The sequence below is a fragment of the Triturus cristatus genome, chromosome 12, assembly GCF_964204655.1.
Source record: "Triturus cristatus chromosome 12, aTriCri1.1, whole genome shotgun sequence".
In the NCBI taxonomy this organism is placed as follows: domain Eukaryota; kingdom Metazoa; phylum Chordata; class Amphibia; order Caudata; family Salamandridae; genus Triturus; species Triturus cristatus.
In genome coordinates, this window is record NC_140595.1 from 837,485,887 (window position 1) to 838,610,184 (window position 1,124,298).

At 49.7% G+C, this 1,124,298-nt stretch overlaps 3 protein-coding genes across 4 annotated transcripts; 1 reads left to right on the top strand and 2 right to left on the bottom strand.

The window, feature by feature from the left end:
• Positions 1–24,037: 24,037 nt before the first annotated feature.
• Positions 24,038–514,905, bottom strand: RNF167 (ring finger protein 167). The gene is made up of 10 exons (XM_085636818.1): positions 514,769–514,905; positions 425,654–425,786; positions 419,469–419,549; positions 394,627–394,749; positions 387,800–387,887; positions 376,505–376,595; positions 373,035–373,140; positions 335,550–335,643; positions 86,182–86,262; positions 24,038–28,828 (listed from the first exon to the last, which is right to left on the bottom strand). Exons 2-10 carry the CDS (start codon positions 425,750–425,752, stop codon positions 28,452–28,454), a joined length of 1,140 nt encoding a protein of 379 aa, XP_085492944.1. The 5' UTR covers positions 425,753–425,786; positions 514,769–514,905; the 3' UTR covers positions 24,038–28,451.
• A 47,142-nt stretch (positions 514,906–562,047) lies between these two features.
• NFAM1 (NFAT activating protein with ITAM motif 1) lies at positions 562,048–712,319 on the bottom strand. 2 transcript variants are annotated; one of them, XM_085637367.1, is made up of 8 exons: positions 712,087–712,319; positions 707,003–707,356; positions 654,490–654,608; positions 629,958–630,065; positions 626,832–626,918; positions 597,237–597,323; positions 595,090–595,176; positions 562,048–564,655 (listed from the first exon to the last, which is right to left on the bottom strand). In XM_085637367.1, exons 1-8 carry the CDS (start codon positions 712,139–712,141, stop codon positions 564,596–564,598), a joined length of 957 nt encoding a protein of 318 aa, XP_085493493.1. In that variant the 5' UTR covers positions 712,142–712,319; the 3' UTR covers positions 562,048–564,595. The 2 variants fall into 2 exon arrangements, with proteins under 2 accessions (XP_085493493.1, XP_085493494.1); XM_085637368.1 differs by lacking the exon at positions 707,003–707,356 and having other exon boundaries at positions 712,087–712,244.
• Positions 712,320–873,336: 161,017 nt separating this feature from the next.
• SLC25A11 (solute carrier family 25 member 11) lies at positions 873,337–956,955 on the top strand. Its single transcript, XM_085638736.1, has 8 exons — positions 873,337–873,490; positions 911,495–911,647; positions 912,693–912,899; positions 940,700–940,790; positions 942,628–942,718; positions 946,475–946,574; positions 949,818–949,869; positions 954,648–956,955. Exons 1-8 carry the CDS (start codon positions 873,414–873,416, stop codon positions 954,801–954,803), a joined length of 927 nt encoding a protein of 308 aa, XP_085494862.1. The 5' UTR covers positions 873,337–873,413; the 3' UTR covers positions 954,804–956,955.
• Positions 956,956–1,124,298: the final 167,343 nt, after the last annotated feature.

Genomic DNA, 1,124,298 nt, shown 5'->3' on the forward strand with positions numbered 1-1,124,298 from the left:
ACGTGAAGGTTGAAAAGTGAGCCTAGGCGTGGTTAGTAAACGTGAAGGCTGAAAAGTGAGCCTAGGCGTGGTTAGTAAAAGTGAAGGCTGAAAAGCGAGCCTAGGCGTGGTTAGTAAACATGAAGGCTGAAAAGCGAGCCTAGGCGTGGTTAGTAAACGTGAAGGCTGAAAAGTGAGCCTAGGCGTGGTTAGTAAACATGAAGGCTGAAAAGTGAGCCTAGGCGTGGTTAGTAAACGTGAAGGCTGAAAAGTGAGCCTAGGCGTGGTTAGTAAACGAATTAGCACAAACCCTTGAATCAAATCAGCTTAAATTGGAAAACACTGAGGACAAGGGCACAGTTCTGTAGTGGTGAATTTGTTAAGAGCTCCTGAGACCAAATCTGCCATGAGTGACTAGCTTACAACCTCAATATGGTATCAATGTGTATATCTGACAAAGTGCTGGAGTAATACCTCAAAGATGTGCTTCAGAGACTGATGCACGCGGACCAGACTGGTTTCGTTCTTACCAGACATTGTGCTGCCAAAGAGAGAAAGCAAAGTGTTGGCATCTCCCAGAGGTCTGCAAAGAGTAGTGTCCCTTGACACAGAAAAGGATTTAGGCCAGGTCAGCAGTGGCTTCCTGCTCGACACCGAGTTCCTTCAGGGTGAAGCAGAGCTGGCGCTGGCCCCATCACGCCTTGGAAATGTTTAACACTAGGTTGTTGTCGCCTTCTTTCTTTAGTTTGGTACCAGACTTTGCTACACCCCTTAGTATGTGATTACTAAGCGTTTCGAGTGCAAATGCAGGCAGGTGATCGAATTATCTGGAGTCCATTCTGAAGAAACAACACAAACCATCCCTTCGTACGAAAGATGTTTTGCTTCATCGTGGACCCCATCAGTTCGAGATCTCCTGGCGGTGATTGCAGGGTCTTGGCAGACTCTTGGGCTGCTCTTTAGAAGGGGGAGCCAGTGTGGATATCTGAACCAAGTCTTGGTGCCTGACATCAGAAAAGTACCCTTCTGTGCCAGGAGCATCAATCCAAACATCTAGGTGACAAATACTTTAACCTCACTATACAAGGTGAACTGTCTGCAGGTTGCGGCTCCAAGGAACGGTGGCCTCTTCAGATTAGGTGTTCTTTGGCTCCCCTGGTCAGGAAGAAATAACGTTAAAATGAACATCATACCAAAACAAAGTTGTTTAAATGGGCACGGGGGACACACCCGTTTCCAGCAAGTTGGTGACGTAAAAGAGTGCGGCTTTCTGTTTGGGCACCAACAGTGGTGGAATCGCTTGGTGGACTTGAGCTCACAGCTGTCACGTGCTTTCATTCAGCTGCCCAACCAACGCACGTCGTGGGATGGACGGTCCATTGTGCAGGCGGCGTGTAGAGGTGGCACTGCTTAATAAGATATTATAGCATCAACCATTTTACTGCCGCCTTCATCGACTGTGTACAAGGTGGACCCCAACTCAACGGCAGGTGACACCCTTAAACACCAATTTAGGGTTCAGTGTAGATGGAGAGTTCATCCTGATCTGCTGACCTAGTTCGTCTTTGTCCTCAGTTGTTGACTCACCTCTTCAAGACGCACGGCCATGGCAGCCTGTGGGATCCGTACAGATGCGCCTCTGGTAGCACACGGTAGATGTAAACCAGTCCAATGGCTCAGCCTGCACCGCAGACGGCCTCTGTTACAAAGTAGTTTGCGTACGATGGAAAGTACAGATAAGAAGGCACATTTAGCATCCAGGAGTTGTTTGGGGTAAATATTTTGACTGCTCATGATGTTTCCAGCACACACTTCAGAACACTTCTCACAGACGGACCACAGCGCTCCCTGTGCCTAGCGAAGCCCCACGCTGCGGTGTTGACTCGGTCATAGGGCCCAATGGATGCCACCTCGCTCCATGCTGGGAAGAATAAAAACATACAATATCCAATTCTACACAAGACTCATCTCACCCTCTTTACATACTATGCAATGGGTGTGGCCCGGGGTGTTGGAGAATTTCCAGTTCTGTCAGAACAGCAGCTCACACCGTAAGGACTGCTCTTTGGGGATTGTATTCAGTGACTGACGTTCTAAGAGACTGGTACAGTTTCCAAATAGTTCAGAATTTTCTCTCTTCATCTTTCCTCCTGGTGGTACTTTCCATTGGTTTTTAATATTTGAAACGCTCCATGCGCATCACGTTAGATCGGTCAGCAGTTTGCCATGATGGGCCAGTCCGTATTTCTAGAGGAGCTGCAAATGGTGGTGGTGGAGGGGGGTGGTTCTGCTCTAACCCCAATTGGTTACTCCCCTCCTTTGAGAATTGCTCCCAATTTGTGAAACTGGGATCTTTTCAGTTACACCCACAAACTATTGATTGCAGCATACCCCAAGAGTCCTCACTTTCATCCCCTTATTCGATATCCATTTTAGGCCCCAATTTCCCGATTAGAACAAGGCCCATAAATTCCATGCGTATGCAGATGACACCCAGTTCTATTTCGAGGTTTTGGCCCCATCCACTTCCTTCACCCCTCTGATTAAAGCTTGATAAAGGCAGCTCTTGGGATGGGAACCCGCGTGCTCAGGCCGAATGAGGGGACATATATGGCTCACAAGATTTCACGCTGTCCCCAGTGCACTAGCCACTCCGGGCATGTCTCCCTGTTGATGGCCACCAGAAGCAACTGTAAGTCCGGAGGAGATCGGAGATGCTCCGTGGTTGCACCAAAATTACGGAAACCACCCATCTTATTTAAGAGCACTCCCCTTGCGATGCTGGCTTGTCTGCTAACTACTGTTAGCCTGTGCACGTGCTGAGAGTTCCCAAATGAGATACTGTTTTCCCTTCATCTCGATACAGAATGTATTATAATTATTAAACTCCAAATCTCTAATCTTCTTACAACACTGAGAACTACTGATCCCATCAACCTTTTCGCCCCTCCAGCCGATCAATCATTCTTTTCCTTTTCCAGAGTTTTATTTACTGCAAACTTGACCCGAAGGTATCAGAGCGGTTTACATGAGCACCAGTTGTGTTACAAATGGGCACATTCATTTTTTGTTGGGCACGGGGAGATTAAGTGATTTGCCCAGAATCACAGGATGTTAAGCGTCCCTGCCGAGACTCAAACCTGGTTCCCCAGCGTCGAGGTCGACCGCTCTAGCCGTAAGGTCAAATCCTCTCCCCCAAGTCGTTCTATCAATCTCCCTGGCAAGCGGTGTTGGTTTCAGCCAACTTTTATCATTTCCTGAAACCAGAGGACCTATCATCAACTCCTTTATAACATAGGGATTGATGAGTCTATCAGCCTTCTCGCTCCGGAGAAGGAGCAAACACATCAATTATGGGATTTGGGAAGTTTATTATCCTATAAAGTGCACCTCACTCTGTAACTGATATAATTTCTGTGAATTTATCATTCTTTCAGCCATATTGCATCACATGGGACTCAGTGAATCTCTTTCGTTTTGACTCTCTCGAGCATCAAGTGACCTATGAGACCGGCACTAGATCACGTGCCGCCCCATGCTGCCCCGGCGTCTACAGGCAGTCCAGAGGAGGGTAGGGTGAGTGGCAATTTGCCGTGTCAGCCTAAGATGGTGTGCACCAACTTGTCTAATTGGTATTCTTGAGCTGCAAATTTGAGCACCAAGGTTTTTTCACAAATCCTTGAATACACTACTGTGTTTGGTCATTTACAAATCCTCGAATACACAGCCGCGTTTGCTTCTTTCTCTCTCTCCCGTAGTTTCACCGGAACCCTCCGCCTTGCCTAAGGGGTTATTTCCTGCTCACCTCTGGGTACGTTAATAAGGCAGATGCGCCTGTTTATGCAACTGTAGATTGTGACGCCGTGCACCGCTATTGATGAGTCCCCTTGCTAATGAGCAAATTAATTTGTACCACTGCATTTTGCAAGAAGGTTTCCATCCTAAGAATACTGCATGGCTATTCCCACCTTGTGTTTCCTTTCCCTTCTCCCTTAGGTGGAATCATTTTGCTGCAACCATTCCGGTGCAGTATTGTACTTACTGAGTGGCCCCCCCTTTACTAGAAAGGGGCTCCGCTGCCCCAAAGGGGGGTATGAATTGACTGGTATTTTTGGTCCTGATGGAATACCGAATGACCCTTAGGGCCATTTAGGCATGAAACGTGTCGACCTCACTTTATAGCTGTCAAGGTACATTGTTCCTGAAGGACAGCACCGCAGTTTTTACTTCGTCCTGGTACCCCTACTGTATACATTTTTTTAAGGGTACCCGAGTCTATTTTAGACACACTTCACTCTTCACCAGACACACTTCTGCCCAGGCCCCTTTCCTGCATTCATCTAAACGACCTATTAGGATCAAACGATCCCCGATAAAGAGCCCCCAGGCCCGTCAGGCATTGCAGCGCCGGCCAGACGAGGAGCACCCAATGATGAAGCATGACACCCCAACAGGTGTGTGAGGGCTTTAAGATCTGACCTTTTGGTCCCCCTGTGACCACATTGGCCAGCTTTGTGATTTCACCACCTTGCGTTCACTAAGCTTACGAAGAACTATTCCTACCTTGATGCCTCCTCAGTGAATCTCTGCATCTTTTAACAATATGTGCAATTGAGAATTTTCGACGTCTTGTTGTATCTGTATCAATTGATTGATGGAATTCCTAAAGCCGGCAAACCCCTCTGGCCCAGAGAATGAACATGAAAGCTGCTGCAGTGGCATGGCGGGGTAGAGAATCCAGGCCTGAGAATAGAATTGGATAAGAGTTGGAGCATGACCTTAGTGGTAACCTATCTATGAAAGCCTTTAAGAAACGGGCAACAGGCTTATTGTCCTGCGTCCATGCCTTGGCAGATGGTTTCTATGGGTGCACTGCTGTCTGTGTTTTACAAATCCTTTTAGAATCCTTCTCTGTGTGGACGTTTCAGATGTGAATTGTGATACGGTATGTTATGTTATGTTATTTGCACTTATAGAGCGCGCGATTACCCTTGGGTGTCCTGGCGCTAAGCACTGATTACCTGGGGAAGTCGAGGAGGACTATTGCAGGAAAAGCCATGTCTTCAGGCCCCTCCGAAAAGACAAAAGGTCTGGGGCCGTTTTAAGGGAAAAAGGAAGCTCATTCCAGGCCTTAGAAGCACAAAGAGTAAAGCTCCTACCGCCCCAGTTAAGTTTTCTGACTTTAGGGATATGCACTAGTTTGTGCATATCCCTAAAGTATGGTGCTGTAAGTGACCAGTGGCATGAAACACTCTTTGGCTTGGTTTCAGTTACATTTCTGTCGTTCTAAATTTCGATAGGTATCATTTTTCTGGTGTCAGCAGTGACTTTTTTCTGTGTCCATCCTACAGAAATGTGCACATCCACATTGCACTTGTATTGTGAGCTTGCTTGATCTAGAATTGTCCTATTGTGCTGCTTTTTCTTGGTCACCTCTGAAGCATTACTTTTGCATTAGCTTCAAGTTCCCTTCCATTGAGTTGGTGCCTGGAAGAGTCATTCGCTGGCTGTCAGCCAGTCCGGTGGTGATTTGCGGTGGTTAAAGTGACACGTGAGTTATCTATTCTCTTTGCTGTTGTGGTTCACGCTTCTACTGTTCTGCTGATTTGCAACCCCATACTGGGGACGGTCCCTGGGGACCAAGGTTGTCCCCCTAGATTTTCCTGGGTATGTTGGGTGTTCTACTTCCTCAGGAGTCGCCATGATGAAGAACGTGACCCCGCTTGCAGACTATACCTCTACTGTTCTGCTCCATCAGAAATAGCGGAATGTGGAACACCGAGTTTCTTTTCAGCACTTATTCTGCATCATATTTTGTGCCAGTGTTTATTGGGGATTTGGGGTCATGTTGCCCACTTTTTGCGTTTCTCATGTGACGTGATCTCAGTCAGTATGACTTCAGTGTCGCTGGCTGGCTCTTCGACAACATGTGGTACAGGACGGCAGACCCGGCCATAACTGAAAAGTTTCAACTACTGGTCCTTGGCCGTAGTTGAAGAAAATAAGTTACTTACCTGTAACTGTGGTTCTCCAGTATTGGTAAGTTTCATAGGTTCACATGCTTGAATCTTTCCCCGTCATTGAAACGGGAGTCGCATGGTAACATTAGAAAGCAGTACAATGTTGAACTTAGCCTAGACATGCTATAAAACCTTCACTTTAGTAACATATCCCTTTCTTTTAAAAGAACATAAGCCCAACCAATCACCCTCTAGGACACTCCCCTCAGAGGATTCCTTACTTCACATTCTTGAGCATTAGTGTGAACATGAAATGGCAACAATGAAAAGACAGCCACTCAGGGGAGTAGGGTGGATCGCTTGTGAATCTATGAAAGATACCAATACTGGAGAACCACAGTTACAGGTAAGTAACTTATTTTCTTCTCCGGTATTTGATCTTTCATAGATTCACATGCTTGATTCTAAATCAATAGCAGACAAACAAAATATACCTCTCAACGTATGTAATTATAAACATGCACCAAAGAACATTGAATGGTGGGCTAGAAATTAGAATGAGAGCTCACCTTTACTGGAATAGATGCTGTAATACAGCTTGTCCCACTGCCATCACCGAGCACTGTGGGATCCAAGCAGTACGCTGCATAAATGTGTCTACTTTTCCATGTTGCTGCTCTTCAAGTGTCCTGTATAGACACCAGCGAACACAGCTGTGGAAGCCGTCAAGCTTCTCGTAGAATGTGCCCTTACTTTACTATGCCGGGGTCCTCCTGCTTTTTGATGACGGAAATGTATGAATGCAGATATCCAATGTGCTATAATTTGCTTGGAAGCAGAAGCCTTCCCTACGAGCACTGTATGCCACTAGTAGTGGGTCTGACTTACAAAACTGCCTTCTTCTGTGCAGGTAAAACTTCAAACATCTTTTAAACGTAATTTCCTTTCTGCTACATCTTTTGGATTGGGAAAGAATGTTTTTAAAACAATTTCAGCCCTCTGAATGGTTCGAATGGTCTTTTCATTAACTGTGAGCGTATTGTATTCAATTGCCAGAGAGCGGGAGAATGCTTTATTGGAGGATAACCATTGAAACACTATTTGATGAGTCTTAGACCACAGTGAGTGTGTCGTAGAATATCTTCTGAAATGGGACATGGCTTCCAAATGTACTTAAATAGAAGCATGAGCGAGACCGGTCTGTGCCAGATGGAACAGGTAAGAGAGTATCTCATCTGGTGGTGTAGACGTTATGGGATGTATTTTTGACTTTTGAACCACAGACACAAACGCTTCCATTTGAAACTATAAGTTCTGTTTGTACTATCTGCTCTGGCTAAAGTTTCTTTACATTCCTTCAGGATGTTCAAATGTACAAATTACTTGTGTTCAGCTGACAAGTGTTAGGATTTCTGATCTGGATTAAGAACGTGGCCTTGGTTCATCATTAGTAGATAAGGAAGTGGTTGCAATTGGATGTAACGTTTCTCTGATAGGGGAAGTAGCTCTGTGAACCAATGTTGTTGTGGCCATCTTGGAGCTGTAAGCTTTGCCCTGCAGGGTTCCCTCTTCATTTTGCTGAGAACCCTCAGCAGTAGAGGTCTAAGGGGGGAAAGCATTGGCAAAGATTCCTGGTTATGCTATTGAAAAAGCATTCCCCCATGACCCTGGTTGGGGATAGCAGCATGCGGAGAACTGGCGTTTCCGATTTTGAGGCGACACAAAAAGGTCTACATTTGATTTTATAGAAACATTTCTTCGAGGATCTCGACTGATTTCCCCTTTTGTGGCAGCGGTTTCTCATTCTGCTTAGTGTTTCTGCTAGAACACTGCGTCTTACAGGCACATGTCCTGCTCTCGGCATTGTCCAAAGCTGTATTGACCATTCCCATCGTTTATGGGCCCCTTGAGACAGAGCTGGAGATTTGGTGCCACTTTTTTTGTTGTATAATGCATAGCGGTGGTGGTCTCTGTGTGGCTGAGCACCGCCGATCCTTTTATCCTCGGGAGGAATGCCTGTAAACTTACCGCTACTGCTTTGAGCTCCAGAAGGCTGATATGCAGACTTAGCTGATACGACTCCCTTTTGTCGCTGATTTCCAAATCTTGAAGAGGAGTTCTCCAACCTCCAGGGGAAGCATCTGTTGTAATTACAAAATGTGGGACCGGAGGTATGAACGTGAAGCCTGTGGAGAGATTTGTGTCTTGGATCCGCCATGAGGGCTGTCCGTGTCTTTGGAGTGATGTGACTTGTATTGTCAAAACATCCTTGAGTCTGGATTCATTGCTTGTCTAGTGCCTCTTGAAATTGTCTCATTCAAAGGCGGCAAAATAGCACTAAAGGAATGCACGAGGACATAAGTCCCAATAGGGATTTGAATATGCAAACTGCAACAGACTTTTTTTTCTTTGTAATGTACTTGCCAAATGTATTAACCTGACTCGTCTTTCGCTCATTGGGTATGCCTCGTTTCCTTCCGTCTCTAGGGTAGCACCCAAGAAGATTAATTTTCTGGATGGTCAAAAGACTGATTTTTGTGTGTTCAGCGGAAGCCCCAATTTGTTGAAAGGACTGAGACATGCCTTGGATGACTTCCTAGCAGCCCAGTGAGAAGGTGCTTTTACTAACTAATCATCTAGGTACGGAAAGATTTGGTGTTCTTTCTATCTCAGGAATGCAGCTACTGGAGCATTTAATGAAAATACAGGGAGCTGATTTTAGTCCAAATGGGAGAACTTTGAACTGATAATGGCTGCCGGATGCTACAAACCTTAGGAAATTGCAATGCTTTGGGTAGATTGGAATATGGACGTAGGCATCTTGGAGATCAAATTTTGTCTTATAGTCTCCACGGTTTAGAGGTTGAAGGAGGTCTTGAATGGTAACCATGTGAAATGTCGCTTTTCTTGAATATTTGTTTGGGTTTTGTAGCTCTAGAATGGGCCTCCATTCCACTGTCTTTTTAATTCTCAAGGAGAAACAGGAGAAGAAACCCCTTCCTTTCTGGTTGTAAGGGACTCATTCTATAGCTCCTTTGCTGAGCATGGTTAGGATTTCCAATTTCAAAAGATAGAGATGATTTTGAGATGATTTGAGGTGGAGTCGGGGTTGTTTTTGAATGAATTCCAGTGTATGACTGTAGGTAATTAGGTCTAGAAACCAACTATATAAAATAACTGCCCTCTGTCTCTTGCTCCACGAAATGTATTGTCGAGTACCCAAAGATTTCGTTGTATCAGTAACCGATTTTATTAACTGTAAAGCATTATCAACATGCTCCCCGAAAAGAGTTTCACTGTCGTATGGTAGATCTAAAATCTTACTTTACACCTGAGGTCTGAAGGACGTGGACTTCAGCCAATCTTGCCTCCGTAGAGCGGCCGCTCCTGCTAGCTGCCTGAAACCGGTGGATGCAATGTCCATAGCACAATTGATTATTTCTGATGAAGCTCATTCTCTTTCTTGAAGAATCTTCTTTCCCTCTGATCTACTGTTGTCTGGCAAATGGTCAATTTATGGTCCTGTATCTAACCACATCTGTCGGTCATAGCGACCAAGTATTGCTAACGAATTAGCAGCTCTCATTGTGATCGCTGACAGAGGAAAAACGTTTTCCAATATTATCTAGGCGTCTGTCTTCTCTATCATGCGGCGTAGAAATTGGTGCTGGTGGGTTCTTTGAACGGCACGGAGCTGCCGGTGTAACCACTGAATCGGGCTTCGGGTGTCCAATTACACTGATTGGACAAAAAATGTAAAGCTCTGTAGGATTCCCTAATCGTGGCAAGCCTCCCATGACTGTTGCCGATTCTTCACTGTCTAAGGCCTTCCTCTCATATATAATCCACAAATGGAATAGCTCGAACTGTTTTGCGAGAGGCCTCTTTTGAAATCATGAGCAGCAGTCTGACTGCTCCGTGATCATTGGCAGTTCAAACCTTTTTGCCGCTCTTTCTAAAAGGTTATGTAACCCTCCTATATCCTCTGGTGAAGAATCAACAGGTTGTGGCACTGGTGGTGACGGAACAGGAATCAAATAATCACTCCCTTCAGTAGCAAACTCTTGCCCTCCCTTACTCCTGCTTGCTTTATCTTCTTCTGTAGATATACTATCATCTTCTGAAAAGCTTTAGATTGTGGTGTGTGCCTTGACGAAGTAGCTGGCGGTAAATTAGGAGGCGTTTGAGGAGTTGATGGTTGTACTTGTGGAGATTAAGCAGCTACTAAAACTTGTCTTGATGAAGTTGGGAGTTCACTACTATATACACCGAGTACTCCCCGGGCCCCACCACCATCCGGGACGACGGGAGACCCAAATAGGTGCAAGGCGGGTGACGCTCTGAAACCAAGTAAGGTTGCGCGACATAACTCACAGGGGCCGTCTGTGAATTACCTCGACCCTACTTCTCCTATGCCTCTTACTCATATCCTTTCTATTTCCCCAGAGTTTGATAGAGGAACGCACACCTCCCGAGCCCCGATCAGCGGAAAAAAAAGCCCAGCCATAGTGTAAATATACCCTTTCATCCAAGCGCTGCTTATTGGGGGCGACGCCGCCCCACTTGTTTTTAACACTGTCCTTCCCGAGATAGCCACGTGCTCCGCATGACGGCTTTTGCCGGCTTTCTCACGTCTGCGTTCACGAACATGACGCACCACAACGTCTCCACCGTGGCAAGGCTCCACTATTCTGCGTTTCCACACTGTAAATCACGGTGTACAAATACTACTACATGACAACCCTCGGTTGCCATTAGATTAGCATGTGTAATTCGCACAGCCTTAGACCAGATATTTTTAAACCAGCTGCTGCACCACTCCAGCATGCTCACCGTATTTCTTGTTTGCATCCATAGGTACCATCACTTAGCAGATACATCTGGATAACCGCAGCACATAAGATTGCATTTTATAATTGCTGAATATCTCTGCATTTATGTTATCTATTTGGCATATGTATATATATGTTGTGTGCTGTCTCCTTCTTCCAAACAGGTCTTTTTTCGCTTTGGTGTCCGTAAGTACGCAGACACCCAGTCCACACACCTTAGCGAGTGTGTAGGTACAAATATTTTTTCACTTTTCACGTGGCACTACTCACTTTGCCACTCACCACTTTCACTGGTCCTGAAGAAAGCCCCACGTAGATTCCTTTGCAGGCTGAAACATGTAGACCCACCACATAGACTAACTACAAGATAATTATTTCTTTTTTTAGTTGCATCACGTATAATGTTTTAATCATATCCTGAGCCGCCATCAATAAAATTAGAAAGGCAAGGATTCTCAGAGGTATTTTTAATCCACATCACACCTTTGCACCACACCAGCTCCGCTGTAATCGGGCGTCGTAACACAACCGGGGGGCATTAGGCCACCCGGTTGGGACCCCAATGATGAAGCATGACACCAACTAGGTTGGTGTGTGAGGGGTCTTTTAACAAACCCAGTGGGTTCCCAAACACTGCCTAGCAGTGATCGTACCACACATACTTGGGTTCGTCCATCATTGTTTAAACATTGATGAAGTTGTTGCCAAGGAAGTTGGAAATATTTCATAAAAATCTGTAAGCCGTAGTCTTAGGCCGGTGACTAATGCTTTTGGCACACATAACATGGCCTCTTGGTATTGATTTTATGAATAAGACGGATACGCATCCATATACTGCACTCCTTGTACCTCTTTTTGAGGCAAGAAATATTCCTATCCATAGTTATCACCATCACCATCTTGCTGGTATTTGACGTATAGCTCTGATAGACTATGTGCTACACCAAATGGACCATCATTGTCAGAATAATCTTCATCTATAATCTAGAAGATGACTAAGGCTTAGTGGCGATACCTTACTTGGAGATGTAGGTTTCTGGAACTAATGAAATAGTGTTTCTCCATTTCTACCCCTCTTTCTTCCCTTGTCCACGTGTGTCGTCAACGATGTCCTCATAGGTTGCATCAGACGGTGCTGTTGAATGCATCGTCGTTGACGATGTTACACAACGCTATAGTTATTACTTTTATTGTTGAAGGCATTGTCACCGTCAACTGTCGTCAATTATGTGGCTGTAGTCTTTGACGAACTGACTATAATTACCATTGTCACTGGCGTAATAATCAATAATATCGAGAGTATCGATTTAAAGGCACTGACAAAGGTTTTTGACTTTTAACAGTACCCAAGTAGATGGTGTGGTAGGTTCAGATTTTGACAATCCTGATTTGTCTGAGGAGAATTTGTGTTTTTTATGCTAATGAGAGTGTTTTTCAGATGGATACCAAGCTTTTGAAGACCCAAGCCTTTTTTGGAGGTTCTTGTAGTTGACTTTCTGACCCCTCTCTCTCTTCCGAACTTTAAAAAAAAAATTGGTGGACATGGCCCTTAGGGGAATTTGCCCCAAAACCTTTTGATTTTTCCTCCTATCCTTTGCAGACTCTCTCTTCATGTCCTTAGGAATCTGGGCACCTTCCCCCTGTACTGCAGAGGGAAGGTGCGTGCGCCCGCCTCGCCTGCATTGGGCAGGGGGTGCGTATGCGAATTGTTTAGGTGCCCTACCTCCATGCGCCCTGTAAACAGGTACACCACCACATACCCAGGGCGGGTACAGTACCGGCTAATAGTGGGACGTAGCACTAAGTGGGCCACCCACCGGATAGCCGCTCAACCAATTTATTGGGCCAGTAAGTGCAGGCTGGTGGGGCGCCATTGCGCCTCTGCCTAGGTTGGCATCACTTGCGCCACAGCTGACCAGAGTGGGTTGTCCTATGCCATGGGAGCACCCCCCCCTCCCTGGGAAGCCCTGAAGGATGCAGGGGGGGGGGTGGTAGGCTGAAGGACGAGTTGGTATACATGGCTGTTGCCTGACCAGGTAGTGAGGAACCCCCCACGTGGGGCTTCCCATACCTTGGAGTTTGGCTCTTCCCATGGGATACTCCTATGGTGTTGCCGGGTCTCTCTAACAAGGCTTCATGGCCCCAAGTACATCCTCACTGTCAAGGCAGTGGGGAAGTGAAAGCGCCTTCCTACACAGGATAGAAAGAGGCGCTGACATGGTGTTCTGAAACATGGGCCAGTCTGCCAACGCAGACCGGGGAGTGCGCACTTACACCTGTGGGTGTGCGCAGCAACCCTCATGCTGTTTGGAATAGGTGTCCTGCCTGCTGTTGCAGGCTCCAGGATACACCCCGGCACCTATAGCAATTAGTATAGCTGCCTGGACTACTATCGCGGGTCGGTGAGGGCATACCTGCCTACTTGCTGTCTTACACCAGGTTCAGGCCTAGTGTAGCAGGCTGGGGGGAGGGGGGGTGCAATCACACCCACTCATGTCTGACAGGGTGGTGTGCGCGCACCTAAGGTGCTCAGGCCTGTGTAAGTCCAGGTGCCCGGCCTGTCCTTGCCAACCGGGCACAGGCATCTATCGTGAGTAAACTCATGAGCAGCCTGCCATAGGTGCGCACTGGCACCAATGGTGCCCGTGATTGCGTGTGCAGCCTGCCATCTCAGGCTGCTGCGTGCGCACTGACACCCATTCAGTTAAACCTGTGTCCAGTCTGCAGTTGCAGACTCGGGCGGGCGCACTTGCTGGGGACTACATGTCCAACCTTCCAAGGCAGGTCTATTTGCGCACTAGCGCACGTGCCCTCAGGTACTAAGCATTACTTATGAGGCTTGCTCTTCCCATAGGTTAACATGGGTGTAGGAGGCTGGCTTAGTATATGGTGCTGCACTAATCCAGACAACCCTTCTGGTGGTTTTAGTGGTCTTGGAGAACCTTAGAGAGCTCTCTAGGTGGGAGCTGTGGGGAGCAGCCTTCAGGCTTATTCCAGGAGTGTAAAGCAGCTTGTTTTACCAGTACTTAATCATATAGTGTAGGTTAAGTGAAAAAGAATCACACAGTGTAGTTATCAAAATATGTATTTTATTACACTCACCAAGACATTGTATTATCTCCTACCCGGAGATACAAACACAATAATTCAACAATAGAACAGGTAAGTAGCACACATACACAGTGGTCTCCAGGGTGAGACCAAACTATATACTAATAAAGTGGAATGCGACCCACAACCTAAGTCGAGACTGGACGTAGAAGAGCTGGGGAACCAAGGAACCACCCAAGGTAAGTACCCAGGAAGCCCACGTAGGCTGTGTGCAGAGTGGGAACATGACTGCTTGCTCAATACAAGTCAATGGGTAAGTCGCGGTTGCAGTTTTTATGGAGAAGGATGCTTCCCGGAGGACCCTGAAGAAAACCCGTGGAAGATGGAAGGTTGTAGAGTCACCCACCCGTGGATACCCCAGGAACCAGGAAAGCCAGGTGCATAGGTGCGAAGGGACGTCGGAAATGGCCGTAGACCATAATGGAGGACTTTAGTGATGATGCCTTTGGCAAAGAAGGTGAAAGAGTTGAGTCCAGTGGAACCCAAAAGTGGATTCAAGATGAGGGGTACCAGCAAGCAGAGGGGGCAGAGTCTATGCCACTCAGGAGTGACCAGGGGTCCAGAAGAAGAATGCCCACAGATGTCAGAGATGGAGGAGAGTTGACGGTGCCCTTGAAGCTGTAGTTGTGTGGATCAGGCAACACTGTGGAAGACCAGGAGCCATTCACGAGCTGTTCCATGTCGGATGTGAAGAGCCAGGGGGTCGGTATCCATCTGGAGCACCAACAAGCCTTATAACGGCAACAAACATAGTAGACGAAAAAGGTGCAGTGTCGGGACCAGCAAGGTCCTAGCGTCTCATCACAAGCAGGTAATTCAGAGCAAGCCCGAGCAAGCAGGGGAGCCCACTGGAGCCAAAGAGGAAACACGAGCCGAAGAGACAGGAGTCGCAAGAGGACCTCGAGCAGCTCACCAAAGGATGAAGGCCCATGCTGCAGAGGATTGCGGTGCAGGTGAAGATCTTGGTTGCAGGAGATGAATGAGGCTGGAGCTTCTTGGAGCCCGAAGATCTCTAGTGAAGAGAGTCAACAAGCCTTGCCAACGGCAACTCGACGCAGGGCACAGGGGTACTGCTCCAGTGGTCCCGACTAGGGATACTGGCTTCAAACTTGCTGGGAAGACAGTGCAGGCCTCGAGGGAGTTGCAGAACCCCAACCTGTATTGCTGAAACATTCGGAGTCCATAGGAGCTCAGGAACAGCAGACCAGTCAGCTTTGTTGCGGTGCCAGCAGATTCAGGGAAGTGACTCTTTTACTTCAAAGGAGATTCTTTCCGGTCTCTTGGATGTCCACAGGCCTGTAGAAGGACCTGCACAGGCACAGAAGACTGATAAAACGACGAGACCAGGAGCAGCAGGAGTCTTCCCAGTTGCAGTATTAGTTCCCAAAGCAAAGTCCAGCAAAGTCCAAAGTGCCCAGATGGTTGAAGTTGAAGTGGTTTCAGATCTGAATCTTGTCCTACGACAAATCTAAGGAACCACCCACAGGTAAGCCCTTAAGTACCCTAAGGTAAGGGTTGAGATGATCCAGGGGTCCCTCCCACAGGAGTGGCTGGACAGTGGAGAGGATACTCCCATGTCCTTTGACCAGTTTCGCGCCAGAGCGGGAGCCAGCGGCCCCCTGAACTGATTCCAACTACAGTATGCAAGGAGGGCTCCAAATGTGCCCTTCAAAGCAGTCCAGTGGCGTTGGCAAGCGCCCCCACCCCAGCCCAATACACAAAGTCCTGTCTGGGGGGGTGGTCACACCTCCCTGTGACAGGATGCCTATTGTCCTGCCTTCCCCTGCTAGAGTTTGGCTCAACAGCAGGAGGGCAGAATCGTTTCTCTGGTCGGCAGCAACCATAGTTTGCTGTCTGAGTCTAGAAGACGGGTAAAGGGAGCACTGAGAGCCTCCCGGACGAGCTTTACAGTGCATGGAATCATGCAGGTATGATTCCAACATGTTTGATACCAAACACTACAGGGATCGTTACAGCCAATTTAGAGTTATTCATCTCGTAATGATGCATGGCCTCTCTATGTATTGTAATGGCTGATGCACTTACAACGCCTGGAGAATGGATTCAAGGGATTGTAGGGGTGTCTTGCTCATCCAGGGGCACCCTCACACATATAACAATCACCCTGTTTTCAGGATTGAAAGGCCTGCCTTAGGGATGACATAGTTTTTAAGTGCAGTGATCCCAGATATAAGGAAACATATCTGTCGTAAGTGGTGCTAGCACCAGCTTACATAGGCTGCAATGGCAGGCCTGGAGACCCCTGGTGTACCTATGAACTGGGTTCCTTAGTACCATATGGGAGGGATTTACAAGGGTACACCAGTAGCCAATCTGGGGTGTGCCCAAGTACTCACCATGTCCAATTTAGGGAAGAAGCACAGAGACTGGGGTCCTGATTAGCAGGATACCAGGCAGAATAGTCAGTAAACCATAATGACACCAGCAAAACGTGGGGGTGACTATGAAAGCAGATCCTACTTTCCTACAATGGGGAAGTAGTTGTTATTACTTTGGGCTGCAATAGTGCAGTCTTATGTTTCCTATAAATGGATTTGCCATGCCAAACCCTATCTAATGGTAAAGGGGGTTTTGGCATAACTCGCTTAGAAATGCCACTTATAGAGTAAGGACATTTCTATGCTCTAAGAGTCTTGTTTACCGTGGTGCCTGGCTCCAGTGAACACCAGGGGTTGGGGGAGCACATCTGTGCATTCCCCAGTGACCGTCAAACCATGGCCTTTGGACCGGAACGACAGGGTAGCCACCATTGGAGGGCTGGATGGGATAGCTTGGAGATAGAGGTTTCAACATTTAGCCTCTCGGGGACAGATCATGGCCCCACTAAATATTAAGATCTGCATTCCATGGCAGACAGGCCTACAATTTAGAGGAGACAGCTGTGGTTCAAAGGGAAACCCCTACACTGCCCCTAACTTCAAAGACACATGATAGTATTAACTATGGGTGCCTTCTTTCAGCAAAGGGTGAGATATGCTTGCGGGGACGCAAGACGGGAGAACCTGGACTGCGAGGTGCGTATTGCCAGAGGACTCTGTTGAACACATGGACGATAACTGCCCATGAAAAGACTGCATGCCCTTTCTGAATAGTGGCTGGCCTGGGCCGAAGACTTGCTCAAGGGTGGCACTCTGAAGTGTGCTCTCCAAGGGTCCGTCGGCGGACCTCCTGTTCTCCTGGAGATCTCAGGGACATGAAGGATCTCACACGAGTGAGCTATACCATCTACCTGTGACATCTGGAGAGCGGTGCCCTCTCATTTGCCTACACCACCTATTAAATCCAACTGGGTAGCACGGTGTGAGTGAGAAATTAAGACTTGTGTATGAAGACTGGAATGTCTTGTGTGTAGCCCCAGAAATCATGCCCGTCTCGAAGGCGTGTGGTGCCTGTACCGCAGGGACCATGACACTCATAAGCATCTAGTTGGTGGTGAGCAGATTCATCAGTTGCGGGTCCCCGCATGAGCCTGTTTCGATCATGCTCTTGTGTGACACACAGACAGCATGCTCACTGCGTGCGGTGTCTGATTTACAGGGTACAACCCTCGGAGCTGAAGGTGTACTCGTAGTAGTGACTCATCCTACCTCGTGTGGCTCTGCTGAACTTGCGCCTGTGTGTGTGTGTGTGTGACCAGACTGGTCTACTGCAACAGAATTTGCAACTCTTCATTCTGGAGACCTAAGTGTCTGGTGCGACCCATCTCAACACACACCAGAAGCTGCGCCCGGACTGCCTGGGCACGACCCTGATCATCGTGTATCGCTCGGGGTACCTCCTCCTACTGAAAGGCTCCCCTGTGTAACTCCCTATTCATTAGTTCTTCTCTTTTTACAAAAATCACGGCGGACCAACTACCCTCGACACACCTCACCCCTTCCGAAGACACCTTGGAGCCAGGTAGTAGTGAAAGCGATTGACTGGGTTGAAGGAATGCTTCTGAGACAGTTCAGGAGCGAGTCAAGAGACTGTGTGAGCACTGTGTTGTGAGACCTGTGGGTGATCTTCCTGAGTGGCTGGTAAACTCCCCTTGTTTACGTTGATCTCCTAATTAAAACTTGCTACATATCCCAACCTTCTTTGCCACAACCCAGATTGAGTGATTTCAGCTGCGTGCTGCCTAGTATCCAGGCAGCAGAGCTGGTTATCTTCCATCCGGGGGTATAGGACAATCGGGGTGAACCATTGGGTGGAGGGAGGCTGGGACCACAGAGTCTGGAGGGTGTGATCCATTGACCTGCTGGGTACCAGTAGCACCGCATTAGGGTGCTGTGTGCATATGTGTGTAAGAGCATTCCGCACGGATTGGGCTGGTACCTGTTGCACCGTGTAGCAGTGCAGAGTGAGTATGTGGGGGTGTTAGTCTGTGGACCGCTGGGGGGCGGGGGTCCGGGGAGGGGTTAGATTAGAAACTGTCCACAGTGTGTACGCGAGTGATGTCATAACAATACGAGTGGGCCTAGTGCTGCTATTAATGTTTGCAAATGTTGCATGCCCTACAGTATATGATCTTCATGTTATGATTACGTATGTGAGTTCAATATAAACGCTATTTACATACGTCCTGTGTGAAGTCTCGCTTGCGACGCTCCGTGGATTTATCGCGAGTGACTGCCGTGCCTCTGCTTTACACCTTGCTTCCGAAGAAAAGCCTGACTGCTCAGTGCCAAGCTACCCAAGGATGAGCATAGGTGATACAGCGAGTGTAATCACCCGCCCTTGACGGGAGCAGTAGGTTCTGCCAGGCTGGGAGCATCCCTTCAACCAACCAGAAACTGCTGGCTGCAACAGTAGTTGTAGAAGAATATGCACCATCTTATTCTGAAACTGGTGTGTCTTTGGCTTTTGAAGCCATAAAAACAATCTCCCGTCTCTGTCATTTAAGGATTTGGAGGAAAATGTATTCCATGTTTTACAATCCTTCACCTTGTGAGATGGGAGGAGCCAGTAGATACGGTCCTTATGCTGGTCTTCAGAGTGTAGTCTCATCATCCCACAGGTTCCACATGGGCTGAAAAGTCCTTTTTTAATCAAATCTGACATTGTAGACAGTCAGATACTTCTAGCAGACGGTAGGATGTTTATAGTACAAACTGTATGAATGGTTCAACTGAGCAGTGCTCGGAGGAGACTCCCTCCAAACGACACGCGGTAGAAAATCTGAGGAAAGAAAGCCTCAGAGGGGGAAGTTCTAGGGGCTGCTGCAGCCTGATTGGTTGGGGCTTGGTTATTTTAGAAGAGAGAGATATGTTACTAAAGTGAAGTTTTTATACCATTTCTAGGCTTTGTTTAACATTGTCCTGCTTTCTAGATTTACTGTGGGACTCCCATTTCTAAGACCGGGATTGATTCAAGCCTGTGAATCTATGAAAGATCCAATACTGGAGAATCAATGTTGCTCCCAGGAGTTGGACGACTAAATGTCTGCGGGTGTAGGCGTGCTCTTTAGTTGCTGGTTTTAGACGTATCATCCCTTGGTACATTATGGCTCATTGGTAACACTTCTGCCTCTCTACTGCCCTCCAATGGTGGATGGTTTCACAATCCCAAATTATCGGCTGACCACAAGAGCCTTCTGTGGATTTTCATTTCAAAAACCTCATGCCTTCCTATGTGGTTCTCTGCAAATCGTAGACACAAAAAGCACATGATTGGGCACGACTTATGCGGGACAGTCAAGCGCTACGAATCAACACCACTCAGTATATCCTCACAGTGTAAGAACTGTGACTAGTGCACGACTGGGGGGTGACAGTCAATCGCTAAGCCTCAACACCACTCAGTATATCCTCACAGTGTAAGGACTGTGACTAGTGCACGACTGGGGGGTGACAGTCAAGCGCTACGAATCAACACCACTCAGTATATCCTCACAGTGTAAGAACTGTGACTAGTGCACGACTGGGGGGTGACAGTCAATCGCTAAGCCTCAACACCACTCAGTATATCCTCACAATGTAAGGACTGTGACTAGTGCACGACTGGGGGGTGACAGTCAAGCGCTACGAATCAACACCACTCAGTATATCCTCACAGTGTAAGAACTGTGACTAGTGCACGACTGGGGGGTGACAGTCAATCGCTAAGCCTCAACACCACTCAGTATATCCTCACAATGTAAGGACTGTGACTAGAAATAAGGATGAAATGGTAATGCTCGTATTACCTACCTGTAACCTCCATTACATGGAGTCCTGGCTCTTCCTTCTTACAGAAGAGCGTCCCTGCTCTCACTTTAGTGTATTGTCTTTGACTGTTGTGTTCCAGCTTGGGGATTTCTTCTGGGTGAGATGGCAGGAGCTTATATCCTCATATCAATCAATCAGTGGTTTATAGAGCGTGCTACTCACCCGTGAGGGGCTCAAGGCACTAGGGGGGAGAGGAGGAAATCAGCTCCGGGTCAGTCGAAGAGCCAGGTCTTGAGGTCCTCCCTGAACGAGTGGAGGGTTTGGGAGCGCCCGATGTTGATTGGGAGCTCGTTCCAGGTTTTGGCTGCGATGTAGGAGAAAGCTCTCCCGCCGGCTCTGCTTCTGCGGATGACCTCTGCCAGGGTGAGGTCGGCGGAGCGGAGGTTTCTCTTGGGTACGTGGAAACATAATCGGTCGTTAAGGTATTTGGGTCTGATGTTGTTGAGGGATTTGTAGGCGCGGGTGAGGAGTTTGAAGGTGGCCCTCTTCTCGACGGGGAGCCAGTGGAGGCTTCGTAGGTGTTGGGTCATATGTTCGTGGCGTGGTGTCCCTAGGACAAGCCTGGCTGCGGCGTTCTGGATGGTTTGGAGTTTGCATAGAAGAGTTTTGTTGCTTCTGGCGTAGAGGGCATTGGTATAGTCCAGTCTGCTGGTAATGAGTGCATGGGTGACGGTCTTTCTGCAGTTGGGGGGGATCCATTTGAAGGTTTTACGAAGGATGCGGAGGCAGTTGAAACTGGTGGAGTCGACGGCGTTGATCTGGCGGTTCATTCATAGTAAGGGGGAAAGCCATAACATTTAACATTCATTTAAAGAGCCAGCCTGCTTCCGGACCACAACTCACTTTCATTATGTAAAGACTGTGGCAAGAAGTCAATGATTTAAGTGTGGTTAAAATTAAGGTAAGGAGCAGAGCATTTCTAGTATGATACCCGCCTTCCACATATATAGCAAGCAACTACCCAAAGAGTTGTGCAAACAATCTAATCTAAATTATAAGTTTCAGGAAAGTAACCTAGAATTTAAATGTACACCCCATAACTCTGTCAAAAAACATAACAACAGTCATCTGTATCCATCACAACATGCTTCTAGGCTTAGGAAAATATGGACTTAACTTTCAACACACAAAACAGGACATCCATGTTCTGCAAAATCCCAGAAACTAAACACTTTAAGGAATCCCCTGCTTACCAGGCAATGGGTTTGCTGAGAAGTGTTAGCAGTAGATCTATTCCGATACATATAACAACATGGCTGCGGGAAGGTTTGTTATTAGAGAAATGATTTATAAAAGTTACACATCAGAATATACCAATACAACACACTGTGTACAAGATGAAATGACAGCAGACGAGTTAAAAGGGTACAAATTATTTTGCAAAACATCCTACAGAGTGGAAGTAAATTTGTGAGGGCTGCCTTAACAGTCACAAGTACAAAGTGCATAACGCGATTGCCTTCACTTCCAGTTATGGCAGAAAAAAGTCCTGGGTTTGCCCCCTTGAGACTTGCATACTAGAGGAAGAAAACCCCTTATTTGAGACTAGTACAATTTATACAGAGAAATTACAAACTAACCATCTAAACTACCAAACCGGAATAATACAACTGCCACATTATAGGCTTCTTGCTCACTTTTCTCTGCAACTCCCAGCAAGTGGATGGAAGCAGATCACAATTTCATAGTAAACATCTGCTCCACTCTTTGCTAAACTCACCTACTTAAGATAGCCATGGCTCAGAGGCAATGGCTTTTGTATGTCTGGGGCCAGTTACTAGTCATGAGTGATGGAGGCAGACACTAGGTCTGTCCTGGATCTGAGCTAAGACCAGACACTAGGCAGGCGAGTGTAGGGTGATTGAGGGAATGCAAGGGCCTTCTGGATACAAGTTAAGACCAGGCACTGGGAAGGTGAGTGAGGAATGATGGAGACAAAGACGAGGGCTGCCCTGGATGCAAGTTAAGACCGGACACTAGGAAGGTGAGTGAGGGATGATGGAGACAGAGACGAGGGCTGTCCTGGATCCAAGTTAAGACCGGACACTAGGAAGGTGAGTGAGGGATGATGGAGACAGAGACGAGGGCTGCCCTGGAAGCAAGTTAAGACCGGACAGTAGGAAGGTGAGTGAGGGATGATGGAGACAGAGACGAGGGCTGGCCTGGATCCAAGTTAAGACCGGACACTAGGAAGGTGAGTGAGGGATGATGGAGACAGAGACGAGGGCTGTCCTGGATCCAAGTTAAGACCGGACACTAGGAAGGTGAGTGAGGGATGATGGAGACAGAGACGAGGGCTGCCCTGGAAGCAAGTTAAGACCGGACAGTAGGAAGGTGAGTGAGGGATGATGGAGACAGAGACGAGGGCTGTCCTGGATCCAAGTTAAGACCGGACACTAGGAAGTTGAGTGAGGGGTGATGTAGGCAGACACCAGATCTGTCCTGGATCTGAGCTAAGACCAGACATTAGGAAGGTGAGTGAAGGGTGATGGCGGAAGAGACCAGGGCTGTCCTAGATCTCAGCTAAGATCAGCCAAGGAAGGTGAGCAAAGGGTGATGAAGGCAGATTTAATGAGCAAGATATGGTCAAACAAACATTTCAGAGGAACAAGTCTCAGTGGGACAGCCAGGAAATTATAGGAACCATTCCATCACCCTGCAATGTTTAAGGACAGAACTCCTTTTGGAAAAAGGTTCCATACCATCACATTGTAGGTCTTCCTAAATCATTAGACTCAAGCTCCAGGTGGGTGGGACATTCAACATGTCAAACACATCAACACGGGCGAACTGTGGTGATTCAGTGCCACGTCAAAGCTTCATGGGCACATTGGTGGACCAGTACCCTAAGTTGTGCCATCTGGAGGGTACCTCTGCATCTTAGATCAAACCGTGGCCAGCACAAGACTGAGCACAAAGCTAATTTAACACTGTTATTCTCGTATGACGAGGGAGCTATGGGCCTGACTGTAATGATGTGCGTGAACATGCTTTGTCACAGGGGGCTTTGACGAACTCTATGGCACACTGTGCTGAACTCTTCTCCAAGAGGTGGCGGGGAAGAGTTGTGTACTAAGAACGGTGGATATATTTTCACAGTTCATTAAAGCCAAGTCTATAAACTGTCTTGTGTTACAGCTTGACTGTAGAGGACTCATGGTAAACTCTTTAATATACTATTAACACTGTCACCAGATCGGACTACGCTTTGGAAACGGCTGTTCTACTCCATTCCACTTCTTTGGTGATTGGTTCACTGTTTCCGAAAGGATCACATTTGGTTTTAAGTACACAGCGTTTGATCATTTCAGACCTAACCCCAAACAGTAGTGTGGTTTGAGTTTTCAACAAGAGACAATCCCTACTCTGAAACCATTCCCCGCCGAGACCAGTCCCCGCCCGAGCTACGCTCTCTGAAATGTAACCCCAGTGGGAGGTTCTTTGAATTTCTCCCCCTCATGTGCAAGCTTCACTTCTGCTGAAATCAGATCATCTCAGCGGATCTCCATTGTGTGACAATGAAGGGGAGCTGGTCGGGTCACAAGTAAATATCTGTTTCATCGCTTTTCATGCATCTACCTGTAACCAAAACCCCGATCAGAAGTCTGAGGAGATTCACAAACTGTGATTACAGCTGTTCAACAGCGAAACGCTGGGGATTCCAGGAGGTCCTGGCTCGAGTCTAGAAAGGCACCTCACCCTTTGATCATCAGCCCTTGAACAAGACTTAGACTGATGACTCACTGCCCACTCTGCTCAAAATGCTACATTTGTTCCACATGGCATGGCAGAGCAATCTACACTTCACCACCCAACATCAATACATACAATGCAAACCATACAACCAGGTGGTCTTCAGCCGCGCGCTCAGCTTCGTGAGCATGATCAAATATTCACTTGGAAAAAGTCAGTCACAGGGCAGGTGCAAGAACAGGCTGCAAATGAATTGAGTTGGAAAAATATATTTGGCATGTTTATTGGCATTTCCGTGAAACCCACGACAAATTAGTAAACATCCAAAAAATACAAAAAGTAGACTAGTCTGATTCCAGGACAAGTGACAATACATGATTTCCATGCATTGCATACAATGGAGCGCTGGACAGAGTACGGGCGCTCTGATCAGAAGGTTGAAGCGCTCAATGGACGAGCTACAGTGGGAGGAGACTACGGTGGGAGGATCCTAGGAACGCTACCAGGTGCTCTCAGGAAAAAACATTTGAAGGAGGGCGTTGCTGTCAATGAACTGTTCCTGTGGTGATAGTGATGGCCTCACTACCCCAAGTGAGGGGCATAAGAGGGAGATAAAAGGGAGCGAGGAGTGACACAAAGTCCGCAAATGTGAAGGTAAAGAGTCTGATTTTCAGTCTTGGAGGATTTAATATCTGCCCATTTCCATCTTTCCACCCAAGACATCAATGCTAAAATCTACCTGTCTAGCCATCATACAACAATTATACGAGCGTGCAAGAGTGAATATACATCCCCTAAAAAGCATCATGGTACACCGTTTAGGTTTTATATTGCCAACAATTGTTTTTTGTTAAGTATAAAAGATTTTGATTTCAAGGGATGAAAGTAGTGTGCAGGAGTAAGTAATAAAATATAATTGTTTAAAAGGCTTTAAACACGCATGGGCTACATTAAAGAAAAAGTCCGAGAGACAGGACGTCTTAGTAATAATGTTAGTGATCACTCTTTGGGGGCTTCATGTGGAAACAGGGTGTCTAGAATTACTGAACACAATCAGAAATGATTTCCACTAGCTTTAGGATGCGTGTAATACTTGTGCAGCCTCCATGCCAATCCTGTTTTTTCTTTTACCTCCTCCAGCTTTCTGAGGCACCAATATATTGTAGAAGTCTGATGTGTACAGAGGTCACATACAGCTCCTACAGAGGACAGTGTAAACCCCATTTACTAGAGGCCAACAATACAAAGCAGATGCTTTGTGCTACGGGATGCCCATCCCAGGGTGAGGGCCTGCTTTGCACTTGGGCGAGGAGCAGCTGAACAGCCATTTAAAAACTACCACTTGGGTGGACGCCTTGGAGGAGGCTGTGATAAAATACTGAAAACACAATTTTCATTTAGTCCGCCATTTCCCTACCCACCACAGCCACCTTCCCTTCAGCCACTCACCGGAAGAAAGACAAAGCATTATTTACGATGAACAAAGGTATGGGTGCCCCTGAATGTGACACCGAGAGGTGTACCATAAACTCACTGGTGCTGCGATGCGTATCCACCAGAGGGGCGTGCTTACCAACCACCAATCTCATGGAATCAATGTGCTTCCTGAATGCTCCTTCAGAAGTACCCTGCAGCTCTGTGGTTACTTGGGTGAACATTAGGAACCACTTCTACCAGTCAATTCCGCAGCCTTACTGTGGCACGTTCATCTTTAAGAGTACGGATTAAAATCTCTAAGCCGACAATCCGCACACAAGCGTGGCGCTGAAGGACGCGCCTGGTCCTTATGGAGAGCTTCAACCAACGCCGCTCGTATGATGGACTGCCAGTCGATGGTGGCCAATGATTCAAAGTTATACAGATGTTAATGCGTATACGCCGTTGGCCAAGCTCTAGCATGCCCCAACGTCACGAAAAGGCAGTCCACTGGAGAGAGCGAAAGGAGTTGACATTAGAGTTCACTCATCCCCAATAATGGTAATGGACTAACCAGAATTTCACCATAATGTTTGCACCACTTCCCCCATCCTCGGATTGCTATTCTGCAGTCTTAAGATGTAATCTGCATTACTACCAAATGTCAAAGACCCCTGTGCACAGAAATACAGGCCCCGGAGGAAGCTGAAGAGCCGAGTGAAAGAGTGTCCAATGGGATGTAGGCGGACACAGGAGTTACAGCACGTGGTATGCTCAGATGGCCACCAAGCAAACATGGAATGGAAAAAAGGCTTCTAAATCAAGTTTGACCCTCACAACGGAGGCAAAGTGTAGCCCCCGTGTGAAAACCCATGTTCACATTTTTGACTGATACACAGGAGCGTTATAATGGCCAGCGCTACACGACTACTCTTGCCTTGGAACCAAACATCTCAACAAGATGAGCCCAGTGGCTTGAACATTCTCCGCGAAGAGATTCTGCCTTTTCACCTGTACCTCTGCACAAGTAGTCTCTTGGTGGTCACCTGTACCTTGCACGAGCAGCCGCCACCGGAATATTTCAGCATGGCTGCTCATACACTTCTTGAAAAGTGACCCCAGCGGTTACCTGTAACTAATCTCCTGATCAGTCCAAATGGTCCCATCATTTCTGGCCCCACTGTGGCTCCCTTCTAGGGATGGAACCAGTTTCCATGTCTCAGAGTGGACAGAGGTGGTTAATAGAACACAGGTACTGACTGCCCTCTGTACACATGAGGAACCAAAGAATTCTTCATTCCTGAAGAAGGAAGCGAGAGGGGTCCAGTCACACGATGCCTCTACAAACGCGCCTAGGCTAGATGAAGGGTGCGGCTCTGCAGACTAACTACATCACCACTACAAACTGAGTGACCATTGTGTGGTGCAAAGCAAAACACACAGTACAAGGGAAATGTTCTCCAAAGCAACTATGGCATCAACTCAACTGCACTGAACCATAGGGTCTTCCTGAAGATTTTCAACCAGAAGCAACACGATGTGAAAATACCCAGGAAGACACAGGAAGCAACATTTATGTCCCGTTTCAGAACAATTGAAGAATTTCAGGTAAACACTGGGCCTAACCCCAGGGGGTTTCCCCAGGAGGGTTCTTACACCGTCCCTCAGGTGAAACCTTTCCCGCTACTCCTAGGAATGACAGGTTCCTGGCACTCTTTATAGTGCCAGAGCTCTAGGAGTCTCCCCCATATAAAGAGAGCCTTCTACTGGGCCCCGCTGAGCACACACACAAGTACCACTCAACGTACTGCATCTCAAGACCCCAGGAGGAGGAGTCCTTTCACCGAAGGCTACTCATGGAATACAGGTCTTCATGCGGTACTTGCGACAGGGGTCGTGCTTCATAAAAGACGATAACTGCTCAATACTGGTCTGGCCGGAGAAGGATCTGGCACTTCTAGAAAAACAACGTAACCCAGAGGAAAATGAATGCGACAACCCAAGGAAAGGAGTCCTCTGCCCCGAAAAGTGCAGGCTAATAACCCAATACTTCACCGCACGTGAGAAGGGATCTGAGGCATTCCTTTTCTTGTGCTCACTCAACCACTGTGGCACACGCAGGCGAAAGATACTGAATACCACCAGATACCCCGTGGTCATACCCCAAGGCAATGCCAGTGACACCATAAGAAGCATGCTTCGCTAGAACCAACGGCAGCCAACACATGCAGGAGCATGCTTGGCTGTGTCCAGTGGAATTTCGCCTCTGGACCATGATTGGCCAACATCTCAAAACATCTGTTGTCTTCAGAGCGTGTTTGGCTGTAGCCTGAAAAACCTGCCCCCCTTTAAAGTAAGTTGACCAAGAGCCAAGGACTATGACCTCTCCAAAGTGTGTTTGGCCAGGAGCCAAGGAATCTGCCCACTCCAGAGCATGCAATGTCAAAACCCCCCAAAAATACATTATTTCACAGCATGTCTTCCCAAGACCCAATGACTATGTACTTTGAGGAGAATGATTGGCCAAGAGTCAAAGAACATCTTCCCACGAGAATATGCTTGGCAAAGATCCAAGAATCTGTCCACTCCAGAGCCTTCATGGCAAAACTGCAAGGGATACGATCCCTCCAGAGCACGGTTGGTCATGACCCGAAGGACCTTTCCCCTGCGACATGGTTGCCCACTAGCCAAGGAACCTGCCCCTTCCACAGAATGCTGTCATAAATCAAGCTGTGTCCTTCAGAGCAAATATTCGGTGCCCTTCTGGGGCAGGAGGAGCCCTGACCCCAGCACCAGGTCTCCTGCAAAGCAAGCTTGGTCAAGACCCAACCAACACTTGGCCAAGATGCCCGGTAGTCGTCTCTCCCTGAAGACACTTGGCCCTGAAGGCAGATGATCATTTGCCAAGACTCGGTTTAGCGAAAGTAATACTGGATTATTGACAGGGTCCCTCCACCATGGAGGCAAACCGCTGGAATTCTACTTACCCTTTCTATTCCCCCAATAAAGTAGCAGTCCACTCCCTGCATTAAAAAGTAATGTGCTGCAGCAGGAACCCATAAGGGCGCCCTGCCTTCTCTAACACAATCACATTATGGCAGATGCTCAGGTCACTTCCTGGTGCAGTTCCGTGGCTAAAGGCTACCCCAGCAATCCGTTTAGTGGTCACACAATCTGCATTTAACACAAGTAATAAAGCCAGATGTGTCATTAGTGAGGAGCCCTAGGTAAAGGTGGGGTTCTGAGGTGGGTTAAACATTGATCGAGCCATGGACAGGCAGCGGCTCGGATAGCAGAGTCTCGTCTTGATTATCCGCTCCCCTGAAATGGCTGCTTGAGTGATTCTCTTCCTCCTCTTCATCATCAGATGAATCCACCTCCTCGTCATCAGGATGAGCCATAGACTCGGCCATGCTGCCGAAGGACTGCGTCCCAGTGGACGAGGAAGGCCGCAGCAGAGGAGTGCGCTCGGAGTCCCTTTCGTCCTCACCTTCCTCCTCATCAGCCCCTCGTTGGACCTCTTCGTCAGACTCAGAGTCCTCGGCAGCGTGCACCACCCTCTGCTTGCACACGGGGCAGGTCTTTTTGGTCTGGGTCAGCCAGGGGTCCACACACTTGCTGTGATAAGCTGGAAAAGGGTACAAAAACAGAGCCATCCCATCAGCATTTTTATCAACATTTATCAGCATTTGTATTAGCATACATACAGCTGGAATACTAACATTACACCAGCAGAATGAACCAATGCCACAGCCACAACAAAAACAGAAGCGGGGATTCCCAGATCAGCGTTCTTGCCAACAACGTTTCAAGGAAACCACTTGAATGCCACAAAATGGCAATCAAAAGCCAAGCGTGGTGTAAACAGAACACTAGTGACTTCAAGTTTTTAAGAATTGGAGCAGGGAATCGTCCCGGCGGGAGTGGGATGATCCCATCCCACCATTGGGTTGATTTTCTTGTTATGTATGTAAACTGTAAGTACGCTGCATTGAGATGCATGTTGGTTTTGTGGGAAGAGGGAATGTAATTGTTGGATTCTTTTTTTTTTAAATAATTTTGAGTGAGGTCGGTTTCAATGACGCTAATGTGTCAAGTGATTATTAATGCCTTTGGTCTTGTGGCATGGGGTCTATCCGGGTATATTATTATAATGCTTAAGACGCTAACTTGGAATGATGAGACAGCCTACGATTATAGACTGATGTACCTACATTCATGCATATTTCTTTTGTATTGATGAAAACGCGAAATAAAGTTAGAGAAAAAAAGTTTTTAAGAGTGAAAGCAGAAAGACGGCCCAGAGGAGGGGACAGAGCTGGCCAGGAGGGGGCAATAGTTAATTATGTGGACGTTAAGACGAAGGAGCCTCGGTGGAGCTACGTACGAGTACATCTCACTTCAAACCCTGGAGGTCTCTGCCTCACTGGATCATGTTTCTGGAGGGCGAGGCTGGGACACGCCATCCCCTGGCACAAAGACCACGTGTTTCTGCATATCAGGTGCCCGGTTACTAGTCGAGGGTGGGTCTTCTCAGCAATATGTGAGACATGCACATTTTGCGCACTGGTACCCATCATTTTTCATGACAAATTATCAACGCGGCCGCAGACCTTTTGCAGGCTTCCTTTGCAGTGTGCCTTTATTGGAAGGGGGGCTTTTAGTCCACAAAGCAGCGTCAATAGAACAAGGATCGCCGCTCTATTTATCACCCTCCTGCTGTGATTTGAAGTCCTTGAGAATCTCAGCTCTGTTTATAGACCCGGATGACTTTGCTGAAAAGTCCAGCAGGTGCTTCAGAGAACGGTCCCCTGCAACCAGTTCAACACAACTATTGCACGTTTTAAGAACAAACGTGGAATCTTTCGCCGTGAAGGTTGCGCTACAGAAGCTCTTTAAAAAGCCCCATCGCTTTTATGAGGATTCTGTGACATCCCTTCCTGTGCAGACTTTGAGACAGACACTCGAACCTCTCCCACTGCAGCACTTTCGCTCTGCTTCTCCAGCTGGAACCCCACCTTACTATGGCAATGTTTGCGGGGAGTCTGCCGTAGCATCGGCCCCCAGGTGCAGGACATACTCCCCAATACTGTGAGAAGGTTCAATCTGCGAGGCGGAGACAAGCTCACTGCCAATAAACCAATCGGAGCTGGCATTGCAAGTCTGGAGAGGGGATAAACCACTCAACTTTAGTCAAGGTGGGGACATGGGGTGCTGTGTCCACATAGTGCGCCTCGTAGTAGTGTACTCACCTTAGCACGGTTCTGAGCCCAGAACATGCCAACACAATGCTGGGTGCTCGCCTCAGCACGTCTGTGAGCACTCTCCGTGCACTCAGTGACACACCTGAGGGCACGCCCGTGTGCACACAGCTTTACAGACTAAATGCAAACTATTGTTATGTTCCATATATGTACCCCAATACAGGCTCAGGTACCTAACCTTTCACCTATATTCTCCCCTACATAACGGTTCTTGGGACTGACCTTTTACCCAGTTACGGTACTGCTTACAGGACGCAGGGTTTTCCCTGAAAACTAGCCTCATCCATTATGCATAAGGATTCTTGGAAACTCAGCAGGACTACCATCTCCTGCATAATAACTATGTACAAGGGTCATTCCTTCCGACATGACACAGCAAGGTAGAACCCCTGAGGGTACCACTTTGGGTACAGAAACACCATATCTTGCGGAGGTACTCAGAGGGAGGACAAAAGGACTTCCATGCTGACACACTAATGTGAGACATTGAGGCTCCTGCACGCACACACTCCAGCTCGCAGTGGTTTGACATCCCTTGCGGGGTGTTCATCTCGAGACCAAGACAGGTTCCCACAGTCTCTCACTTCAGGTAATGGGGTTGACTTTATCCTAGAGGCATTCTTGGCTTCTACACCTACATACATGCTAGGTACACTTCGATACATCTAGTTGGGGTCGCATTGTAGCAGTACGCATTTATTACTGTCATGTATTGTATATACTTGAGGGTATTCATTGTTTTAGCACGATGGTAGAAATCTACCATTCCTTTCCTCTGAGAGTGCTTATAATCATTCATATCTGTTACTGTCTAATGGTTGTTTCAGCACACCTAATTTACATTAGAATGACGCTGGTTCAATAAATGCTTATTGAAAAACGTCCCCGTTTATTCTGTGCATCTCTCTGAGAGAACGTGAGCACGAGTGACTGAGCGAAAAGTATCGCACTGTTTCCACGGTCCTGAGGGGTCAGGGTTGTCATGTTCGATAGTTGCCAAGAACTATTCTCTCCTCGGTAAGAGGGAATTCTAGTGGCACTGTGAGCGAGCTGGTATACAGGCCAACATACCCGTTGGGGGTGTCTAGAACCAGTCTGGACACCAATCCTACAGTGTATTTTGTCTAAACGAGCAGACCCTTTATAGGTTTGTAGGAACTACACGACATGGCGCCGTCAACGGTAAGTTTGGTACTTGTTTAACGGTCGAATCTGAGTAGTTCAGTCGTGCTTTTCTCAGAGACCCCTACTCACACCCTGAGACGTCTGGAGTGGGAAGGAAACTATTCCACCACAGCTGAGTAGGCATATCCTATGTATGTGCTGTAGGTTTAACAATATGGTAGGACAAACCGTTCCTATTGTGCATTAAACCTCTCTCAGTTCATTTGAAACTTTTTCAACAATGAAGAAGGCAACGCTGTCCCAGCACTATGTGCGGGTGCAGGAGTTGAGGGAGAACTAGAAGGGGAAATCAAGATGTCAGAAAATGTTAGAACTGCCCTTACTCTAAAACTAGCAGAATATTGAGTCTCAGCTAGGGGCAAGACAGTAACATTCGTGATTGAGGCTCACAAATCATATAGAACAGAGGAGTTCTATTCATGGGTTAAATTCCCACCAGCAAATGCACAATCAAAGACATTTCATTCTTACACTGAAGATGAAACACCAGATGAGTACTATCCGTATGAGGACATTTAAGTTCCGCTCACCTACCAGGAGCAAACAAACTGGTTTAAAGGCGCCCTCCCCACACAAAAGATAAAGTAAGACCAGGTCCGCTCGGAAGAGACAGGGCCACTTGGCCAGTCCTTGTGACTTACCAACCACATCCAGATATTGACTCAATGCCAGTAGCAGACTTACTTCCACTTCATAATGAAATAATAAAACTCTACAGAAACCTGAAACAGTTTGTGATGAGAACACTCATACTTCAGTCAACAAGGGCTACACCAACAGGACAAATTCAGGGATCTACAACTGAAATTACACCACAAACGCTACACGCAGCTATGGGTAAAATGCCCACTAAACGCGAGCAAATGCCATTCTAGATAGCTCAAAAAATAACACAGCTAGAGGCAGTATTTCCACACACAAGCCCTATAAAAAAACACAGAATGTTAACAATCTGCTTGCCAATAGGTATAGCTCCAGAGATAGAGGATTGTACCACTTGGGGTACAGTCAGTTCTCGCTGCCATATATACGAGAACTCATGGTATCCCGTCATTAGCGTTAATACCAGACGTATTAAGACAAATACAGACTGAGTATGGAGCAGAACCTGCTCTGAACTTAGGGATGAAATTATTAGGTAATTTTGTCCAGGTATCAGTGATGATATTAGCAAATATAAAAGGGGAGGCAGTAGCAGTGGCAATACGCCAACTTCTGAGGGATTTCACTCCTTAACAACAGGAACGTAAATTACCTAAACTTTTCAAAGACATCTATGCTGAATGGGTGGTCCTGAAAAGGATAACACCAAGCAAGCACCTGATTCTTCCAAGAAGAAATAGGATAACAACAACAACAAAAAAAGAATAGATCTCAGTCCAGGGGTAGGTCTCCTCAACAAGAGCCCTCCGAAAGGAGGTACAACTTTAGGAATAGGGATAACATTAAAAAACCAGACAGGTTTCAGGATACTGATACACATTCCTCTTGTTCCTTTCAGGGTTCACCAAGAAACTCCGAGAGGGAAGGATGGTAAGAACACAGACAAGAGCGTACAAAGTCCAGAGACACGCCACACACTTCAGATTATACTTCCAAGAAAGAAGAGAAGCAAAAATCTAAACACCAATTTAAAAAGAAGAAAGTAGCAGGTCTTAAAGTTAAATGTGCCCAGAATTCTGAGGACTCAACTTCTGAACAGGGAATGGGCTCTGATGATGCTAGACAGTGCAGCAGAAGTAACAATAGCTCGTCAGAACCTGATGGAATTTCTGGTGACAGCGGAGCTGAATGAGCATATCACGGTGGAAACACCGGATACAAGGGTAAGTGTCCCACATAGGTTACATGAGATAACTCCAAATAGAGGGGAACAAACCTACAAAAGTTAAAGGTCTCTTTTGGGAGAACCTGACTTTTGAATAGGACATCCTTTTAGCTGAAAGATTGGCCGCCTGAAATTGTTATGGATTGCCCAAAGAGAGAAACGGTAATTTCACCAGCTTTTTCCGACCTCGTTTCAATATACTTAAAACACATACATACAGGGGTGGGTGGTAGCCCTTGCTCCAGCACTTTATCGCAACCGAGTTGGGTGGGATACTGAGCCACCTCACCATATAATCCCAGTAAAAACTACTCCAGCTCCACAGAGACAGTACCCAATAAAACAAGAAGCAAAAAAACAGGTCAGGGAGCTCTTAGATCAACTTGAATACCAGGGTGTAATAGTAACTTGCACCTCTTCAATGAACAATCCTTTGTTTCCCGTAATGAAACCCGATAATTCATACCATCTAGTTTTAGAATATCGACAACTGAACATTTGCACTGAAACATTTGCAGTACAGAATGAACACATTGAGGCATTAATGGATAACATTATGTGGAGGAAAAAAAACAACACTGGATATTTCAAATCGATTCTTCTGCCAAAATATAGCGCCTGAAACTACCACATTGTCAGCGTTAGGTTCCCAGGGTCAATTGTGTCGACTCCCCCAAGGGTATACTTCAGAATTTGGATGAAGAGGCATTGTCCTATGTAGAGGATATTTATCTGACGGATGACTATTTAAAGGATCACTTGGACAGGGTGAGCAACATAATTTTGGGGTTCGCCTCGGAGGGCTATAAATTTAATTTAAAAAAATCAAAAATAGCCCACCTCAATGTCCTATTTTTGGGATATGAACTATAAAGTGAAGGGAAAAGTCTAGTAGTTAACTTTTTGGAAAAGTGTGCACTGCTCCAACCTCCTAAATCTTTGAAGAACTTACAATCCATATTGGGATTTATAAAGTTTGGCAAAACATACATTTTAGATTACGCAGAAAAAGTGAAACCTTTCTACTACTTAATCAGTCAGGCATTAGACACGGAACACACAGATATCCTTTGTTCCCTACAAGCTGACATGATAGCTTCAAAACAGTTGCAGACACTCGTGAATTTCCTCAAATTAGTGATCTACGTTATAGCGGGTCAATTGGGGTACACTTACCTAACCTTCAATGAAGGAGAAACAGTACCCATAGCATACAAATCACACCTGTACACAAATGCTGAAATGCACTTGGCTTCTACAGAGAAAATCCTGACAGCAGTACAGACCGCTGTAGTAAGAGAAAGAGCACTGGCTCAGGGGAAATAAATAATTGTCGTAATTCCAGTACCAGCCTTAGAGGCTGCTACAAAGGCGAGCGTTCCTAATGCTAAAGCCTTACATCCAAGATGGACACAATGGGCTAATTCTCTCACTGCAACATGTAGAATACAGATAGGACCCTACTCTAAAAACACAAGCATTTCTGCAATCTGAACAAGAATATCCTCTACCAAATGAAATAATGCCTCATGATCAGTATGAATATATTATTTACACTGACAGATCTTCTCAGCCAGCCGTAGGGAGTAAACAACAAGATAATGGTAGCTGTCATTGCTTCAAGCAAAAACAGCACCGCCTTACCGAAAGGTTTTCCACTCAAATACTCCTATAAGTTAGATGCAAATATTATTCCGTATGCTTAAATTCCAGGAGTGGGTGATAGAGTAATACCAAACCTGGATCACAGATTGGATTTAATTCTGGCTGCACACGGGGGTCTGGGTTCTGCACATGCAGGGATTACAGAGAGGGTTTCATTATTGAAACAGCCCTATTGGTGGCCTGGTTTAACTAAACAGACAAAGAATTTTGTCCTAAATTGCGACATCTGCCAGCAGATGAAGGGTTCCACCGTAGCACTTCCAGCGCAGACACCCTTACTAATATCAGACAGACCACTTGCTTGTTTCTATTTGGACCACTGCGGCCCTCTACAATTGGATGGGGCTTCCAATGAGAGATAAATTACTTTTATTTGATTTAGTTCAAATCATAAAAGGGTGGCACATCCACCAATATACACAGAGTACAAGGACGATTATATCAATGCATTAATTAACATGAATCTCATAAAATTTACTAGAACGATTATATCAATGCATTAATTAACATGAGTCTCATTAAAATTTATAATAAAACAAGTTTAAAAGGATAGACGTGGGTTGGTGATCTAAAAGGAGACTAGTACCGTAGATTGAATCGAGTGAGTCCAGGATAAAGTGCTTGGTGCTGTAAACTAATAGTCTGCAATAGAAAAAAATGTTCATTTATACTTTCTCTAGGCTAGAGACTACTACCGTTGTTAATTTCCTATTATTTCGCCAGGGTGAAGTATATGGGGCTGTAATAAATGGACTTCAAATTCTTAATTGCAATTTATCACCTTGTAGCCCCAGTTAGTTCTAAGTGGCAGTCCCTCTTTTCCAGTTCCTTTGCTGCAATAGTCAGAAACGTTATTGCCTTACAAGCCAGTTTTACTGTTGAGCCTCCTAGGCATTTGATTACAGCAGTTCTGCAAGTCCTCATTTGTTCTTTTTTCAATAGTGGCCGTAGAAGGGTTGGGTTTTCAAATACATAGTAGGTGAAGTACTGACTCTTCTCCTTGGCCACACAGGCGGCAATCCATTGTGGGCCACGCCCGCTTCCATTTTGGAGTGAGATCTTTTGATGAATACACACCCAGTCTCAATAAAATCAATTTCAGCTTTTTTTGATTTGCGAAATGTTCTGTCAGGTATGATTGAGGTTTTAGCTTTTTGTATGTTGGTATTACCATCCAGGCGTTGGTTTTTTAAATCAAGGCGGCTTTGTCTATTGCCTGAGATTGTAGCTTGATGGTTTTGTTGACTACTTGTTTAAATTCCTCCAGCCAGCAATTATGTGTTAAAGAATCTTCCTCCGCTGCCCTCAGTCTCCAATAATATTTGACAAGTGCCCCCTTGTCTTGTTGGAATCTGATTTTTTAACCCGAATTCCAGTCTGATCAAGGCTTGTGGAATATGGCGCAGAATTTAAAATAGATTCTTAAAGAGTCGAGTTTGAGCAGTATTTAAAATTATTGCATCCTTTGTGTTTAGAAGTTCAGAACCATACGTAATTGATGGCAAAAATGTTGCCGCCACAACTGTCAATAAGTGTGTTGTTGAAATGTCGCTTAGTTTTTTTTTGTGCAAAATTTTAAATGCGAATGGCAGCTGTTTTGCTTTGACTTTCCCTAGTTCTAGATGTTGCTTGAAACTAAGGTGTTGGTCTAACAGTACCCCCAGATATTTATATGTTCCCACCTGATCCAGGGGGTCACTGTTTATTGTCCAGGTACATTTTGGTTGTTTTTTATGCGAGTTTGAAAAAAACATAACTTTTGTTTTCTGAAAATTTATGATTAGTTGAACTGAAGCTGTGTATAGTGCTAATTGATTTATCAAGCACTGTAGACCTCTGGGCGTTTGAGATAGCAGCACTATGTCGTCCGCATATTGTAAACTTGTTGTTCGAACATTGCCCAGTTTTGGGGGGTCCCCTTGTGCTAGGCGAAGGTTATTGTCTAGGTTAGCTGTGTAGATGTTGAATAAACAGGGAGCCAAAACACATCCCTGTTTTAAGCCATTTACGGTCGAGATTTTATTAGTTAAACTTTGACCATCCCCCATTTTGATTTGGACCCATGTTTTTGAGTATAGGTTAATGATTTCATCTAACAATTTTGTGGGGGCTCCCCAAGACTTCATTTTAGCCCAAAGTAAAGATCTAGGGACCTTATCAAAGGCTGCTTTGAGATCTACAAAGCAGGTATACAAAACCTTTGAATTAACTATTGCCTGGTTGGCCAGGAGCGTGACAGCTGATAAGTTTGTTAGGGTGCCCATCCCTGCTCGAAAACCTGTTTGCGCATTAGGGATCAGTTTTGTATGGTTGACCCAATCCTCTAGATCTTTCAGCAGATTCGTTGCGAAACTTTTTGGCCTCAACATCGATAAGTGCAATTAATCTGTAGTTGGAAGGATCGGAACAAGCCCTTGATTTATGGATTGGTTGCAGGAGGCTTCCTCGCTATGAATCTGGAATGGTGCCGGTCTCTAGTGTATATGCGAACAGCGAGGTTAAGCGAACAGAACAGAATGCTGGATCTTTTTTTTAATAAAGCGTTGGGTAGACCATTTGGTCCCGGAGCTTCATCAGATCTTTGCTTCTTTATTGCATACAAAACCTGTTTTTGTGTGAGCTGTAGATGGTAGTCTTGGGGGTCGGACCTTGAGGTTTCAAGCAAGCATAGAAGCGAATTACCTTCTGGCTGGTTGATTTGAGGGTGGGGGAGGGATTTCGATCTTGATGTATAGATCGTAGGCTCTAGTATTTGATTGCTTCTTGATGTTAGCTCCTGGGAGTTCGATCCCTGATTGATGGTTGTCCAGTTCCCTTTGTTTAAAGTGGTCTTATTGATCCTGGTCTCCTTTGATGTTTTGTTTTTGACGCCGGCCCCTGAGGGGGTCAGAGTGTTGAATGTGGCCTCTATATGCACTCTCCACGTATGTTCCGTTATTTCTGAATTGAAGTACCTATTCTTCCCATTTGTTAGGAGATTAATGAGTGCCCAAAACTGTTTTGAATTTTGTTTCTTGCTGACAAAGCATTTTCGTCCAGAATTGCTCCTGGTAGGAGTCTCTCAGGCATGTTGGGTGCCCTGAGTTCTCAAAAGTCTGTGAAATTTATTTAGTTGTCTTTTTTTGTCCTTAAGGTGTGTGTATACCAAGCTGCCCCGGTTGGCATGAACAAATTTTTGCTTTTAGATTTGTTTGAAAATATTGTATTTAATCTTTTGACATAAGTCTCCCAGGCTTCTTTACCTAAGGATTTTGTCTCATAGGGAGTCAATAGCTCAAAACACGACTCCATAATTGCATCTACGTTGTTGTTGTTTTAGGTTATATGGTTGGGTTGCTAGTGTGAGGGCACTTGCTGGCTGTGTTCTTTCTTGCTTGATGGTTAATCTAAAAGATTGAGGATAATGATCACTATCTGCTCTTTCCTTTATTTGGAAATTTGAAATAAGAGGAAATAGATCGGGATCCACTAGCGTGAAGTCAATAGTTACTCTCGGTTTACCGGTTACTCTTGTGAAGGCTGCCGGACTATCCTGTGGGCTTCTTCCATTCAAGGTGAACAGTGAAAGATTGCCCATTAATGCGGCGCATCTCTTGCCTGATGTATCGCATCTAGAAGAATTGCCCTGCCTGGCTTGCATGTATGATGGTAGGTTTTCTGCTTGGGCTTGCATTAGATTCATATTGAAGTCCCTGGATAATATGATGTTGGCATGTGAGTAGGCGTGTTTTAAAACTCTGAGTGCTGTAGCCAGTTGTTGGACATTTCTCCCCTTCTGCTTATAAGCGGGATGGATGTAGATGTTCAAAATTAACGAAGTGCAAGATGACGGGGCCTCTAGTTTTGTGCATTGCATCCAGGGAGAATCCAAATCAATGTCCTCAACTTTCCATAAAATGTCTGTTGAAATGTAGGTCGATAGACCACCTTTTGGTCTACTGTGATTTGCCTCCTTTATTGCTGGGTTAAGGTGTTCTTTATAACCTACTATAGGGGTATTTATTGTTTGCCATGTTTCTTGGAATAACAGTATATCATACTGTAGGATGAAATTTACGAAGTTTATTTCATCTAGTTTGGAAGATAAACCGTTCACGTTCCAGGAACAAAAGTTGCAGCCTTGAGCTATTTTGGAGTTGTTGTATAAATATGTTCATGGTGCGTCATATTTTATGTTTGTAGAGTTCGATTGTAAATTGTCCTCAAAGGTAGATGTTTCAAGGGGTAAGAGTGTGATTGTGATATGCCTGATTGATTGGCCAGCACCTGTTGCTTGATCCGAATTGTTGGGACCTCTGGATCCTTTTAATATGCCCCCTGTGCCTTGCAGTTGTTGTAGTGGGCTTGGATAGCACAGTGATTCCACCTTTTTTTATTCTATGCCCCATGCTGCGATGGCCTTCTTATACCTCAGGATCTGGTCTGGGATGAGTTCATCTATCCAAGTTGCTATTGTTATTTCAGACCCCATTTGATTCGAATTGGGTTTGAATTCAATTCTTTCCAGATCCCTTGATTTAATGTGATTCAGGGCTGGAAGGGTCTCTAATAGCCTTATTATTGCACTCCTATTTAATATTTTGTGGGATCCTCTTGAGGTGTAGTGTGGGACCAGCTCTATCTGGTTGCTGCCTTTTGTATGAGGAACATTCGGTTCTGTTTTCTTTCCATTGATCATGGGCCTTTTTGATACTTCAGTTATACATTGACTAAGAAACGCCCATTGGTGATTTACTCCAACTTGATTTTGTTGGATTTGTTCAATGGACTCGCTGCCTTCCCGGCAATGAGAGCTTTTGTTCATTTCTTTGATGACCCTACAGCCCTCTGGGACTTCCGATTGCCTGGCGGAGTCATCCTGAGTGGGAATTTCTTTTGATGTTATCCTAAATTCCTGAGAAGGTTGTGTACTGGTTTTTTGAGTATTGTTGGTTAGCGTGTTGTTGGGTTCCCTCTTAACCGAAGGTTTGAATGTGTCATATATTTTGGTTGCTAGTGAAGTTTTGGTGCTTTCTGTTTTAGGATTTCTTGAGACAGTGGCTTCTTTCCCTATTGAACGGTTAGGCTTCGGTGTCTTGTCCCTTACCATGTTGATTTCTGCTCCTTTTTCGTGATCATTCTCTGTAAGTGCTGCTGCTATTTGTGGGCAAGTCTTGTTTAATTTCCTTTTCCTTGCTTTGCTCAAGCATTTTCGTTCCCTCTTTGTAAGTGAGGTTCTCAGACTTGTATGTTTCTTGGTTCCCACTGCATCCTTCTGTAGGTGATCTTGATTGGGAATTGTGGCAAGTCCTTCTAGTTGTTCTGTCTCGTTCTTGGTGTCGAGTGCGTTTCTACATTCGTGGTCCTGGAGCTTGTTTATCACTGTCGCTCTTAGGCCGTTGCCACTTGGGCTCTCTCCGCCAACTCTTTCTATTTCCCTAGGTATTCTTTCCTCGGATGGTAATGTACGGTTTATTTGTGTTTCCCTGACTGCCCCCAGCAACTCTGACATTATTGTTGGAACCCTTGCGAGTTTGTCAATTATTTGGGGGTAGTAATAGGTATGATATGTAATGTCCTTTTCATGTTGAACCTTCGTTATCATGGTGTTTAAATCTTGCAACTTCTGTTCGATCCCCAGAACGTATGTTGCTAAGACATTTAATAGCTCAACTTGGGTGTCGAACTTGTCGGCGTAGTACGTCATAGCAGATCTGATAGTTTCCATTGTGTTTAGTAATAATGGCCAAACAGAGCTGGTTAGTGGATGTATTTGTGCATCCATCATGGACTTATCTCCTTGTTCTTCAGCAATTATTTGATGCTCGTTTCCACGGAAACCCTGTGGTTCTAAGGGAGGGGCCAACGTATCCTCAAGGGGCCCCCGTTCCGTTTGGTGGGCGGGCTGGGATGCTTTGGGGGGTGCATTAGGGGGTGTCTCAAACATGCCGGGAAGCAGTTTTTGTGCAAGATCTGTTTGCACCCCAGGTTGGTCTAATGATTGTGTTTGTAGAACTGCTGGTGAGCTAGCTGAGACACCAGGGCTTGAAAGACTGAAATTCCAGATCACAAGATCTTCATTGTGGCGCTGTATTACTTTTTGTTGTTGGGATTGTTGATATTGACTTAGTTAACCTAATTGTACTGTGCTCACCACAGTTTGTGCCGGACTGTATGAACTAATGCCTCGGCAACCTGAAGATGATGATGGTTTGCTGTTGGATTCAAACAATTGTGAATGAGGCTATCATAGCTTTTATCGTCTCTTAAGAATGGCATATGATCCCCTTGTTCCATTCTTTGTTCTTTTGCTATTTTATTATTGCGGTCTCGGAATGTCTGATCGAAGTCGTCGATTTCATTATTGTCGATGTCATTGGTGACATTGCTTGTGGTTATGTTAATTTTCCTGGCACCCTTAGCTTCTTTATTTGTCTCTTGTTTCTTCGGGGGTTGTCTGTGGCATACTTTTAAAAAGTCTGTAATGAGTGCCCGCTTACTGGATTTAGCATTAGTTCTGGGGATTGAACGGACAGTGATAGTGGGGGCTCAGTGCGCTTTCCTTGACGATGTCAATGTCAATGTTCGTGTCAGTGTTCATATCCTTATGTGGATTAGTTTCTACTCCCAGTTCCTGGATTCCACTGGGACTGGGGCTGTCTGCCACTTGTTGGTCTCCTTTCTCCTTTTCAGGTTTCCCTTGTGATTTTCCAGCCATGCCTCTGATCTTACCAGATCTCATTGCGCAAGGACTATTTCACTTTGAGGTGGTCAGTCAAGAAGTTGTTCAATCCACGTCCCAAAAAGAAGAGGGTAAGTAGAGGGTAAGACCGAAGGAAAAGTAGCAATGGAGTAGTAACGGAGTAGCGACAGAGAACAGCACTCCAGCACTGCGCTCTATATGCTGACCTCCTTTAACCTTTTGGACCCTTGGCTCTTTTGGACTGCGAGACTCCCAGCACAGTCCTTGTTTTTGGGAAACAGCCTGTTAAGGGCTAAGGGGGAGGGTGGGGGCATCGATATACTTGCTTGTATTCCCCGATTGCCCCTCACTCCCCCGCTCCTCTCACCACCACAGTCACAGCTCCCGACTCTGCCTCACCTCAAGCTCTGGCACTGACTGCCTCTCAGCTCTGTTCTGCTCCAGCCGTCTGTCCATCTCGCCTCGCCTCAGGCAACCATGCAATCAGGCAGCTCAAGAACTGGGCCTGGGACCGTGTCCAGCCCAGCAGACCCCTGCAGCCGGCGGCAGCAACCAGCAGAAACCGGAACGAGCAGACAGCAACCGGCGGTAGTCACGACAACTTGCGGTAACCACTACTCGTGACCCCCCTCCCCCACAGTGGCACACAGCGTGGTAGTTCCTTGCGGCTCACAACTCGGCGATCCCCTGCAGCTCCTCGCTGCTCCGTCTCCTCAGGTGTGAGAGCTTAGCAGTATATCTTGGTGGCAGTGGATTCATGCTCTAGATTCCTATGGGTATGGCCTCAGCAATTGGCTGATGCTCGAACTGTTATAAAAGATTTGCGAGTCTTTATAGGGACATAAGCAGTTGGCACATTACATTCTGACCACGGCCCGAGTTTAGCTCTAGGGCTTACAATGAAGCCATGAAAGGTTTGGGTGTAGCATTGCGGTACTCCTCTCTGTACTAACCCGAGGGGAATTCGGTCGTAGAGAGGAAAAACCGGGACTTAAAGCAATCTTTAACAGCAAGGGTATTAGGTTTGGGCGGTAGTTGGGTCGATCACTTCTCAGGGATCCCCACGAGCACTTAATAACATGCCAAGACGTCCTCTAGGGGGTGTCGCTCCTTACGAAGTCCTATTTGGGACAAGAATGTGGGTACCTGATCTCGTTTATGAAAGCACAGTGGCAGATGAAAAACCATTTGATATCAATAAACGTTTGGCTGTTTCACAGGATCTGAATGAATCCGGGCACTACTAAGCAATGTGCAAGTAAAACGCACCACCACTGGGGAAGTCAAATCAGTCACGGCACGACCTGTCTGGATCCCTTAAGTCGGGGATCTGGTCAGAGAAAAGATCAAGGACAAGAAAGAATTTGGGCAATCATACAGAAAACCTGTACCTCTCCTGGCTGTCGAAGGAACAAGAACAGTAATTCTTCCACCTCTTGCCAGCAAAAAAAGAAAAGAGATTCATCTCCATTGATCTGATCAAATCACACTATGTGGCCGTGTTAGACGGACCGGGAGGGTCGGCCGAGGACAAGGGGAGAGGTCTCCGGGGAGAGCCGTCTCCAACGATCGTACAGACGAGTAACTTCCCCCCCCACAGATGTACACCACACAAAGATAAGGTTTAACGTTCTTTATAAGCAATCTTTAGGTACGATAGAATGGTACAAGGAGGTCAGGACTCAGGGGTCCCCTCGATTCTAGTCTCTTGGTTGGGAAAGGGGGTAGCGGGACAGTCTTGTTACCAATCTGGTAGATGCGATGATATGATGGATAGCTCACAATCCTCGAGCTCGGTGTTCTAGCTGGACGGTCCGCGGCAGCAGGTCCCGATGAAGGTGGTGGTTACAACGGTCCGCGGCAGCGCCAGCAGGTCCCAATGAAGGTGGTAGTTACAACGGTCCGCGGCAGCGCCAGCAGGTCCCGACGAGGATGGAGGATGCAGAAGGCCGCGGCAGCGCCAGCAGGCAGGATGATAGTTCACAAGGCAGGGCTACGGCAGCGCCGGTAGTCCGTCAAGGATGAGTTCTTCTCGGTGTCTCTCGACTCCAGGATACAACTGCCTTCCTGCTCTGGAGCTGCCCCAGTTATAGGTCTCCATTACAAAAATGGGGTAACCCAAGGAAGAGGGACCTGGGCGAATTAGTGATACCAAAAACAATGGTCCTTATCCAATGATTGATAAATGTGAGATATGTTTTACTTAGTCAGTTAGTTAACTAGTCATGAGCCTAAACACAATTATACTTAAACAGAGGCTCGTAATATTGAATAAGTCATTCAAATCAGCGAAGGACAACAACCAAAACACTGAAAGCCGTTATATATACATTTATTTTATAGTTTTGGCAATTTTCTACAATATTCATAGAACAGAACAAGGTTGCTCCAAGAGGAAACGTGCATCAGAGGAAAGTGATTGAAAAGTGCGTGGATAGAACAAGGAATGAAAGAAGCATAGTAGTAGGGGTGATCAATTAGTTACAATTACAGGCAATGTGAATCGGTTGTAATTCACCGTCCACAAGCCAAAAGACCTGGTCACATTTATTGAGTACACAATTAGTATAGTTCAGAAAAAGACCCCATTGGTGGTCTTGCACGAAGCCTCGAACGAGCTCACACCGCGCCGGGCTTTCAACGGAGACAGACGCTCCGGTTTCCCGAACACATTTGATGTGAACTCCATGCCCTGATTGAATCTCTGCGCTGGGTATCCATGAACGGACATTGGATACATCGCTATCAGTTTTGACTGATCCTCTGAAGCGACACGGAATTAAAGACCCTTCAAAACCAAGCCCTCTTACCCGGCATTTCTCCCAGTGGAACCATACCACTAGGTGGTTCAATTAAAGTACCCTCCAGTCGGGTTGCCCCTTATTGGTCCTGATGAAGACCCGCAAGGCCAAGGTTTAAATCCCCATAGGCCATCAAGACGGGTCGAAACGTCGACGCCCACCCTTTGCTACCTGGGACACAATTCCAGTCCTTCGTGCAAGACCACCAATGGGGTCTTTTTCTGAACTATACTAATTGTGTACTCAATAAATGTGACCAGGTCTTTTGGCTTGTGGACGGTGAATTACAACCGATTCACATTGCCTGTAATTGTAACTAATTGATCACCCCTACTACTATGCATCTTTCATTCCTTGTTCTATCCACGCACTTTTCAATCACTTTCCTCTGATGCACGTTTCCTCTTGGAGCAACCTTGTTCTGTTCTATGAATATTGTAGAAAATTGCCAAAACTATAAAATAAATGTATATATAACGGCTTTCAGTGTTTTGGTTGTTGTCCTTCGCTGATTTGAATGACTTATTCAATATTACGAGCCAGTTATAGGTCTGGCGCCCTTTGATGTCCGGACCCTCGCACTTGGAGGGCGGGAGGTCCGGGATGAGGGAGTCCAGACACCCAGCAGGGGGGTGGAGCCAGCGCCCGGGGGAGCTGGGGGGCGATCGGCACCTGGCGGGGGAGAGCCATCGACACTTCTTTCTCCCATCGACCTGCCAAGTGGTCCGTTCACCTCCTGGGTGGATGGTGGTGCCGGGATGTCGGGGCCTGGCCAGGCCCAGGGTTAGGGTCGAGCTGAGGCCACGCGGCCTCGTGGTGCAGTGTCCAAGATGGCGGCCGGGCCGGGCGAGGGAGCCGGTAGTGGTTCGGCCCCATGATACAGAGATGTCCGGGGGCAGGAGTCCCGTCTGGAGACGGGGTGTGGGTTGTTTCTGTGGGTAACACCTGGAGGGCCGGGGCTCGGGCCCTGTCATGCGGGGAGGGAGCAAGCCCTTCATGTGGCCTGTCCAACATGCGTCCCCCCCAGCTGAAGGCGGGGAGAGTCACCCATCCTCTTGGGGACTCTCCTCGTCGAGGCGGAAAAAGCGTGACAGGCCATCTGCGTTGGCGTGGTCTTGGCCCGGTCGATGTTCCACAGTGAAGTCCATCCCCTGCAGGGAGATGGACCAACGCAATAGTTTGGGGTTTTCCCCCCGCATCTGCATTAGCCACTGCAGGGGTCGATGATCTGTTTGCACCCGGAAGTGGGTACCGAAGAGATAGGGCCGGAGCTTTTTGAGGGCCCACACCACTGCGAAGGCCTCCCTCTCGATGGTGCTCCAGCGCTGTTCTCGGGCCAGGAGGCGTCTGCTGATGAAGGCCACCGGTTGGTCAAGTCCCTCGGAGTTCAGCTGGGAGAGAACCGCCCCGATGCCGTGGTCGGAGGCATCTGTTTGTACGATGAACTCCCGACTGTAGTCGGGGGCCTGGAGCACAGGGGCAGTGCACATGGCGGCTTTCAGCTTCTCGAAGGCCGCTTGACAGTCTGGGGTCCAGTTGACCTTCTTCGGGTGGTTTTTGGATGTGAGTCCCGTGAGGGGCCCCACAATGCTGCCATAGTCCCTCACGAACTGCCGGTAGTAGCCGGTGAGCCCCAAGAAGGCTCGGACCTCGGTCTGCGTGACTGGAGGCTGCCAGGACTGGATGGCAGCGATTTTGAGTTGCAGAGGGGTCACCAGACCGCTTCCCACCTGGTGTCCGAGATAGGTCACGGACCCCTGACCAATTTGGCACTTGCTGGCCTTGATTGTGAGGCCGGCCCGTTGGAGGGCCTGCAGGACCTCTCGGAGGTGGTGGAGGTGGTCGGACCAGTGGCGGCTGTACACAGCGATATCGTCCAGGTAGGCGGCGCTGAACTCCTCGAGCCACGCCAAGACCTGGTTCACCAGTCGCTGAAAGGTAGCTGGGGCATTCTTCATGCAGAAGGGCATGACTTTGAAGTGGTAGTGGCCATCGGGGGTAGAAAAGGCGGATCGTTCTTGGGCCCGGGGTGTGAGACCGATCTGCCAGTAGCCCGCTGTCAGGTCGAAGATGCTGAGGTAGCGGGCCGCCCCCATGCGGTCGATCAGTTCATCCGCTCGGGGGATGGGATGAGCGTCTGTTCTGGTGACAGCATTCAAGCCCCGATAGTCGACGCAGAATCGGAGCTCAGGAATGGTGCCGGGGGCAGCAGCTTTGGGGACCAGCACGACCGGGCTGGCCCAGGGGCTGTCCGAGGGCTCGATGACCCCGAGCGTGAGCATCTTTGATACCTCCTCTTGGATGCAGGCCCGTACCCGATCTGGTACGCGGTACGCCCGGTGTCTGATAGGGGGACTGTCCCCAGTGTCCACGTCGTGCAAGCACCAGGGGGTGACCCCTGGGGTGAGGGAAAACAAGGTAGCAAACTGCAGCAGGAGGTCCCGGCAGCCTTGGCGCTGTTCCGGGGTGAGGGCATCGGAGAGCCGGACCCCGTCCACGGAACCATCTTTCTCACGAGTCTTCAGGAGATCAGGGAGAGGCTCGGAGTCTTCTTCCGCTCCACTGTCTGTAGCCATCAGGAGGCTGAGCTCCGAGCGCACCAAGTGGGGTTTGAGTCTGTTGGTGTGGAGGACCCGGAGGGGGTTCCGGGGAGATTCCATATCGATGGAAGGGCCCCGTCCACTTGTCCTGCAAGGCACATGGTTCGGTGGGGGACATCACCCACACTTGTTGGCCAGGTTCGAATTCGATGGAGGAGGCATTTTGATCGTACCATTTTTTCATGTCCTCCTGACTGGCCTCAAGGTTCGCTTTCGCCATTTCTCTGAATCGCCTGGTCTGATTGCGTAGGGTCAGGAGGTACTTGAAGACGTCTGGAGGGGTCTTTAGGGGGGCCATCTCCCAACCTTCTTTGACTAGGCTGAGGGGCCCTCGCACAGGGTGCCCGTACAAGAGTTCGAAAGGGCTAAAGCCGAGGGACTTCTGGGGAACTTCTCGATAGGCGAAGAGGAGGCACGGAAGTAGTACATCCCACTGGCGACGGAGGGGCTCTTCCAATCCCCCAATCATTCCCTTGAGCGTGCGGTTGAACCGCTCGACTAGTCCGTTTCCTTGAGGGTGATAGGGGGTCGTGAACCGGTAGGTGACCCCGCACTGTTGCCAGAGGGACTTCATATACTTCGAAATAAAGTTTGTGCCTCGGTCGCTGACGACTTCTCGGGGGAAGCCCACCCGGGAGAAGATCCCCATTAAGGCCCGGCCGACCACCGGGGCTGTTACAGTTCGCAGGGGCACAGCCTCGGGGTAGCGGGTGGCGTGGTCCACCAGTACCAGGATGAACCGATGTCCTTGTGCTGTACGGGGGTCCAGGGGCCCCACAATGTCTATTCCCACTCTCTCGAACGGGGTGGTGACAACTGGGAAGGGTTGCAGAGGTGCTTTGAGTTTGCGGCCGCTCTTGCAGGACCGGCAGTGGTTGAGGACGTCGTTTCTCATCTTCGGCCAGAAAAAGTGGGTCACCAGGCGACTGTAGGTTTTGTCCTGGCCCAGGTGTCCAGCCAGAGGGACATCGTGGGCCAAATTTAACAGGAAGTCTCTAAAACGGAGGGGCACCACCAGCACTCGACTGGCCCCTAACTCCGCGATTCTCTGCTCACTGTACAATAGGTAGTTGTCCCAATAGATCCAATGGGCTCCGGTGGTGTCCCCTGCGCTCTGGGCGAGGGCTTGCTGGCGGAGTCCCTCGAGGGAGGGACAGGTCTTCTGTTCTTGACGGAACTGTTCCTGGGCGGGCCCCCCTTCTTGATGCCACTGAGCCAGGTTGGGAAGGTCCTGGGGCTGAGCGAGCCCTTCGGGGGTTTGCTCTGGGGGGTCGGTATGGTCGGTGTCCTCTACTGGAGCGATTGGGGGAGGAGGTGCTGGCCATTCTGGTTCTTCTGGTCGGGGGATGGCACGGGCGGCCATGGACCGGGTGGTTACGCACGCCCAGTCCGGGAGGCCCAACATCCCCAGGTGCTCTTTTCTTTCTACAGCCGCCCACGGGGAACTCTCAAGATCATTCCCCAGGAGACAGTCCACGGGGGCATCACCTCGGACCGTCACCTTCAACATGCCGGAGACTCCTCCCCATTCGAAGGGGACGCAGGCCATCCGACATAGACTCTCCGAATTGTCGGCTGAACGGACGGGGCAGAGAATGTTCGGCAGGATCTGCTCTGGTTTTACCAGGTGACAGCGGACGGCCGTCACACTGGCCCCCGTGTCACGTAGGGCTTCGGCCCGGCGTCCATTAATGTTCACCCACTGACTATATTTTCTGGTGTTGGCGGGTAGGGGAGCCCGCGGGACCATGTCTCTTCCCCCTAGGCACGCTAGAACCATGGCGGCCGGTTCCCACTCTTGTTGTCCCTGCTCGTATTCTTCCTGTTCTTCGGAGATTTGTTCTCCCCCCAGGGCGGCGGCAGCTACCTGGCGGGGTCTCGGAGTTTGGTTCTGTGGACAGTTTGGGTCATTGGCGTAGTGGCCGACTCGCTGGCATCGGTGACACGTGACATTGGCTCGGAACCCCGGCCGCATCGGGGGGTTGCCCCGGCTGGCCGGGGGCGGGGTGCTGGCAGCGGGAGCGGCCGGGACGGTGTCTCTTCCTCGTCCCTGTCCTCCTCCTCCTCCTCGGGGACGGTGCTGACCTTGGTTGTTCCGGTTCTGTTCGTGCGGCCCTCTCCGGCCCACTCGGGTGCTTTCCCACCGGTCAGCTTCGGCGGCGAGTTGCCGTGGGTCAGTCAATTTACTGTCGAGGCGGTGCTGCCTGAGCTCGACGAAGCAGTTGTTAGAGAGGTGCTCCCACACCATGAGATTAAAAAGTTGCTCGTAGGTCGTTACGTGGCTTCCCTTGATCCAACCCTCGAAGGCTCGGCTGAAATAGTTGACATATTCCACCCAAGTTGTACCCGGGATCCGGGTGCAGTCTCGGAACCTCTGGCGGTACATTTCGGGTGTGAGCCCATATCGGGTGAGGAGGACAGCCTTCATGTGGTCATAGGATGACATCAGATGGTCTGGGAGCTGTAACAGGGCATCGCGGCCTTCATTGACGAACCTCCCCCATAGACCGGCTCACCAGTCACTTCGATCGATCCGGTGGGAGGTCATGGCGATCTCGTAGGCCTTGAACCACTGTTGTATGTCGTCCTCTCGGACATACTCTCGAACGACATCCTTGGGGATGTGGACTTTCTTTTCTGTCGCTCCCGGGGTGCGCGGTCGCTCGGGCACCTCCAGTTCTTTGTTCTGCTTCCGTAGGTCTATTTCTGCCAGTTTGCGCTCGTGTTTGTACGCTAATCTCTTTTCTTCGAGCTCTCTCTGCCTCTGTTTTTCTTCCCGTTCTTCTCGGAGCCGCAGATGTTCTAGGTTCAGTTTTTGTTCGGCTAATTTTAGTTCACCGTCCATTTTGAGCCGTGCCATTTCTAGCTCATGTAGTCTGCTTTTTTCTCTCTCTTGGATCTCTTCCTGCGAGAGACCCGTTCTTCGCTCCTCGGGAGCCGTGGTGTTCCTCTCTGATGCTGCAATGTTTGGGTCCGGGGATCTCGCGGCCCCGGTTTCTGCCCACGACTCAATGGCGTGCTTGAAATCGTCTTTGGTACTCAGGCCGGTGGTAGCAATGCCTAGTTCAATGCAGAATTGTTTCAATTCACGATGGCTGTACTCTTCCAATTTCTCCATCTGGAATTTCTCGGTGGATCCGCTCTCTTTGGTTGACATTGTGGTTTCGTCGTGGGGTGAGTTACTCTCTGTACGATTACGCGTTGATTCGGATCGCGCCGCTGGCCACCAATGTTAGACGGACCGGGAGGGTCGGCCGAGGACAAGGGGAGAGGTCTCCGGGGAGAGCCGTCTCCAACGATCGTACAGACGAGTAACTTCCCCCCCACAGATGTACACCACACAAAGATAAGGTTTAACGTTCTTTATAAGCAATCTTTAGGTACGATAGAATGGTACAAGGAGGTCAGGACTCAGGGGTCCCCTCGATTCTAGTCTCTTGGTTGGGAAAGGGGGTAGCGGGACAGTCTTGTTACCAATCTGGTAGATGCGATGATATGATGGATAGCTCACAATCCTCGAGCTCGGTGTTCTAGCTGGACGGGCCGCGGCAGCGCCAGCAGGTCCCGGTGGAGGTGGTCGTTACACGGTCCGCGGCAGCGCCAGCAGGTCCCGATGAAGGTGGTGGTTACAACGGTCCGCGGCAGCGCCAGCGGGTCCCAATGAAGGTGGTAGTTACAACGGTCCGCGGCAGCGCCAGCAGGTCCCGACGAGGATGGAGGATGCAGAAGGCCGCGGCAGCGCCAGCAGGCAGGATGATAGTTCACAAGGCAGGGCTACGGCAGCGCCGGTAGTCCGTCAAGGATGAGTTCTTCTCGGTGTCTCTCGACTCCAGGATACAACTGCCTTCCTGCTCTGGAGCTGCCCCAGTTATAGGTCTGGCGCCCTTTGATGTCCGGACCCTCGCACTTGGAGGGCGGGAGGTCCGGGATGAGGGAGTCCAGACACCCAGCAGGGGGGTGGAGCCAGCGCCCGGGGGAGCTGGGGGGGGCGATCGGCACCTGGCGGGGGAGAGCCATCGACACTTCTTTCTCCCATCGACCTGCCAAGTGGTCCGTTCACCTCCTGGGTGGATGGTGGTGCCGGGATGTCGGGGCCTGGCCAGGCCCAGGGTTAGGGTCGAGCTGAGGCCACGCGGCCTCGTGGTGCAGTGTCCAAGATGGCGGCCGGGCCGGGCGAGGGAGCCGGTAGTGGTTCGGCCCCATGATACAGAGATGTCCGGGGGCAGGAGTCCCGTCTGGAGACGGGGTGTGGGTTGTTTCTGTGGGTAACACCTGGAGGGCCGGGGCTCGGGCCCTGTCATGCGGGGAGGGAGCAAGCCCTTCATGTGGCCTGTCCAACAGGCCGATACTGAATAGTAGGCCTCGTGGGCTCCTGAGTAGCTGACGCTCTCGTCTCGCTACCATACAGGAGGTTCAGACAGAAAGACTCATAATATTCGAAGAGTCACCAATACAAAATGATGGAATTTCCAACAATGAAATGGAACTCGTTCCTCCGGAAGCAGAACTTCACAACACGAATGAAAGAAGAATTTCAATTCGACCTAACACCGACGTCTACATCAATATGCCTCGACAAGAGACACCTGCCAGTTCAACAAAACCTGCTGCGCTACCAAAGATAGATCGGACTGCATCGGGCTACTTCATCGATTTCGATACCTTCTCTCTTGATCCCAGTGAACCTGAGACAACACCAGCTCCAGTTTCCCGTAAGCAACACATTTCTGAATTCTACAATTTTCTGAAAAAGACTTACTTAGTATCACCTTGGCTTCAGCTCTGGATTATAACTGGAATACTGTTTTTTCTGTTCTGGATTGGGCTAGTGACTGTCTTTTTCTTACTCATAAATGGAAAATATCTTCGAGAACGCTCTGCAGTATCCAATGTGAACTTGGCCCTGAAACCTCATACATCATCTCACTGTGAACAAAGAGACCGTGAACATTACAGCTGTCCCAATTCCTGATGGTATCGTTTGGGACAAGGTTGATTATGATGTATTTGGCCCTAATGAACTTTTGAAAATATCACATTTATTTAAAATCTCTCCAAGTGATATCATTACCTCCAGTACATTTTCTGATGATTGGCATTTTGAAACTGCAAATAATATGCTGTCAGATTTAGAACAGTCCGCTGCATTTTCAAGCATTGAAATGTTTGAATACACATCAGACTTTAACACTATGTACTGTTACCATCAGTACGGTCATCACTTTTTACACAAATCCAGTATCCCACGAAATGTTTTCACATGCCACCAATGGGAACATTGCCCAACACCACCAAAAGGTAGTTTGAAAACGTCAGCACAGAAATGTTCTTATTTGCCAAGGTTTAACATTTCTGACCCGGCTGCATATTTACATCTGCACAGAAAAATATGCTAACACTAAATAGATTTATTCTGCATCCTTTATTTCCCAACTGTCTGAACATGGTTTCGACTTATGGTGGGACACAGACACAAAATCAGTCTGGGGTTCTAAAGAACGGCAAGTTCAGGGAGCGGAAGCACTTTTTAGAGCGTGCCTCATTCCACAGCAAATAATATTTCTGAATGACACTGTGCAACAAACTTCCTGTCTTGGACTGGCCAAGAATAAGGATTTGAACACACCGCAGATTCCCAAACCTTCACACATCAATTTTACATCACGTGGAGGGGATACAATAGATGACATCATATAGTACAATACTTCAGACCCCAATTGGAAGGGATGGTTAGTTTGGTCCACAGACACAAACAGATGTCAATCAAGATTCAAGGGTTTAGTATCCGTAGGCCAGACCAACGCTAATGTACAAAGAGAACATCCAGGGGTAGTAACATACAGTGTTGAGAAGTTGTGCCTCGATTGGATAAAAACATCGACACTGTCTCAGGTGAAACAGCACTTATTACTCTCAGATGAAGTGGATCTAAGGGATTTTTTATTAGGTCCCCGAAAGCCACGTCAGAAACATTTCTATTACGCTGCCTATAATGAAATTTCTGCATACATTCTAACTAAGAAGCAGATAAAGATGGCACAGAAGGAAGCAAAATAGACATTGCTGTGTACTGAAAAACTGGACAAGTTACCTTTTACTGTGGCAGAGTCACCATCCACAGAATGGTTAATCCATGGCCATATAACATTACCGGTCACAACTTTCCAGTTTCAGTTTTGCCTAGAACAGGCGGGCAGATATGAGGCGATGGGCAGGGAATTCACCAAAGATTCTTGGGAATTGCCTACAGATTTCGATGCAGGAGCGGGAACATGAAAGTGACCCTTAGTGGTACCAACTGCGAGAATTCTTTAAGTTGATCTCTCATATGCCAGGATATCATGCTTCACAGGCCTGTAATGGTTTGGTTGCTAACTTATCCTGTCACTTGAAAGGGTCCCCAGTTGCCGTGATTAATCCGGTGTTCAACTTGCTTTCAAATGGGAGTTACTTGATGCTGAATGCTCAAGGGTGTTGTGGGATGCTCCCAGGCATCGCATATCTTGTCACTGTAAGCTCCAGGGTTACTTGCTGTATGCAAGTATTGTTTCCACCGACCCATACAGTCAGGGAGGTGCCGTTATGGCCTTCATTGAATGTTTCCATTATACGGTTTGATTCTCCGAGCCGAATGAAAGCCATGCTTTTTCAGTAAACCGTGCCTTAACATGCGCCCGAGAAACTTATGATCGCCAGGTTGCAAGGTCCTTGGCTGAGATACAAGCATTAGTACGAACGAACAAACTGTCTTTTCCATTTCATAGAAATGGTACGACGTATCTTTAACATGTTTGATACGACGAGTATAGTACAGCTATTTAAGACCATAGGTTCAGGACTGTTAAGCACCTTTCAGACAATCCTCTGAGTTATTCCCACCTCCATACACTCCGTATCCAGAAGCGTTTGAGGGCTTCCGCTGATCCTGTTCCTAGTAGCAGGTATCCTGATTGTCATTTTTATGCTACGCAATGGACGTCCCAGTCACCAAGGAGATGGAAAAAACGTGATACCGTGATTGCATGGTAATCCATCTGGGCACACCTAGTCTTCGAGAACTGAGTGAGTCTTATTGTCATTTCGACCAGTCTGGATCAACTGTATTCTGCCTGTCCTCCGATGCCTGTTCTGCAGACACGAATGCGTGTTGGACCTCTGTCTAACACGTCCATCAATTGCCCCACCGGACGTTGATGCTTTACTGTACCTGGTAACAGCCCCTGTTCAGTGTCGTCAGCTTATTCCAGTGTTGATGTCTGCATTCTTAGAGCCACCACAGGATGCTTCAGCTCCTGTCGGAAAGGATACCGGCTCCTCAATAAATACTCAGGCATTGGTTGTCACACAGGCATACCCAGCAGCGGCTGTGGAGAATACGGAGGAACATTTGTGCTCGATTGACCTGATCTGCGACGTGTTTCAGGGACTTTCATCTGCGATTGCAGGCAACAGTGATGTTGCGTCTCCTAGCCAGGACCCAAACAGTTGGCTCATCGTGTGCTGGGAAAATTAGGCTTTTTCAAAAACAACCAAGTTTGGAATTTTAAACAATAGACACTTTTTCTAAACTGCATGGCTTTCCGTCACTCATTGTTCAAGCTATATATATACGAACATACTTTAGTACAGACTTCCATCGCCTGCAATATATGGTTGTTTTTTTTAGCATTTTTTAGACTTGTACATGTTTTAAGTACTATTTTTATGGATTTAAGTTACTTGCGTACAACACCTAGCTGTACGTTATAATTTTTTGTATGTTGTCCAGTCGGATGAGGAGTGAGTGTTTCATATAGGTACCCCAATACAGGCTCAGGTAGTCACCTAACCTTTCACCTATATTCTCCCCTACCATTACACTACATAACGGTTCTTGGGACTGACCTTTTACCCAGTTACGGTACTGAAAACTAGCCTCATCCATTACGCATGAGGATTCTTGGAAACTCATCAGGACTACCATCTCCTGCATAATAACTATGTACAAGGGTCATTCCTTCCGTCATCCTAGGTCTGACATGACACAGCAAGGTAGAACCCCTGAGGGTATATATACACCATATCTTGCGGAGGTCGTCGAAGGAGAAAAGGACTTCCATGCCGACACACTGACGCCAGACGCTGAGGCTCCTGCACGCAGACAATCAAGCTCGCAGTGGTCTGACCCGTTGCGGGGTGCCCATCTCGAGACCAAGACTGGGTCCCACAGTCTCTCACTTCAGGTAATGGGGTTGACTTTATCCTAGAGGGATTCTTGGCTCTACACCTACATACATGCTAGGTACACTTAGGTACATCTAGGTAGGGTCCTATCGTCTGAGTACGCATTTTTACTGTCATGTATTTTATATACCTGCCTGTTTTCATTGTTTTAGCACGATGGCAGAAATCTATCATCCTTTTACTCTGTTGGTGCTTATAATCATTTATATCTGTTTCTGTCTTATGCTTGTTTCAGCACACCTATTTTACACTAGAATGACGCTGGTTCCATAAATGCTTATTGAAAATGTCCCCATCGTTTTTTCTGTGTATCTCTCGGAGACAAAGTGAGCACAAGTGACTGAGCGAAAAGTACTGTACTGTTTCCACGATCCCTGAAGGGACAGAGTTGTCATGTTCGATTGTTGCCAAGAACTATTCTTTCCTTGGTGAGAGGGGTTTCTAGTGGCACTGTGAGCTAGCTGGTAAACAGGCTAACATACTTGGTAGGGGTGTCCAGAATCAGTCCGACACCAATCCCACAGTGTATGTGGTTTAAACACGCAGATCCTATATAGGTTTGTAGGAACTACACCACACTGTAGCTGTTTTAACATGTCCATCATAGTTAAACATTCAAATTATAAATGAACGATAAAGAACAGAAACACATACACGACTCAGAGACCTGCAAAGTTCTGCAGAGGCTAGGAATTCTCACATCAAAAAGTCAAAATATAAGAAAAAAGCGAGTCCGGTTTGTTGAAAGAGGAGTCCAAAGGAAAGCCCCGAACAAGCCTCGAGATGAAGAATACACGGAGAAGAGGCAAGCAAAGCCTCGGGCCTCCTCTGTGGAACGATCAACAGTCAACAAGGAAGTGTTTGGAGCAGCTGTGTCCATTGTATAGAGTTCTGAGTCCGCAATGTTGAAAATGTGCGGAGAGGGCACGTTGAGAAGTTTAATTAGTCAACTCCAGGGCCACTAAAATGTGGCAGCTGAGATGAGCCCCTCTAAGAGAGGCTGTGACGCCTCTAGAGGACCCAAAAGGGTCCCTAAAACTGATGTCACTTACAAGAACCATGGTCCCAGCCGTCTCCCCAGTGAAGCGGCCCGGCTGCGGTGTCCACGTCGCCTCCATTTTGTGGCTCTTCACGGTAGTCACCTCTGCAGCCAACATGTAACGCTTGAGCATTATATGGCCCAAAAGAGTTTCTTTCTGACAACTTGTGACCTGGGGCGGGGGTTAATAAAGCTGTTGACAACAGCAGCTTGATTTGCACAGGAGCTAACCTTCTTTGTCTCGTTCTAATGAGTGGTCAAGTGACAAAAGGCAGAAGACGTACGACTGCATTATGCGAGGTCGCATTTGGCAGCGTACGCTTTCATGCAGCAGCTCTCTCCATTCAGCGTCATGGTCGCTTTTTGCTTTTACTAATGCGTGCCACCTATGTGCCCTACACCATCTTTGACACTTGGTTTTTCGAGGCTGGTGGGTATCTCTTACCCAGTGGTGCTGGAAATATTTTCAGAGTGTGGGTGCTGCCGCCAATGTTACTCCCCTGAAGTCGCAGGGACTGAAAAATCCCCGCGTTACCCACGGAACAGGAGTTGCAAATGAGCCACGAGCACTCAGCCGGAGAGAGATAAGGATGGAGTGTGTCGTGGTGGTGCATTTTGGAGCCCATTGTCACAAATATCACCAGAGCACGGCGTGGGAGCTTTACACACAGACCGGTTCCACTGGAATAGACACTGAATTTGTACAGACAGTTTTACAAGTAAAACTATGCAGTGCACACACGATAATGCACGACAACTGGTTTTAAAGAGTAGTTAACATTCGCACATCCCTCACTTCCATCACACTTCAGAATTAACAAGCATTGGCATAGCCAATACGCCTCACCTTTGGGACCTTATAAGTGTTTAGCCATGCAACAGTTGCATAACTAAATACTTGTAAGGTCCCAAAAGCAAGACCTATTGGCTATGCCAAGCGGCCGTGAAAGTGATCGCGATCAAACGCGAAAGTGAAACTAATCGCGGTAAAGCAAAGCGCAGCGCGCGCGCCCATGCACTGTAGCTCTAGGCTGGCCTGGGAGCACTTTTTGGAGCCCTCTCAATAAGTCTCGCCAGACCAGCGCATGCGCTGGGGCAGGCGAGACCTGAAAAGTGCCTCGTTTGTCCACCCTCACTGCTGATGTATTTGGAAGTATTTGTATGGTTCATTTAATGTATTTAAATGCTGTTGAATGTTAGGAACAAAGACATCCGGCAGCCTTTCCTTTCACGCCCCCTGTACCCCAGTACGGCTGTCACAGCCCACTTAACCAAATCCGGTCTTTGCTGTCAACGAAAGGTGAACCCCAAACTCCAGCTTAAAAAAAGCAATTTGTCAGAAGACAGAACCTGACACTTGACGTCGGCCTTTGAGCGCACAGCTAATGTTACAAAAAAAACAAAATGTACATCTATCTTCATTGCTCTTGAACCTTATGAATTCCACCACTGTTATTTGGGGGGTACTGCCGCACCCCCCTACTTCCAGCGCCAAGACTTCTGATCATAGGAGCAAGTCTGAACCCGGCCAGGATGCCTTCTGCTGCCGGCTCTTACGTGCGGCCTCCTGCGCGGGGCTCCGACCGTACTTTCGGCTGTCTTGCTGAATCTACAACCTGGAGAAAAAACGTAAAAATCTTGATTTTAGCCCCTCCCCCAATTACCGTAAGAAATTAGCTGCCCTTTCGTTCTTCTTTATTTATGGTCATGTATTTTTATTGACACTTCATGTACCTCGGGTGCTGGTACTACTGTGTTTGCATATCCCACCGCAGCTCATTCACTCTTTTTCCCCGTTACTTTATATTTGTATGTTCTCCCCGTGCACCTCCTGTTACTGTAAAGTGCGAAATTGTCTTGCGCGTGAGTGTAGGCTGCCATGTCCGTTCCCCACCTCGGGAGAGCTATGCACCTACTCTCCCCACCCAGGAAACCCCCTTACCTACCTCAGCTCTTTAAGTCTATACATGCTTTGTATTTTAATTACGCTTTATGGACCTTGGTATCTGATGCTATTTGCTCACATGTCCCACTGTGCACCGTTCTTTTTTTTTTACAGGAGTTAATCTATTCTACAGGCACCGCGTCTGGAGCCTCTGCTTCCTCTGTAAAGCCCCGGATACCTTCGGGTCATGTTCGTGCTATATAAAACTCAGAAATAAATAAATAAGTGAGGGTGTCTCTGTGGGGTACACCTGCATGTGGGCGCCCCTACAGGCCAGCACGCTGAACACACCTTCTCCAACAGAAAGTCTCACAGGTATTTCATCGGCCAGGTAAGTTAGACGCGCTCGTTTCCACGGGGTGACGTAAAACACATGGTCTGTTGGTGCCGGTTTCCAGCGTCTCTTCTGGTGACAGGCACAGGCAGGGTTCGCCGCCCTCCCTGCTGTCAGGTGCAGGGCTTCTAGGATGTGATACCGTTTTATCTCAATTTTACTTGTGGAGCGCAAGACAGTCAGTGCTCGGTGTCTGTAATCAGTGTAGGAGGAGACCTCAGTCACACCGGGTGAGATGTGACCCGGTCTGTGAGCCGTTGTCCGCCTTTCGATCTCGGGTGTCAGTGGGGTCTATAAAAGTGAACGGCGTTTCCTCGGTGTTAGTTTGTTGAGCGGTCTCAGGGGTGTGTAGCGCTCCCATGCTCTGTGGCCTCTTCTAAGCGCACGAGACCTCGGGTGTCACCGGAGTTTATAAAAGTGGACAGCGTTTCCTCCGTGTTAGTTTGTTGAGCGGTCTCAGGGGTGTGTAGCGCTCCCATGCTCTGTGGCCTCTTCTAAGCGCACGAGACCTCGGGTGTCACCGGAGTTTATAAAAGTGGACAGCGTTTCCTCCGTGTTAGTTTGTTGAGCGGTCTCAGGGGTGTGTAGCGCTCCCATGCTCTGTGGCCTCTTCTAAGCGCACGAGACCTCGGGTGTCACCGGAGTTTATAAAAGTGGACAGCGTTTCCTCCGTGTTAGTTTGTTGAGCGGTCTCAGGGGTGTGTAGCGCTCCCATGGTCTGCGGCCTCTTCTAAGCGCACGAGACCTCGGGTGTCAGTGGGGTCTATAAAAGTGGACCGTCTCTCCTCGTTATTCCTTTGTTGCGCTGTCTCGGGGGTGTGTAGCGCTCCCATGCTCTGCGGCCTCTTCTAAGCGCACGAGACCTCGTTGAGCTGCCTCGGGGGGGTGCGCACCGCGTGGCGCTTCCTTGCCGCAGATAGAATCCATTGACTGGACGTCCCCTCCGTAATTCAAGGCCGCAGTGTCCCGCACCGTCCCTACAGCTCATGCCTGAAATGAACGGGGCCCTTCTGCTGGGTTAACAGGCTCAAGGGCACGGGGCTGAAAGGGGCGGGTTCTCCACGCGTTGCACGTTTCCCCATGGCATCGGAGCCCCCCTTGCCCACCCCAAGCTGTGAAGTGTCCGTCTCATCAGGGGCTTACCATTGCCAATCCCGGGTATCACATGTCAGTGCGGCCCCACTCACTTTCCGTATGGGTCCCTTCCGCCACAAATCGAACCTAAGTAGCTGGATACGGTTTGAAAACGTGGGGTGAGCCCAAGCCTGCCTCTCCGGGGTGAGGTACCCCCATTTACTCTCAGGAATGCACAGGGATCGAGGTACCACATAAGACTCCGTCTTTAAACTTTGGACAGAAGCCACATTTTTCGGGGGTGTGCCCCAGAAACTGTCAGTTTTCCAGATCCAATGCTTTTTCAGCATCTAACAATAATTTGATCGCATGTTCTGGATTCTGTGGACATGGTCTATGATATCCCTACATTTATTTCGGGCTATTTCCAACAATGTCGTCCCGCTAGGAAGCCAGATTGGTCAGGGTGTATTAAGGCCGCATGACTGGCCAGTCTGGCTGGAAAGATACCCATGAATGGATTCCCAGACGGGCGGGGACGAGCTGCGAGGGTGGGGTCTTTGCCTGGTTTGGGGGGCCCCATCACCATTGCGCCCAGCACGGTTTTAGAGAACATTCTGTGCTCCACGAAAGCCTTCAAGACCCCGGTGGGAATCCGGGCGAGGGTCCCGCGGTCCCAGCAGACAGTGTAAGAAAGAATGAGGCGAAGCCAGTGGGCCCTGGGGATGGGCTCGCTTGCAATGTATCCAGGCCGGAGGTGACCCCCACCGTGCCACGGGAGGCTCTAGCGTGACGCCTGTGGATTGGGGGTCTCTAGCAGGTACATCTTCCAGCTCAGGGGGCTCGGCTCATGTAAAAAGGCCCCAGGGAGATCTGCCTCCGAGCGCTCCCTCTCTGCAGCGGCGCAGCGGACGCCGGCCCTATCCCGGGCCAGGTTTATGCTAAGCTCGGAGGCCAATAGAGGGCCCGCTGGTGCCGCCACTAATGAACTTTATTGTGTGCTGTGTAGTGTATTCCACGGAACTCTAGCGCTTAAGTTGTGCTCTAAGCACTCATTTTACCATGTATGTTTGCACCTGCTCTCGCAAACATGCTTTCAATTTCTGTTGATTGTGCTTCAAGTTCAGCGCAAGTTCTCACTGTCTTTATAGAGTACTAACGAGAGGCCATCAGTTGTCCTGTTTGTATATTTAGAGTTAGTTAATGCGGTCTATCCAAAGGAAAAAAACCTAATCTGACGTCACTTGGTTAAAGGGCACCTCTGCAGTGACCATCAGGACAGCTTAGCAAAGTGTTCCTCACTCCGCCAGGGACAGCACTGCAAGTCAAAAGCGCAAAGAGAAAGACAAACGCTGGTTAAAAAACAAATGTCTCTTGTATTTTAACACCAGACTCCCCCAAAAATGGAACAATTTAGGAAAATATATTTAAGGTAAAGGGAGCAAACAGTTTATAGTTTTAAAAGGAGGCGTATCAGAGTTCACCTCAACAAGCTTCAAACCAGGCGATGTTTGACTCAAACCCTAAAACCTGAATCTGCAAAAGCAGCAGAGTCTGGACTGCTCTCAACTGAGAATCATTCAGCGGTTATTACCGGTGTCTGGACTGCTCTCAACTGAGAATCATTCAGCGGTTATTACCGGTGTCTGGACTGCTCTCAACTGAGAATCATTCAGCGGTTATTACCGGTGTCTGGACTGCTCTCAACTGAGAATCATTCAGCGGTTATTACCGATGTCTGGACTGCTCTCAACTGAGAATCATTCAGTGGTTATTACCGGTGTCTGGACTGCTCTCAACTGAGAATCATTCAGTGGTTATTACCGGTGTCTGGACTGCTCTCAACTGAGAATCATTCAGTGGTTATTACGAGTGTCTGGACTGCTCTCAACTGAGAATCATTCAGTGGTTATTACCGGTGTCTGGACTGCTCTCAACTGAGAATCATTCAGTGGTTATTACCGATGTCTGGACTGCTCTCAACTGAGAATCATTCAGCGGTTATTACCAGTGTCTGGACTGGTCTCAACTGAGAATCATTCAGCGGTTATTACCAGTGTCTGGACTGGTCTCAACTGAGAATCATTCAGCGGTTATTACCGGTGTCTGGACTGCTCTCAACTGAGAATCATTCAGCGGTTATTACCGATGTCTGGACTGCTCTCAACTGAGAATCATTCAGCGGTTATTACCGATGTCTGGACTGCTCTCAACTGAGAATCATTCAGCGGTTATTACCGGTGTCTGGACTGCTCTCAACTGAGAATCATTCAGTGGTTATTACCGGTGTCTGGACTGCTCTCAACTGAGAATCATTCAGCGGTTATTACCGGTGTCTGGACTGCTCTCAACTGAGAATCATTCAGCGGTTATTACCAGTGTCTGGACTGGTCTCAACTGAGAATCATTCAGCGGTTATTACCAGTGTCTGGACTGGTCTCAACTGAGAATCATTCAGCGGTTATTACCAGTGTCTGGACTGGTCTCAACTGAGAATCATTCAGCGGTTATTACCAGTGTCTGGACTGGTCTCAACTGAGAATCATTCAGCGGTTATTACCAGTGTCTGGACTGGTCTCAACTGAGAATCATTCAGCGGTTATTACCAGTGTCTGGACTGCTCTCAACTGAGAATCATTCAGCGGTTATTACCAGTGTCTGGACTGCTCTCAACTGAGAATCATTCAGCGGTTATTACCGGTGTCTGGACTGCTCTCAACTGAGAATCATTCAGCGGTTATTACCGGTGTCTGGACTGCTCTCAACTGAGAATCATTCAGTGGTTATTACCGGTGTCTGGACTACTCTCAACTGAGAATCATTCAGCGGTTATTACCGATGTCTGGACTGCTCTCAACTGAGAATCATTCAGCGGTTATTACCAGTGTCTGGACTGGTCTCAACTGAGAATCATTCAGCGGTTATTACCAGTGTCTGGACTGGTCTCAACTGAGAATCATTCAGCGGTTATTACCAGTGTCTGGACTGCTCTCAACTGAGAATCATTCAGCGGTTATTACCAGTGTCTGGACTGCTCTCAACTGAGAATCATTCAGCGGTTATTACCGGTGTCTGGACTGCTCTCAACTGAGAATCATTCAGCGGTTATTACCGGTGTCTGGACTGGTCTCAACTGAGAATCATTCAGCGGTTATTACCAGTGTCTGGACTGGTCTCAACTGAGAATCATTCAGCGGTTATTACCGGTTTCTGGACTGCTCTCAACTGAGAATCATTCAGCGGTTATTACCAGTGTCTGGACTGGTCTCAACTGAGAATCATTCAGCGGTTATTACCGGTGTCTGGACTGCTCTCAACTGAGAATCATTCAGCGGTTATTACCGGTGTCTGGACTGGTCTCAACTGAGAATCATTCAGCGGTTATTACCGGTGTCTGGACTGCTCTCAACTGAGAATCATCCAGCGGTTATTACCGGTTTCTGGACTGTTCTCAGCTGAGAATCAGCCAGCGGTTATTACCGGTTTCTGGACTGTTCTCAGCTGAGAATCAGCCAGCGGTTATTACCGGTGTCTGGACTGCTCTCAACTGAGAATCATTCAGCGGTTATTACCGGTGTCTGGACTGCTCTCAACTGAGAATCATCCAGCGGTTATTACCGGTTTCTGGACTGTTCTCAGCTGAGAATCAGCCAGCGGTTATTACCGGTGTCTGGACTGCTCTCAACTGAGAATCATCCAGCGGTTATTACCAGTTTCTGGACTGTTCTCAGCTGAGAATCAGCCAGCGGTTATTACCGGTGTCTGAACTGCTCTCAACAGAGAATCATTCAGCGGTTATTACCGGTGTCTGGACTGCTCTCAACTGAGAATCATCCAGCGGTTATTACCGGTTTCTGGACTGTTCTCAACTGAGAATCATTCAGTGGTTATTACCAGTGTCTGGACTGGTCTCAACTGAGAATCATTCAGTGGTTATTACCGGTTTCTGGGCTGTTCTCAGCTGAGAATCAGTCAGCGGTTATTACCGGTGTCTGGACTGCTCTCAACTGAGAATCATTCAGCGGTTATTACCGGTTTCTGGGCTGTTCTCAGCTGAGAATCATTCAGCGGTTATTACCGGTTTCTGGACTTTTCTCAGCTGAGAATCATTCAGTGGTTATTACCGGTTTCCGGACTGCTCTCAACTGAGAATCAATCAGCGGTTATTACCGGTTTCTGGACTGTTCTCAGCTGAGAATCATTCAGCGGTTATTACCGGTTTCTGGACTGTCCTCAGCTGAGAATCAGCCAGCGGTTATTACCGGTTTCTGGACTGTTCTCAGCTGAGAATCATTCAGCGGTTATTACCGGTTTCTGGACTTTTCTCAGCTGAGAATCATTCAGTGGTTATTACCGGTTTCCGGACTGCTCTCAACTGAGAATCAATCAGCGGTTATTACCGGTTTCTGGACTGTTCTCAGCTGAGAATCAGTCAGCGGTTATTACCGGTTTCTGGACTGTTCTCAGCTGAGAATCATTCAGCGGTTATTACCGGTTTCTGGACTTTTCTCAGCTGAGAATCATTCAGTGGTTATTACCGGTTTCTGGTTTGCTCTCAACTGAGAATCATCCAGCGGTTATTACCGGTGTCTGGACTGTTCTCAGCTGAGAATCATTCAGCGGTTATTACCAGTTTCTGGACTGTTCTCAGCTGAGAATCATTCAGCGGTTATTACCGGTTTCTGGTTTGTTCTCAATTGAGAATCATCCAGCGGTTATTACCGGTGTCTGGACTGTTCTCAGCTAAGAATCATCCAGCAGTTATTACCGGTTTCTGGACTGTTCTCAACTGAGAACCATTCAGTGGCTATTACCAGTGTCTGGACTGCTCTCAACTGAGAATCATCCAGCGGTTATTACCGGTTTCTAGACTGTTCTCAGCTGAGAATCATTCAGCGGTTATTACCGGTTTCTCGTTTGTTCTCAGCTGAGAATCATTCAGCGGTTATTACCGGTTTCTGGTTTGTTCTCAATTGAGAATCATTCAGCGATTATTACCGGTTTCTGGTTTGTTCTCAGCTGTTCATCCTTCAGTGGTTATGAAAGGTATTTGTGCGTCTTTGCCGGATCACCATGTAATAAACGCTTGCTCTTCGGATCCTGCAAATGGCTGGACATTTCACTCATCTTTTCTATTGTATTGTAATTCATAAAGCTGTCTCGATACCCCACGCGAGACCCGAGGGGCTTTTCTCTCCAGTATCTGCCCGCCTCATGAAATTGGGATAAAAACTAGTATTAACTTTTTGATCCCCCCCAACTAATGTTACTCTTTCTGGGCTTTATTTGCATATATACTTTACTACGTACACCAGTTCAAGATGCTGACACGCACCTACAAGGATCTACACAAACGGGGACCAGCATATATCAGCCACCGCCTTAATTTCTACCAACCCCCCAGACACCTGCGCTCCGCCTCCCTAGCCCTCGCACACCGCCAAGTCACAGTGGAGGTCGCTCCTTCTCTCACCTCGCCGCCAAGGCCTGGAACGGCCCCGTCCTCCACCTGCGAATGTCGCCCTCACTGCTGGAATTCAGGAGGGGACTCAAGATCTGGCTTTTCGACTGCAGGGCCTTCGTCCCCAGATACCCTCTGTGGTGATGAGTCACGCTTTATAAACACAGATTGATTGATGAAAATAACAATCTATAAAGTGATCAAACGCAGCATGAGATGTTTGAGTGAAGCTCACTTCTTTCAAATGGTATAAACTGGCATGTAATGGAATCGGTGTGGACAACCTCAAAGGACCTTCAGCTTTAAAACCTCCCAGAGTCGTTGTTCTTAAATCTTTAAAGATTGCCCTTGATTGGAGATTTTCGGAGACTGCACCAGAGCCGTTGAAGATGCATGGAACACTAGACCCGACCCCAGGAATTGAGTTCCCATCAGCAGAGTGGTTTGTCCCACAGCACACCCCCAGCTAGGTCTGGGAGTTGGGCTCAAAGAGACCTATTAGACGTGTGGTGCAAGGGCCCTTCGCCCAGTGAAGGAGCCGGTCGGCCAGGTTTCACTGCAGCTACCTGTCCCAGTGGGAGGTAGGCCTTGTTGATGGAGAGTTGATCAAACCTTAAAGGATCACCCCCCAGGCTACTGAGTGACCAAGCAGGGTGAGGGCAGGAGCTTGGTGAAGCCCCTCTATTCTAAGGGGGTAAGCCAAGCTTTGTTGCGTGGGCAACCAGCACAAACTCTATGGGAAGCAGCGGGCATGGAGGGGGGATGAAACCGATCCTTAGGCAGGGGAGGGCTCCAGATGAGGGGGAGTGGACAGATATGCCACGTGAAGAGAAATACTTAAAGCTCCTTTCATCTTAGACTAATGTAGGGAGCTGGCTCTGTATATACTATACCAAAGTGAGGTATAGAGTGCACAGAGTCCAGTGGAACCCCAAAGGTAGGCAGAGGTAAAGTTAGATAGCACCTTACTCTCTATTTGTGGTAGTGTGGTCGAGCAGTAAGGCAGTATCAGAGGACAGTGTTAAGCATTTGTTGTACCCACTCAATCTGCAAATCATTTCACACACTCAAAGAATAAACTTCACACCAATTGTTTTTGCATAAAAATATTATTTTAGTTCTTTCATTTCCTAGAACCAAGCAAGCCTGGCACAGGTAAGCAATAACTACTTTACAGTAGTAATGCAGTTTGTAAACGTTTGAATTGTATATGAACTTTGTTTTGACTTACAGGATGGTTGCAGAGAAATGCAATACTTTTGTAAATACAGCACATAGACTTGAATGGGCTTTTCAGTAAAATACTAGGTAAGTTACTCTTTAGATTTCCTTCCTTACTCAGAGTAGTATACCTTGATACTACTCTGGGACATTTCCTGTAAACAGGTAAGTAAAATCGTTTTTGTTAATTAGCACAATTTTAATGAATTTCTTTAGGTTTTCAAACTCCACACTTGAAAACCTTTCCAAGAAAAACAGTCAATGTTATCCTATGGAGGAAAATAGTGTTATCGGTTTTCGGGTAAGTATTCGGTAGAGGAAGTGGAGGTTCTGGGGGTAGACTCCGGGGTTCCCCAGTGTCAAGGATGCACTCTTGTTACACCCTCAGCCGCACTAGTACGGCCGGGTGTAGAGTGCTGAAGCCCAATGCTATCCAATGGGGGATAGGGGGCCTCCGGTTGGTGGCTGCTGACGAGCAGGCCGCAAGGTTGTGGGAGCCAAGCTCCTGGTGTTAGGCTCAGGGCCAAAGGGGATCCTGTTTAGCACACAAAGTGCACCCGTAGCGGCGCAGAGGCGGCAGGGTGCTGTTTTGGAGTTGGGTGCCCTGCTGTTTTCAATAGGGATTTTCGGTTTTGGTTTTCAGTTGCAGGCTCGGACCAGGAAGACTTCCGGGAGGAACCAACAGCTGGACAGGTAAGTTGGAGGGCTCGGGGACGTAGGTGCACCTCAGGTTCTCTCCTCCAGGGCGCAGGGCGGCTGGATGCAGGGGTGTCTTTTGAGGTCGGATTTCACCTTACCGGGTCACTCGTGGTTGGGGGGTTCCCCATGCGGAGGCTGCAGGTGACGTCGGGAAGTCCTGGAGGGGTCAACTTACAGTGGAATCGGACTCTGGAGCGCTGGGGGACCTCGCTGGGACCGGTGGGCAACACAAGCTCGGGCCGTAGGCGACCGGTGCAGTGGTGGTTCTAGGCATGTGGTTTCTTTTTCCTGAGCAGGCTCGGAGTCTTTCTTTGATGTTTATTCTGAACAGAGCTGCTGTTCACAGGAGATCTGGTCTTTGTAGAAGGCAGTCAGTCCTCCCAGGGGTTCTGGGGGGTCGCTGGCAGCAGGACAAGACTATTTTTGGTGCAGGATCTCGGGAAACTGCAGACGGGCCGGCAGGGCTAGGGCCAAGTCAGTTGTTCTCTGCAGTCTCCTCAGCTGGGGGTCTTCTTTTGTCCTTTTTCTTCTTAGGTTGTGGGAATCTGCTTTCTTGGTTCAGGGCAGTCCCCTAAATACTGTATTTAGGGGCGTTTTAGGGGTCTCGAGGTCAGCAGCCAATGGGTTACTGACCTTAGGGTGACTATACCCTTGGTGTGCTCACCCCACGTGGGGGAGTGAGCACAATCCCTAATCCTGATTGGGGAGTGCCTGCCATCTGCAAGATGGCGGACACTGAAGAGTGTGCTTCACTTCGCCTCCCCCACCTGAGGGGTGGAGTTGGCAGAGGTGGGTACACCTTCTGGGCTGGCTAGTTTCTCCCGCCCGTCTTCCAGCAGAAAGGGGGGGGGGGGGAGACAGGAAGGGGGCCTGCTCCTGATAGCAGGAGAGGCTGGGGGTCGCATTACAAAGGGTGCCTGGCCTTTGAAGCTCTCCGCCACAGATGGCTCTTCCTGGCCTGGGGGAGGTGGGAACACCTCAGCCCAGGGAAGGCTTTGTTTATCGGCACAGGGAGCGTAGGCTCTCACCCTAGGGGTCCAGAAACATGTTTCGTGGTGGCAGGCTGGTGTGTACCAGTCAGGAAACCCACCAGAAGCTGGTCGTTTTTCAGGGGGCATCTTTGAGATGCCCTCTGTGTGCATTTTTCATGAAATCCCACAGTGGCATCAGTGTGGGTTTAATGTGCTGAGAAGTTTGATATCAAACTTCTCAGTCTTCAGTGTAGCCATTATGGTGCTGTGGAGTTCTTAATGACAAACTCCCAGCACCATATACTCTAATGGCAGCACTGCACTTACAATGTCTAAGAATGGGCTTAGACACTGTAGGGGTACAGGGCTCATGCACCTGTACCCTCCCCACTGGTATAGGGCACCCAGCTAGAGGGGTGACTGATCTATGCCAGGGCAGGGGGTTGTAGGCATGGCACACAGGGATGTGTGCATGTTGATTCTTTACTTTGTTCTGCACCAAAACACGCAGCCTGCAAAGGCAGTGTGTGAGTGTAAAGGTACAGGGCCTCTAAGGGTGGCACAATAAGTGCTGCAGCCCTTAGAAGTCTTCCCAGGTCACAGTGCCCTGGGTACCTGTGGTACCATTTACCAGGGGCTTACCTGTGGCCAGAGATGCCACACGTCAACCTCCCAGCCACTCACATCATGTGCTGTGGGACGGTCATTGCACTGTAGTCGCTATGCCTAGCACAAGGGACGGTCATTGCACTGTAGTCGCTATGCCTAGCACAAGGGACGGTCATTGCACTTTAGTCGCTATGCCTAGCACAAGGGACGGCCATTGCACTTTAGTCGCTATGCCTAGCACAAGGGACGGTAATTGCACTTTAGTCGCTATGCCTAGCACAAGGGACGGTCATTGCACTTTAGTCGCTATGCCTAGCACAAGGGACGGTCATTGCACTTTAGTCGCTATGCCTGGCACAAGGGACGGTAATTGCACTTTAGTCGCTATGCCTGTCTTTTGTCGGATTTCTCGTCCTGCTCCAACATCCCTGTGGTGTCTGCTGTGGTACTGCGTCCTTTGTAGAACCACCGCAGCCACAAAGAGCCAGACTCGACCCCCTTCAACAAGCGTTAGCAGACAGCCTCCTACACTGACTCAGACAGGCGTCTGGGGTGGGGTGAGACAGGATGTGGGGGGCTAGCTGCATATCTACGCAGACTGAGTCAAAAGTCAAACTTTTTCATGCTAGGAGACACGTTTTAATCTCAACTCCTCCAGCAAAACCTGAAGCACAAATCCAACAAGAGGCTGAATTTAGGAAATGGTCCGTGGTCAGCTTGAAGTGTCTACAATTCGTCTTTTTGGGCTGCACAAATGGAACCGAAGCCTCATTTTCACCTCTCGTTTCTATTCTAATTTTTCATGTGATCCAAACCAGCGCAAAAAGAGTTGGCGACTCGTAGTGAACAGAACATGGGTTGAGTATAGATTATCAAACTGGAGCCTGGTCTTACGATATATGTTTGAGAAACACCTTTTTAGGTCTGGCGTTAGCCAAGACCTTTCGGTTTTACAAAATTTGTACATATAACATTCTTTTAGGGACTTTCAGCCAGCCCTCTTCATCTATTGGTCTGCTGGTGTGTCTTACACGTCTTCCAGCCACTGCGGCATCCAGCATGGGGAGATGCATCAGCGCTCTTCATCCATTGGTCTGTTGGTGTGTCATTCACGTCTTCCACCCACTGCATCGTCCAGCATGGGTAGATGCATCAGCGCTCTTCATCCATTGGTCTGTTGACGTGTCGTTCACATGTCTTCCACCCACTGCAGCATACAGCACGGGGAGATGTGTCAGCGCTCTTCATCCATTGGTCTGTTGACGTGTCGTTCACATGTCTTCCACCCACTGCAGCATACAGCACGGGGATAGGTGTCAGCGCTCTTCATCCATTGGTCTGTTGGTGTGTCATTCACGTCTTCCACCCATGGCAATATACAGCATGGGTAAATGTGTCGGAGCTCTTCATCCATTGGTCTGTTGACATGTCGTTCACATGTCTTCCACCCACTGCAGCATACAGCATGGGGAGATATGTCAGCGCTCTTCATCCATTGGTCTGTTGGTGTGTCATTCACGTCTTCCACCCACTGCAGCATACAGCATTAGGACATGTGTCAGCACTCTTCATCCATTGGTCTGTTGGTGTGTCATTCACGTCTTCCACCCACTGCAGCATACAGCATTAGGAGATGTGTCAGCGCTCTTCATCCATTGGTCTGTTGGTGTGTCATTCACGTCTTCCACCCACTGCAGCATACAGCATTAGGAGATGTGTCAGCGCTCTTCATCCATTGGTCTGTTGGTGTGTCATTAACGTCTTCCACCCACTGCAGCATACAGCACGGGGAGATGTGTCAGCGCTCTTCATCCATTGGTCTGTTGGTGTGTCATTAACGTCTTCCACCCACTGCAGCATACAGCATTAGGAGATGTGTCAGCGCTCTTCATCCATTGGTCTGTTGGTGTGTCATTAACGTCTTCCACCCACTGCAGCATACAGCATTAGGAGATGTGTCAGCGCTCTTCATCCATTGGTCTGTTGGTGTGTCATTCACGTCTTCCACCCACTGCAGCATACAGCACGGGGAGATGTGTCAGCGCTCTTCATCCATTGGTCTGTTGGTGTGTCATTCACGTCTTCCACCCACTGCAGCATACAGCACGGGGATAGGTGTCAGTGTTCTTCATCCATTGGTCTGTTGACGTGTCGTTCACGTCTTCCACCCACTGCAGCATACAGCACGGGGAGATGTGTCAGTGTTCTTCATCCATTGGTCTGTTGGTGTGTCATTCACGTCTTCCACCCACTGCAGCATACAGCATTAGGACATGTGTCAGCGCTCTTCATCCATTGGTCTGTTGGTGTGTCATTCACGTCTTCCACCCACTGCAGCATACAGCATTAGGAGATGTGTCAGCGCTCTTCATCCATTGGTCTGTTGGTGTGTCATTCACGTCTTCCACCCACTGCAGCATACAGCATTAGGACATGTGTCAGCGCTCTTCATCCATTGGTCTGTTGGTGTGTCATTCACGTCTTCCACCCACTGCAGCATACAGCATTAGGAGATGTGTCAGCGCTCTTCATCCATTGGTCTGTTGGTGTGTCATTAACGTCTTCCACCCACTGCAGCATACAGCATTAGGAGATGTGTCAGCGCTCTTCATCCATTGGTCTGTTGGTGTGTCATTAACGTCTTCCACCCACTGCAGCATACAGCATTAGGAGATGTGTCAGCGCTCTTCATCCATTGGTCTGTTGGTGTGTCATTAACGTCTTCCACCCACTGCAGCATACAGCATTAGGAGATGTGTCAGCGCTCTTCATCCATTGGTCTGTTGGTGTGTCATTAACGTCTTCCACCCACTGCAGCATACAGCATTAGGAGATGTGTCAGCGCTCTTCATCCATTGGTCTGTTGGTGTGTCATTCACGTCTTCCACCCATGGCAATATACAGCATGGGTAAATGTGTCGGAGTTCTTCATCCATTGGTCTGTTGTTGTGTCGTTCACATGTCTTCCACCCACTGCAGCATATAGCATGGGGAGATATGTCAGCGCTCTTCAACAATTGGATAACTTCACTGAATGTTGGTATTTCACTCATTCACGTGGAGACCATCCACACACAAGATAGTTCCCCTCAATATCAGACTAAAACAGCAATGTATGCTTTGTAACACCAAAAATATTCTTGCTTTAGCTAAAGTTCATTTTTTGTATTGCATAAAGCCCAACAGCTCCTCAAAAATAAACGAACAAAAAAAATAACTAAACCGGCATTGACAAAGCAAAAAGCCTGGCAACCAACAACAGACCTATTGGCTTCCCAAATGTTTGTCCTAATATGTAAACTAGAATTACAATTTGGCATTCTAAATAGTGATGACAAGTCAGCAGGTGGTAGCAGGCTGTGGGAATAAATCTGCAGCAGTGGGCACCTACAGCCCACCATTACTGGTCTCCCACAGCCCACCATTACTGGTCTCCCAGCCAAGGGTCTCCGAAAGCAGTTTGCCTGATGGTCAGAGTTTGAGTGGGGTGTAGTTTGCTAAACACTTAAATTGTGGCTCTTGTGCAGCAGGGACAGAGCAATTCCGGAAGTGACAACAGAAGGTGGACGGTTGTCTGCAGGACATGTCCGATGACAGATGCTCAACAGCAGCTGTAGATGCTGATGTGGGACACCAGTTCCTTGTGCCAGATCCCAACCCAATGGGTAACCTCGAGCCTGAGCTGTCTTCGGTGGCCATGCACCCTAAAACCAAAGTTCCAATGAGTGGCCTCGCGTCTGAGATGTCTCAGTCGGCCATGCACCCTAAACCCAAAGCTCCAATGGGTGACCTCGAGTCTGAGCGGTCGACATCAGCCGACACTCTAAACCCAAAGCTCCAATGGGTGACCTCGAGTCTGAGCCGTCTACGTCAGCCTACACCCTAAACCCAAAGCTCCAATGAGTGACCTCGAGTCTGAGCCGTCTACGTCAGCTTACACCCTAAACCCATAGCCCAATGGATGGCCTCGAGTCTGAGCTGCTCACGTCAGCCCTGCTCCCTAAACCTCCAATGGGTGGCCTCGAATCTGAGCTGTCTACGTCAGCCTACACCCTAAACCCAAAGCTCCAATGAGTGACCTCGAGTCTGAGCCGTCTACGTCAGCCTACACCCTAAACCCATAGCCCAATGGATGGCCTCGAGTCTGAGCTGCTCACGTCAGCCCTGCTCCCTAAACCTCCAATGGGTGGCCTCGAATCTGAGCTGTCTACGTCAGCCTACACCCTAAACCCAAAGCTCCAATGAGTGACCTCGAGTCTGAGCCGTCTACGTCAGCCTACACCCTAAACCCATAGCCCAATGGATGGTCTCGAGTCTGAGCTGCCCACGTCAGCCCTGCTCCCTAAACCCAAATCTCCAATGGGTGACCTTAAATCCGACCAGCCTACGTCAGCCCTGCACCCTAAACCAATAGCCCTAATGGGTGGCCTTTAATCGGACCTGCCTACGTCAGCCCTACACCCTAAACCCAAAGCTCCAATGGGTGACCTCGAGTAGAAGCTGCCTACGTCAGCCCTCCTCTCTAAACCCATAGCCCAATGGGTGGCCTAGAGTCTGAGCTGCCGACGTCAGCCCTGCTCCCTAAACCTCCAATGGGTGGCCTCGAGTCAGGGCTGTCTACGTCAGCCCTGCTCCCTAAACCCATAGCCCCAATGGGTAACCTCGAGTCTGAGCTGTCTACGTCAGCCCTGCTCCCTAAACCCATAAGCCCAATGGGTGGCCTCGATTCTGAGGTGCCTACGTCACCCTGCTCCCTAAACCTAAAGCTCCAATGGGTGACATCGAGTCCGAGCCATCTACGTCAGCCTACACCCTAAATCCAAAGCTCCAATGGGTGGCATCGAGTCTGAGCCGTCTACGTCAGCCTACACCCTAAACCCAAAGCTCCAATGGATGACCACGAGTCTGAGCCGTCTACCTGAGCCTACATTCTAAACCCAAAGCTCCAATGGGTTACCTCGAGTCTGAGCCGTCTACCTGAGCCTACATTCTAAACCCAAAGCTCCAATGGGTTACCTCGAGTCTGAGCCGTCTACGTCAGCCTACACCCTAAACCAGAAGCTCCAATGGGCGACCTTGAGTCTGAGCCATATACGTCACCCTGCACCCTAAACCCAAAGCTCCAATGGGTGACCTTGAGTCTGAGCCATCTACGTCACCCTGCACCCTAAACCCAAAGCTCCAATGGGTGGCCTCGAGTCTGAGCAGTCTACGTCAACCTAAACCCAACGTTCCAATGGGTGACCTCGTGTCTGAGCTGCCAATGTCAGCCCTCCTCTCTAAACCCAAAGTTCCAATGGGTGGCCTCGAGTCTGAGCTGCCTACGTCACCCTGTTTCCTAAACCAAAAAGCTCCAATGGGTGACCTCGAGTCTGAGCCGTCAATGTGAGCCTACACCCTAAAGCAAAAGCTCCAATGGGTGACCTCGAGTCTGAGCAGTCTACGTAAGCCCACACCCTAAACCCAAAGCTCCAATGGGTGGCCTAGAGTCTGAGCCGTCTACGTGAGCCTACACCCTAAACACAAAGCTGCAATGGGTGACCTTGATTCTCAGTCGTCTACATCAGCCGTGCTACCTAAACCCAAAGCTCCAATGGGTGACCTTGAGTCTGAGCTGTCTACGTCAGTCCTGCTACCTAAACCCAAAGCTCCAATGGCTGACCTCGAGTCTGAGCTGCCTACGTTGCGCTGCTCCCTAAACCCAAAGCTCTAATGGGTGACCTCCAGTCTGAGCCGTCTACGTCACCCTACACCCTAAACCCAAAGCTCCAATGGGTGAACTCGAGACCGAGCCCTCTACGTCAGCCTACACCCTAAACCCAAAGCTCCAATGGGTGGCCTCGAGTCTGAGCTGCCTACGTCAGCCCAGCTCCCTAAAACTCCAATGGGTGGCCTAGAGTCTGAGCTGCCTAAGTCACCCTGCTTCGTAAACCCAAAGCTCCAATGGGTGACCACGAGTCTGAGCCGTCTCCGTAAGCCCTGCCCCCTAAACCTCCAATGGGTGGCCTCGAGTCTGAGCTGTCTACGTCAGCCTACACCCTAAACCCAAAGCTCCAATGGATGACCACGAGTCTGAGCCGTCTACCTGAGCCTACATTCTAAACCCAAAGCTCCAATGGGTGGCCTCGAGTCTGAGCTGCCTACGTCACCCTGCTCCCTAAACCAAAAAGCTCCAATGGGTGGCCTCGAGTCTGAGCTGCCTACGTCAGACTTGCTCCCGAAACTCATAGCCCAATGGGTGGCCTCGATTTGGAGCTGCCTACGTCAGCCCTCCTCTCTAAACCCAAAGCTCCAATGGGTAACCTCGAGTCTGAGCCGTCTACGTGAGCCTACTCCCTAAACCCAAAGCTCCAATGGGTGATCTAGAGTCTGAGCCGTCTACGTCAGCCTGCTCCCTAAACCCAAAGCTCAAATGGGTGGCCTCGAGTCTGAGCTGTCTACGTCACCCTGCTCCTTAAATCTCCAATGGGTGGCCTCGAGTTTGAGTGGTCTACGTCAGCCTGCACCCTAAACCCAAAGCTCCAATCGATGACCTCGAGTCAGAGCTGCCTACATCAGCCTGCACCCTAAACCCAAAGCTCCAATGGGTGGCCTCGAGTCTGAGCTGCCTACGTCAGCCCTGCACCCTAAACACAAAGCCTCATGTTTCTGACACGGTTTCTACCATGCATGTCTGCGCCGGTGCAGCCTTCCAGGACGGTTCATGCTCTGGGTTTCCATGCACTGCTGCGAGGCTTTGGGGTGGCTTGGGGGGGGGGAGGGGCATGGAATGGGAGCGTAAGGGTGGGTGTAAAACAGTGTCAGTGTATGCGTGTGTTTGTGTCTCTGTGTGTGTGAGAGGACGCCTGTGGAGGAGTGGGTGTGTATGTAAGGCGTGTGCTTCTCATATCACCGGGTGCACCTGTGAGCGCGTGAGTATAAGAAACGGTTCGGTGCGTGAGATGGAGAGAGTATAGGAAACAGTTCGGTGCCTGAGAACTGTGTGAGTGTATAAGAAACGGTTCGGTGCCTGAGAACGGTGTGAGTGTATGAGTAACGGTTCAGTGCATGAGAACTGCGTGAGTGTATGAGTAACGGTTCAGTGCATGAGAACTGCGAGAGTGTATGAGTAACGGTTTGGTGCCTGAGAACTGTGTGAGTGTATAAGAAACGGTTCGGTGCATGAGAACTGTGTGAGTGTATAAGAAACGGTCCGGTGCGTGAGAATGAGAAACGGTTCGGTGCGTGAGAATGAGAAACGGTTCGGTGCGTGACAAACTAAGTATAACAAGCATTGGCATGGCCAATAGGTCTGGCTTTTGGGATCTTATAAGTGTTTAGTTATCCAGCAGAATATCCTTGGTGCAATAACATCAACTGTTGCGTGGCTAAAAACTTCTAAGGTCCTAAAGGCGAGACCTATTGGCTATGCCAATGCTTGTTCTGTTTTTTCTTGTCACACATAATGAAATATAGTTCACTGTTAACTATTGGTACAGTAAAAATAAATATCGTCCCTCGCAGCAATCGAGCATAGAGCAGTTTTGAGTCCGTCAGGGAGCCTGTCTGTCTGGCGTTTAAAGACGCGTGTGGCAGCCACCATAAATTGTTCAGTGCTGGCAAAGTCCCTGCTCTGGGTTTAGTAGCACCTTCTTTGGGGTGCACTGCAGTATCACCCATGCAGTTAACTCCGGACAATTTATGTTGAATGCATGCAGTGCCCAGGGCTGTCAGTCAATCATCATGTTACTTCACACGCTCCCATCTCTTCACTTGTTGGGGTGAGATCAGGAGTCTTACTGACCGCACAACACCCAGGTACACAAGCATTTGCATTGCAATAGGTCTCGCATTTTGAAAAACTTTTTTTTAGAGTTGGAGCTACTGGCTTGGTCATGGAAATGTTTGTAACGTATGAAGATGTTAGCTTTTTTAACACCTTTAAGTGCTCATAAGTAATGTCTTAGGGGCATGGCAGAAAGCGAGACCTTGATCTTACTGCATAGAAAACTAGGAGTAGAAACACTGCTGTGTAACTTGCTTCGGGGAGACGGGAGGGCGGGGGTGCTGGTGGTAGGGGGGGTCTTTGCAAATGTATTCCTGCCAACATCTGAAGACCCTGCTGTTTCCTCCTGAACGCTGGTATTTACTAAAGCGGTTTTCTGTTTTTATGGGATATTTTTATTTTAAAGCAACAGAAAATTTGGGCAAGCGCAGATCATAAATGAAATGGTAACCTGGTGCATTTTCTTAGAAATATACACATTGGCATTGGATTACTGCACACACAATTTTGCTTATTTAGTATTTTTCACCTTGAACGAATTTTTTAAACTGTAAAAAAAAAAGTACTTAGGGAATAGCTCCAGGCCTCTTCTGCTCCCCGATATGATAGTTTCTAGTATTTTCCACTCTTTTAATCTTGGTAGGAGATGATAAGCCACAGCCATAGGGGGGCTGTGGAGGGGCTGCTAGGAAACAGCGCCTGGTGCATATGTGGAGACCGAGCAGGGGAAAGCGCTTGATCATTCGCCACTGCCTCCTGAAAGTTTTGCGCTGCCAGATCTTCGGTGCCATCCTAGACCGTCGTCTGTGGTGTGTAAGGAAGGCTCGCGAGTAGCTTTAGCCATTCTCAAGTATACTTGGAGACCACGAGACAAAGAATTGCCTTTTATAAAAATAAAAACTTCACCTATGTGACGTCTGGTCTCTGATTTTGTCACACAACATAAAATACCAGAGGCCGCTGCTACGATAGATATCTCCACAGACCTTCCACTGATTGAAACCCTGCATTCGGGTGCACAGTATGGAGCAGAGGCCTCTTGTAGACTGTGAAACAGCCTGTCCCCCGTGGGCCCCTCGCAGCTCCGCAGAGTTCAAATGCTTGTTCCCCGCAGAACGAAGCGTCGACCGCTTCCACGGATGACTGAGGTTTCATGTCCATTCACACGGTGACGCCATCAGCCTTTGATATGTATTATTGTCGGTGGCCCGGTGCACGAGGCGCTTGAATCCCAAGCAGTAGCGCTGCTGGGAACAGGGGGCTCAGTCCCAGGACCCCAGAGCAGCAGGACATGTACAGATGTCTGGAGCTGTAAAAGTCGCGATGGCAGTGCAACGCACCAGTCACACCTCAACATGCCTCTCAATGCGAGCGAGATATAAACCTGGCCTCCTGTCCGCCATCCCTTGACCCCGCAGACAGCGCTACGAGGAGAGATGGCATGGAATCTATCTGCTTTAAAATGATTAACGGTCCCAAGGGCCCCCCAACGAGGCACCCCCAGACCACACCTCCTTTACCGCGGCCGAAAGAGCGCTGCTGACTCCACTGTATCAGAATGACTTCTTGGAGGAGGAAGAGTGATGACGTAGTATCGGCTCGATCTCCTGTTAAGACCCTTCAGGGCATAAGCCCGCCCTTCCTGGGATATCCCAACACCCACCCCTGAGGACTGCTGGGGTACAGTGTGATTGGCTAGAGCTGAAGCCCTGTTAGAATGGGAGAAAAAAAAAGAAAATACGTTTTGTTTGCTGTCGAGATTGCGTATTGCTGACAGACTCTGGACATTTAGTAAAGACAGCATTGAGGAAGAGCAAGACTCATTGTAATAATGACGAGCGAGTCACCGAGGCAGTACGCACTGCGCGAGACAAGAGAGCAGGAGTCTGAGGCTCCGATGGGGCACATGGGGGCGAGTTGTCCATAAGAGGCCAGGAAAGCTGATCTGAGACATTTAAAAAATAAGCAGGTCTAGCACATAAGCTTCTGCTAAATTAATAGGCAGTAAAATGTAAACAAATAATGGCGAATGAAATGGAAATATATTTTCATTCAAGTGTTGAGTTGTACGTTTTATAAAACAGCAGCGCCTGACTTCGAAACTGATTGTATTCAGTGCTTTAAATGGAAATATAGAAGTGCAGGTGCTCACTATTTACAGTACCCGTTTGCTGGTGAGAAGTGCAGGTACTCTCGCATTAAATGTATTGCAGCAGTGCTGAGAAGTGCCGGTACTCTCCCCATCAAATTAAAGAAGTGCGGGTCCACAGTACCGGTTAGTACCTGTCCATTTAAAGCACTGATATTTGATTAAATATTTATGATTTACTCAACACTTCTCATGATTCTGGTATGCGTTCAAGCATGATTTATGCTATGTACTGAAAAGGAATATGCTACTTACCAGTATGCATCTGTTCTTGGCATGTAGAGCTGCAGAGCCACACACTGAGGATAATGTCGCCATCTGGTGTTGGGCTCGGATGATTGCAGGTTGTTGTTGTCTTCGGAAGAAGCCTTTGGTCACGAGATTGGTGACTCCTCCCCTGGACAACAGTGCGCATGGGCATCCACTCCATCCTCAGATTGTTTTTCGCCATGATGGGAAATGATGGAGTGTTTAAGAAGTAAAGAGAAAGGATGTCCATGTGTAATGTCTAATTAAGACAATGCTGGAACGGATACAGGTCCCGGGGAGGCGGGTGGGCGAGTGTGGCTCTGCACCTCTACATGCCAACAACAGATGCATACTGGTAAGTAGCATATTCCGTTCGAGGCATATGAGCTGCAGATCACACACTAAGGATAGACTATATAGCAGTGTCTCCCTTAGCGGTGGTCACCTGTATCAGTTGCAGCAGTTTGGAATAGAGTTTTTAGGACAGCTTGGCCTACTGAAGCTTGTTGTTTGGATTGCACATCGACACAGTAGTGCTTAGTGAAGGTGTGTGTAGTAGACCATGTGGCTGCTTTGCAAATGTCTTCTAAGGGGATATTCCCTAAGAATGCCATAGAAGCCCCTATTTTACGCGTGGAGTGTGCCCTAGGGGGAACGGTAAGAGTACGTTTAGCTTTTTGGTAACATATTTGGATACATTTGACTATCCATCTGGCGATACCCGATTTTGAGATAGGGTTGCCTTTATGTGGTGGCGCGAAAGCAACAAACAGTTGCTTGGTTTTCCGAAAAGGTTTGGTTCTGTCGATGTAATACAGTAAGGCTCTTTTAACATCTAAGGTGTGAAGTGCCCTCTCAGCTACTGAGTCTGGATTAGGGAAGAAGACTGGCAGTTCGACTGACTGGTTTAGATGGAAAGGGGGAATGACTTTAGGGAGGAATTTTGGATTCGTCCTAAGAACCACTTTGTTCCGATGTAGTTGGAGGAAGGGTTCTTCGAGAGTTAAGGCTTGTATTTCACTTACTCTTCGTAGGGATGTGATTGCGATGAGGAAAGCCACTTTCCATGTTAGGAACTGCAGTTCGCATTTGTGCATTGGTTCAAATGGGGGACCCATGAGCCTTGTTAGAACAATATTAAGGTTCCACACCGGGGAAGGTGGTAACCTTGGAGGAATGATTCTTTTAAGACCCTCCATAAATGCTTTAATGGCAGGTACCTTAAAGAGGGACAGGTGTGGTCTATTTTGCAAATAGGCTGCTAATGCCGCTAGATGTAGACGTATAGAGGAATACGCTAAATTGCATCTTTGCAGGTGTAATAAATAGCAAATGATGTTTTGGATGGAAGCATCCAGTGGTTGTATGTCATTGTTAGTGCAGTAAATGGCAAATATTTTCCATTTTGCAGCATAGCATGCCCTAGTAGTAGGTCTCCTGGCTTCTTTAATGATATGCATACAGTCTGGAGGCAGGTTGAGGTACCCAAACTCGAAGACTTCAGGAGCCAGATTGCCAAGTTCAGTGTTTGAGGATCTGAGTGTCTGATTTCTCCATGGTTCTGGGTTAGAAGTTCTGGGGAGAGATGCAGTTTTTGATGTGGAACTAGCAATAGTTCCAAAAGTGTGGTGAACCAGGGTTGACGTGCCCAAGTGGGAGCCACTAGGATGAGTGTTAGCAACTGTTGTTTCAGTTTGCGTACCACAAATGGAATGAGTGGGAGAGGCGGAAAAGCGTACGCAAATCTGCCTGACCAGTTCATCCATATTGCATTGCCCTTTGACCGTGGGTGTGGGAACCTGGCGGCGAAGGTTGGGCATTTTGCGTTTTCTTGTGTGGCGAACAGGTCTATGTCTGGTTGTCCCCACTTTTGGAAGAATGGGAGTAAGACTTTGGGGTGTAGTTCCCATTCGTGTATCTGCTGTGTGTGGCGACTTAAGAGGTCGGCCACCTGGTTCTGAACCCCTGGGAGGTGTTCTGCTAGCAGGTAGATGTTTTGGGGAATCGCTCATCTCCAAATTTGCTGCGCCAGTTGGGACAGTTGTAGAGAATGTGTCCCTCCTTGTTTCTGTATGTAATACATTGTGGTCATGTTGTCCGTGCGTATGAGGACAGTCTTGTTTTGTAGATGCACTTGGAAGGATTTTAGTGCTAGGAACACCGCTAGAAGTTCTAGGTGATGGATGTGGAGCCGTTTTTGTTGAGTGGTCCACCTTCCCTGAGTGGTGTGTCGAAGGAGGTGGGCTCCCCACCCCGTGAGAGATGCGTCGGTGGTCAGAACAACTTGTGGAAGAGGGTCCAAGAACGGCCACCCTTTGGACAGGTTGATGGTGTTCCACCACTTCAGGGAGCGAAGTGAGCGGCTGTCCACCAACACCAGATCGGTAAGTTGTCCGTGGGCCATGGTTCCCCTGTCGTGCTAGACATTCCTGTAAGGGACGCATTTGAAGGCGTGCGTAGGGTACTATGGCGATGCATGACGCCATCATGCCTAAGAGTTGCATGAACACTCTTGCAGGGAGAGAGTGTTGTGTTTGAAATGTTTTGACGAGACTGTATGTTGGCTATCCTGGCTATGCTGGGATAAGCTACGGCTTTGGCTGTGTCTATGGTGGCTCCCAGGTATTGTTGTACTTGGGAGGGTTGTAGTTGAGATTTGGGATAGTTGATGGTAAATCCCAAGTTGTGGAGGGTGGAGGGTGTGAATAGTGCGGTGAGTGTGGAGAACGCATTGGTCTAGAGTGTTGGCTTTTATGAGCCAATCGTCCAGATAGGGGAAGACATGGATTTCTTGTCTCCGGAGGTATGCTGCCACAACTGCCAAGCATTTGGTGAACACCCTGGGTGCAGTTGTTACTCCGAATGGGAGAACTGTAAACTGATAGTGTTGACCGTCTACCACGAATCGTAGATACTTCCTGTGAGCGGCATGCATAGGGATGTGAAAATATGCATCCTTGAGGTCTAATGTGGCAAGGAAGTCTCCTTGTTGAAGTAATGGAAGGACCTGTTGGAGAGTGATCATGTGGAAATGATCCGATTGTATGTACTGGTTTAGGAGTCTGAGGTCCAGTATGGGTCTTAAGGTTTTGTCCTTTTTGGGAATGAGGAAGTATAGGGAATATACTCCTGTGCCTTGATGTTGTAGCGGAACAGGTTCTATTGCGTGTTTTTGAAGCAAAGACTATTTCTTGTTTGAGGAGCATGAGGTGGTGAGACGTCATGGGACGGTGCCTGGGTGGTATGTTTGGGGGTGGGTTTATGAGTTCGAGGCAGTAGCCAGATTGGATAATTTGTCTTACCCATCTGTCTGTAGTGGTGGTATTACAGACAGGTAGGAACTGTTGAAGTCTTCCCCCGACCGGAGCGGAATGGTCTGGGGGGGGAGTAGTGGCGAGTCACTGTTTGGTGGCTGTAGAGGTGCGGGTGTTGTTGTTGTTGCCCCGTCCTCGGCCTTTAGTATTGTTTCCCCGATAACCTCCTCTAAAATATCCTCTGTTAGGGGATGTTTGACCTGATGCTTTGAAGCTGGAAGAGTTGTCTGTTCCCACATTTTTGGAAGCTCCTCTATAAAAGGAGCGACGAAAGGAGCCTCTGGGTTGAGTAGACTGCAATGCTACCATAGATTTGGCAGTCTCATTATCCTTCTTCATTTTTTTCTAGGGCAGTGTCTACTGCAGGGCCGAATAGTTGCTCCTGATTAAGGGGTTGAGCAAGAATGGTGGTTTGGACTTCCGGCTTGAAGCCGGAAATGCGCAGCCATGCGTGGCGTCTAAGCAAAACGCTTGTGTTGACTGCTCTAGAGGCGGTGTCCGCTGCGTCTAAGGCACATTTAATGGAGGCATTGGATATTAGTTTGCCCTCTTGGATGAGGTCAGTAGCCTGCGTTCTGAACGGTTCAGGTAGGTGTTGCAAGAGATCCTCTAATTGATCATAATGGGCTCTATCATAACGAGCCAATAGGGCTTGTGTATTTGCAGTACGCCAGTGGTTAGCAGCTTGAGCGGCAACCCTTTTGCCGGAAGCCTCCAGGAGTTTAGACTCTGTCTGGGGGTGGCGTGTCTCCGGTTGTTTGGGAGTTTGCCCGTTTTCTGGCATTTGATACGACTAGTGAGTCTAGGGGGAGTTGCGCCTTGATGTACGCAGGATCTTGGGGCGCGGGTCTATATTTTTTTTCTATTTTGGGGTTGAGAACCCTGGCTCTGACAGGGTCTTTAAAGACCTCATTGGCATGCTTTATCACTCCCTTAATCATGGGTAGAATGTGAACTGTTTTCTGCGACTGCTCAAAGGTGTCGAGTAGAAAATCCTCCTCAGGAGTGTCGGTGTGCATGGTGACACCATGAAACGATGCTGCTCTGTTTATAAGCTGACCGAACCCTAAATGGTCATCAGGAGGGGATGGTTTAGAGGGGTATGGAGTGGGGTTAGGCATATCAGGCATAGGGTAAGTCCAGTCATCTACTGGTGCTGTGTCCGGGAGTGTAAAGGGATCAGTCAGATCAGTGGGATAAGTAAAGAAATCTGGGTCTCCCCCTCCCCCTAAATCATCATCATCCTGTGGAGGTGGTGTGTGAGAAGGAGATGGTAGAGGCGGTGGGGGTGGGGGGGATGGAATAGGAGGTAATGTAGGAGAGGAAGGACGTATGGGTGAAGTGGCACAGTCCTTCCTCTTTGGAGGTGCTGGAGGAGGTGTTGTGTCCAGCTTCCTTTTCTTGTAGGGCACCGCTGTGACATGTCCAGTTTTGGGATTTATGTAAATCCTTTTTTTGCCTTGGATCAGGCCGAAAGAGTTCCTCACTGTCCGAAGGCGGCTTTGGCGCCGACTTTTTTGGTTCTGATTTCGATTTGTGTTCCTTATGGACTTGTTTTGGCACCGAGGATGTTTTTGGTGCCGAAGAACTTTTCGGTTCCGGTGGAATTTTCGGTGCCGACAAACCCTTCGGTGCCGAAGAACCCTTCGGTGCCGAAGAACCCTTCGGTGCCGACGAGCCTTTTGGTGTCGGTGGAGACCTCGGTGCCGAAGAACGTTTCGGTGCCGGTGGAGATGTTGGCGTCGAGTGACGTTTCGGGGCAGATGGAGATTTGGGTCTCGGAGCCTGCTTCGGTGCCGAAGGTATTATAGGCACAATGACATGAGGTTTGCTCGAGCCCGAGCCACCTGCAGGCTTACTTTTCTTCGGAGCCGGGCCCGAGGGCGGGGCTTCTGAAGATGTTTTTGGATCGCGACTGGGCCCAGGTGGCAGAGTCTTGACCAATGTCTTTTTGGGTGGTGTTGGGGTAGGGGGGGCTGGTACTCACAGGCTGCCCCGGAAAAGAATCGTCGGCCTCTGACACGATCTGGAGATCTTCGGAGTCATCGTCAGGGACATCCTGTGCAAAGATTTCTTCTGGTTCCGGAATCGGCTTGGCCATGATATGGCGTCGAGCTCTTCGGTCCCGGATAGTTTTCTTCGAACGGAATGCGGCGCAGGCTGGACAGCTGGATTCGTTGTGGTCTGGTGAAAGGCACAAATTACAGACCTCGTGGTGATCGCTATGAGGGAACTTTGCTCCACATTGGGGGCATTTTTTTAAAAGGTGTCCTTTCCATCAGCCGCGTCCGGAGTCGGTCCGATATCGATTTCGACGTCGAGTTTTCAAATTTTGAGAGTTGTAGTGATTGCTATAAGTTTTCTGCTGGAGAGGAAAAAAGTTCATCCGAACCCAATGGCGGAAAAAAACAATCTGAGGATGGAGTGGATGCCCATGCGCACTGTTGTCCAGGGGAGGAGTCACCAATCTCGTGACCAAAGACTTCTTCCGAAGACAACAACAACCTGCAATCATCCGAGCCCAACACCAGATGGCGATCTTATCCTCAGTGTGTGATCTGCAGCTCATATGCCTCGAACATTAGTCTCAGCACGCAATGAAAAAAGAATATCGAATGTAAATATACCCACTCTCGACTTCTTGGCAATGAGGATGCCAATGCTGAAATCGGTGGCGGTGACAGACATTCTCTTGAACTGCATTGATAGATGCTACATTAATATTTTAAGGGCGCAAATGATGAATATGTGGGAGCCTAATGTTAGAGGCCGTAAAAGCAGCGCGGCGTTTGCATGGCTTGTCCCGCGAAGGTACAGCTGTGACGCGTGACATTTCTGCCTACAGGAGCAGTGAAGCAGCCTCAGTGAAAGCTGCCATCAGACTGGGAGGGCAGGGGGGCGGGAGGAGGCGGAGCCGCAGCGAGCGGAAGTGACTCCGCTGTCAGCAGTGGGAAGCAGAGCGTCGCTCTCCCAGCCCGCTTTGTGCGTGCGTGTATGTGTGTGCGCGTATGTTCGGTCTGACTGAAGAGCCGCACACCCCCTGCACCTCCGCCGGAGGATAAAACAAGAAGAAATGGGTAAGGTGCTTCCATTGCACCCCGGTGCTAAAAGGGACCCTACGCTTCTGTCCATGCACTGTTGTGGTTGCGAACTCTTAGTAGATGAGTTTTCAAAGTGCTGCTGGCAGTTGGCGCGTGCACGATTGCGTGAACGCAAGCTTGTCGCCAGCCAGCAGCACTTTGAAAACTCACCTACTAAAGTCTCTCCGAGCAGCGCATGCGCGCTGACTCAGCGAGACCTAATAAACGGTTTGGTGTGTACGAACGGTGCAAGGGAATGAATCTATTATATATGTAACCAAAGTCCTGATCCTCCAAATATAAGGAGGGGATAAGCCACAGGTCGGGACCACAGACAGGCACACTTTCCAACAGAATCCAAGTAAGCGGGCTCACGGTTGCATAGCAGACTTTATTGTTCCATGGTAAATGCAGACAAGTGTCCGCCCCAGACGCGTTTCGATCGCCTCCGCGATCTTCATTATATATATAACAAATACAATTTCCTTCTGCTGAAGTGATCGGAGGGACAGAGCGGGGATACCAGGAGGATTACTTTACTAGAAGCAATGGCATGAAGTGTTTCGGCGTGTATGCCTTTTTCAAATGCCATGAAACAAACATGTCTCTCACCAGTTTGCCTTTAAATGTTCAGCGCTCTCACGTCAGTTGCAACACTTCAATGTATATATATGCATACACATACACACACACAAACACTGCTAAGGTGATGCCAAGTGTTTACAAATCACAAACACAGCACTAGATTAGTTTATTAGTTTGGAGAGGATTCAACAATGTACACTTGACAGACATGTCTGCTAGCATCGCCAAAGCAGCTTACCATGGGAGCAGGGCAGGACTCGCAGCTTGTCGCCTTCTTCGTACTCATCCAAGCAGATGGCGCAGACATCATACTCATCACCTGGAGAGACACAAGACAAACACCCTGGTTTAGCATCAGTGAACCTGAACGTCCCACGGCAATGAGAGCAGGGGCATCAGAGAGCTCACATCCTACGTGTAGTACATCAGGGGTGGACTGTACGCCGGCTACAAGAGGGCATGAGCCGCTTCCCTTGCAGACCACAGACTAAACCGAGAGGAACAGGAATATTGGCCTCATCACAGACGTTTATAGCAGTCCCTGCAAAGCACAATCTATAGTAATGTTGCAGATGAAACCCCCCTTTCGCTCTGTATCTGTAACTGGCCATGTGTCGCCCCATCCGTAGCCACACGCCCCTCCCTTCGGTTTGTAAACCTTTCCATCATATGCAGTCATGCAGTACCTGGCATGCACCGCTGTCCCCATTCACAGACTCATTTCTAACACTGATAGTGAGTCCAGCCCTCTTACACTTCCTCTGCCTGCAGTCAATGCCTCGTTCTCTCATCTGGTTTGCAAAAAGCCAATACAAATTAGAGAACGAATGTGAGGGAGTTGTATCGATGCCCTGACAAAGGTGATCACTTCTTGCCGGCAGCAAGGCGCTCAGTCTGTCTTGCTACCTCCAGGGGCGGAGACGAAGGGCTTTGGGGCTCCCCTCTGCTGCTGGTGCAGCAGACGCTTGGAAGAACCCAGCAGCAAATGGCACCTCTGAAAGCTGTCAGGTCAGTGAGGGCTTGTGGCATCTTCTCGAGAAGGCCTTTTTGGAGTGGTCGGGCAAAGCTGTGCCTTACAACCCTCATAGGTGAGGCGTAAAGCCCTCTGAATCCAGAAAACCCCAGCAATCCCTCCGATCACAGGCGCATGACAGGGCGCTGCAACTTCTCGCCTGGAGGCCTTCCTACCGGCTCTGTCCACCAAGATCTACTCACACACCGCAGGCATCACTGTTCTGAGCAGGATTGAACCATGAATGCACTGATCCAGCACTTTCAAACCTTCATATATGCCCACACACTGCCACTGGACGTGCTTCCAGCACTTTTATATGACTCCACTTTGAGCCTTCCTCCATCTGACGTGCAAAAACCCGACCCTCCCCCCGCCAACCCCAGCAGCAAACCTGGGAGGATGCAAACACTGCTTGCATGCCTTGCATCACGACACGCAATCTGCTATGACCACACGATGGAAATGGACTTGCAAAAGTGTGGCTAAGGCACGCCAGGGCCGCAGGCTTTCATCAAACATCCCAAGCATTCACAATCAGGAATAGGGCACAAGGACACAAGGCCGTCAGGAGGGGAGCCGGGATCCAGCGGCCAGACAAACATCTTTAGTGCAATGCGTCTTTCTGCGGACCAGCAACACTCAAATCACAACTCAAGAAGCTAAGGCGGTAGGAGGGTAAACCGGGATCATTCCCGAAAGCTAACGCATTCACCAAGCACCGACTCCTGCGTTAGTAATCCAAGATTACCGAAATCATTCCTGAAAACTGAAGCATGCACCCAGCACTGACTCCGGAGTTAGTTCTAAACCCCAGCACTGACTCCGGCGTTAGTAATCCGAGATTACCAGGATCATTCCTGAAAACTAATGCATGCACCCAGCACTGACTCCGGCGTTAGTAATCCAAGATTGCCGGGATCGTTCCTGAAAACGGAAGCATGCACCCAGCATTTACTCCGGCGTTAGTAATCTAAGATTACTGGGATCATTCCTGAAAACTAAAGTGACCTTCTGTACTTTACAGGCCCTCTCCAAGGCAGTTATCCATTTGTGGATGTCATCCCCACTCTGGTAGGGAGGGACAATCTTACTTAGGTTTCTATGGTCATAAGATCTCTCCCTATCTCTAGGGAAATTGCTGCCACCAAAGGACTCTAGTCCCTCCTTTTTACTAGCTCTGTAGAGCTCGAGGGCTTCCCTATCTAAGGCCATCTGCTGCTTTCTGAGGTTGAACTTGTCTTGCTCATACTTCAGCAGTCTCTCTCTCCTCTCCTGTGAGGCTTCCCTCCTTCTGTGAGAAGAAAAAGAGGTTCCTATAGAGGAGTTACACTGGATAGATCCCCTTGACAGCGATCTATCCCTTCTAGCCCTGTTGTCAGGCCTACCAGGAGGAATACAGGAAGTGGCATTATTGTCATCCTCCTCATCCTGATGGTCTGTGTTCACCAGAGTCTGGTCATTGTCACCAGTCTGGTCAGCATTAGAGTTAGGGTCAGGGGAGTTTCCACCCCTGGACCCACCCTCAGGCGCTGCCACACCCACACTGTCTAAATCATCAGGCCCACTAGGCCCTGTCATATCATCCAGTTTCAGTATCTTTATGAGATGCTGGGTGGATGGACTTTTGCCTGTCCTCAGCTTCCTAATGGAACATAAGGCCCTAAGCTGAGCAAAGGAGAGATCCTAATATTTATAGGGAAGGAGCTCACTGGTTCCAGGTAGGGACCCAGTGGTTCCTGGCTGGTTAGACATTACTAATGTGGTGTGGTGTATTGCACTACCTACACTAGTGTGGCCTACTAAACTCTCTTGAGTTGTAGAAAGGGTGTGCTATCCCTTAACACACAACTCTAAGTTCAGTAGAACTTACTGTAGCTAAACTTGATATTATATGTACCTCAGGTACCTTTAGTGGTTTTCAGTTGATCAATTCAATTGAGATTATCTGGTAAAACAATAGCAAGCTGGAATCCCACACGCTGCACACCAATGTGAGAAGGTGGCCTGATATATGCTGTCCACTAGTTCTAGTGGGCACCTTGTATCAGTCCAAACAACCCCTTATGGTAAATGGTTAAAGACAACCTTATATGAAAGCTATCCTAGTGGTAGCTATGGAGAGCAGCCTTCAGGCTAAGTCTTGAAGGAATGTAAAGCAGCTTGTTTTACCAGTCTATAATCTCTTGAATGATCAAATTAAAAGACAACCACACCAGGTATATATTCAAAATATATGTATTTAAGATAAATCACACCCCTCTAGTCTCTTTATGAGACTGGAGTTCGAAGTACTTAGTTTACAAGTGAGCAAGCATCAGTAAAAACACAAATACACGTTTGGGCCCTAGGGGCGTACCAAACCATATACCAAAAAAGTGGTATAAGAACCACGACTGGAATAGGCACTAGGCCTATTGCCTCTAGAATCGCTGGGACCCCAAGGAACCACCCAAGGTTGTGACACAGGGGACCCACGGGAGCTGTGTGCAGTGTGTAAACACAACCGCGAGTTCCTATTATCTTCTATGGGCAATGTCGCGGTTGGAATTTTAAAGATTAGGGACACTTCTAATCGAGTCAGGACCAAACCCTTTTAGACTTAAGAAGTTCTAGGGCTAGCACCCACGAGAGCACCGGAGTACTCGAGTTACCTCACCCAGGGAAACCTGGTGCATAGGTGTCTTTTGGTGTCGGGTCGCGTCGTCAATTCCAATGGAAGCCTGCAAAGAACTGCTGCTGCCGTGAAGAGGAGAAGTGTCCGAAGAGATCCAAGCCTGGATCTGGGATGTAAGGAACCTGAAAGCAGAGGGGACAGAGTCTGGGTCACTTGCCAGTGACCTAGGGCAGGATGGACCAATGCCCACAGATATCGGGTGCTTCAGGTGAGTTGATGGGTGTCTTGACTCTTCGTCGACGCCTCCTGGACCTCGTGGCTGAAGTCCACGAGCCAGATTCGAGCTGTCCCACAAAGTCTGTCGAGTGCTGCGGTGTCGGCGACCAGAATGGACCCAACAAGCCTTGGCAATGGCAAGTCACAGGAATGCAGAGAAAGGACTGCGGTGCAGACCGGCAAGGTCTGAGGGACTCACCCAGCGAGGGTAAGTCAGGGCACGTCTGGAGCAATCAGGAACGCCCAATCAGAAAAGGAGTTGCCTTCGTGGGGACCTGCGATCGCGAAGGAGCCTCAAGCGATCGCATTTGAAGCTGGCCCACAGGTCACTCGTGGAGTGGAGGCCAACAATCTTCGGTGCAGGAGGTGCTCAAGGCTGGGGCTACTCGGAGCCCAAAGCACAACTTCGAGGAGGACCAGGAAGATAGTGTTGCTGCAAAAGTTCACGGTGTCCAGGGGTCACGGATCCACGTCACCCACGATAGCCACGGGCCTCAGGGTAGCCTCGGGGAAGTCTGGAAATCCACCTCTGGGGATGCAGAGACTTCGGCGTCCGGCGAGAGCTTCAGAATTGCAGACCGGTCAGTTGCTTCTTTGGTGCCTGCCAAGCAGGGGAGTCACTCCTTGACCCCAAGGGAGATCTCTTCAGTCTTCTAGTCAGGATAGAACGTTGAAGGTCCAGGATGTACGTTACAGAGTTTCGTCCAGGGTAATCTAAAGTTCTAGGGACTGGATTCCTACACTTAAACCAAGTTTAGGGGATGGACTAACTCTAAGGCCCCACCTATGGGTGGGCCAGGAAAGAGGGGTGGTTACACCCATTTCCTTTGTCCAGTTTCGCGCCAGAGCAGGGGCAGGTAGTGCCAGAGCAGGGGCAGGTAACCCCTGCAACCGGTTTGAACTGGAGTATGCACAGGGACACCGAGTGTGCCTCCAGTGCAGGACTTCAAAGCACCAGAGAGTGCTCCCGCCCAGCCCTAATACACATCAGCCTGTCTGGGAAGGTGGGGACACCTCCCCTCGACAGGAAACCTATTGTCCAGGCCTCCCCTGCCGGAGTTTCGGTCAGCAGCAGGAGGCCAGATCTGTGTCTGTGGCAGAGGCATCCATTTTGTGATGCTAGGGCTCAGGAAAGTCCTACCGGGTTTAGCCAGTGTGAACATGTCTCTCCCTTTAGAAGGGTGGAATGATACCCCCACTGCCAGAATTGGCGGGGGGGGTAGTATTCCAAAACATTTGACACCAAACACGACATGTTTTGATGCAGCCATTCCAAAGTTAGCATTTACCGCGAGGTTCTAATGCACTCAAGAGTATATGGTATGGCTGTATCACAGAACAGCCATAAGGAAGTATTTCCAAAAGCTGCAGAGGGACTCAGCTCATGCTTGGGCACCCTCTCACATAAAACCAATCATTCTGCCTTCAGGATTGTCAAGGCCTGCCATAGGAGTGGCTTGTATGTGTCTGTATAGGGTAGTGATATAGGTAGCCTATACCACAGTAAGGGGTGCAAGCACACCCATACCCAGGCTGCAGTAGCAGACCTGTGGTGTTATTTTGGAGTGCTTCCCATGGGTGGCATAATATATGCTTCTTCCCCTGGTAGGCCTCTGAGGTACCTAGGTACATAGTATACCATATACTAGGGGCTTATAAGGCACTCCAGAATCCAATTGGATATGTACCTAATGTACATGGAAACCATTTTAGAGAGGAAGCAGCTAGGCTGCGGGCCTGATTAGCAGGGCCACAGCCAGACTAAGGGCGAAAAACAGTGAAACACCAGCAAAAAGTGGGGGCACCCATGTGAAGCAGATCCTACTCTCCTACATAAAGCATGCACCCAGCACTGACCCCAGCGTTAGTTATCCCAGATTATCAGGTGTGCATGAACTCTTGAGTAAGGTTCCCAGCAAGAACACCTGTTCCCCATGTTCTATCACCTCCACCAAATGCCTGGAAAAATGGGGCGAAAAATGATTCTTAATACACATTTCTTTAAATATACTTAACTGCAATTCCTAGGTTATAGGAACAGTTTTGGATAAAACAGAGGTCTACAACCTGCTGTGTAGTAAGAGCTCTGGACGTGCAATGAAAATCTCCTCAAGGTACTAATGTTATTAGTGACCACATTAGACAAGATTATTTTAGTGGCCACTATATGCAAGATTAGCAGCAGTGATCGCCTCAGTGCATCAGACAGGGTAACCAGACGAAATGTAAAACAAGCATTGACAAAGCCAATAGGTCTCGCCTTTGGGACCTTATAAGTGTTTAGCCATCCCACACTAAGTACTGGCTAACTTTTGAAATTCGGGCGTAAGCCTGGAATACTATAAGACTAAGACACAGCGGTATCTTTGTTAGGTTATGTTATAGCAATTTATATAGCGCGCTACTACCCATAGGTGTCCAGGCACATTGCGGACCACATACTGCAGAGAGAGACTAGTTTTTAAAAAGCCAGGTTTTAAGATTTTTCCTGAATTCAAGCAAGGATGTGATCTTCCTGAGAGCAAGAGGGAGAGTGTTCCATAACCTGATGATACTTTGTCTAAAGCTCCTTCCCCCCAGTTCATTGTTTTAACTCTGGGTGTAATCATTAAGAAGGCCGTAGCTGAACGTAATGACGTACTATGGGCATACCAATTAGGAGCGTGATGAGGAAACTGTGGGCCCTCTCCAGGAAGAGCCTTATGAGCAATGCAGAGTGCCTTGAACTTCACACGTTGTCCAACCGGAAGCCAACGCAGATCTTGAATTCCCGCTCTAATGGATTGGCATTTAGGTACATCCAAAACCAATCTAGCGGCGGCATTCTGAACTGACTGTAGTCTTCTAAGTTGACTGGACTGCACATTGATATACAAGGCATTACAATAGTCCAACTTAGTTAAGACCAATGAAGTTAGAACAATTTTCCTAGCCTTTCTAGGGATGTAGGGAAGGATTTTACGCACCGTTCTGATCGTATTAAATGCCGAGGACACCACCTTAGAGATCTGAGATTTAAAATGTAGTTTTTCATCTATTATGACCCCCAAATGTTTTGCTTTCGTCACTGGTGTAGGAGGGGGGCCCAAAGAATCAGGCCACCAAGTCGGTGACCAACTAGGAGAAAGCTTTCCGAAAAGCACCACCTCGGTTTTACTTGAGTTTATCTTAAGGCAGTGCCTACTCATCCACTCACTCAAGGAGACCATACAGTCGTTGAGTTTGGTAGAGTAGTTGACATCTTTGTCAATGGTAGAGATCACCAACTGGGTGTCATCAGCATACGAGGTCGGATTAAATCAAAACTTCTGATCAGCGGGGCTAAATCCTGCCCTAATCCTGCATTGAATATATGACTGCATGCGCGAGTGTGCCCGTACGTTAACATACGGTACATGGCAATGTAACTCCCCTCAAGATGCATACTCAATCAAAATAATAATAGCGTCACAGGTTTTAACCAGCTCAGAGTTTTCTGGAAGTGGTACACTTCTAGCTTTCTTGATCTTCGCCACTTCCTGTACACCGAGGGGAGCACCGAGGGCGAGGAGAGGTTGGGAGTGCCATAGGTGCCGCACAGCGCAACAAATTAGAGCAGGATGCAGTTCCATAACAATAATCAAAATAATCATATTATTGTGCATTTTGCTCAAAAACAGATGTAATCCAGGTGGTGACCATGTTGGTGCGTATTTAGTCAGTATCAAGGGGATACATGTTGTTCAATTGTGTTAGGTCAGAGATTGCTGCCTGTCATTTTATGTGCTGTGTATAATTAATGGAGGAGGTGGGTGTGTGTGAGACAGTTGTTGTGTGACAGTGTGGTAAATGTGTGTGTGCAATTGCATGCATAATTGTACAAGATTGGTTATTATGATTTTGTGTATGTTTACTTTCCGTAAGTTCTATTTTGTAGATTTGTGCGACTGGTATGTGTGGACAGAACTGTATATACATATGACAATGTAGAATGCGCCTGTATATACAAACGTGAAAACGGATTGTGGTACATCCCAAAGTAGAGTATGGTGCACGACTCTTCCATACAGGTGCTAATAGTGCACACTATTCACAAGCAATACATCGCAGAAAGGTTAGACTGGTCCTCAGTCTAAGCAGGCACAGTGTGCTGAGAGCGCCATGTCCCTCCACCCTGCGCTCTGGATCCACAACTTGTGCATTGTGTTTTTTCTCCCTTACTTAGTGGATGGTGTGTAAAGGGGGTCATTTTTGCACACGGCGGGGGGTGGGTGCGTTGTTGCAGGTACAGCACCTGTTCACTCTAGAGTGCAGGCTGATTCAGGCTGTGCCGACGACTGCCTGTGCACAATCCCAGGCTGCGGCAGCTTTAAACACCATTAAGAGTGGTCAGGCCCCCTGCAGCCAAAAGACTGGCCAGGCTCCCTCCACATCAAGACACAAAAAGCAGGTGCCTGAGAGAGGCCTCCGGAACACAGACTGAAGGGCACTGTGAGAGACGGCACCCACTCAAATATGTCTGTGCTTCCCTGCTTCAAAGACTGAGGGCGTTTAAAGAACCTTGCTACAGATGTCTAAAAGTGCTAGTACAAGGAGTGTAGAAGACCGCTTTTGTTTCTGTTGCCGTGTGGGAGTAAGGATAAATGGTGCTCCCACAACTTGCAAAGAGAATCCAAAGGTAACAAGGAGACCCGAAAAGACTAGCTCACAATGACGATATTGACTGTCATTTATTTGCAGCATCTGCGCTGGCGTTCATCACTGCAGTCATTGTGCTACCCATTCTAAAGGAAGATAAGTGGCATGAAGATAAAGGATGGACAACTTCCTTACTTCGTTTCTGAGTAAACAGTTAAAGTAATGTGATTTATTAATGTGTAGATATGATTCATTTGCATTCATATACATTTGGATACATTTGGCAGGAGAGAGGCTGTAGCGTAACGTCTAAAGCAGACAACTTCGGACGTTTGGAGTCAAATTCGAGTCTCGGCGTTGGTAAAACTGGCCTTCCAAAAACTAAGGAACCGTGGTCGACTTATGGAGGATCTGATAATGAGGAAGATGTGCGATGCTGTTCCGAGAGCAGCCACCAAAAGAAGAGCTTGATTGGGGCGGTGGTAGGGCACAACTGAGGCGGATGGGCCGGCCTAAAGAAACAAGAAGCGCGAGCAAAAAAAAAATAAAAAATGGAATTCCTTTCCGAGCACGAAGCTGAACAAGCCCGTGCGCGCGAGAGCGAGCACCAGGCCATATGTTTTGAATTATCGCGCCCGTGTCTGGGCACGATAATTCAAAACATATGGCGCCCGTGCATTGACCGCAAGCAATAGGCCACACACTCACGAGCTTGTGGTGAGTTTTTTACGCCTCCTTACAATAAGTCTCGAAAAGCAGTGCATGCGCGCTGCTAGGCGAGACCTAAAGATGCGTTTTAAAACTGGGATGGCTCTAGAAGGAAATAAAGAACTGCCAACGCGGCAGTGTCTCTGGTTAACAATATTAGGAATAAGTCTCCACAAAGCAGAGTTATTTATCATTCAAATATCAGCTTTGAATAGATTCTGAAATCAACCACTGGATACAGCATTCTATGGAAACGCAGCATGGAAGGGGTGCGGGTGGTCCATCACTTGGAACATGCCCATCATGATGGCAGATGTTATGCCCTCAGGAGTCTTGTGTGCATCATGATGAGGTGTTCTAGCTTCAGTGGCCGTCTCACGTACTTCACAAGGGCTGGCATTGGCCTCATATGGGGTCTTGTGTAAATGAGGGTGGTGTTGTCTCAGATGTCTTCTTGCGTACGACACGGGTGTAGTATCCTCAGATGGAGGCTGGTGTACATCAACGGACTGGGCGTTGTAGCTTCAGGTGGGGTCTTGTGTACATGAGGATGGGTGTTATATCCTCAGATGGAAGCTAGTGTACATCGCCGGAGTGGGCGCTGTATCTTCACTTGGAGTCTTGTGTACATGTGGGTGGGTGGTGATGTCTCAGATGTCTTCAGGCATACAACGCAAGGATGGGTGTTGCACCCTTAGAGGGAGGCTAGTGTACATCATCGGAGGAGGAGTTGTAGTTTCAGGTTGAGTCTTGTGTACATGTGGGTGGGTGGTGTTGTCTCAGATGTCTTCCAGCATACAACGCAAGGATGAGTGTTGTACCCTCAGAAGGAGGCTAGTGTACATCATTGGAGTGGGCGTTGTAGCTTCAGGTGGGGTCTTGTGTACACAAGGATGGGTGTTGTATCCTCGGATGGAGGCTGTTGTATATCATTGGAGTGGGCACTGTATCCTCAGGTGGAGTCTCGTGTATATAAGAGTGGGTGGTGGTGTCTCATATGTCTTCCAGCGTACACGAGGATGGGTGTTGCAACCTCAGATGGAGGCTGGTGTACATCACCGGAGTGGGCATTGTAGCTTTAGGTGGGGTATTGTGTACATGAGGCTGGGTGGTGTTGTCTCAGATGTCTTTCCACGTACAACGCAAGGATGGGTGTTGCACCCTCAGATGGAGGCTTGTGTACATCATCGAAGTGGGCGTTGTAGCTTCAGGTGAGGTCTCGTCTACATGAGGATGGGTGTTGCACCCTCATATGGAGGCTGGTGCACATCATTGGAGTGGGCGCTGTATCTTCAGGTGGAGTCTCATGTACATGAGGGTGGGTAGAGGTGTCTCAGTGTCTTCCAGCATACAACAAGAGGATGGGTGTTGCACCCTCAGATGGAGGCTAGTGTAGATAATTGGAGTGGACGCTGTAGCTTCAGGTGGGGTCTTGTGTACATGAGGGTGGGTGGTGTTGTCTCCGGTGTCTTCCCTAGTGTGAGAAGTTGGCCTGGTATATACTGTCCACTAGTTATAGTGGGCACCTTGCACCAGTCCAAACAACCCTTATTGATGATTAGGTTTAAGACAACTTTTATTGAAACCTGAGTAAGAGGTGCATACACCACCTTACACAGGCTGCTGTAGCAGACCTGTGGTGTCATTTTAAATGGTCTCCCAGGGGTGGCATAATACATGCCGCAGTCCCCGAGAAGCCTATGGGGTCCCTATGCACATAGTATACCATATACTAGGGACTCATAAGGGTACCCCAGAATCCAATCTGAAGGGTACCTAAAGTACATGCAAACAATTTAGAGAGGTAGCAGCTAGGCTGGGGCCCTGGATAGCAGGGTCCCAGCCAGACTAAAGTCGAAAAACAGTGAAACATTGCAAAAAGTGGGGGTAATCATAAGAAGCAGATCCTACTCTCCTACACAACCCCCCCCCCCCAATGTAAGGACATTAAACTAACCTTGATCAGTTGAGTCTTAATGTTCTAAGTGGAAATATCTGGAGAGTCCATCTGCATTGGCATGGTTACTCCCAGGTCTATTTTCCACTGTAAAGTCCATCCCCTGTAGGGAAATGGACTACCTCAAAAGTTTGGGGTTTTCACCCTTCATCTGTTTTAGCCATAAGAGGTGCTTATGGTCTGTCTGAACAACAAACAAGTATGGCCTCAACTTCTTCAGAGCCCAAACCACAGCAAAGGCCTCTCAATGGCTGACCAACGTTTCTCTCTGGGGGTCAGCCTTCTGCTAATAAAAGCTACTGGCTGATCCTAACACTCATCCTTCAATTGTGATAACACAGCTCCTACCCCCAACTCAGATGCATCTGTCTGAACAATGAATTCTTTGGAGTAGTTAGGACTTTCCAGAATGGGAGCAGTGCACATGGCCTGCTTCAGGTCATCAAATGCCTTTTGACAGCTGACTGTCCACTAAACTTTCTTTGGCATTTTCTTAGAAGTTAAGTCATTCAAAGGGGTCACTATGGATCCATAACCTTTGACAAATCTTCTATAGTACCCAGTCAGGCCCAAGAAAGCTCTGACCTGAGTCTGGGTGGTTGGAGCAATCCAGTCCATGATGGTCCGGATTTTGCTCTGCAATGGTTGAACCTGGCCTCCACCCACAAGGTGGCCCAGGTACACAACTGGACTCTGCCCTATCTGGCACTTAGTGGCCTTGATAGTTAGGCCTGCTTTTTGCAGGGCCTCCAAAACATTTCTTAGGTGGACCAGGTGATCCTCTCAGGTGGAGCTAAAGACAGCAACATCATCTAGATATGCTGCACTATAGGCTTCCAGGACTGTAAGGACTTTATTCACCAACCTTTGAAAAGTGGCAGGTGCATTTTTCAAACCAATGGGCATCACCACAAATTGGTAAAGCCCACTAAGGGTAGAAAATGCTGTCTTTGGCTTTGCATCATCAGCCAATCTGATCTGCCAGTAGCTAGCTGTCAGGTCAAATGTGCTAAGAAACTTGGCTGAGGCCAAAGTGTCTATAAGCTCATCTGCCCTAGGGATTGGATGGGCATCAATCCTAGTGACTGCATTGAGACCCCTGTAGTCCACACAAAACCTCATCTCTCTCTTGCGACCTTTGGTGTGAGGTTTGGGCACTAAGACTACTGGGCTAGCCCAAGGGCTATCTGAGGGTTTAATAACTTCCAATTCCAACGTCTTCTGGACTTCAGCCCCGATACAGTCCCTGACATGGTCAGGTTGCCTGTAAATCTTATTTTTAACAGGCAGACTGTCCCCAGTGTCCACTTCATGAGTGCACCAGGTAGTCTGACTTGGAGTCAGTGAGAACATATGTCTAAACTGGATGAGAAATATTTTGCAGTCAGTTTGCTGCTGGTCAGTGAGGCTGCCTGCCAAGGCTACACCATCAACTGACCCATCATCAGGGTTCTGAGAGAGCGGGTCAGGGAGTGGGTCACTCTCTTCCTCCTGTCCCTCATCAGTAGCCATGAGCAAGCCCATGTCAGCCCTGTCAATATATGGTTTGAGCCTATTGACACGGAGCACCCAGTGGGGGCTCCTGGGAGTTCCAAGGTCCACCAAGTAGGTAACCTCTCCCTCTTGCTCAATTATGGTATGGGGCCCACTGCACTTATCTTGGAGTGGTGCTTGGCCCACAGGCTCCAACACCCATACTTTCTACCCTGGCTGGTAAACAGTCAGCACAGCCTTTTGGTCATGCCAGGACTTTTGTAATTCCTGGCTCGGCTCAAGGTTTTTACTTGCCTTCTTCATGTATTCAGCCATCCTAGAGCTTGACTCCACTGCCACGGAGACCAGGAGGCGTCAACGACGACCACAGTCCACAGGACCTTGCTGGTCCACACCGAAGCAGTTTTACTATCACCGCATGGGTTGCTGTTGCCAAGGCTTGTTGGTCTCCAATCCGGACACCGACACCCCCCCCCCCCCACCTTCGTGGGACAGCTTGCCTGCAGACCGTGGTCGTCGTCACCTCCTGGTCTCTGTGGCAGTGGAGTCAAGCTTCACCTCATCGCACCTGAAACACCAGACATCGGTGGGCATTCGTCTATCGTGCCCCTGGTCACTGGCAAGTGACCCAGACTCTGCCCCTCTGCTTTCAGGTTCTTCACATCTTCGATCCAGGCTTGGATCACACCAGACACTTTTCCTTTCCACGGCAGCTGCACTTTGCAGCAACTCTCCATTGACGACATCGAAGATTCACGACACCATTTGACACCTATGCACCCGGCTTCCCTGGGTTAGGTAACACGAGTACTCCGGTGCTCATGTGGGTGCTGGCCTTAGAACCTTCTAAGTCTGAAAGGGTTTGCTCCAAGTCCTCTCCTAAGTGTCCTTAAACTCTAAAATTCCAACTGCGACTTTCCCATAGGATTATACGGAGCTCACGGCTGTGTTCTCACACTGCACGTGTCCCCCGTGGGTCCCCTGTGTCACTACCTAGGGCGGTTCCGTGGGGTCCCAGCGATTCTATGTGCTCTAGGCACTGTGTCTAGTCAAGTTGTTGTTCTTATACCACTTTCTTAATATATGGTTTGGTCTCCCCCTAGTGCCCATTGTATATTGTGCTATTTACTGTCGTTTTAGAATTGTATTATTGTGTGCCTTGCTCTCTAATCTTATAAAGAGGTTAGTAGAGAGTATTTAGAAATAAATACATATATTTTATATAAATACCTTGTGTGGTTCTACTTTCATTTGGTCATTCAAGAGGTTATAATCTGGTGAACCAAGCAGCTTTACACTCCTTCAAGACTTAGCCCGAAGGCTGCTCTCCACAGCTACCACTAGGATAGCTTTCAATAAAGGTTGTCTTTAACCTAATCATCAATAAGGGTCGTTTGGACAGGTGCAAGGTGCCCACTATAACTAGTGGACAGCATATACCAGGCCGTCTCACACCTCGTACAACACGAGGATGGGTGTTGTATCCTCAGATGGAGGCTGGTGTACATCATCGGAGTGGGCGTTGTAGCTTCAGGTGGAGTCTCGTGTACATGGGGGTGGGTGGTGGTGTCCGATGTCTTCCCGCGTACAACACGAGGATGGGTGTTGTACCCTCAGATGGAGGCTATGTACATCATGGGAGTGGGCGCTGTAGCTTCAGGTGGAGTCTTGTGTACAGTGAAAAGAAGTTTTAAGAAGAAATTGGATAAAGATAGAACTTCTTAAAATCGAATTTGCTGAGTGATGACGTACTCCTGAATTGTGGTTCACTTGACCATGATTACAGATATCACATGATATTTTTCGTCATATATGGTAGTAAAGCGGTGCTGAATCACACTTCCCATTATTGCATCTGTGGACCGTGTCCCGTATGGGAGTATATGGGGGCTGCACTCCCAGATTCGTGCACCAAGTACTGTTTAGTTTTCTGACCATGTATCCACTAATCAGTGGCGGCCGCTGTCTAATTAAAGTGGTAGGACGGCCGTGGGAGAAGGGCAGCAAGTTGGGGTTGGGGGGAAGAAATAATATAAAAGGAAAGTAATAAAAGACTTACCTGCTGCTCCGCTCCGTCTGACGGCCGCCTCGCTGCGCCTCTCATCGGGCTGGAGGGGGATGGGCCCTCAGGGCACAGGCTCCACACCCAATCCAGACGCTGCTCTCATAGCATGAGAGCAGCGCCAGGATTGGTCTGAGCGGCCTCGTTTGCCACTCAGACAGTGAATTGGAGCCTGTGGCTTTTCTCCAACCAGGCTGTGTAACACAGCCGAGTTGGAGAAACATAAGTGCATGTGTGGTTGGCTGGCCTAGTTGGCGGGCCAAACATACATGCGCACTTATAAGTGCACACTACTCCTCCTCCCTGACATGCCTGGCCAGACCTATACTTATTGCGGGGCTCAGACAGCATAAATAAAATGATAACATTGTGTTATTATCATTTTATCATCTGTTGGCATGGGCTGTGGGGCGGCGCTCCTCCGCCATTACAGAGGAGCCGCCCTGCCACTAACAGTACAAATAATTGTGCCTCAGCCATTACTTCTGTAAATCAACAGTTTAGCCCCACGTCTCCATAGATGGCACCACCTCTACTTGCCGCTCTCCATGCAGCTAGCAGGCTCCCGGCGGCTCTCCCTGCAGCAGGCTCCCGGCGGCTCTCCCTGCAGCAGGCTCCCGGCGGCTCTCCCTGCAGCCAGGTCCTGCCGCTCTCCCTGCAGCCAGGTCCTGCCGCTCTCCCTGCAGCCAGGTCCTGCCGCTCTCCCTGCAGCCGGCTCCTTGCAGCTCTCCCTGCAGCCGGCTCCTTGCAGCTCTCCCTGCAGCCGGCTCCTTGCAGCTCTCCCTGCAGCCGGCTCCTTGCAGCTCTCCCTGCAGCCGGCTCCTTGCACCTCTCCCTGCAGCCAGGTCCTGCCGCTCTCCCTGCAGCAGGCTCCTGCCGCTCTCCCTGCAGCAGGCTCCTGCCGCTCTCCCTGCAGCAGGCTCTTGCTGCTCTCCCTGCCGCGGGCTCCTTGCACCTCTCCCTACAGCGGGCTCCTTGCACCTCTCCCTGCAGCGGGCTCCTTGCAGCTCTCCCTGCAGCGGGCTCCTTGCAGCTCTCCCTGCAGCGGGCTCCTTGCAGCTCTCCCTGCAGCGGGATCCTTGCAGCTCTCCCTGCAGCGGGATATTGCCGCTCTCCCTGCAGCGGGCTTCAGCCACTCTCGCTGCAGCGCTCCCTACAGCAGGCTCCTGCAACTCTCCCTGCAGCAGGTTCTTGCAGTGCCCCAGCTCTCCCTGCAGCAGGCTCCTTGCAGCTCTCCCTGAAGCGGGCTCCTTGCAGCTCTCCCTGCAGCGGGCTCCTTGCGGCTCTCCCTGCAGCGGGCTCCTTGCGGCTCTCCCTGCAGCGGGCTCCTTGCGGCTCTCCCTGCAGCGGGCTCCTTGCGTCTCTCCCTGCAGCGGGCTCCTTGCGGCTCTCCCTGCAGCGGGCTCCTTGCGGCTCTCCCTGCAGCGGGCTCCTTGCAGCTCTCCCTGCAGCGGGCTCCTTGCAGCTCTCCCTGCAGCGGGCTCCTTGCACCTCTCCCTGCAGCGGGCTCCTTGCAGCTCTCCCTGCAGCGGGCTCCTTGCACCTCTCCCTGCAGCGGGCTCCTTGCCGCTCTCCCTGCAGCCGGCTCCTGCCGCTCTCCCTGCAGCCGGCTCCTGCCGCTCTCCCTGCAGCCGGCTCCTGCCGCTCTCCCTGCAGCCGGCTCCTGCCGCTCTCCCTGCAGCCAGGTCCTGCCGCTCTCCCTGCAGCAGGCTCCTGCCGCTCTCCCTGCAGCAGGCTCCTGCCGCTCTCCCTGCAGCAGGCTCCTGCCGCTCTCCCTGCAGCAGGCTCCTGCCGCTCTCCCTGCAGCAGGCTCCTGCCGCTCTCCCTGCAGCAGGCTCCTGCCGCTCTCCCTGCAGCAGGCTCCTGCCGCTCTCCCTGCAGCAGGCTCCTGCCGCTCTCCCTGCAGCGGGCTCCTTGCAGCTCTCCCTGCTGCAGGCTCCTAGCACCTCTCCTTACAGCAGCAGGCTCCTGCAGCTCTCCCTGCAGCTCTCCCGGCAGCTCTCCCTGCAGCAGGCTCCTTGCACCTCTCCCTGCAGCGGGCTCCTTGCGGCTCTCCCTGCAGCGGGCTCCTTGCACCTCTCCCTGAAGCGGGCTCCTTGCACCTCTCCCTGAAGCGGGCTCCTTGCACCTCTCCCTGAAGCGGGCTCCTTGCATCTCTCCCTGCAGCCAGGTCCTGCCGCTCTCCCTGCAGCCAGGTCCTGCCGCTCTCCCTGCAGCCGGCTCCTGCCGCTCTCCCTGCAGCCGGCTCCTGCCGCTCTCCCTGCAGCGGGCTCCTTGCAGCTCTCCCTGCAGCGGGCTCCTTGCAGCTCTCCCTGCAGCGGGCTCCTTGCAACTCTCCCTGCAGCGGGCTCCTTGCAGCTCTCCCTGCAGCGGGCTCCTTGCAGCTCTCCCTGCAGCGGGCTCCTTGCAGCTCTCCCTGCAGCGGGCTCCTTGCAGCTCTCCCTGCAGCGGGCTCCTTGCAGCTCTCCCTGCAGTGGGCTCCAGCCACTCTCCCTGCAGCGCTCCCTACAGCAGGCTCCTGCAACTCTCCCTGCAGCAGGTTCTTGCCGCTCTCCCTGCAGCGGGCCCCAGCCACTCTCCCTGCAGCGCTCCCTACAGCAGGCTCCTGCAACTCTCCCTGCAGCAGGTTCTTGCAGTGCCCCAGCTCTCCCTGCAGCAGGTTCTTGCAGTGCCCCAGCTCTCCCTGCAGCAGGTTCTTGCAGTGCCCCAGCTCTCCCTGCAGCAGGTTCTTGCAGTGCCCCAGCTCTCCCTGCAGCAGGCTCTTGCCGCTCTCCCTGCAGCAGGCTCTTGCCGCTCTCCCTGCAGCGGGCTCCAGCCACTCTCCCTGCAGCGCTCCCTACAGCAGGCTCCTGCAACTCTCCCTGCAGCAGGTTCTTGCAGTGCCCCAGCTCTCCCTGCAGCAGGCTCTTGCCGCTCTCCCTGCAGCGGGCTCCTTGCAGCTCTCCATGCAGCAGGCTCCTTGCAGCTCTCCCTGCAGCGGGCTCCTTGCAGCTCTCCCTGCAGCGGGCTCCTTGCAGCTCTCCCTGCAGCTGGCTCCTTGCAGCTCTCCCTGCAGCTGGCTCCTTGCAGCTCTCCCTGCAGCTGGCTCCTTGCAGCTCTCCCTGCAGCGGGCTCCTTGCAGCTCTCCCCGCAGCGGGCTCCTTGCAGCTCTCCCCGCAGCGGGCTCCTTACGGCTCTCCCTGCAGCGGGCTCCTTGCAGCGGGCTCCTTGCACCTCTCCCTGCAGCGGGCTCCTTGCACCTCTCCCGGCAGCGCTCCCTACAGCAGGCTCCTGCAACTTTCCCTGCAGCAGGTTCTTGCAGTGCCCCAGCTCTCCCTCCAGAAGGCTCTTGCAGCCATCCTTACAGCTCTCCCTGCAGTGGGCTCCCGCAGCTCTCCCTGCAGCAGGCTCCTTACAGCTCTCCCTGCAGCAGGTTCCTTGCACCTCTCCCTGCAGCGGGCTCCTTGCACCTCTCCCTGCAGCGGGCTCCTTGCACCTCTCCCTGCAGCGGGCTCCTTGCACCTCTCCCTGCAGCGGGCTCCTTGCGGCTCTCCCTGCAGCGGGCTCCTTGCGGCTCTCCCTGCAGCAGGCTCCTTGCAGCTCTCCCTGCAGTGGGCTCCTTGCGGCTCTCCCTGCAGCAGGCTCCTTGAGGCTCTCCCTGCAGCGGGCTCCTTGCAGCTCTCCCTGCAGCAGGCTCCTTGAGGCTCTCCCTGCAGCAGGCTCCTTGCAGCTCTCCCTGCTGCAGGCTCCTAGCACCTCTCCTTACAACAGCAGGCCCCTGCCGCTCTCCCTGCAGCCGGCTCCTGCCGCTCTCCCTGCAGCGGGCTCCTGCCGCTCTCCCTGCAGCGGGCTCCTTGCAGCTCTCCCTGCAGCAGGCTCCTTGCAGCTCTCCCTGCAGCAGGCTCCTTGCAGCTCTCCTTACAGCAGCAGGCTCCTGCAGCTCTCCCTGCAGCTCTCCCGGCAGCAGGCTCCTTGCAGCTCTACCTGCAGCAGGCTCCTGCAGCTCCCCCGGCAGCGCCACAGCTCTACGTGCAGCAAGCTCTTGCAGTCCACGCCTCGCTCCCGGGAGCAGCAAGGCCAGCCCCACATCCCCTCTCAGGTAGGACAGTTTCCGGCCGGGCCACATTCCTCGCACTCAGGGAGGGTGGGAAGCCTGGAGGGGATGTGCACAACCCCGCAGCATTCCTCTCACACCTTGCTCCCATCATTTCCAGGGGAGGGTGAGTGGGTGGGGGCTGCGGGGATTCCAACGCAGGGCCTGAACCGCAAACCAAAAGAGGTCTTCCTAGCGCCTTACACACGTCAGCAGGGGAACGGATTCAAAAGGCAGAGGTAAGGAATCCACTCCCTGCATTTAGAGGTAAGGAACCCACTCCCTGCATTGAGAGGCAAGGAACCCGCTCCATGCATTGAGAGGCAAGGAACCCGCTCCAGGCACTGAGAGGTAAGGAACCCACTCCAGGCATTGAGAGGCAAGGAACCCGCTCCAGGCACTGAGAGGTAAGGAACCCACTCCAGGCACTGAGAGGTAAGGAACCCGCTCCAGGCACTGAGAGGTAAGGAACCCACTCCAGGCACTGAGAGGTAAGGAACCCGCTCCAGGCATTGAGAGGCAAGGAACCCGCTCCATGCACTGAGAGGCAAGGAACCCACTCCCTGCATTGAGAGGCAAGGAACCCGCTCCATGCATTGAGAGGCAAGGAACCCGCTCCAGGCACTGAGAGGTAAGGAACCCACTCCAGGCATTGAGAGGCAAGGAACCCGCTCCAGGCACTGAGAGGTAAGGAACCCACTCCAGGCACTGAGAGGTAAGGAACCCGCTCCAGGCACTGAGAGGTAAGGAACCCACTCCAGGCACTGAGAGGTAAGGAACCCGCTCCAGGCATTGAGAGGCAAGGAACCCGCTCCATGCACTGAGAGGCAAGGAACCCACTCCCTGCATTGAGAGGCAAGGAACCCACTCCACGCATTGAGAGGTAAGGAACCCACTCCAGGCATTGAGAGGTAAGGAACCCGCTCCAGGCATTGAGAGGCAAGGAACCCGCTCCATGCACTGAGAGGTAAGGAACCCACTCCATGCATTGAGAGGCAAGGAACCCGCTCCATGCATTGAGAGGTAAGGAACCCACTCCCTGCATTGAGAGGCAAGGAACCCGCTCCGGGCATTGAGAGGCAAGGAACCCACTCCATGCATTGAGAGGCAAGGAACCCACTCCCTGCATTGAGAGGCAAGGAACCCACTCCATGCATTGAGAGGTAAGGAACCCACTCCCTGCATTGAGAGGTAAGGAACCCACTCCCTGCATTGAGAGGCAAGGAGTCCACTCCATGCATTGAGAGGCAAGGAAGCCACTCCCTGCATTGAGAGGCAGGGAACCCACTCCCTGCATTGAGAGGCAAGGAACCCACTCCCTCCATTGAGAGGCAAGGAGTCCACTCCATGCACTGAGAGGCAAGAAACCCGCTCCATGCATTGAGAGGCAAGGAACCCACTCCCTGCATTGAGAGGTAAGGAACCCACTCCGTGCATTGAGAGGCAAGGAACCCACTCCGTGCATTGAGAGGCAAGGAACCCGCTCCGTGCACTGAGAGGTAAGGAACCCACTCCATGCATTTAGAGGCAAGGAACCCACTCGATGCATTGAGAGGCAAGGAGTCCACTCGATGTATTGAGAGGCAAGGAGCCAACTCCCTGCATTGAGAGGTAAGGAACCCACTCCGTGCATTGAGAGGCAAGGAACCCACTCCATGCATTTAGAGGCAAGGAACCCACTCGATGCATTGAGAGGCAAGGAGTCCACTCGATGCATTGAGAGGCAAGGAGCCAACTCCCTGCATTGAGAGGTAAGGAATCCACTCCATGCATTGAGAGGCAAGGAACCCACTCCCTGCACTGAGCGGCAAGGAACCCACTCCCTGCATTGAGAGGCAAGGAACCCACTCCCTGCATTGAGAGGCAAGGAACCCACTCCCTGCATTGAGAGGCAAGGAGTCCACTCCCTGCATTGAGAGACAAGGAGTCCACTCCCTGCATTGAGAGACAAGGAGTCCACTCCATGCATTGAGAGGCAAGGAACTCGCTCCATGCACTGAGAGGCAAGAAACCCGCTCCCTGCATTGAGAGGCAAGGAACCCACTCCCTGCATTGAGAGGCAAGGAACCCACTCCCTGCATTGAGAGGCAAGGAACCCACTCCCTGCATTGAGAGGCAAGGAACCCACTCCCTGCATTGAGAGGCAAGGAACCCACTCCCTGCATTGAGAGGCAAGGAACCCACTCCCTGCATTGAGAGGCAAGGAACCCACTCCCTGCATTGAGAGGCAAGGAACCCACTCCCTGCATTGAGAGGCAAGGAACCCACTCCCTGCATTGAGAGGCAAGGAACCCACTCCCTGCATTGAGAGGCAAGGAACCCACTCCCTGCATTGAGAGGCAAGGAACCCACTCCCTGCATTGAGAGGCAAGGAACCCACTCCCTGCATTGAGAGGCAAGGAACCCGCTCCCTGCATTGAGAGGCAAGGAACGCGCTCCGTGCATTGAGAGGCAAGGAACCCACTCCCTGCATTGAGAGGCAAGGAACCCACTCCCTGCATTGAGAGGCAAGGAACCCACTCCCTGCATTGAGAGGCAAGGAACCCACTCCCTGCATTGAGAGGCAAGGAACCCACTCCCTGCATTGAGAGGCAAGGAACCCACTCCCTGCATTGAGAGGCAAGGAACCCACTCCCTGCATTGAGAGGCAAGGAACCCACTCCGTGCATTGAGAGGCAAGGAACCCACTCCGTGCATTGAGAGGCAAGGAACCCACTCCGTGCATTGAGAAGTAAGGAACCCACTCCGTGCATTGAGAGGTAAGGAACCCACTCCGTGCATTGAGAGGTAAGGAACCCACTCCGTGCATTGAGAGGCAAGGAACCCACTCCGTGCATTGAGAGGCAAGGAACCCACTCCATGCATTGAGAGGTAAGGAATCCACTCCGGGCACTTAGAGGTAAGGAACCCACTTGATACATTTAGAGGTAAGGAACCCACTCCCTGCATTGAGAGGTAAGGAACCCACTCCATGCATTGAGAGGTAAGGAATCCACTCCCTGCATTGGCAGGTAAGGAACCCACTCCATGCATTGAGCGGTAAGGAATCCACTCCATGCATTGGCAGGTAAGGAACCCACTCCATGCATTTAGAGGCAAGGAACCCGCTCCGTGCATTTAGAGGCAAGGAACCCGCTCCGTGCATTTAGAGGTAAGGAACCCAGGAACCCACTCCACGCATTTAGAGGTAAGGAACCCAGGAACCCGCTCTATGCATTTAGAGGCAAGGAACCCACTCCATTCATTTAGAGGCAAGGAACCCACTCCATGTATTTAGAGGCAAGGAACCCACTCCATGCATTTAGAGGCAATGAACCCACTCCATGCATTTAGAGGTAAGAAACCCACTCCATGCATTTAGAGGTAAGGAACCCGCTCCATGCATTTAGAGGTAAGGAACCCGCTCCATGCATTTAGAGGTAAGGAACCCGCTCCAGGCATTGAGAGGTAAGAAACCCACTCCAGGCATTGAGAGGTAAGGAACCCGCTCCAGGCATTGAGAGGCAAGGAACCCACTCCAGGCATTGAGAGGTGTAACGCCCTGAACGTCTCAGGATCGTTTAACAGACACGACAATGAGGACGCAACCACTAGTGAAGGGTTAGTTGTTTTAATGAAGGCAAATATAATACAAAGAATAAACAAAAGTTATAGTCACTGAAATCCTCCAGGCTAAGTACGTTACCAGCCCACAGCACGGATGGTCCTAACCGTCCTCTGCATATACGCCGGTCCCGGCGTATGCCAACAGAGGGCAGAAATGAAATGGCCGACAATGCCAATCGGTAGGCTGTGAGGGGCACGAAGAGTGTTGGGGAGAATCGAGGAGTCAGGGAAACACCCAGCCGGGGTCTCTACCTGAAGGGAGCAGCCGCTCAACCTCTTCCTCAGACTGCACCGGGACGCGGAGTCACCTCCTGGTGATGCGTCACCGATACCCCAATCACAAGCAAGAAGACTGAACCGAGAGCAGCCGCTCGATCGATCCTGTGGACTTCCGAGTCTGTAACGCGGCAAACACCTCCTGGTGTGCGTTACAGCTGGCAGTCCCTGTGTCTCTGGTCGGGCTGGGAGTTACGACTCAAACCAGCAAAAGCGCCACTGCGCTTGGACTCAGCCGAGTCAAAAAGCGAAGCTCAATGGTTGACCGGTAGAGCTTCCGGGTCCTTCACAGGTGACGATGGGGCAAGACACGGCCCAGGGAGTAACGACTCGACCTACCTCCGTTCTTGCCTTACTGGAGCACCACTCCGGAACACTGCTCTTCACGAAGCAGGTACGTCGGTGTGAACACAATATCCGACAGCGTTGTACCTCCCGGTTCCTCCCTTTATAGGGCGTGTTTTCCTTGAGTTATGTAACAGCTCTCCTGTTTACATAAGGGCGTGTTTCCTTGAGTTATGTAACAGCTCTCCTGTTTACATAAGGGCGTGTTTCCCTTGAGTTATGTAACAGCTCTCCTGTTTACATAAGGGCGTGTTTCCCTTGAGTTATGTAACAGCTCTCCTGTTTACATAAGGGCGTGTTTTCCTTGAGTTATGCAACAGCTCTCCTGTTTACATAAGGGCGTGTTTCCCTTGTATGACAGGAATTCTTGACAGTACATCCTCCCTCTCAGCGGCTCCCCACGGGTCCAGCGCTGGCAGGAAAACGCCGATGGAACAAGGAGACCAAGCGCGGAGCATGAACCCCTTCAGCCGGTTCCCATGAATGCTCCTCCGGGCCATAGCCTTTCCACGCAACCAGGTACCACAGCTTCCCCCTGCGCCATTTGGACGCCCGTATGCCCGACACTTCATACTCCACCTCCGACTCCACGCATACCGGCCGAGGTGTCCCAGACGGCTTGGAGGGTGCTGGTTTGAGCAATGATACATGAAAGACAGGGTGTATCCGCAATGACTGGGGCAAGCACACCTTCACGTTCACGGGACCCATACACTTGGTAATTCGATAGGGGCCCATGTACTTGGGATGGAACACACTGTTCTTTCGAAACCTCATGTTTCTTGTGGATATCCAGACGTAGTCTCCAGTGCGGTACAGTGGCCCGGGCCTTCTCTTCCTATCTGCCGCAGCCTTGTATCTTCTCTTGGCCTCTATTAGGACAGCCCTTGAGCGCATCAATGTGTCTTTTATGTGTGCCACCCTGTCCGCTGTGGCGGGAATCCTGTCCTCTCTGAACGGATGTAGAAATGGCAAGAACCTGGGATGTTGGCCATAGTTGCTATAGAACGGAGATGACTGTGTGGAGCTGTGAGTGGCGTTGTTATAGGCTATCTCTGCAACCCATAGCAAGTCGACCCATTCTTCCCTGCCCTGGTCCACAAAACATCGCAGATACTGTTTGAGCGTTTGGTTCAGGCGCTCGGTTTGGCCGTCCGTTTGAGGGTGGTAGCTGGTGGACAGGGCGGTCTTAACATGCAGCGCAGTGCACCAAGTCTTCCAGAATTGCGCAGTAAACTGCGACCCCCGGTCCGACACGATCACCCCAGGTAATCCATGCAGTCGTACCACATTCTTTAGGAGTAGTGACGCCAATTCCCCGGCCGTAGGGACTCTCTTGCAGGGGATGAAGTGCCCCATTTTCGTCAAGTAATCCACCACCACCAGTATTGCCGTCATCCCCTGGTCTACCGGTAGGCCCACCACGAAGTCCAGTGATATGCTATCCCATGGTCTATCCGGGGTTGGAAGTGGATGTAAGAGCCCTTGGGTTCGGCCATGGTCGGCCTTCATGGTAGCACACGTAGGACACTCCTGTCCCCACCTCCTGACATCCACTCTCATGGTTGGCCACCAGAAATGCCGTCCCATGCTAGCCACCGTTTTTTCAAAGCCCAAATGACCTGCGCATGGAGAGTCATGGCACCAGATGAATGCTTGTTTCCTTAGCCTAGGCGTGGGTATCAATAGGCACCTGCCCTTCAGGGGTATCCCGTCCTTCAGCTGCCATTCTCTGTGACTGAGGAGCCACCTCCGCCATGCGAATGACCTGATCCCTCTCTTTATTCCCCTCAGGAAAGTATCCGGTTGGATAACCCCCAATACCATCCTCGGGGAAATGATGGAACGCTCGGTCGCAGGCAATGGTTCCTTAACTGCAGATTGACGGGACAGGGCGTCCGCCTTTCGGTTTTCCGTCCCCGGCCGATATGTGATGCGGAAGTTGAACCCCGCAAAGAAGATCATCCACCGCAGCTGCCTGGGAGAAAGGTGTCTAGTGGCCGTCATGAACTGTAGGTTCCGATGGTCCGTGTACACCGATACCACATGTCTTGCCCCCATCAACCAATGCCTCCATTCGGTGAAGGCGTCCTTGATTGCGAGAAGCTCCTTCTCCGCAATATGGTAGTTGCGTTCGGCGTCGTTGAGTTTGCGGGACATGTACGCAACGGGATGAAGCACCCCTGTTTCGTGGTTGCGTTGGGACAAGATAGCCCCCAGCGCCACATCCGACGCGTCCGCTTCCACCACGTAGGGGAGATCCGGATCGGGGTGAGCCAACACCGGCGCCTTACCAAAGGCTCTTTTCAGGGCCTCAAAGGCTTTGTTCGCTTCAGAGGACCAGACAAACTCCTTGGACTTCCTCAGTAGCTGTGTGATTGGGGCCACCACTCCTGAAAATCCATCTATGAACCGCCTGTAATAGTTGGCGAAGCCAATGAAACTTTGGACGTCCTTCACGCTTTGGGGCACCGGCCATTCTTTCACCGCCTTGATCTTTCGTTCTGCCATCTCCTGTCCCTCTGGACTCAGCATCACTCCGAGGAATTCCACGGATGTGACGTGGAAGTCACACTTGCTGAGTTTACAAAACAGCATGTTTTCCCTCAGCTTTTGGAGCACAGCTTTGACGTGGTGTACGTGCTCCTCCACACTGGACGAATAGATGAGGATGTCGTCGATATATACGACCACGTAGATATCCAACTCCTCTCTGAATACCTCATTCAAAAAGTACTGAAAGGCTGCCGGGGCGTTGCACAGACCGAACGGCATGACGAGGTACTCAAAAAGGCCGAACCTGGTCTTAAAGGCGGTCTTCCACTCGTCTCCGTCCCTCATGCGCACCAGATGGTATGCCCCTTTCAAATCCAACTTGGTGTAGATACGAGCTTTCTTGACCTGTTCCAGAAGTACACTGATGAGAGGCAAGGGGTACCGATTTTTTATGGTTATCGCATTCAATGCCCTAAAGTCCACACAGGCTCTCAGCTCCCCATTAGCCTTCGGGATGAAGAAGAGTGGCGAGGCGGCCGGAGACTTGGACGGGCGGATGAATCCTAGCTTGAGGAGTTTATCCAGGTACCCCCGGAGATGCACGTTTTCAGGCTCCGTCAGGGCATACAGCCTGCCGCTGGGAACGCTGGCCCCTGGCACCAGGTCGATCTGGCAGTCAAACTGTCTATGTGGTGGTAGCACTTCCGCCTTCACCTCATCAAATACATCCTCAAAACTGTGATAAGCCTGGGGGAGAGCCACATCTTTTTCTGCCGCTGTAGCCACCGTCTGACTCCCGCTCTCATCTGCGTCAAGGGATTCCGTTCTTATTCCACAATGCAGGATGCAATACGGTGACGTCATTTCGATGCGATGTGTTGGCCAATCCACAAAGGGGTTGTGTTTCTGTAGCCACGGCAATCCCAATATGACGCCATATTGGGGCGCTCGGATGATGTTAAAATCGATTTGTTCCAAATGGTTCCACCCATATCTCATCGGAAGGACCCCCGTGTGCTGCCCGATGGGCCCCGTCACCAATCGCCTTCCGTCTACAGCATAGACGTCTTCGGGTACAGCTTTGGGAAGAAGCACTAGCCCTAGCCTGCATGCCTCGTTGTGGTCCATAAACATGCCAGTGGCCCCTGAATCCACCATGGCCACAACGGGTATCCACTGGTCATGCACTCCCACGTGCACCGTGATAAACAGGTGTCGTTGTCCCTTAGTGACCGAGTTGGAAAGTGAAGGGATGGATGAGTGACTCCGAGATGCCCCTTCTCTGGTCTTGGAGTCCTCCAGTTTTCCGCCGGTATGTCCACCACGGCTGTTACCGACCGGTTGGCCCGATAACGTGACGTCTTCGGTTTGGCAGGGCATTCACGTACGTAGTGGCCTTTTTTGCCACAATATAGGCACAATCCTTGTTTACGGCGTGACTCTTTCTCCGTGGCTGTGAGGCTCGCTCGTATTGCGCCGATGTCCATGGGTTCTCCCTTGGAAGCGGTGGAAGTTTCAGGACTTCCCACCGTCACATAGGATGGAAGGGATTTTCCTTTTCTCCCATGATCCCCCTTTCTTTCACTTAGCCTATGTTCCAGCCGTAATACCAGGTTGATAAGGCCCTCACATGTCTTGGGTTGAGGGTCAATATGAGCCACGGCGTCCTTGAGCTCATCGCACAGCCCTTGATGGAAGAGCGCCGTCTGTTTAGCAACAGGCCACTTGGTTTCCGCACCCAGCCTTCGGAACGCGTTGAGATACTGCACCAGGTCGTTGGATCCCTGTCTCAACTCAAGCATTTCACGGTCCGCCGTGTACGAGTCAGCCCTTCTGTCGAATACCTTCAGGAATTCCTCGCGAAAAGCACCCCAATCACATAAGATGGGGTCGTCCCTGCTCACCAGAGGTACGGCCCATTGTGCCGCGTTTCCAGCCAAATAGGATATAAGGAAAGCCACACGAGCCTGACTCGTGGGGAACGCCTTTGGTTTGCACGATAAATGTAGCGCCACTTGTGTGAGGAATACCTGCACTGTGTTAGGATCCCCACTGTACCTCTCTGGTGTCGCCAAGGGGATGGCTACCGGCATTTCCACTACTACCGCAGGGGTCTGATTCGTGAGGGAGGTGCTGGGCGTGAGCGGGTCCAATTGGATAGCATCCAGTCTGGCTTTTACATCGGCTGTTTCTTGCCTAGAGGCAGCCACTTCACCTTGCATGGCCGCTAAAGCAGCCAGCACATCATCAAGTGTTGCCATGTCTGTTATCGACCGGGAGACAGTTAGTGTTATTAAGGTCGGATATTTTGTAACGCCCTGAACGTCTCAGGATCGTTTAACAGACACGACAATGAGGACGCAACCACTAGTGAAGGGTTAGTTGTTTTAATGAAGGCAAATATAATACAAAGAATAAACAAAAGTTATAGTCACTGGAATCCTCCAGGCTAAGTACGTTACCAGCCCACAGCACGGATGGTCCTAACCGTCCTCTGCATATACGCCGGTCCCGGCGTATGCCAACAGAGGGCAGAAATGAAATGGCCGACAATGCCAATCGGTAGGCTGTGAGGGGCACGAAGAGTGTTGGGGAGAATCGAGGAGTCAGGGAAACACCCAGCCGGGGTCTCTACCTGAAGGGAGCAGCCGCTCAACCTCTTCCTCAGACTGCACCGGGACGCGGAGTCACCTCCTGGTGATGCGTCACCGATACCCCAATCACAAGCAAGAAGACTGAACCGAGAGCAGCCGCTCGATCGATCCTGTGGACTTCCGAGTCTGTAACGCGGCAAACACCTCCTGGTGTGCGTTACAGCTGGCAGTCCCTGTGTCTCTGGTCGGGCTGGGAGTTACGACTCAAACCAGCAAAAGCGCCACTGCGCTTGGACTCAGCCGAGTCAAAAAGCGAAGCTCAATGGTTGACCGGTAGAGCTTCCGGGTCCTTCACAGGTGACGATGGGGCAAGACACGGCCCAGGGAGTAACGACTCGACCTACCTCCGTTCTTGCCTTACTGGAGCACCACTCCGGAACACTGCTCTTCACGAAGCAGGTACGTCGGTGTGAACACAATATCCGACAGCGTTGTACCTCCCGGTTCCTCCCTTTATAGGGCGTGTTTTCCTTGAGTTATGTAACAGCTCTCCTGTTTACATAAGGGCGTGTTTCCTTGAGTTATGTAACAGCTCTCCTGTTTACATAAGGGCGTGTTTCCCTTGAGTTATGTAACAGCTCTCCTGTTTACATAAGGGCGTGTTTCCCTTGAGTTATGTAACAGCTCTCCTGTTTACATAAGGGCGTGTTTTCCTTGAGTTATGTAACAGCTCTCCTGTTTACATAAGGGCGTGTTTCCCTTGTATGACAGGAATTCTTGACAAGAGGCAAGGAACCCACTCCAGGCATTGAGAGGCAAGGAACCCACTCCAGGCATTGAGAGGCAAGGAACCCACTCCAGGCATTGAGAGGCAAGGAACCCACTCCAGGCATTGAGAGGCAAGGAACCCACTCCCTGCATTGAGAGGCAAGGAACCCACTCCCTGCATTGAGAGGTAAGGAACCCACTCCAGGCACTGAGAGGTAAGGAACACACTCCAGGCACTGAGAGGTAAGGAACCCACTCCCTGCATTGAGAGGCAAGGAACCCACTCCCTGCATTGAGAGGTAAGGAACCCACTCCCTGCATTGAGAGGCAAGGAACCCGCTCCAGGCATTGAGAGGCAAGGAACCCGCTCCAGGCATTGAGAGGCAAAGAACCCGCTCCATGCATTGAGAGGCAAGGAGTCCACTCCATGCATTGAGAGGTAAGGAACCCACTCCATGCATTTAGAGGTAAGGAACCCGCTCCATGCATTGAGAGGTAAGGAACCCGCTCCAGGCATTGAGAGGTAAGGAACCCGCTCCAGGCATTGAGAGGCAAGGAACCCACTCCAGGCATTGAGAGGCAAGGAACCCACTCCAGGCATTGAGAGGCAAGGAACCCACTCCAGGCATTGAGAGGCAAGGAACCCACTCCAGGCATTGAGAGGCAAGGAACCCACTCCAGGCATTGAGAGGCAAGGAACCCACTCCAGGCATTGAGAGGCAAGGAACCCACTCCAGGCATTTAGAGGTAAGGAACCCACTCCGTGCATTGAGAGGCAAGGAGTCCACTCCATGCATTGAGAGGTAAGGAACCCACTCGCTGCATTTAGAGGTAAGGAACCCACTCCCTGCATTGAGAGGTAAGGAACCCACTCCCTGCATTGAGAGGTAAGGAACCCACTCCCTGCATTGAGAGGTAAGGAATCCACTCCCTGCATTGAGAGGTAAGGAATCCACTCCCTGCATTGGCAGGTAAGGAACCCACTCGATACATTTAGAGGTAAGGAACCCACTCCCTGCATTGAGAGGTAAGGAACCCACTCCAGGCACTTAGAGGTAAGGAACCCACTCCAGGCACTTGGAGCTAAGGAACCCACTCCATGCATTGAGAGGTAAGGAACCCACTCCATGCATTGAGAGGTAAGGAACCCACACCCTGCATTGAGAGGCAAGGAGTCCACTCCATGCATTGAGAGGTAAGGAACCCACTCCCTGCATTGAGAGGTAAGGAACCCACTCCCTGCATTGAGAGGTAAGGAACCCACTCCCTGCATTGAGAGGTAAGGAACCCACTCCCTGCATTGAGAGGTAAGGAACCCACTCCCTGCATTGAGGGGTAAGGAACCCACTCCACGCATTTAGAGGTAAGGAACCCACTCCCTGCATTGAGAGGTAAGGAACCCACTCCCTGCATTGAGAGGTAAGGAACCCACTCCATGCATTGAGAGGTAAGGAACCCACTCGATGCATTTAGAGGTAAGGAACCCACTCCGTGCATTTAGAGGTAAGGAGTCCACTCGGTGCATTTAGAGGTAAGGAACCCACTCCGGGCACTTAGAGGTAAGGAACCCACTCCCTGCATTGAGAGGCAAGGAACCCACTCCCTGTATTGAGAGGCAAGGAACCCACTCCCTGCATTGAGAGGCAAGGAACCCACTCCCTGCATTGAGAGGCAAGGAACCCACTCCCTGCATTGAGAGGTAAGGAACCCACTCCAGGCACTGAGAGGCAAGGAACCCACTCCAGGCACTGAGAGGCAAGGAACCCACTCCAGGCACTGAGAGGCAAGGAACCCACTCCAGGCACTGAGAGGCAAGGAACCCACTCCAGGCACTGAGAGGCAAGGAACCCACTCCATGCATTGAGAGGCAAGGAACCCGCTCCATGCATTGAGAGGCAAGGAACCCACTCCATGCATTGAGAGGCAAGGAACCCACACCCTGCATTTAGAGGTAAGGAACCCACACCCTGCATTTAGAGGAAAGGAGTCCACTCCATGCATTTAGAGGTAAGGAACCCACTCCATGCATTTAGAGGTAAGGAACCCACTCCATGCATTTAGAGGTAAGGAACCCACTCCATGCATTTAGAGGTAAGGAACCCACTCCATGCATTTAGAGGTAAGGAACCCACTCCATGCATTTAGAGGTAAGGAACCCACTCCATGCATTTAGAGGTAAGGAACCCACTCCATGCATTTAGAGGTAAGGAACCCACTCCATGCATTTAGAGGTAAGGAACCCACTCCATGCATTTAGAGGTAAGGAACCCACTCCATGCATTTAGAGGTAAGGAACCCACTCCATGCATTTAGAGGTAAGGAACCCACTCCATGCATTTAGAGGCAAGGAACCCACTCCATGCATTGAGAGGCAAGGAACCCACTCCATGCATTGAGAGGCAAGGAACCCACTCCATGCATTGAGAGGCAAGGAACCCACACCCTGCATTGAGAGGCAAGGAACCCACTCCATGCATTTAGAGGTAAGGAACCCACTCCATGCATTTAGAGGTAAGGAACCCACTCCATGCATTTAGAGGCAAGGAACCTGCTCCAAGCATTTAGAGGTAAGGAGTCCACTCGATGCATTTAGAGGCAAGGAACCCGCTCCATGCATTGAGAGGCAAGGAACCCACTCCATGCATTGAGAGGCAAGGAACCCACTCCATGCATTGAGAGGCAAGGAACCCACTCCATGCATTGAGAGGCAAGGAACCCACTCCATGCATTGAGAGGCAAGGAACCCACACCCTGCCTTTAGAGGTAAGGAACCCACACCCTGCATTTAGAGGTAAGGAACCCACTCCATGCATTTAGAGGTAAGGAACCCACTCCATGCATTTAGAGGTAAGGAACCCACTCCATGCATTGAGAGGTAAGGAACCCACTCCATGCATTTAGAGGTAAGGAACCCACTCCATGCATTTAGAGGTAAGGAACCCACTCCGGGCACTTAGAGGTAAGGAACCCACTCCATACATTGAGAGGCAAGGAACCCACTCCATGCATTTAGAGGTAAGGAGTCCACTTGATGCATTTAGCGGTAAGGAGTCCACTTGATGCATTCTAAATGCAAACCTCCTTCTGATCAAGTCAAAATGACGACTGATGTTTGGACGGACAAACAACCTCAGTAATGAACCAACAGACCAGGTGGGACACTCCAGTACTCTCTCGTGGCTCTGCTAGTACCCCATCCTACAACACAGGTGTGTTGGGTCTGACCCGCCGGGACCAGTACTTTCGAAAGACTCTGGTAATACCCTCTCCTCCTACAGAGAGGTGTGTTTGATCTGCCCCGCTGGGACCAGTACTCTGAAGGCTTTGCTAGTAACCCTTTCCTACAACAGCGGAGTGTGCTGGGTCTACCCCGCTGGGACAAGTACTCTCTGAAGGCTTTGCTAGTATACCCCATCCTCCGACAGAGATGTGTGTTGGAGCCGACTCTCTCAGACATGCACACTTTGAAGGTAGTGCTAGTACCGCATACTCCACTGAGAGGTGTGTAGGATCTGCCCCGCTGGGACCAGTACTCTCTGAAGGCTCTGTTAGTACCCCATCTTCCGACCGAGAGGTGTGTTGGATCTGCCCCGCTGGGACCAGTACTCTCTGAAGACTCTGCTAGTACCCCATCTTCCGACAGAGAGGTGTGTTGGATCTGCCCCGCTGGGACCAGTACTCTCTGAAGACTCTGCTAGTACCCCATCCACCGACTGAGGTGTTGGATTTGCCCCGCCTGCACCCATACTGTTTGAAGACTCTGGTCCATCCCCTTCTCTGACAGAGAGGTGTGTTGGATCTGCCCAGCTGGGACCCATACTCTCGTAAGACTCTGCTAGTATATCCCATCCTCCAACAGAGTGGTGTGTTGGATCTGCCCGCTGGGACCCGTACCCTTGGAAGACTCTGCTAGTACCCCGTCCTCTGAGAGAGAGGTGTGTTGTATCTTCCCTGCTGGGACCCTTACTCGCTGTAGACTCTGCTCTACCCCATTCTCTGACAGAGGTGTGTTGGATCTGCCCTTCTGGGACCAGTACTCTTGGAAGACTCTGCTCTACCCCATCCTCCGACAGAGAGGTGTGTTGGATCTGCCCTGCTGGGACCAGTACTCTCTGAAGACTCTGCTAGTATACTTCATCCTCCAACAGAGAGGTGTGTTGGATCTGCCCCGCTGGGACCAGTACTCCCGAAAGACTCTGCTAGTATACCCCATCCTCCGACAGAGAGGTGTGTTGGATCTGCCCCGCTGGGACCAGTACTCTCTGAAGACTCTGCTAGTATACCCCATCCTCCGACTGAGAGGTGTGTTGGATCTACCCCGCTGGGACCCGTACTCTCAGAAGACTCTGCTAGTATTCTCCATCCTCCGACACAGGGGTGTGTTGGATCTGCCCCGCTGGGACACTTACTCTCTGAACACTCTGCTAGTACCCCTTGCTCCGACAGGGGTGTGTTGGATCTGCCCCGCTGGGGCCAGTACTTTCTGAAGACTCTGCTAGTACCCCATCCTCCGGCAGAGAGGTGTGTATGATCTGCCCAGCTGGGCTCCATACTCTCATAAGACTCTGCTAGTATACCCCATCCTCCGAAAGAGAGGTGTGTTGGATCTGCCCTGCTGAGACCAGTACTCTCTCAAGCCTCTGCTAGTATACCCCATCCTCCGACAGAGAGGTGTGTATGATCTGCCCAGCTGGGCTCCATACTCTCATAAGACTGCTAGTATACCCCATCCTCCGAAAGAGAGGTGTGTTGGATCTGCCCCGCTGGGACCAGTACTCCCGAAAGACTCTGCTAGTATACCCCATCCTCTGACAGAGAGGTGTGTATGATCTGCCCAGCTGGGCTCCATACTCTCATAAGACTGCTAGTATACCCCATCCTCCGAAAGAGAGGTGTGTTGGATCTGCTCTGCTGAGACCAGTACTCTCACAAGCCTCTGCTAGTATACCCCATCCTCCGACAGAGAGGTGTGCATGATCTGCCCAGCTGGGCTCCATACTCTCATAAGACTCTGCTAGTATACCCCATCCTCCGAAAGAGAGGTGTGTTGGATCTGCCCCGCTGGGACCAGTACTCCCGAAAGACTCTGCTAGTATACCCCATCCTCCGACAGAGAGGTGTGTATGATCTGCCCAGCTGGGCTCCATACTCTCATAAGACTGCTAGTATACCCCATCCTCCGAAAGAGAGGTGTGTTGGATCTGCCCCGCTGGGACCAGTACTCCCGAAAGACTCTGCTAGTATACCCCATCCTCCGAAAGAGAGGTGTGTTGGATCTGCCCAGCTGGGACCAGTACTCTCTCAAGCCTCTGCTAGTATACCCCATCCTCCGAAAGAGAGGTGTGTTGGATCTGCCCTGCTGAGACCAGTACTCTCTCAAGCCTCTGCTAGTATACCCCATCCTCCGACAGAGAGGTGTGTTGGATCTGCCCTGCTGAGACATGGTACTATCAGATTTCTTTGGAAATCATGCTTTCCCAACGCTAAACTGTACTGACCCTTAGGACAGGAGCTAAGGCGCATGCATGTAAAGCCCTAGGAATGTGCAAGGAAGTGACGCCTGGTTCCATTATCTGAAGGTCGAACTGCAATCCCCCTTGACCTCTACAATCGGCCGGTGCCCTTTTAGAAGTATGCCTTGAGCGTTTCCTGCTTCTACAGCTGGTTCTCAGTGCCTGTTATCAATTACTGATTATCAACACGTGGCAGCAAAGAGTCCTCAATAAACAATAACTCATTTTGGGGGCAAGAGGCATGTCACTTCCTGTGATGTCACTTCCTGCCAACCCTACGACAGCAGTGAAATAACCCCACTACTACACTCACATGCAGATACCTGGAATCCCAAGTTCAGCTCTCTCGCACCTCGACCTACCCCGTCGCCCTCTTTTCAACTCCCTGCATCAGATACGAAGGGGAACCTCGGAGGAGACCTTCGGGGGGGGGGGGGGGGGGTGTATTGATAAGGCTATATTTGATTATATACCATCAGCTAGGAGTGAAGTAATGCTCCGCTCAGGGACTTCCCCCTCAGACTCACTCACAGTCTCTCTGCAGCCTCGATCAGAACCACACTAGGAAACTCCAAGCAGTTTCCTGTGGCTGACATCACTTCCTGCCGAACGAAGGAGCCTGCAGACCAGGAACAGCTGGCAAGAAGGTGCATCTGGAGCATTTTAGGCTAATCCTAGCTTGTGCCCAACAGCATCTGGCGTGCTGGGAATTTAGACCTCACACTTACAATGTCCAATGTGAAACGAAGAGTCCTAGAATGTACTTACTGTGTGGTTGGCTAAAAAGATCAGAGTGGCAGAAGGTGTCACAGTAGGAAAGAAGTGCCTCCTGCGGGTACTTGTATTTTGAAGCTAGCTCTGGTAGGAAAGAAGTGCCCCCTGTGGGTACTTGTATTTTGAAGCTAGCTCTGGTAGGAAAGAAGTGCCCTCTGCGGGTACTTGTATTTTGCAGCTAGCTCTGGGAGGTCACAGTAGAAAAGAAGTGCCTCCTGCGGGTACTTGTATTTTGAAGCTAGCTCTGGTAGGAAAGAAGTGCCTCCTGCGGGTACTTGTATTTTGAAGCTAGCTCTGGTAGGAAAGAAGTGCCCTCTGCGGGTACTTGTATTTTGCAGCTAGCTCTGGGAGGTCACAGTAGGAAAGAAGTGCCCCCTGCGGGTACTTGCATTGTGTACCTAGCTCTAGGAAGTCACAGTAGGAAAGAAGTGCCCCCTGCGGGTACTTGTATTGTGTACCTAGCTCTGGGAGGTCACAGTAGGAAAGAAGTGCCCCCTGCGGGTACTTGTATTTTGAAGCTAGCTCTGGTAGGAAAGAAGTGCCCCCTGCGGGTACTTGTATTGTGTACCTAGCTCTGGGAGGTCACAGTAGGAAAGAAGTGCCCCCTGCGGGTACTTGTATTTTGAAGCTAGCTCTGGGAGGAAAGAAGTGCCCCCTGCGGGCACTTGCATTGTGTACCTAGCTCTGGGAAGTCACAGTAGGAAAGAAGTGCCCCCTGCGGGTACTTGTATTTTGAAGCTAGCTCTGGTAGGAAAGAAGTGCCCCCTGCGGGTACTTGTATTTTGAAGCTAGCTCTGGTAGGAAAGAAGTGCCCCCTGCGGGTACTTGTATTGTGTAGCTAGCTCTGGGAGGTCACAGTAGGAAAGTAGTGCCCCCTGCAGGTACTTGCATTGTAGGAAAGAAGTGCCCCCAGCGGGTACTTGTATTTTGAAGCTAGCTCTGGTAGGAAAGAAGTGCCCCCTGCGGGTACTTGTATTGAGTACCTAGCTCTGGGAGGTCACAGTAGGAAAGTAGTGCCCCCTGCAGGTACTTGTATTGTGTAGCTAGCTCTGGGAGGTCACAGTAGGAGAGAAGTGCCCCCTGCGGGTACTTGTGTTTTGTAGCTAGCTCTGGGAGGTCACAGTAGAAAAGAAGTGCCCCCTGCGGGTACTTGTATTTTGAAGCTAGCTCTGGGAGGCAAGAAGTGCCCCCTGCGGGTACTTGTATTGTGTACCTAGCTCTGGGAGGTCAGAGTAGGAAAGAAGTGCCCCCTGCGGGTACTTGTATTTTGTAGCTAGCTCTGGGAGGTCACAGTAGGAAAGAAGTGCCCACTGCGGGTACTTGTATTGTGTACCTAGCTCTGGGAGGTCACAGTAGGAAAGAAGTGCCCCCTGCGGGTACTTGTATTTTGTACCTAGCTCTGGGAGGTCACAGTAGGAAAGAAGTGCCCCCTGCGGGTACTTGTATTTTGTACCTAGCTCTGGGAGGTCACAGTAGGAAAAAAGTGCCCCCTGTGGGTACTTGCATTGTAGGAAAGAAGTGCCCTCTGCGGGTACTTGTATTGTGTACCTAGCTCTGGGAGGTCACAGTAGGAAAGAAGTGCCCCCTGCGGGTACTTGTATTGTGTACCTAGCTCTGGGAGGTCACAGTAGGAAAGAAGTGCCCCCTGCGGGTACTTGTATTGTGTACCTAGCTCTGGGAGGTCACAGTAGGAAAGAAGTGCCCCCTGCGGGTACTTGCATTGTAGGAAAAAAGTGCCCCCAGCGGGTACTTGTATTGTGTACCTAGCTCTGGGAGGTCAGAGTAGGAAAGAAGTGCCCCCTGCGGGTACTTCTATTGTGTAGCTCGCTCTGGGAGGTGACAGTAGGAAAGAAGTAACCCCTGCGGGTACTTGTATTTTGAAGCTAGCTCTGGTAGGAAAGAAGTGCCCCCTGCAGGTACTTGTATTGTGTACCTAGCTCTGGGAGGTCACAGTAGGAAAGAAATGCCCCCTGCGGGTACTTGCATTGTAGGAAAGAAGTGCCCCCAGCGGGTACTTGTATTTTGTAGCTAGCTCTGGGAGGTCACAGTAGGAAAGAAGTGCCCCCTGCGGGTACTTGTATTGTGTACATAGCTCTGGGAGGTCAGAGTAGGAAAGAAGTGCCCCCTGCGGGTACTTGTATTTTGTAGCTAGCTCTGGGTGGTCACAGTAGGAAAGAAGTGCCCCCTGCGGGTACTTGTATTGTGTAGCTAGCTCTGGGAGGTCACAGTAGGAAAGAAGTGCCCCCTGCGGGTACTTGCATTGTAGGAAAGAAGTGCCCCCAGCGGGTACTTGTATTGAGTACCTAGCTCTGGGAGGTCACAGTAGGAAAGTAGTGCCCCCTGCAGGTACTTGTGTTTTGTAGCTAGCTCTGGGAGGTCACAGTAGGAAAGAAGTGCCCCCTGCGGGTACTTGTATTTTGTAGCTAGCTCTGGGAATTCACAGTAGGAAAGAAGTGCCCCCTGCGGGTACTTGTATTTTGTAGCTAGCTCTGGGAGGTCACAGTAGGAAAGAAGTGCCCACTGCGGGTACTTGTATTGTGTACCTAGCTCTGGGAGGTCACAGTCGGAAAGAAGTGCCCCCTGCGGGTACTTATATTTTGTACCTAGCTCTGGGAGGTCACAGTAGGAAAGAAGTGCCCCCTGCGGGTACTTGTATTTTGTACCTAGCTCTGGGAGGTCACAGTAGGAAAAAAGTGCCCCCTGTGGGTACTTGCATTGTAGGAAAGAAGTGCCCGCTGCGGGTACTTGTATTGTGTACCTAGCTCTGGGAGGTCACAGTAGGAAAGAAGTGCCCACTGCGGGTACTTGTATTGTGTACCTAGCTCTGGGAGGTCACAGTAGGAAAGAAGTGCCCCCTGCGGGTACTTGTATTTTGTAGCTAGCTCTGGGAGGTCACAGTATGAAAGAAGTGCCCCCTGCGGGTACTTGTATTGAGTACCTAGCTCTGGGAGGTCACAGTAGGAAAGAAGTGCCCCCAGCAGGTACTTGTATTGTGTAGCTAGCTCTGGGAGGTCACAGTAGGAAAGAAGTGCCCCCTGCGGGTACTTGCATTGTAGGAAAGAAGTGCCCCCAGCGGGTACTTGTATTTTGTAGCTAGCTCTGGGAGGTCACAGTAGGAAAGAAGTGCCCCCTGCGGGTACTTGTATTGTGTACGTGGCTCTGGGAGGTCAGAGTAGGAAAGAAGTGCCCCCTGCTGGTACTTGTATTTTGTAGCAAGCTCTGGGAGGTCACAGTAGGAAAGAAGTGCCCCCTGCGGGTACTTGTATTGTGTACCTAGCTCTGGGAGGTCAGAGTAGGAAAGAAGTGTCCCCTGTGGGTACTTGCATTGTGTAGCTAACTCTGGGAGGTCAGAGTAGGAAAGAAGTGCCCTCTGCGGGTACTTGTATTTTGCAGCTAGCTCTGGGAGGTCACAGTAGGAAAGAAGTGCCCCCTGCGGGTACTTGCATTGTTTACCTAGCTCTGGGAAGTCACAGTAGGAATGAAGTGCCCCCTGCGGGTACTTGTATTGTGTACCTAGCTCTGGGAGGTCACAGTAGGAAAGAAGTGCCCCCTGCGGGTACTTGTATTTTGAAGCTAGCTCTGGTAGGAAAGAAGTGCCCCCTGCGGGTACTTGTATTGTGTACCTAGCTCTGGGAGGTCACAGTAGAAAAGAAGTGCCCCCTGCGGGTACTTGTATTTTGAAGCTAGCTCTGGTAGGAAAGAAGTGCCCCCTGCGGGTACTTGCATTGGGTAGCTAGCTCTGGGAGGTGACAGTAGGAAAGAAGTGCCCCCTGTGGGTACTTGTATTTTGTAGCTAGCTCTGGGAGGTCACAGTAGGAAAGAAGTGCCCCCTGCGGGTACTTGTATTTTGAAGCTAGCTCTGGGAGGAAAGAAGTGCCCCCTGCGGGCACTTGCATTGTGTACCTAGCTCTGGGAAGTCACAGTAGGAAAGAAGTGCCCCCTGCGGGTACTTGTATTTTGAAGCTAGCTCTGGTAGGAAAGAAGTGGCCCCTGCGGGTACTTGTATTTTGAAGCTAGCTCTGGTAGGAAAGAAGTGCCCCCTGCGGGTACTTGTATTGTGTAGCTAGCTCTGGGAGGTCACAGTAGGAAAGTAGTGCCCCCTGCAGGTACTTGCATTGTAGGAAAGAAGTGCCCCCAGCGGGTACTTGTATTTTGAAGCTAGATCTGGTAGGAAAGAAGTGCCCCCTGCGGGTACTTGTATTGAGTACCTAGCTCTGGGAGGTCACAGTAGGAAAGTAGTGCCCCCTGCAGGTACTTGTATTGTGTAGCTAGCTCTGGGAGGTCACAGTAGGAGAGAAGTGCCCCCTGCGGGTACTTGTGTTTTGTAGCTAGCTCTGGGAGGTCACAGTAGGAAAGAAGTGCCCCCTGCGGGTACTTGTATTTTGAAGCTAGCTCTGGGAGGAAAGAAGTGCCCCCTGCGGCCACTTGCATTGTGTACCTAGCTCTGGGAAGTCACAGTAGGAAAGAAGTGCCCCCTGCGGGTACTTGTATTTTGAAGCTAGCTCTGGTAGGAAAGAAGTGCCCCCTGCGGGTACTTGTATTTTGTAGCTAGCTCTGGGAATTCACAGTAGGAAAGAAGTGCCCCCTGCGGGTACTTGTATTGTGTACCTAGCTCTGGGAGGTCACAGTAGAAAAGAAGTGCCCCCTGCGGGTACTTGTATTTTGAAGCTAGCTCTGGGAGGAAAGAAGTGCCCCCTGCGGGTACTTGTATTGTGTACCTAGCTCTGGGAGGTCAGAGTAGGAAAGAAGTGCCCCCTGCGGGTACTTGTATTTTGTAGCTAGCTCTGGGAGGTCACAGTAGGAAAGAAGTGCCCACTGCGGGTACTTGTATTGTGTACCTAGCTCTGGGAGGTCACAGTAGGAAAGAAGTGCCCCCTGCGGGTACTTGTATTTTGTACCTAGCTCTGGGAGGTCACAGTAGGAAAGTAGTGCCCCCTGCAGGTACTTGTATTGTGTAGCTAGCTCTGGGAGGTCACAGTAGGAGAGAAGTGCCCCCTGTGGGTACTTGCATTGTAGGAAAGAAGTGCCCTCTGCGGGTACTTGTATTGTGTACCTAGCTCTGGGAGGTCACAGTAGGAAAGAAGTGCCCCCTGCGGGTACTTGTATTGTGTACCTAGCTCTGGGAGGTCACAGTAGGAAAAGTGCCCCCTGCGGGTACTTGTATTGTGTACCTAGCTCTGGGAGGTCACAGTAGGAAAGAAGTGCCCCCTGCGGGTACTTGCATTGTAGGAAAAAAGTGCCCCCAGCGGGTACTTGTATTGTGTACCTAGCTCTGGGAGGTCAGAGTAGGAAAGAAGTGCCCCCTGCGGGTACTTCTATTGTGTAGCTCGCTCTGGGAGGTGACAGTAGGAAAGAAGTAACCCCTGCGGGTACTTGTATTTTGAAGCTAGCTCTGGTAGGAAAGAAGTGCCCCCTGCAGGTACTTGTATTGTGTACCTAGCTCTGGGAGGTCACAGTAGGAAAGAAGTGCCCCCTGCGGGTACTTGCATTGTAGGAAAGAAGTGCCCCCAGCGGGTACTTGTATTTTGTAGCTAGCTCTGGGAGGTCACAGCAGGAAATAAGTGCCCCCTGCGGGTACTTGTATTGTGTACGTAGCTCTGGGAGGTCAGAGTAGGAAAGAAGTGCCCCCTGCGGGTACTTGTATTTTGTAGCTAGCTCTGGGTGGTCACAGTAGGAAAGAAGTGCCCCCTGCGGGTACTTGTATTGTGTAGCTAGCTCTGGGAGGTCACAGTAGGAAAGAAGTGCCCCCTGCGGGTACTTGCATTGTAGGAAAGAAGTGCCCCCAGCGGGTACTTGTATTGAGTACCTAGCTCTGGGAGGTCACAGTAGGAAAGTAGTGCCCCCTGCAGGTACTTGTATTGTGTAGCTAGCTCTGGGAGGTCACAGTAAGAGAGAAGTGCCCCCTGCGGGTACTTGTATTTTGAAGCTAGCTCTGGGAGGAAAGAAGTGCCCCCTGCGGGTACTTGTATTGTGTACCTAGCTCTGGGAGGTCAGAGTAGGAAAGAAGTGCCCCCTGCGGGTACTTGTATTTTGTAGCTAGCTCTGGGAGGTCACAGTAGGAAAGAAGTGCCCACTGCGGGTACTTGTATTGTGTACCTAGCTCTGGGAGGTCACAGTCGGAAAGAAGTGCCCCCTGCGGGTACTTGTATTTTGTACCTAGCTCTGGGAGGTCACAGTAGGAAAGAAGTGCCCCCTGCGGGTACTTGTATTTTGTACCTAGCTCTGGGAGGTCACAGTAGGAAAAAAGTGCCCCCTGTGGGTACTTGCATTGTAGGAAAGAAGTGCCCGCTGCGGGTACTTGTATTGTGTACCTAGCTCTGGGAGGTCACAGTAGGAAAGAAGTGCCCCCTGCGGGTACTTGTATTGTGTACCTAGCTCTGGGAGGTCACAGTAGGAAAGAAGTGCCCCCTGCGGGTACTTGTATTGTGTACCTAGCTCTGGGAGGTCACAGTAGGAAAGAAGTGCCCCCTGCGGGTACTTGTATTTTGTAGCTAGCTCTGGGAGGTCACAGTATGAAAGAAGTGCCCCCTGCGGGTACTTGTATTGAGTACCTAGCTCTGGGAGGTCACAGTAGGAAAGAAGTGCCCCCAGCAGGTACTTGTATTGTGTAGCTAGCTCTGGGAGGTCACAGTAGGAAAGAAGTGCCCCCTGCGGGTACTTGCATTGTAGGAAAGAAGTGCCCCCAGCGGGTACTTGTATTTTGTAGCTAGCTCTGGGAGGTCACAGTAGGAAAGAAGTGCCCCCTGCGGGTACTTGTATTGTGTACGTAGCTCTGGGAGGTCAGAGTAGGAAAGAAGTGCCCCCTGCGGGTACTTGTATTTTGTAGCTAGCTCTGGGAGGTCACAGTAGGAAAGAAGTGCCCCCTGCGGGTACTTGTATTGTGTACCTAGCTCTGGGAGGTCAGAGTAGGAAAGAAGTGTCCCCTGTGGGTACTTGCATTGTGTAGCTAACTCTGGGAGGTCAGAGTAGGAAAGAAGTGCCCCCTGCGGGTACTTGTATTTTGTAGCTAGCTCTGGGAGGTCACAGTAGGAAAGAAGTGCCCCCTGCAGGTACTTGTATTGTGTAGCTAGCTCTGGGAGGTCACAGTAGGAAAGAAGTGCCCCCTGCGGGTACTTGCATTGTAGGAAAGAAGTGCCCCCAGCGGGTACTTGTATTTTGAAGCTAGCTCTGGTAGGAAAGAAGTGCCCCCTGCAGGTACTTGCATTGTAAACCTAGCTCTGGGAAGTCGCAGTAGGAAAGAAGTGCCCCCTGCGGGTACTTGTATTGTGTACCTAGCTCTGGGAGGTCACAGTAGGAAAGAAGTGCCCCCTGCGGGTACTTGTATTTTGAAGCTAGCTCTGGTAGGAAAGAAGTGCCCCCTGCGGGTACTTGTATTGTGTACCTAGCTCTGGGAGGTCACAGTAGAAAAGAAGTGCCCCCTGCGGGTACTTGTATTGAGTACCTAGCTCTGGGAGGTCACAGTAGGAAAGAAGTGCCCCCTGCGGGTACTTGTATTTTGAAGCTAGCTCTGGGAGGAAAGAAGTGCCCCCTGCGGGTACTTGCATTGTGTACCTAGCTCTGGGAAGTCACAGTAGGAAAGAAGTGCCCCCTGTGGGTACTTGTATTGTGTAACTAGCTCTGGGAGGTCTAAGTAGGAAAGAAGTGCCCCCTGCGGGTACTTGTATTGTGTACCTAGCTCTGGGAGGTCTAAGTAGGAAAGAAGTGCCCCCTGCGGGTACTTGTATTTTGAAGCTAGCTCTGGTAGGAAAGAAGTGCCCCCTGCGGGTACTTGTATTTTGAAGCTAGCTCTGGTAGGAAAGAAGTGCCCCCTGCGGGTACTTGCATTGTGTAGCTAGCTCTGGGAGGTCACAGTAGGAAAGTAGTGCCCCCTGCAGGTACTTGCATTGTAGGAAAGAAGTGCCCCCAGCGGGTACTTGTATTTTGAAGCTAGCTCTGGTAGGAAAGAAGTGCCCCTGCGGGTACTTGTATTGAGTACCTAGCTCTGGGAGGTCACAGTAGGAAAGTAGTGCCCCCTGCAGGTACTTGTATTGTGTAGCTAGCTCTGGGAGGTCACAGTAGGAGAAAAGTGCCCCCTGCGGGTACTTGTGTTTTGTAGCTAGCTCTGGGAGGTCACAGTAGGAAAGAAGTGCCCCCTGCGGGTACTTGTATTTTGTAGCTAGCTCTGGGAATTCACAGTAGGAAAGAAGTGCCCCCTGCGGGTACTTGTATTGTGTACCTAGCTCTGGGAGGTCACAGTAGAAAAGAAGTGCCCCCTGCGGGTACTTGTATTTTGAAGCTAGCTCTGGGAGGAAAGAAGTGCCCCCTGCGGGTACTTGTATTGTGTACCTAGCTCTGGGAGGTCAGAGTAGGAAAGAAGTGCCCCCTGCGGGTACTTGTATTTTGTAGCTAGCTCTGGGAGGTCACAGTAGGAAAGAAGTGCCCACTGCGGGTACTTGTATTGTGTACCTAGCTCTGGGAGGTCACAGTAGGAAAGAAGTGCCCCCTGCGGGTACTTTTATTTTGTACCTAGCTCTGGGAGGTCACAGTAGGAAAGAAGTGCCCCCTGCGGGTACTTGTATTTTGTAGCTAGCTCTGGGAGGTCACAGTAGGAAAAAAGTGCCCCCTGTGGGTACTTGCATTGTAGGAAAGAAGTGCCCTCTGCGGGTACTTGTATTGTGTACCTAGCTCTGGGAGGTCACAGTAGGAAAGAAGTGCCCCCTGCGGGTACTTGTATTGTGTACCTAGCTCTGGGAGGTCACAGTAGGAAAGAAGTGCCCCCTGCGGGTACTTGTATTGTGTACCTAGCTCTGGGAGGTCACAGTAGGAAAGAAGTGCCCCCTGCGGGTACTTGCATTGTAGGAAAGAAGTGCCCCCAGCGGGTACTTTTATTGTGTACCTAGCTCTGGGAGGTCACAGTAGGAAAGAAGTGCCCCCTGCGGGTACTTGTATTGTGTACCTAGCTCTGGGAGGTCACAGTAGGAAAGAGGTGCCCCCTGTGGGTACTTGTATTTTGTAGCTAGCTCTGGGAGGTCACAGTATGAAAGAAGTGCCCCCTGCGGGTACTTGTATTGTGTAGCTAGCTCTGGGAGGTCACAGTAGGAAAGAAGTGCCCCCTGCAGGTACTTGTATTGTGTACCTAGCTCTGGGAGGTCACAGTAGGAGAGAAGTGACCCTTGTGGGTACTTGCATTGTAGGAAAGTAGTGCCGCCTGCGGGTACCTGTATTTTGTAGCTAGCTCTGGGAGGTCACAGTAGGAGAGAAGTGACCCTTGCGGGTACTTGCATTGTAGGAAAGTAGTGCCGCCTGCAGGTACTTGCATTTTGTAGCTAGCTCTGGGAGGTCACAGTAGGAGAGAAGTGATCCCTGTGGGTACTTGTATTTTGCATCTAGCTCTGGGAGGTCACAGTAGGAAAGAAGTGCCCCCTGTGGGTACTTGTAGTTTGCAGCTAGCTCTGGGAGGTCAGAGTAGGAAAGAAGTGCCCCCTGCCTGCGGGTATTTGTATTTTGTAGCTAGCTCTGGGAGGTGACAGTAGGAAAGAAGTGCCCCCTGTGGGTACTTGCATTGTAGGGAAGAAGTGCCCCCTGCGGGTACTTGCATTGTAGGGAAGAAGTGCCCCCTGCGGGTACTTGCATTGTAGGAAAGAAGTGCCCCCTGCGGGTACTTGCATTGTAGGAAAGAAGTGCCCCCTGTGGGTACTTGCATTGTAGGGAAGAAGTGACCCCTGCGGGTACTTGCATTGTAGGAAAGAAGTGCCCCCTGTGGGTACTTGCATTGTGTAGCTAGGTCTGGGAGGTCACAGTAGGAAATAAGTGCCGCCTGCGGGTACTTGTATTTTGTAGCTAGCTCTGGGAGGTCACAGTAGGAAAGAAGTGCCCCCTGCGGGTACTTGTATTGTGTAGCTAGCCCTGGGAGGTCAGAGTAGGAAAGAAGTGCCCCCTGCGGGTACTTGTATTGTGTAGCTAGCCCTGGGAGGTCACAGTAGGAAAGAAGTGCCCCCTGCGGGTACTTGTATTTTGTAGCTAGCTCTGGGAGGTCACAGTATGAAAGAAGTGCCCCCCTGTCGGTACTTGTATTTTGTAGCTAGCTCTGGGAGGTCACAGTAGGAATGAAGTGCCCCCTGCAGGTACTTGCATTGTGTAGCTAGCTCTGGGAGGTCACAGTAGGAGAGAAGTGACCCCTGCGGGCACTTGCATTGGGTAGCTAGCTCTGGGAGGTCACAGTAGGAGAGAAGTGACCCCTGTGGGTACTTGCATTGTAGGAAAGAAGTGCCCCCTGTGGGTACTTGTATTTTGCAGCTAGCTCTGGAATGGAATGGAATGGAAAGAGAATTTATATAGCGCGATGGCTACCCAGGGGCGTCCCAGCGCTGCAGAGGAGAGTAGGTTGAGCCGGAAGCGCTGGATTTAGTGGAGCTGAGGGCAGATTTAGGTAGAAGTTTTATTAAAGAGCCAGGTCTTAAGAAGTTTTCGGAAAGTGAGTAGATTGGATTCTGATCTGATTGGGAGGGGGAGAGAGTTCCAGATCTAGGCCAGATTGTAGGAGAGCTACCGGCCTCCACATCTGGCTCTTCTGATGCGTGGTACAGAGGTGAGGTGGGAGGTCGCGGATCTGAGGGGGCGATTGGGATGATAGGCTTTTACCAAGAGGTGATTGATGGAAGGGCCTGTTCCCCAATAGGAGCGATGTGCAATGCACATGCTCTTGAATTCGATTCTAGCTCTCACAGGGAGCCAGTGGAGATCCTTCAATCTGGCTTTGACTGAGAGTCGGCGAGGGATGTCGAGAAGGATTCTTGCCGCGTAGTTTTGAATGATTTGAAGTTTGTTGAGTGTGGACTGTGGGGCCCCAAGGTATAGGGCGTTACCGCAGTCGGGACGGGATAGAATTAGTCCTTGGACCATGATCCGTCTTGAGTGAAACGGAAGGAGAGGGAGGATTTTTCGAAGTAGTCTCATTAGCCCGAAGCAGGTGGCGGCAAGCTTGGTTGCTTGGTGGTTGAATGTAAGAGTTTGGTCCAGCCAGATGCCTAGACTCTTGATTTGTTCCTTGGGTTGTGGGGGGCTGCCTAAACAGAGGGGCCAGATGGAATCAATGGATTTCATGATGTTATTTCCAAGGAGCATCACCTCTTTTATCCCCGTTTAGTTTTAAACAGGAGCCTGACATCCAGGCGGCAACTGCTTCCAAGCAATTGTGTAGGCTGTGGTGGGAGTTGAGAGGTGGGTCCAGCGCAACCACTAGCTGTGTGTCATCCGCATAGGTGACAATTTTCACACCGAAGGGGCGGACGACATCAGCTAGAGGGCTAAGATAAACATTAAAAAGGGTGGGACTCAGGGAGGAGCCCTGAGGCACTCCGCAATTAAGAGGTTTACTGGAGGAGGTGAAATCCTTCTCAAATACTTGGAAGGATCTGTCTGTGAGATAGGATCTCATCCAGGTGAGTGCTGTTCCTGAGATTCCTATCATGCCAAGGCGGTGGAGTAGAATGTCGTGATTTACAGTGTCGAAGGCGGCACTTAGGTCGAGTAGGACGATGGCCGCAGACCCGCCACCGTCCAGGATCCTTCTTGCCTCCTCCGTCACTGCTATCAGGGCAGTCTCCGTTCCATGACGAGGCCTAAAACCCGTCTGGGTGGGGTCCAGTATGTTGTTAGATTCCAGGAAGTTGGTCAAAACAGAATTGACGTGCTTCTCAAGAAGTTTGCTCAGCCAGGGTAGAAGGAAGATAGATCGGTAGTAGAAGGATTGGTTTGATCAAGGCTGGGTTTCTTTAATAGAGCTTTGACCATAGCTCTTTTCCATAGAGGCGGGACAATGCCAGTATGGAGGGAGGAGTTGAGCAGGTCTTGGATGGTAGGTGAAATCTGACTGGTTATCGGGATGAGAACCCTAGGGGGGGCTGGATCGGTGGGTGATCCGGATTTGACCTGTCCCATAATCTTTTCTAGGTTGATTAGGTCTAGTGACGGAATGCTATTGAGAACATTGAGTGGGACTGTCGTGGGGCCTATGTTGGCGGTATCGCTGGGCGAGGTGGCGGAGTGAGAGAAAGAGGAGTTGATGACTTCTATTTTATGGTGAAAGAACTCCGCTATCTCCTCACAATGGGTTGGGTATTGTTGTGATCCTTTGGGGTCTCGGGAGGTTGCAGGAGGGATTTAGCTATCCGGTAGATCTCCTTGGGTTTAGAAGCTGCCTTGTCGATCTTTTGTTCGTAGTATTTGGCCTGAGCTAGTTTGATATTTGCTTTGTAGTTTTTGATAGCTGCTCTATAGTTCGCTTTGTCTACTGGGAGATAATCGAGGCGCCATTTCCTCTCGATTCGTTTGCAGGCGCGTTAAGCCTCCCGTAGATCCGTCGTGTACCATGGGGCTGTAGGGTTGCCCCACTTGGGATGGGTACTTTTTAGTGGGAGTACTCGGTCTAAGGAGCTGGTAATCCATCTGTTGTAATTCTCGTTGCCCTGGATGGGATTAGAAGTGTTGACAGGTTTGGTGCGCTGTAAATTGTCCTGCCCATTCAGGTAGGGGGATTTTGGACCAGTTGCGTGACTGTTGAATCGTCGGGGGTTTAGGAAGGGGGTGATTGGGGAGGGTCCAGGTGAAAGGAATGAGGAAGTGATCGGACCAGGGAAGGGGGGAAGGGTTTCCAACGTGAAGGTTGGGGCAGTTGCTGAAGATGGGGTCTAAGAGATGGCCTTTTAGATGAGTGGGCCCAAGGACACATTGCTGTAGTTCGAGGGTATTTAGGCTGGAGGATAGTTCTCTGGTGTTTGGGTCGTTCGGGTCGTCCAGATGGATGTTGAGGTCGCCCAAGATTGTAAAGTTAGCAGAGCTAAGTGCAAGGTTTGCAGCTATCGGAGCAAGATTGGAAAGAAACTGACCTTGTGACCTTGGCGGGCGGTATATGAGCATACCAGAGAAGGTATGTGTGGGGCTGAATTTTATATAGAAAGGAAGACATTCACTGTCTGGAAAATACACGGGAGTGCTAGTGACTTCGTATCCTGTTTTATGGATTACTGCTAGCCCACCGCCAATTCCTTTTTTGCGGTCAAGGCGGAGTATTTGGTATCCAGGTGGAAGGGCTTGTACCAAATCGGGTTCCGAGTGTTCCTGCAGCCACGTCTCTGTGACGAAAAGGATGTCTGGGCCTATTTCCTCTAGCATTAGGGAAATTTCCATGGAGTGTTTGGGGAGTGATCGGCAATTGAGCAGGAGCATAGAGTATATTGTGGGTTTCATTTTGGGATGGGGTGAGAAATGAAAACCGCACTGGTTGCAGGCGGGGTGTTTTATAGATGGGTCCCATGCGTGTAGGCATGGTGACCCTGCGGCCTGATGTAGTTGACGAAGGGAGTGAGATCTATAGGTGATGATCTGGCATGGTGGATGAGCAGGGGGGGTGGCCCCTGGCCCCGGTCGGTCACGGACGGGCTCAGACAGGCTTACCTTTGGCGCGCCCACAGCGCGCGTCCGGGGATTACACATTTATATATGAGGGGGGCGTGGCCTCTGGGCCGTGGGCGTGGCCTGTGGGCTGAGGGAAGCAAATGGCGGCGACTACCACTGTGCCGTGTCAGCGTTCAATCGGCTGCGCGGCGAAGCAGTGATAAGGAAGTTTGAGGTAAGCACTAGGAGAGTGCAGTGCAGGTTAAAAGCAAAGTATTTGTGACAGTTTTACAATTTTTTTAAAAATCGAGCGTCTCCCGGCTTCCGCCTCAGGAGAGTTGTGCCTCTGAAATGCGTGCCCTTGATCAGCGCGCTTTAAATAGCCGGGGCGAGAGGGGCGTGGCCTCTGGGCCGTGGGCGTGGCCTGTGGGCTGAGGGAAGCAAATGGCGGCGACTACCACTGTGCCGTGTCAGAGTAGGAAAGAAGTGCCCCCTGCCTGTGGGTACTTGTATTTTGTAGCTAGCTCTGGGAGGTCACAGTAGGAAACAAGTGCCCCCTGCGGGTACTTGTATTTTGAAGCTAGCTCTGGTAGGAAAGAAGTGCCCCCTGCAGGTACTTGTATTGTGTACCTAGCTCTGGGAGGTCACAGTAGGAAAGAAGTGCCCCCTGCGGGTACTTGTATTGTGTACCTAGCTCTGGGAGGTCACAGTAGGAAGGAAGTGCCCCCTGCCTGCGGGTACTTGTATTTTGAAGCTAGCTCTGGTAGGAAAGAAGTGCCCCCTGCGGGTACTTGTATTGTGTACCTAGCTCTGGGAGGTCACAGTAGGAAAGAAGTGCCCCCTGTGGGTACTTGTATTTTGCAGCTAGCTCTGGGAGGTCACAGTAGGAAAGAAGTGCCCCCTGTGGGTACTTGTATTTTGCAGCTAGCTCTGGGAGGTCACAGTAGGAAAGAAGTGCCCCCTGTGGGTACTTGTATTTTGCAGCTAGCTCTGGGAGGTCAGAGTAGGAAAGAAGTGCCCCCTGCCTGCGGGTACTTGTATTTTGTAGCTAGCTCTGGGAGGTCAGAGTAGGAAAGAAGTTCACGGACCCTCTCACCCCTGGGAGTCCTACTTTACTGACCCGCACCCTCAGTGTTCCAGCATCAAGGAGTCGTACCAGTTTTGAATCCTGCTTCACACACCCTCTCACCTCAGGGTGTCCTAGGTCACTGACATACACCCTAGGAGTCCTAGTTCACACACCCTCTCACCTCAGGGTGCTCTAGCTCACTGACATGCACCCTGGGAGTCCTAGTTTCTGGACCCTCTCACCTCAGGGTGCTCTAGGTCACTGACATACACCATGGGAGTCCTAGTTCACACACCCTCTGACCTCAGGGTGTCCTAGTTAACTGACATGAACACTGGGAGTCCTACTTTAAGGACCCTCTCACCCCCAGGTGCTCTAGTTCCCTGCATGCACCCTGGGAGACCTAGTTCACACACCTCACCTCAGGGTGCACTAGTTCACTGACATGTACCCTTTCACGTCACTCTAGTTCCCTGCATGCACCCTGAGTGTCTTAGTTCATGGACCCTCCCACTTCAGGCTGTCCTAGCTCACTGACATGCACCCCGATAGTCCTAGTTCACACACCTCATCTCAGGGTGCTCTAGTTCACTGACATGTACCCTGGGAGTCCTAGTTTATGGACCCTCTCACCTCATGGTGCTCTAGTTCACTGACATGCACCCTGGGTGTCCTAGGTCACCGACCCTCTCATCTTGGGGTGTCCTAGTTCAGTGACACTCACCTTGGGGTGTCTTACTCGACTCACCCTCTCTCTGAGATGTTCTACTTCACAGAGCGCACCCTCGTCTGTCCTACGTCACTGACCCTCACCTTTGTGTGTCTTACTTCACCGACCCTCACCTTGGGGTGTCTTACTTCACTGACCTTCACCTTGGGGTGTCTTACTTCAATCACCCCACTCTGGGGTGTCTAACTTAACTGACCCCCATCCTGTAGTGTCTTAAGTCACTGACCCTCACCCTGGGGTGTCCTACATCACTGGCCCACACCCTGGGGTGTCCTACGTCACTGGCCCACACCCTGGGGTGTCCTACGTCACTGGCCCACACCCTGGGGTGTCCTACGTCACTGGCCCACACCCTGACTGTCTTACTTCACTGACCTCCACCCTGGGGGTGTACTACTTCACGGATCCGGATCCTCACCCTGGGGTGCACTACTTCACGGATCGTCACCCTGGGGTGTACTACTTCACGGATCCTCACCACGGGGTGTACTACACGGATCCTCATCCTGGGGTATCCTATTATACTTATGCTCACCCTGGGGTGCCCCAGCACAGAGGAGGGGCAGTATTTACCCTCTCACCCCAGGGTGCCCTAGTTCACTGAACCCCAGCCTGGGGTGTACTACTTGACTGACCCTTTGCCTGAGGTGTACTACTTTACTGACGCCCACTCTGGGGTGCTCTACGTCACAGACCCTCTCTGTGGGGTGTACTACTTTACTGAACCCCATCTCGGGGTGCCCTACATCACTGACCCTCACCTTGGGGTGCCCTAATTTACTGACCCTCACCTTGGGGTGCCCTACTTCACTGATCTTCACCTTTAAGTATTCCAGTCCCGAGGATATGCAGCAGTTTGGAATCCTGCTTCACTGACCCCCTTGCCCCAGCACCATTGAGGGGCAGTATTTAGCCTCTCACCCCAGGGTGCCCCAGTTCACTGACCCTCCCTCACCCTGGGCACTTTGTAATCCTACTATTGGCCCCGTGTACCTTAACCACCATATAACCTGCCACAAACCTACCAGACACCTCCTCTCAGCCGGACTCCTACTCGCAGCCCCCTTCCCCTCTTCCAATGCGCAGAACCAGATCCGGCAGTCAAGCCTTCTACCTCGCTCCTAAAGTCTGGAATGACCTCTCCCTGCACATCAGAGCCACCGCCTCAGCTCTTTAATTCCATGTAACACTGAAGACCTGGCCCCTCACCCAGCCCTGGCTTCGGCTCGGCCGATCCAGCTCCAGCACCAGGACACCCTCCCGGGTGAGTCGAGTACTATACAAATACACATGACATGACATACTACATGTTTTCATACAATCAAGTGCAACCTGCGGGTTGTAGTCATCTCTACACATGGTCGGACGCCCTCTTTAATCACCTCATCATTTCAGCCCCAAGTCACTGCAGGAGATATGGCAGAGTAAAGCGATCATGGGAGCTTGCAGTAGATATGGCCGCACTATCAGGTACGAGTGGTCAGATGGCTCAACACAAGGCGGCAATGGTAGCCCACGGTAGATATGGCTGTCAGACGGCTCGACGAAAGGCAATCATGGGAGCCTGCGGTAGATATGGCCAAACTATCAGATGCGAGTGGTCACATGGCTCGACACAAGGCGATCATGGGAGCTTGTGGTAGATATGGCTGCACTATCAGAAACGAGTGGTCAGATGGCTCGACACAAGGCGACCATGGGAGCCGGTGGTAGATATGCCTCAATATCAGATGCAAGTGGTCAGATGGCTCAATGTAGGAAGGTGGAATCTGACTATATGGTTGCCCCCACTTTTTTCCTGGGGTTTGAATGGTTTTTGACTAGTCTGGCTGGGATCCTGCTATCCAGGACCCCAGCCTATCTGCTTACTCCCTTAAATGATTGGTGTGCATATTAGATGCACTAGTGATTGGATACTGTGGTGCCTTGTGAGCCCCTAGTATATGGTACCTTAGGTACCTAGGGCATTGGTACTTCACAGGCCTACCAGGGGCTGCAGCATGTATTATGCCACCCCTGGGAAGCATTCACAATCTGACACCACAGGCCTGCTACTGCAGCCTGTGTGAGGTAGTGTTAGCACTCCTCACTGAGGTATAGGTTCCTATATCTCACCATACACACACATATAAACCTATCAGTCACCCCTATGGTAGGCCCTATCAATCCCAAGGGCAGGGTGCTTGGTTTACTATGTGAGGGGGTGCTTCTGCCTGAGCAGGACCCCTCTGCAGCTGGCAGAGTCTATTCTCTGCTGCTGTTTGTGGATGCGGTTAAACCATATACTCTTAAGTGCATTATAACCTCGCAGTAAATGCTAACTTTGGAATGACTGCATCAAAACATGTCGTGTTTGGTGTCAAACAACTTGGAATCCTACCCCCACACCAGTAACTGGTGTGGGAGTAGGATCCCACCCTTCTAGAGGGGACGACATGTACCCACTGTACTACACGGTAGAAATCTTTCAGAGCCCTGGCATCACAAAATGGATGCCACCAGCACAGACACCGGGCTGCCCTCCTGCTGCTGACCGAAACTCGCAGTGGAGGGAGCCCAACAAAGGGTTTCCTGTCACAGGGAGGTGTCACCACCTCCCAGACAGGATTTAGTGTATTGGAGCTGGGTGGGTGCACTCTTAGAGTGCTTTGAAGTCCTGCACTGGGGGAGCAGTAGGCTCCTCTGTGCATATGCCAGCTCAAACCGGTTCAGGGGCTACCTGCCCCTGCTCTGGCACGAAACTGGACAAAGGGAAGTGGGTGTAACCACCCACTACCCTGACCCTCCTAGAGGAGTGGTCATAGAGCTAGTCCCTCCCATCTTTTCACTATAAGATACCACACATTGCCAATGCAATTTAGATTACACCTGGACGACGCTCTACAAAGAAGAATCCTGGCCCTTCGACGTTCCACTATCTCTGGAAGACTGAAGAATCTCCCTTGGAGTCAAGGAGTGACTCCCCTGCTTGGCAGGCACCAAAACTCTCTACTACGGTTGCAAACTTTACCGCTCCCGCCGGAGCCCGAAGTCCCTGCGTCCCCTGAAGCGGATTTCCTGACCTCTCGACGGCCATTTTGAGTCCCCAGCGAAGCTGTGGCATCTGGACCCCACGAGTGACGAGGAACAGCAATACCAGGAAACCGTGCACTGATTTAGAGTGCAAGCCCTAATCTACGTCCAATGAAGATGTGCTTTGGACCACTTGTTGTCCAAGTCCCAAGCAGGTCTAGTACCGAAATCAGCGGCCTACCCCGTCGCGAGTGACCGTGGGCTGTTGGTAAACTTTTCCAGCAAAGGCGTCTTCGCGGTTGCTTGCCCGTTGGCTAGTAACTCACCTGAAGACTTCCACATCGACTTCAAGGGCTCGCCTGGTTGCTCTGGGCCTGCCCTCACTTACCTTTGCTGGGTAAGTCCATCAGACCTTGCTGGTCTGCACCATTGCCAATCTTCACTCTACACGAGACTTGCGGCTGCCAAGGCTTGTTGGCTCCAATCCGGGTGCCGACACCGTCGACAGCTGCAGACGTCGTGGGACCTCCCGAATCCAGCTGTTGGTCATCGTCGAGCCTTCCTGGACCTCGTGAGCGAAGAGAAAACACCATCATCGACCTGAAGAGACGCGACAGCTGTGGTCATCCATCTGGCTGGCCACCGGTCACTGGCAAGTGACTCTGAACTCTGTCCCCTCAATTTCTAGGTCTTCTGCAACTCCAATCCATCGTCGGATTCGAACGGACACCTCTCCAGTCGTCACAAGCAGCAAGTCTTCAAGAAACTCCATTGAAAACAGCATCGCGACCCGACACCAAAGGACACCTATGCACCCGGCTTCCCTGGGTGAGGTAACTCGTGCATTCCGGTGCCCAAGTGTGTGTTGGCTCTCGAAATACTTACCCTGTAAGTTTCTTGCTTGTTGACTTTTGCGAAGTGCCCTAGAACTGTAAAATACAAACCGCGACATTTGCCATTGAAACGCATTGAAAACCCGCGTGTGTGTTTAGACACTGCACGCGTCTCATGTGGGCTGATTACTTATCTACTAACACTGCAGAAGTGAAGCCCCAGCGATTCCCAAGGCCCTAGGCCTCTTACTTTTGCAAGTCGAGTTTGTTAAACCACTATTTTAGTATATGGTCTGGTACGCCCCTAGGGCTACAGCCATATTTGTGCTTAATTTATTGAGAACTGTTGATCTTTTGAATGTTTACCTGGCTCTAATCTCATGAAGAGATTAGTAGAGTATATTTAGAAATAAATACATATATATTTGATATATAAACCTGTGTGGTGTCTTTTCATTTGGTAATTCAAGAGATTATAAGGTAAAACAAGCTGCTTTACATTCCTCAGAGACTTAGCCTGAAGGCTGCTCTCCACAGCTACCACTAGGATAGCTTTCTTTAAAAGGTTGTCTTTAATCCTATCTACCAAGAGTCGAATTGGACCGGTGCAAGGTGGCCACTATAACTAGTAACCAGCATATGCCAGGCCAACTTCTCACACTCAACACAAGGCGATCATGGGCGGTGTGGTAGACATGGCTGCACTATGAGATATGAGTGGTCAGAAGAATCAACACAAGGCAGCAATGGGAGCCAGCGGTAGATATGGCCACACTATCAGATGCGGGTGGTCAGGTGGCTCGACATAGGGTGACCAAGGGAGGGTGCGGCAGATATGGCCGCCCTATCAGATGCGAGTAGTTGTATGGCTCGACACAAGGTGATAATGGGAGCCTGCGGTAGATATGGCCGCCCTATCCGATGCGAGTGGTCGGGTGGCTTGACACAATACGATAATGGGGGCCTGCGGTAGATAGGGCCGCACTATCAAATGACAATGGTTAGATGGCTCGATACAAGGCGACCATAGGTGCCTGCAGTAGATATGCCCACCCTATCAGATGCGAGTGGTCGTATGGCTCGACACAAGGTGATAATGGGAGCCTGTGGTAGATAGGGCCACATTATCAAACGACAGTGGTCAGATGGCTCGACACAAGGCGACCATGGGAGCCTGCGGTAGATATGGCCGCAATATCAAATGACAGTGGTCAGATGGCTCGACAAGGCGACCATGGGAGCCTGTGGTCGATATGGCCGCCCTATCAGATGCGAGTGGTCAGATTGATTGACACAAGGCGACTATGGAAGCCTGCGGTAGATAGGGCTGCACTCAATCAGATGAAATGGTCAGACAGAGCACTACAAGCGACCATACAAACGTTTAGAGCATTGTGGTGACCGCACAACTGATGCACTGGTCCATATGAGGCCTCTTGAACAGGACATGATACGGCTGATGACAGACACATTGCTAATGAGATGGCATCCAGAATAGGACACAATACTTAAGGGACGCTGTAGTCCCAAAGGCCTCCTGAACCGAACAAGCTATGGATGATGTATACACACACACACACCATACTACTGAGCTGGCCTTCAGAACAGGACAAAATACTCAAGGGGCACCCTTCAGTATGAGACCCCCTGAACAGGACACGCTACGGCTGATGTTACACACTGAGCTGGGCTTCAGGACAGGGCACAATATTCAAGGGGCACCCTTCAGTATGAGACCCCTGAACAGGACACGCTACAGCTGATGTTACAGACTGAGCTGGGCTTCAGGACAGGGCACAATACTCAAGAGGCACCCTTCAGTATGAGACCCCCTTAACAGGACACGCTACCCCTGATGTTACAGACTGAGCTGGGCTTCAGAACATGACAATACTCAAGGGGCACCCTTCAGTATGAGACCCCCTGAACAGGACACGCTACAGCTGATGTTACAGAATGAGCTGGGCTTCAGGACAGGGCACAATCCTCAAGGGGCACCCTTCAGTATGAGACCCCCTGAACAGGACATGCTATGGCTGTTACAGACTGAGCTGGGCTTCCGGACAGGGCACAATGCTCAAGGGGCAACCTTCAGTATGAGACCCCCTGAACAGAACTCGCTACGGCTGATCTTACAGACTGAGCTGGGCTTCAGGACAAGGCACAATACGAAAGGGGCACCCTTCAGTATGAGATCCCCTGAACAGGACACGTTACGGCTGATGTTACAGACTGAGCTGGGCTTCAGAACATGACAATACTCAAGGGGCACCCTTCAGTATGAGACCCCTTGAACAGGACACGCTACGGTGGATGTTACAGACTGAGCTGGGCTTCGGGACAGGGCACGATACTCTGAATGTGGCCAGTGAAGCTGGACACATGACAACTAGGGTGGCCTTGAAGAGTAGTCTACACCATTAATGTATCCTCAGAACTGAACAAGCGGATTCAGGTGACGCCTCCAGAATTGGACTAACTAGCTGATGTCACCACACACTTCAGACCGGATCCATAGAGCTGGGAAAGCACCCAAGCTGTTAAAAGCAGCAGGGCCTCAGTCCAGATAAAAATCAACTTATCAAATACTGCATCCAACGAGACATGCGTGCAGTGCTGAGGCCCCCTCCGCTCGTCTGCTCGCTGTACCCCTATGTCTGTACCCAAAGAGTCCTCTTCCTCTCCCTGTGCTTGATCCCACAGTGATAATCCAAGACAATAACCCCAAGAGCCCCTCGCCTCTTGGATGGCCATTCAGAGCACAGCTCCCCATGGCCCTGCTGTACCCTAATTATGTGAAACAGCCATCAGTGGCACTGAGGACCAGGTGACGTCAACGAGGGCAAACTACAGCAGGTGCCCAGGGCTCTTAAAGCCCCGCCCACTCTGCTTTAATGATCCCTGCAGCACATGGCATGGTAGGAACTGATACCCCGCCAACCCCTAAGTGACGTAAATGAGGGCAAACTACAGAAGGTCCCAATCCTGCCCACTGGCCCCGAGTCTGCTGTAATGACCCTGGTGGCACAGGACATGCCAGGGGTAGTAGCTGAGCAGCCGATACCCCGCCCACCTGTATATGACATCAATGAGGGCAAATTACAAAAGGTGCAAGCCATGCCCACTGGTCCTGACTTTGCTGTAATGATCCAGGTGGCACAGGGCATGGTAGGAATCGAGCAGCCGATATCCTCCCAACCCCTAAGTGACGTAAATGAGGGCAAACTACAGAAGGTGCCAGTCCTGCCCACTAGTGACCTGGTGGCACAGGGCATGCCAGGGGTAGTATCTGAGCAGCTGATACCCCTGCACACCTCTAGGTGAGGGCAATGGGTGCAAGCTACAGAAGGTGCATAGGGCTCTCAGAGACCTACCCCCTGTTCCTGCCCTAGAGACCAAGCGTAGCACAAGGCTTGGCAAGGGCAGTAGCCAAGCACCGATACCCTGGCCACCCCAATGTGACGTCGCATGAGGGCAAGCTAAGGAGGGGGATGGGAGGGCAAGTAGAAGAGGCAAAAAGAAAAGGAGCAAACATATACTTTGCATATGATACCTACAGAGCCCTGGTGAGGGTTTTTGTAGCTGTTCAAGCAGTGCTTTTCATAGAAGCGAAGTGCACAGCTCCAATAAACGTAAACTCAATGTCAGGGCATATATTAATAGTTAGGTCAGTTGGTGAGCCCACGGCAGGTCTTTAACACAGTAACAGCACCTAGAAGCTCTAGGGTATAATGTGCTATTTTAGAAGTAGGAGCAGTAGTAAACGTAGAACATAAAGCTCAAAAAACAGACTCCTCGAAACCAGGGTACTAGGTTCAACAGCGCTGCGAGGTCATACTACTTGCAAAAGCACTATATAAATCTCGGTGCCAAACCGAATATGTAAAGAGTGTCCGGTGAGGATGATCCTGGTTGAGCAGCAGAGAGTGCAAGAATAACAAGTTACTTACCTTCGGTAACGATATATCTGTAAGAAACATTAGTTAGTTAGATTCCTCACCATAGTATATCCCCAGGCGTCAGGCTGGATCCGGAAAGATTTTTCGTCAGCAATACCCTTGCGCGTCGCTAGGCGTCGTCTGCGGCTCTGCATCCGTCGTCGTGATCGCCGGAGTACTTAAATGCCTCCCTCGCTCTGACGTCAGTTCTTGTACATAGCTTTCCGCGCCAGGAACGCAGAGCCACGCAAGAGACCGACACTGGTGCCATAAAACTAGGGCCCTGAAGGGGATGACCATAACCCTAGATATTGGTTCGCAGAACGGGGAGGATGGGTGGGGCGGTGAGGAATCTAACTAACTAATGTTTCTTACAGATATATCGTTACCGAAGGTAAGTAACTTGTTCATCTGAAAGAAATAGATACCCCAACAATACCAACCCCGGTGGTGGGTCTGCAAACCAAGATCACACTAGGAAATCCTGGGGAACGGAACGGCCAAAGAAGCCGTCTCTCCGGACTTGGCTGTCTAGGCAAAAATGTTTGGCAAACGTGTGCAGCGAGGCCCACGTTGCTGCCTGACAAATGTCCTGCAAAGGGACTCCCCGTCCCAGGGCAGTAGTCGCTGCTGTGTCCCGAGTGGAATGGGCCCTCAGCCCCACAGGAGGTTCTTTCTTAGCTGAGGAATAACAGGCCTTAATGCACAAAACGACCCACCGAGAGATGGTTCACTTGTGCACTGCCCACCCCTTCTTAGCGCCCACGTAGCCAACAAAGAGTTGGTCGTCCACCCAGAACTGTTTCGTGCGGTCCAGATAGAAGGACAGCGCCCGTTTTGGGTCCAGATGGTGGAGCCTCTCTTCCTCTTTCGAGGGATGCGGAGGCGGAAAGAAGGTGGGCAATGTAACAGACTGGCCGATGTGAAAGGCAGTTACCACCTTAGGGAGAAAGGAAGGACGCGTCCTGAGAACAACCTTGTCCGGATGGACAGAAAGAAAAGGAGGCTCAGAAGAGAGAGCCTGGAACTCACTCACCCTTCTAGCAGAGGTGATGGCAACCAGGAAAGCAATCTTAAGAGTCAGAAGACGAAGGGGACAATTATGAAGTGGCTCAAAGGGAGCGCACATCAGATAGGTCAACACTAGGTTCAAATCCCACTGAGGCATTTCGAAAGGGACAGGAGGGAACATGCGAGTAATGCCCTTAAAGAATCGAGAGACAGGGGATTTAAAAAGAGAAGGCTGATCAGGAAGCCGTAAGAAAGCAGAAATAGCCGAAAGGTATCCCTTGAGGGTGCCAAGAGCAGAGCCCTACTGGGCCAGGGAAAGAAGAAAGAGGAGAACCTCAGAAAGAGGGGCGGAAAGGGGATCCACAGCCTTTGCTGTGTACCATGCCACAAATTTGTTCCACCTGCAGGCATATACCGATTTTGTGGAGGGACGCCTGGCTGCCAGAATGACATTACAGACTTCAGGAGGCAAGTCAAATGGCATCAACTGTTGCCGCTCAATCTCCATGCTTGGAGGTGGAGGCTGGACAGGTTCGGGTGGAAGACCGTCCCCTGCTGCTGTGACAGAAGGTCCTCCTGAAGAGGCAGTCGAATCGGGGGATCAATCGATAGACTGAGTAGCTCGGGATACCAGTATCTTCGTGCCCAATCCGGAGCCACAAGGATGACTTGGGCCCGGTCGCGCCTGATCTTCTTCAGCACTCTGGGCAGAAGTGGTATAGGCGGAAAAGCGTACAACAGACCGCAACTCCACTCGCGACGAAAAGCGTCTCCGAGCGAGTGCCGCCTTGGAAATTCCAACGCGCAGAACTGATGACATTGCGCGTTTTCTTCGGTGGCGAATAAATCTAACCTAGGCTCTCGCCACTGCCGAAAGAGTCCTTGCGCCACGTCCGAGTTCAGACGCCATTCGTGATCCATCATGCACCGGCGGCTGAGTTCGTCCGCTCTGGCGTTCAGAGAGCCCGCCAGGAGTTGAACAACCAGGGTGATGCCCTGATGTTCCAGCCATTGTCCAGAGGCGCAGAGCCTCCTGACAAAGGGTCCACGACCTCTCCCCGCCCTGTTTGTTACAATACCACATGACGGTGGTGTTGTCCATGAACACCTGTACTACACTCCCCCGAACAGAGGGAAGGAATGCCTTCAGTGCAAGTTGGATCGCCCGCAGCTCCAATAGGTTGATATGGAGCCGGGACTCCGCCGGAGGCCTCTGATCTCCGCCTCTCCAATGTGGCCCCCCCATCCCAGGAGGGACGCATCCGTCACCACTACATGCCCTGGTTGGGGTAGGGAGAGGGATCTGCCACTGACCCAATCGCGGTCCGTGAGCCACCACTGCAACTGTCTTGCAGTGCCCTCTGAGATCAAGACATGATTAGACAGGTTGCCCCGATGCTGGGCCCACTGAAACTTCAGGTCCCACTGCAGAGCCCGCATCCGCCACCTGGCGTGATGTACCAGCAGGATGCAGGAGGCCATCAGACCCAGGAGCCGCAGCACTAACCTGACCGAAACCCAGGATAAAGGCCGAAAGATCGCAATCAGAGCCTGAATATCCAGAACCCGCTGTTCCGGAGGATAGACCCGGAACTGCGCCGAGTCCAGAACCGCTCTGATGAAAAGGAGCTTCTGGGAGGGACTCAGATGCAACTTCAGCACATTGATGGAAAACCCCAGCAAATGCAGGAGGTCAGCCGTAGTCTGGAGGTGGGAGACGACTGCCTGGGGCGAGCCCGCCTTCAACAACCAGTCGTCGAGATAGGGGAAGACTGGAACCCCTAATCTGCGCAGATGTGCTGCGACCACCGCCATCACTTTCGTGAACACCCAAGGGGCACTGGTGAGGCCGAAGGGGAGCACGGTAAACTGAAAGTGCTCATGGTCTGCCATGAACAGCAGGTAACGCCGGTGGGCCGGCAGGACTGGGAGGTGGAAATAAGCGTCCTGCAAGTCCAACGCTACTATCCAGTCTCCAGGGTCTAGGGCAGCCAGAACCTGAGCTAAGGTGAGCATCTTGAACTTCTCCTTCCAGAGGAAGGCGTTGACGCTCCTGAGGTCCAAGATAGGGAGTAGGCCCCCTTTGCCCTTCTTGGGAACCAGAAAGTAGTGGGAATAACAACCCCGACCTACTTCTGGGCCAGGAACGCGCTCGATGGCCCCCTTGGCCAAGAGGGCCGTAACTTCCTCCTGCAGAAGTTGCAAGTGATCCCCCGACATGCGGTGGCACTGTGGTGGTACTGCGGTGGTATGGCTGGAGGGGTCGCCTCGAGGGGGAGGGAGTAGCCCCTTCGGACGATTTGCAGCACCCACCTGTCCGATGTGATGGTACGCCAGTGGAGCAGGTGATGGCGAACTCTGCCTCCCACTGGTGTGGAATGGGCCTGAAAGCTTGGACTAGGAGGGCTTTGAGGCGGATGCTGCTGGGGAAGATGTTGGCAGACCGGCTCTCTGTCCCCCTGCTCCGCCTCGTCGGAATTCACGTCCGCAACCGTGTTAGGCTGGTTCTGTGGCCTGTGGCTAGTCTGACGTGAGGGGGTGCCCCTTCCTTGGCCACGAAAGGGGCGAAAAGCGGAAGTCTGCGGGCGCGGGGCCGAGAGGCCCAAGGACTTGGCCGTAGCCCTGGAGTCCTTAAAGCGCTCCAGCGCACTAACCGCTTTGTCGCCAAAAAGGTGACGGCCATCGAAGGGCATGTCCATGAGGGTGCTCTGGACATCCCCGGAGAAATTCGTGGATCTCAGCCAGGCGTGGCGACGAATCGCCACCGTGGTCGCAATTGCCCTGCCCAGCGAGTCCGTTGTGTCCAGCCCACATCGTATCGAATATCCCACCCCTCGGCAAGAGCCTGGGCGAGCCGTGTCTGGGCCTCCTCCGGACACTGGGGCAGCACGTCCGCCACCGTATCCTACAGGGACTGGGTGTAACGGTCCGAAAGGCACGCGGTGTTGATAGTCCGCAACCCCAAACTAAGGGAGGAGAACAGTTTCTTCAAAACTGTTCCAACCTTTTGGATTCCCGATCCGGGGGAGCGGACGGGAAGGCGGTCTGGGAGGTTGAGGCCTGGATAACCAGGCTCTCGGGCGTGGGGTGCAAAAGCTGGGGGTCGCCCGGTGCAGGGCAGTGGCGCCGGGCTACGTTCTGGTCCACAGGAGGGACTGTGGAGGGCTTGGACCAGGTGCCCATCAGAACGTCCGTCAGTGCTTCATTGAACTGCAGAAGAGGCTCCGAGGAGCTTACTGGCGGTTGAAGCACTTCAGTGAGGAGATTAGTCCTCACGGCCACTACAGGGAGCTCCAGCCGAAGGGCTTCGGCAGCCCTGCGCAGCACCACAGAATAGGTAGCACCCTCCTCCATAGCCACGGAGGGAGGAGAGATGAAGCCAGTGTCAGGGGAGGTGTCAAGACCACTGGCATCCCCCAGCTCTTCTGCCCATTCCTGAGATAACTGGCAAAGCTGTGCCAGAGGGTCCTCAGACCCCTCCCAGTCGTCCCCGTCATCCGACTCCTGGTAGACAGGTGGACTGGTCGGAGCCGGGCGGAAGATGAACCGTCATCCATTGGGGACGACGTCGTCCGAAGACTACGCCAGGGGCGGCACCGAAGGGGTCGACGCCAGCGGAGGGGTCGTAAGGTCGACCGGCGTCGACCGGGATCCAGGCCTGGATCCCACGGGGGCCTGCGGCGTCGGGACCGAAGTCGGCGACGGGGCCGGAGCCGCTGGCTCACTAGGCCTCCCAGTCGAGCCTGCGGTGCCCGAAGGCGCGCCGGCATGCGTCGACGGCGGAGCCAGACTCCTCATGGCCACGAGGAAGTCTCTGATCTCCGCCAGAGTTGCGTCACACCCAGGGACGGAGGGTATGGGGTCGGACGTGACTCTTGCAGCTCCGATGGAGCCGCGCGGGTGGTGCCACCCGAACCCTCAGCCGAGTCGCATGACCGGCGAGGGGAGTCAGAAGAGCGATGTCGCCTCTCCGACTTCTTGCTGCGCCTCGACTTACCGGAATGCGAGGACTTTGACCCTGACGAACGGTGATGGCTGCGGCTCCGCGACCGGTCCCTCGACCTCCTCCTCGACCGGGACCTCGAGCGGCACGGAGCCGACTGCCGGATCTCGAGCAGCTTGCGGGACTGCTCCCGCCTAGCCTTCGAGGTCAAGGCCCGGCAGTCGAGGCACGACTCGGCATCATGGTCGGCCCCAAGGCAGTAGAGACACCGGTGGTGGTGATCCGTGACCGACATCAGGCGGTGACAGGCGTCACACGGTTTGAAACCAGGCATCCCTACCGGCACCAGAGTCGAGGTCGACTGAAAATGGGAACCAAAAGAGTTCAAAACGTTTAGTCAAAAAGTGACTAAAAGGATATGCTCTTCCCGGATCGGCGCTTACTGGCGCGGAAAAAAAGAAGAACTTACGTCAGCGCGCGAGGGCGGCGTCTAAGTACTCTGACGACGTCATCCAGGCGATCACGACGCTGACGACGGTCGCGGAGCCGCAGACGACGCCTAGCGACGCGAAAGGGTATTGCTGATGAAAAATAATTCCGGATCCAGCCTGACGCCTGGGGATATTCTAAGGTAAGGAATCTAACTAACATGTTTCTTTCAGATACCACAGGCAGCGAGCTGCTGACACCTCTTCGAGTTCTTGAGGTTCATAGCAGCCAGTCTGTGGCTGTGCCACTGGCAGCAAATAGGGGTCAAAGGCAGGGCCACTGAAATTATACGATTGTGCGACTGCGGTGTTTCTCACATATCTATAGATCTGCCGAATCTGCCACATAATAAATCACCTGCTGCGTAATATGCAGATTTTAATACAAAAAAAATGTTTCTAGCTTAAACGGTCAAAAGTTACTTAAAAGACGTAACGTGTGTTGCCACACAGTGGCAGCCGCTTTGTTAAGGTCGACTGGTCACCCTTCTGTTGCATATTGCTATATTTGAGAGTTAAACGGGTACTAATAAGGTGCAACTAGTGCCCAGACAGTACTAATAAGTGTAAAAATGACAAAATAGTGAAGTACTATCATCACAAAATGTTCCGCCCAACTCGCTTTTTCTTTGTACTTTAGTCATCCTGCTGCATAATCTGGGCATACCCTGCCGCATAATTCCAGTAGCCCTGGTCTAAGGGAACAGAACTGCTAGAGCCCTGAGACACAGCTGGTGCCATCTAAGAGAATGTGTCATTCACAACAGTTTCAGCCAGTCTGACTGCTCTGATCAGAGGGTTAAAAGGGCGCACAAACGAGAGCCCTGGGACAGAGGACGTGCCATCACAGAGAGCTCTGGTGAAAGGACACATGCCTGCGAGAGCCCTGGGACAGAGCTGGTGCCACCTCAGAGAGCTCCTGGTGAAAGGGCACATGACTGCTAGAGCCCAGGCACAGAGCTGGTGCAATCTACGAGCTCTGGTGAAAACGCACAGAACTGCGAGAGCCCTGGGACAGAGCTTGCGCAACCTCGGAGAGCTCTGATGAAAGGGCACAGACCTGCAAGAACAGAACCATGGGACAGAGCTGGTGCTTTCTCAAAGAGCTTTGGTGAAAGGGCACAGACCTGCAAGAGCCCTGGGACAGAGCTGGTGCCACCTCAGAGAGCTCTGGTGAATAAGGCTCGCAACTGCTAGAGCCCTGGGACAGAGCTAGTGCCACCTCAGAGATCTCTGGTGAAAGGGCACATGACTGCGAGAGCCCTGGAGCAGAGTTGGTGCAATCTAAGGGCTCTGGTGAAAAGACAGAACTGCGAGAGCCGTGGGACAGAGCTTGTGCAAACTCAAGAGAGCTCTGGTGAAAGGGCACAGACCTGCAAGAACCGAACCCTGGGACAGAGCTGGTGCAACCTCAAGAGAGCTCTGGTGAAAGGGCACAGACCTGCAAGAACCGAACGCTGGGACAGAGCTGGTGCTATCTCAGAGAACTCTGGTGAAAAGGCACAGAACTGCGAGAGCTGTGGGACAGAGCTTGTGCAAACTCAAGAGAGCTCTGGTGAAAGGGCACAGACCTGCAAGAACCAAACCCTGGGACAGAGCTGGTGCCATCTCAGAGAACTCTGGTGAAAAGGCACAGATCTGTGAGAGCCCTGGCACAGAGCTGGTGCAATCTAAGAGCTCTGGTGAAAGGGCACATGACTGCGAGAGCCCTGGGACACAGCTGGTACGACCTCCGAGAGCTCTGGTGAAAAGGCACCGAACTGCGAGAGCCCTGGCACAGAGATGGTGCAATCTAAGAGCTCTGGTGAAAGGGCACATGACTGTAAGAACCCTGGGACAGAGCTGGTGCCATCTAAGAGCTCTAGTGAAAATGCACGAAACTGCAAGAGCACTGTGACAGAGCTGGTTCCACCTCAGAGCTCTGGTGAAAGGGCAAAGGACTGCATGAGCCCTGGCACAAAGCTGGTGCAATGTAAGAGCTCTGGTGAAAAGGCACAGAACTGCAAGAACCAAACCCTGGCACAGAGCTGGTGCCATCTCAGAGAGGTCTGGTGAAAAGGCACAGATCTGTGAGAGCCCTGGCACAAAGCTGGTGTGACCTCAGAGCGCTCTGATGAAAGGGCACAGAAATGCGAGAGCCCTGGGCCAGAGCTGATGCCACCTCAGAGAACTCGGATGAAAAGGGCACGAAACTGTGAGGGCCCTGGGACAGAGGTGGTGCCACTTCAGAGAGCTCTGGTGAAAGGACACATAACTGCCAGAGCCCAGGCACAAAGCTGGTGCGACCTCAGAGAGCTCTGATGAAAGGGCACAGAACTGCGAGAGCCCTGGGACAGAGCTGGTGCCATCTAAGAGTGCTGGTGAAAAGGCACAGAACTGCAAGAGCCCGGGCACAGGGCTGGTGCCACCTCAGAGAGCTCTGGTAAAAGGGCACATGACTGCATGAGTCCTGGGACAGAGCTGGTGCCATCTAAGAGCTCTGGTGAAAAGGCACAGAACTGCAAGAGCCCTGGCACAGAGCTGCTGCCACCTCAGAGCTCTGGTGAAAGGGCACATGACTGTGAGAGCCCTGGCACAGAGCTTGAGCCACCCCAGAGAGCACTGGTGAAAGGGCACAGGAGAACCAGAGCCCTTGGACAGAGCTGGTTCCATCTCAGACTTGCACGGGGTGACAGGACGCAGACAGAGAGGAAAGATTCATGTGAACTCCACTGTAAAGTGGGTGAATGAGTTGGCCCGCTCGTGTCACACTGGCACAGAAACAGGAAACCCACAACCCCACATGCCGTCACATTCTCTGCACACCCCGAGAGGGCGGGTGGTGGGTGGGGGGGGGGGGGCGTTTGTTTTACAAACTTCACACCGCAAGCGATTTATTTCAACTAAGCACGACTTTCTAGGCGGTTCCAGCGATAAGAAACAAGGCAACTGCAGGCAAAGCAGTTTAGGGTGCGCGTGCAGCACAGATGTGTGGAGAAGCTGGCACGAAGGGTGGCATGAGCCGCTGGCACCGTGCCACCAGGGGAGAGCAGCGGTTTCACTTGCAGCAATGTGATGAGAATCAGCGAGAAGCCAAGACCTCGAGTTCCTCTTATTCAAGAGGCTTCGAATAAAGAAAACAGGAAGAGCCATTACTGCCACTTCCTGCCCTGCGAGAGGCTGAAGGGGGAGGGCAGGAAGTGGCCAGGCAGGGGCTGCGAGAGAGCCTGGGAGGTCAGTGCACCAGGCCTTATATGGTAACTGCCTGCACGATCACTCACCGCGCACTCCCTGCCGCAGCGCCTAGAGGCCCTCCTGTCAATAAACCATGAGACACCCTGCTATCAAGAACACAGAGACACTCTGCAGCCAAGCACACACGGAGGGACACCCAGCTGCCAAGCACACACGGAGGGACACCCGGCTGCCAAGCACACAGAGGGACACCCGGCTGCCAAGCACACAGAGGGACACCCGGCTGCCAAGCACACACGGAGGGACACCCGGCTGCCAAGCACACAGAGGGACACCTGGCTGCCAAGCACACAGAGGGACACCCGGCTGCCAAGCACACAGAGGGACACCCGGCTGCCAAGCACACCCAGAGACACCCGGCTGCCAAGCACACACAGAGACACCCGGCTGCCAAGCACACAGACACACCCGGCAGCTAAGCACACAGACACACCCGGCAGCTAAGCACACACAGAGACACCCGGCTGCCAAGCACACACAGAGACACCCGGCTGCCAAGCACACACAGAGACACCCGGCTGCCAAGCACACACAGAGACACCCGGCTGCCAAGCACACAGACACCCCCGGCAGCTAAGCACACACAGAGACACCCGGCTGCCAAACACACACAGAGACACCCGGCTGCCAAGCACACACAGAGACACCCGGCTGCCAAGCACACACAGAGACACCCGGCTGCCAAGCACACAGACACCCGGCTGCCAAGCACACAGACACCCGGCAGCTAAGCACACAGACACCCAGCAGTTAAGCACACAGAGACACCCGGCTGCCAAGCACACACACAGGGACACCCGGCTGCCAACCACCCACACAGAGAGAACCTGCTGCCAACCACACACAGAGACACTCGGCTACCAAGCACACAGAGACACCCGGCAGCCAAGCACACCCAGAGACACCCGGCAGCCAAGCACACCCAGAGACACCCGGCAGCCAAGCACACCCAGAGACACCCGGCAGCCAAGCACACCCAGAGACACCCGGCAGCCAAGCACACCCAGAGACACCCGGCAGCCAAGCACCCAGAGACACCCGGCAGCCAAGCACCCAGAGACACCCGGCAGCCAAGCACCCAGAGACACCCGGCAGCCAAGCACCCAGAGACACCCGGCAGCCAAGCACACAGGGGGACACCCGGCAGCCAAGCACACACAGACACCCGGCAGCCAAGCACACACAGACACCCGGCAGCCAAGCACACACAGACACCCGGCAGCCAAGCACACACAGACACCCGGCAGCCAAGCACACACAGACATCCGGCAGCCAAGCACACACAGACACCCGGCAGCCAAGCACACACAGACACCCGGCAGCCAAGCACACACAGACACTCCCGGCAGCCAAGCACACACAGACACTCCCGGCAGCCAAGCACACACAGACACTCCCGGCAGCCAAGCACACACAGACACTCCCGGCAGCCAAGCACACCCAGAGACACCCGGCAGCCAAGCACACACAGAGACACCCGGCTGTCAACCACACAGACACCCGGCTGTCAACCACACAGAGACACCCGGCTGCCAAGCACACAGACACCCGGCAGCCAAGCACACACAGACACCCGGCAGCCAAGCACACAGACACCCGGCAGCCAAGCACACAGACACCCGGCAGCCAAGCACACACACACACACACACACACTCCCGGCAGCCAAGCACACACAGTGTTGGAAGGCGTTCACCGGGGAGGCTGCGGAATGCGTTCCTGACCACCCGGAGACCCACCTTTCCCAGAGTTAGGCCGAGCAAGAGCGGGGAGGCCCTTCCTGGAAGGGTCTCATACCTAGGATCGCACACGCTGCGCTTACTCTCTTCTGATAGAGGGACACCACACAGTAGTTCTTCGTACTACAATATACTTTATCGGTAGTTGTAAGGGATCTTTATGATCCGGCAGGCAGATATAGAATTAGTGCCACAAGCGGCGGCGATCTAGTGATGAGGGTATGGGGGTAGCGGGACAGTCTTTGAATCAGTGTCTCTGCGGAGTATCCGGCGCACAGCTCTCAATCCTCGAGCTGAGGGGATGTTGTTTCTCTAGGCAATCTCTGCTGATTCTCTTGGAGTAGGGTGCCGCGAGTCACTCAGCAGGCACAGGTGGTTTCGGAGTCGGGGAGCCGCGACAGCGTCAGCAGGGCTCAGATGGTTCAGAGTTCGGGGAGCCGCGACAGCGTCAGCAGGGCTCAGATAGTTCAGAGTTCGGGGAGCCGCGACAGCGTCAGCAGGGCTCAGATAGTTCAGAGTTCGGGGAGCCGCGACAGCGTCAGCAGGGCTCAGATAGTTCAGAGTTCGGGGAGCCGCGACAGCGTCAGCAGGACTCAGATGGTTCAGCGTTCGGGTAGCGTTCTTCGGTTCGGGGAGCGATCGAGCCGCGACCAGGTCAGCAGGCTCTCGTCAGTCCAGGTCTTCTCTCTCCTCCGTCCCTTCCGCACCCCTTGTTATACTCCCCCTCCTCTTTGAAGTCCGGAGTCCTCGCCGAGAGGGGTCTTGGTGCTTGGGGGCGGTGTGTCGGGGCTTCCTGTCGCTCGGCCCTTTGATCTGTTCAGGTGGGTCCGGGAGGGACTCCAGACACCCAGCAGGCGAGGCGGCCGCTCACCGGGGGCCTGGTGGTCGATCGAAACCTCCCTTGGGGAAGAGACCAGAGGTGTGACAGGGTCGGCGCCTCTCGGTCTGGCTTGGGGGGTTTCTCTCTCCCTCATGCGTGTTGGGGGTCTGGCCGGCCATCGGGATGTTGGGCCATGGTGGCCGGAAGTCTGTGACCTCGAGGATCGGTGCGGTTGCAGGGTGGCTTGCTGGTCGGGAGGGCCCACGCCACGAGGCCGGTCTCACACGTGCCCCCCAGCTGAAGGGTGGGGAGAACTACCCATCCACTTGGGGGTTCTCCTCGCTGAAGCGGAAGAATCGGGACAGGCCGTCCGCGTTGGCGTGGTCCGTCCCGGGGCGATGCTCCACAGTGAAATCCATCCCCTGGAGGGAGATGGACCAGCGTAGCAGCTTGGGGTTTTCCCCTCGCATCTGCATCAACCACCGCAAGGGTCGGTGATCTGTTTGAACTCGGAAGTGGGTTCCGAACAGGTAGGGCCGTAGCTTTTTGAGGGCCCAGACTACTGCGAAGGTCTCCCTTTCAATTGTGCTCCACTGCTGTTCTCGGGGCAGCAACCTTCGGCTGATGATGGCTATGGGCTGATCTATGCCTTTGTCGTCGAACTGTGAGAGGACTGCCCCGATGCCGTGTTCCGAGGCGTCCGTCTGGACCACAAACTCCTGGGCGTAGTCGGGGGCTTTAAGCACCGGAGCAGTGCATATAGCGGCTTTCAAGGCGTCCAACGCTTTCTGGCATGGGGGAGTCCATTGTACTTTCTTGGGGCGTTGTTTGGAGGTTAGTTCGGTGAGGGGGCCTGCGAGGCTGCCATAGTTCTTAATAAACCTCCGGTAGTAACCTGTGAGGCCCAGGAAGGCCCGGACTTCCGTTTGGGTCGTTGGGGGTTCCCAGGACAAGATGGCGTCGATCTTTGGCTGGAGGGGGGCGACCTGCCCGCTTCCCACCTGGTGCCCCTGATAGGTTACGGAGCCTTGCCCAATTTGACATTTGCTGGCTTTGATGGTGAGGCCGGCGCAGAGCCAGCAGGACTTGTCGGAGGTGCTGGAGGTGCTCGGTCCATTGAGAGCTGAATACCGCTATATCGTCGAGGTATGCTGTGCTAAACCCCTCTAGGCCGGACAGGACCCTGTTCACCAGCCGCTGGAAGGTGGCCGGGGCATTCTTCATTCCAAACGGCATCACCCTAAAGCGGTAGTGCCCATCCGGGGTGGAGAAGGCGGAGCGCTCCTTGGCTCCCTCGGTGAGGGCAATCTGCCAGTACCCGCAAGTCAGGTCGAAGGTGCTGAGGTAGCGAGCGGCCCCGAGGCGGTCGATGAGCTCGTCTGCGCGGGGGATAGGGTGAGCGTCCGCTCGGGTGACCGCATTGAGTCCTCGGTAGTCCACACAAAACCTCAGCTCGGGGGCGACACCAGGGGCAGCCGCTTTCGGAACCAGGACTACTGGGCTGGCCCAGGGGCTGTCTGAGGGTGCAATCACCCCGAGGGCCAACATCTTCGCTACCTCGGTCTGGATGCAGGTTCGGACCCGATCAGGGACCCGGTAGGCCCGGTGTCTCACTGGCGGGCTGTCGCCGGTGTTCACGTCGGGGAAACACCAGTCGGTGACCCCAGGGGTTAGGGAGAAGAGGTCCGCGAACTGCCTTAGTAGCTGGCGGCAGTCGTCGGACTGTCGGACTGTGAGGGCGGTTGACAGTCTCACCCCCTCCACGGAACCATCGGTCTCTTTAGCCCCCAGGGGGTCTGGAAGGGGCTCGGTGTCTTCTTCAGCCCCATCGTCGGTGGCCAGGAGTAAGCTCAACTCCGTCCTCACAAAGTGGGGTTTGAGGCGGTTCACGTGGAGGACCCGGAGGGGGTTCCGCGGGGACTGCACATCGACGAGATAGGTGACTTGGCTCTTCCGCTCGACCACCCTGAAGGGTCCAGTCCATTTGTCTTGGAGGGCGCAGGGTTTCACCGGGGCCATGACCCAGACTTGTTGGCCCGGCTGAAACTCGACCAGCGTAGCATTCTGGTCATACCAGCGCTTCATCTCTTCCTGGCTAGCCTCGAGGTTCGCCTCCGCGAGTTCTCGGAATCTCCGGGTCTGGTGGCGGAGCGCCAAGATGTATCGGAACACATCCGGAGGGGTCCCCGGGAGAGTCGTTTCCCAACCCTCCTTGACCAGGCTCAGGGGTCCCCGGACGGGGTGTCCGTATAGTAGTTCGAACGGGCTGAACCCCAGAGATTTTTGTGGAACCTCTCGGTAGGCGAATAGGAGGCAAGGGAGGAGGACGTCCCATCTCCGGCGTAGAGGTTCTTCGAGGCCCATGATCATTCCTTTCAGTCCTGTTAAATCGCTCAACTAGGCCATACCCTTGAGGGTGGTATGGGGTGGTGAATTTGTACGATACTCCGCACTGCTGCTATAGGGACCTCATGTATTTGGAGATAAAGTTCGTGCCCCGATCACTCACGACTTCGCGGGGGAACCCCACGCGGGAGAAGATCCCCATCAAGGCCCGGCCTACCACGGGGGCCGTCACGGTGCGGAGGGGAATGGCTTCGGGGTAGCGGGTGGCATGATCCACCAGGACGAGGATGAACCGGTGGCCCTGGGCGGTCTTGGGGTCCAGCGGTCCCTCAATGTCGATTCCTACCCGCTCAAAAGGGGTACGGACGACGGGGAAGGGTTGTAGCGGAGCCTTGCGCTTCCCCCCACTCTTTCCGCTGGCCTGGCACGTGAGGCAGGACTTGCAGTGGGCCTCCACATTCGCTCGCATCTTGGGCCAATAGAAGTGGGTGACGAGTCGCTGGTAGGTCTTATCTTGGCCTAAGTGTCCGGCCAGGGGTACATCATGGGCCAGGCCCAGGAGGAGACTTCGGAAGCGCAGGGGTACCACCAGTACTCGGGCCGATCCCAACTCGGCCGACTTCTGTTCGCTGTACAGGAGGCCGTTTTCCCAGTATACCCAGTGGGTTCCGGTCCGGTCGCCTGCGGCTTGGGCCTCGGCCTGCTGTCGGGGTCCGATGAGAGAAGGGCAGGTGGATTGTTCTTGGCAGAATTCTTCTCGGGAGGGGCCTCCCTCGCAGTGCCACTGGGCCATTTCTGGCAGGTCCCCGAGCTCGGTCAGGGGTTCGGGATCTGGAGGCATGGACCCCTTGTCGGGAACGGCCGGAAGGGGGTCGTCGGGCTCGGGTAGTGCATCCCAGTCCTCGGGGATGGTGGCGGTGTTCAGCGGCATGGCCTCCCCTCCCTCGGAGGAAGGCAATCTGAGAGTTATCGAGCGCGTGGTGGCGCATACCCATTCGGGTAGGCCCATCATCTCGAGATGGGCTCTTCGTTCCACTTGTCCCCACGTGGAATTCTCAAGGTCGTTGCCCAGGAGGCAGTCTACGGGCTGGGAGGTTCGGACTGCCACCCTCAACTTGCCGGTGACTCCCCCCCCATTCGAAGGGGACCAGGGCCATCCGGCATAGGCTCTCGGAATTGTCCGAAGATATGACTGGACAAAAGGCGTCGGGCAGGATCTGGTCTTCGGAGACCACTTGGCAGTGGACCGCTGTGACACTCGCCCCGGTGTCGCGGAGGCCCTCGACGCGGTGACCGTTGACCGTCACCTGCTGTCGGTACTTCATGTTGGCGGGCAGGGGTGTTCCGGGGACCATCTCTCGGTCCCCTAGGGAGACAAAGGCCATGGCGGCTGGTTCCCATTCTTCGGAGTCTTCCATCTCTTCCCCCAGGGCTACGGAGGCCATTTGTCGAGCCGGCGGGGTTTTCGTGGCGGGTCGTTGGTACATGGGACATTGAGGGTCGCTGGCATAGTGTCCCGTCTGTTGGCAGCGAAAACAGGTGATCCTCACTCGGGGCCCCGACCTCCCCGGTGGCCCGGTGCTGGCCGGAGGTGGGGCTGGAAAGGGCGGAGGTTGTCCTCTGGGGGGGCTGTGCTGGGATCCCCCTGGGAGTTCTCTTGGCCGGCCTTGATTCCCTCCGCCCCTCAGGGGGGTCCCTGACTGTGGCGCCCGTAGTCTCCCACGGGACCCCGGGAGGCCCGGGTGTTCACCCATCGGTCAGCCTCGACGGGCAGTTTTCGAGGGTCCGTGAGTTTGCTGTCCAGGAGGTGCTGGCGCAACTCCACAAAGCAATTGGCGGACAAGTGTTCCCATGCGATTAGGTCGAACAGCTCCTCAAAGGTGGTGACCTTGCTGCCCTTGATCCACCCGTCCAAGGCCCGGCTGTAAAAGTTCACATACTCCACCCATGTGGTAGCGGGTATCTTCTTGCAGTCTCTAAATCGTTGCCGGTACATTTCAGGGGTGAGTCCATATCTGGCTACTAGGGCCTCTTTCATGTGGCTGTAGGAGTTCAGCACCGAGGAGGGTAGATCTAGCAGGGTATCTCTCCCCTCGCTCAGGAACCGGCCCCACAAACCAGCCCCCCAGTCTTTATGCGGGACTCGGTGGGAGGTCATGGCGACTTCGTAGGCCTTGAACCATTGCTGGATGTCGTCGTTCTTATAGTACTCCTTCACCACATCCTTGGGGATGTGGACCTTTGGTTCCACGACGGAGGAGAGGGGCTGAGCTTCCGAGGGTCTGGCCTCCGCATTCTTAGCCTTGAGCTCGATCTCTTTCAGGCTGCGTTTGTGTTCTAGTTGGAGTTTTCTTTCTTCGTGCTCTCTCTGTCGTTTCTTTTCCTCGAGTTCTCCTTGTAGGCGTAACTGTTTTACCGCCAGCTTCTTTTCGGCCAGTTTTAGCTCTCCCTCGATTTTTAATTTTGCTAGTTGTAGTTCGTGGTTGTGACCTCTTTCTCGGTCCGCTAGCTCCTCTGGGGATAGGCCCCCTTCGGGGGCGCCGTTCCTCACCGGGGTGCTTCGTGGTTCGTTAGGCGGCTCTCCTTCTGTTTTCGTCCGGGGAGCTCCTGCCTCGACCCAGGTTTTTAATGCCCCCTGAAGTCCTCTTTCGTGCTTAGTCCGGTGGTAGCGATTCCCAGGTCTTTGCAAAATTGTTTCAGTTCTCGGTGCGTATAAGATTCCAACTGGTCCTCTCGGAATGTCGTGCTCGTGTTGGTGCCTGCGGCACCTAGGGAGGTTTCTCCTTCCATTTCTTCCTGGTAGTGCGTCAGCCGTTTACTGCACGATCTCTAGGTGTTGGCTCGGATCCCGTCGTCTGCCACCAAATGTTGGAAGGCGTTCACCGGGGAGGCTGTGGAATGCGTTCCTGACCACCCGGAGACCCACCTTTCCCAGAGTTAGGCCGAGCAAGAGCGGGGAGGCCCTTCCTGGAAGGGTCTCGTACCTAGGATCGCACACGCTGCGCTTACTCTCTTCTGATAGAGGGACACCACACAGTAGTTCTTCGTACTACAATATATTTTATCGGTAGTTGTAAGGGATCTTTATGATCCGGCAGGCAGATATAGAATTAGTGCCACAAGCGGCGGCGATCTCGTGATGGGGGTATGGGGGTAGCGGGACAGTCTTTGAATCAGTGTCTCTGCGGAGTATCCGGCGCACAGCTCTCAAACCTCGAGCTGAGGGGATGTTGTTTCTCTCGGCAATCTCTGCCGATTCTCTTGGAGGAGGGTGCCGCGAGTCACTCAGCAGGCACAGGTGGTTTCAGAGTCGGGGAGCCGCGACAGCAGGGCTCAGATGGTTCAGAGTTCGGGGAGCCGCGACAGCGTCAGCAGGGCTCAGATAGTTCAGAGTTTGGGGAGCCGCGACAGCGTCAGCAGGGCTCAGATGGTTCAGCGTTCGGGTAGCGTTCTTCGGTTCGGGGAGCGATCGAGCCGCGACCAGGTCAGCAGGCTCTCGTCAGTCCAGGTCTTCTCTCTCCTCCGTCCCTTCCGCACCCCTTGTTATACTCCCCCTCCTCTTTGAAGTCCGGAGTCCTCGCCGAGAGGGGTCTTGGTGCTTGGGGGCGGTGTGTCGGGGCTTCCTGTCGCTCGGCCCTTTGATCTGTTCAGGTGGGTCCGGGAGGGACTCCAGACACCCAGCAGGCGAGGCGGCCGCTCACCGGGGGCCTGGTGGTCGATCGAAACCTCCCTTGGGGAAGAGACCAGAGGTGTGACAGGGTCGGCGCCTCTCGGTCTGGCTTGGGGGGTTTCTCTCTCCCTCGGCCGGTCATGCGTGTTGGGGGTCTGGCCGGCCATCGGGATGTTGGGCCATGGTGGCCGGAAGTCTGTGACCTCGAGGATCGGTGCGGTTGCAGGGTGGCTTGCTGGTCGGGAGGGCCCACGCCACGAGGCCGGTCTCACACACAGACACACCCGGCAGTCAAGCACACAGGAGACACCCGGCAGCCAAGCACACATACGAACACCCGGCAGTCAAGCACACAGAGATAGCAGCCAAGCACACACAGAGATAGCAGCCAAGCACACACAGAGACACCCGGCAGCCGTGTCTGCCAAGCACACACAGAGACACCCGGCAGCCAAGCACACAGGGGGACACCCGGCAGCCAAGCACACAGGGGGACAGCCGGCAGCCAAGCACTCACAGGGACACCCGGCTGCCAAGCACAAGGAGCAGTCAGCGCTGAGACACCCTTCTGTGAAGCAAATCAAAGCCCACACAGACACCCGGAAACCAAGCACACACACAGACACCCGGCAGTCAAGCACACAGAGGGACACCCTGCTGCCAAGCACACACAAGACACCCAGCAGCCAAGCACTCACAGAAACACTCGGCTGCCAAGCACACACAGAGACACCCGGCTGCCAAGCACACACAGAGACACCCGGCTGCCAAGCACACAGAGGGACACCCGGCTGCCAAGCACACAGAGGGACAGCCGGCTGCCAAGCACACAGAGGGACACCCGGCAGCCAAGCACACACAGGGACACCCGGCAGCCAAGCACACACAGGGACACCCGGCAGCCAAGCACACACAGGGACACCCGGCAGCCAAGCACACATACGGACACCGGGCTGCCAAGCACACAGAGGGACACCCTGCTGCCAAGCACACAGAGGGACATCCGGCTGCCAAGCACAAAGAGCTGTCAGCGCTGAGACACCTTTCTGTGAAGCAAATCAAAGCCCACACAGAGACACCCTGCTGCCAAGCACACACGGACACACCCGGCCGCCAAGCACACAGAGGGGCAGCCGGCTGCCAAGCACACAGAGGGGCAGCCGGCTGCCAAGCACACAGAGGGGCAGCCGGCTGCCAAGCACACACAGGGGCAGCCGGCTGCCAAGCACACACAGGGGCAGCCGGCTGCCAAGCACACACAGGGGCAGCCGGCTGCCAAGCACACACAGGGGCAGCCGGCTGCCATACCCGGCTGCCACGCGCACAGAGGGACACCCGGTTGCCAAGCGCACAGAGGGACACCCTGCTGCCAAGCACACAGAGGGACACCCTGCTGCCAAGCACACACAGGGACACCCTGCTGCCAAGCACACAGAGGGACACCCTGCTGCCAAGCACACAGAGGGACACCCTGCTGTCAAGCCCAAGAGGGACACCCTGCTGCCAAGCACACAGAGGGATACCCGGTTGCCAAGCACAAAGAGCAGTCAGCGCTGAGACACCCTTCTGTGAAGCACATCAAAGCCCAGCAATGAGACACCCTGGTGTCATTCATATCGAGAGATCAGCACTGAAATACCTTAAGTCAAGAACACACCAGAGTCAGCACTGCTTGGACCCTTCCTCAGCCCTGACACACCACAGACCCCTATGCCAAGTATACACCTGTGTTCAGCCCTTCCTCTGCCACACAGCAGCCCTTAGATACCACAGACCACACCCTGCTGACAAGTGCACACCAGAGCTCAGCATTTCCTCAGCCCTGACACACCACAGACCCTGCACCCTGCTGCCAAGGACACACCTGAACTCAAATCTGGCTCAGTCACACATCAGCCCTGAGATACCACAGACCCTGCACTCTCCTGCCAAGCACATACCAGAGCTCAGCATTCCCTCTACTCCAAAGCACCACAGAACCTGCAGCCAACGACACCCCTGAAATCAGACTTGGCTCAGTCACACATCAGCCCTGAGATACCACAGACACTGCTGCCAAGTACACACCAGAGCTCTGCATTCCCTCTACTCCAAAGCACCACAGAACCTGCAGCCAACGACACCCCTGAAATCAGACTTGGCTCAGTCACACATCAGCCCTGAGATACCACAGACACTGCTGCCAAGTACACACCAGAGCTCAGCATTCCCTCTACTCCACAGCACCACAGAACCTGCACCCCTTCAGCCAACGACACCCCTGAAATCAGACTTGGCTCAGTCACACATCAGCCCTGAGATACCACAGACACTGCTGCCAAGTACACACCAGAGCTCAGCATTCCCTCTACTCCAAAGCACCACAGAACCTGCACCCCTTCAGCCAACGACACCCCTGAAATCAGACTTGGCTCAGTCACACATCAGCCCTGAGATACCACAGACACTGCTGCCAAGTACACACCAGAGCTCAGCATTCCCTCTACTCCACAGCACCACAGAACCTGCACCCCTTCAGCCAACGACACCCCTGAAATCAGACTTGGCTCAGTCACACATCAGCCCTGAGATACCACAGACTCTGCTGCCAAGTACACACCAGAGCTCTGCCTTTCCTCTGCACAGAGACACCAGACCTCCTACCATGTACACACCAAAACTCCGCATTCTCTACCCTAAGACACCACAGACCATGCACTCTGCTGCCAAGCACATACCGGAGCTCAGCCCTGCCTCTGCAACACATCAGACGTGAGATACAAAGACCCTGCTCCCAAGAGCACACCAGAGCTCTGCATTTACTCTACCCAGAGGAACCACAGAGCCTGTACCCTGCAGCCAAGTACACACCAGAGCCTTTCCTCTGCCACAAGACACCACAGACCCTGCACCCAAGTGCACACCGGAGCTCAGCCCTGCTTCTGCAACACATCAGACGTGAGAGACCACAGACCCTGCTCCCAAGAGCACACCAGAGCTCTGCATTTACTCTACCCAGAGGTACCACAGAGCCTGTACCCTGCAGCCAAGTACACACCAGAGCCTTTCCTCTGCCACAAGACACCACAGACCCTGCACCCAAGTGCACACCACAGCTCTGCATTTCCTGTGCCCCGAGACCCCACATAGACTACACACTGCTGCCACGTACACACCAGAGCTCTGCCTTTCCTCTGAACAGAGACACCAGACCTCCTACCAAGTACACACCAAAACTCTGCATTCTCTACCTTAAGACACCTCAGAGCCTTCACCCTGCTGTCAAGTGCACACCGGAGCTCAGCCCTGCCTCTGCAACACATCAGCCCTGAGATACCACAGACCCTGCACCCAAGTGCTCCCCAGAGCTCTGCATTTCATCTACCCTAAGACACCACAGAGCCTGCGAAGAAATGGACATCGCAATGTTCTGATTTCACAGCAATGAACCCCCTGACATGCGCCACAGCGGACATATGTGAAGTATGGCGTGTACAGGTGTGTGAGGGCTGGTGAGATTCTCTTTCACATATAGATGCCGCTCCTCAGAGAAGCCCCACTTCACACAGGAGGCGTCTGAGCGACAAGCGTGGTTGGCTGGGCTGATGGCGAAGCACAGATGTGCATAAGATGATCCCACCACTGCGCCATGGCTTTCAGGAGGCAGGAAGTGATGCAGAACGGTTATGAGGCTTGTGGCTTCCATACCAGGATCCACTTCTGCAGACTGGCCTCTGGCGGTGCTAATGTGCACTACAGCACAACCGAACAAGCATTTGCAATGCAATAGGTCTCGCAATTGTGAGATTTGAGCTATTGGCATTGTAAATGACAATGCCTTTTATTTATGTGTTTAAAAAAACCTGCAATAATAAAAGGTATTGTCATTTACAATGAATGAATGAATGAATGAATGATAGTTTTATAGAGCGTGCATTACCCGAGGGTGTCTTAGCGCTGAGCAGATCAAAAGCCGAAAGAGGTGCAGGTGCAGCGGGAGCAGGGTAGCCTAGGTGACTCCACTAATTAAAGTGGAAACAACCAGGTCTTTAACTGCCTTCTGAATAACTGCAGGGTCGGTTGTGAACGGAGTGCAAGGGAAAAAAAGTTCCATAACTTTCCCCCCAGATAAGCAAGCGTTCTACGGCCCCAGTTTACTCTTGGGACCATGACCATATACGCAGCGCTAGATCGAAGATTTCTGCTTGCCGTGTACCACGAGAACCGTTCTTGGAAAAAAGACGGGCCTGTCTTGTGAAGAGTTTTATACATTAGGCACCAAGCCTGAAAAGAGATCCTCCTTCCACCTGCAGGCAGTGAAGGCCATGCAATAGATGAGACTGGCTTGAACTTGGGAATCTTCAAAAGAGTTCTTGCTACAGCATTCTGTAGGAACTGCAATTTTTTTATCAAGTATTTAGAGGTGCCTAGATAAAGAGCATTACAGTAATCCATTTTGGAAGCGATGAGGGCCATCATTACAGTCTTCTGTAAGTCAAACGGAATGAACGGGAGGATTTTTTGTGGGACCCGCAGCATGAAGAAGCCACCTGAGGTCATCGCATTAATTTGAGCAAAGAAACACAATTTGGTGTCAAAGTGACTTTCAGTGTGCCTTCTCCACTGGCTTCGGAAGGTTGCCCAGCTCAGACAGCCACCAGGATGCATCCCAAAAGGAGGTCTCTTTCCCAAAGAGCAATACCCCAGGTTTGTCAGAGTATAGCTTGAAGTAATTACTCCGCATCCAACTCGCGGCTGCTGCCATGCATCTGCAGAAATTGTTTGCATCTTTCTCAGCCTGTGATGAGATGGATACTACGATCTGTGTATCGTCCGCGTAGGACAGTACGGTCAGACCAAAACTATGGATGAGCTTTACCAGGAGGGTGAAATACACGTTAAAAAGAGTGGGATTAAGTGCAGAGTCCTGCAGCACCCCACAAGTAAGCGAGAAAGGGCTGCACTTTGCATCTCCCATCTCTACCCACTGCAATCGGTCTGCCAGAAATGAGCTCAGCAGAGTTGGTGCAGAGTCCCTAAAGCCTAAGGCGTGCAGACGCTAATGAGTAGTGCATGGTGGATCGTATCAAAGGTGGTGGAGATATACAGTAGAATTAATGCTGCTCTGCCCCTTTTATCCACCCTGACTCTTACTTCCCCAGCTGCGGCCACCAGAGCGGACTCCATACAATGGTTTGCACTGAAACCGTATTGAGCAGAATCCAGCAACTGATGAGTGTCCAGAAAAGTTAGAATTTCCTCATTCATGGCCTTCTCTAGCAGATTGACAGGAAGTCGGGACATTAGCTATAGCTTTCCACAAGCTTAGAGTCCAGGGAGGGTTCCTTCACCAGGGGACAAATGGAAGCTTTTTCTCAGGTATTTGGGTAATGTCCGGAGCCGAGTACCTCATTTAATAGATTTCTGAGAGGCCCCCCACCATGCTGGCCACCTTGTTGATAATTAGAGGGGGACAAGTATCCGAGATGGCGCCTGCTCAGATGGAGCTCATGAGGCAGATTGTTTTATCCCACGAGAGAGGAGAGAACTTCTCAAAGACAGGAGGCACACCGGACCCTGTGGATACGCCAAGGATCATAGCCCCAACCTGATGAAGAGAGAGGTCGTGCTAAGTGCATTCAGAGAAAATGCTTGAAAAATAGAGTTGGGCTTAAATTGGTCAATGCCTACAGTACCAATAGGTCAAAGTTTCTAAAATGCGAGACTTATTACATTGAAAATGATGAAGGTGAAAGTGCGGTATGGGCCGCTTTTACCCCCAAAAAAGCATTGGTTTGTTAAGTTGACAAACAAATACTTTTTTTGTGTAAAAGCGCCCTGTAAAAGCGCGCATGGCGTGCTGAATAACCAGAAAAGCATGTTGTGCCTGCAGTATGAGAAACTCATTAAAGAAAATAGTGCTTACAGACTAAATAAAACATACTGTGTAACAACCGAAGTAAAAGAGCCAGTCTTCAAGGGAGGTCACAAATTAAGACAAGGCGGTACTAAGGAGGGACTAACAATCCTATTAACAAATCGGAAGCCAGAATTTACAAAAGGACAATGACACAAGCCAATGACAAATATTGGCGGAGTGGGCGGAGCTTCAAGTCCATACTCCAATACAGAATGGCTCGCAAAGCAGCGCATGCGCTGCCCAGGCTCAAGTCATGTAGCTGTGGGGGCTCATAGCTGCGATATGCTCTCATGTTATGGGCGACCACTTCGCATGTCCTCAATTTTTAGGAAGCAACAGTTTGCAAGCTGGGAGGTAGGAGTCCCTAATAAAATTTTAAAAATGAAGCTATAGGTCCTAGATCACCACACGTGGTAGGCTAAAAGAAGACGTCACACATTATGGCAACACGATAGTGGTGGTCTAGACAGTAGCACATCAATCCGCCAATAGTATGGTTTTTAAATTGGGTATTGCATAAGTTACGGTGCCCCTCAAGGTAACAAAAGACAAGAACACCCCACTACCACGGATGTTTAGTTAACAAGTATTCAGAAGAAACTTGTTATAGTATTCTTTTTTCAAAACATTGCACCTCGGCACTCTAATAGTTTGTATATGCAGTTTCTAAAATTATTTACAAAGATATGGCCACATCGGAAAACACAATGTTTCATATATCGGTGTATAAATGCTCACAAGAATAAAATGTCTGTTAAGCCTAAGTCATATGAGTCTATATGTTTTTAATCCAAAAGTCGTCATAACATCACGTTGAGCACAGATATATTTTCTATTCATAATATTATAATTATTATACAAAAAGGAGAATGTACAATCGTCGAATGAAGGTTCTATTTCTAGAACCTTTCCAGTGATGGCGGTTTGGAGGAGTCGACACGTGTTTCGTTACTTTCGGTGACATTTTCAAGGCTTATTTGTTGGCAAGTTAATTCTCTCTTTTAGGAAACCCAACATAGGCAACGATTAGTGGATTTTGTCAGTAGGGGTATTCTGTAACGACCCGCTGTATCCTAGTATAGGTGGGATATTTCTCCTTGTCTGTATATCCTTTATAAGTCGGTCTTCTTCCAGTTTTAAGTTAAACTCGTATGCCCCTTGATTGTTCAGCAGCCCATTGGAAGTATTTGCACCTTCTCCATATAATGACAACAAAGGCTAGTCATGTGCCTGAATATGTTTATTCGATGTAGCCTGGGCTATGGTATGCCCTTAATTTGGAGCAGAACGTTGTCTGAGATAGGTGCTGCCCTGCAGAAGTGCCAGAGATGCTGCATATCTCTGATGACTGTAGGAGCCTGCCCTGCAGAAATGCCACCAGCCATGCTACATGTCTCTGATGACGGTAGGTGCCACCCTGCAGATGTACCACCAGCCATGCTACATGTCTCTGATGACGGTAGGTGCCACCCTGCAGATGTACCACCAGCGATGATGCATTTCTCTGATGACTGTAGGTGCCCGCCCTGCAGACGTGCCAGCAGCCATGCTGCAGGTCTCTGATGGCTGTAGGTGGTGTTCTTGTAGGTAGAGGTCCCAACAGACGACTGGATCACATACAGAATAGATATGTGCTCCAAGATCGGTGCAGCCTCGAACAGGCTACTCTCCTCCCGACAGACTCTGACTGGCAGTGTTTACCACGCACCAGCTGAAGTCCTACAGGGCAATGAGGCAGTGCACTAGGGTGACGTTTGGGCAATGCGGCTTAGTTCAATCTGGGCCTCTTATGGGCACTACAGCTAAGTACAGGCTGAACTTTTTCTGGGCACTGCGTCTTAGCACAGGCCACACTGGACTTGGATAACAGCCCAGACTGGGTTTCTGTAATCTTCTAGTTGAGTTGTTACAGTTTCCGCCAAGAACTACTGCTGGAGAGACCGTAACCTGCCGACACCAGGGTACACAGCTCCTCTGCAGTCCTCCTCTGACACCAGGGTACACCGCTCCTCCTCTGCAGTCCTCCTTTCTGGAAGGTCAACCAGCTCTGGGGTCATGCAGCACATAGCTTCTCCTGGACAGTCACTTCTTCTGTACAGTCACTTCTCCTGCAGGGTTGGTAGGTTCTATCCCGCTCTCAGCAAGCAAGCTGGCTTAGAAACCCCAGATCAGGAATACAGCCCTTCAAGCAAGTGGTACACTCAGGTGATGTCCCCTCACCTCTGGGAAGCTGGCTGTCAGGCAGACCCAGCTCTGGACCAACAGCAGTACTTGGAGTATTCTGTAGAGCACCCCCATGCTTGGTCAAAGAGACCCTGGAACTGGAATAAGAAGTGGAGTCAATGGGTACCACTTTTATACAGTGACAGCACACAGAATTTTTTTTGTCTCTTTCTGCACTTTCAGAACTGGTCTGGGGTGGATCATCTTTCAAGTGTCCTCTCGAGGCTGCTCTTCAAACAAAAGTTTGTATGTGAAGTGATACTCCTCACAGCAGGGCTGTCTACAGCTTTGAGCACCCACAACAGAGGCGTCCGCTTTCTGCATCTGGCTGTGATCAGCCAAACTGAGTGGTCAGGGAAAGAAAAAAGGCGGGGTGTTTGGTTCCCCTCCACCTTGCACAAGTGTCTGTAGTGCCACCCTTCAACCCTACTGTCTACAAAATGGCAGTGCTTCAGGAAGAGTAACCAGCAGCCCGTGGCTCGGCAAAAGATCTGACTGAATTCCTAAAGGAGCCTGGTCTCCTCTTCGCTCGCTTCAGTCTCTAGGTCTCCTTCCTCCAGCTTCAGGAATGTCAGCAATAGTCTTCACTGTTTGGGAAAATAATCTCATCTCCTTATGTGCAAGAAGCAAGGGGTATACAAAATGGATCCCATAGGTCTGCAATACTCTGGTACTCTCACGCACACAATGCATGTAACATGGAGGCTACAATCGCTAACATGCACAGCATAAAGTGAAGATGTTAGCGCTAGGAGTGCATAGATGTAGAACTTTACATAAGTAAGTCACAGGCCTCAAAAAAGAGACACAGATATAAAGCCTGCACACAACTATGGACTGACAACACGGTAAGCTGACAGCACCACCATGTGCTAATAGTCGACTGTCAGTCAATAAGGGTGCGCTTGATGCACCCCTCTAGGTCCAGGACATTACTCTAGTAAAGAGGCCGGCCTAGGACTTTGCGCCTACACAAGATTAGCGCAATAACAGAGTCAAAATACAATACCAGGAAACCAGATTAATGCAGCTGGGCACTCTGGGAAGGAGAATACTCTACACCACCAAGGGGATATTCCCCGTCCCAACACCAGCCTTGTAGGATGAAGCATGGAGTTCTACCCTCTGTTACGGGCCAATGGGCTTTACACCAAAAGGAGTTCTTGAGTGGACACAGCCTTGGACTATCTTTGAAGACCAATAGGCCCCAATCAAAGAGTAGGAAATGTGTTCCTCAACCACCCCACAACAGAGAATGAGTGATTCATGCCCCCTTCCCACAGTAGAGACACCCTCATTGAATGTGACCAGACAAGTGTTGTTAGTCGATCACCCTTTGTATTCTCCTTCAATTAATTTTACTTTACTTAATTGCACTATGTTTATACTCAATCACATCATTCCTCAAAGAAAACCTCACGAGTAGGTTACCAAACAGATAAATGCAGGCTGGTTACTTTCGGTAACACGCTCTCTGGCGACTACTCTATCTAAGCACAGGTTCCTCATATTGAATTCCCCCAGGCATCAGACTGGGTCAATAACCTTTCAACGTAACTGCTCCTGCTCCACTGGCTCTGCGTCAAGCTTGCTCTGTCTCAAAGTAACAACACAGAGCCGTATAAAGGGGCCAAACCTAAATGCGGACATCAGCTTCCGTGGAACACTTGCCTGTCCTTGGACCCAGATCGATCATGACAGATGAAAGCAAGACAGTCCTTGGCTGGCACCAGAATCCAACCTGAACAAGAGCTCCAGACACCAACAGTACTGGAACTGGGAAGAGACTGGGGTTCATCCAAAGTTAGAGGCTGCTCACTGATGATCACATAACGAGATAACTCTGGTGCAGACGGACGTCGGCTTCAGTCTGGAGATAGGTGTCCGATCTGGTAGAGACGCCACTGCAGTTGGGGCCAGAGCATCAGAACCAACAAGGTCTCCTATGTAGGAGTGGAAGTATGGTCTGCAGCCAGTAGAGGACGCAAAGGTCAGTCAGCGCTGTGGCAAGCCTTACCAGCGAAAGTCCGACTAGGTGCCGATATGGCTCTTTAGGCCAATAAAGTGTTCCAGAGGGAGACAGCATTGTCCTAAAACCCTACAGCATGGCCTCCTTAAAGGCCGCCATCTGCTGCAGAGATGACAGGCAGATGCACTCTGGGCACGTTGGAACCAGCTTCTCGAAGAGTTCGGAGTCAGATGATGGTAGGAGAATCTGGCACTGTGAGTGCTGACTGAACATCAACCCCCCAGCGCGGGAGTGACACGATAGTGACCAGTCCCTCCTCGTTTGTGGAGAGATTTGTCTGCAGAGTTAACCTTCGACTTACATGAAGATGGAGAATTTGAGCGGAACCTGGACCAAGAGCAGATTCGCTGCTTGGAGTGCAAGCTGCCTAGTTTTTTGCGAGGTACACGGCTTGTAAGGGGGTGGGGGAGTGGGATGATGACTTGAATGTTTCTCCCATAGCCTTGGCAAAAGTTTCACTAGCAACGCCACAACCACTGTTGAAGAGGTGACTCCTCCCTACAATGAATAGAACAGGGGGCTAAAGAGGCAAGCTGGGGTGAGGACTAAGATCAGGCAAAAAAATCCACCTCTGAACTATCTCCTTGGTGGTGACTCAGACTTAAAATGAAAATATTCCTGTGGTCAATGAGAAAGAGTCTAAATGTCTAAGGTCACTCCCTGCATGGGAGGAGCAGGGAGCACCATCTGTTGCTACAACCTCGACACTAATCTAGAACCAGAGGTACAGAGCTGTAACTGGGAGTGACAGGCGACTGGACCTGCTCCAGGACCACTTGGAGTGTACGTTCTACCAAAGAACAGTCATCTGTACCCTTCATATTGTAAACTATTTCTATAAAAGGATTTATCCAGTGAGCATTGGCTCAAGGCTGAGATGCTAATCGATGGAGAGAGGGCGATGATGTGTCCGTCCGCTGCTGCAAATTCAACTAGACCCTGGGATGCTTGTTTCCAGTCCAGGGAGGACCTGGCCTGGCAGTTTGGGCTGCACTGTTCCCATTGGGCACAGGGAGATTGGCAGACGTTTCAATAAGAAAGGAGGTGAAAAGGAGTATTAATTGATTCGATCAGGAGGTACAACTGTATGGCAACCAGTTCTCTTATAGGGTATCAAGATGAACGCTGGCTTAAAGGTAAGTACCTGTTAAAGAGGTGCTTCCAAAACCAGCCTGTCTGGGCAAACCCTGAAAAGATGTCAGAGCAACTCTACCGCCAGGCAAATGAAATTTGGGGGATGAATGGGCCAGGTAATAGGCTGGAGGGTTCTGGGAAACCAATGCTAAATGGGCAGATTGAAGAAAGTGACCCTCTGAGGATCTTTAAGGTCTTACTCTAGTGCCCTCCCTGCAATGGAAAGGGACTTTAGGATCTCACTGTGCCACATATACACCTAGAAAGATCAGGCTGACTGCACCTCAGGGATCACTCTGCATGATTCACCAGTCCCACAAGAAGAAAGGCGCCTTTCAGCTTCAAAAGACGGCCCACTTCCTTACCCCCACCAGGGCCCGTCTGTCTCAATGCACCAGAAGCCCCAAAGCCTCATCAAATGAAACCGGCAGGCAAGTCACTGGGAAATCAAGGACCTAAACAATGGAACGCTTGGACCCCCACATTAGAGCAGAGACAAACTACTTTTAATTCCGGTAAGTCAACAGTTTTTTCACCTTAATTCTGCTTCCTTGGCCTCTGATCTCAATGTTAGATTGAATCCTTCTTGGTCCTGCTGAACAGTAAAGGCGGCTATGTATTTTTATTGTGTGTGTTCCGAAAGATACCTAGTCTATACTGTGTATACGCAAGTGCTTCCAAATTACGGCAGCATGACCCGCCTCCAGTCGTCGGGGTGCTCATACTGATGCCAGGTGCCTGCTCCATTGACTGGCATCAAGAGTGAATGAATGAGGCTTCTCTGCATCGCACACAGCTACATGCAGAGTGGTAGAGCACAATCATTCATTGTGTTTAATTGGGGTTTGACTCACACTGCACTTTTGTGAGATATGGCTGTGCTTTTAGATGCATCAAATTTAAATATAATCAATTTGTAGAAAACCTACAAAGTTGATCTTCTGCATTACTGGATGGTCTGCAACAGAAACCAAGGAGTGAGGCTGCGGTATCAGTGGGTCATGCACACATTAAGACCGGGTTCAAGATGAAAGTCTTGCCTTTGTGCAACAATTTACTTCTCTCTCAGAACAAACTCACAAAGCAATCACTCCATTAGAGAGCAGCAACAATACTCCTCTGAATCTCCCGCCCCACACAAGAGAAGATTAAAGACTATAGCAAGGCTTGGGGTGGGTTTGATGTGTGTCCAGTAAATCATCCTCGGGCTTGAGATGGGAAGAGACAAGCTCCACTCACCATGGAGTCCAAGGGTTTCCAAGGTTCCACCACAGCTCAGGGTCAAAGCCCTGTCAGCCTGATGTGATCTCCCCCACACCCTATCCAGTGGACCCTGCACCTCTGACCTGTGCATGGGAGCTGTTCATCACTCAAACATTTCAGATCTGGATGAAGAGATGTGACCTGTGAATGAGGTCTTTTTTATCAACGGAGACAGATGTCAGACTACGATTCTGCACAAAGAATGGATGGGTAAATAAACACTTTTAGCATTCACTAGTTTTCTTTGACACCCCCATAAACCTTTTAGTGCTGTTCGAAGGTCATGATGAGAGAGGAGGTCCTGCCTCCATATCTTGGTCCGGTCTCCCTCCGCTCAGATGTTACCACCTGAACACAGCCTTAAATGTAACTTTTCATACCATCTGGGATCGAGACCACTGCACTTTTCAAGTGCTTTAGCCAGAGTTTACTTAAGTGAAGCCTCCTTCACAACAGGCCCTGAAGAACAACAATTGTGAGCTTTCAGCAGCCACTTCCTCAAAATATTCTACAAGAGTGAAGATATGATTGCCAACCACTCGGAGCTGCTAAGAGGAAGAGGTCAGGAGGAACCATAACTGAGGATGGGGAACCAGTCAGTGGCAGGGACTGAAATGAGTCAGGTTGGGCCAAAAACTGCTCTGAATACCTCCAGAAGGGAGCTTTCAGACCCTGCTGGAAGAAATAAAACAACATGGTCAAATAAATTGTGCGACCCTACTGCTGAGGACTGACTTAATTACCACACCACAGATCTAAAACATCCAATTGGAATATCTTCCTCAGGCACCAAAGCCTTCTCGCATCCTTTATGGGCAAATAAAGATATGCCAAAATTGTGTGGAGAAACCAGAGGTCGTATAATCCGCTGATTTTCATAGTCTCCATCTTAAATTCATGTATAAAGGAGTCATACCCTCTCTGTTGCTGCATCCACTGGCAAGGTAGGCTCATGCAGTACAAGCAGAGTGTGAGGGAGAACAGAGAAAGAGTGTGTACTTGTGTGCTCACATGCCGGACAGTGACATTGTGGTTTCAGTAGATCCAGTCAGCGGATTTTAGTAGATCCAGTTAGCGGATGATGTGAATAGACAGCTGTGAACACTGTGGTTCGTTCCCACACTGGAACTGCTGAACGCCTCAACCACAACATTGGCGATGAGGATGGAAGAACCAGGGTTTGGTTTGTGTTTCACTGTGCGAGTAAGGATGTGTCAATAAATTGAAAATTAACAACAGAAATGCAGCATTTCAGGATCATTACTAGAAATGACTTGTTCAGTGGGATCAAATGAGGAGGAAAAGAATGAAAAGGGCTGAGACAACACCTGCACCTTAAAAATGACTAGGTTTGTGGCAAAGCCACTTTGTAGGTGTGGGTTGCAAAGAGTGGTCATAGGACTTGGTGACAAATGGCAAAAAATCTCAGCAATCTAAGACTTATCTATTGGCAATGAAAAGGGTACACAGCTAAGATGGCATTCTGCATCCGAGCGCACGTGATCAGAGAGCGTGCACCAGCGAGGAGGGCATGTGAGCAGCGAGGAGGGTATGCGATCAGTAAGGAGTTTGTGCACCAGTGGACGAAGCAGCTAGATAAAGTGCGTCATTTGATATTCAGAAAGTAGAGAGATGCTGGATTAAAATAAAAATCACAGCAACATTAAGGGACGGCTATCCTACGTTACAGGCGGCAGCGCTATCTGAAAGAGGCATATTTGGCAGCGATCACTGGAGCTAAACAAGATAACTGCAACATGGAGATTCTGGAACGTGTAAAAAGTTATTAAAATGACTACAAAAGATACAAAATCATGTGACTGGCATGATCATCAACCCCAGCGGTTGGCTCACGATCCCCGATACAGAACCAAGAGAGCAGGACCACGCCTTTTCTCAGACAGCACATCCAAGAGAGGGAACAAACTCCTTAACTTCCAGAAAAGCTAAAGTGGCATTCCAGCAGATCACAGGCCATAATTGCCGGTGGTATTTCCAAATAGACAAAGGTATGCAGAGATTAGGTCGCGACTCTCTATAGCTATTTCTCTTTTTTTTTTACCCAAACTAACATGGCTGCCATATTACGGACTTTAGAGGGAAATGGGGCAGGTTTGCGGTTCCAACAGCCCAGGATGACGTTGAGCCACACAGTAAGGATGCAAACCAAACAAGAGACATGTCAGCAACAAGGGGGCAAGAAGGGTCCAAACACCATGGGTGGGCTCCTATACCCCCAGTATAAGATCTCAAGAAGCAGGGGCTGGGAAGGGCTGTGTAGAAGAAAGCAGGAACATGCAAACAGTGCAGCCGATAAACATGTTGGCATGTCGTGCTTTTTCCGATGGTGCCGCTACATACACCTGTAACAGGTTCCTGGCACTGCCCTGAAGGGATCGACGGCGAGGTGTGCACCTGGTGCCTATGGAGCACTGCAGGCACATGTGATTCAGTAGCCTGCAGTTCAGGCGCTCTCTGGTACTCAACCAGACCTTCTTCACAAAGACTCTGCTCTGGGTCAGACTGGACACCTGGGGCCCAAGCTGTCCTTGGCTCCTGTGCTGGACTCACCTATGGACACGGGGCAAGACCTAGTTATAAAATGAGTCTCTGCAGCACTTGTGTGCAGGGCAACACAGGGCCTTATGGATCCAGCCTTTACAGCTGTATGCAAAGAAGACCAAACGAGGTCCGGCTCTACCTCCCTCACAGCTTTTAGCCCTACCTCCAACCCTTCCGTCCTTGATCTTCTAAACCAAGGATATTTGGGATGCAAGAGATCCCCTATGTATGGAAGCCACACAAAAAGCAGACTGTAGCCAATATCGCTGACCGAGGCACTGTAGGTATCTACTGAGCCGGGGGGCCTGGGGACTCCAGCTCTGGCCGGATTAGTCAGGTTGGACAAGATGGCATCCCTGTGGGTAGCCAGAGAAACCCCTCTGAGCGGGACATTAGTGTTCACCAGGAGCGGTGCGAGAGAAGAGGCCGGGCATAATCCTTACAAAAGGACGATGCCATGAGAATGAGCATGGTGTAGAAATGTAACACTTGCATACAACGTGTGCCACAGTACCCCTCAGAGTTAACCCAAGAAGTCCAACTTATACTGGGAATGATGGCTGATCCTCTATAGTGAGATAAGGCAATGGACATAGGCTTTGGCCTCCAAGGAGTTGAAGGAGGGGGAAAAAGAGTCAATCTAAGTAATCCACTGGACCTCTTGGATTGCCCCACTGGTAGCCCACTGGGCGAGATGCTAGAACTCCATGGAATATTTCTACTGCACAGGAGTCAAAGACGTTTGTGGTGTATTCTACTGAGAGACGTGAATGAACTTCCACTGCATATTCTTAGCCAGGAACAAGCAAGGACTTCTATACATGAGGCTTGGACTTCTACGACAGCTGCTCAGCAAGAAGCTAGTACTCCCATGGCATACCATGCTGAGCGTGTAGCTTGGAATACTCCAGCAAATCCCTTCGAGTAAGAAGCTTGGACTCCCATGACGTATCCTACGGCATGAGAAGCTATTGGACTCTTGCAGAATCCTATTTCATAAGAAGCTATGCTTCCCTGGTGTTTCCTACCGAGCTAGAAGCTAGGCGTTCCAAGCGGTCTCCTACTGAGCAAGATTCTCATGGAGGATCCTTTGCACAAGAATCATGGTGTATTCTGCTGAGTGTGAAGCTGAAGCTCCCACGGTGTCTCTTATTGAACAAAAAGCAATGCCTGTCATCACACAATCTACTAAGCATGAAGCCTAGACCCCTTCGGCATATCTTCCAGAGCGAAAAGCAAGGACTCCCATGACATACTCTACTGCGAAAAGCAAAGACTGCCATGGTGTATGCTGCTGCACAAGAAGCTCAGATGCCCAAGGTATACCCCTCTGAGAGAAGACTGGAGTCCCTTATCATGTTCCCACTTGGGGATGAACTTGGCTTCTCATGGTTTCTAGGCCATAAATACCAGGAAACTGCACATGTTTATTTGTGGACCTTGACCACCCATCAAGGCCTATAAGACCACAGCTGATCCATCAGCTCATTGCGTCTTCCTCAGCGTTGCATCAAAGGCAGTGAATGTTAAATGCACGTCCCAAGGTTGCTCACTTTTATTAGATGTCAACAGAAACCGCGATAAGAAATGGTGTTTTGCAAAAAACACAGGAGAGTAAAGTAAACACTTCTCATTGCAGGTCACTGCAGAGAGCTCCCCTTCACATGGCGGGCTGTCACCACTAGAAGAACAAAGGGGCCACCTCCCTCTGCGCTTACAGGGAAGACCTACTACTCTGCATCAGAGCATCTTCACCTTTAGTCATGGTGATTTCAAGCTTGTCTGCGCAGAATGAGCAGGTGGTCCAAGTGCCTGATCGAAGAACACGGCATATAGAAGAGACGCTACGATTTAGGCTATGAAGCCAATAATACAGGGTTGTATCTGACTTAAGCTGGGGATTCAGGGCCTGGCCAAAGCTGCCGCGGAGGAGAGTTCTGAGCGTCGGCATCATCATAAACTAAATCGCAATGGAGACTCCGCTGCAGTGCGACATTGACTCAGACCAAAAGAGGTAACCTCTGTAATGCACTACTTCATCCCTCTTGGATTACCACTGAACTTCTGCCCCATCAGTGGAGAGCGTTTCAACCTCCTGATGAAGAATCGTGCACCAACTCCAATGTAATGCCAGAATGAAGTGTGGCTTTGCCGCAGGCCTAGATTGCACTGATGCGTCCACGGACGTCTTAACAATGCTGCTCCCGTTGTCAACGGGGTTAAATCATGAGGAAAACAAATGAGCCAGTTACCATCTTCACAGTGCCTTTGCATGCACCACAACAGCATCAAAGTGAAAGCTAATCACCGTCAAGTAACCACAGATCAGGGAAACAGTGTTCCGTCATCACAGCGCTTGAAGGGCTGGCAATGGGAATTTCATTGGTGCATACTTTCCCTGATCGGCAGCCTGGTTCCTACTGCTGGTTCCTACCGCGGAAACTGTTCACAACTTGTACAAGCTTCACATTTTACTTAGTTTTCGTCTGCCTCACCCTCAGTGCGCCCAGCACAGCGGGTTTGCTGCCAACATGTGAGTGAAGCCCACTGCAGGTATTCCTTTGGTATAGAAGGTTTCTGAATCAGTGGGCCTGCTCATATCTGGTCCCAAAGCTCCTCCACTCGCATAGGTTAGAATGAGTCTGCCCGCACAAACATCTGGGTGTTACAAGGAACACTTTCAGGCTTCTGTCCAGTGGGGCATCTTGCTCAACACCAGCTACCTGGTCTCTATAAAACATGGTGCTTTGAAAGCCCCCAGAGAGCCGTACAGGATCACATGTGATCCAGTGACCAAGCTGTTGATTATCCAGAGGGCCAGGGCTCCAATTCCAGGTTCTGTACATGCGCAATGTGTGGTCTGTGTAAATTCTTTACTTCCCTGTGAGTCAGAACTCTTAAAAGAAAAAATTAAGAGCACTAAGAAAGGCATTATATTCTGTAACTCAACACGGTTTAAATAAGAAAAAATGTAACTGAGTACGCTCCAAAACCAAATAAATCAATGCGAACTGAATGAGGAGTCCTATCAAATAATACGCCAGTTCTTTTTCCCAAATACTTTGGGCGGGAGAACCCATATCCGAGCAGGAGCAAATGATCTTTGAGGTGAATGTTTTACACCCCCTTCTCAATCAGATTTTTTAGGGAATGGGGGACTGTACAGTAGGCCTTGAGGGGTGAGGCTGGGGTCACGTTGCTTTCAATAGAGGAACCTCTTTCACGGTGGAAGGGTCACTACAGGCCCTCCAAAGGAGCCACAAGAAACCGTTGCGTACCTTCCGTAACAATATTTCAGATGGATAATACAACTTGCCGCAGACTCCTCACAGTATGAATCCTCGTTCCAGGCTTCAAGATGGTCCAGGTAACGTTTCCCAACCAAAGTCCCGTGAGCACCACCCTGACTCCAGACACGATGTGACCAAAGTATAATAGAAATCAACTAACGCTTTTGCGTCAGTTCCTGATATTCATTCAGAGTCCCGTGAGCACCACCCTGACTCCGGACACGATGTGACCAAAGTATAATAGAAATCAGCCAACGCTTTTGCGTCAGTTCCTGATATTCATTCAGAGTCCCGTGAGCACCATACTGACTCCGGACACGATGTGACCAAAGTATAATAGAAATCAACCGACGCTTTTGCATCAGTTCCTGATATTCATTCGGAGTCCCGTGAGCACCACCCTGACTCCGGACACGATGTGACCAAAGTATAATAGAAATCAACCAACGCTTTTGCGTCAGTTCCGGATATTCATTCGGAGTCCCGTGAGCACCACCCTGACTCCGGACACGATCTGACCAAAGTATAATAGAAATCAACCAACGCTTTTGCGTCAGTTCCTGATATTCATTCAGAGTCCCGTGAGCACCACCCTGACTCCGGACACGATGTGACCAAAGTATAATAGAAATCAGCCAACGCTTTTGCGTCAGTTCCTGATATTCATTCAGAGTCCCGTGAGCACCACCCTGACTCCGGACACGATGTGACCAAAGTATAATAGAAATCAGCCAACGCTTTTGCGTCAGTTCCTGATATTCATTCAGAGTCCCGTGAGCACCACCCTGACTCCGGACACGATGTGACCAAAGTATAATAGAAATCAACCAACGCTTTTGCGTCAGTTCCTGATATTCATTCAGAACCACATAGTGGCATGTAGAGAGTAACTGGGAAAACCACAACACTGAAAAATAACACAACTAACATGTTTGCATAGCTTGGGATCCGGGATCTTAATAGTTATGGCACTAACTCAAAGGAGAAGAAGGGCAGTGTTTCTGCGGTAAGAGTATGAATCCACCAGAAATATCGTTACCTAGGGAAAGTAACAGTTTCTTCCAATTGACACATCTTTCCACTGATTCCACATCATATGAATGAGTCCCAAAGGAGTACCTACCTGGGAGGTGAGAATAAGTGGTGCCGGTTAACCAATGACATCATGCATCACAGGTTGGGCCAATGACACATCACTGTGTACTGGGCACATGAGGTAGTAGCGCTTTGCAAAACAATCCAAGGAAAACCACATAGGTGCCTTATAGATGTCGGCAACTGGTACTCATCTGGAAACAGCCATGTCAGCAGCCACTGCCCTGATGGAGTGAGCATCAATCTCCTCTTAAGGATCTTTCCTGCCCAGAGGACAGCAGAGCTGAGAGAATGACCAAGTGTAAGGTGGTGCACTTGGTCACGACTTTGCCTTTTTAGCTTAGGCGAAGCTCACACACAGCTGATCATCCACATGGCCCTGACAAGGGTATCTTATGTAATAAGATTGCTCTTCTTGCATCCAGTGCATACAGTAACTTCTCCTTCTAGATCAGACGTGGAGAAGGGAGGAAAAAGAGAATCATAACAGACTGCGTTATATGGAAAGCAGAGACCATTATAGGTGAAAAGGACAAGCAGTCGCAAATCGCTATCTTAACTGGGTAGAACCCTGTGAAGGGTGGTTGAACCCAAAGAGCATGAAGCCCTGCAAACAGCAGTTATCGCCACTAGCGGAACGGGTTTTAGAGTAAAGAAGCTGAACAGGGCAACTGTGCATTGGCTCAAAAGTAGATGTCATGAAGAAAGTCAAAACAAGATTCAAATAGAAAAACTTTGAAAGGCAAGATTTAGAGGGGTTGACGCCTTCCGCCGCACACCGTTGAATAAACTTAGTCCAGTGACCTGCATAGATAGATTTAGCAGCAGACTTAGTGGACGCCACAATGGCGTCTGCGACCTCACCAAGAAGACAAAAGGACTGACTGGCATTGCTCCATCTACATGTGTGCAGCCACAGCGCTGGAGGCTTGGGATGAGGACCTGACCATCCTACCCTGAGAGCAGGCCCACACTGCAGGAGAGAAGACGGGGTGGCTGGATGCGGAGTGCCAGCAGATTGGCACACCAGATCCTGGTCACCCAGTCTAGGACAATCAGAACCAGCTGTGCACGATGCTCCCACACTTTACGGTACAGAAGCGGGATCAGCAGAAATGCCTACAGCAGGACCAGAGATCGGCTGGAGTTGTCCTGCAGGGAGCAATTCCTGGAGATGTATTTGCAATCAGATCAGACAGGATTTGTAGAGCGCGACTAATCACCCGTGAGGGTCTCCAGGCGCTGTGAACCCTGCAGTGGTGGGGGTTCAGTTGAACAGCCAGCAAAACTGCAATACAATTGGAAGCACCTACTGTTCTGGGCCGCGGCACAGAGATCCACAAATGTAAAATCAGATCAACTCAGTCCCTTGAGGGTGTAGCTCCCCCTCACTCCTGCAGAGAGGTGATTGAGCATCTGCCCTCACGCTGAGGGGATCACATGAAGAACAAAAGGGATTCCCTCAGAACCTGGATTTTTTTGACTCACAAGAACTTATTTTCCACTGAAATGAAGCATGTCGTGCCGCTCCTCACTTACATGACCATTTACTGCACCATGATCGGGAGTGGCGTTGTTCAATATTAGAATTTCTGTTTTTGGCATCAATTGCCTGTTAAGTTTTTAGCTGATTTCCCCCCGATTTCTTTGAATTTTTTGTGCAGCACGACGGTGAGAAGACGCCTGGGTACCATTACACATACTCCAGGTAAGCTCTACCTGTAGCCGCCAAATTTGGATGCTTACCCAAGGCAACTTGCTATTTATTTAGGATTCTTAGTTGGTCCCTTTACCGGTCTATTAGATATGGAGGCAGGTGGTTGCGGACCTATTGGACATATCTTTTTTCAACCTTGATGGATTAGGCAATAGGTAAGCGCGAGTACTTTTGATCATTATTTGGGTTTGACATTATATTTGGTAATGAGACCGATGTCTGTCCCATGCCAACCTTTACAGATGGAGGTGCATCTGTCATCACCGTCCTGAGGAAGACCCCAATCAAGTCACATACTTAGGAGTCAAAACGTTCACTTTTCCCATATAACTGGATTGCCAAGAGCAACTAAAGCCCAATCAGGGACATTCATATTGAAATCCCTCCACCACGGTTTTGAGACACAGGCAGCTAGTTCTTGTATGCGTTCATATTGGAGTTGTTTTGTCTAGGTTTCTCACTTGTACACAACTTACCAGCGCTGCACCTTCACGGTTACGTTCACTTGCTGAGCACCTCGTCAAACATATATTATTACGCTGTTTTACATTAGCATAACAGCGTCTCCACTGTAATCTGCAATGAATATTTGATCATATAAAACATTTTGGACTCACTGCAATGTATGCCTAACAGTAAAAGTATAGAGAGGATTTGTGTCTTACACTCTGAGGTATTCACGTGTATTAAAATATTTTCCATAGGAACCACTGTACATACACATTGCTCACATTGAGGGGACCAAAAACGAAGGAAGCAGGGAGCCCATATAACCCTCTAGAGCCTAGGCTGCACCATACAAATTTGAAGAAAAAAAACCAAGAAACAGCTCTAGCGGGAACACTTGAAAGTTTTTTTTAAGAGTAACGACTTACTATTTGTCGCCTCTGCCTGTAGAAGAATCAGCCGTGCTTAGTGTACACAATTAATTGTTATTGAAGCTAAGGAGGATTTGCATCTCTTAGCTGAAAGAGGGCATTACTGTACCGCAAGTCACAGCACAACTATTTCTTTATTCTCTTTTATGTAGTTTATTTTAATGATCAAAATCTATTCACAAAATGTAACTTCAAAGATACCATCATGTATATACACAACCTTAACAGTACAAAAAAGACATCACATTAGCATTAAAACAAAGTGAACATAAGTTGCCACATTGGCGGATTATCAACCCTTATTATAACAATAACAATAGGAGAATACCGCCACCAGGTTTCAACATCTAATCGATTGATGACCATTTAGTTTATGGCTGGGAAGATCGCCTTAAATAACATCTCTGTGGTCACAAACTCAATAAATGTCATAAATGTTTCTTGAAAGATTGGTGTTGATGCTGGAAAGTAGGGGGGGGCGTGGTTTGGACGCCGATCGGGATGGCGGCGTGAGCCTGCAGCTCCGTGCCTAATCCCCGATATTTCTCCTGAAATCCGGCCAAACGCGCCGCAGCTGGCGCGAGCCTGCTGCGTTGAGCACCGGGACGACGGGGGACGCCGCGCACGAGACGGCGGGGGCCCGAGCGAGGCACTGGAGCCGGGACACAGAGCGAGGCGACCGGCGTAGGCTGAACAAGATGGCGGCGGCCCCGGACCGAGCAGAGTAAACAGGCTCAGACGGAGGCTGGGGACCAAGGAGCAGCCGGCCGAGGGTGCAGCTGAGCGGAGCCGATAGCCTGTTGCCCGGGGCTCCGGGACCACGGTGCTGGGGTGCGGCGCTATCCGCCTTAGCGGCGACGACGGATCCTGCTGGCCCCTCCCCCCTCGAGGCGCTTAACACGAACTATTGAGGGGACAGTGGAGCCGGCGCTGGACACCGGAGCGGGGCGCCTGCCCGCCGGCGAATGCGGCCGCTGGACTGCGGAGGGGGCGAGAGAGCGAGAGTGGCGGAGGGGCTGCCGGACGACTAGCGCCCATTGATGGAGGCGGACGGTGCTGACGGCCGGACGAGATAGTGGCGCTGGGCCGCGGACGCGCTGCGGAGCGGTGGGCCCGAGGACCGCGTGGAGGCGCCCTCCTCCCGGAGGTGAGGCTGACCCGTTGGGGTGAACTAAGTGGGAGCGATCCCGGCGCTGGAACAGGAAGGTGGTGAGCCCGCGCTGTGCGCTGTCGCTGGGTGAAGCTGCGGGGGACCCGTGCACTGGTGGCGGGTGGCCTTGGCGCAAGGACGACTGACTGGCGGCGAGCCGGAGGGCCCTGAGCTGGACAGCCGGGCCCTGGGGAGCGGACTGCCCTGAGGAGAGCACTGAGAACGGGGAGCGGGTGCCGGACCCTGCCTCTTCGCTCCCGGAGTGGACAGACGGCGACGTAGATCTGCCTGCTAGTGGGGCACGGCACTGGAGCTGGTGCAGGGAGGGATGCCCACGAAGGGGGTCGCGCTGCATGTGCCCCCTAGGCACGACCGGGCGGCGGAAGCGGCCGCAGATGGAGGACCCCAAGATGACCCGGGGGACACAGCGCAGGAACGGCGCTTAAACAAACGGCTGGATGGGATCCTGGAGGCCATCACGGCGACCAAGGAGGCCCTGCATCAGGACATAGCGCAGGTCGCTACTGGGCTGGGACTCTTGCGGGCCGATCATGCCAAACTGGCGGACAGAGTCAAAGACAACGAGGTGACGATCCGGGAGCTCAAGCCGGCGGCGGCAACCGCAGAACGCAATATCGCTGAGATCCTGGGCCGTCTGGCGACGCTGGAGAGGCGAGCGGAAGACGCCGAAGGACGCAATCGGAGAAATAACGTGAGGGTGGTGGGACTGCCGGATAAAGTTGAAGGGGATGACGCCGTGGCGTACATGGAGGACTGGTTCAGAAAGACCGTGGCCCCGGAGGGCCTCTCCACCTTCTTCTCCCTGGAGCGGGCGCATAGGGTCCCGGCTCGCCCGCCGGCGCAGGGCCGCCCTCCCCGACCCATGTTGGTTAGACTCTTGCACTATAGAGACAGGGACCTGCTGATCCAGAAGGCGCGTGCAAATGGCCCCTTCCAGGTGGCCAACAGCTCGGTCACGGTGTTCCCAGATTACACGCAGGAGGTGCAGAAGGCCAGGACCTCCTTTCTGGCCGTCAAAAAGGAACTACGGGTCGAGGGCCTACAGTACTCCCTGCTGTTCCCAGCGAAACTGCGGGTAATCCTGAGCGGGACGACCCACTTCTTTCAGACCCCTGAGGAAGCATGGACATGGCTGGAGTCGTATCGGGCGGGCACAGCCCGGGGAAGGACGGAGGAAAAAGGGAGGCAGAAACCGACCCAGGTGCGGAAATCGCAACGGATCCGCAGGCGCAACAAACTTCAGGGAGCGGAGCGGGATGGACAGATGGCGGACGACAGGCGGAGGGCGCTGGCGGCGACGGCGATCATAACGGGCTCTCAAGGGGAGCGGACCCCAGTGGCATCGGAGTCTGGCGAGGAGGCCGGGCAGTCCGGCGGAGAGACATCGGAGGTGGAAAGTTCCGGGGGGCCGGTGGTCACCCCACAGACGGCGGATGGACTATTCGACGGGTAATGCGGATGGGGGGGCCACATTGGTGACTCCGGGTTCGGACTGGGGGTCCCGGTGCTCGATGGACTTGCAGGTATGGTGATGAGACATTCGGGGGATGCTGGGTGCGGGGCGGGGGGCTCGGCCTGCCCTAGGTCGGTTCTGACCACCCTCGAACGGCCCCTAAGGCCTTCTGTGGAGACGACCACAGAGTAAGGAAGGTTTGGGGGGTTACAGGTTTGGATGGGGGCTGATAGTGTGTTATTAGGTCCTGTTCTGGGGAGTGGGTGGGGGGGAGTTTGGGGGGTTGTTCTGGTTGCGGGGTTTTATTGCGCTGCTGTGGGGGGCCCGGGAATGTTGGTGTGCGGGGGGGGTACTGGTTACGATGGGGACATTACCTAATTTGAAATGCCTCACGTGGAATGTTCGTGGCCTCCGCACTATGTCGAGGCGCCACAAGGTCCATGCCCATCTGGTGAGGCGAGGCGTACAAATTGCACTCCTGCAGGAAACTCATTTAACCCAACAGGAACTCACTGCGCTGCAGAGGAGGTGGCGTGGCCAGGTGTTTGGGACTACGTGCTCAGCGTTTGCCAGGGGAGTGTTGATATGGATACGGGCAGGGGTCCCATTTCAGGCTGAGACCCAATTGGTGGACCCGGGGGGTAGGTTTGTGGTGGTGAGAGGGAAGCTCTATGGTCAGGATGTGGCCTTATGCAGTATATATGCCCCCAACACGGATCAGGCCCGCTTTTTTGTTAGCTTGACGGGTTCCCTGGCGCACTTCCTAGCGGGCCCCATCCTGATAGGAGGGGACTTTAACTCGATCACTGATGTAGCACTAGACCGGTCGCATCCGCCACTGGCTGACTCGCCGGTGCGCCGATTAGCGGCGCACAGGGCGGACTGGCAGGAGAGGTGGGGGCTGATAGATGAGTGGAGGGAGCAGCATCCGGGACACAGGGACTACTCCTTCTCCGCGCTACACGCGCTCCACGTTAGGATAGATGCTATGTTGTGTAGCAAGGACTTGGCGCCCGTGATGGCCCACACGGAGTACCTCGCCAGAACGATATCGGACCACAACCCGCTGCTGCTGACGTTGCAGTGGCGGCGGCCGAGGTCGGCGGTCCCGACATGGCGCTTGAGGCCAGAAGCATTGGAAGACCCGGTGTTTGGGGATGCGATCAAGCGGGGCATAGAGCAGTATTTTACGGAGAATGAGGGTTCAACGGCCACGAGGGCAATGGAATGGGACGCCATGAAGGTGGTGACCAGAGGCATTTGCATGGGAACCTTTGCGAATGTGAGAACCACTATCCTGACGGCCCTGGAGAAGGCGGAAGGGGTGTTGCGGGAGCTGGAGCAGCGTAGGCCTGAGCGGCCAGAGTTGCAAGACAGGCTGCTTGAGGCGAAGGAGGTGGTAGTGACAGAAACTGAACGGCTGCGGGGCTTTGACTACAAGCGGTATCTCGTCAGAGTGCATGCGGAACGGGACAAGGTAGGCACGCTCCTGGCTAGACTAGCAAACCCGGAACCCCGGGGCTGTCCGGTTCTCAGTATTAGAACGGAGATGGGGGAGATGGTTTATTCGCAGGGGGCGGTGCTCCAGCGGTTCGGGTCCTACTATTCGGTCCTCTATGAGAGCCAGCTGGGGGTGGAGACCTCCGCGATCACTGATTATCTGGCGACTCTTTGCCTTCCCCGGGTAGATGCGGAGACTGCGATGGAGCTGGGAGGCCCCATTACGCTGCAGGAGATTCGGGTGGCTATTAAGCAGATGGCCAGAAACAAAACGCCGGGGGTGGATGGCCTGCCGATCGAATTCTACTCGCAGTTCGTGGATGCCTTGGCGCCCAGGCTCTTGCTGGTCTACGCTGAGGCCATGGAGCTGGGGAGACTCCCACAGTCGATGAGGGAGGCCTTGGTAGTGCCGTTGTTGAAGCCCGGCAGGGATGCCTTGGAGGTGACGTCCTATAGACCCTTGTCTATGCTGACGGTCGACTACAAAATATTGAGTCGCATATTAGCCACTAGACTATTACCGTACATGACCACACTGGTTCACGGGGACCAAGCCGGCTTTATCCCCACTAGGAGCACAGCATGGAATATTCGCCGCCTGGTCCGTATCATGGACAACGTCTGGGACCCAGCACAGCGGCCGGCAGTGCTCGCCGTGGACATCGAAAAGGCTTTCGATAGCCTCGAATGGGGATACCTCGACGCGGTGCTCGAGAAGTCCGGCCTGGGGGAGGGGTTCGGACGTTGGACGCGGGTCCTATACTCCTCCGCTACGGCCAGGGTGCGGCTGGGAGCGGTCGTGTCCGAGGCCTATCCAGTGCGCAGGGGCACACGGCAGGGTTGCTCGTTATCTCCCCTGCTGTTCGCCTTGGCGATGGAGCCTTTGGCGGCGCAAGCGCGGACAGGAGCGGTGTACGGCGGGGTTCGCTGTGGGGAGGAGGAACATTATATATCCCTGTACGCGGATGACCTCCTGCTGTACCTGGAGGACTCCGGGGACGCTCTGGACGGGGCTGTGGAGATGCTCTCGCGCTTTGGCGAGCTCTCGGGCCTCAAGGTCAACTGGACCAAAACCTGCGTTTTCCCGCTGCGGGCAGAGGTCCCGTATTGCCCTCCCACTCGGGACGTGGTATGGGAGGCCAAATGCTTTACCTACCTGGGCGTCCGGATATACCACGATGTCGAAAATCTATTAGACGGTAATGTAGGGCGTTGCATACGGGCTCTGAAGGGATGCATGGCCTTCTGGGCTGCCTTCCCGCTCTCGGTCCTGGGCCGGGTCGCGTTGCTGAAGATGGTGGCCCTGCCCCGACTGCTCTATTACTTCCGCACATTGCCGATATGGATCCCGCAGAGGATCTTTAAAGAATTGAGGTCGCAGATCATCAGCTTCCTATGGGGGACGGGACGGAGACGAGTAGCCCTGACGGTACTGATGCGGCCTAAACTAGAGGGAGGACTGGCGGTCCCCGATTTTGAGTTGTACTACCTGGCGGCGCAGCTACAAGTGCTGACACAGAATGTGGCCAGGGTATTCCGGGGCCCGGAGCCGGGACGGGGGACGGGCATCCAGAGACATGTCCTGTCTTACATAGTCATGCAACAGAAGTTAGACCTGAGAGATTTGTCCATCGAGGAGAGGACTCTCCGGCTATGCTGGCAGAGGGGCATGCGGAGAGCAAAGACGATGAGACCTTATGCACCGGAGATCCCGCTGGGGATGCTGACGGCGCTGCCGCATGGAGGCGATTGGTCCCCGCTGGCGGAGTGGGAGGAGCTGGGGTTGCAGATGGTGGGGGACCTCTATATAGATGGGGCGCTGGCCCCCTTCGGGGCTCTGCAGGAGCAGTTTGGCCTCCCAGATGGGAGTTATCTCCTGCACGCGGCGGTGAGCGCGGCAATACAGAAACACTGGAGGAAGGGGCTCGAGGAGCCCACTGTGGCGCTAACCTGCCAGTACGTGGCAATGGCGGCGGGCACGATCAAGGCGGTGACATGCCTACAGGCTAGATTGCTGCAGGAGGGGTTGGAGCCGCTTGCGGCACTGAAGGAGCGGTGGGAGGAAAGCATAGGTAAACCAATTCCGGACACGATCTGGAGCCACATCATGCGGAGGACATGGAAGGGTAGCGGGAATGCCCGCTTTCAGCAGGTGCACTTCTTCATCGTTCACAGGGCGTATTTGACCCCGGGAAAGATTAGCCGGCACTTTAAGGTGCAGGAGGCTGCTTGCCCGCGCTGCTTCACACTGGGAGCTGAACTAGAGCATATGCTGTGGGGGTGCCCGAAGCTCGGGTCGTATTGGGCTGAGGTGGGAGAGATATTGAATGCTGCGACGGATAGGGAGGTCGAGTTTGATATGGGGGCGTGCCTGCTGCTCTGGTTCCCTCACACAGCAAAGACAAAAGTGACGAGTAAATTTATAGACTTGGGGCTTATGTTGGTCCAGAGAGAGATTACGTGGCACTGGAAGTCCCGGGAGGGCCCATCGATCGGGCGGTGGATCTCCGAGTTATTAAAATGGTCTGGATGTGAGAGTGAAGTCAGAAGGCGCCAAGCGATTAGGACGGACAATGAAGCGGGGCTGGAGTGGGTAAGGGCATGGGAGCAGATCGAGCAGGCCCTGCAGGATTGCCGGCTCGAGCGGGCGGAACGGGAGCGTGAGGAGAACGGAGTTCCTTGAGGCTGAGGACAATAGATGTACCCCGGATAGCTGGCACGAATTAGAGTTAGGGACCACTGGAGGGGCCCGCAACAGCAGCAGTTGGGGGGGGCGGGATGGGAGGGGGGGGAGTTCCTGAGGTGGGAGGGTAATGCTACACTGAGTTGGGTGAAGAATGTAGCTGGTGGGACAGAAAAGCAGAGGCTCCCATGGGGCATGCACCAAGCACCGCTGTGAGGCGATAGTTGTGTTCCATTGCTTAACTATCCATCTATGCCGCCCGGCCCCCGGGATGTGGGCTGAATGGCTGTGTGCGTTGCTAAACCGAAGAATATAACCGGAGATTGTAGGGGGTGCCGGTTGCCCCGATGGTTATGTTGCTGAAAATGTTGCAATAAAAAACATGTTTTAAAAAAAAAAAATTGATGCTGGAAAGTAGGGGTCGACGAGTTTCGACCTACCATTTAAGGCCTCCTCAGGACAAAGCGGGACATGGCTCACCGAAACTCAAAATAATTTGTGTTGTACAGGGACACGGGCTATAAACATGTAGTTTTGGGTTTCGAGGTCTACTGAAATCGGTGAACACTCAAGGACACCCCCGAAATGCAGTAATTTATTTCTAAACAAAAATGCTCTGGTAAACGGAGTGACCGGGACAAACCAGTCCTCAGTTTTCCAGAATCGGTGGCGTCCCCGATCCGAAAATTCAGCTGAATGGTGTGAAAACGAAGTCCCTGACTTCATGTGTAGCCAGAAATAATTGTAAGGGGATCAGCAAGGTGATCCGCTATTGAGAAAATGTCCTGATGCTTTGACCAATTCCACAAGAGAATTGCTTCCCAACATAGGGTCTACAACAGCACACCGCCCAGTCTATTATTATAACGGATGGTGGTTTTGTTATCAGACAGGATTTGTATGTCACTCTCGGACACTGAAGGATGAAATGCCTTTGCAGTAAGGAGAACTGTCCGCAGCTCTCAAACATTTATGTGCGGACACTGCTCTGATGTGGACCAAAGAGCCTATGCCGTCATGCCGCCCAGATGGGCACCCCAAATCCAGCGACGAGGAATCCATTACTGTGGTAGCTTCAGGGGAGCTGCATTGACAGCCATTCAGAAGGTTAAAGGGGTCAATCACCAGTGGAGATAATGATACACCAACAAGACATTCCTGCTCCGAAGTCCATCAACTTCCTTGGAATTGCAGCCACTTCCTCAGACACTATAGAAAGGTTCTTGTCCACCACCTGGCAGGAGGAGCTAAAAGGAGGCACGAGGCCTTGAGGCCTAACTAGCACATGACCTACAGGACAGGATACGAGCCTGAAGTCAGACACCACAGACTAGTTAGCCAAATCTCCACAAACCTCTGAGGAGGAGGCAAGGCCTCCATAAGTACTGCGTCGAGCACCATTTCAATAATCTCTGTGTTGGAGTGAGCAAAACTTTCAGATACTGACCAGGTCATTGTACATCGTCCACTGGAGGTAGATGCTCCTGGACCAGCATCAGGGACTTCTCCTTCCCTAAACATTTGTAGAAGTACAGAAACATAGGTACTGCCGATCCCTGCAGCAAAGCTGCTACAACCGCCAGCACCTTCATAAAGACGCATGGGCTTGGGGCCAGTCCAAACGGGAGGCCCACAAAGTGAAATGTGGGGGACCCACTGTGACCTTCGATTAGGGGGTTTGGGCGTGGAGAATCGGAAGGTGAAGGTAGACATCCTGAATTTCCAGGGACATCAACCAATCTACGGAGTAAGACAGAGGACCAGGCTCACGGACATCATTAGGTCTCGCCTGACCCAGCGCATGCGCTGGTCTGGCAAGACATTTTGTGAGGGCTCCAAAAAGTGCTACCAGGCCAGCCTAGAGCTACAGTGCATGTGCGTGGGCGCGCGCGTCACACTTTACCGCGATTACTTTCACGGCCGCTTTGATGTCTGATCGCGATCACTTTTGCGGCCGCACGGCCACTTTGATGTTCTCCGTGAGGCTTCAATAGATTGCAGCAGTTAAAACAAGCATTGGCATAGCCAATAGGTCTCGCTTTTGGGACCTTATAAGTGTTTAGTTATGCAACTGTTGCATGGCTAAACACTTATAAGGTCCCAAAGGCGAGACCTATTGGCTATGCCAATGCTTGTTTTGAACTTGTCCTACTGAATAAACAAGTAGAGAAAGTGAAGTTCCAGGATAGGGCTTAGAACTTCATCTTGTTGAGGGTTTGCTCAAAGTCAAGGAAGAGTCTGGCATTGAGAAAAGGAATGCTTCCTTGAAGAAAATACTTCTCCTACATACTGCATTTTTTGTGGGAGGATACCTTAAGAGAAAGTTCTCGAAAAGTAACTTACAATTGGGATAGGGAGTCTCTGCCTGCTGTTCTTAGCCAAAGTAACTTGTCCTCCCTGTCACCAATGGCATTCTGGTGCATGGAGGTACAAGAGTTCCGGGTCACAATGGCATGATTCCTTCCACCACATACAGTCATCCTTGGGGTTCAAAAGGTACATCGCCTTAAGACACTGCCTTCAATGCTTCAAGTCTGAAGAACTTCGAGGAGGCATTTGACTTAGTCATTGCTGAAAGCAGAGGTGTTTGTAGGTGAGGCACATGACAACACTCCAGACCACGTTGATGAGGCATAGAAAAATAGAATGGTTGGTGCCTAATATAGGCCAGTGACATGTGCAGAGCCTGAGTCATGGTTGAATCTGCGGGGTGCCACCTGGCAGAATGAAGGGCTATTGCTGTGGGGAAAGTTTGGCAGACCAGTCTGAAGCCTGGAAGGAGTGTTCATAAGGTGCCAAATCTGGCTGAAGACTTATCCATCAGAAGCTGGCTTACAGAACACAGAGGAATGGACCACACCCACTTTTCCACAACCAACTTTCTGCCAAACCTTTTGTTCTTTACACTGAGTATGTAACCCACACATGCTGGCAAAGGGCACAATTTAAGAGGCAATTCCTGACTGTTTGCCAGCTTGTGGTTTTCCCTGCTGGCAAGATGTGAAATTGCTAAACATTGGCAGTGTATGCTGTGCCCTTGCAACAGGCTGCTCAGTGACACACTATGTCACGTCCATGTGATTATATTGTTGAGGAGCTGGCTGTTCAGGACTTGTTTTAATTTTTTTCCATTCGCTGTCAAAGTCCGAGAAGTGCTAACTACCACGGAACAGACTGAAAGCAAATTGTTATAAAAAATCTCTTTAACCTGAAAAAGGTTATTGGTAACTTTCATTTTTCAGTCTTGAAAGGAGATCTGTCTTATGAAATCAGATGTTATCTAACTTCTGCCATTTCTAACACACAAGTGTAGAAATCAGTATAGAGCCCCATTTCATGAGTGGAACCGTATTCCTTCACCGGTTGACTTAGAGCTATCAGTAAACGTAAGATCCTTTTATAAGCCAAGACCTGCTCCCTCTGTCCTGGATACTTTTCTCTATGTTTGGTAGGGGTTTGTAACTAATACCTTCAAAGTTGAGATCGGAATCCTTTTTAGTTTGTGCCACCAACCTCACACACCCACAACTGACTGGTTTGCTTCCTTCTTGGGCAATAGTTTCCAGTGATTAAGAGGAGACTGATTCCATGGCGCTCTCTCTCTGGCCGGCCACCTTTCTTCATGGCCACATTCCATGAACTAGGCCTCTGGATTGATTCTTACATCGATGACACACAACCCTACAAAGAAGTCTGTGGCCCAGACTACAATGAATTCAGCATCGAAAGACTGATGAACAATGCTGGCATTAAAGAGAGGTCCCACTCAACTTCTGATACCGGCTATATTCTGTCTGCAATCAATCCAATTACAAAAAACAATCTTTTTCTTTCATGCTAAAAACAGCAGGAATGACCTGAACTTCACCCAGAGCAAGCGAGCACCAAACTGAAATACTAAGAGTTTTCAACAACCCTGCTAACTTTGAAGAATGCCACCTACCCCTGCCATCACTGCTATTGCACAAGATACCCACACCAAGGCAGTGAATGCTCAGCAGTGGAGCGGCTGGTGCGACTTCAGAAAGCAGAGAATGCCACGGTCACACCAGCCTGACCAACTGTGACCCCATCTCCAGCACCTTACAAAGCTACAATGGCTCACGCTGGACTTCAAAATCCTACCCCACACACTGTACAGAAAACAATCCCTCCATCCGGCGAGACAACAACCAGCAGCAAGGTACAGCCATGCTCAGCCATAGGCAGGCAGCTCACCACTCATAAGTACACGTGCACAGGGAGGAGATCTGGCCAAATCCTAGTGCAAGTTCCGAAAGACTGGAGCCAACTCCCTGCAATGATCTACGGCACCCTAACTTGGACGTCCTTCAGGAATACTGTAATTACCTTTCTTATGCATAACCCGAAAGGGAAACGACAACAGCCTGGAACACTCCTGCCCCGGACATCCGAGTACAGAAGAAAGCCCTCTCCCTTTACTCGGGCGGCACATGATAAAAGCCTGGAACCACTGTTGCGGTGATGGTGCTCCAAACTGCTGCTAATTTAACCGTTCTTCTGCTGAACTCAGTCGTTTGCTGTATTCTTATTCAAGCTTACACTTCTGGAGACGGGTGGCAAAGTTCCACCCTGCCCGTGAACTGCGCACCTACCACCACCACCACCACCTCCACAGGACCTGCCTCCTCCACCCCGAGTCATGCATGCGCAGCACCTTGAGGTGATGAAGTCTGTAACGCAGGGTCTACGAAGGGTGGAAATCAGCACAATAAACAGCCGTAGCTCCTCGCACACCAGCAGTTCCTAATAGTGCATGATCTCTTTTCAATGTACATTTAAGAGCACTTTACAGATCAATTTCCCGGGGTTTGGAATATGTCTCAGAGCCTTTCCCATATCCTGTGAGTGAGTCCTCATAAAAAAAGCCCTTTCTCAGTCCAAACTGAGGATTTCCTTCTGCATGAGCGACATCCCAGAGCTCACCAATCACTCAGCGCTTACCACCAGCACTAGATCCCTTCTCGGGCAGGGGCCCAGTAATGTGCAGCACTAGTTAATATTAACCGCTCTGATTTGTGCATTCCCTTGACATGAAGTCACATTTTCAGAAGACTGGAACACAAGGTGCTTTCTTTGTTGTCAAATTGTTGACAGAGGAAAGGCAAGCACATCGACAAAGGACTGGCACTGACTCCGCAGAACAGCACAAGCATTTCCAATCAATTAAAGCAGAGTCGAAACAGTGGACGGGGAGGGCACTGTTCCAGAAGATCCGGTGTATGGCAAAGTCTGCGACAGGAGTTACATGGGCAATGATGCTGCCCGCTACAAACAAGCCTTCACCATACCTGCAGGAGCACCGGGTATATACCCGTTCTCTGGCTGCTAAGAGAGGAAGACTGCGGTTTGTGAAGGCAGGTCTAAAGAAGCTGAGCTCTTTGAGAAATACATGAAACAACTGCTGGGTCATGACTCTGGTGGCCAGGAGTGCAGAGGCGCCCTGTGCGCTTAGCTTTAAGTGACTGGGAGTAGGTGAGGCTGACCAACTTTACTTAACATGTTCTGCATAAAAGGGGGTTCTACAATGACGAGCCACGAGGCTTTAGCTGGAGTTGGTGTCACCTGGTGGATCCATGAATGGGAAGGAGCAGACGCAACCACGTGGCAAGCAAAGCCTGGCCCGCTGCAGGGCCCAGGAGCCCCCGAATAGCCAGCCTGTTCTGCCATCAATAGCATCATGAGCTGCAGGTGCATGGTTTGATGAGCTGGAGGGGGCAATACCACCTCATCACCAGATTCAACTCTAAATATCCGTTTCACAAGCGTGAGCTTTATATCAAACAAATATACTGCAGAGAAAAGGCGCCCACTGCCTCCCTGAATAATACATGGTCTGAGGCAGAGAGGCGGTGCCTCTAGGAGCGCCTGCTGCTTGATGCCTCCTGCATGGGATGAGCTCTAGGGGAGAAGGGCTCGCGTGGGAAGAACTACAGGAACAACACATGAAGGTACGAGCTCACATAATTACCAACCAACCACAGGCACTCACCCAACACACACAAGTAGAGGGGGTCAGCAAGAAATGTGCCCGAGGGTCATCTTTGGGATATTGCAAATTTCAGGAGGCTAAGGGCACTGCATATGGCACACGACAGCAAACGCACCTGCAGCCACCACACCGATGGTACACCCCCACACATCCCTCACGTTAGTAAACCACCACCTACAACACAAATAAAAGCAGAGGTGCTACCACCGACTTGAAATTAATGCTCCAGACCAGATCTGTGGTCTACACATACCAAATTTACTACTTAAAAGTTTCCCTTCGTTGTCTTCCATCCCACATAAAACAGCTGTTAAGTGTGAACAACAGTCTGTAGCAACCATGCCATCTCCCTCCACATGCGTCCTCCCTTCGATCCCACTACTTAGTAAGAGTAGGAACACCACCAAATCCCTTCTTGACAACACCAACTCTCCCTGCCCCCGCCTTTCCTTCGATCTCACTGCTTAAAGTGGGGAGAACAACAAATCCCCCTCCACCTTGCCAGCTCCCCCCGCCTTTGTCCTCCTTACAATCCTTCTTTTCAGTTATGATGGGAACACCCATTAACTCACGCCTGGAGTATGCCAACGCCATGTACCTCCACCAATGCCCTCCCTTTGATCCCACGTTTAGTAACATCCTCTCTCAAAGACACCAACTCTCTCCAACTTCCCAGCAGTCTCTTCTCAAACCCCCTTTATAGTAATAATGTGATCATTAACTCCTGTCTAGACCACACCAACTCCCTGCACCCCAACCAACGCCCGCCCTTCGAACGCCTGTTAGCCAGCTCCCTGCACCTCCACACACATTGACGATCATTCCTTTGATCCTTCAGAAGACCATCAGCACTTGGTATCAGTATCTACGCCCGACTTTCAAGAGTACGAGAGACCTCTTCCTCTAGTACTACTGGACACCAGTGTCACAGTTTACCACACTGACCGCAAGCTCGCACACTGCCGTGGCTCTGACAAGGACGCATCAGGCCTACGGACACACATCTGACCAGGACGCACCAGGCCTACGAACACACATCTGACCAGGACGCACCAGGCCTACGAACACACATCTGACCAGGACGCACCAGGCCTACAAACACACATCTGACCAGGACACACCAGGCCTACAAACACACATCTGACCAGGACACACCAGGCCTACGAACACACATCTGACCAGGACACACCAGGCCTACGAACACACACCTAAGTCAGTTCAGTGGAGTAGAAGAGGAGCTTCTTAGACTGGTCCTGGTCACTGTATCCGTATCCAGGCCGGAGAAATCAAATAGTCTGTGATGGGAGAACATCAGCAAGTAAGTCCCTCAATGAGCCAAACATGACAGTGTTTTCAGCATCTGGACCTCAACTTGCCCCACATGACCTTAATTGCCTCCTTTTCTACAGTCCACTATTTTTATCTTCAAAGGTTTAATTATTTGATTCGGGCACTCTTTGTATAAAAAAATAATTAAACTACCGTAATGCACGGTGGCCAGAAGTGTGTTTTGAGATTTTAAATCCAGTGTTCTTAATCCGAATAATTTTTTTTTTAAAAAGACCTGGGCAGTGCTCAAAGGTCTGGCTTATTTATAACTGAAGGTGCCTCCCCTATCACTGATGAGTTTAGGCCCTCATCAAGTCATCATGCAGGCACTCGTACATCATTCATCCACCCAGGGACTGATTCTTTCATTCTCCGTATTATCCATTTGCAATAAAAGACACAAACTCCTACAAGGATATGCATGATAAACTAAAAAAGAAAACATTCCACCCCAAAACATGGTAGGCATATGTGTGCAATATAAAATTAAACATAGCATTCTTGCAATGATATTGTACAGAGTGCATCAGTGCTTCAAAGAAGCAACGAGCGGACTGTGGAGTGTCGCACTGCAAATATTCTACATCCAGGGCTTGTCCAATAAGTAATTGACACCAAAATACCTTTTTACTACAGTAACCTGTGAAATTCCATGCAACACAATGCCTGTCTACAGACAGTTACACAATAACTACACGCCCTCAAAGGCCTGCTGGCTTTAACGTATGGTTTTCACACCAGTTGAGTCAGGCCTGCCGGCTCCGTTGCCATTTTTCATAATAAATGGATTGGACATATATAATCGTATACAACTCTTCCTACTGACTCTGAACCAATCAGGCCTGCAGCTTTTATCATTGGCTCATTAGCATAACCAACTCAGGCCCACCGAGTACAAGGTTTGCCACAAAGCACCCAACGGTGATAAGTGATAACATTACATACATTAACAAAGTACACATTGAATAGTAATATACAACCGCTTCTTGAAACGGCATAGCCAAGCTTCTCAAATCTACCGTCAGGGTTTGTCAGGTGAGGCAACCAACTCCAAAGGCCAGCTTACCATGGCCACCTCTAAAATTTCATACAACAAAATATCTATAGTCTTTAAGTCAGTAGAATGACAAAGCACTCTTAAATGCCTATTGGCTTTAACATAAGCTTTTTACAATAAGTAAACCGGAACTAGTTTGTCATAACTTTTCATAATAAACAGATCAGTTCTGTGCATCTGACAACACTTGTACAAATGTCCCAAGCAGGCCGTTCCCCTTTCCGTTGGCTTGTCACCAAAGCCAACTCTGGCGCACTGAATTTAAATACACAGAAAAGGACAGCCAGCAAAACAATATTCAAGCCCCCCTGAAATGGTAAAGTAGGATAGTCAAAAGCACAATCAATCCTTCTACCCGCAGGGTTTGTCAAAGGGGGTTTGTCAAAGGGGAGCCAACACCAGAAGCCGTGCCTACTACAGGAATCTGGGAGAATCCATGGAGCGCAAGACCAATCTACCAGCCTTAATACAGTGTAATACCAACCCACTCGTGAAGGCCTACTGGCTTTAATACAGATTAGTAACAACCCACCTGTGAAGGCCTACTGGCTTTAATACAGTGTAATCCCAACCCACCCGTGAAGGCCTACCGGCTTTAATACAGAGTAATACCAACACACCCATAAAGGCCTTCTGACTTTAACATGTGGTTTTCACAAGAGATCATTTAAGCCTACAGCCTTTGTTGGAATTTTTCATAATAAAGAGATTATATTTACAGCCTCTAACATTACTATTTCCAATGAACCAATCAGTGCACCTTTATCACCAGCTTCTCACCATACTCTACTCATGCCTACTTTATGCCGTATACGCTTTTCCACAAGGCAAGTTCAATTTTATAAAAATGTACACGATTACAGCAGGTATAACAATATGCAACCCTTCCTGGAACAGCAGATTTAACAATATGCAACCCTTCCTGGAACAGCAGGTATAACAATATGCAACCCTTCCTAGAACTAAAAACAGTGGAACCTTCTGATAACCAGCACCTAACCTAATGTCACTCTCTCAATATTCTCCCTTTGAATTTTTAATAGGGATTCGCGTGCACACTGAATAGCACCCACTGTCACAGTGCCTATTCCCCTGGGAATCCAATAGTCTAACAACAAAGCACAGGTGCACCACAGAAGGAGATTAAAGTTCACATTCAAAACATTTGTCTCCAACAATGCAGATTCTTCAAAGTTTTTTCATTTATTCCGTTTTCATAGAGCTGTATAACAAGTATTCTCAAAAGACAGATCCTCTGCCCTGTCGGGTTGTCACGGGCGGTAATCAACCCCAATACGCCTGCCTACTGAGGTAATCTGTGGTGTTCCCTGCCACAAAATACCTTTGTACAATCTTGAACACAGTGTGATGATAGTCCACACGGACAGAGTACTGGACTCTACATTGCTTTTGTAAATAAGTAAGACAGGCCTTCTGCCTGTGTTGTCACTCTTTGGAATACAATAACCAGATCAGGCTTACAGCCTTGGCAGATGGCTGGTCACCATAACCAGCTCAGTGCTGCTCTATTGAGCAGATCCTTTCCTATGAGGCGCCCAATGCAATAGGAGCACTGAAGCACACAACCTCTGCCCAATCAAATGTTGTACTCGGGTAGGAGCACTCTTTTTTAGCTGAAGCACACAACCTCTGCCCAATTAAATGTTGTACTCGGGTAGGAGCACTCTTTTTTAGCTGAAGCACACAACCTCTGCCCAATCAAATGTTGTACTCGGGTAGGAGCACTCTTTTTTTTAGCTGAAGCACACAACCTTTGCCCAATCAAATGTTGTACTCAAGGCAACCAATATTTGGGGCAGAGCCAAAGCCCTTTTTTCAGTAGTTCTTATGAAAGTTTTTTTCCCCGTTTATCACATAAAGCAGAGCGCTATCAAGTGGCTCTTTCAAGCAAGGCCCAATAAACAGTCATTAAAGCATTCATATCGCTTGTGCGCAGACACCAAATGTATATTTGTTGATATAGCGTTGGTGTACTGGAAGAGTGTCTTTAATGCACTGTGAGAACACAGCAGTGGTCCTTTTGGGAAGAAAATAATGGGAAGCTTGGAGGGAGAAAAGACTGGTGTCATACATGGAGAAAATATAGTTCCCAGCATCCGAGAGACTGAGTTTGTGATCAGAAGACTGAAGTTCTAAAGTGTGGCCTAAGTGTGAGGTATAGCAGCATCACAGAGAGAACAAAAGCTACACCAGGGCACAAGGAACTGTAAGCAACCATAGTGAAGTGGCAGAATATCTTAATATATATGAGCAGTGGATGCGCAATCCTCAGCAACCCATTTCTCACTGTAATTCAAGACTCTTTTCTGAGACAATTTCAGGTAGTTCTAAAGAGTCACCCCAGTAGTTGGCGCCAAGTATGTATCAAAGTGCTCGCCATAAAGAATTAAGGAACATACTGGCACCCTGGTCCCACACGCCATGGAACTGATAAATGCTAGACATCTGATTATATGCTTTTTGGACAATGGCTTGATTTCTGTTGTGTGTTTTTGTATTGTATGAGGTTTTATGTATTTTTTGTATTGAATGGTCTTCTTTCTTCTCAATAAAATTTGAAGAAAAAAAAAAAGTATCACCAGCTCCAACTTCACCGGGAACGAACAATACTGCTAGGATGGGACTGTCCCCCAAAAGGTAATCTAGCAGGCTCCCCTGCCATAAATGCCCACCTGCTGGTGTCACTGCTATCCTGATGGAGAAGTAACTTACCTTTGGTAACGCCTTATCTGGTAGAAACATGATCTAGACGCAGATTCCTTACCTTAGAACTTCCAGGCGTCAAGCCGGATCCGGAAGATTTTTGATAGCAGTACCCCTGCGAGACAATAGGTGGAGTTGGTCGACTCTGCATGACATCGTAGGCATCTGGTTCGTCGTCATAACGTCGTCTATATAGGCACCACCCCGGTGTGCTGACAACAGTACTTTTGGCGACTTCCCACACCAGGAGCACGGAGCCTTGAAGTGAACTAACCATGGTGTGCTAAACAACTAGGGCCCTGAAGGGAAACAACCCTGGCACTAAAAACTGATCCGCAATGTGTGTGTGTGTGTGTGTGTGGGGGGGGGGGGTTAGGGGGTGAGTCAGTAAGGAATCTGCGGCCAGATCATGTCTCTACCAGATAAGGCTTTACCGAAGGTCAGTAACTTGTCCATCTGATACAGACATCTAGCTGCAGAATCCTTACCTTAGAACAGATACCCAAGCAATATCATCCCCGGAGGAGGAACTGTGGAAAAGTGTTAGACCAGAAAGTCCTGTAGGACTTGCCGAAGAGGCCTGCTCTATGAACCGGATAATCCAGGCAATAATGTTTGGCAGTTTACCACAAATAGCCGCTCCTAGTGTGATAACCCAAACGAGTTACAAGAACGTCGTAAGTGTGGGCATCTCACAAAAAGTAACTGACTGGTCTCACACACCACCTGGTGTCATGCTTTATCATTGACCAGTCCTCGCCCTCTAAAACCTTCGTTTGATAGAGGGCGGGCATACACTTGACGACAAGGATGCACTTTCTAAATGACTGAGTGGGGGCCCGTGAAATTGTGAGTGAGGTTAAAAATCCTTCAGGCAGGCATGGGCGCGCCCTATGACCGGGCTCCTTTCCCCTCAACCACTCCGCCTCCCGATCACGGGGCTCCTCCTCCCAGTGCCTCCTCCAATTGCAGAAGGACGTTTGACACACCCTCGGCCTCACCACGAATGGGGCCCTTTCTTTCATACACGCCTTCAACCGACATCTTTAACACAGGCTCGGCGCTCTTCTGACACCGGGAACCCCGCACCTGAATTTGTTTTGCGGTCAATTTACCCATTAACTCAATCGAACTTCATATATAAGACGGCGCCCGCTCCCTCCATTTCTCACAATCGGGAGGATCGAGCGGACGCATAGGACACAGGAGCATTCTACCTCGTGTCACAGTAAGAGTATGAGTGTTTCGAGTGACTAATGAACGTGCGTGCATATAAATGTGTATTTCCACCCAAACGACTAAACCAACAATACCAACTGTGTGTTTTCTATGTCTTCCATTGAATTTTGCTCAATAAGAGTTCTTTTGTATAGACTTAATACTCTGTGCAGCAATTCTTCTGTACGTTTTGATGGAGACCTAGGTTCTATGTTTCTCTCCTACAGAAGTGACAAACAGTGGATTACTCCCGTCACCCTTCCCCCCCTTGGGACAAGTTGTCTATCTGATTAGGGTAAGATTGGCGGCAGCATTGTCTGCCTCCAGCCTCAAAAGTTTCACAAATGTGTACATAAATAGAGTGTCACAAAGTCACATACACTTTTCTCACTCCTAGATATCAATGCATGCATTGTATTTCTTTTTTCTTTACAGGTACATTCGACCCAACGAGTTCTAACTAACCTTTGTTTCTCACATATATTTTTTTCATAGGCTTCACCCTTGGAAGCATTCTAGGAAGTGAAGTGTGGCCTTCGCTACACTCACACAGTGGTAGCGTCTTACCAGCACCTGGTAAGAACGGAGCCCCCATTTATAATTAGGTCCTGATGAATGCCATGGACCCAACAGGGCCACTCTGGCAGAAACATGTTGACCACCCACAAGACGGTTAGGGGACACTAATTACCCCATTCACCGTCACATACTTTTTAATATCATATAGTTTTCAATCACATTACAATCACTTCTGACTACTATAATGATTTTTAACCTCACTCACAATTTCACGGGCCTCCACTCAGTCATTTAGAAAGTGCATCCTTGTCGTCAAGTGTATGCCCGCCCTCTATCAAACTAAGGTTTTAGAGGGCGAGGACTGGTCAATGATGAAGCATGACACCAGGTGGTGTGTGAGACCAGTCCGTTACTTTTTGTGAGATGCCCACACTTACGACGTTCTTGTAACTCGTTTGGGTTATCACACTAGGAGCGGCTCTTTGTGGTAAACGGTTATAGTGGAGGCTGCCAGCTCCTAGAACCCCATGCCTCTCGTTTCCCCTCCACAGATCCAGTGGAGTCTTTTTGTGTGTTAATTCACGTACAGCTGATGGCTGTGGGAACAAACTAAGGGGTTACCTCCCTAGTATAAGGGATTTGTTCTGTTATACGGATTCCTGTAAAAAGTAAAGAACTACTACAGTCATCCTTTTTGACACTGTCCTTAAGAATAATAAGGATAGACTTAGGATTAAATTAAGCATTACCCTAATTTCCAGTATGGACACCGAACTCTCATTCGGGGAAGAAGTTCTAGCAGAGATCCTAAATACACCATCCCTACTAGCAGAAACCATAGTGACGCAAACAGTACAAAATTCAGATGAGTGGGAAGCACTATCCTCAAAGAAAAAAGAACAAATTCGTACTGCCCTTCATGGAGCGTTTATGACGGAATATCTCCGTAAAAACACGGCACCCAGGGGATTGATTGCTACCAACGAACCCAGATTATTCCTTAACAACAAGGAGTTTAGAATCAATTGGTCCAGCATTGCGTGGAAATGCACTAAAGACTGGCTCATCCTTATTATCAACACTGCAAGACAACTAGCAGATGCTCTCCTAGTGGAGATCCAGCAGAGCGAATGCAAACTGAAAACTACAGTACAACTTTCAGTCTTCAAAAAGAAATTGGACGAAATTAACAAAGACCACTCAGAATATAAAGAATACCTGACACAATCCAAGTTGACAAAATTGAAAAAAGATGTACAGAAGTTCAGTAAAGAAACAGTCTACCCATATGTAATGGATGAGCATTACAATAAACCAATTCCACAACAACCAGGGAGAAAACAACGCTTCCGACCCACCCCCCAGAACTGGACGTTCAGCTCAGGAGAAGAGAGGAGTGATTCCAGCAGTGATGAAAGCTCAGGACCACACTATGGAAGACCGTTTGGGTATCAACCTCTGATGCAAGCACCTCAACCACAACCACAACCTCCTCCCTTTGGTTATTGGCAACAGCCCTACTTTCCACCGGGCTTTGGATATCATACAGGCCCCCGCCTTTTTTATTCCAGGGCAGAGGGAGGGGCAGACAAAAACAGAAGAAACGCGAGGGTCCAGTGGGAGGACCAACAACCACCGCAAGGGGTAACAACCAGGAGCAGAGGGAGAACGGAGATGCCCTCAACAAGCAGGGACTAACTAACATCGTCAATATCAGCACACATAGACTCGCATGTGATGAAGAAACCGTTCTCAACAAAGGCTTGGGCTTCGTCCCCACCCCGAGAAATGACCCCTTCGCTCTCAACGTGGAATTGGACCAGTTCTTTCGGAAACTCAAGCTTCGTGACTTCTTTGGAGACACGACAGAAATCGATGATGACAAGAAAAAAATCAACCGGGATGCGCAAGAAGTCCACCTTCCAACCTCCAAATCAGAACATCTCATGCCAAATACTTGCATTTGAACAGGCTGTACTTAGGGATATAGAAAATATTGACTTCCATAATACCAAAGGGTTCAACAACCTCACAGGGAAGGAACGGACAGCCCTACAAGCACTCATAAATAACCATGATGTCGTTATCAAACCAGCGGATAAAGAGGGCGCAATTGTCCTTATGGACCTTACGATGTACCGAGATGAGTGTACAAGACTGCTAGCGGATACGAACAGCTACGCTATACATCAAACGGATCCCACGGGCGCGATCACAATTAAAATTAACAACATAGTGAAGGAAGCCCTCAGTAACGATTGGATTACGAAGCAAGAAGCTGACTTCCTGATTAACGAAGAACCAAGGATGCCGCGCTTTTACATTCTACCAAAGATCCACAAGGGGCGTATGCCACCGCCAGGTAGACCAATCGTATCCGGCATTGGATCTGTGCTAGAACCTCTGTCGCAATTTTGCGACTGGTTCTTGCGGCCCATTGTAAAAGAAACACAATCTTACCTGAAAGACACAAAAGACGTCCTCTGCCTCCTAAGAGATCTGGAGGTTGATACCACCAACGACTGGCTTATAACGATGGACATCGAAGCCTTGTACACGAGTATACCACAACGACGAACATTGGAAGTCGTAGAAAGTATCATCCTACGAAGAGAGTGGGATTTTGTCACTCCCCAACATTTTGTCATGGAATGTGCTGAGTTGGCCCTCACAGAGAATTTCTTCGAATTCGAACAAGTTATCTATCACCAAATAACAGGTACTTCAATGGGGAGTACGTTTGCTCCCAGTATGGCATGTCTATACGTCCAGCAATTTGAGGAGGACTTCATCAACAACGCTGTGAACCCTTTTCGAAGCCACATAAAGATTTGGAAACGTTACTTAGACGACATACTCATTGTATGGAATGGAACAGAAGAGAACGCAACAGCCTTCGTACACTGGGTGAATTTGCAAGACAGTCATCTCAAATTCACTCACACCATCAATAAAAATCACGCAATCTTTTTGGACCTGGATATCACACTCACAAATGAGGGGATAACAACCAAGGTCCATAACAAACCCACGGACAGGAACAGCCTACTCTTGTACGAGAGTTATCACCCTAAGGCCCTCAAACAGAACTTACCTGTTGGCCAGTTCCTCCGAATAAGGAGAAACTGCTCAGAGAAAGACACTTACAAAGAACAGGCAGAACATCTTGAGAAGAAATTAATTGAACGCCATTATCCAAGAAAAATGGTGAGAAAGGCAAACAAAAGAGCAAAAAACAACCCAAGGGAGGCACTTCTTGAGAACGTGGAGAAAGAAAAAACCAACAGACCGGTCTGCGTTACTACATTCACACCAGTATCGAACTCAGTTCAAAAACTTATCAGGAAAAGATGGCACATACTTAACAGTGCTGGGAAACATTGAGAACCCCCTTTGTTTGCCTTCAAACGCAATAAAAATCTTCGGGAAGAGCTGGTCCACGCCCAGATGACCACTAATGAGAACACAGAACAACTCAGACTCTGGGACCAACCACCCGTAGTAGGCCATTTCTCCTGCGGTGGATGTCAGTCATGTAATCTCACAAGAAACACCAAAGAAGTGGACATTGGCACAAACAAACCATGGCAGCTCAAATCATTCAGCAACTGCAACACAGAAAATGTGGTATACTTATTAACATGTCCTTGCAAACTCCAATACGTGGGGATGACCACAAGGAGAATAAAAATCCGCATTAATGAGCACCGTAGTACAATCAGGTGCAAAAAAACTAACACAAAGCTAACACGACATTTCTCTGAAAAAAATCATACAGACTCAGATCTGCGCTGGACTATTCTTGAGGTCATGAAGAAAAGGAAATTTGACCTCACCAAAGCCCTCCACTTGAGAGAGCAACGTTGGGTGTACCGCCTACGCTCTCACGAAAAAGGCCTCAATGATGACATCCCATGGCTGCAGCTGACACAATAAAGAAAGGGGATATGAATTGGGTATAAGCCCTTTAGATAATATAACTATAAAGCCATATCATATGCCTTTATTCATTGGCCCAAGCTAACCCCCTTGACATACAACACAACAGTTCAGTTGGATATATATGAACATACTGCAACATCACAGCCGCTTATCTTTGCGACATTTCTCCTCACATATGTTTAAGGCGTTTTGCGCAGGGCCAACCACATGTAACACGGGTGATATATCCCCTAAATATCTGGAGAAGTGTCTGCTTTGTTTCATTGCAATACTTACAGGTGCACTGCGCCGTGTAACAACAAAAACAAAAACACGAAAAGGTAGTAGGATAAATATTCACCCCGGGAGCGAGGTATGTGAACTAACTAACTATATTTGAGTCAAACTCTCATCTGCTGCCCCTACGCTCGGCGCCTCTTTCACAACATTGTATAGCGTTTCCGTGCTACCTTATGACAACAGACGCTCGGGCACAGATCGACAGCTCTTCCCCACTGTGCGGGCGGAAAACATGCTATACCCGGCCCGATGTCGTGCCAATCATGATCCTGGTTAGGCCAACCTCACCACCTTTAGCACATATTGGTTTACGCAGTTCTACACAGCGTCTCCCTGCCAACAACAGACGCTCGGGCACATAACGAGAGCTCTTCACTATTGCGTGGCGAAAACGTGCAGAATTCCACCCAATAGCGAGCCAGCCTATCACACACTTTGTTTGGCTAGCCTCACCGCCTATAGGATTTCTCATCACACGGAATCCTTCAGGCAGGCATGGGCGCACCCTATGACCGGGCTCCTTTCCCCTCAACCACTCCGCCTCCCGATCACGGGCCTCCTCCTCCCAGTGCCTCCTCCAATTGCAGAAGGACGTTTGACACACCCTCGGCCTCACCACGAATGGGGCCCTTTCTTTCATTCACGCCTTGAACCGACATCTTTAACACAGGCTCGGCGCTCTTCTGACACCGGGAACCCCGCACCTGAATTTGTTTTGCGGTCAATTTACCCATTAACTCAATCGAACTTCATATATAAGTCGGCGCCCGCTCCCTCCATTTCTCACAATCAGGAGGATCGAGCAGACGCATAGGACACAGGAGCATTCTAACTCGTGTCACAGTAAGTATGAGTGTTTCGAGTGACTAATGAGCGTGCGTGCGTATAAATGTGCATTTCCACCCAAACGACTAAACCAACAATACCAACTGTGTGTTTTCTATGTCTTCCATTGAATTTTGCTCAATAAGAGTTCTTTTGTATAGACTTAATACTCTGTGCAGCAATTCTTCTGTACGTTTTGATGGAGACCTAGGTTCTATGTTTCTCTCCTACAGAAGTGACAAACAGTGGATTACTCCCGTCACCCTTCCCCCCCTTGGGACAAGTTGTCTATCTGATTAGGGTAAGATTGGCGGCAGCATTGTCTGCCTCCAGCCTCAAAAGTTTCACAAATGTGTACACAAATAGAGTGTCACAAAGTCACATACACTTTTCTCACTCCTAGATATCAATGCATGCATTGTATTTCTTTTTTCTTTACAGGTACGTTCGACCCAACGAGTTCTAACTAACCTTTGTTTCTCACATATATTTTTTTCATAGGCTTCACCCTTGGAAGCATTCTAGGAAGTGAAGTGTGGCCTTTGCTACACTCACACAGTGGTAGCGTCTTACCAGCACCTGGTAAGAACGGAGCCCCCATTTATAATTAGGTCCTGATGAATGCCATGGACCCAACAGGGCCACTCCGGCAGAAACATGTTGACCACCCACAAGACGGTTAGGGGACACTAATTACCCCATTCACCGTCACATACTTTTTAATATCATATAGTTTTCAATCACATTAAAATCACTTCTGACTACTATAATGATTTTTAACCTCACTCACAATTTCACGGGCCCCCACTCAGTCATTTAGAAAGTGCATCCTTGTCGTCAAGTGTATGCCCGCCCTCTATCAAACGAAGGTTTTAGAGAGCGAGGACTGGTCAATGATGAAGCATGACACCAGGTGGTGTGTGAGACCAGTCCGTTACTTTTTGTGAGATGCCCACACTTACGACGTTCTTGTAACTCGTTTGGGTTATCACACTAGGAGCGGCTCTTTGTGGTAAACAGTTATAGTGGAGGCTGCCAGCTCCTAGAACCCCATGCCTCTCGTTCCCCCTCCACGGATCCAGTGAAGTCTTTTTGTGTGTTCATAATGTTTGGCAAACATGTGCAGTAATGCCCATGTAGCTGCCTAGGAGATGTCGAGGACTGGAATACCACGCTGAAGAGCTGTGGTGGCTGCCTTAGCTCTGGTTGAAGAGCTCTAAAGCTTTCAGGTGGCTGTTTCTTTGCCAAAGCATACCAGATTTTCATGCTGAGGATAACCCAACGAGAGATGGTCCTCTTCTGCACAGCTCTTCTTTGCTCCAATGTTCACAACAAAGAGATGGTCATCCACCCGGAACTCTTTAGTGCGGTCAAAGTAGAACGATAATGCTCTTTTTGGGTCCGGCAGTGGAGACGCTCTTCTTCCTTAGAAGAATGCGGAGGAGCATAGAAGGTGGGCAAGGTGACAGATTGCCCCCTGATGGAAAGGTGTCACCACCTTAGGAAAAACAGAAGCCCTAGTGAGTCCCACTAATGTGTCCAGAAAGACGGTCAGGTAAGGAGGCTGGGAGCCTAGAGCCTGCAATTCGCTCACCCGACTGGCAGAAGTTACTGCCACTAAGAAAGCGGTTTTGATAGTAAGCAGCTGGAGGGGGCAATTGTGCAGTGACTCAAAAGGTGCTTACATCAAATAAGTTAGAACCAGATTAAGGTCTCACTGGGGCATGACAAATGGTGAGATGGGAAACAATTGTGTAAGCCCCTTCAAGAATCTATGTAAAATAGGAGATTTTAAAAGTGATGGTTGATCTAGCAAACGTAGAAAAGTAGAAAGGGACAAAAGGTAACCCTTCAAAGTGTCCAGAACATAGCCCTGCTGGGCCAAATAAAGAATAAAAACAAAGTATGTCATAGAGGGAGGCAGACCGGAGGTCAACAGACCATTCTGTACAATATTTACTAAAATTTCGGCACACGTATACTGACTTGGTGGAGGGACGTCTGGCTGCCAGAATAACTGCAGATTTCAGGAGGAAGGTCAAAAGCGGTCGACTGTCGCCACTTAATCTCCACGCAAGGAGGCAGAGGGTACACAGGTTCGGGTGAAAGACACTCCCCTGCTGCTGTGATAGAAGAACCTCCAGAAGGGGCAGCCTGATCGGAGGATCGATGCTCATCTGCAGAAGCTCAGGATACCAAACTCAGTGCCCAGACCAGAGCCACAAGGATGACTTCGGCCCGGGCGCTCTTGATCTTCTTGAGCACTCTGGACAGGAGTGGTATGGGTGGAATGGCGTACAATCAGCTTGTGCTCCACTCGAGACAAAAAGCGTAGCCAAGCGAGAGCCGCAGTGGAAACTCCAATGCGCAAAACTGCTGACATAGTGCTTTCTCTTTGGAGGCAAACAGATCTAACCAAGGCTCTCCCCACTGCTGAAAGAGACCTTGCGCCACCTTTGGATGAAGACACCATTCGTGATATCTAGGCACCAATGGCTAAGTTTGTCTGCCCTGGCGTTCAGGGAACCAGCCAGATGTTGAACCACCAAGCATAAGCACTGTTCTTCCAGCCAAGTTTAGAGGCGTAGAGCCTCCTGACAAAGGGTCCATGACCCCACCCCACCTTGTTTGTTGCAGTACCACATGGCAGTGGTGTTGTCTGTGAACACCTGAACTAGCCTTTCCTAGAGAGATGGTAAGAAGGCTTTTAGTAACAAATGAATCGCTCGAAGCTCCAGCAAGTTGATGTGGAACCACGTTTTCGCCGGAGACCTGAGTCCACCACTCCCTGTTGACCACCCATCCCAGAAGTGATGCATCTGTAACCACAGTGAGATCTGGATGGGGAAAGGAGAGGGGTCTGCCTCTGAACCAATTGCAGTTTGTCAACCACCACTGCAGATCTTTCGCGGTGCCCTCCGAGATCTGGACTAGGTCGGTGAGATTCTCCTGATGCTGCGCCCACTGGAACTTCAGGTCCCACTGCAGAGCCTGCATGTGCCACCTGGCATGAACTACCTGCAGGATGCAGGAGGTCATGAGGCCCAGCAGCCTCAGAGTCACTCTCACTGAGATACAGGATAGAGGCTGAAACATCAGTATCATAGCCTGAATATCCTGAACTCGCTGCTCTGGAGGATAGGCCCGAAACGGCATTGTGTCCAGAAGGGCTCCAATGAAGGGAAGCGTCTGAGAGGGAGTAAGGTGCGACATTGCCATGTTGTTCGTGAACCCCAGTGAATACAAGAGGTTTGCCGTAGTCTGGAGGTGGGAGACGATGGCTTGGGGCGAGCCTGCCTCTAACAACCAGTTGTCGATATAGGGGAAGACTGGAACCCCTGCTCTCCGTAGATGGGCTCAACCACCGCCATCACCTTGGTGAACACCCGAGGGGCACTAGTGAGGCCGAAAGAGAGAACGGTAAACAAAGTGCTCATGGCCCACAGTAAACCACAGGTAGTGCCGATGGGCAGGCAGGACGGGCATATGGAAATAGGCGTCCTGCAAGTCAAATGATACCATCCAGTTTCCAGAGTCCATGGCAGACAAGACCGGAGCAAGAGTAAGCATCTTGAACTTTTCTTTTCTGAGGAAGTAGTTGAGGGCTCGGAGGTCATGGACAGGACAAAGGCCTCCGTCCTTTGGAACCAGAAAATAGCTGGAATAGCAAACATTTCCTACTTTTGGCCCGGGAACCCTCTCTATAGCTTCCTTGGAGTTTTGACTTCCTCATGAAGTAGGACAAGGTGATCCTCCGTCAGCTGATCATAAGTTGGAGGCATGGAAGGAGGTGTGGTCTCGAAGGGGAGGGAGCAGCCCTTTCAGACTATTTACAAAACCCACCTCTCCGAGGTGATGTCCCGCCAGTGGTGGAGGTGATGGCGTATCCTGCCACCAACTGGACACCTATGAACTTGAAGGATTGGACTAGGAAGGTTTGGAGGGGGAGGGGTTTGTGGCCTGTCCTGACTTCTGGCCTCCCGACCCGCGGACCATGCTGAACTTGCGCGGTCCTCTGGCTTGGGGAGAGTTGGCACGGTTCGAAGTCCCTTCCGTAGCCGCGAAAGGCAGACGCAGGCCAGGATGACACAAAGGCCCAAGGACTTGGCCGTAGCCCGCGACTCCTTAAAGCACTCTAGTGCTGCATCCGCCCTGTCCCGGAAGAGACGAGAGCCATCAAAGGGCATGTCCATAAGATTGTCTTGGACATCCCCCGAAAAAGCCAGATGTTCTCAGCCATGCGTGGTGCCTTACCGCCCATCGAGGAAATCGCTTTGCCCAGCGAGTCTGTTGTCTCTAGGTCACAGTGTATATCAAACTTTGCTGCATCTCTACTGTCTGCAACAGCTTGGGAGAGGACAGCCCGGGCATCCTCCAGGACTTGTGGCAGCATGTGCACAACAGTTTCCGATAGTGAATGGGAGCAACGGCCCAGAAGATACGCAGTGTTAACCGACCGCAATGCAAGGCTGGTGGAAGAGAAGATCCAGCTGTCCAGCCTTTTGGATTCCCTATCCAAGGGGTGCGTAAGGGACTGCTCCACAGAAAGTAGAGGCTTGGACCACCAAGATCTCGGGGGTCGGGTTAGAGGAGAAGAAAGATGGGTCGCCCAGTGCAAGGCGATGGCAGCAGGTAATAGTTCTGTTCACAGGAGTCCCTGCGCCTGGCTTGGACCAGGTGCCCAGTAGAACATCTGTCAAGGCCTCGTTAAATGGCAGCAAGGGTTCTGAGGAGGAGACTCCAGGCTGAAGGACCTATATCAAGACATTGGTCTTGTCCGCCACCATAGGGAGCTGCAGGTCCAAAACCTTTGCAGCCCTACACGCCGCCATTGCGAATGAAGCCACCTCCTCTGTAGCCAGGTGAGGGGGACAGAGCATGCCAGGCTCTGGGGAGGTGTCCAAATCGCTGGCATTACCCAGGTCCTCGTACCAGTCAATTTCTTCATTGGAAAACACGATTTTTAAAGGATCCTGCTGCACCTTCCAAACCTCATACAACTCTAGCCCCTCAGAATAGGGCACAGGATATGGCATGGAGCCCAATGGCTCTGTTGGCGCCTGACTCAGCGTCTGTGGAGGCCCAACCGGTTCGATGTCATCTGGAATAAGAATAGGGGAGGCGTCGTTGGTGGGCGACGTCGAGGATCTCGGCATCGGAGACAGCGTTGTGGAAGGGCGAGGCAGTACGACAGGCGCCGATTCGGATTCAGGAACGGGTCCAAGGGGAGTCCTGGGCACCAGAACAGACTGTGTGGAACCCAGTGGAGCTCCTTCCCGTGAGCCTGCGTGTCCCGATAGCGCCCCGGCTGGGTCAGGCCACCAAAATATGGCACCCATGGCATCGTAAATTGTTTTCAATGGGCGGGGGTCCCTCCCGGCCCTGGAAGGGAGGGAAACGCAGAGCCGACCCAGGCACCCGTTCCGCAGAGCGGGGCCTCCGAACACCGAGACGCTTCTGTTTCGTCAGGTGATGGACAGGCAGAAGTCGAAGCGTGCTTCGACTTCTTATGCTTCTTGTGATGCTTATGTACCTGACCCTCAAAGACTGAGTGAGTGGAGGAAGACTTGGATCCCCCAGAGCAGTGGTCGGACATTCCTCTCGACTGAGATTGAGATCTCCAAAGCGTCCGATGCCGGGCTGCAAGCAGCTCCAGGGACCGCTACCTCAAAGCTTTCGCCTCAATGGCCCGGCAGTAGGAGCACAACTTTGGGTCGTGGTTGTGCTCCAGGCACCAATGACATATCAAATGGAAGTCCATAAGCGACATGACACAGTGACAGGCGCTGCACGATTTGAACCCCGAGGTCTTTATTACTGGACATTCCTACACACCAAAAACATCGACAAAATGTTTGTCAAAAAGTGACAGGGGGTAGCTCTATTCAACGGATCTGCGCTGACTGAAATGGAAAGAAAAGAACGGACGTCAGCGCACCAAGATGGCGCCTATATTGACCCCGCGGATGTAACGATAATGAACCAGACACACATTCCATCACACGGAGACGACCGACGCCACCTATCAGCGCCCTGGGGTACTGTTATCAAAAATCTTCGGGATCCAGCCCATTGCTTGGAAGTTCTAAGGTAAGGAATCTGCGACTAGATGTCTCTATCAGATTTCTATTTTGGCCCTGGCTCCACGCTAATCTAGCAAGGCTGCAGAGGCAAAGACCTGCCCGGACAATGGGAGGTCCAGGACTTGTCCTGTGGCATGCAGTGATGCACCAAGCGCGCCCTTATAGTAGACAGAGGACTACTGTCCCAGTCCTGGTTTAAAACAAAGTCATACTGGTAGCGTACAGTGTTTTGTGATATAGTTGTCCAGTCCTTTTCATCTGGGTTAGTAGAACTGTGGCCTGCTGACCCATCCTGTAAGTTTGGCTGTTACGTAATGCCCAGAACCTTGTGCTTACATCTGGATTATATGCAGAGTCATCCGTGTAGAGTATGCATGATAGTAGGACTCTGAGTAAATGAGTACTGAAGCTAGTGAGAACCATTTTGGGTGCTCCTGGTTTAGCAAGGCACAAAATGGAGTATGAAATCAACTTCCCCAGACAGTAGAAGTTTATCGACTGCCCTCCTGTGGCTGAAGGGTGGAGATCCAGACAATGAAGGAGGAAGATGGAGATTTGTACCATTCCAAATTCCATGAAGTATTTGTTAGCAAGAGAATGCTGACTTTTTTTCCTGAATACTGCAACTCGGTCGATAGTAGTGGTGAGTGGTGGACTGAAGTTTCTGTTGTGCAAGGTGAGAGTTTCTAGGTCCGACCAGTCATTGCGTCAGTTCCCGATTATTGCTTCAGGAAGGCTGATGGCAGCCTGCAGAGAAATCTCAAACTTCATTACGTCCATGTTGTGGGTAAATCAGCTTGGAGAGATCCTCAGTGCTACTTGCTGTGAGAAGGTTCACTTTATACAAAGACTGTCTGGAGAGCAGCCTGACAAGGACACATTAAAGAAAACCACCCCAAACCGGTTCTGAAGATTGAGACAATGGATCTACATTCCATGCCTAAAAAATGTGTTTAAAAGTAGGACTTCAACCAACCCACTTGGTTCCAGTTCCACGTTCTTCATGACCAAAGATGTAATTGCACCGCATACTTCTTGAAGGACTAATGTGTGACCAGGGCTGGTATGTGCATAAGTCAGGCTCACAGAGGTGGGAGGCATCACCTGTAGTCCACGCTTTCTGTTGGAAGGGCTGATCATTCACCTAGTGCTCAGAAGCCAGCCTGTCTTCTGAGAGAGAGGAGGGGAGTCTGCCTGGCCCTGCAGGAGAAGAGGATAGACCCATCATTTTTCTAGTCTGAGGAACACCAGGATAAAGCAGAGTGCCTAAGAATGCAAAGCGACTCGAGTTGCAGTTGGTCACCCAGTCTCTCTTTGCAGTTCCCATTGTGAATCTCACAGCATGACTTTCAGCATCATTCCTGCAATGGCCTTATATGATTTATGCACCAACACAAAGTGGACTACAATTGCATTGCTGCACGACTCATGAATCGACTGGAGCTGGGCTACAACAGCCTTGCAGCGTGATTGGAGTAGAAGCCTGGGACGCACTGCAACTGCCTTACTATGCCCTCAGACTGTGCCAGCCAGAAGTGCTACGACTGCGAAGTACCCAGGATCCCCAACCCAAAATCTGCCAAGCAGCATCAGTTTATTTCTAAGCAGCATCAGTTTATTTCTGAGCAGCCTGAAGACATGGGCTGTGTCCAGCATCACCTACAATTGCTGCAAGGACAGCATGGTGGGACAAAGCTGCAGCAACACACTGAACTGAGTGAGAACTTGAGACAGTTTTCTACCCACTACAACATCAGGAATAAGCAAATAAACTGATTGTGCATTAGAATTCTGTGTCCTCTTAGACATGCTGGCAGAATACAATACGGTGAGTGATGAGACTAGTTTGCCTTATCACACAGACTGGGACCTCCAGTTCAACCCTCAACCAACTCCAGTGTTTTCTTTCTGATTAGTGTCAAAAGACAAATTGGTTAACAACACGTCATCAGTCCAACCTCTATCCTTCGTGTACCCAAGCAGTCAACACAATTAGCACAAGTTTTCGGTATTTATGCGTGCCCGCCGGCAGAGCCGATCTCAAGCATTAACGTCAATTTCAAAGGCAGGTGGAGGCTCCACAGACCCACCGAGGAGTGGAAAATGTGAGGAGTATCAGGACCAATGGCATTCTGCCTTTGCCAGATTTACTGCTGTATGGAGGAGACAGGCGAACCTGGGGACCGAGGCCTCACTCTCATGATCTATCAACCTACAGCACTGGGGCAAATCTATGTCCTACTCAGAGTGAATATGTCTTGGCTTCCAGAACAGTTCAAAGATCTCCTCCTCAGAGCAAATGTCAATCTACAAAACGCAGCACCAATTTCCACAGCATGATGTGGAGAGGAGTCCCCTAGGTTCATCGAATGAAGCAATCCAACAAGATGACCATGGACATGGCTCTCTCCCAGTAGCTCTATTACAACCACCTGTGTCAGTGCATCAAAAGAGGAGATCGGGAACCTGCAGAGGACCTGAACGTAACCTGCCAGGGCGCCTTGGTGCAGAGAATCTTCAGCACGTTCTAAACCCAACCCGCCCGGGCACCTCAGCACAGAGAATCTTCAGCACTTTCTGAACCCAACCTGCCTGGGTGCTTCGGTGCAGAGAAGCTTCAGCACATTCTGAACCCAACCCATAGGGGCGCCTTGGAGCAGAGAAGCTTCAGCACGTTCTGAACCCAACCCGCCTGGGCCCCTCGGTGCAGAGAAGCTTCAGCATATTCTGAACCCAACCCGCAGGGGCGCCTTGGAGCAGAGAAGCTTCAGCATGTTCGGAACTCAACCCGCCCGGGCGCCTCGGCCCAGAGAAGCTTCAGCATGTTCGGAACTCAACCCGCCCGGGCGCCTCGGCCCAGAGAAGCTTCAGCACGTTCGGAACCCAACTCGCCTGGGCGCCTCGGCCCAGAGAAGCGTCAGCACGTCCGGAACCCAATCCGCCCGGGCACCTCGGCGCAGAGAAGCTTCAGCACGTTAGGAACCTAACCCACCCGGGTGCCTCGGCACAGATAAGCATCAGTACGTTCGGAACCCCAACCCGCCCGGGCGCCTCAGCCCAGAGAAGCTTCAGCACGTTTGGAACCCAACCCACATGGGCGCCTCGGCGCAGAGAAGCTTCAGCATGTTCTGAACCCAACCCGCCCGGGGCGCCTCGGCGCAGATAAGCTTCATCACGTTCTGAACTCGACCCACCCGGAAGCCTCGGCACAGAGAAGCTTCAGTATGTTCTGAACCCAACCTGCCCCGGCGCATAGAAGTTTCAGCATGTTCGGAACCCAACCCGCCTCGGTGCAGAGAAGCTTCAGCACGTTCTGAATCCAACCCGCCTGGGCGCCTCGGTGCAGAGAAGCTTCAGCATATTCTGAACCCAACCCGCAGGGGCACCTTGGAGCAGAGAAGCTTCAGCATGTTCGGAACCCAACCCGCCCGGGCGCCTCGGCCCAGAGAAGCTTCAGCACGTTCGGAACCCAACCCGCCCGGGCGCCTCGGCGCAGAGAAGCTTCAGCACGTTCTGAACCCAACCCGCCCGGAACGCCTCGGCGCAGATAAGCTTCATCACGTTCTGAACCCAACCCGCCCGGGCGCCTCAGCCCAGAAAAGCTTCAGCACGTTCGGAACCCAACCCGCCCGGGCGCCTCAGCCCAGAGAAGCTTCAGCACGTTCAGAACCCAACCCGCACGGGCGCCTCGGCGCAGAGAAGCTTCAGCACGTTCGGAACCCAACCCGCCCGGGCACCTCGGCGCAGAGAAGCTGCAGCACGTTCGGAACCTAACCCACCCGGGTGCCTCGGCACAGATAAGCTTCAGTATGTTCGGAACCCCAACCCGCCCGGGCGCCTCAGCCCAGAGAAGCTTCAGCACGTTCGGAACCCAACCCACCCGGGCGCCTCGGCACAGAGAAGCTTCAGCACGTTCGGAACCCAACCCGCCCGGGCGCCTCGGCGCAGAGAAGCTTCAGCACGTTCTGAACCCAACCCGCCCAGTGCGCCTCGGCGCTGATAAGCTTCATCACGTTCTGAACTCAACCCACCCGGGAGCCTCGGCGCAGAGAAGCTCCAGCATGTTCTGAACCCAACCTGCCCCGGCGCATAGAAGTTTCAGCACGTTTGGAACCCAACCCGCCCGGGGCACCTCAGCGCAGATAAGCTTCAGCATGTTCGGAACCCAACCCGCCTCGGTGCAGAGAAGCTTCAGCACGTTCGGAACCCAACCCGCCCGGGTGCCTCGGCGCAGAGAAACTTCAGCACGTTCGGAACCCAACCCGCCCGGGCGCCTCGGCTCAGAGAAGCTTCAGCACGTTCGGAACCTAACCCACCCGGGTGCCTCGGCACAGATAAGCTTCAGCACGTTCGGAACCCAAACCGCCCGGGCGCCTCGGCACAGAGAAGCTTCAGCACGTTCGGAACCCAACCCGCCCGGGGCACCTCGGCGTAGATAAGCTTCATCACGTTCTGAACTCAACCCACCCAGGAGCCTCGGCGCAGAGAAGCTTCAGCATGTTCTGAACCCAACCCGCCCAGGGCGCCTCGGCGCAGATAAGCTTCATCACGTTCTGAACTCAACCCAACCGGGAGCCTCGGCGCAGAGAAGCTCCAGCATGTTCTGAACCCAACCTGCCCCGGCGCATAGAAGTTTCAGCACGTTTGGATCCCAACCCGCCCGGGGCACCTCAGCGCAGATGAGCTTCAGCACGTTTGGAACCCAACCCGCCTCTGCGCAGAGAAGCTTCAGCACGTTCGGAACCCAACCCGCCCGGGAGCCTCGGCCCAGAGAAGCTTCAGCACGTTCGGAACCTAACCTGCCTGGGTGCCTCGGCACAGATAAGCTTCAGCACGTTCGGAACCCAACCCGCCCGGGTGCCTCGGCGCTGAGAAACTTCAGCACGTTCGGAACCCAACCCGCCCGGGTGCCTCGGCGCAGAGAAGCTTCAGCACGTTCGGAACCTAACCCACCAGGGTGCCTCGGCACAGATAAGCTTCAGCACGTTCGGAACCTAACCTGCCTGGGTGCCTCGGCACAGATAAGCTTCAGCACGTTCGGAACCCAACCCTCCCGGGTGCCTCGGCACAGAGAAGCTTCAGCACGTTCGGAACCCAACCCGCCCGGGCGCCTCAGCCCAGAGAAGCTTCAGCACGTTCAGAACCCAACCCGCACGGGCGCCTCGGCGCAGAGAAGCTTCAGCACGTTCGGAACCCAACCCGCCCGGGCACCTCGGCGCAGAGAAGCTGCAGCACGTTCGGAACCTAACCCACCCGGGTGCCTCGGCACAGATAAGCTTCAGTATGTTCGGAACCCCAACCCGCCCGGGCGCCTCAGCCCAGAGAAGCTTCAGCACGTTCGGAACCCAACCCACCCGGGCGCCTCGGCACAGAGAAGCTTCAGCACGTTCGGAACCCAACCCGCCCGGGCGCCTCGGCGCAGAGAAGCTTCAGCACGTTCTGAACCCAACCCGCCCAGTGCGCCTCGGCGCTGATAAGCTTCATCACATTCTGAACTCAACCCACCCGGGAGCCTCGGCGCAGAGAAGCTCCAGCATGTTCTGAACCCAACCTGCCCCGGCGCATAGAAGTTTCAGCACGTTTGGAACCCAACCCGCCCGGGGCACCTCAGCGCAGATAAGCTTCAGCATGTTCGGAACCCAACCCGCCTCGGTGCAGAGAAGCTTCAGCACGTTCGGAACCCAACCCGCCTCGGTGCAGAGAAGCTTCAGCACGTTCGGAACCCAACCCGCCCGGGTGCCTCGGCGCAGAGAAACTTCAGCACGTTCGGAACCCAACCCGCCCGGGCGCCTCGGCGCAGAGAAGCTTCAGCACGTTCGGAACCTAACCCACCCGGGTGCCTCGGCACAGATAAGCTTCAGCACGTTCGGAACCCAAACCGCCCGAGCGCCTCGGCACAGAGAAGCTTCAGCACGTTCGGAACCCAACCCGCCTGGGCCCCTCGGTGCAGAGAAGCTTCAGCATATTCTGAACCCAACCCGCAGGGGCGCCTTGGAGCAGAGAAGCTTCAGCATGTTCGGAACTCAACCCGCCCGGGCGCCTCGGCCCAGAGAAGCTTCAGCATGTTCGGAACTCAACCCGCCCGGGCGCCTCGGCCCAGAGAAGCTTCAGCACGTTCGGAACCCAACTCGCCTGGGCGCCTCGGCCCAGAGAAGCGTCAGCACGTCCGGAACCCAATCCGCCCGGGCACCTCGGCGCAGAGAAGCTTCAGCACGTTAGGAACCTAACCCACCCGGGTGCCTCGGCACAGATAAGCATCAGTACGTTCGGAACCCCAACCCGCCCGGGCGCCTCAGCCCAGAGAAGCTTCAGCACGTTTGGAACCCAACCCACCTGGGCGCCTCGGCGCAGAGAAGCTTCAGCATGTTCTGAACCCAACCCGCCCGGGGCGCCTCGGCGCAGATAAGCTTCATCACGTTCTGAACTCAACCCACCCGGAAGCCTCGGCACAGAGAAGCTTCAGTATGTTCTGAACCCAACCTGCCCCGGCGCATAGAAGTTTCAGCATGTTCGGAACCCAACCCGCCTCGGTGCAGAGAAGCTTCAGCACGTTCTGAATCCAACCCGCCTGGGCGCCTCGGTGCAGAGAAGCTTCAGCATATTCTGAACCCAACCCGCAGGGGCACCTTGGAGCAGAGAAGCTTCAGCATGTTCGGAACCCAACCCGCCCGGGCGCCTCGGCCCAGAGAGGCTTCGGCACGTTCGGAACCCAACCCGCCCGGGCGCCTCGGCGCAGAGAAGCTTCAGCACGTTCTGAACCCAACCCGCCCGGAACGCCTCGGCGCAGATAAGCTTCATCACGTTCTGAACCCAACCCGCCCGGGCGCCTCAGCCCAGAAAAGCTTCAGCACGTTCGGAACCCAACCCGCCCGGGCGCCTCAGCCCAGAGAAGCTTCAGCACGTTCAGAACCCAACCCGCACGGGCGCCTCGGCGCAGAGAAGCTTCAGCACGTTCGGAACCCAACCCGCCCGGGCACCTCGGCGCAGAGAAGCTGCAGCACGTTCGGAACCTAACCCACCCGGGTGCCTCGGCACAGATAAGCTTCAGTATGTTCGGAACCCCAACCCGCCCGGGCGCCTCGGCCCAGAGAAGCTTCAGCACGTTCGGAACCCAACCCGCCCGGGCGCCTCGGCGCAGAGAAGCTTCAGCACGTTCTGAACCCAACCCGCCCGGAACGCCTCGGCGCAGATAAGCTTCATCACGTTCTGAACCCAACCCGCCCGGGCGCCTCAGCCCAGAAAAGCTTCAGCACGTTCGGAACCCAACCCGCCCGGGCGCCTCAGCCCAGAGAAGCTTCAGCACGTTCAGAACCCAACCCGCACGGGCGCCTCGGCGCAGAGAAGCTTCAGCACGTTCGGAACCCAACCCGCCCGGGCACCTCGGCGCAGAGAAGCTGCAGCACGTTCGGAACCTAACCCACCCGGGTGCCTCGGCACAGATAAGCTTCAGTATGTTCGGAACCCCAACCCGCCCGGGCGCCTCAGCCCAGAGAAGCTTCAGCACGTTCGGAACCCAACCCACCCGGGCGCCTCGGCACAGAGAAGCTTCAGCACGTTCTGAACTCAACCCACCCGGGAGCCTCGGCGCAGAGAAGCTCCAGCATGTTCTGAACCCAACCTGCCCCGGCGCATAGAAGTTTCAGCACGTTTGGAACCCAACCCGCCCGGGGCACCTCAGCGCAGATAAGCTTCAGCATGTTCGGAACCCAAACCGCCCGGGCGCCTCGGCACAGAGAAGCTTCAGCACGTTCGGAACCCAACCCGCCCGGGGCACCTCGGCGCAGATGAGCTTCATCACGTTCTGAACTCAACCCACCCAGGAGCCTCGGCGCAGAGAAGCTTCAGCATGTTCTGAACCCAACCCGCCCAGGGCGCCTCGGCGCAGATAAGCTTCATCACGTTCTGAACTCAACCCAACCGGGAGCCTCGGCGCAGAGAAGCTCCAGCATGTTCTGAACCCAACCTGCCCCGGCGCATAGAAGTTTCAGCACGTTTGGATCCCAACCCGCCCGGGGCACCTCAGCGCAGATGAGCTTCAGCACGTTTGGAACCCAACCCGCCTCTGCGCAGAGAAGCTTCAGCACGTTCGGAACCCAACCCGCCCGGGAGCCTCGGCCCAGAGAAGCTTCAGCACGTTCGGAACCTAACCTGCCTGGGTGCCTCGGCACAGATAAGCTTCAGCACGTTCGGAACCCAACCCGCCCGGGTGCCTCGGCGCTGAGAAACTTCAGCACGTTCGGAACCCAACCCGCCCGGGTGCCTCGGCGCAGAGAAGCTTCAGCACGTTCGGAACCTAACCCACCAGGGTGCCTCGGCACAGATAAGCTTCAGCACGTTCGGAACCTAACCTGCCTGGGTGCCTCGGCACAGATAAGCTTCAGCACGTTCGGAACCCAACCCGCCCGGGTGCCTCGGCACAGAGAAGCTTCAGCACGTTCGGAACCCAACCCGCCCGGGCGCCTCGGCGCAGAGAAGCTTCAGCACGTTCTGAACCCAACCCGCCCGGGGCGCCTCGGCGCAGATAAGCTTCATCACGTTCTGAACTCAACCCGCCTCGGCGCAGAGAAGCTTCAGCATGTTCTGAACCCAACCCGCCCAGGGCATAGAAGTTTCAGCACATTTGGAACCCAACCCGCCCGGGGCACCTCGGTGCAGATAAGCTTCAGCATGTTCTGAACCCAACTCGCCCAGGTGCCTCGGTGCAGAGAAGCTTAATCACGTTATGAACTCAACCCACCCAGGCGCCTCGGTGCAGAGAAGCTTCATCACGTTCTGAACTCAACCCGCCCGGGCGCCTCGGCGCAGAGAAGCTTCAGCACATTCTCCCAGCTCTGCCAGAGCGTCACCGGCCCCAGCAGAAGCCATGCAGTAGGACCGGTCTACCCTGCACCATCTTATGGCCTCGGAAGGGGAAGCCAGGAGTCCCTCTGGGTCCATAGGTCGGGGGCTCTCCGCTGGCCGCCCTGTGCAACCTCACAGGGAGTCATTACACAGTCAAGAGAATGAAACTGAGGGAGCATGGCAAGAGCCGACTGGCCTGCAGGCACTCTCAGTGCCAAGAAGCAGCTCTTCAAGGATGGCGCTCAAACTCCAGTGATCCAATGAAAGGATCGCCCAGCCTGTTTATCTGCCCTCCGGCTTCACAGTAAACCATGTGGGTAAAAACAAATGCTTCAGATCCATGGTACATGCCACAATGACCTTCCAAGCCAGAGGGGACTCCTCCTTTTAACTATGGGCGTATTGCTGTAATACTATTCTATGAGTAAACCCTGCTTTTAGCTATGGGCTTATCGCTGTAATACTATTCTATGAGTAAATCCTGCTTTTAATTATGGGTCTATCGCTGTAATGCTATACGAGTAAACCCTCCTTTTAACTATGGGCGTATCGCTGTAATTCTATGAGTAAATCCTTCTTTTAGCTATGGGCGTACTCCTGTAATGCTATTCTATAAGTATATCAGCTTTTAGCTATGGGTGTATCGCTATAATACTATTCTATGAGTAAACCCTGCTGTTAACTATGGGCGTACCACTGTAATACTATTCTATGAGTAAACCCTGCGTTTAACTATGGGCGTATCGCTGTAATACAATTCTATTAGTAAACCCTGCTTTTAACTATGGGGTTATCGCTGTAATACTATTCTATGAGTAAATCCTGCTTTTAACTATGGGCGTATCGCTGTAATACTATCCGAGTAAACCCTCCTTTTAACTATGGGCGTATCGCTGTAATTCTATGAGTAAACCCTGCTTTTAGCTATGGGCATATTGCTGTAATACTATTCTGTGAGTAAACCCTGCTTTTAGCTATGGGCGTATCGCTGTAATACTATTCTATGAGCAAATCCTGTTAACTATGGGCTCATCATTGTAATACTATTCTACAAGTATATTCTGCTTTTAGCTGTGGGGGTATCGCTGTAATACTGTTCTATGAGTAAATCCTGCTTTTAACTTTGGGCGTATCCCTGTAATACTATTTTAGGAGTAAATCTGCTTTTAACTATGGGTGTATCACTGTAATACGATTCTATGAGTATATTTTACTTTTAACTATGGGCATATCGCTGTAATACTGTTCTATGAGTAAATCCTGCTTTTAACTATGGGCACATCGCTGTAATACGATACTATGAGTAAATCTTGCTTTTAACTAGGGGCGTATCGCCTTCATGCTGATGACACCCAACTTTACTATAAGATTAGATCCCACTCCAATGTACTTCATCTAAACAATACCCTGAGTAAGATCCAATCCTGGTTCTTTTTCAATCATGTCAAACTTAACCCTAAAAAAACTGAAATCATTCTCTTCTCTCCAAAAAACAACCGGCTCCCCATCCAAACCTGGATTTCTGACCTTAATGCTCTCAATTGTTTGCTCTCCCTTTCCAACTCGGTGACATCATTGGTATTACCACTGACAAAAACGTAACTCTTAACGACCACATAAACTCGGCTAAAAGAGCGGTTTTCACTCTCCGTCATCTCAAGAAAATTAAACCCTTCATTCCACTGGACGACTTCAAATATGTTGTCCAATCACTAGTCCTCTCGAAAATTGACTATAGTAACGATATCCTCACCGGAACCCCCAAAGTACACCTAACCCCCCTCAGATCTGTGCTCAACCTAGCGGCCGGACTAATCATTGACTGTTACGTTTTGACCTCATCTCCCCAGCCCTCAAAGCCCTCAATTGGCTACCCGTTGAAGGAAGACCCTCCTACAAGACTGCATTCATTACGCACAAAGCTCTTCACCAACAAACACGTTGAACCTTACAAACAAACTCAAGAAAGCGGGCTGCTCCCAAACGACGAGAAGCACTAATGCACTCCTCCTCGCCCCCCGCTGCTAAAAAAGAAAACCACATAATCTCTCTCCTTCACCGGGAACGCCCCGAACATCTGGAATGCTCACCCTAAGGACCTGCGATGTAACCCCTCCTACCTCAGCTTTAAAAAAGACTTCAAGCATCACCGTCTCAGCAAATATTGGAGTCCATAATCTCACCTTTGACTCTACACTCTGCCTCCCCCAATCTGGTTCTCCTTTACTCCCTTCTTGGCTCTCACCCCTCTCCCCCTCTTTTTAAATATCACCTTGTTTACTCTCTCCCTCCTCCCTCCCCATCTCCTACCCTTGACCATCTCCTCCTAAAATCTCCCTCCGTCAATATTTCCTTCTCTCCCTCAATTTGTTCGCACCCACCTACTTAAATCTAACTATTCATCACCCGCTGACCCGCCCAGAAATTTTGTTCCCCCTTATTCTATATGGAGGTCTACCCTCTTTCCTTGTTTTTACCGTGTAAACTTACCTTCCTTGATTGCCTCTATTCATGTATATAGCTCTTTAACCGTTTGTTAATTAATATGTTTTAGTCATGCCTATCTGAGTTTTATGCCATTGAACAACGTTTTTTTTTCCTGTACTGTTTCTGCTCATGTAAAGCGCCCCAATACCCCCGGGTCTAGCCAGCGCTATATAAATCCTTTCAAACATAAATAAATAAATAATACTGTTCTATGAGTAAATCCTGCTTTTAACTATGGGCGTATCGCTGTAATACCGTTCTATGAGTAAATCCTGCTGTTAACTATGGGCGTATCGCTGTAATACAGTTCTATGAGTAAACCCTGCTTTTAGCTATGGGCGTATCGCTGTAATACTATTCTATGGCGTATCGCTGTAATACGGTTCTATTAGTAAAACCTGCTTTTAACTGTGGGCGTATCACTGTAATACGATTCTATGAGTATATTTTACTTTTAACTGTGGGCGTATCGCTGTAATACTATTCTATGGTGTATCGCTGTAATACGATTCTATTAGTAAACCCTGCTTTTAACTGTGGATGTATCGCTGTAATACTATTCTAGGAGTAAATCCTGCTTTTAACGGTGGGCGTATCGCTGTATACTATTCTAGGACAGGGCTTGAAAAATTGTACTAGTCCTGCAGGTCTAGTACCTTGAAAAATCTCCTTGACCTAACTGCAACCTACTTGACCTCCGTCTCTGAAAGCGAGCAAATGTGACAAGATAACAAGATTTAAAGGCATCTTTATTGCTCATTCGCTTTGTGAGCAATAAAAATGCCTTTAAATCTAGTTATCTTGTCACATTTGCTCCGTTTTCAAAGACTGAGGACAAAAGTTACTTTGTTTTCCTACTCGCCAGAAAGGGCGAGTAGGACCTAAAAATAGCTCGTACTCATGAATTCTACCTCGCAAATGCGAGCGGGCGAGTTGATTTGTCGAGCCCTGTAGGAGTAAATCCTGCTTTTAACGGTGGGCGTATCGCTGTAATACTATTCTATGGCGTATCGCTGTAATACGATTCTATTAGTAAATCCTGCTTTTAACTGCGGGCGTATTGCTGTAATACGGTTCTATGACTAAATCCTGTTTTTAACTGTGGGTGTATCGCTGTAATACGGTTCTATGAGTAAATCCTGCTTTTAACTGTGGGCGTATCGCTGTAATACGGTTCTATGAGTAAATCCTGCTTTTAACTGTGGGCGTATTGCTGTAATACTATTCTGTGGCGTATCGCTGTAATACGGTTCTATTAGTAAATCCTGCTTTTAACTGTGGGCATATTGCTGTAATACTATTCTATGGCGTATCGCTGTAATACGATTCTATTAGTAAACCCTGCTTTTAACTGTGGGCGTATCACTGTAATACGATTCGATGAGTATATTTTACTTTTAACTATAGGCATATCGCTGTAATACCATTCTATGAGTAAAACCTGCTTTTAACTATGGAAATATCACCTTAAAAGAGAAGTCCCTTATTTTTATTTTTTTTTAAAGCGTTTTTGAAGAGCGTCACTGTGCATCTTGCTCCCCCTTTCAGCTGAACGTTCAGACTCCAGATAACACGCCCACTTTGCTGACGAAAAACAGTGGATGGTCGGAGACCACGAGTAATGTTTTTCATTTTCACAGAGCGCTCGCACATTTGTGATCATTCACAAGACTGTTTGTGAACACGGCTCAGGTATCACATCCACTAGAAGCCTGTGGGCGCTGCGGGAAGCGCTTGCTTCCACTGATGGCGGGAATGCCCTGGCGGTCTCTGCGCATTCACTGCGCCCTCCCTAAAGCAGGGGAAACTGCTGCTCTCACTAACCAGTGAGAAGCGCTCGATAGCGTCTAGAGCGGAGGGGCTCTCCCTAAAAGAAACCGCACCAAGCATGCGCATGTGTTAGCCTCCAGCAGGACCTGCGCCTAGAACATAAAGGCGCTATATGGCGAGTGTGGCAGCCTGCCTCTGGGCGACGTGCGGGGCTCACAAACCCCCACCCTCACTTCATTCTCGTGGTCCTTTTCTTTAAATCGTGCGCCCCGAATCAGTGGCGTTTCGTTGGGCACGGTAGACTTGCTTTGTGTAGCACCAGACACGTCACCTTTCAAAACCCTTGAGGCGCTAGGAGACCTACTGTCAGGGCATGAGTCAGGGGTACACGCGAGTGGATGGCGTCCACCCACTTTTTTCACAGGGTGGACGCCGTCCACCCTGCCAAGAAGTTGGGCCCCACTAAAAAAGATGCTGAATTCGTCCTGGTGTGATTTGCAAACACCGGGACACTGAGCAGGGCCGGCACGTTGCGGTCTGCTTTGGTCCTCAACAACGTGAGGACGGGAAGGGGTCTCTCTTCCTTTAGACTCCTGCTTGGCCCACAACAAAGGCCTCCTTTTGCTTGAGTCTCCTGGCTGGCAGCAGTCAGGAGCCTCACACCTAGATGCAAATGCAGCAGAGGGGAAACAAAGGCTCACACCTTGTTAGCACTTCACACATACCGAGAGGCAGCTTTTCACTTTGTTCAGTCCCTGTTTAGGAGATATGCTTGCACTGTAAGAATATCCGATATGATGATCTTTCCCAGTATTTGCACAAAATAAATAGCATTTATATAGCGCGTACTACCCCGGAGGAGGCGTTGTAATAATTTAAATATCACAATTTTTTCTTTTAAAGCACTATGGGTAGAGGAAGCTTCACGCTGACAAAAGGCAACATTGGTGTATGAGAAGCTTACAAAAGTGAATCTTCTGCCTAAATCATGAGGATTTGCAGGTATACTCGAAATGTGCTCAAATGTACTCATGATAGACCTGCTAAACATATATGCGAGGGCTCAAGATCTGATGTTACTTCTTGTGATGCCACTTCCTGTGATGTCATGCGCCGTGATGCCACTTGCATACTGATTAATTAGGTTAGTCGCCCCACTTATTTTTTTAGGTCTCGCCTGAGCCAGCGCATGCGCTGCTCTGGTGAGACATTTAGTGAGTGGGCTTTAAAAAGCCGACCACAGCTTTTTGGGTGGCACAGAGCATGCGGTTACACGCACATTGACGAGCAGAGGCGCCATCGGGCTTTCCTCTCTCGTCATGGTGCCCGCACATCGCACACCACTCGCCAGCAGATGTGCTTTTTTTTAACTTGCAGCGCGAGGCACGCACACTTGTTTCTTTTGATCTGTGGGACTTGTAGTCCTGTTTTAATAATACAATAAACAAGGCTACAAATCTCAGAAATCACAGAGGAAAAAAACCCGGACTACAGTACCACATTACGCATCTGGAACTGGGAAAATTGGCAGGGCTGCTTTTACTCCGGTAACATCGGGCAATGTTATGCTGCAACTGCTGTGAACGTACTCCTCCACTGGTGGGCCAATGTGTGATTTTGCACGTACTGAAACCTGCTCAGATACCGTGCTCTACCCTCGCTGTTGCTGTTCTCGCTCTAAAACGGCAGTAAACGTTTTTTTGTTTTTTTAAATCAAAGTTCTATTTTCCTTCAAACATCTTCAAGACCGCTCTCTCAGTGCCTTCCATTTTAACATGCCTCAGCCTATCACATCTTTGGGATTTGAGTCGACCAGGACGCTTATAGTTGGACGTAGTTTATTAAACACTAGACCGCATGCAATAGTTGGACTTAGATTATAGATACATCAGTGGCAGGAGCCTAGAACGGTGTTTAATTTCACCTAATATGGCTTCCCCCGCCTCGCACTAGCCCTAAAAACACACACATTGTCTAGTTTCTGAAATGTTTTGCTAAACCGATCCTATCATTTACATCTACGATAGATGAAGCAAGAACAGGAACATTAAAATAGAAATCAACCTCATTTGATGTCTTTGAAACGCGGATGCATGACGCGTGTGGCTATTGACTGTGCCCTCCTCGAATTACAAACGTTTTTTTTTTTTTAAATGTGCTTTTGTGCTGTGCGGATTTTTTCTTTATATTAAAATCTTTCTGCTCTTTACAGTGGATTGTAAACTAAAATTTAGTCTCCTATTGTAGAGCGCTCTGACACTGCGTAAAGTACACGCTATACACCCTAAAACATGGAGCACTCGAGATACCGTCGGGGTGACGTTTGTGTAAGCGACTGGCATGGCCTATCGCAAGAGTCACGCTTTTATCATATCCTTTCCTTCCAAAATGGCATCCACTGCACCGACATCTGGTTCCACAGCCTCCCCGGCGCCAGTTCCAACAGCAACTGCACCCGGCGTACTGAACGGACCAGTGGTGCGGGTACACCCTGTGGTGTTGGCTTCAATCGTTGACAGCTACGAGAGACGGAATGAGGGAGCCACCCGCGTGATCGGGACTTTGTTAGGTGAGGAGGCTGGAAAAGTGATGTCTGCCGCACTCATGGAGCCACTGGGAGTATGGGTCCGTAACAATTTACCGATGTGGCCATGTTTAAGTCAGGCACGTGAAACACGCTTCATCAAGGACAATGGGAGGATATTTCATAGCCGTATTAGGTTCAGGGAGCGATAGGAGGCCTTTTAAGAAAAGAAATAAAGGGCCTAAGGAAACCGAAAAGCCCAGCGCACATGGTTGACCTCAGGTGCCAAGTTTTTAGAATGCGTATGTGTTGCATTTCATTGATTTTAACTTGCCTGTCATGTGACTGACACTTTTTGCCGACCGTGTGACATTTTAAAACGTCTGTGGAATGGGTGCTGTTGCTAACGTTCTCCTGGTCACCACTTTTCTTTGCAGTCTCTCACTGTTTGGCACCTACGTCCATCTGCATATCTAACACACATCTCCTCCTTCTCTTTTTCAATCTCTCCTTATGCATTTATTGTATTGTCCCAATTCACCACACACCCTACCACCCTCTTCCTATCTTCTTACTTGCACACTATTTTCCTTTCAGTTGGCACTGTCAATATTTCAGCAGCAGTGTGCCGCCTTTACACACTTTAAATGCAATTGGCACGTGTGGTCAAGTATTGGTTGAGCATGTAGTTTGAACAGCTCTATGACCCCACCCCCCCTCCACCCCCCGCCCAAGACCAGCTCTCTCATTGCCTTCAGCCTGAACTCCAGAGCTCTCAGTTCTTGCACACCCACAAAGAGCCTGAAGATATCCAGGCACCTAGAGACGACTGATTTCATAGTATAAGCTATAATAGCATCACATTTTGATTAGAGAAAAAAATACTAAAACTCAAAATCTAAAAGTGAAATGTAAACAGGGTCCTAGACTGCATCACTAACATGGATTACCGTAAGGCAGCGGTTCCCAAACTGGGGGTTACCGCAAGCTGATTTTTGGCGTGTCTTGAAATTCCATGCAATAAATAAAGATGCCTTGAAATTCTGTATTTTTCTTGTCTTGTTTGCTTCTGTTCAAAGACAGAGGTCAACTATGTCTTCTGAAGAATTGCTGCTTATTTTTTCACCTTGGATTTGTTTTGCAGCGAAAGAAAGAAAAGCAACGTGAAATAAGTGACAGTCTTGCCCCATGGGATAAAGGCAGTGTCAAAGGATGTCATTATTACTTTTGTAATGTACAGCGAAACGTAAATACCTGTACAAATGAAGAGCACACGTAGCAACAAGCATTTGCAATGCAATAGGTCTCGCATTTACGCGAGTTTGAGCTATTGACATTGCAAATGACAATGCCTTTTATCTATGTTTTAAAAACGAAAACAAAAATAAAAGGCATTGTCATTTGCAATGTCAATAGCTCAAACTCGCGTAAATGCGAGACCTATTGCATTGCAAATGCTTTTTTAGGACTTGTGCCCTGCCTACTGTGCACATAGTTACATTGCCACAAGGCGAGAGCTGCATTATCTAGGGTCGGAGGTGAAGCCAAGTGACCCAGGAGGAGGGCGGGGCACTGCGTCTGAACATGTGAGGCAAGCCTCGCAGCAGGCGCATGCACACGCCGAGCGAGGCTCTGGGACACTGACCTGGAAGAACTGAGGCTGAACTTGAAGCAGAGCCCCGGGCGATCCTTGCAGGTTTATAAGGTACACCCCATTATTCATAAGATCTGGTACTCATCTTCTGGACGGTGAAACACCGGGTCCTACCCAAAGGGGTGACCTCTTGAGGCGTTGTTCCAGCTGAAGACAGACAGACAGACAGACACACAGACAGATGCCCTCAGGTGCCGGGAAGGGGACGCCCTCAGGTGCCGGGAAGGGGACGCCCTCAGGTGCCGGGAAGGGGACGCCCTCAGGTGCCGGGAAGGGGACGCCCTCAGGTGCCGGGAAGGGGACGCCCTCAGGTGCCGGGAAGGGGACGCCCTCAGGTGCCGAGAAGGGGACGCCCTCAGGTGCCGGGAAGGGGACGCCCTCAGGTGCCGAGAAGGGGACGCCCTCAGGTGCCGAGAAGGGGACGCCCTCAGGTGCCGAGAAGGGGACGCCCTCAGGTGCCGAGAAGGGGACGCCCTCAGGTGCCGAGAAGGGGACGCCCTCAGGTGCCGAGAAGGGGACGCCCTCAGGTGCCGAGAAGGGGACGCCCTCAGGTGCCGAGAAGGGGACGCCCTCAGGTGCCGAGAAGCCGAAGCAGTCAGAGGCTGGCGCAATCAGGCGCCGGGAGGCTGGCGCAATCAGGCGCCGGGAGGCTGGCGCAATCAGGCGCCGGGAGGCTGGCGCAATCAGGCGCCGGGAGGCTGGCGCAATCAGGCGCCGGGAGGCTGGCGCAATCAGGCGCCGGGAGGCTGGCGCAATCAGGCGCCGGGAGGCTGGCGCAATCAGGCGCCGGGAGGCTGGCGCAATCAGGCGCCGGGAGGCTGGCGCAATCAGGCGCCGGGAGGCTGATGCCTTCAGGCGCCGGGAGGCTGATGCCTTCAGGCGCCGGGAGGCTGATGCCTTCAGGCGCCGGGAGGCTGATGCCTTCAGGCGCCGGGAGGCTGATGCCTTCAGGCGCCGGGAGGCTGATGCCTTCAGGCGCCGGGAGGCTGATGCCTTCAGGCGCCGGGAGGCTGATGCCTTCAGGCGCCGGGAGGCTGATGCCTTCAGGCGCCGGGAGGCTGATGCCTTCAGGCGCCGGGAGGCTGATGCCTTCAGGCGCCGGGAGGCTGATGCCTTCAGGCGCCGGGAGGCTGATGCCTTCAGGCGCCGGGAGGCTGATGCCTTCAGGCGCCGGGAGGCTGATGCCTTCAGGCGCCGGGAGGCTGATGCCTTCAGGCGCCGGGAGGCTGATGCCTTCAGGCGCCGGGAGGCTGATGCCTGCAGGCGCCGGGAGGCTGATGCCTGCAGGCGCCGGGAGGCTGATGCCTGCAGGCGCCGGGAGGCTGATGCCTGCAGGCGCCGGGAGGCTGATGCCTGCAGGCGCCGGGAGGCTGATGCCTGCAGGTGCCGGGAGGCTGATGCCTGCAGGTGCCGGGAGGCTGATGCCTGCAGGTGCCGGGAGGCTGATGCCTGCAGGTGCCGGGAGGCTGATGCCTGCAGGTGCCGGGAGGCTGATGCCTGCAGGTGCCGGGAGGCTGATGCCTGCAGGTGCCGGGAGGCTGATGCCTGCAGGTGCCGGGAGGCTGATGCCTGCAGGTGCCGGGAGGCTGATGCCTGCAGGTGCCGGGAGGCTGATGCCTTCAGGTGCCGGGAGGCTGATGCCTTCAGGTGCCGGGAAGCTGATGCCTTCAGGTGCCGGGAAGCTGATGCCTTCAGGTGCCGGGAAGCTGATGCCTTCAGGTGCCGGGAAGCTGATGCCTTCAGGTGCCGGGAAGCTGATGCCTTCAGGTGCCGGGAAGCTGATGCCTTCAGGTGCCGAGAAGGGGACGCCATCAGGTACCGGGAAGCTGGCGCCATCAGGTACCGGGAAGCTGGCGCCATCAGGTGCCGGGAAGCTGGCGCCATCAGGCGCCAAGACGCTGGTGTCATCAGGCGCCGAGACCCTGATGCCTTCAGGCGCCGGGAGGCTGATGCCTTCAGGCGCCGGGAGGCTGATGCCTTCAGGTGCCGGGAGGCTGATGCCTGCAGGTGCCGGGAGGCTGATGCCTGCAGGTGCCGGGAGGCTGATGCCTGCAGGTGCCGGGAGGCTGATGCCTGCAGGTGCCGGGAGGCTGATGCCTGCAGGTGCCGGGAGGCTGATGCCTGCAGGTGCCGGGAGGCTGATGCCTGCAGGTGCCGGGAGGCTGATGCCTGCAGGTGCCGGGAGGCTGATGCCTGCAGGTGCCGGGAGGCTGATGCCTGCAGGTGCCGGGAGGCTGATGCCTTCAGGTGCCGGGAGGCTGATGCCTGCAGGTGCCGGGAGGCTGATGCCTTCAGGTGCCGGGAGGCTGATGCCTTCAGGTGCCGGGAAGCTGATGCCTTCAGGTGCCGGGAAGCTGATGCCTTCAGGTGCCGGGAAGCTGATGCCTTCAGGTGCCGGGAAGCTGATGCCTTCAGGTGCCGGGAAGCTGATGCCTTCAGGTGCCGGGAAGCTGATGCCTTCAGGTGCCGGGAAGCTGATGCCTTCAGGTGCCGGGAAGCTGATGCCTTCAGGTGCCGGGAAGCTGATGCCTTCAGGTGCCGGGAAGCTGATGCCTTCAGGTGCCGAGAAGGGGACGCCATCAGGTACCGGGAAGCTGGCGCCATCAGGTACCGGGAAGCTGGCGCCATCAGGTGCCGGGAAGCTGGCGCCATCAGGTGCCGGGAAGCTGATGCCATCAGGCGCCAAGACGCTGGTGTCATCAGGCGCCGAGACCCTGGTGTCATCAGGCGCCGAGACCCTGGTGTCATCAGGCGCCGAGACCCTGGTGTCATCAGGCGCCGAGACCCTGGTGTCATCAGGCGCCGAGACCCTGGTGTCATCAGGCGCAGAGACGCTGGTGTCATCAGGCGCAGAGACGCTGGTGTCATCAGGCGCCGAGACGCTGGTGTCATCAGGCGCCGAGAAGCTGGTGTCATCAAGCGCCGAGAAGCTGGTGTCATCAGGCGCCGAGAAGCTGGTGTCATCAGGCGCCGAGAAGCTGGTGTCATCAGGCGCCGAGAAGCTAGTGTCATCAGGCGCCGAGAAGCTAGTGTCATCAGGCGCCGAGAAGCTGGTGTCATCAGGCGCCGAGAAGCTGAAGCTATCAGGTGCCGAGAAGCTGAAGCTATCAGGTGCCGAGAAGCTGAAGCTATCAGGTGCCGAGAAGCTGAAGCTATCAGGTGCTGATGGGATATATATATATATTCAGCTAGTAAAGGCGACCTGACCTGGCGCAGCTAGCTTTTGCCAGTTATTCACCCAAAATTTGTAACACTCTTTCAAATTCAGTAAAAAAAAAGTTAAGTCTGCTGAGATTTAGAATAAGTTCTCAGAAACGGTGTCCACGGCGTGCTTCTACGCTGCAGCCTTCTTTTCTCTCCTTCATCTGCAGCAATTCGGATTTATTTGTATCAGACACTGACATGTTGTTTCTAAAGTTTGCACTGTTTCATGTTTATAACTACTGCTGTAAAAGACTCAGACGCCGGTTTATAAGGGTGCCAACACTTACAATATCATTCATTCAATAAAGCTGCGAGTTCCAGCCTTTTGAAATCGTACCGAGAAGTGGCTGAGAGGGGAGTCCTGGCTCCCAGTGGCCCCAAGAGGAGGAGCCTGGCTCCCAGCGGGGGGCCCTGCACACTGGTCCGGATCACAGCGCCCCCTTGGGACGCGTGTCCTCACACTCAGTGGAAACCACAGGTCTGGCCATGCCCGGCGGCACTGCTGACTCACCGGCTGACTCACGGCCTGACTTAGGTCAGAGGACGGAAGGTGGCGGGGCAGACACGCGGAAGTCAGAGGAGAGCAGGGCGTTGGCAGGAAGAGCCCTGTACATGTGGCTGCGGGACAGGAACGGGGCTGTGTGGGCAGGGCGCGCCCTCTCCTGGGACCACATGGTACATGCGTCTCATGGGTAGGGACAGGACAGTGTGGGAAGGGAGCGCCCTCTGCTGGGACCACAGTTTACATGCGTCTCGTGTTTATGGAATGGACAGGCCTGCGTGGGGTGGGAGCGCCCTCTGCTGGGACACACGTTACATGCGTCTCAGGATAGGACGGGCCACTGCAGGAAGGGAGCACAATTTGGTTTAACTATAAACTACCCAGTGGCACCCACCACTGGGATTCACACACCCCAGGGAAGGAGGCGTGCAAAAGCAAACGTTATCACGCCACACTTTAAATAGTTTTCGGTGCTCCCACTTCCCCATGTTTCTCAGGGCTGCTTCTGTGAAACTCCAACACTCTTGAGGCCTAAAATAAAAATAAAACTCACACACACAATTCAGTATAAGATAATATAGACCGTCCAGTGACCACAACTAGACAGACAAATACTTAATCTATTTTAATTTGGTAATACTTGTCTTCAATTGCGATGCCACTAAAGTATTTTGTATTGTGGTGTAGAAAATTGTACAAGGGACTCCCCGGCATAGTTGGGCCAGTGTGGGGACAGAGCACCCTCTGCTGTCAGCACACTGTGCATGTGGCTCCTAGAGAGACTTGTGCCAGCGTGGGGACAGAGCACCCTCTGCTGGCAGCACACTGTGCATGTGGCTCCTAGAGAGACTTGTGCCAGTGCGGGGACAGAGCGGCCTCTGCTGGCAGCACACTGTGCATGTGGCTCCTAGAGAGACTTGTGCCAATGCGGGGACAGAGCGCCATCTGCTGGCAGCACACTGTGCATGTGGCTCCTAGAGAGACTTGTGCCAGTGCGGGAAAGAGCGCCCTCTGGTGGCAGCACACTGTGCATGTGGCTCCTAGAGAGACTTGTGCCAGTGCGGGAAAGAGCGCCCTCTGGTGGCAGCACACTGTGAATGTGACTCCTGGCCAGACTTGGGCCAGTGTGGGGACAGAGCGCCCTCCGGCGGCAGCACACTGTGAATGTGACTCCTGGAGAAACTTGGGCCAGTGTGGGGACAGAGCGCCCTCTTGTGGCAGCATTACTGCATGTGGCTCCTGGACAGACTTGGGCCAGTGTGGGGACAGAGCGCCCTCTGGTGGCAGCACACTGTGCACGTGGCTCCTGCAGAGACTTGGGCAACTGTGGGGACAGAGCGCCTTCTGGTGGCAGCACACTGCATGTGGCACCAAGAGCGACTTGGGACAGTGAGCCATCTGGTGGTAGCACACAGCATGTGGCTCCTACAGAGACTTGGGACAGAGCGTCCTCTGGTGGCAGGACACTGTTATGTTAGGTTATGTTAAATTTAGCTTATAAAGCGCACGTACGCCCGTAGGCTTCATGGCGCTGTAGGAGGTTTTCAGAGCATAACACAACAACAGGAGGACAACTTAGAACGTCTAAGGATAAGCTTCTCTAAAAAGCCAGGTCTTAAAGGCCGATCTAAAGGCTAGAATATCCTCGTGTGACCTTAAAGAAGCTGGTAAGGAGTTCCAGAGGGAGGCAGCAAGAAAATGAAAAGAGCTGCCGCCCTGACGTTGTTTCCTAACAACCGGCACCATGAGCAAGTTTTTGTGACCCGAGCGGAGGTTGCGGGAGGGGGTGTATCTGGCAAGCAGATTGATGATAAATTTGGGGCCTTTACTTTGTAATGCCCTAAAGATAATGCAGCCGGTTTTAAAAGCCGCCCTCTGGGCTACCGGCAGCCAGTGCAGGTCTGCCAGGCCTGGCCCGATGGACTGCCATTTAGGAAGCCCACAGATCAGCCTGGCCGCCTGATTTTGAACCAGCTGCAGCCTCTTGAGCTGCCCGGCTGGAAGGCCCAAATATAAACTATTTGAGTAGTCCAGCCTAGACAGCACAAGGGCGATGGTCACCTGTATCAGGGCAGAATGGGTTAGGAAATGGGCAATCTTTCTAATCTTGCGCAGCTGAAAGAAGCAAGCGGAAACAACTGACCCTACCTGACTTTTCAGGGAGAGGTCTTCACTAAAGGTGACTCCAAGGCTCTTAACTGTGCGGGAATTGGAGGGGGGGTTTCCCATCTCCAGAGGCCAAAATTGAGGTCCCCAGCTGAGTTCGCTCTTCCCAGGCAAGATCAATTCAGTCTTGCCTGGGTTAAGTTTTAGGTGGTTAAGGCCCATCCAACTCTGGATATGAGCCATGACCTCCCTAAACTCAGTGACAGCATCCGGCGACCCCAGGGGGAAAACCAATTGCAGATCATCTGCGTAATTAAAGATCCACACTTTGAATTTCCTCAAGGAGTACAAAAGGGGACGCAAGTATAAATTAAATAAAAGGGGGGACAGGGATGAGCCTTGAGGGACCCCGCAATCGTTCTTAATTCTAGGGGCTGTGAAAGTGCCCAGTCTCACTGCTTGAGTCCGGTCGGACAAGAATGATTCCACCCAGCTCAGGGCAGCACCTCTGAGGCCTGCCTGCTCGACACGGCCGACCAAAATAGTATGGTCGACCGTGTCGAATGCAGCAGACAGGTCAAGAAGCACCAGTGCCTGGTGGACATCCCTGTCTGCGTTACACCGAAGTGTATTCTGGACTGCCAGGGTTACCGTCTCGGTCGAATGGCCTGGACGGAACCCAGCTTGATTTGGCTCCAGAAATCCAGTGGTTTCCACAAAGTTGGAAAAGCAATTGGAGACGTGAGCCTCCAATATCTTGGATAGGAACGGCAGCAGGGATATAGGACGATAATTTGATGAGTCCTGAGGGTCCAGGCCTGGTTTTTTAATTAGAGGGATTAGCAGAGCGTGTTTAAAGCCAATAGGTACCCTGCCCTGGGTCAGTGATTTATTTAGTAGGGGTAGAATCCCCTGAGGGATAGTCTGACCGATTTCCGAGAAGATGTGGGGGAGCAGATGTCGTTAGGGGATCCGGACTTTACCCTCGTCAAAAGTGAAGAAAAAGTTTTACCATCAATGACCGGGAAGGTATCTAATACAGAGGGATTGTAAAAGACGTCATCCAAAGGAAGTGACGTTGGGGAACTAGCAATGCTCGATTTGATAGTGACAATTTTTTCTCTGAAAAAATTATTCAGGGAATCACATAGCTTCTGCGTAGGAGCTATTGAAGGGGCTGTCCTGTCGTTGTCACAGAGTTCATTAACTATATTAAAAATATCTTTGGACTTGTTGGATGACGATAAAATTTTTGAGGAGAAGAAATTAAGTTTGTGTTGTTTTAAAATTTTTTGATAATTTTTCCTAGTGACGCAGAAGGTTTCCCTATCCTGTGAAGAGTAGGTGGCTCTCCACTGTCTTTCTTTCTGTCGTACCCCTAATTTAAGTGCTCCAAGTTCTTGAGTGAACCATTTGTGGGCATCATTACCTCTAATGTTAGGTAGGTATACAGAGGGGGCGAACAGATCTGCTGCCTGGAGAAGCCAGGAGGACAGTGCCCTCTCGTCAACCTCCAGATCTTCGTCTAATGGGGGAAGGGTGTTGTTCAACGTGTCCATGAACCCAGAGCGGTCCATGGATTTCCATTTGCGGAACTCTTTACCCATGGGAGGTTTGGCCTTGTGCTGCCCTTGAATTTCTAGCGGGAACTGGATAAGATAATGGTCTGACCAGATGCAAGGGCTTATAATAGGAGAGAATGATGGTACGTTGTATGTCCAGATTTGGTCCAAGCTGTGACCCTTCTGGTGAGTGGGAGAGTGAATGTGTTGGACCAGGTTTAGATCTGTAAGCAGATCCCTCAGTTCTCCAGCTTGGGTGTCTGTGTCTGTTCTATCGAACCAATAATTTAAATCCCCCACTAGGACAGTTTTAGAGTGCTTTATCACATGGGAGGCCAGTTGTTCTGCCAAAAGTACTGGATAATTGGCCATGTATTGGGGAGGACGGTATAACAGAATTACAGTAAGAGCCCCGCTCTCTGAGTCTAGTGTGATTACCAAATTCTCTGTGTTGGGGAGAGTGAGAGAAGGTAATTCCCGGAAATGAAAGGATTTCGAAATAATTGCTGCTACCCCACCTCCAGCCTTCCCTTGTGCACGGTTGGCAGTCAGAATATAGTAGTCTGAGGGAAGTGATGCCAGAATGTCCGGCAAGGAATGTGCATGTTATTCCTGGGCAGACTTGGGCCAGTGTGGGGGCAGAGCGTCCTCTGGTGGCAGCACACAGTGCATGCGACTCCTAGAGAGACTTGGGCCAGTGTGGGAACAGAGCGTCCATTGCTGGCAGCACACTGTGCATGCAACTCCTAGAGAGACTTGGGCCACAGTGGGGACGGAGCGCCCTCTGCTGGCAGCACACTGTGCACGTGACTCAGAGACTTGAGCCAGTGCAGGGACAGAGCACCCTCTGGTGGCAGCACACTGTGCATGTGGGTCCTAGAGAGACTTGAGCCAGTGTGGGGACAGAGCGCCATCTGGTGGCAGCACACTGCATGTGGCTCCTGGACAGAATTGGGCCAGTGTGGGGACAGAGCGTCCTACGGTGGCAGCCCACTATGCATGAGGCTTAGGGAGAGACATGGGCCAGTGTGGGGACAGAGCGTCTTCTGTTGGCAGCACACTGTGCATCTGGCTCCTGGAGAGACTTGGGCCAGTGTGGGGACAGAGTGCCATCTGGCGGCAGCACATTGCACGTGGCTCCTAGAGAGACTTGGCCAGTGTGGGGACAGAGCCTCTTCTGGTGGCAGCACACTGTGCATGTGATTCCTGGACAGTCTTGGGCCAGTGTGGGGACAGAGCGTCCTCTGGTGGCAGCACACTGTGCATGTGATTCCTGGACAGACTTGGGCCAGTGTGGGGACAGAGCGCCTTCTGCTGGCAGAACAATGTACATGTGGTTCCTAGAGAGACTTGGGTCAGTGTGGGGACAGTGCGCCATCTGGTGGCAGCACACTGCATGTGGCTCCTAGAGAGACTTGGGAAAGTGCGCCATCTGGTGGCAGCACACTGCATGTGGCTCCTACAGAGACTTTGGACAGAGCGTCCTCTGGTGGCATCACACTGTGCATGCGACTCCTAGAGAGACTTGGGCCAGTGTGGGAACAGAGCGTCCTCTGCTGGCAGCACACAGTGCATGCAGCTCCTAGAGAGACTTGGGCCACAGTGGCAACAGAGCGCCCTCTGCTGGCAGCACACTGCATGTGGATCCTGGACAGAATTGGGCCAGTGTGGGGACAGCGCTTCCTCTGGTGGCAGCACACTGTGCATGTGGCTCCTACAGAGACTTGGGACAGAGCGTCCTCTGGTGGCAGCACACTGTGCACGTGATTCCTGGACAGACTTGGGTCAGTGTGGGGACAGAGCGTCCTCTGGTGGCAGCACACTGTGCACGTGACTCCTAGAGAGACTTGGGCCAGGGTGGGGACCGAGCGCCTTCTGGTGGCAGCACATTGTGCATGCGACTCATAGAGAGACTTGGGCCAGTGTGGGAACAGAGCGTCCTCTGCTGGCAGCACACTGTGCATGCGGCTCCTAGAGAGACTTAGGCTACAGTGGGGACAGAGTGCCCTCTGCTGGCAGCACACTGTGCACGTGACACAGAGAGACTTGGGCCAGTGTGGGGACAGAGCGCCCTCGGGTGACAGCACACTGTACATGTGGGCCCTAGAGAAACTTGGGCCAGTGTGGGGACAGATCGCCCTCTGGTGGCAGCACACTGTGCATGTGGCTCCTAGAGAGACTTGGGCCAGTGTGGGGACAGAGTGTCCTCTTGTGGCAGCACACTGCATGTGGCTCCTGGACAGACTTGGGCCAGTGTGGGAACACAGCACCCTCTGCTGGCAGCACACTGTGCATGTGAGTCCTAGAGAGACTTGGGCCAGTGTGGGGACAGAGCAGACACTGGTGGCAGCACACTGTGCAAGCGACTCCTAGTGAGACTTGGGCCAGTGTGAGGACAGAGCGCCCTCTGGTGGCAGCACACTGTGCTTGTGGCTCCTAGAGAGATTTGGGGCAGTGGGGGGGGGGGGGGGGACAGAGGGTCCTCTGCTGGCAGCACACTGTGCAAGTGGCTCATAAAGAGACTTGACCCAGTGTGGGGACAGAGCACCCTCTGCTGGCAGCACACTGTGCATGTGGCTCCTGGACAGACTTGCGCCAGTGTGGGAACAGAGCGTCCTCTGGTGGCAGCAAACTGCATGTGGGCAAACCTGGGACCAAAAGGTTCCAAACCTGCCATGTCCCTCCAGTATTCCACCCAAAGAGACCCAACTCCCAGCTGTAGGCAGCCAGAGGTTGACCCTTAGAGCAAAGTGCAACTCAGTCATGGAAAGAAAGGCCTCCATGGTGACCAGTGATCTGAGGAAGCTGAGACCAACTTTATTAGGGCCTCACTTCCCTACTCAGACACCACACCAGCCTTTTACTTTACCAAAACACACCACAGGTAGTGATTCCCCATGGTGGAGACCCTCTAATACCATTAGGGTGAGGGATAACTTAGTGGACCATAAGACAGGAGGTAACCATGCTAGTGTATGTACTTCCTTATATGGCCACTTGGTCAATAAAGGATCAACTGGGCAAGGTTAGCCTCATCTCCTTTTGTTGGGGGGGGGGGGGGGGGGGGGGGGTTATGTAGGAAGGTGGAATCTGACTAAATGGTTGCCTCCACTCTTTTTCTGGTGTTTTGATGGTTTTTGACTTAATTTGGCTGGGAACCTACTATTCAGGTCCCCAGCCTATCTGCTTTCCCTTATAAATTGATTCCATGTACCTTAGGTACACTCCAGATTGGATTCTGGGGGACACTTATAAGTCCCTAATATATGGTATACTATGTACCCAGGGCATAGCTACCCCAGAGGCCTACCAGGGGCTGCAGCATGTATTATGCCACCCGTGGGAAGCCCTCCAAAAGGACACTACAGGTCTGCTACTGCAGCCTGAGTGAGGTGGTGCATGCACCCCTTACTGAGATATAGGTTCACTATATCTCACCTATCACTGCACATATAAACCCATCAGTCACCCCTAAGGCAGGCCTTAACAAACCAAGCACCCTGCCTGCAGGATTGATGAGAGAGGGTGCCCATGCATGAGCAGAGCCCCTCTGCAGCCTTCGGAATTTATTCTCCGGGGTTGTCTGTGATGCAGCCTGACCATATACTCTTAAGTGCATTATAACCTCGCGATAAATGCAAACTTTGGGATGGCTGCACGGAAACATTACGTGTTTGGTGTCAAACACCTTGGAATCATACCCCCACACCAGTAACTGGTGTGGGAGTATGATCCCACCCTTCTAGAGGGAGAGACATGACAGCACCGGTATACCCGGTACCAGCTAACAGAGCCCTGGCATCACAAAATGGATGTTGCCAGCCACAGACATGAGTCTGGCCTCCTGCTGCTGACTGAAACCCCGGCAGGGGAGGCCTGGACAATAGGTTTCCTGTCACAGGGAGGTGTTACCACCTCCCAGACAGGCCTTCGTGGATTAGGGCTGAGTGGGTGCACTCCAGGAGTGCTTTGAAGTTCAGCACTGGGGGCACCTTTGGTGTTGCTGTGCATAGTCCAGTTCAAACCGGTTGCAGGGGCTACCAGCCCCTGCTCTGGCGCGAAACTGGACAAAGGAAATGGGTGTAGCCACCCCCCTTTCCTGACCCTCCATAGGTGGGTCCCCAGAGGATGTCAAACCCCTTCCTGGTTTATAAGAAAGGAACCCCTGGCTACAGGACTTTAGATTACACTTGGACGAAACTCTGATACAGAAATCCCGGAATTTCGACGATCTACACGACTAGATGGCTGAAGAATCTCCCTTGGAGTAAAGGAGTTACTCCCCTGCTTGGCAGGCACCAAAGACAGATCTGCCCGGTTTGCATCTCCAAAGCTCCCGCTGGACTCCGAAGTATTTACAACACGGGAGGTGGGTTTCCACACTTCCCAGAGGCTGACCCGAGTCCCCAGCAAAGCTGAGACCCGTAGCCCTCATGGGTACCGTGGAACCGGAACCCCTGGAAACCGTGCACATTTGCAAGTGCATTAGCTTCTTGACATCCCTTGAGGCTGTGCATTGGGTTACTTGTAGCCCAGACCCCGAGCACCTTTTCCACTGAAGATTGCTGGCCTACACTCAACGAGTGTTCCGTGAGCCGGCCATTTGTGTTTTCGCTCGAGGTACCTTCGCGATCCCTGGTCCGTCGACTGGTGGGTCCCTGTGAAGGAAACTTTAACGTTAATTGGGCTTCCCTGGTTGCTCCAGACATGGCCGGACTCTCCATCACTTGGGGAGTCCCCAGGACCTTGCTGGTCTGCACCGAAGCATCTTTCCTCTTCCTGCGTGGGTTACTGTTGCCAAGGCTTGTTGTGTCCAATTCGGGCACCGACGCTGCAGCACACAACATCCTTCGTGGACAGTTCGAATCCAGCTCCTGGTCGTCCTCGACACCTCCTGGTCCTCGTGGCTGAAGAGTCAAGCTTCCTCTCTTCGCACCTGAAGCACCCGACATCGGTGGGTGTTGGAAGGGTGTTCTCTGGGCGGCTTCGGAATACGTTCCTGACCACCCTTTGACCCACCTCTCCTAGAGTTAGGCCAAGCGCTGGTGAAGAGGCCCTTCCAGGAAGGGTCTCATCCCTAGGATCGTACCCGCTGAGCTCACACTATTCGACAGAGGGACACCACACAGTAGTTCTTAGTGAGATAGTATACTTTATCGATAGATTCCGGGGATCTTTATGATCCGTGATACAGCTGTTGAATCAATGCCACCAGCGGTGGTGGTTTCGTGATGGGGGTAGTGGGGTAGCGGGACAGTCTGTAGGTCAGTGTCTCTTGTGGAGTATCCGTCGCACAGCTTTCAATCCTCGAGCTGGGGGATTCGGGTTCACTCGGCAATCTCCGCCGATCCTTCTGGATAGAGGCGCCGCGAGTCTCTCAGCAGGCACAGGTGGTATCCGATTCTCGGGAGCCGCGACGGCGTCAGCAGGGCTCAGCTGGTTCAGAGTTCGGGGAGCCGCGACAGCGTCAGCAGGGCTCAGATGGTTCAGAGTTCGGGGAGCCGCGACAGCGTCAGCTGGGCTCGGATGGTTCAGAGTGCGGGGAGCCGCGACAGCGTCAGCAGGGCTCAGATGGTTTCAGGGTGCGAGGAGCCGCGACAGCGTCAGCAGGGCTCAGATGGTTTCAGGGTTCGAGGAGCCGCGATGGCGTCAGCAGGGCTCCGGTAGCGTCCTTGGGTTCAGATGTTGGTCGAGCCGTGACCAGGTCCGCAGGGCTCTCGTAGGTCCAGGTCTTCTCTCCCGCCTGTCCCTTCAGCACCCCTTGTTATACTCCCCCCTCCTCTTTGAAGTCCGGAGTCCTCGCAGAGAGGGGTCTTGATGCCTGGGGGCGGTGTGTCGGGATTTCCTGCCGCTCGGCCTTTTGATCTGTTCAGGTTGGTCTGGGAGGGACTCCAGACGCCCAGCATGCGAGGCGCCCGCTCACCGGGGGCCTGGTGGCCGATCGAAACCCTCCTTGGGGAGGAGATCAGAGGTGTGACAGAGACGGCGCCTCTCGGTCTTGCTTGGGGGGGGTTTCTCTCTCCCTCGGCCGGCATGCGTGGTAGTGTCTTGGGTTTTGCTGGGGTCTGGGCCGGTCATCGGGTTTATTGGGCCATGGAGGCCGGAAGTCTGTGATACCGGGGTGGATCCGGTGTGGGTGCAGGGTTGCTTACTGGTCGGGAGGGTCCACGCCACGAGGCCGTCTCACACGTGCCCCCCCCAGCTGAAAGGCGGGGAGAACTACCCATCCACTTGGGGGTTCTCCTCGCTGAAGCGGAAGAATCGGGACAGGCCGTTGGCGTGGTCAGCCCCGGGGCGATGCTCCACAGTGAAGTCCATCCCCTGGAGGGAGATTGACCATTGTAGCAGTTTGGGGTTTTCTCCTCTCATTTGCATCAGCCACCGTAAGGGTCGATGATCCGTTTGAACTCGGAAGTGGGTTCCGAACAAGTAGGGCCGTAGCTTCTTGAGGGCCCAGACTACTGCGAAGGTCTCTCTTTCAATGGTGCTCCACCGTTGTTCCCGAAGGTAGTAATCTTCAGCTGATGAGGGCTATGGGCTGATCTATGCCTTTGTCGTTGAACTGTGAGAGGACTGCCCCGATGCCGTGCTCCGAAGCGTCCGTCTGAACCACAAATTCCTGAGTAATCGGGGGCTTTCAGTACCGGAGCGGTACATATAGCGGCTTTCAAGGCGTCGAACGCTTCTTGGCATGGGGGAGTCCACTGCACTTTCTTCGGGTGTTTTTTGGAGGTTAACTCTGTGAGGGGGCCGGCGATGCTGCCATAGTTTTTAATAAACCTCCGGTAGTAACCGGTGAGGCCTAGGAAGGCCCGGACTTCTGTTTGGGTCGTGGGGGGTTCCCAGGACAAGATGGCGTCGATCTTCGGCTGGAGGGGGGCGACCTGCCCGCTTCCCACCTGGTGTCCCAGATAGATCACTGAGCCCTGTCCAATTTGGCACTTGCTGGCTTTGATGGTTAGGCCCGCTTGGCGCAGGGTCGTCAGTACTTGTCGGAGGTGCTGGAGGTGTTCGGTCCATTGGGAGTTGAATACTGCGATGTCGTCTAGGTACGCCGCGCTGAACCCCTCCAGACCAGCCAGGACCCGGTTCACCAGCCGCTGGAAGGTGGCCGGGGCATTTTTCATCCCAAAAGGCATGACTCTGAAGCGGTAGTGCCCATCCGGTGTGGAGAAGGCAGACCGCTTCTTGGCTCCCTTGGTGAGCGCAATTTGCCAGTATCCGCAGGTCAGGTCGAAGGTGCTGAGGTAGCGAGCAGCCCCAAGGCGGTCAATGAGTTCGTCTGCGCGGGGGATAGGGTGAGCGTCAACTCGGGTGACCGCATTGAGTCCTCGGTAGTCTACACAGAATCTCAGCTCGGGGGCGACACCAGGGGCTGCTGCCTTCGGGACCAGTACTACCGGGCTGGCCCATGGGCTGTCGGAGGGTTCAATCACCCCTAGGGCTAACATCTTGGCTACTTCTTTCTGGATGCAGGTCCGGACCCGGTCAGGGACTCGGTAGGCTTGGTGTCTGACCGGCGAGCTGTCTCCGGTGTCCACGTCGTGGACGCACCAGTCGGTGACCCTAGGGGTGAGGGAGAAGAGGTCTGTGAATTGTCTCAGTAGCTGGAAGCAGTCGTCGGACTGTTGGGGGGTGAGGGTGGACGAAAGCATCACCCCCTCCATGGAGCCATCTTTCTCCTTGGCACACAGGGGGTCCGGAAGGGGCTCTGTGTCTTCTTCAGTCCCATCGTCGGTGGCCAGGAGCAAACTCAACTCCGTCCTCACGAAGTGGGGTTTGAGGCGGTTCACGTGGAGGACCCGGAGGGGGTTTCGAGGAGACTGAACGTCCACTAGATACGTGACTTGGCTCTTCCGCTCGACCACTTTGAAGGGTCCAGTCCATCTGTCTTGGAGGGCGCAGGGTTTCACCGGAGCCATTACCCAGACCTGTTGGCCCGGCTGAAACTCGACCAGCGTGGCATTCTGGTCATACCAGCGCTTCATCTCATCTTGGCTAGCCTCGAGGTTTGCCTCGGCGAGCTCCCTGAACTTCCGGGTCTGGTTGCGGAGCGCCAGGATATAGCGGAATACATCGGGAGGGGTTCCACGGGGAGCCGTTTCCCAGCCTTCTTTGACCAGGCTCAGGGGTCCCCGGACGGGGTGTCCGTAGAGTAATTCAAATGGGCTGAACCCCAGGGATTTTTGGGGAACTTCTCGGTAGGCAAACAGGAGGCAAGGGAGGAGGACGTCCCATTTCCGGCAAAGGGGTTCTTCGAGGCCCATGATCATTCCTTTGAGGGTCCGGTTAAATCGTTCGACTAGGCCATTGCCTTGGGGGTGGTATGGGGTGGTGAATTTGTATGACACCCCGCATTGTTGCCACAAGGACCTCATGTACCTGGAGATAAAGTTCGTGCCACGATCACTCACAACTTCGCGAGGGAACCCCACGCGGGAGAAGATCCCCATCAAGGCCCGGCCTACCACGGGGTCCGTCACGGTGCGGAGGGGAATGGCCTCTGGGTAGCGGGTGGCATGGTCCACCAGGACGAGGATGAAACGGTGGCCTGGGGCGGTTCTGGGATCCAGGGGTCCCACGATGTCGATCCCCACCCGCTCGAAGGAGGTACTAACCACGGGGAAGGGTTGTAGCGGAGCCTTGCGCTTCCCACCACTTTTTCCGCTGGCTTGACACGTGAGACATGACTTGCAGTGGGCCTCTACATCCGCTCGCATTTTGGGCCAATAAAAGTGGGTAACCAGGAGATGATAGGTTTTGTCTTGGCCTAAGTGTCCTGCCAGGGGTACATCATGGGCTAGGCCTAGGAGGAAACTTCGGAAGCGTAGGGGTACCACCAGTACCTGGGCCGATCCCAGCTCGGCCGACTTCTGTTCGCTGTACAGGAGGCCGCCTTCCCAATATACCCAGTGGGTTCCGGTCTGGTCGCCTGCGGCCTGGGCTTCGGCCTGCTGTCGGGGTCCAATGAGGGAAGGGCAGGTGGCTTGTTCCCGGCAGAATTCCTCTCGGGAGGGACATCCCTCGCAGTGCCAATGGGCAATCTCGGGTAGGTCCACGAGCTCGGTCAGTGGCTCGGGGTCTGGATACGCTGACCCGTCATTGGGAACGGGTTCTTCTTCCGGGAGAGGGTCGTCTGGCTCGGGTAGCGCGTCCCGGTCCTCGGGGACGGCGACTGGGTTCAGGGGTAAGACCTCAACTCCCTCGGGGGAAGGCGATCGGGCAGACATGGAGCGCGTGGTGGCGCATACCCATCTCCAGATGGGCTCTTCGTTCCACTTGCCCCCACAGGGAGTTCTCGAGGTCGTTGCCCAGGAGGCAGTCTACTGGTTGGGAGGTTCGGACTGCCACTCTCAATTTACCGGTGACTCCCCCCCCCCCATTCGAAGGGAACCAGGGCCATCTGGCAGAGGCTCTCGGAATTGTCCGAAGATATGACTGGACAGAAGGCGTCGGGCAGGATCTGGTCTTCGGAGACCAGGTGGCAGTGCACCGCTGTGACACTCGACCCGGTGTCGCGGAGGGCCTCAACTCGGTGACCGTTGACCGTCACTTGTTGTCGGTATTTTTCCGTGTTGGCGGGTAGGGGCGTTCCGGGAACCATCTCTCGGTCTCCTAGGGAGACCAGGGCCATGGCGGCCGGTTCCCACTCCTCGGAGTCGTTCATCTCTTCCCCTAGGGCTACGGAGGCCATTTGTCGGGCTGGGGGGGGCTGTCGCCGCGGGTCGGTGGTACATGTGACACTGGGGGTCACTGGCATAATGTCCGGTCTGTTGGCAGCGGAAACAGGTGATCTTGACTCGGGGTCCTGGCCTCCCCGGGGGCCCTGTGCTGGCTGGAGGCGGGGCTGGAAAGTGCGGGGGTTGGCCTCTGGGGGGACTATGCTGGGGGGCCACCTGGAATTCTCTCGGTCTGCCTTGGTTCCCTCCGCCCCTTTGGCGGGGGGGCCCCTGACTGTGGCGACCGTAGTCTCCCACGGGGCTCCGGGAGGCCCGTGTGTTCACCCATCGGTCAGCTTCGACCGCCAGTTTCCGAGGGTCCGTGAGCTAGCTGTACAAGAGGTGCTGGCGTAACTCCACAAAGCAATTTGCGGCCAAGTGTTCCCATGCTATTAGGTCAAATAGTTTCTCAAAGGTGGAGACCTTGCTGCCCTTGATCCACCCGTCCAAGGCCCTGCTGTAAAAGTTCGAGTATTCCACCCACGTAGTACAGGGTATCTTTTTACAGTCTCGAAACCGTTGCCGGTACATCTCGGGGGTGAGTCCATACCTCGCTAATAGGGCCTCCTTCATGTGGCTGTAGGAATTTAGCACGGTGGAGGGCAGGTCCAGCAGGGTGTCTCTCCCCTCGCTCAGGAACCGGCCCCACAGGCCAGCCCCTCAATCCTTCTGTGGAACTCGGTGGGAGGTCATGGCGACTTCGTAGGCCTTGAACCACTGCTGGATGTCGTCGTTCTTGTAGAACAAGTTACTTACCTTCGGTAACGATGTATCTGTAAGAAACATTAGTTAGTTAGATTCCTCACCTTAGAATATCCCCAGGCTTCAGACTGGATCCGGAAGATTTTTCGTCAGCAATACCCCTTGCGCGTCCGTCGGCGTCGTGCGCCGGAATGACGTCGTCGGAGTACTTAGACGCCGCCCTCGCGCGCTGACGTCAGTTCTTGTACATAGCTTTCCGCGCCAGGAACGCAGAGCCATGCAACGACCGACACTGGTGCCAAAAATAAAATCTAGGGGCCTGAAAAGGATAACCTTAACCCTAGATGTCAATTCGCAGAACGGGGAGGATGGGTGGGTCGGTGAGGAATCTAACTAACTAATGTTTCTTACAGATACATCGTTACCGAAGGTAAGTAACTTGTTCATCTGAAAGAAACACGTTAGTTAGATTCCTCACCTTAGAATAGATACCCAAGCAATACCATCCCCGGTGGTGGGTCTGCGAAACAAGATCACACCAGAAAGTCCTGGAGGACAGAACGGCCAAAGAAGCCATCCCTCCGGACTTGGCTGTCAAGGCAATAATGCCTGGCAAACGTGTGTAGCAAAGCCCACGTCGCCGCCTGACAGATGTCCTGCAAAGGGACACCTCGTCCCAAAGCAGTAGTAGCCGCCGTGGCCCGAGTAGAATGGGCGCGCAGCCCAACAGGAGGGTCCTTTTTTGCCAAGGAATAACAAATTTTGATGCACAAAACGACCCACCGAGAGATGGTCCGTTTGTGCACAGCTTTCCCCTTCTTAGCACCCACGTATCCAACGAAAAGTTGGTCGTCCACCCGGAACTGCTTTGTGCGGTCCAGATAAAAGGAGAGCGCACGTTTTGGGTCCAGACGGTGGAGCCTCTCTTCCTCTTTGGAAGGATGCAGAGGCGGAAAGAAGGTGGGCAAGGTGACAGACCGCCCAAGATGAAAGGGGGTCACCACTTTCGGAAGAAAGGAGGGACGAGGCCGAAGGACAACCTTGTCCGGATGAACAGAGAGAAAAGGAGGCTTTGAAGATAAAGCCTGGAGCTCACTCACTAGCCGAGGTGATGGCTACCAGAAAAGCAGTCTTAAGCGTCAGCAGACGAAGAGGACAATCATGAAGAGGCTCAAAGGGAGCGCACATTAGAAATGTGAGAACAAGATTCAAGTCCCACTGAGGCATTACAAAAGGGACAGGAGGGAACGTGTGAGTAATGCCTTTTAGAAAGCGTGTAACTACAGGGGACTTGAAAAGAGAAGGCTGATCAGGAAGCCGCAAGAAGGCAGAGATGGCAGCAAGATAACCTTTCAAGGTGCCCAGGGCAGAGCCCTGCCAGGCCAAAGAAAGAAGAAAGAGGAGAACCTCAGAAAGAGGGGCGGAAAGGGGATCCACAGCCTTTGCTCTGCACCATGCCACAAATTTGTTCCACCGGCAGGCGTATACCGTCTTTGTGGAGGGACGCATGGCTGCCAGAATGATATCACAGACTTCAGGAGGCAAGTCAAATGGCATCAACTGCCGCCGCTCAATCTCCACGCATGGAGGTGGAGGCTGGACAGGTTCGGGTGGAGGACCGTCCCCTGCTGCTGCGACAGAAGATCCTCCCGAAGGGGCAGACGTATCGGAGGATCGGTCAACATACTGAGTAGCTCGGGATACCAGTACCTTCGTGCCCAATCCGGAGCCACCAAGATGACTTGGGCCCGGTCGTGCCTGATCTTCTTCAGCACTCTGGGCAGAAGTGGTATAGGCGGAAAGGCGTACAACAGACCGCAACTCCACTCGTGACGAAATGCGTCGCCAAGCGAGTGCCGCCTTGGAAATTCCAACGCGCAGAACTGCTGACATTGCGCGTTCTCTTCGGTGGCGAATAGATCTAACCAAGGCTCTCCCCACTGCTGAAAGAGACCATACGCCATTTCGGGGTTCAGACGCCATTCGTGATCCATCATGCACCGGCGGCTGAGTTTGTCTGCTCTGGCGTTCAGAGAGCCCGCCAGATGTTGAACCACTAGGGTGACGCCCTGGTGTTCCAGCCACGTCCAGAGGCGCAGAGCCGCCTGACAAAGGGTCCACGACCCCACCCCGCCCTGTTTGTTGCAATACCACATGGCGGTGGTGTTGTCTGTGAACACCTGCACGACACTTCCCCTGACAGAGGGAAGGAAGGCTTTCAGTGCAAGTCGGATCGCTCTCAACTCCAACAGGTTGATGAGGAGACGACACTCCGCCGGAGACCAGAGGCCTCTGATCTCCGCCTCTCCCATATGGCCACCCCATCCCAGGGGGGACGCATCCGTCACTACGACATGCTCCAGTTGGGGAAGGGAGAGGCTCTTGCCCTTGACCCAATCGCGGTCCGTGAGCCACCACTGCAACTGCCGTGTAGTGCCCTCCGAGATCAAGACATGGTCGGACAGGTTGACGTGATGCTGGGCCCACTGAAACTCCAGGTCCCACTGCAGAGCCTGCATGCGCCGCCTGGCGTGATGCACTAGTAGGATGCAGGAGGCCATCAGCCCCAGAAGCCGCAACACTAGCCTGACCGAAACCCAGGATAGAGGCCGAAAGATGGGAATCAGGGCCTGAATATCCCGGACCCGCTGTTCCGGCGGATAGACCCCGGAACTGCACCGAATCGAGAACCGCTCCGATGAAGAGGAGCTTCTGAGAGGGACTCAAGTGTGACTTCGGCACGTTGATGGAAAATCCCAGCAAATGCAGGAGATCCGCCGTAGTCTGGAGGTGGGAGACGACTGTCTGGGGCGAGCCCGCCTTCAACAACCAGTCGTCGAGATAGGGGAAGACTGGAACCCCTGATCTGCGCAGATGAGCTGCGACCACCGCCATCACTTTCGTGAACACCCGAGGGGCACTGGTGAGGCCGAAGGGGAGCACGGTAAACTGGAAGTGCTCTTGGCCCACCGTGAACCGCAGGTAACGCTGGTGGGCCAGCAGGACGGGGATGTGTAAATATGCGTCCTGCAAGTCCAACACTACCATCCAGTCTCCAGGGTCTAGGGCAGCTAGAACCTGAGCCAAAGTTAACATCTTGAACCTTTCCTTCCGGAGGAAGGCATTGACGTTCCGGAGGTCCAAGATAGGGCGTAGGCCCCCTTTGCCCTTCTTGGGAACCAGAAAGTAGTGGGAATAACAACCACGACCTACTTCTGGGCTCGGAACGCGCTCGACGGCCCCCTTGGCCAAGAGGGCCGAAACTTCCTCGTGGAGAAGATTCAAATGATCCCCCAAGATACGGTGGTGCTGCGGTGGCATGGCTGGAGGGGTCGTCTCGAAGGGGAGGGAGTAGCCCCTTCGGACGATTTGCAGCACCCACCTGTCCGATGTGATGGACCGCCAGTGGAGCAGGTGATGGCGAACTCTGCCGCCCACTGGCGTGGAATGGGCCTGAAAGCTCGGACTAGGAAGGCTTTGAGGCGGATGCTGCCGGGGTGGATGTGGGCTGACCGCGTCGTCCTCCAGAACCGCCTCGGCGGAAACCACGTCCGCGACCGCGCGCAGGTTGGTTCTGCGGCTGGTGGCTAGGCGCACGTGAGGAGGCACCCCTTCCTTGGCCACGAAAGGGGCGAATGGCGGAAGTTTGCGACCGCGGGGCCGAGAGGCCCAAGGACTTGGCCGTAGCCCGGGAGTCCTTAAAGCGATTCAGCGCACTGTCCGCTTTCTCGCCGAAAAGGCGAGTGCCATCAAAGGGCATGTCCATGAGGGTGCTCTGGACATCGCCCGAAAAGGACGTGGACCGCAGCCAGGCGTGACGTCTAAGCGCCACTGAGGTAGAAATCGCCCTACCCAGCGAGTCCGTAGTGTCAAGCCCACATCGGATAGCATGTCGTGCTGCATCCCTCCCATCGGCCAGAGCCTGGGTAAGTCGTGTCTGGACCTCCTCCGGACACAGGGGCAGCACGTCCTCCACCGTATCCCACAGAGAGTGGGAATAACGGTCCAAGAGGCAGGCGGTGTTCAAAGACCGCAGACCCAAGCTAAGGGAGGAGAACAGCTTCTTGCCGAACTGTTCCAGCCTCTTGGAATCCCGGTCCGGCGGAGCGGTCGGGAAGGAGGATTGGGAGGTAGAGGCCTGGATAACCAGGCTCTCGGGGGTAGGGTGTTGGGACAGGAAACTGGGGTCGCCCGGAGCAGGGCGGTGGCACCTGGCGACGTTCCTATCCACAGGAGGAACTGTGGAGGGCTTGGACCAGGTGCCCTGCAGAACGTCAGTGAGGGCCTCATTGAATGGCAGCAGAGGCTCAGTGGAGCTTGCTGCAGACTGAAGCACCTCAGTGAGGACGTTAGTCCTCACAGCCACGGCAGGTAGCTCGAGCCCAAGGGCTGCGGCTGCCTTGCGCAGCACCACAGAGAAAGCAGCACCCTCCTCCGAAGCCACAGTCGGAGGAGAGATGAATCCAGTGTCCGGAGAGGTATCCAGGCCACTGGCCTCCCCCAGTTCATCTGCCCAGTCCTGTGACAGTTGAGCCTGAGCGGCCATAGGATCCTCGGATCCCTCCCAGTTGTCCCCATCCGATTCCTGGTATGCAGGAGGAAGGATCGGAGCCGGGCGATAGACAAAATGTGTCTCACGCGGTGCCGAACGCGGCGTCCATCGACGCCGTAACAGCGCCGGGCCCGGACCGGGGCTGAACCGGGGCTCGACGTCGAGCGGAGTCGGCGTCGGAGGTGGTACCGGTGTCGACGCCGGAGGAGGCGTGACGAGGTCGACCGGCGTCGGCGGGGACTCGGGAACGGATCCCTCGGGCGCTTGCGGCGTCGAGGCCGGAGCCGTCGAGGGCGCCGGGGCCGGAGCCGCCGGCAGGCAAGGTTGCCCAGTCGGGTCCGCGGGGCCCGAAGGCACGCCAGCGGGCGTCGACGGCGGAGCCAGGCTCCTCATGGCCGAGAGGAAGGCACTGACTTCCGCCGGCGTCGCGTCAGTCCCAGGGACCGGTGGGTATGGGGACGTGCGCGGCGCCTGCGGCTCCGCCGGAGCCGCGGTGGTGGAACCACCCTGACCCTCGGCCGAGTCGCGCGACCGGCAAGGGGAGTCCGAAGAGCGGTGTCGCTTCTTGGAGTGCTTCGACTTACCCGAAGACTTGGATCCCGACGACCGATGATGACGTCGGCTGCGGCTCCGCGACCGATCCTTGGACCTCCTCCTGGACCGGGATCGAGAGGCGAATCTCGAGAAGCTTACGGGACCGCTCCCGTCTAGCCTTCGAGGTCAGGGCCTTGCAGTCCGAACACGACTCCGCGTCGTGGTCGAGGCCCAAGCAGTAAAGGCACCGGCAGTGATGGTCGTAACCGACATCAAACGGCTACAGTCAGCACAGGCTTTAAAACCAGGCACCAGTCGAGACAAGATCAAAAAGGATCGAAAAAGTTAGTCAAAAAATGACTAAAGGGGTAGCTCTCCCGGATCTGCGCTTACTGGCGCGGAAAAAAGAAGAACTGACGTCAGCGCACGAGGGCGGCGTCTAAGTACTCCGACGACGTCATTCCGGCGCACGACGCCGACGACGGACGCGGAGCCGCAGACGCCTAGCGACGCGCAAGGGGTATTGCTGACGAAAAATCTTCCGGATCCAGTCTGACGCCTGGGGATATTCTAAGGTGAGGAATCCAACTAACGTGTTTCTTTCAGATGTATTCCTTCACCACATCCTTGGGGATGTGGACTTTTGGTTCCCCAGCGGGGGAGGTCGGTTGGTTTCCCGTGGTTCTGGACTCCTCACTCTTAGCCTTGAGTTCGATCTCCTTTAGGCTGCGTTCGTGTTCTAGTTGAAGTTTTCTTTCTTCGTGTTCTCGCTGGCGTTTCTTTTCCCCGAGTTCCCCTTGTAGGCGTAATTGTTCTACAGCTAACTTTTTTTCGGCCAACCTTAGCTCTCCCTCTATTTTTAGTTTGGCTAGTTCTAGTTCATGGTTGCGGCCCCTCTCTCGGTCCGCTAGCTCTTCCGGGGATAGGCCCCCTTCTGTGGCGTTGCTCCTTACCGGAACGCTTTGTGGTTCGTTTGGCGGTCCTCTTTCTTGGGCGTCTCCTTCGGTTTGGGGCAGGGAAGCCCCTGCCTCGATCCAGGTCTTCAACGCCTCCTGGAAATCTTCTTTAGTGCTTAATCCGGTGGTAGCGATTCCAAGGTCTTTGCAGAACTGTTTTAGTTCTCGATGCGTATAATATTCCAACCGGTCCTCTCGGAACGTCGGGCTTGTGTTGGTTCCTGCGGTACTCATGGCGGTTTCTCCTTCCATCTCCGTTCTGTAGTGCGTCAGCCGTTTACTGTACGATCTCTAGGTGAAGGCTCGGGTCCCGTCGTCTGCCACCAAATGTTGGAAGGGTGTTCTCCGGGCGGCTTCGGAATACGTTCCTGACCACCCTTTGACCCACCTCTCCTAGAGTTAGGCCAAGCGCTGGTGAAGAGGCCCTTCCGGGAAGGGTCTCGTCCCTAGGATCGTACCCGCTGAGCTCACACTATTCGACAGAGGGACACCACACAGTAGTTCTTAGTGAGATAGTATACTTTATCGATAGTTTCCGGGGATCTTTATGATCCGTGATACAGCCGTTGAATCAATGCCACCAGCGGCGGTGGTTTCGTGATGGGGGTAGTGGGGTAGCGGGACAGTCTGTAGGTCAGTGTCTCTTGTGGAGTATCCGTCGCACAGCTCTCAATCCTCGAGCTGGGGGATTCGGGTTCACTCGGCAATCTCCGCCGATCCTTCTTGATAGAGGCGCCGCGAGTCTCAGCAGGCACAGGTGGTATCCGATTCTCGGGAGCCGCGACGGCGTCAGCAGGGCTCAGCTGGTTCAGAGTTCGGGGAGCCGCGACAGCGTCAGCAGGGCTCAGATGGTTTCAGAGTGCGGGGAGCCGCGACAGCGTCAGCAGGGCTCAGATGGTTTCAGGGTTCGAAGAGCCGCGACAGCGTCAGCAGGGCTCAGATGGTTTCAGGGTTCGAGGAGCCGCGATGGCGTCAGCAGGGCTCCGGTAGCGTCCTTGGGTTCAGATGTTGGTCGAGCCGCAGGTCCGCAGGGCTCTCGTAGGTCCAGGTCTTCTCTCCCGCCTGTCCATTCAGCACCCCTTGTTATACTCCCCCCTCCTCTTTGAAGTCCGGAGTCCTCGCAGAGAGGGGTCTTGATGCCTGGGGGCGGTGTGTCGGGATTTCCTGCCGCTCGGCCTTTTGATCTGTTCAGGTTGGTCTGGGCGGGACTCCAGACGCCCAGCATGCGAGGCGCCCGCTCACTGGGGGCCTGGTGGCCGATCGAAACCCTCCTTGGGAGGAGATCAGAGGTGTGACAGAGCCGGCGCCTCTCGGTCTTCCTTGGGGAGGTTTCTCTCTCCCTCGGCCGGCATGCGTGGTAGTGTCTTGGGTTTTGCTGGGGCCTGGGCCGGTCATCGGGTTTATTGGGCCATGGAGGCCGGAAGTCTGTGATACCGGGGTGGATCCGGTGTGGGTGCAGGGTTGCTTACTGGTCGGGAGGGTCCACGCCACGAGGCCGGTCTCACAGTGGGCATTCGTCTAACGTGCCCCTGGTCACTGGCAAGTGACCCAGACTCTTCCCTCTGCTTTCAGGTTCTTCACATCTTTGATCCAGGCTTGGATCTTTTCGGACACTTCTCTACTTCCCGGCAGCAGCACTTTTTAGTATCCTGCCATTGAAAACAACGACATGACCCAACACCATTTGACACCTATGCACCCGGCTTCCCTGTGTGAGGTAACAAGTACTCCGGTGCTCCCGTGGGTGTTGGCCCTAGAACCATCTAAGCCTAAAAGGGTTTGGTCCTAGACCACCTCTAAGTGTCCTTAAACTTTAAAATTCCAACCGCGACTTTCCCCATAGAAGCTAACGGAGCTCGCGGTTGTGTTATCACACTGCACACGTCTTCCGTGGGTCCCCTGCGTCACTACCTTGGGTGGTTCCTTGAGGTCCCAGCGATTCTACAGGCTCTAGGCGTTGTGTCTAGAATAGTCGTGGTTCTTATACCACTTTCTTAGTATATGGTTTGGTTCGCCCCTAGGGCTTATCGTATATTGTGCTAATTTACTGTGATATATTAGGTATAACATATGTGCTTTGACCTCTAGCCTCATAAAGAGACTAGTAGGGTGTGTTTAGAAATAAATACATATATTTTATATATATACCGGGTGTGGTTCTCCTTTCATTTGGTCATTCAGGAGATTATAGACTGGTAAAACAAGCTGCTTTACATTCCTTCAAGACTTAGCATGAAGGCTGCTCTCCATAGCTATCTCCATAGCTACCACAAGGATAGTTTTCAAATAAGGTTGTCTTTAACCTATCATCTCTAAGGGGTTGTTTGGACTGGTGCAAGGTGCCCACTATAACTAGTGGACAGCATATACCAGTCCAACTTCTCACAGGTTTTATGTGAGAGGGTGCCCCTGCATGAGCAGAGCCCCTCCGCAGCCTTCGGAACCTATTTTCCGGGGTGGTCAGTGATGCAGCCAACCATATATATTTAAGTGCATTATAACCTCGCGGTAAATGCCAATTTTAAAACGGCTTCTTGGAAACATGTTTGGTGTCAAACACCTTGGAATCATACCTCCCCGCCAGTACCTGGCAGGGGAGGTATGATTCCACCCTCCTAGAGGGACTTATGTGAAACACCAGTACACCCGGTACCAGCTTTCTCCACCTGGGCATCACAAAATGGATGCTGCCAGCAACAGACATGAGTCTGCCCTCCTGCTGCTGAGCAGAGCTTGAGCAGGGGAAGGCCTGACAATAGGTTTCCTGTCACAGGGAGGTGTGACCACCACCCAAACAGGCTTTAGTGTATTGGGGCTGGCTGTGTGCAGTGTGGGAACAGAGCACCCTCTGATGGCTGCACACTGTGCTTGTGGCTCCTGGAGAGACTTGATCCAGTGTGGGGACAGAGCGCCCTCTGGTGGCAGCACACTGTGCTTGTGGCTCCTGGAGAGACTTGATCCAGTGTGGGGACAGAGCGCCATCTGGTGGCAGCACACTGTGCATGCGACTCCTAGTGAGACTTGGGCCAGTGTGGGGACAGAGCGCCCTCTGCTGGCAGCACAGTGTGCACGTGGCTCCTAGAGACACTTGGGCCAGTGTGGGGACAGAGGGTTCTCTTGTGGCAGCACACTGTGCATGTGGCTGGTAGAGACTTGACCCAGTGTGGAGACAGAGCGCCCTCTGGTGGCAGCATACTGTGCATGTGGCTCGTAGAGAGACTTGGGCCACTGTGGGAAAGAGCGTCCTCTGGAGGCAGCACACTGCATGTGGCTCCTAAAGAGACTTAGGCCAGTGTAGGGACAGATCACCCTCTGCATATGGCTCCTAGAGACTTTGGCCACTGTGCGGACAGAGCGCCCTTTGGTGGCAGCACACTGTGCATGTGGCTCCTAGAGACTTGGGCCACTGTGGGGACAGAGCGCCCTTTGGTGGCAGCACACTGTGCATGTGACTCCTGAACAGACTTGGGCCAGTGTGGGGACAGAGCGCCCTCTGCTGGCAGCCCGGCTCCGGGAGACACTTGGGCCAGTGTGGGGACAGAGCGCCCTCCGGTGGCAGCACACTGTACATGGGGGCTCCTAGAGAGACTTGGGCCAGTGTGGGGACAGAGGGTTCTTGTGGCAGCACACTGTGCACGTGGCTCATAGAGAGACTTGACCCAGTGTGGGGACAGAGCGCCCTCTGGTGGCAGCACACTGTACATGCGACTCCTAGAGAGACTTGGGACAGAGTGCACTCTGGTGGCAGCACACTGTACATGTGGCTCCTAGAGAGACTTGGGCCATTGTGGGGACAGAGGGTCCTTTTGTGGCAGCACACTGTGCACATGGCTTGTAGAGAGACTTGACCGAAAGTAGGGACAGAGCGCCCTCTGGTGGCAGCACATTGTACATGCAACTCCTAGAGAGACTTGGGCTGATATGGGGACAGAGCAACCTCTGCTGGCAGCACACTGTGCATTTGACTCCTGGACAGACTTGGACCAGTTTGGGGACAGAGACCCCTCTGGTGGCAGCACACTGTGCATGTGGCTCCTAGAGACACTTGGGCCAGTGTGGGGACAGAGTGCCCTCTGGTGGCAGCACACTGTGCACGTGACAGGTGGACAGACATGGGCCAGTGTGGGGACAGAGTGCCCTCTGGTGGCAGCACACTGTGCTTGCAACTCCTACAGAGACTTGGGTCACTGCTCGCAGCACACAATGTGATTCCTGCACAGACTTCGGCCAGTGTGGGGACAGATAGCACTCTGGTGGCAGCACACTGTGCATGTGGCTCCTAGAGAGACTAGGGCCACTGTGGGGACAGAACGTCCTCTTGTGGCAGCATACTGCATGTGGCTCCTGGACAGACTTGGGCCAGTGTGGGAACAGAGCGCCATGTGGTGGCAGCACACTGTACACGTGGTTCCTAGAGACTTGGGCCAGTGTGGGGACAGAGCTCCCTCTGGTGGCAGCACACTGTACACGTGGTTCCTAGAGAGACTTGGGCCAGTGTGGGGACAGAGGGTCCTCTTGTGGCAGCACACTGCGTGTGGCTCCTAGAGAGACTAGGGCCACTGTGGGGACACAGCGCCCTCTGGTGGCAGCACACTGTGCATGTGACTCCTGGACAGACTTGGGCCAGTGTAGGGAAAGAGCGCCCTCTGCTGGCAGCACGGCTCCAGGAGACACTTGGGCCAGTGTGGGGACAGAGCGCCCTCTGGTGGCAGCACACTGTGCAAGCGGCTCCTAGAGAGACTTGGGCCAGAGTGGGGACAGATCGCCCTATGGTGGCAGCACACTGTGCATGTGGATCCTAGAGAGACTTGGGCCACTGTGGGGACAGAGTGCCCTCTGGTGGCAGCACACTGTGCATGTGATTCCTGGACATTCTTGGGCCAGTGTGAGGACAGAGCGCCCTCTGGTGACAGCACATTGTACATGTGGTCCCTAGAGAAACTTGGGCCAGTGTGGGGTCAGATGGCCCTCTGGTGGCAGCACACTGTGCATGTGGCTCCTGGACAGACTTGAGCCAGTGTGGGAACACAGCACCCTCTGCTGGCAGCACACTGTGCATGTGAGTCCTAGAGAGACTTGGGCAAGTGTGGGGACAGAGCAGACACTGGTGACAGCACACTGTGCATGTGATGCCTGGACATACTTGGGCCAGTGTGGGGACTGAGCGTCCTCTGGTGGCAGCACACTGCGCATGTGACTCCTGGACAGACTTGGTCCAGTGTGGGGACAGAGCACCCTCTGGTGGCAGCACACTGTGCAAGCGACTCCTAGTGAGACTTGGGCCAGTGCGAGGACAGAGCGCCCTCTGGTGGCAGCACACTGTGCTTGTGGCTCCTAGAGAGATTTGGGCCAGTGGGGGGGACAGAGGGTCCTCTTGTGGCAGGACACTGTGCAAGTGGCTCATAGAGAGACTTGACCCAGTGTGGGGACAGAGCGCCCTCTGGTGGCAGCACACTGTGCATGTGGCTCCTGGACTGACTTGGGCCAGTGTGGGGACAGAGCACCCTCTGCTGGCAGCACACTGTGCATCTGACTCCTAGAGAGACTTGGGACAGAGCGCCATGTGGTGGCAGCACACTGTGCATGTGACTCCTAGAGAGAATTGGGCCAGTATGGGGACAGAGGGTCCTTTTGTGGCAGCACACTGTGCACGTGGCTTGTAGAGAGACTTGACCGAGTGTGGGGAAAGAGCAACCTCTGCTGGCAGCACACTGTGCATTTGACTCCTGGACAGACTTGGACCAGTTTGGGGACAGAGCCCCCTCTGGTGGCAGCACACTGTGCATGTGGCTCTTAGAGACACTTGGGCCAGTGTGGGGTCAGAGCGCCCTCTGGTGGCAGCACACTGTGCATGTGACAGGTGGACAGACTTGGGCCAGTGGGGGACAGAGTGTCCTCTGCTGGCAGCACACTGTGCATGTGACTCCTAGAGAGACTAGGGTCACTGTGGGGACAGAGCGCCCTCTGGTGGCAGCACACTGTGCTTGCAACTCCTACAGAGACTTGGGTCAGTGTGGGGACAGAGCGCCGTCTGCTCACAGCACACTGAATGTGATTCCTGCACAGACTTCGGCCAGTGTGGGGACAGATAGCACTCTAGTGGCAGCACACTGTGCATGTGGCTCCTAGAGAGACTAGGGCCACTGTGGGGACAGAACGTCCTCTTGTGGCAGCATACTGCATGTGGCTCCTGGACAGACGTGGGCCAGTGTGGGAACAGAGCGCCATGATGTGGCAGCACACTGTACACGTGGTTCCTAGAGAGACTTGGGCCAGTGTGGGGACAGAGCTCCCTCTGGTGGCAGCACACTGTACACGTGGTTCCTAGAGAGACTTGGGCCAGTGTGGGGACAGAGGGTCCTCTTGTGGCAGCACACTGTGCACGTGGCTGGTAGAGAGACTTGACCGAGTGTGGGGACAGAGCAACCTCTGCTGGCAGCACACTATGCATTTGACTCCTGGACAGACTTGGACCAGTTTGGGGACAGAGCCCCCTCTGGTGGCAGCACACTGTGCATGTGACAGGTGGACAGACTTGGGCCAGTGTGGGGACAGAGTGTCCTCTGCTGGCAGCACACTGTGCATGTGACTACTAGAGAGACTAGGGTCACTATGGGGACAGAGCACCCTCTGGTGGCAGCACACTGTGCTTGCAACTCCTACAGAGACTTGGGTCAGTGTGGGAACAGAGCGCCATGAGGTGGCAGCACACTGTACACGTGGTTCCTAGAGAGACTTGGGCCAGTGTGGGGACAGAGCCCCCTCTGGTGGCAGCACACTGTGCATGTGGCTCCTAGAGAGACTAGGGCCACTGTGGGGACAGAACGTCCTCTTGTGGCAGCATACTGCATGCGGCTCCTGGACAGACTTGGGCCAGTGTGGGAACAGAGCGCCATGAGGTGGCAGCACACTGTACACGTGGTTCCTAGAGAGACTTGGGCCAGTGTGGGGACAGAACTCCCTCTGGTGGCAGCACACTGTACACGTGGTTCCTAGAGAGACTTGGGCCAGTGTGGGGACAGAGGGTCCTCTTGTGGCAGCACACTGTGCATGTGGCTGGTAGAGAGACTTGACCCAGTGTGGGGACAGAGCGCCCTCTGGTGGCAGCACACTGCGTGTTGCTCCTAGAGAGACTAGGGCCACTGTGGGGACAGAGCGCCCTCTGGTGGCAGCACACTGTGCATGCGACAGGTGGACAGACTTGGGCCAGTGTGGGGACAGAGTGTCCTCTGCTGGCAGCACACTGTGCATGTGGCTCCTAGAGAGACTACGGCCACTGTGGGGACAGAACGTCCTCTTGTGGCAGCATACTGCATGCGGCTCCTGGACAGACTTGGGCAAGTGTGGGAACAGAGCGCCATGAGGTGGCAGCACACTGTACACGTGGTTCCTAGAGAGACTTGGGCCAGTGTGGGGACAGAACTCCCTCTGGTGGCAGCACACTGTACACGTGGTTCCTAGAGAGACTTGGGCCAGTGTGGGGACAGAGGGTCCTCTGGTGGCAGCACACTGTGCATGTGGCTGGTAGAGAGACTTGACCCAGTGTGGGGACAGAGCGCCCTCTGGTGGCAGCACACTGCGTGTTGCTCCTAGAGAGACTAGGGCCACTGTGGGGACAGAGCGCCCTCTGGTGGCAGCACACTGTGCATGTGACTCCTGGACAGACTTGGGCCAGTGTGGGGAAAGAGCGCCCTCTGCTGGCAGCACGGCTCCAGGAGACACTTGGGCCAGTGTGGGGACAGAGCGCCCTCTGGTGGCAGCACACTGTGCACGCGGCTCCTAGAGAGACTTGGGCCAGAGTGGGGACAGATCGCCCTCTGGTGGCAGCACACTGTGCATGTGACAGGTGGACAGACTTGGGACAGAGTGTCCTCTGCTGGCAGCACACTGTGCATGCGACTCCTAGAGAGCCTAGGGTCACTGTGGGGACAGAGCGCCCTCTGGTGGCAGCACACTGTGCTTGCAACTCCTACAGAGACTTGGGTCAGTGTGGGGACAGAGTGCCGTCTGCTCACAGCACACTGAATGTAATTCCTGCACAGACTTCGGCCAGTGTGGGGACAGATAGCACTCTGGTGGCAGCACACTGTGCATGTGGCTCCTAGAGAGACTTGAGCCAGTGCGGGGTCAGAGAGCCTTCTGGTGGCAGCACACTGTGCATTTGGCTCCTAGAGAGACTAGGGCAACTGTGGGGACAGAACGTCCTCTTGTGGCAGCATACTGCATGTGGCTCCTGGACAGACTTGGGCTAGTGTGGGAACAGAGCACCATGTGGTGGCAGTACACTGTGCATGCGAGTCCTAGTGAGACTTGGGCCAGTGTGTGGACAGAGCGCCCTCTGGTGGCAGCACACTGCATGGGGCTCCTAGAGAGACTAGGGCCACTGTGGGGACAGAGCGCCCTCTGGTGGCAGCACACTGTGCATGTGTCTCCTGGACAGACTTGGGCCAGTGTGGGGAAAGAGCACCCTCTGCTGGCAGCACGGCTCCGGGAGACACTTGGGCCAGAGTGGGGACAGATCGCCCTATGGTGGCAGCACACTGTGCATGTGGATCCTAGAGAGACTTAGGCCACTGTGGGGACCGAGCGCCCTCTGGTGGCAGCACACTGTGCATGTGATTCCTGGAAATACTTGGGCCAGTGTGGGGACAGAGCGCCCTCTGGTGACAGCACACTGTACATGTGGGCCCTAGAGAAACTTGGGCCAGTGTGGGGACAGATCGCCCTCTGGTGGCAGCACACTGTGCATGTGGCTCCTAGAGAGACTTGGGCCAGTGTGGGGACAGAGCACCCTCTGGTGGCAGCACACTGTGCATGTGATTCCTGGACATACTTGGGCCAGTGTGGGGACAGAGCGCCCTCTGGTGACAGCACACTGTACATGTGGCTCCTAGAGAGACTTGGGCCAGTGTGGGAACACAGCACCCTCTGCTGGCAGCACACTGTACACGTGGTTCCTAGAGAGACTTGGGCCAGTGTGGGGACAGAGCTCCCTCTGGTGGCAGCACACTGTACACGTGGTTCCTAGAGAGACTTGGGCCAGTGTGGGGACAGAGGGTCCTCTTGTGGCAGCACACTGTGCACGTGGCTGGTAGAGAGACTTGACCGAGTGTGGGGACAGAGCAACCTCTGCTGGCAGCACACTATGCATTTGACTCCTGGACAGACTTGGACCAGTTTGGGGACAGAGCCCCCTCTGGTGGCAGCACACTGTGCATGTGACAGGTGGACAGACTTGGGCCAGTGTGGGGACAGAGTGTCCTCTGCTGGCAGCACACTGTGCATGTGACTACTAGAGAGACTAGGGTCACTATGGGGACAGAGCACCCTCTGGTGGCAGCACACTGTGCTTGCAACTCCTACAGAGACTTGGGTCAGTGTGGGAACAGAGCGCCATGAGGTGGCAGCACACTGTACACGTGGTTCCTAGAGAGACTTGGGCCAGTGTGGGGACAGAGCCCCCTCTGGTGGCAGCACACTGTGCATGTGGCTCCTAGAGAGACTAGGGCCACTGTGGGGACAGAACGTCCTCTTGTGGCAGCATACTGCATGCGGCTCCTGGACAGACTTGGGCCAGTGTGGGAACAGAGCGCCATGAGGTGGCAGCACACTGTACACGTGGTTCCTAGAGAGACTTGGGCCAGTGTGGGGACAGAACTCCCTCTGGTGGCAGCACACTGTACACGTGGTTCCTAGAGAGACTTGGGCCAGTGTGGGGACAGAGGGTCCTCTTGTGGCAGCACACTGTGCATGTGGCTGGTAGAGAGACTTGACCCAGTGTGGGGACAGAGCGCCCTCTGGTGGCAGCACACTGCGTGTTGCTCCTAGAGAGACTAGGGCCACTGTGGGGACAGAGCGCCCTCTGGTGGCAGCACACTGTGCATGCGACAGGTGGACAGACTTGGGCCAGTGTGGGGACAGAGTGTCCTCTGCTGGCAGCACACTGTGCATGTGGCTCCTAGAGAGACTACGGCCACTGTGGGGACAGAACGTCCTCTTGTGGCAGCATACTGCATGCGGCTCCTGGACAGACTTGGGCAAGTGTGGGAACAGAGCGCCATGAGGTGGCAGCACACTGTACACGTGGTTCCTAGAGAGACTTGGGCCAGTGTGGGGACAGAACTCCCTCTGGTGGCAGCACACTGTACACGTGGTTCCTAGAGAGACTTGGGCCAGTGTGGGGACAGAGGGTCCTCTGGTGGCAGCACACTGTGCATGTGGCTGGTAGAGAGACTTGACCCAGTGTGGGGACAGAGCGCCCTCTGGTGGCAGCACACTGCGTGTTGCTCCTAGAGAGACTAGGGCCACTGTGGGGACAGAGCGCCCTCTGGTGGCAGCACACTGTGCATGTGACTCCTGGACAGACTTGGGCCAGTGTGGGGAAAGAGCGCCCTCTGCTGGCAGCACGGCTCCAGGAGACACTTGGGCCAGTGTGGGGACAGAGCGCCCTCTGGTGGCAGCACACTGTGCACGCGGCTCCTAGAGAGACTTGGGCCAGAGTGGGGACAGATCGCCCTCTGGTGGCAGCACACTGTGCATGTGACAGGTGGACAGACTTGGGACAGAGTGTCCTCTGCTGGCAGCACACTGTGCATGCGACTCCTAGAGAGCCTAGGGTCACTGTGGGGACAGAGCGCCCTCTGGTGGCAGCACACTGTGCTTGCAACTCCTACAGAGACTTGGGTCAGTGTGGGGACAGAGTGCCGTCTGCTCACAGCACACTGAATGTAATTCCTGCACAGACTTCGGCCAGTGTGGGGACAGATAGCACTCTGGTGGCAGCACACTGTGCATGTGGCTCCTAGAGAGACTTGAGCCAGTGCGGGGTCAGAGAGCCTTCTGGTGGCAGCACACTGTGCATTTGGCTCCTAGAGAGACTAGGGCCACTGTGGGGACAGAACGTCCTCTTGTGGCAGCATACTGCATGTGGCTCCTGGACAGACTTGGGCTAGTGTGGGAACAGAGCGCCATGTGGTGGCAGTACACTGTGCATGCGAGTCCTAGTGAGACTTGGGCCAGTGTGTGGACAGAGCGCCCTCTGGTGGCAGCACACTGCATGGGGCTCCTAGAGAGACTAGGGCCACTGTGGGGACAGAGCGCCCTCTGGTGGCAGCACACTGTGCATGTGTCTCCTGGACAGACTTGGGCCAGTGTGGGGAAAGAGCACCCTCTGCTGGCAGCACGGCTCCGGGAGACACTTGGGCCAGAGTGGGGACAGATCGCCCTATGGTGGCAGCACACTGTGCATGTGGATCCTAGAGAGACTTAGGCCACTGTGGGGACCGAGCGCCCTCTGGTGGCAGCACACTGTGCATGTGATTCCTGGAAATACTTGGGCCAGTGTGGGGACAGAGCGCCCTCTGGTGACAGCACACTGTACATGTGGGCCCTAGAGAAACTTGGGCCAGTGTGGGGACAGATCGCCCTCTGGTGGCAGCACACTGTGCATGTGGCTCCTAGAGAGACTTGGGCCAGTGTGGGGACAGAGCACCCTCTGGTGGCAGCACACTGTGCATGTGATTCCTGGACATACTTGGGCCAGTGTGGGGACAGAGCGCCCTCTGGTGACAGCACACTGTACATGTGGCTCCTAGAGAGACTTGGGCCAGTGTGGGGACAGAGTGTCCTCTTGTGGCAGCACACTGCATGTGGCTCCTGGACAGACTTGGGCCAGTGTGGGAACACAGCACCCTCTGCTGGCAGCACACTGTGCATGTGAGTCCTAGAGAGACTTGGGCAAGTGTGGGGACAGAGCAGACACTGGTGACAGCACACTGCAAGCGACTCCTAGTGAGACTTGGGCCAGTGTGAGGACAGAGCGCCCTCTGGTGGCAGCACACTGTGCTTGTGACTCCTGGACAGACTTGGGCCAGTGTGGGGACAGAGCACTCTCTGGTGGCAGCACACTGTGCAAGCGACTCCTAGTGAGACTTGGGCCAGTGTGAGGACAGAGCGCCCTCTGGTGGCAGCACACTGTGCTTGTGGCTCCTAGAGAGATTTGGGCCAGTGGGGGCGACAGAGGGTCCTTTTGTGGCAGCACACTGTGCAAGTGGCTCATAGAGAGACTTGACCCTAGTGTGGGGACAGAGCGCCCTCTGGTGGCAGCACACTGTGCATGTGGCTACTGGACTGACTTGGGCCAGTGTGGGGACAGAGCACCATCTGCTGGCAACACACTGTGCATGTGACTCCTAGAGAGACTTGGGACAGAGCACCATGTGGTGGCAGCACACTGTGCATGTGGCTCCTAGAGAGAATTGGGCCAGTGTGGGGACAGAGCACCCTCTGGTGGCAGCACAATGTGATGTGACTCCTGGACAGACTGGGGCAAGTGTGGGGACAGAGCGCCCTCTGGTGGCAGCACACTGTGTATGTGACTCCTGGACAGACTTGGGCAAGTGTGGGGACAGAGCACACACTGGTGACAGCTGTAGGAGAGTAGGATCTCCTTCACATGGGTACCCCCATTTTTTGCTGGTGTTTCACTGTTTTTCGCCCTTAGTCTGGCTGTGGCCCTGCTAATCAGGACCACAGCCTAGCTGCTTCCTCTCTAAAATGGTTTCCATGTACATTAGGTACATATCTAATTGGATTCTGGAGTGCCTTATACGCCCCTAGTGTATGGTATACTATGTACCTAGGGCACGGGTACCTCAGAGACATACCAGGGGTTGCAGCATGTATTATGCCACCCCTGGGATGCACTCCAAAATGGCACCACAGGTCTGCTACTGCAGCCTAGGTAAGGGTGTGCTTGCACCCCTTACAGTGGTATTGGCTACCTATATCCACATATATATACAGACACATATAAACCTATAAGTCACTCCTATGGCAGGCCTTGACAATCCTGAAGGCAGAGGGCTTGGTTTTATGTGAGAGGGTGCCCAAGCATGAGCTGAGCCCCTCTGCAGCTTTCGGAAATACTTCCTTATGGCTGTTCCGTGATACAGCCACACTATATTATTATTATTATTATTAGTCCGATTTGTAACGCGCATGGCTGCCCCAGCAACGGGGCGTCCCAGCGCGACCCCAACCAAGACCAACGTCCCGGACACAAAAGCAAAGAATACGCTAAACAGATGTTGATTTAACCGAGCCACAAAAGAGCCAGGTTTTTATGGCTTTGCGAAAGGCCAAGTGCTTCTGAATTACTCTGATAGAAACAGGCAGTGAGTTCCAGAGTTTGGCGGCTAAGTTCCGAAATGAACGGCCGCCTGCTCTAGCTCTAAAGACACGGGGGGGTACAGACCGGGAAACAGCCAGCCGATCTCAATAGGCGTTGTGGAGCATACAACTTGAGTAAGTTGGACAAGCCCACAGGGGCCTGACAGGACAGGATATTGTGCGCCGCACATAGTTCCTTAAACTGAATGCGTTTTTCTACAGGCAATCAGTGCAGCTTAGGGAGCAGAAAGGCCACTGAGCTGGACTTTGGGAGTGCTACCAGCAGCCGCGCAGCAGCATTCTGGACCCTCTGCAGGCGCTTAATACTGGCCTTATTAGCGCCCAAGTAAAGGACGTTTCCATAGTCCAGCCTGGACAGGATTAAGGCCTGGACTATGGTATGTCGCACTTTAGGGGGAAAGAAACCTAACACGGGTCTTAAACCACGTAGGAGCCCAAAACACACCCCTGCCACTGTTTTAGATTGAGCTTCAAACGTCAGACCCTGATCAAACCACATCCCTAAGTTCTTCACAACCTTCTTGGGGAAGGGTGCGGGTTTAAGACGCTCAGGCCAGCACTGTTCGGACCATAGATCACTGTCCTCCCCGAACAGTAAGATCTCTGATTTGCTGGCGTTAAGCTGGAAATAGTTGGCTGCCATCCAGTCAGCCACTGCTAAAAGATCCTCCTTGAATTTCTCCAGATTGTCATCACAATTCTTAGAGAAGGAGATTAGCAATTGGGTGTCATCAGCGTATGACACCAGCGCAAGCCCTCTACTTTTTGCTACCGCATCCAGGGGGCGAACATAGATGTTAAACAAAAGCAGGCTCAAAACTGAGCCCTGCGGTACCCCCTGATGCAGAGCAAACTCCTGAGAGTGGAACGGAGGCACAGACACTTGGAAGGACCTTCCCTCTAAGAAGGAGCGGAACCAGCCCAGAGCCTCACCCTTAACACCAATTTCCTGCAAACGGGTTAGTAAAATTGCATGTGAAATGGTGTCGAAGGCGGCACTTGGATCTAAAAGGACCAAAGCCACTGAGTCACCCCTGTCCAAACTATCCCTAATAGCTTCCGTTACTGCCAGCAGTGCAGACTCTGTCCCATGACACGCTCGGAAGCCATGTAGAGAGGGATCCAGAATGGAGTTCTGTTCGATGTACTCAGAAAGGACAGAGTTAATATGAGATTCAGCCACCTTTGCCAGGAAAGGCAAGTGCATTATAACCTTGCGGTAAATGCTAACTTTGGAATGGCTAGGGTCACTGTGGGGACAGAGCGCCCTCTGGTGGCAGCACACTGTGCTTGCAACTCCTACAGAGACTTGGGTCAGTGTGGGAACAGAGCGCCATGAGGTGGCAGCACACTGTACACGTGGTTCCTAGAGAGACTTGGGCCAGTGTGGGGACAGAACCCCCTCTGGTGGCAGCACACTGTACACGTGGTTCCTAGAGAGCCTTGAGCCAGTGCGGGGTCAGAGCGCCTTCTGGTGGCAGCACACTGTGCATTTGGCTCCTAGAGAGACTAGGGCCACTGTGGGGACAGAGCGCCCTCTGGTGGCAGCACACTGTGCTTGCAACTCCTACAGAGACTTGGGTCAGTGTGGGGACAGAGCGCCGTCTGCTCGCAGCACACCGAATGTGATTCCTGCACAGACTTTGGCCAGTGTGGGGACAGATAGCACTCTGGTGGCAGTACACTGTGCATGTAGCTCCTAGAGAGCCTTGAGCCAGTGCGGGGTCAGAGCGCCTTCTGGTGGCAGCACACTGTGCATGTGGCTCCTAGAGAGCCTTGAGCCAGTGCGGGGTCAGAGCGCCTTCTGGAGGCAGCACACTGTGCATTTGGCTCCTAGAGAGACTAGGGCCACTGTGGGGACAGAGCGCCCTCTGGTGGCAGCACACTGTGCATGTGACTCCTGGACAGACTTGGGCCAGTGTGGGGAAAGAGTGCCCTCTGCTGGCAGCACGGCTCCGGGAGACACTTGGGCCAGTGTGAGGCCAGAGCGCCCTTTGGTGGCAGCACACTGTGCATGCGGCTCCTAGAGAGACTTGGGCCAGAGTGGGGACAGATCGCCCTATGGTGGCAGCACACTATGCATGTGGATCCTAGAGAGACTTGGGCCACTGTGGGGACAGAGCGCCCTCTGGTGGCAGCACACTGTGCATGTGATTCCTGGACATACTTGGGCCAGTGTGGGGACAGAGCGCCCTCTGGTGACAGCACACTGTACATGTGGGCCCTAGAGAAACTTGGGCCAATGTGGGGACAGATCGCCCTCTGGTGGCAGCACACTGTACATGTGGCTCCTGGAGAGACTTGGGCCAGTTTTGGGACAGAGTGTCCTCTTGTGGCAGCACACTGCATGTGGCTCCTGGACAGACTTGGGCCAGTGTGGGGACAGAGCGCACTCTGGTGGCAGCACACTGAACATGTGGCTCCTGGACAGACTTGGGCCAGTGTGGGGACAGAGCGCACTCTGGTGGCAGCACACTGAACATGTGGCTCCTAGAGAGACTTGGGCCAGTGTGGGGACAGAGGGTCCTCAGGTGGCAGCACACTGTACAAGCGATTCCTAGGGAGACTTGGGCCACTGTGCGAACAGATCGCCCTATGGTGGCAGCACACTGTGAATGTGACTCCTAGAGAGACTTGAGCCAGTGTGGGGACAGAGCGCCCTCTGGTGACAGCACACTGTGCAAGTGGGTCCTAGAGAGACGGGCCAGTGTGTCAACCGCCAGGCTTCCTGTATCTCATCCCTATCTGTTCCCAACACTCACAGAACTACCTCTCCCATAATGCATTGTGAGGGTTATCATCCTGTATGCTTTCCCATGCTGCACTGAATACCTGTCAGCTGACTTCTGGTATAAAGGCAGTGTGGAAAGGACGCTACAAGTACCCCGTTACCACGATGTCCGGGCGCGGGGATCCTGTCCCCCGCGCCCGGTCGATTAACGTCCCGGTCACACAGGACACCCTCTCTTTCTCGTTCCCTGCAGGTACCGCCTCCTGGACTGGGTGAACCGGAAACACTCGCCAGTCATCCCGGACGCAGAAACTGGACGACCTCGATCGACCCGGAAGTACCCGACCCTGACCCCGGAAGGGACCCGCCAGACAACAACCCGGAAGGTAGAAAAGGCCCCGAGAACGATGGAGAGGCGTTCGGAGCAACCGACTCATGGCAGGAGACAACGGAGAGCGACGAACCCCCGACTGAGAGCGGCATAGCCCGGCTGGTCCGAAGCAAGGAAGAGGACGAGGACGTCTGGACGGAAGACTGGTGGCATCCTCAGGAGGAGGCTGGAGAGCGGCCGCAACTCGGATGAGAGTTGCGGCGGGGCACGTGAGTACACGTCACCTTTCTCCGTGGCCCTCTTGTAAATATAGAACTGTACATAGCATAGGAGACACGCGCACTAAGACACTGTATACTTATCCCCCTTTTCACGAGCACTGTATAAATTCCGATCACTACCCAACACCTTGCACCTCTATCCCCTCCCCTCTCTTACTTACCTCTTCCCTCGCCCCTGTCCGTCCCGCCCTCACTACCCTCCTTCGTAAACCCTCACTCTCGGGTGTCGGTGGAAGTATTCTGACGGTGTCGCTCGGATTAAAAGCCCTTACGCTTCTCTCCCTTTTCAAGCCTCCGTGGAGCTCCAGTACCATTCCGAGGAGACCGTAGGAGAAAAAGGAGAAGCAAGAATCAACCTCGGCTCCACCACGCCGACCCGGGTCACCAGCCAAGTCAACCGTCCCTTCCTCCATTCTGACGTTGAATATCTGTTCAGCTGTTGATTAAAGCAGAGACATTGCTCACTATATTCGGCCTCCCTGCCTGTTATTCCGGTCCGCCCTACCCACAAGTCCACAAGTGGTGTCAGAAGTGGGATCGTCCGGAGGCATGGAGGCCGCAGTCAAACAATTGGCAGAATGCCAGGAGCAACTAGGGAAGATGATGGAGAGATTCCTCAAAACAGCGGAAGACGATAGGGGGCAGCTGCATGACGTGCTGAAAGGCCAGGGTACCGCGCAGGACCAAGCCCTCGAGAAACTCACCACTGTCATGGGGCAACAAAGACCCGTCACCTCCCTGCCCTCAGTCGTGGTACAGAAGTATGTACCTGGAGAGGACCCCGACTACTTCTTCACGAACTTTGAGCGCCTAGCCCAGGCAGCTGCCTGGCCCGAAAACCGGTGGGGCCACTAATTAGGTCCCCTATTGACCGGAGAACTACAGGCCGCCTACCAGCAGGCTAATATCCAGGGACAAACACCATACGCCGACATCAAGACCTGCATCCTGGAACGATTAGGGATAGACGACGAGACATATAGGGTCCGACTCCGTCAAGCAAAGGAAGGACCCCAAGAAACTCCTAGGGCTCTGGCTTTCCGTATTCAAGATCTGGCCAATCGGTGGTTGAAGTCGGCTACAGCCACTAAGGAAGACATTCTAGCCAAAATATACTTGGAGCAATTCCTGGCTTCCTTATATCCTGCCACCCAGAAGTGGGTACGCCAACATTCACGGCTAACGCTCGACAGTGCGGTGGAAATAGCAAGCGCCTACAGCAGAGCCCAGGACTCCCAGCGACCCAAGGAGGAACACCATTCCCGCAACCCTCCGGGGAACCAACCCCGGATCACACGACCCCCTCAGGTGGTCAGGAAACCCGAGCCTGTTGCCCTCATGCCTTATCCTGTCTTGCCTCGCCCCCATCCACCTGGACCCCAATGCTTTCATTGTGGTGGGTACGGACATATTGCTCGCGTCTGTCCTCAAAAGGAGGAGCCCATGGACATAGGGATGGCGAAAAACTATGTATGTCTCACCGCTGACACCACCCCTCCTCCATTCCGATGCCCAGTGCGGATTGAAGGACACAGAATGATGGCCCTGGCCGACACCGGCTGCAGACAAAGCGTTCTAAGACCCCAAGAACTACCTCACCCGGTCGGTCCAGTGACCGGTACCGTGGCTATTAAATGTGTTCATGGCGACACCAAGCACTATCCGACCACACAGGTCCATGTCCAAAACCCCACAGACATGGGTAGTCTGTTGACGGTGGGCCTTATACCTAACCTCCCTGAACAAGCGATATTGGGAAGTGATTATAGTGGTCTACCCCCTCTCCTTCAAGACACCACCGAATCTCTGAGGAAATGGTGGGCAGAAGCTCCGTTTTCCCGTGAATCCCCTCCGGGGCGTCCAGCGGTCAAACTATCCAAGACCAAAAGACAGAAGAGGAACGAAAGGAAGGACTTCGCTATGGCCTTTCCTGCCCAAGTTGATATCCACCCATGGGAAACCGACAGGGAATTCCGCGCCACGCAACAAGAAGACCCGGTGTTGCAGGAAGCATGGGTGCGTGCGCTGGATGCTGAAGATCCCCTACATGTAGGTCCTTATTTCTTCCGGAAAAACGGACTCCTCTACAGAAAGGGAGGACCCCAACAGCCTCCCCAGCTGGTTATCCCTGGGTTGTTTCGTGAGAAAGTACTGTTCCTAGCACACAGCCATTTGCTGGGAGGGCATTTCAGTGATGAAAAAACCGGTCATACCATCCTAGACAAGTTTTACTGGCCAGGGGTACACGGACAGATCAAACAGTATTGCCGGGAGTGCCCGGTCTGCCAACGGAATAGTCGGTATCGGCCCCCCAAGGTCCCTCTCCAACCCCTCCCCATCATTGATGTCCCTTTCACAAGAGTGGGCATGGACATTATAGGCCCCTTGCTTCCCTCGAGGTCCGGATGTAGATATGCTCTCGTACTGGTGGACTATGCCACCCGGTTCCCGGAAGCGGTACCCTTACGCCACCCCACCACTCAAAACATTGCCAAAGCTCTCCTATCCATTTTTTCGAGGGTTGGTTTCCCACGCGAGATATTGACTGACCAGGGGACCCCCTTTGTGTCTTCCCTGATGCGCCAAGTCTGCTCCCAGCTAGGCATCAAACAAATACGAACAGCTGCCTACCACCCCCAGACTGATGGGCTAGTAGAGCGATACAATGCCACCCTTAAGACAACCCTTAAAAAGCTTTTGGGCCTCGAAAGTAAAAGGTGGGAGGAGATGCTTCCCCTGGCACTGTTTGCCATTAGGTGTAAGCCTCAAAGCAGCACAGGATACTCCCTCTACGAATTATTGTATGGAAGAGCCCCACGGACACTCTTAGATATGGCTAAGGAAGCGTGGGAAGCCGAGCCCGACAGAACCCGACCCTTACCTGAGTACGTGGACAACCTAAAGACACACTTAGAACAGATAAGGGTCATTGTGAGGCAAAACCTGGTAGCCGCTCAAAACACCCAAAAACACCAGTACGACAAAGGAACCAAAGTCCGGAAGTTTAGCCCTGGCGATCTAGTACTGTTACTATTGCCTTCTTCCGACCACAAGTTACTAGGACAGTGGCAGGGCCCCTTTTCTGTACTAAGAGCCGTGACTCCTGTTACTTATGAAGTGGAAATGGAACCCACCCGAGGTGTCACGCAGATATATCACGTGAACCTCTTGAAGAAGTGGGAGGGACCCCGTCCTGTCCTGTCTAATACCATACCCCCTCCCTTTGAAGTGTGCATTGACCCTGACCTCCCCGAATCTAACAAACAGGATCTCAGGCGGACCCTGTCCTCGGTGCAAACGGTCTTTTCCTCCCTCCCAGGACACTCCACCGTGGTCGAACATGCCATCCACACGGAACCAGGAAAAACAGTGAGACAACGGCCCTACCGCATCCCGGAAGCTCGAAGAGCCATCATCAAAGAAGAGACAAATCAAATGCTGAAAATGGGCATCATAGAGCCCTCCAATAGCAGCTGGAATTCCCCCATAGTGCTAGTACCCAAGCCGGATGGCTCCACCAGATTCTGTATAGATTTTAGAGAAGTGAACAAAATATCGGCCTTCGACACCTATCCCTTACCCCGCGTAGACGAAATGGTGGAACGCATAGGTAAAGCCAAGTACATAAGCACCCTGGACCTTTGCAAGGGTTACTGGCAAATCCCCCTCAAAGACACGGATAAACCCAAGACCGCCTTTTCCACCCCTGAGGGGTTGTTTCAGTTTAGGGTGATGCCTTTTGGGCTTCACGGTGCCCCGGCTACCTTTCAAAGAGCCATGAACTTGGTACTACAACCCCACTTAAGGTATGCCGGGGCGTACCTAGATGACATCGTCATTTATAGCGACAGTTGGGAGCAGCACTTACACCACTTACGTTCTGTGGTAGCCTCTCTGGGCAACAGTGGTTTTACCATCAACCCCTCCAAGACCACCCTAGCTGCCCAGAGCGTGAAATACCTTGGATACCTGTTGGGGGAAGGGCTCATCCGGCCCCAGAACAATAAGATCAAAGCCATTCAGGCCATCCCCTTTCCCCAAACCCGGAAGGACCTTTGTGCCTTTCTGGGTTTATTAGGGTACTATAGGAGGTTTATCCCGAATTTCTCCCAAACCGCGGCCCCTTTAACGGACTTGTTGAAGAAATCCACGAAAACTGAAGACCTACTTAGACATCCCTCAAACCTGGTGGTCCACGCCTTTGAACGACTGAAACAGTCCCTACTCTCGGAACCGGTGTTGGTCAGCCCGGACTATACCCAGACTTTCATCCTGCAGACTGATGCCTCAGACCAGGGTTTAGGGGCTGTTCTTTCCCAAAAGGACTCGACAGGGATCGAACGACCAATACTATACCTTAGCAGGAAACTTTTTCCCCGAGAAGTCAATTATGCAGTGATAGAGAAAGAGGCCCTAGCCATTAAATGGGCAGTGGAAAGCCTTAGGTACTATCTGGAGGGGCGTGAATTTATATTATATACCGACCATGCCCCTCTAGAATGGATGGCCCGTAATAGGGGTCACAATGACCGAGTCCTTCGGTGGTTTCTCTCCCTACAGCCCTTTAGGTTTAAAACCGTACACAGGAAAGGACTACAACAGGGCAACGCCGATTATCTGTCCCGGTATCCATACCCCAGCCCCCCTACTAGAAAGACAGCTAGGGAAAGGGGATGTGGAAAGGACGCTACAAGTACCCCGTTACCACGATGTCCGGGCGCGGGGATCCTGTCCCCCGCGCCCGGTCGATTAACGTCCCGGTCACACAGGACACCCTCTCTTTCTCGTTCCCTGCAGGTACCGCCTCCTGGACTGGGTGAACCGGAAACACTCGCCAGTCATCCCGGACGCAGAAACTGGACGACCTCGATCGACCCGGAAGCACCCGACCCTGACCCCGGAAGGGACCCGCCAGACAACAACCCGGAAGGTAGAAAAGGCTCCGAGAACGATGGAGAGGCGTTCGGAGCAACCGACTCGTGGCAGGAGACAACGGAGAGCGACGAACCCCCGACTGAGAGCGGCATAGCCCGGCTGGTCCGAAGCAAGGAAGAGGACGAGGACGTCTGGACGGAAGACTGGTGGCATCCTCAGGAGGAGGCTGGAGAGCGGCCGCAACTCGGATGAGAGTTGCGGCGGGGCACGTGAGTACACGTCACCTTTCTCCGTGGCCCTCTTGTAAATATAGAACTGTACATAGCATAGGAGACACGCGCACTAAGACACTGTATACTTATCCCCCTTTTCACGAGCACTGTATAAATTCCGATCACTACCCAACACCTTGCACCTCTATCCCCTCCCCTCTCTTACTTACCTCTTCCCTCGCCCCTGTCCGTCCCGCCCTCACTACCCTCCTTCGTAAACCCTCACTCTCGGGTGTCGGTGGAAGTATTCTGACGGTGTCGCTCGGATTAAAAGCCCTTACGCTTCTCTCCCTTTTCAAGCCTCCGTGGAGCTCCAGTACCATTCCGAGGAGACCGTAGGAGAAAAAGGAGAAGCAAGAATCAACCTCGGCTCCACCACGCCGACCCGGGTCACCAGCCAAGTCAACCGTCCCTTCCTCCATTCTGACGTTGAATATCTGTTCAGCTGTTGATTAAAGCAGAGACATTGCTCACTATATTCGGCCTCCCTGCCTGTTATTCCGGTCCGCCCTACCCACAAGTCCACAGGCAGTCAACGCCGTTAGCAGGTGCTTGGCTTACTTCAACTGGTAGAACCACACCCCTTTTGTGACCTGTTCGAACTTAAAGAGTGAAGTTCCCTACCTGGACTATTCATACTAGAGTCTCCTACTCTCTCGAAGAAATCTCCTATTATTGCCGTCTCTTCCAGGAACTGGCGAATTCTTCAGCAGTGCGAGGACGCGCTGCAATCTTCCTCTCGTTTTTCCCTCACCGCCCAACTCCCAGCAACGCGAGGACACGCTGCAATCTGCCTCCCCGTTCCATCCCCGCCCAACTCCCTGCAACGCGAGGACGCGCTGTAGTCTGGCTACCCGCTCCACACCCACTCTCCTACAGACGGCAAAGAAAAAGCGCGAAGTAGCGCGGACATTTGATTTTGTGTTATTTAGGGCGACTCGCACTGATTAAGCTGACATTTCTGTAAGGAGCTAGCCCCGCTCATTATCATCGAGCGAGAAATTGCTTGTTAGCTGCAAGGTGGCTCTTCAGTTGGACGCGCTAGTACGTACTCGGTACTTGTGGAAACGCGGAGTCGCGTCACCTTTTTTGTTCTCAGAAACGAACTCCAATTAAATACACACATGCTCTAAAATCAAAAATCCTCTGGGCCACGGAAACATTTTAATTTGATTGCAAGAGGAAAGCAGTGTTAGACAAGCTGCTGATTGTGCGAGAACATTCCTTTTTTTTTGTATGTTTAAGGACTTTGATCACTCATAATGGGGAAAACCCCTTAGATCAACGGAAAGATCGCTTGTTTCATTTTGGTGGATTCTCTGGTGGGCTTTCTTCTTTCCTCCGAGGACTGAGGATATTGTGAGGAGGACTTATTCTACATGTCTTGTTGAGGAGCACGACTTCCCCAAGAATCCTCAGTATTACCTTCACGTTCCCCTATGATTTACAGAGCCCTGCTTAATGCCTCTCTGCTGAAGGTACCGTGGTGAGTTTGGGAAAGAATATGCCTTAACACTTGTATATCTATTACTTAAATGCTTATCTGTTTCCTTCATTTTCCTGAGATTTATATTTCCTCTGTTTATTTCATACAGATTCACCCTGCCTGTGGTCCTTCTTGCTTCCCGAATCCCTGGTGGTTCTTTGTGGTCTCTCCACTCCCGGAGGATATAATTCCTCCCTTTGTGAGTGTGGATACTAGAGGTGGATATACCCTTCGGGAGTGGTTAGACATTCTCTTCGCTCCCGTGGATATTGGTCTGACTGGTCTGGAACACTGAATCCCGACACAGTGTGGGGACAGATCGTCCTCTTGTGGCAGCACACTGCATGTGGCTCCTGGACAGACTTGGGCCAGTGTTGGAACAGAGTGCCCTCTGCTGGCAGCACACTGTGCATGTGGCTCCTGGACTGACTTGGGCCAGTGTGGGGTGGGCCAGTGTTGGAACAGAGCGCCCTCTGCTGGCAGCACACTGTGCATGTGACTCCTAGAGACACTTGGGACAGTGTGGGACAGAGCGCCATGTGGTGGCAGCACACTGTGCATGTGACTCCTAGAGAGACTTGGGACAGTGTGGGACAGAGTGCCATGTGGTGGTAGCAGACTGTGCATGTGGCTCCTAGAGAGACTTGGGCCAGTGTGGGGACAGAGCGCCCTCCGCTGGCAGCACACTGTGCACATGACTCCTACAGAGACTTGGGTCAGTGTGGGGACAGAACGCAGTCTGCTCGCAGCACACTATGCATGTGATTCCTGCACAGACTTCGGCCAGTGTGGGGACAGAAAGCACTCTAGTGGCAGCACACTGTGCATGTGGCTCCTGGATAGACTTGGGCCAGTGTGGGAACAGAGCACCCTCTGTTGGCAGCACAATGTGCATGTGATTCCTGCACAGACTTCGGCCAGTGTGAGGTCAGAAAGCACTCTAGTGGCAGCACACTGTGCATGTGGCTCCTAGAGGGACTAGAGCCAGTACGGGGACAGAGCGCCTTCTGGTGGCAGCACACTGTGCATGTGGCTCCTGGACAGACTTGGGCCAGTGTGGGAACAGAGCACCCTCTGTTGGCAGCACACTGCGCATGTGGCTCCTGGACAGACTTGGGCCAGTGCGCGGACAGAGCGCCCTCTGCTGGCAGCACACTGTGCATGTGGCTCCGGGAGATACTTGGGCCAGTGTGGGACAGAGCGCCATGAGGTGGCAGTACACTGTGCATGCTACTCCTAGTGAGACTTGGGCCAGAGTGGAGACAGAGCTCCCTCTGGTGGCAGCACACTGTGCATGTGACTCCTAGAGACACTTGGGACAGTGTGGGACAGAGCGCCATGTGGTGGCAGCACACTGTGCATGTGGCTCCTAGAGAGACTTGGGCACTGTGGGAAAGAGCGTCCTCTGGTGGCAGCACACTGCATGTGGCTCCTAGAGAGACTTGGGTCAGTGTGGGGACAGATCACCCTCTGCATGTGGCTCCTAGAGAGACTTGGGCCACTGTGCGGACAGAGCGCCCTCTGGTGGCAACACTGGCATGTGGCTCCTAGAGAGACTTGGGCCACTGCGGACAGAGCGCCCTCTGCTGGCAGCACACTGTGCACGTGACTCCTACAGAGACTTAGGTCAGTGTGGAGACAGAGCGCCGTCTGCTGGCAGCAATACTGTGCATGTGATTCCTGCACAGACTTCCTCCAGTGTGGGGACAGATAGCACTCTGGTGGCAGCACACTGTGGATGTGGCTCTTAGAGAGACTTGAGCCAGTCCTGGGACAGAGCGCCCTCTGGTGGCAGCAATCTGTGCATGAGGCTCCTAGAGAGACTTGGGTCAGTGCGGGGACAGAGCGCCCTCTGGTGGCAGCACACTGCGCATGTGGGTCCTAGAGAGACTTGGGCCACTATGGGGACAGATCGCCCTCTGGTGGCAGTACACTGTGCATGTGGTTCCTAGAGAGACTTGGGCCAGTGTGGGGGACAGAGTATCCTCTTGTGGCAGCACACTGCATGTGGCTCCTGGACAGACTTGGGCCAGTGTGGGAACAGAGCGCCCTCTGCTGGCAGCACATTGTGCATGTGGCTCCTGGTCAGACTTGGGCCAGGGTGGGGACAGAGCGCCCTCTGGTGGCAGCACACTGTATGTATAGCACTTACTCTGGCCTGGGCCAGCGTGGTGAATGAGTGCCCTCTTCTGGATGTATACAGTGGATGTGACTCAGACAGGCCTCAGTCAATGTGAGGAGGGAGCGCCCTCTGCTGGGAGCACAGGGGTCAAGGAAAGTAAAACAGTTTCTGTTCTCAGGAAGCCTTGGATCACAGATTGAGAACCCTATTAGAATATTGCCTCCCGAAAAGAACAAGCATTTTCAATGCAATAGGTCTCGCATTATTAAAGTTTGAGCTGTTGGCATTGCTAATAATAATGCAACAGCAATAGCAGCTCAAAGATTCAGTAATGTGAGACCTATTGCATTGCAATTGTTTTTTTTTATATAGCACAAACTTGAGTGAAAGGTGTGTATTCATGTTGCATTGAGTACAGTGTAATTATGTGTTGTGTTATTATGTGGCACAGAGTGGTATTGTGTGGAGTGTATTTATCTTGCATTAAGTAGAGAGTAATTATGTGACGTGCAATTATGTAGTACTGAGTGGTATGTGGAGTGTATTTATGTTGTATTGAATACAGTGTAATTATGTGATGTGTAATCACACAACCACACACCCACAACCACACAACCCCCACACACACAACCCCACACACACACCACACCAACCACACCACACACACACACACACACACACACACACAACCACACACACAACCACACACACAACCACACACACACACAACCAACCACACACACACACACAAACAACCACACACAACTTAAGGGAATCGGGTAACGGAAAGAGAAAGAACTCTATCCAAAATCCCACGTTTTCAGTCCAGTCAGAAAGTATGACTTCGCCCCAACGAGTCCTTGTTTTGTAGCTAAACAGATACAGTCAATTATTTCAGTAAGCCTGACGCGACATTAGAAAAAGAGAAGTATAGTGCAATTATTAGGCACACATTGTTTACCTTGTAACTGCATAAATATTTGCCGCGCATTTTCATTTACTTTGCCTTGTAACCGCTATTTTACCTTGTAACCTCGTAAAGATTAGCCACGCATTCCTCCCAATTAAGCAACGAACTGTATTGCAGCCGCAAAGCCACAAGTAAAGTGATCGCAAAACTGAAAGCAAAGCCACAAGATGTATTTGTTTTACTGTCTGTTTCTTCTCTCATAGTGTACTCATCTTTCTCTTAGTTTGTGCGTTTCTATCTCTCTCTCAGTCTGTGTGTCTGTCTTTGTATATGCTCCTCTGTGCGCGTCATGCTCCGCTATATGTGTCTACCTATGTGTACACTGTATTTGCGTGTATGTATCAAACTCTATATGTGCCTTTTAGTGTTTATAAGTTTCTGTCTTTATCTCTGCCTCTGTTCCTCTTTGTCTATCTGTCTCAGTTTCTAGTTTTGTATATGTGCCTCGGTTTCTGTATATCTCTTTGCTTGTTAATCTCCTTTTCTATATGTGTCTACGTCTGTTTTCCTGTACCTAGGTCTAGCTCGATTTGTAAGCAAGCGCCATTTTAGATGAAGGGAATCGGGTAACGGAAAGAGAAAGAACTCAATCCAAAATCACACGTTTTCAGTCCAATCAGAAAGTATGACTTAGCCCCGAGTCCTTGTTTTGTAGCTAAGCAGATACAGTCAATTATTTCAGTAAGGGGGGAGGAGCCTAGCGCGCAACCAAGATGGCCGCGTAGGTGCGAGGGTCCCGAGGACCTCCGCAACCTCCTACGTTTATCCTGTCTTCATCCTGCCTCGGTTGAGGGGACTGTGCCAGTGAGCCTGAGCCGAGGTGATACCCGTTCTCCGTTCTCGAATCGGACTTCGGGTACCGGAGTGAGCACCGATTGAAGTTTGCGGCCTACTTCTCGCCGGACCCCGGATTTGCGCTGGGGGGAGACCCAGTGGCAAAGTGAACAACAACGGCGGGCTGGGCCTGGCGAGTCGCGTACCCCGCACTTTCGCTTTCACTTTCGCACCCCCTTGCCGTCTCTGCAAGTGAGATCGCGGAGCTCTTTGTGTTGGTGTGGCCTCGCGGGGAGACCCTGCCTGCCTGCCGGCTGTGACCCACCCCGCCGACCTGGGGTGGCCCCCCGGAGCTCGTGGCCTTGATTGCCTGCCCTCTACGGCGTAGCTGGTGCGGGTGTGTGACCCATGGCGATGGCCACGAAACAAGACGGAGATCGGTCGAAGACCAAGTCGGCGTGGCGCCGTACATCAGGCCAACATCATGGACCGCTATACCCTCCAGAAGGGTTCTCCCGGCGGACCGCACAAGTCCTCTGAGGGCCCCCCTGATGCCCCGGATTTGCCCACGGATCTGACTCTGCAAGACGTCATGGGCGCCATTGCTGAGATGAAGGCCTCGGTGGGCCAGCGGTTCGACACCTTGGCGCATAAGATCGACGCGGTCCTAGTGGATGTCGGCCTGGTGAGGGCTGATCTCTCCAAGACCAACGACCGGGTTGATTCTTTGGCCCGAACCACGTCGGGCCTCACGACTGAGGTGGCGGCCCTCCAAACGGAGGTGCACCGACTTCGTCAGGCAAGTGCGCTTATGGATCGGCGCCTGGAGGATTCCGAGAGTCGGGCCCGGAGGAATAATATCCGCATCATCGGAGTACCCGAGGGACGGGAGGAGGCGGCGGCGGATCTTTTTGTAGAGGACCTGATCGCACCCATCTCCAGCCTCGGGGACTGAGTAAATTCTTTGCCGTGGAGAGGGCCCACAGAGTTCCCGGGGGAAGGCCGAGGGTCGGAGCCCCTCCGCGGCCTCTCATTGCCCGGATTTTTAACTTTCGGGACAGGGACGTGATCTTGCAAGCCTCCAGACTGCAAGGGCCGATTAAGCTGGAAAATATGGAGGTGAACTTTTATCCCGATTTTACCCAAGCGGTCCAGAAGCAGAGACTGAGTTTCCTGGGTGTCAAGCGCCGTCTCCGGGACATGAACTTAAAATACGCCATGCTCTTCCCTGGCCAAGCTGCGGGTAGAGGTGGATGGTCGCACGCACTTTTTTGATAGTCCCAAAGCGGCCGGGGACTGGCTGGACACTCTGCCTGGGGGTAGTGATCGAGATGGTGGGGGGGGGGGGCGGCGGGAGGAGACGGCCCACAGGATCGGGACTGAGGGGTTGATATTGGGCCTCACTCTGGACGACTATGATGCCACTTTCGACCAAGCTTCTGTCTTTGTTCTTTCCCCTCCCTTGGAGGTTGTGTGGGGTCTAGAAGGGGTACTCTTTCCTTCTCTAGGGGGTTTAGCTAGTTTCATTATATAGGGGCGACAGGCACACTGCAAGTTGGGGGGGCTGTCTGGGCTCATGCAGGGGTGCAGGGAGGGGGGAGTTTTGTTGGGGTGGGTGGGTTGGGGTGGGGTGTTGTTCGTTTATACCACAAGGCAAAAGTATCGTTGTGTTATTTCTAAAGTGCTCTCTGGGGGACGAGTGATGGCTTCTGTTTATGATGGGGGGGTAGGGGACTGAGTCTGTTGTCCTGGAATGTTAATGGATTGGGGGACAGGATAAAACAAGGTGTGGTCCTGCAGTTCTTGAAGCGAATTTCGCCCGATATAGTTTTTTTGCAGGAGACACACCTCATTGGCAACTCCTTTTGTGCTATGAATCGACGGGGCTACCGCCTTGTGGCCCATTCGGGCTTCACGTCTGGTTCAAGGGGTGTGGGCATTATGGTTAAGAACTCGCTCCCGTTGGAGATTGATGAAGTGCTCCATGACGACAGGGGACGTTACACGGTTTTGGTGGGTAGAATGGAGGGCAGAGTGGTCGTTTTTGTGTCTGTTTATGTCCCGCCGGGGCTGCAGACGACCACCTTTGCGGATCTGGGGCGCCTCCTCCTTGGCCTTCCGGAGGGGATTCTAGTGGTGGGGGGGGATTTTAATGCTGTGGTTTCCGGAACTGTGGATCGTCACCCCCCTAGGGATCTCCCCCGTGCCCAGGCGTGGTTGTCTGGCCTCTTGGATACCCTGGGGCTGGTGGATTGTTGGCGTTTGAAACATCCCACGCAGCTACAGTACACCTTCCATTCAGGGGCTCATGGTAGTCTCTCACGGCTAGATTATGTCCTGGTTCCGGCGGCGCATGTGGGGAGGATAGGGGAGGTGTGCCATTTGGCACGGGGTATTTCAGACCACTCCCCGCTCTTGTTGCACTTTGATATTCTTCCGAGGGGAGAGGGTAGGGTGGTCCCGATTAATCCCTGGTACCTGCGGGACCCCACCATTCGCGCAGAGCTGGTTAAATCCCTTAAGCGCTACTTTGACGAGAATGTGGGGTCTGTGTCATCGGCGGTCTCACTGTGGGAGGCGTTCAAGACGGTACTCTGGGGAGAGGCCTTGTCCCTTATTTCCCATTCCCGGAGGCGCGAGCGGGAGGAGGTGACCCGTGTTGAGGCTGAGATAACCGAGTTGGAGGGTGCTCTAGACTGTGGGGTGACGGATGACAAATTACATGTTCTCCGACTCAAGCAAGCGGCCTATAAGGCCCTCGTCACGGAGGCGGCCAGGGGCCTCAGTAGAGAGCAACAGGGGAGACTGTATGATGTGGGTGATAAGGCTGGTAAATTGATTGCGTGGCTGGACAAAAAGGAGAGAGCGAGTCGAGTTGTCCCAACGATTGAGAAACAGGATGGTGTGTGTGTTACTGAGCCGGAAGAAATTGTTGACTGCTTTGCAGAATATTTCCGTGGGGTGTATTCCCCGGTGTCCTCCCGCTCGGAAGAGGATTCCCATGCCCTGCTCAGGGATATCGCGCTGCCTTCCCTTTCGGAGGAGGACAGAGTGTCGTTGGACGCCGCTCCAACTTCCGAAGAAATTGCCCTCGCCATACGTTCGGTCGCTTCCGGAAAGGCCATGGGTCCTAATGGTCTTCCCATCGAGTTGTATAAACTGCGACCGGATACGCTGACGCCGCATCTCCGTGCTATGTTCCTCGCGGCCCACTCGGCGGGTTCCCTCCCGCTAGACCAGCGTCTAGCTACTATCGTGGTTATCCATAAGGAGGGGAGGCCACGGGACCGGGTCACATCCTATCGGCCTATTTCGCTATTGAATGCGGAGCCCAAAATCCTCGCCAAGGTGTTGGCCAATCGGCTGGTCGGCGTAGTGTGTGACTTGATTCACCAGGATCAGTCCGGTTTTATCCCTCACCGCAATACAGCGCTTAACCTGCGGCGTTTGCATGGGGTGCTCGCACGTGTCCCGTTCATACGAGAGCCGGCCATTTTGGCGTCCTTGGACGCCACTATGGCGTTTGACACGCTTGAATGGCCTTATATTTGGGCGACGCTCGCGAAGTTTGGGTTTGGCCCAGGATTCATCAGTTGGGTAAAATTGTTGTACTCTGGCCCAGGTGGTTGTGAACGGTAGAGTGTCGGCTCCGTTCGAGCTGGGCAGGGGCACGCGGCAGGGCTGCCCGTTATCGCCGCTCCTTTTCGCGCTCGCCTTGGAGCCCCTGGCGGAGTGGCTGCGGTGGGAACCTTCTATTCGTGGTCTCCGCTGGACCCCCGAGTATGAGGACCGCGTATCTCTATACGCTGACGATATTCTCCTGTACCTGGCTTCCCCACGTAAATCACTGATAGTACTGGTTGATGTATTGCATTCATTTGGTCTTAACTCCGGCCTTGTCATCAACTGGGCTAAATCGTGCGTCTATGTTCTCTCTGGGGAGGATCCTATCCTTCCGCGGGGCTGTCCTATCCAGATCGCCCCGCGGGGATTTCGGTACCTGGGTGTCTTCATTACCCTGGACGCGGAGGCCCGATATAGTCAGAACTTGCTTCCCCCCCTCCAGCGCCTGAAGGAGGATGTCGCGCGTTGGAGGCGCTTGCCGCTCTCGCCGCTCGGCCAGGCGGCATTGTTTAAGATGATGTCGCTGCCGCGTTTCCTGTACGCTCTGCAGAACACAATGGACGTCGTCCCGGCGCGCTACTTTCGCGAGGTGGAGAGTTTGCAGCGCCGACTGTTCTGGGAAGGTAGACTGCGTATCGCCCTGGCGAAGCTGACGCTCCCGTGGTATGACGGGGGGATTGCCCTCCCGGATATCAAACGGTATTATTGGGCCTCCCAGCTGGCTGCGATTAATCACGGCCTGTACGGGCCCGCTCTAAACCCGGCCTTTGAAATGGATAAGATGTTACTGCCGGGTGGTGATTATAACCGAGCGCTTTACTCCAGCTCGCTTGACGCACGTCTGACGGGCCCCACGCGTGTCATGGTACGAGTGTGGCACACGGCTAATGTGGCGATGGGGTGGAAAGATCGTTTGACCCGGGCGGCGCCACTATACGCATCTGAGCAGTTGGGCTCCCTGTGGACCTCGAAGGGCTTTGAGAAGTGGGACATGATAGGCATCAGCAGGGTGGGTGATCTCTGGACGAGGGGGGGATTCAAAACGTTCGAGATGCTACAGACAGAATTCCAGTTGCAGGACAGGGAGTACTTTCGGTATATGCAGATCCGTCATGCGCTATGCTCCGTATTCCCGGACGTTGCCTCCATCCCGGAGTATTCCCCTCTGGAGGATAGAGTGCTAGATGGACATGTACCGGACAGCACGATTTCATTAATCTATAAAAAACTTATCAATGACCGCTCGGGACTGCTGACTAACCTTCGTGAGGCATGGGTGGCCGATGGATTGGAGCTGGATGACGAGGACTGGGTATCCGCGGTGGCCTCCCCGAAAGAGGTGGCCATACCGGCCCGCCTTCGCTTCGTCCAGCTCAAGATACTCCAAAGGGTCTATGTTACGGGGCCAAGGCTACTGCGTATGGGCTATGCTGTGGACGGGTTGTGTAAGCGTGGGTGTGGTTCGTTGGGGACCTTTCTCCATATTTTGTGGGAATGCCCGAAGGTGGAGCGATTCTGGCGTGGTGTGCATGAGGTCCTGCGGGTGGTTACGCGTGTGTCGCTGCTGCCCGAAGCGAGGAGATGCCTTCTGAATGTGTGGGAGCCAACCGACTACTCGGTGCCGCAGACGCGGTGGGTGACTCTGGGATATATGGTGGCCAAACGCGACATTGCTCAACTGTGGGGTTCCCAGAGGTCGCCGACTGTCTCGGCATGGAAGGATAACATGGATTGGTGCATGTTTCGGGAAAAGGTGGTGTATGTTGCGAGAGGTAAGCCTGGGACATGGGTGAACGTATGGGGCCCCTGGAACGCCTACCGCGGGGGAATCTGTACCCCGCCGTTATTGCCCGATCCGTCACCGGCCACGTCCCCTTAGCCAGCTTATCTCCCCGGTTCCGGGCACTGAGTCCACCTAATCCCCGTCTTGACCTTTTCCCCCCCTTGATACTCCTATGGATTGGTAGGGTCCCCCCTCTAGGGGAGTGCATGCTGCTGTTTCCGATTGTGGGTTGCCTTGTGGATTTGTTTTTTGTTGTTATTTATATTAAAATGAAACCGTTATGTGGGGTCCGGATGGCGTGGCTACCACCGCTTCTAACTCCTGTGCATTTCCCTTTGCCGCGGCATGCGCGCTATTGTTTGTATCACATGCTCCTTTTGCTTGCTAGCGGCCGGCCTGAAGGTTGTAGGCCCATCTTTGTATATTTTTTTAATTTTGTAATAAACGGTTTCAAAAAAAAAAATTATTTCAGTAAGCCTGATGCGACATTAGAAAAAGAGAAGTATAGTGCAATTATTAGGCACACATTGTTTACCTTGTAACCGCGTAAATATTTGCCGCGCATTTCATTTTTTTAATCTTGTAACCGCCTTCATTTATTTTACCTTCTAACAAAGTAAATATTTGCTGCGCATTTTCATTTACTTTGCCTTGTAACCGCCTTCATTTATTTTACCTTGTAACCGCGTAAAGATTAGCCACGCATTCCTCCCAATTAAGCAACAAACTGTATTGCAGCCACAAAGACAGAAGTAAAGTGATCGCAAAACTGAAAGAATAGCCGCAAGTAAAGCGATTTCAAATCCGAAAGCAATCGTTTTTGGAAGCAGAGACAGCCGCCAATGGTGCGTGCGCGCCACAGCCAGCGATATGCTTTTAATTATCGCGCCCGTGTCTGGGCACGATAATTGAAACCAGATAGGCTTTAGTGCTCATAACAGACACCAATAGGCCGTGGGCGGAGCGATGTGCCCGCCTTTGGCCTATTGCGTGCTCTGTCTAAAAAAATACAGCCACTAAAAGCCCAATAATAGAAGACAAAACAAAAAACACACGCACGAGCGTGTACGATTCCAGGGTCCATTTCTGAGCCCCGGACAAAAGGACTCTCGCTGCACGAGCACTTCTGCGCAACGCTACGCGCGAGCCCTAAAAAAACAGAGAAATATACAAAAGCCATTTCTAAAGAGCCTAACAGCTGCCTGCTTCAAAGTGCTTCCGATGGTAGCAGATACGAAAACCCAGGTTAGGGAGATTCGCAGGATTAAACAATCTTGGAAAGCGGGTAAACCAGGATTGAATTAGAACGGTTAACGGTTGCGACAAAAGAAGCCGAACAAACCTCGGCTCAGACTCACAAAGGTAAGGTAGACACAGTGAGGACCCTTGTCCCGCAGGTTTGGAGCAGAAGTCCTCATTTTGGGATGTTCACTTTTAGTATCTGGAGTACTCCTGGGCAATGTAGAAGCGTAGATCTGCAGCAGTAGTCTTCAAGGGAAACGTTTAAAGGACGGAGGTTACAAGTGGAAATTATATATCTACACAGGTGAATTTGTTTTCTGTACATGGAGCATATTTTCCCTGAAGAACAATAATATCTGACAGTGACCTGTGACCTTGATAATCATGCTCGGATCTGTGGTCTCCCAAAACTTTCATGGTGACCAGAGGAATTCAAAACTCAGCATTGGTAAATCGGAGCGTCGCCCACGAGCCTCAAAACAAGTACTCCGATTCCCCCGCTGCTCTGTGGTACCGGACAGGGCTTTTTTAGCGAATCCATTGATCGGAACAATCACGAGGCTGCGCCACTGCAATCCGATACTGGGGCCCCTTCCCCACAGCTAACTTAAGGGAAGAGCCAGCCTCCTCGGTAGGGGATCTCTCGTGAGTAGTGAACACCCGTGTGTGCCTGCCAGGCCATTCAACTTCCACCTGAGTGGAGGTGCAAGGCCTCATCTCCGGATGGACCGTGTATATTACTGGCCAGCTGGAGTACGCATGCGAGGGTGCTCTCAAAGACCTGCTGTGGAAGGTCGGACACATGTTTAAATGCACAGTCTATGGAAATGTACAGTAGAAGGTAGGACCCGTAGGTGAACCACACCAGCGGTGTAAGTGCGCACCCAGGCCGCAATGGCAAGCATGAGCCACACTACAAACATTGTGTCTGCACCACTTCTGAACAGGTGTAGGAAGGGTGCATGCACTTTCACACTGCAACACACTGGGCAAGGGTCAGACACGCGAGGCTCCGCACGAGAACCAGCACACACACCGGCTGAGAAAGGCAGGCGGTGGTCTGGGTCTCTAGGACACCTGTGGTGTCAGTGCGCTATCCAGCCGTTAATGGGGGTCCGAACTCATGCTAAGCACCTCCTCGGTGGTAGCCGCACACCAGACTTTTGGGGCAGGCTGGTGGCAGGGACCTAAAAATGTCACTGGCACAAGTGCCCAGGACGACGTGTCCTAGTAATATGGACACTGGCTCAGCACAACATTGATGTTGGGGTGCACTCCGATTGTCATGGAAGGCGGATGATCCATTTCACCCCCACAGCTAAGCACCCCCTCCTAACATGAGGTAAGGAGGGTACAAGACCTTCCATACTGCACCAACAGCGGGGAAGGGCTCAGGACCCAAAGCTGAAAAGGGCCTCAGCAAATTCAGGAGGTGTCCAATGAAAGGGATCTAACCACAGAGGTTGGGGGACCCCACCTAAGAGTTCTCTCAAGTTCTGGGAACAGCCCGCTTGGGCCACACCCGGCTACTCACCTACCCAGATCTTCTCCGTCGGGACGTACCCTAGGGCCACTCTGGCGACAGGGGAGAGCCCCTTCAGGTTGGCTTACCCGTGGAGACGCCAACCTGAGTAAGACATAATGGGCAGGCGAGTCCTGCAGAGCATGATCAGAGCCACATCCCCCTACTCGCCAATGCAGTACCCAACCTGGGTCCCTGGTGTACCTTTTCATAGTGTTGGAATAGAAATGTTTTAGCCGAATACTTTATGCATTGTATGTCTTAAGTTAGCATTTGCGGCACCATTTGTATTCAGCCATTTTGAGCCATGATCGAAACTAACTTCTGTCTCCCTCTGTCCGCCTCAGCAGAAGCAAGCTGCGATATTTTTTAGTATTACTCCAAGGTTGAGTTTCGCTGTACTAATGAATAGACTGTTTTTTCATCACATACCTTTCTCACTAGATAGGCCTGCTCCCATCCTTAGAGAGGCGGGCACAGGCCGAGTGCCCTCGACGCTGAGATATCATGTACCCAGTCTCGGGATTGCAACTCATCTTTCTGTATCTCCTTTGTTCACTAGCTACCAACTGGAAATTTCCAGTCTGGGCGCGTCTTTAGTGGTTCTGAAGATGTACATTAAGTGTTACCACGTTGGCAGAGGTCAGTCCCTCTACAGCAATCTAAGGAGGCTGGTCTGACCGGACTCCACTCGAGTGTATCTCTAATAAATACCTTTGGTTTGTATTCTCTACTGTCTGACCGACTCTTCATTTGTTAGGAAGGCTAAGAGGTGGTCACGAGTGATCCTAGTGGCCCTAATCGGGTCACTTCCTTCATTTGGTGCCCGAACAGGGACTCCATCAGGTGACCCATCCTTGCCTGTGGACAGGTGAGGTTGTCGGGCCACGTCGGGTCGGACGGGTGGATCAGGGATCCCTGCACGAGAGAGTCTTGAACTCGCAAGGTGCCCAGTCTGTCTGACCGGGCGGTGCCTCGGCAAGTGATCATCCCAACTGGGGTCATGAACGGCGAAAACCTTGGATCTGACCGTTTGGTTCGAAGAGTCGACAGTGGAGAATACATTTGTTTGACCTGTGTGCACCAGGTGAGTTTGCTTGGGTTCTTTGTGGATATGGCACCATTTTGGTTTGTATTTTTCAAGGTCTGAGGACTGTCTTTGGACAAGCGCTTGAATTTGTTTGAGTTCCTTATGAACATGGTACCATTTTTTTTTTTTAATTTGTATTTGATGAGATTTGTGAACGGACTGTTGGGAAGATATTTGCAAATATCTGCTAGATATACATAGTAAGCTTGTTTTCTTTTGAAAATGCTGTGTCTTAGTAAATTGTTTTATTTGGGCTGTCGTCGTCCTGCAGATGCTCGATTGGAAGAAAGTCAGCCAGTGCCTCCACAAGGCACTCCAAATTTTGACATGCATTATGTTTAGTACGTTATGGCACAAATATACAAGGGACAATGCAGAGTTGCAGTGGCCGTTGACGGGCACTTTTGATTAACAGAAAATTAATTTTGTGCAGGAAAAATTGTTTGCGAAAAGGAGTAGGCAATCGATGTTTGACTCCCTCAGAACATGGCAAAAGGAAGCTAAACAGAGACGAATGAAAGCAGAGAAAGAGGCCCGGAAGGGGAGAATGCAGACAGTGACTCAGAAAGCTGTAGTGTATGATAGAGAGAAAATAGAACAAGCATTTGCAATGCAATCGGTCTCGCCTTTGGGACCTTATATGTATTTGGGTATGCAGCACATTAGCCTGGGTGCTGAAACATCTACTGTTCTTTAACATGGAGGGAAAGTAAGCACCAAACTGCGCGAGACGCTAGGTATGGGAATACATGACGAGAAATATTGCCATTCAGCGGGAAATGGTATAGTCCAAAGCTCTGTTTTTAATATAAAATCAGGGCCTTCGGTGTTCATATCACGGAAAATACAAGAATTAAAACAAATATTATTGTCTACGGGTGCTCGTGGAAAACAATTTCTATGGACTGGAATCTAGAGACTGCTAAAGTGATTCTGGTATTTTACTGACCCTGCTGGTCGTTTTCTATCAAGAAAGTTAAATAGAGGAAGTTGCCAAAAAAACAAAGTCTCTCAGCAGAAAGCAATTCTGGTATTTTACTGACCTCTGCTGGTCGTTTTCTATCAAGATAGTTAAATAGAGGCAGTTGAACAGGAAAAAAAGTCCCTAAGTGGAAGCAGACAAGTCCTAGGGCTGATCTCCATTGTCCATATAGTATATACACATATAAGTATATAATAATAAGCATATACTAAAGTATATTCAAGAGGTCTCGAATGCTCGACCTAAAAGCAGAACTTCAGTTGAGTAGAATCCAGAGCCCTACAGAAATGTAGAGGTGAAATGAGTAGGCCATTTATACATGAACACTTTGAAAGATGTAAGTGATGCTAATAGATAACATTCCCAATTACATACACACAAAGCATACGGACACCATAAAACATATTGTTTCTCTTCCTGAGCTAAAAATTTAAGACTGGTACTTTTCTGCGTCGCTTTAACAATACCTCCGGCTAGACATAAGCCACGGTTGGATGCTATGCTCTATAGTAATTACTGCTCTGTCCAACAACTCTACTCTGGAAATCTGAATAGCTATAAGTTAGTTCTTGAAAAGATTAAAACTTTGGTGGTGATTTCAGGTGAACATTTTTATTGCTGGGTGCTCATACGAGTTCTGTGTAGCTCTCTTAAAGGTAATATGTTAAAATTTGTCAATGCTTATCTGTCCGCTCTTTCTGACCTTATCAAGTCCTTTAAGCTCACCTGCTACCGCTGTGCTAATGACACCCAGATTTAATAAAGATGGTAAGACCACAGGGTTACAGGACCTCCAGGCTCAGTGAAAGCCTCACCAAAGAGGGACAGTGGATGTTAAAGAATCGTCTTAACGCCTCCAAAGTAGAATGATGTGGATCATGCCAATATGATTACCCTATATTCTCCTGGCCTCACGAGATAGGATGACCAACAACCATATAGATCAAGTTGAAAAACCTTGGCACCCTTATGGATTCCATAATCACATTTCAAATCAAAGTCAACAACTTGAATGGAGAGACATTCCGCATGCCGAGAACACAGCACCATATCTTAGGTCTGTCTCACAAGATAAAGGCACCTCTAGCCCAGTGACTCACACATGGGTGGCTCCAATTGGCTGCTGTAAATCAGACTCTCTAGAAATTTACTAGAGAAGCTACCACAAATTCAGAATGTTGCAGCCAGAAAAGTACAAAACCTGAACACATGGAATCACTGTAGCCCTGCACTGTGGGCTCTATGTTGGCTGTGAGTCACAAGAAGAACCCCATTAAAAGCTTTCTGCCTTGCACAATGGGTGGTCCATGGGATAGGAATGAACTCTGAACTTTGCCTACACAGACAAACGAGAAACCGCATATTGAGAATGGTTCCACCACTGATAATTTCTCTTTTAAAAAAGCTCTCTCTCTGTACAGACATTCAAGCTGTGGGATAAGTACCAAGAGAACAAAATATCATGAACTGCCATCTACCATTCAGAACAAGCATTGGCATAGCCAATAGGTCTCGCCTTTGGGACCTTATGAGTGTATAGCCACGCAACAGTTGATGTGGTTGCACCAAGGATATTGTGCTGCACAATTAAATACTTATAAGGACCCAAAAGCGAGACCTATTGGCTATGCTAATGCTTGTTTTATACTGAAGCGACTTTATCATATTGTACGTGATGTTTGATGTATGGTTTACAGGGCAAACATTCTCAGGGCTCGGCTCGTACATGACTTTAAGAGCCAAGCCAGACCCTTGGCTCGGATCGCCGTGTTAATTTGTTGGCTCGCCCACCTCTACTTCCGGGAGGGCTAAGGCAGTTCCATCATCAGTGATTCCACTGTGATCGGGCAGAGAAGGCTCTTACAAGCCAAAGATTTCTTTGTTCTTTTACCATTAGCATAATGTCGCCCAAGAACCAGCTCTTTCAATTCAAACTTTTCCGGGTCTAACCCTTAACAAACAAAATTGCCCGCCTTCCACCAAGCGTGTGTGAGGCAGATAAGCGAATAAATATTTCCACGCATTATTTGTATTTTGACCTTTCTTCATATGTCCGTGAGCATGGTTGCATTTAGAGCTGCTGAAATTAAAGTAGCGTCTGCGCGACAGGCAGCATACCAATCTGTGCTTGCTGAATTTAAAAGGCGACGCAGATGCTAAAGCTTTTGGGGAGGGGGCTGTACTTATATTTGCCTTTAAAAAGGACTCCGACACGTTTCGTCTGCAGGGGGAAAGAAGGGCGAGTAAACATCGATTCACAAAACTGTCCCAGGTCCGCATTGCATTCTACTGGGACGGACTGACACACACACACAGACACACAGACACATAATCCATAAAAACGCATTATTTCTCAATGTCATGCTACCAAAAAACGCCGCTATAGTGTGTCAGCGAAAAAAATAAGGGAGATTTAGGGGAAAAGTAGTACAAGCCAGGGAAACTCTCTCTGCATCCAACACTGGCATGCATGTTCACACAAAATTCTTGTGCCAACATCAAGCAACGAGACCGACAAATGAACACTGCCAAGAGAGCGCGAGGTGGGCACTGCATACCAACAGCATTATTCTCCTGCAATTGCATGGTGGGGGCGGATGGGCAAACAGAGCACACAATACTTTAGCTGCAGCGTCAAGGTCAAAGTCACATGTCAAAGAAAAAGTTCTGAAGATATCGTGCATTTCTAGACACCTCAGGGTTTACTTGGCACCTGCACAAGATTGGCCCTTCTGAGCCATTGCAGTTTTACCCCAGGATAAAAGCTGAAGATATACACTTAAGAGCAACAGCCAGGCCTTGGTTTTGCAGAACGTTTCACAAAAATAAAAGAAGATCAGTCATTAACTGTGTTTTCGCTGGAATTACTTATAAGTAGAGTACATGGGAAAAGGGGACACAGGAGAATTTGTTGGGTCAGAGCTCTCAGCTGCAATAAGCAAACATGTTTATTACAGGTTTACCTGAATAAAGACGACTTAATCACTAACCACTTAATCACTTCACCTCAATCACAGTCACGAGGTTTGGCGGTTTGTATAGTGCATGCAGACCCAAATCTTGCTCAGAGTTTGGGCGAGCCCCTGCCTCTGGCTGCTGCATAATTACAGTGCCAATTATCGAGAGGGGGCGCATGATTGGTGGCCATAAATAAACATTCAGAAGTCACCGGCTACAATGGGTGGTTAAGAGTCAGAGCAATAATTAGGGAGTCGTCCCCCCCCCACCACCCCCCCACCCCCTTCGGCGAAGGACAGTTGGCAGTTCTGGGGTGGACCCCCTAAAGTGCCCCTCCTTAAGAAACCGATGTCTCTGAAAGACAAAGAAACGCCCTCACTGTATGCTCCTTCCTGGTGCCCAACGATGGTTAGCTCGCGCATGCTTCTAGTTGGGGTCAGAGTTCAGGGGAAAAAAAAGGCTATTTCGGGGGAAAGAAAGACGTCAAATAAGTCCAACCAACGGAGGTCCTTCCGAGAACATTAGAGGCCATTGTGGTGGACTGGTACAGGTATAAACCTAAAAGTACAGGGTCGACACCTTTTAGAATTCAGAGCAGGTGCTCTTAGTGGTAACTGGATGATGAACGGGGGAGGGGTGAAAATAAGGTCACCGAGGTCAATTAAATGTTGTATAGGTATGCAAATGTAGCTAAAGAACAAGATGATGCCGACGTAGGGATAATAGACAACGGGGTGGGGGGAGGTAGGAGCCTGTTGCCGTTTGTGAATGTGGCCTTGGGGTATTTGCCAAAGTTTACTAGGTGCTCTTTGATTGTGTTGCCCATCTGTGTGTATAAGGTGCAGGTTTTATGAAGGTATGGGTTGTGCGGTATTGTGGGTGTCGGGGTACAAGTGTGCTCCAGGAAGATTTGTGTATGAAACAGTCCCCTTACATAGAAGAGCACACAAAAAGCATGGTAGGTTTGACCAAGCAGTTGTAAAGTCCCATTCCTTAGATGCACCAACTCTGCAAAACGGGCTACTTTGTTAAATACACTTACACCAAGTACAATTTTAATAGACGATCTTGGTGCGTAGATGAGCAGTTGTCTTAACAGCGCATTGAAGTACCACCCTTAAAGAACCGGTTAATGGAAGCCGTGACCATGCTTTATGCGCGCACAGGAAGAGCGAGAGGAAAGCCAGATGGCACCCCTGCGCTGCGAAAGTGAAAGTGATCGCGATCAAGATGCACTTAATGACCCGTGAAAGACAGATGGCGGCTGCGCGCATGAACGCAAGCGCTAGGCAAGCCAAAGCATGGGGTAGCACTTTGAAAACCCACCTACTAAATGTCTCGCATGAGCTGGCTCAGGCGAGACCTATATAGAACACATGGCTGTTCCCAAAATAATGACTCATGTAACTCGGAGATAACAAAAACTATCTCTCACATTCCCTTTGCTTGACAGTCCATGCATACGACGGATCTTCATATCTCTGCAGCAAGACTGAAGCACACACCCCAAGCTTCACACAACTAACAGATGAAACTTATTCCAGTACCTTCAACCCTGCACCAGTGGCGACTCCTCTGCCAGGGTAGCAAAGACCATGTTTTGATTTATCTACTCAAGGTATTGTGTCCAGTCAACAAATGAATGCTCCATAGAGAAATAAACACTATATAAAGATTATCCTGGTGAGAATAATGACAGACAGATCCTTATTTTGAACTTTGCAAATATATTGAATGTTGCACGTTTTAACAAGGCCTTGATACATTTTCTAGATCATAGGATTTGACCTGGGGTGGGAGAATTGTGATTTTTTTCATTGTGTGCAAAAATGACATAAAAAGTGCAAACAAGAGGGCAAAAGTTAAACAAAACCCATTTGCAAAACAACTGGTAATAATATGAGGGTCATTAAAAAAATTAAAAAAAAAAAGGAAGCCATTGCCAGGAACTAATTTAGATACAAGTCTTTTGTGGACCACACATGAATTAATTTGAATAACCCACATTTTAAGGAGACTAGAGGTTCTTTGAACATTTTTTTATGGTTTGAGTTCTACCTGTACATCCGTTTTCCCAAAGATGCGTCCAACCCAAAAACGTTTGTATTACATGAACTGATGCGAAGACAGATTTTGGAGACTGAGTTAGCTAGCCCCCCACCCCTCAAATTTTATCAGAAATAATTTTTAAATACAGTTTAATTCATGTAATTCACATCTAAGTTACATGCTCGCGAGGCCCATGAACTCTCTCTCCTGTAGGAGTTTAACAGTTTCCGCAAACAAACATGATTTAACCCAGGCCAGACAAAAATAAACCAAGATATACCACCATTTGCCTGTGTACGTTTATGAGGGTTCTTATATGGTTCCAATACTACCAAGAACCTGATTTCACAGGGCAAGTGATCCATTCCCCCGTGATTTTTTGAACTAACCATTGGAAGCCGAATGGATCACAGCTTCTTATTCCCTTCCTCTTTGATTATTATAAACAGACAAAAATAAAGCCACATAACATTTTAAAATTGTGGCCTTTAGAGAAAGCCACATTTGCAAAATGATCAAATAGGACAGCGACGAATGGCAGAACTTCACAGCAAAAAAAGTAATTACCTTTTGTAAATTTGTTTCTAAATGAACATAAAACAGATGCAGCTGCATTTCCACACTGGTGCGCTCCCGAATGATTCGTAGTTATTTTTATGTAAATGTACTTTTCTGCAAGCCCGCCACTGTATGAAGCACTTGTCTGTCCTAGAGCAGAAAGCTATTTTTATGAATTTTTTTTTTTAGGTAACCAAAATAAATAGAAGACTTAAATCTTTTTGAAACTTTGTAAGTGAAGCTGCGGCAAGCTGTTATTTCGAAGTTATCACCGGTATAATTCTTATTTTGCAGGAAAAAAGGCCAATTTACAAAAATCACTGCATCAACTGCAATTAGGACTGCCATATCCCATTAGGGGATAATGGAATATAAGTGGCCGGTAGGGCAGCACGCAGCCACACTGGGGCGGCCCTGATAATCCGCAGGTTGAATATTTAATAGATGCGCTGAGGATGTGTGTGCAGCTGAACAGACATGTCCTGAAGCACAAAGCAAAGGCAGATTCTGTGTGCTATAAACGCAGATGTCTAAACTCTTTGTGCCGTAGCCGGGGGAGGACGGGTGGGGGGATTTGGCAGGAAGATGTATACTGCGCCTTTGTTACTTGTTTGACCATGTGGGTCTAGAGTAGACTTTACTTAACAAGCATTGGCTTACCCAACCTCTCCAAACCTCAGCATTAGGCAAAGACTGATCTATCCCGAGTTTTGCAGGCGGAGCGAGTGAGTGGGCGACGAGAAAGGCGCGCGCATGTGTTTGCTGGCCCGGGAGTGGTGCGTGCGTGCACGCGCAGTCTGCTCTTTTTCGAAGCACATACTCGTGCTTGTAGCACGCCCCTGTGCGCTCCCGCAAGGTGTATGCCGCCACAAGCACGAGTATGTGCTTCGAAAAAGAGTTGAACGACGGCTAAAGGTCTCCTATGCAGGACATGTGCGCAGCGTAGGCGAGACCTAAAAAGGAATAGTGTGTGCCAATAGGAAATTTCGATTACAATGTGAAAAGTCTTATGTTGCCAGAGAAGAAAATGATACATCTGTTGAGGAATTGTTAGATACTCGACCTCCACCCCCATACGCCCGCAGAAAATATATCCAGCTATCCCACAGCCTGTCATCTGTTTTTTCCGTCTCTGCTGCCTCTGTTCCTTCTACCATGATCAACCTGTTTTGGCCACAGTGCCTCCTGCCCTTTCTTTGACTTTGCCTTCTGCAGCTACTACGACAATTTTTTTTATTTTTTCTCATTTCCAAATTGACCTTGGTGTTTAATAAGTTACATCCTTGTTGGCACATTCTGCACAGCATACGGGCAGACGAGGTGGTATTACTATTAACAATTTAAAGAACTAAATGAACTAAAAACTTCTTGCTGTATTGTTAAGTATTATTAAAAGTCAGAACCTGAGAAAGTACCCAAGGTTTATGCTCGTATTGATTGTTTGAGTTTAATAGTATAAGCTTGGTAATATGGGGAAGAGAAAAGCACCTAGGGCCCAGAGCAAAACGTAAACTAAATCGGGGGGACGGGGGGGGCCTCGTCTGACTTTGTTAAACTATTTAACGGGGGCAATGGGTGCTATTGAACAGCAGATTATATCTGTTGAAGAGGTCATGAACCCGGAAAAAATAGGTCCGGCTGTGGGTTCCCCATTAGATAAGTCTGAACAAGGGACATCCACCCCTTCCAAAGAGGTGCCCAGGAGCGTGAAAAGTACATATGGCTGCATCCTGAACACGTCTGAACACATTTCAGTGAGCGATCAGGAGTGTGACACTCAACCACCTACCAAGCGCTCAAGAAATCCTGATACCATCCCCGGCAATATAGGGGAACCTGTGTTAGAGGCCAGGGCGACCCCTCTGAAATTACGAAAATAGGCAGCCAAGAAGGATAAGTCCCTGCCCACACACAAGCTAGGCAATAGAAATAAAACTATATTTTGCGGTAATTCGCGTACACAGAGTGACGTCGCAAAGTTAAAAACTAAACTAGACGCACTAGACACCTATTTTAGAGAAACTGTAAATAGCCTAACTAGCAGATTAGGAGTAATGGAAGAATCGCTATCTAAATGTCTGAAAAATTGTCAGCCAAACATACCAGAATTAGCGAATAATCCTAACAGCGGCCCGGACCATCCAGGTGGCAGTAAGCGGCAACATATTCAAACCGAAGACCCCGCACCTATCAATCAAACAAATTCGATGGTGGCTCCCCATTATAGGGACCAACACACACCGACCATCAAACCAGTGACTCTTTATCCTGCAATTTCACCAGCTTCGGCCGGCCTCATACATACCTCAGATACTAACAGTACCAACATATTTATACCCCGAGTAACCATGAGTCAGAGCCTTTGATAACATATCTGGATTTACCTCCAGCCGTGACTCTGTATACGGTTGTGTTAGGAAATGTTCCGAGATTACGCCCTGGGGTGGCTGAGTCATGGGACACTCTGAGAAATAAGTCTCTATTCTGGCTGGGTTCTAAAATGGGACTAACCGAGAGGGTTTTTGCCGAGTTCAAGATGGTCAGAAGAGTGAGCTGGATAGGGAGAGGGCGTAAGAACTTGTTTGGAGATTGTGTGGTACTAACTTTTAAATCCCCGAAGCTCACACAAATGATTTTGAGCAGGGCAGGAAATTATACTATTTCAGTGTAAATCATTAACTTAGTCCCTTTGGGATACTTTTACCAACCTACTTACAATAATCACATTATTGCAAGTAAGGAGCCCCAAACAGTGAATGGTAGGCCTTGGTTTAGTATACCAGTCTATAATCGATTTGATTTACTCTGAAACCTCGAAGAGGTTGACTGACTACTCTCAGTAGCCACCAGTCCGGCTGAGTCTTGGGGTAGGTTATGTATCTCTTTACCAGACAAACAACCAGAATCTCAGTCAAGTGAAACAATAAATGTTTTAAGCAGCGATCAACTCTCTCCTGCGAAATCACCATTAAAGATTTGTGGGGCCCATGATCCCCACTTTACACCAGTAGTGACTAAGGTTGAGAACGCCAATTCTACATCTCCTAACATACATATTGCCCCCATGCCATCCTCCACCCCATATGTTTACTTCATAGTATCTACTGTCGGAGACAAGATTGTAGTAAACGAAGGATGTAAGAGGAAAGAAAGTGCAAGATTATGTTTTGGAATGTAGCAGGTCTAAAAACTAAGGTGACCAATCAGATTTGGGTTGACTTTGTGAGGAAATTTGATATGGTCAGTCTCCAGGAAACCTGGGTGGAGGAGCCCATTCACATCAACGGCTAAAAAAAACTTTCACACACCAGCAGTTACATCGTCCCATGGAAGAGCAAAGGGGCGTCTATGTACACACTTTTCAAACTATTTGAACATAAGAAAAATAGTAATGAATGCTGCTGATATGTACTTTCAAATTTTTGTCCTCGATGTTGACAAATCATTTTGCATGGTTTTAGTGAATTTGTACAATAATGTTTCACATGATCTGATTGAGGGGAGGGGATACTGAGGTCATTAAGCCGTTATCTACAAAACTTACAGGCCTCTACAACTAAAGATCTACTTACTATTTTCGGGAAGGGGGGGGGGGGGGAGGATTGGGGGGCTATTTCCGCTTTATGCCAACATGCGGATAAAGGGGTCTGTGGTATCTCGTATGATACAGATACTAGCATTTCCCACTTCCCACACACAATGTATGGAGGTCTCCCAAATGATATCATGTTTATAGTTGACTTAGGATTTGCTACTAATTTATGTTCCCCGCTGGTCTCCTTTAGCCCGACTTGTAATGGCTGCGGCACATTTTCAACCATAGACTTTACCCTAACATCGTGTAGACATTCTTCCAGAGTTAAGGACTTTTTAACCCATGAGTGATCATTTTGCTTCAAGTGTGGGTGTATTGGTTCATAGTCATGAGGTAATCATGAGAGATAACAACCCACATTGCTGATAACATCACTCTGAGTAGGCACAATGGGTATGCGCTTCGCTGGGCTAAATTGGATCCGGATGAGTTCACGAGTAAGGTTGTGTTAAACTGTAAAGATGTTTTTTTAGCCTGCTTGGATGAAATGACCCCTCATAAAGATATTATAGAATGTTTCGCTATTATATCGGATTATATTTGAAAAGCTAGATTTGTGAAAACAAACAAAAAACACCCCAAAACTCAGGTGGTTTGATTCTAAAAGCACTAAGGCCTATTCTAAACTTAAACACACCTTACATAATGCAGTGAAAAATAAGGAGTGTGACACTCAACCACCTACCAAGCGCAAGAGGCAAGAAAGGAGTACAAGTGTGTATTAAAAGAAAGGAGTAATGCATTAAAAGAAGAAGCCTGGCGCGCCCTACATGTAGCCTCTGAAATCAGAGACTCTAATGCCTTTTGGAAGGCAGTTCATGCGCCCTTCCTGGTCGATAGAGATATGGCAACAATAGAGATAGCTATTAGTGAGGCAGACTGGGTATCCCATTACTCCAAGCTGTACGATAAACCACTGTCCGAGGCTCAAGGAGATGCGACCATAGATAATGATACCGAACACCTGCTAACAAGCCAACAAACTGATTTACATTTTGACCTTAGCGAGGTTAATAACCTCAAGTATGGGAGGTAAGGCCCCTGGGCCTGATGGTATACCCGTGGACCTTTTTAAATCTAATATTTCATTATGGGGCCCGCTCTTAACACAAGTAATCAATGCATGTAGTTCGACCGGATTCTTACCAACTTGGTTCAAATCGATACTGGTCCCCATTTTTAAACAAGCATTTGCAATGCAATAGGTCTCGCATTAGTAAAAGTTTGAGCTTTTGGTGTTGCAAATCATAATACAACACCAATAGCTCTAATTTTCAGTAATGCGAGACCTATTGCATTGCAAATGCTTGTTTAGCATGAGGCGGATTTGCACAGTTACTGCTGACCTCGACTAGTCCGTCTGCATCAAAGTTCTGCAGCTAATGTGAGCCACGATTCCCAGACAAATTAGAACACAAGCCCTTGTTCTGGTCAGACATGTTTTATCCACTTCCTTTGCATTGGATAAAGGAAGAATAATGCGTCAGACAGAAAAACAACAGAAAAAAAATGTATGTCGAAATCCAGAAATGCTCATTTTGTAATTTTTACTAATGCCTTTCAAATTTTAACATAGCCCATTGAGGAACAAAAAATGGCCTAAACCGTGTTTGTATACCAAACATCATAACGCAAAAACCATGGGCTCTGGGAAGAAAGAAAAACATTGTATTGGATTCCAATAGTGATGAAAAACAAAAACAAAAATATTACAAAGGGAAACCATATTACAATTTGACCTTTGTTGGGCGCAGTTGCTAGCATCCCCAAACATCTTGTCATATGTAGTGAAGACAACAGCACGGTGACCAAACAAACGCGCTGTGGAAGTAGTGCAAAACTTAAGATGCAGCAAAGTACAAATGTGGGAACCGCTGTCCCATAACACACAACCAATGATTGAAGGCAGTGGTGAAAATGGAGCTAGGGACTGTCTTTTCAATTGTTGTAATTTGATTATAGTGGCCTCCTATGGAGCCTGTCATTTAAGGACCATAACAGTTTCAATTGCTTAGACAGGTTACGGGTGTCGCATCACCCTCAGACACCCGAGGGTAAGAAAGGGACAGATGTCCTGCTTAAATGTGGCTGACACCGACGGGTGATGCAAAACCAAGGGACAGATGTCCTGCCTAAACGTGGCTGACACCGACGGGTGATGCAAAACCAAGGGACAGATGTCCTGCTTAAATGTGGCTGACACCGACGGGTGATGCAAAACCAAGGGACAGATGTCCTGCCTAAACGTGGCTGACACTGACGGGTGATGCAAAACCAAGGGACAGATGTCCTGCTTAAATGTGGCTGACACCGATGGGTGATGCAAAACCAAGGGACAGATGTCCTGCTTAAATGTGGCTGACACCGACGGGTGATGAAAAACCAAGAGACAGATGTCCTGCTTAAATGTGGCTGACACCGACGGGTGATGCAAAACCAAGGGACAGATGTTCTGCTTAAATGTGGCTGACACCGACGGGTGATGCAAAACCAAGGGACAGATGTCCTGCTTAAATGTGGCTGACACCGATGGGTGATGCAAAACCAAGGGACAGATGTCCTGCTTAAATGTGGCTGACACCGACGGGTGATGCAAAACCAAGGGACAGATGTCCTGCTTAAATGTGGCTGACACCGATGGGTGATGCAAAACCAAGGGACAGATGTCCTGCTTAAATGTGGCTGACACCGACGGGTGATGCAAAACCAAGGGACAGATGTCCTGCTTAAATGTGGCGGACACCGATGGGTGATGCAAAACCAAGGGACAGATGTCCTGCTTAAATGTGGCGGACACCGACAGGTGATGCAAAACCAAGGGACAGATGTCCTGCTTAAATGTGGCTGACACCGACGGGTGATGCAAAACCAAGCGACAGATATCCTGCTTAAATGTGGCTGACACCGTTGGGTGATGCAAAACCAAGGGACAGATGCCCTGCTTAAATGTGGCTGACACCGACGGGTGATGCAAAACCAAGCGACAGATGTCCTGTTTAAATGTGGCTGACACCGACGGGTGATGCAAAACCAAGGGACAGATGTCCTGCTTAAATGTGGCTGACACCGACGGGTGATGCAAAACCAAGGGACAGATGTCCTGTTTAAATGTGGCTGACACCGATGGGTGATGAAAAACAAAGGGACAGATGTCCTGCTTAAATGTGGCTGACACCGACGGGTGATGCAAAACCAAGGGACAGATGTCCTGTTTAAATGTGGCTGACACCGATGGGTGATGAAAAACCAAGAGACAGATGTCCTGCTTAAATGTGGCTGACACCGACGGGTGATGCAAAACCAAGGGACAGATGTCCTGCTTAAATGTGGCGGACACCGATGGGTGATGCAAAACCAAGGGACAGATGTCCTGCTTAAATGTGGCTGACACCGACGGGTGATGCAAAACCAAGGGACAGATGTTCTGCTTAAATGTGGCTGACACCGACGGGTGATGCAAAACCAAGGGACAGATGTCCTTCTTAAATGTGGCGGACACCGACGGGTGATGCAAAACCAAGGGACAGATGTCCTGCTTAAATGTGGCTGACACCGACGGGTGATGCAAAACCAAGGGACAGATGTTCTGCTTAAATGTGGCTGACACCGACGGGTGATGCAAAACCAAGGGACAGATGTCCTGCTTAAATGTGGCTGACACCGATGGGTGATGCAAAACCAAGGGACAGATGTCCTGCTTAAATGTGGCGGACACCGATGGGTGATGCAAAACCAAGGGACAGATGTCCTGCTTAAATGTGGCTGACACCGATGGGTGATGCAAAACCAAGGGACAGATGTCCTGCTTAAATGTGGCTGACACCGACGGGTGATGCAAAACCAAGGGACAGATGTCCTGCTTAAATGTGGCGGACACCGACGGGTGATGCAAAACCAAGGGACAGATGTCCTGCTTAAATGTGGCTGACACCGACGGGTGATGCAAAACCAAGGGACAGATGTCCTGCTTAAATGTGGCTGACACCGACGGGTGATGCAAAACCAAGGGACAGATGTCCTGCTTAAATGTGGCGGACACCGACGGGTGATGCAAAACCAAGGGACAGATGTCCTGCTTAAATGTGGCTGACACCGACGGGTGATGCAAAACCAAGGGACAGATGTCCTGCTTAAATGTGGCTGACACCGACGGGTGATGCAAAACCAAGGGACAGATGTCCTGCTTAAATGTGGCGGACACCGACGGGTGATGCAAAACCAAGGGACAGATGTCCTTCTTAAATGTGGCTGACACCGACGGGTGATGCAAAACCAAGGGACAGATGTCCTGCTTAAATGTGGCTGACACCGACGGGTGATGCAAAACCAAGGGACAGATGTCCTGCTTAAATGTGGCGGACACCGACGGGTGATGCAAAACCAAGGGACAGATGTCCTTCTTAAATGTGGCTGACACCGACGGGTGATGCAAAACCAAGGGACAGATGTCCTGCCTAAACGTGGCTGACACTGACGGGTGATGCAAAACCAAGGGACAGATGTCCTTCTTAAATGTGGCTGACACCGACGGGTGATGCAAAACCAAGGGACAGATGTCCTGCCTAAACGTGGCTGACACTGACGGGTGATGCAAAACCAAGGGACAGATGTCCTGCTTAAATGTGGCTGACACCGATGGGTGATGCAAAACCAAGGGACAGATGTCCTGCTTAAATGTGGCTGACACCGACGGGTGATGAAAAACCAAGAGACAGATGTCCTGCTTAAATGTGGCTGACACCGACGGGTGATGCAAAACCAAGGGACAGATGTTCTGCTTAAATGTGGCTGACACCGACGGGTGATGCAAAACCAAGGGACAGATGTCCTGCTTAAATGTGGCTGACACCGATGGGTGATGCAAAACCAAGGGACAGATGTCCTGCTTAAATGTGGCTGACACCGACGGGTGATGCAAAACCAAGGGACAGATGTCCTGCTTAAATGTGGCTGACACCGATGGGTGATGCAAAACCAAGGGACAGATGTCCTGCTTAAATGTGGCTGACACCGACGGGTGATGCAAAACCAAGGGACAGATGTCCTGCTTAAATGTGGCGGACACCGATGGGTGATGCAAAACCAAGGGACAGATGTCCTGCTTAAATGTGGCGGACACCGACAGGTGATGCAAAACCAAGGGACAGATGTCCTGCTTAAATGTGGCTGACACCGACGGGTGATGCAAAACCAAGCGACAGATATCCTGCTTAAATGTGGCTGACACCGTTGGGTGATGCAAAACCAAGGGACAGATGCCCTGCTTAAATGTGGCTGACACCGACGGGTGATGCAAAACCAAGCGACAGATGTCCTGTTTAAATGTGGCTGACACCGACGGGTGATGCAAAACCAAGGGACAGATGTCCTGCTTAAATGTGGCTGACACCGACGGGTGATGCAAAACCAAGGGACAGATGTCCTGTTTAAATGTGGCTGACACCGATGGGTGATGAAAAACAAAGGGACAGATGTCCTGCTTAAATGTGGCTGACACCGACGGGTGATGCAAAACCAAGGGACAGATGTCCTGTTTAAATGTGGCTGACACCGATGGGTGATGAAAAACCAAGAGACAGATGTCCTGCTTAAATGTGGCTGACACCGACGGGTGATGCAAAACCAAGGGACAGATGTCCTGCTTAAATGTGGCGGACACCGATGGGTGATGCAAAACCAAGGGACAGATGTCCTGCTTAAATGTGGCTGACACCGACGGGTGATGCAAAACCAAGGGACAGATGTTCTGCTTAAATGTGGCTGACACCGACGGGTGATGCAAAACCAAGGGACAGATGTCCTTCTTAAATGTGGCGGACACCGACGGGTGATGCAAAACCAAGGGACAGATGTCCTGCTTAAATGTGGCTGACACCGACGGGTGATGCAAAACCAAGGGACAGATGTTCTGCTTAAATGTGGCTGACACCGACGGGTGATGCAAAACCAAGGGACAGATGTCCTGCTTAAATGTGGCTGACACCGATGGGTGATGCAAAACCAAGGGACAGATGTCCTGCTTAAATGTGGCGGACACCGATGGGTGATGCAAAACCAAGGGACAGATGTCCTGCTTAAATGTGGCTGACACCGATGGGTGATGCAAAACCAAGGGACAGATGTCCTGCTTAAATGTGGCTGACACCGACGGGTGATGCAAAACCAAGGGACAGATGTCCTGCTTAAATGTGGCGGACACCGACGGGTGATGCAAAACCAAGGGACAGATGTCCTGCTTAAATGTGGCTGACACCGACGGGTGATGCAAAACCAAGGGACAGATGTCCTGCTTAAATGTGGCTGACACCGACGGGTGATGCAAAACCAAGGGACAGATGTCCTGCTTAAATGTGGCGGACACCGACGGGTGATGCAAAACCAAGGGACAGATGTCCTGCTTAAATGTGGCTGACACCGACGGGTGATGCAAAACCAAGGGACAGATGTCCTGCTTAAATGTGGCTGACACCGACGGGTGATGCAAAACCAAGGGACAGATGTCCTGCTTAAATGTGGCGGACACCGACGGGTGATGCAAAACCAAGGGACAGATGTCCTTCTTAAATGTGGCTGACACCGACGGGTGATGCAAAACCAAGGGACAGATGTCCTGCTTAAATGTGGCTGACACCGACGGGTGATGCAAAACCAAGGGACAGATGTCCTGCTTAAATGTGGCGGACACCGACGGGTGATGCAAAACCAAGGGACAGATGTCCTTCTTAAATGTGGCTGACACCGACGGGTGATGCAAAACCAAGGGACAGATGTCCTGCCTAAACGTGGCTGACACTGACGGGTGATGCAAAACCAAGGGACAGATGTCCTTCTTAAATGTGGCGGACACCGACGGGTGATGCAAAACCTTTGCAACACTCTCTCAAACATCATTCACTAGATTTCCGGAACATGTTTTTCAGTTTTCGGGCATATAGAGCCAATTATCCATAACTTTACGCAAATGTTCTTGATTCAGCGCATTTATTGATACTTTCGGTAAAGCGGTCTGTAATAATGATGTTGCTCCTCCCACTGCCCTCTCTCATCTTGATATACAAGGCCATTTCTTCAAGTCTCTCCAGCAAGGAATATATATACACCGAAAACGGGCCTTTTGTTATCTCCATTTTTCAAAAAAATTGCTCAAAAGAGGTAAATTCCCTAAATACAGTCACCCTCCTGCATCTCATATTGTGATCACCAGTCAGTGTAGGTGTGAAATATACGATAGGAAATGTAGTAATCCCACATTTTCTAGACGGATTTCCCACTCCTCCATAGTTGACCCCATCTTCACCATGGTTTTAACCGATGGGGTGGTATCACACACCATTCTGTATTCCTGGAATGCAGAATGGTGTGTCCAAATTGAAAATGCAAGAAGGCTCCAAGGATTACAATTTTCCCTACCATGTGGTATAATAGTAAGACCTGGAGACAACTGAATTGTGCTGTGCTGAGGCGATTTCACAATAAGCCTGTTATGTTTCAATAAAAAATACATGGTTTGGAACTCTGTTGAGTCCATCAAAACAAATATACAAGTCCAACAGATATTTTTACATGAAACAAAAACAAAACTACTATAAACACATAATCCTTTATATGATTTTTCTCTTTTCTTTAGGATCTCACCGTGGTCCTTAAATTCAGAAATCAATGAGGAATTAATAATCTATTCAAATCTATGCTTAGTTTTACAATATGTGAAAAGTCTAGAAAGTTTTTTTTCTCCATAACTATGATACATGTATCGGTGTCATCAATACAAATATGGAATACAGAATGGTGTCTCCAAATAAAAACCTTAAGAAGGCTCCAATGATTACAATTTCACTTACAAGGTGGTATAGAAAGCCCTAGAGGCAACTGGATTGTGCTTTGTTCAGGAGGCCGCATAATGAGCTGTGGGGCAACTATTCTCGGAGGAGTTGCCATAGCATGCCTTGGTGATTGCGACAGGGATGAGCTGGACATGACATGTGCTGCATGCCACCTGCAGCAGGACATGGAACACCCAACCCAAGGGGTGATGGTGTAATACTGGTGCGCAGGGTGTCGTTGGACACTACAGAGGCAGAAAACGGAGTATTGTGTGTTATGCTTGTGGGAAGCATCATCGTTGGAAAAGACGTTGAGGGTTTGCAAGGCGAAGTTCCTGCAGCATGGTAACGTTGCACTACTGATGTTTTAGGCTACATTTGCGAGTCCAGTTTACAGTGAGTTATAGATGGATTCTGGTGGTTGTCAACGTGTGTTACTGACGTTGGTGCGTAAGTGCGCCCTGCACAGTCCACATTCTGCATAAATACAGGGTCAACTGAGCTACAATGCCCATTTTGTGTAATGGCTGCTATGTGAGCTTGAGGTCTTTGAAAATGGACAGAGGACTGGTTGGCGCCATACATCAAGTTGGCTTGAAGCAGACTTTGATGAGCGGCAGGAGATGCACTTTGGGGACTGCATAGAATAGTCATGTTTGAACTACTGCTGCTTGCACTGCTGCCTGTCCCTGCAGGATACATATGCGACGCGGAGCTGTGCTGAGTAGGCTGGTGGAAGTGACTGTTAGCAGCAGGCAGCATCGAGCTCCTGATAGGTGTAGATAAAGAAGATAGGGGCGCGGAGTTTGTCTTTATTGCAGGGGCAGAAGGGCTCACCGGTGGCAAAGTGGCTGCTGGTGATTTGGAACTTCTTAGCGCTGTGGTTGGGACAGACGGGCTCATTAGTGATATACTGGCATGTGGAGCCATCAATGTTGTGACATGGGGTGCCCCATGTGACGGCTGCTGCTGCCTGCCCTAACTGTTTACATGCGCACCTGCAACAGGCTGAGCACTGACAGTAGAGAGAAGCTGGCTCTTGCCGCTGCTCACAGTCGCTCCTCTACTGAGCACTGAGCCACCAGTTCTGTGCTGCTGCTGATCATTGCTCAGCCCCCGAGAAGCTCAAGTTACACCCCCCGCTGCACCAGGCCCGTGTCCGGTCAGCTGCAATTCGAGAGAACCCACTAAGTTGCTGATGGCTTTTTCATACACCTCGGAGAAGAGAGTCTCCTCCAGGGGATCAGAAGAGCCTGCCATCTTGCTTGTCTGCACTCGCCAAAGCCTTTGGAGTTTTGTCTCAGTGCGCCTGTGATACAGCCCGTGGCATGATGGGAATCTGGTGACTACATAGGACCCCCATCCCAGCTAATGAGTTTGCTGTAAAGGCGTGTGTTTCTAGTCACGGGTGTTGCAGTTGTAAACACGGCGGAGGTCGGGCAGCTGGAAGCAGTGTGTGGCGTGGCATAGTAACTGCTCTACCCCCCTCCCAAGCCCAAAGGAAAAAGCAAACAGCAACAGAAGCTTTAACAAGTGCCGACACGCCCACCGCCTCGTGAGAAGGGAGAAGTGTGACGGGTCACAGCGACCAGTCCAGGTGGGCGGGGTCTAAGGGAGACAGGGCGGTCACCAACCCCACTTCCAAAAGCAACCCAACGACAATAGATCTCACAGAACAAGCAGCGCATGCGCGGCAACGCTAGGCAAGACCTTAAAAGGGGACAGGGCTAATCCAGCATGCTACAGGCCAATCTTGCTGCTGGATTCCACGGTCAAAGTCCTAGGGCGAGTTTTGTTAACTAGACTACAGGATTGGGTGGAGGATCATTCGATCATTAGCGACGTACAATATGGCTTTCGCAAGGGCCTGTGCACAGTAGAACAGGGCCTTAATTTAACTATCTTGCTAGGCAAATATACTAAGGCAAAAAGGGGCAGGTTATTCCTGCCACTTGTTGATTTAACTGCGGCGTTTGACTGCGTTATTCACGATAAGCTGTGGAAGATTTTTGAGGGGATGGGGGTGGGTGTTTTAATAATATCCTTCCTGAGGCAGCTTTATTCAGGGGCAAAGGCGACGGTCCGTTACGGGGTTGGGGGGCGGGGGAGTGCACAAACTATTTTAGAGTAATGAGAGGAGTGAGACAAGGTTGTGTCCTGGCACCTTTCCTCTTTACGTTATATATAAATGATTTAGGAAACATACTGGTCCAAGAGTGCCAGGACCTTCCGTTAATAGATAAACGTCCCATACACGCACTCATGTACCCGGAAGACGCAGTCCTTCTGGCCCGCACACCGTTGGGCCTTCAAAGGGTAGTCTACAGTTTTGCTAATTTTATGTCTAATCTGGGTTTTACCAATAATACTTCAAAGACATTTGTAATGAAGTGTGGGGCAGGTAGTAATAAGAGTAGAGATTTCTCCATTGATGCGAATCTGATTGAATGCTCAGGAACTTTTTCTTATCTTGGGATTTTGTTCCACCGAACAGGGACTTGGATCCAGGCAGTCAAGGCCAGGAGATTGCTGTTCATTAAGGCATTGACTGCTTTATCAAATTTTAGTAGAAAATTGGGTAGGCGGCCTCCGGTAGAATTGCTACAAATATATAAGGCAAAATGTGAGGCAATTGACTCTTATGGTGCGGGTATTTGGGGTTATGCTGACGTGAATTCCTTACGGATTACAGGAAATGTGTTTTAGGTTCTTGCTGGCTGTTCCAGACAGCACCTCTACTTATTTCTGCCATACGGAACTGTGTATGCCATATCTCGCGGACACTATAAAAATTCAGCCGGTTCTTCTGTGGTACAGGATCCAGGACCTCCGACGAGACTGTACTTAACCCCCATATACTGAATGATATCCTAGGGCTAGATGGGGCTATGCATATTAGGTGGCTAGAGTATGTCAAAACTTTTCTATCTAATTTAGGCCACCCAGAATAATAGAACTACTCCAATACCATGCGCACTGTGACCAGAAACAATCTTAAAGGTAGTTGCCGGCGTGTTTTGGGTGAAATTAGAACTACTACCGAAATGACAAAATCAACTGTTCGAGCCCACCATCTCACCCGACTACTTTTAAAATACAGCCATATATAAGGATGATTATAGGAGACTACGACAGATTCTTGTTAATGCGTTTCAGACTGGGCATTTTACATAGATCAATAAGCTTCCCAGAATTAAATGACTGGTCGAGAGTGTTGAGTAATGTCTGTGTGATGACGTATCTGTACAGTCTACCCTGCATACATTATTCTTCTGTAAATTGTATTGTGCCCAGAGAAGGAGGTGGATCATCCCGGTATTAAGATCATACGGGCTGAGACAATGCTGCCCGGCACTCCGGGTCTTACAATCCCTTGCTTCTGTGACTGTTTTCTTTAAAAAAAAAAAAAAAAAAAAATTAATGTAGAAAATCTATTATGATGCAAGTTCATTCTTAGTAGGACTAATTGATCAGGTTTTATTCTTTTTGTAATCATGTTACGACTGTATTTTAATAATTTTTTATGGATTGATTAACCATGCAAACATTTTATTGTGCTTTTATGATTATCTTAAACAAGTAATCAAATAAAGCTGGATTGAATTGAATACTACGACTGCCAGTCTCCCTGAATCGCCTATTGTTTCGGCATCTCTCTCGCCAGCCCTCACACCTACGACACAGTCGTTGATGCCTGTTCCTTCTGTTGCTACTCCTTCCCTGTTCCTCCATCCCTCGACATTACTGAGTAGCGGAACGCCCGTACGTGGACTAGGGGACGGAGACTGGGCTACTGCTAGGGAGCGACTGGGGCTGATATTGATACGAACTGATGTGGAAGCCAATGAGGCCGCACAGTGTGGAAGATGTGTGGAGTGTGATGAAAGATTATGAGCCGTTATGGGGGGACATTGCCAACAAACCTACCTGGTGGAAGGACGCTCCGCTGCGCACTCTGCATTGCCCGGGGGTCGGAGGGTGTGAGACCGCGCTGAGACCGCGCTGGACGCCGCGAAAGGGACTACAGCCCCCAGAGTCCCTAGCGGTATCTTCCGCTTCCGCTTCCCTGCGCGCCCTGAGGCGCTTATAACTGCGAGGCTCCCTCGGTGGAGCGGGGGACATTGCCAACAAACCTACCTGGTGGAAGGACGCTCCGCTGCGCACTCTGCATTGCCCGGGGGTCGGAGGTTGTGAGACCCCGCTGAGACCGCGCTGGACGCCGCAAAAGGGACTACAGCCCCCAGAGTCCCTAGCGGTATCTTCCGCTTCCGCTTCCCTGCGCGCCCTGAGGCGCTTATAACTGCGAGGCTCCCTCGGTGGAGCGGGGGACATTGCCAAAAAACCTACCTGGTGGAAGGACGCTCCGCTGCGCACTCTGCATTGCCCGGGGGTCGGAGGTTGTGAGACCGCGCTGAGACCGCGCTGGACGCCGCGAAAGGGACTACAGCCCCCAGAGTCCCTAGCGGTATCTTCCGCTTCCGCTTCCCTGCGCGCCCTGAGGCGCTTATAACTGCGAGGCTCCCTCGGTGGAGCGGGGGACATTGCCAACAAACCTACCTGGTGGAAGGACGCTCCGCTGCGCACTCTGCATTGCCCGGGGGTCGGAGGTTGTGAGACCGCGCTGAGACCGCGCTGGACGCCGCGAAAGGGACTACAGCCCCCAGAGTCCCTAGCGGTATCTTCCGCTTCCGCTTCCCTGCGCGCCCTGAGGCGCTTATAACTGCGAGGCTCCCTCCGCGTCGCGGGACGCGCGCGGGCGGCGCCGGGCTAAGCCCGGGCAAAGGGCGGGCCCTCTGTGGCCCTCAGAGGCCTGAGGAGACTGGACTGGGCCAGAGACGCTGGTCCTGGTCACAAGATCTGTAATAAGCAGCAGGGGTGATATTGAGTATTTGCTAATATTTGTCAGTGTTTTAAAATTGTTATTTAAGTAATTATTAACGGACATAACGTTCTATCAATTCAGCAGGCTTGTGACGAGGGTGTGACTGTTTACAATATGTCTAGATCTAAAGCCTCTTCGGGGCCACGTACAATGGATAACTATTTGGTTCAGAGGGTTAGTAAGATTAATTCTGAAAGACGACAGTCATTGGGGAAAGCTAGTACCCCACCCCGAGAGAGCCCTTTCGGAGGTTTATCAACCTCCGGCATGGAGGATGCAAACAATCACTTTGATTCTACTACCCCGGAGGTGGTTGAGTTAATTGAGCTGGGGCAACCTGATTCTGTACACATTAGCCCCAAGGAGTTAATAATAGATGACTGCCATGACAGGGTGGAACAATGTTCGCCTCCCCCAAAAAAACGATCAGTAAGAACATGCAGGAAATTCCAGTCTAAAAAGGGGCCATTATGTAATGGAAAGAAATCTGCAGACCAATCAGATAAAGACATCGGGAATATTGCCTTGAGCTTAGTTAAGAAGGTGGGAATAGAGGATAGTATTGTTAGTAACATTGAGGAGATTATTGGTACCAAGATCAAGGATATAATAGATCCGCTGGTTTTAAAAATAGAGGAGTTAACGGAAGAAGTTGTCAGATTGGGCGGCTTGCTAAACAAGGCCTTAGGCAAATTGGGAGAAATGTCTGCTGCTACTCCTGTTATAGAGGTGGTAACCGACACTACTAACACCCAAAGTAAGATTCAAGGACAGGGAGACCCTGCTAAGAAAGCCACAGGGAACAAAGGGAACGATAGTGCTACTCTGGCAATACCACAAATAAGCACCGATCCATCAGGCAGTAATTTGCCTGTTATAGATAATATAAACAGTTGGGAGGGAAGCAAAATGAAGGGTGCTGTTAACCTACCACCTGAGTGTGCTCCCTATGTGGTGGTTCTCACAAATGTGCCACCGTTAGACAACAAGGTTCCCCAAGAAACTCATGATTCCTTAAAAAACAAATGTTTGTCGTGGTTAAACAGACAATGTGGTTTCCCATTGAATTTTTCTGACAATATCTTGACAACCAGAAGAGCCAACTGGATTGGGAGTGATAGGAAAAGACTAAAAGGGGACTGTGTAATTATTAACTTCAGATACCCGCAGCATGTTTCTACCGTCCTCCTAAGAGCGGCATCTCTCCCAATCTTAGATGGTAATGTATGTGCTCGAGCACTGGGATACTTTTATAACCACCTTAATGACAAAGGGAGGGTTAACAATAGAAATTCTACTTATCCACCTATTTGCAAACCTCATTTTGATATCCCTACTCAGAACAGATTTCTTGCACTTAGTACTCTGGACTCTAATGATTGACGTATAAAGGAGACGGAGATATGTGCGGGAAGGGAAGAGGAACTGAATTTGGAGGATCATAGAGATGATTGTATATCCGTAATTTCTGGTATAACAACTTTGACCCCCAGATTGGTGCCTGAACAGGATGAGTCTGAGACCATACCAGATGGTCGTATGAATTCTGGTGATTTGGGCAAAATTACTGAGGTTGGCATTACGGAGGGAGATACCCGAGGTACTCCTAGTGGAAGTACGATCAGAGCAGGTATATGTTCCAGGTTGGTGTGCTGGAACGTAGCTGGTCTGAAATCTAAAAGTAGGGACCCGGGTTGGAACTCCTTTATTAACAGGTATGATATCCTATGCTTTCAGGAAACCTGGTGCAAAGATAATATTGATTATGAGGGGTTCGTTTCATATAACCTTCCAGCATATGGAGAGGGACCGGGTAGAGCTAAGGGGGGTTTACTCACCCTTGTATCGGTCCACCGACAGATGACGGTGATAAAATATGTGCCGGTAGGTGACCTAATACAGATGATTTGGATCCAAGAAGGCAAAAGTCGTAATATCCTTCTGATCAATTATTATAATAACATTTTTGATAGTACCAGGGGCAGAATTGTCACCGATTTGACCAATGCTATTGAGGACCTAAGTTCGATTTCTCATGAAGTATTTGATATCATTTGGTGTGGGGATTTCAATGTCTCATTATGCGAATTACTATCCACTAAAGCTTGTGGGGTTACAAATAATGCTGGATGGGAGATCCCACATTTTGGGCATGATATGTATGGGGAAAAAGTGAATGCATTAATGGGGTGCCTTGACCTGGAAATTTTGGACTGTTGCAGGGATAGTAATGGTTCACCTATCCCCACATTTAGGAATTGGCGTGCCAATTCTGTAATTGACCATGTGTTGGTATCCTCCAGTATTGCCGATTGTTTTGGCCCACTTGAAATTGAAATAATGGATACCAGCGATCACAATTGTATTATTGTGCCCATGACTTTGTGGGAGGAGAATGATGAAGAGGTAGGGGCTACGGTTGAAAACATTGAAGCACACAGGGTTAATGGGGTAAGGCTGAGGTGGATAGGTGCTAAAGCATCTGAATTAACCAAGTCTATTATCATGAAGAATTTAGCAGACATTGTCTTTATTTTAGAAAATAGATTAGATCATGAGCGGGTCTTATCTAGTTTTAAAGGTATCAACAATGCCATTAACGACAAGTTCACAAGCAGTAGTAGGGGCAGTAAGAAGTCTGGCTTTGTTTGGTTTGATAAAATTTGTTCGGCTGCCCTGACCGACCTTAAGCAAGCCCTAGCAATAAGACCTAGGGATAAAAAACTAATAACTACTCTGAGGCTAGAATACAAAAAGGCTATTAAAGAAAGGAAGAAGGTTTTGCAGCTACAAGCGTGGGAATCTCTTAACCAGGCGGCAGAACTTTCGAATTCTGTATTATTTTGGACAACAGTTAATTCTCCGTTCCTTAAGGAAACAAATATGCCTGAGTTAACAGCAAATGTTTCCTGTGAAGGATGGATTACCCATTTCTCTAGTATTTTTGACTCTAATAAAAATAGTAATGTTGGGTCAGAAAGCTGGCCTATTATACCACTTGATATCACTGTGGAAGAAGTGGAAAGAGGGATAAGGGCAAGTAAGGGAGGAAAGGCCCAAGGCCCAGATGGGGTACCAAGTGATGTATACAAGGAGACGCCAGAAGTATGGGGTCCGTTGTTGGCTGTTGTTTTTAATGCCGCGGTCTGTATAGGCCCCCCGCAAACTTGGGAGGAGTCTATAATTGTACCTATATACAAGAAGGGATCTAGGTCCGATGCAAAAAATTACCGACCAGTCTCATTATTGGATGCCTCAGTAAAAGTCATGAGTAGGATTATGCTGGTTAGACTGGAAGAATGGGTAGAACAGGACCATATTCTGACAGATAGCCAATATGGTTTTAGGAAAGGTAGGGGTACACTCGATCAATGCATTAATTTAGAATTATTGATCGGGAAATACAGTGAAGCCAAATCTGGCCATATTTATATGTGCTTTGCTGATTTAAGTAGCGCCTTCGACATGGTCGACCACTCTATTTTGTGGTCGACCCTGTTGGAATTAGGGGCGCCAAAGGGCATAATTTATTTTCTTGCCAGAATGTACGAGAGACTAAAAACATGTGTACGTTTTGGCAGGAAGGGTGAATGCACCAGGAACTTTAGCGTTAAACGCGGTATAAGGCAGGGTTGTGTTTTAGCTCCTCTTTTATTCATTTTATTTATAAATAATGTTGATGCAATTTTAAAGGGAGTACCCGCAGATGCTCCAATGATTAACGGCACCCCCGTTCCGGTGTTATTATACGCCGATGATGCTGTATTGCTGTCAAGAACTCCGATAGGGTTACAACGATTAATGGACAGTTTTGCATCTTTTATTGAAGCTAAAAAACTAGTCATTAATAAAAGCAAAACTTATACAATGATCTGTGGCCCAAAGAAAATCAAACATGCAGCAAAAGGGTTTTTTTATAGACAAGCTAAAAGTGCAGCAGGTGGACAAATTCTGTTATTTAGGTATAACCTTTGCTGAGGATAAAAATTGGACACATGAATTTAATAATATACGCAATAAAATGGCTAGAAATGCACATGGAATTTTTAGATTTGCACAGAAAATTGGGGATCGTAGGACCAGAGACATGGTAAAAATTTATCAGGCTAGATGTGTTTCGATTGCATTATATGGGGCTGGAATTTGGGGTTACAGTGGCGTACATGAGTTGCAACTGGAACAGAATTCTTTCCTAAAAAAAGTATTGTGTTTACCCACCTCGGCCTCTAATGCATTATGTCATCATGAACTAAATGTTAACTATTTATCCGATCTTTTGTCACTTAGACCTCTGATGTTGTGGAGATCAATTTGGTTGAATGAAGAAAAATCTTTCACTAGGTCTATAATCCAGGACTGTATGCGATTAGATAAAGTAAAAGCAATACCCTGGATTAAATACATTATTATGTGCTTTTCGGATATTTTCAACCTGAATATCTTAACTGATCCAAATGCTGTTTTATCAATCCCCAAGACTGAGCTGAAAAGGGTTTTTCTAGCCTTTGTCGAGAGGAAAAGAATAGTAATTGCAGGTTCTTTGTCCACTGTTATGTTTTACAACAGATATCTGTCCATGGATGGATTTCCCGTCTATCTAACTCTTGTCACCAGACCAACACATAAATTTGTACTAACCAGATTGAGATTTGGAATAGTGCATCATCTGGTGGCACATCCTGTAATGAGAAAATACCCTATAGGCCCTTGTAGATGTGACGGTTTCTCCAAGCAGAGTACAATGCACTTTATATTATTTTGTAAACTGTACTCTAACTTCCGTGTTATTCTGCTAAAGCCCATGTTTGTTAAATATGGTACACGGACGGTTGAGCAGGCTATGAAATTGATTTTTAACTTACAATCTGCTGATATTTGTTTTTATACCGCTTCCTTTTTAAACAAATGCATCAACCTGAGGAAAAGTATGTGTTTTTTAGATGTAGATATGTAATTTTAAGGTGTATTATGTTTTTTAATGATTAATACTGTATATGAAATGTGATTATGTCTGCTATAAGTGTTCATGTTTTGTATTTGTGAATGTGACTGTGATTGCTTTTATGGACATTAACTTGCTCCGAATAAAGCTGAATTGAATTGAATTGAGCCGTTTATGCCGAAGCATGCCCTTAAACACATGTCAGCTAGTTTGATTGGACTGTGGGAACAGTGTTTCAATGATGTAACACCCCAGGTTATTTATGATATTAGGAACCATGTATATTCTGCTGATATGGCACCTAGTGAGGTTTTTAATAATGTTGCGACGCTGGTCGCTTATCGAGGTAGGCTGCTTGAGAAGAGCCCGAAGACAGTATCCCAATTTCCGATGAGGGAAGTCCACCCCATATATCACCCTGAAATACCAGAGCTACGGGATCAATATAACATTGCTACTAGACCAAAGGTAGAGGCCCATTTCCCTGAACAATGGGTTTACACTGCATGGAAAAGAAGTGAGGTTTTGTCCCTTAAGACTCAGCTGCCTGACCCTAGGAAAAATCCTACTGCATATTATAAGTAATTGGCGGAGGCCGCTTTATCGACAGTGATGACGCTTGAGGATATTGAAATGTTCTTCGGTGCTCGTTGATATTTGGAGGCAAGTGCACTCACAGGACCACGTTGTGGAATTGGGTGGAACCTGGGATCAGATTAAAGCATGGGACCAGGAGAGGAAGACTGGTGAGAAGCCAAAGGCCGAGATACTAGCTTGGCCTGGGCGAATTATTACCTATATGCACTCTCTTATTCCACCGAGAAGTGTAGATTGGGACAAGTTAACAGCAGGTCGTCAGAAGAAAGATGAAAGTGTGTACGATTTTTTCACTCGATTTGAAGGTGTGTTTTTGTATTTTTGCGGGCAGGATTTGTCGGTGGAGGGAGGTGTCCGACTGTTCGTTAGTAGATTTGTTATGAACTTGCTTCCTGAGATCGCGACTCGGTTGCAGGCATCGGAGAGCACTTGGACCACCTCCTTCCCTTCTGTAATACTGAGTATAGCACAGTATTAAGAGCAAAGGGAAAATAAAGAGAAGGTGGAGAAAGAGCACAAAGAATTGAAGACCAAAGTGTTGTTGCAGCAGGCTTCTCGAGGGAATGGTAGAGGATGTTGTGGTACAGCCCAACAGCTACCTCGCACTAGTCGGAATACTACGCCTGTAGGGCCTAACCAGTGTGCGTACTGTAAGGAGGAGGGATATTGGCGTAGCGAGTGTCCGGTGTTGTTGCAGAAAGTCACCGCCCCGAGAGGACGAGGCTCTTGTGGACGGGGTCGTGGAGCTGGTGGACAGGACAGAGCTCAGCATGGTGCAGCCTCACAGGACCGTCCCGATAGTACTACTTTGACGACCATAGGGGCGGACAGTGTTATCATGAGGACTAGGATATAGATGAGGTGATCAGCGCGGTCCTGATGTTACTGCAGATTTGCATGGCTCAGCTATGAATTGTTTGGTAGATACAGGTGCAATGAATAGCTCTATTTTTCGTTCACTGGTCCCCAGGGCAGCGCTGTCTGGCCATAATAATGTTTCGATAGGATTTTCTGGTGTACTGGTTGTGAGCCTCATTTCCAAGCCTCTTACATTGAGGATAGTTCCTTTTAATGTGAATTGACCATTTTTGTTGATGTCTAATTGCGGAGAAAATTTGCTGGGTTTAGACTTATGAAAGAAGTTGCATGCGAGCATTTATTGTTCCCCGGAAGGTGTTTATATGACAATGGCTCCGAATGTTGTCAGCACTAACAGTGTCTGTCCAAAGATGCACCCCTCCCGCTGAATTCAAGGCCATGCCACCCACGTTGTGGGCAACGGGTGACACGGACGGAGGACTATTGCAGATACCTTCAGTTCCCATTAAACTTAAAGATGATGCCATTTTGCCTCCTATTCCTCAGTACAAGATACCACAGGCAAGGGAGAGAGCTATGTTGCAAATTATACAAGACTTGATTAAGTCAGGGGTTGTCGAAGAGACAACTGCTAATGTGTGTAATAACCCTGTCCTTCCCATTCTTAAGAGGGCACCTGTGGGTTCCTCTGATGATCATCCAGATGTTTATCGTATTGAGTGACCCGCGCAAAATTAATAACATAGTGGTTCCTCAGTTCCCAGTGGTCCCTGACATTACTGCCGTTCGGACGATGATTCCTTCCTCTGCTAAATTCTTTTCTGTCATTGATCTGAAAAATGCATTCTTCAGTATTCCGATCCATCCAGGCAGCAGGCACTTGTTCGGTTTTACACTAGCTGGCAGAAGCTTTAGATTCTGTTGAGCTCCTCAGGGCTATACCGAGAGCCCTAGTATATATAGTCAAGCCTTGAAAGCCCAATTGCACTCCCTCACGCTTTCCTCAGGTAATGTTTTACTTCAATATGTAGAGGACCTTCTCATCGCTTCTGACGCTGAAAAGGGTTGAAAAGACAGTACGGTTAAATTGTTGCTGCATTTGACACACCACGGACATAAAGTGTCCCTTTCCAAATTTCAATATTGTCGACAGAAGGTCACCTATTTAGGTCACCTACTGTCGAGGGAGGGTATGAGATTGACCCCTGAGCGCCTCAGTTCCATTGTTAAAATGCCTATCCCTAAAACTCAGAGGGAGGTGTGTGCTTTCATTAGCATTACTTCCAATTATCGCCAATGGATCCCTAACTACTCGTTACTAACAAGGCCTTTGCTGTCATTAACCACTAAAGATGTGCATGAACCCTTGCCTTCGACGCCTGAATGTCAGCAGTCTTTTGAGCAATTAAAAGTTGCGCTTGGCTCGGAGTCTTTGCTTGGTACGCCTGACCACACAAAGCCGTTCGTGCTGTACGTAAACGAGGCGGAATTGTTGTGCGCTTTCTGGCTTAACACCGGCTTTTGGAGGTACGCAACGGCCGTGTGCTTATTTTTCTGCTCTTCTTGACCCTGTCGCAAGAGCCCTTCCGAGCTGTCTAAGAGCGGTCGCGGCTGTGGCCGTCTCTATAAGGCAATCGGCTGGGCTCGTACTGGATACTGACCTCACAGTTATGGTGCCCCATGCTGTGGATACCCTTTTGAATAAAACCAAGACGCAGGACCTCACCAGTGCACGCCTGACCGGCTAGGAGTCGACTCTCTCTGCACCACATGTCATGATTAAAAGATGTGCCACTCTAAACCAAGCCACGTTACTACCCCTCCCTTCTGAGTGAGGAAATTGACATACACGATTGTATCTTTCGGACGGAGGAAGAGACGAAAGGACGGGAAGACCTGACTGATGTTCCCTTATCTGACCCCCAAGGGGAACTATATGTCGATGGCTCTTGTTTTAAGCTACCAGATGGCACTACCACTGCTGCATATGCAATCACAACACTGTACACAGTAGTTCAGACGTCACAAGTTCCTTATCAGTCGGCACAAGCTGTAGAGCTCGTTGCCCTTATTCGAGCCTGTGAGTTGAGTGAGGGACTGGCTGTCAATATCTATACTGACAGTCAGTATGCTTTTGAAGTCGCTCGTTATTTTGGGCGGCTCTGGGCAGAGAGGGGGTGCTCACTTCCCATGGAATGACAATCCAACATGGCCCTCTTATACATAGGCTTTTGTCGGCATGGACACTCCCCAAGAAATAATGAATAGACTGTTTTGTCATCACATACCTTTCTCACTAAATAGGCCTGCTCCCACCCTTAGAGCGACGGGCAGAGTAACCTTGACGCTGAGATAGCCTGTACCCAGTCTCGGGATTGCAACTCATCTTTCTGTATCGCCTTTGTTCACTAGCTACCAACTGGAAATTTCCAGTCTGGGCGTGTCTTTAGTGGTTCTGAAGATGTACATTATGTGTTACCACGTTGACAGAGGTGAGTCCCTCTCCAGCAATCTAAGGAGGCTGGTCAGACAGGACTCCACTCGAGTGTATCTCTATTAAATACATTTGGTTTGTATTCTCTACTGTCTGACCGACTCTTCATTTGTTAGGAAGGCTGAGAGGTGGTTGCGAGTGACCCGGTGGCCCTAATCGGGTCACTTCCTTCAATAGGGCACGCCGGGGATGGTACTTAACCCAATGGTGCAAGCACCTCACTCCTATCTGGCGTAGAGAGGGCGCTCGTGCCTTCCCACTGCAGTACAGGGGGAATTTGCCCCAAGTTCTAGGGTTACAAGAGTGGGCAAAGACTAGGAGGACAAAGAAAAAAAAGAAAAAAGTTTTGGGGCTAGTCCCCTAAGAATGCCATGTCCAACATGAGATGTGAGAGAGGATAATGAGATTTGAGTGCATGAGAGTTCAATACATTGATGGAATGCTTCAAATGGTGTAACAAGTCCACAGGACATATTGCCAATGGGAAGACACAATATAGCCTGCATTAATTCATCTTTAAAAATATAACAATCACTGTGAAAAACAACATGTTTTGTTAACACTGGAAAAACATAGCTTTTGTCTATTTTGGGGGGTTAGGAAGCTGAATTTACACCGAGAAGCACTGATTTCAAAAGGTCTGGAAACCACTGAGAAAACACAACTGAAATCTACAAAAAAAACACCGAGGACAGGACAACTTACACATACTGTACAATCTGCACAGTGGCCTGAAATATTGAAACCCATTCTCTCAGCAACACAAACAGGGCATAACGAGCTGACATGGACATTCTGTGCGACATGCACAGGGTGCTGGAGAGCGAACACAAATGTTCTACAACACGCACAAGAAGAAAGGGCTGACAAACAAATTCTGTACAACATGTAAAGGAGGCGGATGTGCTAAACCCTGTTCTCTCAACAACACACACAGGACATAAAGGGCAGAAATGCAGGCTCTATGGAATGCACACAACGTTAGAAGAGCTGAAAATATTCTCTTTATAACATAAACCTACACGAATGGTTCAGGTTCAAGTGGATGAGTGGTGGCTGTTATATGTCCAAATTGTGCAAAGTACAACCACATCTCCTTGGATGAATATAGCTCCTTTACAACAAGGACACAGATTAGATCACAGACTCCCAGTAGACTTGCTCAAGGAGGCAGGGGTGACGTGTCAAATACAGTAAAATTCCCACCAAATTTCTTACATGCTACGCTGGTTTGTCATACCTGGTTCCAACTGTTGCTCTGCCAGCAACTAGAGCCACTCTGTCCACCCCACTGCTGGTATGTTCACCCCCTGCTCCCCTTGCGCCTGCAGCACAATTCCTCGTACCCCGGAAGTAGGTCACATAATGCCTTTATTTTAATGTGCAAACATGGCAGTCCTACAAAAACTAACTGGCTACTTAGCTGTAGTAGTAGTTTTGTCGTTTGAAGAATTTTCTGGATTCATGTGCTGTGGATTCAATGGATGAGTCCTTTCTCTCGCTCTGCTTTTGTGGGCTTTGTCGAGCAATGGGGGAAATTGGCCACTTCGCTGTTAAGGGAGCCAAATTTCAAGCTGCAAGCAAGATGCCCCTCGCTCCTCTTCAAGTTTGACACCATAGGTTTCTGCCACCCGTTTCACCATTAGATTGTACTGCAGTGTATGTCATCCAGTGACGGGGGGCACAAGGTGTATGTGTCCACACCTTCATCCGGTGAGTCGGTGTCGATATCCTGCCAGTCCTCAGAGGTGTTGGCCTAAAAAAAAAAACTCTCCTTGAAGGAGCGGTCGTCAAACTCCTCTTCAAATACCAAGGCTTTCTCCTGCTCCTAAGCCCATGTTGACAGGAGCTGTAACTCCAGTTCTTAGACTTCGACCTAGACTGGTATTTCCTTTTAGGGCTAGAGCAGCATTTAATATCCCTTTAAGGAGTCAAACTCCTTCAAACTCCTCCTTTCTTTTGAATAAGGCCTCCATTTTGGCCTCAAGGCGCCTCTTCTTCCTTTCAATGTCGAGCACTGTTTTCTCTATGTCGACTGCATGTGCCTTCTTTTTCGGTGCTTTAGTAATGTAGGGGAGTGCAGGGTACAGTACAGAGCATAAATGAATGAGCTGCACTACAATGTTTGTGGTCCACGGCTAATCACTGCAGCAGGCTCTCTGTGGCCTCTGCTCAGCGTTTCAAGTTTTCTACAACATATCCACCCAAGAATCCTAGCAGCTTGGAATGCAAGGTGAGGCAACTCAGTGGATTTGAGCAAGCATGACAGGTTCCTCGTAAACAGAATACAATATATTGAATATGCTACTTACCAGTATGCATCTGTTCTTGGCATGTAGGGCTGCTGACATTCATATCTGTGCATAGATCGCCGCCTAGTGTTGGGTCCGGATGTTTGCACGTTGTTGTCCTGGAAGAGTCTTCGAAGTATCCTGGGATAGGTGACTCCTCCCCTGGACTACAGTGCGCATGGGCATCCTCTCCATCCTCAGATTGTTTTTCGCCAGTGGCAGTGATGGAGTAGATACAGAAAGTGATGACCATGCTTACAGTAATTCTGAGAGCTGCAGCTGCTACAGGCGCCGGGGAGGAGGGAGGGCGATATGAATGTCAGCAGCCCTACATGCCAAGAACAGATGCATACTGGTAAGTAGCATATTCAGTTCGAGGCATGTGGGCTGCTGAATTCATATCTGTGCATAGAATACATAGCAGTACCTCCTATTAGCGGCGGCTACCAGTGCCAGCTGCAGCGGTCTGAAAAAGAGTTTTGAGAACAGCCTGTCCTACAGCTGCCTGCTGTTTTGATTGCACATCTACACAATAGTGTTTGGTAAATGTGTGTGTAGTGGACCAGGTGGCTGCTCTACATATATCATGCAAAGGGATGTTTCCCAGGAAAGCATGGAGGCCCCCAACTTGTGTGTTGAGTGGGCTCGTGGGGGAATCGTTAATGTGCGTTTAGCCTTTTGATAGCAAATTTGAATACATTTAACGATCCATCTGGCTATACCTGCTTTGGAGATAGCGTTACCTTTGTGGTGTGGGGCAAAGGCAACGAAAAGTTGTTTAGTCTTCCTAAAGATCTTAGTCCTGTCGATATAGTACATGAGGGCTCTCTTCACATCTAGTGTATGGAGTGCTCTTTCTGCGACAGTTTGTGGGTTTTGAAAGAAAACGGGCAGTTCAATAGTTTGATTCATGTGGAACTGCGATATCACCTTGGGCATGAATTTGGGGTTGGTACGTAGTACGACCCTGTTGGCGTGAACCTGTATAAATGGCTCTTGAACGGTTAGTGCCTGGAGTTCACTAACTCTTCTTAAAGAGGTGATCGCTACTAGGAAAGCTACTTTCCAGGTAAGGAATTGAATCTCGCATGAGTGTAGAGGTTCAAAGGGTGGACCCATCAGGCGTGTGAGGACCAAGTTGAGGTTCCACATTGGAGCCAGTGGGTGGCTTGGAGGAATTACTCGTTTGAGTCCTTCCAAGAATGCTTTGATGGCAGGCACTCTGAATAAAGAGAGGTGCTGCCTGTTCTGGAGATAGGCTGATATTGCGGTCAAATGGACACGTATCGAGGTGTACGCCAGATTGCATCGGTATAGGTGTAAGAGGTAACAGATTATATTTTGAATGGATGCGTCTAGCGGGTTAATGTCATTGTTATTACAATAAACGACAAACCTCTTCCATTTAGCTGCATAGCAAGCTCTGGTAGTGGGTCTCCTGGCCTCCTTAATGATCTCCATACAGTCAGGTGGCAGGTTTAGGTAGCCAAACTCTAGGACTTCAGGAGCCAGATCGCCAGGTTCAGCTGTTGCGGATCTGGGTGCTGAATCTCTCCATGGTTCTGCGTCAAATGCGCGGGTTTGATCCGCAGCCTTTGATGCGGCACCACGGAAAGTTCGAGAAAAGTGGTGTACCATGGCTGGCGTGCCCACGTTGGAGCAACCAGGACGAGTGTCAGTGAGTGTTGTCTGAGTTTGCGAGCCACCAGCTGTATCAACGGTGCTGGGGGAAAAGCGTACGCAAATCTGCCGGACCAGTTCATCCATATCGCATTGCCCTGCGGCTGTGGATGTGGGAACCTGGCGGCAAAGCTTTGGCATTTTGCGTTTTCGCTTGTGGCGAATAGGTCTATCTCTGGATGACCCCATTGCTGGAAGTACGGTTGGAGTACTGATGGGTGTAACTCCCACTCGTGCATCTGGTGGCTGTGTCTGCTGAGCAGATCCGCCATCTGGTTGTCCTTGCCGGGGAGGTGTTCCGCCATGAGGAACATGTTCCTTTGAATGACCCACTTCCACATGCTCTGAGCCAGATGAGACAACTGTGGAGAGTGTGTTCCTCCCTGCTTCTGTATGTAGTACATGGCGGTCATGTTGTCCGTCCGGATCAACACGACTTTGTTGCACAAGTGTACTTTGAATGCTTTCATAGCCAGGAAGATTGCCATCAGTTCTAGGAGGTTGATGTGCATCTTCTTTTGTTGTGTTGTCCATAGTCCCTGCACTGTGTAGTTGAGTACATGAGCTCCCCATCCCTGGAGAGACGCGTCCGCTGTCCGTATTATCTGTGGAACAGGCTCTTGGAACGGTCGGCCCTTGCAAAGGTTTTGTGGATTCCACCAATGCAGAGAGTTGTATGCCCGACCGCTCACCAACACTAGGTCTTTTAGTTGTCCGTGAGCCTGGTTCCAGTGACGTGCTAAGCACTCCTGAAGCGGGCGCATATGTAGTCTCGCGTGTGGGACTATGAAAATGCAGGAGGCCATCATGCCTATCAACTGCATGAACACTCGCGCGGGAAGGGAGTGTTGTGGTTTGAACTTGGAAATCAGCATTTGCATGCTGTTGATTCTCACTAAATTTGGCTGAGCTGTGGCCGCCAGAGTGTCTATGGTCGCACCTAGGTACTGTTGTACGTGTGCGGGTTGGAGATGTGATTTTGGGTAATTTAGTGAGAACCCCAGACTGTGAAGGAGGTGAATGGTGCGGGACATGTGGCTGGAACATTGCTGGGCTGACTTTGCTTGAACAAGCCAGTCGTCCAGGTAAGGGTAGACGTGTATGTGCTGCCTCCGTAGATGTGCCGCCACAGTAGCTAGGCACTTTGTGAAAACTCTGGGTGCTGTTGTGACGCCGAAGGGAAGAACCTTGAATTGGTAGTGCTGCCCTTGAATAGTGAACCTGAGATATTTCCTGTGTGATGGGTGAATGGGTATGTGGAAATACGCATCTTTGAGGTCTAGTGTGGCCAGGAAGTCTCCCTGTTTGAGCAGTGGGAGGACTTGTTGCAGGGTGAGCATGTGGAAATGCTCTGAAAGAATATAGCGGTTGAGGGGTCTCAGGTCTAGTATAGGTCTGAGTGACCCGTCCTTTTTTGGTATTAAAAAGTACAGGGAGTACACCCCTGTACTTTGCTCGTGGACGGGTACGACCTCTATTGCGCCTTTTTGCATCATGTTTAGCACTTCCTGCTGTAATAGCGCTAAGTGCTCGGAGGACATAGGACGGTGTTTTGGGGGTATTGTGGGTGGAGTAGAGGTTAATTCTAGGCAGTAACCGTGTTTGATAATATCTTTGACCCACCTGTCCGTGGTGATGGAGTTCCACGTGTCCAGGAACTTTTGCAACCTTCCCCCGACAGGTGTTGTGTGGTCGGGAGGAAGGGAGAGGGCGTCACTGTTTGTTCTTGGGAGAGGATCTGGTATTGCCGTATCCGCGTCCTCTGCCCTTTGTGCTTGAACCACGATATCCACCCCTGGTGTTTTTATCGTAGGTACTTTGGGTGTTGCCCTTGTTGTAGGTTTGCTGTGACCCCTGTCCTCTACCTGCTCCTCTATTACCGGGGCGACGAAAGGAGCCACTCCGAAAGGTCTGCGTTTGGAGAGCCCCCATGGACTTTGCAGTGTCTGTGTCCTTTTTTATTTTTTCTAGTGTGGTGTCAACCTCTGGCCCGAATAAGTAGTCTGGGTTGACCGGCTGGTTGAGGATGTTATTTTGCACCTCAGGTTTGAATCCGGAGATTCGTAACCAGGCGTGTCGTCGTAACATGACGCTAGTGTTTATGGCTCTGGCAGCTGTATCTGCGGCATCCAGTGCACACTTGATGGATGCGTTTGTGAGGAGTTGTCCCTCTCTGATGAGGATCTCTGCTCCCTCTTTGTATTGGTCAGGGAGATGTTGTAGTAATGTTTCTAGTGTGTCATAATGCGCTCGGTCGTAGCGAGCCAGGAGCGCTTGAGTATTGACAATACGCCATATGTTAGCTGCTTGGGCCGCAACCCGTTTGCCGGAGGTCTCTAACACCTTGGACTCTTTGTCCGGGGGAGGGGCATCCCCAGTCGTCTGCGAGTGCGCCCGTTTACGAGCATTCGCGACTACTATGGAATCTAGAGGCAACTGTCCTCTAATATAGGTAGGATCCCCAGGCACTGACCTATATTTTTTGTCGATTCTGGGGTTTATTACTCTGGCCCTGGTGGGTTCTTTGAAAATGTCCTTTGCTGGTTTGAGGACACCTTTCAACATGGGTAGAGTTTTAACATGTTTTTCTGAGGATGCGAAAGTGTCCATGAGAAAATCGTCCTCGATGGTGTCAGAGTGGAGTTGAACACCATGATTGGCCGCAGCACGTTCAATGCTACCACTTCGAGAAACGCCAGAAGAGTGACAGCGGCCGGAAAGGAGAGAGGAGACCCCGGAGCACCGTAGAAGCGGACCAAAACACGCACAATTAAAAAGAAAGAAACCATCGAGATACACAGGAGGCAAGTCATTTCCCACCAGCTGGCATTACACGGAACAAGGCATCACATAGAAGACAAGCCACCTTGTCTCGGAGTGAGCGAACAGAAGTCCGATTCCATCCTTACATCTGCCCTGAAGACGACCTTATAAACATCACACAGGTCCCCAGCTACACAGGTCGAAACGCGTTGGCGTACAAGCAGAGATCGTGAACACCTTTGTAGAAGACAAAGCGAGAATCAGTTCCTCTACACAAGCAAATGCACAGAAAGACCACAACTCGCATTCTTGTTTAAACTATTTATAGCCACAAGTACCCGACTCTGCTCAGGACCGCAACAATAGCTAGAACTATAGGAGCCAATCGGCTCAAGTTCCACAAATCAAAAAGTTTCGGACAAATGACTATGGTTATGTAAAATAGATCTATTTGATAGCTTTTATGGTATTTTTGACACATGTTGAAGTCACTGTACAAATGTAAATATATATGTCACTGTCTTTTGTATATAATAAGTGTATGTCTAACGAGTAGTGTTCATCGAACCGAAAAGTTGATAAGTAAAAGAAAAAATTGCTTTGCAGATCGCAGTCATTAAACAGACTAGCTGATAAAACAAATGTTGTGATCAATGGTGTCAGAGGCAAAATGTATGTTGTAAAAAGCACGTTCAATGAGGGCGTTGAATGCGGCAGTGTCCTCTGTGGGAGACGTTTTTGCTCCATAGAGTTGCGGGTCCTGTGTATCCATAGGTGCACCAGAGTCTACAGGGTCATCCCAAGCTTGGTCAGGGTCCTGTTGGCCTTGAGGGTCCATCTCTCCGGGGTAGGGGACTTGGTCACCCATGTAGTCCTCCAAAACGTCTGTGTCGGAGTGTGTCGGAGAGAAGGACTGTGGATCTTGGTAAGAGGCATGGAGAGGCTCGTAAAGAAGTGGTTCCGAATCCACTGGCAGCTTTTTCTTTAGTGGGATCCGGTAGGAGTCCAAAGCTGGCTCAGAAGTTATCCTCCTTTTGTGAAGCATCATTCTGCCTGTTGCGGCATCGATGATGTGTGAAAGCGACGTCTCCGTAGGAGAGTGTTCTGCAGGTGTGATCCTGGTGTGGGTGACACGTGTTCTGATTTCGAACAGTTTTGGCGCCGTGGATGGTGGCAGGCCAAAAGTGATGTTGGCCGGTGCCGGGGAAGCTTTTTGAGCCTTTTTCGGCTCGGAGCTTGATGTGTCCTGGAGGGCCGCCTTATCTTTGATGCGTTGCAAGGATGCTGAAACTTGCCGCACCTGGAACGCCGACGGTTCTTTGGCGCCGACCGGTTCCGTTGAGGCAGGCGTGGACGTCTTCGGTGCCACGGGCTCATCGAGTCGAGGAGAGGTAGTAGCTGTCGACGGCGTCGATGATTGTGCCTTTGGTGCTGTTTTGGAAGTGGTGTGAGATCCAGCAGCCATTTTGACCTTTGTGGTTGGAGCCGATTGTTTCGGTGCCGGGAGCCGAGGCGGCTTGGCGGTACCGATGGTCTTTTTCCGTGCGTCGGCGCTGACGTCGGCTGCTGCAAGCTCGGCACCGAAGTCCCGTTTGGTGCGGTCGGTGCCGACGGGTTTGGCTGGCGTCGAAGGCGCGGTGGGCTTCGATCCGACCAGTGTGACTTTCAGTTTCGGTTTCTGCTGAACCGAGACGGCTTTCAGTTTCAGTTTCGGTTTCGATGAAGGGAAACCAGCCGTTTTGGGTAGTATAGGCTGCCGCTTAATGTCCGAGGCCGGGCCAGAGGGCGGGGCCGAATGGATGCGGGATAGGTCTTGGGTAAGGCCCGAAGGCGATCCCTCGACCGGAGCCACAGACTGACGCACTGGGATATCCAAAGTCTGTTCGGGTAGGCCTTGCTCGTCACCGGAGCTACTCTCTTCGGCCCCTAAGGCCTCATTGTAGTCTCCTACCTCGGTGTCGGCTTCGTCTCTGTGGAAGAGTTGTTCTTCGACGTCTTCCGATCCGGAGTCGTGGGGATATTTCGCATTGCATACAGGGCACCGCTTGAAGGGCGTCCTCGATTCCATCGTCGATGTCGGGTCGATGGGCGGGTATGATGCGAAAAAGTTGGTTTCTGGAAGTTAGTAAACTAACAAATAACTATCGATACCGATCGGGAACAGTACCGACGCGAACTAAAGGCCTTTTGGCCTGTAAAAAGTTTTTCCTAACTTGAGTCAAGATAAGCACATCCGAACCCAATGGCGGAAAAAAACAATCTGAGGATGGAGAGGATGCCCATGCGCACTGTAGTCCAGGGGAGGAGTCACCTATCCCAGGATACTTCGAAGACTCTTCCAGGACAACAACGTGCAAACATCCGGACCTAACACTAGGCGGTGATCTATGCACAGATATGAATTCAGCAGCCCACATGCCTCGAACATATATTCTATGTAACCTCCCAATCAGGTTTAAGTCCTAGATCACATTTGTTTCCGGTCTCTTTTTGTAGTGCTGCTGATAGAATAAATGAGCATTCAGGGTCGTAGTATGGTGGACAGACAACATTTGAGGACGCGGTACTAAGAGGAGAAGGCACCAAGGCAAAGTCTCTGGATCTTTCCAAACTTCAGAAGCCTTGTATCTGAAAACAAACTAATTTGGATCTGGATTTTAGGGTGTTTGGAGTTTCCACAGGGCCAGGAGCATCCTCGGGGGACACAGGGTTGAAAAGCCAAAAGTGAGATTTGGGACCGGGTCAATGGCAAATTTAAAATCAGATGTCACTAATAAATAGTTCTAGATTCAGGATGAACGGCTGAGCACTACTCCCAAACCCCCACCAGAGGGTATAGGAAAATCCTGTGCACATTGGGGCGGAATGTGAGAAGACGAGACTGACCCTGCTTTTGGCAATTGTAAGGGGTAGGTCGGAGGTGATGCAAGCTCACCAGCCTCGCAGTCCTCAGTTCCTCAACCTCAAGGAAAACCACATCAGCTAGATCCGGTTACAGGTAAAGTATCTCCTGCACAGTAAGTTTTCAGAGAGCCAGACTGATGTTAGTAACTGGCTCATTGATACTTGACAGCCATACTACTAGGACCGGACGCAGGATACAAGGATTACACTGTACGTCCTTTATATTTTCCGCCATTTGCAAGTCATCTCACCATTAGGATCATATGAGGGTCCTTGGTTTGGATATTAATTTACATATGAGATGACGATACATAAGGAACATAATATTTTTCTTATGGTTTATTGATTCTACTTGAGACGATACGAGTCTAAAAGGAGCATACATACCGTCCTTTGGAGTACTTTATATGTATTCCACTCGCCTTGAAGAGCCCTGATGAAGTTCCTGAACGGAACGAAACGCGTTGGCTGTGCATTGTTCGTGTGTATAACACCAGAATAGAAAGAATTACAAGAATAAAAGGAAAAGAAATACCATACTATTTGGACTATTTGGTTGAATGTGTCCGAACTCAATGAGTGCACCTTCCACCTTTGGATTTATGCTCTGATTCGTTTCACATCTTTGAATGACAGATGTAGGAAGTGTCTTTTGCACCTATTTGCTAGATTGTTAACGAATACCTGTGTATTGGTTGAGCTGGACCTTGGTCGGTCATTCTGGTTGCTTCTGTTCCCCAATCAAAGTACAAGTAGACATTAAAATTCAAGCATTCCTCAAATCAGACAGGAGTCAATTATCAGACGTTTTTCATCTCTTTCCCGGACTTTGGGAGAGTTGGATTCAACTGGTGGAGGTGTTTTGTAGACTGGGACCAGAACTCCTTGGCAAACATCCCATTTTAGCTATGCAACTCCTAGGGAGGATTTTCAGGTACAGTGGATGGAAAACTGGTTTGGGAGTGAAACAGATATGTTAAACACCCCGGCTCACCAGACAACTACATTTTCTGAACCGGAGTCTGATCGTCTAGTACATGCAAGTTGCCATGCCATCAGGAGACAACAGCGTCAAAGGACATGGTTTTGTGCAGGACTGCACACTGTGTCCAAGAGGCACACCATTAAATTCTCACTACATACAACAGCCTGAGCACACATTCATACAGACCCCTACAAGTCACACCACACAGACGAGAACTCCTGTTTTGAGGGAGTATAAGGGGAGACTAGAACACTATCTCCCCGGCTGCGGGCTCATTTAAAAAACATGTGCTTTTAGGAATTTAATCAGCGGACCCAACAATCAGTCTTCACAATGCTGTGTATGAAAGGGCAACCACAAACCTCTACTATGAGCGAGGGTGAAAACCTAGCCAACGAAGCCGGTGCTCTATTGCTGAACAACATAAACAAGAGCACGGAGCACATCCCCTGAACTTGCAGACTGTCAAGCCTACGAGGAAGAAAATATAAGGTAGGTCACAAAAGTCATACCGGGAAAAAAGCCGTAGATTTCAAGATCCATGCAAGCATCTCAGTGACTACACCACATCTCTGGCTCCAGCCCGACATCCCCCGCTACCTCCTCATGTGTCAGTGTCTACGATTCTCCTCAGACCGTCTAGCTGATCCCAGCTCCTGCTCCTTCTATCCCAGGTACCCCACATGTTGCATTCTCCCCTTCAACCGGTCTCGCATTCTCACCGCTGTGTTTTATTTTGAATCCACCCCCTTTTTGTGTCCTGGCCCACTACCTTCGATCCATTTCCTGGTTTCTCTCTCACCCTCAGTGTCTTCTCTAGAGCTACCTAGTGCCCTCCTCATCACAGCTTTCCACCCCCTTTTAACTCCGAGTTGTGCACACATTAGCCACAGCAAGTTCCCGGTTACAGTCCCATCCTGCAGAAGTAATTGTTTGTAAGGTAAATCTTGGAGAAAATACATCAAACCCAACACGAAGACACAATTTACACACTTAGTAACCTATTAGCTAAAGGAGAAATACTCCAGTAGTTCTGTAAAGCTTTAAACTCCTACCCCATCCCAACCACGCAGAACTGACAACCTCAAACTCAGAAGAGGACAGACACTTTCTGCAATGAATGATACGGCCAATATTACACACCATCCAAACTGCCCACAACACAAAGGAAGCCCACCCGGTCATAGTGTACAGTGCATCTGGATTCCAATACTTGCTTCCTACGTATTACTTACAAAGTGACAATATTAATTCTGTTCTGACACCAAACAAATTGAATGTACATAAAATCTTCTGTCCATATACTACAACCTCTACCAACACCACTGGCTCCAAACTGGAATCTCTACACCAAGACGGACCAAAGCAAGACTGGAATTCATGCCATGCTGCCAGACTCCAACAAGAAGAGCACACTGTGTGATTTAATACAAAGAGGTCACCTGACAAACCACAAACTGGTCTATTCCTGCCGATATTGATTACGACAAGCAATTCAAAATGATTATCGAACCGCAGAGTAATAGACATCACACTCTGTTCCCTTCAAGATCCATCATTGGCATTCAGTTTGAACACTGGGAAAGACAGGGGACTGACCTTTGTTGAATTTATGGACTGGTAATTTCTTCAGCTGGTCCTTGGAGAGACGGTTTCTTCTAATCCGCTTCCTGTGCTGCAAACATCGTGCAATCTGTCGCGAGAGCATGCAAGAGAATATTAGTCAGATTCAATGGTCTCTCTTCAGCTTCATTTACAGACGTGATTGTCATGAAGGACAGCCCCATGTTCTCACTCTACCTGGGATCACTGGACCTATTACAGCCGACACAGGAGCACACTTTTCAAAGCATAACCGAGCTTGAATGAAATAGTATCGACATAGACCTCTAATGAAAGAGTATTTATATGGTGCAACTGCTATCCAATGGGTGTCAAGGCGCTGAGAGTTCTCGGTCGAGCATGAGACTCACAGCGCCTGAATGCCCACTTGCTGGCAGTTGTGCCATATAAATACTGTTCCATTCATTCATTCAGCTTGATATGCGCCACTAGTGAATAATCCCAGTGGCTGAAAGGCCACAGAAACATTAGCAATATCACTTTTCAGAATTATAATTTAATACCATGTATGTGCATTTGTGAGTAGGCCTGCACTCTGCTGTGTGCGACCCCTCCACTGATGTCAATGTACACAACGGATCTGGATGTCCTTAAACATTCAGAGCACGCACGCAACCCTCGGCTGCACCTAGAGGTGAAAATTACTGAAATGAAAACTCCCCAATTTGCCTGCCCTACCACACATTGTTTCTTAATTTGAGGCATCCAGAGGAGATGAAAGTTACCTAGATGTGATTTTTTTTGCATCATAGGTATCTTCATTAAAGTCAAACACTTGAATAGTCCCACCTGTGTGCACAATACCAGAACACTTTTTCAGTAGATCCATTTTACATGAGATTAAGTGGAAAACTAACATTTTAAATGTAGATAAAAAGCCTGGTGCGTAATTAACATAATATAAACAATGGTTCCAAAGGGAAACAAATAATTTCAATTGCAATAAATCAAACAGCAAAGATCAAAGAACAAAGATCAAAAAGCACAGCATTGATAAATCAATCAAATAATCAATAATAAACAATGAATTAAAATTCGAAAAACAACAATTTATTTTTTTGTATTGTCAGTTGGATATCAGCTTATTTGAATATAAACAAAAATGAAAAAGGCTGTATATACAATATTTTAGAAAAACGACGCAGTGACAAAGTGAATAAAGTGACTAAGTGCAATAGTGAAAGTGTAGGTATTTACAGTATATGCACGTGATTATCAATAAAATCAAAGTATACACAAAATACAAATTTTACAACAAACTTTTTGTTGTAAAAGTCCTCAACTTCGTTATGAATATAGGATAGACCTTGTCAGACACATGTCCTATCTTTTTATGTTATACACAAGGAGTTCCAATTGGTAAGGGACTGTGGAATCGTCAACGTTTCGACCCTATATTGACCAGTCGTTGTAAATAGTCATATCGGGTCTTCTTCAGGACACAGAAGGTGTATAACAGCCTAGATTGCAGGTGATGGGACAGACTTTCACCAAAATGTCGCAGTTGCTACTCGTTACCAATCGGAAGGGACAGCCAGGATCGGAGAGAATCTGGATTGTAAGGGAGAATCGTCTTAGTCTAATCGATAACTCTTTATTTTCTATCTTTTTACGCTTCGAATAGCAGGACCTGCTAGGGACTACTGACTTCAAGGTAGAGACTTAACGTGTACCACAGCAATCAGGACACGAGTTCAACTGATGCTTTTAATTATTTCACGCACTCAAGGGGGATCCGTTCGCTCGAAGCTGCCAATTAAGGCGCACCATAAAGAGCTCTGTTTGTTTCTCTGGAAAACGTAAATATATCCCAAATTAACCTCAAAATGTGAACCTGATCAACACTGCAGTATACCGCCCTGAACACATTGTCTTAATGGTGATGAAGAACATTTAAGAAACAAAGGGAAATTCAGAGAAACAAGCAACGGCGCCTGAAACGCGGACACTGAACTCTGCTCCTTTGAGGAGCAGCAGCTCCCCTCTCCCTTCATGCCTCGCTCCGATTCTCCCCTTCAGTGTCTCCAGCAGGGAAACAAGGGATCCGGCCAGGGTGGCTGGAGGGACGCGTGTGACTTCCCTGAAGATTTCCACCATGCATCACAGCATCTCCACTATTCATTGAATAGAAGAGCAAGAGCCCAACACTGGGGCTGTGGTGAATATTCCTAAAATGGATGACATTCATAAGCAGCTGCCTGGCTGCGAGGGCTCCTAGAGCCGCCCTGCCCACTGCGGTCTGAGTCGAGACTGTAATCTTAAGTGAAAGTGGGGGCAGCTTCCCATGCAAAGACCTGGTAAATATCCAAACTGGCAGATTTCGCAACACAGCAGCAGCGCCCGTTTCACATCTTGTCAAATAAGCGTTGGCTTGCCAGTTAACAACTTATTTGCTGCCTTATACCAGAATTCAGATTTTAAATAGATATTTAGAAAGCATCCCTCGTGTTCTAGTCTTCTTGAGTGTGTTTGGGGCTCCATTAACTATCCCTGTAGCGTCTCATGGGATTGATCATAACCTGGCAAACATCTTGCTCGATATTGCTCAATGGGTTGTGTAATGGTTGCAGTATAACTTGTTTTCTGATTAGCATTATCACGTTGACTGAGTCCTTGGTGCCAGGGGGGGGGGGGGGTCTATAAAATCGAACTTTGTTTCTTTAAACAAAAAAGAAACTAGAAAACATATAAAGGTTATAGCTACTAGAAAGGGCAATTCCCAGGACAAATGCTGCAATAAGGCTTTATCAATAGGCTTGAACGGAGGCAAAGTAGAAGTGATTCCCTCTAAGAAACCTTTATTATCAGAACTGTAATAAAAGAAATGTCAGGTTCACTTTTGCTTTCGGTCGCAGTAGCTTCAAGGCGCACCCAACTGGAAGAGAACTGCAGACTTGACTTTGTCAAATTAACCAAGTATGGAAACGCCGTCTCCTCTTGGTGTGTGATCAGTTTGCTGCTCTTGCTCACACCACATGCCGAATCTCATCCATTTGAAGGCATCGATAGATCTGTGGGACTGTCTTTGGCCTCCTTCCAGTAGTTCACAGATTCTTCAGGAAGACCCATACAGCCATATTGTGTGTATTCACGAGCCTGTGTTATGGTGCTAAGTTGAGATGGTAGATGCTCGTTTGAATCCTGGAAAGTTTCATCTGCATGGCAAGCTCGTGTGGCCTTTGACATGTAATAGGTCGATTTACCACCACCGTCTCATCCACTCCAGAGCAACCAAAAGCATTCTGGATTTAAAACACTTTATTTGTATCACTCTTGTTGGTAGCCAGGTATTGGTGAAAAACGATAAAGAAACATTTGTTTCCAATTCATCATAAAAGGCACTGCCTTTAAAATAATTAAAGGCGCCTGCCTGAACGTGGATTTCTCACAATTGCTTCCGTGTGCCAGCGGGTGTGGCCACTGGACTCCACAACGTCAACAGCCATGCAGTGTCCGGAAGCGACGAAACAGAGCCACACAAAGGTGCCACCCCTGTGTGCGGATCGCACTTTTGCATGAAAACATCCAAGCCGTGAGAAGCTGATCAGTCATGACAAATTGGATGAAAGTGTGTCAAAACGAACTCAGGCTTTTTAAAAAAAAAAATTATTTCAAAGTATGTTTATTAATTTTATAAACAAGTACATTAGCATTTCCGTTACGAGGTACCAGCCAAACGTGTTTGGTGTTGCAGTAGTTACAGGTACTTGGTATACGTGTTTAGCTGCACCCCTTTACATTGACTTGCTGGGAAATTAAGGATGGGATGATAGAAAGAGAGGGGATAGAAAAGAAAGGGTGGAGATAGGATACAAGAAGTGTTCTATAGCAATGAGCCTAGTCTGGGTTGTAGCCTTGTGTGAAAACCGACACCCCCAAGTGGCCTCATGGGGGTGATTTTCCAGAGAAACAAACCGAGCTCACTGAACTTAGGCTCTTTTTAACAGATTCAGGAGTTTGTACCACAGAAAGGGAGGAAGTGAGAAATTTGTGGTTAGAAAGAGCATCGATCAGAAAAAGCATTCATGAAAGTAAGTAACTTATTCTCCTGATGAATACTTGCAACCAGAGTTTCCTCATCTTTACAATAAGTACCCAAGCAGTACCTCCCATAGGTAGAGGGTCCAAGGAGTGGATTTATATCAAACAGTTCTGCAGAACCCATAGCGCAAACTGGTTCTCTGCAGACTCGACTGTAATGTAATGTAAATTGCACTTATATAGCGCAAAAACTGTCACCCTACGGGTAGCCTGGCGCTGCGACTTACCAAGTTGTCACTGAGCAAAAAAGATGACCTATTCGCCGGTGTAGGGGAGCTCATTTTACTCCTCCCTAGGGAAGAGCCAAGTCTTTAAGCATTTCCTAAATGGAAGCAGAGATTTAATTTGTCTGATGTTCAGGGGAAGATCATTCCAGAGTCGTGAGGCTGCTACACCGAACGCTCTGCCACCCGTCCTGGTCTTCTTGAATCTAGTGGTGGTTACCAAATTGGCACTAGAAGAACAGAGATTTCTCCCAGGAGTGTACCAGGTAAATTTCTCCTGCATGGACACTGGACCCAAACCATGTACTGCTCTAAACACAATACAGAGGGATTTGAATTGAATTCTTCCGTTGATGGATAACCAGTGAAGGTCCTTTAAAGCTAAAGCCGTTGAGGACATGCGCTGCCTGTTTAACGCCAGTGTGGCTGCTCTGGACTGGCTCCTCTGCAGCTTCAGCAGCACGGATTGTGGTGCTCCCAGGTACAAAGAGTTGCAGTTGTCCAGCCTACTTAATATTATACTCCTCACTACTAGAGATCTAGTAGCACTGGGCAGTAGAGGGCGAATCTGGCGTAGTGCTCTTATCAGGGAGAAACATATGCCACTGTTTTGTTGACTTGTGACTCCATTTGAAGGTTGTCATCCATTAAAACCCCCAGGTTTCGTAGTGTTCTAGCTGGAGTCAGTGGTTTATCCATAGAGATGCGTCTGAACTCGGACGGCAAAGGCCGCGTCATTTTGGCCGTGGAACAGTATACTATCTCCGTTTTATCTCCATTGAATTGTAAGGAGTTTTTCCTGAGACAATTGGAGGTGTTATACAAGCACTCCTGGAACTTATCTAGGGATACTGCTGGATTGTCTAGGTAGGAGTGCTAGGTGACTTTATTCACAAATGCCTGGCAGACGTCTCGGGCAGGAATACCCTTGCCAATGTCATTGAGGAGGCTTTGACAAGGGTAGGATGAGCTCACAGGCACTCAGGGGTTCCTTCTTGGATATGGCATAACACAGTTTTATGGACAGAACAATCCACTTGGACAGGGTCAGTTTCTGCACCACCTTCCCCTTCTTGATGCCAACAAAGCCCATGAAGACTGGTCGTCTACTTGGTATTCTTTAGTGCGCTCAAAATAAAAACGGAGGAATCTCCTCGGTTCAAGCCGGTGGAGCATCCCTCTTCCTCTTTTGACGTTAACCCCAGTGAAAATGGTTACTTCACTGCAGGTTTTGCATGTGTCAGTCAGCTCAATGAACCAGAAGAATGCATGAGGACAGCAGGACAAGCCAAAGAACCAATGCCCATGACTAAGCCCAAAACACCAGGATCATATCCAGAATGTCTGAGCTCATTGCAAGGATGAGAAGGCTTTAAGATAAAGCCGAAAGGAAAAACTGAATTGTTAAAGCTCCAACCCCACCACGATGTGGGATCGCAAGACAGGCACCTGAAAGTATGCGTCCTGAGAGTCCAAGAACACCATCCAATCCTCAGGGTTCAAGGCAGAAAAAAACCTTGGCCAGCATGAACATTTTGAACTTGTCCATTTGTAGAAAAGCATTCTGGCGATTAAAATCGGTCTGTGCCCTCCATCCTTTTTGCACCAGAAAATAACACGATTAACACCCCTTACCCTTTTTCCATTTATGGCACCTTCTCTTGGCCAATAAGGACTTGACTTAATGTAAAAAAAATAGCGACATTTTCTGCTGACACGAGTAGGAGCGGATGACATACTGGAAGGGGGGGAGGGGAGGACAAATGAATGGCAGAGCATATCCCCCTTGAAAGGTTTGTGGCACCCACTGATCTGAATAGATGGATTTCCAACTGGGTAGGAAAAACAGACCCCTGCCCCCTACCGGCTGTGTATGGGCTTAAAAGGGGAAAACAAAGTGGTAAGGAAGCTGTTGTGGCAGAAGAGAAGGAGATGGAAGGTTGTTGCCCTTGGTGTGGTCTACGACTCGGGCATCATCACATCCCCTGGAGTCGCGAAACGTCTGGGCCAGGTGTTTAACTGGTTGGGTGGGTTGCAGCTGTGCATAGGCAATACCACAGGATTAACCTCTGAATTTTATCTGTACTGCTGATGAACCTGGCAGGTCAGCGAGAGACTAGTGAACTGGATTTAAGATGGCTGTCTTTGAAGCGTACTAGTACGGAGATGGCATTTTCTGCAAAAGAGTCTGGATCCAGCAATGGCTATGTCCATTAAGGATGCCCAGATATACTAGAAAATCCAAGTCAATCACATCCAGGCATGACACCTGATCACAACACCGGTGCCCATAATAGAGCCCACGAAACATGTGTCAAGATCGGCCAATAGCACATGTGACAGCGTCTTGCTTGTCCGAAATTGTTTGGACAAAGGCTATTCTGAATTCATTACGGACAGCCAGCAAGATAGAACTGGACATGTCTCAGAGGGCTCGTGTATATTGGAAAATAAAAAATAAAAAGACTACTTTGAGCTATCAGAGGTCCAGAACTGGTGGAGGTAAATACACCCTTGTCGAACGGGATGATGCGATTCAACTCCTTATCTATGGTACTGGTGTTGATCTTACTCCTGGACGCTGGTATCACAAAGCCTCCAGGTGTCGGGGGCTGAGTGAGAAACGCTGGGTCACCCATGGTTACTCTATGTCACTGGACGACTGAATGGGGGAGGGGAGAACAGCTTTGTCCAAGTAGCCATTAAGGTGTCAGTCAGGGCCTCTCTAAAAGAAATCTAGGGCTCAAATGTGGCAGGCCCTGGTAGTAAAATTTCAGTTAACAAATTTGCCTTTATTTCACCCACAGATTGCAGTAAATCAAGAACGTTGGCTGCTCTGTGGCCAACCACCACAGAGGCACTGCCCTCAGTGGTGGGACCTGGTGGAGATTCCAATTCAGTCTCAGGAGAAGTGTCCAACTCACTAATATTTTATAGCTCCTGACACAATCCAGCATCAGTGTGGCGAGGCGGGAGAAAGGTGTCTGCCACCTTAGCTTCAATCTTCATAATGTGGCATAATCTGAACACCCTAAACTGTATCCAACCTCCTGCATTATTGGTGAGGAGGGAGAAGCTGGGAAGTATCCAAATTCGGGGGCCTGCTCTTTAGTGATTTCAGAGCAAGACATTGGTCTTGAGTGAGCAGATGTCCGCTCCAGTCAGAGATTGGCATCTGGACTGGATCCGGAAGGGGCACCCAGACTCCCTTTCAGTGCTGGTGCAGTCAGAACTGGCACGGGGAGGGGGCTAGAGTGGAACTGTGGGCCTGCGCTAGCAAAAAGCCAGGTGGAGGCCTATTGAAGCCACTCGGTGATGGGAGGGCATCACCCATGGAAGTGCAACCGTTTGCCCCTACGGCTCTAAAGGGCTCACAAGCGATTCAGATGGTACAGGCATCGTCTTAAAGATCTGCAGGGTGGCCTCCCTGAAGGTCTCCATTTCCTTCAGGGTCGACGATGACAGGGTTAACTCCAAGTATGTTGTGGCCAGGCTCAGAGTCAAAAGACACCTGTGGAGTGACGACTGCGCAGCTTCTCGCCTGTTCCAGGTTGACGGGAGGGGGATGGACCCCGCTTGGCATTGTTGCAAGACATGGCTTTGGACTTGCCCTAAGGCTCTGAATAAGATTGCCATTTGGCATGGGAGACCCCCCAAAGCTGGAGCAGGAATGGATCCTCCAACTTGGAGTGAGAAAGGCACCTGCAACAAGGTGAAGAGGCAGAGCCATCAATTTGAGATTGACATCTTGTGTTCTGCGATATAGTGTTTCGCTTCCCATACCCTGACCGTCTGCGAGCACATGAAAGAGCATTTGTAGCACAACTTCAAGTTGGAACCAAAACCCAAGCACCCCAAAAAAATGTTGTGCGGACCAGTCATCTACTTTCTGTAGATGTGGCATAATTTTAAACCTGGTGTCTTGGTGAGAGACATTTTCCATGGCACACTGCCTATGGAATAGATGCAAAAGCAGGACTGAGAAAGTTGGGAGCAGAGCTCTGGATATATGTAGACAGGCACAGAATGAAAGGAACTAATGTCAACAGGCAAGGGTGGGGCCTACATGCGAATCCTCATCGTCAATTCTGGGTGGAGAGAGATCCCTGCAGAGTTCAATGATGTCATCAGCTGGTGCGCAGGAGCAATTACTGTTGAAAATCCTGATCAATCTGGGATCATTCTAAAGGTGAGGAATCTGCAGTCAGACGTGTGCACGAGCGGGGCTGTATACGGTCCACGGAGGCCCATTTGAACTGTATCTAAAATAGTCCTCCCATACAACCTAAAAGATGAGGGATTCATACAAGACAAAAAGGATTCCTGATCCTGGAGTTGATTCTCGCCGAACAAGAAATCTCTACAGGAGAAGCCTGGTGACCCAGAGTGTGGCTAGGTGTAAATCAAGTCTAGAGACGTGTTGTATCCTAGAACTTCCAATATATGAAAATGGAGGCTGTTCCCAGAAACAATGGAAACATATGGGAGAAATGGTCGTACTATTGGGACAGAATAGGGCTTTTAAATTATTAATCCATAAACTACTAAATCCATGCATGGCTACGATATATCGAAGTACCTAAGAATCTGTCTACTTTAAAGGAATATGCTACTTACCAGTATGCATCTGTTCTTGGTTATGTAGAGCTGCAGATCTACACACTTTTGCATAGATCGCCATCTGGTGTTGGGCCCGGATGTTTGCAGTTTGTTTTTCCTCTTGGAAAGTCTTTGGAAGTCACGAGGTCGGGGACTCCTCCCTTGGTTCGTATTGCGCATGGGCTTCGGCTCCATCCTCAGATTGTTTTTCGCCAACAGGGAAAGATGGAGCGTAGTAATAACAGTGAAGAAACCCATGTGTGTTGTATCTAAATAAGATAGACTGGAACAGATACAGGTAGCCGGGGAGGCGGGTGGGCGTGTGTAGATCTGCAGCTCTACATGCCAAGAACAGATGCATACTGGTAAGTAGCGTATTCCGTTCGAGGCATAGGAGCTGCAGATTACACACTTTTGCATAGATTATATAGCACTTCCCAACCTTCGCGGCGACCACCGGTATCTGTTGCAGTGGTTTGAAATAGTGTTCTTAGTACAGCCTGGCCCACACTAGCTTGTTGCTTGGTTTGCACATCTACACAGCAATGTTTAGTGAAAGTGTGCGGTGTTGACCATGGAGCTGCTTTGCAGATGTCATCTAGTGGTATGTTCCCTAGGAAAGCCATAGAAGCCCCTATCTTTCTTGTAGAGTGGGCTTTAGGGGGAACAGATAGCGTGCGTTTTGCTTTGTGGTAGCAAATCTGTATGCATTTTACAATCCACCTAGCTATCCCCGATTTAGAGATGGGGTTGCCTTTATGAGGTGGAGAGAAAGAGACAAACAGTTGCTTTGTCGTTCTGAAAGGTTGTGTTCTCTGGATAAGGTAAAGCAAGGCCCTTTTTAACATCCAGTGTGTGTAGAGCCCTTTCTGCAACAGTTTGAGGTTGCGAGAAGAAAACCGGTAATTCTACTGATTGGTTTAGATGAAAGGGTGAGATGACTTTGGGTAGGAATTTTGGGTTGGTACGGAGGACAACCTTGTTCGGGTGCATTTGGAGAAAAGGTTCTTGTACAGTAAGTGCTTGTATCTCACTGACCCTACTAAGGAAGGTGATGGCTACAAGGAAAGCTGTTTTCCATGTGAGGAATTGCAGGTCGCATTTATGCAAAGGTTCGAAAGGCGGTCCCATTAGCCTTGTGAGAACTATATTTAAGTTCCACAAAGGTGAGGGTGGCACTCTGGGGGGAATTATTCGTTTTAGGCCTTCCATGAAGGCTTTAATGGCAGGCACTCTGAAAAGTGATAGGTGCTGTCTGTTTTGTAGGTAAGCGGCAATTGCTGCGAGGTGTAGCCGAATGGATGTATATGCTAGATTACATCTTTGTAGATGGAGTAAGTAGCATATGATATGCTGTATGGATGCGACTAGAGGGTTGATTGTGTTATGGCAATAAACAACAAATCTTTTCCACTTGGCAGCGTAGCAGGCTCTAGTGGTAGGGCGTCTAGCTTCTCTGATAACGTTCCTACAGTCGGGGGGAAGGTTAAGGTATCCGAATTCTGGGATCTCAGGAGCCAGATCGCAAGGTTGAGCTGAGCTGGGTCCGGGTGTCTGATCTCTCCATGGTTCTGGGTTAGGAGGCATGGTGAGAGGTGCAACTTTTGGTGTGGCACTACCGAGAGTTCCAGCAGCGTGGTGTACCACGGTTGTCTGGCCCATGTTGGAGCTACTAGAATCAGTGTGAGGGAGTGCTGTTGTAGCTTTCGCACCACTAATGGAATTAGTGGGAGAGGTGGAAAGGCGTACGCAAATTTGCCTGACCAGTTCATCCATATCGCATCACCTTTGGACAATGGGTGTGGGTATCTGGCGGCGAAGCTTGGGCATTTTTTGTTTTCGTGGGTGGCGAATAGGTCTATCTGTGGATGCCCCCACATCCGAAAGAACGGGTGAAGAACCTGCGGGTGAAGTTCCCACTCGTGGATCTGCTGCGTCTGTCTGCTGAGCAGATCTGCCACTGTGTTTTGGACTCCTGGGACATGTTGGGCTAGGAGAAAGATTTTGTGTGGAATTGCCCATCTCCATATGCTCTGTGCTAGTTGAGAGAGCTGTGGAGAGTGTGTGCCGCCTTGTTTTTGAATGTAGTACATGGCGGTCATGTTGTCTGTGCGAATAAGGACTGCCTTGCCTAAAATCTGTGTGTGAAAGGATTTTAGTGCTAGAAAGATTGCCAGTAACTCCAGATGGTTGATGTGGAGTAACTTTTGTTGCGGTGTCCATGTGCCCTGCACTGTGAGGTGTAGTAGATGAGCTCCCCAGCCGGAGAGTGATACGTCTGTTGTCAGGATTATTTGTGGAACCGGGTCCAGGAACGGTCGACCTCTGGAAAGGTTTGTGGTGTTCCACCACTGCAGAGAGCGATGGGTGCGACCGTCTACCAACACCAGATCTGTCAGTTGCTCCTGGGCCTGGTTCCATTGGCGCGCTAAGCACTCTTGGAGTGGACGCATCTGGAGTCTTGCATGAGGCACTATGAAGATGCAAGAGGCCATCATCCCTATCAGTTGCATAAACACTCTTGCTGGGAGGGAGTGTTGAGGTATGAATCTTTGACGCAAAGCCTGAATGCTTGCAATCCTAGCCGGATTGGGGTAGGCTATGGCTTTTGAGGTGTCTATGGTGGCACCGAGGTATTGCTTTAGGTGGGATGGTGTTAGCTGGGACTTTTGGTGGTTCACCGTGAAGCCTAGTTGGTGAAGTAGTTGGATTGTAGTGGCGGTGTGGTGTACACATTGGTTGTAGGACGCGGCTTTTATCAGCCAGTTGTCCAAATATGGGAAGACGTGAATGTGCTGTCTTCTGAGATGTGCCGCCACTACCGCTAGGCACTTGGTGAATACCCTTGGTGCTGTTGTGACCCCGAATGGGAGCACCTTGAACTGGTAGTGTTGCCCGTCCACTACAAATCTGAGATACTTTCTGTGGGCATGGTGTACCAGAATGTGAAAGTATGCGTCTTTCAAGTCCAGTGTGGTGAGAAAGTCGTTCTGGGAGAGGAGCGGAAGTACCTGCTGAAGTGTTACCATGTGAAAATGGTCCGAATGTATGTATGTGTTTAGAGGCCGGAGATCTAAGATAGGTCGTAGAGTCTCGTCTCTTTTTGGTATTAGAAAATATAGGGCGTCTAGCCCCTACATTTTGCTGATCGGCGGGGACCTGTTCTATCGCCTCTTTTTGTAGGAGGGAGATTAACTCCTGTTTTAGTAACGTGGAATGTTCTTGTGACATTGGGCGTTGCCTGGGTGGAATGTTGGGGGGGTAGATGTCAGGTCTAGGCAGTACCCTGAACGAATAATTTGTAGTCTGCCCCCGACCGGAGTGGGATGGTCTGGAGGGAGCAGGGGAAAGTCATTGGGTAGGCGGTGTGGCAGAGCGGGCGGTATTTGTTTTGCCTCTGCCTTTGTTATTGCCTCTATAGCCGCCTCTTTGATAACCCCTTGTGAAGGTGGATTGAGCAGGGGATTTGTAGGACGTGGACGCACTATCTGAGGAGTAGCCTCTGCCCGTGCCCCGAAAGGAAGAGTGGCGAAAGGAGCGCCTAGGAGGGTGTGACTGTAGGGCTCCCATAGATTTCGCCGTATCTGTGTCTTTCTTCATCTTCCCGAGGGCCTCATCTACCTTTGGACCGAATAGATGTTCTTGATCAATATGGAGGCTTGTACCTCAGATTTAAAGCCTGAAACTCTCAGCCAAGCGTGGCGACGGAGGAGGACACCAGTGTTAATGGCCCTGGAGGCTGTGTCTGCTGCGTCTAAGGCACAGGGTATAGAGGTGCTAGTTATGGTCTTACCCTCTTGAATTAATTCATTGGCCCTATTTTTGTATTTTTCTGGGAGATGGTGCATGATGGTTTCTAGTTCATCATAATGCGCTCTGTCGTATCTGGCCAATAGCGCTTGAGTGTTGGCGATACGCCATATATTGGCTGCCTGTGACGCAGTGCGTTTTCATGACGCGTCCAGGAGCTTTGACTCTTTGTCAGGCGGTGGTGCTTCGCCTGACGCCTGGGAATTTGATCTCTTCCTTGCAGTGGATACCACTAGGGAATCCAGTGGCGCTGGCCCTTTGATGTAGGCAGGATCTGTGGGGGCAGCTTTATACTTCTTCTCTATGCGTGGGTTGAGGACCCTAGCCCTGACTGGGTCTTTAAAAACCTCTGGCGCATGTTTTATTACCCCTTTGAGCATAGGTAGTATAGAAGTAGACCTATGTGCAGTATCAAAGGTGTCTAGGAAGAAATCTTCTTCTACTGGGTCAGTGTGTAGCTCTACCCCGTGATAATGTGCCGCCCTCTTAAGTAGGTGGTGAAAACCTAATGAGTCTTCTGGTGGAGATGGCCTGGATGGATAAAGGTCATCTTGTGGGACATCTGGAATGTTATAATCATCCCATGGGACCTGCGATCCTGTAGGGGTGGGGTCTTGTGGCACATCTGCTGGGTCGTAGTATGGGTCCCCTTGATCATCATGGTCTGGAGACGGGGTCGGAGAGCGATGAGGCAGGGGTGGAGAAGGTGGAGGGGGTGGAGGTGGAGAGAGTGGAGGAGGTGGGGAAGGCACTCTGAAAGGGGAGGTAGCACAGTCTTTCTCTTTGGAGTTGGAGGTGGAGCTGGTTTGTCCAAATGTCTCTTTTTAGAAGACAGTGCCAAATGTCCAGTTTTTGGATCCTTGGTAAGTGTCTTTTGCAAAGGATCCGGTGTAAATAGTTCTTGCGACACTGGCTGTTCGGTCGGCGCCGAAGTTTTCGGGGCCGATGGCTTTTTAGGCTGGTCTGTGCCGTGCTTTTTTGGAACCTCCGATTTTTTGGTCGGTGCCGAGACAGGCTTCGGCACCGAGAGGCTGGGTTTCGACACCGAGGGCTTTGGTGCGGAGCTCGGTGTGGAGGTAGAGGCCGATCTCTTCTTCGGTGCCGAAGTGTGTTTATCGGCACCGCTGGCAGGCTGGCTCGAGCCCGAGCCGCCGGAAGGCTTATTAGGCTTCTTCACCGGGCCCGAAGGTGGGGTGTTCGAAGCAGTGTCTTTGGTCTTGCCTAGGCCCGGAGGCGAAGGCGTGACCGAAGCCTTTTTGGGTGTCAGCGCGGGTGTGAGAGGGGGTATTTTACTCACGACCCTCTGCGTGATGTCCTCCACATCCGAGTCGTCGGCTTCGGAAGCACTGACTAGGTCCTCTTCGGTGTGCTGCTGTCCCGGAGCTTCGACATCGTCCCCGAAGATGTCGACTGGAACGGAAGTCGAGGAGTGCGCCATTTTTCGTCTGGCCCTTCAATCTCGAATAGTCTTTTTGGATCTAAAAGACTTGCAGGCGGGACAGTCTCGAGCCTCGTGTTCAGGGGAGAGGCAGAGGTTGCACACCTCATGAAGATCGGTGTGGGGGAATTTGAACCCACATCGAGGGCACTTCTTGAATGGAGTCCTTTCCATCAGCCGGGACCGGAGCCTGGATAGGCCCGAAGGCCGCCGTCGATGACTGGAATCAAAGGTGTGTCGAAGAAGAAGGTGATTGAAGAGATCAGGATCTGAACAATACCGCGAAGAGCGAGGATTCCGCTTCGATCGTCGAACTGGAATGTTCGGAACCGGAGCGCGAAGTATTACATCCGAGCCCGATGCCGAAAAAAACAATCTGAGGATGGAGCCGAAGCCCATGCGCAATGCGAACCAAGGGAGGAGTCACCGACCTTGTGACTTCCAAAGACTTTCCAAGAGGAAAAACAAACTGCAAACATCCGGGCCCAACACCAGATGGCGATCTATGCAAAAGTGTGTAATCTGCAGCTCATATGCCTCGAACATAATGTTTTTAAAGTCAGATTATGAACTTCTGTAGAGAACGGCACCTACTTCTGCCAACTGATGGCGTATGTTGCACGTACAGCTTGTTCTGTTATGTAATATAACTATACAAATGCCATAAAAAGATTTCTTACCAAAAAAGAAGTATCCATTAGAACATGGTCTTTTAGACCCACCCGTGCTTCTCCAATAACTGACTGCTCAGGGCACCTGCTTGAACGTTTTTATCTGACACCAGGCATACTGCCTTTATCGATAGGTTACTAGCAATCAGCCACTTCAACATTTGTGCGAGCCTAGAGTGTGTCCCTGATCTGCTGTCCTCTTACTTTCTGAAGCATTACTCTGTCAATACTTTCAGGACTAGATGCACAGGACTATCTATGGAATGTCAATCACTGACAAAATTCCTTGTACCGTTAAGGCCGCCAGGTGAGCTCTCCAGCCTGTCAGGGATGCATCTGTCATTTGGTTGGGGAAACTGATGATAATACTCTCCTCAGCAAATTTGGACGACATCACCATGGTACCAAATGAATGGCTGTAGAGAAAAGAACAATTCATTCTCCACTGGTCGTCCATGCAGAGCAGTAATGTTTCCCGTTCAGCCTGGCGTTTGTGGCCATTGAGATGCATGATGTTACAGATCCAGGAAGAGGGGAGACCTAGCATGCTGACCGATGTGCTCTTTTGGAACAAAAGGCATATTTCTGACTCAAAAAACTCAGTTGTGTGGAAGAAACTGTTCCTTGAAGTGTTTACACGAAAGCTCCTCAGAATTTTGAGAAGCACACCTGGAGTCCAACATAGCAGTGACAATGTGGTTTTGAAGTCTTGAGATGTTTTTTGTGGTGAATTTGCATTGATGAAACAATCGTCCAAGTCCGGGAGGATGAAGAGCGTCTGTTTCTGCAGGTGACGGTATGCCACAGTTCTGCACCTGGAGAAAATGTGAAGTGCTGATCTGAGGCGGAAAAGGGCACTTCCCATCACAAACCGCAGATATTTCCTCGGCTTCTTTGATAGAAGGTTGTGGAACTACGCATCCTGTGGGCTGACTGCATACACGCCATCGCTCAAAAGCACCCGTGGAGATTCTGGACGCAATGACAGCATTAGAAATGTCTCCTTTCTGACCCTGCTGCTCAGAAGTTTGAGATCCAGTACTGAGTTGAATAATTTTATGGCCCTTTTTAGTAAAGAGTATATATCTTGACTATATTAAATTTCCTCATGGAGAATGAGGAACTAGCCAAGTGGCCAGGTTCCCCCGGTGGTCTTATAACAAAGAGTGCTATTCTGGAAAATATTCAGCACCCATTTGTATTTGCCATGCCTCAAGCAGTGGCATAACACAAAATGAAGCGCCCCCCTGTAGAATGTGACTAGGGGTACCCAAGTCTCCTATAGCTCACAGATGTTCATTTGCCTTGCCCTTAGTGGCAGCGCCTGGAAGAGTAAGGGGGCCCATGAAAGGTGGGGGGCCTGTATCGCAGGGGCTTGCGATACACCCATGGCCTCAAGGTGTCTCAGGATACTTCAGCTACCACCCTCCCCCACCCGGAACAGCGCACAGTGGTAAAGCAAGCTGGGAAGTCATGGTCTTAACCTGGCAGGGCTTATGCTACTAAGGGTGATGATTCCTAAATTCTTCTGCCGCTAGAGGAATGTCTCCATTTAGCCGCTGCTGTGGTTGCTAGTGAGGGGTTTGAGCGCTCTGCTGTGCTGGTTGCTACGTCAAACTTCAATTACTGTACAGTTGAACCTTGAAGATCTAACAGATGCATCCCTAGTGGGATTGGGAACCCAACAGTCCTGCTGCAACTAAATTCCTTTCAGAATATTGGATTTTTTACACCATCATGTGAGGGATACCTTGACCAGCGCCGGCAGGGCAGTAGGTCTTACCAGTTGTCTTTTTACTGAGACCATTGATTTTTTAAGCTTGCTGGAGATACCTCATATGACGTTGTGCAGTGGGTACCAGGCTGATGCTCAACGCTATTGATTGCAGCATAGATAAGACCAGAAATGCTGTAGCATGCAGGGTCTCTCAGCAGCGGATGACATTTCTGCAAAATAATAGATTCTCACCTTCTCTGAAGGGGAAACTGCCCCCACTCTGTGTTTAGCGTTGCTCTCAGACAGTTAAGAACGTGCGCAGAACATGGAGTTCTCATAGTTGATGTGATGATCCAAGGATGCCATCACCGAGCAGCAGTGTTGAAGTCCTGACACGCTTGATCCACAGAAAGGGCATTTTTAATGGGGGAGGTCGGGAGAACTAAAAATACCTGAAATAGAGGAGTTTAATCTTGAGATAGAGCAGCAGCCTGTAAAACGCGCTTTACAAGAAGAGATGTGTTTCCATGTTCAACAAGTGCAGCTTGTATTTTGGCCTGACTGTAAGATATAGCCATTCTGAATAGTCAGTAGTTTTTATTTTCTACAAAGCAATTTGACACACTACCTTCCAACACAGTGGTGAGCAGAGCAGAGGAAGTGGAGATGTTACTGCTTTGATTGAGATCAGGATTTCCCCAAAGAAGAGGGCTGCTGCTGCTGACCTCTGCCAGGACGTCTTTGGTATGAAGGTTGTTGATGATGTACTTGGAACTTGCAACAGTAGGCTCTCTGGGGGGATTGAACCCTCTGTTATCTGTGATCCCTGCGCCTGGATGGAGATTAGGAAAATCTTTTTCTCCTCTAGGCAGACCATTTTCAAGGGTTCGCCTCCTTTATATGTTCCATCTAATCGTCTGCATGAGATCTGAAGAGGACTGAACCAGAGAATGGAAGTCATGATTTTAGTTGTGCATCTGGTTTTTAGAGATGTTACTTTGAACCATGGTGCATGCCAGGTGGGAGGTTCTGTGGCAAAACTCTGATGTATAAATCAGGGGAATCAAATGGCCACACTAAACACTAGGTTGGCTAACAGTTGTCTCTTTTGCATTAGCACCAAGAAATCTTGCATCCGGTCTCTTGGAAGTTCATGCAGATATGCCCACCCCCGCGATATAGTGCACTCTGCCTTACGGCGGAGAGGCCTGCTAGAGGGGGGACTTACCTATATTTTAGGCAGTGCTTGTTGGCAATGGCGCAGAGACAATGTGCCATGTCGATTTTGTTGTTTTCACTGCAACAAGGCATGCAAGCTGCAGGAGCAGGTGACATAACCTTGGTAAGGGGTCACTAGGGGACCCTCCTCAGCTCCCAGGCCCTAGGTACCCAAGGTATCATTTACAAAGGACTAACAGGGAGCTGAAGTCGACAATTGTGGAACCGTTTTAGGGAAGAAGCACTGGCACAGGGAACCTGGTTGGCAGAGTCCCTGTGCACTACAATCGAAAACCACATAATTTTCCAGGCAAAAGAGGCACTTTCTCACAGAAGGCAAACCGACTGACTGAGGATAATTTGCTGTTCTGTTCTTCCCCCACACTTCAAAAATAAGGAAGAGATGCTTCTATTTATTGTGGAGAGAAAAGCAGGAAAATGGAGTGGTTTTATTTAACAGAAAAGAAACGCTTCATAGTGAATATGCTACTTACCAGTATGCATCTGTTCTTGGCATGTAGGGCTGCTGACATTCATATCTGTGCATAGATCGCCGCCTAGTGTTGGGTCCGGATGTTTGCACGTTGTTGTCCTGGAAGAGTCTTCGAAGTATCCGGAGATAGGTGACTCCTCCCCTGGACCACAGTGCGCATGGGCATCCTCTCCATCCTCAGATTGTTTTTCGCCATTGTGGCAGTGATGGAGTACATACAGAAAGTGATGACCATGCTATACAGTAATTCTGAGAGCTGCAGCTGCTACAGGCGCCGGGGAGGAGGGTGGGCGATATGAATGTCAGCAGCCCTACATGCCAAGAACAGATGCATACTGGTAAGTAGCATATTCAGTTCGAGGCATGTGGGCTGCTGAATTCATATCTGTGCATAGAATATATAGCAGTACCTCCTATTAGCGGCGGCTACCAGTGCCAGCTGCAGCGGTCTGAAAAAGAGTTTTGAGAACAGCCTGTCCTACAGCTGCCTGCTGTTTTGAGTGTACATCTACACAGTAGTGTTTGGTAAATGTATGTATAGTGGACCATGTGGCTGCTCTACATATTTCCTGTAAAGGAATGTTTCCCAGGAAAGCCATGGACGCCCCTAACTTACGTGTTGAGTGGGCTCGTGGGGGAATCGTTAATGTGCGTTTAGCTTTCTGATAACAAATTTGAATACATTTAACGATCCATCTGGCTATACCTGCTTTGGAAATGGCGTTGCCCTTGTGCTGTGGTGAAAAGGCAACGAAAAGTTGTTTTGTCTTCCTGAAGACCTTAGTTCTGTCTATATAGTACATGAGGGCTCTCTTTACATCTAGTGTATGGAGCATTCTCTCAGCTACATTCTGTGGGTTTTGAAAGAAGACAGGCAGTTCAATAGTTTGATTCATGTGGAACTGCGATATTACTTCAGGCATGAATTTGGGGTTGGTACGTAGTACGACCCTGTTTGCGTGAACCTGTATGAATGGCTTTTGAATGGTTAGTGCCTGGAGTTCACTAACTCTTCTTAACGAAGTGATTGCCACTAGAAAGGCTACTTTCCAGGTGAGGAATTGAATCTCACATGAGTGGAGAGGTTCGAAGGGTGGACCCATCAGTCGGGTGAGGACCAAGTTGAGGTTCCACACCGGTGCTGGTGGGTGTCTTGGGGGAATTACTCGTTTGAGTCCCTCCAAGAAAGCTTTGATGGCAGGCACTCTGAATAAAGAGAGGTGTTGCCTGTTCTGGAGATAGGCTGCTATTGCGGTCAAATGGATACGTATTGAGGTGTATGCCAGATTGCATCGGTATAGGTGTAAGAGGTAACAGATTATATTTTGAATGGATGCGTCTAGCGGGTTAATGTCATTGTTATTACAATAAACGACAAACCTCTTCCATTTAGCTGCATAGCAAGCTCTGGTAGTGGGTCTCCTGGCCTCCTTAATGATCTCCATACAGTCCGGTGGCAGGTTTAGGTAGCCAAACTCTAGGACTTCAGGAGCCAGATTGCCAGGTTCAGCTGTTGCGGATCTGGGTGCTGAATTTCTCCATGGTTCTGCGTCAAAAGCGCGGGTTTTATCCGCAGCCTTTGGTGCGGCACCACGGAGAGTTCCAGAAAGGTTGTGTACCATGGCTGGCGTGCCCATGTTGGAGCAACCAGGATGAGTGTCATTGAGTGCTGTCGCAGTTTGCGTGCCACCAGTGGTATCAATGGCGCTGGGGGAAAAGCGTACGCAAATCTGCCGGACCAGTTCATCCATATCGCATTGCCCTGCGACTGTGGATGTGGGAACCTGGCGGCAAAGCTTTGGCATTTTGCGTTTTCGCTTGTCGCGAATAGGTCTATCTCTGGATGACCCCACTGCTGGAAGTATGGTTGGAGTACTGATGGGTGTAACTCCCACTCGTGCATCTGGTGGCTGTGTCTGCTGAGCAGATCCGCCATCTGGTTGTCTTTGCCCGGGAGGTGTTCCGCCATGAGGAATATGTTCCTCTGAATGGCCCACTTCCACATGCTCTGAGCCAGATGAGACAACTGTGGAGAGTGTGTTCCTCCCTGCTTCTGTATGTAGTACATGGCAGTCATGTTGTCCGTCCGGATCAACACGACTTTGTTGCACAGGTGTACTTTGAATGCCTTCATGGCTAGGAAGATTGCCATCAGTTCCAGAAGGTTGATGTGCATCTTCTTTTGTTGTGTCGTCCATAGTCCCTGCACTGTGTAATAGAGTACATGGGCTCCCCATCCCTGGAGAGAGGCGTCCGCTGTCAGTATTATTTGTGGAACAGGCTCGTGGAACGGTCGGCCCTTGCAAAGGTTTTGTGGATTCCACCAATGCAGAGAGTTGTATGCCCGACCGCTCACCAACACTAGGTCTTTTAATTGCCCGTGAGCCTGATTCCATTGACGTGCTAAGCACTCCTGAAGCGGGCGCATATGTAGTCTCGCGTGTGGGACTATGAAAATGCAGGAGGCCATCATGCCTATCAACTGCATGAACACTCTCGCAGGAAGGGAGTGTTGGGGTTTGAACTTGGAAATTACCATTTGCATGCTGTTGATCCTCACTAAATTTGGCTGAGCTGTGGCTGCCAGAGTGCCTATGGTCGCACCGAGGTACTGTTGTACGTGTGCGGGCTGGAGATGTGATTTTGGGTAATTTAGTGAGAATCCCAGACTGTGAAGAAGGTGAATGGTGCGGGACATGTGGCTGGCACATTGCTGGGCTGACTTTGCCTGAACAAGCCAGTCGTCCAGGTAAGGGTAGACGTGAACGTGTTGCCTCCGTAGATGTGCAGCCACGGTAGCTAGGCACTTTGTGAAAACTCTGGGTGCTGTTGTGACTCCGAAGGGGAGGACCTTGAATTGATAGTGCTGACCCTGAATGGTGAACCGGAGATATTTTCTGTGTGATGGATGTATGGGTATGTGGAAATACGCATCTTTGAGGTCTAGCGTGGCTAGGAAATCTCCCTGTCTGAGGAGCGGGAGAACCTGCTGCAGGGTGAGCATGTGAAAATGTTCCGAGAGAATGTATTGGTTGAGGGGTCTCAGGTCTAGGATAGGTCTGAGTGACCCGTCCTTTTTTGGTATCAAGAAGTACAGAGAGTACACGCCTGTCCCCTGCTGGTGTATGGGCACGGCCTCTATTGCGCCTTTTTGCAGCATACTTAGCACTTCCTGCTGTAATAACTAAGTGCTCTGAGGACATAGGACGGTGTCTTGGCAGTATGGTGGGTGGAGTGGAGGTTAGCTCGAGACAGTAACTGTGTTGGATAACATCTTTCACCCACCTGTCTGTGGTGATGGAATCCCACGTGGACAGGAACCGCTGGAGTCTCCCCCCGACACGTGTTATGTGGTCGGGGGGAAGGGAGAGGGCGTCACTGTTTGTTCTTAGGGGAGGACCTGGTATTGCCGTAACCACGTCCTCTGCCCTTGGTGCTGGAACCACGATATCCCCCTCGGGTGTTTTTATCGTAGGAACTCTGTGTGCCCCCTTTATTGTAGGTTTGCTGTGCCCCCTGTCCTCTCCCTGCACCTCTGTTTCCGGGGCGACGAAAGGAGCCACTACGAAATGTCTGCGTTTGCAGAGCCCCCATTGACTTCGCAGTGTCTGTGTCTTTCTTTATCTTTTCTAAGGTGGCGTCAACCTCCGGTCCAAATAAGTAGTCGGGGTTGACCGGTTGATTGAGGATGTTATTTTGGACTTCAGGTTTGAATCCGGAGATTCGTAACCAGGCGTGTCGGCGTAGCATGACGCTGGTGTTTAGTGCCCAAGCAGCAGTGTCTGCAGCATCTAGTGCACACTTGATGGATGCGTTTGTGAGCAGTTGTCCCTCCCTGATGAGGAGCTCCGCTGCCTCTTTGTATTCGTCTGGCAGGTGTTGGAGTAGGGTCTCTAACGTGTCATAGTGTGAGCGGTCGTAGCGAGCTAGGAGGGCCTGTGTATTGGCGATTCGCCATATGTTTGCTGCCTGGGCTGCAATTCGTTTTCCGGAGGTCTCTAGAACCTTGGACTCTTTGTTCGGGGGAGGAGCATCACCAGTTGACTGCGTGTGTGCCCGTTTGAGAGCATTGGCAACCACAATGGAGTCCAGAGGCAATTGGCTCCTAATGTACGTGGGGTCCCCAGGTGCGGGTTTGTATTTTTTCTCGATCCTGGGGTTTATCACTCGTGCCCTTGTGGTCTCTTTGAAAATGTCATTTGCTGGCTTGAGGACACCTTTTAACATGGGAAGAGTTTTTACAGTCCTCTCGGAGGATGCGAAGGTGTCCACCAAGAAATCATCCTCGATAGTGTCCGAGTGGAGTTGCACTCCATGATTGGCTGCGGCCCGTTCGATGAGGGCATTGAATGCAGCAGTGTCCTCTGTGGGGGACGTTTTTGCGCCATAAAGTTGTGTGTCCTGTGTATCTAGAGCGGCACCTGGCTCCACTGGGTCATCCCAGACCTGATCAGGGTCTTGCTGGCCCTCAGGGTCCATGTCTTCGGGGTAGGTGGTGTTGTCACCCATGTAGTCCTCCAGCGCATCGGGATCGGAGTGCGTTGGAGAGAATGATGGATCTGTGTAAGGAGTGTGGATGCGTTCATAAAGAACTGGTTCCGATTCCGCCGGCATTTTTTGTTTTAGTGGAATCCTATAAGAGTCCAGAGCGTGCCCCGAAGTGATCTTTCGCTTTCGGAGCATAAGCCTGCCGGTGTCGGCATCGATGAAGTGGGACGGTGATGTCCCAGTAGTAGAGTGTTCGGTACATGGGGACCTTGTCTGGGTAACGCGGGTTCTGATTTCGAACATCTTTGGCACCGTGGGCGGCGGCAAACCAAAGGTGATATTGGCCGGTGCCGAAGGTGCCTTCTGTGCCCGTTTCGGTTCGGAGCCCGACGAGGGCTGGAGGGCTGCCTTTTCCCTGATCCGTTGCAAGGATGCTGCCACCTGTTGCACCTGGAACGCCGACGGTTCTTTGGCGCCGAGAGGTTCCGTAGAGGCAGGTGTGGACGTCTTCGGAGACACCGGGTCATCGAGCCGAGGAGGGGAAGGAGCCGTCGACGGCGTCGATGAATGTACCTTAGTCGCCGTCTTCGAGGTGGATAGCGATGCAGTGGCCATTTTCACCTTGATGGCTGGTGCCGATTGTTTCTGTGCCGGGGGCCTTGGCGCTTTGATGGCACCAATGGATTTTCTTTTCGGGTCGGCGCCGACATCTGCTGCAGCGAGTGCGGCACCGAAGTCCCTTTTGGTGCGGTCGGAGCCGACGGGTTTGGCTGGCGTCGAAGGTGTGGAGGTCCTCGAGCCGACCAGTGTCAGTTTCACTTTTGGTTTTCGTTGAACCGGAGTGATGATTGGTTTCGGTTTTGTAGTAGGGAAACCAGTCTTCTTTGGTAACAATGGCTCTCGCTGAATGTCCGTGGCCGGGCCAGAGGGCGGGGCCGAGGAACTGCGGGATTGGTCTTGGGTAAGGCCCGAAGGCGATCCCTCGACCGGAGCCGTTGTCGGATTCACTGGGATATCCTCTATTTGGACGGGTAGGCCTTGCTCCTCGCCGGACCTACCTTCTTCGGCCCCTAAGGCCTCGTCGTAGTCTCCTACCTCATCGTCGGCTTCTTCCCTGTGAAAAAGCTCTTCATCGACATCTTCCGCTCGGGAACCGTGTTCGGAAGTAGGGCTGGAGGGCATATTTTCCACGCTTTCGACATCTTCGTCTTCGGTGCTGAAGATGTTGGTTGGGGCCGGTGCCGCTTGCTGCGCTTCAAGTCTCGCGGCTCGTCGATTCCGTAGAGTCTTCTTGGATCGGAATCTGGCACAGGCCATGCATTTTGATTCGTCATGATCCGGTGAGAGGCATTTGTTGCACACCGGGTGGACGTCGATATGGGGGTATTTGGCGTGGCAAACAGGACACCGCTTGAATGGGGTCCTCGATTCCATCGTCGAAGTTCGGTCGATGGTCGGATTTAATGGATCCGGAAAGTTGTTTAAATTAGTAAACTAGCCTGTAAACTCTCGATACCGATCGGGAACAGTACCATCGAAAACTAAAGGCCTTTTGGCCTGAAACTAGATTTTCCTAACTTGAGTCAAGATAAGCACATCCGAACCCAATGGCGGAAAAAAACAATCTGAGGATGGAGAGGATGCCCATGCGCACTGTAGTCCAGGGGAGGAGTCACCTATCTCAGGATACTTCGAAGACTCTTCCAGGACAACAACGTGCAAACATCCGGACCCAACACTAGGCGGCGATCTATGCACAGATATGAATTCAGCAGCCCACATGCCTCGAACCCTTAACTACATTGAGTTAAGTGTAAGAAGGAATATGCTACTTACCAGTATGCATCTGTTCTTGGCATGTAGAGCTGCAGATCTACGCACTTGTGCATAGATCGCCATCTGGTGTTGGGCCCGGATGTTTGCAGTTTGTTTTTCCTTTTGGAAAGTCTTTGGAAGTCACGAGTTCCATGACTCCTCCCTTGGATCGTATTGCGCATGGGCTTCGGCTCCATCCTCAGATTGTTTTTCGCCAGCAGGGAAAGATGGAGCGTAGTAATAACAGTGAAGAAACCCATGAGTGTGTATCTAAATAAGATAGACTGGAACAGATACATGTAGCCGGGGAGGCGGGTGGGCATGTGTAGATCTGCAGCTCTACATGCCAAGAACAGATGCATACTGGTAAGTAGCATATTCCGTTCGAGGCATATGAGCTGCAGATTACACACTTGTGCATAGATTATATAGCAGTACCCACCGTTAGCGGCGACCACCCGTATCTTTTGCAGTGGTTTGAAATAAGGTTTTGAGTACAGCCTGGCCCACACTAGCTTGTTGCTTAGTTTGCACATCTACACAATAGTGTTTAGTGAAAGTGTGCGGTGTTGACCATGTAGCTGCTTTGCAGATATCATCTAATGGGATGTTCCCTAGAAAAGCCATTGAAGCCCCTATTTTACGTGTAGAATGGGCTTTAGGGGGAACAGATAGCGCTCGTTTTGCTTTATGGTAGCAAATTTGAATACATTTGACAATCCACCTAGCTATCCCTGACTTGGAGATGGGGTTGCCCTTGTGTGGTGGAGAGAAAGAGACAAACAGTGGTTAGGTCTTACGGAAAGGTTGTGTTCTCTCGATGTAGTATAGTAAGGCTCGTTTGACATCTAGTGTGTGAAGAGCTCTTTCTGCAACAGTTTGTGGTTGCGAGAAGAATACTGGTAGTTCTACAGATTGGTTTAGGTGAAAAGGAGAAATGACTTTGGGGAGGAATTTTGGGTTGGTACGGAAAACCACCTTATTATGGTGCATTTGTAGAAAAGGTTCTTGAATAGTAAATGCTTGTATCTCACTGACCCTTCTGAGGGAAGTGATGGCTATAAGAAAAGCGGTTTTCCATGTTAAGAATTGAAGTTCACATTTGTGTAGGGGTTCAAAAGGAGGTCCCATTAGTCTGGTGAGAACGATATTTAGGTTCCACACAGGTGAGGGTGGCACTCTGGGGGGAATTATTCTTTTAAGGCATTCCATGAAGGCTTTAATGCCAGGTACTCTAAAGAGTGAGAGATGTTGCCTGTTTTATAGGTAAGCTGCTATGGCTGCGAGGTGTAGTCGAATGGACGTATAGGCTAGATTGCACCATTGTAGGTGGAGTAAGTAGCCTATGATGTGTTGAATGGACACATCTAGTGGATTGATGGTGTTGTTATGACAATGGATAACAAAACGTTTCCACTTGGAGGCGTAGCACGCTCTAGTGGTAGGGCGCCTAGCTTCTTTGATGACGTTCATACAGTCAGGGGGAAGATTTAGGTACCCGAATTCTAGGATTTCAGGAGCCAGATCGCAAGGTGGAGCTGAGCTGGGTCCGGGTGTCTGATCTCTCCATGGTTCTGGGTTAAGAGGTGTGGAGAGAGGCATAATTTTTGATGCGGTACTACCGATAGTTCCAGCAGTGTGGTGTACCACGGTTGTCTGGCCCAAGTTGGCGCTACTAATATTAGTATGAGGGAGTGCTGTTGTAGTTTGCGCACTACTAGTGGAATGAGTGGGAGAGACGGAAAAGCGTACGCAAATCTGCCGGACCAGTTCATCCATATCGCATTTCCTTTGGACAATGGGTGTGGGTATCTGGCAGCGAAGCTTGGGCATTTTTTGTTTTCGTGGGTGGCGAAGAGGTCTATCTGTGGATGCCCCCACATTTGAAAGTATGGATGAAGAACTTGCGGGTGAAGTTCCCACTCGTGGAGTTGTTGTGTTTGTCTGCTGAGTAGATCTGATATAGTGTTTTGTACTCCTGGGACATGTTTGGCTAGGAGAAAGATTTTACCAGGGTATGGCCCATCTCCATATGCTCTGTGCTAATTGAGAGAGCTGTGGAGAGTGTGTGCCGCCTTGTTTTTGAATATAATACATGGCTGTCATGTTGTCTGTGCGGATTAGGACTGCTTTGCCCAAAAATGGTGTCTGAAAGGATTTTAGGGCTAGGAAGATCGCTAGTAACTCCAGATGGTTGATATGGAGTAGCTTCTGTTGAGGTGTCCATTTGCCTTGCATGGTGAGATGTAATAGGTGAGCTCCCCAGCCGGAGAGTGATGCGTCTGTTGTTAGTACTTTCAGTGGAACCAGGTCCAGGAACGGTCGACCTTTGGAAAGGTTTGTGGTGGTCCACTACTGCAGAGAGCGATGGGTACGACCGTCTACCAACACCAGATCTGTTAATTGACCCTGGGCCTGGTTCCATTGGTGCGCTAAGCACTCTTGGAGAGGACGCATCTGGAGTCTTGCGTGAGGTACTATGAAAATGCAAGAGGCAAACACCCTAGCTGGAAGGGAGTGTTGTGCTATGAATTTTGCGCGTAGAGCCTGAATGCTTGCAATCCTGGCAGGATTGGGGTAGGCGAGCGCTTTTGAGGTGTCTACAGTGGCACCTAGATATTGTTTTATGTGGGATGGTTGGAGATGGGACTTTTCGTGGTTTACCGTGAAGCCCAGCTGATGAAGTAGGTGGATGGTGGTGTGTGTGTGTTGTACACACTGATTGCATGAACTGGCTTTTATCAACCAGTCGTCTAGGTATGGGAAGACATGAATGTGTTGTCTTCGCAGATGTGCTGCCACCACGGCTAGGCACTTGGTGAATACTCGTGGTGCGGTTGTGACTCCGATCGGGAGCACTTTGAATTGGTAGTGTTGGCCGTCCACTACAAATCCGAGGTACTTCCTGTGGGCCTTGTGCACTGGAATGTGGAAGTAAGCGTCTTTTAGGTCCAAAGTGGTGAGGAAGTCGTTTTGGGAAAGTAGCGGTAGTACCTGCTGAAGCGTCACCATATGAAAGTGGTCTGAGTGTATGTATTTGTTTAGTGGCCGAAGGTCTAGGATGGGCAGTAGAGTCTCGTCCCTTTTTGGTATGAGAAAATACAGGGAGTAGACCCCTATATTTTGTTGCTTGGTTGGAACGTGTTCTATTGCCTCTTTGTCTAGGAGGGAGATTACCTCCTGCTTGAGTAGCCGCAGATGTTCTGGTGACATCGGGCGTTGTCTGGGTGGAATGTTTGGGGGGGTAGATGTTAGTTCTAGGCAGTAGCCTGACCGAATTATTTGTGTTACCCATTTGTCTGAGGTGATGGTAGTCCAGACCGGAAGGAAATGTTGGAGTCTGCCCCCGACCGGAGTGTGATGGTCTGGGGGACGTGGAGGGAAGTCATTGGGTAGGCGCGGTGGCAGAGCTGGCAGTGTTTGTTTTGCCTCTGCCTTTGTTATTGTTGCCCCTGTAGCCGCCTCTTTGGTAACCCCTTGTAAAGGTGGACTGAGTAGGGGATTTGTATGAATTGGAAGCGGTGTCGGAGGAGTAGCCTCTGGATGTGCTCCGAAAGGAAGAGCGGCGAAAGGAGCGCCTGGGAGTGTGAGATTGTAAGGCTCCCATGGATTTTGCCGTGTCCGTGTCCTTTTTCATTTTCTCTAGGGCGTCATCCACTTTGGGGCCAAACAGATGTTCCTGGTCAAAGGGATGGTTGAGGATGGAGGCTTGTACCTCCGGTTTAAAACCGGATATCCTTAGCCAGGCATGGCGACGGAGGAGGACACTAGTATTGATGGCCCTAGAGGCTGTGTCTGCTGCATCTAAGGCACAACGTATGGAGGTATTGGTAATTGTTTTGCCCTCCTGAATTAGCTCATTGGCCCTAGCTTTGTATTTATCAGGGAGATGGTGCATTATGGCTTCTAGCTCGTCATAATGGGCCCTGTCATACCTCGCTAGTAGTGCTTTTGTATTGGCGATACGCCATATATTGGCCGCTTGAGATGCAGTACGCTTGCCTGATGCGTCCAAGAGTTTAGACTCTTTGTCAGGTGGTGGTGCGTCACCTGACGCCTGGGAGTTGACCCTTTTCCGTGCTGTGGAAACCACCAAGGAATCTAGTGGAGCTGGCCCTCTGATGTAGGAGGGGTCTGTTGGGGCGGCTTTAAATTTTTTCTCAATGCGCGGGTTAATGACCCTGGCCCTGACTGGGTCCTTAAAGACCTCCGGCGCATGTTTTAGAACACCTTTTAGCATAGGCAATATGGAGGTGGTCCTATGTGTGGTGTCAAATGTATCTAGGAGGAAATCCTCCTCCACTGGGTCGGTATGTAAATCTACCCCGTGGTAGTGTGCCGCCCTTTGCAATAAATGATTGAACTCCAAGGAGTCTTCTGGTGGAGAAGGTCTGGAAGGGTAAAGATCGTCTTGTGGGACGTTAGGGACATCAGGGATATTATAATCGTCCCATGGGTCTGGGGATCCTGTGGGAGTGGGGTCCCCTGTAGGTATATCTTGGGGTACATCCCCTATGTCGTCGTATGGATCCCCTTGATCATCATCATCCGGGAATGGGGTGGGGGAATGATGAGGTGGGGGTGGCGAAGGTGGAGGAGGTGGAGGAGGGGAAGGTGGAGGTGAGGAAGGTAGTCTGAAAGGGGAGGTAGCAGAGTCCTTCCTTTTTGGAGGTGAAGGCGGAGCAGGTTTGTCTAACTGTCTTTTTGATAGAGCATTAAATGTCCAGTTTTGGGATCCTTAGTTAATGTTTTTTGTAAGAGATCCGGTGTAAATAGTTCTGGAGAGGTTGGTTGGTCCGTCGGCGCAGAAGGCGTCGGGCCGTTGATTTTTTAGGCTTGTCGGTGCTGGTTCGTTGTTTGGAACCATGCTTGGGAAGCTCTGGTTGTTTAGTAGGCGCCAAGATGGATTTTGGCTTCGAAATGTCGGTGGTCTTGTGGGCTTTTGTCGGTACAGAGGATGGGGTCGGTGCCGAGGAGCTGGGTCTCGACCCAGAGTGTTTCGGTGTGGGGCTCGGTGTCGAGATGGAGGCCGGTTTCTTTTTCGGTGCCGAAGGGTGTTTATCGGCTCCGACGGTGAGCTGGCTCGAGCCCGAGCCGCCTGAAGGCTTAATTGGCTTCTTTACCCCAAAGGTGCGGTGTGGGAAGCAGTGACTTTGGTCTTGCATAGGCCCGAAAGCGAAGGCGTGACCGAATGCTTTTTCGGTGCCGGCGAGGGTGTGGGGGGGTGGGGGGGTAGAGTAGTACTCACGACTCTCAGTGCCAGAGTGATGTCCTCCACATCTGAATCATCGGCTTCGGAGGCACTGACGAGTCCCTCGTCGGTGTGGTGTTCTTCTGGAGCGTCAACGCCTTCCCCGAAGATGTCGTCCAGGATCGCAGTCGAAGAGTGTGCCATGGTTCTTCTGGCTCTTCGGTCCCGAATCGTTTTCTTGGACCGGAAGGATTTACACGCCGGACAGTCTCGAGCCTCGTGTTCAGGGGAGAGAGAGAGAGGTTGCACACCTCGTGGAGATCGGTGTGGGGGAATTTTGACCCACATCGAGGACACTTTTTAAATGGAGTCCTTTCCATTAGCCAGGACCGGAGCTTGGGTAGGCCCGAAGGCCGCCGTCGACGACTGGAACCGAAGGTCTTGCCGATAAGAGGCGCGTCGAGTGGGGAGATCGCGATCGAAAACAATACCGCGAATTGGGGTGAGGATTGCGCGTCGATTGTCGAACTGGAAGCTGTTGGGAACTGGAGCGCGAAGATTACATCCGAGACAGATGGCGGAAAAAAACAATCTGAGGATGGAGCCGAAGCCCATGCGCAATACGACCCAAGGGAGGAGTCACCGAACTCGTGACTTCCAAAGTCTTTCCAAGAGGAAAAACAAATTGCAAACATCCGGGCCCAACACCAGATGGCGATCTATGCACAAGTGTGTAATCTGCAGCTCATATGCCTCGAACATTGAGGTTCCTATAAAACTACAGGGTGTGAAACACCAAGCATAACGCTCAGGGATCTGCACACAAGGGGTAGAAAAAAAATAAAACAAAAAATGGAGCAACTGCCAGTGCGAGGTCTGGTGGGAAATTAAAGCGGTTGTTTGCTTAAAGGAACAGCGTCTAATTCCAGCATTACATACCGGCAGCCTTGCTGACTGCACTCTCTGGTCTCTTCCATGCTTTTCCTTCACAGTTAGGCATCAATGCCGCAGTATTGTTTTAGTCTAAATATTAAGTCTAATTGTGTATGTGTGCGTGTATATATATATATTTTTTTTTTTCTTTTTTTTTAACCACACAATGCAGTACGTTTTAGCCTTAGTAAATTTTGCTTCAGATTTTTTTTTATCTGCAATTATTTGTACTGAAAAACTGTTCTGTAGTTTCACAGAAGGGGGACGAGGCCACTCAACCTCAAGTGCATCAGACTATTAATAAAGCTTCTATGATGCACAGCAGACTCCCAAAAGTCAGTATTGTGACCCAAGTGTGGTCATGTCTGCCGCTTCACTTGTTTTTTTTACCAGATCTGGCCCAGGCTCTATGTCACTTGAAACACTGGAGGACCCCCTGGGTGGCAAATGTACCTCTGGTCAATGCCAACTTTAGTTATGTTATAACATTTATAAATTGCACGCTTACCCTGGGTACCTTGGCGCTAACACAACTGGAGCTTCACAGGAGGAGCCATCATGACATTTCACTGTTAAAAAGCCAGGTTCTCAGGAGCCTTCTGAAGGCAAGTAAAGAGGGAGCAGCCCTAATGTACGAAGGCAGGAGATTCCAGTGCTCGACAGCTCCTGTAAAGAAGCTGCTTCCTCCCCATTTCAGTCTGTTCAATCTAGAGGATGTTTTGCTCTATGGATCTCAGGTTTCTGCAGGGCTCATGCCATGGAAGGGCTGCGTTCAGGTCATCGGGGTCAGTATCACGCAAGGCCTGATATGTCGGGCATTGCGTCTTAAATGTAATGCAGTTTCTGATGGTCAACCAGTGGAGCCCTTTGATTTCTTTCGAGACGGATTGAAATTTCGAGACCACCAGAAGTAATCTGGCTGCCGCGTTTTGCAGCGTCGTCAATTTCTTATGGTATTGACCTTTTAAATTCAGATACAGACCATTGCAGTAAGCAATTTTTGATAATACTAGTGACGTGATAACTGTTTTTATGGTGCCAAAAAGGAATAAATGGGAGGATTTTCTTGATTATCCTAAATGTGTTGAGTGAGATGCATCTTTTGTTTTGCACCTGCAAAACTAAAAACTAAATGTACAGCGTCAAGAATTTCCCCCCACATTAAACGTCAATCAACATTGTGAGAGAGTATCCTTCAGACAGCCGCCACCCTAAGAATTTCAAAGAGAACAACGGGATCATTCGGATTTCAAATCTCTGCCCATTTTGTTATTCACCCTACTGCTGATTTCAGATGTCACTGTGAAAACACTCCTGCCACAAGGCCACAACAGATGTCAATGCTTAGGTCGCCAGATCACTTCACATTAGCAGGACACAATGGGCCTGGTTTAGATCTCGACGGATGGGGTACTCCATCACAACGGTGACTGATATCCCATCCACCGAAACATAAATCCCGTAGGAAAGCATGGGATTTATATTTCAGTGGATGGGATATCTGCCACCGTTGTGACGGAGTGACCCCATCTGCGGAAATCTAAATCAGGCCCCGCAGCACTGAGAGATATAGCCAAGGAGGTTAGTCCTATTCTTACGGAAATCTTTAATACAGTGTTCACTTTGGGAATTTTCCCTGCTTTATGGAAGGATGCGTCGATCCTTCCATTGATAAAAAAATATATACTTAGACGCATCTAACCCAAGCAATTACCGTCCTATCACCAGGCTGCCTTTTCCAGTGAAGATAGTGGAGAAAATCATGAATAAACAATAGAAAAAGCAAAATATCTTGGGGTACTGATTGACAACAAACTATCATACTCTCAGCAAACTAATGCTACTGGTTCTGGTTCCGGGTCTCGGTTTCCACTACGGTCCGATCAACCTATTGCTGCATAGCTGGCATTTTGGCTACGACAGGGGGTCGCACAGCACGGATTGAGCGGGTCCAAGCGGGATTCAAGTTGATAACAGGATCGGGGAAAACCGCAGGATTGGCGCCGCGGAGGCAGAGACGAAGCAAGGGGAGCATGAACACTCGGGGGCTGAAGAACTTAAAAACAAAAACAGCTTTGACTCAAGTTGACATGGAAAAATCAGAAAAAGCAGATCTTAAAGGTAAACGGGACCCAGGGGCCATCAAGAAACATATGGGGAAACCTGGAGGAATTGGCACACTGAAAGAAGGTGCAGTGGGAGGCGCGGGTTTCTCACCCTCCATCTGTAAGCATTTCTCTGTAGTCAAGGGGCCCTCCATAACCACGGAATCAAACACACCAACTGAGGGCGATTTCAATGACCTGTGTGTGCCGAGTCAGGGGGGCCCAGAGCAGGGAGTTGCGCACCAGAGTGAAGCCCTGATTGTATTACAGACAGCCTTGTGCGACACTGGGACTGACGGCATAACGCCTCCAGGGTTGATCCCAGAGCCTCTCACCTGTGCTTTGGACGTCGTTGCCATTAGTGATGGAATAGGAAAAAAACACCAGGTCAGTAGAGATAAGGAGGCTAATAAGAGGGCTAACAGAGAACTTGTAGATAACCCTGGCCCCATAGCTCCCCAGACTCCAGATCCCGCCGGTGAAAACTTATTTTCTGTATCCGATGGGTCTATATCCGGCACAGAGATTGAAATCAGTTCAAGCGAAAGCAGCATGTCCAACGATAATGAATATGACCCCATGTCCACTACGAGAACTATTCAGCAGAAAAAGAAACCAGGGAGCAAAAGGCGCAAACAGCTTAAGTGGGACTACTCAGATGCACTCCGCCCGTTACCCCTTGGGGGAGCTTCCTATCTTCAGCATGAGGAGAGCCCGCAATTTACTGCTGAACATCTGTCCGAACCTTCTTTGGCCTCTATATTGAATGTTATAAAACAGTTCCAAGAAGAAGCTCGATCAGACAACCTCGCCGCCAAGGGGGCCGCCAAAAATCTCCAAGGTGGCATCAGGAAGCTAAACAAGATCTGTACAAACATCGGCGACCGGGTCTCAATGGTGGAAGCATGGACAGAGACCTTGGAGTCAGAAGTAGCCATTGTGAAAGACCAGGGAGCCTCTCATGCGGCTTGCCTAACAGATCTAATGCAAAAACAACCGTTGATGGACAGAATGCAGAACAATGTCAAACATTCACCCCAGTACAAAGATCTGGGCCTAAATACATTGTTTTTTTGCTCATCATGCCATTTCAGTTTGAACCCAGCCATATGCAAATCAGTCTTGACCCTGTGCCTCATGGGAACAGTCCAGCCCGAACTGCCAAGCCAGGTCCTCCCTGGACTGGAACCAAGCATCCTAGGACCGGTTTTGGGGTTTCACCCCTCTTCAGCCAGGATAGCTTGATTCCAGTGGCATGGAGAGCAAGGGACCCACGTCTGGGCATACCCTTCCCACTCGGGGTGACTAATGCAAAAACAACAATTGATAGACAGAATGCAGAACAATGTCATACATTCACCCCAGTACAGAGATCTGGGCCTAAATACATTGTTTTTTTGCTCATCATGCCATTTCAGTTTGAACCCAGCCATATGCAAATCAGTCTTGACCCTGTGCTTCATGGGAACAGTCCAGTCCGAACTGCCAAGCCAGGTCCTCCCTGGACTGGAACCAAGCATCCTAGGACCGGTTTTGGGGTTTCACCCCTCTTCAGCCAGGATAGCTTGATTCCAGTGGCATGGAGAGCAACAGATCTAATGACCAAAATGGAAGAGCAAGAAAACAGGCAACGGAGGAACAACCTACGGTTATTGGGGATTCCCGAAGGCGTTGAAGGGAATGACCCCAGAGGGTTCATCGTTCGACTTCTCCGAGATGCATTCCCCGCACAGACCAATTGGAACTGGGACCAAGAGGTTCAAAGGGCACATCACTTTCCCTTTAATATAAAGCAGAGGCTAGATGACAGTAGTTCTAACAGCGTGAAGCTTAGTTTTTTTTTGGGGGGGGGGGGGGGGGGGTTGGGGAACTTTCTTTTGAGGCAGTTGGTGTATGATCAGGCCAGACCGAACTCCCAAAAAGAAGCAGATGGAATATTTTGCCAAGCCTTATTTTTGTCACGCAACCGTAGTGCGCAGGTGGATACTACGCCAACTGATATCCCCTTTCCAACAGCAAGACGCCCAAGTGTACCTAATGAATCCGGCCAGACTGAAAGTCATATTTGATGGCTCTGCCCAGGTCTTCTTGTCAGAAATCAAGACTGGAGAGCATTTAAAAGATATCACAGGGAGAATAAGGCTGAACAAACCTGAGAATTCTAGTCTTGTATTTTTTTTCTTTTCCTATATTATTGAATATAAGCAGGTTAGACCCCTAGGAATAGGCCGACTTACATCTAGGATTCTAGCGGCCTGGTGATTGGAACTCGCACATGCTTACCATCATTCAGGGTTTCCCCGCTGTTCGTTTGTAAGAGGGGTAGGGAGGGAAGGAGGCACAAAAGGTTTGCAGTGGGGGAAAAGGGGATGTTCTCTTCTGAATTTATGGGTGGTTTTCCCTTTTGGAATGGGACACGGGAAATCTAGCACAAAAGATGTAAAAAACCTAATAAGTAAGGAGAAAGCCAGGAACATGCGAGTGGATGTACAGGGAGAAAGGAGGGGAGGAGGAGAGGAAAAGAAAAGAGAAAGGGAAAAAAATGGAATTGCTTATTTAATTCTAGAAGCATGATCTCTACAATCTGTAAGCTTATTGCCAAAAAAGCTTGGGCTATTATACAGGGTCAAATTATCCAGGCGAGAAAATGAGTATGCCAAACAAACTCAGAATTGTATCAGTGAACATCTGTGGCCTTAAGGACTCCATAAAAAGACAAAAAGTAGGACGGGGACAACGCTTACTGGGGGCCGACATTGTCTGCCTCCAGGAGACACATATTGAAGGAGCACAGAAATATATGTTGAATTCACTGGGGTACAAGGTTATTGGGGCAGCCTCACAAGGGGCTAGGGTCAAGGGAGTTGGGATTATAGCTGCAAAGAAACTACCCTTAAAAGTCAATAGAGTAAAATCTGATTTTCTTGGGAGATGGGCGATTGCAGGATGCGCTCTTCCCCCAAACTTTGCTTTTACTATACGCTCTATTTACGGAAGCAACTTAGATGACCCGGGGATAATTACTTGGGTAAATGAGGAATTAGTACATTGGCCACTTCCTATAATCCTTTGTGGTGATTTAAATCTAAACCTGTCATGCACCTGGAAATCCGATGAACTTTGGATATACAGAGGCAGGAAACCAAAGGTCTTCCAGGCTGTGCTCAACTTAATAAACACCCATGGATTGAAGGATGTATGGGCCAACCTAAAACCTGAACAAGATGGTTTTACCTTTTTCTCAGCTCCTCATCTTTCTCTGGCAAGACTTGATTAATTTTTGGTTTCTCCTTCTCTGGCCCAAGTCTGCTGCATTGATACCGCACCCCGATTCTGGTCAGATCACAACCCACTTATTTTAAACCTAGAGGGACGGTGGTATAGAGGACCCACCTCGAATTGGTGTTTTGAAAAAGCGCTCTTATATGACAGCAACTACCGGGAGCACATGCAGGGTTGGATTCAAGAGTTCTTAAAGATAACCATCGGGTCAGCCTCGACAATGGTTGAGTTGGATATATTAAAGGCAGGAATAAGGGGGGGAAGACGCTTCAATTCTCCATTAGAAGGAGCAAAAGAGAGAAAGCACAGGTTATCTGTTTGCAAGACAAAATGACAAAAGCAGAAAAGAAAATAATACAGGCCGTTCAGTCAGGAGTAGAAATTGAAGCTGCACAAATGGCGGTAGCCACTGTTAAAGCCGAGATCGGGACTATATTCGCAGAGAGAGTAGCGGCAAAATGGGCCTTGGCTCGAGAAAAATTATATGGTGATAGGGTGCTCTTTGGAGGACTGATGTATGGCGCAGCTTACTTCACGCCTGTCAGTAAAGCCAAATGCAACCACAAATAGCTACGTACTTGGGAAGATACTGGTGCACTTTCTTATCTTTATGGGGCCATGTGTTTAAACACACGGCCCCATAAAGACAAGAGATCGAGGCTTGTAAATAATGTCCTGCCCGCCCGACTCCTGAATCAGAGACCGCCCAACTGCTGCGGAAGAGCAAGGACCTTCCTACGGCTGCACCGGGAAGCCTGACACAGGTGTTGATGCAATCTATGGACCAGCCGCTCGAGGTCCAGCACTGTTGTAGGCAGTTACGCTGAAAGGTGCCAGAAGATGATGCCTCTTGGCCTCTGGTGTTATAAGATGGGAGAGTATCGGGGAGTGCGCCACACGGCACGCCGAGAGGGCGACCTGTAAGCTAAGCTCCAGGAGCATACTACTTGCCATTACTCAGGCGAGTCTCCCGATTATTAAAGCAAACAAGCATTGACATAGCCAATAGGTCTCGCCTTTGGGACCTTGTAAGTGTTTAGCCACGCAACAGTTGATGTTCTTGCACCAAGGATATTGTACTGCATAACTAAATACTTATAAGGTTCCAAAGGCGAGGCCTATTGGCTATGCCAATGCTTGTTCTTCTTCTTTTTAATTTCTTGTTCTTGTGCACTTGGATTCGTCATGTTAAGATTTGTTTAATAAGATATGTTTTTTCTTAATGCAGGATTTAATGCCAATGTATGGTTAAATTGCCTTTTTTTCCTCTTTTACGCTAGAACCTCCACTGCTTGTGATATTCACCGGTTGCATCGAGGGGTTTGGGGAGGGGGGGCGTCGTAATGAATTACTTTGATTTTGCATTCTAACGTACTGCATAAATAACATTTTTAAAAAGGGATAGAAGGAACCCACTATGGCCTGCAGTGACTTACCAATATGGTGCACATGACGATGATCACAATTCCCACAACGCCGATGAAAGGAATCAGGTAGTACCCCAGGGGGAAGTTGTACTCCGGAACCAGGACAACATGAGCGCTGTGAAGAGTGAGGAAAACTTAGAATGTCTGCAGCAGGGTATCAAACAGGCAAAGGCAATATTCAGGAAAGCCATTAGCAATGGAGACGACAAACACAAAGAAAACATTTTTTAAATGCTTGAGGGATACAAAGATGACTACGAAAATCCCAGGCAGTAAATGCCAGAAAATAGTGGTTTAAACAGAACAAGACATTTACCAGATGACGCAACATGAGGTCATAAACTCGAGATGCCATTTGTGATGTCAAGAAACAGTGATAAAGCTAAACTTCCTATTTACATCTGTGGTACATGTTTAGCACTTACACAAAAGGGTTTAACTTAGTCTTGTTAAGTGAGATAGATGAACTGTCCAGGTACAGAATAGGTGTGTTTAGATTTCCTCCCAGCGATATGGATGAAGCGCGCAGAATAAGGAGGACGGGCAGCACATCCCAGATATTTGGGTCTATCACAGGAACGAGGATTGCGGTCATTGTTCATTGTACTACTGCCAAGGACTGTCCCCAAGGAAGGAATCAGCGAATCAGTCCAGACAGCCAGCGTTCAACTCCTCAGCTACAGTTCATGATCGGTTATATTGATCTTATAAATTGTTACTAATCTGTTTTGACATTAACAGAATTCCTAGGAGCGCAGCTCAGGTTATCAGACGAAAAACCTCAGAAGACTTCTCTATGGTCATCCAATTAGAGAATACTTTTTGTAACCAAAGTGGATTTCATTTTTTCACAAAATCTATTTACTTGCTTTAGCATTGTTGATATATTTTACTGACTTTTTCTTCCCGTGCCAGTGAGCTATTGCTTGCATAGGAAGGTAAATGCATTGTTTTGGTAGTCAATTGTGTGTTACTGTCCAAGGACCCCATCCACACAGTAACACTGCTCTATAAAAACAAATGATTAAAAGGTGTGAGGTCAGAGGGTGGTGTTTCAAAAATTGCATGCACACACACAAGGCCGGGAACTATAGATGTGCCACAACATTTGCTCCTCGGCCAACAGGAGCACCTTCGGTGCGGCTGATGGGACACACATCTCTCAAAATCATCCCTAGTCCTGAATCCTAACAGTCATAATACCACCTTCTGCTTGGGGAGGAGACCTGTTCTCCAAAGCTTTGGAAATGTAACAACTGCGATACTGTTATTTAAGAAACCTTCACTATCGCTAAAGAACCAGGTCTTCGCGGACCTCAAAAGCTAAGCCGAAAATACTGAGCTGTCGGATTCATTCCAGACGGATTTGCTTCTGGGACGCAGCGACACAATATATATCTCTCCAGTGACAGAAGACCTTAGAAGACTGGTTGAAGGCAGTGGTGTCAGGTGCTAACGCCATTTCATCTTTTCTTGTCAGCACCACCAACCACTATTTTCCTCTACAGGCTAAAAGAGCTGGTCTCCACGGCATTGTACTTAAATGGTTAAAATCATTTGTGAGTGGCGGAAGCCACTCTGTCTCTTTCCCACCATTCTGCTCAGAATCTAAGACGATCACTTTGGTGTCCTTCAGGGATCACTACGGTCATCTTTGTTATTTACGCCTGCATGCTGCCCCTGGCCAGCCTGCTCCGTGAGTCCAGAGTCCAGGTTTACATGAATGCTGAAGGCAAACAGCTGATCTTTGGCCTGTCTCAAGCGGTCATGACCATGGATGGGACAGGTGCACAATCAACTTTGGAGGATTGTCAGCGAGTTATATGCTGGTGGATGCCAGCTAATTTCTTGGAATATAACCTGGCTGTGACCGAGTTCCAGTAGGAATGCCGTTTATACTTGGAACCCAGCACTTTGGCCAATCGTGATGGCTCTCCACCGGAGACATCAACGCATGCACTCCATTTTGGCATTTATTCGATATAGATTTATAGCGGTGTACCAAAATGGCTAAGGTTTCCATCAGCTCTTTCCTGCAAATATAAGCCTAAACCGAGGATACTACTCTTTAGCCATTCCACCCATTGAATGTCTTAGTACAGTCCAGACTGGATTATGGCAACTCTTTCCACCTGGGTGGTCAAGTGAAGCTTCTCAATAGGTGACAATTTGTGCAAAGTGCTGCAGGGTGGCTACTTACTGGAGTTCCAAGACATGACCATGTAAGTCCTATTTCTAAATCACTTCCATGGCTTCTAGTGCATAGCAGAGTGCTTACTAAACCCACTGTCATCACAGGTCAATATATCAATCTTCTCCCAGTTTCATGGCAGCCAAATTAAGGTGGCACAGATCACAACACCAATTGAGTTCTGCCCAGAGGTCCCTAAAGCAGGACAGATTTTTTTTTGGTTTTCTTTGAAGTTTTATATAGCACAAACTCAGCCCAAAAGTATCAGGTATCAGAGCACTTTACATGAGCACCAGTTGCGTTACAGATTGACACATTCATTTTTTTTTGTTAGGCATGGGGAGATTAAGTGATTTGCCCAGAATCACTGGATGTTGAGCGCCCCTGCCGAGACTCGAACCCAGTTCCCCAGCTTTGAGGTCGACCGCTCTAGCCGTTAGGCCACGACCGCTCTAGCCGCTAGGCCACATCCCCTCCCCTGACAGTTGCCTTTGAATGCAGAGGTTTTTCTGCTGCAGCTGTCAACTTGTGGAATGCACTTCCCCTGCCCTTGTACATACAATCGTATCTGTGAAAGTTTCTAAAGAGTCTGAAAACCTGGCTCTTCGACCAGTAAACAGTGTCTTTTCTTGTTCTCATTCCTCCCATCTCTGTTATTTGTCAGTATCCCTGGACTCCCATTTGTTTGTTTTAGCTCTCGGTCTTGTTTTAGTTGTTGTGTTATTCCACAACACCAAGAAGCATTCACATAAGCCGAGACATACAAACAACATTAACATAAAACATAACCTCTTTGGGCCTGTGCGAGGCTTCCCAGGATTTAGGCGACCATTGCATGTATACATTTGCAGGGAACTTAGCCCGTGGAGAGCACGGGGTGCAGAAGGGTAGAAATGTGCGCCAGTGCTGGGAGGCCAAGGCTGAGGGACCTTGCACTCCCATTGTCACCTGTGGGGATGTAGAGGCCAAGGAGATGATTTCTTGAACAAGGCTAGAAGTGTAGCTTCATATTGCAGTAAACAATGTAAAATGGCACAGGCAAGTGAGGACCAACAGTGGAGGGAGGAGAGGCAAATAGATCAAAGTCAGTCATAAGGAGACACATTTATTGCTCAAGTGAGGGTGGAGTGCGTCAGTGCTGACTTGCATAGTTTGTTGAGGGAGATGCCTGTTTACACCTTCCCTTCTCAGAATTAGAAGACTGTCCGAGTCTGTCACAGACACATGCCAGCATTGTATTTTAAAATCAAGACACCAAGTAATGTGGGCAAGCGGTAGATTCCCTTACCCTTTGAGGTAGCTGAAGATATTCCGCAGGTACTCGGATGTCATCTCTCCAACGAAGACAGAAGGAATAACTATCTGCTTCTTTATTTCATCTGTAGGGAGAAACAAAGGGTTTGTAGCATAGAAGTTTAAAGAAAGGCATTATGATATGACTGGTCTCCGTGTAGACCAGTGCTGCTTTCGCAGAACCTTTTGGGGAAGATCTGAAAGTACTAAACATCAGAAAATACAGACGTGAAAACAATGAGGAAGCAGAGGAGGAAGAACAAGCCACCCAAGAGCACTTGTCTTTGTATCTAATAGGGACTGCAGCCCTCCCCAAACCAGGTCATGCGAAGAAGTTGGAACAGGGGCCCTTGTATGAATATAAACACACACACACCTGTGTATGATATCTAAATTGTCCTATTTTCAAACACATTTAATTCAAATTGCAGCAGATTCAGGATCTAGTTGAATCAGTTTAAGTCAGGAACTCAAACAAAATGAAGTTACTAAGCTACTATACCCACTAAAAAATAGTAGCTGAATAAAAGAGTAAGTGTTGTGACAATACAGACCGGAGTCTGAGGACAAATGCTCGGTGCTACATAAAGGGCTTAAGGTGGGATTTTGCCTCCTTCACAGTTCATGAGGAAATAACATCAATATTGCAGACTAAGAAGAGACGTTTATGAATCTTCTCGCCATGGGTGAGGTGTTTGGTGGGCATCAATAGGTTTAACAAATACAAACAGGCTGGTTCACCTCAAAAAATAGTTTTACCGACCACATCAGAGGTACGCTCTACTGCTCTATCTGACCTGCTTTCCAACGCAAATTCCTGAAGTACATCTGGACCCAAGTCAGAATTCTTCAATGTGGGACATGGCTACAGTGGCACACAAGGGGTTGATAATCATTGCACAACTGTGAAGAATTTGCTGAATATTTAATGTCTCACATGCAATGTTCAGAATTCACTTTTTTTTAAATAAAAATCACATAATGCGAAACCATCGCTTTCCATCGGAAAGTTCCAACCTCCTAGTGGTCTACAAGTTCAAGTGCAAAAGCAGATGAGACAGGTGCCTCTGACCTGGCATGTGCCATAACCATGAATCCCGTCTACTGCACCAGCACAGCAAGTGTTATAGATGCCAGTGCTGGCAAGCGTTATAGATGCCAGTCCTGGTATGTGCCATAGCCAAGAATCCCATCCACTGTGCCAGCACAGCAAGAGTTTTAGATGCCAGGCCTGGCATGTGCCATAGCCAAGAATCCCATCCACTGTGCCAGCACAGCAAGTGTTTTAGATGCCAGGCCTGGCATGTGCCATAGCCAAGAATCCCATCCACTGTGCCAGCACAGCAAGTGTTATAGATGCCATGCCTTTCCCTAAAACCCCTCCTACCCCTGTCTGAATGGGATTAAACTTTACATTTGCAACTTTTGAAGGTATATTTCTACAGTTTTGGAATGCAAAATGAATGGCTCCCCAGAAGATTTGTACATTATTTAAAACACTGTAAATCTGGAATAAAAGATCAATATTTGATTTTCTTAATACCGTTTTCCATCAAAGTGTTGCTTATTCAGCAGCCAATGTTCACGCAACATTTTTTTCCATATTAAGCACAGAATTGGTTGGAAAATGGAATATGCTACTTACCAGTATGCATCTGTTCTTGGCATGTAGAGCTGCAGAGTCACACACTGAGGATAAGATCGCCATCTGGTGTTGGGCTCGGATGATTGCAGGTTGTTGTTGTCTTCGGAGAAGTCTTTGGTCACGAGGTTGGTGACTCCTCCCCTGGACAACAGTGCGCATGGGCATCCACTCCATCGGCAGATTGTTTTTCGCCATGATGGGAAAAGATGGAGTATATAGAAAAGAAAGAAAGGATGTCCATGTGTAATGTCTAAGTAAGACGGATGCTGGAACAGATACAGGTCCCGGGGAGGCGGGCGGGCGTGTGTGACTCTGCAGCTCTACATGCCAAGAACAGATGCATACTGGTAAGTAGCATATTCCGTTCGAGGCATATGAGCTGCAGATCACACACTGAGGATAGATTATATAGCAGTGCTCCCCTTAGCGGTGGTCGCCTGTATCCGTTGCAGCAGTTTGAAATAAAGTTTTTAGGACAGCCTGGCCCACGGAGGCCTGTTGTTTGGCCTGCACGTCAACACAATAGTGTTTAGTGAAGGTATGCGTGGTAGACCATGTGGCTGCCTTGCAAATGTCTTCTAAGGGAATATTGCCTAAGAAGGCCATAGAAGCCCCTATTTTACGCGTGGAGTGCGCCCTAGGGGGAACTGTGAGTGTACGTTTAGCCTTGAGGTAGCATATTTGGATGCATTTAACTATCCACCTGGCTATTCCTGATTTGGAGATCGGGTTGCCTTTGTGTGGTGGCGCGAAAGCAACAAAGAGTTGTTTTGTCTTTCGAAAAGGTTTTGTTCTGTCGATGTAATAAAGCAATGCTCTTAACATCTAAGGTATGTAGGGCCCTTTCAGCTACCGAGTCTGGATTTGGGAAAAAGACTGGTAGTTCTACTGATTGGTTAAGGTGGAAAGGGGAAATCACTTTTGGAAGAAATTTAGGGTTTGTCCTAAGAACCACTTTGTTACGGTGTAGTTGTAAGAAAGGTTCTTCAAGTGTAAGGGCTTGTATTTCACTTACTCTGCGCAGGGAAGTGATTGCGATAAGGAAGGCTACCTTCCATGTTAGGAATTGCAATTCACATTTGTGCATAGGTTCAAATGGGGGGCCCATGAGTCTTGTTAGAACCACATTGAGATTCCACACTGGGGCAGGTGGCAATCTTGGGGGAAGAATCCTTTTGAGACCTTCCATAAACGCTTTGATGGCTGGTACCTTAAAAAGGGACAGGTGTTGCCTATTTTGCAAGTAGGCTGCCAAGGCTGCTAGGTGTAATCGTATAGAGGAATACGCTAGATTGCATCTTTGCAAGTGTAGTAGATAGCAAATGATGTTTTGGATGGAAGCATCCAATGGATGTATGTCATTATTAGCGCAGTAGATGGCAAATCGTTTCCATTTAGCGGCATAACACGCTCTAGTAGTAGGGCGTCTGGCTTCTTTTATGATATTCATACAGTCTGGAGGGAGATTGAGGTAACCGAACTCTAAGACCTCAGGAGCCAGATCGCTAGGTTCAGTGTTTGAGGATCTGGGTGTCTGATTTCTCCATGGTTCTGGGTTAACAGATCCGGGGAGAGGCGTAGCTTTTGATGTGGAACTAAAGATAGTTCCAGAAGTGTGGTGAACCACGGTTGACGTGCCCAAGTGGGAGCCACTAGTATTAGTGTTAGTGACTGTTGTTTCAGTTTGCGTACCACAAATGGAACTAGTGGGAGAGGCGGAAAGGCGTACGCAAATCTGCCTGACCAGTTCATCCATAGGGCATTGCCCTTCGACTGTGGGTGTGGAAACCTGGCGGCGAAGGTTGGGCATTTTGTGTTTTCGGGAGTGGCGAACAGGTCTATGTCTGGTTGTCCCCACTTTTGGAAGAAGGGGAGTAGAACCTTGGGGTGTAGTTCCCATTCGTGGATCTGTTGTGTGTGGCGACTTAGGAGGTCGGCCACTTGGTTGTGGATCCCTGGGAGATGTTCTGCTAACAGGTAGATGTTTTGGGGAATTGCCCATCTCCAGATTTGCTGTGCCAGTTGGGACAGTTGGAGAGAGTGTGTCCCTCCCTGTTTCTGTATATAATACATTGTCGTCATGTTGTCTGTGCGTATGAGGACAGTTTTGTTCTTTAGGTGAATTTGAAAGGATTTTAGTGCTAGGAACACTGCTAAGAGTTCCAGGTGGTTGATGTGGAGCAGTTTTTGTTGACTGGTCCATCTGCCCTGAGTGGTATGGTGAAGGAGGTGGGCTCCCCACCCCGTGAGAGATGCGTCTGTAGTTAGCACAACTTGTGGAAGAGGCTCTAAGAACGGTCTCCCTTTGGACAGGTTGATGGTGTTCCACCATTTCAGTGATCGAAGTGAGCGACTGTCCACCAACACCAGATCGGTAAGTTGTCCGTGAGCTTGGTTCCACTGTTGTGCTAAGCATTCTTGTAAGGGACGCATTTGAAGTCGTGCGTGTGGGACTATGGAGATGCACGACGCCATCATGCCTAGGAGCTGCATGAACACTCTTGCTGGAAGAGATGGATGAGTTTGAAATTGAGAGATGAGATTTTGTATACTGGCTATCCTGGCTGTGCTGGGATAGGCAATGGCTTTGGATGTATCTATGGTTGCTCCTAGATACTGATGTAAGTGGGAAGGTTGTAGGTGGGATTTGGGGTAGTTGATAGTGAATCCCAAATCGTGGAGAGTTTGAATCGTGCGATGAGTGTGGAGAACGCATTTTTGGTATGTATTGGCTTTTATGAGCCAATCGTCCAGATAGGGGAAGACATGGATCTGTTGTCTTCTGAGATGCGCTGCCACGACTGCTAGGCACTTGGTGAACACTCTGGGTGCTGTTGTTACTCCGAATGGGAGAACTGTAAATTGATAGTGTTGCCCATCTACCACAAATCGTAGATATTTTCTGTGAGCGGGATGCATAGGGATGTGAAAGTATGCGTCCTTGAGGTCCAATGTGGCGAGGAAGTCTCCCTGTTGTAAAAGTGGGAGGACTTGTTGGAGAGTGGTCATGTGAAAATGATCCGAATGTATATACTGGTTTAGTAGTCTGAGATCCAGTATGGGCCTTAGTGTTTTGTCCTTTTTGGGAATGAGGAAGTATAGAGAATATACCCCTTTTCCCTGATGTTGAAGGGGGACTGGTTCTATCGCATGTTTTTGTAACAGGGATTGAACTTCTTGTTTGAGGAGAGAGAGATGATGCGAGGACATTGGACGTTGTTTGGGCGGTATGTTTGGGGGGGATTGTATGAGTTCGAGGCAGTAGCCAGACTGGATAATTTGTCTTACCCACCTGTCTGTGGTGATGGAAGTCCAGACAGGCAGGAATTGTTGGAGTCGCCCCCCGACCGGAGTGGAATGGTCTGGGGGGAGTGGTGGCAAGTCACTGTTTGGTGGCTGGTGAGGTGCGGGTGTTGTTGTTGTTGCCCCGTCCTCGACCTTTGTTATTGTTTCCCCTATAACCTCCCCGGAAGTAACCTCTGTTAGGGGATGTTTGTCCTGAATTTTTAAAGGTGGACGTGGTCTCAGTTGATGTGTTTTTGGAGCCTCCTCTATAAAAGGAGCGACGAAAGGAACCCCGGTTTTGATGAGACTGCAGTGCTCCCATAGACTTGGCAGTTTCATTATCCTTTTTCATTTTTTCTAATGCAGTATCCACTGCAGGGCCAAATAGCTGCTCTTGGTTGAAAGGTTGAGCTAGAATTGCGGTTTGAACCTCCGGTTTAAAACCGGAAATACGGAGCCAGGCATGTCGTCTGAGTAAGACGCCAGTATTGACCGCTCTAGAAGCAGTGTCTGCTGCATCTAAGGCGCATTTAATGGAGGCATTAGATATTAATTTGCCTTCTTGGATGAGGTCAGAGGCCTGGGACTTAAAAGGTTCAGGCAGATGTTGCATAAGGTCCTCAAGTTGGTCATAATGCGCTCTATCATACCTGGCTAACAGGGCCTGGGTATTCGCAATACGCCAATGGTTAGCCGCCTGCGCGGCGACCCGTTTGCCCGAGGCTTCTAAAAGCTTAGACTCCTTGTCTGGGGGAGGCGTTTCTCCAGTTGTCTGTGAGTTAGCGCGCTTCCTGGCATTTGATACGACTAGGGAGTCTAAAGGGAGCTGGGCCTTAATGTATGCAGGGTCTTGCGGGGCTGGTCGGTACTTTTTTTCGATGCGTGGGTTGAGAACCCTAGCTCGAACAGGGTCCTTAAAGACTTCAGTAGCATGCTTTATGACCCCTTTGATCATGGGCAGTATGTGAACAGTCTTTTGTGACTGCTCAAAGGTATCAAGGAGGAAGTCCTCTTCAATGGCGTCTGTGTGCATAGTAACGCCGTGGAATGTTGCTGCCCTATTTATAAGTTGGCCGTACCCTAGGTGGTCATCAGGAGGGGAGGGCTTGGAAGGGTAGGTAGTGGGGTCAGGCATGTCAGGTATAGGATAAGACCAGTCATCCATGGGTGCTGGGTCTGGGAACGTAAAAGGGTCGTTTGGGTCAACAGGATCATCAAATAAATCAGGGTCCGCCCCTCCCCCTAAGTCATCATTATCATCCTGTGGAGGAGGTGAATGATAGGGAGATGGTAAAGGTAAAGGTAAAGGTAAAGGAGAATCAGGAGGAGGAGGGGGGGACGGGTTAGGAGGTAAAACAGGAGAGGAAGGACGAAGTGGTGAAGTAGCACAGTCCTTTTTCCGTATGGGAGCTGGGGGAGGTGTAGTGTCCAGCTTCCGCTTTTTATATGGGATGGCAGTCACATGTCCCGTTTTAGGATTGATATAGATCCGCTTCTGAGTAGGATCTGGTCGAAAAAGATCATCTGGCTCCGAAGGTGGTGTCTGTGACGTCCGCTTCGGGTCTTTATGAGCTTGTTTCGGCGGGGACGCAGTTTTCGGCTCCGACGATTTTTTCGGTGTCGACTGATTTTTCGGTGTCGACTGATTTTTCGGTGTCGACTGATTTTTCGGTGTCGACTGATTTTTCGGTGTCGACTGATTTTTCGGTGCCGACTGAGGTTTCGGTGCCGACTGAGGTTTCGGTGCCGACTGAGGTTTCGGTGCCGACTGAGGTTTCGGTGCCGATGGACTTTCAGGCATCGATGTTGAAGAACGTTTCGGTGCCGGTGGAGACTTCGGTGCCGAGGAACGTTTCTGTGCCGAAGGAGATTTCGGTCTTGGAGCCTGTTTCGGTGCCGACAATGGGTGTTTGGGTGCCGAGGGTGTTAAAGGCACAATTAGGTGAGGTTTGCTCGAGCCCGAGCCACCCACAGGCTTAGTTGTCTTCGGAGCCGGGCCCGAGGGCGGGGCTTCTGAAGAGGATTTCCGGTCGCGACTGGGCCCAACTGGCGGAGTCTTGACCAATGCTTTTTTGGATGGGGCAGGGGCAGGGGGGGTGGTACTCACACGCTGCCCTGGAGTGATGAGGTCATCGGAATCGTCGGCTTCGGACACGATCTCGAGATCTTCGGTGTCGTCTTCGGGAACATCTTGAGCAAAGATGTCCTCCGGTTCTGGAGCTGGTTTGGCCATAATATGGCGTCGAGCTCTTCGGTCCCGGAGGGTCTTCTTCGAACGGAAAGCGGAACAAGCTGGACAGGTGGACTCGTTGTGTTCCGGCGACAGGCAGAGGTTGCAAACCTCGTGGTGGTCACTGTGGGGGAACTTCGCTCCACACTGGGGGCATTTTTTGAAGGGTGTCCTGTCCATCAGCCGCTTCCGGAACCGGTCCGAGTTGATGTCGACGTCGATGAAATGAAGATTAAAGAGTTAAATTGATTGCTGGAAGTTTTCTGCTGGAGCGGAAAAAAGTTCATCCGAACCCAATGGCGGAAAAAAACAATCTGCCGATGGAGTGGATGCCCATGCGCACTGTTGTCCAGGGGAGGAGTCACCAACCTCGTGACCAAAGACTTCTCCGAAGACAACAACAACCTGCAATCATCCGAGCCCAACACCAGATGGCGATCTTATCCTCAGTGTGTGATCTGCAGCTCATATGCCTCGAACATGTAATTTAGGTCTTTGCCCTTCACACAACTGAGTGCCCAATCATCCTCTTACACACACACACATACCATCCATTGATTGCAAACTTATCCCACTCAAAAAACATTTTCACACAGCAACGCTATGAGGCACAGGAGAATGAAAATGCAATCACATTACCACCACATCAGAAAACTTTACTGACTTCTCCTCCCGGATCAGAACAACCTCTAACACTGTTGCATAACTTCTAAAACAATTCATGGACACAATAGACTCTCCTTCAGTGGTCACACCCGGACCACCCAAAGCGCCAACCAACTAATCTCGAAGGTGCACAATGCAGAGAAAGAAAAAACAAACCTTCTCCTCTTCTGAGCCACCCCCTAGAACATCTCTCCCCCCCCCCCCATCTAGGGGTCGCACCCGTTGTCTTTGCCTATAAGGAAGTTGTGAATACCTTCATTTTGTCAATCTCCGACACTGCCACGCCAGCTCCCAAAGCAGCTCCAAGTACAGCTCTTGCCCAACTGATGGTCAATAGTCGTAAAATTGCATATTAGTAATTAATTACCCTGCAATATCTGTATATATGAAATTAACACACATACCTCTTCTCAACTGGTAAAATATCTATTAACTATGTCGAACTGTGAACTCCTTTTGCAAACATCTGTCCACGCTCAGCACTAAATGTGTTAGTAAGCCCTGTGTAAAGAGATGTGCTGCCCCGCGGGATTGGAATATCACCATTCCACTAAGTTAAATGTAACCATTTTCCACCTAATTGCCCCCAACTTGTTCCACCTCCCTTCTTTTTATGTGTATACAATGGCCTTGGACTCTGAGTAAGAGAAATGGGAGGTGGGGGAGACATGAGAATGACAGAGAAGTCAATAGAACAATATATCGAGAGCGGTGAAGCAGAGGAAGAAGAGATGAGGCAGAGAGCAATAAGGTAAAAAAAGGCAAGGTTACTAGAAGGAAAGATACAGACTAAAAGGGTAAACTGTAGAAAGAAGAAGAGACGCAAAGTGAAAAATAGGGAGAAAAATATATGAAGATAAGAGGTAAAGTAGAAAGAGAGGGGTTAGCGAGAAGGGTGGAACTATAAAGAGGTGAGTTTGTGAGAGCAGTAAAAAGAGAAGATGAAAGGTAAAGAGCGGTTAATAAGAACATGGACAAAAAGCGAATAAGTATAGAAAGACAGGTTGAGTCAGAAAGAAAGGTAGAAAGGGGTGTAGGGTAGATAAGAGAAATAAGGTGTAGAGAAAACTGGTGAATTAGAGAGAGGTAACGGAGAGAGGTAGGCGAGGGCAATAAAGAAGTAGCAAGAGAAGACAAGATGTAGAAAAGACGATACGGGCGAGGTTGAGAGATGTAGAGACCGGTGAGATAGAGAGGATGAGCTGAGAGAGAGAAGGAGGTCCAGAGAAAAAGAAGAAGAGAGCAGTAAAGGAAAAAAAAGGTAGAAGTATTGAAAGAGGTGGGTGAGTTAAATAGAAAAAGAAGGTGGAGAGATGTGGTAGTGAATGAATGATGAGGTAAATTAAGAGGTTAGGTAGAAAGTGAGGAGAGGTAGAGATAAGTGAGGTAGAGAAGCATGATGAAGAGAATAGTGAGGCACAGAAAAGGCAGAGAGACGGGTAGAGAGAAATGAGGTGAAGAAAAGTAAAGAGAAGAAAAGGGGTAAGGTAGTTAAGAGATGAAGTAGATGAAGAGATACAGGGTGATGAGAGGCAAATAGACTGCGGCGCAGACAAAGGAGATAGTAAGACAGGTGAGGTAGAGAGATGTAGATGCAGCACAGATTGGTAAAGAGATAGTTGAGGTTGAGAAAGAGACAGGTGGAGCAGACAGGTGTACTGGGAGATACGCGACGGAGGAATGTACGACATTACTACGCATGCTTTTAGTGCGATGTTTTTACATCGCAAATGCCATTAGTACGCATATTATTACTGTGCTTACCATTACTTCGCAAAAGCATTACAAATATAATGAATGTATTTTAAAGCGCAGACCATTACTTCGCATACCACTGCTATGCATACATGGACTATTTTTAATAATTTTTAAATAAAATAACCTAACCCTAATCCATAACACACTACCCCCAATACAACACCCTACACTACACAAACACCACTACACTACCCTAAACCCCTACCCCCAGCACGACCCCCCCCAAACCCCACTCCTGTCCCTACACTCATTCACTACCCAGCACGGCCCCCCTACACTTCCCTAAACCCTAAATCACTATCCAACACTACATATGCACCACAACACTACCCTAAACCCTAATACACTAACCTACACTACACATACACCACAACACTACCCTAAACCCTAAAACACTACACCCGGCACGACCCCACACACTACACAAACAACACTACACTCAACCCTTAAACTGTACCCCCAGCACGACCCCCTACACTACAAAAACACACTACATCCCCCTTACCTCACTCTCCTCACGGTTCCTCTCCTCCTGGGACCTTCTTCACATCGTCTACGAGTGGCGTTGCACGTCGTTGTGAGGAAACAGCCTAGGTTTCCTTACAACGACATGGATAATTGTTTTTTTAGGTTCTTTAGCGCATACCATTACAACGCATGAGTTGTAAGAACGGTTGCGATGTAACAACTTGCGTACTAATGGTACGCGTTGTAACATCGCAAGCATAGTAACACTTGCGAAGTAGTGGCATGCGCAGTAGCAGCTGCGCACTTAAGGCTGTTTACCGCGAGGGAGGCATAGGTACAGAGGAAGAAAGAGATGGTGGTACATACATAATCATGCAGAAAAGAGAGAGATAGCTGAGGTAGATGAGATAACATGAAGTAAGAAGGGAGAGGAGAGACAGAGTTTCATTTCTACCAACTGTCTGAGAGTGTGACGGTTAAGGTTGAGCAGGCAGGGCATGCCTCTAAGCTGCTGTGAAACAGACAGGCCCAGATGTCAAATAAAAAAGGATTCTGTTTTTATGCTTACTTATTACAGGGGCGTTCTCAGCTTTGCCCATGCCTTAGAGCGGCTCCATTCAGGGATTCATGCAACAAATTACAGCATTCAGGGTTTTTAGGATTTTGGTTCACTTTCCCTGCATTAACACACCTGACAACAAGGATTTGTAACAGTAAAGCGAATGGCTACATTTGTGGTTTCCAGTAATGTAAATTGATACTTGTATAGCGCACTACTCACCCGCAAGGGTCTCAAGGCGCTTGTACGAATACCGCTGTGGAACCCATCCTGGCTTTCCCTGTGAGGCGTCCACTCCTGGGCACCCCCAAGGTGGAGGCCAGGCATCCTTAGCGTTGTGGGGGCCGTTGTGGAGATTAAGCAAGCTATTGCCCAGAGTTGCAGAGTGGGACTCCATGATTGGAATGGCACCGAGGCGAGAATTATCAGGTCCGTGGAATTTTTTGAGCCCAAGACCCGCCGAGGCGGGGAATTGAACCCTGGTCCCGGGCTAGACCTCTGCATCAGGGTCTGCCACTCTAATCATTGAGCCACACTTCTCCACCATCTCCAGTGACATCAAGTGGTGTATGGCAACCATACTCCAAGCATTCTTCCATTTATTAGTGGTCTACAGCAATCACTCCTTTCAATAACCGAACTCCGTTTTGGGAAGAGGAAACAAATTGCTACGCCTTACCATCATTCCACACCATGTTCAGGAGCCGCTCCGAGTCCACATTGTGCACGATGGCAGCAAGAAAGCCGGCCTGTTGAGCATGCAAGACCTATACCGCAACAACACCAAACAGACACAGTCACAAGCGAAAACCAAAACTTCACTTCCTGTAGATATTAGGAATATAAAAGTGTGAGGAGGTTAGCAAAGAGACAAGCTATTGTACTCTGAACACAACTGACCAGTGCCCACGAGTGCTTGGACAATTGGCATCACTACCATTTACACATGCACAGTAGTATGTATCTGCTTCCCCTTGCACCTCATTCACCTACTCTTTACCTATATGTAGGGAGACACCATGAGAGACGCAGAGGGTGAAGCAGTCATCCGGAGGAAAGAGGAGTACATGAGCTACAACTGCAATAAAACTATACACAGCGCTAGGTTTACTTCATACTAAAAAGAAGATGTTGTAACGTGTAATTATTAATAGAGGGGAAGGAATTCGCTACCGGACATTCAATTGCAAGCAACAAGTCCTCTTTTTAAGAGGGTTTTACCCAAATGCACATTTGGCCGGGAACTGACATCCAAAGTAAAGGGTTTATAGAACACAATGTGAAGTCCAGCAGTACCCCTGCGCGTCGGTGAGCGTTGTCGTGCGGCTCCGCGTACGTCGCTGGCGTCGAAGCCACCGAGATAATGTAGTCGGAGCTACTTAGACGCGCCCGCGCGCATTGACGTCAGTTCTGTACACAACTTTTCCGCGCCAGGAGCGCAGAGCCATGCCAGAGACCGACTACTGGTGCAATAGAACTAGGGCCCTAAAAGGGATGACCTGAACCCTAGAGAACAGTTCGCAGAACGGGGACGATTGGCGGGCGGTAAGGAATCTATCACTAACTAATGTCTCTTACAGATATATCGTTACACAAGTAAGTAACATTTGCATCTAAAAGAGATACGTTGGTGATAGATTCCTTACCTTAGAATACATACCCAAGCAATACCAACCCGGGGGTGGGTCTGCAAAGTGAGAGTACACCAGAAAGTCACGGAGAACCGAACGGCCAAAGAAGCCGTCTCTCTGGACCTGACTGTCAAGGCAATAGTGCTTAGTGAAAGTATGCAACGAGGCCCAAGAGTCTGCCTGACAGATGTCTTGCAGGGGGACACCGAGTCCCAATGCTGTAGTAGCTGCTGTCGCCCTGGTAGAACGGGTGCGCAGCCTAACCGGAGGTTCCTTTTTAGCCAGAGGGTAACAGGCTTTAATGCACAAGACAACCCATCGGGAGATAGTTCGCTTGTGCACAGCCCAGCCTTTCTTGGCGCCCACATAGCCAACAAAGCTTGTCATCCACCAGGAACTGTTGTGTGCAGTTGAGATAGAACGAAAGCGCACATTTTGGGTCCTGACGGTAGAGCCTCTCCTCTACTCTTAAAGGGTGCGGAGGCAGAAAGAAAGTGGGCAGAGTGACGGTTTGCCCGAGATGAAAGGCAGAGACTACTTTTGGTAGAAAGGAGGGACGCGGTCGAAGCCCAACCTTCTCCGGATGAATTGCCAGGAAAGGAGGTTTACAGGAAAGAGCCTGGAGCTCACTCACCCGCCGAGTGGTGGTGATGGCCACCAGGAAGACAGTTTTCAAAGTTAATAACCGCAAAGGACAGTTATGAAGAGGCTCAAAGGGAGCGCACATCAAGTATGGGAGAACCAGGTTCAAGTCCCATTAAGGCATCACAAAAGGAATAGGAGGGAAAAGGCGAGTAATGCCTTTGAGAAATCTATTGACAACTGGGGACATGAAACGAGTGGGCTGATCAGGCAGCCTAAGAAAAGCTGAAAGAACAGAAAGGTATCCCTTGATAGTGCCCAGTGCAGAGCCCTGCTGGGCCAAAGAGAAAAGGAACAAGAGGATCTTAGAAAGAGGGGCAGAAAGGGGATCTACAGCTTTCGCTGTGCACCATGCCACAAATGTTTGCTACCGACAGGCGTATACCGTTTCAGTGGAGGGACGCATGGCTGCCAGAATCACATTACAGACTTCAGGAGGTAAGTGAAATGGAATCAGCTGTCGCCGCTCAATCTCCACGCAAGGAGGTGGAGGCTGGACAGGTTCAGGTGGAGGACTGTCCCCTGTTACTGCGACAGGAGATCCCCCCCGAAGAGGCAATCGGATCGGGGGATCCACGCTCATACTGAGTAGCTCGGGATATCAAACTCTTCGAGCCCAGTACGGTGCGACAAGAATGACTTGGGCCCGGTCGCGTCTGATCTTCTTCAGCACTTTGGGCAGAAGTGGTTTAGGCGTAAAGGCGTACAATAGACCGCAAATTCACTCATGGCGAAAAGCGTCTCTGAGCGAGTGCCGCCTTGGAGACTCCAACGCGCAGAACTGCTGACATTGTGCGTTCTCTTCGGTGGCGAATAGATCTAACCAAGGTTCTCCCCAGTGCTGAAAGAGACCATGTGCCACCTCTGAGTGAAGACACCATTTGTGATCCAACATGCACCTGCGGCTGAGTTCGTCCGCCCTGGTGTTCAGGGTACCTGCCAAGTGTTGAACCACCAAGGAAATGCCTTGACGTTCCAGCCATGTCCAGAGGCGCAGAGCCTCTTCACATAGGGTCCACGACCCCACCCCGCCCTGCTTGTTGCAGTACCACATGGCGGTGATGTTGTCTGAACACCTGCACTACTCTCCCCTTGACAGAGGGAAGGAATCCTTTCAGCGCAAGTAGGATCGCCCTGCGCTCCAAGAGGTTGATATGGAGCTTGGACTCCGCTGGAGAACAGAGGCCTCTGATCTCCACCTCTCCCATGTGGCCGCCCTATCCCAGGAGGGACACGTCCGTCACTACTGTGTGCTCCGGTTGGGGAAGGGAGAGGGATCTGCCACTGACCCAAAGCTGGTCCGTGAGCCACCACTGCAAGTCCTGTGCAGTGCCCTCCGAGATCTGGACGTAGTCGGACAGGTTTCCCCGATGCTGCGTCCACTGTAACTTCAGGTCACACTGCAGAGCCCGCATATGCCATCTGGCATGATCGACCAGCAGGATGCAGGAGGCCATGAGGCCCAGCAGCCTCAGAGTCTTCCTGACCGAAACCCAGGACCAGGGCCGAAAGATCGGAATCATAGCCAGAATGTCCCGGACTCGCTGTTCGAAAGGATAAACCCAAAACAGCGCCGTATCCAGAACCGCTCCGATGAAGGTGCGACTTCGGCACGTTGATGGAAAACCACAGCAAATGCAGGAGGTCGTCCGTAGTCTGGAGGTGGGAGACGACTGCCTGGGGCGAGCCCACCTTCAACAGCCAGTTGCCGAGATAGGGGAAGACTGAAACCCCTGATCTGCGCAGATGAGCTGCGACCACCGCCATCACTTTCCTGAACACCCGAGGGGCGCTGGTAAGGCCGAAAGGGAGCACGGTGAACTAACAGTGCTTGTGGCCCACCGTGAACCGTAGGTGACACCGGTGGGCTGGCAGGATGGGGATATGAAAATAAGCATCCTACAAGTCCAACACTACCAGCCAGTCTTTGCGGGTCTAGGGCAGACAAGACCTGAGCACTCCTGGCGTTAGAACGCGCTCGATGGCCCCCTTGGCCAAGAGGGCCGCAACTTCCTGCTGGAGAAGTGCCAAGTGATCCCCCGACATGCGGTGGTACTGAGGTGGCATGGCTGGAGGAGTAGACTCGAAGAGGAGGGAGTAGCCCCTTCGGACTATCTGCAGAACCCACCTGTCTGAAGTGATGGTGCGCCAGTGGGGGAGCTGATGGCGAATCCTGCCGCCCACTGGCGTCTGGGGGCCTGAAACACCGGACTAGGAAGGTTTTGAGGCAGTGGTGGCAGGGGCAGTAGTGGATTGACCCGCCCGCTTGCCTCGGGACCCACCACGGCAGGTCCCAAGACCACGGCTGTGTTGAGACAGCGGCTGCGCTGGTCGGCGGTTCTGAAAGGAACGGCCTTGGGCGCCTCGACCCGGACCTCGAAAGGAGCGAAAAGCGGACCCCGAGGGGGTGCGCGTGGTGGCGAGACCTAAGGACTGGGAAGTAGCCCGAGAGTCCTTAAAGCGTTCCAGGGTTGTATCCGCCTTGTCACCAAAGAGGAGTGTGCCACCAAAGGGCATGTCCAACAAAGTGTTCTGGACATCCCCGGAGAAGCCAGTAGTTCTGAGCCAAGCGTAATGGCGGAGCGCCACCTTTGTGGAAAGTGCCCTGCCGAGGGAATGGGCCGTGTCAAGTCCACAAGGGATAGTGAATTTAGCAGCATCTCTCCCCACGGTAATGGCCTGGTAAAGCACCGCCCGAGCTTCCACAGGGCACTGAGACAGCACCTGTGCCACAAGAATGTGAATAGCGGCCCAACAGGCACGCAGTATTCACCGCCCGCAACCCGGAACTGGCAGAAGTGAAAATCTTTTTCCCAAACTGCTCCAGTTTCTTAGATTCCTTGTCCGGAGGAGCAGAAGGGAATGCGCTAGGCGAGGCCGAAGCCTGGACAACCAGACTCTGAGGGGTCGGGTGTTGTGCGAGAAAGCTGGGGTCACCCGGCGCCGGGCGATGGCGGCGCGCCACACCCTTATACACAGGAGCCCCTGTGTTGGGTTTGTTCCAGGTGGTCAACAGGATGTCAGTAAGTGCGTTGTTGAAGGGTAGCAGCGGCTCCGCAGAGGACGACGCTGGCTGCAATACCTCAGTCAGGAGATTGGTCTTGATAAGCACAGAAGGGAGCTCGAGGTTAAGAGCCTCAGCCGCCCTACGCAACACCATAGAAAAATGTCCCATCCTCCTCCGTAGCCACGGAAGAGGGGGACAGTGTACCAGGATATGGATAGAAATCCATATCCACTGGACCTTCCATATCACTTTCCCATTCTGGCTCATCCTCGCATTGAGCTGCGAGAGCGTCTTCAGATCCTCCCAGTACTCCCCTTCGTCCACTGGTTGATGAAGAGGCCGGTAAGAACGATAATGGGACCAACTCCCCACCAAGAAAAGGAACTGGGGGGTAATAGACCAATCCCGGTTCGGTGCCGTCCGGCGCACCCCCGGCGCCGCACCCGGCAGTAGCACCGGGCCGGAGCCGGCACCAGGGCTGGAGCCGGCATCGAGGCCGGAGCCGGCACCAGGGCTGGAGCCGGCATCTAGGCCGGAGCCGGCATCTAGGCCGGAGCCAGCACCGGGGCCGGAGCCAGCACCGGGGCCGGAGCCAGCACCGGGGCCGGACCCGGCGCACCATTGGGTATTGTGCCGGCAGAGCCGGGGCCAAAAAGTGGCGGCACGGGGGCAGAACCACCCAACGTGTCCACGGGGCCCAACCGGTCAGGGGTAGACGAAGAGCTGCGTTGCTTCTTCGACTTTTTATGGCACCCTGACTTACCCGTCCCCAGAGTACGACTAGCGATGGTGACGGCTCCGTGACCGGCCCCTCGACCTCCCACGGGAGCGGGACCTCGACCGGCGTGGAACCGATTACCGGACCACCAACAACTTTCAGGAACACTCCCGCAAAGCTTTTGGTGCCATGGCCCGACAATCAGGGCACGCCTCAAGGTCATGGGCGTGCCCAAAGCAGAAGAGACACAAGTCATGCGGGTCCACTACTGACATGTTCCGACGGCAGGCTCTACAGGACTTAAAACCAGGCATCCCTACTGCACCAGGAGTCGAGTACTCGACAAAACAAGAGAACAAAGTTCTCAGAAACCAAGTTAAAACATTAACTAGGGGTACTGCTCTCTCTCGGATCTGCGCTTGCTGGCGCGGAAAAAGAAAGAACTAACGTCAGCGCGCGTGGGCACGTCTAAGTAGCTCCGACGACGTCATTTCGGCAGCTACAACACCAAAGACGTACACGGAGCTGCACGACGACGCCTACCAACGCGCAGGGGTACTGCTGACGAAAACTTTCCCGATCCAGTCTGACGCCTGGGGATATCCTAAGGAAAGGAATCTATCACTAACGTGTCTCTTTCAGATACAAATGACACGGATGTTGTGTGGTAGGTGAGGTTTATGATTTATCAGCCCCAGAGCTGAAGAGTAAAGGCTCTAACCATTACATTAATGACATACTATTTCTAACTCCTAGACTGTTGCTCTGTACAAAATCTCCTTTTACCTCCAGCGAGAGATGGGTGTAGATGTTATATGAATACCCTTGTCGCAGTAGAGCATGTGATCTAGTACACAGGATGGGCAGCCCGAGAGGCTGGTCACTGATAGTAGCACTAATTTGCCACGCTTTGTCAGAATTATGCTCTGTGTGAAGGGGACAACATCTAGCTTATAGACCTCCTTAGACTTACAGATAAATGTATTCCTATCTAGAAGTTAACAGCTCTTTCTGCATCCTGAACATTCCAGATTTGTTCTACTAGATTAAGGGATGAAAAAAACAGCCAGTAAAATGGTCTGATTAGCGAAAGGGATAATCCGCTTTTCAAAGAAATGGGGACTGGAGCTAAGAACCAGTGTATCCTTATGATAAAGACCTACACAGAGGCACACATGCATCACAGCTGTGGAATCCTCCTAGGTAAGCAATGTGCTACAGTGGATGCTCGGAGCTAGGAAATCCATACTTGGCAGAAGCTCCAGGCATACGTTTGCCCGCTCCAAGCCTTTTACATTTAGGGCTGTCAAGTAATGAGGTGTGAGCAACAAGGAATCAAGGCACAGGCTGTGGAAAGAAAATACACACAGGCAAACAAAAGCAGCATTTGACAAACCTTAAACTATCTGCCCTGAAAGTATGAACTAAAGGCAAGAGGGAGATTCAAGTGAGACTATACAGGGGCTATAACAAATGGAGACAAACGCATAAAGCAAAAGGTTTCTTACCTTCACATCAAAGTTGCAGTCGAACCTGCGGATGAGTGCAACAAACACTGTTGAGTTATCCAGGACCGGAGGGTGGTCAATAGGTGAACAGGCATTTCTAGGGTTCGCATCAACCAAAAAACCCTGAAAGACAATACCACATGTTGAAACTGTATTCTGCATTAAAAGGAACAGATATCCAGCAAGTGCACAGACCGATGGAGAAGCAAGGCCAGATATCCATTTAACACTTCCTCGCCTATTTGCAAACATCCCTAATTCACCCTCACCCTTTATTTTACCATAAACCATTCTCCATTTGTAGACTCTTAAGGAGTGGTTGATAACAGACTACAGGGAATGAGGAAGCTGAAGATATTTACCTATCAAAGTGTCAAATATTGGCCACTCTTTAGACCCAGCAATAGAAATGCCGCATAATTTAAACCAAAAAAACACAGGTGCACCACACAATAACAAATAAATCAATAGGAACGATTATAAAGTCCAAATTCAGTACACTAGGAAAAGGTTCCTCAATTTAATCTCTTTATTCCATTTTCTTGTTACGTAGAAAAAAACACAGTTTCGCCTAGTTTAGGACTTCGACAGGGCACTGGATGAAAGAGTCAAAGTGCCTCCATAGGCAGAGGAGGGTGTAGGAAAAATACTGGTCACAGGGCTGTGTACCCGTCCGGCGAAATAAATAAGCCAGGATTTCGAGGTCATCTAGGTACAGGCCATGGTTAATCAAAATAATAGGACACTCGACCCACAAATATGGAGTCCAGAACCGTTACCCTCCTCTACCTATGGAGGCACTTTGACTCTTTCATCCAGTGCCCTGTAGAAGTCCTGCACTAGGACGAAACGCGTCGGCTGTACGGTGTGTTTTTTTTCTACGCAACAAGAAAATGGAATAAAGAGATTAAATTGAGGAACCTTTCCCTCGTTGTCTACTGAATTTGGACTTTATAATCGTTCCTATTGATTTATTATTGTGTGGTGCAATTGTGTTTTTTGGTTTAAATTGTTGAGTTCCTGAGGGAACAAGCACTGGGACGGTGGGTGCTGTTCGGTGTGCACACAGACCCTTGCAAGTACAAAAGGGGTAATACTTTTGGAGTAATAGCAGGTTAGGTGCGGGCAGTGAGAAGGTTCCACTGTTAGTTCAAGATTTTTTTATAATAATGCTGCATAAGTTTAATACTTCTGGAGTTCAATGCTGCCCGTTATAACACAAAATACCACTCTGTAGAAAATGAGCGCTGCCTGGATTCACCATTGTATAGGACCCTCTCTGGCACTACAGCGCATTCCTGCCAACCATAAAAGCCTTACAAGTTCCACCTGTTACACATTAGCATTAACCACCCAGAGTAATATTGTCCCTCATGTAGCTCAAAATGGGTAAAACCCACAGACTGCTTCCGCAACGAGAATTTGAAGTGACTGGCAGTATTAAAAATGTGGGCAAGGATGCAGGATCAATTTTATCTGGTTTTATTCCTGCTCTGAAATACCTGGCAGTATCTTTACCGCTCACTTCTAAATTGTATGGATTGAAAATATTTGCTTAGCCACTAAATTCATTAAAATATGGATTCCATGGACTGTGTTATTTAATGCCTAGGAGTTATTTGCTCTGCAAATATTTACTCACCACAGTAAATCAATACTTTTGGTAATACTGCATAAATTAGGGCCGTCATTCCCTCCGCTGGGGTACACCAATCGTATTCTTTACCGGAGATCAGGATGTGTACATAGAAGGTAGGGGGAGACAGACAAACATCAGGACTCTGCTATTAATACCTTATTCAGGAGATGCCCAAGTTAATAGCAGAGAGAAATAGTGAGCTTTGGTGCAGGAGGAACCGGGTGCATTCTACAGAGTTCTGTAGCAACACGTCTCCATCAGGAACAGTTCAACACTAACTTAGTTCTGATCGATTATGAATAGCTGTCGTCACCTTCAAAGTCCATCAACGTCTCTGCTGCCAGCGAACATTTTACATGGTGTTTCATCAAACTCAAGAGAGAATTTCGAAACTCATTCGTTGCGACTAGTCCTTATCATGGTTTAAACCCGATTGACTGTTCAGGTTACACATAGATCCACCTAAAACCACTGGTCGTGCAGGAGCAGCAAAGTCTTGTCAGGACTTTATTAAACAAGTATCCTTAAACTCCAACTATCCTAACCTGCCCACTCTCCCTTCCTTACCCCTCTGGAGTCTTTAAAGGCAAATCATCCCGCAGCATAGGGCACCTCAGAAGTTGTTGCTTGGATCCCTCTCAGAGGTCCTTTCGAACCTCTTCCTGGTGTGGGATTAAGAGGTACCAGTCATCTAGTGAAATCTAGTAACAATTATCAGGGAACCCCATCAGAGTACTAGGACAGTGATCTCCAAATATTTAAGTGAGAGGAAAAGGGGGGCATGTAAAACCAAGAAGTGATGGTGGATTATCATCCAAAAATGGCGCCAGACAACTCAAAATAATGGCACTTCTGTCAAGGACACATGGGGGAAATCTGGGGCACAGGAAGATACATAGCCTTGAGCACAGTCATGTGAATTTGTGGACATCAAAGTGCAATGTAGGTTTTCTCCATTTTCTCCTTAAAACCTGGAGCAAATTCACGGATTACGAGCACAGGACTAATCTCAATAACCAACAGCCACTGGAAATAAAAACATGAACCCTGGGTTCTGGAGCAGCGTGCTGCCTGCTGCTTTAATGCCTCGTCAGAAGTAGTAAATGCTAACTGCATGCAATTACAATATATCACCCTCCTGGCCCCCAACATTAATACCAACACCCGAACACTCAGAAGTTGGGAAGTCAATTGGAGTTCAGAGAAGCTGCGTAATAATTTACTATACTGTTTGACATTCTTACACTTACATAAGATAAAACTGCTACGAGTCATGTCCATCGTTCAGTCACGTTCATGAACAAAGTACCACACAGAGCAGAAATGAAGACACCTGCACAGGAACATGAATCCCGAGAGATGTGAGCACCAGTCTGTGTAAAGCACAGAAGGCAAACTGGCCTCTATTTCGCGTCTTTCAAGTTTCAGAAAATGGATCGCTGAACTTAATAATTTTCCGAGTTTTGTTGACACACATCACCATCAGGGCGTCTTAGATGACTAGGTTATAAAGGGAGATACATACGGAAATAGAAAAGAACAGGCACTGTCAAAGTCAATAGGGTCTGGCATTGGCCGCCAGTGTTTTCACTTAGTCAATGCTTGTTTTGTCAAGATTTTTGCACAACTTCATTGCTGGGGAAGCTGCCAGGCCCTCAATCAATTAAAAAAATTAGTTCAAATGATAAATGCATTTTTGGCCTCAAAAGGCGCACATTGCCATAGTAGTACCCGACACAGAAGGGAACTACTTTGTGCATAGATGTGCTTCTAATGAAAGGACCGAACGCAGCCACTCGGAGTGAAGTTAGCCGGTGACTGAAGTGGGCTACAGCCACATGCAGTACACTTGAATGGGCGGAAGAACAATGCAAATCACGCAAGAAGAGACCCATGCATGAAGAAGGCTGGCTGAAGTCTATTATACTTTTAATAAATCAAATCAAAAGGTCCTGGCTAAAGCCAGACCTAAACATTCAGTCAGCGGGCTGGAATCCTCGCAGTTCTCTTGGGGTGCCTGCAGGATGCAGCGAAGCAGCTCTGCCGGGCGTTCTTGAGTCTTTGTTGAAGGCAGGCAGCCCTCCCAGGCTTTGGAAGCACCACAGCTGCAGGACGAGACATCTTTGGCACAGTTTCGACGGGTAACAGCAGACGAACCAGCAGGGTTGGTGCAAAGTCAGTTGCTCTTCTTCGGTCTTCTGCTTTTGCAGCTCTTCAGTGGCCATCATAGGTCATCAGGATCTGATTTCCTGGGACCAGGCGCTCCCCTAAATACTGAATTTAGGGGCGTTAGGGGAGTGTAGGGTAGTAACCAATGGGCTACTGACCCCTGGGGTCACTACCCTCCCTATATGATCAATTCCTGTGGAAAGTGGGCATAACCCTGTCCCAGAATGCCATGTTTGACATCACCAAGATGGCCAACTCTGAAAAGTTGTGTCCACTTCAGGTTAGGCCATCTTAGGAGTGGTACTAGTCTGGAGGTGGGCACACCTACCTGAGTAGCTAATTTCCCCACCTGTCTAGGTGCCAAAGGGGGTTGGCTTCCTCCCATGTGAGGGGAGCTAGTCTCTCATTTCAACGGCGGCAGCTTCTTTGAAGCTTTGCCACTTGGAATGCTAATAAGCAAGTCATTCAGTGGGAGTGGGAGCGAAGACCTTCTTCCCCTGCAGGCTTTGTTTCTGGTCTCCTGAGAGCAAAGGCCCTCACACTTGGACATCAGACACCTGTCTTGAGTGGCAGGCTGGCAGACACCAGTCAGCCAACACACCAGAGGTTGGTAGTTTTCCAGGGGGAAGGTCTAAGGTGCCCTTTGGGTGCATGTATTAATAAATCCACCACAGGGATAAGGGTGGGCTTATTAATACAAGATGTTTGATACCAAACATCCCTACTTTCAGTGAAGCCATCATATAGCTGGGGGAACTCATTTTCACCAGAGTCCAGCACGTTTTAAAATGGCTTCCTTGATCACTTGTACTAGAAGTTAATGGGACTGACCAGCTCAGGGGCATATCTGCTAATGCAGCTATGTCCTCAGAGGTAATATAAAACACCCTACATTAGGGCTGTTAGGCCTGCTTTAGGGATGACTTACAAATATTACCTGCAGTGTTAGGGGACATGACCCACAGATGTTGGTCATGTAATGTTTTCACTCTGGTCTACACCAAAACATTCAGCCTGCACTGGCAGTATTGCATGAGTTTGGGGAGGGTTCCTTTAGGGAGGCACAATTCATGCTGCAGCCCTTGGGGACCATCTTTAGAAGCCCAGGCCCTCGGTTCCAGAGGTACCATTTATTAGCGCCTAAAAAGGAGTTTATTAGGGCCTTAGAGGGAGTGCTAAAGGTATTGCCAATTGGGGGAAGCAATTGTACAGTGTTTGGGAAAGAGGTCTGGCACAGCAACTCAGTGCACTTCCAGTTGAATCACATCATTTACCAGGCAAAAAGTGGGGGTGGCCATGTCAAAAGGGGGCATTTTCCTACAATCTTCATCATCATCATGCAACCCCGCATCATTTGACTACTCTGAAGAAGAGGTCACAAGAGCTGACTGATGGGTCACATCAGTCACAGTGGTTAAGCTATCCACAAATCAGCAGTCTCTTTTCATAGGTGTCTTAAACGGTAACCACGCCCTTTAAAATGTACGCATCTTACCATTCATGATAGTAGACGCCTTCCACATAGTACTTATGTTCCACATCTTCACCCATCACAAAACTAACAGCAGAGCAAACTACAGCGTCCAAAAATGTGTAAAAGTGAGCTGGTGGCTAATAGCAGGTGTGAAAGCAATCTGCCCTTTGCGGTTATGAGAGGATAAAAACAGTTCCCCTGGGTCCCGAACAGCAAGAAGGTATGGCGAAGGAGGAGGCATATCCCACTGATCGCAATAAAGTTGGATAAGATTTTTCCAGTAAGACTGACTATGTGAGCAAGTCAAGCACATAGGAGTCAGAGTACAGGACTCAAGTCAAGTCAAGTCGTCTTTATTCGATCTTCCAAAGATAGATCATAAAAGATGCACGCAATAATACAAAACGAAATAGCAACCACATGAGTACGGGACTCACTCCAGCTGTATCTTAGCCGCCAAACATCACTTCAGCTGGGATGGAGCAAAGTACCATCTTGTCTTTATTTTGCAGGCCCGGTCCTTATGCTCTGTGCATATGCATGACTTGGAGGCTAGAGGCCAAACCTTGGTCCTAGTTTCATCTGAAATTTCAAAGTTCAGATTCTGCAACCAACTGAGTAAGTAACTATGTCGCGGATGGATTATAGTAAATCTGTGTCATGGCAAATGCACGAGACTCCCTTTGTCTCGGTCTACTGTCACACACTGACTATCGGGGTCAGCTCCCTTCCTTCTGACTCTAATATGTCTCATATGTACAGAGTGTAATTGGCGAGATAAACGATCATCGTCCCGGGTAATGACCAGTAGTTTAATACAAGTCTTTCAGCTCAGCAGCTCACTACCTACAGCCATATCCCCTCTGAAGAATTGTTTGTGTGACCTACTCCTGCCGAAACCTGCGTCAACAAAACCAGACACAAAACCAGAATCGTGGATTAAGGACGACCATGAGGAAGAGAATATTGTTGCGATTCTAGTATTTTGACAGGACTGACGCTGATGACAAAAGTTAAAGGCTTGTCGGCCTGTTTAGGGGAAGCCACAGGAGGGAATGCAATTGCGCTAGTCTAGAGTTACCCTATGTTTTGCGTGCAGACAAGAGATCCAAGCCAATGCTGAATGTAATTAAGCAGCCTACATAGCATTTGAAAATTGGAAATTCTAAACCCCTTTGTGCTGTGCATGTAAACAATGTGGTTTTAAATACTAGTTGGGCCTGAGTCACAAACTACATTTGGTAGTATGTAAAAACTGGTCCTACAGCAGTGCAACTCATTACAAAATGCAACTTGCAACCCTGCGACTGGAGATCTCCGCCTCTACTAACTTTCTATGCAGAGATCTCTACCACAGTGGCTGGGGACTCCACACATACAAGTATACCAACGACTCGGCTTGAAATGTAAGAGGGAGCAGTGGGAGTGTGGGAAATTAAAGAGAACTACTCAAAAATGGGTGCAGGTTACGGAATTTGAAGGAGGGGTTGGGGAGAGGCATGCTAATATAAACCAAACACCCTCAAAAACCTAATAAAACTGCATTTCACAGAATTCACTTCTAAATTTACTAAAACCCTAAAACAGACTTATTCCAAGTCTAGGTTGGAATACATTGAAGTCTTTTTTGACAATCGACACAGCCAGCTGCCGTACAGTCACACAATCCCATAGGAATCAATGGATGAAGGAAATAAAAAACACACACCATAGGCATTAGTGTTGAATTAATTAAATTATTTGAAGCTTATATTTTATACACATCCCCCCTGCACCCCATGTTGCTGTCCCATCATGCTCCGCTTTCCCCTTCTATCCCCACCCCCGCCCCAACTTTACTCTTTCTTCCCCAATAAGCCCTTCTGTTGCTCCCTTCCCCTCACGAGTATTTACTTTTTATTTCCATTTCTGGAGGGCCAGGTACCCGTCGTTTTCTGCTGAGCTCCCTGTTACAATAAGAAGTAAATGGATAAATAAAACATTTTTTACAAGGTTAATATATATTTTTTTACCAATCTAAGTGGCATCCATCTTTATCAGATCGGTCAATAAAACATGGCAGCAGGGTCATTCAGTTTGCAGGCGCATGCATGGTGATGCATGAATGTGCCTATGGGATGACACGACAGGCAACAGCGACCCAATCAGCGCACCTTCGGTTTTCTTTTCGCTTTTCGTCGATGCTGCACAGTATAGGCAAACAGCATTGGCAATGTCAATACGCCAAAGGGGAGGGCAAGATCTATTGCTTTTGCCAATACTTGTTTTTATTTGAAGTTAGAGTCTAGAACAAGGGCTGAACGACTCCTGCACCATTTATCGTGTACAGATGCTCAAAGAAAATCTGTTATAACTCCAACAACAAAAAGAAAAAAACAGGCGTGTGATCGGCAGAGTCGGCCCTCAATGTATTTAAACTTGGTGCTTCGGGAGGGTACTCATCTACGGAAGTATATGATCTGCTCAGTCTTAGAAGGATGGACTTGCGCTTCCTGGGTGGACTGCGCGGCAGACGTCTACTGAACCAGACACAAGACGCTCCGCTCCTAGCGATGCTTTGCATTCCACTAAGGCAGACACAAGACGCTCTGCTCCTAGCGATGCTTTACATTCCGCTGAGCCAGACGCAAGACGCTCTGCACCTAGTGATGCTTTACATTTTACTGAACCAGACACAAGACGCTCTGCTCCTAGCGATGCTTTGCATTCTGCTGAACCAGACACAAGATGCTCTGCTCCTAGCGATGCTTTGCATTCCGCTGAACCAGATACAAGACGCTCTGCTCCTAGTGATGCTTTGCATTCCACTGAGCCAGACACAAGACGCTCCGCTCCTAGTGATGCTTTGCATTCCGCTGAGCCAGACGCAAGACACTCCTCTCCTAGTGATGCTTTGCATTCCGCTGAACCAGACACAAGACGCTCTGCTCCTAGTGATGCTTTACATTCTGCTGAACCAGACGCAAGACGTTCTGCTTCTAGTGATGCCTTGCATTCCACTGAGCCAGACACACAATACTCTGCTCCTAGTGATGCTTTGCATTCCGCTGAGCCAGACGCAAGACATTCCGCTACTAGTGATGCTTTACATTCTGCTGAACCAGACGCAAGACGCTCTGCTTCTAGCGATGCTTTGCATTCTGCTGAACCAGACACAATACTCTGCTCCTAGTGATGCTTTGCATTCCGCTGAACCAGACACAAGACGCTCCGCTCCTAGTGATGCTTTGCATTCCGCTGAACCAGACACAAGAAGCTCCGCTCCAAGTGATGCTTTGGATTCCGCTTAACCAGAGGCAAGACGCTCCGCTCCTGGTGATGCTTTGCATTCCGCTGAACCAGACGCAAGACACTCTGCTCCTAGTGATGCTTAGCATTCTGCTGAACCAAACGCAAGACGCTCTGCTTCTAGCGATGCTTTGCATTCTGCTGAACCAAACGCAAGACGCTCTGCTTCTAGCGATGCTTAGCATTCTGCTGAACCAAACGCAAGACGCTCTGCTTCTAGCGATGCTTTGCATTCTACTGAACCACACAGAAGATGCTCTGCTCCTAGTGATGCTTTGCATTCCGCTGATCCAGACAAGACGATCCGCTCCTAGTGATGCTTTACATTCCGCTAAGCCAGACGCAAGACGCTCCACTCCTAGTGATGCTTTACATTCCGCTGAGCCAGACACAAGACGCTCGGCTCCTAGTAATGCTTAACATTCCGCTGAGCCAGACGCAAGATGCTCTGCTTCTAGCGATGCTTTGCATTCCGCTGAACCAGACGCAAGACGCTCTGCTCCTAGCGATGCTTTGCATTCCACTAAGGCAGACACAAGACGCTCCGCTCCTAGCGATGCTTTGCATTCCACTAAGGCAGACACAAGACGCTCTGCTCCTAGCGATGCTTTACATTCCGCTGAGCCAGACGCAAGACGCTCTGCACCTAGTGATGCTTTACATTTTACTGAACCAGACACAAGACGCTCTGCTCCTAGCGATGCTTTGCATTCTGCTGAACCAGACACAAGATGCTCTGCTCCTAGCGATGCTTTGCATTCCGCTGAACCAGATACAAGACGCTCTGCTCCTAGTGATGCTTTGCATTCCACTGAGCCAGACACAAGACGCTCCGCTCCTAGTGATGCTTTGCATTCCGCTGAGCCAGACGCAAGACACTCCTCTCCTAGTGATGCTTTGCATTCCGCTGAACCAGACACAAGACGCTCTGCTCCTAGTGATGCTTTACATTCTGCTGAACCAGACGCAAGACGTTCTGCTTCTAGTGATGCCTTGCATTCCACTGAGCCAGACACACAATACTCTGCTCCTAGTGATGCTTTGCATTCCGCTGAGCCAGACGCAAGACATTCCGCTACTAGTGATGCTTTACATTCTGCTGAACCAGACGCAAGACGCTCTGCTTCTAGCGATGCTTTGCATTCTGCTGAACCAGACACAATACTCTGCTCCTAGTGATGCTTTGCATTCCGCTGAACCAGACACAAGACGCTCCGCTCCTAGTGATGCTTTGCATTCCGCTGAACCAGACACAAGAAGCTCCGCTCCAAGTGATGCTTTGGATTCCGCTTAACCAGAGGCAAGACGCTCCGCTCCTGGTGATGCTTTGCATTCCGCTGAACCAGACGCAAGACACTCTGCTCCTAGTGATGCTTAGCATTCTGCTGAACCAAACGCAAGACGCTCTGCTTCTAGCGATGCTTTGCATTCTGCTGAACCAAACGCAAGACGCTCTGCTTCTAGCGATGCTTAGCATTCTGCTGAACCAAACGCAAGACGCTCTGCTTCTAGCGATGCTTTGCATTCTACTGAACCACACAGAAGATGCTCTGCTCCTAGTGATGCTTTGCATTCCGCTGATCCAGACAAGACGATCCGCTCCTAGTGATGCTTTACATTCCGCTAAGCCAGACGCAAGACGCTCCACTCCTAGTGATGCTTTACATTCCGCTGAGCCAGACACAAGACGCTCGGCTCCTAGTAATGCTTAACATTCCGCTGAGCCAGACGCAAGATGCTCTGCTTCTAGCGATGCTTTGCATTCCGCTGAACCAGACGCAAGACGCTCTGCTCCTAGCGATGCTTTGCATTCCACTAAGGCAGACACAAGACGCTCCGCTCCTAGCGATGCTTTGCATTCCACTAAGGCAGACACAAGACGCTCTGCTCCTAGCGATGCTTTACATTCCGCTGAGCCAGACGCAAGACGCTCTGCACCTAGTGATGCTTTACATTTTACTGAACCAGACACAAGACGCTCTGCTCCTAGCGATGCTTTGCATTCTGCTGAACCAGACACAAGATGCTCTGCTCCTAGCGATGCTTTGCATTCCGCTGAACCAGATACAAGACGCTCTGCTCCTAGTGATGCTTTGCATTCCACTGAGCCAGACACAAGACGCTCCGCTCCTAGTGATGCTTTGCATTCCGCTGAGCCAGACGCAAGACACTCCTCTCCTAGTGATGCTTTGCATTCCGCTGAACCAGACACAAGACGCTCTGCTCCTAGTGATGCTTTACATTCTGCTGAACCAGACGCAAGACGTTCTGCTTCTAGTGATGCCTTGCATTCCACTGAGCCAGACACACAATACTCTGCTCCTAGTGATGCTTTGCATTCCGCTGAGCCAGACGCAAGACATTCCGCTACTAGTGATGCTTTACATTCTGCTGAACCAGACGCAAGACGCTCTGCTTCTAGCGATGCTTTGCATTCTGCTGAACCAGACACAATACTCTGCTCCTAGTGATGCTTTGCATTCCGCTGAACCAGACACAAGACGCTCCGCTCCTAGTGATGCTTTGCATTCCGCTGAACCAGACACAAGAAGCTCCGCTCCAAGTGATGCTTTGGATTCCGCTTAACCAGAGGCAAGACGCTCCGCTCCTGGTGATGCTTTGCATTCCGCTGAACCAGACGCAAGACACTCTGCTCCTAGTGATGCTAAGCATTCTGCTGAACCAAACGCAAGACGCTCTGCTTCTAGCGATGCTTTGCATTCTGCTGAACCAAACGCAAGACGCTCTGCTTCTAGCGATGCTTAGCATTCTGCTGAACCAAACGCAAGACGCTCTGCTTCTAGCGATGCTTTGCATTCTACTGAACCACACAGAAGATGCTCTGCTCCTAGTGATGCTTTGCATTCCGCTGATCCAGACAAGACGATCCGCTCCTAGTGATGCTTTACATTCCGCTAAGCCAGACGCAAGACGCTCCACTCCTAGTGATGCTTTACATTCCGCTGAGCCAGACACAAGACGCTCGGCTCCTAGTAATGCTTAACATTCCGCTGAGCCAGACGCAAGATGCTCTGCTTCTAGCGATGCTTTGCATTCCGCTGAACCAGACGCAAGACGCTCTGCTCCTAGCGATGCTTTGCATTCCACTGAGCCAGACACAAGACGCTCTGCTCCTAGCGATGCTTTGCATTCCACTGAGCCAGACACAAGACGCTCCGCTCCTGGTGATGTTTTGCATTCCACTGAGCCAGACACAAGACGCTCCACTCCTAGCGATGCTTTGCATTCCACTGAGCCAGACACAAGACGCTCTGCTCCTAGCGATGCTTTGCATTCTGCTGAACCAAACGCAAGACGCTCTGCTTCTAGCGATGCTTTGCATTCAGCTGAACCAGACATACAACTCTTTGCTCGCAGTTGGTGATTACATTCTACTGAACCAAAGTCACAAGATACTTTGCTAATAGTTGATGGTTTACATTGTGATGAACCAGACGCAAGATGTTTTGCCTTCGACCAAACCACACATAAGCCCCTTTGTTCATAGTTGATGGTTTGTGTACTAATGAAGCAGACAAGACGCTTTTTCCTAGCAGATAGTTTATACTCTGCTGAACCAGGGGCACAAGAGGCTTCGCCCCAGTTGATGGTTTACACTGAACCAGGTGTAAGACCCTTTGCGTCCGATTGATGTTTGTGCTCTGCTGAACCAGAGACACCAAACATTCTACTTTTAGTCCATGCTTAGCATTCTGCTGAACCAGACACAAGATGCTCTGCTTCTAGCAATGCTTAGCATTCTGCTGAACCAGACACAAGATGCTCTGCTTCTAGCGATGCTTAGCATTCTGCTGAACCAGAGACAAAAGAAACTTGGCTACTAGTTGATGGTTTACATTCTGGAGAACCAGACATAAATACTTTATGTTCTGCTGAACCAGACAAAATACGCTTTTCTCCTTTTTTGAAGGCTTACAAAATGCTTATCCAGAAATAAAACTATTTGCTCCTTTTTGACAGTTTGCGCTCTGCAGAGCCAGGCATATGAAGCTTTACTCCAAATTGATGGTTTATATTCTGCTGAACCAGAGATACAAGGGATTTAATACTAACTGATGATTTATACTTTCTGCTGAACCAGAGATACAATGAGTTTGCTGCTAGTTGATGGTTAACACTGCTGAACCAGAGATACAAGGATTTTGCTGCTAGTTGATGGTTCACGTTCGGCAGAACCAGGCATAAGAAGCTTTCTCTTAGTCATTGGTTTACACTCTGAAAATCAAACATAAGACGCTTTGCTTTTTATTGATGTTTCACATTCTGCTGAACCATGCATAAGAAGCTTTACTACTAGTTGATGGCTTCCACTCTGCTGAACCAGAAATAAGTCACTTCACCGGACTGCAGCAATGAAGCAAAGCCCCTTGAACCACACTGGGCACCATGGGCTGGCCCACCGAGAGTTGCACCAGCAGGGCAGGGAGTGGTTGAAACCCTTTCAAAACCGGCTATTCACAGTAGAAAAGGCTGCAGGAAGCGCCCAAGCCTGCCTGACCACAAGATGGCGTCCGGGCAGAATTAATCAAGCGCAGCAGGGCGATGAGGCCGTACCTCGAAGGGGGGAGACTCCAGTTTAAGGTCAGCAGGAGAGCTGAGTAACGGTGGGCGAAGCCCACGCCGCGCAGAGGTCACGAGTGTGACAGCACCTGGAGTGGACACCGATCAGACCTCGCGCATGTCCCCCACCTCCCACCCCCATCTGGCTCACCCACCAGGACAGGAAGGCGATCAAGAGGTGGTGCTCGGACAAAGACCAAAGAGACCAGGCAGCAACAATAGCGGCCTCTGTGTAGAAGATCACTCCAACATAGGGCATCCACGGGCTTGTGAATCGGCTGCCATACTAAGTAATCAGCAAGATGGCCGACAGGTGAGGTGCTCCGGTCAGGAGCTCCCTGGAATCTACCCCCTCCTTGAACCTTTATACACACCAGGGGTTCTATGGACTGCAGCCCTTCGATTCTCCAATTCCCGCGATTGAATTTGAAACCAGCCTCAGCAACTTCCAAGGAATTCCGTGAAAATTCTACTGACCGCAGAGACCTAGCAATATGGATGATGCCCGGTGGAGCTACCTAGGTAGCTATAGAGGAGATTGGCTGTGAATCTTCCCCTCGGCCATCACCTACCCAGTCGGACTTTAGGCAGACTTTTTGTCTCTGCTTGCCGGTCTTTGACCTGATCTTCATTCCAAACCCATTTTACTTTTCTCCTCTTCCTTAAAAATCAGTGTGGACACTATCTGGATGCGGACATCAGAAACCCTGTTACTTGCTGGAAATGTCGAGCACAGGTACCATTTGTTGAACTCAATCATGCAACGGCAAAAGACAAAGTAATTTACCATCAGGCAGTAATAAAGGGGGGACTAATTAATGCACGCTCCCTAGTTAAACATGCATTGGACATTAGAGAGCTAATCATAGATAATGAACTAGACTTTCTAAAGAGGACTGCAATCCAGATATCGCAGTTGCTTTACCATCTGTAGGAAAGACCGAGAGGACGGGGGGGGGGGGCTATCATTCATAGAGATACTCTGCAATGGAAGAATTTTAACCTACATGAGTTCAAGGGAGCTGCAAGCCTTGGCTTCTGTTGTGCCATAAATGGATCATCCTCATTCTCTGGAGTGTTAATATACCGCCCTCAAGGCAACAGCAGTACCTTTATGGACACATTAGGGGACACCCTCAGTCAAGCCCTGCTCAGATACGCTACCTTTACATTGCTTGGAGATATTAACCTACACCTAGAATGTGGTAATAATCCCGGGGTCACCACCTTTTTGGAACAGTCTCTCCACTGGGCCTGAACCAATTAGTGCAGGGGCCGACACACAGGGCCGGACATACGCTGGATGCAGTCTGCTCCAACCTTCCCTCACTCCAGATAGAGGCTCCTATCCAGCAGGCCTGGTCAGGTCACTGTTTTATTCCACTGGCCATCCCAGTACCTAAGCTGGATTACGTAGCCATGAACAGCAACAAGGGGGTGCCGAGGCGTAAATGGCATTTAATAGCCACTAACCCCAGCCTACCCATAATTGCCCAAGATAAGGTACCAATCCTAACTGGCGAGCCAGCTGAGGATTCCCACCGTTTCCACATCTAGATGACGGCTATAAGTGAGGAACTAATTCCCCTCAAAGCACACCACCAGAAGTGGTCAAATTAAAATCACATAACGATCCATGGTTCACGAAAGATCTAGCGAAACAATACCTACGTTGTAAACAACTAGAACGTAGATGGAGAAGGGGATATGAAGTAGCCAACTTACATATTTTTAAAACCCACAGGAAACAATATCACTTGGCTATTAAAGCAGCAAAAAATAGTATTTTGGTAATAAAATAGCTATGGCAAAGCAAAACCAAAAAGATTTTTGAAATTGTAAAATCTTTTATTTATCCCAAAGCTCTACATTCAGAAATTCCTCCCTCTCAAACTATCTGCAATGATATTGCAATACATTTCGAGGATAAAATCAAGAACATTCAAAAGGATTTTGGAACTTCAAGCTTCCCTGAATCTATTAACGAACATGAGCTGGATCACAGGCAGGGCAGGCCCGTCCTTCAAGCCTTTCAAACTGTTACTTTACCCCAGACACATGAAGCCATCTTAGCATGTAAATCTGGTTTGCCATTGGATGCTTGCCCCCCAACGATGCTACATCATATCATTGACATAGCGAATCCAGTGGTTCATGATATTGTGAATTCCTCTTTCCTCCGGCATAGTGCCAGATGAGTGGAAATTCGCCGTTGTAAAACCACTAAAGAAAAAACTAAATATAGACCCTTCTAATCTTTCCAATTACAGGCCCATATCCGTGCTACCTTTTTTAGGTAAGATCACAGAGAGAATGGTCTATAAGGAACTCTCCAATTTCTCTGAATCAGCTCAGATCATCCACCCTCGTCAATCAGGCTTTCGTCCGAAACATTCCACGGAATCAGCGCTACGGGAGATATCGGACACCCTAAAATGTATTACAGACGATGGCAAGAGGGCAGTGCTGATCCTTTTGGATCCGTCTGCCGCTTTTGATACCATCGCTCATAACATCCTGCTAGCCAGACTAAAATCTTGCGGCATTTCCAACACTGCACTGGCCTGGGTTACATCCTTCCTGTCAAATCGGAGGCAAGCCATCTCCCTGGGTACCTTTCTCTCCTCAGAACGCACCATCACCACGGGAGTTCCACAAGGTGCCTCACTTAGTCCACTCCTCTTTAACATATACATGGCCCCGCTGATCTCCCTCATCTCGGCTTACGGGATTGAAACAACATCTTATGCTGTTGACACTCAGTGGATCCTGTCCCTTGGAAAAAAACTCCACGGAAGCTGAAGAAAATTTCAAAGCGTGTCTTACGGCAGTAATCAAATGGATGAAAATCTCCGTTGCAATACGGATAAGACAGAATTCCTGCTGCTAGGGAAAAATAACCTCTTTCAACCTAAGGACTGGTAGCCAGAGAGGCAGCAGCCCCTCCATCCACTGTGGAGGTGGCTACAAACCTAGGGGTGTGGTTTGACTCCTCCCTCTCCTTCAAACCCCACACACTTAAGGTGGTGGGTACATGCTTTGGCCCAATTAAAAACTTGAAAAAATGATTTGATCTAATTGCGCAGGCTGCAAGGAAAACAGTGACAGAGGCTTTAATACTCTCATCACGCCTAGACTACTGCAATAGCCTCCTGGCAGGTGTCAACAAATCAACCCTGAGGAGACTACAGGTGGTGCAACATGCAGCAGCTAGATTGGTCCTAAAACTTCCCCGTAGGGCGTCAGCGGCTCTGAAAACCCTTCATTGGCTTTCGTTATACAAAACAATTTTATTCAAACTTCTCCTCACGACCTTCAGAGCAACTCGCCGATTATGGCCAGTATATCTCTTCACAAGATTTACACCATACACGACGATGAGGACACTCAGATCCACTTCTAACCTACTCAAATTGCCAGGCTTCAAACTCAAAACCAGGGGAGCGAAGTTGAATACTGTGTTAGGAGCAAGGGCCTGGAACTTCATGCCAAACAAATTAAGATCAATGGAATCTGAAGAGCAGTTTAGGAAGGCCCTAAAAACATCTGATGAATCGTGCTTGGCACTCATCTAGATCCTAACTCTTCACTGCTGAAGCCCGTTATCTTATAGCGCCAGGAGGCTCCTCTGGGAGCGACAGTTTGCGCTTTATAAATGCCACATTTCATTTAATTTCACATACCCCATAGGATGTGTGTATATGTTTAAGCTATGCTCTAGTAACTCATGTTACTGTATAACACTGTTTTTTTCCGTATGTTATACTAGGCTCCTGTAACCGACGTAATTTTGTAACTCGCTAATCCTCATTTAAAGTGCTCGGATACCTCCGGGTCTAGCCAGCGCTATATGAAACTCTGCAAATAAAATAAATAAATAAAATAAGGTTATTTGCGTTGACGCTTTGTTCATAGTTGATGGTATACACTCTGCTGAACCAGAGACACAAGACTCTTTAATCCTTACTTGAGTTCACACATCTAGTCCTCTTCTTATTTACTTTCTCACCTAAGGGCTGGGATGCAAATAGCCTACATGACCTCTGCGAAATGATTACACCTGGATTTATAAGTCTTTCAGGTTTCAAGCTTTACCCCTGTTCAGGTCATGCACCATTCTGAGAGATGCTGTGCCTTGCAAGAGTGGGTGTATGGCTGCCCAGAGAGACACTTGTTCTGCCAGTTTCTCTGCCCCAGGCTCGACAAATCCAATATTTTTGTCTTTCGTGCGGCGCACCTGACTTTGCAGCCTCCGTGACTGTATAGAAACTTTAAACAGGTCATCTAGTCTGGCTTCAGGGGCTAAAGCGAGAAGGATTCCACTGAAGCTCTCTAGGCTCATGGCTCCCTCACGAATAGAATCCTGTTTCACAGGTACCGTAGCCCAAGCCGTCAGTTTCACTGTGTTCGGCTTTAAACGCAGGCACCTTGAGAGCAGAGCTTCTATGCAGAAGAAGTCCGAACCCACTGAACTGGCAAGCTTTTCAAATCAGAGGGAGCGGTGGCACGGGAGCCTTTGGTCCACTTGGTGGAAACGTCATGTTGTGGATTTGAGCCCATCCTGAAGCTGAAAAGCACATTGAACCAACCGCGGACTTCATTCAGGACACACTTCTGGAGGTAGAAGCGGGCAGTCCTGTCCCCACACACAGAGGTTTGTGAGTTTAATCACCAGTCTAGGATTCCCTAGGATCCCTGCATCTCTTGGCGGGGGCCACCCGATGAAGGACTTGTCGCATCACGCTACAGGTATATGGCTTTCATCCGTTCCACTGAGGAAATATGAATTTTGTGATCAGTTATGTCCCCTATCGTAGACCCCAACGGCTCCATGTACATGCTATAAGTACATGTATGTTCCCTCCTGCTCCAGTTTTGAAGACGCAAATATATGTGCGTCCACCGTCAACATGTCCTCTTTCAGATCCGCCATGAATGGGTCAGATATTCCATTCCTAAGTATGAAAGGCCACCGACTTTATGTGGTTCACTTTCCACATTTTACAGATTCAGGCGAGTAGGCCCGAATTCTGTCATCAAGCCTTTTCCTGCCTTCTGCCTCTGAAAGCTCCAGTCTGAGCCTGCATCTGTATCCATGAACTTTGTCCTACTCCCTGCGCGGCTAACGGTGCCTGATCCAGCCTGTCGCCTGCCAAAAAACTGTATTTCACCTTCAAGATTATCTCCTCCGCTCCTCATCCGATGCATTCCTGTCTAGTAGTTTAGGTAAACATTCCTCCAGCTACCGCGCAAAGGGCCAGGCCTCGCTGTCCTCATGCAAGTAATTCATAGCCCCGTTACCAAGGAATATTCCTACCCCCTCGCATCTAGCGTAGACACTTAGACGCTTGTACACGCACTAACAGTCAGTATAGTCAGTATAGAATAGATTCTATCCTAGAGACCTCTCCTTTTGGATAACACAGTTCTTTAAACATAGGATATTAGATATGATTTGGGATTAGGTTGACATGACCCCCAGACTTTTGTCTCCACATGTAGAGCTAAATGTCAAATCCCCTTCACCCTCTAGTTGCACGTCAATCACACGTCATGCGGCTGCGCGCGCATCTCTGCCAAATATTTCTGCTGACATTGCAGGATTCTCTTATGGATCCACCTACTTATGACATCATGTATGATGACGTTTATTAAATTACGCCCATGTATACGCCTCTATTAGCTACGTATGCACCTTTTATCTATACTATCAGCTGTTACGCCTCTTGCATCTGTTTCACTGTAATGTATTTTCTATAAAACTGCCTATCTGTCAATAAAGTATGCCCTTCCTTCCTGAACTTTCGTGGTGATGGAATAGAATGCCTACAATTCGAATTGTATTCCTTTGTATAGGAATAAAGCCTTTTAAAACCTCTAATACCACGGATTCTGCCTCTTATATTTACTGAGTTATTCTTAATAGACTTTACCGCATAAAAAATAGTACCGGTAACGAAATATTTACCACACCACGTGCGAGTCCAAGAATTCTAATATCACACGGCTATGATGCAGCAGAGAGGTTTTGTTTTTATTCCACTCACCTGCACGGAGTGCATCTCTAGGCCTGCCACCAACCTGCAGCCAAGCGGACTCTAGGACTTTACAGAGTCTGTCAGCACTCACAGGGAATCCTCTCTCAGTATGTGTGGGTTCCTCTAAAAGGTACAACAGCTCCCAGACGTCGGTCCCTTGGAGGGGGCGTGGTGAAGGAGAAAAAAAGTGTGCGATGCAATAAAACCGCACTGGTATGTTGTCATTACTCTGGACCACACATTCACAAGGGTGGAAAATGGACGCACAAGTGTTTGTTTGCCGTCCATATCAATCCAGGATGAGCAGCTGCTATAAAAACACACCGACTCAGAGAGAAAACAAGCATTTGCAATGCAATAGGTCTCGCATTTATACGAGTTTGAGCTATTGGCATTGTAAATGACAATGCTTTTTATTTAAGTTTGGTTTTTTTAAAACATAAATAAAAGGCACTGTCATTTACAATGCCAATAGATCAAACTCGTATAACTGCGAGACCTATTGCATTGCAAATGCTTGTTTTAAATGTAAAGTAACTAACCAAGGAAAGTTTATTCTCACTTGCATGACCAATACCTCACTAAGCAACACACATTCACGCTCACAAACGCATACACATCAACACATGGCCATTCATACCCTTAAGATTGCTAATATAAATATGTATTGAAATTAACAAACATATACAAACATAAATTTGCATACTCAATCATACGCCTACATATATATTAATGTCTAGCTACACGTGCACATGTATGTAAATTGTGAACGTACACACGCACTAACACATTTGTCATATTTAGTTGCACATGCATGCATACAGAATCCAGCCATCACTCCAACATCCTATAATAAACAAATCAGTGTTTACTTACGTATGATTAGACACGCGCGTGCGAACAGGCAAACACACAGGGACTCTAGAGAGACAATATTATGCATTTCTGCTAGTTTTACGATTGCTTATTGGTTTGTAGAAAGCACTTTGTTTTCTGGGTGTTAACAATGTTCTGGTTTGCAGCCACGAGTATAGTTATGAAATGGTGAAGGAGGTTCTGGAATGAAAACAAGACTCTGGAACTGAATCCACGCATCTGGAACGATGACGGGTTCTGGATTATGAAGCCATGGCTATGAAATGATGTAAGGATTCCCAAGACATGGTTCTTGGATGATGACTGGGTTCTGGATCCGGTGAGAGTGCTCTGTAGTCAGAACAGGGTTCTTGAAAATGACTCGGTTCTGGAACATGATGCATGCTTCTGGAATGTATTGAATTGATATTGGATCTGGAAATATTTCACGACTTTGGAGTGAAGGCACGAGCCTGGAAGATGACCGGTCCCACTGTGATGGCAGGGTTCTAGATTGATGTATGTTGCCTGATAACTTGGTGGGTATTTTTCGGTGGGTGCGCGCGAGAGGTTCAACGTCATTGACCGATACTCCCTCATCTGAATAAACCATTTGGGATAGATGCTCCCTCCTCCATGTCCCCACCATCCTGCGCACCATAGCCATCCTGACGCTTCTCCAGCCCAGAATGTGATCCCGCCCCCTCGTGCAGCTGCAGACGTTGTTGGGTCCATTAATGGGAAGTGAGTGGTGAATTGTAGTGGTGGTGGTTACGGTTATACTGACGGGGGTGGTGTGCGCCTACGGAAAATAACAATACAGGTCTAGTAAACGTGGACCTGGAAAGAGGAAGGGTGTTGAGGGAAGGACGAATGAAAAAACGGGTCACTCGGGAGAGAAGGAACAGGAGGGTGACAGTGAATGAGAGGAAGAGACAAGACAGAAAAGTGCACGAGAGGGAAAGAGAGTAGGAAAAAGAGGATAGTCGAATAGAATGAAACTGGGGAGAAAACGAATAAACAGGGAAAAAAAAGTGTAAAAGAATGGTAGAGACAAGCAAGAGAGAAGTGAAGTAAGCGGGAAAGAAACTAAGAAAATAAAAAAGAGGAGGTAAAGAGAATGAGGAAGACAACCTGAGAAGCGATAGTAAAGAAAACAGGAGAAAGGCGAGAGATGGAAGAGTACGAGAGAAGATAAAAACAAGTCGAAGTAACCTGCTAAAGAGAGCGTAGAAAGGATACAGGCACGATGCACAGATAGAAGACACGACATGGATGAGTAGACGAGGTTGAGAATCCAAAATAAAATGTTTAAAAATGCATGCGGATTGTTAAAGTGGCAGTCTGTCCATTAACAGCAACAAAATAATAAACATAGAGACCAAAAAAACAGGCAACAGAAACAAGCATTGGCCGCACGCGCGCCTCGCGATTAAAGTTAAAAAAAAAACAAGAAAAACCAGACAAGCCCGGCGGAGCGTGGCGCGCGTGCGCTTGGGGGCGGGGGAGCGCATTCCAGGCGGGGGAGCGAACCCTTTGAAGTGCTCCCAAAAAGCGGAGTGCATGGCGGCACCAAGCGCGTGATTGTGCGCGTGCTAGCAATGCAATCCGATTTTTGGGAGCACTTTGAAATGCCCTTTTACAATAGTCTCGCTTTGCGATCGCTTGCACGATAGCAAGGCGAGACCTAAAAACAAGCATTGAAAATGCAATAGGTCTCGCCTTTAATCAAGTTAAAGCCATTCGCTTTGCTAATGGTATTGTATAGCAAAGCAAATGGCTTTCACTTAATAAAAGGCGAAACCTATTGGATTTTCAATGCTTTTTATAGTTAGCACATGATTACCACCAGATTGATGGTAACTGCATTTCCTAAATGGCCATTTAGCGACTATTCTCAATTAGGAATTCCTTTGTACATGCGGTCAGCAATTCGCTATTTGGAAATCCCTATTAATGATTTCCTATTTAGCAATTTCCAAAATGTGATTTCTATTAGATAGAAATTGCATTTTGCACCACCACAAATGCCTTTCGTACATACCGAAATTGCATTTTACATTTCCTAATGGCCTAAAATTCTGATTTGCACCTTTAGGAAATGCAAAATGCCTTCATACATGTGACCCTAAACTTGCAGAGATTTTGAAAAATCCAAGCATCACACAAACAACAAGTTTCGTAAATGAGCCAAACCCATTCAGAAGTAGAGTAGGGGCTTACTACGCTCCTGCGGAGAGAGTGTGCCTCATTTGCGTAGCGGGTGTTGCATTTAGAAGTTACAAATATACTAATAAAGCATGGTGTGGTAGCACACTGTCATTTATAGCCAGGACATTTTCCACTGAAATGACCAATAAATCTGCACGGACCTACAGTTTTACTGATAGAACCATATAGAGTACAAATGATGATGTGTGGAAATTGTGTTTTCAGCTAATATTTTTCATTTGTACATTGCCGAGTAAAGTTTCTTGATTTGTTTTGATCCTGTTACATGTTTGTTTCCGTCACACTTCAGAATCAGAAAAAACACTTTGTCACATAGTTCACCTTACAAATACCTCACACTTTGCAAGAAGAGAAAGCAATGTAAATACTAGTCTACGGGGAAAATTAATAAGCAGCAATGTTTTAGAAGGCTAGACTGACATTTGACATCTGTCTTTGAGTACATAGCAAATATGAAAAGAAAAAGAATGATGTCATCCTTAATTCTCATTCACTTTTCGGTGGTTATTTTGTTGGTGCTACGGCACCCCCGCGCGCCTACTTCCAGCGCCTGTAGGTAAGTAAGGGCATGTCAGGGTTTCATTTCCCTGCTTCTCCCTGCCACTATAACTTAAAATAGAGCAGTTTTCACAACATGAAATCCCCTTTGAGCAGATATACGTTTCCCCTTGCTAAGCAGTTCTCGGCGGCCTACGTTGTTATAGTTTGCGTTCTCCCACACAGCATGTGGTGCCTGAAAGATCATGCTCCTGTGAATATTCTGAGCAAATGCCAGCAGCTTCCCCTGCGATTAGACGGTGCTCCCAGCTCTTAAAATCTCGCCGCCGGTCACCGCGCTCACCCTTGAAGCTCCCCTGGTGCCTGTAAAGCAGATTACAAACCATGGAGTTTTTGGGGGCGCATTTGGCGTTCAGGTCTCGCTGGCAGAAGACAGACGAGAAGCTCTGCCGGCACAGCATGTCCTTCATCCTGCACCAGGCGCTCAGGAACGACTTCTTTGAGAGTTATCTATATCTTTTGGAACGGGAGCCATTAGGTGAGCTCTGCATTTCTTCAAATAGTATATACGCTAGATCATGGGCACTCACAAACATTTTCAAAGTTTAGTCTACCGACGGCCGCACTGATGCCAGTGAGGGGGGGGGGGGGGTGTAAAGAGGGAGTAGGGGAAACAAAGTATGTATATCTAGAAGCTGTCTTTTAACAAGCATTGGCCGCACGCGCGCCTCGCGTTTGAAGTTAAAAACAAGCATTTGCAATGCAATTGGTCTCGCATTTACGCGACTGAGCTATTGGCATTGTAAATAACAATGCCTTTTATTTATGTTTTAAAAACAGAAACAAAAATAAAAGGCATTGTCATTTACAATGTCAATAGCTCAAACTCACGTAAATGCGAGACCTATTGCATTGCAAATGCTTGTTTTGTTATGCATCTAGCTTGTCAGCATGCGATTTGGAATTACTCTATGAATCGAGCTTGAGATTGTGACCGAGGAAGGAGTAATATTAACAAAGCACTGCTTGTTCGCACTGTACTCTGCTTATAGTCTGGAAAGCGGAATGGAGACAGGATTCTTTTAATATTAAAGTATGCTGGGTCACTCCGAGGACTCAAATATAGTGTTGTTTCATGGGAGTAGACATACAAGCAACGCCGTTAAGAAAACGTCAGCACGGCAAACAAGCAGGAAGTGGGATAAGGGAGGGGGTGGCAAATGGCGTGTACATTTCGCGGGCGCTTTGATGTTCGCAGTGGCCGCGCGGCTCACTGAGAACATCAAAGCGCCCGCGAAATGTACACGCAGGCTGCCAAATGGTGCGTGCTCCCGGCGAAAGTGATCGCAATCGCGATCACATCAAAGCGGCCGTGCGGCCCGCGAAAGTGAAAGCAAACGGTGTGCAGGCTGACAAATGGTGCGCGCGCCCGGCGCACATGCACTGTATTTGGAGGCCTGAAAGCACTCGTTTGCACTTCCAGATCCCCCATTTACAAAAGCTCTCGCGAGAGCAGCGCTAAAGCGCTGTCTCAGGCGAGACCTAAAAAGAAGAAAAACAAGACAAGACCGGCGGAGCGTGGCGCGCGCGCGCTTGGGGGCGGGGGAGCGGACCCTTTGAAGTGCTCCCAAAAGGCGAATTGCATGGCGGCACGATGCGCGTGATTGTGCACGTGCTAGCCATGCAATCCGCTTTTTGGGAGCACTTTTCAAACCCGCTTTCTATAGTCTCGCTTAGCGATCGCTTACGCGATAGCAAGGTCGAGACCTAAAAACCAGGCAGCTCTTCCTTCCCACAGACAACAGTCTAGTCACCTATCACTTAGAAAAGAAACACAAGCCTCCAAGAAAAAGGTGGATTCAACCAGGGTTTGCTCCACAGAAGCAAAAAAGGTGGGCAGGAAGCTACTCCATCGACTGCCCAGAGAAGCCGAGCACACTTCCCTGGCACTTTAGAAAGCCGGCAGACGCAATGCGAGTCTCTGCACACCTCAATGAGCCATGGGAGTGTAACGATTCCTGCTCGAAGGATGCAAATGTTAAATTAGACCTTCAAGACACACACTTACCTTGAGTCCTTCTTGGGGGAGTTCGGATCCGAAGAAGGCCGGCAGGTCATCAAACACCATGCTGGCATTATGGTCCGAGAACTGCAAGGAAGGAACAAGAGCTGTCAGGAAACAGAACATTGTTTGGAACCGACTTATACGTGACACAATTTAGAAATTTTTCAAATCAATAAAAGAAATAAACACAATCTAACAACTTCATTCCCAGTAAGCCATCCAGTGCCTCTGCAAGAACCTGTACCCCGTAGCCCTTCCTTTATGTCTGCAGACAGTGCACCGTTTAATTTCCTTCATTCACTCAGGGGCAGTGCTGAGGAGAACTGAACACTGTCGCTAAACAGATGCGATCCCAATAGAAGGGCAGAAGCACCCTCTCAGGGCCAGGGAGCGTCGTGTGACGCAATAACGCCGGGTGAGTGACGTATGAATGCACACGTCGTCAAGCCGAATGTTCAAGATGGCCGGTGAGTGGGGATTCCTGTCCCACTGCTAAGAGTCATGCTTTCCCTGAACCTGACAGGGGCTCACACTGGCCGAGGCGACTGAGGTAAGTTGGGGGCATGGGTGAGATGGGACAGTGCGACCTTTAACCTGAGGTCATTGCATGCCACTTAGACAGACAGTCCAGATCTGCATTGGTTGTCAAGGGAAGAGGCTTACATGGCTCCAGCAGCACTAAGTGCACAAGAATGTAGTGGATAGAACAGTGGCAGTCAATAGTCTGAGACCAAACAGTTCTTGGGTTGGAGGGAATCCTAATATCCCAAGGAAGGGGCATGCGATGCGAGACTGTAACTCGTTGTAGGAGAAGGAGTCACGAGCAGGGAGGATTGTAAACAGTTTCAGTAGCTCAGAAAGAGACGGGCATGTCTGCGGCAGCGCGTTAAGAGGAACACACGGGGTTTAGTGACACAAGAAGGAGACAGACTGGGCCATAACGAGCATCAACGCCCTGGGAGGTAGAAGAAAGCGTTAATGGACTGGAAAAAGCTCTTGTCAGCTGAAATAAAAAGACATTCCAGGTGGATGAAAAAGTAAACTGCAAATGCGAAGATAACATTTGCCTGGTCTGGTTAGAGGGCAAAGCATCCATTGATCATACTTTAAACGCAAAGGTAACATTTCTTTTAAGGTATTTTGGTTTGACTGGTTGTGTGAATGGGTAATACTACTTACTTTTTTTTTTAACTCCCAAATAAGTCTCCTTCCGAAGTTAGTGATACCGGGTTGCATGGCTTGTGTCATACAACTGAAAGGCTTGTCACTTTCGTTGTTGATTGCACATATGTATGCGTGGTTTTATTCTCTTGTATGCAAAAAGGTGCACGATTCTCTGTATGATCGTAGCCTTTTTAAATCGTTCCTGTGTCATCACATCACGGTCGTGACAAGTAGTCTTGTTACTCCTGAGTAACCAGGAAGCTGGCTACTTCCTGGCTAGGTTGGTCTTGTGAAGGAGTCTCTTTTGCCTAAGCCGGTGAATCTTTAAAGATTAAAACTTTTTCTGTTGTGATTTGTTGAATGACGACGAGGCTGTGCGGAAACTATTGTATTCGAGGATATCTAAGATGGCCCAAAAAGATGAACACTTTGCGTGCGCTTTAAAAACTTGATGACAAATTTTAATTGAAAGCGCTAGATTGAGGTACTGGCGATAGTGGGCAGTTTTAATTCAATGCATTTGTGAGCTACCTTTGAGTTGGAATCTTTTTAGGCATTTAGAACTTTTCATGTATCGATCACTCCACATTTTCTCTAACTGTAGTGTAGTTCTCTTCCTTCAGACCATTTTAAAACGTACTGTGTCCAATGCATCTCACGTGTTTTGTTCAGGTGTCTGAACAAGTGCGGGTCGCTTATAAAACAAGCATTTTCAATGCTAGCATTTGCAATGCAGTAGTTTGAGCTATTGGCACTGTAAAAGACAATGCCTTTCATTTATGTGTTTTAAAAACCTGCATGCGGTGCGTAAACATGCACTTTGTACTTATAGAACTTACTGACGAGAAGCAAGGCTGGCAGAAACTGCTCCTCTTTTACTGCCAGACCGGCTTCTCGTAAGCAAGGACTATGAGGCTTATTTACAAGCCCCAAGTGCCGCCAACACGTCCCTTTTTCCCGGCGGTGCAAGAGGCTTGTAAATAAGCCCCTATAAGTACAAGTTCTGTGCTTACGCATGTTTTGCAGGTTTTCAAAACACAAATAAAAAGCACGGTCATTTACAATGCCAATAGCTCAAACACTCGCAAATGCGAGACCTATTGCATTGGAAATGCTTGTTTCCTGTTGTGACCTCCCATAAGGACTGTCCCTGTTACATGTGGTGTTACTCGCCATGTTTTATTCACAGTTATTGAGTTCTATTTTCTTTTTTCTTTTTTTTTTTTTTTTAAAAACCTTTATTACAAATTTCAGAGAAATACAAGTATGGGCCTACAACCAACAGGCCGGCCACTAAAATGCAGTATAACCCAAGGCACAGCTGAACATTCACATCGATGAGGCAACAAAAAAGGGGTCACTGGAGGGTTAATCATCGCCGTCGGTCGCAGCCGCAGTCCATAAACAAACAAGAAAGGTTTCATATTTTAAGGAAACGAAAAACAGCAAACACACAAGGCAGAGGAAATTAATAGCAGTAGCATGTGCCCCTCGTGTCGAGGGAGTAATCCAACCCGGGTAGACAGAGGGGGGGGGGGGCAAGGCCGAAGAAACCAAATTCGCATGTCGCAGGGGCATATAGGAATGCGCGGGCTAGGGAGATAGAGCGGCATCTATCTCACGCATCTGAGGCGGGGCGCATATACCTCCACGATAGGAGTTCCAGGGACCCCACACCTTAATCCACTTCCCAAGCTTGCCTCTCGCCACATACACCGTTTTCTCTCTGAACATACAGAGTTCTATTTTCTTAATGACTTTATCCTAGCTGGTGTTGCAGGCCCAACAGGCTCTCCTGCTTCTGCAAAGCAGAGTTCTCATGTTTTCCTGGCTCAGCGCAGCGCCCAATCAGGTGCTGTGTTTTTCCTCTTAAAGACGCTCCCTCCCTGTTCCACGACCGGCACGTACATGATACCAGAGTATGTTTTCTTTAAGCAGCGCGGCACGCCGCGCTTTATCTTTAACAATGGAGGCCGTGTGCCTTTTTTTCTCTCTTCGGTGCAATTTAGTTTTTCAATATTCAATTTTTTTATTTTTTTTTTAAAGCAGTGCAACGATCTGCACTTCAGCTTTGACAATGGGGGCCGCTTCTTTTATGTCTAGCCCCACACAGCACTACCCCTACAAAGAAACGGTGTGTGAAATTACACAAAAAAGGGTGCCAAAAGAGTTTGTTTTGGAATAGTGAGCTTTAGTTGATCACCTAACCTTGCCAACAGGCTAGGTATATTTTTAAGAGATATAAATACAGTTTAAAATCAATTAAAACAGGAGCCAATGTATGGGTTTTTAATATCAAATAAAGCCTTTGTTGTGATCAGTCACAACAAAAAGATTTTTCTGTCTCATAAAACATGCAACTCATCTAAACAATGCAGTAATGGCAGAGTGCGAGAACCAATAAAGGAACCCGGTTTCTCATAGTCCCCTTTCTGTGTCAATAACTCCTACCTTTGGATTGGCTCTATTGGACGGAATGGCGTTGCCCGCAGAGATGCTTTTGTTGCTGTCTATTTCGCGCTCCAGGTAGATAAGATGAGTAAACAGACGTGAGATACGGGTGACGTCCACCCCGAGCTCTTGTGAGTGAAGGGGGCTCAACCTAATGCATCTTTCCAGTCATCGGGCTAAGATAAAAGTCTCATCGGACAGAGATCTAGGCATTCCACAGTGAGGTGGGCGGCACAGGTAGCTTAGGAAATCATGTTGTGTATAGGGGAGAGAAGTTGGCCTAATGGCTAGGGCGCTCAACCTCGAATCTGGGGAACTGGGTTCGAGTCTCGGCAATGACGCTGAACATCCTGTGATTCTGGGTAAATCACTTAATCTCCCCATGCCTAACAAAAATGAATGTGTCCTCATGTATCGCAACTGATGCTATGTAAAGTGCTCTGATACATGACGTCTCGGGTCAGGTTCGCGCTATTTAAAACACACGTAAAATAAAAAATAAATTAAAAAATAGTAGCTTTAGTCCTGCTACTGCGCATTCTTTATATCAAGCGACAATGTTTCAATGTGGGTTTCATTTGGGGAACAAATACGATAGGCAAAATTGAGTTGCTAAGAATTAAATCAGCTTAGGGAGAAACTCAGGGAGACAAATATATGTGGGTTTTGCGGTATTAGAAGTCACTTAAAACATGTTGGACATATTAAACATCATATGTACAATCGCATGGACAGAAAGCACTGCGTTACATTACTGGAAATGTAACCGATAGGATACTGTGCACAAGTGCTCGTGAAAATTGTGACGGCGCAAGTGACACGTGAAGTGGTATATACAGCGGTGGTGTGGGGCGCAACAAAGAACGAAATGGTACAGTAATTTTTTTTTAATTTAGGACATCCAGACAGTCAATGATAAGTAAATTACAAAGAACAATGAGTAGGCTGTCCGTAACATGGGGGCGCCAGAAGTTAGGCTGTTCGAGTTGACGGCGTTTCGGCCTGGAGAAATCTAGGCCATCATCAGGACTGGTTACATACAATTTAAGGCAGTGTGTGGTGAGACACGGTAGTGGGATCACAACCAGGGGCCACAGGGGAGACACGGCATCTGAAGTTATGCGGGTCCCGTGTGGACAGTTAAGAGGATGGGGCGGCGGTCTTTAGCCCAGTGAATGGGTAACGGTGTGGGTGCATGAATGAATCACGGGAGGAAGAATCGAGATGTGTCCCGTGCGCATTCTTTAGCATGATTCATTTTGACGTCATCATAGGTACTATCAGTGGTCAAAGTGCATTAAAAAGTACAAAAACTGATCCTGATTGCAGTGGGGGTGGGTCAAAAACCAGACTGGAAGCAGCAAAAATTTTGTTGGTTTTTCACGTTCACTTAACTGTAAAAATTAGAATGCATACACCTTAAATGAAAAATAAAAACATTAAACCAGTTCTCCCAAAACGTTTTTACATTCAAGAACCGTCCATACATCCCATGATGGCCCAGATTCCACTTCCAGTTGAATCAACACAGAAGCTATGGCAACAATCTCAGTTACCCGTACCAAGCGCCGCAGCCCCGGAGGCGGACTCAGCACTTCGGTGTCTTAGAATGCTGAGCACTGCATAGAACTCCAAGGGTCAGACTAAACTAGAAATGATTAACCATAATTAGCTCAAATAGGAACCATTAGCATCACCTGGTGAGCTGCTCGCTTTGTTAGAACAAAATCAGTATTCTACTAAACACTGCTCGTGACATCCTTCGCCCTCCCTTACACATCACTCGTAAAGATGCAGGTCGAGTGGCTCACAGACGCCTCTGCATCTCTCACAGCTACCCAGCCGCACTCTAATAATACAGTCAACACATTAAATTATACTCAACTCATTCGGTCACGTTTTATCTAATAAAAAATCTATACAACAAAAACCTACCGATTAATCACTCCACTGCAAACAAAAAAAAATATCATTTACAACGCCAAAAGCTCTAACTTTCACAAATGCGAGACAGATTGCATTGCACATGCTTGTTAACTCTGCACAAGAGGCAGAGATGTACTCTACTCTCTGCATTGGTGCAGTGAGAGTAGATTCTCTCCTGGTAATTGTATCTGTGTTTCGTTATAAAGACCTCCACATACAATGGATGACCCCTAAAAAGGGCATTTCTGCAAGCAATATTGGACAGCTTTAGTGCCTGCCCTGCTGCCTCTGGGGGCTATGAGATGTCAATCAGTGCGAAGGGGTGGCTAGAGCTGGAGTGCTTTCTCTGCACTGTTCAGTGTAGATCTAAGAGGACTTTGGACTTCAGCAAGAAGCCTTCAGAATTTCCCTCAGTGGCAAACGTGAGGGTGATCCGGTTTCCGGTCTGAAGACTGTAAATGCTTGTCCAAGCAGCCCCATAAAAGAGTCACTATCTGGATCCCTCCTATCGCGACAGAAGGTCCGCGTTCACATCCACAGAGGCAGAGAAGAGCAAACCACCTTTGCACCTATTCTAGGCTTGGGAAAGACTGCTCAACAGCCATGACATCCGCCAAGCTTGCTGTTTCATGGTGCCGCATACTTACCGCATAGATGAAGGCTCTGGCAAGGGGAACATGGTCCAGCAGGGTCAGCAACGTCACCAGCCCAAAGGCCCGGAAGTGGACCTTGAGTGGCAACCACATGGCGATGACACCGTGCACGCCGCCTGTGGGGATCCTGCAAACAATAGAGACAGACATCAGGAGGAGGATCAGAAACCAAGGACTCAAAAGAGGAAATCAAGGGCACTGTGGGGTACATCGGATGAGGGACGCGTCACCGTCCTTCACCACAGGGTTGTGTTGCAACAGCAGGTTAGCAGAGACTACGAACAGCAGCATTCAGAGAGACTACTCAAGGTGCCCCGGGTCCCAGGCATCCAGTCCTATCTCTAGCCATGAATTACGAAACGTCGAAGCTTGCTTTGGTTCTACATGTCAAAAAGCTAACAAACAAAACAGGCATTGGCAAAATCAATAGGTATGGCATTTGTAAGCACGTGCAATGATTATTTTTTTTCTGTAATAATTTTTTGCAAAACGAAAAAATAAAACAAATAGCACCACCTAGACATGGGGGAATCAAATGTCAATAATAAAAAAAATATAAATAAAATTAACAATTTCATATAATATTAACGGCAAAGTAATAATGCTTTCTAGCAAGCAGGTGTACTTAAAACAAGTAAAGAAACCTTTATAGTTTCAATGCACCTTATAGAAAAGTAGGATTCCTTTTACAACAAAATAGGCACTATCGGCTTATAATTACTCTATCCCGAAGATAGTTTAAAAGCACAAGGATAAATGAAAAAAATAACAAGCATCAGCAAAGCCAAAAAGTCTCTGCTTCAAATAGCAGAGCTATTGGCTCTGCAAAGTGTTTAAATCAGCATGTAAACGTCATGACACATGCTTCCCATCAGACGTGTCATAACATACGTGATGATGCATGCTCACACATGAAGCATAACCTATGTGTACAAGTCGCGATGCAGCCTCCATTTTTTCATTTCCCGTTCCATGATTGTGGACGTCAATGGCGCAGTAAATTTATTTTAAAAAGAAAAAGAAGGTAAGAAATGTGAGCAGAAAAAAGACCCAGCAGCAGATTGCAGCTGCCTGGCCCTATAAACAAATAATAATAAAGAAAACAGATGCAGAAGTGTGGGGGGGGGGGGGGGGGAGAAACAGCAGTGTGGGGCGAGGAGGGGGGGGGGGGGGAGTAAACAACACAGAGCATGGAATGAAAAAACAAGCCATATAGAGAGAGGGGACGAGAAAGGAGGAGAAGCGCACTGTGGCAGGGACAGCAAGAAAACACATGCAGCGCGTAAAGGAAAATCAAAAGGTCCCTCAGTGCAAGACACGTCGGCAGTGGAAGGATACAAACCATCCAATCAGAATACTGCGACACTGAAATGCTCAAGGGGGGAGGGGCGACTCAAAAACAAGAAGACGAAGGACCCACTGAAACAAGGACAGAACTGAGATAGATGACACAGCAGTGGGGTCGTGAGGAAGAGTCTTACCCAAAGCCCCTTCGAATACACTGAAAACAACAGGTCTGGACAATGACCCGCTAAGGCGGTCTCCAAACAAGACATAGCAAAATAAGTTCAAGAATGGAAAGAAAACCAGCATTGGCTAATTAAAGCACCGGCCCTCCAGCTCTGGCCCTAAAGTGCACTTCTCTTTTGTTAGGTAGATGTGCACATGTGGGCAGACAAGCTGCTGTCACTCAGGGAGCAAGACAGCCAATGGCTGAAGTGGTCAAACCCATGGCCCATGCTGTATGCGGCGATGAGCGGACACAGTGTGGCTGGAGGATGAACAGACCAGATGAAGTGCCCACTGTCCCACGCTCTAGGGGCAGAATCCAAACGTGAATGACGAAATGATCCACGGATGGAGAGGCGTGACCAAACACCATTCTAGGTATTTGTAAGTTTTATTTATAAGCTTTTTTGCTCAGGAGGCTGGTAAAACAACTAAAGCATACTCTAGGCCAGACCTAAAACCAGAGTGTACAAGAGACACACACCCGACATTGGCCAGGTTCAGATATCGGTCTTCAATTGGTAAGTTAGGTATGGAGTCCAGCCTGTGAGTTCAGTCCTTTGGGTACTTTGCTCAAGCTCGCCTTCCTACCTCTCCCCAACCCGCTGGCCCATGTGTGTGCACATACACTACAACGAGGGCGAGGTATAGGCTGGCGGAGTGAAGCGTCTGCACCGTGCCCGTCAAAAGCAGCACCAGGGTCATTACGTCCATAGTGCGAGAGGGATCAGCCTTAATGCCCACTCAATCCGCTTGCAGAGGACACCGGCCGCTTGAGAAGGTCTATTCAAAGGCGACCCCTTGGAACTGGTTCTAGAAGTCCAGTCGCTTGACCCAGTCCCAGCATCTTCCTCAGATCTAAGACCGCAGGGCATCAGCTCTTGAGGCAGCGGGATCTGCACCAGAGTGGTACCCGCAGACCACCCAACAGGGGGCCAAGCATCACTGGGGATGGAGAGTATGTACTCACCTCCACCTGCCCGTCAGTCCATCCTGCCTCAGCTAGCATTCATCCCTTCATTTGTTCGGCCTTTACAAACAGTTCAAAGGCCACTTCAGAACGAGCCGAGGGATGGATGAGTGGTGAATGAACAGAGTGCCAGGATGCACGTCAAGGAAGACATCGGAGGCGGAATATCTCAAGAGCCATTTTACTGAAAAATATTTTGACAAGACTATGGCGAAGAATGAAATAAATAACATTTTTCTCCCTCATGTGAACGAGAAATAACTTTAGCCAGATAAAAACCAACAAACAACTTGGCCGAGCAAGGGAAATCACGGGTATTTCTCAGCTTCGTAATCCGCGGTTTTTAGAAGGAAGTTCTGGTTTCAGTGAACCCGCCGTCGCCTGACGAATCGCGGATAATCCCACATGTCTCCATCCACCGGTGATTAATGATGCATTCCTCGGTTCCCAGCGAGCGGGCGAGGCCGGTGCTGCCCCAGCCCAGGAGGCCACTGAACAGCTCCAGAAACAGGAGGCCATTGAGACAAAACACAAGCCCTGCTGAGAGTGGGAGCCACTGAGACAAAACACAAGCCCTGCAGAGAGTGGGGGCCACGGAGACAAACCACAAGCCCTGCAGAGAGTGGGGGCCACTGAGACAAAACACAAGCCCTGCAGAGAGTGGGAGCCACTGAGACAAAACACAAGCCCTGCAGAGAGTGGGGGCCACGGAGACAAAACACAAGCCCTGCAGAGAGTGGGGGCCACTGAGACAAAACACAAGCCCAGCAGAGAGTGGGGGCCACTGAGACAAAACACAAGCCCTGCAGAGAGTGGGGGCCACTGAGACAAAACACAAGCCCTGCAGAGAGTGGGGGCCACGGAGACAAAACACAAGCCCTGCAGAGAGTGGGGGCCACTGAGACAAAACACAAGCCCTGCAGAGAGTGGGGGCCACTGAGACAAAACACAAGCCCTGCAGAGAGTGGGGGCCACTGAGACAAAACACAAGCCCTGCAGAGAGTGGGGGCCACTGAGACAAAACACAAGCCCTGCAGAGAGTGGGGGCCATTGAGACAAAACACAAGCCCTGCAGAGAGTGGGGGGCACTGAGACAAAACACAAGCCCTGCAGAGTGTGGATGTCACCAGAGAGGCACTGACGCACGAGCAGGCCATGAAGGAGCCTTCGGATTCAGCAGGAGTAAGGGCGCAACCTTCCCTGCGGTCTCACTGACACAGTGTGTGATTAAGGGCAGGTCAGCTAACATTCCAATGCCCCTCCCCTGGCAAACCGGCAGTGCTGATAATCGGGAGACAGAGAATGAATATATTTAGATCTCAATATCACCTTGCCGTGTGGCCATGGACTAGCCCACTAATAATGCTGGCCTCCCGAGGTAAAGCGAAGACAAGCCCAAAGGTCCGCAGACTGACCAGAGAATGAGCTCCCAGCACTGCCCTGCCACCTTCCGCAGTGGGAGGGAACCACCTCGCCGCCAGGGGTGACAGTAAAGTTTCAAAGTTGGAGGTAGCCCCCAGGTGCGCTCAGTAGACCCTCACCTAAGCAGCTTACCTTCCATAGGGTTGGCAGTCCATGCTGGCCCTAGCGGTCACCCGTAAATAGACAGTCCTACAAGTGTGGTGCCGGAGCAGGTCCTGGCAGGGACGAGGCTCCTGCCCTGGCCCTCGAGTCTGGAGGTTTACCAAAAGCTTCTACCGGGTTCTGTACCAGTGGGCAATGGGGGGGGCTCCACCGACAGATACCACTCCAGCATGGTGCCGCGAGGAGCAGCAGTCCAAGCCACAATTTTGTTGCTCCCTGAAAATGTGGTGTGGAACATGTGGCTCCATTTTTAAAATGGTGTGGCACTTTATTACATGCCATCACTCTATCATGCTCACACCACATCCACTGCCACAACGTGGACACCATTGGAAGCACTCACTCACAGCAACGTCCACTGCCACGACGTCACAGCAATGAAAGCACTCACTCACACCAACGACCACTGCTAGGACTGTGGACAGCATTGGAAGCACTCACTCACAGCAATTGAGGCACTCATACCAACGTCCACAGCAATGGAGGCACTCACATATACCAACGTCCACAGCAATGGAGGCACTCACTCACACCCGTGGACAGCATTGGAAGCACTCACTCACACCAACGTCCACTGCTAGGACTGTGGACAGCATTGGAAGCACTCACACCAACGTCCACTGCTAGCACGTGGACAGCATTGGAAGCACTCACACCAATGTCCACTGCTAGGACGTGGACAGCATTGGAAGCACTCCTTTAAACTCTCAGCAATGGGGACATTCGCTTACACCACTGTCCACAGCAATGGCGGCACTCGCTTACACCAACATCCACAGCAATGAAGGCACTCACTCACACCAACGTCCACTGCCATGACGTCACAGCAATGAAAGCACTCACTCACACCAACGTCCACTGCTAGGACGTGGACAGCATTGGAAGCACTCCTTTAAACCAACATCTACAGCAATGGAGGCACTCACTCAGCAATGGAGGCACTCACTCACACCAAAGTCCACTGCTAGGACGTGGACAGCAGTGGAAGCACTCCTTTAAACTCTCAGCAATGGGGGCATTCGCTTACACCACTGTCCACAGCAATGGCGGCACTCACACCAACGTCCACAGCAATGGAGGCACTCGCTTACACCAACATCCACAGCAATGTCGGCACTCAAACCAACATCCACAGCAATGAAGGCACTCACACCAACATCCACAGCAATGAAGGCACTCGCTTACACCAAATTTCACAGCAATGGAGGCACTCGCTTACACCAAAGTCCACAGCAATGGAGGCACTCGCTTACACCAACATCCACATCAATGAAGGCACTCACACCAACGTCCACAGCAATGGAGGCACTCACACCAAAGTCCACAGCAATGGAGGCACTCACACCAAAGTCCACAGCAATGGAGGCATTCGCTTACACCAATGTCAATAATAATGAAGGCACTCACACCAACCTCCACAGCAATGGAGACACTCGCTTACACCAAGGTCCACAGCAATGGAGGCAATCGCTTACACCAACGTCCACAGAAATGGAGGCACTCGCTCACACCAACGTCCACAGCAATGGAGGCACTCGCTCACACCAACGTCCACAGCGATGGAGGCACTCGCTCACACCAATGTCCCCAGCGATGGAGGCACTCGCTCACAACAACGTCCACAGCAATGGAGACACTCGCTCACACCAACGTCCACAGCGATGGAGGCACTCGCTCACACCAACGTTCACAGCATTGGATGCACTCGCTTACACCAATGTTCAACTTTCCTCAGAAAGAGTTTGAACTAACCTTCACAGAGTACTGCAAGTCCCTGCAAGTCACTCACGATTTGAAGGCAGAGCAGATTGAGACTGAAGCAGTGCCTGAATATGCACAGTAAGAGGGAAGGCTTCTTATGTGGGAAATTGGAGGACAGGCGATCTCCTGGACCTATAAGACTTTGATCAACAACCAACCAGACACATTAGTAAGCTACAGGGCTAAATGGGAGGGAGAACTAGAGACCCTCGATGGTTTGGATTGGGAGGCGGCACTGATGCACCCCAGGGAAGTGATGATAAAATCCCACCTCCACTCGATACAATTCAGAATCCTGCACAGGGCATATTACGATAGGACCAGTTAAATGGTTTTGGTAGGGCGGCAACCCCTCAATGCCTTCGATGCCCCACTGAAAGGGGAACGTACTTCCACACACTATGGCACTGTCAGGTAATAGCCACTTACTGGGTCACCATCACCAGGGAACTCCGCAACATACTAGGTTCATCTATACCAATGGACTCCAAATACCTACTGCCAGGAATACCTACAGAGATAGATCTCTCCAGGGCCAAACCACTTTTTGCAAATCTGGGAATAATGGTGGGGAGACAGGATTTGGCAAAACACTGGGGGGCACCAACTCCCCACCCCCCACATTGCGTGAATGGAGAAGGGGGGTGGACTTCTATATGGCAGCGAAGAAACTGACATACAGGTTGCGGGGATGCCAGAGGAAATTTAACAAGATATAGGGCCCATTGATGAGATACCATGAGATCACAAATGTGGGGGGGCCTGCAGTCCCAAAGTAATATAACTGTAATAACGCCAAGAGGTTCAGATGACACCATCAGCGAAAGAGCCACCAGCCTCAGAAATTGTGCCCCATGTGCCCACACTACTCGTGAAAACACAAATAATGTGTCTATTGCTGCTCTCATGTAGTACACCCTCTGTTATATTTGTGTGTAATGCAACAGTTGTATAAGAGAAAATATAATGCAAATATATATATTTTTAAAAATCCTATGGTTCCTGACTAAGGGAGGAGACCTTCAGATGATGGAAAGGAGCTGAAGTCAACATTCTGCAGGACATCCCGTTTCTGACAGGAGAGGTAAGTATCTGCTCCACGGCACATAAGGAGGGCCGCGGACGGCGCAGGCTCACCCTTGGCTATATTTCATGGGGACGGGGACTCTCATAGATCCAGATGTCATCGCCACATGTTGCTTCTTCTAGGAAACTGCCCAGGGTGACTGCTCGGGCCTGGGGCAGCCTCTATCCATCTAGGCTTGCCACATGCAGGTCCTTCCGGGTCTGGGCTTTGAAGGCGTTTGCGACAAGCACTTCCTCCTGAGGAGGGCACTCTTGCTCTTTGGCAGTTGGGTCTTTCTTCCTTGGCAGGTCCAACAAGGAAGCTCTACAGAAGCTTCCTAAATCGGGGCCTGGTCTGGAGAGGCAGTAGTGACGCAGCAGCACTGCTCCTAGCTCTTCCACATTCGTCTCTCCTACTGTGGGGTGAAGGTTCCCCTTCATTGCAGAGAAAAAATGCAGAACGAACTACTCGCCGACCAAGCCAGTACTTACCCTCCAATGCTGGGCAGGCCTCGCCTACCAGGGAGGTTCAGCCTTTGAAATGTAGGGTACCCTCCGATGCTGGGCAGGCCTCGTCTTTACCCTCCAATGCTGGGCAGGCCTCGCCTACCAGGGAGGATCAGCCTTTGAAATGTAGGGTACCCTCCAATGCTGGGCAGGCCTCGCCTACCAGGGAGGTTCAGCCTTTGAAATGTAGGGTACCCTCCGATGCTGGGCAGGCCTCGTCTTCACCCTCCAATGCTGGGCAGGCCTCGCCTACCAGGGAGGTTCAGCCTTTGAAATGTAGGGTACCCTCCGATGCTGGGCAGGCCTCGTCTTCACCCTCCAATGCTGGGCAGGCCTCGCCTACCAGGGAGGTTCAGCCTTTGAAACGTAGGGTACCCTCCGATGCTGGGCAGGCCTCGTCTTTACCCTCCAATGCTGGGCAGGCCTCGCCTACCAGGGAGGATCAGCCTTTGAAATGTAGGGTACCCTTCCAATCGGGAAGTGCGTGTTCTCAGTGTGATTGGCTTGTGGTGTCAGCATGCAGTCTACAGTGTTGCTACTAAGACTAGTTTACGCTGGTTCTGGTAATGTGGCTCCAGATACAAGACCATTGCACAAGGCGATGGTGATCACAGAAAGAACAAGCATTGGTAAAGGCAATAGGCCTCGCCTATGCTAATTTCTTTTAGCTGTGTAACTTTGTTTTTAAACAAAGACAACATCCTTCTTTTTAATGATTTAGTGTGAAAATAGTAATGCTGTGTTTTGGTTTGCTATCAGTCATCCTGAAATGACTCTAAGAGGCATGGTTTGTAGCTCGCAGAATGAGTAATAAAACGCGGTTCATTGGCTTTACCAGGTATTTATTTATTTTGGCTTCAAAGCAGACATCATACTCCGCATATGCTGCTGGCTGTAAAACTGCCCCACGGGTTGTGGCTCAGAGGATGAAGCAGGAAGATGTGCTCACGGGCAGAGCTACGAACTTTGGAAGGGGTGAGGTAGGCTCGAGTCTTGGCATCGTCTGAGCATCCTGTGATTCTGGGCACAGTACTTGCTCTCCCCGCGCATAACACATGAATGTGCTTTTGTGATACCAAAGCGCCCACCCCTCATGGTCTGTAAGAGGCAGGTGTGTTGTGCTTGCTAGAGGCTTCTAGTGCCAAAGTGGAACATTATAAAAATAACTGGGGAAATGTATTTCCCCCGGTGACTTCTATTAAGGGCGAAGCAGTTTCAGACCGGGGACAGCGGAAATAAAGCTATTTTTGCCTTCAGAGATCGCGAGTCTCCTGACTGAATCAGGTCTGTGGCATGTTTACATGTATGCTCACCAGTTGGGTGGCTCGATGCTGTATTGGGGTTTGGCGGAGCAATTAACACTATGGAATGGCGGGGATATTTCACGCATAAACTTTCGCAGTGTGGGGTTTACCTTTACACATTGTGCCCGCACTCCAAGCGTCTATACATTTCAATGTCAATGGTGTTGAACCGCGAGGTAAACAAGGTCCCACCGAGAGCGCAGCCATGTTAGGTGGATACAGACATGCGACGTCACACAAAGACTAACCCTTGGCAGAGAGAAGCCCTGCCCCGAGGTTCAGATAGAACATCAAGCCTTGGCAACACAACAAACCCCGGACCCAGCGACCAATGGACAGTTTATAGCGCCATGAGCTCATGACCCGAACAAGTATCACAAACATTCCCAAAAGTTTGCTGTTGGGTCATTAACCGGGGTAAACCCCAACACAGCACGGATCGGGGACGGTAAGTTCTGAGGGTGTAGTGCAGATATATAGTACTTATTAAACATTTAATCATGTGTTAATCATGCAAATGGCAAACAAGTAAAGGGCCTTTCGTCGCATGCACTCCCCTCCCCTCCCCATCGATGGTCATCGCTCGTCGGCCGAGGCACCGGAAGCGCTCTCAGCCTTAAACTGCTTTGCAGGGGGTCAACAGGATGGCTGCACTGGTAAATTCAGTGCAGTTTAGCAGAATGATGCGTTTCTTTATTCAACGTTGCTCCATGTACATATATCCATATGTACGCTGCATACATGTTAACAGTGCTTGAAATGGAAAAATAGAAGTGCGGGTACTCTGTAACAGAGTACCTGCTTGTTTCTGAGAAGTGCCGGTACTCTCCAATTAAAAGTATAGCATTTCTCTTGAGAAGTGCCGGTACTCTCCCTCCCAAAATAAAAAAGTGCCGGTACTCCGTACTGGACAGTACCGGCCCATTTAGAGCACTGCGTCCTCTGTCCGCATGCCCCTTTGAGGCTGTATTAAAAGTGGACATTGGTACACACTGAAGGTCAGCGCCCAGTCTCTTCTGTTCACATTCGGACCTAGACACTTTTATTGTGCTTTTCTTTGCTGTGTAGACGGCGGCCTCCCCTGAACCCTGCGTGCATCTGTAGTGTCTGGGGCCTTCGGGGCGCTAGGCATGCAATGACCTCAGCTGCATAAAGTTGTTTCCATTAATTGCAAACCAGAGCAGAAGCGGTGTTCTATCTGAGCACTGGTTACATTAATCCGGTTTTATTTTAGGCAAAGGCATGTGAAGTGATTTACCCAGAATCACAGGGCGGTGAACCATCGAGGAGACGCGAACCTGGTTCACCCGCTCCAAGGTAGGCCGCTCTGGCGGGAACGCCACATCCTCTCCTCTGAGTTTTGCACCGATGTCTCATGCTGATAGGATGCCTGGGACCCCTTGCTAGGCAGGAGTGATGCGCTAATGTATACCTTTCTTGTTCAACTCAATACTGGAACTAGAGCTCGGTCCAAAACAGCGTTGTGGATTTAAGAAAGAAATGCACATGGGGTGCCTATGCATGTCACCTGCGGTTCCATATAGCGCCACTTCAGTGCTTCACAACACAACTGCACTGCACTCACGGGAGGGCTGAACATGACATTTTAAACATTTGATTAACTGTTTACCTCGGCGTGTCCACTGCAGTAACTGGAATCATAGAATGCTGAGCGGAGGCCGGGGTTCCCGCCTGGCTCTTTAGAATCCTGAGCTGAGGCCGGGGTTCCCGCCATTCCCGCCTGGCTCTTTAGAATACTGAGCTGAGGCCGGGGTTCCCGCCTGGCTCTTTAGAATACTGAGCGGAGGCCGGGGGTTCCCGCCTAGCTCTTTAGAATACTGAGCGGAGGCCGGGGTTCCCGCCTGGCTCTTTAGAATACTGAGCTGAGGCCGGGGTTCCCGCCTGGCTCTTTAGAATACTGAGCGGAGGCCAGGGTTCCCGCCTCGCTCTTTAGAATGCTGAGCTGAGGCCGGGGTTCCCGCCTGGCTCTTTAGAATACTGAGCGGAGGCCAGGGTTCCCGCCTGGCTCTTTAGAATACTGAGCGGAGGCCAGGGTTCCCGCTTCGCTCTTTAGAATGCTGAGCTGAGGCCGGGGTTCCCGCCTGGCTCTTTAGAATACTGAGCGGAGGCCGGGGTTCCCGCCTGACTCTTTAGAATACTGAGCGGAGGCCGGGGGTTCCCGCCTGGCTCTTTAGAATACTGAGCTGAGGCCGGGGTTCCCGCCTGGCTCTTTAGAATACTGAACGGAGGCCGGGGTTCCCGCCTGGCTCTTTAGAATACTGAGCTGAGGCCGGGGTTCCCGCCATTCCCGCCTGGCTCTTTAGAATCCTGAGCGGAGGCCGGGGGTTCCCGCCTGGCTCTTTAGAATCCTGAGCGGAGGCCAGGGGTTCCCGCCTGGCTCTTTAGAATCCTGAGCGGAGGCCGGGGGTTCCCGCCTGGCTCTTTAGAATACTGAGCTGAGGCCAGGGTTCCCGCCTGGCTCTTTAGAATACTGAGCGGAGGCCGGGGTTCCCGCCTGGCTCTTTAGAATACTGAGCGAAGGCCGGGGTTCCCGCCTCGCTCTTTAGAATACTGAGCTGAGGCCGGGGTTCCCGCCTGGCTCTTTAGAATCCTGAGCGGAGGCCGGGGGTTCCCGCCTGGCTCTTTAGAATACTGAGCTGAGGCCGGGGTTCCCGCCTGGCTCTTTAGAATACTGAACGGAGGCCGGGGTTCCCGCCTGGCTCTTTAGAATACTGAACGGAGGCCGGGGTTCCCGCCTGGCTCTTTAGAATACTGAACGGAGGCCGGGGTTCCCGCCATTCCCGCCTGGCTCTTTAGAATCCTGAGCGGAGGCCGGGGGTTCCCGCCTCGCTCTTTAGAATACTGAGCTGAGGCCGGGGTTCCCGCCTCGCTCTTTAGAATACTGAGCTGAGGCCGGGGTTCCCGCCTGGCTCTTTAGAATACTGAACGGAGGCCGGGGTTCCCGCCTGGCTCTTTAGAATACTGAACGGAGGCCGGGCGTTCCCGCCTGCTTCTTTAGAATTCTGAGCGGAGGCCGGGGGTTCCCGCCTTGCTCTTTAGAATACTGAGCGGAGGCCGGGGTTCCCGCCTGGCTCTTTAGAATACTGAGCGGAGGCCGGGGGTTCCCGCCTGCTTCTTTAGAATACTGAGCGGAGGCCGGGGTTCCCGCCAGGCTCTTTAGAATACTGAGCTGAGGCCGGGGTTCCCGCCTGGCTCTTTAGAATACTGAGCTGAGGCCGGGGTTCCCGCCTGGCTCTTTAGAATACTGAACGGAGGCCGGGGTTCCCGCCTGGCTCTTTAGAATACTGAGCTGAGGCCGGGGTTCCCGCCATTCCCGCCTGGCTCTTTAGAATCCTGAGCGGAGGCCGGGGGTTCCCACCTGGCTCTTTAGAATACTGAGCGGAGGCCGGGGGTTCCCGCCTGGCTCTTTAGAATACTGAGCTGAGGCCGGGGTTCCCGCCTGGCTCTTTAGAATACTGAACGGAGGCCGGGGTTCCCGCCTGGCTCTTTAGAATACTGAGCTGAGGCCGGGGTTCCCGCCATTCCCGCCTGGCTCTTTAGAATACTGAGCGGAGGCCGGGGGTTCCCGCCTCGCTCTTTAGAATACTGAGCTGAGGCCGGGGTTCCCGCCTGGCTCTTTAGAATACTGAACGGAGGCCGGGGTTCCCGCCTGGCTCTTTAGAATACTGAGCTGAGGCCGGGGTTCCCGCCATTCCCGCCTGGCTCTTTAGAATACTGAGCGGGGCCGGGGGTTCCCGCCTCGCTCTTTAGAATACTGAGCGGAGGCCGGGCGTTCCCGCCTGGCTCTTTAGAATACTGAACGGAGGCCGGGGTTCCCGCCTGGCTCTTTAGAATACTGAGCGGAGGCCGGGGTTCCCGCCTGGCTCGTTAGAATACTGAGCGGAGGCCGCGGGTTCCCGCCTGTCTCTTTAGAATACTGAACGGAGGCCGGGGGTTCCCGCCTGCTTCTTTAGAATACTGAGCGGAGGCCGGGGTTCCCGCCTGGCTCTTTAGAATACTGAGCGGAGGCCGGGGGTTCCCGCCTGCTTCTTTAGAATACTGAGCGGAGGCCGGGGTTCCCGCCTGGCTCTTTAGAATACTGAGCGGAGGCCGGGGTTCCCGCCAGGCTCTTTAGAATACTGAGCTGAGGCCGGGGTTCCCGCCTGGCTCTTTAGAATACTGAGCTGAGGCCGGGGTTCCCGCCTGGCTCTTTAGAATACTGAGCTGAGGCCGGGGTTCCCGCCTGGCTCTTTAGAATACTGAACGGAGGCCGGGGTTCCCGCCTGGCTCTTTAGAATACTGAGCTGAGGCCGGGGTTCCCGCCATTCCCGCCTGGCTCTTGAGAATCCTGAGCGGAGGCCGGGGGTTCCCGCCTGGCTCTTTAGAATACTGAGCGGAGGCCGGGGGTTCCCGCCTGGCTCTTTAGAATACTGAGCTGAGGCCGGGGTTCCCGCCTGGCTCTTTAGAATACTGAGCTGAGGCCGGGGTTCCCGCCTGGCTCTTTAGAATACTGAACGGAGGCCGGGGTTCCCGCCTGGCTCTTTAGAATACTGAGCTGAGGCCGGGGTTCCCGCCATTCCCGCCTGGCTCTTTAGAATACTGAGCGGAGGCCGGGGGTTCCCGCCTCGCTCTTTAGAATACTGAGCTGAGGCCGGGGTTCCCGCCTGGCTCTTTAGAATACTGAACGGAGGCCGGGGTTCCCGCCTGGCTCTTTAGAATACTGAGCTGAGGCCGGGGTTCCCGCCATTCCCGCCTGGCTCTTTAGAATACTGAGCGGATGCCGGGGGTTCCCGCCTCGCTCTTTAGAATACTGAGCGGAGGCCGGGCGTTCCCGCCTGGCTCTTTAGAATACTGAACGGAGGCCGGGGTTCCCGCCTGGCTCTTTAGAATACTGAGCGGAGGCCGGGGTTCCCGCCTGGCTCGTTAGAATACTGAGCGGAGGCCGCGGGTTCCCGCCTGTCTCTTTAGAATACTGAGCGGAGGCCGGGGGTTCCCGCCTGCTTCTTTAGAATACTGAGCGGAGGCCGGGGGTTCTCGCCTTGCTCTTTAGAATACTGAGCTGAGGCCGGGGTTCCCGCCTGGCTCTTTAGAATACTGAGCGGAGGCCGGGGGTTCCCGCCTGCTTCTTTAGAATACTGAGCGGAGGCCGGGGGTTCCCGCCTGCTTCTTTAGAATACTGAGCGGAGGCCGGGGGTTCCCGCCTTGCTCTTTAGAATACTGAGCTGAGGCCGGGGTTCCCGCCTGGCTCTTTAGAATACTGAGCGGAGGCCGGGGGTTCCCGCCTGCTTCTTTAGAATACTGAGCGGAGGCCGGGGTTCCCGCCTGGCTCTTTAGAATACTGAGCTGAGGCCGGGGTTCCCGCCTGGCTCTTTAGAATACTGAGCTGAGGCCGGGGTTCCCGCCTGGCTCTTTAGAATACTGAGCGGAGGCCGGGGGTTCCCGCCTGGCTCTTTAGAATACTGAGCGGAGGCCGGGGGTTCCCGCCTGCTTCTTTAGAATACTGAGCGGAGGCCGGGGTTCCCGCCTGGCTCTTTAGAATACTGAGCAGAGGCCGGGGTTCCCGCCAGGCTCTTTAGAATACTGAGCTGAGGCCGGGGTTCCCGCCTGGCTCTTTAGAATACTGAGCTGAGGCCGGGGTTCCCGCCTGGCTCTTTAGAATACTGAACGGAGGCCGGGGTTCCCGCCTGGCTCTTTAGAATACTGAGCTGAGGCCGGGGTTCCCGCCATTCCCGCCTGGCTCTTTAGAATCCTGAGCGGAGGCCGGGGGTTCCCGCCTGGCTCTTTAGAATACTGAGCGGAGGCCGGGGGTTCCCGCCTGGCTCTTTAGAATACTGAGCGGAGGCCGGGGGTTCCCGCCTGGCTCTTTAGAATACTGAGCTGAGGCCGGGGTTCCCGCCTGGCTCTTTAGAATACTGAACGGAGGCCGGGGTTCCCGCCTGGCTCTTTAGAATACTGAGCTGAGGCCGGGGTTCCCGCCATTCCCGCCTGGCTCTTTAGAATACTGAGCGGAGGCCGGGGGTTCCCGCCTCGCTCTTTAGAATACTGAGCTGAGGCCGGGGTTCCCGCCTGGCTCTTTAGAATACTGAACGGAGGCCGGGGTTCCCGCCTGGCTCTTTAGAATACTGAGCTGAGGCCGGGGTTCCCGCCATTCCCGCCTGGCTCTTTAGAATACTGAGCGGAGGCCGGGGGTTCCCGCCTCGCTCTTTAGAATACTGAGCGGAGGCCGGGGGTTCCCGCCTAGCTCTTTAGAATACTGAGCGGAGGCCGGGGGTTCCCGCCTGGCTCTTTAGAATACTGAGCGGAGGCCAGGGTTCCCGCCTGGCTCTTTAGAATACTGAGCGGAGGCCAGGGGTTCCAGCCTAGCTCTTTAGAATACTGAGCGGAGGCCGGGCGTTCCCGCCTGGCTCTTTAGAATACTGAACGGAGGCCGGGGTTCCCGCCTGGCTCTTTAGAATACTGAGCGGAGGCCGGGGTTCCCGCCTGGCTCGTTAGAATACTGAGCGGAGGCCGCGGGTTCCTGCCTGTCTCTTTAGAATACTGAGCGGAGGCCGGGGGTTCCCGCCTGCTTCTTTAGAATACTGAGCGGAGGCCGGGGGTTCCCGCCTTGCTCTTTAGAATACTGAGCTGAGGCCGGGGTTCCCGCCTGGCTCTTTAGAATACTGAGCGGAGGCCGGGGGTTCCCGCCTGCTTCTTTAGAATACTGAGCGGAGGCCGGGGGTTCCCGCCTGCTTCTTTAGAATACTGAGCGGAGGCCGGGGGTTCCCGCCTTGCTCTTTAGAATACTGAGCTGAGGCCGGGGTTCCCGCCCGTCTCTTTAGAATACTGAGCGGAGGCCGGGGGTTCCCGCCTGCTTCTTTAGAATACTGAGCGGAGGCCGGGGTTCCCGCCTGGCTCTTTAGAATACTGAGCTGAGGCCGGGGTTCCCGCCTGGCTCTTTAGAATACTGAACGGAGGCCGGGGTTCCCGCCTGGCTCTTTAGAATACTGAGCTGAGGCCGGGGTTCCCGCCTGGCTCTTTAGAATACTGAGCTGAGGCCGGGGTTCCCGCCTGGCTCTTTAGAATACTGAGCGGAGGCCGGGGGTTCCCGCCTGGCTCTTTAGAATACTGAGCGGAGGCCGGGGGTTCCCGCCTGGCTCTTTAGAATACTGAACGGAGGCCGGGGTTCCCGCCTGGCTCTTTAGAATACTGAGCTGAGGCCGGGGTTCCCGCCATTCCCGCCTGGCTCTTTAGAATACTGAGCGGAGGCTGGGGGTTCCCGCCTCGCTCTTTAGAATACTGAGCGGAGGCCGGGGGTTCCCGCCTAGCTCTTTAGAATACTGAGCGGAGGCCGGGGGTTCCCGCCTGGCTGTTTAGAATACTGAGCGGAGGCCGGGGTTCCCGCCTGGCTCTTTAGAATACTGAGCGGAGGCCGGGGGTTCCCGCCTAGCTCTTTAGAATACTGAGCGGAGGCCGGGGGTTCCCGCCTGGCTCTTTAGAATACTGAACGGAGGCCGGGGTTCCCGCCTGGCTCTTTAGAATACTGAGCGGAGGCCGGGGTTCCCGCCTGGCTCGTTAGAATACTGAGCGGAGGCCGGGGGTTCCCGCCTGGCTCTTTAGAATACTGAGCGGAGGCCGGGGGTTCCCGCCTGCTTCTTTAGAATACTGAGCGGAGGCCGGGGGTTCCCGCCTTGCTCTTTAGAATACTGAGCTGAGGCCGGGGTTCCCGCCTGGCTCTTTAGAATACTGAGCGGAGGCCGGGGTTCCCACCTGGGGTTCCCGCCTGGCTCTTTAGAATACTGAGCTGAGGCCGGGGTTCCCGCCTGGCTCTTTAGAATACTGAGCGGAGGCCGGGGTTCCCACCTGGGGTTCCCGCCTGGCTCTTTAGAATACTGAGCTGAAACCGGGGTTCCCGCCTGGCTCTTTAGAATACTGAGCGGAATACTGAGCGGAGGCCGGGGTTCCCGCCTGGCTCTTTAGAATACTGAGCCACCTGGCCCTAGCTCTTTAGAATACTGAGCGGAGGCCGGGGTTCCCGCCTGGCTCTTTAGAATACTGAGCGGAGGCCGGGGGTTCCCGCCTGCTTCTTTAGAATACTGAGCGGAGGCCGGGGTTCCCGCCTGGCTCTTTAGAATACTGAGCGGAGGCCGGGGTTCCCACCTGGCTCTTCAGAATACTGAGCGGAGGCCGGGGTTCCCGCCTGGCTCTTTAGAATACTGAGCTGAGGCCGGGGTTCCCGCCTGGCTCTTTAGAATACTGAGCTGAGGCCGGGGTTCCCGCCTCGCTCTTTAGAATACTGAGCGGAGGACGGGGTTCCCGCCTGGCTCTTTAGAATACTGAGCGGAGGACGGGGTTCCCGCCTGGCTCTTTAGAATACTGAGCTGAGGCCGGGGTTCCCGCCTGGCTCTTTAGAATACTGAGCTGAGGCCGGGGTTCCCGCCTGGCTCTTTAGAATACTGAACGGAGGCCGGGGTTCCCGCCTCGCTCTTTAGAATACTGAGCCACCTGGCCCTAGCTCTTTAGAATACTGAGCGGAGGCCGGGGGTTCCCGCCTGGCTCTTTAGAATACCGAGCGGAGGCCGGGGTTCCCACCTGGCTCTTTAGAATACTGAGCAGAGGCCGGGGTTCCCGCCTGGCTCTTTAGAATACTGAGCAGAGGCCGGGGTTCCCGCCTGGCTCTTTAGAATACTGAGCTGAGGCCGGGGTTCCCGCCTGGCTCTTTAGAATACCGAGCCACCTGGCCCTGGCTCTTTAGAATACTGAGCGGAGGCCGGGGTTCCCGCCTGGCTCTTTAGAATACTGAGCGGAGGTCGGGGTTCCGCCTGCTTCTTCAGAATACTGAGCGGAGGCCGGGGTTCCCGCCTGGCTCTTTAGAATACTGAGCGCAGGCCGGGGGTTCCCGCCTGGCTCTTTAGAATACTGAGCGCAGGCCGGGGGTTCCCACCTGCTTCTTTAGAATACTGAGCTGAGGCCGGGGTTCCCGCCTGGCTCTTTAGAATACTGAGCGGAGGCCGGGGGTTCCCGCCTGGCTCTTTAGAATACTGAGCGGAGGCCGGGGGTTCCCGCCTGCTTCTTTAGAATACTGAGCGGAGGCCGGGGTTCCCGCCTGGCTCTTTAGAATACTGAGCAGAGGCCGGGGTTCCCGCCAGGCTCTTTAGAATACTGAGCTGAGGCCGGGGTTCCCGCCTGGCTCTTTAGAATACTGAGCTGAGGCCGGGGTTCCCGCCTGGCTCTTTAGAATACTGAGCTGAGGCCGGGGTTCCCGCCTGGCTCTTTAGAATACTGAACGGAGGCCGGGGTTCCCGCCTGGCTCTTTAGAATACTGAGCTGAGGCCGGGGTTCCCGCCATTCCCGCCTGGCTCTTTAGAATCCTGAGCGGAGGCCGGGGGTTCCCGCCTGGCTCTTTAGAATACTGAGCGGAGGCCGGGGGTTCCCGCCTGGCTCTTTAGAATACTGAGCGGAGGCCGGGGGTTCCCGCCTGGCTCTTTAGAATACTGAGCTGAGGCCGGGGTTCCCGCCTGGCTCTTTAGAATACTGAACGGAGGCCGGGGTTCCCGCCTGGCTCTTTAGAATACTGAGCTGAGGCCGGGGTTCCCGCCATTCCCGCCTGGCTCTTTAGAATACTGAGCGGAGGCCGGGGGTTCCCGCCTCGCTCTTTAGAATACTGAGCTGAGGCCGGGGTTCCCGCCTGGCTCTTTAGAATACTGAACGGAGGCCGGGGTTCCCGCCTGGCTCTTTAGAATACTGAGCTGAGGCCGGGGTTCCCGCCATTCCCGCCTGGCTCTTTAGAATACTGAGCGGAGGCCGGGGGTTCCCGCCTCGCTCTTTAGAATACTGAGCGGAGGCCGGGGGTTCCCGCCTAGCTCTTTAGAATACTGAGCGGAGGCCGGGGGTTCCCGCCTGGCTCTTTAGAATACTGAGCGGAGGCCAGGGTTCCCGCCTGGCTCTTTATAATACTGAGCGGAGGCCAGGGGTTCCAGCCTAGCTCTTTAGAATACTGAGCGGAGGCCGGGCGTTCCCGCCTGGCTCTTTAGAATACTGAACGGAGGCCGGGGTTCCCGCCTGGCTCTTTAGAATACTGAGCGGAGGCCGGGGTTCCCGCCTGGCTCGTTAGAATACTGAGCGGAGGCCGCGGGTTCCTGCCTGTCTCTTTAGAATACTGAGCGGAGGCCGGGGGTTCCCGCCTGCTTCTTTAGAATACTGAGCGGAGGCCGGGGGTTCCCGCCTTGCTCTTTAGAATACTGAGCTGAGGCCGGGGTTCCCGCCTGGCTCTTTAGAATACTGAGCGGAGGCCGGGGGTTCCCGCCTGCTTCTTTAGAATACTGAGCGGAGGCCGGGGGTTCCCGCCTGCTTCTTTAGAATACTGAGCGGAGGCCGGGGGTTCCCGCCTTGCTCTTTAGAATACTGAGCTGAGGCCGGGGTTCCCGCCTGTCTCTTTAGAATACTGAGCGGAGGCCGGGGGTTCCCGCCTGCTTCTTTAGAATACTGAGCGGAGGCCGGGGTTCCCGCCTGGCTCTTTAGAATACTGAGCTGAGGCCGGGGTTCCCGCCTGGCTCTTTAGAATACTGAACGGAGGCCGGGGTTCCCGCCTGGCTCTTTAGAATACTGAGCTGAGGCCGGGGTTCCCGCCTGGCTCTTTAGAATACTGAGCGGAGGCCGGGGGTTCCCGCCTGGCTCTTTAGAATACTGAGCGGAGGCCGGGGGTTCCCGCCTGGCTCTTTAGAATACTGAACGGAGGCCGGGGTTCCCGCCTGGCTCTTTAGAATACTGAGCTGAGGCCGGGGTTCCCGCCATTCCCGCCTGGCTCTTTAGAATACTGAGCGGAGGCTGGGGGTTCCCGCCTCGCTCTTTAGAATACTGAGCGGAGGCCGGGGGTTCCCGCCTAGCTCTTTAGAATACTGAGCGGAGGCCGGGGGTTCCCGCCTGGCTGTTTAGAATACTGAGCGGAGGCCGGGGTTCCCGCCTGGCTCTTTAGAATACTGAGCGGAGGCCGGGGGTTCCCGCCTAGCTCTTTAGAATACTGAGCGGAGGCCGGGGGTTCCCGCCTGGCTCTTTAGAATACTGAACGGAGGCCGGGGTTCCCGCCTGGCTCTTTAGAATACTGAGCGGAGGCCGGGGTTCCCGCCTGGCTCGTTAGAATACTGAGCGGAGGCCGGGGGTTCCCGCCTGGCTCTTTAGAATACTGAGCGGAGGCCGGGGGTTCCCGCCTGCTTCTTTAGAATACTGAGCGGAGGCCGGGGGTTCCCGCCTTGCTCTTTAGAATACTGAGCTGAGGCCGGGGTTCCCGCCTGGCTCTTTAGAATACTGAGCGGAGGCCGGGGTTCCCACCTGGGGTTCCCGCCTGGCTCTTTAGAATACTGAGCTGAGGCCGGGGTTCCCGCCTGGCTCTTTAGAATACTGAGCGGAGGCCGGGGTTCCCACCTGGGGTTCCCGCCTGGCTCTTTAGAATACTGAGCTGAAACCGGGGTTCCCGCCTGGCTCTTTAGAATACTGAGCGGAATACTGAGCGGAGGCCGGGGTTCCCGCCTGGCTCTTTAGAATACTGAGCCACCTGGCCCTAGCTCTTTAGAATACTGAGCGGAGGCCGGGGTTCCCGCCTGGCTCTTTAGAATACTGAGCGGAGGCCGGGGGTTCCCGCCTGCTTCTTTAGAATACTGAGCGGAGGCCGGGGTTCCCGCCTGGCTCTTTAGAATACTGAGCGGAGGCCGGGGTTCCCACCTGGCTCTTCAGAATACTGAGCGGAGGCCGGGGTTCCCGCCTGGCTCTTTAGAATACTGAGCTGAGGCCGGGGTTCCCGCCTGGCTCTTTAGAATACTGAGCTGAGGCCGGGGTTCCCGCCTCGCTCTTTAGAATACTGAGCGGAGGACGGGGTTCCCGCCTGGCTCTTTAGAATACTGAGCGGAGGACGGGGTTCCCGCCTGGCTCTTTAGAATACTGAGCTGAGGCCGGGGTTCCCGCCTGGCTCTTTAGAATACTGAGCTGAGGCCGGGGTTCCCGCCTGGCTCTTTAGAATACTGAACGGAGGCCGGGGTTCCCGCCTCGCTCTTTAGAATACTGAGCCACCTGGCCCTAGCTCTTTAGAATACTGAGCGGAGGCCGGGGGTTCCCGCCTGGCTCTTTAGAATACCGAGCGGAGGCCGGGGTTCCCACCTGGCTCTTTAGAATACTGAGCAGAGGCCGGGGTTCCCGCCTGGCTCTTTAGAATACTGAGCAGAGGCCGGGGTTCCCGCCTGGCTCTTTAGAATACTGAGCTGAGGCCGGGGTTCCCGCCTGGCTCTTTAGAATACCGAGCCACCTGGCCCTGGCTCTTTAGAATACTGAGCGGAGGCCGGGGTTCCCGCCTGGCTCTTTAGAATACTGAGCGGAGGTCGGGGTTCCGCCTGCTTCTTCAGAATACTGAGCGGAGGCCGGGGTTCCCGCCTGGCTCTTTAGAATACTGAGCGCAGGCCGGGGGTTCCCGCCTGGCTCTTTAGAATACTGAGCGCAGGCCGGGGGTTCCCACCTGCTTCTTTAGAATACTGAGCGAAGGCCGGGGTTCCCGCCTCGCTCTTTAGAATACTGAGCCACCTGGCCCTGGCTCTTTAGAATACTGAGCTGAGGCCGGGGTTCCCGCCATTCCCGCCTGGCTCTTTAGAATACTGAGCGGAGGCCAGGGTTCCCGCCTGGCTCTTTAGAATACTGAGCGGAGGTCAGGGTTCCCGCCTGGCTCTTTAGAATACTGAGCGGAGGTCGGGGTTCCCGCCTGGCTCTTTAGAATACTGAGCTGAGGCCGGGGTTCCCGCCTCGCTCTTTAGAATACTGAGCCACCTGGCCCTGGCTCTTTAGAATACTGAGCGGAGGCCGGGGTTCCCGCCTGGCTCTTTAGAATACTGAACGGAGGCCGGGGTTCCCGCCTGGCTCTTTAGAATACTGAGCCACCTGGCCCTAGCTCTTTAGAATACTGAGCGGAGGCCGGGGTTCCCGCCTGGCTCTTTAGAATACTGAGCGGAGGCCGGGGGTTCCCGCCTGCTTCTTTAGAATACTGAGCAGAGGCCGGGGTTCCCGCCTGGCTCTTTAGAATACTGAGCGGAGGCCGGGGTTCCCGCCTGGCTCTTTAGAATACTGAGCTGAGGCCGGGGTTCCCGCCTGGCTCTTTAGAATACTGAGCTGAGGCCGGGGTTAACGCCCTGGCTCTTTAGAATACTGAGCGGAGGCCGGGGTTCCCGCCTGGCTCTTTAGAATACTGAGCTGAGGCCGGGGTTCCCACCTGCTTCTTTAGAATACTGAGCGGAGGCCGGGGTTCCCGCCTGGCTCTTTAGAATACTGAGCGGAGGCCGGGGTTCCCGTCTGGTTCTTTAGAATACTGAGCGGAGGCCGGGGTTCCCGCCTGGCTCTTTAAGTCTCTCTTGCACATCTCTGAGATGTATACTCGTTCGCAGCACTGCCTGCTTTTTCAGCACATGAGCTGGGAGCCAAAGGACTGACATCGCTCCAGGGGCGGAGCTTCATGGAGGGTGTTACACACCACTAAGAAATGTATTATGTTATGAATAGTTGAGTACAAGTGCTTTCAGTCGGGTATGGTTAAGGGTCTGTCGGATTTCACCTGGGATTTTTACATGCCCACATTGACAAATCAATCTCTTTATTTCTCTCTCTCTCTCTCTCGTTAGAAGGCCTAAAATATTATTTGTTTCAAAATGTTTGTCTTTTAAGTGCCCCTAAGCATCTGCCCTCCTCTCCCTTTGCACTGCCCCTTAAACCCCGCTCATGTCCTGCTTCTCAGATATCCCAGCGGGATTGTTGGGAAATCTGAAGCTCAGATTGCGAGAAGGACATTTAGGGTTGCCTAGTGTAGCCTGCAGATGCAGAGTTATACATCAAGGATTCTTACCTGATGTTTGAAGCATGAGTAGTTACTCCCTTGAGTATGTGGCTTAGAAGTGGAATTTGGGGTGAAACGGGCAGGGGGGCTGGGGCTGGTCGTGGTCCATCTGTGGATGGGCTTGCCCTTGGCATGGACAGGCTGAGCCGATGAATTTGTAGTTTGGCATCAGAGGAGGGGGCGTGTCTGGGGCATAATGTCGTCGCTGTAAGCACAACCTCAGACAGTGCAAGGTGAAATTAAAATCCAAATGGTGATCCAGCAACTTCTTGTGGACTACCACAAGCTCCCCTGCAGGTAGCCACGACTGGTAAAGTAATAAAAATTGAATGGCTTAAAACTGCCAATCATATCTGGGGAGGGGAGAACAGATTGCAGTAACATTGGGATTTATGATCGTCAAAAGAAATATAGCACGATATTGGGGTAAAGAAGTGGCACCACCCCTAAAAGACTGGGAGAGACATGTAGATTGGTGTACGGTGGCCGAAAAGACGATCTACATAAACAGAGGCTGTCCCCAGAAGTGGGGAAGGGTATGGAATGAACATAGGCGACTTCTACGCACAGCTCCAGTTATCCAGTGTAGATCTTAATATCAGACGAAGATGAGGATTACAATGCTTGCTCAAGGGAGTGTAAGATGTGCATACAGTACAAGTGGGAAATACTCAAATATATGCCTTGCTACGACAAGAAAACTGATACTTATTGGTGTAATGTCAATGTGATGTAATGTATAACATGTTCTTTTCAATAAAAAAAGGTTTTTAAAAAAACTGCCAATCATAAAACAAGCAAAACGACAATGGGCTCAAAAGCCCTGCAATATGGCGCTTCTAATGTGCTCTGGAGCCAGGCAAGTCAAACATTGCAGACTAGTGCGTACAAGGGGACAAAGCATTCATGAGCAGACTACCTTCGGTGCAAAGAATCAAACTTTTCAGACACATACAAGTCAAACTATACAAGTCTTAAGTTCTGGGCTGTGATGGGGGCCCTTCCTGCGGATGTGGGACAGCGCGTGGGACCGATATCACGGAGAGTGTCTGTGTGGCCTTCCTACGACAACACTTCTGAACTGATGCTCAGGTGTCTGGCAGACTGTTCATGATGCTCAGACGTAGGCCAATATCTAACTGCACCACTGTGCTGTGCACTGTACACTATGTTTGTGTTAAGTTTCGTTGAGGAGATTTGCACAGCGCACTATCCCCCGGAGGAGTATCTGGTCGCTGAGCAGGTGAGAGTCTAGGCAAACCTAGGGCCTAGTGGCACTACTCCAAAAGCCAGGTCTTCAGCTTCTGGTGGAATTCAAGAGGTGAGGTGGAGACTCTTACGTGCAGCAGAAGTCTGTCCCACGCACTAGGACCGGTGTAGGAGAAGGCTCAACTGCCGGATCTGGTTCTCTGAATGCATGCAAGTAGGAGTCCGGATGAACGGAGCTATCGGCAAGGTTTGTGAAAGCAGAAGCGACTGTGGCAGTATGCTGGGCCAGTGTTATGCAGCGCCTTGAAAGAGTGCATGAGAGGTTTGACTTGAGCTCGTCTGTGTATGGGGAGCAAGGGGAGCTCCTTCAGGTGTGGTATGATGCAACTGCGGGGTTGAGTGGGATTCTGGCTGCGAATTCTGGCTGGTCTGCAGCCTTCGGGTGAGTTTTCTGTTGATCCTGGCATAGAGGGTGTTCTCGTAGCCCAGCTTGCTTCTGACAAGGATGTTTGTGACGGTTTTTCAGATGCTGATTGGGACCCATATGAAAATCTTCCTCAGCATCTTCAAGGTGTGGAAGCATGAAGCAGTGATGGTATGGACTTGGCTGATAGCCTTAGCACGCCCAATGGTGAGGTGTGGTAATTACAGGATGCTTCATTCCACTGAAAGTATGGACGCTTCCCGTAATCACACAACCCACAGTCACCTTAAACATGGGAGAATGAAGGCATTCCAGACATCTTTAGTTTATTCCCTGTGATGGGGCTACATGAGTCGTGTAATAGTGCTCTGAGGCAGTCCCACAATCAAGATGGATGACGAATGTCCCATAAAGGGCTTGACTATAGGGCAAGGCCAGAGTGGATCTCTAGGAAATAACAAACCTACAGTAGTCATCGAAGCACCAGCTTGACGGACTATGAAAAAGAGTTGAAACAATAAGAACCATTGCAAACCCTGTGTTCAGGTCTTTATGGGAAGCCAGAAAAGGGGAGCATGGGAAGTCACAATGGTGGAGTGACCACCAGCAAGTAATACCGTAATTGCACATTTTCAAACCAAACACTTCCTTTCTACTGTAGTATTTTATAGTTCAAGGGGAAGGACTTCCTGGCCTGTGAATAGCAGACAACACGGCTCTTAAACTAATGCCTGAGGTGTTGGTTTGGAACACAGCTTGATGGAGGGGTGTGGGGGGAATCGGCACAGCACTAATCAGGTTGAGACGAAAGAGAACTTCATAAATCGTTTAAAACCTGCGGGTGATTCACTGTGCTGTGCACTGTACACTATGCTCTTATGCGACTGCACACCACTGTACAGTGTGCAACTATGCAGCATTGTGCTGAACACTGTAAACAGTGCCTGTGTGCGACTGTGTAAAATTCTGCTGAGCACTGTATACTGTGCCTATGTAAGACTAGACACCATTGCGCTGTGCACTGTACATTATGAATGCATGCAACTGTGCATCATTGTGCTGTGCACTGTACACCATGCCTGTATGTGGCTGCACACCAGTGTGCTGTGCACTATGCCTCTGTTCGACAGCGCACCATTGCGCTGTGCAACGTACAAGATGCTTGTGTGCACTGTACAGTACGCCTGCGTGGGACTGTCGCAGAGATTTGAACAAGACTCTGCGCATAGACGCAAATCATTCTACGAACGGAGGGCCCCGAAGAGCACGACAACGCAAAACGGGAAGACGTTCTTCATGGTATAAACACATGGATGAGGAATAACCATCTACAGCTCAATACCACAAAGACAGAGACTATCCCCCTTGGACTATGGCAAAAACTGCAGCCAAATACCGTGTGACCCACTGAAGACCAACACCATCGAGAGAAGTCCGAAACCTAAGGGTAACCATGAATGCAAACCCATTCTTGATACCGTACATTAACAACTTCACACAGAGTGCTCTCAGAACAATTAAAATATTGTATCACATCTTCCCATACCTTGGATACCAACAGAAACTGCAAGCCATCCTCACACTCGTGATCTCCAAGCTTGACTATGCCAACAGCCCATACCTTGGGGGACTCCGCTTCATCGTATGCAAAATACAACTCATCCAAAATGCTGCCAGAAGGCTCCTCCGCTTTCACCCAAGGGAACACTTGACTCCAGTCCTGCATTCACTCAACTCGCTACCTATACCTAGAAAGCAATGTTCAGGGCAGGCACTCTGCATTGCCCACCGAGTCGACCAAGGAAAAGGACCACTAAACCCCCCAGTTATACTCAAGCAACGCAAAACATACAGAACACTGCGCTCCAGGTTTGTACCGCAAATCACCATACCACCTCCCCTAAGAAATCCAGCACAAGCCACCAAGCTTTGGAACTCATTACCAGCCCAGATGCGAAGTATCCTAGAACTTATACACTTCAAAAGACAGTTGAAAATATGGTTATTTCTAAAATAAGTACATCATGCCACAATCCTGGAACCAAACCAGAAGGATAATCGCACCATTAAATTCACTCTACAGTTTACAACCCACAGATATAGAACAATCCAACCAGTACACAACTTTCGATACCCAGCCAAGCTAAGAAGGGCGGACCTATGGTTAGCTTGGGTATTATACAGTAATGTCAATTCAGATCGAACACTTCTGGCCAACACTAAAACTAATACCAGAACACTCAGTGGCTGGCAGACAACTATGCCTTAATCATCTTACACTTGCATAACACGTATATGCGGAAGGTCGCATCCATCACCCAGCACTGTACCAGGTAATAAACCATGCATCACCAACTGAACAGGCATGGAATTACTGAAGGGATGTCAAATAAACTGCTGGCCACGGGAGAGCTCTGATCTCATCCACCACCGCAGGTGCCAATTAGCTACACTTCTTTACATCTCATAATGACACCAAGGGATGGGATGATAGTAACAAAACCCATCCCAGAAGAGCTCCTCACCCACGAAGCCTGCTCAAGACCAAAGACTTTAAAACAAAATGTCAGGCTGGCCGACCCAGTGCAGTTACCAGCTAAGTAGACCATGAGCACAAGAACTACCATAAAGAGACCTGCAGAGCTGCTCAAAGCTGCCAGCCTCCTGGAAGCCAAATAGTGTGTTTCTCTCTTTCAACTCTTTATCCAGCACAGTGCAAAGCGCTGCGTCTCATAACGCGATAAGCACACCTCAGTGTTCACCATGCACGAAATGGAAGCAAGTTCCCACATAGGGTCAAAAAGTAAAGATAATATCCTTCCAACGGCACACCCTACATGGTGTAGCGTGCTGCTCACTGCCCACATTGGGGTAGTCTGTGTTGTGAAAATGCTGCAACACAATACATATTTACAACATTACTGTGTTTATTTTAATTGCTGTGAACGGCCTCTTCATGGAACTATTACATAGGGTAATGGCTCATGTCCGTGACAGTACAGCCACCCCTTAGGATTTCGAGAAACAGCATTAAATACGTTGAGTTTGGTCTTACTTCAGTGTATGAGGTTTGTGTAATTCAAACACTTCAACCAGGCAGGGGCGGCTGGTGACATTTTAAAGTGGTGGAGCGTAAAATGATTGGTATACTTCACCGTTGCGAGCGAGCGAGCCCGAACCCCTATAAGGAGGGTTCGGGGGGGTTCTCCCACCGAGAAAATTTTGAAAAAAGAGAAGAGAAATGGTGCATTTTCAAGCAAATTTGAGAAAGCAGGAAGGTTAATAAAGCAATTGTGAAAGTGCAGTTATAACATTAATAAAGAGATGTCATATAACATAGTTAGCTGCTTATTCAGTATAACCACAGAGCTTCATAACAGACTTCGAGATACAATGCATTTCTGAGTACCTCACTCACAGATGTTTTTTATTTAACATGTAATAATGATATGATTTTTAGCTTTCAGTATCTTTATGGAATATAATAGATCACAATTTTAAATTCAAACGTTTCTACTAAAGACACGTTTCGAAGCGTTATCTCAGCACAACTCTTGCATCCCCCTCTTTCTCTGCCTGCCATTGCGCTCCATGCTTCTGAAAGGTGATAAAAAAAAACACAAGCAGACTGGCCAGGGCCCTGGGAGAGAACCCTATTCCCTGATGATGAACTGCCCCACACCTGCACTTTGAGCCCTCTTGGTAGCGCTTAGTTGTATTTGATTCAGGGTGTGAACTGTAAGGCCCATCAGGGAAGGTGGGTGTCACTCTGAGAGGATGATGACAACGGTTGGTGAGTGGAAGAAGGAGATAGAAGGACATGATACTGGGTTGGAGGTCGCAAATAGCATTTACCCCTGAAGAACTAAAAATAAATATCACAAGTGCTCGTGAAAATTAAATATATAGCACTATTATAAGGCTAGGTGCTCATGTCATGTTACAAGTTATCATTTGTACAGACATCCCTAAAGCCACTTTAAAGCACAGAAAAAAATAGTTTTTACATCTACCTCTGCAGAAGGTTAATTATCAATCAGGAGGGAAACAGTGCACGAAGCCATCCCTGGTGTGAATGCGCACTTGTTACTACTGTTGGTATTTTTCGCCCCCTCCAAGGGATTGCCTACATAACGTGCCGCTAGTGGCACCGGGTCCAGGGGTGCGAGTGGCCCACTAAACTCCAATTAGGACTGTTTTTTACTATCAAATGAGGAGAGTGGCAATTTTACCTTCTTGCACAAGGTGACGAGGACACGACATCTTTGCTTCGCTGCTACTTCCTCTATATAAAATTGACCTCTGCTGCCCACCCCCTGCCTCTCACTGTCCCGCTGCCAGCCTCCCTGCCTCTCACTCTCTCGCTGCCAGCCCGCCCCTGCCAGCCACTTAATTCCAGGTTCTGTCAGGCGGATTGCACCAGGCCCGGATCCCGCCTGCTTCATCAGGCCTGAGCCTCTCTCTGCTCGGCGGTAATCGGAGCTCGCTCGGAAGAGACCGCTGTGGTCTGGGCCACAAATAGCCGTATTGATTGATTCATACACACGGCAGGCACCTGGGGCCTGCTATTGTTAACCCCCAGCCCCAGGCTCTCACCCAGGGGTGGGTCTCTATCGCGTGTGCTTTGACTGGCGGTGAGAAGATGGCCGCTCCCTGGGGCGTTCTCTGCGCGCGCAAAATAGCCCATTTCCTCAGTTTATAGAAACATGTCAGCAAACGGTTGTCATTTCACGGTGGTTGGTGTTTTCATAAGGAGATGTAAGACAGTCAAACCACAACTACCAAGAATAAAGTCTAATACGATACTAAAATCAACTGGAATGTGCAACTTCGGTGAAGTCATTTGTAACTGGTAATCTACATTTTTTTACCATGGTAAACGCGTCTGTTAATAGAATGTCAACCACAGATATTGTTATCAACTTTTAAACAGTCATTCATCTTACATCTATGATGCTCACAAGTTGTAGATAGAGCCATTATTATGGTATTGATAAATACATTATGTTTTCAGGCAAAATTCGAGACTCAGAAAGCTATGGAAGTCTACACAGTGATAGACAGTCGAGAGAAGACCTTTATCCCCTTAGAAGAAAAGACCAGGCCAGCGAGCAGAGGACAGGGGGGAGAAACGTCAAATCGACTTTTTGCACAGTGCTTTGATCTGACAAACAATAATTCGACATTTCCACGGCTACTGCCTTCTTAAGACACCAGCAACATTGAATGTGTACAGATGGACTTTTTTTGTTTTTGAGGTTGTTGTAAACGTTTACAGAATGTAATACTGCTTGAGATCTCAGCCAAACTCAGTCATTCTCGAACATTCTGATCACAGCATCCAGTTAATGTGCCAAGTACAATTCCTGCATTTATGGTTCACACAAAGCAACTGAATGTGAAATAAGCTAAACTAGGGTCCCATTCTGAAACAGCCCTGCAACAGCAGTCATGTTTTTATTCCCGGATCTGTAAACCCAGCAACGCGTCTCACTTCAAGAAACAACTAAACAAAATTCCCGCTGCCCCCACCTCCTCCACTGCCGGTATAAGGATATACATCACTGCAGTACTCACCAGTCACCACCAATGGACAAGTCCGGGACAGTAGAGTACACGACAAGAATTAATTGTCACCACACCACGATCAGTCACACGACGGGTCCTCCTGTCCTGTATGCACCGCCGCCACGAGGTTATGCATGCAGTCTGCAGACAGTGTGGCACCACCGCGTGCGTGATGACGCGACCGACTGCTGGAGTGTGCACCTCATGGCCAATCACTGTCGCTGTGTTCAGACATAAGCCACAGTGATTGGCCTTAGTTGCGCAGGCACCCAATTAGCAGTTATTCGTAGGCTGCCGCGGGTCTGAGAGACTTTATCAGGCTCTCAGCCAATCCAGAGACGCTGCATTAGCAGCGCCTGCCCTGGATTGGCGAAAGAGCACGGATAGGGCTCGCCCGGATACCAAGAGACGGGGCTGCTGCATGAGGCAACCCTCTGCCTCTCGTCCCCCTCCTCTCAGTAGTAGTCAGTGGCAGACAGTGCGGCGAATGCGCATGCTCGTGCTTGTCGTGAGACAAACTCGAGCATGCGCAAATAAATTGCGAGCCGCTGCCTGTCAACTGTGTCAGTCACACAGTAATCGCCCCCCGGCCCCACCCCCTTCATGTCCGACGCAATTATTCATCATCATTGCATTCATTGCCATTGCTGCCGGTCTCGGATTTGCTTGCGCGTTCGGTAAGGGGGGCTCCGCCCCTGCGCCCCAATGGACGCACCGCCACTGCAACCAGGATGTAAACCTCAAGTGGGGATCATTCCTAGCTCTGCGGCGCAGCATGCCCTGCTCATTTCTGGATTTTCAGCAGACAGTGAGGACTGTGCTACTTTGAGTTTCCACATTCTGAGCAGGTACGCCCGCCCCTAACAGAGAGCACCAGCTCTTTGAACCCCTTTTCCCAAATGAATTATTTCCTTGACAACTCATTCATTGTCAAGGGTTTGAGTAAGAGCTGTTATCCAATCGCCAGTCTCCCCCGGAAGCGGCTGAGTCTGCTCTGGCATCCTTTAGCTCTCTCTCTCTCTCTCTCTCTCTCTCTCTCTCCATTGGACTCGGGGTATTTTTGGTCTTGGAGACACCTTGTGATGTTCTTTGAGCTCCTTTAGGGATTGATTTTTTTTCTAAACAGCCAGCACTTTGCAGAGTGTGGTGCATGTTCGTTCCTTGTACTTGAGCCTTTCTTTCCATGAACAGATCTTTCGGACACTAAACGTTATAGCCATTTCATGTTTGAAGATTGGCTTTCGTCGGCACATAGTGCCTGAATGGGCTCTTTCGTTACAGGGCTGGATTAAGTCATAGACATGAATACTGTCAGCTACAGACCCATTCGGTACACTTCGGTCCACTGCCAGCAACATATAAAATGTTATCTTTGTGGCCTAGTGTGCATTCCCGATACTCCCCAAATTACTTTTTAGCCCTGATTAGGAGCGCCGCAGTCACTCACCTGGGTTGAAACATTGATACGACGAACAATTTTGTTTATAGACCAAACATGCAGCAAAATACCCTGAATGTGAAAGGTCATCCACACAGTGAGCTTCGCCCCGCACACCAGCCAAGGCCACATCTGGCTTACTTCTGCTTTGCCAGATGAATTATTACTCACTGAGCGCTGTGACACTTCCTTCACATGTTTCCGTTACACGACACATAAATGATGCCACACAGATGTCCTGGATTATCAGGACTTTGTTCTGTTGGTCTTTGCACCAAAGGAACTACCTAGTGATAACAAAGGTTAATTCATACTCTGTGACTAATAACCTGGGCTTACTTTATAACATTGTTTAATCAAAATATAGCACTGCTTTTGCTGCACATAAATCAGCCAAGTTCCTTTCTGGATCACATTGTTGCCCTACAACATGTTTGCTAAAACTATGAGGAAAGGCAGTGAATGCCGAGCTCCAGGCCACACCCCTCTGCGCTCATGAATACTGAATACTGCTGCTCGACCATCAGAGGCAACTCGTGGGTCCAGCAGGAGGGAGTCCTTCTGGTGCATTATGCCTCTGCTGGCCATTCAGTGGCATGCGGCATGCCGCCTTTCAGGACAAGAGTGAGTTTTTAGCGAGGGCGTGGCCTGGCAGTTCAGGGTGGACTGTTCCGCTTGGAGAAGAGTCCAGAATGATTTGCATATGGGTGGGTAACATGATAAGTGATCAAGGGTATGCCCAGAAGTGCATCCCGTGCTCACTGTGCTACTGGAACCAAGGTACACCCGACTGAAGAGCCCCAACCAGGGTGAAACCGGTCTGTGGATGCTTTTGTTCCGGTTCAGGGAGGACCTGCCCTGGTGGTCTGGGCTGGACTGTTCCCACTGGCGCAGGGTCGAGACTGATTTCTATATAGCTGGATCAAACTAATGTGTTCTGGTGGACAAAAGAACGATGGATTGGAATGCTACCCAGAGCGAATGCCAGTGGTCAGGCTTATTGCCAGTATTCCTACATCATGTTTTGTGTGTTTGAGTTTTCAGCAAGGGCCGTTTGGTTTAAATCTTCCTCCAAGATGTGTCACCATCTCAAACAAACTCTACGAGTACCTGCAGTTAAAACCACACAAGGTGCAAAGCCTGTGAAGAATTTGGAATCCAAGACTGCACCCAGGCTAGCTCTGGTAAACTGAGGATGCTCCAGGATTGACTCCAAGAAATGCAAGCAGTAGTTCGCTCAGAGGCTGTGCCTATCTGTTGCCTCCAGCTCTGCAGCTAGGCGTGAAATAAAGGAGAGGCAGCAAGGTCCAGGGGGTATTTCACAAGGCCATAAAACCAGAGGCCCGTGGGTATTTCACCAGGCCATACAACCAGAGGTCCAGGGGTATTTCAACAGGCCATAAAACCAGAGGTCCATGGGTCTTTCACCAGGCCAGAAAACCACTGACCCGTGGGTATTTCATCAGGCTGAAAACTTGAGATCCTCAACCTTGGGTGGTGCTGACCAAGCATTAAGATTGACGCACCAGACAGGACGGCTGCAGCGGATGTCCTTCCTGGACATAAGCAAAAAAGCCATAACCTATTATCAGAGCGAAGCTGAATTGTGGCACTGCTCAGCGTTCAAACGTCTTGCACACAGTAGCAGCTGCTACCGGACGAGGGTGATGGGGCGGCCGGGAGTGAATTAAAACAAGAGAAGGACTTTCTTTTTCCCATGGCCTTTCGTCCATCCTCGTCTTCTTCCTTCTTTCTGGTTCCAGTCCCGGCTGGAAGCAGGAAGCATCCGGGCACAGAAATTCCCCTGAGCCAATCACAACGCTGCAATGCAGCGTTGCAATTGGTCTGAGCTCCGTGGATCACAGCGCCCCCCGACGGAGACAAGGAATCTGTGCATCTTCCTCACCAGGCTGTGCATTACAGTCTGGTGGGGAACTTGCAAAGTGTGCATGACTGTTTGCCCGGCCCAAAAGGGCTGGCCAAGCAGTCAGGAGCACTCAGGGAGTGCAAACCACTCCTCCCCTGCTCTGGCCAGCCCTGCCCCACCACTGTCTGAGATTGGAAAAATAAAATGATAATAATGTTACGTTAAAATCATTGTATTTTTCCTTTTGAGCAGTGGGCGACGTTCCTCCGCCCTACCGGAGGAGCCGCCACTGCTTGCAGATTCCAGCCCTGGCAACTTCCTCAATTCGTTTCACCAATCCCTGCGCCCTCCTAGAACAGCAGATAACACATGTGAGTTCTGGCAACGACAAGCCGGCCACACACACAACATCTTACCCTGTTTAGAAGGAAGGACTCGACTCCCCACAAACACTCCGGAGGAGCCCTGTTTCTCTCCGGTCCACAGCCCCTTTTCTGGTAGGCTCTGAACACTGCAGGTTTACTATCCAGACATGATACTTTATGTGAGGGGAGACACTGCACCCTTAAAGCAAATATGCCACAAAACACCTTTCTCCCGTGAGACACAATCAATGTACAAGACTCGTCAAGCCCTGTACAGGCAGCTCTGGGCCTCACTGTCGAGGAAGAAGTGAACCCTGCAACAACCCTGTCCGCCCGCAGAGAACCCCAGAAGACAGCAACACTGGCCACTGCGGCCAAGACCAACATCCCAGGAATGAGCTTAGACTCGCATCTTTCTAACCAGAAGGGGAGCTGCACTGGCAGGACGGAAGCAGAAGTATTTTTAGAGCCACGAACTGAAGACGAATTAATTTCTTTTCAACTTGAAGTCGGATTAGCAGAGGGAGGCCTGCTCAGGGCGACCCTACTGCTCGCTCTCTCTCTCGATGGAGGACGGGGCATTGATGGTGCTCTGTCAAAGGACAGAGTAAAGAGCTCTAGACCGAGCCAGCCATCGGCCAGGGTGCACTCACTCACTAACTCAAAGAAGTATTTGTGTACAACAGCATATCACAGACTCTGAAACTCACAGGGATCTACAGAAGAGGTGGAGAGCCTATGAGACTACAGGCGCAATGGCGGCATGCAGCTTCAGTTTATTCCAGTTATAAGGAGCTACAGACAGTGCAATTTACAACAGCAGCGCATAAGGGTCTAAAGCAGTGGAGGGATTCAGGAACCATCATTGTTTAATGCCTTTATGTTCTCATAAATTAAACCCTTTAACATTTTAGCAACAAAACTCTGCGATGACTATTACAGAGAGAGCCTTATTTGGTACACGGATCCTCGCAGAGGGTCTTATTGTTAGACCGCCCCCCCCCCACAGTGTTCAAGACCTCTGAACTGGGGCAGCTCCAGCGTTTGCTCTTGCACCAGAAGTGCTACCCTGAGCCAGATTGAAGCATGATGCACAACACACCTTATGAGCTCGTCAGTGAGCGCAAACTGAGCTTCAGGACTACTACACGGGGCCTTGGCCTGAAAACCAGCTCACGGGTAGAGAGAGATGGTTTTCAACAGCACATGCAGCACCTGCTGAGCCGGGGGCTTTTACCTGCACATACCCCATCATCCTAGCCGTGCCCCCAGACCAGGGCATTTTAGGCCTCCCATGTCTATCCTTTAAATTATTTTTGGGATGCACCATGTCCCCAAGGAGGGCTTCAGCTAAGCCCAAATCGGACAAGAGCTACAAATTTGCAATGTTTTCCACCATTTGCTTTATTTATATAATTTGTGGCATGCAGACTCCAAACCACACCACCCCTGGACTATGAATGTAATACATTTATGTAGTAATTTGGAATTTCACGTTTATATCTCCGGCCCTCGAGGATGGAACATTCTCGAGTCGTTTGTGGAGAAGATAGCTCTGGAAGCACCTGAGAAGCTGCTACAGGCATTCACAAAAAGCGGACTTTGCTGTGACTAGAATGCAATGCAACAGAAGGGACTTGGGGGAACATACTTAAAACATGCCTAAAGTTCCCCTTCCAAAGACTGTCATTTATCTTAAGAAGAACAACAAGTCTTAAATCTTAGACCCAACCCATATGGTCTGCAGTTCCACTGTCCATTTCAAAAGTTGACGGGGGGACATTAATGTCGTCGTGTCCCCCTTCCTACACACAGACAGATGAATGGCCCGGAAGATGAGGAATAGGGAACAGTACGTTGAGGGTCAAGAAGATGGCTGCTGGGGAATCTGGGATTAAAGATACCATGTGTAGGGAGAGCTGTAGGATAGAAGCAGCTTTCGAGATGACTCAAGATCACCTCTTCCACCTGGGCAGATGGAGACCATCGGGGGCGTTCTATTACATACAATCATGCGTACACCCAGCTTCAAGGGAGCACCTGGACTCCTAAGCCAGGAAAATCCTGAAAAATCTGTATGCAATGAGTGTCCCAGGAGTCTGCCAGGGGGAGAGCATATGCTATGTTCAAGGTGAGTGCTGGATCACCCACCCCCGACTACACATCTGAATATTGCTGCTCTCTCTGCTACTTGGTAAGCCATCTAGGATGATTCTGCATCACATATCAGGTTCCGGGGGCAGGTGCCGAAATACTAGCAAATTGCCCCACGACACTGGGGAAGCCCTTTCTGATAGTTCTGCAGTGATTTTCAGATTAGTAATCAGTGAAATATTGCAGCTACCACCACCACCACCACCACCTGACACACTGAGGGCGACACAGGAAGTAGAGGTTGCCAGCATTGAGCAGGTTCACAAACACACATATTCCAGCCACCATTAGATGGTAGGATTCGATCACACTAGGTTTTTCTAAAACGTGACTACCCGTTGGCATTTACCATATTAGAAGCCAGGTAAGGACAGCGGCAACTGGTAGCCTTGCTGGACAGCACTGACCGGAACAGCACAGTGCCCTTGAGAAGAAGTGTCCACCATTACAACAGGAGGGACAGCTTTTAAGATATTCACCTGGAATACATTAATATACGAGTCCGAATGGAACTCAGTGACACACTGTGGGCTTGTCCAGAAACATATTGCCTGGATTTTGTACCCCTGTTGGTCATCCTGGCTTAGAATGTACTGGATGGTCTTCCACACCCGCTACATGCTACAGCTTTCACCGTATGGGGGCTAACGGCTCTCCCATAGCACCTTCTTACTGCCTCCGCCCGGGGACCGCAGCCAGAGTCACATAGAATCGAAAGACTCTTGGCCGCACAATACATTCTCAATCAACAAGAACTGCTGTCGCCGTGCAGTGTACACAGACTTTGTCCATATATGCTGCCCACAGAATAGAAACAGTAAAGAGCATAGGCCACGCCTGCATAAAGTAAGCACAGATTACTAATACCATCAGCGGGTCACAATGTGTGTCTAAGCACAGGATACAAATAGTGCATGGTTTGCAGTCAGTCTGTGGATACACTGTGCATCTTTAAGAGAGAGAGAGACCCTTTTTAAGCAGTTTTGCCAGATTGACAAAAAAAAATATCAAACTAATACATTTGGGGTGAATGCCAAAATTTCATGGAACACTGGCACTTCTGGAAAACTAGGACAGACAAACTCCAACAGGACGCTATGTGTAAAACTTACACGGGCACAATTCTCACCAGGAGAAAACTTCACATAACACAATATAGAGAAAATATTAACTTGCCCTTTTTGTTTTCTTTCTCCACAGGGAAAACACTTACCCATGAGAAGTAATGCTTTCCCTGCACCGCATTAAATACTGGAGTGTATCTCCCTATTTCATGCCAACAATGCACTCCCTTCTGCCCTTGGCAGAAAATGTGCGCATTTTCAGAAGGTAGAAAGTACCTGGGAAGTGGATTGTGGCTGCCCACAAAGTCACAAGTTTGTAGCTGTTCTAACTCTTTTGACACTGAAGCAGGATTGGACACGAAGGTTGAAAAGAATGCTCACATACCCCACTCTTCTGCTGAGCTCAAAGGAGTCAGCCATGCTCCTTCTGGTCGACCTATAAATCACACCTTATTCAGGCCTAGAAAAGACTTGGTAAGCTGAAAAATGAATGCAAATAGCCTTCAGGGGCTTCAGGCAGGGAAAATCTAACTTTCAAAAAGTTACCATTTCTAAATATTTATTAAAAAACCGACCTCACCACTGACCTGGATTTTTAATAACTATTTTTAAAAAGTCTATTTTCCAAATTAGTACCATTCCCAAGGTACAGCATAAAGTTTGTCCGTGGTGCACCCACAAACCTGCCCCCAGCCCTACAGTAGAAGTTCATATACACAACCTTCATTTGTGTGGGTATAATTCTGCAAACCCAACCTCGGTCATTCACAATAGAGTCTATTTGTGACTTCAGTTGAATCGGAGTGTACAAACATTTTTGCGAATAAGGCCCTATGTGTGTACTTACAACACGTGTAACATACACACTGTGGAGCGTTTACAGTCGGTCCTTTGTACACAAAAATATATTCATCTGTGTGTTGGGTTTCATCAAGCACATAATACCAACTATGAGGTCGGCTTCTGGATTCTAGGTCTGGGAGGGCCGCAGCAAAGCACGGGTGCTCCATGAATATGCGCTGGCAGTGGGCAAAAATCAAGACATTCTTCCAGAGACCTGCTGTTTTAGATACAGACTATTTGGCATGCACAGGAAACAAAACAAATACACATCTGTAAGGAATTGGATCATCATTTGGGGTGGGCGTCTACCCAACTCAAGGAATGATCACAACCCTAGTCAGCATGAACCCTCAAAGTCACTTAATATACTGGAGCTGAAGTCCATGGTAGCTGTGGCACAGAGCAGACAGGCTTATTTTACGGCAATCATTCAGGTATTTATGCAGTATCTTCCAGGAGCTTCAGGCAGGGAATAGGTACATTTCTAAAAGCTACTTTCCCTAAATATTTCTTTTAAAAAAAAGAAGACTTCACCATTGAATTGGATTTTCAATAGCTATTAAAAAGATGTTTAATTATTTTTCTAGCTAGTCCCATCCCCAAGGTACAGTATAAAGATTTAAGCTGTACTCTGTTTTACTGCAAAGGACAGTTAGGCCGGCCACAGGGAAAAGCAGCATTTGGACACTAATCACTGTAAGGACCTTCACATTCAATTTCTACATATTCTACATTTAAATATCATGCACCCTGGCTTGTGGGCTACAAGGCCCCCGTATTAAAAAAACAGTATAAAAGTCAAAATGCAACACTATAAAAATCCCAAACCAAATTTTAAAAAAATAGAGTAAAATGTAATAAAAGATTTAAGTAGGACTAGCATCAAGAAGCACACAGTGCCAATGATAGTCAATGGTTGCGATAGATCAGGACCTAGGTACAACGCGAGGCTGGTTGCTATGGAGTGTGGGTCAAATACACTAATTAGGTTCGCCCTGGTCAAAGATTTTACCTTCTGACTTGGTCCTTTAGGTCCCAATACACCACAAGAGTACACTTATAAAGGCCCCCAGGACCTTAGGGTAGGCAGAGGCCAACAGCAGTGACTAGTTCAGATCCAGTTGCCACTGATCAGAAGGGCAGTTGTAGGAAAGGTCTCTTGTAGCTTTTCATATCCCTGTAACTTTAACAGAACTGCCTTATGACCCGGTAAGCCCACTTCTTTGTCCTGGGTCCAAAGGGAAGCAGGTCCAGTCCTTCAGGGATCCTCTCGGGTTACAAACAGCAGGTTCAGTCAAATTCTGTGCTTTCTCAGGTCTAGCAGTGTTCTAAAGTTGGGTGACTGGAGGTGCCACATTTATGCCTGGCACGTGCTAGAGGATGGAAATGCCTCAGGGGCACGCCTTAATCCTTGGGGTTATAGTTTCCAGGGTCAACCACACCCACTTTGGGCATTTTCAAGACGGTGAATATCTTCAGCCGCACTCAACTTGGACTCGTAGGGGTTTGGGTGTGTATGGAGAGTGTACTATGGTAATCATAGTGTGCTCCCACATTTAACACTAAAATGCAGTTTAAGGCAGCCACTGTACCCACGACAAACCCAGAGACAAACGTCTGGTAGGACAAAAGCAGGATTCTTCAGCAATCTGATAGTGGATACACAAGAACTGTCCTGGCATCCCATGCCTTTACTTTTAATTATGCCCTATGTAGTATATGTAAAACCCAGAGACAGAGTTCTGGTAGGACAAAAGCAGGACTCTTCAGAAACTAGGCAGTGAATACCAAGAACTGTCTTGGCATCCTATTCCCTCCCTTTCAAGTGTACCCCAAGTGTTAGGTGTGAACCCAGGAGACCAGTCAAGCAGGATTTGACACTGTAATATTAACAAGGATATTCACAGTCCCTTACTCTTCTACTGAGCTCAAAAGAGTCAATCCTGACCCTGCATGTTGATCTGTCCATCACAGTGACTTTATTGTGTAGCTTCTGGGAAGAATTTTGTACAATAGTCAGGCCAAGTACAGACTAGGAGAAGCTGGAGAAGTAATGCCAATTATCCTAATAGGTAAAGTTAGGGAAAAATAATGATAGTACAGGTGTGCATACGAAGAGTGAACCAACCATAGACAAAAAGAACCCTTAATTTCTAATACAAATGATGCTATTATGTAACAATAGTTTGACAAAACCAATAATCAACTTACACATGATATAAGTTTTCCTCTTTTTTTATTTAATTTTTTACTTTTCAAATGGTTTTTTTTTTTTTGGGGTGGATAAATAAATAATTTTTCTATTTCTTTCTTTGTATCAAAATGATTACATATTTTGTTAATACACAAGACTATACAAGGGCATGAGACATAAATATTCAAAAAAAGGGTTATAACAATATATATTATACAAAATTGTTCACAAGACTAACAAAATTACAAAAACACAAATATTTGACAACACCTAATTAACCTCTTCAGCGCGGCGCGGATTTCCGCGCCACGCTGAAGATTCCATGCGCGGGCGGGGCCATGACGGAACGGTTCCGTCATGAGCACAGCGCAACCGACGTGCATGACGGAACCGTTCCGTCATGCGCGTTGAAGGGGTTAATGATAATAGTTTGTTAATGACGATTATCTTCACTGTTATTGACACAAGAAAATATGACAACAACCAATTGATAATGGTGACTATTGATGATAATTGTCTCCACAACGCGTTTCGGCATGTGCCTTCATCAGGTGTCAACTCTTTACAAATATGCTACATGGGAAGATAAACACTTAATTGATGAATCAATCCACAAAAACACAAATAGGTCCACAAAAATAACATAGCACACATGTGTAGATATATCTGATACTAAGTGGTAAGGGATTCCAGTGCAGTAGGTCTGGAAAAACATCTAATTCAAACCAAATATAACAAGAACAATATACAAGAATAATAATAGGTATGTGAAGGAAGAATAGCACCTAACACCCGTGAAAACAGAAATATGAACCGAATAGAAAATAACCCAGGATTATGTACCAAATAAAGATAGAAAAATAAAAATAAAAGACTCAAGAGTAAACCAAAATGAAAAGAATATAAGATAAACCAAGTTTACCTTGATGTCAACTTTACATAAGCACAAATAGGACTGATATGAAGCATAAATGATCGACCAAGACTGGGGTCCAATCTGATAAAAGGAACTAATGAGAAGAACAAAGAGGAGATGATTTGATAATGAGACAAGTGTTATAGAGTATATCTGAATGTTACTTGTAAACTCAATGAGAAGCGATATACCTAAAACCAGTAGATGATCTAAATTATCACTAGAATTGCAATGATGGAATGTTAAATCTACACTTTAACGGAGTTTGTCAAGCTGTCATGGATGTATAACACGATGAATGAATCCTTGGGGTGTAGTACCTCCTGTTCAGAAAAACAGAAAAAAGAGAACCTATGTATAGGTAAATGTTCTTAACCCCTTCCATGCTGGACGGATTCCCCTGCTGTGCTGATCTTTTCCTGCGCGGGCGTGGTCATGACGGAACGGTTCCGTCATGAGCACAGCTCAACCGTGGCTCATGACGGAACCGTTCCGTCATGAGCACCGAAGGGGTTAAGTATGATAGAATGCTTTATATAAATGTAATGTCTGTTATGACAAACAGTAAAAACTAACCTTGTGACAATACTTAAGGGTAAAGATTTGATACCAAGTTTAGAATCCGTTATAACAACTAGTGGCCGATAGTGTGCTTTCTGTAGTCCTTGAATCAAATATAACTGAAAAAAATAAAATAAAAAATATGTCAGAAGTAATATCTATAGTCCCTAAAATCCAAAGCCTATAACATGCTGGCATAAGTTACCCCCATTGCCTGCACATCTGTATAATCAAATGTATGACGTTACATGAATTTTACATCAGTATGCTGTTACATACGTAGTATACGTCAGCCTAACTAACCAATGTTGTTGATTCTAATAGAAATAATAATTATAAAATTGTGACACAGCACTAAGTAAAAATTACGAGACAACGAGAGAAAAATGGTTTCAATTGAAATTAGATATTTACAGTAGATGCTATGTAATTGTCACATACACAGGCTATATAACATAGCCATAGTGTCAATAGAAATACCCAAGGGGACACATACATGGATGCGAAATGAACATGCAAATAACGCTTTCTACATGACCATAATGAAACCAAAATTCAACACTGGGGCACTCTCGGAATAGTGGCAACTCATACAGGTATCCTATTGTAAATGAGTTCCGGCCCGATCAAATTCTACTAGAGCTGAGCAAACACTTGACTATCAAACATTAGAACGATAACTGATCCTACAAAAAGGGAAGAAAGGTATGATGAATGACAGGAAGAAACTACGATGAAATAACCCCAAGGCATGAAAGTAGTACCGACTGAAAACGTAACAGAGTGGAACATTAGTTATATTTACCTTCCGAAGACGAATGATCCCATCAGTTCTGGCGCAAAACGAATCCACTAACACCAATCTGTATTTGAGCGTACTCGATGCAATGGGCGGGTACCTAACGTGAACTAGTCAAGTGAACAGATATGGAAAAGGAAAGGGGACTGGTGACTGAATCGGATGCTATTGTGTGGTTGACGCCATATTGGAACGGGTGTTAGCGTGAATAAGGTTAAATAATAACCCTAGTCATGTTGAGTGATAAAAAGAAAATAAGCACTAATAATATGAATACGAGCTACCAGAATAGATGATATGTATAGTATCAATTTCTAATGATAAGAACTGTAGTATGAGGAGAATGAAAAAGCAAACCAGATAAAAGGCATATTATGAATGCCAATTAATTAAGTTGAAAGCAGCCACAAGCCACCGATAGTGTACTCATTGTGACCAGGACATGCAAGAAATAATGTGATGGGAGACCCAAATGACAGATGTGAAGATGTAACCCTCACATTCAGTAATTCCATAGATACAGAGTGGAATCACTTAGAAATAATTAAATTGTATATATATGATCGTCTATGGTGTAACGAAAATCGAACTGACCAAAGGTAGCAGGTGATGTTAAACAAAGGATTAATTATTTGATGGCTTGGTCCCACGGTATTTCTTGATTCAGGCCGGATATTGATGTGCCAAGAGTAAAAATCCAGAACACTTCTCTGAGTTTCCTGTTTTTTTCTGTGGTGGATCCCTGTCTAGGTTGGATTTTCTCCAGGATGAACCATCTGATGGCATCTGGCGCATGATTAAGCTCCACATAATGTTGCACAAGGGGTGCTTGAAGTTTTTTTGTGCGTATCGCTGAGCGATGTTCAATTAATCTTGTATTGAAACTTCTCCCAGTCTCTCCTACATATCCTCGGTTACAAGGACATATAAGTAAGTAGACCACATTAGTTGTTTTACAATTGTTCAAATTTTTGGGAGATATCAGATGGCCATTAAAACTGAATGTTGGCGATTCAATGGCTGTCTCACACGATTTGCAAGTGGAACATTTGAAATTTCCTGTCATTGGTTTCAGAGTATCTATACTAGTTTGCAGGAAGTTACTCGGATGTTTTATCCTAGAATTAACCACATAATCCTTAATGCTTCTATTGCGTTTGTATGCAAATAAAGGCTTAGGGATTGTCATGTCGATGTTTAGAATGTGCCAATTTTGGCAAACTACCTGACGAATCCTATCATTGAGCATTGAGTGTCTGGTGACAAAAACCAAGGAGGGATCCTTAATCTCTTTGATCTTAGATAGTAAATGCTGTCTGTCGTAAAAGCGAGCTCTTTTATATGAGTCTCGAACAATTTTTTTTGGATAACCTCTGGACAGAAATTTGTTTTTCATCACTGCTGATCTTTCGTCATAATCCTGTATGCTGGTACAATTGCATTGTAGGCGCAAAAATTCGCCAAATGGTATACTGTTTTTTTGAGTTGCCGGATGAAAACGGTCATAGTGTAGGAGTGTGTTTTTGCAGTAGGTTTAGTGAATAAGTCCACTGCAAGACAACCACCCTCATTTTTTATCACTATGTCTTCTATTAGAATCAACAACATTGGTTAGTTAGGCTGACGTATACTACGTATGTAACAGCATACTGATGTAAAATTCATGTAACGTCATACATTTGATTATACAGATGTGCAGGCAATGGGGGTAACTTATGCCAGCATGTTATAGGCTTTGGATTTTAGGGACTATAGATATTACTTCTGACATATTTGTTATTTTATTTTTTTCAGTTATATTTGATTCAAGGACTACAGAAAGCACACTGCTATCAGCCACTAGTTGTTATAACGGATTCTAAACTTGGTATCAAATCTTTACCCTTAAGTATTGTCACAAGGTTAGTTTTTACTGTTTGTCATAACAGACATTACATTTATATAAAGCATTCTATCATACTTAAGAACATTTACCTATACATAGGTTCTCTTTTTTCTGTTTTTCTGAACAGGAGGTACTACACCCCAAGGATTCATTCATCGTGTTATACATCCATGACAGCTTGACAAACTCCGTTAAAGTGTAGATTTAACATTCCATCATTGCAATTCTAGCGATAATTTAGATCATTTACTGGTTTTAGGTATATCGCTTCTCATTGAGTTTACAAGTAACATTCAGATATACTCTATAACACTTGTCTCATTATCAAATCATCTCCTCTTTGTTCTTCTCATTAGTTCCTTTTATCAGATTGGACCCCAGTCTTGGTCGATCATTTATGCTTCATATCAGTCCTATTTGTGCTTATGTAAAGTTGACATCAAGGTAAACTTGGTTTATCTTATATTCTTTTCATTTTGGTTTACTCTCGAGTCTTTTATTTTTCTTTTTCTATTTTTCTATCTTTATTTGGTACATAATCCTGGGTTATTTTCTATTCGGTTCATATTTCTGTTTTCACGGGTGTTAGGTGCTATTCTTCCTTCACATACCTATTATTATTCTTGTATATTGTTCTTGTTATATTTGGTTTGAATTAGATGTTTTTCCAGACCTACTGCACTGGAATCCCTTACCACTTAGTATCAGATATATCTACACATGTGTGCTATGTTATTTTTGTGGACCAATTTGTGTTTTTGTGGATTGATTCATCAATTAAGTGTTTATCTTCCCATGTAGCATATTTGTAAAGAGTTGACACCTGATGAAGGCACATGCCAAAACGCGTTGTGGAGACAATTATCATCAATAGTCACCATTATCAATTGGTTGTTGTCATATTTCTTGTGTCAATAACAGTGAAGATAATCGTCATTAACAAACTATTATCATTAATTAGGTGTTGTCAAATATTTGTGTTTTTGTAATTTTGTTAGTCTTGTGAACAATTTTATATAATATATATTGTTATAACCCTTTTTTGAATATTTATGTCTCATGCCCTTGTATAGTCTTGTGTATTAACAAAATATGTAATCATTTTGATACAAAGAAAGAAATAGAAAAATTATTTATTCATCCACCAAAAAAAGTAAAAATTTAAATTAAAAAAAGAGGAAAACTTATATCATGTGTAAGTTGATTATTGGTTTTGTCAAACTATTGTTACATAATAGCATCATTTGTATTAGAAATTAAGGGTTCTTTTTGTCTATGGTTGGTTCACTCTTCGTATGCACACCTGCACTATCATTATTTTTCCCTAACTTTACCTATTATGCTTTTCCTTGCTAGGGTCACTTATCATTCAAGCAGGGGCCCCTATCTTCCAAAATAAAAAAAAAAGTAATGCCAATTATCCGCCAGGAGCTTCAGGCAGGGAATAGGTAAAATTCTGAAAGTTACTCTCCCTAAATATTTATTAAAAACCAGACTTCACAAGTGAATTGGATTTTTAATAACTATTTAAAAAAAATCTTTAATATTTTGCAAACTAGTCCCATTCCCGAAGTACAGTATAAGGATTTTAAGCTGTACTCAAAGGACACTTGGGCCTGCCACAGGGAAAAACAGCTGTTGGGCGCTATTCGCTGCAAGGACTTTAACATGACATTTCTACATGTTCTTTTAAATACCAGGCACCCTGGCTTGTGGGTTGGAAGGCCTCCATAGGGGTGACATAAATATGTAAAAGGGAGGTTTTGTCCCTCCAAAAGGGTTTATTTTGACAGATTCAATTGCAGTTTTTACACTTCTACAGTCAGATTACACAGGATAGACCTGAAGCCATGTTTGCATTCCCAATGTAGAGGATGGCACAATAGGTGCTACAGTCCATTAGTGACATTTAACTTCCAGGCTTTGGGCACATCTTGTACCATATAGTAGGGACTTGTAGGTAAGTTCGAGTAGCAATTAGGAGCACAGCAATTCACCCATGTTTATAAGAGGAGCACAGACACGTTACCACTGGTTAACAGCAGTAAAGTGCACAAAGTTCTAAAGCCAGCAGAAACAGAAGATGAAAAATCTACCTGTAACTGCACATGGCCCTTTTTCATGGTCTTTGGTAAACTAAAGTACAAAACGGTGCTAGTTTAGAACTTTGTGAAGCTGGGGTATTTAAAAAATACGCAAAGCGCTATGCTTTGCAAATCTGTACACCTCTACATTAACTTATAATAAATAGTTGCCCTTTATTTAGCCTCCTTCAGCAACATTACAGCATAGAGCATCTTAGACTTTCTGTGGGGAATTCGAACTCCTTTTTTGCCTAAACAATGGAAATAAATATGTGACCATCATTCACCAAATGTTGATCAGCCTCCTGAGATGCTTAAGTGTGACATGTATGAGTTTTGGTGAACAAGGGATTTCATAGTTTAAAGTATTCGTTTTTGTATGGCACCATGGTGTATTCCTAAAACATTTTTTATGGGTTTATGTCCCTTTGAAAGTGTTATTATTTTTTCCATTAAACATATTTAACTCTTGTTATGTAGCATACCATTCAGCATGTTTGTTGTTTTGGAGCACCATCAATAAAATACATTCCTATGTGAAAACTCAGAATTCCAATTTTTGATGACTTCGAGGAATAAAGAAATATCACTGCTGTGGTTCAAAACCGCGTCCTGGTTCTTTCATATAGAAGCCTGAGGCCGGCATTATACTGGTACGTACGTACACACACACACACACACACACACACACCTCTCCCTCCCTCCCTCCCTCCCTGCTGGCTGGCTGACGCTCGGAGGCCAGTGTTAGGCCGTCCTGCTGGCTGGGACAGTCCTTTCACACTAGAAACAGTGGGGTCAGGGGCAGGCTGACCTACAAGTGAGGCCTGTTCCACGGTCATTGATGGTACAGGGAAAACCTGCAACACAAGCCAGGCCTTGGATTAGCATGAGTGGGGGGCTGGGCACTGCTATGGACCCGTCTATTGGCCAGTGCAGACATGACATCACATTTTACACTAAACTAACGGGGAGTGAAATTCTCCGATTGAATAGTAGGCATTTAACAAACACAACACATCTCTCCCCTTTTATTCCCCAAATGGCCTCCTCGCATCTGTTTATTATTCCCCCTTCCTTCCTTCCGCATCCTTTTTTCTCCATCCTTTCTAAGGCCCCTTCCTCACGTCCCTCGTGTGCTGCCGTCCTCCTCTCCCCCCCCCCCGGCCTCTTTAAAGAAGCCACTGACAAGCATGGCTCCTCCACACTCGGGTATACTGGATCAGTCTTGTTAACAAGCATTGAAAATGCAATAGGTCTCGCATTTACGCGAGCTTGAGCTATCGGCATTGTAAATGACAAAGTCTTTTATTTCGGTTTTTGTTTTTAAAACATAAATAAAAGGCATTGTCATTTACAATGCCGATAGCTTAATGTCCCGTAAATGCGAGACCTATTGCATTGCAAATGCTTGTTTTTGGCCTGCAAATTATACGTCATTCGAAAATATCATTGTGCAGAATTTGATCGGAATATTTCAGAACAACCTGATGGATCAAAAGCGCCTCGGTTCAGGGATGTGGGATCAGTGAGCTTTGCGACACAACCAACTGCACGAGAACGAAGACAGCAGCAAAGCACATCTGGCAGACTGGCCTTGGAGGTCTTTCCCCAGAGGTCAAGGGCTCGGAAAGCCCAGAAGGGTTGGGGCAAGAGCCAGTTGACACTGACTTCTCTGGCTCTCACTGGCTGCCAGAAGCAAGCACAGAGGTGCCGGTGACCGCCATTTCAGAACCCTGCCGCGTCACTGACTCTGCCCCAACCCTCCTGGCCCCCTCAGGTTCCCTCCCCTCCCGGTTTTGTGTGAGCTCGACTTTCCTCCGGCAGCGCCCAGTCGGTCCCGGGGGCCTTGTGTTGCTGTATGCTCAGACGCGAGTCCCTTGCTCACTTTGCCACTGGATTCAAGCAAGCCTGGCTGAAGACGGCTGAAATGCCTGAAACCGGTCCTAGGAAGCTTGTTTCCGGTCCAGGGAAGGCATGGCTTGGCAGTTCGGGCTGGACTGTTCCCATGAGGCACAGGGTCTGACTGATTTGCATATGGCCATGTCTGAACTGGGGTGGCAGAGTGGGCTAAAGAACGGTGATGGATCAAACCCAGATCTGTTGACTGGGTGTGAGTGTTTGATTGGTTCTGATGCTCCGTCCATCACCACTCCCTTTTGTACCGGTGTGTGAACCGCCGGCACAAACACTACTTCTTTCGTCGCCCTCTTCATCTGTTCCTGCTCTATCAGTAATAAATCAGCAACTTCGCCCTTTTATTAGTGCTTCTCACTTTCCCATTCCAGCTCGCGCAGGAGGCTCGTCATCATTCTGGGCATTCTTATTGGCAGGTATCAGTTGCGATCTGCTGCTGGTGGCTGGAGCAGGGATCTGCCCGCTGGCGCTGCCTGCTGCTCTCTGCCCCGCTGGACCACCCCGTAACTCCAGCACATCACAGATGCCTACATGGCACGGATTTCGCCCACACGTACTAGCAGCCCTGCAGATATATCCGCTTATATAGTATAGAACGAGAGCTGCAACATGTTCCCATATTGGCAGGACACAAGTAAATAGCCTTTCTACTCTGGAGTTTAACATATTGGGGCATTCTGGGAGTTGTAGTCTTCGATAAAGAATTAGTCCACTATCATGGCTGAAAGCAGTCACTTGTAGAAGGGAAGCAGAGGCTGTGAGCATGCTGTCAACACTTCAAGGCTCCAAACCTACCTATGGTTGTCCCCGAATTGTGTAACTTTAGTACTTAAGTGCCATGATCCACCCCACACTTCAATCCACAGCACGCGTAGTGGTCTATCCGTACTCCATCAAAAATATCTGCCGACCATAGGTCCCTTTTAATAACCGAGCAGACTCTCTAACATTGTGACTTTGGTTTGAACTGTGGCATGTTGTCTTAGCTTAGTACTATGGGTGTGGTTTTATACAGGTATTTGTAAACCATCACTACCGTTCATCACAAAAGGGAATAGCTGGGCAGCAAACATGCCAAGGGCGGGCATTGTCTCATTTGTGACAATATCGCTCCATCCCGACAAGTTGTTGGTCATTAGCAACTTTGCATGTTGTGACTTATAAATCCACATTTGGATAACTATACAAATTACAAAATGAAACTCCCTGCTGGGTACAAGGGTACAAAACTGGTGTTCAGTGTGAAGTGTGTTGGAAGAGAAACACTCTTGATATAAGGACTGTGCTTTCAAAGTAATCACGATGTAGTTTTTTCAAATTTGTTTTAATTTATTGTTAAAACAAGTGTTAATAATATTAACTATGGTCAAAAGTATCTTTATTCGGATATTAAAACATCCAGAAAAGAGCAAAATATTTACACATTTCAAATACAGTAATTTGAACAATTCATCTTAAAACATTTAAAAAACAACATGTCTGATGGACCATTCCAAGATATTAGTAGCAAAATTGGGCCCAAGATTTGTACTAAATTACAAATTCATAGTTTTTTTTTTTTTTTTTTTATAAAATGCAGTTAAATAACATCTGTGCAGGTAGGGAATACCAACTTTTTGACGATAATTAAAATGCAAGATCGTAGTTTACATAAGATCAATCAAGTTAAAAAAAGCCGTAGCCTGATTAAAACAAACTTCTTATAACATCCCAAGTACTGTAAACGTTGCAATTCAACAATTGTGAAAACTCCATACATCATCTCCTGTTCTGTATACAGTGTAAAACTATCAAGCGGGGGGCCTTTTAGTCCGGGTGCCTCAACAACAACTTCCGGCAATCAAACTAACTTACGCCTCCCTTCTAGATTTCCTCAGTTTCACAGCTAATCTTAGAAAATTTACAGTACAGAACAATGTGAAGGGTTCCGCGGACAGTTTTAGGTATAAGAGAGCTGCTCTAACCTGGGTAAATTTATTCGCTCTTAGGATGGTTTTTAAAAAAAGAGCCCGCGGATATTCATAAAATGGACAAAAGAATACAAAATGTAGGGTATCCTGTGGAGATCCCAGATCGCAGCCACAGGGACCCTTTGTACCAATTTCTTTCGTGTACCCCGCGGGAACTGCTAAAATATGGTGTAAGAGATCCAGTCTAAATCTGGTCATTAAAAATCTATCATTTTTGTTATAGATCAGTGCCAGGTAGGGTTCGAGACCTACAACAGATTTAGTTAATATATGAGATCTCACTGACCCTTTCAGAATTTCGCTATCTTCCCGGGCACAGGCTATCCGCCTCATGTATTCTGCTTTTAGCGTAACCTTTAGCTGCGGTGTTAGTGCCGTTGGTTCCTTAAAATATTTTGCAAAACCCAGCCACTCCAGTTTATCCTGAACATATTTAAGCCATGGTATCTTATGACCTTTATCCCTGTTAATACAGTCTGTTAGTATTTCTCTGCTTAGACTTGCTTCAGGGTTGGTCCAAATTTTGATCCAACACAGTAATGGCCTGAAACTTAATCTGTCAGAGATATACGGGATCCCTAGCTCCTCATGAATAATATGGGCCGGTGTACTTTGAGGAACCTGCAAGATCCTCCTAAGAAACTTGTTTTCCTCTAGTTGTATAGAGGCCACGTTTCTAAATCCCCAAACCTCACTCCCATACATAATTTTAGAACAACAAATTGAATTATATAAATTCAATATTTCCAGCACTGACCATCTACCTAATCTCGTGGCACGATTCATAATTGAGCCCATAATGCTCACGTGCTGTTTGCATTTTTCAGTGGTTAGTGCGTTAAAATTGAGATGTTTGTCGAAGGTGATCCCTAGATAGTTGAAGACCTCGACCTTCTCTAGTTTGTGTCCCCCAATTTTAAAGATAAAATTCTTGGTTGGTCTTTTTCCTACTTCCATAATGTAGGATTTTGTGAGGTTAGGGGATAAATCTAGATTTGCCATGAACTCGCAAAAGCCGTCAATAAGAGATTGCAGACCCCTCCCTGTGCGCGAGAGGAGTACTGCGTCATCCGCATACAATAAGACCGGGATATTTCTATTTGCTACTCTCGGGCAATCAACTCCCAATGTACTCAGAGCATTGTCCAAACCATTTATATATAATGTAAATAAAAAAGGCGCCAGGATGCAGCCTTGTCTCACACCCCCTGTGCAAGAAAAGTGGTCGGTTAGATTCCCCTCGTTACTATACCGAACCTGGGCTGTGGTACTCATGTGCAATGATTTTAAAATGAATATCAAGCTCAAGTCTACCCCTAGCAACTCTAGAATCTCCCATAATTTCCCTCGATTGACCCGGTCGAAGGCTGCTGTTAAGTCCATAAAAGCTAAAAAAACTGTACCTTCGCCAGCCACCGTGTATTTTGCGACCAAATTATATAAATTGAGGCATTGGTCAGTAGTTGAGCGGCCCATTCTAAAACCATACTGGGTGTCAGTGATAATTTCCTTTTCCTCCGCCCAGTCCATGAGACGATTTAAAATCACCTTCCCTAGCACCTTTGCAGACACATCAATTAAAGAAATTGGTCGGTAACATTGTGGGTTACTCTTATTTCCCTTTTTAAATATGGGGACGATATGGGCAGTTGACCAGGATCTTGGCAGTCCCTCTTCCACGGCTGTATTGAAAATTCTCACTAATATAGGTGCCCATAGCTCAACCTGTGATAAGAAAAGATCTGGAGGAATCCCGTCTGGCCCCGGGGCCTTGTTTCTTGTCAGGGCACATATTCCATTTTTAACTTCATCCACTGTAAACTCCACCCATGAATTTGGCAGAGTCCCCACCTCTGTGGCTAATTGGGTTGGAGCGCTGACATGATTATACAGCTTACTAAAATGAGAAACCCATTCTTCTGGGAGGATGTTACAGGCCATCTTCTCGCTATTTGATGTCTGAAATATTGGATCGTTTATCACCTTCCAGAATTTAGACATGTCTCTCAGCTCCGCTGCCTCCTTTAGGTTCCCCCAAGCCTCAGATTGGATAGTTTGTTTCCTCCTTTTTATGGCCAGCTTATATTGGGCCCTGCATTCCGTTATCCTTCTCTTATCTTTCGGTACTTTTTTAAGTGCCCGTTTTAATTCTCTTTGGGCACTGGAGCAAGCTTTGTCAAACCATTTCGGTTGGCTGTTGGACGTGGGTAATACTTTAGCCCTGAGTAACTTATCGATGTCCCGTGCCATATTTATAAAGGCGTTTATCAATTTTTTGCCTTTCACCTCCTGGTCTAAACACATCCAGATCCCACAATCGGGGGTTGCGATAAGATTTTTATAGAATGCTTCCCCATCTATGTTAGACCAACGTATGCGCCTGCCTTGATCAATTGCATCGAGTTTGCCCCTCGTCATACTGGCCTTTGCCTGAGACGATGAATCCTCGACCATCAATGACAGCACCAAGGGGTTATGGTCGCTAAAAATGCTAATCTGTATACTAAAATCTACAATCCTGTGTTTAAGATCATTCGAGACAAAAATAAAATCAATAATGGTATCCCTACCTCTGCCTTTAAACGTTGGGTTAATAACATTAGAATTAGTGGGCTTGATAAAGTCCATCGTGGGGATTAGATCATATGAGCCCAGGATATTACCAAGTTTACTACCTTCTAGTGTATGTTCTAGATGCCAGTCCTTGGTAGAGGGGCAGAAATCCCATTTAGCCCCTTCCCATTTTAAGTGTGGGCATTGATGGCAATTAAAATCACCCGCTAGAATCAAGGTTGGGGGGTTGTTTCCCCTAGAGTGTAAGTCTGATAATCTCTCCTCGAGCTCATTCAACCTCTGCGTTGGCTGAACTGCATTATAAAAATTTATTAAGACAAAACTTAAGCCCTTCCTGCGATGACTAATACCCTGTAAATGATCCGAACTCCAGCCCATGACCTCCCAGGACCCTTGTAGTTTAAGAGACACATAAATCATTAGTCCCCCTTTCGCTCTTCCCATGCTAGATTTCCGTGCCGGTACAAAAAACATTTTATATCCCTCTAAGTGTACAACGCTACTATCCGTCTCCCACGTCTCTTGAAGACAGATAATATGGAATTTCTGACTAAAGTCCAACCACTCCTTATTTTTTAACTTGGAAGATAATCCTGCAATATTCCAAGAGGCCACCCTAAGTTCCTCCGCCTCGTAATTTGTTATCCTCCTGTCTAGGGCGGACTGATTTTGGTCAAGGGACCCTGCCAAGCAAGTCCCTCCCGATACCACGCTATTAACTACAGGAGTTGGTGAAATTTCATTTTCCCTGATGGATAGTTCTAGAGTATTTCCCGTGATATCCAGAAATTCCCTGTACTCTAAATTAACTGAGGGAGATAGGGGCTCTAAAAGCTCTTCGTGGTCCAGTCAGTCCAGTTCATCCATCACTGCTGTCTCACATAATGGGGTGAACCGGTTAGGGCCAGACCACGGGCTATTATTTCTTGTGGTAAGCCTTTCCCTTCTTCTCCAATTCATTTGTCTTTGCTCGGTTAAATGGTCCCTGTAGAAAAAATTAAGTGGGAGCATTTTTATTGTCGACCCACTATCGAAAAACCCACAGCTAAAAGCAAGTAATTCTTTTACCATTTGCGGGTCTCTGAAGTTAACAATAACGCAATCCCCTGGGAATTTTTTCTCTGATGGTCCAACCCAAGCTACCCTTCTTGCCATGAGGATTTGAGTATTCCTCGGATTAACTCCCCTCACGTTATTATGTAACCAGTGGTTAATTTTATTTATCAGGGAGCTTGTCGATTCTTCTCTGTCGGGGTTTTGGGCTGGAACTCCCGCCAGGACTATTGTATATGGGCAGGAGGCTGGGGGCAAGTCCAATGTCTGAAGACCCGGAGTGCTCTTGGCCTGTGCCTCTGGCAAACTGTGAGCTATTACCGTCCCACTATTCTTACCCTCCTGCTGTAGTCTAGGGATTGCAATGATGGGGGGTGTATCTCTGTCCTTGTTCACTATAGTGTCTGCTCTCATGTTGCTCCCTACCAGCCTGCTATTATGTGAATCGGCACTGGCTGGACACGAGTCGCTCCTCAGCCCTTCCTGACTCGTAATTATTCGGGCCACCGGATGTTCCCTATTTTGTGCATCCAACAGTCTGATTATTTTCCCCTCTATTTTCTTAATATGTTCTACTAAGGGGGCCAAGTGTTTAAGGAGGAGGGCTTCTATGTTGGACTCTAGTACTTTCGTTGTCTCCATTAGCCATTCCTTTCTAACTGCCGGGGAGCAGGTTTCACATTGTGTACAAGTAAATCGGGATCTTATGTCCTCAGTGGCCATGGGCTCATTCCTAAGTGTACCTTTTTTCAGTTTATTGCCATTTCTGGTTTTTTCGGGTCCTTTACGATGTGCGTTTGGCAGGGACCTTATATTCGCAATAGGGCCAGGAGCAAGGGGGGGGTCTGTCCCTAGTAACATTTTTTTCGATCGGGTAATCACTTCACTTTCTCTCCCTAGTGGGATGTCAGGTCCTCTTTCTACCCCAATGGCATTCCCAGTTTGTTCTTCAGCTCTAATTTCCCTGGTTCCCCGGTTTGGTGGCTCGGAGACTCCGGACACCGTCACATTTGATCTCAAGGGAGAAGTATGGTGTTGACGGGGGTGGGTTAAAGACCCCTCCAATATTATTACCTCTTGTTCCCCCTCTACTCCCGTTGGTATATGAACTTGTGCTGTGGTCACATGCTGGGTGTTACTATGGGCTAAGATGTTCGGACCTTCAGGGGTACTCACCCCAGGTGTGACACACTCAGCAATTGTCCCCAGTGAAGATCGTTTGTGGGCCAGGAGGGAATCAAGAGATAACCTCCGCTCCGTCAATAAAATTTCATGTGAAAGTAAGGATTCTGCCCGTGTGATGAATGCATCTAGGGTTCCCTTTACTCCTCCCCCTGGTCTACTCTGGGGTTTTTTCGTTTTTCCCATGGTCGACCTTTGACCTCCTGATTTTATAATATCGTCTAACAACCGCTTTGACAACCGGCGAGCTTTAACCCTTAGTCAGCCAGATGTGGCTAGCCAATACCAAGCACGAAACAATAGGTGTTGTCTGACAGCAATGTATAGCCCACGAAATGCCCCCCTGTAACTTATCTCTCCTGTCCTCTTACAGATGTGACAATGATCTGAAATTGGCTCGAGGACCAAGAGTTTCAGCCCGGCCCGGCCTCGTCAGGCCCCGGACGGCCACAGACGGCCCCGCCCTTGTCCCGGGCTTCTCCCGGCGCCGCCCGCGCGCGATCCCACAACGCGGAGGGAGCCTCTGAAGATATAGCGCCTCCGGGCGCGTCGTCCAGCGTGAGTGGGCGGGGCTGAGGGGAATGCTGGGGCTTGCGGTTCTACCCTGCGGCAGCCTCAGGTGGCGCGAGGCAGCAGCGGCAGGGGAACCGAGCGTCCGCACAAAGCCGAAGGAAGGTTCACAGCAGCCCCCAGAAGCCTGTCAGGTACAGTGTTTGTCCTCGTTGGAAGCGTTTTCCCCCCGCTCCACCGAGGGAGCCTCTGAAGATATAGCGCCTCCAGGCGCGTCGTCCAGCGTGAGTGGGCGGGGCTGAGGGGAATGCTGGGGCTTGCGGTTCTACCCTGCGGCAGCCTCAGGTGGCGCGAGGCAGCAGCGGCAGGGGAACCGAGCGTCCGCACAAAGCCGAAGGAAGGTTCACAGCAGCCCCCAGAAGCCTGTCAGGTACAGTGTTTGTCCTCGTTGGAAGCGTTTTCCCCCCGCTCCACCGAGGGAGCCTCTGAAGATATAGCGCCTCCAGGCGCGTCGTCCAGCGTGAGTGGGAGGGGCTGAGGGGAATGCTGGGGCTTGCGGTTCTACCCTGCGGCAACCTCAGGTGGCGCGAGGCAGCAGCGGCAGGGGAACCGAGCGTCCGCACAAAGCCGAAGGAAGGTTCACAGCAGCCCCCAGAAGCCTGTCAGGTACAGTGTTTGTCCTCGTTGGAAGCGTTTTCCCCCCGCTCCACCGAGGGAGCCTCTGAAGATATAGCGCCTCCGGGCGCGTCGTCCAGCGTGAGTGGGCGGGGCTGAGGGGAATGCTGGGGCTTGCGGTTCTACCCTGCGGCAGCCTCAGGTGGCGCGAGGCAGCAGCGGCAGGGGAACCGAGCGTCCGCACAAAGCCGAAGGAAGGTTCACAGCAGCCCCCAGAAGCCTGTCAGGTACAGTGTTTGTCCTCGTTGGAGGCGTTTTCCCCACTAAGTCTCATTTAAGGCTGGGATGCAAGGATTTTAATCCGATGTTATCCCCTTGTTCTGCACTCTGCACGCACATTTTGAGTTGATGCATTAACGGATGCACCTACCATGGTCGTCTCGGTGCCAAAGTCCACCCACAGTGCAGCGACTGATGGCAAACAACAGCAGTAAGACCTGCTGGTCGTTACCGTGAGGGAACCGGAAGTTATTCCCAGGGAAACTGAAAGTGCCTGTATGTGTTTAGTTGGTTATTTCAGAAACCCTTCCAATGGAAGGTGATATCCAGGAGGTGACATGTGTGTGCCGGAGTCCATGTGAACGAGCCTCCTGTGCTGACTGAGCCTTTTAGCTTCGATATTTGTGCCAGACAGGCGTATCCGCCAGTTTGGAGTTTACTACCTGGCAGTCGTAGTACCAGCAACAGCCGCGCTCCTTTGTCCAAAGAACGGAGAAAGCCCGTGGTGAATATGGCATACTGGGATAAATCCAGCGCTTGTGTATTTCATTAAAACGCCTTTAAATTCGCCGGATTGTAAATAACGCGCAGGGCTTCCAGCTTCTGCCAGCCCCATTACATATCAGGAGCTTCGTTCGAAAGAGCAGTTTACTTCATTTACTTGTAGACATAATGCAAATGAGTGTCTGGTGATTTAAGTGGGGAGCGGGGGTGGTAAACAAACCAGAGGTTGCTGCTTCATGAAACAAGAAACAGAGAAGAGGCCAATAAAAACAAGCGGCCGCGAAAGTGAAAGCGATCGCGAAAGCGACGCTAATTAAGAGTGGCATTGTCGTTGCTATGGCAACCAAATGGCGTGGGACTGTCCACAGTGCCTAAGGACACGCGCATGCTGTCTGCTATGGACAAATGGCAGAAGCAGCCATGTTTGTCCATGCAGACGCGTGCACGAAAGCCCTCGGCAGAATCGATTACAAAAGGTACTCGCAATAGCGAGAGCAACGCATGCGCTGCTTTTGCCAGGCGAGACATATAAAAAACCTGCTCAGGGACATGCTGAGGAAGCTGTCTGCCACCAGTGTGAGCTGGTGTGGCCACTGGCACTCATTTCACGGCCCTGGACTTATCTTTCTTCATTAGACACTGTTCCGGAACAAGACAAAAACAGACCAGGAAAAAAAAAAGAGAAGATAGAAAAAGATGCAGGAGAAGACAAACACAGGAAAGCAGTGTCAAAGGCAGAACAAGAATTGGCATAGCCAATAGGTCTTGCTTTTGGGACCATATGTGTTTATTTTGAAGTGTTGGCTATGTTGTAGAGTATTGTGGCTGATGTGTCTCTATACAGAGACCAGCCATATGGAATTAACACTTGGTCCTGCTGCCACAGGAAGAGTCTGGTTTGATCTGCCAGAGGGGAGCACAGCCAATCACAGACCAGTGTTGTTATTTGGGGCACTGTCACTGAGGTACAGCATCAGTCTAATAGCACAGTGAGCATCGCACTAGGTCTGCGCATAACCATCGCTGACACACAATTTGCATTTCCTTGGCGTATAACTTAACAAACACGGGGGCACAACTCAAACTCCATTGCTGCCAGTAGGGTAAAGACGGAGCAACCTTACTGACTAATGGAGAGAGGGTGCAGCCTAACGGTTATGGCGGTCGACTTCAAATCTGGGGAACCGGGTTCGAGTCTCTGCAACAACGCTCAACATCTTGTGATTCTGGGCAAATCACTTAATCTTCCTGTGCCTAACAAAAAAAAGAGTCCTCATGTAACAGTATCATCACCTGCTGGTGCAACAGCAGGCTGCTGCCATGCCCCACCCAATTCCCATTCACACTACCAGCTTCATCACCTGCTGCTGCCATGCCCCACCCAATCCCCATTAAAATCTACACTACCACTAGCAGCTTCATCGCCAGCTGGAGCTATGCCAAGAGCAGGCTGCAGCCATGCTGCAAACAATCCCCAGTCACATCCCACTAGCAGATTCATCACCTGCTGGCGTCCATACATGAAAATATTTTCAGTCATACAGCATACGAAGCGCAAGTTCTGAAGTACCTGACCTTTTTTGGTGGCATTAAGAAACAAGTAAACTCCGCATTTTATGACTCCAACCAGCTGGTGGAAGTTAAGTGTTTGAGCCACTACTCTTATCTAAGACTCCAACCTGCTGGTGGAGGTCTTCAACGATTCAAGCGTTTACTTCTCAGTAAGACTCTTACCGGATGGTGAATGTCTTCAATCCTTTGGACCCTAGCCAATTGAATTGATCCATTACCTTACCGCTGGATTCCATTATTGGTTCCCTACTACGTCCGGACTTTCAGCAGGCATTCTGATTTCCAATCTCTAGTGGAATCTTCCATTAGGATCACAGCTTCCTTCAAACTAAATTGATTGGGTTATCTGTTCATGTGGCTGTCCACCCCGCCTTCTACAGTCCTGAAGAAGACCCGCTGGGACGCACAACACTCTCTGCTGTTTCCAGGGTCGAAACGTCGACGTTATTGTCATTTATGTCCATACGGTCTCCTTGACCCGAACGTTAAAATATCATTGGGTCTTCTATCCCTAGATTTATAACATGAATACGACAGAAAGTTTGAATTAAATATATTTATGTCACTTATGTATGTCATGTTTATAGTGCACCACTGACTTCACTTGTCACCGTACTCCTTTTCAAAATTGTCACTTTTGTTTTGCCGTAATTTAATTTTGTTTGCGACAGCCATATTCAATTTTCATGGAAATAAGACAGTAAAATTAACTCTGCTTTTTGCAAATCTTCTTCTCTTGGTGTGTTCTTATCATAAGGGTTCCTTTCCCTTTTTCAAAAACTTGTTTTGAACATGTTGAGAGCAATTGGGGCTACATTGTTGCCTTTGTATTGAATACACAGAACACAGCAATTGTATTACCCAACAGAACCAATTGTTCTTTATTTCATAATTACCCAGGTTCTGAAGATCATGGTCACCCCATTAACTCTAATGGTGCCCATGCAATAGTAGGCTCCTGCCATGCCCCAAGCAATCCCCATTCACATCCACACTACCACTAGCAGCTTCATCGCCTGCTGCTGCTGCCATGCAAGAGCAGGGTACTGCCGTGCCCCACCCAATTCCCATTCAAATCCCACTAGCAGCTTCATCACCTGCTACTGCCATGCAAGATAAGGATCCAGCAATGCCCCACCCAACCCCCATTCACATCCACACTAACAGCTTCATCACCTGCTGGTGCCCAAGCAAGAGTAGGCTCCAACCATGTCACAAACAATTCCCATTCACATCCACTAGCAGCTTCAGCACCTGCTGCTGCCATGCATCAGCAGGCCCAGCCATACCCCACCCAATCCCCATTCACATCCACACTAGCAGCTTCATCACCTGTTGGTGCCATGCAAGAGCAGGCTGCATCCATGCCACACCCAATCCCCATTCATATCTACACTACCACTAGCAGCTTCATCACCTGTTGGTGCCATGAAAGATCAAACTCCAGCCACGCCCCAACCAACCCCCAATCACATTAGTAGCAGCATCACCTGCTCGTGCCCATGCAAGAGCAGGCTTCTGGCAAATCCCAACTAATCCCCAACCACACTAGCAGCATCAACTGCTCGTACAGACAAGGTTTCTGCCATGCCGAGCCAATCCCCAGCCACACTAGCAGCATCATCCTCTGCTCGTGCCCATGCAAGAGCACGCTGGAGCCATACCCTAACCACACTAGCAGCAGCATCACCTGCTCGTGCCCAAGCAAGAGCAGGTTACATCCATGCCCGAGACAATCCCCAACCACACTAGCTGCAGCATCACCTGCTCGTGCCCAAGCAAGAGTAGGCTTTCGCCATATCCCAACTAATCCCCACCCACACTAGCAGCATCATCATCTCCTGCCCATGCCCATGCAAGAGCAGGATTCTGCCATGCCGCAGTCAATCTCCACCCACACTAGCAGCAGCATTACCTGCCCGTGCAAGAGCAGGCTTCCGCCATGCCCGAGCCAATCCGCAACCACACTAGCAGCAGCATCACCTGCTCGTGCCCATGCAAGAGCAGGCTTCTGCCATATCCTAACTAATCCCCAACCACACTAGCAGCACCATCACCTGCTCGTGCCCATGCAAGAGCAGGTTTCCGCCATGCCGAGCCAATCCCCAGCCACACTAGCAGCAGCATCCTCTGCTCGTGTCCATGCAAGAGCAGGCTGGAGTCATACCCTAACCACACTAACAGTAACATCACCTGCTCATGTCCAAGCAAGAGCAGGCTGCAACCATGCCTGAGCCAATCCCCAACCACATTAGCAGCAGTATCACCTGCTAGTGCCCATGCAAGAGAAGGCTTCCGCCATATCCCAACTAATCCCCACCCACACTAGCAGCAGCATCACCTGCCCGGGCCCATGCAAGAGCAGGCTTCTGGCATGCCGCTGTCAAACCCCACCCACACTAGCAGCAGCATCACCTGCCCGTGCCCATGCAAGAGCAGGCTCCAGCCATGCCCCACGCAATCCTTATTCATATCCACACTAGCAGCTTCATCACCTGCTGGTGCCCATGCCAGAGCAGGCTGCAGCCATGCCACACCCAATCCCCATTCACATCTACACTACCACTAGCAGCTTCATCACCTGCTCGTGCCCAAGCAAGAGCAGGCTGCTGCCATGCCTGAGCCAATCCCTAACCACACTAGCAGCTTGATCAACTGCTCACGCCGATGCAAGAGCAGGCTGCAGCCATGCCGTGACGGCTAAAGCAAACATGTACTTCTTTTTGCTACGTTTTTTTGTGTTTAAAAGTAAATCTTGGCTTCCTGCAGATTTTTGTTTTCACAGTACATTACAGGAAGAAATGACTCCAGTTATTACATAAACACGTCATCATTAAGTATTACACTTAGTGTAATTCTGGTAGATGCATGCATAACTTTGTTTCTACGGCAGATTGGCACAACGTGAAACAGACTAGCGTAATGGACGTCTTACTGATGCGTTGGGTCACTGCAGAACAACAGAAGCTTAAACCCTGGTAGCAGAAGTTTGTTTTACACCGGGGCACTGTAGTATGCAACGAAGGAACTACACCAGGCCAAAGGCTGAAGTGAAAACTGAAGCAGATTACCGCCTGGGTATGAAATACAAAGGATCAATAGTTTCTATCGTTGGTTGGTGGCCAGTGGTGCTTTCATGGTACTGTCGAAGGAACAGAAAGATGTGCGCTTTCGACGCCATTCGGGCCTTTTCCTCCAATGTACCAGTCTCTGCTATCTCAGCCGCCAGCCTTCAAGTTTCACCACAAGCTGCTGGGTCTTCAAAAAGGACTTTATGCATTGAAAGATATTGCACTACACAGTCTCACAACCAATGAGATTCCATTGTTTTCTTAAATCTTTAAGGTGTCAACCTTTTTGTTGTAAAAACAAAAGAAATGTTGACAAGCAATAAAGAAATGGTGGAGAGGCTGTCTCAGCTGGACATACTTCTATCAATGAAACATACCATTACTAATAAGTGTCTGCAAGGAACCTAAAACGTAATAATTTTTTCTGGAGTTTAGTGGCAAAGGATTTCATAAACCTGGCCGCAAATGTATAATTTCAAGGTTAATTTCAGCCCAGTCGCTCAATATTACAAGGCTTCCGCCTTGAATCAAGCCTCGTTCTGTCCAGCTTTAAGGCCCCACATGAACCCTCAACAGGAGTTATTTAGACACTATGGCATGCTTTCTAAGTAGGGCACATGAGGCGGAGGTGGAGGGGGGTAAGCACAAGACTCAGGCAAATATGAGACAAAACCGCCTCTGGCACTTCGCAAACACTGCAAAAAAATATAAAACCAAAGCATTTGCCAAAGTACTTGCACATATGCAATGCTGAGAAGGGAAAGTGAGCGTCACTACAATGTCTGAAATGGTAAACATGTTATCCTGACACATAAACGTACCAAAAGATTTTCAACATTTCTCACAAATTTATCATCCTGCCCCCCACCTCACAATATTCAAGCTTTCAAGCAGTGGAATCATTAAAACAAAAAGCAAATTCTACTAGGTCTCGGTCACGATTTCACCAACCCACCCGACAGAGGGGAGGGCGAAGATGGAGACGCAACCAGGGATGAGGGGTTGTCTGCCTCACCTGAAATCCGTCGTCTCCCTCCGTTACAGCCCGGGGTCTGGGAGCCGGAGGGAGACCCGACGTGGGATACCGATGTGCCTTATAGTGCTTCCTGTCCCTTTAAAGAGTAGGCTTCGGCTGAAGGCACTACCCAGCTGTTGGACCCGGCCTCGTGGCATGGTCCTTACCCCCGTGGATTGTGCCCGTTCCCCGCCCCGGCCTTCACGGGCCACCCTTCTGAACTGCACCGAAGCCCTTCCTCCTGAGCGGCACGAGGTCGCATACCCCTCGTGGCTCCGCCATCTTGTTGGCACCCACGTGACTCTGTGCACCAGCCAGCGCGACCCCGCTCAACCCGGCCTCGACCCCAGCGAAGCCCCGACATCGAGGCACCACGAACTGGCCAGGGGGTGCCGCAGGAACCATTCATCGCCCCCGGCGGAGGACAGTATCGATGGGACCCCCAACTGTCCTCCCCTCTCGAGGTGTGATCGCCCTGCAACTCCCTTGGGCCTGGCGCCTCTCCTGCTGGGCGTCTGGCCACCTCCACCCGGCCTCTCCGCCCCCACCGGGCGCCTGGGTCCGGACATCAAAGGGCTCCAGACCTATATCTGGGGCGACCCCGCCACAGATCGGCAGTTGTATCCCGGAGTCGAGAGCCCTGCTGATTGAATCGCGGCTGACCCTACGGAGAAGAACTCTTGTCGGAACCATAACGAGCCCTGCTGACTGCGTCGCGGCTCCTTCTTGTGAACCCTTTGAAGCCACCTGGAACATCGGAGCCCTGCTGACGCTGTCGCGGCCCAACCTCACTGAAACCTCCCTCGGAGCCCTGCTGACGACGTCGCGGCTCGAGCTGAGCAGAAACCATCTTGAGCGCCCTGCTGATTGGATCGCGGCTCTCCACGGACTGTCCGCCAGAGCCCTGCTGACGCCGTCGCGGCTCGACCCCTCCGAGATCCGGAGGTCCTCCAGCTTGAGGATAAGAACTGGGCCCCAGGTACCCTCGTACCGCACTCCTGCCGAGGACTGTCCCGCTACCCCTACCCTTCCAAAGAGACACTGAGACTTTTGGTGGATCCCTCGGTGTAAATATTGACCTCGTAACCTTTTTATTGCTGATAAAGAATTGCTTGTCTTGAGACAACCTCCTTGAGTCCTGTGTGGTGGTGTTACTGTGCTAGTACGTGATAGGAGAAGGATCTCTCAGGAGACTTCTCGGCAGCGCTCGGCTACTTCGTACAGTGTGAGGGCCCCCCTTGGTGGTCTCGCCGACTCCTCGGGTCCGCCTTCCAACATTTGGTGGCCAGCGACGGGATCCGAGCCGAACGCAGTACGTACCAGCCAGTACCCACTAGCTACCCATCCAAACGTACAGTAATCATGAGCAGCCAGGAAAACAACGCGACAATGGAGTTCCAGCCCGAACGGCTGGAAGAATATACGCACAAAGAGTTAAAACAGTTCTGCAAAGACAAAGGCATTGCAACCACCGGCCTAAGTACCAAAGAGGACATGCAGAAAGCTCTGAGGACATGGCTGGAGGCCGGGGCAGGCCCCCCCCCAGGAAGAAGGTCCCTTACCCCTGACTGAGACCTCATCAACCGCACGGACTCCGGCAACCGGAGGAAGAAAGAGCCTAGAAACCGGCCAATACGAGAGCGGGAGAAGGTCCGGAACCACGAGCTAGAGCTCGCACGACTGCGGCTGGACGGCGAACTCCAGCTGGCGGAAAAGAAACTGGCCCTAGAACAGCTACGGCTTCAAGAGGAGATAGAGGAGAAGAGACGACACCGGGAGTTGGAGGAAAAGAAAATGACCCTTGAGCACGAGCGCAGTCTCAAGGAGCTCGAAATCAAGGCCAAGAACGGAGGGACCAACGCCCCCAGTACTAGAGACACTCTACCGCCTGCCGAGACCAAGGTACATATCCCGAAAGAGGTCGTCAAGGAGTACTACAAGAATGACGACATCCAACAATGGTTCAAGGCCTACGAGGTGGCCATGACCTCTCATCGGGTGCCCCGAAAAGACTGGGGCGCGGGCCTGTGGGGGCGGTTCCTGAGTGAGGGTCGAGACACACTGCTCCAGCTGCCGGAGGAGGTGATGACCTCCTACGATCACATGAAGGAGGCTCTGCTCACCCGCTACGGGCTAACCGCAGAAATGTACCGCCAGCGGTTCAGAGACTGCAAGAAAATCCCGGGCACCACCTGGGTGGAATATGTGGACTTTTTCAGTCGGGCCCTAGAAGGGTGGATCAGAGGTAGCAAAGTAACCACCTACGGGCAGCTGGTCGACCTCATCGTGTGGGAACATCTCTCCAACAATTGCTTCGTGGAACTGAGACAGCACCTCCTCGACAGCAAAATGACCGACTCGCGAAAACTCGCCGTCGAGGCCGATCGATGGGTCAACTCCCGGGTCCCCCGGAACTCAATGGGGGAGTACCAGAGGAACCCCACCTGACCCCCCCGCCAACGCGGTGGAGGGGGAGGGCCGAACAGGAACCGAGACCCTCCCGCCGGGGCCCCCAGGAGTCCCCCTCGAGGGCCACCGCAGCAACAACTCTCCCCGAGCCTAGCCCGAAGGGGGGCGCCCCCGGTCAGATCCGGACCACGGCCCCCAGTAACGTGCTACGGCTGCCAACAAACCGGACACTATGCCAGCGATCCGGTCTGCCCCCTGAACCGAAGAAACGGGGCCGGCGGGCCCCCGCCCCGACAGCTGGCGGCTGCCGCCCTGGGAGAAGGAGAAGAGGAAGAGGAGACCCTCGACCGAGGGACCACTGAATGGGAGCCGGCAGCCATGTCCCTGGTCTGCCTGGGTAGCCGAGAAATGGTACCCTGCACCCCCATCCCAAGCAACACCCAGAAGTACCGGCAGCAGGTCACGGTCAATGGACAACGGGCCGAAGCCCTTCGTGACACCGGCGCCAGTGTCACCGCTGTCCGCTGCCACCTGGTGACCCCCCGAACAGATCCTACCGAATGTGCTGTGTCCCGTCCGGACGGCCGACAACAGTGAAAGCCTGTGCCAGATGGCCCTGGTCCCCTTCAAGTGGGGAGGGGTGACGGGCCTGGTGACGGTACGCGACGACGCCCCCGTCGACTGCCTCCTGGGTAACGACTTGGAGAGTTCCCCCTGGGCTCAAGTAGAGCGACGAGAGCACCTCCGAATGCTGGGACAATCTGACTGGGCCTGTGCCATCACCCGGTCCATGACCGCCCGGGCCCCCCGCTCATCCTCGGCCTCCGGGGCCGCCCAGCCCGAGGGGCTCACACCACCTCCCGCCAGCAGCGAGGGGGAGGCGGACACCGACCCTGGACCTAGTGAATCCTCCCCCGAAGAGATGGCTTCCCCGTGCGCCCTACCAGAGCTGACACCATGGCGACACGAAGGGGGCCCCACCCGGGAGCAGTTCCAACAAGAGCAGCAGTCCTGCCCCACTCTCGAAGGGGTCCGCCAACAAGCGTCCGCCCAAACCAACGGGGACCAGACCGGCACCCACTGGGTCTACTGGGCCGAGGGCCTGCTATACAGTGAGCAGAAAGTGGCAGAACTCGGGGCCAGCCGAGTGTTGGTGGTCCCCCTCCGCTTCCGGGAGTTCCTGCTCAACCTGGCACATGATGTGCCCCTCGCCGGACACTTGGGGCAAGACAAAACGTACAGCCGTTTGGTGACCCACTTCTACTGGCCTCGGATGCGGAGAGACGTGGACAACCACTGCCGGTCCTGCCAGACCTGCCAAGCCAGCGGGAAGACGGGGGGGGTCGGGTCAAGGCCCCCCTCCAACCCTTTCCAGCCGTCAGCACCCCGTTCGAACGGGTCGGAATCGATATCGTGGGGCCCCTGGACCCCCAGACCGCCCTGGGCCACCGCTTCATCCTGGTCCTCGTTGACCACGCCACCAGGTACCCGGAGGCGGTCCCGCTAAGAACTGTAACGGCCCCCGTGGTAGGCCGGGCCCTAATGGGGATCTTCTCCCGAGTGGGATTTCCCCGCGAAGTGGTGAGCGACAGAGGCACGAACTTTATTTCCAGATACATGCGGTCCCTGTGGCAGCAGTGCGGGGTCACATACAAGTTCACGACCCCCTATCACCCTCAGGGGAACGGACTGGTCGAGCGGTTCAACAGAACATTAAAGGGAATGATCCAGGGCCTAGAAGAGCCCCTCAGGCGGAGATGGGATGTCCTGCTGCCGTGCCTCCTGTTTGCCTATCGGGAGGTACCGCAGAAGTCCCTGGGGTTCAGCCCGTTTGAACTATTGTACGGACACCCGGTCCGCGGACCGCTCAGCCTGGTCAAAGAGAGCTGGGAGACGAAGCCCCAAGGCACCCCTCCTGACGTCTACCGATACCTCCTGACCCTCCGAAACCAGACCCGCAAGTTCCGAGCCCTGGCCGAAGCCAACCTCGAGGCCAGCCAGGAGGACATGAAGCGGTGGTACGATCGGAACTCCTCTACCATAGAATTCGAGCCAGGTCAGAAGGTACGGGTCATGGCCCCGGTTGAACCCGGCCCCCTCCAGGACAAGTGGACCGGGCCCTTCAAGGTAGTGGAGAAGAAAACTCCCGTCACCTACCTGGTCGACCTGGAGTCCCCCCGGAACCCCCTCCGGGTCCTACATGCTAACAGGCTAAAACCCCACTTTGCCCGGACCGAACTGAGCCTGCTACTGGCGACCGACGAGGGGGGCGAGGACGACTCCGAGCCCCTGCCCGACCTCTTGCAGTCCAACGTCCATGATGGAACAATCGAGGGTGTCCAACTCGCCTCTTCCCCGACTCCGGAACAGCGCAACGACTGCCAGCAACTGCTGCAGGACTACGCAGCCCTCTTCTCCCTCACCCCGGGGGTGACCCACTGGTGCGTCCACGACGTCGACACCGGGGAGAGCCCCCCCGTGCGACACAGAGCCTACCGGGTACCCGACCGAGTGCGGGCCTGCATCCAGGCCGAAGTAGCGAAGATGCTGGCCCTGGGGGTCATCGAACCCTCCGACAGCCCGTGGGCCAGTCCTGTCGTCCTGGTGCCAAAGGCCGCAGCTCCCGGCCACCCCCCGGAGTTGCGATTCTGCGTGGACTACTGAGCCCTGAATGCAGTGACCAAGACGGACGCCCACCCTATACCCAGGGCCGACGAACTCATTGACCGCTTAGGGGCCGCTCGCTACTTGAGCACGCTGGACCTCACCGCCGGGTACTGGCAGATCCAGCTCACCCCCGGCGCCCCAGAAAGATCCGCCTTTTCGACCCCGGATGGGCATTAACACTTTCAGGTGATGCCCTTCGGAATGAAGAACGCCCCGGCCACTTTTCAAAGACTGGTGAACAAGGTTTTGGCCGGGCTTGAGGCCTTCAGCGCGGCCTACCTAGATGACATTGCCGTGTACAGCAACCACTGGGCAGAGCACCTCCTTCACATTAAAGCCGTCCTGGCCGCCCTCCAGCGGGCCGGGCTCACAATCAAGGCCAGCAAATGCCAGATCGGCCACGGATCCGTGACCTATCTGGGCCATCAAGTGGGGAGCGGGCAGGTGGCCCCTCTCCAACCGAAAATAGATGCCATCCAGGCCTGGGAACCCCCCACTACCCAGACCGCTGTCCGGGCCTTCCTGGGTCTCACCGGATACTACCGGCGGTTTATCCGGGACTATGGGAGCATTGTTGGCCCCCTCACAGAGCTAACGTCCAAAAAGCAGCCCAAGAAGGTGCACTGGACACCCCGCTGCCAAGCAGCCTTCGACACCCTAAAGACCGCAATGTGTACTGCCCCGGTGCTACAGGCCCCTGACTACAATAAAGAGTTCGTGGTGCAGACGGACGCCTCCGAGTATGGGATCGGGGCCGTCCTGTCCCAGGCCGATGAAAAGGGGCTCGACCGACCAGTGGCCTTCATCAGCCGACGGCTACTGCCCCGGGAGCAACGATGGAGCACCATCGAGCGCGAGGCCTTCGCTGTGGTGTGGGCCCTTAAGAAACTCCGGCCCTACCTCTTCGGTACCCACTTCCGGGTCCAGACCGACCACCGGTCCCTGCGGTGGTTAATGCAAATGCGGGGCGAGAACCTCAAGCTGCAGCGGTGGTCCATCTCGCTACAAGGGATGGACTTTGACGTTGAACACCGGCCCGGCAATGACCACGCCAACGCCGACGGCCTGTCCCGCTTCTTCCGCCTTGACGAGGAGAATCCCCAAGGAGATGGGTGACTCTCCATGCCTTCGGCTGGGGGGGGGACGCCTGTCTGACCCGGCCTCGTGGCATGGTCCTTACCCCCGTGGATTGTGCCCGTTCCCCGCCCCGGCCTTCACGGGCCACCCTTCTGAACTGCACCGAGGCCCTTCCTCCTGAGCGGCACGAGGTCGCATACCCCTCGTGGCTCCGCCATCTTGTTGGCACCCACGTGACTCTGTGCACCAGCCAGCGTGACCCCGCTCAACCCGGCCTCGACCCCAGCGAAGCCCCGACATCGAGGCACCACGAACTGGCCAGGGGGTGCCGCAGGAACCATTCATCGCCCCCGGCGGAGGACAGTATCGATGGGACCCCCAACTGTCCTCCCCTCTCGAGGTGTGATCGCCCTGCAACTCCCTTGGGCCTGGCGCTTCTCCTGCTGAGCGTCTGGCCACCTCCACCCGGCCTCTCCGCCCCCACCGGGCGCCTGGGTCCGGACATCAAAGGGCTCCAGACCTATATCTGGGGCGACCCCGCCACAGATCGGCAGTTGTATCCCGGAGTCGAGAGCCCTGCTGATTGAATCGCGGCTGACCCTACGGAGAAGAACTCTTGTCGGAACCATAACGAGCCCTGCTGACTGCGTCGCGGCTCCTTCTTGTGAACCCTTTGAAGCCACCTGGAACATCAGAGCCCTGCTGACGCTGTCGCGGCCCAACCTCGCTGAAACCTCCCTCGGAGCCCTGCTGACGACGTTGCGGCTCGAGCTGAGCAGAAACCATCTTGAGAGCCCTGCTGATTGGATCGCGGCTCTCCACGGACTGTCCGCCAGAGCCCTGCTGACGCCGTCGCGGCTCGACCCCTCCGAGATCCGGAGGTCCTCCAGCTTGAGGATAAGAACTGGGCCCCAGGTACCCTCGTACCGCACTCCTGCCGAGGACTGTCCCGCTACCCCTACCCTTCCAAAGAGACACTGAGACTTTTGGTGGATCCCTCGATCCCTTCGTGTAAATATTGACCTCGTAACCTTTTTATTGCTGATAAAGAATTGCTTGTCTTGAGACAACCTCCTTGAGTCCTGTGTGGTGGTGTTACTGTGCTAGTACGTGATAGGAGAAGGATCTCTCAGGAGACTTCTCGGCAGCGCTCGGCTACTTCGTACAGTGTGAGGGCCCCCCTTGGTGGTCTCGCCGACTCCTCGGGTCCGCCTTCCAACACCAGCCCTGAGACGTCAGCCTCACCGGACCAATCCCGCAGAGAGAGCCTTACAGGAGCGAGGCCCAAAACCCCGGAAGCAGCAAAGGTGTTTGGTTCGCAGACGCGTCAGGAGTGGAGGAGGAGACGCCAGGGGACGACCCGCCGCTGCTGCCGGAGGACGCCACAGAGCAGAGTAGAAGCAGAAAGCCAGGAGGCCAACGATACCCTGCTGCACCCAGCCACGCTCTCGGAGGAGCGTGGCTTCACCAGGTACGTGAATGCTTTGCGGGGTGGGCAGGGAAAAGAGAGAAGGACAGTGAATAACGCGCCCCTCTTGTGAATGCTCTCACCCGGTGTTACCCCCGCACTTGCTCAAAGGCCCGCAGTATTAGACACTAGCACTGGTGATCCCTCACTCCCTTTTCCCCATCTATAGTTTGAACAAACAGACTCACCCTTGCCCCCCCCCCCCCCCCCCCGAGTGCTTCATAAACTCCGGAGGAAGAGGAAGACAGAAGGAGATATATATATATCATTAACATAAACAAAATATACAATACGTTAGTCTAACATAAAAAAAATTTAACCTCCTCCTAATATTTACAACTTTAAAAATAGAATTACGGAGGAGCAGCTGTGGCAACAATCAAAAGGTGGGTAAACAGGATCTAAAACATTTTCCCTTAAACACTGGCCCAATGGTATGAACTCCAACCTGTTGATAAAACGTACATAATAAAACAGTGTACAGTGCTTTGGCGCGAAGGTCCATTACAAGGGCATAAAGAGAGGGGAGGGCACGCTTGGCCGGACACTCATCTTAGGGAACTCAACTTGAAAGAGCACTATATGCTTACTGGAAATGACTGAACATACACCTTTGCTGTACATTAGTAATTACAGATAAATAAAAACTGTAAGCTGGTAGTAACAGAGCTGAATGGGCAACAATGACGAGTTAGTACACTTCCCTCTGTAAACACTAGTCTTAACAGAAATTCCTAAATAAGCCTTTAAGATGATTTTTAGTAACAGCACAAAGCGAATCAGGATTGTAGCCAAGAAATACATAAAGCTGACACCGAACATAGACAGTCCCTCAAAACCAGACAATTAAATGTTGTTTTTAATTTTGTCCACATACAGTGCTACAACAGATGGGGACACAAGCTAATGAAAACCTCCAGATAAATTATACCCATTTCCCTGTGACGTAAAATTGGAACAACTTAGTAGTACCGCTAGAGCGCTCTTCAAAAATTGATTTTCAATTTTTGGAGAGCCTTACAATCGTCAAATCCCCACAGACCTGCTCCATAACTAGCCACTGGAACACACGTTTCTTTATAGACCAGAGACATCTCTGCCAGCGGCTTCTGTCCTAACTTACTTACTTACTTACTTGTGAATCTAAACAGGGATTCACCTGAACTAATGAATTGGTGTTTCATAATCTCTCTCTGTTGAGCCAGTTCCCGTTCGAGTCAAATTGAATTCCCAAATATGGAAAATAATCTACTTTGCCGATTCTATTTCCCAAAATGGAGTGCTGATGAGTCTTAGCTGACTTCAGACCTCAAATCATTGTAAAAGTTTTACTTAGGTTAGTTCTTGAAGTAAAATTCTCACAAAAGTGGTGAAAGCATCTAGCAGTTTTTGGAGGCCACGGACGGTCCTAGACATCAGTACTGCATCATTGGCATATAGAGGAGTGAGAGTCGGGCGATTTCTTACTTTGAGAATATTGTGTCCTTTTTGTAGGAAGTGTCTTTCTAAATCATTAATGTAGAAATTAAATAGAAAGAGTGCCCACACTCAACCCTGCCCGACACCCCATTCAATGCCAAAACAGAACACTCCCCATTCAGGCCATACATCACGCTGGCCAAGGCATCAGAATACAAATGGGAAACTATGGATTCCTCTACGCCTAGACCCAACAAAATTGCCCAAAGCTTGCTATGGTTAACACTGTGAAAAGTGCTGGTTAAATACATAAACGCAAGATGGAGGGTTCCAATTTCATCAAAGTACACTTTCCGATTAAAAGATGCAAGTTATGGGAATGTTCCACTGTGCCCAGGGGTTTCCTTAAAATATTGTTCTTGTCCATCCAATTTTCCAGCCTGGCTCAAAGAATACCCCTGCCACTTAAACCAGTGAGGCCAGAAGCGTACCACTTAAGCCTGTGAGGCCGAAGAGATATCAGGCTCCGTCACTTTAACCAGTGAGGCCAGAAGCTATATTGGGCTGTCCCACTTTGGAGGTTCTCTATTTCCTTTATTTTTTTAAAAAGAGACTTTTCAGGTCTTGAGAAATCTACTCACCCACTCACAAAGGCGAGTCAGATTTCATCAGGGCGAGCTATTTTTAGTGTCTACAGGCCCGGCGAGCTGACAAATAACAGGTGACTTTTCACTCAAAGTGCATGAGCAATAAAGATTCTTTAAATCTTGTTTTTATCTGGTCACATTTGCTCTGTATTCACAGACAGTGGTCAAATGTCTGTTTGTCTAATTACACTGAATTTTCCTTCTCTGACCATGAAGTTAGAGGATTTTGTAAAGTGAACTGTGTGATATCGCGATGTGCAAAGCGTGTGAAATGAAAATGTAAGATGTCAGGCTTTTTTCCTAATAAAACATTGAAATAGCTAATAAGTGAACTGTACAAACACTTCAAAATATATTTCAGTAGTTATGAAGGCACATTTTTGTAATTTTGTGTGTTTCTCAGCTTCCGGCCACGACCCGGAACAGGAAGCTGCAGCAGTACGATCAGCTCTCCCTCCAGAACCCGCGGCTCGGCGGCATAGTCTACGGTCAAGCTCCGGGTTGGAATCTGTCCATTCCAGACAACTGCTCTGGAAAGCTGCTCTGGGACCCGCGGCTCGGCTCCGCAGACCATGGAATGAACTGAGGTTTAAAGAGGACAGGAGTACATGACAAACGTGGAGCGTAGCGGCACTGGGCTGCTCTTGTATGTTTGCAGCACTCTGCACCTACAGCCCTCCTAAGCAAACACATTGAAGTCTACAGAGGAACAGCTGGAAGAGGGACCAAGCCCTTTACACACATTGCTAGCGGTGAGCTGCTTTTCATCTATCTGCTGGCCCAAGAACTCTGCCACAACAGTAAGGTTTTTTTTTTTTTAACTTCACGATATTGGACAAGCTTCTTAGTACACTGGGCAGTCCCAGATGAGTGCATTGGCTCTAAGGAAAGTGGGACCATTCGAGGAGAACTGCACTTTGTGCCATGGACGCTGAGGAGAAGGGAGAAAGGAGGTATACACCGAGGTATTCTAACCACTGACGGTTCCAGGTCACATGGAAAGCCATCTGTCTTCTTGGTGTGCTGCCTGTCTGGAGAGCTTAAGGGCTGGATTCTACTGAGTGCCAGGTTCCAAGACTGCGACACGAGGTTACTGCCGGAGGCAGGTCAGAACAGCCAGGTTTGCCAGCCGGGAGGTTTTTTCATGTAATATCGCACACGGCTGACCGTTTCCCCGCCGCCACCTGGACTGCAATTACCAGCCTCCCCTGGGATCGCTGTCAGGTGCAGGAGCGTCATAAAGTGGGAGGTGGTGTCCTGTATAGAAGTACTTAGTATCTATTGTTTCTAGGAATTCACCTGGGATCGGACTGCTCCCTGAAGCTACCCCCCATGTGGTTGTGATAGTTGGAGTTCAAGGCCTCAGAACGGACCAGACGGAAACATTTTCAGGAGCTCAAAAACAAGTGTATCAACTGGCTAAGTCTGCATGGGAACTTTCTCATGTCGGTGGGTGATAATATTCTTTTCACCTGAAGAGTGAGTTGGATAGGAAAGGAGGTGCAGGATCAAGAAGGAGATTGTATTATCATTAACTTTAGAGACCCAGAGATCGTGAGGACCCTACTACAGAGTCAGATGAATAGATATCCAGGGGGCTCTGGGTCTTCTAGAATAAAACTTCTTCCTATGAGTTATTTTTACAAGCCTCCCACAGGAGTCGCCAAGACCAATTCCCTGCTTCTTGATACTGGGTGGTACCAGACCAATGAAATGTATAACGTCCCGTTTTTTTCCAGGTTTGGGACCCTCGACCAAGTTGATTGACTGATGGTGGAGGAAGAGTCCCAACACCTGCCCCATCTAACCGGAAATGGTTGACAGGGAGGAGTAAACTTAATATTCAAACAAACAGCTGCTAGACTAGGTTAATGGGGAACCAACAACCTGCTAGTAAAGCAAACAACCTAAACTGGGAAGTCGGGTCTCTCCTACTCTTACAACACCTTCAGTCCCCAACAGCGCTGGGAATAACAGGAATGAAAAAAAAGAGAGAGGAGACTCTCAACCCAGTAGGCCATCTGAAATCACAGTAGTAAGCAGTGGGGAGACTACTACAAATGAGGTTACTGGGAGAAAAAAACATATTGAAGGTAGTCTCTTGGAATGTTGCAGGAACTGGTTCCAAACATGGAACTCAGATTGGGAATCTTTTGTAGAGCAGTATGATACAGTTCTCTTTCAAGAAACCTGGCATACTTCTCCCATCGACTGGCCGGTGTATGTTACATATGGTAGAGCGGCAGTAGCAGGGGCTCGTGGTAGTCCCTTTAGGGGCTTGTTTACCAGGGTGGGGACGCATATTGGATTTCCGGTGCAGAGGGTAGAGGTGTTATCAAAAGACATTTTGTGTGTTTCAATTAAATTTTCCAATGGTCTTACTCTTATTATATATAATATATAGCTGAGACCCTCAGTAAGCAAACAGGAATCCCCCCCCAACTAAGTCACCTTACATCTCATATGGCGAAACTACCACCAGCAACTGTAAAATGAATAGGTGGCGACCCTAATTGTCAGTTTGAGCCACTGGATATTTCTTGCTGTACTAGCCTCTCGGAAGAGGACAGACTTTGGGCAATTGCCGATTTAAACCTCCAACCCATTAAAAAACGGTAAGCCCCAGCAATCCAAATAAATGCGATCACTCTTAATCAGAGCATCCGAGCATGCAATGGTAGGACAAATTCAGATAAGACAAGGAATTTTACCTTCAATAGAGCATCTAGTCAGACTCTAATAGACAATATTTTGGTGGATGTAAAATTATGGCACTGTGTACAGGATATGATGGTGATTAATAGAACAGGCCGTGACCATAACGCTTTAGATCCTGTATTGAGTTTAACCACGAGAGAAGATGTAGACAACTTTTCATCCCATAGATCATAGTTGTCAGCTATCAAATAATAAGCAAAGAATCCAATGGCAGTCAGTGAGGTGCTCAGAGGAAACTATGAGATTACATATATATTTGAAAGGGGTCTAGGGGCTTATTGAAACCTAGACTTTGATCTAAATCAAGTAAATCCTCTGAAAGCAATAGGGGAAATCCTTTCCAATCTAACCTTTTTGAGGACCTCAAAGATGTCTTTTATACAGAAGTGGGGAAATGTAGATTGGCTAAAAAGCTCTGATAAATGCCTTAAAAATTAAGAACAGATGGGAGATTCAAAAAATGTAGGCCCAATTATAACGAAAAGGTGGAGGAGGAGGAGTGCAAGGTCTTAGCCGAGATGGGAGTACCAGACTACATGTCTAGAACCATAGAGAGACTCCTTGAGTCTAATTTTGCCCAGGTCCGGTGTGGTGGATTACGTGAACTGACTGAAGCCTTCCCTGTAAACAAAGGTGGACAAGCAAGGGTGTGTGTTGGCCCCTACCCTATTTGTGTTGTTCCTTAATGGTCTGGTAGGCTTTTTAAACAAATGTGATAACGATGCACGCAAATTTAAAAACATGATGGTTCAGGTCCTCACCTATGCAGATGACATTCTTCTTTTGGCCAAGCCGCCGATGTGGATTCAGAAATTATTGGGCCAGTTCAGCAGGTTCTGTATAGACATGAAGTTGGAAATCAACGTGTCTTCGACCAAGTATATGCTCTTTAACCAATGTCATTCGACCTGACCAAACCCAACACTGAACTGGGTCCCCATAGAACAAGTCCAATTGTTTGAATATTTGGACGTCACTCTTAGTGGGTCAATGGATTAAGCCCACCATATCAGTAAACGAAGGATCAAACTAGAGCAACAGATAGGAGGGTTGCAAAAGGTATATCGGGGACTTCATTTTAAAATGTTTTCTCCAGTTGCCCAGCTCTACTCTGCTCAAGCTCTGGGGGTAGCCCTATATGGAGCAGAGCTATGGGGACATAAAAACCTTGAAAACCTAGAGCCTGTGGAGAATAGGTTTCTGAGGCGGGTGTTAAATTTACCGGCAAGTACCCCCTTGATCCCTCTAAGAATAGATACCAGCCCCAGATCAATTGCGGAAAAAGCAGCAGTCAGACCCTTGACATTCTCGAGAAGAGTCTGGACTACCCCAGAATTAATATACTATTGCAAGGGTCTTGATGAAAGTCTTATACATTTATTTGTCTGCAGTGGGCCTTCCTTGGTTAAGCTATATTAGGGCTTCTTTTAATGAATTGGACTTACCTAAATTGTTGGATGACCCACGGACCAGCTGTTGTGCTATTTCAGCCAGAGATATAAAGATCTGAATAAAATCATATAGATTAAATACACTATTAACCTTATCACCATTGGGTACATTAACAGACACCTTTATAACCGCAAAGGACACATACAGTACTGATCCCTTCTTAGATGCCATTGAGCCAACTCTGGCCAGGAAATTGCACATGCATTTTAGATACGAAACTTTGCCACTTTGCACATTTACCTCTAGATGAGCTAAGACTATAGACCCTGCTGCAATGAGTTGTCCAATCTGTGTTCATAAAAAGGAAACTGTAGCTCATGTGTTTCTTTTTTTGTCAAACTTATAGTCGGGCAAGGGCCAAGTGGATAATTCCAATATGTAGACATATAGGAATTGATAGACATCTGGAGGTGTGTAGAACTATCCAGACCGATCTGACGTCCTCAACAAACAGTGCTTGCGGTCTCCAAATTTTTATTGGGTATCTGGTATGTAAGGAAAAAACATGAATCAGCAGCCAATCCCATTTAATTTTGTGCCTGTTTTATAACCTTTACAACAATTATATTTTTAGCTGTCTGTATTTTATTAGGTATTGATTATACTGTTTTTTTAACTATATACTTCTTTTAAACAAATATGGGCCTGCATTCCTTTTTAGGTCTCGGCTAGCGATGCAGCGCATGCGTTGCTCGCTTGCGAGATTGATTGTCGTCGGTTTTGCTTCGGAAGTGGGGTGGAAGCACCACCCATGCTTTTCATTGGCGCGCGTCAAAATTGCTCGCTTTGATTGCAAGGGAGGCAGGTTTGTTCCCTCCCTGTCTCCTGTTTGCCGTGCCTGCCCAGACAGGAGATGTGCACGCGCACGGCATCACTTTTGCTCTCTGCGTTTCAGGCATTGCATCAGTGTGTGAGGCACAACGCGTGCATGCGGCTCTCTCTCTCGCTTCTCAGTAGGTCACCAACTCTCACGGCGACAGCTTGTTTCTGAGGGTATTTCTGATCTTGTTAATTTGTTTTGTCAGTTTCCTTCTGTTTTCATCTTTCATTCTCCTTCTCTACTTGCGCCTTTTCACTACTCTTTGTTTGCTTACTCACTTGATATCTGGGCCCCATTTGTTCATCACGATCTCTATTATCATCTTCCACATTTCTACCATCTTTATCACTTTGTGTAGTACTATGGGTGTGTCTGCACTTCATTCTTTTTGTTATAGTTCATGTCATTCACGGTTCCTTTAACTGAGAACTTGCGGCTTCACGCTGGCATTTATTCCGTGTTAACATGCATGCGTGTGTAAGCAAACCTCGGTTACATTGTTGCCACTTTTGGAACGGCCGCTTGAACTTCGCTTTTTCACCATTTGTTGAATTCACATATTTCACCGTTCCTCTCCAGCTTTAGGTAAGGCATGTTGCCTTAGCGTTCATCTTATTTTATTCACTACTTCTCAGCGCTTTCAGCATTATTCCTTTATTGTGTGGTTGATCCTGACAGGACACAGCTCGACTACACAGGTTGGCCTCTCGGCATGCTCGGTTTACTTTGTTTGGATAAAGTTTGTCTTGTTTTGAATTGGTGCTCATGAACACGACTTGCGTCTGTAAGTCAATTATATTTATTTTTCTAACACTTTTGGTGATTTCTTTAGGACTAGGGTTAGTCTTTATGCACATTTATTCTTCGTTTATGTATTTACAGTATTTCTGTTTGTACGAGTGTCCGGTTCAGCTGAAGTGGTGCTGCGTCTTGTCACAGGTCTTAAGTATATGCATTTTGTATATCAGTCACCGGTGGCATGAGGAAGTTGGGTCGGCAATGCTTATGCATGGTTCTTCCCATACCATTCACTCAGTAGTGCAAGCTGGTGTGGACTTCACATTTAACTCCGGACATCCACAAGCTTGGTTTCAATGCTGCCTAATCTTTATTCCAACCTGCTGATTCTTTAACTCATTCATCCAATTAGCGATGGAGTGCGATACCATAATCTGGGGGGGGAGTTAGATTTCATCGGTTTTCTCTTTGTGCCTCTGCGTTTCAGACTTTCTCTTTCTCCTTCTTCACTCCTTTTCCAACTTTCTATCTCTCGTGCTCTAGGTCAAAGCCCAATGTTCACAGATAAGTACTAGTCCCCAAGAACGATTGCACTTATAATTGGGGCAGATCACTAAGAATCAAAGCACTCAAAACAAGCCTTTGCAATGCAATAGGTCTCGCATTTCAGTTTGGGCGATTGGCATTGTAAATGACAATGCCTTTTACTCATTTGTTTTAAAAACCTGCAAGCTGTGCATAAACACGCACTTTGTACATATAGTCCTTGCATACGGGATGCAAGGCTGGCAGTAAAAGAGACTGCCAGCCTTGCTTCTCGTAAGCAAGGACTATAAGTACAAAGTGCTTGTTTACGCACAGCTTGCAGGTTTTCAAACGCATAAATAAAAAGCATTGTCATTTACAATGCCAATAGCTCAAACTCTCGCAAATGCAAGACCTGTTGCATTGCAAATGCTTGTTAAATGAAGTGTTTAATGTTTGTCTCTTTTATGGTATTTTACTGCAATAAAGAGTTTTCTAATCGAATTGTAATTCTGTGTGGTAAAAAGAAGATTTTTATAGAATGAAAACAAATCGGAACACTTTACTGGGTGGTGTGCAAATTATAAATATTTTCCTGAAACCCAATTTCCAAGTATGATTTATTGCGCTATATAGTTTTATCAGTAAACTGCATGCTAATGGGAACGTTTGTGGCCATTTCAATGGAAATGTGCTGCCTGTAAATGACAGTGCACTACCACATCATTCATTAGTAATATATGTATCAAAAGTGAGAATTTAAATATGAACTGAAGTATTCCTGCCCCGGCCTGGTGATAATGCGATTACTGAACTAAGAGACAAGTCAGGGGTCACGTGTTCCCTATTTGAGGGCTTGATTCATATTACACATTGAGAAAAAATTAGTCTGTTGAATCAATAAAACTATTTTTGTACAGAAGAAATACTGAACTTCGACGAAACTTTGAAGGTGCTCTCATATGTGATAATGAAGAAAAAGGTGGATCCATAAAATAAAATATTTGCCCAGGATCACACAATTTGAGATGAGTTTATGGGCCAAGTACATTACAGTTAGGCCAAGTAGACTATTCAAGTTGCTAGACCTGCAGGGCAAGTAACATTTTTATGATTTTTCCAAGGCCTGCTATTATTGATGCCGACCATGAACATGGGGGACAAAACAAAGTTATGGCCTTATGAAGATTAGTTAATAATGGAGCCCAAAAATCTAGGTTGTTTCTGAACAAGTCCAAAGGCACGCCATCAGGTCAAAGAGAGTTACCACCCTTACTCGTTTTCAGTGCCAGGAGGACCACCTCATTTTCAAACAGGGATGTGGAATTCCTATAGCCCAACGCCCAAGACATATTGTTTGGGATCAAGGGCAACAAGTTTTCATGTGTATTTTGTCCTTGGGACAAGTAGGCCCAACACCATGCAGCACAAACCCATGGGCTGCCAGTTTGCAGTACCACATTATGGGAAAGGCACTGTCTGCAGTTAAGGTAATATTTTTGTCCATATGTAAATGCAGTACAAACTTGTATTTATGGTTCACTAATTGAAACCCTTTATTATTAGGGTGAGTGCTCTAAGTAAATGTTGTAAGCTCGGTCCCGGAAATTTAGGAGTTTCGCAATGATCGGACGAGCAGGCAGTCCAAGGGGGGGCCGAGGTCCGAGGGAGAGGTGAGCCCTCTCCACGATGAAAACCTGGGAGAGCGCGTCGCCAAACAGTTCTCGTAACAACTGCTCCACATAATCCTCCATCTTGGATATGTTGGTGGACTCCGGCACTCCAGTGATGCGGAGGTTACTCCTGCGGGAGCGAGCCTCCAAATCTTCGTTCTTCGAGCGAATGAGGTCGAGGATTTTATCCATTTGGAGTAATTTTTGGCAGCCTTGGGTGGCGGAGTCCTCCACGTCAGACACCCTTGACTCAACGTGAAGTAGACGGTTGTCATGTGTGTCCACCCTGGCCTTGACCACGTCCAGGCGGGAAGTCAGCTGCTCGAGCTGGGTGGCGATCCCGGACACCGCCGACTTTACTTCTAACATAATGGCTTTGAGGTCATCCTCCCGTGCGGCTGCCATTTCCGCGGAGGCAGGCTGGTCGGCCCCGACAGCAGTTGCGCCCTCCTGGCGCATCTGCCTTCGCTGTTCGAAGGTGAGCAGAGGCTGTTTAGGGTCAGCCTTGCCTATGGTGGTCACCAGGAGCAGGAAGTATCGAGAGGGCCCATAGCACCCAGTACAAGAAAATAGTGATCAGGGAGTCGCCACTGTTGGAGACAGGACAGGGAAAGAGGCGATCGGCGGCCGAGCCACCTGTTCCGCACTGAAGGTCCCGCAGAGGAGTGCAGCCGGAGGGGGCCGAGGCAACGGGGATACGGGGGGGGCGGATGACACCCCCCTAACAAGACCAGTGTGCAACGGACGCGAGGCCCGGGACACGGGTGCGACGGTAAAGGCCACGGGTCCAGGCCCCACGGTCAGAGCACAGGCCCCCCTCACGGTCAGAGCGCAGGCCCCCCCACCCCCCAGCCACACGCCCATCACTCACCAAGATAGGCGCAAATCACACAAGCGGCCCAGCACCGGCGTCTGTGTTGGCGCGAAGTTCAGGCCGCAATTTCAGCAGCTCTATGGTGCAGTGAAACGTGTGCACCGCGGTAGGCCCAGGTCCGTAGCAAGAGGAAAGGCCGCAGCAGCGTGAAGCTCCGAATGGGCAGGGAGGGCCTAGGCAGATAATTGAGGCGGCAGCAACAGGGTGATTCAAGTTTGCGGCGCGTGGGGTCACCGCAGCAAAGGAAGCAGGCCACAGCAGGAGAGGGTCCAGCACCAGCATCGGGGAGCCCAGCCGGGGATGCAGACAAACACCAGGTCGCCCCCAAGTCGCGCTGGAGCAGAAGGTGAGCAGAAAGCCACGATCAGCAAGATGGTGCAATCCCAGTTGCAGGCCCCCACAGCAAGCCCCCGCGAGCCACCGGACCCCTCACAGGTGGGCTGAAAGGCAACAGGGCGGCCACAGTAGCAGCAGGTGGCCACTGCCGGGAGTAGCGAGGGGGAAGCAGCCCGCAGCAGGTGAGCGCGTCGCCTGCCTCGCCTGGCCCACTAGCGCGAGGATTGAAAACACACGAGGCGCCCTCTCAGGGTCAGGCCATGCGGTACGGCGAGCGCGATCCCAAGCCCACTGCGGAGCGCGCCCAAGACACAGGACTCACTGGCTGAAGGGCAGGGATTTATATATCCGATCTCCGCTCGGCGAAAAGCAGGCAGCACAGTCCAGGCCCTGACGAGTGAGCAGGATCCAGGGCCCGGTCCTCCGGAGGCGCCAAAAGTGAGCGCAGCCGGGTTGGAGGACCGCGATGAACAATTCAGAAGATGCCCCAAGTAAAGGTGAGCCGCGGTGGTCAGCTTAAGGGCAGTGATGTCTGCCGGAAGATGAAGGATTAAAGGCTTGGCCGGCAGAGCCCACTCAAGGTGCGGACATCTTGCAGCCGGCTAAGCCACCCCACCCCCCCCCCCCCAAATTGACACCAAACTTGACGCCCTCACATCTCAACTGGACGCCGTTAAAAAGCAGGTGGGAAAGCACGAAATGAGGCTAGACGTGTTGGAGAATCGTAACTCGGATTTCTACGAGTTCCAAGTGGAAACTAAAGAACAGCTCTTGCACATGGACAAAGTATTGGGCCTGGTCCGATCCAAAAATGAAGATTTGGAGGCCCGTTCCCGCCGGAACAATCTACGATCATGGGAATTCCAGAGATGACGGCCATGTACAAAATGGAGAGTTATGTGGCTGACCTGCTCCACGAACTGTTTGATCATAGCCTATCCGGGGTGTTCGCAGTGGAGCGAGCTCCCCGCACACTCGGTCCAAAACCACCGGCGGGGGTTACGCCTCGACCAATCCTGGCTCGAATACTGAATTATCAGGACCGGGACCTCATTTTGTGTTTGGCATGGGAAAGGGGGACCATCACCCACAAAGGAAATACACTCTCCTTCTACCCGTTCTTTACGCCTGCAGTACAGGCGGCAAGCAGAGAATTCCTGCCTGCTAAACGGATTCTGCTCCAGGCCAAAGTCCTTTACTCATTTTTATATCCAGCTAAACTTAGGGTGTCCTAGGAGGGCTCGCCCCATTTTTTACGGACGCAAAATCTGCACTGAAATTTGCTAAGCACATTGGGGGCAAGGAAAAGCGAGCACGGGATCCGGGTGTCGAGGAGGCGTCTGGAGGCAGGCTAAGTGATAATGATTGATTTGTGCATGGTTAACTTTTTCTATTCTTCAATGTTGTCTACTCCTGTATATTTTTTGCAAGGTACACACTTACGATCGACGTCACGTTCATACAATTGGTTTGCATAATGTGGGCGGCGAGCTGTTGGTGGAACTGTAAAATGTGTTATTTTACTAGGTTTTTTTACCCTCTGCTTTACTCTTGGCCACCCTGCTCTATGTAGGGGTGTATGCCGGCGACACCAGGCCCTCAGGGAGATTTATGGTTGGTTTGTCCTCCTCGGAGTACAATCCCGAGTAGTACATGTTAAAAGGGGAGGGATCTTCACAACCTGATTGTGGGGTTGGAGTGGGTGGTGGGAGGATGTTCTTGTTTTGTTGTTAGCCAGCTTAATGCCTTACGGTCTAGAATACCCTGCTTTGGTATTGTGGTATACACTTCATTCATATTTATTGTATATGATAGGTTGGTTTCATATTCAACGCATTTTTATATGACATGTCATTGCTTCTAGAGGGACGACTGTGCATGGTACCCTGGTTGTCGGATCTCATTGGCCCACAATGGGTTTGTTATGACGAGTCTCAACTTTTTAACCTGGAACATTTGTGGATTAAATGACCGTAGGAAGACGTGTCTGGTCCACTTTTATCTTGTCAGACACCACATTGACCTATGCCTGTTGCAGGAAACACACCTGAACACCATCCACTAGATTGCAACACAGACGCTGTGGCATGTCTGCTCATCTATCTATTCTAGGTATTCCGAGGGGTGGCGGTGCTGGTCAGGAGAGGATTGGACTGGAAAGAAATCAAATCCCACACAGACACAGAGGGCAGGTACATTATACTATTGGGTGTCCTGGGGGGGGGACCCGGGTGGTCATAGTGGCAGCATATGGGCCCAATATGAACAGCCCACCTTTCTTTCAGGAGGTCTGGGCCAGAGTGCGAGCGATGGAGAGCGATACCATAATCTGGGGGGAGAGTTCAATGCGATATTAGATGACACACTGGATAGGAAAGGTCAGTCTCGTTCCCTCCACCGCAAAGCAAGTGGGGCACTAAATGCCATTATTTCCAATGGAAATCTAGTGGATATATGGCGCCACCAGTACCTCCAGTCTGGGGAAGGTACATGTATATCCGAGTTCCATAAGGCCTGGTATAGGCTAGATTTCTGATTGGTGTCAAGGGATGTGGCGACTTGAACAGGTACAGTATCACACCTCTCAAGATCCCTATCGGACCATGCAACAAGCCTACTAAGACTGGAGTGGCCGACCTCCCCACATAACTTATTCAGCTGGCGGCTCCCCCCACATGCTCTGCTAGATAAAGCATTCAAGGAGGAGGTTAGGGGAGACATAACAGGCTATTTTGCTCACAATGAGGGCTCGGTCTCAACCCAGGCCTCACCAAGGGAGGCGTTTAAGGTTGTCAGGGGGCAGTGTATCGCATGCCAAGCGGGGGTCCTAAAGGCCAAACGGACCACTCTTGAATCCCTGGAGAAACAGATTAAGGAGCTGGAAATGCAGTTTTACACTACAGGTGATCCCAAATTGGTGGCACAGTTGATGGAGTAACTGCCAGAATTTGAGGAGGAGGCCCAACGCGAAGTCAAATTTTTAGGCAAATATTCACAAGCCAGGAGGTATGGGGAGGGGGACAGACCTAGGAGAACCCTAGAGACCATGCCCCGAGCCCCATGCACAACAGCCTACGTATCGGAGGTCAAGGGCGACCCCCCTCAAGTCATTAGAGAGTAGCAGGCGGTCCTAAATCAGTTTACCCAGTTTTACGCTACACTATACAGATCTACCCATGGCCCTGTGCAAGAACATCTATAGCCATTCCTAGACTCACTTGAATTGCTCTGGCTGGGACGAGGGCCCAGGGAATATATCTAGATGTTCTCATTGAGGTGGAAGACGTAATTCAGGTGATTAGAAGCCTTCCATCAGATAAAGCCCGGGATCAGACGGGTTGACCACGGCTTTCTATAAAACGTATGCCAAAGAGGTGGCCCATACCTAATAGCACTGTACGAAGAGGCCCAAACCACAGGCATCTAACCACCCTCCATGCATGAGGCCATTATAATCACCCTGCTAAACCGGGGAAACCAGAGGACGAACTGGACTCTTACTGGCCGCTCTCGCTGATGGCAAAATTTTGGCTAAGCTGGTCGCCAATCGGCTGCAACCTCTCCTCCCGCTAATTGCCCGTACAGATCAATCAGGTTTCATCCCTGGGCGGGCCACCTCTCACAATGCCCGCACCATTTTTTCTGTAGTGCATTACCTCCATCCAGACTCGAAGGGCATTGCGATTTTCCTTGACGCTACAAAAACGTTTGACACGCTCGAGAGAACATCTATTTGCTGTCTTGGAGAGAATGGGATTCAGTCCCCTTTCTCTTAGTCTTATTGGATTGCTATATGCACAACCATCAGCCATGGTCAGAGTCAATGGAATGATTTCAGAACCATTTACCATTTCGCGAGGCACAAGACGGGGCTGTCCGCTGTCACCTCTGCTTTTCGCGAATAGGATGGAGCCACTGCCGGCTCGCATCAGACAGCACCACACAGCCAGAGGTTTGAGATTTAGTTCAAGGAGCCTCCTAATTTCACTATATACTGATAATGTCATTCTTTTCTTATGCGACCCGGAAACGAACGTGGCTCCTGTACGCCGGGAATTGATAAAATTCGGTGGCCTATCTGGGGTGTCTATAAATTGGACAAGGTCCACGATTTTTCCCCTGACCGATGCCACCACACCCTTTCCCTTAGATTACCCCCTGAAATGGGCAGACAGCCCAGTTAAATATCTCGGTATTTGGCTTAGCAGGAGTATGCAGGATATTTGGGAAATTAACTACGGGCGCATGGTATCGTGGCTGGAGGACAGGATCACAGCATGGGCAAGCCTCCCCCTCTCCCTTGTGGGTAGAATAGCCATTGCTAAAATGGTTGTATTGCCGAAATTGCTGTACCTATTTGTTAACGTCCAGATTCCTCTCACGCAAGCTTTCTTCAGCACCATTCGCTCCCTACTGATCTCCCTGGTATGGGCGGGTAGACAAGCACAGGTCTCCTGGGAACTGTTGACACTAACTCTGTTCCAGGGCGGGTTGGGTGCCCCGGATATCCAGCTATATGCCTTCAGTGCACAGACACGATTCTTACATTTTTAAGTCCACCCCTTCCCCTTTCAGCCACACACTGCCATGGAAATGGATGTTGCGGCTCCAATTCCCCTTCAGGTGGCAATATATCAGAATTATAAAAGACCACATGGAGACACTGTCACGGTGGAAACATCGAGGTGGGCGTGGAACAAACTACGGCAAAGAGCGTATCTAAAAATTTGATATGCCCCTTCCATTCCTTTGGCACACAATCCAATGCTAAACACACAAGATGATGGACGGAATGTTGCACATTGGCAAAACATTCACCCCCAGTCACAGATCTGGGTTTAATCCATCGTTCTTTTGCCCACTACACCACCCCAGTTCAGACATGGCCATATGCAAATCAGTCTTGACCCTGTGCCTCATGGGAACAATCCAGCCCGAACTGCCAAGCCATGTCTTCCCTGGACCAGAATCAATCATCCTAGGACCGGTTTCGGGGTTTCACCCCTCTTCAGCCAGGATAGCTTGACTCCAGTGGCGTAGTGAGCACGGGACCCACGTCTGGGCATACCCTTCCCACATAGGGCGAACAGCAAAACACACAAGATAATGGACCATCTTGTGTGTTTTGCTGTTCGCTATCCTGGCTGAAGAGGGGTGAAACCCCGAAACCGGTCCTAGGATGCTTGATTCCGGTCCAGGGAAGACATCCTTCTCCCTGCACCTACGGATCTTACACCCTTCCCATCCCTCTTTAGCTAATAAAGGATAGTTTTAAACTTTAGAACGATCAGGCTGCCCAAAGCATATTGGATATCAGGTATTTGATTGCAATTTTTAAAGGGATAACTGATCATAACTGCAAAAAGCTCAATTATTAAGTCTGTTTAGAGCCGCTCATTTTAGATAATTGTGAAAACATGCTTTCATTCCGGGGAACCATTATGATTTTTTTCACTGGGTGGTAGGAGAAAGGATGCACACACTATTAAGGGCAGAAACATGACTGGAGGTTAGGTTTGCACATTTGGTGCCTTTTCGGGAAGCTTAAGTAAGAGGGTTTGTTCCAGGTGGAACAGAGTCCCCCTAACAACAGCCCTTCCAGCTCAATGGGTGTTTGTTGCTGTCCATGATGAAACAAGCGGCTTGTATCCAGTCCCATTGGACATCCCTTCCCGTATACAGAAACAAACGAAGAAGAAAGGCAAATGTTATCCAGACAAGGGCCATGACTTTTGAAATTCTGCCTTCTCCACTACACAACACAAAGTGATCTCTTCAGCATTTCTACCAGAAACGGACGCCATGATGTCACTGTTGATTAGCTGGGCCAGTTCTGGCAAGTGCTAATTCTTATGGCTGCTACAAAGTGGGAGAAGTTAAAAAATAACCAGAGTACACCAAGAACAGAAATTCAAAAGGCACACACATAAACACGTAAAGAGAGCAAATCCCCCACTCAGCCTGATGCAAAAAAAAAAAATCAAGACAAAGACCTCGACTTAAAAAAGCCTTTTGTGTTAACCTCCCACCTCAATTAGTAATGAGTAAAGTGACATACTATGCACTGAAAATTCAGATGGTGAAGGCCTTAACCTGTGATTTCTCAATTCGATAAAAATACTATTTGAATCATGTATATATGGATGATTACGGATTACCAACATTATGCGTTAATGATTACAAGTGCCCTGGCAATTTGTGATCCCTGCGCAAACACCTGTTTGCACAGTGATCTCAATTAGAAGTTATTAGGTGTATGTATAGTTGACCAGGTAATTACCAGGTACAATAAAGCTTGCACCCTCCATCCATTTCAGCAGGTCAAGCTAACAGGATTTAACCAGAGCACAGGCCCCAGCAGGACTTGAAAAATCATTAAAATATTACCAGACCTGCAGGTCTAGTGACTTTAATAATCTACTCGACCCAACTATAATGCTCTTCACCGATAAACTGGTTTCAAATTATCGCAAATATTTTAATTCACATAGCCGACAATTTCTTCATTATTGCATATGAGATCACCTTAGAATAAGTGAGTTCTGCTGTATAAAAAAAACACTGTGGTTGATTTAAACAAATCTAGCCCCACACAGCATTCACATGACCCCTGACTTGCCTCCTAGTTCATTAACAGCATTGTCCTCAGGGAAGGGGCTAAAATGTTTCTCAAATCATGTTTAAAAAGCTATCACTGTTAATAGATATATAACTAAAGCATGAAGGGGTAGCACAGTCATTTGCAATCAGAAAATGCGACTTTACTGATAGAACGATATAGTGTTGGGAAATCGAGTTTCTGCAAATATTTGTCATTGGCACATTACCAAGAAACGGGGTCTGTTTTGCTACTATTGAAAGCTTTGTTAGCATCACACTTCTGAATTACAAAACAAAATGTGCTTTCGTAATTCCAGATATATTTTGAAATATGTGTACTATTCATTTACAAGCTAGCTACATGTTTTTTGTTAGAAAAAACTGACATCATACAGATTTTTATTTCACATGGGACATCTTTCTTAACAAAATCATCCAACTGTAGTAAAAGAAAGAAACGTAAACACAATTTTCCAGGATAAGATAAGCATCACATAATAAAAAGGCAAACTGACATTTGTCCTTGGACAGCAAATATGTCAAGATTAAAACAAGATTTAAAGGCATCTTTATTGCTCATTCACTTCCTGAATGAACAGACGGGACAGTAGGTCTTAATAAATGTTCCCTAACCTGATAAAATCTTACTTGGCATTGCGTTTGAGAGAGTAGATTTTTCAAGGCCGGATTAGTATTTACTGACACATGCAGATTGTGGTGCAAAAATCTCTAAATTTGCCCGATGAACTCCATTAAAGTGAAAATGCTTGTCAAATACGCTATTCATCACATTTAATAAACTCTGAACCTCAAGGTGTCGGATTTTATAGGGTGAATTGAAGAGCACCTATCCTGCTAGGGTACTCGTAAACAGACCCATAGTACAGCTAATAAACAACTCCGCGAAAGAGGATTACCATAACACATGGGTTCCAGGTACCTCCCAGAGGCGTCCTTTGGGGAAGTCTGCAAACACACAGGGACTCTTACGAGAGCTAACACTTCATTTTGACAGCTGCTTTCATGTCAAGATCAGAGGCTCATATGCGCAATCCCGGTCTGTAGTACCATAGTGAGCAAAAAAACAATGGAATGAAATGCGGCCCTAGCCGAGTCCCAAGGGCGAGATTAATTCATGCATTCAGCCACTCTCGGAAGCAGTCTCCTGGAGAGCATGCGCACATTAACTCTTCAATTTCTGCAGAAGCCTCCCCCATGAAAACCCTCCAGGCTCCGGTTTGTACCCACAAGCATCAAGCAGTGACTGTCTCAGGCACCCCTCGAGAGGACAAGCTTCTCCTGGATCGGGCAGCACGTTATAGGCCGTTCCCAAAGTCTGCCCTTAGATGTGCGTACAAGAGCTAGTGTACAGGTGCATTGTGGGACTTGAAGTTTTTATAAAGTGGGACTGTTTGGGGTTCGCGGCACGGCCCCCGTCCCCACCACCTCTCCGGCAGCCCTTCAGACGGCGCCTCGCCTCCCTGGGGTTCGCCGCTTACTTCTCCCGTCTTCTTACCTCTCTCGTTCTCCTTCCCACTCACAGGCTCAGTGTTTACAATCCGGAGCTCCGCAGCAATGGCGGACCGGGCTGGGCGGGGCCAATGAGTGTTAAAGTCCCGCCCTCTTTCGGGTGGAGCGTGCGCGTGCAGCGCCTTTGCCTCTGAAGCGGTCATACGGACGCATGCTTCCGGCCGCGGGGCGGGAACTCTTGCCTCGCGCGCTCAGGTGTTCTTAGTCCTTGCCGACTGAAGATACGCCAGGGATTCGGGCAAACGCTAGAGCGCTGACTATAATTGCGTCTCAGAACGATCGTGGGCTCTCGAGGACGCCATGTTACTGTAGTAGAAGCTAGGCAGTTCATCATAATAAGCCTGTCTGGGCAGGCTGTAGGAACCCAGGGTTGACACCTGGTCGTTTTAAATAGCATGACCAGTATTTTAGTGTCCCAGCTGGGGCAAAAATTAAGAAAATAGCCTAAAGCCTGTATTTTTTTCCGTTATCATTGCATACTTAAAACCGCAATTATAAGACAGCTTTTAAAAAATAGTTCCAGAGCTTCTTTGACACCTGACTGAGGGTAAACAAAAGCAGAGAGACCATGTTAAGAACCTTGTCGAAACGTAGAATGAATAACCAGGAGGATGAAGTGCTTGAAGACAGGATTATTGGTAACCCCTCAGCCACAGTACAGCTACAGCTCTTCACTGAGTGGAACACACTCTGCAGTTGAAGTAATCACGATGGAACATTCTATTGTCATAAGGAACGGGGGCGGGGGAGGGGGTGCATAGGCAATGAAAATAACCACTATGGGGACATCACACATCCCCCTTTCATCACTGAACAGGATGCAAGGGTTCAAGGGAGAGAGAAGGAGGACCAAGGGAGGGGATGGCCCACACTGACAACAAGAAGTGATGAGAGACGGGGCAGTCCTGAGGTTGAGCACAGATGCAGTCCTGCCAAGTACCACGCATCAGGGGTGTGACAAACGCATTCCAGTGTGGTGGTCCGCATCAAAGCACTAAAATGCAAAGTCATGCATTATAGCGCCTCCTCAGCCGTCAAGCCAGAGCGCTACTAATTAGCACCACTGGTTGAGCAAAGCTGATAATGCGCAGTCTGCGCTGCTCCCATGCAGGCTTGAGGGCTGGCTCAGCTGCTCACAACTCTAGCTACACAAATGTAACATAACATGATTCTGCTACAAATGTAATATAACATGATTCACTCAATACCGTCTGGCACGGCATTCAGATACTGATTAGCTGGCGTCACAAGAGTCAGTGCCCAATAGCTAGTGCCGAGATAGCCAGGAAACACAGTGGAGAGTGTGTCACACACACTTATAGACCGGCCCAGCCGCCCATACTAGCGGGCAGCAGACAGTTTAATCATGACAAATAAAGTTTGGCAATGGCAGCGCAGCCTGCTGCAGCTTGTGCCGCTTTGTTGTGCCGTGTACAGTATTTATTTCTGGTTTCGGACCCGACCCCACCGGCTGACCCACCCGGTACCGCAGCCGCCGGAGTGGTGGTGCCTCAGCAGCCCAGCACTACAGTTCAGTGCAGCCTTATCGATGAATGCCCATTGCCGCATGCTGAGTCGAGTTGTGGACCTCCTCTGCGGCCGCTGCTGGTGGGAGCTATTGCAGCTGCGTGGCTACTGGCCCATACCGAATTGACGCTTGACTACTAAAGACACAGAAGTAAGCGGCATTTCACTGTTATGTCCTTCCTAATAGGGTTTACCTGTTAGAGCACGTCATGATACGTTTGAGTGCCCTGGCAATCTCTGCAGTCTATCTGCTCCCTGTAGTTGAGTTCAGCGTCTGTCAGGCCTGTCTTGTGCATATAACGGGAACATGCATAGTTGCTGCCCATGCTGTACCGTACAAAGCCTGTTACTTGACCGTGGTAAAACACTTCATTGCAGAAATGGATGTGCGTGTGCGTGTACACGAGGCTCCTTGCATTTCTGGTAGGACTGTACCCTATGTCGGAAGGAGGCTGTCTGCCAATGTGCGTCTGTGCTGCTCGCTCCCAAGGTACAGCACTGGTTATTTACATTTGTGTGTGCAGCCAGCCAGGCTCAGCCTCTCAGTCACTCTGTCTATGAGGATCGGCTTGTACGGTGCTACGGCTGGCTGGGCGACCCCACTTCAGAGCCAGTCCGTAATAAATTCGTACTTTCATTTACTTTTTGTGAATGTGCAGCCTCTCAGTCTCCTGAGGCTTGCCCGGTGCTGCAGCCGCACTCCGAGTCCATGAGACCAAGTTAGTCTGTCAGTCGACTGTGACTAGTAATTATCATATTTATTAGCAGATTGAGGCAGCTAAGGCCCGCGTGCTGGGCCCTCTCTCACATCATGTTTCAGTTTGGTTACATTCGGGTCCCATGTAAAGAGCCTGGACAGACTCTCTGTGTGTCATGTCGGTTAGTGCCTTTCCTTTTCTGGTGCTTTGCAGCTGTTTTAGGATCTTCTTACAGTTTCTTGTTGCTCAAATGGGTGTCATTTCTGATATTTATATGTTTGCCTTGTCTTCATTGCTTGATTTTTGCTTTTGAGAAAGTGTTGCTCATAGTTTGTGAATGCCACTCATAATTACACTGAAATCATGAAAATGTCACATTTAAGCAGCCTGAAACCTTGGTATCTATGGGCATAGTCAAGAGATATTGTTCAGCCTGGAGGAAATGTTGTGGTTAGTGCTTGGAGAAAAGACTGGATCCTTTGGGGGCAGGAATTGTTCACATATCAAAGGTTCTATCGGAAAAAGCAACAACCGGTTTGACCTATAGACAGTGAATACCCTCAGGGCGACAATCTCTGCAGGACATGGGCGAGTGAATGAGACCCCTGTGAGCGAACACCCTTGGGTGTGTAATCTCATGAGAGGCATAACATTATTCAATCTCCTGGAGCCTAGGTTCCCCGGGTTATGGGCTGTAGATAAGATTCTAAACATGTTACTGTATTGGCAGGATGACAAGTTTCTATTGAAAAAGGATCTATCTGTGAAGTTTGCTATGTTGCTATACCTAATCATTTTTTAGGATATATGATGTCAGGGCATTGGACAGTTCCAGGCGTATGTTCACGCCGGATGAAGTCACCATTACCGTTGCCAGACGGACCAAGACAAATACCTGGTCCATTTCATATCCATCTGTCAACGATAAACCAAGAGTGTGTGTGGTTCAATTCATGAAAGCCTATGAGAATATGACAGCCGAGGTAAGACCACCAAGCGAAAGCCATCTACTGATCTCATTGAAGAAACCTTTCAGAGCAGGTTCGTCTCCATCCATCCGTAGGTGTGTGAGGTGGATGATGCAGGAGGCAGGCATATGTGTAAAGCGATCTGCAGCATATTCGACAAGGAGTGCTGTGGCATCTGCGGTGGTCGCAGTACGAAGGCGAGTGGAAGAAATCATGAGTGAGACAGGCTGGTCATCATAACTGACCTTTAAGAAATTCTACTTCAAGCACATTTCAAAAGCGGTAGCTTTGGTGGTAATTAGGCTTTCAACAAGCATTGTACTTGCCTCCGGTCCTGACATAGAATGTAAAATTTCCTTACTATTGAGAAGAAAAGTTTCAATTAAATTAATGACACCGAGGTGAAGATTATCTGACCCTGTAATTTCAGAAAAAAAATCTTCGCTCACAGAAAATACTCATTTAGAATAAATAAGTCTGTGATTTAATGATTCATTATTGTGATGTATAAGTACGATACGTAATGGAAATACTGTGATGACTGAAATCAGCGATTTAGTTTTATAGGTAGCACAGTTATTTAACTTATGATGTTACTAAGATTGTGTTCAGGTCAAGTTTTATTTGATAGAGGTTTATAAAAGACCTGGATAAAGACTTTGCATTGCCCGCCTTCCTTCATAGGCTTGGACCAGGAGAATGGATTGTGAGATGAAGAGAAGCTCGCATTTCCTGGAAGAAGAAAAGGAGGTTATTGAGCAGTCGGATGTCAATTTTATATGATCTGTGGACTGCGGCTATTCTTTTGCAACATCATTTCCCTGTGTCTATTGTGAAATGTAATGTTTATTACTGTTTAAAAAATGCACTTGGTGACAACTGCTGAGAATCAAAGTGAAGAAAGACATGCATTATCCTTGCCTCAAAGTCCCTAACAGAATTAAGGCATTCCTTCTCAATAGCTACAAAATGTTCCAGTCGAAGTGAAAATGAACGGCATGTTGTGTTTTCAGGTCTTTTATGGTCTCACAAATTCTCAAGCCAACAGTTTGACAGCTATGGGTGTGTTAACAGTGCTTCACCTGTAAAAGAATGAGTGTTGGTACCAAAAGCTCTGCTCAGAAGCCTGCGGTCAGCGCTATTAAATGTCAGCAAGGCTGCTAGTCTTTATATCTACCACCAAACATTTCTTGCCCCCGTATCACTGTTGTGCTGTGAATAATGGGGAGGACACTGGCATAGGATTTGGTAATAGCGTGATATTTTATTCACAACAGCTTGCACAAAACGTGTATTACAATGGCCCACGAGGAGCGGCGATCCGCACTCGCCGGCCGCGCTCTCCGTGAATGTCCCGTCCCCCTCCGCGTCACGGAGCCGCCCGTCCTGATAGGACGAGGCGTCATGTGACACAGACGGCAACGAGACATTCGTCTCTATGGTATAGAAACACTAGCATGTACAACATCTTCCTCCTCAACAATATAAACAGCAAAACATTATTCATGTCATGACAAAATCTTCAAAACGCTTGGGCGCCCTAACAAGTCTGGTAGGCCTCCTCGGAGTCACAAACCGAGGTTGCCCCTCGGCGCATGGAGTGCTACTACATCTGGTATAGTCCTGGGCACCCTGGATGCCTTCACACTCTTGCACAGACTTCGTTCCACCCCGCCCACCGGCACCAAATGCCTCAAATCGCATCTCTTCACGACATGCAGATTCGCCTTTGCTAGCTCTATCAATAGGCGAGGTGTGCAAACATCCATTATCCTCCCTCTCACTCCTGTCCGCAACCTCATTCCCTTGCCACTCTGGTACATTATCGTCATTCCTAGACCCACTCGCACGGCCTCTATTCATGATGATGTTTTCCTGGCCTGCTTTGAGCTTGACGATGTCATCTTTGCTTCTCCATCCTCCACCTTCCAAGCACACTGCCCCTTTCCTAACCTCCTGCACACGTACAGGAGTTTGAAAGGCTGACTCCCCCTTCATCACCTTATGCGGCTTCTTTACTAGCACCCAATCTCCCTGTTCCACGTCCTTTGCTTTGGCTCTATTCACAGTATCAGCGTATCGCTTGGCACACTCCTGTTTGGCCATGATACGCTCCCTGACTCTTAGCGTCTCCTCTTGCACACCCTCCGTGTCTTCTCTTACATCATACCACTTGTTGTATTTGGGAGTAAGCTCGCTGGTGCACCTTCTCCCCCTCATCAGATAGAAAGGTGTGTGGCCTGTAACAGCATTCGGGGTGTTATGGTAAGTGTGCACCTTGTCCGCAAGAAACATCTTGACGTCCAAATTGGACGCAATGGCTAGCTGAATGCCCTCTTTAAGGAACCTGTTCATTCTCTCCACCTGCCCATTGCTCTTCGGGCTGTACAATGGGGTCTTCTCCTGCTTGATCCCTGAGTGGGCGAGAAAATCCGTCATCTTCCTGGATACGAGCTGAGTGCCATTATTAGAAACCATGACCTTCGGTTGCCCTTCTTGAGCGAATATTTTTCGTAGCACTTGAATCACCCGGTCCGTGGTAACTTCTCGGACAAACTTGTACTGTATCCACTTGGAGTAGTAGTTGGTGATCACGATGAGAAATCTGCAATCCTCCGGCAGCAACGAGAACGGACCCGCGAAGTCGATGGCAACCTTGCTCCATGGGCCAACCGGAATGTCAACCCTCTGCAGTTCCCCTCTGCTGGTCTTCCAATGCTTGTCCACCTTCAGACACTGCTCGCATCGGTCTATGAAGTCGCAGACATCGCTGGTCATCCCTGGCCACCAGTAGTACATTTTCAGCAGATTCTTGGTCGCGGTGCCGCCAGGGTGACCCTTGTGGGCAATTCTTATCAGTTTGCCCCTGAGGCCTTCCGGGGGAACGAACAGCTCGTGCCGTTTCAAGAAACCATTCTCGAGAGTGAGCTCCGCACTCACCTGCTGGAAGCTTCGGAGCGAACCGTGTAAGTTCCGAACAGGAGGCCAGCGGGATGTCATGTGACCTATCACGGTGCGGAGAACCACGTCCTTCTCCTGAGAAGCAAGCCACTCCTCCTCCGAGATGGAACCTTCCCACATCGTCGTGGCATCCACCAGAGCCACCACGCACTCCGCATCATCGAGGGACACGTCATCTTCCCCCACCACCGGTAAGCGGGACAAGCAATCCGCTCTGCAGTTGAGGCCACCCTTGATGTGCCGGATCGTGAAGTGGTATTCCTGCAGCTTGGACAGTAGGCGCAGCAGCCGCGAACTAGCCTTCCCATTACCACGGCCCTCGCCGGCCATCATGTAGATCAGGGGTTTGTGATCCGTGACGATTTCGAACACATTGCCCCACAAGTAGTTCTTCAGTTTCTCCACCGCCCAGACACAGGCGAGCGTCTCGCGCACGATGGTGCTGTAGTGCTTCTCGGCGTCGCTCAAAGAGCGGGATATGAAGGCGATGGTGTTTTCTTTCTGCCCGTGGAACTGGCAGAAAACCGCCCCAATGCCCTTTGCACTGGCATCGACAGTGACCACATTCCGCAAGTCCTTGTTGTAAGGTTGCAGCACCGGAGCCAATGCGATACCCCTCTTGACAGCCTCGAACGCCGCGTCCTGCTCCGCTGCCCAGACGTACTTGACATTCTTCCTCAGCAAGGCCCTCAGTGGCTCCACCGTGGTCGCGTACCCCTGCAGGAACTTCGAATAGTACTCGCTGAGCCCCTGGAAAGACCGCAGGGCGTCCTTGTCGTCAGGACACCGAGCTTCTCTGATCGCTTTCACCAGGTCATCCTTGGGAGCAATACCATCCGGGGTCAGGACATGCCCCAAGTATTCGATCTTGGTCTCCATAAATTTACATTTGTCTTTGGAGACTGTCATCCCCTTCTCACGCAAGACCTCCAACACCTTGCCCAACACCACCAGGTGCTCCGCTTCGTCCTTGGTGTGAATCAAGATATCGTCCTGGAACGCTTCGACCCCCTCCATGTCACAGAACAACAGATCCATCAACTTTTGGAACACCCCCGAAGCAGAGGCGAGTCCGAAAGGCAGCCGGACATACCTGTACGCCCCGAACGGAGTGACGAACGTGGTCAGCTTCTTGGAGCCGTCGGTGAGGCAGACCTGGTGGCACGCAGACTTCAGATCAATCAGGGTAAAGAACCGGGACCCTGACGTTGACGCCAAAATGTCCTGAATGTTGGGCAGAGGGTGACAATTGACCAGGATATTGTTATTGAGGGAACGCAGATCCACGCATAGACGGATGTCTCCAGACCTTTTGTTCTTCGACACGACAATTGCGGACACCCATTCCGAAGCACCGGCACCTTCTATCACACCTTCATTTTCCAACTTGTCCAGCACAGCCTTGAGTTCCGCCCTGACCGAGAGAGGCACGGTCCTGACCTTGTGTTTGATCGGCATAGCCCCCTCCTTCAGCTGTATGTCGTGCACAAAGCCTTTCACACATCCTACTTCATAGGCGAAGACTGAACTAAATTTTGCAAGGACTCCGGACAACCCACCCGGCTCGTCGTCTGCCTGAATAGAGTTGACCCAGTCTGCCCTGAGGACTATGGGATCTGCTGCCCCTGGGATTAGCATCACTCCCAACTTCGCCAGATCCTTCCATCCCACAAGGCTCCTCCCTTTCTCGGCCACGTAAATCTTGGTAGTGATGGCCCTCCCTTTGAAAGTGAGGGTATCAGAAAAATACCCTTTCATCACTATGTCCTGCTCCCCAAACGCTTTCGGATTCACATCCGTCACACGCAACTGCACCTCATGCCACTTCGCATCAAACGTTGTGTCAGAAATCAGGGTAATAGGGGAACCTGAATCAGCTGTAAACGGAAGCTCAACAGCCGATCATAACAGAGCCTATGGGCCCCTTCACTCGCCCATCCTCCGCATCAATAGAGAGTACTATATCCCCAAGCGCCTCGAGATCACCTTCGCTCACAGAACTCACTTTCACACTGCTAGCTGACTTCCTGGTCTTGCACACGGCAGCAAAGTGACCCACCCTTTTGCACTTAGTACACTTCCTACCAAGCGCAGGGCAAGCCTTACTGTCCGCCAAGTGATCCAGCGCTCCGCACCTGAAGCAAGCGAGCGGCTTCCTACCCGCCCCCTTATCATTCGCCCCTCTTTCAGGAGGTCTCTGGGCAGACCTGCTTCTGTCCTGCACATAAAACACATTGGCAGCGTGGCTAGTATTAGCAAGTTCCTTTGCGGACACCAGTGATTTCTCAATGGCCTTCGCAATCGCCACCACCTCCTGCAGCGTAGGATCACGGCATGTCAGTAATCTTTCCTGCACTTTCTTGGAATGGCAGTAGAACACCACCTGGTCCCTGATGTAAGTGTCCGTCATGCCCGCAAATTCACAGTCTTGGGCCAGAACGCGCAAGCAGGCAATATATTCCTCTATAGTCTCCCCTTCATCCTGCTTCCGAAGAACAAATTTGTGGCGCCCCACCATGATGTTAGTCTCTTCAGCATATTGCAGCTCTAACCTCTTCACCGCCTCCTGGAACACATTAAGCTGAGTGGTAACACCAGGCGGGTTCACGTACACGGGCAAACTGTCGAAGACCTCTTGCCCAGCCTTCCCCAGCAGTCCGAACAAAAGCGCCTTCTTTCGCTCCGCCGTGTACCCTGCGCCATCAATGGAGATAATATAGTTCTCGAAGGCCCTCAACCAGCTCTTCCACTTCATGCACGGCTTGCCGGGAACCTCCAGGAAGAGAGGCGGGACACAGATGTTGCCACCGTGCGCCATCGTGAACGACGCACACTCCCCACAGACGTGGCACGGAAGGCAGGCACCCCCACGCAGCGGCAGCACCCCAGGCCTGGCAGAACGTGAGTACAATGGAGAAGCACCAAGCAGGGCGCAAGCACCGCTAGGCGAGACCCCGCAGCAACAGAAAGTACCTGGCACTCAGGGCTGGAGACAGCAGCTTGCAGGTCAATTGAGGCCAGAGGGGGGGAGGGCGCCAGCACAGAAAGGCCCCGGGAACAGCACCAGCAGGCAGGACCACGTGGCCAGAAGACGGCCGAGGCAGGCAGCTAAACGGGAACCAGAGGATGCAGGGAGGGGCTTCAGCAGCAGACACCCACGTGGGAGGGCTCCGCTTCAACCGGCGAAGGCAGCGATCGGCACTGGAATCACTCACGCAGCGCACTCCGCCGTCAGCAGGTCATGGAGAGACACTCGTGGGCCCAGATCTCAGAACCCTCGTCGCCATTTGTTGTGCCGTGAATAATGGGGAGGACACTGGCATAGGATTTGGTAATAGCGTGATGTTTTATTCACAACAGCTTGCACAAAACGTGTATTACAATGGCCCACGAGGAGCGGCGATCCGCACTCGCCGGCCGCGCTCTCCGTGAATGTCCTGTCCCCCTCCGCGTCATGGAGCCGCCCGTCCTGATAGGACGAGGCGTCATGTGACACAGACGGCAACGAGACATTCGTCTCTATGGTATAGAAACACTAGCATGTACAACAATCACACTCTTGTAGCTTTCTGTTTTCTCCCTCTGTGACAGTTTTCACATCTTTCTCTTCCTCCCGCTTTCTCCTCATGGTGCGTTTTTCCCTCTCTTGCTCGCAGGCAATGTGTGATGAGGAAAAATAATTTCCGGTCCCAAAAAATGAATACTGGTGGGGTTCATACGCAGCCACTGGCTCAAATTAAGCACTAGGTGTGCAATAGGGCTGCAACCTCTAGTCTGGCTACTCACAAGTGAAACATTCGCATTCAGAGGTCGGATTGAACTCTCAATTTTTATCGTTGCTGTTTTACAAGGCACTGACTTGGTCTCAGGTCATTAGAGCACTTTACAAGACAACCAGATCATGTTACAAATATTTTCTTTAGGAACCAGACCATCCCATGTGTCACTTCTTTGCATAGAGCCCAAGTATTACTCTTTATGAGCATGACTAGCACATCTGGAATCTGAGTGTCATGCACACTTAGCAGATACCTTGTTGGTACAGGACTGTACCCTACATATCTGTTGTTAGGGAAAGGGGGCCTCTGAGGGGCACCGATTCTTGTCCGTCTTCCAGATCTCTGTGAGGAAGGGTCTCAAACAGCTGGGTTCAGCCTCCTCTCACCGCTTTGCATTTCTATTGTGGGTGCTTCATCTGGAAACTGTCCCGCTGGACAGAGCATCCGTTCATACAGAGGCCAAGCCTAGAAGGTGGCCTGGCCAGGACACGTGACGGGGGACCCGACCCAACCCCGTTGGAATGCACCCCCTCCATCTGTGAGACTGGGATAAGCATGGGAGCCCCAGACCGACCGTTGTTCGTTATTGGGGTCTCTTCTGCAGAGGAGGGGGACTCTGCCGCGTACCCAAAGATCACTACGCAGCCAAGAGCTGGTGTCACACGGACAGCCCGCTCCCCAGAGGTGTCTGGGAACCTGTCGTGGAGTCTGATCCGAAGGAGCAATTACTGGACTATGCTGGGTGCCAAGATATCCACCCTGAGGGCGAGGGAAGGAAGAGGCAGCCCTGCAAGAGAAGCGATCATCTGAAGGGCCAGTGTCATGGACACTGGCGTGAGGGCCATCCAACAGAGACCTGCTGAGCAAGGGCCCCCAAGGACTCGTGGTCCTTCATCATTCAACCCGCCGTAGCTGCCAAGCACCGGGAGTTGTGTTCATGTTTTCAGGCCCCAGTGCTTCAGGCTAGCCTTATTAAGAAAATGTTAGGCACGTTTTGCAAAGGTGTGGCATGATACTTGTACTGAAAGACAGGTTTGGATAGAAGTGGCGTCTGTATAGGGGGCAGCAATTTTAAAAGTGCGGGCAAGCATGGGTCACCAGGAGAGCCCAATTTCAAGGTTACAAGCGCCGTCAGAACCTGAGCTTGGGACAAAGGAGGAAGCGGACTTAATTAGATAAAATGCACTTGTGATAACTGATAAGGCGGATAGGATATCGGTCACGTTTGTGACGGAGTAACCCACCCTCCAAAATCACAATTAGGCCCTTAATCTGCTATAATGCTGGGTCCTCGGTTTAGTCGCAGATCGAGCGCTATCTGCATGCGTGGAGTCAGTTTACTCATAGATACGTCTGATTTTAGTACTCTAAGATGAGGCTTAATGTCCAGCTAAACATTGTAAACATGAGTTTCCTGCTATGCAACGTCACATAAGTGTTGAGTTGGTCGAAACACTTATGACTAGGCAGACAATCCTTACTAGAACATCCTACATCCAGGCTTGCAGGTCAAGGGCATCCGCAGGGTCTTAGATCCCAGCAGCTCGTCCTTCAGCCGCCATTCCTTCTGGATCAATAATAGGGTGAGGAAGTCGAATCTTCTCTTCTATCACATCTTTGTCCTGAAAGAGCATCGACTTTTCCGTTAGTTTTTCCAGATCTATAAGTTGGCACAAAATGAAACCAAGGGCCACCTTATCTGAAAGGCAGAAATTGATCTGGCATTTCTCAGGAACATCAGGTTCTGATGTTCTGTAAATACAATGACAGGGCATTGGGCTCCCATTAAATAATGTTGCAAGTCAGCTTTTTCCTTGTTATTGATAGCATAATTCCTTTCTGAATGGCTTAGTCAGTGTGTCCGAAAAGGAGACCACCGGTTAGAGCGGTCCTGTCTCTGGACAGTGCCGAGACAATTTAGCTCCCACACAGAGAGGCGCGGTGATGCCCGGATATCAGGCGATAGGGGCACCTGTGAATCCTTCAACCACTGAAATGCCACTTCCTCTTCCTCTGACCATTGAAATACCATTTTTCCTTCTTTTAAGATAGTGGTTATAGTTGTCAATTCTTTCGAAAAGTCTTCAATGAAATGATGAATAATATTTAAGGTCCAAGACACATTGGAAATCTCCTACCATGTCTGGAGGAGGCCTGGAGACTATTGGTTAAAGGTTCCTGGATCCATGTTTAACCTGTAATATTAACGGGGTCTGAGCCAAATGTTGTGTTACACTTGCAATGACAAGTTCTTGAAGTAACACCATTACTCAACTTCTCATAATTATGTGCCACTCGTGGTAAGAATGTACCACAAATGCGCGGGCGCACTGGAACACGAGTGGCTGCTGTTTATGGCGCTTCGTTTCAAAGCATCCTCACGCCAAACATTGATGTGAGGGTGCATTCTCCTTTAAAATATGGCATGAATTAATGCAGGTACATTTGCGTAATTATGAGTAATTTTGCAAACTTTTGCCAAAATTTCACGTAATTATACAGAAGCCGATAGCATGGATTTCGCACAAACCTGATATAAAGCCTGAATTGTAAGTTGTGTCTGTATGGAGAATGCACTTCTCTGCCTTATTGTGTTGTTTGTGTATAATTAATCACTCCAGCACGACACATTTTATTTGTATGGTCTTGAATGTTACCAGAAAAATGAGTATGTGATCCAGGTAGGCTACTGCAAATTTGTCAATCGCCTAATGCTGCGTTAATAGAAAAAACTGAAAAGCAGCACCGGCATTACAAAGTTCCAAGGGCATCACAAACCAAAGTTAGTTTCAAACACTGTCTTTAATTCTTACCTGGCCTGAGCTGTACTAATTAATAGACACCAGGAAAATCCAAGTTTGTGAATACTTTAGCATGGGTCAACTGATCAGAGAAAACAGGAACAAGAGGGAGTGGCTTTCTGTTTTTGATGGTAATGTTATTCAAAGGTCGATAATTAACACATGCCCGAATCGCTCCGTTTTGGAATGAAAAATAATGTGGAGGGAGCGAGTGATTTCAAGGGGGGTGTAAGCACTCCTCTAAATACTTTCTAAACCAGTCTGCTTCTCAGTAAGAGCGCGCATTCTAAAACAAGGATTTCTTCTCTGGGAATCAGATCTACGCGAGTCATAACGGTGTGAGGGCTACTTAGTTAAAGCGTCATGTAGTTGTGGTCTTGTTTGGGTAGGGCTGCCTCCATTGAGATGTCTTTCTTCTCTGGGAATCAGATCTACGCGAGTCATAAGGGTGTGAGGGCTACTTAGTTAAAGCATCATGTAGTTGTGGTCTTGTTTGGGTAGGGCTGCCTCCATTGAGATGTCTTTCTTCTCTGGGAATCAGATCTACGCGAGTCATAAGGGTGTGAGGGCGTCTTAGTTAAAGCGTCATGTAGTTGTGGTCTTGTTTGGGTATGGCTGCATCCATTGAGATGTCTATCTTCTCTAGGAATCAGATCTACGCGAGTCATAAGGGTGTGAGGGCTACTTAGTTAAAGCGTCATGTAGTTGTGGTCTTGTTTGGGTATGGCTGCCTCCATTGAGATGTCTTTCTTCTCTGGGAATCAGATCTACGCGAGTCATAAGGGTGTGAGGGCGTCTTAGTTAAAGCGTCATGTAGTTGTGGTCTTGTTTGGGTATGGCTGCATCCATTGCGATGTCTATCTTCTCTAGGAATCAGATCTACGCGAGTCATAAGGGTGTGAGGGCTACTTAGTTAAAGCGTCATGTAGTTGTGGTCTTGTTTGGGTATGGCTGCCTCCATTGAGATGTCTTTCTTCTCTAGGAATCAGATCTACGCGAGTCATAAGGGTGTGAGGGCTACTTAGTTAAAGCGTCATGTAGTTGTGGTCTTGTTTGGGTATGGCTGCCTCCATTGAGATGTCTTTCTACTCTGGGAATCAGATCTACGCGAGTCATGAGGGTGTGAGGGCGTCTTAGTTAAAGCGTCATGTAGTTGTGGTCTTGTTTGGGTATGGCTGCATCCATTGAGATGTCTATCTTCTCTAGGAATCAGATCTACGCGAGTCATAAGGGTGTGAGGGCGTCTTAGTTAAAGCGTCATGTAGTTGTGGTCTTGTTTGGGTATGGCTGCATCCATTGAGATGTCTATCTTCTCTAGGAATCAGATCTACGCGAGTCATAAGGGTGTGAGGGCTACTTAGTTAAAGCGTCATGTAGTTGTGGTCTTGTTTGGGTATGGCTGCCTCCATTGAGATGTCTTTCTTCTCTAGGAATCAGATCTACGCGAGTCATAAGGGTGTGAGGGCTACTTAGTTAAAGCGTCATGTAGTTGTGGTCTTGTTTGGGTATGGCTGCCTCCATTGAGATGTCTTTCTTCTCTGGGAATCAGATCTACGCGAGTCATAAGGGTGTGAGGGCGTCTTAGTTAAAGCGTCATGTAGTTGTGGTCTTGTTTGGGTATGGCTGCATCCATTGAGATGTCTTTCTTCTCTGCATCTTATAAATCTGGGACATTTCCAGTAGGACTCGTCTAAGAGGCACTAGATACTGTTTACAGTGGTCTGATGTTGAGTGGCCAGCCCCAGTTTGTTAATTGATTCCTGGATTCTTTTAGCCGATGTACCCAAGGGTCATTTGGTTTCAGAAGCATCAATGATATAAACAGTTGTAGTCTCTCGATGATCGTCACACAAGACCTGGTGACCGTATGAGTGCCATGTGTTCAAAGACACCATCAGCTGCTCTTACATGATTGGCTTCTGCTCCTTTTGGTGCCACCCAGTGTCGTTTTCACACATACCCCCGCTCTGCGAATAATCCTTTCACCCTAGAGTCAATGAGGGCTTGTACTTAGGCAGTAGCAACGTTCTCATCATGTAACGACACATCTACATGGATGGAACACCTTCAGCAAGACCCTCAAGACCTGGCTCTTTGGCTAAACAGATCTGCGGACCCCCCCCCCATCCCCCCAGTGCGTTGAGACCCTCACGGGTGAGTAGCGCGCTCACAATTCCCTGATTGATATGGTTAGTATAAATGACCAGAACCGCTGAAAGCCCACCCATGGCTGGGCTGCTGGGTTTCCTCACCAATCCTAGGGTGGACTCTTGGTAAAGACTTGTATATAATGTCTCTTAGAGGCACAGTCGAAACATAAATTGTTCTTCAGACATTTCCCTTTTTAATTTTTAGACAAGGGTGGTCTAGTTGCACCTGTTTGTATAGGCTCAGGAGATGAAAATATATTGTCAATTCTTTGTCTTTCCCCTCTCCTCTCATTTAATCAATGGTTTCATTGAAGAAATAGCTCCGCTGATTCCTCAAAGCCATTAGGGCAATGAAGGACTTGAGAAAAGAGAGTTTTTAATGTGTCCTCTGTAAATTAAGTCCCTTTCTCCCTGGTTCACTCTGTCTCACTTGTCAGTCGATTAAATTGTGCCCATTTGGCCACTAGTTCCCTACATCCCTGACAAGTTCTAATCATTAATTTTCTATTGAACCTGCGGCGAGTCTCCTCTTACATACTTTGGACGAATCAACATCATATAAAAAAGACTGCCTTTGGTTGCTAGTGGCATTGACCAAGAAGTTGCACCCCCGTCAAATAACAGAATACAAAAGCTACGTTTGACACTGAAGTAGGGAACAAGGATGGTGAGCACAAAAACAGAAGTGTAGTGTGTTAGAAACAAAATGTAGTTTGTGTGCCTTTCTGTCATATCTCTCTTTTGAGCCCAGTAAAGTAGCTAATAGTGAAGTCTTTGCTCCATTTCCTACTGCTGGCTGCCCATCACTGGACCCGCAGCAGGTGTTTGACTCTCTGGAGTGGGGCTATTTGTTCTCGGTGTTCTGTAAATGTAACATTCCCACCACCTACATTAACTGGGTCAAGGTACTTTACGCTAACCCAACAGCACAGGCCAAAACGGGCACACACATCTCCACGCAATACCCTATATTTCGTTGTATTCGACAGGGATGCCCATTATCGCCTTTACTATTTGTGCTGGCAATGGAATCCCTGACACAGAAGATTCGACAGGCGGCCGCGGGAATGGATATCCAATCCCACACAGTTTCACTATATGCGGATTACAGGTTTATATACACCAGGGGCCTGGGAATAAACCTCACACCTATTTCTACCATACTTCAGACGTTTGGAGACTTGTCTGGCCTGAGCGTTAATCATGCTGCATCACGTGCATTTTACTTCCGGAGCGCTAGTATCCATGATAGGGTATTTCTGGGCACACAAACGTTCGCGGTAGCCCAACACATGTTCAGATACTTGGGCATTCAGGTCTTTAGATCCCACATGGATCTGCTCGAAGGGAACTTCTCAAAGCTATCTCAGCGCTCAGGTCCCAGGTGAAATTTTGGGTCACCCTGCCTTTATTGATGATGGGCCACCTGGCCATTGCTAAAATGGTGATGCTCTCCAAATTGTTGTGCTATTTCGTAAATTTACCCATAATTATTCCACTGCCTGTCTTTAAGACTTTGGACTCTCTACTGTTTGACCTTGTATGGGGCTCAGGCCGACGCCGAATGAGTCTCCTCAAGTTACAGCTTCCAACGGACTTAGGCCGCTGGGAGTGCCCAATCTTCGTTCAAATGGCCTTGCGGCCCAATTACAGTGACTTTCATACTGATTGTCGGGCTTACATTTACAAGAAGTAGGCTACACCCCCTTTAAATTGCACACTGAGAGCTTATACGCACTGCTTTTACCCAGAAATATACGCCCTCCCCCCAAAAACCTGCCTTTACCTCTTCATAATGGTTTTATGTGTTGGAGCACTGCACTTCGTATGATGCGGAAGCCAACTCCTTACGCCCGAACATTGCTTTATGCGGCTTACAAACCCTGGCAGGTGCTCTCCCGGCCACTAAAGTAGCCCCTTGGGACGAGATGGGTGTCCCCACTGTCGCTGACCTGTGCGAGGATGGTTGATTACTTTCACACTGGGATTTTATACAATCGCCTGACCTTCCCGGGGCCCCGTTGCTTACACATATCAATATCTTACACTACATGCATCAGCTCTGGTCACCAAGGGGGCAGAGCCTGACACGCACGCACTGGTACAGGCACCTATGAAATGGGCATGGGCCGACACCTGGTGAAGTGACTCTACAAAGGCCTCCGTTCCCTTCTATTTGTAGTTCTGACGCCGTTATGAGATCCTTGGGAGGCAGCTCTAGATCGCCTGCATCGTGATAAGGAACGACAGTCCCTCCTGGAATATGTTAGCATGATGCCCTGCAACACGCGGTTCAAATGTATTCTGTTCACATTAATGCACAGAGCATACTTAACGCCCTCTGTACAACACAGCCTTTTCCCCACAGTGGTGTCATGCTGCCCTGGATGTGCACTGATGACGTTGACCTCCTACATATGATGTGGGCAGGCCCCACTCTGTGTCATACTGGGAGAGGGTCTGGGATTCACTTAGAACCCTCACAGAAAATACACACTGGGGCACGGTCAAGCACTGTGTACTGGGTTTATAGCCCAGACCCAACCCTTCCACTGCAAATTCTCTATTTGTTGACTTGGCTCTCCTCTTGGCCAAGCCGCAAATAATGCGCCGTTGGAAATCCCCTACTGCTCCTACTGTACTGAGTTGGCACAAGGAAGTTTGTCGATGGTGCTCTGCGGAAAGCTCGGCGTTGCGTAGAGGAGTACCGACGGCTACGCAAATGTCCTATAGCCATGATATGGGACAACTTGCTGGAACAGTTCAAAGCACATGGGAGGGCAGTGATTGAGGACTAACGTGCCACTGCCAACTTTGGGATCTGACATTTGATGTTCCCCTTCACATCTGTAGTGGGCATTAGTCGCTGAATACCTCAGCTTATCGTATGAAGGGACAGCTCACATTCTTTAAACGACAAGTTATATGCATGCGGGCGGACGGCCTGTCTTGATGGTGGGGTTTGGGTGAGAGGGGGGATGACTGTGGGGATGTTAGCAGCTTCTTGTTTGTACTTTAGCATATACTGTAGATTCATTACAGTGTTGTAAATGTACATAGTGTGCTAGATTCAGAAGTATCATTGCACCTTACACATCCTTCATTGACACGCAACACACGTACCCTGCGGTGACATGCAATGCTCCTGTTTGTGAAATGCAATAATGTACATTTAAAAAAATAGTGACATCTTTAGGACAGTCTTTACTTGTCCATCTGTCCCCCCACTAGTTTGTCTATCGCTGTGAGAAGAATAAGTAAATACGGCCCCTACCCCTTGTTCCAAGCATTGCTGTGGGTGCGGCTCGCGTTCCGTCACATCTGTGGGACAAATCTAACACTCGCTGTCCGACCCACTAATTCTTTTTCTTGGATTCAGAAATTTCATTTCCAGTTAGTGAACCACAAGGCGTCGATGGGGAAAAGAGGAATGGGAAGAGAAGCGAGTCGCCAGTCGGTAGGCATTGGTCTAGGTGCATTCCATTCTGTCTGCACCTAGACCAGATTATAAGAAAAGGAAGCATTCTTTCATGATGCAAAGTTTGCTGCAACATAACCCTTTAGGGAGACTAGTGCACACCGCTCTTATCTAACACCTTTCTCGAGAGTCTGTTCTGAGTGCATAGCTATGGACACCTGAAAGTCAAATAAATATCCCCAAGTCATTGATCTACTGTGTTTTCTCTTATTATACAAAACAAGAAATAAACATAAACCCCATGTCATGAAAAGTGATCTAGATTGTTGCCCTGAGAATGGTGCAAATAATGTCTTTTTGGAAAACATTATAAGGTACATCAATAGTGTTGTGTCCCAGGTGAGGCTGGCAGGGGGTGTAAGGCTTTCTTTACTCATGGCCAGCACTCCTGCTCATGCAGGCACCTCTTTCCTGCCTCATGTCTTCACTAGAAGTGAGTGTCCAGTTCCTGCCTCACCCCTTCCTAACCGGAAGCGGTGTCCGCTGTCCAGTCCCCTGCAGTCCGGTGCGTGCAGGGTCCGAGTGCCCAACTATGTCCCATCATTATGACATCTCCCCCCTTTGTTGACAAACTAAGCATGTTCTCCCCCCCCCCCCGGGGGCCGGGGGCGAGAGAGAGACAATAGCTGATATCAAAACCAGCTGTTCTTCATAATCCTGCATCATTGTTCTTCAATGAGTCATTTGGACTTCTGAGTCACTATCATGGGGCGCGGGCTCTCTTTTCCCCAGGGCCGCTGATGGCCTCGCTCTTCTCCTGCAGCCTCAGCATGCAGAAGTCCATCACCACTTGGAGAGTTGATTCCTGCGGCTCTTCGGTGGCATCGCTCAGAGACCTCTGTTTGGCACCTTCATCGTCATCGAACACTAAACTCTTTGAAGTGAGAGCTGTTCCTGGTGATGGAGTGAGAACCCGCTGCTGCTGTGATCATCGCCCTTTGAAGAGACTATCCGACTTTCATGTTTGACGTTGTTGCACAAAGACCAGATCTCCAGGCTCCAGTTCAGAGGTTGTTGCGTGACGTCATATGTCAGCTTGCCTTTTCATTTTTCTCTTGGCCTTTCGAACACACGCAGCAATGTCACTGTGCTCTGGTGGGGCCTTGTCTTCCAGCGGAGGCAAACGGGTCCTTCTTGTTCTCCCCAGTACCAGTTCCAACGGGCACCGCCCTGTGGAGCTGTGAGGGGTGTTGCGATAGCCCGAAGTACTTGCCTTACTGAAATATGCGCCAGTTTGGTTCGTTGGACTACTTTCTTTAAGTTGCCGCTGAAATGTTTCGCCATGCCATTGGTTTGTGGCCATAAGGGTGTTATTTTCCGATGATGTATACTCCCAGGCCATGAACTTGTGAAATTCTTCTGCTGAGAAGGGGGCCCAATGTCTGTTTTGAGCATTAGAGGGGCACCCCAGGCTGCAAATATGTCATTCAGAATTAGTAGTAATGCAGCTGCCGATGTTGACAACACTTGGGGAAAGCGAGAGTATTCATGAATGATGACTAGTCGGTATCCACCGGTGTCCAATGCCCCCATAAAAGTCCACAGCCAGTGTCGACCATACAGCATCGGAGGTCAGACGGGCGTAGTTGCTCCAGCTTGGATCATCTTCCTGGGATCTGACAGAGGTAACAGTTCATGATCAACCCCTCCACCAGAAGGTCAAGGCTCGGGAACCATACTTTTTCTCTCATCATTTTCTTGGGTGCTACCATTCCCCTTTGGCTTTCATGTGCAAGGCTGACTATGGGCCATCGTAGAGTCTGCGGTACGACTAGACCTCCAAGAAGTATCCCTCGCTCTGTTTCAGACAGTTCTTCCTGCACTTGTTTCAATGCAAGTATTTCCTCTCTCTCCAGTTCCTGACCCCTTCACTGACAGGGCTGGTATTGTTCACATGTCTCCACCTCTGTTGCTGAATGATTGTTTTGACCGCTACCAGTGTGACATCGGCCTTTGTTTCTTACACCAGTTCCTCCATCGTAATTGGACCAGGTGTGTTTTACCCCAGCACAAAATTCAGGTGTGCCTCAGCCATGGAGAATGTGTTTTGCATGCAGCTGAGGGTGCCGCGACATGTAGTCAGCAGGGTTGTGCTCCTTTCCTGGTTGTGGAGAATTTTGAAGTCATAATCCATCAAACGTATCCCCCACCTCTCGATGCATGGTGGAATTTTTGTGGTCAGGTTGCCGTGTATCGTGACCAGTGATTGGCGGTCTGTCACAATGGTGAATGGCTTACCATAGATGAACATGTGGTAGTGCTCACACGCCCACACCACTGCTAAGCTCTCTTTCTCCAGTTGAGAGTATGACCTTTCTACATCTGTCAGGCTTCTGCTTGCATACTGTTGTAATGTTGCACTTGCTTTTAGCAGTGCTTCTTTTCCCTTGGAATCTTCCCCAGTGTTCTTTTCCTCTGTGAACTGCGTGCGTGGGTTCCACCAACACAGTTTGTGCCGTGGCTGGCGTTGAAGGGACCACGCTTTCTGTGAGCTCTGCCTTTGTCGAATAAAGACGTGTTTCTCTTGAAACTGACTACATGTCATCACCACACATACGCAACAATGCGCCTCAGTGGGTCTCATCCAGACTTGTGTTGAGCAAGAAGGGCTTCTAGCCCCACTGGGCTGGCGTCCAACATGAGCTCAGTGTATAAGGACGCGTCGAGGTGATTGACGGTCGTGACAGCATGCTGAATGTCCTTGTATGATTTGTCACTCTCTGAGGTCCATAGGAATGTTTGCCCTTGTTTGGTGAGTAATTGATGTAGATAGCACTGTAACTTGCCTGTTGAAGAAATGACCTCACTACTGCAATACCCACTGTGGCCTGTGCTTTGCGGAGGGTTTCGACTTTGCTTGGGTCTGGCCGCATTCCCTTCCGGGAGAAGACGTGCCCAAAAAAGATGAGTTCTCCCTTTCTCAGCTCATTTTTGTCTGCACTCAGCGTCATACAAGGTTTTTCCAACTGACTGCATACCTCCCTCTGTGCCTTTTCGTGCTCCTCATCTGTGCGACCAAATACCAGAATGTCATTGCTGTAGTTCAGACAGTTGTTTATGGGCCTTATCACTCTCCGCACCGTCTCTTGGAATATTTCAGCTGCGGGTGGAACACCAAAGCTTAAGCCCTTGTAGCCGAACAGCCTCAGGTGAGTGGAGTGCGTGGTAATGTAGGGTGACTGCGGGTCAAGTTCCAGCTGGTGATGGCCTTTGAATAGGTCTAGCTTAGAGAACACACAACCTTCATTGAGGCAACTGATCATGTAATTCAGGTGAGGGACTGGCTGCCATTCCGTTTCGATGGCCATGTTCAGTAGAGGCATGTCAACGCAGATGCGTATTTTCTGTGTGTTTTTTGTCGGCATGGCCACAATGGGGGACACCCACGGAGTTGGTCCTTCAGCAGGCTCAATGATGTCTTGTGCTAACAGGCTCTTTAGTTCTTCCTCAATCTGAGGCTGGAGGTACACTGGCACTCTGCGGAGATCCTGAGCTACCGGTTTGACTGCTTCATTGATGTGAAGGGTGACTTGCATGTCTTCAGCTTTCCATGAATTGAAAATAGGAAGAGCAGTTCCTATGGGTAGCTAGTTGGGGAGGGGGAGGAAGTGGGGAAGCACAGGTCTTTCTTCGTAATGCCCTCACACACCCCAAGGGATGTCATGCTTCATCATTTGGGCATTTGCCCCTCGTCAGGCCGGCGCTGCAATGCCTGACGGGCTTCCGAAACCGGGGCTCTTTGCCGGGGATCTTTTGAAGAAGCCGTATGGGTGCGTGTGGGTGTGAGGGCAGGGTAGTGCACGAGGAGTGAGATGTTTAAAAAAGGTATAGGGCCGTCCTACTTATTTAAGTATTTATTAATGAGGTGGCTCTAGCCTTAATAAAATAGTGTGGAAGCCCTAATTAGGAGTCATGGTCTGTGAGGGCTAGTCATGTGTGGGTGTGGTCAACATGTTTCGTGCCCCAGCTGCCCCAAAAAGGGTCAATGGCACTTCGTCAGGACCAAATTAGAACGTTTTAAGGTGAGTGCACTACCGTTTAGCACTAGTTGCTTAGAACGGTAGGGGGTGATTAATAGAGGAACTGGTACTGGGATGAGGATAGACCTGTGGTAGAGGGGAGAAACAACGGGAAGGGGAGAAAAAAGAAAACAACAACCAGCGATTAAACCAGCCATCGGCATATAGTGCATGCACTGGACATTGGTGCGCCTAAGTGAAGTAAAAAGGTACACAGGTATACTCTTAGTGTACTCTAGGTAGTGGACCAGTGGGTGGTGGAGGGACGGAGTCGATCCGTCATGATACTTCTAATGACAGGGTGTCAGGAGTAGTGATTATTCCGACGATACCGTGCAGCGTGGACGGACTACAGTAGATCTCGGGTGACTATGTAGAATACCAATTTGTATATTCAAAATAGTCGTGGTCTATTGTGCGATACTATAAAGTAGTCCTGTGCTGTGCACGTGTGGGTCCATCAAAACAAATATCCAAAGGCAGCAAGGATATGATAAAATTGATAACCGGTAACTTAATGCAACCGTGGAGCGAAAGAATGACATATATTACAAAGATCGTTTGTGGGTCAGGGAGGGCTGAGGTTGTTTGTGAACTAATTTACACACTTGTGTGAAAGCATGCCAAAAACGCGCTAATTTTAAGGACATACTACACGGTACACGAAGCACAATTAGGTTAAAGACTCACCCCTCACGACCTAGTTCCGGACAGACGGGGATGAGAACAGAGCACAATAGTTGCTCCGATATCTATGGGGAAGCAATCCAGACGGAAAGGCAACAACAATGGGAGAAAAAAACGGGGGAAAGGAAGTCAAAGTTACATTCGCATACTTACAAATATGACGAACGGGCTTACCAACGGGATCCAGTCTTACGAACAAGGTACTCACGTAGGTAGACAGGCAACTTGCTGGCGTCCTACCCTCGCTCTGGGCCCCGTGCAGGATACTGCCCGGGTGCATCTTATGTAGCGTTGTTAAAAGACGTCCCTGAACGTGGTGGCCATATTGGAATGGGCTCTCCTAGCGCTAAAGTCATGTGACGTCCGGCGCGTTTGGAAGTAAACGGCGGCCATGTCAGAACGGGACAACTGTAGGAATAGGATTGCAACTACGTAGATTGTGTTAAAGGAGAGGGGGGCCGGGATTGGTCGAGGGGTGAGAGTGATGTAATCAAATTACCATGTACATGGACACGTGTGGTTTTTATGATACCTCTCTTGGAAAATATAAAAAAATATAAAAAAAATTTTATAAAAGTTTTTTTCTGTTCTGTTAATGTGGTCCCTGGGGGTTCATAGAAACCCTAGGGCGCAGGCCAAGATGAACGGGGGGGGGGGGGAAGCAGGGGGGTTAGTTAATGAGGACAAACCTTCAGGATGACATTGGGGGGGCTCGATTCAGTGATTCAATTCAGCCCAAGGTATGTCATCGTTCAGGCCCTAGTGTGTGACGCAAGCTTGAACACCCAGCATTGTTCCTTCCTAAAGAGGGCTTCTTTTGTGATGACTGGGAAGGCCTCTAAAATAGTCCAATTTAGCTCATTCGGTGTATGATTATGTGCCGCATAGTGAGAACACATCTTGGTGTTAGTTTTTTTGCAACGTACATTGCTTCTGTGTTCGGTTAGTCTTGTCTTTACTGGGCGTGTGGTCATCCCAATGTATTGCAACGAACAGGGGCATGTAATTAGGTAAATACAATTGCGTGTGTTGCAATTTGTGTGTTTCTTCTGGGTCCAAATCCAGTTGGTAGTTAATTGGACTGTTTTGCTTACTCGGGTCAGTGGGCAAGCCACACATTGGCCACAGGGGTAATGCCCGCTGACCGGAGGTAAGTTCCACAAGGTAGTAGAGACTGTAGGGGCCGGTGGTTTGGGTCTGGTGTTAATTAGGAGATCCTTGATGTTGGCTGTGCGTTTGAATGCAAATCTCGGTTTACTTAGAGACAGATCACCCAAGTCTAGTATTCGCCAGTGTTTGTTGATGACCCTTTTTAACAAATTTGACTCTGAGGTGAAAGTGGTCACACATGTGATGAGGTCTGATTCTGGTTTTGTCTGTGATTCGAGAAGGGTTGACCTATTGGTATTGCGTGCTCGTTTTTGTGCATTATTGATGATGCGGGCAGGATATTGTCTCAGAGTTAGATTCCTACTAAGTTCAGATGATTGCTTTTTGTAGTCATCTATCTTGCTACAGTTCCTACGGATGCGTAAGAACTGCCCATAGGGGAGATTGTCTTTTAGTGCCTTGGGGTGAAAACTATTGTATAGTAATGGACAATGGCTGTCGGTAGGTTTTTTGTAAGTTATCGTCTCCAAGGTACCCATGTTTTTAATGATCGTCAGATCGAGGAATGGTAGTTCCTGTTGAGAGCAGGTTGCAATAAATTTCAGGAAAGGGTTAAGACCATTCATCCATGACAGGAAGTTCGGGATAATGTCCATGCTGCCTTTCCCAAAAATTAAAATGTCATCAATGTAACGTCTCCAAAGGAGAACGTTACTCAAAAACGGATTGGTGTCCGTGAGCACATGCTTGCCCTCAAAGTCTGACATGTAGAGACATGCCAGGCTCGGGGCGAAGGTGCTGCCCATCGAAGTTCCTTGGGTCTGATGGAACAGTTGATCCTCAAATAGAAAGAAATTCTCAGTAAGAGCAATATTGGCACATTCCATAATAAAGCTCACGGGGGTTGGTGACTCCCAGTTGGTATTGAGCAGGATCGTCTCCACCACCTCAAGAGTGTTAAGCTGAGGGATATTGGTGTAAAGGGCCTCCACATCCAGAGTGAGAAGTACATCTGGATGTGGGCCCTCCAGGTTAGTAAGTTCAATCAGTTTTAGAACATCTCTGGTGTCTTGGAGAAATGTTGGAGTAGTTTTGACTAATGGGCGGAAAAAATGATCGCAAAATTTGGATAGAGGTTCCAAAAGGGACCCTATGCCAGACACAATGGGTCTCCCGGGAGGTGGGGAGACCCCTTTGTGAATCTTTGGCAATGTATAAAAATAGGGTAGTCTGGGGTTGGTATTCACTAAAAAGTCTGCTTCGTTTTTTGAAATCCATCCTTGGTTGAGTGCCGCTGTGACCATGGAGTTAATTTTGGTGGAGAGGCGTGGTGTAGGGTCTGTAGTGAGTGGTGTATAGTAATTAGTATTTTGTAGTTGGCGTAGACATTCCGTCCGGTAGTCTGTGCTGGCCATAATAACTATAGCACCACCTTTGTCTGCTTCCTTAATCGTTATAGAGGCGTCATTAGCTAAGGTTTTCATGGCTAATGTCTCAGCTTGAGTGACGTTGGAAAACTTCCGAGTTTGAAGTTTCTCAGAAATTTCTTTGAGTACTGCTTTCTCAAAGGTCAAGACTTCTGGAGGCACCATACTTGAGGTGGGGGTAAAGGTCGAAGGTTTACGTAGACCGGTATCCGTTGGAGGTAGATTAGGTTGGTTGCCAAAATAGGCCTTGAGGCGAATTTTTCTGAAGAGATTTTGAACTTCAAGATTGGTGCGAAAGAAGTCCACTTTGGGGGTAGGTACAAATCCTAGGCCCCTTTTCAGGACGTTAGTTTCTGTGTCAGTAAGAGAATGTTCTGACAAATTGACAATTAGTTTCTCTTCTCCTGGTGGCTCCGCAATTCCATGTGTGGTGGTGGTTGCTGAGCCTGATCCTGCCATTGTACTTGTTTCTGTTGGTTTTGTCCGCCTCTTCTTCTTCTGCCTCGCCCCTTGCCCCAGCCTCTGCCTAAAAAGGTTGTGGTTGGTAGGGAGGAAACAGGGGTGGTGGTCCTTGTGGATATTGCCACATCGGTGGTCCATGAAATGGAATTGGTCCCTGATAAGGGGGCGGTCCTTGGAATGGTCCAGGTCCTTCAGCTTTCCATGCCCTTTGAAGAGCGCTGGTACTCTTTCAAGATGCTCTGATGCTCAGACATGTGATATGTCATAGCCAAGTGGCCCATAAGTTGAGCTGTGACGTTGCTGAGCAAGCACAGTGCTGGGATGTCTCCCCTTATGACGGGCACCTGTTCTTGCACAGACATTCCACTGTATGTGAGCGTCTCCACAAATGCTCCCAGGTTTATTACCGGGCGTTTTGCACCCCATGTGAAGACATCGACAGTGGAGGGCAACAGTGGAGGTTTGTGTTTCATTTTGTCATAGTCTGACACACACATGATGTTGTATGTGGCTCCACTGTCGAGTAGAAATCGCGTTGTGTGATTCCCTATTTGGGGATTCATCGCGGCTGTCTTCTTAATCTGCCATGCATCAACTAGCTGGACATGCTCTGATGTTCTCTCTGATGCCGGGGCATCCGTCATGAGGTATAGGCGTTCGGTGGTACCTCATGTGGAAGCAGAGTCAGAGAATGTTGAGGGGCTGCGATTGCATGCTTCCATGTGACTTGCGTGTCGAATCGAAGTTGTTCGCGGCCTGGCAGATTGCCCTCTCTCCGACTTGATATGTCCACCCTGCAGTCACTCACAAAGTCATTGTGATTGCAGTCTGTAGTGCGCAACCGGAGTGGGCTTCCGACGTCGCCATGAGCACTGAACAATTGCAGCACACATGGGGTGGGCTCCCAATGTCGCGCTGGTACCGCTTGCCGCGACAGGACCAGGTTGGACTCCTGGCGCCGCGCAGATGCAGGTGGACATTGTGGTGCAAGCAGGTCGACGTGGCTGGTGATGTCGTGCTTAGGTCTGGCTCGCCCCCTACATCGCTAGATGTTGTGTCCCAGGTCCTGAAAGAACGACATGATGAGGCTGGCAGGTGGGTGTAACGGTTTCTTTATTTGTATGTGTAATCAAAAAGAACTGGCTCGCAGTTGAAGCCTCAAGTTTGTGTTTTGATGGGAAACCATTAGGTTTCTTAAGAAAACCCTCACCCACCAACCTAGTTGGTGGCAGGCTTCATCATCGGGTCCCACCCAGGGCTCCACCAATGGTGGAGCCCTATGACAGGGTTGAAAATAGAGAAATGCGAATATGTGTAGAGTTTTAGGTTTAGACTCAAATATCCTAAGGGTAGATCTACATGTTTCAACCAGACTATTTCATATGGTGGCTTTCGTCAGGACCAGTAAAAAAATGTGTGAACCGGTCAAGGTAAAGTCTCCTAGATCGGATTGTGAAAAAGTGGCGCACAGGCTAAGGTGCGATTAAAAAATGGAGAGAAACGAATTGTTTCCTCCGACGACTCCTCGGGTTGGTAGTGTCGTAGAAATCTGAAAAGGAATTTAAAGACAAAACACAAACAGTAATTGTCACGACATACATTCTTCATTTGTAGCCAGCGCTCAGGTCGTGCAGGCGCCTCTCCCCTCCCTCGTGTCACCACTGTGAGTGTCCAGTCCTGCCTCGCCCCTTGCTAACAGGAAGCCGTGTCCGGTGTCCAGCCCCCTGCAGTCCGGAGTGTGCGGGGTCCTAGTGCCCAGTGACATTACTACACTGTTCCAAACATTTCTTCAATTAGGAAATATTCTAATTAACTGTATATGTTCAATACTACACCAAGAATTATGGGAATCATTTAGCATATGTTGGGCGCCTCGCTGTTCTGCCAGGGTGGTGGAGGTCATGACCTTTGCACCCTGGCAGATGACCTTCCACAGTATTTAGAGATTTCTTCCCGCCTTCAGGGGAGCTGCCACCATTGTAAGTCCTCTGAAGGCGGTGTATCTTTGCCCAGTGGCCTCCATGTATAATGTAGACACTCACCAAAGTTCTTTGTTACTTCAGAAACAAAATCCCAAAGAAGACATTTTTTTCAAAAACAAAAATAATGAATGGCCAGGCGTAGCTGGGGGGGGGGGGGGGGGGGGGGCGGTGGTGGCGGTCCGCCACAGGCGGCACTATTTTGGGGGCGGACAAAGACATTCAGATAAGGCTCGGCTTGCTTTCGTGGACGTTCGGGCATAGGCAGAGAAGGAATAGGACTTGGGCAATGTCCTCTTCTTTTTTGTGCTGGCAGCTGTCCCCCCCTCTCTTCCTATTATTCAGGGCCGGACTGGCAACCAAAACCAGCCCTGGCAAAGTGCTCGGCCGGCCGCCCCCCCCCCCCTCCCTGGCTTGGGGGTGCCGCCGAGCTCTTTGCATGCAAGGGCCGGTTTTCGGCCGATTTTGTTACAGGGCCGATTCTGCAAAAACGGCCCTGTAACAAAACTGGCCCCCAGGGGACCAAAACCGACCCCCCGCGTGCGGCGCACCGGGGGATTGCCCGGTGCCCGCTACGGCCAGTCCGGCCCTGCTATTATTCCCTCTCTTTCTGTCTTGCTCCTCACTTACTGAAAAACGTGACTTGAAGAAACAACCTCTTTCCTTCTTTCATTTAGTTGTTTCTCTGTGAAATGGATCCAAAAAAGAAAAACACTCTTGTGAGAAATGCCCTTTTCTGACATTTTTCTATTCCAAAGTGCAGCGGGATGGAGAGAAATAGAAGGTTTTAAATATGAAAAATACATAACTAAATAAAGCAAGACAGAGGGGTTGCAAAGTGGCCAGATTGGTTTTATTTACATCCAAATACATCAGCCTCACTTTACAGACTTTGCCAGTGAAGCGCTACTTTTGTTTTCTCGCCTTTCTTTGAACAGCATTGGTGTCCCCAGGTGGGGAAGTGCACCATTCCTGGAGGGACTGCAATACCTGGTTGATGGGTGGATTGGAAAACAAAATGCGTAACATGGCTCTGTTTATGGATGTGGTCTTTTTAAACCATACTGCTTACGTTTATTAAGGATATAAGCAATGGACATTGAAACGGTTCCCTTCAGGGCCCTGTAGTCATGTCCTTAACTTTTCAGGTAAAACCACTCGCTGATTTCTGAATAGTGAGTGAGAGATCGTTAAGGTAACCATGTTGTTTCTGCTTACATTTCACATGCTTTACTTAATCTTGCATTCCCTATGAGTGTTTGCTTTTACCTTTATTTTTTAGGCAGCATATTACTCTTATCAAGTGCTTAATTTGAATTGAGCCACATCCAAGTGTTTATAGAGGGCACAATTAGGTTGTAGCTGAAGGCAGTGCGAGTTTCTCTCAGTGGGGCAGTATGGTGTTCCGTGGGGGAGAGGATGTGGCACTATGGCCAGAGCTGTCGAATTTGGAACTGGGGAACTAGGTTCAGCTTTCATGATCAGGCCCTCAGACCACTCTCCTGAGGGAGCACATTCCCATGCTAGGCCTTACCAGGCCCCACTAGACCTTAGAAGGCTTGATGTCTTAGCACAAGCAGGTGTACCCTAGTGGTGTCAATTGTGAGTTAACCTTGAAGGCCTTGAGAGAGGGTAGATTTTATATCATAGGGGGCCCCAGGCCCGTTCTGTCCACACCTAAAGTATGAGACCCTTGTCCTTGCCCTGCCAGCCTAATTTGTAGGCTGTATTAAATTGACTAAATTGACCAGCGGGTCCTGTGTTACTATATGACAAATACCCTGGGACATCCTTACCACTCAGCCAGCATAAAACCCCTGTGTAGGCCCTTCTTTTCAATATGTAGGCCTCTTTGTTAAATTGACCATAGTTCTGCCATTTTACTGTATAGCAGGCTGAAGGCAGGTCTGACCCAAATCATATCCAGCTCCTCTCTCTGTGAGGCCTCCTGCTCCAAACTAAGAGCCCCCACCCTACCCGTGTGCCAAGTGCACTAGCGCAAAGTTCAACATCCCCCTGTTCTTTCGACGTGCAGCAGACTGCTTTCTGGGCTGGTTCATATTTTAAGGAAGTGGCCACCGCAGATGTGTCAAATTGCAGACAAAGCTTTTTGGGGTAGCCTGACGTAGGTAGAAGTGGCGTGAGATGATGCCTCTCATAGCCTAAAAATGATATAAAAGGGGAGCCCACACAGTCATCGGCGGACTACCTCGCCGTCTGTATGTAGGTAACAGGCTGTGCAGGTTTTTCCCCAAGAGCTAAGAGCTCTTGTCTTCTCTTGCTTAAAATGTCTTGCTCTGCTTTGCTTGAAGTATCTTGTTCTATTTTACCTATATGAAATGTCATGTTATGTTTAACCATTGTTCTCTTCACTTTTGCATTTAAAATATTTTGTATTGTAATTGCAGGATTGCTCACTCTTGGGTAAACGTGAATGTTCCTAGGTAGAAGTGTTGTAAATTCTGAGAACATTTTCCTTGATGTAACTTATGTTTCTCATAATGTATTTATAAATGTGTCTTCGAGGTTTAGTCTTTCTCTCTCTCAGACAGTACGATAGTTTTAATATGGAGATACCAACTAATCCATGTGACTATCTGGATTTAGTATTTTGTATTTTTATGTCTTCTTCTTGATGTTTCCTGAAGTTGAATAAATCTGTTAAACTTTCATCCTCAGTTTCCATGGCTCACATATCTGTTTCCTTCGTTTTTAGAGCGAGCATTCCCAGACACCCCGGCTCAAATTAAGGTGCCCCTTTTGTCCCCAACTCACTCCCTCGCTCACTCCATGAAGGCTCCCAGGGCTCTGTGCACAGCCCCCTGCCCTCTTGACCCTTAATAAAGCTTCCCTCCAACAGCCTGTCCACCACAATCCATACTGAAGTTCATCTCCAGTCTTGCGGGCAGGCCTACGAAGCAGCACACACTAGAGCAACAGTGATCCAGTCACTGTGACTCTGTCACTGAGGTCACATGAACCTTGAGCAGGTTAGGGCGGTGCAAACGGTGTGACCGCACTGGGTACCTATTTCGGGTGGGTGCGTAGTGTTTGCAAGTATATTATGGTTTAAAAAAAACTTGCTGCCACCTTCCTGGCCTCCAGCAATTTTCAGAAACAATAAAAATGTCATGATAACATCAGTGATTAATGTTCTTCCTAGAGAGAGATCTGAGTTTTGTCTAGTGGAAGGGTTGACTCCTGGAAAGGTAGCACAGAGGGTTAATATGCCTGCTGCAAAGAACATGTACCATGCAGATCACAAAGTGCGCTGCTTTAATGGGGGGGACCATGATGAATGGTCATTTAATGTCAGCTGTAGATGATGGATCGCAGAACAGTGTCATGTATGTGCATGTTTGCATTGTACTGAGGGGATTACCAGGTAATTGTTCACGCAGCTCTCTGATGGATGTCACATGCGGTTTTTCTGAGTCCCCAGATAGATCATGCAGTCTGTGTGTTCTCTTTTGTACTGCCAGTCACCGGTGTATTCAACTGTGTAGCCTTGGGCCGTGTCATGTATGTGCATGTAACTTGCATGATCAAGGTAACTATTAGTGGCGATACTACGTGTCTCTCGGTCCTCTTTCAAGCGCTTGCCGTCCTTTTTCCCCAGCAACACCCTCCCCCCCCCCAGGGGCGGCGATCTGAGGGATAGCCCCGGGCACCACAAGCTCTAGCTACGCCCACACACTGGGAGGTTTTTCCCAGAATATGGGGACATTTTTATTTTTTCCGATTCGGGCCCTGCAGGTTTTTCTTGGCGGTCCCAAACATAAAATAACTTCGGAACATCCATTCTAATAGGGCGGAGGGTCATAACTCTATTAAAAGTTTACTCTGATTGCACGATTAATTAAAATCATAGCAAACATTACACAGAAAAGAGACCTCAACAATATAAAAAGGCTATTCCATAGAATATCACACAAATTAAATAAAACATTAATTCATGTTAGCAGCAGATAAAGAACACGATCAGACCAATATACATAGGAATCAAAGTGCAAGTCAATAACAAACCCAATGAAAGAGAAGACCCTTGTTCAGTGTTAAAGTGCAAAAGCCAACAATGCCGATTAGTCTCAGAGGTCATCAGACCATCAAAGAGAAACCAATACTTACTGAGGGAGACGGTGCATCTTAGCACAAGCTTAAAATACCAACATACATTCACACTAACGGCGAGTAGGGAGCAAGGGCACACTAAGGCAAGAACAAATAAAACCTGGAAGTGCATATCAAAGCCAATAAAACACAAGCCCCTCATCCTACACATAGGACTCGCGATATCAATACCGATTAACCATTGAGATAGTCAGACCTTTATTTAAGGAAAGTGTGCCGCGCCACTGTATATTGAGACAGGCATTGCAACGTACACTTTTCTTTCTCAGCATAACCTTTTGAAGCCTTCATAGCTCTATTGATGGACAGCCCAAAAACCAACATGCCCTCGGTCATGGGTTTCCACCAGCGGAGGCACCGCCAACAGAAACATGGCCGTTCGCCAGACTCATAATCTATCGGACTGGTCATCAGTTTGGGGGACAAGGTAATCTGACCGCTTTGTGGGAGGGCAGCATGTCCGCCGAGCTCTAACACGTGCGGTGTGGCATCACCCTCACACCATGACCGCCATGAATTAAAGGAGTATGTGTTGTGGTGGTTCGCCCAAAGCCAGGATCCACGATCTTACCCCTAAATGGATAAGCGCAAGTCGTCAATTCAGTGCAAGTAACGCAGAGTAGTGTAACATTCATTCAGCAGTGTTGAGGCTTCAGTTGTGAGCTTCTGGAACTTGGCAAAGAAACTATAGAAGATGGAAAAGCATCTAACTCACAATAACAGCTTTGCTATTGTGTCGCTGACGACAACTTGCCGGGTTGTTTTTAAAACTTTGCCTTCCTTGTGAAGAGGTAATGAAGTGGTGATGAGCGACAACAAAATGCGTTCCCGAGACAGCTGCGAGTGGACCATTGATGCTGCTTTGCTGCTGTTGGAATCCCAGACTAAGGATCCAGACTTCTGGTGGCAGAACAGGACTGAGATATCCGCTATGGACATCCTGAGCAGTTCCAAGTGAAGCACCCACGCTGGCCCCTTGCAGCCATTGTCATGGGTCCATAAGATGGATGTCCTTCCCAAAATTGGCGTCAGGGTTAAGTAAACCGTGTCCTTGGGCGAAGTAGGGAAGCGTTGCCCACTTCACCAAGGGAAATATTTCCTTATTTCACTTCCAGAGTCATAGGCTCTCCCATCAGTGTGTCCAGGGTTCAGACAGAGTTGGCATTGTGACTGCTGGATGGGTTTGATTAGTGTGACGAAGACAACCACACATGGCGTGGACGGAGATAAAGCCAGCAGCGCATTTTTGTGCCAAAGTAAACATCCAAACAGACCGTTTAATGAACTCATTTTATAACATGTCAGAGCAACACTTTGATTCGATTTGATTTTTGTAGAGCGTGACGTATGCTCGAGGGCGTCTTGGCGCTAACGTCTGCCATCAGCTAAGACTGCCAAAAACTACAATCAGAAAACTAAAGGGGAAGAGCAAAAAGCCAGGTTTTCAGACGCTTTCTGAAAATCTAGAACTAAGGCTGGCCTCTGAGCAGCTCAGAGTAGGAAACCCACCTCTCTATGCAGTTCACCACAAGGGGGTTCACTGTGCACAGGGGTTGAGGAGACCCTTATTGGTTTACAGAGGCAAACGTAGATCAAACTAACACACTATTTTCTGGTAATGTGGGCAAGCAGTCAGGCTTATCAGAGGGCAGCACTAAGCATTTGTTGTACTCACAGAGGCAATACACGAGGCACACACTCAATGAATAAAGTTGGGACACAATTACAAAAATTTTACTTCTTTTTATGAAAATATTTAGACCAACAACTTCTGGTACAAGATGCATACATTTTGCAACATAGAAAAATCACAGTAAATGCAGTGTTCACTATTTTGCACAAAAGGTAATTGGAAAATCAAGGTAATACAATTACTGATGTGGTTCACCTATGGAAATCGGAAGGTTTGGGGCCAAGGTCCAAAGTTCCAGGGCCAAGTTCTCTGGAGCTTTGCGGATTTTACATGGAGCAAGGAGCAAAGGGACTTTGTACCTGGTGCACCATGAAGGATGGAGCCACCTGTAAACGTAAAGCAATGGGGGACTTGCAGGCAAGTCAGAGGGCTCTCAAGTGACAGTAGAGGTCACAAGGGCTTTGGGTCCACTGGAGCACAGCTGGATCCAAGATGGCCCGGCCGGGCAGGCGGGCTGGGTGCAGTGAGGTTTGTAGGTGTTTGCAGTAAGGGGTCCAGTACCTTTGGTATTTGTGCCTTTCAGCTGCGGTGGTTCCTGGAGCCTCAAGACTTGGTGCAGAGGCTGAGCTGACCCTTCAGAGCAAGTGTACCTTCCGCTGGCACTCAGAGAGGTTGGTTGGGCTGGAAGGTTGAACAACGCTGGACCAGACTTCGCTGTTTTGGAGACCTGCGGCTGCAAGGAGATAGCCCCACTATCTCACGGGAGTCCTTGGCAATTTGTGAAGTGCTGTTGACCCTCCGGGGTTTGTGATGGTCACACAGTGATGAGATGGGGTGGAGGATCACGATTGTCGAGGTCTGTGGCGGCAGGCTGGAGTTTGTGCTCAAAGTCCACCATGAGGTCTTAATTTCTCGGCCCAACAGCATTTCTTCATTTGTCTTGTCTCTGTGGATACTCCCGTTCATGTCTGGGGATGCCACCTAAATACTACCTTGAGGGGCATTTATAAGGGAGTGACACGTAGAGGCAAATGACCCCTTATCTGGGGTGTCTACACCCTTTATTATGCCCACCTCCTGTGGGAGGGGGTCAAAGCCCTAGCCTTGATTAGAGAAGCCTTCAAGATGGTGGGCACTGAAAAATGTGCTTCACCTCGCCTCCAGGACCTGAGGGGTGGAGTTGGCAGAGGGGGGCACACCTCCTATTCTTTCTTTGTTTTCCCATCTGTCTTCCTGCCAAAAGGGGTGAGGATAGCGGAGGGCGTACTCCTTCTATCAGGAGAGGCTGGGGTTGCAGTTAAAAGGTAGCAAGGCCTTTGAAGCATCCTGCCACATATGGCTCTTCTGACTTGGGGAGGTGTGAACACCTCCACCCTGGGCAGGCATTGTTCTTGACCTCTGAGGGCAGAGGCGCTCACCCCATGAGATCAGAACTCTGTCTGGGGGTGACAGACTGGCCTAGGCCAGTCGGTGGCCACACCAAGGGTTGGTAGGTTTCAGGAGACCACTCTAAGGGGTCCTCTGTGTGCAATTATAAATACATATGATACTAGAATCATTGCAGGTATATTAAGATGAGATGTTTGGTACCAAACTTCCCATAACACAGTGAAGCCATTATGGAGCTGGGGAACTCGTAATGACGAGTGTCCAGCCCATGTATTCCTTAAGGCTTCCCTGTTCACTTGCAATATCCAAGATTCAACATGGATATTGCAGGGACATCTCTGCTCATTCAGACATGTCCTCACAGGAGATATAGTGCACCTTGCCTTAGGACTATAAGGCCTGCTCTAGGGGCGTCCCACCTATATCCCATGCAGTGTCTGTAGGCATGGCACACAAGAAGGTTTTGTCTGCACCAAGGCACGCAGTCTGCAATGGCGGTGTGCATGGTCTAGGTGAGGGGACCCCAGGGTGGCATAATTCATGCTACTGCCCTTGGGGTCACTCGCCAATGCCGTAGGTACCAGGGGTGCCATTTACTAGGGACTTAGAAGGGCCACGAAAGGTGTGCCAATTGAGAAACAAAAGGTACAGTTTTGGTGAAGAGGTCTGGTCCAGGGGACCTGGTTGGCAGGGACCCTGTGCACTCCCAGTCGAAGTTACATCATTTTCCAGGCAAAAAGTGGGGGCTAACCATGTCAAAAAGAGGCACTTTCCTACACTCAGGCATTTGGTTCCACAGCTTGGGAGTAGAGTAAACAAAGCCTCTGACACCCCAAGAGGCTTTGTAAATTTTAGGGACCAACACTTTTTTAGAAACTGCCGAGCATAGGCATCTTTTTGGTGAATACCAAGCAAATCTCCTCTGAAGATATTCTGGTTGAGGGCTTTATGTGCTGTACATAGCGCCTTGAAAGCTCCTCCCATTTTAACGGCAAGCCAATGAGGTTCCTCCAATGTTTTCGAGACTGCTTCAAACTTCCTGATGTTCTTGAGATGAACTGCTGCGTTCTGAAGCCTCTGGAGCCTCTCTGCATGCCCAAATAAAGGGCATTGCAGTAGTCCAGCCTCGATAGGACCAGGGAAATGATGACCATTTTCTGAAGGTCATAGGGTATAAAAGACAGAATTTTCTTCAATGTTTTTAGGAGAAAAAACCATGAAGAAATAAGCTGATTGGTCTGATCAATAGAAGTGAGTTTGGATTCAAAATGATTCCCAAAGTTCTCACTTTTGATACCAGGGAGGGTACCTGAGGTACTCGCAAGAGTGACGTTGCATCGTATATGTGTAGTGTATTATTCCTAGAGTGACATGACGCCCCATGACACTCTGATAAGAGTATCGTAGTTGATGCATTGAAATGATTCATAAAGCACCCAATTCTGATCTTTTAGTAACGGCTCGTCCACACATCAGGCTTTCCTCACTGTTGAGTCATTTTCATCATCATATTGTCTTCTTTTTAAATAAATGTGCGGGGGAATTTTTCATCTGTATATTTCTGAATCGCAATGTTCTTTTAATGTTGCTGTCCATGGACCATATGTGGAAGATCTTCTGCTAGTGTTGTGCTACCAAGGGCTTGATTAGTACTCCAGAGAGAAATGTGTTTAAGTAACTTTGTATGCTTTGGAGGAGCCTAGCTGCAGCTCATATCAAGGCTGCTTTCTCTCACTGTCACCACCACACTCTACCAATGCAGTTTCCTGGGGCACAGATAAAGTTTCATGTTTTTATCCTGCCTGATGCGCTGGGGTGCTCACACCTGGGAATACTGCACGGAGTGGTCGTTATTATACATTTGTCTGATGTGGTATGTGAGAAATTGGGCTATTGGTTGAAGGGTGTGAAAAAAAACCCCACTCAAGCAACAACCACAGCCCTTATCAAGGTAAACCACAAAAGTCACTAATTTAACCTGTACTTTACCCTCTGGTAGCTTGCCACAAAAGCAGTCAGGCTTAACTTAGAGGCAATGTCTAAAGTATTTATGCAGCACACAAACAGTAATAAAGTGAAAACACAACACAAGAAAAACCCTACACTCATTTAGAACATTGTAATAAATAAAATGAAACCAACACAAATTAAATCCATTCAGTAGAACCGGAGTTATGAATTTTTAAGGTTTTTAGTGAAAAATAGCACCTTAAAAGATCAAAGTTCCAACAGTGGGTATCTGTTCACGCAAGATCAAATAAAGTCAAAAGTTAAGGCTGACTGTGATGGAGCATGGGTCGGATTGGGCCCGGTTTTGGCTTGACTTCGGAGTTGGATTTTTTTTTTTACGAAAGTTCCTGAGAACTGGTTGGAGTCGCGGTGAAGATTTCTACCTTCATACTTTTTTGGTATCGAAAATCTCCAGCGGGAGAAAGCTGCAGGCGTAGATGCCACGGGTTCCACAAGGCCGGATACCTTAGCTGAGAGGTCCAGCTGAATAGGATTTGCTGCTGCAAAGAAGAACCGCAGGGTCAGGCCAAGCGGTGAGGCACCTTGGGCAGATTGGCGAGCAGGTAGGTCCCGGGCCTCTGTCGGTTCTTTGGCCACTTTTTGGTGAAAGTGTTTCGAAGTCCCAACTTTCAGGGTTAGGCAGGAGCAGCACCTTTAACACCACAGAAAAAGGTCCAGATGCAGGATTCAAGGTCTCTGGAGCTTGTTATGTCACTGTAGCTCACACAGCAGTAGCCAGGTGCAGGGTTCACGGTCTCTGGAGCTTGGTATGTCCCTGTAGCTCACACAGGAGGCCAGCCAACACGCCCATGGGGTCACTCTGGTAGTCTCGGGTTCAAGCAGCTAGACTGGCCTCAAACAACAGGGCAGCGTTCTGGGGCAAGGCAAGCCTCAAGCAGCAGGGCATTCCTCTGAGGGTCCAAGGCAGTCTGTCGGAAGTCCTCTGTCCAGGAGTGTATTGAAGAGTTGTTCTGAGGGTCCAATATTTGTACCTGGTGCCAGTCTTTGAAGTTGGGGAATCTTCCAGGCTACCCCCACATTTGGTTCTGGAAAGTTCTTCCCTTCCCCTGCCAAGGTTCCAAGAAGTCTGGGGTGACAAAAGACTAGTGTCAGGTTCCTTTATGTGTGCCGGAGGCAAGCCCTTTGAAATGTATGTGGGACAGGGAACAACTCCAACCCCAACCATCCTGGGAGGATGGCCGTCCTGCCAACACCAAGTCCCCTTTATCTGATTGTCTGGGAGGTATAGACGAAGCCCAACAGCCAAGCTATTCACAGTCATGTGACCCAGGACACTGGCAGCAGGCACCAAATAGTTAGGGTAAGAAAATGCCAAATTTCTAAACGTAACAATAATTAATAAAGGGAGACCCAGTGATCACTGGAGTAATAACTATAACAAAAACACATTGGTTCCTAGTAACAATACTTTAGTTGCAAAGAACCAAATGGCAAATAAACTTTAATTAAAGGAGTTTATGAAAAACAATTTCAAGACACATACAGCCTCATGCATCAAGCCAAAATCCAGTCGGTAAAATACCGAATCGGAAAATTCACCCGTTAGCGATTACAAAATACCTACTTCAAATGCATGGACCCAAAACGTGAGCAAATAACGAATCGCAGAAAACGAAACCTCAAAAATACCAATTCGCTAATAACAAAAATGCAAAATTACCGATTCGCTAAATACAGAATTAGCAGATACCGAAATCACTATTAGCTCCCGGAAAGTGCCAATAGCAAATAAGGATTCGCACCCCAATGCAACAAAAGTCGCTAATAACGAAAATCCCAAAAATCGCTATTTTGCCAGAGCTAAATAAGGGGAATCAAATCCTGGAGGTAAAGTTAAAATAAAAAAAAAACGAATCCTAAAAAAAAATATGCCATGTGCAAATGATTGAGGCAATCACAAAACCCTTAAATGTGGCCCAGGAGACCCTGTTGGCTCCCACAAAATGGCTGCCCTCTACGTGCTTGCTAGGAGGATGCGGATCAATGCAGCAGGACAGCGCAGGAGAAGGGTCCAGGAGCGAGTGTTCAGACTGCGCATAACCTTGCTTTGCCAGAATGAGGACGAGGTGTACCAGAAGTATCGCCTCAATCGTGCTATGATCATGCGCCTGATTGCAGACCTGGAACCATTACTGCAGCACCAGACACACCGGACCAATGCAATCCCTGCGCACGTTCAGGTCCTATGCAGCCTGCACCTACTGGCCTCAGGGAGTTTCCAGGGGGTAATTGCGGTGGCCGGAGGCGTATCGCAAAGCGCACTGTCACGCTTCTTCAAGAAATTCCTAGATGCCATGCTGACAATGCTGCACACCCACATCAGCTTCCCCACAACCCCACAGCAGTTGGACCGCACCAAACAGGCATTCTACCAGGTGGCACAATTCCCACATGTGATTGGATGCATCGACTGCACGCATATCCCCATATGTCCTCCCGCAGCAAATGAGTACATATTCCGGAACCGCAAGTCATACCACTCGATCAACGTGCAGGTTGTGTGCGATGCCAATCACATCATAACGGACCTAGTGGCACAATTCCCGGGGAGCACACACGACTCCTACATCTTCCGCCACAGTGGAATGCACAGGCGACTAATCAACGGAGAATTTGGAGAGGGACTCCTGTTAGGTACGTAGACCTACGCTTCCCCACACCAACACCACACATGTATGTACATCACCAATGCTAAGTCTATGCTTCTATCTTCTAGGTGACAGTGCTTACGCCCTGCGTGAATACATACTCACCCCATACATCAATCCAGCCACCCCACAGGAACATCGCTACAACGCTGCACACATCAGCACTAGGAATGTCATAGAGAGGACATTTGGGATTCTGAAGAGTCGCTTCAGAATCCTACGTAAGACTGGCGGCGCCTTGCTATACAAACCTGAAACATGCTGCAGGATAATTGCTGTATGCGCAATGCTGCACAACATAGCGACCAGAAGGGGGATACCCATAGAGGTGGACAGGAATGACGACCACCGGGATGACCAACCACCCGCCCAACAACGACAGGCACACGTCCCTAACACAGCAGAGGGCCATAGGAGGCGGACATACATAATGCAAAATCATTTTTGAAACATGTGAGAATGAAACATGACAATTTTGTTTGGGGTGCAACTGTTTAATGCACAGTAGCACTGAGGTTTGTGCAACAAAACTAGCTATGCAAATCATGCTCCAATTGCCAAAATAAAAATCAAATGTGCCTTAAACTCACGCCTGTGCATACTCAGTAAGTGGTTGTCCATGGTTGCCCCACCATGGTCCTGTATGCATGTTCAACTGTCTAGTGGCGCTTGCCACGTACCCCAAGCCTCCGCTCAGGTGTCTCCATTGCCTCACCATGGCCTGTCCCCGTGGATGCCCGCGAACTGCGGCGCCTGGTGCTGGCCTCTGCCAGTGACACGCTGCTGACACTGGAGGCAGCCTCACTAGCATCATCCCCCCCCAAAGCTGCAGCACTGCATGTGCTGCTCTGGAAGTGTTCCACAGCAGTGGTCAACTGCCCCAGTGCCTTTGCCACATCCCCGCAGAAGTGCCCAAGGTCGACCTGCAAGGACACAGTGCGGCGTGCCAACACTGCGGTACTGTTGCTGTGGCGCGTGATAGCCTTAGTAGCGGCAGCGGAACGCAACAATTGCTGTCGGTGCCTCCTCTTCTGGCACTCATGGCCCTCCCTCATGGCACTGGTGAGCTCCTGTACATCTTCCCTGAGGTGAGCATTGCCCTCTGCCACCACAGTGCTCATGTCCCTGACCGCCGTGCCCATGGCCGTTACTGCGGCAGTCATGGCTCGCATTTCACGAACAAGGTGCACGATGTTGGTGCTGATGGTTGCCATGTGGCGGCTCTGCACGCGCTGTACAGACAGCATCCTCTCCTCAATGCCAGGAGTGTGTTGGAGATCCAGGTTGCCTGAGGAGACCGAACGTTGGCGAGACCTGCGCCGCTGTGTTAGCCTTGCGCGGACAGGTGGTGCATCAGGTGGTGTGATGGCGCGCTGACCGTGTCCCGTTTGTGTGGTGGGTGTTTCCATCACCGGCAAGGGCGCAACCTGGGACCTGCGCCGCGGCGCTTTGGTGGCTGTCGTGGCAGCAGCTGGTGTGGCTGGTGCTGGTGCTGGTGGTGCTGGTGTTGCTGGTGCTGGTGTTGCTGGTGCTGGTGTTGCTGGTGCTGGTGGTGCTGGTGGTGCTGGTGGGGTGGCAGGTGTAGGTGATGTGAGGGCATCCTGCGCTGTCTCAAGGTCTGAATCAACCGGTGTTTCGGAGATTACCAGCTGGCCGCTGTCATCTGAATCCCCAGGTGATGCATCTGTGTGTGAAACAGTGCATGGTTAGTGGGATGGTTAGACCTACGTAGTGTTGTACACATACATGTCCCTCTGTGATCCACTAAATATACTGTCTATACCCAGCTTCTACTGATCTGGTGAATGGTTATTGCATTTACCCCTTTACATGCACACTTGCCTGAGTAGACTACAACTCCCATGATGCACTAGTGTTAGGAGTCAAGCTGTGTGTTGCAAAGCTGCATGCACACTCAGATCCTGCGGGGGGCCCTGAATGGGATTTACGCTATGCTGGGTATGGCAACAGGCATGCATCTTACCTTGGGCACTTGTGGCTGCGCCGGACGTGTCCAACTGGGTCACTCCCACGACGGCTTCCCGCTCAATTGTTCCTTCCACCAGCTCCTCCAGGGCAGTGTTAGCCTGGACCGTGGAAGGCCCGCCTCCCGTTCTGCTTGCGTCCCGGAGCCTCTCTGCTATCCTCTCCTTCGCACGCTTCCGCAGGTCGTACCACCTTTTTTTTAGGTCGTCGATGCTGCGGGGCTTCACACCTACTGCATTCACCCTCTCGCGGATGCGCAGCCATATGCGACGCTTCTCCGCCTCAGGCACCTTGAGGGACAGCTTCCCGAAGAGGCGATCGTGCTTGCTCGAGACTCCCTCTATTAGGTGCTCCAGCTGCCTGTCGGAGAACTTGCGCTTGCGCTTGCGCGCAGCCTCTGCGCTGGATGGGGCTTCCTTCTCCACGGATGGTGTATTTTAGCAGCTGGAACAGTCTGTGTGGCTTCAGTCTGCACAGGCAGTCTGCAGTCAGTGCTCCTGTTTGCTCCTCTGTCGATGCAATGAGGGTGGGGCAGCTGTATTTCCTGGTTGGTGATGTCATCTGCACGTTCCCGGAGCGACGCGGTCATTTGCGATTTCGCTAATACCGAATTCGCTATTTGCTAATTCGGTATTAACGAACTCGCTATTAGCTAATCGGAGTTTGCATGCTCCGCTATTGTATAATCGGTAAAAATAGCGATTTGTAAGGAATCGCTAATAATTACCGAATCTGTTGATGCATGCCCAAAAGCGATTCCTTAATAACGATTCCTTATTTCTCGCTATTAAGGAATCGCTTTTGGTTTGCTTGATGCATGTGCACCATTGTAGTGCAGTGAATATTGGTACAAAATAAACATACTCGGTGCTCTCATTACAGGTGATACACTACGTGATAAATCCTGATAAAAGTGTATCAAGAAACGCAAGAACAGTACAGCCCTTTCCAGAAAACTCTCAACAATCATATAAGTTCCCTGTTTTTATAGTCGTCAATGCTTCGATCCCAATAAAAATGGTTCCAGTATTGTTACTAGGGACCAGTTTGGTTTTTTGTTATAATTTTTTTAACATGGCATTTTCGGAATTGTGAATTAAAATTAGGGGTGGGCGGAATCTGAGGAGTTACATAAAAACTCTGCGAGATTCTGTGTAGCTCCGCGAGCAGGCGGCATTTGGCACGTTGTGCCGCTTACGCTAATATTTAGTGCCGGAAGTTTATTCTGCGCTATAAAATGACCGTGAACGGCACCACGTGGTGTGTCAGAGGGCACTGCTTCTTTCTACCATTTTTTGAGAAATCTCACCTGGAGGCGTTCTAGCATCAGAAAATCGCACTAGAGGATGCAAATTCTCGCTCGCCCTTGCCAACTTAACATTGGCGAGCCGGGCGAGACAAAAAACTCTGCCACATGGCGGATGTCGGACCTTTGCCTGAACTCTGCGTTCCACGTGGAATGTGGAGTGGGCAAAACGCGAACTCCCCTGGCAGAGCGGAATTATATGCCCACCCCTACTACAAATCTGACATTACTATTAAAGAGGATTTTAAAGTACAATCCATTTGAGTCTGAACATGACATTTCTAACTACCACCAATCAATGTTAGCTCTTATTACATTTAATAAGGTAGCCCAATGTTATCCAATGGGAAAGATAGGCCTTACAGCAGTGAACAACTAATTTATGAGTTTTTCACTTCCGGATCATGCCCTACGTTTTAAATACAATGCACCCTGCTCTCTGGACTTTGAGGACCTACCTTATGGGTGACTTATAAGCATTGAAAAGGAAGACTTAGGCCTGCCAAAAGGTTTGTTTTGCCTGTTCAAATTGACAGTTTTAAAAGTGCACTACGGGCTGCAATGGCAGGCCTAAGACATGTTTTAAATGCTACTTAAGCGGTTAGCACAAGGGGTGCTGCCGGCTCACTAGTAGCATTTAATTTACAGGCCCTGGGAACATGTAGTATCATATACTGGGGACTTATAAGTAAATTAAATGTACCAATCAGGTGTAGGCCAATTTTACCATGCATTAGGGACAGAGCATAAGCACTTTAGCACTGGTTAGCAGTGGTAAAGTGTACAGTGGGCCGACTATAGGATTTATGGGGTCCAGGGCAGAAAGGGAATGTGTGAGGCCCTCTAATTTGCATTCAAAGTAATACATTTAGGGGTGTTTGCATCTCTATGGATGGCCCTGCTCCTGAAGCTGATTTATGCAGACCTTTCCTGTCCTGCTGTCCCTCCCTCTCAGCCACCTACATCACCTCTTTTACAGCTCATGAAGGGCTGAAGGTGTGAGCGTGCTTATCATCAGAAAGGGTTAAAGCTGCTGGGGCACTACACTGGGTGTCCCACTGTTCCTCTCTAAGGGTAGAATGTGTCCCCTTGCAACTGGAACCATCGAAGGGGGCCCTCCACTAGGCCTTCTCTTGCTACCCCATAGCAGCGAGGCCCAAGGGAGGGGCCCTCTCCCCTGTGGGCCCAATTGCAACAAGACACCTTGCTCTGAATTAGCTGAGCAGGGGGCACAAAAGGACCCGTGTGCCATGGCCTGGTCTGGCTGTGGCATACTGCCGCGGGCCCAATGTTGGTGTGCTGAGTACGGGGCCTAGGCCTCTGCCCACACTGTCCATGCCTAGCGCTGGACCTGAGGTACAGAGTCCTAATGCCAAGAAAAACAAAATTCAGAAAACTGGAGGGGTGAAGGCAAAATGTTTGGGGAAAGGATGACTGGTCTAACATGGTCACTATTGTAGCAATGATAATATTTGTTAATATCTCAGGATGATTTTCACTTATCAGAAGTAATTCTCACTCTAGGAATATTGGACACCCCATATAATATCAACTCAACAGAGACAAATGATATCTCAGTAAATTGGCCCTTATGGAGCCTGGGGTCTCTTGCTGTCTCATTTGAGTAGACAAGGGCGGGTGCAGCTCAGGAAGGGCTTGCCTAACTCCCAGAGTAGCCTGATATTAGTCTGAGAGGGCCTCACTCTCTACAGCCCCTGTGACACCCCCTGTGGACTCAAATCAAGATCTTAAGGCAGGCAGAAGCACAGGTTCTGTGGGTATGCCTCAGTTTGGGGGTCCTGTCAGTGCAATAGCATTGAGAGGACCCCAGAACAAGCCTGAGGGTGTTCATAGCCCTACCAAGCTAACAGGTCTAAATAGCTTGGAAGTGCCAGGGGTAGGGAGGGGGTCGGCTCCACCTGGGCATTGGCAGAGCCCCATCAAATGACAGCAGCAGCCACCAATCAGTGCAAGCGGGAGGCTTCTGAGTGGGGCCACTGAGATAATTGGCTATGTGTAGACAAGTAACAGAGCAGAACTGGGTAGGGAGATCTGACTCGTTCTCAATTCTCACTCAGAATAGTATGTATGTGCCCATTATTTCTACAAAAAGCTTAAATCTGGCAGTTTTCGTTGTTCCCAGGGATACTCACTCCTTACAGGTGAAGAAAGTGAGGTGCAGAACACCCTTATTTATTTATAACGTTTTATCTAGAGCCGAACATGACCCTTGCGGGTAACAGAGCACTTTACAATGATCAAGGCGACATGCATAAAAATACCAAAACATCATCAGGGAGGGACATGGTAAGGGAGAGTCTCTAGAGAGAACAGCCCAGGTCCCAGGCAGACAACAACCAGTCAAACAGAATAAGCATATAGTCTGAGAGAAATAAGCATGCGTGAAAGCTAAGGGGTAAATCATGCCCTGGAGTATAGATCCTACGTTCTACGGCATAAATGTGTTCATCAGTATCCTTTTTACTTCTTCCTTGAACGAAGCAGTTGAGGGGTTTATTCTGATTTCAGGGGAAAGTGCATTCCAGATTCTCGGAGCCAGGCCTGAGAAGGCGCTCTATATGTTTTCTTTTTATAAACTTTTGGTGATTTCAGCAGTAGAGGCCTGGTGCCTCTAGATGCTCGGACGCCACTGGACAGCTCTGGTTGTTGTGCAAGGTATCTTGGAGTGTTAAAACGAAGGACTTTATGGGTCATGCAGGCAATTTTCAAATGAATCTTTGCTTCATATGGAAGCCAGTTAAGAGATTTCAAGTCAGGAGTGAAGTGGTTGTTTCTTTTAGATCTTGTAGTGAGCCTAGCAGCAGAATTAAGGGAGGCCCTTAGTGGCGCCAGCTTACCTCTGGGTAGGCCGCATAGGGTTACACTCCCATAGTCCAACCTGGGAATCACTAGAGCTTGAACAGCAGACTTGAGGTCATCCGGGGGTAGGAAAGGTTTTATTTTTCTTAAGATGTTCATGTGGAAGTTCACTCCTTTGGTGGTAGTGCTGATGTACTCCTGCATGTTCAGATTCTTGTCCAGCGTTATTCCCAACCAATATTTTTTACAATAACGCGTGGAACACAATTCAGTGCTGTTACTTGTTTTATTCATTCTGCGATGTCTGGTGCATGTTTGATTGGGGAAATTAGAAGGAATTCTGTTTTGAGAGCGTTTAGTTTGAGGTGGTTGCCAGTCAGCCAGTTTTGTGTTTTTTGCAAGGTAGAGTTAGGAGACCTAATATATTCGGGGGAAGAGATTTTTAAGTAAAGTTGGGTATCATCTGCGTCCATGCAATAGTGGATGTTAGATAAATTTAACAAATGGTTAGAGGTTCCATGAATAAGTTAAAGAGAGTGGGTGAGAGCGAAGACCCCTGAGGGACCCCTAAAGTGATCTGTGTGGGGTTGGGTAGGGACATGTTGACCTTGATTCTTTGAGTTCTGTTCTGGAAAAAAGTGGTAAACCAGTTAACAACGGTCCCTGAAAGTCCCATCCTACATTTCTCTAGATCGAGCATGCTGCCATGTTTGACAGCATTGAAGGAGGACGAGAAGGCAGGATTCGTTCTGATCCAACATTTTTAGTGCATCATCAACTAAGTGTATGAGCACTGATTCAGTGCTGTGGCCATGGCGGAAGCCAGATAGTATTGATCTAAGAGACTGACTTGGTCATTATAGTTGCACTGTTGAACATGTACACGTTTCTCAAGGAGCTTTGTTAGTGTCGGGATCGTAGAGATTGGGCGGAAGTTGTTTGGGTCTGAGAGGTCCACCGTCGTTTTTTTAAAATGGGGGTCACCTGTCACCTTTTCTCCTCTCATACCCCATTCTTTCTTGTCCTACTCCCAACAGAGACTTTTAGGTATTGATTTTTTATGCCCACTTAACTATTTAAAAATAAATGAAAATATTTAATTGTTATAGTTGATTATTACTCTAAATGGGTTGAATTTAAGTTTGTGAGGTCACTTAATACTGAAACAGTGTTGGAGTTTTTGAATGAGTGTATTTGTTGGGAAGTTGTCTCCAAACCCATTATTTCAGATACTGGAGAGCATGCAGTACATATTTGTCTAGATGACACCAATTCTTTCGAAGTACAACATTTTATTCTCTCAAATCAAACTGTTTAGTGGAAAGGATAATCAGAATTCTTAGCAAAGCAGCACAAACTGTATGTTGATGTGGGAACAATATCAATACCTTTATTACAGAAACATGCAGAAATCCCACCTAACACCACATAGCACTACAGGGTACTCACCATCCGTCCTACTCAGGAATAGTAGGAATCCTTCCTCAGACATAAACCCTGTCTGGCTGACTCAGCACAATAAAGAAACCACTGACACATATAGGAATGAGCACTCTCAGAGCAAGGTTTTGGTGAAACAAGAGGAGAAGAGAGCATGGTTACAAGCTTGGTTCCAAGATCAAGGTAGGAGATAGTGTTAGAGTAAAATGTCCTGTTTTTAGACCGAAGACCAGTTCGAAGTTTCTGTTTCCACGGAAAGTTGTAAAAAGTACAAGATCTTCTGTTGTGTTGTTAGATGATGGAAAGTGGTGGAGTAGAGTAGAGAGGCTTTGGTTGATGGACTGGTTTCTTCCACAACAAATGGTGACATAGAAGACTCTGATGTGCTTTATTAGCACTTTCCATCATTGAGAGTTTCTTCTTCTTCACAAGATTTATCTGTCACTGGACAAGACTTGTCATGTGAATCCAGAAGTTCTTTAGGTCATAGGGTTGCTTTGCCAGTCTGGTTCAACCAAGGTGAAGAGGTCCAATATGGGAAAACTAGAAGAGTTATCAGAAGACCTGGTCACTTACGTTTATTTTTGACACTGCCTCCTTCCTGCTCTATAATGCATTGCTAATTCTGATTTTTGTTGTTAGTTTTTTGTTACTGTGTCAAGGGAAGTAGTATGTTGTATTTTATGCACCTAAATTAGTTGTGTTCCCTGTTTCCCAAGTTCCTGTTGTCTATTGTGGTTGTGCTTACCCCACCTCGTGCCCTAGAATTCGTAGTGTGCGCCAGAGCAGCTGTCTGCGCCATTCCTTTCTTCCTATTGGAGCAGGTTCTATATTCCCAGCCCTTGTTCGAGTCAACTACGGAAGCTGTGAAGTCTCCTGGCTGGTGGTCTCATGAAGTATGCGTTTACTGACTTTTTAAGCACTTGGACCATTCTCTTCCACGTTTATCCCATCAGATCCCTTTCTTTTTTGCCCGCCATTGCCTTTCTCTTCCTTTTCCATGGAGAGTAGCCTTAGGCACTATACACTTCTGAACATAACATGACCTGTGGGCGACTGAACTCTAACTTCTCTCAGATTGATGAAGTAAGGGCCATTGACATGAGTATAATTAACATTGAGTATTAGGTACAAAGAGACTGTTCTGTTGCGTACTTTGCTATATAAATGGTACTCATTACTATATATGTGTGCAACGCGCATATTGTACATTCCATGTTATGAGTAGATGTTTGTACGTGGGTTGGATACATGATGAAAAGGATTCATTGCTTCTCCTATTCTTAGTAATGCATACATTTGCTTTGCTGCTTTGGGGTTCATTTCAGAGTTTGGAAAAGTAGATTCCTTTCATAGTTCTACTTTTCTCTTAGCCAACTTGTAAGGCAAAGCGGCAGGCTGGGCCTGTGTTGATACCGAATGCTCCAAGAATCCAGTGGATTCCAGAGGTGAGAGCAGTGGGTCTCCTGGTCCCACAGCTGGGATCTTTGCCTCTGCTCCGCATCTCTTTCCGATTCTTCTGCACCTGAGACAACGCACAATCCCTTGAAGTTAGTGACAAGTTAGAAGACGTCTTCCCATGTTTCCGGAGTGGAGGAAAACAAGTTGAATGTACACCAACTACAGTTATCATGAGCAGGCGGGTTAGGTCCCAGGCACTTCAGATACAATAATCAGTTCACAATGGGAGGCATGTTGGAAACTCTGTCTTTATTGATCAACCAAGATCAGGATTCAGTTCATGTTGCGTCTGCTGTGTAGCAATCTGGGAAGAGCTGTTGAAACATCTACTCAGTTGAACATCTCAAAGGCACAATTCAGGAGGACTGAGGGACCTTGTGTTTATGAAGGTCAAGATGGGAGAAGACAGCAGGGTCCTGGGAACCAAAATAAAAGTGGCCCCTTGAGTGAATCAATCAGCTAAAAAAAAAGTGGTCCATATTTAGAAATCGGGGCAGTTTTGAGCCTGCCATGACATGCTTTATAGATATTTTGGAATGCATGGCGGGCAGTATGCACAAGTGCTTGTAGCAGGCAATGTTTGTGGTAACATTATAAAAAGCAATAGTAAATATTGACCCACCAGACCATAAAACAGGCCCACAAACAGCAACAAAAAAAACAGTCCCACAAACTGAGCTGTCAGACCAGCCCTTCGGGCAGGTACGGATTGCCCGATATAGGCCAGTCTCACCCTGGAACACAGTGCAAGATGTATAGAGTTGTTTTGCAAGATTATAACCTGGTTCTATCTTCTGTTGTTTGTTTGACAGTGTCATCCTGTAGCAGCCATGTTGGGAAGGGCACAAGACCATAGTTGCCAATGGATGATGCGTTGAGGCCACAGATCGAGGACACGACTTAGGTGCAGTCTTTGGTTCGCTCATAGATTTTCATACACAGTATCGAATATTTCTTCTTGTTTTGCTGCTGGCTGTGAACTCTAGATAAAAAGTAAGAAGGTGGAATATTTTAATTATCATACGTAACTGCAATAAGGTTTATGTAGACGTAAATGCAATGGCGCCTGATCGATTATGGGACTTAATATAATTACTAATTTCTTTTTAGGTGTAAGGCAGTTATACCAGCTCCACAGTGAGTTAGTGGGGCTTGGATCTGCCTAGTAACAGAGTGGATGAAGCTGAGACTGGCTTCATTTCAATGTGACGGGGTTTGGAGAAAGCGTAATAGTGTGACTCCGTGATATGTTATGAGGATTTGTATAGCGCACTGTCACCTGGGAAGGTATGCTGATGCTGAGCGGGTGTGACGTCAGCCTCGCTTTATGTGCTGAAGTGGGAGGGAGTTGTCCTGCCCAGGCGATCTACACTCAGATCTGTCACAAGATCTGAGGGTAGGTGCGGCAAGAAGAGATGCTGCAGAACCCCCAGAAATAACCATGTTGGAGCTCAGAAGGTGAGTGCGCAATAAAGATTTCTTTGCATTTTGTCTTTATCTTGTCACATTTACTGTGCTTTCAAAGACAGACGTCAAATGTCAGGCTGTGTCTTCTGACACATGGCTGCTTATTCTTTTAACATGAGATTGGGGTTTACTCTTCCTTCTCTGACTGCAAAGATAGAGGATTGTGTATAGTGAACTATCTGAAAATTGTCCTGAGGTGCAGGAAGTGTGAAAGGAAAGGAGGTAGGATGTAAAACAAATCTAAAACACACCAAAAGTTAAATATCTGTAAATGAACAGCACAAAGATTTTAAAATATATTAGATGTTAGCAAATAACAAAGTAGGCAATTTTTACAATTCTGAGGTGTCATGGAAAAAACATTTTTTTAATAGGACCAAAACAAATCAAAAGACTATACTTATGGATGTCCAACGGTAATCATTCGCCGAACCCGATTTCCACACACTGATGTTTGTACAATATACAGTTTTATCAGTAAAGCTGCATGTCTGTGCAGACTGTGCGGTCATTTCAATGTAAACTGTACTGTCTGTCAATGAGTGTGTTCCAGAATGCACCACCAGCTACATACCACACCCTAGCCACTCTCCTGCAGAAGGGGCGGGGCTTATTTCTTGCACTTCTGTGTGTGACGCTTGGATTTTTCACTATGCCAATGGTTTCAGTGCTGTAACACTGATGGCAGCACCCCTGCTCTGAAAGCTGTTGCCGCAGCAATAGTTCTAAGCGGTCAGACTGCTCCACTAGGCAAGTGGCCCGCCAGAGGCCAGCGTAGGGGCTAATGCCACGCCACAGCTCAGAACTGTCTCCATCACCAGGCGATAGGGAGGGAGGCTGGCTTCATTACTAAGTGATTGGTTGTTATCGCTTCATTACTAAGTGATTGGTTGTGGTGGCTTCTTTTCTAAGTGATTGGTTGTTATCGCTTCATTGCTAAGTGATTGGTTGTGGTGGCTTCTTTTCTAAGTGATTGGTTGTTATCGCTTCATTGCTAAGTGATTGGTTGTGGTGGCTTCTTTTCTAAGTGATTGGTTGTTATCGCTTCATTGCTAAGTGATTGGTTGTGATGGCTTCTTTTCTAAGTGATTGGTTGTGATGGCTTCTTTTCTAAGTGATTGGTTGTGAGAGGCACATTATTGAGTTATTAGTTGTGATGGCTTTATTACTGATGGGTTGTGATGGCTTCATTACTATGTAATTGGCTGTAAAAGCTTCATTACTAAGTGATTGGTTGTGATGGATTCATAACTAAGTGATTGTTGTGATGGCTTCAATACTAAGTGATTGTTGTGATGGCTTCATCACTAAGTGATTGCTTGTGATGACTTTATTACTAAGTGATTGTTGTGATGGCTTCAATACTAAGTGATTGTTGGGATGGCTTCATCACTAAGTGATTGGTTGTGATGACTTCATTACTAAGTGATCGTTTGTGATGGCTTCATTACTAAGTGATTTCTTGTGATGACTTCATTACTAAGTGATTGGTTGTTATGGATTCATTACTAAGTGATCGTTGCGATGGATGTGATTGCTTCATTACTAAGTGATCAGTTGTGATGGCTTCATTACTAAGTGATTGGTTGTGAGCGCTTCATTACTAAGTGATTGGTTGTGATGGCTTCATTATTGGTTGTGATGGCTTCATTACTAAGTGATTGGTTGTGATGGCTTCATTACTAAGTGATTGGTTGTGATGGCTATATTACTAAGTGATTGGTTGTGATGGCTTCATTACTAAGTGATTGGTTGTGAGAGCTTTATTACTAAGTGATTGGTTGTGAGAGCTTCATTACTAAGTGATTGTTGTGATGGCTTCATTACTAAGGGATTGGTTGTGATGGCTTCATTGCTAAGTGATTGGTTATGATCACTTTATTACTGAGTGATTGGTTGTGATGGCTTCTTTTCTAAGTGATTGGTTGTTATCGCTTCATTGCTAAGTGATTGGTTGTGAGAGGCACATTATTAAGTGATTAGTTGTGATGGCTTTATTACTGATCGGTTGTGATGGCTTTATTACTAAGTGAATGGTTGTGATAGCTTCATTACTAAGTGATTGGTTGTGATGGCTTCATTACTATGTGATTGGCTGTGAGAGCTTCATTACTAAGTGATTGTTGTGATGGCTTCATTACTAAGGGATTGGTTGTGATGGCTTCATTGCTAAGTGATTGGTTATGATCACTTTATTACTGAGTGATTGGTTGTGATGGCTTCTTTTCTAAGTGATTGGTTGTTATCGCTTCATTGCTAAGTGATTGGTTGTGAGAGGCACATTATTAAGTGATTAGTTGTGATGGCTTTATTACTGATCGGTTGTGATGGCTTTATTACTAAGTGAATGGTTGTGATAGCTTCATTACTAGGTGATTGGTTGTGATGGCTTCATTACTATGTGATTGGCTGTTAAAGCTTCATTAGTAAGTGATTGGTTGTGATGAATTCATAACTAAGTGATTGTTGTGATGGCTTCATTACTAAGTGATTGGTTGTGAAGGCTTCAATACTAAGTGATTGTTGTGATGTCTTCATCACTAATTGATTGTTGTGATGGCTTTACTACTAAATGATTGCTTGTGATGACTTCATTACTAAGTGATTGTTGTGATGCTTCATCACTAAGTGATCGGTTGTGATGACTTTCATTACTAAGTGATCGGTTGTGATGGCTTCATTACTAAGTGATTGTTGTGATGACTTCATTACTAAGTGATCGTTTGTGATGGCTTCATTACTAAGTGATTGTTGTGATGGCTTCATTACTAAGTGATTGTTGTGATGACTTCATTACTAAGTGATTGTTGTGATGGCTTCATTACTAAGTGATTGTTGTGATGGCTTCTTTACTAAGTGATTGTTGTGATGGCTTCATTACTAAGTGATTGTTGTGATGGCTTCACTACTAAGTGATTGTTGTGATGGCTTCATTACTAAGTGATTGTTGTGACGGCTTCATTACTAAGTGATCGTTTGTGATGGCTTCATTACTAAGTGATTGTTGTGATGGCTTCATTACTAAGTGATTGTTGTGATGGCTTCACTAAGTGATTGTTGTGATGGCTTCACTAAGTGATTGTTGTGATGGCTTCACTAAGTGATTGTTGTGATGGCTTCATTACTAAGTGATTGTTGTGACGGCTTCCTTACTAAGTGATTGTTGTGATGGCTTCACTAAGTGATTGTTGTGATGGCTTCACTAAGTGATTGTTGTGATGGCTTCACTAAGTGATTGTTGTGATGGCTTCATTACTAAGTGATTGTTGTGATGGCTTCATTACTAAGTGATTGTTGTGATGGCTTCATTACTAAGTGATTGTTGTGATGGCTTCATTACTAAGTGAATGGTTGTGATAGCTTCATTACTAAGTGATTGGTTGTGATGGCTTCATTACTATGTGATTGGCTGTGAGAGCTTCATTACTAAGTGATTGTTGTGATGGCTTCATTACTAAGGGATTGGTTGTGATGGCTTCATTGCTAAGTGATTGGTTATGATCACTTTATTACTGAGTGATTGGTTGTGATGGCTTCTTTTCTAAGTGATTGGTTGTTATCGCTTCATTGCTAAGTGATTGGTTGTGAGAGGCACATTATTAAGTGATTAGTTGTGATGGCTTTATTACTGATCGGTTGTGATGGCTTTATTACTAAGTGAATGGTTGTGATAGCTTCATTACTAAGTGATTGGTTGTGATGGCTTCATTACTATGTGATTGGCTGTTAAAGCTTCATTAGTAAGTGATTGGTTGTGATGAATTCATAACTAAGTGATTGTTGTGATGGCTTCATTACTAAGTGATTGGTTGTGAAGGCTTCAATACTAAGTGATTGTTGTGATGTCTTCATCACTAATTGATTGTTGTGATGGCTTTACTACTAAATGATTGCTTGTGATGACTTCATTACTAAGTGATTGTTGTGATGCTTCATCACTAAGTGATCGGTTGTGATGACTTTCATTACTAAGTGATCGGTTGTGATGGCTTCATTACTAAGTGATTGTTGTGATGACTTCATTACTAAGTGATCGTTTGTGATGGCTTCATTACTAAGTGATTGTTGTGATGGCTTCATTACTAAGTGATTGTTGTGATGACTTCATTACTAAGTGATTGTTGTGATGGCTTCATTACTAAGTGATTGTTGTGATGGCTTCTTTACTAAGTGATTGTTGTGATGGCTTCATTACTAAGTGATTGTTGTGATGGCTTCACTACTAAGTGATTGTTGTGATGGCTTCATTACTAAGTGATTGTTGTGACGGCTTCATTACTAAGTGATCGTTTGTGATGGCTTCATTACTAAGTGATTGTTGTGATGGCTTCATTACTAAGTGATTGTTGTGATGGCTTCACTAAGTGATTGTTGTGATGGCTTCACTAAGTGATTGTTGTGATGGCTTCACTAAGTGATTGTTGTGATGGCTTCATTACTAAGTGATTGTTGTGACGGCTTCCTTACTAAGTGATTGTTGTGATGGCTTCACTAAGTGATTGTTGTGATGGCTTCACTAAGTGATTGTTGTGATGGCTTCACTAAGTGATTGTTGTGATGGCTTCATTACTAAGTGATTGTTGTGATGGCTTCATTACTAAGTGATTGTTGTGATGGCTTCATTACTAAGTGATTGTTGTGATGGCTTCATTACTAAGTGATTGTTGTGACGGCTTCATTACTATGTGATTGTTGTGACGGCTTCATTACTATGTGATTGTTGTGACGGCTTCATTACTAAGTGATTGTTGTGACGGCTTCATTACTATGTGATTGTTGTGACGGCTTCATTACTAAGTGATTGTTGTGACGGCTTCATTACTAAGTGATTGTTGTGACGGCTTCATTACTAAGTGATTGGTTGTTACCTTTCCCTCTACTCTTTAATACTTCATTCAATTATATTAAGCGATAATCATGAAAGTAAATATAGTCACAAGGAACATCATAAATGATTAAATCCACAATCCTTAAAACAACGATGAATCCAACATACAAAGCACTGCAATATTCATCCAAGCACCTTCCATTTAAAAACAAGACTTGCCATGGGGAAGGGACAATCTTAAAAACAGAGCTGCTCTAGAGCAGCCCCCCATGGAGAGAGCGATTCTAAAATAAATGACATCTTCTCAAGGCCATTTTCCTCAAGATCCGAAATAGAAACAGACGTGAAAAGGCAACATATATTTTATATAAAAATGTGAAATGTAGTAAAGTCGGGGAGAACATTTATCACACGGGCAGTTACAGATGAACCCAGAGTCATATTGCTTCAAAGGGAAGCTTTTTACTCATCTAATGGAGCCAAATCTAAATCTGGCAAGAGGCTGTCATTCCCAAGCGTTAGCTGCCAAATCTAGATATGGCTCAAAGCCTAAAGTAGTCTAAATCATTACATGATCTCGGTTTGATGCCATCGGAGCTCTATCGCAGTTCTCTATCTTATTCTCGCTTGCAGGAGGGACTCTTTTAGGCTGATTTTGTCTTCAGTCAATATTTCGTTGTGATTTGTGAAAAGGGAAGTTCTGTCAAATTGGTCAGTTCTGGGTATTATATATGAGAACCAAGGGGCCATCAGATCCTACTCACAAGATAAACAGTCCTCTAACTAAAGGACCTTCAGACCCTACTCACAAGATAAACTGTCCTCTAACCAAGGGACCATCAGACCCTACTCACAAGATAAACAGTCCTCTAACCAAGGGAACTTCAGACCCTAATCACAAGATAAACAGTCCTCTAACCAAGGGGCCATTAGATCCTACTCACAAGATAACCAGTCCTCTAACTAGGGGACTTTAAGACCCTACTCACAAGATAAACAGTCCTCTAACTAAAGGACCTTCAGACCCTACTCACAAGATAAACAGTCCTCTAATCAAGGGACCTATAGACCCTACTCACAAGATAATCTATCCTCTAACCAAGCGACCTCCAGACCCTACTCACAAGATAAACTGTCCTCTAGCTTAGGGACCTTCAGACCCTACTCACAGGAAAAACAGTCCTCTAACCAAGGGACCTTCAGACCCTACTCACAAGATAAACAGTCCTCTAACAAAAGGACCTTCAGACCCTACTCACAATATAAACTGTCCTCTAACCAAGGGACCTTCAGACCCTACTCACAAGATAAACCGTCCTCTAACCAAGGGACCTTCAGACCCTACTCACAGGATAAACAGTCCTCTTACCAAGGGACCTTCAGACACTACTCACAGGATAAACAGTCCTCTAACCAAGGGACCTTCAGACACTACTCACAAGATATACAGTCCTCTTACCAAGGGACCTTCAGACACTACTCACAAGATAAACAGTCCTCTAACCAAGGGACCTTCAGACACTACTCACAAGATAAACAGTCCTCTTACCAAGGGACCTTCAGACCCTACTCACAAGATAAACAGTCCTCTAACCAAGGGACCTTCAGACCCTACTCACAAGATAAACAGTCCTCTAACCAAGGGACCTTCAGACACTACTCACAAGATATACAGTCCTCTTACCAAGGGACCTTCAGACACTACTCACAAGATAAACAGTCCTCTAACTAAAGGACCTTCAGACCCTACTCACAAGATAAACAGTCCTCTAACTAAAGGACCCTCCGACCCTACTCACAAGATAAACTGTCCTCTAAGGAAGGGACCTTCAGACCCTACTCACAGGATAAACAGTCCTCTAGGGTGTCCTGATTCAAGGAAGTCTATTGATTTACCCAGATGCAACATCGCAGTAAAAGAGTAACCCGTTTGATTTGATCCTCCATGTAGTCAGCACCAACTTCCCTATGGGTAGCATCAATGGAGCTGCTGGGGAAATGCCCAAAAGGCGCTGGACACAGAATTCTCTTCCACTTGTAGGGTACTCACTTCCCTGCATCCCCAGATACTAGCACCCTAGGTCATCACAGGGAAGCATTTTCTATTGTAGATTTCCAATAGGGAAGTGATCTGTTTATTTCCTATATTGGCCACCAAATTGAAAAAGAAGCCAGCCGCTTGTGCATAGCATTGCTTCCTGTTTACCATACAAGTGTCTCATGTGCATGCAGAATCAAAGGTCACACCCAGATATGGGAAGTGATAAACCCTTTCAATAGCGTGGCCATAGATTTGAAAAAAATGCGGGGTCTTTATTTATTTACATCCATGTAACATATAGAAGAATTTACTAAGTTAAGTGTTAAGGTTCAGCTCTTCTGTGAAGCAAATAAAGGCGTCTATTACTTTTTCAGTCCGTTTGGGGTTCACACCACATGGAAGGCATGATCCATGTATAGAAGAACAGGTATGTGTTTGTTCTTTACCACTGGCATATCCCGTCCTTTCTCTATGTGCGCCTCCCCTCAAGATCATTGATATAGAGCAGGAATAGGACCAGGGCAAGAACACACCCTCAACTCACAATAGATCAAACCGACTGGTGTTGGCCCCAAATCTAACTAAGGCTGATGATGCATAGTGGAAGACCTGGAGAAATCCACCAGGTCTTTGTCCAGACCTTCGGCCAGTAGGAGTGACCAGAGTATCGATCTTCTCGTAAGGCCTTGAAAACCTGGCTGTGTAGTAACTAACACGCGCTCTACAAGAACTTTAGAATAGAATGGAATCTACTGATGGTGTCAAAGGCACATGGTAGGTCCATGAAATCCAGACGTAGGAGACATGATTGAGCAACAGAGACCTTGCATATTAAAAGATGCACTTGTAAGCATTGTTCTGTTGTCCGTACCTCTGACCGAAGCCCATACCACCCCTCTGAGTGTATTTTGCACTCTCCAATCCACTCCGACAGTCTATCCAAGAGTAGTCTCCCTACGATTGTAACTATCGAGCCCAACAATGAAATAGGGCGATAGCAGTGAGGGTCATCACGTTTACCTTTTTTAAAAATAGGGGCTATGTTTGCTGATCGCCAGGACTGTGGGAGACTGGCATCTGGACCAAGTGCAAAGCTTGGGACTGAGGTCATGGATAAGACTCACAATGCGACTCTGACTTCATTAGTAAGTGATAGGGCTGACTCCAGCCATAGATAGTGGTAGGGTTAGTAACTGACTGGGTGTGAGACTGAGTTCTGGAGTAAGTGACAGAGAGAGGGACTGACAGGCTTCATCACAGAGTGATAGTGTTTGGGACTGACTGCATGGCTTACTTCACTGGCAGGGAGTGAGACTGCCTTCATTGCTGCAGGCTAAGACGGGGCCAGGCATCATTACCAAGCGGCAGCTCTGCCTGTACCTGTAACACACCTGGGAGGTACCAGAAGTGCCACCTGCTGCAAGTGACAGGCACCCTTGATAATGGATGCACAGGGTGATGTATGGATAATAGGTCTAGTGCTCAGACCTGACCCTGTCACTAACCACCCACCCTTTAGCATTAACATCTGAAGTACCTGGGGCGGTAGACCCGAGAGCCAGCGAACCTCTTCGGTTCTCTCAACAGTGAAATGCCAGTTCTGTGCTAGAAAGGGAAAGGCGGTGCAGTTTGTGAGGGCAAAGGTCGTCACGGAGAATGAGAGACGCATCATCCATACGGTAAGAAGATAATCGTACACAAAGTTTGTTGAACAATCAAAGCATGCACATTTCCATGTAATGTGGCTGCATCTTTGTTAAATTTCTTAAATATGTCATAGCTCTCACCTGTTTAAAGCTTAATGTAGCACAGATTGGTTTGGCAGGAAGTTTAAGGTACCATAGGTTGATCCGATATGGAGAATGCTTATTTCACCATACTCTAGGGCTGGAGAAAGCATCATAAACAATTGGTCTACCTAGCTGTGGGAGCTGAGTCAGCCAGCAGTCAGGGGGTTAATATACCGTGGTCCAGCTTAACCTGTCAAAGCATGGGCCGGGAGAAAGCTTACCACACCTTGGTCCAGCTCAGCCTGTCAATCAAAGCATGGCCCGGGAGAAAGCTTACCACACCTTGGTCCAGCTTAGCCTGTGTATCAAAGCATGGGCCAGGAGAAAACTTACCACACCTTGGTCCAGCTTAGCCTGTCAAAGCAAGGACCGGGAGAAAACTTACCACCCCATGGTCCAGCTTAGCTAGCCAAAGCATGGGCTGGGAGAAAGCTTACCACCCCATGGTCCAGCTTAGCTTGTCAAAGTATGGGCTGGGAGAAAGCTTACCACCCCATGGTCCAGCTTAGCTTGTCAAAGTATGGGCTGGGAGAAAGCTTACCACACCGTGGTCCAGCTTCGCTTGCCAAAGTATGGGCTGGGAGAAAGCTTACCACCCCATGGTCCAGCTTAGCTTGTCAAAGTATGGGCTGGGAGAAAGCTTACCACACCGTGGTCCAGCTTCGCTTGCCAAAGCATGGGCTGGGAGAAAGCTTACCACCCCATGGTCCAGCTTAGCTTGTCAAAGTATGGGCTGGGAGAAAGCTTACCACACCGTGGTCCAGCTTAGCTTGTCAAAGCATGGGCTGGGAGAAAGCTTACCACACCATGGTCCAGCTTAGCTTATCTAAGCATGGGCTGGGAGAAAGCTTACCACATCGTGGTCCAGCTCAGCCTGTCAAAGCATGGGCCAGGAGAAAGCTTACCACCCCATGGTCCAGCTCAGCCTATCAAAGCATGGGCCGAGAGAAAGCTTACCGCACCATGATACAGCTCAACCTGTCAACGCATGGGCCGAGAGAAAGCTCACCACCCCATGGTCCAGCTCAGCCTATCAAAGCATGGGCCAGGAGAAAGCTTACCACACCACTGTTCAGGTCTAGAGAAAGCATCATATATCAGATGTCAACTCTGGAGGAAGCCTGGCATAGCATATATTAACTATGGAAAAAACATTTTGTACCATAGGTCTGGTCTAGAGAATTAGTATTGTCAGAGAACAACTGTTTACTATGACGTAGAACTTGTATTTCCTTCAGTGCTTACGCCAGTAACTGTTTGTCTTAGATTGGAGGCCTTTGTTTTTGCAGACTTTGGTACCTGAGCATGACGGAAGACCTCTGGACTGTGCACACTTGAGGGACCTGCTAATATTTGCAGCCCAAGGTCAACACCAGGCACAGGATTTCCTCGTTAGTGAAGTGTCTCGCTGCAGCTCGGTTCTCTTCAGAGGTCATCTCAAGGCCAACCGATGACCCCAGAGACTTTTCGTTTTAGGATTTAAGCTATGATTACGACTGGAATGCTGTTCCCACACGTCTCGGCTGTTTTTCATCTTATATCAGGCTCTAATCCTCGTGTCCTTAAATGAAAACCATTTAAAGATACGAAGAACTCTTTAGACATTTTTTGGACAGTTATTCCTTAAAAAACATAATCTTCATAGGCATGGCCTGTCGCTTTCCTGAGCTACAGGGCCTACCTAGGCCTGGGAGGTGCAGGCATAGAAGGGAGGCATGGGGAGAACGAGGTACCAAAGTTCCTTGGTACTGCCCTTATCAATAGAACCAGTAGATTTACAATGGGCTCTGTGTGTGTAACACGATTCAGCACAGGCAATGGTAGATTACAGTATAAATACTGCTGCCTTTCAGTTATTTGTGTGACGTGTATCTAGGATTCTGTCAAGAGCATACCCCTGTGCCTAACACGGAACAAATGGAGTGTGCACCCAGGTGTCGGGTGTGTTGATTGACTTCGCAGGCATATACCCAGTGGCCTCGGGTATACAGCCAGTTCTGCGACATTATAACTTAGTTAAGGTCTAGAGAAAGAGTAATCTACCATAGACCAGGTGAAAAGAAAGCTTAATACTTAATAGATTGAGCTTAGAGTAATACAAATATATCATATGTTGTGCTTGGTAAAAGCCTGTTATTTTAAGTCAGCTATAGAGAATACCTGTCATCCCACAAATTTAGTCTGGAATTAGATGAAGCTTAATATACCATGGGCCAGCTACAGAGAATGCCTGTCATTCCAAAGATGTAGTATGAGGTCACATGAAGCTTAATATACCATAGGTCATCTATAGAGAACGCCTGTCAAGGAGTCCAGAGCCAGATGAAGCCTAACATACCATGGGTCAGCTATAGAGAATGCCTGCCATCCCACAGATCAAGTCTGGGGTCAGATGAGCCTTAACATACCCTGGACCAGCTAGGAAGAATGCCTGTGATCCCACAGATCTACTCTTTAACCAGATGAAACTTAATATACAATTGACCAGCTATAGAGAACAATTGTCTAGTTTGGAGCCAGATGAAGCTTAATATACCATGGGTCAAGTCTCGTTTGGTGTCAGATGAAGCTTAATATACCATGGGTCAAATCCAGTTTGGTGTCAGATGAAGCTTAATATACCATGGGTCAAGTTCACTTTGGTGTCAGATGAAGCTTAATATACCATGGGTCAAGTCTTGTTTGGAGCCAGATGAAGCTTAATATACCATGGGTCAAGTCCAGTTTGGTGTCAGATGAAGCTTAATATACCATGGGTCAAGTCCAGTTTGGTGTCAGATGAAGCTTAATATACCATGGGTCAAGTCCAGTTTGGTGTCAGATGAAGCTTAATATACCATGGGTCAAGTCCAGTTTGGAGTCAGATGAAGCATAATATACCATGGGTCAAGTCCAGATTGGTGCCAGATGAAGCTTAATATACCACGGGTCAAGTCCACTTTGGTGTCAGATGAAGCTTAATATTCCATGGGTCAAGTCCAGTTTAGTGTCAGATGAAGCTTAATATACCATGGGTCAAGTCCATTTTGGTGTCAGATGAAGCTTAATATACCAAGGGTCAAGTCCAGTTTGGTGTCAGATGAAGCTTAATATACCATGGGTCAAGTCCAGTTTGGTGTCAGATGAAGCTTAATATACCATGGGTCAAGTCCAGTTTGGTGTCAGATGAAGCTTAATATACCAAGGGTCAAGTCCACTTTGGTGTCAGATGAAGCTTAATATTCCATGGGTCAAGTCCAGTTTGGTGTCAGATGAAGCTTAATATTCCATGGGTCAAGTCCAGTTTAGTGTCAGATGAAGCTTAATATACCATGGGTCAAGTCCATTTTGGTGTCAGATGAAGCTTAATATACCAAGGGTCAAGTCCAGTTTGGTGTCAGATGAAGCTTAATATACCATGGGTCAAGTCCAGTTTGGTGTCAGATGAAGCTTAATATACCATGGGTCAAGTCCAGTTTGGTGTCAGATTAAGCTTAATATACCATGAGTCAAGTCCACTTTGGTGTCAGATGAAGATTAATATTCCATGGGTCAAGTCTTGTTTGGAGCCAGATGAAGCTTAATATACCATGGGTCAAGTCCAGTTTGGTGTCAGATGAAGCTTAATATATCATGGGTCAAGTCCAGTTTGGTGTCAGATGAAGCTTAATATACCATGGGTCAAGTCCAGTTTGGTGTCAGATGAAGCTTAATATACCATGGGTCAAGTCCACTTTGGTGTCAGATGAAGCTTAATATTCCATGGGTCAAGTCTTGTTTGGTGTTTGGTGTCAGATGAAGCTTAATATACCATGGGTCAAGTCTTGTTTGGAGCCAGATGAAGCTTAATATACCATGGGTCAAGTCCAGTTTGGTGTCAGATGAAGCTTAATATTCCATGGCTCAAGTCCAGTTTGGTGTTTGGTGTCAGATGAAGCTTAATATACCATGGGTCAAGTCTTGTTTGGAGCCAGATGAAGCTTAATATACCATGGGTCAAGTCCAGTTTGGTGTCAGATGAAGCTTGATATACCATGCGTCAAGTCCAGTTTGGTGTCAGATGAAGCTTAATATACCATGGGTCAAGTCCAGTTTGGTGTCAGATGAAGCTTAATATACCATGGGTCAAGTCTTGTTTGGAGCCAGATGAAGCTTAATATACCATGGGTCAAGTCTTGTTTGGAGCCAGATGAAGCTTAATATACCATGGGTCAAGTCCAGTTTGGTGTCAGATGAAGCTTGATATACCATGCGTCAAGTCCAGTTTGGTGTCAGATGAAGCTTAATATACCATGGGTCAAGTCCAGTTTGGTGTCAGATGAAGCTTAATATACCAAGGGTCAAGTCCAGTTTGGTGTCAGATGAAGCTTAATATACCATGGGTCAAGTCCAGTTTGGTGTCAGATGAAGCTTAATATACCATGGGTCAAGTCCAGTTTGGTGTCAGATGAAGCTTAATATACCATGGGTCAAGTCCAGTTTGGTGTCAGATGAAGCTTAATATACCATGGGTCAAGTCCACTTTGGTGTCAGATGAAGCTTAATATTCCATGGGTCAAGTCCAGTTTGGTGTCAGATGAAGCTTAATATTCCATTCGTCAAGTCCAGTTTGGTGTCAGATGAAGCTTAATATACCATGAGTCAAGTCCACTTTGGTGTCAGATGAAGATTAATATTCCATGGGTCAAGTCTTGTTTGGAGCCAGATGAAGCTTAATATTCCATTCGTCAAGTCCACTTTGGTGTCAGATGAAGCTTAATATTCCATGGGTCAAGTCCAGTTTGGTGTCAGATGAAGCTTAATATATCATGGGTCAAGTCCAGTTTGGTGTCAGATGAAGCTTAATATACCATGGGTCAAGTCCAGTTTGGTGTCAGATGAAGCTTAATATACCATGGGTCAAGTCCACTTTGGTGTCAGATGAAGCTTAATATTCCATGGGTCAAGTCCAGTTTGGTGTCAGATGAAGCTTAATATTCCATGGCTCAAGTCCAGTTTGGTGTTTGGTGTCAGATGAAGCTTAATATACCATGGGTCAAGTCTTGTTTGGAGCCAGATGAAGCTTAATATACCATGGGTCAAGTCCAGTTTGGTGTCAGATGAAGCTTGATATACCATGCGTCAAGTCCAGTTTGGTGTCAGATGAAGCTTAATATACCATGGGTCAAGTCCAGTTTGGTGTCAGATGAAGCTTAATATACCATGGGTCAAGTCTTGTTTGGAGCCAGATGAAGCTTAATATACCATGGGTCAAGTCTTGTTTGGAGCCAGGTGAAGCTTAATATACCATGGGTCATCTATGGAGAACGCCTGTCAAGGAGTCCAGAGCCAGATGAAGCCTAATGTACCATGGGTCAGCTATAGAGAATGCCTACCATCCCACAGATCAAGTCTGAGGTCAGATGAGCCTTAACATACCCTGGACCAGCTAGGAAGAATGCCCGTGATCCCACAGATCTAGTCTTTAACCAGATGAAACTTAATATACAATTGACCAGCTATAGAGAACAATTGTCTAGTTTGGAGCCAGATGAAGCTTAATATACCATGGGTCAAGTTTAATTTGGAGCCAGGTGAAGCTTAAAATACCATGGGTCAAGTCCAGTTTGGTGTCAGATGAAGCTTAATATACCATGGGTCAAGTCCAGATTGGTGCCAGATGAAGCTTAATATACCATGGGTCAAGTCCACTTTGCTGCCAGATGAAGCTTAATATTCCATGGGTCAAGTCCAGTTTGGTGTCAGATGAAGCTTAATATACCATGGGTCAAGTCCAGTTTGGAGTCAGATGAAGCATAATATACCATGGGTCAAGTCCAGTTTGGTGTCAGATGAAGCTTAATATACCATGGGTCAAGTCCAGTTTGGTGTCAGATGAAGCTTAATATTCCATGGGTCAAGTCCAATTTGGTGTCAGATGAAGCTTAATATACCGTGGGTCAAGTCCAGTTTGGAGTCAGATGAAACTTAATATACCATGGGTCAAGTCCAGTTTGGAGTCAGATGAAGCTTAATATACCATGGGTCAAGTCCAGTTTGGACTCAGATGAAGCTTAATATACCATGGGTCAAGTCCAGTTTGGAGCCAGATGAAGCTTAATATACCATGGGTCAAGTCTTGTTTGGAGTCAGATGAAGCTTAATATACCATGGGTGAAGTCCTGTTTGGAGCCAGATGAAGCTTAATATACCATAGGTGAAGTCCTGTTTGGAGCCAGATGAAGCTTAATATACCAGGGGTGAAGTCTTGTTTGGAGCCAGATAAAGCTTAATATACCATTGGTGAAGTCTAGTTTGGAGCCAGATGAAGCTTAATATACCATGGGTGAAGTCTAGTTTGGAGCCAGATGAAGCTTAATATTCCATGGGTGAAGTCTAGTTTGGAGCCAGATGAAGCTTAATATACCATGGGTCAGGTCTTGTTTGGAGCCAGATGAAGCTTAATATACCATGGGTGAAGTCTTGTTTGGAGCCAGATGAAGCTTAATATTCCATGGGTCAAGTCTTGGTTGGAGCCAGATGAAGCTTAATATTCCATGGGTCAAGTCTTGTTTGGAGCCAGATGAAGCTTAATATACCATGGGTCAAGTCTTGTTTGGAGCCAGATGAAGCTTAATATACCATGGGTCAAGTCTTGTTTGGAGCCAGATGAAGCTTAGTATACCATGGGTCAAGTCTTGTTTGGAGCCAGATGAAGCTGAATATACCATGGGTCAAGTCTTGTTTGGGGCCAGATGAAGCTTAACATAGCATGGGCCAAGTCTTGTTTGGAGCCAGATGAAGCTTAATATACCATGGGTCAAGTATTGTTTGGAACCAGATGACGCTTAATATACCATGGGTCAAGTCTGTTTGGAGCCAGATGAAACTTAATATACCATGAGTCAAGTCTTGTTTGGAGCCAGATGAAGCTTAATATAACATGGGTCAAGTCTAGTTTGGAGCCAGATAAAGCTTAATATACCATGGGTCAAGTCTAGTTGGAGCCAGATGAAGCTTAATATACCATGGGTCAAGTCTAGTTTGGGGCCAGATGAAGCTTAACATAGCATGGGTCAAGTCTTGTTTGGAGCCAGATGAAGCTTAATATACCATGGGTCAAGTATTGTTTGGAACCAGATGAAGCTTAATATACCATGGGTCAAGTCTGTTTGGAGCCAGATGAAACTTAATATACCATGGGTCAAGTCTTGTTTGGAGCCAGATGAAGCTTAATATACCTTGGGTCAAGTCCAGTTTGGAGTCAGATGAAGCTTAATATACCATGGGTCAAGTCCAGTTTGGAGTCAGAAGAAGCTTAATATACCATGGGTCAAGTCCAGTTTGGACTCAGATGAAGCTTAATATACCATGGGTCAAGTCCAGTTTGGAGCCAGATGAAGCTTAATATACCATGGGTCAAGTCTTGTTTGGAGTCAGATGAAGCTTAATATACCATGGGTGAAGTCCTGTTTGGAGCCAGATGAAGCTTAATATACCATAGGTGAAGTCCTGTTTGTAGCCAGATGAAGCTTAATATACCAGGGGTGAAGTCTTGTTTGGAGCCAGATAAGGCTTAATATACCATTGGTGAAGTCTAGTTTAGAGCCAGATGAAGCTTAATATACCATGGGTGAAGTCTAGTTTGGAGCCAGATGAAGCTTAATATTCCATGGGTGAAGTCTAGTTTGGAGCCAGATGAAGCTTAATATACCATGGGTCAGGTCTTGTTTGGAGCCAGATGAAGCTTAATATACCATGGGTGAAGTCTTGTTTGGAGCCAGATGAAGCTTAATATACCATGGGTCAAGTCTTGTTTGGAGTCAGATGAAGCTTAATATACCATGGGTGAAGTCCTGTTTGGAGCCAGATGAAGCTTAATATACCATAGGTGAAGTCCTGTTTGGAGCCAGATGAAGCTTAATATACCAGGGGTGAAGTCTTGTTTGGAGCCAGATAAAGCTTAATATACCATTGGTGAAGTCTAGTTTGGAGCCAGATGAAGCTTAATATACCATGGGTGAAGTCTAGTTTGGAGCCAGATGAAGCTTAATATTCCATGGGTGAAGTCTAGTTTGGAGCCAGATGAAGCTTAATATACCATGGGTCAGGTCTTGTTTGGAGCCAGATGAAGCTTAATATACCATGGGTGAAGTCTTGTTTGGAGCCAGATGAAGCTTAATATTCCATGGGTCAAGTCTTGGTTGGAGCCAGATGAAGCTTAATATTCCATGGGTCAAGTCTTGTTTGGAGCCAGATGAAGCTTAATATACCATGGGTCAAGTCTTGTTTGGAGCCAGATGAAGCTTAATATACCATGGGTCAAGTCTTGTTTGGAGCCAGATGAAGCTTAATATACCATGGGTCAAGTCTTGTTTGGAGCCAGATGAAGCTTAATATACCATGGGTCAAGTCTTGTTTGGAGCCAGATGAAGCTGAATATACCATGGGTGAAGTCTTGTTTGGAGCCAGATGAAGCCTAATATACCATGGGTGAAGTCTTGTTTGGAGCCAGATGAAGCTTAATATTCCATGGGTCAAGTCTTGGTTGGAGCCAGATGAAGCTTAATATTCCATGGGTCAAGTCTTGTTTGGAGCCAGATGAAGCTTAATATACCATGGGTCAAGTCTTGTTTGGAGCCTGATGAAGCTGAATATACCATGGGTCAAGTCTAGTTTGGAGCCAGATGAAGCTTAATATACCATGGGTCAAGTCTTGTTTGGAGCCAGATGAAGCTTAATATACCATGGGTCAAGTCTAGTTTGGAGCCAGATGAAGCTTAACATAGCATGGGTCAAGTCTTTTTTGGAGCCAGATGAAGCTTAATATACCATGGGTCAAGTATTGTTTGGAACCAGATGAAGCTTAATATACCATGGGTCAAGTCTGTTTGGAGCCAGATGAAACTTAATATACCATGGGTCAAGTCTTGTTTGGAGCCAGATGAAGCTTAATATACCTTGGGTCAAGTCCAGTTTGGAGTCAGATTAAGCTTAATATACCATGGGTCAAGTCCAGTTTGGAGTCAGATGAAGCTTCATATACCATGGGTCAAGTCCAGTTTGGACTCAGATGAAGCTTAATATACCATGGGTCAAGTCCAGTTTGGAGCCAGATGAAGCTTAATATACCATGGGTCAAGTCTTGTTTGGAGTCAGATGAAGCTTAATATACCATGGGTGAAGTCCTGTTTGGAGCCAGATGAAGCTTAATATACCATAGGTGAAGTCCTGTTTGGAGCCAGATGAAGCTTAATATACCAGGGGTGAAGTCTTGTTTGGAGCCAGATAAAGCTTAATATACCATTGGTGAAGTCTAGTTTGGAGCCAGATGAAGCTTAATATACCATGGGTGAAGTCTAGTTTGGAGCCAGATGAAGCTTAATATTCCATGGGTGAAGTCTAGTTTGGAGCCAGATGAAGCTTAATATACCATGGGTCAGGTCTTGTTTGGAGCCAGATGAAGCTTAATATACCATGGGTGAAGTCTTGTTTGGAGCCAGATGAAGCTTAATATTCCATGGGTCAAGTCTTGGTTGGAGCCAGATGAAGCTTAATATTCCATGGGTCAAGTCTTGTTTGGAGCCAGATGAAGCTTAATATACCATGGGTCAAGTCTTGTTTGGAGCCAGATGAAGCTTAATATACCATGGGTCAAGTCTTGTTTGGAGCCAGATGAAGCTTAATATACCATTGGTCAAGTCTTGTTTGGAGCCAGATGAAGCTGAATATACCATGGGTCAAGTCTAGTTTGGAGCCAGATGAAGCTTAATATACCATGGGTCAAGTCTTGTTTGGAGCCAGATGAAGCTTAATATACCATGGGTCAAGTCTAGTTTGGAGCCAGATGAAGCTTAACATAGCATGGGTCAAGTCTTGTTTGGAGCCAGATGAAGCTTAATATACCATGGGTCAAGTATTGTTTGGAACCAGATGAAGCTTAATATACCATGGGTCAAGTCTGTTTGGAGCCAGATGAAACTTAATATACCATGGGTCAAGTCTTGTTTGGAGCCAGATGAAGCTTAATATAACATGGGTCAAGTCTAGTTTGGAGCCAGATAAAGCTTAATATACCATGGGTCAAGTCTAGTTGGAGCCAGATGAAGCTTAATAAACCATGGGTCAAGTCTAGTTTGGGGCCAGATGAAGCTTAACATGCCAGATGAAGCTTAATATACCATGGGTCAAGTTTAGTTTGGTGTCAGATGAAGCTTAATATACCATGGGTCAAGTCTAGTTTGGTGCCAGATGAAGCTTAATATTCCATGGGTCAAGTCTAGTTTGGTGCCAGATGAAGCATAATATACCATAGGTCAAGTCTAGTTTGGAGCCAGATGACGCTTAATATACCATGGGTCAAGTCCGGTTTGGAGCCAGATGAAGCTTAATATACCATGGATCAAGTCGAGTTTGGAGCCAGATGAAGCTTAATATACCATGGGTCAAGTCTAGTTTGGAGCCAGATGAAGTTTAATATACCATGGGTCAAGTCTAGTTTGGAGCCAGATGAAGCTTAATATTCCATGGGTCAAGTCTAGTTTGGTGGCAGATGAAGCTTAATATACCATGGGTCAAGTCTAGTTTGGTGTCAGATGAAGCTTAATATTTCATGGGTCAAGTCTAGTTTGGAGCCAGATGAAGCTTAATATACTATGGGTCAAGTCTAGTTTGAAACCAGATGAAGGTTAATATACCATGGGTCAAGTCTAGTTTGGTGTCAGATGAAGCTTAATATTCAATGGGTCAAGTCTAGTTTGGTGTCAGATGAAGCTTAATATACCATGGGTCAAGCCTTGTTTGGAGCCAGGTGAAGCTTAATATTCCATGGGTCAGCTATAGACAATGCCCGACATAGCACAGATCTAGCCTGGAGTCTGGTTACTATATCATGGTTGAAGCCTGGAAGAAGCCTAATCTACCATGCTCATTTCTCTTGATCACCCCCCCCTTTACCCCCTGCCCCGCCAGACACCCCGGCATTCACTGAGCCCTTCAGGGCTCCTTTGTGGAGACTATCTTAAGCCACGTCAACCTGTGCATACCTGGAGACCTCAATACATAGTTTGAAAAGGCAACTCACTTCAAGGAAAATTCCTCCTGTCTAGTCTAGGATCAACCACAGATCTCTATGGTCACTCCCACAGCTGGGCATACACTTGACGCAGCAGCATCTCAGTGACTGCAAATTATCATGTTATCCGGACTGACCGTCATGTGATCAAATGCCACCTCTTTGGTCCATCACCACCGAATATTAGTAGCCACACAAACCATCTAATAAGTTCAGGCCATGGAAGAAAGTTTTTGGCTACAGAGTCACATCTCCTTGGGCAGTTAGGAGGGGCTAAAAACTCTGGTGATCAGAGTGTCCGTCTGTAAGAGGCGGACAGGAACAAGGAGGAATGGCCACAGAGTAATGGGATTACTAGTCAGTAATGTAAACACTATCCCTGTTAAATCTGTACAGAGTATCCACTCATTGGTGGTACATATGTAAAATGCTCTGATGTCATTTGACATGGCCCATGCAGTATAAAAATACAAATAAATACGTTTTATTTGTCATAAAGGGCTCTAAAGTGTACGTAAAGTAACAAGCAAGCCATTACTCAAGCTAATAAAAAAATAAATACGCACAGAGGAGAGTTCTAAACAGCACCTGTAGTAACAGCAGCCCCCATAGTAACAGTTTTCAATAATTGTTACCAGTCTGATGTGGGCCCTTGGAACACGCTCTCTTTACTTATAGAATGAAACTATTATGTGTGGGAGTCTCCAGCTCTTTACCGAGCACCGCTGCATTATACACCACAGAATTATACACCACTGCATTACACACCGCTGCATTACACACCGCTGCATTACACACTGGAGCATTATACACTGGAGCATTATAAACTACAGAAGTATACACTGCTGCATTACACACCGCTGCATTACACACCGCTGCATTACACACTGCTGCATTACACACCGCTGCATTACACACCGCTGCATTACACACCGCTGCATTACACACCGCTGCATTACACACCGCTGCATTACACACCGCTGCATTACACACTGCTGCATTACACACCGCTGCATTACACACCGCTGCATTACACACCGCTGCATTACACACCGCTGCATTACACACTGCTGCATTACACACCGCTGCATTACACACTGCTGCATTATACACTACTGCAATATACACTGGAGCATTATACACCGCTGCATTACACACTGCTGCATTACACACCGCTGCATTACACACCGCTGCATTACACACCGCTGCATTACACACCACTGCATTACACACTGCTGCATTACACACCGCTGCATTACACACCGCTGCATTATACACCACAGAATTATACACTGCTGCATTACACACCGCTGCATTACACACTGCTGCATTATACACTACTGCATTATACACTGGAGCATTATACACCGCTTCATTACACACTGCTGCATTATACACTACTGCATTATACACTGGAGCATTATACACCGCTGCATTACACACTGCTGCATTACACACCGCTGCATTACACACTGCTGCATTATACACCGCTGCATTACACACAGCTGCATTACACACTGCTGCATTATACACCACAGAATTATACACTGCTGCATTACACACCGCTGCATTACACACAGCTGCATTATATACTACTGCATTATACACTGGAGCATTATACACCGCTGCATTACACACTGCTTCATTACACACCGCTGCATTACACACTGCTGCATTATACACCGCTGCATTACACTCAGCTGCATTACACACTGCTGCATTATACACCACAGAATTATACACTGCTGCATTACACACCGCTGCATTACACACAGCTGCATTATACACTGCTGCATTATACACTACAGCAGTATACACCACTGCATTATACACTGCTGCATTATACACTGCTGCATTATAGACCACAGAATTATACACCGCTGCATTACACACCGCTGCATTACACACCGCTGCATTACACACCGCTGCATTACACACCGCTGCATTACACACCGCTGCATTACACACTGCTGCATTATACACTACTGCATTATACAGTGGAGCATTATACACCGCTGCATTACACACTGCTGCATTACACACCGCTGCATTACACACTGCTGCATTACACACCGCTGCATTACACACAGCTGCATTACACACTGCTGCATTATACACCACAGAATTATACACTGCTGCATTACACACCGCTGCATTACACACAGCTGCATTATACACCGCTGCATTACACACTGCTGCATTACACACCGCTGCATTACACACTGCTGCATTACACACCGCTGCATTACACACAGCTGCATTATACACTGCTGCATTATACACTGCTGCATTACACACCGCTGCATTACACACCGCTTCATTACACACTGCTGCATTATACACTGCTGCATTATACACTACAGCAGTATACACCATTGCATTATACACTACAGCAGTATACACCACTGCATTATACGATGGAGCATTATACACCACAGCATTATACACTGCTGCATTATACACCACAGAATTATACACTGCTGCATTACACACTGCTGCATTACACACCGCTGCATTACACACTGCTGCATTATACACTGCTGCATTATACACTGGAGCATTATACACTGCTGCATTATACACTACAGCATTATACACCACTGCATTATACGATGGAGCATTATACACCACAGCATTATACACTGCTGCATTATACACTACAGCAGTATACACCACTGCATTACACGCTGGAGCATTATACACCACAACATTATACACTGCTGCATTATACACCAGATCATTATACACTGGAGCATTATACACTACAGCAGTATACACCACTGCATTATACACTACAGCATTATACACTGCTGCATTATACACCAGATCATTATACACGACAGCAGTATACACCACTGCATTATACACTGCAGCATTATACACTACAGCAGTATACACCACTGCATTATACACTGCTGCATTATACACCAGAGCATTATACACTACAGCAGTATACACCACTGCATTATACACTGCTACATTATACACTGGAGCATTATACATCAGAGCATTATACACTCCTGCATTATAAACTACATCAGTATAAACCACTGCATTATACGCTGGAGCATTATACACCACAGCATTATACACTGCTGCATTATACACCAGATTATTATAAACTACAGCAGTATACACCGCTGCATTTTACACTGCAGCATTATACACTGCTGCTTTATACACCAGAGCATTATACACTACAGCATTATACACTGCTGCATTATACAATACAGCGGTATACACCACTGCATTATACGCTGGAGCATTATACACCACAGCATTATACACTGCTGCATTATACACTACAGCAGTATACACCACTGCATTATACGCTGGAGCATTATACACCACAACATTATACACTGATGCATTATACACCAGAGCATTATACACCACAGCATTATACTCTGCTGCATTATACACTGCAGCATTATACTCTGGAGCATTATACACTACAGCAGTATACACCACTGCATTATACACTGGAGCATTATACACTGCTGCATTATACACTACAGCATTATACACTGCTGCATTATACACCAGAGCATTATACACGACAGCAGTATACACCTCTGCATTATACACTGCTGCATTATACACTACAGCAGTATACACCACTGCATTATACACTGCTGCATTATACACCAGAGCATTATACACTACAGAAGTATACACCACTGCATTATACACTGCTACATTATACACTGGAGCATTCTACACCAGAGCATTATACACTCCTGCATTATACACTACATCAGTATACACCACTGCATTATACGCTGGAGCATTATACCCCACAGCATTATACACTGCTGCATTACACACCAGAGCATTATACACCACAGCATTATACACTGCAGCATTATACACTACAGTATTATACACTGCTGCATTATACAATACAGCGGTATACACCACTGCATTATACGCTGAAGCATTATACACCGCAGCATTATACTGTGCTGCATTATACACCAGAGCATTATAAACTACAGCAGTATACACCACTGCATTATACACTGCAGCATTATACACCACAGCATTATACACTGGAGCATTATACACCAGAGCATTATACACTCCTGCATTATGTACTACATCAGTATACACCACTGCATTATACGCTGGAGCATTATACACCACAGCATTATACACTGCTGCATTATACACTAGAGCATTATACACCACAGCATTATACTCTGCTGCATTATACACTGCAGCATTATACACTGCTGCATTATACACCAGAGCATTATACACTACAGCATTATACACTGCTGCATTATACAATACCATTACAAAAAATGGGGTTGTCCCAAAAGGGCAGGGACCTGGGAATCGAATTAGTACAACAAACAATGGTCCTGACTCAATACTTCACAAATCAGCAGTGTGTCATCTCGTTAGTTCTTTGTTACATTTGGAGCTAAATTACATTTAGCATAGCTCAAGAAACTAAATTTAACACTTCACAATGAAGCGATACAACATCCACCATTTGATTGAGCGATATTTATTTATTTACAACAATTTTTGATTGTATAAAAATTCGGCGCATGGTTGCTCCAGAGGGAACGTGCATAAGGTAAGGGTGCTGAGAAGTGAGTGTGTGAGGAGAGAATTTCCAAAGGGCAATAGAAGAATTGAGATAAGTAACAAAATAAACGGTTTACAATTCACCGTACAAGGTGTCCTGGTCACGTATCAATAAATATAGTCACAATTATCAGTACAGAATCCAATTAATATTTTAGCACGTTGGGTAAGGGACGTGTACCAGGCTCATTTGTGAGGGGGTGTCGACGTTTCGACCCGTCTTAGGGTACTCAGGTAATTTGATGCCTTGACCATGCGGGTCTTCTTCAGGACAGCAAGAAGGGTCGGGCAACCTGACGGAGTCCTCAACTTGACATAGGGGTCTAGCGTGAATCCAGGAGTGGTTCAACCATGGATCACTAGTGGCAATAATTCAAAGACCATGTGTGTGGTCCACAGACACTGGAACTGCAACGCGGACTCAATCCGTTCAGCAGTGTATCACAGGGAAACGGAATCAATTTAGGCATCTCATATCCAGGACAAGGGCCGTTCTGCAACGCGGACTCAATCCGTTCAGCAGTATATCCCAGGGAAACGGAATTCAATTAAGGCATCTCATTTCCAGGCCGCTGGCCGTTCTGCATCTAATGCAGAGCGTGCTTCCAGACGCCACGGGAAGCACGCTCTGCATTAGATGCAGAACGGCCAGCGGCCTGGAAATGAGATGCCTTAATTGAATTCCGTTTCCCTGGGATATACTGCTGAACGGATTGAGTCCGCGTTGCAGAACGGCCCTTGTCCTGGATATGAGATGCCTAAATTGATTCCGTTTCCCTGTGATACACTGCTGAACGGATTGAGTCCGCGTTGCAGTTCCAGTGTCTGTGGACCACACACATGGTCTTTGAATTATTGCCACTAGTGATCCATGGTTGAACCACTCCTGGATTCACGCTAGACCCCTATGTCAAGTTGAGGACTCCGTCAGGTTGCCCCACCCTTCTTGCTGTCCTGAAGAAGACCCGCATGGTCAAGGCATCAAATTACCTGAGTACCCTAAGACGGGTCGAAACGTCGACACCCCCTCACAAATGAGCCTGGTACACGTCCCTTACCCAACGTGCTAAAATATGAATTGGATTCTGTACTGATAATTGTGACTATATTTATTGATACGTGACCAGGACACCTTGTACGGTGAATTGTAAACCGTTTATTTTGTTACTTATCTCAATTCTTCTATTGCCCTTTGGAAATTCTCTCCTCACACACTCACTTCTCAGCACCCTTACCTTATGCACGTTCCCTCTGGAGCAACCATGCGCCGAATTTTTATACAATCAAAAATTGTTGTAAATAAATAAATATCGCTCAATCAAATGGTGGATGTTGTATCGCTTCATTGTGAAGTGTTAAATTTAGTTTCTTGAGCTATGCTAAATGTAATTTAGCTCCAAATCTAACAAAGAACTAACGAGATGACACACTGCTGATTTGCATTATACAATACAGGGGTATACACCACTGTATTATACGCTGGAGCATTATACACCGCAGCATTATACTGTGCTGCATTATACACCAGAGCATTATAAACTACAGCAGTATACACCACTGCATTATACACTGCAGCATTATACACTGCTGCATTATACACCAGAGCATTATACACTGCTGCATAAAAACCTACACCATTACACACCGCTGCATTATACACCGCTGCATTATACACCGCAGCATTATACACCACAGCATTACACACTGCTGCATTACACACCGCTGCATTACACACCGCAGCATTATACACCACAGCATTATACACTGCTGCATTATACACTACAGCACTAAGTGTTGCGAATATAAATTTCAAAATAATACTGCCACATGCCTTTCTATATGTATGATGTGAGGAAGTGCATGCGGGGCTCACCTTTGTTCCGCCGTGGGGGGACTTTCCCCGTAGAGCCCGTACTTCTCTCGAAACTCAACTCCCAAGAGGGATATATCGGAAAACGAAGGCCCATCTAGGACTACAAGATCCTTTCCCCTGTCCTGTCTCTCCACAGCGAGACTTTGACTCAAACCCGGAAGTGGGCGGATACAAACCTGGTAGTCTTTCTCCCAGCCCAATGAAAGGAGGGAAGACGAGAAGGAGGCGTCTAGGCCTAAAAATGTATCTTCTTAACCTGATTTTATTATAAAAAGGGGTAATAGAATAGAGAGGCATATATGCGATGCAACGCCTTTCCTGATGGTCCAGATGCTGCTCGACCGCTTGATGACTGCAAACTTTTTTCAAATCCACGGGCAATGATAGATGCTTGCACGATTTCTGGTCCTTTGATAAAATTGAGGACTGTAACGTGCTGAGCAGAGGACTTTGAACATTGAGCTTTGGCCTGCTTTATTCGGACAATTTACGACAAATTTGATTATGCAGAGCCAATGAATTAGAGGACCCCAGATAGCCAGATTAGGTAAATATGATGTTCTGTGATTTACTCAAATTGATCTAGAAATTCTAAACTTTGACGAAACAAATTAAAATATAAATTATTATGAGAATATAGATAAACAAATTTTGATTAACAAGAAAATATGAGTTTGTGGTGTTTCATTAAGGGAAATAAGGATTCTGAATCTTAAATGTGTTTTAGCTGCTTCTAAATCACCATCAACCAATCCAACTAATTGGTCCGTCGACCAAGTGGGTGGAGTGCCTTGATGTTTGAGAAAAAGGCGACGAATGCTAATGTATATTTTGTAAAATAATTCTTCTCTCCCTATAGGTTATAAGGCGTTCCCCCCACATGTCCATCGCTTGAATTACTCATCCCTCCTGTGTGTGTAGACTCGTGAATGGTGACGTGTGTGAGTTGGTGTTATGGGCCACACCAATGAATGCATGTATGAATGAGTGTGCGTGACGACGGGTCTGCAACGCAGGGAGGATATCAGTAGATATTGTTCCCCATTTTCCCAGTCTTGCGCTGGATCAGAACAATGAACACATGCCAGCTGATGGAATAGGCAGGAGGTCTATGTTTGTGTGGGGAAACCCAAGCTCATTAATGGTTGTAGTCCCTTTAATACTGTTAAATCTTGACTTGGGGAAGAGGGAACCCCTAATCCGAGCCGGAAGGATAGAGAGGTTCTTCCACTATACTGGAAGAAATGCTGGAGGGATACGTCCTCCCTATCTAATACTGACAATCAAAAAAAGTATCCCACCTTGGTATTTGATGTGTTGGGCACTACTCTCATCGGGGGGTACACCATCCGCTCATGGGGGGAAGGAAGCAATTCCTTTTTGTTAAATAACCCTCACACACTTTGTGTCCAACCTGTGAAGAAACCAGTAATTGACTGTTAGCACATACATCCAATCATGCTGCGCTCATATAGATACAAGATAGGTCCCTTTTATACACCTCCGCCGAGTAAGGAAGGAAAGGAAACAGTAATGAAGGGAAAGAAATCGGATCACAACTACCCTCCCGGCCTCCCTTGACTCTCAAGTTCCAATCCCCCGCGTCACGTACCATCTCTGCTGCAACTCTCCTGAGTTGCGGCGGCTCATTCACGTCCTATTTGGGAGACCACCACTCCTCGTACCACTCGTCTGGACTTCTGTCAAGTTTGGCGTCTTCTCCACTTGGCTCGGGCCAGTAGGTTTCTCTGGTGTCCTCTGGGTCCTTGCATGGTTCGCTGCCAGTCCGCTGCTCTTTGGCGTCTTCCGGCTTACTCGTTTCTCTCCTTCCTCCTTCTCCAACCTGCTTCCTGTTTCCGAGGGTTTCCTTTTCTCCTCCCTCCTGTGACTGTGATTGGCGCTCTCTCTCTGGCTGTCCTCCCGCTCCGCCTGTGTGAAAGATGAAAGATGGATAGTCCTTCTTTAATGTTTTGACAGTGGTTCTTTTGTTCCTCCAGGTCCTGTCAGAGTCGTCGCAAACCCGGATGGGAAGGAAAACATCGAGGTGAGTCGGGGTAGCTAATGTCGGGGTCCCCTAGCAATCCCCAACAGGAATGGATAGTGGTCACTGGAAGAATGGCTATGGCTGTCAGTATGAATTATGAGTGAGCGAAGGACGCTCTGGTCGAATGACGCTCTGGTCAAAGGACGCTCTGGTCGAAGGACGCTCTGGTCGAAGGACGGTCTGGTCGAAGGACGGTCTGGTCGAAGGACGCTCTGGTCGAAGCACGCTCTGATCGAAGGACGCTCTGGTCGAAGGACGCTCTGATCGAAGGACGCTCTGATCGAAGGACGCTCTGATCGAAGGACGTTCTGATCGGAGGACGCTCTGATCGGAGGATGCTCTGTTCAGGTGGTTTGGGTAGATTCAGGGAGAACACAAGAGGGGATGGTCTTTAATTAGTTTAAGACCTGTATTTAAGAGATGTTGCGCAATTGGAATGAATGGGCTTGAGTGACGGTTTTGCAGCGTTTTCATGTCCTTGATCAATTGATGGTGATTGACTGATTTATAGAGGAAGGCTCTACTCCACTCAGGCAATAATCAAAACACTCGACTGAGAAGGATCCAGGGAAACGTACAATGTTGACTGGTGAGTGATTATCCAATAGGGTTAACAACGGGCTGTAGCAGCACAGTTAGGAGCCAAAGGGGGCCAAAAGGGGAAGGGAGGTAAGAGTTTCTAATAGACTGATTCCAAACTGGAAGAGAAGAACCAAAACCAGTCCAAACAGCCCAGCCTGAACACAAGCAGAGATGGACCTGCATTGTTAGCTAGGAACAGGAGAAAGGAGGGAAAGAGGTTACTTTGGCGTCCAAGTGGTAACTTGTTGCAGATACCACAAGGAGGGGCATTCTAAGAGAGATTACACTGTCAAGGATCCTGTACTGACTACACCCGTCATAATCAGCACACTGTGGCTCTATCTGGCCGCGGCCAAAGTAGCAACTGCAGCCGACTGGAAAAAGAAGGATGCTCCCACAATGACACAAATGGCTTGTACATTTGTGGCACGCCCTTACGATGGAAAGGATGGCTGATATCTTCCGAGGTGATTTAAAACATTTCAAATTCCTCTGGGGCCTCATAGTAGCCCATCTCTCCAAGGACCTGCCACTATTAACTTGTCCCGCAAATACGAGGGCACTTCACCTATTCCAATTTTTAGAATGCTGAGCGCGGCCTTCCCCCCCCCCCAGAGAGGGGTTCCCCCATAGATCGTGTCTCCCCCATGAACGCTTCCTGGTGTCCATTATCCACGAAGTTCAAATTACAACACCCGTGTAACACTTTGTTTTTCTTTTACCCGTTAATTCTTTTTTTTCTCCATCACCTTTTCTTTCCATTGATGTGTGCATGGGGATTGAGAGATTTCTGGGGGGGTTTGTAGAGAAAAAATGTATTGTTTAACACTATAGCGTAATAGCTGTCTTGCTAGATGCCTGTACTGCCTTTGAATTGCTTCTGCAGCCGAGAGACACTGTTCAAGGCTTTAGCTGTACGGATGTACAATGATGAGTTGGACTTTGTATTTACAGCCATTACTTGTTCTATGTAAAATTTAATCAAGACAGTTTTTTTGGGGAAAAAAAGAAAGGTGCGGCCTAGTAAAAGATGATAAGAGGGGTTGAATGAATCATCACCTGCATTTACACCAGCCAACAGCTGATCAACGCATGATGGTGCTCAGAACGCCCCATTGTGGTGCCAATGACAACACAAGAGTACGCGATGCCTAAGTTACCATGTCTGATGTTCTCTTCTTTTCCCCGGCTTGTACATCTCGACTCTTTTTCTTTTCCAGCTGTTTGTGCTGTGACGTGGATGGCATCTGAAATGGAACAAAAAACAAGAGAACTCAAAATGAGGGTAGAGGCTAGGACACTTGAGCATCCCTCCCTCACAAGACCTCTGTGACAAACTCAGCACCTTTTTCCACCACAAAATCAAGAGCATCTACGACAACTTTGACGAAGACAACCAACACACTGAACCCTCACCAACCATCCTGACACCCTGAAGCCAGCGATCAACAACTGGACAGCCCTCACCACCGAAGACACACTGAAGACGATGAAGTCAATCCACTCCGGGGCCCCCACGGATCCCTGCCCTCACCACATTTTCAACAGAGCCGCCGACACCATCGAACCCATGCTCTGCCACACCATCAACCACTCGCTGGCAACCGCCTCGTTCTCCGATGACTGGAAACACGCTGAGATCAACCCCCTCCTGAAGAAACCCTCGGCAGACCCCACTGACCTAAAAAACGACAGACCCTCTCAGCGGCGTTCAACACAGTCTCACCGCACCCTAATACGCAGACTCCACGACGCAGGGATCCAAGACAAGGCCCTCGACTGGATCCGCTCCTTCCTCCCCGGCAGAACGCAGCGGGTTAGACTCCCCCCTTTCCTCTCGGACCCTACACTTACCACCTGCGGAGTCCCCCAGGGGTCCTCCCTCAGCCCTACGCTCTTCAACGTCTACATGGCTCCGCTCGCCCCCATCGTAAGAACCTACGGACTCAACATTGTGTCATACGCAGACGACACCCAACTCATCCTCTCCCTATCCAACAAACCCAACACCGCCAGACACAACTTTCGAGAAGGCATGGAAGCCTTCGCCAAATGGATTAAAAACAGCTACCTACAACTAAACACCAACAAAACGGAAGTACTCAACATGGGCCCAAACCCCGACGCCTGGAACGACACCTGGTGGCCCCCGCCTTCGGAAGCCCGCCCACCCCCACGGACCACGCACGCAACCTGGGAATCATCCTGGACTCAGAGCTCAAAATGGGCCGCCAGATCGACTCCGTCTCGTCCTCCTGCTTCCACACCCTCTGCCTCCTACACAGAAAGACCATCACTCACGCCCTGGTCACCAGCAGACTCGACTATGGCAATGTACTCAATGCCGGAATAAACAAAAACCTCACCCGCAAGCTACAGAACATCCAAAACGCTGCCACAAGACTGATCCTCAACCTGCCAAGACACTGCCACATCTCCCACCACCTGCGCACACTCCACTGGCTCCCCATTGAAGCTAGAGTCCCCTTCAAGATGCTAACCCACTCTCACAAGGCCCTCCACGGCACCGGACCAGCATACCTGAACAGCCGACTCAAATTCCACGCACCCCAATGGACCCTACGATCAGCCCAGCTCTCCTATGCTGTGGTCCCCCACACCAGAAAGACCAGATCAGGTGGCCGCTCCTTCTCAACCCTCGCGGGCAGAGCCTGGAATGCCCCTACGCTCCACCTCAGACAGACAACATTGCTCCCCATCTTCACAAGAAACCTCAAAACCTGGCTCTTCGACAGACCCCCTGCTTGATGGACTGGAACCTGCAAAACCCTCCTCCCCACACACCCCAGCACCTTGAAACCCTCACGGGTGAGTAGTCGTACTTAACAAACACCTTTTACCCGTTAAATCTTTTTATTTTCCATCACCTTTTCTTTCCATTGATGTGTGCATGGGGATTGAGAGCTTTCTGGGGGTAAGGAGGTGGGTGGGGTTTGTGGAGAAAAGGTTTATTGTTTGACACTCTAGTGTAATAGCTGTCTTGTTAGATGCCTGTACTGCCTTTGAATTGCTTCTGCAGCTGAGAGACACTGTTCAAGACTTTAGCTGTTCGGTGGTACAATGATGAGATGGACTTTGTATTTACAGCCATTACTTGTTCTATGTAAAATTTAATCAACACAGTTTTTTTGGGGGAAAAAAGAAGGGTGCGGCCTAGTAAAAGATAAGAGGGGTCGATTGAATCGTCACCTGCATTTACATCAACAGCTGATGAACGCATGATGGTGCTCAGAACGCCCCATTGCGGTGCCAATGAATATACAAAAGTACTCAATGCCTAATTTACCATGTCTGATGTTCTCTTCTTTCCCGCGGCTTGTACGCCTGAACTCTTTTTCTTCTCCAGCTGTTTGTGTTTTGACGTGGATGGCATCTGAAATGGAACAAAAAACAAGAGAACTCAAAAAGAGGGTAGAGGCTAGGACACTTGAGCGAGGCCGATTCCTGGTTACTGTAAGCTGACCTCTAAAGATCATGACATTGAAGGGTTTACCGTATCCTCTGAATCATCACTTTCTTGACTGTCCCAAAAAGCTACAGAAGGACAATGGACCTGTCTCATGATGTCACTTACAGACGTGACTATGAAAGTGCATAATGAACCAAAGGGAAGGACTTGGCATTTTTGACCATTTGTATTTGAAGTTAGAATAGATATCTTATATATTCCACATTTGTGATGCTTTAATCAGATGCTGTGAAGGAAATGGTCAGTGGGCTCTGATGCATCTTGCTTGCAAAGATAGCCAGGGTTTCCCATCCCAGTGACCCCCCCTCTCCAAGGGCAGCATGTCTGAGGTACTGCTGAGCTGTACAGTATACGGCTCATTCCCAGGTCCTCCTGCCCAGGTGACTGATGTGTCCCCTCAGACAAAATGGTGACCAGCCCATTTCCCAAGTGACAGATAACTCCCTAGCCCCACCCACTCCACAGCCCCTAGGCCAATTAGGTTTAGGCAGTTCATGGACTGCACCACTATGCCCAAAAAGCATGGGGGGGGGAGGTTTGGCTTCCTTGTCGCCTGCCCTCAAACCTCAATTGTGGGGGATACAATATTCTCATTAAATACTTAATGTCTCTACCTGATAATCAATGTTGCGGGACGCTGTTTACAAGTACTATATACAGCTTCAATAACCATTCGTATAGACCAGCTAGGTGCCAACACATCCGCTAACCCCAGCGACTGCAGGCAGTAACTAGTTCCACTCCATAAACAACCACAAGTACCCGGAATAGTCAGGTAAACCAAGAAATGAAAAATATTCACCTAATACGGTTGCAAATAGCATTTTGGTCCTAGAAGCTCGTCCTCTCTCTCATGCAGTCACAAGACATCTTGATAATTCTCGATCACTATGGCTGGGGCGCCCACTCCCTCCCTAGCAGTATCACAGAAGTGTCCCACACTGTAGACAATCAGCAGTGAGGCAGCAAGGACTCTGAGCCGGTGTTAGGTTCATCCCTCCTCCGTCCTCACAGTCACACGCTGGGAAACTAGCTTGTGCCTAGCTGAAGGTTGAATCTTGGGTACAGCGCGACCCATGTCGAGAGTGCGGAGGCCTCACATACAATGTCTCCACCACCAAGTTCATATCCTTATTGGTGGTAACCAACAGCATGCCACCAACTCACAAGTTACTAACTACACACGTTATAATCAGCATACTGTCCATGGGGGGGAGGGCCATAGAGGGGCCAGTACACGCAGCTAGTAGTGGACATCTGGGAGAGGGGCCCGATGCTCTCAAGCGCATTTACCCAAACCCCGTAGAGTTTGTATGGGATCTGCTTCACATGAGTACCCCCACTTTTTCCTGGTGTTTCACTGTTTTTCGACCTTAGTCTGGCTGTGGCCCTGCTAATCAAGACCCCAGCCTAGCTGCTTCTTCTCTAAAATGGTTTCCATGTACATTAGGTACATATCTAATTGGATTCTGGAGTGCCTTATACGCCCCTAGTATATGGTATACTATGTACCTAGGGCATAGGTACCTCAGAGGCCTGCCAGGGGCTGAAGCATGTATTATGCCACCCCTGGGAAGCACTCCAAAATGGCACCACAGGTCTGCTACTGCAGCCTGGGTAAGGGTGTGCTTGCACCCCTTACAGTGGTATGGGCTACCTATTTCACTACCATTGCACATACATATAAAACCTATAAGTCACTCCTATGGCAGGCCTTAACAATCCTGAAGGCAGAGTGCTTGGTTTTTATGTGAGAGGGTGTCCCTGCATGAGCAGAGCCCCTCTGCAGCGTTCGGAGTATCTCCTCTGATGCTGTTTGTGGTGCAGCCTGACCAAATACTCATAAGTGCATTATAACCTCACAGTAAATGCTAACTTTAGGATGGCTGCACGGAAACAAGTCGTGCTTCGTGTCAAACGCTTTGTTCTGGCAGCGGCGGTAGCATTCCACCCTCTAGAGGGAGAGACATGTTCACACTGGTCTAACCCGGTAGGACTTTCTTGTGCCCGGGCATCACAAAATGGATGCCTCTGCCACAGACACGGGTCTGGCCTCCTGCAGGGGAGGCCTGGACAATATATTTCCTGTCCCAGGGAGGTGTAACCACCTCCCCAGACAGGCAGATGTGTATTGGGGCTGGGCGAAAGCACTCTCTGGTGCTTTGAAGTCCTGCACAGGGGGCACACTTGGTGTCCCTGTGCATAGTCCAGTTCAAACCGGTTGCAGGGGCTACCTGCCCCTGCTCTGGTGCGAAAATGGACAAAGGAAATGGATGTAACCACCCCTCTTTTCAAACCCTCCTATAGGTGGGTTCCTAGAGTATGTCCAACCCCCAAACTTTGTATAAGTATGGGAACCAGTCCTTGCGACTTTAGATTACCCTGGACGAAACTCTGCAACATATATCCTGGACCTTCGATGTTCTACTTTGACTAGAAGACTGAAGAAATCTCCCTTGGGGTCACGAAGTGACTCCCCTGCTTGGCAGGCACCAAAGAAGCAACTGTCCGGTCTGCAATTTCGAAGCTAACATTGGACGCCGAAGTCTCTGCATCACCAGAGGTGGATTTCCTGACTTCTGCGAGGCGACCCTGAGTCCACAGCAAAGCTGAGGCCCGTGGCTATTGTGGGTGACGAGGAACCGTGACCCCTGGGCATCGCGTACTATTGCTGGTACATCGACTTCCTGTTCATCCTTGAAGTTCTGCTTTGGGCTTCGAGTAGCCCCAGCCTTGAGCACAGACTGCACCAAAGATCTCTGGCCTCCACTCCACGAGTGACCCGTGGGCCAGGTTCCAGTGCGACCGCTAGAGGCTCCTTCGCGATCGCTAGCCCGTTGGCTAGTGGGTCTCCACGAAGGCAACTCCTCTTCTGCTTGGGCTTTCCTGGTTGCTCCAGACGTGCCCTGACTTACCCTTGCTGGGTGAGCCCCTCAGACCTTGCTGGTCTGCACCGAGGTCCTTCTTCTCTTTCCACGAGACTTGCCGTTGCCAAGGCTTGTTGGGTCCAATCTGGTCACCGACACCGCAGCACTCGACAGACTTTGTGGGACAGCTCGAATCCAGCTCGTGGACTTCGTTGATGCCTCCTGGACCTCGTGGCTGACGAGTCAAGACACCCGTCAACTCACCTGAAGCACCCGACATCTGTGGGCATTGGTCCATCCTGCCCTCGGTCACTGGCTAGTGACCCAGATTCTGTCCCCTCTACTTTCAGGTTCCTTTCATCCCAGATCCAGGCTTGGATCTCTACGGATACTTCTCCTCTTCACGGCAGCAGCAGTTCTTCGCCAGCTTCCATTGTAATAGACGACGTGACCCGACACCAAAATACACCTATGCAGCTGGCTTCCCTTGGTGAGGTAACTCGAGTACTCCGGTGCTCCCGTGGGTGCTAGCCCTAGAACTTCTTAAGTCCAAAAGGGTTTGGTCCTGACTCGATTCTAAGTGTCCCTAATCTTTAAATTTCCAACCGCGACATTGCCCATAGAAGCTAACAGGAACCCGCGTTTGTGTTTACACACTGCACACAGTCCCCGTGGGTCCCCTGTGTCACTTCCTTGGGGTCTCAGCGATTCAACAGGCTCTAGGCCATGTGTCTAGTCCAGTCGTGGTTCTTATACCATATGGTTTGGTACACCCCTAGGGCCCAAACGTGTATTTGTGTTATTACTGTTGATTGCTAACTTGTAACTTAAGTACCTCGAACTCCAGCCTCATAAAGAGACTAGAGGGTTGTGTTTTATCTTAAATACATATATTTTAAATATATACCTGGTGTGGTTGTCCTTTCATTTGGTCATTCAAGAGATTATAGACTGGTAAAACAAGCTGCTTTACATTCCTTCAAGACTTAGCCTGAAGGCTGCTCTCCATAGCTACCACTAGGATAGCTTTCAATAAAGGTTGTCTTTGACCATTCACCATAAGGGGTTGTTTGGACTGAGACAAGGTGCCCACTATAACTAGTGGACAGCATATATCAGGCCAACTTCTCATATTGGTGTGCAGCGTGTGGGTATCCAGCTTGCTATTGTTTTACCAGATAATCTCAATTGAATTGATCAACTGAAAACCACTAAAGGTATCTTAGGTACATATAATATCAAGTTTAGCTACAATACGTTCTACTGAACTTAGAGTTGTGCGTTAAGGGATAGCACACCCTTTCTACAACTCAAGAGAGTTTAGTAGGCCAGTGTAGGTAGTGCAATACACCACACCACATTAGTAATGTCTAATCAGCCAGGAACCAGTGGGTCCCTGCCAGAAGCCAGTGGGATTCTCCACAATAAATATGAGGATCTCTCCTTTGCTCAGCTTAGGGCCTTATGTTCCATTAGGAAGATGAAGACAGGCAAAAGCCCAACCACCCAGCATCTCATAAAGATATGTAAGCTAGATGATATCTCAGGGCCTAGAGGGCCCGATGGGGTAGGCAGTGTGGGTGGGGCAGCAGGTGAGGGTGGGCCTAGGGGTAGCAATTCTCCTGACCCTACCTCTAATGCTGACCAGACTGATGACAATGACCAGAATCTGGTGAACCCAGCTCTCCTGGATGAGGATGAGGAGGATGACAACAATGCTCCTTCCTTTATTCCTCCAGGTAGAGTTGAAAGTAGGGCTAGAAGGGATAGATCTCTGTCAAGGGGATCTGTCCAGTCTAACTCCTCTATAGGGACCTCTGTCTCTTCTCACAGAGGAAGGGAAACCTCCCAGGAGAGGAGAGAGAAACTGCTGAAGTATGAGCAAGACAAGTTCAACCTCAGAAAGCAGCAGATGGCCTTAGATAGGGAAGCCCTAGAGCTCTACAGAGCTAGTAAAAAGGAGGGACTAGAGTCCCCTGGTGGCAGCAATTTCCCTAGAGATAGGGAGAGGTCTTATGACCATAGAAACCTAAGTAAGATTGTTCCTCCCTACCAGATTGGGGTTGACATCCACAAACGGATAACTGCCTTGGAGAGGGCCTGTAAAGTACAGAAAGTCCCTCAAGGTCAGTGGGCAGCAATCTTATGGCTCTCCTTTGCAGACAAAGGTAGAGATAAGCTCCTCACTGTAAGAGAAGAGGATGCTCACCTCCGGGCGGTGTACTCCCCGGTGACTGACAGGGATGAGGATGACTCTCGCCTCCTACTGAGAGATATTGCTCTGCCCGGCCTGTCCGTTGAGGACCGGGAGCGGCTGGACGCCCCCTTGTCGTCGGATGAAATAGCGACCGCGATCCGTTCCCTTCGCTCGGGCAAGGCTATGGGTCCTAACGGTCTGCCCATTGAACTATACAAATTGCGTCCTGATAAGCTTGCGCCCTTCCTCAGCCGCATGTTCCGCGACTCTCTTGCGGCGGGTTCCCTTCCGGCCGACCAGCGCTTGGCCACTATAGTCGTTATCCCCAAGGAGGGCAAGCCGCGAGACCGCTGTACTTCTTACCGGCCTATTTCACTGCTCAATGCGGAGCCTAAAATCCTGGTGAAAGTCCTGGCCAATCGATTGTTGAGTGTCGTGTGCGACCTTATTCATCCGGACCAATGCGGCTTTATCCCGCACCGCAACACCGCTCTTAACTTGCGGCGTCTTCACGGTGCCCTTGCCAGGGCGGAGTTCCTCTCCGAACCGGCCGTGCTGGTTTCTTTGGATGCCACGATGGCCTTCGACACTATTGAGTGGCCATTCCTCTGGGCCGTCTTGGATAAATTCGGCTTTGGAGAGGGATTTATTGGCTGGGTGAGGCTCCTTTACACGGGACCCATGGCTCAAGTGGTGGTGAATGGGCGGGTCTCTCGGCCCTTTGCCCTCGGCAGGGGCACGAGGCAGGGGTGCCCGTTGTCCCCGTTGCTTTTTGCTCTCGCCCTGGAGCCACTCGCTGCCTGGCTCCGTTGGGAGCCCTCGCTTAGAGGGATCCGGTGGGGCCCGGGCTTCGAAGATCGGGTCTCGCTGTATGCGGACGACATTCTCCTGTATCTTACCTCACCGCGGCAGTCACTCAACGTCCTCTTTGACGTTCTGACCTCCTTTGGGAACAATTCGGGTCTCACGATCAATTGGTCTAAATCCTGCGTTTATCCCATCTCTGGTGGTCCTCCTCTCCTGCCGCCTCGGCTCCCGATTCAAATATCTCTGAGCGGCTTTAAGTACCTGGGGATATACGTTTCGCTGGACCCGGTGGCTCGCTATGAGCAGAATCTCCTGCGTCCACTTCGGCGACTGCGGGAGGACACGGCCCGGTGGTGCAGGCTCCCCCTGTCCCCGCTGGGTCGGGCCGCGCTGTTTAAAATGATGTCCCTTCCCAGGTTCCTCTATGCACTCCAGAACTCCTTCGACGTTATCCCAGTGGCCTACTTTCGGGAGGTGGAGAGCCTGCAGAGGAGACTGGTGTGGGACGGGCGGGCGCGTATTGCTCTTGCCAAGCTCACTCTTCCCTGGTATGACGGGGGCATCGCGCTTCCTGACATTCGCAGGTACTATTGGGCCTCGCAGCTATCTGCCATTAACCACGCCACGTATGCGCCCGGCTTGAATCCGGCGTATGAGATGGACAAGTTCCTGCTTCCCGGCGGGAACTACAACAGGGCACTTTATTCCCGCCTGGCTGGCCGGACCCTTACGGGTCCTACTAAGATTGCGGTGCGGACCTGGAGGGCTGCCACTGCGGCCATGGGCTGGAGTGAGCGATTAACATGTGCTACTCCCTTGTTTGCCTCCGACCGCCTGGGCAGCTTGTGGACCACGAAGGGGTTTGACCAGTGGGACACGATTGGTATCAGCAAAGTGGGAGACCTGTGGCATAAGGGCGCGGTAAAGACTTTCGCGGTGCTCCAGGCCGAATACGAGCTGACCGACAGGGAGTTCTTCCGCTACGCCCAGGTTCGACACGCCCTGCTCTCGGTCTTCGGGGAGGGGACCAAGATCCCTGTTTCCTCGCCCCTCGAGGACCGTATACTTGACGGACATGTCCCTGATAGTACTATTTCTTTAATTTATAAAAAATTAATTAATCACCGGGCGGACCTTTTTGTGCGCCTTCGGGAGGCTTGGACTGGGGATGGGGTGGAATTGGACGACGAAGATTGGCAGTCTGCACTGTCGTCCCCCAAGGAGGTTGCCATTCCGGCTCGTCTCCGGTTGGTACAGCTCAAGATTCTCCACCGGGTGTATGTGACGGGTCCGCGCTTGGTCTCGATGGGATTTTCCGGCGACGGGCTCTGTAAGCGAGGGTGTGGGCTCAGCGCCACCTTTCTTCATATCCTTTGGGAGTGCCGCGAGGTGGCGGACTACTGGCGCCGGGTCCACACGGTTATGGGACAGGTCACTGGGGTTGTGCTGCTGCCGGAGGTGCGTCGCTGTGTCCTGAATGTGTGGGAGCCCAATGACTACAGCGCGGCTCAGACTCGGTGGGCGGCCCTAGGGAACATGATTGCCAAGAGGGACATAGCGCAACTTTGGGGCGCTCAACGGCCGCCCACCGTGTCAGTATGGAAGGAGAATATGGACTGGTGTATGTTTAGGGAGAAGACTGTGTATGTGGCCCGTGGCAAGCCGGGGGCATGGGGTAGAATTTGGGGGCAGTGGAACGCGTATCGCGGAGGCATCTGTACGCCCCCCCTGGTAGACACTGATATCGCCATGTCCCCCTGACCCTTGATGGCTCCTGGCGCCTTTTGGAACAACTACATATGGACGTTCATCTCCCTTGACCCCCTCCCCCCCCCCTCCGTCCCCGGCCTCCCGGTACTCCTCTTTTTAGCGGTTTGCTCAATTGTCCTGACTGGAGTTTCCCGGGGGGAGCCTGACCCGCACTGGTTTCCCTCATAACTCGCCTTTTGTTTTTTATTGTTTGTCTTTTTGTTTTTGTGATTGTTGGACTTACGCTTCCTGTTCCTCGAGAACTATCTGGAGCCACTGCGGGGCAGTGCCCTGGGAACTGATTGTAGCCTTGATATGTGTATATTTCCTTCTGTACCTAGCGGCCGGCCCGGGTGGTTGTAGGCCCGTACTTGTAACCGAATTATTGCTCAATAAAAACTTTTCCAAAAAAAAAAAAAAAAAAAAAAAAAAAGAGAAGAGGATGCTGATGATTACCAGGTCTTGAAAAGTACACTAATAGATGGGTTTGGCCTAACCACTGAACAATACAGGTTAAGGTTCAGAGATACCCAAAAAGCACAAAATCAAGACTGGGTTGACTTTGTTGACTGTGCTGCTAAGGCTCTGGAAGGTTGGTTACTGGGCAGTAAAGTGTGTGACTTCATAGGATTGTACAATCTGATAATGAGGGAGCAGATTCTTAATAACTTTCAAAATCAGGTGTTGCACCAGTACCTGGTAGACTCTGATCTGACCTCTCCCCAAGAATTGGGAAAGAAGGCAGACAAATGGGTCAGAACCAGGGTGAGGCAGAAGATACAGGACCAAGGTGGTGACCCTAAGAAGCAAGATTCCAATAACTCTGATAAGGGTGGGGACAAGGGTAAAGACCAGAAGTCTTCACAAGGGCCCCAAAAATCTTCTTCGGTGGGGATTCACAGGCTAACAAAGGGAAAGGCCAAAAGAAGCCCTGGTGCAAAATCTGTAAACAGAAAACTCACTGGACTAGTGACTGCACCAAGTCCAAAGAGAATACTCCAGCCCCCACCAATACCCCTAAGGCACCTGCTCCCCCTAGTGCAGTAACAATTGGTGGTGGGAATACACAGAATAAGCGTGTAGTAGGGTTGACCCTGGGTTCTGAGATGGACTCTGGCCTAGTCAGAGTACCAACTCAGGCTGTGCTTGTCTGTGATGGGGGCATGGATATGTCCATCTGTGTGAGTCCCAGTAATCTGGGCAAATACAGACAGCAGCCTTTGATAAATGGAGTAGAAGCTTGGGCATTCAGGGCCACAGGAGCAAGTGTCAGAATGGTGACAACAGATCTTGTGGATCCTGGGCAGATTATACTTGGTGAAATGTACCAAGTGACCAATGCTAGCAATGTCAGAACAAACCATTCTCTGGCAGTTGTTAACTTCTCCTGGGGAGGGGTAACTGGCCTTAAGAAGGTTGTGGTAAGTACAGATCTACCAGTACAGTGCTTGCTTGGCAATGATCTAGAGACTTCAGCTTAGGCTGAAGTGGAGCTCAGGACACATGCAGTAATGTTAGGGATCCCTGCTCATGTCTTTGCTGTGACTAGGTCACAGGCCAAAATGTCTAAAGCTGAACAGGCCCTGGATTCTTGAATAATGGACCAGATGCCTCACAAGAGGAGGAGCAGTAGGGTTAAGGCAGAGCCTTCCCACCTGACTCAGAATGCTGATTAGTCTCCTCAGGGAGATGATCTTCAGTCTGAAGAAGGAACTGTCCCAGAGGAGCTTGAACCTGACCAGGTTGAGTTCTTGGGGACAGAGGGCCCTTCCAGGTCTGATCTGAGCCAGGAGCAGAAAACCTGCCCCTCTCTTGAATTCCTCTGAAAGCAAGCTGCTGATGAGGCTGCTGGGAATGCTAGTGGCACCCATAAAGTTTATTGGGATGATGGACTCCTATATGCAGAGAGTAGAGACCCCAACCCTGGTGCATCCAGGAGGTTGGTTATACCTCTGAAGTTTAGGGGTTTCCTATTAACAATAGCCTATGACAGCGTTTCCCAAACTGTGGTCCGCGGACCCCCAGGGGTCCGTGACACATTCCCAGGGGGTCCGCGAACTGGAGTGCCTTCGAGTCAGCTATTTTTAAATATTACGAAGCATTTAAGCATACAAGCACTGTGAATGACAGCGCAGGGGCGGCGGGACCAAAAAAAATCGGGCCAATCACCATTTCAGCTTAGGCCGGGGATGCTGAAGGGTGACTGGCTTATTTTTTCATAGACGCGCACGCTCCCACGGCAGTGCGTCTTCCCTCGCGTCTGCAGCCAGCCCAGGAGCATTTTGCCGCCCAATGCCCTGTCTCCGCTTCGCCTCGCTAAATACCTGCATTCCGGCACCTCGGACCACTACTAGAGCACGTGAGTGTTTATTTCTTTATCATTAATTTTAAAAATGTTACATTTACACCTGTTGGACAAGGCCAGGGGAATTAGGTCGCCGTGTGTAGGCTGGGTGTACCAGTCGCGCAACATCCATTGTACTCCCGTTGTGTGTGTCGGCCCTCAGCCCGGAATGAGACTTCACCCGAGCACTTCAGAGGTATTTAAAAGCCCATTTGCACGTTATTGTGGCCTTACTGTTTCACCTCTTCTAAGAGCCCCGCAGCTGCGCGGGGCTCTTAGAAGGGGTGAAACAGTAAGGCATCAATAACGTGCAAATGGGCTTTTAAATACCTCTGAAGTGCTCGGGTGAAGTCTCATTCCGGGCTGAGGGCCGACACACACAACAGGAGTACAATGGGTGTTGCGCGACATTTATGTGAGGCCTGGTAATTGCCGGCGGAAAGAAACGCTGCAGCAGGTGCTTCTAATCTAAAAAGCATAAAAAACTTTCAAACACGGACCCAGGAAGCCAGTGGCCGGTGGGCTTTAGGGCGGTGCGACCGGTGCCACCACACCGGCCGCTGGCTTCCTGGGTCCGTGTTTGAAAGTTTATTATGCTTTTTAGATTAGAAGCACCTGCTGCAGCGTTTCTTTCCGCCGGCAATTACCAGGCCTCACATAAATGTCAAGATAACTCCTGTGATTAATTATCTTCCTGGAGAGAGATCAGCATTTTGTGTAGTTGAGGTTTTGACTTCTGTGAAGTTAGTGCAGAGGGTTAATATGCCTTCTGCAAAGAACGTGTACCAAGTGATTACAGAGTGCGTATGTACAGATCAGCAGGTTACTGCTTTCAAAAGAAACCTCCTTTTGTTACTTGCAATTTATAACTTAAATTCCTAATATAGAATAGTGAGCTATTGACTTTCATCCCAGAACTGCATACACACTGCAAAGAATACATTATTAGAAAATTGATTAATGTTGCAAAAAGGATTAATTTGGCAGAAATCGATTCTTATTATTAAAGAGAACTCCCAACTATGCAGTTTCTTTTTCGACTCTGTGTTTGGGCTTCTCCACACCAAGTACTCTTAAACTATACTGCCTACCAGTATGGATGACATGTGACTCCTACACTTTTAGTCTTTTGGCTTATGTAACATTTCCTATACACTGATTTACACACGTATGATTGATTGTCTCTGTGTAATGTGTGTGTGATGCAAAGTGCTCGAACACCCTGCACTGGTATGAGTGGCGCTATATAACTAATTCAATGCATCTGAGAGAGTGTGGTTATGGAGACTTCGTCACTGTTAAAGGGTGCTAGTGAGAGACTCCCTGGTGGAGGTGGTCATTGGGGGGGCGCCAACAAACATTGTCGCACAGGGCGCCACCAGCACTAAAGCCGGCCTGTTTTAATCTTTTGACATTTAAATTGTAAAAATTGCTTGGGGGTCCCCGGACTCCAGTAGTGATTCAGTGGGGGTCCTCAGGAGTCAAGAGTTTGGGAATCACTGGCCTATGACATTCCCCTAGCAGGACACCTGGGCCAGAACAAGACTTGGGACAGAATTGTCCCCCACTTTCACTGGCCCCACATGTCTGAAGACACAAAGGAGTTTTGTCGCTCCTGTGTAGCCTGCCAAGCCAGTGGCAAAGCAGGTGGCACTACAAAGGCCCCCTTGATGCCACTACCTGTGGTGGGGGTGCCCTTTGAAAGGGTAGGGATTGACATTGTTGGTCCCATGGATCCCCAAACAGCATCTGGGCACAGATTTATACTGGTGGTGGTGGAGCATGCCGCCAGGTACCCAGAGGCAATTCCCCTAAGGACCACTACAGCACCTGTGGTGGCAAGAGCTCGCTTGAGTGTGTTCTCCAGAGTAGGCTTTCCTAAGGAGGTAGTATCTGACAGGGGTGCAAACTTCATGTTTAGTTACTTGACTGCTATGTGGAAGGAGTGTGGAGTGAACTACAAGTTCACCACACCCTATCACCCACTATGCAATGGTTTAGTTGAGAGATTCAACAAAATCTTAAAGGGCATGATTAAAGGACTCCCAGAGAAGCTTAGGCGAGAATGGGACCTACTCTTGCCCTGCCTTTTATTTGCATACAGGGGGGTGCCTCAAAAGGGGGTTGGCTACAGCCCTTTTGAACTTTTGTTTGGTCACCCTGTCAGGGGTCCATTGTGTTTGGTGAAGGAAGGATGGAAGTTACCTTTCAAGCCCCCAAAGCAAGACATAGTGGACTATGTACTTGGTCTCCGCTCCAGGATGGCTGAGTACATGAAAAAGGCAAACAAAAACCTTGAGGCTAGCCAGGAACTGCAAAAAGCCTGGCATGAACAAAAGGCTGTACTGACTGTTTACCAGCCAGGACAGAAAGTGTGGGTGTTGGAGCCTGTGGCCCCAGCAGCCCTCCAGGACAAATGGAGTGGCCCCCATATAATTGTTGAGCAGAAATGGGGGGTTACCTACTTGGTAGACCTTGGAACCCCTAGGAGTCCCCATAGGGTACTTCATGTCAACAGACTAAAACCATATGTTGACAGGGCAGACATGGGCTTGCTCATGGCTACTGATCAAGGACAGGAGGAAGAGAGTGACCCACTCCCTGACCTGCTTTCTCAGAACCCTGATGATGGGTCAGTTGATGGTGTAGCCTTGGCAGGCAGCCTCACTGCCCAGCAGCAAACTGACTGCAGAAACCTTCTCAGCCAGTTTAGACATATGTTTTCTCTGACTCCAAGTCAGACCACCTGGTGCACTCATGAAGTGGACACTGGGGACAGTCTACCTGTGAAGAATTAGCTCTACAGGCAACCGGACCATGTCAGGGACTGTATAAGGACAGAAGTCCAAAAGATGTTGGATTTTGGTGTGATTGAACCCTCAGCTAGTCCAGTAGTCCTGGTACCTAAACCTCACCTCACACCACAGATGGCAAGAAAGAAATGAGGTTTTGTGTAGACTACAGGGGTCTCAATGCAGTCACTAGGACTGATGCCCATCCCATCCCCAGGGCAGATGAGCTAATAGATACTTTGGCCTCAGTCAAGTTTCTAAGCACATTTGACCTGACAGCTGGCTACTGGCAAATCAGACTAGCTGATGAGGCAAAGCCAAAGACAGCATTTTCTACCCCTAGTGGGCACTATCAATTTGTGGTAATGCCCTTTGGTTTGAAGAATGCACCTGCCACTTTCCAAAGGTTGGTGAATCAAGTCCTTACAGGCCTGGAAGACTTTAGTGCAGCATATCTAGATGATATTGCTGTCTTTAGCGCCACCTGGGAGGATCACCTGGTCCACCTGAGGAATGTTTTGGAGGCCCTGCAGAGGGCAGGCCTCACTATCAAGGCTACTAAGTGCCAGAAAGGGCAGAGTCAGGTTGTGTACCTGGGCCACCTTGTAGGTGGAGGCCAGGTTCAACCACTACAGAGCAAAATCCAGACCACAATGGACTGGGTTGCTCCCACTACCCAGACTCAGGTGAGAGCCTTCTTAGTCCTTACTGGGTACTATAGGAGATTTGTCAAGGGGTATGGATCAATAGTGACACTTCTGAATGACTTAACTTCTAAAAAGATGCCCAAAAAGGTTCAGTGGACAGCTAGCTGTCAAAAGGCATTTGATGACCTGAAGCAGGCCATGTGCACTGCTCCCATTCTGGGTAGGGGCTGTACTGTCACAATTGAATGATGAAGGTCAGGATCAGCCAGTAGCTTTCATAAGCAGAAGGCTGACCCCTAGAGAGAAACGTTGGTCAGCCATTGAGAGGGAGGCCTTTGCTGTGGTTTGGGCTCTCAAGTTGAGGCCATACTTGTTTGGTACTCACTTCCTTGTTCAGACAGACCATAAGCCCCTCTTATGGCTAAAACAAATGAAGGGTGAAAACCCCAAACTGCTTAGGTGGTCCATTTCCCTACTGGGGATGGACTTTACAGTGGAACATAGACCTGGGAGTAACCATGCCAATGCAGATGGACTCTAGGTATTTCCACTCAGAACATGAAGACTCAACTGGTCAAGGTTAGTTTAATGTCCCTGCGTTTGGGGGGGGGGGTGTAGGAGAGTAGGATCTGCTTCACATGGGTACCCCCACTTTTTGCTGGTGTTTCACATTTTTTCGACATTAGTCTGGCTGTGGCCCTGCTAATCAGGACCACAGCCTAGCTGCTTCCTCTCTAAAATGGTTTCCATGTACATTAGGTCCATATCTAATTGGATTCTGTAGTGCCTTATAAGCCCCTAGTATATGGTATACTATATACCTAGGGCATAGGTACCTCAGAGGCCTACCAGGGGCTGAAGCATGTATTATGCCACCCCTGGGAAGCACTCCAAAATGGCACCACAGGCCTGCTACTGAAGCCTGGGTAAGGGTGTGCTTGCACCCCTTACAGTGGTATGGGCTACCTATATCACTACCATTGCACACACATATAAAATCTATAAGTCACTCCTATGGCAGGCCTTAACAATCCTGAAGGCAGAGTGCTTGGTTTTTATGTGAGAGGGTGCCCCTGCATGAGCAGAGCCCCTCTGCAGCGTTCGGAGTATCTCCTCTGATGCTGTTTGTGGTGCAGCCTGACCATATACTCTTAATTGCATTATAACCTCGCGGTAAATGCTAACTTTGGGATGGCTGCACGAAAACATGTCGTGTTTGGTGTCAAACGCTTTGGAATACTACTCCCCACCAGTTCTGGTGGCGAGGGTAGCATTCCACCCTTCTAGAGTTAGAGACATGTTCACACATTGGCTAACCCAGTAGGACTTTCTAGAGCCCTGGCATCACAAAATGGATGCCTCTGCCACAGTCACGGGTCTGGCCTCCTGCTGCTGACCGAAACTCCGGCAGGGGAGGCCTGGACAATATGTTTCCTGTCCCAGGGAGGTGTAACCACTTCCCCAGACAGGCAGATGTGTATTGGGGCTGGGCCGGAGCACTCTCTGGTGCTTTGAAGTCCTGCAGTGGGGGCACACTTGGTGTCCCTGTGCATAGTCCAGTTCAAACCGGATGCAGGGGCTACCTGCCCCTGCTCTGGCGTGAAAATGGACAAAGGAAATTGGTGTAACCACCCATCTTTCCAAACCCTCCCATAGGTGGGTCCCTAGAGTATGTCCAACCTCCAAACTTTGTATAAGTAAGGGAACCCAGTCCTTGCGACTTTAGATTACCCTGGACGAAACTCTGCAACATATATCCTGGACCTTCGACGTTCTACTTTGACTAGAAGACTGAAGAAATCTCCCTTGGGGTCAAGGAGTGACTTCCCTGCTTGGCAGGCACCAAAGAAGCAACTGACTGGTCTGCAATTCGAAGCTCCAGTTGGACGCCGAAGTCTCTGCATCACCAGAAGTGGATTTCCTGACTTCCCGTAGGCTACCCTGAGTTCACGGCAAAGCTGAGGCCCGTGGCTACTGTGGGTGACGAGGAACTCTGACCCCTAGGCACCACGTACTATTGCTGGTACATCGACTTCCTGTTCATCCTTGAAGTTCTGCTTTGGGCTCCGAGTAGCCCCAGTCTTGAGCACAGACTGCACTGAAGATCTCTGGCCTCCACTCCATGAGTGACCCGTGTGCCAGGTTCCAGTGCGACCGCTCGAGGCACCTTCGCGATCGCTAGCCTGTTGGCTAGTGGGTCCCCACGAAGGCAACTCCTCTTCTGCTTGGGCTTTCCTGGTTGCTCCAGATGTGCCCTGACTTACCCTCGCTGGGTGAGTCCCTCAGACCTTGCTGGTCTGCACCGACGTCCTTTTTCTCTTTCCACGAGACTTGCCGTTGCCAAGGCTTGTTGGCTCCAATCTGGTCGCCGACACTGCAGCACTCGACAGACTTCGTGGGACAGCTCGAATCTGGCTCGTAGAGTTCGTTGACAAGTCCTGGACCTCCTGACTGAAGAGTCAAGACACTCATCAACTCACCTGAAGCACCCGACATCCGTGGGCATTGATCCATCCTGCCCTCGGCCACTTACTAGTGACACAGACTCTGTCCCCTCTGCTTTTCAGGTTCCTTCCATCCTAGATCCATGCTTGGATCTCTTCGGACACTTCTCCTCTTCACGGCAGCAGCAGTTCTTTGCAAGCTTCCATTGTAATCGACGACGCGACCCGACACCAAAAGACACCTATGCACCCGGCTTCCCTGGGTGAGGTAACTCCAGTACTCCGGTGCTCCCGTGGGTGCTAGCCCTAGAACTTCTTAAGTCCAAAAGGGTTTGGTCCTGACTCGATTCTAAGTGTCCCTAATCTTTAAATTTCCAACTGCGACATTGCCCATAGAAGCTAACAGGAACCCGCGGTTGTGTTTACACACTGCACACAGTCCCCGTGGGTCCCCTGTGTCACTACCTTGGGTGGTTCCTTGGGGTCCCAGTGATTCTACAGGCTCTAGGCCTTGTGTCTAGTCCAGTCGTGGTTCTTATTCCACTTTATTGGTATATGGTTTGGTACGCCCCTAGGGTCCAAACGTGAATTTGTGTTATTACTGTTGATTGCTAACTTGTAACTTAAGTACTTCGAACTCCAGCCTCAAAGAGATTAGAGGTGTGTGTTTTATCTTAAATACATATATTTTAAATATATACCTGGTGTGGTTGTCCTTTCATTTGGTCATTCTAGAGATTATAGACTGGTAAAACAAGCTGCTTTACATTCCTTCAAGACTTAGCCTGAAGGCTGCTCTCCATAGCTACCACTAGGATAGCTTTCAATAAAGGTTGTCTTTGACCTATTCACCATAAGGGGTTGTTTGGACTGATACTGGGTGCCCACTATAACTAGTGGACAGCATATATCAGGCCAACTTCTCACAGTAACCAACAGCATGCCACCAACTCACAAGTTACTAACTACACCCGTTATAATCAGCATACTGTCCATGGGGGAGAGGGCCATAGATGGGCCAGTACACGCAGCTAGTAGTGGACATCTCGGAGAGGGGCCCAATGCTCTCAAGCGCATTCACCCAAACCCCGTAGAGTTTGTATGGGAGGCTGGTAGCAATAGGAGGAACGTTCTTGACCAGACGATCTCCAATATAAGGAAATTGCCCCAGTGACAATGGCACAGACGAGTGGTCAGTGGTGACTACATGAGTACCTTCTTGCTAGGGTTCAGGCAGAGATCAACGACAAAAGAGCCCTCAACGATGTCCGGGTGCAAGGGAAACAGGTATTGGATGCATTTTAGACAATAATCTGATTGCGCAGGGTCATAAACCCACGTGGCTTTGGACCACATCATCTATGCTTATCAAGGCACAGGCTGCACCTCACTCTCAGGAGGAGACAGTGATCACCCCTGATTCGCAAGGATAGAAAATGTTAGTGCGCGGGCTGGGCGGACTCCGAAAAGTCATAGGGTGTGGCGCCCATGCTCCAGACGGCGAGGAGGGTGCAGCCCCTTGGATTGAAGGTTTCTCCTGGGAGGAATTCTGTCAGGCAAAAGTTGAGAGACCTTCACTTGTTGGACCTCGGAAGAAAGCCCACGGTCATGTTGCCAAGATAGTGCTCGGGAAGGATTATGTTGGCTGGAATGGTGAACTGCTGTGAACTAAGCCTGTGAGACCTGTGCCAAGAACTAGCAACAGCAAGTAGTTCCTTGAGTGCACAGGAATTTCTCATTGTCACGTGCAAATGAAGTCACGTTAGCCAGACGCTTGGGCATCAAGAAAACCCAGCACAGGTTGACCTTTATGTTTTATTGGCCAGGAATTCACTGAGACACAGAGGTGTTCTGAAGGACTTGTTCAGCTTGCCAAGGGAGTGGTAAGTCGGAAGGTAAGACCACAGCAAAATTGGTGCAATTACCTGTAGCAGGTGTGCCATTTGAGAGGTCAAATATTGTCATTGTTAGTCCCTTTGACCAACCCGCCCCCGTATCAAGCAGCAAGGACATCTCAATAGTGATGGATCCTGCCACTATGTACCCATACCCTTCACCTCCAAGGAGCGACACTCAAAAGGTAGTTGTGAGGGCCCTTCTAGGTATAGTTTAATTAGCCAGAGTTCCTAGGGCAGTAATTTTCGACAGAGAAAGGAATGTCATGTCCTTGCACATGGGAGAGATGTGGGAGCAGTCTGGCATGACCTACAACTTTTTAATGACATACAGTCTGCAGACCAATGGGTTGAGGGAACGCTTTAAAAACTCTGCAGATTATCTATTTCCACCAAGAATCACATCAGGACTAAATACACCAGACAAAACCTTTAGCCCATGACACAATACTCCAGGTAAAGCCTTCGTCTCAGACAACAATCTCTTAGTTAAGACCCCTGCCCAGGATGCAGTACTCAGTTAAAACACCTTCCTGGGGTACAGCACCCCAATTAGGGGCACCAGCCCAGAACACCATATCTCAAGAAATTCATTCCAGGACACAATACCCCATTAAAAGTCTCTCTCAAAGGACACAATATCCCCATTAAGGCTCCTGTCTGGGACCCAATACCCTTATTGTAGTATTTCCCAAACTGTGGGTCAAGAGCTGATTCTTGTTGGGTCACGAAAGTCATGTTCTATATGTAAGTAATTTAAGTTTGTGCACCAGTGCAAAGGTGGTGAACAATGTTCAGTCCAGTTTTAACAAACCCTTGCAAGTATTCCCAAGCAACACTCTAGGTGTTGTGTTTTAGCTTCATAAAGCCATTGCAACAGAGATTGTGCTGACTGTACTCAATGATACACAATGATACACAACCATACCACGTGTTTGCCTTTCACACATAAATTGAGAAATATGGATATGATCTAACAGCCAGAGGTATCAGTGTTGGATTTATCTCAAGGCAGGAATCGTCATATATACATATATATATATATATATATATATATATATATATATATATATATATATATATATATATATATATATATATATATTCACTGAAAAAACCATAGGTTTCACACATGTTATAGTTAGCGGAAATTTTACTGATAAAAAACCAATGAAATTCCCCCGTTATAGTTAGTGCAGGCAACTATAACTCACGCGACCGCAATCCTCTGCTGATGCTAATACTGTATTTAGACACTTATTTGCCCATGTCTTCTTCCATACATTTTTTAGCTATACATATATTACAAATATTTTTTTTTCATAAAGACACATATGTCATCAGCAGAAGATTGCGGTCGCGTGAGTTATAGTTGCCTGCACTAACTATAACGGGGGAATTTCATTGGTTTTTTATCAGTAAAATTTCCGCTAACTATAACATGTGTGAAACCTATGGTTTTTTCAGTGCATTTGCAAGGTTTTTTAAATGCTAATTCCTAACTATAACGTGTGTGAAACCTATGGTTTTTTCAGTGAATTTGTACGGTTTTTTAAATGCTAAGTTACTTTACGCCATTCGTGGCGTGCGCTCCCACTTAACGCAGTTCGTTCCATGCGCGCACGGTGCGCTTTGCGCACCGTGCGTGCACAGTGAGCACGCTGTGCGCTTCGCGCACCGCGCGCCCACTTTACGCAGTTAGTGCCGTGCACGCACGGTGGGCACGCGGTGCGCTACGCGCACCGCGTGCCCACGTTACGCTAGATGGGCCATGTACGCACGATGCGCTTCGCGCACCGTGCGCACATGGAGGACATATGATGCAGTTCGATTTGGAAAGTAAAATTTTATTTTTTCACAATCTTAATAAGCCATGCACAAATGGTGCCCTTCTGGCACCATTTGCACACGGGGTGGGGAGAGTGTGGATAATTTTTTTTTTTTTATATTTTTTTACCGTACCGAAATTAGCGAAAAAATAAAAATTCCGTTTTTGGCCTTGGGGGATCTTTGGGGACTCCCTCTACATGGCTAAGTGTTTTGGAGCTGTCCAAACAGCCCCTTTACATGTTTTTGGTCTTTGTATTTTAATCATCACTCTCAGTGCGAGAGAGAAAATGGCGGCGGCCGCTTCCTGGTTTCGGCCGATTCGAATGTTTACTAAGATCTAAGAGCCAATCAGAATCGCGCTCGGGCACGCCACCGTACGCGTACGGTAAGCGTACCGTAAGCGCACCGTAAGCTGGCTCAGATATATATATTGATTTAAAGGCTATTTTCTCAGAATCTACTGAACAGATTTACACCAAACCTACAAAAGGCACTTCCTTGACCTGAGGACTACCTCTCTGCCAAATTTCTAGTAATTCTGTTCAGCCGTTCGGGCTGTAGCTGTGTCTAAAGGTCCTATGGAAAAATGCATTGGGAAAATTGCGTTTTGGGACCCCCCTTTTATCTCAGCCCCCGCTTGACGAATCCCCCCGAGACTTTCAGGGTAGGAGCGGAGCGGAGCGCCCCACCTATTTTGAAAAATTCGCGAGGATTCGTCGACCGGCGCCAAAGTTATTCAAAATAGAATGTTGCGGATTTCCTATGGAAACGTGGTCCTAACAATAACTACCTACTGGCGACCGCCAGTAGGTAATATATATATATATATATATATATATATATATATATATATATATATATTCACTGAAAAAACCATAGGTTTCACACATGTTACAGTTAGCCACATATGTCATCAGCAGAGGATTGCGGTCGCGTGAGTTATAGTTGCCTGCACTAACTATAACGGGGGAATTTCAATGGTTTTTTACGAGTGAAATGTCCAGCTAACTGTAACATGTGTGAAACCTATGGTTTTTTCATTGAATTTGCAAGGTTTTTTAAATGCTAATTCCTAACTATAACGTGTGTGAAACCTATGGTTTTTTCAGTGAATTTGTACGGTTTTTTAAATGCTAAGTTACTTTACGCCGTTCGTGGCGCGCGCACCCACTTCACGCAGTTCGTTCTGTGCGCGCACGGTGCGCTTCGCACACCGTGCGCGCACAGTGAGCACGCGGTGCGCTTCGCGCACCGCGCGCCCACTTTACACAGTTAGTGCCGTGCACGCACAGGGTGGGCACGCGGTGCGCTACGCGCACCGCGTGCCCATGTTACGCTGGATGGGCCATGTACGCACGATGCGCTTCGCGCACCGTCCGCACACGGACATATTATGCGCTTCGTTGTGAAAGGTTATCTATTATTTGTTTCATTGTTATATATGCCAAGCACAAAAGGTGCCCTTCGGGCACCTTTTGCACACGGGGTAGGGCAAGTGTGGATATTGCTTTTTTTTTTTTATTTATTTTTTAGTGTACGGTAAGCGTAATCGGCATTTTTTGAAAAAAAAAAAAATAATTTTTTTGGGCCTTGGGGGTTCTTATGGGACACCCTAACCATGGCTATGTGGTTAGGAGCTGTCTAGCCTGCCCCTTTTCGTGTTATCCAGCTTTGTTTTTCCTCCCCCCCTCAGAGTGCGAGAGAGAAAATGGCGGCCGACACTTCCTGGTTTCGACCGATTCGAATGTTTACTAAGATCTAACAGCCAATCAGAATCGCGCTCGCGCACGTCACCGTACGCGTACGGTAAGCTTACGGTAAGCGCACCGTAAGCGCACCGTAAGCTGCCACAGATATATATATTGATTTAAATGCTATTTTCTCTGGAACTACTGAACAGATTTACACCAGACCTACAAAAGGCACTTCCTTGACCTGAGGACTACCTCTCTGCCAAATTTCAAGTAACTCTGTTCAGCCGTTCGGGCTGTAGCTGTGTCTAAAGGTCCTATGGAAAAATGCATGGGGAAAACGCGTTTTGGGACCCCCCTTTTTTCTCAGCCCCCGCTTGACGAATCCCCCCGAGACTTTCAGGGTAGGAGCGGACCATAGCGCCCCATTAGTTTAGAAAATTTCGCAAGGATTCGTCGACCGGCGCCAAAGTTATTCAAAATAGAACGTTGCGGTTTTCCAATGGAAACAGGGTCCTAACTATAACTATCTACTGGCGACCGCCAGTAGATAATATATATATATATATATATATATATATATATATATATATATATATATATATATATATATATATATATATATATATATATATATATATATCACCCAACAAGATGCCTCTGAGCATGAAGACGCCACTCCGTTGGTGCAGGTTAACAAACCTATTTTATTTCAAAAGACTGCAATTGGTGTCCGGTTTTAAAAGTTCCCCCAACGCGTTTCAAAGCCACCGCTTCTTAATCATGGGGCAGTTAGGCAGCACATGACGGGTTGAACCACAGCGATTCATTTATGCTCCTCCCCTTGCATGCTCTCTCCAGTGAGGCATGCTGGGTGCTGTAGTTAATGTTTTATCCCCTCCAGTGGGGTCCGTTACTATGCCTCAATGTATGCCATTTTATATATCATTTCCAGCCCTCCAGTGGGCTCCCAGGCATCCCATTCAGTCTCGCCTTTGTGAAAACACCATCGCTGTTTTCAGACCGGGAAATCCCAGCCTTCGTAGACCTGCTAACAGCCTTTGCAGACCTGCTGACAGGCGGTGCATCCTCCGCGGCTGAGGCCGCCGCGTATAATCTCACCCAACAAGATGCCTCTGAGCATGAAGACGCCACTCCGTTGGTGCAGGTTAACAAACCTATTTTATTTCAAAAGACTGCAATTGGTGTCCGGTTTTAAAAGTTCCCCCAACGCGTTTCTAAGCCACCGCTTCTTAATCATGGGGCAGTTAGGCAGCACATGACGGGTTGAACCACAGCGATTCATTTATGCTCCTCCCCTTGCATGCTCTCTCCAGTGAGGCATGCTGGGTGCTGTAGTTAATGTTTTATCCCCTCCAGTGGGGTCCGTTACTATGCCTCAATGTATGCCATTTTATATATCATTTCCAGCCCTCCAGTGGGCTCCCAGGCATCCCATTCAGTCTCGCCTTTGTGAAAACACCATCGCTGTTTTCAGACCGGGAAATCCCAGCCTTCGTAGACCTGCTAACAGCCTTTGCAGACCTGCTGACAGGCGGTGCATCCTCCGCGGCTGAGGCCGCCGCGTATAATCTCACCCAACAAGATGCCTCTGAGCATGAAGACGCCACTCCGTTGGTGCAGGTTAACAAACCTATTTTATTTCAAAAGACTGCAATTGGTGTCCGGTTTTAAAAGTTCCCCCAACGCGTTTCAAAGCCACCGCTTCTTAATCATGGGGCAGTTAGGCAGCACATGACGGGTTGAACCACAGCGATTCATTTATGCTCCTCCCCTTGCATGCTCTCTCCAGTGAGGCATGCTGGGTGCTGTAGTTAATGTTTTATCCCCTCCAGTGGGGTCCGTTACTATGCCTCAATGTATGCCATTTTATATATCATTTCCAGCCCTCCAGTGGGCTCCCAGGCATCCCATTCAGTCTCGCCTTTGTGAAAACACCATCGCTGTTTTCAGACCGGGAAATCCCAGCCTTCGTAGACCTGCTAACAGCCTTTGCAGACCTGCTGACAGGCGGTGCATCCTCCGCGGCTGAGGCCGCCGCGTATAATCTCACCCAACAAGATGCCTCTGAGCATGAAGACGCCACTCCGTTGGTGCAGGTTAACAAACCTATTTTATTTCAAAAGACTGCAATTGGTGTCCGGTTTTAAAAGTTCCCCCAACGCGTTTCTAAGCCACCGCTTCTTAATCATGGGGCAGTTAGGCAGCACATGACGGGTTGAACCACAGCGATTCATTTATGCTCCTCCCCTTGCATGCTCTCTCCAGTGAGGCATGCTGGGTGCTGTAGTTAATGTTTTATCCCCTCCAGTGGGGTCCGTTACTATGCCTCAATGTATGCCATTTTATATATCATTTCCAGCCCTCCAGTGGGCTCCCAGGCATCCCATTCAGTCTCGCCTTTGTGAAAACACCATCGCTGTTTTCAGACCGGGAAATCCCAGCCTTCGTAGACCTGCTAACAGCCTTTGCAGACCTGCTGACAGGCGGTGCATCCTCCGCGGCTGAGGCCGCCGCGTATAATCTCACCCAACAAGATGCCTCTGAGCATGAAGACGCCACTCCGTTGGTGCAGGTTAACAAACCTATTTTATTTCAAAAGACTGCAATTGGTGTCCGGTTTTAAAAGTTCCCCCAACGCGTTTCTAAGCCACCGCTTCTTAATCATGGGGCAGTTAGGCAGCACATGACGGGTTGAACCACAGCGATTCATTTATGCTCCTCCCCTTGCATGCTCTCTCCAGTGAGGCATGCTGGGTGCTGTAGTTAATGTTTTATCCCCTCCAGTGGGGTCCGTTACTATGCCTCAATGTATGCCATTTTATATATCATTTCCAGCCCTCCAGTGGGCTCCCAGGCATCCCATTCAGTCTCGCCTTTGTGAAAACACCATCGCTGTTTTCAGACCGGGAAATCCCAGCCTTCGTAGACCTGCTAACAGCCTTTGCAGACCTGCTGACAGGCGGTGCATCCTCCGCGGCTGAGGCCGCCGCGTATAATCTCACCCAACAAGATGCCTCTGAGCATGAAGACGCCACTCCGTTGGTGCAGGTTAACAAACCTATTTTATTTCAAAAGACTGCAATTGGTGTCCGGTTTTAAAAGTTCCCCCAACGCGTTTCAAAGCCACCGCTTCTTAATCATGGGGCAGTTAGGCAGCACATGACGGGTTGAACCACAGCGATTCATTTATGCTCCTCCCCTTGCATGCTCTCTCCAGTGAGGCATGCTGGGTGCTGTAGTTAATGTTTTATCCCCTCCAGTGGGGTCCGTTACTATGCCTCAATGTATGCCATTTTATATATCATTTCCAGCCCTCCAGTGGGCTCCCAGGCATCCCATTCAGTCTCGCCTTTGTGAAAACACCATCGCTGTTTTCAGACCGGGAAATCCCAGCCTTCGTAGACCTGCTAACAGCCTTTGCAGACCTGCTGACAGGCGGTGCATCCTCCGCGGCTGAGGCCGCCGCGTATAATCTCACCCAACAAGATGCCTCTGAGCATGAAGACGCCACTCCGTTGGTGCAGGTTAACAAACCTATTTTATTTCAAAAGACTGCAATTGGTGTCCGGTTTTAAAAGTTCCCCCAACGCGTTTCAAAGCCACCGCTTCTTAATCATGGGGCAGTTAGGCAGCACATGACGGGTTGAACCACAGCGATTCATTTATGCTCCTCCCCTTGCATGCTCTCTCCAGTGAGGCATGCTGGGTGCTGTAGTTAATGTTTTATCCCCTCCAGTGGGGTCCGTTACTATGCCTCAATGTATGCCATTTTATATATCATTTCCAGCCCTCCAGTGGGCTCCCAGGCATCCCATTCAGTCTCGCCTTTGTGAAAACACCATCGCTGTTTTCAGACCGGGAAATCCCAGCCTTCGTAGACCTGCTAACAGCCTTTGCAGACCTGCTGACAGGCGGTGCATCCTCCGCGGCTGAGGCCGCCGCGTATAATCTCACCCAACAAGATGCCTCTGAGCATGAAGACGCCACTCCGTTGGTGCAGGTTAACAAACCTATTTTATTTCAAAAGACTGCAATTGGTGTCCGGTTTTAAAAGTTCCCCCAACGCGTTTCAAAGCCACCGCTTCTTAATCATGGGGCAGTTAGGCAGCACATGACGGGTTGAACCACAGCGATTCATTTATGCTCCTCCCCTTGCATGCTCTCTCCAGTGAGGCATGCTGGGTGCTGTAGTTAATGTTTTATCCCCTCCAGTGGGGTCCGTTACTATGCCTCAATGTATGCCATTTTATATATCATTTCCAGCCCTCCAGTGGGCTCCCAGGCATCCCATTCAGTCTCGCCTTTGTGAAAACACCATCGCTGTTTTCAGACCGGGAAATCCCAGCCTTCGTAGACCTGCTAACAGCCTTTGCAGACCTGCTGACAGGCGGTGCATCCTCCGCGGCTGAGGCCGCCGCGTATAATCTCACCCAACAAGATGCCTCTGAGCATGAAGACGCCACTCCGTTGGTGCAGGTTAACAAACCTATTTTATTTCAAAAGACTGCAATTGGTGTCCGGTTTTAAAAGTTCCCCCAACGCGTTTCAAAGCCACCGCTCCTTAATCATGGGGCAGTTAGGCAGCACATGACGGGTTGAACCACAGCGATTCATTTATGCTCCTCCCCTTGCATGCTCTCTCCAGTGAGGCATGCTGGGTGCTGTAGTTAATGTTTTATCCCCTCCAGTGGGGTCCGTTACTATGCCTCAATGTATGCCATTTTATATATCATTTCCAGCCCTCCAGTGGGCTCCCAGGCATCCCATTCAGTCTCGCCTTTGTGAAAACACCATCGCTGTTTTCAGACCGGGAAATCCCAGCCTTCGTACAAAGCAGAGCCCACAGCTTCGGCACCCTGTCAAACTGAGGCTTTTTTGGTTTGATTGTCGTGGCAGCTTAAAACAACCCTTTTATCCTTACGCGTTTCGGCGCCAAGCGCCTTGTTCACAGGTGAGTTGATTCATCTTTCTAAAGTCCAAGTGGTCACATGGTCCTCGCTAAGACCACAATGCTTTGTTCTCGTCTGTGCCAATATATATATATGTCAAAATGCATCACTGGGCCTTGTTTTAACACAAAAACTGATGTGAGGCCTTACCCCATAATTTGCTAAAATCACTGGTATCAACACCGAGATTTTTCAGAAGGAGAACAGATGCCACAGGCCAGCACCCCACTCTAAAAAGTGTTTCAGCTCCAGATTCCAGAACAGGTCACCATCTGCAAAAGACTCCTCACCGAATATCTCAACGAGAGCAACTTGACGATGGCTCCTGACAATCCATTAAATGTCTGCTGGCCTAACTGACTTTTATATTTTGGCAGTTGGGATCTCTGCCAGGACGGGGTAATATACTCCGTCGCCCCGTTTAGAAAAGCCGGACCACCTAAAAATAAATCATGCCCTAAGTCAGAGGTTAAAACCGTTGGATGGGACAAACCCGGTTGGTGTATCTGATATATCCTCCATCACAGTCAGCCTGAAATTACATGGAGGTCCTGGTCTAACGTGACCATAGAGTATCATTGGTGTTTAGCGATTTCTGGTGCTAATTCTACTTAAATCTTTAAAATTTCATTACTCAGTCATTTGTGTAGTATTTTTCTAATATGTTAAGGGATTTTTTTTTTGTGCATTTTTAATCTATTCCTTTTTTGGTGCTGACAAACAGCTCGTAGTCTGGCCAGAAGTACTGACGGACAGAGCGGTGCATCCATCTCCGAGCAGTCAGCCGGGTGAGGTGAGGCTTTTCTCCCACAAAAAGCTGGGAAAGAAGAGATAGTTCTTACCCCCAAGCATGAGGTTGCTTGTCCGGTAGGGTGGCAATTGCCACAGTCTCATTCGATTATTGTATTTTCCTTTTGAGTATTGTTTTTCACGATTTTATGCACGAAAGGTGTTTATCCTGCAGTAGCCTTCATTTCCACTACATATTGGTCCTGAAGAAAGCCGGGTCAGTTGACCAATTCGGCTGAAACATGTCGACCACATTAGACTTAGCCAGGAAATAGTCATTTTTTTCAAGACTATTGTTTTTTTTTAAATATGACACCTGGACAATTCTCAATAAATATATTTTTTGCCCAGGTAGCCATTTTTAACTCACACTTACACTAGACCACTGCATGTCACTAGAGTCTATATAGTTTGAACATACACCTTGGCAAGAGTTTTTTCCAGGAGCATCAGGCTGGGCACCCAGCAGGGCCTGTTGGCTCAATACTGTGGCCCTAGATCTTGACCTCCTAGAGTCTCAGATGACGAAGCTCCGCCAGTAAGGGTGGGCTGATGGACTCTTAACTCCTGCTAGGTGATGAGCAAACTATTTGAAGAGGTTTCTTGACATTTTTTCACAGCGTTCAGTGGCTTTTTGTTCTTTATGAATAGACTGAGCATCTCCTGTTAGTTGTTAAGGACAAAATATTTTTCCCATTGCTCTAAGTTAGCCTGTCTGCCTTGTGCCACAGATACCAGGGGGTTGAGCTCATGTTAATTTAGTGACTTTAAGGGCTCACCTTGACAAGTGATTATTCCTCAAAGTAGGCAGTCGCCCACCCCAAATAATCCAGTTTCGTACATCCGATAATAACTGAAGAAGCCGAACAGTGAACCAAAATGAGTGCTGACTGTGTTTGGTGCTTACCAGATGGACGAAGATCCCAGTCATCACTGACACCTGCTCAGAATAACTGGTGGAGAATTACTAGAATCCAGAGCATTTGACCAGGTCCACTGGAGAAAATGTTGCAGTGTATGGACTCCCTACTCTCACCAAACCAGACAAAGGACCACACTTTTGAGGGTCAGAGTTAGGTGTTTCTGTGCAAGAACCGAACATTAGACACCACAAGATCACACCCCGGCCCGCCCCAGCCACCGGATAAGTGGATGGCTTCATGTGGACGCTGAACAAGACTTCAAAGACCCCACACACCATGGACACAACATTTATTGGGTATTTCACAACTTCTTACGAGCCTACAGAAACACCCCTCATTGCACAACAGAAAGTCTGCAAGCCACAGCACTGTTCGGAAGAGCTCTGAGAGACACGTTACTGACACTCCAGGATGGTGCTTTTTAAGATTCCAATCACAAACTCAGCCTAAAAAGACCGAAGCTGAACAGTGCCTCGGTCAGTGCTTAATTTGAGCCAGTGGTTTCCGGTGCTCGGCACCAGCACTTAATTGTCAGCCCCGGTACGTCGGACAGTTCACCACATGGTGGCACTATCTGTTTAATTTTAAAATGAGCCCAGCAGCAGTTGTTTAATAATTATTTATACACCAAAAATGACTAATACCAGCCCCAAGCTATTCTGACACCTGTGGGTGGCCTGGAATAGTCCAAATTGTCACCCTTGTAGAAGTGTCATGGTAAGTTTTTTTTTAAATAAATTAAGCACTGCTCGAGCTACCGACATGGACATTCACAGAGGTGATCGAGTGTTATTGAAAGATCGAAACCCAGGCGATGCGTTCAGAATGACATAGCGATTCACTCTATGGTCTGTATATGACGAGGAAAGAACAATGAATTCTGCAAGGAGGGGAAGAGAACTTGTCGCTCAAAACATATCCGCGTTCAACAAAGTTTGAAGAAGGAAGGGATGGGTAGACATCCGATGACAAAGCTGGAGAGTGGCTTGTTGAAGGACACAGGTAGGCTAAGAGAAGATTAGTGAGACTGAAGATGCGGGATTCCCCCCATCACTGACGCCTACCTTTCGATATTTCGTCCCTCGCTATTCTTGTACTACTCTATTCTGGGGAGCGAAATTCAGAAGTACAATTATTGTCAAGAGATGTGGTGTGCCAACACGCGTGCATGATGACAATCAGGCGTGATGTCACCAGGAGTTGGGCGCACATGGACGTCAGTACAAACAAGCAATGGAGTGTCCTGCCGGTGCTTATCCCTAGCACCCTTGATGCCACCCATCCGTCCTCCGGTCAACACCTCAAAGAACTAACATAGGTTATTTTAGTGACACAGCTTTCTTTTGTGGACCGTGCATCCAAGGTGCTCTTATCTGGTATTTTCAAGGCGTTGCATGTTCCCTGCTCTGTAAGTGGCTTCACTGATGTCCCCATTGCAAGTCCCGCTTGACCACAAGTACTCACCGGTCCCGACTGCACGCTGGCCGACGGCTGCATTCCAACCTCTCGTTCGATGATGTCGTAGGTGTCAGCGGAGTTGTGTTCCAAGGACTGGAATAAAGAGTTAACAAAAGCAAATGAGCATCAGGCAACACTGGTCTAAGAGAAGGAAGGGACAGGGGAGTGTGTGATGAGGACTAGCAAGGTAGACTCAAGGTCAGATGGGCAAAGAGCAGTCCACAGACTAAACACTGACCATCTGGGAATCAGTGCGGTAGCAAGAGGGCAATGGGCACTATGGCCGGCAAAAAAAGACTTGTAATACACCCCCCCCCACCCCACTACTGCACAATAAAAGACATCCATTACTAGGGTACAGTGGGCCCTTAACAAGGCTGTGTCCCTGGTGCCACTGCACCGACTGCACTAATGATAGTCATGCACCTGCTGGGAATCCAGAGTCAGAAGAAAAGGACTCTAATCCGCATCATTGGTCCATTCAAGATACCTGATCACAGCATTTCATTCCTGTAGCCCTAAAAGCCCTATATTTCCTGAGATCATTTACAAACATGTTGTGCTAAAAACATACTTAACAATTATAGCTTAGTCCTTGAATCTAAGTACTCCTGAGGGTACCATGCCTACTCCATTCCTCGGATACTCCTGCTGTGTGCTACATAGTAGGGGGCAGTGGAGACTTGTACCTAGAACCTAAGACCACCATGAACCACCATGCTTAGACTCATGCACAGTCCTCAGTCTCCAAACTGCCTTCCCAGGGCTGGGGAGATGAAATGAGTTCAAAATATATCTAAATGACATCCCTCTCATCAAAAAAGATGATAGCCAATCAGAGCGGACCTTGATTAACAGCCATGAAGATGTGTTTGGCTAGTTTTCATTCGAAGGTTTTTAGCACGCTGCTGTCCTGAGCCAACGATGTTACTGGAACCTCTCTTGGAGCTATCCACACTTGTCAGCTTTGAGGCAGATGTTTTACCAATTGCTTTTTAGCACATTTTGTGTTGTCAAAGAATGTCTTAAGATTACATAATCAACAACTTTGATAGCAGCACCTTTATTAATGTATTGGCAAAAAGTGCCACCTTAGCTTCGGTGTCTGTGCTTACAAATGTCGATTCAAGCCCCCCCTCGTGAAGCAGATGGTCATGAGAGCCTGGCTGCATTGTACATGTGCTCGTTGTTCGGCCATCAACAAGGGCCTCATTTACAGACTGGAGACTCCACGCCACGTTCCACAGCTCTCCAGTCCTGTCATGTCTGCAGATCTCTAGTTTGGACAAGTATCTGTTTCTAGGTTACAACCTTGGATTACTCGAATGCTCACTGCTCGGCCATCAACAAGGGACTGGTTTACAGAGCTGAAGTTCACTGAGCGACAGATGTCACGATCCACCACTCTCCAGTCATGTTGTATCTCTGCGGACCTCCAGTTTGGGCTGGAATCTGGCTCTTGGTTACAACTATGGTCCATATATTTCTCAAATGAGCCACTCAGATTCTACCAAAGTCTACAATGCCATGATCTCTGTACCGCATCCACTAGTACATTTTCCACGCCTCTTCCTGCATTGACATCATGGTCAGAAGTTCACTTTTTAGTTGGTACACTCAGCGAGACCGTTCTACCCTGATGGATGAATGGAATGCCATGGATAATAGAAACTATAAACCTCTGTTCTTCTGTTCTTCCAATCCAGATGGCCAAGGGGTGAACGTGTGCTTTACAAACACGCTATGTTTTGTCCCCTTTGTAACAAATTATATCTTAAAATATAAATGATGCCTTCAGCTATCATTGTGATTGTAATCACTCGACTATAGTACTTACGACACCTAACGAGGCACCCTAGATACTCTCCAATCTTCCTCCCTTCGAACAACTCTCTGTAGATATAACTGTTAAAACTCACAAGGACTTGCAGGAAAATGCAATTTGCAAATCCTCTTTAGACACCTCTTCCGCGGACCCCCACCACTAGCTGCTCCACCTTCTTTGCTACGATGGATGCTACTGAGTGCACACTTGGCAGAAGCTCATGCTGCCAGATCAGTTGACTTTATTGTAACTCAGAAATTCAATCTTCTACTTGTGACAGAGACCACAAGATTTGTTTATTCGGTTTGTTGTGTATCCACCATCACAAACATCTTAACTATGTCAGGGAAAATATTAGTATATATGAAAAGCGAAGGAGATATGTTTGATTTTTTCAAAGCTTCAGTATTTCTGCTCCTTCGTCACTGTCCATAAGCCATTGCGGCGTGGCACCAGCTTCTGTACAAGCTGGATCTCTGCTTGCTTCAGGGACCTGAAGAAGACCTCCAGATCTAACACTCTGCATCCCACCTTAGAAGTGCTAACAGATATGTTACTTCCAGTCAATTCGTAATCATGGTTCTTAAGCACACTAGACTCCCAGGCTACTGGTCTGCTTCAGAGTGCGTAGTATTCCTGAGACCCTACTCTTCAGACACTGGCTCCTGGGTTACACCCTCATGGTGGCGCCGAAACATATCATGACCCACCAGCAGCCGTCGTCAATGTAGTTCACAAGCTACCGAGCACCCTTACCACTGTGTGGGAACCTGCAGTGTAGCTCTTGACTTGTTCCGATGACAACATCCGGGTTGTGTATCATTCAATTCTCATTCCATTTCCTCATAAACACTTCCTTGTGGACTGCACTTCCACTGTAGATCAGCTCCTCGCTTGTCATTTCATCGCATGTCATAATATGAAGAAACATCTATTCTATGGATACTATTTTTTGGAATAGGGTATTAGTAGGGGAAGTGTCTTTCTTGATGCACCTTTTCACGCCCTTTACGTAGTAAGTAAAGTATTGTGGGTATCTTACGCCAACAGAGACAGTTTGGAGTCTCTTTTCAACATTTTTGCATTATAATAACCTGATTGTAGCCAAACTGGAGAAGGGATATTTAGCCAATCAAACAGTGTTTTCTCATTGCCCCATACCTGTTTTTGTTTATTCTTTTTCAGCAAGTACTAGAGTTGTGTAAATGGCTGTGTTCACCTTCGGCTCGGTGCCCACCGACCACTCATGGCAGACAGTCGCTGGGGCTTGAACCGGTGACACTACGGCTGCTGCCTGCGGCACTCACCATGTAGGTGGGATCCATGGAGCTGCACCCCGAGACTGCCTCCTCCCGCCTTCCATCTGCCTGGCAGACTACCTGGCGGGCTCTCACACTGGACCAGGTAGGGTACCCCTGTTTGGAAACAAAAAGCAGAAAGAAATCGCGTGAGAAGGGCTGTCTGCATTATGTCTGCTTCAACTGTGCTTAATGAACTATCATTTATTGAATGCACAAAGAATACATGAATTAATGAATTTTAGCATTTTAGCATTTGTAAACGTCACACTACCTGTCGGTCTCTGAATAGACTGAAATGTACAATTGAAGGGCGTCTGGCTACTAACTACCAACTGTACACTCTGCACTACCTGGCCAGGGGCCTGAAGCATGCTGTGGTACGAGCAATCAATGCAATACAGTGCCTGGCCAGGGGCCTGAGGCATGCTATGGTACGAGGAACCAGTACAATACAGTGCCTGGCCAGGGGCCTGAGGCATGCTGTGGTACAAGCAATCAATACAATACAGTACCTAGCCATGGGCCTGAGGCATGCTGTGGTACGTGGAACCAGTACAATACAGTGCCTGGCCAGGGGCCTGAGGCATGCTGTGCTACAAGCAATCAATACAATACAGTACCTAGCCAGGGGCCTGAGGCATGCTGTGGTACTAGGAACCAGTACAATAGAGTGTCTGGCCAGGGGCCTGATGCAAGCTGTGGTACAAGCAATCAATACAATACAGTGCCTGGCCAGGGGCCAGAGGCATGCTGTGGTACATGGAACCAGTGCAATACAGTGCCTGGCCAGGGGCCTGAGGCACGCTGTGGTACTAGGAACCAGTACAATACAGTGTCTGGCCAGGGGCCTGAGGCAAGCTGTGGTACAAGCAATCAATACAATACAGTACCTAGCCAGGGGGCTGAGGCATGCTGTGGTACGAGCAATCAATGCAATACAGTGCCTGAGGCATGCTGAGGTATGAGGATCCAGTACAATACAGTACCTAGCCAGGGGGATGAGCATGCTGTGGTATGAGCAATCAATGCAATATAGTGCCTGGCCAGGGGCCTGCTGTGGTACAAGCAATCAATACACTAAAGTACCTAGCCAGGGGCCTGAGGCATGCTGTGGTACGAGCAATCAATGCAATATAGTGCCTGGCCAAGGACCTGAGGCATGCTGTGGTACTAGGAACCAGTACAATACAGTGTCTGGCCAGGGGCCTGAGGAAAGCCGTGGTACAAGCAATCAATACAATACAGTACCTAGCCGGAGGGCAGATGCATGCTGAGGTACGAGCAATCAATGCAATACAGTGCCTGGCCAGGGGCCTGAGGCATGGTGTGGTACGAGGAACCAGTACAATACAGTGCCTGGCCAGGGGCCTGAGGCATACTGTGGTACAAGGAACCAATACAATACAGTACTTAGCCAGGGGAATGAGGCATGCTGTGGTACGAGCAATCAATGCAATATAGTGACTAGCCAAGGACCTGAGGCATGCTGTGGTACGAGGAACCAGTACAATACAGTGCATGGCCAGGGGCCTGAGGCATCCTGTGGTACAGGCAATTAATACAATACAGTGCCTAGAAAGGGGGCTGAGGCATGCTGTGGTACGAGCAATCAATGCAATATAGTGCCTGGCCAGGGACCTGAAGCATGCTGTGGTACGAGCAATCAATGCAATACGATGCTTGGCCAGGTGTCCGAGGCATGCTCTGGTAAGTGCAATCAATGCAATACAGTTCCTGGCCAGGGGCTTGAGGCATGCTGTGATACGAGGAACCAATACAATACAGTGCCTGGCCAAGGACCTGAGGCATGCTGTGGTACAAGCAATCAATGCAATACAGTGCCTGGCCAAGGGCTTGAGGCATGCTGTGGTATGAGGAACTAATACAATACAGTACCCGGACAAGGACCTGAGGCATGCTGTGGTAAGAGCAATCAACACAATAGAGTGCCTGCCCAGGGACCTGAGACATGCTGTGGTGCGAGGAACCAATACAATACAATGCCTGGCCAGGGGCCTGAGGCATGCTATGGTACAAGCAATCAATGCAATACAGTGCCTGGCCAGGGGCCTGAGGCATACTGTGGTATGAGCAATCAATGCAATACAGTACCTAGCCAGGGGGCTGAGGCATGCTGTGGTACGAGCAATCAATGCAATATAATGCATGGACAGGGACCTGAAGCGTGCTGTGGTATAAGCAATCAATGCAACACAGTGCCTTGCCGGGGGCCTGAGGTAGGCTGTGGTACAAGCAATCAATACAATTCAGTGCCTGGCCAGGGGCCTGAGGCATGCTGTGGTATGAGCAATCAATGCAATATAGTGCCTGGCCAGGGGCCTGAGGCATGCTGTGGTACAAGCAATCAATACAATACAATACCTAGCCAGGGGGCGGAGGCATGCTGTGGTACGAGCAATCAATGCAATATAGTGCCTGCCCAGAGACCTGAAGCATGCTGTGGTACGAACAATCAATGCAATACAGTGCCTGGCCAGGGGCCTGAGACATACTGTGGTACGAGGAACCATTACAATACAGTGCCTGGCCAAGGACCTGAGGCATGCAGTGGCAAGAGCAATCAATGCAATACAGTGCCTGGCCAAGGACCTGAGGCATGCTGTGGTACGAGCAATCAATGCAATTCGATGCTTGGCCAGGTGTCCGAGGCATGCTGTGGTAAGTACAATCAATGCAATACAGTGCCTGGCCAGGGGCCTGAGGCATGCAGTGGTGCGAGGAACAATACAATACTGTGCCTGGCCATGGACCTGAGGCATGAAGTGGTAAGAGCAATCAATGCAATACAGTGCCTGCCCAGGGACCTGAGACATGCTGTGGCATGAGCAATCAATACAATACAGTTCCTGGCCAAGGGCCTGAGGCATGCTGTGGTGCAAGCATTCAATACAATACAGTTTCTGGCCAGGGACCTGAAGCATGCCGTGGTACGAGCAATCAATGCAATACAGTGCCTGGCCAGGGGTCTGAGGCATGCTGTGGTATGAGTAACAAATACAATACAGTGCCTGGCCAAGGACCTGAGGCATGTTGTGGTACGAGCAATCAATGCAATACAGTGCCTGGCCAGGGGCTTGAGGCATGCTGTGGTACGAGCAATCAATGCAATACAGTGCCTGGCCAGGGGCCTGAGGCATGCTGTGGTACAAGGAACCAATACAATACAGTGCCTGGCCAAGGACCTGAGGCATGCAGTGATACGAGGAACCAGTACAATACAGTGCCTGGCCAGTGGCCTTAGGCATGCTGTGGTACAAGCAATCGATGCAATACAATACAGTGCCTGGGCAGTGGCCTTAGGCATGCTGTGGTACAGGCAATCAATGCAACACAGTGCCTGGATAAGGACCTGAGTCATACTGTGGTACGAGCAATCAATACAATACAGTGCCTGTAGAAGGAACTGAGTCATGCTGTGGTACGAGGAACCAATACAATACAGTGCCTAGCCATGGATCTGAGGCATGCAGTGGTAAGAGCAATCAATGCAATACAGTGCCTGCCCAGGGACCTGAGTCATGGTGTGGCAAGAGCGATCACAACAATACAATACAATACAGAGCCTGGCCAGGGGCCTGAGACATACTGTGGTATGAGGAACCATTACAATACAGTGCCTGGCCAAGGACCTGAGGCATGCAGTGGCAAGAGCAATCAATGCAATACAGTGCCTGGTCAAGGACCTGAGGCATGCTGTGGTACGAGCAATCAATGCAATTCGATGCTTGGCCAGGTGTCCGAGGCATGCTGTGGTAAGTACAATCAATGCAATACAGTGCCTGGCCAGGGGCCTGGGGCATGCTGTGGTACAATGAACCAATACAATACAGTGCCTGGCCAAGGACCTGAGGCATGCATTGGTAAGAGCAATCAGTGCAATACAGTGCCTGCCCAGGGACCTGAGACATGCTATGGTACAAGCAATCAATACGGTGCCTGGCCACGGGCCTGAGGCATGCCGTGGTACGAGGAACCAATACAATACAGTGCCTGGCCAGGGGCCTGAGGCATGCTGTGGCTTGAGAAATCAATGCACTACAGTGCCTGGCCAAGGGCTTATGGCATGCAGTGGTACGTGGAACCAATGCAATATAGTGCCTGGCCAAGGGCCTGAGGCATGCTGTGGTACGAGGAACCAATACAATACAGTGCCTGGCCAGGGGCCTGAGGCATGCCGTTGTACGAGCAATCAATACAATACAGTGCCTGGCCAGGGGCCTGAGGCATGCTGTGGTACGAGGAACCAATACAATACAGTGCCTGGCCAGGGGCCTGAGGCATGCTGTGGTACGAGCAATCAATACAAGACAGTGGCTGATTAGGGGCCTGAGGCATGCTGTGGTTCGAAAAACCAATACAATACAGTGCCTGGACAAGGAGCTGAGTCATGCTGTGGTATGAGGAACCAATACAATACGGTGCCGGGCCTGGGGCCTTAGGCATGCTGTGGTACGAGAAATTAATGCAATACAGTGCCTGGCCAGGGGCCTGAGTCATGCTGTGGCAAAAGCGATCACAACAATACAATACAATACAATACAGTACAGAGCCTGGCCAGGGACCTTAAGCATGCTGTGACAAGAGCAATCAATGCAATACAGTGCTTAGACAAGGACCTGAGTCATGCTGTGGTACGAGGAACCAATACAATACAGTGCCTGGCCAAGGACCTGAAGCATGCTGTGGTACGAGCAATCAATACAATAAAGTGCCTGGCCAGGGGCCTGAGCCAAGGTGTGGTAAGAGCAATCAATGCAATAAAATACAATACAGTGCCTGGCCAGGGGCTTATGGCATGCAGTGGTATGTGGAACCAATGCAATATAGTGCCTGGCCAAGGGCCTGAGGCATGCTGTGGTACGAGGAACCAATACAATACAGTGCCTGGCCAGGGGCCTGAGGCATGCTGTTGTACGAGCAATCAATACAATACAGTGCCTGGCCAGGGGCCTGAGGCATGCTGTGGTACGAGGAACCAATACAATACAGTGCCTGGCCAGGGGCCTGAGGCATGCTGTGGTACGAGCAATCAATACAAGACAGTGGCTGATTAGGGGCCTGAGGCATGCTGTGGTTCGAAAAACCAATACAATACAGTGCCTGGACAAGGAGCTGAGTCATGCTGTGGTATGAGGAACCAATACAATACGGTGCCGGGCCTGGGGCCTTAGGCATGCTGTGGTACGAGAAATTAATGCAATACAGTGCCTGGCCAGGGGCCTGAGTCATGCTGTTGCAAAAGCGATCACAACAATACAATACAATACAATACAGTACAGAGCCTGGCCAGGGACCTTAAGCATGCTGTGACAAGAGCAATCAATGCAATACAGTGCTTAGACAAGGACCTGAGTCATGCTGTGGTACGAGGAACCAATACAATACAGTGCCTGGCCAAGGACCTGAAGCATGCTGTGGTACGAGCAATCAATACAATAAAGTGCCTGGCCAGGGGCCTGAGCCAAGGTGTGGTAAGAGCAATCAATGCAATAAAATACAATACAGTGCCTGGCCAGGGGCTTATGGCATGCAGTGGTACGTGGAACCAATGCAATATAGTGCCTGGCCAAGGGCCTGAGGCATGCTGTGGTACGAGGAACCAATACAATACAGTGCCTGGCCAGGGGCCTGAGGCATGCTGTTGTACGAGCAATCAATACAATACAGTGCCTGGCCAGGGGCCTGAGGCATGCTGTGGTACGAGGAACCAATACAATACAGTGCCTGGCCAGGGGCCTGAGGCATGCTGTGGTACGAGCAATCAATACAAGACAGTGGCTGATTAGGGGCCTGAGGCATGCTGTGGTTCGAAAAACCAATACAATACAGTGCCTGGACAAGGAGCTGAGTCATGCTGTGGTATGAGGAACCAATACAATACGGTGCCGGGCCTGGGGCCTTAGGCATGCTGTGGTACGAGAAATTAATGCAATACAGTGCCTGGCCAGGGGCCTGAGTCATGCTGTGGCAAAAGCGATCACAACAATACAATACAATACAATACAGTACAGAGCCTGGCCAGGGACCTTAAGCATGCTGTGACAAGAGCAATCAATGCAATACAGTGCTTAGACAAGGACCTGAGTCATGCTGTGGTACGAGGAACCAATATAATACAGTGCCTGGCCAAGGACCTGAAGCATGCTGTGGTACGAGCAATCAATACAATAAAGTGCCTGGCCAGGGGCCTGAGCCAAGGTGTGGTAAGAGCAATCAATGCAATAAAATACAATACAGTGCCTGGCCAGGGGCTTATGGCATGCAGTGGTACGTGGAACCAATGCAATATAGTGCCTGGCCAAGGGCCTGAGGCATGCTGTGGTACGAGGAACCAATACAATACAGTGCCTGGCCAGGGGCCTGAGGCATGCTGTGGTACGAGGAACCAATACAATACAGTGCCTGTAGAAGGACCTGAGTCATGCTGTGGTACGAGGAACCAATACAATACAGTGCGTAGCCATGGATCTGAGGCATGCAGTGGTAAGAGCAATCAATGCAATACAGTACCTGCCCAGGGACCTGAGTCATGCTGTGGCAAAAGCGATCACAACAATACAATACAATACAGTACAGAGCCTGGCCAGGGACCTTAAGCATGCTGTGACAAGAGCAATCAATACAATACAGTGCCTGGCCAAGGACCTGAAGCATGCTGTGGTACGAGCAATCAATACAATAAAGTGCCTGGCCAGGGGCCTGAGCCAAGATGTGGTAAGAGCAATCAATGCAATAAAATACAATACAGTGCCTGGCCAGCCGGCAGCCCCCACCTCTACTTCCCTATGAGAAACTGAAATACCACAACCAATAACCTCTGGATTTATGAATGTCTGTCCTTGGTGAAACAAGAGGTCAGCACAGTAGTGCTTCCTGCCCTGGAGAGTGCCCAGACACACAGGCTCCAAAAGGCAGCCAGTTACTTAACACTCGGTTGCCGCCCGGAAACTGTAACAGCATAGGTCACACCTTAGACCCGGTCTGGTCAATGAACACACTACTCCTTGGTAACTGTCAATTGGCCATGAGCAGCCCATATCCTGTTTATTGAACCCTGCGGCTGTGCCCAACCTTGGGGTGTGTGCAACGCTGACCCTCAGCAAGTAGAAGCCCAGTGGATCTCTAGATCTCCTCCCAGGGTGGTGAGTGAGCACACCCTCTTGAAGATGGCACCATGGTCTCCGGACAGACACCTCACACATACTCTGGAAGGGATTCGGGTGCAGGTTGTACGGCTGACTCCTTTGCATGATTGAATCTCTGCTCCTTTGAGACTCTTCACTTCTCTCCTCTGGTGCCGGGTGACTCCATGGATACCAGAGTTGAAACCTGTCAGGGAGGGCACCCACTGGTGGCTCAGGAGTGGTTACCAGCCTCAAGAAAGTCAAGCTCACCCTCAGATTGTCCATGGGGACTTCCTCTAATTTGTCCTGTTGAGGTTCATGGAGTGGAACTTTCATGAGCCAGGAGTTGTTTTGTGACACCTTCTATTTTCTGCCAGTGGTCACCATGTTGCGTTTAAAGTCCTGGATGATCCAGGGTCTCTACTGGAACGCTGTCTGGAACTTCCACATGGGCGTCAGTCCCTGATAATGGCATGATCTCCTTCATGCACCTGGGTATCTTCGCTGGTCGCTCTTGGCTACCGTAATAGTTTGTGCTCTGGTACCGTTGCAGTATCTGCCTGATGTCCAGAGAAGTGTAGGTCTCATAGGGAAACTGGCCCTTGTTTGTTGCTGGAACATCAAAGCGATAGGCGTGCACAGGGTGGTTCTGTGCTACATTCTTCTGTATATTCATAGATTTGGTGCTGGCACCACTCAAGGTATTCCGCTTGGTCTATGTCGATCCTGAGCATTTTGTTCAGTGTCCTTATTAATCCCTCTACCTCTCTGTTGGCCTCTGGCCACCGCAGCGTAACGTTCCTGTGGCGGATTCAGAAGGACTCCAACTTGAGCCCTTAAAACACGGGTCCATTGTCGGTTTTTATTACGGATGGCAGCTCAAAAGTCGCAGATGTTTTCTCTAGCAAGAGGTACACCTGTGGAACGCCATCGAGGGAGTCAGTTCAATCACAGGATATCTGGAAGTATCCGCCATCATTACTAGTGCCATCTAGCTACCCGGGAAACTGCCAAAGTCCATGCTTATATTGGTCTATGATGTTTGGCACAATTATCCTGCCATAACTGGACAGGGGCATACCCCACCACTTGTTATCTGACAAGGGTCACACATTCTCACTCGCTCACCAACTGCACTGTCCCTCCCTGGAAACCATTGCTTGTCCCTTAGTCTTGATTTTGTCTTTGCGGCTCCTTCATGTTCTTGGTGTTTGAGCTCTATGACTTGAGCCCACAGCATCTGGGACACTACAATGAGGTGCCATCTCGCAGCAGGCCACTTTCAGAAGCACTGAGTTTGTGTGGGATCCTCTAGATCGGTGTCATGACTAGGTTTTCCGGTTGATCCCACTTCTTGGCATTTTCAAAAAATCTCTTCCATTGGTGGTATTTCATCACCTGTATAGCTTCCTGTGTGCAGACATCCGCGCTTCTCGCTGTTTGGATCTCTTCCGGTATCAATGCTTTTGGACATGCTTCCTGCACCACCAGTCTGACAATGGCTCCGTTTGTTCGTCCTCTTTCCTCCTCTTCGTTTGATGGTTCAGGGAGCCTGGACCAATAACCCACCTGGTTACTGATCCCCAGTCTGTAGACCACAGTGAAGTCGTAGTGCTGGAGCTGGATGGCCCAATGTTCTATCCACGGCAAAGGCTCCTGAAATGTTCTGGTGAACAACGGTATTAGCGGCTAGTGGCCCATCACTACTCGGAAGTCTCTCCCAAAAAGGTAGAGGTGGCGGAAACCCCATCAGATAGCCAAGGCTTCTCTCTATTTAGGCACAGCGGATTTTGGTATCCGTTAACACCCGACTCACATATGCAAAGATTCTCCATTCTCCATGCCTTTCTTCTTTTTCGTTGAGTCAAAACACCCCCCACCCCACTGGGCTGGGGTCCATGGTGAGCTCAGTGTTGTGTCTTGTGTTAAAGTTTTCCATTGTGGCATCCCTAAGCAGTGTGTTGTTTATCCGTACGTATGCCCTGTTTGCTTGTGATGTCCAATTCCTACCTACACCACGATGTCCTTTGTCAAGGTGCCTAGAGGTTCCGAAAGGATGGCCAAGTTGGGCACGAACCACCCACAGTGTGACTGTTTTAGTGGGTCAATACGGAGTCTGTCTTTAGAAAAGACATAAACAAAGAACTCAATCTATGACTGAAAAAAGCAGCACTTCTGTCGATAGAGGGGGAGTCCAAAGTCTGTGACCCTTTGGAGCATGGCTTTGAGTTGGCGGTGGTGTTCATCCAGCATGGTTGGATAGATAAGGATATTGTCAGTTATGTTTAACACTCCTTACAAGCCTGACAGGATCCCTCTTTTTGCGTTTTGGAACACCTCGACTGCTGAGGATATTCCAAAGTTTAAGTGCTGGTACAGTCTTAGTCCGAGGTGTGTAGAAAATATGGTGATATACAGGACAGCTGGAACAAGCTCCCGCTGGTGGTGTCCGGCAGCTGGTCCTCTCCCTTGGGCCCCTGAGTCCTCAAAAGGAACATAATGTGTAATGGAATGGTCTTTGTAGGAAGCTGGCTCTGTATATACTATACCAAAGTGAGGTATGGTGTGCACAGAGTCCAGTGGAACCCTCAAGGTAGGCAGAGGTAAAGTTAGATAGCACCTCACTCTCTATTTGTGGTAGCGTGGTCGAGCAGTAAGGCAGTATCAGGGGACAGTGTTAAGCATTTGTTGTACACACTCAGCAGCAAATGATGTCACACACTCAAAGACTGAACTCAGACCAATTGGTTTTGTATCAAAAATATTCTTTTAGTTATTTTATTTCCTAGAACCAAGCAAGCCTGGCACAAGTAAGCGATAAGTACTTTGCAGTAAATATACAGATTGTGACACAGTTTGGATTGCAATTGTAAATGTACTTTGATTTGATTACAGTAGTGTTACTGATAATGCAATGCTTTTCAGGATACAGTACATATACTTTGTATAGGAGGCCGGGTGCGGAGTGCTGTTTTGGCATCAGGTGCTCTGTAGCTTTCAATGGAGAGTCTCCGGTTTGCAAACACACTGCAGGCTCGGGACAAAGGTCTTCTGGGTGTGACCACCACTTGGAGAAGTAAGTTGGGATGTAAGGGGTTGGTTAGGCACCGTCGGCTGGGCCACCTAAGGCCGTGGGGCGTCGGGTGCAGGGGTGCCTTTTAGGGTCGGATCTTCTTACCACCGCCCGGTCGCGGTTGGGGGAACCTTCCGGTTTGAGGCTGCAGGCGTCGGCTGGAGGCTTGAGGCAGGTCAGGGATCACTGGATCTCAGGTCAGGATCGCCGGGGAGACCTCCTCTTGGTGTTGGGCCACTCAAACTCGGGCCATGGGCGTCAGGTGCAGAGTGGTGCAGACCCGCGGATCCTTGCGGAGCTGGAGTCTGTTGATGAACAAATCTGGCATTCACGTGAGACAGAGTCTTTGGGATGGAAGGCAGGCAGGTCCTCCGGGTTTCTCGATGTTGCAGGCTGCAGGACACACCGGGATTTAGCTGGGGCAGGTTCGAGGTGGGGACAGGCCGGTAGGGCTGGGGCCAAGTCAGTGGGCATCCTCCTCTTGTTAGCTCCGGCACGGCTGTTCGGTCCTTCTTTTCTTCTTCTGGTCTATTGTCTGACTTCTTGGTTCAGGGCTGCCCCCTAAATACTGTATTTAGGGGGCGTTTTAGGGGTCTCGAGGTCAGTAGCCAATGGTCGACTGACCTTAGGGTGACTACACCCTTGGTGTGCTCACCCCACGTGGGGGAGTGAGTACAATCCCTAATCCTGATTGGTGAGTGTCTGTCATCTGCAAGATGGCGGGCACTGAAGAGTGGGCTTCACCTCGCCTCCCCCACCTGAGGGATGAAGTTGGCAGAGGTGGGCACACCTTCTGGGCTGGCTAATTTTTCCAGCCTGTCTTGCCACCGAAAAGGAGGGGAGACAGGAAGGGGGCCTGCTCCTGATAGCAGGAGAGGCTGTGGGTCACATTATAAAGGCTGCCAGGCCTTTGAAGCTCCCCTGCCACAGATGGCTCTTCTAGGCCTGGGGGAGGTGTGAACACCTCTGCCCAGGAAAGGCTTTGTTTCTGGGCTCAGGGTGCGTAGGCTCCCACCCTAGGGGTCCAGAAACATGTCTCGTGGTGGCAGGCTGGTGTGTACCAGTCAGGGAACCCACTAGAGGCTGGTCGTTTTTCAGGGGGCCTCTCTAAGATGCCCTCTGAGTGTATTTTTCATTAAATCCCACACTGACATCAGTGTGGCTTTAATGTGCTGAGAAGTTTGATATCATACTTCTCAGTCTTCAGTGTAGCCATTATGGTGCTGTGGGGTTCGTAATGACAAGTTCCCAGCACCATATACTCTTAATGGCAGCACTGCACTTACAATGTCTAAGAATTGACTTAGACACTGTAGGGGTACAGGGCTCATGCACCTGTACCCTCACCACTGGTATTGTGCACCCAGGTAGAGGGCTGACTGATCTATGCCAGGGCAGTGGGTTGTAGGCATGGCACACAGGGATGTGTGCCAGGGCGACTCTTCACTTTGTTCTGCACCAAAATACGCAGCCTGCAAAGGCAGTATGGGTGTGTAAAGGTACAGGGCCTCTAAGGGTGGCACAATAAGTGCTGCAGCCCTTAGAAGCCTTCCCGGACCACAGTGCAATGGGTACCTGTGGTACCATTTACCAGGGACTGACCTGTGGCCAGAGATGCCAATTGGGTTTAGGTTTCAATGCAGTTTTAGGGAAGCAACAAAGGCCCCGGGAACCCGATTGGCAGGAACCCAGGGCACATCAAGTCAAAGTGCATCAGTAGTCTGGCACAAAGTGGGGGGGTTACTGCAACAGAAACCCAGCTTCCTACAGTCTTCACTCTTGGAATACAGAGTCCTCAAAAGATACATAAGGTGTAATGGGCTAGGCCTTACTGCTGGGACCGAGAGTCCTGAAATGGAATGTTATGTGTCATGGACTGATCCTCACTCTTTGGACCCTGAGTCCTCACACGGACCGTAATCTGTAATCGCCTGGTCCTCACCCTTTGGACTCAGATTTCTCAAAGGGAGCGTAATGTATAATTGTCTGTTTCTCATTCTTTGGACTCAGAATCGTCGAAGGGAGTGTAATCTGTAATGGGCTGGTCTTCACTGTTGGGACCCAAGAGTCCTCAAAGGGAGCGTAATGTGTAATGGGCTGGTACTCACCATCGGGACCCAGAGTCCTCAGAGGTAGGCTTGTCTTGATGTCTTACTGACCACAAAGATGGATTAGAGCCCGATTCTGCCCGCACAGCCATTTTTGCAGCAGGGGACTTCAATCCCCAGGGTCCTTTGCACCTGGAGGCGCCAACGATTGGACCTGCGACTGCGCCCGGAGGCGCATAAGAGTGCTCAGGGCTCCCGCAGCAAGGGACGTGCGCGGCGTGCGCGGGACGCCCCCGGGCAAAGCCCGGGCCAAGGGCATGCCCGTCTGCGCCCATCCATGGCCGGACAAGGCTGGGCTGGGCCACCCTCATGAGCTTTGCCCTCAGAACCGGCTGAACCTGGTACCTAGACATCGTATGGATTGAGGTCAGTGCTTTAATCCCGTGCAGCACATACATTTGCGCCACTGAGCGCCTTTTTGTTTTCTTCTCATTTTCTTCCTCTTGATTTGTGTGGTTCACTGCAATCCCTACCTAACTACTGGCCCCCTGCTGATGTCTGATACGTGTGAGAGCTGGAAACACAAGTGGATACGTTGGCATTGCTGTTTGAGGCTCGGGTAGGCAATCGAGGGGTAACAACTGGGGGGAATGAGAATGTCAGTAGCCAGGAAGCAGAGGCTGCACCCAGCACTAACGGGGTTGACTCGCCACTTGTACGAAAAAGAACCATTATTACTGCCAGAAATCAAGCTAACCAGTGTTTCACAAACGTAAGTTGGGTTAATCTAAACCCCCAGCCAGTAGATGAAAATGGGCAACGGCAGGAGCTCAGACAACGGGAGGGGGAAGGATCTGCTCGACGCCTTGAAGCTAGTAAAGAAAGGCTAGCCGTGCCATGCATTAATCTTCCACCCGGCTCAACCCTATATGTCATTGTCTTAACAGGTGTACCAGAGCTTGTGAGGGGGCACAGTGAATCACATCAGGAATTAAAAAACAAATGCATGTTCTGGCTAGCCAAACAGAGGCAATTTTTCTACAAGGATACAGGTGAAATCCTCCTCACACGCAGAGTTGGCTGGGTGGGCTGGAGACCAAAAGATGCACAGGGGGACTGCATTGTGATCAACTCCAGAAATCCATTGGTTGCCCGAGCAATCTTAGGCAGGGACGATTATAGACAGGAGGGGGTCATAAGCGCCCTACCGCTGGGCTACTTTTACCCTCCAGGGAGACCCCCGCAAACTAGATGGCAGAATGGTTGGGAGGGGGGAATGCCGAATCAGATCTAACAACCTGTTAATTTAGATCATGAGCGACCCAGGCAGCTACTTTTCAACATACCAATAATGAACAGATATGGGCTCTTAGAGGAAGTGGACTGACTCGCACCTGAAATGCATCGGCTAGAGGAATTCCATCTCCAGAGGGAGCAACAGGGGGGAATTCTTTACTTAGGGGAGGTTCCCGAACAGAGTACGTTATGTGGGTGGGGTGGGACCTACAGGAAGGTGTGTGCCAACAAAATGGAAGAAGTTGACAGGCACCACAGGGCCACAACAACTCGATCACCTTCAAATTATCCAACGAGATTGTGCAGGCGCCAGATTTGAGTACAGTAGAGGCCTTACATTCACCATCCCCCATACCCACCATCAAAGATAGCCGTTTGGACCCACCAAGGCTGCGGGTACTATCTTGGAACGTATCTGGATTAGTTGCCAAGATGGATAATCCTGAATGGGGAGTATTCATAGAACAACACAAGGTCTGTCTGTACCAAGAAACCTGGGCTAGGGGGGACACTTCTAAATCAGGCTACGCATTGTATAGTGTAGCTGCTACATTGGGGGGGGGAGGGGAGGTCCTCAGGGGGGCTTTGCACTTGGGCTGGTGTACATTTGGGCTGTGTAGTAAAACAGATGGAGACCCCTCAAAGGACATTTGATGTATTCTTCTTTATTTTCCATCAAGGATCAGAATTGCTCTCATTAATGTTCACTCCAGGCCGTTTAGCCGCAGCCAAGAGTCAAGGACACTCAATGAGTTAACATCCTTTCAGTCTACTATCCCTGACAGCTTCCTGGTGATTCCCGGTGGGGACTTTAACTGCCAATATGAGCCCTTGGATGGCCTGAACGGAGGCAATCCCAGTGAAGATGATCAACACTGAGCTATCCCCGAGACTACTATCCCGTCAGTAGGATTCTGGACCCCTTTGGTGCTTCAGATGAATTCCCGTACATTCAAACATCCATTGAGGGCATGTAATGGTAGAACAACATCGGATTCACCAGGTAATCACACTTTCAACAGAATTGGGCATGCCTCCGTTCTAGATTATATCTTGATAGATACAAAATCCTGGCACAGGGTAATAGATCTAAAGATTGTGCCTCGTCATGATAGCGACCTGTGACGGGGCCCTTCGGGTAGCACCAGGAACGCAGGAGGGTACGGACTGGTGGACACCGGTAACGAGGGTCCCTAACGTTCTTCCTTCTCCACAGAACGAGTGGGCAACGGACGTAGAAGAACAGTCTCAGCCGGCCGGGGCCGGGCCCTTTAACTGGATCGAGCTCGGCGCTCAAGCCCCGCCCTGGGACAACGTCACGAGGCCGGGAGATTCAAAAGGAGGCGGAACCAGGAAGTGGGGAGACGGCGATTCCCGGAGGAAGGACGAAGGCGAGTCAGAGTACGACGGTGAAGAGGAGAATATCGGAACGAGAGAGAGGACATCGGAGGAAACAGAAGGAAGGAGAGACGAGAGACCCGGCGGCTACGGACTCCGTGAAGCGCCCTGCCACGTTCCCAGGGGAGGAGCGTGGCTCGGACAGGTACGGGACCGGGCAGCGGGTTGGAGGCGAGAGACCCCGCATCACTCGAGTAACCCGTAAAAATCCCTTCACGGCTTAGCTTGAGAAAAACCCCTCACCTTTTCAGCCACTTCCCTATTAGTCACTCACAACTACGGTGAATCCTCACTCCCCGGTCCTTGGTGCTAGGGCTGCGCGCCTCTACGTCACAAAGCTAATATCGTCCCTTATCTCTCTCTCCCTTGGGGCATCCGGAGAACCATCCTCGGAACCGCTGACGAAGTCCTAGAGGGAAGGAAGAGAGAACCACCCCTACGCATCCTCGGATACCACCACCATCACGGATCCAGCGACCTTTGCAAGGGAAAGGCTAACCAGCCGGACAAAAAGAAAACTTGTTTCAATAAAACCCCATTTACCGAGAGTTCGTGTCGTGTCCCTCCTTGACGGTCCTTCACAACTGGTGTCAGAAGTGGAATTGTCATCTCACTCCGTCGGTGAACTAAAGATGGAGGCCCTCGTGCAACACCTCGTCCAGGGGCAAGAGAAACTTGGTTGGGCCGTGGAGAGACAGATGACGTCCGCACAAGCGGACAGGGAGGTATTCCAAAACACCATGAAAGCGCACCTGGAGTCCCTACCAAAGGCCGCAGCCGATCCTGGAGTACCGATACCCGTAGAAAGACGGCTTCCTTATTCCCCCGCGTCCGGAATGTCCTTACAAAAATACGTTGCGGGAGAAGACCCGGATGCGTTTTTGACCAACTTCGAGCGAGCGGCTCGGGCTTGCGGGTGGCCGGAAGAAAAATGGCCTTTCTTCCTAGCACCGCTACTGTCAGGGGAAGCTCAGGCTGCTTATCAGGTGGCCAACCCCCGAGGATTGACAGGCTATCACAACATTAAAGAGGTCATCCTGGAACACCTGGGGCTCGATGCAGAGGCTTACAGGAGCAAGTTCAGGAAAGAGAGAGGGGTGCAGGGGGAAAACCCTAAAACTTTGTATTTCCGTCTTAAAATGGCTGCGGACAAATGGCTCAAACCCGAGTCTAGTACCAAAGAGGAAATAATGACGCGAATATACATGGAACAATTTCTGGAAGCTCTACCCTTCGGGACTCAGAGATGGCTGAAACAACACCCCCATTTATCCCCCGAACAAGCGGTCGACATGGCCAAGTATTTCGCGAGGGCCCAGCCACGGTCTTACCCCCTGGAACAGGAGAAATCGTTCAAAACCCCAGCGGGAACCAGAAGCGAGAGAAAACCGGCCCTTCCTCCAGCCATTCCCCGCCCCAAGTCCACACGTTTCGATGGGCCCCCTCCTAAAGGACCTCAATGCTTTGAGTGCGGCGAATGGGGCCACATCGCCAGACTATGCCCGAGGAAAAGGGTAGACGAGCCCATGGATGTGGGGTATCTTCCACGGAGCGTCCTATACTCCGCTGAGATGGGCGCCTCATTTTACGTACGTGTGGGGATGAATGGTTTCACATTGAACGCCCTTTTAGACTCAGGGTGCCGACAGTCGGTGGTACAGAAAAGGCTAGTGTTGAGCCACCAATACCTGTCCCAACAAATTGTACACATAAGATGCATACACGGGGAGGTCAGGCCCTATCCCGTGGCCCTCGTTCCCTTGACACCCATCAACGGACCCACATGTACGGTGAAGGTGGGGGTGGTGGAGTCCCTGCCGGAAGACTTGATTTTAGGTGTCGATAACCCCGACTTTCTCACAATGTTCAAGCATTCCCTATCCCAAGTGAAAGGGGACCGCGAGGCGCCCGCCTCGGGGTTAGTCACTGCTGAGCCCTGGATTATAGACCGAAGCTTCCGCTTCGCCCAGTCTAACGATCGCACTCTGTTTAATGCCTGGGAAAATGCGCACCTCAACCAAACATCCCCTAGAGACACCTATCCCCGGTTTATTATAAAAGAGGGGCTGTTATACAGGGAAGGGACTAAAGACAGTACTCCCCAGCTATTAGTACCCCAGCCATTTAGGGACCAGATCCTGTTCTTCTCGCATACACATCTTACTGCGGGACATGCCGGGAGGGAGAAAACCACTAGCGGGGTACTACGATTCTTCTATTGGCCAGGGGTGTATAGAGACATCGAAACGTATTGTCAAACATGCGAAATCTGTCAGAAGAAGACCTCCTATAAGCCCCTAGCCGCCCCGTTACAACCCATGCCCATCATAGGGGTTCCCTTTGAGAGGGTGGGCATGGATTTGATAGGTCCCCTCCCTCGCACCAAGAGAGGTCACCTCCACGCTCTCGTCATCGTGGATTATGCCACCAGGTTTGTCGAGGCATTTCCCCTAACCACCCCTACCACCAAGAACGTGGCGGACAAGTTGATTGAATTGTTTTCCCGCGTAGGGTTCCCTAAAGAGGTGGTGACGGACCAAGGGACGCCTTTTACATCCCGCCTCATGAAAGAAGTATGTACGACCTTGGATATCCACCAGTTACATACCTCCGTGTACCATCCCCAGACGGATGGGCTGGTGGAGAGATACAACCGCACCTTAAAGTCCACCCTACGGAAGATGCTGACCGCAGAAAGGGGAGATTGGGACAGGCTACTTCCATTGGCCCTATACGTCCTAAGGGCCCAAGTCCAAAGCAGCACGGGATATTCGGCTTTTGAGTTGCTGTATGGGAGACAGCCCCGGTCCTTGTTGGAGATGACCCGAGATGCCTGGATTAACGAAGACAACCAAGACCATCGGTCTTTGTTAGACTATACCTTCCAACTTAAGTCCAAAATGGGAAAGCTGAGAGAACTCGCCCATTCCAACTTGGAAAAAAGTCAAGCGAAGCAAAAGAAATATTACGACCACGGAAAAAAACTGCGAACGCTGCAAGTGGGGGAATGGGCCCTCGTATTACTGCCTTCCAGCACTAGTAAATTCTGAAGTGAGTGGCAGGGTCCCTACCAGGTAATGGACACCATCGGAAATACCACCTACAAGCTACAGGTGACCCCCTCCAGAACTCAAAGTTACCACATCAACTTGCTTAAGAAGTGGCTTGGTACCCCACCGAAAACCGCCCACTTCTTAATACCGACTAACTGCACGGATGCCTCCTCGGTGGGCTCCTTGGTCATAAACCCTGATCTAAGGGACCAGCAGAAGGAACAACTGAGAGAGAGCCTCCGACCCTTTGAAGATATTTTCTCGGACTCCCCGGGGAGAACCAGCCTCGCAGAACACTCTATTGAAACCCCCCCGGACAAATAGTGCGACAAAAGGCCTACAGAGTTCCGGCTGCAAAACAAGAAGCCATCAGGAATGAAGTGAAGGACATGTTACGGTTAGGGGTCATCCGGCCTTCCACCAGTCCATGGTCCTCTCCAATCGTGATGATTCCCAAACCCGACGGGTCATCCCGGTTCTGTATGGACTTCCGAGCGCTGAATAACATATCTGCGTTTGATGCCTACCCGATCCCCCGAGTGGACGATCTAATCGAGAAAATCGGAGATGCCGTGTACATAACCACGTTGGACCTCACCAAGGGGTACTGGCAGGTGCCCCTTAAGGAAGAAGACCGAAAAAAAACCGCCTTTTCTACCGATCTTGGGCTTTTCGAGTTTACGGTCCTGCCCTTTGGGCTCCACGGGGCCCCGGCAACCTTCCAGAGACTGATGAACCGAGTGCTGATGCCATACTCCGCCTTTTGCTCAGCATACTTAGATGACATTGTGGTGTTCAGCCGTTCCTGGAGGGAACACCTACACCACCTCACCACCATACTCACGGCTCTCCGCTGAGCAGGTCTGCACATTAACGCTAGGAAATCCCGAGCGGCATTCCAAAAGGTACAATATTTAGGATATGTCCTGGGGGATGGAGTCATATCCCCACAGGAAAAAAAGGTCACGGCTATAGTAGACACCCCCTTCCCGTCCACCAGAAAGGAGTTGAGGGGCTTTCTGGGGTTGATTGGCTACTACAGACGCTTTATACCATCTTTTGCTGACCTAGCCTCACCATTGACTGATCTTCTCCGTAAAGATTGCCCCCTGCATTTCCTTAGGCATCCCACAGCTGACACACTGCAGGCATTCACAAAGTTAAAAGAAGCCATCACTTCGGCACCCGTGCTCATCTCCCCCAATTTCCTGAAACAGTTCATTCTCACCACTGACGCTTCGGACACCGGGATAGGGGCGGTCTTATCCCAAATAGCTGACGATGGGCTTGAACACCCTGTTCTCTTCGTCAGCCGCAAGCTCTTCCCTAGGGAATGCTCCTACCCCACTATTGAGAAGGAGTGTTTGGCAGTTAAGTGGGCGGTGGAAAAGCTGAGGTATTACCTGGAGGGGAGGCCATTCATCCTGTACACGGACCATGCCCCATTACAGTGGATGTATAGGAACAAGAGCAATAATGCCCGGGTCCTCCGCTGGTTCCTCTCCCTGCAGCCCTTTACCTTCTCGGTGCTACACCGCAAGGGGAGGGACAACTGTGCCGCTGACTTTCTCTCGCGGTCCACGCCTCTCCCCGAGCGGGAGCGGCCGGGGGGGTGGTATGTGACGGGGCCCTTCGGGTAGCACCAGGAACGCAGGAGGGTACGGACTGGTGGACACCGGTAACGAGGGTCCCTAACGTTCTTCCTTCTCCACAGAACGAGTGGGCAACGGACGTAGAAGAACAGTCTCAGCCGGCCGGGGCCGGGCCCTTTAACTGGATCGAGCTCGGCGCTCAATCCCCGCCCTGGGACGACGTCACGAGGCCGGGAGATTCAAAAGGAGGCGGAACCAGGAAGTGGGGGGACGGCGATTCCCGGAGGAAGGACGAAGGCGAGTCAGAGTACGACGGTGAAGAGGAGAATATCGGAACGAGAGAGAGGACATCGGAGGAAACAGAAGGAAGGAGAGACGAGAGACCCGGCGGCTACGGACTCCGTGAAGCGCCCTGCCACGTTCCCAGGGGAGGAGCGTGGCTCGGACAGGTACGGGACCGGGTAGCGGGTTGGATGGGAAGGCGAGAGACCCCGCGTCACTCGAGTAACCCGTAAAAATCCCTTCACGGCTTAGCTTGAGAAAAACCCCTCACCTTTTCAGCCACTTCCCTATTAGTCACTCACAACTACGGTGAATCCTCACTCCCCGGTCCTTGGTGCTAGGGCTGCGCGCCTCTACGTCACAAAGCTAATATCGTCCCTTATCTCTCTCTCCCTTGGGGCATCCGGAGAACCATCCTCGGAACCGCTGACGAAGTCCTAGAGGGAAGGAAGAGAGAACCACCCCTACGCATCCTCGGATACCACCACCATCACGAATCCAGCGACCTTTGCAAGGGAAAGGCTAACCAGCCGGACAAAAAGAAAACTTGTTTCAATAAAACCCCATTTACCGAGAGTTTGTGTCGTGTCCCTCCTTGACGGTCCTTCACACGACCATAACACCTTGACTCCAGAGATGGTATCGCCATGCCCTGGGAGTGTATCTGGTCCGGTATCACCAGCTGATGATAACCCTCACCAACTGTAGGAAGAGAGTTGGATGGGTGGACATATGTCAATCTCGAGAAAGGTTGTCCTCCCTACACCAAACCATCATCCCGATTCTCATGAATGCGATGCAATCTGTTCTCGCTGACAGCACATCAATTGCACTTCCAAAAGTTGCCAAAAACCACGCTACACTGACAACTATTATGGCTAATTTTTTCTACCCAAATAAAAGAATCAGGAATAATAAAAAACACCGACATCCCTGGTTTAATGAAAGCTGTTGTAAGGCCGAATCAGCTCTGATCTCTGCCATTAAGGCCAGGGATATGCCGCTAATTAAAGATAAAAGAGCGGCCTATAGAAATAATATGGATGAGGCCAAAAAAGGTTGGGAACAAGACGCGTGGGATACCCTGAGAAGTTCCCTGAGTACTCGTGATATGAGGACTTTTTGGAACGTGGTAAACACGGGCAGTTCTGAAGGTAAACCGGCGATAGAACCGAATCTAGGGACGGACGTGTGGAAGGCCCATTTTGTGTCCCACTACCCGAGGGCAAAGGCAGTAGATAGTGTAGCAGATAATGAGCCTTCTCTCCTACAGGTCAACTGTCCTGAGGCACACACAATAACCTCTAAGGAGATAGCAGATACACCGGTGAGAACACTTAAGAAGATAACTGCAGCCCTGAGCAAAGTAGCGCCAGCAAAAGCCCCAAGGCGTGATAAGATCCCCGGGGACCTGTTCCATAGTGAACCCACCATTTGGGCACCCTACTTGTGGACCCTATTCAATGCCATCCTGTTAGGAATGGCAATTCCTGCCACTTGGGCAGATGCGGAAATCGTACTTGTTTATAAAAAGGGCTTACCTCTTCTCCCCACAAATTTCAGGCCCATAAGCCTCATTGACATCAGTCAAAAAATATTTGCACGAGTGCTGCTGGGTCGCCTACAGAGCTGGATGGAGGAGCATAATGTTCTTAGCCCATTCCAAGCTGGGTTTAGAGAAAAAATGTCCACACTAGATCAGATTTTCAGGCTCCAATTATTACACTGGAAGACCGTGTATATTGAGGTTGGCAGTGTCTACTTAAAATTTGTGGACCTAAAATCTGCCTTTGACTTGGTGCCGAGGGACAAACTGTTGGCAACCATACTGGACCTGGGGGTTCCAGTGTACCTGTGCCAACTTCTGAGGCAATTACACAAAGGTAATTTTGCCCAAATTAGGTTTGGTAAACACGGGGAACTTACTACGCCCATACCTGTAGCTAGAGGTGTCCGTCAGGGCTGTGTCCTTGCTCCGACTCTCTTTTGTTTATTTATAAACGGGTTAGTTGAAGTTCTAAATACAGGGAAGGACATAGACGCCCCCAAGTTGGCGAACCGCAAAATCCCATCCATGATGTCCGCTGATGATACTTTGCTACTTTCAAAAACACCTATGGGTATACAGAGGGTCCTTGATAAGTTCGACATTTTCTGTAAGGAAAGGTGGCTTGAGATTAACCTACAGAAAACAAAATTTATGGGGCCCGATTCACAGAACTAACTTAAGACAAAATCCTAAACTTACTACCATTTTGGTATTCACAGAAGGCACTTACTCATTTTGGTATTCACAGAAGGCACTTACTCATTTCGGTATTCACAGAAGTTAGGAGTCCTAACTTTAGGACTCCTAAATGCCTTCTGTGAATACCGAAAGCCTTAAAATTAGGATTTTTCTCAGTTTAGTAGTAGTAAAGTTAGGAGTCCTAACTTTAGGACTCCTAAATGCCTTCTGTGAATACCGAAAGCCTTAAAATTAGGATTTTTCTCAGTTTAGTAGTAGTAAAGTTAGGAGTCCTAACTTTAGGACTCCTAAGTGCCTTCTGTGAATACCAAAATGGTAGTAAGTTTAGGATTTTGTCTTAAGTTAGTTCTGTGAATCGGGCCCATGGTGTTTAACTCAGGTAACAGCACCCGACCAAATCCGTGTTTGGAAGGCAGACCACTGGAGAGGGTGCCTGTTTTTGAGTACCTTTGCATCACGATTACAGAAAAAATGTACTGGGGGGCACAAATTAAAAAAGCCAGTCTGAAGTTAACCCAGACAACGGGGGCCCTGACAAGGGTATTCCGAAATTCCATCTACAAACCTGTGGGCCCGATAGTAGAAATCTGCAAAGCGCAAACTAGAGGTGCTGCCTTGTATGGCGCTGAAATTTGGGGCCACTGTCTTCCTGACAATCTAGTAAAAGTTGAGAACACCTTTGCCAGGCAATTATTTGCTCTCCCTCGTAGCTCCCCCCTCCCCCTGCTTCAACTAGACCTTAGGGTCAGATCAATCTCAGAAGAATCCGCCCTTCAACCACTTCAATTCTGGCAACGTTTGTGGGTCTCCCCACCGCTGGTCGAGCACAGAGAAGAACTTAAATAGGTGTTGAGTATACCAGGGGTGGGGAAGCTACCAAGGCTGGCTTTTATCCGGGACACCTTTCCGACTATGGGAAGGAGTCATTTGTGGCATAACCCAGAAGTAACTTGCCCTATTATATCAAGTAAGGAATTGAAGGAGGGCTACTGGAAGAACAAACTGGCCCCCCTCCAGGGGAACTCCACAACAGGCAAGCTTACCATAGTGTTTTTAGAAATCAAAGAACAGACCAGATTAGAGCCCGTACTGGATGACATTAAACCGGCTGCTGTAAGGAAGCTATACCTGCAGTTTAGGCATGGGGTACTGCCACTGCGTGCTCTCACAAACAAATGGGTGGGTTCACAAACCTCGGGTTGCCCGGCCTGTAATAACGCAGAAGAGACAGAGTATCATGTGTTTTTTTTCTGCCAAGGATACAAGAAGGCGAGAAAACGATGCCTGATTCAGTTATGCAGAAACCTGGGAACCAGGCACTGCCTAGAGGCTTTTAGGATATTGAAATATGATACGTGTTTCCCTGTAGCATTTTCAGTAGCAGGCTTATTATTCTCCATGTGGTGTACACGCAGAGCTTTTTAGAAGTTGACCCCCATAGACTCTGGTTGATCATTTTTAGGTCTCGCCTGAACCAGCGCATGCGCTGGTCTGGCGAGACTTATTGAGAGGGCTCCAAAAAGTGCTACCAGGCCAGCCTAGAGCTACAGATTACTTTCACTTTCGTGGTCGCACGGCCGCTTTGATGTTTGATCGCGATCACTTTCGCGGCCGCACGGCCGCTTGGCATAGCCAATAGGTCTCGCTTTTGGGACCTTATAAGTATTTTGTTATGCAACTGTTGCATGGCTAAACACTTATACGGTCCCAAAGGCGAGACCTATTGGCTATGCCAATGCCAATGCTTGTTATATATTTTTTAAGTGGACTCTGGATGTCTTTTACTTGTATGTAATATTTATGACTTTTATGAGCTCTTTGTATTATAATATTGAGGTATATTTGGCTTTATGGATATTGTACATGTGCACAAGACCGCCAAGAAGCTGAATGGTGGCTCTCGGGCTTGGGCGCATGCTCATGTGTACAGTTTTTAATTGACAGACACTTTACAAAAAGCTATTGTAATGGATGGCCAGTGGGCTAGAGCTTGGGTTTATTATGCCAGGCATTGCATATTGCACATGTACTGCACATGCACTTTAATGAAGTTAGTGGGATTGGACTGACCATGACATAGATTGTCTGTATGTTATATCTACGTGTTATACACGCATTGCCACGTGAAGAATGGATTTCCTCTCCTTGTTTTATTTTTTAATCGAATGAAATGTATGTTATTATATATATACTTTTATGGTCAAATTGGCTGAAATAAAGTTTCTTATTGACATTGATTGATATTGATTAGAGGGAAGGAAGACTTGGTTAGTAGAAGGGAGGACGCTAAGGAGAAACCCACGAGTTAACACCCTGCTGCACGGATACGCCAGAAGTGTTCCACTTGTGGTAAGTGTGGCTCCGGGTGAGGTTGTTACCAAACCTACACAAACCTCGACTTGCCTTCTTCTTCCAGAGCAGCAGCAGGGCTGTCCCAACCAGACTCAGGGCTGTCAGGACTCCGCAGGTGGTTTTCAGGAAGACGTGAAGCCCTCTACGCATGTTTCTTACATACCCAGTGTCTGTAGAAGAAAAGCAAGGTAGGACAGAAGTTAGTAGATCTCCCATCCTCTCAAGAAGCTTCTGGGAGCATCAAAGCAAAGACAGCAAAGGCTGGTCTGTGTTGCACTCAAGTCAAGTAGGTTTCTTGCTATGTGAAGGCCAGACTAGGACCCTCAACCCGGAGGAAGGTAGCTTCTCATCCTTCTGCTGGGTAATAAGGACCTGCTTCACATCATTCATCAGAGTGCTGTCCAAATGCTACACAAGCTAGGTCACATCCTATATTGCCATTGTTAAAAGAAGGACAATTCATTCCTTACTCGTACAAACACTCCGTAGTAGGGTGTACTCTTTAAGCTTGAAAGAGAGGGGTAAAGACCGCTATTACCTATCCCAAAACGTACACAAAGCCACACGCCACCACTGCGGACCATCAGCCGACCTAGAACCATACAATCATTTCTAGGCCTGTCTTCACCCCTGCACTAGCATTACTTCCCCAGGTGCTGGTCTACCCAAACCACTAAGGAGACATGCTCTGGTGTGCTGTGGTGTGCTGTGGTGTGCTCTGGTGTGCTGTGGTGTGCTGTGGTGTGCTCTGGTGTGCTGTGGTGTGCTGTGGTGTGCTGTGGTGTGGTTGCTGACTTTGGTGCTAGGAGACGTGGGTTCTAATGGCTGCTTTCTCACTAGACCAGACAATTGTAAGATTCCACACAAGTAATATTTAAGGGCCTGTAAAGACTTTTCCCTGACAAAGATTTGAGAAGTTCCTGATTTTTGCATTTCTCAAAGTTTCCTGACATTTCTTTGCCTCAAGCCATGGAAGGATTTTCTCCAATTTGCTAGATAAGCTTCAGCCTACACAGGGATCATGTTCACACTAACCAGACTCAGCCAAGGAGAAAAAGTGCATCTAGATTTTATCTGAAAAGTTGTTGTTTGGGGAACTTTTATATGCTCAACAGTATTGTAAATGGCAAGAACAGTAGTTGTTTTTTATGAAGTTTATCTCATGCTAAACCATTTTTGTGTTAAACAAGGAGATAAAGTGCTGTAAAGTGCTGCAAATGTGGCAAAGCATAAAACTTCACAACATTAGCAAAGTTGCTGAGTTTACGTTAAATCTTTGTGGTGACTGCTTTAGCTGCCTGTGTATAAAATGCAGTAATTAAAATGTGTAAATATACATGATGGATAGCAAAATTCAACAGTGCAGTCTGCTGCCCTGGTGTCACTGGCATTAGGCAACACACAGCATGTTCTGTCTGAGCCCAAGATGCCCCAATACATGCATCCTCGCTAACCACGCGGCTGCTTCGCGGAGCTGTGGTGGTACTACATCAAATACCTGCAAAAAGGACCAAGTTCACACCTCTATAACCCAAAAAGGAATCCAATCGGCTAAAAAGCCACATTTAATGAAGGTTCCAAGACTACAATCAGGTGCACTGAGAATATCTTGCAATGATTGACCAAATTATGCGGCATGTTTTACCTATTTATGTGGCAAAGGAAAAACAAATATTGCGTCAAGGAAAAATGATTACATGGTTTGCTATGCATTTACAGCCAAGTGTTGCTGCAAATTCTTTGGCAGTAGTTCCCAAACTTTTTAGTACCACGACCCACTTTTTAGAATGACAATTGTTTGCGACCCGCCTACCTTAAATGGACATGACGAGGGGCAATTCTTGAACGTAACTAACGCATGGTGCGGTATCGCATGGTCATTTACAGACAGCACATTTTCTATTGATGTGGTCACTAACTTTGCGCAGACATACAGTTTACTGATATTACTACATAACGCATGAATGATGCGTGGGAATCGTGTTTCTGTGAATATGTATAATTTGTGCATCACGAAGTAAAGTGTCTTGATTTGTTTTGTTCCAATTAAAATCTCTGTTTTCATCACACTTCAGAATTATAAAAATAGTGTGCTTCATTAGGTCTCGCCTAGCATTTCAGCGCGCATGCGCTGCTCGATCGGCGAGACATATTGTGAGAGAGGAGATTTCAGAAGGGGACTTGAAGCCCCACCCATCATTTTCATTGGGTCGCATCAGCGTTTATGCTAAACGCCGACTCCCCATTGAAAAGCATGCTTTTTGGTCACTGCCCTTTCTTCCTTTTGGACGGCCCTTCCGCACTGGGTCGTCAGCTTCACGGCTGTCGTGAAGGAATTTTTTATTTCTTGGAGGCGTGTAGTGTGGGATCATGTTTCCGAAGTGTGATCGGTAGTGGTACTGGTGAGTAGTAGTCTCCCCCTTCTTTAGTGGGATCATCAGTGTATTGGAAACAGAGCCAGTGTGGAGGCTGAAGAACTGAGCGTGCGCAGTACAGATAGAGACTTGCGCTCTCTTTGGACGGGTTCCGGTGGCGGGAGCTCCAGGCGGAGACTTTCGCCCCCGTTTTAATATTTTTCTGCCTGCTGGCAAAAGCCCCACCTTCCCACACCATGTCGGCCCAGGCACAGATGCACGCTATGCTTGATCAGCTGATGGGCACCTCTCGGGATGGTAAGGGGCAGTAGCTGCCATTTTGTGTTTTATGGAACTCCCGGGGGCGGGCAGCGAGCTGGGGTGGGAGGTCATTGATTGACAGTGCGACCTCCATGGCCTCCCCCTGTCAGGCCCACAAAGACGGCTGGCCCTAGTGATGGGTGGCTTCCGCCAGTGGCGGAGCAGGGAGTTCATTGTGACGGCAGCGGGCAAAAAGCTTTGTCATCAGTTGGGGGCTGACGCACAGACCAGAGGGGCTGACGTCATGATTGACCGGTCTAAATATCGTCACTGGTTCTGTAATTTCTTGTCTTTGACACCATTGGGGCATTTGCTGACGTCTCCATAAGCAGTTGATTTGACATTGATAGTTGTAATCCTCGTGTAATTTAGTGAAATGATCTTGGGTCTCTTATGGCTCGCTATTTTCTTTACATTGCGTTGTATCTGGTGACTTCATACTAAGTATTTGACACCGCCATGGCTTTGATAAAGTGGCCTTAGTTCCCTGACGTTACTGCCTCACTTGGTGATATCATTTGTGTGTGAGGTCTCCATGGGTCAGAGACGTCACGGTTACTTTTAGTGCAATCGCGTAATCCTTTGCTGGAGTTAATAGTAAATCACGACACCCAGCCTTTGGTTATGCCCCCTTTGGTTGCTTAAATAAATCTTCCTTGACATCATATTCATTTAATGTCAGCATAGGTCGATGATATCACCATGACTTTGGTGTCATGTCTCTAACATCTCCAAAGGTCAGTGACATCATAGTGGTGGTTGGTGCAATTGCAGTATCTTTTGCTGACACTGACTTGGGTTCCTCACCTCGCCATAGGTCAGTGGCATCATCATGGCTTCCAGTCTCACAGGCTGTTGACATCTCTGTCATTGATTCTGTTCTGTGATTCTGGGGTTTTCTTCTATTGTGTGTTGGTAGCCTCTGTGGCTTAACCCCTTGTGTGCCACGCCCTTTCCCCCTCCTGTGCCCGGCGTTACATTAGTGGGTGGGGTTCATGATGAGATAGTCTCGTCATGGGCACAGCGCGTCCGTGCTCCATGACGAGACCATCTCGTCATGGGCACTGAAGAGGTTAAGGCAAAGCATTCAAGGATAAAATGTTTTCTTTTGCTAGGAGTATTTATAATATTGAAAGGATTAATTAATATTGGAGTAGGGTATCCTACTTCAGTGAGTAGGATTTGAGATGGAACTTGAGAAAAGTTTTACAGGAAGGCAGTTATTGCAGGGAAAAATCAAAGCATATTTTCTGGAGTGCCAGGTTTGATTTGAAGTACTTATCCCTTTCTAAGAGCAATAATGAAATTTATTTTAACTCGTCTTCTATTCCCTGCTGTTTGGAAGTACACAATACTACCAAGACAAGCTAAATATCTTTAAGGTGATTTTTTTTTTTTTAAATGCTTCTATGAAGAAGTGCTGTGAGTTGGCAGACACGTATCTAGACTTTGAGCAATTGGCATTGTTAAATTAAATCATATTAAATTACTATGCATTCTATTTATCTTTTAAAAAAGAAAAACAAAACCAAAAAACAATGTCATTTACAATGTCAATAGCTCAAAATAATGTCAGTGCGAGACCTATTGCATTGTAAATGCTTGTTTTTACTTTTCCTAACTGCTGAATGAATACAGTCCAGTAGTAGAGGAATGGATGTCCGTAAGAAGTCTGGAGCTTAATGGGGATACAGCTGAAGTGAAGTGAAGCACAGCAAACTTACTGAAGGTGGCTTCCTTTAGGCGGGCCACCTGGGAGGCAGAAGCTTCTTTAGAACCACAGCTTTACTGTGGAATCTCCTGCCCCCAGAACTCAAAGTTTCACCCACACTCTTGACGTTTAGGAAGAACCTTAAAACCTGGCTGTTCAACCAGTGATCCCTTTGGACTTGACCCTCATCTGCTTTTTCTTAACTACTCAGCGCCAAGACGCTTCCGGGTATTCATGCGCTTTATAAGATTGTTCATTCATTCATGGTGGTTGGCAATGACTCCAACTACTGGTCCATGAAGTTCTGCCAGACTCTCTAGGCACCAACCCCCTCCAAAACTACAGTAAAAAATCTGGGTATTTAGCTGGACAGCAAACTCGCCTTGGAAGTACAAGTGTGGACACCAGCAGCTAGTTGTATCAGAATCATGAGGATGCTTAGACAAATGTTCCTACCTTTCTCATCACGGAGACCTGCAGTCCAGGTACTAATTCGGTCGCGTTTAGATTATGGCAACTCTCTCTATCGTGGAAGTCCCCTATATGTAACCCCGGGCGGCGTACTCCACTCCGCCAGCAGAGTTTGCGGAATTTTAACAACTCCATGCTGCGCTGGGAATGCGAAGTGGAGGCAAAACTCCGACCCCGTGGCGGAGTGGAGTACGTGTGAAAACGGACCCGAAAAGGGTAAAATAAAAACCCACTTACCTTCTCTATCACGTCTTCAGGCCTCCCTCCTCCTGGCCGTGGGGTCTCCTTGTTGCCGCCGTCCTCCTCTGACATAAAACGTAGGGAGTTGCGACCGGTGACGAGGAGGATGACGGCGGGAACAAGGAGACACCGCTGCAACGAGAAGGGTGGTCTGCAGATGCGAGAAAGAAGGTAAGTGTTTTTTTTTACACTTTTTAAAAAAAATTGGTGGGACTGGGGGGGGAGCCGAGTCTCTCAGAGTTTTTTAAAACTCTATGGCACTCCGCGGAATGCCACTCCGTGTACACCGCCCAGGCTTACCAATATGTGGCGAGAAGATTGCAGGTGGTACTAAATGTGGCGGCTCACCTCCTGCAAAAGATTCCTGAACACAAGTCTGCACCAGGCTCGCTAGCCCCCTTCCCTGGCTACCTGTTCAACAGGGGATCCAGTTTATGGTCCTTGGTATGGCTCATCGATCCCCCAGCTGCTACAACATCTGGTACGACCTTACACCCCCAATAGGACTCTGCAAGCAACTGCCTGGTCTCAACTGGTGACCCCTAAGGTCAAGAAGGCTAGAAGCCCTGGTGGGTCCTTTGCCTGTCTGGTCGCCAGATTAAGGGATCCCTTACCTGTGAAGAGACGAAAGACCAATGAGGAATTGAGGTTTAGAAAGCCTGACTCACAATGCTCACTCTTTTGAAAAGGATCCAGCTCTCTGCCTACTGGAGGCCAGCAGTACTCATGCCCCTTTACGCATATCTAAAGCAGTTAAATGCTTGGCTCAGCCAGGTGGATTTCGGAGGGACTGAAGTCAGCCAAGCTGGAACTACGTCATGCTGAGCGGAAATGGCGAAAAGACGATGCCCCAGAAAAGAGAGCTATTTGTAAAAAGCAGCAGAACGATGATAAGGTCCCGCTATTGCAGGCAATGTTGGCCATTTTTACTAACAAGATACTTGAATCCATGAATAAATCAGAGGAAGTTTCAAAATTGTGTCAGAATTATCCACCTCCCCCATTTCCTCTTCCCAGAATTTCTGCGATATGTTAAACTCCTTTTTGTTGAAAAGATTAAAACCATTAAGAACAGAATCCCCGCTGGCAAGGACAATACATTTATTAAATTGGAGGATAGGAACCCTTGTATTAGTGAAGAACATCTTTGCAAACTACTGTCTGAAGTCAAGTCAGGCTCCCCAAATGACCACTGTCCACCTGGGGCTCTTAAAAAAAATGTCTGTAATTGCTGGCCCCGCATTACCTTATTTAACTCTTCATTATCACAAGTATGTGTGCCGAGACCCTTCAAGGAGGCAGTTGTAATCCTTCTCCAGAAGAAATCTAGTGAAGACCCTTTATTGTTGAAAAATTGTCACCCTATTTCTATTTTGCCTTTTTTGGCAACATTTTTAGAAACTTATGGAGCACAGTGTCTTTGTTCTCACTTAGAGGAGTCACAATTCTTAGACTTACGTCAAGCTGGCTTTGGACCTGCACATTCCGCTGAGGCAGGTATCTTATCAGTGGTAGATAATATGCGGCAGGAGGGTGATGAAGGTTCTGCTTCGGCGTTGGTTCTCCTGGATCTGTCGACATCTTTAGACACAGTCGACCATAATATATTTGTGGACCGTAAAAGCCGCTGGAGTTTACAGTTCTGCAATGGATTAAATCCTTCCTGGAAAATCGAACCCAGTCAGTCTGGCATGCCCCTTTTACGGCACTAGAAGTACATCTGGATTGCGGGGTACCAAAAGGCTCCTCTCTATCCCCACACCTTTTTAACATCTATATCCGTCCCCTCAACCAAGCATTAAGAAATATGAACTGCACAATTTACAACTGGGCAGATGATCTGCAACCACTCTTTAGGCTTGATGGTTCTTCGGCCTCCAAGGACAACTTTCATAGCACTATGCATTTCATCCGTGATTGGAGGAGTATCAATGATCTCAAACTGAATGCGGGTAAAACAGAGACCGTCATTACGAGCAGTAAAATGCTCTACTGGAATGCCTCCTTTTAGCTCATCGATATGGGGGGGGGATCAGCCATCCCCAAAGATATCGTCTAAAAGTCTGGAAGTCACCATTGATAATGAGTTATCCTTAAGATCTCAGTTAGGGGCAGTAATCTCTTCTTGTCTTGTTTCTTATCTCTCCGAAGGATTAAAAAATATATGGATTCCTTGCCTTCGAAGTCCAGTGTCACACTTCCCTAAATCCGGACGGATTAGTGAGGCTCGCTGAGCGAGATGACGGTAGCGCGGTGGGAAGCGTCTCCATCTCACGCCCGGACCACACCTCCCATCATTCACTCTGTTCTTGTCGGCGAGCGCGCACAGGTGATGACACGCAATACCCGGAAGCTTAAATACTGGGCTGTTGAGTTTGTCCCTTGCTGCGTATTCTGATTCGAGCTGGAGCAGGAGCAGAAGTGAGTAACGGAGTGGAGAAACTGGTCTGCCTTTACGCTGCGAGGGCGGTAAGGGTGACGCAGTCACCATTCTTGATCTGAGTAATTACTTGATAAGGTATCAAGCAAGCCTGGAGTCCTATGGGCAAACCATGAACCGCAACTCAGAGGTGGGGGTGCCCAAACTGCCTGATTGATACACTCTGAAGAATCTAAGTGTATCGTATACTTATTCTGTTAACTATTTGGAAATTTGATTACGTGACATTTCTACATGTGGAAATACCACATGGATATTTGGGCTGAGTGAACAGTCAGGATTGCAATTTGAGCTATTAATGCCTACAACGGACATTTAACATTGGAAGAGATGTCACCAACATTGCATTATGTTTGTTCTTTTGTTTTTGAGGTCTCGGCTAGCGTGGCTGCGCATATGCGCAGCTCGCTCGGCGAGATTTAATGTTCCTGAGTAGCTTCAGTAAAGGGCTTTAAGCCCCGACCCTCTTTTCCATTGGCTGGCATCACCGTTTATGCTAAACGGTGGCCAGCCATTGGAAAAGAGCTTCCCATGTTGCCTCCCTTTGGCTTTTTCGGACGACCCACTTGGACGGGCTCACCTGCTTTCCTTCTGAAGTAAAAGGTTTCTTATCTTTATGGGGCCATGTGTTTAAACACATGGCCCCATAAAGACAAGAGATCCTCTTTTACTCTCGGGACCGCGCCGCGCACGCCGCACTTGTTGTAGTAGCAGCATTTTCCTTAACTCGTTTTCAATATTTATATTTGCCTTGTTTTCAATGTTTTTTATTTCTCTCTTTCAACTCTCTCCTCATTCTTCTCCAACGGGAGAGAGCAAAACTTTATTTTCTTAACATTTACTTCACAAAACATTTAATTTGCCGCTAATGTGCCTCAGAGTCAGATCACTGGGCGCGTCATCGGGCATGCCGCTGATGGGCCTCAGAGTCAGATCACAGGGCGCGTCATGGGACACTTCCAGGTACGGATATTTTTCTGAATGTGGGGACCAAGGAGAAGTGCAGGTTTGTCTGTATTTAAATCTTCACTCGATGTTTAACCGTACGTAAATCCATGATGGGAGTGGGAGGGGGCTATCTGGGGCAGAGTCACTATATGTTTTTAAACACTCAGCGCCTTTATCTGCGGGAAATAAATTATTGCAGGTAATTCATGCCAACGGCTGCGCCGCCTTTATCCAAAAGGACATTATTGCATCTTTGATCCCCGGCTGCTGTCCCGCTGAGGGCTGTAAACCGGTTTTTAATTGCACCTTGCTGATATGGGAAATTAATAACTCGGGACGTGTTTGTTTAATACCAGTATCTCTTGTCGTGAAGGGTCTTCTTTAGAGGATGGGTTGCTGATAAGGGCATTAAACTTTATTTTCTTAACATTTAATTTGCCGCTAAAGTGCCTCAGAGTCAGATCACAGGGCGCGTCATGGGGCATACCGCTGATGTGCCTCAGAGTCAGATCACAGGGCGCGACGGTGAACACCCACTCTGCACGTGTCTCCTGTACATCTGAGGGGACTAGAGCCCAAGCGCCCTCTTTACCACACGCTGTCCCTGTGTAAGGGAGTGCTGCACACCTCTCGGCACTGCACCCCCTCTGTGGTGATGAGATAGCACCGCACCCCACTCTCCGGTACTTTACCACCTCCGTGGTCCGAAGAGAGATCCATGGGAGATCGGAAGACCCCGGCAGTCGTTATCTGCCATCACATCCGATGTTCCCAGTACCTCCAGGCTGCCAGCCTCCTGCGAGATCGGCGTTTCCCATTTAAAATAATTAATAAAAGAGCCAAGAGATGCGCGTGCTTTAACCCGGCACCCTCACATTAGGCGCTCCTTTCGGTGCAGAGTTTCAAGCTATTCGGCCCTCCGGGGCCCCGCGACTTCTTCCAAGGCTGTCTGATCGCTCCTAGGATGAATTCATCATTAGTGCAGATTCCACGGCAGGCCAAGCCGTCTGTTTACAGAGCGAGCCTAAAAAAATACTAATCAGTGAAAAGAGAGAGCGGAACCATGTGTAGCGGCTAAAGATATCTCTGTCGCCTGGGGGAAAAATTGGACGGGAGGCGGGGGAGGAGGGTGGAGGGGGGATGTTTGGGGTGGGGGGAGTTGGGGGGCGGTCACGCTTGCGAGCTGGCAGCTTAGTGGTAACGTTAATATAAATGCCCCAGGCAGGACCATCTAAGAATGTGTAACAAGACTAGGTGAAGTGTTCTGGCGGCGGATGAAAGGCGGAGCCGCGAGTCTGGAGATTATAAGGGGAGAGCAGACAGCTTCAGTGGCCAGACAGATAGACCTAGGAACGGCGGGGAGTGTTGACGACATCCCGTGGTTTCAGTGCAGCTTATATGCAGGGCACCCTTCAGAGAGATATGTGAACATTTCAGCATCGGTGCAGGATCCAGGGAATCTGTGGAAGAAGCGTAGGTATTTCTGAGTTGAATGCCAAAATACTTTTCAAACAATTCCTTGGACTGATCTTCCTGTATTTATGATAAGGCCGCAGGAATTATACGGCAGGGAAGGACAAAATTATATGGCAGTGTTTGCTAAATTATGCTTCAAGAAAGAACTCTACTACTCACTCTCTACTACACACTCTCTACTACTCTCTACTACTCACTCTCTGCTACTCACTACTACTCTCTTCTACTCTCTACTACTCTACTACTCACTCTCTACTACTCACTCTACTACTCTCTACTACTCACTCTCTACTACTCTCTACTACTCACTCTACTACTCTCTACATCTCACTCTCTACTACTCTCTACTACTCACTCTCTACTACTCACTACTACTCTCTTCTACTCCCTACTCACTCTGTACTACTCTCTACTACTCACTCTCTACTACTCACTTTCTACTACTTTCTACTACTCACTCTCTACAACTCACTTTCTACTACTCTCTACTACTCACTTTCTACTACTCTCTTCTACTCACTCTCTACTACTCACTACTACTCACTCTCTACTACTCACTACTACTCTCTTCTACTCTCTACTCACACTGTACTACTCTCTACTACTCACTCTTTACTACTCAGTTTTTACTACTTTCTACTACTCACTCTCTACTACTCACTCTCTACTACTCACTACTACTCTCTTCTACTCTCTACTACTCTCTACTACTCACTCTCTACTACTCACTTTCTACTACTCTCTCCTACTCACTGTCTACTACTCACTGTCTACTACTCACTCTACTACTCTCTACTACTCACTCTCTACTACTCTCTACTACTCACTCTCTACTACTCACTTCCTAATCTCCACTCCTCTCTCTCTACCTCTACCCCTCTACGCCTCTACCTCTCTACCTCTACACCTCACTACCTCTCTCTACCCGCACACATATGCATATATATATGTGTGTGTATATATATATATTCACTGAAAAAACCATAGGTTTCACACATGTTATAGTTAGCGGAAATTTTACTGATAAAAAACCAATGAAATTCCCCCGTTATAGTTAGTGCAGGCAACTATAACTCACGCGACCGCAATCCTCTGCTGATGCTAATACTGTATTTATACACTTATATGCCCATGTCTTCTTCCATACATTTTTAGCTATACATATATTACAAATATTTTTTTTTTCATAAAGACACATATGTCATCAGCAGAAGATTGCGGTCGCGTGAGTTATAGTTGCCTGCACTAACTATAACGGGGGAATTTCATTGGTTTTTTATCAGTAAAATTTCCGCTAACTATAACATGTGTGAAACCTATGGTTTTTTCAGTGAATTTGCAAGGTTTTTTAAATGCTAATTCCTAACTATAACGTGTGCGCCCAGTGAGCACGCGGTGCGCTTCGCGCACCGCGCGCCCACTTTACGCAGTTAGTGCCGTACACGCAAGGTGGGCACGCACCGTGCGCACATGGAGGACATATTATGCGCTTCCTTGTGATAGGTAATCTGTTAAATTTAATTTGTAAGTGATGACAATAATATGCCATGCACAGAGAGTGTTTTTTTTTTTTTTTTATTAAAATTTTTAGCGTAAGCGCACCGTACGCGTACGGTAAGCGTAATCGGCGAAATTTTCAAAAAATACAAATTTACCGTTTTTGGCCTTGGGGGATCTTTGAGGACTCAACTAACATGGCTATGTGCATGGGCGCTGTCTAAACAGCCCCTTTATATGTTTTTTGCCTTTGTTTACAGCCCCCCCCTCAGAGTGCGAGAGAGAAAATGGCGGCCGCCGCTTCCTGGTTTCGACCGATTCGAATGTTTACTTAGATGTAACAGCCAATCAGAATCGCGCTCGCGCACGCCACCGTACGCGTACGGTAAGCTTACGGTAAGCGTACCGTAAGCTGGCTCAGATATATATATTGATTTAAAGGCTATTTTCTCAGAATCTACTGAACAGATTTACACCAAACCTACAAAAGGCACTTCCTTGACCTGAGGACTACCTCTCTGCCAAATTTCTAGTAATTCTGTTCAGCCGTTCGGGCTGTAGCCCTGTCTAAAGGTCCTATGGAAAAATGAATGGGAAAAACACGTTTTGGGACCCCCCTTTTATCTCAGCCCCCGCTTGACGAATCCCCCCGAGACTTTCAGGGTAGGAGCGGAGCGTAGCGCCCCACCTATTTTGAGAAATTCGCGAGGATTCGTCGACCAGCGCCAAAGTTATTCAAAATAGAATGTTGCGGATTTCCTATGGAAACGTGGTCCTAACTATAACTGCCTACTGGCGACCGCCAGTAGGTAATATATATATATATATATATACACATACATACATATATATACATCTGCATATCTATATAAATACAAATATAAATGCATGCATACATAAACATATATGCATACATATGCATGTTATGTATATGAAAGTTTGAAAAACACTAATAAAACCAAAGCTAAAAAGCCACCTAATTACAAACAGAATTGCTTTAACTTTTACAAAGCCGAGACCTGTTGCATTTTCAATGCTTGTCTTCTTAGCAGGGGATAGTGGTGTGTGTTGTTTACTCACCCTCCCCTGTGACGCAAGATCATTGAAGTACTGTGGTGGGTAATGATTGGAGCGAGTGTTTGTGTGTGGTTCTTACCCATGGTTTGTTTCACTATATGTTGATTGGTGTTTTCTTATCTTTAGAGAGCCTTCAGGTGATAAGGTATCTCCAACAAGAATACTCAGAAGGCTTCAAGTTATTTTCCTTTACAGGTAGTTATAGCATTTGTTTTATGGTTGTATATAATAGGGAAGTGAGATTGGAGATGGAACATTCCTCTAATTGTGTTTCTTGTGTTATAGGTCTCCCTCTCTGCTGTCCCCTTCCTTTCCTTCATTCTAACCCTCTACGCTATTACAGCATCAAAGAGTGGGGCGGTTGAGAGGTGGACCCATTTGAGCAACAAGCCGATCCTGGGAGTTTGGAATAAAACCTTGACACCCAGACCCAAGTGGCCATGGCTCTGGTTATTTCTCGTCTTGACTATGCCAACTCTCTCTATACCAGATTACCTAAAATTCTTCTTTCCAGACTTCGGATTGTTCAGAACCAGGCAGCATGTCTTATCCATAAGCAGCCTCGGCTCCGTCACATTACTCCTCTTTGGAGAGCCTCATTGGCTCCCTTTGGAGCAAAAGAGTATCTTTAAAGCCGTCTGTATTACTTTTAAGTCTCTTGCGGAGGAAGGTCCTTCTTTTATAGTCTCTAGATTTAAGAAATATATTCTGAGTCGTACGCTTTGCTCTTCTCAGAATCTTCTGTCCATCCAGAAGTACAAAATTAAGAGGACGGGTGGCATCAGAATCTCTGTGCTTGCTCCGCGGATCTGGAACTCCTTTCCTCCCAAAATAAGGATGGAGGCAAACTATTTGAAGTTCAGACTGGCGCTAAAGACCAGGTTATTCGGCCATGGTATAGCTAGTGCAATCTCTTGATGGAGTTGTTTATTTGTGTTCCTCCTCTGTACCTCAGCGCCTAGAAACCTTGTGGTGTAAGTGCGCTTAACAAGGTCCCTTAACATAACATAAGATAACATACCATCCAGAACAAAGCTGATTGTGTAAAATATAACCAATGTTACATTCAGGCGCAAACAAGCCTACATTTACCCACGTGCTGTAATAAAAGGTGCGACTCTTTTATTCTGCGCCTTCCAGCTATGCTTTGAAGTGAGTCTTCTGTTTTAAATGTTGTTTTTTTTAATCTGTCTTCGGCATTGGGAGTATTTGGGAAACAACTGTTCCCATTAAAAACAGCTTTGTAGAACAATACAGCAGATTTAATTTGATGTGCCTGTCCTTCTAAGAGGCATTTTAGAACTGAAGGCACTGGACCTAAAATAGAGGTACACAATCTTGGCAATTGTTCTAACGCTTGAAATAACTGCTGCTTTCAGAACACTGTCTATGAAATAAACATACATTTGCATGAATAGTGAAGCAGAGCATTTTGTGAGAAAAAACATTTACCCCCTTTCTGAATTTGACTGATTGATTGATTGATTGATTACTTGTTCATTATTATCTCCAACCTTGAAGCATCTTAATGTTGAAAACAAAACATACTAACGATTGAAAGGATGGCAGAAAGGAGCAGGACGACTGAACAAAGCAAACCAACAGAACAAGGAAGTTGGAAGAGCTTTCCAGAAGCAAAGTTGGACGCTGCAGAGAGTAATGGCCATCCTGACGTGGTCGCCAAAGGACCGCAAGATCTTCCTTCACCCCACGATAGATTGAACTGTTGGCCCTGCATCAGACACAGGAGCCTAGAGAGCCAAGGTCTGGAGGTAGCATACATGCAAAGTTATTACTGAGACAGGAAGGATGAAGGCCTAGATGGCCCGGTGCGTGAGGCAGCATGCCTTGAATGGATCCTCTAATACATACAAATGATCCCTTTCTTCAGACCTGTGGGCTTCCTTACAGAAGGGGTTTGGATAATTGTAAATTTAGCAGTGTGGAAGCAAGAAGCTCAATGGTGAATGTGAGTTTGTTCGCAGTAAGAGGTGCCGTTGGCATGGCATGTGTTGGGTAGAAAAGGGGAGATCTTACCCAACACATGAAGCGTATGAAAACAGGAGGAAGAGCATGACTGGATCTGCGCTTAGACAGAAGCAGCAAAACACCTAAGGATCTAACCTTCGATTCTGTTCTTGGGGATCGCCTCATAATGCTCCTCGGATACTATCATGCCGGAGATGTTCGTTCCTGCCCAGTAGCCGTAACTTGGTTTTATTACTGGTCAATTTCAACGAGTTGGCGCTCATCCAGTGATAAAAGCTGGGTATGCACTCTGGTAGAATAGTTAGAGAACCGTGGGATGCTGATGAAGAGACACAAAGAGTTGGTGTCATCCATATACAAGAACTCCGATAATCTATCAGAACTAGTCAACTGAGCCACACTACATAGCATAACTACGAGACCAGAAAAAATCACATAGGATGAGGGAAAACTAACGCTATCACTGTGCAAGAAACCTCACCTCCCCGAGCATAGAACTAACGATGGTGTAGTCACTGGTACCAAACATGGTAAAATAACAAATAAGATGCTTGTCGTGCCCCCGTTGTTCGCAATCGATCATCGATCATCCAGTGTTGTTTCTGTATTCCTAGCCGGATGGAGTCCAGGTGCCAAGGATACAGAATATCATCCCATAAATGTTTTGAACGGTAGGTGGCCACAATTCTTTCTAGGATTGTGCCTAATATAAGAAGTAAGGTGATTGGATGGATATTTGTCCAGGAATAAGCTGCCTAAAGTGTCTGTCCTAAAAAGGGCAGTAATAACTCCTGTCTCCAGTTATACTGGCTCAATCCCTTCAGAGAAGGAAAGAAGAAACATCTCTGCCAGACTGGAGACACAACCTGCTGCAAAGGACTGTAAAATAGTCACTGGACAGGTGTCATCTAGTGAGCTGGTATGATGCACACTTTACAACCTCTTGGAAAGTGGGACCACATGGTGTCAGCTGTGGCAGAAGAAGGAAGGCAGACAGGGTGGCAGGAGGTAGCGGTGAGGCTTTTAAACCATGATGGATGCTCTACATTTTAGTAATGAAGAAAGACGTCAAGTCATAACGAAAACCTTGAAAAGTTTTATTTTGTGTCTGCAGTTCCACAATGTCCAACCTCTCTTCTTTCCCTTACAGCAAACAATCACAGTGTAGCTACTTAGTGCAAGTGTAGATGCGTGCACCCCCGAATATCGCCTCTCTCTGGTCCTCCATCACAGACCTCCAGTCCAGCGGCAGCTATTTCTCATTGCAAGCTTCCTCCCATTCACTGCCCCTGGTGGTTTCCTGCCATCCGCCAAACTCCACTGTCCCTGGTCCCTACGGCAACACAGAGTGTACAGTGGCAGCAGCCACCCTTTCTGTTTTTCTAGGGGACAATCTATTAAGTGCCCTCTGTGAACACACTGGTAACAGAGCTAACAGCCTGAAGAATCCACTGGTGAATATGGCCAGAGAGCTTGCTTCTTGCACTATTCACTATGGAGCCTTCATAACTGGTTACCTTTGCCAGGGCGAGAGCCCCCGTCCGCCACCATGCTTTCCAATGTATGTCTGTCTGTGCCTGTTTCTCCTCTATTGGCTATTCCTTGAATGCTGCATGATGTTGCCGGGACGTCTGAAGATCCCTGATATTCCAAAGTTTCACTGAGATCAGAGGAACTGGGATTCTAGAAGGTAGGCAGATCATGGCCACAGATCAAGTCCTTAATTCAGGCCTGAGGTTGAGATATTGAACCTCCTCAGGAGAGGTACCCAGCTGAGCAAGCACTATCCCTACTAGGAGAGACGACAAGTCCTCCGGAGCTAGCAGCAGGTGGAGGTAATTATTGCTGCACCTGCTACTCATCTGGCTTTTTTCGTTTTTGTGCTGTGAAATCTACTGGCCCAGGTCTTAGGAGGAACCAGGGAGCCGTAGGTCTCTTCTCTCACTCTGGCCCTACCTTCCCTTCACGTCTTCAAAAGCTATAAAGGGTAGATTAAGAAACCATTCCCTACCTCAAACCAACAAGGACCTGCTATTCCCGAACATCTGAGCCTCTCCTCACTTCTAAAGAACCTCACCCCCACATGCGTTTGGATATCAACTCTATAGCAGGCACGGAAGAGGATGAAGTGACTTTGGATAGGGGGAACTTCCTGCAGGACTCGGAGAGTGAGTTTAAGGTACCACTACCTGTTAAATCTTCTGCCAAAGAGAAAACAAGCAAAAATGGAAGTTAGTGACAGGCTGTGTCACCCACATAGACAGGGACTTCACTCAGGGAGACTCAGACTTCGAAGCAGAAACTGACCAAGTCGATTGCTACTCATGGAATTATAGTTCTCATTCTAAACTTGGGTTTGAGAAAACTAGGAAGGTCGGCCCAGACACACTTATTTGGGACTATTTGGCATGGTCATAAGGCCCACATTCATTTGGTGAAAATTAAGTATTGACTTGATATAAAAGTGGCTGATTTCCTCTCCGAAGGTGGAAGGCTTATACCATTTTTCTTCTAGGATACGCATTGACAATTGTGGGTCGAATTTACATCAACTGACACCTATGCTAGCCAAGATGAACTGAAGAATGGGGGACTTAAAAACCCGTCTTCAGACACTGAGAAAATTGCAACAATGCAGCTCGCCAAATCAAGCTACATGACTAGAAGATTAGTTCCTTAAAGAGCTAGACAACTAATCTGGAGAAACGCCAGTGTAGAGCCAGTTTAAGCATTGTAGGAATGCCTGAAGGTGCTGATGTATGTAAGATCAATTAGCTCAAGTCTTTCCCAAGTGGATGTAGTAGGACTTTGACAACACACTGCTAAGAGGGCACTGCACTCTATGCCAATCACTGAAGGATAAAAAGTAAGCTGCAGCATTTTTTGACATTGCAAAACAATTTTAATCTTTAGGGCAGCTTTTCCTGAAGACCGTTCAATCGCACTGGCAGTTGCTCATTCTCTTTTCTTCATATCATGTTTTTGTAAGAACAAACCACATGAGAGATTGAAGCTGAGCAAAATGATTAACTACTCCAAGCTACTCATTGCACAGTCCTCTGTTCGGAACCTGCAAAGCTAAAGAAGGCTTTTGATTAAAGCATTACAAGAGAGCTCGACTAAACAGATGAAACTGGTGCTCAGTATTCTTCAAGACCTTCCGACAGTAATGGACTAAAATGCTAGTGATATGTTTATCTCTCCACTCCACACCATGCCACTCCACTCTAAGCCACTCTAATCTACTCTACTCTATGTCAATCCACTCTATGCCACTTCACTGTTTGCCACTCTACTCTACGCCACTCTACCCAATGCCACTCCACTCTTCTCTGTTCCACGCTGCTGTACAACTTGGCTAAAAGACATTGGCAAAGCCAATAGCTCTCATGTAGGCGAAACCTATTGGCTTTGCCAATGCTTGTTATATATTTATTTGGGTTTTGGCCAGGAATGTTCTGCTTAGAGTTTCCCACTTTAACGTTAAGTTCTTATCTTTGTAGCTAGCTGAACTCTTTGCCACTGGGGGCAGCCAGAGAAACATCCCCACAGTCACAATGAGTGACAGAGTATGTCCAATGTCTGGTGCATGTGATTTTCCTTTCTAGCGAGAGTGCGCATTGTAGATTTTCATTATAATAACACGTGTCCAGTGGGTATGGACGCACTGAGTGCATAACTTGATAGCATTATTGCACATAACATACAGTTGTGAAAATATATTTATATCCGTCTTATGCTGAGTGCTGCTAACTGCAGGACCTGGAGGGGCCTGAATACAAACATTTGCGCGACTGCAGTGGTAGTTTGCACCAATATGTACACCTTCTGACAGTGTGGGTTGCCACTAATGTTCCCAACCAGCCAGTGCATAAATGCCTGCTTTTGCCTCCTACGATCGGAGCAGGCAGTTTTGGGGAGGCGGGTTTGTGCAGGTGTCGTTATGCACTGGGCAGTGCAAAAAACACACACTATTTTTCGGCACTAGTGCATTTATGCAGTCCAACATGGCTTCTTTTCTGTATTTGTTACTTTGGAACCACCAGGCAAACACCTGTGGAGGAGAGATGTGTGGAGGAGCTGTTGAGAAGCGATCAGGTCTCCTGCTAATGCGAGGGAGCTTGTCAGCTTTACAGGGGAGACAGCAGTGTATCAAGGGCCTAGCAGGGCCTTTGACTCACAGACTGGGATACTTTGCCTGCCTTTCCAAAGGACAAAGGGCCTCGTTCATGGGGTTTTGGCATAGGGCAGCGCAGCAAGACACCTTGCTGCGCTGCCCTCTGCCAAAGTGAAAGGGCAGAAATCACTGTTTTTCAGCAATATGGTCCATTCCTTTCCTTTCCTCCTGCCCTGGTGCAGTTTTGACAGCCTAGTGCCAGCACAGGCACCCTTGCACCATGGTGCAAGGGTGCCTCTGTCGCAGGCAGGATTGCTCTTGTGCAGGAAGGGGCGCCTTCCTGCACTCAAACAATCCTATGAGGTGTTTTCCTCTTTCCATGTGCGCTGCAAAGTGCAGCACACACGGAAAGAGGACAAAACTAGGAGAAATTAACATATTTCTCCTCATTACGCCTCACCTCGGGAGGAGTATAGATTCCCAGGTTTACATCACTTTGTAAATCTGGGGAAGCGTCAAATTCCATTAGTGTTAAGTATGAAAACCCAGGGCAACGCCCATGGAACGCCTCTCAAGCTCAGAGTAAGGCAACGCAGCAATGTGCGCTGCGTCACCGTACTCACGATTTATGCAGCCAAACAATGCCGCGCAGGGTGGCTTTGCGTGGCTTCATAAATCGAAATGAGAGCCCTTTGTGATGCAAAGGTGGCGCGGGCCCCTCGTAAATAAGCCTCAAAGTTTCCTCGACTTCATCACGTTTCGAAGGGAAAGTTGTTCATTTACAGAAGAGGAAGAAGAAGAAGAAGAAGAAGAAGAAGGAGAAGAAGAAGAAGAAGAAGAAGAAGAAGAAGAAGAAGAAGAAGAAGAAGAAGAAGAAGAAGAATCACCTTTATTCTAATAAATAGACCATAAAAGCACAACAAAAATACATACAGGATAGAAACACTCATTTCATTTCATTAATATTCTTCTATTGCAGCATTTAAGTGGCCCCCACTGAATTGTAAACATGCAGTCAGTGAATACGCCGGAGTGTAAAAACCTCAAACTTGGGTTCGCCATACATTCCTATCCTATTCACTATGATTGATTCATGTTAATAAAAATGTTAATAAAATCCATAATTAAAATGTTTGTCATATAAAAGAGAGTTAACTAGGAGACATGTTTCATTTAGTCACTTATCCGTTGTCACACAAAATTATTCATGTCATAATCTAAAGGTTCTTCCTGGCATAAAAAACACTCGACATTCTCACACATATCTCGATGGTTGATAATGAGTGTAAAAAAAGATACGCCGGAGGGCAGTGAGTAAATGAAAGCGGCTTCAAAAGACTGGAAATGTAGCCTTTCCTCCATGTGTTATCAAATTTACAAAAGAGGACAAGATGCATTGGACTCTGTACTGAGATGTTATCACAGGGACAATTACATAAGTTTGAAGACCAGTCATTAAGCTCCGGAAAGCTGACCCTCCGGTGAAAAGTGTCCATTCTGAAGCGAGTCAAGATGAGTCCATGCCTAAGGCTTGGTGCAGCTGTCAGGGAAAACGGCAAATCATAACTGGTTGAAATAAACTGATTCCTTAAAACCGTGGGCTTTAGTAGTTCAACAGACAACCTTATAGTCTCTAAATGCTTTAGGCATCCTATCTTTGGGTCTTTCCTACTGATTTCTGCTAGGGTTTCAGGTTTGTAGAAATAGTGAGGTTGCCCCAAGTCCCGGTAGAAGCGTTGTACAAAAGTCAGCCATGGCATGCGAGTGTACAGAGTGGATTTTAAACAGGCCCCTATCATAGAGCGATTCAAGGCAGTACCATACTTTGTGGCACAATAAAATAGGTTGATTCCTAAGTAAAAAAGTAAGAAACGGTACTCCCAACTCAGCGGGGCACACTAACGTGGGGGCGCGTTTGGGGGTAGCAAGGAGTATCTCAAAAACTCATTTTCCATGAGTTGAAGCGCCGTACAATTTAAATGTCTCCATATATCCGACACATATAGTGCTTTGCGAATGCATTTAGCCATGTAAAGGATAAGCATCTCTCCAGGGAGATTTGAGCCTAACCTGGTGGCAAATTTTCGTAGGGCCATACAGGCGCTTCTAAATAGTAGTACCCTAGTTTTAACAGCACGGTTCCATGTGCCTTCTTTATCAAATAAAATTCACAGATACGAGAAATTGTCGGTGAGTTCTATAGTGGTCTCCAGGATTTTAATGGCGCGGCAGGTACTGGTTTTCCTACCACATTTCATTATAAATGTTTTAGTTTGGTTCACTTGCAAATCAAGATCTGACATGTAACCAACAAAATCATTGAGTACAAACTGTATCGCAAGGGTGGGTACGGGCCAACAAAACAGCGTCATCAGCGTGGGGGAGAGCGGGCGCTCAATGAGGACCCACCAAGCAAGATCTTTGGCATGTGCGGTCCAAACGGTGCCTACATTGTTTATAGAAAGCAAAAAGCTGCTAAAACGCAACCCTGTCTCACCCCTTTCTCTACGCTAAAAGACTATGTACGTTCGCCTCTGGTCTCGCATCCAACCCATGCTTTCGTACCAGAGTACAGATCCCTCAAAAAGGTGATAATCGCAGGCTCCACTCCCATATCAGTCATGATTGCCCATATCTGAAGGTGGTTCACACAATCAAATGCGGAGGACAGATCTACAAAACCAAGGTATAAGCTTCCTCCACTAATCTTGGTATATTCTCCCACTAACATTCTCAGATTAAGGCCCTGTTCTATAGAACCCACCCCGGTGCAAACCCCATATTGGAGGTCAGATGAAATTCCCTTAGATTCAGCCCACTCTTGAAGCCCGTTTAAAATTATTCGACCCGCTATCTTCACCAAAGAGTCGAGCAATGTGATCGGCCTATAACAAGCGGGATTATGTCGGTCTCCTTTTTTATAGATCGGAACAATGATAGATTCCGCCCATGTAGGGAGGGAACCTGAATGACAGCAGGCCCTTAAAACAACGTGCCTTGCCCCCTTTACTAGCCTTTATTGCTTTGTTGACCTCCTGGAAACTGAATAGTACACCAGTGATAATTGGTCTAAGGGGTAAGTTGTCATTAAGTTCAGGTGCCTGGACAGGATCTAACGTTGGGGTGGGTGTTGCGTAAATGCTGGAAAAATGTTTCATCCACTCAGCCTCTGGTATCGCTACCACGATCCCAGGGCCAGCGTCCTCTCTGAGTGGTGCAGAATGGACTACCTTCCGGAATGCGTTGTTGTCCTTATAAGTGCTTGCTTCAAGTAAAGCGTCCCATGCCTCTTCTCTTAATTGGCTTCTCCCTTGCTTCACCGCCTGTTTGTAGGCGGATCTGCAGAACTGGACCTCGGCTCTCCATCTAGGGTTTGTATGTCATGCCTCCTTTAGTCTCTTATTAGCCCAAGTGCACAGCGAATCAAACCAACCACTTCTCTCATGTTTGGTTTTCATAGTTGAATAAAGTCTTTCCTTTACAGCCGGCGTGATTGTTAAAAAGGCTTTAATGATCTCCTTTGGTTGTGAAAAGTCATCTCGGCAAATCTCAAAGGCTTCGCTGTGTCACAAATTAGTTTTCTTAAAAACACCTCAGGGGTCATCTGTCGCCCCCGCAAGGAGTAGCCTTTGAGAGTGGCCAGCTCAAGCCCTCCTGGGTCAATCGAACCCTGGCAGTGCTGCTAACTGATGTCACTGATGACATGGTACGGAGTGCGGAAAGTGATCACTTGAAGGAGTACAATGGGTGAAAAAGTTAAAAAGATGGGTGGCAAGACTGTTTGATGGTAACACAAGCCAAGTCTCTTGGAGTCAAAATTGAAATTAAGACATTCAAATAATTCTAACTATTCTGGGATGTTAATTTTGATCCGGAGACCTGCCACATTCCGGAACAAAAAAACGATGTTATCAGAGGAGGGGTGAGAACAATTCCACGCACTGTTAGTGGCATTGTATCAGTAATGAACCCTGTTTGTTGATGTGAAGAGACAGCATTTGGTGAGATATTTGGGCCAGAAAGTTCTTGAGTGAGATCTCCCTCTGCCAGGTTAGGCAGTGTAGTCATTCTTTATGGTCTTCCATCAATGCCCTCCCCATACTCCATGTCAGGCCTTCCCTCTCTGCCCCCATACTCCATGTCAGGCCTTCCCTCACTGCCCTCCCATACTCCATGTCAGACCTTCCCTCACTGCCCCCATACTCCATCTCAGGCCTTCCCTCACTGCCCTCCCATACTCCATCTCAGGCCTTCCCTCACTGCCCCCCCATACTCCATGTCAGGCCTTCCCTCACTGCCCTCCCATACTCCATGTCAGGCCTTCCCTCACTGCCCTCCCATACTCCATGTCAGGCCTTCCCTCACTGCCCTCCCATACTCCATGTCAGACCTTCCCTCTCTGCCCCCATACTCCATGTCAGGCCTTCCCTCTCTGCCCCCATACTCCATGTCAGGCCTTCCCTCTCTGCCCCCATACTCCGTGTCAGGCCTTCCTTCACTGCCCTGCCATACTCCATGTCAGACCTTCCCTCACTGCCCCCATACTCCATCTCAGGCCTTCCCTCACTGCCCTCCCATACTCCATGTCAGGCTTTCCCTCACTGCCCTCCCATACTCCATGTCAGACCTTCCCTCACTGCCCTCCCATACTCCATGTCAGGCCTTCCCTCACTGCCCTCCCATACTCCATGTCAGACCTTCCCTCACTGCCCTCCCATACTCCATGTCAGGCCTTCCTTCACTGCCCTGCCATACTCCATGTCAGACCTTCCCTCACTGCCCCCATACTCCATGTCAGGCCTTCCCTCACTGCCCCCATACTCCATCTCAGGCCTTCCCTCACTGCCCTCCCATACTCCATGTCAGGCCTTCCCTCTCTGCCCCATACTCCATCTCAGGCCTTCCCTCACTGCCCTCCCATACTCCATGTCAGGCCTTCCCTCTCTGCCCCCATACTCCATGTCAGGCCTTCCTTCACTGCCCTGCCATACTCCATGTCAGACCTTCCCTCACTGCCCCCATACTCCATCTCAGGCCTTCCCTCTCTGCCCTCCCATACTCCATGTCAAGCCTTCCCTCACTGCCCTCCCATACTCCATGTCAGGCCTTCCCTCTCTTCCCTCTCTGCCCTCCCATACTCCATGTCAAGCCTTCCCTCACTGCCCTCCCATACTCCATGTCAGGCCTTCCCTCACTGCCCTCCCATACTCCATGTCAGACCTTCCCTCACTGCCCCCATACTCCATGTCAGGCCTTCCCTCACTGCCCTCCCATACTCCATGTCAGACCTTCCCTCACTGCCCCCATACTCCATGTCAGGCCTTCCCTCACTGCCCTCCCATACTCCATGTCAGGCCTTCCCTCACTGCCCTCCCATACTCCATGTCAGGCCTTCCCTCACTGCCCTCCCATACTCCATGTCAGGCCTTCCCTCACTGCCCCCATACTCCATGTCAGGCCTTCCCTCACTGCCCTCCCATACTCCATGTCAGACCATCCCTCACTGCCCCCATACTCCATCTCAGGCCTTCCCTCACTGCCCTCCCATACTCCATGTCAGGCCTTCCCTCACTGCCCTCCCATACTCCATGTCAGGCCTTCCCTCACTGCCCTCCCATACTCCATGTCAGACCTTCCCCCGCTGCCCTCCCATAGTCCATCTCAGGCCTTCCCTCACTGCCCTCCCATACTCCATGTCAGGCCTTCCCTCACTGCCCTCCCATACTCCATGTCAGACCTTCCCTCTCTGCCCCCATACTCCATCTCAGGCCTTCCCTCACTGCCCTCCCATACTCCACGTCAGGCCTTCCCTCACTGCCCTCTCATACTCCATGTCAGGCTTTCCCTCCCTGCCCTCCCATACTCCATGTCAGGCCTTCCCTCACTGCCCCCCATACTCCATGTTAGGCCTTCCCTCACTGCCCTCCCATACTCCATGTCAGGCCTTCCCTCACTGCCCTCCCATACTCCATGTCAGGCCTTCCCTCTCTGTCCTCCCATACTCCATGTCAGGCCTTCCCTCACTGCCCTCCCATACTCCATGTCAGGCCTTCCCTCACTGCCCTCCCATACTCCATGTCAGGCCTTCCCTCACTGCCCTCCCATACTCCATGTCAGGCCTTCCCTCACTGCCCTCCCATACTCCATGTCAGGCCTTCCCTCTCTGCCCTCCCATACTCCATGACAGGCCTTCCCTCACTGCCCCCCCATACTCCATGTCAGACCTTCCTTCTCTGCCCTCCCATACTCCATGTCAGGCCTTCCCTCACTGCCCTCCCATACTCCATGACAGGCCTTCCCTCACTGCCCCCCCCATACTCCATGTCAGGCCTTCCCTCACTGCCCTCCCATACTCCATGTCAGACCTTCCCTCTCTGCCCCCATACTCCATCTCAGGCCTTCCCTCACTGCCCTCCCATACTCCATGTCAGGCTTTCCCTCACTGCCCTCCCATACTCCATGTCAGGCCTTCCTTCACTGCCCTCTCATACTCCATGTCAGACCTCCCCTCACTGCCCTCCCATACTCCATGTCAGGCTTTCCCTCACTGCCCTCCCATACTCCATGTCAGGCCTTCCTTCACTGCCCTCTCATACTCCATGTCAGGCCTTCCCTCTCTGCCCCCCCCATACTCCATGTCAGACCTTCCCTCACTGCCCTCCCATACTCCATGTCAGGCCTTCCCTCACTGCCCTCCCATACTCCATGACAGGCCTTTCCTCACTGCCCCCCCCATACTCCATGTCAGGCCTTCCCTCACTGCCCTCCCATACTCCATGTCAGGCCTTCCCTCACTGCCCTCCCATACTCCATGTCAGACCTTCCCTCTCTGCCCCCATACTCCATCTCAGGCCTTCCCTCACTGCCCTCCCATACTCCATGTCAGGCCTTCCCTCACTGCCCTCCCATACTCCATGTCAGGCCTTCCCTCACTGCCCTCCCATACTCCATGTCAGGCCTTCCCTCACTGCCCTCCCATACTCCATGTCAGGCCTTCCCTCACTGCCCCCATACTCCATGTCAGGCCTTCCCTCACTGCCCCCATACTCCATGTCAGGCCTTCCCTCACTGCCCTCCCATACTCCATGTCAGACCTTCCCTCACTGCCCTCCCATACTCCATGTCAGGCCTTCCCTCACTGCCCCCATACTCCATGTCAGGCCTTCCCTCACTGCCCCCATACTCCATGTCAGGCTTTCCCTCACGGCCCTCCCATACTCCATGTCAGGCCTTCCCTCACTGCCCCCATACTCCATCTCAGGCCTTCCCTCACTGCCCCCATACTCCATGTCAGGCCTTCCCTCACTGCCCTCCCATACTCCATGTCAGGCCTTCCCTCACTGCCCTCCCATACTCCATGTCAGGCCTTCCCTCACTGCCCCCATACTCCATCTCAGGCCTTCCCTCACTGCCCCCATACTCCATGTCAGGCCTTCCCTCACTGCCCCCATACTCCATGTCAGGCCTTCCCTCACTGCCCTCCCATACTCCATGTCAGACCTTCCCTCTCTGCCCCCATACTCCATCTCAGGCCTTCCCTCACTGCCCTCCCATACTCCATGTCAGGCCTTCCCTCACTGCCCTCCCATACTCCATGTCAGGCCTTCCCTCACTGCCCTCCCATACTCCATGTCAGGCCTTCCCTCACTGCCCCCATACTCCATCTCAGGCCTTCCCTCTCTGCCCCCCCATACTCCATGTCAGACCTTCCCTCACTGCCCTCCCATACTCCATGTCAGGCCTTCCCTCACTGCCCCCATACTCCATGTCAGGCCTTCCCTCACTGCCCCCATACTCCATGTCAGGCCTTCCCTCACTTCCCTCCCATACTCCATGTCAGGCCTTCCCTCACTGCCCCCATACTCCATCTCAGGCCTTCCCTCACTGCCCCCCATACTCCATGTCAGGCCTTCCCTCACTGCCCTCCCATACTCCATGTCAGGCCTTCCCTCACTGCCCTCCCATACTCCATGTCAGGCCTTCCCTCACTGCCCCCATACTCCATGTCAGGCCTTCCCTCACTGCCCCCATACTCCATGTCAGGCCTTCCCTCACTGCCCCCATACTCCATGTCAGGCCTTCCCTCACTGCCCTCCCATACTCCATGTCAGACCTTCCCTCTCTGCCCCCATACTCCATCTCAGGCCTTCCCTCACTGCCCCCATACTCCATGTCAGACCTTCCCTCTCTGCCCCCATACTCCATCTCAGGCCTTCCCTCACTGCCCTCCCATACTCCATGTCAGGCCTTCCCTCACTGCCCTCCCATACTCCATGTCAGGCCTTCCCTCACTGCCCTCCCATACTCCATGTCAGGCCTTCCCTCACTGCCCTCCCATACTCCATGTCAGGCCTTCCCTCACTGCCCTCCCATACTCCATGTCAGGCCTTCCCTCACTGCCCTCCCATACTCCATGTCAGACCTTCCCTCACTGCCCCCATACTCCATGTCAGGCCTTCCCTCACTGCCCTCCCATACTCCATGTCAGGCCTTCCCTCACTGCCCTCCCATACTCCATGTCAGGCCTTCCCTCACTGCCCTCCCATACTCCATGTCAGACCTTCCCTCTCTGCCCCCATACTCCATCTCAGGCCTTCCCTCACTGCCCTCCCATACTCCATGTCAGGCCTTCCCTCACTGCCCTCCCATACTCCATGTCAGGCCTTCCCTCACTGCCCTCCCATACTCCATGTCAGACCTTCCCTCTCTGCCCCCATACTCCATCTCAGGCCTTCCCTCACTGCCCTCCCATACTCCATGTCAGGCCTTCCCTCACTGCCCTCCCATACTCCATGTCAGGCCTTCCCTCACTGCCCCCATACTCTATGTCAGACCTTCCCTCTCTGCCCCCATACTCCATCTCAGGCCTTCCCTCACTGCCCTCCCATACTCCATGTCAGGCCTTCCCTCACTGCCCTCCCATACTCCATGTCAGGCCTTCCCTCACTGCCCTCCCATACTCCATGTCAGGCCTTCCCTCACTGCCCTCCCATACTCCATGTCAGGCCTTCCCTCGCTGCCCCCATACTCCATGTCAGGCCTTCCCTCACTGCCCCCCATACTCCACGTCGGGTCAGTCTATCCCATCAAGGTTTGCTAAGTCCTGGAACCTGTTGAAGGGGGGGACGTTATTCAGTTTCTTGGTCGATGGTAACAGGCCGTGGGGGCTCCATGCAATTACAGGCCCCAGTGGTCTTGATTGATAGAAGTAACCTAACGGGGGAGCAGAGATGGACTTCGTAGTAACGTGGACAGGCCTAGGTCTCTTCCATTCTGTCCCCACCAGTCTTGGGGGCATATTATCAAGAAACAGCATTAAAATTATCGCCGGATTAGCGGGAGTCGGTGTCAACATGGGCTTTTATTGGAATTCACAAGGGCATATTATCAAGCCCATTATCGCCGCATTAGCAGCAGTTTTCTGCCGCTAAACCGGCGATAATTTTAACGCCGCTTGATAATATGCCCCTTGGTTTTTTTAAACAACAGAACAACCCAATCTCCTGGTAAGGAATTCTGTGTCCTGCCCACCCATGTAATTCGCCTTACCATCCTCATATCCTCGAACACATGTTCGGCCAGACCTGATCCACCCCGAGCTAGTGTAATGCTCCCTGCCTGCGAGAGGGCCGGGAGGCCGCACTCTGTGGTGGTGAAGGCGCAACATTTACCAGGACGATTACCATGGGGCGGCACCGGGGGGAGATCTAAAAATCCAGGCGGTTGTGTTTGTAAACTTTGCGCGGGTCTAATCTTAACTAGAGGGGACGAAACATGATCTCGTCTTTCCCCTTCAATGGAACCTGACCCGAGATAATTGGGGGGTGTAGTGTCCTGAGTGTCCTGCTTACATGCCTGATTCGAGGGCCTCTCTGTACTAGTGGTACATGCCTGATTCGAGGGCCTCTCTGTACTAGCGGTACATGCCTGATTCGAGGGCCTCTCTGTACTAGTGGTACATGCCTGATTCGAGGGCCTCTCTGTACTATTGGTACATGCCTGATTCGAGGGCCTCTCTGTACTAGTGGTACATGCCTGATTCGAGGGCCTCTCTGTACTAGTGGTACATGCCTGATTCGAGGGCCTCTCTGTACTATTGGTACATGCCTGATTCGAGGGCCTCTCTGTACTAGTGGTACATGCCTGATTCAAGGGCCTCTCTGTACTAGTGGTACATGCCTGATTCGAGGGCCTCTCTGTACTAGTGGTACATGCCTGATTCGAGGGCCTCTCTGTACTATTGGTACATGCCTGATTCGAGGGCCTCTCTGTACTAGTGGTACATGCCTGATTCGAGGGCCTCTCTGTACTAGTGGTACATGCCTGATTCGAGGGCCTCTCTGTACTAGTGGTACATGCCTGATTCGAGGGCCTCTCTGTACTAGCGGTACATGCCTGATTCGAGGGCCTCTCTGTACTAGCGGTACATGCCTGATTCGAGGGCCTCTCTGTACTATTGGTACATGCCTGATTCGAGGGCCTCTCTGTACTAGCGGTACATGCCTGATTCGAGGGCCTCTCTGTACTAGCGGTACATGCCTGATTCGAGGGCCTCTCTGTACTATTGGTACATGCCTGATTCGAGGGCCTCTCTGTACTAGCGGTACATGCCTGATTCGAGGGCCTCTCTGTACTAGCGGTACATGCCTGATTCGAGGGCCTCTCTGTACTAGCGGTACATGCCTGATTCGAGGGCCTCTCTGTACTATTGGTACATGCCTGATTCGAGGGCCTCTCTGTACTAGTGGTACATGCCTGATTCGAGGGCCTCTCTGTACTATTGGTACATGCCTGATTCGAGGGCCTCTCTGTACTAGTGGTACATGCCTGATTCGAGGGCCTCTCTGTACTAGTGGTACATGCCTGATTCGAGGGCCTCTCTGTACTAGCGGTACATGCCTGATTCGAGGGCCTCTCTGTACTATTGGTACATGCCTGATGTCGGGGTCACAGCGGTTGCCGTTCCCCCGACATCCTGTAAACACACACAACACTGCCGGGAGACTCACTTCCGGTTGGAAGATGAGCCCCGGTCTAGTTCCTGCAGAGCACTGAAGCACTTCCGGGGGAAACGCTTTTAGCCCGCGCTTCCCGCCGGCTCTGTGCTTCAGATTTCGCCAGAGGCTCACGTCGAGTGGGAGTATCCAGTAACCCACCGTTTTGTGAGCACCAGTCTACTGCTGCTGAACGCGTTGGAGCGTTACCTTGTGTTCCGGGTTATCGCGCTGTAGCGGTAACACCTGCGGTTTCCTGTACACCGCGCTGGAGCGCATATCTTGTTTTAGCTTTTGAGTATTAGTTCACCGCGCTGAAAAGCGGATATTGTTTGTCTTCGCTACCGCGCTGGAGCGCGTATATGGTTTCGTCTTCGCTACCGCGCTGGAGCGCCAATCACTTTGTTTCGTCTCACCGCGCTGGAGCGCTGACCTTGTGTACTTTGGTTTCCGCACTGGAAACACCAACAGGCTTGTTTTCTTTTTCCCAACAGCGCAGAAGCGCCACCTCTTACGTTATAGGGAGTCAGAGCCTTGCGCAATCCTTCTTCCATTGTGACTAGCGCAGGAGCGAGTCATCCATCAGTTCCTCGAACCTTCACAAGGGGGTCCATGCTGGGGAACGCCCCTGGAGTATTCAATCCGTCTTGAGCAAGTTGGAGGCCTGGAGCAGCAGACACACCGGTGAGTCCTGGCAGGATAACGCTTGTGTGTGTTTTAGGGAAGGCTTGATAAGGGGCGGAAGCAGGGGATCTTACTTATTTTCATTCTTGTTCTGTTTTCCAGTTGCCCCGGGGATATCCTGCGCAGCACCTTCCACGCATTCCCACCTCATTCCCGTTTTCTGGCTCCTTTCCTTGCGCCCATCTCATCCCTGTTGGGTCCTGATCCCGGGAGAGGTCAGGTGGGGGCAGGGACGGGTGTTCCTGTCGTCTCTGCGGAATCACTTCGCAAGCAAAGTAAGTCTTGTGGGGTACCCGACAGAATCTGAAGCCCACGTTACATATTCCACCCAGACGACATGAACGACCAGGAGGTCACCTTGCACGACATAGCAGTCATGCTGACTGCCATGCAAACCGAAAACCTAAGCCTACGCCACGATATCACTGCCCTACAGAGTCAAGGGGCGTCCGGGGTCACCAGTCCTTGGGGAACCACTCCTAGTCCCAGAGTCATTCAAGAAGGGTTGTTGCGCCTACCAACCTTCACCTTTGGGGGGCCCTCCGCTGCCACCGACCCGAGCACTGCTATACAAGTCGTCACACCCCATCCTGTACAACTGGCACCACCTGAACGTTTCTACGGCGACAGTACCAAGTATGGGATCTTCATCCACCAATGCCACTTGCACTTTATGGCCAGACACACGGCTTTTCCCGATGACGCATCCAAGATCGCTTACATCTTATCATACATGGGGGGAGACGCAGCTCAGTGGTCCATTTCATTTGTGGAAAACGACGATCCCATGCTTCATCACTTACCAACATTCCAGGAAACCATGCGGCGTATGTTCGCTCGTCACACCTTTGTACAGGCTGCAGACAATGAGTTGCTAAGCCTAAAGCAAGGTAATCAAGACCTGCTACATTACGTTACCCAATTCAGCCGGCTTGTCATCGAGGCCCATTGGCCAGAGGATAAAAAGGTGTCAGTTTTCTACCGAGGCCTACGGGAAGATCTGAAGGATCTCATCTTCCAGTTGCCCAACCCGCCTGAGGAAATAGGTCCTTTCATAGACTTAGTGGTGAAGATGAATTTCCGACTACAGGAAAGAAGGACCGATAAAGGGAGAAACAGTGACCTTCGTTTCCTGTCCAGCGGAGATAAGGGCGCCGAAAAAGCCAAAGAAGAAGCAACAACTCCTAGTGACACATCCGAACCCATGCAGATAGGGGGCATAAGAGGGCCGTTGACCAGTCAGGAGAGGGAAAGAAGGAGAAAACAAAACCAATGTCTCTATTGTGGGAAGAGCGGACATTTCGTCAGGGAATGTCCAGTGAAACCCTCCAAAACAAGAGGTAAAAGGCCGTTTGCGTTACCCATTACCAAAAGCGAGTTGATGGGAAACGAGACAACCCAGTAGACAAGGGGATCCGTCCTCTGGGTTCTTCGTATAACACCTCAGCGATCCCTGCAGTACTGGACGGCAGTCGTCACGTAGGAATAGACGTCACCTTACACAATCAGGCGGGCAGAACCTGGTCGGTTACTGCCATGCTGGATTCCGGTGCGACAGGCAGCTTTATCGACACCGTTTATCTACGCACCTTGGGCATAGCCATAGTAGCCAAGGAGCAACCTGAAACGGTCAAGGCTGTTGACGGAACGGATTTGACTTCCGGTCCTATCAGGCATCAAACAGAGAACCTGACCATGTCCTTTGTCAACCAGCACGCTGAGGCTGTTTGTTTCGACGTCATCGACGCTCCTCAATTCAAGATCATCCTGGGGTTACCATGGCTAGTGAAGCACAATCCCCGGATCGATTGGGTGGCCAGAATAATACACCTGGATTCTGAATACTGCTGTACTACCTGTTACATGAAGGACAATCTAACAGGGACTCGCTCCATACAGGCGCGGTCCTTACCGATAGATGGCATGGGGACGGTTTCCCAAGCAAACATACCAGAGGAGTATCAGGACCTAGCGGAGGTGTTCGATAAGAAGGGGGCCAACACTCTGCCTCCTCACCGATCGTTCGACTGCCGCATTGACTTGATCCCTGGCTCCACGCTGCCTTGCAGCAGGATATATTCGCTCACAGAGAAGGAGAACACTCACCTTCGTTCGTATCTGGATGAGTTCTTGGACAATGGCTTTATTCGCCATTCCAGGTCTCCGGTTTCCTCTCCTCTTTTCTTCGTGTCGAAGAAGGAAGGCGATCTGAGGACCTGTATTGACTTTCGGGCGATGAACGCCATCACTGTGAAAAACCGATACCCTTTACCGTTGATCTCAAGCCTCCTGGAGCAAGTAAAAGACGCATCGGTCTACACGAAGCTCGACCTGCGGGGTGCCTACCACCTCGTCAGAGTTAGGAAAGGGGACGAATGGAAGACCGCCTTCCGGACGAAATTCGGTCTGTTCGAGTACCAAGTGATGCCTTTCGGACTCTGTAATGCCCCCGCAGCGTTCCAATTCTTCATAGACGAGGTGTTGAGGGACTTCATAGACGTCTTCTGTATTGTCTACATCGACGATATCCTGATATATTCCCGAACCATCAAGGACCACGTACAGCACGTGCGCGCAGTCCTCCAACGACTAGGGGAACATCGTTTATACGTCAAACTGGAGAAGAGCGTCGTTCACGTCACCTCGGTGGAGTTCCTGGGGCACATCATCACTCCGGCAGGCATCTAGATGGACAACAAGAAAGTCGAAGCCATCTTGACTTGGCCTTCTCCGGAATCCGTAAAAGGGGTCCAGCGGTTCATAGGTTTTGCCAACTACTACCGTAGGTTCATCACAGGATTTTCCGCGCTGGTAGCTCCTATCACGCGCTTATTACGGAAAGGAGTACAGTTTGGGTGGGACCAGAACGCTGACAGCGCCTTTCAAGAACTCAAGAGACGATTCACCATCGCCCCCGTACTGGTGCATCCTGACACCGAGCAACCCTTCATAGTGGAAGCGGACGCCTCACAGGACGCGATGGGGGGCGTGTTATCCCAACGAAGCACCAGCACAGGACAACTGCATCCGGTGGCTTTTTACTCTAAAAAGCTACAACCAGCCGAACGCAACTACACGGTGTCTGACCGAGAGCTCTTAGCCATCAAAACGGCGTTTGAAGAATGGCGCCATTTTTTGAAAGACGCCAAACACACGGTGACCATCTACACCGACCACAGGAACCTTCAGTTTCTCCGTTCAGCCCGTGCCCTCACAGCCCGACAGTTGAGATGGACTCTATTCTTCAATGAATACAACTTCATAATTACATTCCGACCCGGAAAAGACAACGCCAAAGCGGATGCCCTTTCACGACTAGAGGAACGGGACGGTTATGCCGAAAACACCGAGCCAAGCCCTATACTGGCTGAGAAACACTTCCAGGGAGTGGTTGCATCCTCTGACTTCCTGTCTCTCGTGAAAAGGGAGATGACACGGTCAGATCCGGTGGTCCTGGCTGCGGAACACGATGGACCGAACCGTGCCGACGGACTGCTGTTTCATGAAGAACGGTTGTATCTACCTGGAACACCCAGCCAACAAAGGGCGCTACACCTGTGCCATGATCAAGTCCTCTCTGGCCATCCCGGTTACCACAAGACACTGGACCTCGTACAAAGACAGTTTTGGTGGCCATCATTGGTAACCGACACCCGTACTCATGTGGCGAATTGTACCATTTGCCTTCTAGGGAAGAACAGGTCCGACCCTTCTGTGGGTCTACTACGGCCCATTCCAGTGCCGCCCTTTCCCTGGCACACCATCTCCATGGACTTCGTGGTTGATCTCCCCATCACCAAGACCGGGCATACCACGGTTCTCACCGTCGTTGACCACCTATCCAAAATGGCGCACTTTATACCCTTGTTAAAGGTGCCCACCGCATCGGAGCTGGCGTTGGTCTTCGTTCACGAGGTGGTCCGCCTCCATGGCATCCCTTCGGTGGTCATAACGGACCGGGGTTCTCAATTCGTGTCCCGGTTCTGGAAGGAGGTGTGCACCATTCTCGGGATGGACGTACGCTTATCCTCCGCCTATCATCCTCAGACCGACGGTCAGGCGGAGAGAACGAATCACACCATGGAACAGTACCTCCGTTGTTTGCTTCTGATGGTGGAGAAGGAATGGTCAGCGGTGTTATGGATGGCGGAATTTGCGTACAACAACAGCAAACATTCAGCCATAGGCGTGTCTCCTTTCTTTTGTCTTCACGGCCGTCACCCCCGCACCACTGCTTGGGAGGTGCCTCGAGACAGCCAGTTACCATCGGTGCGTGCTTATCATGAGACCTTGCGCGACCTCTGGCAGCAGGCGCGGTTTGAGTTGGCAAAAGCTAAAGACACCTACAAGGCGCATGCCGACGCACACAGACAGAAGGAGCCCGACTACCGTTTGGGCGACAAGGTGTGTTTGTCCATTCGGCACCTTAACGTGCATGGTCCCAAGAAACTGTTGCCTCGTTTTGTGGGTCCCTTTGCCATCGAGAAGGTGATCAACCCTGTGGCCATGAAGCTCTCGCTGCCTCCACACATGCGGATCCACCCAGTTTTCCATGTCTCCCTGCTGCGGGCGGTCCGCTCTGGTGCACCGATTCCCTCTCCTCCGTCTCCGGTGGTGGTGGAGGGCCATGTTGAGTATGAGGTCAGGGCCATCTTGGGGTCTCGTCGTGTCCGAGGTAAACTCTTCTACTTGGTGGACTGGAGGGGTTACGGTCCGGATGAACGATCCTGGGAACCATTGTCCCATGTCCGTCATGCTCCCCTTCTGGTCCGTGCTTTTCATCTGAGTCACCCCCTGAGCCCTCGCCCTGCTTGCCCTTTCTGAGGTCCGGGGTTTCGGTGGGGGGGCTTGTTTTTGGGGGGGGTTCTGTCGGGGTCACAGCGGTTGCCGTTCCCCCGACATCCTGTAAACACACACAACACTGAGACTCACTTCCGGTTGGAAGATGAGCCCCGGTCTAGTTCCTGCAGAGCACTGAAGCACTTCCGGGGGAAACGCTTTTAGCCCGCGCTTCCCGCCGGCTCTGTGCTTCAGATTTCGCCAGAGGCTCACGTCGAGTGGGAGTATCCAGTAACCCACCGTTTTGTGAGCACCAGTCTACTGTTGCTGAACGCGTTGGAGCGTTACCTTGTGTTCCGGGTTATCGCGCTGTAGCGGTAACACCTGCGGTTTCCTGTACACCGCGCTGGAGCGCATATCTTGTTTTAGCTTTTGAGTATTAGTTCACCGCGCTGAAAAGCGGATATTGTTTGTCTTCGCTACCGCGCTGGAGCGCGTATATGGTTTCGTCTTCGCTACCGCGCTGGAGCGCCAATCACTTTGTTTCGTCTCACCGCGCTGGAGCGCTGACCTTGTGTACTTTGGTTTCCGCACTGGAAACACCAACAGGCTTGTTTTCTTTTTCCCAACAGCGCAGAAGCGCCACCTCTTACGTTATAGGGAGTCAGAGCCTTGCGCAATCCTTCTTCCATTGTGACTAGCGCAGGAGCGAGTCATCCATCAGTTCCTCGAACCTTCACAAGGGGGTCCATGCTGGGGAACGCCCCTGGAGTATTCAATCCGTCTTGAGCAAGTTGGAGGCCTGGAGCAGCAGACACACCGGTGAGTCCTGGCAGGATAACGCTTGTGTGTGTTTTAGGGAAGGCTTGATAAGGGGCGGAAGCAGGGGATCTTACTTATTTTCATTCTTGTTCTGTTTTCCAGTTGCCCCGGGGATATCCTGCGCAGCACCTTCCACGCATTCCCACCTCATTCCCGTTTTCTGGCTCCTTTCCTTGCGCCCATCTCATCCCTGTTGGGTCCTGATCCCGGGAGAGGTCAGGTGGGGGCAGGGACGGGTGTTCCTGTCGTCTCTGCGGAATCACTTCGCAAGCAAAGTAAGTCTTGTGGGGTACCCGACACCTGATTCGAGAGCTTCTCTGTACTAGCGGTACATGCCTGATTCGAGGGCCTCTCTGTACTATTGGTACATGCCTGATTCGAGGGCCTCTCTGTACTAGCGGTACATGCCTGATTCGAGGGCCTCTCTGTACTAGTGGTACATGCCTGATTCGAGGGCCTCTCTGTACTAGCGGTACATGCCTGATTCGAGGGCCTCTCTGTACTATTGGTACATGCCTGATTCGAGGGCCTCTCTGTACTAGTGGTACATGCCTGATTCAAGGGTCTCTCTGTACTAGTGGTACATGCCTGATTCAAGGGCCTCTCTGTACTATTGGTACATGCCTGATTCGAGGGCCTCTCTGTACTAGTGGTACATGCCTGATTGAAGGGCCTCTCTGTACTAGTGGTACATGCCTGATTCGAGGGCCTCTCTGTACTATTGGTACATGCCTGATTGAAGGGCCTCTCTGTACTAGTGGTACATGCCTGATTCGAGGGCCTCTCTGTACTATTGGTACATGCCTGATTCGAGGGCCTCTCTGTACTAGTGGTACATGCCTGATTCGAGGGCCTCTCTGTACTAGTGGTACATGCCTGATTCGAGGGCCTCTCTGTACTAGTGGTACATGCCTGATTCACTGATTCAAGGGCCTCTCTGTACTAGTGGTACATGCCTGATTCGAGGGCCTCTCTGTACTATTGGTACATGCCTGATTCGAGGGCCTCTCTGTACTAGTGGTACATGCCTGATTCAAGGGCCTCTCCGTACTAGTGGTACATGCCTGATTCAAGGGCCTCTCTGTACTAGTGGCACATGCCTGATTCAAGGGCCTCTCTGTACTAGTGGTACATGCCTGATTCGAGGGCCTCTCTGTACTATTGGTACATGCCTGATTCGAGGGCCTCTCTGTACTAGTGGTACATGCCTGATTGAAGGGCCTCTCTGTACTAGTGGTACATGCCTGATTCGAGGGCCTCTCTGTACTAGTGGTACATGCCTGATTCGAGGGCCTCTCTGTACTAGTGGTACATGCCTGATTCAAGGGCCTCTCTGTACTAGTGGTACATGCCTGATTCAAGGGCCTCTCTGTACTAGTGGTACATGCCTGATTCGAGGGCCTCTCTGTACTAGTGGTACATGCCTGATTCAAGGGCCTCTCTGTACTAGTGGTACATGCCTGATTCAAGGGCCTCTCTGTACTAGTGGTACATGCCTGATTCGAGGGCCTCTCTGTACTAGTGGTACATGCCTGATTCGAGGGCCTCTCTGTACTAGTGGTACATGCCTGATTCACTGATTCAAGGGCCTCTCTGTACTAGTGGTACATGCCTGATTCGAGGGCCTCTCTGTACTATTGGTACATGCCTGATTCGAGGGCCTCTCTGTACTAGTGGTACATGCCTGATTCAAGGGCCTCTCTGTACTAGTGGTACATGCCTGATTCAAGGGCCTCTCTGTACTAGTGGTACATGCCTGATTCAAGGGCCTCTCCTTACTAGTGGTACATGCCTGATTCGAGGGCCTCTCTGTACTATTGGTACATGCCTGATTCGAGGGCCTCTCTGTACTAGTGGTACATGCCTGATTGAAGGGCCTCTCTGTACTAGTGGTACATGCCTGATTCGAGGGCCTCTCTGTACTAGTGGTACATGCCTGATTCGAGGGCCTCTCTGTACTAGTGGTACATGCCTGATTCAAGGGCCTCTCTGTACTAGTGGTACATGCCTGATTCAAGGGCCTCTCTGTACTAGTGGTACATGCCTGATTCGAGGGCCTCTCTGTACTAGTGGTACATGCCTGATTCAAGGGCCTCTCTGTACTAGTGGTACATGCCTGATTCAAGGGCCTCTCTGTACTAGTGGTACATGCCTGATTCGAGGGCCTCTCTGTACTAGTGGTACATGCCTGATTCGAGGGCCTCTCTGTACTAGTGGTACATGCCTGATTCACTGATTCAAGGGCCTCTCTGTACTAGTGGTACATGCCTGATTCGAGGGCCTCTCTGTACTAGTGGTACATGCCTGATTCAAGGGCCTCTCTGTACTAGTGGTACATGCCTGATTCGAGGGCCTCTCTGTACTAGTGGTACATGCCTGATTCGAGGGCCTCTCTGTACTAGTGGTATGCGTTTATTACTACAGGCTCCTTTCCCCGTGGCATCGCCTGTAGTTCAAATATTCAGTGGGCCTCGGCAGGGCATGCATTTAATTCCCCTTTGCTTTAGGCCAGAGTTAACTGAATCTAAGGTTATTTTCACATATTGTTCTAGAGATTTAACTACCGTACATAAAGTGTCAAGCTTTCGGTTATTTAAATCGCTGCTCGACACTATCAGCCGTTGTCCCGCACAAGGTCTTATTTCGCGGTTTTTTTTTATACCGAACTGCCTCCTTATTTAAAGTGATAATTGTGGTGCAAGGCATCGTTTTTTTACCCGTTTGAGGGGTGGCGGAGAATCCGAATGAGATCAATTCATAGTTTTGGGTATGTGCTGATTGCAGCCATTCCCCCCTTATTAGTCACCGCAAGCCTGCCTTTATCACTGGTCTTAATTACTATTTGTATTATTAATAATTAGCACTTATTAAGCGCATGGCTACCCAGAGGCATCCCAGCGCAAGCGGCAAAAACAGGCAGAGGGGGTCATCTACCAGCTGATGCGCTGGAAAAGCCATGTTTTAGGATACTTCATGAAGGCCAGGGGGGACGTCTGAGCGCAGTTTCGGGGGAAGGGAGTTCCATAGTTTAGCTGCGTTATATGAAAAACATCGACCCCGGCTACGCATCCTATGAATTTTTGGGACGGAGGCTAGATTTTGATTTGCCGATTGGAGTAGTTTCCTAGGTCGATACGCAGTAATGAGGGACTGGTTAATGCGGGGGCCTATACCCATGAGGGTCTTGTGGGCGGTACATAGAGGTTTAAAGGTGGTCCTCTCCACTATAGCTGGACAATGTAAGGCCTTTACAGTCTGACTGCATTCTGGCCGAATCCGGCAAGATTCGGCAGCAGAATTCCACATGAAGCTTCCTTATGGTGGACTTGGGCGCTCCTAGGTACAGTGAGTTACCATAGTCCAGGCGCGAGAGCACTAAAGCCTGGACGATGGTTCTCCTTGACCTTGTGGGAATTAGGGGGAGGACTGTCCGCAGCATTCTGAGGATGCCGTGACAGACACCGGGCACTGCCACAGCTTGCTGGTCGAATTTAAGTGACTTATCAAGCCACACACCCAAACTCTTTATTTCAGTCTTTGGCAACGGGGGAGGTCCCAGACAGGTTGGCCATGACAGTTTAGGCTCCTTATTGGCTGTGTTACCTAGATATATGATTTCAGTTTTGTCTCCATTAAGTCTGAGACACAAATGTTGCATCCAGGTGGCTACCTTCTGCAAGCAGGATTCTAGGTCCGATGGAACATTGAGCGGGTGGTTTAGAGATACCACCAACTGAGCGTCGTCTGCGTATGTGACACCCTTGATCCCATACGGCTGGACGACCTCAGCTCGTGGCCTCATATATACATTAAAGAGCGTGGGTCTCAGGGAAGATCCCTGAGGCACTCCGTAGCTAAGCGGTGAAGACCCGGAGGTAGCATCAACCGCAAAGACCTGAAATGTCCTGCCACTGAGGAAGGATTGGATCCCGGAGATAGCTCACCCTGATACCCCAGCCCTCCTAAGCCTTTCGATAAGGATGTTAAAGTTAACCCTTTCAAAAGCGACGCTAAGATCAAGGAGGATAATGGCCGCTGCTCCTCCCTGATCAATTATCTTTTTAGCTTCTTCTACTACGGCAATCAATGCGGATTCTGTTCCATGTTGAGGGCGGAAGCCCGTCTGGGAGTGGTGTAAAAGCTCATGGGTTTCTAGGTAGGATGATAGTGTGGATTTAATGTGCTTCTACAAGATCTTACTCAGCGTGGGTAGCTGGGATATAGGCCGATAGTTGCTCAAGGCTTCCGGGTTTAGCTTTGGCTTTTTCAACAAAGCTTTTACCATGGCGTGTTTCCAGACCGTAGGGACCAGCCCATTGGTGATAGAGAGATTTATCACCTCCCGTATGCCCGTTAGTATGACATCTTTCACCTTACCCAAGATATGGGGGTGGTGGGGCAGGGTCTATAGGGGAGCCAGATTTTATTAACCCAAAATGTCCGATAGAGTGTCCATATCCAAAAGTGGGAATTCCTCCAAGGTATGCTTGGTGTGCTCCACCTGCCGTATTGTGTTGGAAAAGTCCCGATCACTGTCATTAGTCATAGAGGTGACAAGATCGCTAGGCCTTGGGGAATCTGGGAATGTGTTATATATGGTCTGAATTTTTTCCTGGAAGTATCCCGCAAGTTTGTTACAACGTTCTGTAGTTATGCCTCTAGAGGTATCCGGGGGAGGGAGCTCGAGGAGAGTCTTGGCAATACGGGCATTGGCTGCTGCATTAATCTTTTCTTCAAAGTAGAGAGCCTGCGAGTTTTTATTTCAGCCTGATAAAATGTTATAGACTCTCTATAAATCTTTTTACTGGTCTCACTAAAATCCTTCCTCCATATCCTCTCTATCTGTTTGCAATCCTGTTTAAGCAGGCCAAGTTTAGGTGAGTACCATGGAGAGATTTTTTCTCTCCTCCTGTTATATATGTTTATGACAGGAATTACTTTGTTCAAAGAAGACTCTATCCAGTGAGTGATTCTTAGATGACGAAGTGATATTGGAGTCTGGTGAGGGTTTAGACTTTTTAAGCACAGTCGCCCAGTCCTCCATGGAAAGATTAGACCAAGGGCGTGCTTTCCTGGGACTGTGTTCTTCGAACTCACGTTGAATAGGAGACTTCAAGGAGAGTGGGATCAATGAATGATCGGACCAAGGCAGGGGAATGGGTGTCTCCACTGCCAAAGTTTGATCGCCAAAGTCTAACAATAACTCCTCCACAGACTTTGTCCAGTGGAGACTTGTCCCAAAACCTCTGGAGATTTGTTCCAAAATTCCCATCTAGATTTCCCATTTCTGTGCGCTGAATTAATGTGCATCCAACTGGTTACTCACTGTGAACTGTGCTCAAACAGACCTGTGTCCCATGAGGGGAGGTGGATTGCATATTCCTTATAAAAAGAGCTCAACCCCACTAGTGCAGCCCAAATTGGACTAGTTTCTGAGACAAGTTTAAAGGACAAGTTGTAACAAAAAAAGGAAACGCTAGCAGCTCACTGTATGTCGGACGCCCTTGTTTCTTCCTGCTCTCCTCAAATAGTAGCCAGAGAACTGGTAATACTTTGATATACCAAGTCCTGAAATGTGTGATAATTTCTACTTATGCCATAAATAGTGTACATCTCCTTTTGGTTTTTTTAATGTCCTTATGCTGTATGAGCCCATTGTCTTTTTCCCACAAATATTCCAACAAACATAATGAAATATAATCTCTAACATTCAACACATTGCACAGGGCATGACTGGAGGGCACACCATGTACACAGTAAGCTATGGGCATGTCCATATGTAGGGCATGAATGGAGGGCACACCTTGTACACAGTAAGCTATGGGCATGTCCATATGTAGGGCATGACTGAAGATCACACCATGTACACTGTAAGCTATGGACATGTCCATATGTAGAGCTGAACTGGTATAAGGAGCTTGGTTAGTGGGTCAAGGGTGTAACCAAGAGCTATGCCCTATGTACACTGCTTATTTGTATTGTGTTGCAGTATTTATATAGCGCTTACTACCCTGATGTGGGAGGTGGTTGCCTACATGAGTAGCTCACCATACGTTTAGGGTGTGTGGTTGGAAGGATGTTGTTTTAGTTGTAATCCTAGTGGGAAGTGTTTCCATGTCATGCGAGATGACCACCGAGGTGCGGTTATGGGGCGCAGGGCGTGGCCGTGTGGTGGATCATGAAGTATAACAGACAGACGCACAGTTTTACGGTTTTCAGCATGCTGGTAGCTTGAAGGAGGTGACATGCGTCATGCCCACTGTTGGAACGGGATACTGGCACAGGATATGAATGAGAACACTCCTTGTGCACAGTGTAATCTAGCCATGGCCAGCAGGCACTGATGGCTGGGCAAATGGTATGCCCATTACCGAAAGGCCTTGGCTGCCCTTGTGCCAGATGTACTACAAAAATAGGGGCTCGAGTTGAAATACATTATTCTAAAGCTAACAAATAATGTACTTATCAAACTCTTATTAAGGAGGTGTAATAGGGGGGGGGCGTGGCTTGGCGCCCGAGTCGGATGGACGCGCACAGGTGAAGCTCCCGGTTCACCTGGGAGACTCGGCACTTCGTTGCCGCTGAAATCCCGGATGGAGGCACACAAGGGCATCGGAGATCTTTAGGAGCATCTGCAGACCCCTGGGGACTTTCTTTGTGGGCGCAATGTCCATTCTTTTAAAGGCAGTGAGTTCTCTTCATGTTTCTTTTATTGCGGCCGCCATTTTGTTTTTAGCACGCGAACGCGCATTTCTTCTTTAAAGACTCTACAAAGATGCCCCTTCTTCCTGCCACCTTTCCTCATGCTGCAGATTTGCCAGAAGTATTATTTTTTATGTTTATTTAAGGTCTCTCAATTGCTTGATGGGATGTTTTGTGAGGCTCTTTCACAGCACTCTCCTCAGCGGCCATTTTGTGCTCACAGCTGCTTCCTCACTGCATATCCTTGACTTGTTTAATTTTTTGACACAACTATCACTTTTGGAGGTTCACTTGCTCTGCATTGGGACTTTACTCGTCTGCACTTTGAGCGTTTACCACCTTTTGCTTCATTTTGATAGCTGCTTTTTATCGCTCTTTGGCATTTCCCGCTGCAGCATAATTGTTGTTGTGCCATATATGACGTCCTGGATTCTGCTTCTGTAGTCCTCCATCTGTCCACCTTGTGGCGGTTTGTACTTCATCGTACTTAACCCTGAACACGTTCACTTTTGTTCGGAGTCTGTTGAATGTGATTTATGGGAAGAATAAAATCGACAAATTCCTCACTGTCTAAACCTAAGAACATTTTTGTAAAGAACCCTAAGGTTTTTTCTCAGTTTTCTAAACTAGAGGATTCTCTGGCACTTGCTTCCCATACCTCGGAATCAATTATGGAACCTTCTCCTGTACTTCCGGGGAAATCCAACACTAAACGACTCAAACAAATTTCCTCTTGTAGGTACGTTGTCTTCCTACATCTATGTTCGAGCTTTACTCCTTTTCCCATTCCTTTGCTCCTTTCTAAACCTTTTCTTCACTCCTCTTTTGGTTGTCGTTAAATACCTTCTCCTCAGCGTATCTCACTCTCCTACCTCTTATGCTTTTTTCACTTGTCTAATTGCGGTTGTTCACTTCAAGTTCTCATTGTTACTTACTCTTCTCATTTTACTATCGTTTTTTCATTGCTCTTTCTGGCATTACAGTTCCAGTTTTATATTTTCACGTACTCCTGCTTTCTTCTATCACTTTGATTTTGTATCTTCATTACTATTTGTTTACTTTTTACTTTTCATACTGATCTTGATCAGTTTGTTTACGTTACCTGTCTTTTTTTTTTCTTGACCTCTTCATTGAATTGTATTACCTTTACTTATTATCTCTGTTTATCCTTACTTTTTGCATGCCATGTCGTTGAAATTAGTTTCTTGGAATGTTAGGGGACTGAATTCACCCATCAAACGACAAAGGGCTTTAACTCATTTGGCTAAACTAAATGCAGACATAGTATTCTTACAAGAAACCCACCTTACGGAAAGCGAGTCACTGAAACTAAAAAAGGGCTGGGTGGGGGAAATATTCGACTCCAATGATGATGGCAAGCGTAATGGTGTTATGATGCTTTGTCGTAAATCGCTCCACTTCAAATGTATATCCCAAATTTCAGATACTGACGGTCGTTGGCATAATGTTACGCTGATGGTGAGGGATGTTCCAGTCTCCTTTTTTAATGTCTATGCACCCACTGGCGGCGATTCCTCCTTTTGGAGCTCGATAGCCAAGCAAATTACTCTCTGCATGGAAGACAATTTTATTTTTGCAGGAGATTGCAATCAAATTTTTTATCTTTTTATAGACCGGAATTCCAAAGTCACATTCGTCCCCAATAAACCTCAAAGCTTTTACTCATGCTATTAAACAACACAAACTCTTAGACGCTTGGAGGCTCTGTAATCCGATTACCAGAGAGTATACTTTTTACTCTCCGGTGCATCACTCTCAATCACGGATAGATTATTTTTTTGTCTCCCAGAGTTTGCCTCAGACACTTATGTCTGCAGAAATAGGGCCGATATTATTATCAGACCATGCTCCCATTTCAATTGACTTGGACATTTTGCCTAAAGTTAATGCCCCTAAACGTTGGCGATTTAATAATTCTCTTCTTTTGGAGCCAGCGTTTTCCTCTTCTTTTACTACTTTTTTTTAATGAATATTTTTCTATTAATTATACGACTTCGCTACCTTTCTCAACCATTTGGGATGCCTTTAAGACTGCAGCACGAGACTTTATTATAATTTATGTGGCTAAAAAACGTTCCATTGCTCGTACGCGTACCAAATCCCTACTTCAAGACATTAAGAGACTGGAGCATTCCTTCTACACATCTAATTCAAAGGATGTTCTTAATGCACTTGTAAAAACAAAGTTACAGTTTAATAAGGAATCAATTGATAATGCTTCATTATTTCTACTGAAATCTAGTGCAAAATTGTATGGGGGAAAAACAAGGCTGGTAAGATATTAGCGAACTATTTAAAAACTAAACAGAACAAGCTGAACATTGATTGTATTTTTGATGGTCATTCTGTCTTAAAATTTAAAAGACACAGAAATTCTAAATGAATTTGCATTGTTTTACAAATCTTTATACTCTTCGGAAACGAATCCTACAGACCACTTGCTCTCTCAATTTTTTTCAACACTACATAAGACTCAGCAGAGTTGTCCTGATTTATCCACCTTAGAAAAGGAGATTACGCAACAAGAACTTCTAGATGCACTCCAACACCTCAAAAAAGATAAGGCTCCAGGACCAGATGGTTTCACAGTTGAATTTTATCTTCATTTCTCTACATTTTTATTGCCTAAATTACACTGTTTAATTGATTCCTTCTTCTCGGCGGGGAAAACCAAGGGTTCTTTTTCGGATGCCCATATTTGTCTCATGCCCAAAGAGGGTAAGGATCCGACCTTTTGTAAAAATTATAGACCCATCTCACTTGTCAACATAGATTATAAGATCTTTTCCAAAGCACTAGCCTTACGTTTAGACCCTATTTTGCCAAGCTTACTGGGCAAGGAACAATCCGGTTTTGTGAAAGGTCGAGTAATCAATGATAATACAAGACTTTATTTGATGTTTTATCTAAGGCCCCCTACTTAAAACACTCCCTTGCAGCAATAGCGCTCGATAACGATAGAGTTGAATGGCAATATCTCTTCTATACTCGTAAATGGTTTGGCTATGGTCCCAAGTTTACTTCCCTAATTTCCCTTTTATACTCTAACCCACGGGCGGCTGTCTGTGCCAATGGTCTCATGTCATCATTTTTAGACCTTGGTAGAGGAGTGAGTCAGGGCTGCCCCTTGTCCCCTTTTCTTTATAATTTAGCCCTTGAACCTTTCCTTTCAAAAATCCGTCAAAATACACAAATACACGGGTTTGTGTCTCCCACAACCAACGTCAAACTCGCAGCGTACGCTGACGACATTTTGCTTTTTATTTCCAATCCCAAGGACTCAATTCCTGCCTTCCTGAAGGAGGTCCACTCCTTTTCACTGATTTCAGGTTATAGATTAAACAGTGATAAATGTGAAATCTTACCTCTCACCAAATACACTTTTAAAGCTGACTTTGCTTCAGCTAATTTCTCTTGGAAATCTTCTCATATTAAATATTTAGGTTTAAATTTTATGTCTATGATTAAAGGTACAGTAACTTTGTGTATGAATACTTGCCTTCAAAAGATTTCGGAACTTACTACCAAATGGCATCCTCTTTATTTATCCTGGTGGGGTCGTTTGGATACAATAAAAATGATGCTTTCTCCTATAATTTTATATACCATACCAACATTCCGGTTCCCATTTCCACCAAACTATTTATATCTATTACCTCAATGCTATCTTCCTTTTTATGGAATAGCAAAAAGCCTCGCATGTCTATTTCTAAGTTAATACGACCCAAAACTGAAGGAGGGGTTAATTTTCCCAACTTTCCAGCTTACCACAAGGCGTTTATGTTGCGACAGGCTTCACATTAGTTGCTTGATCCTACGGAAGAAGTTCCTTTATGGATCTCAGTTGAGAAGTAATTTGTCTCCTTTTTCATTCCATGAATATCTCTCCTTCTCCCGCAAACCCCAAACATTATCTACTCCTCTTTTTAAATTCACCTCTAAACTTCTTAGCCCCATACATCCTTTATTGCAGGACACTCTTGAATCTTTTCTAGCTTCACCTATATGGCACAATAAAACCGTATTGATACACAATAAGCCCTTTTACTGGAAAACGTGGAGGCAAAGGGGTTTAAGTTGGATTCATCAATTATTCTCTGGCGATGAGTTTGTTTCTTTCTCCTTGCTCTGACAGTTATATAATCTGCCTGCTTCTTTTATTTCTAAATACCATATTCTTCGTAACACTGTGCTTATTTAATCAATTCAGTTGTAGGCTTCACAAATCCCCCACAAATGATCTGCATACAGATTTGTCCTCTCTTTTACATACTAAACTTACTGCATCAAACATTTACGCATACTTTTACTCCTCTGATATACCGCGACTAAAATCTAGTATTGAATTGGTTTGGGAGAAAGATTTTGATGTAGTTTGGCCTTTCTCATTGTGGAACAATATCTGGTCTAAAATACGCAAAACTTCAAGAACAGCTAGCATGACCCAAACATTATTTTACATTTATAATAGGCTCTTGTGGTCTCCACAAGTGCTTAACAAACGATTTCCTCTCCTACCAAGTACTTGTTGGTCTTGCAACTCTCCCGATGCTGATTTATATCACATGCTTTTTTCTTGTTCACCTGTATCTCACTTTTGGAAACTTGTTTGGTCCCAAATTAATGTGATTTTTGGTACCAATATACAATTCTGTGCAAAACAAACTTTTTTGGGAAGCCTTTCGCCTTCCTGGGATACTTGTAAGCTTAATTTCAAAATTGTCGATCTACTACTAGCTGTTGCATTTCAGCAAATAACGAGAAATTGGAAAGACTTCAGTAAGATCTCTTGTAAAGCCTGGCGGTATGATGTTTGCCACCACCATCGTTTGGACACTTGTTCTACTACCCCTCTCCAATTGGCTGTAAAGAGAACTCAGTTATGGCTCCCCGTTACAACATTCTTTGATAACTGTGCAAGGCAGTACTCTTTGCCTAAACCATCTCAGCAGGAAGTACCCAAACCCCCGTAATTCTCTTTGGTTATTCTTTTATTTCGTATGCTAATATGAACTGTATTTTCTCTATACTTTCTTCAATATGTTCTCAGCTTTTTATTCTTATTTTTGTATTTATGCTGGAGTATATTTTGATATGCTGTTTCTTGATTGCTCACATGTTTGAACGATGACATCTCTTTACTTTTAATAAAATTCTCTTTTGAACTAAAAAAAAGGAGGTGTAATAGTTGTCTAAGAGGATCAGCTACAAAGCAACACAGAGGAAACTCTGTACAAATTCCCTAATCTAATACTCAATTGATCGGATGTCATGATGACAATCTAAAACCTAAAAAACAGCAAAAACTTCGTAGATATGTTTAACTACACCACAGAGCACGCCACATGACCTGTTCTTCATCTCACACATTGAAGGCTTGGGTGCTGTCTTCACAAATGACTTCAGCAAGGGCATAATCAATAACATCTCCGAAGGGATAAGCGATTATTTTTTTTTTTTATTGCGTGCTGTAGGAAATGCTATATAGGTCTCGCATTTTTAAAACTTTGACCTATTGGTATTGCAGATTTTTTAAACACATAAATCAAAGGCATTGTCATTAACAATGCCAATAGCTCAAAATCTCACAATTGCGAGACCTATTGCATTGCAAATACTTGTTCCAGTAGTCGCCCTGAAGCAGAGAACCAAGGGGTATGGCCCAGCCCGGCCTCCTCCGGTCTGTGACGGGCACGGACGGGCCCGCCCTTGGCTCAGGCTTTGCCTGCCCAGCGGGGCTTCTGTGGTGCAATTAAGTGCCTCTAGGCGCAGCGGGAAGTGACGCGGCCTGAACGCGGCTGAACTCGGTGGAGCCTGGGCCGGGGCTGTAGTCCTGCCCGGCTCGTCCTGGATGGTGTCATTTACAGCCACACAATGGACTGAGCAGGGGGTGATTAGGGGCGCAGCCCCTGGGGCTATAGACACATTCAGGTGGGAGGGAGTTACTTTATACACCTCATCACGGCCGCAGGGTTTCTCCAGCCTGCAGCACCCACAACAGATGTGCAAAGTGGTGTGACGTTTCCGCAGTTCCCAATGAAACCCAATGAAAGTGTGATCAAGGCATACAAAAGGCTGGGACTCCCCTAAAGGGCTCCATTCATCAGAATCTGCAGTCCGGCCCTCACCCCTTGCATCGGACCAAGGGCAGAGGTTCAGGGAGACTAGTCAGTCGCCCTTCGTTGAGTTTAAAGGGAGCCCTCTCACCCTAGTGTTTTGGAGATCCACCCACAGGGATGCAGGCAATGCGCTCCCGCTGCCAGGGGAGCTGCGCTCACTCTCCGTCCTCTGCCACGTCAAACCTGAGGCAGCCTAAAAGGATGCCATTGTGAGTTATAATTAAGGCTCCACGTTTTCTGTTTCTACTGATTTTTACAGATAAATACAGACAGAATACAATGTGTTTCCTGTCTGTATTTATTTTTAAAAGTGGAAAAATACAGAAAATGGTGTTTCTTGTGAAAGACTCTCCATGCCGTCCTTCCCGAATTACAGGACCACAGCATAGCAGACAGACAGCACTGGGAGCTAAAGAACACTGGGTGGGATTTCCTTCAATGCAGGCGGATGTCAACATATATTTGTATACAAATGCTAATATTTACATGTGGGAGTAGTGTTATTTTATATTTGGCTGCTTAATTTGCTAAAACCCACAAAGCATCAAAGTATGACGCATGTTTCGCTGTTAAATAAATATGGAAATATCAATCAATCAATCATAGCATTTGTAAAGCGCACTACATACCTGTGAGGGTCTCAAGGCGCTGGGGGAGGGGGGAAGCTGCTACTGTTCGAAGAGCCAGGTCTTGAGGAGTCTCCTGAAGGATAGAAGGTCTTTAGTCTGCCAAAGGCGGATGGGGAGGGTGTTCCATGTCTTGGCGGCGAGGTGGGAGAATGATCTGCCGCCGGCGGTCACATTTCGGATGCGGGGGACAGTGGCGAGGGCGCGGGGAGCGGAGCTGGCGGGCGAGGGTGTAGAGGCTGAGTCGTCTGTTGAGGTACGCTGGTCCGGTGTCGTGGAGTGCCTTGTGTGCGTGGGTGAGGAGTTTGAAGGTTATCCTCTTGTTGATGGGGAGCCAGTACAGGACTCTCAGGTGGGGTGTGATGTAGCTGCGTCGGGGGATGTCCAGGATCAGACGAGCGGAGACGTTCTGGATGCGTTAAAGCCATTTCAGTAGTTTGGCCGAGGCTCCTGCATAGAGGGCGTTTCTGTAGTCCAGTCTGCTGCTGACGAGGGCCTGGGTGACTGTCCTTCTAGTTTCGGTGGGGATCCACTTGAAGATCCTGCGAAGCATGCGGAGGGAGTTGAAGCAGGAGGAGGAGACGGCGTTGACGTGCTTCGTCATGGACAGGGTGGAGTCGAGGATGACCCCTAGGTTGCGTGCGTGGTCGGTGGGTGTTGGAGCTGCTCCTAGTGCTGTCGGCCACCAGGAGTCGTCACAGGCCGAGGGGTTGGATCCGAGGATGAGGACCTCCGTCTTGTCCGAGTTCAGCTTCAGTCGGCTGTTTCTCATCCAGTCGGCGACGGACTTCATTCCTTCGTGGAGGTTGGTTTTGGCAGTGTGGGGGTCTTTGGTGAGGGAGAGGATCAGCTGGGTGCCAATATATGCCTCCGTTTATTCTCAAAACACAAAATAAATATGGGTAAATACCAATTAGATGGCCAATAAATAAATATGGGTAAATATAAACGGAAATGTTAAAAAAATAAAAACCATAAAACTGAGAGCCCAATTTAAAATTAATAATGTGAGCCAAACTTGATCATCAACACTTGCCTTACTCGCCTTACTCTAGCGCCTATCAAAGTACCTAAATTAGCACTATCTTCACATGCAAATAATGGTGTTTCCATCTACCGTCTTGCGGACTCAAATTGCATGCTATCCCATAAAATGCCCTCTGTATTCTTAAACTGATCTTTACTTAAAATGTCGGTAGCCCCCGCTCCATTTTTCCCTTACAACTGTCGCTGTCCTTTCTTTCCATCCATGCTCTGCATGCCTTTTCTCTCTGAGCACAATCCTCTCTGAGTCACATGCATGTTTAACTTAATCTCCATTAATGTATTTTTGCAAATTGACCACAATTCATTTGAAAGATCACAACCTCTCCTTTTTTAGAAAGTGATACCACTGCAACCTCCCACTACCTTACCTCCTCCATCTATTCACACCACCTACATCTGCATGAACTCACACACCTCCACACCACCTGCATCTGCATGAACTCACACACCTCCACACCACCTGCATCTGCATGAACTCACACACCTCCACACCATCAGCATCTGCATGAACTCACACACCTCCACACCACCTGCATCTGCATGAACTCACACACCTCCACACCACCTGCATCTGCATGAACTCACACGCCTCCATACCACCAGCATCTGCATGAACTCACACGCCTCCACACCACCAGCATCTGCATGAACTCACACCTCCACACCGCCAGCATCTGCATGAACTCACACGCCTCCACACCGCCTGCATCTGCATGAACTCACACGCCTCCACAACACCAGCATCTGCATGAACTCACACGCCCCCACACCGCCTGCATCTGCATGAACTCACACGCCTCCACACCGCCTGCATCTGCATGAACTCACACACCTCCACACCGCCTGCATCTGTATGAACTCACATGCCTCCACACCGCCTGCATCTGCATGAACTCACATGCCTCCAGACCACCTGCATCTGCATGAACTCACACACCTCCACACCACCAGCATCTGCATGAACTCATGCACCTCCACACCGCCTGCATCTGCCTGAACTCACACGCCTCCACACCGCCTGCATCTGCATGAACTCACACGCCCCCACACCACCTGCATCTGCATGAACTCACACACCTCCACACCACCAGCATCTGCATGAACTCACACACCTCCACACCGCCTGCATCTGCATGAACTCACACGCCTCCACACCACCTGCATCTGCATGAACTCACACGCCTCCACACCACCTGAATCTGCATGAACTCACACGCCCCCACACCGCCTGCATCTGCATGAACTTACACACCTCCACACCGCCTGCATCTGCATGAACTCACACACCTCCACACCGCCTGCATCTGCATGAACTCACACACTTCCACACCGCCTGCATCTGCATGAACTCACACACCTCCACACCGCCTGCATCTGCATGAACTCACACACCTCCACTCCACCTGCATCTGCATGAACTTACACACCTCCACACCACCAGCATCTGCATGAACTCACACACCTCCACACCGCCTGCATCTGCATGAACTCACACACCTCCACACCGCCTGCATCTGCATGAACTCACACACCCCCACACCGCCTGCATCTGCATGAACTCACACGCCCCCACACCACCTGAATCTGCATGAACTCACACGCCCCCACACCGCCTGCATCTGCATGAACTCACACACCTCCACACCGCCTGCATCTGCATGAACTCACACACCTCCACACCGCCTGCATCTGTATGAACTCACACACCTCCACACCGCCTGCATCTGCATGAACTCACACACCTCCACACCGCCTGCATCTGCATGAACTCACACACCTCTCTGCTGCATTAATGATCCCCTTTAACTGCTATTAGTTTAATCTACCAGAAAGAATCTGGAATGACTGCATGCAAAGGTTTGCCTTGAGCACCCAAGACTAATCCCAATAACTAATAGTAATCAATAACACTGGACTAACCACTAACCATCAGTTCAGGAGCAGTGTGCTGCCCAGCATAAAACGCTTCAACATCTCATCAGAACGAAATACATTAAATTGCATTTACTGTGTCAAGTCTTAAAATGAGTAAATAAATAGAGTAAAAAAGCTTGGTTGGGCCAACATGCCAACCGCTGGCTCAAGTTCCACGAAGCTCCCACAACGGTCGGTGTGTGACTCCAACTCACCCCTGACGTGGATGAAGGTTCCGTCACCTCTGAACCTGGCAAAGGCCTGCTTTGGCGTTGTGGCGATGCAGTAGTAGATGCTTCCAGTCGAGTGAGCGTCCTTGGCTGGTTGAAACGAGAAGCTGAGCGTGGAGAGGGTCAGATTTGCGTTAGTTGGTGCAAGTTGGCTGCGGTTGTGGGATGGAATATCAATGACCAGGGTCTCCTGTCCGGCCACGTCCACCCTGTAGATGCCCACTGCAATAGCGAAGTAATCCCGCGGCGCTTGGACTTGGCAAGTGACTGACAGCGTTTCACGGGCCAAGGCGACTTGAAGTTTTGGCGTCTGAATCACATTGATCACTTCGCCTCTTCCTAGAGAGGGAGACAAAACAGAGAGTGTCGGCCCCTTGCTGCACACACTCACCAACCTCACGACTAGTCGCAGCATTAGCCCCAGCCCTGCGGCTGGGCCTCGCTAACCTGATGCGGACTAGTATCCACCGGTGTGGGGGCTGCATCCGCTCTATCCTACGACAACCACACAGCATCCTTCACCTGTCTTCATGCCCCCCTTCACTACACATCTTGTTAGATTAGTAAAATGTGGCACCAAAAATAATGGAGAAGTTCCAGGTAAGTGTAAATGTCGCAGTAAGTATCATTGTTTGGGTTAGGAAATGATTTCAGTTTAAAGTGAGAATTAGGTTTAGGGCTTGTAGAGGGCGGGGGTAGGGCTACGAGCACGGGAAAGATAAATGTACAGCTTTGAGTTAGGGTTAGGGCGAGGGTTAAAGTGAGGATTAGAGTCAGGGCTAAAGTAAGTGTTGGGATTAAAGTTAGGATTAGGATTACAGACACGGCACTCATGGGTTATGTTCAGGATTAAGGTCGGTGTTAGGATTACCGTCGTGGGAATGGTGTTGCGTTCAGAGTTAGAATTAAAGTTAGAATAAGAATTATAGTCAGGGCTACAGTAAAAGATAGGTTTACAGTTAAAGTGAGAGTGGAATTACTGTCAGGGAGGGTTACCTACAGTAGGTGTTAGGTTTAGGATTAGGATTATTGTTAGGAGAAGGATTAAAGTCAGATTTAGAATTAGGGATACAAATAAGCCTAGGGTACAGTTACACTGAGTATTAGGTCCTGGGCTAGATTTAATGAAAACAGAGAGCTGGGGACTGGGTCTGGGTCTGGGTGCAACAGGGGATAATCTTATTTGATTTCAGCTCCAAGAAAGGGAAATCCTAGATTTATGCCGGGATTCTTAAAAACAAGGGCTAACATTTGTTAACAAATCAGGTCACCGAAAGTCTCTCTGAAATTGTTCGGTCTAATATTACTAAATGAAGATTAGAATCGAGGTGATTTTGCTTCTGAAAAATCAAAGCACTGAAAGTGAGTTTCTCCCTTACTTATAAGCTCTCCTCTTGCAGGTGGCCCTTTTCTAGCTCTCCACGTCCCTAAACGTAGGGAAACCCTAGACCTCATTGTCTCTGACCAGATAAACTTCTCCTCCCCTCACCCCACCAAGATCGCCTGGTCCGTTCGACACCTTGTGCCCTTCGGAATAAAACGTGGCTGCGTGCTCGTCTTACCCAGAATCACAGTCTTTTGATTTACAATGGACCTCTAAAAATCCTTAACTCAAAACACTCCAGCAGCCCACTCGACCCCAAGCCGTAGAAGCACCTCTCCTATCACCAATGTTAATTCTCATGTGAGAAGAATACCACAGGAGCATCCAGACCATGGCAAACAAACCCAAGCACTGGACACTCAAAAACCCATCACTCAGACCAGCCATGCCTGGTCTGCCATGGAACGCAGCCACGCAAAGTGCCACCTAAGGAAAAGTGATCGCCGATGGCAATCAGGCAACGTACCTTTACTGCCATTCAGCTGTGATCGGCAAGAAGAAAATACGAGATCAAGATCACTGAATCCCTTTTTTCTTTATATCCAGATACAGAAAGGCCCACACCGCTCTACAGCCCCATTCACAATAGATAGCGGTAATGGCAAACTCTACCCTCACCAGGCCTTAGCACATAGCAGGATAAAGTCCCGACCACAAAGTTCCTTGGCTAACTGTAAAAATGGTGAACTGACCTTACTCATGAAAAGGTCTTGCTTCGGTCCATAACTCCTCATCAGCATTAATTCCTTAGCCCGCCCTCCCCCTCTGGATCAAAAACCATGAGAAACATATACAAATCTGGCCATCAGAAAATGTGTTGGACCCCCATAAACCAGGCTCCTCCTTGGAACGCAGTGCGATGACAAGACGCTGAAGATAACAGTGGCCAATCTACGCATGCAAGGGGTCTCCAGCCTTCATATCCACCTTGGCGTCTCTGCGGCTTTTGATTCCCATGATCAGGGGGCACAAGCTCATATCCTTGATGACCGCGTTAGTATTTGTGGCAAAGTTCTTACCTGATCTCCTTCGCCCCTGCCATACCTCGTAAGTCCTCATAAGTACTGGTGTCACCAGTGCGGAACCTGCAGGGGTGGCTTTTTGTGTTACAGCACGCCTGCCTGACTCATATTGTGTCTGTGGGGTGGAAGGGGTGTCTGTGAGAGAGAAGGGATGTCTGAAAGAGAATGCATGTGTGTGAGATGGAAGGGGGTGTCTGTGAGAGAGAAGGGATGTCTGAAAGATAATGTGAGTCTGTGAGGTGGAAGGGGGTGTCTGTGAGAGCGTTGGGGTTTCTGAAAGAGAACGTGTGTATGTGAGGTGGAAGGATGTCTGTGAGAGCGGAGGGATGTCTGAAAGTGAATGCATGTCTGTGAGGTGGAAGGGGGTGTCTGTGAGAGTGAAGGGAGTTCTGAAAGAGAATGTGAGTCTGTGAGGTGGAAGGATGTCTGAGGGTAAAGGGATGTCTGAAAGAGAACATGTGTCTGTGAGGTGGAAGGATCTCTGTGAGAGCGAAGGGATGTCTGAAAGAGAATGCGTGTCTATGAGGTGGAAGGGGGTGTCTGTGAGAGTAAAGGGATTTCTGAAAGAGAACGTGAGTCTGTGAGGTGGAAGGATGTCTGTGAGGGTGAAGTGATGTCTGAAAGAGAATGAGAATGTGTGTCTGTGAGGTGGAAGGATCTCTGTGAGGGTGAAGGGATGTCTGAAAGAGAATGTGTGTCTGTGAGATGGAAGGATCTCTGTGAGGGCGAAGGAATGTCTGAAAGAGAATGCATGTCTGTGAGGTGGAAGGGGGTGTCTGTGAGAGAGAAGGGATGTCTGAAAGAGAATGCATGTCTGTGAGGTGGAAGGGGGTGTCTGTGAGAGTGAAGGGATTTCTGAAAGAGAATATGAGTCTGTGAGGTGGAAGGATGTCTGTGAGGGTGAAGGGATGTCTGAAAGAGAACGTGTGTCTGTAAGGTGGAAGGATGTCTGTGAGTGCGAAGGGATGTCTGAAAGAGAATGCGTGTCTATGAGGTGGAAGGGGGTGTCTGCGAGAGCGTTGGGGTTTCTGAAAGAGAACGTGTGTATGTGAGGTGGAAGGATGTCTGTGAGAGCGAAGGGATGTCTGAAAAAGAATGTGTGTCTGTGAGGTGGAAGGATGTCTGTAAGAGCGGAGGGATGTCTGAAAGAGAATGCATGTCTGTGAGGTGGAAGGGGGTGTCTGTGAGAGTGAAGGGATTTCTGAAAGAGAATGTGAGTCTGTGAGGTGGAAGGATGTCTGAGGGTAAAGGGATGTCTGAAAGAGAACATGTGTCTGTGAGGTGGAAGGATCTCTGTGAGAGCGAAGGGATGTCTGAAAGAGAATGCGTGTCTATGAGGTGGAAGGGGGTGTCTGTGAGAGTAAAGGGATTTCTGAAAGAGAACGTGAGTCTGTGAGGTGGAAGGATGTCTGTGAGGGTGAAGTGATGTCTGAAAGAGAATGAGAATGTGTGTCTGTGAGGTGGAAGGATCTCTGTGAGGGTGAAGGGATGTCGGAAAGAGAATGTGTGTCTGTGAGATGGAAGGATCTCTGTGAGGGCGAAGGAATGTCTGAAAGAGAATGCATGTCTGTGAGGTGGAAGGGGGTGTCTGTGAGAGAGAAGGGATGTCTGAAAGAGAATGCATGTCTGTGAGGTGGAAGGGGGTGTCTGTGAGAGTGAAGGGATTTCTGAAAGAGAATATGAGTCTGTGAGGTGGAAGGATGTCTGTGAGGGTGAAGGGATGTCTGAAAGAGAACGTGTGTCTGTAAGGTGGAAGGATGTCTGTGAGTGCGAAGGGATGTCTGAAAGAGAATGCGTGTCTATGAGGTGGAAGGGGGTGTCTGCGAGAGCGTTGGGGTTTCTGAAAGAGAACGTGTGTATGTGAGGTGGAAGGATGTCTGTGAGAGCGAAGGGATGTCTGAAAAAGAATGTGTGTCTGTGAGGTGGAAGGATGTCTGTAAGAGCGGAGGGATGTCTGAAAGAGAATGCATGTCTGTGAGGTGGAAGGGGGTGTCTGTGAGAGTGAAGGGATTTCTGAAAGAGAATGTGAGTCTGTGAGGTGGAAGGATGTCTGAGGGTGAAGGGATGTCGGAAAGAGAACGTGTGTCTGTGAGGTGGAAGGATCTCTGTGAGAGCGAAGGGATGTCTGAAAGAGAATGCGTGTCTATGAGGTGGAAGGGGGTGTCTGTGAGAGTAAAGGGATTTGTGAAAGAGAACGTGAGTCTATGAGGTGGAAGGATGACTGTGAGGGTGAAGTGATGTCTGAAAGAGAATGTGAGTCTGTGAGATGGAAGGATCTCTGTGAGGGCGAAGGAATGTCTGAAAGAGAATGCGTGTCTATGAGGTGGAAGGGGGTGTCTGTGAGAGAGAAGGGATGTCTATAAGAGAATGTGTGTCTGTGAGGTGGAAGGATCTCTGTGAGAGCGAAGGGATGTCTGAAAGAGAATGCGTGTCTGTGAGGTGGAAGGGGGTGTCTGCGAGAGCGTTGGGGTTTCTGAAAGAGAACGTGTGCCTGTGAGGTGGAAGGATCTCTGTGAGGGTGAAGGGATGTCTGAAAGAGAATGTGAGTCTGTGAGGTGGAAGGGGTGTCTGTGAGGAGTGACAGCCTCCCTCCTGGGCACACATGCTGCCCTCAGGCTCCTGGTCTGCCAGTGAATAAAGAGGGTTGGGGGCACAGCACCTACCTCTGTACAGAAGAGCGAGCAGCAGGAGGCCAGAGAGTGGCCCTCTGGGGGCCATGGTCGCCCCTGCCAGCTGGCTGGGGCCCGGGGTCTGGAGGCCGGGGCCTGCTGGGACTGTGCCGAGCAGCTGTCCGTCCCCGGAGTGGACCGGGTGCTAACAGTCCCCGTTCCCCCACCCTCCCCCACCCTGGAGCCCTGCTTGCGGTCTTACTTCCTGTTCTGAATCCAAACACTTCTCTTTTCTGTGCCGGCTTCTTCTGCTTTCTTCCCTGCCCACCTCCACCGAGTGACAGTCAACACCAAGGGTGTGTGTCTATGGGGAGGAGGGGGAGGCCGCCTTACTGGCATCGGTGCCTGGAAATACCCCAGCAGGCTCGGGGGTCGGCCATTCAAAGAGAGGGGCTAAGGGCCCGGCCCTTCCAGCCTTTCTTTCTTCGGGTCATGTCCTTGAGATCCCACTTTAAGAAAGTTTCATTCACTTTTTGCTTCAGGCCACATGAGTATTTTAGTCACAGTGTGAACTATTTGCCCTAAGATGTGTGAGTCCGCGTGCCTAAAGAGTGCGTCACGTGGCAGTGCACTGACAATGGAGTGGCGAGTACTTGCACTGGAGGGACCTTTGTGCGCCCACGAGCATTGCCAGACCCTTGCTAATGCTGCACAAAGGGTAATTGTGTACCCTAAGGTGATCCTGTAGCTAAATTAGATATTTCTCGAATGTTACATACCACAATGCTTGAGTGTGGAGTGGGAGATTGTGAGTGTGGATATGTGTGTATGGAGTGGGAGATTGTGAGTGTGGATATGTGTGTGCGGAGTGGGAGATTGTGAGTGTGGATATGCGAGTGTGGAGTCAGATTGTGAGTGTGGATATGTGAGTGTGGAGTGGGAGATTGTGAGTGTGGATATGCAAGTGTGGAGTCAGAGATTGTGAGTGTGGATATGCAATTGTGGAGTCAGAGATTGAGTGTGGATATGTGAGTGTGGTGTCAGAGATTGTGCGTGGAGTCAGACATTGTGAGTGTGGATATGCGAGTGTGGAGTCAGAGATTGTGAGTGTGGATATGCGAGTGTGGAGTCAGAGATTGTGAGTGTGGATATGCGAGTGTGGAGTCAGAGATTGTGAGTGTGGATATGCGAGTGTGGAGTCAGAGATTGTGAGTGTGGATATGCGAGTGTGGAGTCAGAGATTGTGAGTGTGGATATGCAAGTGTGGAGTCAGAGATTGTGTGTGGAGTCAGAGATTGTGAGTGTGGATATGTGTGTGCGGAGTGGGAGATTGTGTGTGCGGAGTGGGAGATTGTGAGTGTGGATATGTGTGTGCGGAGTGGGAGATTGTGAGTGTGGAGTCAGATTGTGAGTGTGGATATGTGAGTGTGGAGTGGGAGATTGTGAGTGTGGATATGCAAGTGTGGAGTCAGAGATTGTGAGTGTGGATATGCGAGTGTGGAGTCAGAGATTGTGAGTGTGGATATGCGAGTATGGAGTCAGAGATTGTGAGTGTGGATATGCGAGTGTGGAGTCAGAGATTGTGAGTGTGGTTATGCGAGTGTGGAGTCAGAGATTGAGTGTGGATATGTGAGTGTGGAGTCAGAGATTGTGTGTGGAGTCAGAGCTTGTGAGTGTGGATATGCGAGTGTGGAGTCAGAGATTGTGAGTGTGGTTATGCGAGTGTGGAGTCAGAGATTGAGTGTGGATATGTGAGTGTGGAGTCAGAGATTGTGTGTGGAGTCAGAGCTTGTGAGTGTGGATATGCGAGTGTGGAGTCAGAGATTATGAGTGCGGATATGCAAGTATGGAGTCAGAGATTGTGAGTGTGGATATGCGAGTATGGAGTCAGAGATTGTGAGTGTGGAGTCATAGATTGTGAGTGTGGATATGCGAGTGTGGAGTCAGAGATTGTGAGTGTGGTTATGCAAGTGTGGAGTCAGAGATTGAGTGTGGATATGTGAGTGTGGAGTCAGAGATTGTGTGTGGAGTCAGAGATTGTGAGTGTGGATATGCGAGTGTGGAGTCAGAGATTGTGAGTGTGGATATGCGAGTGTGGAGTGGGATAATGTGAGTGGATATGCGAGCTCCACCTGTGTGAGTGCATCACTTGAATGGGTGTCAGATCTTCCTCTGGTGTGTGGGGCGCTGCTGCTGGTGTCCCACAATGCTCTACCTGACTGATACTGCAGCCATGGGTGAGTCAGGCAACGGGATTCTGTCCTGGAGAGCTGAAGGGGCCCCTGTCACTCCACATCGTCACCACAGGCAGTGCAGTGGGAGCTTTTCTGATCTAGGGCCGGATTGGGAACACATAACAGCCTTGGCAATTCAGTTGGACCGGCCCCAGAGGGGTGTGGTGGTGTCGGGGCGGTGCTAGTGAGAAGCACTGCTGCTGCTTTTGTAACAGAGGGCCGATATTACAGCACCGCTGCAAAGCCGGCCCCCAGTAACAACAAGCATTGAAAATGCAATAGGTCTCGCCTTTGATTAAGTTAAAGCCATTTGCTTTGCCAATGGTATTGTATAGCAAAGCAAATGGCTTTAACTTAATCAAAGGCGAGACCTATTGCATTTTTAATGCTTGTTAACACAGGTTATAGGCTGTCAGTTTAGCCCCTAAAGCCAGAGGCCACAAAGAAAGCCCCCAAAACAGAGAGAGTTTGAAAGGTACTAGAATATCGGTTTTGTCCCCATATATTTTCAGTTAGCTTAAACGTTAGTAATGTCTATAAAGATCTGTCAATGTTAATAGCTAAGAATCAAGAGCCATCAAAATTACTAAGAAACACATAGCTAGTATATTAACTTAATGTGCACTTCAATGCGTAATCAGGAGCTAACACCCTGTAAAGGTTCTCGTTATCACTGGGCCTGCCCACATGTTTAGAGGTCTGTGAAGAAAGCGTTGAATAGTTTGCACTGAAATGTTTCCATACATGTGTGTATTTGACCCTATTATTATCGCCAGCTTTTTTTCAGGTTTTTCATGCAAAGATCTCCTATTACCGCATCACATGGGGGATTTTGCCCGAGTTCTCTGTTTGTTCACACACTGTGAAAATGTACGGAAATAATATTGTTGCAGCAAACACCCGTGTATAAATGTTCCAGTTTACATTTCCAAACCATGTGTAAGTCCTTTCAATTTGCGCTGCTCGAATTTACAAAGAGCTCCACATGTCTACAGCATCTTTGACATTTCTCCAACGCTGCTAAAAATGGAAGTCTAAGTTCTATTTTTCGACCCTGTCCGTAACTATGTGCTCTGGTTGATTTCCTCTGTAATTTTAGAGGAGTCTACTCGAGAACGGATGCGTCGCAGAAAGAACGCTCGAACTTCACAAACTAAGCGCTGAGTCACCCATGGAAACTCAGTGCGGACCAATAGGAGCAGAAAATGGCACCAGGCGGCGAACTACAAGTTTAAACAGGGAAGAATAACATTTCACGTGATCAAAGGCATCCTGTCCGCAGCTGTGCAGTAACTCAGGCGTGTTTTGCATTGATAATAAGTCACAGCTGTGGTGTATTACTCCCATGAGCCTTTGGGGCCACATGGCAAACAAGAAGGCGTTGGCTGCTCACCTACTGCGACCTTCACTGGCATCAAATACCGCCAGACAGGGTGCCTGTTGCCCCCTTCCCTCGTCCATCCGCTCTCGGGTGGAAAATCAATGCTGTTCCGTGGGGTGGCAGTTGTGTAAGACTCGTAAATGTAGCGCCCGAAGAGTCCGGTGCGCGCCTGTCTCCCAAGCCCGGCCTTCGGCGGTTTTTTGTCCGCTGCGAGCCTCTTTGGGGTAGGTTAAACCATGTCGGTGATGTGGTGGCTACTTAAAACGTGGGGTGAAACTTTGTGTACCATATTGTTCAGTAGAAAGTTCTTTTTGCCTTTGTCACCCCGAGTGGGACGGGTATGCTCAGACGCAGGCGCGCAACACCCATTAGACTCAAAGGGCTTCAGCCCCCCCCCACCCCCATCGTGTGTGGCAGACCGAGATGAGACAGCTTCCCGGGCACACACACAGCCGCACCCGAGCACTTCACAGGTCTTTAAAAGACCATTTGCATGTTAATGAGGCCTCGCTGTTGTTTCAGCCCCTCTAAGAGCCCCTGCAGCTTCACTCTGCCTATTGCTTAAAGATTCAGCCCCCCCCAAAATCAGCTCCACTCTGCCTATTGCTTAAAGATTCAGCCCCCCTCAGACGTGAGCCCCGTGCTCTCCATGCCACTGGAGTCAAGCTATCCTGGCTGAAGAGGGGTGAAACCCCGAAACCGGTTCTAGGATGCTTGTTTCCAGTCCAGGGAGGACCTGGCTTGGCAGTTCGGGCTGGACTGTTCCCATGAGGCGCAGGGTCAAGACTGATTTGCATATGGCTGGGTCCAACGTGGAATGGCATGGTGAGCAAAAAAACGATGGATTTAGGCCCAGATCTCCGTACTGGGGTGAATGTATGACATTGTTCTGCATTCTGTCCATCAATAGTTATTTTTGCATTTATTATGGTCGCCTGAAGCCAGTAGGGTCGTCACGGCACCTGCAAGAGTTTGGGATATGTCGCTTCCCAAAGAGGGGCGCATTGTTTGTTGTTTGTTTTGTTACCTCAGCGGGTACCAATAAGATGTACTAATATAATCTAAAAATAGCGCAGGCAAACCCAGATATGTCTTGAACAATGAGGCCTATTATTACATAGCTCACTGGTACTCCTTTTATCGACATCTGAAGGATAAACGTTTGAGTCAGCCATGTGTCTTGGGAATGCATCCTTGGACGCGGAGGTAACACACAGGACTACCTGGGCGCAGGACCTGTTGTGAAGGCTAGGCAAGTGCCTCTTATGGGGTGTGGTGGGGAGGGGCGGGTAGGGGCAGTGACCAGCCTCTCCTCGGGCCGAATCTCACTGTCAATCATGAGGGTCCAGACACTGGTATAGGGACCGATCAGTAGTGCGCCAGGGGCCCAGAGGCCGAAGGTGAAGTCCAGTGCACCTGGATTACTGCTGTAGTTCATAATTCAAACAGCAGCGAAGAGCTCATTTACTTCCAGGCGCTGGGGCCCATGACACACGGGCTACTCTGCCCGGACCGGCTGGGGCAGAATCAGCCATTTAATCATTAATAACGCAGAGACATAAATAACATGAAACTGTTTGCCCAAATTGAAGCTTGGTGGGTCTGTTATACTTGCATTTTCGTCATTGACTGCATTTGAAACCCCCTCCAGTATGTAACCCCTTACTTTACGTAAGTAGTGCCTGAGAAACCCAGCACCCTTCACCTCCCTCCACGAACACCCCAGGTCTACTCCGCATTTAGCCCCTCTCCCTCCCCGCCAAAGGCTTCAGGGCAGCTGCCGCCCCGAGGATGGGGAGACAGGTCTGGCCGAGTTGTATTTGCACCCCACCCCCCTTCCACTTCTCACCGCGGGGAGGCCAGGTCAGAGGTCAGGTGAGTAAACAAGATTTCACCATCTGTATTTTAGCTTTGTACCAGGCGATTCTTAAACAAGTCTGTAAGCGCTCGCCAGGCAGTCGCGGTTGTGATGTGGACTTTTCTCTTTTTCTGCCGTCCAACTTGGACGGCCTCACCTGCTTTCCTTCTTTAGTAAAAGGTTTCTTATCTTTATGGGGCCATGTGTTTGGCCCCATAAAGATAAGAAACATTTTACGATGCAAGGAAGGCAGACAAGTCCGTCCAAATGGGACGGCTCAAAAAGCCAAGCGAAAACGTCACTACCAACTCTTTTCCAATGGAAAAGAGGGGCGGGGCTTAATGCCCTTTACACAAAATACCCAAAATCATTAAATCTCGCCAGCGAGACTGCGCTTGTGCGCAGCCTACGCCAGGTTGAGACCTAAAAACGGACCCACCAGTCAAAAACGGCCCCCACCCTCCCGGCCCACCGGAAAAACAGCTGGTGCCCATGAGGCCAGTCCAGCCCTTCTCTGTACTTCAGCAGCATGAGCAGAGGGGAGGGGCTGCCATGGAGGAAAGGAGCACAGAGGCTGCATTTATAAATTAAATAGGACCAGTGCTTAATTTGAGCCAGTGGTTTCCGGTGCATGATGATGCTGTTTGTCTGATTTAGAGTAAATACAACAAGAGTTGTTCTCTAATTCAATATACGTTATAAATGAGTATTACCTGCCGCCCATGCTAATCTTATAGCTTTGGGGGCCTGGAATAGTCTGCTGCCACACTTGTAGGAGTGTGAGGGTTAGTTCCTGTCAGTGGCAGCCCTGGCAGGGGCAATGGGTGGCACAGGCTGCAGTGGCCTCCTGATAAGGGCCCTGGCACTTCATTTTTGCTAATTAAGCCCTGAATAGGACCTGTGTTATTGTTTCAAAACTAATGGTCTAAAAGCCAAACACAAGAAGAGGAAGGAAAGCAATTGGATAAGAAGCAAGGAAATTAGACTGACATGAAATCCAACCAATTGTAAGCAGTGGGCGGTCCTAGGCGCTCTATGCGTGTTGTTGCAGTCCACAGGAGGGTGACTGCTGTTTGTACATGAGACCCAGCGATGACGCGGCCTCTTGGCAGCCATGAATTATCAACAAAACCAGTTATCCCCTAAAAAGGCTCAAACGTCACAGACATATGCCAATCCGATGGACGGTAGCCGAGTGAGCTCTAGGAGCTAATCTGTCCACCCTGGAACCAGGAGTCGTGGCTTCAAACCCAGCGCAGCCACACTGTGTGCTCCTGGGCAGTTGTGTTTGTGCCCCTCTCTGCCAGAACAAAGAGTCTCAGCCCTGGAATCACCGACTTCATTGGAGGCGGACAGTCCATTCTGTCCTGTCCAGAGCTGCCACGTGGCAAGCTGTGAGGGAGAACTCTCCCCACTCGGCGGCGCTGCTGTCTGGGCCTCTCGTGTCATTGCAGAGACTCTGAGCGGGCTCCCCCCTCCCAAGCTCACTTACTCTATGATCAGTCCTTTCGTCATCAGCTGGAGGGACAGGACTCCTGCAGCTCGTCTTGGTTTTACCAAAGCCCAAACTTTTGCACAAAACCCTTGGAAGAGCTGGAGGGAATCAGAGCACGGAGGATTGCCGGTGAGTAATCTGGACCCCAGCAAGCCTCTGTGGATGGGGGTACACCCCTGGCGGCCTGCGGGGACCACCTGCAGTGGGCAGAAGACCCCTATAGAGTCTGCTCCTGAGCTCTCAGCTCCCCGAGGCGAAGCCCTGGCCTCCTCCGTGGGCCCTTGTTCTAGGACGAGACATGACTTGGAACAAGGCCCCCACACCTCCTGCACACACAAGCCCCTCACCTCCTGCATACAGAAGTCCCCTCACCTCCTGCATGCACAAGGCCTCTCACCTCCTGCATACAGAAGTCCCCTCACCTCCTGCATGCACAAGGCCGCTCACCTCCTGCACACACAAGGCCCCTCACCTCCTGCATTCACAAGACCCTCACCTCCTGCATACACAAGCCCCTCACCTCCTGCACACACAAGCCCCTCACCTCCTGCATACACAAGCCCCTCACCTCCTGCATACACAAGGCCCCTCACCTCCTGCATGCACAAGGCCCCTCACCTCCTGCATGCAGAAGGTCCCACACCTCCTGCACACACAAGCCCCTCACCTCCTGCACACACAAGCCCCTCACCTCCTGCATACACAAGACCCTCATCTCCTGCATACAGAAGTCCCCTCACCTCCTGCATGCACAAGACCCTCACCTCCTGCATGCACAAGGCCCCTCCCTCCTGCACACACAAGCCCTTCACCTCCTGCATACAGAAGTCCCCTTACCTCCTGCATACAAAAGTCCCCTCACCTCCTGCATGCACAAGGCCTCTCACCTCCTGAATGCACAAGGCCCATCCCTCCTGCATGCACAAGGCCCCTCACCTCCTGCATACAGAAGTCCCCTCACCTCCTGCATGCACAAGGCCTCTCACCTCCTGCACACACAAGGCCCCTCACCTCCTGCATTCACAAGACCCTCACCTCCTGCATACACAAGCCCCTCACCTCCTGCACACACAAGCCCCTCACCTCCTGCATACACAAGCCCCTCACCTCCTGCATACACAAGGCCCCTCACCTCCTGCATGCACAAGGCCCCTCACCTCCTGCATGCAGAAGGTCCCACACCTCCTGCACACACAAGCCCCTCACCTCCTGCACACACAAGCCCCTCACCTCCTGCATACACAAGACCCTCATCTCCTGCATACAGAAGTCCCCTCACATCCTGCATGCACAAGACCCTCACCTCCTGCATGCACAAGGCCCCTCCCTCCTGCACACACAAGCCCCTCACCTCCTGCATATAGAAGTCCCCTTACCTCCTGCATACAAAAGTCCCCTCACCTCCTGCATGCACAAGGCCTCTCACCTCCTGAATGCACAAGGCCCCTCCCTCCTGCATGCACAAGGCCCCTCACCTCCTGCATACAGAAGGCCCCTCACCTCCTGCATGGACAAGACCCTCACCTCCTGCATGCCCAAGGCCCCAACACCTTCTGCACACACAAGACCCTCACCTCCTGCATACAGAAGTCCCCTCACCTCCTGCATGCACAAGAACCCTCACCTCCTGCATTCACAAGACCCTCACCTCCTGTGTTAGACGGACCGGGAGGGTCGGCCGAGGACAAGGGGAGAGGTCTCCGGGGAGAGCCGTCTCCAGCGATCGTACAGATGAATAACTTCCCCCCCACAGATATACACCACACAAGGATAAGATTTAGCGTTCTTTATAGGTGATTTCTGAAGGTACGATGAAATGGTACAAGGAGGTCTGGACTCAGGGGTCCCCTCGATTCGAGTCTCTTGGTTTGGGGAAAGGGGGTAGCGGGACAGTCTGGTTACCAGTCTGGTAGCTGAGATGGTATGGTGGATAGCTCACAATCCTCGAGCTCGGTGTTCTAGCTTGGACGGGCCGCGGCAGCGCCAGCAGGTCCCGGTGAAGATGGTCGTTACACGGTCCGCGGCAGCGCCAGCAGGTCCCGATGAAGGTGGTCGTTACACGGTCCGCGGCAGCGCCAGCAGGTCCCGATGAAGGTGGTCGTTACAACGGGTCGCGGCAGCGCCAGCGGGTCCCGACGAGGATGGATGTTGCAGAAGGCCGCGGCAGCGCCAGCAGGCAGGACGATAGCTCACAAGGCAGGGCTACGGCAGCGCCAGTAGTCCGTCAAGGATGAGTTCTCTCGGTGTCTCTCGACTCCAGGATACAACTGCCTTCCTGCTCTGGAGCTGCCCTAGTTATAGGTCTGGCGCCCTTTGATGTCCGGACCCTCGCACTTGGAGGTCGGGGGGTCCGGGATGAGGGAGTCCAGACACCCAGCAGGGGGTGGAGCCAGCGCCTGGGGGAGCTGGAGGGCGATCGGCACCTGGCAGGGGAGAGCCAGCGACACTTCTTTCTCCCATTGACCTGCCAAGTGGTCCGTTCTCCTCCTGGGTGGATGGTGGTGCCGGGATGTCGGGGCCGGGCCAGGCCCAGGGTTAGGGTCGAGCTGAGGCCACGCGGCCTCGTGGCGCAGTGTCCAAGATGGCGGCTGATCCGGCCGGGGGAGCCGGTAGTGGTTCGGCCCCATGATACATGGCTGTCCGGGGGCAGGAGTTCCGTTGGGAGACGGGGTGCGGGTTGCCCTTGTGGGTAACACCTGGGAGTCCGGGGCTTGGGCCTTGTCATGCGGGGAGGGAGCAAGCCCTTCATGTGGCCTGTCCAACATCCTGCATGCACAAGGCCCCTCACCCCCTGCATTCACAAGACCCTCACCTCCTGCATGCACAACTACCCCTCACCTCCTGCATGCACAACGACCCCTCACCTCCTGTGTGCACAAGGCCCCCACACCTCCTGCACACACAAGCCCCTCACCTCCTGCATACAGAAGTCCCCTCACCTCCTGCATGCACAAGGCCTCACACCTCCTGAATGCACAAGGCCCCTCCCTCCTGCATGCACAAGGCCCCTCACCTCCTGCTTACACAAGGCCTGTCCCCTCCTGCATACACAAGGCCCCTCACCTCCTGCACACACAAGCCCCTCACCTCCTGCATACAGAAGTCCCCTCACCTCCTGCATGCACAAGGCCTCTCACCTCCTGCATACACAAGGCCCCCACACCTCCTGCACACACAAGGCCCCTCACCTCCTGCATGCACAAGGCCCCTCACCTCCTGCATGCACAAGGCCCCTCACCTCCTGCATGCAGAAGGTCCCTCACCTCCTGCATTCACAAGCCCCTCACCTCCTGCATACAGAAGTCCCCTCACCTCCTGCATGCACAAGGCCTCTCACCTCCTGAATGCACAAGGCCCCTCCCTCCTGCATGCAGAAGGGCCCTCCCCTCCTGCATTCACAAGACCCTCACCTCCTGCATGCACAAGGTCCCTCACCTCCTGCATAAGTCCCTCACCTCCTGCATGTTCAAGATCCTTTCCCTCCTGCATACACAAGGCCCCTCACCTCCTGCACACACAAGGCCCCTCACCTCTGGCCCACACAACCCCCTCACCTCCTGCACACACAAGCCCCTCACCTCCTGCATACACAAGACCCTCATCTCCTGCATACAGAAGTCCCCTCACCTCCTGCATGCACAAGACCCTCACCTCCTGCATGCACAAGGCCCCCACACCTCCTGCACACACAAGCCCCTCACCTCCTGCATACAGAAGTCCCCTTACCTCCTGCATACAAAAGTCCCCTCACCTCCTGCATGCACAAGGCCTCTCACCTCCTGAATGCACAAGGCCCCTCCCTCCTGCATGCACAAGGCCCCTCACCTCCTGCATACAGAAGGCCCCTCACCTCCTGCATGGACAAGACCCTCACCTCCTGCATGCACAAGGCCCCCACACCTTCTGCACACACAAGAACCTCACCTCCTGCATACAGAAGTCCCCTCACCTCCTGCATGCACAAGAACCCTCACCTCCTGCATTCACAAGACCCTCACCTCCTGCATGCACAAGGCCCCTCACCCCCTGCATTCACAAGACCCTCACCTCCTGCATGCACAACTACCCCTCACCTCCTGCATGCACAACGACCCCTCACCTCCTGTGTGCACAAGGCCCCCACACCTCCTGCACACACAAGCCCCTCACCTCCTGCATACAGAAGTCCCCTCACCTCCTGCATGCACAAGGCCTCACACCTCCTGAATGCACAAGGCCCCTCCCTCCTGCATGCACAAGGCCCCTCACCTCCTGCATACACAAGGCCTGTCCCCTCCTGCATACACAAGGCCCCTCACCTCCTGCACACACAAGCCCCTCACCTCCTGCATACAGAAGTCCCCTCACCTCCTGCATGCACAAGGCCTCTCACCTCCTGCATACACAAGGCCCCCACACCTCCTGCACACACAAGGCCCCTCACCTCCTGCATGCACAAGGCCCCTCACCTCCTGCATGCACAAGGCCCCTCACCTCCTGCATGCAGAAGGTCCCTCACCTCCTGCATTCACAAGCCCCTCACCTCCTGCATACAGAATTCCCCTCACCTCCTGCATGCACAAGGCCTCTCACCTCCTGAATGCACAAGGCCCCTCCCTCCTGCATGCAGAAGGGCCCTCCCCTCCTGCATTCACAAGACCCTCACCTCCTGCATGCACAAGGTCCCTCACCTCCTGCATAAGTCCCTCACCTCCTGCATGCTCAAGACCCTTTCCCTCCTGCATACACAAGGCCCCTCACCTCCTGCATTCACAAGGCCCCTCACCTCCTGCATGCTCAAGACCTGTCACCTCCTGCATGCACAAGGCCCCTAACTTCCTGCATGCACTAGGCCCCCTCATTTCCTGCGTGCACAACGCCCCTCACCTCCTGCATGCACCAGGCCCCTCACCGCCTGCATTCACAAGACCCTCACCTCTTGCATTCACAAGACCCTCACCTCCTGCACGCACAAGGCCTCTCACCTCCTGCATGGACAAGACCCTCACCTCCTGCGTGCACAAGGCCCCCTCACCTCCTGCATGCACAAGGCCCCCTCACCTCCTGCATGCACAAGGCCCCTCACCTCCTGCATGCACGAGGCCCACTTATCTCCTGCATGCAGAAGGCCTGTCCCCTCCTGCATTCACAAGGCCCCTCACCTCCTGCGTGCACAAGGCCCCCTCACCTCCTGCATGCACAAGGCCCCTCACCTCCTGCATGCACAAAGTCCCTCACCTCTTGCATGCACTAGGCCCCCTCACCCCCTGCATGCACAAGGCCTTTCCCATCCTGCGTGCACAAAGCCCTCTCACCTCCTGCATGCACAAGGTCCCCTCACCTCCTGTATGCACAAGGTCCCCTCACCTCCTGCATGCACAATAACCCTCACCTCCTGTGTGCACAAGACCCTCACCTCCTGCATGCACAAGGCCCCTCACCTCCTGGATGCACAAGGACCCCTCACCTCCTGCATGCAGAAGGCCCCTCACCTCCGCCATGGACAAGACCCTCACCTCCTGCATGCACAAAGCCTGTCACCGACTGCATGCACAAGGCTCCTCACCTCCTGTATGCACAAGGTCCCCTCACCTCCTGTATGCACAAGGTCCCCTCACCTCCTGTATGCACAAGGTCCCCTCACCTCCTGCATGCACAAGAACCCTCACCTCCTGTGTGCACAAGGCCCCTCACCCCCTGCATTCACAAGGCACCTCACCCCCTGCATGCAAAAGGCCCCTCACCCCCTGCATGCACAAGGCCCCTCACCCCCTGCATGCACAAGGCCCCTCACCCCCTGCATGCACAAGGCCCCTTACCTCCTGCATGCACAAGGACCCCTCACCTTCTGCATGCAGAAGGCCCCTTACCTCCTGCATGCACACGGCCCCCTCACCTCCTATATGCACAAGGTCCCCTCACCTCCTGCATGCACAAGAACCCTCACCTCCTGTGTGCACAAGGTCCCCTCACCTCCTGCATGCACAAGAACCATCACCCCCTGTGTGCACAAGGTCCCCTCACCTCCTGCATGCACAAGAACCCTCACCTCCTGTGTGCACAAGGCCCCTCACCCCCTGAATGCACAAGGCCCCTCACCTCCTGCGTGCACAAGGACCCCTCACCTCCTGCATGCAGAAGGCCCCTCACCTCCTGCATGCACAAGGAATCCTCACCTCCTGTGTGCACAATGTCCCCTCACCTCCTGCATGCACAAGAACCCTCACCTCCTGTGTGCACAAGGTCCCCTCACCTCCTGCATGCACAAGAACCCTCACTTCCTGTGTGCACAAGGTCCCCTCACCTCCTGCATGCACAAGAACCCTCTCCTCCTGTGTGCACAAGGTCCCCTCACCTCCTGCATGCACAAGAACCCTCACCTCCTGTGTGCACAAAGTCCCTCACCTCCGGCATGGACAAGAACCCTCACTGTGAGAAGGTGGCCTGATATATGCTGTCCACTAGTTCTAGTGGGCACCTTGTATCAGTCCAAACAACCCCTTATGGTGATAGGTTAAAGACCACCTTTATTGGAAGCTATCCTAGTGGTAGCTATGGAGAGCAGCCTTCAGGCTAAGTCTTGAAGGAATGTAAAGCAGCTTGTTTTACCAGTCTATAATCTCTTGAATGATCAAATGAAAGGACAACCTCACCAGGTATATGTTTAAAATATATGTATTTAGGTTAACACACACCCCTCTAGTCTCTTTATGAGACTGGAGTTCGAAGTACTTAAGTTACAAGTGAGCAATCATCAGTAATAGCACAAATACACGTTTGGGCCTTAGGGGCGTACCAAACCATATACCAAAAAAGTGGCATAAGAACCACCACTGAACTAGACACAAGGCCTAGAGCCTGTAGAATCGCTGGGACCCCAAGGAACCACCCAAGATAGTGACACAGGGGACCCACGGGGACTGTATTCAGTGTGAGAACACGACCGCGGGTTCCTGTTATCTTCTATGGGCAATGTCGCGGTTGGAAATTTAAAGATTAGGGACACTTAGAATCGAGTCAGGACCAAACCTTTTTGGGCTTAAGAAGTTCTAGGGTTAGCACCCACGGGAGCACCGGAGTACTCGAGTTACCTCACCCAGGGAAGCCGGGTGCATAGGTGTCTTTTGGTGTCGGGTCGCGTCGTCGATTTCAATGGAAGCCTGCAAATAATTGCTGCTGCCGTGAAGAGGAGAATTGTCCGAAGAGATCCAAGTCTGGATCTAGGAAGGAAGGAGCCTGAAAGCAGAGGGAAGAGTCTGGGTCACTAGCCAGTGACCAGGGGCAGGATGGACCAATGCCCACAGATGTCGGGTGCTTCAGGTGAGTGTCTTGACTCTTCAGCCACGAGGTCCAGGAGGCGTCGACAAAGTCCACGAGCCGGATTCGAGTTGTCTCACAAAGTCTGTCGAATACTGCGGTGTTGGGGACCAGAATGGACCCAACAAGCCTTGGCAACGGCAAGTCACAGGAATTCAGAGAAAGGACTGTAGTGCAGACCAGCAAGGTCTGAGGGACTCACCCAGCGAGGGTAAGTCGAGGCACATCTGGAGTAACCAGGAAAGCCCAAGTAGTAGAGGAGTTGCCTTCGTGGGGACCTGCTAGCCAATGGGCTAGTGATCACGAAGGAGCCTCAAGCGGTCACACTTGAAACTGGCCCACGGGTCACTCGTGGAGTGGAGGCCAGCAATCTTTGGTGCAGGAGGTGCTCAAGGCTGGAGCTACCCAGAGCCCAAAGTACAACTTCGAGGAGGACCAGGAAGATAGTGTTGCTGCAAAAGTTCACAGTGTCCAGGGGTCACGGTTCCACGTCACCCACGATAGTCACGGGCCTCAGCTTTGCTGTGGACTCAGGGTAGCCTCGAGGAAGTCTAGAAATCCACCTCTAGTGATGCAAAGACTTCGGCGTCCGGCGAGTGCTTCAGCGATGCAGACCGGTAAGTTGCTTCTTTGGTGCCTGCCAAGCAGGGGAGTCCCTCCTCGACCCCAAGGGAGATTTCTTCAGGCTTCTAGTCAGGATAGAACGTCAAAGGTCCAGGATATATGTTGCATAGGTTCCTAAAGTCCTAGGGACTGGATTCCTATACTTATACCAAGTTTAGGGGATGGACTAACTCCAAGGCCCCACCTATGGGTGGGCTTGGAAAGAGGGTGGGTTACACCCATTTCCTTTCTCCAGTTTCATGCCAGAGCAGGGGCTGGTAGCTCCTGCAACCGGTTTGAACTGGACTATGCACAGGGACAGCAAGTGTGCCCCCAGTGCAGGACTTCAAAGCACCAGAGAGTGCTCCTGCCCAGTCCCAATACACATCTGCCTGTCTGGGGAGGCGGTTACACCTCCCTTCGACAGGAAACCTATTGTCCAGGCCTCCCCTGCTGTAGTTTTGGTCAGCAGCAGGAGGCCAGACCCGTGTCTGTGGCAGAGGCATCCATTTTGTGATGCCAGGGCGCAGGAAAGTCCTACCGGGTTTGACCAGTGTGAACATGTCTCTCCCTCTAGAAGGGTGGAATGCTACCCCCGCCGCCAGAACTGGTGGGGGGGGGGGGTAGTATTCCAAAGCGTTTGACACCAAACACAACATGTTTTGAAGCAGCCATTCCAAAGTTAGCATTTAACGCGAGGTTATAATGCAGTAGTATATGGTATGGCTGTATCTCAGAACAGCCATAGGGAAGTATTTGCGAAAGCTGCAGAGGGGCTCAGCTCATGCTTGGGCACCCTCTCACATAAAACCAATCACTCTGCCTTCAGGATTGTCAAGGCCTGCCATAGGAGTGGCTTATAGGTTTATATGTGTATGTATATATATATATTCAGTGAAAAAACCATAGGTTTCACACACGTTATAGTTAGCGGACATTTCACTCATAAAAAACCAATGAAATTCCCCCGTTATAGTTAGTGCAGGCAACTATAACTCACGCGACCGCAATCCTCTGCTGATGACATATGTGTCTTTATGAAAAAAAAATATTTGCAATATATGTATAGCTAAAATTTAATGGAAGAAGACATGGGCAAATAAGTGTCTAAATACAGTATTAGCATCAGCAGAGGATTGCGGTCGCGTGAGTTATAGTTGCCTGCACTAACTATAACGGGGGAATTTCATTGGTTTTTTATGAGTAAAATGTCCGCTAACTATAACGTGTGTGAAACCTATGGTTTTTTCACTGAATTTGCAAGGTTTTTTAAATGCTAATTCCTAACTATAACGTGTGTGAAACCTATGTTTTTTTCAGTGAATTTACAAGGTTTTTTAAATGCTAATTCCTAACTATAACGTGTGTGAAACCTGTGGTTTTTTCAGTGAATTTGTACGGTTTTTTAAATGCTAAGTTACTTTACGCCGTTCGTGCCGTGCGCGCCCACTTCACGCAGTTCGTTCCGTGCGCGCACGGTGCGCGCACAGTGAGCACGCGCGCGCCCACTTAAGGCAGTTAGTGCCTTGCACGCACCGCGTGCCCACGTTAGGCTGGATGGGCCATGTACGCACGATGTCCTTCAGGCACCGTCCGCACACGGATGACATATTATGCGCTTCGTTCAGAAAGGTTTTCTATTAAAAGTTCAATGATGAATAATAGGCCATGTACAAAAGGTGCACTGCAGGCTCCTTTTGCACACGGGGGGGGGGAAATGTGGATTTTGGTTTTTTTTATTTAATTTTTTACCGTACGCGTACGGTAAGCGTAACCGGCGTTTTTTCAAAAAAAATGTTTTTTTAATTTTTTGGCCTTGGAGGGCCTTCTGGCAAACCATAACCAAGGCTGGGTGGTTAGGAGCTGTCTAGCCTGCCCCCTTTTTATGATATCCAACTTTGTTTTTCCTCCACCCCTCCGAGTGCGAGAGAGAAAATGGCGGCCGACACTTCCTGGTTTTGACCGATTCGAATGTTTACTAAGATCTAACAGCCTATCAGAATCGCGCTCGCGCACGGCACCGTACGCGTACGGTAAGCTTACGGTGCGAGCTCGGAGCGCGCTTACAGATATATATATTGATTTAAATGCTATTTTCTCAGGAACTACTGAACAGATTTACACCAGACCTACAAAAGGCACTTCCTTGACCTGAGGACTACCTCTCTGCCAAATTACAAGTAATTCTGTTCAGCCGTTCTGGCTGTAGCTGTGTCTAAAGGTCCTATGGAAAAATGCATGGGGAAAACGCGTTTTGGGACCCCCCTTTTTTCTCAGCCCCCGCTTGACGAATCCCCCCGAGACTTTCAGGGTAGGAGCGGAGCGTAGCGCCCCATTAGTTTTGAAAATTTCGCGAGGATTCGTCGACCGGCGCCAAAGTTATTCCAAATAGAATTTTGCGGATTTCCTATGGAAACAGGGTCCTAACTATAACTACCTACTGGCGACCGCCAGTAGGTAAAATATATGGATATAGGTAGCCTATACCACTGTAAGGGGTGCAAGCACACCCTTACCCAGGCTGCAGTAGCAGACCTGTGGTGCCATTTTGGAGTGCTTCCCAGGGGTGGCATAATACATGCTGCAGCCCCTGGTAGGCCTCTGAGGTACCTATGCCCTAGGTTCATAGTATACCATATACTAGGGGCTTATAAGGCACTCCAGAATCCAATCAGAAATGTACCTAATGTACATGCAAACCATTTTAGAGAGGAAGCAGCTAGGCTGTGGTCCTGATTAGCAGTGAAACACCAGCAAAAAGTGGGGGTACCCATGTGAAGCAGATCCTACTCTCTTACACTCAATCCCTCACCTCCTGCATGCACAAGGTCCATCCTATCTCCATGTTCCTTCGTTACCTCCACAGTGTGAAGGTTTGAGGCTGGTCGCCTTCTAGATATACAAATATCTGGGCATGAGTGGAGTCCCCAGTAGGGGCAGGAGCCCCTCTGCACAGCAGGGGAAAGGTGACGCCCTGGGTGATCCTCTATGTTGTTGGAGTAGCAGTGGTCACTACCCAGAAAATAATCAAATTACACAACTCTGTCCATGCTGTGCTTAACAAACTTTCTTTCTTTTTTTAACTGAGACGTTGATGTTAAAGAGTGAAACAAGCCTGTGTTGGATGGTGCTTAGAGCCTGGGAACCATCCCGGCTCTAAAGAGTGAGTGTCTCAGCTGCCTACAGCAACATCACCCTCTCACATGACCTGTGCAACACGTTTTCGGAATTCTTCTGTCACAAAACCACCTCCATATATGGCAATATTGACCCTCAACCGGACCCCATCATGTTGCAGCTCAACTTCCCATCACGGATGAAGAACGGACCCTGACCTCATGGCTCGCCAACACTACCATAGAAACTGCTGTTACCACGTAGACTATCCACTCGGGCCCCATCTGACCCTTGTGCTGACCGCACCTTCAACAAAGGACTTCTACTGTTCATTGAAGCTCTAACACCCATCCTCAGTCCCTCCATCGACTCAGCCAAATTCCCAAACAACTGGAAATGTTCTACCACCATACCCCTGCTCAAAAATCCATTCGCTGACCCAGCCAAGCTCCCCAAATACAGACTCATTGGCATCCTACCAAGGTCTCAAAGAAACTAATTGACCAACACCTCACCGACCACCTCAGCAACGACCAGCTCCTTGACACCGCACAGTCTGAATTCAGACAACCACGGTACACAGCACTAATTGCTGCCACAGACAACATGTGCATGTGCTTGACAGAGGAGACAAGGCAGCCCTCATTCTACCGGACCTCTCGGCAGCATTCCGCACAGTCTCGCACCCCATCCTCATCAGGCGCCTGCACGAGATTGGCATCCAAGGACCCACTCTCAACTGGATCTTATTCTTCGTAACAGACAGAACAGAAGTTGTCAGCCTGGCACCTTACTCCTCAGAAGCTCGAAAACACCTCTGTTAAGTCCCTTAAGGCTCGTCTCTCATCTCTCACCTACCCAACGGCATGCAACTCACTATTCCTGTTAGACAATACCCCGAACGCAGGAAACAAGTTCACCGCCTGCACGACTGAAGCTCAAGAGAGACAGGACAGCAGCAGTGATCTTTGGCATGAACACCTCGCCACGGGACTCCAACTGATGGCCGGCTGAGCTCGGACCCAGATCCAGCACTCGCGCCGGGAACCTCGGAATATTCATCAGTAAACTGGACAGGACTTCAGAAGTCAACGCTGTCACTGCCTCCTGCCTCCACACCCTGAAGAGGCTGAGGAAGGTCTTCAAATGGCTCCCAAGCAACTCCAGCAAGACGGTCACTCATGCCCTAGTTACCAGCAATTTGGACTACAGGAACACTTCTTACGCTATACCAGGATCACAATGAAACCACCAGACGACTAAAAAACACCCAGAACTCTGCAGCCAGACTCATCCTCATCCTCCCACACAGATCTTACATCACACCACACCTCAGGGAGCTGCACTGGCTCCCGGTACACAAAGGGGCTCAATTCAAACTCCTCACACACACACACAACCAAGGCACTACACAACTCAGGCCCCACCTACCTGACCAGTCATATCTCTGTCCACCAGGCACCTACACACCTCCGCTAAGTGGGACTCTTACTCGCACACGTCCCACGCATACACAGGACCAGAGCAGGAGGATGGACGATCTCTTACATCACTCCCAATGCGTGGAACGGCCTCTCACTCCACATCCGAGCCTCCGCCTCCCTTCTTGAATTCTGTAAGAAGCTGAAGACCTGGATCTTCAATTAACCAACCCACCCTAGGCCGGGCTGGACACACACACTCACACTGCCAGGATACCCTCACGGGTGACTAACCAACCTATCCTAGGCAGGGCTAGGCACACACACTCTCAGCAACAGGATACCCTCACGGGTGATTAACCAACCTACCCTAGGCAGGGCTTGGCACACACACTCTCAGCAACAGGATACCCTCACGGGTGATTAACCAACTTACCCTAGGCAGGGCTTGGCACACACACTCTCAGCAACAGTGTAGGAGAGTAGGGTCTGCTATCCTATGGTCACCCCAAATTTTTGCTTTTTGCTTCACTGGTTTTTGACATATTGAGGCTGTGGGCCTGCCAATCAGACCCCCAGCCTGCTGTTCTCTCTACTAAATTAAAACTATGCACCCTAGGTGCATAACCAATTGGAAGTGGATCACCCTGTCAGCCCCTGTACCAGTGTACACTAGGTACCCAGGGCATTGGTGTACCCAAGGCCTGCCAAGGGCTGAAGCATGTATTATGCCACCCCAGGCTTGGCCTAACAATTTGACACAACTGGCTGATCACTCAGCTGGGGTAAGTTGGTGTAATCACCTCTTACTAAGGTGTAGTATACCTATACCTAACCTTAAATGGGACACCTGGTAACCTATAAGTCACTCCTATGGCAGGCCTTAACAATCCTGAAGGCAGAGTGCTTGGTTCCATGTGAGATGGTGCTCTGGCATGAGCTGAGCCTGTCTGCAGTGGTCGGAACAACTTCCTTCTACTGTTTCCAGATATCGTCATACCATATACTCTTAAGTGCATTATGAACCTCGCGGTTAAATGCTATCTTTGGTTTGGCTTTATCAAAACATGTCGAGTAAGGTGTCATACGAATTGGAATACTAACCCCTCACCAATTCTGGCGACGGGGTTAGCATTCCACCCTTCTAGAGGGACACGACATGTACAGTACCTGAAACCCGGGTAAAATCCGACATAGCCTCAGCTCCACAAAATGGATGCTGCCACCACAGACACAAGTCTGCCCTCCTGCTGCTGGGAGTCCTTCCAGCTTGGGAGGTGTGGACAAAGGGTTTCCTGCCAGGGGAGGTGCATGCACCACCCCGAGACAGGATTTTGTGTATTGGTCAGGTAGGGCTTGAAAGAAACCAGACATGCCTGTGGCTCACAAGGAGCCTCGGTGCATATGCCAGTTCAAACCGGTCCTGGGGCACACCAGTCCCGGGCCTGGGGCGAGCTGGACAAAGGATTGGGGATGTAACCACCCCCCTTCCTGGTCCCACCCATAGGGAGGGACCTAGCAGGTAGTCCGGCCCCTAGAATCCGCTTAAAGGTAGGAGCTGTGTCCTAAGACTTCAGACATCCTGGAATCAACTTGAAACTAAGAAGAAGACGGGAACTTCGACATTCTGCTGCACAGAAGACTGAAGGAAATCTCCCCTGTGGTCAGGGAGTGACCAGCTTGCTAACGCAAGCACCATCCAGCGAATCAACGTCTGCTTTGCCGCCGCCTCCCGCCGGAGCCCGAGCCCAGAGACTGACAAGACCTGGACCTCCAGACCTCTCACCGCCCGATCCACAGTCCCTGAAAAGAGGAGACCCGTGGAGGCACCGAGACACGTGGAGCCAGCCATCTTGAAACGACCACGACAAGCTGACAAGTGCAACAACCGAGGCTCCCTCCAAGTTGTGCTTTGGGATCTGAGAAGCCCAACACCCGAGCAGCATCTGCACCAAAGGTGAACCCTCCAGCATCTCCACGATCTGCGTGGGGCCCTTCTGCATTTTGCCACTCGACGCGCCTAACCGGTTGCTGGCCCGCTGGCTAGTAGCCATCTTGGCGACGAACTCTACAAAATACACTGCTGGTCTGGTTGCTCCAGACTGGCCCTTGCTCCCCTCCAAAGGAGCAGTCCTTCTGACCTTGCCGGTCAGAACCATCAGCTTATTTCATCTCCTACAACAATTGCTTTTGCCAAGGCTTGTTTGCTTCGATCAAGTTGCCGACACCGCCGACAGCGAGAGCCTGCGTGGGACAGCTCGTGAACCGACTCCTGGACATCGTCGACCTCCAGGGACCACGTGGCTGCAGAGACAAGCTACACCTTTCTTCCTGTTTGCACCCGACATTGCCTGGTACCCACCTGGTGCCACGCTGGTCACTGGCTAGTGACTATGAACACTGTCCCCTCTGCTTACAGGTCTTCAACATCTCCGATCCACTCTTGGATCCACTGCATCTCTCCCGGACCGACCGCCTGCAGCATCTTTGTCTTCAGGCTCCACGGAACAGATAGAAGAAACCCGGCGCACTTCGAGGCCTATGCACCCGCTTCCTGTGGGTGAGGTAAAGCTGGCACACCTGTGCCCAAGTGTAGTATTACATCTCTAGTGCCTGTGTTCCAAATCTTGAGTTCCTAGTCCATCCGGAAGATCCTCTTTGCAGTAACTTTGTACTTTTTACGCACCCATTGAAACCTATGGGAGCACGCGTGTGACTATTTGCTCTGCACACGCCACCCGTGGACCTCCTGGTCACTAACTGAAGTTAGCTCCTTGTAGGCCCAGCGATTCTAGAGGCCCTAGGCCTTTTCCCTTTTCTGTTCGTGGTACTTATACCACTATTTTAGTATATGGTTCGAGCGGCCACCAGGGCCTATCCATATAAAGTGCAACTTCTGTGTATTCTACTGTAATCTTGTTTGACGATTTGTGCTCCTGTGCTCATAAAGAGACTAGGGGTTACTTTGAGAAATAAATACATATATATTTTGAATATATATCTGTGTGGTGTCCTTTCATTGGTATAAAAGGGGGTTGCATTTGGTAAAACAGCTGGCTTAACACGCTTCACGAGTTTAGCCTCAAAGACTGCTTAGCCTACGCTACCACTAGGGCAGCTAGTCCGAAAAGGTTGACTTACAACCACACCATAAGGGTTGCTTGGCATGGTAGAAGGTGATCACTTTAACTAGTGAGCATCATATACCAGGCCAACTTCTCACATTGGTGGCAGCGGTGGGATTTGAGCTTGCTGTGTTTTACCATTGTAATCTCTTGGTTACCAATTGAAAGATCACATAGGTACCTGTAGGTACATATAAAACAAGATTAGATATACATAAGTTCTACTGAACTTAGTTGTTGTAGAGCAAAGGAAGTAGCACACCATGACTACAACTACTAGATAGGTTTAGTAGGTAAACCCAAGTGTAGGTAGATTGCAACACATCCACCCACACTTAAGAGCAATGGCCGGGGCAGAGGGGTCCACTGTACCCATCTCTGTTGAGAGTGACCCCCAGAGGGCACCATCCAGCTTTGCTACCCTTAACCAGAATGAGCTCAGGCATTTGGCAACTCTTAGAGGCCTTAAACAGCCCAAGAACCCTACCTCTGCTGAGCTCAGAGAACTCTTACAGAATGATGAGAATCAGAGAGAACTCAGGAAAGCTTCCCAGTTAGCCCCCTTAGGGTCAGGAACAGGAGGCCCCCCTTCTGAAGATGCTACAGAGGTACCCAGTTCCAATAGCCATCCCTTAGATGAGAATCATACTACAGGGGAGGAAAGTGGTGAGGATACAGAAAGTAGTGATGATGAAGGGAGAACTAGCCCAGTGCCAAGTGTTATACTTGGCCCAGCTAAACTAAGGCTATTGGGGATTGACAGTGGGTTTACCCCATTGGATCTCCCCAGTGGACTTAACACAGGGCTTGGGAGGCAAAGGAAAAGCTCAGGTGACTCCAATGCTTCCCATGGCTCTAGAGGCTCTCAAGGTCACTCCAGGAAAAGGATGACCACCCCTCAGAGGAGGGAACATGAGGCCAGAATGCAGGAAGCCCAGCTGAGGATCAGGAAGCAGGAGCTAGAGGTAGCCCTGATGGAAGAAAAACTGAACAAGGCTAGGCAACCTAGAGAGAGTGGGTCTATACCCACTGGTGGCAGCATTGTCCCTAAGGACAAAGATAGGGTCTTTGATAATAGGAACCTGTCTAAGGTTGTGCCCCCCCTACAAAAGTGGGGATGACATCCACAAATGGATAACTGCTCTTGAGAGAGCCTGCAAAGTACAGCAGGTTCCTGAAGACCAGTGGGCAGCAATCCTCTGGCTCTCCTTTGAAGGAAGAGGCAGAGACAGACTCCTCACTGTTAGAGAAGAGGATGTCAGAAATTACAGAGTCCTGAAGAGTGTTCTGGTAGATGGGTTAGGCTTAACCACTGAACAGTACAGGTTAATGTTCAGAGACACCCAAAAGACACAGACTCAGGACTGGTCTGAATATGTTGAATGTGCCACTAAGGCTTTGGAGGGTTGGTTGCTGGGAAGTAAGGTATCTGATTTTACAGGATTGTATAATTTGATGATGAGAGAACAGATTTTAAATAACTGTCAAAACCAGCAACTGCATCAACACTTGGTTGACTCTGATCTGACCTCTCCCCAAGAATTGGGAAAGAAGGCAGACAAATGGGTCAGAACCAGGGTTAAGCAAAAGAACCAGAACCAGAGCCAAGGGGGTGATCAGAAGAAAACAGACCAAAAGGGTGGAGATCAGAAATCTAAAGACCAGAAGTCTTCAACAGGGCCCCAAACTACTGCTAAGGAGGGTGGGTCCCAACAACAGTCCAAAAAGAAGAAAGAAGGTCAAAAGAAACCCTGGTGCAATCATTGCAAAAATACAACTCACTGGACTAGTGATTGCAAAAAGGGTGGAGCCCCCAACACTGTTGCCCCTAAGGCACCTGCTCCCAGTACTACTGTTAGCAGTGTTGGTCCCCAGACATCCTGGAATCAACTTAACACTAAGAAGAAGACGGGAACTTCGACGCTCTGCTGCACAGAGGACTGAAGCCAATCTCCCCTGTGGTCAGGGAGTGACCACCTTGCTAACGCAAGCACCATCCAGCGAATCAACGTCTGCTTTGCCGCCGCCTCCCGCCGGAGCCCGAGCCCAGAGACTGACAAGACCTGGACCTCCAGACCTCTCACCGCCCGATCCACAGTCCCTGAAAAGAGGAGACCCGTGGAGGCACCGAGACACGTGGAGCCAGCCATCTTGAAACGACCACGACAAGCTGACAAGCGCAACAACCGAGGCTCCCTCCAAGTTGTGCTTTGGGATCTGAGAAGCCCAACACCCGAGCAGCATCTGCACCAAAGGTGGAGAGTAGGGTCTGCTATCCTATGGTCACCCCAAATTTTTGCTTTTTGCTTCACTGGTTTTTGACATATTGAGGCTGTGGGCCTGCCAATCAGACCCCCAGCCTGCTGTTCTCTCTACTAAATTAAAACTATGCACCCTAGGTGCATAACCAATTGGAAGTGGATCACCCTGTCAGCCCCTGTACCAGTGTACACTAGGTACCCAGGGCATTGGTGTACCCAAGGCCTGCCAAGGGCTGAAGCATGTATTATGCCACCCCAGGCTTGGCCTAACAATTTGACACAACTGGCTGATCACTCAGCTGGGGTAAGTTGGTGTAATCACCTCTTACTAAGGTGTAGTATACCTATACCTAACCTTAAATGGGACACCTGGTAACCTATAAGTCACTCCTATGGCAGGCCTTAACAATCCTGAAGGCAGAGTGCTTGGTTCCATGTGAGATGGTGCTCTGGCATGAGCTGAGCCTGTCTGCAGTGGTCGGAACAACTTCCTTCTACTGTTTCCAGATATCGTCATACCATATACTCTTAAGTGCATTATGAACCTCGCGGTTAAATGCTATCTTTGGTTTGGCTTTATCAAAACATGTCGAGTAAGGTGTCATACGAATTGGAATACTAACCCCTCGCCAATTCTGGCGACGGGGTTAGCATTCCACCCTTCTAGAGGGACACGACATGTACAGTACCTGAAACCCGGGTAAAATCAGACATAGCCTCAGCTCCACAAAATGGATGCTGCCACCACAGACACAAGTCTGCCCTCCTGCTGCTGGGAGTCCTTCCAGCTTGGGAGGTGTGGACAAAGGGTTTCCTGCCAGGGGAGGTGCATGCACCACCCCAGACAGGATTTTGTGTATTGGTCAGGTAGGGCTTGAAAGAAACCAGACATGCCTGTGGCTCACAAGGAGCCTCGGTGCATATGCCAGTTCAAACCGGTCCTGGGGCACACCAGTCCCGGGCCTGGGGCGAGCTGGACAAAGGATTGGGGGTGTAACCACCCCCCTTCCTGGTCCCACCCATAGGGAGGGACCTAGCAGGTAGTCCGGCCCCTAGAATCCGCTTAAAGGTAGGAGCTGTGTCCTAAGACTTCAGACATCCTGGAATCAACTTGAAACTAAGAAGAAGACGGGAACTTCGACATTCTGCTGCACAGAAGACTGAAGGAAATCTCCCCTGTGGTCAGGGAGTGACCACCTTGCTAACGCAAGCACCATCCAGCGAATCAACGTCTGCTTTGCCGCCGCCTCCCGCCGGAGCCCGAGCCCAGAGACTGACAAGACCTGGACCTCCAGACCTCTCACCGCCCGATCCACAGTCCCTGAAAAGAGGAGACCCGTGGAGGCACCGAGACACGTGGAGCCAGCCATCTTGAAACGACCACGACAAGCTGACAAGTGCAACAACCGAGGCTCCCTCCAAGTTGTGCTTTGGGATCTGAGAAGCCCAACACCCGAGCAGCATCTGCACCAAAGGTGAGCCCTCCAGCATCTCCACGATCTGCATGGGGCCCTTCTGCATTTTGCCACTCGACGCGCCTAACCGGTTGCTGGCCCGCTGGCTAGTAGCCATCTTGGCGACGAACTCTACAAAATACACCGCTGGTCTGGTTGCTCCAGACTGGCCCTTGCTCCCCTCCAAAGGAGCAGTCCTTCTGACCTTGCCGGTCAGAACCATCAGCTTATTTCATCTCCTACAACAATTGCTTTTGCCAAGGCTTGTTTGCTTCGATCAAGTTGCCGACACCGCCGACAGCGAGAGCCTGCGTGGGACAGCTCGTGAACCGACTCCTGGACGTCGTCGACCTCCAGGGACCACGTGGCTGCAGAGACAAGCTACACCTTTCTTCCTGTTTGCACCCGACATTGCCTGGTACCCACCTGGTGCCACGCTGGTCACTGGCTAGTGACTATGAACACTGTCCCCTCTGCTTACAGGTCTTCAACATCTCCGATCCACTCTTGGATCCACTGCATCTCTCCCGGACCGACCGCCTGCAGCATCTTTGTCTTCAGGCTCCACGGAACAGATAGAAGAAACCCGGCGCACTTCGAGGCCTATGCACCCGCTTCCTGTGGGTGAGGTAAAGCTGGCACACCTGTGCCCAAGTGTAGTATTACATCTCTAGTGCCTGTGTTCCAAATCTTGAGTTCCTAGTCCATCCGGAAGATCCTCTTTGCAGTAACTTTGTACTTTTTACGCACCCATTGAAACCTATGGGAGCACGCGTGTGACTATTTGCTCTGCACACGCCACCCGTGGACCTCCTGGTCACTAACTGAAGTTAGCTCCTTGTAGGCCCAGCGATTCTAGAGGCCCTAGGCCTTTTCCCTTTTCTGTTCGTGGTACTTATACCACTATTTTAGTATATGGTTCGAGCGGCCACCAGGGCCTATCCATATAAAGTGCAACTTCTGTGTATTCTACTGTAATCTTGTTTGACGATTTGTGCTCCTGTGCTCATAAAGAGACTAGGGGTTACTTTGAGAAATAAATACATATATATTTTGAATATATATCTGTGTGGTGTCCTTTCATTGGTATAAAAGGGGGTTGCATTTGGTAAAACAGCTTGCTTAACACGCTTCACGAGTTTAGCCTCAAAGACTGCTTAGCCTACGCTACCACTAGGGCAGCTGGTCCGAAAAGGTTGACTTACAACCACACCATAAGGGTTGCTTGGCATGGTACAAGGTGGTCACTTTAACTAGTGAACATCATATACCAGGCCAACTTCTCACAAACAGGATGCCCTCACGGGTGATTAACCAACCTACCCTAGGCCGGGCGTGGCACACACACACTCAGCACCAGAATACCCTCACGGGTGATTAACCAACCTACCCTAGGCAGGGCTTGGCACACACACTCTAAGCAACAGGATACCCTCACGGGTGATTAACCAACCTACCCTAGGCCGGGCTTGGCACGCACACACTCCCAGCACCAGGATACCCTCATGGGTGATTTACCAACCTACCCTAGGCAGGGCTAGGAACACACGCGTGCTCAGCACCCGGATAAACGCATGGGTAATAGTTTGATTTACAAATCCATATAACATAACTAATATGGAGTATGTTAATCATTGTAATTTGAGCAGGCCTGCCCCGTTTATCATCTGTATGCTGATTGGTCTCTCACTATTGTCAGAACACCGATTGGTCCCTCAGTTGCAGATGTAATACTAGACCGAGTGTGGAGTGTCGCAGAGATTCACCAGACATAGTCGGTTCCATCTTCCTTCCTGCTCTGTAACACCCCTCACAGCTTCCAAGAGCATGAGCGCCTCAAACTCTGAGGCTGCCTGTGGCACATGCATGGGGCCCCCCTCAGAGGGTGGCCATTTAGTGCCACATTTGGTTAGATCTCCGAGGTCTGGCGCATTGCCCGCGTCTCTTCCGGTGTACCGAGTGGGCGGGGGGCAAGGTATATGTACCTTCCCCGCCCATCCGGCATTCCTTTTGCGCCGAGGTCCACACTCCGTCACCCTCCCTACTACTTACCCGGCGTGTTGGCTGGATGGGTAGCTAGGGTAGGAAGGCCGTTAACTTTTATTTTGTGTTGCAGACGGAGTTACAGGGTGATCCAGAGGCTGAATGGTACATAGGGTACCCTCTTCAGGAGCACAAAAAGGGTGCAAATGCCAAACAACTTCAGGAAGTCCTTACAGCAGGACCCAGGAGGAACGACGGTGCCCCGTTAGTCCTTCAGGCGGTGGTAAACCAGAGCAACCGGAGGCTTGGCTGGATACGCTCCGTCCCCTCATGGGGCATGAGTAAATGAGTGGACTGGTAGTCCACAGGATGTAAGGGGGAAATTTCCCTCAAAATGTTTAGCACTGATTGGTTATGCCACTGCAATTTGGCTCATCAGGTGGGCAGAGCAACTTAGGGGAGTAACTGCTGCCTGCCCTTGGATCGCCCGTAAGTTGACCCACCATGTTGGCATATTTCTTGTAAGAAAAAAACCTGCAGCAATATTTTCTCCAACAATTACTGTGTCTTGTGTGTTTCTTTATGATGAGATAGCTGTGTTTTGCGGGTTTGGTGAGTTGACAATATTGGCACTATGCAGGTAGAGAGTCTCTCATTGCAGTTTTAACTCCTCATTGCTAATTTTTGACTGGGCTACAGCTCATATTTCCCTGAAGGGTGCAATGGAATGGAAACCTTTTTCTTAAGTTAAGCCCTGACAAGATGATCCCTTTCCACTGCCTCAGTTCAGAGGCCAGCTCGTCCTAAAGGCCTCCCACAGGCGCTTACCTACAGTTCAATCATGTGACCTCCCCCCACACTTCTAATACATAACATAACGTGTATTTTTAAAGCACATGTTCACCCAGAACGTATGCTGGGGCAGAATAACAGATGTTTATTGTTACCCAACTCAATGGTGCTCATTTTATCGACCTCAGAAGGATGAAAGGCTGAGTGAACCTACAGCAATTTGAACCCTTGATCATGAGGTCTAACACTGGCCCCTGCAGTGGACGCATTAGTCCAGTGAGCCACCAGACCTGATTACTGAGACATCCACAAGTCTTTTTACAGCGCTGTACAGCTGTGGCAGCCTTCATTGATGCCCGGAGTGACTTCCGGTTTGTACAGGAAGTCTCTCAGACAGGTGGGTGTGGTAAGAGCAGTGCTTTAAATGGGCCGGTACTCACCGGTACGGAGTACCAGCACTTTTATATTTTCTCCCCTTGAGTTCCGGGACCTTTCCTCAGGAAAGGAGAGTACCGGTACTCATAATGGCCCGGTTTTGCTGCGCTCCATCCTTGGCAGGTCTTTCTGCACGGCCTACAATGGGTTAAAGCGCCTTTCAAACCGAGCTGAAGCCTGGGCTGCGCTGGTTCAAAAGCGCCAGCAGAGCAGCTCGCCTTCAGTAGAACACAGAGCTGCGTGTGCATCTCTGGAGTGAAAGGTCGATTATCGCTGCAGGGTCCCTTTCAGAGGGGGTCTGAAGGTGACAAAAAAAACCTGATTGGCGCGAGCGTGGGCCACATTGTTCAGGGACACACCACAGCTTGTTAGTATGCCCATTGTTTTAATCGCCCGCAAATCTTCGCCCATCAACAATTTAAATGAGAGGGATTTGCATGAAACAAAATCCCGGCCCTCTAGATTACATCAATGCGTTCATGCTTTAAAAAAAAAAACCTGCAGCACTAGTACTGATTCGTCAGTGTGCCATTTATTGGAAAACCTAGCCCCGCCCCCTTGCCTCGCCCCAAACTCCGCCCCCGATCCACTACTTTTTAGGTCGAGGACTACCGGTCTGCCGAAGGCAGAACCGGAAGTCGAGATTTAATGTTTTCTAGAGTGGCTATTTAGCCCGCCTCTCTTTTTGCTTCTCCTCCATTGGCTGGCTTCCTAAACGGAGGCCAGCCATTGGAGGAGAGAGCCGTCCCTCCAAATAGGCTCCGTCTTTTTCAGATTCGGGGGCGTGTTTCTTGCTGTTCTTTCCACTTTTTAGCCACGCCCTTTTAGAACAGCAGGAACACGCCCCCGAATCCGAAAAAGTTTCGGAGCTTCCATCCGCCATTTTTTCTCTATCGTCTGGCCGTGAGGATCCATCCGTCCGGCGCCGTACACAATGTTAATATCAGAAGAATGCTAGAATAAATCAACACAAACGATCTCCTATCTGATGCAAGCTGATCTGCTGTATAGTGGTCATTGACTTGCCTTTCGAAGGACGAAAGTTTAACTATTACCCTAAATTCAAAAAGAGACATCTTTACTTGTATTAATAACCCTACCAGAGATGTTTATATCACTCTAAGAGTTGCCCCCCGCGTCTCCCACTTAGAAAACAGAGCAGGTGAACAATTGTGCTCTAAAATAAGCAGCCAGCCACAGTGATATACATGTTTAGAAGGAGAACCGAGGGTCGCTCTCTGAAGTTTCCGCCAATCGGAGCTCGGCAGTCAACTATGCTCGTGCCCTGTAGATGGAAGAGCCCAATCAGACTTCCTCAGCGTGTTAAATTGTCAAGTATAGCCATCCAATGTTTCGAGACGCTGCTTCTACACTAGGGCGTCCTGTGCACTGATTGGGTAATAGTCACCGCAGCTCGTCCAATCGGAGGCTCTCAATTATGAATATTGAATTTCAGTGGGAGGCGTGCTTTACTGGATCCGCTCACGTACTTCAGCTGTACGGTCACTCTTTTCCCGACCAACAGGAATACTCCGGTGTGTTACCAACAGGCGAAGCGGGATTGATGCAGCACACTTAAACATCCGAGGCTAGATCTGAGAGGGGGACAGCAGCTGGCGGTTCTCGGTGGGATTTAAGATGCCGCAGCCCAAGTCTCGAAAGGTCGCCATTCTGGGATACCGCTCTGTAGGTGAGTACAGCGCGCGCGTGGCCACAACACGGGAGGACGGGTTGGTTGGAGTCGGCTTATGACGCAAGACGTGGCTGCGAGGCTGATTGTGACGCAAGTAGATGGCCGTGAGGTGGATTGCGACATTAAGGAGGCCACGGGGCCGATTGTAGTGCAGTTTGATGGGCGCGAGATGTGTCCTGGCACACAGTGAAGTAGCTCCAAATTCGATTGACAGTTCACGCCCGGTTGAGGTGTCACCGGCGTTTGAGGTGCCGAAGTGGTTCCAGCTGTCAGCGGTGTCTCTTCCTTCATGCTGCCTCGATTTGCCTTTTCTATACGTGTTATTTTGCGAGCGGCATCAGCATGTTTAGTTGCCCACGAGTTTTCATCGACACGCGCTGCCATAGCGTCTGTTGTATAAAACGACACGTAAATGCCCCTTCGCTTAGAGATGGCCCTCAGTGAGGGGAGTTGGGTGCGGGGTGAATGTCTCACTACTCTGGTACATTTGTAAACGCCAGGCCTTTTGGAGCTACAACACTGTAGTGTGCAGCTTCTCACTGACTTCGTGTACCGGCCATCGCTCCTCACTTGCAGCCACCATTTTGCTTATTTCTTCGAAAGAAGCAGTGCCTAGAGCATATAGGCAAAATGTGAATGACACTAAATATGGGTATTTTTCGCATCCGGATTACTTGTTTACACCCAAAGTTGGCGTTTGTCCAGTTATGAAGCGCATTTGTCCTTTATAGGTTTGTACTTACAGTTATATCATTCAAAACAGCGTTATTCCTTTTCCCTTTATATCTTTTCACTCAGGTAACGTTAATTGTATGGTGTCCCTATGCACCACGCCTATGTGATATGTCCGTGTTTAATGTGCATTGACAATGTACTGGTAGAAACAAGTATATTCAATGCACACAGCTATTACGTTTTTAGGTCGAGGACTACCGGTCTGCCGAAGGCAGAACCGGAAGTCGAGATTTAATGTTTTCTAGAGTGGCTATTTAGCCCGCCTCTCTTTTTGCTTCTCCTCCATCGGCCTAGTGCTAGTGCTTCCCATCCCTATCTCACTCTCTATCTCACTACCTCACTCTCTATCTACCTCACTCTCTCTCACTACCTCACTCTCTATTTCAATACCTCACTCTCTCTCTCTATCTCACTAACTCACTCTCTCTCTGCTAATGCAATAGGTATCATATATGCAAAAAAAAGCTACTGCCAATAGAAATGACAATGCCATTTATTTAGGGATACAAAAATAATAAAAAAATAATGAGCAATACCAATAGCTCTACCTATAATATTGCCGAGACCATTGCATTGTAAATGCTTGTTTTTTGTGAGTACCTGCACTTATTTTTTTCCATTTAAAGCACTGGGTACGAGCCGTACTTAGCTCCCCTACCCACGCACGGGCGCGCCTGCCGTGACAAGGAGCCCCGGGTGGGGCGCTGTGGCAGAGCATTATTCACTACTGCGGCTGGCCGTTCCCTTGGGGTCCACAGTGACCCTCCTAAGGCTTCAGAAGATAGGCAACAAACTCCCTTCGGACTTCAATCCGTGCCATAATATGACCGGCCGCTAGATGTCACTGCCCCACCAATTTTTGTCTGCTTGTGCACTAATATCTTTCTACTTCATATTTACCCCTTGTGCTACGTGTAGCAGACATCACGGAAGTGTTGGAGTGGGGAGTGGGGAGAGGATGTGGACCGTCGGCTGCGCTGCTGACCTTGGTGCTGGAAACCAGGGCTCGAGCCTCGGGGTCGCGTCCACATTCTGGGCAAATCACTTCATCTCCCAGTGCCTGAATGTGTAATGGAAATACGGTACTCATGTAAAGCGCTCCAATACCTTCGGGTCGAGTTCGCGCTATATAAATATGCACAAAAAAACGTGTTAATGTACACCTTTGTGCAAACATCGGACGCGCAGAATCCGGAAGCAAACCAGGTTTGTTTGTATTATTCCTGCCCTATTTACACCCAGCCCTCAACTAACGGGGAAAACAGCCTATTCTGTGAGCACTTTAATGATATTATATGACGGATTCGTACACTCTTTTAATCTTGTGCGAATGTTTTTTTTCCCTGCGAGGGATAACTTCGGACTGACTTGCAGATACACCCACATTCTGCATTTAAAGATTACTGGTTACGGTGATGTCAGATTGTTTGCCCAGGATCACACAATGCTGTCTAGAGTGGAATGTTTCAGCCCGGGTTTTCAGGATACTCTGGGGGAGATTTACTAAGATTTTACGCTGCGTTTGTGTCACCGGCGCAAAATCTTTTATTTCCTATTACCTTACCAGCGCTAAACTTGTTTAGCGCTGTAAATAATGCGGAAGTAACGCAAAGCATCGCGGCGCAGCTTCGCCTTACTTAGCGCCTAGGGGGCGTACCATGGGTGGAGCATGGGCGTTCCTTGCAACCACCCAAGGTTTCTGACTAAACCCAATTTACTAAATAAAGTAGACAGGGTTTAGTTCAGAAAATAGCTCGCCCTTCGTACAGGAGAAATGCATTTTAGCTCCTTCATATTCCCCCTTCGCACTGAGCAGCAAACATACAAAGTGGGGAAATGTTTAAAATTTGTCTACGCGTAATATTTCGTACTGGAAGAGTATCCTTCCGGTACAAACCTATGCTAGGCTCGCGGAGACACCCTTGTCCCATGGCGCAAAGGTGTCTCCATGGTGTTGTGTGCTCGGGGGCCCAGGGAATGCAGCCACGCAGGTAGGAAGGCAGCACGGTCTCCAGACTCGGGGAGAGGAAATAACACAGACCTACGCAGTGTGGGTGCTTCGGTGCACTGACCCGGATCATCCGGTCCAGCCCCCATTTATTTACCTGACCTCTTCCGGGTCACAGGCTAGACCACCCACTCCATGGGCAGGGGGGTGTTCCCCTCAAACATAACATTCCTCCTTTATCATGGCAAACAAAAACAAACACCAACACCGGGTAGAGAAAACCCTTCCAGTATGGAAGACGAGAGAGATGGAGGAAGAGAGAGAGAGAGAGAGAACCAAAAAGAGAGAGAGAGAGATAGAGAGAGAGAGAGAGAGAGAGAGCGAGAGAGAGAGAGAGAGAGAAAGTAAGACGAACGAGGAAAAAAGAACGAGAAAATCCGCTGCATTTATTTTCCTCAGTCCATCACAAAACCTTTCAGTCGAGACGACACCGCTGGGTTGGCTCGGAGATGATATCGGTGACCACCTCGCCCTTCGCTCCCAGCTCCGCTGCCTTCAGCTCCGGCTGCCCCCGGCAAATGTTCCACAGCTGCCTCGGGCATTGGGGGAGCAGATCCAGGTGAGTCATTCTCCTCATTGACGACGTCACCCATTGTTTCGCCATCCTCAAGCTCTGGCCCCACCTCACTTGGTTGTGCAGGGTACTGGTACTTTTTGAACTGGGAAACGTTCCTGGTGACTGTCTCACGACCCCTCTGGGCAGTGACCATCGTGCCCTTTACTGTCTGGACCACCCAGGGCTCGGGTTCAAAAGGAAGGGAGAACTTCCCTCGGGGATGTCGGTTCTTCACCAGCACCAAATCACCGGCCACCAACGCGCTGCTTCTGGCATGGCGCCTCTGGGACATTCGGTCATTCTTGGCCCGCCTCTGTCGGAGGCGTTTGGACACTTGACGATATGCAGGCGAGGATGTTGTCACCTGAGGAAACACATCATTCAGCATCCGTTGGTTACACAAGGACCCAGGGCTGGCCATGGTGGTCGAGTGAGGTGTCAGTCGGTATTCTTTTACGAAGTTGTACAGGGCACACTCCATGTTCTGTTCTCGAGATATTGCTATCCGGAGTACTTTGTTCAGGGTGCGCATGAAACGCTCCGCTTCACCATTAGCCTGGGGCCACCGGGGCGTGATCTTCACATGTCGGACACCTCTTGACCTGAGGTATTCAGAGAATTCATGGCTGGCGAAAGGTGGACCATTGTCTGTGCGTAGCTCCTTGATTAACCCATGGCTGGCCATGATTTTCTCGAACCGAGGTATGGTGTGGCTTGCAGTAATGGAGTCCATTATCTCAACCTCGGGGTATTTTGAAAAATCGTCAATGACGACAAGCATGTGTCGGCCATCCGGTAGGCTCCCAAAATCTGCACTCACCCGGCTCCACGGGTGAGGAGGTATGTCCTCCGTCAGGATTGGGGCAGGCGGATCAGCGGGCCCCGCCGCTTGGCAGAGCGCACAGGACCGGACTGTTCTCTCCACCACACTGTCCAAGTCCGGGAACCACACTTTGCTCCTCAGGCGTGATTTGGTCTTAACCACCCCTTGGTGCGCGTTGTGAGCAAGATCCACCACCCGCTGCTGTAGTGACCTGGGGATGACTAGGCGCGTGCCTCTCATCAGGCATCCCTCGGGGGACACAGCCAATTCGGACCGGACGTTGTGAAGAGCTTTCAACGCCACTTGTGCATCAACTGTACGGTGCGCCAGGTTCTCCAGCAGGGAATGCCACCTTCCAGATGCAACCGCTGAGATCACCATCTCCCAGCAATCATCTCGTTTGGTCGCCTCCAGGATGTCCTCTAGCCTGATGGGCAGAGGGCGAGAGCGTTCCACCACCAACCTGACGTACTCCTCCGTCTCTTGAGCTTGTGGTAAATATTTCTCCTTTACCGGGACTGAATTTGGTACAGAAACATTATAAAATAGCTCAGTAAAATGAGAGGCAGAATCCGTGATATTAGAGTTTCGGAATGGGCTTTATTCCAATAAGCGATTATAATCGGATGCCTCAAGTTCCATCACCACGGGGGTTCAGGAAGTGAAGTACATACTTTATTGACAAGCAGTAACTTTTATAATACATACATTATAATGAAGTGAATACAGTAGGCGTAACAATTGATAAGGACATTGACGTTTGGTTTGCGTAACCGAAAATGGGTGTAATAATGAGTAAAAAGGAACATGATTGGTTGTGATGTCATGTATAGGTGGATCTATAAGATAATACTTGGCATGGATGCGCGCGCAGCAGTATGACGTGTAATTGACGTGTAACTAGGGGGTGACGGGGACTTGACATTTAGCTCTATATGTGGAGACGAGAAGTCTGGGAGGTCAAGTCAACCTAATCCCAAATCATATCTAACATCCTATGTTTAAAGAACTATGTTATCCAAAAAGGGGGACTCTCGGACAGAATCTATTCTATACTGACTGTGCGTGTACAAGCGTCTAAGTGTCTACACTGAATGCGAGGGGGTAGGAATATTCCATGGTAACAAGGCTATGAATTACTTGCATGAGGACAGAGAAGATGGGTCTTTTTGCTTGGTAACTGGAAGAATGTTTACTTAAACTACTAGGCAGGAATGCATCGGCTGAGGGGGAAGCAGATAATTCGAAGGTGAAATACAGTTCTTGGCAGAGAGTAAGCTGATGTCAGGCTTCGTGAGCAGCGCAGAGAATGAGACAAAGTTCATGGTCACAGATGCAGGCTCGGGCTGGAGTTTTTAGAGGCAGAAGGCAAGAAGAGTTTGATGACAGAATCAGGGCCTACTTGCCTGGACTGAAAAGTGGCATAAGTGAACCATATAAAGCCGGTGGCCTTTCATATTTAAGAATGGAATATCCGGCCTATTCATGGCGGATCTGGCAGAGGACATGTTGACGGTGGACATGCATGTGTTTGCGTCATCAATACTGGAACTGGAGGGAACATACATGTACTTGCGACATGCACATAGAACCGTTGGGGTCCAAGATAGGGGACATAACTGACCAGGAAAATCCATATTTCCACATTCCCTCCTTGTCCCCTACTTGCCCTTCAAGAGATATCAATCTTCATCAATCCATTGATCTGTTCATATAGCATCATTTGTTCTTCTTTCTTCTTCCGGGATCTTGAATGAAAATCTTGATGTGGGATACACGATGTGGCACACAGACCACAAATCGCTGGTCCACATTGTAGACATAGACAGCAACTGAGTAGTATGAGAAGGCCAATACCTAGGAAGGATAGAACTCTCCATCCCCAGGCTGATACCGCATTCCAAAACCAACTGGACCAAGTCCAAGTGCCTGGGTTCTGGTGTATCTGGCTTACAATCTTATGAAGGCGAGTGATGGCTTTATATACAGATGGCGAATTTTCTGGTATGAATACGCAACAGCTTGATCCGATGACCCTACAAGCTCCGCCCCTATCAGCCAGGATGACGTCAAGGACAAGACGATTTTGAAGCACAACAATCCGCATAGCAGACTGCTCTTCCGTTAAATTGCCTAAGGCGGAAATAGTCTCATTCACTACTGCTTCAAGGGTTCTAGTTAATCTACGTATCAGCTTACTATTAGTAACAGTACCTATATAGGGAAAGATGCCTTTATTAAAATCTACATACTTGTCCCATGCCGTCTCAGTGTAATCGACAATGGGGAGATCTCTCCGTTTTCTGTTGTGTACTAAATGAATATTTCTGTAATAATCAGGAGGAGCTAGGAAAACAGGTGGCAAAAGGAATGCAATGTAGCAGGTACCATCCCAATCTAGGGGTAGACGCATATATGCAGTCTGACCACATATAAAGTAGGAGTGGCGAGAAGCTCTGAATGAAGATTTGCCTTGGTCACTGAATTCTACGGTAGTAGTGCATTGACTGTGGCCCATATGTATGGAACCAACCTTTCTTACACATAATTCACCTTTTGCTGGGAATACTGACATGGTGGGTAAGACTAGCTCAACTTCGGATACGACATTTAGAATCATGAGATTAGGTGTAAAATTACCTAATCCATATACTTCATTTTCTAGGTCAGTTCCTGTTCTTTTGGGGCGACCCTCCTTGTCAGGGTAACAGACTTTGAATAAAACTAGGTTCAGGTTTCCCCATATCCAATGGTCTTGGTAAACTGCTGTGTCTGAGTCTATGGAATTAATTAAACTAAACCATGCTCCACAGGAGCCATTATGTGTAAATGGATGTGGAAAGAAAGGCAGGACTCCTTCATAATTCTGGTAGGGAGGGAGTCGGCCACACACCCAACAATTGGTGGCGTTACTAGTCTGATGGGAATGATGTAACATACTAATGAAAGTGTTATTGCGCAGCGCAAGTCTATAAGACAATTCATGCGGAGGTAAGTCACTAAAAGAATGTTCAGCAGCAACATTATAAACATGTCTAGAAATAGGGTAATATATGTGCAACAACATACTTGTAATAATTATTAAAAGACTCAATAAAAACAAAATTAATAATGTCACTATGCAGTGGCTACGCAGTGATTTACAATACGCCTGTCGTTTCAACATTTTTCGGGTATTTTCTCTACTCAGGTCCAAGGGATACATGTCAGAGACAATTCAACCGCTTCACCTTGGAGAGGACTTAAACAATCAAATTGCTCGACTTGGTGGGCCTAAGCTTTAGTTTGTAATTTTCAGATTTGTTCGGTTCAACAAAAGGAAGCTTTGTATCAGTCTGTGAGGGAGTGCAGGGCACAATGTCTATATCCGAAGATAGTCCATGAAATTTCTTGATGTGGCTTGAATGAATCCAGCCCTTGCGGCCCTCGATCTTCACGGCTGTTCTTGTGGTCAACAGGACCAACTTGGGTGCTTTCCACCTGGGCTCCAGTTGAGTCTTTCGGTCGAAATTTCTCACAAAGACAAGATCCCCCGGAACCACGTCATGGGGTTTCACCTCAGTGTTGTCGGGAAAGGCTGCAGCTACCTGTGAACGAGAAGATTGTAGTGCAGACATCAAGGAAGCCAAGTAATCTGTCAGCATATTACAGTCAATATCAGTTATTTTGCGTGGTATAGGCGTCCCCCACATATTCGGTGGTCTACCGAAGATCACCTCATACGGGGATAGCCCTGTTCTAGAGTGTGCTACCATTCTCATGTAAAAAAGTGCAACTGGTAATGCTACTATCCAGTCGACCCCTTTCTCTCTGCATATTTTGGACAGTCTGATTTTCAGTGTCTGATTATGTCTTTCTACAAGACCTGCTGCCTCGGGATGTCGGACACAGTGGAATTTCCACTGATATCCTAGCAGAAGTGAAACGTGTTTCATTAATTCGGATGAGAACGGCTGGCCGTTATCTGAGTAGACAACACGTGGTAAACCGTATCGTGGGAAGAATTCTCGAACCAACTGTTTGGCAGTAGTCGGGGCAGTGTAATCTGAAACCGGGTACGCCTCTGTCCAACGGGACAGAGCGCAGACAACTACGAGAACATATTTGAATCCTCGACATCGTTCCATCTGGATATAATCCATCTGTAGGACTTCAAAAGGGTGATCAGGAGGATGAAATCCACCCTGTTCTACGGGAACACTTTTTCCTGGGTTGAACTGGCAACAGATCATACAGGTACGGACCTTTTGTTTTGCTGCTGCTCGTAAATGTTTATTGAACCAAATGTGTTGAACGCTGTCTAGCATAGCTTTTTCTCCTAGATGTGCCGGACTATGTATAGTGTTAATTACGACTTGGACCATTGAATCAGGAAGGAACCATACAGACCTTTCCTTCATCATCCATCCTTGGTCCGTTTGGATCCCTCCTAACTCGGTCCATTTCTTTATTTCGTCTGGTGTAGCATGTGTCTGTATGTCAATTACGTCAAGAGTAGGATCTTTAACGGTCATACAATGTGTCGGTGTCGGGACTATTGTCTTTGTCATGTCGGGGGTCTGAGCTTGAGCAGTCAGTTTAGCTGTTCTGTCGGCTAGATCATTGCCTTGGGAAATGATATCAGTAACCTTCGTATGGGCCTTACATTTCATAATTGATATTTCAGTGGGTAGATGTATTGCATTTAATAATGCGTGAATGAGGGGTCCGTGCTGAATGTGGGCACCGTGGGAAGTTAAATAACCTCTCTCTCGCCACAGCACGCCGAAGTCATGTACAACTCCGAATGCATAACGTGAATCAGTGTATATGTTGACTTTTTTATTCGTGGCTTGAATACAGGCTTGCGTCAGAGCGATGAGCTCTGCGGCTTGAGCTGACAAAGTATTTATACGATTAGTTTCAATGACTTCAGTATCTGTTGTGACTGCATAAGCGGCTACTAACTCTCCTGTACTTGTTCTCATGCATGAACCATCGACATAAAATGTCAAGTCTGGATCTGACAATGGAACATCGGTCAAGTCTTGTCTGGGTTTTGTCGTTACAGTAATAACTTCAATACAGTCATGGGCTAGTGGGTCTGTTCCGGTTACTGGCAAAAGTGTGGCCGGATTCAATGTGTTACAGCGTCTTATTTCTATATGTGGCTGAAACAATGTAAGTTCATATCCTGTAAGTCGCGCTATAGTCAAGTGTTGTGTTTGCGTTCTATTTACAAGAACCTCTACTGCGTGGGGTACTTGAACTGTCAATGGATGTCCTAACACTATGGCATCGCTTTGTCTGATTGCTAAAGCTGTCGCTGCTACTGATTTCAGGCACGCAGGCAGAGCCTGAGCTACGGGATCTAATGTACTAGAGAAATAGGCACATGGTTTGTGTGCTCCTGCTTGATCCTGTGTGAGTACTGACAAAGCAGTACCTTCGCGTTCTGTAACAAAGAGTGTAAACTGTTTTTTGTAACATGGCGTTGCTAAAACGGGTGCTTGACATAAAGCTTTCTTTAGGCTTTCAAAAGCTTGTGTGTGTTCCTGAGTCCAAGGGAGAACAGTCGATGTGGCTGCCTCCTGTGTTGTCAATTGAATGAGTGGTTTTGCTAGAAATGCATACTGAGGGATCCACTGCCTACAATATGAAGTGAGGCCTATGAAAGCCCGTACCTCCTTTTGTGTCTTGGGTATTGGCATGTTAGCTATTAACTGAATACGGTCGGGTGTAAGCTGCCTTCCCTCCTTGTCCAGCGAGTGTCCAAGATAAACAACTTGCTGGACACAGAATTGCAGCTTAGAAGGGGACACCTTGTGCCCTTTTTCGGCCAGAAATTGTAAAACTGTCAGTGATGCTTTCTCACATTCAGGTTCGCTTCTTGCGGTAATCAGCAGATCATCGACATATTGAAGCAAAGCAGTGTTGACTGGCATGTGGATACTGTCAAGTTCTCGTTTCAGTGCTTGGCTATAGATGCTGGGGCTTTCTGTAAATCCTTGAGGTGCGCGTGTGAATTTAAAGCTGCGCCCATTTAAACTAAATCCGAACAAATATTGGCTTTCCTGATCTATTGGGACGCTGAAAAAGGCGTTTTTGAGATCAATTACAGTAAAGAATGTCGCTTCGGAATCAATGGCTGTCAGTAATGACGAGATATCTGGGACCACAGGGAATTGTGGCACAATGCATTTGTTTAATTCGCGCAGATCAATAACCAATCGATATACTGGCGGCGCTGTAGGATCTGTTCGTTTAAGAATCGGTATTATCGGTGAATTACATATATTGGAGTCTGTTTCCACAACTACTCCTTGGGCAATGAGCTCGTCAATGATTTGTAGTAAAGCCACTACAGCATCTGGTGGTAACTTGTATTGTCGCATTCGTGGTAGCACCACTCCTGCCTTTAGTGTGACTCGATATGGTGTAATATTCATGCAACCAACATCAGTAGGGCCTTGTGCCCATAGGTGTGTAGGTAAAGTCTGCAGTCGGGGATCCATGTCTCTAGATACATAGTGACCTTTAAAATCACGTAAAAACAACCTTACTCCTTCCGGAGAACAACATATTATGGCTCCTAGGGCTTTCAACGTTTTTATTCCTAACAAGTTTTCTGGACATGATTTAGTAAGCAGTAAATCTGTAGTTCGGGTCAGAGGTCCTATCGTAAGTGGCAAAGGCTGTGACACTTCATTAACAATAGGTTTTCCTGAAAAACCAAGGGAAATATTCTGTGAGCCTGAGAGGGGTGCCCCTGGAACTTCACTACGTTTTATAGTTGTTCGACTTGCCCCTGTATCGAGTAAAAATTTTCTATCTTGACCTAATAATTTACTATGTACATAAGGTCCTTCTTGATCTACAGGAATCTCGATAAGGGGTAAGTCAACTTCCCTCTCTAGGCTTGTTCATGCGTAACGCTGATACTCGGGATATTCATACTGTGCGGTCTGATACATTTGTCGTGTTGTCGTCTGTGTGGCAGCAGCAGGCAACGGTGGTGCAGCTGGCACAAACTGTATTGGCTGTTGTGAGGCTGGCATGGCCTGGGCATGCTGCATAGCTCCTTGTTCATTCTGATCTTGTCTTAGTGGCCGTGATCTTTCTTGTGTTTTACCTATGGCGATATTATGTTTTAAAACTGGACAATCGTGTACGTAATGGCCTGGCTTTTTACAATAATTGCATGTCCCCTTTACAGGTCCTGCTGAATCGGAATGTGTCATACCCTTTTTATGTCCTTCAGCTGGAACTGTCTGGGAAACTAGCATTTTCATTTTTGTGTCTTTCATGCGTCTGTGTTCATGTTCTTGTTCCTCTTTAATTCTATTGTGGTGGTACTGTAACATTTGTAACATTTGTGTTGGAGTGTTACCTTGCCAGGTACTCTCGAATTTTAATACTCTATTCTTTACTGGGGGCAGAGCATTTTCTACTAATTTTGTTACAAACAGATGTGGGTATGATTCGCTACTTGCTTTTATGCCACTATTTATACCAAAACATTTTTCAAAACGGGCATAGTAATCACTAGTGTATTCGTCTTGCTTCTGTTTACAGGCTGAAATTGTACCCCAATCTTCCTTTTTCGTAGTTAATAAACGTGGCAGTACCTGTACTAGTAGTCCTGGTAATGCCTTAGTTTTGTCCCCAAGCCCCGAACCTGGACCTCGGGCCCTTTCTTCTGCTTCTAATGCTGACCATTCTATCTTTTGATCACCTACCTCCCACTCTTTTTCCTTGAGTTTCTCATAAATGCCAGCAGGCATCAACACCTTTAATATTGTCATAATGTCGGGGTAGGTATATTCTCCCATGAGTAACATGTCTTTAATTTCTCGGTGAAACCCCGCTGGGTCCTTGTCATGACTGGGTACTACTTTCTTCATTTCTAACAATTCTATTTTCGATATAGGCGTATATACAAATACGCGTTTAAACTCGTTGTCCTCACCCTTTATTGGGTGCACTTCTCGTAAGGGATTCTGTCTATCTATGTGATACGTAGTTCTTTCCTTGACAGACAATGGAACATGTTCTGAACATACAAAAAGAATATACTGCTTTCTTGATTCTAGAATTTCTTTAATTAATTCAGTACCTGGACCTCTCCATTTATTCATAAGTAATTCAGTCAGTATGTCAGGCAAGGGACCAGGGTCCGAATGCTGACTCCGATATAGTATAATGAGTTGTTGAATCATATAAATCCCAGCTAACCTTTGTTCATCTGGGGTAAGATTCAAAAATGTGCGTACTACTGTATCATCACTATATTTTCCGGGACTGTCCACCCAATGGACAGCTGCCCTGGCTAAATCTTGTTCATCCATAGAATCGAGGAAATGATAACCCCTTCGTTCTTGTAGTAGTTTGTCGGCGGTTTGGAACGAATGCTCGTTAGACCTTATGTTAATTATAGGTATTTGAAAATTTCTGTTATTATCTGGACATATCGGATGTATTGAGTCAGTGTGATATCTAGTCTTACTCCTATTACAAGATCTTCCTCTACCTACATAGGCTATGGTGTCCGACTGTCCTGTGGGCAGTCCTGACCCTTCTTCCTCGTTTTGTTCGAACTCGTCTACCTCTAATCGCTCTTCGTGTAGGCGTTCTATTTCTTTACGGATCTTTCGGCACATGGCTATTATACAGTTTTGTTTATCATGTCTCCCTTCCGATATATTCTGGCTCCATCTTGTAAGAATTTTCATGGCTTCCGGGTCTACCCCCGGTCGGTCTTGATTTCTGATCACACAGTTTATGAGGAAACGTAACAGTTCCCCCTGTATCTCTACTTTCTGGTATTCCATAGCTCTGTAAATACATTCTGGATCTCGCCCTGTTTGGACAAAATGATATATATTATCTAGATGCGCAGTCATTCCTGGTAACTTTGCTAAATACACTGCGGCTCGTCTGATACGCAATGATGCTAGGGTCATTTCGTCCTCCTTTCCAGGCACCGGGTCATATCTACAGTCTATCAGAAGTTCCTTAAGCGTACGGGTACTAAGGAGTTTGGGTGTACGTGAATGCGCTGACTCTTGAAAAGTAAGTTTATTTATTCTGGGTGGCGTAGAAAAGACATTGGTAGCTCCTCCCGCGGCCCCATCTGGGGCGTCGGGTGTAAAAGGATTCGTCGAACGTGACACAGCAACTACAGGTGTGGACACAGCCATAGAAGTAGCTGTAGGAGCGGGTACAGAAACAGATGTGCTTGCCGGAACTTGTGACTCGATTTGTTGCTGCAGGGATACGGGTACTGGATCTTGGCGTTGAACCTCCCTGGTATGCGGTCTATGTAGGGCAGAGTTAGCATACTCGGGAGCTGCGTCATCTAAATATGAGGAAAGAAAAACATCTTCTGCGGTTCTAGGATGCCCCTTAGGATGTACCTTTATTGGGAACAATGGGGTTGGCAAGTCTTTTGGTGTCTCTGGAGTAGCCTTAGGTAATCCTTCGGCCAGGAGAGGATACATACCATTCATAAGGGCATTTCTTTGTCTGTCTACTTGTTCTGATTTTACTCGGATACCTTCCTCAATTAATAGATTCTCTCGAACTTTATTGGAATTCTCTTTACTCTTCTCCTCCTGTCTACGTGCTTTTTCTGTTCGTCTATGTGATTCTTTACGCCATAATTCAACGGCGTCTTTCTGTGACTGTCTGACTTTTCTTTTCCATAACTCTTCCTCGACTTTCATGATGCACTCTGCATCCCAGGTCCCCGCTGTGGGCCACCTTTGACTTTCTGGTAATCCCTTGGTATAGTCTACCCATAAATCAAGAAATAATATAGCGTCTAAGCCATGTTTGTGATACATAAAGTGCCCTGGAGTGTCCCTAGGAGGAATAGGGACGGCTTCTTCGAGAACCCCTTTTCTGGTAGTGATCTGTCTTAATTTCGAAAAGAGCGGCATATTGAGAACTGACCTTATACTTGATTTTGACCTGATACTTGAATTTGAACAGACTTAATACAATAAACACGATAATGAACAGTCATTCATACCACGATATTCAGAACATACTTAAACACTTTAAACATTTAACATTAAACCATTAACTGAAACAACAATGATGATCGTCTGCATAACTAATCACCAAGCTTAATTCTCGACAATAACTAGACAATAACTAGACACTTCGGAATACTTCGGAATACTTGATATACTGCTAAACAGTACAGATACACTGCTAAAACAGTGCAGACCGGATTTGTGTACCCAAACCCGTCTTGACCGGCACAACCTATGTGCACGTCAGAAATGCCTCCCCAGCAATGGTACTCACCGGGTAGCTTCGGAAACGGAAGGCCTCAGTAACTTGAACTTGAACCGGACCGGACTCGACTCGACTCGACTCGTCGGACACTGGGCTTGACTTCGGACTGGTGGGTCTCTGTATACCTCGGATCTTGCTCTCTCAGCTAGGCTCTGGTCGGGATACTTCGCACTTCTCACCGCCTCGTCTGGGTGTTGATTGCAGTCTCAGTCGCCCCCGCTTGACCGGAGGGAGATACAGGAAATCCTGCTGGTACGCGTTATTGTCCGTCCAGCTGTGGCAGGAGACCGGGCCTGCAACACACCGCCGGCGCGTGAGATGAGAAAGTGTCCCTGTTCGGGCGCCATCATGTGGTAAATATTTCTCCTTTACCGGGACTGAATTTGGTACAGAAACATTATAAAATAGCTCAGTAAAATGAGAGGCAGAATCCGTGATATTAGAGTTTCGGAATGGGCTTTATTCCAATAAGCGATTATAATCGGATGCCTCAAGTTCCATCACCACGGGGGTTCAGGAAGTGAAGTACATACTTTATTGACAAGCAGTAACTTTTATAATACATACATTATAATGAAGTGAATACAGTAGGCGTAACAATTGATAAGGACATTGACGTTTGGTTTGCGTAACCGAAAATGGGTGTAATAATGAGTAAAAAGGAACATGATTGGTTGTGATGTCATGTATAGGTGGATCTATAAGATAATACTTGGCATGGATGCGCGCGCAGCAGTATGACGTGTAATTGACGTGTAACTAGGGGGTGACGGGGACTTGACATTTAGCTCTATATGTGGAGACGAGAAGTCTGGGAGGTCAAGTCAACCTAATCCCAAATCATATCTAACATCCTATGTTTAAAGAACTATGTTATCCAAAAAGGGGGACTCTCGGACAGAATCTATTCTATACTGACTGTGCGTGTACAAGCGTCTAAGTGTCTACACTGAATGCGAGGGGGTAGGAATATTCCATGGTAACAAGGCTATGAATTACTTGCATGAGGACAGAGAAGATGGGTCTTTTTGCTTGGTAACTGGAAGAATGTTTACTTAAACTACTAGGCAGGAATGCATCGGCTGAGGGGGAAGCAGATAATTCGAAGGTGAAATACAGTTCTTGGCAGAGAGTAAGCTGATGTCAGGCTTCGTGAGCAGCGCAGAGAATGAGACAAAGTTCATGGTCACAGATGCAGGCTCGGGCTGGAGTTTTTAGAGGCAGAAGGCAAGAAGAGTTTGATGACAGAATCAGGGCCTACTTGCCTGGACTGAAAAGTGGCATAAGTGAACCATATAAAGCCGGTGGCCTTTCATATTTAAGAATGGAATATCCGGCCTATTCATGGCGGATCTGGCAGAGGACATGTTGACGGTGGACACGCATGTGTTTGCGTCATCAATACTGGAACTGGAGGGAACATACATGTACTTGCGACATGCACATAGAACCGTTGGGGTCCAAGATAGGGGACATAACTGACCAGGAAAATCCATATTTCCACAAGCTTCAGACTCCTCTTCTCGGGTAACCGGCCGGGCATGTCTGGACAGGAAGTCCGCTGGGTTTTGTGCCCCGGGGCGGTAGATGACGGTGAATTGGTACTCTTGCAGCTGCAGGATCCACTTTTCAATCCTTGGAGGTGGTTTCGACGACACGCCCATGAAGAGAGGAATCAGCGGTTTGTGGTCAGTGTGAACTGTGAAAGGCTGTCCATACAAGTAGAGGTGGAAATGGCGACACCCCCAGTGTATTGCGATCGCCTCTTTTTCGATGTGGGAGTACCTTTGTTCCGTTTCCGTTAGAGCCCGGCTCGCGTAGGCTATCGGGGCCCACTCACCGTCCAGCTGCTTCTGGGACAAAACGGCACCCAAACCAATGGGACTGGCATCCACCGATAGTTCAGACTCCCGGGCGGGGTCAAAATACGCTAAGGTGGTTTCAGCAGACAAAGCGTGTTTGGTGGCCTGAAAAGCATCCTCTTGAGCGGGACCCCATTCCCATGTGGCAGCGCTCTTTGTGAGGTCCCGGAGGGGTGCCGTTAGGTTCGTGAGATTCCGGATGAACCGACCACAGTAGGTGACCATGCCCAGGAAGCTCCTCACTCCGGTAACTGTGGTCGGGGCAGGGGCCGTCTGGATGTCACGGACTTTCGCGGGGTCGGGCGATACCCCCTGTTGCGAGAAGTGATATCCAAAAAACGCTATCTCCTTTTTTAGGAATTCGCACTTTTCACGATGTAGCGTCAGGCCACTGTCCTGGAGCCTCCGGAAGACGCATCGTAGACGGGTCATGTGTTCCTCCAGAGTCGGTGCATGTACCAGGATGTCATCGCTGACGTTTATAACCCCACTGAGGCCAGCCAATACACTCCTGATGGTGTCCTGAAACACTTCCGCCGCGCTGGACACCCCAAAACTGAGGCGCTTGTAGCGGCGCAGTCCCACATGGGTGGAGAAGGTGGTTATGGCCCTTGACTCGGGATCCAGCAGGAGTTGATGGTAGCCGGCCCGGAGGTCCATCTTCGAGAACCAGTGCGATCCGCTGACCTCCGCAACGATGTCGTCGACCGTGGGTGTCAGATGGCGTTCCCGCTTGATGGCACGATTCGGCAAACGCATGTCCACACATATTCGGACTTCACCTGGTTGTTTCGGTTTTCGGGCTATCACAATGGGGGAAACCCATGGTGTCGGGCCTTCCACTCGCTCAATGATGTCAGCGGCCTCCAACTTTCTTAGTTCTTCCTCGACCTTCGGCCGCAGATGAAACGCTACTCTCCGGTGCTTGAGAGCAACCGGTTGCACTGATTGGTCTACGTGTAGCCGTACCAGATGGTTCTTTAAACATCCGATTCCGTCAAACAGGTTTCGAAACTCGTCCACCAGTGACTCAACATCTTCCAGGTGCACAGCGAAGGCAAACACCACTAGTTGCAAATGTTCCGCCGTACGACAGCCCAGCAGCATTCCCGCACCCTCCTTGGTGACGTACACTTTTGTGCGAACGGAGTGAGCCTCATGGGCGATGTCGGTGGTGAAGACGCCTAGTACCGTGAGCGGTGTGCCGGAGCCATAGGCAAACACCTGTATGGACGTGGGCTTTAGGACAGGCTGTACCGGGAAGGATCTCAGCATGGACTGGGCCATTATGTTTATGGACGCGCCTGTGTCAATCAGCACCGGCGTCAGATGTCCAGCAATCTTGACGTGACACTTTGGGGCCCTCCGCCTCGGACATCCATCCGGTTGCAGGGCGTGAATGACATGGACCGTGCCTTCGTCCTCATCGTCGTCCATATCATCTTCCTCAGCCTCCTGTAGAGGGGCCTCCACCGCATTGATCTGCCGACTTTGACGTTGACGTCCCGCCGAGCGGCATACTTTGGCCAGATGGTTTAGACGACGACACGCCGTACACCTTTTCCCCTGTGCAGGGCATTGACCTTGGTGCGGGTACGGTCCTCCACACATGTAGCAGGAACGAGACGAAGATGGTGGTTTGCTTTGCTCCGCTCTCTTTGAATTTGCTTTCTTCGAGGTCGTCGCCACCACCGCGTTCACTGGCTCCGTCTTCACTTGACGTTGAAGGGCTGTCTCCATATGTGCGGCACGCACTTTGGACAACTCCTTAGACCGGCCCATGGTAAGCATGTCAGCCATGGAGATGCCGGGCGCTTCGAGGATCCTTTCCCTCAACTTGACGGACGAGCAGCCCTGGATAAACTGGGCCCGCAGCTCGTCGTCTGTGTCCGGGAGGGTACAGGTGCTCGCCAGCTCCTTCAACCGAGCATAGAAAGTGTCAACCGATTCCTCCGGTAGTTGCCTAGCTTGACGTAGGAGGAAACGTTCGTAATCTGGATTTGCTAGGGGTTCAAAATGCGCGGTCAGAGCTGCCTTGAGCGTAGCGTAGGTGTAGGGAGGGCCCACTTCCACCACGGATTTGGCCAGCCGGTGAATGGCCGAACCACCCAGATGCAGTAGCATGGGCCGATGTCGTTCGGGCTTGAGGCCGACTGCGGCATAATAGTTCTCCAGGCGCTCCAGCCACTCTTTCCACTTGGCCACCTGGGCGGATGGCGGGCCGTCCACTATGAACGCCTCAATCGGGGGCACCGTCGTCATCCTCACACCGGCTGGGCGAGATGTCCGATACAGCAGGCGCCGGCGCGGGACAGAGTACGTGCTACAGGGGCGGATGCAGTCCCACAAGAACCAAAACCCCTCACCTCCGGCACAGGTAGTGGAGAAATCGCGGCCTCCAGGTACTCAGCAATCAGGCCTCCTGGTCCGGGCGGTCAGCTTGGGACGGCGCGCCCCACGTGGCGAGCAGAGGCCGCAGGATCGGCCCCCGTGACCAGATGTGGCAGTCAGGAATACCCCGCCGTCTTCCAGCAGCCCAGAATGCACACCACCACCTCCACGACAGCCACCCGTACTGAACCTGGCCAGGAATCAGCAGGCTGCAGCAGGCGTCCGTCTCTCCGGCAAATCAGCACCACCGGGACCCGATGATCTGCGAGGAAACAGCAGGCAGCAGGCCGGTCGAGGAGAGCTCCTTCACACGCGCTGTTCGCGCGGCGCCAGGCCTCTGCGCGTGCGCCGTCACCGTGACGACATCGGCCCCGATGCGGGCCGTGGAGGAAGAGCGGGAGCAGCGAGGCGGCAGGCACAGGCCGCGGAGGCGCACGCACGTGCGAGAATCTGCGCTCCGGGACAGAGCGGGTCAGGCAGCGCTTCGGCGCTCAGGAGCACACCCGGGCCCAGGAAGGAAGCAGGCAGCGAGGAAGCAGCCCGCGTGGGTCAGGAGGTCAACACACCCCCTCGTCGCCAGTTGTTGTGTGCTCGGGGGCCCAGGGAATGCAGCCACGCAGGTAGGAAGGCAGCACGGTCTCCAGACTCGGGGAGAGGAAATAACACAGACCTACGCAGTGTGGGTGCTTCGGTGCACTGACCCGGATCATCCGGTCCAGCCCCCATTTATTTACCTGACCTCTTCCGGGTCACAGGCTAGACCACCCACTCCATGGGCAGGGGGGTGTTCCCCTCAAACATAACACATGGCACACAGCAGTGCTGCCGCCAGGGAGAGGGGAGGAGAGTGCTCTGTTGCCTGTTCTGTGCAGGTGCGAGGAATGCCCAGGGCATGACATGCATGTGCATGGAATGTTGGGGGATGACATGTTGGGGTTCTTGGGCTCAATGAGATCGTTGGAGGACAGAGAGCCTAGCAGACCTGTTTCCTGTACATGCAGCACATCAAAGGTTGCTACTTTATTTGGAGTCACGTGTAATATCTTTATATTTCACCAGCACACTTCAAGTTGAAAACGAGCTGGCAAAGAATTTATTCAAATATTTACAAGAAACTCGAAGACCTACTAATTCAAAGTATATTCAAAGCGGGGCAGGTATATATTTTGCTTAATTTTTTCCATTGCTAAGTGCCACGCGACTCTGTGTCCAACATACTGACCGGAGTACAGGACGCATCGCAGTGGGACGTCTGCGAGGACTGTACTGCACGATCAGGAAACAGTTAAGGCACGTATATCATTTTTTGTGTGTGAGGTTTCTCGTTAAATTGAGTTTCCATTGACTGCACGGTGGGAGAATATTTTTGACAAAGTCATACTCTTGAGCTGTACTCGAACGTGGCAGGATATTAACTCCATGAAAGTATGGCTTTCCATATTCTCTCCATCAGTCCTTCGCACGCATTCTGGGCATCGGGAGTGGAACCACAGATGCAGTGGATAGAGTGCAAAGATGATGTCACTAATTACATGTGTGCCATTGATGAGGAAAATCAGATGTCTATGGAGCAAAAGAACAGAATTATTTCGCATTCTTTGAGACCAGTTGGTCTAAAAATCTACAATCGCATGCGTAAGGCTGTAGTTGGTGGGGACATCCGCGGCTTTGAATGATTTAGACAATTACTTTGAGCCTAAGGTGTGCATAGGCATTATTCGTTACACGTTCTTCCAACGTAAACAGAACAAAAATGAGTCAGTGGATGAGTTTGTGGCTGAATTAAAAAAATTGGCTATCGATTGCAAATTTGGCAATTTACATGACGATTTGAAAAGAGACCAGTTGGTCATGCCTGCTAGCAATGCAGCCGTCCAGGAAAGGCTATGGATAAATGGGGATTCACCGCTGAGGAAGTGTTGGCGATTGTGCGAAAGGCTGAGATGTCGGGAAGATGCGCCACGGAGTTAAAGCAGTCAGAATCGGAGAAAGCCATGGATGGTATCTACAGAGTGCCAGGAGTAAGGCACCTATTAAAGAACAGAAGACGAGAACTCTGGAGAAACGTATAGTTGATGACAGAAGATGCTACCGTTGTGGCAGTAGAGACCAGCTCGCTTACAACAAAGGCTGTCCAGCGCGTGAAGCAAAAGTGCAGCAACTGCGGGATCATTGGCCACTATGCAGAAGTACGCAGAAAGAAAAAGCCAACAATCAAATGTGTGAATGAGGGATACAATAGTAATAGCAGTGAGGAGAAAAGCGAATACCCTGGAGCGGAGAGAATCAAGAGCGTGCAGGGCACATTTGTCCTTAATGTGGATGAGGGACCAGACAAGAACAAACCTATGTGTGACATATTAATAGGAGGTGTTCCTATTAAAATATATGCAGACTCAGGGTCTCCGTTCACAATTGTGAATGAAAAAGTTTGGGAAAGGGATTTTCGTGGCAAGATTGGTTCTCAATTGTTTCCATCTGACATTAATCCAGAGAGTTTCACAGGGGAAAAAATGTACATATTGGGTTTTAGACAGTTTTTTTTTCCCTGAAGGACAGGCACATGAGAGGTCAACTGTATATAGCCAAAGACGAACCGTCTGTACTGGGATGGGTAGATCAATGAAGAAAAGGTGTTGGTGGTGGATGATGGGAACTCATTAAGCAAAGTCATGGCAGAACAATTTCCCAAATTCTTCAGTAAAAACCTAGGTTGTTAAAACGGTTTGAACATGAGATTGTATACAAAACAATGTGACCCCTAAAATACACAAAGCAAGGATGATACCGATTATGGTGCGAGAGAAGGTGTCTAAAGAACTGGATAAATTGGTTGTCTTGGATGCTATTGAACAGATCAAAAGTTCAGAGTGGATTTCGCCAGTAGTCATGGCATGCAAGAGCAATGGAAAAATTCATTTGTGTGTGGACTTGCGCCACCTAAACCATAGCATTTTCATTGACCAATTTCCCCTTCCCAAAATAACGGAGATGGTAGCGTCTTTAAACGGGGCTACATATTTTTCAACCATAGACTTGTCGGCGGCTTACCATTAGATTCAACTTATATTGGAATCAAAGAAGCTTACAGCTTTCATCACCCCGTTCGGATGTTACCAGTTTAAATGCATGCCTTTCGGTTTAGCATCCGCCGCTGCAGTCTTCCAGAGACTAATGCATGAACTATTTGAAAAGGAGGGGGGAGTATTGTTCTTTCAGGATGATATCCTGGTGTTTGGGGTGGGTTTGTTGAGAGATTGAGAAGAGATTTGAGTGTGCTACAGGGTGTGGAGTTGACAGTAGGGATTAATAAGTGTACATTCGCAGAAAAGAGTGTCACTTATGTGGGTCATGTGATCAGTGAATAAGGTGTCAGACCCAAACCCTCACTAGTAAATGATATGGTGGAGCTCTCCGCCCCAACCGGCAAGGAAGAGGTAAGATCATTTCTAGAAATGGTGGAATAATGTGCCAAGTTCATAGCCAATTTTGCAGAGAAAGTGTATAATATTTGGCAACTGCTTAGGAAAAATGTCAAGTTCGAATGGTGTCCATTGTGTGATGAGGAGTTCAGAAGGATCAGAAGAGACTTGGAGAAGGTACCTGCTTTAGGCAGCTTTGACTGCGGGTTGGATTCTTGGATTACCACTGGCGCAAGTAACAAGGGCCTGAGAGAGGAGCTATCACAAAGGGATGGAGGAGGGCCAGAAAGGATCATTTTGATTGCATCTAGATCCCTGTCACCACCGGAGGAAAAATGTCTCATTATAGAAAGAGAAGCATTGGCTTGCGCATGGGCTTTAGAACATTTTCGAGCATTAGTATGGGGCAAACCGGTCACAATCCCTTGTGATCTTAAACCATTGGTAAAACATTTGCCTACGGAAGGGGGTGCGTCTGCCTCAGCAAGGATTGCTAGATTGTCTATGCACATGAAAGACTTTGTGTATTAAATGGTGTATATGCCAGGCAGCGAGAATGTAATTGCGGACTGTTTGTCAAGGATGCCAGCTCCTTTAGATGAATGTGTGGATGACCTGTGGAATGATTATAAGGTAGCGCTGGTACATGACTCGGGATCTCTGGCCATACAAAGGGGCAGTGGGAGGCTGAACAGGATAAGGCCCGTGCTTTACAAGGCGTTTTGAAAGTTTACAGGAGGGTTGGCCAAGGAAGGAACTAGTGTCTGAAGAGTTAAGGACGTTTTGGGAAGTAAGGACGGAATTGTCAGTAGATAAGGATTTGTTTGTAGGTGGGGAATGCATTGTCCCTCCCAGTAGCTTACGTGATGTAATTTTGGAGTTGTGCCACAAAGGAACTTTTGGGATAGTCCGGACCAAAGCTGTGGTTAAGGAGATGTTGTGCTGGCCAGGTGTGGACAAAGTGGTGGAGAGATTTGCGAGGTCATGCAAAGTCTTCTCCTCGGCAGATAAGTCCTTGCGTACATGAGTGAGTGTTTAGTTCCAAGGCAACCATGGGAATGTGTGACTATTGACCTGTTGGGTCTGGTGGGGGAACTACAGGAAGATGTTATTGTATTGATGGACCTTTTCACAACATTTGTAAAAAAGACAGATACTACCTCGGTTTTTAAATTTTTAGAAGATGTGTTTGTGTCTGAGGGTATCCCTGTGGTACTGATGAGAAACAATGGGGTGCAATTTACATCTAATGCGGCTAAGAGTTACTTTGGAAGGATTGGAGTCAAACACAGGACAACGTCACTTTATAACCCAAGTGGGAATGGCACTGTGGAAAGATTTAGCCGCATAGCTATGGGACTCATTCAAGGAGCTGTCAATTGCAAAAAGGATTGGAATGTGGACGTGAAAAAAGCCATGTGGACGTTTACGGTCATAATGAGAGGTAGAAGACCCAGATACAAGCATCATCCAGGACAGTGGTCGAAGTGGGCGAGATCGGAAGGGCACGGCGTGCCCCTACTTCATCAATTTTATGCAATCCGTTCCCCTACTTTTCAGTTTTTAGTAATGCGTCCCAGGACGGCAGTAATAGCGAAAGCCTTTAGATAAAGTTCAGACCTTTGTGGCCGTTTGAGAACGGGCGGGGTGGGCAGAGAAGGAAAAGGACAGTGTCCGCTTCCGCTCTGCCGCTGGCAGCTGCCCCCAGCTCTCTCACTTCTTCCCCTTATTGCCTCTCTTTCTGTCTTTTTAGTTGCTGAAAACCGTGACTTCAAAAAACTGCTATAAACCCTCTCTTTCCTCTATTTTTTCCCCTGTGAAATGAATCCAAAAAAGAAAGAACATTTTTTGCTGCAAATGTCTGTAATGTATTGAAGAAGCTTCTCATAAAGAATTTAGGGGCATATTATCAACGGCCAGCGATAATTATCGCTGGCCGTGCTTTGCGATAATTTTGTTACCGCAGGCTATCTCTGGAATTTATCGCCCTGGTAGCGCGTTATTAACAACGCGTTTCTCCAGGGCGATAAAAATTCCAGAGATAGCGAGGTTATCGCCGTTTTGCAGGGAACATCGCTGGTTTTCCAGTGATGTTCCCTGTAAAACGGCGATAACCTTGCTGATACGACCCACAGGGTCGTATCAGCATAATCCACACCATTGTTAGGGATAGGTAAGTCTGCATTTTAGCAGACGTTCGTTTTTGGAGAAAACTGCTAAAATGCTGGGGCAGCCTTCTAAATATCGCGATGTGAACATCAGCGATATTTACGAGGTTGTCCTGCCCAGTGACGCCCACTTTGCATCTCACTAGAGATGCAAAGGGAGGCGTTGGGTAAAAGGGTGCTAACATGTGCTAATGCATGTTAGCACCCTCTTGTTAATAGGACAATAGTTTTAAAGCCCTTGTAAATATGCCCCCCAGTAGTTCTTTATTTGTAGGCTGAAGATAAACTGCGGGTACCAAGGGCCCAGGAGCACGAAGACCAATAGAGTTCAATCAGGCACAACAGAGTTCCGAACTAGAACATGAAGGGAGCCAATAGCCTTACTAATTCCAATTTACATAACAATAGACCTAACAGAGAAGAAATACTGACATAGCATGCCACAATGTCTTTTTCTGACATTTTTCTATTCCAAAGGGCAGCCTCAGAGCAGAGAGAAAAAATGTTAAAAATAGGAAAAATAACTAAATAAAGCAAGTCAGAGTGGTTGCAAAGTGGCCATATTGGTTTTATTCAAACCAAAACACATTAGGGTCCCTTTACAGAGTTTGCCAGTGAAGCCCCACTTTTGCTTTGTCATCTTTTTTTAAACAACTGGGCATATTTACAAAGAAGTGAGAGACCGCAGCGTTAGCCTTCTTGGCTTAACGCCGCACTCCGCCACTTCTGAAATGCAGGACTGCACCAAATTTACAACAAAATGGTGCAGCCCTGCGTTTCCCCCTGCGCTGGTGAAAATATCAGCAGCCTAGCAACAACGCAGTCACTTTTGCACCATAGTGCAAGGGTGCCTGCATTGTAGCGGAATGATTGTTTATGTGCAGAAAGGCGTCCCTTCCTGCACATAAACAAGCTTAAATGGCGATTTGTAATTTCTATGTGTGTTGCTTTGTGCAGCACATATAGAAGTTGCAACTCGTTATTTTTTTAAATGATTGTTTATGAGCTGGAAGGGACACCTTACTGTACATAAACAATCATGCACGGCGTTTTGCTGTTTTTATGTGTGCTGCACAATGCAGCACACATAAAAACAGCAAAAACAAAGGAGAAATAAAGTATTTCTCCTCGTTGCGCCCTGTTAAGACCACGTTGTTCCTGCTTACATTTCACATACTTTACTTAATCTTGCATTCCCTAGGAGTGTTTGCTTTTTCCAAGATGTTATTACTGATTTGTTCAGGCAGCAAATTACTCGTCCAGTGCATAATTTGAATTGAGTCGCATCCAGGTGTTTATAGCGCAGCACAATTGGGTTATAGCTGAAGGCAGTGCGAGTTTGGTATGGTGTTTAGTGGGGGAGAGGATGTGGCACTATGGCTAGAGCAGCTGAATTTGCATCTGGGGAACCAGGTTCAGCTTTCATGATCAGACCCTCAGACCACTCTCCTGAGGGAGCACATTCCCATGATTAACCTTAGAAGGCCCAGCTAGACTGTAGAAGCCATGGGAGCACCAGCAGGTGCGCTCTACCAGTGGCAAGTGTGGGTTAACCTAGAAGGCCTGTCCAACACAATCCATTCTGAAGTTCACCTCCAGTCTTGCGGGCAGGCTTATGAAGCAACACACCCCAGAGTGACCTCAGTGACCAAGTGGTCACTGAGGTCACAGTACCCCTGAAGTCAGTCTGCCTCACCCACTGGTACCTCAATTGGCCTTGTTTCAGCAGTACTAGTGCAACTCACCAGGGATCGGCAATACAGGATTTCCACGCACACTAAACTAAGTTTGCAAACTTCACAGCCTCTCTGCTCCATGCACAAGCACTTTTAACATGTGCTGCCTGCTTTGGGGTCAGTAGAATTATGCAGCGAGAGAACAAAATTATGCCACAGTGTTGAATAAATTATGCAGCAAACAAAAAGGCCGCAGCGTAATGCGGTATATTTTATGATACTTCTTTATTTTGACATTTGTATACATATTAAAAGTCTCTGTATTTTGCCTCATTAGTACCAGTGTAACAGTCAAATCCAGCAGTCAGAGAGGTTACCAGTCAACCTTTGCAAAGGGCCGTCCACTATGCAGCAACACAAATCAAATTCTTTAGTAACTTTTGATTCATTTGAGCTACAAACAATGTATTAGTTAAAATTATCAGATTATGCAGCAGATGATGTATTATGTGGCAAATATGGCAGAGCCATAGTTAGGTGGAAAACACTTGCAAACTGGGATATTTTGTCATTCATGTTTGAACTGCTCTTGTGGAAAAAGGGAGGAGAAGTGCTGATGACAGAAACTGCATGGCTTGGAGACAAACGGCTTGTGCTTCCACTTTTAAGCGTATTTCGGACATTCTGTGAATGGAAGCGTATCCCACTTTGTGAATGTATTTTGATGTCAATAGCTCATATTAAACCTTAAATAAACGCATATCCATTGGTTGAATTAAATAATGTAATAAGTTGTAACTGGCCAGTGAAATACCAAACAAATACTAAAAACTGGGATGTTTAGCTCTTTCTGGCCACACCTCTGACTCCGCCCACTGACCCAGTCCACAGGCTATTCCCGCCCTCTGATTCTCCACCCACAGTTTCCCAACTTTTTTTCCCCACTTCTACCACTGATCCAGAATGGTGGAGGGAGTGTAAGGTGGGACAGTGGTCCCTTAATTATGTTAGGGGGAGATTGGATGAAACGCATTTGAGCAATAGGTCACATTATGACAGTGTTCATGGCATTAGACCCGTGCAGATGAAAGCGGGTGACTGGGCGCAGGTGAAGAAACCTGCTAAAGTGGCTAAAGGAGAGAGACAATTATTTGAACCGGAGGAAGAGGTAGAGGTTTTGAGGAATGTGGTTCGGCTGAGAAGTGGTAAGGTATGGATTCTTAAGAGGGTGGTTTTAAGGGCCAAGGGGAGGAATTTTGCAGCGTAGAGAGTGGGCGGGAAGGAGGAAAGTAATAACAATCCCAAATGATTGGAGGAGATCTTTGAAAACAGTGGGGTTCAAGCCGCAATGGGTATGACGAGCTTGAATGGCAATGAGCAGAATAGTATGAGTAGGGATGGTGTTCTTAGGGTTGCGAGCACCACAGAAAGGAATAATAATAACAGTGGGGGCCAGTTGGGCCAGGACTTGAGAATTGTAGGGCCCGATGGTCTTTCTGGAAATTCTTTTGCTGAGGAAAGCTGCAAGAGAAGAAGAATTTTGCCAGGCTGGTTAAAGATGCTAAGAGGGTCCAGCCCATCTTTGAAGGAAGCATGGAACCACTCTGAATCCTCACATCTCACTGGCCTGCAGAAGGCTCTTGTTGTGCCGCATTTGCTTTTCCCATGGGGGGTTAAGACGGGGGGAGCAAAAGATGTTGCTTTCCAGTGGCGTCTGCAGCCCTTGATATATTCTGCTTGAAGACATCACCAAGGGGAGAAGAGAGTAGGGCTGAATAACAAAAACGAATTGTGATTGCCTCCTCCAGGCGTGAGCTTGTACGAAGATCTGATACGTTCATTTTGGTGTCTCTTTCCGGCATTAAATAGTTAAAGAATCAGTCAACACTGCAATGATATCTGCTCTGAAATATAGTGAAGCTAACAAACCTTGCAGAGTTCCCAGCTTTCCAGTTCATCTCCAGCTCAACACATCAGGTGTTGATACATTTCCAGAAATGCAATCACAAACTTCATTGGACAATTGCCAGCGCACACCTTCAGGCTTCAGCAATGGAAGCCACCCAACGACAACAGAAGCCGACTCCTCATCTCACGCCTGCGGTGGAACAAATTGTGTCGAACCCAGAAACATCATCAAGGCAGCGTCTCTTTCCATCCTCCAGCACTCTTCAAGCTCTTCCAGACACAAAGCCCTTCAGTCTCTCTCTTCTGTCAGTCAAAGATCAAGACCCACACTTCTGGGACAATCCCTGAGACATCTGTAATGTATTTTTATCAAGTAGTAATTTGCTGTTGACCCCTAAAACAGTTCATTCAACAAGCGGCGTCATGCAAGCTTTGCTGCTGGTTGAAAGAAGAGTTCTGCTATCACCAGAGACCTATCCTACTCCTGAGGCGGAAAGCCGGGAGATTTGTGCTGCTATTATTGTTTAATTGTGTTTTATCTGCTCGTTTTAAAACTCCTTCCTTCCCCCTGAGCACCTTTACCTGGGACTAGGCGCCCCCTGGTGCAGACGCGCAGCGGACTTTAGCGCTGTCACGAAGCTCAGGGTAACTTTGCCGCCATCTCCCCATCACGCACAAGCCACGCCTCTCTAGCGAGGCCACGCCCCCTCTCTGACGCATAAAACTCCGCGCTGACTACGAGCGCGCCAGAGACCTATCCTACTCCTGAGGCGGAAAGCTGGGAGATTTGTGCTGCTATTATTGTTTAATTGTGTTTTATCTGCTCGTTTTAAAACTCCTTCCTTCCCCCTGAGCACCTTTACCTGGGACTAGGCGCCCCCTGGAGCAGACGCGCAGCGGACTTTAGCGCTGTCACGAAGCTCAGGGTAACTTTGCCGCCATCTCCCCATCACGCACAAGCCACGCCCAATCTAGCGAGGCCACGCCCCCTCTCTGACGCATAAAACTCCGCGCTGACTACGAGCGCGCCAGAGACCTATCCTACTCCTGAGGCGGAAAGCCGGGAGATTTGTGCTGCTATTATTGTTTAATTGTGTTTTATCTGCTCGTTTTAAAACTCCTTCCTTCCCCCTGAGCACCTTTACCTGGGACTAGGCGCCCCCTGGAGCAGACGCGCAGCGGACTTTAGCGCTGTCACGAAGCTCAGGGTAACTTTGCCGCCATCTCCCCATCACGCACAAGCCACGCCCACTCTAGCGAGGCCACGCCCCCCTCTCTTCCTCCAGCCTCCTCATAATCATGTGCCTCCCAAGGACGCGCAGCGGACGAGCGCAGCGGGCGCGCCGTTTGCGCGCTGAAGGCGCGCCTAAGGCAAGCCCGTCTGTGCCCGTCCGCGCCTGGACGGGCCCAGGGACCAGGCAGAATGGAGAATTCATCAGGTACACCTCCCCTGAATTGCATTCTCTTCAGAACTCTGGTCTCCCTTCCCTTGATCCGATCACACATGCTCGTCTAAAGGCCAACAATATTTATCCTCACCATTACACGCAAGAGCCATTTTCTACCTCACCTCAAAGCCCTAAACCCACTAAGCCCCCCCCTAGCCCCAATGTTCTGACCCTCCGCTGTCTTTATCTTAATACCAGATCCCTGGTTAAACATCAACTAGATATTTTTCTACTACTTAAGTCGGACAGACCAGACATACTATTCGTCTCCGAAACATGGCTCACTGCATATTCCTTGCCAGACATTCTCACTGCCCTACCAGCAGATTACTACATCCTGTCAGTAAACAGAAAATCAGGAAAATCTGGAGGAGGCGTCGCCGCCATCATCCATAAAGACCATACGTTCACCACTCTACCTCCTCTAGACTTATCAGATACTGAAAACTTAGTCATCAAATCTGATACTGACATAGGAACCATGGTGCTAGTACTGATCTACCGGCCACCTACATCCATGCCTTCCTTCCCTGTCTCCCTATCTGAGCAATTGGCCGGCTTAGTCGTTGATTATGACAAGGTCATGGTAATAGGGGATCTCAACTATTGGTACAATAATTTGGAAGCCAGACCTCATGCTACAGAACTTTTCGAGCTCCTCTCTAATCTAAACTTCCGTCAACACGTCTTGATCCCCACCCATGAAAAAGGACATATCTTAGACCACATTTGGTCTCATAATATCCCTACCTCCAGCCCCATGGCCTCACCATGCATATGGTCTGACCACCACCTATTGAAATTTTCCATCACCTCTCAGGGCAACCCCAAAAATCATGTGCCCTCGGGAGGGTTAGCCAGGAAATGGAGATCTCTAAACTTCCAAGATTTCCTATCCACCCTGACTAACTCCATCCCTACCCCGGCCCCTGATATCAACTCGATGGATAAAGCACACACTGAGTGGCTTCTTTCTGCATGCAACGAACATGCTCCCTTAACCAGGTTCTCCCGCGCCCGTCGCATGGACGCCCACAGGTGGTTCTCTGCTGACTTAAAAAAACAAAAATTAGAACTCCGCCATCTAGAGAGGAAGTGGAGGCACGGCTACCATGACAAAGATAGATCATCATATACGACAGCTCGTAAAAACTACAAGAGCGCTATCTTATCTGCCAAAGCAGCTTTTTTCTCAGAAAAAATCTCTAACGCTCAAAACAAATCGAGGGAAATCTTCAGAGTCGTAGACGACTTGTGTAACGATTCCAGAACCTCTCCCTCTCAGCCACCATCCCAAATGATGTGCAACCGGCTCAACGATTTCTTCAAGGAGAAGATCGACATCATAAAAAATAGTATTCATACTAACCATATCATGGCAGCCTATTCGGACATTAGCAGAAACCCATACATACTTCAGGATATCCCTCCCATCGATCCACCCAAATTGCTGGAACTGATGAACCGTGTAAAATCTGGTTCCCCCAATGATCCCTGCCCTCCGCATATATTGAAGGAAGTTTACACTGCACTTCCTCAAGGCATACTTCCCCTTCTGAACACCTCCCTATTACGAGGAATAGTCCCCAACTCATTTAAAAATGCCACCCTAGTACCTCTAATTAAGAAACCGGGTGCCGATCTCTCCAATCTTTCCAATTACCGCCCCATATCCCTTCTTCCTTACGACGCCAAGCTGCTTGAAGCCCATGTAACCAGCTGCATATCCAACTTCATAACATCCGACTACCTGGAGTCTAACCAAGCCGGGTTCCGCCAGGCACACTCCACCGAGGCGGTGATCCTCGCTGTCCAGAATACCCTAAGGACCAACGCCGATAATGGAATCCACCAAGCCCTCGTACTCCTCGACTTGTCGGCCGCGTTCGACACGGTGGATCACACCATCTTATTACACCGTGTCGAACAAGCCGGCCTTAGCGGCGCGGCTCTTGACTGGATTAAGTCCTTTCTGACGGACAGATCCCAGGCACTAAAGCTGGAGAACTTTATGGCACCCAAACTCTCCACCACTTGCGGTGTCCCACAGGGCTCCTCATTATCTCCCCTCCTTTTTAACTTATATCTTATACCGCTACTGCACTCCCTGAAAAACAGGAAAGTCACCATCTACAACTATGCGGATGACTTGCAGCTGGTATTCCCCCTCAACTCCACGGACTCCACTGAGGAATTCCAAACTACCATGCTGCACATCCAGAGCTGGATGGATCAGAACCATCTCAAGCTCAATCCAGGAAAAACTGAGCTTGTACTCCCCGGTAACAGCGCATTAAGCTGGGGCCCCCACTTCTGGCTGGCCTCGATGGGCACCCCTCCATCTCCCTCTCAGTCAGTGAAGAGCCTCGGGGTCACTCTCTGCTCCGACCTCTCACTAAAAACCCAGGTCGGAACAGTGATCTCTTCCTGTTTCTCTCAGTTAAGAAAGATCAAGAAAATTGCCCATTTGCTGACTCACTCTGCTCTCATTCAGGTGGTACTCGCCTTGGTCCTTTCGCGACTAGACTTTTCCAACTCCATCTACTTGGGCCTACCCCTCGCCCTTGCTAAACGCATGCAGATTGTTCAAAATCAAGCGGCCAGAATAATATTTAAGAGCAACCGCAGGAAGTCGGCCAAACCTCTGTTAGCCTCCCTTCATTGGCTCCCTATAGCCCAACGGATCACCTTTAAGGTAGGCTGCATAATCTTCAAAGCACTCCACGGAAAAAGTCCCAGGTTCGTCAATCAACTCATAAATAAATACGAACCGACCCGTGACCTTCGCTCTGCCCACCTGTCCTTCCTCACGCTGCCTACGTTCAAAAAGAAACGACTTGGTGGATCCCGTTTCGCCTACCTTGCCCCAAAAACCTGGAATTCCGTCCCCCTGTCTATTCGGAATTGTACTAAGCTGGCAGAGTTTAGGGGAGCTCTGAAGACCTGGTTATTCAAACAAGCGCACGGTTAGAGTATTGCTACCATCTATCTCTTCAGTTTACCATCTGTCTCACTTAGCGCCATGAAACCCCTGGGTGACCGTGCGCTTAACAAATTCCGAATAACATAACATAACATAACACCCTTCCATTGTGTCTAGTAAAGGCATGAGCGATTCCACACCCTCCGCCTCCTACTTAAGACCTTCAAATGGATCCCCTTCGAACACCGAAAGACCGTCACTCACGCCCTGGTCACCAGCAGGCTGGACTACGGCAACGCACTGTATGCCGGAATAAACAAAAACCTCACCCGCAAGCTACAGAACATCCAGAACGCCGCTGCAAGACTGAACCTCAACCCGCCAAAACACTGCCACATCTCCCAGCACCTGCACACACTCCACTGGCTCCCTTTCGAAGCTAGAGTCACCTTCAAGATGCTCACCCACACTCCAAGGCCCTCCACAACACCGGACCAGCATACCTGAACAGCCGACTCAAATCCCACGCACCCCAAAGGACCCTACGATCAGCCCAGCTCTCCTACACCGTGGTCACCCGCACCAGAAAGACCAGATCGGGAGGCCGCTCCCTCTCCTTCCACGTGGCCAGAGCCTGGAACGCCCTCCCGCTCCACCTCAGACAGACAACATCACTCCCCATCTTTGCAAGAAACCTAAAAAACCTGGCTGTTCGACAGACCCCCTCCTTGATGGGCTGGAACCTGCGACCTCCCCCCCAGTGCCGTGAGACCCTTATGGGTGAGTAGTCACGCTTAAAAAACACCTGATTGATTGATTGAGTGTCCCACACACCCTGGTCTTATCCTGCTTATCCTGAGGTCTTTCTTCTCAATATCCGGGGCTTTGACCTCGCGTCTGCCGCGTGCTGGCAGTGGACATCAGGTCCTGACAAGAGATCAGGTGGGGAGAAGGACAGGTTATTTGTGAGATTCCGCCCATCATACAAAGGACAGTTAAAGTGTAGCACACTTACACACACCATACACTGAATTTACAACATTCTCAAACAATGGCGTAACAAAACTTGTTTCTAGGACATGGGTGTAGTTGATTAAAGATGAAAAGGGCTTCCAAAGTCAATGTTCTTGAACAGTCAAGGGATATTATTGTGAATAGTGAGGTAAAATGTTGCTGATTACCGCACTCAGGGGCATATCATCAAGGGGGTGCAGTGAAATTACCGCTGCTTTTGCGGCCGTTTTCGTCCGAAAAGCGGTGATAATTTCATTGCCTTATCAACAAAGACATGCTATCGCGTGTTTTGCTGATTTAGCCCCCGTTTCCAGCACGCCTAACTTTGCATCGCTAATGAGATGCAAAGTAGGCGTAGCTGTGAAACCAACCAGGGGAAATATCGCAAAGGCAGCTTTGTGATATTATCAAGGAAGGTGAGGGATTTTTTAAATCGCGTTAAGTATGCCTTAACACAGGAATTTATTGTCTGTTAAATTCCTGACTAAGGCATACTTAACATGGGGGGTGGAGTCTGTGGCTAAGACCACAGGCCCTATCATCTAGGATATCGCCGTTTTCCACCATGAAAAACGGCGATATCCCAACTATCTGTGGAATTTTTATCACCTCGGCGATGCGCGTTGTTAATAACGCGCTAACCGGGCGATATATTCCAGAGATAGTCGGCGATAAATATGCAAGCGCTAAGCGCGCTTTGCGATATTTATCGCTGGACCTTGATAATATGCCCCTCAGTGAGTACCGACACCGAGGGCTGTGGGATTCGCTGGATGTGGTACATTGCCTCACAGCTCAGCATCGCCCCTTTCCATCTGTTCCCTAAGTGACGCTTCACGCAGCACCTCTGATGACCACATGTAAAGTCCAGAGAGTGGATTCTCCTTCAAGCACTGGGGCAGACTTACCTCCTCTGCCAGCACACAGCTTATTCGGATCCCTCCAGGAGGAGGGGGACGTGGGGCGGGTACACGCCTGTCAGCAAGCCTGTCAATCCATCTGCCACCTTCTTTGCCACAGGAGAATGTCTGAGATTGTCCAAAAGTCCATTACACCTCACCAGACTTATCTCAAACACAACGTCCCCTGATTGGAGGGTCTGGCCGCGCGCGTCTTCTGCTCTGCTGCTCTGTCTTGCACTAACTCCATCAAAGTGCCAGTTAACGCACGTTTCGGGGGGCGGCCTCTGTCGTATCTTTTAGCTCCTTTGATAGGGAACCACTCAAGGCTGTTCATACTTGAGAGCAGCTCCAGTCTGGGCAGAGAGGGGAAATGTCCCTTTCAAGCTTATTAATGAGCAGCAGACAGCAGGCGACCCCTGAGTGTGCAGAATTTAAAAGCTGAAAGGGCATCTGCAGTACTGAACTGGCCGGTCTTATATCCCGTAAACGACTGTCTGGCACTTTTAGGCCCTCTGGGCACACACAGTAGCCCTGGCATCACGTGGCAAGGCCTGTGCTTGAGAGCATCACACAAACATTTATTAAAAGCTGTGGCCCACATCTCAACTCTGACAATGGTTGAGATGCACAGAAGCCAACATGCCATGGTGCTTTCTGACAGAGAAATGCGCCAATGGAAGTGTAAGCCCACTGGGGTTGGGGTGCCCAGACCCCCTCCCTCCTCCCGCCCCCCAGTGCTTCTTGTAGGACAATACAGACCCCAAACTCAAACCACACATGTGACCCACAAGAGAGTCCGTAGTGATGGGTCGCAAGCACAATTGGCCCAGTGGCTGCCAGTCACCAGCACATTGGCGAACTCCCTGAACTGAAAGGGACATTTAGGGCCAAGAGACCCACCCATGCATCCAATGTCAAACCAATGGATCCACTGACAATCCCTCTGGCAGCATGTTTTAGGCGACCCCTGAGGCTGTGCTTTGGGCTACTTGTCGTATTCAGACTTGTCCACCAGGGCTGGGGTGGTTTCTCTGCGTAACTGGTTCGAAGTACTTAGTTTACAAGTGAGCAAGCATCAGTAATAGCACAAATACACGTTTGGGCCCTAGGGGCGTACCAAACCATATACCAAAAAAGTGGTATAAGAACCACGACTGGAATAGACACTAGGCCTATAGCCTCTAGAACCACTGGGACCCCAAGTAACCACCCAAGGTAGTGACACAGGGAACCCACGGGGACTGTATGCAGTGTGTAAACACAACCGCGGGTTCCCGTTATCTTCTATGGGCAATGTCGCGGTTGGAAATGTAAAGATTAGGGACACATCTAATCGAGTCTGGACCAAACCCTTTTGGACTTAAGAAGTTCTAGGGCTAGCACCCACATGAGCACCGGAGTACTCGAGTTACCTCACCCAGGGAAGCCCGGTGCATAGGTGTCTTTTGGTATCGGGTCGCGTCGTCGATTTCAATGGAAGCAAAGAACTGCTGCTGCCGTGATGAGGAGAAGTGTCCGAAGAGATCCAAGCCTGGATCTAGGATGGAAGGAACCTGAAAGCAGAGGGGAAAGAGTCTTGGTCACTTGCCAGTGACCGAGGGCAGGATGGACCAATGCCCACAGATGTCGGGTGCTTCAGGTGAGTTGATGAGTGTCTTGACTCTTCAGCCACGAGGTCCAGGAGGCGTCGACAAAGTCCACAAGCCGGATTCGAGCTGTCCCACGAAGTCTGTCGAGTGCTGCGGTGTCGGCGACCAGAATGGACCCAACAAGCCTTGGCAACGGCAAGTCACTGGAATTTAGAGAAAGGACTGCGGTGCAGACCAGCAAGGTCTGAAGGACTCATATAGCGAAGGTAAGTCAGGGCACATCTGGAGCAACCAGGAAAGCCCAAGCAGAAGAGGAGTTGCCTTCGTGGGGACCTGCTAGCCAATGGGCTAGTGATCGCAAAGGAGCCTCAAGCAGTCGCACTTGAAGCTGGCCCACGGGTCACTCATGGAGTGGAGGCCAACAATCTTTGGTGCTGGAGGTGCTTAAGGCTGGGGCTACTTGGAGCTCAAAGCACAACTTCGAGGAGGACCAGGAAGATAGTGTTGCTGCAAAAGTTCACGGTGTCCAGGGGTCATGGTTCCATGTCACCCACGAATGCCACGGGCCTCAGCTTTGCTGTGCACTCAGAGTAGCCTCGGCGAAGTCTGGAAATCCACCTCTGGTGATGCAAAGACTTCGGCGTCCGGCGGGAGCGTCAGCGATGCAGACCGGTCAGTTGCTTCTTTGGTGCCTGCCAAGCAGGGGAGTCACTCCCTGACCCCAAGGGAGATTTCTTCAGTCTTCTAGTCAGGATAGAACATCGAAGGTCCAGGATATATGTTGCAGAGTTTCATCCAGGGTAGTCCCAGGGACTGGATTCCCATACTTATAGTAAGTTTAGGGGATGGACTAACTCTAAGGCCCCACCTATGGGTGGGCCAGGAAAGAGGGGTGGTTACACCCATTTCCTTTTCCAGTTTCGCGCCAGAGCAGGGGCAGGGGCTATGCACAGGGAAACCAAACGTGCCCCCAGTGCAGGACTTCAAGCACCAGAGAGTGCTCCCGCCCAGCCCCAATACACATCAGCCTGTCTGGGGAGGTGGTTACACCCCCTTCGACAGGAAACCTATTGTCCAGGCCTCCCCTGCCGGAGTTTCGGTCAGCAGCAGGAGGCCAGACCCGTGTCTGTGGCAGAGGCACCCATTTTGCGATGCCAGGGCTCAGGAAAGTCCTACCGGGTTTAGCCAGTGTGAACATGTCTCACCCTCTAGAAGGGTGGAATGCTACCCCCGCCGCCAGAACTGGCAGGGGGGTAGTATTCCAAAGCGTTTGACACCAAACTCGACATGTTTTGATACAGCCATCACATAGTTAGCATTTACCGCGAGGTTATAATGCACTTAAGAGTATATGGTATGGCTGTATCACAGAACAGCCATGAGGAAGTATTTCCGAAAGCTGCAGAGGGGCTCAGCTCATGCTTGGGCACCCTCTCACATAAAACCAAGCACTCTGCCTTCAGGATTGTCAAGGCCTGCCATCGGAGTGGCTTATTGGTTTATATGTGTCTGTATATGGTAGTGATATAGGTAGCCTATACCACTGTAAGGGGTGCAAGCACACCCTTACCCAGGCTTCAGTAGCAGACCTGTGGTGCCATTTTGGAGTGCTTCCCAGGGGTGGGATAATACATGCTTCAGCCCCTGGTAGGCCTCTGAGGTACCTATGCCCTAGGTACATAGTATACCATATACTAGGGGCTTATAAGGCACTCCAGAATCCAATTAGATATGTACCTAATGTAAGGGTGGGCGTAATGTGCGTAAGGGACCTACGCAGAGAGGCACGGAGATTAAACCAATCTCCGCACTCTCCGCATAGTTCCCTTACGCAGATCCCGCCTCCAGCCCGCAGTCTTAAATACGTTACAGCAATTGTTAAGTGACCTTACCTTATCGGCGGCGGCCCCGGGCTTCGATCCTTCTCCAGCGCGTCTTCTTCTGGGAACTGCGCATGCGAGGAATGCACATGAGCGGGCTCCCGCTCATGTGCAGTTCCCAGAAGAAGACACGCTGGAGAAGGATCGAAGCCCGGGGACGCCGCCGATAAGGTAAGGTTACTTAACAATTGCTTTTGGAATGTATTTAAGACGGGCGGGAGGCGGGCGGCCAACTTCCGTTATGCCCTGAGTGTGCGGAGATTTGCCCTATTCTCCCCGCCTTTTATCGAGGAAGGGCAAATCTCCGCACATTCCGTTGGCGGAACGGAGTTGTCCGCCCATCCTTAACCTAATGTACATGCAAACCATTTTAGAGAGGAAGCAGCTAGGCTGTGGTCCAGGTTAGCAGGGCCACAGCCAGACTAAGGTCGAAAAACAGTGAAACACCAGCAAAAAGTGGGGGCACCCATGTGAAGCAGATCCTACTCTCCTACACCGACAGCCTCCTTAACAAGCAATGACAAAGTTAAAAGATCTTGCCTGCACAAGGTATTTGCTTTGTCAATGCTTTCAGCCATATTGTAAAGCAGCTGCTGGCAACACAGACAATGGAGGGAAGGCAGGTGGGGTGACAATATGACAGACTGGATCAGCGGATGGAGGCACACGCTGGGGGGAGAAGTACATGAGGGAGACAGCTGAAAAAGATGCACACTGGTAGAGTGCTTAAGCACAAAGAAAAAAGTAGTACCTAAAACGAGAGCAATGGAAGGACACAAGTAATGCATCCGTGCTCCGGGGGAGGGACAAATACACAAAATAAGAAGGAAACCTATGGCAGCTGACCAAAAAGAAGCAAGCAAATTGGAATGAAACAAACCAATGGTAAGCAATGGACGAGCTCTAACCTACTGTTAGAAAACAAAACGTCTCCCAAGAGATAGCGCATGCGCTGTCTGAGGCGAGCCCTAAAAATATGGCTACTGTTTTCATTACTTTTTCATTCACCTGCTGTAATAATTTCACATGCAAAATCACAACAGAAAACCACCAAATCGTCTCCGAATCTCAGACTTAGCTCCATGGACTGATATATTTATTAAATATGTGTGTTCTGTAGCTTATAAAATATCTAATGTCTGATCCACATATTTAGAAACTATGCCTAAGTATAAAACATGTGCCTGCACAGAGCTCACTAGTTAAATATTAATATTATGTCTTTGTTGGACTTGGCCCTTTTTGCAGGGTCATCCCTAAACTTTTTGCCTTCCTCCTGTATTTTTTGACCTGGTGTTGGCTGTTTTATGACTCTGGGCACCTTACCACTGCTGATCAGTGCTAAGGTGCATATGCTCTCCCTATGGTAAAATGTATACATTGATTGGTGTCCATGTTTGGCTTATTTGGTTTACTATCAGCCCCTAGTAAAGTGCACCAGGAGTGCCAGGGCTTGTAAATACAAATGCTGCTGGTGGGCTTGCAGCACTGGTTGTGCCACCCACAGAAGCGGCCTAGTAAAATGTGTCTAGGGTCTGCCACTGCAGAACCTGCGCGCGGTCTGGTACTGTCGCGCTGATTGCGCAAGTGCACCTACTTGCCAGTCCCCAAACCTTCACTTAACTACATATTAGCCACCCCTCTGGTAGGCCCAAGGGCAGGGTGCATTGTAGGTATAAGGTGGGACATGCCCTGATGTGTGTGGCATGTCCTAATAGTGAATTACAGCCATTTTCGTTTTTCACTATTGAAGGCTACCTGCTCTCCATAGGCCAGAATGGGCTGCTGGAATTACTACACGCTGTAATCCCAGTGGACTCAGAGAGCATGGTAGAAAGTCAAGTTTAGTATGCCTGAACTCAGAATAATAAAATACTTCTTTTAGTAAAGTTTATTTTAATATCCTGTGTTTGTAAATACTACTTTTAGAAAGTTAGTATTTACTGACCTGGCCATTTCAGTCCGCCTCTGCTGTGTGTGTGTGAGTTCTGCCTAGTTACAGTGGGGAGCAGGGCCGGGGAATTCCAGGAGACAGGCTGGCTGCCAGGTGGTGGGTAGAGAGATTACACCAGGTTGGGTGGGAGGAGTACACCTTGACTCTGAATAGACCTGTGCTCTGCCACCACAATGCCGGCTCCGCCCCCTGTGGAGCGGCTGATGTCTCTGCCCTGCTGCTGAAAGGAAAGAGCAGAGTCACCACAACAAAGTGCTCCAAAACTGGACTAAGCCAGGCCCAGGCCCCCTGGCGACAAAGAACAAAAGAATTGTGCTATAAAAGAAGGAGCCCTGCTCCTAAGAAATCAGATCCTGTTTGCGCCAAGAAGAAACTCTGCCGGAAGGAGAAGGACCTGGAGAAGCTGAAGGAGGAATACTGTCTCTCTGCCTGAGAGACTGGCCTGCAGTGGGTGCCTGTCTGCTGGAGGGAGAGGAAAAGACTAAAGAAAAAGACTTTGATTCAACTTGTGCTTTTAAAACAATCTCCAAGGGCTTGCTTGTGAACTTGCCCCCTGATCTGCGCCCCAGGAACAGTGGGCGCTACCTTTCCCCCACAGGAGGAGAAGCTGCTGGAAGCGATCCTGTGACGCTGACCCCCAGAGAACCTGTGTGCCCCTCTCTCTTTCCAAGCTCCGCGACATCTGCCACCTGGGGCTACCACGAGCACCGCAAGGACCTGTCCAACCGGTCCGAGCACTGCAAGTAACTGCCCTTCCGAGCCGTAGCTTGCAACGCGAGGAAAAGAACCTGACCGTCTAAGCACCGAGCCTCTGCGACCCTGTGCCGCCGAGATCACCGCGAGGACCTACGACGCACTGGTGATCCCCTGGAAAGCCGATCGCGCTGCAACGCGCTGGGAATCGCCCCGAGCTGCCCTCCCTGCCTCTGAGCACTGTCGTGTGGCTGGGACCATCCTCGAGTGTTCCACGAAGCACCGCCGCCCTCTGACTACGAGGGACGACAACGCGACGTGGGACACCTCTTTGGGGACCCCCGAGGCCGCAGTGGACATTCCCCTTCGCTAGTGTGCTGAGAAGTTGGGAAAGCGTCCCCACGAAGCATCGCAGTCCACGGAGGAGCTGGGACTAGGACGCGACGTGGGACACTCAAGGAAGACGTCTGCAAGCCTCCACGAACATTTGTCCCCAAAGAAATAAGGTATTTGTGCCCTGCGCGCCTTGGTACGACCTGTACTTGCCTTGTACGAGCCGTGCCTGCCCTACCGTCCGTGTGCGGCGCGTCCCTACTGCTGTACGGTCCGTCCCGTGTTAAATCCAGTGCCGGCGCTCACGCGGGAAGCGTGAGGTTTGGCAAGGAGCGACCCGAACGTGTACGACGCGTACCTACGAGGGTACGGTCCGTACGGTTCGAGTCCGGCATATGCGTACTCACGCGGGAAGCGTGAGGAACGGCACGACGCGTCCAGATAGCGCTACGAAGCGTACAAATACCCCAAAGAAGCTATTTTAAGTCTAATTTCGCCCTTGTAACATCTGCGGACTGCCTGAAAAACATTTGCAAGTAACTGGAACATTATTTGAACAAGAGAACTGTATTTTTGCAAACCTGCCTAAAGAGATCTTATATATAAAGAACTTTATTTTACTATAAATACAGCCTTGTGTCTTTGTGTGGTGGGGAGGTGATTATTGTGTGGGACAACTTGAACGCTTAACCTAATGCCCTCTGGAGATCTAGCCTGACTGACTCGCGCCACGTTACATAGAGGGTGAGCAGGGGTTATTTTTAAAGAGGTGATCCTTTGCCCTGACTTGGATGAAAAGGGTCCCTGCTTGTCGCAAGTGCATACCTGCGCCAACCAGAGACCCCGGATTCTAACATTGGTGGCAGCGGTGCGGATTTACGGATTTGCGTTCTTGGTGTCTGCGCAGTGATTACTAACCATTGCACAGTGAGGACAGTCCAGTAGCTTGAGCCACAGAACTTTTCATCTTCAACTGCCAAGTAAAGAAGATCCCTTGTGTTTGAAACCATGCCGGGCTCAAACAGCACAGAAAATACAGCATCTGAAGCCTCTGAAATGGAGCTGGAATGGGATGAGTCCAAGCTGGGAAGCTACACAAAACCCCAACTCCAGCACTTCTGCAAGAAGTTCAAGGTTCCACGCAAAGGATGCTCAAACAAAACACACTTCCTCACGGCTCTCAAAGCCTGGATTGAATCAAGGGGTGCGACTAAGGAAGTTACACCATTGAAACCAGCGGAGAGCGTTCACAGTTTTGGCAGAGGCCTGTCGCCAGAGGAGCTGGCAGACAGACAGGCCACCAGGGATCATGAGATAACATTGGCAAAGCTGGAATTAAAAAGCCAATTGGAGCTAGAAAGCAAGAAGCTGGCTCTGGAAGAAAAGAAAATGGCTCTTGAAGAAAGAAAGATTCAGATGGAGCATGACTTCATAATGAAGAAATATGATATGGAGCTTGAGAGGCTTGAGGCCAGGAGTGTCTCCGCCCAGCAACAAGAAAGGTGCGTAGCTCAGAGATTGAGCTTTGCTGAGTGGGAGGAGGAATCCAGCTCAGATGGTGGCAGCAAAATTGAATTTTCTAGTGCTGAGAGAGTAGTACGCACACCCAGAGATGTGGCGCCTGACTTGAAGGAGGGGGTTAACATACACCAGGAGGTTCAAGGGCATGAGGTAGCTCCAGTGGTGCGCAGTATCCCTGAAGGGAATAGGGTAACTGGCGCAGGGGTTCATAGTCCTAGTGGAGGGAGGGACACTCTACTGACTCTAGCTGAGAGGTACAGGGAGAGGGGTTCCCCCAAAATTGAAGTCCTGGTGGGTGAGTGTGAAGACCGCCCAGAAGAGTGTGGGTTGTGTGACAGAGACAGTCAGATACTGTCTAGCCAGTCTCAGGAGAGTGCTGTGGAGTACGTGTGCGAGGCACTGGATGGTAAGGTGAAGGATAGTTTGGTTAACCCTGCTAGGGGGCTGTGTGATCCAATTGTGGGAGAGCATATTGTAAGTCCCTGTTTTCCAGAGCTATGCCAACACCTGTGTGAGGGTGAGTTCTCTGACCGCAGAGGGCTCACATTGGAGGCAGACCTTTTGGTGGAGTCCAGAGGGTCTGGAAAGTCATTGGGGACTGATCCCGAGAGGAGTGGTTCAGGAATCTTCAAACCCAGTGTGGTGGAAGTGGTTCAGAGTAGCCCAGCTAGGTCCTGTAGTAGTGAGAGGGGTGTAGGGCCTCACGTCCTGTCTTTAAGGGGAAGGAGTGAGAATGGGTTATGTCCCGGTAGTGCTCAACCTCAGTCTCAGAGCTTGGATGGTTCTTTGGGGGCTCACCAGGTGGGGAGCCTAGTCTGTCCTGAGGGGCTGCCCGTTGTGCGGGATCCCCTAGTGTCTGGTGAACGGGGAGTGTCTGTAAGCAGGCCTCCCTCAGTTCTGGTGTCTGGCAGTACCGCTCCAGTTGGGAGGGTGCAGAAGTCCAGATTGAGGGGTGAGAGGGGGAAAGAGTCCCCAGTGGAAGAACCAGTGGGTCAGGGGCCAGCCAGAAGGGCTGCATCACCAGTGAATGACCATGGTGACACCACTTCTGTCCTGGGGGATCTTCACGCACTGTCAGATGGACAGGGGTTGGGAGATCTGCGCCAGGCAGACTGTCACACGACACATGAGTTATGTGTCACCCTCAGGGGGGGCATGCGTGCTCCCCGGGAAGTCCTGGTGCGCCAGGCGAGCGTTCAACCGCATGGGTTGGTCCCAGGGTTGGGAAGCCAGGGTCAGGTGTTGTCTGACCTGGAGGGTGGGACAACTGTAATCAGTGTCCTGACCCATGTTGCTTCTAGGGGTACCACGCCAGTCGGGGGTGGGCAGTACTCTGGAAAGGGGTGCAGAGGGAGGGAGTCCTCGCCTCTGACCCCGGCTCAACTGAAGGGTTTAGACCCTAGGTTGGAGGGCCAGGTTCAGGGTGTCCCCCCTGACCTGGACGCCCAGTTGCAGGATAGAACCCCTGAACTGGTGGGCGAATTGCGCAGGGCACCTGCCCCAGGTGCCCTGGCAATTCTGGAAGGGGGTACCACTCCAGGTGGGAGGGTACAGAGCCCCAATGAGGAGGACCGGGTGTGGGAGAGGCTACCCCAGTCTTTAGTCCAGCCGCCGGGTACAGTCCTGGGGCTGGTGGGTCAGTGCCAGGATGTCATACCTGACCTGACAGGAGGGAGCATGGACAACGGGTGCCAAGCACCTGGGGCTACTGCCCCCCGCTCCCTGGGGCCACAAAGGTTTGAGAGCCCTGAGAGGCATACGGCCTGGGTCTCATCACTGACTACTGTCAGTGGCCACTGTAGCATTTTGCTGTCTGTCTGTTGGGACACACCTGTGGGCCAGTTAAGGTTACGTGCTGCACAGGTGGTGTCCACAGGTGAGGAGAAGGGTTCCCCCCGGATTGGCTTGGTGGGCCCTGACAGTATGGACAGAGGAAGTCCAATAGGTTCAGATTGGCATAGAACTGGAGTCTGCCCCTGCAGTTGCGGGCCAGGTCCTTGTTCTATCGCTCCAAGCAGGGAAGACCATCACGGTGGTGATTGGTCTACCCTGCGTTTTGGCTGGAAGGGGGTTGTGTTGGACTTCACCCTTTTTGCAGGGTCATCCCTAAATATTTGCCTTCCTCCTGTATTTTTTCTGACCTGGTGTTGGCTGTTTTATGACTCTGGGCACCTTACCACTGCTGATCAGTGCTAAGGTGCATATGCTCTCCCTATGGTAAAATGTATACATTGATTGGTGTCCATGTTTGGCTTATTTGGTTTACTATCAGCCCCTAGTAAAGTGCACCAGGAGTGCCAGGGCTTGTAAATACAAATGCTGCTGGTGGGCTTGCAGCACTGGTTGTGCCACCCACAGAAGCGGCCTAGTAAAATGTGTCTAGGGTCTGCCACTGCAGAACCTGCGCGCGGTCTGGTACTGTCGCGCTGATTGCGCAAGTGCACCTACTTGCCAGTCCCCAAACCTTCACTTAACTACATATTAGCCACCCGTCTGGTAGGCCCAAGGGCAGGGTGCATTGTAGGTATAAGGTAGGACATGCCCTGATGTGTGTGGCATGTCCTAATAGTGAATTACAGCCATTTTCGTTTTTCACTATTGAAGGCTACCTGCTCTCCATAGGCCAGAATGGGCTGCTGGAATTACTACACGCTGTAATCCCAGTGGACTCAGAGAGCATGGTAGAAAGTCAAGTTTAGTATGCCTGAACTCAGAATAGTAAAGTTTATTTTAATATCCTGTGTTTGTAAATACTACTTTTAGAAAGTTAGTATTTACTGACCTGGCCATTTCAGTCCGCCTCTGCTGTGTGTGTGTTTTCTGCCTAGTAACAGTATGGAGCAGGGCTGGGGAATTCCAGGAGACAGGCTGGCTGCCAGGTGGTGGGTAGAGAGATTACACCAGGATGGGTGGGAGGAGTACACCTTTGACTCTGAATAGACCTGTGCTCTGCCACCACAACGCCGGCTCCGCCCCCTGTGGAGCGGCTGATGTCTCTGCCCTGCTGCTGAAAGGAAAGAGCAGAGTCACCACAACAAAGTGCTCCAAAATTGGAGTAAGCCAGGCCCAGGCCCCCTGGCGACAAAGAACAAAAGAATTGTGCTATAAAAGAAGGGGCCCTGCTCCTAAGAAATCAGATCCTGTTTGCGCCAAGAAGAAACTCTGCCTGAAGGAGAAGGACCTGGAGAAGCTGAAGGAGGAATACTGTCTCTCTGCCTGAGAGACTGGCCTGCAGTGGGTGCCTGTCTGCTGGAGGGAGAGGAAAAGACTAAAGAAAAAGACTTTGATTCAACTTGTGCTTTTAAAACAATCTCCAAGGGCTTGCTTGTGAACTTGCCCCCTGATCTGCGCCCCAGGAACAGTGGGCACTACCTTTCCCCCAGAGGAGGAGAAGCTGCTGGAAGCGATCCTGTGATGCTGCCCCCCAGAGAACCTGTGTGCCCCTCTCTCTTTTCAAGCACCGCAACATCTGCCACCTGGGGCTACCACGAGCACCGCAAGGACCTGTCCAACCGGTCTGAGCACCGCTAGTAACTGCCCCTCCGAGCCGTAGCTCGCAACGCGAGGAAAAGAACCTGACCGTCTAAGCACCGAGCCTCTGCGAGCCTGTGCCGCCGAGATCACCGCGAGGACCTATGACGCACTGGTGATCCCCTGGAAAGCCGATCGCGCTGCAACGCGCTGGGAATCGCCCCGAGCTGCCCTCCCTGCCTCTGAGCACTGTCGTGTGGCTGGGACCATCCTCGAGTGTTCCACGAAGCACCGCCGCCCTCTGACTGCTAGGGACGACAACGCGACGTGGAACACCTCTTTGGGGACCCCCGAGGCCGCAGTGGACATTCCCCTTCGCTGGTGTGCTGAGAAGTTGGGAAATCGTCCCCACGAAGCATCGCAGTCCACGGAGGAGCCGGGACTAGGACGCGACGTGGGACACTCAAGGAATACGTCTGCAAGCCTCCACGAACATTTGCCCCCAAAGAAATATGGTATTTGTGCCCTGCGCGCCTTGGTACGACCCGTACTTGCCTTGTACGAGCCGTGCCTGCCCTGCCGTCCGTGTGCGGCGCGTCCCTGCTGCTGTACGGTCCGTCCCGTGTTAAATCCAGTGGCGGCGCTCACGCGGGAAGCATGAGGTTTGGCAAGGAGCGTCCCGAACGTGTACGACGCGTACCTACGAGGGTACGGTCCGTACGGTTCGAGTCCGGCATAAGCGTACTCACGCGGGAAGCGTGAGGAACGGCACGACGTGTCCAGATAGCGCTACGAAGCGTACAAATACCCCAAAGAAGCTATTTTAAGTCTAATTTCGCCCTTGTAACATCTGTGGACTGCCTGAAAAGCATTTGCAAGTAACTGGAACATTATTTGAACAAGAGAACTGTATTTTTGCAAACCTGCCTAAAGAGACCTTATATATAAAGAACTTTATTTTACTATAAATACAGCCTTGTGTCTTTGTGTGGTGGGGTGGTGATTATTGTGTGGGATACCTTGAATGCTTAACCTAATGCCCTCTGGAAATCTAGCCTGACTGCTCGTGCCACGTTACCTAGAGGGTGAGCAGGGGTTATTTTTAAAGAGATAATCCTACGCCCTGACTTAGATGAAAAGGGTCCCTGCTTGTCGCAAGTGCATACCTGCGCCAACCAGAGACCCCAGATTCTAACAGTCTTCAGCCCATCAATGCCTCTTTTTCACTTTTTAACCTGAAGGCTGCATTTGTTTCTGAATGCCAGGGTTCCGCCAATGCCTCGTGCTCTGCTTTTTTGCTGAAAGCCACCCGGGAAGGGGCGGTTGCCACAGCAGTTTGTTCTGTCCTGAACTAAGATGCCACCTTGATGAAGAAGAGCAGGCGTGTCACAGGAAGTGGTCAGTAAAACACTTTTTCGGAGGAGCATTTGAGTGAGAAAAACCAAATATGTACCAATGGAGAAGACAACACAAGTGTAGGGCCTGGATACAAAGGGGTCAGCCAGGCTGTCTGAGCCGAGAGTGTAAGAAGTGCACAGTCCTGAGCCCACACTGTCTCAAGGAGGGGGCCGCCTGAAACCTGTGGCAAGCATCCATTTTAGAAAACACCCAACTGTCTGCAGATCTTCACATGATGGAGTGCCAGCCCCAGTAGCATTAAGGGTTCCATCACTCAGTCCTCCGTACTCGCGAGTGCGCGGACCACCACCCCGGTACGTCACTCTTGTACTCCACGCCGCGCATCCTCCTTGAGGCAGGCCATCCTTTGGGACCAGAGGACAACACTGGTCAAGGCTTTGAACACTCTATGACTTGACTTTGTAGACACCGCTGAGTTCATACTCTGTCTAAACTAGAGACCGTGCTAAGGATCTCTGTGGACAATCACAGGATAGCTAGCCAATGTTAGGGGTACAGAGGTACACAGGTATAGAACAAACGCCGCGTCGCAGAAGGCGAGTCTAGGGAGCGAGGGATGCAGTGTAACATGGAAGGAAGAGGTGGGGTGTGAGACCTTTCCTGAACCATTGAAGGCGGCAGACTGAGGTCCAAAGGGAGTCATTCCAAAGGGAGGTCAGTCATAGCTCTACTGGTGATGGACCCCTTTGCTGTCTGTGTTCTTCTCGAGTCTTTTGGGGTTTCAGCTGGTCTCCCCGTGTGCTCCTGGGGGTGGGGGGGGCAATCCCACCACTAGGAGCAGTTACAGGTGAGGTGGTCAGGTTCATTCAAGTTGAGTGTCTTATAGATCACAAACCAAACTATGATCAATTGATAAGCAGTACATACATTGTCAATAGATCAATGAAGGAGACCAAAGCTGCTGTCTCAGAAAACCAGTGTGTGACCCGGCAGGGTTTTCTTTGCCTTCCAACTGCAACAAAGATGTTAAGCGCAAACCTGGGGCTGTTTCTGATACTCTGACTCAGATCGTACCCCTTCGTGGGAGAACGGCTTAAAATGCCAAGTGAGTGCTCACTCAAAAAAGATGGTGAAGTGGTGCACGCAGTGCGGTTGATTGTGTTATACGTGTCCTTCACAGAGCTCTCACAATGTCCCATACAGACGTGAATAGCTTATCCTGCCCTTCCTTATTCACTGCGGGCCCGATTCACATAACTAACTTTAGACAAAATCCTAAACTTACTACCATTTTGGTATTCACAGAAGGCACTTACTTATTTTGGTATTCACAGAAGGCACTTACTCATTTTGGTATTCACAGAAGGCACTTACTCATTTCGGTATTCACAGAAGTTAGGAGTCCTAACTCTAAGACTCCTAAATGCCTTCTGTGAATACCGAAAGTCTTAAAATTAGGATTTTTCTCAGTTTAGGAGTAGTAAAGTTAGGACTCCTAACTTTACTACTCCTAAAGTGAGAAAAATCCTAACTTTACGACTTTAGGTATTCACAGAAGGCATTTAGGAGTCCTAAAGTTAGGACTCCTAACTTCTGTGAATACCGAAATGAGTAAGTGCCTTCTGTGAATACCAAAATGAGAAAGTGCCTTCTGTGAATACCAAAATGGTAGTAAGTTTAGAATTTTGTCTTAAGTTAGTTCTGTGAATCGAGCCCAGTATTCTGTTACCATGAGGTTTGATTCTTTCCTTCTAAATGCAATACTGCAAGACCCGGGAGGATGCAAGAAGACCTGAGATATCGGTGCTTGACATGAGACAACTTCAGATCACTTGCTTTACGGCAAAGAGGTCTCCGTGCCAGGTGTGGAAACCCAAGCATCGGCCACTAGTCACCAGATCACCTGCAGAAAACTCTCTGACAGGAAGTCTCTCACACCAGCAATAACCCCAGGATGAGGCGGGATGAACAGCTGGCTGGTGGCCCCGTGTGATACATGAGGAACATCTTCGCGTTTTCAGCCAGCGCTGGCTGCTTAGACAAAAGCGGTTTGCAGCTGGGACAAGACATGGAAAAAAAGAAAAACTGCAAGTCCCACAAAAAACATGAGGTGTCAGGTGCAAAAATAGCAGCGGTGAAAGGTTGCAAATGTGACTTTACCTGCCCTTGGGCTGCCACTGAACAACTCAACTACTTGAAAAATGTTCTTCTTCACCAGAAGAGAATAGCTTATTTGTACAATATGTGCTATTAATATCTGGTATTATGAAGCAGGTTCTAACTGGTTTACAAAGACGCAAAGCAACTGAGGCACAAAAACAAAATAAAATGAATTGTGAAGAAACTTTTGAGGTTGTTAGAAAATATCCCTAGACCTGAACCTGAGTTTGGTCCGGAACCTTGAGGGCCTTATCAAAGGGACGAGATGGGTGCCTTCATTTAAGCAAAATCTGCTTCTGCGTTGCTCACCTATGTGTGTGCACCACCCTGGCACAGGCTTGTGTCTTGTATCAAGTATGTCCTTGGGTGCCTGTCAATGTTACCGACTACAGAGGGAGGCGTCCATTTGTGCACCATCCCTACCCCTGCACAGTCATGTCTTGCTAAAGTGCTACAGAGCAGCAGAACCAGAGATGCAAGCCTGCCCGCTCACAAGGTCTTGCAGACGAGTGCTCTATCATCAGACAACAAGGATGGGTACTCTGGACTGTGGCATCTTGCAGAGCTGCCAACAAGGTTACATTTAGGGTGAGCAACACCAGAGCTGGGATATATATCAGCTGATCAATACTGCTCTGAAAAATACTTTTCAATATGTACCACGGTCCAGCTCTATCCTACCATAGCCTGTCAGATGTCACAAGTTCCATCTCTATCCTACCATAGCCTGTCAGATGTCCCAAGGTCCATCTCTATCCTACCATAACCTGTCAGATGTACCAAGGTCCATCTCTATCCTGCCGTAGCCTGTCACATGTTCCAAGATCCATCTCTATCCTACCATAGCCTGTCAGAAGTCCCAAGGTCCATCTCTATCCTACCATAACCTGTCAGTAGTCCCAAGGTCCATCTCTATCCTACCATAGCCTGTCAGATGTCCCAAGGTCCATCTCTATCCAACCATAGCCTGTCAGATGTCCCAAAGTCTATCTCTTTCATACCATAACCTGTTAGATGTACCAAGGTCCACAACTATCCTACAACAGACTGTGAGAAATCCCAAGGTCCATCTCTATCCTACCATAGCCTGTCAGATGTACTAAGGTCCATCTCTATCCTACCATAGCCTGTCAGATGTACCAAGGTCCATCTCTTTCATACCATAGCCTGTCAGACATACCAAGGTCCATCTCTATCCTACCATAGCTTGTCCGATGCACCAAGATCCATCTCTGTCCTACCATAGCCTGTCAGATGTACCATGGTTCATCTCTATCCAACTATAGTCAGATGTACCAAGGTCCATCTCTATCCTACCATACCTTGCCGGATGTCCCAAGGTCCATCTCCATCCTACCATAGCCTGTCAGATGTCCCAAGGCCCATCTCTTTCATACCATAGCCTGTCAGATGTTCCAAGGTCCATCTCTATTCTACCACAGCCTGTCAGATGTACCAAGGTCCATATCTATCCTATCATAGACTGTCAGATGTACGAAGGTCCATTTCTATCCTACCATAGCTTATCCGATGTACCAAGGTCCATCTCTTCCCAACCATAGCCTGTCAGATCTTCCATGGTTGATCTCTATCCTACCATACCTTGCCGGATGTACCAAAGTCCATCTCTATCCTCGCATAGCCTGTCAGATGTACCATTGTTTATCTCTATCCTACCATAGCCTGTCAGATGTCCCAAGGTCCATCTCTATCCTACCATAACCTGTTAGATGTACCAAGGTCCATCTCTAACCTGCCGTAGCCTGTCAGATGTACCAAGGTCCATCTCTATCCTACCGTAGCCTGTCAGATGTCCCAAGGTCCATCTCTTTCATACCATAGCCTGGTAAATGTACCAGGTCCAGCTCTATCCTACCATAACCTGTTAGATGTACCAAGGTCCATCTCTATCCTACCATAGCCTGTCAAACATACCAAGGCATCTCTATCCTACCATAGCTTGTCCGATGTACCAAGATCCATCTCTGTCCTACCATAACCTGTCAGATGTACCAAGGTCCGTCTCTATCCTACCATAGCTTGTCCGATGTACCAAGGTCCATCTCTTTCATACCATGGCCTGTCAGATGTCCCAAGGTCCATCTCTATTGTACCACAGCCTCTCAGATTTACCAAGCTCCATCTCTATCCTGCCATTGCCTGTCAGATGTACCAAGGTCCTTCTCTATCCTACCATAGCCTGTCAGACGTACTAAGGTCCATCTTTATCCTACTATAGCCTGTCAGACATACCAAGGTCCATCTCTATCCATCCATAGCCTGACAGATGTACCAAGATCCATCTTTGTCCTACCATACCTTGCCGGATGTACCAAGGTTCATCTCTATCCTACACTAGCCTGTCAGATGTCCCAAGGTCCATCTCTATCCTACCATAGCCTGGCAAATGTACCAGGTCCAGCTCTATCCTACCATAACCTGTTAGATGTACCAAGGTCCATCTCTATCCTACCATGGCCTGTTAGATGTACCAAGGGTCATCTCTATACAAACATAGCCTGTCAGATGAACCAAGGTCCATCTCTATCCTCCCATAGACTGCCAGATTTACCAAGGTCCATCTATCCTACCATAGCTTGTTCGATGTACCAAGGTCCATCTCTTCCCATCCATAGCCTGACAGATGTACCAAGATCCGTCTCTGTCCTACCATACCTTGCCGGATGTACCAAGGTCCATTTCTATCCTCGCTTAGCCTGTCAAATGTACCAAGGTCCATCTCTATCCTACCATACCTTGCTGGATGTACCAAGGTCCATCTCTATCCTACACTAGCCTGTCAGATGTACCAAGCTCCATCTCTATTCTACCATAGCCTCTCAGATGTACCAAGATCCATCTCTGTCCTACCATAGCCTGTCAGATGTACCAAGGTTCGTCTCTATCCAACAATAGCCTGTCAAATGTAGCAAGGTCCATCTCTATTCTACCATAACCTGTCAGATGTACCAAGGTCCATCTCTATCCTACCATAGCCTCTCAGATGTACCAAGGTCCATCTCTATCCTACCATAGCCTCTCAGATGTACCAAGGTCCATCGCTATCCTACCATTGCATCTCAGATGTACCAAGGTCCATTTCTATCCTTCCATAGCCTGTCAGACATACCGGGGTCCATCTCTATCCTTCCATAGCCTGTCAGATGTACCAAGGTCCATCTATAGCCTGTTAGATGCACTGAGGTCCATCTCTATCCTCGTATTGCCTGTCAGAAGTACCAAGGACATGTCTGTCATCGCATAGCCTGTCAGATGTATCAAGGCCCATCTCTTTCATACCATAGCCTGTCAGATGCACCACGTCCATCTCTATCCTTCCATAACCTGTTAGATGTACCAAGGTCCATATCTAGTCGACCATAGACTGTCAGATGTACCAAGATCCATCTCTGTCCAACTATAGCCTGTCAGATGTTCCAAGATCCATCTCTATCCTACCATAGCCTGTCAGTTGTACCAAGGTCCATCTCTATCCTATCATAGACTGTCAGAGGTACCAAGGTCCATCTCTATCCAACCTTAGCCTGTCAGATGTTCCAAGATCCATCTCTATCCTACCATAGCCTGTCAGTTATACGACGGTCCATCTCTATCCTTTCGTAGCCTGCCAGATGCACCAAGGTCCATCTCTATCCTACCATAGCCTGTCAGTTGTACCAAGGTCCATCTCTATCCTATCATAGACTGTCAGATGTACCAAGGTCCATCTCTATCCTACCATAGCCTGTCAGATGTACCAAGGTCCATCTCTGTTCTACCATAGCCTGTCAGATGTTCCAAGGTCCATCTCTATCCTACCATAGCCTGTTAGATGTACCAAGGGTCATCGCTATCCAACCTTAGCCTGTCAGATGTACCAAGGTCCATCTCTATCCTCTCATAGACTGCCAGATGTACCAAGGTCCATCTTTATCCTCTCATAGACTGCCAGATGTACCAAGGTCCATCTCTATCCTACCATAGCTTGTTCGATGTACCAAGGTCCATCTCTTCCCAACCATAGCCTGACAGGTGTACCAAGATCCATCTCTGTCCTACCATAGCCTCTCAGATGTACCAAGATCCATCTCTGTCCTACCATAGCCTGTCAGATGTACCAAGGTTCATCTCTATCCAACAATAGCCTGTCAGATGTAGCAAGCTCCATCTCTATTCTACCATAACCTGTGAGATGTACCAAGGTCCATCACTATCCTACCATAGCCTCTCAGATGTACCAAGGTCCATCTCTATCCTTCCATAGCCTTTAAGATTCACCGAGGTTCATCGCTATCCTTCCATAGCCTGTCAGATATACCAGGGTCCATCTCTATCCTTCCATAGCCTGTCAGATGTACCAAGGTCCATCTATATCCTTCCATAGCCTGTCAGATGTACCAAGGTCCATGTCTGTCATCGCATAGCCTGTCAGATGTATCAAGGCCCATCTCTTTCATACCATAGCCTGTCAGATGCACCACGTCCATCTCTATCCTACCATAACCTGTTAGATGTACCAAGGTCCATCTCTAGTCGACCATAGCCTGTCAGATGTTCTAAGCTCCATCTCTATCCTACCATAGCCTGTCAGATGTACGACGGTCCATCTCTATCCTATCGTAGCCTGTCAGATGCACCAAGGTCCATCTCTATCCTACCATAGCCTGTCAGTTGTACCAAGGTCCATCTCTATCCTATCATAGACTGTCATATGTACCAAGGTCCATCTCTATCCTACCATAGCCTGTCAGATGTACCAAGGTCCATCTCTGTTCTACCATAGCCTGTCAGATGTCCCAAGGTCCATCTCTATCCTACCATAGCCTGTTAGATGTACCAAGGGTCATCTCTATCCAACCATAGCCTGTCAGATGTACCAAGGTCCATCTCTATCCTCGCTTAGCCTGTCAAATGTACCAAGGTCCATCTCTATCCTACCATACCTTGCCGGATGTACCAAGGTCCATCTCTATTCTACCATAACCTGTCAGATGTACCAAGGTCCATCTCTATCCTACCATAGCCTCTCAGATGTACCAAGGTCCATCTCTGTCCTACCTTAGCCTGTCAGATGTACCAAGGTTCATCTCTATCCAACAATAGCCTGTCAGATGTAGCAAGCTCCATCTCTATTCTACCATAACCTGACAGATGTACCAAGGTCCATCTCTATCCTACCATAGCCTCTCAGATGTACCAAGGTCCATAGCTATCCTACCATAGCATGTCAGATGTACCAAGGTCCATCTCTATCCTTCCATAGCCTGTCAGATATACCAAGGTCCATCTATATCCTTCCATAGCCTGTCAGATGTACCAAGGTCCATCTATATCCTTCCATAGCCTGTTAGATGCACTGAGGTCCATCTCTATCCTCGCATTGCCTGTCAGATGTACCAAGGCCCATCTCTTTCATACCATAGCCTGTCAGATGCACCACGTCCATCTCTATCCTACCATAACCTGTTAGATGTACCAAGGTCCATCTCTAGTCGATCATAGACTGTCAGATGTACCAAGATCCATCTCTATCCAAACATAGCATGTCAGATGTTCCAAGAACCATCTCTATCCTACCATAGCCTGTCAGATGTACCACGGTCCATCTCTATCCTATCGTAGCCTGCCAGATGCACCAAGGTCCAGCTCTATCCTACCATAGCCTGCCAGTTGTACCAAGGTCCATCTCTATCCTATCATCGACTGCCAGATGTACCAAGGTCCATCTCTATCCTACCATAGCCTGTCAGATGTACCAAGGTCCATCTCTGTTCTACCATACCCTGTCAGATGTACCAAGGTCCATCTCTATCCTATCATAGACTGTCAGATATACCAAGGTCCATCTCTATCCTCGCATAGACTTTCCGATGTACCAAGGTCCATCTCTATCCTATCATAGACTGTCAGATGTACCAAGGTCCATCTCTATCCTACCATAGCCTGTCAGATGTACCAAGGTCCATCTCTGTTCTACCATAGCCTGTCAGATGTCCTAAGGTCCATCTCTATCCTACCATAGCCTGTTAGATGTACCAAGGTCAATCTCTATCCTTTCATAGACTGTCAGATATACCAAGGTCCATCTCTATCCTCGCATAGACTTTCTGATGTACCAAGATCTCTGTCCTACCATAGCTTGTCACATGTACCACGGTTCATCTCTATCCATCCATAGTCAGATGTACCAATGTTCATCTCTATCCTACCATAGCCTGTCAGATGTCCCAAGGTCCATCTCTGTCCTACCATAGCCTGTCAGATGTCCCAAGGTCCATCTCTTTCATACCATAGCCTGTCAGATGTACAAGGTCCATCTCTATCCTACCATAACCTGTTAGATGTACCAAGGTCCATCTCTATCCTAACATAGCCTGTCAGACATACCAAGGCATCTCTATCCTACCATGGATTGCCCGATGTACCAAGGTCCATCTTGGTCCTACCATAGCCTGTTAGATGTACCAAGGTTCATCTCTATCCAACCATAGCCAGTCAGATGAACCACGGTCCATCTCTATCCTATCATAGGCTGCCAGATGTACCAAGGTCCATCTCTATCCTACCATAGCTTGTTCGATGTACCAAGGTCCATCTCTTCCCATCCATAGTCTGACAGATGTACCAAGAACCATCTCTGTCCTACCATACCTTGCTGGATGTACCAAGGTCCATCTCTATCCTCGCTTAGCCTGTCAAATATACCAAGGTCCATCTCTATCCTACCATACCTTGCAGGATGTACCAAGGTCCATCTCTATCCTACCATAGCCTGTCAGATGTACCAAGCTCCATCTCTATTCTACCATAGACTGTCAGATGTACCAAGATCCATCTCTGTCCTACCATAGCCTGGCAGATGTACCAAGGTTCATCTCTATCCAACAATAGCCTGTCAGATGTAGCAAGCTCCATCTCTATTCTACCATAACCTGTCAGATGTACCAAGGTCCATCTCTATCCTACTATAGACTCTCAGATGTACCAAGGTCCATCTCTATCCTACCATAGCCTCTCAGATGTACCAAGGTCCATCTCTATCCTACCATAGCATGTCAGATGTACCAAGGTCCATCTCTATCCTTCCATAGCCTTTCAGATTCACCGAGGTCCATCGCTATTCTTCCATAGCCTGTCAGACATACCAGGGTCCATCTCTATCCTTCCATAGCCTGTCAGATGTACCAAGGTCCATCTATATCCTTCCATAGCCTGTCAGATACACTGAGGTCCATCTCTATCCTCGTATTGCCTGTTAGATGTACCAAGGTCCATCTCTAGTCGACCATAGCCTGTCAGATGTTCCAAGATCCATCTCTATCCTACCATAGCCTGTCAGATGTACCACGGTCCATCTCTATCCTATCGTAGCCTGTCAGATGCACCAGGTCCATCTCTATCCTACCATAACCTGTTAGATGTACCAAGGTCCATCTCTATCCTACCATAACTTGCCCAATGTACCAAGATCCATCTCTGTCCTACCATAGCCTGTTAGATGTACCAAGGTTCATCTCTATCCAACCATAGCCTGTCAGATGTACCAAGGTCCATCTCTATCCAACCATAGCCTGTCAGATGTACCAAGATCCATCTCTATCCTACCATAGCCTGTCAGATGTACCAAGGTCCATCTCTATCCTATCACAGACTGTCAGATGTACCAAGGTCCATTTCTTCCCAACCATAGCCTGACAGATGTACCAAGATCCATCTCTGTCCTACCATAGCCTCTCAGATGTACCAAGCTCCATCTCTATCCAACAGTAGCCTGTCAGATGTAGCAAGCTCCATCTCTATTCTACCATAACCTGTCAGATGTACCAAGCTTCATCTCTATTCTACCATAGCCTGTCTGATGTACCAAGGTTCTTCTCTATCCAACCATAGCCTCTCAGATGTACCAAGGTCCATCTCTATCCTACCATAGCATATCAGACAAACCGAGGTCCACCGCTATCCTTCCATAGCCTATCAGATTCACCAAGGTCCATCGCTATCCTTCCATAGCCTATCAGACATACCAAGGTCCATCTCTATCCTTCCATAGCCTGTCAGATGTACTAACATCCATCTCTGTCATCGCATTGCCTGTCAGATGTACCAAGGCCCATCTCTGACATCGCATTGCCTGTCAGATGTACCAAGATCCATCTCTATCCTACCATAGTCTGTCAGATGTACCACAGTCCATCTCTATCCTACCATAGTCTGTCAGATGTACCAAGGTCCATCTCTAGTCGACCATAGCCTGTCAGATGTCCCAAGGTCCATCTCTTTCATACCATAGCCTGGCAAATGTACCAGGTCCAGTTCTATCCTACCATAACCTGTAAGATGTACCAATGCTCATCTCTATTCTACCATAGTCTGTCAGATGTAGCAAGGTCCTTCTCTTTCATACCTGTTATAAGGTGCTTCTGTTCTGACACTATGAGCCGCCCGGATTTTTTGCTTTTTGAGCACCAATTGTTGAGCTTTTACTGTGGGGGAGCCTCATAAGTTGGGACTCACCCACAGTGAACTCAGTATGTAAGAGACTGCATGGGGATTTTACTGGTGTCCCCCTGGCTTGACCAGGCCACTGTGCAGCAGCTGGAGTAAGGGACACCGGGCTGGTTACATGCAGACACATGTGTACATGCGTGTGCACACGTGTACGGGCTGCGCAGGGGAGATTCCTAGCGTGCGCAGTCCAGGAGCAGCTACAAAGTGAATGGTGTGGCAGGATTTATGCAGTATTGGGTGGTGACATGGAATAGGCTTTATACACTGGAAAGAAACATGCCAGAGAAAGTCAGTATGTCTTACTGTTTTTTTACTTCATTATTCCCCTATGGGAATGTGGAGCCATGGGCAAGATTAACTTCCATTAGGCCTACAGATTCCAGACACGCGCTTAAGTCCACAGTAGAGGTTGTGAAAATAAGTATTCTACAGAGTCCAAAGTCATATTTGTACTGCTTTTGGGTCATCCAGAACTGTCATATTTCTCTGAGCCAGCCATGACCAGACCCAGGCTGAGGGCTGACCTCAGCTGGATGGATTGATAACCTTTCTTCCACAAGCGAGGGCCTCCTCTCCATGGAGAGAAGATGGGTGGGGCTACAGGCTCATCCATTAGCAGCTGTCACTGGGTGCCAGGCACCAGGCTGCACCAAGGAGGGAAGGCAGCGTGGGGGAAGAGGCTTCAGAGACATGTGGCCAGAGACCCTGAACAATGCCATTTTGAACAAGCCCAGAGGCTGGACAAGAAGGAGGGAGCAGGGGTAGGGACGTGATGTGTCGCTGTTTGATAGGACCAACAGAGACTTCCTGCCAGCCCCCTACTCAACTTTTAAAAAGTGCTTGCACAGGAAGAGAAGCTCTCTCTGGCGTGTGGTCTGCTGAGGCTGAAGGTGCTGGAGCCTGGCGCAATGGGCAGTTGGAAGGAGAGATCCCCTGACTGCCCCCAGGACCCTAACAGCACCAGAAGAAGAGCCCAGGAACGGTGCGCAGAAGCAGTGGCCTCTGCGCAGGGAGAAGAGAGGCCAAGGAGGAGAGCCAGGCGAAAGGCTGGTGCAGGGAGCCAGTGAAGACAGCTCCCTGCTGAATCCACCCTCTCAGAGACCCCGAGGGCAGAGGAGTAGAGACCCCCTGTCTGCCCCCAGGACCCTAACAGCACCAGAAGAAGAGCCCAGGACCGGTGCGCAGGAGCAATGGCCTCTGCGCAGGGAGAAGAGAGGCCAAGGAGGAGAGCCATGCGAAAGGCTGGTGCAGGGAGCCAGTGAAGACAGCTCCCTGCTGAATCCACCCTCTCAGAGACCCCGAGGGCGGAGGAGAGTGTTCCCAGTGGCTGGGGCTGGTAAAGAGGAGCATGAAGCGCCCCATAATGCCTTGCCAGGCATTTGGAAATCTACCGTTTTGGTGCTTTGTGGCCCCCAGAGGAGGGGGGTCACCCTCACTTGTGAAAATGTGCTGGGGGGAGCTGCTGGGGAAGCACAGTCTTCCCCCCCAGCACGAAGATAAGTCCCACCCTCAGTGTCATGGGGACCTAAAGGGACCTACCCCTCAAGGGCTCAGCTACCATTTAAACACCTAGGCTGGAACTTTTGTTCTATAGCTGAGGGTGTGTGGAGAAGTGCATCATGGAGTGAAGGGCTGAGTTGGGGATGTGTGGAGAAGTGCATCCCCTGGAGGTGAAGTGGTGTAATTGCACCAAAATGCATTTACTAGTGGTTATTTCTTTTTAGGTGGACTGAAAGTCACATTTGTAAAGTGAAGTACTTGTGTAAGGTTTTGTTAAGCTAAATGGACTTATGTTGCTGGACCATCCTGCTAGGGGGTCTGGCTGTATTTACGTAATCCCATGATTTTACCTGTGATTCCTTTTAAAGTGAAGAGGTGCACTGCAGGAGGAGTGTAGTTGCCAGGAGTACTTCTTTTGAAGGGACTGTAAGTCACATGTGTAAGGAGATGACATAAGCCAAGTGGGGTTATGTTGCCAGACAGTCCTGCTAGGGTGTCTGGCTGTATATGCGCAATCCTGTGATTTCATCTGTGATGCCTTTAGGGGCTGTAATTGCAATGCATTCAAATGATCAACCAAGGTGATGAGTACTGTCATTCTAAAGTGTGCGTAAACATGGATTCTTGCTGCTGCGCTTAGGTGAAGACCCCAGACTGTTAGCCCTTAAGATATAGAGGAGCATACTTTATGGTCAGTAGGAGATGCTCAGTCAGGGTCATGTGTCACCAAGGCAGGTTTACCCCTTTTTAATGCTTGTTGAGGTAATGGGGTGGGTCGCCACTGGGATGGTGCCAGTGCACAGGGCCCTTGCTCCAGGTTATGTTCAACTAACTGCATTGGGGGCAAGTTGATGTGCATACATGGGAGTGGTGGTACTAGACCCCACCCCCCCTGCGGGAGGGGTGTAGATGTCATGCAATGTCACAAAGTAAAACAGCTTATGTATATTTGTAAATTGGTGCATAGTATTGAGTAGTGTGTGTGTTTAATAAATGTACTCTTACTTTTAAAAAGCAAAGTACAGACTGGACAATCAATTATTGAGTGTTATTTTTGCGCACCTGCAAATGGCGATTACTAGCCCACACCACCTCCCTGGAGTAAGCCTCAGACTGCTCTGCAACGCTACCCTCTGAGAGTCAGGCGCTACGATTGGGTGTTTGGTTCCCAGTGAAGGACAAATGTGGTCATGTTATTTGTGCAGGCCTCACAGATGCTGCCTCATTTTCCAACAATACCATAGCCTGTCAGATGTACCAGGTCCATCTCCATCCTACCATAACCTATTAGATGTACCAAGGTCCATCTCTATCCTACCATAGCCTGTCAGATGTACCAGGTCCATCTCTATCCTACCATAGCCTGTCAGATGTACAAGGTCCATCTCTATCCTACCATAGCCTGTCAGATGTACCAGGTCCATCTCTATCCTACCATAGCCTGTCAGATGTACCAGGTCCATCTCCATCCTACCATAACCTATTAGACGTACCAAGGTCCATCTCTATCCTACCATAGCCTCTCAGATGTGCCAAGGTCCATCTCTATCCTCGCATAGACTGTCAGATGTACCAGGTCCATCTCTATCCTACCATAGCCTGTCTGGTGTAATAAGGTCCATCTCTATCCTACCATAGCCTGTCTGGTGTAATAAGGTCCATCTCTATCCTTCCATAGCCTGTCAGACACACCAAGGTCCATCTCTATCCTACCATAGCCTGTCAGATGTCCCAAGGTCCATCTCTGTCATCGCATAGCCTGTCAGATGTACCACGGTTCATCTCTATCCTACTGTAGCCTGTCAGATGCACCAAGGTCCATCTCTATCCTACCGTAGCCTGCCAGATGCACCAAGGTCCATCTCTATCCTACCATAGCCTGTCAGTTGTACCAAGGTCCATCTCTATCCAACCATAGCCTGTTAGATGTACCAAGGTCCATCTCTATCCTCGCATAGCCTGTCAGATGTACCAAGGTGTGAGAAAGTGCCATCTTTCTTGCATGGTATGCCCCCACTTTTTGCTGAATTGCTGAATGTACTTTGACTGAGTGTGCACTGGACTCCTGCCAATCAGGCGCCCAGGGCCTATGTTCCTTCCCTAAAACCTAAAACCCAAATTGGCAAACCCTGGCCACATGTCAGCCCCTGGTAAATGGTACCCTAGGTACCCAGGGCCTTGTGACCAGGGAAGGCCTGTAAGGGCTGCAGCACTTATTGTGCCACCCTTAGAGGCCCTGTACCCTAACACACACACACTGCCCTTGCAGGCTGAGTGTCTAGGTACAAGACAAAACAGAGAGTCAACATGGCACACATCCCTGTGTGCCATGCCCACAACCTACACTGCAGCTGTTATACATCAGCCACCCCTCTAGCTGGGTGCCCTATGCCAGTGGTGTGGGCACAGGAGCAAGAGCCCTGTCCCCCTACAGTACCCAGGTCCATTCCTGGGCACCGTAAGTGCAGTGCTGCCATTTAAGAGTATATGGTGCTGGGAGCTCGTCAAACACGAACTCCACAGTACCATGATGGCAACATTGAAGACTGAGAAGTTTGGTATCAAACGTCTCAGCACATTAAACCCGCACTGATGCCAGTGTGGGATTTAATGTACAATGCACTACAGAGGGCATCTTAGTGATGCCCCCTGAAACCTAACCTACAATCCACATCTTGTCTGCGAGGCTGCCTAGGCTGCCACACAGCAGACATGTTGCTGGACCCCTGGGTGGAGAGCCCCCGTTCTCCTGGGCCTGCAACAATGCACATCCTGGGCGAGGTGCTAGGTCTCCTCCCCCAGGATGGGTAGGGGGAAGCTTCAGAGGTATGCCGCTTTTGTGAGCTTCTCCAGGCCACTTGCTGTACTCAGCAACTGGCCCCCACCGGTTCTGACCCCCACTCTGGCGGGAAGACTGGCCAGAAACTCCAAGTAAGGACAGGGGATGTGCCAGCCCTGCCAACCCCACCGCTCAGGTGGGGGAGGCGAGTTGAAGCACATCTCTGGGCCCTCGCCATCTTGAAGATGGGGAGATCTACCCAATCAGGACTAGGCCACTGCCCCCTCCCACAGGAGAGTGGCAGGATAGGGGATGTAACCACCCCAGGACAGGGACCCAGTGGTCCCTGCCCTTTACCTACCTGTAACGCCCCTACATTTAGTATTTAGGGGCACCCTGAACCTTCCTTCCTTAGATTCCAGATTCCAAAACAGCATAGAAGATCAAGAAGAAAGAAGACCTGCCGTGCAGCTGCTAAGAAGAGGAAGACACCAACTGCTCTGGCCCCAGCCCTACCGGCCTGTCTACCCTCAAACCTGCTCCTGCTAAATCCCGGAACCTCCTGTGGCCAGCAACCTCACAAACCCCAGAGGACCTGGCTACCTTGGGACTCTGAGCATCTGGGACTCCCACGAGCAGTGGCTCTACTCAAAGCAAGTACCTAACCCCTGGCATGAGCCAGGAGCCGCGAACCCTGCACACTCTGCACCCGCCAAGCCTGGCCTGTGCTGGAGTGGACAAAGACCCAGAGGACGTCCCCCCGGCGACTGTGACCCCGAATCCGGCACCCAAGGACCCACCTCGACGCTCCTGACGACGCCTGCAGCCTCAGAACCAGGGACTCCCCCAACTACGATCAACAGAGGGTAAGATTTCCCGACACCAAAAGGCACCCCTGCACCCGGTGCCCTGTGGCCCCCTGTGCCCGACTCCTGGGTACCTACCTATCCTCCAACTACCCAACTTACCACTCGAAGTGGTGGTGGCACCCGAAGAATCTTCGTTTCCGAGCTTGCAGCCTGTGTTCGTCCTTGAGCTTTCCCATTGCAATCCATTGAGCGCCCGAAGGCTCAAAAGCACCCTGCACCCAGCCGCCCGAGTGGCCCTGGCAGTGCAACTTCTACTCCTACCTACTTCCCCATTTGCCTTGAGCAAGTGACCAGGAGCCCAGCTCCCACAGCCGCGTGGCCTGCTAGTCAGCAGCCACCAACCAAGGCCCCCCTGCCTCCCACAGGATAACATTGGGCCTAACTCACTCTGCACCTGGCTTCCCCTGTGCCGCTGAGGGTGTAACAACTGTACTTACCTGACCCTGGGAGACCCCTGAGTCTGTGCCCAAAACCTTAACTCTGCCAGTTGAGTACTTACTCAAAAGCCGATAACTCACTTTTCTTCCATAGGGTAACATTGACTGGCTTCTTCTGAAATTTCTTCTAAGTTTGGAGTTTCTAAAATTTAAAATATTCACCTAAAATCAACTGAGTAACGAAAACGGAAATGCTCACCTGCTATTAGGGGAGATCCCAGTGCTGGATCTTGGTGCCCAGCACTGACCCTGAAAAGTACTCCCAACCGTACTTACCACTAACTCAATTTTCTCCCATAGGAAACCATTGATTGTTTTTCTGTGAAGTTTCTTCTAAGTATCGATTTTTGCAAACTACAAATATTCTTTAAAAACCATACCAATTGTGAAAACGTAATTACTTCCCTGTTTTAGATAGATGTCCCAGTACAGAGCCTAGGAGCCCAGCACAAGAACATACTATACCCGTAACTCGAATTTTCTTCCTATGACTGTTTTTCTGTGAAATTTCTTCTGTCGATTGTGCAAACTTATAAATATTCCTTAAAAATCGCCTGTATAACTTAAACGCAGTTTCTCAACTGCTTACAGGTGGTACACTAGTGCTGGATCCAGGATCCAACACTGACCTAGAAAAAGTAACCATAACCCCACTTACCTGCTAAGTGAATTTCCTCCCATAGGATAACATTGGTAATTTGATCAGAAAAAGTTTCTAATTGTCAACTTTTAAAATAGCAAAATATTGCTTAAAAATCACAACAGTAACTAAAACGAATTTACTCGCTTGTTTCCAAGAACTGTCCCGGGGCTGAATCTAGGATCCAGTCCTGGAGTTAGAAAAGTAATCCTGAAAGTAATCAATTGGGTATTACTTAAAATTCTCATTAAGCTCAATGTATTATTGTGTTTGAAACTGTGTTGCCTATTGCAACAAACTGTAACTATTGCATTACAAGTCAATTGTCCTTTGCAAAGTATTTAACTAAAGCATGTCATTCTGAGAAAGTATATTTTGATACCGCTTGTTGGTTCTAAAATAAAACAACCATATTTTTTTATACAAACCATTGGCTTAGAGTTCAGTTCTTGAGTGTGTGAGACCATTTGCTGGCTGAGTGTGTACAACAAATGCTTTACACTGTCCTCTGATACTGCCTTACTGCTTGACCACGCTACCACTTTAGAGAGTAAGGTTATATCTAACTTTAGCCTCTGCCAAGCCTCTGGGGACTGTGGACCCTGTACACACTGTACCTATTTGGGAACAGTATATATAGAGCCACTCTCCTACACCAAGGTCCATTTCTATCCTACCATACCTTGCCGGATGTACCAAAGTCCATCTCTATCCAACCGTAGCCTGTCAGATGTACCAAGGTCGATCTCTATTGTACCATAGCCTGTCAGCGGCACCAAGGTTTATGTCTATCCTTAAAAGCAGTACAGATACAAGATGGTCATCAGCAGAGCAAGCTAAGATATCCTCAAATACAAAACAGGTATCACGCTGGCAACAGCATCTACATTTATTACAGGCACAGAAGACTATGAGTACAATATATAGGTGGATAAGCCACTGAAGGCTCGAGACAGATGCTAGGCTCTGGTTAAACTTGAAATCCTTTTGCGCCCTTGAGGCCAAATTAAGCTGAGCTTTCTTGTGGCTTCTGCCTGCTTCCCACTCTCTAACCTCATGCTCCACGAATGAAAGACATAGCATTAACCCTTGACGTCAAACAGGAGGAAGAAAGGGATTGTCATGTCTTCAAAAGAGACCCAACAGCATTGGCAAAACATCTTCTTTGAGTGCTGCTCGCATCAGGCACCCAGAGCCAAATCGCACCCTGAGTTTACAAAAGAGAGCATGTGCACTGATCGGTCAATCAGTGTGTGAACAATAAGCCTTTGAAACGTCCCTGCAGGTGTTTCAGTAGATACTGCTGCTTGGAGTCTGGCTCCTGCAGATGAGGGAATCGGACGGCGCCAACGCAACCTCCCAGTGCTGTAAGAACTCCTGTGGCCCTAGTAGGCATGAATGCTGGAACGCTTTTCAGACTAGGGGGTTCTTTCATGAATGTTAAATCACTGAAAAATCCAAGCACCCTACAAAGAACAAGTATTGCAGATAATCCCCCTCCCCATTCACCAGGAGCGTGATATGGTTGTAGTATGCAGCTGGTGTTACATTTAGGTAAACAGTCAAAAATATAACAATTTGACAGTGAAACCCTGTAACAGTTTATTACTGATATATATATATATATATATATATATATATATATATATATATATATATATATATATATATATATATATATATATATATATATATATATATATATATATATATATATCATAACTGTCTTTTCCACTTGCCTTTTTATGTAGTCTATGTACATCTCTCCTCCTTGGTAACACACCTGCAGACCTGCTCGCTTTTTGGACTTTCTAAGTCGTCTATGTACATCTCTCCTCCTTTGGTAATACACCTGCTGACCTGCTGCACGTTTATGAATGTGGGGGACACTGATATGCTTCCTAACATAGTCTGGCTGGGATCCTGCTATTCAGGACCCCAGCCTATCTGCTTCCTCCCTTAAATTGACATGTATGTACTTTGGTACAACTCCAGATTGGATACTGGGGTACCCTTATCAGTCCCTAGTATATGGTACACATGTACCCCAGAGGCCTCCAATGGGCTGAAGTATGAATTATGCCACCCATGAGAGGCCATGCAAAATGGATCCTCAGGTCTGCTACTGCAGCCTGTGTAAGCTGGTGCTTTCATAACTTACGAGAGATATAGGTTCACTATATCTTTATATGTCACTACACTTAAAACTTTATAAGTCATCCCTATAGCAGGCCTTAACAATCCTGAAGGCAGGGTTCTGGGTTTTACGTGAGAGGGTGCTCCTGCATGAACAGAGCCCCTCTGCAGTCTTCGGAGACCATTCTCCCGGGCTGTACATGATACTGCCAGACATATAGGTAGAGGTGCATTATAACCTGATGGTAAATGCTATCTTGAAAACGACTACAACGAAGAATGTCGTGTTTGGTGTCAAACACCTGGGAATCATACCTCCACACCAGTAACTGGTGTGGGAGGTATGTTTCCTCCCCTCAGAACCGAGGTTCTGGGGGTACCTAAGTCTACCGGTACCAACTTTCTCAAGCCTTACAGCACAAAATGGATGCTGCCAGCCACAGACACGAGCCTGCCCTCCTGCTGCTGAGCCAAGCTCGAGCAGGGGAAGGCAGCACAATAGGCATCCTGTCACAGGGGGGTGTGACCACCTCCCAGACAGGATTTAGTGTATTGGGGCTGGGTGGGTGCACTGTCTCAGTGCCAGAAAGTCTGCACGAGGGGCACATTTGGTGTCCCAGTGCATAGTCCAGCTCAAACCAGTTCTGGTGCCATTTGCTCCTTCTCTGGCACGAAACTGGACAAAGGACATGTGTGTAGCCACCCCTCTGTCCTGTCCCTCCCCTAGGAGGTTCCCTAGAATCTGTCCAACCCTTCCCCGTGGGTATAAAATGGGTTACCTGGCTACAGGACATTAGATTTTACATGGACAAGATTCTGCAAGAATATACCACTACACTTCGACCGTCTGGACACGCTGGACTTCGCTGGACCTCCCTTGGGCTCGACTTCGTCTTCCCTTTCCGTCCCCAGTCTCGCCACTGTCCGTGATCCATACAAGCTCCATGCAGGACCCTGCGGACCTCCAAGACAACAGAAGAATCTCCCGTGGGATGAAGGAATCACTCCCCTGCAAACGAAGGCACCATAACGCATCTGACCGGTTTGCTGATCCTGAGCTCCTGCGGACTCCGAAGGCTCCAGCAACGCAGGAGGTGGGTTTCAGACGGTCTCCGAGGTTGAGCTGCCCTCACCAAGATTGAGGTGGAGAGCCCTTTTAGGGACCGTATACCCTTACCCCTGTGTACCGCATTTATTTGCAGCTGCACATGCTTGTTGACATGCAACAATTCCGTGCATTGGGCCATTTTTAGCCCTGACCCCAGCGCATCTTTTCTGAGAAAGACTCCGGCATCCTCGTACGCTGTGCCCTGCTAGCTGGTATCCTGTGAAACCGCCTGAGGTTCTCTTGCGACGCCTGTGCCTTCGGCCTGTGGGCCCACTTGAGGGTCAACTTTGCTTTAATTGGGCTCTCCTGGTTGCTCTGGCCTGCCCTGACTCCCCTTAGTGTGGTGAGTCTCCTGGTCCTTGCTGGGCCAGATCGACACCGAATTTATCCATCTACGTTGTTTGTCGTTGCCAAGGCTTGTTGGTGCTACCACCGGACACTGACCCCTCAGCACTCGACATCCATTGTAGGGCAGCTCGCCTCTGGCTCCAGGTCGTCCTAGACCTCTCCGGGTCCTCGCAGCTGAAGAGTCAAGATCACCATCATCACACCTGAAGCACCCTGACATCGGTGGACATTCATCTACCGAGCCCCTGGTGACTCCACAGTGACCCAGACTCTGTCCCCTCTGCTTTCAGGTTCTTATCATCTAGAATCCATGTTTGGATTCCACCGGACACCTTTCATACTTCCAGCAGCAACCTTTCTTTGTGGACATTCATAGAGAATGATGAGGGTTTCCGACGCCACTTCGTGCCTATGCACCCGGCTCCTCTGGGATAGGTGACTCTGGTACAAAGGTATCCATGGGTGGGGTGGCTCTCCAAACTCTTAAGTTCCAAGGGTTGTCTTCGTAATCTGCTGGGAAGGGTCCTTAATCTCTGATTTTCCAGCAGCGACTTTTTCATTGAATTGTATGGAGCTCGCGGTCGTGTTCTCACACTGCACCTGTCCTCTGTGGGGTCCCTACTTACTCACCTTGGGTGGTTCCTTGGGGTGCCAGCGATTCTACACCTTCTAGACTAGGTCTAGTCCCTAGTCGTGGTTCTTATACCACTTATTTAGTATATGGTTTGGTCTCCCCCTGGAGCCCACTGTGTATTGAGCTACTTATGTTTGATTCTTTGCAACTGTAATATTTGATTTGTGTTCTATCCTCGTGTAGAGGATACTAGAGTGTTATATATAATAAATACATATTTATATAACTACTTTGTGGTTTCCCTTTCATTTAACCAATACAACAAGGTTGCATTCTGGTAAAACAGGGTGCTTAACATTCCTTCAAGACTAAGCCTGAAGGCTGCTCTCCACAGCTACCACTTGGATAGCTTTATAGGGTTAGCTTTGACCTCGTAAATCACCATAAGGGTTGTTTGGACTGGCGCAAGGTGCCCACTTTAATGAGTGGACAGCATATACCAGGCCAACTTCTCACACTCACTTTTTTGGGTGTTCCCCATCTCTCCTCACCAGTCTGTTTGATGTAATGAACACTACCTTGTTACCCCCCTTTTTTTCTGCTAGGAAGTTTGAGGTTAGGGTATTGGACTAGCCTAGAGTTCGAGGTATTGCGCATATTATTTTGCTCCTTCTGCTCTTTTAATCATTTCCTTTTTGTGAGAAGTTGGCCTGGTATATGATGTTCGCTAGTTAAAGTGACCACCTTGTACCATGCCAAGCAACCCTTATGGTGTGGTTGTAAGTCAACCTTTTCGGACCAGCTGCCCTAGTGGTAGCGTAGGCTAAGCAGTCTTTGAGGCTAAACTCGTGAAACGTGTTAAGCAGGCTGTTTTACCAAATGTAACCCCCCTTTATACCAATGAAAGGACACCACACAGATATATATTGAAAATATATATGTATTTATTTCTCAAAGTATCCCCTAGACTCTTTATGAGCACAGGAGCACAAATCGTTAAACAAGAATCCGTTAGAATACACAGAAGTTGCACTTTATATGGATAGGCCCTGGTGGCCACTCGAACCATATACTAAAATAGTGGTATAAGTACCACGAACAGAAAAGGGAAAAGGCCTAGGGCCTCTAGAATCGCTGGGCCTACAAGGAGCTAACTTTAGTTAGTGACCAGGAGGTCCACGGGTTGCGTGTGCAGAGCAAATAGTCACACGCGGGCTCCCATAGGTTTTCAATGGGTGCGTAAAAGTTACAAAGTTACTGCAAAAAAGATCTTCCGGATGGACTATGAACTCAAGATTGGAAACACAGACACTAGAGATGTTACTCTACACTTGGGCACCGGAGTGCCAGCGTTACCTCACCCACAGGAAGCGGGTGCATAGGTCTCGAAGTGCGTCGGGTTTCTTCTATCTGTTCATGGGAGCCTGAAGACAAAGATGCTGCAGGCGGTCGGTCCGGAAGAGATGCGGTGGATCCCAGAGTGGATCGGAGTTGTAGAAGACCTGTAAGCAGAGGGGACAGTGTTCACAGTCACTAGCCAGTGACCAGTGTGGCACCAGGTGGGTACCAGGCGATGTCGGGTGCAAACAGGAGGAAAGGTGCAGCTTGTCTCTGCAGCCACGTGGTCCCTGAAGGTCGACAACGTCCAGGAGTCGGTTCACAAGCTGTCCCACGCAGGCTCTCGCTGTCGGCGGTGTCGGCGACTTGATCGAAGCAAACAAGCCTTGGCAAAAGCAATTGTTGTGGGAAACAAAATAAGCTGATGGTTCTGACCAGCAAGGTCAGAGGGACTGCTCCTTTGGAGGGGAGCAAGGGCCAGTCTGGAGCAACCAGACCAGTGGTGTAGTTCTTGAAGTTCATCGCCAAGATGGCCACTAGCCAACGGGCCAGCAACCGGTTAGGCGCGTCGAGTGGCAAAATGCAGAGGGGCCCCACGCAGATCGTGGAGATGCTGGAGGGCTCACCTTTGGTGCAGATGCTGCTCGGGTGTTGGGCTTCTCAGGACCCAAAGCACAACTTGGAGGGAGCCTCGGTTGTCGCGCTTGCAGCTTGTCGTGGTCTTTTCAAGATGGCTGGCTCCACGTGTCTCGTTGCCTCCACGGGTTCCTTCTTTTCAGGGACTGTGGATCGGGCGGTGAGAGGTCTGGAGGTCCAGGTCTTGTCAGTCTCTGGGCTCGGGCTCCGGCGGGAGGCGGCGGCAAAGCAGACGTTGATTCACTGGATGGTGCTTGCGTTAGCAAGGTGGTCACTCCCTGACCACAGGGGAGATTGGCTTCAGTCCTCTGTGCGGCAGAGCGTCGAAGTTCCCGTCTTCTTCTTGTAGTTAAGTTGATTCCAGGATGTCTAAAGTCTTAGGACACAGCTCCTACCTTTATTCGGATTCTAGGGGCCGGACTACCTGCTAGGTCCCTCCCTAAGGGTGGGACCAGGAATGGGGGTGGTTACACCCCCAACCCTTTGTCCAGCTCGCCCCAGGTCCAGGGCTGGTGTGCCCCAGGACCGGTTTGAACTGGCATATGCACCGAGGCTCCTTGTGAGCCTCAGGCATGTCTGGTTCCTTTCAAGCCCTACCTGACCAATACACAAAATCCTGTCTGGGGTGGTGCACGCACCTCCCCTGGCAGGAAACCCTTTGTCCACACCTCCCAAGCTGGAAGGACTCCCAGCAGCAGGAGGGCAGACTTGTGTCTGTGGTGGCAGCATCCATTTTGTGGAGCTGAGGCTATGTCTGATTTTACCCGGGTTTCAGGTACTGTACATGTCGTGTCCGTCTAGAAGGGTGGAATGCTAACCCCGTCGCCAGAATTGGCGAGGGGTTAGTATTCCAATTCGTATGACACCTTACTCGACATGTTTTGATAAAGCCAAACCAAAGATAGCATTTAACCGCGAGGTTCATAATGCACTTAAGAGTATATGGTATGACGATATCTGGAAACAGTAGAAGGAAGTGGTTCCGACCACTGCAGACAGGCTCAGCTCATGCCAGAGCACCATCTCACATGGAACCAAGCACTCTGCCTTCAGGATTGTCAAGGCCTGCTGTAGGAGTGGCTGATAGGTTACCATGTGTTCCATTTAAGGTTAGGTATAGGTACACTACACCTAAGTAAGAGGTGGTTACACCAACTTACCCCAGCTGAGTGATCAGCCAGTTGTGTCAAATTTGTCAGGCCAGGCCAGGGGTGGCACAATACATGCTTCAGCCCCTGGAAGGCCTTAGATACACCAATGCCCTGGGTACCTAGTGTACACTGGTACAGGGGCTCACAGGGTGATCCACTTCCAATTGGTTATGCACCTAGGGTGCATAGTGTAAATTTAGTAGAGAGAACAGCAGGCTGGGGGTCTGATTGGCAGGCCCACAGCCTCAATATGTCAAAAACCAGTGAAGCAAAAAGCAAAAATTAGGGGTGACCATAGGATAGCAGACCCTACTCTCCTACACAACCCCCCCCCCCAAAACGCAGGGACATTAAACTAGCCTTGACCAGTCTCGTCTTCATGTCCTAAGTGGAAGTACCTGGAGAGACCATCTGCATTCCCATGGTCAGTACCTGGCCGGTGCTCCACTGTAAAGTCCATCCCCTGTAGGGAAATGGACCACCTAAGCAGTTTGGGGTTTTCACCCTTCATCTGATTTAGCCACAAGAGGGGCTTATGGTCGGTCTGAATCTTGAAGTGAGTGCCAAACAAGTATGGCCTCAGCTTCTTCAGGGCCCACACCACAGCAAAGGCCTCCCTCTCAATAGCTGACCAATTCTTCTCTCTGGGGGTCAACCTTCTGCTAATAAAAGCAATGGGTTGGTCTTGACCATCTACATTAAGTTGTGACAGCACAGCTCCCACACCCAACTCAGAAGCATCTGTTTGGACAATAAACTCTTTGGAGTAGTCAGGACTTCTCAGGATAGGTGCAGAGCACATGGCCTCCTTCAGGTCATCAAATGCCTTTTGACAGCTTACTGTCCACTGAACCTTTTTGGGCATCTTCTTGGGTGTCAGATCATTAAGAGGAGTCACAATGGACCCATAGTTCTTAACAAACTTCCTGTAGTACCCAGTCAAGCCCAAGAAAGCTCGAACTTGAGTCTGGGTGGTTGGAGGAGACCAGTCCTTGATGGATTGTATCTTACTCTCCAGTGGTTGAACTAGGCCTCCACCTACAAGGTGGCCCAAGTACACAACCTTACTCTGCCCTATCTGGCACTTAGTGGCCTTGATAGTGAGGCCTGCCCTTTGCAGAGCCTCAAGAGCCTTCTTCAGGTGGATCAGGTGATCCTCCCAGGTGGAGCTAAAGACAGCAATGTCATCAAGATATGCTGCACAAAAGTCATCCAACCCAGTAAGGACTTGATTCACCAACCTTTGGAAGGTGGCAGGTGCATTCTTCAGACCAAAGGGCATCACCACAAATTGGTAGTGCCCACCTGGGGTTGAGAATGCTGTTTTGGCCTTAGAATCCTCAGCTAATCTGATTTGCCAATAGCCAGCTGTCAAGTCAAATGTGCTCAAAAACTTAGCAGAAGATAGTTTGTCTATGAGCTCATCTGCCCTTGGAATAGGATGTGCATCTGTCCTGGTGACAGCATTGAGTCCTCTGTAATCCACACAGAACCTCATCTCTCTCTTGTCATCTTTGGTGTGAGGTTTGGGGACCAGAACCACTGGGCTAGCCCAGGGGCTCTCTGAGGGTTCAATGACACCCAATTCCAGCATTTTGTGTACCTCAGCCTTTATACAGTCCCTGACGTGGTCAGGTTGTCTGTAAAGCTTGTTCTTTACAGGCAGACTGTCACCAGTGTCCACCACATGGGTACACCAGTCAGTTTGGCTAGGTATCAAGGAAAACATGTGTTGAAATTATTGTAGAACTTGTCTACATTCAGTCTGCTGATGATCAGTGAGGTTGCCTCCAAGGGTCACTCCTTCAACTGAACCATCCTCAGGGTTCTGAGACAACAGGTCTTGGAGAGGGTCACTCTCTTCCTCCTGTCCCTCATCTGTAGCCATGAGCAAGCCCATGTCTGCCCTGTCAACATATGCTTTTAACCTGTTAACATGGAGTACCCTGTGGGGACTCCTGGGAGTTCCTAGGTCCACCAAGTAGGTAACCTCTCCCTTCTTTTCCAGGATTGTATGGGGTCCAGACCATTTATCTTGGAGTGCTGCTGGGGCCACTGGCTCCAACACCCATACCTTCTGTCCTGGCTGAAACTCAACCAAGACAGCCTTTTGGTCATGCCAAGCTTTCTGTAAGGCCTGGCTTGCCTCAAGGTTTTTGGATGCCTTCTCCATATACTCAGCCATCCTGGAGCGGAGACCAAGTACATAGTCCACTATGTCTTGCTTAGGCTTTTTGAGAGGTAACTCCCATCCTTCCTTCACCAAACACAGTGGGCCTCTTACAGGGTGCCCAAACAACAATTCAAAGGGGCTGTAGCCAACCCCCTTTTGTGGGACCTCTCTGTAAGCCAACAGAAGGCAGGGTAGAAGGATGTCCCATCTTCGCCTGAGCTTTTCAGGTAATCCTTTGATCATACCCTTTAGGGTCTTGTTGAATCTCTCAACAAGCCCATTGCATTGTGGGTGATAAGGGGTGGTGAACTTGTAGTTGACACCACATTCCTTCCACATAGCTGTCAAGTATCCTGACATGAAGTTGGTACCTCTGTCAGAAACCACCTCCTTAGGAAACCCCACTCTGGAGAATACTCCCAGCAGGGCCCTGGCCACAACAGGTGCTGTAGTGGTCCTAAGGGGAATTGCCTCTGGATACCTGGTGGCATGATCCACTACCACCAGTATAAATCTGTGCCCAGATGCAGTGGGAGGATCCATGGGACCCACTATATCTATTCCCACTCTTTCAAAGGGGACCCCCACCACAGGTAGTGGTATCAGGGGGGCCTTTGTTGTGCCACCTGATTTGCCACTGGCTTGGCAGGTCACACAGGAGCGACAAAACTCCTTGGTATCTTCATTCATGTGAGGCCAGTGAAAGTGAGGGACAAGCCTGTCCCAAGTCTTGTTCTGGCCTAAGTGTTGTAGCGATCCTCCAGAGACGCCGGGAGTAGTGCACACACACCTGCACTACAACTCCCATAACACCGCGGGGCAGGGCCGGGAAAAGAGCGGGAACCAGGAAGAATCCCGCCCCTATATAAGCTCCACCTTGGAACCAGGTGAGTGCTTGACAATCCGACCGGAACCAGAAGACTGCTACGAGGCTTCGTTGCAGTTTCCCTTCGCCGAGGATTCCCAGCCCACCGCGGACGCTTGCCTTCCCGCTAGGAGCCGCCACAGACCCAGTGTTACCATTGGGACCTCAGCCCACCGCGGACGCTTGCCTTCCCGCTAGGAGCCGCCACAGACCCAGTGTTACCATTGGGACCTCAGCCCACCGCGGACGCTTGCCTTCCCGCTAGGACCAGCGGCGCTTCCCGCCATCTTCATTCACGCCCCTGTCACAGCGCGGACGCTTTCCTTCCCGCTAGGAGCTGTCGGCAGCGTGACCCAGGTATACCGAAGGCGGACGCTTTCCTACCCGCTTCGGTATACGGACCCATCCAAGGCTGTACTCACAGACGCAGACTCGACTACGGCCAACGGTGACAGGTAAGGGGCGCTAAGTGCGTGTTTTCCTACGCCCTTATTGACGCTCACTTATCTGTTACTTTGCCTAGCTTCACGACCCTGTTGAGTACACGCTCGAGACATCGTAATCCACAGTCCACCACCTTGACTCTCATCCCAGACATTGGGGCGCTGAGAAGTCACAGGGAAGAGTGGAGCCCACTACGCAATAGCGTACCAGTACGACAGGCTTGTGAGTAGGAGGATTAACCACTGCTAATACTGTACTGTCTTGGTCATGTTCATTCCAAACAACATACTTATGCTCCTGTTTTAATCCCTCCGCAGTTACTCCCAGCCGTGTGGAACGCGAACTTCGCCCGACACCCACATCCGCTGTTACCCGAGTTGCTCTCTCTTCCCTGTTCCCCACGGTGCTGCCTTCCATACCAGTGACCATTCCTGGGTGGGAGGCAGTATCAGGGCGAATAGGGAGGCCTCTCTCCACTGCTATCGTCCCTGCTGGCTGTTTTCACAGGTTAGTGGCTCTCCTAATTACCTTGTGCCGCTGACAACCCGACAGTGTCCTGCTAAAGGAATATCATGGGCCAAGGTAAGAAGGAAGCCCCTAAATTGCAGAGGTATAACCAACCTCCTGGTTGCACCAGGCTTGGGGTCTCTAGCCTCTGAATAAAGGAGCCCTTCATCCCAATACACTTTATGGGTACCTTGAGCATTCCCAGCAGCCTCAGCAGCAGCCAGCTGTCTGAGGGGTTCAAGAGAGGGACAGGATAACTGAGCCTGCCTCAAGTCAGCCCTTGAAGGTCCCCCTGTCCCCAGAAACTCAACCTGATCAGGTTCAAGCTCTTCAGGGACAGTTCCTTCAGGGTTCTCTAGATCAGCTTCCTGGGAAGGTTGATCATCACTCTGAGGCAGGGGGGAAGGCACAGCCTTGACCCTCCTGTTCTTCTTCTTGGTAGGTGCTTGGTCCATTGTTCCAGGATCCAAGACCTGAGGTTCAGTAAGGCACTTTTTGGCCTGTGACCTGGTCACAGCAAGGACATGTGGTGATATACCTAACATCTCTGCATGTGTCCTGTACTCCACTTCAGACCATAGAGAACTCTCTAGGTCATTGCCCAACAAACATTCTACTGGGAGGTCTGCACTAACCACAACCCTTTTGAGGCCAGTTACCCCTCCCCATGAGAAGTTAACAACTGCCACACTATGTGAAGTAGTGGCATTGCTGGCATTGGTCACCAGGTAATTCTCACCTGGTATGTACTGTCCAGGGTCCACAAAGCCTGGTGTCACCATAGTGACACTGGCACATGTGTCCCTGTAGGCTTGAGCCACTTTTTCATTAATTAAAGGAGTCTGTCTGTACTTGCCCAGGTTACTGGGGCTCACAGTCAGGGACAAATCTATGTCCCCATCACAGATCAGGACTGCCTGTGTCAGGGTTCTGTCTAAGTCAGAATCTCCTTCAGTTCCCATAGTGATTCCCACTACACCCTTTGTCTGGGGACCAACACTGCTAACAGTAGTACTGGGAGCAGGTGCCTTAGGGGCAACAGTGTTGGGGGCTCCACCCTTTTTACAATCACTAGTCCAGTGAGTTGTATTCTTGCAAGAATTGCACCAGGGTTTCTTTTGACCTTCTTTCTTCTTCCCTTTAGGCTGGGACCCACCCTCTTTAGTACTAGTTTGGGGCCCTGTTGAAGACTTCTGGTCTTTAGATTTCTGATCTCCACCCTTTTGGTCTGTTTTCTTCTGATCACCCCCTTGGCCCTGGTTCTGGTTCTTTTGCTTAACCCTGGTTCTGACCCATTTGTCTGCCTTCTTTCCCAATTCTTGGGGAGAGGTCAGATCAGAGTCAACCAAGTGTTGATGCAGTTGCTGGTTTTGACAGTTATTTAAAATCTGTTCTCTCATCATCAAATTGTACAATCCTGTATAATCAGATACCTTACTTCCCAGCAACCAACCCTCCAAAGCCTTAGTGGCACATTCAATGTATTCAGACCAGTCCTGAGTCTGTGTCTTCTGGGTGTCTCTGAACATTAACCTGTACTGTTCAGTGGTTAAGCCTAACCCATCAACTAGGACACTCTTCAGGACTCTGTAGTTTCTGACATCCTCCTCCCTAACAGTGAGGAGTCTGTCTCTGCCTCTTCCTTCAAAGGAGAGCCAGAGGATTGCTGCCCACTGGTCTTCAGGAACCTGCTGCACTTTGCAGGCTCTCTCAATAGCAGTCATCCATTTGTGGATGTCATCCCCACTTTTGTAGGGGGGCACAACCTTGGACAGGTTCCTATTGTCAAAGACCCTATCCTTGTCCTTAGGGACAATGCTGCCACCAGTGGGTATAGACCCACTCTCTTTAGGTCGCCTAGCCTTACTCAGTTTCTCTTCCATCAGAGCTACTTCTAGCTCCTGTTTCCTGATTCTCAGCTGAGCTTCCTGCATTCTGGCCTCATGCTCCCTCCTCTGAGGGGTGGTCATCCTTCTCCTGGATTGACCTTGAGAGCCTCTAGAGGCATGAGAAGCATTAGATTCACCTGAGGGATTCCTTTGCCTCCCAAGCCCCTGGTTAAGTCCACTACGGAGATCCAATGGGGTGATCCCATTGTCAGTCCCCAGTAGCCTTAAGTTAGCTGGGCCACGTATAACACTTGGCACTGGGCTAGTTCTCCCTTCATCCTCACTACCTTCTGTATCAGTACCCTTCTCACTTTCATCCTCTGTAGTATGAATCTCATCTAAGGGTTGACTATTGGAAAGGGGTACCTCAGTAGCATTTTCAGAAGGGGGGCCTCCTGTTCCAGTCCCTAAGGGGCCTAACTGGGAGGCTTTCCTGAGAGCTTTCTGATCTTCATCAGCCTGTAAGAGTTCTCTGAGTTCAGCAGAAGTAGGATTCTTGGGCTGTTTAAGGCCCCTGATATTTGCCAACTGCCTGAGCTCATTTTGATTTAGGGTAGCAAAGAGGGATGGTGCCCTCTGGGGGTCACTCTCAACAGAGATGGGTACATTGGACCCCTCTGCCCCAGCCATTGCTCTTAAGTGTGGGTGGATGTGTTGCAATCTACCTACACTTGGGTTTTCCTACTAAACCTATCTAGTAGTTGTAGTCAGGGTGTGCTACTCCCTTTGCTCTACAACAACTAAGTTCAGTAGAACTTAAGTATATCTATTCTTGTTTTATATGTACCTAAAGGTACCTGTATGATCTTTCAATTGGTAACAAAGAGATTACAGAGGTAAAACACAGCAAGCTCAAATCCAACCGCTGCTCACCAATGTGAGAAGTTGGCCTGGTATATGATGATCGCTAGTTAAAGTGACCACCTTGTACCATGCCAAGCAACCCTTATGGTGTGGTTGTAAGTCAACCTTTTCGGACCAGCTGCCCTAGTGGTAGCGTAGGCTAAGCAGTCTTTGAGGCTAAACTCGTGAAACGTGTTAAGCAGGCTGTTTTACCAAATGTAACCCCCCTTTATACCAATGAAAGGACACCACACAGATATATATTGAAAATATATATGTATTTATTTCTCAAAGTATCCCCTAGACTCTTTATGAGCACAGGAGCACAAATCGTTAAACAAGAATACGTTAGAATACACAGAAGTTGCACTTTATATGGATAGGCCCTGGTGGCCACTCGAACCATATACTAAAATAGTGGTATAAGTACCACGAACAGAAAAGGGAAAAGGCCTAGGGCCTCTAGAATCGCTGGGCCTACAAGTGCCAGCGTTACCTCACCCACAGGAAGCGGGTGCATAGGTCTCGAAGTGCGTCGGGTTTCTTCTATCTGTTCAAGGGAGCCTGAAGACAAAGATGCTGCAGGCGGTCGGTCCGGAAGAGATGCGGTGGATCCCAGAGTGGATCGGAGTTGTAGAAGACCTGTACGCAGAGGGGACAGTGTTCACAGTCACTAGCCAGTGACCAGCGTGGCACCAGGTGGGTACCAGGCGATGTCGGGTGCAAACAGGAGGAAAGGTGCAGCTTGTCTCTGCAGCCACGTGGTCCCTGAAGGTCGACGACATCCAGGAGTCGGTTCACGAGCTGTCCCACGCAGGCTCTCGCTGCCGGCGGTGTCGGCGACTTGATCGAAGCAAACAAGCCTTGGCAAAAGCAATTGTTGTGGGAAACGAAATAAGCTGATGGTTCTGACCAGCAAGGTCAGAGGGACTGCTCCTTTGGAAGGGAGCAAGGGCCAGTCTAGAGCAACCAGACCAGTGGTGTAGTTCTTGAAGTTCGTCGCCAAGATGGCCACTAGCCAACGGGCCAGCAACCGGTTAGGCGCGTCGAGTGGCAAAATGCAGAGGGGCCCCACGCAGATCGTGGAGATGCTGGAGGGCTCACCTTTGGTGCAGATGCTGCTCGGGTGTTGGGCTTCTCAGGACCCAAAGCACAACTTGGAGGGAGCCTCGGTTGTCGCGCTTGCAGCTTGTCGTGGTCTTTTCAAGATGGCTGGCTCCACGTGTCTCGTTGCCTCCACGGGTTCCTTCTTTTCAGGGACTGTGGATCGGGCGGTGAGAGGTCTGGAGGTCCAGGTCTTGTCAGTCTCTGGGCTCGGGATCCGGCGGGAGGCGGCGGCAAAGCAGACGTTGATTCGCTGGATGGTGCTTGCGTTAGCAAGGTGGTCACTCCCTGACCACAGGGGAGATTGGCTTCAGTCCTCTGTGCGGCAGAGCGTCGAAGTTCCCGTCTTCTTCTTGTAGTTAAGTTGATTCCAGGATGTCTAAAGTCTTAGGACACAGCTCCTACCTTTATTCGGATTCTAGGGGCCGGACTACCTGCTAGGTCCCTCCCTAAGGGTGGGACCAGGAAGGGGGGTGGTTACACCCCCAACCCTTTGTCCAGCTCGCCCCAGGTCCAGGGCTGGTGTGCCCCAGGACCGGTTTGAACTGGCATATGCACCGAGGCTCCTTGTGAGCCTCAGGCATGTCTGGTTCCTTTCAAACCCTACCTGACCAATACACAAAATCCTGTCTGGGGTGGTGCACGCACCTCCCCTGGCAGGAAACCCTTTGTCCACACCTCCCAAGCTGGAAGGACTCCCAGCAGCAGGAGGGCAGACTTGTGTCTGTGGTGGCAGCATCCATTTTGTGGAGCTGAGATTATGTCTGATTTTACCCGGGTTTCAGGTACTGTACATGTCGTGTCCCTCTAGAAGGGTGGAATGCTAACCCCGTCGCCAGAATTGGCGAGGGGTTAGTATTCCAATTCGTATGACACCTTACTCGACATGTTTTGATAAAGCCAAACCAAAGATAGCATTTAACCGCGAGGTTCATAATGCACTTAAGAGTATATGGTATGACGATATCTGGAAACAGTAGAAGGAAGTGGTTCCGACCACTGCAGACATGCTCAGCTCATGCCAGAGCACCATCTCACATGGAACCAAGCACTCTGCCTTCAGGATTGTCAAGGCCTGCTGTAGGAGTGGCTGATAGGTTACCATGTGTTCCATTTAAGGTTAGGTATAGGTATACTACACCTAAGTAAGAGGTGGTTACACCAACTTACCCCAGCTGAGTGATCAGCCAGTTGTGTCAAATTTGTCAGGCCAGGCCAGGGGTGGCACAATACATGCTTCAGCCCCTGGAAGGCCTTAGATACACCAATGCCCTGGGTACCTAGTGTACACTGGTACAGGGGCTCACAGGGTGATCCACTTCCAATTGGTTATGCACCTAGGGTGCATAGTGTAAATTTAGTAGAGAGAACAGCAGGCTGGGGGTCTGATTGGCAGGCCCACAGCCTCAATATGTCAAAAACCAGTGAAGCAAAAAGCAAAAATTTGGGGTGACCATAGGATAGCAGACCCTACTCTCCTACACTTTTGTTCTCCATCGTTGCATGTATGGATTTGAGTTTCTCGTGGAATACCATTGGCACGAACTTGTATATCAGTAATATAAGGAGTGATCTTTTAAACATGGCAGTCTCTTCCACACACTGTGCCTGTTCTCACCTCTATGATCTTTGGGTCACACACTACACTCGTGCGTGTCCCCTGGTAAACCACCAATACATTTTGTTTACTGGCAGACATAATAGTGACCTTTTTGAATATGGCAACCTCTCACGCACATCAAGCCAGTTCTCATTATTATTACCATTGGACAACTGTAAATAATAATTCTTTGTCTCTTCCATTATTTATATGTATGAGTTGGTATAATTTAATGTAGATAAGGACCTTCTTCATTGACCAACCTTATATATGGATTCTCGTGGTTGAATGCCAGGATTATGCTTTTCTCACAACTCTCATGAGCAATCTGTATACTCTGCCCATAGCGGTGGTGACCCCTCCAATATGGCACCCACGGCGGCACAATATGCTATTTACTAGCTCCCTTCTTGTTTGGGACATATCTCTCCCACAGGTCTTCCGTATTTTCGCCTGAACACAGATATCATTTTGTAGTAATCAAGCCCACATCAAAGAAGTAGTTTCAAGTAGATTTATTCAGGTTGGTTACAAGATGTAGGTTAGTTGTAAATAAGCCCCACCAGGAGCAGCCAGCCAGGCGCTCAGCCCATCTCCAACTGTGAGTTCCCACTCCCAACATTCCATCTTACATCATTCAGGCAGCATTCCACTGGCACATCATGAACCATAACACCAGGATACTACACATTTGTTATCTTAAATACATGATTTTCAGTGCTTTTATTGATTATCCCGTTCGAATGCCGGGGCCCTGCTTTCTTAAGCAACTCCTATGATTGCAATCCATACTCTGCCCGTGACGATGGCGACCCCTCAAATATGGCTCCCGCGGCGGCACTACATGCTATTGAGTAGCGCCCTTCCTGGTTGCGACACACCCCTCTCACAGGTGTTTTGTACTAAACGCTGGCTTTATAAACTGAACGGGTCTGAACTGCCCGTCTTCTTCGTTTGCAAACTGACAAGGAGGATCCCAATGGAAACACAGATACAGCATTATGGAGAGTGCACGCTTCGGGCTGCCGCATTTATTGAGCTGGCAGAAGATATTAGGATCAACCGCAAGTACTACGGCACTCGGTTAAATTTAAATTTATTGAGGGTGTTATGCTCATCCGATGATGGTTAGTGTGGACACTTGGTTGCCGATATGGTGATAATTAATTTTTAACATTTTTTCACTATTCATTTCTCCTTGGGGGCCCAGGGTGACTCGGTTGGCCCTAATTTACTTTTATGGTATCCTGCAGGGGCCTTGGCAATGTGATGTATGGGGACTGGTCTGATGAAAGTCTCTCTCCTCTCTGGGGTCCCAAGGGGATCGCTGCACGAGCAGCTGTCCCCTTGGGGAATTTTGCGCGGTGGAACAGTCCACACAGCGCAGGGGGCGGGGCTTAGCAGCGCAAGCAGAGCAGGCAGCAGTTAGGGGAAACGGTGTTTTTTTCTGTGAGGAGATTGGGAGGCTGTCGTTTTTTGTGACACAAGCCTTGCCAATTTTCCCCATTTTCTGCTAGTTTTGGTGTGTTTTTCTTCAGGTTTTGCTTCAGGATGCCAGAGTCAGAGGCTGTGAAGGAGGCATTGCGCATTATTTATGACACAGGTCGTGAGGACCTATTGCAGCCTGGTGTTTCAACAGTTTTAGTGCCGGTGGGGAGACGCCCGAAGTGGAAGGCAGCTCAAGGAGTTTCGGAAGCAGTGGCAGCTTATTTACCTGCAAAGAGCCGGTTGCAAGGGGCTGTGGGTCGTGCTGAGGTGGAAACATCGACGCTGCAACATAGAGGTCATTGGGCGCGTCACAGCGGAGCCAGGAGGTCACAGGCTACCAGATGTCACTCGCTTTCTGACAAGTCTTTAGGTCAGTTGAGGGCGGTATCTTCTCTCTGCATGGGGCGTGCTAGGAGGAGAGTACAGGGCAGGGGTGGTACTACCTCCAGAAGCCTTAATACAACAAATTCCCCGTCAAGCAGGGGGAGGGGGGGTTCTTATGACATTGGGGTAAAGGAAAATTTGGTTTTGCCGGCATCTACATCAGCCTTTAAGAGAGCGCCCGTCGGTGGCAAGGTGCTCACAAACATTGCTAATTTTCAAGGAATGTCTTCCATTAATATTGCGCCTCCTGTGTCTTTTGAGGGACGCGCTGCTGTTTTGGTGGATTATTCCAGTGACAGTGGTGATGACAGTGAGGGGGTGCAAATTCTGGCAGCGGGAAAGCACAACAGTCCGAACGACAATTTTGCTCCGGTGCAGGGTACTGCAGGGGAGGGAGCCGCTCCTGAGGTGCTTTTGGCCCCGGTGCCTAGGGGCCCGCCTGGGGAGTATGTCAACTCATATTTACAAGACAATATAAACACTTTAGCTGTTGATTCAACAGACTCAGCGTTTGAGGCGGTTCAGGAATTGGATGGTGCTGACTCACTGTCTCACAATATATACCCTACGGCACGTTCTGAACCTCCTGGTTATTCTTCAGGATTTGAATCTATTTTTACGGAATCTCGTTCTCCTCCTTGTTTCTCACAGATTTCTTTTGACTCTGCATTAGGGTCAAGTCGAGGGCAATGGGTCTGGGTGGATCATGCCACTCCTTCATCTTCGTCAACGGGCAGTGCCACGCAGTTTCGGGATGGTGGTAAGTTGGTAGCGGAGTCTGGCTCGAGCGGCTGGAAGTCTTCATTTTACAAGGTCCCACAGAAGGCGGCGGGCGTGTCCAAGTACAAGAAGGCAAAGCATGGTGCGGCTGTTTGTAAGGGTGTTGTGTCACAGAGCGGATCAAAGGCGGATTTTGCTGTGACCAATTGGGATTGTTATGATGGCGGATGGGAGACGGGGAAATGCCGAGTGAGAGTAATAAGGATTTGGTCATACCTGATGAATATGCTGGTCAAGGTTTGGTGGACGAAAATATACATGAAGGTTTTCTATTTGATGAAGGGATTTTTGATGCAAGAGCTATGCGTCAAGAACAAGTAGTGGTTACAAAGGGGTCGGGGTCAACTGTTGTTGCTAGTATTTTTCAGAGGTCACGAGCGGACAAGACAGCGGAGCAGGAACAGCTTCGGGGGCAACAACGGCGAGAGGATCCTCAGGAGTTCCAGAATCGGGCTACTCAATTGACATCAGGTAGGCCTCAGTGGTGGTCTTCTTGGCCGCAACCTTTGACAGACAAACCCAGTGTACGTTCAGTGGGGGTGGGTGATGACTCAGTGAAGGAAGGTTCGGGTTGCGGGGCGGGGAAGGCGGTTGGTAAATCTGCAGAACAGGTGGGAGTGGGTTCAGGTGCTGTGAGATCAAATAAGGCGCCAAGCATTGATAAACAGGTTAGCACTGATAAACAGGGTCTGAATCCTCATCTGGGCAAGTTTCAGGTGCCGTTCACCCCATGCATAAAAAATTACCTTACATGGGTTTGTCCATGCCCCTGGGTACGCATTTGGCTGAGAAAACCAAGAAGGGGATTTGGGACCACGAATTTGTAGACGTATTCAAGCTCCTTCATAGGGATATTCAAGCAAAGGAGGGGTCCAAGGAAGAAGAGTGGGAGCTTTCGAGGCGTCCTAGGGTTGCAAAAAATATCGAAAATTGGACGGCAGCATTTTTAATTTATGCAAGCGTCTATTGTGAAAAACATCAGGACAGGGCTGTTGCAATGTTTAAGTATATTGATATCCTACGCAAAGCACATTTACAGTCCGGGGGGTTCGCATGCCTCAACTATGATGAGGAGTTTAGGGCTAGAGTAAGTCTTTTCCATGATAAGCCTTGGGGGGATGTGGATCAGGAACTGTGGCTTCAGTGGAAGTCCTCGTCTCAGACGCCTGCGACAACGCATACTGCAAGTGGGCTCCCAATTACTTATCGGCCCTTTCTGCCTCGTCCCGCCTAAATTGGGGCGGGTGTTGTAGGAAGAGGACAACTACCAGTTACGGGATCCTGTTGGAACTTTAATCGAGGTTCCTGCATCAGGCAATTTTGCAGGTTTAAGCACGAATGTTCACAGTGTGGTGGGAAACATGCCATCATCCAGTGTTTTGCCAACCAAAGGTTTGGGGATCAGGGAAAATCACCAAGAGGTAGGGGAGCTTTTCCGCAGTTTATCTCAAAGGGCTCATACCCCAATAAAGTTATCAGTCATGACACAGTGGTTGGAAGGGTATCCTGATACGGAATCAGCTTCAAAACTCTATTGGGGTTTCAAGGAGGGTTTTAAGATAGGTTATCAGGGTCCCCGTTATAATAGATGGTCTGACAATTTAAAATCGGCGAAGGAGTTGCCTCAGGTGGTGCAGAAGAAATTGGATTTGGAGATACAGGAGGGCAGGATAGCAGGTCTATTTAAGCACTGTCCTTTGAAGAATTTGATGATATCTCCGTTGGGTTTGGTTCCCAAAAAATTGGGAGGTGAATTTAGACTAATCCATCACTTATTGTGGCCGGAGGGCCAGTCTATTAATGACTTCATTTCCCCATCAGACTCCAATGTGTCTTATACATCTGTTGATAATGCCCTGAGGATGGTACGCACAGCCGGGAGTGGTGCGGAACTGGCTAAATGTGATATTCAGTCAGCGTTTCGTTTACTGCCTATTCACCCATCAGATTTTGAGCTGTTGGGCATGTTTTTCAATGATTCTTTTTACATAGACAGAGTCCTCCCAATGGGTTGTTCGGTGTCATGTGCACTCTTCGAAATGTTCAGTACTTTTCTTCAGTGGTGTTTTTCGGAAAAAAGTGGTCACAAACAGGTATGTCACTATTTAGATGATTTCTTGTTTATTGGCAAAGCTCAGTCACATCAGTGCCACAGAGGCCTGAACGTTTTCCAACAATTAGCTGAGGAGTTCGGCATTCCTTTGGCTCGGGAAAAAACTGAGGGTCCAGGTACCAAACTTACATTCTTAGGTATTGAAATTGACACAGAACTTATGATGGCTAGGTTGCCGGCGTCTAAAGTGACTGAGATCAGGTCATTTTTATTGGAGATCATTGACAAGGAAAAAGTTCCGCTCAGGCAGGTTCAGCGTCTCTTGGCCTATTTGAATTTTGCTTGCCGTGTGGTGCGTGCTGGCAGGACCTTCTGTAGACGCTTGGGGAAGGCGATGTCTGGGGCATTTCTTCCTCATCACAGGATTAGGCTCACCAAGCAGATTAAGGGGGATTTACTAATTTGGCTGCAATCTTTGAAGGATTTTAATGGAGTCTCTCTATATTTTGTGGAGGATGATACCATCTGGCATTTTCAGATTTTTTCAGACGCTTTTGGAGCGCATGGCTTTGGCATTTTTTGGGAGGGTCGTTGGTGTGCAGAAAAATGGCCTCCACATTGGCTACAACAGGGCCGAAGCATAGCCTTTCTTGTTCCCTCTCATTGTGGCTGTTTTACTTTGGGGGGAGGCGTTTAAGGACAGGAGTGTTCTTTTTCATACTGACAATCTGGCTGTTGTGGAGCTAATTAACAAGCAAAAGGCAAAAGATGTGCGTGTATTATACCTGTTGCGTTTTTTTATGCTGCAAAGTCTCAGATTAAACATTGTGTTTCGAGCGAGACACATTCCAGGTGTTAATAACTCAATTGCGGATGCTCTGTCTCGATTCAATTGGCAGAAATTTCGCAGTTTGTCGCCGGGGGCGGATGGCTGCAAAACTTCGATTCCGAAAGACATCTGGGCGCTGGGGGAATGAGAATCGTTGATCTAGTGGAAAATTCTATAGCCCCTTCTACTAGACGCAGTTATCGGCAGGCCTGGTTGGAGTTTTTAAGTTATGATAAGTTTCACAAAATGGTTCTTTCTACAGAGGGTATCAGAGGTTATGTTACGGTTTGTTTTGCATTTGGTCAATTTGGGGTTATCTCATACAACAATCTCAGGAAAATTGGCCGGCATTTCGTTTTATAGTCAGTTGTGGTGGGGACAGGAGTTTACGGGGGATGTTTTATTAAGGCGTATGTTGAAAGGTCTGGGGAGGGAACGTTCTTCTTCTTCGGAGTTACGTGAGCCAATCACTTTTCACATTTTGCAGCAAACTTTAAAGCAGTTAACAGTGTGCTGTTATGATTTGTGGGAGGTTTCACGTTTTAGACTTTGTATGAATTGGCTGTTTTTTGGCGCTTTTAGAGTTTCCGAGTTGTTAGGTCTGCGGGATCAGAAGGGCATGCAGGTAGAGGATATTCAAGTGCAAGGTGGGAAGGTTAGGATTCTTTTGAGGAAGTCAAAAACTGATCAGCTGGGTAGAGGCACTTGTATCTTTTTAAAGGGTAGCGGAGTGCAGGATTGTTGTCCAGTGAAGGAATGGGAGTCATTTTTTATTTCCTTAGGCCTACAATGTGGGGACATATTCATTCACAAGAATGGGAGTAAAATTACTAGTGGACAACTATTGGCAGTTTTACGTAAAACTTTGTCATTGTTGGGAAAAAAAACCACACATATTTGGGACTCAGTCTTTTCGGATAGGGGCAGCGATTGAAGCCTACAGATTGGGTTGGGGTTTGGATGACATTAAAAAGATTGGGAGAGGGGAGGAGCCTAGCGCTTGACCAAGATGGCCGCGTGAGCTCTGAGCTCCCGAGACCCTCGCGCCCTCCGTCGACTATCCTGTCTCTAATCCTGTCGGTATGCATGGCATCGTGTGGATGACCTGTCAGGGAGGCGATTGATGCTACCCGCGGTCGGCTCGCCCACCGGGAACCGGACTTACGCCTGGCGGAAGATTGCGGCCTATCTCCGAGGGATGCCAGGGGCTAGAGTTGGCAGGATGCCCGACTCCTAGTTGAACAACAACGGCCAGTCGAGGTGTGAACTGTCGGACGGAGGTCCCCGTCCTTTCACTTTCGCTTTCTCTCCCTTTGTCAGCCCTGCCCCTGGAGAGCTCTTGGTGGCTTTATTACCCTATGGACGCTCTGCAGGCTACTCTGGCGGCCCACTGCAGAACTGATCACTCCTGATTCCTTTCGTTGAGAGGGACCCGTCTTATCTGAACCGACCTGCTTGGTATCAACCATGTCGGGCAAAGCAGAGGTGGATCGGCTGAAGGCTAAGTCTACCAGGCGGGGAGCCTATACCCAAGTCAATAGTATGGACCGCTATGCTCTGCAGAAGGGATCACCGAGTGGGTCGAGCCAGTCGCCGGATACCCAGAAGGCGGCCTCGCCTTTGGCCCCGGAGCTCTCACTACAGGATGTCATGGGCGCGCTCGAAGGGATGCAGACTTCGATTGGGAGACAGTTTGATGCCCTGGCACATAAGGTGGATGCCATCTTGGTGGATGTTAACCTGATCCGTGCGGACTTGGGCAAAACGAATGAACGGGTTAAGACCCTGGACCTCAAGACCACGGGCCTCACCGATGATGTCACGGAACTGCAGACCGAGGTTCGTAAGCTGAGGACCGAGAGTGATCTCGCCGCCCGCCGGCTGGAGGACTTTGAGAGCCGGGCCAGGCGCAACAACGTGCGCGTCATCGGGGTCCCGGAGTCCTCGGATGAGGCTTCGGTTGACCTGCTTGTCGAGGACTTGGTGCTTAATCATCTTGTAACGCCCTGAACGTCTCAGGATCGTTTAACAGACACGACAATGAGGACGCAACCACTTGTGAAGGGTTAGTTCTTTTAATGAAGGCAAATAAAATACAAAGAACAAACAAAAGTTATAGTCACTGGAATCCTCCAGGCTAAGTACGTTACCAGCCCACAGCACGGATGGTCCTAACCGTCCTCTGCATATACGCCGATCCCGGCGTATGCCAACAGAGGGCAGAAATGAAATGGCCGACAATGCCAATCGGTAGGCTGTGAGGGGCACGAAGAGTGTTGGGGAGAATCGAGGAGTCAGGGAAACACCCAGCCGGGGTCTCTACCTGAAGGGAGCAGCCGCTCAACCTCTTCCTCAGACTGCACCGGGACGCGGAGTCACCTCCTGGTGATGCGTCACCGATACCCCAATCACAAGCAAGAAGACTGAACCGAGAGCAGCCGCTCGATCGATCCTGTGGACTTCCGAGTCTGTAACGCGGCAAACACCTCCTGGTGTGCGTTACAGCTGGCAGTCCCTGTGTCTCTGGTCGGGCTGGGAGTTACGACTCCAACCAGCAAAAGCGCCACTGCGCTTGGACTCAGCCGAGTCAAAAAGCGAAGCTCAATGGTTGACCGGTAGAGCTTCCGGGTCCTTCACAGGTGACGATGGGGCAAGACACGGCCCAGGGAGTAACGACTCGACCTACCTCCGTTCTTGCCTTACTGGAGCACCACTCCGGAACACTGCTCTTCACGAAGCAGGTACGTCGGTGTAAACACAATATCCGACAGCCTTGTACCTCCCGGTTCCTCCCTTTATAGGGCGTGTTTTCCTTGAGTTATGTAACAGCTCTCCTGTTTACATAAGGGCGTGTTTCCCTTGAGTTATGTAACAGCTCTCCTGTTTACATAAGGGCGTGTTTCCCTTGAGTTATGTAACAGCTCTCCTGTTTACATAAGGGCGTGTTTCCCTTGAGTTATGTAACAGCTCTCCTGTTTACATAAGGGCGTGTTTCCCTTGTATGACAGGAATTCTTGACAGTACATCCTCCCTCTCAGCGGCTCCCCACGGGTCCAGCGCTGGCAGGAAAACGCCGATGGAACAAGGAGACCAAGCGCGGAGCATGAACCCCTTCAGCCGGTTCCCATGAATGCTCCTCCGGGCCATAGCCTTTCCACGCAACCAGGTACCACAGCTTCCCCCTGCGCCATTTGGATGCCCGTATGCCCGACACTTCATACTCCACCTCCGACTCCACGCATACCGGCCTAGGTGTCCCAGACGGCTTGGAGGGTGCTGGTTTGAGCAATGATACATGAAAGACAGGGTGTATCCGCAATGACTGGGGCAAGCACACCTTCACGTTTACGGGACCCATACACTTGGTAATTCGATAGGGGCCCATGTACTTGGGATGGAACACACTGTTCTTTCGAAACCTCATGTTTCTTGTGGATATCCAGACGTAGTCTCCAGTGCGGTACAGTGGCCCGGGCCTTCTCTTCCTATCTGCCGCAGCCTTGTATCTTCTCTTGGCCTCTATTAGGACAGCCCTTGAGCGCATCAACGTGTCTTTTATGTGTGCCACCCTGTCCGCTGTGGCGGGAATCCTGTCCTCTCTGAACGGATGTAGAAATGGCAAGAACCTGGGATGTTGGCCATAGTTGCTATAGAACGGAGATGACTGTGTGGAGCTGTGAGTGGCGTTGTTATAGGCTATCTCTGCAACCCATAGCAAGTCGACCCATTCTTCCCTGCCCTGGTCCACAAAACATCGCAGATACTGTTTGAGCGTTTGGTTCAGGCGCTCGGTTTGGCCGTCCATTTGAGGGTGGTAGCTGGTGGACAGGGCGGTCTTAACATGCAGCGCAGTGCACCAAGTCTTCCAGAATTGCGCAGTAAACTGCGACCCCCGGTCCGACACGATCACCCCAGGTAATCCATGCAGTCGTACCACATTCTTTAGGAGTAGTGACGCCAATTCCCCGGCCGTAGGGACTCTCTTGCAGGGGATGAAGTGCCCCATTTTCGTCAAGTAATCCACCACCACCAGTATTGCCGTCATCCCCTGGTCTACCGGTAGGCCCACCACGAAGTCCAGTGATATGCTATCCCATGGTCTATCCGGGGTCGGAAGTGGATGTAAGAGCCCTTGGGTTCGGCCATGGTCGGCCTTCATGGTAGCACACGTAGGACACTCCTGTCCCCACCTCCTGACATCCACTCTCATGGTTGGCCACCAGAAATGCCGCCCCATGCTAGCCACCGTTTTTTCAAAGCCCAAATGACCTGCGCATGGAGAGTCATGGCACCAGATGAATGCTTGTTTCCTTAGCCTAGGCGTGGGTATCAATAGGCACCTGCCCTTCAGGGGTATCCCGTCCTTCAGCTGCCATTCTCTGTGACTGAGGAGCCACCTCCGCCATGCGAATGACCTGATCCCTCTCTTTATTCCCCTCAGGAAAGTATCCGGTTGGATAACCCCCAATACCATCCTCGGGGAAATGATGGAACGCTCGGTTGCAGGCAATGGTTCCTTAACTGCAGATTGACGGGACAGGGCGTCCGCCTTCCGGTTTTCCGTCCCCGGCCGATATGTGATGCGGAAGTTGAACCCCGCAAAGAAGATCATCCACCGCAGCTGCCTGGGAGAAAGGTGTCTAGTGGCCGTCATGAACTGTAGGTTCCGATGGTCCGTGTACACCGATACCACATGTCTTGCCCCCATCAACCAATGCCTCCATTCGGTGAAGGCGTCCTTGATTGCGAGAAGCTCCTTCTCCGCAATATGGTAGTTGCGTTCGGCGTCGTTGAGTTTGCGGGACATGTACGCAACGGGATGAAGCACCCCTGTGTCGTGGTTGCGTTGGGACAAGATAGCCCCCAGCGCCACATCCGACGCGTCCGCTTCCACCACGTAGGGGAGATCCGGATCGGGGTGAGCCAACACCGGCGCCTTACCAAAGGCGCTTTTCAGGGCCTCAAAGGCTTTGTTCGCTTCAGGGGACCAGACAAACTCCTTGGACTTCCTCAGTAGCTGTGTGATTGGGGCCACCACTCCTGAAAATCCATCTATAAACCGCCTGTAAAAGTTGGCGAAGCCAATGAAACTTTGGACGTCCTTCACGCTTTGGGGCACCGGCCATTCTTTCACCGCCTTGATCTTTCGTTCTGCCATCTCCTGTCCCTCTGGACTCAGCATCACTCCGAGGAATTCCACGGATGTGACGTGGAAGTCACACTTGCTGAGTTTACAAAACAGCATGTTTTCCCTCAGCTTTTGGAGCACAGCTTTGACGTGGTGTACGTGCTCCTCCACACTGGACGAATAGATGAGGATGTCGTCGATATATACGACCACGTAGATATCCAACTCCTCTCTGAATACCTCATTCAAAAAGTACTGAAAGGCTGCCGGGGCGTTGCACAGACCGAACGGCATGACGAGGTACTCAAAAAGGCCGAACCTGGTCTTAAAGGCGGTCTTCCACTCGTCTCCGTCCCTCATGCGCACCAGATGGTATGCCCCTTTCAAATCCAACTTGGTGTAGATACGAGCTTTCTTGACCTGTTCCAGAAGTACACTGATGAGAGGCAAGGGGTACCGATTTTTTATGGTTATCGCATTCAATGCCCTAAAGTCCACACAGGCTCTCAGCTCCCCATTAGCCTTCGGGATGAAGAAGAGTGGCGAGGCGGCCGGAGACTTGGACGGGCGGATGAATCCTAGCTTGAGGAGTTTATCCAGGTACCCCCGGAGATGCACGTTTTCAGGCTCCGTCAGGGCATACAGCCTGCCGCTGGGAACGCTGGCCCCTGGCACCAGGTCGATCTGGCAGTCAAACTGTCTATGTGGTGGTAGCACTTCCGCCTTCACCTCATCAAATACATCCTCAAAACTGTGATAAGCCTGGGGGAGAGCCACATCTTTTTCTGCCGCTGTAGCCACCGTCTGACTCCCGCTCTCATCTGCGTCAAGGGATTCCGTTCTTATTCCACAATGCAGGATGCAATACGGTGACGTCATTTCGATGCGATGTGTTGGCCAATCCACAAAGGGGTTGTGTTTCTGTAGCCACGGCAATCCCAATATGACGCTGTAGGAGAGTAGGGTCTGCTATCCTATGGTCACCCCAAATTTTTGCTTTTTGCTTCACTGGTTTTTGACATATTGAGGCTGTGGGCCTGCCAATCAGACCCCCAGCCTGCTGTTCTCTCTACTAAATTAAAACTATGCACCCTAGGTGCATAACCAATTGGAAGTGGATCACCCTGTCAGCCCCTGTACCAGTGTACACTAGGTACCCAGGGCATTGGTGTACCCAAGGCCTGCCAAGGGCTGCAGCATGTATTATGCCACCCCAGGCTTGGCCTAACAATCTGACACAACTGGCTGATCACTCAGCTGGGGTAAGTTGGTGTAATCACCTCTTACTTAGGTGTAGTATACCTATACCTAACCTTAAATGGGACACCTGGTAACCTATAAGTCACTCCTATAGCAGGCCTTAACAATCCTGAAGGCAGAGTGCTTGGTTCCATGTGAGATGGTGCTCTGGCATGAGCTGAGCCTGTCTGCAGTGGTCGGAACAACTTCCTTCTACTGTTTCCAGATATCGTCATACCATATACTCTTAAGTGCATTATGGACCTCGCGGTTAAATGCTATCTTTGGTTTGGCTTTATCAAAACATGTCGAGTAAGGTGTCATACGAATTGGAATACTAACCCCTCGCCAATTCTGGCGACGGGGTTAGCATTCCACCCTTCTAGAGGGACACGACATGTACAGTACCTGAAACCCGGGTAAAATCAGACATAGCCTCAGCTCCACAAAATGGATGCTGCCACCACAGACACAAGTCTGCCCTCCTGCTGCTGGGAGTCCTTCCAGCTTGGGAGGTGTGGACAAAGGGTTTCCTGCCAGGGGAGGTGCGTGCACCACCCCAGACAGGATTTTGTGTATTGGTCAGGTAGGGCTTGAAAGAAACCAGACATGCCTGTGGCTCACAAGGAGCCTCGGTGCATATGCCAGTTCAAACCGGTCCTGGGGCACACCAGTCCCGGGCCTGGGGCGAGCTGGACAAAGGATTGGGGGTGTAACCACCCCCCTTCCTGGTCCCACCCATAGGGAGGGACCTAGCAGGTAGTCCGGCCCCTAGAATCCGAATAAAGGTAGGAGCTGTGTCCTAAGACTTCAGACATCCTGGAATCAACTTGAAACTAAGAAGAAGACGGGAACTTCGACATTCTGCTGCACAGAAGACTGAAGAAAATCTCCCCTGTGGTCAGGGAGTGACCACCTTGCTAACGCAAGCACCATCCAGCGAATCACCGTCTGCTTTGCCGCCGCCTCCCGCCGGAGCCCGAGCCCAGAGACTGACAAGACCTGGACCTCCAGACCTCTCACCGCCCGATCCACAGTCCCTGCAAAGAGGAGACCCGTGGAGGCACCGAGACACGTGGAGCCAGCCATCTTGAAACGACTACGACAAGCTGACCAGTGCAACCACCGAGGCTCCCTCCAAGTTGTGCTTTGGGTCCTGAGAAGCCCAACCCTCGAGCAGCATCTGCACCAAAGGTGAGCCCTCCAGCATCTCCACGATCTGCGTGGGGCCCTTCTGCATTTTGCCACTCGACGCGCCTAACCGGTTGCTGGCCCGCTGGCTAGTGGCCATCTTGGCGACGAAATCTACGACAAACACCGCTGGTCTGGTTGCTCCAGACTGGCCCTTGCTCCCCTCCAAAGGAGCAATCCCTCTGACCTTGCTGGTCAGAACCAACAGCTGATTTCTGAATCCTCCTACAATTGCTTTTGCCAAGGCTTGTTTGCTTCGATCAAGTCGCCGACACCGCCGACAGCGAGAGCCTGCGTGGGACAGCTCGTGAGCCGACTCCTGGACGTCGTCGACCTTCAGGGACCACGTGGCTGCGGAGACAAGCTACCCCTCATCACCTGTTTGCACCCGACATCGCCTGGTACCCACCTGGTGCCACGCTGGTCACTGGCTAGTGACTGTGAACACTGTCCCCTCTGCTTACAGGTCTTCAACATCTCCGATCCACTCTTGGATCCACTGCATCTCTTCCCGACCGACCGCCTGCAGCATCTTTGTCCCAGGCTCAACGGAACAGATAGAAGAAACCCGACGCACTTTGAGGCCTATGCACCCGCTTCCTGTGGGTGAGGTAAAGCTGGTACTCCGGTGCCCATGTGTAGTAATACATCTCTAGTGCCTGTGTTCCAAATCTTAAGTTCCTAGGTCATCCGGAAGATTCCTTTTGCCGTAACTTTGTACTTTTTACGCACCCATTGAAACCTATGGGAGCACGCGTGTGACTATTTGCTCTGCACACGCCACCCGTGGACCTCCTGGTCACTAACTGACGTTAGCTCCTCGTAGGCCCAGCGATTCTAGAGGCCCTAGGCCTTTTCCCTTTTCTGTTCGTGGTACTTATACCACTATTTTAGTATATGGTTTGAGTGGCCACCAGGGCCTATCCATATAACGTGCAACTTCTGTGTATTCTGTGATAATCTTGTTTGACGATTTGTGCTCCTGTGCTCATAAAGAGACTAGGGGTTACTTTGATAAATAAACACATATATATTTTGAATATATATCTGTGTGGTGTCCTTTCATTGGTATAAAAGGGGGTTACTATTGGTAAAACAGCTTGCTTAACACGCATCACGAGTTTAGCCTCAAAGACTGCTTAGCCTACGCTACCACTAGGGCAGCTAGTCCAAAAAGGTTGACTTACAACCACACCATAAGGGTTGCTTGGCATGGTACAAGGTGGTCACTAGAACTAGTGAACAGCATATACCAGGCCAACTTCTCACATTGGTGAGCAGCGGTTGGATTTGAGCTTGCTGTGTTTTACCATTGTAATCTCTTGGTTACCAATTGAAAGATCACATAGGTACCTGTAGGTACATATAAAACAAGATTAGATATACTTAAGTTCTACTGAACTTAGTTGTTGTAGAGCAAAGGGAGTAGCACACCCTGACTACAACTACTAGATAGGTTTAGTAGGTAAACCCAAGTGTAGGTAGATTGCAACACATCCACCCACACTTAAGAGCAATGGCCGGGGCAGAGGGGTCCACTGTACCCATCTCTGTTGAGAGTGACCCCCAGAGGGCACCATCCAGCTTTGCTACCCTTAATCAGAATGAGCTCAGGCATTTGGCAACTCTTAGAGGCCTTAAACAGCCCAAGAACCCAAACTCTGCTGAGCTCAGAGAGCTCTTACAGAATGATGAGAATCAGAGAGCACTCAAGAAAGCTTCCCAGTTAGCCCCCTTAGGGACAGGAACAGGAGGCCCCCCTTCTGAAGATGCCACTGAAGTACCCCTTCCCAATAGTCACCCCTTAGATGGGATGCCTACCACAGAGGAAGAGAGTGAAAAGGATACTGACAGTAGTGAGGATGAAGGGAGAACTAGCCCAGTGCCAAGTATTATACTTGGCCCAGCTAAACCAAGGCTATTGGGGACTGACAGTGGGTTCAACCCACTGGATCTCCCCAGTGGACTTAACACAGGGCTTGGAAGGCAAAGGAATCGCTCAGGTGACTCCAATGCTTCCCATGGCTCTAGAGGCTCTCAAGGTCACTCCAGGAGAAGGATGACCACCCCTCAGAGGAGGGAACATGAGGCCAAGATGCAAGAGGCCCAGCTGAGGATCAGGAAGCAGGAGCTAGAAGTAGCCCTGATGGAAGAGAAACTTAGCAAGGCTAGACAGCATAAAGAGAGTGGGTCTATACCCACTGGTGGCAGCATTGTCCCTAAGGACAAAGATAGGGTTTTCGACAATAGAAACCTGTCTAAGGTTGTGCCCCCCTACAAAAGTGGGGATGACATCCACAAGTGGATAACTGCTCTTGAGAGAGCCTGCAAAGTACAGCAGGTTCCTGAAGATCAGTGGGCAGCAATCCTCTGGCTCTCCTTTGAAGGAAGAGGCAGAGACAGACTCCTCACTGTTAGAGAAGAGGATGTCAGAAACTACAGAGTCCTGAAGAGTGTTCTGGTAGATGGGTTAGGCTTAACCACTGAACAGTACAGGTTAATGTTCAGAGACACCCAAAAGACACAGACTCAGGACTGGTCTGAATACATTGAATGTGCCACTAAGGCTTTGGAGGGTTGGTTGCTGGGAAGTAAGGTATCTGATTTTACAGGATTGTATAATTTGATGATGAGAGAACAGATTTTAAATAACTGTCAAAACCAGCAACTGCATCAACACTTGGTTGACTCTGATCTGACCTCTCCCCAAGAATTGGGAAAGAAGGCAGACAAATGGGTCAGAACCAGGGTTAAGCAAAAGAACCAGAACCAGGGCCAAGGGGGTGATCAGAAGAAAACAGACCAAAAGGGTGGAGATCAGAAACCTAAAGACCAGAAGTCTTCAACAGGGCCCCAAACTACTACTAAGGAGGGTGGGTCCCAACAGTCCAAAAAGAAGAAAGAAGGTCAAAAGAAACCCTGGTGCAATCATTGTAAAAATACAACTCACTGGACTAGTGATTGCAAAAAGGGTGGAGCCCCCAACACTGTTGCCCCTAAGGCACCTGCTCCCAGTACTACTGTTAGCAGTGTTGGTCCCCAGACAAAGGGTGTAGTGGGAATCACTATGGGAACTGAAGGAGATTCTGACTTAGACAGAACCCTTACACAGGCAGTCTTGATCTGTGATGGGGACATTGATTTGTCCCTGACTGTGAGCCCCAGTAACCTGGGCAAGTACAGACAGACTCCTTTAATTAATGACAAAGTGGCTCAAGCCTACAGGGACACATGTGCCAGTGTCACTATGGTGACACCAGGCTTTGTGGATCCTGGACAGTACATACCAGGTGAGAACTACCTGGTGACCAATGCCAGCAATGCCACTACTTCACATAGTGTGGCAGTTGTTAACTTCTCATGGGGAGGGGTAACTGGCCTCAAAAGGGTTGTGGTTAGTGCAGACCTCCCAGTAGAATGTTTGTTGGGCAATGACCTAGAGAGTTCTCTATGGTCAGAAGTGGAGTACAGGACTCATGCAGAGATGTTAGGTATATCATCACATGTCCTTGCTGTGACCAGGTCACAGGCCAAAAAGTGCCTCACTGAACCTCAGGTCTTGGATCCTGGAACAATGGACCAAGCACCTACCAAGAAGAAGAACAGGAGGGTCAAGGCTGTGCCTTCCCCCCTGCCTCAGAGTGATGATCAGCCTTCCCAGGAAGCTGATCTAGAGGACCCTGAAGGAACTGTCCCTGAAGAGCTTGAACCTGATCAGGTTGAGTTTCTGGGGACAGGGGGACCTTCAAGGGCTGACTTGAGGCAGGCTCAGTTATCCTGTCCCTCTCTTGAACCCCTCAGACAGCTGGCTGCTGCTGAGGCTGCTGGGAATGCTCAAGGTACCCATAAAGTGTATTGGGATGAAGGGCTCCTTTATTCAGAGGCTAGAGACCCCAAGCCTGGTGCTACCAGGAGGTTGGTCATACCTCTGCAATTTAGGGGCTTCCTTCTTACCTTGGCCCATGACATTCCTTTAGCAGGACACCTAGGCCAGAATAAGACCTGGGACAGACTTGTCCCTCACTTTCACTGGCCTCATATGAATGAAGATACAAAGGAGTTTTGTCGCTCCTGTGTTACCTGCCAAGCCAGTGGCAAATCAGGTGGCACAACAAAGGCCCCCCTGATACCACTACCTGTGGTGGGGGTTCCCTTTGAAAGAGTGGGAATAGACATAGTGGGTCCCATGGATCCTCCCACTGCATCTGGGCACAGATTTATACTGGTGGTAGTGGATCATGCCACCAGGTATCCAGAGGCAATTCCCCTTAGGACCACTACAGCTCCTGTTGTGGCCAGGGCCCTGCTGGGAGTATTCTCCAGAGTAGGGTTTCCTAAGGAGGTAGTATCTGACAGAGGTACCAACTTTATGTCAGGATACTTGACAGCTATGTGGAAGGAATGTGGTGTCAACTACAAGTTCACCACCCCTTATCACCCACAATGCAATGGGCTTGTTGAGAGATTCAACAAGACCCTAAAGGGTATGATCAAAGGATTACCTGAAAAGCTCAGGCGAAGATGGGATATCCTTCTACCCTGCCTTCTGTTTGCTTACAGAGAGGTCCCACAAAAAGGAGTTGGCTACAGCCCCTTTGAATTGTTGTTTGGGCACCCTGTGAGAGGCCCACTGTGTTTGGTGAAGGAAGGATGGGAGTTACCTCTCAAAAAGCCTAAGCTAGACATAGTGGACTATGTACTTGGTCTCCGCTCCAGGATGGCTGAGTATATGGAGAAGGCATCTAAAAACCTTGAGGCAAGCCAGGCCTTACAGAAAGCTTGGCATGACCAAAAGGCTGTCTTGGTTGAGTATCAGCCAGGACAGAAGGTATGGGTGTTGGAGCCAGTGGCCCCAGCAGCACTCCAAGACAAATGGTCTGGACCCCATACAATCCTGGAAAAGAAGGGAGAGGTCACCTACTTGGTCGACCTAGGAACTCCCAGGAGTCCCCACAGGGTACTCCATGTTAACAGGCTTAAAGCATATGTTGACAGGGCAGACATGGGCTTGCTCATGGCTACAGATGAGGGACAGGAGGAAGAGAGTGACCCTCTCCCAGACCTGTTGTCTCAGAACCCTGAAGATGGCTCAGTTGAAGGAGTGACCCTTGGAGGCAACCTCACTGCCCATCAGCAGACTGAATGTAGACAGGTTCTACAATCATTTTCACATATGTTTTCCTTGATACCTAGTCAAACTGACTGGTGTACCCATGTTGTGGACACTGGTGACAGTCTGCCTGTAAAGAACAAACTTTACAGACAACCTGACCACGTCAGGGACTGTATAAAGGCTGAGGTACATAAAATGCTGGAATTAGGTGTCATTGAACCCTCAGAGAGCCCCTGGGCTAGCCCAGTGGTTCTGGTCCCCAAACCTCACACCAAAGATGGCAAGAGAGAGATGAGGTTCTGTGTGGATTACAGAGGACTCAATGCTGTCACCAGGACAGATGCACACCCTATTCCAAGGGCAGATGAGCTCATAGACAAACTAGCTTCTGCAAAGTTTTTGAGCACATTTGACTTAACAGCTGGCTATTGGCAAATCAGATTAGCTGAGGAGTCTAAGGCCAAAACAGCATTCTCAACCCCAGGTGGGCATTATCAGTTTGTGGTGATGCCCTTTGGTCTGAAGAATGCACCTGCCACCTTCCAAAGGCTGGTGAACCAAGTCCTTACTGGGTTGGATGACTTTTGTGCAGCATATCTGGATGACATTGCTGTCTTTAGCTCCACCTGGGAGGATCACCTGATCCACCTGAAGAAGGCTCTTGAGGCCCTGCAGAGGGCAGGCCTCACTATCAAGGCTACTAAGTGCCAGATAGGGCAGAGTAAGGTTGTATATTTGGGCCACCTTGTAGGTGGGGGCCAAGTTCAACCACTGGAGAGTAAGATACAGTCCATCAAGGATTGGTCCCCTCCAACCACCCAGACTCAAGTTCGAGCTTTCTTGGGCTTGACTGGGTATTACAGGAAGTTTGTTAAGAACTATGGGTCCATTGTGACTCCTCTTAATGATCTGACATCCAAGAAGATGCCCAAAAAGGTTCAGTGGACAGTAAGCTGTCAAAAGGCATTTGATGACCTGAAGGAGGCCATGTGCTCTGCACCTATCCTGAAAAGTCCTGACTACTCCAAAGAGTTTATTGTCCAAACAGATGCTTCTGAGTTGGGTGTGGGAGCTGTGCTGTCACAACTTAATGTAGATGGTCAAGACCAACCCATTGCTTTTATTAGCAGAAGGTTGACCCCCAGAGAGAAGAATTGGTCAGCTATTGAGAGGGAGGCCTTTGCTGTGGTGTGGGCCCTGAAGAAGCTGAGGCCATACTTGTTTGGCACTCACTTCAAGATTCAGACCGACCATAAGCCCCTCTTGTGGCTAAATCAGATGAAGGGTGAAAACCCCAAACTGCTTAGGTGGTCCATTTCCCTACAGGGGATGGACTTTACAGTGGAGCACCGGCCAGGTACTGACCATGGGAATGCAGATGGTCTCTCCAGGTACTTCCACTTAGGACATGAAGACGAGACTGGTCAAGGCTAGTTTAATGTCCCAGCGTTTGGGGGGGGGTTGTGTAGGAGAGTAGGGTCTGCTATCCTATGGTCACCCCAAATTTTTGCTTTTTGCTTCACTGGTTTTTGACATATTGAGGCTGTGGGCCTGCCAATCAGACCCCCAGCCTGCTGTTCTCTCTACTAAATTAAAACTATGCACCCTAGGTGCATAACCAATTGGAAGTGGATCACCCTGTCAGCCCCTGTACCAGTGTACACTAGGTACCCAGGGCATTGGTGTACCCAAGGCCTGCCAAGGGCTGCAGCATGTATTATGCCACCCCAGGCTTGGCCTAACAATCTGACACAACTGGCTGATCACTCAGCTGGGGTAAGTTGGTGTAATCACCTCTTACTTAGGTGTAGTATACCTATACCTAACCTTAAATGGGACACCTGGTAACCTATAAGTCACTCCTATAGCAGGCCTTAACAATCCTGAAGGCAGAGTGCTTGGTTCCATGTGAGATGGTGCTCTGGCATGAGCTGAGCCTGTCTGCAGTGGTCGGAACAACTTCCTTCTACTGTTTCCAGATATCGTCATACCATATACTCTTAAGTGCATTATGAACCTCGCGGTTAAATGCTATCTTTGGTTTGGCTTTATCAAAACATGTCGAGTAAGGTGTCATACGAATTGGAATACTAACCCCTCGCCAATTCTGGCGACGGGGTTAGCATTCCACCCTTCTAGAGGGACACGACATGTACAGTACCTGAAACCCGGGTAAAATCAGACATAGCCTCAGCTCCACAAAATGGATGCTGCCACCACAGACACAAGTCTGCCCTCCTGCTGCTGGGAGTCCTTCCAGCTTGGGAGGTGTGGACAAAGGGTTTCCTGCCAGGGGAGGTGCGTGCACCACCCCAGACAGGATTTTGTGTATTGGTCAGGTAGGGCTTGAAAGAAACCAGACATGCCTGTGGCTCACAAGGAGCCTCGGTGCATATGCCAGTTCAAACCGGTCCTGGGGCACACCAGTCCCGGGCCTGGGGCGAGCTGGACAAAGGATTGGGGGTGTAACCACCCCCCTTCCTGGTCCCACCCATAGGGAGGGACCTAGCAGGTAGTCCGGCCCCTAGAATCCGAATAAAGGTAGGAGCTGTGTCCTAAGACTTCAGACATCCTGGAATCAACTTGAAACTAAGAAGAAGACGGGAACTTCGACATTCTGCTGCACAGAAGACTGAAGAAAATCTCCCCTGTGGTCAGGGAGTGACCACCTTGCTAACGCAAGCACCATCCAGCGAATCACCGTCTGCTTTGCCGCCGCCTCCCGCCGGAGCCCGAGCCCAGAGACTGACAAGACCTGGACCTCCAGACCTCTCACCGCCCGATCCACAGTCCCTGCAAAGAGGAGACCCGTGGAGGCACCGAGACACGTGGAGCCAGCCATCTTGAAACGACTACGACAAGCTGACCAGTGCAACCACCGAGGCTCCCTCCAAGTTGTGCTTTGGGTCCTGAGAAGCCCAACCCTCGAGCAGCATCTGCACCAAAGGTGAGCCCTCCAGCATCTCCACGATCTGCGTGGGGCCCTTCTGCATTTTGCCACTCGACGCGCCTAACCGGTTGCTGGCCCGCTGGCTAGTGGCCATCTTGGCGACGAAATCTACGACAAACACCGCTGGTCTGGTTGCTCCAGACTGGCCCTTGCTCCCCTCCAAAGGAGCAATCCCTCTGACCTTGCTGGTCAGAACCAACAGCTGATTTCTGAATCCTCCTACAATTGCTTTTGCCAAGGCTTGTTTGCTTCGATCAAGTCGCCGACACCGCCGACAGCGAGAGCCTGCGTGGGACAGCTCGTGAGCCGACTCCTGGACGTCGTCGACCTTCAGGGACCACGTGGCTGCGGAGACAAGCTACCCCTCATCACCTGTTTGCACCCGACATCGCCTGGTACCCACCTGGTGCCACGCTGGTCACTGGCTAGTGACTGTGAACACTGTCCCCTCTGCTTACAGGTCTTCAACATCTCCGATCCACTCTTGGATCCACTGCATCTCTTCCCGACCGACCGCCTGCAGCATCTTTGTCCCAGGCTCAACGGAACAGATAGAAGAAACCCGACGCACTTTGAGGCCTATGCACCCGCTTCCTGTGGGTGAGGTAAAGCTGGTACTCCGGTGCCCATGTGTAGTAATACATCTCTAGTGCCTGTGTTCCAAATCTTAAGTTCCTAGGTCATCCGGAAGATTCCTTTTGCCGTAACTTTGTACTTTTTACGCACCCATTGAAACCTATGGGAGCACGCGTGTGACTATTTGCTCTGCACACGCCACCCGTGGACCTCCTGGTCACTAACTGACGTTAGCTCCTCGTAGGCCCAGCGATTCTAGAGGCCCTAGGCCTTTTCCCTTTTCTGTTCGTGGTACTTATACCACTATTTTAGTATATGGTTTGAGTGGCCACCAGGGCCTATCCATATAACGTGCAACTTCTGTGTATTCTGTGATAATCTTGTTTGACGATTTGTGCTCCTGTGCTCATAAAGAGACTAGGGGTTACTTTGATAAATAAACACATATATATTTTGAATATATATCTGTGTGGTGTCCTTTCATTGGTATAAAAGGGGGTTACTATTGGTAAAACAGCTTGCTTAACACGCATCACGAGTTTAGCCTCAAAGACTGCTTAGCCTACGCTACCACTAGGGCAGCTAGTCCAAAAAGGTTGACTTACAACCACACCATAAGGGTTGCTTGGCATGGTACAAGGTGGTCACTAGAACTAGTGAACAGCATATACCAGGCCAACTTCTCACAGACGCCATATTGGGGCGCTCGGATGATGTTAAAATCGATTTGTTCCAAATGGTTCCTCCCATATCTCATCGGAAGGACCCCCGTGTGCTGTCCGATGGGCCCGTCACCAATCGCCTTCCGTCTACCGCATAGACGTCTTCGGGTACTGCTTTGGGAAGAAGCACTAGCCCTAGCCTGCATGCCTCGTTGTGGTCCATAAACATGCCAGTGGCCCCTGAATCCACCATGGCCACAACGGGTATCCACTGGTCATGCACTCCCACGTGCACCGTGATAAACAGGTGTCGTTGTCCCTTAGTGACCGAGTTGGAAAGTGAAGGGATGGATGAGTGACTCCGAGATGCCCCTTCTCTGGTCTTGGAGTCCTCTAGTTTTCCGCCGGTATGTCCACCACGGCTGTTACCGACCGGTTGGCCCGATAACGTGACGTCTTCGGTTTGGCAGGGCATTCACGTACGTAGTGGCCTTTTTTGCCACAATATAGGCACAATCCTTGTTTACGGCGTGACTCTTTCTCCGTGGCTGTGAGGCTCGCTCGTATTGCGCTGATGTCCATGGGTTCTCCCTTGGATGCGGTGGAAGTTTCAGGACTTCCCACCGTCACATAGGATGGAAGGGATTTTCCTTTTCTCCCATGATCCCCCTTTCTTTCACTTAGCCTATGTTCCAGCCGTAATACCAGGTTGATAAGGCCCTCACATGTCTTGGGTTGAGGGTCAATATGAGCCACGGCGTCCTTGAGCTCATCGCACAGCCCTTGATGGAAGAGCGCCGTCTGTTTAGCAACAGGCCACTTGGTTTCCGCAACCAGCCTTCGGAACGCGTTGAGATACTGCACCAGGTCGTTGGATCCCTGTCTCAACTCAAGCATTTCACGGTCCGCCGTGTAAGAGTCAGCCCTTCTGTCGAATACCTTCAGGAATTCCTCGCGAAAAGCACCCCAATCACATAAGAGGGGGTCGTCCCTGCTCACCAGAGGTACGGCCCATTGTGCCGCGTTTCCAGCCAAATAGGATATAAGGAAAGCCACACGAGCCTGACTCGTGGGGAACGCCTTTGGTTTGCACGATAAATGTAGCGCCACTTGTGTGAGGAATACCTGCACTGTGTTAGGATCCCCACTGTACCTCTCTGGTGTTGCCAAGGGGATGGCTACCGGCATTTCCACTACTACCGCAGGGGTCTGGTTCGTGAGGGAGGTGCTGGGCGTGAGCGGGTCCAATTGGATAGCATCCAGTCTGGCTTTTACATCGGCTGTTTCTTGCCTAGAGGCAGCCACTTCAACTTGCATGGCCGCTAAAGCAGCCAGCACATCATCAAGTGTTGCCATGTCTGTTATCGACCGGGAGACAGTTAGTGTTATTAAGGTCGGATATTTTGTAACGCCCTGAACGTCTCAGGATCGTTTAACAGACACGACAATGAGGACGCAACCACTTGTGAAGGGTTAGTTCTTTTAATGAAGGCAAATAAAATACAAAGAACAAACAAAAGTTATAGTCACTGGAATCCTCCAGGCTAAGTACGTTACCAGCCCACAGCACGGATGGTCCTAACCGTCCTCTGCATATACGCCGATCCCGGCGTATGCCAACAGAGGGCAGAAATGAAATTGCCGACAATGCCAATCGGTAGGCTGTGAGGGGCACGAAGAGTGTTGGGGAGAATCGAGGAGTCAGGGAAACACCCAGCCGGGGTCTCTACCTGAAGGGAGCAGCCGCTCAACCTCTTCCTCAGACTGCACCGGGACGCGGAGTCACCTCCTGGTGATGCGTCACCGATACCCCAATCACAAGCAAGAAGACTGAACCGAGAGCAGCCGCTCGATCGATCCTGTGGACTTCCGAGTCTGTAACGCGGCAAACACCTCCTGGTGTGCGTTACAGCTGGCAGTCCCTGTGTCTCTGGTCGGGCTGGGAGTTACGACTCCAACCAGCAAAAGCGCCACTGCGCTTGGACTCAGCCGAGTCAAAAAGCGAAGCTCAATGGTTGACCGGTAGAGCTTCCGGGTCCTTCACAGGTGACGATGGGGCAAGACACGGCCCAGGGAGTAACGACTCGACCTACCTCCGTTCTTGCCTTACTGGAGCACCACTCCGGAACACTGCTCTTCACGAAGCAGGTACGTCGGTGTAAACACAATATCCGACAGCCTTGTACCTCCCGGTTCCTCCCTTTATAGGGCGTGTTTTCCTTGAGTTATGTAACAGCTCTCCTGTTTACATAAGGGCGTGTTTCCCTTGAGTTATGTAACAGCTCTCCTGTTTACATAAGGGCGTGTTTCCCTTGAGTTATGTAACAGCTCTCCTGTTTACATAAGGGCGTGTTTCCCTTGAGTTATGTAACAGCTCTCCTGTTTACATAAGGGCGTGTTTCCCTTGTATGACAGGAATTCTTGACACATCTGCAGCCTAAGGGTCTTGGAAAGTTCTTTGCGGTTGAAAGGGCCCATAGAGTGCCGGGTGGGAGGCCCAAGGTGGGTGCCCCGCCGAGGCCGATCGTCGCCCGGCTCTTTCATTTTCGAGATCGGGACGCTATCCTGCAAGCATCGAGGGTGACGGGCCCGGTCCCCTTCCAGAACGCGTCGGTGAATTTCTATCCGGACTTCACCCAGCAGGTGCAGAGGCAGAGACAGGGCTTTCTGGGGGTGAAGAGGCGGCTCCGGGAGAGGGATCTGAAGTATGCCATGCTCTTCCCTGCCAGATTACGTGTGGTGCACGAAGATCGGACATTCTTCTTTGACTCTCCTGTTATGGCCGATGAATGGCTGGACGCTTTGCCCCGGCGACGGACGGGGGAGGACACTGCCGAGGATGGGGACAGTGGCCGGGATGGGCAGGGCTGATTTTTCGGAGCCGGTCTGACTCGCTTTGGCTATATTTGAAGACTTGAATAGAGTGCAGTAAATGCGGAGGGTTGCGGGAGGACGAGGGGTGCTCTTTTCCTCCCTTAGGGTACTTTTTGTAGATTTTGGGTTTTGTAGGGCGACAGGCACACTGCAAGTTGGGGGGGCTTTGTAAGCTGCAGCAGGGGTGCAGGGTGGGGGGGGTTTCTGGGATTTTGGGTTTGTTGTTGGGGGGTTTATTTCTGCAAGGCATGGTGATTATTTCCAGGACTGTTCCATGGTGGCTCTTCGGGTGTGGGGTGGGCCTCTTTACGTTTGAGGATGGGGGGTAGGGGTTTAAGTGTTATAAGCTGGAATGTTAATGGTTTGGGGGATCGCATTAAGCGTGGGATTGTTTTGCAATTCTTGAAACGGTCAATGCCGGATGTTGCCCTGCTGCAGGAGACGCATCTTATAGGTAATACGTGCTATGCTCTGAATAGGAAGGGTTATAAATTCATAGCACATTCGGGATTCTCCTCTGGGTCCAGGGGTGTGGGCATCCTAGTCAGAGCCTCGCTACCATTTGAGGTGGACTCCACCATCGTCGATGATAGGGGGAGGTTTGTGGCGGTGGCGGGGCGGTGGGAAGGAAGAACTTTGGTTTTAGTTTCGGTTTATGTCCCGCCGGCCCTGCAGGCCTCCACGTTCACAGATCTGGGTAGGGCCTTGCTGGATCTCCCGGGGGGTATGCTTGTGGTGGGAGGTGATTTCAACGCTGTTGGCCCCGGCCTGCTGGATAGATACCCGCCCAGAGACACAGGGGGGGCTCAGAAGTGGCTTCCAGACTTCCTAGACACGCTTGGCCTGATAGACTGCTGGAGGCTCCGGCACCCCACACGGAGCCAATACACGTTCCACTCCGGGGCACATGGTAGCCTTTCCAGGATTGATTACCTACTCACTCTGGCTGCGCATGCCTCATTGGTCTCCGAGGCGAGGCACATGGCGCGTGGTATATCTGACCATTCGCCAGTGTGGATCCGGCTGGATCTAGGTCGGGAGGGAGGAGGAAGGGTGGCCCCTATCAACCCGTGGTATTTCCGAGACCCCAAGATGCGCAGCGCGCTGGTAAAGAAAGTAGATAATTTTTTCAAGGATAATCAGGGATCCGTGGACTCGGCAGTGTCGCTGTGGGAAGCATTTAAGACCGTGCTCCGAGGGGAAGCCCTCTCCCTTGTAGTAGCTGCCAAGCGGCGGAGAGATGGCGAGGTTCTGCAGGTTGAGGAGGAGATCGCGGCTCTGGAGGGAGCGCTGGAGGAGGAGGTTACAGAGGCCTCACTGCATGAGCTTTGCTTGAAGCAAACTGAGTATAAGGACCTGGTGACTAACGCCGCTAAGACCCTCAGTAGGGAACAGCAGGGCCGTTTGTATGATGTTGGTGACAAGGCAGGGAAACTCCTGGCTTGGCTGGACAAAAAAGAACGGGTCAATAGAGTTGTGCCAGAGTTGACGGGAGAGAGGGGAGAGGCGATTGTGGAACCTGAGAGGATTGTAAAGTGTTTCTCGGACTATTTCTGTAGGGTTTATGCCTCAGTGTCGGACAGGCCGCCCGAGGACTCGTGTGACCTCCTTCGTGATATCGAGTTGCCCTGTCTCTCCGATATAGATAGGGACGATCTAGATGGTGACATAACGGTTGACGAGGTGGCGGGGGCTATCCGCGCGTTAAACTCGGGCAAGGCCTCGGGACCGAACGGCTTGCCGGTCGACCTGTACAAGCTATTTCCGGATAGAGTCGCCCCTCACCTGCGCGCCATGTTTGTGGAGGCGCGGGGGAGTGGGACCCTCCCGTTGGACCAGCGACTGGCGACGATTGTGGTTATACACAAAGAGGGCAAACCCCGAGATAAGTGCGCCTCATATAGGCCTATCTCACTCCTTAACGCAGAGCCGAAAATTCTCGCTAAAATCCTGGCGACCCGATTGATTAGGGTACTCGGTGACTTGGTCCACCCGGATCAATCCGGCTTCATCCCGCACCGAAACACAGCGTTAAATCTTCGGCGCCTTCATGGCGTAATCGCCAGGGCGGGCACGCTGCGTGAACCAGCTATTGTGGCGTCTCTTGACGCCACGATGGCCTTTGACACGGTGGAATGGGCATATTTGTGGGCCGTGCTGACCAAGTTTGGCTTTGGCCACGGTTTTGTGAGCTGGGTGAGGTTGCTGTATGAGGGGCCTCTTGCGAGTGTGGTGGTGAATGGTCGGGCGTCGACTCCGTTTCAGCTTGGGAGGGGTACTCGGCAGGGTTGTCCCCTGTCGCCTTTGTTGTTCGCCCTCGCCCTTGAGCCGCTGGCTGCGTGGATACGTTGGCACCCGGATATACGGGGCCTTAGATGGTCGCCTGAACATGAGGACCGTATTTCGCTCTATGCTGATGATATCCTGCTGTATCTTGCCTCGCCCAAGAAATCACTTATAGTGGTCTGTGACGTACTCACATCTTTTGGTAGGAACTCGGGTCTCGTTATCAACTGGAGTAAATCGTATTTGTATGTTCTTAGTGGCGAGGTTCCACCGATCCCTAGAACATGTTCGATACAGGTCGCTCAGCAGGGCTTCGTGTATTTGGGGATCTTTATCTCCATGGACTCTGCTGTGCGATATGAGAAGAACCTGCTCCCCCCCCTAGCACGCCTGAGGCGGGACGTTGAAGGCTGGCGGAGGCTGCCGCTCTCCCTCGTTGGGCGTGCGGCCCTGTTTAAAATGATGTCTCTTCCCCGCTTCCTCTACGCACTGCAGAATACTTTGGACTGGGTACCGGCCAAATACTTTCGGGAGGTCGAAGGCCTCCAACGGATGTTGCTGTGGGATGGGCGGCCGCGAATAGCTATTGCAAAGTTGACGCTTCCATGGTACGACGGGGGCATTGCGCTCCCAGACATCCGACGGTACTATTGGGCCACCCAGCTGAGCGCGATTAATCATGGGTTTTATGGCCCTGCCCTCAGCCCTGGGTATGCCATGGACAGTTGGTTGCTGCGTGGTGGTAACTACTACAGGGCGTTGTACTCGCGGTCCCTAGACTCGTCCCGCACGGGGCCCACTGGTGTGGCAGTGCGTGTGTGGAAGATGGCAACTGACTCGCTGGGCTGGAAGGATAGGCTCACCCTCGCTACCCCGCTGTTTGAGTCGGAGAGACTGGGAAGGCTTTGGCATACAAAAGGTTTTGATAAATGGGACCTGATCGGCATCTCCAGGGTGGGAGATGTGCTGAATAAGGGGAAGGTAAAGTCCTTTGAAGAGTTGCAGACGGAGTATGAGCTGGGGCCCTCCGAGTATTTCCGATATCTTCAGGTGCGTCACGCCCTCCGATCAGTCCTCGTAGAGGGTGAGAAGGTGCCTGAGTCCTCTCCTTTGGAGGACCGGGTCCTTGATGGCCATATGCCCGAGAGCACGATCTCGCTCATCTATAAGAAACTGATCAACGTCCGGGCGGACATGCTTCTGGGGCTGAGGGACCAGTGGACTAGGGATGGCCTCGAGTTGGATGATGAGGATTGGCAGTCTGCTGTTTCCTCTCCTAAGGAGGTTGCGATCCCGTCGCGTCTGAGGCTGGTGCAGCTTAAAATACTGCATCGAGTGTATCTGACGGGGCCAAGGCTGGTTCACATGGGATTCTCGGAGGACGGCCTATGCAGGAGGGGATGTGGTATGGTGGGTACTTTCCTGCATATCATTTGGGAATGTGGTGTCATTACGGAATTCTGGAGGAGAGTCCATGCAGTGATGGGGGAGGTGACGGGAATTGCTATGCAGCCGGAAGCGCGGTGTTGCCTCCTGAATGTCTGGGGGCCCACTGACCACGATGAGGCACAGACCCAATGGGTGACTCTGGGTAACATGGTCGCTAAGAGAGATATCGCGCGATTGTGGGGCTCCGCGGGGCCCCCCACATTGTCCGCGTGGAAAGAAAATATGGACTGGAGTATGCTAAGGGAGAAGACGGTATATTGCGCTAGAGGCCGCCCCCGGAAGTGGCACGCCATCTGGGGGCGGTGGAATCAATACAGGGGGGGAATATGTCTTGCCCCGGATCTGGATCCTCCCGAGGAACAGCTTTCCTCCTAACCTTCTTTCCAGCTCAATATGGTTAATGGACTTCTTTGGCCTCTGCTGTCCCCCTTCTTCCTCCTTACACTGTACTGTAACTGGTAGATGAGTGGGGTCCGGCCTCCCCTGGGGGGCTTTCACCATGGGCTTTCAGTGTTCTTGCCTTGCTGGGGTTTGTTGTGTGTTTTGTGTTTACTTAAAATTGAACCTTTGCACTTCTCCTTTCACGGTACTGGGGACGCATCTCTGTTTCTATATATCGATGCTGCCGAACCTCCGGGTTGTCGGCTGAATAGCTGTGTCCTGACTTTTGAAAATAAAGGTTTTAAAAAAAAAAAAAAAAAAAAGATTGGGAGACGGAAATCTGATTGCTGCACACGTTATGTAAGGAAATGAGATGTTATTTACTATGTGGACTAATTTTGGTTTCTTCCCGCTAGGTCGTGTTAAAAGTTCATTATCATCAAAGAGGCGGACATGGATAGTAGGCCATTCGTTTGTAAAGTGGTCCGCCAGCTTTGCCCAACAGCAGATTCATGGCCGAGCTCTTGGTTTGCCTAGCAAGGGACATGAAGTTGTATGGCGGGGAAAAGAGGGAATGAAGTGGGATGATTTATTTCCTATGCTCTCTGAGCTGTCTTCTGCTAGAGGTTTCCCTGATTTATTAATAATCCATTTGGGGGAAAATGATCTTGTGACATTGTCCGGTTTATCCGTTTTGAAGAAAATGAAAGTGGACTTGGCGGTGCTCAAGAATAACTGGGTATGTACAACTCTGGCTTGGACTGAATTTATTTACAGGCGCCATTGGAGGGAAGCTCGCAACCACACGGCGATGGAAACAGCTCGCAGGAAACTCAATCGGGAAATGAAAATTTTTTGTTCTGCAATGGGGATAAAGTTTGTAGCTCATGTTAATATCACGGGTGCGGAATATCATCTTTTCAGGGAAGACGGGGTGCACTTGTCACAAATGGGCCAGGCATACTATTTAATGGAGTTGAGAGATCTATTGGTGGATTTTTGGTGCGAGAATCTTTGGTGTTCCTTTAATATCCACTAAGGTTGTGGCAGCAAACATAATTTTTGTTTAAGAGGGGGGTGGACCAGGAAAACTCTCTGGTTTTCCTGGGTGGCGTTTTTTCTTGGGGGTTGGATGGTCTGGAGCGGGCTTATCCTTCCCTCTGGGGTGGGGGAGGGGCGTTTGAAAGGTTGATTGGGATTGTGCATTTCATGGGGTATATTTGATGAGAAGTCTTGTGGGGAATATTTGGTTGGATTGCAAAATGTTTCAAGAGTAATGACAATGGGGTTTTTGTTCCAAGAATGTTTATTGTAGCAAGATTCTAATTTATGTTGCCTGGCCTAATAAAGTGACCTTTTATGCTACGTGCAAATATTTGGTGTGGTTGTTCTTATTGCGCGATTATTGTTTTGTGTATTTTTTCCCTGCCGTTCTGGAAGTGTAAACCTTATATATTTTTTTGACACACTGCCTGTCGCTGTAAATTATATAGGCTGTTTTTGACTCGCGATAACGCTTTGTGCTATTTGTGGTGAATAAAGCTGTTTCTGAGTACTACGTTTTTGTCGGTGTCATCACCACAGATACTCTCTTGTGGTGATCCCGTAACTCTCTCTTTTTAGGTTCCTAGTTGATGGGTCTGTCTGCCTTGCGCCTCCCTTAATTGTGTGGGACCCGGTGTACTAATAACCTTAGATGTCCGCATACTATTTGCAATTATTACTACAAAATAGCTGTTTACAACTGCTCAATGTGAGTATCCTTGATCGTCTCTCAATGCTCTTTGGTTCTTGACTTTCATCCATGACGATAATTAGGATTTTTTCTCTAGATTCTCTCTCTTCAATATACAGAGTGACTCACCTGTCCCATTCTCAGTTACATGAAGTTTCTGACAAACTTGCAATTTGCCTCAGATACAGCGGAGCCTCATATATGAAGACTCCGCATATGGTGGGTAATGGCATTTTCTTTATTTGGGCACTAACTACTTTTCGAGCCCCTACTCGGGGGTGTCCGTATGGACACTGGTTTTGTTCATGCAGGGAGCACGTTTTTGGTTCACACTTTGGTCGTTTCCAACCATGGGTATGAACATGCTGCTTTCTTTATTCACTCTTAATGCAAGGACCTACAAAGTCTTTACTTTTCTTACATTTTAAATCATATTTCTTTGAGCAATTTTAATCTGTTTGTCGATACTCCACTCTCCTTTTGAGTTTTCTCAAGACACTCTATGAAGGAGAGGATGGACAGTGTCAATTGTTTTCTCATAATGTTTTGTATGTGATTTTGGATGTTGGTCTATACTTAATTTTTATGTGTTGTCTTGATGGGTGTCTTTGTCCTATCGTACTGGACAAGAATGGCCTAAAACATGTTTTTAAGAATAAATGTTGGTACTACCACAATCTAATTATGTTTATTTGTCATATTGTAAGTCATGTTTATATTTGTTATTCTACAGCCCTGAAGAAGTCCATTGTAATGGACGAAACGCGTTGGCTGGTCTACTCTACATGTTGCACGTCATGCTCAAATCAATTGTGATTTATAATAAAAAGGAAGATTTGAAGAATACAACTCTGGACACAGACATTGTACTTTGTTTAATTTGTCATGTATTAGTGCACTGATTGCACTTTATGTTTAACAGTCAAAAATATGACTAAAGCATGGTGTGGTGGCTTCTGTCATTTACAGAGAAGCACATTTTCCACTAAAAGACCACTAAATTTGTACAGACACACAATTTTACAGATAAAACTATTAAGTGCACAAACAATAATGTGTGGACATTGTAATTCAACAAATATTTGTCATTTGCGCATCACCAAGTAAAGTGTCTTGATCTGTTTTGTCCTTATTAAAATCTTGGTTTTCATCATACTTTAGAATTAGAAAAGAATGATTCATTTGTACTTTTCTGTTTATTTACTTCCAAATATTTACACACTTTTAAATGTCGTTGTGTTGGAAGAAAACAACATCATACAGCCCTTCCTTTCACGCAAGCAAGATATTCATTAGTTTACTTTACAAAAGCCTCATAATTTGCAGTAAGCACGAGAAATGTAAATACCATGTTAAAAAAACTTAGCAGCAGTTTGTGAGAAGACTAGCCCGACATTTGACCTCTGTCTGAGCGCACAGCAAACGTGACAAGATACAAACAGGAATTAAAGTCATCTTTAATGCTCGTTCCGTTTGGGAACTCCGGCATGGATATTTAGGTGCCCTCTCAGGGCTCAATCGCTGTTGTACTTGGGCCCCCTCTGACCCCCGGTGTATTGTACTGGCTGCACCACTGGTAGCCACGCCCCTTGGGCTCGCTGCTCCCTCACTGCATGCCGGCTCCAGACCAATAGGCACAACAATGATTATAGATCACTTCGCGACGGCCCCTCCTGGCATACAGCGTTGCCAACGACTCACTGCACCTGGGCTCCGACCCGATCAGCACAGCAATATCCAAAGTTCACTTCACAATCGCCCTCCTCTGGCATTCAGTGGTTGCTAACTTTGCAATGCACACGGCCAACCAACTAATCAGTGCAGCAGCCATTTCCTCACACCTCGCTTAGCGAGTCCACTCGATAGAGTTCCCCACTGGACCTCACGACCTCCAAAGCACTCCGCTTCCTCACAGGGCACACTGGTGTTGGCAGGCAGGCAGACGCCGATGCTTCAGGCTCCAGGAAAGGTCTTTTGGATTCCCTGGGTGATGTTCCCTCACCCAGCAAGGAGACTACCGGGCCTTGGCCCCCAGTCCTGGTCACAAGCAGAAGCCTTTTAGAGCTTCCCCTCCGCACACTGCCCATCAGGCCGCTCAGCAGATGACAATTTTTGATGTCTCAAACTCCCCTTCTTATAGTCCATTTCCAGAGAACAGGGGCCGTATTACACATTATCATTGTTTGTGCCCCATTATGGTGTATGCGCAGCCTCCAGGGCAGCCGTGACCTCATGCTGCGCTGGGGGCAACGCATTCATGTGAAAACACGGAGCAGCTGCTCTGTATTTTTACAGTGCAGGCGGCGCCTGCCTGCACTTTCAAAGGGGATTAGAATACCCTTGTAGGCGGGGCAGTCAGTGACTGCACCTGCCTGCAAGCGGATGTCTGGGGGGTCCATGGGAGCTCTCCTACAAGGAAGATAACGGAAGAAGCTCAAATGGAAATGTCATGGTGGCTGACTACATGAAGGTGTGGAATAGCCGCTCAATCTTTGGCTCATCCGGAGAAATCACTAGAAATGTGGATGCCAGATGCTTGGGATGGGGAGCCAGGTGTGGGGAGATATCATCTGGAGGGAGATGGTCTCAGGAGGGCTGATTCTCCACATAAAGTGCCTTGAGTCACTGGCTGGTTCATTTTCTATTTGCAGTCTGGTGAATGATACAGTGGAATCATTCATATTGCTGAAAACAGACAATGTCTCAGCAGCACACTACATCAACAAGTTGGAAGTAACAAGATCCAGATTGTTGGCAGAGATAGCAAGGGACGTCTGTCACTGTTGCCTGGAGAGGAAAATCTCAGTAACAGCGGTCCACCTGCCAGGAATCTCTATTGCAGATTGGAACGCGTGATTCCTGACAGATACCTGTGACTGGTAACTGGAAACTCATGTGTTCAAACTTCTCTGCCAGAGATGGGGGATACCCCACACGGACCTATTAGCATCCAGGTTGAATGCATAAGTACCACACTTTTACAGCTGGAAACCGGACCCGAAGGTAGTGCAAGTGGATACCTTTCTGAAAAATTGAGGCACAACTCTCAACTATGCACTTCCCCTGTTCATCACGACTACCAGAGTGGCAACACAAGCCATAAGACAACAGGTGGAATTGATTCTGGTGAGTCCTCTTTGGAGGTCACAACCTTGGTTCCTGGTACTTCTAGATGATGTCATGAGGCTGCCCAGTAGTGATCCCATAATAATAAGTAAGCTTTAAGCTAGCAGAATCAGAGAAAATGTCAATTCTATTAAGGACAGGGAGTCAAGGATAATCCCCCTCCCCTTTTTTTATTCCGACAGAAAGCCCTCCCTTAGAAGGCAGATGTTCACAATCTATGCGAGATATAAGTATATTGCACATGAATTCTGTATGATGTTGCTGAAACAATATGGGGATTTATTAAGGACAATATAACAGTTCAGTGTAATCATGTTGGTGATGTAGTCTATTTGGAAAGTCAATTCCCTTGTTTTGTACTTGTAGTTACTGAAGACAATGAGATTTGTGAGGAAACATTGGAGAATTACAGAGAAGCCATCCTTCGTGCAAAGAAAGAGGACAACAAATGGACATTATGCACAATTATACTATGGGGGCATTATGATTGGTGGTTATGGTCATGTGATTTGATGACATGTTAAAAGTGTTCATGGGAGTTGTAGTTTATTTTTGCTGCTGTGAGTTTCAGTGTAGAAAGATAAAGCATAATACTCGCCTCCGTTTCCTTAATGGGATTCAAATTTCCTTTACGTTTGTTAGGATGTTCTTCATTCTACCACATCAAGAATGCTCACAAACACTGTGGGTAAGATATAAACTATAAAGACAAAATTAATCCCAGCCCAATTGAGGAGTGTAAAAGGAACCGGATATTATACGCTTGACTGGCTGATGCTCTGGCTAACTCTCATCTAAACCCAGCCCTGCAACACTCAAAGCTCTGGGAATGTCAGCCAGCAGCAGCATCCCTGGGTTGCCCCAGGCAGGGAGCCATGCCGCAGTGGGGTACTTGGTCTTGCTTCAAGTCAGTGTTATGTGGGAGGCCCTGCCTCTTCCTTAAGCATGGCTGCCACCCAAAAGCACTCTCTTAGTTAGCAAGTTAGGGCAACTCTTTGCCTCTACATGTCCAGAGGTGCTTCATCGACTGGATGTGACATGGCGGCGCTGAACAGATTCCAGAAGTCTCAGATCATTCTGCTCACTGGTGAGAATGTGCACCTCCGTTACCACTGCGCCCTCACAGCATCACGCTGGTGAACCTGGTTTTGTTTGGTGTAAAAATATAGTGGAATTCCTCAGCCTGGATCTACAGAGTTAAAAAAGCTCCTAAAATCACTCACAGCGCCAAGATGAAGAAAGCTGAAATCAAGTCTTTCAGGATAATATATCCTTCTAATCTCTACAAAACCTCAGCAAAAAGATTTAAACACAACACCCTGGAAGATTTTCCAGACACACATTGCTGATCAATATCATAGTGGCTGATATGGAAAGCTGAAAACAGACCTCATCTTCTTTACACGTAACACTACATCCTGATCCAACATCCTCCACAACAAACTCAATGTTACACTCTCTACCACCAGCTCCAAATATCCCCCTAATCACCATTCAATAAAACTATTGCTAGCTCCATCTACGATAATGGCAAGATCCTGATTCCGTCCACAGATTAGCACCTTTCACTATTTGACCACACGTTCCCAGTCCTCCTCAATGCCCTACTGCAAGCTTCCTTCAACACATCGTTCAACTCACTGAGGTTGGAGCAGGTGGGGTGGACAGTCTCCTACACTGTAGTGTTGTATCCTTGGCCCAGATGGGGATTCTTGTGCCTGTATGTCTTTTAGGAATGGAACTGAGACGATAAATGTAGGAAGGTGGAATCTGACTGCATGGTTATCACCACTGTTTGCCTGGTGTTTTGCTGGTTTTCGACTTAGTTTGACAGGAATCCTGCTAATCAGGACCCCAGTCTATCTGCTTTCACCCTAAATTGATTGCATGTACCTTAGGTACACTCCAGATTGGATTCTGGGGTACCCTTATAAGTCCCTAGTATATGGTATACTATACACCCAGGGCATAGGTACCGCAGAGGCCTCTCAGGGGCTGCAGCATGTATTATGCCACCCCTAGGAGACCATTCAAAATGACACAACAGGTCTACTACAGCAGCCTGTGTAAGGTGGTGCATGCACCCCTTGCTTAGATATAGGTTCACTATATCTATCCATATCACTGCACACATAAACCTATCAGTCACCCCTATGGCAGGCCTTATCAATCCTGAAGGCATGGTGCTGGGTTTTATGTGAGAGGGTGCCCATGCATGATCAGAGCCCCTCTGTGCTTTCGGAACCTATATTCCGGGGCTGTTTGTGATGCAGCCAACCATATATACTTAAGTGCATTATAACCTCGCGGTAAATTTTAACTTTAAAACGGCTGCATGGAAACATGTCGTGTTTGGTGTCAAACACCTTGGAATCATACCTCCACACCAGTAACTGGTGTGAGAGGTATGATTCCACCCTACTAGAGGGAGAAATATGACAGCACCGGTACACCCGGTACCAACTTCACAGACCCTGGCATCACAAAATGGATGCTGCCAGCCACAGACACGAGTCTGCCCTCCTGCTGATGGACGAAACTCCGGCAGGGGACGGCTGGACAATAGGTTTCCTGTCACAGGGAGGTGTGACCACCTCCCAGACAGGCTTTAGTGTATTGGGGCTGGGTGGGTGCACTCTGAGAGTGCTTTGATGTCTGCACTGGGGGCACATTTGGTGTCCCTGTGCATAGTCCACCTCAAACCGGTTGCAGGGGCTACCAGCCCCTGCTCTGGTGCGAAACTTGACAAGGGACATGGGTGTATCCACCCCTCTGTCCTGACCGTCCAATAGGTGGGTCCCCAGAGTTTGTCCCACCCCTTCTTTGAGTATAAAGTAGGAACCCCTGGCTACAGGACTTTAGATTTACCTGGACGAAACTCTGCTACAGAAACCAAGTACTACAACTATCTACACTACGCTAGATGACTGAAGAATCTCCCTTGGAGTAAACAAGTTACTCCCCTGCAAGGCAGGCACCTAAAACACATCTGACCAGTTTGCATCTACGCAGCGCCCGACAGACTCCGAAGATTTTGCAACACAGGAGGTGGGTTCCTAAGCTTCATCGAGGTCAACCAGTGCTCTCAGCAAACCTGAGATCCGCAGCCCTCGTGGGGACCGTGCAACCTGAACCCCTGGACACCGTGCACATTTGCAGCAGCATATGCTTTTTGGTGATCCCTGAGGCTGTGCTTTGGGCTACTTGTAGTCCAGACCCCGAGCAGTGATTCCACCAAAGATTACTGGCCTACACTTCACGAGTGTTCCGTGGGATGGTATTTAGTGATTCCTCTCGAGGTCCCTTCACGATCCCTGGTCCGTTGACCTGGGGGTCCCTGAGGAAGGAACTGTAACTTTAAGTGGGCTTACCTGGTTGCCCCAGATGTGCCCTGACTCTCCATTGCGTGGGGAGTCCCCAGCACCTTGCTGGTCCACACCGAAGCATCTTTACTCTGACCATGTGGGTTGCAGGTGCCAAGGCTTGTTGGTCTCCAATCCGGACACTGACCCCCCAGCACTCGACATCCTTCGTGGGAAAGCTCGCCTGTGGACTCTGGTCATCATCAATATCTCCTGGTCCCCGTGGCTGCAAAGTCAACCTTCACCTCATCGCACCTGAAACACCTGACATCAATGGGCATTCGTCTATCGTGCCCCTGGTCACTGGCAAGTGACCCAGACTCTGTTCCCTCTGCTTTCAGGTATCCTCATCTTTGATCCAGGCTTGGATCACCCCGGACACTTCTCATCTTCTCGGCAGCAGCACTTTGCAGCATCTCACCATTGAAAACAACGAAGATTCCCGACACCATTTGACACCTATGCACCCGGCTTCCCTGGGTTAGGTAACACGAGTACTCCGGTGCCCACATGGGTGCTGGCTTTAGAACATTCTAAGTTTGAAAGGGTTTGCTCAAAGTCCTCTCATAAGTGTCCTTAATCTTTAAAATTCCAACCGTGACTTTCCCATAGGATTGTACGGAGCTCACGGCTGTGTTCTGACACTGCAAGCGTCCCCAGTGGGTCCCCTGTGTCACTACCTTGGGTGGTTCCTTGGGGTCCCAGCGATTCTACGTGCTCTAGGCACTGTGTCCAGTCAAGTCGTGGTTCTTATACCACTTTCTTAATATATGGTTTGGTCTCCCCCTGGGCCCCACTGTGTATTGTGCTATTTACTGTTGTTATAGTACTGTAATATTGTGTGCCTTGCTCTCTAATCTCATAAAGAGGTTAGTAGAAAGTGTTTAGAAATAAATACAGATATGTTATATATATACCTTGTGTGGTTCTCCTTTCATTTGGTCATTCAGGAGGTTATAATCAGGTACACCAAGCTGCTTTACATTCCTTCAAGACTTAGCCTGAAGGCTGGTCTCCATAGCTACCACTAGGATAGCTTTCAATAAAGGTTGTCTTTAACCTAATAATCAATAAGGGTCGTTTGGACTGGTGCAAGGTGCCAACTTTAATTAGTGGACAGCATATACCAGGACAACTTCTCACAATAATGAATCTATATCTTTGTTTATTAATAATGCAATGTGTCTGGAAGCCAGGGTGGGAGGATGTGGGTGGGGGGATGGGTTGTTGCTTTATCATTACGAGTTTGTAGTTATGTGTAGGTAAGTTCAATGACTGTGGGCGGGACGCTTCCAGAGACCAGACAAAGGGAACAAAAGGGTATTTGTGTTATATATGTGTGAACTAATGACACATGTATCCCATTTTTTCATGTCTCATATGGTGTTCTATATTGCTGTACAGCTATAGACACACACAACACCCCTCCTCCACAATAACAACCCTCATCAGCCAGGCTAGCTTGAACCCAGTGGCAACGTGAGCAAGGGACACACATCTGGGCATACCCTGCCAATTTAGGGCGAACAAAGCAAACACAATAAGATGATGGATGGAGCGCTGAAACTTTTCAGACACTCACCCCAGTCACTATTAGATCTGGGTTTAATCCATCATCTTTCTTTTGCTCACTTCGCCACCCCAGTTTAGACCCATCCATATGCAAATCAGTCTTGACCATGTTCCTCATGGGAACAGTCCAGCCCAAACTGCCAAGTCAGGTCTTCCCTGGACCTAAAACAAGCATTCAGGGACCGGTTTTGAGGTAAAACCCCTCATCAGCTAGTTTGAAACCAGTGTTCACAACTTCCACACTCTATTTCACAAGAATTCTCCTCCCATACCGAATCCACACATTTACAAACACACCCCTGGATTTCCTTGCTCTCACCTGCTCACCAGAACAATCAACCTCAACTAAACCTTCCTCATTCTGGCTATGCACACACTCCCATCCGTCACTCTGGCTTCACACCTCCCTCTTTTGCTCACTTCACTCCTTCCCCTCATATGACATTGGCACAAAGCAAATACCAACCAGACCCACCTCACTTAATTACCACCACTGAGACTACCTCTCACAACCCTACAGAGACCACACATCACGCATCGCCTCACTGTGCTCCGCCTCAGTTCACCTTGCACTCCTCTCAGCCTTGTTCACCCACACAGCTCACTCTCTTCCTACACACCAACACTCCCTCCTACCCAACTGTCGTACTCCTCTCCACATACCCTGAATCCCAAAACCCACCACCTAGAGCACAAACTAGATCGCCTCTGCTCGAAACTCTCAGCTCGATGTGACGATATTCCAGCTACACTCCAGACTATCTTCTCTCTTAAACTCTCTCCTCCCGCTGAAGACACACGACCCTCTGTGCTAAGTACTTAGGAGTAGCTGTTTACCTCGCCCCAGAATATTGATACCCACTCTCTCCCAAGCTGACATTGTTGACCTACTTGTAATATACAGCACTGAGTTACACCAAACCTCCTCTACTTCCTCTCCTCCTACTATCTCCTCAACCCTAGACAACTCCAACCAGCACGGAATCCTGACTATCTCCTCCACCCGATTCAAACACAAGTCACATCCAAAGCAGACACCTGCTATCAGAAATAATATCCCTATAATAACCAAAACCTTGACTCCCCTCACATCAAATCAATTACCTCATCTCTACGCGCCATGCTTGACAATTGTAGATCTGCTATGCAGTACAACCTGGAAATTTCCAACACCATCACTCAATACAATCATGACCTCTTAATTCTTACAGAAATCTGGTTCAACAGCACATCCCACAACACTTTTGATCTTCTATTTCCTCTAAACTAATCCATCATCAAAAAGGACTGAGTAGACAGTGTCAGGTGGTATTGCAGACATCTACAGAGATTCACTGCAATGCAAGGAGATACCAAATGTCCCCTTCTCTACGCTTCAATGCCTCACTCTGGACCTACGTGCTCAACTCAAATATCCTCTTAGAATAAGTGCAATCTACCACCGACCAGGTGGTAACATGGCCTTTGTAGATGAATGCACTGACCTCATAACTGACCAAAGTGATTTTTTGGGGAGACTTCAATCTTCACTGGGGCATCACAGCAGACTTTGCAGTGAACCACTTCACCTCCACTCTCCTAAACAATAATTTAATCCAACATAACCTTAAGCCAACACACACTAAAGGCTCCCTACTAGACCTAATCTCTAAAAATGATATGCTCTCAGCGAATGATCCCATCTCAGTAGACCGGTCCCTTCACCCTGTGACTCTCTCATAAAGTGAAAATGGGTCAACCGAAAAGAACAACAACCTTTTTTTTAGACTCTAGAAACATGGACATCAATACTGCTCAGAAGATACAACCCTCCATTGGCCCCACCGCAAATATGATAACGTGACCTCCCACAGCTTTGACTGCCTCTCTGATGTGCTTGGTTTTATAGCTCCACTCCAAAGCAAAAAGAAACAACCTCCCTAAACCATCAACACTGGTTCAACAAGGTCCTTTATGAGGAAAGGACACTCTCAAGAATCTTAGTGAAGAAATGGGGACAATTGCGCCCTACAACCTCATGTGCCTTGGGGGAAATTTAACCACTTTGGATCCCTGCTGAACTCAGTCAAGAACCAACCGAAGTAACTCTTTGATCTGGTCAAAACTACCAACAACCCCTCCACATCCACATCCATCAAATTTGAAGACCCACCATCAACAGCAGAAGTGTTTTTACTATTTTTTGACTGAGTCCAAAGTTCAACAGCCACCACATCATGGTGTTCATACTAGTCCTACCCGGGAATGAAAATCCAAGGTGACTTGGCAGCTATTTAATACCATTACAGAGGAAGAAAACTACTCATGATTATTGTAAAAACAAAACCCTCTGACCACTTTGTAGATCCTAACCCAGGCAACATTGCCAAAGACCTTTAAACCCACATTCTTCCCCAATGGACAAAACTGTCGTGTCAGCCAAGGAACATTTCTGCCTCAAAACTGGACAAGTCACCCCTCTCCTAAGAAAACCCTCTGCGGATACCAATGACCTCAACAACTATCACCCGATCTCCGAACTGCCTTCCCCCTCAAAAATCATTGGAAGGTGAGTAGCGGAGTAACTCACCCAACACATCAAAAACAACAACCTCCTAGGCGAATTTCAATTTGGTTTAAAACAGGGCTTCAGACCGAAACTGCTCTACTACAGGTGATTGATGCTGCTCTTCAAATTCAAGACACATATAACCCTGCCTCCTGATTGTTCTCAACCTATCAGCCTTCGACACAGTCAACCACCACACACTCCTAGATACACTCAAAAATCGAATGGGCACAGATGGCATGGTGCTTAAATGATTCGCTTCATTTCTCATGGGCAGGTCACAGAGTGTAAACATTGATGACCATCTCTCTTCACGAACTGCAGTTGGACAAGGGATCCCCTATGAGTCCATCCTTGCCCTGACCCTATTTAACCTCAACATCAAGCCACTTGGAGTCCTTCTTAAAAAGGCAGGGATGTTCTATCATCAATACGCAGACTACGCACAGCTGTATCTAAAGGCCTCCTTACGAAATGATATCTCACATCTCGTCACCACCCTAAACGCTGTTCACAACTGGGTGACCTCTCATCACCTACAGCTAAACCCCTCTAAAACTGGATATATCCTTATCTCCCCTTCAAAATCAACACTTTCGTTGCCATCCTGGATGGACACATAACATCCTTAACAGCGCACTCACCATTATTGACTGAGCCAAATCTCTACGAGTCAGACGGAAAAAAAACTCACCCTAAATTCTCAAATCAGCACCATGTCCAAAAATGTGTGCCATCAATTACGTCTTCTGTGGTGAATCCAGTATTACATTCCAGAGCAAGATCTAAACTCTCTCACTCATACACATGTGCTCTCCAGAATAGACTATTGTAACTTTCTCCAGACTGGTCCCCCCAAAACCCATCTCTTCACCCTGCAATTGATTCTACACTTGGCAGCATGGTTCGTCAATGGGGCCAGAAGGAATGACCACATTACACCCATGCTGGTCACTGTCCGATGGCTGCCAATTGAAGCAAGGGGCATCTACAAGACTGCCTTCTCACCTATAAGGCCCTGCACACATCCACTCCTCGTTACCAGGTGGACAAACTCAAGCTATCAAGTGGCTTCAGACCACTGCGAAACGCAGAGGCAATGCTTCTCGAACCCCCTTCCTTTCAACTGAAAAGCCTGATGGAACAATCGTTCCTGGGAATCATAACCAGAATCTGGAATTCACTGCCTCCAAATCTACGCACAACTACCTCGCCGACGACTTCCAAAATGGACCTGAAAGCTTTTCTCTTACAGCAATCTCTTAGCTAAGTGTGGTAATTGAAGATGACGATTTCTGAGTGTGTTATGTATGTCCATTGTCCTGCTGTGGACACCGTAGTGTTCGTTGCAATTGCGTGTCCCTGCGAGGACACCGTACCACTGTCATCTCACCAGCTGTGACCTGCAAACTGTCAGTTGCAGATGACAGTTGACAGCTGGTGATCCGGAGCGGCTGCTGTACTTGCGCTCCACGTTCGGAGCTGTGTTGGCGAATGAGTAAAGGACTTTACTTATACGTTCTACATCCACTTTGTTCTTTACAAAGTGGCGATGAGCGCCAACACCGGAACCCACAGTCTGCATAAGAACTTTAAAAAAAAATTACACCGACTAAAGAAAATCCTACAGGAATGAAAGAAGAACTCTTGACAAACCAAACGTTGTGAGTATTCTGTAAGGATTAAGCAGCTGCAGGATTGGGAAGAAAAAAAAAAGATCGTTACGATTTAAAACCTAAGGGAAATTAATATAAGAAATACCCTGAAGAAACAGACTAGAAATTGCTGTGGTGTGTTTGTGTTACGAAAGCAACGTGGGACTTTTACTGAGTGCACCGTGTAGACTAAAAAAAAACCAAGTATTTTGGGTATACAGCGTGTCTGAGGAGAAACGCCGCACCAGTAATTAACTGACGTCAAGTGACAGTTCAACGGAAACTCAACTGTCAGCTGTGTCAGTATCACGTTCTATGCAAATTGGTTGTGACGCACTGCACGCTGACGCGAAAAGGAATTTCACTTGAATCAATAGAAGCCCAGCCTACGGGGTGACGTACGATGCTTCACAACTTGCGGCCATTTTGGATTTTAAGAATGTAAACAAAGGAGTGTAACTGAAACACCTAGGCAACGCGCACACGAACGCTTTTGGAAAAAAAAAAACCACTGCAGCTCGTGAACGAATTAAATGCCATAGAAACAAGTTACAGGCATCAAACAACACCACGAGTGCAACGCGAGTGTAGCGCTGGATAGTCTGAATATTATAATAAATAAATTAATACAATCTGGAAAATAGCATCATTTTGTAAGAAACAATTTTACAAATTAAAGTACTGTTTAAAGGGAAATACATAAACAAATACATTAAAACCAGTATGGCATCAGGCTACTTGTGGAATCTCTCCCCTCCACAATCATTTCTACCAGGTAAGGGCGACCCAATACTAAAATGGGAAGAATGGAGGGAGTATTTTAACAACTACATCTCGCAGTTTTATGATGATGATGAATTTACTCCTAAAAAAAAATACAAACTCCTATTACATTGCCTTGGTGCAGGAGGAATAAAAGTGTACAACAGCATTAACAAGAAGGCAAGAGGGGAGGGAGAAGATGATGTTTACGCAAACGCAATTGATGACTTAAATGCGTACTATAAACAAAATGTTTGCGTCGGTGTGGATAGATACAAATTCTTCCACAGAAAGCAAGGAAAAGAAGAGTCAGTCGACGACTATGTGTCAGCATTAAAAGAATTGGCATTAAACTGTCGCTTCGGAAATTTGCACGACGAGTTCATAAGAGACCAAATTGTGATGCAAGGATCAAATGCTGACATCCAAGACAGTCTCTGGGCTAAAGGGGAGTATCTACTCCAAAACATAATTGACGTTGCCAGGAAATCAGAGTTGACAGGTCGATGCGCAAAAGCCATCATAGCAGAGAGCAACGAAAAAAAAGAGAGTGGTACCGTGAGCAAGGTGACTCATGTAAAACAAAATTCTAAATATGCGTGGAACAAGTCTGCGAAAAACATGAACAATAAACCTGTGGTTAACGGAGCAAGGAGTTGCTACAGATGTGGAGATAATTCGCATTGGGCAGACGACAGGAAGTGTCCTGCGCGAGGAGTACACATACTGTGGGGTCATTGGACATTTCCAAAAGGCATGTCGTAGACGCAAAGCACGCACCGTGAAAAACATCAATGAAACAGAAGGTTATGAAAATGATGCATCAGAAGAAGACGACATCAACATGTGTGTCCTCAGCATCGAAGAAGAACAAATAAATGAGGTCAGCACAGGTGGCGTGACTAAAAGGAAGAAGCCCATATGCAATATGGCCATCGGAGGCGTCGATATCAGCATTGTCGCCGATTCGGGCTTACCATATACTATTGTGAACAAAAAGGTATGGGAAGAAAAATTCACACCATGTATTGGTAGCCATCTTGAAAAAGCAGACATACTAATAAAGTCATTCACTGGAGAACCAATCAACGTTTGTGGATACAGAAAACTAAATTTTGCTTATAAAGGAAGGGAGTCTGAAGGAAAACTCTATGTATCTGCTGTTGGTCCATCGGTGCTGGGATGGATGGACCAAGGTAATTTAAGCATCATCTTAGACCCTAGCAAGTCTGAGCCTGTTCTAGTGGTACAAGACACAAATGACTACAACAAATCCATCTTACTCAAGTTTCCAAATGTTTTCAAAGACAAAATTGGAGCACTTAAGGGGTACCAACATAAAATCATAGTCAAACCTGACGCAACACCAGTGGTACACAAGACCCGCAATCTACCTTTTGCAATAAAAGATGAGGTAAAAAAACAAATTGAGAAACTCCTTAAAGAAGGCATAATTGAACAGGTAGAAGCCAGCGAATGGGTCGCACCATTAGTCGTAGCCAAACGCCCAAACGGAAAATTGAGGCTATGTGTGGACTTACGTGACCTGAACAAAAATATTATAGTTGAACAATTTCCATTACCCAAAATAAGTGAAATGTTAGCTAACACAAAAGGAGTCAGGTGGTTTTCAACTATCGATTTAAAATCGGCGTACCACCAGGTACCACTGCATCGTGATAGCAAAAGACTCACGGCGTTCATTACACCCTTTGGGTGTTTCCAATTCACAAGAGTACCATTTGGGTTGGCATCCGCAGCAGCGATGTTCCAAAGACTAATGAACGACATTTTTAAGGGAGTCACAGGTATTCTGATGTTTCAGGATGATATCCTAGTCATGGGTAAAACAAAGGAGGAGCACAATAACAAAGTTGAACAAGTGCTAGGAATCTTGGAAACTAAAGGACTCATGGCAGAGTACAGTAAATGCAAATTCGCTTGTGAGTCAGTGAACTATCTGGGGCATGAGATTAATGGTAATGGAATCTACCCGAAGAAGGACTTAATGGATGCAATCAAGAACTCTCCCGTACCGGAAAACAAGGAGGAGTTGAGGTCTTTCTTAGGCCTTGTCGAATTTTATGCAAAGTTCATAAAGAACTTTTCTGAGAAAACGTATGATCTTCGACAACTACTGAAGATAAAGAGTGAATTCAATTGGAGTGACACGTGTCAAACTGCGTTCAACTCAGTTAAAAATGATCTATGCAATGCAATACCTCTACAAGGTTTTGACCCTTCGCTCCGTAACACCATCACAACTGATGCAAGTTCGAAGGGACTGGGAGCCGTATTGACTCAAAAAGATGACAGAGGAATACAGTATACCATTGCGTTTGCATCACGATCATTGACACCAACGGAGGAAAAATTCTCCGTTATCGAACGTGAAGCATTGGCATGTGTGTGGGCCTTGGAGCACTATCGTAATTATGTGTGGGGAAACAAAGTTACACTGTGCACGGACCATAAGCCAGTCACCAAGGTGTTCACAACTAAAGGCCTGTATACAGCATCACCAAGACTGGCACGCTTATCTGTACGCCTTTTTGACTTTAATTATAATATAGAATATGTACCCGGAGTGAAAAACGTCTTTGCCGACTTAGCAGATTGCCTGTTGGGGAGGAAAACCAAGGCAGCACAACAGAAATGGAGGAGTACTGTATAGCCAGCTTAGATGACAACCTACAGGGAATCTCAAGGGAAGAATGGCTTGCAGAACAAGAAAAGGACAAAGACATCGGTCAAGTACTCAAGATGTTAGAAGGAGAGTGGACACACAAGAATAAACTCTCTGAAACAATGAGACATTACTATGAGGTGAAAGAGGAACTTTCACATGAGAATGATTTACTATTGAGGGGCAGTAGAGTAGTACCCCCAGTTACGTTAAGGAAACGCATCCTTGAAATATGTCATGAGGGGCACTTAGACATGGTCAAGAGCAAAAGAAGAGTCAAAGAAAATTACTGGTGGTCTGGTGTCAGCGTAGATGTTGAAAGGATGGTCAGAAACTGCAACATGTGTCAGCAATCCGACAAGACCCAAGTCACTCTTAGACCACCTCTGCACCCCATAGTTTGCCCAGCAATGCCATGGGAAAGAGTGGGGATAGATATTATGGGCCCCATAGTGGAAAAAGATGAGCAGTGGTATATAATTGTAGTTATAGACCATTTTACCAAATGGCCAGAACTCAAAATTACAGTTAGGCCAGATTCTAAGACTGTGGTTGAGTTTCTAGATTCTGTGTTCACACGTGAGGGGCTCCCAAAACAAATAACCAGTGACAACGGACCACAGTTCTTGTCAGACCTATTCAGGGCCTATACTTCTAGAAACCAAATCCAGCACAAAACCACATCGGTGTACCACCCAGCCGGTAACGGCGCTGTGGAACGCTTTAATAGAGTACTAAAGGGCATAATCCAGCTGTCCAACAACAACAGACTATGCTGGAAAAAAGAGATCCTTAAAACGTTATGGGCCTACAGAATTACGCCCTGTGACTCTACTGGTCACAGCCCATTCGTACTCATGCGGGGCAGGACACCCCTCTCACGAGACAATGTGGGTTGGACTGTAGCTGCAAAAAGAGTGCACAGGTCTAGTGACCAAGTAAGAAGGAAAGTTGAGCTTGGGCAGAACAAAACAAAAAATAGGTACGACCAAAAACACGGTTGTAAAGAAGTGCAACTCTCTATCGGGGACACTGTCAAGGTGAAGAGAAGCGGCCACATTGCGAAGGGTCAGAACAGGTTCTCCCCGCCCCTGATTGTTAAGAAGGTATATTGTAACTCAGCTCTTTTGAGTGATGGTAAGGTGTGGCACCTCTCTGCCCTCTCTGAATGCAAGCCCACCAAAGAAGTTCCCACCAACATGCACAGTGGCAATAAACACCACAATTCCCTGTCTGACTCCTCTGACAGTGAAACCTTGCATTACCCGCTGTCATCTCACACTGAGGCACTCAACCCGGTGGCACACACACCTAATGTTGTAGTTCGTGCTGCCGCCACTGGCGCGGACTCATGTAGAGTAGTCAGGGTTTTGCCACCAACTCCCAGGTACGAGTCACAACCATTCAGTACCAGCAGGTGTGGTAGAAGGATAGTACCTCCTGTGAAACTTAGCAATGATATTTGTGACTAGGTATTTTGTTAGTTGTGTAATGTTATTTTTCTAAATTGTTTATTAAGGGGGGAAGATGGGTTATGTATGTCCATTGTCCTCCTGTGGACACCGTAGTGTTCGTTGCAATTGCGTGTGCCTGCGAGGACACCGTACCGCTGTCATCTCACCAGCTGTGACCTGCGAACTGTCAGTTGCAGATGACAGTTGACAGCTGGTGATCCGGAACGGCTGCTGTACTTGCGCTCCACGTTCGGAGCTGTGTTGGCGAATGAATAAAGGACTTTACTTATACGTTCTACATCCACTTTGTTCTTTACAGAGTGTTTCTTAAAATCACTTTATTAGCACCCATGCTCTGGATAATCCAAGGAAATATGCCAGTACAAACCATAAAGGACATAGAACCCCCTTTGAACGATAATACTCCATAAGCCTACAGTAGCAAAGAAGGCTCATGCAGGCTCAAGCTGCAGAATGATGAAGTAACCAATGGCACATTAAAAGTAAACACATTACTAAAGTAAACATCACTACACCAAGACACTGCAATCAGCTCTTGGCACAGACATCTTCACTACCTCAACCTTTTTACTGCTGTATGAACCTCTTGTACATTCTGTTTTATGCAATGATCTACAATGTTGTATTCTCGATCTTTGAAATTATTCAAAGTTGTATACATTAACCTTAAACTATTTGTAACTTTCATGCAACGAAATATTTCTCTTGTAACGCGCTCTGGCACCTTCGGGTAAATTTCTGTTCAAAATAAAAAAATACAAATAAATAAATAAACAAAGTTGCCCTTGAAGTCTTTCTTCCACCACCCTGAGAGCTCGGGCGCTTCTTCCATTGGTCCCCGTGTAGTCTGTTTTCCCCTTCAGCCCTTTGCCCTCCCTGGCGCGGCCACCCGCCACCTCTCAGGTGCACGCGCTCGCTAAACCGCTTTCCTCAGGAGGAGTACGCTGCTGAGGGATCCTCGCCGAAGCTTGTCTGCGATGTCGGCCATCTTGGAACGGGTCTGGTCTTGTTGTAAAGAACAAACTGGAAGACCGTTTACTTTCGCCCGAGGCATACCTGAAGTAGATATAACATTACGTAATTTGGTATGCACAGAACGTGGTTATAGTAAGCATAATAATTGGTTGCAGATTAACTAATAATATTGAAAACACTGTTTCGACATTAAGTATACAAACACATTTTCCAAGCTGCATGGCTATAAACGGCGCATCAAATAAAGACCAGACGCCCTCCTTTTTTCCTTTGCGCCCCAGCTCCGTGCCGCGGGTAGGCCTCCATTCCAAGATGGCGCCGGCCGCGCAGGGGGCGGGGCCACGAGAGGGCCCGCCCCCGCGCCGTCATCACCCTCTCCTTTCCATGGCCCGCCGCTGTCACCTTGCCGCTGTCCCCGCATCACCATGGGCGCCCCGGCGGAGAGCGCGAAGCCCCGGACCTCCCCCAAGGCCATCAAGTTCCTCTTCGGGGGCCTGGCAGGGTAAGGCATGGCCGGGGCAGGGGCACCCTCGGGGGGCCTGACACGGTACCCTGCACCCCAGAACCCTACCTGCTCCCGACATTGGCGTCTGTGGTACCCGGCCCACCCCCCAACATTCGGGTCTGTGATGGCGGTACCCACACTGTCCGCAGGAGGCGGCTCCCATCCCTACCCTCGCCCCTTCCAAAACCAGGGCCGGAGACTGCCCCCAGCGCCCCGAAGACCCTGCCCCAAGGGCCCCGACACCCAGTGCTTTAAATGGGCCGATAATGAGTACCGGCACCTGTTCGTTTTGAGAGGGAGAGCACCTGCACTTCTCAAGAAACAAGCAGGTACTCTGTTACAGAGTACCTGCACTTCTATTTTTCCAATTCAAGCATTGCCTACACTACACCCCTGAGCCCTCTCTACTGCCCCTAAACACATACTACACACACTGGTACCCTGGCCGCAGACTATTGCCCCCTCCCTACTCATTGATGCTGCTTGTACGGCACCCAAGATACTTCCCCAGCCCCCAGAAGACTGTGCCCTGAGGATACACTACACCTTGAGCAGTCTCTACTGCCCCTATACACAGCCCCCTCCCTACTCTTTGATGCTCCTTGCTCAGCGCCCAGGATACTGCCCACAGCCCCCCCATGACTGTGCCCAGATGACCCCTTACACTACACCCTGAGCAGTCTCTACTGCCCCTGCACACATACTACATGCACTGATAACCCTGGATACAGTCTACTGCCCCCTTCTCCCTGATGCTGCATGCACAGCACCCAGGCTACTGTCTCCTGCTTCCTAGAAGACGAGTCTGTCCCCTAACCCTAGTGCTTCATGCACAGCACCCAGGATACCGCATACTGCCCGTGAAGAACAAACTACAGGGACCCCCAAGAAGCAATACTCTTAGAACAGCCTCTATTGACCCCTCTACACAGACATACTACATGCACCGGTACCCTGGATACAGTCCACTGCCTACCTCCTCCTGGATACCCTGTAGGCAGCACCCAGGATACTGCATCCTGTTCCCTAGAAGACAAGACTGCCCCATAACCCCACCACTTTTTTCGTAGTCCCTACAACGATTTCTACTAAAGAAGACCCCCCCCCCCTACCTTCTAGAAGACAACACTTTCTCTTAACTCTCAATACATCACGCACAACACCCCAAGCTACAGACTTCAGCTCTGCATAAAACCAGTGGTCGAAGTGGGCGGGATCGGCAGGGCATGGCGTGCCCCTACTTCTTTAATTCTATAGATTCCGTTCCCCTACTTTTTTATTTTGAACTTGCGTCCCGGGACGTAAGAAATATCCACGGCCTTAGAGAAGGCTCGTCATTAGTGGCTGTTCGGGGAGTGAAGCAGGGTAGTTAAAGGTCTCCATCTCTTGCTTCCTGCCCAGACAAGACAAGACAAGGAAGGTGTCCGCGTCTGCTCTGCCGCTGGCAGCTGCACCCCCACCCCTCTTTCTTACTCCTATTCCCTCTCTGTCTGTCTAACTCCGCCTCACTTACCGAAAACCATGAATCAAGAAATAGTTCTCACCCTCTGCTTCTTCCTGTCCATTTGTTCGCCTGTGAAATGTATGCAAAAAAGAAAACTTTTGCTGGAAATGCAGTTTTTACATTTTTCTATTCCAAAGTGCAGCCTCGGAAATAAAAGGTTCATAATATGAAAAATCAATAAAAAAAAAAAAGACGGAGAGTTCTTAAAGTGGCCAGATTGGTTTTATTCAAACCCCAAAAACATTAGCGTCACTTTACCGAGTTTGCCAGTGAAGCGCTGTTTTCCCCGGTGGCTAAGTGCGCCAAACCTGGAGATACTGCAATACTTGGTTGATGGGTGGATTGGAAAACAAAATGTGTACGGCGGCTTTGTGTTCACGAATGTGGTCTTTTTAAACCATACTGCTTACTTCTTGTAAGCATATAAGCAGTGGACATTGAAATGGGTCCTCTCTGGGCCCTGTAGTTTTCAGGCAAAAATACTCGTTGATTTCTGCATAATGACTAAAAGCGTTAAGTTCACCATGTTGTTCCTGCTTACATTTCACATGCTTTATTTAATCTTTCATTCCCTATGAGTGTTTGCTTTTTCCAGGATGTAGTTACTTTTTCCTTTAGGCAGCATATTGCTCTTGCCTATTGGGTAATTTGAATTGAGTCGCATCCAGTTGTTTATAGCAGCTCAAATTGGATTGTAGTTAAAGGCAGTGTGACAGTATGGTGTTCAGTGAGAGAGCGGATGTAGCACTGGGGGCAGAGCTGCCGAATTTAGAACTAGGGAACCAGGTTCAGCCTTCATGAACAGTCCCCCAGACCACTCTCCTGAAGGAGCACATTCCAATGCTAGACCTGAGAAGGCCCTGCAAAACCGGAAAAGCCCTGGTGGCTTAGCACCAGTAGGTGGACCCTAGCAGTGGCAAGTGTGGGTTCACCTTGAAGACTTGCCCACCACAATCCATACTGAAGTTCACCTCCAGTCTTGTGGGCAAGCCTACAAAGTAGCAGACCCTAGAGCAACAGTGACTGTCACTGAGGTCACAAGACCCCTGAGAAGAGCTGGCTCCAGGGCAGTGCGACCGGTGTGACTGCAAAGGGTGCTGACTTTGAGTGGGGGTGTTGTTAATTATGGTTTTAAAAGCACTTGCAGCCTCATTCCTGGCCAACTGCAATTTTCGGCAATAATAAAAATGTCATAACTCCGGTGAATAAACTTCTTCCTAGAGAGAGATCGGAGTTTTGTCTAGTGGAAGTTTTGACTCATGGAAAGATAGCGCAGAGGGTTAATGTCCCTGCTGCAAAGAAAATGTACCATGCCCATCACAAAGTGCACATTTTGTAAATAGGTCATTGGGCTACTGCTTTTGTCAGTAAGATCTTTTTGTTACTTGCAGTTTATAAGTTAAAATCCTAACAAAGAACAGTGAGCTATTAACTTTCATTTCCCTAAGCCTTTGATTATTCTAATGTTGCAAAAAGTGTTCATTTGGAAAGAAATCAATAATGATTATTAAAGAAAACCCCCAATCATGGTATTAAGTTTTAAATTCTGAGTTTGTGTTTCGTCAGATCAATCACTATTAAACTATACTGCCTACTAATATGGTTGTCATGTGACTCCTACATCTTTTAGTCCTTTGTCTTGTGTAACCTTTCCTATACAGTGATTTACACACGTAAAATTGATTCTGTGTATATTGCTGACGACAGAAACTCCATGGCTTGGAAACAAATGGCTTGTGCTTCCATTTTTAAGCATATTTGGGACATTCTGTGATTAGAAACATATCCCACTTTGTGAATTTATTTTAATGTCAATAACTCATATTAATCGTTAAATAATCACGTGTATCCATTGGTTGAATTACATAACATAATAAGCTGTAACTGGTCAGTGAAATGCCAAACAAATACTAAAGATTGGGATGGTTTGCCAATCCTGGGCGCACCTCTAACTCCGCCCACTGACCCCATCCTCGGGTTATTCCCGCCCTCTGATTTTCTGCCCACAGTTCCCATACTTTTTTTTACCCACTTCGACCACTGCATAAATCAATATACTGCCCCATAGAATACAGTGCACTGTTTCCTAACCCAGTATGTCATGCAAAGCCCCTGTAAGTTTCTATCCCAACCCTCCCCCCAACACTGAATGTCCAGCCCTAGGATACAATACTGCCCATGAAAACTAAACAGCCCTCTGTTGACAGAACACTTCAGAGCAGTGCACAGTGGACTCCATCCCGTCTCCTGCCCCGAGGTGATGAGTACACTTCCCCAGGTGCTGTACACTGCCCTGGGACCTATCTTGCTTCTCGTTGGAGGAAACAAGTGGTAGTATTTGTTGTGGGACGAGGGTTACAGTGCCTCGATAAAAAGCAAGGCGCTTTCTGAAAGAGTAAGCCATGGATATTATTAAAATCCGGAAGGACGTATAGAAAAGGATATAGGATTAAATGTTAGCTGACTACAGTTTATAGAATAATGAAAGCTGACAAATGCCCTTTGTTGTCATGACCAGCTGTACAGAAATAATATTGGGATGTCAATGCTACGATAAGTACAAAATGCCAATTTTTCTTAATTAATTTTCTGCTGTAGCGATGTTGTTCTACTAAATTATCGGACTCTGCACGTCATTTTCCAAGAGTAGATGGAGTCTGGCGTGATCTGATCTGGCCTACACCTTAAAACCGGGCATACTTTACCGTTCGTTCCTAGTCTTTAAAGCCCTTTCAACTTTGACCTTTTTCCAATCCCTTCCTCCAGGCTGACATCAGCACAGCCCACCAACCCCCTTCACTCAGCTGTCGGTGCAGACGGAGTTCCCTTTGTGCTTAACTTGTTTTGCTATTTATACTGGTCTCTGATACCCGGACATGTCTTGTTCGCGCTATATAAAACTCATTCAATAAATTAATTTGTCCAGCAGTTTTCTTTTCCTAAGTGGCCCTGAGAGGAGCTTGTGAATTCCTCCCTGTGGCCCCCCTCTGGTCTCGTTCCCCAGCCATGTACATGCCGGGTGTCTTGATTTTGGGCAGAGGAGCTGTTATGTTGAAGAAGGACCCGTTTCTCCGAAAAGGTTACAGGGTACTCCACAAGCAAGGCCCTCCTAGCGTTTGTTCCTTAGAGAAGTTCACTCTGTGCTCACCCTAGAAACCAAACCCATAGTTGTTTGTCCCTTTAAATCCAGCAGCACCACACACCAAGAGCTTGGCATCTTCTTTTACATCACTGCTCCAGTCTGGCAGCGTCACCTTTAAGGTTCCTTGTCGCAGACTAACCCCAGCTAGAGCAGCAACGCGCCTCGTCATAAGGACGGGATGTTTACAGCAAACTAGTGATAATCGGATATGCGTCAGCATTCTAGTAAAAACCTAAGCGAGAAAGCAAAACTTTAAGTAACAAAACATAAATCGAGGTATTAAACCTGGAAATGAAAAACAGTGATGCAGGAAATGATGCAAAATAAAGTTCGTTCTTATGGCTGTGAAATAATAGATCTGTGGGTACGCGAAGGAGGTACTTTTAAGCGTTTCTTGGAGAGGGCTTTTGATGGAGGGTGGTTAGTGCATTCCACATTTCATTTTTGAGCCCAGAGAAATAATATTTTAGTCACAGAGAAGCGTGATATGGAAAGATGCATGTGTTAAGCGTGTCAAGGGAGCCATGGACTTCTCTGCATGTGATTGTGTGTGAAGCCGCAGAGTTCTGTTGAAGAGAGCGGTGTTACAGAAGAGTGCCAGAACAAAGAGGGGCGTGGGGTGTGGGTCGAAGGCAGAGCGGCCCACGGGTGTGATTGCACTGGGCTTTGGGTGAGTGGCAAGCAGGTGGTTACAGATGAGATGAGAGAAGACAGATTTACAGGATGCTGATCGGGTGGCGAGGGTACCAATGTAGCGCTTGGAGTTGTCACTAGCAGGGATAACGCTATGAAGAGCGCAGAGAGCTCTCCCAAGATCGCACAGGCAGCCTCGGAGTCACACAGCGACGATGTGGTTCGAAGCGGAGTGTGTTTTGCCCCCCTCCTGTTGGGGGGAGGGGGTGTGCCGGATGCACGTGGACTGGGGTGCATTTCCAACCCCTGCGGGCACAGGAGCAGACTGCCTGACCTCTCGTCTTGGTGGCCTTGCACATCTGAGATTCCAGCTGCGCTGTTCTGCACATTTTGCGTGCCCACAGGAGGCCTTGGTCGTGTCTGGCAGGCACGTTGGAGAGTCGGGTGGCTTTGTAGATGCTGCAACTGAATGTGAAGCAGGCTCCGCTGTTCTTGAAAGGTTGGCATGTGGGCACCATAGGCCTCTGAACAGGTGAGCTGCAGCATGCAGGACACTAGGGGAGTCTGGTGGGTCTCGGGGATGCCAGCGAGTAGTGATTCCACTGCCAGGGCGTCACAGGGCCTGTGCATAGTCCCCTGTTGCGAAGGGCTTCACTTCGAGGCACTTGTGTACCGGACCTCGTGATACCGGTGAGCACAAGTACATCATGGCGCTGGGCTAAGAGGGGAGTGCGGTGTTGGTGTATTGTGAGCCTTGACACTGGCTTCCCCCACCTCCTAAATCCCCCTCCTGTGTTTCTGAGGTCCCTTTCTCCCAAGAGCTTTAGTGAGCCATCTTAAGGAGTCTGACTGGAGCTCTCTACCTCTGCTCTCAGAAGAGTCTGGTGATAAACTGTGCTTTTCAACAACCGTGCGACTAGCTGGTCTTCGGTTGAATTGCCAACTAGGAGCTTTTCTTTCTAACAGCCTTGGTTCCTAAAATGTGCCTGCTTCCAGGCTCACCTTCCCCCTCCACTCACAGGCCTTGTTCCCTCTTACACACACGACCCCATGTCAATGCAGTAGGTGTGGTGGCACATTCCTAGCACAACTACCTTATGGAAGTGGTCATGCAGAGAAAGTATATAGGCAGATCACATTTTATTTGGTTTAAAACCGAACTTTAAAGGACAAAACCTGCTCGGGTAACTTTTGGGGAAAGAGGTGGTGTCCTCACTTTCCACCGAGAGATGGGTACTGTTTAATACTCAAACACACCAGTCTGTTCGTTGAGAGAGTAAAATGTTGGTATATTAATTAATATGCCATCTGTCTGAGCCTCAGTGACCCCAGATACTTTATGAAAAAACAAAAAATGCCTTGCGCATCCAGACAAAAATATATGTATTAAAAAAAGAGAAAGCTTACATCCCTCATCAAAGACTCCTAGTATGGCACTACAGGTCTCATCAGTTTTAGTTGTTAAACAAAAAACTCTCAAACACAATTTGACCATTGTTGGGTCTGCTAGTCTGCCTGCACTCAAAAGCAGATAAGTGGGGTGTAAAAGGGAGTTCTTCTCTTTACTCCACAGCACCCCTCCCCTGGACAGGCATTCAGAGGTATTGGTGGTGCGTGAGGGCCAGGAGTTTGTGCTTTGTTGTGGCGATCTGGCTAACCGGTTATGTTGCATCCTGGCTGCTTCGCTGTTTTTCATAGTGATTAAGTCAGTCCGTCAATGTAACTGTTGGCATTTTGTACCTGCAAAGCTTGTTTGTAAGTTATACGTAGCCAGAAATGTGTTGTGACCTGTAGTCATGGAGAGGGCGGTGAGTGCAGTGCTGACACCGGGAGGGTCGTCGACGTGAAGGGAGAGTAGATCTTACCAGTAAAATAGGCGTGCTCCACCCGCGAACCATGCCTCAGCCTCAATAATTGCTGTTTACTTACGAATGTTCAGTTCCAGTGATTGGATTCCATTGTGTCTGCTGCTGATCCAAAGAGTCTTTACCTCCTAATGACACATTGGGCCTCTAGCGTTTCATCCTCCCCAGTTCAAAGGACTTGACCTGGACACCCTGCAGAGCATGGCTACTCAACCGAGTGTCCCGGCACCAAGTCTAGAGAAAAGACCCAATGCCAAGACGTAACCAAAGTCACTAATAAACAGAAGCTACTAGCCAAGTTTTCAGCTTCCTATGGAAGGCGTCCTCCGAAGGAAGGGACCAGAGGTCCAAAGGGATCTGGTTCCACGCTTTAACAGCTAGGATTGAGAGTGCCTCATCTTCATGCACTTAATTCGAGGCACTACCACCAGAGCTACCCACGTTGACCGTAAGGATCCAGCTGGACTGTAGGGAGGAATCTATCTGCAAGTTAGCCAGGGCTGGCTTGAAACAAAGCAACATGAACCAGAGGCAGGGATTTGAAAAGATTGCGCTTCATAGTAGGTGGCCAGTGAGGAGATCTTAACAAGGGGGAGGTCGACGTCCATCTGGGAAGTCTCAGATTAAGGCGAGTCGCTGCATTTTGCACAACCTGGAGACGATGCAACCAGGCTTCAGATACCCCCCATCCGGTAGAGAGCATTGGCGCAGTCCATACTGGAAGTGACCAGTGCATGTACCGCTGACTTCCTACAGGGAGTAAGTGCAAGCGTTTCTTGAGGGTCCTTAACAAACCAAAGCAGGTGCCGACCACAGCCGAAATCTGAGGTAACAGAGGGAGTTCATTGTCCAGTTTGACTCCCAGATTTTTAGCTACTGAAGATGAGGAGGGGGTGATAAAGAGGGAGGCCAGGCAGCTTTCCACCAGTTAGCTGTGTGGGAGCCCAAAAAAAGATTTTCAGTTTTTTCCATGTTGCATTTCAACTTTTATACTTTAAATCAAAGACCGCTTCCATGAGGTTCATGACCATCTTCTCCTGTTTTTTAAGAGGAGGTTCCCTCAGAAGCATAGAGTGATTGGTGTCAACTGCGTACGGAGTCACTTTGCATCGATTCCGCCAACGTCCTGAACCACAGAAGGGTTCAATCTCCAGCACTTATGATCCTTTAATATAAAGCATCCTTTGGCAGCCCTAGTAGCGATCCTGCTCCTGTCTTGGGCAGATATTCACACCTTAGCCAACGAGGATGAGATGTCCAGCCACTGATTGTTGAGGGCACGGACTTCGCATTTGTGGGCTTTGAGCAGGGCCACTGGAATTAAGCGATTGTGCAGGCGCGGAGATTATCACATAGTTATAGATTTGCTGCATTTGCCACATAATCCATCATCTGCCTCATTATCTGAAGTTTAAAAAAAATAGTTTCTAGCTCAAACGTTATTAAAATGTAATATGCGTCTGCGCTGTGGAAGCCCCTTTGCAAAGTTGTACTGGTTATCATTCTGCTGCATATTGCTACATTTGGGTGTTAAACTGGTACTAATGAAGTGCAACCAATGTACAGAGTGTTAACAAGTTTAAACATGATGAAATAATTAAGTAATACGATTACAAAATGTGAAGCATAGTTTGCCTTTTCTTGCCACTTAATTTACTTTACCCTGCTGCATAATTTGGCCCTCTCCTGTCGCATAATTTGGCCCTCTCCTGCCGCATCATCACAGTGCCTGGCTTTGAGTTACATTGTAGTGGAGATGCATTAGTATATGGATAAGTGTCAGTGTTCTCCGCTCAGTTGAAGCCATTGAGATCCAGTGGTGAGAAATACTGGTCAAGAGTTTACTTTCAGTGGGCAGAGAGGTCGGTGGGTTAGATGTGAATTTAGGGTCTAGGATGGGAGCAAACTCCAATCCTGACCCTGTGGAGAAAGGAGCAGCACCCCCTGGCACCATCACAGAAGCTGCTGTCAACCCTAGAGTAAAAGTCAAAGCCACCTATGCTGCACGAGCCTGACCAGGCGGCGTTCATACAATACGCAGGTGAAGCCCCAGCAGGTCACATGAGAACCTGTACGATGAGAACTGGACCGGCATCTTGGTAGCCAACATATTGGAAGGCAAATTAAATACTAAGAGTGAAAATATTTGAGAGATGCTTGTGGGTAATGTAGTGAGAGTAACTGTGCAATAAGTAAGAGGTGAAGAAATAGTGGGGCTTGATAGAGTAGAGTCATTCTGCTTACTGGCAGGTGACAAGGGTAGAAGGATGGGGAGGGAAATGGGTCAGGGCGTTGCAGCAGCGTTCTACATTGTTTTTCTGACCGGGATGGCTTGCGCTTCAGAGTTGGATGGATCTGTGTGCGACTTCAGCTTGTAGACTGGGCGGGAGAGACATCCTGGTGGTGGTTCAGGAGATCTGCAGACCCTCCTCAGTGCTAATGTGCCGGGAGCTTTTAGAGTGTAGCTCTTCTAGACTGTCCACTGTTGGTAGAGATCAGGGATGTCTCCATTCTCAAACCCCGCTTTCCATGGAGGCTGAGAGGACAGCGGGAGTCTGCTGACAGTAGCCAGAGTGATGTTCATGGTAGTGTCAGCTGTAACACATATTTTGCATGAGGTACCTAAACAATCAACTTGCGAGGCTGCCATCCAATAACAATCATGACATGGTCTCTCAGAAATGTTCCATCCAGGTGGGTGGGAGAGAGGTCTCCCAGGCATTTCAGCAGGCTCATTCCATTTCTCTGAACCCACCTCCGTTGCCTGCAGCGAGCCTGGATTTTGTTTTGGGCACATCCACGTGGTCGCACAGGTTAGCGTTGAAGTACCAGACCATGTTTCAAGACTCCTTGGTGGACTCTTGAAGGACCTCTCACCCTGAGCTCACTCTGTGTGGTAACTCTGCAGCCTGTCTGTTGTTAACTAATGTCTTCCAAAGGTCCGTGCTTGCAGACGCAGATTAAAGTATATACGGCTCCCTGTCGCTGGAGTGCCTGGACGGACAGTGACTTAATGCAAATACTGCTGATCAGAGTTTGTGTTCAGATGTCCAAGCAGAAGCTGAAGAAGTGCTGGGCTCGTGAGACAGTGAGGCTGTGGTACTAATGGCTGGGGAATGAACATCTAGAAGATGCAAGGGGGATGGAAGAACGAGACCGCTGCTCCTAGGTTCAGAAGAGTGAAGAGGCAGTGAGGGAATGTACGGTTATCCATGGATGCGCATCACTTCTCTGGTCACATTGCCTCATGTCGGACAGTGGTTCTTCCGTTAACTGTTTATGTACTTGAAAGAGGGAAAGTGGTTGTGAAAGTAATCCTGTGGTTTCTCCTTTGGTAGTGATTCAATGTTTATACATCAACAAGCCACAGAAGCAATCACTCGAGTATTGTAGCCAAGGCAGGGCGGCTCTGCTCGCGCTCCTCTAGTCTAGGGTTCTGGCGGAGGTAGACAAGCAACATTAGACTCTGAACTTTCTTTCTGCCGGTGTCCACGGTGTATTGTTGAGAATAAGAACTGATGACGCGTTGTCTTTCAGCAGTTTTGATTAAATGCATCTATCCAGAGCGAAGGAGGCTCAAACTATGTTAGCCATGGTCTTGACTATGGGATGGTTCTCATGTTTTGGGGAAGTGTTGAATGTGAGGTTGTCCTTCAATGAAACAGTTTAGGATCCTTCCAGGGTCTGGCTGGCTCCCGCTTGATTTACGCCCAGCTGACCATCCAGGTTCATCTGTATTCTTCTGAAGTGCCTGTGTTTGAGGGTCGAGCATGTGGTTTCTGTGTCTGGGTGTTTAGTACAGTTGATGACTGTTTGTTAATGGTATCTTTGTCCCGAGCGTCTGATGCCAAGAGAGACGAAAGAGCAGCAAACATAAGTGAATTGGGGTGTCTTCCAGAATGTTGGAAACAGTGTAGTAAAGATTAAACCTGAAATGAAACATTAAATGAAAGTAAATCCAGTTCAGTGTTCGTGCAGTACTTGTCCTTCTAGACCTCATCACCCTGCTAAGGACGTGTGGAGAATGTTGTAGACACTGTAGAGATGCAACTGGATCTCAAACTCTGTAGAAGAGCTTAATGCCATGCCAGCAGTGTATGCTGCTTTATTGGTGCGTGGGTTTCGGGTGTTGATGCTGTGATCATTGTATTAGACCTGCTTTTGTTCCTGTTTCAGTGCTTTTACTGGTCATCTAAATTCAGTAAATAGTAGTGATTTGACGTTGCTGCGGATAGATCCAATCAATCAGAACATTTGTAAAGCTCACTACTCGCCTGTGAGGGTCTCAAGGCACTGGGGGGGGCGGGAGGGGTGCTGCTACTGCTACTGCTCGAATAGCCAGGTCTTGAGTTGCCTCCTGAAGGTTAGTAGGTCCTGGGTCTGCCGTAGGAGGATGGGGATGGTGTTCCATGTTTTGGCGGCGAGGTGGGAGAATGATCTGCCGCTGGTGGTCGCTCTTCGGATGCGGGGGACATGGGTGAGTTCGGCGGAGCGGAGCTGGTGGTTCGAGGTGAAGAAGGTGAGTAGTCTGTTGAGGTATGCCGGTCCGGTGTTGTGGAGTGCCTTGTGTGCGTGGATGAGGAGCTTGAAGGTGATCCTCTTGTTGACTCGAAGCCAGTGCAGGTCTCTCAGGTGGGTGTGATGTGGCTGTGGCGAGGGATGTCGAGGATCAAGCGTGCAGAGGCGTTCTGTATGCGTTGTAGTCGTTTCAGGAGTTTGGCCGAGGCTCCTTCGTAGAGGGCGTTTCCGTAGTCCAGCCTGCTGCTGACCAGGGCCTGGGTGACCGTTCTTGTTTCGGTGGGGATCCAACTGTAGATCTTGCGGAGGGTGTTGAAGCAGGAGGATGAGACAGCGTTGACTTGCTTGGTCATGGAGAGTGTTGAGCCGAGGATGAACCCCAGGTTGCGTGCGTGGTCGATGGGTGTTGGTGCTGCTCCCAGTGCAGTCGTCCACCATGAGTCGGCCGAGGGGTTGGAGCCGAGGATGAGGACCTCCTCCTTGTCCGAGTTCAGCTTCAGACGGCTGTTCTTCATCCACTCGGCGACTGCTTTCATTCCCTCGTGTAGGTTGGTTTTGGCGGTGAGGGGGTCCTTTGTGAGGGAGAGGATCAGCTGGGTGTCGTCGGCGTTAGAGATGATGTTGAGGTTGTGCAGTCGGGCGATGTGGAGGAGCGGTGCCATGTAGACGTTGAACAATGTCGGGCTGAAGGATGATCCTTGAGGTACGCCGCAGATGAAATCGGTGGCTTCGGAACGGAAAGGGGGGAGGCGGACGCTCTGGGTTCTGCCGGAGAGGAAGGAGGTGGTCCATTCCAGAGCCTTTTCTCTGATCCCTGCGTTGTGGAGGCGCATGCATAGGGTGCGGTGGCAGACCGTGTCGAAGGAGGCTGATAGTTTCAGGAGGATGAGGGCCGTGGTTTCGCCATTGTCCAGCAGGGCCCTGATGTCGTCGGTGGCGACTGAGGGCAGTTTCGGTACTGTGGTTGCTGCGGAACCCGGACTGGGACGGGTCCAGGATGTTGTCCTCCTCGAGGTAGCGGGTCAGTTGTCTGTTGACGGTCTTCTCGACCTGAGCAGGGAGATGGGCCGGAAGTTCTTGAGGTCCCTCGGATCCGCCTTGGGTTTTTTGAGTAAGGCGTTGGCTGCTGTTAGCTGGGGTTATAAAAATAAATATGTATTCCACCATTTGTCTGCAGTCACCCGAACCCAACCACTCTCCAAGTAGCGTACCATAGCAGCATCCACTGCCTCCAGTTCATGTTCGTTCAAGGAGGACATCACCAAGGTCTGTGTTGGCGAGAAAGGATTTTTTGCCACTTTTCATTTTCCTGTTCTGGCTTGTGAGCAACGCTCTGGCTGTTTGTGGCTTGTGAGCAGCGCTCTGGCTATTTGTGGCTTGTGAGAGGCGCTCTGGCTGTTTGTGGCTTGTGAGCGGCGCTCTGGCTGTTTGTGGCTTGTGAGCGGCGCTCTGGCTGTTTGTGGCTTGTGAGCGGCGCTCTGGCTGTTTGTGGCTTGTGAGCGGCGCTCTGGCTGTTTGTGGCTTGTGAGCGGCGTTCTGGCTGTTTGTGGCTTGTGAGCGGCGTTCTGGCTGTTTGTGGCTTGTGGCCGCTGTCATTCATCACTGCTGATTCAGTGCCCCATGTCAGCACCGAAAGTGACCAGTAATGCCTCTCTCTGGGAAGTTGTAACTCCGATACATGGTGACCCACTAATAAGACATAATAAGTTTCCAATCAGAGCCACACCTATACAAATAGTCTTTACTTACCTATTGGAATCAGAGGTTAGTGAGTAGCAGCACAGTAAATGACCAGGACCTGGCACCTTCAGTTGCTGCGATATAACCAGAAGTGGACAAAGTAAAGGAGCTGCGTTTCAGGTGACATAGGGGTCTGATGGGATGTGAAGCGGGGGAGCAGCTACACTTCAGGTGACATAGGGGCCTGATGGGGTGTGAAGCGGGGGAGCAGCTACACTTCAGGTGACATAGGGGCCTGATGGGGTGTGATGCGGGGGAGCAGCTACACTTCAGGTGACATAGGGGCCTGATGGGGTGTGAAGCGGGGGAGCAGCTACACTTCAGGTGACATAGGGGTCTGATGGGATGTGAAGCGGGGGAGCAGCTACACTTCAGGTGACATAGGTGCCTGATGGGGTGTGAAGCGGGGGAGCAGCTACACTTCAGGTGACATAGGGGCCTGATGGGATGTGACGCTGGGGAGCAGCTACACTTCAGGTGACATAGGGGTCAGATGGGATGTGAAGCTGGGGAGCAGCTACAGTTCAGGTGACATAGGGGTCTGATGGGATGTGAAGCGGGGGAGCAGCTACACTTCAGGTGACATAGGTGCCTGATGGGATGTGACGCTGAGGAGCAGGGTTTCTCCTATGCCACTTGTTGCAGACCCAGTCTGCGGCGTTACAGGTACCAGGCAGCATTGTAAGATGGATTACTTACGCTGCAATATGACTGCCCTGTGCTGGTGTCTCGTCAGCCTGATGTGCAAGTAGGAACTGTCTCATCTGTGACCAGGTCTCCGCAGCCAGAGGTGCCAGCGGAAACTGCCTTGTTTGTGACCAGGTCTCAGCAGCCTGATGTGCAAGCAAGAACCGTCTCGTTTGTGACCAGGTCTCAGCAGCCAGAGGTGCAAGCAGGAACTGTCTCATCTGTGACCAGGTCTCAGCAGCCAGAGGTGCCAGTGGAAACTGCCTCGTTTGTGACCAGGTCTCAGCAGCCTGAGGTGCAAGCAGGAACCGGCTCGTTTGTGACCAGGTCTCAGCAGCCAGGGGTGCAAGAAGGAACCGTCTCGTTTGTGACCAGGTCTTAGCAGCCAGAGGTGCAAGCAGGAACTGCCTCATCTGTGACCGGGTCTCAGCAGCCAGAGGTGCCAGCGGAAACTGCCTCGTTTGTGACCAGGTCTCAGCAGCCAGAGATGCAAGCAGAAACTGTCTAATCTGGGATCAGGCTTCCGGAATCCGAGGCCCCAAATTCTTTAAATGCCCAGACACTCGCCATCTAACAGAGAACGGGGAATTCTACACTCAGGAACAATGATGGGTCAAAGGTGCCACAGAACCTGGGCATAGTCAGAATTTGAGTGTTCAGTTAACTGGTGACAAAGGAGACATCAGTAACAGCTTGATGTGAACTTAGCTACTGCTCCCTGTTCTATCCAAAGTCAATGCCATAAACAGGCGACTGTCTGTCCTAAATGTGGGCACTCGACAGGACCAGATGGTAGGAGCCCTTCTCTCATGACAGTCATATAGCCGCATACGTTTCAGGTAGGGCGACCACGAAGGTGCCATGCGCATCAAATAACTGGGGTCTGTGATTTATTAAGTGTTGGGATCCGGTTCCCATTTTAAACTTCGTTATCCTTGGAGCCGTAAGGGCTAAACAGATGTTTCACAGAGTTACAAGTACTGTGCAATTAGGCTTCCTACAAGTGTGGAAATCCCCTCCACCATTACAAAGGTCCAGGGTGGTACAGGTTCACCACTCTCAGTCGGTAAATGTTTCCTGCAGACACTTGACCTTCTTGCAGGGTCTTTGGCTTTATTTTTGTTCTGCCTAGCTGAACTGCATGGTCCTTGTAGCTTCCCTATAGCTCCTGGATGTCTCGCTTACTGAAGACAGCCTCCATGTAGTCATCATATCGTGTTGGGAGGTCCGCTCCTCTCCTTACACCGGATGGGGGAAAGTGGACGCGCCTTCAAGCAACCGTTCGGTTTGGGCCAGATATTCTGTTGTGCTCGGAGAGCAGAGCTTCTCCAGAAGTCTGTATAAAAACAGTGTACAGTCTCTGTGCAGTATTTCAGGACACGTATTGGCAAAGCCAATAGGTCTCGCCTTTTGACTGATAATGTAGACCCACTGGCTTTCCCAATGCTTTTTGCTATTGCTGTTTAGTATTAGCAAAAGGAACACTACCTATTGGCTTTCCCAATGCTTGTTTTCTAGTGGGGTTATAATGTGTTCAATCCCTGGTGGGCGAATAAATCCATTCCTTAAGGACTACCCACTGCTCAGTCACTCCTCCCCCAACATATGTTTTTTTGGTTCCAGGGAATCATTCCCAGCATCTTCTTAAACTGCAAAGCCACATAACGCATACTCGGGCGGAGGGACAAAACAGGTCTGCGTGCTGCACCCAGAGGAAGGGAGGGAGAAAGAAAGAAAGACAGCGCGAGGGAGAACGAGAGATGCTCGCCAAGTCACAAAATGGTGACTGAAAACTAAACAGACGCCTGCCCTGTCGACGGTGAGATGTGTTTCTAAAAAGAGACGCGTTCATCTAACACTGGATGGGTTTGAAGTGGCTTCTAATCAGGAATGGTGGGATACATGGGATGGGTTAACTACGGATTTACAGATTTAATGAAGACACGAGACGGGCTGGGATTATCCTAAATGCAATGAACCCCCTGGCATCACACGCTGGAATTGCACTGGGGCAGATGGATGTAAAGTCAGATAAGGAAAGTAAACAGGTGCCCTCTGGGAAACCGCGTCTGACATTTGATCTGGGTCTTTGAATGAACAGCAAATGCGACAAGATAAGAATCTGAATTACAGCCCTGCTTTACATAAAAGTTCAGAGCGAGTAAAAACACAGAGAGCTCACGTAAACTGCTCTTGGACAAAGAAAAAAAGTGTCTAAAGCAGTTGCTAAAACGGGACAAGTGTAAGACTACATGTAATGGAGTGGTGCTTGAAAAGGAGGGACAAATAGAATAGCTCAACCACTTGGAAGCAAAGCTTTTTAAAGGGCACTCGAAGAACCAAATGAACAGCAATTAAAGCCCACACAGTATATACAACATGTCTCAAAGACAGTATAAGCGCCGTCTAGGCAAGACCCAAAAGGTGGTGGTTCTGGTGTTAAGCCAGGGCCATTAAAATTAAGAGTACATAGCTCACAAATGGCCGCCTCAACCAGACCAGTGGAGAGAAAGTTCGCTGACCTTCTTCAAAGGTTTCCACGGAGGAGGGGGAAGGACAGGTTCTAATTGGTCAACAAAATGTTGATTCGAAGAGAGACAAGATAGACTCCTTGTGTTGGACCTCTGCTACTTCCAAGCGCACCTTGGCATAAAACAAACTCTGGGGGCCACAGACTGCCACAGGATATAGACTCCTCCCGAGGGCTGGTCAGTTTATCTCCACACAGACTAGCAGTTGGAGGCGCAGATCAATATTGCATTCAGGGTCCGTTCTTGTATAAATGATGTTGTACTCCCGCAAGACGGGGTGAACTTTGTATGCAGTTGTTGAGATGCAGCCATTGGCTGATCTGTGAACAAGAAAGCATTTCCTTGCCCTGCGGATGAGAAACCCTAGTTTTCCAGCAAGCAATATGTCCTTGGAATGAGCACCAGTCATGCCACACTTGGTGTGCGTACATACCACATGTAAATCTAAACATGAGCAAAAACACACCATCATGGTACATGACACACACTCCCCCACAGACACACGGCTGGGGGGATGAAGGACCACATGTTAAGTGGAACCAAATGGATTTTTTTCCCACAACATATTTTATTAGAATTTGATGCAATACAAACCAGATATAGCCGAGCATAGGGCGACATTTTCCGCTGTTTGAAGGTACATCTGCAACACCTGTGTGCCCATAAGCCTTGATTGCAGTCTGCGTTGATAAGGTATAAATCCAAAGAAAGACGTATTGAAACCAAACTATTACACAATACAGTATATATTCGTACACCAAGTATTCCCTCCCGCCTGTCCCTTTAATTAGAGGGTTTGTGTTTCTGGGGACATTCCCGTGCGGTAAATACTGGGAGTTCCAATCCCGTATTGAAATCCATGCCCCGTTTCCAGGTTGCAATTTAGGGGGGGGTTCATCCTCTTTCCGTTGTCTGGTAATGTCTCACTTGGCTAGAGTGAGCTCCAAGAATAACAAATGTTGTTTATATCTGTTCCCTCCTATTCCCCCTGCGCAGTGTAGTAGTAGCAGCTTTGGGGATCTGGTAAGATCCCAAGCCAATATCTCCATTAGGCAATTCAGCTCTCTGCGCCAGACGCGGTCTAGTGCTGTACGTGACCACGTTGTATGTAGAAATGTGCTTTCATCCCTTTTGCAGCGTAAGCATTGTGGGGATGTAAATTACCCCATCTCCCCTAATGTGTATCTAGTATAGTATGCCCTAAGGAGATATCTGAATTGTAGGAATCTTAGGCGAGTGGATATCGCTGCCCCTCAAGGCGATTGTAACGCTTCTGTCCAGTCGTCTTTGTCAATGCAGCCTAGGTCAGTCCACGTGGCCCGCAGGGTATCTAGGGTAATTAGTAATGAGGGATTGATATATTCTCGTAATTTTGTGATCCCCTAATTCGCCCATCGGTAGTTTACTTCAACCGGGTAAAATTCAGGAATTGTGGTAAGGTCGCAAATATGAGTATAAGGTGTGTCTTAGTTGTAGGTACTTGTAGAATTGATTATGCTGCATCAAGAATTCTTCCTGAAGGTCTTGAAATGATTTGGGAATGTGTCCTTGCAACATTACCTACTGACGAAATCCCAATTTGATCCCAGTGTGTGAAACCTTGTAGATTCGTCACTTGAGAGTAGTCGGTTGTGCCATGAAGGGGTTTCCCTAGTGATGCGGCTCCACCACCCCATCTGGCGAAGAGATTGCCGCCAGATTGAGAATATAACCCTGGTCGCGGGTAAAAGATCTTTTGGGTTGGTCTGTTATAAAAATATGTATAATGGGAGAGGTCTCCCATGATCCATTGCTCCACTCTGTATGCTGGATCTTGCTTCGAGCCATACCACCACTCATTCAGGATCTGTAGATGAGCTGCCGCGGGATCAGATTGGATATCCATAGCATTAATGTGCAGGGTCCACCGTTGTGGAATTGGACATGGGTGAGACTGGAGTTGATATATTAGGCGCGGGAGGGATACCATCTTAAAAGTGGCAGTTCTCCCGTATAATAAGGGAAGACTGGACCACACCTTGACCTCAGTTTTCACACGTTCTGTTAGAATGCCAGTGTTTAATTCCCATGAGATAGATTGGGTATTTGATAAGTATGTGCCGAAATATTGTAGGCTGTTGGTAACCACTGTAAGGTCCTCAACCCATCGTCTGCGCCCCAAGGTTTCCCTGAGGGGCCACACTAAGGACCTTTGATTGTAAATATGTACGCCGGATTTCTCACCAAAGACTTGCATAATCGGCAGGATCCTGGGCCCGAACCTATGTGGTTCAGTGGGGAAAAAAAGAGGACTTCATCTGCTTAGAGTGCTATGCGGTCCGATATTTCTGGCGTCCATTTGAATCCTCACATCGTGGCGTTGCGCCATACCCATGCAGCCAAGGATTCTATTACGAGAGCAAAGAGGAGGGGAAAGGGGGCAGCCTTGCCGGGTGCCGCGACCTATTGAAAATTGGCTGGATATGCCCCCTATACCCTAATGGATGCTGTAAGATCCGTGTAGAGTAACCTTATAAGGGCTATGAATTTAATGCCCATATTTAGATGTTTTAGCAATATAAACGTATATGTCCAGCTGACCGTGTCAAAAGCCTGATCAGTGTCAGCTAGGAGCCGTACAGCTGGTAGATCTAACCGATCTACTGCAGCTATTGGATTATGGACTCGAAGTATGTTGTGCCGAGTTGCTCTTTGTGACATGAATCTGGCCGGAACTGGATGGACGAAGTCTGACATGAGATATTGGTCTGTTCGCTAAAACCTTGGCTAGTAGTTTGGCTTCTAAATTTAGAAGTGAGATCAGCCTGTATGATGAGCATAATACAGGAGGGCGTCCAGGTTTATGGAAGACCACAATTTTGGGGTGTCTCTAGTCTGGAGGCAAATGTTTAAGATTAAGGGCTTGACATACCATGGCTATATATCGGGGACCCAGTATAGAGCTAAATGTTTTAAAAACCTCACATGGAAAATCATTGGGTACCAGTACTTTCCTGGGTCTACTGCCGCAGTGGTCAGTTCTTCTAGAGTAATAGGGGTTTCAAGGGATTCCTGTGTAGCCATTGATGATGTTTTCTGGGGGATGTCTCTAAAGAAGTCCTCTATTTGGGAGTCTGTTGGGGATTCTCGTTTGGTATATAGGTTTGATGGAATGTGGCGAAACACTGTGCTATGTCCACTGGGTCTGTGAGTATTGCATCCGCTTGTGATTTATTTGCGGGTATCTGCATAGGTTTCAAAGAGTTTTGACATAGTCTGTGAGCAGGAGTTTCCCGTATTTATCCCCCCATTGATATATCCTGCTTTGTGTGGCTAGCCATACGCATTTGGTCTCTTCCAACAGCTCTCCTTTGTATTGCTGCTGCAATAGGGTTAATTGTCTACGGACGTTTGTCCCGTATCGCTCCCGACCCCGTCTTTCTAATTCGATTAGTTGTGCCTCTATTTGTATCCGCTTTTGCTTTTGACGGCATTGTTCTACTGTGCAGTAACTGATATTAAAGCCTTGTATAGTTATGGCAGAGGAGGTCGTCCCTTCATTGAATGAGAAGTAATCGAGTAGGGCCTTGTGTAGGTGTGTTTTATACATTGAGTTGTGTAGTTGCCATAGGGAGAGGCACCAACGAAAGGGAGGTTTTTTGTTGCCTCTGTGTAGTTGTAACAGTACCAGGGAATGGTCAGACAGGCCTCTCACCGAATGGATTTTAAGAAGGCTTCCTTGCCCTGCTAGGGGTAAGAGTAGAAAGGCCTGTGCCCATGAAAACGCGATTACCCGCAGCCACCCACCGATCTCCCCGGAACCTCTCTTCCTTGGGTAGAAGGTCCTTTCTCCTGTGCTTGAGTCTACGCTTTGGATGCACCCTCTTGCCTACACAGCCTGGAGCTTTGCTAGGGAATGTTAGACTATGGAGCACTCTTGGTAGACTCGCAGATATTCAAGAACACCAAGAAAAAATCACGATGGGTCAGGTAAAAGAACCTTCATCGCTATAAGGACAAAACCTGCAGATCTCTGTACGTTTTATTATGCATGCTGGCATGTAGTGTAGTAGCATGCTTCATCATTGGGTTCTCACCCAGGGCATATTGTGTACCGGGGTCGGCTCAACGTTAATTAATAACGGAGCACTTTTTCTGTTTTCTTGGGTGGGATTTAGGATTTAAATTGCCTTTAGGAATCCAGCATGTTCTGGAAAAGAATAAAGGTTTAGATCATTTGACAAGGTTAAAAACAGGTGGGTCGATGTATATGGAATTCATTTGGGCTCCTACATCAAGAAGGTCTAGATGTTTCAGCCACTTGTTTAATGCTTTACGCTCGAATGGCTTTCTTCAGGACCACCAAGATTAATAGATTCTAGTACTGCTGCCAATTGTGGTTTGTGTTCCTATGAATCCTTCACTATTGGTGCTTCATCATTCATGCATTACTCATACGTGCATGTCATGCTTACAGACCATACTGCATATTGTTCTTGGTTGGTGAGCTATGCATTTTTGAGAAGTCATTCATTGTATAAGTCTTTCTTTTTTTTGGTGAGCTTTGTGTTACGCACTGAATTCTACTAAACCGTGAGTTCGCAGTGATGCACATACGTATTTCTGTTCTTCAAGACGATGTTTCTCTAACTCCATCTTTAAGAGGTTTTCATTCCAGCCTCCTATATTGGTGATATGCTATTTTCAATTCGTATATAGTCCGTGCAGTATTACCTGCTCATACCACATAGTTTCTTAAAGCTTATATGCGGACCTCACAGAGCCTTGGAGGTGGGACGACCCTGTAGTCGCACACTGCGGGAGACAAAAATGGAGAGAATACAATGTTTTGATTTGAAATTAAACCCCTCTTGCTTGGGTATGCTGACTATTACAACCCCCCTCATTTAACTTTTAACGGGTAAATGCCTGCCTAGAACCTACTTGTATCCTCCAGACTCTGCATGTTACCCTTGTTTGCAGCCAGACGCTATTTCAGCGTCTTCCGGGTCACATGAGTTGGTATGATGTGTTCATGTAGTCGCGTGTGCTTTTTCTATGCTTTCCGTTCTGTAGCTTTGCTCGTTTGTGTGAAAACATTGTTTTTTCTCAGGACAGGGAACTTGTGCTTAATGTACACCAGTTCTTCTGTATGATCGCTTCCATCTGATTGTAGTCTGTTGTAAGTAGTGAGACAGATCAGTCTGTGATGTGGTTGTCCATATATCATGTTTCCTAAAGTGAATCCATATTCTGGGTTCTGGCCCTCTTTCTAGCTTTCTGTATAATCTGGTCCGGGTAGCTGTGTTCCTCTATTTCCTGGGTAGAGTCATTGCCTGTGTTCTCAAATTAGAGATCCTGCTATTATTGCTTCTTATTCGTAAAAATTGCCCATATAGAAGGTTCTCCTGCTATGTTTTGGGTGTGAAAGCTTTCAAATATCAGTAGGTTGTTTTTAACTGTGGGTTTGTGATGTATGTCCGTGTACAGGACACCTTGTTCTGTGAAGATCTGCACATCTAAGAATGGTAGAGACTCCTTGCTGACCGTGTGTCTAAATTTAAGTTGTGCATTGCAGTTATTTAATCATTGGAGAAAGGGAAGTAGTCAAATCTATAATATCTTTCCAAATTAGCAAAATGTCACCTATGTACCTCTTCCACGTTATTATGTTGGTTCAGAAAGGATTTGTCCCCTATACCTGGGGCAAATGTATCACTTGTGGGAGTACCATAAGTTTGTAGATATTATGTGCCCCTGTACTCAAAAAGATTTCTAGTTAATGTTAGTTTTGCACACTCCATCACAAAGTTCGGTGCGATGGAATATTCCCAGAATAGAGAATTTCTTGTATGAACTCTAGTATCTCATCCTGGGGTAGAGGTGTACAAAGGCTTTAAATGTCTAAGCTTTTAAGGAGGTTTTCTTCTGGGTCAACACTAATGTCTTTCAGGAGGATGAAAAGATCTCTGGTATCCTTTAAATCAGTTGAGGTCCTCTCTACCATGGCTTTAGAAAAAAGTCACAGAACCACAAAGGTTCTAAAATGAACCATATTCCAGAAACTGTCAGGTGTCCCGGTGGAGGTATTATGTTTTTGTGTATTTTAGGGAGGGTAGAGAATGGTGTCTTGGGTCTTTCCTTGCCAAAGTCTCACTCCTATTTAGATATCCACCCAACTGTTTCCACTTCCTCTATCATGCCGTTGATCTTCCTCATCAGCTGTTGTGTGGAGTTTGTACTGAGTATTTTGCAATTCATTTTGTCATTTATGTAGGAAGGTGGAATCTGACTGCATGGTTGCCTCCACTTATTTTTCTTGGTGTTTTGCTGGTTTTCGACTTAGGCTGGAGTCCTGAATAGCAGGATCCCAGCCAAACTATCTGCTTTCCCCTTTAAATTGATTCTATGTACTTTAAGTACACTCCAGATTGGATTTTGGGGTACCCTTATGAGTCCCTTGTATATGGTATACTATGTACCCAGGGCATAGGTACCCCAGAGGCCTACCAGGAGCTGCAGCATGTATTGCGCCACCCCTGAGAAGCCTTTTCAAATGACACAACAGGTCTGCTATAGCAGCCTGTGTGAGGTGGTGTATGCACCCCTTACCGAGATATAGGTTCCCTATATCTCCGTCACCCCTATGGCAGGCCTTATCAATCCTGAAGGCAGGGTGCTGGGTTTCATGTGCGAGGGTGCCCATGCATGAGCAGAGCCCCTCTGCAGCCTTCGGAACCTTTATTCCGGGGTTTTGTGATGCAGCCAGACCATATACTCTTTAAGTGCATTATAACCTCGTGGTAAATGCTAACTTTGGAATGGCTGCTTGGAAACATGTTGTGTCGTGTTCAACACATTTGAATCATACCTCCAAACCAGTAACTGGTGTGGGAGGTATGATTCCATCCTACGAGAGGGAGAAATATGATAGCACCAGTATACCCGGTACTAGCTTTGCAAGCCCTGGCATCACAAAATGGATGCTGCCAGCCACAGACACAAGTCTGCCCTCCTGCTGCTGGACGAAACTCTGGCAGGGGAGACCTGGACAATAGGTTTCCTGTCACAGGGAGGTGTAACCATCTCCCAGACAGACTGATGTGTACTGGGGCTGGGTGGGTGCACTCTGAGTGCTTTCAAGTCTGCACTGGGGGCACATTTGGTGTCCCTGTGCATAGTCCAGCTCAAACCAACTACAGGGGCTACCAACCCCTGCTGTGGCGTGAAACTGGACAAAGGACATGGGTGTACCCACCCCTCTATCCTGACCCTCCATAGATGGGTCCCCAGAGTTTGTTCCACCCCTTCCTTGGGTATGAAGTAGGAACCCCTGACTACAGGATTTTGGATATTACCTGGACGAAACTCTGCTACAGAAACCAGTATTTCGACGATCTACACTGCGCTAGATGACTGAAGAATCTCCCTTGGAGTAAAGGAGTTACTCCCCTGTTTTGTTGGCACCAAAGACGCATCTGTCCGGTTTGCATCTCCGAAGCTCCTGAGCACTCCGAAGAATTTTGCAACACAGGAGGTGGGTTCCCGTGGTCTCTGAGGTCGATCTGTGTAGTCAGCAATTCTGAGGCCTGTATCCCTTGTGGAGACCGTGCAACCCGAACCCCTGGACACCGCGACCATTTGCAAAAGCATCCGCTTTGAGGTGACCTCGGCAGCTGAGCTTTGGCTTACTTGCAGCCCTGATCCCGAGCAGCAATTCCACCGCAGATTGACGGTCTACACTCCACAAGTGTTCCGTGAGCTGGTCCTTTGTGTTTTCTCTCGCGGTCCCTTCGTGATCCCTGGTCCGTTGACCTGTAGGTCCCCAGGAAGGAATCTTTTTAACTCTGGGCTTCCCTGGTTGCTCCAGACGTGCCCTGACTCTCCATCGTTTGGGGAGTCTCCAGGACCTTGTTGGTCCACACCGAAGCATCTTTCCTCTTACCACGTGGGTTGCAGTTGCCAAGGCTTGTTGTTGTTCATCCGAACACTGGGACCCCAAACCCCCCCCCCCCCCCCCCAACCAGGCCAACTTCTCACAATTTAGGAGGCGTATACATTCCTTCCTACATTCTGTGGCAAATTGTAATACAATGCCTTCTCCTTTACTTGCAGATTTGATCACTAACTGAGGGTCTGACCTCAGTCTCTCTATTGCCATTTTCTCTTCTCTCGACATGTTGTGGACAATTTTTTATCTTGTTTTGGGTATGCCTTCTGCATCATTGACTACTGCTTGTTCGAATGATATGAACTCAACTGGAATTGCAGACGTTGAGGGCTGATGGTTAGCTTCTTCCTTAATAGACCTGTCTCACATTTGCCACTAATACTCTCTTTATTCCAAAACAAAAGCCTTCAGTCTCAGTTTTATAAAAAATTCAGCTAACTCAAAATAAAGTCTGAATATGTCAAGCGTCAGAGTGGGGACGAAGCCTAGTCCCTTATTAACCGTATTTGTGTCATAAGCCTTTCTGTTAAATTTGTTACGAGGTTGTATTTGTACTGGATCTCTTGCCATGCTCCTTGTCTGTACTTTTCGCTGACTGTTTTTTTCCATTGGACTTGTACATTTTTCTTCCTGCCTCTGTATCCCTGTCCTCTTCCTGAAAAGAAGTCTTTTATTTTCCGAGAATCTCTGGGCATCTGTTGGTTGTGGTAGAGGAAGAAGGGGGCGGGTTTGAGAAAAACATAGTTTGAAAGTTAGGAAAATTGCTCCAAGGTTGCCCCATGGTCTCCCCCCTGTTTCTTCCTTTCAATCTGTCCCGTTGTTCTGTCCTACTCCACCTTCTGCATCTGGGGTACCTCCCCCAGTGGACTTTGTCTGACCTGTCATCCTTCTTCTCTAGTGTAATCTGGTGCAGAATATGGGTAGACCTTTTCATGAGTCGTTTTACATACTTTTGCAGTGTCTGCCTTTTTTACCTCTTTATATCCTGTCATTTAATTTCTTCTAGTCTCTTTTGTAAGTTGTGATTTTGATTGTTGTGCTGAGGTGAATTCTGTTAAGTTTATATTTTTACTGCTAATGCCTCAGATAATCTCTTGGCAGTCTTAATTATCAGAATGAGCCATTCTCTAGCGCAGTGTCACACAATTGGTGACCATTATTTTCTGAATGTCTGGTCCTCTAATCAGATGCGATGGGCGTTGGAGACTTGGAATTCCTGAGGGTCCTCGTTGAATCTCAAATATTCTGTCATTATTACCCCTTGTAAGATGGTCTTTATCTAGTTCTGTGAGTGTCCCAGTCTTTTGTTTGGGTAATGGCCTGTATCATGTTAATATCGTTCAGTATTGGAGGCCCTGAGAGGATCCAATTAATGTTGTCCTTTGTGTAGGTTAGTCCCAGGTTTTCAGCCAAGTGTTTAGGTGATCGGAGGCTGGGTTGGTTGGTGGTTGTGTTTTCCCAGCTGTGCAGGAGTGCGTTCTACTATTACCTCATTTTCTTTCTTGTAAAAAATGTTCAAAATTTCTCCAAATGTGGAATTCATGGGTAGCCTCCATTGAAAGGTGAATATATGAATCTGTTTCTGGGTGCTATGGCAGACTGTCCTCATCAGTTTGGGCACAAAAATCATCTGCCTTTGGTTTCCAGTCCTATGAACACTGAGGCATGCGTGTTAACATTCATCAGTCATCAGGCAATACAAGTTCCTCCAGGCTCCGGTTATCATGAGTAAAGTGTACCCTGGTTGCTCCGGTCGGTACTGTAGATGACGGCGAGATATGCTTATTTCTTAGATGTGCTCTGGTTGTATCCTCTGGAGGGAGTGTTCACGGCTTCACTTGTAAAATTATCAAGGAACATTTTTTGGGGAACAATCACGTTGCTGCTAAAGCCCTGTGTTCCGAGTCTCCACCCAAGGTCCAAAAAGAGAAAAAATTAGGTATAAAAATAATGGCGGTATCCCTACTTCTTGCAAAGAGAAGTATTGCAAATCGCCAGCTACAAGACATGGTGTTGTCCTACTAATGTTAATTGCATGACTTGAACCGATGGCTATTGGCAGAAAACTTAACATAGTAAGAATCCAAATGCATGGCAGATCAAGTGAAGGTTTCAGTTACTGGGTGGAAATGTATTGAAAATTGTTGATAAGGGGAGGACAGCGGGACACTGGGGTTGTCTTCTTGGGTCCTAAACATCACCCCGTGAGCCATAATGTCTGAGATGTAATCTTTTTTCTTGTCACCTCTTTCTTTTAGATGTGTACCAGTAAAAATTGTATGAAACAAAATATGGTATCATTGAAGTCTCACTGTGAATATTGCATCATTGTTTAGAGCATTGCGTCTGGATCTGAAGGCCCGAGTCTGTGCATCATGGGCAGTTTAGGAGGCGTATCTGAAGTGTTACCAGTTCTGGAGGCCTCTGCTTGAGCCTTGTCTATTCGTGGACACCTCAGCTCGAGTACCATTAAAAGTCTTAGCTCAAATATTGTTCACATCTGTCTCCTTACATAGGTGAAATCACAGAGAGATTCTGTGAGAACGGAGGAACATTAAACTGTTCAGGGCTGTAAAGAAGTTGATGAGAGTAGGTGGAGTATGTACAAAGGTTTTTAAGTTTCTTGCCATTGCCTTGTTCTCTGACAGATTGGGAGTTTTTCCAGTCTTAGAGTTCTTGAACCTCTTGAAATGTTGATCAAAGTGGCGAGGTTGGGATCTTCTGACCTTTATGTGAACAGAACAATGATCTGGATAGATTCTGGCTCCAGGAGATTCCAGATCGTGAACGCTCTATCAGTTGTGCCCGTCTTTGAGAACCGGCAACTGTGGTTAAGCATTCAAGATCCAGGGGCGCAGCTGGCAACCCAGGCCAATGCAGCTTTTGGTTGAACCAATTCTGTTTGAGTTATGTCATCCAAGTCTATTACTGAGGCCAAAGAAAGACAGAACTGACTCTATGCAGCGTGGCGGCAGATTACTTCATTTCTTCAGTTGGTAGTTGGAAGATTTGGCAGTTTGTTCAACGTTGGCTTACACTACAAGTTGAAGGTCAAGGGTAAACTTGTATATCTAAGATGTGAACAAATGTTGGGTGTGATGCTCGCTTTTATCAGGAATGATCAATTTTGGTGGAATTTATTTGTACCAGAAGTGTAAACCCTTTTAGATGAGCAGCATAGGAGATAGACACACATGAAGGAATCCTTATTTATGGGGATGAATGCCACCCAGGAAAATCTGCAGTACAGCTTGGGTTGACACCCTGTTCTAGTGGAGAGAGGAAAGCGACACCAGACATGTCTGTCAAGACTTTCTGCGAATTCATTGGCTCACCATTGTGCAAATTGTGTACATTCATTTAATAACAGCCACCTTAACTTCCATTGTGTTTGTTTATTGTGCTACTAGTGAAAAATATGTAAATTGCTAGGCAGCCACTCTGTTCTACAAATTGGATGGCTCCTTGCAAAGATCTGTTCAATTCTCGGTGAGAGGAAATGGCCTTAAACAGAAGCTCATCAACACCCTCTGACATGGGTTTTAAATGCAGATCACAGCCAGTGGTTGGTAACTCCAAGCAGTTCATACAGGTATGGACAAACAAAACCCAGTGCTATGGTGTATTTAGTTGAGAAACCAGTGAACAGGCCTATCTCAGCAGTTAATTGGATCCCTCTCTAAGGCCTGGAGATGGATAGTAAGCTGAGTTCTAAATGTTGTGGCTGAGATTTAGCCTGACCATGATAGATGCCACTTGGTGCCATTGTACGTCACTTATCTGAGAGAAGATAAAAGGGAGATTGCGACAGCTGGAAGAGTGATGATACAAATGGCACATCACCTCAATGTTTTTCAGCGTGCAAGGGCTTATGGATAGCTGTGAATCTCAAAAGGGAGCTGGATTAGAAATTCACAACGGAATTCATGTTCACAGCCATGCAGCAGGAAGTCTGAGGTATTTCATATGGCGCTCCTGTGTCATGAGTAAACATTTGTGTGGTGATACATAAGATTGAAAGAACAGGTTGGCTGACAAGCTGGTCCAGAGTCGTGCCAATGGGAACCGCAGTAGTTATGATCAGGGCCGGACTGAGAACGCAAACCGGGCCTGACAAAGGAGTCTGGCCGGCCGCGCCGGGTGGAGTGTGCGCGTGGAAAAAACTGCAGCTGCTTTTGTTACAGGGGGCTAATATTGCAGAATAACCAGCCCCCGGTTACAAACGCGCAGATCTCACCCTCATCTACTCACCATGTCACGTAATTCCACTACACCAATAAACTACACACAGGGATGAGGAATTCCTATAGCCCGACGCCCAGGACATATTGTTTGGCGTCATTGGCAACAAGTTTTCATGTGTATTTTGCCCTTGAGACAAGTAGGCCCAACTCCCTGCAGCACAAACCCTTTGGTTGCCAGTTTGCAGTACCACATTATGGATCAAGGAAGGGCGCTGTCTGCAGTTAAGGTAATATTTTTGCCCCTATGTTAATGCTATTCAAACTTGTATTCATGGTTCATTCATTGAAAACCTTTATTATTAGGCTGAGCGCTCTAAGTACATGTTGTAAGCTCCGACTGCACTACTGACCGTGGTTCCAGTATAAAAATGTGTACACACCTTTTCAAAGTTTAGTAATGAGGCTATGTATAATGCTCCCAGAATGCTCTCTGATTTGATGTAAATATTTGCAGAAGCTTGAAAGCAAGATTGAGGATTCTTTGCTTTCGAAATAAAATGTTAATAAGTGTTAAAAAAACAATTTCTCTAAACTACTGTAAAATGTTTGGGCACCACTTCTTTGCAGCATCATTTAGTAACGTGTGTTGTTTCATGCTAGTATTTCCCAAAAATATTCATAATGGAAAATGAGTGTAATCTTTTTCAGTAAGATTATGGAAAACAAAAATAAACAAGCATTGGTAAAGCCAGTAGGTCTGAAATTGGTGGTCAGCTTTTTAGTTTTGTCAATGTGACTTGTTTTGGCGTCGTTTTTGTAAAATCTTATTGGTGTGAAAGCTGCAGGGCCCTCACCATTATACCAAACATTGACAAAAGAAAACCTTGTTTTTGGTCTCGAAGCACACCCTGCCACAGTAGTTACTGAAAAAGCTACTCTGTGTGCCGATATACTCCTTGTGAAAGAGCAGAAGGCTGTCACTCACAGTGAAGCCTTCCGATACAGAGAGACAGAAATGTAATAAACGCCAAAGGTCATTGTCAATGCCAGACCAAATTAGGGTTCCAATGCAGCTATACGGCTTTTGTGAATTGCCAAGAATTTACAGAAGTAGGACCAGAAATACTACTCCTAGAAAATATTTGACACCTCCATTTTAGCATGAGCAAATATGCATGTATAGATTTGCTCATGCGAACATCGGAGTGTTTGCAAGCTCACTTTCCCTCCAACCACTTTTTTCCCCCAACTCTGGAAGAAGATTTAGGTCTGCCATTGTCAGGAGTAAATTTCCAACATTTCTCAGTATGGGAAGAGATCAGTGAAGAGTTGTTGAAAACCCTTAAAACATGGAAGTTAGTCGGTTTGCACAGACTCAAAAGGGTATTCTAATCCTGGAACTATTGCTTGCCACTACCTTCGGTCCCAGTATGTAGAGCAGCGGAAACGTGGCAACATAAGGGGATTGCAAGTATTCAAACACTACTATGGTATATGCACTGGCATAATCCGAGAGGCTATATCAGAGGTCTTGTATAAGGAGATCGCTGCCATAATTTATCGCCGCACTACATGGCACCAAAGGGACAAGTGGATTTTGTTACAGGACAAGTAGATTTGTGAAGCAACCTACCCCATGGACAAGTAGATATTTTATTAAATTCCACACCCCTGCACACAACACACAAATCCACCCCACACAATTCCACAACTAACCATTCAAATTCAAACCACATAATTCCACTACAAACAACATACATCCACTCCACTCTAAACCAAAACACATAGATCAAAGCCATTGTCATTTACAATAATCGCTCTGACTATCTCAAATACGAGACCTATTGCATTGCAAATGCTTGTTTCTCTAGCTTGTAATACACCCTGGGAGCTCCACTACGCTGGCAAAATCTGTATATAGTGAAACATAATGCAGGTTGAGAGAAACTTGAGGTGTGTTTTTTTTTATTATTCTTTTTTTTTTTTGTTTAACAGATTTTACTGATTTTTCAAAAGTGCCAAATGAGCGAAGCCAGGCAAGCATTATACATGTAACAGGCAAATTGTAGAAATTCTTGGCACCAAATATCAACCCCAATGAGGGTCTGCAAAACATCAGATTAGAACGCCCCTCCCCCAACCACACACCTTACGGACTTTATAAGATAACATTATGCAAACATGCTCTATTGCCCATGCGCAACACTATTGCATTAAACCGGTGAGTTGCTTACTACTAGCCTGTCGATCAGGTCCCGGGAGACCAGAGCCCCAAGAGTGATAGATCGATGCCTCGGTATGTGGCCCAGCCCGCCCATATCTTCCCGTGCTTTTGCGGGCATCCCCGTGCCTGAAACGCCGCCACTTCAGCCGACAGGCATCTATGCATGGCTTTTTTCCAATTACCTGTACTGGGTGGGGACGCCGCTTTCTGGTGTTGCGCAATGTCACGCTTGGCAAGTGTAAGACCCAAGAAAAGCAGGTGTCGTTTATATCTTATTTCCCCCAATGTCTTCTGTGCCATGTAGGAGAATCAGCCTTGGGTCTGCAGGGATGTTCCACGCTAGGACCCGCCCCAAGCATGATCCAACGCCAGACCAGAAGTGTTGCAGCGCCCCACAGCTCCACACCGTGTGGAGGAACGACCCCCTCCGAGTCGCAGCGAAGGCACACGGGAGACTGGATATCCCCCATCTTATAGAGGCATAGGCGTGTATAGTATATCCTATGGAGGTACTTAAATTGTATCAACCGGTAGCGGGTGGAGACCGCGTAGTATCTAGGGCTAGCCAATGCCTCGACCCAGTCGTAGTCCGTCAGAGTGGGCACATCTGCCTCCCACGCTGCCAGTCCGGTGTATAGGGGTCATGGAGTGTGTAGTGATTGTTTGATAAATTTGTCTAATTTTATGGGCCCCCAGATCTCCCATGAGCAACCGGCCCTCGAGCGGGTGGAACTCTGGTAGAGTCGTGAGATCTCTTAAGGGGGACACGGCGTGACAGAGCTGCAGATATCTATGAAATTGTGTTTTATGGAGCTCAAAGTCTTCCTGCAGCCTCTGGAAAGACTGGAGCGTGGACCCCTGTATTATATCCCCTAACGTGGAGATCTGTCGTCCCACCTTTGGAACCCTACCAGAGAAGAAACCGTCCGGAGGTGGGAACCCTGCCAAAGAGGTGTTGCACATGTCAGCTTACCCCACCAACCCATCTGGCGCACCACCCGCCTCCGTATCTGGATGACCGTCCTACAGGCCGGGGGAAGCTCCGCCAGAGACTAGGAACTATACAGGAGGTGGAGCAGCAGGATTTCTGCCATGAAGAGCCTCTCCACAGCATAAGCCGGGTCCGCCTGAGAGCTATACCACCATTCGTTTATCACTAGAAGATGCGATGCCCAGTAGTATTCCCGAATGTCCTCTGCCGCTATCCCGCCGCAGGAGGGAGATTGAACACATGTTGCAAGCGCCACCCAAACCGATCCACCCCCCCCCCCCACCCCCCCCCCCCCCCTGAGAAACCTTTTAAAAAGTGCATTGATTCCAAGCTTGGCACCGCTGATTCCCGTTGATAGGGAACAAAATGGACTTGGATGGGTTGGCGTACAGCCCAGAGGTCTCCCCCAAAAATCCGCAGAATCTGGAGCAACCGAGGCCCAGAGACCCAGGGATCCGATATAAAAAAACAAGGCGTCGTCGTCCTAAAGCGCGATCCTATTTGAGCACTCCGGTGACCAGTCCAGGCCCTGAAAGACTGAGTCCAGGCAGCCAAGGGCTCTATAGCCAACGCAAACAGAAGCGCGGAGAGTGGGCACCCCTGCCTCGTGCCCCGGCAGATGGGGAAGGGAGCCAAACAGTGACCAGCCACTTGGATCAATGCAGTGAGGTCGGTATATAGTAGCTTCACGTACGCCCTGAAGCGAGGGCCCAGATTTACGGCCTTCAGGTGCTTAAAGAGGTATTTCCAACTCAGGGAATCAAACGCTTTGTCTATATCTGCGAGTAAGACCACTGCGGGGCACTCCATGTGGTGGGCCTCCGCCACAGCGTTGTATGCACGTCTGATATTAGGTCAAGTGGAACGATGTGGCATAAAGCACGATTGATCTGGATTTACCAGGTCCTGTATGCACGTACGGAGGTGGTCCGCCAGGACCTTCCCCCAGCAGCTTAGGCTCGAATTTTAACAAAGATATGGGGCGGTATGAGCCCGGATCCTCCGGTGGGTTGCCCGGTTTAAGGAAGACTATGATCGCCGCATGTCTCCAATCCGGAGGCAGAACACGCCGCTCCGAGGTGTCGCGGAGCGCCCCCAGTAGAGGAGGTCCCAGAGTCTCCAAATGAGGCTGAAGGAAGTCGCACGGGAACCCATTCGGACCAGGCGTGCATTCTGGGTGTATGTTGGATAGTGCCGCCCATAGCTCGTCTAAAGAAATGGGTTCCTCCAAGGAGGCGCGTTGCTCATCTGAGAGGCGTTTATTTGTTAGGGGGAGGGATATCTGTGAAGAAGGTGTCAATAAGGGGTTCTGCAATAACCTTCCGCTTCTGATATAACGCTGCGTAGAAAGCAGCGAAGGCCTGTACAACCGCCTCTGGGGAGGCGCACATGACCCCCTCGGGGGGACCGCAAGAGGGGAACCTTCCTCGGGCTGCCCTAGCTTGACGGAGCCTATGAAGCATCTGGCTAGACTTATCGCCCCATTGGTAGATCCTATACTGAGTGGCCAGCCAGGCCTCTTTGGCAGAGTCTGTGTGAGCTTGATGAAGCTGCTGTTGAACATGCAGGAAGTTCCGTCGGGCAGCAGGGTCATAGCCCTCCACCACGAGGGACTGGAGCTCGGCCTGTCTATTTTCCAGGTCGTGCACCTGAGCCAGGCGACGCTGCTTCTCCCCTGTGTGATAGCTGATGTCAACCCCACGAATTGTGGGCTTGAACGCCTCCCAGAGAGTGACTGGGGACTGGCAAGAACCAATATTGAAGGTGAGACAATCGGTGATTGCCCGACTCAGCGTCTCCAGATATTCCGTGTCCCAAAGCAACCAGGGGGACATGCTCCACCTATATGGGTCCCTGTTAGTCCGCAGGCGCAGCTGAAGTTGGATCGGTGAATGATCAGTGTGTTCCTGGGGCAAAATGGACGTATGTGACACCCTGTGCATGTAGCTATGTGGGATGAACAGGCAATTGAGGCGAGAGAGTGAGGTGTACTGATGACGCATATGAGATCCCGACTTCAGAAGGGTGAAGGGTCCGCCATGTGTCCACCCAGCCCAGAGTAGGTGCCAGCACGTTTAGTTTGGACGTAGCAGGGGTATATCTGGTTATCGGGCTCGCCTCCTATTCAGTGGTCCCAAAGTGTAGTTCGAATCACCACCCAGTACCATCAGGCCACCCGGAAGATCTCCCCAAAGCGGTGTCAATTTATCTGTAAATGTCCGGCCTAGTGGTGGGGGGCGTATATGCTGCCTAGTGTAATCTGTTCGGCGGCTACAGTACCCACAATCACCTTGAAGCGGCCACTGGCATCTAGCCAGTGTCGCGTAACCTGGAGCGGCACTCTACGATGTACAAGTATGGCCGTGTCCCGCGCCTGTGAAGCTGGAATGGTACACCATAGTGTAGCCGTATCGGGCAAGGCACGGGGCCTTCGTGCCCAGAAGATGTGTCTCCTGGAGTAATAGGATGTCTGCTAAATAGCGCTACGCCTGCTGGAGCACGGCCCCCCATTTTACCTTATTTAGTAATCCTCGCACATTCCAGGCGAGAATGTTAAGTGTCCCCGGTGTAGAGTTACCTGCCATGTGTGCCGTTCCTAGGTGTCAGGGCAAAAAAGGTTGACGGGTGTGTGCACGGCTGAGCAGTGAAGTGTGTGCTTGGTGCGGAAACAGGAAAGAGAGCAAACAATAACGCAGAAACTTCCCCCAACCCCCCCCCCCCCCCCCCCCCCCATACTTCCAGGAACATGGAGTATTTGTTGCGGTGGAATCCCTCCCCAGGCCCTCAACAGGATAACCCAAGCAGTTTCTCCAATGGATCCCCCCCCCCCCTCCTAACTTCACCCAACATTACCCAAACATTCGGGGCGTGCCATGTCAGTTCCCTCCAGGGCTGGTAGTAGAGACTTCAACCCTCAACACCCAAGCAAGCCAGTAAGGCCACTGCTGAAAATCGTGTCCTGCGCAGAAGTGAGCAGGAAGCAGATGTGACCAACCTCAGTCCCCCGTGCCTGACAGTTCCTGGGCATACCAATCGGAGCGGGATCTGTTGTATCTTGATGTCGTGTCTCTGCCCTGGCGACCACTCCGATGTGAGCCCTGGGAGGAGTTCGAGTCCAAGAGGGGCGGTGAGTGCGGTTTGAGAACCCTACGCTCTTCTGTCTACACAAAGACCTCCTCCGGGGTGTCGGAGGAAAATGTTTTGGCATTGTACATCACTTTAATCCGAGCCGGGAATAACAATGCGTACAGAGCTCGAGTCGGGGTACCACGCGGGTGGACGGCGTCCCCCCACTTATTTTACCAGGTTTTTCCGGGTGGACGCCGTCCCCCCTGCCCAAAAGCTGGACAGCATTGTGTACCAAAGATATGCTAATATTTGTAATTGGAGACTTTAAGAGGCACCGGTGGTGTGTGCAGGCTGGAGTGATTGGGAGGCGGAGCGAGCAGGCGTTGGCGGTTAACGCTTGGAATGTGTGTCCTTCTGTATCTTGTGCACTTTTGAGCACTTCGTTGTGCAACTGGGGCACCCCCTCGGGGGGGAGGGGGGGTTGCAAAGGACATCGAGGAACAGACCAGGGGTAGCAGTGCTGTGAAATGCCCCGTCATCTAAAGGCATATGAATACTCATGAGATTCCTGTTGTGACGTCACTTCCGGTGACAGCGTCCCCCCACTTCTTTTTTTAGGACTTGTGCCCTGAATGCGTAGGATAAGTTTAGTTCACGTAGAAGTCTCTTGGCCGCCACAAAGGACTGGCGTTGTTGCTGCACCAACTTAGTATAATCGGGAAAAACCATGATGGGATGTGAATGAAAAATCATTTTGTCCTTCTGTAGCCGGGCATACCGAAGAATGGCGTCACAGTCCGCATAGTTAGGAAGCTGTGAGATCACCGGTCCCGGACGCTCCCCTGGTGGCGGCTTCTTGGTCAAAGCGCGGTGGGAAGCGCGGTGGGCCCTCTCAGCCATGATGAAGATGAAGGTGTCCATAGATGACCCTCGCAGCCCTCCGGAAAGCCCACCAAGCATATGTTATTATGGGGGGGCCGTCCCTCCGCATCCTCGACCCGGGCCGCCCGGTCCTGCGTGTGCTTAGTCAGTTTGTCTACCTTTTGCTGGAGTGCAGATATGGAGTCCTCCACAGTGGAAACCGCGGTCTCCGCCTCAGTGATGCGGTCGACCACCTTCCGCAGATCTTGGCGGAGAAACCACATCTCTGACCCCACGGCTCCGGTCTGAGCCTCGAGAGCAGCCCGCCATTGATGAATCGCCTCCAGCAGCGTCGTCGTGTCTGAGGACCGTCCCGCCACGGACTCTTTTCGCCACCGCCCCCGGGAGGGTTAGTTATGGTGTAGCGGTCCATCGTATGCTGCTCGGGTGCCGTCGCCCCCTGCCGATCTTTGCCCATGGCAGTCAGGGATACTTAGCAGGGGGAGCCTATAAATATAATTATACAACCTACCTGATTGGCGTGGAAATCTCGATACGACACCTTCACCTGGTCAGTTCCCACCAAGGGCCTAAGTCGAGGGCAGCAGCGCAGATCAACAGCTGGTAGCTGGTAGCCAGGTAGCGTCCCCGCCCTAGGCTCGAAGACAGGGTGCCACCCCGGCGTGCGCCCCGACCCGGCGGGCAATGGCCTTCTGTTCCCACACAGGATCCAGGCTATGTTGACTCCACAGTGCGCAGGGCCGGACACCGTAGCTGCTTGGGCGTTCCGGGCGCAAAGAGGGGGCCAAGCACCAATGGCACCGCCCAACCAACCTCCCGCGCCGCGAATCAAGCACTCGCAGGGTCCCCGGCCTCCCGACCAAGCTCTCGCCACGAGGCAGACACTTTAAAGACCCGTTGCTGCGGATCGGATGCGCAGGCGGCGGATCGGATGCGCAGGCGGCGGATCTGAGACCCGTTGCCGCGGATTGTAAAGTGAGGTGGGATGGAGTGTTGCTCAGTGGGGTACAGATAGGGACGCGCAAAGCTCCATGCTGATCGGAATCCCTGCTCCCGCATGGTCTCAGAATGGTAGTGGCACCTCCTCCAATCTAAAGCTGCGTGAAGACGTCCATTATCTGATCGATCTATTGTGATGTAAGAAGGTAAAGGATGCTAGAGGCCACCCTTAGCTCCTGGTGTTTGTTTGCAGTGTGGGACTCCCTATGGTTGGCTTTCATTTCCTAGTGTTAATGACCCTGGATGTGTAATATTAGCTTTGAATCCACAGGATTGCTACCCGGACCCGTCCAGGGCACCACCCAGCAGTAATGTGCCTTGGTTTAGACAAGACCGTATACTGAACCCCAGTCAGTGTGGCTGGGCACTGAGATTGTTTTAATGCAGCAGGAGGGCCCGCGTGAGTGGCTGCATATAGATTATTGAGGGCGCGTCTGGTTAAATCTTAATTACAGACCCCAGCATGTGATTGCGAGGCATCAAGTTGTATCTGGAACAATCATCACACAGAATTTTCTGTTTACGGTACACGGTTACATACATTTAAACATTTGGGGCACAGATACAAAAAGATTTTCCCAGAATAGCTCAAAGTTTGATCCAGTGGTGAAAGTAGGATGAGAAAACGGGCCTCGGACTTTGAGGTCCTCGTGCAGCCTTGCACCTCCATCCTGTGTGCAGTGATCCGCTCTCGTGTCTGACCACTGGACACCAGCGATCCAAAATGAGACAAACGAAACCTGGTCCTAAGGGGGACCCACTCAACAGGTCGTTGCCAGTGCAGCCCCATCAACACTGGGCTTGTCACAATGATATATTCACTCCCCATACCCCCACATTCACACACCTTCATATATCCTGTGTCATTGCACCTCAGGTCTTCTGGCACATCAGGAGGAGCCTGGGCTTTCCCTTTTGTACACATACATATCATACCATTCTTAAGGGATGCCTGCAGAATCCAGGGTCCTGCCTGTCCTCAGAGGCCACAGGACACCACCAGCTCTCTAGGACACCCTGCCCGATTCTTATGTTTGCTCCACTTCCAATCCTTGTTGTCTCTTATCTCTGACTCTCCCCTCTCTCCATCTCTCTGACACAGAATGGCCGCCACCGTCTTTGTGCAGCCGCTGGACTTAGTGAAGAACCGCATGCAGCTCAGCGGGGAAGGCGCCAAGGTGCGGGAGTACAAGACCAGCTTCCACGCGGTGGGCAGCATCCTGCGGAACGAGGGGCTGCGTGGCATTTACACCGGGTAAGACGAGCTCCTCAACAAGAACCCTCACAATGCTTATTGATGTTGATGGAGAGAGAGCATCAGACTGGTACCTTCTGGGGTCTTTAAAACCCAATATTCACACCAAATGGAGTGTTCTTTTACTGTGTCGGGCTCTGTTGGGGGGTGGTCCTATCGTGACTTCAGCAAAGTACCCTGAAAACAGACCATGCCTAGACCCACCCTCTCAGCTTTTTACAGAGGTCAGCCGTCCTAGGCCTCTAAAGACAGTGGGTGACCGAGGTGGTCCGCCTGGTGTGTTGTGATGAGCCTGACGGCGCGTCACTCTTCCAGTGATAGGATTCTGTGGGAGAATGAGCCGTGCTCCATGCGGCGGCCTCGCCTGGGTGGACAGCCGCGAGGCCGCGTCCCCCAGAGAGCGCTGATGGGGTCAGTCTCAGAACACGTCTAGAGCAGCGGTTCCCAAACCGTGGGTCGGGGCGGAGGGGCCACGCAGGGGCTGGCCTTGTTTTGCCCTTCATTTCTCAAAAACGAGTGAACAGATTTACACAACAAGCGCAATCTGCGGACGAAGATCCAGCTTCCTGCCAAATTTAGTGTAATTCCGTTCAGCAGTTTTTGTTGTAGCTTTGTCTATGGAAAGTGCATGGGGATTTTGCATTTTCTTGCCCCCGATTTTCTCCGCACCCACTCGATGGATCATCTCAAAACATTCCAGGAAATAAATTGGGTGGATGAACTTTTCTTGTGGAAAGTTTTGTGAAGATTCATCAAACATGAGCTAAGTTATTAGCAAACCAAAAAAAACGCTCTTTCTAAAGGAAATCAGATCTAAACTATAATTACCTGGTGGCGAAAACAAAGTGTGTGTGTGTGTGTGTGTGTGTGTGTATATATATATATATATATATACACATAATACTAAATATGTTCACAGCTTTGAGTCACCTGACAAGTTCCCGTGTCTTGTGCCTAGAGTCTAGGGTTTGATCGTGTCTGCTACCTTATGCCACTGATTGCTCCATCCTGTTCTTCCTTTCCTGACTGGACTTCTCCTTCTCAGGCTCTCAGCAGGTTTACTGCGGCAGGCCACCTACACCACAACACGCCTGGGTATCTACACCATCCTGTTTGAGAAGCTCACCAAGGCAGATGGCACTCCGCCCAACTTTCTCATGAAGGCTTTGATTGGCATGACAGCCGGTGCCACTGGGGCCTTTGTGGGCACTCCAGCAGAAGTGGCCCTCATTCGGATGACCTCAGATGGCAGGTGGGTCACTTGTTGGTCCTAAGGGAGTTGTACAACATGTGTAGGGCTAGGAAGGTGTGCGACCAGACCTCCCTGAAAGACGTATCCAGTATTGTTCAGCAAAAGTGGTATTCCTGAGTTTATTTTACCACTTTGGTTGCCCTTGTCAAGCATCCGATGATGGGGATGGCTCTCCCAGCTCGTGTGGTGTTTACTGCGGGTTGAGTGGGGCCATTGGATAAGATGGGTTCTGTGGTCAAGCATCCGATGATGGGGATGGGTCTCCCAGCTCGTGTGGTGTGTATTGCGGGTTGACTGGGGCCATTGGATAAGATAGGTGCTGTGGTCAAGCATCCGATGATGGGGATGGCTCTCCCAGCTCGTGTGGTGTGTATTGCGGGTTGACTGGGGCCATTGGATAAGATAGGTGCCGTGGTCAAGCATCCGATGATGGGGCTGGCTCTCCCAGCTCGTGTGGTGTGTACTGCGGGTTGACTGGGGCCATTGGATAAGATGGGTGCCATGGTCAAGCATCCGATGATGGGGATGGCTCTCCCAGCTCGTGTGGTGTGTATTGCGGGTTGACTGGGGCCATTGGATACGATAGGTGCCGTGGTCAAGCATCCGATGATGGGGATGGGTCTCTCAGCTCGTGTGGTGTTTACTGCGGGTTGACTGGGGCCATTGGATAAGATGGGTGCCGTGGTCAAGCATCCGATGATGGGGCTGGCTCTCCCAGCTCGGGTGGTGTGTACTGCGGGTTGACTGAGGCCATTGGATAAGATAGGTGCTGTGGTCAAGCATCCGATGATGAGGGATGGGTCTCCCAGCTCGTGTGGTGTGTACTGCTGGTTGACTGGGGCCATTGGATAAGATGGGTGCAGAGAAGAATACGGATGTTCTTGTTCCCTGGTTTCGGCAGTGTGCATCCCTGCATGAGGTGGCAGAGGGTATGTGATGCAATCGCATATGCTTATTCTAAGGGGTTCTATACTGTATTTCTCATAGGGAGCTATCGCAGTATCATAAGGATTCCAAATCGTACGATTCTCATGGATTCTGCTTCGTTGCCATTTCTTTTCTCAAGGTTTTCTTAACATTCATAATACAAATAATCAAGATCCCTGTAAAATTCTTCAATGATTCTATCAGATTGACAACCATCACAGTTTTTTTTTTTTAATTCTTTTTATTGGCATTTATTATTACAGTTGTTGCATATTGGTATTTGACCGCATTAACATGAGACATGTATGTCCAATCAGCTAGTATCATTATAGACATTTACGATTACTCCATCTTCATGTATATGCTGTATGCACTATAGCAGGTGTTTTCCAAGTAAAGAACAAACCGGGGGGGGAATCAAACTAGGTTTCGTCATGGAATATTAGATGGTACAGCCAGACTAGGGTACATATGGCCCCTCAGGTAACTAAGTAATGGCAGACAACCATCACAGTTAATCAGACTTTCATCCAACATGTGTCTTGCGTGGTGCAAGAGAAGCATCCCTCCTTAGTGGAGCCATGGTCCAAGATAGAAAGGTCGAAGCGCCTCCACGTGCTCCACAGCATGCCCAGGACTGACTGGGAGCTTCCGCTATCCGGTCAAGGCTAGAGTTATGATCCCTGCGAGGAAAAGGAAGTATAAAGCAGCTCCTGACAACCTGGTGTACGTTGGGGCAGGCCCCACCGGACTCACTGGGGGTCTTACCTTCAGCGAAAGAGCCTCAGCCAGGGCGACAACAGATGCTTCCCCCCTCCCCCCCCCCCCCCCCTCTCCTCAGATCAGCAGAGTAAGCAGATCCATGCAGCTGTGGTTTTAGTGCTGGGCACACAATGGTGAATTGAGCTTTTGGTCGGGGTATGCTCCATGTACACCTCATCAGTGGAAGGAGCTGGAGGTGCCCCTTCCCCCCCCCGCCCATCGCAGGACTGAACTGGAGGCAACGCTAATGTCAAATGTGCGTTGGCCTCATGTGAGTTGAACCTCCGTGTCTTATAGTGGCACGGATGAGGTCTCTGGCTTCAGGCCATATCTGAGCATCTGCTAAAGGTGCCCTTAGTTGGCGCATCTGATGAGCCCGCAAGTCGATCTGAGGCTAGAAACCGTAAAGAACACGGAGGCTGCGAAAGGGATGGGTTCCCTAAAGACTTCACCACCTAGGTCTACGTTCTCTACGCAGCAGGCCAGAGGCAGGGCAAAGCCCTCTATACCTCCTCCAAGACGATGGGATTTCCAGCAACAGCCCTTTCAGGACTCTCAAGCCCTAAGGTAGTGGTGGCTGCAGGGGCAATGGGAGAGTAAAAGGGAGAGGTTGTTCTAGCGGGGTGCTTCTGTCTCTAAGCAGTACCTCTCCTGCCATTCCCCCGATCACACACCACCCGTCGAGGAAAAACTGAGGTTCAAACTGGTGCTTTTGCTGGTAGAACAGAGGTATTGCCTGGAGTTCCACGCCATCAAACATGCCACGACTGACACCTCCACAGTTGTGACCATCTTTGACTGCTAAAGGAGGAATGCAAGCCGCCGGGCCCACAGGTGCCTCCAGCGCGGGGAAAGACCAGACCACTAAACCACTAGATCCTGTTGGAGCGCTTCCACTCGATTGCTTCAGGGCATTATCCTGCTGCGCCAGAAAGGTGACTACATGGCGACCCTCCACCTTTAGGATGCCTACGTCCACCCCCCCCCCATACATCCAGCACCGTGGTAACCTCTGCTTTGTAGCAAGTGGACAACATAACCAGTTCAGGTGTTTCCAAAGTGTCTAGCAGTAGTGAGTGCACACCAGGCCAGGAGCACTGTTCACTTCTTCCACTACCTACAGCCTGGGCTGCTCAGATGGCAGATCGCTAAAGTCCCACCTCCCACCTCCCGCCACGGCAGGTGGACCCTTTTGTATGGTCTGCTCTGAACGATGTCTCGAGGGCAGCAAAGAGAAAGTAATAACATTTCAAAAGCTGCGGCCACTTTCTGACCTGATGTCCTCTCATAGTCAGAACAGTAATGAGACTGCTGGGGATGATGACGTCATGCATTGCAATAGTACTGCACTCAAGGCTTCACTTGCGCCCCCTGCAGGAGTGTCTAGCGAGGCAATAGCCACAAGCAGAGGGTCGTTTGGACGATCAAATGCTGAAGTCCAAGACTCCGTGCACCCTCATATAGTGGAACACCAATAACTTGGTGCTGGGCAGGCCTTTTCTGAGCCCACTTCCTCATGTAGCCATAACCACGCACGCCTCACTCATGGGTGGGAAGCACACCTCAACCAGGTGACGGTTCAAGGTACCGAGACAACACGACAACAGAGCTAACGGGTAGTTACCTGGAACTCGCGGCAATCAGTCTAGGTTTCTTGGCTTTTTACAGTTATTTGAGGCAAAACAGTCCCCATGAAGACTACCGCTGCGACAGTGAGCAGTATATCTAGGGACGGAGACCACTCACTTGCCCCAGTTGTTTTCACTGGCCCAGGACATCTGGCATTGGTCCAATCAACACCACATCCATCTCCTAGCTGAGCATCTCCCAGAGACGGACAACGACTTAGCAGAACTCCTAAGCTGGATGCATCAACAAGTCCACAAATGGGGAAAAAAATCCCCACGTCCTCCAAGTGCTTTTGCCACTGAGGCACCCCCACCATTGATCCTTTCACCACCACATGATCTGCCAAAACTACTTCTGAGGCCAGGTGATCTACCTCGACTTCAGGGTCAGACACCCAAACCTCCGGTTACTGAATACAGCTTCTGGACATGAACTCTTCGAGTTTAGCTACGTGAACCTCTGGAGGAGTGTCTGCAGATCTACACCAGGCACACAGACCTACTACACACACCTGGTATGCAGCTAAGATTTATCCACTATTGCATTGGTAAACACATGAACTTTGTCTCTCTGCAGGACCTCATTTGTTACTTATTGCACTTACAAAAAAGCGGGCTTGGGGTACACGTCGATCAGTTAACATGCAGCTGCGGTTACAGCCTAAAGATAAAACGGGATATTCACTCCTTTTTATACTCCTGGTATCAAGGCCTGCATGGAAGATCAAGAGGCATCCTTCGCCTAGAACGTTAACATTGTCCTCTCCAGAATGATGGGGTCTCCCTTCGAACCAGTGGCCACCTGAGGCCTGCAGTTCTTCCCATGGAAGGTCGCTTTTCTAATCGACATCACATCTCTGAGGAGAGTTGCAGCCCTTGACCACACAGGAGACATTCATCCAGGTCATTAAGATAGGGTGTTCTTGAGGGCACCCCAACATTCTAACCCAAAGTGGGTTTCCCCTTTCCATCTGACCAGACTGTTGAGTTGCCCATCTTATTTCTGCACCCAGACTCTGTGGCCGGAAAGTGCATTACACGCCTTAGATGCCAAGAGGGGCACTCGCGTACTACATTGACCGAACAAAATCCATCCGTAAGATAAAGCAATGGCCGCTTTTGCAAAGCCCCACATGGGGAATCCAAGGTAGGTATTGCTAGATAGATTGTTAAATATATTCAAACGTGCTCTGCTACGGCCACGTGCACACTGCACGTCCCAGTTAGGTTGCATTCCACATGCAAAGATGGGAGCACTGGCTCCGCTGGGCTTTCTCAGAAAACCTTCCTTTAGCAGACGTCTATGAGGCTGCTACATGGTCAACACCGCACACATTCACTAAACCCCTCTGTGGACGTTCAAACCCGCTCGCAGGCTTTAGTTGGCCAAACAGTGCAGAGACCTTGTGTCAAACATCTGCACCATCCACTGGCCAGCCACCACGTGGGGCAGGAACTGCTTTACAGTCTATGCAGAGCATCTGTTTCTATAGTAGTACAAATGCTGCTAATAGAAAATAACTCTCATACTGTAACCATCTGTGTGTAGCGTGTAGTGCTGTAGATTCATATTCCCTTGACGCAGGCCGAGATCCCATGGTTTCGTTACTCATACTGTAACCATCTGTGTGTAGCGTGTAGTGCTGTAGATTCATATTCCCTGGACGCAGGCAGTGACCACACTGTTTCGTTACTCATACTGTAACCATCTGTGTGTAGCGTGCAGTGCTGTAGATTCATATTCCCTGGACGCAGGCAGTGACCACACTGTTTCGTTACTCATACTGTAACCATCTGTGTGTAGCGTGCAGTGCTGTAGATTCATATTCCCTGGACGCAGGCCGTGATCACACGGTTTCGTTACTCATACTGTAACCATCTGTGTGTAGCGTGCAGTGCTGTAGATTCATATTCCCTCGACGCAGGCCGTGATCACACGGTTTCGTTACTCATACTGTAACCATCTGTGTGTAGCGTGTAGTGCTGTAGATTCATATTCCCTGGACGCAGGCCGTGATCCCATGGTTTCGTTACTCATACTGTAACCATCTGTGTGTAGCGTGCTGTAGATTCATATTCCCTGGACGCAGGCCGTGATCAGTTTTGTTACTCGTACTGTAACCATCTGTGTGTAGCGTGCAGTGCTGTAGATTCATATTCCCTGGACGCAGGCCGTGATCACGCGGTTTCGTTACTCATACTGTAACCATCTGTGTGTAGCGTGCAGTGCTGTAGATTCATATTCCCTGGACGCAGGCCGTGACCACACGGTTTCATTACTCATACTGTAACCATCTGTGTGTAGCGTGTAGTGCTGTAGATTCATATTCCCTGGACGCAGGCAGTGACCACATGGTTTCGTTACTCATACTGTAACCATCTATGTGTAGCGTGCAGTGCTGTAGATTCATATTCCCTGGACGCAGGCCGTGATCACACGTCTTTGTTACAGTTATTTCCAAAATACACTGTGCATACTATTCTGTGTTTAACACTCCACTCATGCTACTCATCCGCTGAGCGGTACACAGTCTGATGTGCAGTCGTTGTCTCGGTGCATTGTGGGCCAAGGGTGGAAAACAACTTTCAAACGTCTGAACCAACACTGAGTATGCAGAGCATGTGAATTCACAGCACTAAACGAAACAAACGGATTGTTGGAGGATAAGCAGCATTCTTCTTTCTATCCAGATCGAAGGTCCCCATGGTTGTTCTTTCAGTTACCTGCTTCATTCGAGTCGTGGCCAGGCCTGTATGAAGGTATGTGCGTGTGCTTGAATCTCTCACACAGGCTCATCAGAACTCTGATAAATGGCCTCAAAGGTCACCTAGTTTGGTTGGTGATGCAGGCAGATGTGTGCGCCACAAGGGATTCCAGTAGGATGTAGGCGAATAGATGGGCCTTGGTCTCCAGCCAGACAAGACTTTATTATATGGTACTTGTTTTGGGTGATCGCTTTTTGAAATGGAGTGTTAATTATTGATTTGTGAAGAACAATCTTTACTTCTATTAGATATTCCTGTTGATTCAGTCACTGCAACGGATGCTCAAACAATCTTCCCACATCTTTAGAGCACAATGCATAAAATCGTGTGGTAAATGCATTATGTGAATAGTACAAGTTTATGAATTAACACAAGCTTGTTGGTTATGCTTGTTATATCTGAAAGAAACACATTAGTTAGATTCCTCACCTTAGAATATCCCCAGGCGTCAGACTGGATCCGGAAGATTTTTCGTCAGCAATACCCCTTGCGCGTCGCTAGGTGTCGTCTGCGGCTCCGCGTCCGTCGTCGGCGTCGTGCGCCGGAATGACGTCGTCGGAGTACTTAGACGCCGCCCTCGCGCGCTGACGTCAGTTCTTCTTTTTTCCGCTCCAGTAAGCGCAGATCCGGGAGAGCTACCCCTCTTAGTCTTTTTTGACTAAGTTTTTTGATCCTTTTTGATCTTGTCTCGACTCCGGTGCCGGTAGGATGCCTGGTTTCAAAGCCTGTGCTGACTGCAACCGCTTGATGTCGGTTACGGATCATCATCGCTGGTGCCTTTACTGTTTGGGCCTCGACCACGACGTGGAGTCGTGTTCGGACTGCAAGGCACTGACCTCGAAGGCTAGATGGGAGCGGTCCTGTAAGCTCCTCGAGCTTCGCCACTCGGCTCCGCGCCCCTCTCGATCCCGGTCCAGGAGGAGGTCCAAGGATCGATCGCGGAGCCGCAGCCGACGTCATCATCGCTCGTCTGGCTCCAAGTCTTCGGGTAAGTCGAAGCACTCCAAGAGGCGACACCGCTCTTCGGACTCCCCTTGCTGGTTGCGCGACTCGGCCGAGGGTCAGGGTGGTTCCACCCCTGCGGCTCCAGCGGCGCCGCAGGCGCCGCGCAAGTCCCCATACCCGACGGTCCCTGGGACTGACGCGGCACCGGCGGAAGTCAGTGCCTTCCTCGTGGCCATGAGGAGCCTGGCTCCGCCGTCGACGCCCGCTGGCGCGCCTTCGGGCCCTGCGGACCCGACTGGGCAACCTTGCATGCCGGCGGCTCCGGCCCCGGCGCAGTCGCCGGCTTCGCCCCCGACGCCGCAGGTTCCCGAGGGACTCGTCCCCGCCGACGCCGGTCGACCTCGCCACGCCTCCTCCGCCGGCGTCGACACCAGTTCCACCTCCGACGCCGGCTCCGCTCGGCGTCGAGCCCCAGTTCAGCCCCGCTCCGGATCCGGCGCCGTTAAGGCGTCGATGGACGCTGCGTACGGCGCCGTTAGAGACACATTATGTCCATCGTCCCGCTCCGCTCCTTCCTCCTGTTTACCAGGAATCGGATGACGGGGGCGACTGGGAGGGGTCCGAGGATCCTATGGCCGTTCAGGCTCAGCTGTCACAGGACTGGGCAGATGAACTGAGGGAGGCCAGTGGTCTGGATACCTCTCCAGACACTGGATTCATCTCTCCTCCGACTGTGGCTTCGGAGGAGGGTGCTGCTTTCTCTGTGGTGCTGCGCAAGGCGGCCGCAGCCCTTGGGCTCGAGCTGCCTGCCGTGGCTGTGAGGGCTAACGTCCTCACTGAGGTGCTTCAGTCTGCAGCAAGCTCCACTGAGCCTCTGCTGCAATTCAATGAGGCCCTCATTGACGTGCTGCCCCTGTGTCCGGAGGAGGCCCAGACACGACTTACCCAGGCTCTGGCCGATGGGAGGGATGCAGCACGACATGCAATCCGATGTGGGCTTGACACTACGGACTCGCTGGGTAGGGCGATTTCTACCACGGTGGCGCTTAGACGTCACGCCTGGCTGCGGTCCACGTCCTTTTCGGGGGATGTCCAGAGCACTCTCATGGACATGCCCTTTGATGGCACTCGCCTTTTTGGTGAGAAAGCGGACTTCCGCCTTTCGCCCCTTTCGTGGCCAAGGAAGGGGTGCCTCCTCACGTCCGCCTAGCCACCAGCCGCAGAACCAACCTGCGCGCGGTTGCGGACGTGGTTTCCGCCGAGGCGGGTCTGGAGGACGACGCGGTCAGCCCACATCCACCCTGGCAACATCCGCCTCCAAGCCTTCCTAGTCCGAGCTTTCCGGCCCATTCCTCGCCAGTGGGCGGCAGAGTTCGCCATCACCTGCTCCACTGGCGTACCATCACTTCGGACAGGTGGGTGCCGCAAATCGTCCGAAGGGGCTACTCCCTCCCCCTCGAGACGACCCCTCCAGCCATGCCACCGCAGCACCACCGTATCTCGGAGGATCATTTGCATCTTCTGCGAGAGGAAGTTTCAGCCCTCTTGGCCAAAGAGGCCGTCGAGCGAGTTCCGAGCCCAGAAGTAGGTCGTGGTTGTTATTCCCACTCCTTTCTGGTTCCCAAGAAGGGAAAAGGGGGCCTACGCCCTATCTTGGACCTCAGGAACGTCAATGCCTTCCTCCGGAAGGAACGGTTCAAAATGTTGACTTTGGCTCAGGTTCTAGCTGCCCTCGACCCTGGAGACTGGATGGTAGCGTTGGACTTGCAGGACGCATATTTCCACATCCCCGTCCTGCCGGCCCACCGGCGTTATCTGCGGTTCACGGTGGGCCAGGAGCATTTTCAGTTCACCGTGCTCCCCTTCGGCCTCACCAGTGCCCCTCGGGTGTTCACGAAAGTGATGGCGGTGGTCGCAGCTCATCTGCGCAGATCAGGGGTTCCAGTCTTCCCCTATCTCGACGACCGGTTGTTGAAGGCGGGCTCGCCCCAGGCAGTAGTCTCACACCTCCAGACTACGGCGGATCTCCTGCATTTGCTGGGGTTTTCCATCAACGTGCCGAAGTCACACCTGAGTCCCTCTCAGAAGCTCCTCTTCATCGGAGCAGTTCTCGATTCGGCGCAGTTCCGGGTCTATCCTCCGGAACAGCGGGTCCGGGATATACAGGCCCTGATTCCCATCTTTCGGCCGCTATCCTGGGTTTCGGTCAGGCTAGTGTTGCGGCTTCTGGGGCTGATGGCCTCCTGCATCCTACTAGTGCATCACGCCAGGCGGCGCATGCGGGCTCTGCAGTGGGACCTGAAGTTTCAGTGGGCCCAGCATCACGGCAACCTGTCCGACCATGTCTTGATCTCGGAGGGCACTGCACAGCAGTTGCAGTGGTGGCTCACGGACCGCGATTGGGTCACGGGCAAGAGCCTCTCCCTTCCCCAACCGGAGCATGTCGTAGTGACGGATGCGTCCCTCCTGGGATGGGGTGGCCATATGGGAGAGGCGGAGATCAGAGGCCTCTGGTCTCCGGCGGAGTCTCGCCTCCACATCAACCTGTTGGAGTTGAGAGCGATCCGACTTGCACTGAAGGCATTCCTTCCCGTTATCCAGGGGAAGTGTAGTGCAGGTGTTCATGGACAACACCACCGCCATGTGGTATTGCAACAAACAGGGCGGGGTGGGGTCGTGGACCCTTTGTCAGGAGGCTCTGCGCCTCTGGACGTGGCTGGAACACCAGGGCGTCACCCTAGTGGTTCAACATCTGGCGGGCTCTCTGAACGCCAGAGCAGACTAACTCAGCCGCCGGTGCATGCTGGATCACGAATGGCGTCTGGACTCCGAAGTGGCGCAAGGTCTCTTACAGCAGTGGGGAGAGCCTTGGTTAGATCTATTCGCCACCGAAGAGAACGCGCAATGTCAGTAGTTCTGCGTGTTGGAATTTCCAAGGCGGCACTCGCTCGGCGACGCTTTTCGTCACCAGTGGAGTTGCGGTCTGTTGTACGCCTTTCCGCCTATACCACTTCTGCACAGAGTGCTGAAGAAGATCAGGCACGACCGGGCCCAAGTCATCTTGGTGGCTCCGGATTGGGCACGAATGTACTGGTATCCCGAGCTGCTCAGTATGTTGACCGATCCTCCGATACGTCTGCCCCTTCGGGAGGATCTTCTGTCGCAGCAGCAGGGGACGGTCCTCCACCCGAACCTGTCCAGCCTCCACCTCCATGCGTGGAGATTGAGCGGCGGCAGTTGATGCCATTTGACTTGCCTCCTGAAGTCTGTGATATCATTCTGGCAGCCAGGCGTCCATCCACAAAGACTGTATACGCCTGCCGGTGGAACAGATTTGTGGCATGGTGCACAGCAAAGGCTGTGGATCCCCTTTCCGCCCCTCTTTCTGAGGTTCTCCTCTTTCTTCTTTCTTTGGCCCGGCAGGGCTCAGCCCTGGGCACCTTGAAAGGTTATCTTGCTGCCCTCTCTGCCTTCTTACGGCTTCCTGATCAGCCTTCTCTTTTCAAGTCCCCTGTGGTTCAACGCTTTCTTAAAGGCATTACTCATACGTTCCCTCCTGTTCCTTTCGTAATGCCTCAGTGGAACTTGAATCTTGTTCTCCCATTTCTGATGTGCGCTCCCTTTGAGCCTCTTCACAATTGTCCTCTTCGTCTTCTGACGCTTAAGACTGCTTTCCTGGTAGCCATCACCTCGGCTAGACGGGTGAGTGAGCTCCAGGCTTTATCTTCGAAGCCTCCTTTTCTCTCTGTTCATCCGGACAAGGTTGTCCTTCGGCCTCGTCCCTCCTTTCTTCCGAAAGTGGTGACTCCCTTTCATCTTGGGCAGTCTGTCACCTTGCCCACCTTCTTTCCGCATCCTTCCAAAGAGGAAGAGAGGCTCCACCGTCTGGACCCAAAGCGTGCGCTCTCTTTTTATTTGGACCGCACAAAACAGTTCCGGGTGGACGACTAACTTTTCGTTGGATTCGTGGGTGCTAAGAAGGGAAAAGCTGTGCACAAACGGACCATCTCCCGGTGGGTCGTTTTGTGCATCAAAATCTGTTACTCCTTGGCGAAAAAGGACCCTCCTGTTGGGCTGCGCGCCCATTCCACTCGGGCCACAGCGGCTACTACTGCTTTGGGACGGGGAGTCCCGTTGCAGGACATCTGTCAGGCGGCTACGTGGGCTTCGCTACACACGTTTGCCAGGCATTATTGCCTAGACAGCCAAGTCCGGAGGGATGGCTTCTTTGGCCGTTCTGTCCTCCAGGACTTTCTGGTGTGATCTTGGTTCGCAGACCCACCACCGGGGATGGTATTGCTTGGGTATCTATTCTAAGGTGAGGAATCGAACTAACGTGTTTCTTTCAGATGAACAAGTTACTTCTCTTCGGTAACTATGTATCTGTAAAACATTAGTTAGATTCCTCACCGACCCACCCATCCTCCCCGTTCTGCGAACTGACATCTAGGGTTAAGGCTATCCCTTTCCGGGCCCTAGAATTTTTTGGCACCAGTGTCGGTATCTTGCATGGCTCTGCGTTCCTGGCGCGGAAGGCTATGTACAAGAACTGACGTCAGCGCGCGAGGGCGGCGTCTAAGTACTCCGTCATTCCGGCGCACGACGACGGACGCGGAGCCGCAGACAACGCCTAGCGACGCGCAAGGGGTATTGCTGACACAAAATCTTCCGGATCCAGTCTGACGCCTGGGGATATTCTAAGGTGAGGAATCTAACTAACTAATGTTTCTTACAGATACATCGTTACCGAAGGTAAGTAACTTGTTCTTTAGCAGCACACAAGGCGTCTAACCACACTTCTGTGGCTAAACAGTGTGCTCCTAAGTCAGTCTAGTTTGCAGTACGAATAGCACCGGTACACCGGTCTGCCCACTTGCATTCCTAAACCCCTAGGGTATGACCAACACCAGCAAGAGTTTCCTATGGCCATTGTCCACTCCTACTTAGAGAGTGATCTGCTTGCATCGGCATTAAGACTGGATCGACAAGTCTTCTGTGGCTCATGCCCCCCTCTTTAGAGAGTGATCTGCTTACTTCAACATCCCTACCTTGTTCTCCAGGAGTCTTCTGTGGCTCATACCACTTCCTTAGAGAGCGATCTGCTTACTTCAGCATCCATGACTGGATCTCCAAAAGTCTTCTGTGGCTCATACCTCCTCCTTAGAGAGCGATCTGCTTACTTCAGCATCCATGACTGGATCGCAAAGTCTTCTGTGGCTCATACCTCCTCCTTAGAGTGGTCTGCTTACTTCAGCTTGGGTGAAGGAATCTCGTAGAGTCTGAGTGATCTGCTTACATCATCATCCCTACTTGGATCACCATGAGTCTCCTGTTGGTCATGCCCCCACCATTTAGAGAGCGACCAACTGACTTCAGTATTGAGAATTCCTGCCAGGACCTCCATGAGTTTCTGGTGGTTTATGCCCCCTTCCAGTGGATCTGCTGACAGACATTGATGGCCAGCACAATCCGACCTTGTTGCATTGTAAAGGTAAATTGATATTTGTATAGCGCACTACTCACCCGCAAGGGTCTCAAGGCGCTTGTACGAATACCGCTGTGGAACCCATCCTGGCTTTCCCTGTGAGGCGTCCACTCCTGGGCACCCCCAAGGTGGAGGCCAGGCATCCTAAGCGTTGTGGGGGCCGATGTGGAGATTAAGCAAGCTATTGCCCAGAGTTGCAGAGTGGGACTCCATGATTGGAATAGGCACCGAGGCGAGAATTGTCAGGTCCGTGGAATTTTGAGCCCAAGACCCACCGAGGCGTGGAATTGAACCCTGGTCCCGGGCCAGACCTCTGCATCAGGGTCTGCCGCGCCAACCATTGAGCCACACTTCTCCAACACAAGTCCCCTTAGAGTGCTTGCTTTTAACAAACTGAAGTTGCTGGAAATCGGCAGAATTACTAAAGAGGCGCATCTGGAGGCGCCATGTGCTGCCCGAATCATTGTCTAGTGCACTGTTGCCCAGTTGTCTTCCTGAATTTGTTTTCCTGCTCGGAGTTCTTTTTCCTTATTTTCCTGCAAGAAAACTCTCTGAATAACTGCGGCGAGCGGTCTGGCAGTCTTGAGTGATCTGTTTGTATGGTACCTGGTAAGTACTGGTACTGCAAGGTGTAAAAAAATAGGTGTGGTATTAATACCACATCTTTGGGAGTTTTCCTGCTCTGAATAATATTTAAGGTGCAGAACTCAAGTTTTGTGCACGGATTACTTTATATTTAGTTTTTTTTAACCGAACAGTTGTCCGCATTCAAATATAGCAAGATTCTCCCTGGCAAAGTGTGCAGTAAATTTGTCAATGTGCTTTTATTCCCCCCCCCCCTCACATGTTCAAATCTCAGTAAGGTGGAAACACCACTTGAATGGCGATTACAAGAAAACTCTGATTGGCCCAGTTAGATTGTTATTTTACTCATGCCGCTTTCTTTACAATGTAAAACATGTCTTTAGGTTGCGGATTGTCTTTTATTTAGGCAAGCAATATTTCCTACCTGTAAGATTCTCGATTTCTGCCAGCGCAGGGTAGATATAGACCTCCTCATTGGTGCAGTATGTCATGTCTGTAATGATCCAGAAAGGCATGCTTAGCAAGCTGGTCATGGCCTAGGCACAGTGAGGCTGCAAATGTGAGCTCTCCTCTCACCGCGTGGGCGTAAACCTTCTTAAATGTCGATTTGAAAGTAACGTTTTTGAAGTTTCTATTAAAGCCTGTACCTCGCCATTCTTTGTTGCGGCTACCTGTAAAGTTTACCCTAGAACGCAGTTGTTGACATTAGTCTGTCGGTAAAGCTTCACTAAGATGAAGTGGCCATGATCAGAATCCGGTCTAGCATCCTCCCTTGTATATGAGAGAAGAGGGTGGAGGGGGTAAACTCATTGAGGAGAGCCCAGTGCTGGTCCAGTAAAGAGTCCTCGACTCTTGCTCAAATCCACCATGACCTATGCTTGACACTTAAGAGTGTATACAAGGTGGATTAAATCACCCTGAAAGCTGACGACGTTTCTTCGCCTGTAGAGACTCCCCAGTGGCCAAACTGTTGTATTATTACAGTTGTTTTACAAGCCAACACCTCAGATGTTCTAATCCAGAAACCTGGTATTTGAATACACCTCCACTCTTGTTTCACTAAGGCTGCTACTCTACACTGACTAACTTCAAAGTTTGCCAGTTCGAATTCCCCTTCCTACCCCCTTTTTAGGACCGTGCAGTTTTTATTTTCACCAGGCTGTGCAGCTAAACTGCCAGACATGACTAACGAGAGGAAAGGTTATGTGCAGCGCTCTAATGAAGAAAACATCTGCGCTATGGGACAGTATTCAGAAACATGTCCCCATCTTTAAAGATCATGCAACGGAGGGACAGCAGCCTAGAGCAGACATCTTTGCAATTCCCCCAGGAAGGTCAGCCGTGAGGATGTTAAAATATTTGGATTTTATTAAGTTCCTCAAATCTGCTTTCTTTGCGGCCATGGAACTCGTAAAACATTTTCTTGTTCTGAGGAGAGGGTGCACATGAAGCCTCCCTGCGAAACCTGTGTTTCATAGGCTGGCCGGAAATGTTCTGGACACCGCGTCTTCTCGGTCTTTGATGCCTCTGGCGATGAACTTGTTCTGAATGTGTGGTCTAGATGTGATGTATGATCTACTTCTCTGAAATGTTCTGACCAGTTTAGTATTCAGATTTCCCTTAAGCTCTCCAGCCCAATACTTTGCATCAAACTTCACTTGAGTGAGTCCTCTGTTCCTGCGTCCGAGGGGGGATTCATTGTCACCTGCCAGCCGCCGTATCCATGTCAGGCTGGCTCCTGAAACCCAGAGCGCGCTCATCATGATTTCCTGCTGGTCTTCATAAATAAACTGGAAGGTGTAGGTTCCAAACCTCAGCTGGTTTGCGATTGTTTATGGTGGAAGCTGCTGTACCTACAAACCTATTATCATTTTTTGGCAGTGACCAGGCCTGCAGCACTTCTTCCATACAGTGAATCTATTCTCATTACAGCTCACTTTAAATTGCAAAGCAAATGTATGTTTTTCAGGATCTATAGCACAGATTTCCTCCAGGTATACCAAATGAAACCTTTTCTATAAGCATGCTATGGATTTCACTGGCTTGCGGTACTCTTGCACGGCTTGCGGTACTCTTGCACGGCTTGCGGTACTCTTGCACGGCTTGCGGTACTCTTGCACGGCTTGCGGTACTCTTGCACGGCTTGCGGTACTCTTGCACGGCCTGCGGTACTCTTGCACGGCCTTCAGGTACTCTTGCACGGCCTTCAGGTACTCTTGCACGGCCTTCAGGTACTCTTGCACGGCCTTCAGGTACTCTTGCACGGCCTTCAGGTACTCTTGCACGGCCTTCAGGTACGCCTTTAGGTACTCTTGCACGGCCTTCAGGTACTCTTGCACGGCCTTCAGGTACGCCTTTAGGTACTCTTGCACGGCCTTCAGGTACGCCTTTAGGTACTCTTGCACGGCCTTCAGGTACGCCTTTAGGTACGCCTTTAGGTACTCTTGCACGGCCTTCAGGTACGCCTTTAGGTACGCCTTTAGGTACTCTTGCACGGCCTTCAGGTACGCCTTTAGGTACGCCTTTAGGTACTCTTGCACGGCCTTCAGGTACGCCTTTAGGTACGCCTTTAGGTACTCTTGCACGGCCTTCAGGTACGCCTTTAGGTACGCCTTTAGGTACTCTTGCACGGCCTTCAAGTACGCCTTTAGGTACGCCTTTAGGTACTCTTGCACGGCCTTCAGGTACGCCTTTAGGTACTCTTGCACGGCCTTCAGGTACGCCTTTAGGTACGCCTTTAGGTACTCTTGCACGGCCTTCAGGTACGCCTTTAGGTACGCCTTTAGGTACTCTTGCACGGCCTTCAGGTACGCCTTTAGGTACGCCTTTAGGTACTCTTGCACGGCCTTCAGGTACGCCTTTAGGTACGCCTTTAGGTACTCTTGCACGGCCTTCAGGTACGCCTTTAGGTACGCCTTTAGGTACTCTTGCACGGCCTTCAGGTACGCCTTTAGGTACGCCTTTAGGCACTCTTGCACGGCCTTCAGGTACGCCTTTAGGTACGCCTTTAGGTACTCTTGCACGGCCTTCAGGTACGCCTTTAGGTACGCCGTTAAGTACTCTTGCACGGCCTTCAGGTACGCCTTTAGGTACTCTTGCACGGCCTTCAGGTACGCCTTTAGGTACTCTGGCACGGCCTTCAGGTACTCCTTTAGGTACTCTTGCACGGCCTTCAGGTACGCCTTTAGGTACTCTTGCACGGCCTTCAGGTACGCCTTTAGGTACTCTTGCACGGCCTTCAGGTACGCCTTTAGGTACTCTTGCACGGCCTTCAGGTACGCCTTTAGGTACTCTTGCACGGCCTTCAGGTACGCCTTTAGGTACTCTGGCACGGCCTTCAGGTACGCCTTTAGGTACTCTGGCACGGCCTTCAGGTACGCCTTTAGGTACTCTGGCACGGCCTTCAGGTACGCCTTTAGGTACTCTGGCACGGCCTTCAGGTACGCCTTTAGGTACTCTGGCACGGCCTTCAGGTACGCCTTTAGGTACTCTGGCACGGCCTTCAGGTACGCCTTTAGGTACTCTGGCACGGCCTTCAGGTACGCCTTTAGGTACTCTGGCACGGCCTTCAGGTACGCCTTTAGGTACTCTGGCACGGCCTTCAGGTACGCCTTTAGGTACTCTGGCACGGGCTTCAGGTACGCCTTTAGGTACTCTTGCACGGGCTTCAGGTACGCCTTTAGGTACTCTTGCACGGGTTCAGGTACGGCTTTAGGTACTCTTGCACGGGCTTCAGGTACGGCTTTAGGTACTCTTGCACGGCCTTTAGGTACGCCTTTAGGTACTCTTGCACGGCCTTTAGGTACGCCTTTAGGTACTCTTGCACGGCCTTCGGGTACTCTTGCACGGCCTTCGGGTACTCTTGCACGGCCTTCGGGTACTCTTGCACGGCCTTCGGGTACGCCTTTAGGTACTCTTGCACGGCCTTGTAAATTTGATAAATAAAAATGTAAATTTGATACTTGTATAGCGCACTACTCACCCGCAAGGGTCTCAAGGCGCTTGTACGAATACCGCTGTGGAACCCATCCTGGCTTTCCCTGTGAGGTGTCCACTCCTGGGCACCCCCAAGGTGGAGTCCAGGCATCCTTAGCGTTGTGGGGGCCGTTGTGGAGATTAAGCAAGCTATTGCCCAGAGTTGCAGAGTGGGACTCCATGATTGGAAAGGCACCGAGGCAAGAATTATCAGGTCCGTGGAATTTTTGAGCCCAAGACCCGCCGAGGCGGGGAATTGAACCCTGGTCCCGGGCTAGACCTCTGCATCAGGGTCTGCCGCTCTAATCATTGAGCCAAACTTCTTTCCACCTTCAGGTACGCCTTTAGGTACTCTTGCACGGCCTTCAGGTACGCCTTTAGGTACGCCTTTAGGTACTCTTGCACGGCCTTTAGGTACTCTTGCACGGCCTTCAGGTACTCTTGCACGGCCTTCAGGTACGCCTTTAGGTACTCTTGCACGGCCTTCAGGTACTCTTGCACGGCCTTCAGGTACGCCTTTAGGTACTCTTGCACGGCCTTCAGGTACGCCTTTAGGTACTCTTGCACGGCCTTCAGGTACGCCTTTAGGTACTCTTGCACGGCCTTCAGGTACGCCTTTAGGTACTCTTGCACGGCCTTCAGGTACGCCTTTAGGTACTCTTGCACGGCCTTTAGGTACGCCTTTAGGTACTCTTGCACGGCCTTCAGGTACGCCTTTAGGTACTCTTGCACGGCCTTCAGGTACGCCTTTAGGTACTCTTGCACGGCCTTCAGGTACGCCTTTAGGTACGGCTTTAGGTACTCTTGCGCGGCCTTCAGGTACGCCTTCAGGTACGCCTTTAGGTACTCTTGCACGGCCTTCAGGTACGCCTTTAGGTACTCTTGCACGGCCTTCAGGTACGCCTTTAGGTACTCTTGCACGGCCTTCAGGTACGCCTTTAGGTACTCTTGCACGGCCTTCAGGTACGCCTTTAGGTACGGCTTTAGGTACTCTTGCACGGCCTTCAGGTACGCCTTTAGGTACGCCTTTAGGTGCTCTTGCACGGCCTTCAGGTACGCCTTTAGGTACGCCTTTAGGTGCTCTTGCACGGCCTTCAGGTACGCCTTCAGGTACGCCTTCAGGTACGCCTTTAGGTACTCTTGCACGGCCTTCAGGTACGCCTTTAGGTACTCTTGCACGGCCTTCAGGTACGCCTTTAGGTACGCCTTTAGGTACTCTTGCACGGCCTTCAGGTACGCCTTTAGGTACTCTTGCACGGCCTTCAGGTACGCCTTTAGGTACGCCTTTAGGTACTCTTGCACGGCCTTCAGGTACGCCTTTAGGTACGCCTTTAGGTACTCTTGCACGGCCTTCAGGTACGCCTTTAGGTACGCCTTTAGGTACTCTTGCACGGCCTTCAGGTACGCCTTTAGGTACTCTTGCACGGCCTTCAGGTACGCCTTTAGGTACTCTTGCACGGCCTTCAGGTACGCCTTTAGGTACTCTTGCACGGCCTTCAGGTACGCCTTTAGGTACTCTTGCACGGCCTTCAGGTACGCCTTTAGGTACTCTGGCACGGCCTTCAGGTACGCCTTTAGGTACTCTGGCACGGGCTTCAGGAACGCCTTTAGGTACTCTGGCACGGCCTTCAGGTACGCCTTTAGGTACTCTGGCACGGCCTTCAGGTACGCCTTTAGGTACTCTGGCACGGCCTTCAGGTACGCCTTTAGGTACTCTGGCACGGCCTTCAGGTACGCCTTTAGGTACTCTGGCACGGCCTTCAGGTACGCCTTTAGGTACTCTGGCACGGGCTTCAGGTACGCCTTTAGGTACTCTGGCACGGGCTTCAGGTACGCCTTTAGGTACTCTGGCACGGGCTTCAGGTACGCCTTTAGGTACTCTTGCACGGGCTTCAGGTACGCCTTTAGGTACTCTTGCACGGGCTTCAGGTACGCCTTTAGGTACTCTTGCACGGGCTTCAGGTACGCCTTTAGGTACTCTTGCACGGCCTTCAGGTACGGCTTCAGGTACTCTTGCACGGCCTTCAGGTACGGCTTTAGGTACTCTTGCACGGCCTTCAGGTACGGCTTTAGGTACTCTTGCACGGCCTTCAGGTACGGCTTTAGGTACTCTTGCACGGCCTTTAGGTACGCCTTTAGGTACTCTTGCACGGCCTTTAGGTACGCCTTTAGGTACTCTGGCACGGCCTTCAGGTACGCCTTTAGGTACTCTGGCACGGCCTTCAGGTACGCCTTTAGGTACTCTGGCACGGCCTTCAGGTACGCCTTTAGGTACTCTGGCACGGCCTTCAGGTACGCCTTTAGGTACTCTGGCACGGCCTTCAGGTACGCCTTTAGGTACTCTGGCACGGCCTTCAGGTACGCCTTTAGGTACTCTGGCACGGCCTTCAGGTACGCCTTTAGGTACTCTGGCACGGCCTTCAGGTACGCCTTTAGGTACTCTGGCACGGCCTTCAGGTACGCCTTTAGGTACTCTGGCACGGCCTTCAGGTACGCCTTTAGGTACTCTGGCACGGCCTTCAGGTACGCCTTTAGGTACTCTGGCACGGCCTTCAGGTACGCCTTTAGGTACTCTGGCACGGCCTTCAGGTACGCCTTTAGGTACTCTGGCACGGCCTTCAGGTACGCCTTTAGGTACTCTGGCACGGCCTTCAGGTACGCCTTTAGGTACTCTGGCACGGCCTTCAGGTACGCCTTTAGGTACTCTGGCACGGCCTTCAGGTACGCCTTTAGGTACTCTGGCACGGCCTTCAGGTACGCCTTTAGGTACTCTGGCACGGCCTTCAGGTACGCCTTTAGGTACTCTGGCACGGCCTTCAGGTACGCCTTTAGGTACTCTGGCACGGCCTTCAGGTACGCCTTTAGGTACTCTGGCACGGCCTTCAGGTACGCCTTTAGGTACTCTTGCACGGGCTTCAGGTACGCCTTTAGGTACTCTTGCACGGGCTTCAGGTACGCCTTTAGGTACTCTTGCACGGGCTTCAGGTACGCCTTTAGGTACTCTTGCACGGGCTTCAGGTACGCCTTTAGGTACTCTTGCACGGGTTCAGGTACGCCTTTAGGTACTCTTGCACGGCCTTTAGGTACGCCTTTAGGTACTCTTGCACGGCCTTTAGGTACGCCTTTAGGTACTCTTGCACGGCCTTTAGGTACGCCTTTAGGTACTCTTGCACGGCCTTTAGGTACGCCTTTAGGTACTCTTGCACGGCCTTTAGGTACGCCTTTAGGTACTCTTGCACGGCCTTTAGGTACGCCTTTAGGTACTCTTGCACGGCCTTTAGGTACGCCTTTAGGTACTCTTGCACGGCCTTTAGGTACGCCTTTAGGTACTCTTGCACGGCCTTTAGGTACGCCTTTAGGTACTCTTGCACGGCCTTTAGGTACGCCTTTAGGTACTCTTGCACGGCCTTTAGGTACGCCTTTTAGGTACTCTTGCACGGGCTTCAGGTACGGCTTTAGGTACTCTTGCACGGGCTTCAGGTACGGCCTTCAGGTACTCTTGCACGGCCTTCAGGTACTCTTGCACGGCCTTCAGGTACTCTTGCACGGCCTTCAGGTACTCTTGCACGGCCTTCAGGTACTCTTGCACGGCCTTCAGGTACTCTTGCACGGCCTTCAGGTACTCTTGCACGGCCTTCAGGTACTCTTGCACACTCTTGCACGGCCTTCAGGTACTCTTGCACGGCCTTCAGGTACTCTTGCACGGCCTTCAGGTACTCTTGCACGGCCTTCAGGTACTCTTGCACGGCCTTCAGGTACTCTTGCACGGCCTTCAGGTACTCTTGCACGGCCTTCAGGTACTCTTGCACGGCCTTCAGGTACTCTTGCACGGCCTTCAGGTACGCCTTTAGGTACGGCCTTCAGGTACGCCTTTAGGTACGGCCTTCAGGTACTCTTGCACGGCCTTTAGGTACGGCTTTAGGTACTCTTGCACGGCCTTTAGGTACGGCTTTAGGTACTCTTGCACGGCCTTTAGGTACGGCTTTAGGTACTCTTGCACGGCCTTTAGGTACGCCTTTAGGTACTCTTGCACGGGTTCAGGTACGCCTTTAGGTACTCTTGCACGGCCTTTAGGTACGCCTTTAGGTACTCTTGCACGGCCTTTAGGTACGCCTTTAGGTACTCTTGCACGGCCTTTAGGTACGCCTTTAGGTACTCTTGCACGGCCTTTAGGTACGCCTTTAGGTACTCTTGCACGGCCTTTAGGTACGCCTTTAGGTACTCTTGCACGGCCTTTAGGTACGCCTTTAGGTACTCTTGCACGGCCTTTAGGTACGCCTTTAGGTACTCTTGCACGGCCTTTAGGTACTCTTGCACGGCCTTTAGGTACGCCTTTAGGTACTCTTGCACGGCCTTTAGGTACGCCTTTAGGTACTCTTGCACGGCCTTTAGGTACGCCTTTAGGTACTCTTGCACGGCCTTTAGGTACGCCTTTAGGTACTCTTGCACGGCCTTTAGGTACGCCTTTAGGTACTCTTGCACGGCCTTTAGGTACGCCTTTAGGTACTCTTGCACGGCCTTCAGGTACTCTTGCACGGCCTTCAGGTACTCTTGCACGGCCTTCAGGTACTCTTGCACGGCCTTCAGGTACTCTTGCACGGCCTTCAGGTACTCTTGCACGGCCTTCAGGTACTCTTGCACGGCCTTCAGGTACTCTTGCACGGCCTTCAGGTACTCTTGCACGGCCTTCAGGTACTCTTGCACGGCCTTCAGATACTCTTGCACCGCCTTCAGGTACGCCTTTAGGTACGGCCTTCAGGTACGCCTTTAGGTACGGCCTTCAGGTACTCTTGCACGGCCTTTAGGTACGGCTTTAGGTACTCTTGCACGGCCTTTAGGTACGGCTTTAGGTACTCTTGCACGGCCTTTAGGTACGGCTTTAGGTACTCTTGCACGGCCTTTAGGTACGGCTTTAGGTACTCTTGCACGGCCTTTAGGTACGGCTTTAGGTACTCTTGCACGGCCTTTAGGTACGGCTTTAGGTACTCTTGCACGGCCTTTAGGTACGCCTTTAGGTACTCTTGCACGGCCTTTAGGTACGCCTTTAGGTACTCTTGCACGGCCTTCAGGTACTCTTGCACGGCCTTCAGGTACTCTTGCACGGCCTTCAGGTACTCTTGCACGGCCTTCAGGTACTCTTGCACGGCCTTCAGGTACTCTTGCACGGCCTTCAGGTACTCTTGCACGGCCTTCAGGTACTCTTGCACGGCCTTCAGGTACTCTTGCACGGCCTTCAGGTACTCTTGCACGGCCTTCAGGTACTCTTGCACGGCCTTCAGATACTCTTGCACCGCCTTCAGGTACGCCTTTAGGTACGGCCTTCAGGTACGCCTTTAGGTACGGCCTTCAGGTACTCTTGCACGGCCTTTAGGTACGGCTTTAGGTACTCTTGCACGGCCTTTAGGTACGGCTTTAGGTACTCTTGCACGGCCTTTAGGTACGGCTTTAGGTACTCTTGCACGGCCTTTAGGTACGGCTTTAGGTACTCTTGCACGGCCTTTAGGTACGGCTTTAGGTACTCTTGCACGGCCTTTAGGTACGGCTTTAGGTACTCTTGCACGGCCTTTAGGTACGGCTTTAGGTACTCTTGCACGGCCTTCAGGTACGCCTTTAGGTACGGCTTTAGGTACTCTTGCACGGCCTTCAGGTACGCCTTTAGGTACGGCTTTAGGTACTCTTGCACGGCCTTCAGGTACGCCTTTAGGTACTCTTGCACGGGCTTCAGGTACGCCTTTAGGTACTCTTGCACGGGCTTCAGGTACGCCTTTAGGTACGCCTTTAGGTACTCTTGCACGGCCTTCAGGTACGCCTTTAGGTACGCCTTTAGGTACTCTTGCACGGCCTTCAGGTACGCCTTTAGGTACGCCTTTAGGTACTCTTGCACGGCCTTCAGGTACGCCTTTAGGTACTCTTGCACGGCCTTCAGGTACGCCTTTAGGTACTCTTGCACGGCCTTCAGGTACGCCTTTAGGTACTCTGGCACGGCCTTCAGGTACGCCTTTAGGTACTCTGGCACGGGCTTCAGGTACGCCTTTAGGTACTCTGGCACGGCCTTCAGGTACGCCTTTAGGTACTCTGGCACGGCCTTCAGGTACGCCTTTAGGTACTCTGGCACGGCCTTCAGGTACGCCTTTAGGTACTCTGGCACGGCCTTCAGGTACGCCTTTAGGTACTCTGGCACGGCCTTCAGGTACGCCTTTAGGTACTCTGGCACGGGCTTCAGGTACGCCTTTAGGTACTCTGGCACGGCCTTCAGGTACGCCTTTAGGTACTCTGGCACGGGCTTCAGGTACGCCTTTAGGTACTCTTGCACGGGCTTCAGGTACGCCTTTAGGTACTCTTGCACGGGCTTCAGGTACGCCTTTAGGTACTCTTGCACGGGCTTCAGGTACGCCTTTAGGTACTCTTGCACGGGTTCAGGTACGCCTTTAGGTACTCTTGCACGGGTTCAGGTACGGCTTCAGGTACTCTTGCACGGCCTTCAGGTACGGCTTCAGGTACTCTTGCACGGCCTTCAGGTACGGCTTCAGGTACTCTTGCACGGCCTTCAGGTACGCCTTTAGGTACTCTGGCACGGCCTTCAGGTACGCCTTTAGGTACTCTGGCACGGCCTTCAGGTACGCCTTTAGGTACTCTGGCACGGCCTTCAGGTACGCCTTTAGGTACTCTGGCACGGCCTTCAGGTACGCCTTTAGGTACTCTGGCACGGCCTTCAGGTACGCCTTTAGGTACTCTGGCACGGGCTTCAGGTACGCCTTTAGGTACTCTGGCACGGGCTTCAGGTACGCCTTTAGGTACTCTTGCACGGGCTTCAGGTACGGCTTTAGGTACTCTTGCACGGGCTTCAGGTACGGCTTTAGGTACTCTTGCACGGGCTTCAGGTACGCCTTTAGGTACTCTTGCACGGGTTCAGGTACGCCTTTAGGTACTCTTGCACGGCCTTTAGGTACGCCTTTAGGTACTCTTGCACGGCCTTTAGGTACGCCTTTAGGTACTCTTGCACGGCCTTTAGGTACGCCTTTAGGTACTCTTGCACGGCCTTTAGGTACGCCTTTAGGTACTCTTGCACGGCCTTTAGGTACGCCTTTAGGTACTCTTGCACGGCCTTTAGGTACGCCTTTAGGTACTCTTGCACGGCCTTTAGGTACGCCTTTAGGTACTCTTGCACGGCCTTTAGGTACGCCTTTAGGTACTCTTGCATGGCCTTTAGGTACGCCTTTAGGTACTCTTGCACGGCCTATAGGTACGCCTTTAGGTACTCTTGCACGGCCTTTAGGTACGCCTTTAGGTACTCTTGCACGGCTTTTAGGTACGCCTTTAGGTACTCTTGCACGGCCTTTAGGTACGCCTTTTAGGTACTCTTGCACGGGCTTCAGGTACGGCTTTAGGTACTCTTGCACGGGCTTCAGGTACGGCCTTCAGGTACTCTTGCACGGCCTTCAGGTACTCTTGCACGGCCTTCAGGTACTCTTGCACGGCCTTCAGGTACTCTTGCACGGCCTTCAGGTACTCTTGCACGGCCTTCAGGTACTCTTGCACGGCCTTTAGGTACGGCCTTCAGGTACTCTTGCACGGCCTTTAGGTACGGCTTTAGGTACTCTTGCACGGCCTTTAGGTACGGCTTTAGGTACTCTTGCACGGCCTTCAGGTACTCTTGCACGGCCTTCAGGTACTCTTGCACGGCCTTCAGGTACTCTTGCACGGCCTTCAGGTACGCTTTTAGGTACTCTTGCACGGGCTTCAGGTACGCCTTTAGGTACTCTTGCACGGGCTTCAGGTACGCCTTTAGGTACTCTTGCACGGGTTCAGGTACGCCTTTAGGTACTCTTGCACGGCCTTCAGGTACTCTTGCACGGCCTTCAGGTACTCTGGCACGGGCTTCAGGTACGCCTTTAGGTACTCTGGCACGGGCTTCAGGTACGCCTTTAGGTACTCTGGCACGGGCCTCAGGTACGCCTTTAGGTACTCTGGCACGGGCTTCAGGTACGCCTTTAGGTACTGTGGCACGGGCTTCAGGTACGCCTTTAGGTACTGTGGCACGGGCTTCAGGTACGCCTTTAGGTACTCTGGCACGGGCTTCAGGTACGCCTTTAGGTACTCTGGCACGGGCTTCAGGTACGCCTTTAGGTACTCTGGCACGGGCTTCAGGTACGCCTTTAGGTACTCTGGCACGGGCTTCAGGTACGCCTTTAGGTACTCTGGCACGGGCTTCAGGTACGCCTTTAGGTACTCTGGCACGGGCTTCAGGTACGCCTTTAGGTACTCTGGCACGGGCTTCAGGTACGCCTTTAGGTACTCTGGCACGGGCTTCAGGTACGCCTTTAGGTACTCTGGCACGGGCTTCAGGTACGCCTTTAGGTACTCTGGCACGGGCTTCAGGTACGCCTTTAGGTACTCTGGCACGGGCTTCAGGTACGCCTTTAGGTACTCTGGCACGGGCTTCAGGTACGCCTTTAGGTACTCTGGCACGGGCTTCAGGTACGCCTTTAGGTACTCTTGCACGGGCTTCAGGTACGCCTTTAGGTACTCTTGCACGGGCTTCAGGTACGCCTTTAGGTACTCTTGCACGGGCTTCAGGTACGCCTTTAGGTACTCTTGCACGGGCTTCAGGTACGCCTTTAGGTACTCTTGCACGGGCTTCAGGTACGCCTTTAGGTACTCTTGCACGGGCTTCAGGTACGCCTTTAGGTACTCTTGCACGGGCTTCAGGTACGCCTTCAGGTACTCTTGCACGTTCTCTTGCACGGGCTTCAGGTACTCTTGCACTGTTTCGAGGTACTGTTGCACGAGGGACATGAGGTGGAATGGGTAATGGTGGATAGGACCCTTAGGAAAGAGAGCCGGTCTTCACATGGATTGTCTCGGAAGGAATGGTCTCCTCGAGTTTGGTTTCTGTAGAGACTGAACTAGAGGATCTAAGGGCTCGAGGCAAGAAATGGGAAGGACATGAAAGGACTCGCTGCTTGCCCCAAAACATTGTTTTTTTAGAGTAGATGAGGGGAGGAGGAGCTGAGAAAGGTACAGCTTTCCTGAAATCTCAACATCCGATTATGTTGATTTGAGACACGTCGCTGTGTAGATGATGAAGCTGAAAACTAGCAAGAAGGAGCAGTGGTAGGAGCAAGTAGAAAATAAAAGATGGGCCCTTCTGCAGTGAAGGAGCACAAAGTGAAAATCCTGAGGGACAATTCAGCGACTATGTCCTACACTAGATATCAAGGAAAGACGTGGCGAAGATCCTTTACAAAGAGGTTCAAGCACCATGGCCACCTGCCCTGGAGCATCTCCCAGGCATGAGGAGCATCCCTTGCAGACTCGCCCTGGAGTGGAGCCCTGACCATTCACCAACAGAAACAGGCTCTCCGCAGTCTTACGACCTCTTTGGTTCAACAAGGCCCAACTGACCATAGATGTTCATCCGAGAACTGTCCCATTTAGCAGCTGATGCAGTCAGGAGAACTCCCTTTAGAAAAACTCTTTCCGTGTATTCTTCAGGGAAATGCGTTTATCTTCCTCTGATTTGGTGAGCCATAAGCAAGATAAAGGCAGACTGTTGCACTGTGACGTCAAGGCCGCAACCTTTCCCCACATTACATGATGTTCACCAATATCAAACATGTGTCTGGATGAAGGCGCACCCACATCTGCCACCAAGGAGAGGGGCTGGATTCTCCATGTCCATTTAGGTTTGCCCATGACCTAACGAGCACTTGAATCATATTTTACCCACTTCATATTTATATGGCTTAGGAGTCTATTCAGGGTATGTTAATCTATGAAAGATGCGCTGCAGAAGAAGGAAAAATCCCTTACCTGTCTGAATGCAGTATCCTCTGACATTAGGATGTTCCACAGAATTGCAACCTCCTCCATGGGGCGGACAATGTCATTTGCAGTTTCCAGCCTCTGTTTTCGAAGATGACGTTTGTGGTGAAGTGGGGACAGGAGGTGGTAGGTGACTCCTTGGGACCAGGGGCAGGGCAAGGCTACAAGACGACAATCTTGAGGGTCCTCAACACTTGGAATAGAGTTTTAAACACCTGGGTAAGAGTTGGACGAATCTAACTCTGCCTTAATAAAAAAGAAATCTGTGCCTATTCCCAGCCGAATGATGAGGAACTATTCAAAGTATTGAAACTGTGACCGATTCTGATGCTAAGAACGATTGCTCCAGGTATCTTTGTGTTATCCGCGTGCCAACCATCCTTCCCTGCCCATTCAAGAAGCAGTATCGTTAACAGGAGAGTCTTGGTTAGTAAACTCCCTCTGAACTTCATAAAGAGCAGTTACACCAACTTTATTGCTGATGCCCAGGGAGTTCTGTGTGTGAACCATCTTTCATCTGTGGCCTCTTTTCTACAAACTCACTGTGCTGTCTCCAGTCCTAGCGTACCTGCTCGTAAAGAGCATCTAAAACTGGGGAAGAACTTGGCAACAATAGTGCTCCATGTTATAGTCCCCCCTCATCACCCTTCAGAATGTGCTAGGGTGCCGCCATATCAGTCCACACGTGACAAGAATATGTAAGAAACGGCCTGTGTTCTGAAGGGCTCCCCTGGTGCCAAGGAATATTGTAACTGGTGTGTCTTCTGCACAGTGACACTATTGTAAGGGGTTATTCTGGTAGGTAGGAAGATGGGTACTTGAATAACACTTTCATTGTGATTGCTCCACACAGATCTTAGACACATTTTTAACTAATTGTTTTTTTCTCTACTCTTTCACAGACTTCCTTTGGATCAGCGACGGGGGTACACCAACGTCTTCAATGCATTGATCAGGATAACTCGTGAAGAGGGCATTACCACCATGTGGCGGGTAGCGTAGAATCTATGTCCTTACGTGATTGCTTACACTTCAAAACAGATAAAGGTTTTGTCTTTTCAACCCAGGGTGAAAACATTTGCTAATCTGAGAAATTGCTGACCTGTTTTATTACCAGCACAGCTAGCACAAGCACCCATCACATGCTCAGTACCTCTACAGCTAGCTCGTACTGAGCCCCACACTCTGTGCACGCACGGACAGTAATGCTTAGTCCCAAACACGCTCTTAATTCGACCCCAGCTAGTTCAGGTTCAGTCCTGCTCTCTCAACATAGACAATACTAAGACAAACTTCGTTGTTCACTCTCAGTGCGCACTCACATACACATGTTCAGCCCCACTAACCTCTTGTACGTGTAAAGCGAATGTTTCACTGTGGGTATAACTATAGTCTTGTCAATACTGCCGTATTCATAAAACACTGTTATGATGTTGCCTACAAGAGATCAGTAGACTTCTCCTTGAAAACAAACTCCTGTAGTGCACTGGAAGACCTGAGTCAACTTTGAGGTGTGGGAAACCCCTCCTTGACCCATAGTCCAGGAGTGTTCCAGAACAGGAACAGTGATCCAGTAAGAAGGCAGTTGTGGTGCAGAATTGTGCAAAGAAAGTTAGTGGGTGCTTGTGTTTTAATGAAGGGGTTGGGATCATCCTGCAGATGGTGAGTGCCCAGTGCTCAGTCACCACCTTACTGAGTGCAAAGACCACAGATCACCTAAGTGGGAAAGTATGAAGAGATGAGGTATGGCACTGAGGGAAGGGTCCATCCTGACTCCTATCTGGGCTTCTCTTCATACTAGTCTGTCTCTGAGAGCCTCTCCTCATTAGATATATGGTCGTCTTTCATAAAAGAGCACAGCTCTGTTTGAACAGAAGCACTTTACAAAACCTCCTTCAGGGAACACCTGCTATCTAACATTTAAATGTGCCTCTCCACTCCTTCTGCCCTTTATTCTAAAAAAAAAAAAAAACCCTCCTGAATAAAAGGCTGCAGGGAAGTGGGGTGGGTGGCAGCCTTGGTCAGTATGATCCATTAGTGTCTGAACACGATAAAGGATCATTTTAGTTTTTTCTTCTACTCGCTGTATTGTTGATGTCTGATATTATTCACCTCTTGTGATAGAAACCTTCTGAGATGTAGCCTCTGCTCCTCACCTTCCCCCTGTTATCATGAGGTGTGTCCTCTGCCACCCTCACCTTCCCTCTGCTATCTTGAGCTGTGTCCTCTGCCTCCCTCACCTTCCCTCTGGTATCTTGAGATGTGTCCCCTGGCCCTCCCCTTCCCTCTGTTATCTTGAGATGTGTCCCCTGGCCCTCATCTTCACTCTGGTATCTTGAAATGTATCCCCTGGCCCTCACCTTCCCTCTGTTATCTTGAGATGTGTCATCTGGCCCTCACCTTCCCTCTGTCATCGTGAGATGTGTCATCTGGCCCTCACCTTCCCTCTGTCATCGTGAGCTGTGTCCTTTGCCTCCCTCACCTTCCCTCTGCTATCTTGAGCTGTGCCCTCTGCCCCTCACCTTCCCTCTATTATCTTGAGCTCTGTCCTCTGCCTCCCTCACCTTCCCTCTGCTATCTTGAGCTGTGTCCCCTGGCCCTCGCCTTCCCTCTGCTATCTTGAACTGTGTCCCCTGGCCCTCACCTTCCCTCTGCTATCTTGAGCTGTGTCCCCTGGCCCTCACCTTCCCTCTGCTATCTTGAGCTGTGTCCCCTGGCTCTCAACTTCTCTCTGTTATCTTGAGCTGTGTCCCCTGGCCCTCACCTTCCCTCTGTCGTCTTGAGCATTGAGTACCATGCTTTCGATGACTTTTGGCCATGTCTCTTTCAGGGTTGTGTTCCCACCATGGCGCGGGCAGTTGTGGTGAACGCGGCTCAGCTGGCCTCTTACTCCCAGTCCAAGCAGGCCTTATTGGATTCTGGTAAGTGCCTTTATGTCCCTTTATTCAGCGGTCATCGCACCATATGATCTGTGTTAGACCTGGCACCTTGGTGTGGGTCTCCCTTCCATTTTTGTTGCTGTTGCCTCATGTATTTTTGCTTGTGTTAGTTGCTCAGGGCACTGTGCCACTGCTGTCCAGTGCCACAGTGCAAGTGCTCCCTATTGTAAATTGATGTATAATTTGTGATTCCATGGTTGGTTAATTTGGTTTACCTGTCAGACCCTAGTACAGTGCACCAGGAGTGCCCAGGACTTGTAAATCCAAATTCTGCTGGTGGGCTTGCAGCACTGGTTGTGCCACCCACAGAAGCAGCCTGTAAAAACGTGTCTAAGGTCTGCCATTGCAGAGCCTGCGTGCAGTCTGGTACTGTCATGCTGACTGGGCAAGTGCACCCACTTGCCAGTCCCTAAACCTTACCTTTTCTTCATATCAGACACCCATATGAGAGGCCCAAGGGCAGGGTACATTGTAAGTATAAGGTAGGACATGCCCTGGTGTCTGTGGCATGTTCTAATGATTTACAGCCATTTTTGTTTTTCACTATTGCAAGGTTAGCTGTTCTCCATAGGGCAGAATGGGCAGTTGGGTTATTACATCTTATAATCCTAACTGACTCAGGGAACATGGTAGAAATTCGAATTTAGTATGCCTTAACTCAGGATGATAAAATACATCTTTTAGTGAAGTTGGTTTTAACATTCTGTGTTTGAAAATGTCACTTTTAGAAAGTAGGCATTTTCATGTCTAACCATTCAAACCTGCCTCTGGTAGGCTGTGTATTCCCTGTCTGGAGTTTTGAGTGACAGGGCTGGGAAATTCCAGGAGACAGGGTGAGGTGTCCCAGTGGCGAATAGAGAAATCTGCATCTAGACGGGTGGGAGGAGTTGCACCTGGGGCCTGAATAGGGCTGTGCCTTCCCTCCACTATGCTGGCTCCACCTCCTGTAGTGCGTCTGATGTCTCTGCCCTGCACTCTGAAAGGAAAGGAGGAGTCAGGTAAACAAAGTGCTCCAGGACTAACCAGAACTGGTTTGAACAAGGAAAAGGCCCCTCTGTCCTCAGAGGACAACGGATTTTGGGGTATAAGTATTGGGACCCTGATCCCAAGAATTTAGATCACTTTGGAAAAACAAGAAGAACACTCTGCTGAGGAGAGGAACCAAGAAGAAACTGAGGAGAGACTATCCCTGAAACTGGGGATTGGCCTGCAGGGGTTGCCTATTGCCAAAAAGAGGAGAAAGGAACTTTGTGTGTACTTTTGCTCGTGAAGGATCTCCAAGGGCTTGGAAAAGAGCTTGCCTCCTGCTGAAGTCTCAGGAACAACAGACTTCACCCCCTAGCTCCCCAGAGTTCTTTGGAAGTGCCGGCTGCAGGGCCTTCTGAGGGACTGCGTGTCGCAAGGAGCTGGAAGCACGACTCAAGAAGAAGCGTGCCGCCGTCTGAGCTTTTGTCGCATCGCGTAAAGTGTGTCGCCGCTGCAGCATCGCATCGAGCGGAAGCGTCTCGCATCATCAAGGAAGTGTCTAGCAACGCAGAAGAAGCGTGTCACCATCGTAGCGGACGCATTGCAGCGCATCAAGAGAAGAGTCTCCGATCGAGGAAGAAGCGTGTCGCCATTGTAGCGCATTGCACCGCATCAAGAAAAGCGCCTCGCATCCACGGAGAAGTATGCCGCCGTCGGAGCTGCTGTCGTCGCATCGTGTAAAGGGGTGTCCCCGCTGAACATCGCATCGAGCGGAAGCGTCTCGCAAACGTCGGAGAAGAGTGTCGCTGCCAAGCCCGCTGTCGTCGCATCGTGAAAAGTGTCGCCGCTGCAGCTAAAGCACGAGTCGAGTCTTCTCGCAACATCGGAGAAGCGTGCCGCATCTGGAAGATCTTCACGTCTTTATTTCTTTGCACCAAAAACTTAATCGCATCAACATCGTTGCAACACTTTCGTTGCCCTGCGTGTCGCATCTAAAAGGTACATTGACTTAAAGTCTCATTTAAGAACTACAGAGAACTAAGCAAAATTCTAACATCTAAAGTAACAGTATTGTGTGTTTTTGTCGTTTAATGGTCTTGTGGTAAATCTATATAAAGAATACTTATTTTTTATATAAAACCTGGGTGGTGTCCATCTGTAGTGTTGTCACTTGATTACTGTATGTGTTCACAAATGCTTTACACTCTGCCTCTGAGATAAGCCTGTCTGCTCGTGCCAAGATACCAAGGGGGTGAGCAGGGGTTATTTTAGGAGTGTGCCCCCTTACCCTGACTAGAGGAGAGGGTCCCTATTTGTCACAAGTGCATATTGTGCCAACTAGAGACCCCAAGCCTAACAATCTGGCTAAGGTGGACTCATGATCTGGGTGAGAGTGGGGACAAGGTGAACTCCTCCTTGGAAAGCATCAGTGACTGCTAATCTGTACAAAGAGCGCAAGGATGCTACTTTCTGTTGTAGATCTACTTGATTGTTTTGGATTGCAAGTGAGCCTATTAAGAGCAAACAAAGGGGGCTTCTGGAGTGATCCCTTTCATGTCAGTAGGAGCTCTTGTCAGCTTTGCAGGTGTGATAGACCTTCGATCCTATTTGTAAGACTTCGCCGGAGTATTCTGTGTTCAGGGAGATCCACTCAAGATAACTGGTTCCCAGGGAGTCTCCTTTACTATGGTGGGTGCTTGGCCTGGATAAACAGAGAGCAGCTAGCCCCATTTCACGGCTCCGGATGCCCAGCAAGATCTCTACTGATTGGAAAGCTTTCTAGGCACAGCTTTTGCATGACTTGGAGTTGTGCCAAGATCCTAGGCACTAGAGACATGCTTGATGGGAATCTGTCACAGACACCTTTTAATGAAAGTCCCTCCAAGGTTTAAGCCCTGTAGTCTTTGGAGAAGACCTATTCCTTTGTGCACGGAGAGACATTTTTTCCAAAAACCTGGCCTTGCTCAGTAAAAAGTTGAGGGACCAAGTTCCAGATCTGCATCCAAAGATGCATAAAGAAAGGAACTGCTCTATGTAGCCCTGTATCTGTTGACACTATTGTTTCTGCTTTTTTTCAGGCGAGAGACGAACAAAGGGGGTAGGGGGGCGACAGGGGAGGGGTAAAGGGAAGGGCGAGGGGGTTTAAGAGGGGAGGGAAGAGTTAGGGGGAAAGAGGAGAAGGACTAGGGTGGAAAGAGGGAAGAGGAGGTGCGAAGGTGGAAAGAGTGGAAGGGAGGATGGAGGGGAAGAGGGGAGGGGCTAGGGGAAAGAGAGGGAAGGTGCAAGGATAAAGAGGCAAGAGGAGGTGCAAAGGTGGAAGGAGGGGAGGATTGAGGGGAAAGAGGGGAAGGGCTAGGAGGAAGAGATGGGAGGGGCGAGGACAAAGAGGAGGAGCAAAGGTAGAAAGAGAGTGGAGGGTGAACAAAGCAAGGCACAATCCTCACATCTACGAGTCTCGGCCTGTCTTTTTGCCTTAAAAACCTGAATTCTGTTTGTGATGGTTTTCTAAATTTGAATGAAGTATCCTTCCTTCTTTGCTCCGGTACATAAGTAAGTGAGGTCTCATGCTGATGCAATGTATGACCCGCAAAGACCTCCGGTGGAGCAGAGTTTAAACTGGATTGGATGCTCTCACAGTACATGTACCTGGTAACCGTGTGCCCTGAGGAAAGAGAAGGAAGAGGGTTGTGTCTTTCTATTTTTTTAGAAGTTCAGGATTATGGCAGGGCTGTGACAGAGGTGAGCACTTACATCCACCTTCTTTGTACGCAGGCTACTTTCGAGACGACATCCTCTGCCACTTTTGTGCAAGTATGATAAGCGGGCTGGTGACCACAGCCGCCTCCATGCCAGTGGACATTGCAAAGACCAGGTGAGAAACTGAGTGTGCCCTACAAGAGTGATATTTATGTGTGACAGATCCCACCATATACATAAATACCTTTGTAAAGTGCCTGGGTCCTAGAGGCTTAAGGTGCCACCAGTGTGTTCCTGAAGTTACCTTATAGAATTAAGACAACACGAAAGGAGGAGGCAAGCTTCAAAGGAAGCAGGACTGCTCTGGGAGGGTTTGAGTGACGAAGAACAACTCGGAGTCTAGGACATTTCCTACTGGGAGGGCCAGCATCCGAGGTTTGAAGGCAAGCAAGAGAACTTCAGACTGCATGGGTCGTGAGATGGTCACCTTCATCCACTGGTGGCCTTCTCAAGGTAGGGAGAACCTGGATCGCCCGCCTCTTCCCAGGGTGGGGAGAGCCTGGATCGCTCGCCCGCCCCTTCCCAGCGTTGGGAGAGCCTGGCTCGCTCGCCCCTTCCCAGGGTGGGGAGAGCCTGGATCGCTTGCTCGCCCGTTCCCAGGGTGGGGAGAGCCTGGATCGCTCGCCCGCCCCTTCCCAGGGTGGGGAGAGCCTGGATCGCTCGCCCGCCCCTTCCCAGCGTTGGGAGAGCCTGGCTCGCTCGCCCCTTCCCAGGGTGGGGGGAAGAGCCTGGCTCGCTCGCCCCTTCCCAGGGTGGGGGGAGAGCCTGGCTCGCTCGCCCCTTCCCAGGGTGGGGGGAGAGCCTGGCTCGCTCGCCCCTTCCCAGGGTGGGGGGAGAGCCTGGCTCGCTCGCCCCTTCCCAGGGTGGGGGGAGAGCCTGGCTCGCTCGCCCCTTCCCAGGGTGGGGGGAAGAGCCTGGATTGCCTGCCCCTTCCCAGGGTGGGGAGAGTCTAGATCGCCTGCCCCTTCCCAGGGTGGGGAGAGTCTGGATTGTTCGCCCCTTCCCGGGGTGGGGAGAGACTGGATCGCCCCCTCCCTAGGATGGGGAGTCTGCTTCACCCCTCTTCCAGCCTGATAAGGACTCGAGGGCTTTCCAGTGTCGCCCCCTGGTTTGACTGCAGCAGGCGCTCAGATTTCAGAACCATTTCTAGCATCTTTCTAACTCGTATGGTTCTGGAGAGATTGTGGGTAAATGATAAATGAAACAACTGAAATCTAACACTAAATTCCTTTTCCACCATTGCTTCTGGGACCTGATGGGTCCAGTTGCTGCCTAAGGTCCTGCCGGTGCCTCTATAACCCAAGAGGTTTTCACTGCGACCAGCACTTCATGAAATACTGGACAAGCACTGGCCGCTGGCCCATTTATATAATCAGTATTCACACCCTCCCCGTCCCCTGCTTTGATACTTTGGCTTTGGGGGTCATTTGGCACAGTAGTTTGTCTCCATTTGAACCATGTCCTGCCGTCCTTCCAAAAACCGCGCGCCCGGTACCGATTATGTCCGTATCGCTTTTAAATCGAATGGAAATTTGATTTTTTTTCTTTGGATAGGGGATGCTAGGTTTTCTTTTAGGTAATGATTTTGGGGTTTTGCAATCCAAAGTTTTTCAGATTTTCAGCTGCTGGGCGCAAACCCTTCGAACTGCCCCCAAATGCCACTTCCACCAGTGTTTCACTGAGAAATTAGAACAAAGGGCAGAGCTATCCTAGCATGCTTGATGCATTGGTAGTACTCTGCCTGGAATTTTTAGATCCTTTGATTGGGATCTCTAAACCTCCCCCGTGGGAGAATTGACACCCAATTGTTTTTGATGGCTTCCAAGATCTTCCAGTGCGTCCCCTAGAATAAAGCCTTGCTCATGGGCCGCCATGGTCCTTTATTCGAGTGAATGGTTTGGGTTATTTCCTGGTCCCAATTGTGCTAGAACCTTGTAGTTTGTTTTATTGATTACTGTCTTACCATCCCCGAGTTCCTGGACTACTGACAAAACCTAGAAGAAGCATTTGGTGCTTTAATTAGCTACCCTTTGCTGATGACAAACCTAGCTTCGTTCTTCATTGGGACTGCAATAGCAGCTGGGGCCCCAGGACATTTAGTGGGCTCTGTGGCATTCGCAGATGCAAGGGGGTCCGGTATCGGGGAGCGGCCTTACACAAGCGCACAGCGTAGGATCACTCTGTACTATGAACTTCTAATGCACCATGCCTGGTCCTGCCACTAGACACTGTGCATCCCCACAGATTGTTGATGAAGAGGGTCTCGTAGGCCGGCATTTCCAGATGCACTCTGGGAGTATCACACCCAAATGTGGACTCCATTATGAAAATATTTGCAGATTTGCTAACAACTTGCACTGGAATAAATCATGATGGCAAAAATGAATAGCTTAAGGAGTTAAATGAGCTTTGAACAAGACTGATGTACGCTGTTCTATAATGAGCTGGTGCGTAATAATTGATGTTTTCTGTGATTTTTCTGTGATATTATTTTTTGCGAGTGTTTAAAAGTAACAGTTGATGATCTGTTTATTTCTTACCTTTTGCTTTTCATTATTTTATCCTTCAAACTCTTTTCTTCTTGGAATTTGGCATTGCCACTTATCTTGTAGGCCCTTTTGAACTCTGCTGGATTCTGCATATTTCTGCACACATCAGGATTTCTCCAGTTGTATTGGTAGCCAACTGTGCGCTGCGGCTCCAGCACTGCACGGATTGTTTTTGATTCTGAGACCAGGCCTGGGCAGAGTGACCAAAATACTCCGCCACGCCACGCTACGTGGAGTTCCACAAGCGGCAGTGTGCGTTTGGTCATGCCATTCGCATTGATTTTCAGCACCGGGTGTTTGACCCGTGCTGTAAAATCAGCGCAAACGGCACCATGCTGATTATTTTCTTGCCGCGTAAGTAGATTTTCTAACCGAGCGGCCGCTTTCTTAGCGCGAACAGAAAGCTTCTCAACGGAAGCAGTTGCGACCATACGCGACCGCCTGCGTTCTGAAAACTGCCCGCCCGTGTTCAGAAATTCTCACCGGGAGGTGGTTTTCTTCTCTCGCTAACTTGCCGTTGGCGCAAGGAAAAAAAAACTCCACTCCGCAAAGTTTTTCAGAACTCTGCGTGCTTCGCGGAGTGAGAAACTTCGCGAACAGGGCAGAGTTTACCGCCCAGGCCTATCTCAGACTCCGGTCTTTGGCTCTGTAGTGCAGAGTTCAAGGGGTTTTGAAGCTGTTTCTCAAGAAGATTCCTTGCTTAGTTTGTGTGGTCCTCGGGTATTCGCTTTTCCCCCTCATTGGATTATGTGAATCTGTGTGTCCCCTCTGATCCTGCTGTTTACTTCTGCGTTTTCTTTATTTCCTAGAATCCAGAACATGAGGATGATTGATGGGAAACCAGAGTACAAAAATGGACTGGTGAGTGTCGTTTCCATGGAAGGGTTGGATGGAAATTCAGGCTGAATATTGTATTTCCGGGGACATCGCGTTCATCATTCACATCCCAGTGCTGTTGGTTTTCACCAGGTAGTGTCCACGGATTGTGTGGCCTTCAGCTTGCTAATACACGAGTCCCTTTTGGGTAGTTTTCCGACAGTAGCAAAAAGGAAGGTGTCTGCTTTGGATAACTTTCACACAGCCGAAGTATTCTCTGCGGTTACTTTCACCTTGTGAGGTCTGTGTACCGCATACTCTGGGTAGTTTTTCTAAAGCAGCTTTCATTCACAGCGACCTCTTTGGATTCTCTCGGTCTGCAGCACACATGGTCGGTGGAAGAGACGCACTGAAAGCTGTGGAGGGTGGACACAATCAGTGGATATTTCAGTCTGGAAGGTGCCAGTTGTCCTCTCTGGGCAGATTTGAGTCTGCATCCACCCTGGAATATACCTCTTTGTGTAGGTGAAAGCCATTGGGCCACACTGAGGTGCCTCAAGCCAATGTTCAGAGCCCCAGAAGCCCCAAGTCCTGTGGACTGATGCCACCATCCCTCCGGGGATTGCACTCCACCTCGTTCTAGTCTACTTGACAGTAGGGTGACTTAGAAAAGGTAGGGGGTCACTAGGTGCCCACGCCCCTTGGGCAGCTGAGAGCCGCTAGCTATTAACTGTAGAGTCGCATACGGTTATTCCGGCTTGAAGGAACATTCGGTTCACACCATCGACCCTCAGAGCGGCCGTCTGGCCTCATTCCTGGGAACCGTATGCCTTCATGGCCCGTGCAGCTGCTTAACAGCTTTTACAGGTGATGGGTAACTGACACCTGCAGTAGGAGAGTCGGTCATGTCTGCCTAGGCTTGCTGGTACTTGGCAAGGTGGGGTGTGCCTCAGCAGTGGAAGGTTTGGGGAGCAGGAAGGGAAAGTAGTCGGGGCAAACCTTCGCTGAAGCTTGGCTGCAGCCTATTGGAGTGCCCCTTATGCCAGCTATTCAGCATATGCAGTGTTGGACAGGCCACACAGAGGGCTTGCTCCCCCCCCCCCCGCACGACAGGGCCCGAGCTCCGGCCCACCAGGCATACCCCCGCGACAAGCACCTGTAACCCGTCTCCCGACGGATCTTCTGCCCTCGGACCACTACTCATCACGGGGTCCAGCCCCACCGGCTTCCCCGGCCGGGTCAAGCCTCCATCTTGGGTCCTGCACCACGCGGCCGCGTGGCCTCACCCCGACCCCAACCCCGGGCCTGGCCGGCCCCGACATCCCGGCACCACCATCCTCCCAGGAGGTGAGCGGACCACTTGGCAGGTCAATGGGAGAACGAGGTGTCAAAGGCTCTTCCCCGCCAGGTGCCGATCGCCCCCAGCTCCCCCAGGCACTGGCTCCACCCCCTGCTGGGTGTCTGGACACCTTCATCCCGGACCCTCCGACCTCCAAGTGCGAGGGTCCGGACATCAAAGGGCACCAGCCCTATAACTGGGGCAGCTCCGGAGCAGGAAGGCAGTTGTATCCTGGAGTCGAGAGACCCCGAGTGAACTCAGCCTTGACGGTCTACTGGCGCTGCCGTAGCCCGCTCTTGTGACCCATCGTTCTGCCTGCTGGCGCTGCCGCGGCCTTCTGCAATCACCATCCTCACCGGGACCTGCTGGCGCTGCCGCGGACCGTACATCGACCATCTTCCTGGGACCTGCTGGCGCTGCCGCGGCCCGTTGTAACAACCATCTTCACCGGGACCTGCTGGCGCTGCCGCGGACCGTACATCGACCATCTTCCTGGGACCTGCTGGCGCTGCCGCGGCCCGTTGTAACCACCATCTTCACCGGGACCGGCTGGCGCTGCCGCGGCCCGTACCACCTAACCACCAAGCTCGAGGATTGTGAGCTCATCATCTCATCCGAACTACCTGACTGGTAAACAGACTGTCCCGCTACCCCCTTTCCTACCTTGCGAGACTCAAATAGAGGGGACCCCTGAGTCCAGACCTCCTTGTACCATTCAACCGTACCTTAAGAAGTGCTTATAAAGAACACTGAACCTTATCCGTGTGTGGTATCTGTCTGTGGGGGGGGAAGTTACTTGTCTGTACGATCGCTGGAGACGGTTCTCCCCGGAGACCTCTCCTCCTGACCCCGGCCGACCCTCCCGGTCCGTCTACCTTTTCTAACATGCAGCATCACATATCCATACAATCACTTACAATTATCAAGAGTAGCTAATCAATCGATTGCTACAGAGGCATTCTGTATCAACTGGCCCCGAGGACTGCTCTGCATTGGTCAGCGTGACTCCCTCAGATCATGTTACGCAGTCTCCTTCTAAAATTATGGAATCCTCTCTCTGGACACTTGTGGCTCTTTGCCCATCCCTCCCTCATTAACGTGGCTTACATAGGTAGGAGAAACAGGAGAAGTGAATCTGGTAGTGGTGCACCACAAATGTGAGAAGATGAGAACAAGGAGGAAAGTTTCTTTTGAGAGACCTGCACTGATATCCTTCTGATCCTAGGGATCTTGGGGAATAAAGTGGAGTCTAAAGTAAGATTCTTAAACAATAGAAAATAAAGCCGTTCTAAGCAAGAGGTTGACGCAGGGAGCCTGTCAAATCACTTCATCTTAGGGCCCAGCTTTTCGGGACAGGCCATTGGTAATCCACACATCTCATGCGCAAGGGTTTAGAAAAGCAAGAATGTTCTGTAATGAGCTGGCAGTCTGTGTCTGAGTACAATCGGGAGTAAGGGAGGGAAAAGATATGTAAATGGAATACAAAAAAATGCTGCACCCTGGCCTCCCCCGTTGCACTGTGGCCTCCACCCCCCCCCCTCCCCCCACACTGTTGCACCCTGGCCTCCCCTTCCCCCCCCGTTGCACCCTGGCCTCCCCCCCCCCCGTTGCACCCTGGCCTCCCCTCCCCCCCCCCCCCCCGTTGCACCCTGGCCTCCCCTTCCCCCCCCCCCCCCCGTTGCACCCTGGCCTCACCTTCCCCCCCGTTGCACCCAGGCCTTCCCTTCCCCCCCGTTGCACCCAGGCCTCGCCTTCCCCCTCGTTGCACCCAGGCCTCGCCTTCCCCCTCGTTGCACCCAGGCCTCACCTTCCCCCTCGTTGCACCCAGGCCTTTCGCCTTCCCCCTCGTTGCACCCAGGCCTTTCGCCTTCCCCCTCGTTGCACCCAGGCCTCGCCTTCCCCCTCGTTGCACCCAGGCCTCGCCTTCCCCCTCGTTGCACCCAGGCCTCGCCTTCCCCCTCGTTGCACCCAGGCCTCGCCTTCCCCCTCGTTGCACCCAGGCCTCGCCTTCCCCCTCGTTGCACCCAGGCCTCGCCTTCCCCCTCGTTGCACCCAGGCCTCGCCTTCCCCCTCGTTGCACCCAGGCCTCGCCTTCCCCCTCGTTGCACCCAGGCCTCGCCTTCCCCCTCGTTGCACCCAGGCCTCGCCTTCCCCCCCCGTTGCACCCAGGCCTCGCCTTCCCCCTCGTTGCACCCAGGCCTCGCCTTCCCCCCCCGTTGCACCCAGGCCTCGCCTTCCCCCCCGTTGCACCCAGGCCTCGCCTTCCCCCCCGTTGCACCCAGGCCTCGCCTTCCCCCCCGTTGCACCCAGGCCTCGCCTTCCCCCCCGTTGCACCCAGGCCTCGCCTTCCCCCCCCGTTGCACCCAGGCCTCGCCTTCCCCCCCCCCCCCGTTGCACCCAGGCCTCGCCTTCCCCCCCCCCCCGTTGCATCCAGGCCTCGCCTTCCCCCCCCCCCCCGTTGCACCCAGGCCTCGCCTTCCCCCCCCCCCCCCTGTTGCACCCAGGCCTCGCCTTCCCCCCCCCCCCTGTTGCACCCTGGCCTCGCCTCCCCCCCCCCCCCCGCGTTGCACCCTGGCCTCGCCTTCCCGCCCCGCGTTGCACCCTGGCCTCGCCTTCCCGCCCCGCGTTGCACCCTGGCCTCGCCTTCCCGCCCCGCGTTGCACCCTGGCCTCGCCTTCCCGCCCCCCGTTGCACCCTGGCCTCGCCTTCCCGCCCCTCCGTTGCACCCTGGCCTCGCCTTCCCCCCCCCGTTGCACCCTGGCCTCGCCTTCCCCCCCCCGTTGCACCCTGGCCTCGCATTCCCCCCCCCCCCCCCGTTGCACCCTGGCCTCGCCTCCTCTCCCCCCCCCCCCCCGTTGCACCCTGGCCTCGCCTCCTTCCCCCACCCCCCCCCCCGTTGCACCCTGGCCTCGCCTCCTTCCCCCCCCCCCCCTTGCACCCTGGCCTCGCCTCCTCCCCCCCCCCCCCCCCCCCCCCCGTTGCACCCTGGCCTCGCCCCCCCCCCGTTGCACCCTGGCCTCGCCCCCCCCCCGTTGCACCCTGGCCTCGCCTCCTCTCCCCCCCCCCCCCCCGTTGCACCCTGGCCTCGCCTTCCCCCCCCCCACCCCCCGTTGCACCCTGTCCTCGCCTTCCCCCCCCCCCGTTGCACCCTGGCCTCGCCTTCCCCCCCCCCGTTGCACCCTGGCCTCGCCTCCCCCCCACCCCCCCCCCCGTTGCACCCTGGCCTCGACTCTCTCCACACACCCCCCCCCCCCCCCCCCCCCGTTGCACCCTGGCCTCCCCCGTTGCACTCTGCCCTCCGTGCTCTTAGGTGAAGTGGTATCCCAGAGTTGTAAGTGATTGTTGTTTTCATTGTGTGTCTGTGTTTGTCAACTGGCTACTAGCCTTCCTTGAGGCCGCAGGAAAGCTCTTAACTGAACTTTGCTTGGTCTGACTACAAATGCTGTCACTAGAGAGAGACATAATTTTTGTTCCTGTTTTGCAGGATGTGTTGATGAAAGTCGTCCGCTACGAGGGTTTCTTCAGCCTTTGGAAGGGGTTCACCCCTTACTACGCTCGACTGGGCCCCCACACTGTCCTGACCTTCATCTTCCTCGAGCAGATGAACAAATACTACAAGAAACTCTTCCTGAGTGCATGAGAGGCCAGGCACTGACCATCCCCAGCCGTAGGCCTCCTCCTGAGACTCCTCATGTGGGATTACAACAACCGAGACAAACACTGGCGGAGAGAGACTCGTTGTCAGGCACTTGGGGTGGTCGAGAACCGGAAGGTGCCAACCAATGTGGGCGAAAGCAGTCCTTTTGAGTCTGCGTCCCTCAAGAGGCTGCAGGGTGTGATTCTCTGCAACGCTTTGCAGGGAGCTAGAACAGGCTTTTTGACCATCATTTTTCTTGAGGAAGAGTCTTACTCTTTGCAAATGTTAGGGGCATACCAGAGTATGTGATTGCAGTGGGCTACAGAGCAGGGTGGGAAGGAACGATGGCCAGCGCATGCTAGCTGCGCATTCCAAGGGCACTACAGCTTTCGGCAAAGGCTCATTTCAACCTTACAAGACACATCCACCAAACGAGGGACAAAAAAGCACTTAACTTTTCAAGAACAGAACTGCATCAGCATCTGTGTAACGAGCTGTAGGGGGCATAGCTTCGGATATAGCAGCGGACTCCATCAAAACCTCAAAGGCATGAGTGTAGGTCACCCGGAGCCTCCATTAAAGCAACTTATTTTTGAAGGCTTGCACACTCCCCTATCTGGCCAGGGCACGGTTTATTTTATTTATACTGTTGGCACTCTAAGCTGAATGACCTCTAGCGACAGTTAAAGAAGAGCATCAAAAATTATGAATGTCTAGATGAATTGTAAGCAACTTCCCAGCCTACCAGCATTTGTAGAATCTTCGTTCATTTGAAGAAAGTCGCAGGGCAGTGTACATTCGCTGGCTGCGATAGTTGCTACGTACAGATACGGAATGAGCTACCTCATTTGTTGCGAGAGCTTTCTCTACCGGTAGACGCTCATTGGCCTTAGACAGCCGGTAGACGCTCATTGGCCTTAGACAGCCGGTAGACGCTCATTGGCCTTAGACAGTCCTTCATCTGGAGACATAGCTGGCTCTGAGTTGCATGAAATATGCACTCTGTGTGATCATAACCCATGTGGGCTTTCACCAGGTCTATGCTTCCATCTTGCTGCTGGCCTCGTGCTGATTGCTGATGCGGTTCTGTTTGTGAAATGCGCCTTTGCCTTGAGTCGACTAAGAAAGGAGTGACAGCTCCGTAGAGCGCTTAAGCAGGTAAGATTGCTTTTCTAGAAGATGGCCTTAGCATCGTTTCAATGTAGCTCCTCGACCACGGTAGGTTGGGCAGTTCAGCTTTATGGAATGATCCACCCCACAGTTGCCACTGTGGTGTTTCCACGCATTGTCTTAGCCCCCAGAGTGCTGGTCCTGACCATGCTTCATCTGGCATAACTTCAAGTCCTCTGACTTTTCTCCTCTGGCTCTTTCTACAAATAAAAACATTGGCGCCTGGGCACCCATGCCAGGAGCACTGACCTCTGATTGTCAAGGTCTCTCCCTCTCTGACCATTCCCTGCTGAAGTCCTTCACTCATCAAAGGTTCACAGGAGGAAGCTTTACAAACCAAGGTATTGAGGTAAAAATAGAGGGTGGAGAGTATTCTTAGTATGTGTTGCGAGACCAGACACACACCGGTCAGTCATTCCCTGTTTTATTGGTTGCTTAGCTCCTCCCCATTTATTGGTTCGCCTGGAACAGCAGTGACTCCTCTTGTCCCTGGCTATGGACTGTGTGCGTAATAGACATTTTTTGATTTACTCATCATTCTATGTTCTATCCAGAAGAAGTAAAAAGATGGCATTTGCCCGTCTTCCTCCTTGATGCCCACTGGTGGAACTTTCACATTCATCATGTAAGCACAGCGTGTAGCCTCCGTTTGGCTGCATTTGTTATTTTTCTTGTGCTGTTTTCTCTGCACAGGTTTCGTCCGAACCCCACAACCTCCAGAATGGCTATTTGTAATCTTTATTCTTTACGTTCCTTGGAACTTTTGTGCTCATTGTGTGTGAAGTTATGGGTTGTTTTCATTGATGGGATTGTAGTTTGACGCGTGTGGTTTAGGGGTTGGTGGACACTTTGAAACACACATCCAGATTGGGCATGGTGAGGTCTGGCATTAAAACTGTTTCGAAGTGTGCTGTGGCCACAACAATGACAATGTAAGCTACTGAAAAACAAAAAAACATCATTAAAAGCTTACTGTTAAACCATTTTGGATTTGTTTGAGAGTTGGTGTTTTCGGACGGGGTGAGCGGTGAACCAGTTGTACTGCTGGTCAGGATGAATGCGACGAGTTGCTGGATGGGAATGGGGCCAAAGTTATATTGTAGCCAAAAATTCTGCTCCGCAATTAAAGGTAAGGCTGACCATTTTCTTGACCTGTTTTTGATTCAAAGGTAAATGGCCACATTTTTTCAGTGCCGAAGTCTGGGGCGATCTAGAGTTACTTTTATACAGTGGGTGTTTATTCACAAGAAAATGGGGACGGAAATTCAAAATTTTGCTGAGAAAGGAGATTAGTTTTTATGAGCCGTTTATCATACTTTCAGTATTTTCAATAGGTAATTATTGCACTGATATCCTAGTTGGTTTCCAGTTTTGGGGTTCATGTTTTCACTGGGCTGGTTGTGCAGGAATGTAGGACAATTTGAGCATCGAGTCTGATGTTCTCAATTTGGACAGTGATTCACAACTGGTGTTCCGAGGTCATTAAATCTTTGGGGGCTACAGTCCCAGGGGTGTGGAATTTAATAAAATATCTACTTGTCCATGGGGCAGGTTGCTTCATAAATCTACTTGTCCTGTAACAAAATCCACTTGTCCCTTTTGTGCCATGTAATGTGGCGACAAATTACGGCAGCAATCTCATTAAGCAAGAGTTCTGATAAAGCCTCTCTAATTATGCCAGGGCTTGTACCATAGTAGGGTTTGTATACTAGCAATTCCCTTATGTTGCTACGTTTCTGCAGGTCAACATACTGGGGCTGAAAGTAGTGGTTAGAAATAGTTCAAGGGTTGGAATGCCCTTTAGAGTCTGTGCAAACCTACTAACTTGCATGTTTTAAGGGTTTTCACCAACTCTTTTCTAATCTTTTCCCATACTGAAAAAGGTTGGAAATTTACTCCTGGCAGTGACAGACGTAAAACTTCTTCAGGGTTGGTAAAAAAGTGGTTGGAGGAAAAGTGAACTTGAAACATTCAGATTTTCACATGAGCAAATCTACACAAGCATATTTGCTCATGCTAAAATGCAGTTCACAAATATTTTCTAGGAGTACTATTTCTTGGCCTACTTCTGTAAATTCTTGTGAATTCACGGAGACTGTATATATGCACGTACCGCATGGATATATACCATGGATGCACTTTTGAGACTTTCTTTAATAATTGGGCCTCTAATTAGGCCTGGGGTTAACCATGACCTTTTGTGTCTCGTAAAATTATGTCTCTCTCTCTTTCTCTCGGTCTATCAGCTGGCTTCACTGTGAGTGACAGTATTCTTTTCTATTACAAGGAGCATATTGGCACACAAAGTAGTTTTGTTCAGTGCCTGGAACTGCTGTGGCAATGTGTGCTTTTTGAGACCAAAAACAGTTTTTTGGTTTTGCCAATGCTTTTTAGAATGGCGACGGCCCTGCAGCTCCCACACAAGGTTTTACAAAAAGCATGCCTAAACAAGTCAAGCACTGACAAAATCAAAAGCCTGACCACCAATTTCAGACCTACTGGCTTTGCCAATGCGTGTTTATTTTGTTTCCCATAATCGTATTTTAACTGGCTACACTGATTTTCCATTATGAATATTTTTGGGAAATACAAGCATATATCAACATGTTACTAAATGATGCTGCAAAGATATGGTATCTAAAATCTTACAGTAGTTAAACAAAATATTTTTTTCCTACATGCATTTTTTTTGTGAACATTTTATTTTGAAAGCAAAGAATCATCACTGTTGCTTTCAAGCTTCTGCAAATATTTGCATATAATCAGAGAGCATTCTGGGAGCATTATACATAGCCTCATATTACTAAACTTTGAAAACGTGTGTACATGTTTATACTGTAACCACCGTAAGTAGTGCAGGCATAGCTGACATTTACTTTCAGTGCTCACCCTAATAATAAAGGCTTTGCATTAATGAACCATAAATGCAAGTTTGAACAGTGTTAACACACAGACACACGTATTACCTTAACTGTAGACACTGCCCTTCCTTGATCCATAATGTGGTATTGTAAACTGCCAGCTAAAGTGTTTGTGCTATCGGGGGTTGGGCCTACTTGTCCCAAGGACAAAATAGACATTAAAACTTGTTGCCCTTGACCCCAGCTAAAGTGTTTGTGCTGTAGGGGGTTGGGCCTTCTTGTCCCAAGGACAAAATAGACATTAAAACTTGTTTCCCTTGACCCCAGCTAAAGTGTTTGTGCTGTAGGGGGTTGGGCCTACTTGTCCAAAGGACAAAATAGACATTAAAACTTGTTGCCCTTGACCCCAAACAATATGTCCCGGGCGTCGGGCTATAGGAATTCCACATCCCTGAGTCCGATTCAATTGAAATCCTGCTTGGGGCATTTTATCCTTTAGTTCCAGATATTTGGATCCAACAAGTGGAAGCCTCATTAGGTTTGTCGTCGTTCAGGCATGTGAACTAAGGATTTGCACAGCATTAATTCTCCCAGTTTACCACAAGATCATGTCCGGTATATGACCTACATTATGCTTTGGATAAGTTAGTTGGAATGTAGATCAGACATGCCAAATCTTTCTGGTTGGGCAGTTGCCATTCTCCAATATTGGATCTTTCATAGATTTACCTGCTTGAATCATTCCCTGTTGATGTGTGAATCCCACGGTGCCATGGAAAAGCAGTATGCATTACTATCATGGGCTATAATGGCAGTGAAGAATAGCCCATCTAGGTCCTTTAAAAAAAAAAAAAAAAAGGACCAAACTTGAGCTATAATCAATCAAGCAACAGTACCTTCTACAACACTCCCAACAGAGACGGAGTTTCTCAGATTTTCTACCACACGTCTTGTGAAGGGAGTCTCCCTCAGCTCTTAGTTTCTTCAGCTATTACTTCTCTTTGGATCATCCAAGATTATATTTCACGTTTCATTTCCCTGACCCTGGGCCTAAATGTCAGAGCAGCAGAAAACAAGGTAATGGACTACAAAATGTCTAATCTTTCCCTCAAAAACTTACGTTCAGAGAGATGATGCTATTATTGGGACTACAGAAACTCAAATCTGTCCCTTCTGATGAGGACAGTGAGTATTCCTTCACCTCACAGGAGAGGTCAGAGGGAGAAGTCTTGCCTAGGGTCTCGAGAAGGCGCTCAGAAAAGCCATAAGAAAGAGTTCCCATGAGCCTTGATGAGGCATTTCTCGGAGAGAGAGAGAACATTGGAAAATACTTCCTCTTCAGCCCTGACACTACATCAGGGAAATCTACATAACCTGACAATGAGGCATCTTCAGCAAATCTGCCGTCAAAATCGTTAACAACAATTACGATGAGAACGTCGACTTCCACAACCATGTTGACTATTACTGCTTTGCCTATGATGGCCGCGTCTACGAATGGCATTGTCTATGATGGCCTCATCTGTGAAGGTCCTCTACGATGGCCTCCTCTACGGTGGTTGTCGACTGCAGTTGACGGCGGTCAACAGTGGTCCTCAACGGCTGCCTCATCTACCATGGTCATCTACGGCGGTTGTCTGACAGCCTCCTCTACGAATGGCCTCGGCCTTTGTCGACGGTGGACGTCTGCGACACCCTCCTCTACTGTTGTCTACGACAGCTCATCTGCGAATGGCCTCATCTACAAAGGGCCTCATCTGTGAATGGCTCACCTACGATGATTTAATCTGCGACTGCCTCATCTGTGACTGTCGTATACGATTTCCTCATCTACGACTGTCGGCGGCGGCAGCCTCATCTAAGACTGTCGGCGGCGGCAGCCCCATCTACGACTGGCGGCGGCAGCCCCATCTACGACTGGCGGCGGCAGCCCCATCTACGACTGTCGGCGGCGGCGGCAGCCCCATCTACGACTGTCGGCGGCAGCCCCATCTACGACTGTCGGCGGCAGCCCCATCTACGACTGTCGGCGGCAGCCCCATCTACGACTGTCGGCGGCAGCCCCATCTACGACTGTCGGCGGCAGCCCTATCTACGACTGGCGGCGGCGGCAGCCCCATCTGCGACTGGCGGCGGCGGCAGCCCCATCTGCGACTGGCGGCGGCGGCAGCCCCATCTGCGACTGGCGGCGGCGGCAGCCCCATCTGCGACTGGCGGCGGCGGCAGCCCCATCTGCGACTGGCGGCGGCGGCAGCCCCATCTGCGACTGGCGGCGGCGGCAGCCCCATCTACGACTGGCGGCGGCGGCAGCCCCATGTACGACTGGCGGCGGCGGCAGCCCCATGTACGACTGGCGGCGGCGGCAGCCCCATGTACGACTGGCGGCGGCGGCAGCCCCATGTACGACTGGCGGCGGCGGCAGCCCCATCTACGACTGGCGGCGGCGGCAGCCCCATCTACGACTGTCGCGGCGGCGGCAGCCCCATCTACGACTGTCGCGGCGGCGGCAGCCCCATCTACGACTGTCGCGGCGGCGGCAGCCCCATCTACGACTGTCGCGGCGGCGGCAGCCCCATCTACGACTGTCGCGGCGGCGGCAGCCCCATCTACGACTGTCGCGGCGGCGGCAGCCCCATCTACGACTGTCGCGGCGGCAGCCCCATCTACGACTGTCGCGGCGGCGGCAGCCCCATCTACGACTGTCGCGGCGGCCCCATCTACGACTGTCGCGGCGGCCCCATCTACGACTGTCGCGGCGGCCCCATCTACGACTGTCGCGGCGGCCCCATCTACGACTGTCGCGGCGGCCCCATCTACGACTGTCGCGGCAGCCCCATCTACGACTGTCGCGGCAGCCCCATCTACGACTGTCGCGGCAGCCCCATCTACGACTGTCGCGGCAGCCCCATCTACGACTGTCGCGGCAGCCCCATCTACGACTGTCGCGGCAGCCCCATCTACGACTGTCGCGGCAGCCCCATCTACGACTGTCGCGGCAGCCCCATCTACGACCGGCGGCGGCGGCGGCAGCCCCATCTACGACCGGCGGCGGCAACGGCAGCCCCATCTACGACCGGCGGCGGCAACCTTATTTACGATGGTCGTCTGCGAATGGCCTCATCTATGACGGTCATCGACTGCCCAATTTTAGATTGTCTTGTCAACGATAACCACGTCTACGATGGCCTCGCCTATGACTGTATCGTCCACGACAGCCTTGTCGACAAACATTGTCGACGTCAGCCTAGATGTCTGTCTGCCTCGTCGACTACATTCTCAATGACCATGCACTCGACCACGAAAGCAGTGTAGTCCTCAACAAAAACAAAAGACACATAATCCAGAATAACTTAATTTCAAGGGGACTAATATGCGCAAGTCTACAACAGTCAGCAATATATTGAGAGGCAATATGTGGATCAATTTCAACACTTCGCTTCAGAGCATGGGTTAGGCCCATGTAGCTCTAGTATTGGGCCTAAAGGGCATGTAACCGGATTACTACAAACAGTTTCCTGAGCCTGCAAGGTCACATCGTGCCTGCTCTGTCAGCCTCCTCAGATGCTCCTGCCACTGAAAGAATGATCCCAGAGTCAAATATAACCATGCTTTCCGGTAATGACCTGTTCACATCTGGTGGTGATAGAAGGCCCTCAACCGGTGTATTCCCCACCTGATGGTTTTTGATGGTTTCCAGAACGAGCTGCCAAACGCTTCCATCTTCCAATATCAAATAAGCTCTTGGTTTGTTCTCTTTATGATTTTAAATAAAAAAGCTGTCGGACTAATTCCAGTTGTTGATATATCTGGGAGGAATTACAATCATGAAGAAAACCCTGTAACTCATAACCCGCCTAACCAGCAAGGAGTCGTTCTCAACTATGCCTAGTGCTGTTGTACGGGCTGCCTATTTACTGGCAATACGGGGCAGGTATAACAACCAGATGGGGTCAGACATTGCCACAGAGGGCACAAACAAAAAAGAATCTGCGGGGAAGCGAAACGTCCTCATCAGAAACCATAGATTGCGCCATAGATATAGCTTCAATAGGTTTCGCACAGCTGGCAGGGGCCCTTAGACGCCTAGGTTGGTTCAAGGCCACAACATTTAGAACCTGAGGTGCAACTATATCCAATATTTTTACCTAACCATGGAGAGGCTCTGTTTGGTAAGCACATCGACGCCTTGCAAGCAGTCATGGCTGACTCTGACCGCGCAAGTTCTTTTGCTACATTACAATTTTGAAAGAAGCACCCTTTTAGAGGGACATGCGAAAGAGACACTTATCTGTAGCAAGGAGGATACCAGAGGTATCAGACTTAGCCACCCTCTCAGTAGCCCTTAGGCTAGTTTACCTCCAGTGATAACATTCTGTTGCTGCTTCAGCCATCCTGTGGGAGAAACAATTAAAAAATGGTGTCATCTATGGTGTAAAATAGCATTGGGCAAATAAGTCCTGGATCTCATCATATATGGTCAGTTGATAGTTCACCCAGATTCAGCCCACCACTCCACCAAAACGAGGGCACCTACCTCATCTCCATCTGCTTCTGAAGGGAGTGATAGTTGCTCTATCCAAAGGTTCCATAATCTCTCACTGATTCATATAGCTACTTATACATTCACATAGCTACTTGTACATTCACTCACCCATACAGGCACTCGTACAGCCAGTCACTCACCAGTACAGCCGCTGATATATCTACTCATACAGCCACTCGTATACCATCAGTCACCCATAGAGCTACTCACACACCTACTCACTCAAACACTCAATCAGACAGCCACTTACTCACCCATACAGAAACAGTTACTACTCATAGAGATACAAATACTTCCGACTATACAGTCGCTGACACAAGCAGACACCCATACAGCCGCTCACAATCACTCACTCAGTCACTTATATACTCCCAACAGTCACATATACTGCCTTTCACACATGCAGTTACTGACCCATAAACCACTGAGACATTCATTCACTCACTGACACAACCATACGCACATTTACTCGACCATACAGTCCCTCACAGACTTACTCATGAACCCATACACCTAGGGATTCACCCACTCCTACATCCATGCAGGGAGGCATGCACGCACACACACACCTTCACCCACCCACCCACACAGGCACCCATACCGGTACTCAAACAATGAATCAATAACCCATATAGACACTCATGTACCTACCCACCAATCCATGCAGCCACTTACACACCAACTGACAGACTGATGCTCAAATTCACACCGATTGGTCACTCACCCATGCATTCACTAAAACGTTTAATCACTCACTTATACAGTCAGTCACGCACCCACTAAATCAGCCATACAGACACTCATATACCCACTCATTCTTCGAATACACCTTGGCGCGTGTGTGTGTGTGTGTGCGTGTGTGTGTGCACATATATATATGTTCGAGGCATATGGGCTGCAGATCACACACTAGTGCATAGATAGCCATCTGGTGGTGGGCTCGGATGATTACACTTTGTTGTTGTCCTGGAAGAGTCTTTGTATGGTAGATGATGACTCCTCTGGAGTATAGTGCGCATGGGCATCGACTCCATCTTCAGATAGTTTTTTCCGCCATCGGGCTCAGATGTGTATGTCGCTCCCGCTCGGCTTCATTACCGATCTCATTTCGACGCGCGTTCCTTGATTCCTACCGTCGCTATTGTTTTCGATCGAGACTTCCTTATACACGCGTCTCGAACAACCTTCACTTTTCGATTCCGGTGATCGTCGGGGGCCGTCGGGCCACTGCGCCATTGGGCCTTCGGCTCATGGAAAGAACACCATTCAAGAAATGCCCTCAGTGTGGACACAAATTACCCCACACTGATCTACATGAGGTGTGCAATCTGTGCTTGTCCCCAGAGCACGAAAGCAGAGGTTGCCAGGCCTGTGCTTCGTTCCAGTCGAAAAAGACAATCAGAGACCGAGCTTAGAGTCATGGCACAATAGTCTTCATCGGCACCAGACAACCTTGTCGAGACTCCAGTCCGACCGGAGTCCAAAGAAGAACAACAGCAGGAAGACTACTTCGTTTCCGAAGCAGAGGATTCCGCTTCCGGAGCAGACAAGCAGGCAGAAGATGACGATCCCCTTCCAGGTGGTCAACGGGTTGTAAGTACAGACATCGACCCTCTTGATACCCCCACACCAGTTGAGGCTTCGGTTCCACCTCTACCTTTGAGCCCAGGTGCACACAATCGCAAACTTCCAATGCACCGCCTTCGGGCCCGACAACGAAAACTTCCTAAAAGCCTCTAGGCGACTCAGGCTCGAGTCAGCCTCCAGTCAGTCCCGATAAACATAAGGTTCTCAAACCGAAAGTGAAACCTATACAAACTCCGGCACCAAAGAAAACGTCGGCACCTAAAACTGTCGAACCGAAGCAAACATCGGCACCTAAAACTGTTGAATCAAAGCCAACTCCGGCATCGAAGCAAACTTCGGCACCTAAAACTGTTGAATCAAAGCCAACTCCGGCATCGAAGCAAACTTCGGCACCTAAAACTGTCGACCCGAAACACGCTTCGGAACCAACAACTCTGGATCCGGAAAAAAAAAAAATCTCCGATCCGAAGAAAAAACTCTAACTGAAAAAAGCTTCCGACCACAAGTCTTCAGAACCGAAACCACAATCTACTCCGAAGACTGTACTAAACGTTGCTAAACCCAGAAAACAGCTTGATCTCAAACATGACGAGCCGGTTCCGAGAAAGGCTTCTCCGATAGAGCTTTTCCGTCCAGATCTAAAGCAAAAGACTCTTCTTATTCACCCAAAGACTTCTACTGAAGCTGGAACCTCCTTCCACACCTCCAGTCCCTCTCAAAAAACATGCTCAAACTTCTCCCATAAGAGTACCATCACCACTTCCAGAAGTGCCAGACCCTTACATTTCCCCCACACACTCACCACTCATCCCACACAGCCTTGCACCAGCAGATAACGATGATGATAATTCTGGGGGGGGGGCAGAAGATGAGCAGCCCTTAGGTGATCCAGATGATATTACTGGCCCATCAGATGATCCTTGGGAAGACTACAATTCACCAGATGCCCCAGATCTACCCCAAGATGACGCATACCCTTCTAGGCCATCTCCTCCAGATGACACCATAGGGTTCACACAACTCATCCACAGAGCAGCAGCCTTTCATGGGGTCGATCTCCCTACTGATCCAGTGGATGACTACTTCCTTAAGGACACATTATTACCCTCTCACGACCACAGCCATCTTACCAATGCTTAAAGGAGTAATAAAACACGCACCAGACTTATTTAAAGACCCCGTCAGGGCCAGGGTAATTAATCCCAGGTTAGAGGAAGTACAAAGCCGCTCCAACTGACCCAGCCTATATCAAGGACCGACTACCATTAGACTCTTTAGTGGTCTTCCACGCACAAAAAAGAGCTAACAGACTACAGGGGACGCTCCACCCCCTGATAAAGAATCCAAACTCTTAGATGCTTAAGGCAAACGTATGACTTCTCCAGCAGCCAACGTCTGGAGAATCGCCAACACCCAAGCTCTGTTTGCAAGATACGATAGGGCTCACTACGATGAGCTTGAAGCCCTTATACAACATCTACCAGACAAATACAAGACCAGGGCTACAGATTTGATACAGGAAGGGAAGGTAATTACAAACACTTCCATCCGTTGCGCTCTAGATGCTGCTGACACAGCCTCAAGGGCAATAAATACCGGCATACTTTTATGCAGGCATGCCTGGCTGCGTATTTCTGGTTTCAAACCAGAAGTACAAACCAGTATTCTCAATCAACTCTTTGACCAACAACATCTGTTTGGTCCCACCGTTGATACCTCTTCGAAAAAATGAAAAAGGACACTGACACTGCAAAATCCATGGGAGCTTTACAAAATCAAACTCTCAGAGCGTCCTTTCACCGCTCCTCGTACAGGGGTGCCTCAACTTTTCCTACCAATACTGCCTCCTCTTCTTACAAATCTCCCACCCAATCCTCGCCCAATAGAGGTTATTCCAAAGGAGGATACAGAGGCAATAATACTAAAGGTAGAGGTAACAACACCTGTACCGCCTCCGCCTCCGCCCCCAAGCAGTGTCTACCCTCCCCTCCCCCAGACCATTCCACTCCTGTCGGCGGGAGATTACAACCGTTCCTACCTGTCTGGAACTCCATCACAACCGACAGGTGGGTGAGACAAATAATTGTCTGGTTATTGCCTGGAGCTCACTTCCACTCCTCCAACAATACCACCCAGACAGCGTCCCATGTCACAAGAGCATCTCACACTCTTAAAACAGGAGGTTGTCGCTCTACTGCACAAACATGCAATAGAACCACTTCCACTGCACCATCAAAACACAGGGGTTTACTCTCAATATTTCCTTATTCCCAAAAAAGACGGCTCCCTCAGACTTATACTGGACCTGAGACCCCTGAACCTTTACATACAGTCAGACCACTTCCATATGGTCACATTACAGCAGGTCCTTCCTCTGCTAAAACAAGGCGATTTCCTTGCTACCCTAGATCTCAAGGACGCCTCCTTTCACATTCCCATTCACCAAGCTCACAGAAAGTACCTTCAGTTTGTAGTGGACGGTCAGCATTACCAATTCAAAGTCCTCCTTTTCGGAGTCACTACAGTACCCCGAGACTTCACAAAGTGTCTCGCGGTAGTAGCAGCACACTTGAGAAGGGAAAACATCCATGTCTTCCCATATCTGGACGACTGGTTAATAAAAGCCAAGTCAGAACAGCAATGCGTCCAGCACACACAAGAACATTCACCTCTTACACAAACTCGGTTTCACTATAAACAAAACAGTCACACCTCCAACCAACCCGGTCTCAACAGTATCTAGGTGCCACAATAGACACCTCCAAAGGACTTGCATCCCCCAATCCAATAAGAATACAAAGCATGCAAGCTCTTATACAAAAATTTCAACCGTAACACTCACTACCAGCTCGAGTGTTCATGCAACTAACTGGAATGATGGCATCTTGCATTTTCGTAGTACCGCACGCAAGACTCTAGATGCGACCCCTGCAAGAGTGCTTAGCAAGCCAGTGGAACCAGGCTCAAGGTCAATTAACAGATCTGGTGGTGGTCGACGGCTGGTCACATCGCTCTCTGCAGTGGCGGAACACCAAAACCCTTTCCAAAGGACGGCCGTTCCTCGAGCCAGTTCTACAGGTACTAACCACAGACACATCCCTCACCAGCTGGGGAGCTCATTTGTCAGAGCACACAGTACAGGGCAGGTGGACACCACAACAGAAGCTACTCCACATAAACCATCTGTAGTTGCTAGCCATTTTTCTAGCTCTAAAATCATTTCAAAATTACCTATCGGAAAAGGCTGTCTTAGTCCGCACAGACAATATGACAGCCATGTACTACATTCAAAAACTTGGAGGAGCACACTCCTTACAGCTCTCCCAGCTGGCGCAGAGCATATGGACGTGGGCCATTCCTCCAAACACCTATCTACTAGCAGAACATCTGCCAGGAGTTCAAAATCAGATTGCGGATCTGTTGATTTGTCAGAACCAACAGATTCACGAGTGGGAACTTCATCCGCAAGTTCTTCAACCTTTCTTTCAAGTATGGGGAGAGCCTCAAATAGATCTGTTTGCCACACACCTAAACTCCAAATGCCCAAGCTTCGCCGCCAGGTATCCACACCCAATGTCCAAAGGCAATGCAATACGCTTTTCCGCCTCTCCCACTCATTCCGTTAGTGGTTCACAAGCTGCAGAAACACTCCCTCACACTGATCCTAATTGCACCAACATGGGCAAGGCAACTGTGGTACACCACACTACTGGAACTTTCAGTGGTACCACATCAAAAACTGCAACTCTCACCACACCTGTTAACACAGAACCATGGAGAGATCATGCATCCGGACCCCATGAAGCTCAACCTAGCGATTTGGCTCCTGAGGTGTTAGAATTTGGAGATCTCAATCTCCCACCTGATTGCATGAACGTTATCAAAGAAGCTAGACGTCCCACCACTAGAGCTTGCTACGCAGCTAAATGGACAAGATTTGTTATATATCGCACCAATAACAACATCAACCCACTAGATGTTTCCATCCAAAACATCATATGCTACTTGCTGCATCTCCACAAATGCAGTTTAGCATACTCCTCAATCAGGTTACATCTTGCTGCTACAGCAGCTTACCTTCAAAACAGACAGCATCTATCATTATTCAAAGTTCCTATTGTCAAAGCCTTCATGGAAGGCCCCAAAAGAATAATTCCTCCTAGGGTACCACCCTCCCCTGTATGGAACCTCAACATTGTTCTCACCAGGCTCATGGGTCCTCCATTTGAACCTTTGCATAAGTGTGAATTACAATTTCTTTCATGGAAAGTTGCTTTTCTAGTGGCTATTACATCACTCAGAAGGGTGAGTGAGATCCTGGCACTAACAATTCAAGAACCATTCTTGCAACTCCATCACAACCAGGTGGTTCTAAGGACAAATCCTAAATTCCTTCCAAAAGTCATTTCACCATTCCATCTCAATCAGTTAGTTGAGTTGCAAGTATTCTTCTCCCAATCGCAAACAGTTGCAGAGAGAACTCTACTCTACTATATTGATAGGACAAAGCCATTTTGTAAAACAAAGCAGCTTTTTGTGTCCTTTTCTCCTCCACACAAAAGTAATCCCATTTCAAAAACTGGGATTGCAAGGTGGATTGTTTAATGCATTCAAGTTTGCTACCAAAAAGCAAAACGCACGCTATCCATTCCCCCTAGGGCTCATTCCACCCGTAAACTAAGGGCATCTATAGCATTTCAGGGAACATTCCCTTAGATGATATCTGCAAAGCAGCTACATGTTTTACACCGCACATATTCACAAAGCACTACGGTGTAGATGTGCAAGCAAAACAACAAGTTAGTGTGGGCCAGGCTGTACTCGAAACACCATTTCAAACCACTGCAACAGATACTGGTACTCGCCGCTAAGAGAGAACTGCTATGCAATCAATGCACTAGTGTGTGATCTGCAGCCCATATGCCTCGAACCGAAAATGCTACTTACCAGCAGTATGCATCTGTTCTTGGCATGTAGGGCTGCAGATTCACACACGCCCACCCGCCTTCCCGGCTACCTCCTATCTGTTCCAGTAATATCTTAATTAGATACACTATACATGGACATCTCTTTCTGTTCTCACATAACAATCTGAAGATGGAGTTGATGCCCATGCGCACTATGCTCCAGAGGAAGAGTCATCTACCATACAAAGACTCTTCCAGGACAACAACAAAGTGTAATCATCCGGGCCCACCACCAGATGGCAATCTATGCACTAGTGTGTGAATCTGCAGCCCTACATGCCAAGAACAGATGCATACTGGTAAGTAGCATTTTCCATATATATATATATATATATATATATATATATATATATATATATATATATCCACACCAAACGAAAAAGTTTATATATATATATATATATATATATATATTCTTAAACTTTTTGGAAACACTGAGTCACTGGAAGATGTCATCAGTGATGTCATCAGTAATGCCATTTGAGATGTCATCAGTGATGTCATTGACCATGTCATGAGTGATGTAATATGTAGAGGTCAGTAGATGACCAAAGCAAGATGGCCACTGCGTAGTTATTGGATTGCTCATACCGTAATGCTCCCCAGTGGGCAGAAACCGAAGGAAAAGAGCTGTTTTGCCGGAATATGATATCCGGACCGTACCTATTCCTGCAGATTAGGCGTTGTGCACCGGGAGCCGTTCTGCGGACAAAGCAGGGACTGCGGATGCTGGCTGGTTGCTCTTTTGACGTTGCGTGGCTCATAACAATGTTCCCATGGCTCTGATGCTCCCTGCTACATTGTTGCAGTGGAGTCGGCAGCGTGTCCAAAGACTTCAAGATGCCTGGCCGTGGATCTTAGAAAACAGGCCTGAATACAGGAGTGCTGGGGGGGGCTTCTTTCCTCTTCCCAGGATGCTGGTAAGGGGGTAGCGGGGCAAGAAGGGGCTGTGGAAAGAGGGGGGTCTAAATCCAGCAGCTTTGTGAGCGGCACCAGAACCCATCCAGGGAAGACCGGGACCCAAGGGGCACATGGACAGACCCTAATTACTACCCTCTTTTCTCGCAGCAACAAGGCAGTGGACTAGAAGCTAAGCAAGGGGCAAGAGCGAGAGTTAAGCAGCATGCTGACCGAGGGAGATGATCAATTGGACTTGGGGACTGTGAGTAATCTCAGATCTGTGCAGAGTGAGACATTAAATGCCACTATTGGTTACCAAACTAACCCCATAACTTGTATGGGGGGCCGGTAGAGGTAGCTCCTATTATGGCGATCTCCGAGGATACTAGAGTAGATGGCCCAAATAAAGGGATTGATAATGGGGGCCATGATCAAGATAGAAGCAAGCAAGTGGGAGGCATAAGGAAGTGCGATGTCCGACCCAATCTGCCAATACTGGCCAGCTAAAGGCTCGCATTGAAAATAGTACTGGGTTTGCCTCAGAGCTAGTGCAAGATCTGGGGAGGGTGGAAAATGAGCTACCTCCATGCATAGCTAAATCTCCTGATGTCTGAGATAATTTCTATTCATTGACTGATGAGTCAGACCTTTCGAATATTGGAGAATCATCATCCTCCTTAACCGATGATCCAGCTTCAGAATCTTCTTCCAGTGATGCCCCAGAAGAGGCTGTTTACACAACCCAACGTAAGTGGCCGGGGAGAGGATCGCGGGAAAGAAGCGGAGGGACAAGAAAGGGTGAGCAAGTGGAGAAGTCTCTAAAGGCAGTAGTGGGGATAGCTCCCTGGGGAATCTTCAATGGGACTACTCCGCTTCCCGGCTGGCGTTTTCTGGGGGGAACCTGAAAGATCGGTCAGAGGGTATTCTGGGAACATCTGATATACATCTGCAATCTCCCTCGGTAGAGGGATCTCTGGCCACAATCCTTCATACCATTAGACAAGTTCAAGATGAAGCCAGGAGCTCGAGGTGCTGGACAAGGCTTGCTACTAAGAAATTGCATGGGACTGTGAAAGAAAATCAATAAAGCCTGCTCTGATATCGTCCATGGTGGAGGAACACACTGAGCATCTCGAATCCGATGTAAAGTCTCTAAAAATGCAAGAAGCTTCACAGGCAGCAACGATGGTCAATGTTTTATGGAAACTTGAAGAGCACGAGAATAGGCAAAGATGTAATAACTTGAGGCTTGGGGATCCCCGAGGGGGTGGAAGGCCCAGATGTATGTGCCTATATTATCTCTTCAAGGGCGCCTTCCCTGAGAGAACCCATTGGGACTGGAGCGCAGAGATTTAACGTGCCCACAGGTTCCCCCTAATGATGGAGTCTCGATCCAATGATACCGAAAGACCTAGGGCGATCTTGTTATATTTTGGTAACTTTCTCTTGCGGCACGAAATTCACAATCCAGCTTTTCCCAACGCAAGGAAGGTGTTCAGAGATGTAGTGTTCTTCATAAGACCTGACTGCCCATGCAACAGTGGAGAGGCGGTGGCGGATGCGACAGCTGTTCAACCCTTTCCAGCAGCGCAGAGCAGAAGTTTTTCTCCTAAATCCTGCCTCTTAATAGTAACTTACAAAGGGCAAACATGAAGTTTTACTTCGGAAATTAGTGCGCAGGAGTATCTGAAAGAAATAGGTGGAGGAAATGTAGATTAAATATGGCCTAGTAAACAGCTAGGGATCCCTGCTCCATGTTTCCGGTTTAATGATCGGTGGTACTACCTATTAGATAGTAAACACTTTGGGGTTCTAAGGATACTTTAGTCCTCATTGAATTTGGTTAGAGGGGACGTTTAGTTTAAGGGGGGGCCTGTTTTTGTTTGCGCTTTTCTATTTTTTGAATATTTATGGGGGGCACAGGTTAGGAGCGATCTGAGAGGTACTCTTGCATAGGTGCTATCATTCAGGCTCTCGACCAGATTGCTTATTTGCTGGGGGGGATGGAGGGGTTTCCAGGAGTAGGGGATCAGTGGGGTTGGGAAGGATGCTACACTGGAGGAGAAATGGGCACAAGGAAATACAGAAAGAGATCACGTTGCCTTGGATAGGAAGATATTTTTCCTGGGTGGTTTGGGGCATGGAGTTAAGTGCGAGATGGGTAAGAAGGGATGTAGGAGCTTGGGCCAATGTCTAAACTAAGAATCGCCAACGTGAACATCTGTGGCCTCAATTATAGGAAAAAGAGGGCCAGGGTAACCTTGGAGTTGCAAGCCTTGGAGGCAGATATACTATGCCTTCAAGAGACCTACATTGAGGGAACACATTTGCCTTTATTGGACACTTTAGGTTTTAAACTAATTGCAGGCACAAGTAAAAAAAACGGACTTGTGGGGTGGCTGTTTTGGCTAAAAGGGATCTGGTTCAGTTTTTCTCACGTATTCATATTAATAGTTGGGGGAGATGGGTTATTCTGGAATTTCGTTATAATGTGTGCACTTTTACAAATGTTCTTTATACGGGCCAATTTTAGATGATTCTGGGCGTTTGACTTGTTGAATAATGAGCTTTTGTCTTGACCAACTCCCTTTATTTTATGTGGAGACTTAACACATCAATTTGGACAATAGTTGGTAGTGCGAGGAACAATACAAGTACTACGGCCGGAAACCGAGGGTATTCCGGTCTCTTTAAAGTATGTGTAAAGATCATACCTTGATGGATGTTTGGCAGAGTAGGAAGCCAACTGAACATGGCTTCACTTTTTTCTCTTCACCCCATCAATCACACGCCAGTCTTGATTATTATTTTTTTTACTCGCATGCTATAATTCAAGACTGTGATATCGAACTTTTCCCCCGGGTCATGTCTGATCACAACCCTCTAGTTTTGTCCCATAGAAGAGGCAGCCAGTGGAGCTTGAGCGGGCATTACTGGTAAGTGAAGAATACCTAACCCATATGAGAACCTGGATTACAACATTCATTAGTGAGAATCTTGGTAGCACTTCCCTAGAAATAGTTTGGGACATGTTAAAAGCTGGGATTCGTGGGGAAACTCTCCAGTTCTCGCTGACTAGGGTAAGGAAGGAGAAGCAAGAGATGCGAGATTTATACGCCCTATTAGCTCGAAGAAGAGAAATTAATAACCGCTACGCAACATGGCGGCGACTGTAAGGAAGAGCAAATAGGAGTCATGATGGTTTAAGCAACCATAAATGATATTGCGATAAAGAAAATAGCAAATTTCTTAGTTGGCAGCAGGCAAACGTATGAATACGGAGAACAAGTGGGGCGCACGTTGGCTATAAGAACAAGGCAAAGGAATGGCATGAATGAAGTTAGGGATATCGGGGACTCCGATCTGGGTATTATTTCTGATCCAGTGGGGATAAGATCTGCATTTAAAAGATTCTACCAGAAGTTGTATCTTGGTACGGGGAATCAGGAAGATATTTCTAATTATTTAGATCGAAGTGAAATCTTGAAATTTGATGAAGATGATCAGGCAGGATTGGAAGGGATCCCCCCGTGGGAACAGATTCTTACTGCTATCTCATCATTGGCGACGGGTGAAGATGTCATTCCAACGGAGTTCTATAGAACCTTTGCATCGGAGCTTAGGGACTGTCTTGTGAGACTGTTTAAACATATTTTTTAAGGTAATAAATGCCCTCCTTGGTCTGAAGGGAAGATAGTAGTCGTCCTGTGCCCCCCCCCCCCCCCCAAAATAAAACAATTCAGTCAGGGAGCTCGGATCATATAGGCTGATCACGCTTATTAACGGGGACACTAAAATGTTTCTGAAATCTTAGCCTCTCGCTTGTCTCCCGTCATTAGTAAAGCAGTAAGCGAACGGCAACATGGATCTATACCTGGGAAGTGCACTACAGACCACAGGTTACAGGAACATTCTTGCTAGGCTGACATTTCACTTGTACAAAACCTGTGAAATTCAGCCGTTCTAGTTAGCTGAGCAATCTAGAACTCATGCCCCCGCAATGCACTGCTGATGAAGTCACATATTACATCGGGCCTCATTCCAGTCTGTTGTCTTTTTTTCTGCCTTCTGTGCTCCTTTAGACAGTATCCAGCCATGCTGTCATGCGAAATGCCTACATAACAAGACCTTCTTATAGAATCTTCTACCTCTCGATTCCTCCCCTTTTGAATATCCCCCAGGCATCACAAAGGATCCAGAAAATCTTAAGCAGTACCACTGCATGTCCTCAGGTGGGGTCTGCGGCTCTGCATCAATGTCTTTCTGTGCCGGAAGTGACGTGCGCTGACCTATTTAGACGCCACCTATGCACGCTGACATAAATTCCTTTCTTTCTGCACCAGCAGACGTTTATCTGCAGCTACCCTACCAAAGATGACAGGGTTTAAGCCTTGTGGGGAATATTGCATAGAAATGTCTGATCTCACCACTTTTGTAGGAGTACACATTAGCACTGGTTAACGGTGGTAAAGTGCGCAGAGTCCTAACAGCCAACAAAAAACGGTTCATAAAACAGGAATGGTGAAGACAAAACGTTTGGGGCTGACCCTGCAGGGAGGGCAAGGTCCAACAATTGTCCATTATAGAAGATCATGCGTATTGATTTTAAGTGGTCCTTTCTGTTAACCAGTCCTGGTCTTATTTCAGACAATATAACCTGACGTGCTGGTTTTGAGCCAATGCTGCCAATATTGAAAATTAAGAGTTTCCCCGATTATCGTTTGCATGCAGCCCCTTAAAATCTGGAGTCTGTGGGACTGTGATGCACTTTCACTCTTTGTGGGACTGCCACACTTTTGAGGCACATTTCATGTTTTAATGTTCTCATACAAGTTTGTGTTATTTTCAATGAGATTCCAGGAGTTTGCTTCAGATTAAATCAGTTTGCGTTTTTATGTAGGAAGTGTTGAATGAAATTCTGCTGTGGAATACCTGTTCTCACTGCCTGACGAACACTTACAACAGAAGATGTGTTATGCTAGTAACTGGATTTTATGTAGTGTTTCAGTCAGAGCGCTATCAATCAACTCTGATTTGTAGAGCGCGGCTAATCACCTGCGAGGGTATCCAGGTGCTAGGTTCTTGCTGGGATCAGTCGAAAAGCCAGGTCTTGAGTACCTTTCTGAACTCCGAGAGCGAGGACGATGTTCGGAGGTGGAGGGTAAGGTTGTCCCAGGACTTGGTGGTGAGGTAGGTGAAGGAGTGTCCTCCACTGTGGCTTCGGCGGAAGTGGAGAGTGTGTAGGAGGACATGGAGGCAGAGCGCAGGTGTTTGGAGGGTTCTTGGAAGTTCAGACAGTGGTTGATGTATGCTGGTCCTTGGTCGTGGAGAGCCTTGTAGGCCTGTGTAAGCATCTTGAATTGGAATCTTTTTTTAATGGGGAGCCAGTGTAGGTTCCTGGGGTGGTAGGTGATGTGGGTCCGTCGGGAGAGGTCGAGGATGAGTCTGGCCACTGAGTTCTGTATTGTTTGTAATCTCTTCAGGAGTTGGGTGGTGATTCCTGTATAGATATCGTTGCTGCAGTCCAGCTTGCTGTTAACTAGGGCTTGGGTGACGGTTTTTCTGGTGTTGATGGGAGCCATCTGAAGATCTTTTGGAGCATGCGGAGGGTGTAGAAGCAGGTGAAGGAGACTGTGTTGGTCGGGCCCTTCCTGATGAGTTTTCTGTCCAGGATGATGTCAAGTATGCGGGTGTGGTCTGTGGGTCCAAGTTCGGAGGGCCGCCAGGTGTCATTCCACAGGAAGATGTTGAACCCAAAAATCAGCATTTCCATCTTGTCTGTGTTGAGATTCAGGCAGTTGGTCTTTATCCAGTTTTGGACTTGGTCCTACTGGTAAAGCGGTCTTCTGAGAGCGAGAAGATGAGTTGGGTTCCATCTGTGTAGAACAGAGGTCTTCAAACTTTTGGATGCCGAGACCCCCTTGTCAACATTTTGAGGTGTAAGGATCCCCTCCTGACAAAAATGTCTAAACCTGTAGGCAGGGCTACTGGAAATATGAGGCAGGTGAGGACCAAATTACGCGACAGGTTTGACTAAATTGTGTGGGAAGAAAATGTAAATGATGTTATGTGATGCAGCGTATTTTGGGATAGCATTGCTTCATTATTATGAAATTAATTTTTTGCACACAGTAACACAGAGAAAAGATTCCACCCCATCAGTACCTGTTTATAACCAAAATACAGCAATTAACATCAGAAAGATTTCTAGTCAACCTTTGTGAAGGGGCTTCCACTCCGCAGGAATACGTGTTGCCACATTAGAAGCTCACCTGGCCCGGGCCGGGAGAAGCAGGGGTCCCTTAAAACCCTGGCGGTTTTGTGCAGAGTTAGGCAGTTTATCCATGAAGCTTTCCTCTCACTCACTCACTCCCTCCCTTCCAGGCCATTTTCTGTCACCCCTTTTTAGGTCTCGCCTGAGACAGCGCTTTAGCGCTGCTCTGGCGAGACTTATAGTAAGCGAGTTTCGGAAGTGCAAACAGTGGCATTTCAGGCCTCCAAGTACAGTGCATGTGCCCCGGGCGCGCGCACCATTTGGCGGCCTGAAAAGCCACTGTTTGCACTTCCAAAACTACTTTCATTTTCGCCTGCCACACGGCCGCGCTTTGAAGTGTGATCGCGATTGCGATCACTTACATTTCGCGGGCGCTTTGATGTTTTCAGTGAGCCGCGCGGCCACTGAGGACATCAAAGCGCCCGTCAACACCATTTGCCACCCCCTTCCTGCTTGTTGCCTAGGAGCTTTGTTTAGACGTTTCTTCTCTCATGAAAGGCGCGCTTCAGAAAAAGAATGCAGGCTCAAGATTTGTTTCGTAATCAGCATGCGTTTGTTAGACAGGATTATTTCAGTAGCTCGTACCGTCCACGAGATTGATACATTGTTTCACACACGCTGTGTGAACGAAAGACCAAATACACTCGCAACTAGAGTCTTTAATGGAAAGTCCGTGACATGTCATAAATTTGTAAGCACACAACGGGGAAAACTTCAAGACTTTCATTACCGTGCTGTTGAATTTGTTAGTCTTATTCAGCCGGTTAACTTCAAATGTATAAGCAGACTTAACCCTGGTGCAGCTAAATTCTTGACATTAATGTGAAAGAAACGCACATACGGCTTAGCTAAGGACTGTTAAAGCTCTTACTTCTCTGATACTAGATCCGTGATTCGCTGCCAAGGCTCATTCCAATTAGGACGTCAAAACATGGCGCCTTGCTTCAGTAGCTTTAAAAATTAAGACCTGTTCAATCAAGCGCCAGAGTCTCACCCTAAGAATTATGGGAGTTGTAGTGTTAATTAAATCCGCAGGACGTGAGTCTCAGTTGCAGCTTATAGACACAAGAATTATACGAGTTGCAGTATGAACTGTAACATTAGAACGCGAGCCTCTATTGTACTTTGTTCGTCTCGGACATTTCATTAAGCCCTCTACAGGCCCCAAAATCATTTGCAATGCAATGCAATGCAATAGGCCTCGCAGTTACACAAGTTAAAGCTATTGGCATTGTAAATGACAATGCCAATAGGCATTGTTATTTTCAATGTCAATAGCTCAAACTCGCGTAAATGCGAGACCTAATGCATTGCAAATGCTTGTTACAACTTCTGAACTCTCCCCATTCAACCTCTCACTTCACCTTTAATCGCCTCTTGCCAGTCTGTCTTTTCACTGCCCTCATCTCGAACAGTCTCTCGCATTTATCTCATAGCCTCTCTGGCCCCGTCACCTCCCGTGCCCCTCAGCACCTCATTCACCTCGTCTCTCCATTCAATTTTTGTCTATTTGTATCTTGCACCTCTCCAGTCCCCCCCCATTCATCTTTCACATCTCCCCTGTGTTCTAACAGAAGCCCTCACCTTTGGCTCACACTCACTTCCTGCGTGTCCACACTTCTCTTCGGCAATTCACATTTCTCCTCATCCCTGACCTCTTCAATCAAATTCTCTCACTTCCTTGCTGTCCTCTCTCATCTCTCCTCACCAAGCATACGGGTCGGACCCGTATGCTCCTCTCAGCCTGTGCCACTCTGCTTATTGTTCCCTAATTCAAGAAGGCATGAGTTGTCTGTCACGCTATTTTGGTGCAGGCCGCGCAGTTATGGAACTTGCACCCTCCTTTGCTTCGCTCCACCAAGAATCTATTATGCTTTAGGAAGATATAAAAACCTGGCTCTATGCTCTGTAGGTCACCCCATTTGGCTGGTTCTCCTTCTCCTTCTGTGTGTTTCTCATTGTCCTTCCAGCAGCAGATGGTTATTAGCCGCAGGACATCTTTTGGTAACAGTAGCGCACTACAAATGTAAATAACAATAATAGGGAGAAGCAGGGGAGCCACTAGACCAGAACTTCGGGGGGTGGAGGGCTAACACTCCTAGCCACGGCTGGCCCTAACACTGGTTACACACTGTGCAACAGTCTTTTTTGGTGCCCCACCCCCGTTTCCTTCTCCATGAATTCCCTCACAACCACTCACCAACAATGCACTTCATCTCTCTATAGCAGCTTTCTGACAAACATTTCATTTTTTATAGCACTACTCATACTTTATTCACACTCATTTCTGTGATTGGCATGGTACATATTCTTTGTAGCAGGCACCTTAACCCTCTGCACTGTGTGGGTGACGAGTGCCCAGGTGAGTGCACGGTGAGAGATGCAACAGTGTGAGAGTAGGGTGAGAGGAGTGACTGCAGGGTGAGTGAGGTGGCCGTACGAATTTGAGTGTGGATGCAAGTTCAGAACGGGACAAATTAATGTATGATTGCTGATGAGCTTGTTTGAGTGAGTTGCATATTGAGCAGTGAGGGGGACAGGTGAGTGAAGTGTCATATGAGTGCAGGGTGAGTACTGTGCTTGTGTGACTGCAGGGTAAGGTATAGGGTGAACAGCGCAAGTGCATTGTGAGTCCAGAGTGATCACTGTGAGTGCAGGGTGAGCAGGTGAATGGTGTGAGTGCAGGGTAATCAGTGTGAGTGCATTGAGATCGCTGCGAGTGCAGGGTGAGCGTGAAAGAGAAGGGCGAGAATGATGAGTGAGTTGTCTGAATGCAGGGTTTATTCCCAGGCACTTGAAGTAACTCAGCATGCTATTGGAGGCAGCGTAGGGTTTAAGATCTAAGTTAAACTATTGCTATTATGGCATCAATCTTGGGATCGAGGGTGGAGGAAATAAATAATGTGCTGATCCTGCAACAAACTTCCAGTCCTATGGTTAGGGTAGCCAGTAGATTATTTTGATGGCCCAGTTGGTACAAAAATAAGCAAGCACCTAAAACAGTATTTTAAGCACGTATCTGGGCATACTTTGAACAGCAAATATAAATAGAAAGCACTTTTAATTGTGTTCTAGGGCTGCCGCACTGATCCATGACTGATAATTAAAGAGAACAAAGACAGAAAAGTCACATAACGAATGAATACATACTTTTTTATTTATAAGTCTATTAGGTGTCAAGAGAAGGTCTTTGTAGGCTCTTTAAATAACACATGGCTCGCATTTTTCTTTTGGCAACCCTACTTTATATTCCTTTTTATTAAATGCATTCTCACACTACAGCAGTAAATCTAAAATACAAATGTAAGGAATAGGCAGAGTGAGGACCCAGGGGGTACTGGAAGGGGGGGGGACACTAAGCCTTTGTAACCGGTTCACAAAGGCATGCAAATATGCAAATAGTCTTTAAAGACCTGTGAAAAACTCTGACGGGCGTGCCGGAGATAAGACTCCAGACACTGCCCAGCTGAGCCTCCAGCAGCTCGAGTTGCCCTGCAGCAGCCCGGGCTGAGACACAGGATGGAGGAAGAGGGGGGGCTGAATCCCTTGGGCCTCGGCAGAAGTGTGCTTGGAAATGCGCGACCCCCTTTACATCGCTCCACGCCCCCCCTGGGGGTCGCGCCCCACAGTTTGAAGACCCCTGGTGTAGAATATGAGGATGAGGCCATGGGTTCTGACGATGTTGGCTATGGGAGTCATGTAAGGTTTGAACTGGGTGGGACTGAAGGATGAATCCAGAAGAATGCCGCAGATGGTGCTCTTGGGTTCCGAGGTGAAGGGTGGTAAGCGGATTCTCTGGGTTCGTCCTGTGAGGAAGGATGCGATCCATTTGAGGTTGACTTCATGGATCCTGGTGTGGTGGTGTACCTCCTTGATGAGTGTGTTGTGGGATATGATATTGAACGCTGCTGAGAGGTCGATGAGGATCCAGGTTGCTGTTTCACCCTGGTCGAGAAGGGTTCTGATGTAATCCTTGACAGTGATCAGGGAGGTCTCGGTGCAGTGGTTGCCACGGACACCGGATTGGGAGATGTGCAGCAGGTTGTTTCCTTCCAGGTGTTCGGTGAGTTGGTGATTGATGGCCTTCCCGAGGACTTTGGTGAGAAGGGGAGTGGCGCAATGGGGTGGTAGTTCTTGAGTTTGCTGGGGTTGGTGGAAGTTTTATTGAGGACGGTTCTATGTGTTTCATCTATTTGGGCAGGCGACTGTGGTGATGGCATGATCACGCCAGGAACCCCCCCTGGTTTAAAAGTGGCTGTTTTAAACACAAGCTCTCTACAGAAACACCATTTAGAGATCTTTGCGTTCCTTCAGGAGGGGGATATTGGCATACTGGCACTCACAGAAACCTGGATAGGTGACGCATCGGCCCCGACATTATTGCTGCACTGCCAGGCAACTTTGATGCCTTCTGGCACAACAGGCAAGATAACAGAAGAGGAGAGAGAGTGGCGATTCTTTTCAACACCAGGCTTCATGGCCACCAAGATAATAGCAGAAAGCATGGATAACACAGATATTCTGGGAGTTAAAATTACCTGCAAATCCTCCTGCCTCCTCCTCCTGACAGTCTACCGCCCCCCCGTATGCAACCCCTGGTTTCAATGACCATTTTACTGAGACCATGTCTGACCTCGATACCAAAGACTCGTGGTGGTTGGAGATTTTAATTTCCACTGGGAGAAGGAACCATGGGAGCCGCAGGCAAAGCAAGTTGACATGGTAATGTCTAATCTGAGGCTGGATTGCCCTACTCACACTAAAGGGCACACCCTAGATTTAGTCTGATCATCCAACCACCTTGACAGGCTACTAAGTATTCAACCGTGTGCCTGGTCTGACCATTCACTAATCTCCTGCTGGGTCCTGTTGGATAGTTTTCCTGCACAACACCCGCCTGAGTGGAGGAGAGTGCGGAGCTGGCAAAAAAATTCAGGCAGACAATCTAGTGGACACACTACAGAGGCTACCCGCAACCAAATGTGAGGAGGGCAACATTGACATAAAAAGCCAAACCCTTAGTAATACTCTTCAATCGGCTATCGATCAAATAGCACCGGAGCGTAGAGAAAGAACGAGACTTAAAGGCAAGGTGGTCCCCTGGTTTCATGAGGTACTGAGGGAAAGTAAACCGAGCCTTCGCAAAGCCGAGAGACGGCGGAAAGCTTACGGCCCCACTGAGATAACTACCTACAAAGCTACACTAACTCTCTATAAAAAAATCCATTATTACCAGGAAAGCCGAGTACTATGAGGCACGTATAATAGATGCTCCACACAAACAAAAGGAAACTTTTAAGATCCTAAATGAACTGAGTAAAAAGTCTGATGTAAAATCTGCAGCAGCACCCTCGGACTGTAATGCACTACAGACTTTCTTCCTCCTGGAGATTGAAAAAAACCCCCATCACCCTGAGCTCCGTGGAGTTGTCTACACCCCCGCCCCCTTCTGGTCAGCTCCTCACTAGTTTCCCTCTACTAGACCCAGAATCTCTGACGGCCCAGATAAATAGAACCAAATCAGGATCCCCGGCTGACCCGTGCCCGCCAAGGATCTTTCGGATGGCCCTTCCGGCCCTGGACAGCCAGATTCTCACCCTCTTGAATAATTACCTGGCGACTGGTCAAGTTTCCTCCAACTTGAAGGAGGCTAGAGTCACTCTACTAAAGAAACCGGGAGCAGATAAGGCCGAGCTTAAAAAATTATAGACCCATTTCCCAGCTCTCGTTCCTGGCGAAGGTTGTGGAGCAACATTTCCTGAAGACAACCTCGGCGTTTCTGGAGGAACACGAGCTACTCCAACCTCGCCAGGCTGGGTTCAGAGCCCACCATAGTACGGAGCTAGTCATGCTATCTGTACTCGATGATCTCAGGATGAAGGCCGATAACAGTCGAGTGCCCGGATTCTTTTAGATCTTTCTGCGGCGTTCGAAATGGTCACCCTCACAACACTACTGACCCGGCTGACGGACCTGGGCTTTCGGGAGCATGTCTATAATTGGCTAGAATCTTTTCTATCAGGTCGCTCGCAGAGGGTCCAACTTGACGATCAGGTATCAGAAAAGGGCAACATCTCCTGCGGGGTCCCTCAGGGCTCCGCACTGTACCCACTCCTCTTCAACATATACCTGCAGCCCCTGGTGGCTGCACTAACCAATATGGAATGCTGGATTTTCAATTACGCGGATGATACTCAGCTCATCCTGAGGATCGATAAGTCGGTCCGCGCTCAAGTGTCAGTCCAGAACTTCCTCAGGTTCACAATAAACTGGATGACTGCAAACTCCCTAAACATTAATCCAGATAAAACCGAAGTCCTGGCCATTCTGGCAAAAAACAACCCATGAAGCAGCCTGTTTTGGCTCCATGAGTTAGGGGCCCCTCCCAGCCCATCACCAGTTGTAAAAAGCTTGGGAATCAAGATCGACTCCGAGCTCTCTGTCTAACAGAGTCAATTCGGTGGTGGGCACATGCATTGGTCTTCTAAGACAGCTGAGGAAACTAGTTCCCCTGCTCTGTTTCATCTCTGAAAACTATTGTATCAGCAACTATCGTCTCGCGACTCGACTATGGGAACACGCTTTGTCGGGCTCCCCCAGAAACTTACGAACAAGCTACAGGTGGTTCAGAATGATGCAGCTAGGCTGATCTTCAGGCTGCCCAGGAGAACTCACGCCACTCCCTTGCTGCGCAAATTGCACTGGCTTCCTGTCAAGCAAAGAGCGAAATTCAAGGGACTCTGCATCGCCCATAAAGCTCTTTACGGACACGCCGCAGGGTACATAAGGGAACGCCTAATCAAATACGTGCCAGAGCGGGCCCGCGGGGTAACTTTGCTTCCAAAGGAGGATGAGCTTTCTCGGTCCTTCTGCCACAAATCTGGAACCAGTTGTCCGATACCCTCCGTAAAGAACCTGGTCTGCTTGCCTTCCGGAAACAGCTAAAAACCTTTCTGTTTAGGGAAGCATTAGACACGACCTAATACTTCTCAGTACCATGGAGACTACCCCACCCTGATGCGGTTTTATTTTTTCCAAAGCGCTAAGAGACCGGTCGGTGTACATGTGTTATACAATAATAACATAACATGGATAAGTTGAGTACAGAGGTGAGTTAGCAGCTAATTTCCTGGCTCCCCGGAATGAAGACCTGGTGGGGGCAGGAGTCCGCGGGGGTTCCAGAGTATATGAAGTTCATGATGGCTGTAGTGCTCTAAGTGGTGAGCTGTTCCCATGCAGTGAGCTGGTGGTTGTGGGTGGCAGTTGGTGTGAGGAGGTTTTTGGAGGTCAGTGGGTTGGGATTCAAAGTTTCTGTAGATGGTGAATATCTTGTTGTGGAAGTAATCTGCCACGGTGTTGTAGTGTTCCTGGGAAGGGGAGATTGTGTTCTTGGTGGCTAGCAGGCAGGAGAACTCTCGCGATGCTGAAGAGTTCCTTACTGTGGTTGGAGCTCGCTTAAATGTGGACTATCAGGGTGCCTTTTTGTGTCTTTTAGGCATTGGTGGTATTTCTTGAGGGTTGTCTTGAAGGCGACTTGGTCTGTAGGATCATTGCTGGTGCGCTATCTTGTTTCTTGCAGTTACGTTTCATTGTCCGGAGTTCTGGTGTATACCACCTTCCTTATTTGGTGGATCTGCTGGTCTTGGTGGGCTTTATGGGGTGACTCTGTCAGTGGAGTTGATCTAGGCAGAGAAGTTTTGGACGGCCGGTTCCAGGTTGGTTGTGGGGGGTCGGGATTTGTGGTGTTGAGGGAGTCATTCCATTGGGTCTCTGTCACTTTGTTCCACCTGTGGTGGGAGGAGCTGGAAGCTTGGTGGTGGTGCATGGCGATCCTGAGTTGGTGGAGTGGACGATGGTGTGGTAGGTCCAAGTGAGTTCATTGACGTGACTGTACTCGACTGTTGCTGGTGGTGAAGATTGGTTCAAACAAGTGTCCTGTGCTGTGTGTGGTTGGTGATCAATTGGGTAAGGCTGATGTTGCTCATGCCTTCCAGGAGGTTGGCAGAGTTTTTGTCTTTGGGGTAATTGAGGTGGAAGTTGAGGTCACCAAGGAAGATGTAGTGTTTGCTCAATGGCTAGTAGGGTGATGAATTTGCCTCACTTGCAGAAGCAGGGGTGTTGTCCTGGGGGTCTGTAGGCGAGGGTGCCTCTGATGGCCATTCTGACATTGGTTTGGATTTGGTGTTCCATGATCGTTGTGGTGTTGTCACTGGTCGTGCAGCAGATGTTTTCTTTGTGGATGATGGCGATGCCACCTGTTTATTGGTGCGGTCCTTGTGGTGGCGATGTCTGGGGTGGAGAAGGGATTAAGCAGTCTCTGTGATGGAGATAACCTCGGGTGAGACTGGTGTATCAGATTTCGGTGGTGCATTTGCAGATTGGTCGGGCATTGAACAGGATTCAGCGGATTAGTTTTGGGGCAGTTGTGGTAGGTAAGGAGGGGGTTTCTGTGAGGTGGGGAGGTCCTGGGTCACAGGCGAAGAGGCAGTGGTGGCAGGTGAAATGTCCTACTGTTGGTCAAGGAGATGTGATGCAGCAGTTTTTGCGGCGGCTGGGGTCCAGGGCTCAGAGCTCTGCAGCTGAGTATCTGTGGGTAACAGGAGGGCCAGCGTTCCTGGCGCTGGGCACTGTCTGGTTCAGACGGGCTTGAATTTGGTGTGCTGGTGGCGTACCAAGGCTGCGGCCTCCGTTAAGTAGGTCCTAGGAAGGAGGCTGTGCGCTGGGTGGCAGGAAGCAGGAGTGGCGGGGGGAAAAGAGCAGCAGTGAGACTAGCCAGCTCCTGGGCAGAGAAACGACAAGAACAGAAAAGGAAACAACATTGGGTGAACAGAAGACAGAGAGACTAAAGTAAACCAACTGCAGACCGCAGAAATGAAAAAAAAGTGAGGTTAAAAATACAGTTTGCATTGTTCAGCATTCTGTCCATCGTTTGTTCCTTTAGCTTTTGTTGTCCTAAGTGGGAAGGGTAGGCCCAGACATGGGTCGTGTGCTTATTGCGTCACTGGATTTCAGCTAGCCTTGCTGATTAGGGTGATGCCCTGAAATCGGTCCTAGGATGCTTGTTTCTTGTCCAGGGAGGACCTGGCTTGGCAGTTCGGGCTGGACTGTTCCCATGAGGAGCGGGGTCAAGACTGATTTGCATGTGGCTGAGCCCAAACTGGGGTGGCGTGGTGAGCAAAAGAACGATGGAATAAACCCGGATCTTTGTGACTCGGGGTGAATGTTTGCCTTGTTCAACATTCTGAAAGAACCACCGCGTGGCACAGTCAAGATACAATGAGCCAGCAGGCAGAGTCAGGAAGACCTGCTGGGCAGCAGGATTGAGGATATGCTATTGCTATCCGTGGTTTGTTAGTTGCATTGTAGTACTTGCAGTCCAACTTTAATAATACCAAAAGTACTCTTCCAAGTACCAGAATGCACAAAGGTGTGAGCCAGAAAGTCAGTGTTGGCTGAAAGTTTACTGCTTGGGCAAATGTAAAATCTGCGGCCATCGAGGTTTTTCCAACTTGTGTTACAGGCTGGATCCTTGCAGGAGGCAAAAACAATGGCAAACAGATCCCCTCAGCAGGTGGAGAACCCTCTGAGCTACCTGCTGCAGCTGCATTGTTCCACCTTACATCATCATGTCACACTGACGAAGGTATCGAGCTACAAGAGGAAGGGGGGGGGGGGGGACATGCAGTATTTATTTGTTTATTCGGTTGGTATTTTTTTCTGTGTATGACATGAAAATCGGAGGCTGTCCACGGCACACACTGTGTGCCCAGTCAAGAGGGCGGCCACCCTAGTGCCACATTAGGCACAACATCATGTCTCCTGGTTTGGGACCCTCTGGGAGCACCCAAAGTCTGGCGCAGGCCACGCGTCAAGCCCGGCGCAGCAGAGGGTGGTGGCAAGGTTCTTACACCTGCCCCTGCCCAGCTGGCTTTCCTTTTGTGCCTTCTGGTCATGTCATCTGAACATGTCTGTCGTGTCTGGTCTGGAGCTGCTTTCAATTTCTTGTGGTAAGCTTGTGTTTCAGCGCTAAAAACTGGGGAAAGGGCACATTTTTACAAATATCCTCCCTGCGTCGCAGACCTGTCGTCACACTAATTCATTCACCCACGCATTCATTGGTGGGGCCCATAACACCAACACTCATATGTCACACCTCATGAGTCTACACACAGGAGGGATGAATGTTTCGCACTGGACATGTGTGGGTGGGGTACCTTATTACCTATAGGGAAGAAAAGTTATATTACAGAATATACAATTGCATCACCACCTATAGGATCCTAACCCTTAACATCAAGGCACACCACCACTTGCTCGGCGGACCAATTAGTTGGACTGGTTGATGGTGATTTAGAATCAGCTAAAACAAAATTAAGCTTCAGAATCCTCTAGTCACCTAATGGAAAAACCACAAACTCATTCTTTTCTGTTAATCAATTATTTATTTAACTAAATATTGTTTGCAATTAATTTTAGCATGTCGTTCAATCAAAGTTTAGAATTTAATCAATCCGTACGAATCGCATGACATTTTTATATTTACCTATTCTTGCTATCGGGGCTTTTCTAATTCAATTGGCTCTGCATAACCGAATTTAGCTGTTCGATTGTCCCAATAATGCAGGCCAAGACTCAAAGTCCGGAAAGTTCTTTGCTCAGCACGTCACAGTCCCAAAGATCTCCAAAGGACCAGGAATCGTGCAAGCATCTGTCATCGCCTGTGGGGTCGTTAGGCTGTGCAGTCATCGAGAGCTACAGATTGCCAGCCCCTCCCTATTCTACTACCTTTTTTTATAATTAAATTTGGGACAACATGAAACATTTCTTGGACTAAGGAAGCATATGATTGGTCCATTTGATGAGGTTTTGCAATATCGTCCAATTTTCCCGCTAGCTTGCGGTCTCATAGATCTTGCTGGTTCACTTCCTCCGTGTAGGTCACCTTCATGCAACATTGTAGTTGCTTGCTTGTATGTGACCATTGTTCAAATAAACCAGATTTTACTGACTGAAGTTTGGCAGTCCTCCATGTTCCTATCCTTGACCAGGAACACAGTGCTGACTTGAGGTTGCCTGGAGGTCTACGGAGCCATCCGAGTCTGCGCAGTAGACATCGCGCTCACGAGACGGTGGCCACTTCTGAACTCCATTTTGGATGTCAAGTTTTGGTAGGCCCAAATGCCAACTTAAGCAAAACAAACACAAAAGAGTAATTAATACACAGAAAGGAAGATTCTAATGTTAAACCCTCACTAATCCCTTTTTGTATTAGTATTTTCCTAGCATATAGCGAAATTTAAAGCAATAAAACTCACCCTTCGGTCCAAATCGGGAACGCAAACATCACAAAAGCAACAAAAATCATGCAATATGCTATTACCACATGTACTATTATTAATAGGCGTCCCACCGTTAGTTATAAGGTTATTCTGCCATGCAAATAGCAATGAGTCCCATGTGTAATTGGTGTTTAAAAAGTGCAAATGGTTGATTAATAGAACACATCAATCAGTTCATTCAAATTATTATATAAGTCGGTTATGTGATTAGTATTTTCATGCAAAATAGAGGAGGTATACAAGATTTTGCTTTACCTGCTCCATCACTTGACCCCATGCCCCGTTGCCCCTGTGGGGCACCTCGACCTCCCCCGCCACCCCCTCTCCCCCCCCCCCCCCCCCCCCTCCCCACCCTGACCACATTCCGGTTGGATGCCCCATCTGCGCACAGGGAGCTGGTCACAACACTTGGCTGGCATCGTGTTGGGGGGGTGGTGGCCTGCCCCAGCTGAATGGTGCACATCGGGCTGGCGCATAGTGTGCCACAGTAGGGTGGGGGCCTGTGTTATATCCTCACATGCACTGCATGAGATTTCCTGCTCTATAATTACCTCATTTCATTACTGTGCATGTTTTGTTCTTCATTCCAATTCCATTTGGACCTGGGTTGTGGTTCAGCGGAAGAGTCAGTTGCACTGGACCTTCGAGTTGACCAGTCTATTTCTTTTCGCTGTGCTGCATTTTAAATACTACGTGGAAAGATTCCTGGATCTTCGTATTTGTTATAAGTGGCGACGAGCTGAGGAACACCCCTGCCAACTACAACCAGCAGCACAGGAGTGGCGTGTTCTGAACCTACAAGTGCAGTTCGTAACTAATCGAACGGGCTGGAAGAGTACAGTTTATTACTCTTCGTTTTGTTACATGGAGAAGGATTCCAGAGAAAAAAGTGAGTTTGTGAGCCAGGGTTGTGAATTTTTGACATTTTCACAAGACTGAACAGTACAGTGGAAGTTCTTAACGGTAAGCGCTACGCGAGCAAGCATAGTTTAAAAGTAAATACCTGTGCGTGTAGTTTTAGAACTTGATATTGTCAGCGATGACGGAGGATTCCAGCGTTGAGCTTCAAGCGGAGACTGAACGTGCCTCATGCAGCGTTGTGACGTACACTCACAACGTGATCCAGTGACGCGCACAACGTGATCCAGTGACGCACGCAACGTGGGAACCATTTTCAAAAGCAAAATTGGGATTTGTGTACTTGGCAACGCATATAGCAACGCATACGCGGAGCACAATTTTGCTTTCAAAAATATTGGGCCGTATCCTTTTACGATTACAAAAAGGGAAATCCACCTTAATAACGTCCCGTCCATCAACGGATGAAAATTATCAATCATTGCCTCACAAGTAAGTTCACTTTTGGCATTTACTTTTGTTCGTTACATATGGACATTGGCATTTTGGTAACATTGTGAAACTGGTAATTATCTCACCCAAGCTTAAACATATACATATGAAACATTTGATGTGACTGTGTTTTAAATTAAAAAAACAAAGGAAAAATGCAATTTGAGCCACCAGCTAAGTTTTTGCAAATTAAAGGAGAACCTCCTACAGCGTGGACAAGGTGTAAAGAAGAATGTATTAACTATACGAGAGCTATTGATGGAAAACGAATGGGTGCAGAGAGGAAAAGTATTTTCTTACATTGCTTGCGGTCAAAAGGACAAGTAATTTTCAGAGCACCACCCCAAATAACGGCTGCTGAGTGTGACGACAATTCCATTGTGTACAAGGAAGCGTTACTCAGAAGGGAGAAAAGATTTAAACCCACCATAAACATTGCCCTCAAAAGATTCAAATTTTACACTAGGGCACAAGAAGAAAGTGAATCTTTTGATGGCTTTTTAACAGCGTTAAGATCATTCAGCATGCAGTGTAATTTTGGTAACGTGTGACGAAATGATAAGAGATCAAATCATTGTCCATGTAAAAAGCAAAAAACCACAAGAAGAATTGTGGGTGATGGGTGACCCTAAACTGTCGGAAGCCATTTCCACAGCCAAAGCATTTGAACAATCCGAAAAATGGATGCACACTGTAAGGGATGTGAATAATAAATCCGAGAAAAATGAAGTTTGTGCTGTTAAACGTTTTGAGGAACAGCGAAGTGACACTGCTAATGTTGGTTTCAATATATTCTAAACAACAACTGTGAGGGTTTTTAGAAAATATGATAGAATGATAGAGGTGCAGTTTGTTATAGATGTCGTAGTAGAACGTATATGGCGTCATTTGGGGGATGTCCAGCTATGAATAGGGAGTGTAGAAAATGTGGAAGAGTGGTACACTTCGCCAATGTGTGCAAAGATCAGAGGAGGTTTGCTCCACAAACACGTGGAGAGGTCTCGTGTACGTCGAAGAGGAGTGATGAAAAACAAATGCATGATTGTTTGCCAAGTATTGAGAACAACAGGGGTTTTGTGGTTTCTTTAGTGGAGAAAGTTGCTAATATAAGACATTGAGGACCAAGCCATAAGGAAAGCCCCTATGTGCATGGTGGAAGTTTCAGGGACAGGCTTGAGTCTCATGGCAGATTCAGGGTCTCCATGGACCATTATTTCAAAATTTTATTTTATGGAAAAACTCAATTGAATTTTCATCATAAATGAGATTCTACCACCTGACATTATAGGAGAAAGGTATGATGGTACTAGAATTGCAATGGAAGGATATTTCAATACTTCCTTACGTTTTAAAAGTAGAGTTGCACAAATTAAATTGTATATTGGTGTGAATGTACTAGGATGGAAAGATCAATGGAAACTAGGTATAATTCTTAATCCCAGGTCAGAAGAACCGGTCATGTTAGATGACACTATTTATTGTAAAAGCATAGCAGTTACTAAATGTGAAGACAAAGAAAAGTGTATCAAGGAAAAATACAAAGAGGATTTCACAGAATCGTTGGGTAAACTCAGAGTACTCACACCATATCAAACTTACAAGTAACACGATACAGGTAAAACAAAAAATTAGAAGTGTACCTTGTAATGCAAAAGAAGGGTTAAACATGTTAAATGATTTGGTTACTGAGGGCATCATTGAACCCATAGACCCTGCTGAGTGGGTTTCACCCATTGTTTTAATTAGCAAACAAGATCAAAAATTGAGTGTGTGTGTGGATCTCAGAGCATTAAATGCAGGAATTGTAATGGATACCCATCCTCTTCCTGACCTAAATGAGGTTGTTTCCATGTTAAAAGGCGCAAAGGTGTTCTCCACCCTGGATTTAAGGTCTGCGTATCACCAGATTCCACTGTCTGAAGAATTTAAAATGTTAACTGCGTTTATTACCCCACAGGGCTTATATCGGTATACCAGGATGCCGTTTGGTTTTATCGCAGAGGTTTGGTCATGAAGAGTGGAATGTGTGTGTTGCTTCACGCACCTTAAATGAAACAGAGAAAAGATACGCGGTCACTGAAAAGGAATTATTAGCTTGTGTGTGGGCGATTAAACATTACTGCAATTATGTCTGGGGAAGTAAGTTTCTCTTGTAGGGGATTTCCGTGATAGTCCTAATCATGTGAATAGTCCCGCCCATGTGTGTGGATCCCAGAGCACTTCATTAGATATATCTTCTTAAGTTGTCATCTGCCTTTCTTCAGGAAGGCCTGTATAGACACTTAAGAGATAAAAATAAAAAACCCAATAATGCAGCCTAACCAACTAGGCTACACTGGCCATTACTTCCATCTTGAAGTGAAAAAAGATATCCAGTTTAACTTTTAATTCAGCAATTTGCTGAGTTTTACACATAGAAAACCCTCCTTCACAAAGCTCCTTTTTTCATGATGGAGATGAAAAGGAATGGATAGAGAAGCCCCCATAGGCTGCCATTATGTGTCTGCAAATGGGTACCGTGCCTTTAAGAGTCTCCAGAGACCCCCGGTATCCCATGAGGCACAGCCAGAGGCACTTACTTTCAGTTCTTATTTCCGGCTCCTGCTAGCAGGACCCTGGAGCATTGAGCTCTACCTTTTTTTGTATTTCATTCAATATTGGTGATTATATCTGGATTTTTGCAGCTTCTTTCGACGTCTTTGGCCTTTGTCTACCTTCTGCTGTAGTTTTTTGGCAGAATTTCTACAGTTTTTTTGTCAAAATGCCATCTCTATTTGACAAGTGCCCTGACTGGTAGGAAGAAAGCCAAGTCTGATGCTCACAGAGTCTGTATCCTGTGTTTGCCTGTGTCTCATGTGCCTGACACCTGTTCTATCTGCAGGACCTTTTCCAGGCACACCCTGCTTGACAGGGAGAAGATTCGGCTCCTAGGGTTGGAGCGGAGAAGACAGAAGGCAGCTTCTTCAGCCTCTGGGAAAGGAGAGGGTAAGTCCTCTACCAAGTCCCATGCTTCAGTTTCTGGGGGGCTCCCCAGCTGAAAAACGACGCTGGTCCCGATTGACGTCGAAGACTGCGATGACGAGGTTGAGAGCAGGTATGACAACGATATGCTCTCTGTCGACCTAGGGCTCTGGGTCGAAGCGACGTCGACTATCAACGTAGAGGAGAAGAACGGTGAGGTCTCGGACGAGATCGCCGTCGCGGGTTTCCCGCGATCAACGTCGACTCCACGGAGATCGCTGTCAAGGGATCATCGGTGTCGATCGGAGTCTCACAAGCAACGGCGGTCGCCGCCGATAAACGTCAACGTGAAAATCGACGTCGATGAGAAGATCAAAGACGATGAGAAGGTTTATGTGGAGGGGTCGATACCGATGTTTGACGTCGAGGTCCGGTTCTGGGCCTCGCTCCGTTGTGAGCCTATCAACGTCGACTGGGAGTTCGCGTACCAGACGACGTTGAGCAGAGGATCGACGTCGAGGGGGGGTGTCTGATGTGGAGGCCAGGGCCCCTTCCTCGCGGCCAGCTTGTAAGCGGTGAAGGTTGGTCTCTTCGCCAGGTTCGGAGCACTCGCGTACCTTCTCACCAGCTAGGTCACCTCCTGCTCCTCTTCAACCGGTGGACCATCCAGTGATACCTCCACTGATTCTTCCGCCTCCTCCCCTCCTCCTCAGCCTCCTCTTCCTCCACCTCTGATTCCTCCACCACTGCCTTCTCAGCCTGGGCCCGTGGCTCCTCATCCCACTCGTCCTGTGGAACCTCGAAGACCAAGAACACGGTCTCGATCCCGGCATACCATCTTCCACCAGTACAGGGAGGTACTCTCCTACTCTCTCCCTCAGAGGGTGTCTCCTGTGGACGATATCTCCACCTTCCAGGAGGTTCTGGTCAGAGGGGCTTTGAAACGGAACATTCCCCTGTCTGCTCCTGCACCGTCGACGTAAGTGATATTTGAGACTCTACAGAAGAGACAAACATCACGTCCATTGCTCCCGTTGGTGCCGGGTTTGGAGGAACTGGCTATGGAGCTGTCTTGACACCATCTTATATAAAATCTGCATCTTCCAGGTTACAGAAAAGAAGTATCGCCCACCGGAGTCGGACCCTGCCTTCCTCCGACTGGACCCCTTTCTGAACTCTTTCATAGTGGCGGCGGCATGGAAACCGCATGCTACGGCTCTGACTTCCACGATGCCACCGGATAAGGAGAGACATTAGCTGGTTTTGGTGGGGAGAAAGGCTTGCAACACCACGGCGACTTCCATGAAGGCGGCCAGCTCTACCGCCTTGCTGGGCCATTATGATAGATCCCTGTGGGAGTCCCTTCAACAATTTGTGCATCTCCTACCCAGAGACCAGCGGGAAGACTTTCAGGAGATAGTGAAGGAGGGCCTGATGGTCTAGAACCAAGTCATCAGCACTGCAGCGGATACTTCGCTCCTGGCAGCCCACAGGTATTGCCACGGGATTTCTCTACGGCGACATGCTTGGCTTTGTCTTACGTCTCTGAAGCCTGAGGCGCAACAACACATCTCCAATCTCCCGTTTTCTGGCACGACTCTCTTTGGTTCCCATGCGGACGACGAGATGACCCGCATGAAGACCGAAATGGAGACTTTGAAGGCTGTAGGTTTGGAGAAACCTGAAGAACCGCGAAAGACCTTCCACCCTTTCCAGCGGCACTATTCTTCTCAGAGGTTTGAGCGGTCTCAGGGCCGTCAGTCCAACCAACAGCAGCAGTTTCAGCGGTCTTTTCAGCCATTTCAGAAGTGCCAACAGCGAGGACGATCCAACCATCAGTCTGGACAAGGGAACAAGGCTCCTGCTGGTTCCAAGCCCTGAAGGGTTTCTTCCCCCTCGTATCCAAAACCATCTGGCAGAGTGGCAGAAAATAACTCGGGACAATTGGGTGCTGAATATTGTTTGCAGTGGATACTCGCTACGTTTTACAAGTCCTCCTCCATCGATCCCTCCAACTCGATCACGCTACGCGAGTTGCAGACGGAGGCCAACACCCTATTACAGAAAAGGGCGATAGAACCGGTTCCTCTAGCACAGAAAGGAACAGATTGTATTCTTGGTTCTTTCTAGTTTACAAGAAAGACCAGAACGAGTTCAGATCCATCCTTGACTTGCGACAGGCCAACAAATGGGTTCGCAGAGAAAGGTTTTAGATGTTGTCCTTGCATCAAATCTACCCTCAACTTCATCAGGGAAACTTGCTATGCGCAATAGATCTGCAAGACGCTTTTTTTCATGTGCGCATAGCACAAAAACATCGCAAGTTCCTGCGTTTCACCGTGGGCAGCAACCATTATCAGTACTCCATGCTGCCTTTCGGTCTGAAGTCAGTGCCTCGGACATTTTCCAAATGCATGGCCGTGGTAGCTGTGCATTTGAGAAGGAACAAGGTGTTCGTCTACCCGTATCTGGATGACTGGTTGATCAAGGCACCTACGTTTCAGGAAGCGCAACTGCATTTCAATCGGACTTCCAATCTCCTACTTCGTTTGGGCCTCCACATCAACCTCACAACGTCTGTCTCGACTCCTGTACAATGTCTACAGTACCTGGGAGCCACCATCGACCCACGCACAGCACACGTGTGTCCTTCGGAGGAGAGACTCTGATCGATCCTTCGGAAGGCTCAAGCTCTCATGATCATGCCCTCCCTGACAGTGAGGAAAGTAACGTCTCTCCTGGGCTCGATGGCTTCCTGTATCTTCCTCACTCCGAATGCACGCCTCCATAGGAGACCCCTGCAGGAATATCTGGAGGATCAGTGGGACCAGCTGCTTGGGGATTGGGAAGACAGAATTCAACTGTTGCAGCAGGCTCGTCAATCCATCCGATGGTGGTGTTCTCCACGCAATCTCCTCCGGGGATTCCCTTCCAAAAAGAGATACCCACACAGACAATAGTGACGGATGCTTCTCTCCACGGATGGGGTACACTTTCCGACCATCTTCAGACACAGGGCACGTGGTCCCCAAAAGAGACCAAGTACCGCATCAACTTCCTGGAGCTTCGAGCAGTCCATTTGGCGCTGAAAGCCTTCCAGCTGTCGTTTCACACCTGTTCCCTGCTTGTCCAGACGGACAGTACGGTAACCATGCTCTACCTCAACAAGCAGGGGGCCTCCAGATCTCGAGTGTTATCTCAGGAAGCCCAGGCCATCTGGCACTGGCTGCTAGCCAAGAACCTGACCATCACAGCAACTCACCTTCCTGGTGTCCATAATGCTCGGCTTTCTCTAAGCTTTTCCACCTATTCCCCTGATTCCGACAGTTGTGATCAAGCTCTCGTAATCACGGGCCAAGAGGATCCTCATTGTTCCGGAGTGGCCCAGTTAGTGGTGGTTCACAGACCTACTCCACCAGTCTCTCCTACCACATCTCTGTCTTCCATGCAGGCCGGACCTTCTGACCAAGTTTGGCGGACAGATGGTGCACCCCAAACTCTCGTCGCTGAATTTGGCGGCATGGCTCCTGAGTTAGTACAATACGGACATTTGAATCTCCCTCAGGACTGTATGGAGATATTGAAGGAGGCCAAACGACCATCAACACGCACGTCCTATGCATATAAATGGAAAAGATTTTGCATCTGGTGTGCTTCTAAGAACGTGGCTCCTACCTCCTGTAAGGAAGATGTCATCCTTCATTCCTTACTTACTACGCTTGGCTCAATCTGGCCTTCAGTTCCATTCGATCAAAGTTCATCTGGCAGCTTTGGCTGCTTATAGGAAATGTCCTTCACAAACTTCCTTTTTTTATATCCCAGTCATCAGAGATTTTCTTGAAGGATTGAAGAAAGTGTTTCCTCCCATTAGGCGTCCTTCACCTCCCTGGGAGCTATATGTGGTCCTTTCACGATTGATGAAGGAACCGTTTGAACCCATTTATAAGGCTTCTATTCAGCATCTGTCCTGGAAGACGGCTTTCCTTGTGGCCATAACTTCTGCCCGCAGGGTTAGCGAACTTCAGGCATTATGTTGTAAAGAACCTTATACAGTCTTTCATTCCTCTAGAGTAGTTATGAGGGCGCAACCTAAAATCCGTCCTAAAGTTGTTTCAGAGTTTCATGTTAACGAAACTATTACACTGCCTACATTTTTTCAGAACCCCTCGTCTCCTGCGGAGAGGTCGCTTCATTCCCTTGATGTTAGGAGGGTTTTGAAGTTCTATTTGGACAAGACTAAGCATATCCGAAGATCAGACCAGTTATTTGTAAATTATGTCTCGGTCCGAACTGGTCTAGCTACCTCCAAACAATCCATTTCTAGGTTTAAATCTTTTTATTGGTTTTAACACAAACCGATCGTCATGGACAGCATCAGCAGCATCGCCTACAACCCTGCGGGCCGGCTCTTTACTGTAGCAGAGGGGCGACTTACTCATACTCCTATCCAGCCCCGTGGGAAATCAGTGTTAACACAGCATGTCGCCTACAACCCCTCAGGGCCGGCCGCGTATCATACGAAAGGGAGCACTGTGGGCTACGATTAGTGTATCGAATATTCTGTGCTATCAGACCCGCAAGGCACCCCTCGACAAGGCGCTCTAATGTGGCCGGCAGGGGCCCAGTCCCTGCAGCGGGCTCTATGGCTAAGACTGGTCCAGCAGGACTGCTATCTGCCATGACATTCAGAAAATCAAAAGAACAAAATCCAATCCCGTCTTAACACCCCCCTCCCTCTCCCCGTCTCGCCCTCCACCCCCCCACTCCCCCCTCCCCAGTCCAGTGCGTGCTTCCAGTAAGCCCCGCTCGGTTGCGTTGCCTCGTCTGGGGACCCCGTCCCAAAATCATGCCCCATCAAGGGGCGGTGTTTTCTTGTGTAGTAAGCCTCAGGAGGCGAAGGTATCTGGGGCAGGTGAGTTCCCTGAATTCCGTGACCAGTAGGGACCGGAATGGCTGCCAGAGGTCATTAAACATCTCCGTGTCCCCTGTCACTGTCAATGAGAGTTTCTCCATGCCCAAGACATGCCATAGTCTGTGCAGCCAGCCCATGATCGTAGGGGGGGTGGGAGAGCGCCAGTGCATGAAGATGTTCTGAATGGCAGATCCCAACGCTATGGCGATCTGTCTGCCTCTGCGGGATTTCAAGGGGTACATCAGGTCGTTGGGGAGGCCCAGCACTATGTAAGCCGGGAGGCGCGGTAACTCAGTCTTAAAGTGGGAGTCAACCTCGTCGAGCACCTCCTTCCAGTAAGCCCCCAGTAAGGGGCATTCCCACAGGATATGTGTCAATGTACCCACCCGCCCACAACCCCTCCAACAGGTGTCTTCCTTACTATTGTCCATGGCGTGTATACGTGCTGGGGTGTAATACCAATATGTGGAGACCTTGGTGAAGGTTTCGGTAAGTCCCGTGTGATACGCCGAGTGCCTAGCTCTGTAAGCTATCTGTCCCCATTCCTCGTGGCTCAGGGTCCTTCCTAGCTCCCCCTCCCATCTTTCCCGCCCCGGGTTGTAAAAGTGCGAGGGGGGCACCTGGAGGAATTGGTACAGGTCACTGATGAGTTTGGTGTCGGACGTGCGCGTTAACAGCCAGCGTTCGTAAGGGAGGAATCGTCTATCCGCTGTTTCGCGCACCTGCGGGTGTAGCGCCCAGTGGCGAATCTGCCAATACCGCATTCTCTCGGATTCCGGCAATGCGTAGTCCCGTCGGAGGTCTATAAAGGAGATAATCCCTTCTGCATTGTACATATGGCACAGGGCTCTACATCCCGCCTCTCGCCAGCGGTTGAGTGCACCTTTCTCCATCCCTGGTGTAAACTCCGGATTATCCGCCAGAGGTGTCAGCGGAGAGGGGAACGTGGTCAACCCATGTATGAGATTCGTAGCATCCCAGACTTGGAGATGCACTCTAGTGATAAAGGAGGCATATAAGTTAGCAGGGTGGTGCACTCTGCGGAGGAACGGTATCTCCTGCTGAGGTCGCCCCGCCACCGCCTGATCCTGGAAAAGCCAGTGTTTATCCGACTCCCATCTGCTCCATTCCACCAGGTGTCGCAGCTGTGCCGCGTGAAAATATTTGCGGAGGCCCGGATGCCGAGCCCCCCCGCCTCCGGTGCCAGCAATGAGAGTGCTCTCCGCATTCTTGGCTTCTTGCCCTGCCAAATGAAGCGTCCCAGATCCGACTGCATCTGCCGGAGCCATCCTGCTGGCGGGCGTAGCGGGAGCGCCCTAAATACATAGAGGACCTGCGGCAAAATCGTCATCTTGACCGCCGCCACCCTTCTGAGCAGCGACAGGGTGCCACGATCCCAGCGTGCTAATTCATCCCTGACTTTCCGGCCCAAGGCAGTGTAGTTGGCCAATACTATTGTGGGAAATGTTGGAGCCAAAAGGACTCCCAGATAGGGCACCGGTTCCCGGGACCAGACTATAGGGACTCGGTCTTGCAAAAGGGCTCTGGTCGCCGGCGCCAGGGAGAGATCCAAGGCCACCGACTTGCCCATATTCATTTTAAATCCTGCCACCTCTGCAAAGGAGGTCAGTTCTTCAATACACGCTGGGAAAGCCGAGAGCGGGTCGTCGATGGAGAGTATCACGTCATCAGCATATAGGCTGACTGCATGGCTGAAGCCACCGAACTTCACTCCTTTCACCGCCGGGTTAGCTCGGATCCGTTGGGCAAAGGGTTCCATATATAATTCAAAGAGTAATGGTGACAGCGGGCACCCCTGTCTCGTGCCTCTTTCAATGTCGAAGCTCTGCGAACTTTACCCATTGACTCTTACTATGGCCGTTGGGGATCTGTAGCAATTAAAAATCATGTGGCGAAATTTGTACCCTACTCCCACCTTCGCTAACACCTGTTCTAGGTACGGCCAATGCACACGGTCAAACGCCTTTTCGGCGTCCACTAGCAGCAACATCCTCTCTCCCCGGATACGCGATGCTTTCTCAATGAGGTGAAGGATTCTTTTGGTGTTATCGACCGTTTGTCTCCCGGGGATGAATCCCGCCTGATCGATAAGCCCCGGCAAGAGGGGGGCGAGACGCGCTGCTAAGATCCCTGTGTATAGTTTGAGATCGATATTGAGAAGAGATATTGGTCGATAGGAGCCGCAGTGTGATCTGTCTTTACCCGGCTTGGGGATCACCGCAAGGGACGCTCGTAAGAGGTCTGGCGGGATGGCTCCCGGTGTCGCGAAGGTGTTAAACAAACACGTGAGGATGGGCGCCAGCAGTGTACAGAACGTTTTATAGAAAAGTGACGTAAAGCCGTCTGGTCCCGGGGATTTACCATGTTTAAGGCGGGCAATCGCGGATATCACTTCCTCCGTTTTAATGTCCTGCTCAAGAGCCTCTGTCTGGGAGGGCGTTAGGGACGGCAGGGAAACAGAGTCCAAATACCTCCGTGTTGCGAGAGCATCCGGGATGTCTCCAGCGTAGAGGTTCGCATAGTACCTGCGGAAACGCTCCGCAATGCCAGCGTCGTCCGTGACCGTGGATCCCGAAGGGTCGGTGATCGCCTTCACTGTGTGTTTCTGGCGAGTGACCCTGAGCCTACTCGCTAGTAGTCGGCCACATTTATCTCCCCCTGTATAATAGGCATGTTTGAGGCGCAGTGCCGCGTATTCCGCGCGGTCCAGATCGAAGGCTGTCAGGAGTTTTCTCGCTCCTTGAAGTTGCCGCCATATTCTAGGGGCCCCCGTTCGGCTATGCATGTGCTCTAGTTCACGCACCTTCTGCGCAAGTTCCTCCCGCTTCCCTCTCCTGTTGGCGTTGTCCGCCGAGGAAATCGCGATAAATTCCCCCCGGAGTACCGCTTTCAGCGCAGCCCACTGAGTTGCTCGTGTCGTGTCTGAGTTCTCATTATGGGACAGGTACTCCCTGACCGTCGTCGTCACCTGTGTGACCACATCGCGTCTGCCGAGGAGTGTGTCCCGTAGCCGCCAGATCCGTGGGGGACTGGAGGTCGGTGGGAAACTGAAGGTAGCCGCCACCGGGGCATGATCCGAAACTGAGATCACTCCTATGTCCGCGGCCGTAGCCAGCTCACGCACCGGCCCTGAGACCAAGAGGTGGTCCAGTCTTGCATACGTCTTGTGTGCGTGCGAGTAGAACGAGTAGCTCCGTTCCATGGGGTGCATGTGACGCCAGAGGTCCCCGACATCCATCTCCTCCATCATAGCCCTACATCCTGCCGAGAACTCTCCCGTCTGTGATGAACGGTGGGTGGATCTATCAGCCGCACCGTCAAAAACCATGTTAAGGTCGCCCCCTAAGATTACATGCCTGTCCTGTGCCGTCGCTGTCTCCTCCAGTGCTAAGAGGAGGAACCTTTCTTGCCGATCGTTCGGGCTATAAATGGACCCGATCGCAAACGTGAGACCAGCCACCCGGATTCTGTAGACCAGGAGCCTGCCCTTCAGTTCCGCATGTTTATGGAGCACCTCCCCTCTAAAGTGCCGGGCTACGAGGATCGCCACCCCCGCGGTTTTAGTGTTGTTGGAGGAGAAGAATTGTGTAGGGAATGCGGAGGAACGCAGCCTAAAGCAGTCCCGGGGTAAGAGGTGGGTCTCCTGAAGCAGACAGATATCTGCTCCGGTGTTTTCTAGAAGGGACAGAACGGCACGCCGTTTTATCGGATTGTTTAGGCCCTTGACATTAAGTGTGACAATTTTAAAAGGTGTCTGCGGCATGTGGGAATGTCATCAATACCCCCGTGTCTCCTGAGAATTGACAGATTGTAGCATGTACACCCCTATGATAACGGCCTCCCCGGCCACGCACTGGACTGCCCCCCCCCCCCACGTCTCTGGTTCCCTCCCCCTTTGTCCCGAAGTCCCCCCTCCCCTCTCCCCTTCCCCCAAACACCCTTCAAAACTCCCTGACACCCCAACCGCCCCTTCCCCAACAACATGCCAGCAACACCCCTCTCCTCACCCCCAAGTCCTGGAATATCAATGTCCAAGTCCGGCTCCCTGGGAAGCAGGTCTTCGGTATAGAACATCAGTGGACGTCAGGCCCCAACCCCTTCCCCGCCCGACCCCCCCCCCCCGCCCCGTCCCCCAAACCTGCATTTCGAGAGGCTGTGTTGAACACCCCCCCGGAGCTGCCTCATGCAGTCAATGCGACGTCACTGACACCTGTGTTTTCGGCCACCTCCATTACTGCCTCGTCCATGCCGGCTCTGATGACGGGCGAATCCGGTCGCATGGACCGCTCACGGGGCCTGCGCCCTGAAACCCTCCGCCATCCGTCCTCCCGGGGTCGACCCTGCCGCTGCTCGGCCATCTCGTCGTCTGGTGCGGCAATGCCCAGGACTCCACAAGTCTCCCGCAGGGAATGTAGTTGATGCATCGTACCGTTCCAGCGGAAGATGAGCCTAAAAGGATGTCCCCAGGTATAGGGCGTGCTTTGTGCTCTTAGGAAATCCGTGGCGGTCTTGAACGTTTTTCGCTTCTGCAGCGTGATGGCTGACAAGTCCTGTTAGAGGGCCACTTGATGGCCTCGGAAAGTCAGGGGCTGCCTCTTCCGCGCCTCTGTCATGATGCGCTCCTTGAGCGAGAAATCCGGGAGGAAAGCCAAAATGTCCGGGGGCGGCGCTGACGCTCTGCGTTGGGGTCCCACTCTGTGTGCTCTGTCAATCCGGATAGGGAACCCCTCCGCCTCCCCCAATACTTCTCGGAACAGGGCCTGCAGATATCCCGCTACGTCCGTCCCTTCGACCGGAGACGGCAGCCCCCGAACCCTTATGTTGTTCCGCCGAGACCTGTTTTCAAGGTCCTCAGCGTGTGCTTGGAGATCTATCTGTTGGTCTCTGAGGCGCAACACTTCTTGTTGCAGATGTTCGAACTCCTCGTCTCTTCTATGGCTGGCGTCTTCCACCGCGACTACCCGGTCTCCCAGGCCATCCACCTCCCGGCGTCCACCTCCCGGCGTAGCTCCCGCACCTCCCCTGCCACCTCATTCTTCAGGGTTTGGAAGTCCTCCCTGAGGGTGCTGAAGAGTGACTCCATAAAGGACCTGGTGATGGGGGGTTCTCTGCTTCCAGCGTCCTGTGCCCCTCCGGAGGGCCCGGGAGACTGCTGCCCCCGATCTGCTCGTTGTTGGTATCGTCCTAGTAGCTCGGGGAGGGTGCGTTCCCCCTTCTTCCCTCCTCTACTGCCGGCCATGGCCTCTGTGGCCCAGTGTCGCCCGGCCTATTCCCTCGGGTCCGCTTCCCGCCGCCACCGTCTCTGCGGCGTCCCTCGGTCTCCGCTCTGTCTAGACTCCGACTCCTGCGCACGGCTCCTTCGCCCCTCCGGGGTGAAAGGCTACTCCGGTTCCCGCTAGAGGCGGTCTCCGGCTTCGTCCCGCTCACCCCCTTATGGCACCACTGTAGCCTCCCCCACCCGCGCTGCAACCCCGGGGCCGTTGGGTCGTGATGTCCTCCGCTCTGTTCCTCACTCCTGCTGAGAGGATCTCCGGTCTCCAGCCCACCTCCACCCCGCTACAGTCTTCAGGTTCCGAGAGCTCCTTCACCGATGGGCGAGGGGGGCCACCTGGCTGTCGCTGCACCTGCGGGGCTGTTGGCTGCTTTCGGCAGCTCCTTCTCCCGGTTTCCGGCGGCTGAGCCGGGGGCCGCCGGGCCTCCAACTGGATCTCCCCGGGTCCTGCCCGCTACTCTCCTTGCTGGGCTGTCGCGTCTCTTCAATGGCGTCGCCAGCAGCCTGAGGAGCCCCCCGCTAAGGGTCGCTCCCGTGGGTCCGTCGGTGCCCCCTCGTACCTGGGGCGAATCCGCTGTGTCTCAGGTGGGCAAGGGCGCCCTCCACGGCCGTGTTGTCTCAGGCTCCTCAGTAGAGCCCCCAGCGCTGGTGCCTGTGCTGACCGCGGCCGCTCCCGACCGCTCTGGGCCCTCGGGGGGGAAGCCGCCCACGCCGCCGTCTCCTGCAGTTGCCGGCGGAGGAGCAGACCCACCAACGGACCGGATATCACTCTCCGCTATCGCCAGGCGTCCTTACATCCTCCGGTTCGACCCCCAACAAGGGCCCGAGGCCGCCGCCGCTCGCCTTCTTGCTCCACCACGGGCCCTGGCACTCGCGTGATTCCGCAGCCGGACGCAGCCTCGTCCAGCCCGGCTCGAAGCTCCGCCCCCTCTCGGCTCCGGCCGTGCGCTGTCCGTCTCCGGGCTGCCGTGGGTGTTGTAAGCCTCTCACCGGCTTGCTCTTGGGTTCCTCTGCCCCCGTAGCCGATACTCTCTTGAACCGGGGGGAGATTCAGCGAAAGAACCGAGGCTGGGAATTCAACGGAGCGGGAGCCGGCAGGAAAGGCGTCCGCTCACCCCGCCATCTTGGCCACGCCCCCAACAACAATCCATTTCTAGATGGATTGTTTCCTGTATTCACCTGTTATCATCAGAAAGCCAACAAGACTTTGGTTAGTAAGCTTGGGGCTCACTCTACCAGAGGTAAAGCAGCTACTGCTGCTTTGCTTTGTAACATACCTATTTTGGAAATTTGTAAGGCTGCCACTTGGAAGTCAGTCCATACATTTGCTAAGCATTACTGCCTAGACACTGATGCTAGGGCAGATGCTCAGGTTGGGCAGGCTTCTCTTCGAAATCTATTTTCACAATAATGCGGTTGTTCTCTGTCTTCCACCGCCGGAGAGTTGTTTTGGGATGGGCTTGCTAGACTATTCACATGATTATGACTATACACGGAAATCCCCTACAAGAGAAGGAGTCGTTTCTTACCTGTAACTCCAGTTCTCTTGTAGGGGTATTTCCGTGATAGTCATAAGCAACCCGCCCGCCTCCCCGGTGGCGGACACAGATGTCCCCAAGGCATAGCAGGCTCTGCTTCTTTACGCCTTCAAAAAGAACTGAAAGTAACTGCCTCTGGCTGTGCCTCATGGGATACCGGGGTCTCTGGAAACTCTTAAAGGCACGGTACCCATTTGCAGACACATAATGGCAGCCTATGGGGGTTCTCTATCCATTCCTTTTCATCTCTATCATGAAAAAAGGAGCTTTGTGAAGGAGGGTTTTCTATTTGTAAAACTCAGCAAATTGCTAAATTAAAAGTTAAATTGGCTATCTTTTTCCACTTCAAGATGAAGTAATGGCCAGTGTAGCCTAGTTGGTTAGGCTGCATTATTGTCGTTTTATCTCTTGAGTGTCCATACAGGCCTTCCTGAAGAAAGGCAGAAGATGACAACTTAAGACGATATATCTAATGAAGTGCTCCGGGGTCCACTGACACGGGCGGGACTGTTCACATGATTATGACTATCACAGAAATACCCCTACAAGAGAACTGGAGTTACAGGTAAGAAACTACTCCTTATCTTAAGGACAGATCACAAACCACTAGTTAATATTTTATCACGAGGTGGGGGTTGGGATGCCACTGCTCGCATTGTGAGACTCCCCTCTAGGTTACAAGAGTATTGTTTCAAAACGGAGTTTGTTCCTGGTGTTAAATGGTAGCGGCAGTCGTAGTCGATAACCTTTCAAGTATTGCCCGGCGGTAATCGCCTCTTATACCATTCGATGCTAAACCAATAAAGAGGCAGGCGCCGGAGACTGGAAGGCAGGAAACAAAGTTTTATTCCGTCGGAGTGGAACACATCAGATCATACAGCGAGGTATCGTCACGAGGTGCTCTAACTGCATCTCTGAGGCCTGGCCTCTTATACACAGGTTTATGACTTTATTGCAGGTTTATCATACATGGCACATTCTTGAGATTGTTTTGATACATGAAAGAACATCCTCGGAATCCCCACTTCGAGCTCGTTCCCACACATATCTACATTGGAAGTCCCCACCCCACCCACAGTAGGAGATGGCTATCACACAGCTGGACATTCCGCCAATTCCCGGGGGTGTGTGCGACCGGTCGGGTCTCAGGGGGTGGGGGGCCTTGATCTACTGTAATCCCTTTGATGTGGGGTGTTTCCCTTACAGTAGGGGCAATAAACTGCATCCGCAGGGCTAGGTGATGGCCTGGGATCGGTTCGGACAATGGGGCGCAGAGGAAGGGGGTTATCAAAGAGATGCATGACTATGTATGGGATGTCGGTCAGGCGTGGGATGTGGTTCCTTGGCAGGGTCGCGCAGAAGGAGAGGGTTTATGGCCCGTGTATGAGAGAGCGGGGGTGGCCGGCGTGCGGGGGAATGCTTGGAGCGCCAGGGGGACGCGCTGGTGATCGGCAATGAGCAGGGAGAGACCAGGGTGCCTAAAATGGCTGCCGTGCGCTTTCCTGTGTGTCGTGCTGGGGAGAGGCAAGATGGCGCAGATGATGTTCAGTTGTAAACTAAATTTCCACAGTCCTCCCTTTTAACATATCTCGCCAGCTTGCCTGGCCGACATCACCTTCGTTAACCTTTTAGCCATAACACCGTAAATGTTTTTCATGCATTCCTTAAAAGTACAGAGTCTTTAGGACAGGCAGGAGCAATCTGACACAATTGTACATAGTTACATGTAGTTGGCGTGACAGTTGATGGCGTAGCGTATACAGAATTTCATTGGAACACACACTCGATACTTGAAAAAGGTTCGGTAAAACAAGGGATAATTACGCCCATTTACTTAAGGTCTAGACTTTGCGTGGATCAAGCTAAACGGCATAGTCATGTGTACGGTTGATGTTATACAAATGTCATTATACAAAGTTAGAGTTTCTTAACTTATCAGTGTACAGTTGGAAGTGACTGATGCAATATCATAAACTCGATTGGAAGATAGTCAATATAAAAGCGGTTGGGAGAGGAATTCAACTTAACATGAGTTACAGTCAGGGAAGGGAGTTCTTCTTTCCAGTGTCCTATTATAACGAGCCATCACTGGTAAGCTCTTATTGTTCCTCTTCTTTTGTTGGCACTGTTGAGCACCGGTGGTGGAGCTAAGGTCCAGCTCAAATCCAAGTTTTCACGTAGCAGGGTGTGACCATTCGTTGTTCTCGGATCACAGTCCTGTTCCCTAACACATTTTATCATAGGTACTTTGAGACGGGGTACCCGCTTTTTGTTCTTCTGTTGTTAAGTCAAATTCAAAATCCATATAAAAGAGAGAGAGAGAGAGAGAAGGGGTGTGGCGTGCTTTGGGATGCCGAGGGAAGAGGGGGTGGAGTGGGATCGGATCAAAAAGCGGACCAAGGAGAGCAGAATCTTTCAGCACTGGGCCCATCAATCGGGCCCGACGGGTTAGGACTTCAGGCACGTTGGTCAGCGAGCAGGGGGCCTCGAGATAGCCCTTCGTTCTATCGCTTATCATACTGATAATGGTGCCTCGTCTCACGCCCTTTTTGCTTCGTTGCTTCCCCCTTGGTCGATGCCATAGATGTTCCATGGTCCGCAGCCAGGCTGTGCGTCACGTCCGACCCCTTTCTTCCGATGGCCGCAGGTTATCTTTGAATGAGTACAAGAAACAAAATCTTAGAGAGTTGGCAGGGAAGACATTTACACACTTCATCCTCTCTCCCAACCACCGAGTAGTTGGGGAAATGCTTTTATCGGTTGCTGTATGATTGATGTCTTAACTCTTATGTCAGTGTGTGTTACCAATTTATTAATCATTGCTGTGGTGCAGGTTTCTGTGGGTGTTCCTGTCCATCGTCTGGCCCGCTAGGTGTCGATTCCTGTGCCCTATAATCGTTGCAGGAAGCCTGACATCTGTCAACCTTCTGGTCTATCAAAAATTCGAACCGGCTTCTCCGGTAGAGACTCGTTCATCTTAACACAAGTTCTGTTAATACACATTTTCCTCCGAGGACTGCTAAGTTTATGAAAAAAAGTGCGAGGTGCTACTGTCATGGGTTCACAGGTATCTATTTCGGGGAGGGACATAAGCTAAACATTTCTCTTGCTGGAGACAATAGGTAACCCCCATCAGCTTAGGCAATGTACCTTTAGAGAACAAAGTCATCAGTTGATTTGCTCGAAATACTCTGGGACGGCTAGTACAGAGCTGGGGTGATTCTGGGAGGACGGGTGCTTGGACATTCTAGTTCGGAACAATTGGGCGGGGGCAGTTCTGGGCGGTGGAGATGGTGTCGTTAAAGCTCTAAAAACGAAAACCACTGACATATAGTCCCCGTGATGAGGGCCAGATTGGGAGACATCAGTCGTCTTACCTGTCCTTTCCTTCTCAGCCAATTAAATTCAACATTTTGCAGAAAGGAGAGGTAGTAACGTGGTAAAGTACGGTCGTTTTTGTTTCTGTCAATTTGTTCGAACACCGCCGTGTTAGAGGCCAATTATACACATACTGAGGAGGTATGTGTCGTTAATTTGTTAAAAAAAAAAGAAAGAGGGCAAGAAAGCCTTCAGCGAGGGAGGGGAGGGGGGGGGGAGGAGTGGAGGAGGAGCGAGAGAGCGAGAGAGAGAGAGAGAGAGAGAGAGAGAGAGAGAGAGAGAGAGAGATGGATGCGCATCAAGTAGGCTATTTGGCATACGTATGACACAAAACGAGAGAGAGTGTGACATGTGTACGATAATAGGCTACTTGGTGCACACACAACATTGGAGTAGCATGGGTCAGTTCTATGTAAGAAAACACAAGCGGGGGAAAGACATAAATTCGGTGATCACGTACACACAAATACCGGATAGGGCGTGACAGTACATACATCAAGCGCAGAAACTTAAGACGGAGATACAGGGCTACGTTGAGTATGGGGACCTCTCCTTTTCTGTCCTCTTTCCTATACATGCTGCGTATTTTCAGTATTTTTGTAGTTTATCTTGGGGGGGGGGTGGTGTCGGACCTTTTACTCCCCTCCCTTTGATTGATAGACAAGCACTTCAATCATACGATGACGCTCTCTTCAAGCGACCCAAGCATGAAATGCATACACATTCATACCGTATAATCGTAGCACACACGCACAATCGTACCATACAGTTTTTCATGTTCCCAATGGTGGTCTGCACTTTGCGCACTATCCCACAACGTTTGTCTATGTTTTTCCCTATATTGAACACGGTGCGGTCCATGTCCACTCCATTCTTCAGTCGGAACTTCGTCGTGACCTATAGAGAGGGAAAAGAGGCGGGGGGGATGTGCAGTATTCAAAGTACATTAGCGCGCGTAGACACGAAAAAGTTCTACTTACCACGTACCAGGCTAGCCGCAGGAGTGGGTAATACCACAGACCTATTATTCTTTTCTTCCGAAACAAAGATGCTCTATTTCATTTATCTCCTAAATTCGGGTTCCCTGGTCGTACATGTATTTCTCAATCGGTCGTATATTATGGTGCAAGATACCATACCTTGCATTCGGCAAATACCTTGAGCTATAGTCGACCATTTTCTGACAACTCTTGGAAAAAGACAGGTGTGACGGGTACAAATTCCGTTAATCAAAAAGATTCAGGCAAATGGGGTCTGCATTATCTGTTTTCTATTGCTTGGGAGTAACAATCATTTATTTAAAAAAAAACCTTTACCAACCTAGATGATTTGTCATGACACTGATTCCGTAATTCCTTTAAGAAGCCCTTTATTTAAAACAATGTCAGTATACAAATACGAGCCTACAACCGTTCAGGCCGGCCACGGTGTGAGAGGCGTCTCGGCGCCATTTTGGGGCGAGGTCGGGTGGGTCCAGTGCACAGTCTAAGTCTTTCCACTAACTAGCTGCCGGACCAGAATCCCCTTCGGTAGTTCGAGAACTTTTCGGCAGCGTCCGCTTGCGTCAGCATGGCGTCACCGCGGTCTTATAGCGATGCCGTGGTCCGTCCTTGGGGCGGGACAGCAGGCGGGTTCTTCTGCTGTCGCCCTGAATCGGTCTTTCTTATACGGCACCAAACTGAGGCAAGATGGCTGCCGCCCGGGGCAAGGACAAGTTAATGTGGAATAATCAAGCAAATAGCGGCGATTGCCCCCACCGGAGGTCCACGGGAGTCGAGTGTCAATGACTCCCGCAGAATCTGCAAAGCTGAGAGGGTGTTTTTCAAGGGTGGGGGCCCACGCCCGAGCAGACAAGCTTCCGAGTCCAGGTCCGTCTTTCGGTGGGCCAGGCCTGGATTCGAAGAACCGGCCGCCAGAGTCCAGAGGCAGCAGCAGCTCTTCATTACAGCCACCGGGGTGGGTCCCTCGATCCCTCGGCTGCGGGGGCCCATTTCTCGAGTTAAACGCTAATGGCAATCTTAGTGGATCCGCGCCTGAGTGGCTACCCGGCAGGCAAGACTTGAATGGCTGTCTTGCCGCAGCTGGTCGGTGAGTGCAGGGGCGCCTACTCATCTGGACGGCGAGTGAAATGGCTGGGTGCAACTCAGCTGGCCGGCGAGTGAAACAGCAGGGTGCAACTCAGCTGGCCGGCGAGTAAAACGGCAGGGTGCAACTCAGCTGCTGGCGAGCCTCCACCTGGGGAGGCGGGGGAGGCCCGTCCGTGTAGCTTCCCCCCTGCCAGGGCACCCTTCGCTGCCGGTCGAAGCAGAGAATGGGAAGACCAATACAACATGGTGGACTCCACCTTGGTGCCGCCAGGGCCTCGGCGCTGCGTGTAGCCTCCGGCCTATTCGCACAATCGTCCGCCACTGATGTCGATGGATTTTTGCATGGCTTTTATAGCCCAAAGCCGACTAAACGGACCGCCCAAAACAGGCCAATGTTGCAACTTCGAGGAAGGAGAGGCGAGGACGGTGTTACGCGGACGTAAATGCTTTGGGATGGAGGTTGCAGCAGACTGTCATGTAAATAGTTGTTTAAAACGTGTTTTAACTTGTTCACCCTGTCGGAATGTTGTTATACCTATAAGTTATTAAAATGTTTTAATCATACTACTTTGTTGGGGTGTTGTACATATTTGCAATCTAGCAACGAGCACAAGGATGTTACTGTGTAATCGGAAAATCGCATAGTCCAATTGTGCGTGATTCTAGTCTGGTTGGGTGACGTCGATGGTGGGTATCAGCAGGCTTCCGGTTGTGCAGGATTTTGTCGTGTTTACTGGGCGGGGTGGGTGGTAGGGCAGACATGTTTAGGCAGCGAGAGCGACGGAGCCGAGTTACCTTGTGGCCGTCTTGACCGTGAGCTTGGCTCCTTCCCCTAGTTTCATATATCCCACAAAGGGCTATTTCTTAGTGTTTCTTTAGTTTTGTAGGGTCAAAAAGGATCCCACCAGTGGCCACTGACTCTCGGGGTCCCCCTTTGTATATTTATGCCATAGCTTGCTATAAGCGACGGCGACTAGTCCATTTTTAGTGAACATGTCCTTATTAGGGGTGCCTTCCAGTGGAGCCGGATGGTCCACCTCTAATAAGCGGTCCGGGCAGAACCAACTACCAATCAGTGGGGAGAAGATAGGCATGACGGGTTACAACGGGGACAAAAGTCAGCACTACCTATCTTTTCACTGCTTGCAAAGACTAGACAGAATATCTCTATTCCTCGTTATTTGTAAGCAGAGAATACCTCCAAAGAACCAATATCGAACAACTAGTGTTCGGACAATCAATCAATCAATGGGGAGATAGATAGGCACGACGGGTTACAATGGGGACAAAAGTCTGCGTTACCTACCCTTCACTATTTGCAAAGACTAGACAGAATATTTCTATTCTACGTTATTTGCAAACAGAGAATATCTCAAAGAGCACTATCCTTCAAAACAATCAATGTTCGGACAATCAATCAGTGGGGAGATAAAGACAGGCACAACGGGTTACAACGGGGACAAAAGTCTGCGTTACCTACCCTTCACTATCTGCAAAGGGAGAGAGAGAGAGTATTTCTACTCCTCCCCGTTTGTAGACAGCGAATATCTCAAAGAGAACAATCAATAAGCAATACTAGTATTTCAATCAATCGTTTTGCAATTTGTCGTGTTTCACGACCTTACCCGGACCGCGTGGACAGTTTCTCGTCTTCCGCCTCCAGCGCCCGATCGTCCTCTACTCTCCGTATTTGCCGCGGCACTCCTGATGGTTCCCAGTCAGGACCGTAGATCACTCGAGAGAGGTCTGCTCGGAACCAGTGAAGTTCGGATGATCGGCTGCCAGACGAGGGTCTATCGGGCAGGAGCTCTCCCGATCGTTGCAGTCGTTCACTCTGTCGTCGGGACCTCTCCCACTGGATCCACGTGTCGCTGATGGGCCCCACGCTTGGGACGCCAATTGTTAAATGGTAGCGGCAGTCGTAGTCGATAACCTTTCAAGTATTGCCCGGCGGTAATCGCCTCTTATACCATTCGATGCTAAACCAATAAAGAGGCAGGCGCCGGAGACTGGAAGGCAGGAAACAAAGTTTTATTCCGTCGGAGTGGAACACATCAGATCAGACAGCGAGGTATTGTCACGAGGTGCTCTAACTGCATCTCTGAGGCCTGGCCTCTTATACACAGGTTTATGACTTTATTGCAGGTTTATCATACATGGCACATTCTTGAGATTGTTTTGATACATGAAAGAACATCCTCGGAATCCCCACTTCGAGCTCGTTCCCACACATATCTACATTGGAAGTCCCCACCCCACCCACAGTAGGAGATGGCTATCACACAGCTGGACATTCCGCCAATTCCTGGGGGTGTGTGCGACCGGTCGGGTCTCAGGGGGTGGGGGGCCTTGATCTACTGTAATCTCTTTGATGTGGGGGTGTTTCCCTTACAGTAGGGGCAATAAACTATATCCGCAGGGCTAGGTGATGGCCTGGGATCGGTTCGGACAATGGGGCGCAGAGGAAGGGGGTTATCAAAGAGATGCATGACCATGTATGGGATGTCGGTCAGGCGTGGGATGTGGTTCCATGGCAGGGTCGCGCAGAAGGAGAGGGTTTATGGCCCGTGTATGAGAGAGCGGGGGTGGCCGGCGCGCGGGGGATTGCTTGCAGCGCCAGGGGGACGCGCTGGTGATCGGCAATGAGCAGGGAGAGACCAGGGTGCCTAAAATGGCTGCCGTGCGCTTTCCTGTGTGTCGTGCTGGGGAGAGGCAAGATGGCGCAGATGATGTTCAGTTGTAAACTAAATTTCCACAGTCCTCCCTTTTAACATATCTCGCCAGCTTGCCTGGCCGACATTCACCTTCGTTAACCTTTTAGCCATAACACCGTAAATGTTTTTCATGCATTCCTTAAAAGTACAGAGTCTTTAGGACAGGCAGGAGCAATCTGACACAATTGTACATAGTTACATGTAGTTGGCGTGACAGTTGATGGCGTAGCGTATACAGAATTTCATTGGAACACACACTCGATAGTTGAAAAAGGATCGGTAAAACAAGGGATAATTACGCCCATTTACTTAAGGTCTAGACTTCGCGTGGATCAAGCATTGTTTCAAAACTGAGTTTGTTCCTGGTGTTAAATGGTAGCGGCAGTCGTAGTCGATAACCTTTCAAGTATTGCCCGGCGGTAATCGCCTCTTATACCATTCAATGCTAAACCAAGAGGCAGGCGCCGGAGACTGGAAGGCAGGAAACAAAGTTTTATTCCGTCGGAGTGGAACACATCAGATCAGACAGCGAGGTATCGTCACGAGGTGCTCTAACTGCATCTCTGAGGCCTGGCCTCTTATACACAGGTTTATGACTTTATTGCAGGTTTATCATACATGGCACATTCTTGAGATTGTTTTGATACATGAAAGAACATCCTCGGAATCCCCACTTCAAGCTCGTTCCCTCACATATCTACAGTGGAAGTCCCCACCCCACCCACAGTAGGAGATGGCTATCACACAGCTGGACATTCCGCCAATTCCTGGGGGTGTGTGCGACCGGTCGGGTCTCAGGGGGTGGGGGGCCTTGATCTACTGTAATCCCTTTGATGTGGGGGTGTTTCCCTTACAGTAGGGGCAATAAACTGTATCCGCAGGGCTAGGTGATGGCCTGGGATCGGTTCGGACAATGGGGCGCAGAGGAAGGGGGTTATCAAAGAGATGCATGACCATGTATGGGATGTCGGTCAGGCGTGGGATGTGGTTCCATGGCAGGGTCGCGCAGAAGGAGAGGGTTTATGGCCCGTGTATGAGAGAGCGGGGGTGGCCGGCGCGCGGGGGAATGCTTGCAGTGCCAGGGGGACGCGCTGGTGATCGGCAATGAGCAGGGAGAGACCAGGGTGCCTAAAATGGCTGCCGTGCGCTTTCCTGTGTGTCGTGCTGGGGAGAGGCAAGATGGCGCAGATGATGTTCAGTTGTAAACTAAATTTCCACACTGGCAAAAACAATGTGACAGCAGATTTCATGTCACGCCATCCTTGTCAACAGAACTGTGGTCTGAGTGCAGAGGAGTCTGAAACTGTTACCACCATTCAAGATGTGGTTGCTGGTGGTTTTGAGGACATTTCTGAAGACAAGTGGAGGTTTTGTGAGAAAGAGGATTTGTTATGGAACATGGTTAAGCAATACATTTTGAAAGGTTGGCCCAAGAAGAAAGACCTAGTTGAAGAACTCATGCCTATGTTTAAGGTTTCCGATGAGTTGGAATTGGATGGTGAACTTGCGTATAAAGGTGGTAAATGTGTACCACCTACTGGAGTGCAAGACTTAACTTTGAAATTGGCACACAAATCACATCTGGGTATGTCCGCCATAAAACGCCTTGTAAGGAATTTCTTTTCGTGGCCAGGAATGGATCGCATTGTTGACCGCACCATCTGAGAATGTGATGTATGTATATCTATCGAAACAATGTTGAGAGTTAACGTACCTCCACTTAAGAGTTCTTAGTGGCCTGATGAACCATGAAAGAAAATCGCTTTTGATATTTCTGGTCCGTTCATGTGTTTACCGTGTGATTCACGGTATGCTTTGGTACTTGTGGATTGCCATTCAAAGTGGCCAGAGGTTAAGTTTGTTCCGCACTCAACTACCAATACGGTTATGGAATTTTTCATGGTAATATTTGTGAGGGAAGGTTGTCCATCAATTCTCGTTACTGATGATGGTGTGAAGTTTATTTCCTCTGAGATTGAGGAATTCCTAAAATGTCACAACATCAGACGTGTTACAACGCCCCTTCATGAACCACATGAGAATGTCAAGTTGAGCGGTTCAACCGGGTTTAGACGGGTTCCATTTCAGATGTCATCAAGCTAGGGGTTGATTGGAAAAAATGACTAAGGGAAAGGTTATGGTTCTATCGTATTACCCCACATACGGTCACTGAGGTTAGTCCTTTTCGTTTGTTGAAAGGAAGAGCTCCTGCATCCAAAATATGTCCTTGGTGGTTTAAGGAGAAGTGCAAGAAAAACGTAATGTTGGAAAAAATGGTTCACAGTTCTGCTGAAAGAGTGAAAACCAAACAATGTAAGACTAAGGAGTGGTACGACAACAAGTAGAAAACTAAAATTCATGATTTTGAAGGTCAGAGTTTGGGTGAAAATCAAGAAACCTGGTCTTATTAACAAATGTTCAAATAGATTTAGTGAAGCCATTAAGATCATCAAAGTTTCTGAAAACAGTGTTATCACGCAAGATGTGGAATGTAAAACGGATTGCAAAATGTCCTGATTGTTACTGTGGTTCTAAGGTGATCGATGAGTCTAGTAATAATTCTCGTATTAGTCTGGAGAATACTGTTCACAGGATGAATCGGGATATGACCACTAGTTCACGCTTTGAACGTTACTGATGCAACAAATTGTAATAAAAATACAGGTGCTTCCAGGGTAAAGGATTCCTGTCGCATTAGACAGTTACCAATGAAATTGTATGATTTCGTGAGATGGCTATGCCACCATCTCTGGTTCTCCCTTTTCCTCCCTCTCCTTTCCCAACCTCTTTTCCAGTTTTCATATGAGAGAGATGTGTTATATCCTCACATGCACCGCATGGGATTCCCTGCTCTATCGTTACCTCATTTCATCACTGTGCAGGTTTTGTTCTTCATTCCATTTGGACCTGGGTTGTGGTTCAGCGGAAGAGTTAGTTGCACTGGACCTTCGAGTTGACCGGTCTATTTCTTGCTGTGCTGCATATTAAATACTACGTGGAAAGATACCCGGGTCTTCGTATTTGTTATAGCCTGCCAGATGGTCAAGGGGGCCGCAGGCTCACCTCGGCCTGGCACTACCGGGTGCTTACGGGCGCTGAAGTCTTGGACCCCCGGGAGGTGCCACAATGGGGTTGCGTGCCAGTCGCAGCTCCCTGCATGCGGCACCCAGCAGTATTTGGGGTGAACCGGGTGGCCGTTTGTCACTTGACCGCTGGTATGTGCTAAAGGGGCTTGGCTCTGGCAGCGCACCTCCCCAGAAAATTTGCAACCCTGGGGCGGCTCCCGACTGCACGGCAGACACGGGGGTGCAAGAGTGCCCGGGCATTCCCGTTTGGCCACGGAGTGTGGCAGCGCATTGCCCCAGCAAATCGACAATGCTGGGTCGACCGGGTGATCGGAAAGACGTCTGACGCGAAGGGGCTGCAAGATGGATCGGGCCCTCCCGTGTGGCACCAGCTAGGGTTAGGCCTGGTTAGTACTTGGATGGGAGACTGCTTGGGGACACCAAGTGCGGCAGACATCTCCTTCGTGGAACCACTGGCAGACTGTGGCAAGGGGGTGGTGAGCTTACCTCTGCTTTTCAGGTTCCCTGGGCCTCCAGGTTTGCACCGAGGAGGCCACGTGCGTGCCTCTGCCTCCCAGTAGTGCTGTGGCGCACTGTGTGCCCAACCAGGGCTCAAGGGCGTTGACCGGATGGGGCAGAGTGGCGGACAGGCAGCTCAACTGCCTGGGGGTATCTGCCCTTCGGTGAGACTGGTGAAGCGTGCTCCAATCAGGGTGGATGCCCAATCCTTGCGGGTGTTGCAACTGCTTGGGTGTCTGTCCGCGTGCATGAAGTGGGAGGCGTGGCTGTGGCCTAAGGCTAGAGCAGCCGAGCTTAGAAAGCAGGTTCGAGCCTGACGTCTCAAAGTATTATGCACTTGTACAATGCAGCTTGCGGTCGTGTAGAGCGCCAAGTTCTCGCAATAAAATGAGTCTCTGCAAAGTTGCATCTAAAGCAGTGATGTTTTTGGCCGCGTTCCTTCGTATCGCACTAGACACGTGGCTGCGCGTGCTGCGGGCAGCCTCCGTGCCAGGATTGTTGTAGCTGGAAGAGCTTTGACTCAGTCTACCAGTGGTCAGAGCTGGCCGCCACATGCTTGCCTCTAGCTTAGCTCGAACCCAAAGTGAGCCGAGCCTGCTCGCGCCTCTTGATGTCAAACAGGAGGCGAAAATAGATACTGGCTGAATTAAAGCATGGGAAATCTAATTTCTTGAAATATTCTGGGATTAAACAAATTGTCTAATTTTTAAATTCATGTTTGTTGCACATTTTTTGTGCCCAGCTTTTTCTGGGTTCAACTGGTGCGCGAGCTCTTCAAGCCCACCCAGACCCTCGCGCTGCCTAGGCTCTGAGTGTTAATTTGTTGACTTGCCCAGCTCTACCAGTGGTGGCAAGTGACTGGAGACCGTTCAAATCTGTGCTGGTCCCTCCCCCCCCCCCCCCCCACCCCCCTCCCACATGTAAGATCTTCTGAAATGTCTGCCGGAACGTAAGGTGAAAGCAGCAAAAATCAACTGGATCAATTCTTAGACCGATGACCCCAAACATTTGCAGCTGCAAACCCAATAAATCGAGCCCTGGCAATCTACCTTTTGGAAAGGTGTGGGAGCTGCGAGCCGGAGTCCAGTGGGGGGGGGGGGGGGGAGGCCAGGGAGCCGGAGTCCAGTGGGGGGAGCTGTGTGAGCTGGAGTCCAGTGGGGGGAGGTCCGGGAGCCGGAGTCCAGTGGGGGGAGGTCCGGGAGCCGGAGTCCAGTGGGGGGAGGTCCGGGAGCCGGAGTCCAGTGGGGGGAGGTCAGTGAGCCGGAGTCCAGTGGGGGGAGGTCAGTGAGCTGGAGTCCAGTGGGGGGAGGTCAGTGAGCTGGAGTCCAGTGGGGGGAGGTCAGTGAGCTGGAGTCAAACAGTGAGCTGGAGTCCAGTGGGGGGAGGTCAGTGAGCTGGAGTCCAGTGGGGGGAGGTCCGGGAGCCGGAGTCCAGCTCATTGCACCATCAGGATTCAGGCAAGCCGGGCCGACGAAGGCTGTGATGCCAGAAACCGGTCCCCGGAAGCTTGTTTCCTTCCCAGTATAAGAATTGGCTTGGTAGTTTGGTTTGCCCTGTTCCCATCATGCACTGGGACAGGTACAGACTAATTTGCATGTAGCCAGGTTCTGAGCTGGGATGGTGCAGTGAGCTAAAAAAACGGTGATGGATTAAAACCATGATCTCTTGACTTGGTAAGAGTATTCTGCATCATTCAGAAACTCTGTCCATCACCACCCCCTTTTTCCCAAATCGATTTTATCCACACTCAGTGTGGGAGGGTATGCTCAGACATGAGTCCCTTGCTCATTGCACCATCAGGATTCAGGCAAGCCGGGCCGACGAAGGCTGTGATGCCAGAAACCGGTCCCCGGAAGCTTGTTTCCTTCCCAGTATAAGAATTGGCTTGGTAGTTTGGTTTGCCCTGTTCCCATCATGCACTGGGACAGGTACAGACTAATTTGCATGTAGCCAGGTTCTGAGCTGGGATGGTGCAGTGAGCTAAAAAACGGTGATGGATTAAAACCATGATCTCTTGACTTGGTAAGAGTATTCTGCATCATTCAGAAACTCTGTCCATCACCACCCCCTTTTTCCCAAATCGATTTTATCCACACTCAGTGTGGGAGGGTATGTTCAGACGTGAGTCCCTTGCTCATTGCACCATCAGGATTCAGGCAAGCTGGGCCGACGAAGGCTGTGATGCCAGAAACCGGTCCCCGGAAGCTTGTTTCCTTCCCAGTATAAGAATTGGCTTGGTAGTTTGGTTTGCCCTGTTCCCATCATGCACTGGGACAGGTACAGACTAATTTGCATGTAGCCAGGTTCTGAGCTGGGATGGTGCAGTGAGCTAAAAAACGGTGATGGATTAAAACCATGATCTCTTGACTTGGTAAGAGTATTCTGCATCATTCAGAAACTCTGTCCATCACCACCCCCTTTTTCCCAAGTCCAGTGGGGGGAGGCCAGGGAGCCGGAGTCCAGTGGGGGGAGGCCAGGGAGCCGGAGTCCAGTGGGGGGAGGCCAGGGACCCAGAGTCCAGTGGGGGGAGGTCAGGGAGCCGGAGTCCAGTGGGGGGAGGTCAGTGAGCCGGAGTCCAGTGGGGGGAGGTCTGCGAGCGGAGTCCAGTGGGGGGAGGTCAGTGAGCACGAGGATGGGATCAAAGCCGCGGCTAAAAAGAACAAAATATTATGTAGCTATTTCGTTTGTTCTTTCACGTCCAAATAACTGCAATAAATTATCACAGACCTTGGATGGAAACACATGTGAGAAACGCATATTTTTCATTGTGAAGCGTATTTTCGATCCAGGCAAATAACTTAATGTACATAATGGGCATGACCGTGTGTAAGTGCCCGGGCGCTCCGGTAAAGTGCGTCGGCACTTACAATGGGTATGACCGTGTGTAAGTGCCTGGGTGCTCTGGTAAAGTGGGTCGAGGCACTTACAATGGGTAGGACCGTGTGTAAGTGCCTGGGCGCTCTGGTAAAGTGCAAGGCACTTACAATGGGTAGGACCGTGTGTAAGTGCCTGGGTGCTCTGGTAAAGTGGGTCGAGGCACTTACAATGGGTATGACCGTGTGTAAGTGCCTGGGCGCTCCAGTAAAGTGCGAGGCACTTACAATGGGTATGACCGTGTGTAAGTGCCTGGGAGCTCTGGTAAAGTGCGAGGCACTTACAATGGGTATGACCGTGTGTAAGTGCCTGGGCGCTCCGGTAAAGTGCGAGGCACTTACAATGGGTAGGACCGTGTGTAAGTGCCTGGGCGCTCCGGTAAAGTGCGTCGAGGCACTTACAATGGGTGTGACCGTGTGTAAGTGCCTGGGTGCTCCGGTAAAGTGCGTCGAGGCCTCCGCTCTATATTTCTGTAAGTTGGTAGTAGTTTTAAAGGGAGAGCTCTTTCGTTAAAGGAAGCCAGACATGTTCCAGTAATTTCTGTGTCCCAACTGTTTCAGGCCACCGGTGGGAGAGATTCGTGATGCAGTTTCTTTCATGCTAAAGAAAGCTTCAGATGGTGCAGCCATTTCTGTGGCGCCGCAGTGCTTGAGACCACGGGTGACGGTGCTTCGCCGCTTTACCGTCAACGGGTACTAGTTGTGTTGGTACTAATTGTATTGGTACTAGTTGAATTCTATTTCTGGTGTGAAGAGCGACTGCCGCCTTGAAGGATCGGAAGTTTTGCCTACTGTAGCTTTGACTCGTGTATGGTAGCGCAGTGGGTTAACACGCCTGCTGCAAAGTACGTGTACAATGCTGACCGCAAGCGCATATAACGTGAATTGGTCATTGGGTTACTCTGCTGGGCTAAGAGGTCCTTTTGTACGGCAGCGTACAAGTGGAAAGCAACCAGCCCAGCGTGAACAGTCGAGCTGTTGTCGGTCACCAGAAGCCACGTGCAGACTACAAAGTATATATTGGTTGGAGCCCCAGGTTACCCAGGGCGGATCGTTCTACAACACAGAGCAAAGACCGGTTTAGAATGAAGGACGATGGATTTAGAGTCCGATCGAAGTATTTTGCCTGGCCTTGTAAAATCTTAAATGTTTTTTTCCTGCGGAACGTGGGAAACCCTGGTTGGATGAGGGAAATCTCAACCGCTAACACAAAGCAAGTGCATCCTCGTCATGGGAGGTCCACGTACCAGCAATGCTCGGCATCCCCGGCTTAATTTTCAGTTCTGTGAGCCTCTCCACCTGATACAGCTGAGGGCTGTCAATGTGTTTCGTATGTGTTAAAGCTATTCTTTTTAGAGGTCCAGTCAGTGCTATTCGAGCAAAGCGCTCACCGTTAACACGCTGATTGTGACAGAGGGGGTGTGAAGCCATGGGTTTTTAAATAAAAAAGGGGGCTTTAAAGTTACCTTTGAAGTTCACAAAATTAATATTATTATTCAGAAGCAATTGCAAAAATAGCTATATAAAAGGTCCTGGCCAGCCAAACGCTACCAGATGGCCCCATAGAGCCGGGTGCAACAGATTGTACCCTCCCTTAGCAGCAGCGTGCCAAGTTGTTGCTAGGTGTCTCTTAATGACATGCAAGTGTGTTAAGTGCGAAGTAGCTAGGTTCACTCAGTGAGACAGAGGGGTCCTGGCAGGACCCTCTATAAGGGGGCGGTGTTCGAACATAAACTGTGAATCTTAGATTCTGACATTGATGTTGTTAGACGGACCGGGAGGGTCGGCCGAGGACAAGGGGAGAGGTCTCCGGGGAGAGCCGTCTCCAGCGATCGTACAGACAAATAACTTCCCCCCCACAGACAGATACCACACAAGGAGATGAGTTTGCGTTCTTTATAAGCACTTCTTAAGGTACGATGAAAAGGTACAAGGAGGTCTGGACTCAGGGGTCCCCTCGATTCAAGTCTCTCAAGATGGGAAAAGGGGGTAGCGGGACAGTCTGGTTACCAGTCTGGTAGTTGAGATGGTATGGTGGGTAGCTCACAATCCTCGAGCTTGGTGGTCTAGTTGGTACGGGCCGCGGCAGCGCCAGCAGGTCCCGGTGAAGATGGTCGATACACGGTCCGCGGCAGCGCCAGCAGGTCCCAGTGAAGATGGTCGATGTACGGTCCGCGGCAGCGCCAGCAGGTCCCGGTGAAGATGGTCGTTACAACGGGCCGCGGCAGCGCCAGCAGGTCCCGACGAGGATGGATGTTGCAGAAGGCCGCGGCAGCGCCAGCAGGCAGGACGATAGTTCACAAGATAGGGCTACGGCAGCGCCAGTAGTCCGTCAAGGCTGAGTTCTCTCGGTGTCTCTCGACTCCAGGATACAACTGCCTTCCTGCTCCGGAGCTGCTCCAGTTATAGGGCAGGTGCCCTTTGATGTCCGGACCCTCGCACTTGGAGGTCGGAGGGTCCGGGATGAAGGTGTCCAGACACCCAGCGGGGGGTGGAGCCGGTGCCTGGGGGAACTGGAGGCGATCGGCACCTGGCGGGGGAGAGTCCTTGGCGCTTCGTTCTCCCATTGACCTGCCAAGTGGTCCGCTCACCTCCTGGGTGGATGGTGGTGCCGGGATGTCGGGGCCGGCCAGGCCCAGGGTTAGGGTCGGGTGGAGGCCACGCGGCCTCGTGGCGCAGGGCCCAAGATGGCGGCTTGACCCGGCTGAGGGAGCCGGTGGTGGCTTGGGCCCGTGATACATGGAGGTCCGAGGGCAGGAGTTCCGTCGGGAGACGGGGTGCGGGTGATTCTCGTGGGTCACGCCTGGCGGGCCGGGGCTTGGGCCCTGTCATGCGGGGAGGGAGCAAGCCCTTCGTGTGGCCTGTCCAACATGCGTCCCCCCCAGCTGAAGGCGGGGAGAGTCACCCATCTTCTTGGGGACTCTCCTCGTCGAGGCGGAAGAAGCGTGACAGGCCATCTGCGTTGGCGTGGTCTTGGCCCGGTCGGTGCTCCACGGTGAAGTCCATTCCCTGCAGGGAGATGGACCAGCGCAATAGTTTTGGGTTCTCCCCCCGCATCTGCATCAGCCACTGCAGGGGTCTATGGTCGGTTTGTACCCGGAAGTGGTTACCGAAGAGATAGGGCCGGAGCTTTTTGAGGGCCCACACCACTGCGAAGGCCTCCCTCTCGATTGTGCTCCAGCGCTGTTCTCGGGCCAGGAGACGTCGGCTGATGAAGGCCACCGGCTGGTCATGACCCTCGGGGTTCACTTGGGAAAGAACCGCTCCGATGCCGTGGTCGGAGGCGTCTGTCTGTACCACGAATTCCTGACTGTAATCGGGGGCCTGGAGCACAGGGGCGGTGCACAGGGCGGCCTTCAGCTTTTCGAAGGCCGCTTGACAATCGGGGGTCCAGTTAATCCGCTTCGGTTGGTTCTTGGACGTGAGACCTGTGAGGGGCCCCACAATGCTGCCGTAGTCCCTCACGAACCGCCGGTAGTAGCCGGTGAGCCCCAAGAAGGCTCGGACTTCGGTCTGGGTGACGGGGGGCTGCCAGGACTGGATGGCAGCAATTTTAAGTTGCAGTGGGGCCACCAGCCCGCTTCCCACCTGGTGCCCCAGGTAGGTCACGGACCCTTGACCAATTTGGCATTTGCCGGCCTTAATCGTGAGGCCGGCCCGCTGGAGGGCCTGTAGGACCTCCTGGAGGTGGAGGAGGTGGTCGGACCAGTGGCGGCTGTATACAGCGATATCGTCCAGGTAGGCAGCGCTGAACTCTTCAAGCCCCGCCAAGACCTGGTTCACAAGACGTTGAAATGTAGCGGGGGCGTTCTTCATGCCGAAGGGCATGACCTTGAAGTGGTAGTGGCCATCGGGGGTAGAGAAGGCGGACCGTTCTTGAGCCCGGGGTGTGAGACCGATCTGCCAGTAGCCCGCTGTTAGGTCGAAGATACTGAGGTAGCGGGCGGCCCCCAGCCGGTCGATCAATTCATCCGCTCGGGGGATAGGATGAGCGTCGGTTCGGGTGACAGCGTTCAAGCCCCGGTAGTCGACGCAGAATCTCAGTTCAGGTGTGGTGCCGGGGGCAGCGGCTTTGGGGACCAATACAACCGGGCTGGCCCAGGGACTGTCCGAGGGCTCGATGACCCCGATCGTGAGCATTTTGGCCACTTCCTCTTGTATGCAGGCCCGTACCCGATCTGGTACGCGGTAGGCCCGGTGTCGGATAGGGGGACTGTCCCCGGTGTCCACGTCGTGCAGGCACCAAGGGGTGACCCCGGGAGTGAGGGAGAACAGTGAAGCGAACCGCAGCAGGAGGTCCCGGCAGCCCTGGCGTTGCTCTGGGGTGAGGGCATCGGAGAGCCGGACCCCGTCCACGGAACCGTCGTTCTCCTGAGTCTTCAGGAGATCCGGGAGGGGTTCGGAGTCCTCCTCTGCCCCACTGTCCGTAGCCATCAGGAGGCTGAGTTCTGAGCGCACAAAGTGTGGTTTGAGTCTGTTGGTGTGGAGGACCCGAAGGGGGTTCCGGGGGGTCCCCATGTCGATGAGGTAAGTGACGGGGCTTTTGCGCTCGACCACCTTGAAGGGCCCCGTCCACTTATCTTGCAAGGCACATGGTTCGGTGGGGGACATCACCCACACTCGTTGACCAGGTTCGAACTCGACGGAGGAGGCATTGTGATCATACCATCTCTTCATGTCTTCCTGGCTGGCCTCGAGGTTCGCCTTGGCCATCTCCCTGAAGCGCCGGGTCTGATTGCGTATGGCCAGGAGGTACTTGAAGACGTCTGGAGGGGTCTTTAGGGGGGCCATCTCCCAACCTTCTTTGACTAGGCTGAGGGGCCCTCGCACAGGGTGCCCGTACAGGAGTTCGAAAGGGCTAAAACCGAGGGACTTCTGGGGAACTTCTCGGTAGGCGAAGAGGAGGCACGGGAGTAGTACATCCCACTGGCGACGGAGGGGCTCTTCCAATCCCCCAATCATCCCCTTGAGAGTGCGGTTGAATCGCTCCACTAGTCCGTTCCCTTGGGGGTGATAGGGGGTCGTGAATCGGTAGGTGACCCCGCACTGTTGCCAGAGGGACTTCATGTATTTGGAGATGAAGTTCGTGCCTCGGTCGCTGACGACTTCTCGGGGGAAGCCCACCCGGGAGAAGATCCCCATTAGGGCCCGGCCAACCACCGGAGCTGTTACAGTTCGTAGAGGCACCGCCTCGGGGTAGCGGGTGGCGTGATCCACCAGTACCAGGATGAACCTATGTCCTTGTGCCGTGCGGGGGTCCAGGGGCCCCACAATGTCTATTCCTACCCTCTCGAACGGGGTGGTGACCACTGGGAAGGGTTGTAGAGGGGCTTTCAGCTTACGGCCACTCTTCCCGCTGGCCTGGCACGTGGGACAGGACCGGCAGTGGTTCAGGACGTCGTTCCGCATCTTCGGCCAGAAAAAGTGGGTCACTAGGCGACTGTAAGTTTTGTCTTGGCCCAGGTGTCCAGCCAGGGGGACATCGTGGGCCAGGTTGAGCAGGAAGTCTCTGAAGCGGAGAGGTACCACCAGTACTCGACCGGCCCCTAGCTCTGCGATTCTCTGTTCGCTGTATAGCAGGTCGTTCTCCCAGTAGACCCAGTGAGTTCCGGTGGAGTCCCCTGCGCTCTGGGCGCTGGCTTGTTGGCGGAGTCCCTCGAGGGAGGGGCAGGTCTTTTGCTCCTGGCGGAACTGTTCTTGGGTGGGCTCCCCTTCTTGACGCCACTGAGCCAGGCCGGGGAGGTCCTGGGGTTGCGCGTCCCCTTCGGTCGTTGGTTCCGGGGGGTTGGCCTCGTCGTTGTCTTCTACTGGGGCGACCGGGGGCGGAGGTGCTGGCCATTCCGGTTCTTCTGGTCGGGGGACGGCACGGGCGGCCATGGACCGGGTGGTTACGCAGGCCCAGTCCGGGAGGCCCAGCATCCCCAGGTGCTCTCTTCTCTCGACGGTGGCCCACGGGGAACTCTCAAGGTCATTCCCCAGGAGGCAGTCCACGGGGGCATCATCCCGGACCGTCACTTTCAACAGGCCGGAGACCCCTCCCCATTCGAAGGGGACGCAGGCCATTTGACACAGACTTTCGGAATTGTCGGCTGAGCGGACGGGGCAGAGAATGTTCGGCAGGATCTGCTCGGGTTTCACCAGGTGACAGCGGACGGCCGTCACACTGGCGCCTGTGTCACGTAAGGCCTCGGCCCGATGCCCATTAATGGTCACCCACTGACCGTATTTCCTGGTGTTGGCGGGTAGGGGAGCCCGCGGGACTATGTCTTTTCTCCCTAGGCACGCTAGAACCATGGCGGCCGGTTCCCACTCTTGCTGGGCCGGCTCATACTCTTCCTGTTCCTCTGATAGTCGTTCTTCCCCCAGGGCGGCGGCAGCTACCTGGCGGGGCTTGGGCGTTTGGTTCTGCGGGCAGCTCGGGTCATTGGCGTAATGGCCGACTCGCTGGCATCGGTGGCACGTGACATTGGCTCGGAACCCTGGACGCATCGGGGGGTTTCCCCGGCCGGCCGGGGGCGGGGTGCTGGCCACGGGTGTTGCCGGGAGGGTGTCTCTCCCTCGCCCCTGGCCTCCTCCTCCTCCCCGAGGACGGTGCTGGCCTTGGTTGCTTCGGTTCTGCTCGTGTGGTCCTCTCCGGCCCACTCGGGTGCTTTCCCATCGGTCAGCTTCAGCGGCGAGCTGCCGGGGGTCAGTCAATTTACTGTCGAGGAGGTGCTGCCTGAGCTCGACGAAACAGTTGTTCGACAGGTGTTCCCATACCATAAGGTTAAAGAGTTGTTCGTAGGTCGTTACATGGCTCCCCTTGATCCAACCCTCGAAGGCTCGGCTGAAATAGTTTACGTACTCCACCCAAGTTGTACCCGGGATCCGGGTGCAATCTCTGAACCTCTGGCGGTACATCTCGGGTGTGAGGCCGTAGCGGGTGAGGAGGGCAGCCTTCATGTGGTCGTAGGACGACATTTGGTGATCTGGGAGCTGCAACAGGGCATCGCGACCTTCGTTGACGAACCTCCCCCATAGTCCGGCTCCCCAATCACTCCGGTCGATCCGGTGGGAGGTCATGGCGATCTCGTAGGCTTTGAACCACTGCTGTATGTCGTCTTCTCGGACATACTCTCGGACAACATCCTTGGGGATGTGGACTTTTTTCTCGGTTGCCCCTGGGGTGTGCGGTCGCTCAGGCACCCCCGGTTCTTTATTCTGTTTCCGAAGTTCTATTTCCGCCAGTTTGCGCTCGTGTTCGAGTGTTATTCTTTTTTCCTCAAGCTCTCTCTGTCTCTGTTTTTCTTCTCGTTCCTCTCGGAGCCGCAGATGCTCTAGATTTAGTTTCTGCTCGGCTAACTTTAGTTCTCCGTCCATCTTGAGTCGTGCCATTTCCAACTCGTGTAATCTGGTCCTTTCTCTTTCCTGGATCTCCTCCTGCGAGAGGCCCGTTCCCCGCTCCTCGGGAGTCGTGGCGTTCCCCTCTGGTGCGACACTGTTTTGGTCGGATGATCCGGCGATCCCAGTTTCTGCCCACGACTCAAGGGCGCGCTTCAAATCATCTTTGGTACTCAGGCCGGTGGTAGCAATGCCTAGTTCCATGCAGAATTGTTTAAGTTCGCGGTGGCTATATTCTTCCAACTTATCCATTTGGAACTTTTCAGTGGAACCGCTATCTTTGGCTGACATCGTGGTTTTGTCGTGGGGTGAGCTACTCTCTGTACGATTACGCGTTGATTCGGATCGCGCCGCTGGCCACCAATGTTAGACGGACCGGGAGGGTCGGCCGAGGACAAGGGGAGAGGTCTCCGGGGAGAGCCGTCTCCAGCGATCGTACAGACAAATATCTTCCCCCCCACAGACAGATACCACACAAGGAGATGAGTTAGCGTTCTTTATAAGCACTTCTTAAGGTACGATGAAAAGGTACAAGGAGGTCTGGACTCAGGGGTCCCCTCGATTCAAGTCTCTCAAGATGGGAAAAGGGGGTAGCGGGACAGTCTGGTTACCAGTCTGGTAGTTGAGATGGTATGGTGGGTAGCTCACAATCCTCGAGCTTGGTGGTCTAGTTGGTACGGGCCGCGGCAGCGCCAGCAGGTCCCGGTGAAGATGGTCGATACACGGTCCGCGGCAGCGCCAGCAGGTCCCAGTGAAGATGGTCGATGTACGGTCCGCGGCAGCGCCAGCAGGTCCCGGTGAAGATGGTCGTTACAACGGGCCGCGGCAGCGCCAGCAGGTCCCGACGAGGATGGATGTTGCAGAAGGCCGCGGCAGCGCCAGCAGGCAGGACGATAGTTCACAAGATAGGGCTACGGCAGCGCCAGTAGTCCGTCAAGGCTGAGTTCTCTCGGTGTCTCTCGACTCCAGGATACAACTGCCTTCCTGCTCCGGAGATGCTCCAGTTATAGGGCAGGCGCCCTTTGATGTCCGGACCCTCGCACTTGGAGGTCGGAGGGTCCGGGATGAAGGTGTCCAGACACCCAGCGGGGGGTGGAGCCGGTGCCTGGGGGAACTGGAGGCGATCGGCACCTGGCGGGGGAGAGTCCTTGGCGCTTCGTTCTCCCATTGACCTGCCAAGTGGTCCGCTCACCTCCTGGGTGGATGGTGGTGCCGGGATGTCGGGGCCGGCCAGGCCCAGGGTTAGGGTCGGGTGGAGGCCACGCGGCCTCGTGGCGCAGGGCCCAAGATGGCGGCTTGACCCGGCCGTGGGAGCCGGTGGTGGCTTGGGCCCGTGATACATGGAGGTCCGAGGGCAGGAGTTCCGTCGGGAGACGGGGTGCGGGTGATTCTCGTGGGTCACGCCTGGCGGGCCGGGGCCTGGGCCCTGTCATGCGGGGAGGGAGCAAGCCCTTCGTGTGGCCTGTCCAACAGATGTCATTAGACCACTCGCATTGCTAATATTTATACAGCCGGGGTAGTGTGAACAGCGCTGTACAGTAATTTGCTACACATGGGGGTTGGGGGATAATTCCACCACATCCAAGCCACATTTGGACAACCCTCCCGCACTAAGCGTCTGAGTTCAATTGGGGTCACTTATCGTCCATACTTGGTTCTGTTTGATTCACTTACACTGATCACTCAAATTGATCTAAGGCGTCCAACTTAATTTTATGGACGAGTCCAAAATGTGTCACATTACAGTACCTGTGAAATGTTCAATTACCTGTGCATCGTTTCATTCATATACACTGTTAGACCTGTCAGCCCTAGGGTGGTCTTTCCCTGAGTTTTTGCCCTTGCCTCATTTTTTCCACCCTCTTTTTCGTTGGCCTTAGGTCTCCGAGCGCCTTCCCATTGCTAATCAGTGCTAAGGTGCAGGTGCTCTCTTCCCCCAACATGGCTGCCACAGGCCCCTGCTACTGCGGAGTGGTCTTTTTAGTAGCACCCTACTTGCCAGGAGCTGGCTGGGACCCTACAACATTGTTGCCACACCAGCCCGCCTTTTTACTCATAGCTAGACTAGGGAAGCTCCTGGAACCTTCTAGAATAAGGGCGGGGTCTGCTTTTGCCGCCTTAGAGAGTGGTCACCTGACCTGGGGATACTTAAGGAAAGGAGGGAAACTTTTCAGTCAGTTGGGGCGACGCTGACCTGGGGGAACCTACGCAGGAGACTTAGGCGGTAGGGCCTAGTCACGGACCTATACCACTGGGAGTGACAGGGCTTAGGTGCTGCCTTCTAAGTTGCGCGAGGGACACTGAACTAGCCCACTGATCTGGCTCGGCGGGAGGGGAACCCAGTGACGACCTGCAAAGCCTGACTAAAGACTCTCTTCAGTCACCAACTCAAACTACCTCCCCCTCCCCCCCCTCCCCCCCCTCAAGAAACTAACTCCTAAGGAACCAGCAAGCGCCAAATAAGACCATGTAACTTCGCCCTGAACTGATGGGGGATCAACCAGGAACCAGCGCTGTGTCACCACTGCGCTCCCTTGACACCATCTGGGCCCCCTTCACTGAACTGTCCTGCCTGTAGTGAGCTTGCCCCCTGCACGGCGCTGCCTCCGTTGTGTATGGCCTGCCCTGCTCACCTGAGGCGCTGTAGCCGACTCGCCACCGCAGCCCGGCGCTGCCGCCACCTTCAGGACGCCCGGGGGGGGGGGGGGGGGTGTGGGGCCCCGCCATCGCGACCGGGGCGCCCCCCCCTCCGGTGTGGGCCCAGCGTCTGTCGTCCCGCGACGGCCCTCTCCTTGCTGGAATTCAGTAAAGGCCTCACTGGGCCTGGAAGCCGTCCTCTCAGAGCACGTGACGGGGGCAGACTGCCGAGCGCCGCCCTCACCGTCCGCGGATTGGTCGAGGAGGCCGTGCCCCCGCAGGCCGCGCTGTGGAGAGCGCCTGTGGGCGTGCCTCCCCTTCAGCCCTTCATCGCCGGTCCCCGGGTCTCAGGAGCCCTTGGAGGGCCCAGGACCGGCCCCCAGTCAACGCGGGGCGCACCGGCCGGCCCGGAGGCTCGCCGGAGGCCCCGCAATACCGCGCTCCACTGCAGCCCCTCAGAGTTTGGCCAGGCCCCCCTCTTCGACCCGGACACTGCCGGGAGGTACACGCGGCTGGCGGGAGGGGCTCTGAGAAGAGCGAGCCCCCGCCCTGCCGAAGACTGCTGCGAGGGACCCACAAGAGGCCCAGGTTTAAGGTAACCCCTGGGGAGGAGGGTGGACGGCCGGAAAGAGGACCTGGAGTCGCCCCTCCCCCGGGAAAGTCTCTCGATGAGCCCGGTGGGCCCCCACTGCCCCGGAAGGGGGAATAAGCTGGCCCCCGGCCCCCTCAACTCTCGCCCTGTACAGGGCTAGGTGGTTGCGTAATAAGCCGGACATTTTGGGGCATAAGGAGTCCGCTAAAGCTACTCCGGTTGGAGAGGCTGATTATCCCTGCTGAACTGTTGCATAGCTTTAATCAAATGCCCTGCTGAATGCTTTGATGAAGTGCCCTACTTACTGATCTAATGAAATGCCAAGTGGATGCCCTGGAAAAATGCTATGCTTAATGCTCTAGTTGAATGCCATGTTTAGCGCTTTAACTGCTTGCTATCTTTAGCGCTTTGATTACATGCCATGTTTAGCGCTTTGACTGCTTGCTATGTTTAGCGCTTTGATTACATGCCATGTTTAGCGCTTTGACTGCTTGCTATGTTTAGCGCTTTTGATTACATGCCCTGTCTAGCGCTTTGATTGCATGCCATGGTTAGCGCTTTGATTAATTGCCATGTCTAGCGCTTTAATCAATTGCCATGTTTAGCGCTTTAATTAATTGCCCTGCCTAGTGCTTTGATTAGTTGCTATGTGTAGCGCTCCAATGTCAATGCCATGGTTCGTGCTCTGATACACTGCTATGTTTAGCCCTAATGCTCATGCCGTATTTAGTCCTCTAATGAAATGTTTTGATGAGAACCTGACTTTGATCTAGATAAAGCAGTTTACTGGTGTGGTGTCGGTCATTGCGTGCGTTTCCTGTCTCAGTGGATGTGTGTGCTGTATGGTCACTTTACAAGTAAGCCTTGGGTGCCTACCTGCTCGCGCCAAGCTACCCCCAGGGGGACTGGTGGCCCCAGTTCCTACATACACTGTTTAAATTAATTTAAATAATTACTGAATTGAACCGGGGCGAGTACTGGATGCTCGTGCACCAAGACCTCAGCAGCAGTGGGTGCTGCTACGCTGCAAGGATATGAGGGTTAAATAGGACTGCCAGGTCCCGCCGGGTGCTGGCCACAGGGCCACTTGCAGGTTATATGAGGATCTCAAAGGGCAGAGGAAGGGTCATGGTAAAGAAAACCTGTACCGATTCACCTGCTGGGTGTGGTGATGGTTTCAAACTCATGGTCATAGGATCAAACCCCGTTGGGTTCTGTCAACCTTTCATCCTAGAAAGTATGTAGTCACTGCGAGATTTTATCCGGTTAAACTGAACAAGGGGCTGACTGACTTGGTGAGGCACAAAAGGCAACTCTCCAATGCTTCTGGACTATGACACAACATTGGTTCAATATAGTTGTATCAATAATTCGGGTGAGGTGCAAACCCAGCGCCCATTTTACAGGAATGTGCCTTAGCATAACCAGTGGGTACCATAGGAGGCTTCACTTATTAAGAGACTGCCTGCCCCATGACTGGTCCAGCCCGGTGGTGTAGGGGTAGCTGCCCTTAAACAGGACAGAGTCCTCAAGGTGTGGGGAGCACTTGTTGGAGGACTCTGGCTGACAAAGTGTATTAAAGCTATCTACATTTCCTCTCCTGCATCCCAGCAATACTTGTAATCTGGGTAATCCACACCAGGGTGGGTTCACCAATACGGCAACATCCATTTAAAATCCGCAGTTAGACTGGGGTTGGATTCTGTTCAGACTGTCCTCCCGTTCTCCCCATCCACTTGTCAGCATCCTGGTATACATTAGCAGAAGTTTGGCAAGGGGCTACTCATGCCAGGGTGGGGGCAGCAGCAGGGTGACTCAGCATCTAAAGATCAGTCAGACGGTGAGGGGCTTGCAGGCAATGATGACCTGAAGTGAAGCAGACTACTGTAAAGATAAGTGGGTTAAGGGTTCCTGCAATTCAGCTTAAACCCTGGCAGCCCTTCAGCCACGTGGGTTGCGCTAGTTTGTCATTGCAAAAGTGTGCTGTGGGGTCAATAGTGTTGAGAAATATGGGTTTGGAGCACATGTGCCGACAATTCCAGAACAAAATTAGCATTGTTAGTTAAGAAGGTGCAGGCAAATGTGTGCGTATGATTGACTCCAGCCTCCCACTACCAAAAGCACTGGCATCTGTTTGACACTGGTATGCCGCTGCAAACGTCAGGTTATGGGCCCCATATGCTAAAGCCGCCAGTCAGCCAGGTGGGTTGCGTTAGTTTGACATTCCAAAAGAGGTGCTGTTACTCCAATAGTGTTGAAAAATATGGGTTTGGAGCACAAATGCTGACAATCACCAGAACACATTTGCATTCATATTTAAGAAGGTGCAGGGATATTTGCTCATATGTTTTACGCCATGGCCTCAAAGCCAAAAGCATTGGCTAACCTTTGTGACACTCTTAGCAAAAACTGTTTATGAGCTCATATGCCGGGGGGGGGGGGGGGTCGACACCAGCATGGCGACACAGCACCTGTGATCGCAGTCAGACTGATGGTTGTTGTAGGTAATAAGGTCATGAAATGTAGTGGAATATTGGTAGTTCCATTGGGGACCTCAGGCTTTCCCCCCCTGTGGTGAGATCCACCTTTGTCTTGGCTTAGGTGAGGAGGCTCACCAGGCGTCCTCGTAAGGACATGACACTGCTTAAATTTGATCCATGCCTACATGTTCACTTGCTGGCGTGGCACGTGATAATCAGCCTGAACCCAGTTAAATGGGAACATCCAAGTAATGGGGGCAATCAAGGGCTTAACCAACCCCCAATGAAAATGCCTGAATTTGCACACAGTGCGCAATGGATTGTATCACACAGATCTATGGTTATGAAGAGAGCTGCTTTATGTTCCTGGCCAGTGCTGTCCTCCTGCACATAGGGAGGTCAGTGGATAAAGATGGGGGTATGGTGTTGGCCAGAACATTAACTTGTTTAAACAAACCTACTTGTGGCCTTGAAGGCAGACACTGCTATGCTTACCAGTGAATCCTGAAGTCGGGCCTGAACAGTGAGGAGTAACTACAGAGCCCAGTCAACCCCTCATCAGAAGGCCCTGTAGCACAGCGGGACATATTTTGGAACTGGTTAAAGAGGTGAGTAGTAGTTCCCAACTTCGGGGAAGGCCATAGAACTTTCCTATAGAAGGGTAAATTAGGCCAAGTACAAGCCCACCAAGTAGGAGGGCTTGGTGCAACCCAAATGTAAAATCAAATAAGGGCTTGGAAATTTAAGCATGGCTTCATTAGCGCAAACTCAACCGGGTACCCCGATAGGGGCGGGGCACACCTGCCAGGGGTTGATAGGGAATTGGTCCAGCTGGAATGTATCTGCAGGTTGCAGGACCTTATGGAGCCTGCCATGGTGGTGGTGGGGGGGGGGGGGGGGGGGGGGGCGGATGTGACGGTGGTCACATCCAGGGCTTGGCGGAGTTACGGAGCGATTCGGAGGCTGAATGGTAAATAGGGGTACCCTCTTCAGGAGCACAATAGGGGTGCAGAAGCCAAACAACCCCAGGAGTCTTTACGGCAGGACCCTGGAGGAAAGCGACGGTGCCCCGCTTGTCCTTCTGGCGGTTGTAAGCCTGAGCAACCAGGGGCTTGCCTAGACACACTCTGCCCCTAAAAAGGGGTGAGTAAAGGGATGGACTGGTGGTCCACTGTATTTAAGGGGGATAACCTCCACAAAATGGTAGCACCGATTGGGCTGGCCATGGTGCAGTTTGGCTCATCAGGCCGGCAGGGCAGCTTAGGTCAGTCACCGCTGCCTGCCCTTGGATCGCCTGCAAGTTAACCCACGACGTTGGCATATTTCTGGCATGAAATAAAACCTGCAGCAAAATGTTTCCCAACAAACATGTCATGTGTGTTTACTTATTGATGTGCATGCTCTGTTCTTCATGTTGGGGTGAGTTGCCTATATTGGCCCTATGTGAGTTTTCAGTGCACAGTGATATCACTGAAGTGTCAGAGTTTGGCCTCAGTTCTTTATCAAATGTGTGTAAACGGAGCCGTTCTCTGTCTATCATTATTAATAGGTATTTCGGAAGAGCATTGCATTGTGGGACACGTCAGTGATGTGGAACATTCCATTGCTGGTGTGAGTGCCAAAGGGTGGGGTCATGTGATGCTTTCAACACTCCTTCCGGCCGCCCTATACCCCGGAAGCTGTATTTCTAAGGTAGGCTATATGTCTGAGGGTCATATTTTGTTGCGTTAACGGTTTCACCAAACACGCGTTGCCTGAGTAGCTGTGCACGGCCCAGAGGCATACCTCTTCCCATGTTCTTGGTTGTGCCAATCACACTTGTGAGATCTGAGTGAGTTTTGGTTAAGCTGGAACCTTGCCACGCCGGCTGCCAGAGTCACTGCGACAAATATAGTATAAAATAGAACATAGTAATGTGATAAAATCAAGATGGGACATGTTAATTTAATTAGGAGATGCCGATAGGCCAGATAGAGAGGCACAAGAAAGAAATATACTGAAAACAGAATACGATAATGGTCCCTCTCCTAAAGAAACCAGGGGCCGATCCCCTGAATCCATCGAACTATGGCCCCATCTCCCTGCTCCCCTTCTTGGCCAAGATCTTAGAGGCCCATGTCGCTAGGAGTTTACCCAACTTCATTGAACCCCTAGATCCTCACCAAGCAGGCTTCCGGCTCGCCCACTCCACTGAGACAGTAATTCTCACAGTTTTGGACGCCTTACGAGCAAATGCGGACAAGGGCATCCCTCAGGTCTTGGTGCTCCTGGATCTGTCGGCCACTTTTGACACGGTCGACCATGAAATCCTGTTGGACCGTGTCAGACAGGCCGGCATACAGGGCTCAGCCTTCAACTGGATCAAGTCTTTCCTCGAGGGCCGCTCCCAGGCAGTTCGCCTTCTCCTTTTTACTGCCCCCAAGATCGCTACCACGTGTGGGGTCCCACAAGGATCGTCGCTGTCTCCCCACCTGTTTAATCTTTACCTTCTGCCCTTGATTCACTCTCTAAGGAACAGGAAGGTAAGCACATTCAATTACGCTGACGATCTTCAGCTTGTTTTTACTATTGATAATTCCCCTGACTCAGTCGAGGAATTTCAAGCCACCATGCTCCACCTCCAGCGTTGTATGGACCTGAACCATCTCAAACTTAATCCGTGCAAGACCGAGCTAGTCCTGCCGGGAAAGGCCAGATCTTCTTGGGCCCACACTACTGGCCGACTGAACTGGGACCTTCTCCCACCCCGTCCCCCTCCGTAAAAACCTTAGGAGTCACCATAAATGCTGATCTCTCACTCAGAGGCCAAGTAGGGGCAGTGGTCTCCACCTGCTTCTTACAGCTGCGCAAAATCAGGAAGATCAGCCACCTGCTCACTCACACCGCTCTCATACACCTCCAGTTGCTATCTACCCCTGCCTTCAAGCTCAAACGCCAGGGAGGGTGTAGGTTCTCTTATCTGGCCCCTAAATTCTGGAACTCCCTGCCACTAGTAATCCGATCCTGCAACAACCTCTTGGGGTTCAGAAAAATGCTCAAGACGTGGCTGTTTGAGCAGGCTCATGCGTAATTCGTCTCTGCCTTGACACTGCCCAAAGCAAGCGCCATGAAACCTCTCGGTGTACGTGCGCTATAGACATTCTTGCTAACATAACAAAACTGAGAGAGACCAATGTCTTTCTAAAAATAGGTTTAAGCGTTTAATGCGCCGGCTGTGGAGATGCGAGCGTAGCCTTCAGAGCACATGCTTAGTCTCTGTAAAACACCTTAGAAGGATCAAGATGACCGCTGCAGAGGTGCGTGAAGTCTTCAAGACCAATCTGGCCGCTTAGTGGGTAAATGCACCTGCTGCGTGGATCTGTAACCTGCTCACGGGTGTTTCTCAGACAATATGAAAGGTTGGGATGTGGGAGGGGTGCGGCATCTGTTTGTTACCAGCACTTCAGTTTCAAACCCAGTGTCTTTGCTCAGTGGGTAAATGCACGCGATGAACGGATTTTTAAGCTTCGGATCACAGATTCTCACAATGTAGGGGGATTTTGAAGGCGCCTGTCTTTGAGCACCGTGATGCCTCCTGTCGCCACACGTGAGTCCCAGACTCTGCAACCTCACTGCTCTGGCAGCCGCGGTGTGGCTGAGACACAGGGTGTGGTGGGGGGGGGGGTGGGAGGGGGGGTCTCCGCATGTGCTACACTCCAGCCATTCAAAATCCCTCTGAGTTCACAGCACATCCAGTTGAGAAGTTCTGTCGATGCTAGTCCTTGCTCGGTCAGCTCAGGGCTGTGGGATTTGTACCCATCCTTGACCAGCAGCTTAGGAGAGACCTGCATTAATTGGGCCCTGAGGATGGTGTCGGAGGGGCTGGGGAAGGACCAGTAGCCATTAGCGACCCTGCCAAAGCGGTGGAGGACAGTGCCAGGGCACTATGAGGATGCCAGTTGTGGGCAGAGGGTGTGTCGGCAGGGACGTTACCACCGCAACCCCCTAGGCGGCCAGGGTTCCAGGGGCCTGTGCATAGTGCCACTGTGGGGTCTGTGGGGCACAGTATTGTTGTGGTGATATTTGCGACACCACAAACGTGTTTTTCCCTTCTGTGCGGAGGCGGCCCTGGGAGCCACCCTCTCCAGTGCCCTCGCAGTCAGCAGCTGCGGTGTGGTTGGGAGGCAGCACCTCAGGTGCCCAAGTATGGGCCCCACCTGCGGCTATTGGCATGCCCGCTCGTGGGAGCTCGGGCCAGGCTTCTTTCAACTCTAGCCCCGGCCTCACCAGCTCTGGTTCCCCCTGTGCAGTGGCATGGCTCTTAATGAACTATGGATATCACAGGACTGTCAAGGAAACACAAACATATAGCTACTTTGAAAAAATGCAGACACCATGTTTTGGTCGTGGGCTTAGCAGCCATTTCTGTGAAATGCAGCTGGCTGTGCATTTTTGTGTATGTGTCTCTGTGGTTTGTTCGCTGGGGGGCATGAGCCGCCATACTGGGCCCACCATAGATTATAGAGAGGAACCCTCTTCACTGTTGCTGTAGAGTAAGGAAGAGGTAGGAATCCAGGAAAAGGGAGAGAGGACAGAACAAAGAAAGAGGGAAAGAAAGAAAAGAAGTCAAAGAAACAAGACTGAGGAAGGAGGAGAGAATGTGGGTCAAAAGAGAGAAGTGAAAGTAAGAAGTTGAATTCAGAAAACAGGAAAATCGAGTGGCAAAGGACTCCACCGGAAGAAGGAAATTGGACGGAGAGGAGAGAAAAAGTCAAAGAGAAAAATTAGGACAATGTGAGGAAGGAGAGTGGATGGAAGTGCAAGAAAGGTGGTTGAAAAGAAGAGAAGGGGGAAAAGAGAACAGTATGAGAGGTTTAGGAAAGGACATTGAAGGGAAGAGCAGGGAAAGAGAGCACAGGTGAGACAATGAGGGGGTGGGGGGTGGGGGTAACAGACAGAAAGAGTGGGGAGAACTAGGCCAGCCACCTGATTCTGGTAAGCAAGTGCGCCCGTCACAAAAGGTGCTTTTATTTTCATTCTCTGAAGTTGCACTCTTTAAAGCAGAGCTTTTCAAACTCTGTGTCGCGACACAGTACTGTGTTGCCTGCCATCTGTGGGTGTGTCGCGCAAGGATGACGTCTGCGGGCAGATTAGGGCGAATGCTCTCTATGAAGGAAGGAGAGGCGTTAGGCGAGCGTGAGCGCGCGGCCTCGGACGTGCATTGAATGTTGAATGCGCTACTGTCCACGGAGCTGCCTCTGCTCCCCATCCAAGGCGCTCGATACAGTAAGTTTAGTAATTTAAAAACTCAGCATCAAATTGGCATTACATTGTATCCCCTGGTGCCCCGTTGAAATGGAGAACTCGTGGGTGGAATGCGCTGTGTGTCTCTTGGAACACGATATTTTTTCGCGGCGAACCGCGTGTGATGGACAGGGCTAGGCGTGTGATAGCGTCAGGTGGCATGCTGGAGTTTCCGACTACATTTTTTGCTACGCCTCACATGCATGCATGTCTTAAAAGCTTTGCAGTTTCAGAGAGCTCATCGCATTCACTCCCATGTGCCAGCATCAACCAACAGACCATGGTTGTTAATTGCAACACCACGAGACCATAGTTCTTGGGCCCTGCCTACATAAACTAGAAATTCAGCCTCTTAGACCCCACTATGATACTCCTCATCCTCCATGACAAGACTCCGGCGAAAATGGAGCGCTACCTATATCTTCTACACTCTTTTGATATGAATTTATTTCCACCCGCTCCCTTTACTGGGCAATTTAGGAGACTACAGGCATAACCCACACTGTCTTACAGAGTTAAGATCATGGCACACTGGTGTTAGATGCCTTTCCTGCACCACTCAGGCACGCGAAAGGCGTAAACAGGGAAACTTTCCCCCCGGTTTTTTCTTTGAGGTCTGCAGACTGGAATCCGACATTGTATGATAATCATTCTTGAGTTTTGATAGTGGCGTTGTGATGCAGAAGGGTTCTGCGCCTCAATGTCGCAGTAGTTGTCGCGGTTTAGATTTGGCAGTGCTTGGAGTATTTTACAGAAAGGGAACGCTCAATGCCCTTCGTTATTCAATTGTTACCCACAGCGTTTTCTCAGCATCAGAGATTTGTGATTGTTGGAACCTGCTTGACGTATGTATTCCCTGCTCTTTTGTGCACACTTTACAGCCCTGCTGATTTCGTCAACAGTAGACATTGTTGGGCTGTGTAGCCCAGTGCATATATTACTACGAGGCTGTACACAACGCCCACAGACTGATACTTACTGCTCTGTATTACCCACCGCAGATAGAGTACTTTCCCAGCAACAGGGACACATGGCAGCGATATAAACTATGCTCGTTACGTACCCCATATAAGCAGTGGAATAGACGATGTGTTTTCTCATGGCCTCCATATAGGATAAAGATGGAGGCGAGGCAGATGTAATTTCTCTGAATCTGTTTGTAAAAGCACCGTCCCTGCGCGGACATGTTGGAGGGCGAAGAGTTTGAAATAATGAAGTCGGGAAAATATGAATGAGCATGCAAAAGGTCACACGGTGTGCTACCTCGCTACTGTTTTGGATTTTGAGGAATAGGTTTGAGCAAGAGAGGGCCCTGTGCATGTGTAACTAGGACAATCCCAAAGCTTCCAGAAGGAAAGATGGACAATGTGGATTTTTGAAGTTTATTTAACTAACTGTTTTGTGATAGCCACTTTGTAACGTTGCTGAACACGGTTGTCTATAGTTTGTGGTTTAACCAGGCTCCTTTTCTGGGTGACGCAAAGTGGGAAAGTTTTGGCAGTTGAATAGTACTTCTGGTATTTTAAGCTCTAATATTTGGCTGGGGTGAATGCAGTTATTGATATGGAACAATAACACTGCAGGTTCCTAATATCCCGGAGTGCCTGGGTGCTGTTGAGTTCTGTCAGTGCTTAGTTTGCGAATGGAAGAGTGCCGGTGCCCGAAACTGTGGTCAAAAAAAGTCAGCGTCCGATGCACTTAAATTAAAGGTGCACTTAAACGTCAACGCATACAAAGGCTGGTAGTCCTAAATCCGCTCAAGCACTCTCTCTCGCAGGTGCCTGCTTTCTACTTTTGCAAGTTCCTGCTTTCTACCTTTGTGACGGTTTTGCCATTAAACACTGTAGAGCAGTTTCACATTATACTTATTGCGTCTGTGCTGAAAGGTGCAAATAATCTCCCTTCCAAATTAAATAGGCGCAGGCACTTTGAACTGCCTGAATGTGATGTTCCTCCAGACAAAGCACCAGGAGCAGATGGGTTGGAAAGGTCTTCATGTTCATCGCGCGCCACGGTTCCTAGGTCTTCATGTTCATCGCGCGCCACGGTTCCTAGGTCTTCATGTTCATCGCGCGCCACGGTTCGTTTACACATCATAGCTGTGAAGCAGTTCTGGTCTGAACTTGTAGTGCATTCGAGAGGGATTGAGTTAGCTAGAATTACTAATGCTGAATAGTACGTCCTGAGACATGCCAACACCCTCGCTGTATGCGTACGGATGTCAGCAGAACAAGCGACGGATAGACAGTTTTGCCAGTCACTGTCTTTGTTAGAACAGATTCACAATTGCCTTATTAACCATCCTGCTGTCTCATATTTGCTTGAAAATGCACCATTTGCCCACTCTTTATTCAAAATTTTCTCGGGGGGGGGGGATGAACCCCCAGAAACCCCCTTAGTTGGTTAGGGCTCGCTCGCTACGCTCGCTCGCTACACTGCATTACCGTGTCACAAAATGTTGCATTTCTAACAAGCATTTGCAATGCAATAGGTCTCGCATTTATAAGAGTTTGAGCTATTGGCATTGTAAAGTTACAATGCCTTTTATTTATGTTTTGGTTTTAAAACAAATAAAAGGCATTGTCATTTACAATGTAAGTAGCATAAACTCGCATAAAAGCAGTGTGTGGCGTGCAGCAGTGTGCGGCGTGCAGCAGTGTTTCGTGTAGCAGTGTGAGGCATGCAGCATTGTGTGGCGTGCAGCGGTGTGCAGCAGTGTGCGGCGTGCAGCAGTATGCGGCGTGCAGCAGTGTCGTGCAGCATGCAGCAGTGAGTAATGCAGCAGTGTGCGGCATGCAGCAGTGTGTGGCGTGCAGCAGTGTTTCATTTAGCAGTGTGTGGCGTGCAGTAGTGTGTGGCAGGCAGCAGTGTGCGGCGTGCAGCAGTGTGCGGCGTGCAGCAGTGTGAGGCATGCAGCAGTGTGCTGCGTGCAGCAGTGTGTGGCGTGCAGCGGCATGCAGCACTGTGTGGTGTGCAGCAGTGTGTGGTGTGCAGCAGTGTTTCGTGTAGCAGTGTGAGGCATGCAGCAGTGTGTGGCGTGCAGCAGTGTGTGGCGTGCAGCAGTGTGTGGCGTGCAGCAGTGTGTGGCGTGCAGCAGTGTGCGGTGTGCAGCAGTGTGCTGCATGCAGCAGTGTGGCATGCAGCAGTGTTTCGTGTAGCATTGTGCGGCGTGCAGCAGTGTGTGGCATGCAGCAGTGTGTGGCGTGCAGCAGTGTGTGGCATGCAGCAGTGTGTGGCGTGCAGCAGTGTTTCGTGTAGCAGTGTGCGGCGTGCAGCAGTGTGCAGCATGCAGCAGTGTGCGGCATGCAGCAGTGTGTGGCATGCAGCAGTGTGGCGTGCAGCAGTGTGGCGTGCAGCAGTGAGTAATGCAGCAGTGTGCAGCAGTGTGTGGTGTGCAGCAGTGTGTGGTGTGCAGCAGTGTGTGGTGTGCAGCAGTGTGTGGCATGCAGCAGTGTGTGGCGTGCAGCAGTGTGTGGCATGCAGCAGTGTGTGGCGTGCAGCGGCGTGTGGCGTGCAGCGGCATGCAGCACTGTGTGGCGTGCAGCAGTGTGTGGCGTGCAGCAGTGTTTCGTGTAGCAGTGTGAGGCATGCAGCACTGTGTGGCATGCAGCACTGTGTGGCGTGCAGCAGTGTGCGGCGTGCAGCAGTGTGCGGCGTGCAGCAGTGTGCGGCGTGCAGCAGTGTGTGGTGTGCAGCAGTGTGTGGCATGCAGCAGTGTTTCGTGCGGCAGTGTGCGGCGTGCAGCAGTGTGCGGCGTGCAGCAGTGTGTGGCGTGCAGTAGTGTGTGGCGTTGTTTTTAAACAACAAGAAAAGCGGACATCAAAGGAAGGGTGAGAGGGAACGAGCATATGGGGTGTGAGTTATAACGAAAGTTAATTGTTGTAAGGGGGGATGCAGGAAGTGAGGCAGAGCGCGCGCTGGCGAAAGCAGTCTGTTGCTTTCAAGTCCGATGCCAGCTTCGCGCTTGAATGCCTCACATGCACTGGCCATAAACCGCATTCCTACGGTCTTGTGCCCCTTACTAAATCTCTCTGAATGCATGAGGCGGCGCACGCGCAGGAAGTAGCTGGTGGCAAATGGAATGCGCATGGTTGTGCACGTAACCGCCACCCGATCCGCCTGGGAAGCCTTTGGGAGCATTTTCTGAAGCTCCTACATAAGTCTCGCTGAGCTATCGCTTACGCGATAGCCAGGCGAGACCTAAAAAGGGAGTCACCAGCATGAAAACTTTGGAAAGCTGTGCTTTAAAGTATAGCTCCTTTACCCTGTACCAATATTTGAAGCATCACCCTTGCTCTGCTAGGACACAATTAAGGAGCAAGATTAACACAGATTTAGTGACTTTTCTGTTCTGAAAGAAAACAACACTGCCCTTCTCTTGGCTACTTTACATTGTATCCCTCTTGGTTTTCACCATATTGCATCAATTTTTTTAAAGTTTTCAAAGGGCTGGGCTGAAAACCCAAGTTTTATCCTTCAACAACACCATTCTGTTTTTACATCAGAACCCCCCTTTAAAAATCCAGGCTAATCTTACTGGAAGCAAGAAGTAAGGCAGTGTCCTTAAATGAGCAATTCAATTATGTTTATTATTATTACTTGAAATTCTAGACCCTTACATTAAACGAAAAGGGATAATTTATGTATTTTATCTCAGTGCAGGGGACATAACGCCTTTGTTCTTCTTGCAATAAGGTGTCACTCATAGTTTCACACATAAGGCATTCAAGTGTCACTCATAAGAACACTGAAAACATAAAAATGCCACACATGAGTCTGTGCGGAAAACGTGGCATCTATGCAGATGGAGGAGCTGGGCCAGGAAAAGCAATGCTGCTTTACGTTTAGTGGACTGTTTTACCCCCAGGGGCCAGTCCGGTAGCGTCATCGGGGCGCCCCTCAAGTCAAAGGTCAGATCGCGCTGGTTTGGGCACTTATTGCCAAACGTGAAGGCAGCCCTCATAAAGGTATTAGGGCATGTAATACCACAAGGCGGCAACAGAGGGAGCTGGGAGATCGGGAATATCAGCTCGCATGTAATACAGAAAGGGTCCTGTAGAGGGAGCTGGGAATTTTGCAAAATCAGCTGATTATCAGAGCATGTAATACCGCAAGTGGCCAGCAGAGGGAGTTGAGAGAGTGGCGATACCAGCTGTTTATTGAGGCATGTAATACCGCAAGTGGCCAGCAGAGGGTGCTGAGAGAGCGGCAATATCAGGTGGTTATTGAGGCATGTAATACTACAAGAGGCCAGCAGAGGGAGCCATGAGATCTGCAATATCAGGTGGTTATTGAGGCATGTAATACTACAAGAGGCCAGCAGAGGGAGCAGAGAGAGCGGCAATATCAGCTGTTTTTTGAGGCATGGTGTACTACAAGAGGCCAGCAGAGAGAACAGAGAGAGGAGTAATATCATGTGGTTATTGAGGGGGGAGGGGTGGGAGTGTGGGGCATGTCGCAACACAAGGGGCCAGCAGGGAGAGCATAGGGAGCGGCAATATCAGCTGATTATGAAATCATGTAATACCACAAGTGGCCAGCAGAGGGAGCTGTGAGATCGGAAATATCAGCTTGTTATCAGGGCTTGTAATACCGCAAGGGGCCAGCAGAGGAAGCCGGGAGATCTGCAATATCAGGTGGTTATCGAGGCATGTAATACTACAAGCGGACAGCAGAGGGAGCCCAGAGAGCTGCAATATCAGGTGGTTATCAAGGCATGTAATACTACATGAGGCCAGCAGAGGGAGCTGGGAGATCTGCAATTTCTGGTGGTTATCGAGGCATGTAATACTACAAGAGGCCAGCAGAGGGAGCCGAGAGAGCTGCAATATCAGGTGGTTATTGAGGCATGTAATACTACACGAGGCCAGCAGAGGGAGCCAAGAGAGCTTCAATATCAGGTGGTTATCGAGGCATGTAATACTACACATGGCCAGCAGAGGGAGCCGAGAGAGCGGCAATATCAAGTGGTTATCGAGGCATGTAATACTATAAGAGGCCAGCAGAGAGAGCCGAGAGAGCTGCAATATCAGGTGGTTATCGAGGCATGTAATACTGCATGAGGCCAGCAGAGGGAGCCGAGAGAGCGGCAATATCAGCTGTTTATTGATGCATGTAATACTGCAAGAGGCCAGCATAGGGAGCCGGGAGATCTGCAATATCAGCTGTTTATTGAGGCATGTAATACTACAAGAGGCCAACAGAGGGATCCGAGAGGTCTGCAATATCAGCTGTTTATTGAGGCATGTAATACTACAAGAGGCCAGCAGAGGGAGCCGAGAGATCTGCAATATCAGGTGGTTACTGAGGCATGTAATACCACCAGGCGCCAGCAGAGGGAGCCGAGAGATCTGCAATATCAGGTGGTTATCGAGGCATGTAATACCACCAGGCGCCAGCAGAGGGAGCCGAGAGATCTGCAATATCAGGTGGTTATCGAGGCATGTAATACCACTAGGCGCTAGCAGAGGGAGCCGAGAGATCTGCAATATCAGGTGGATATCGAGGCATTTAATACTACAAGAGGCCAGCAGAGGGAGCCGAGAGATCTGCAATATCAGGTGGTTATTGAGGCATTTAATACTACAAGAGGCCAGCAGAGGGAGCCGAGAGAACTGCAATATCAGGTGGTTATTGAGGCATGTAATACTACAAGAGGCCAGCAGAGGGAGCGGAGAGATCTGCAATATCAGGTGGTTATTGAGGCATTTAATACTACAAAAGGCCAGCAGAGGGAGCCGAGAGAACTGCAATATCAGGTGGTTATTGAGGCATGTAATACTACAAGAGGCCAGCAGAGGGAGCGGAGAGATCTGCAATATCAGGTGGTTATTGAGGCAATACCGCAAGTGGCCAGCAGAGGGAGCCGAGAGCGGCAATATCAGGTGGTTATTGAGGCAATACCGCAAGTGGCCAGCAGAGGGAGTCAGGAGATCTGCAATATCAGGTGGTTATTGAGGGGGGAAGGGGTGGGAGTGTGGGGCATGTCGCATCACAAGGGGCCAGTAGGGAGACCATAGCGAACGGCAATATCAGCTGATCATGAAAGCATGTAATATCGCAAGGCGACAGCAGAGGGAGCAGCGAGATCGGAAATATCAGCTGGTTATCAGGGCTTATAATACCGCAAGGTGCCAGCAGAGGGAGCCGCGAGATCGGAAATATCCGCTGGTTATCAGGGTTTATAATACCGCAAGGTGCCAGCAGAGGGAGCCGCGAGATCGGAAATATCCGCTGGTTATCAGGGCTTATAATACCGCAAGGCGACAGCAGAGGGAGCTGCGAGATCGGAAATATCAGATGGTTATCAGGGCTTATAATACCTCAAGGTGCCAGCAGAGAAAGCCGCGAGATCGGAAATATCAGCTGATTAGACCAACACTGGAGCATTTTTTTAAAAGCCCGCTGTTGTGCAGTTCGTCAAATATTCCGGCGCGTTGGCCGCTTATGTCTAATGATCTCGTAGGTGCGTCAATATTAGGCAGTTATCGGGTGATTTGTATACATTTGCCGTATCACAAGCCCCTATAGCCCTGCTGATTGCCCTCTTATTTCCCGTTAGTTTCTGCATCTTCCCCGCTCTCTCTTTCACGAGGGGTCAGCCTCCGCACGCGACCGAGTCCACTGAGTGCTGCTGGGTGGATTCTTGGCGTCAGGCATCCAGGGGTGTGTGTGTGTGTGTGTGTCCTAACCTATGTTTTAAGTATCTAATGTATGGCCGGTTGGTAGCTGGTCTTTTTGGGGTGGGCAACTTGGCTTACTTATTGGTGTTTACTTCAGCTGGTGTGGCTACGGACCCCTGGCTGCCGATCTGTGTTTCAAAGCGCGTGGGGGTTGTTTAGGGAAACAAGGGGCCTCCTGGCACAATGCATTGTGGGATGGTTGCACTGCAATAAATAGTTTTGTATTGTTGTACAGTCTGTGCGCTGTTTGCCTTACCCTGCGTCTTTCATTCTCACAACCAGTGTCAACGTCACTACAGTTTTCCTTCCTTCCTGCAACTGTGTGAATTAAAGGGCTTCGTCTTGGAAGGACCACCTAACCCTATGACGTCTCTCTCCTTGGGGATCAGGGAGGGTTGGGAGGCAATTTCAGCTGGGTACGGCGACTTGCACGATGCGAGTGCACTATTGTGCTCGAATTCTTTTTTTTTTTACAATACTAATAGTGAATAAAAAAAAAATGCTGACCCTAGAAAAGATCAAGCAGTGTGACTCACTTAGTCTGTCTGATGTCGGACGCAGGCGCTCCAATGGCTGGCGCAGGCGCTCCAATGGCTGGCGCAGGCGCTCCAATGGCTGGCGCAGGTGCTCTAATGGCTGGCGCAGGCGCTCTAAAGGCTGGCGCAGGCGCTCTACAGGCTGGCGCAGGTGCTCTTATGTCTGGCGCGGGTGCTCTGATGTCCAGCGCGGGTGCTCTGATGTCTGGCGCGGGTGCTCTTATGTCTGGCGCGGGTGCTCTTATGTCTGGCGCGGGGGCTCTGATGTCTGGCACAGGCGCTCTAATGGCTGGTGCAGGTGCTCTGATGTCTGGCGCGGGTGCTCTGATGTTAAGCGCCGGTGCTCTGATGTCTGGCACAGGCGCTCCAATGTCTGGCACAGGCGCTCTGATGTCTGATACAGGCACTCTAATGGCTGGTGCAGGTTCTCTAATGTCTGGCGCAGGCGCTCGGATGTCTGATGCAGGCGCTCTAATGGCTGGTGCAGGTGCTGTGATGTCTGGCGCGGGTGCTCTGATGTCTGGCGCGGGTGCTCTGATGTCTGGCGCAGGCACTCTAATGTCTGGCACAGGCGCTCTGATGTCTGATGCAGGCTCTCTAATGGCTGGTGCAGGTGCTCTAATGTCTGGCGCAGGCGCTCTGATGTCTGATGCAGGCGCTCTAATGGCTGGTGCAGGTGCTCTAATGTCTGGCGCAGGCACTCTGATGTCTGATGCAGGCGCTCTAATGGCTGGCGCAGGTGCTCTGATGTCTGGTGCAGGTGCTCTGATGTCTGGCGCGGGTGCTCTGATGTCTGGTGCAGGTGCTGTGATATCTGGCCCAGGTACTGTGATGTCAGACGCAGGTGCTCTGATGTCGGACGCAAGTGCTCTGATGTCTAACACAGGTGCTCTGATGTCTGACGGAGGTGCTCTGATGGCATCCTGTCACAGGGAGGTGTAACCACCTCCCAGACAGGGTTTAGTGTATTAGGGCTGGGTGGGTGCACTCCTAGAGTGCTTTGAAGTCCTGCACTGGGGGAGCAGTAGGCTCCTCTGTGCATATGCCAGCTCAAAGCGGTTCAAGGGCTCCCAGCCCCTGCTCTTCCGTGAAACTGGACAAAGGGAAGTGGGTGTAGCCACCCACTCCCCTGACCCTCCCATAGGAGTGGTGATAGAGCTAGTCCCTCCCTTCCTTGTAGTATAAGTTAGGGAACCCTTGCCATTGCAAACTAGATATCCCTGGACGAAGCTCTGAAGAAGAATCCTGGACCTTCGACTTTCCACTACCTTTGAAAGACTGAAGAATCTCCCTTGGAGTCAAGGAGTGACTCCCCTGCTTGGCAGGCACCAAAACTTTGCATCAACGGTCTCAAACTTTCCTGCCGGAGTCTGAAGTCCCTGCAGCCCTGGAAGTGGATTTCCTGACTTCTCGACGGCCATCATGAGTCCCCAGCGACGCTGAGGCAAGTTGACCCCACGAGTGACGAGGAACAGCAATACCCGGGTACCGTGCACTATTGTCGAGTGCAACCCCTTCATGACGTTCTACGAACTTGTGCATTGGACCACGTGTGGTCCAAGCCTCTGGCAGGATTTCCACTGAAGATCAGAGGCATACCTCGTCCCGAGTGACCGTGGGCTCCTGATGAGTTAATCCTCCCGAGGTGTCTTAGCGATCCCTTGCCAGTTGGCTTGTGGGTCTCCAGAAGACTTTTCTACAGAACCAAAGGGCTCCCCTGGTTGCTCCAGGCTTGCCCTGACTTAAACTCGCTGGGTGAGTCCCTCAGACCTTGCTGGTCTGCACCGCTGACTTTCTTCAATTTCCACGAGACTTGCTGTTGCCAAGGCTTGTTGGCTCCAATCCGGTTGCCGACACCTCAGTAAGCTGCAGACTTCATGGGACACGCCGAATCCAGCTCCTGGTCTTCGTCGACGCCTCCTGGACCTCGTGGCTGAAGAGTCAAGACACCTGTGATCACCTTAAACCACCCGACTACTGTGGGCATCCAGCTTCCTGGCCCCGGGTCACTGGCAAGTGACTTTGAACACTGGCTCCTCTGCTTTCAGGTCTTCTTTCTTCTGAATCCAGCCTTGGATTCCACCGGACACTTCTTCTGTCTTCACAAGCAGCAAGTCTTCTTTGGCTCCCATTGAAAGCGACGCCGCGACCCAACACCAAAAGACACCTATGCACCTGGCTTCCCTGGGTGAGGTAACTCCAGCACTACGGTGCTCCTGTGTGTGTTGGCTCTAGAACTACTTACCCTGTAAGTGACTTGCTTGTAGACTCTCCCGAAGTATCCTAAAACTTAAAAATTCCAACCGCGACTTGCTCCATTGAAGTCAATTGGGACCCGCGGGTGTGTTCTCACACTGCATGCGTCCCCCGTGGGTCCTTTACTTACCTGCCTTGGGTGGTTTCGTGAGGCCCCAGCGCTTCTGAATGCCCTAGGCCTTGTCCCCTTGCAAGTCGTTATCTCTAAGTCTCTTTTTTAGTATATGGTCTGGTACGCCCCTAGGGCCCCAGCCATATCTGTGCTTAACTTGTTGTGAAATGTTGATTTGTGCATATGTCCTTGACTTCTAATCTCATAAAGAGATTAGTAGAGTGTGTCTAGTAATAAATACATATGTATTTGATATATATACCTGTGTGGTGTCCTTTCATTTGGTAATTCAAGAGATTATAAGGTAAAACAAGCTGCTTTACATTCCTCTGAGACTTAGCCTGAAGGCTGCTCTCCACAGCTGCCACTAGGATAGCTTTCTTTAAAAGGTTGTCTGAAACCTATCTACCACAAGGGTCGAATTGTACTGGTGCAAGGGGGTCACTTTAACTAGTGACCAGCATATGCCAGGCCAACTTCTCACAGACAGGATTGGCCCTTTCCCTAGACTCAAATATAAAAAAAGCCCCCTCTTTATCCAGAATTCTCACAAGTAGACAGTCTTATCAGACACAAGAAAAAGTCTAAACATGGTTAAAATCTGAAAAAAGTGCAGAATTCTTGAAGTGCTCGAAGTTTAAAGCTTGTAAGTATGGGATTTCCATAAAGGAGTACCCAAGCCAAGGAAAAAAGTATCCAGTCACGAAAACCAGCAAATGCAAAAGTAAGTTTGTAGTTTATATACTAAAATGTCCATGTGACTTACTATATATTGGCTGCACGACCTGCCAATACAAAAATGAGTATTGGAACACCTACATACCACTAATAACAAGGACACAAACTACCCAATAGTAAGAACTTACAAAAGTGCACATGATGGAAACACATTAACATTGGTGTATTGGAGAATATTTCTTGTGGAGAAACCCATTAGAGAAGGAGGTAGAACATGCCTATTAAGACAACTTAAATCTAAGTATATTATTAATAGGGCTCCTAGATGTATGGTAGTTCTTTTTTTAGCATTTGTGTCTATATTTATCTGTATTTTTTCTTTGGACATCTTATTGGTATTTATCCATTTTTATTTTGTGCTTTGAGAATAAATGCAGTTGTAAAATGGTAGATTTCCAAATGTATTTAACTGATAAATATGCGCTCATACTTTGAAGCCTGTTGCGTTTCAGCAAATTAAGCAGTAAAACATAGCAAAACTCTAAACCCACAGGTAAGAGTCAGCATTATGCTACCAATATATGTTAACATCTGCATGGATTTAGGGAAACCTCAACCTGTTGTTTAAGTCCCCATTCTGTCCATCTGCTCAGCTGTTGTCCTGGAATTCTCGAAAGACAGGACAGAGAGTCACTCACAATAAGCATAATTTTCAGTATTTTTCTGCTTTTAAAAATAAACACAGGCTAGAAACATTTAGTTTTCTGTCTGTATTTATCTGTAAAAAACAGTAGAATGTAAAACTGGCAACCTTAATCATTAAATAATTAAATATGATACGAAAACCCCACATGGTCATAATCACGATAAAGAGCTTCGTGTGCATCTCTGAATGGGGTAAAAATGAAATGTAACAGACTAATGTATTTTGCGCAGAAAATATTTTTTGATGTTCTCAGCTGCATAGTGACCTCCAGGACTCTTGGAACTTATTTGATGATTTCTAATTTTTAATAATTAATTGTTGAATCCCTTGCCTGTGATTACTCACAGAGAGAGCATATGAAAAAGATAATTTTGAGGAACAGTCGTGTGATAGCCCACTGGAGGAAACATGGAGAATTACATGATAACAAATACTTGAAGGGAAAAATAACGTGAATGGAATTTTTGGTTTACTTAGCGTGTTCCTTATTTTATTAATAGGAAATACCCAGCTTTAAGAAAGATTCTTATGTTGCAGACCAAACTAGGGCACAGTTTGAGTGGTTCCTAAATATGAATGATTTCAGGTTGATATCTCTTTGAAATTAATTTTTTTAAATCTAATTTATGTGTCTCACATCCTTTAAAAAAACTTGGATACAGGAATTAACTTCTTTTTATTATTTGATTTGTGTACATTCCACCACGAAATGAGAAATTGCGGAATGAATTATGGATTGATTTATTTCTGATTGGATAGGATGTTCCAGGTAGGACTTATATAAATTTCAATGGGCAGTTTTAGCCTGAATTTAGGATGCATAATGCATTTTTGGGTGTTTCAGTAAGTTCCCCCAAAAAATTTCATAATAGGCAATTGTTAATTAATGACAAAAAATACAATTATTTGAACTAATTACTGATTCGAGAGAGAAAAATATATATCTTCTTTAGGATGAACTACAACGACCAGAATGGTTTGCAACCATCACAATAGAAGAAGGACTATATGAGTGTAAGGAAATGCCCTTTCTCGCATGATCACCCCAACGTTTTGGAATAATGCTGCTGTTTTTTTGACTCTGAGAGTGCACTGAAGTTTCCTAACCAAACCTCAGTGCCAGTGTTCTAACCCCTTACAAAATGTATGTTGAATTGGCTACCCCCAATTGGCATAAACTGTCTTACTTATAGTCCAGGATTACCATGGGCATGTACGCTAGAGGGTCGACCCAGGGCTGCAGCTCTTATTGTGCCACCCTGCATGCAACAAAGTAAACAATGGCTCCCACCCTGCCACTGCTGCCTGGAAGAGCCGTTTCAAACTGGTACTTCGACTTTGCCATTTAAACCAATGGTAAAGCCCCTCTTCCCTCAGTAATATGTAGGTCTCCCCTAAGGAATGTCTATTGAGCCCTAAGGCAGGGAGCAGTGTATTAAGTGGGACATGTAAGTCCCAGACCAGCTGTAAAACCTCAAAATGGTTGTTTTTACTGTGGAAAACCTAGTAACCCCATTAGCCAGTACAGAGATGCATATCAGCCCTGCTAACTTCTGAATTGGACTAAGGTGGGTGCTTCAAGGTATCAAATTAATCGTGGCATTAAACCTGACTTGATACCTAAGTCAAATTTAATGTCACTTTTATTAGAACAAAATATTGAAAGTTACCCTTCTGTTGCCCAGTTGATATGGTGGCCTTTCACAGATGCTGTTCACCAGACAGCCTTCTGCCCTCCTGGGGAGTTGTGTGAACAACTCCCAGGCTCAGGAACAATAGAGGCCTGCCACAGAGGGAGGTGTTACAGACTCCTTGCCGGAAGCCACCCAGGGTGTTGGCGCAAAAGGTGAGCTTCAAAGGAGATGCCACCTTAGCTGGGCAAATGGCAATCACACTTGAGTAGGGCTGCACCTTTGTTCAGGTAGACGGGCTGGCGGCGGGAACAGAGAGGGGAAACCAGCAGCCATACCGTTCTTTTTGTGGGTGTTCAGCCCCCGGGGTAGCCACGCTTCTATGGTGGGCTACCAAGCTCCTCTTGACCAAGAAAGGGTTCAGACATGTTGAGAGTTGGCAGAATAGTGCATTCTGGGATTGTTTGATGCCACACATAGCCGGAGGTCATCACAGGATAGGAGGGATCCTTCTAGATCATTGGCTAGTGACCGCATTGTCGCAAAATGGCCCCTCTCTGAAGGGCCACTGCAAATGTTTTGATTCCTCCTCCTCTTTTTCTGACCTTTTTCATGTTGGCTTTAGGACTCTGGGTACTTCACCAGTGCTGACCCGTGCTAAAGTGCACGTGCTCTCTCCTCTAAACATGGTATAATTGGTTCACACCTGTTTGGTATATTTGATTTACTTGTAAGCCCCTTCTAAAATGGTACACCATATACCCAGGGCCTGTAAAATAAATGCTACTAGTGGGCCTGCAGCACTGATGGTGCCACCCACAGACATAGCTTTTCAAACCTGTCTCAGGCCTGCCACTGCAGGGTCTGTGTGTGCATTCTACTGCCACTTCGACATGCCATTTAAAACTACTTGCTAAGCTTGAAACTCTCCTTTTATTACATACAAGTCACTTCTAAGGTAGGCGCTCGTAACTCTAAGGGCAAGCTGCTGTGTAAATGAAAGGTAGGACATGTACTGGTATGTTTTACATATTCTGATAGTGACAAACAGCCTATTTTGTTTTTCACTACTCTGAGGCCTACTCCTCTCATAGGTTATCATTGGGGTTTCCCTAATACAACTTTTAAACTGTAATTCCTCATCAGAGAAGTGTCATTTTTTAATGTTTTATATGTTTGGAATGGTAATGACAAATCCTCCTTGCTGGAAAAGTTGGATTTAGCAATACTATTTTAGAAGTGCTACTTTTAGAAAGTGATATGAACAAGGGGTTAGCCCTTAGCTCGGCTAGAATGGGCCGATAACTACTAAACGGATGTATGACATTACAACGCGGGTTTTTACCACGCGTGCAGTTACATCGCATGCGTTACAACGCATGCGATGTTACAACGCTATGCCATTCCAACGCAAGTCTTTACATCGACTTGCGCTAGATGGAGTGCTAACATTCAAAAAGTGTAATTTACTATTCCAACTCCAGTCCACTTAACAGTAGGGAAGGTGTTGGGATAGTAAACTACACTATTTGTAATGTTAGCACGCCATCTAGCGCAAGTCGATGTACAGACTTGCGTTGTAATGGCATAGCGTTGTAACATCGCATGCGTTGTAATGCATGCGATGTGACTGCACTGCGTGGTAAAAACCGCGTTGTAATGGCTGTTCCCCCTACTAAACATGCAAAAGTATCTAGCCGGCTATTTCAAACGTTGCCACTGATTTAAGCAGCCTCTGACCAAGCTATCTAATAAGATGGTCAACATCTTTTATTTCATGATTATTCATACTTTTTTCTATTTTCATATATATTTTAAAATGACAGAAAGCAAAACACTTCAAAAATGATACGACATCAAAACAAATTATAAAGCAACCATCAATTTGCAATCAGTTGTGCAGATTGTGCCAGTCAGTAGCAACAGACAAGAATAGAAAAGGTAATCCGTTCCAACAATTTCTGAATAGCTGCTGCGGATTACTGCCCACAGGGGAATGGACATTCAAAACAACATAGGATATACATTTTTAGTACATTATTATTTCTGTTGTAAGCAATTTTTGCAAAGCTAGAATTTGATCTCTTATGGTACTATGAGCCAACGCGCTTCGAACCCCGCTTAATTACACGGGGCTCTCATCAGGGCTAGAACAGGGTTTCTGCAAGACAATAAAAAAAAAGAAGAAAGAAAAAATTGTGTTTGTGAGTAAACACCTATTCGCCCTCTCTTTTCACTTCTATAGACCAATATAGGGAGCAGTCAGAGGAAAATGTACCTGATTGCTGGGTTTCACAATTTATGCAGCCAATTGTGGGAGTTTTCCCTTGAAAGCGTTAAAGAAACACTCAATTACTACTCTTGTGTACTAAACTCTTATGGTAATCCAGAGCTACAGTTGATGCCCCTTACTTTGGGAAGAGCTATCTTTGACCATCTTTCATGCTGACTATTATTTGCCTCTTTTATCCGGACCGCGTTTTTTTCTACAAAAAGAATGGAAATGTAATCGTTTAGCCGGTAAATAGTTTTGACGCTTTCACTGAGTGAAATACTGCTCGGGGTCATACATACTTGTTTCCAAAACTGCTTGAGCGGCCACGATTAAGCCTTTGTTCTATTCAGTAGACGGTATGCGCCTGTACAGGGAGTTTCTGAAAGTTGAATATTCGACGGAGTTACTGTGTGAGCCTGGAATTTTAACGCATTCACGGTTAGATACAAAGGGGCAGATTTATGAGCACCTTGCGCCACTTTTGCGTCACTTTTAACATGGGAAAAGTGACGCAAAAGTGGCGCAAAGGGCTCATAAATCTGCCCCAAAGTATTTAATCATGTCACTCACTCGTGCTTTAGTGTAGTGAGTCCTCGCTTAATCTGTTCTTTATTGCCAGTGCACAGAAAGAACTTCTGTCGAAGTTATCTAAAAGTTGAAGATGTAACCAAAACTAGTGCCGTGGCAGCGTAATGTGCTCGCGGAAAGAAGCATTCAACCAATGACTCAGTCGTACTTCAAATCTCTCCGGCGGTTCCGCATCTCTTTCGACATTCGAGTTTACGGCGTCTTCAGTGCGACTGTTTCTGAAGTTGATTCAGCCCGGACTTTCTGTCCCATGTTCGAGATCCGGATGTCAGCTCTGTGATATATTCTGGGTCTTGTAGTCGCTTGGACATACGCTAGTCAGTGTGTTTGCCATATTAGCCATGAATGTATAATGAATATGAAGGCATTCGTTCCTTGCTTGACAATGTTGCTCTAATTTGTGACCACCTCAGAGGATGGGACACAGTGTGTTTATGTCCATCTTTGTTAGGCCTGGGCTAAATTTCCGTTCCGCTCGCGGAAATTGCGATAATTTGACATTTTCGCGTTCTGCGGAGAGCGCAAAAATGTCAAAATTTCCGCATTCCGCAGCTTAGCGATAATTTGTTTCTTGCTCGCGCTGTAAAATAATACATTCTCGCACGCGTTCGGTGACAAGTTTTCCCGATCCGGTCGCGTTCTCCACGAAATGTTGGATTGTTGGTAGCCATTTGCGCTGTCTTCGCGCCCGCAGTAATGTCATTGGTCGCGCGATCACGTCTTTCTTCTCACCGCGAGAAGAGTGAAAACAAGATGGCCGCGCCCGCGAGCAACCGCATGGGTAAGTTGGCGAGCCGCGACCACGTAGACAATACCGCGAACGGGCAGGAAAAAAACTTCCGCATCTTCGCAATATTTCCGCGTGTTTGCGGAGATTTTTAACATTTTCGCGATAATTTGGGAAAGTCACTTTCGCAAATTCCGCCCACCCCTAATCTTTGTATTAAACTCTTGCAATCTCTGACACTTCGTTAAGACCAGTGACTGTGCTGTTGAACTTCAGGATAAGGTAGGCTTCTTTCTGAAGTTAGGCTTGTTCAATGTCCCCGCCTCGTTTGGGCTGTTTCACTACCTACGTTCCCTTTAAGGCGCGTGCGCGCACACGCACGCACCTTCCCCGACCTTGGCGCGCACTCCCGGATGTGGAGCGCGCACAACAATTCCAGGACGTCCGGAGAGAGGCGCCGCCGCTTTAAGAAGCGGGCGGCGCGAAAAGCAGGCACTTTCTCCAGCGGTGCTGGCGAGGAGTAGTGGAGAGTGTAGGTAAGGGGGCTTGAAGCGGCTTGGGGGGGGCTTGTGGCAGCTTGGGACGGCTAGTGGCGGCTTGGGGGGTGGGCTCGGGGGCGTGTGGCTGCAGAGCGCGGGGCTGATTGTGGCCTTTTGTTTATGTATTGGTGGTAATCACAGCCCGTGAAGGGGCTCTGATTACCATCAATACTTGAACAAAAGGTCACAATCATCCCCGCGCTTTACTAACAAAAGTGGAGAGCCGGTTTAAAAACACAGCGTGTACCAAAGTACATGTTGTGTTTTTAAACTGGCTCTACTCTTTTGTTAGTAAAGCACGGTGCGGGGACGATTGTGGCCTCTTGTTTAAGTATTGAGGGTAATCGGAGCCCCTTCACGGGCTGTGATTACCATCAATACTTAAACAAGAGGCCACAATCGTTCCCACACCGCGCTTTACTAACAAAAGAGTAGAGCCAGTTTAAAAACACAGCGTGTACTTTCAGAAAGTACACGCTGTGTTTTTAAACTGGCTCTACTCTTTTGTTAGTAAAGCGCGGTGCGGGGACGATTGTGGCCTCTTGTTTAAGTATTGAGGGTAATCGGAGCCCTTTCACGGGCATTTATTCCTGACGATCTTTGGATACCTAAAATGCACCAGATCCAATGCAGCAGATGCATTTGTTTCAGCATTGAGACCCCACAGATGGGCCACTCACACGGCTTTACGGTACCCCCATGTGAAAAGACAGCGCATTGCCCTCATCAACCAGACCATATTGCAGTTTTTGATGGTTCTCCAATAGGTCATATTGCAGTTTTTGATGGTTCTCCAATAGGACATTGTGCAGTTTTTGATGGTTCTCCAATAGGACAGTGTGCAGTTTTTGATGGTTCTCCAATAGGACAGTGTGCAGTTTTGTGACTCACTGAAGGAGTTAGGGCCGTGCAGGGCAGAGCACTGACTGAGATATGTGGCTCAAGGGAATCATGACATTCATGAATCCACAAATGTCTGCAGAAGTGAAAATAGAACATAGGGAAGACTACATCAGTGACAGCCAATCGCAGGACATGAAATAACATTCGTGTTGGGCTATTGTTGTAACACTCAGTTCTAGCCTCCATCTCTCCTCGCTTGCTGCAATAAAGCTCAGCTGTTATGGCACCTGCCTTTCAGCAGCGATCACATTATCTCTGAGGAGAGCGAAGAATGCAGTGCCCCTGACAAACCTCAGCTTTCAGGCGTTCATGAGCAATTTACATGAATCTGGTGTTTTTCAGACCCCAGTATCGAGAGCAAATTAGGTATATGCCATGCTCTCTGTAGATGCATTAAGTATGTTTCCCACTCACACGCGTACACTCGTGGTCAGGGCTAGGAGTGATGAACTGTGTCTATCCAGATTATGGTGCGTTTTTAGATTGATGTCATTGTCTCAGTTTGCAAAAAAGGAAAAATAACACTGTTCTCACCGATGCAGGTTCTCATGTCCAAGGAAGCCATAAACCCATCATAGCCGAGGCAACGGTATTCTCCAGGGATGTTCGTGCACTGACCGCCATCACAGATGTCTGGGTTGTCCTCGCTGCGGGGTGATTGTGTGACTTTTTAAACTTTTCTGTACTTGGCACAATGTGCCCCCCAACTTGTATTTTCCTGTTTCTGTCATTGCATCCAGATATATGATACAACAAGTAACATCATACCTACAAGAAGTCGGACTATTGGCTTTGTCAGTTGCATGAGATAAATAAGCAGCAACTATGGCTTTCATATAATATTGAAAACGCTTCCACTTAAAGCCCTGGTGACACCACGAGAATGTTGCTGCCCCTGAGTTTCAAAAAGAGAAGAGAAGCAAGTGTTAGTGACGAGAATACTCCCGACAGATGGTTCAGTCATTTACACACTTGCAGCTGCCATCTGCTTAGACCTGCATCTTGGCAAGAAGAAAAATCTTGGCAAGGCCTAACCAGCCTTCCACCCTTCTTAGTTCGTTCAGGTGAGCATGGTTACATAGAGTAAGCGTTTAGAAATGACAAGATAACAAAAAAAGCTCCTTATAGAATCCCCCAACGTCGTTATGCAGAGACGCTACTTCTGAAGTATTGCCATACCACACTCGCTGTCTTCTCTGGTGTCGATATGCAGAGACGCTACTTCTGAAGCATTGCCATACCACACTCGCTGTCGTCTCTGACGTTGATATGCAGAGACGCTACTTCTGAAGCATTGCCATACCACACTCGCTGTCTTCTTTGACGTCGATATGCAGAGATGCTACTTCTGAAGCATTGCCATACCACACTCGCTGTCTTCTCTGACGCCGATATGCAGAGACGCTACTTCTGAAGCCTTGCCATACCACACTCGCTGTCTTCTCTGACGTCGATATGCAGAGACGCTACTTCTGAAGCCTTGTCATAGCACACTCGCTGTCTTCTCTGACGTCAATATGCAGAGACGCTACTTCTGAAGCCTTGTCATACCACACTCGCTGTCTTCTCTGACGTCGATATGCAGAGACGCTACTTCTGAAGCATTGCCATACCACACTCGCTGTCTTTTCTGACGTCGATATGCAGAGACGCCACTTCTGAAGCATTGCCATACCACACTCGCTGTCGTCTCTGACATCGATATGCAGAGACGCTACTTCTGAAGCATTGCCATACCACACTCGCTGTCTTCTCTGACGCCGATATGCAGAGACGCTACTTCTGAAGCCTTGCCATACCACACTCACTGTCTTCTCTGACGTCGATATGCAGAGACGCTACTTCTGAAGCATTGCCATACCACACTCGCTGTCTTCTCTGACGTCGATATGCAGAGACGCTACTTCTGAAGCATTGCCATACCACACTCGCTGTCTTCTCTGACGTCGATATGCAGAGACGCTACTTCTGAAGCATTGCCATACCACACTCGCTGTCTTCTCTGACGTCGATATGCAGAGACGCTACTTCTGAAGCATTGCCACACCACACTCGCTGTCTTCTCTAACGTCGATATGCAGAGACCCTACTTCTGAAGCATTGCCATACCACACTCGCTGTCTTCTCTGACGTCGATATGCAGAGACGCTACTTCTGAAGCCTTGCCATACCACACTCGCTGTCTTCTCTGACTTCGATATGCAGAGACGCTACTTCTGAAGCATTGCCATACCACACTCGCTGTCTTCTCTGGTGTCGATATGCAGAGACGCTACTTCTCAAGCATTGCCATACCACACTCGCTGTCTTCTCTGACGTCGATATGCAGAGACGCTACTTCTGAAGCATTGCCATATCACACTCGCTGTCTTCTCTGACGCCGATATGCAGAGACGCTACTTCTGAAGCCTTGCCATACCACACTCGCTGTCTTCTCTGACGTCGATATGCAGAGACGCTACTTCTGAAGCATTGCCATACCACACTCGCTGTCTTCTCTGACGTCGATATGCAGAGACGCTACTTCTGAAGCATTGCCATACCACACTCGCTGTCTTCTCTAACGTCGATATGCAGAGACGCTACTTCTGAAGCATTGCCATACCACACTCGCTGTCTTCTCTGACGTCGATATGCAGAGACGCTACTTCTGAAGCCTTGCCATACCACACTCGCTGTCTTCTCTGACTTCGATATGCAGAGACGCTACTTCTGAAGCATTGCCATACCACACTCGCTGTCTTCTCTGGTGTCGATATGCAGAGACGCTACTTCTCAAGCATTGCCATCCCACACTCGCTGTCTTCTCTGACATCGATATGCAGAGACGCTACTTCTGAAGCATTGCCATACCACACTCGCTGTCTTCTCTGACATCGATATGCAGAGACGCTACTTCTGAAGCCTTGCCATACCACACTCGCTGTCTTCTCTGACGTCGATATGCAGAGACGCTACTTCTGAAGCATTGCCATATCACACTCGCTGTCTTCTCTGACGCCGATATGCAGAGACGCTACTTCTGAAGCATTGTCATATCACACTCGCTGTCTTCTCTGACGTCGATATGCATAGACGCTACTTCCGAAGCCTTGCCATACCACACTCGCTGTCTTCTCTGACGTCGATATGCAGAGACGCTACTTCTGAAGCATTGCCATATCACACTCGCTGTCTTCTCTGACGCCGATATGCAGAGACGCTACTTCTGAAGCCTTGCCATACCACACTCGCTGTCTTCTCTGACGCCGATATGCAGAGACGCTACTTCTGAAGCCTTGCCATACCACACTCGCTGTCTTCTCTGACGTCGATATGCAGAGACGCTACTTCTGAAGCCTTGCCATACCACACTCGCTGTCTTCTTTGACGCCGATATGCAGAGACGCTACTTCTGAAGCCTTGCCATACCACACTCGCTGTCTTCTCTGACGCCGATATGCAGAGACGCTACTTCTGAAGCCTTGCCATACCACACTCGCTGTCTTCTCTGACGTCGATATGCAGAGACGCTACTTCTGAAGCATTGCCATACCACACTCGCTGTCTTCTCTGACGCCAATATGCAGAGACGCTACTTCTGAAGCATTGCCATACCACACTCGCTGTCTTCTCTGACGCCGATATGCAGAGATGCTACTTCTGAAGCATTGCCATACCACACTCGCTGTCGTCTCTGACGTCGATATGCAGAGATGCTACTTCTGAAGCCTTGCCATACCACACTCGCTGTCTTCTCTGACGTCGATATGCAGAGACGCTACTTCTGAAGCATTGCCATACCACACTCGCTGTCGTCTCTGACGCCGATATGCAGAGACGCTACTTCTGAAGCATTGCCATACCACACTCGCTGTCTTTTCTGACATATCGTTTCTCCTTTTTTCTTCCACTCCCCAGCTGCTCTCGCCGTCTCCTTCTCTTCTTTTTCTTCTTCCTCATATTAGTCCCGCTCCACGTTTACCCACTTTCCCCTTCTCCCCATCCCATTCTTGTCTACTTTTCCCTCTCACTGCCTGTCCTTTGCTTTCTCTCTTACCGGTTTTCCATTCTCCTTTCTCCTTTCTCCCTCCCAGTTCTCCAAAGCCTCTGGCTGCCTTTCTCTTTCTGTCCCTCTCTTACCAATTTCTCCATTACCCCTTACCCATTTCTCATCTTTGTGCCCTGACTTTTTTTCTACTTTGTTCCTCTCTTCCCCTTTCTCTGCCACTAAATCCCATTTCTACATATTCTACTCTCCTTTTCCTTCAGGCTATGTTCAGATTTTGAAAACACATACCACTATCCCTGAATATTACATGGAAGCACATTTGGACCAGTGTGCCTCTGCAGTGTCGGTGACCTGGCCAAAAAGGACATGAAAACACTGAAATTGGATCATAAATCCAAAGCTGTTCAGATCAGGGGCCCCGTAAATAAGCTTGGCCCTGGCACTCAAAATCCAAAGATGTCCCTGTGCATTTGTTAAAGTTTTCATGTTAAACGCAGCACCCATCATGAGCTGCAATTAACACGAAAACCTTAACAAATGCACACAATCCCCCCACAGCCCAACCCTATTAAGAAAAGAAATGCAGCAACATAGCTGCCAAGGTTTCAAATTGCAATGTGGGATGTTTTCATAATTTCACTGTAATTATTTGTGCCATTTGAACAGGGCCGGCTTTAGTGCTGGTGGCACCTGGTCTGACAATGTTCGTTGGCGCCCCAATGGCCACCTCCGCCACGGATACTCTCATTACCAACCTTTAACAGTGACCCTCAAGTCTCCATAACCCCTCTCTCTTTCATATTTATTTTGTTTATTAGCGCCACTCATACCAGTGTAAGGTGTTAAGCACTTTACTTCACGTACACATTACACAGAGACACTGAATCATAGTGTGTAAATCAATGTATAGGAAATGTTACATCAGACAGAGGAATAAAATGTCTCTTAACAGAGCTGGGCTGCTAGGGTTTTAAGCAAACGTTTGGAGTGATATTTGGCGCTGCACACACACACGGTGTGGTTCGTGGCGCACATAGCCATGACTGCACCGCACACAGACCCTACACTGCCGCACACAGAGGAAAATAATTAGAGGGAACATTGTTCACTACCCACAGGACTGTCCATTTGATATCTTTGTCACTGTGGTTGGCTTGTAAAAAATGCCCAACCAAAGGTGCATTTTGTACCTTCATTTGGACTCTGGAATGGTGCTGGACAATCGAAGCAGTGGAGTTTTTTCAAAAAATTAGGCTGAGAGCCTTCTTTCATAACAAGGACGACATGACTCCTAAAGACGTTTTGGGTTCATCCAATAAGTCCACGTTTGTTCCTTATGCCCATACTGTTCCAAAACAGATCATGGCCTTTGAATAAGTTGTGCTGTACGCTATCCAACAAATGGAGAACAAAAGATTCTTTACAACTAATTATCTAACCTTACAACTTGCGGGAAGTAGAATTGTTTAAACCCCTGTGAGACACAGAGTCGGTGTCTACTATTGTGGATAGGATTATGTGTTTGAATTAGTGTTCGGCGTTCGAGGCGATTTACTATCAATGATCTACGAGTTGTCGGGGTTCCACGCACTCCTCAGCACTTAGTCGGGATTTCCTCTTCTTCGCTGATTGTTGGCTAAGTTTTGGAAGGGGCTTGATTTGTTCTCTCGGTTAGTGCGTTCAGCGCAATCATTGGTTTTTCGTTCTGCCTTAAATTCGTGTCCAGCAGTGTTTGAGAGTAATCCAGTGAGAGGTTAGGTCTTGCTCCTTCCGAGTGGCTATTTCCTTTTCGTTCTAGCGGAGATTCCTGTGCCGACACTCGGAATATAATTTTGTTTGATGAATGTGTACTTTCCCAAGTGCTTCGAGAGTAAAGCACTCCAGATTATGTTTGCTCCCAGAGATGTGAGTTACAACTTCAGCCTATACTGATATTATGCTTTTGGGCAAGCACCAAATTGAATGAATGTGCATAAAACATGTCTTCCTGATGATAAAGATGATAGACTTATGTTTGATATTGAGTGTATTCTGCTTGTGTGAACGATAAAGCGAGCCTCCCTAATGTTTATTTTTTGGCTTTCACTTTGGGAGCAATTAAAACAGAGATTCAACTTCCCTCGTTACTTTCCTCTTCGATGAGTTTGAATGACATTTATTCAATGTGAAGTAATCTTGATTAAGGCTGATTATTGTTGTGTTAATGCCTTTGCTTTACTGATCTCCCTGCTTGGTGTACCTTCCCTAAACCCCCCCCCCTTCTAGCCACTCTAGTACTCCGTGGATAAAGTATATTCTGAGCCAGAGGTGCTGGAAGGTGGGCTTCTGGGGGATACGGTTCATGAGGATCTTGAAACTTACAACTCTGTGCTTTGCAGCCTGTCTCCAATACACTTCTGGGCTGGGTGGCAGATACAATTTGTGCATTCCCTCAAAACAACCACAACACAGGAAGGATAGGTGTGTCTGAGTACCCATCTACATACATCTGGATTCTCATGCCTTGCCTGGGCAAAATGGAAGGGAGGGGCTAATACTTCACTTGAATAGGCAGTGTCCTGTCCCCGCACAAAGGACTGATTACTCCCCACAGATAGCCTGGCAGGCACGACTGGGCTCAAAGGGGAGCCTGTGCACTTCAGGAAAATCTGCACAATGTGTGAGTCAGTAACTTTTACTGAATCCCATTTGGCATTTGCGATGTAGTATTTGAAAGGGGCTTGTTTAGGACGTCCCTTGCAAATACCGAATTGGTATGGTATGTATTATGAATTCCGGCTGCAAAGCAGTGATACTTTACCACCAGTTTATAAATGGTGGTAACCCATTCCCTTTGAGAATATAAATAAAAATATTTTTAAGAGCACTGCCTGCTCTTAAACAGTGAAACTTCAAGGTTTCACCCATAGAAGTATTTCAACAAGGGAGTGCAAATTTAACACATTCTGAATGTACAAACACCGGGAGTAGTAAGCTTGGAAAGCTTTGCCACTCACAGGTTTCTAGGTATTCTACTCCCTGGTGTGGTCAAGTGACATTTGTGACCTTACTGCTTCAAAAATGCAGATTGTAGAAACCATATATTTACTCATTGCAAAAGGAGGCTTTGCAGTTGCATCTTTTTCTTCACAGAGAAAATATTTTCCGCCGTGGAGGAATCCCCTTGATCCCAAAATAATATTGGGGTGTTGAATTCCCCTTTCCCCCCTTGAAGGGGATATACTCCAGTTCTTTGCTCGAGTAAATCTCCAACAGCTTCCCCTGTTGGAAAGGGTCAGAGTTTCTCAATGCCACAAACTCACGAGTTAGTAGACATTCACACACTCTTGATGCAAGCTATGGTTTATCCACCCACACCTCACTCCTCACATAGGGGCAGATTTACAAGCCTCTTGCACTGCCAGTTCATCAGTTTTTGCGACGCACTGGCAGTGCATTTCTCTGCCCCATATTTACAAGGACAGGAAAAAGCCAGCCTGCGTGGCTTTTGCTGTCCTAGTAAATACAGCCCCTTTACACGCAGCACTTTGTGTGAAAGGGGCGTTCCATGGGTGGTGCTGTGGGTGTTCCCACGCAACACCTATGGAACCAGACTTACAAGGAATCGTAAACCTGGAAATGCGTCAGTATGCTTCGCCACCCTAGGGGTGGCATAGCGAGGCATAACGAGGAGAAATGTTTTCATTTCTCCTTGTTTTTTCCCTCTTTTTAATGCGTGCTGCATTCTACAGCATGCATTGAAAGAGTAAAATGCCTGTAATTATTGTTTTCGTGTGGGAAGGTGCCCCTTCCTGCACAAAAACAATCTCCCCATGATGCAGGCATCCTTGCACCGTGGTGCAGGGGTGCCTGCGCCGGCGCATGGCAGCTGTTTGTGCACCAGCGCAGGGGAGAGCACAGGAATGCGACATATTATTGTAAATATGTTGCATTCCTGTGCTCTGAATGTGCTGCAGCAAGGCGCAGCCAAATGGCTTGCGGTGCCGCGCTGCGGCACTTTCTTGTAAATCTGCCCCATAGGGTTTAGCAGTAGTAAACCCTAACTATCCTTTCATGGATACATGAGAGGCATACACTTTCGGCCATGAATTTGGCTTTGAGAATTGGACCACAATGTCAATATTTTGTGGAATGGAAGAACACAATGGCAATAGCAGTGGTCCTCCTTTAGTTTTGTGGAGGGGGAGTGTGACGTGGCACAGCAGGGTGAAAAAAACACAACAGTCTTGGCATTTTTACGCTTCATGTTGCAGAGTTGGACTTGGAAGATGAAAGCAGCGCTGGAAACGTTTTCATCTCAGTTCTTTATTACACTGAACAAGCACAGCAAGGCAGTCCGACACCCTCGTGTTAGCCACCCAGCAACACTTGTAAGACATTGGGGGCCTAACCATTCATTTGAAAGCACAATTTTACAAATATAATTATAGGATAAAAATTCATATTTCTAATTTTTAAAAAACAGCCAGCAAGCCACACCCTCAGGCTTTACGTCTGTTTCCTACCTCTTAAAAAGTGGCAGTTCCCAGAGGAACAACTAAGCATTGGTATAAAGTACTATTTAAAAATAGGCAGCCTGCGTCGACCTTTCATTCAGAATCAGTTCTGCCTTGATCTTCATTCTGAATCAGTTCTGCCTCGACCTTCATTTGGAGTCAGTTCTGCCTTTACCTTCATTCTGAATCAGTTCTGCCTTGACCTTCATTCGGAGTCAGTTCTGCCTTGATCTTCATTCTGAATCAGTTCTGCCTTGACCTTCATTCTGAATCAGTTCTGCCTTGACCTTCATTCAGAGTCAGTTCCACCTTGATCTTCACTCGGAATTAGTTCCGCATTGAGCTTCATTCAGAATCAGTTCTGCCTTGACCTTTATTCTGAATCAGTTCTGCAATAACCTTCATTCAGAATCAGTTCTGCCTTGACCTTCATTCAGAATCAGCTCTGCCTTGACCTTCATTCAAAGTCAGTTCCGCCTTGATCTTCATTCGGAATCAGTTCCGCATTGAACCTCATTCAGAATCAGTTCTGCCTTGACCTTCATTCAGAATCAGTTCTGCGTTGACCTTCATTCGGAATCATTTCTGCATTGACCTTCATTCAGAGTCAGTTCCACCTTGATCTTCATTCGGAATCAGTTCCGCATTGAGCTTCATTCGGAATCAGTTCTGCCTTGACCTTCATTCGGAGTCAGTTCTGAATTGACCTTCATTCTGAATCAGTTCTGCCTTGACCTTCATTCGGAGTCAGTTCTGCCTTGACCTTCATTCGGAGTCAGTTCTGCCTTGACCTTCATTGAGAGTCAGTTCTGCCTTGACCTTCATTCAGAGTCAGTTCTGCCTTGACCTTCATTCAGAATCAGTTCTGCAATAACCTTCATTCAGAATCAGTTCTGCCTTAACCTTCATTCTGAATCAGTTCTGCCTTGACCTTCATTCGGACTCAGTTCCGCCTTGATCTTCATTCTGAATCAGTTCTGCCTTGACCTTCATTCGGAGTCAGTTCCGCCTTGATCTTCATTCTGAATCAATTCTGCCTTGACCTTCATTCTGAATCAGTTCTGCTTTGACCTTCATTCTGAATCAGTTCTGCCTTGACCTTCATTCGGAATCAGTTCTGCCTTGACCTTCATTGTGAATCAGTTCTGCATTGACCTTCATTCAGAGTCAGTTCTGCCTTCACCTTCATTCGGAATCAGTTCTGCCTTGACCTTCATTGTGAATCAGTTCTGCATTGACCTTTATTCAGAGTCAGTTCCGCCTTGATCTTCATTTGGAATCAGTTCCGCATTGACCTTCATTCAGAATCAGTTCTGCCTTGACCTTCATTCAGAATCAGTTCTGCATTGACCTTCATGCTGAATCAGTTCAGCCTTGACCTTTATTCTGAATCAGTTCTGCAATACCCTTCATTCAGAATCAGTTCTGCCTTGACCTTCATTCAGAATCAGTTCTGCCTTGACCTTCATTTGGAAACAGTTATACATTGACCTTCATTCAGAATCAGTTATGCATTGACCTTCATTCAGAATCAGTTATGCATTGACCTTCATTCAGAATCAGTTCTGCAATGACCTTCATTCAGAATCAGTCCTGCCTTGACCTTCATTCTGAATCAGTTTTGCCTTGACCTTCATTCTGAATCAGTTCCGCCTTGACCTTCATTCAGAATCAGTTCTGCCTTGACCTTCATTCTGAATCAGTCTGCCTTGACCTTCATTCTGAATCAGTCTGCCTTGACCTTCATTTGGAGTCAATTCTGCCTTGACCTTCATTCAGAATCAGTTCTGCCTTGACCTTCATTCAGAATGAGTTCTGCATTGACCTTTATTCAGAGAGTCAGTTCTGTCTTGACCTTCATTCAGCATTAGTTCTGCATTGACCTTCATTTGAAATCAGTTCCGCCTTGACCTTTATTTAGAATCAGTTATGCATTGACTTTTATTTGAAATCAGTTCCGCATTGACCTTCATTTGGAATCAGTTCTGCCTTGACCTTCATTCGGGATCAGTTCTGCATTAACCTTCATTCAGAATCAGTTCTGCCTTGACCTTCATTCAGCATTAGTTCTGCATTGACCTTCATTTGAAATCAGTTCCGCCTTGACCTTTATTTAGAATCAGTTATGCATTGACTTTTATTTGAAATCAGTTCTGCCTTGACCTTCATTCAGAATCAGTTCTGCCTTGACCTTCATTTGGAATCAGTTATACATTCACCTTCATTCAGGATCAGTTATGCATTGACCTTCATTCAGAATCAGTTATGCATTGACCTTCATTCAGAATCAGTTCTGCGTTGACCTTCATTCGGAATCAGTTCTGCATTGACCTTCATTCAGAGTCAGTTCCGCCTTGATCTTCATTCGGAATCAGTTCCGCATTGAGCTTCATTCGGAATCAGTTCTGCCTTGACCTTCATTCGGAGTCAGTTCTGAATTGACCTTCATTCTGAATCAGTTCTGCCTTGACCTTCATTCGGAGTCAGTTCTGCCTAGACCTTCATTCGGAGTCAGTTCTGCCTTGACCTTCATTGAGAGTCAGTTCTGCTTTGACCTTCATTCAGAGTCAGTTCTGCCTTGACCTTCATTCAGAATCAGTTCTGCAATAACCTTCATTCAGAATCAGTTCTGCCTTGACCTTCATTGTGAATCAGTTCTGCATTGACCTTCATTCAGAGTCAGTTCTGCCTTCACCTTCATTCGGAATCAGTTCTGCCTTGACCTTCATTGTGAATCAGTTCTGCATTGACCTTCATTCAGAGTCAGTTCCGCCTTGATCTTCATTTGGAATCAGTTCCGCATTGACCTTCATTCGTAATCAGTTCTGTCTTGACCCTCATTCAGAATCAGTTCTGCCTTGACCTTCATTCAGAATCAGTTCTGCATTGACCTTCATGCTGAATCAGTTCTGCCTTGACCTTTATTCTGAATCAGTTCTGCAATACCCTTCATTCAGAATCAGTTCTGCCTTGACCTTCATTCAGAATCAGTTCTGCCTTGACCTTCATTTGGAAACAGTTATACATTGACCTTCATTCAGAATCAGTTATGCATTGACCTTCATTCAGAATCAGTTATGCACTGACCTTCATTCAGAATCAGTTCTGCAATGACCTTCATTCAGAATCAGTCCTGCCTTGACCTTCATTCTGAATCAGTTTTGCCTTGACCTTCATTCTGAATCAGTTCTGCCTTGACCTTCATTCAGAATCAGTTCTGCCTTGACCTTCATTCTGAATCAGTCTGCCTTGACCTTCATTCTGAATCAGTCTGCCTTGACCTTCATTTGGAGTCAATTCTGCCTTGACCTTCATTCAGAATCAGTTCTGCCTTGACCTTCATTCAGAATCAGTTCTGCATTGGCCTTCATTCAGAGTCAGTTCCCCCTTGATCCTTATTTGGAATCAGTTCCGCATTGACCTTCATTTGGAATCAGTTCTGCCTTGACCTTCATTCGGGATCAGTTCTGCATTAACCTTCATTCAGAATCAGTTCTGCCTTGACCTTCATTCAGCATTAGTTCTGCATTGACCTTCATTTGAAATCAGTTCCGCCTTGACCTTTATTTAGAATCAGTTATGCATTGACTTTTATTTGAAATCAGTTCTGCCTTGACCTTCATTCAGAATCAGTTCTGACTTGACCTTCATTTGGAATCAGTTATACATTCACCTTCATTCAGGATCAGTTATGCATTGACCTTCATTCAGAATCAGTTATGCATTGACCTTCATTCAGAATCAGTTCTGCAATGACCTTCATTCAGAATCAGTCCTGCCTTGACCTTCATTCTGGATCAGTTATGCATTGACCTTCATTCAGAATCAGTTCTGCCTTGACCTTCATTTGAAATCAGTTCTGCATTGACCTTCATTCAGAATCAGTTCTGCATTGACCTTCATTTGAAATCAGTTCTGCCTTGACCTTCATTCGGAGTCAGTTCTGCCTTGACCTTCATTCAGAATCATTTCTGCATTGAACTTCATTCAGAATCAGTTCTGCAATGACCTTCATTCAGAATCAGTCCTGCCTTGACCTTCATTCTGAATCAGTTATGCCTTGACCTTCATTCTGAATCAGTTTTGCCTTGACCTTCATTCTGAATCAGTTTTGCCTTGACCTTCATTCTGAATCAGTTCTACCTTGACCTTCATTCTGAATCAGTTCTGCCTTGACCTTCATTCAGAATCAGTTCTGCCTTGACCTTCATTCTGAATCAGTCTGCCTTGACCTTCATTTTGAGTTAATTCTGCCTTGACCTTCATTCAGAATCAGTTCTGCATTGACCTTCATTCAGAGTCAGTTCCGCCTTGATCTTTATTTGGAATCAGTTCCGCATTGACCTTCATTCGGAATCAGTTCTGCCTTGACCTTCATTCGGGATCAGTTCTGCATTAACCTTCATTCAGAATCAGTTCGGCCTTGACCTTCATTCAAAATCAGTTCTGCCTTGACCTTCATTCAGAATCAGTTCTGCATTGACCTTTATTTAGAATCAGTTATGCATTGACTTTTATTTGAAATCAGTTCTGCCTTGACCTTCATTCAGAGTCAGTTCTGCCTTCACCTTCATTTGGAATCAGTTATACATTCACCTTCATTCAGGATCAGTTATGCATTGACCTTCATTCAGAATCAGTTATGCATTGACCTTCATTAAGAATCAGTTATGCATTGACCTTCATTCAGAATCAGTTCTGCCTTGACCTTCATTTGAAATCAGTTCTGGCCTGACCCTCATTCAGAATCAGATCTGCATTGACCTTCATTCAGAATCAGTTTTGCCTTGACCTTCATTTGAAATCAGTTCTGCCTTGACCCTCATTTAGAATCAGTTCTCCATTGACCTTCACTTGAAATCAGTTGTGCCTTGACCTTCATTCATAATCAGTTTTGCCTTGACCTTCATTCAGAATCTGTTCTGCCTTGCCCTTCATTCAGAATCAGTTCTGCCTTGACCTTTATTCAGAATGAATTCTGCCTTGACCTTCATTCAGAATCAGTTCTTCATTGACCTTCATTTGGAATCAGTTCTGCCTTGACCTTCATTGGGAATCAGTTCTGCCTTGACGTTCATTCTGAACAAGTTCTATATTGACCTTCATTGGGAATCAGTTCTGCCTTAACCTTCATTCAGAATCAGTTCTGCATTGACCTTCATTCGGAGTCAGTTCTGCCTTGACCTTCATTCTGAATCAGTTCTACCTTGACCTTCATTCAGAGTCAGTTCTGCCTTGACCTTCATTCTGAATCAGTTCTGCCTTGACCTTCATTCAGAGTCAGTTCCGCCTTGATCTTCATTCTGAATCAGTTCTGCCTTGACCTTCATTCAGAGTCAGTTCTGCCTTGACCTTCATTCAGAGTCAGTTCTGCCTTGACCTTCATTCTGAATCAGTTCTGCCTTGACCTTCATTCAGAATCAGTTCTGCCTTGATGTTCATTCAGAGTCAGTTCCGTCTTGATCTTCATTCTGAATCAGTCCTGCAATAACCTTCATTCAGAATCAGTTCTGCCTTGAACTTTATTCAGAATCAGTTCCGCCTTGACCTTCATTCAGAGTCAGTTCCGCCTTGATCTTCATTCGGAATCAGTTCCGCATTGACCTTCATTCGGAATCAGTTCTGCCTTGACCTTCATTTGGAGTCAGTTCCGCATTGACCTTCATTCGGAATCAGTTCTGCCTTGACCTTCATTCGGAGTCAGTTCTGCCTTGACCTTCATTCTGAATCAATTCTGCCTTGACCTTCATTCAGAGTCAGTTCTGCCTTGACCTTCATTCTGAATCAGTTCTGCCTTGACCTTAATTCTGAATCAGTTCTGCCTTGACCTTAATTCTGAATCAGTTCTGCCTTGACCTTCATTCTGAATAAGTTCTGCATTGACCTTCATTCAGAGTCAGTTCCGCCTTGATCTTCATTTGGAATTAGTTCCGCATTGACCTTCATTCGGAATCAGTTCTGCCTTGACCTTCATTCGGAATCAGTTCTGCCTTGACCTTCATTCAGAATCAGTTCTGCCTTGACCTTCATTCTGAATCAGTTCTACCTTGACCTTCATTCAGAGTCAGTTCTGCCTTGACCTTCATTCTGAATCAGTTATGCCTTGACCTTCATTCTGAATCAGTTTTGCCTTGACCTTCATTCTGAATCAGTTTTGCCTTGACCTTCATTCTGAATCAGTTCTACCTTGACCTTCATTCTGAATCAGTTCTGCCTTGACCTTCATTCAGAATCAGTTCTGCCTTGACCTTCATTCTGAATCAGTCTGCCTTGACCTTCATTTTGAGTTAATTCTGCCTTGACCTTCATTCAGAATCAGTTCTGCATTGACCTTCATTCAGAGTCAGTTCCGCCTTGATCTTTATTTGGAATCAGTTCCGCATTGACCTTCATTCGGAATCAGTTCTGCCTTGACCTTCATTCGGGATCAGTTCTGCATTAACCTTCATTCAGAATCAGTTCGGCCTTGACCTTCATTCAAAATCAGTTCTGCCTTGACCTTCATTCAGAATCAGTTCTGCATTGACCTTTATTTAGAATCAGTTATGCATTGACTTTTATTTGAAATCAGTTCTGCCTTGACCTTCATTCAGAGTCAGTTCTGCCTTCACCTTCATTTGGAATCAGTTATACATTCACCTTCATTCAGGATCAGTTATGCATTGACCTTCATTCAGAATCAGTTATGCATTGACCTTCATTAAGAATCAGTTATGCATTGACCTTCATTCAGAATCAGTTCTGCCTTGACCTTCATTTGAAATCAGTTCTGGCCTGACCCTCATTCAGAATCAGATCTGCATTGACCTTCATTCAGAATCAGTTTTGCCTTGACCTTCATTTGAAATCAGTTCTGCCTTGACCCTCATTTAGAATCAGTTCTCCATTGACCTTCACTTGAAATCAGTTGTGCCTTGACCTTCATTCATAATCAGTTTTGCCTTGACCTTCATTCAGAATCTGTTCTGCCTTGCCCTTCATTCAGAATCAGTTCTGCCTTGACCTTTATTCAGAATGAATTCTGCCTTGACCTTCATTCAGAATCAGTTCTTCATTGACCTTCATTTGGAATCAGTTCTGCCTTGACCTTCATTGGGAATCAGTTCTGCCTTGACGTTCATTCTGAACAAGTTCTATATTGACCTTCATTGGGAATCAGTTCTGCCTTAACCTTCATTCAGAATCAGTTCTGCATTGACCTTCATTCGGAGTCAGTTCTGCCTTGACCTTCATTCTGAATCAGTTCTACCTTGACCTTCATTCAGAGTCAGTTCTGCCTTGACCTTCATTCTGAATCAGTTCTGCCTTGACCTTCATTCAGAGTCAGTTCCGCCTTGATCTTCATTCTGAATCAGTTCTGCCTTGACCTTCATTCAGAGTCAGTTCTGCCTTGACCTTCATTCAGAGTCAGTTCTGCCTTGACCTTCATTCTGAATCAGTTCTGCCTTGACCTTCATTCAGAATCAGTTCTGCCTTGATGTTCATTCAGAGTCAGTTCCGTCTTGATCTTCATTCTGAATCAGTCCTGCAATAACCTTCATTCAGAATCAGTTCTGCCTTGAACTTTATTCAGAATCAGTTCCGCCTTGACCTTCATTCAGAGTCAGTTCCGCCTTGATCTTCATTCGGAATCAGTTCCGCATTGACCTTCATTCGGAATCAGTTCTGCCTTGACCTTCATTTGGAGTCAGTTCCGCATTGACCTTCATTCGGAATCAGTTCTGCCTTGACCTTCATTCGGAGTCAGTTCTGCCTTGACCTTCATTCTGAATCAATTCTGCCTTGACCTTCATTCAGAGTCAGTTCTGCCTTGACCTTCATTCTGAATCAGTTCTGCCTTGACCTTAATTCTGAATCATTTCTGCCTTGACCTTAATTCTGAATCAGTTCTGCCTTGACCTTCATTCTGAATAAGTTCTGCATTGACCTTCATTCAGAGTCAGTTCCGCCTTGATCTTCATTTGGAATTAGTTCCGCATTGACCTTCATTCGGAATCAGTTCTGCCTTGACCTTCATTCGGAATCAGTTCTGCCTTGACCTTCATTCAGAATCAGTTCTGCCTTGACCTTCATTCTGAATCAGTTCTACCTTGACCTTCATTCAGAGTCAGTTCTGCCTTGACCTTCATTCAGAATCAGTTCTGCCTTGATGTTCATTCAGAGTCAGTTCCGTCTTGATCTTCATTCTGAATCAGTTATGCAATAACCTTCATTCTGAATCAGTTCTGCCTTGACCTTCATTCAGAATCAGTTCTGCCTTGACCTTCATTCAGAGTCAGTTCCGCCTTGATCTTCATTCAGAATCAGTTCCGCATTGACCTTCATTCGGAATCAGTTCTGCCTTGACCTTCATTCGGAGTCAGTTCTGCATTGACCTTCATTCGGAATCAGTTCTGCCTTGACCTTCATTCAGAGTCAGTTCTGCCTTGATCTTCATTCTGAATCAGTTCTGCCTTGACCTTCATTCAGAGTCAGTTCTGCCTTGACCTTCATTCAGAGTCAGTTCTGCCTTGACCTTCATTCTGAATCGGTTCTGCCTTGACCTTCATTCAGAATCAGTTCTGCCTTGATGTTCATTCAGAGTCAGTTCCGTCTTGATCTTCATTCTGAATTAGTTCTGCAATAACCTTCATTCTGAATCAGTTCTGTCTTGACCTTCATTCAGAATCAGTTCTGCCTTGACCTTCATTCAGAGTCAGTTCCGCCTTGATCTTCATTCGGAATCAGTTCCGCATTGACCTTCATTCGGAATCAGTTCTGCCCTGACCTTCATTCGGAGTCAGTTCTGCCTTGACCTTCATTCTGAATCAGTTCTGCCTTGACCTTCATTCAGAGTCAGTTCTGCCTTGACCTTCATTCTGAATCAGTTCTGCCTTGACCTTCATTCTGAATCAGTTCTGCCTTGACCTTCATTCTGAATAAGTTCTGCATTGACCTTCATTCAAAGTCAGTTCCGCCTTGATCTTCATTTGGAATTAGTTCCGCATTGACCTTCATTCGGAATCAGTTCTGCCTTGACCTTCATTCAGAATCAGTTCTGCCTTGACCTTCATTCAGAATCAGTTCTGCATTGACCTTCATTCAAAGTCAGTTCCGCCTTGATCTTCATTCGGAATCAGTTCTGCCTTGACCTTCATTCAGAATCAGTTCTGCCTTGACCTTCATTCGGAATCAGTTCTGCCTTGACCTTCATTCGGAATCAGTCCTGGAAATGATGTTGAGAGCGGTGGCTGATTTCAAGCACGGCCATTCACGCAGGTGTGCGGACGCCTGACCTCCACTGGCTCTCTGGGGTCTTTCACCCATGCTAGGCCCTGTCTGACAGGTACATGCAAACTTTACTGTATTTTGTAACGTTCCTCCCACCTCTCTAGAGTGACCTGAGAAGACGTCGCTCTACACCCCTCCCACAAGGCTGTTCCTACACTTACTCACTGCAAGCGCTTAAAATTGAAATACAGAAGTGCAGGTACTCACAGGAGAGGCTCCTCCGCTGAGCGCCCCACTGCTCTCAGAGCAGAATATAATAAAATGATAATAAGCGGTATCATTTTATTTTTCGCAGGTTCTGGGCTCAGGGCGGGCGGGGCTAGTGGCATAAGGGGGAGGAGTGGGTTGCACACTCCAAGTGCACCTGACTGCTTGGCCAGCCGTCTTGGCCCAGCCAGTCATGCGCACTGTGCATGTTTCCCACCAGGCTGCAATACACAGCCTTGTGGGAACATGCTCAGGCCCCCAGTCCCCGTCTGAGCTCCGATCCACTGGCGCTCAGACATATCACAGCGCTGCATTGGCTTAGGGGAGTCCTGGTGCTTCCTGGTTCTGGGACTGCGGAGGAGTCACCCCCCCCCCACCCCTGCCCCTCTGCTAACCCCCGTCCCCCCCCACCCCTCCACCCTCATTCCCTGCCAGCCACTGCTGGGTACTCACTATATGGCCCCCTATTCCGAATGCTGGGCTGGGAAGGGGGATATACCTGCACCATTAAAAATCCGATACTATGGGGGTCAGAATTTAAAAGGTTTGTAAGTTATTGCCAATTTCTAGTTGTGCCCTTTAAAATGAGCCATAATATGTGAAATCGGTATTTACCACTCTGAATGCCTCATGTTTTTCCCGGTGTACAGGCCTCTCCCTCGATTCATTTCTTCAGGTTTGACCTGCTGGAATTTATCAGGGGAAAACTCCAAGGGCACAACTCATAATTCCGATCCTTGTGCAAACACGTGTTTTTAAAAGGATTGGAATTTAGCTCTGTACTTATAATCAGGGCCTTCAAGTCCTGTTGGCTCCTGATAAGTACTGGTTCTCGCCCATTATGTGTATTATAGCGGTATTGATAAGTGCCGGTACTCTCCCATTAAGTGTATTGTAGCAGTGCTGTGAAGTGACGGTACTCTCCCATTAAGTGTATTTTAGCAGAGCTGAGAAGTGCCGGTACTCTCCCATTAAGTGTATTGTAGTAGTGCTGTGAAGTGCCGGTACTCTGCCATTAAGTGTATTTTAGCAGAGCTGAGAAGTGGCGGTACTCTCCCATTAAGTGTATTGTAGCAGTGCTGTGAAGTGCCGGTACTCTCCCATTAAGTGTATTTTAGCAGAGCTGAGAAGTGGTGGTACTCTCCCATTAAGTGTACTGTAGCAGTGCTGAGAAGTGCAGGTACTCTCCCATTAAGTGTATTTTAGCAGAGCTGAGAAGTGGGGGTACTCTCCCATTAAGTGTATTGTATCAGTGCTGAGAAGTGCTGGTACTCTCCCATTAAGTGTATTGTATCAGTGCTGAGAAGTGCAGGTACTCTCCCATTAAGTGTATTTTAGCAGAGCTGAGAAGTGCCGGTACTCTCCCATTAAGTGTATTGTAGCAGTGCTGAGAAGTGCTGGTACTCTCCCATTAAGTGTATTGTAGCAGGGCTGAGAAGTGGTGGTACTCCCCCATTAAGTGTATTTTAGCAGAGCTGAGAAGTGCGGATACTCTCCAATTAAGTTTATTGTAACGGTGCTGAGAAGTGCTGTTACTGTCTCATTAAATGTATTGTGGCGGTGCTGAGAAATGCAGGTACTCTCCCATTAAGTGTACTGTAGCAGTGCTGAGAAGTGCAGGTACTCTCCCATTAAGTGTATTGTAGCAGTGCTGTGAAGTGCCGGTACTCTCACATTAAGTGTATTGTAGCAGTGCTGAGAAGTGCCGGTACTCTCCCATTAAGTGTATTGTATCAGTGCTGAGAAGTGCTGGTACTCTCCCATTAAGTGTATTGTAGCAGTGCTGTGAAGTGCCGGTACTCTCCCATTAAGTGTATTGTAGCAGTGCTGAGAAGTGCCAGTACTCTCCCATTAAGTGTATTGTATCAGTGCTGAGAAGTGCTGGTACTCTTCCGTTAAGTGTATTGTAGCCGTGCTGAGAAGTGCTGGTACTCTCCCATTAAGTGTATTGTAGCAGGGCTGAGAAGTGCTGGTACTCTCCCATTAAGTGTATTTTTAGCAGAGCTGAGAAGTGCGGATACTCTCCAATTAAGTGTATTGTAACGGTGCTGAGAAGTGCTGCTACTGTCTCATTAAATGTATTGTGGCGGTGCTGAGAAGTGCAGGTACTCTCCCATTAAGTGTACTGTAGCAGTGCTGAGAAGTGCAGGTACTCTCCCATTAAGTGTATTGTAGCAGTATTGAGAAGTGCATTGTAGCGGCGCTAAGAAGTGCTGGTTCTCTGTCATTAAATATGTTGCAGCAGTGGAGAGACGTGCAGATACTCTCCCTTCTAAATGTATTGTAGCAGTAAGAAGTGTAGGTACTCTGTACCGGACAGTACCTGCCCGTTAAAACCACTGCTCACCCCCATCCCTTCACAGGTGTCATGCACCAGAGGCCCCTGCTCACCCCCCCCCCATCCCTTCACAGGTGTCATGCACCAGAGTCCCCTTCTCACCCCCCCCCCCCATCCCTTCACAGGTGTCATGTACCAGAGGCCCCTGATCCCCCCCCCCATCCCCTCACAGGTGTCATGCACCAGAGGCCCCTGCTCACCCCCATCCCTTCACAGGTGTCATGCACCAGAGGCCCCTGCTCACCCCCATCCCTACACAAGTATCGTGTCAGGTGGCCCTGCCCACGCCCATCCCTTCACAGGTGTCATGTGCCTGGGGGCCCTGCCCCCCCATCCCTTCACAGGTGTCATGTGCCTGGGGTCCTGCCCCCCACATCCCTTCACAGGTGTCATGTGCCTGGGGGCCCTGCCCCCCCCCATCCTTTCACAGGTATCATGTGCCTGGGGTCCTGCCCCCCCATCCCTTCACAGGTGTCATGTGTCTGGGGGCCCTGCCCCCCCATCCCTTCACAGGTGTCATGTGCCCGTGGGCCCTGCCCCCCCCCCCCATCCTTTCACAGGTGTCATGTGCCTGGGGCCCTGCCCCTCCCATCCCTTCACAGGTGTCATGTGCCTGGGGGCCCTGCCCCCCCCATCCTTTCACAGGTGTCATGTGCCCGGGGCCCTATACCCCCCCCATCCTTTCACAGGTGTCATGTGCCTGGGGCCCTGCCCCCCCCATCCCTTCACAGGTGTCATGTGCCTGGGGGCACTGCACCCCCATCCCTTCACTGGTGTCATGCGCCTGGGGGCCCTGCCCCCCTCATCCCTTCACAGGTGTCATGTGCCTGGGGCCCTACCCCCCCCCCATCCTTTCACAGGTGTCATGTGCCTGGGGCCCTACCCCCCCCCCCCCATCCCTTCACAGGTGTCATGCGCCTGGTGGCCCTGCCCCCCCCCCCCCCCATCCCGTCACAGGTGTCATGCGCCTGGTGGCCCTGCCCCCCCCACAATCCTTTCACAGGCGTCATGCGCCACTGTGAGCTGTAAGTAGCATCTCAACGGACAGGTCCTGAAGCTTGGACACAGAATATTGTCTGACGTGGGCGAGTGGCTCGGCTCCCGTCTCTGGATTTCATCTGGGGTGCCTCTTCCTGCTTTTTTTGGGGTCCGGGGGAGTGGCGGCAGTACACGCCAGGCATCCTTTGATAAATACCAGCGGGGCCCACACTGTCAGCCATGTGTCTGGCCCGCAGCTTTACATCCCCCACTGTGGATCGATGCTCTCCTCCCATCCCTTGCCCGAGACTCCCAGCATCCTTTGCTGCAGCCGCAAACTGTTGGTTTTTGTTGGGATATGTAAGAATTTCATTTTTTATTTTATATTAGTAGTTCTATATCGCGCACACTCGACCCGAAATTAATGGAGCGCCTTACATGGGCACCAGTCACGTTCATTTGGTGGGCACTGCGAGGTTAAGGGTTGTACCCAGAATCACAGGATGTTGAGGCCGGTAAGGAGCTGTGGAGGCAGAGCCGTACTACAATAGAGGGTGCAGGGCCTGGCATAGGCCTGTAGAGAGCTGTGGGGGCAACGCTGTACTACAGTAGAGAGTGCAGAGCCGGGCATAGGCCGGTACGGAGCTGTGGAGGCAGGGCTGTACTACAGTAGAGGGTACGCAGAGCCCGGCATAGGCGGTTGGGAGGCGTGGAGGCAGGCCTGTACTATAGTAGAGAGTAATCAGAGCCCAGCATAGGCCGGTAAGGAGCTGTGGAGGCAGGGCTGTACTACAGTAGAGGGTACGCAAAGCCCAGCATAGGCCGGGAGGGAGCTGTGGAGGCAGGGCTGTACTACAGTAGAGGGTGCAGAGCCCGGCACAGGCTGGGAGGGAGCTGTGGAGGCAGGGCCGTACTACGGTAGAGGGTGCAGAGCCCGGCACAGGCCGGGATTGAGCTGTGGAGGTAGGGCTGTACTACAGTAGGGCGTGCACAGCCCAGCATTGGCCGGGAGGGAGCTGTGGGGACAGGGCTGTACTACAGTAGAGGGTACGCAAAGCCCAGCATAGGCCGGGAGGGAGCTGTGGAGGCAGGGCTGTACTTCAGTAGAGGCTTCAGAGCCCGGCACAGGCCGGGAGGGAGCTGTGGAGGCAGGGCCGTACTACGGTAGAGGGTGCAGAGCCCGGCACAGGCCAGGAGGGAGCTGTGGAGGTAGGGCTGTACTACAGTAGAGGGTGCACAGCCCAGCATAGGCCGGGAGGGAGCTGTGGAGGTAGGGCTGTACTACAGTAGAGGGTACGCAAAGCCCAGCATAGGCCGGGAGGGAGCTGTGGAGGCAGGGCTGTACTACAGTAGAGGGTGCAGAGCCCGGCACAGGCCGGGAGGGAGCTGTGGAGGTAGGGCTGTACTACAGTAGAGGGTGCAGAGCCCGGCACAGGCTGGGAGGGAGCTGTGGAGGTAGGGCTGTACTACTGTAGAGGGTGCAGAGCCGGGCATAGGCCGGTACAGAGCTGTGAAGGCAGGGCTGTACTACAGTAGAGGGTACGCAGAGCCCGGCATAGGCGGTAGGGAGGCGTGGAGGCAGGCCTGTACTATAGTAGAGAGTAATCAGAGCCCAGCATAGGACGGTAAGGAGCTGTGGAGGCAGGGCTGTACTACGGTAGAGGGTATGCAGAGCCCCGCATAGGCCAGGAGGGAGCTGTGAAGGCAGGGCTGTACTACAGTAGAGGGTGCACAGCCCAGCATAGGCCGGGAGGGAGCTGTGGAGGTAGGGCTGTACTACAGTAGAGGGTACGCAAAGCCCAGCATAGGCCGGGAGGGAGCTGTGGAGGCAGGGCTGTACTACAGTAGAGGGTGCAGAGCCCGGCACAGGCCGGGAGGGAGCTGTGGAGGTAGGGCTGTACTACAGTAGAGGGTGCAGAGCCCGGCACAGGCTGGGAGGGAGCTGTGGAGGTAGGGCTGTACAACAGTAGAGGGTGCAGAGCCCGGCACAGGCCGGGAGGGAGCTGTGGAGGTAGGGCTGTACTACAGTAGAGGGTGCAGAGCCCGGCACAGGCTGGGAGGGAGCTGTGGAGTTAGGGCTGTACTACAGTAGAGGGCATGCAGAGCCCAGCATAGGTCGGTAGGTGTAGGAGAGTAGGATCTGCCTCTTATGTTGCTCCCACTTTTTTTCTGATGTTAACACTGGTTTCTGGCTATAGTCTGGCAGGGTCCCTGCTAATCAGGGCCCCAGCCTCTCTGTTCTCTAAACAACTTGGAGTGCATATTAGATGCACTAGTGATTGGATACTGTGGTACCTTATGAGCCCCTAGTATATGGTAGCTTAGGTACCAAGGGCATAGGTACTTCACAGGCCTACCAGGGGCTGAAGCATGTATTATGCCACCCCTGGGAAGCAGACTAAATCTGACACCACAGGCCTGCTACTGCAGCCTGGGTGAGGTAGTGTTAGCACTCCTCACTAAGATATAGGTACACTATATCTCTACCTGCATACACATATAAACCTATCAGTCACCCCTAAGGCAGGCGCTATCAATCCTGAGGGCAGGGTGCTTGGTTTCCATGTGAGGGGGTGCCTCTGCCTGAGCAGGGCCCCTCTGCAGCTCTCAGGGTCCATTCTCTGGGGCTGTTTGTGAATGCGGTCAAATCATATACTCTTAAGTGCATTATAACCTCGCGGTAAATGCTATCTCTGGGATGGCTGCATCAAAACATGTCTTGTTTGGTGTCAAACACTTTGGAATCATACCCCCACACCAGTAGGAGTATGATCCCACCCTTCTAGAGGGATAGACATGTACCTACTGTGGAAACACGGTAGAATCCTGAAGAGCCATGGCATCACAAAATGGATGCCACCAGTCACAGACACTGGGCTGCTCTCCTGCTGCTGACCAAAACTCGCAGTGGAGGAGGCCCAGCAATAGGCATTCTGTCACAGGGAGGTGTAACCATCTCCCAGACAGGGTATGGTGTATTGGGGCTGGGTGGGTGCACTCCTAGAGTGCTTTGAAATCCTGCACTGGGGGAGCAGTAGGCTCCTCTGTGCATATGCCAGCTCAAACCGGCTCAGGGGCTACCTGCTCCTGCTCTGGCATGAAACTGGACAAAGGGAAGTGGGTGTAGCCACCCACTCCCCTGACCCTCCCATAGGAGGGGTCATAGAGCTAGTCCCTCCCTTCCTTGTAGTATAAGTTAGGGAACCCTTGCCATTGCAAACTAGATATCCCTGGACGACACTCTGAAGAAGAATCCTGGACCTTCGACGTTCCACTACATCTGGAAGACTGAAGAATCTCCCTTGTAGTCAAGGAGTGACTCCCCTGCTTGGCAGGCACCAAAACTTTCCATCTACGGTCGCAAACTTTCCCGCTCACGCCGGAGTTCGAAGGCCCTGCAGCCCCGGAAGTGGATTTACTGACTTCTTCAAGGCCATCGTGAGTCCCCAGCGACGCTGAGGCAAGTGGACCCCACGAGTGACGAGGAACCGCAATACCTGGGTACAAGGCACTATTTTCGAGTGCAACCCCTTCACGACGTTCTACAAACTTGTGCATTGGACCACGTGTGGTCCAAGCCTCCAGCAGGAATTCCTCCAAAGATCAGAGGCCTACCTCGTCCCGAGTGACCGTGGGCTCCTGGTGAGTGAATCCTCCCGAGGCGTATCCGCAATAACTTGCTGGTTGGCTTGTGGGTCTCCAGAAGACTGTTTTTTCTACAGTTTCAAAGGGCTCCCCTGGTTGCTCCAGGCCTGCCCTGACTTACCCTCACTGGGTGAGTCCCTCAGACCTTGCTGGTCTGCACCGCTGACTTTTTATCCCTTCCACGAGACTTGCTGTTACAAAGGCTTGTTGGCTCCAATCTGGTCTCTGACACCACAGTAAGATGCAGACTTCCTGGGACACGCTGAATCCAGCTCCTGATTGTCATCAATGCCTCCTGGAACTCATGGCTGAAGAGTCAAGACACCTGTGATCACCTGAAATCACCCGACGACTGTGGGCATCCATCTTCCTTGCCCCGGGTCACTGGCAAGTGACTTTGAACACTGTCTCCTCTGCTTTCAGGTCTTCTTTCTTCTGAATCCAGCCTTGGATTCCACCGGACACTTCTCCTGTCTTCACAAGCAGCAAGTCTTCTTTGGCTCCCATTGAAAACGACGCCGCGACCCGACACCAAAAGACACCTATGCACCCGGCTTCCCTGGGTGAGGTAACTCCAGCACTACGGTGCTCCTGTGTGTGTTGGCTCTAGAACTACTTACTGTTAGAAAGGCTAGCCTCAGGGAAGGCCAGAATAGGTGCCTCACCACCCTGCGCCCACCCTTCTGGGAGAAGTAGCTGAGCACTGGCCGGAGACCCCCTCAGGGCAGGATCTCGTACCTAGGATCGTACAGGCTGATTCAGCACGAGGCAACACAGAGACACCACACCGTAGATTCTGGAGTACGTATACTTTATCTAGGAATATCAGGATCTTTATGATCCGCAGAGGCGTATGTACAAGTAGATCAAGGGCTCGCAAAGTCTCGGTTGGGGTATGGGTAGCGGGACAGTCTTAGGATCTGGGTCAATGCGGGAGCGTATCCGGCGCACAGCTCTCAATCCTCGAGCCGGGGGATACGAGATGATCTCTGGGGCCCAGCCGGACCGGAATGTCTCTTGAGTGTGTCCAAAACTGCAGGGCTCGAGCCCGGGTGTCGGAGATCGGACAATCTTCCGGGAGCCGCGAGTCACTCAGCAGGGCTCAGAGTTCTCTAGGGTGCAAGGTGAGCCGCGACCACGTCAGCAGGGCTCGGGTGTTTTAGGCAGAAGTCCGTCTCTGCCAGGGGGAGCCGCAACGCTGTCTGCAGGGCTCACCGAGGTTCCAAGAGTTCCGTCGGGTTTTGGGAGGATGTTCTTCAGCCGCGACCACGTCAGCAGGGCTTGTTTCGTTCCAGGATTCAACTGCCGAGGGTCCCAGGGCGCCCCTTGTTATAGGTCGACTCCTCTTTGATGTCCGGAGTCCTCACGGGCAGGGGTCTTGGCGCCTGGGGGTCGTTTGTTGGGGGTTCCTGCCACGCGGCCCTTTGATCCTTTCAAAGTGGGTTTGGGAGGGATCCCAGACACGCAGCAGGCGTGGAGCCAGCCCTCAGGGTGGCCGGAGGGGCGATCGGAACTATCTCTTGGGAGGAGGCCAGGTGTGAATGAAAACTACTCCTCCCTCTCCTGCTCACCAGGAGCTCTCTCTCCCCCCAGCCGGCATGGCGCGACTAGGCCGGGGTTGCGCTTGGGTCGAGGGCGGCCATCTGGGGTGCTTGGCCGGGTCACTGGAGGCCGCGAGGCCGATGGAAGGGGAAGGGTGCCCGGTGTCGGGAAGATGGAGGGGAGGACGTGGGTAACCCCGGGTTCTGGGTCGGGTAGGCTACGTGAGTCAGGGTCGTGTGGGGTGTAGAGGTTAGTCTGGTGTCGCTACAGGTCTGAATGGGCCACGCCACGAGGCCGGGTCCAACATGCGTCCCCCCCCCAGCTGAAGGCCGGAGAGAACTACCCATCCTCTTGGGGGTTCTCTTCGGTGAGGCGGAAGAATCTGGAGAGGCCGTCAGCGTTGGCGTGGTCGTTGCCAGGGCGATGCTCTACTGTGAAGTCCATCCCCTGGAGGGAGATGGACCATCGTAGCAATTTGGGGTTCTCTCCCCTCATCTGCATGAGCCACCGTAAAGGTCGGTGATCCGTCTGGACTCGGAAGTGGGTTCCGAAGAGGTAGGGTCGCAGTTTCTTTAGAGCCCAGACTACGGCGAACGCCTCGCATTCAATGGTGCTCCATCGTTGCTCCTGGGGCAGTAACCTTCGGCTAATGAAGGCCACGGGCTGATCTAAGCCCTTCTCATTGAGCTGGGATAGGGCGGCCCCAATGCCATGCTCGAAGCATCTGTTTGTACCACAAACTCCTTGGAGTAATCGGGGGCTTGGAGCACAGGGGCCGTACACATGGCGAGTTTCAGGGCATCGAACGCCTTCTGGCAGGCAGGGGTCCACTGCACCTTTTTAGGTTGTCTTTTGGACGTGAGCTCCGTGAGGGGTCCTACGAGGCTGCCGTAACCATGGATGAACCTCCGGTAGTAACCAGTGAGGCTCAGATAGGCGCGGACCTCGGTTTGGGTGGTGGGTGGTTCCCAGGCCAGGATGGCGTCAATCTTAGGTTGGAGGGGGGCGACCTGCCCGCTGCCGACCTGGTGCCCCAGGTAGACCACCGACCCTTGCCCAATCTGGCATGTGCTGGCTTTCACTGTGAGGCCGGCTTGGCGCAGGGCCCTCAAGACCCTCCGGAGGTGCTGGAGGTGCTCACCCCACTCGGAACTGAATACCGCACTATCGTCCAGATAGGCGGCGCTAAACTCTTCCAGCCCGGCCAGGACCCTATTCACCAGTCTCTGAAAAGTGGCCGGGGCATTTTTCATCCCGAATGGCATCACTCTGAAGCGATAGTGCCCATCCGGGGTGGAGACCGCTCCTTGGCGCCTTCCGTGAGTGCAATTTGCCAGTACCCGCAGGTCAAATCGAAGGTGCTGAGGAATTGAGCAGACCCAAGGCGGTCAATGAGCTCATCTGCGCGGGGAAGAGGGTGAGCGTCGGCTCGGGTGACCGCATTGAGCCCCCGGTAGTCCACGCAGAACCGTAGTTCGGGGGCAACACCAGGGGCGGCTGCTTTCGGGACTAGTACCACGGGGCTGGCCCAAGGACTGTCTGTGGGCTCGATCACCCCTAAGGACACCATCTTCGATACCTCCGCCTGGATGCAGGCCCTGACTCGGTCGGGGACGCGGTAGGCTCGGTGTCGTACCGGGGGGCTGTCTCCAGTGTCCACGTCGTGGGGGCACCAGTCGGTGACCTTGGGGACGAGGGAGAACAGGTCGGAGAACTGGCCCAAGAGCTGGCGGCAGTCCTCGTGTTGTTGGGGTGTGAGGGAGGGGGAGAGGATCACCCCCTCCACGGAGCCGTCCTTTTCTTTGGCCCGCAGGAGGTCAGGAAGAGGCTCTGTTTCCTCTTCCGCCCGTCGTCTGTGGCCAGGAGCAAGCTCAACTCTGTCCGCACGAAGTGAGGCTTGAGGCGGTTCACGTGGAGAACCCGAAGGGGGTTCCGCGGGGACTGGACGTCCACCACGTATGTCACCTGACTTTTTCGTTCGACCACCTTGAAGGACCCGGTCCATTTGTCTTGGAGGGCGCACGGCTTCACTGGGGCCATTACCCAGACCTGCTGGCCGGGCTGGAACTCGACCAGCATGGCGTTCTGGTCGTACCAGCACTTCATTTTTTCCTGGCTCGCCTTGAGGTTGGCTTCGGCCAGCTCTCGGAACTTCCGGGTCTGATTCCTGAGAGTCAACAGGTACCACAGGTTCCGGGGTGTCGTCTCCCACCCCTCTTTGACCAGGCTCAGCGGACCTATGACTGGGTGCTCATACATTAATTCAAACGGGCTGAACCCCAAGGACTTCTGGGGGACTTCCCTGTAGGCGAACAGGAGGCAGGGGATAAGGACGTCCCACTTACGCCGCAGGGGCTCCTCGAGACCCATGATCATTCCCTTCAGAGTCCGTTTAAACCGCTCTACTAGGCCATTGCCTTGGGGATGGTAAGGGGTAGTGAATTTATATGCTACTCCACATTGTTGCCACAGGGATTTCATATATTTTGAGATAACATTGGTACCTCGGTCGCTCACGACCTCTCGGGGGAACCCTACCCGGGAGAAGATCCCCATTAAGGCCTGGCCCACCACGGGGGCCGTGACGGTGCGGAGGGGGATGGCCTCTGGGTATCGTGTGGCATGGTCCACTAGGACGAGGATAAAGCGGTGACCCTGGGCGGTCTTGGGATCCAGGGGCCCCACGATGTCAATTCCGACCCGCTCAAAGGGGATACTGACGACTGGGAAGGGTTGGAGGGGAGCCTTGTGCTTCCCTCCACTTTTACCACTGGCCTGGCACGTGGGGCAGGACTTGCAGTGGGCCTCTACGTGGGCTCGCATTTTTGGCCAATAAAAGTGCGTTACTAGGCGGTGGTAGGTCTTGTCCTGGCCCAGGTGGCCGGCCAGGGGTACATCATGGGCCAAGCCCAGGAGGAAATCTCGAAAGTGTAAGGGTACCACCAGCACCCGGGCCGACCCTAGCTCGGCAGCCCGCTGTTCGCTATACAGGAGGTCATTCTCCCAATACAATAAGTGGGTTCCCGTTTAGTCGCCCGCGGCTTGGACGGCGGCCTGCTGCCGGGGTCCAACCAGGGAAGGACAGGTCGCTTGTTCTCTGCAGAACTCCTCTCGGGAGGGGCCCCCTTCGTGGCGCCACTGGGCCAGCTCGGGCAGATCACCTAACTCCGCGATCTGCGCGTGGTCGGGCTGGACGAGCCCGTCGTCGGTGAGGGGCTCTTCTCCTGGGGACAGGGCGTGAGGTTCAACAGGGTCGCCCCCGGTTTGGTCAATGGAGGGGGTGCTGGGGGTTTCGTCCTCGACTCCCCCGCGGGGGGGTAGTCGGGCCGCCATGGATCAGGTGGTTGCGCACACCCATTCTGGTAGACCCATCATCCCGAGGTGGGTCTTGCGCTCGACCTGTCTCCAGGGGGAACTTTCCAGGTCGTCTCCCAGGAGGCAGTCTACAGGTTGTGCGGTTCAGACAGCTACCCGCAATGTTCCGGTTACTCCCCCCCATTCGAATGGTACCAAGGCCACCTTACACAAACTCTCAGTGTTGTCGGAAGCTATCACAGGGCAAAAGACATTTGGGTCGATCTGATCCGCCTGGACTAAGTGGCTGAGGACACCAGTGATGCTCGCCCCGGTGTCGCGAAGGGCCTCCACCGGGTGGCCGTTAACCTTTACTAGCTGGCGGTACTTCTAGGTGTTTGCTGGTAGGGGTGCCCCGGGAATCATATCTCGGTCTCCTAGAGAGACTAGGGCCATGGCTGCAGGTTCCCATCCCTCGGGGTCCTCAAACTCCTCCCCTAGGGTTACAGTGGCCATGTGTCGGGCTGGGGGAGCTGTCGTGGGTGGTTTCTGGGCCATGGGGCACTGAGGGTCGCTGGCGTAATGCCCTAGCCGTTGACAGCGGAAACATGTGATATTCACCCGGGGTCCTTGTCTGCCTGGGGTGGCGGCACTGCCTGGTGGAGGAGCTGGGAACCTCGGGGGGCTACGCGGGGGCCCGGATGGAAACTCCCTCTGTTTCCCTTGATTTCCCCCCCCCCTCTCTGACGGGGAGGTCCTTGCCGGCTGCGGGGGTAATCTCCTATGGGGTTCCGGGGGACCCGGGTGTTTACCCAGCGATCTGCTTCGACGGCCAGCTTCCTCGGGTCTGCGAGTTTGCTGTCGAGCAGGTGCTGGCGTAGTTCTATAAAACAGTTTGTGGACAAGTGTTCCCAGGCAATGAGGTCGGTCAATTCTTCGAAGGTGGTTACCTTGCTGCCCTTGATCCACCCTTCCAGCGCTCGGCTGTAAAAGTTTACATATTCCACCCAGGTGGCGCCTGGGATCTTTCGGCAGTCCCGGAACCGCTGCCGATACATTTCGGGGGTGAGGCCGTATTTCGTGAGGAGGGCCTCCTTCATGTGGCTGTAGGATGTTTGCATAGAGGCCGGTAGGTCGAGGAGGGTGTCTCGTCCTTCGCTCAGGAATCGCCTGCACAACCCGGCTCCCTAGTCCTTCTGTGGGACGCGGTGGGAGGTCATGGCTACCTCGTAGGCTTTGAACCACTGCTGGATGTCATCATTCCGATAGTACTCCTTGACCACATCCTTAGGGATGTGGACTTTCGGTTCCCCCAGGGGTGCGGGTTCTTGGCCCCCTGAGGGTCGAGCTCCTTCGCTCCTTGCTCGGAACTCTATTTCTTTCAAGCTGCGCTCGTGCTCCAGCTGAAGTTTCTTTTCCTCGTGCTCTCGTTGCAACTTCTTTTCTTCCAGCTCTCCTTGTACTCGGAGTTGTTCTACTGCTAGCTTTTTTTCGGCTAGCCTTATCTCGCCTTCTATTTTCAGTTTGGCCATTTCTAGTTCATGACTTCGGTCCCTTTCCCTGTCTACGACGTCTTCCGGGGACCAGCCCCTCCCCCGTTGTGTTGCTTTGTGCCTGGGGGTTATTGCTTGTTCTCGGGAAGTTTCTGAGCTCGTCCGGCCGCTCTGTCTCCTCACCGACGTCGTCCAGTCGGGGAAGGGAGGCTCCGGACTCCACCCAGGTTTTCAGGGCTTGTTGCATGTCTTCCTTGGTTTTCAGACCAGTGGTAGCGATTTTCCGTTGTTTGCAAAATTGTTTCAGCTCCTTGTGCGTGTATTCTTCTAACCGCTGTTCACAGAACGTAGCACTCGCGTCGGTTTCAGTGGTGCTCATGGTGGTTTCTTCTGTCGTCTTTGTTCGGTAGTGCCTCAGCCGTTCGTTGTACGATCTCTAGATTGTGGGCTCGGATCCCGTCGCTTGCCACCAGTGTTAGAAAGGCTAGCCTCAGGGAAGGCCAGAATAGGTGCCTGACCACCCTGCGCCCACCCTTCTGGGAGAAGTAACCGAGCACTGGCCGGAGACCCCCTCAGGGCCGGGTCTCGTACCTAGGATCGTACACGCTGATTCAGCACCAGGCAACACAGAGACACACACCGTAGATTCTGGAGTACGTATACTTTATCTAGGAATATCAGGATCTTTATGATCCGCAGAGGCGTATGTACAAGTAGAGCAAGGGCTCGCAAAGTCTCGGTTGGGGTATGGGTAGGGGGACAGTCTTAGGATCTGGGTCAATGCGGGAGCGTATCCGGCGCACGGCTCTCAATCCTTGAGCCGGGGGATACGAGACGATCTCTGGGGCCCAGCCGGACCGGAATGTCTCTTGAGTGTGTCCAAAACTCCAGGGCTCGAGCCCGGGTGTCGGAGGTCGGACAATCTTCCGGGAGCCGCGAGTCACTCAGCAGGGCTCAGAGTTCTCTAGGGTGCAAGGTGAGCCGCGACCACGTCAGCAGGGCTCGGGTGTTTTAGGCAGAAGTCCGTCTCTGCCAGGGGGAGCCGCAACGCTGTCAGCAGGACTCACCGAGGTTCCAAGAGTTCCGTCAGGTTTTGGGAGGATGTTCTTCAGCCGCGACCACGTCAGCAGGGCTTGTTTCGTTCCAGGATTCAACTGCTGAGGGTCCCAGGTCGCCCCTTGTTATAGGTCGACTTCTCTTTGATGTCCGGAGTCCTCACGGGCAGGGGTCTTGGCGCCTGGGGGCCGTTTGTTGGGGGTTCCTGCCACGCGGCCCTTTGATCCTTTCAAAGTGGATTCGGGAGGGATCCCAGACACGCAGCAGGCGTGGAGCCAGCCCTCAGGGTGGCCGGAGGGGCGATCGGAACTATCTCTTGGGAGGAGGCCAGGTGTGAATGAAAAGTACTCCTCCCTCTCCTGCTCACCAGGAGCTCTCTCTCCCCCCAGCCGGTATGGCGCGGCTAGGCCGGGGTTGCGCTTGGGTCGAGGGCGGCCTTCTGGGGTGCTGGGCCGGGTCACTGGAGGCCGTGAGGCCGATGGAAGGGGAAGGGTGCCGGTGTCGGGAAGATGGAGGGGAGGACGTGGGTAACCCCGGGTTCTGGGTCGGGTAGGCTACGTGAGTCAGGGTCGTGTGGGGTGTAGAGGTTAGTCTGGTGTCGCTACGGGTCTGAATGGGCCACGCCACGAGGCCGGGTCCAACATTTACCCTGTAAGTGACTTGCTTGTAGACTCTCCCGAAGTATCCTAAAACTCTAAAATTCCAACCGCGACTTGCTCCATTGAAGTAAATTGGGACCCGCGGCTGTGTTCTCACACTGCATGCGTCTCCCGTGGGTTCTTTACTTACCTGCCTTGGGTGGATTAGTGAGGCCCCAGCACTTCTGAAGGCCCTAGGCCTTGTCCCTTCTCAAGTCGTTATTCCTAAATCTCTGTTTTAGTATATGGTCTGGTATGCCCCATATTTGTGCTTAACTTGTTGTGAAATGTTCCTGACTTCTAATCTCATAAAGAGATTAGCAGAGAGTTGTTAGTAATAAATACATATTTATTTTATATATATACCTGTGTGGTGTCTTTTCATTTAGTAATTCAAGAGATTATAAGGTAAAACAAGCTGCTTTACATTCCTCTAAAGACTTAGCCTGAAGGCTGCTCTCCACAGTCTTAAACCTATCTACTATAAGAGTCGATTTGTACTGGTGCAAGGTGGCCACTTTAACTAGTGACCAGCATGTACCAGGCCAACTTCTCACATTGGTGGGCAGCGTGTGGGATTCCAGCTTGCCATTGTTTTACCAGAAAATCTCTATTTGAATTACTAACTGAAAACCACTATAGGTACTCAAGGTACATATAACGTCAAGCTTAGTATCAATAAGTTCTATTGAACTTAGAGCTGTGTGTCAAGGGATAGCACACCCTTTCTACAGCTCAAGCTAGGATCAGTAAGCCACAAACTAGTGTAGGTAGTACAACACTGCACAACACTAGAATGTCCTTAAGGGGTGGAACCAATGGGTCCACTCAGCCTCAGTATAAGGACATGACTTTCTTTGACTTGAAAGCCATGTGTGCTGCAAGGCACCTGAAGCTAGGACAGAGTCCCTCCACACTACACCTGATAGATCTGCTGACAGCAGATGATCTTAGATTAGCTCTAGGAGCTAATGGGTCTGAATCAGTGAGTGGGTCAATTATAGTGTCTGGATGAGATGATGAAAATCAAGATGACCAGGACTCTGTGGTTGAAGGGCCAGATCCACAAGGGTCTGAAAAGGACAGAGGAATTCTTCCTAAGAAATGGAGGGAAGGCCTAGGTCCCCTTCTAGGGAGTCTGACCACTCCTATCACTCTGGCAGAGATTCTGTCCAACAGAGAAACTCATACTTTCCTAGAAGGGAGACCTCCTCTGAAAGAATAAACACACTGCTGCTGTATGAGGAAGCAAGATTTGCCCTCATAACCAAGCAGTTGGCTTTAGATAGAGAAGCCTTTGAGCTCCAGAGAGGTTCTAGAAGAGAGGGGGTTTAGAAACCCCTGGTGGCAGCAACAGTGTACCTAGAGTCAGAGAATATATTCCAGACCATAGGAACCTGAGCAAGGTTGTTCCTTCCTACCAGAGTGGGGATGATATGCATAAGTGGATAACTGCTATGGAAAGGGCCTGTAGAGTACAACAGGTCCCCCAAAAGCAGTGGGCAGCAATCTTGTGGCTCTCCTTTTCAGATAAAGGTAGAGACAAGCTCCTCACTGTTAGAGAAGAGGATGCTGATGACTATGAAGTCCTGAAGAGTGCATTGATAGATGGGTTTGCCTTAACCACGGAGCAGTACAGGTTGAAGTTTAGTGACACCCAGAAGGCACAGACTCGGGACTGGACTGACTTTGTAGATTGTGCAAACAAGGCTCTGGAGGGTTGGCTGGTTGGCAGTAGGGTTACTGATTTCAAGGGATTGTATAATCTAATGATGAGAGAACAGATCCTTAATAATTGCCAGAACCAGTTGTTGCATCAATACTTGGTGGACTCTGATCTGACCTCTCCCCAAGAATTGGGAAAGAAGGCAGACAAATGGGTCAGAACCAGGGTGAGGCAGAAAACCCAGAACCAAGGGGGTGACACCAAGGAGCAGGATTCTATGGGCTCTGAGAAAGGTGGGGATAAGTCAAAAGACCAGAAGTCTTCAAAAGGGCCCCAAAAATCTGCATCTGGTGGGGATTCACAGTCTAACAAGGGAAAAGGTCAAAAGAAGCCCTGGTGCAAATTCTGTAAACAGAAAGGGCACTGGACTTCTGATTGCAACAAGTCCAAAAGACCAAACCACCACCACTCCTGTCCCTAAGGCAACTGTTCCCCCTAGTGCAGCAACTGGTGGAGGTGGTAATCAGAATAAGGGTGTAGTAGGGTTGACCCTGGGTTCTGAAGTGGACTCTGGCCTAGTCAGAGTAACCACTCAGGCGTTGCTGATTTGTGATGGAGACATTGATATGTCCTTCCTAGTGAGCCCCAGTAATCTGGGCAAATACAAACAGCAGCCTGTAATAAATGGCAAACAGGGTTTGGCATTCAGGGACACAGGTGCTAGTGTCACCATGGTGGCAGAGGATCTTGTGGACCCTGGACAGATCATCCTGGGTGCAATGTACCAGGTTACCAATGCAGGCAATGTCAGGACCAACCATAGTCTGGCAGTTGTGAATTTCTCCTGGGGAGGTGTAACTGGCCTCAAGAAGGTAGTAGTCAGTGCAGACCTCCCTGTCGAATGTCTATTGGGCAATGATCTAGAGACTTCAGCCTGGGCTGAAGTAGAGTTACGGACTCAAGCTGGTATGTTGGGAATCCCTGCAGAGGTATTTTCTGTGACCAGGTCACAGGCCAAAATGCATAACACTGAACCAGCTCTGGATCCTGAAACTATGGACCAGGTGCTTTCCAAGAAGAGGAGCAGTAGGGTTAAGGCAGTGCCTTCCCCTCTGTCTCAGATCACAGATTCACCTCTTGAGGGAGGAAAAGCAGATCCTGAAGAAGGAACTGCCCCAGAGGGACTTGAGCCTGATCCGGTTGAGTTCTTGGGGGCAGGGGGCTCTTCAAGGGAAGATCTGAGTAAGGAGCAACAGTGCTGCCCCTCTCTTGAACCCCTCAGAAATCAGGCTGCTGCTGAGGCTACGGGGAGTGCTAGTGGGTCCCAAAAAGTTTATTGGGATATGGGACTCCTATATTCTGAGGGTAGAGACCCATCCCCTGTAGCCACCAGGAGGTTGGTAATACCTCAGAGGGTTAGGGGGTTCCTTTTGACCCTAGCACACAATATCCCTTTGGCAGGTCATTTGGGCCAAAACAAGACCCGGGATAGGCTTGTTCCACATTTTCATTGGCCACATATGTCAGATGACACCAAGGAGATTTGTCGCTCTTGTGTCACTTGCCAAGCCAGTGGCAAGTCAGGTGGCACAACAAAGGCCCCCTTGATACCACTACCTGTGGTGGGGGTACCCTTTGAAAGGGTATGGATTGACATTGTTGGTCCCCTTGACCCTCCAACTGCATCTGGGCACAGATTTATCCTGGTGGTAGTGGATCATGCCACCAGGTACCCAGGGGCAATTCCATTGAGGACCACCCCAGCCCCTGTGGTGGCAAGAGCCCTCATTGGAGTTTTCTCCAGAGTGGGTTTCCCAAAGGAGGTCATATCTGACAGAGGTACCAACTTCATGTCAGGATATTTAAAAGCAAATGTGGAAGCAGTGTGGTGTAACTTATAAATTCACTACTCCCTATCACCCGCAATGCAATGGGTTGATTGAAAGTTTCAACAAAACCCTAAAGGAGATGATTAAAGGACTCCCAGAAAAGCTTCGATGAAAATGGGACCTTTTACTTCCCAGCCTTCTGTTTGCATACAGAGAGGTTCCACAGAAGGGGGTTGGTTACAGCCCATTTGAGCTTCTGTTTGGGCATCCTGTAATACGGCCATTATGTTTGGTGAAGGAGGGCTGGGAGTTACCTCTCAAACCTCCCAAACAGGATGTGATGGACTATGTACTTGGTCTCCGCTCCAGGATGGCCGAATACATGAAGAAGGCAACTAAAAACCTGGAGGCCAGCCAAGAACTACAAAAAACTTGGCATGACCAAAAGGCTGTGCTCACTGTGTACCAGCCAGGACAGAAAGTGTGGGTGTTGGAGCCTGTGGCCCCAGCAGCCCTCCAAGACAAGTGGAGTGGCCCCCATACCATTGTTGAGCAAAAGGGAAAAATCACCTATCTGGTGAATCTTGGAACTCCCAGGAGCCCCTTGAGGGTGCTCTATGTCAACAGATTGAAACCATATGTTGACAGGGCTGACATGGGCTTGCTTACGGCAACTGATGAGGAACAGGAGGAGGAGAGTGACCCTCTCCCTGACCTGCTCTCACAGAACCCTGATGATGGGTCAGTAGATGGTGTTGCTTTGGCAAGCAGCCTCACTGACCATCAGCAAACTGAATGCAGACAAGTTCTGCAACAGTACAGACATATGTACAGCCTGACCCCTAGTCAGACTACCTGGTGCACCCATGAGGTGGACATTGGGGACAGTCTGCCTGTCAAGAGTAAAATCTACAGGCAACCTGACCATGTCAGGGACTGTATCGGGACTGAAGTCCAGAAAATGTTGGAGTTAGGTGTGATTGAGCCTTCAGATTACCCTTGGGCTAGCCCAGTAGTCCTAGTGCCCAAACCTCATACCCAGGGTGGTAAGAAAGAAATTAGGTTTTGTGTAGACTACAGAGGCCTCAATGCAGTCACCAGGACTGATGCCTATCCAATTCCCAGGGCGGATGAGCTGATTGATACTTTGGCCTTAGCCAAGTATCTGAGTACATTTGACCTAACAGCTGGCTACTGGCAGATCAGGTTAGCTGATGATGCCAAAGCCAAAACAGCATTTTCGACCCCTAGTGGGCACTACCACTTTGTGGTGATGCCCTTTGGATTGGAAAATGCACCTGCCACTTTTCAGAGGTTGGTGAACAAAGTTCTGGCAGGGATGGAATCTTATTGCTCAGCTTATCTAGATGATATTGCAGTCTTTAGTTCCTCCTGGCAGGATCACCTGGTCCACCTCAGAAATGTTTTGGGGGTCCTGCAAAAAGCAGGCCTCACTATCAAGGCCACTAAGTGCCAGATAGGGCAGAGTCAGGTTGTGTGCTTGGGCCACCTTGTAGGTGGAGGCCAGGTTCAGCCTTTACAGACCAAAATCCAAACCATCATGGAATGGGTTGCTCCAACCACCCAGACACAGGTGAGAGCCTTTTTAGGCCTGACTGAGTATTATAGGAGGTTTGTTAAGGGATATGGATCTATAGTGACCCCCTTAAATGATCTTACCTCAAAGAAAATGCCAAAAAAGGTTCAGTGGACAGCTAGCTGTCAGAAGGCATTTGAAGACCTAAAGCAGGCCATGTGCACTGCCCCCATCGTACAGAGTCCAGACTACACCAAAATGTTCATTGTCCAAACAGATGCTTCTGAGCTGGGTGTGGGAGCTGTACTGGCTCAACTGAATGATGAAGGTCAAGACCAGCCAGTAGCTTTTATAAGCAGAAGGCTGACCCCTAGAGAGAAACATTGGTCAGCTATAGAGAGGGAGGACTTTGCTGTGGTGTGGGCCCTGAAGAAGCTGAGGCCATACTTGTTTGGCACTCACTTCATAGTTCAGACTGACCACAAGCCCCTCCTATGGCTCATACAGATGAAAGGTGAAAACCCAAAACTTTTAAGGTGGTCCATTTCCCTACAGGGGATGGACTATACAGTGGAACATAGGCCTGGGACCCAACATGCCAATGCAGATGGACTCTCAAGGTATTTCCACTTAGAACACGAAGACTCAACTGGTCAAGGTTAGTTTAGTGTCCTTGTGTTTGGGGGGGGTTGTGTAGGAGAGTAGGATCTGCCTCTTATGTTGCCCCCACTTTTTTTCTGATGTTAACACTGGGTTCTGGCTATAGTCTGGCTGGGACCCTGCTAATCAGGGCCCCAGCCTCTCTGTTCCCTCTAAACAAATTGGAGTGCATATTAGATGCACTAGTGATTGGATACTGTGGTACCTTAGGTACAAAAGGCATAGGTACGTCACCGGCCTACCAGGCGCTGAAGCATGTACTATGCCACCCTTGGGAAGCAGACTAAATCTGACACCAGAGGCCTGCTACTGCAGCCTGGGTGAGGTAGTGTTAGCACTCCTCACTGAGATATAGGTACACTATATCCCTACCTGCACACACATATAAACCTATCAGTCACCCCTAAGGCAGGCGCTATCAATCCTGAGGCCAGGGTGCTTGGTTTCCATGTGAGGGGGTGCCTCTGCCTGAGCAGGGCCCCTCTGCAGCTCTTAGGGTCCATTCTCTGGGGCTGTTTGTGGAAGTGGTCAAACCATATACTCTTAAGTGCATTATAACCTCGCGGTAAATGCCAACTCTGGGATGGCTGCATCAAAACATGTCTTGTTTGGTGTCAAACACTTTGGAATCATACCCCCACACCAGTAGGAGTATGATCCCACCCTTCTAGAGGGATAGACATGTACCTACTGTGGAAACACGGTAGAATCCTGAAGAGCCATGGCATCACAAAATGGATGCCACCAGTCACAGACACTGGGCTGCTCTCCTGCTGCTGACCAAAACTCGCAGTGGAGGAGGCCCAGCAATAGGCATTCTGTCACAGGGAGGTGTAACCATCTCCCAGACAGTTTATGGTGTATTGGGGCTGGGTGGGTGCACTCCTAGAGTGCTTTGAAGTCCTGCACTGGGGGAGCAGTAGGCTCCTCTGTGCATATGCCAGTTCAAACCGGTTCAGGCGCTACCTGCCCCTGCTCTGGTGCGAAACTGGACAAAGGGAAGTGGGTGTAGCCACCCACTCCCCTGACCCTCCCATAGGAGTGGTCATAGAGCTAGTCCCTCCCTTCCTTGTAGTATAAGTTAGGGAACTCTTGCCATTGCAAACTAGATATCCCTGGACGATGCTCTGAAGAAGAATCCTGGACCTTTGACGTTCCACTACCTCTGGAAGACTGAAGAATCTCCCTTGGAGTCAAGGAGTGACTTCCCTGCTTGTCAGGCACCAAAACTTTGCATCAACTTTCGCAAACTTTCCCGCTCCCGCCGGAGTCTGAAGTCCCTGCAGCCCCGGAAGTGGATTTCCTGACTTCTCCAAGGCCATCGTGAGTCCCCAGCGACGCTGGGGCAAGTGGACCCCACGAGTGACGAGGAACCGCAATACCTGGGTACCGGGCACTATTTTCGAGTGCAACTCCTTCACGACATTCTACGAACTTGTGCGTTGGACCACATGTGGTCCAATCCTCCAGCAGGATTTCCTCCGAAGATCAGAGGCCTACCTCGTTCCGAGTGACCGTGGGCTCCTGGTGAGTGAATCCTCCTGAGGCATCTTCACGATCCCTTGCCGGTTGGCTTGTGGGTCCCCAGAAGACTTTTCTACAGTTTCAAAGGGCTACCCTGGTTGCTCCAGGTCTGCCCTGACTTACCCTCGCTGGGTAAGTCCCTCAGACCTTGCTGGTCTGCACCGCTAACTTTTTATCCCTTTCACAAGACTTGCTGTTACCAAGGCTTGTTGGCTCCAATGTGGTCCTCAACACCGCAGTAAGCTGCAGACTACGTGGGAGACGCTGAACCCAGCTCCTGGTTGTCGTCGACGCCTCCTGGACCTCGTGGCTGAAGAGTCAAGACACCCATGATCACCTGAAATCACCCGACGACTGTGGGCATCCATCTTCCTTGCCCCGGGTCACTGCCAAGTGACTTTGAACACTGTCTCCTCTGCTTTCAGATCTTCTTTCTTCTGAATCCAGCCTTGGATTCCACTGGACACTTCTCCTGTCTTCACAAGCAGCAAGTCTTCTTTGGCTCCCATTGAAAACGATGCCGCGACCCGACACCAAAAGACACCTATGCACCCGGCTTCCCTGGGTGAGGTAACTCCAGCACTACGGTGCTCCTGTGTGTGTTGCCTCTAGAACTACTTACCCTGTAAGTGACTTGCTTGTAGACTCTCCCGAAGTATCCTAAAACTCTAAAATTCCAACCGCGACTTGCTCCATTGAAGTCAATTGGGACCCGCGGCTGTGTTCTCACACTGCATGCGTCTCCCGTGGGTCCTTTACTTACCTGCCTTGGGTGGATTAGTGAGGCCCCAGCGCTTCTGAAGGCCCTAGGCCTTGTCCCTTCTCAAGTCGTTATTCCTAAGTCTCTTTTATAGTATACGGTAGTGGTAGGGCTGTACTACAGTAGAGGGTGCAGAGCCGGGCATAGACCTGTAGGGAGCTGTGGGGAAAGGTCTGTACTACAGTAGATGGCTCCAGACCTATGCCGGGCTCTGCACCCTCTACTGTAGTACAGAGCTGCCTCCACAGCTCCCTACCGCCTATGCCGGGCTCTGTGCCCTCTACTGTAGTACAGAGCTACCTCCACAGCTCCCTACCGGCCTCTGCCGGGCTCTGCATACCCTCTACTGACAAGGAAGATGGCATTGCTGAGATGTTGCGGCGTTATGGTCAGAGCTGCCAACTTTGGAACTGGTGAACCAGGTTCCAATCTAGGCGTCGGCTCAACATCAGTAGAGGGTGCAGAGCCCGGCATAGGCCGGGAGGGAGCTGTGGGGGTAGGGCTGTACTAAAGTAGTAGGTGCAGAGCCCGGCATAGGCGGTAGGGAGCTGTGGAGGCAGTTCTGTACTACAGTAGAGGGTGCAGAGCCCGGCATAGGCCTGTAGGGAGCTGTGGGGGCAACGCTGTACTACAGTAGAGGGTGCAGAGCCCGGCATAGGCCGTGAGGGAGCTGTGGGGGCAGGGCTGTACTACAGTAGAATGTGCAGAGCCCGGCATAGGCTGGTAGGGAGCTGTGGGGGCAAGGCTGTACTACAGTAGAGGGTGCAGAGCCAGTCATAGGCCGGTAGGGAGCTGAGGAGGCAGAGCTGCAGTGCTTAATTTGTGCCGGTGCTTTCCGGTGCTTAGCACCGGCACTTATGCATCAGGGCCGGGTCTAGACATACCTGAGCGTGAGCGCCAAGTCCGCCAACTCAGGTTTCTCAACGTCTGTCACACATTATGGGCACTTCATGCAGTCTCCGGTGAAGAGCCAATCGATATTTCCCACAGTTCAATAAATCCATTACTTCAGTCAGTGTTGCGGTGGGTGGGCCACTGAGTGGACTGTATTTGGTCCTGTGTGCAGCAGCTGCAGCGCAAGCGTAACTTAAAAAAAATTCAACTTTGCCCGCCTTGTCATGACGCACACACGTACGACGCACTGGCACCATTCAGTCAGACAATTTGAAGCAAGCAGCAGCGTGCCGTGCAGTGCAGGCCTCGGAATCAGATTAATAAAAGCGGTAAGTAATCAGTGGTCGAAGTGGGTGGGACCGGCAGGGCACGGCGTGCCCCTACTGCTTTAATTCTATAGCTTCCGTTCCCCTACTTTTTTATTTTGAACCTGCGACCCTGGGCATAAGAAACATCCAAGGCCTGCAGAGAAGGCTCGGCATTAGTGGCTGTTCGGGGACGGGCGGGGAGCAGGGAGGGAAAATGTCTCCGTCTCTTGCTTCCTGCCCAGACAAGACAAGGAAGGTGTCCACATCTGCACTGCCGCTGCAGCTGGCCCCCCCACCCCCCACCTCTCTTTCTTACTCTTATTCCCCCTCTTTCTGTCTAGCTCCTCTTGACTCAAGAAATAGTTCTCACCCTCTCCTTCTTCCAGTTGTTCATTTGTTCCCCTGTGAAATGGATGCAAAACAGAAAAACACTTTTGCTGGAATTGTCGTTTTGACATTTCTCTATTCCAAAGTGCAGCCTCGGAAATAAAAAGTTCAAAATATGAAAAATAAATAACTAAATAAAGCAAGACGGAGTGTTCTTAAAGTGGCCAGATTGGTTTTATTCAAACCCAAACACAGCGTCACTTTACAGAGTTAGCCAGTGAAATGCTACTTTTGGTTTCTTGTCTTTCTTTGAACAGCATTGTTGTGGGGAAGTGCTCCAGACCTGGAGGTACTGCAATACCTGGTTGATGGGTGGATTGGAAAACAAAACATGTACGGCGGCTTTGTGTTTACGAATGTGGTCTTTTTAACCCCTTGTGTGCCCATGACGTACTGGACACGTCATGGAGCACAGTCGCGCTGTGCCCATGACGTGTCCAGCACGTCATGAGGCATTCCCTGGGGAATCCCTCTGGTGCGGGCACCATAGGGATTCCCTTTCTGCCAAAATAGCCTCGGAGGCTGGGGAAGAGCTTCCCCAGCTCCCGAGGCGCCCCCCCCCCCCTTTCACTGTAATGACGATCGGCGCGCACGTCGCGCCGACGTCATTACAGTGAAAGTGAAACTGAAATGAGCCAAGAGGCTCATTTCAGTTTCACTTTCTACGTGCTCAGGGGGCTATCTCAGCCCCCTGAGCACGTAGAAAGACGGGAGAGGTGTCGTTGGAAAGGGGAGAATCTCCCCTTTCCAATGGTGCCCCTCCCCAGTGGATCCGTGCTTGGGGATCGCCACAGGAGGGCGATCCCCAAGCAGGGATCCACCCACTAGACACCAGGGAGGGGGGAGCGGCCCCTTGGGCAAGGGCCTTTGCTCCATCCAAATATTTTGGGCATTATTTAGTCTTTTGCCCCCCCCCCCTGGGGGGCAGATGGGGGCAGTAGCCCCCAATTTGCCCCCCGGGGGAAAAAAGCCCACTAGACACCAGGGAATTTTATAAAAAATACCAATAGGGGTGGGTGCTGCCCAAAACGGGCAGGCCCATGCCCCCACCCCACCCCCCAATAATCAGAGTCTTTCTGCCCCCCCGGGGGGCAGATGGGGCATTGGCCCCTAATCTGCCCCTTCGGGGGGGCAGAAAGCCCACTATACACCAGGGATTTTTTTTCAATTTTTTTTAGGGTGGGGGCTGCCCGAAACGGGCACGCCAATCCCCCCACCCACCCGCCACCATAACAGCCTTTCTGCCACCCCTGGGGGGAAGATGGGGCATTGGCCCCCAATATGCCCCCCCCTTGTGGGGGCAAAAAGACCACTAGACACCAGGGAATTTACAAAAAAAATAAAAATAGGGGTGGAGGCTGCCCAAAACGGGCAGGCCCATGCCCCCACCCCACCCTCCAATTATTACAGTCTTTCTGCCCCCCCGGGGGGCAGATGGGGCATTGGCCCCTAATCTGCCCCTTCGGGGGGGGCAGAAGGCCCACTAAACACCAGGGATTTTTTTTAGCGCAATTGTTTTTAGGGTGTGGGCTGCCCGAAACGGGCACACCAATGCCCCCACCCACCTGCCTCCATTACAGCCTTTCTGCCCCCCCCTGGGGGGAAGATGGGGCATTGGCCCCCAATCTGCCTCCCCCGGGGGGGCCAAAAAGACCACTAGACACCAGGGAATTTACAAAAAAAATAAAAATAGGGGTGGGGGCTGCCCAAAACGGGCAGGCCCATGCCCCCCCCCACCCCCCAATAATCACAGTCTTTCTGCCCCCCCGGGGGGCAGATGGGGCATTGGCCCCTAATCTGCCCCTTCGGGGGGCAGAAAGCCCACTATACATCAGAGATTTTTTTTCAATTTTTTTTTAGGGTGGGGGCTGCCCGAAACGGGCACGATGGGGCATTGGCCCCCAATCTGCCCCCCCCGGCGGGGGCAAAAAGACCACTAGACACCAGGGAATTTACAAAAAAAATAAAAATAGGGGTGGAGGCTGCCCAAAACGGGCAGGCCCATGCCCCCACCCCACCCCCCAATTATTAGTCTTTCTGCCCCCCGGGGGGCAGATGGGGCATTGGCCCCTAATCTGCCCCTTCGGGGGGGGCAGAAAACCCACTAAACACCAGGGATATTTTTTAGCGCAATTGTTTTTAGGGTGTGGGCTGCCCGAAACGGGCACGCCAATGCCCCCACCCCACCCCCCACAAAAATGACAGTCTTTCTGCCCCCCAGGAGGCAGATGGGAGCTGTAGCCCCCAATCTGGCCCCCCTGGGGGCGCAGAATGCCCACTAGAAACCATGGATTTCTTTGTTTTATTATTGTAGGGGTAGGGGCTCCCCAAAATGGGCATGACAATATCCCACCCCACCCCCAGAGAAATTCCAGTCTTTCTGCCCCCCCCGGGAGGGCAGATGGTGGCAGTGGCCCCTGATCTGCCCCCTGGGGGGGCAGAAAGCCCACTAGGCGCCAGCGAGTATGCAGGCTTTTTTTATGCGTGGGGGCTGCCCAAAATGGTCATACCAATGCCCCCACCCACACAAAAAATAGCCACAGTCTTTCTGCCCCTTTAGGGGCATATCAGGATAAAACCCCCTTCCCCGATTCCCCCCAGGGCGGCAGAAAGCCCACTGGGCTCCGAATTCTTTTTAGCAATGTGCATACCTGTGGATTTTTGGGCCCTAGCGCAGTTGGCACGTAGGCAAACCTAGCAAACCTGTACATTCTTTAAAACTAGACACCGAGGGGAATCCTGGATGGGGTGACTTCACTGGCTCTCACCAGGTTCTGTTACCCAGAATCCATTGCAAACCTAAAAATGTGTCCAAAATAACACATTTTCCTCACATTTCTGTGGTGGAAAGTTCTGAAATCTGCGTGGGTCCACAAAATTCCACCCACCCTGCGTTCCCCAAAGTCTTCAGAGAAAAATGGTACCTCACTTGCGTGGGTAGGCCTAGTGCCCGCGTCAGGCAAGGGCCCAAAACCTATTGAGGAGACATCAAAATTACCTATCACAAAACAACCTGGTTTTGCAAAGGGGGTCCTATGAGTTTTTGGCCCCGGGCTTGGCGGCCACCTAGGGAAACCTACCAAACCCACACATTTCTGAAAACTAGACACCGGGGGGATTCCAGGGAGGTATGGCTTGCGTGGATCCCCCAACGTTTCCTTACCCAGAATGCCCTGCAAACCTCAAATTTAGCTGAAAAGATCACCTTTTTCACACATTTTTGTGTGGGAAAGTTGTGGCATCACCGGGCTGACACAAATTTCTTACCACCCAGCGTTCCCCCGGGTCTCCCGATAAAAACGGTGCATCACTCGTGTGGGAGGCCCAAGTACCCGCGACAGGCAAGGGCCCAAAACGTATTGAGGCGACATGAAAATGGCTTACCTCAAAACGACCTGGTTTTGCAAGGGGGGTCACCTGGGTTTCTTGCCCGGTGCTCGGTGGCCACCTAGGGGAACCTACCAAACCCACACATTTCTGAAAACTAGACACCCGGGGGATTCCAGGGAGGTATGGCTTGCGTGGATCCCCCAACGTTTCCTTACCCAGAATGCCCTGCAAACCTCAATTTTAGCTGAAAAAATCCCCTTTTTCACACATTTTTGTGTGGGAAAGTTGTGGCATCACCGGGCTGACACAAATGTCCTACCACCCAGCGTTCCCCCGGGTTTCCCGATAAAAACGGTGCCTCACTCGTGTGGAAGGCCCAAGTACCCGCGACAGGCAAGGGCCCACCATATATTGAGGCGACATGAAAATTGCCTACCTCAAAACGACCTGGTTTTGCAAGGGGGGTCACCTGGGATTTTGGCCCGGTGCTCGGCGGCCACCTAGGGGAACCTACCAAACCCACACATTTCTGAAAACTAGACACCCGGGGATTCCAGGGAGGTATGGCTTGCGTGGATCCCCCAACGTTTCCTTACCCAGAATGCCCTGCAAACCTCAAATTTAGCTGAAAAAATCACCTTTTTCACACATTTTTGTGTGGGAAAGTTGTGGCATCACCGGGCTGACACAAATTTCCTACCACCCAGCGTTCCCCCGGGTCTCCCGATAAAAACGGTGCATCACTCGCGTGGGAGGCCCAAGTACCCGCGACAGGCAAGGGCCCAAAACGTATTGAGGCGACATGAAAATTGCCTACCTCAAAACGACCTGGTTTTGCAAGGGGGGTCACCTGGGTTTCTTGCCCGGTGCTCGGTGGCCACCTAGGGGAACCTACCAAACCCACACATTTCTGAAAACTAGACACCCGGGGGATTCCAGGGAGGTATGGCTTGCGTGGATCCCCCAACGTTTCCTTACCCAGAATGCCCTGCAAACCTCAATTTTAGCAGAAAAAATCCCCTTTTTCACACATTTTTGTGTGGGAAAGTTGTGGCATCACCGGGCTGACACAAATTTCCTACCACCCAGCGTTCCCCCGGGTTTCCCGATAAAAACGGTGCCTCACTCGTGTGGAAGGCCCAAGTACCCGCGACAGGCAAGGGCCCAAAACGTATTGAAGCGACATGAAAATTGCCTACCTCAAAACGACCTGGTTTTGCAAGGGGGGGTCACCTGGGTTTCTTGCCCGGTGCTCGGCGGCCACCTAGGGGAACCTACCAAACCCACACATTTCTGAAAACTAGACACCCGGGGGATTCCAGGGAGGTATGGCTTGCGTGGATCCCCCAACGTTTCCTTACCCAGAATGCCCTGCAAACCTCAATTTTAGCTGAAAAAATCCCCTTTTTCACACATTTTTGTGTGGGAAAGTTGTGGCATCACCGGGCTGACACAAATTTCCTACCACCCAGCGTTCCCCTGGGTCTCCCGATAAAAACGGTGCCTCACTCGTGTGGGAGGCCCAAGTACCCGTGACAAGCAAGGGCCCAAAATGTATTGAGGCGACATGAAAATTGCCTACCTCAAAACGACCTGGTTTTGCAAGGGGGTCACCTGGGTTTTTGGCCCGGTGCTCGGCGTCCACCTAGGGGAACCTACCAAACCCACACATTTCTGAAAACTAGACACCCGGGGGATTCCAGGGAGGTATGGCTTGCGTGGATCCCCCAACGTTCCCTTACCCAGAATGCCCTGCAAACCTCAAATTTAGCTGAAAAAATCACCTTTTTCACACATTTTCATGTGGAAAAGTTGTGGCATCAGCGGGCTGACACAAATTTCCTACCACCCTGCGTTCCCCCGGGTCTCCCGATAAAAACGGTGCCTCACTCGTGTGGGAGGCCCAAGTACCCGCGACAGACAAGGGCCCAAAACGTAGTCAGGCGCACCACGGTTTAGGAACCTTGCCTGTTGAGGCGCACTACGTTTTGGACCCTTGCCTGTCGCGGGTACTTGGGCCTCCCACACGAGTGAGGCACCGTTTTTATTGGGAGACCCGGGGGAACGCTGGGTGGTAGGAAATTTGTGTCAGCCCAGTGATGCCACAACTTTCCCACACAAAAATGTGTGAAAAAAGTGATTTTTCAGCTAAATTTGAGGTTTGCAGGGCATTCTGGGTAAGGAAACGTTGGGGGATTCACACAAGCCATACCTCCCTGGAATCCCCCGGGTGTCTAGTTTTCAGAAATGTGTGGGTTTGGTAGGTTCCCCTAGGTGGCCGCCGAGCACCGGGCCAAAATCCCAGGTGACCCCCCTTGCAAAACCAGGTCGTTTTGAGGTAGGCAATTTTCATGTCGCCTCAATATATGGTGGGCCCTTGCCTGTCGCGGGTACTTGGGCCTCCCACACGAGTGAGGCACCGTTTTTATCGGGAGACCCGAGGGAACGCTGGGTGGTAGGAAATTTGTGTCAGCCCGGTGATGCCACAACTTTCCCACACAAAAATGTGTGAAAAAGGTGATTTTTTCAGCTAAATTTGAGGTTTGCATGGCATTCTGGGTAAGGAAACGTTGGGGGATCCACGCAAGCCATACCTCCCTGGAATCCCCCGGATGCTTAGTTTTCAGAAATGTGTGGGTTTGGTAGGTTTCCCTAGGTGCCGGCAGAGCTAGGGTTCAAAAACTACAGCTAGGCACTTTGCCAAAAAAGGTTCATTTTTCGCTGTGAAATTGAGGTGTGTCCACGTTACGTTTTGCGCCGTCTCCTTTTGCGGGCACTAGGCCGACCCACACAAGTGAAGTACCATTTTTATCGGAAGACTTTGGGGAATGCGGGGTGGGTGGAAATTTGTGGATCCACGCAGATTCCAGAACTTTCCACCAGAGAAATGTGGGGAAAATGTGTTTGTTTGGGCAATTGTTTAGGTTTGCAAGGGATTCTGGGTAACAGAACCTGGTGGGAGGCAGTCAAGTCACCCCATCCAGGATTCCCCTGGGTGTCTAGTTTTCAAAAATGTATAGGTTTGCTAGGTTTCCCTAGGTGCCGGCAGAGCTATGGTTCAAAAACTACAGCTAGGCACTTTGCCTAAAAAGGGTCATTTTTCGCAACAAAATTGAGGTGTGTCCACGTTACGTTTTGCGCCGTTTCCTGTCGCGGGCACTAGGCTGACCCACACAAGTGAGGTACCATTTTTCTCGGAAGACTTTGGGGAACGCGGGGTGCATGGAAATTTGTGGATCCACGCAGATTCCAGAACTTTCCACCAGAGAAATGTGGGGAAAATGCATTTTTTGGCAATTCTTTAGGTTTGCAAGGGATTCTGGGTAACAGAACCTGGTGGGAGGCAGTCAAGTCACCCCAGCCTGGATTCCCCTGGGTGTCTAGTTTTCAAAAATGTATAGGTTTGCTAGGTTTCGCTAGGTGCCGGCAGAGCTATGGTTCAAAAACTACAGCTAGGCACTTTGCTAAAAAAGGGTAATTTTGCATTGTGAAAATGCGGTGTGTTCACGTTGGGTTTTGAGCCATTTCCTGTCGTGGGCACTATGCCTACCCCTACAAGTGAGGTACCATTTTTATCGGGAGACTTAGGGTAATTCAGATTTGTAAAGGAACTGTTATTACCTATTGACTTTCGATGCATTTCTGCCTTCCAAATGAAAGACATTGTGTAAAAAAGAAGTCATTCTAAAAAATGACTGATAATTCTCATGCTAGTATGAGTATTCCCAATTTCGGAAATATGCAAATATCTACTGTTTCTAAACTCTATATTTTGTTCCCATTTCAGAAATACATAGGTGTCTTTCATACCGATTTTTCCATGTACACATTTTTACAGAATAATTACTATATACCCGGTACATAATAAAAAACCATTGCAAGTTGCTGCTCAGTTTTTGGCTCTGGGTTAGTCGGGTTCTTGGTGAACCTACAAATCCTATATATCCCCACAACCAGAAATGTCCAGCGGATGTAACGGTATATTGCTTTCAAAGAGCTGTCAAAATTAGAAGAAGTTACAGGTGAAAACGTTGACTCAAAAGGCGCTTTTTTTCAACAAATTTCAATTTATCGTGTATTTAACTGTTAGTTTCTATAAAGAAACCTTGATGGATCTACACAAATGACCCCTTGCTGAATTCAGAATTTTGTCTACTTCTCCAAAATGTATAGCTTTCCAGGATCCATTATTGCTTTTGTACCCATTTCTACCATTAACTGGAAGGAGGTCGAAAGCACAAAAAATAGCAAAAATAGGCTATGTCCCAGAAAAATGCCAAAACTGTGTAAAAAATGTTGGGTTTCTGACAAAAGTCTGGTATCCCCTAAAAGCTTGGAAAATGGTGATTTCAGCCCCACAAACCCTTTTTTGATAACACTTGCAGGGAAAAACCCAGATGCTTTCATTTGCAGCCCGTTTTTCCCATTTTCCCGAAAAAAAACTCACTTTTGCTGTATTTTGGCTCATTTCTGTGACCCCTCCAGGGGAATCCACAAACCCTGAGTACCCTCAGAATCCCCATGATGTTGGAAGAAAAGGACGCAAATGTGGCGTGTGTAGGAAGGTGGATATCTGACTATGGTTACCCCCAACTTTTTGCCTAGTGTCTAGCTGGTTTTTGACTTAGTTGGCCTGAGATCCTGCCATTCAGGGTCTCAGGCTGTCTGCTCTCTCTGTAAAATGGACTCCATGTACCCTAGGTACATACCCAATTGGTAAGGATCACCTTATTGGACCCTGTATAGTGTACCCTAGGTACCCAGGGCATAGGTGTACCCTAGGCCTCCCAGGGGCTGCAGCATGTATTATGCCACCCCTGGTCTGGCCTTCCAATCAGACACAACTGGCTGATCACTCAGCTGGGGCAAGGTCGTGTAATCACCCCTTGCTTAGATATAGTATGCCTATATCTGCCCTTATATATAGACACATGTGTACCTATCAGTCACTCCTATGGCAGGCCTTAACAATCCTGGAGGCAGAGTGCTTGGTAACATGTGAGATGGTGCTCTAGCATGAGCTGAGCCTGTCTGCAGCTTTCGGAACCATGTCCTTATAGCTGTTCTATGATATAGCCTACCATATACTCTTAAAGTGCCTTATAATCTTAAACGGTTATGGTAACTATGGTTTGGCTTTATCAAAACATGTCGTGTAAGGTGTCTAACACTTTGGAATAATACCCCCATACCATTTCTGGTGATGCGGATATTATTCCTCCCTTCTAGAGGGAGAGACATGTTAAAATCCTACTTTGCTGTTTATCTCTAACCAAAGCCTCAGCATCACAAAATGGATGCTGCTGCCACAGACACAAGTCTGACCTCCTGCTGCTGGGAGTGATCCCAGCCAGGGAGGCCTGGACAATAGGTTTCCTGCTTGGGGAGGTGCTAGCACCTCCCCAGACAGCCTTTAGTGTATTGGGGCAGGGTGGGCTGAAAGGAATGAGACATGCCTGGGGCACACAAGGTGTTCCTTGCATAGTCCAGTTCAAACCGGCGCTGGGGCACTCCAGCCCCAGCTCTGGCGCGAAACTGGACAAAGGGAAGTGGGTGTAACCACCCCCTCCCAGGTCCCACCCATAAGGCGTGACCTAGCAGGTATCCCAGCCCCCCAGATTAGTATAAGAGTGGGAGTTGGGCCTCAAGACTTTAGATTATCCTGAACCTGCAAAATTGAACAGAAACTCTGGACCTTTGACATTCGACGAAAGAAGAAGACTGAAGAATCTCCCTTGTAGCCAAGGAGTGGCTACCCTGTGCAAACAGGCACCATCAAGAGACTACCCTTTGCTTTGCGACCGTTCTACGAGGAACCGACTGCAGAGCCCGACCAGAGCCTTGACTTCCAGACTTCTCCGACCCTCATCCACATCTGCAGCAGAGCTGAGATCCGTGGAGGCGACGAGCGACGTGGGACCGGCTACCTGGGAAAAGTGGCTAGTAACTTACAGCGCAGCTTCTGAGGTACCCTCGAAGTTGTGCACCGGGGATTGAGAAGCCCCAACCCCAAGCACCATCTGCACCGAAGATCAGCCCCCCACACTCCACGAGTCCTGCGTGGGGCCCTTCAGCATTTTCCTGCTTGCCGCGTCTGTCCGGTTGCTTGCCCGCTGGCTAGTGGCCTCTGTGACGACGCACCCTGAAATCTTCTGCGCTGGTTTGGCTCCTCCAGACTGGCTCCCGCTTCTCTGCAAAGAAGAAGCACCCCAGACCTTCCTGGTCTGCACCAGAAGCAAGTCCTTTGTTCTTCGTGGGTTCCGCTTGCCAAGGCTTGGTGAGTCCTAGTCCAACTTCGACGCCGCCAACAGCAAGAGCCTTCGTGGGACAGCTCGCCTCCTGGTCCTGGTCGTCCTCGACGCTTCCTGGTCCTCCTGGCTGCAGCGACAAGCTTCACCTTCACCTGCAACTCTTCACGACATCGCCTGGTTCCTTCCTGGTTCCACGTGGTCACTGGCTAGTGACCTTGACTCTGTCCCCTCTGCTTGCAGGTTTCTTCTCTTCTTGATCCCAGCCTTGGGATCCACCGGACACTCTCCCCTGACTGCCTGTCAGCATCTTTCTTCAGGCATCCATAGGAGTCGACGACGAAAACGACGCATCTTCACCCCTATGCACCCGCAGCCTGTGGGCTAGGTAACTTGGGTACTCCGGTGCCCATCAGGATAGTGACTATCCTAGTGTCTAGTTTTCAAGTCTCAACTTCCTAGCTACTCTGGAAGTGTCCTAAATCTATCTATTTCTAAACTGTAACATTGCTATTGACTTTTACGCATTACGCGTGAGTGTTTCCACTCTGCACACGAATCCCGTGGGCCTCCCACTTCCTAACTAACGCTAGTGTAGTGTAGCCCCAGCGATTCCCTAGGCCTAGGCCTATTCTATTTCCGTGACAGTGGTTCTTATACCACTTACTTAGTATATGGTTTGCATGGCCCCTAGGGCCTAACTGTATTACTTACCTGTGTGACTTACTGTATGCATTAATAAGACTGTGTTGTACTTACCTCTAATCTCATAAAGAGTGCTGAGGGTTTGCTTAGAATAAATACACTTTATTTTATATATATATCTGTTGTGGTGTCCTTTCATTTGGTATTCAAGGGATTATATATGGTATCACAGCTGGCTTCACATGCCATTCAGAGTTTAGCCTAAGACTGCTCTTGTCCATGCTACCACTAGGATAGCTGGTCTATAAGGTTGACTTTACAACCAATCACCATAAGGGTATTTGGACTGATATAAGGTGTACACTAGAACTAGTGACATCATACATCAGGCCAACTTCTCACAGCGTGGATACCTTATGTGGTCAAAAAGTTACAGGGGCCTCAGCGCGCACTACTCCAAATAGCCAAAAAAGGGCGTGGCACAGGAGGGGAAAAGGCCTGGCAGCGAAGGGGTTAAACCATACTGCTTACGTTTTGTAAGCATATAAGCAGTGGACATTGTAATGGGTCCTTTCTGGGCCCTGTAGTTATGTCCTTAGCTTTTCAGGCAAAAATACTCGTTGATTTCTGAATAATGACTGTAAAAGCGTTAAGTTCACCATGTTGTTCCTGCTTACATTTCACATGCTTTATTTGATCTTTAATTCCCTATGAGTGTTTGCTTTTTCCAGGATGTTGTTACTTTTTCCTTTAGGCAGCATATTGTTCTTGCCTAGTGCGTAATTTCAATTGAGTCGCATCCAGTTGTTTATAGCAGGTCAAATTGGATTGTGGTTGAAGGCAGTGTGAATTTCTCTCAGTGGGGCAGTATGGTGTTCAGTGGGGGAGCGGAGCTGTGGGCAGAGCTGCTGAATTTAGAACTGGAGAACCAGGTTCAGCCTTCATGAACAGTCCCCCAGACCACTCTGCTGAGGGAGCACATTTCCATGCTAGAACTTAGAAGGCCCCACAAAACTGGAAAAGCCCTGGGGGCATATTACCAAGGGCCGGCGATACAATTAGCGCCGCTTTAGCGTCAGCTCTTTGGGCGCAAAGCGGCGATAATTATATCGCATTATTTACAAGGACACGCTAGCACGTGTTTTCTTGATGTAGGTCCCGTTTGTCACATGCCTCACCTCGCATCGATAATGAGATGCAAAGTAGGCGTGGCTGTGAAAACAACATGGGAAAATATCGCGAAGGCAGCTTTGCGATATTAAGAACGAGGCGTAGTGATAACTTAAATCGCGCTAACTCTGCCTTAAGTCAGGAATTTAACGTCTGTTAAATTCCTGACTAAGGCATACCTAACATGGGAGGTGGATTGTGGGGCTAAGGCCACAGGGTCTTTCATCAAGGATATCGCCGTTTTCCATGGAACAACGCTGGAAAACCAGCAATGTTCCATGGAAAAGCCCGCTATCGCTGGAATATTTATCGCCATAGCGCTAAGCGTTGATAATGCAGCACTAGCTTGGCGATATATTCCAGCGATAGCCGGCGATAATTAAAAGCGCGCTAAGCGCGCTCAGTGATAATTATTGCTGGGGCTTGATAATATGCCCCCTGGTGTCTTAGCACCAGCAGGTGGACCCAAGCAGTGTGGGTTCTCCTTGAAGGCTTGTCCACCACAATCCATACTGAAGTTCACCTCCAGTCTACGAAGTAGCAGACCCTAGAGCAACAGTGACTGTGTCACTGAGGTCACAGAACCTCTGAGAAGAGCTGGCTCTAGGGCTGTGTGACCGGTGTGACCACAACAGGCGCTGACTTTGTGTGGCGGCGTCGTATATTATGGTTTTAGAAGCACTTGATGCCTACTTCTTGGCCTCCAGCAATTTTCGGCAATAATAAAAATGTCATAACTCCGGTGAATAAACTTCTTCCTAGAGCGAGATCGGAGTTTTGTCTAGTGGAAGTTTTGACTCATGGAAAGATAGCGCAGAGGGTTAATGTGCCTGCTGCAAAGAAAATGTACCATGCCCATAACAAAGTGCACATATTGTAAATAGGTCAGTGGGTTACTGCAATTGTCAGTGAGATCCTTTTGCTACTTGCAGTTTATAAGTTAAATTCCTAACAAAGAACAGGGAGCTATTAAATTTCATCTAAGAGCCGCATACAAACTGCAAGGCATAAACTAGCATGTTATGTTTTTTCCCTAGGCCTTTGATTATTATAATGTTGCAAAAAGTGTTCATTTGGATAGAAATCAATAATAATTATTAAAGAGAACCCCCAATCATGGTATTAAGTTTTAAAATCTGGGTTTGTGTTTCTCCAGATCAATCACTATTAAACTATACTGCCTACTAGTATGGTTGTCATGTGACTCCTACATCTTGTAGTCCTTTGTCTTGGGTAACATTTTCTATACAGTGATTTACACACATAAAATTGATTGTCTCTGCGTATATTGCTGACGACGGAAACTCCATGGCTCGGATACAAATGGCTTGTGCTTCCACTTTTAAGCATATTTCTGTGATTAGAAACATATCCCACTTTGTGAATTTATTTTAATGTCAATAACTCATTTTAATCGTTAAATAATCATGTGTATCCATTGGTTGAATTACATAACATAATAAGCTGTAACTGGTCAGCAAAATGCAAAACAAATACTAAAGATTGGAATGTTTTGCGCTTCCTGGCCGCACCTCTAACTCCGCCCACTGACCCCATCCTCAGGCTATTCCCGCCCTCTGATTCTCTGCCCACAGTTCCCATACTTCTTTTTCCCCCACTTCGACCACTGTAAGTAATGTTGCTTTTTCTTGAGCTTGCCGGCCAGCACAGTTTTATGCCAGTCAGATGAAGTCCTCCACTGTAGTTTGACTGGCGTGCGGCCCTAGGCCTATTCCGAGAGAAGCGAAGCGCTCGAAAAATCGCTGTCCATTGTTCTTTCACATAGCATCGCTGTCCATTCTCCTTTCACATAGCATCGCTGTCCATTCTTCTTTCACATAGCATCGCTGTCCATTCTCCTTTCACATAGCATCGCTGTCCATTCTTCTTTCACATAGCATCGCTGTCCATTCTCCTTTCACATAGCATCGCTGTCCATTCTCCTTTCACATAGCATCGCTGTCCATTCTCCTTTCACATAGCATCGCTGTCCATTCTTCTTTCACATAGCACCTCACGTTGTGGAACGAGATTACTCCAGTAATACAGCCTTACAGTTTAAAGTCTTCCTTTCAATTGTACCCAAACGTGAGCAGGAGCGAAAAGCTTTTGTAATCTGATACCGAATTGACGGCAGGTGCCTTTTCTGGCCCTCGAAGTAGGCATCGGTCTGATTGTAAAAAAACACGCATTGGCGATTATTGGATGAAGTGAAAATTGATGATGTGAGATAAGGCCACAGAAATCACCGTCGCCCTTTCCACAGAACTTTTGCCTCACATTGGAGATTCCCTCTGCAGACCACACAGTCCAGAAAACTTGTTGAAAGTGACAGAGATGCACATTTATTTGCCGAAGGTTAAGTTCCGAACAGTCCTGTGTTTAATATGTATAGCTATTAAAATGCACTCTGGTCAGGGCTACTTGCTATAACAGAGCCTCTCACACGAAATGTTAGGAACATGTCAAAGGTGCTGGGTTCGCCATAAGCAGGGGGTGGGAGAGGAACGAGGTGTGAGAAGTGTAATTTTATTTGTACCCAACTCACTCCTACTGGGAACGATGCCCCGCCATTCATAGCTGCTAAGCTGAAATATGGGTGATTTCCTCGGAGATAACTAGTTTTATCCTGCTCTAGAGACGGCCCTCAAACTGATCCTCACTTCTGGGCTGTCCTTAGGAATATTTTTTTTCTGTATGCTTGTTTTGGCTTCTGATGTTCTAAGCCAAGTATTGCAGAGAAACATTACATTACGTTAATATAGAGTGGATAGCTCAGTGGATTAATGTGCATGCTTTTTATCACAACACAATTGTATGAGGTTTTCATCTTACGATAGTGACTTAACTCTTTCCTACTGTGTGACCCTGCAAAACAGTTTGTTTACTTTTGTATGTGCATATCTATAAATTGAATCAGAGACCAATTTGTGATCGGGTGGGAGGCATTTAAATTGCTACTGAGAGTTAAGTCTGTAGGAATTAATTTGTTAGTATCACTACCAATCCATACATTTATATGACACCTAACCAGCAGACTCTAGAGATTCTCATTTTATGATATTGTGTCCCAAGCTTTAAGATCGTCAGTTTGCACATTTTGCAAATTGCCTGGACAGTTGTTTTGCTGTCTTAAAAATTGTTTTGAGTGCAGAAGTGAGTGGTCGTGGTGCAGCCCTTGTGAATATTCAGCCAGCAGCTGGCCCCTGATTGTAGGGGCTGGTTTCGACTGTTGATAAAGAAGTTGATTTATTTGGAGTGTGCCACGTCTGGATGCAGAGTTCAGATTGTAACTTGTGACTGACAAGCAATCACACTTGCATACTGGGCCGTCCCCTGGGAGGATGGAAGGGATGGGGATGTTTCTGAAACAGGAGGTTGGCTTTGTTACTGGAGGTCAATTTTTTAGCACAATCGGCCCACCGTAACAAAATAAGAAGGCTACTGTGACAGTCTGCAGTCTGCTCCAAGCCCATGATGCTGCCAGCCTCCAGCTCTCCCTCAGAGCCGGTGCCAGCAGCAAGCACAATGAAGGGCGCATGCTCAGCGTGCACACAGCTTAGCACGTGCTGACCCGGCACTGCTTTATTTCCCTTTTTAAAATAGACATCACCCCATCCCCAGGAGCGTCATTCACTCTGGTAGCCGAAAACGCTACAAATTTGACTGCCCTAGTGTGGTTAGTCTGCCTTGTGCCCGTGGCCTTTGCCCTCGTCGCCACCATGGTACGCATTTGCATATTATTTGATGCTTATGCTGCGTGCGGCACAGAGCATAAGCATTAAATAATATGCAAAAGCGTACCTGGACTCCCCAGTAGTTCCTCTCTGCAATATGCCATTTCCATGCGTTATGGCCTGGGTCATAGGTGCTGGAAATAGGCGTGTGGATGCTGCTGCAGCAGCCCCAAATGAATCAGGGTAGAGTTCAAATGGGGAGTGGCCCAACTAATGCTTTAACATTTTTTCTTTTCATCTTGTCACATTTTCTGTGCATTCAAAGATAGGTCAAATGGTCGGCTATGTTATCTGACAAAGTGCTGTTTATTCTTCATAGGACTGTAAAGTTAGTGGCTTTTGTAAAACAAACTATCTGTAAAGAAACTGCATACATATTTCAAAAGTATATCGGCATTTAAAGAAGTGAAGCACATTAATTTGTAATTCTGAAGTGTGATGAAAACAATGATTTTATTTGGAGCAAAATTAAAAAAGACACCTCACTTGGAGATGTGCAAATTATAGATATTTTCTGAAGCCCAAGTTCCACTCATAATCGTTTGACTGGCGCATAGTTTTATCAGTAAAACTGCAAGTCAGTGGCATTTTTTGACAGAGCACTGCTACAGAATGCTTTAGTAATATGTTTGCAACAGTGGTTTCCAAAATGCTCCACTGCTTACATTACCACACCCTCGCCACCTCCGCCGGAAGGAGCAAGGCTCATTTGCTATGCTTGTCCTTTGTGTGAAGCTTGGATTTTTCACAATCCTAACACTTCCGTGATGCCATTGTCACTTTAGCCAATTTGTTCCAAAATTATGCTTTAAATGTTTTAATCTTCTTCAAAATGGTCATGGAGTAGGGGAACCTCCTATCAAAACCTTAGGTGAGGAAGGCTTCCTTGCTGAAATTCAGATTGGGTATTACATCTGGCTTTCAGCAGGGCCAGTTGAGGATGTGGGTGGCGCCAACAGAGGTAGTGGGCGGAGCCGGGGGAAGTGGGAGTGGCCTCCTACAAAAATTTGAGCACCTCAACTTAATATTTTACAAATTAAGCACTGCACAGCTGTACTACAGCAGAGGGTGCAGAGCTGGGCATAGGCGTGTAGGGAGCTGTGGAGGCAGCTCTGTACTACAGTAGAGGGTACGCAGAGCCCAGCATAGGCCGGTACGGAGCTGTGGAGGCAGCTCTGTACTACAGTAGAGGGTACGCAGAGCCCAGCATAGGCTGGTAGGGAGCTGTGGGGGCAGGGCTGTACTACAGCAGAGGGCATGCAGAGCCCAGCATAGGCTGGTAGGGAGCTGTGGGGGCAGCTCTGTACTACAGTAGAGGGTGCAGAGCCCAGCATAGGCGGTAGGGAGCTGTGGAGGCAGGGCTGTACTACAGTCGAGGGTGCAGAGCCCGGCATAGGCCGGTAGGGAGCTGTGGAGGTAGGACTGTACTACAGTAGAGGGTGCAGAGCCCGGCATAGGCATGTAGGGAGCTGTGGGGGCAGGGCTGTACTACAGTAGAGGGTGCACAGCCCAGCATAGGCGTGTAGGGAGCTGTGGGGACAGGTCTGTACTACAGTAGAGGGTGCAGAGCCCGGCATAGGCATGTAGGGAGCTGTGGGGGCAGGGCTGTACTACAGTAGAGGTTGCACAGCCCAGCATAGGCGTGTAGGGACCTGTGGGGACAGGTCTGTACTACAGTAGAGGGTGCAGAGCCCAGCATAGGCGGTAGGGAGCTGTGGAGGCAGGGCTGTACTACAGTCGAGGGTGCAGAGCCCGGCATAGGCCGGTAGGGAGCTGTGGGGGCAGAGCTGTACTACAGTAGAGGATGCAGAGCCCAGCATAGGCGGTAGGGAGCTGTGGAGGCAGCTCTGTACTACAGTCGAGGGTGCAGAGCCCGGCATAGGCTGGTAGGGAGCTGTTGGGGCAGGGCTGTACTACAGTAGAGGGTGCAGAGCCGGGCATAGGCCTGTAGGGAGCTGTGGAGGCAGCTCTGTACTACAGTCGAGGGTACGCAGAGCCCAGCATAGGCCGGTACGGAGCTGTGGAGGCAGGGCCGTCCTACAGTAGAGGGTGCAGAGCTCGGCATAGGTCTGTAGGGAGCTGTGGGGACAGGGCTGTACTACAGTAGAGGGTGCAAAGCCCGGCAGAGGCCTGTAGGGAGCTGTGGGGGCAGGGCTGTACTACAGTCGAGGGTACACAGAGCCCAGCATAGGCCGGTACGGAGCTGTGGGGGCAACGCTGTACTACAGTAGAGGGTTCAGAGCCCGGCATAGGTCTGTAGGGAGCTGTGGGGGCAGGGTTGTACTACAGTAGAGGGTGCAGAGCCCGGCATAGGCCGGTAGGGAGTTGTGGGGGCAGGGCTGTACTACAGTAGAGGGTGCAGAGCCCAGCATAGGCCGGTAGGGAGCTGTGGGGGCAGGGCTGTACTACAGTAGAGGGTGCAGAGCCCGGCATAGGCGGTAGGGAGCTGTGGGGGCAGGGCTGTACTACAGTAAAGGGTGCAGAGCCTGGCATAGGCCGGTAGGGAGCTGTGGGGGCAGGGCTGTACTACAGTAGGGGGTGCAAAGACCGGCATAGGCCGGTAGGGAGCTGTGGGGGCAGGGCTGTACTACAGTCGAGGGTAAGCAGAGCCCAGCATAGGCCGGTACGGAGCTGTGGAGGCAGGGCTGTACTACAGTAGAGGGTGCCGAGCCCGGCATAGGCGGTAGGGAGCTGTGGAGGCAGCTCTGTACTACAGTAGAGGGTGCAGATCGAGCGCCGGGCATAGGCCGGTAGGGAGCTGTGGGGGCAGGGCTGTACTACAGTAGAGGGTGCAAAGCCCGGCATAGGCCGGTAGGGAGCTGTGGGGGCAGGGCTGTACTACAGTCGAGGGTAAGCAGAGCCCAGCATAGGCCGGTACGGAGCTGTGGAGGCAGGGCTGTACTACAGTAGAGGGTGCAGAGCCCGGCATAGGCGTATAGGGAGCTGTGGGGACAGGGCTGTACTACAGTAGAGGGTGCAGATCGAGCGCCGGGCATAGGCCGGTAGGGAGCTGTGGGGGCAGGGCTGTACTACAGTAGAGGGTGCAAAGCCCAGATAAGGCCGGTATGGAGCAGTGGAGGCAGGGCTGTACTACAGTAGAGGGTGCAGATCCCGGCATAGGCCGGCAGGGAGCTGTGGAGGCAGGGCTGTACTACAGTAGAGGGTGCAGAGCCTGGCATAGGCCTGTAGGGAGCTGTGGAGGCAGAGCTGTACTACAGCAGAGGGTGCAGAGCCCGGCATAGGCTGGGAGGGAGCTGTGGAGGTAGGGCTGTACTACAGTAGAGGGTGCAGAGCCTGGCATAGGCTGGGAGGGAGCTGTGGAGGTAGGGCTGTACTACAGCAGAGGGTGCAGAGCCCGGCATAGGCTGGGAGGGAGCTGTGGAGGTAGGGCTGTACTACAGTAGAGGGTGCAGAGCCGGGCATAGGACGGTAGGGAGCTGTGGGGGCAGGGCTGTACTACAGTAGAGGGTGCAGACCCGGGCATAGGCCGGTAGGGAGCTGTGGGGGCAGGGCTGTACTACATCAGGGGGTGCAGAGCCCGGCGTAGGCGTGTAGGGAGCTATGGGGACAGGGCTGTACTACAGTAGAGGGTGCAGAGCCGGGCATAGGTCTGTAGGGAGCTGTGGGGACAGGGCTGTACTACAGTAGAGGGAGCAAAGCCCGGCACAGGCCTGTAGGGATCAGTGGGAGCAGGGTTGTACTACAGTCGAGGGTACGCAGAGCCCAGCATAGGCCGGTAGGGAGCTGTGGGGGCAATGCTGTACTACAGTAGAGGGTGCAGAGCCCGGCATAGGTCTGTAGGGAGCTGTGGGGGCAGGGCTGTACTACAGTAGAGGGTGCAGAGCCCGGCATAGGCGGTAGGGAGCTGTGGGGACAGGTCTGTACTACAGTAGAGGGTGCAGAGCCGGCATAGGCCGGTAGGGAGCTGTGGGGGTAGGGCCGTACTACAGTAGAGGGTGCAGAGCCCGGCATAGGCCGGTAGGGATCTGTGGGGGCAGGGCCGTACTACAGTCGAGGGTACGCAGAGCCCAGCATAGGCCGGTACGGAGCTGTGGAGGCAGGGCTGTACTACAGTAGAGGGTGCAAAGCCCAGCATAGGCCGGTAGGGAGCTGTGGGGGCAGGGCTGTACTACAGTAGAGGGTGCAGAGCCGGGCATAGGCCGGTAGGGAGCTGTGGGGGCAGGGCTGTACTACATCAGAGGGTGCAGAGCCCGGCATAGGCGTGTAGGGAGCTATGGGGACAGGGCTGTACTAAAGTAGAGGGTGCAGAGCCCGGCATCAGTGGCGTAGCTAGGGGGGGATGAGGGGGGCAGACCGCCCCAGGCGGCACTGTTCTGGAGGCGGCGGCCGCGTGGCACTGGCGGCCCGTTTCGGCGGCCTTTATAATTTATTTGGGGACACTAACTGTCTAACACTTTGTCAGTCAGTGTCCCCAGTCCCCAAATAAATTATAAAGGCCGCCGCAACAGGGCCGCCAGTGCCTCGAGGCGGCGGCCCTGTTTGAAGTGCAAGCGCCAAGCAAGCTCACGTGACCTGCTTGCAACTACTACCGTGTGGTGGTGCGCGAGTCGCGACCGGGTCACCAGTCTCCTGGGCAATGTCAACCTCCCGCTAAGGCGGGGACGAGTGAGTCACAGCCAGGTCCCGCAGTCATGCTGAGCTCAGCTGCCGCCCGCGGTGCACATCGAGCGGGCGGCATTTATCGAAGGTTTGTGCTGCACGTTTAGGTGGCGCCATAATTCTGCACAACGCGATAGCGTGGGAGCCAGCTTCGAGCTACTCGACCATGTCCCGGTGGGGATTTTTTTTTTTTTTGCATCTTTTATATAGCGCGAACTCGACCCGAAGGTATTGGAGCACTGTACATGAGCACCTGACCGTATTTACATTACATATTCAGGCACGGACACAGACAAGCGCATTCCTAATAAAAGTATAGCAGTGCTGAAAAGTGGAGGGTGCCAGCCATTATGTCCTCATCCGTCTTCCTCCCAATAACCCTTAATTCATGAGAGAATGCTTTTGTGGACATAACAGGTCATCAAGCCAAAAAAATACATAGGTAAAAAAAATCACTTGTTTTCCCATCCCTCCCATATTGCCAACTGCTTTTGCCTATCATATGATTAACATAAATAGAAGGCAACATAAATGGAAGGCAACCCACCTCACTCCATGTTCTGTTGTTTCTGTGCAAGTATGTTCACTGGGTACTGGTGATAATGTTGATTTACATTTATTGTAAGTCTATAGTAGACATAAGCCTCTTCTATAGCGACGTCATAGCTAATACAACAGTATAAGAGGTCCTGTTTTAGCAGGCCCGTATGAAATATTGAGGACAGCATGGAAGCCGCTGCTCTCGTAATACAAAACTGTGGCAGTTCTACTGCGGTCCTGCTTCAGCAGAACAATTTTGGATCAGCGTGCATTCTGTTTACTTGGAACACTTCTACTGGAGTGAAGCAAGTGGGGATTATTCAATTATGTGGATGCAGCTGCCTGACTCTGTAATGGCGCCACTTCGCGAAAGTCAATGTTGCTTAGCAACATAAATGAGGGAGAAAGTAATTTGCATTTTTGTAGATCGTGAGCCACAGTGTTGTGTGGGTGATTGTGGCTGTGTTTATGCAGAAAATAGAGCAGTACAAGAAGTGTCAGGTTAAGAGGCGCCATTTGGATGATGGGTAAGCCTGACCCCGAAAGTGATGATTCCCCTGAATTAGCTCCATCTACATTAGATTAACAGCGCATGATTGAAATGGCAATGACTGCAACATTTTAAACCAGGGACAATCCCTTCCTCCTGCAAGAAAAATTGTCTATACCTACCTGGTGGGCAGCATACTGAGGAGGAAGACATTAAGGGAAGGTTCTTACAAGGGACTGAGGTTCTGAAGCGCATATGGGAAAATATGGTCTTTCCTGGTATTCTGCTTCTGGAAAAAAGTGAAGACTTTCTCTGTAATAGTAAAAATAACTCGAAACACTATCACTATATGTGCAATTAAAAATTCCATGGATATGAAGAGGAAATAAATAGACAACTATTCTTCCTCTCTATTCTATTCTAAATGATATCCTATTCAGATTTCCTAGATGATTTCCTACAAGTGGTGAAAGAGGACCCTCTTCAGGGAGAAATAGCGACTCATAGTGCTATAATTACAGAAGAGACTGCTCCGGCTGCCCTAGTCAATAAAGGATAAACCTGGCAGCAAACCTGGCCTATGTCTCATCAAATCTTCTTTTTAGAGCAACAGCATACTCTAGATGCAATTCGGTCGTTCATTAAGGACATTTAAAGACAGGCATCTTCAGGAACACTGAGCTGAATTGACACCAACATTAGTTATGATGGAGCAGCAGGTACACTTACTCTCCGCAGTAGCTGTTGATCCCCTAAGCACATCAGTACCAGTGGCATAGCTAGGGGGGGGTTGAGGGGGGCGAACCTCCCCAGGCGGCACTGTTCTGGAGGTGGCGGCCGCGTGGCACTGGCGGCCCGTTGCGGCGGCCTTTATAATTTATTTGGGGACACTAACTGTCTAACACTTTGTCAGTCAGTGTCCCCAGTCCCCAAATAAATTATAAAGGCCGCCGCAACGGGCCGCCAGTGCCTCGCGGCCCTGTTTGAAGTGCAAGCGCCAAGCAAGCTCACGTGACCTGCTTGCAACTACTGCCTGCACAAGCGCACGCACGCTGCACGCACGCTGCACGCACCGCGTGGTGCGTGCGCGAGTCGCGACCGGGTCACCAGTCTCTCCTGGGCAATGTCAACCTCCCGCTAAGGCAGGGACGAGTCACAGCCAGGTCCCGCAGTCATGCTGAGCTCAGCTGCCACCCGCGGTGCACATCGACCGGGCGGCATTTATCGAAGGTTTGTGCTGCACGTTTAGGCGGCGCCATAATTCTGCACAACGCGATAGCGTGGGAGCCAGCTTCGAGCTACTTGACCATGTCCCAGTGGGTTTTTTTTTTTTTGCATCTTTTATATAGCGCGAACTCGACCCGAAGGTATTGGAGCGCTGTACATGAGCACCGTATTTACATTACATATTCAGGCACGGGGAGATTAAGTGATTTGCCCAGAATCACAGGATGTGGACGCGACCTCGAGGCTCGAACCCTGGTTTCTCTGCACCAAAGTCGGCAGCGCAGCCGACGGACCACATCCCCTCCCCTAAATGGATTGATTCCCACCACCGACGCACGCCATCCAGGACAGGCGGGCCCAGACAACGCCGGCCGCGGCTAAATTAAGTTGGTCAACAGCCTGCTAAGTGCTGGGCAAGGCCGCTGAGAGCGGCTCAAAGCAGCATGATGAGATCCCGCCTGGCGACTCGACCCATGACCTCAGGCCTACCTATGGCTTACTCGAGTGAGGCAGGCCTTCTGAGTCGCCGGCGAACCTGTGCAGTAGTATAGGAGCTGTCTAAGCTTCTCATGTTGGCACCTGCGCGTGGGATCCGATGCACAGCTGCCACAAGAAGTCATTCATCTTCAGGAGTCAGTACGAGTGCCGGTATGTTTTAAAGCAAACACTTCTGTGCAGTGCCAAACGTATTTTTTAGACTACTTTTACAGCCTGCTGCATAACACGCACTGGTGCAAGTACTCTTAGATAGTGCGGCCTTTTTAATGCTCACTCTCTCAAAAAGTATATTTTTGAAATAAAACTGCCTACAGCCGAATTGTGACCCCTACGCTATGTGTACTTTAATCAAACTTTTCTCCTGAGGCATGCATGCACCCCATGCTTAATTGTGTCTCAATGTTCATTGCTTAGACTAGCAATGCAACGTAGCTTCAGATTGTTAATAAATAACGGGCGGTGACGCACACCATGCTGTTATCAACAAATTGATTTTTATCAAATTGCTCAGTGTGTCCTTTTGAGATAAATTACAGTCTGCAGAGGGGTTGTGACCTCTAAGCTACGCATGTACCCTTCCATTTCCAGTGCTTTGCAGCCGTTTTAAAATCTTCTTACAGTTTCTCGTTGCTCAAATGGGTGTAATTTCTGATATTTATGTTGCCTTTGTTTTTATTGCTTGATTTTCCTTGCGAAAAAAGTGTCACTCATAGTTGTTGAAATGTCACTCATAATTACGCTGACATTATAAAAATGTCACACATAGCAATCTGAAACCTTGGCAGCTATGCTTCCTTTATGTCCGGCCTGCTGCTGTTAGCTGTACTTCCGGTGCCAGCTGCGCCCCTCCACGTGCACAAACCACGAGCTGAACATTGCAGGCATTGCCTTGTAGAAACGTAGGCATGGCCGCCGGTTGTACAGTGGGGTGTCGGAGAGCATTCCATAAAGTATAGAACCCTGCGAATGCTGGTAATTTCTACGTTTTTATTTCTTTATTTGAAATTTTATACCACACGCAGACGATGTTAAAGTACTCTACAGTTTTTTATCTTTATAAAAAAATGTGAGAAATGATTCCAAATAATAAACATACATATTTACAAAGAAATGTTCAGGATGACGGCAGAGCATTTTGCAATTTGTAGATACATATTTTGAGAAATGCATCCAAGTCATATAAATCCATGTTAGCAAAGACGTGTTGTCTTATAGTGAACGTTAAGTAGTCAGTTTGTTCTTTACTCTACAATATTTGATTTAAGAATGACACTGCATATGTGGCGGTGCAGGTGCTGGAGAGAGCTGTAATTAAATGTCACAAACGTAAGTGTTAGTGTTAGGTGTTATGAGGCATGAATATGGAGTTTTATTGGATAAATAAAAAAATCCATATTCTGGGTGCTGTTATTGAGATGGAGTAAGGGCCTACTTTGGAGTTTGCCCGATGGGATGCTCAGACACAAACAAACAGGTGCATTTTAGCCTATAGCCTTTGTATACAGAGCACAGGATATGTGCCACTGTGTGGCAGAGTATTCCATTCACCAATCTCTAAATAAGGCCATATGATTTTTTAATGTCGAATTTCAGAGCTACAAGCATCAGTGCTTCTTTGTTTCTGGGGTTTCTGTTTTGCCCCGTGACGTGTAATTGCTGATGCTAGGTAGGTTGGTGAAGGGCTTTGAAGGTTATGCGCACTGTCCTGAGTATGCAGTGTTTCTCTACTGGGAGCGAGCTCAGACATTCTCTCACCGATGAGCTGTGGTCTGCCCGTTTCCATGTTTGCAGTAAGCCTTGCTGCTGAGATTAATAATAATGTTGGGGAAGCCAGGCTCGATAGGCCAGTGAGTAGGGCAGTTTCACATACCTACCTGGTGACATCTAGAGACTGGACTAAGGTTTGCAGATCTTGTTTTTAACATAAGGCACCACAGCATGCACAAATCTTGCACTGAAACAAGATCTGCTATTCTCGAGTTAGGGCACGAGAGAGGGGTTGCCTTAAAGCTGGTATTAGTGTTTGAGTTGGAGTGACAGTCACTATTAGTGTTAGAAAGAATTAGGTTATAACTAGGATGAGGGTGATGGTTAGATGAATGGGACGGAGTGGAACGAGGACTGGAATTATTAGCATCGCTTGGATTAATGATAGGTTTAGAGATACATGTCTGATTATGCTTAGATAGGATGAGGGTGATGGTTGGATGAATGGGACGGGGTGGAACGAGGACTGGAATTATTAGCATCGCTTGGATTAATGATAGGTTTAGAGATACATGTCTGATTATGCTTAGATAGGATGAGGGTGATGGTTGGATGAATGGGACGGGGTGGAACGAGGACTGGAATTATTAGCATCACTTGGATTAACTATAGGTTTAGAGATACATGTCTGATTATGCTTAGATAGGATGAGGGTGATGGCTAGATGAATGGGACGGAGTGGAACGAGGACTGGAATTATTAGCATCGCTTGGATTAATGATAGGTTTAGAGATACATGTCTGATTATGCTTAGATAGGATGAGGGTGATGGCTAGATGAATGGGACGGGGTGGAACGAGGACTGGAATTATTAGCATCGCTTGGATTAATGATAGGTTTAGTGATACATGTCTGATTATGCTTAGATAGGATGAGGGTGATGGCTAGATGAATGGGACGGGGTGGAACGAGGACTGGAATTATTAGCATCGCTTGGATTAACTATAGGTTTAGAGATACATGTCTGATTATGCTTAGATAGGATGAGGGTGATGGCTAGATGAATGGGACGGGGTGGAACGAGGACTGGAATTATTAGCATCGCTTGCATTAACTATAGGTTTAGAGATACATGTCTGATTATGCTTAGATAGGATGAGGGTGATGGTTAGATGGATGGGATAGGGGTGGAACGAGGACTGGAATTATTAGCATCGCACAGATTAACGATAGGTTTAGAGATACATGTATGATTATGCTTAGATAGGATGAGGGTGATGGTTGGATGAATGGGACGGGGTGGAACGAGGACTGGAATTATTAGCATCGCTTGGATTAACTATAGGTTTAGAGATACATGTCTGATAATGCTTAGATAGGATGAGGGTGATGGCTAGATGGATGGGATGGGGTGGAACGAGGACTGGAATTATTAGC

What these genes read in the sequence shown, in the direction of transcription:
- RNF167 (XM_085636818.1), bottom strand. Translation starts at nt 425,752, where the DNA reads ATGTGGTTGCCACTCAAGGTCCACTTCCGGGCCTTTGGGCTGGTGACG. An exon ending in ACTGCAACTTTGATGTGAAG is followed by an intron (nt 387,888 to 394,626) that starts GTAAGAAACCTT and finishes GTTGCGGTATAG; the next exon opens with GTCTTGCATGCTCAACAGGC. An exon ending in TCGTCATGTGCACCATATTG is followed by an intron (nt 335,644 to 373,034) that starts GTAAGTCACTGC and finishes CTCTCGCGACAG; the next exon opens with ATTGCACGATGTTTGCAGCA.
- NFAM1 (XM_085637367.1), bottom strand. Translation starts at nt 712,141, where the DNA reads ATGGCCCCCAGAGGGCCACTCTCTGGCCTCCTGCTGCTCGCTCTTCTG. An exon ending in CCAGCGTGCAGTCGGGACCG is followed by an intron (nt 597,324 to 626,831) that starts GTGAGTACTTGT and finishes GTTCCATTTCAG; the next exon opens with ATGCCATCCACGTCAAAACA. An exon ending in AGAAGAGAACATCAGACATG is followed by an intron (nt 564,656 to 595,089) that starts GTAACTTAGGCA and finishes CTTTTTATCTAG; the next exon opens with AGTTCACAGCCAGCAGCAAA.
- SLC25A11 (XM_085638736.1), top strand. Translation starts at nt 873,414, where the DNA reads ATGGGCGCCCCGGCGGAGAGCGCGAAGCCCCGGACCTCCCCCAAGGCC. An exon ending in CTGCGTGGCATTTACACCGG is followed by an intron (nt 911,648 to 912,692) that starts GTAAGACGAGCT and finishes TCTCCTTCTCAG; the next exon opens with GCTCTCAGCAGGTTTACTGC. An exon ending in GCATTACCACCATGTGGCGG is followed by an intron (nt 940,791 to 942,627) that starts GTAGCGTAGAAT and finishes TGTCTCTTTCAG; the next exon opens with GGTTGTGTTCCCACCATGGC.